The following is a 1,034,531-nucleotide window of genomic DNA, read 5'->3' as shown; positions in this document are numbered from 1 at the left end:
TTCAGCAGCATCCTTTGGTAGCCCCCCATCTACACTTGTGGTCAAAGCTATCTCTGGACATTGCCAAGGGTCCTCTGAGCCTAGGCAAAATCACACTTGCTTGAGAGCTACTATTTCAGAGTCAACCTTTTGCTCATATATGAGTGGCAAAAGGCAGCAGGGTGTAGTGTAGGAGCCTGCAGGGGAGACAGCGCTGGGCTTCACTCCACACCTGACATTTATATTATGTTCTCAAAATACAATGTTATAATTAGAGGATAGGATTGGTGGATTCCTAGTTACCATCATATTTGTATTGGATGATTTCTATAGACTTATAAATAGTATTTTGATAAAAGATAAAGACTTAGAATGAGGTGGTTGTTCTTGGTTCCAGCATCTAGCTCAGTGCCTGGCCGAGAAGAATCACTTAACATCACATGAGGCCATGAATTAGGATGGCGAAGGTGGCTGCGCAAAATATGACTCCCCTATTTCCCTGAGGAAGTTATCATCTTTGGCATCCTTATCACTGCCAGGAACCTTTAAGGCAAAATGTTAAGACATAAAACATAGTAATTAATATTGCCACTGTTGTTTGCTTCAGTATGCAACTAATGTCCCTGAAACAGCAAGAAGACCTTGCTTGCTCTAAGACAGAAGCCTGTATTTCACTTGGGATTCTGCAGGACACGCTTTTGTTCTCTTGTGATTTTTCTTTTAGCTGGGCTTTCCTATTGTCTTGCTTCCTGGCTCTGCTTTCAAATAACCAAGTTTAGAATGATTCCACAGAAGCCCCAAGTTGGTTTGGATGAAAAATTTGTGTGAACATTTGGACCTTGGCCTGGTGTTTTAAAGGTATAACAAAAGCCTAGATTCCAGCAGCTCACCTGGCTCTGGGCTTCTCGGGACAGCTTTTGCAGAAATCCCCAAGTTCATTCCCGGAGAAATGAACCCCAGCTGTCAGCACAGATGGTGCAGGGCCCGTGGGGATGGGCAGGACTAGAACACTCCCAGAATCATCAAGCAGAAGTGGGAGACAGAGCCGCAGCGAGCGCCCTGGGGACCTTCAGGGTCCCCCTACCCCTGTCCGTTCATATTCTAATCATCTTCGGAATGCAACCAAATCCCTGGGATGCAGGTGATAGAAAATTTAGGAGCTGGAACAAGAAATGACTAATAAAACCCTGAGAGAAATGCCAAGAAAGTGAATAAAATCTATGACAGAAACAAGATACAAGACTGCTTGTGTTTGGTGACATAAATAAAACATAAACGAGAACACAGTGATGCGAAGATATGAGCAGGGGTATCCATAAAAGTCCCATAAACTGGCAGTGCTGGATGCCCTGATGGGCTTTAGCCTCACAGAGATGTCTGCCATCCAGGCTGGTAGACAGAGAATTCACCATATTTAAAAGATAAGGTGAGCATTTGGCCTGGGTGGTTATATAAATAAGGACAATCTTTAAGAAAAAAGCAAAAACTGTATGACAATATGTATCAGAATTTAAAATCTACATCTCCTTTGAACCAACAATGTCACTGCAAGGAATTTGCCCTTCGTTCTTATACAGGGTGTCAAGACGCATGCAATACTATTTTTACCACAGAATAATTTGTAATAACAAACGACTAGAAACAACCTGAATGCCCATCAATAGTGAGCTGATTAAAGAACTTATAGCGCAGCTAGATGAGGGAATATTAAGCAACTATTTTAAAAAAGGAGACGTACATCCACTAAACCAAAAGGGGTCTATAGTGTGTTGAGTGAAATGGCAAGGTACAGGATGGTGAAAAATATTGTCCTACTTGTATAGAGTTTAAAAAGATAGATGGTAGACAAATATTGATGATAGAGATAGATCATAGATAGATGATAGAGAGCAGGATGATATACTCTACATCGATATAGGTAGACAGGTATAGATATAGGCAGGTATAGATAGATGATTGATAGATGGTAAATAGATGACAGCTAGATGTATGTAGGTCAATAGATATATAGATGATACAGGTAGGCAATAGATGCTAGGTAGATAATAGATAAGTATAAATAACTATAAATAAATGATAGATTATGGATAATTGATGCAGATATAAATAGGTAGAGATAGAGATATTAATAGATGATAGATGATAAATTTCTATAGATAGGTAATTGACCATAAATAGATAGGTAGCTAGAAAGATAATAGACAGACATGAATATTCCCTGGATATAGTTTTTACGTAGGTTTTATTCTATCCATATATTATTTGTACCCATTGTTTTTAGAGAATAAAAAGTAAAGGAAGGACAAGCTGTGCAACTTCTGGAACCCAGCTCAGATTCTGAGCCTTGCTCTTTGGAGGAGAGAGGCTGACGCAGCCCTGACTCAGAGCGCTCCCAGGGCTCTGCAGAGTTCCCTACTGCAGTCAGCCAAGCCCTGCACAGCCCAAGAAGCAGTGAGTGGCTGCCCCCACCAGCACCTCCTGCAAGATTAATTGCTGCAATTTAGGGAAGAGGCACCTTAGGGGCACCTGCTGTGCATTGTGTTGTATAGGAGGGTTTTAAAATAACTCCTCTCCCTGTGGTTGACAACGTAAGGGTGAGTCATTTCCATGCAGGGCCTTCCCAGCCCAAGGGGAGGCTGGGTCAGCTCTTCCAAGAATGAACCCCACCCTGCAGACGGTACTCTCAGAAGGCTCATGATAGTAACAGCTGTCAGTTGCTGGGTGCTCACCATGCACCAAGCCTGGGGATGGATGGGCTGTGTGCACATGATCTCATTTAGTCCTCACAGCAGCTCAGATACATTTAATTTCATTTTGCAACTGAGGAGACTGAGGCTCAGAGAGAGCAAATGACTGATGCAAAGTCACACAGCCAGGGTGGGACTCCAGTTCTGTTTTCTGATGTACGAGCCCATTTAGACACCCTCTTCTGCTCTCAGGCCTGTGGGGAGAAAGTCTCCTGGCTTCTGAGCGGGAAAGCTCGCAGGTACACCCACACCCCTCGGCCCTACCACATTTCCCTCCATCCACACTTGGGGCTATGTTCTGAGAGCTGCCCAAGTCAGCATAATGCGGCATGAGTTTGTCTTCAAAAGATAATTAGATTACCTCCCTTGCCTTAAGGAAAAGAACAGCAGATTTAAAAAGAAATATGACAAGCCATCTGAGTGCCGGGACTGCTCCCCTTAGACTTACACTTCCATTTCAGTCCCTCATTCCAGACATAAAACCAATTAAAGCCGTGGCAACGTATACAGTTAACACCAAGTGACAAAAGCCTGCCTAAGTGTTTTAAAGAATCTCATTTACCCACAGGCTGTGCCCGGAGAAACCTAGCTGGCCTGGTATCCTACAACTTGGGAAGTGCATGACGCAGCTGTGACTTCTGGGGGTGCTCAGCCACCCTCCTCAGAATCCCCTTCCAGCTGTCACCCTCTGTGCCTGGTCTGTCTTCAGTCTGGGGACAGCAGACGAGGGGAGGTGGTGGGGGCAGGTCTTAAATGTCTGAACCCTGGCAGGGTGGCTGGCTCAGGAAAATGTTTTGGTCCCTAGTCCCCGTCTGATTCTAGATCTCGACCTCTCCCACTCCTGCCCACACCCAGACAACCTGCAGGGGAGAAAGCACTGGACTTGACGGTCCTCACCTTGAGGTCCGCCACAGAATGGCAGTAGCAGCTTCCTTTGCCTTAGCACCTCAGGACCAGGGCATCTCCCTTTGAAGTGAGCAGATCAAGAAATTCAGCTTTTGGAAAGGAGCTTCAAAAACTAGGACCCAAACCGAGAAGAAATTATAAACCAGGCAATAAGAAAAATGTGGCTTCTGGGATGCGTTGTTCTGGCGTAAGTTTGCTTCCCTTCCAGGTAACAGAAAGTGAATCCCCAGGCCCATCAGTTGGGAAGGCCCAGTATCAGAACAGGAGAGCAGCCACACTCTGACACAAGCCTGGTTTGTTTTCCTTCTTCCAAACATTTCCGTCACTGGAGGATGCTTCAGGTGCTCAGATGAAGTCACCAAGCTTGGGAGCAGTTCAGAGTCCACAGAGCACCTTCACAGGCAGGCATGTTCTCCCTGGACACCCCCGCTGGTGGGTGGGGAGCTGGTTGATCATCCCCATTCCAGGATGTGTCTGTCTGACCAGTGGCAGAGGGGACCCTGCAGGCCAGGAGTCCTTCTCTCAGCCCCCTTCCCCTGTGTCATGGCCTCCCCTCGAGCTCCCTGTCTTCTTTTCTGACATCTTCCTACTCATGCCAGAATTGCAAAATATTTTAATTTACTATCTGCTTTTGCAGAGCACACCCGTACAGTCTACTGTATTTTTCTCTTCTACTGAGTTTTTCAAGGCAGTTTTTACGTGGTATTGAATAACCCCTGCTATCATTCAGAAAATAGGCAACTTCATGTGCCTAGCCTGGGGTTGCCAGAGATCTCACAGCGTGCTGTTCACTTGCTCAGGGGCCTCAGCCCTGGTGGATCACCAAAGGGAGCAGGGGGCGGTGGCTTCCTCACTGGACACTTAAATGACTCAAGGTTGCAAACCCAGGTGTGGGGACCAGGTCAATGAGGGGGGCTGCCAGTACTGGCCCCAGTGGAGCCGATGACCTCCAGGTGTTATGCGAGCAGGGAGCCCCCACATCCAGTTGCACTTCACCCCCAGAACTAGCACCAAGCCAGCAAAGCCCAGGTTTCTCAGACCCTGGCACCTCCAGATCTGTTCACAGGCCCCTGTCCTCCCCCAACACACCTCCCCACCATACAGTCCTTTTCTGTTTGGGTCTCTGCTTGGTCTCTATCTCTTCACATCTGGAATCAAAGACTTGTTTCCAGAGGGCCCCTACTTTCATCGGTGGTTCCTCTTCTAAGCATGATGATTACATTGGGTCTTCAGGGCAGCCTACGAGGCAGGTACTGCAGTCTCTATTTTGCCAATGAAGAAATAGAGGTTAAGTAACTTGGCAAAGTCCCATGAATCAGAGGGGACCGTGGGGTCTGAATCCAGGCAGCCTGATTCAAGGGTCTGCTTTGTAACCTCTGTGTCATCCCGCGACAGCCTGAAGAGGTTTCCTGCAAATCGCATCATTTTCAAGGCCATGAAAGGAAAAGATCTTTAAAGAAACGTGAGGTGTTACATTGGTCATCCTTTAGGATGGTGAATAACCAACCAATGCACGTGCTTGGATTTTTTCTTAATTTGGGATTTCCGAGTGTGAAACAGGACTTCCTTAAGTGGTCATTTCATGGGCAACATTTTAAAAGTCTGACTCCAGACTCAGGCTGTAAGTCTCATATCCAGCTCCACTGCCAGAAGGTGAAAAGTGAACAACAGTCACTCCCAGGCAGGACTCCAGCAGTCAAGCGCACATGGTTCCTTTGCAGGGGAGGGCTACACCGAGGGAGAAGCAGATCCCAGAAGGATGGAGAGGATCCCATGGTGGCCTCGTTAAGTTCAGGATGCCTATGACCTCCCCAGTCACCAGCGTCAGGTTCCGTCATTCAGGTTGACTTATTCCTCCCCCTCCCTGCCTGTATCCCATTGGCCAGCAAGCCTCCGCCCTCCCTTCTGTCCCTGCACCTCCACCTGTGGGCTCTCCCCTGCGACAGCATCTGGCCTTTCCTCTCCACACTGATTTTCTCAAAGTCCACTGTCACCAGGCTCTCAAGGCTTCCCAGGTTCTGACTCCAAACTACCTCTCTACTTTTACTCCTACTTTCCCCTTGCACCCAAATAAGCAGATCTCCTCACCACTTTCTCCACTGCCCCATCCATCCACCTCCCCCGCTCACCGACCCATCCCTCAGCTCCTCTCTGGGAAGCCTTCCAAGTCACTCCAGTTGACAATGAGTTTTCCATCTTTGGGAGCCCAACTTTTCATGGGCTTGCTCCTATGCTCCCATGTGACCTGTGGTTCTGTGAACATGAGCCTCCCCTCCCCAGCAAGGCTGGAAATGTTACTAGTGGAGGGTGTCCAGGTTCTTGGCGCTTTGAACAAAGAATTGGACAAAACACACAAACAAAGCAAGGAAAGAATGAAGCAACAAAAGCAGAGATTTATTGAAAATGAAAACACACTCCACAGGATGAGAACAGGCCTGAGCAAGCAGCTCAAGGGCCCAGTTACAGAATTTTCCAAGGTTTAAATACCCTCTGGTGGTTTCCTATTTGTTTCTTGGTGTACAGTCTATGTAAGTGAAGTCCTGGCATGCAATCAGTCTGGTTGGTTGGGAAAAGCAACCAATCAACCGCTAAAGTGCAGTTACAAAGTTACACTCCTATGCAAATGAAGAATTGGCCTGCAACCAACCTGACTGGTTGTGGGAGGGGACCAATCAGAGGTACTTTCAATGTTTCATCTGCCATGCAGAAAAAGAGGGGGGTTGCAAAGGGAGTAGCCTCTGGCCCTTTTGTTACTTGGGTGTGGAAAGTTGGAGTTTTCCTTTTGATTTAGTTCTAGGAAGTCAGCCTGAATAGGCCTTAGGTTCCCTGCCTTCCAGACCCTATTCCCCTGCCTCAGAGACACCCCCCAAAAGAGAGGACAGACTTCTCTGTGTGTTCCCAGTCCACAGACTCTGAAGATACAGACTTTGGAGATGAAGTGACTTGACTTCTCTGAGCCTCAGTTTCCCGCATGTTGTCAAATGGAGTAAATACAAGAACCTGCCTCAGGGAGTTGCTGTGAAGTTACTGTGTTGGTAACAGCTGCTGTTGTAAAGAAGATGACAACAAAAACTGACGGTGACACTAACAGTAAAACTGAAAGTGATGCTGGGACCCAGGAGGGCATTTAGGGCATTTAGTAGGAGTCTGAATGTGCACTTTTTCATTTTTTGAGACCAGGTCTTACTCTGTCTTCCAGGCTGGAGTGCAGTGGCGCTATCTCTGATCACTGCAATCCCCACCTCCCAGGTTCAAGCGATCCTCCTGCCTCAGCCTCCTGAGCTGAGACTACAAGTGCATGCCACATACACAGTTAATTTTTGTATGTTTTGTAGAGACAAGGTTTCGTCATGTTGGCCAGGCTGGTCTTGAACTCCTGGGTTCAAGCGATCCACCTACCTCAGCCTCCCAAAGTGCTGGGATTATAGGTGTGAGCTACTGCGCCTGGCCACTGACTTATTCTTGAAAGAATAGATGAACTGGTTTCCCCTCAGGCTCATTCCTTCCTCCATTAGCAAGTTCGCTGGAGGCCTATCATGTGATGGACTCTATCTTTGGGAAACAGAGAAATATGATTCCTGCCCTACTGGAAGTTTATGTGCTTTTCTCTCTTCCCTCTGTTCAGACCTTGAAGAATTCAGACTTTTCAGGGAATGGAGGGAGCCTCTCACTCTAGGGAGGTCATTCCATCTGATCTGCCCTGGGGACGTACGACAGAACCTATGACATCCCAAAAGACAGCTGGTTCTTCTAATACACAATAACAATCTTGTGGGAGTAAGATTCTCCTGAGTTACGATGCCTCATGTGCCCTTGTTCATTGATTTTGTTAGGAGAGACTGAAGTCTTCAAAAGATTGCCAAGTGCCTGCTACCATTTACTAAATTCTTGCAAGACAGGCTTTAGTAACTCATAACGCCTCAGCGTGTTTACCCAGTTAAATGGCATTGTTTCAGCATTTGGTGGAGAAGAGCCATTTCTGCATCTACTCACATCCTGTCACTTAATTGTCATTGTATAGGAGTTCATTAACATTGCCTTAATTTGCTATGAAGAGCTAAAAGGCTTTCAAATCTAGTCAAATTCAAAAGCAGTTTATTTGCCTTTTATGGTGATGGAAATGATGTGCACTGTAAATAACCTTATGTTCAACACTCAGTGATATTAATTTCACTTGACTTCATGACTTAAGGTCAAATATGTTAATCAAAGCCGCTGTCATTAACACAGTTTCCTTTTCTATTAAGTGATTATGATCACTTACTATTAATGAGTCGTGAAGTTTTAATAAATTTTTGCTGGTGTGAAATTACAAAACAGTAATTATGACGCATACTGTATGGATGGCTTGTTCCGTGATGTAAATTTGGCCCAGTGTTGGTAAAATACAAAAGAACCGCAAATAATTAATTAGTTGCTGCCGTGGCACCAAAATAAGCCTTCACTGTGAAAGCAAATGAATGACAAATGAAGAGCCTTTTGTTGTTATTAGTGAACTGTTACACAGTGAGACCTGGGCTCTCAAAAAGGCCTGATCCCTCAAAAACGACATTTGACTAAAGCCAGAGGAAAAATATCTGCAAGAATTCTTCCGGGTTGAAGTCAGTTTTTCTGGCATGGGGCTGATTGTATGACAGTAGGGGACAGGAGGAGGATTTTGAAATAAAATTGAAGTAAAATTAAATGTTGATGCAGATGGATTGATGGGAATGGTACTTTGGAATTAGCATCTCAAGGCTGAGAGACCTCCTGTGAGCCTGGGAGAGAAACAGAGGCCTCAAGGATTTACCACCTACATTGAGAGCTCGTTGCAGAACACATCACAGTCCCTAGAGGATTATGTCAAAATGAAGATTCCTGGGCACTGCCCCCAGAAATGTTGGTTCAGTGAGTCTGGAATAGGGCCTAGGTGCCCGCACACACTCAGGACAATTCTGATACAGGTGGTCTCTGGCACACACTTTGAGAAATAATAATCTAGAAGGCCTAAACCACAATTCTTCAAAACTATATAGGAGTCAAAATCCTCACCGCAAACACTAATGTACCAGGCCCCATATTAGGCACAAGATTGTGAATTTTCTACATTGTTTACAATCAAGTAAGAAAGGGATATGTATATAAAAAACAAATATATCATCATCTAAGATTTCTTGAGCATTTGCTTATAATGTGCCACACACAGAGCTGAGTATTTTATATGCACAATCAGATTTGACCTCAACACAAGCCCATTTTTCAAATCTGGAAACTGAGTCACAGAGCGATTACATAACTTGCCCAAGGTCACGCAGCCAGCAAGGGTCAATGCCAAGCTAAGAAGTGGGCTCTATTATGCAGGCAGTAGACAGCAACTGCACATGTTTAGATAGGGGAGAAACACAACCAGAGGGCTTAGGAATGTCTCCTGGGACAGCGCTGTGAAGCAGGGACTGGGGTGGATGCAGGTGAGCACCCTGGGTAGCAGTTTCAGTTGTCCAGGGCAGTGGTTTGCAAACTGCTCCCTAGAGCCTTGGAGGTTTTGGGGTGTGTTCAAGGGTCAATGTTGTGGTGGAGGTTTAAGTAGAGTTCCTTATCCTTTTGCTGTCCCCTTGACACCCCTGTTCACATTTTTTTTTTTTTTTTTTTTTGAGACAGAGTCTCGCTCTGTCACCCAGGCTGGAGTGCAGTGGCGTGATCTCGGCTCACCGCAAGCTCCGCCTCCCGGGTTCACGCCATTCTCCCGCCTCAGCCTCCTGAGTAGCTGGGACTACAGGCGCCCGCCACCACACCCAGCTAATTTTTTGTATTTTTAGTAGAGACGGGGTTTCACCGTGGTCTCGATCTCCTGACCTTGTGATCCGCCCGCTTCGGCCTCCCAAAGTGCTGGGATTACAGGCGTGAGCCACCGTGCCCGGCTCACATGTTGTATCTGCTGTTGGAGAATGCTGTCATGTCTGAAAACGCCTGGCTTGGGACACGCAAGGAAAGGGGCAGAAGGTAGAAGTGCAGGCTCAGAAATACTTCCAGGATGGGACAGGTGGGGGCCATGAGACTGAGTTGGAAGTTGGGCCTGGGTTGTTTAACCTGCTGGCACAGGGTTTGGTGAGACAGTTCATCTGGAAGTCAAGAGACAAGTCCAGAGTTTGGGGATGGAAGATTTGATATTTATTTTGGAGTCATCTGTGGCCAGGGAATTTATTCTAGAAGGAACACAGCCAGCCAGTTTCTGAGTGAGGCTGAGAAAGACCCAAGTGCCTGTTCGTTCTGGGTACCGTGCCAGGGATGGTAAACTATCTATCACTAGCCAGGGATGGTAAACTATCTATCACTAGCCAGGGATGGTAAACTATCTATCACTAGCCAGGGATGGTAAAATCTATCACTAGCCCTAGGAGGTCTGCACTCCTAGGGCGGATGCTGTGCCCACCTGGCAGAGGAGGCTTTACTGAGTTGCAGCAGAGAAGGTTGCACCATCGACACAGCAGCTACCCTCACTGAGCACCCACATGTGCCGTGCACTTTAAATATCATCTCATTTTCTCCTCAGGAAAGCCCAGGAGGAAGACACAGTTATTTCCTCCATTTTAAAGATGAGACTAATAAACGTATCTCATGTGGGTAAGTGAGATTCCAAAGCTTGTGTTCTTTTCTCTCCACCTGTGATGACATTGATAAGACCAGAATCTATCTTAGGTATTAAACAACAAAAGACAGGGCAGCTTCCGTTATACAATGTAACCCAGACAGATGGGACCTGCCAGTTATGCTAATTCACAACTACACAGCTGAGCCTTGCAAACACTTTTCAAAGCCAGCCCCAGCTTGGGGTCACTCCTCCTGCAAGGAGAGGCAGTTTGTCTAAATTCAAAAATAGACAAAAAGGGTCCAAGAAGCAGAACTCCCACCCAAGGTGGTCAAAGTAAGAGGGAAGGAATACAAAATATGTCAGAAACTGGGTAAGGCATTTCCTATTACCCATCAAACACCTTATTACACTGAATAGGTTACGTGGGAAAGGTTTCTTTCTGTTAACCATTGCAATTGTCAACGTGAAGCACGAGTCTTCCAAGAATTTTCTGTCAAGCTCCTAACAAGTCTCAGACCTCACAACCGGAAGCACAGTGCCTCTGCCCCATGGGTGCCCCATCCGAAGGCTTGTCCTGGTTTGCCAAGATCAGTGTAAGAGCCAAGCCAATGCTACTGTCTGTGTTCTTCACACACAGCGTCATCACCCTTATTCTTAGCAAGACTAGCGTCATTTAGCCTTACTTTATTAAGTTTTTATCCTTCTTTACCCGGGCAGGAGGCAAAAATTGGTAAGTGACTTGAAGACAAGGTAGGGCCAATGTGGAAACAAAAATAAAGATGCAGTAATCTGTAAATAGTTCCAGGGAAACATGTTTCCAAAGAGAGAGAGAGAAAAGTTAAGATGGCCCATTGCCCAGATTCCAGGGTAGGACTGCCTGTGATGTGGGAATTGCCCCTCTCTGACCACAGGAAAGCTTGGCTCAAGTATGTAACAACTTGACCCCCAGGGACTATCCTAGAGTAGTCACTGGTTTCATTTTAAATGGTGAAAACAAGAATGAATATCGAATTTTTGTTGAGCACTAACTGCGTACCAAGAACTCTGCTCAGTGCTCCTGGGTACATCTCCTCTGAGGCAAGGTGCACCTGCAGGGTCCAGGTAGATCCACGTTTCTCAGAATGAGAAGACTGCACAGATCTCAGTGTCAAAGACCTCTGTTGGGTTTGTCAGTCCTGGAAGTCTCCAGGGCTCCAGGGCACAATATTAACAGTGATTCTTTCCAGATGGCAGGACCTTGGACGATTTCTCTCTACTTTTTCATAAATTTTAAATGTTCAATATGGAACAATTAGTTTACACCACGAAAAGCACATCAAACTCTACTTTTTAAAAGTGTGCCAATCTATTAATTTGTCAGCTATAATAAGGAGAGTAAGGCTTTGCTATCAACGTGAACCACTGAACAACTACTAAGAAAAGGGCCCTAGGTCTTCCAGCACAGCCTGGAACAATCACTCAGGAGTTGCCGAGTTCTCTTTCAGCTACTTTCCTATTCCATCTATTAGTCTATTGTCCTATTTAGCTAACGCTTGCTTGGTCCCTGTATTAGTCTGTTTTCACACTGCTATAAAGAACTTCCTGAGACCTGGTAATTTATGATGAAAAGAAGTTTAATTGACTCACAGTTCCACATGGCTGGGAGGCCTCAGGAAACTTACAATCACGACAGAAGGCGAAGGGGAAGCAGGCACAATTTTCGCATGTCAGAGCAGGAGAGAGAGAGAGAGTGAGGGAGGAAGTGCCACAGTTTTAAACCATCAGATCTTGTGAGAAGTCACTCACTATCATGAGAGCAGCATGGGGAAACCACCCCCATGATCCAATCACCTTCTACCAGGTCCCTCCCTTGACACATGGAGATTACAATTCGAGACAACATTTGTGTGGGACACAGAGCCAAACTATATCAGTTCCAAAAAGGATATTGACAGCTTCCATACAATTTAGCCAGATAAAAACTTGAAGTGGGTGAGAAACAAGAGGCAAAGTAAAATAGCAGGTGAACCCAGCACATGGGCCACACAAGACCTAGCCACTTTCAACTGGGCCGTAAACATGGCTGCAGCAGACAACAGTAAAGAAAGGCACACTAATTGCAGTTACACTGATGGAGAGCACTCCTGAGATCAAGAGAAAGCTTCTTAGAAGAGGCATGACTATTCCCAAGACTATGAAGGGAAAGTATTTGTTGCAGAGTACCTGGTAAAAATGACACTTGGTGACATAAGAATGATCAATGTGCTCAACAACATCCCTACTCTATGTCAGCCATGCTTCTCAGGGGGATTCTCTTACAGAAACAGACCAAAGGCATCGCTCCAACACACTGTTCAGGAAAGGAAATTCTAATGGGCTGTGCGATTGGGTCCAAGACCTTTATTCACTAGTGGTCTGAATTAATGCAGGTTTTAGGGTATCTTGAGCAATAGCACCCCAGGAGGTATGCAAATGTTTATTTTAAATTTTACCTTCAATACCTTTTAAATATCATAAATCTTTCAAATCATATCATAAATATAATCATATTACCTCAACTCAAATGTGCTATATAATAAATTCTAACATTTTGGAAACTACTAAATTGATGAATCATGCATCTGGGTTGATGTGTTCTTTTGTAGCCCGGACAATGAAGCCCTTACCATACTGGTTTAATTGGAAAGTTTTCTGAGATGGCCAGGTACACTGTGGAAGAAATAAATATTGCCAAGTGTACCCCCTTATCTATGTGAATTGTGACATTCTTAACCCACATGAACAAAACCTAATGTAGTTACCAATTAGATGGGAAGGTGAATGTTAGAACGCGGCTGTCCCCTTAACTCTTAATTTCAGTTTTGGAGTCATTAAAGCAACCTCTTTGACTAGGAAGACATAATAACTAAATGCTATGTGGTTCTCGGATCCTGGAGCCAAAAAAGAATATTAATGGAAATACTAGTAAAATCTAAAGAAAGTCTATAGTTTAGTTAATTTTATTATAATAATATTAATGCCAGTTTTGAAAGTGTACCAGTTATATAAGATGTCAACATTGAAAGAAATTGATAAAGAATATACTTCTCTCTATACTATCTTTGCAAATCTAAAATTATTGCAAAATAAAGAGTTTAAAAAATTTACACACTCTCATTGTTTTCATTTATTAACTTTGTAAGAGCATATTAGACATTTGAGTTAACAACATGGTTACATAATATATTACAATGCCATGTGACTCTGTTTCATATATTAATGATCCATATAAGATTCCATTTGAAGAAAGGATTCTGTGGTATAAATTTGATAAATTGTCCTTCCCCTTTACCAATAATTTAGTCCAAAAGACATTAGAGGGAATTGAGCAAGGAAGGTGAGCTTGCTAGTGTGGTGGGGGGAGCCTGGGTGGTGCAGGACATGGGCAGGGTGTCAAATGCCAGCTGGAGTAAGGAGGATGTTCACACAGGGGGGCAGCTTTGTGCATGGAGTCGGGTCCAAGTGGGGAAGAAACGCTACCCAATGCAGAACGTCAGAACTGAGAGGAGCAAGGGGAGCTTTCACGTGCAGGGGTGGCTCAGCATGGAGAGTCAGTGCTCAAGAGGGTTGAGCAAAGCGTCCATGCAAGCAGGCAGGATGGGGGTGCACCCTGGTGTGGGGAAGCAGAGGCCAAACAGAGTGACTGAGGAGAGCTTCTGTGTAAGGGTGCAGCCAGCATGGGGAGTCAGAGCCTACATACGGTGAGCAGGGGCACCCCAGCGGACGACTTTTGTATGGCAGGGCGCCATGGCAAGGGGGCAGTTAGAGAGGAGGATGAGGCCAGTTGGAGAGGAGGCCATGCTTGGGATAGGGGTGCAGTAGGCACCAGTGACAGGAGACTGGATGCACACAGGTTACTCGTCAAAAAAGTTGATATACTAAGGATAATAAGAGTCAAGTTTCTTATTGTCAGAGAGTTACAAATAAAGGGAGACAATTAGAAGGAATTTTGTGATATTACATCAGAATTGGAAATGTCACTGTAAACTCTTGTTTTTCAACATACAATGTTGAAATAAATAAAAATGTAAATATGCATGTGTCTGTATTACACATACATATAACCCCTTGCCCTGTCCATGAGAAGGCTGGGAACAGCAATGTCCCAACAGCCGTGAATACACCTACTGGTGAGACCTCATTTTTGAAATACCATCCTCTATTAAAAGAAACCAGGGATCCCTGGAGAAACAGCTGATTCTAGGGCTGGAAATGCGAGGAGTCTGGAATATTTTGTCATGTCAAAAGTTAGGAAATAGTCAAAGAATAATGGGAATGTGTCAAATGAAAGGGCAAACCACTGGTCACATCTGGAAAATTTGGATATCAAAATATATAAATGGGAATAAAATAGGAAACTATGGGCCCATACTGACATAACTACAGGAATAAATTCAAAATTTGATACGGAGTGGGGTGTTTACATAGTCTCAGAGAATGTCTCCATAAATTAATACTTTCTAATTACAAGCAAGTGTCAAGGGAGTAACTTTATACTAGAGAAGCTTGACAGATACCTTAATCTAGTGATTTAACTTAACACTGTTAGAAATAGGAGGAGTCAACATTTGATGTCACCTGATTGGAGGCTTAGGAAGAACTCATTGTTGCTTCTGTAACATTCCCACTGAAGATGCATCACCTAAATCTAATCATAAGGAAATATCAAACAAACCCAAATTGAGATACATTCCACAAAACATCTGACCTGTAATTTTCAGAAGCTTCATTGTCATAAAAGCTTCAGAAAGACTAAGTTAAAAGACAGCAAAAAGGCAGGACAACAAAATGCAACACGCCTTCCTGAACTTAATCTTTTTGCATAAAAGACATTATTGGGACACTTCACAAAATGTGAATGAGGCCTGAGGATTTGATGGTAGGAATTTAGCAAAACCAACTTTCTGATCTTGTTGGTTATATTGTAGGAATGTGGAAGAATGTCCTGATGTATAGGAGGTGCACAAAAATGGTATCCAGGAGTGATGGGGTATTCACGTCAGCAGCTTATTCTCAACTCTTCAGGACCAAAAAAACTTATTTGTCAAACTTTTCAGTAGGCTTGAAATTGATTCACAAAAATATTTGAAAATCATTGAGGTAGCAGAACAGATAAGATACATGTCAAGGTCCCAAACCTACACAAGGAGGTCACCCCATCTCTACTCAGAGATGACCATCTGAGTGGACATATTGCAGAATGAAGAATTCCTTAGAGTACACCCCAAAAGATCTTCTCTTACAGACATATAGATATTGATGAGTTTCATGTCATAGAGCATAATTATGATCATTTTATCTTAGAACATTTTTGTAGTAAGAGACTATACACCCACCTTATCCATAGGAACGCACCATTGAAAGGCCCATGGAGTACAAGGCTGATGGTCCCACCTACAAGAGCTACTTGCCAAAACTGATGCCAAGAGGACTGAATGAGGTGAATTGCTGAAGTGTTTATTAGCTATAAAGAAATTATTAATGAGTTTTCATTCTGGCAATAATTAAATAGCAGGGGCAGTTTTTAATGAGATTAATTAGATGAGATCATCTGAATCCATTAATCCAAGTAAGTGCTGAGCATGGTGAATGGTACAAAGTACAGGAACACCACTGTCGTCATCATCCTCATTATGATTATTATTATTGCTGTTACTGGTCATTCACAGCTAGTAACAGCAAACTATCTCCATGGCAAATTTTTATATTATTCATCACAGGTGGGCATACTCCAAGCTCATTCAAAAGTAGCATGCAATCACCAAGAAACAAGCTAACAACTGTTTCCTCAATTTTTGAAATCAGTAACTGATCAGCCCAGCAACGATTTGTGCTGAGACAGTGATTTACGTGGGGTTATCCCAGTGCAAGCCTCAGTAACTGGGGGACTACATTATGTTCACACACATTGGCCTATAATTGGTTCCAGCCAGAGAGTCAAAGGCGAAGGAAAGGTCTGTGAAAACAGCAATCTAATAGTGCTTCCAGTTTATTTCTCCATCTGAAACTCCTGTAAAACACTGACCTAAGAAATTCAGGCTAGCTGTGTACTGAGGATAAGACAGATAGAGTCTTAAATGGCACACCAAATAAACTAATTTGTTTGTAACTGGGAAAAGAACAAAAAGGTAACTCAATATCTATGCTAGCAAAATAACAAACTAGGTACCTTGACCAATTTTCTCACTGAAAATAACTAAAAATGCTGGCAAAAATGGTAAACACCTTCTGAATTTCATTGATGAGCTGGCAAGGAAATAAGAAACATTAAGAAAAAAAGTAAAGTGAAGGTCTGAACCCAAGAATTAGGCAGAAAAGGGACTAGCTTTCACCCTGGGGGCATTTGCAGAAGCAAGAATATTGAGCTTCGAGTTTCACAGCCTCACGAGGCACCAGAGACAAAATACAAGGTCCACCTGGGATGAGAAAGTCAAATAAGAGACCTTAATTAGTAAAATCCGGATCCCACAAGCAGGATTTTCAGAGTAGAATGGATTATATGTAAGTCCACTACCTCCTTACCACCAATGGGGCTACCAGAAATGTTACCATTCTTGAACCTCAAAACAGAGGAAAAAGGGAAAACAGTCCCTGAGAACTGATACCCACAAGCTGGCCCTCACTCAGGTTTGCAGCCTAAATTCTTATGACCTGGGAGTCTGAAAATCCTGAAACCAACAATTTAAGTGGTTCTACAGTAGTAGTGATCCCAGGCATCCAGCAGAAGCTAAATGAAATCCTCTCTGAAGAAAACCATCTTCATCTCACAGTTAAAGAATTGCCACACACAAAGTTCCAAGGAAAATGAGCAAGTCTTGCTCAGCACACAGGAAAATAAAGGACCATAAATAAGAATCAGCAAGAGCAAACAAAAATCAGTAACTACGACTTCAGATCCTGAAATTAGCCACAGAACATAAAATCATTGTTCATAGAAATTAAAGGTAAATTTGAATATAAGCAGAGACAACGAAACTGACAAAAATATAAAACTATAAAACTTTGTAAACATAAACTATAAAAATAAACTAATAAAGCTGAAGACAGAAGTAGTGAAGAAATTATCCAAATTTCTGTTCAGAGATGACAAAGGTTTGGAATACATGAATGAAACATGAAGAAACAGGAAACACGGATTAAAAAGTTTAACATATGTCTAAATTAATGGTGTTCAACCAGGGGCAACTTTGCCTTCCAGGGAACATTTGGCAATGTCTGGAGACATTTTTGGTTGTCACAACTGGCAGGGGTGGTGGGTGTGTGCTACTAGCATACAGTGAACAGAGGCCAGGAATGTTGCCAAACATCCTACAATATTTTGGACAGCTCTGCACAAACACGAATTATGTCAATAGTGCTGAGGTTGAAAAATTGTGGTCCACGTGGAGTTCTGGTATTAAAGTATAGTGAAAATGGGGCAAAAAGTAATATCTGAAGACGTTAAAAGAATCAATTCCAATGAATCCCCCCCCAAAAAGATATATATAAAAAATACACATATAAAACTTTAATACATCAAAGGGAAGGAGCAAATGTTTTAAGAACCAGAGTACACTAGGGGTCTTTATACTATTCTATGTTCTTAAAAATTTTCTATATTAAGAAGTTAAAATTTTTTTTATAAGACTAGCCAAAGAACAAAGACAGACTACCTTTAAAAAACTGATAGCTAACTTTTCAACAGCAAAAATGAAAACAAAAATGCAATAGAATGATATCGTCAATGTACTCAGAGAAAGATTTTACTGTCAACTATAATTTCATACCTCGTGAAAATATACTTCAAGATTAAGGGAAAAAGCACTTTCAGATAAACAAAAATGGAGTTTTTTGACTACAGACCTTCAATAAAGGAAATTCTGAGGGATATACTTCAGGAAGAAGAAAAGAGATTCCACATAGAAGGCCTGAGATCCAAGAAGAAATAGAGGGAAAAAAATTTGATTATTCAAAATGATGATGATAATAATAATAATAATGCCCTGAGGGTTAAACTGTCACCAAATAGTTACTTGAAGAAAGCTTGTGTATAAAGCACTGCACCAGGCAAATGCATAATATGTATTCTTTTTTTTTTTTTTTTTTTTTTTTGAGATGGAGTCTCACTCTGTCACCCAGGCTGGAGTGCAGTGGCCGGATCTCAGCTCACTGCAAGCTCCGCCTCCCGGGTTTACGCCATTCTCCTGCCTCAGCCTCCCGAGTAGCTGGGACTACAGGTGCCCGCCACCTCGCCCGGCTAGTTTTTTGTATTTTTTAGTAAAGATGGGGTTTCACTGTGCTAGCCAGGATGGTCTCGATCTCCTGACCTCGTGATCCGCCCGTCTCAGCCTCCCAATGTATTCTTTTCAAATGCACATGAAACATTTAAAAATTTGATCACATACTCAGCCATAAATAGGGTAAGATACATTGTAGTTTCAGGGTAGTATCAATTTACATCTCTTGCCTTAACATCCATCTGTTGTCATAGATAGCAATCCAAAGACCAAGAGATCCAAAGACACATCAGAGATAAAATGTTAAAATAAAAACACAAAGGCAAATCTTAAAAGCAGAAAGAGGAAAGAGACTCGTTACATATAAAGGAACCTCAATGAGATTAATGGCTAATTTCTCATCTGAAACAATGGGGGTCAGAAGTCTGTGATATGACATATTTGAAAGGCTGAAAAATTGTTTAAATTGTCAACCAAAGATTTTATGTCTAGCAAAACTATCTAGCAAAAATGAAGGGGAAATGCATTCCTAGATAAATAAAAACGGAGATAATTTGTTGCTAGCAGAACTGCCTTATAAGAAATGCTGAAGTTAGTTCTTCAACTTTGCTGAGAGCAAGTGACCTCAGATGGTAATTAGAATTAATGTGAAAAAAATAAAGAATGTCAATAAAGGTAATTATGTATGTAATTATAAAAGACAGTATAATTGTATATACTTTCTCCATTCTATTATTGACTAATATAAAATATACTTGCATAAACCATGTACATAATTGCATTGTTGGGGCTACAACATAAAGAAATCTAAAATATTTGACAATAACAGCTCAAAGAAGTGAGTGGAAACAAAGCTGCATCAGAGTAAGAAAATGACAGCAGTTAATCAAATCCACAGGAAAAAAGAAAGAGAACCAGAAGTAGTAAGTAAGAAGGTTAATATAACCAACTCTATAAATATATATTTGTGATCCACTCTTATTTTTAAGGACATATTGTAAAATTATAAAATTATTACAGTATATTGCTGGGTTTGTAACATAGATAGATGTAATACGCATAATAATAACAGTACAAAAAAGCAGAGGAATGAATAGAGATATCTAGGAGCAACATTTGTATATCTCATTGGAATTTAGTTAGTATAATAACGACATAGATTATAAAAAGATGTATATTGCAAGACCTAGAACAACTGCTAATAAAATAACCTTTAAAATATGGTAAAATAAATCATAAAAAGAGTTAAGATTATACACTAGAAAATATTCACTTAATGCAAAAGAAATCAGAAAGGTGGAACAGAGGAATAAAAAAGGCATAAGACATATAGGAACAGAAATCTAAATGGCAGACATATATCCAATTATGTCAACAGTAACATTAAATGAAAATAGATAAAACAATCTAATCGAAAGGCAGAGGTTGTCAGACTGGATAAAACAGACAAGATCTATTTGCTGTCTATCTACAGAAGACACATTTTAGGTTCAAAGACACAAAGAGATGGAAAGTTAAAGGATGGCAAAAAAGATATAATGTAAACAACAATTCCAGGAAAGCTGGGGTTGCTAGACTACTAGCAGGCAAAGTAGAATTTAAGACAAAAAAAGTTACTAGTAATAAAAAGGGGCATTTTATAATGTAAAAAAGTCAATCCATCACGAAGATATAAGAATTATAAACACATATGCACTTGACAAGAAAGCCCCAAAATACCTGAAGCAAAAGCTGACAATAATGAAGGGAGAACAGACAGTTCAACAACAATAGCTGGAGACTTTACTACCCCACTTTCAACAATGGATAACCTCTAGGCATAATATCAATGAGGAAACAGAAGATTTGAACAACACTATAGATAAACTAGATATAAAAGGCATCTGTAGAATATTCTACCCCAAAATAGTAGAACATACATTTTTTTCACAAATGCACATAGAACATTCTTCAGGATAGAACACAAGCCCTGATATAAAACAAACCTCAATTAATTTAAAATGATTGCAATCACACAAAGTATGTTCTCTGACTGTAATGGAATGAAATTTAAAAGCAATGATAAAAATAAACTCAGGAAATTTATAAGTATGCATAAATCAAACTACAAACTCCTAAACAGCCAATTGATCAAAGAAATAAATCTCAAAAGAAACCTGAGAATACTTTGAAATGAATGAAAATGAAAACACAACATACTGAAATTTATGGGATGCAGCTAAATCAGTGGTTACAGGAAAATTTATAGCTCTAAAATGTCTATATTTAAAAAAAGGAGAAAGACTTCAAATCAATTATCTAACTTACTACCCTGAGACACTAGAAAAGAGCCAAATAAACTGATAGCAAACAAGAGGAAAGAAAAAATAAAGATTAGAGTGAAAATTAATAAAATATTATGGAGTTACTTCTCTGTTTACAGCCTTTCTGTGTCTCCTCAGTGCTTTTAGGATAAAATCCAAACTCCCAGGTCATTCAAATCTCTTCAGAATCTGACCTTTGCTGACCTCACCGACATTATCTCCCATCACTCCCCATTTTTATCCTGGGACTCAGCCATCCTGAGTGAGTTATGAGCCATCTTTCAGATACCGTATATTGAAGTGTAGTGGTTAAGTATAATCTCTGAAGAAGTGAGGAGTGATTGCTAATGGGTACAGAATTTCTTTTGGCAGGTAACAAAATATTCTACAAGTGATTGTGATGGTAGTCGAACAACTTTGTGAACACACTAAAAGTCACTGAATTATACACTTTAAATGAGTGAATATGTGTAATGAGGGATGTGGCAGCAGACCCAGAGCAGAGCCACACAGTCCACAGGGATGAACTGCCAGCAGATGACTAGCTGGAGAGCCATAAGTCTCCTTCACCTGTTCTCCGTGCACTGTCTTCAGGGGTTGCATAAAGGGAATGCCCACATTGGGTATACTTCAGGAGGCATCTGACCTTCCAGTAAGAAAAGGTCCCATTGGGCAGGTCTGGTTCTTCACCAGTGTATTCCTCATTGTGGTTAGTTGAAATAATTACCAAATGAATGCAATGTCAGGTTAGATTTGAGGATTCCTGGGGAAACTGCCTCCCCCTACACAGACAGACCTTCCCTAATAACTTTCCAACCTAAGCCTCACCATAGCTCACATTTGAACACATGCTATGTGCTCCATACTATCTTAGGAGATTTGTAAATATCAACTCATGCAATCCTCAAAACAACTCTAGGAGCTAGATATTATTCTTATCCCATTTATGCATGAGGAAATTGAGGCACAAAGAGGAAAAGTAACATGCCCATAACTAAAAAGTGGTAAATATGAGATCTAAACCTAGACACACTAACTCTGGGGCCCATGTTTTTCACTTCTTCACAGTGCCTGCTATTTTACTATGCAAGATTGTGTTTCCATATTCCTCTGCCGAGGGTTTGGTTTGTTTTTGTAATCTTAGCAATATTCCTAAAGACTATATTAAATTGTTACCTATTCAGGTTTACTTCTTTTTTTTTTTTTTTTTTTTTTTTGAGATGGAGTCTTGCTCTGTCACCCAGGCTGAAGTATAGTGGTGTGATCTCGCTCACTGCAACCTCTGCCTCTAGGATTCAAGCAATTCTCCTGCCTCAGTCTCCAGAGTAGTGGGGATTACAGGCACGCACCACCATAGCCAGCTAATTTTTGTACTTTTTGTAGAGATGGGGTTTCACCACATTGGCCAGGCTGGTCTCGAACTCCTGATGCCAAGTGATTCACCTACCTCAGCCTCCCAAAGTGCTGGGATTACAGGCATGAGCCACTGTGCCCGGGTCAGATTTACTTTTTTGTTTTTCAAGGACCATGTCACTTAAGGAGGCCCAGGGAGAGTGTGGGCAAGGACCCCTGGCACAGTTAGTGGCATCTTAAGGTGGACTGAGCCAGAGGGTAATTATAAATTCAGTCTTTAGGGGGGAGGTGGCGGTCAGAAAGGTTGTATCAGTTCTGAGCTTTAAAGGCTAGGGCAGGCTCAGCCTATGGTTTGGTGGGGTAGATTAATTGCAAACATGGCCCCAGTTTGCCATGTGTCCCATGTATGTCCTTTGTAAGGTGACTTTGTAGCTTCTTCATCAAGAAATGGCATCTGCTTCCTCACAAGAGGTGGTCTCGTGATGCACTTTAGCCAGTAGAGCTTCGTGGCTCAAAGTTCTGAGCCCAGGCTTCCAGTGGCCTCAAACACCTTAGCACTCTCCTGGATGTCTGCCAACTGCCCCACACACATGGTCAGCTGGCCTGATGGGGGATGACAGATCATGTAGAGTTCAGCTGTTCCAGCTGAGGCCATTCTAGATTAGTAAGACCCCAGCTGGCCTATCAGCTGACTGCATGAGTGAGCCCACCGAACACCACAAGAAGTATCCAGTTGAGACCAGCCCAAATTACCAACTGCTAATAGTAATTGTTTTCTGCAATCATGTAGGGTGTGGTGTGTAATACAGAAACATTTATTTGATCCCATTGGTGAGGAACAAGGTTTGGAAGGGGGATTATGCAGGAACAGAACAGGAAGTGAGGCACAGACTGAGGCCCTGTGGGAGGCTGAGGCCCTGTGGGAGGCTGAGGACCCAGCCCCTGCAATGTGGGGTGCAGTGGGAAGCATTAGAAGGGGAAAATCCCAGGGTCTGGGGTCAATTTTCTTCCAACTGGATGGACTGCAAGGATCTGATATCCTCTCCAAGGTGCGCAAGAACAACTCTAACGCTGATGTGGAATCTTCAGGAAATAGAGTGCTTAGGGCAGGGAAGTGGGAGGATATGGATGGGATGGCAGAAGCAGATGGACGGGCAAAGACTGAAGCAACTCCTGCTTTCCAGATGTGCCGCAGGCAGACTCTATCAGATTAACCTCCCCCCGCTCCAACCCTGGGTGGAAGACCTGCTGGATATGCTAAGTGGAGGCTGCAGAGAGCCAGGGGCCAGGGACGCCACCCGTCACTCATTCAAGGGCGCTTTTCCTGAAACTAGTGGAATGGAAATGTGCTACTAACAATCAGCAAGATCAAAGAAGGAGGTCTGCCCTGTGCAGGTGCTCTTCTGAAGTGCCATCTGTTGGCCCTGGCTTCTCCTATCAGGGCACAGCATTCCCACAGAAAGGATTGCAAAGAAGAAGTGGAACCTGGAACATGTTTATGATCTAATGCAAACAGCAGGTGGGGTCTGTCAGTTCTGGGAAGCCCCGAGGAGCAAGGGGAAGGACAGGCCAGGCTTCTCGTTTGTCCCCAGACAATGGCAGCTGGGGATGGGGGATAGAGGGTGAGCTTAGCCAACCTTCACAGGTACCAGCCTTAATTTCCCAGTTCTCCCAAATCCTCCTGTGGACAGCAAGCTCCCCGGGGCTTCACTTCTCTTCTTTACAACTCCGCCCACTCCCAGACACCAAGAAACCCACATCAACAAAATTAACCCAATAGTCACCCATCCTGGAGTCAGACAGACTGGATTAGAATCTTGACCCAACCAGATATTAGCTGAGTGACACTGGGCAGGTTACTTCTCAGGTTCTGTTTCTCTTATCCACCAAAGGACTTGGAAGATGGCAGTCCCTCCACCTCCTGGGGCTGTGGTGAAGAGGTGACATGCTCAGCACAGGGTCCAGCACGGAGTAAACCCGCCCGTAGTAAGTATCCTTGTCATTGTCATCATTCAAACACTCACTGAACATCTGCAGAGGGCCAGGTATTGGGGGCTTGGGGTGCATCAGAATGGCTCCTACTCCTGAAGGACTCAACAGAATGAATGAATGATTTACAAAGCAGATAAGAGCACCTTACCCTCAGAGACCCCAGAATGGTAACCAGGCAAGAGGCTCCCCTCATTCCTGGAGCAGAAAGAGCAGATGGAGCCTTTCCATGAGGCCATCTCTGTTTCTCCTCTGCCCTCTTACTGCTCATCCCCCAAGAGTTAAAAACTGGCAGAAGCATCATCTCTACAAATTAAAGTCACCCAAGTACACTATAAAGTTTCCTGCACATTATACTCAGGGAAGCAGGTCCAAGCCGGACTTCCTCCCTCTTGGAGAAGCATCCAAGAGGGAGGAAGCTTCCTAAAACATCTGGAAGATTCAGCTGCTGAGGATGAGGCTCTTAGGGCAGACAGAGGCAACAGACAATTCCAGAGGCCCGGTGGGGGTCTATTAGAGAAGCTGCTTCTCAAACGTGAGTGTGCTCAGGAAGCACCTGGAGCTCTTGTTAAAATGCAGATGCTGATCCAGTAGGTCTGGGGCAGTGCCTGAGAACCTGCATTTCTAACAGACTCCCCTGTGAGGCCAGTGCTGCAGCTCTGTGGACCACACTTTGAGTAGCTAGTGTTTATCTAATCTAGGCTACAGGAGAATCACCTGAGAAACTTTTTTTAACAGCTTTATTGGGGCATAATTTACATACAGTGTGTACAAAGAGACATATCTTACCATTCATCCGTTTAAAGTGTACGATTCAATAGTTTTTAGCAGATTCACAGTTGTGCGACGATTACTTTAAATAATTTTAGAACCAATCTTTGGTTGGGCCAAGATTCTAATCCAGTCTGTCTGACTACCCTGGATGGGTGAATATTGGGTTAATCTTGTTGATGTGGGTTTCTTGGTCTCTGGGAGTAGACAGAGTTATAAAGGTGAGGTGTGAAGCCCCGTGGGCCTGCTGTCCACGGTGGGATTCGGGAGAACTGGGAAGCCGAAGCTGGTACCCATGAAGGTTGGCTAAGCCCACCCTCCATGCCTCATCCCCAGCTGCCATTGTCTGGGGACAAAAGAGAAGCCTGGCCTGGCCTTCCCCCTACTCATCAGGGCTTCACAGAACACCTGACAGATCCCCCCTGCTGCTTGCATCTACACAGCAAGACCCAAAGAATATCAGTACCAGGTGGTGTTTGTCTAGATGACACAAATACTCTTACATTCAGAGCAATTTCATACACGAAGCCACTGCCACAGTTATTCCCTGGTGCAGCGTAAGACACCCTCACTCGAGAGAGATTTACTGCCATAAAAAATATTGCCCTGCTGGCCAGGAAAGCCGCAGTGCCTGCTGTACCCGTCGGAGGCCCACTGCCCACGGCCACACACACCAATCTAAGCAGGATTATTAAAGCATAAATCCCTATCGCTTGTCTCCCTCTCATTGAGCCGAAGCATCACCATGTTCATTAACAGGAAATGTGAGGTTATATAACGTAATTTTTATAACTCTCCAAGGATAGTGCGGGTCATACATTAGGCTGAGATTTCAACCTTTAAAGATAAGGGGAATGTCATTTTTATTAAAAAGGACCACAAAGCATAATGAGAATTATTACCCCAAATAGCCAAAATAACCCAGAATCCATAGAAAGGAATGCTGATAATTCTGTCTAATACTGTGGTCTCCGAAGCAGGTGTGCAAATTAAGCAGCTCAAGGGCAATTGCCAGGGATTCCCAAACAGCACCCAGCCCTACACACAGACAGAGGGATGTATGGCACCATGAATCCTGACACCTGCTGGCCAGGGACTGCCCAGGCTCCATCTGCGTTCCCTGCCTGGGCTGGGGAGGGGTAATCCTGTGGCTGCCCTGGCTACCCTCACCCTGGAAGACCTGGGCTGGCACCAAGGAACACTCAGCCTGGGAAACCCAGGTGGCTCAGGAGAGGAGGCCAGGCCTCTGTGACTGCTCTAGATCTCCAAGTTTGGGTGCTGGACTTCTCTCCCTCCCCTAGATGCTCCTCTCAGCCCTCTGTGAGCTGCCAGAGCCAATGACAGTACACCAGGGTCAGACGAAAGTGCTCTAGGGTCCGAAGCCACCTCATACACATGGACTCTGAAGCATCAGCCAAAGTTACCAGCACTTGCCCCATCTGCCATATATTTAAGGGATCCCAGAATAGGTTTACAGGGGGCTAGGTGCAATGGCTCATACCTGGAATTCCAGTGCTTTGGGAGGCCAAGGTGAGAGTATTGCTGGAGGCCAAGGCGAGAGTATCACTTGAGACCAGGAGTTTGAGACCAGCCTGGGCAATATAGTGAGACCCAATTTCTACAAAAAAATTTTAAAATTAGCCAGATGTGGTGGTGTGTGCCTTAGTCTCAGTTACTCAGGAGGCTGAGGTGAGAGGATTGCTTGAGTCCAGTAGTTGAAGGCTGCAGTGAGCTATGATTATGCCACTACACTCCAGCCTGGGCAACAGAGCAAGACCCCGCCTCTCTAAAAAAGAAAAGAAATGAAATGAAATAGGTTTCATGGCACATTAGCTGTGTAGAGAACGGGCCATGGGTGGCCAAGATGTTCTTGACTACAGAGTTTCAAGAGATTTGAGAAAACACTGAAGAGTCCAAAATTTTGACCTGAGATTGCAAATTGCTGGTTTCCCTAGTAAGCCCAGTCTCCCTAGGTCTGCATCCGGTTAATGCCCCGCCATGCTCAGGATGTAAGCGTTCCTAGCTGGGCGGTTTCCCTCATTGACTCTTCCTGTCTCCTGACCTCCATCCCGCAAACACGGATTGGGAACTTCTGAACTGGAGTCTGGCTATTCACCCACCCATCCCTTTGCTTCAGGTACTCCTTGGTCCTCTGCCTACCTGTCTTTGAAGATGTCTTACTCTGTGGGTGAAATCTCTTCCTGGTTCCCACTGCCTGCCCTTCCCCTTCTTTGCGCTTTCCTGCAGCTCTGCCTTGGGGGTGAGGTTGCTGTGCTGCCCACGGCTTGACCCCTTGGCCAGATGTTGAGGGCAGACACACAGTACCCAGACCAGTGCCCTGCATCATGGAGAAGGTCTCAGTCACTCCTTCAGAATCCATCGCAGTTGCACAAATAGGAAGTGAGGAAGCCAACCAAGCTCCTTCAAGTTCATTTTCCCACATGTCTAATTATGCTGGAGACAGTAATGACCCATCTACTCTATAGCTCAAGGAGAAGTTCAAGGCCCAAAGAGAAGAAGAAGGGATGAAAATCTGAAGACACACAGGCCCCGTTCAGGGTGCACCCCCAGCCCCTCACCCTCACCAACAAGAGTTGCTCAGGCAGGAAGTTCTGCTTCAGCTAATCTCAATCTTTCTTGTTGCAGTTTAAGCCAATTTCCTGGGCAGCGTGATGCACTTTTCATCAAGGACACATGGGTGGATATTATGTTTGAGAGTGGCTATTACGGGCAGGCTTAGCGGATGACAGCCTTTTAAGTTTTCAGAAGTGTGTGTGGCTTTATTCTATGCCATATGGACTTCCTGCTTTGTTGTTCTGCATATTTAAAAACTCATCTTCTAGCTTATCTATTTGAAATACATGTAATTCATTGGAACAGTCAGGACATCAAATAAAAACATGTTTGCAGTTTCTGATCAATACCGCAGCAAGGGAAGTACTTAAGCAAAGAAGACTTACACTCCAACCTCAGAGCAAGCCTCACTCAAGAATGTTCCAAAGCTTCACTTCTCCAACTCCCTAAAATCCTGAACTCCTGAGATTTCTGATAAAACACAGAAACAGGTGTTTATAATCAGGTTGGTTTAACCTTAAAAGTATGTTTTTTAAAAACAATTGTGCAGTTTTATCGATGTTTGTAATCAGGTATCCTAAGCTGGAAAAGTGTTTCCTTAAGACAGTATGTGCAATTTAGATCATATACTCTTATGTACGATTTAAAAAGTCATCCTTAGACAATGACTGTAGGTGGGATTTTGGTAGCTCCTTTCTCGTAAAGAGCTCCAGGCCCTTGAACTTAGACCTTGTGGAAATAAATATTGAAGGAGATGCTGGTATTATGTTATCTTTACAAAATACCCATAGTGAAACCAAGTGTTAAAAAAAGTAATCAAATCCTTCACACAGATCTGGATGGAGTACTGAAACTTTAATTAGAAGTGTCTCCTCCACCCCTCATTTAGTACAGGAGGCATTTTTCTGTGTGTGTGTGGTCTGATTTGGGATGATATTAACTTTTTATAAAATGTGCATATGGGAATGTCCTCTCTTCCTATAACCTTCCAGTTCTCATTATGTTGGGCATGAGTAAAATACTTAAGTTTTAAAATGCTCCTTTGAGGAAGGAGGACAGACAGCTCTTCGCTGATGTATATCAAATCTTTGCTTACAATTAAAAACAAGGAGCATGCAGACATTTCAAAAAAGTTGTGGGGGTTTGCCAAGGCAGACTTTCAATTTCTAGATGCTAGATCCAACAGACCCTCACAACAAGGTGCTCTGCTACAAACCGTGGGGCCGCAGTAGGCCTGATGACATCCTGATAAGGGAAGGTCTTCTTAGGGTCATGGAGAAATGACCTGAGACACTATGGTGGCAGGGGAGAGGCTGGTGAGTGGCTTTTGAACCCCAGTTCTGGGACTTGTGGATCCCAAAATGTTCCCTAAGTGAAAAGCCAGAAACACAGGTATCTGCAGCTTCTGTGAATGACTGACCCATTCTCCTAATGATTCCATGGGAACAAAATGCCTATGGAACAGTGGCAGAAAGAAAACTAATTCTGAGCAGGAAACCACTGAAGATCTCAAAGAGTAGAGGGAAAGAACGGAAATTCATTATTTTCCTAATGGGGCAAGAAAGTATTTTTCATCCAGTTATGACTGATAAAACAGACAACCTGATTGTTATTAAAAATCAAAGGATTCATTGGCCTCTGGAAAGGCACAATTGCCATGTTTCAGATCTGAACAAAAGGGTTTGGTCTTCATCATTTCAACTGACATGACAATTTTTAACTTCAGTGACAATTTTAAAAAATATGTATACTGTCCGGATATTCCTTTTAATTTTCAATGCTTTTTCTATCCTCAGAATGAGCACAAAATCAACAGATATTAGAATCAAAAATTCACTACAAAACCCCTTGAAAAACTGAATGCATTTTATTTTTGTCAACTCTCTAATAACTAAATCTATTTGCTAATACAAATAGAAAAATATTAAAATAACAATCATTATATACCAAAAGATTCCATTATTTTCTCTCAGCCTCACCCCCCTTCCATTCTACTTTATTGTCTTTATTATAATAAGCACCGGAAGATAGAAGATGTGAAAGCAAGAAATCCTGGTTCCAGGGAGGCAATTGCATTTCCAAGCACAAGAATTGATCATCTACTTTTCCTATTCATGCTGTTCAAACTCATATTGGTCTTTCTAATTTTAACAGCAAAAGTCAGCTTGGAAAGAATGATTTTGTGCGTATTTTCACAATATGTTAACAATTCCAACAGTGAGAAGTCAATAGTTACAGCATACATCATAATCATCAAGACTGCATTAAGATGGGATAATTATGAAAGAAAAAATATATATTATTTGTGTCTAATAGCATCTCTGAATGATGAGAATAGGGCCTTGCTCGTGAGAACACATGTTTGGTAATTGAGCTCTCATTTTGAAGATTAATTGTTCAGTGACAGCTGTCTGAGACACAGTCTCTTATCACTGATGGAAAATGGTCCCCCTGAGTCAGTCCTTCTGGAGTCCTAGGCTGGGCTGACAATATAGGAAAAGTAAAAAGCTCAGGGCTGTGGTTTTGTAAGGGTGTTCGGTCATGGTTCTGCCTCAAATAGATCAATCCTTCTTAAGAAATTCAATCTCCCACCAGACTTAGGGCTGTGATCCCCCAAAGGGTGCTTTGTATCCCAAAGGGGGCAGGTAAGTTCATTTTAGGTGAGATAGATGTGGAATTTATTTTAATCACTATGTAGTTACTTTCTTGTGTATTATTAAAAATACAATTAGCACATTCAAATGTAATTTCAGAGGTAGGATTACTTAGAATGAAGCAGAGTAACAGAAGCCAGTGTATTTAGGTACATGGAAAGAATAACAATAAGTACAGCTGCCCTTGGTATACATGGGGTATTGGTTCCAGGTCCCACGTGAATACCCAAATCTGTGCATACTTAAGCCCTGCAGTCAGCCCCGTGGACCCCGCATATGCAAAAGTTGGCCTTCAATATATGTGGATTTTGCCTCCCCTGATTATTGTATGTGAAAAAATCCATGTATAAGTGGACCTGTGCAGTTCAAACCCACATTGTTCAGGAGTCAACTGTAAATTATAATGCAGGCATTGCTCTGACATGGCAGGAGACATGAAGATGGTTTGCAAATGACTAAGGTTTGGAAACCAGGCTGTGAAATTTTATTTCTTCCTACACAGATAAGACAGAAACCCTGACTCTTTTCACTGGAAGAAAGGTCCAGAATGAGGGGAGGGGGTTTTGACTGCATATGTCCAACACTCAAATTGAATTCAGATACAGCAATGCTCCCTAGTGGGCTTAAAAACAACACGAGTTTATGTTTCCAGGGTTCTCCACATGCGGTCCTCAAAATTACAATCCAGCCTTCAACTTTGGCACAGAAATAAGAAAGGTAGAAGCTAAACAATGTGCACATCTCTGAATTCTATGCCTTAAAAGTCTCCCAAGCCCTGCTTTTAAGAATCCTGCTGATATGGTTTGGCTGATATGGTCCCTATCCAAATCTTATCTTGAAATGTAGCTCCCATAATTCCCCATGTGTTGTGGGAGGGACCTGGTGGGAGATAAATGAATCATGGGGGCAGCTTCTCCCATACTGTTCTCATGGTAGTAAGTCTCACAAGATCTGACGGTTTTGTAAGGGGTTTCTCCTTTTGCTCATCTTTCATTCTCTCTTGCCTGCCACCATGTAAGATGTGCCTTTTGCTTTCCACCATGATTGTGAGGCCTCCCAGTCAAATGGAACTGTGAGTTCATTAAATCTTTTTCTTTGTAAATTACCCAGTCTTGAGTGTGTCTTTATCAATAGTGTGAAAATGGACTAATACACCTGTTCTCTCAGATCCAAAGACTTGGAATTATAGATACCACTGGGATCTGCAACAACCACCACCACAACATCTGCACTGTCCATGGTCAGGTCCTGTTCTAAGATCTTGACCCAAATTATCCCATTTCAGCCTCTAACACTCCTGGGGGATGAATTATTATCCCCACTTTATACACGAAGCAACTGAGATGTGAGGAACTAACAGCTAGCACAAGAAGCTAGATTTGGGCCCACGTCCAGAGGCTGACCTCTTAACTGTTACAAATATTATACTGCCTCGAACTTTCTATCACTCAGTGCAATCCCATCATCAAACACTCTGGACTATGAAGAGTCACATCAAAGACCAAGTCCAGAGAGACTGAGCCGGGAACATGGAGGTTGCTGAAATATCACCTCTTCACCCAATTGCTTGCTCCCTCTCCTGAAGGTTGTGGCCCTAGCTTGCCATCTATTTTTGAGAAAAGAGTAAAGGTGTTGTCATTATAAAGTGAGATGCTTGTAAGAAACTGATAGGTAATTGCTTTCTTTCATTTTTACTTAAATTTCTGGTAAGAAAGAAATGTAATGTTCGGTGATAGCATGGTAGAAAAAAGTCTGATCACTACATCTCAACTCGATCACAGAAATGAAACACTTTTAGCCTTTTCTTTTTTCAAACTTGATCTTCTCTCCCAGGCTCCATCACTTCAAGATCAGATACGCCTTATGAGAAAACATGATTGAAGATAGTCTACTCATCATTTCTCAGCTTTCCTTGGTTTTTCCCAAAGAGAGCACCTGTTAGGATGCACAGAGGTGATTTTTCAAATCTACTGTCAAATTGCTTATGAGAACGACTCCTCTTCTCAAGGTCAAATTAGTCTTTGAAGAATATTCGGAATCACTGAAGGACAATTACTTTTAGGCATCATAATGATAGGCAATAGCGAAAGAACTCCAATCCCTTTTAGGGTGATTATGAGAATTAATCAAATGCTAAACTCAGAAAATGAGAAAAATATGCACTGTGTGAAGACAGACACACATTATTTGAGATGGGCAGGGTGCGGGTGTGGAGTTTCTTCTGCTTTTTTGCCAATGCTACTTAATGCCAAATTTCTGACGTACATGTGGGGAAGCTGCTAGGTCAAAGGCCCTGAGTGTGTTTTCCAGTTACAATAAACCCTGTTAAGTTAGGTTGCAAGAAACACATGTATATTTAGCATGGGAACAAGACAGAAAACCATCAAACACTGCAAGTGCCAGCTCCTTCTCCACATCTGAACAAAGGCACGAAAAGAACACTTAACACTTGAAAAAAGCAAACTGTGTAGTTAAACAACCTAACAGGGACATCCCCAAAATGAAACCACTCAAAAATTCAACCAAGCAGCTTTTGACACTGTCATTTTTTCTTTCTCTTCAATTATCTCCATTAGGCCAGCACCAAAACCAATGGCAAACCCAGAACCACCATCTGCAACTCCAGCTGGGATCTGGGGGACAACCAGCTACAGGACAGGCCTAAGTGAAGGGCATGGCCACATTCCTGTCCCTAATCCTGACTGACACCCTACAGACCAGTCATTACAATCTCCCGTCCCGTTCACATTGGAGTTTCAGAACAACAAAAACCACGGGCGTCCACATTCTCCGAGTCATGAACTAGATCATTCAAAGAGCCATCACTAACCCCCTGTGTACATTGCAGGCTGAGAGCTTACCAGAGCCATCCCGTCCGCTTCAGGAATGACTAATGGTGACTGGGCACTTACTGTGTGCCAGGCACGGTGTTTGCAACTCTGCTATGTCTTCTTTTGGACAGTGAAGATTCTCATTTTGCAGGTGAAAAAACTGAGGCTGGGAGAGGTCCACCTGGCCAAAAGGCATGTAGATAGACCAGCCCTGGCCCCTGGGTGAGGCTGCAGACTCCAGACCTCGTGCTGTCTATCCTGGCTAGTTCAACTCCAGCTGAAACTGGGCCTCTGAAGTTGATGCTGACAACGACCACTCTGCTGCACAAGTCCCTCGAGAGGGACCCACACGAAGGGTAAAGCTGCCCTGCAAAGCATGCCTTTTCATTCATTAATTTGGCAAATATATGAGCACCTCCCATGATCCAGACCTGTTTTGGACACTCCAATAAAGCAGTGAACAAAAGAAATCAGCTCTGTAAGTTAAGGAGCATATATTCTAGTGAGGGGTGGCAGACATACCCATAAACAAATAGGAACTTCGGTGGTTAGTTTTAGGGAAGAATGAAACACAGTGTTATGTGTTGGAAGGGTGTTATTTCATGCAAAATGGTCAGGAAAGTCCTCTCTGATGAGAGGACTGAGTAGAGACCTGAAGGAAGCAAGGGAGAGAATCATGCAGACCACTGAGAGCAGAGTATTCCAGACAGCGGGGACAGTGAGGGAAGCCTCTGAGCATGGGTGTGCTTGGAGGAACATCAGGAAAGAACAACTGGGTTTATGGGACAGGGAGCAGTGGGAATCTGACAACCACTCATTTAGTGGAACACACACTGAGAACCCACTCTGAGATACCAGGCCCGGGGAAGACACAAAGAAGCAATCCCAGCCTTCAAGGAGGTAATAATCCCATGGGTGATTCAGGATACCTGAAAGAATTACTTGGAGAACAAGAGACAATGAAGCAAAACGAGCTGCAAGGGGAATGTCGAGGAGACAGAAAGAAGCATGTCGAGGAGTCACAGAGCATCTCTGTGGCCAGGGAGCATCTGAGAAGGCAGAAGAGGTGCAAATGTCTCTTGGCCTTCAAGAATAGCAGAATTCAAAAAGGTAGGGAAACGGGGGAGGATTATTTACTCCACAGCACGTGCTGGGCACATAGCATTTACTCAGTGAATCCTGGTCACACAAGCAATAAATTATCAGCAAATAACGAGGCAGTGGGAGGTAAAACTGGAAGGCTAATTGAGATCATACCTTAGAAAGAGCTGAATACCATCCTACAGGAATTCGTAGAGAATTAGTGTGTTTCCCGCATGTTCTCGCTTATAAGTGGGAGCTGAACAATGAGAACACGTGGACACAGGGAGGGAAACAACACACACTGAGGCCTGTCCAAAGGGTTGTGGGGGTGGGGGAGCATCAGGAAAAATAGCTAATGCACGCAGGACTTAATACCTAGGTGATGAGTTGATAGGTGCAGCAAACCACCATGGCACACATTTACCTATGTAGCAAACCTGCACACGTACCCCAGAACCTAAAATAAAATAAAATAAAATAAAATAAAATATTTGAAAAAGAATTGGCATGTTTGTGTTCATTCTTACCTTAAGAACAATGATAAAAGCACTATGTAAATTGCAACCTTATTTTTCATTATGAACCACTTTGGAACACATTGGCTTAGCTTCGATGGAGCTAAGAAGATACATAGTACATAAGTTTAAATTTTTCTTTCACTGGCTTTGGCACCAGCGAGCCTGACATTAACAAGACTGGTCTATAAAAGCATGTCATCAAGTTGCATTTTTCACAAAGAGATGGGAGGCCAGGCAGAGCCTAGATCTCCTGAAGGATAAACTCAAAAATTCACAGGTAATTGCTTCAGTAACCCCAGATTCTTCCTAACGTTAGGGATGCATGCCAATGTAGATTGAAAGTGCTGATGGGCTTGTTTTGTTGGGAAATGTCTGAAGAATTTTCACACAGCCCTATTGCACTAAAGCACTTGAAGGAGACTAGTAAATGACATCACATTGGTTGGGGAAATTTTGTTTTTGTTGTTGTGGAAAAAGTCTCAGGGTAGGTGAGCTGTTCCATTTTTCTCTCAAGAACCAGGGCAACATGTACACTTCAAAAATGGACTATCCACGTCCAACTGTCAGGGGAATCAGTTTTGATGTAAAATTGCAATTCGAACTGAAGACCAATATCTTGCATGCCATATTAAATAAAACATCACATGAAGCTTAGAAGCAGTAGGATAGAGGGGAACAAAGTTTGCAAAAATTTAGCAGAGTCACAGATGCCAGTGAAACCCAAGACAGAAGCTAACTTCCCAAGACACTGTATTATAGCCTATTGCTTCTAAAAAGGAATGCATAAACAAGTGGAATTAAGCCACCATAGAACTAGCAACTATTATAGGAAAAACTGATTTGCTTATTTGATCAACAGAACTCTAACAGCAGCATCTGCGCTGCAAGAGGTAATTCACAATCAACATCGCTTGGCACCATTGCTGAATTTATTACAAATTTCAAATATATCAACCTGTGTCAGTTTCTACTGAGAAAACAAGACTGGGGTTCAGAATTTCCAGCTTGTGAGGTGGGGTGACCATGACAGCTCAGAGAGAATTAGCCAGGAAGGGCAGAGCCCTGGCTTTAATCCCCCCTTCAAATCCATTGGCTTCTTCTGCCAGAGTTTACCTAACCCAAGCCCACCCTGGCAGGCTAAAATGCACACCACCCCCAAGATGGTGGCATGGGTGCAGGTGGAAGTGGGGGAAGTTGTCTTTTTTTTTTTTTTTTTGAGACAGAGTCTCACTCTGTCGCCCAGGCTGGAGTGCAGTGGCATGATCTCGGGTCACTGCAACCTCTGCCTCCTGGGTTCAAACGATTCTCCTCCCTCAGCCTCCCGAGTAGCTGGGATTACACCACACCCAGCTAATTTTTTTTTTTTTTTGTATTTTCAGTAGAGACAGGGTTTCACCATGTTGGCCAGGCTGGTCTTGAACTCCTGACCTCGCGATTCACCCGCCTCAGCCTCCCAAAGTGCTGGGATTACAAGCGTGAGCCACCATGCCCGGCCAGGTTTTCTAGTCTCTTCCTTTAATCCTACACACTCTTTCGTAAGCAGCCAGTCAAGGTGTGGGAACTTATTCCCTGTTGTGCACCACTGCCCCAGCAACAGCACAAGGATGCCTGGAAGTGAGGGTTCCACAGGTGGTGGAAAGCTTGGTCTGCCTGGGAAAGATTAAGTATCTCCTATTTTTTCAAAATTTGCATTAAAAGGCCAATGAATGGACACCTCCCTGTACCTCCTCAGTAAAATGACTCAAGCCCTGAGGCTGGGAGAGACAAGTTTGATGGATTTTCAGGAGATGAGAACAGGAGCTGCTGTGATCGATATCCCAGAACCATGCATCGTGTGGGATGGAAATGGTCATATTTCCTGTGCTCTGATGAGGACTTTATCTTCTCAGGTCCAGGAGGAGGAAGAAAAGCTTGACTGATCTTTCTGATGACTGCATTATTAAAACTTCCTATCTCTCACCATTCCGTTTCTTTCTCATAGTTTGGTGACCTTTGTTATTAGATGGTGAAGAGAGAGCCTCGTTGCCTTAAACCTATGATCCATTGCCTCGATTTAGTATTCTATTTACTCAAAAACATATCTATGGCCCAGAACCTCTGGCGATATGTTGGAAATACAGATGGGAAAAATATGACTCTTATCAGCTTAAGTGCTTGGTTTAAAAAATAGCCCAGAGCATTATCTAGCAGAAAATATCAGACAATAGATGCAATGTGTTGTATCCCAGGCAAAAAGGTTAAGAAAATGGGAAGGTGGCCAGGTATGGGGCTGCTATGTTTACGAAGGACACAGGTAAAGTCCAAGTACTGAGAGTACCAAACTGAAGGCAAGGATTGAAGCCCATGTGGGTAAATCTTTATTTCCCAATTCTTCCCTCCTTGATGCAGTTGTCCCATTTACATATTCGCTTTGATGAATTATAATAATGGCTCTGAATGGTACAAGAGTGCTTGCAATACGTATTTATAGAAGACTAATTTATTCAACACATAGTCTCCAGGGAAGAGGGCTTGACTGATGGTGTGTAAATCTGCACATGTGAACAAGCAGCTTTCTTTTTCCTCGTCATGGAAAAGAAGCATGCATTTCCATAACTGACATATGGACTCTGAGGTCCCAGGTAGAGAAATGCAACTTGAAAGGTCCACCTCCTCATAAGAATATCTTCTGTGGAATCTAAAACTTGGAAACATGTGATTTTTTAGTCCATTTAGTTGAACTTCTGGTGACCTCAAAGAGAGAGCCAGCGGGCCCAGATCATCATAACATCCAGGTCTAAGGGAACCGTGGTCTTCAGGGGCAGCCATGAGGAAATGAAACCAAAGACTCTAAACTCCTGGAGGTTGTCAAGCTTCTGTTTAACATCAGCTCTGACACGCAGGTCTCAAGTTCTTAAATGCCTGCGGTAGGAGGTGCTGTGAAAACAGTACTTCATGGCTTTTATCTTTGCCGTCTTGGTGATTATAGTGTTAGAGAAAAATGTACTGAGGTTTTCGTTGGTGGTTTGTTTTTCCCTGAATTAAGATTCCACAAAGAGCTAGGGAAGGACTTTTTGTCTCAGACTTCTCTTTGTTTTTGTTTGTTTGTTTTTAACTGGCTGGACAACTATCCAAATCATGTCAGGATCTAAGAAGCTAGCAGTAGTCAAGAAAAACAAGACTATTTTTGGCAAACATGAGTACTATTCCAGATTCAAGGCAAGTTCATGAGCCAGCTTAAAGGCCAAAAAAGAAAGAAGTTAGCTGCAAGTACCAGGAGTTCTAAAAAGTGATGGTATGGAACCAAAAAGGTGGCATGCAAACTAATCACTGTCCAGGGTTTGTAGCAAACCTCACTCCATCTAAAATACTGGGTGACATCAGCACCAGTTTGGAATGTTGAGCTGGAACTCCATGTCTAGACCTGAATCCTTTGCTATGGACATTCCTTCAACAGGGAAGGGTAAGACCCGAGACCAGAGGTTCGCCTGGCCTTCCCACCAAGATTGCAGTTAAAGCAGACGAATCCTTCAGAAGAAAAGCACATCTGACATCAAAACCTCTTTTTGGTAGGTATATTTAAGGGGCTGCATTGAGAGGTGGAGTTCAGTTTCCCTCGCCTGAACTGGGGCCCTGTGACTGCTTAACCAACAGAAGGCGTAGAGGTGAAGCTCCTGAGCCCTTTCTAGCCTTCAGTAGGGCTGGCATCTTCAGATTCTTTCCTCCTGCAATGTGTGTGCTTGAGAGAAGCTGGGCTTCCATGTACATAGTCCAGCTGGAGAGAACACGCAGAAACACTGTGCAGAGAGAGGCCCTGAGACCACACAGAGAGTGAGAGAAGACCAGACATCCCAGCATCTCAGGTGGCCTCCAGACAACTCTGCCCCATTTTACTTCAACTAGCAGAAAGATCCAAGTAAGATCAAAATAACTTCCAGGTTGAACCAAGTCTAACCCCAGAACTGTGCAATATAAGAAAATGTTTGTTGTTTTAAACAGCTAAACTCCGGGGTAATTGGTTATATAACAGTGAATAACTACAACACAAAAGCATCTGAATGTATTTTTCATCCACGTATTGATTTATTCATCTATTTGTCCATTTAACAAATACTTGCCTGATTCTCTGCAATAGACCCGGCACTCTGCTAGTTACTGGGGAATCAGCAGGAACGTGACATTCCTGGTTTTTTTCTCCCTTGGAGCCTCCAGCATCAGAGACAACCATGACCTTCGAACAAGGAATTATAGCCATGATGGATGGCATAAAGTGCTAGGACCAGGATGCTGTGATTGGAGTACAAAATAGCCAGCACCAAACAATTGGTAAAATGTACAATGCCCAGCATCCACTCACAAATTACCAAGCATGTAAAGAATTCAAAAAAAGTAACCCATAATGATGTTGAAAAACATCAACAATTAAAACAGACTCACAAATGACACAGATGATTGAGTTAAAAGGCAAGAACATTAAAACAGCTATAATGATATTCCTTGCCAAGGCAAGACATGGAAGGAAAAAGAAAAGACCCAAACTAAGCTTCTAGAGATGAAAACTACCATGAGATGGAAAACACACTAGATAATATTAACAGCAGGTTAGATAGAGCAATTGGGAATACATAAAATGAAGCACAGAGAGAGAAAAAAGATTAAAAACAAAACAAACAAAAAGCAATGATCTGTGGAACAATATCAAATTCTCTGGATTGGGGGAGATGGATAAAATATTTGAAGAAATAATAACCAATTTTCCCTGAATGTGATGACAACTATAAATCCACAGATCCAAGATGCTCAGGAAACCCCAAGCCCAAGATATATGCAGATCATTTTTGACTTATAGTGGGGGTATGTCTTGATAAACCCATCCCAAGTTGAAAATATTTTAAGTAAAAAACACATTTAATACACCTCATCTACCGAACATCACAGCTTAGCCTAGCCTACCTTAAACATGCTCAGAACATTTACGTTAGCTTACAGTTGGGCAAAATCATCTAATGCAAAGCCTATTTTATCATAAAGTATTGTTGGGAACAGGCCCCCAAATCTGGCCATAAACTGGCCCCAAAACTGGCCATAAACAAAATCTCTGCAGCACTGTGACATGCTTTTGATGGCCTTGACACCCATGCTGAAAGGTTGTCGGTTTACCAGAATGAGAGTAAGGAACACCTGGCCCACTAAGGGCGGAAAATCGCTTAAGGCATTCTTAAACCACAAACAATAGCATGAGTTATCTGTGCCTTAAGGACACGTTCATGCTGCAGATAACTAACCAGAGCTCATCCCTTTATTTTGGCCCATCCCTTTATTTCCTGTAAGGAATACTTTTAGTAAATACTATGACTGGCTTGCTGTCAATAAATATGTGGGTAAATCTCTGTTCAAGGCTCTCAGCTCTGAAGGCTGAGACCCCTGATTTCCCACTCCACACCCTATATTTCTGTGTGTGTGTCTTTAAATCCTCTAGTTCCACTGGGTGAGGTCTCCATGAACGAGCTGGTCTCAGCAAAGTATTGAATATCTGATATAATTTATTGAATACCATACTGAAAGTGAAAAACAGAATGGTTGTATGGATTCTCAAAGTATGGTTTCAACTAAATGTGTATTGCTTTTGCACTGCCATGAAGTTGAAAAATCATAAGTCAATCCAGCATAAGTCAGGGACCCATCTGTATATAAAAATATATACCAACATATTTCATAATCAGATTGTTTAAAATGAGTTATACCAAGAAAAATCTTAAAACCAGCCAGAGGAAAAAAATACGTTATGTACAGAGAAACAAAAATAAGATTGATAGCAAATTTCTTGTCTAAGTAATGTAAGACAGAAGATAGTGGATTCACATCTTTAAAGTCCTGGATGAGGGTGCGTGTGAGAGACAGAACTAGCTGGATTTCCTAGGCGGACTAAGAATTCCTAAGCCTAGCTGGGGAAGGTGACCACACCCACCTTTAAACATGGGGCTTGCAACTTAGTTCACACCCGACCAACCAGGTAGTAAAGAGAGCTCACTAAAATGCTAATTAGGCAAAAATAGGAAGTAAAGAAATAGCAAATCATATATCATCTGAGAGCACAGGGGGAGGGACAATGATCGGGATATAAACTCAGGCATTCGAGCAGGGAGTGGCAACGCCCTTTGGGTTGCCTCCCATTGTATGGGAGCTCCGTTTTCACTCTATTAAATCTTGCAACTGCACACTCTTCTGGTCCATGTTTGTTCCAGCTCAAGCAGAGCTTTTGCTCGCCGTCTACCACTGCTGTTTGCTGCTGTTGCAGACTCGACTTTGACTTCCACCCCTACAGATCCAGCAGGGGCACTGTGCTCCTGATCCAGCAAGGCACCCATTGCTGCTCCCAATCGGGCTAGAGGTTTGTCATTGTTCCTGCATGGCTAAGTGCCTGGGTTCGTCCTAATTGAACTGAACACTAGTTGCTGGGTTCCACAGTTCTCTTCTGTGACCTATGGCTTCTAACAGAGCTATAACACTCACTGCATGGCCCAAGGTTCCATTCCTTGGAATCCATGAGGCCAAGAAACCCAGGTCAGAAACAAAAGGCTTGCTGCCATCTTGGGGCAGCCCACCCCATCTTGGGAGCTCTAAGAACAAAGACCCACCAGTAACAGGTGGAAGGAAGCTCCAAACTCCCAACCTAGAATTCTATAGCCAGCAAAAATATCATTCATAAATAACAACAAGAAGCTGAGTCAGCTTTTCATCTCACATTTTCTGGATTCATAATTTAATTTGGTTGTCCAGAACTGACAAGTTGATTGTAAAATTTATATAGAAATGCTAAGGACCTAGAATAATCAAAATTACTTTGAACAAGAACAAAGTAGGAAGACACACTAAATTATTTCAAGGCTTATTATAAAGTTACAATAATTACAACAGTGTGGTACCATGTAACAGTTAAAAAGAAAGGATCTAGGCAGATAGTGAGGGTAAGGAAGTCCTCGGTAAGGTTTCCCTTTTAATAAAAAGCAGCCCCAAAATTACTTCTTTTCTAACAAACAGCAGCCTGTAAAATTGAGCTGCAGACATTGATGAGCAAGCTGGAAGCCTGTATGGGTGAATGTCTGCAGGTATGACCATAAGAAAAGGCTACATGGGGGCATGTTCAACATGGCGGCCCCATCTTCCCTTTTCTTTGTCAACTAAAGGAAATTAAAGGAAAGTTTTTACAACAATGTGTACAATAAGAAGCAGACAACATGGTGCCAACCAGGTAGAAAACTCATTTGCATAATAAAAGATTAGGGTAGGGTGGCCAGCTTCTTCACATGCTATATACACATCACACCTGCTCCAACCAATCTTTGGGCTCTATGTAAATCAGACACCGCCTCCTCAAGCCAGTCTATAAAATCCCACACACTTCACCACAGGACCAGAAGACCCACTTGGAAACTCCTCTCTCTCTGCAGGAGAGAGAGCTTTTCTCTTTCTCTCTATTAAAACTCTTTCTCTATTAAGCCTGTGCTCTTAAACTCACTTCTTATGTGTCTGCATCCTTGATTTTCTTGGTGTGAGATGACGAACCTCGGGCATTTACCCCAGACAATGACATTGCTTCAGTACTGGTGTAAAATGGAAATATAGATTAATGTAACAGGATACAGTTTAATTAAAAAGCACTTTATTGCTAAAAAAAAATCGAACAATCATGTGAACCTTCAAGGAGTTATATAATCTTTGTGCTGGTGGAGGATCTTGCCTCGATGTTGAGGGCTGCTGACTGATCAAGGTAGTAGTTGCTGAAGGATGGAATGGCTATGACAACTTCTAACTTTTTTTTCGTTTGAGACAGTTTCACTCTTGTTGCCCAGGCTGGAGTACAATGGTGCCATCTCAGCTCACCGCAACCTCCGCCTCCCAGGTTCAAGCGATTCTCCTGCCTCAGCCTCCCGAGTAGCTGGGATTACAGGCATGTGCCACTGCGCCTGGCCGACAACTTTTTAAAATAAGACAGCAGTGAAGTTTGCTGCATTGATTGACTCTTCCCTTCAGAAAATCTTTCTCTTCAGCATGCCATGCTATTTGATAGCATTTCACCCACTGTAGAACTTCTTTGAAAGTTTGTGTCAATCCTTTCAAAACTTTGCTCCATTATCTACTATGTTTATTTAATATTCCAAATTTTTTGTTGTCATTTCAACAATATTTATAGCATCTTCAGTAGGAGTCAATTTCATTTCAAGAAAATTTATTTTTGGCTCATTTATAAGAAGCATCTCCTCTTCCACTAAAGCTTTATCATGAGATTGAAGCAACTCAGTCACATCAGGCTTCACTACTAATTCTAATTAACCTTGCTGCTATTTCCACTACATCTGCAATTACTTCCAAGTCTTGAACTCCTACAAGTCATTCATAAGGGCTGGAATTAACGTCTTCCAACTCCTGCTAATGTTGATATTTCAACCTCCTCTCATGAATCACAAATTTTATCAATGGCATCCAGAATGGTGAATCCTTTCTAGAAGGTTTTAAATTTACCCAGATCCATCAGAGGAATCACTAGCTATGGCAGCTACAGCCATATGAAATGTTTTTCTTTTTCTTTTTCTTTTTTCTTTTTAAGAGACAGGGTCTGACTCCATTACCCATGCTGGAGTATTGTGGCAAAATAATGGCTTGCTGCAGCCTCAAACTCCTGGGCTCAAATGATCCTCCTGCCTCAGCCTCCCAAGTATCTGGGACTATGGGCTCACACCACCATGCCTGGCTGATTTTTAAAATTTGTCCTTACATTTTTTAGAGAGAAGGTCTCACTATGTTGCTCAGGCTGCTCTTGAGCTCCTGGCCTCAAGCAATCTTCCTGCCTCAGCCACCCAAAGTGATAGGGTTATAGGTATGTGCAACCATGCCTTGCCAGGATCTATTTCTTAGATAACAAAACCTGAAAGTCAAAATTACTCCTTGACCCATGAGCTGCAGAAGGAATGTCGTGTTAACAGACATAAAAACAATATTAATTTCCTCGTGCATCTTCATCAGAGTTCTTGGGTGGCTAGGTGCATTGTCAATGAACACTGATATTTTGAAAGGCAACCTTCCTTCTGAGCAGTAGTTCTCAACATTAGGCTCAAATTATTCAGAAAACCGTACAATAAACAGATGTGTTGCTATCCAGGCTTTGTTGTTCCCATTATAGAGCACAGGCAGAGTAGATTTAGTATAATTGGTAAGGGTTCTAGTAGTTTTGGAATGGTGAATGAGCATTGGCTTCAACTGAAAGTCACCAGCTGCATTTGCTTCTAATGAAGAGTTAGCTTGTCCTTTGAAGCTTTGAAGCTAGACATTGACTTCTCCTCTCTAACTATGAAAGTCCTAGATGGCATCTTCCTCCAAAAGAAGGTTGTTTTGTTTACACTGAAAATCTATTGTTTGGTGTAGTCACCCTCTTCAATTATCTTAGTTAGGTCTTCCAAATGACTTCATGTAGCTTCTACATTAGCACCTGCTGCTTCACCTTGCTCTTTAATGTTATAAAGATGACTTCTTTCCTTAAACCCCCTAAACCAACCTCTGCTAGCTTAAAACTTTTATTCTGCATCTTTACCATCTGTCTTAGCCTTCACAGAATTGAAAAGAGTTAGAGCCTTGCTCAGGATTAGGCTTTGGCTTAAGGGAATGTTGTGGCTGGTTTGATCTTCTTTCCAGACCACTTTATATCAGCAATTAAGTCATTTTACTTTCTTATCATTCATGTGTTCACTGGAGTAGCAGTTTCAATTCCCTTCAAGAACTTTTACTTTGAATTTACAACTTGGCTAACTGCTGCAAGAGGCCTAGCATTTGGCCTACCTCAGCATTCAACATACCTTACTCACTAAGCTTGATCATTTCTAACTTTTGATTTAAAGTGAGAGATGTATGACTCTTCCCTTGAACATTTAGAAGCATTTGTGCATTGTTAGTTGACCCAATTTCAATATTGTTGTGTTACAGGGAATAGGGAGATCTGAGAAGAGGGCGAGAGACAGGGAAATGGCTGGTCAGTACAGCAGCCAGAACACATGCAACATTTATCTATTAAGTTTATCATGTTATATGGGCATGGTTTGTGGCACCCTAAAACTATTACAATAGTAAAATTAAAGATAACTGATCACAAATAACCATAACAGACATAATCATCATGAAAATGTTCGAAATATTGTAAGAATTACCAAAATATGACTCAGAGACACAAAGTGAGTACATGCTGTTGGAAAAAAATGGCACCCATAGGTTTGTTCAATGCAAGGTTACTACAAACCTTTAGTTTTTAGAAAATGCAATATCTGTGATGTGCAAAACAGCAAAGTACAATAAAATGAGTATAAAAATTAGTATATAAAATGCCTGTTTGTTTCACCACAATAAGAAAAGGAAAAAGCTATTCATATAAGATATCCCTTGCAGTGTTGTGTGTAATAGAAAAATGACCAAAAACAATCTAAGTACCTGTGGATTGGGGGCTGGTATAAAAATTATAGCACATTTTTTAAATGTAGCTATTAAAAATAATTAGATGGTTTCCTATATATAGGAGATGCTCCCCAAAGCTGATTTGTAAAATAGACATAAGCAAGACACAGAACAGTGTGTGCTCCCAATTGTGTAAATAAAAAGGAAGAAGGAAGGGGCTAGGATTATGCACACACATCCAGATACACACAGTTGCATATGCATAGGGTATTTCTGGAAAGATATATAAAGAACTGGCACCAACAGTTGCCTCTGGAAAGGGTGAGAGAGACACCTTTTAATTCTCTGAATTTTTACCATGAGCATGCATAACTTTTTCATTTTAAAAAGTTGTTAAAACAACTGGTCACCTACGCACTAGAAGATTTCATCCTTTTGCAGCTTCCAGTGAACATCACTCCCACACCGAGCTCCTCCCTCTTCAGTAACTTACCCAGCTTATTCCTCACTTCAAAGCCTCTCCTCAAATCTGCTGCCTCCGAATCTGCTGCCTCCTCTAGAGATCCTTTCTCCCTTCTTCCTCTTCCTGATAAGCCTCTGGAAATGGTGGTGATGCCTGCCATCCCTGCTTTCTTGCCTGCCAATCACTCCTCAGTCTTCTGCCCTCTCGCTGTCCCTGACTGCTGTCACTCCATGCCCTGCAACTACTGCCTTCTTGCCTAACTCAAACGCTTTCCTCACTGCTGCTTTTCCTCACTGACTTCCTGGCAGTATTCAGTAATGCTGATTGCTTCTCTGTCCACAAATTCTATCTTCTTCCCTCCCTAAACCATAGCACCATGAGTCTAAGAGCTGCTTGATCACCACCGCCCTATCCTTGGTACTACACAACACCTGGCGCACACCAGGAGCTCAATGCATGTTTCCTGAATGAACTGGTCCTCCACTTACTCCTTTTGTTCTGCAGACTCTTCTTTTTTTCCCTAGCTGAGCACATTCTTCAATGCTCACACTTTGCCTTTCTGCTCTTCTCTCTGTTGACAGAGTGTACACCTTTCCCCTACCCAGCCATTGATACGATAGTCTCATTTGTTGCTTCTTCTCCAACTCCTACCTCCAAGGCTTTGTAGAAAACATTCCTTGGATGGCATACCACCAATTCAGAGTCAGGAGCTTGTCTGAACTCATTTGCTCCTCCAAACCGGTCACCTCTCCACTTTTCAGCAATTTGTGATTGTTAATTCTCACTTATTCTTCTATGCAGTTGATAAGGCTGACTGCCTCTTCCTAGAAATGTGGCTGCCCCTTCCTCACTCACCTCACCCCACTACTGCATCCCTGATACAAGCCTCACCCTCTCAAACCCAGTGCTCTACAGCAGACTTCCAACTGGCCGTCCTATCTCGTATCTCTTGCCTTATCAATATCCTTCACACAGCCATCAGATTACTACTTTTAAAACTTTTTCACAGCCACAACTAAAAATGAAGCTACTCACTTAAAAATGGTTAACTCAATGTTATTTGAATTCACTTTAATTTTAAAAAATCAATTGCTGACCCATTGTAACATCTTACTAGTTCCCTCATTAATTAATGAGTAAATAAAATCTTGAACAGGTGTTCATTAAAAAAATTAAGCTACTTTACCCTCATGCAACCTGCATAAAATACTGTAAATGGTTCTTCAACACCCTCATGAAAAAGTCCGTATTTCTCAGATTGGAATTCAGCATCCTGGGATGTCCATTAGAACTTTCTGCTGTGAAGGAAATGGTCTATTACTGCAGTGCTCAATAGAACAGGCACTAGATACATGTGACTGTTGAGCACTTGCACTGTGACTAGTGCAATCAAGAAACTGCATTTTTATTTATTTAGTTTTAATTAAGGAGACTTTAAATAATGACACGTGCGTTCTGACTCTTATTTTGGACAGCACACTCCTAGACAATCTGAGGAACACTGGTCTTTCCTTCTAATGTTTTCTCCCACTTGTCTTCAGTGTGAACTCCCTTTGCAGCCAGGCTGATCTCTTCTTTCTCTTTGGAATGGGTTATGTCACTGAAGATTTTCATTCTTTGCTTATTCCTTTCCTCTATATCCCCTCTTGCTCTCTTTCACCTATCAAAACCTTCTCCATGTCCAATCCTTATCATATCTTCTCCTGGAAGCTTCACTGATGGTCAACAGTGCTTTCCTTGGCTCAGTTCCCTGGAGACTCCATCTGCAGTGCTTACTCTGGTGCTCAATGAAACTGCTCTTGAAGAATGGCGTCCTCTGGGTTTGTCTAGATCCTCTCTCTAGATGGTGAGCTCTTGATCAAGAATACTTTGTACTGTTTTCTTGTCTCCATCTCCAGCTCATCTTATGTCTCACCCATACTCAGAGCATGGTAACAAGACAGCAGCGAAGTGACCAGATAACAACAGTGAGACCATATGCTCACTTCTCCATTCACATTGGCCACTGTGATATTCAAATGAGCATGAGCTGATAATATGAGAAGACTTGCCTGAGCTTTCATATCTATGAGGAAAAAGTGTTTTATAGTATATCACACATGGTCTTCATGTTTTTCTTCAGTGGAAGATTTCTCTTTCAGTCTAAACCCCAAAATTTGTTGAACATATCCCACCAATCGTGTCATTGGGCCATGTAAAGAGAACAAAGGTAACTCAAGGGGACTTAGGTAGAGTTGTGTATCAAGCCAAGAGAGTGAGAAGCTGTGCCTGGGGTAATGAGATAAGCAGGCAGTGGCATTTTGGAAGGGTGTTTTTGAGGAAAATCTACTTTCTTGTGCAATGGAATTGATCATCCTATACCTAAATTTGAGCAAGTTCAAACACAGAGGCTGAGCGTAAGCTGCTTAGTATGATGAAGTAAAATCCAAGTGCTAGGTAGGAAAACATAAGTGCAGATTAATGCATAAAGAGAGAATCTGAGAACTCAGACAGTGCCTGAAAATATGTACCATGCTTTGATCATAAACTCTCTTCTCTTTTTGGCCATTTTTGTTAAAAAAATTTACCAGTTCTTTAGTGTAAAAGAACTAGAAATTAATCAGACCCTGGCTATATACTACTGCTAGTAACAATAATAAGGAGGAGGAAAAAGAGAAAGAAGAGGAGAAATAAAAAAAGAACGAAGAGAAAGAGGAGGAGGAGAAAAGAGGAGGAGGAGGCTGAGGAAGGGGAAGGGAGAAGGAAAGAAACAGGAGGAAGAGGAGATGGAGAGAAGAGACATCAAAAATAGCAGTGGTAATAAATATTATAATTGACTATGATAAAATATATATAGTTTTCCTCCACACTGTAGTTTCAGTTGTTCTCAACTAATTTGTTGGGCTGTCTTTGTAAAGCCTCCAGTGAAAGAACATTTCTACTTGCTGTTACAGATAAGTATCTGAACTGAGCAGACCTTGCCTGACTTTGCAGTCAAAATTATAGTGCCCAGAGCAGATAAACACAGGGAAGCAGTCAATTCCCCTACAGAATTGTGTCTTAACAGAGCTTATTTCTCTGTGGATAAGTGCAACTCAGGCTGGAAGTGAGTGGCCCCAGAATATAACGGATCATTCCTGCAGTCAAAGACCTATGTCATGGGTATAACAATCCTGTGCAACGATTATAAAGACTAGAGAAAATGAACATAGCTTAATCAATGGTGGAGATGATAATGACAATGAAGATTATAGGGACTTGGCAAAGGAGTGGTAAAGGCCTTTGTGGCCTGAGATCCTGGAGAAATGGGCTAGCTCTCTTGGCTCTGAAGGGTTTGGCCAAGACTTCCTCATGTCCTGGGGCAGGGGCCAAGCTATAGAAAGGATCTTCCATAGGGAGAAGGAGTCTGCCTCAATCTTCCTCCCTCCCACCCAGGGCTACATATAGGTGCCATTGTGGATGGAGACATGGAGGTTGGACCAAGCTTCCAATGCAATTATAGCCATACAAGTGAATGGAAAACTAAATTCAAAGAAATACAGAAGAAATACAAATATTGTGAAAAACATTATAACCCCCAGGGCTCGGCTTCTGTCTTAGAAACACAAACATGGCCAGGTGTAGTCGCTCACACCTGTAATCCCAGCACTTTGGGAGGACGAGGTGGGCGAATCATGAGGTCAAGAGATCAAGGCCATCCTGGCCAACATAGTGAAGCCCTGTTTCTACTGAAAACACACACACACACACACACACACACACAAATTTGCTGGGCGTGGTGGTACATGCTGGTATTCCTAGCTACTTGGGAGGCTGAGGCAGAAGAATCACTTGAACCCAGGAGGCGGAGGTTGCAGTGAGCTGAGATCACGACACTGTACTCCAACCTGGTGACAGAGCAAGACTCTGTCTCAAAAAAAAAAAAAAAAATAAGAAACATACACACACACACTCTCTCTCTCTCACATACACACACATACACACACACACAGTGATTATACCAGAATGATCATTCCCAACACCCCTTTTCCTTTCAGTAAAGAAGAATTGCAGGCCATACATTTCCCTAGCTGGGTTATTGATTTTTGAAGACAGCAGTATGACAAAGGGAGGGCCTGATCAGGACTGAGGTGATCAGAAATATGGTTGAGGTACAAAATGGACAAGCCTGGAAGGAAGAAAGCCATGTATCAGCTGAATAGTCCCAGTGACCCTTTCCACCCAAACAAACAGGAGCTACCTCTGACCTGGCTCTCTCCTCTTCTCTAATATAATTCAGGTTTGAAAACATCTGACCATGACCAGAAAGCAGCATGCACCGTACCTGCTAATGCTGCCTATAACAGAAACCAACTCTTCTTTTTTCCGGTTCTGAACAATAAACAACAGTTAGGGGGCCAAGGACTCCATGTAATCCTGTCAACTGCCTTAGGACGTAGGTATCACTATTGTCCTCATCTTTCAGATGAGACAAACCTACTCAGAGAACTTAAACCATTTACACAAAGTCCACACATGATAAGTGGCAAAGCCAGAATTTATACCAAAGACGACCGGAGGTGAAGCCCCTGCCTGTGACCCCTATGCTGTGCTGCATGCAAGCAATGTCTCCAAGGGCTGTGGTCACACTGGCCAAGTCCTCAGCATCTCCCTGTATGGAGAGGTTGCCCCTGACTACTTGTCATGTGCCCAAGGCATTCCCTGGGCTGCAGGGAAGTTGACTCAGGGTTGAGAGTGTATGGGAAGGAGGGAGTCCTACCTCAATTTCTCTGGCACTGGAGATGCTACTGCTTCCAGCCTAGATTATAGTTTCCTCTGTCCTCTATCTGTGATTAAATCATGGCATCTTCTATGTCCTGTCTCCTCTAGAACTATTTTGGTAACTCTAGTCGCCAACCCCTATTGCCTTAATGTGTGGTCTACATCCCACGCTGACTTAGTACAATCCTCCTTCAACCCTCACATGGCCGTTCTAGACGCTGAGCGGGTGGGGCCTTGTATTAGTCTGTTTTCACACTGCTACAAAGAAATATCTGAGACTGGGTAATTTATAAAGGCAACAGGTGTAATTGACTCACAGTTCCTCATGGCTGGGGAGGCTTAAGGAAACTTACAATCATGGTGGAAGGGGAAGCAGGCACATCTTACATTGCAGCAGGCACATCTTACATGGTGGCAGGCAAGAGAGAGCGAGAGCAGGGAAAACTGCCTTATAAAACCATCAGATCTGGTAAGAACTCACTCTTATCACAAGAACAGCATGGAGGAAACCACCCCCAGGATCCAATCACCTCCCTCCCTCAACACATGGGATTACAATTCAAGATGAGACGTGGGTGGGGACACACAGCCAAACCATATCAGGCCTGTTAACTTAGAAATGGGCTGCCCAACATGGTAGCCACTGGCCACATGTGGCTTAAGAGCACTTGCAATGTGGTTAGGCTGACTTGAGATGTGCCAGCAGTAATAAATGCACAGAAGTTTCCAGACTTCCTACAAAAAAATTAAAATATCATGTTAATAATGTGTTTATATTTTTTTTATGTTGAAATAATATTTTGAATATATTGTGCTTCATATGTTATTAAAATAATGTCACAGATTTCTTTTTTACCTTTTTAAGTAGCTGTGAAAAAATGCTAATTTCATATGTGGTTGATATTAATTTTCAACAGGGCAGCTGTGACATTAGCCTTGGCATCTCTACCATCCCCCTACCGGCCCTGGCTCCCAGTTCCTGCCAGGTGAGTGTTTGAAGACCTGACTCAGTTGTCACAGCCTTGCCCTCTACCCTGAGAGTTCAAGGGGACAGACAGCTCAGGGTGACAGGTCCCTAGGGCCAAGAAGTTAACCTAAAGCACTTTTAAGGGGCAGCTTCCAGGTCAGCTTGGCTTAAGGTCCCCTTGGAAGCTGTTTTCTCAGCACTCAGAGCCAGAGGGGAGCAAGGGGCAGGGCAGCATCTGGTTAAAAACCAGAAAAATCCACATGAGGCTCTCACAAACATTGTCTCCGAAGGAATTTTGAATAATGAACAAGGGAAATGAAAACTCAATTTTCAAAAATAAAAAAAAGAGTCAAATTAAACTAAATTGAAAAAAAAAATAACTTCTCGGGGCTGTCAAACAACAGAAGAGAATTTGCGAAAACATATTATTCTTGTTTCAGGGGTTTACCAGATAGATTGATTTGGTGATAAGGGGCTCCGAAAGCTATTTTCTCAGCTTCAGCAGAAGTTAACCACCTCAGAATGCCTCAGTATTTAGCTCTGCAGCTGACAGCAACCATGTCGGGGAAAAGCAAGATAAATGAATGAACATACTGGATCAGAGCCCCTAGCAATCTGTACAGCTCTGTCCCCGGCGGCCACGATTAACATCGAGGCCAGTTTAGAAGTCTCACATTGTTATTCCGGGAACAGGACGGCAGCCAAAGTTCAGTGACATGGAACCTGTTGTCAGCAGCCCTACAAATGGCCAGGAAAGTTTTAATTGGTTTTTCAGCCAGGGAGACAAAGGGGGAAATGGGGAGTGGGGGCGGGGTGGGGACAGACATTTTTTCTAATGTTCTGCTGTAAGCAACTTCCAGCCTCCAGGCTCCAACCCCCAAAACATACACACGGTTTTCACTCGTTTTTGCTCTGGCTGCAAAGCAAAGTAAAATCGTTTATTTATGTTTCTTACCATGAGACCGAGCCAATGACACACTTGTAAACATTTGCTCTTGCAGGGAAAAAGAGAAACCTAATTTCTTGTGTGACACTTGTACAACCCCACTGTGTTTGGATATTTTTGAGACAAGCAATAAAGGAAAGGCTCTGTCTTCAAAGACTGGTTTGTTCCTGCCGTTTCTGAAAACAAAGGTGTTCTCGAAAACATGTCTAGAAAATGCTCCAAAATTCCAGGTGGTGCTTCTGTTCTCTCTTCCCTCCCCCTGCTCAGCTTCCCTGAGTCCATTACTAATTTCCCGTCACATCCCAAACCACAGATATATAATATTGCTGTTCCAGTCACCGGGGAGAAGGAAATGCCTTTTATTAAAAGCTGATAAATAGAAGTGACAGATTGGAAGGTCTTGATGGGATGCGCAAGTCAGAGTGTGTCCCTGGCCCGGTCGTTCTGTCGGCTCAGGAAGCTTGTCGTTCTGACCTCTGTCTGACCTCAAGAATATATCAGAGCAAAATTCGCTCAGCTCCATCCTCCATCAACCAAGAAACTCACACGGAGTGACAACTGTGTACTGTGCTCCTGGAAGAAGACACCGAACAAGCCAGCCAACCTCCTGTGGTGGGGTGGGCTGTGCAGGGTGTACATGCTGGGGCCCCGGTGGTTGAGCTTGGACACCAAGAGCTCCCAGCTCGGGCCAAGGAGTGCTGAGGTTTTTACAATATATGTGATCCTGGTAGACAAAACACGCACACACACCTTCCTCTATCAGCCCGTGGGTGGCTCTACTCTCTTGTTTGGAATGAAAGTACACTTAGTCATAAATTTGAGCGACAGTAAAATGCAGCGGTCATATGTATAGTGTCTAGAGCCAGACGGGCCTAGGGTCAAATGCTAGCTCCTGCAGATACTGACCATATGACCTCAAGTCATTTGTTAACCTCTCTGAAAATGAAAATAACACCTGTGATTATTGCTATACTGCAGTTCTATCCAATAGAATAGACTGAAAGTCACCAATGTAAACAATGTATGTAATTTTAAATTTTCTATACTTTAATTTTCTATTACTTTCTATACTTTTCTATATTTCTAAACAATACTTTAGAAGGTAAAAATAAAACAGGTGAATTAAATTACATTTGTATCTAACCCAATAGATCCAGAATGTAGCCTTTCAAGTCTTTGAAATCCAGTGTCTATTTTACACTAAAAGTGCATCTCAATTCAGATTCACCAGTAGTCACAAGTGGTTAGTGGCTACCATATTGGATAGCTCAGCTCTGGGGGTTAAATAAGTCAGCACAAGCCCAGATGCATAGAGAACGTTCAGCAAATGCTGGCCACTATGACTGTTATTAACACATCTGCTTAGGAAAATGTAGATGAGGAAGTCAGAACTTTCTTCCATCATGGCTGCACTGAGTTAAAGCTTGTTCATTCACAAGTCAGCCAGCAAGGGCTCATGTGGTGTATCTAGTGTGCTTTGCACCTGGCTAGGTCTTACAGGGTGAATATACCCATAACCAATAAATCCATCATTCCTGCCTCCAGGAAACTTGCAGATGAGCTGATCACAGGAGTTAAAGTATCACAGAAATGTCATTAAAGATGAAAAAATAGAGCTAGACAGGGGAAGGGACTAACTTAAGGAAGCAAAAATAGCCAGGACCAATGATCTCCAATTTATGAAACGATCAACTCATTAAGTGCTTGGTGAAAGGCTTAGGGCTGTAAGTCGGAGAGGGTAAGGTCAGACAGGGCTGTAAGACTCTGGAAAATTTCACTCTTGAGGCATGAGGAGAGGGGCAGGCTGTGCCAGGAAAAGTCACTTAGGTTGAGAACACATGGATTCTCCTTTCATCAAAACTCACCTATCCTAGCCTCATACTGGGGCATGCCTTGGCACTGTATGGCGAAGGACCAATGACTTCAGCAACTATCCCAAATATAAGAACATATATTTGTCCCTCTCCACAAACATGATAGCCCATTAATTAACCCCAAATCTCACCATGTTAGTGAGAATTCTGTCCCTGTTACAAATCTGTGGGTGATAAGTCTGGGGTGAGGGAGAGGCTACAATCCTATCCCATGGTTTGCTACTCTGAGAGGCCCAGGTAGGTCAGCAGGCAGGCATCTTCCTCCATACCTGGAAGGTTAAGCACCACCTTCAATGGGGGTCAATGCTCTCTTGAATTCCTGTAAGTCCTGAACAAATAATGATGCCTTACCAGCAGCCAACTACAATGACCAGGCAAATGTGAAGAGAGACAGCCAACACAAGAAGAGAGTGTAGACCATTGATGATGCTACCTGGTAAGGGTGTATTCTGCCAACCACCAAGTCCTTATATGTGCACAGCATCTTGTAAATTGCAATCGGTTTTATTTGAGCCTCACAAACACTTTGTTTGACAATGGAGCAGGTAATGAGGACCTTTTTAACTCCCATGTCTTCTGGCTCTGACTTCCAGTCCTCTAGTCATGAGTCAAATACATGTGTAATTATATTGAATGATACATATAATAAGCTTTATTGAAGAGTGAGAATAACCTAAAATCAGGACTTTCCCATAATAGTCATGCAGTAAGACCAGTTCAGGATGTCACAGGGCAGTAGATAACCATCTGCCTGACTCATCAGCCCAGCAAGTAGCACTCACTAAGAGTCAGGTGATCTCATAACTGGGGATAGATGAAGTTGTTAAAAGGTGATTCTCCTGAGCTGAGGTCAAGGTAACCATTGCCAGAAGCTCACACAGACCCAAATCCTTGGGGAGAGGTCTTCAAAAGGCCCCTTCTGACAGATCTCCAGGCCTACTCTGCATTCCCTTTTCTTCCCTTCTCTATTTGTCAATTAAAGGGAAGAGACTAAGTCAGGAATAAGGCACTTAGATCAGTGAGGTCTCCTTTTGACAAGGTCAACAAATTGAATAGAAAAACCAGAGGAGCCCTGAGTAGAAGTGCTGTCCAGTCACCACCTCATCTCATTGGTGAGTGCATAGTGGCCTTGAGAGCTCAGCAGCAAGGTACAGGCTAGACTCCAGATGATGACAACCCAGGGCTCCTGAGTAATCCCTGCTCAGAGGCCAAATCACTTTTCTAGGAAATTTTGTGCTCTAAGCAAGGGCAGGCTCCTGAGTGACTAGATGTATGGCCTGGGTTGGGTGACTTGAGCTGCCTGGCATGTCTACCATGTCTACCCTGCAACTCCTAAACAACTATAAAACCCAGTCCTTCTCACCCTCCCTGACTCATCTATGCATTGACTGTCCAACCCAAGAGCATTTACTGGACATCAACTATGGGGAGCTCAGGATCGTGTCCCCAGAGCTTCTGAGCTCATTTCTGCCCCATCTCTTCTCATGCTAAACACACTGTATAATACCAACAAATGGATTTCCTAAAATACTTTTGTTTTGCCACTATGAAGTTCAAATTTTTCCTATGTTCTACCATAAGAGTTATTTTAAATATTAGAATTCCTTTTTCAAACAACTTCCTGTAGAATCCCAATAGATTATGGACTTGGACCTTGAATCGCCAGCCTTGTGCTCAAGTCCCTCCGAACTTTCCCTCATGGGCTGACCATCTCCTAGCCACAGGGCCTCAGATCCTATCTAATGGACTAGGTGAGCAACAGATGCCATGACACCTCTATCATTACAAAATCAGCCCTGGCCTACTCTTTTGTGTCCTGGGGCTATTGTAACAAGCACCACAAACTGAATAACTTAACAGAAATGTGTTGGAGGCCAGCAGCCTGAATTGAAGTATCAACAGGGTGATGCTTCCTCTGAAGGTTCTTGGATAGTATCTGTCTTAGTTTCTGGTAGTTCCTTGGCTTGGCAACATAATTGTAATCTCTACATGGTGATCTCCCTGTGTGTATGTCTTATTTCTGTCTCCACATTTCCCCTTTTCAGGAAGAAGCCAATCATATTGGAATGGAACCTACCCTAACAATCTCATCTAAACCAGAGCAACTCGATCTTGAATAGGGGCTGGGTAAAATAAGGCTAAGACCTGCTGGGCTGCATTCCTAGGTTAAGGGATTCTAAGTCACAGGATGAGATAGGAGGTTAGCACAAGGTAAAGGTCATAAAGACCTTGCTGATAAAATGGGTTGCAGTAAAGAAGCCAGCCAAAACCCACTAAAACCAAGATGGCAATGAGAGTGACTTCTGGTCGTGCTCACTGCTATACTCCCACCAGCACTATTAGAGTTTACAAATGCCATGGCAACATCAGGAAGTTATCCTATATGGTCTAAAAAGGGGAGGCATAAATAATCCACTCCTTGTTTAGCATATAATAAAAAAAACTATAAAAATGGGCAACCAGCAGTCCTTGGGGCTGCTGTCTATGGAGTAGCCATTCTTTATTCCTTTACTTTCCTAATAAACTTGCCTTCACTTTACTCTATGGATTCGCCTCGAATTCTTTCCTGCACAGGATCCAAGAGCCCTCTCTTGGGGTCTGGATTAGGACCCCTTTCCAGTAACATCTTTCTGGTGACCACAAAAGGTACAATACTGAGAAAACCCCCAATCCAAAGGCTAACTTTGGGTAAGTGGTGGGGTCTGGTAACACCTCTGTGAAGACCCTATTTCCAAATTCATTCCATTTGAAAGTACAGGAGGTTAGGAATTCAACATATATTTTGGGGGACATGATTTAATCCATAATATCTACCCAGAAGCATCTTTGTGTCTGGCCACCCAACCCAGGCCAACTTCCCTCTGTGCTCCCAAAGCAGTTTTTAGCTTCTTAAAGCCACAGCTTGAATCTCAAGCATTTCCATTTCAGAAGAGTTTTGTGTTGACATTTCCATAACTAAAGGCTCCAGTTTGGTGTTTTTCCAAAAACAAAGAAACCATTTAGCCCATCACCACTTTTTATAAGATGGCAAGTTCTGGCTTTTTAAAGGCAAATTGTGTTTCCTTCTTTGCTTTTTTAGCTTTAGCGCAGTAAGATTTCAAAAATTTTAACGTCTGTGTTTCTGCTTAGGTACTGTGCAATATTAATATACATTTATTTCATGAGTTCAAATGATTAAATGTTTGTGAATATAATGAAGTCAGTCAATGAGAAAAATGAACCTAAAACTTTGAAATCTGGGCCTATGGAAGAAAATGGCAATCTGATATCAGCCTCAACATGAAGTTTATTTGTATATGTGGTTTAAATTGTACAAAATGGAAAAAACCTTGATTCGCTCCAGTAAAACTGGGACCATTTACAGTTTAATAGCACATACTACAATCTCAGAAGTGCCTTCCATTAAACAGCTATGGCCAGAGTTTTATTCAGAGAGTTGTTCTAGTAGCACAAGTTAACCCACTGGAGGTCAACAATGTGTTAGAATTTAGTGTAAATCAAATTTGCATGTGCCAATGTAATTGTATTACTGTTTAAAATATGTAATTTGGAAAATTAAATTTAAATTATTTACAGAACTCCTGAAGTGCCTCTGTGGTGCTCTGGGCTTCTTTGGAAGAACATAATTAGAATATCTCTGACCTACTCAGCCAGATCCAAGCTCCTCTGTGTCTTACCATCCCCTTCCACCTCATTCTCTTTTGCTCCTCCAGCATGCAGCAGGCACATCTAGCTTCAGGCAGATCAACTTCTCAAGGATCCTGGTTCAAGTTCAGTGTTAAGTCTTTTTCAAGTGTTTTGTTTACTCTGTGACCACCCCAGCTCCACCTATGTTCCTGATTCTGTTTCTTGACTTTTGAGTCCTTTTCACTTTTCAGTGTCCACTTACCCCTCCACCAGACATCTGCTGCAAACTGTGATGTACAGAGTGTGGCTATAAAGACAATCAGACCACAGTGCTATCCTGTGGAGCTCCAGGGGCAGGTGCAGGGGAGACACAGTGTGAACAGGACATTAGAATACAATGAGGTTGCTGGTGGAATGAATGGAGGGCAGGCATCTGCAGGATCACAGAGGAGCAAGGAATTCCCTTGGAGGCCTCCAGTATACCCTGGTTTCTGTCATTTATGAACATCAGGTTGCTGCCAGTTTTCATTTTATTGTTCATGAATGTGTTCATAGGCATTAGCTCTGTTTTCCCCCATCCCAATTCCATTAGAGACAAGCCTCAAACACCTTTGCAAGCCCCTCAGTGCCAGGCACAAGGATAGGCACATAAACATTCAGGAAATGTATGTTGGTTGATCAATAAAATAAATACAAGGATAAATGTAGATGAGGTCAGAGGAGGGGAAGATTGTAGGCAGAAAAGTGTCCAAGGGTGCCCATAAGGCTCTACAGTATAGTGCAGAAGGTCACATTTGCCCTGCCAGCATGGCATCCTGCAGGGACCATATGGTTGTGCATTTAGCCCTGGCCCCAGTTATGATGTGGCCTTGTTCTGGTAGCTTTCTGCTGTCACTCCCTGGAACTGCAAAGTAAGACTTTGCACCTTCAGAGCAGATGTGACTGGTCAGGCCAAAGCCAATAGTGTTTTGCTAGAGGATTAACAAAAGCTCTGGTTTATAACACTTGCCAATTGCTGTAGTGTAAATATTCCCATCATGGTTAATTTCAAGCTACCAATGTGACTTCACTGAACAGGGAGCTGAGAAGAAATGCACACAATTGGCCAGTATGAGCTAGCTCAGACACAACATTGCTTGAAGTTAATGTTTCATGCAAGGGATCTCATTCAAGGATGGCTCCCTATAATCAAATAGGACATCCTGTCTTTGATTAATTTCTATTTCACTGTCAAAATTAGAATATACAAGAGCTTATTCATAGTACAAGACAGAAAGACAGCCGAATGCCTCCCTTCCTTCTAACTGTCTGTTTTGATGAGTAAATAGTGATTGACTGGCTTACAGATGAGACAGATCAAAACCAAGAACAAGATGCTATGCTTTGCAGGACTCTGAAGGTTCTGGCTCCTGAGTGTCTCATTACATTTGCATTCCAGAAATAAAGCCCATCCTAAGATCCTATGCAATGTTTCTAAAGGTAGGGTCTGCAGACCAGCCTATGAAGCTGTGAAAATGAAGATTTTGGTCCCATCCAAACTCCACTCTCAGATTGCAATGTGATAGATCTGTGGTAAGGCCCCTGAATGAGCACTAAGGTATAAAAACTATTACTCTACAAAAGATTTTGGGGAGAGATGCAAGACTGCTCAGGCAACAACTTACTATGGGCCAGTCTCTGTTCTAGGTGCTGGGCAAACAATGACAAACAAACCAGACGCAGGCCTTAAACTTTAATGGAGAGGTTTCCCCTTTCTAACTTACCTCCCACACTCCCTTCCTCTCCTCACTTACCCCATCTATTCTTATTGTAGGATCCTTCCTCCCCAGATGACAGCTGATCTGCCTTCCCAAGCCATAGGGCTAGACCTGGCACGTGTGGCCCCTTGGAGCTAAGACCCTGCTCAGGGGAGGCAGCAGAGGGTGTGCACGGCCCTTCAGACCCTCCATCATCTTACTGTGGGCATTGGGGTAAACAGGAATCTCAGACTCCAGAATACTAGAACATTTCAGAGACACACATCTTGGAAAAGAGTAGAACTTTGTGAATGCCCATCCATCTGCCAAAGAGGAACGTTCTCTCAGAAAGATCCTGTAACCCCAAAGACTCAGTGTCCCACCTTTTACTAGGTCAGCACAGTTCTTTCATTAGTGTCATCATTCTCCTTTCTCAAGGTCACCAGTTTCCACTCACTGGGAGTAGCTTAAAGGGCTGACATAAGTTCAAAGGGATAGGGGTCTCCTGGCTACGGTTTAGTACCAAATTTATGAATGCTGCATGTCAGTAACAGTTGTTGCTTTGACTGATTAGCCAGCCTGTAAGAGCAACGAGTAAAAGTGACTTTCATGAGATAGTTATTCAAACTTCTCTTCCAATTCCTGAGCCATGTCTGCAGTGACTTTGAAATGCAGATGGCAGACATTATTGTTCTGTATCCAGATTCTCTCCTTAGAGAGCCTGGTGGATTTGCTTTTCCTGCCATGGAGGAAGAAACACTTCTCTAAAGTTCATGCATTGAAAGCCCATCTGTTGGAGTCCTCTGACAGGCATCATGGGTGTAGACACCCCTAATTTGTCTCTGTCTTTGCCATTGCATGGTCCAAAATTCATGAATGGGGTTCTTTGCTTACCTCTTGTAATTAATCTGTCTCATTGGGAGAAAAACCCAGCTAGCAACAGCGCAGCTTGTGTATCTGCAGGCAGCAGACATTACACCTATTAGAAGTGCATGCACCAAGTTTATTTTTCCATCATTAACTCTTCAGGTTTCTAAAACCAGACAGCTGGGTGAGCAAACAAATGAGCCTATGATCGGCAACTGGGCCAGTTGGTGTGGTCTGGGGGAGGACACGGGGTCAGTGAGCAATGAATGGGATGCATGAGGTCTAAGGGCTTTCTGTTGAATGCCTGCCCCACGGAGCACTTTCCTCCTCAGCAAGTGTCTGCAGTTGAGTGGAGTGGTATGACGAGCAGCCTTTTTTCAGAAGCAGGCGACCACAGCTCCCTTCTGCGTGTAATGGTCTCTGTTTTCCCCTCCCTATTGGCAATTAATACTGATGCCATACTGGTTTTTAGGAGGTGCCATTTTCCTTAAGTGGGCTCCATCTGTGAACTTTGCTGAGTTCTGGCACCCTCCATGGGGGCTGGGAATAGCACCAGGCTTGGCCATTAACTTTCTTGTTGGCAATTTCTGTTCTCTGCTGTTCTGCAGAATTATATATGTGATGGGAAGTACAAGCACACATGGCCCTACTCCAGAACTTGGTTCTCAGTGGTTTGGACACTATATTAGTCCATTCTCACACTGCTATAAAGAACTGCCCAAGACTGGGTAAATTATAAAGAAAAGAGGTTTAATTGCCTCACAGTTCTGCAGGGTTGGAGAGGCCTTAGGAAACTCACAATCACGACAGAAGGGGAAGCAAACATGTCTTTCCTCACATGGTGGCAGGAAGGAGAAGAAAGAACTGAGCAAAGGGGGAAGCCCCTTATCAAACCACCAGATCTCGTGAGAACTTACTCACTATCATGAGAACACCATGGGGGAAAGCAACCCCCAGTTACCTCCCACTGGGCCCCTCCCACAACATGTGGGGATTATAGGAACCACAATTCAAGATGAGATTTGGGTGGGGACACAGCCAAACCATATTAGACACATCTGCTTTACTGGTTTGTGGGTGCTGGTCTCTTTCTAGATGATGCTCTAAGTGGAATCTCTTGGCTTGTGGAATCTTAAGAGCAAAACATATGGGGCATAGGTGAGAGGAGGGGAAAAGAAGCAGGCTTTTCAAAATGTGGATGCTCATTACTTGAGGCCAACACATGCAAATTACCTTTTGGATGAAGGTTAAAATACAGTTTTTAGAGGAAGTGTTCACCTCCTTAACTTCTGTGGGCCTAATGTGCCTATGGTTGTGGGCACCTGTTCTCTCTCGCTAGCCATTCCTTCTCAATTTTTATCTGAAGACTCACTTGTTACTGCCTTGGTAGCACGGCTTACCCACTGTAGTCTGAATGTGTCCCTCCAGAATTCATGTCCACTTTGTGGTGATATTAAGAAGTAGAGCCTTTGGGGAAGTGATTAAGTCATGAGGGCTCCGCCCTTATGAATCAGATTAGTGCCCTTATAAAAGCGGTTTAAAGGTGCGCCTTTCCACCTTGTGAGGATGAGCCTAGAAGATGCCATCTTTGACAGCCCTTATCTGACACCAAAGCTGCTGGCACCTGCATCTTGGACTTCCCAGCCTCCAGAGCAGTGAGCAAGAAATTTCTATTGTTTAGAAATTACCCAGTGTGAAGTGTTTTGTTATAGCAACCCAAATAGACTGAGATACTGCCTAAAACTGAGTGTACAAAAATCATTCTGTATTTAAATCAGAGTGAAGATCTCTGTGCTTTCTCTTTGTGACCCACCAGATTCATCAGCACATACATGCTCTGGGTAGATTGGTTGACTTCCAGACATTTGTTCCATCCCTGCCTCAATCCCCCTTCCCGATGATTGGTCCAAGAAAGTCATACTAATTCATTCCCTTTGCTATTGACTGGTTCAAGAACAGGTTTGCAGCCCAATCAGACAACAAAATTTGAGGGGATGAGAAAGCCTTAGAAAGAAGCAGTTTCTTCCCTACATTCATCCAAGTTTCCACCCTGGTCAGCCAAGATATCCCTGTCCAAATCTACATTCTTAGTCTGTTTCTTTCCTGAGCTCCAACTCCCTGTATCCAGTTGCCCACGGGAATCCCAGTGCGGTGGAGTGTCATGAGTAAAGCCCTGGGTAGGCATTCAGGAGAACTGTTGTTCCCTGACCTCCGAAACTGTTGACTTATTGGGTTGTTCCACATGACTCATGCTAGGTAAAATTCAATTTTTACAACCAAATTTGACTCCAACCTTCTGAGCCCTGAGCCCCTAAAGTAGTTAGCTGCTCCTCCTGCCTACCAACTCTGTTGGTTAATACTATCACTAGTTATCCTGAAACCAGGCTGCAAATGTCAGGTTTACCTTCAATTCTGCCTTTCCTTTATTCTACCACTTGCACTAAGCTATCCAACCAGTGCCCTTTCTCATAATTCAGTCTTGCTCCTGCCCCTGCCTGTGGGATCTGCCTCCTTGAGTATAAGGAGGATAATTATATTAGCTCCAGATCCTAGGTGCTTTGTACAGTCTCTTTCCTCTGAATTGATCTACCATGTGGATATCACACAATTTCTAAAGGTACTGATTTAACTCCCTCTGCCCTCTGCTCAGAAAGATGAAAAGGCAACTGATTGCCTTTAGAATAATTACACAACTTTGGTGCACTGTTCATGGATCAGCATGATCTAGCACTAAATTCAATTTTCAGCCTTATGACTCACTATTCTCATGTTTTCTTGATGCATATTTTACAGAGCTTGGATTGGGTTAAATTGTATCCCCCCAAAATTTATTTCTACCTAGAATCTCTGAATGTTCCCTTATTTGAAAATAGGGTCTTTGAAAATGTAATTAGTTAAGATGAGGTCATACTGGATTATAGTGGGTCTTAATCCAAAGACTGGTGCCTTTATACAAAAGCCATGTGGAGACACAGATACACACAGAGGGAAACACTGTGTGCAAATGGGGGCAGAAGTCAAAGTTATGCTTCCACAAGCTAAAGAACACTAAGGACTGCTGAAAACCACCATAAGCTACAATAAGCGAGAAAGAATCCTCCCCAACAGGCTTCAGAGAGATTACGGCCCTGCCAACACCTTGATTTTGCACATCTAAATTCCAGAATTATGAAGTTAGTGCTCTAGGCTAAATTGCTACTATTTCAAGACAGTTAGTTTACGTCATGGCAGCCCAAGGAAACCAACATAGGGCCTTTCCACAAACTGTTCTCTGTTGTCCCATCTCCATGCTTCGGTCCACATTTCCAAAAATCCCTTCTCTCACCTCTTGTCCTTTGACATCTGTAGATTTCTAGGAATTCAACTGATAAGTTACCATAAGCAGCCCTACAAGGCCTGGAAGGGATTCTCTGCCCACTTGTCTCACGAGTACTTTGCACGATGGTTTTCCAAGCTGTCTCCCCCTAGACTGGGAATCAGACAACCCTAACCTGGTGCTCATCCTCTTTGGTGCTCTGCCACCCAATGCAATAGGCCATGGGCTATGGTGGGATCTCAAATGTTAAGGGAAAGATGGAAGAATGAATGAGTGAATGTACTCCTTGACAAAAGTTTGTACTGGACTTCCTTTTGTGGAGAAGGTAATGGCATATTTGTGAGGCAGTTAGCAAGCTGGGGAGGGCTATGCCCATTTGTTTATTCTTCCAGGTGAACTTTAAGATAATATTTCAAAGTCATAAAAACATACATGAGGACTTCATAAGAATTCCTGTCTTTATATTATGTATTCAAGTATTCTTTTTATTAAATTTTTCTAAACAGCTTTGAGATATTTTGAGATATAATTAACACATAAACTATACTTTTGTTTTTTTTGGACAGGGCCCCACTTCCTTTTCCCAGGCTGGAGTGGGGTGGCATGATCACAGCAGCTCATTGCAGCCTCGACTTCCCAGGCTCAGGTGATTCTCCCATCCTAGCCTTCTGAGTAGCTTGGACTACAGGGGCACCCAACCACGCCCAGATAATTTTTTGTATTTTTAGTAGAGATGGGGTTTTGCCATGTTGCCCAGGCTGGTCTTGAACTCCTGGGCTCAAGCCATTCACCCACCTCACCATCCCAAAGGGCTGGGATTACAGGCATGAGCCACCATGCCCAATGAAAATGTACGTGTTTAAAGTGGTATTCAAATTGATGTTTTGACATTTGTATATAGCAATGAAATCATCACTATAATCAAGATAATGAAAAAAATTACCCCATAAGTTTCCTTGTGCCCGTTTAAAAAATTGTGATAAAATTTGTATAACATAATATTTACCATCTTAACTATTTTTCAGTGTCTAGTTCAGTGACATTAAGTACATTCACATTGTTGTACTGCTACCATCCATCTCCAGAACTTTTGCATCTTCCAAAACAGAAACTCGGTTCCCATTAAATATATCACTTCCATCCTACTCCCCTCTAGCCTCCAGTAATCACCATTCTACCTTCTGTCACTATGAGCTTGACTACCATAGGTACTTCATATGCATAGAATCATACAATATTTGACCTTTCGTGACTGACTTGTTTCACTTAGCATAATGTCCTCAGGGTTTATTCATGTTTTAGCCTGTGTCAGAATGTCCTTCATTTTTATGGCTGAGTAATAGTCTATCTTATGTATATGCCACATTTCCTTTATCCATTCATCTGTCAATGGATACTTGTGCTACTTCCACCATTTGACTATTGTAAATAATGCTTCTCTGAACGTGGCTATACAAATATCTGTTTGCAACTCTGCTTTCAATTATTTTAGGCATATACCCAGACGTGGAATTAAGGAACTGTTACTTGTGTCCTTATGAAATTCCACTCTTCAGCCCCCTCAACCCCCATTCCCAGGCAATTGTTGATGTACTTTGTCACTATAGGTTAGTTTGTATTTTCAAGAATTTTAAATAAGTAGAATAATACAGTATGTACTTTGTCTTCTTTCACTCAGCATATTTATTTTGAGGTGCATGCATGCTGTTGGGTTTACCCACTCCTTTTTATTGCTAAGTAGTTTTCCAATATATAACTATTTCACAATATCTTCATGTATTCACCTGTTGAAAGCCATTTGGGTTATTTCTAGTGATTATAAATAGAGCTGGTATGAATGTGCATGTACAAGTCTTTCTATGCACATGTGCTTTCGTTTCTCTGAGGTAAACAGCTATGAGTGGAGTAGTTGGATCACATGATGGGTGTATGTTTCACATTTTAAGAAACAGTCAAACTATTTTTTAAGTGATTGCATCATTTAACATTTCCATCAAGGTATGAAAGTTCCAATTGCTCCACATCCTTACCAACACTTGCATTGGGTGATCTTTTAAATTTAGGCCTTTCCAGTAGGTGTGCTATGGTGATATGGTTTGACTCTGTGTGCCACCCAAATCTCAACTTGAATTGTAATCTCAATCGTAATCCCTATATGTCAAGGGAAAAAGGGAGAGAACTGGTAGGAGGTGATAGGATCATGGGAGTGTTTTTCTCCATGCTTTTCTTATGAGATCTGATGGTTTTATAAAGTACAGTTTCACCCGTGCTTGCTCTCTTTCTCTCTCTCTCTCTCTCTCTCTGTGTGTGTGTGTGTGTGTGTGTGTGTGTGTCTCTCACCTGCTGCTATGTAAGATGTGCTGGCTTCCCCTTCGCCTTCTGCCATGATTGTAAGTTTTCTGAAGCCTCTTAGCTATGCTCCCTGTTAAGCCTGTGGAACTGTGAGTCAATTAAACCTCTTTTCTTTATAAATTACACAGTCTCAGGTATTCTTTATAACAGCGTGAAAATGGACTAATACAAGTGGGATCTCACTGAGGCTCAATTTGCATTTTCCTATTGACTAATAATGTTGAACATCTTTTAATCTTTATCAGCCATCTGTACGTCATCTTTGGTGAAGCATCTGTTAAGTCTTTTGCCCTTTTAATTGGATTACTTGCTTTTTGTATTGAGTTTTAACGTGTCTTTATATATTCTGGATGAAAGTCCTTTAACACATATATACTATTTTCTACCACTCTGTGACTTGTCTTTTCATTCTCTTTACCGTGTCTTTTGAAGAGCAGTAGTTCTTAATTTTTATGAAGCCTTATTTATCAATTTTTGCTTTTATGGGTCATCTTTTCAGTGATTCATATAGCTCTGTCTAACCAAGGTAACAATTATTTGCTTGTGTGTTTCATTCTGGAAGTTTTATAGTTTCAGGTTTTACATTTTGGTCTGTGATCCACCAGGAGTTAATTTTTTTATATAGTGTGAGGTAGGGATCCAAGTTTATTTTTTGGAAGGGCCTATCAAATTGTTTCTGCAACATTTGTTAAAAAGACTATTCTTTTACCACTGAATTGCCTTTGTATCTTTATCAAAAAATCAATTGACAATAAATATGTGGGCCTTTTCCTGGACTCCTTTCTCTGTTTCATTGATCCATTTATCTATCTTTACACCAATACCATACTATCTTGGTGAAGTCTTGAACACAGACAGTACATGTCTTCTTTGTTATTTTTTAGGGTTTTGTTTTTCCCTTTTTCCAATTCTAAGGTCCTTTGAATTTCCATGCATATTTTAGAATCAGCTTGCCAATTGTATTAGTTTTCTATTGTTTCTGTAACAAATTACCACAAAATCAGCAGCTTATACCAACCTAAGTTTATTATCTCACAGTTCTGCCAAAGCTTGACCTGCATCCTACTGGGCTAAAATCAAGGTGTCAGCCAGGCTGTGTTCCTTGTTAGAGACTCTAGGGAATGCTCTGCTTCTAAGATCATGCAAGCTGCTCGTGGAATCCAGTTCCCTGCATTAGGAAAAAGCTCCCCATTGCCTTGTTGGCTGTCATCTGGAGCCTGCCCTTAACTTCTTTATGCCTCTCTCATTCTTTCCACATGGGCCTCTACATCTTAGAGCCAGCAATGGTACACTGAAGCTTTCTCATGTCTGGAATCTCTCTGACTTTTCCTTTTGCCACCTCTTTCTACTGCTGCCTCTTCTTTCAGTTCAAGACAGTTATTTGCTTTTAGGAACACATGTGATTAGTTTAGATGGGCCTGTGGCTGGAGAAGAGGGTTTGGGGACAGGGAATATAAGAACTTCCTAGAAGTAAATCAAATGGAAACACTTCAGCTATAACAAGAAATATCCTCTCCATTTACATAGGGTGTCTGCCAAGTAAATGACTTGTAACTTTACTTCACCCTCTTCATTTACATAAGGCGTACACCATGTAACCAGTGGAAACCTGTAGAGGATGTTTAAACCCCAAAAAATTCTGTAACAGGGCTCTTGAGCCCCTATGCTCAGGCCTGCTCCCATCCTGTGGAGTGTACTTTCATTTTCAATAAATCTCTGTGTTTGTTGCTTAATTCTTTCCTTGCTTTATTTGTATGTTTTGCCAGTTCTTTGTTCAAGGTGCAAAGAACCTGGAAACCCTTAACTGGCAAGAAGTCTACCTGAATAATCCATAACTTCCCTACGTTAAGGCCCATAACCTTAATTATATGTAAAAAATCCCTATTGCATGCAACATAACATATTCATCTAGGGATATGGGCATTATTGAGGGGTTATTCTGCCTACTCAATTAAAAAGAAAAGCCTGTTAGTTAAGATTTTGATTAAGATTGCATCGAATCTATGTTTCAATTCGGGGAGAATTGACTTCTTAATGACTGAGTCATCTGATTCGTTAACAAAGTATCATTCTCCATTTATTTAGGATTTAATTTTTCTCATCGATGTTTATATTTTCAGTATACAGGTCTCACACATCTTTTGGTAAGATTTATTCCTAAGTGTTTCATGTTTTGATGATGTTATAAGTGATATTTTTATTGTAATTTTAATGATTTGTTCCTAGTAATAAAAATCTAATCAATACTTTATATTGACCTTGCCTCTTGCAAACTTCCTATACTCACTCATTAATTCTAGCAAGATTTTTTGTTTTTTGTTTTTGTTTCTGGTAGATTTCTTAAGGAGATAATCATATCGACTGTGAATAAAGACAGTTTCAGTGCTTCATTTCTAATCTGAATACCTTTTATACTCTACCTTTCTTGTGTTATTGCACTGGCTACAATGTTCAGTACAATGTTTAATAAAAGTAATGAGATCAGTCATCTTTGCCTTGTTCAAGTGTTAGGGGCAAACAATCATTCTGTCACCATTTAGTGTGATGTTACCTATAGGTTTTTTGTAGATGCTCTGTTATTCTTAGTTTGTTGACATCTTTCATTAGGAATACTGGATTTTGACAAATGTCTCTTTTTTTGCATCCACTGAGAGGATTGGTTTTCTTTTCCAGTCTGTTAATATGATGAATTAAATTGATTGATTTTCAAATGTTAAACCTATTTTGTATTCCTAGTATAAATCCCACTTGCTATGATGTATTATTCTTTTGATATATTAATTCTATTTGTTAATGTTTTGTTAAGAGCTTTTAACTTATATGTTCATGAGGGATATTGGTCAGTAGTTTGCTTGCAATGTCTTTGTCTAATTTTGGTATCAGAGTAATGGTGGTCTTACACAATGATTTGGGAAGTAGTTCCTCCTCTTTTATTACCGGCAAGAGTTTGCATAGAATTAATATAATTTGTTCCTTAAATGTTGGGTTATAATTCACTAGTGAAACCATCTGGGCCTGAAGCTTTTGATTTGCTTTCTTATTATACATTTATTTAATAGATAAAGGACTATTCAAAATATATTTTTTCCTGAGTGAGCATTGGTAGTTTGTGCCTTTCAAAAATTTTTTCTGTTCATCAAAGGTGTTAACGTTTATTGGCATAAATTTGTTCATAATATTATTTTATCTTTGTAATATCTAGTAGGATCTATGGTAATATCATCTCTCTCATTCCTGATATTGGTAATTTGTGTTCTCTCTTTCTCTCTCTCTCTCCCTCTTTCACCTAGTCTAGCTAGAAGTATATTCATTTTATTGATACTCTCAAATAACTTGACTTTTATTTTATTGGCTTTATTGTTTATCTGTTTCCTATCTCATTGATTGTCACTCTGATCTTTATTATTTCATTTCTTCTGCTTATTTTTTGTTCAGTTTGCTGTTATTTTTCTATTTGTTAAGGTGGAAACTGAGGTCATTTATTTTAGACTTCTCTTTTTTTATGTATTTCATGCTACAAATGTCCCTCTCAATAATGCTTTAGTTGTATTTCACAGATTTTTTTTTTGCATTTTTATCCTGTTCAAAGTATTTTCTAGCTTCTATTTGATTTCTTCTTTGATCCGTATGATATTTAGAGGTGTATTAGTTAGTTTCCAAATATTTGGGAATTTTCTAAATTTCTTTTTATAATTGATTTCTAATTTAATTCCATTGTGATCAGAGAAATACTTTGTATGGCTTGAATCCTTTTATATTTATTGAGACTTGTTTTGTAACCCAGCATGTAATTTATCTTGGTAAATGTTCCATGCATATTTGAAAATAATTTCTATATTTCTATTTGGGGCTCAACTGTCCTATAAATGTCAACTGGGTCAAGTTGGGTGATATTGTTGTCTTTTATATCTTCATTAATATTCTGGATTTTTTTTCCCTTCTTCTAATAATTATTGAGAGAGGGTTGATGAAATCTCTGCCAATAACTGTGGATATGTCTGTTTCCAGCAGTTTTCTGGAGTAGGGGGAGTATGGAGGTGAGGAGGCTGAGCGCTATCCCTGGCCAAGAGCTAAGAACAAAGCATCACAGTTGAACATAGCAGAGAAGGGCAGCAGTTTGACAAAAACAAACAAACAAACAAACAAAAAATTCCAAAGTACAAGAAGGGGCCCTGTTACAGTGGCCAGGATAGAGGGAATGTCTCTTCCAGAAGGAAAGATGCTCAGATGGGCTGACCTCTTCGCTAACTTCCTCTAACACGGAGGTTCTCAGACTAAGGTGTGAATCAGAATCACTTGAGGCCTTGTTCAAACTGACTGCTGAGCCCTACCCTTAGAGCTTCTGGTTCACCGAGTTTAATTTGCTTGTGATGCTGGTCTGGGAACTGCCCTTTGAGAAGCATTGTTCATGCAGCAGGCTCTGCCTTTGCTGAGTCTTACACCTGCTCCCCTCTGTCTTGAACACTCCTCTACCCCCACAGCCACCCAGCCCTGGTTAGTATTTCATCAGCTTCTCCAATTCTTCATAACCAGGTTAGTTGCCTCCTCTGGGTGCTCCTAAAGCCCCTGTACATCTCCTTGTCACATTCTGCAGTGATTGCTATCATCCGCCATCTGTCCTCTCCCCCCTAGGGCTGTCAGATCCCTGGAACAAAGGCTCTGTCTTGCTTGTTCACCATCGTACTCCCAGAGTGGAGCACTTGCTCAAATTTTCACTGCACAAAGGATGTGTAATTCCCCAACGTTTGAGTAGTCACACAAAGCCTTACCTGAGCTTTCCATAAATTCTGTGAACCAAATAGGAATTATAATGTCGACACTATAAGCTATCTGGGAATGGGACCAGAGTCTGCGGAGACTTTTCTTTCCTTCTTGGGTGTTAGACTTGGGAAAGAAATACACAGAACCAGAGTGGAGGTTTGCAGTAATTTCAAATGTGCCTTCTCTTTGCAATTTCTTCCTGGAACACACACATAACAAGTCACAGGGTGCTGTGGCTCCCTCTCAGAGGAGCTGTTTCTGTCATTTCTTAGCCCTTCAGGGCGGCATCTGCTTTGTGTCGGTGGCAGCAGCCAGGTCTAAAGATAAATGATCCAGGTTCTGCCTTGATGGATAGCTGCCCCCAACAAATTGGCATATGATCTGCAGAGGTATTCTTTAGAAAATGTGACAAATGGTGACAGATGAGGAAGGTGAGCTGTACTTCTGCTGCCAGATACACCAGCTCTGAAGAAACTTCCTGGAGTGGATGAAAACTCGCCCACCAAAGATTTAAAGGCGGGGGGAAAAACACCTAGTTCGAATCGCGAAATTAGGAACACAATGAATTTGAATAATTTTGCACTTCTCAGAGATGCTTTCACTCAATTTTTAAAATTACCCAGTGAGAGAGTCTGGAGTGGGGGTAGCATTTCCATTATTCTCATGCACAAATTGAGGCTAGAAGAGGTTCAATGTTAACCCCAAGGTCACAGGGAGCAGAGACAGGGCCACAGACCATTCTTTGCGATCCCCCATCCAGGGCTCGTCTTAAACACTAACAAGGCAGTGGGGTGAGGACAACGCTTTCATTTATGTTGCTACAAAGTAGTAAAGGAAAGGCTGACTGGTAAGAAATGATTGTGTACACATGCTTTATTCTTGAGGCTGATTTATGGGAGAAAAGCATCGTGGGAAAGCATATGGTTACAGCTGAGAATGAAAGAGAATCGTGTTTTTTGTCATTTCAGGTACTCGGGCATGCCACATTGCCCAGCAAGCCCGAGGTGCGTGGCGGGCGGGTGGTCTCTGCTGAATGCCTTTGATGCAGCTTTATCCCTACTGTAAAGGGGCCTTGAGGAAGCCGCTCATCCACTCTCAGACTGAATTTTGGCATGCATCACTTTAGGGGACACAGCTAGGGACCATGTACCAGCCTCGGGCCAATTAAGCCTAAAACAAATTCTTAGGCTGCCAGAGCACAGATTACACTTGAAGTGCCGTGGACTCCAACCCACAGTGTAAAGCCTGGACGCGCCCCAGTAATTGGGCTGATGCACCAGCTCCGTCAAAGGCCTCCCTAATGACCAGTAGTGCTGGCTGTTTGTTTAGGAGCATTTAAAAGCGAAAGTGCTAGAAAATGCAGTCAGGGAGCCCACAAGCCTGCCCCCCTTCACTTCCCCGGAAGTCATTTGCTGGACACACACTCTGGATTTTTCTATCAAATCTAGGGGCATGGGTAGAGGAGCAGAGATGAAAGGTCAGAGAAGCCAGAGTTATTAAAGCAAGAGCTGAGAAGGCTTCCAGTATGAACAGCAGCCTCAAATCAGGTGGGAAAAAAACCATGGATTTTTCATCAAGAAAATACAAGCTCAGCATTGAAGAGGAAACAATTATTCATGAAGTCCACACGTTGTAAATGCACGACCCCTCGTCCCATTGGGGAGAGATTCCAAATGGCTAATAGCTTCAGGATGATTAATTTGGGCTAGATTAACTTTGTGTTATAAATGGATCAAATCCACACAGTTTAGAGGTTACAAAATAGTCCCTTCCCTGCAGTGCATTTTCATACACAGAAATAAGAAAATGAGACTCAAGGAGGAGATAACTTCACCTGCTGGATTCCACAGATGTTTTCTGAGTGCCTGCTACATGCCGATGAGGAATACGCCTACCGCCAGGAAGACACAATCTCCTAGGGGTTTGCCCCTTGGGCAGGAGATGCACAGTGACCAGGTTTCTGGATCAGAGGGGTCCTAACAGTCATCACTGTCTAGACTAAGGGTTGCACACCAAAACACACAGACTGGCCGGGTGCAGTGGTTCAAGCACTTTGGGAGGCTGAGCAGGTGGATCACTTGAGCCCAGGAGTTTGAGACTAGCCTGGCCAACATGGTGCAACCCCGTCTCCACTAAAAAATACAAAACTTACCTGGGTGTGCTGGTGCACACATGTAATCCCAGCTACTCGGGAGGCTGAGGCAGGAGAATAACTTGGACCCAGGGGGAGGAGGTTGCAGTGAGCCGAGATCATGCCTCTGCATGGGTGACAGAGCAAGACTCCGTCTCAAAAAAAAAAAAAAAAAAATACACAGGCTGCCTCTCCCTCTGATCCAACCAAATCTGAGGCTGGTACCAGACACGTGTGTTGTTAAAAAGCTCCCCAGGTGAATCAGTTGGAAGCCAGCCTAGTCTAATTCTCCCATTGTCCTGATGAAACTGAGGCCCAGACTAGGGAAGGACCATTTCTGGCGTGAACCGCAGCCCTGCTGGGATGAGGAAACCACACTCCCAGCATCCCCAGCAATGCTTTTTCTCTTGTACCTTCTGGTCACTCACTGGTCATCAGGAAGATTATGATGTCCACAGAGGTGTGCCCTGGCCATGGATAGCAATCATTCCAACTGGGCAGATCTGGGAATGTTTCTCGGCAGAGGTGGGATCTGAGCTGAGCTTTGACACATAGGCAGTGATAATAACAACTTGTTATTACTAACAACACCTGCCTGTCCAGCCCCGGGCCTCTGTTGGATTTCCCCTCCCCTACATCTCTGCCAACACCTCTGCTGACAGGTGGCTCTCTCCCTCCCTCTTCCTCTGATTAGACAGAGATAATCTTCTTAATAGAAAACCATCCTCTGGAAATCAAGAAGGAAACTAAAAACAACCACTCAACTAGAAAATGGACAAAATACATGAACAGCTAAATCACAGCAAAAGAAGTGCGAATGACTTGTGCGCCGGTACACTTATGAATAAGAGAAAGATTGACATCATGCCGGGGAAACCTCTTCTTACCTAATAGGCCAGGAAATCCCAGACCCTGAAAGCAGTTGGGGAACCTGTGGCAAAATAGACATTTGAAGGCTTTTTTTTTTTTTTTTTTTTAAAAGACAGGGTTTGCTCTGCTGCATTGGCGCAATCATAGCTCACCGCAGCCTGAAAATCCTGGCTTCATGTGATCCTCCTGCCTTAACCTCACCAGTAGCTGTGATTACAGGTATGCACCACACTCAGCTAATGTTTTCATTTTTTGTAGTGACAGGGTCTCACTATGGTGCCAAGGCTGGTCTTGAACTTTTGGCTTCAAGCAATCCTCTCACTTCAGCCTCCTAAAGTGCTGGGATTGCAGGCAGGAGCCACCATGCCCATCCTGAGTGCATTTTTTATGGGAGTACAAAATGGCACAACCCATGTGTAGTCAATCTGGCAACATCTATTAAAATCACAGTATTGCTTTAACTTGTGATTCAGCAACCCCACTTTTGGGTCCGAATCTTTCTAATCTCCACCCTCTCCAAACAGATACAAAATCACACACATACAATCAAGGCAATGGGTCCACGGCAAGTCAAGGTTGGGCAATGAAGCATTATCTGTAGTCATAAAAGACTGGAAACAGCTAAAGAATTCGTCTATAGAGAATAATGAAATCATGGCACGTTTGCCCAGTGCATCTACCACATTGCTAAGGAAGAATCAAAAATCTCACATGGAAAGTTCTCCAGATATATTTTAAGAAATGAAAGGAAAAAAAATGTGTAAAACAGTACATAATGCATGCTACATTTTGCATTAAAAGGGGGAAATAATACATATTTGTGTTTGCATGTGTTTGCATGAGGTAGCACTGTGAGAATTCTTAATAAATTAATAAAAGTCAGTGTGGGTATGGTAGACCCCGTGTGACAGACAAAGCAGATGTGAGCACAATTTGTCTGTGTATCCTTCCTTATGTCCTCTTTGATTTTTTGAACCTTGTGAATATATCACTTTCTCCAAAAAATTAAATGTAATGTTAACAAGTCCTTCCTCACATTCAGTCCACACCTGTGCCCCCAGCTTCTGGCCCTGCCCAGCTCTGATGCTGAGCAGTGCACACATGGTCCTTCAGAACCGGGGGTGGATGTTAGGGTCCCTTTTCAAGGCCTTCCTCACCTCCCCCCCCCGCCCGACCAACTCAAGCAGAGAGGGTCTCTTTCTCACCCACTGTGTGTCCTCAGGGAATTGTCGGTGTTCGCATCCACTTGCCTTTATAATTCTAAGGCTGTTCCTGACTTGGACCCTGTGAATATCATTAAAGAACCACCCTCGGAGCCGATATTTACAGAGCTTTTGCTATGTGTCAGGACCACTGAGAGCACTCACAGCGTCACCTCATTTCATCTTTGCTGCAGTCCTGTGGAGTAAGTATGGTGCATATACCAATTTTGCAGAAGAGAAAACTGAGGCCTGGAGAGTTCAATCAGGTGTCTGAAGACACACAGCCATCTCAGCCCCGAGACAGGGCTCCTGGATGCTGTCTCTGCTGTCACAGTAACCTTCAACTCGCCTGCATCAAAATGAATGATAGTAAAAAATAATAGCCGGGACCTGCCAAGAGTCACAATTCACCAAGCTCCGTGTTAAACACGTGTGTTCCTTCATGTCGTCCTTAGAACAAACCTGAGCAGTGGACGCAGTCTCCCTTGTACACAGGTGGAAACTGAGGCCCAGAGAGGTTAAGAAATGTGCTGTGGTCACAAGCTAGTGAGAGCAGAAGCTGCCTGGACTTTCAGTCTCCTGGTGCCCCCTACGCTCCCCCAATTTCAATGTGCTTCTGGTTTCTCTTTCTATACTCCAGCTCATGATGCTGATAGGATTATGGGCCTTTCTCCAAGTGTCATCTGCCCCCCACCTGTGTCATGTCCCCACACCTAGTGAATTCTCAGCACACAGGTGGGCAATCAAAGGTCTGTGCCCCTTCTTGCTACCTCTTAATCACCACTCTTTTACTGCCTCCCTGACGCTCATCTCCAGTGCTGGGAGTGAGACAGGAGGGAGAGAAGGAAGAAATCTCTTTTGGCTACTTGCATTGGCTTGGATGCGTGGGAAGGACTGAGTTTAAAGGGTCACCTCTCCTCTGGGACCTTCATCTTCCCTGCATCTGTGTCACAGTGACAGGGAGCGGCCCCTCCCAAAGGAGACCCCAGGGCAGAATTGGGATCAATTGACTTTTGAGCTGGCCTGTTGCACCCACAGTTTTCCGTGGTGGCATAAGGTTTTATTGTTGTTTTACTGCTCGGACATTAAAGTGTTTATATACAGAGCCTGGCTGGGGCAGCCCCAGTGCAGGCAAGGCTCATTTCTTCTTTCTTTCTCCATTTACCGTCAATGTTCTAAATTGCAGTGACCCATTAGGACTATTAGGACTGAAAATCAGAAGGGACATAATGCAAGTCTTTCCCAGGATCTGGGACTGTCAAAGCCAGAGCCACACAGCAGGCTCCAAGCCCACGAGAGCAGAAAAAACCTGGGGACACAGAGTCAGCTTTAAGAAACGAAATTCAAGAAAAAGCCCAGCATTAAGAGAAAACTGCATTTGTTAGGAGAATTCATGGGGAAAGAAAAAAAAAAGTTGTCACAGGAACATTTTTTTTTTTTATAACTCAAAATTTTCCAAGTTTGTGGAGCTCAGTGTCTGATTCTCATCCAAGGAGAATTTCAAAAAGTGCTGGATTAGGGAAACGCGACTGAGAAGCAGCAGAGCTGCTGGGAGGCTGCTGGTCATTACTGAGGCAGGAGATGGAAGGTGTCAGGGATCAGAATATCATCTGAACAGCTTGGGAAAATCTCAGAGGGAAAGAGGTGTGTGATCCCTTCACTGGCACACCCCCCCCACCTTCCTCCACCTCTCCTGTGGCGTCTGGTGTGGGTGTAGCTCAGCAGCCCAGCTGTGCGAGTCGGGGGGGCGCTTCTTCCCCTGTGATGGGCAGCCCGAGGGCAGGATGCACACACTGAAGTCTGCAGTGAAGTCGCTGGTTCCACCCAAGTCAGAGGAGCTCATTGTCCACAAAAGCCCTACCAGCCAGGGATCAGACGCCATCCTAGCCACACACTGAGGAAACCCGAGAGACCACTGAAGCTCTGTAAACCTCTGTTTCCTCATCTGTTAAGATTCCTTACAAGCAATCTCTGCTGGGCAGATGAAAAGAGGAAATGCAAAAGCCCTTGACCCAATACCTGTCCCTTCCAGGAATTCAATGTCCATCAGTTCATACGTTCATTCCTTGTCAATAACTTAACCATCTTTATTTCACTCATAGAACCCTGCAGTGCATTCTACACACAAAGGTGCCAAATAAAGAAGTTAAATTGATAGAAAACGAATCAACTAGAAATAAACCAAACCTTATACAAAACCCTCCCTCCCAAAACACAGCCAAAATCTTAGGCAATAGGTGGAGGTTGCTTTGAACTTCGCCATTCTCCCCAGTTCTTTTCTGACTTCAGCCTGTCTTTTTTGCATATCTGAAATTAATATGTTGCTGAGCATAAAAAGAATAAGCAGTGCTTCTCTTCGTCGAGTGCTGCCCGAGCTATGTATCCCCAAGCCCTGTGAGTTGCCTGCCAGTTACTGATGGGGAAACAGAACGGGCAAAATTTGAAGATTCACTACCTCACCCCCCATGAGGAAGTCGGCAGCCCAGATTCACAGCCGATTTTGCAGCGGTTCCTCTGCCCCACAAATGCTCTGGCCTCCCTGAGCAGAGTCATCTTATAGGGATGCAGGAGTGTCAGACTGGGGGTGGATTCTTTTCTCTCTCCCAGTAGCACCTATTGAACACATCCTTAACAATAGCACTTCACAACTGGTTTCCAACACAGAGGGTGAAACTGATCACATTGTTGCATCTTTAAACCTCTGTCTGCAGATCATTAAATACTTAATCTGGGGTGAATTGGAGATGTTCTAAACAAATAAAGCAACAGTCAGACATTTTCCAAAAAATAAATCTGACTCCATAGTGACAACAAGATACACTCACGCATGGAGAGGACACTGTATTCTGCTGTTTGTTTTTAATGTTTGATTTACTGGATAGAAAACACAGCCCTTGTGAGTGTCTCCAGGGCTTTGAGGGGGGGGTCTCCCTGTAGCCCTAATCCCTGGCCCTCACCAACCTTCCCGAGATTCAACGCCCCCCTCCCCACCAAGGCCAAGGCGAGCCCCCAGCCTGCCCAGGGAAGCTGCTTTTGTGCCACCGCTGGCCCCAAGAAGGGCCTTTGAAAACCCTCGAGCTGAGATGCACTCAGAGCTGCTTGAGACTGCTTCACAGTAAGGGTTTATAAAGCCCTTTTCCCAGAGAGAGGCATAGCCTGAGAAGTGTTTCCAAAATTGGTGCAATTTGGGACAGTGCAATGTTTAGTCTAACAGGTCCCGCTTCTCACGAGTCCGCTTCCAAAAGCAGGGAAGATTCTGGCTGCCTCTAAAAGGGCCTGCTGTAGGCTTTCTCTCCCCTGGGCTCCACATTCTTCCACAGTAGACAGGATCCTTAGAAAGAACTGGAAGGCCCTTACCCTACAGCCCCCGTGGTGGCCCCAAGCCCTCCGATCTTCTCTCTGCAGAGTGGAGGGAGGCCGCTCAGACCAGGCAGGGAAACAGGTAAGCAGGAGGCAGCAAGGGTCAGTGTGGAGAGGAAGCAGAGCTAAGCCCCCTCCTCCAGCAGAGATGGGGAGCCCAGGGACCTGCCAGAACCCCAGGCCTCCCATTGCCCAGGCAGCTGCATGACTTAAAAAGAAATTAGTCAAGGGCGAGAACTGAGGGCTGGAGTCTCCTGCAGTCCATCAACAAGCACTTTTGGAGCATGCACTAGCATGTCAGGGACCTTTCCAGACACCCTGTCCTGACAGAGTAAGACTGAATACTTAAACTTGTAAGATAAATGAAGACCATTTAAATGAGAACAGGCAGAGGCATGCAGAGCTTGCTATAGCAAGGGAGTCAGCCACTGACACTGGTGTTTGGCAGAGGCTCCAAGGCAGGCAGGGGAGTGGGAAGGCTTTACAGCAGAAAAGAGGAAGGCATGCTTGGATTGGAGGCTATTAGTACGGGCAAGCTGGAGGCACCTAGAAAAGAGGCATCCTATGCAACTGATTAGGGCTGTATTTTGGGCTGTCTCTGGTTGGTCCTGAGTTGAAGTTTGCACTCACAGACCAAGTCCTGCCCAACCTGAGTAGGTTGCTGCAGAGGCTGTGGGTCAGAGTGCTATTGTCATGTATGGTCTGGTCACTGTCCATTTGTATATTCGGTCTCTTAGGAATCAATGTCTAATGATGGGACCATAAGATACTACTACACACCGGTTAGAATGGCTAAACAAATACAGTGAAACAAAAAGTGACAACATGAAGTGCTGATGAGCAGGTGGAGCAACTGCAGCTCGCATCTATTGCTGGTGGGAACGTCAAATGGTACGACCACCTTGGAAAAAAGATTGTCGGAACCCAACTAGCCCACTCCTAGATACCTATCCAAGAGAAATGAGGACGTATGTGTACACAAAAACTTGATCACAAGGGGTTATAGCAGCTTTATTCATAGTCACGCAAAACTAGAAACAACCCAAATATCCTCAACAGAGAATGGATATACAAACTGTGGTATATGTTTGCAACAGAATACTATGCAGCAATCAAAAGGAATGAACTACTGATACCCAGCAACGTGAATCCTGCATGTATTATTAAAACTTTTTAAAAGGAGATGGGAATCTTGCTGTGTTGCCCAGGCTGACTCAAACTCCTGGGCTCAAGTGATACTCCCACCTCAGCCTCCTGAGTAGCTGGGACGACAAGCATGCACCACCACACCTGACTTCCCAAATGCATTATTCTAAGTGAAAAAAGGTAGACTCAAAATGCCACATACTATACAATTCCATTTATATGATATTATGGAAAAGGCAAAACTGTAAGGACAGAAAAGCAATCTGAAGAGAGAGTGGTTATTAAAGGGCTGGGAAGGGGCTGAGTCCAAAGGGGGGCAAGTGCATTTTGAGGGCGATGGAATTGTTCTCTGTCTTGATTGTGGTGGTGCTTATAGGGCCGTGTGATTTTGTCAACACCCAGAGTAAATTTTATTGTACATAGGTTATATCAAAAAGATGGAAAAAATATAATTATGGGAAGTTATAACTGCTCGGAAGAAAAAACAATGCAGAGGCCAGGCTTGGTGGCTCACGCCTGTAATCCCAGCACTTTGGGAGGCCGAAGTGGGCAGACCACTGGAGGTCAGGAGTTTGAGACCAGCCTGGCCAACATGGTAAAACCCTCATCTCTACTAAACATACAAAAATTAGCTGGGTGTGGTGGTGGGTGTCTGTAATCCAGCTACTCAGGAAGCTGAGACAGGAGAATCACTTGAACCTGGGAGGTGGAGGTTGCAATGAGCTGAATCAGAAAAAAAAGTGAAAATAATGCAGGAAAGAGGAGGAGAGAGATACAGGGGGCACAGTTTAGTTGGGTTTCCAGAGAAGAACTGGGAAATGACATTAGATCAGAGACATTTGATTTAGGGACGATATGACTCTCTAGTGGAGACTGTTCTGGGCTGAGGGACACAGGATAGAGGTGGGGACAAGTGTTGCAGGGAGGTGAGAGAGGGGACACCAGTGCTGCAGGCACATCATGGGGCCTGAAACCCAGGACACACTTTAGATTTGAAGGTGGCTGGGGAATGCCAGAGGGTTTTATGCAAGAGAAGAACTTGATCCAACGGACACCTGCCAAGGCTGGCCCTGGCTGAAGTGTGGAGTGTGGAGCACACGGGCAAACTGGGAGGCCAGCAGGTGTCCATGGCCCATGTCCAGGTGGCGGGTGATGTTGGCTTCACTCAGCAGGGGACTGTGAAGGCCTGAGCTGCAATTCCATTTGAGGCAGCTTGGGCGATAGAGACAGTATTTACTAATTGATTCTCAATGAGTTGTGAGAAAATACAAGAGAAAGGCATCTGGGGTCAATTGAATAGTGAGGCAAGTGGGCCCAGTTGGGTGTCAGAAACAGTCAGAGAAGGGGCCATGAGATATTAGATTGGTACAAAAGTAATTGTGGTTTTTGCCACAGAAAGTAAGGGTAAGTACTACAATTACCTTTGCAGCAGCCCAGGGAAAGCCTCTGGATTCCCAGGCTCCTGGCTCCACAGCTCCCCTCCCTTGACAATCCCTCAGGAAGCTTGGAACCCCTCTGTCCCCAGGTCTCCACCTCTGCCTCTGCCTCCTCCCATGGCTCACCCACAGCCTGCGGTTCCTGCGCAGCCCTGGGCCATAGACCACCTCTGACTGCACTGCCAGCTCTCTGTCCTGCGGCTCCCACACCCCTCATGCTGGAGCCTCTCCAAGGGCTTTGTCCAGCATCCTGGCCTGGCCTCTGTTCTGGCTGCACTGTCTCTCCACTATTCCATGCCTTCCTTCCATTTCAAATGTCTGTCTCTCCATTGGCCACTCTCAAACTGGTCTGGCTTCTTGCCTATCAGCTGCCTTGCATTTCCTTCTGCCTGTAAGATGCTCCTTGGAGCCTCTCATTTAAGAGTTTGAAAGCCAAGCCAGTTGTCTTTTCTGGTGTGCCTCTCTGTGATGGGTGTCCACTCAACCCACATTAGACACCTCGGGCCTCCCCTGCACCGAAAAGTTCCATTGTCACCTCAACTGGCCTCTGGGCATCTCTCATCTACAGCCTGGCTCCTTCCTGCCATTCCCACTGTCATTGCCTAGACTCTGGCTACGACCTCCTCTGCCCCCACTGGAGTCTCCCTGTCTCCTTATTTTCTTCTCCATCCTCTTCCTCCACGCTACTGGGACAACCTTTCCAAAGCTTACATGGCTATTGGGGCCTTCCTTATAAGCTCCAGCCATCCCCACCTGCAGGACCAAAGCCTTGCTCTTTGGAAGGCACCCACTGCCCCCCCCCCAGACTCTTTCTGGCACAGGGTGATCATGGAATTTATCATCTAAACCAGGCCACTTCTGAGCGCAGAGGGCACTACTAGAAGTCACGCTGTGACAACGGGCACGCATTGGGACATGTGGGGTCCTGGCTCTGGCCTCATCTGCAGCCCTGTTTCCCACCTCTAGCCCCAACATGATGTTCACAGGGTCATCTCATCAGACGAGTGACACCTCAGGCCAGCCTTGGTGCCCATGGGCTGTGTTTTTCCTTTTGTTTGAAATGACATTCTTCCTCCCCAGCTAAACTCAACCTCGCTTCTCACTCAGACACAGCTTTCTCCCCACTTGTCTGGAAAAGTCTGCAAAAACTGTCAAGAGTGCCCTCAAAATCCATCCTGCTCCCTCTGGCTCTGTATTGGTGAGCACTCCAGCCCTGATGACTGGCAGACAAAGCGGCAACTTTGAGCAGTCCCGTAAGATTCATCTCAGTTTCCAAATCCATGAAATGGGTATAATTGCATTACATGTCCCATTCTCATGCAGGCTGCTGTGGGCACTGAATAAAGGGTACGAGGGAGTCACCCAGTGCTGTGCCTGATGGATGGGAGCATTTGGGTCCTCAATTCAATTGTTTTCTCGTGGTATTGTAGACAGTAGCTTCCCTCATTAAAAAGTAAGAAGTGGCCAGGCACAGTGGCTCAGACCTATAATCCCATCACTTTGGGATGCCCAGGTAAGCAGATCACTTGAGGTCAGAAGTTTAAGACCAGCCTGGCCAACGTGGCAAAACACTGTCTTTACTAAAAATAAAACTTAAAAAAGGCCAGGCGTGGTGGCTCATGCCTGAAATCCCAGCACTTTGGGAGGCTGAGGTGGGAGGATGACCAGGTCAGGAGATTAAGACCATCCTGGCCAACATGGTGAAAACCCATCTCTACTAAAATACAAAAAATTAGCCAGGCATGGTGGCAGGTGCCTGTAATCCCAGCTACTCGGGGGCTGAGGCAGGAGAATCGCTTGAACATGGGAGGTGCCACTGCACTCCAGCCTGGTGACAGAGCAAGACTCCATCTCAAAAAAATAAAAAACAAACAATAATAATAATAAAAAAATAAGCTGGGCACAGTGGTGCACTCCTGTAATCCTAGGTACTTGGGAAGGCTGAGGCACGAGAATTGCTTGAACCCAGGAGGCAGAGGTTGCAGTGAGCCAGGATTGCACTACTGCATTCCAACCTGGGCAACAGAGTGAGACTCCGTCTTAAACAAAACAAAACAAACAAAACAATACAACAACAACAAAAAAAGAAGAAGAAGCATAAAGTCATGGTTTCCTCTTCTCTACGACCCTAGGTAAAGGCCCGACTTCTCCGCAAGTGCCCAAAAAACATCTGAATAATGGATGACACTGGAGGACGAGCAAAGAAGGCCGGCATCTGAGCAATTTAGAGACACGCTCCAGGGCCAAGCAGAGTAATTAGCTACTCCTTTGCAAGGGTCCCCAGGAGAAGCCAGGCTCCTAGGAAGGCCTGGGGAGAAGGGGCGGCCCAGCCGGTGCAGGCTTGGATGAAAAGTCCCGCAGGATCACTCCAGCCCAGGCGACAGAGCCGTCACCTCCTCTGACTCCTCTTCCAAGTGTTGTGGCTGGGTGTACTGTGAGCTCATTAGTAGGAGGCTCCTGTCATCGGTCTTTAATAATTGAGTGTTTCCCCATCTCCTGGCACATCTTGTATACGTGTTAAACTCCCATTGAACACCACGCTTGGCTGCTCTGCTCTTCAGCAGCCTGTGCCAGTGAGCTGGAGTGAGCAGAATTTGGGAGCATTTCGCAGCAACTCCTGTTTCCCCAAGCCCATTGTGTCTTAGTGGGTTACAAGGTGTCCAGTGCATCAGGCCAGTTCAGAGGCTGGTGTCTTGACATTCCCGCATCACCATAGACCACATAAACCCCCTACCCCAAAAGAAAGGAAAAAGAGAGAGCACACGGAGCTTTAAATAGAACCAAAAGCTGTTTGCTATTATGCTAAAGCTGGAACAAGGGGGTTTCTTTCATGGAGGATAAAAGACTAAAAATCGATGGCAGGGTTGTCTGAAGACTCAGGTTATTTCATTTCAAGGGGGGAAGAAACCAACAGGAATCAGTTATTCCAGGCCTTCTCTATTAGATTTAGTTCAAAGATACCACTCATGTTGGCAGTCAAGCAGTATAGGCTATTTATCTGAAGGATGCTTGATGATCCATTTGTTTATTGATTTAGTTAAGCAGGTGTAGGTAACCTTGTTTACTTGGAAGAAAAAGAGGTCTTGCTGTGAGAAAGAAACTGTGTATGGGTTAAAAAAGAGTTCTGCTAACATAAATTAGAAAGAAAGTTGGAGTAGAATAACAAAACCTAGTACTGTCTAAGCTCTCAGTCAATTCAGAAGAATCTGAAATATGTCAAAATGATGGTTTGCAAAGAGGGGGAGACGTTCTCATAAAACCCAGAAGTGGAGAAAAATGAACCCAAGCGCCTGGAAGTAATGGGTAGTCAGGGAGTTAGAGAGAGAATGGTCCATGTGTTTTGTGTTTGATGCCTGCAGATTTGAAACCTTGTCAGGAACACGGGAGGGAGTTGGAGATTCAACCAGAAAGACGGCTTTTTATCCTCAGGCAAAGAGATATGTTAGTGTATACAAAAGAGGGAGCATCCTTGAGGAAAACCAGGGCATCTTCTAAAGAGTCAGGTATTTTAGGGAACAATGGGTTTCTGGTTGCTTACAAAACTTTAGGACAAGGAGCTAAACATGGACAGAGTTATAAGTTGGTACTTCAGACATGAGCAGATAATCTTACAAACAAATGTGTAACTATGAAAGGCAGTTGTGGTGCATAAGCAGTAGGCTCTCTCGGAAGAAAACCATTTAAAAAGGTACTCTCCAATCTTGCTCTGTCTCTGGAGCCTTCCAGGGTAATTTTCCTGTTTGGCTGGAGGTTGGCAGCTGCAGTCATTGTGGCTACCATGTGAAGGAATGGGCCTTGCACATGGCACAGCACATGTGAATGTTTTTCTGTGCCCTCCTGACAGGATACTGCGTTCCTTCACCACCGGAGGCACCACTTCTGATGTCACAGGCCAAATGCTTGGTGACTTCCCACCAGCACGACCACATGGGACTTTCAAAATCCATCCAGACCTAACCACCCTTTACCACCCAGACTGCTTCCATTCTGATCCAATCAACCCTCACCTCCCCCAGATTGTCCCCAAGCCTTGTCATTCATGTCCTATGTCCATTCCTGTTCTTTGGCACTTTTTAATCCATACTTAACTCAGCAAGCCAGAGTGGTTCTCTTAAACCATGTAACGGAACTCAAGCTAAACAGCACATCTCTTGATACCACTTGGAAATGTGTGCACAGTCCCCTGAAAACCTGTGTAAGGATGCTCATGGCAGCACTATTCAAGAGCACTCAACAGAGCCCATTAACAACAGAACGGATACACACACAGATGTGGTTTTGCTCCACATCTCATCTGGAATTGTAGTTCCCATAATCTCCACATGTCACGGGAGGGACCTCGTGGGAGGTAACTGAATCATGGGGATGATTTCCACCATGCTGTTCTTGTGCTAGTGAGTTTTCACCAGATCTGATGGTTTTATAAGGGGCTTTTCCCTTCCTTTGCTCTGCACTTCTCCTTGCTGCTGCCATGTGAAGGACATGTTTGCTTCCCCTTCTGCTATGATTGTAAGTTTCCTGAGACCTCCCCAGCCATGCTAAACTGTGAGTCAATTAAACCTCTTTCCTTTATAAATCACCCAGTCTCAAGTATGTCTTTATTAGCAGCGTGGGAACGGACTAATACACACACTACAGTCCTTCTGCACGATGACACAGCACGGAGAACAAACCCCTCCTCGCCACAACATAGGTGAATCTCACGAACATAATGTTGAGCAAAAGAAGCCAGACAGGAAAGAGAAAATATGTCATCATCCATTTACATGAAGTTTACAAGTAGACCAGTCTAGAATATGGAGATAGAAGTCAAGAAAGTAGTTACCCTTGGGTGGGAGGCAGAGTAGCAACAAGGAGGAAGAAGTCACAGGGTTCCTCTGGTGAGGCCAATATGCTGATTCTTGGTCTGGTCCTGGCTAAAGAGGCTCGCTTTGAGAAATTTCATCCAGCTGTACCTTAATTAATTGCATGCTTTTCTCTATGCTATACTTTAGTAAAATGTAAAACATTTCAGATAGTTGCATAAAGTGAGATTTAAGAATGGACAGTAATGAAGATCATGAGAACTGTTTTATATGCTATGGGCATAGAATATTTAGTGCAAATTTTGAGTACTTTGTATTGGTGATATGAAAGAATTACTGTTAAATTAGAGCCGTTAAAGGTTATAAAAGAAAATTGGTACTGATATTACCATCTCCACACCATTTTTTTCACCAAAGGTATTTGGTACTTGTATTCTAGATAAAGTTTTTAATGTAAGTTTTTGAGGCTGTTTTATACTATTCGATTGAGGGTATAGTAAGACCAACTTATGGATATCTTTATCCCAAATATCACCGGTACAGTGGGGAACAGGTCAGATGATACAACTGTTATCTTCCAAACCTTTCAATGGTCCCATCTCAGAGTCAAAAGTTAAGTGCAAAATGTCCTCAAGGCCCACAAAGCTCTGCTTGGCCGACATGCCCTCCCCTTATTTACTGGGCTTTGGGCACAGTAGACTCCAGCACACCAGGTGTACAGTAACCTCAGGGCCTTTGTACCAGTTGCCTTGCCGTCTGGCTGTCCTTCTAGAACATTCTTCCAGATGAAGGCAAGCTTTGTTTCCTCACCTTTTTCCATTTTTGTTTAAATGTCACTATATTAGTTCATTTTCACACTGCTATAAAGACATTCCTGAGACTGGGTAATTTATAAAGAAAAGAGGTTTAATTACTCACAGTTCTGCATGGCTGGGGAGGCCTCAGGAAACTTACAATCATGGCAGAAGGGGAAGCAGGCATGCCTTTTTATACTTGGTGGCTGGTGAGAGACAGCCAGCAAGAGCAGGGAAAACTGCCTTATAAAACCATCAGATTTGGTGAGGACTCACTCACTATCATGAGAACAGCATGGGGGAAACAACCCCCATGATCCAATAACCTCCCTCCCTCAACACCTGGGGATTATAATTTGAGATGAGATTTGGGTGGGGACACAGCCAAACCATATTAGTCACTGTCTCTGTGAGTCCCTTCCTGACCACCAGCCATCCGCACCCTCCTCTGCTTTTCCTCCTCATAGCACTTACCTTTCATTACACTACATTATTTAGTTACTTATATTTATTATCTGTTTCTTTCCATTAGAATGTAACTCCATGAATAAATGAATTTTCATCTATTTTGTTCACTGCTTATGTCCTTGTGCCTAGAAAAGGACTTGGCAGGTAGCAGAATTATCAGGGGAATCCACCCCTGATGATTCAAAGTGAGTCCTTTTCTATTTTCCCTAAGCGTTGGCCGGTCTGAGAAATAAAGGGAAAGAGTACAAAAGAGAGGAATTTTAAAGCTGGGTGTCCGCGGGAGACATCATATGTCGGGAGGTTCCAGGATGCCCCCTGAGCCGTAAAACCAGCAAGTTTTTATTAGCACTTTTCAGAGGGGAGGGGGTGTACAAATAGGGTGTGGGTCACAGAGATCACATGCTTTAAGGGAAACAAAAAATCACAAGGCAGAAGGTCAGGGCAAGATCACAGGTCAGGGTGAAACTAGAATCACTAATGAACTTCCATGTCCCATGGTGCACACATTGTCATCTTAACAGGGTTCAAGAGCAGAGAACCGGTCTGACTAGAATTTGCCAGGATGGAATTTCCTAATCCTAGGAAGCCTGGGGGTGCTGCAGGAGACTAGGGCGTGTTTCATCCCTATCTACATTTGCATAAAGGCAGACACTCCCAGAGCGGTCATTTTAGAGGCCCCACCCTGGGAATGCATTCTTTTCCCAGGGCTGTTAATTATTAATATTTCTTGCTGGGGAAAGAATTCAGCGATATTTCTCTTACCCATATTCAGTAATGAGAGAAATATGGCTCTGTCCTGCCCAGCCCACACACAGCCAGACTTTAAGGCTATCTCCCTTGTTCTCTGAAAATCGTGTTATCCTGTTCTTAAGGTGCCCAGATTTCATATTGTTCAAACACACATCCTCTACAAACAATTTGTGCAGTTAACACAATCATCACAGGGTCCTGAGGGGACATACATCCTCAGCTTGCGAAGATGATGGGATTAAGAGATTAAAGTAAAGACAGGCATAGGAAATCACAAGAGTATTGACTGGGGAAGTGATAAATGTCCATGAAACTTTCACAATTTATGTTCTCCTGCCATGGCTTCAGCTGGTCCCTCCATTTGGGGTCCCTGACTTCCCTGACTTCCCACAACAGCAGAAGTTTAGTATTCCATGAATGCAAGGGTGAAGGAATTAATGAATTTACAAAACTTGCTTTGAATCCCATATGGTGTGAAGCAAACTAGAAATGCAGGCAACATCCTGGTCAATAAAACTCGGTTGTAGGAATTCCTCGAGCCAAGTTTAAAGTCAGATCAGGACTAAAGAAAGTGGGAAAGGCTTATTTCCCTGAATATTCCCTGCCTCCAGTCTCCCTGTGTTCTTATTTGGGTGCGCCAGCTCACTCTTTCATTCACACTAAACAATATTGGTGCACCTACTATGTGCTAGGCTGTGCTGGTTGCAGGATCCCTGGTTAAATGGCACCATGATGAAAGATGATGAAGGATGAGAATCATTTTTAAGGTTTAAGCATTACTGGTATTATCTCAAAACATCATCACTGAAACCATCACAAGAAACTACTATCTCCTAATTTTATATCCTAATTTTACAAAGAGGCTTTCTGAGGTTAAGTGACTTGCCCAATTTATTGGCGCCAGGAAATGGTAGAATGGGGATTTGCACTAGCCTGCTGGGCTCCAGCCTGCACTCTGCTTTCTCCAGTGAGAGACGAGACTTCAGCCAGAGCTCATCAGGACATGAGTGTTTAAACCAAATCACACCATCACAGACCAAAGAACCAAAGCACTGGCCACAGGGATGTTGTCAGGACATGCATCATGGGGCCTTTGAGGCGATCCTAAAAGACCGGCTGCATTTTGGCAGGTAGGGCAGAGGACTGGGTGCAGAATCAAGGAGGGCAAAATCTGAGCAAATGGATTGCAAATGAGCCAACCCCAGGGAAAAGCAATTCAAGGAACTTTCTCTGCCACCCATCCTACGGCGGACAAGATGATCAAGCTCTTTTTCTGAGACTATGATGGTGGATGTGAAAAGGGTCTGGGATATACTAGGTTTGCAATAAATGTCAGTTTCCCCTCTTACTATGCCCAGGGGTTGGGGAGTCATAGAAAGAACATAGACATGGAGTATTCTATTTCTTCTAAGTAGGTCTGGCTCTGACAAACTCTTTAGACTGATTGCATTTCCACAAGAGTGATGTCACAATCTTCTCCTTGCTGGGGATAAACCCCCTCTGCTATAATCAAAGAATCACAGTGTTTCAGGACTAAGAGTGGCCCCAGCTCTCCCAAGACTCTCCTCTTCAGAGTAAGACAGGAGAGGACAGGTAACTGATTCCTGATCACACAGCTAGTTGCTCAGAAGTAACTAATTTATGATTACACAGCTAGCTGCTGGCACCCTGAGAACTATACTAGGTGATTCAAATGTGGGTGCATGCAAATGATGGCCACCAGGGTAAGGGAAAGGTCATTTGAGGGAATGATGCCCTCCCGCCTTGCCCTTTACCCCACAAACCCCCTCCCTCACAGCATCCCTTAATGGTTATGGTTAGGAAAGTCAGCTGTCAGTGACACTTGGGTCATGGTTGGTTCTTTCTCCTGCAAACAGCACCTCTTTGGGATTTCTGGGTTCATAGATAGTCAAAGAATAAGATGCATAGTAGAATACCAGATTACTTGACTATCTGTGGGCTTATGATTTTCCATGTGACATCCACTTAATCAGACTATTCAGTGCTCTGGAATCTGCTATTTACTGATTATGCCTCATTTAAAATCATTTTCTCCACTGCCATCTACCAGACTGAATTCAAGCCCCTGGAGAGGCAGTTCCCCGGGTGGAGGCATATCGAATGTCTCTGGGGAGTCTAATATTTTACCTACTTGCATAAACTATTGTGAGTGACTTTTTTGAAGCGGCTTTCTCAGGAGTGGGAAGAAAAGAAGCTGGCTAACAGTGGGATCTCAAATACCACCAGGCACAACTGAGAGACTGTCCTGAACAATGAAGGAGGAATAGAGCTGGAAAGAGGGTCAGGCAGTGAAGTGTGGAGTGGCTGGGGTGCAAGCATCCCTGACACAGAGAAAGGAGAAACACCCACGGAGTCAGGGGAAGGCCTGACGCTTTGCCATCTGGCAGACCTGGGTGTGAATGTAGCCCCACTTACCAGCAGGTGGCCTTTGAGAGTGACTTAACCCCTTTGAAGTTTCTGTTTCTTTCTTTATACAAATGAGGCCAATGATTCTGCACACCGAGTTGTCAGGAGGGTGAGTAGAACTGAGCCTGGCATGTAGTAGGTGTTTCACTGAGCTGGCACCCTGCCTTCCATGTTAAAGCAGATGACACCATTTACCAGCCTTGGCTCCATTAGCCTGGAAGGTGGATTGATTGCCAGGAAAATGCCTCAGTTCTCCAAAGCCTCTTGAATAATTATCTCATGGGCTTTGTCAGAGCAAATGAGGTCTTGCCATACTGTTTCCAAAGAAGCAAAACAGGGATGCATTAGAGGCCCATTTTGTTCAAGAGACCTTCTTGTACCACCAGACATCAGAGTAATGGGGAAACTAGGTTTGGAGTTAGACTATGAACTGGATTCTTGGGGAAACTTTCCCAGCTTGGATAATGATGAGAGCTAATGTCTTCACAGCACCACCATGTGCCAGGCCTGTCCTGAGTACTTTATGCCTGTAACTCACGCGCTCATCTCCAATTGTAGAGAAGTCTTGAAGTAGATACCATTATTATCTGTGTTTTGCAGATCAAGCAACTGAAGCACAGAGAGGCTGAATCACTTGCCCACAGTCAGTCCAGGACATGAACCCAGACTACTTGGTTCCACAGGTCATGAGTGCAGCCGCTGTGCCACACTGCCTTCCAGTGCCTCAAAGAGAACAGGTTAAGTGACCCAGATTGGACAAATCTGAGGGTTCAGCCCAGCACTCTGGACTTCTATGCTATCTGAGGACTGCCAAGGATTTCAGTGCCAGGGAATAAGCCCAGACCCTCTTTTCTCCAGGAAGAACGGGGGTCCAGGAATGAGTGCTGTGGTCCCTGCACCCTCCAGGGTCTGTTGCCCACGTGCCCTTTCAACATCAGCTGTCCGCCTTTGCCAAAGCAATTTGATGGCTATGTTTTTAGGGAGGAAACGGAGGCACAGGGAAAGTGGTAGTCAAAGGTTAAATCCATTTAGAGCCAGCATTTTCTGCCTTCTAACTCTTAGGTCTCTTATAGATCTTGTATTCAGTGTATTTCTTTGTTTATTTGATGAGGCAGTTCAGTATGACCAGTGCACCCTTGGGGAGGCACTTCTTCCTCCTCTGTAGGTAGAGAATATGGCAGCCACATCACAGGTGACTGGAGGGAACTGAGTTGAGTAAGGTTCTACATACCACATCCCTAGGACAATGCACCACAGCAAGTATTTAATGAGTGGTAGTCCTTTTTGGATGGTGTTTATTTGTATCATAAATAAATTTAGTCATGCATGAACCATATTCAATGAGTCTGCGGGATGAGTGAGATCATTCATAGGAAGTCATCATCGGTTCAGATCAGCTCCACTGGGAATGACAAAGAAGGAAGTAGTAGTGAATAAAACGTCCAAGCTAAATCCCTCCAAACAATGAGCTGAAATCCAGAGCTGAAGGTGTATTTCTAGTTCATGGCAGGCTGAATCAATTTGGCATATTGGCTATATTTCAGAATCCAGATATCCAAATGTGAAAAGAAAATATTCTCTAATTGAACCATTTTCTTCTCAACCTTCCACTCCAACTGTGGCAGGATAGTAGGCAAGAAAAGAAAACTCAGCCACTTGAAGGTTTCCCTGAAGGTTTCCAGTCGTTTCAGCCCTCCTCTCTTCCCTAAGCCACATCTACGTTCTTGTGGGGCAGGGTGATGTCAGAGATGGGGGTCGAGCCTCTACGTCATTTGGGAAGGTGTTTCCCGTTCCCACCAACTTTTGACCATAGTGGCATCTCTGGTGAGGGCCACTGCATGGTTTTGCTCTGATAATCAGCCTCTGTCCCCTTTGGTATCTGTTGAGACAGCTGGGTCCTTCACTGGCCATGGGCTTGCAGAATCTACAGGCTACTTCCAATAGCCAAGACCTTAAGACACTCCAATTTGCACGTGCACATACACCATGCACACACACATCAAGCACACACACATATGTATCCCCTTTGGTGTTGGTCCAAGGAGAGGGGCAAGGGGGCAGGGCCTGGACTCCCTTCCATACATTCTTCCTGCCTCCATCTGGTCATCTACCATCATCTCTTTCCATGACTAAGAGGAATGGCCTTTGGCTGAATATTCTGTTCAACCTATTGCTTATGCTAGGACTTGGGCCTTTGTAACCTCAAAATCCAGAATTGAATATTACTGTATTATTTCTTTTTGTATTTTAACTTGGGGCTTCTTTCTTTTGAGATAAGGAGCCAAGCTGTGGTTTTCTTGAGGATGTGTTGTATTTTCAGAGGGGCACCACCAAGATGATGTAAATAAGGGGAATGTTAATGTGCACGCATGCACGCAGGTGTTCACACACACACACACACACACACACACACACACAACCACTCTAAACTTCATATATCAGTCCTCGCCATTGGCAAAAGGTTGCACCACAAGGCTCAGATGTGCCAGTGAGGCAGTGCTGAATATTCCTTTATTTCCAAATAAAGAAGTCAAGGGCCAGAGGATCAGGCTCTGTACCCAGCAGACCTGGAGGTGGAAAAGATGGCTCTGCAGCATGGTGGCCCACCAGCAGTGGAAAGAGCCACAAAGGTGGCTGCGTTGCAATGAGCACCATTTAGAAGAACATGAGCTTAGGAGCAGACGGCAGGTCTGCGAGCACATTTCTGAGAAGAAGCTGTGCTTGCAAGATTGTGACAGCTTCTTCCCCCTCCTTCCCAGCAGTGAAAACAATTATTCTTCACATTAGTCTCCCTCAGTTCAGACCCTCATCCATCTCTATCCAAATGGCCTGAGATGAACAGTCCAAAGAGCTTCTTTAAAAGCCTCCATCAGCACAAACGTGCCAACGCCAGGAATGGCTGCTTCTCCTTCTTGGAGGTCAGGCCTTCCCGTCTGCAGAATTATGGCCTCCCCCGGGCTGGCCTGAGCTGTGGCCTTTGCCCATGGCCATGGCTGTGCATGAGACCTTCCCGTCCCCTCTGAGTCTTTTCCCGAGTCAGCTCGCATCCCTTCAAGGTTGCTAATGGCCGCCCTTTATTCACTCGGGCAGCACGTTTAGTCTCCTCAGAGCTGGCGCCTTGACCTTTCTCTGTCTTTATTGTCCTGTCAAATGGTTTTGGTGGAGCAAAGTACAATTTACTCAAATCACTGTAGAAAGGAATCAGAAAAGCATCTGTAAAGTTGGTTGACTAATTGTGCTCCTTCCTTTCTATTCTATGAGCAGCTGAAGTGAAGCTGTGTGTGTGTGAGGGAGGAGGGGTACGAATCTCAGGTCCACCCTCCTGTTACCATGTCTTGCAGGTGGGCAAGGTAATGATGGTAACCAATGACCTGCAAGTAAGATGGCGCAGGATAACTGCCTCTGTGAGCTTCCTGGAGTCTAAATCTTATCCTAACCCAACTGGGACTGTATTCTAACAGGTTTTGAATGTCTTGTCAAAAAAAAAAAAAAAAAAAAAAAAAAAAAAAAATCTATAATGTCATTTGTATTTATACTGAAATAATTAAAAATAACATTGCTGGGTTTAAAGTTGTCAAACAGGGAATGTCGAGGGCTGCCACATGGGCATGTTCACTTCTTGGTGGCTGCTGTAACAAATTATCACAAACCTAGTGGCTTTAAACAATAGAGATGTGTTCTTTTTTTAATTTTTATTTTTATTTTTTTTATTTTTTAAAACCAGAACATTTATTGCATGACTAATCGCTGACATTCTTAAGATGAACTAGATGCTGCAACAGCTGCCCTCTTGGGTTTAGGTGTTGTTCCTTCACGGAATCCATGCCTGAATCTGCGGTATACAATTTTTAGGTGCCTCATTCGACCAGTTGCGGTGGTATTTCGTCTTTCAGCCTTGGCACTCCAGTTATACTTTCTCTTGCGCTTGGCAGGGTAGCCACATTTGCCACAGGTCGACTTCTGAAGGTGGTAGGCCTTAGAGCCACAGCGGCGGCACGATGTGTGCGTCTTATTGCGACATTTTCCAAACGATGACGTTCCCTTCGTCATATGGCTTCTGCCGAGATGTGTTCTTTTATAGCTCTGGAGGCCAGAGGTCCAAAATGAGTGGTACATGGCTAAAATTAAATTACTGGCAGGTCTTGTTCCTTCTAGAAACTCCAGAGGAAAATTGATTCTGGTTCCTTCTAGAAACTCCAGAGGAGAATCCATCCTGTAGCCTCTCTGATGGCTGATGACATTTCTTGGCTGATACTGTCCTCACTCCAGTCTTTGTCTCTGTTGTCGCATTGCCTTCTCCTCCTCTGTAGTCAGTCAAATCTTCCTCTGCTTCACTCACAAAGACACTTGTGATCACATTTAGGGCCCAAGTGGATAACCCAGGGTAACCTTCCCATCCTCATATCCTTACCTTAATCACATTTACAAAGTCTGTTTTGCCATATCTGCTAACATCCACAGGTTCCTGGGATTAGGACATGAATATTTGTCCTAATATTCCATCTGTCATAGTGAGGGGCCAGTTTCAGCTTGGACTCTATTCAGAAAGTCATGCTTCCTGCCAAAGGGAGTGGAAGACACATGTGCCCTTTGTCTCGGCACCCAGAGAATACTAAAATGGTCAAAGTGCCAGTAGACAGGGGACATAGCTGCAGGGTCACCCAAGTGCACCACAACCATTCCCTGGGTTAGCAGTAATATAAACAGCCAGTATTTTGCAGAACATTTTGGAGAGAAAAGTAGTGGTCGCCAAAACAGGTGACATTCCCAGTCTAAGTGATGAGGAATTTTAAGACTGCACAGACACTGATGGGTTGCCCACCCTAAAGCCATTTCCACTTATCTTGCTAACATAATCTTGATTTTCCCAAGTTGCAGTGTGCTCAGCCCAGGAAACAACTCCTTTGGATCATACTTTGAATAGAGAGGGTCTAGACTGATCCCATTCCCCCTTGCCAGAAGATTCACTGGTCTAGGGTAAGCATGTGGTTCAGTCTCAGCTCATGAAAGCTGAGAGAGGATATGCTGAAGGGCAGGTGGGCTTCTGAAGATTTCCCTTCCTGATGAAACACAAGAGGGTTTTAAAGAGAAAGCAAGATCGCCCCTTCCCTGCCTTCTTGCTTTGCACAGTCATGTGAGGAGGTAGGGCCCGGAGCCATGGTGGCCATCTTGTGACTGAGATGCACACATTGGTGGATAAAAGCCAATCCACTGAGGGTGAGAAGCAGAGCAGGGAAACACCTTTGAAACATCAAAACAATCTCAGGACTGCCCACTGCCATACTGTCTTGTTAAGTGAACTATAAATTCCTTATGGCTCATTCCACTACTACTCAAATTGTCTGTTATTTGTAGCTCAATGTACCCTAAGTGATGAAACAAACATAAGGTCCTCAGAAGGAACCAACAAAACAGGGACAAGGCACAGAAAACTGGAGTTCAGATGCAGCCTCCTGGATACCAAAGACCCACCCCCATTCTTCCCAGCGAAGAGGAACCTTACATTGCTGTCCGAACCCCAGTGCATGGCAGTGTATCACTAAGCATCTTCCTGAGGAGTTACTATATGGCGATGTGCCTAGAGCACTCACTCTTGAGTTTGTAACAGAATCTTAAGAATCCTTTAATCATCTTCAAATGTCACAAACTCAATATTCCCTTCAAGTGCCATGATACCTGAATTGGGTAGATGCTATCGATAATAGTTAGGACTCTGATGCTTACACTGAACTACTAAACTAGGTAAGTCTCATTTCCTCAGCCCCTCCATTTAGAGATACTCCGGCGTGTCCTTTTTGGGATACTTATTTCAGTCTGGTTATATCAGGTCTCCTGCACGTACCTTCCAAATCAGAGGGATGTCCCTCAGCTCCACGCATCACAGCAATCAACCACATGATTAATTAATCTTGAGTGTAACTTAAGCTACTTTAAAGCAAATTCCAGGCAAACAGACATAAAATACCTATCTTTCTTGCTGAATTGCTTGTTTCAATTCCCTCATTGATATCAGACTTAATTATGCAATATCTTAGAAATACACAAACATCTGCGATTTTATTTCAAAGTGTATTTGAAAGACAAAGATTTCAATGCCCTGTGTGGTTTCAGGCACATGATGGAGCTTACTGAGGCTGAGGTGGGGGGAGAAAAGAAGAAGAAATAAACCAAACTCCCTTATTCAGGTGAAATAGAATTCAAGCTATGTCGAATAATCTAAGGAGGACGACACTGACTCATTTCACAATGTAGATTCTAGGTCCTATACTGATTTTTCTTTTAAGGAATGCACCTTTAAAAAGTCACCTCCTCTGTTGGGACATGGTTAAAGTATGTCTGTACCACTGATTAGCTACATAACTTTTAATCTAGGAGGTTACTAATTTGTCTGACAACTCCCTGACCATCCGACTCTGTCCTTCTTTTTTCTGAGTCAGCATACTCACTCTTAGAGAAGCCTGCATCTTGCAGAGCTGTCACTTCTATCAAACACAATGCCCTCAGGGTTTATGCTCATCATTAAAGAAAAAAAAAAACTTGTTAGAGTATTAGCCAGACCCAGTGCAGCGCCGTTAAATTAATTTTAGAAATGTATCTAGGTCAGACATCTATCTGCATGTTGCATACAAACACACCAGCTAGTTACTTAGTATTTGCATGTTTCTAGGCTGTTAGGGCCATGCTTGATGGAGAATTACCCTTTATTTTGGCCCCAGATGGAAAAATGGTTGTTCCTGTTCAATATAACCATAAAGTAATTGTGGTATTTCTTCTGAAAGTTGGCCACCGCAAAATATTTCCAATAATCTTTTTAGAAGACTGTTTCTACAGGGCATCAACATTCCTGTCTCTGTTAACTGGCAATTTTTATACAGAATCGTTTGATGCCCAAATAATTTATGAATCCTCCACATTTCATTTTATCTTCTGTGTGGAAAGAATGTGTTTCATAAAATCCCTTTAGAGGTAACGAAGTTTCAACACAAAGCTGAGATGATGAAGTTACAATATATAGTCCTTTGGCTACCCAAATTGAGCTTCACTGAGAAATAAGAATTTAGTATTTTGGTGCTGGTGGATAAAGAATATTTAAAGTATGTATGATGCAGAGGATCTGTATGAGAAAATATAAAATCTCTGAGAAGAGTCTTCAATACCCATGTTCTTTCAATATGCTAGGATGCCAACCCAAGCATAACCAAAGGAGACCAAAAATATTACAGAAGGAAACCTTTTGACCTTGCACATCACATTCCTAGGATGACTCGTGTGCCATTTTAAGAACATGTATTTCTTGTGGAATTGAATGAAGCTGACAGGTCCTCACAGTCTTCTCAGAGCTATTTCATAAAAGCCATGGCAATGCAGGTAAGCACAATAGCATTATCACCAGCTGAGAATTCAGACAGAATCTGCCAGTATGTCCTGAAAAAGGCCCTTGTTAGACAAATAAGGAAACCAAGGTTGGGACAAAAAAAAAAAAGTAACCTACCTAGTCCCACAAGCATGCTTTAACTGAAAAGTGCTGTGTGTGAATTCCTGTTAGTATGCAATCTGTATAAAGAAGACCTCCATGCTTAGACAGTGTTTATGATAGCAACACTAGAGTTCTAGGAAGGAATGTTAATGCCTTTCATAACAACTTGTACTGTGACTTGACCCGATACATATACTATCTAGAGGACACATGATAACTGGTGCTTTGTTTTTCCAAAGCTTAAGAGTCGAGGAAAAGCTGGGTAAATGACAGCAGAAGACATGGTCCACTGCTCAGTAAGCCCAAGGAGTAGAGAAGGGAGGTGTGCTTAACACTATCCAAGGTAAGTACTAACGAAGCACAAGTGTCACTAGATTGGACTATTGTGCTGATGACTTTTTGCACTGGACTGAAACAAGCATTGCAACTACAGCCTAGAGATCTGAAAATCCCAGCGACGTGGAATACGGACGAAATGATGGCATCAAGATGTAATAGCAAGTCACTTTTGATTAGATCACTAGCACTTGTGACCCAATGATGTGACATGATTAGGTCTGAAGCCAGCCCAGGAACACGCACAGTGATGACTGTGTGATTCACCAGGCTGACTCATGGGCATGGTGGGTCACGGGCAACTGAAAGTCTAAGACTTCCTGAAGCTGGAGAGAGCTAGAGCTCATTTACCTTCACATGGGAGACCGAGGACAACTTGAAAAATGAAGGGTGCCCATTAGAAAATGGAGACTATGTCTTGGATTAAAAAGGTTTCTGTCATTGGAAAATATGATAAAGGAATGGTGGTCAGAGTTTCTGACATCATTTTTTCTGACACTGTATGAAGGTTGTGTGTTAATCACAGCAGGTTTGGGGGAAGCAACACATGGTGGATTTTTCCCCTGTCTGCACTTGCTAGCCATGTGAGCTTAGACAGGTCAATGCTCTAAGCCTCAGTATAATGGGGACTCTAATATTCTTCTTTTACTGGTTGTGGGAGGATTAAATAACATGGCATGGTGTGTAGCCCATAGTAGGTGCTACCAAATACTCGAACTTTCAGAAGATGCATTTCACTACAGGGTCATCTTTTGACTTGATTGCATGTCTACTAATTAATTCTATGTCCACTAATGAATTTTAAGGGCAAATGTAAATGCAATTAAATAATCAATGAAACCAGTATGAGGATCTTCTCACTTCTTACTCTCGTAAAACTACCTTACGAGAGTCAGAAAAAAATAAACCAGCATTGACAGAACAAAAACGAGTCATAATTGAATGTATCACACTGTGCATGAAGATTATACAACTGAGAGGCACACTGGGCCAATTCACAGCCACCAAGGAAATTATGCCACACGTCAGGGAAAGCCCCAGCAGAGGAGGTCAGCGTGGGCAGCAAGGGGGCACGTGCCCCAGACAGAGGCTTGATGTGAATGGCCTTCTCCCTGAAGCTCCATGAGCAATTTAGCAACTCCGTGAAGAATAGTTCCAAGGAAAACCGATTGCGTCCTTAAATAGAGCTCCCCAAACTTGTCTGTTAAGAATCAATTGCAGCCTTATTTAAAATACTCATGTCCAACAGAACACCAGATCATTCTTATTAACAGCAGGGCTGAGAAATGTCTCCCTGGTCTAGCTTTTTACAAGTCAGTTTGGTGCTAGCATTGCCCATTTGCACAGGTGTACCACGACACTATTTCCATTTAAAAGTTTGTTTTCAGGTGTTTGTTATTCCAGCAAAGCCCTCCAAGGAGCACTCCATGAATTAAAATACAGACAATAATGTCATCCCACTTACCCAACTCCACCACTTAGCCCCTGCCCAGAAATTCACCCTGGAGGCCACTTCAGAGACATATGAGGACTGCCTACTTTCTGGCAGAGACCCTGTGAAAAATATGCTGAAATATATGAGGAAGGCAGATTCTTTGCTCAGTGCTGCATTCAAACCACGCCCGCCTTATTTTTGATTTGTTTCTAACAGTTCTCACATGGCGATCCTCGAGTTCCAGCATTACTTGAGAATTTGTTGGAAATAAACATTCTGGCCCAACCCCAGACCTACTGAATAAGAAACTCTGGGAGTGGGCCCCAGCAATCTGTTTTAGCACACCTTCAGAAGATTCTAACGTACTCTAAAGTTTGAGAGCTACTGGTTAAAAAACAGACAAACAGGCTGGGCATTGGTGGCTCATGCCTATAATCCTAGCACTTTGGGAGGCCGAGGCAAGCAGATCATTTGAGGTCAGGAGTTTGAGACCAGCCTGGTCAACATGGTTTCACTGTCTCCACTAAGAAAAAAAAAAAAAAAAAAAAAAATTAGCTGGGTGTGGTGGCAGGTGCCTGTAATCCCAGCTACTGGGTAGGCTGAGGCAGGAGAATCGCTTGAACCTGGGAGGTGGAGGTTGCAGTGAGCCGAGACTGCACCATTGCACCCCAACCTGGGCAACAGAGCAAGACTCTGACTCAAAACAAAAACAAAAAACAGACAAACAAAAAAGCAGGCCATTTCCTCACTTATTTCAATACAGCGACCCACTAAGTTTGTAACTAGTTAGGCCTCCCAAACATTTGTTGAGATTTTTCTACATTCAGTTAGAGGAAGGTAAAAAAATAAACATCATTTTCACATGATTGGCATTCTGTAAAGTAGCTATGAGTCGAAAACATCAGAGTGAGACAAAAGCTGATCATTAGAAAAGAAAAGCAGTTATTCTAATTTCACCACTTTGAGTATTTACTTTCGTAAGGGCAAAGTCACCTGGTGAAGTCATTTTTCACACAAACTAGGATCTAATCAGGCTGCAATGCCTCTTCAAGGCGCAACGGCTGCAGAACTTATGAATGTTTGTGTACATTGTAGGGTTTGATTTTAGCTGCTCAAAATATGAACAGCCACTCAGTGACAGTTGTCCAAGGGATAAAAAGAATGTTTTAAATGTAATGCTTATTTGTAATGTATCCTCCAGCATTCTTTCGCTACATATATATACGTATACTCTTACATACATGTTTCCTACTTTTCCTAGTGTATATAACAATTAGGAGGATTAAGATGTATGTATAAACATATTCTATATACAGAGAGAAATAAAGGTTGAATGTAAGCAGGCTTTAAATGGGAGAAATTGAAGTCCATTATATTTACACACAAATATATAAGGAAAAAGTGTACTATGGAATACAACATACTCTATTTCTTAATTCTCGCATCGGTTTAGAAAACTCAAAAGAACACAGTTAAATGAACAGGAATTGAAGGCGCATGATGGATGCATCCCTCATAGCATTTAAATCTCTTCCACTTGATTAAAAATTCCTAGTTCCTCTTCACTGAATTGTTTAGAGTTTTTGAGAAGCCTCTGCCCTGATTAAAACAAATTAGCATCAAAGATCCCCTGTTGAATGAGAAATCATTAATTGAGAAACATGCAATGCTCCTTAATTACCTTTAGAACAGTGAGAGAACAAATAATCTCAGGTTCCAGAGGGCCCTGCCTGCTCTGCACTGTGGACTCATTTCGCATAGCTGCTGGAATAAAACTCCAGCAGCAAACACTATTGGGGGATATCAATGCAAGCTTTAGTAAACACACTGTAGATTGTTTATCTAAAAGAAAAATATCTATCTAGGTAATGACTAACCGGAAGACAGGAAAACGTTTTAGTCTGTTATTTCAACGAGAGCTTTAAAAGTGTTTTACATATGCCAGTATTGATTGAGAAAGAATGTGAGCTGCTCTTTCTGATACAAATTTTAATGCTTTGTGTAAAACACTTCATTTATGCAATTACCTGATAAGATTTCAGATTCTTAGGTACAGATGTGTAAACTTTATCATTTAACAGTGGAACGGAAAGCTCCAAAGTGTTAAACTGTACAAAATCCAGCTACAGATGGAAATTCAAATTATGATAGGGCACCATATTTCTTCCTTCCTTTATATACCAATACAATGATTATGATAGCTTAGGTAGGTCAGTGATAAATGATGCATCCCTCCACCTTTAAAATCTGGTAAACCTTTCAGAAGACCCCATGGGAACGTCAATAGAAAATCAAATTGTTACAGATATTATGACAAGGTAAAGAAGGTTGCTGAATGCTTGTACACACAGTGCCATATGGAGAGGCCTCTGACAAGAGGGGCATGGCACTGGGTGTGAGGCTCTGAAGATTCTAGAAGCACATTCCTCCCAAGCACCCTGGCAGATAGCAATGTTATCATTTTTCTACATGGGGTAAATAAAGCATAGTAAAATATAATTATTCAGCTGAGGGTAGAATTTTGGTTTTATTCTAGTTTTCCCAGGCCTCCGTTTTAACCACTAGATCATGCTTCCTCAGCAGTCTTTAAAAAAATTGACAGAATTGATTTAACTATCTCTATTTTTTGGATATTTTGGTTCACCATACAGTTTACAGACTGATTCAGATAAAATAAAGCACAAAACTTCCCAAACAATGTTGCCATAGAAGACCTATATTAATGTGATTAAGACCCAATTTGGGGAATTTGCATTTAATTTTTAGTGGCATGAAGTGACATATTTTACAAGTTGAATTACACTTTTTACCAACAGTCTTAGTAGATTTCAAACTTTGTAGAGATTATTAATCACTATTCTTTGTCTTGCATCCCACCAAGACAATAAACTTGATGTTGCTACAATCTTTGCTAATATCTCAAATAGTCCCTTAGTGCCTACATTATAAGGGCAATTATCAAGACTCCATCAAGAATATGTACACAAAGTAATTTGCACCAAAAAAGAGAATGTTATTAACTGTCTTAATGCAGTAAAGAGGACTATAAACATGGTCGTAATATTTTGAAACAGTAGGGAAATTGTTTTTTCTCAAAGGGTTCCCAGGAAGGTATATGCTTTTTGGGATATCCACAATAATGATCAATCCAGTAATGTGCAAAATGAAAATGGTTCAGATATATTATCACTTATAAGAATTACTAAAAAAAAAAGGCCATCACATAACTGTCTTCTAGACATTGCACATAAAAAGAAAAATCATTTAAACATTGCACATTATGTATGAAAACACAACCAAGGCATCCTTCTACGTCGTTAAAAATTTCTAGTTTGTAAAGCTCATCATAGACACAGCCTCCTGAGAAACTATACTGTAGTTCTCCCTTCTAGAAAGGCTGCTTCAGTTAACAGCCTGCACTGGTAGAGTTTTGGTTTGGTTTTGTTTTTGGCTTTGGAAGGTCAAATTGGAGCTGTCACTTCAGAAATCAACAATGAGTGAACACTGGATTCTCAGAGTTTTTTCCCTCTTCTGATTAGTTCGTCTGCCCCTAAATGTTTGGGGAGATCATATTATTTTATCCTTACATGGAAACAAGTTTCAAAGGAACTTGGAGATCTGACTCTCAGAAGGGAATAGTCTTGATAAGTAGCATATCCTGTTTGCCATTATCTATTTGTGTTGCAAGGTAATTCATTTCAGGTTGAAATCAAATTGCTTTAAGCTGAGCTGGTGTTTTTATTGGTGTCCTTCCAGTCGGCCTTCCCTTTTAAGTGCCATCGTATTTCAAACAAGCTGATCTAAAGGAAAAAGATTACTGCTGCCAACGTGCATTGTAAGAAGGGAATGAAGATGTGCAAGACCTATTTGATGTTATTTATTTATATTTAAAACATTGGTAGAGGTATGAGAGAACTAGTCTGCCACCGGGGGAATGAGCTGACTAGTTGGTGAAGGGTTAGGAGAGGTGTGTGAAGATGAGAAAGAACATCGAGCACAATTTGTTAGTATTTACTATAAAACTGCCATTTAAAGTTGAGGAAGGTAATATTTAAAATATGTAACAGACATTGTAAAAATCTTGAAAAACACAACTCTAAATCACCAGGCAACACATACCATTGGTTCCAATTGCAATTGAATTATTTGGGAACTTTGGCACATATATGTACTTTAGTGGTACTGCCACAAAAAAAAAAAAAAAAAAAAAAAAAACGGGAAAAAATCAACGCCCATGATTCACTGAATTTAAGTGTGTGGACCTTTTCATAGTAAAAGGAGAGAACATTTAACCATGATCTACTTATCATTTCAACAACAACAAAAACCCATCGCAAAGCCTACATGAGGTAGTGAGCATTTTTATCTTAGAAATTTAGATAACTGGCCCATGGCATTAAAAAAAAAAAATAAACTCGGCATTTGAGTTAAAATTCGAGTATTTCTTCACACAGGACCTGTTCTAAGAAAACTTATATGTCACTGGAAAGAACAAAATTTAAAATATCTTTGGGCAATAGAGGCTATAGAAACACAAAGAATTATAAAAGAATGTGCTCGCTAATGCTATTTTCCTAGGCAGATTTTCTAGAGTGAGATTTTCTGACTGTGCACACAGCCAGGTTAAAGAAACTTATGTTTAAACAACCATCTTCCCTGAGCGAAAATACCACTTAGGCCAGATACCACTTCTGCCAAAAATAACCAGAAAGTACCACTTCTGCCAAAAATAACACAGGTTAAAGCTTTTGAGGGTGAGAAGAATACAGTGTTCCTGTGAACGGTCTTTCAAGGGTTTGGTTTCTTGTTCAACTAAAACTACTCTGCACCTAATCCCTGAAGAGTGAGAAGCTTGGAATGGGAGTGAGGGTGGGTGGGGGTGTAGTTTACAGAAGCTAATTTAAAATTATACTGTTGTTTCATATTTGGAAAACAAAAAAATACTAGCTGTTTTCATAGTAGGGCTGGAGAAAGTAAAGCTTGATACTATCTTGGCTGCCATGGCCATGCCAGGTACCCTGATTCTAAACAATTGAGGAAGCATGTAAGAATCTGGAGAGGGAATTTTGTGTTTACCAAAAGGGTTATAGGTTGGAGCTGAAAGAACGCCTATCACACACACCCGCCACTCACAGGTGATTTCTCTGAGCAAATCCTTTTAGGCCAGAGAAAAGCCAGTTTTAAGCTCAACTCTCCGAATCTCGTTATAACCACTGAGCCACCATCATAAAGCTGAAAAGGAGAGTGAGGCTTACATGTTCACAGAGCAGCTGCTGCTCTCTGTTGCCAGAGTCCACCCATCACCCTACCTACTTTGGGCGCATCTTCATCCAGGACCCTCCAAAAGCTGCTTTCTTCTCGGACGTTCCTGGGAGACGGCAGCCAGGCTGGGCGTGTTTCTCAAGGTTCGGTGGTCCTCTTCTTCCCAGCCCCTTCCTGGCCTGGCCTCTTGGAGGTGGGATGGGGAGGAGACCACCATTCCATGCCCTGGAGCACAGGCAGAGCCAGCTTCAGGGTTAGGGCTCAGGTCAGGTTCTTGGCAGAGCCTATTTGAGGCCCTGAGCCCAGGAAGTATCCCACGTGCTGGGCCCAGGTGCTGTGGGGGAAGGGGGCTGGAGAGAAGAGAGAAGTTTAGATCCTCCTTGGTTTTCTCCTTCTCGGTGAGACCTGACGGAGGCCTGGCAGAGCCATGCCACTGAAAGAAGGCTGGGCCCCAGATGACCACATGGGGACCAAGCCCAGAGCTTGCCAGAGAACGTGCAGGCTTTCCCCAGAAGACTCAGCTATGCCAGAGCTGCCCTTGTCTCAGATAGCTGACTTTTACTCTAAGTAAGAGCAATTTCAATAACACATGTCCTGTGGCGTAGACCCTCATTATAGCTAGAATCTCAGCCGCTAGGCCTTGTGAGTTTTGCCTTTAATTCTCAGGAACATTCCAAGTGCTCAGCACGCCCTTCACAGAGAACATGCAGGAAAGGTCAGTGCAAATCTGGTGAAGAGGAAAAGAGGGGAAAATGTATTTTGAATGTCAAAATTCAGTAACAAATTTTATGATCACCTCTTCGATGGAGAGAGGCTTTTTCAAGTTCTCAGAGTGCTTTTTCCTGTGTGACCATGGAAGGATTAAAAGAGAAAAACAAAAACAAAAACAAAACAAAACTGCATTTGGCAGTGGGGGTTGGAAGAGCCAATGTTTTTATTTCAATAAAGTCCTGATTAACAGCACATTATAATATAAAATGTTGGCTTTCTAAAATGGGCTTGAACTTTTACACAATCTGTTTTTAACCCTGGCATGCACACCGGCGTACATATATACTGATAGGAGTTCTGGTTCTAATTCTTAATTTCAAAAAATTTTGATAAAACTAAAATGTTAAATGTACATTCTAATGAAAACACTGCTGTAACACCAACCAGATGGCTTGTATTCCTTGGAAAATTCTTTAACGCATTTTGAATTAGAGCAATAACTTCGTTATTTAAAGAACTCCCTCTAATGGTCGATAAAGGCAGCACTTTGACCCAATGCCGTTTCCCTAATTTGCCTAATGGTAAGAAGCACTGAGGAGCTTATTAAGAGTACTGCTCTCCAGGGCTTACCCCAGTGTTTCTGAATCTAAATCTCTAGAGGTGAAAGTGGGAATCTGCCTGAACCCAAGCAATTCCTGTAATCAGGTAAATTTCAAACTCACCCTAGTGTATGAAAAATGGGTTTTGAAACTTGACATTTAAAAAGAGCATAGGCGGGTAGAAATAGTTCCTTTGATCAGTTTTTTTAAAAAAGATTTTTTAAAAAAGATTTTAAAATCTTTTTTAAATATAAGACACCTTTCAAATCATAGTTTTATCTTCACTGAAAAAAGATGTATCATGTATAACCACAAAATGTAAGCACTGACCCTGTCTTGCCTAATTTGTATGTGAAAGGTGACCATTGATGCTCTTGTCTCAATGTCATCAGTCAGTAATTTTATGAAATACTCTCCTAAAACTGTAGAGATTTAAGAAGAGTTTAAGTCTTTATTGACCCAATGTCAAATTCGTTTCGTAGAAATCCCTGTATCTTAGAAATACAGGAACTTGAGTTATTCAGGGAGTCTTTCTGAAAAACCTGATTGACCTTTACCTATGATGAAAAGATGGATGAAAATTAATAGGTGGATTCATAAAACAACTGGTAGAAAAAGAGTGGCCCGGTGTCCCCACGGTTGTTAATGCCAGCTATGCTGCATCAAGGTCCCAGTGTGGGAACTTTTTGTGTGTTACCATCTAGCCTCCCAATGCCTCGAAAGGTGGGCACCATTGCCGCCCTTTACAGATGGAAGCCTGAGTTTCAAAGGTGAAACGCACCCAGCACCACACGCCTGAAAGCTGGGTCCAGTGCCTGTTTTCCAGCCTATGTGCCAGTGTGCACCCTAAATGACCTTATGCCATGAACTGCAGCCATACAGTCACCTCTATCTTACTGCAGCCAAAAGAAAATGAGATGTTGGGAAGTAAAGCAAGGATCAATTACCTTTTTAAACATGTCCTATTTGAAGTTTTCCTATTGAACATAACACTATAGTATATGGCATCTCTGTGTATCACTAAAATGCATTTTCATTTAAAGCAATTATGAGAATCCTAATCCTCTTAAAATTTATTAGCTGAATCTGTATGTGCAAATTCTTTTCCAATAGGAATTTTCTAGTTCAAATAGAATCCTCAGGTTAATTTTTAAAACTCCACTGTATTTAACCAATTTTTTTTTTTCATATTTGGTAGAATAAAACGTCCTAAAATCTAAGGAATTTTTCAAAGTCATTCTAAACTGAAATGTTTACAATTCCATTAAGGTTAGTTTTCAAGAGAATCAGCCATTTAACTGAGAAATTCTGGGAAAGTATCTGCATATTTGTGTGGTTTTATTTAAAAAAAAATGAAAACATCCAAATTTAAACTGTCTGGAATGTAGGGGGAAAAACCAAGACACAGACTCAAAGTGATTATCCTTGATCCTTGATGTCTTTTCAATCCACTTCACCTGAGGGCAAAGAATTTATTGCCAGTAAAAAGCTTTGATAAGTTGAGAACTAATTGCATAATTAGCCACAGAGTTAGCAATATTTGGCCCAGAAAGGTATAGTATGACTTTAAGTTAACATTGCATTGTGTCTCATAATCCTCCACAATTTGAATTTTCAAGTTTTAAGAACCCAGTGGGATTTGAGGTGAATAAAACTTGATAATTCTTCCACAGTAATACCATCTGCTTAGCCTCCCTAAAAATATAGCTGATATAGATTTTACATCTAAATCTGTATGTTTTTATATTTTTATTACATACGCTTTCTCTTGTGACAATTGTTAGAGAATTAAATACATTGGGCCATCACTTTTATAAAATGATTATATCTTTGTAATCACTAGTTATATCAATTTATTTTTTAATGGGAGAAGTCAACATTTAAAGGGTCCAAAAGAAGCTAATAAAATTACTTGATTGTTTTTAGGAGACATTTACAAACTTAGCTCATTCCTTTAGTGAGAGAGAAAATATCACAGGGAAGTAGAAACAACCAGTGGCCTCCCCCTCCAAAACCCCCACGGATTATAGATAAAATTACTAAAATTACTCTAAGAATTTGTCTTATTTTTAATGCATGGAAAATAGCAAAATTATCATGCCAACATGAGGAATATATACTATAATTCATAAATGCCTAATTATCAAAATAATGACATAGTCATGGTAAGATGCAACCTAGCAATCTTATATAAGATGCAACTACATATTGTATAATCATTCCTGTTATATATTACATTCAATCCTCATCAAATTAAGCTATGTATAGATGGCATTATGAAATAAACATTTAATATCACGATAGGGTCGTAGTCTGCTACTGTACAACCATGGCATGCAAGTAACTATGCATTAGCTGTAAACAGTAAGGTGTCATTACCTTCCAGAAATCCAAAGAATGTGAAAAGTACATATATAGTACTAAACATCGATTGTATTTAAATGACCTTCATATTTAACAAAGCTATATCATATACAGCAGCTTTGGAGATTTCTGTCACTGTTACACATATCTTGTCGTCACCCTGAAGTTAGGAAAGTGCAATTCCAAACTACATCTGTTAATGCTACTGAGCTTTAGTGAACTGTGGTCAGTATTAGGATGTAAATGATTCTATGTTCTAATGTGAAGTCTATTTTATTTTTCCTTTCTGCCATAATTCAGAATTTTGAGTCATTAAGAGTATGCTGACTGTGGGCAACCATGATCATATTTTCTAAACCACAGATTTTTTCTCATGGCAGGGATGTGCTCATGTTAGGAAGAAGACTCTGTTGATGCTTGCCAGCCAGTGCTCTTCTCTACTTGTATTCTAAGTGGAACAGTTGGCAGGAAGGAACTCAGGTCATCTTGAGAGACGTTGCCTCTAAAATACATTTTGTAACATTTGTAAAAGGTAGTTAAAATCTAGCAGCTAGGAGAGGAAGGGCAAAGAAAGATCCATTCTTATAAAAATGCAGATGGATCATTTAGGTCTGATCCAATGATTCTTAGGCAACTAAAAATTATCATACTGGAGCAGAAGCTTGTATGCTGTAAAATAACCATTTCGGCTCTCTTCAGGTCGTGGCATTGGAGGCTGTTTTTGGAAGGAGGGGAACAACTGACTGCTGGACAGGCTTTTCCATGCTCTATCAGCTCTGATAATGAGTTAGGCAGTTGGCATGGATGACAGGAATGTCCTCTACACTGAGCATTCTAATAAACCTCCTGTGAAGTTGCACAGAATGAGTTGAACTCATTCTGATCTGCATTCCAGTTAGATGGAAAGCGGTCACATTCTCAGACTGAGTTTGGACATGATATGGTCATGTGAAATATTTAAATACATTACCTACATCCTACTACATCAAAGTCTGGCCTTCACATTTACAATGAGATAAAAGAGCATTTAAAGCCATTGCAATGTATTCATTCCCTATTCATATACAGGTGATTCAAGTTGGCTTATGAGGCAAAAACTGTACAATTCTCATCATTCAGGCATTAAAAAATGTCTTTCTTTAAAGTCTTGGGATATAAATAGTTGATTTATATGAATTACATATTTTTCATCTTCATTAAGAAACAATATACATCTTTTTCCAGAGTAGTTTAATGTTAGCTATAATAAGCCTAAGATAGTGGTAAAAACGGACTTTATCGCCTGTGACCATCAATACTTTTATAAAACTCATGAACATTCTTTGGCCACCTGGGTCACTGCCCATTTGGAAGGAAACTGCACTCAGGCTCGGGATGATACAGAGATTTGCCTCCATAAAATCCGAGGCCATAGAACAGCTTTAACAGAAGCCCAGAGTAAAACAGTACAGAATATACAGGAGCGGTTTCCATTTCTCAGACACAAGTTCCTTGACGTGTTGAAAGGTGTTTTCGATTCCGGACTCCAGAAGTCTTATCTTTACTATCTGAAGCTTTCTGTTGTGAAATATCTATTAGGGCACTGGCAATTGCAAGGCCTGGAAGAAAAGAGAAAAGCATTTAAATGCTTGCTTAGACATTTCTGGGATGGCAACAGTGGTGGTGAAGGACCCCGTTTGTTAGTGCTTTTCATTTAGTCATCACACGTTTGGCTGTTACTGGAAGTTTTCAAGTAGTTTGCCCTTCACCTAAAATGTTTCTTGACTTGGGCATGTGAACTGCATGAAGGAAGAAGAACAAAGGTCTAAGAAAGTTAACTGACTCTGACCTGGAACAGTCACATCAGTGTTTGACAAATTATCACATCTAGTTGTGCATAGGACCCTAAGCCTTCCTCTCTATGTCTGAACACAAGTTTGCTGTGGAGGTACTAGAAATTTTCAATGTTACTATTTTTTTTTTTTGGAACAAAACTAGTCATGTTAAGATTTTTAAAAATATTTCAAGCAGTTTTAGGTTTACAGAAAAATTGAACCAATATTGAGATAAAATTACCAACTAACGTCCATCACTTAAATTACGGTTTACTCTTTCTGTTGCATAGTTCCGTTGGTTTTGACAACTGCATAATGCAGGGTATCCACCATTAAAGTATCATACAAAATAGTTTCACTGCCCTAAAATACCCCCGGCACTTCACCAATTTATTCTTCTCTTTTCCCAAGTCTCTGGCAACCACTGATCTTTCTTTAATGTCTCTGTAGTTTAGCCTTTTCCAGAATGTTGTATGGTTGGAATCACACAGTACATAGCCTTTCAGATGGTCTCCTTTCACTTACAAATATGTATTTAACATAGCTCCATCTCTCTTTTTTTGGTTTGATAACTCATTTCCTTTTATTGCTGAATTATATTCCATTGTGCGGATGTGCCACAGTTTGTTTATGCACTCCCTACTGAAGGACATCTTGATTGTCCTTGCTTCCAATTTTTGGTAATTGTGAATAAAGCTGTTAAAAACATCTGTGTGCAGGTTTTTGTGAACATAACATTTCAATTCATAAGTACCTAGGAGCCTGATTGCTGGATAATATGGTAAGCTTATGTTTTCGTTTAGTAAAAAAAACATTGCCAAACTGTATTTCACAGTGGCTGTGCCATTGTGTATTTCCACCAGCAGTGAATGAGTTTTTATTGCTTCACAACCTCACCAGCATTTGTTGTTGTCAGTGTTTTCGGGGTTAGCCGTTCTAATAGGTGTGTGGCAGTATCTTACGGCTGTTTAAATTTGCAGTTCTCTAATGACATATGATGCTGAGCAACTCTTGATATATTTCTTTGCCAAATGTATATCTTCTTTAGTGAGGTGCCTGTTCAGATCTTTTGCCTGTTTTTCATTGGGTTGTTTGTTTTCTTTCTGTTGAGTTTTAAGAGTTCTTTGAAGATTTTGGATAACAGTTCTTTACCAGATATGTGTTTTGTAAATATTTTCTCCCAGTCTATGGCTTGTCTTTTCATTCTCACAAACTGTTTTAAAAAGTATAAAAGCATTCCATGGATAGAGTTATGCTATGTACAAATGGACATGGAAAAAAGCTCACTTGACATGTAGCTGACACGTGTCTTAAGTATTAGAAACGGACCTTGAGTATTATTAACAGAAAGTGACCACAAAGGCAGAGCTGTAGCTATCACAGGTAGTTTAAAAAGTATATTGTTTAATTATGTTAATCTGCTTTGTTACATTGTTTGTCCAATGATGGACAGGAACACTTGGTAAGATGCTCAGGGACAGTAAATTTATATTTAAATTTATGGAAGCAATAGCTCAACCAGATAATTTGGCTTATCATAGCTACATATGAATCATTTTCATATATGTTGAGTCCCATGTAATTCTTGAGTAAAACCAAATGTATCAAATCACCATACTAAACCATGAGGCCAGACTGTTTGGCCTTGCTTAAGAAAAGGCCACAAAAGGACTTTTGGCTCATTTTCCTTTCTCCAAGATCTTCAAGACCTGATTTTGAATTGAGCTGACCTCTTCTCCACATGTTACTCTTAGAGGAAGATCATTTTCAGATCTTATCCTACATAGAATATCATTGAATTATTTTGTTCCTGTGGGTCGGTTAATTCTAGGTAAGAGTCACATATTTCCTGGCAGGAAAAGAATTCAGAGATTGATGGACAGAAAGAAATGCCAGTAAAGGGACGTGGGCACGGTAAGAGGAAAGCAAACTAGCCTAATGCAGTGTTGTGGGAGTCAAGGGAGGGCCAAGCCCAAGGAGTCTGTAAAAAGTGGCAAACAGGCCAGCAGGGTAAGGCCTATGGCAAAGGCCATTAGACTTCCTCAGAGAAGATTCTGGTGATCTTTGAGTCATTTCTGTATCTAACTGAGGATAGAAGCCTGAAAGTTAAGCAAGGAATGGAGTGACAGAAAGTGAGCAGGCGTAAGTTCCATGTTTAAGATGCTCAGCAATGGGAAGAGATAAGTAAGCTTATCTACATAACGGAAGTAGCAGTGTCAGATGGAATACATGTGGATGCATGGGATTATGTAAGTGTATTATTTAAAGGAAAAGGGAGCCTTGGGTACATTTGAAAACAGAAGAGAAGAGATTTGTGGAGAAGGAGAAATTTATGGTGTTAGCAAGGAAAGAAATTACAAAATTACAATAAGCACTGGCTAACCTGATAAATTTACAGATTCACCTGGTAAGGGTTGCTCTTAGGTAATTTGCTCTTTCAGGATATTAAATATCATCCTGAATTTTTTAGAGTTATTACAAGTTCAAAGTTTAAATAAAAACTGTTTTCTTGACCTTTGAAGAGCACATGGGAACTTCTGAAGAGTCTAACATAGATGTTTTAAACACTTATTCTGCGGTAGTTAATAATTATTTCATTATTTGTTTAATTAACGGAGCCGAAGGACCTTGTTGTTATTTTTAAAATCACAGATTGTGGTGGTGCTAACTAAGAGTTCAAGCTGACCATAAGTTTCCGCTGATCTTCTGGCATACTTCTGTCATTATTTACAACTTCCTGCTATTTTATTCCTGGCACCAACTAATCCAGAGACAGCCAAGCATGACAAATAATATATGTCTCCTTTAATGTGGACAGAGACTACTTACACTAATTTCAATGATCACAACATCCAAGTATGAAATCATGTTATTCATTAAACTACTGCATGATGTAGTCCAAATAAGCTCTGAAAAAATAATACTTTCCGTTTACATGTGAATGCAAATGTTTTCGTTATAGAAGATATATCATCAGGAGAGGAGTAAACAGTTTGAGTTGCCAAAACAGGAAATTCTATGTTAATTCAAAACTGCCACTGTATCGCTGTATTTCATGAAGTCCAGAACCTAATTGAAGCAGCGTCTCTCACAACATGTCCTGGGTTTACTAATGATTCTGAAACTTGGAAACACATTCAGTTGAAAATCGTAAATCATATTTCAGTTCTTAATTTACAAATAAAATTGCAAATCATACTTATTTTTAATTTGACAGCTTTTTGTCATTTCTTATGAAAATGTAACAACTGCATTTTCAGATCCGTGTAAATGGCAATGTGTATGTAGAAAGACTTGCACTTCTCTAGGCAGAGATATTTAAGTGTTCACCATGGTGCACTCACAGAGAACACTCAGGGCCACTTGCCCAAAGTCTTGTCTGCCCATTTGATGGGCCAAACGACGTTTCATTTGGCTTAGGTCCTTTACTGGACCCCACTGCTTGTGGCCCATCATGAGTTACTCTTCTTTATAAATCTTGTAATTTAATTATGAATAGGATAATAATCATAATAACTGCATTTATATGTGTGTGTGCCTTAAATATCAAGTTATTACCACTTTCGCATTTCTTCATGTTAAATATAAGGTGAACCTTAAAAAAAAAATCAGAAGTTGCTATGTTCTTGTTCAACCTACAAGAGAACCTAGATACAAGAATGAAAAAAAAGAGACAAAGCCCCTATCTTATTGAATTCAATAGTGTGTATGGAAGACTCACTAAAGAGAGAGAGAGAGAGAGAGAGAGAAAGAGAAAGTAATCTCTGTCATTGCCTTTCAGCACACTTTGTTATTGTAGGGAATCTAATTTTCTTAATTGATAAAAAGAAAAGTCAAGTCAATAGCTTTTTTACAAAGACAGTATTACCTCCCCCATCCCCTAAATGTAGCGGTTATATTCTGGTAAGAGACCGAACATATAGATAATGCCCAGACCATGTATAAATAGAATTCTGACCCACAACTTGCAGCAACCTGCTCAGGAAACCAAGCTACGATCTGCAATAACCAGCCCAGGAAGCCAGCTTGCTATGTCGACTTGTAAGAAGTCAGACTGCTATCTCTAGTAATAACTCACGAAGTTAAACTGTAATCCCTGTCATGAATGGCTCCAAATGGCCAGGACTTGATTAATAAATAACAGCTTCCCTAATTTGTGTCCTCACTTCCAGCCAGAGGAAGCCAAATATGTACCCCTAACCACATAGGATGCCCCACTTCTAGTTAGCCTGTCTACAGCTCCCACAAGCCAACAGCCTCTAATCATGGCACACCTGAAGCTTCCCTTTTTTCACGATAAAGCTTTCCCACTCCTGCCTGTCTTTGAGTCTCCGCCAAAACACAAGTGAAAGTGCTTGACTCTCTTGCTATAGCAAGCTCAGAATACACAACTTTTGCTTATTTTCATTTGCTTGGTCTTGGTTTATTTTCACACTGGCAGTGAAGACATAAGGGTCATTTGCGATCTTTTCTGGGTTTTAAAAAAGATACGTATCAATAAAAGAAAAGCAACCTATCGATAGGTTCTTTGTGTTGCCATTTTTGGCACACACTTTCTCTTGTCTTTCCTGAGAATTTTTCCCAGTGAGAGGTCCTCTGGGGATGATCCCGCACTCCTTGTGCCATAGGAGGAAGTGCTTCCTCCTAGTCGGATGCTGGGCAGCGGCCCATGCTGCATGCTGCTAGAGTTCCATTAAAATCAGGTCACTCCAGAAGATCATTTTTCAAAACATCACACAAATCATCTGATGAAATTCACTTACTGTGTTCTCTAGGCCTAGCACAGTTCCGTGTTATCAAAGCAATACAATTAACTGGGGGAACAATTCATTATTTTAGACTGGTGGTCTAAAGGAATTTCATTTACCATGTAAAGATGATGCACAGATGCTGCAGGCTAGCAGGATTTACATAAAAATATATCAGTAGATTTAAAAAAATGCTGGGGTTTCAATAGTTATTATCAGCTTTACCTTTTTGTACTTTTAGTGCTTAAACACTAGACACTATGACATTTAGATGATTAAAATAGGAAGTATAAACCTCATAGGAAGGAACATACCATCCCTCTGTTTCCTGTTCCATTATCCATGGTCTCTTGGTGTTTCAAACTGGTCCTTGCTAACAGAGAGTAGCCTCAGTGGCTGCTCTTGTTCACCCAGGGCAGGACAAGCCCTAAAGGAAGCAGGCTCCGGCCGGGCGCGGTGGCTCAAGCCTGTAATCCCAGCACTTTGGGAGGCCGAGACGGGCGGATCACTAGGTCAAGAGATCGAGACCATCCTGGTTAACACGGTGAAACCCCCGTCTCTACTAAAAAATACAAAAAACTAGCCGGGCGAGGTGGCGGGTGCCTGTAGTCCCAGCTACTCAGGAGGCTGAGACAGGAGAATGGCCCGAACCCGGGAGGCGGAGCTTGCAGTGAGCTGAGATCTGGCCACTGCACTCCAGCCTGGGCGACAGAGCGAGACTCCGTCTCAAAAAAAAAAAAAAAAAAAAAGGAAGCAGGCTCCTTCAGGACCATAGTAATTTCCCTCAGAAAATGGGCACAACTCAGTGGTCCCTGGGCTGGATGCCAAGAGTTACCACAGCTATTTTTAAAGCTTATTTTTAATTGACAAATAATTGTGGATATTTATGTGATACAATGTGGTGTTTTGACCTATGTATACATTTTGGAAAGATGCAATCAAGCTAATCAACATATCCATCACCTCTCCAACTTACCATCTTTTTTTGTGGTGAGAATGTTAAAAATCTATTCTTTTAGTAGTTTTGAAATATATAATACATTGTTATTAACTGTGGTCACCATGTAGTGCAACAGATCATTAAAACTTACTCCTCCAGTCTAACTGGAGTTTGTACCCTTAGATCAACACCTTCCCTTTCACCATCCCTCCCCCTTCCCCTAGCCTCTGGTAATTAGCTTCCTACTCTGAATTTCTGAGATCACCTTTGTTAGATTCTACATATAAGTGAAGTCATACAGTATTTGTCTTTCTGTACCTGGCTTATTTCACTTAACGTAATATGCTCCAGTTCCATTCATGTGTTGCAAATGACGGAATTTCCTTCTTTTTAAGGCTGTATAATATTCCATTGTTTATAAAGACCACATTCTCTTTATTTATTTTTTCCCTTTATCCATTGATGGACATATAGCTGCTTCTATATCTCGACTATTGTGAATAATGCTGAAATGAATGTGGGAGTACCCCACAGCTATTTTGTAAATAAGTAGAACATACACCAAAATCAGACCTGCACTTGCAACCTTAGGAAAAAACAATATGTAACTCCTGAAATTTAAGAATTTTATTTATCTTTAAACATGTGAAAACATGACCTGAAGAGACAGCAATGTAAATAACAGCTAAATAATTAAATGGTAAACATGTCTTTTTAAACCACTAAATTTGCAATGAAAACCACCAAGGAGAAACATCAGGAATTTAGTCATTGTTAGCAAAACTCTAGTTTTCCCTAATGGAAGTGAAATGGTAATAGTAGACTTCAGCAGTAACAATCTAATCATAAAATTACTGATGTGTGTTTTTTACAATTATGCAGAACAATTAATAAGTACAGTAATAAAATACTGCACATCAAATGAAATTGCCTTGGAAAGAACATTCCTGCTTTATATACAAACAGAGCACTTCCATTTTACATTTGAACAAAAGCCTCAGAAAAGTCATTCATTTTGAAATGCTCTCCTCCGAAGTCTGTGTAAAAGCAGGCACCACTATATATTTTAATTTTCCAGGAAAACAGCTTCATTAGGCGTGAAAGGTTAATTGTAGGTTTAAGTGGAGTTCAGGGAATGGTGCCGGGTCTGTAGTGAATTGTACAGTCTGCTTCAGGACGACTGAATGAGTGCTATAAACTGTTTGCCCTGCCGAAATGTTTTACTACCTCATTTACTATCTGTCTTCTTTTACTGCTTGTATTTGTAGTTCTTCTAAACCTTTAATGGCTACAGTTTTATTTCACTGTAATCAGATTTAAATGGAAATACCATGCTGGGATGTTTAAATGTTTTTCCTCTGATCGTATATAGCTGCATACTACTGATCAGAGTCTTGGCTATCCTTCACATGATTAAGAAAGTGACTTTGGGAAACTTTGATGTTACATAGACTCTAACTATTGTGCAGACTTAATTTAACATTCAGTGTGGCCACCCTCGCCAATATGCAACTAAGGCTGGATGCATAATTAGAAAATATGCATTTCCATTTTCATTTATCTGTTGGAAGGCCAGCACAAGTGAAGTCATTATTAGGCAAAACTCCAAAGGTTACATTGTTGAACAAAAATGGAAAAACTTCAAGTGCCGAAGATACTGGAATGACAAATGCTCTAGTCAAACTTGTCTGATCATTTGAAGAGCTATTTCCCCTCACCTACTAAAAACCAGTGACAACTACAGATGCCAATGTTTAAATATAAATGGTCATTGTATTCTGGTTATAAAATTTTGCTTGGCCTTTAACATATCATAATATTTTACAATTTCATTTAAAGACACACTGTTCAAGTTATAGAAAATGTTATCCTACTCTAGCACCACAGACACCTTATCCAACACTTTCTATAACATTGCTGAGCACTCCCTCACTTTGATACGAATTGTTCTCTCATTGGGTAGAATGTGCTGAGTAAATCATGACCATGACTGTCTGAAATCATTGTTTTTAATGCAAATCCTCACTGTTCTTGGCAAGTGATCTCATCAGTTCTATTTTCTAATTACATACTCAAAACTTTACTTGGTTTATTTAAAACATTTTGTTGCCATTGATTTTGGAGACACAAATACTTACCAGAATCAGACTTGCAGCTACCTTTCCAGATGGTTAAGTAAATTTGGAACTCAAATGGAAATTCCTTCTTTCTAAGCCAAGTGGAGAAATATTTTCTAGTATTTTCTTCTTTTAATTAAAAAAAACCCCAACAATTCTGATACTTGACAATCCTTATTGTAAACCCTAGTCATTCTTAATTTAAATGCTTACTGCTCATTGAAGAAATGGAATGATGGTGGTATTGTAATAATGACTATGTTTTATTTTTCATTTGGTAGAGACATTGTATTTCAGTGTTTCTAGTGGAAAAATGTCGTTGGCTGCTTTAAGTGAGGTTATGTATGTGAAAGTGTTTTATAAACTATAATGTATTATATAAATTTAGTTAATAATTTCAATAATAATCTGTTACTACCAATACGCAATCACAGTCAAATTATAAATGCTCAGAAAACTCCAAAGACTTGAGGATTAAAAAATCATTTGAGAAGCAAGTAACTTCACTCGACAAGTGTTCCCTGAGCACCTGCTATATGCCAGACACTGCTTTAGTCCCCAAGGATTTATCAGTGAAAAAAACCGATGATATATGAAAGATTCTGTACCTCTTGGAGTTTACATTATAGTGGATCTAGCACATGAATTCTTTTGACCAAGTCATTGTGAGGATTAAATGTAAAAGGGCTTAAAAATGCCTGGTATATAAGAGTTCAAAAATGTCAATCTTCATCATCATCATCGTCATTCTCATTAACATCAAGTGAGAAGCTTGAGGTCAAATAGGAAATAGTAGACAAAACTCTAGGCACTCAAAGATTTTGCCTGTATCTGTAAAAGCATTCATTCATGCAAAAATCAGTGTGTCTACCATGGGTTGAAATGCCGTGTAAGGAAAAAATTATTAGAAAGATAGACTCAAAGACAGACAATGCCAATTTACAGCAACATCATCAATGAGGTGATTCTGTATACAGTCCTCAAAGCAGAATTTATGTGATGCCTGGGATGATGAAAATGAGAATTTGCTCATGCGGAAATACATGACTTACGTGTGTTGTCCATTCATTAGGAAATGCAAAAATAACCGAAAGTGATAATGGCAAAATAGAGGAATGACAACATTCAACAGAGAAAGCATTTGTTTATACTAATATTGCTCATGTCATTGGAAATACTACTAATAATGGACTTTTATCATTTTTCAGAGTTACAAAATGCTTTTACATTCATTATCTAGGTTGTTTCTCAAAACTATTCTGTTGAAGTGGGTCAGGAAGCTATTTTTGTCCTGATGTCACAGATGGCCAAAATGAGGCAGGGAGCGGTTAAATGACTAGTTCATGCCCACACAGCTGGTGACAGTGGTGGCACCTGAACCCACGACTCCAGATCCCTTGACCTGCACTCTGCTCATTTGCAGCCAGAAGAATGAAGTCGCTACTTTGGTGCAAATGTCTCCCACGTGATTGTGAAACAGAAGAAAAAGAAAAACAAAACTTAGTAGAGATGTGAAATCAGCTATGGTCAAAAACATTGAGTAATTGCTGATAGTAATAAAAACAGTAATGATAATAATACAAAAAACCATGATTGATTCTGTTAACATCAACTGAATGCTTGCAATAAGCCAGGCATTACCGTCAGCACTATATATGCATTATTTTATCAGGATATGCAGTTAGGAGTGGGCGACGATACAGGTTAAATTGAGAAACACGTATTGAGGGCATATTGCAGGCAGTGTTGTAGCTGGCTGCTCTCAAAGAACATCAAACTAGGGCAAAGATGCAAGAGCTCCTAGATTTGCTGACAATGGCGCAGAGACCAACTCTGTGAAGTAGGCAGAAGCCACAAGGAAAAGAAAGATAGAGGTGTGATCTCTAAGGGGAATGTGGAGGTTGACGATTCCCAAGAGACATGATCTCTGAACTGAGACTTGAATGATGAAGAGGAAGAAGTACACTGGCAGGAGGGGTATAGTGTGTTCTGGATACTGGAAACTGCAAAATCAGCAGTATGGAGAGAAGGAATATTTGAGAAACTTCGGGACATACGTTGTAAACGGAACGATGGGAGAATGGTAAGAGAGAAGACAGGAGGTCAGCAGCAAAGGGTCCATAAAGCGGCCTTAGGTGTTACACTAGGACTTTTATTTTTAATCTGCAAGGCAGAAAGAGCCATGGAAGGATTTTAAGGAGTAGAGAGGCATAATCAGATTTTCATTTCAAAGAGACAGTGTAGCATGGAGGACAGACTGGAGTAGGGGGTGAGGCTACTATTATTGAAACCAGATAAGAATATGGCAATAAGGAGAGATAAAGGTGATGGACAGGATAGATATTTAGGAGAGAGTACTATGGGAGATAAAATAGGGCACTCTTGAGTACCTGGGTGCATACAATTGGTATTCACAAGCATATGATGGAACAGGAATGGCCAGGGTGTGTGGGAAAGCAGTGGATCATTTGTTTGGCTTCAGACATACTGAATTTGGTAACCTGCAGGTCATTATAGTGGACCTGTCTACTTGAATATGCAGGTGTGAAGCTTAGGAAAAAAATCTATGCCAGAGATGCAGAATTGGGAGTAATTAGCATAGATGGAATCTGAAGATTTTATAATTATATAGGCGGGGAATGCTAGCTGTTGCAATAGTTAAAGCCTGAAATCTCAAGGGTTTAACAAAATCGAAGTTTGTTTCTCAGGACGTAAAGTGTTCCTGATTGGTGGCAGGCTGTCTGGAAGGGGATAGAGAGGAACACAGCTTAGCTCTGGTCTATGGCATTATTTAGGGTCTCAGACCGATGACACTTCTGTCATCCTTAATCCAGGGCATCCACCAATGTGTTGAGCGTTGGCATCTACATGGTAGGCAGAAGATGAGCAGGTGGAAAAGGTACCCCCACTTTGTTCCCATGCCATTAGCAAGAACTGCTGCCGGGCAACACCTCTCCACCATTCAGCTGGGGCGGGGGTGTGTGTGCAAATCTTGGGTGGAAAACTAGCACTCTGCCATGAGAGTGGATGAGGCTTCCCTAGTAGAAAGAATAGAGTAAGAAAGGGAGAATACCCAGAGGAGGGCTGATGGTGAAGAACACAGGAAAATGAAGAGAGGTAGGAGAAACCAGGAATGAGATTGTCCACAAGCTCTACAACACTGGTCAGTAGCTAGTTATAACCTGTGGATCCTGTTTCTGTTGGCAGCAAATAGTCCCAAAATTCCATGGCAACTGTAAGCCAGCTTAGTTTGTGGCTTCCAAGCTGCTCTTGACTTGAAATTCAGCATGTCTCTTGAGAAATTTCTCTTGGAAAGCAGTTAGAGTAGGTGGCTGCTAAGGTCACTTCTGGTTCTACGAATTCATGACTGCAGCTGCCTTTCTTCATCAGCCCATGGGCGAGGACCACCCCTGCTGGCTTCCCCTCCATGTGTGCTTGCAGGCGGCAGCAGAGTGGGCTGCCACAGCATTGCTGTGAAGTCAGGGGATTGGATGGGCTCAAGGACTCCCTGGCTAGAAATGTGCATTTGGTCTTGTTAGTTAATGACTTGAGAAGGACTGAACATAGTTCTACAAGAATGAGAACTGCACTGGTAGTATCAGCTATGGTTTGCATTTATGGTTAGGTGCCGTTTCTATGATGCCAAAAACACTAGTGAAGAAGCTGACTCTAAGTTTCACATGACAAGAGTAAAGAGACTGGGCAATGTCAAACACCTGGCTGGGACTTGATCTTGTGTCTAGCCATCTCTGAACAGCCTGGTTGTTTGTTTGTTTTAAAATTTCCTTTTCTAATTGGAAGTCCCACCATAAGCGTAACTCAGTTCCTGAAGGAATTGCTTGCCAAATGGAAGAATCAGTTCACCTTCCATATGAGTTCTGATCTCTTTCAAGGGATCTGTGCAAAGTTAGAACCAACAGGAATGTGTTTTTATTTGTTGTTTTTTTAAGCTCAGATACCTATTTATAAGAAATTATATTACAATTTAAGTCAAGGCTAAAGTGTTGGGTAGTGATGCACATAATAATTTTCCATAGTATTTATGTGAGGGTATAGGAAAGTATAGGAGACAGATACAAGGCTTATAATATTACATAGCACAGATATACCACAATGAATATTAAAAGACAAGGTATCAACTAGAAAAAATGAATGTTAGTATTTTTCAAAGTGATATTTCTGCTCTCTTAAGTTCCTAGCAGTCAATATTTTTAAAAGTTTGACATCAAAATAAATAGAAAATACACAATGATCTCTGCAAAGTCAAAATATTGTTTTAACAAACTCCATCGGTAGAACAAATTTATGACTTCCATATAAAACTAGATCATGGCAAAATGGGAGAAAAAAAAACTAGAAAAAATTATGCAAACACTCACTTGTAGCCATTCAGATGAAATGGAAGGGAAAATGCTGTAGAGAATCATGATTTTTTTCTATTAATATTATTATAAATTGCTTAGACCTTACTGAAAGTTATTATAGATAATGTAATGGCCAAAGGCATTTTAACGAAAACAGGTATGTCTGTAGCCAAATTGATCCTTGATAAATCTCCTTTGCTGAAGGAAAAAGCAGTAGACTTGGACAGTACAGTTCTCAAAACAGACTTGAAACCTTTCCTCTGATGTCTGCTAAGTGATCCGGGACCCTGAGAGTACACATGCTCTCCAGTAATTCAAAACGGGGACTTTTGGAAAGTTGTTTGATTAAATGACCTCCTTTAATCTAACAGAGGATTCTCTGAAGCAATTTTGAGAATCTGACTGAGTATATCCCATAAATGCTGGCCCTTTTGAGTGAAAAAAGTGTCATGGTGCCCCATTTTGCCTTTGGGAGCAATCAAAGTGGCCTCTGAGCTACTATAGATTGAGAAGTGTCAGAAAGAGTCAGCACTAGTGAGGACCTTTCAAACTCCACAGGCAGGTAAATCATAGAGAGAACAGACTTCAGAGTGATCTGGAACTTTCTGATGTTATATTCAGGGGGGTAAATACTGCCCTGCATCCACTCCATGGTATTTTCAGACACAAAGAGAATTCTCATAGATTGGTTCCACAATCCCTGCTGGCATGTTTCCTCGGTCATTTGACATGTGTATCTGCAGAAAGGGGCCCTTGTTAACCATAGGTTCCCCATAAGATGGCAACATGATGAGTTAAGGGATGGATGGAGATAGAAACTATTAGCACATGTCATTACAGAATGTCATTTGTGGGGTGAGATGGAAAACTGTATTCTCTTTATTAGGCATATTCACTTTGGATGCCGTGTACCTACTTTCAGTAAGTGCCTTAGCTGGCATGAAGATGAAAACACCTTTCTTTCAGGTCAATAAAGGGAATCTCTTATGATCAATGGCTGATTAAAGCAAGATCTTCTGAGCAGTAGGCTCTGGGCTGTGTTCTGTAAAGAGTTTTCAAATTAATCTTCCTCTGAGGTCTGGGCAAGGGGCCAGTTCACCATCCAGCTGTCTCTGACTTTCAGCCCAATGGTACATGAGTTCCCATAATTAGAGTAATCATTTTATTTTTAAATAAAGAAAAGAAACTTATATTATCATTATACTTTAGAGGCATTAAATCTAAGAAAGTGCAGTGCAGCAGAAGTGAGGTACTGTCAGGTTTCAAAAAGTGTAATTTAATCAGATTTAGTTTCATATTCTCTTAAACCCAACTTTCACTTACTAAAATTGGAGAAATGCAGATTACAATTTGTATTTGCAAAGATATTTATCATTTGCCCTAAAGCAATGTAAAAGCAAATCTTGAAAAGACAAATATATGGCTTATAATTAACCTGGATGTTCACCCCTCCCCCCTCCCTTAGTAAAAGGCTGTAAGACTGTTGTTAAAGCATTTGACAAATTGGGATCCTAATTATAAGAACAAAAGCAAATCCTCTGTGAATAACTGCATATTTAAATTAATTATATTTTGTCCCTCTTTCACTTTCAGGAGTTGGAAATAGCAGACCAGTTGTTTTTGTTTCTTTGTTCAAGTGCTAACTGAGAAGAGGATGGAAAAGTAAAAATACTGACCCTGAGCCAGTAAGCCACAGTGCCAAAGGGCTACCCATTACTTCTAGAGAGTTAGAATAACCTGCAAAGATGAAAAGTCAGTGAACAAAAACACATTAACCCATAATGCTCATGCCCAGACATTTACCATCCACCAGTATGACTCTTAGTTGTATATTTAATGCACTCTTTGTAGCAGATTTTAAAAAATGCTATCTTTAAAAATGTTGAGTGAGATGCCTGAGATAAAATGTGGTTATATCTTTGTGCAGAATCACTTATGTGACCAAAATTGACCCAGGTGAATATTTTAGCTAAGCCAATTATACCCCAAATTTGATTTTCATTCAAATAAAACCAATAGTTGAATTGTAGGTGGCTGAATCGCCTGGCTGTTGGACTGAACTGTTCAGATCAGTATCAGTTAAGATGCTCTTCGTGGGATGTATGACTAGTTCTGAAGCTTATGTATGGCTAGTTCTGAAGTTTATGGGATGTATGACACGTTCTGAGGCTTATGATCCGACCTGAAGAGGTTTACACTTCAACTCTGAGCATGGTCTCTATTCAGATGTGCAATCAAAAATGACCGAAGCAACTTCTGGGGAAGGAAAAAACCAAATAAATCTCTAGAATGACTGTGGTTAAAAACACATCGTTTAGTAATTTTAACTAATTTGGGAAAAGTACGGCTTGAAGAAATAAACAAGGCATACAATGTCACATTAAAATAATGTTAAAATACAGACACTGGCATTAAAGTGTGAACTGGGCGTAGCTTAACAACCATAGCTACAGCCCCAGAGTTCAAGTTCAGAGGAAATATTTCCTAAACTTCCTAGAATGTCAATATTTTAATATGTAAGCATCTATACCACATTCTTTGGAAAGATTTTAGGAACTGCACCATCAAATTTCAAATGGTGCTTCTTTCACAGGTTGCTTAACCTTCCTCAAACATTGAGATTGGGTTAGTATTTGAAAAGTAAGGTGAACGCAGAGAAAAAATATTTTTATATAGGAAAGTAATCTGTTCAACTTCCCATCTTTAACATATTGGCATATGTTTTGTTCTAGTATTAGTCAAAATTAGCTTTGAGAGTTCATATGTATTATCCCATAATGTAGCCTAATCACTGCTGACATTTTGAAGGAAGATGTTAAGGCAGCCAAGATAAAAACTAAAAAGTGGACACAAAAATATTACACATGTTCATCACAAAAATTATAATGGTCCTCTGTGAAGTTATTTTTTCTTAAAGTAAAATCTGAAAGTGACCATGTCTGGAGGATGGATAAAGGATAAGGCAAAAACATTTTGGATATGTTTCAGTTTCAATTTTATTGTTTTGTCCATTTTTATGACTTTTAATATGACATAAATATAAGATAGAATGAGTCAAAGGATGTATGCTTTAGTTTTCGCTTTTTCAACTACAAAGATTAGACCCAGAATTAAGTGAACATTAACTCCTATCAGGCATTACCTTCAGAATTTGGTGAACCTTGCAAATTTTAATGTTAAAAATGAGAAGTGTTTATTATTACACAAATTCCTAAATACCAGTAAGAAATAAGTGTAATCAAACATAGCATCTATAAATTTTTCCTTTTTAAAAACATAAATTAGCCCCTACAGTTTATTTAGTCAATATAAAAAGTTGAGATTTCCCCTTGTTGAAATGAGTAAAAATGCAATCATGATGCAAAAATCAAAAGAAAACACAGATTTCGATTCTCTCATGTTTTCCAGGATCAGTATTCAAAATGGGATTTGTGAATAGTTACACTAAAGAAGAACATAAGGATTCAGTGAGTTTGAAAATAACTTTGTTTTGGACAATCACATTGAAGTGAACTTAAACAATCTTAAAAGTATGAGAGAATCAAGTTTAAAGGACATGTTTCTAAAATCATTCTTAAAATCTTATTCCCAGTAATAAAGGTGCTTTTCATACCCACATACATGAAACACTGATTAAGTCCTATGAACCAAGAAGTTGAAAAATATTTTATCATATGTATACTAGTACTCTTTGTATTATCAATATGAACAGAAGCAAAATACGTCTCTATTTTTAAAAAAAATCTGTTTTACTTCTGGTTTTGATCAGAATATTCAAACAGGAAAAAGATAAGAAAGTGATCACCAAAAACTGAACCTGGGACCCTTGGTTTGAGATAATTAACTAATCAATAGACAATTCTTCTCTCCAGGGAATGCATAGAAACAGACATTTATTCAGTAACTTTTCAGATTTTCATACAAGGTAATTAATACAAGCTTCACTATAGAAAATTACATTTTAATGACTTTCTGTTCAAATTACATGAATTTTATGTAAGGAAAAGCTTATGAAGTCTAAGATTTTCTTTCCACCCAAGTTATTAAAATTTGTGTTTGAATATAGTTCCTTTCATTAACATTAAATCAGTTAGCTTTAATTTATAAAAAAAGACTGCTAAGTTTTACCACAATAGTTTGCACAGCTTTAATTTGCATTCATGAAAAAACACAATAAATTAATTTGCTACTTGGAACGAATTTGACAAATGCATTAATCATGAAGAAACCAAATTCAGTTTTCTTTACTCTTTCTCACAAAGATAGATGTAAGATACAAGACTACTGATGTTAGCATTCTTTAAGCAAAATGAGATGTAATGATAATAATGAACTAGAGAATTGGAGAGCTGGAAGGAGCCTTAGAAATTTCCTGGTTTAACAAATGGGAAAAGAACAATTCAGTCTCCCAAACAGTCCATAGAGCCGAATTCTGAAGAGGGATTATTTTCATTTTCTCCATTGGAAACCACCACAAAAGTTAGACTTTTTCAAGTACTGACTAGTTTGGCTTTGAAATTACTTTGGTTCTTCCTGAACCGTGCTACTTCTTGTCCCTAAAGTTTTGAGAGTACAGTTTGAGCTCAGAGATTATGCTAAATCATAACATGAAAAACTTACAGCAAAATATAGGTTTTTTAACAAATAGCATGAAAACAGCACTAAAACGATTCCCAACACCTACACTGCGCACTGATTCTCTTGACAAGTCAATAAAATATTATCAAACACATTTACAAGTTTGTATCTCTGTGAAAGGTTTGGATAAAGAAACATTTAACAACAATATACTGTATTGCAAATATTTCTCTTATTTGCTAGTTGTCATTTCATGCTCATTTTTTAAGCTTCAAACTTTTGCTTTTATATATAGTTCAAGCTGAAGATCATCTTAATGTTTATATGGTGTTTGGAAAGGACTTCCCTACTCTTAGATCATAGCAAGATTCTCCCATGTTATCTTCTAATTTTTTTTTAAATTTAATTTTTTGGTATTATTGGGAAAATTCAAAGGAAGCAACAGTACTCACAGTACTGTTACTGAAAACAACAGTAATCACAGTATTCTTAGCAAATGTTCAAACATTATTAATCATTTTTGAATGAAATAGACTTCTACCAGTTTTCAAAGAGAATGCTTCCAGGTTTTGCCCATTCAATATGATACTGGCTGTGGATTTGTAATAAATAGCTCTTATGATTTTGAGATATGTTCCATCAATACCTGAGAGCTTTTAACATGAAGGGATGTTGAATTTTATCAAAGGCCTTTTCTGTATCTATTGAGATAATCATGTGGGTTTTGTCTTTAGTTCTGTTTATGTGATGGATTGTATTTATTGATTTGTGTATGTTGAACCAGCTTGCATCCCAGGGATGAAGGTGACTTGATCGTGGTGGATACGTTTTTTGATGTGCTGCTGGATTTGGTTTGCCAGTATTTTATTGAGGATTTTTGCATCGATGTTCATCAGTGATATTGGCCTAAAGTTTTCTTTTTTTGTTGTGTCTCTGCCTGACTTTGGTATCAGGATGATGCTGGCTTCATAAAATGAGTTAGGGGAGAGTCCCTCCTTTTCAGTTGTTTGGAATAGTTTCAGAAGGAATGGTACTGGCTCCTCTTCGTACCTCTGGTAGAATCAGGCTGTGAATCCTTCTGGTCCTAGGCTTTTTTTTTTTTTTTTTTTTTTTTTTTTTCTGGTTGGTAGGCTATTAATTACTGCCTCAGTTTCAGAACTTGTTATTGGTCTATTCAGGGATTCAACTTCTTCCTGGTTTAGTATTGGGAAGGTGTATGTGTTCAGGAATTTATCCATTTCTTCTAGATTTTCTAGTTTATTTGCATAGAGGTGTTTATAGTATTCTCTGATGATAGTTTGTACAGTCTGTGAGGTTAGTGGTGATATTCCCTTTATCATTTTTATTGTGTCTATTTGATTCTTCTCTCTTTTCTTGTTTATTAGTTTAGTTATGGTCTATCTATTTTGTTAATTTTTTCAAAAAATCAGCTTCTGGATTCATTGATTTTTTGGAGGGTTTTTTGTGTCTCTATCTCCTTCAATTCTGCTCTGATCTTAGTTATTTCTTGTCTTCTGCTAGCTTTGGATTAGTTTGCTCTTGACTCTCTAGCTCTTTTAATTGTGATGTTAGGGTGTCGAGTTGAGATCTTTATAGCTTTCTGATGTGGGCATTTAGTGCTATAAATTCGATTTGAGATCTTTATAGCTTTCTGATGTGGGCATTTAGTGCTATAAATTTCTCTGTTAACACTGCTTTAGCTGTGTCTCAGAGATTCTGGTATGATGTCCCTTTGTTCTCATTGGTTTTCAAAGAACTTCTTAATTTCTGCCTTAATTTCATTATTTACCCAGCAGTCACTCAGGAGCAGGTTCTTCAGTTTCCGTGTAGTTGTGCAGTTTTGAGTGAGTTTCTTAATCCTGAGTTCTAATTTGATTGCCCTATGGTTTGAGAGACTGTCATGATTTTAGTTCTTTTGCATTTGTTGAGGAGTGTTTTACTTCCGATTATGTGGTCAATTTTAGAATAAGTGCCATGTGGCACTGAGAAGAATGTATATTCTGTTGATTTGGGGTGGAGAGTTCTGCAGATGTCTATTAGGTCCACTTGATCCAGAGCTGAATTCAGGTCCTGAATATCCTTGCTAATTTTCTGTCTCATTGTTCTGTCTAATATTGAAAGTGTGTTAAAATCTCCCATTATTATTGTGTGGGAGTTTAAGTCTCTTTACAGGTTTCTGAGAACTTGTTTTATGAATCTGGCTGCTCCTTTATTGGGCGCATATATACTTAGAATAGTTAGCTCTTCTTGTTGCATTGATCCCTTTACCATTATGTAATGCCCTTCTTTGTCTTTTTTGATCTTTGTTGGTTTAAAGTCTGTTTCATCAGAGACTAGGATTGCAACCCCTGCTTTTTTTTTTTGCTTTCCATGTGTTTGGTAAAATTTCCTGCACCACTTTATTCTGAGCCTATGTGTGTCTTTGCACATGAGATGGGTCTCCTGAATACAGCACACTGATGGTTCTTGACTCTTTATCTAATTTGCCAGTCTGTGTCTTTTCATTGGGGCATTTAGCCCATTTACATTTAAGGTTAGTATTGTTATGTGTGAACTTGATCCTGTCATCATGATGCTATCCAGTTATTTTGCACACTAGTTGATTCAGTTTCTTCATAGTGTCATTAATGTTTATATTTTGCCCTCTCTCACCACTCCTATGCAACATAGTATTGGAAGTTCTGGCCAGGGCAATCAGGCAAGAGAAAGAAATAAAGGGTATTCAAATAGGAAGAGAGGAAGTAAAATTGTCTCTGTTTGCAAAGGACATGATTTTATACTCAGAAAGCCCCATCATCTCAGCCCCAAAACATCTTAAACTGACAAGCAACTTCAGCAAAGTCTCAGGATACAAAATAAATGTGCAAAAATCACAAGCATTCCTTTACACCAACAACAGAAAAACAGGGGACCAAATCATGAATGTACTCTCATTCACAATTGCTACAAAGAGAATCAAATACCTAGGAATACAGCTAACAAGGGAGGTGAAGGATCTCTTTGAGGAGAACTACAAACCACTGCTCAAGGAAATAAAAGAGGTCATAAGCAAATGTAAAAACATTCCATGTTCATGGATAGGAAGAATCAATATCATGAAAATGGCCATACTGCCCAAAGTAATTTACAGAGTCAATGCTATTCCCATCAAACTAACATTGACATTTTCACAGAATTAGAAAAAACTACTTTAATTTCATATGGAACTAAAAAAGAGCCCGCATTGCCAAGACAATACTAAGCCAAAAGAACAAAGCTGGAAGCATCACCCTACCTGACTTCAAACTATACTACAAGGCTACAGTAACCAAAACAGCATGGTACTGGTACCAAAACAGACATATAGACCAACAGAACAGAACAGAGACCTCAGAAATAACGCCACACATCTACAACCATCTGATCTGCAACAAACCTGACAAAAAGAAACAATGGGGAAAGGATCTCCTATTCAATAAACAGTGCTGGAAAAACTGGTTAGCCATATGCAGAAAACTGAAACAGGACCCCTTCCTTACATCTTATGCAAAAATTAATTCAAGAATGATTAAAAACTTAAATGTAAAACCAATCCATACAAAAACCCTAGAAAACCTAGGCAATAACATTCAGGACATAGGCATGGGAAAAAACTTCGTGACAGAAATGTCAAAAGCAATTGTAACAAAAGCCAAAATTGACAAATAGGATCTAATTAAACTAAAGAGCTTCTGCACAGCAAAATAAACTATCATCAGAGTGAACAGTCAACCTACAGAATGGGAGAAAAGTTTTGCAATCTACCCATATGACAAAGATCTAATATCCAGATTTTACAAGGAACTTAAGCAAATTTACAAGAAAAAAAAAACCCATAAAAAAGTGGCAAAGGGTATGAACAAACACTTCTCAAAAGAAGACATTTGCGCAGCCAACAGATATGTGAAAAAAGCTCAACATCAATGATCATTAAAGAAATGCAAATCAAAACCACAATGAGATACCATATCACGCCAGTCAGAATGGTGATTATTAAAAAGTCAAGAAACAATAGATGCTGGTGAGGCTGTGGAGAAATAGGAACGCTTTTACACTGTTGGTGGGAATGTACATTAGTTCAACCATTGTGGAAGACAGTATGGTGATTCCTCAAGAATCTGGAACCAGAAATACCATTTGACCCAGAAATCCCATTACTGGGAATATACCCAAAGTAATATATATCATTCTACTATAAAGACACACATATGTTTATTGTGGCACTATTTACAACAGCAGAGTCATGGAACCAACCCAAATGTCTATTAATGATAGACTGGATAAAGAAAATGTGGTACATATACACCATGGGATACTACACAGCCATAAAAAGAGTGAGATCATGTCCTTTGCAGGGACATGGATGAAGCTGAAAGCCATCATCCTCAGCAAACTAACACAGCAACAGAAAACCAAACACCACATGTTCCCACCCATAAGTGGGAGTTGAACAGTGAGAACACTTGGACACAAAGTGGGGAACAACACACACCAGGGCCTGTTGTGAGGGGTTGGGCGCGAAGGGAGGGAACTTAGAGATGGGTCAATAGGTGCAGCAAACCACCATGGCACAGGTATATCTATGTAATAAACCTGTACATTCTGCATATGTGTCCCAGAACTTAAAGTTTAAAAAAAATAGAATTCTAATTTTTGATCTACTACATACATATATACATATATGTTTTGTGTATATATGTGTACCCACATATATTTTGTTGCTGGGTTACATGAAGATATTGATACAATAATTTAAATCAGGAGATCACTTCATTAGAGCCACTTCACTGTTATTAGAAACACTTCAATCCTTCAGCTAAGGCCTGGACAAGAAGATACTGTAAGGGACTACAGAATAATCTTTTAAAAATTAAAAATCTTTTGGAGACTCATACATTATATTGATTCATGGAAATTATTTATATTCCCCCTTTACTGTGGGCTAAAGTAACACTGATATCTTAGGAATAGGAAGAAAATAACCCATCTGCTACCTCACCATGCATGGTATTTTCCTTGTGCTAAAAATTCTAAATTCTTTTGATCCCATTGGGTCTTTGTTTCTGTAGAAATAAATTTATTTCTTCTCCTCTTAACCTATTGTTCTTTCCTCTATACATTGTTTTTATATGAAGAACTTGCCTTACTTATTTTCTTATTAGATTTTAAAACTTAAAACATGTTCTTATACTACTACATATGTCAGATGGGAAAAATCAGCATTGATGGAGTATTTCTGCTAAAGATAATCTTAACTGACTTATGAAAATGAAAACTATCGCAGGCTTCCCAGGCTGGGTACAGTGACTCATGCCTGTGATCCCAACACTTTGGGAGGCCAAGGTGAGAGGATCCCTTGAGCCCAGAGTTTGAGGCTGCAGTGAGCTTATGATTGTACCACTGCACTCTATCCTGGGCGACAGAGCAAAAACCTGTCTCTAAAAAAAGAAATTAAAATATAATAAGTTTTAATAAAAAGAGATTGAAGATTGGGGTGATGAAAATGTTATGGAAATATATAGTGCTGATGACTGCACAATTGTGACAATATGAAGCCACTGAACTGTACAATTAAAATGGTTAAAATGGCAATAAATAAATAAATAGGTAGGTAGAATGAAAACTATCCTGGTTTCTTATTTATTTATATGAAAGGATTTTATTACTTTATGTTAAGTATATTTAATTTTTCTGGGTTACTCAGAATCAGAAAATGTAAATGACACGAAATTTTAGCTAAGTGACTACATGCAAACCACCCTTTATCTGCTTTCTTTATTAAAACATACAGATCCCTGTTGACAAATGATGGTTTTTCTAAAAGACAAGTATTAAAATCAAAATATTTTCCCATACTCAGATAATGTCAAACTGTCCATATGTATTTAGAGAATTTCTTCACTTCAAGCAGATCTTAGTGCTGAAAACCAGTGAACATGGGGGCAGGGTTCAGAGCAGTTTCAGGCCCCGGTCTGGCACCTCCTTGACCTACAGCCCTGGGTAATGAGGCTGGCAGCAGTCTCAATAGCTGAGCTATCCTTCATCCTACAACTGGAGGTGAGTCAACAATCCCTAAGGCAGGGAAGCCAACTAATGTTTAAGAAACATTTTCAGTCATATGTTTAAAATACAATAATTTTTGGTTAACTCTCGATTAGTCACAATATTAAGTTAATCTGTTTTTATTTTCTAATACTTGAAAATGTGGTGTTATAAAAAGGTTATGTAAATTGGGATAATCCCATGTAAAAATGAGTGGATTCACCAACACTTTATGCTACCACAATTTTTAAAAAAGATTAGCTACTGCATGAAGTGAAATTGACTAACATGGTATTTCTTCTGGGATTAATACTGGGTATACTTAGGTGTCTCTACTAATTGTTCTCAACACCTGAGCAATCTCCTTAAGAATCAAGCCCTAACAAGGAAGAAGAGCTATAGCTCAAAGGTAAATTAGGGCTGTATTATCAAACTATAATACAGTGAAAACCAGAAATATGGGGGTAAGAGGTGTAAAAGAATGTAAGAACCTTAACAGTTATTGTAACTGGAGCCTCTTTTCTCATCCTTTAAAAAAGGTGCTAATTTTCTTAATCCAGTCTGTCACTGATGGACATTTGGGTTGATTCCAAGTCTTTGCTATTGTGAATAGTGCCTCAATAAACATATGTGTGCATGTGTCTTTATAGCAGCATGATTTATAATCCTTTGGGTATATACCCAGTAATGGGATGGCTGGGTCATATGGTACATCTAGTTCTAGATCCTTGAGGAATCGCCGTACTGTTTTCCATAATGGTTGAACTAGTTTACAATCCCACCAACAGTAAAAGTGCTCCTGTGTGGCACATATACACCATGGAATACTATGCAGCCATAAAAAAGGATGAGTTTGTGTCCTTTGTAGGGACATGGATGCAGCTGGAAACCATCATTCTTAGCAAACTATCACAAGAACAGAAAACCAAACACCGCATGTTCTCACTCATAGGTGGGAACTGAACAATGAGATCACTTGGACTCGGGAAGGGGGACATCACACACCGGGGCCTATCATGGGGAGTGGGGAGGGGGGAGGGATTGCATTGGGAGTTATACCTGATGTAAATGACGAGTTGATGGGTGCTGACGAGTTGATGGGTGCAGCACACCAACATGGCACAGGTATACATATGTAACAAACCTGCACGTTATGTACATGTACCCTAGAACTTAAAGTATAATAATAATAAAAAAAAAACGTGCTAATTCCTAGAGTTTTCTTCTTTATCTTTTTCAAAAAAACCGCTTTATTGAGGCATGACTGACATACAAAAAGTTGTACATATTGCTTCTTTATCCTTTAATACATTTTAGTTCATATATAAACTTCTGAGACAAAAAAATACTGCTTAAATGTAACCTACCTCCATATCCTTTAGACTATCTATAATTAATTTTTTTTCTTCTTATTTGTCATTTATTCTTCCTCTGTCTCTTTTTAAACCACCCCTTTTAGTTCCAAGCTTCCTTTACTTTCAAAAGCAGGTGGTGTGATTGCTGGTATTTGACATTTTTGATTAAATAATAGCATTATCTAAACCATCTTCTATTCTTCAGGGACCTCCTTTTGTGAAACTCCAAAAATGTCTTCTAAAATCTTCCTAACGCTATCTTATTCTGTGAGCAACTCAGACTGTCATATCATTATTTGATACTGTAGAAGAGAAGGAAATTTCACATGATTTCAATAACTATTTCTGTTATTGTACTATTTCTAACTTCTCATTTTAGTTCACAGATAATTTCCATTTAAATATCTTCTATATATACATTAGTTATAGAAATAAGTGCTGATATTTTGATACTTCTTAACTTCTTTTTTCTCTTAAAAACTGTTTTTTGCAATTTTAGTGTTAATATCTATGTAATATTGGGTTTAAACGACTTCTTTTTATGTGTATTGACTAGAAGAGCTCTTGCTTTCATTAATGGTTCCATCTAATGCTGTGAAGGTGACTGTTGTAAAAGACACAGTAAAAATGAATCCAGATTTTGGTTAACCAGGCAAGGTCATTTCAAGGGATAGCTTAAATCTATTCCATGCACTTTTGGGCTCCCCTTCTCCTTATACAGATTCCACCTGGGGGCCTTTAGCAAATGAGTCTCAAGCCAGATCTGGCTAGATGGGGTCTTGTGCCTCTCTTAGATTCTGGGTGTCTGTAACACAGGTAAACAATTATATTATTCCCCAGCAGGGGATGGGTGACTGTCTCACAATTACAGTCTTCATATTACTCCCTCTTGCTCACAACCAGTCATTTGCCATTTCTTTGGAGGTGCCTGTACTAGCTCTGGCTTTCCTGGTCTGAGTTCCATGAGTAGCAGCAAAGATGACAGAGGTGAGGACAGAACACATTTTACCACAACTCCACGTGCCTGATATGATCAGAATAAACTGGTAAGGCAGAGTTTGGGATGACCTGCTGGACATCCATGAAGGTGAAAATAAAAAGAGCTCAAAATATGTTTGTTTACAAAATCATGAGTCTAACATAACATGGGCATGGAGTAGTGGAGAATCATGTGACAAGATTGCTGTCCATGAGTCTAAATTTTGAGTTGTTAGGAAGGATAAGACTGGACTTCAATGACAAGAGGATACTGGGGGACACAGGCAGGTGAGCAGACTCTTAAAACAATGATAAATTTCAATTTATAGGGTTATGGAGTGAATATGTCCCCCCCAAATCCACATGTTGCAATCTTAGCCCACATGTGATGATATTAGTAGGTGGTACCTTTTGGTGGTGATTAGGTCATGAGGGTGGAGCCCTCATGTATAGGATTTGTGTGCTTATAAAAGAGATTCCAGAGAGCTTTCTCACTGCTTTCCACCACGTGACAACACAGCAAGAAGACAGTATCCATGAATCAGCAAGAAGGCCCTCACCAGACACCAAATCTTCTAGCACCTTGATCTTGGATGCCTCAGCCTCCAGAATTGTGAGAAATAAATGTTTGCTGTTTAAGCCACCAGTGATATTTTTGTTGTAACAGCCCCATGGACTAAGACTCTCTCTCTCTCTCTCTCTCTATATATATATATATATATGTGTGTGTGTGTGTGTATGCATATGTACATATGTATACATATATGTATACATAATATTAATTATGTATACATATTCGGTATGGCATCTATAGCACAGAATGTTAACACCTTCATCATCATTTTATCTGAAGAAAACCAGCCAACATTCACTGTGATTTTTAAATGTTTGCACTTTTTGATAGACTTAGTGGGAAATAATTAGACATGTGGGAAGTTTCCAATATGCCTTCTGCACCTATCACTGAGGAACTTTGAGCTGAGATCATAATGAGTAGAGCTGTATTAGAAAACATTCTCCATTCTGCTGCACTTCCTCCAGGCTGAGTGAACACACTGCTTCTTACTGAGTATGTTTCATTTAGCATTTCAGCCAGCTTTCCAATTTAGCTAACTTTCAGGTTCTCTTGTTAACTTATTTACTTGTGTGCCCAAGTAGAATTGGAACACCTCTTTTGCATAATCACAATCAGTAGAATTGGAACACCTCTTTTGCATAATCACAATCTGTTGACCCCTTATCTTTTGAAGATCTGATGCACAAACTCAGGGCAATGCTGGTTCCCGCTGGAAATGTGGACCTCAGTGGTGGTATTTCTTCTTCCCATGGGGTTACGTCTGCGAAGTTTTATTGCTGAGTCAGGAATTTGAGATGGGTTTTATTTATGTCTAGAAGTTTCATTGCTGAATCATTTTAGGCAGTCACAGTCAAGTTCTTACGTTTGCTAGTTATTTGGAAATATTTTACATCCTTATAATGTGAAAGAATTTGCAGATTCCCACTGCAGATCAGCGATATTAAACACTAAGGAACATTTATTACCTCTACCTATCCAAATTCTGTTCATCCCTTCAGACCCAGATCAAGACCCAGCTTCACCAGCAAGCTTCTCTGATTATCAAAGACTGCACTAAAATTTCTCTCCTTCTGAACTTCTTTAGCACTTAAAGCCCATATTACATAATTCGACCTCTGGTGGTTTTGTTGTTTATTGCTGTTTTAGCAGTTACCAGTGAAGAGGGTCTGGCTGTGTGTTTTATCCCCCTTTGCCATTCCCAAATCCCTAACCCCACTACATCTCTACTATATAAATACTTATTGGTTAATTCTAAAAATTCTAATTATTTCTTCAGAGTTACTGAAATAATTGCCTCGAAATTATTTAAACTTTTCCTGGGAATTTCTTAACCTTATATTCCACAAGGAATGTAGCTAGCACTACTTCTTGATCTGTACAACTACTTAGAAGGCAAAGAAAAGACACTAAAAAGGCAGGGTGCAGTGGCTCATACCTGTAATCCTAGGACTTTGGGAGGCCAAGACGGGCAGATTACCTGAGGTCAGGAGTTCAAGACCAGTCTGGTCAACATGGTGAAACTCCGTCTCTACTACAAATACAAAAAAATTAGCCGGGTACAGTGGTGCATGCCTGTAATCCCAGTTATTGGGGAGGCTGATGCAAGAGAATCGCTTGAACCTGGGAGGTGGAGGTTGCGGTGAGCCGAGATTGTGCCACTGCACTCCAGCCTGGGCTACAGAGCAAGACTTCATCACACACACACACAAAAAAAGACACTAAAAAATAGATTGCTGTAAGCTAGGACACATATCACACAAATCTGAGATTTTTTTTATTCTACAGCAAGGCAATAAACATTTTGAAATGGAGTTTAAACGTGATATAAATCTTATTTCTGGGACCTCTTATTTACTATTTTAACAATTATTAGAAATAGAATTTTACAAAAGAAAAGCCAATCAACCAAAGAATACTTGTTAATAATTACAATAGCAGTGACTTTTGTTGCCCCCACTTATTTTGTTACTTGTTAATATGGAAAATACCAAGTGAGGGAGTGCTGAGCTGACCTGAAATACTGTAGTAAGAATCAAGCCCTGCAGAAAATTTTCATTGGAGCATTATTATGAACGAAATGTGGTTAGCATAAATATCTTAAATATCTAGTGAGCTTTTTCACGGGGTCATTGTTCCTTACAAAATGAACTATGAGAAAAGTAAATAATAATTTTTCCTTCAAAATATTAATCACATATGAGTTTTTACTCCATGGTAAGGATATTTAAATAACCTCTCTCATTGAAAACAACACAAACAAAAAACCAAAAACCACTACATAGTGAGCAGACATTTTGCTTACTTTGTCTAATGTAGTCCACATGATCACTCTAAAAGGTGAATATCATGGCCCTGTTTTACAGAGGAAGAAAGGCAGGATCCAGAGAGTGCCCGAGGTAGCACAGCTACTAAACTGGCAGTTAGAGTTAGACGCCATCTCAAAGCCCTGACAAGGTTCAGCTTTGGCAGTGTTGCCACATTTGTGATTCGGACTGTACGACCTCTATGGTTGTATATAGCAGCTCTCTTCACTTGCACTGCAAAAGTGAAAACTTGGAACTTAATTTTTGTACCTAGAGGCAGTTCCTGACAGGGGGCCGATCCTGAGCCTGGTCCTCCTAAGCAAAATAAATACCCAGACAGAAGGAAAAGGGAGATGTTGGAAACACGGATTCAGGGTATCTCAAAGTGGGATACAAATAACTTTCTCTTGGTCAGAGAAAGAGCTCCCAGTAAATGGAAGACCCTGAGCTCCCAAGGCTGCAGCTTGTCTCAGCGCTGAGACGTCTGGACAGACGCAGAGTAGCTGGGGAGTTGGATGTCTGGCAGTCTACATTGTCGGGATCTTTCTCCTAAAGAAATATTCAAATAAGACTTTCATGAATTCTAATGCATGTGGGGTTACACAATGAAAATCAGTACAAAAATAGGATTTGCTTTACAGAAATTTATCGTGCAGCCACGTGCTATAACCTATGTAGTCCGTGAGGCGAGGGAGAGCTGAAATCATAGCACGATGTTCCCTGTCTGTGCAAGTTCACTTGCTTTAAACGTTCTATTTACAGCCATTTTGCTTCTTTGCCTCTGCGTTGGTGCATGACCAATAGACCAAGACTATTTCAAACAAAAGGTCTCTGAGGGCCAAGGCTATGTAGACTTGACTTGATGTGTGGAACAGCAGTCAGAGCCCAACAGGCCTTGTAGGAATTTATAATGTTATTTGGGGCTGGTAATTATGATTAGGCTACAGCTTAAATCTGAAGCAATTTGGCAGTAAAGTTGAGACCAAAACATGGAGTCACTGCCTTCCAGCAGTCACAGTCCAGTATGCGGTGCATGAGTATGATGCTGCAATTTTAGGGAAGATGACTGCCCTTTAAGATGGTCCATTCAAACTGGAAAGCCTTCTAGACAAATTTGTGAGAAGGAGTTGACTCACCAATGTGCCTGCGAACACTTTCAAACTATACTTTAAACGATGCTTTGCTTTGAACAAATCACTGGCCCAATTCTTCCCTTTCTCTGAGTCTGTAACTCCCATTGAAATCAATGAGAACTGAATATTCAAAAGGGACCAGAGAACAAAGTTGCAGGTTGAATTAATGGGATAAAGGAATGCAGATCTCTTAAAGCCTCTGCAATTAAATTGTGGCCTTATACAATCCTCTAGGGTCACCAGCAATTTGCTGGCCTAGGAAAGCCAGCTGACTTCACTTTCAGAGGTGTCACAATTTATAGCATGCATTTTCTTAGACATTAACGCATGATCCTTCTTAGCTCAAAATCTACCTCCTCACTCTAATCTCTTTAGAACCTGATACCTTGGAGTCTGGGATTTCATTCACATGTCCTTATCACCAGCTAAGAGAATCAATCAAAAGGCAAGATATTCATTTAAAAGTGCACAGCTAAGCACATGTGGCTATATTATTTTTCTATGCATATATTAGTTTATGCATCTTATCTATATCTGTACCAACACATATATTTATATATTGTATGTTAATTATCTGATGTTTTTCCCAACTAGAATCAAAGCTCCAACTGACAAGAACTTTGTCTTATTTAATCATTACATCCTTAGCACTTGGCTTCACTGTAACTGTCAAATATTTTTGATCATCGAGACATTTACAAACATATTTGACTAGATATTCGTAATGCCACAAGAAGAATATTTCAGTAATTCTCTTAATTTTTTTTGTCCAAAGACAAAAACAGTATCACTTACTAACCATATACTGTATTCTAGCTTCTTTCCAAATACTTTTCTTTCTCAGTAAATTTTAACAACAGTGGAGTGTGATGTCATATTTTTACATTTTTGTTACAAATAGTTTAGAAATGGAGGTTTAGAGAAATTAAACAACTTTGCCAAGGACACAGAACTAGGAAGGGTCAGTACACAGAGCAGTAGAAGGATGAATCCTCTTCTGACTGCAAAGCCCACACTCATTTCCCTTATCTCACTTCTTAACATTTGAACAATCGGGAAAAGAAACATACTTATAAAATGGAAAGGTCTCCACCAGTCAACCATAAGAAACAGTGATGACTATGAAGTGGCCTTCAGTATGGGGAAGTACCAAGTAGGTGTCCAGATAAGCTGAAAGGGAATGAAGTGACAGGAAGGAAAAGTCTGGGACTGCCTCACCAGCAGAAATAGACCAGGCACCTGGAAGTCCTTGCTGGTTGCTTGCTCACTGCTCAGGACAAGACCACTCAAGCTGGGTACGTATGTGGCATAAACCAATCTCCATCTGCCTTGACTCATTTGGTGGCCTATTCCATACAACCAAATCTCTGTTCTTTGGTCAACGTGACCTCAGAATCCCATCATTTCCACAGGTGTAATAGACCACACCAGATTTCTTCCTCTCTATCCTATCCTTCTCCGGTGATTTCTGTCTTCCCTGATATACCATCTGTATTAGGTCATTTTCACACCACTATGAAGAAATACCCGAGATTGGGTAAATTACAAAGAAAAGAGGTTTAATTGACTCACAGTTCTACATGGCTTGGGAGGCCTCAAGAAACTTACAATCACGGTGGAAGGGGGAGCAAACACGTTCTTCCTCACATGGTGGCAGGAGAGAGAAGTGCCAAGTGAAGCAGAGAAAACCCCTTATAAAACCATCAGATCTCCTGAGAACTCACTATCACGAGAACAGCATGGGGGAACTTCCCCATGATCCAATCACCTCCCACGAGGTCCCTCCCCCAAAATGTGGGGATTATAATTTGTGTTACAATTCAAGATGAGATTTGGGTGGGGACACAGGGCTAGGTCATATCACCACCCCTCCCAATATCTTCATGAAGTGTTTCAAATGCTAACTACATTCCCAATTTGTACCTATTCCCAAAACCTACATCAGGGTAGGTTGAGATGCCCCCAGTCACAGTTTGGGGGCATCCATGAGCAGTCTGGATAGCCCCAAAGGCTGTGAGCCATGCATTGTGACTCCATCCATGCTTTCTGCACCGGCTGACATTGTCCTACACTCTGGAGGCTGCTTCTATTGCCCTTAACTAAACACGCGAGCAGTGCTGGGAGGCACAGCATTGTGTAACTGGAAGCTGAAAGCCATCTATGAGTTAGAGGCAGTAGTAGTAATAAAACCTACCATGTACTGTTTCCTCTGTGCCAGGTATTGCACAGATGATTAAATGAAATAATCCAAATAAAAGCTTACCACCCCAGGAGGTAGAAGCTGCTATCCCCATTTTATAGTTGAGGAAACTGTAGATTTACAGTACTTAAGCACTTTGGCTAAAGGTTTGCAACTGGTCTGTGACAAAACTGGGCTTTGAATCAGGTCTTCTGGCCCTAGAGCTAGTCCTTTGCCATAGAGCTACCCTGCAGGGGTCTGGGTGATTTTTGGAGCCACCTTTGGGGGCTGGTGTGGATGGGGATGATCAAAGGACTCGGGACTGTGTTGGTGGAGGATATCTGCATAATTAGGCAATTGGAATGTTTAAGATACTGAGGGCAGCTGGGGATATGAATGTTCTGTATGTGAAAAAGAATGAAAATTTGTAATCAGTTAAAATATTGCTTTAGCCACATACTGCAATTTAGTTCATAAAGTACTTTTGCAGTCTGTTATCCATCCCACTAATAGTTTTTTCTCTCCAGTGCCTGCATTCTAGGCTACCAGCAGCAGCTGCTCCAGCTTCTTTACCACATCAAAGTTTTCATACACATTATCTCACAATTTGTCTGCTGAGGTAGGTTTAGGGGACACTGGGGGGAATTGGGAGCTCCGGGCAGTCTAGTGACTTTGCCATGGCCACACGGTTAGTAAGTGGTGGCAGCCAGGTCTGGTCCTCAGTCCCATGCTCCCTCCCTGACTTGTGTGGAGGAAGACCCTTGTCACTTCACCATTGCTACCATATGAAGAGTGATGACATTCTTCCAAGATTTCAGGAGAATTAATTGTGGTTGACATTTTGTGACATCCTTAAATATTCTTTGCATTACTATGATATAGCACAGAGCTTTGTGATAATTCATGGAATTTTTTTTTTAAACCATTCATCTAAGCTGTCAATTTTCTACTTTTATAAATCATATTATGTTGAGCATTTCTGTTTTGAGTATTTGATGAAATTTCTAATTATTTCCTTAAGGAAATTCCTAAAAATGAAATTACTGAACCTGAATATGAACTCTTTTGAAGCTCTTGATACATAGCTCCAGTTGCTTTTACTAAAAGACCTATCACACTGTTCCTCCACCAGCAGTATTTAAAATGTGCCTATTTCATCACATGCACACACACACACACAAAGATATATATATATGTATATCACTAATTTGACAGGTGAAGATTATTGTTTTAATATCGATTTTATGGACTACTAGTTAGACTACATTTTGATTAATCATTAGTTTGTTTATCAAGTTTATATTTTGTCCCTTCATTGTATAGATATGTTAATTTCCTTCATTGATTTCTGTGAGCTTTTCCTATAATCAACAATCAACGGTTTATCATTTGTTTGTAGTATTTCCCTGGATTTCCCCCTTGCTTTGGCGGCATTGTTGTATCTTCATTATTGATGATGACTTCTAGAACTAGGCTGCCCTGTCTCCTGTAGTTCTTCCCCCCAAATGCTTCTCGATGTCCCAATGTGTGGGAAGCTGTTTAAGCCACAAGCCTGAGATTCAATCATTGAATAGTCTTGTGTTAGCACATGGTGTAGTGGTGAGAAACATAGTACATAAAGGAAGCACACCATACAGGGTTCTATGAAGGTATGCAGACGCAGGAAATGAATCATAAATCATGACTTTCCAGGCTTCAAACCTTCCAAATGGGACTACAGGCACGCACCACCATGCTCGGCTAGTTTTTTGTGTTTATACAAAAATGGCAGCTGCCTGCTAAGGGCTTGGTGGAGGATGAATAGATGGATGACCACACTCTTCTCTCCTGATTGCCACGCCCACTGGCTCTGTAACGTTAGACAAGTCAATTGCCTCAACTAATGAAATCGGGCCTCAATTTCATGATCTATAAAATGGGTTTTAGCCAGGTGCGGTGGCTCACGCCTTTAATCCCAGCACTTTGGGAAGCCGAGGTGGGTGGACCACCTGAGGAGTTCGGGACCAGCCTGGCCAACACGGTGAAATCCTATCTCTACTAAAAATACAAAAAATTAGCTGGGCGTGGTGCTGGGCACCTGTAATTCCAGCTGCTCGGGAGGCTGAGTCAGAATTGCTTGAACACAGGAGGTTGCAGTGAGCCAAGATTGAGCCATTGCCCTCCAGCCTGGGCAACAAGAGTGAAACTCCATCTTGAGAATAAATAAATAAATAAATAAATGAATAAATAAATAAATAAATAAAATAGGTTTTAGGCCGGGCATGGTGGCTCACGTCTGTAATCCTAGCACTTTCTGAGGCTGAGGCAGTCAGATTGCCTGAGCTCAGGAGTTTGAGACCAGCCCGGGCAACATGGCAGAACCCCGTATCCACTATAAATACAAAAAATTAGCCGAGCATGGTGGTGAGTGCCTGTAGTCCCAGCAAAGGCTGAGGCATGAGAATCGTTGGAACCCGGGAGGCGGAGGTTGCAGGAGCTGAGATCGCACCATTGCACTCCAGCCTGGGCGACAAAGTGAGACTCTGTGTCCAAAATAAATAAATAAATAAATACAAATAAAATGAGTTTTACACTGGGTTGTTGCCAAGATCCACTGAGATAACGAATATGAAAACAACTTGTAAACTAGAAAGCAAAAAAGGAAATGTCAGTCATGCATTTTAGTAGAAGTTTTGCTGTAGTTATTTACTATCTTATAGGAAAAAAATATTGGCAGGCAGGATGAGAAGTTAGGATTTTTCTCAGAGGGTTACTCTTGTTTCTTTGTGTGCCCGTCTCCCTGCTATGGTGTACATTCAAATGCCTCTAAAAGGCAGGCACCGTAGTCATTTAACTTGATTTCTATGGTGACCAGCACAGCCCAGTGACTGAAATATTTTCATGAAAAGTCTGCAGGAAAATTCTGCTCTACACACATATGTATCCTGTATAGTCCATTAAAGGTTAGCATAAAATATTAATGAATGGCCTTTCCTCGCTTGTGCTGGGCGTGGCAGCCGCTAGGAAGAGCTTCACAGATGGGCTGCTGAGTACGGACAATGGGCAGGAACTGCCTGGTGAGCACATAAGGAGGGTGGGGGGTGGCTCAGTTACTGGAACAGCATGTATAGTGGTCAGGAGGTGTGACAGGGTGACAGGGCATGGCCTGGGTCCCAGAAGGCTTCTCTGAGATGGGGAGACAGATGTTGACAAAAACCACCTATCAAAAATTCATGCACTCAGAATAGTCAAATTGAGTGCCCTTGACACAGCATTTAAGAAGTAAAAGAGGTCTATGTAAAGGGTATCACGACCAAGAGTGCGGCTGAGAATGTGGTAACAGCAGCCTCTCCGCTGACCTTGTGGCTTTCAGTCCTGTGGGTTTAGTCATTCTTCCTCCATATGGAGGTGACTTGGGGAGGATGTAATGTCAATGGCCCTTCTCAGGTTGGTTTCAGTTGCTTTCTTACCACCTAGTAGTGCTAAGGGATCAGGTGAATAAAAAGTGGAACCCTTCCGGAGTGCCAAGCCCTGTCCAGAGGTGAGAGCTCTCATGGTCTTCTCCTCCTCCACTCCTCCCCAAATCAGGTTGCAACATCCCTAGTAACAGCCAACTTTCAATTTATTTAGTTACTCCTAATGTCCATTGAGTAAAATGAGGACTCAGTTATTTGTGGGTATCCCATTTACTTTATTTAGGGAAAATAAGATTTAATAATGCCAAAAACATCCTTCTGTCTAGGAATCACTGACTGCTAGAAAGTTATCTCTGATTAACTATATGTTGTAAAAGGAAACGCACATTTAATCTGAATTTAAACATATTCAGTATATGTCCTCCCCTTTTTCAAGGCATGATAATTCTCCGTGGGAGTTCTAGAAAATCCCTCTCTAACATTGGCTGGCATTTGTCCTCCCACCACATTATCAAAGTGGAAAAAAGACAAAAAAACAAAAAAAACATGAAGCTAACCTGAAATCGTGTCCTGTCTTCAGTATGTCTGGCGCCTGGCAAGCAGATCTGGTTTGGGGAGGGTGAGACGCAGTAGAAGCAACGGAAGACGAAGCTGGAAGGTCAGGATGGGATCTGATTTGGAAGAGCCCCGTATCTATGCTGAGGAGTTTAGCCTGTGTCTTATAGGGGCTTTGTCTTAACCTCGATGGCAGTTTAAACCTCAAATGAAATACTGAATCCTGAGTACAGTGTGAAGTGGAAAAGCTGCCACTATTTGCATTTAATCTATAAAGAAACTGACGCATACAGAGATTAAGGAATATGCGGAGGAGGATATCACAGCTGCTAAGTGGCAGATCTGAGTCTGACAAGTCTATGCTACTGTTGCTTCTTGTACCTTTAACTGACAGGGCACGAGGAGGAAGGGGAGGGGGATTGCGCCTAGGGAGAGAGAGAAAACAAGTTCACTACAGCCGTGTAAATTATTATTTCACACAAAGTCTTGAATGAATTCCTTGCATGTGGCAATTCTCTAAAGAATATATGTCTATTTTCTGAATAAACAGTAGTGAAAACCCAGAGGTAAAGATGGAAAATAAAAATGACGGGGGTGTGCAGGCATGACGTGCGCACGTGTGCCTACATCCACTGCTCTGCCCACCAAGGGTCTACTGCACAGGGCATTATTACCAAGAGAATCAAAGGGAGGTAGTGAATCATACATTCCCTGTTATTAGGTTTAAGAAAAAAGTAATGAGTAGGAAGAGAGGCAGCAGCAACTTTAGAAGCAGAATGTAAGGTGCATTAGGGAACCAGTAGCAGGAGCAGAGTGAGATGAACCGAATATACCTCTGAGATCACTAACAGCGTGTGCTAGGCAGCAGCTTAGGTGCCCTGAGAAATCTGTTCTTCTAGATTTTGCCACGGGCCTCTGTGGCAGGCAAAATAATGGCCCCTCAAGGATGCACATGTACTAAGCCTTGGAATTTCTACATGGCAACAGGGACTTTACAAAAGTAAAGTGAAGGCCCTTCCGATGGAGAGATTATCCTGGACTACCTAGGTGCGACCAATGTCATCATAAGCATTCTTCAAAGTGGAAGAGGGAGGCAGAAGAGGAGGTCAGAGGGGTGCAGGGTGAGAAATCGACCAACCAGATCCTGCTAGTTTTGAAGATGCAGGAAGGTGGGCATGAACTAAGGAATGCAGGCAGCCTTGAAAAGCTGGAAAAAGGCAAGGAAACAGATTCTTCCCCAGAGTCCCCAGAAAAAAAAATGAAGCTTTGCAGATCCATTTTAGACTTCTGACCTTCAGAACTGTAAGGTAATACATTTGTGTTATGTTTGAAGCTGCCTAGGTCGTGGTAATTTGCTAGGGCTTCCTATATGCTCAGAATTGTACTCCATGGAGAGAAGGAGTCAAGGAATATTCAAAATCAAGCAAGCAGCCAAAGGGTTCTGGTCTTATGTGTTCACGGACTCTACATTTCCTCTTCTCTGCTGTTTCTTGTAGGAAGTAGAGCTCAAAATGACCAAATCAGAAAAACGAGAATTAGAAATAATTCAGGAATTTGCATGGTAATGGATAGGAAAAATAGCTATTACTTTTAAAAAGTTGATTACTTACAAAACTCATAAATAAGACAGTGTATGCTTTCTCCTTTGCCTTATTCAGTATACCTAGTGCGTACAGAGAAGTAGGTAGGCAGCTTGCTGGTTAGTTTGTCAAGGATTAAAATGAAGTAAATCCTAACAAGGCCTTTAAGACCTTCATCAGATCTTGCACATGTCATGTCAGAGTAAAAGGTACTCACATTAAATATAACATTTTATTATAAAATATTTTAAAAGTTTTTTATAATTTTATTTTAAAATATTTGCTATAAGTATCTTATATAATGTATGATTGGTTACGATTATTCTGCAATGATCCTGCTTACTTGGGAATTCTAATTAAGTGAGCAATTAAACATACAGACTACAAGTATATTGAAATGTGTATGAAAACTACACTTAACAATAATGTGGGCATTATATTACATGTTGTAGCTAGTAAATTAAGGGATTTCTTAATTTTAATTTTGCTGCTTTCTTATTTTGGAGTAAAAATTTTGTTTTCATTGTCAAACATGTTCATAGGCCCATGGCCTTTTGCTCATAGTGCTTGATGGATAAAGTAGCCCTGTGAGATGAAATAGCAAAACAACACCTGCAACTAACTGAGCTCAACTGTATGAATGAGCACATACTGAAAGGGAAGAGTTAAGGTTACCATAGAAACTGTAATACAAAAATTCTGGAGCTAAATTATTACCAATCCAATCAGCTTGCTACCGCAGCTTCCTTTTTGATGATGACAAGCATTGTCATTAACGGGAGGCAGAATGGTATAAGGATCAAGAGAATGGACATTAAAGCAAGGCAATGATGAGCTCCAAGCCGGACTCTACCACTTAGAAGATGTGTAACTTTGGCCAGGTCACCTGGACTCTCTAGACCTCAAATTCCTCATCTAGGAAATGGGGATAGTAACAGTACAGGTTGAGCATCCCTAATCTGAAAATTCAAACTCCAAAATGCTTCAAAATCTAAAACCCTTTGAGCGCTGACTTGACACTCAAAGATCATATTTAAAGGAAATGCACATTGAAGCATTTAGGATTTTGAATTCCTTGATAAGGGATATTCAACCTGTACCAACCTCAGGGGATTATAAGGATTAAGTGAGTTAATATTTACAAAGCACTGGTACATAAGTAGTTTTATATACATGTTTCTGATTTTTTAAAAAAAGTATTTGTTCAAAATTTACGAAGTTCAACTATATGGCCTTCACTGTAAAGATGAAGTCTAAGATATAATCCTGTACTCTAGGCACTGAAATTCTAGGGGGAGGCATGTACTGGAATCCAGGTATGAATAAAGTAATATGAAAACTTTAAAGAAAGTAGTCAATTCTAATAATGAAAACTGTTTAACCCACTTATAGTTAACATTGTTTAATTAAAATATATCCAAATATTGAAAAATGAAATTAATCAGCAGATTTACTAAATGTCTATTTTGTCTGTAGGCCTGTGTAATCTACTGTGACTGTTTGGAATAAAGGCATTTGTTAAGAGAGAAGGAAAACAAGACAGAGGGTCTGCTTTGTGCCAGGGCCTTTTAAGATTTTCTTACTGAACTTTCTCAATCCTGCAACAAACTTTGAGGTACGTATAATCATTCCCATTTTACGAAATAGTTACCTGGGTCTAAAATATGTTAAGGCAGAGAGAAATCTGAATCCAGATAAAATTCTCACCCTCAAAGCCGAATTTACTTTCGCCAAGCCAGTGTTTTCAAACTTTATTAGCAGAAACCGAGCTTTAAAATAAAATCATGCATTGTTAAGTGTATTATTTTATTAGTGTAAATATAAGTTATGTTTATAGTTTTTAAAACACAGTCATAACAGTAAATATTTACTTGTTGTAAAGTCAATCAATGAGAATAATGTGGGTATAGTGATTAACATAGAAATTGGAAATCAAAGGTTATGGAAGTTAGTCGCAGTTATGCTAGTCTCAGAGCTTGATTTATTTTTTTGTTATTGTTACATAGTATTAAGAAAACCCTGCATCACACAGTTGTAAATTTTAAAAGAGTTCACCCTATAAACCAGGCTATTCTTCAACTAAGCTGATATAGAGGCTTGAATGACATGAGTAGGAATTAACTTCTATTAAATTCTATTTCATAAAAACAATTATTTATCAAGTCCCTCCTTTATGTTAGGCATGGGGCTGGATGCCAGGGATTCCATGGTGCTCATGACAGATGTGGTTCTTGGCTTCCAGATAAGTGCTTGAAAGAGGAATAACCAGGTCAAGAACATTTACTGGAGTAGACCATTTTCAAGAACATTTACTGGAGTTGACCATTTACACGGATGGCTTTTTCCCATAAATATAAACACAGGGTCTAGTTAACCTCTTACGGAAAGATTTCTTTCACTTGAATTTATATTCACAGGTCATAGATTCTTGGCATCAAGTACAGCCTGACTGGAATCATTGGAAGACTAAAACCAGCCAGGCACAGTGGCTCGGGCCTGTAATCCCCGTACTTTGGGAGGTCGAGGTGGGTGGATCACTTGAGCCTGAAAGGACACAAAGATAGATGTGTACCCGCCCCCCACCCGCTACACCCTTGTTCTGCTCTCTAATCTTTGCACATACCAGAGGTTTCGTAAGTTCTGTGAGTACCTGGTTTTCTGCACGTACCAGAGATTTTGTTTTGCACATACCAGAGATTTTGTAAGTTCTGAGGCAAGGTCACAAGACGTGTTTAAGTAAGATAAACTCTTGCTGCCATAAACCTGCTCTCCCGCCTCAAAGTTTGAACCAAAATATCAGAAATGGCAGGAACCAATCATAGTTAGCCAAATCGCCTTGTTCAAACACTAGCCAATCATATATCTGATTTGTATAATAACTCTATGCCCACTTTTCTTAGACTATATAACATTGTTCGGAGCTGAGTGGGGGAGCTCTCCTGCCCGTCTCGTTTCACGAGCGAGGGAGAGTTCCAGGTTCGAACCTGTAATAAAGATCCTTGCTGCTTAGCTTTGACTCTGGACTCTGGTGGTCTTCTTCGAGGAATAAACGGTCTGGGCATAACAAATGGGGGCTCGTCCCAAGCCCACCAGACCCCCAAGTCAACGGATCTTAATCTGTAGGTAAGCCGGCTTTGTCACTGTCTCTGTCTTTGTCTCTGTCTGTCTCCCTGAAATTTCGCGAAATCCGTAATCTGTAATCTGTATTGGTCTGTTCTGTAAGTGGCACGGTCTTGGCAAACGCGCTAGAAGACAGCCACTCGGGACTGGTGGGAGACGTTCCCCAGTGCCCATCTGGGGGCCTCCATCCTTGGTTGCCCCGTCTGACTCAGGTCGGAAGTCCGACACGCGCTCGCGAATGCTCATCGTTATTACTGTCTGTCCGTTATTGTTAAGTGTTAAGTGTAAGCCCAAAACGAAACATAAAACCTTTTCTTCCCCTTCCAGGACCGGACCTGTCGGATACTCCCCTCTGCTTCACACTCATTTTCGTCCCCCCTTCTCTTTGTAGGAGCAGTCCAAAGATGGGCAACAACCAGAGCACGCCGCTCTCACTCCTTGTTACCAATTTTAAGGATGTGAAGGCTCGGGGGCGTAACTTAAGCGTAGAACTAAAGAAGGGAAAGCTAGTTACTTTCTGCCGTTCGGAGTGGCCCTCTTTCGGCGTAGGGTGGCCCTCCGAAGGAACTTTCTGTCTCTCTATTATTACTAAGGTAAAAACTAAGATTTTCCTGCCAGGGCAGTCAGGACATCCTGATCAAATTCCTTATATTCTAGTGTGGCAGGATCTTGTGGAAAACCCACCACCCTGGATAACTCCATTCATCCCTGAGCCCTGCAAAGTCCTAGTAACGTGACCTACAAGACAAAAGACTCCCTCTGCTCCCTCGGCCCCTGTGCTGCCGGACAGCCAGGACCCCCCAACGTTAGAACCCACATTTCCCCCACCATATCCGTACCTTATCCCGCAGGACCCAGTCCCCCAGGGTGGTGCTTCCGTAGAGGGAAACCGAGAAGCGGAAGCAGCCGAGAGCGAAAGTAACCTGGGGGGGCTGGCCGGCTGAACACGAGGCCGCGTACAGCGGGACCAAGCTTCCCGACTCCCTGACTCCACTGTAGCCCTGCCTCTCAGAGAAATAGGATCGCTCGATGATACCGGGCTCTCCCGTCTCATGTATTGGCCTTTTTCCACCAGTGATTTATACAATTGGAAGTCCCAAAATGCTCGGTTCTCAGATAATCCCAAAGATCTAACCTCGTTGTTAGACAGTGTCATGTTTACTCACCAGCTGACCTGGGATGACTGTCAACAGCTCCTCCGAATCCTGTTCACAACGGAGGAGCGGGAAAGAATCCAAGTTGAGGCCAGAAAACTGGTTCCAGGAGATGACGGCCAGCCAACTGCAAATCCTGACCTCATTAATGCGGCTTTCCCTTTGACCCGGCCCAGATGGGACTACAACACGGCAGAAGGTAGGGGACGACTGCTCATTTATCGCCAGACTCTAATGGCGGGTCTCCGGGCTGCAGCTCGCAAGCCCACCAATTTGGCTAAAGTATATTCTGTGTTACAAGGTAAGACAGAAAGCCCCGCTGTGTATTTAGAGAGATTAATGGAAGCCTTCAGACAGTTTACCCCTATGGACCCGGAAGCACCGGAAAATCAGGCAGCGGTAGTAATGTCCTTTGTAAACCAGCCAACACCAGATATTAAAAGAAAACTCCAGAAATTAGAAGGTTTAGAAGGAAAGCAGATTCAGGACCTCCTTCAGATGGCCCAGCGAGTTTATAATAATAGGGATACTCCAGAAGAAAAACAGTTCAAGGCAACCAAAGAAATGACCAAAGTCTTAGTAGCAGCTTTCCCCCAGGCAGGAAATGGCCAAAACAGAAAGCAGAAAAAGCAAGGCCCTAGGCAAGGATTAGAAAAAGATCAGTGTGCTTATTGCAAGGAACGTGGCCACTGGATTAAAGACTGCCCAAAGAAACGGAGACCAGCTAACCCTACCTCCGTACTCGTTACCCAGGACTCTGACTAGGGAGGACGGGGTTCGGACCCCCTCCCCGAACCCAGGGTAACTTTGCAAGTGGAGGGGTCCCCAGTTCGCTTCTTGGTCGATACTGGGGCGGAACGCTCAGTCCTAACCAAACCAATTGGAAAAATATCTAAGAAAACATCCTGGGTGCACGGGGCCACAGGCATCAAAAAATACCCCTGGACAACCCAGAGGACTGTAGACTTAGGAACGGGAAAAGTCTCCCATTCCTTCCTAGTCATCCCAGAGAGCCCCTGCCCTCTACTAGGGAGGGACTTGCTGACAAAGATGGGGGCCCAAATCCACTTTGAGCCAGAAAGGCCCAAGATAACTGATTCCCAAAACAGGCCAATATCTATCCTGACTGTCACCTTAGAAGATGAGTACCGACTCCATCAAGAGCAAAAGCCCCCCGATCAGGGAATTGACTCTTGGCTCCAGCGTTTCCCTGAAGCGTGGGCAGAAACTGGGGGCTTGGGGCTAGCTAAACATCGACCTGCCATATTCGTGGAAGTTAAGCCAGGGACGGACCCGGTTCGGGTTCGGCAATATCCTATGCCCCTGGAGGCAAGAGAAGGAATTACGCCCCATATCCGCCGACTCCTAGACCAGGGAGTCCTACGGGCTTGCCACTCATCCTGGAATACTCCACTGTTACCTGTTCGTAAACCCAACAGTACGGACTACAGGCCAGTACAGGATTTAAAAGAAGTTAATAAAAGGGTCATGGACATACATCCCACTGTGCCCAATCCATACACCCTTCTGAGTGCCTTACATCCCAAAAAACAGTGGTATACCGTTCTTAATCTAAAAGACGCTTTCTTCAGCCTTCCTCTGGCTCCCAAAAGTCAAGAACTCTTTGCATTTCAATGGACGGATCCTGAGAGGGGCATCAACGGTCAGCTAACATGGACCAGACTGCCACAAGGGTTCAAGAACTCGCCAACCCTGTTCGATGAAGCCCTTCATGAAGATCTGGGTGAGTACCGGCGGCAACACCCTGAAATAACTCTTTTGCAATATGTTAATGATCTCTTAATAGCGGCCAGGTCCCCGGAAACTTGTGTTCAAGAGACTGAGGACCTCCTGAAGACTCTGGGGGAGCTAGGCTACCGAGCCTCAGCAACAAAGGCTCAGATCTACAAGTCGGAGGTAACTTATCTGGGGTACCTATTAAAAGGGGGGCAACGCTGGCTAACCAAAGCCCGAAAGGAAACAGTCCTACGCATCCCTAGACCCCAGTCAACACGGCAAGTGAGAGAATTCCTGGGGTCGGCAGGGTTCTGTAGGTTATGGATACCCGGATTTGCTGAGTTAGCCAAGCCCCTATACCAGGCAACAAAGGAACGGCAGCCCTTCAATTGGACGGAAGAGGCTGAGCTGGCCTTTCAGCAAATCAAAACTGCCTTGTTATCAGCCCCTGCGCTGGGGCTCCCTGATGTCTCCAAGCCCTTCCACTTATACGTGGATGAAAGTAAGGGTGTTGCAAAAGCCGTGTTAACACAGTACCTAGGCCCCTGGCAGAGGCCAGTTGCCTATTTGTCAAAAACATTAGATTCAGTGGCTGCTGGCTGGCCACCCTGCCTCCGGATAATCGCGGCGACCGCCCTAATGGTCCAAGACGCTGATAAACTTATCATGGGGCAAGAGTTGCGCATTATAACCCCGCATGCCATTGAAGGCGTCCTCCGGCAGCCGCCGGACCGATGGATGAGTAACGCCCGGCTCACCCACTATCAAGGACTGCTGTTAAACCCCCTCAGAATAACTTTTCTGCCCCCAACCTCTTTAAACCCTGCTTCACTGCTGCCAAATCCAGACTTGGACGCCCCGTCCCATAAGTGCACTGAGATACTGGCTCAGGTGCATGGGGTGCGGGAGGACCTGCAAGATCGTCCGCTCCCCGACACAGAACTCACCTGGTTCACTGATGGCAGCAGCTACGTCCACCAAGGCCAGCGGTATGCAGGAGCGGCTGTAACGTCAGAGACTGAGATACTTTTTCAGGATGGACAGAAGCGTTCCCAACTAAGAGAGAAACTGCTCAGGTTGTAGCAAAGAAAATTTTAGAAGAAATCCTCCCCAGGTATGGCTTTCCCGTCCAAATAAGGTCAGACAATGGACCAGCCTTCGTTGCTAAGGTAAGTCAGGATTTGGCTTCCATTCTGGGGGCAAATTAGAAATTACATTATGCTTATAGGCCCCAAAGCTCAAGACAGGTAGAAAGGATGAATCGGACTCTGAAGGAGACCTTAACTAAATTGACCATAGAGACTGGCGCTAATTAAGTAGTACTTCTCCCCTACGCTCTGTTCCGGGCCCAAAATACCCCTTACAGACTAGGCCTCACACCATATGAAATCATGTATAGCAGACCCCCACCCCTGGTCCCCAGTCTAAAAGATGACTTACTCAAACCTGAAACTGAAAATGTCTCTGAGCTCCTGTTCTCCTTACAAGCCTTACAGAAAATTCACCAGGAAATTTGGCCCAGACTACAAGAACTGTACGAGGCAGGACCTCCGCCGACGCCTCATCCGTTCCAGCCAGGAGACTAGGTCCTAGTCAAGCGCCACCGGCAAGAAACTCTTCAACCCAGGTGGAAAGGACCACTGCAAGTACTCCTGACTACTCCCACCGCTCTCAAAGTAAAAGGCATCGCTTCGTGGATCCACTACACACACGTCAAACCAGTGGACCCAACATCCGACCTTCTCGAGCCGTCTGGAGCACCGGTTACATAGACTATAGACAAAGCTAAGAACAATCCCTTAAAGCTAACCCTGCGCCGTCATCCCCATAGCCGTAACCATGTCTAGCTTACCTATGCTTTTATGCCTTATGCATCTGACTCTCCTCACTGCTGCGCCGTCTAATCCCTATGTCTGGAGATTCTGGCTCTATGAGAACAAAACTCACCCCGGGGAAACCCCCCAAGCGGGTAAACTGCTAGTTAGCGCAGACTGCCCCCCCTCAGGGTGTAATACTATAGTTTACCTCAATTTCACTAAGTTCCAGATTGCCCAACCAGCAATACCCATGATCTGTTTTGAATATAATCAAACTGAATATAATTGTAAAAATTATTGGTGGCACCAGAGTGCAGGTTGCCCATATAGCTACTGTAAGACGCACTCTGTCCGATACTGGAGAGAACGACAAAGGTGGTATTTTTACAAAACTGAGTCTCCCGTCACTTACACTTGGATAATTAGAGACCCATGGGACTCTCGGTGGACAACCCCACAACATGGGGGAGTATATTACTCATCAACTAGTACCTGGCCCAGTAGCCATTTATATCTGTAGAGAAGTCTAGTCCAGATTCAACCCTTAATCCACACACAAATCCACAGGCAAGAAACCAAGCTATCACAAGACTTGCAGCCCTTCTCCTGGCTAACTCTATTACGGGAAGGGCTAGCATTCGCCAACCTCACTGGTTTAGGCGACCTGTCCTCTTGCTTTATGTGTGCAACCCTAGGAAGACCACCATTAACGGCTGTTCCTCTATCCTCCCCTCCCACAAACTATACAGGTTTTAACTCATCGATAGTCACGATACCCGATGTGGCCCTGTACCGTGACCCATACCAAGAGAAATACCCCTATTGTTATTCGGCATTTAGCAACAGCCTCTGTAACCAATCGGCTACATACCCTAATAGTCCCATATATGCTCCCCCTGGTGTGTTCTTCTGGTGTAATATGACTCTGTTAAAAACTCTGTCCAAAAGCATCTCTGACGGACAGTTGTGTATCCCTGTTACCCTAGTTCCCCGACTGACACTGCTAACCCCGGCAGAGTTCATAGGCTAGGCAGGGACCGCCCCAACTAAAACTGCGCGACATAGACGAGCAGTTTTTCTACCACTAATTGCCGGAATATCCTTAACCACCTCTGTCGTCGCAGCGGGGTTAGCAGGAGGGGCCCTACAACACTCCATGATAGAAAACGACAAGCTGTTACAACAATTCTCTGTTGCTATGGAAGACTCCGCCTATTCCCTAGCCTCCCTTCAGCAGCAGCTCACCTCCCTAGCACAGGTCACCTTTCAAAACCGCAGAGCCTTAGACTTACTCACGGCTGAGAAAGGAGGTACCTGTACGTTCCTCAAAGAAGAATGCTGTTTCTATATAAATGAGTCAGGGTTAGTTGAGGAAAGAGTCCAACGCCTACACGAACTAAGCTTAGAAATGAAAAAGCAACAATTCACTACAGCCGCTAACAATTGGTGAAGCTCTTCAATGTTTTCCCTTCTGGCACCCCTTTTAAGCCCCCTAATGTCTTTACTACTTCTATTCACTATAGGCCCCTGTGTGGTAAATAAAATTTCACAATTTGTCAGAGAAAGGTTTGATACCATCCAACTAATGGTCCTCCGTAGCCATCACCAGCCTCTCCTGCACCCAGAAAGTAAGGCTATATTATAAGACTCTGGAAATCCAAGATTGGACATCCAGTTACTTATGAGAAGGGGGAAATGAAAGGACACAAAGATAGATGTGTACCCGCCCCCCACCCGCTACACCCTTGTTCTGCTCTCTAATCTTTGCACATACCAGAGATTTCGTAAGTTCTGTGAGTACCTGGTTTTCTGCACGTACCAGAGATTTTGTTTTGCACATACCAGAGATTTTGTAAGTTCTGAGGCAAGGTCACAAGACGTGTTTAAGTAAGATAAACTCTTGCTGCCATAAACCTGCTCTCCCGCCTCAAAGTTTGAACCAAAATATCAGAAATGGCAGGAACCAATCATAGTTAGCCAAATCGCCTTGTTCAAACACTAGCCAATCATATATCTGATTTGTATAATAACTCTATGCCCACTTTTCTTAGACTATATAACATTGTTCGGAGCTGAGTGGGGGAGCTCTCCTGCCCGTCTCGTTTCACGAGCGAGGGAGAGTTCCAGGTTCGAACCTGTAATAAAGATCCTTGCTGCTTAGCTTTGACTCTGGACTCTGGTGGTCTTCTTCGAGGAATAAACAGTCTAGGCATAACAAGCCCAGGAGTTTGAGACCAACCTGGGCAACATAGGAAGACACTGCCTCTACAAAACTTAAAAAAAATTAGCTGGGTATGGTGGTAAAGGCCTATGGTCCCAGCTACTCGGGAGGCTGAGGTAGGAGGATCACTTGAGCCTGGCAGGTTGAGGCTGCAGTGAGCCATGATTGCACCACTGAACTCTAGCCTGGGTGACAGAGTAGGACCCTGTCTTCAAAGGAAAAAAAGACTAAAACCAATATTTTCTCCCTCTACTCTCCTTCACTCACTTAGCACTCAATCTCTGCTACAGTTTTAGTAACCCTGGGCACTAGACTAATTACTTTAGTAGCTGGGGACTGGCTCACTTTCTCGTTTGGGTAAGTGCCAGGCCAATAATAATCTTGAGATTTTTAAGGATTTATTTTGAACTCTTTCAGACTTCACTGTAATTTATGAAGCACTAAAGGGACTACATCCATGCGAGTGACAGAAACTCCAGGCTGAAGCTGCTCAAGCAATCCTAAGTCATTCTATGTATCAATAACTCCAGTACCTGGCACTCAGCAATTATCAAAAATTGGAGAGAATAAACTGTGGATATATATTTTTAAAATTTAGCTCACTAGGACAAGAGAATCTGATGGCAGACTTGATGTTCTCTGGACTTTAATTTGTAAAGTGATTGAATATTTGGACTTAAATTTCTCTCCAGGAATTTGAAAATGGTAGGCAGTTTGTATTCAAACTTAGGGCATCTTTATGTTGACAGTCGATTAAGTATCCTAGCTTTTTCAGGTTGTTTGATCTCTACAACCTGTTATGCTGTCTTTTAGAAACATGACTATATATAATTTGAAATGGGGAATAGGAAATAGATTTTGAGCCTTGGCCACAGCATAGTCTTGGAGCTAATTTCATGGATGTACAGGTGTCATTAATCTCAGAGCTTGCGTGGGGGAAATCTACACTGTCTATAGTGATCCCATGGTGACTTCCAAAGCAGCATTAGTTGGCACTGGGAGAAGGGCCAGTAGAAGACAGTCTTACTCCTTGACAGGTTACTGATCTCTTTTCCTGAGGGCAACAGCCACACTGCAGGTAGGAAAACAAACAGCTAAGAGTGGTGGCCTAAAAAGGTGCTAATCAGATTTCCTGTGAAGGTGAACATAGTTGACTCAAAACCCAAATGCCACCCCTCTGGATCCAGCACCATGTGCAGTGCTGCCAAATTCTTCCAGGATGGTCCCAGCCAGTGCTGAGCTTGGTGGGAGTAATGGTACAGGTCCATTCCTGCCTGATGTGGAACTTCACTGGCAGGTATTGGCTTGAGGACTTTCCATCGGTCTTTTCAAAACTTTCTTAGGACTGCACCATGGTACCCAATCATTGTTCCTTCCTTTAGCCTTCCCCCTACTGCCTCCCACAGGTGCCAGACTTACATCCTGGTCTGAGGCTGTCCTTACTTACTCATGCTTCCTCCCTGTACCCTTCATAGGCATGTCCCCCAATAAAGCTCTTGCACATTTCACCTCATCTTGGTGTCAGCTTCTCAGAGGTCCTGACCTAACACACTAAAAAATCTTAGAGGGATGAAAGGATTTTTAAAATGCAAAGTTAAAATGAAATGCTTATGGGATCTCCTCGCCATTACCTTCTCCTTCTCCTCCAGCCCAAGTTCCTCTGGATACATTTTGCAAACCACTTCACAACATAGGAAGTATGGAGGAAAATGTGGTTTTACTGTGAGAAGAAAAATATAGGTGATTCTTTAGGAAATTCTGACGAGAGGAGATGAAGGCTGAATTGGACCCCAAGACAGGAGAAGGTATTAAAGGTGATAAATATAACACAGGAAAAGTCACACTTTAAGCTGAACAAAGAACTCTGGCTAAAGGATTTGAATCTCTTTTGGCTCCAAAGAAAGTTGCAGGTAAGGTTCTGAAGCAGGGAGTTTGTCATAGTTAAGAAAGGAAGCAATTAAAGTGAGAAAGTATCTCAGAAGCATTTTCCAGGTCAGTATGAATAGTAACAACATTCCAGAGATAGTGCTAACCAGACAGGGGGAGGGAGAGACTGGAGGCAAAATAAAATGCTCCTGAGCCTGATTTAAGCAGCTAAAGCAAAGTCCAGGCCAGGGAAATGGAGGACAGCGGCAAGATACTACGGAGAGGTTTGTTGCTCAGAAGACTGCTTGTAGTTTTGAAGTACATTTTCAAAGGGTAAAAAGCAATTTGAACTTAGCACCCACCAGATGCAAAATGAATATATCAATATTTTAAAACAATATACAGCATGGAGAGCTAGTCACACTTTAAATAATTCATTCCCTGGTAATTAACCCAAGAATGATATGATAAAAGAGAAACTTCCCCAGTTTGTGTCAGATTATGTATGTTTAAAATTTAAAACTTTCATAAGGTACACAAGGGGGCCAAGGGGATCACAGATTCAGAGGCTATCCTGAAAAGTCAGAAGCAGTCTCCAGATTTTGATAGATTTCTGGAAAGATGTATCAAAAGATCAGCTTGACACGGACAGCTGGTCTTCCTTGAAAATTAAGTTTCTGTGTACAGCATTCTTCAGGTATCCAATTTCTACTCTCACCTCTGCCTCCAAAAGCAGGTCTCACAGGACTCCACTGCAGCAAAGACCTGTCAAATCCCCCCGTTGCTTTTCATTGCTGAGTTCCTCCTGTAAGTTGTGTCATTCGTGTTAAAATAACAAATTCACATCCAATTGATTTTTGAAGGAAGGAACTGCCTCCAAATTATTCGCTGATTTTCCTCAATATACAAACAAGCAGAAAGCGTAGGGGGAAAACACATTCGTGAATTGAGCTATTTGCTTTTTGTGTAGCTTCTGTCGTCAAAAACGTGGGGACATTCACTCCAGACTCTGCTGTTTTCACTTTCTAATATGAGGTCTCCACTCATCTCCATGCAAGTATTTCCCTTCCATTAATGTTAATGGAAGTCACTCTGGTGTATCAAGGGGAGAACAGATTCCTTTGTCTTTTTAATTAGTCCTATAAAAAATAAATGAATGCACTATGTGAGTTCTATCGAGAAATAAATTTTGGCCATCCACACTATGCTGCCTTTAAAAAAACATTTTTTTAAAAAAGAAGATAATATGTAGCTTCCTGGTTGGACACTAGCTAGGAACCAAACACATAAAAAAGTACATCAAGATTAAAGGGATAATAGGTAATTTTGTTCTTTAGGAAGATGATGTTACTAAGTGTGTCTGCAGAGCATGGGGCAGAATACAAAGCACAAGGCGCCTTTTAAGATGAAGCAATTGCAACCGCAATTTAATGGAGGACAAGAAAGCAATTAACAGTGTAAAGTCATTGATGCGAAGGATAGACCTCAGGATTAGAATCTTATTAAAACAAAGGCTGTACAACTTGATTATAATGAGCTAAGTTAAAAGATCTCCAAAACAATCTCAGCATGCAGATGTGAAAAAGAAAACATAATTTATGCTATTATTACATTTTGGGCCCTATAAGGTGTTGGTAGCACTGAGATCTTTCACAGGTCAATCTCTAACAAACTGGACAGCTGCTGTTCGCAGGACTTAATTCTTCAGGACTGAACTGAGGGGATAGAGGGCATTTTCTCGCTATCATGATTATCTAGTCAAAAAATGATAGTTCAAAGCATGATGGTTTTTAGCACTGATGTTAGAAACTGTTCTAGAAAAGCAAAGCTTTTTTTTTTCCCCCCCTCTCAGTTCTGTTCCTCTCTGGTGTTTTTATAATAACATCACTAAGACTGTCCTGCCGGTCAGTGTAAAGATAAGCTGTGGTTTGCAATGAACTAATCTGTAATCTTCTGACACTTTCCTTGCTGATTTAATGTTTTAAGATAAAAGCATACAAGGGATAGTGAGAAATGAGACAAAGGGCACCATATTAAATGAAAAAAAAAAAAAAAAAAAAAAAAAAAACCACTGCCTAAAATCCTGCCATCAATTAACAGTTACCATTTTGATTTGTCAACATCTCCAAGATGGAATAAAAATCTGTCTTAAATAGGCCCTTAAGAACAAGTTAAATAATTTTTTTCACTCAAATATGTACTATCTTTTTAATCAAAATAGACTTGAGTGAGGCTCATACTTTCCTTCAAGTTTTAAAGATGAATTTTATATTTTACAAACCATTTAATAAACTCCATATACATATTTTATCAATTGAGACATATTTGCTTCTATTTTTAATAGAACTGTTTCATGTGTCCATATGGGAGAAAAACATGACCTAAAGAGATGACTTTTTCCATAAAATTTTTACATAGTAGGACCAAAAGATAAATTCATTAACTCTTAAGAGAATGATGACATTAATATAGTCGTCAATCTATGCTCCTTCCAGCAGTGTAGGGGAGTCCATATCTGTGCCATTATTTCACACTGGCAAGGAAGTGGACTCTCCTACATCATTGTAAGTCAGGTGGATGTAAAGTTGTAGCTATAATTTGCATTTCACTGATTACTAGTGAAATTGACTACTAGTCATATATTCACTGACCATTTATTTTGCTTCTTCTGTAAAATGACCCTTAAATCTTTTGCTATTTTTTCACTGTACTGCTAGTCTTTTTTATTGTTGATTATAGGTGCTCTGCATATATTTTGAATGATCATCCTTTGTTTAATATAGCTGAGGCAGTATAGTGTAATGTTGGAGTGATTAAAATAACAGACTTTGAAGCCAGTCAGCCTGGGTTCCAATTCCAGCTCTGCTACTTCCTAACTACGTGGGCATGAGCAAGTTCCCTAACTTCTTTGTGCCTCAGTGCTATCTACAAAATGGGGATGACAATACTACTTGTCTCATGGGTTTGTTGTGAAATTAGCTGCATTAATATATGTAAAAGCTTAGTATAGCATCTGACACATAATAAGCACTCAAAAATAACTAAATATTATTATTTGCCTTTTGCAGGTTTTAAAAATATTATCTCCTGTTTTGTAGCTTATCTTCTAAACTTTTTAAATGAAATCTTTTGATGAACAGAAGTTCTCAACTTCAATGTAGTTGAATTAATTTTTTCATGGTTTGAGATTTATATTAAAGAAACCTTTCTCTTCCTTTAAAGTCATTAAGATCTTTTGTAGACTGTCTTCTAAATGTTTTATGATATCACCTTTCATATTAAAATTTTAAGCCAAGAGGCATTAATTTTTGAGTTATAATGGGAGGTATGGGCCCAATTTCTCTTTTTTAAAAAATATGGACAACCAATTTTCCAGCACAATTTATTGGAAACTGTTTCTTTCCAACTTGTCTACAATGCCCACTACATCATGAATCAAGTTTCTGGATATGTGTAGACTCTCCACTTTTTAAAATTGGTTCATATACTTGTATTATGCCAGTAGCACATTGCCTTAATTAGTATAGCTTTACAATAATTCCTGAAATCCTGATAAGCAAATCTTTGCTCTTTGATCTTCATTTTCAGGAGTGCCTTGGCTAGTCTTGGCTCTATAATCAAGTTTTTATGAGATGAAGATATTTACTTTCTTGAGGGTGAAAAATTATTCTGGTGGAATCATTTTATGTTCTATATGGCTCTTGAGATCCTTTTAACCATCGGTCATGTAGAAATATTAATTTCTTTTTACAAAGATGATTTGTTACAGGAAATCAAGAATACAGGAAACTGGAAAAACTAGAGTAAAATCTGTCCCAAGTCCAGCGTCTCAAGGCAATCACTATTAACAATTTTGCATATCTAACAGGCTTTTCTTTAATACATCTAGCTATATGGAGGTATATTAATATGCAACATTTTACTTGAAAAGTTTTATATAATGGCCCTGGCACAGTGGCTCACACCTGTAATCCCAACACTTAGGGAGGCTGAGGTGAGCGGATCACCTGAGGTCGCGAGTTCGAGACCAGCCTGGCCAACGTGGAGAAACCCTGTCTCTACTAAAAATACAAAATTAGCCGGGCGTGGTGTCGCGTGCCTGTAATCCCAACTTCTTGGTAGGCTGAGGCAGGAGAACTGCTTGAACCTGGGAGGTGGAAGTTGCGGTGAGCCGAGATCGCACCATTGCCTTCCAGTCTGGGCAATAAGAGTGAAACTCCGTCTCAATTAAAAAAAAAAAAAGTTTCAAGTTATGTATTCTGTTTGGCTGCTTATTGTTTTCCTCCACTCAGCCACACAACGTAGAGATCTTTTCATGTCAGTGAAAATTGCCAAATTTTAAACAATTTTAAAAATTAGTCAGCTTTGCTACAATAACAAACCCAACAGTTTCAGTGACTTGTAACTACAAGTATTGATTTCTTGTTTACACAACATATCAGGGGTTGGTCATTCATTACAGTTCTGCTTCATGTGCTGTCTCATTCCAGGATTCAGGTGGTCCCTGTTTAGGACAGAGGCAGAGTGTGGAACAGCAGAGTGGAGACCTGTTATAGCCTTAAGGTCTCCTAGACAAGGTGTGTGTCACCTCCACTCATATGTGTTTGGCCAAAAGGAAACACATGCTCTGCCCCACGTTAACAGGCTGGGCCAGTGCAATGCTCATACAGCAGCACTGCCAGACAGGGGTAGACACTCCTGTCTCGGAGATGGAGAAGCCCATGCGGGGGCAGCAGAACAGCCTGCCACAATGATGGCCTGGAAGTCTTTCACTGCAGAAATCACATGGTGCGAACTAGATTTTGAAAGCTAAATTTGGTATTTGATTAATTAATTTTAAAGTAAATTTGTCAATAGGAAACTAAGAAAAGGAAGTGAATAGACAATTCACATACATACATACATACCTATCAAAGAAAAAAAAGGGGGCCAGGCATAGTGGTTGATGCCTGTAATCCCAGCACTTTGGGAGGCCAACGATGGTCTTGATCAAGACATCCTGGCCAACGTGGTGAAACCCCATCTCTACCAAAAATACAAAAATTAGCTGGGCGTGGTGGTGTGTGCCTGTAGTCCCAGCTACTTGGGAGGCTGAGGCAGGAGAATCGCTTGAACCTGGGAGGCGGAGGTTGCAGTGAGCTGAGAGCACGCCGTTGCACTCCAGCCAGGTAACAGAGTGAGACTCCATCTCACAAAGAAAACAAACAAAAAAAGTAACGACCTATTTGAGAATATATTTAATGTTGCTAATAATTTTAAAGAAATGCAAGTTATGACTAACATGAACAATCACTTATGATGTATTAGATAAACAAAGAAGAAACAAATTTATGATATCCAGAGTTGGCAAAAGTATTGGTTATATATATGATCCACATTGTGTTTTCTTTTACATTTTAGTTTAAAAATTCGGGACTGCATCCTCAAATTTCGATTTTCACCTTCTCTTCCACAAAAATCTGGCAGCCTGGGCTCATCACTCCCTACTGGTGACAAATAGCTGGAGCAGAGAGTGCCTGTCCCTTTGTGAGGACACTCTCCCATTCTCTATGATCCCATCCCTCCCTATTGTCTTCCACCTGAACCATTCCTTCATTTAACTAGCTCCATGATCCCCAAGCATTTAAGCCTTGTATGTCTGCATAGATCAACTGTCTCTCCTTCCGATTCACATTTAAAATATTTCAATTTTCATTAGGATCAAAAAAGCTGAAATCAATACTCTTGAATATTTCTTCAAATATCTTTAATTCCTAAGAGGGGTTGCTAGATAAAGTACCTTCCAAATTTAGATTAAAAATTGCCTCACTGTCCCTGCAACAATGCATGAGCATGCCCGTTTTGTCAGACACTGCCAACATACGATATTATGCATTTGTTTCATCTTTAATCATAAATGATAATCCACTATAGTCATAACTTGCATTTCTTCAATTATTAGAAAGATTGAATATATTTTTATGTTCATATAGGCCATTCCTATTGCTTTCTTTGGGATGTATGTATGTATGTATGCATGTATGTATGTATGCATGTATGTATGTATGCATGTATAACTGCCCATTCACTTCCTTTGCCTAGTTTCCTATTGGCACATTAAAAAAATTAGTTAATCAGGACTCTTTATGTTAGGGATACTGATTCTAAGTGATATAAATAGTGTGCTAGTTTGATTTAGTCTTTCACTGAGGTTTTGGTTATAGGATTTATGTGTCAGTGTTGCAGTCACCAGCGATTAGTCTTTTTCTTTGTGGGTCCTCCTTATTACGAGTTTCTAAAAACATTTATTCATATTTCGAACTTATGTATTTATGTATGCCTTTTTATAGTACACTATTTTATCTATCTGGAACTTAAAAATTAATATAAAGAGTAATGGTTGAATTCATATTTTTTGAACACCTTCTAGCCAACTCTCCCCATACTATTATTGAAAAGTCATTCTTCCTCCATTTATTTTATATTCTTTATTATGGCGCTAAATTACCACATACATTTGAGTCTATTTCTGTATTCTTTTTCTTTTTAACTAATTTGTGTAGTGAGGCCAAGGCCCATATTGTTTTAATCTCTATAGTTTTATGTTTTAATATCTGGGATAATTATTCATGCTCCATTAGACTTTTCATTATTATTTTTTCCAGACTTTTACCAGATATTTTTATACCTTTATTGTCTTGAATAAACTATATAACCATTTTTTCAAGGCATCGTTTTACTGCGCTATCTTTGTCAAGTTTTGCATTCTGTAATAAAAGTGTAACTATTTACACTTGCTGTGGAAAACACTGAGTTTTTTCTCTATGCTGTGAAACTGTTTAATTAGCACAGGAATTACTGATTTCTTTGAAATATAAAAAAGTGATATCCTTAAATCATTTTGTGATTATTGGTCACTTTCAGCTTTCCAACTTGTGAATCATTACATACTTTATAATTTAATAGTACAGGCAGAACCATAATCAAAGAATACATATTAGGAAGACAGCACATTACTGAATCTTCATAGAATGGGCAATACGGTTTTACGGTTTTTTTATAAAATCAATCTGCTGAACGTGTTAGAAGAATTTTACAAACATGGTTTGATGATGATGATGATGATGATAATGACAGCGACAACAATATAGAAAACGATAACGGGGCTCCCCTTCTCTCCTTTTGTATTCCTTTTCTTGCCTTACGGCAACCTCATTCACCTGGTAGATCAAATTAGTAAACACAAAGCCATCCTTTCCACATTCATATATTTTCTTTCCCCTGTCTGCTACTATCTTGACTTCTCATTTGAACCACTTGGCAAATTCCTTGCATCTTTCTAGACCCAGTTCAAGCATCAGCTCCTCTGTGAAGGTCTCCCTGATTCCTCTTCTGTACATCACTCTTGGATACAATTAGGCGTTCCCTCTTTGATTAAGAGTTCTTACACTTTATTGTAATTACTTGTGTAAATGTCTGTCTTCACAGGACATTAGCATCTTTGAACACAGGGCCCACGTCTTACTCATTTTTACATCCCTGGAATTCAGCAATGTCCAGTATTCAGTGGATGTTCCATAACTGTTTGCTGAATGCACAAACAAGGTCTGTGATTTTCCTGAGTGGAGGGGGACAGTGACAGGTAGAAGATGTTTCACTGAGGGTTTGTCAGATGAAAGAGTCATAGTCAAGAGCGAGTAGAAAGTGATTATGAATGTGCTGGAGCTTCCACAAAGCTGGAAATAATGCATTCACACTAGAACGGCAGGATGAGCACAGTCCGTGTGCAACACGCTGCTGTATGCCTAACCCTGCAGCAGCTGAGAAGGTACTGCTACTGCACCCGAGAATACTGAATGACAACAAATACCTCCAGGTTATTCAGCTGTATCCCCGGTGGACCAGTGCAGTGTTGTTCCTTCAACACACACGACCACCTTGGACTGTGTACCTCTTGTTTAATTGTAAATCATGCAAATATCTGATTATTTGTGCTAGTTATGAAGGTAAAATATTGTTTTTATTTTATTTTTTTATTTTTAGAAATGGTCTTTGGAGGAACCAAGAGAACATTACCAATATAATGGCAACTTAAAATACGAAGCTTTTGATGACATTGTTTTAATTACATAGCCCACTTCAGCATACTTCAGTCTTGATCATTATTCTGGATCTCATGCACACGGCAATTTGAGTTTTACTTAAGAAAACAAGTAAACTAGAATAACCACACACAGCTTGTGAGTGAAACCACAGTTACAACTGAGCGATTGAGAGCCATGTAATTAACCTAGAGGTATGGTAATTAACTACCAGGGGATAAACTAAAAGCTCATTTTGTAGACTCCAAGTGTTTCTACAGAGACCCCACATGTTATTTCAGTCTGCCAGAAGCAAAAGCCATTATGGTTGCCTTTGTACAAACAGAAGGAGGGATATATTTGTGTTGGATTTTTAAAGAACTGATATTGTCATTCTCTCCGTCCAGGAGTGTTATTGTGGGTAGTATAACAGACACCCCGCGATTTTGCTGCTAACTTAAACAATTATGATAAAAATGTCTTTCATAAGAATATATTCTAGATCTTCACAAGAATGCAACAATGGTCAATATCTTGGCATCAATTTCAGAAACTAATGTTCCTTGGGATTTTTTGGTGCTTCCCAGCACATTTCTGTTATAACTCCAGCAATTTTTTTCAAAGGTCTGGTAAATATTTTGTTATCTTAGAGGAAAAAAAATTCTCTTGGGTGCTACCTGCCTTACATACATTGCACCTGTATGTAGCCAATTTCAAAGCTCTTAGATTTCTGTAAAGGTGAGAGTAAAACATTGCTTACTGGATAAATTTTGGCAAGGCTAGCAAGTTCATGACCGATGCTCAGGAATTAGGGAAACGCAACACAAGAGCCGAAATTCTGCTGCAGTCATTAATTGCATGTCCTATAAAGAAAAGAAACTCAGCCATCATCTCAGTCCCATTCCTCCAACCACTTTGTGGACAGTGGACCTACAACAATGACCTCTGGTGCATCTTCGATCAAAGATTATGCTAATTAGCATCACCGATTCCATGTCGGTTATGTTCAAGACACCTGGCTTTATATGTGGTCCAGGAGTCAGCTCAGGGCTTCCTTGCCACCTGAAGTCTCGTTGAAATTTCCATCTATTCCCCTTGCCTCTTTCCTCATCCTGTAGAAGCACAAAGTCTTTCCAAAGACTTTTTTTTTTTGGTTCATTTTTGAATAACAAGTTGTGATGGTCTTTTGAATTTTGTCTTCCCTGAGAAACTTTCCTTTAACCTACTGACCCTGGCATGAAACAAAGGTCCTTATTTGGCTCCCACTATATCCACACCAAACATTTGTGAGTTCAACAGAAATTACTGTTTGCGTGGGGGCCCTGTGGAAGTAGTCATGTTGCATGCCAGGCATCTGTCTCATTTGCTAGCCCTTCACTGCTCACTGCCACCTCTGCTGCCCAGCCGCAGGCTCCTGAATCATCAGGAGGAGTGGCTGGATCTCTGTTCTCTGAATCCAGGGCTATTCAGCTTTTCCCAGGCCTGCACCCAAAGTGCTTATGCTAACCCATCAACATGCTCAGTAGAATACAGTCTTCCAACAGAAGATAAGATATAAAGAAAAAGAACAAATTGTGCTATATCATCTACATTTTACTTTATTCACCCAAAATCTTTTGAGTCTTATATTATTTCAGTCTTATAAAAGGAGCAGCTAGATGCTCAAAGGTTAAATATATTACTAAAAGGCACACAGATTGCAAACCCAAAACCTTGCTCTTTCCTCTGCATCATACTCATTAAACACCTCTTGCTCTTTTAAAGTCTTTTCTCTCATACATACTCTTTTAAAGTCCTTCTCAGCGTTAGACTATCAACTTCTCCATAACTCCTTCCTCTCCACCTCACCTGGCTGCTGAATGACGCCACACAATCATGATCTTCATGTCCTGTCCCCATTTCCCTCCACCTCATGCCTAAAATCTTGAAATCCAGCCTTTGCCCTTACCTATACGATGAAACTTGAACCTGCACTGTCAGCAGTAGCTCCTGAGTTGCCAAGCCCATGGCCTCTTCACATTCTTTATTTTCCTCCTATTCTTGAGGCACTGGCACACAGTGGAGCATAGTCTGTTTATGGAAATTCGCTCCTCCCTAGGTTTCCATGACATATATGTTTATAAAGAATTCAATAGCAGTTTTTAAAAGCAACTTGTCTTGAGTCTCTCTAAAGTATTAATATAATTTTAATAGAAACAACTTTTGAGCTAATATTTTATCAACTTATGGAACATTTAGTTAAATTAGTTCATTTAATACAGTACAAATATAATTAGAGTTACAATCACAAACACTGGGGCATAAGCAGACTTGTGAAACAACTCGATCCCTTCTCTTTTCCCAGCTGCCTGAATTTTCTATATCTAGAGTAAATATTCCCTGATCATGAATGATTTCAATCAGAATTCAAATCCATTATGTAGTATGCAGTGCTATGACTTAATAAGATGGGTGGCTTGAGGAAACTCAGGCCCTCTGTAATCTCTAATGCATGCAGTAGAGTTTAAATTATATGCTTGCTATGCCTGCTTTCAAAAAGTTCATAGTCTTACAAGATATGCATCATCAGCATGAAATATTGCTAGCCTAGAATCCACTATTCTTATTAGAAGGTAACAACAAGTGGTGTATCATATAAAAGTTTTTAAGAGCAACTATATATATTAAAATTGCTGGTAGCTACACAGGACAGAAAGTATATTACTAGATGTATACATAACATGGGGAAACTGAAGATTGTTTTTATATTACACTTTTGGAAACTATAAATCCCCCCTTATTGGGTAAAGAGTGTCTTATACAAAAATTTACCATATTCCTTCTAAAGGAAATAGTAACTGTGTTTGCACTGTTTGGCAGGTCTCATAAACAAAAGCCATCAAATTTTGCTTTAATAACAGTCACCATTACAATGTCATGAAATTCCAGAAATATCTTTCTGAGGAGAGAAAAAAGCCTCAGATGCCTGATTTTAGAATAAACAGAGTAATATAACAACAACAACAAAAACCCAAAATATTTGAAAGGGTTTCAGCAGACTCAGTAGACTCTTCTCCATATTCACCTTAATATATGTCTTGACCACAGATATCATGAAGCTGGTTTTGCTTTTCTTACCCTGCATCTATCATTCAGGGAGTAAATGTGTGAGCATCTGTACTGCACCTTTGTAATGAATTGAGGAACTGAACTAACAATGTCCTATTTAAACTGCACAAAATTTAGAATATACAAGATTGTCTGATTAATGCAACAAAAAATCAGTCTTATCAAGCAAAGACAAACTTTTACTAGCTTACCTGACTGAGTTAAATCAACCTCAGCCAGATAATCTAACTGGTAAAACAAAAGAAAACTAAAGCTACCCTTTCTTGTGATATCTGAAGTTCCTGTCCATTTCGAAGATACAAATTCTCTACCAAAAGGAACCAAGTGCTCTTCTAGTATTTGGAGAAGAGTCATTTTAAAACAGAAGACATTGAAAAATAAATGTATAATGACTAGATCCAGGGCAGAGGAGTAACTGACAGATGATTCACGATCATTCTACCTTGCAACTCAGTCATCTGCTCCAAACATGGCATTATATATGCACAATATAATTTGCTGTACTGTTTACATGAAATATTTGCTTGAAGATAATTAAGTATCCCCTTATTTATTTGCCAAACTCTGTATTTCCAAAGAGAAAGACAAGGCTAGTGAGCCTGGTTTTTCGATGTTCTGTTCTTAGATGAAGTTCACAGGCACAGGCAGTTTAGAGATAACAATTGGCCTCCCTTTTCCTTCCAGAACACTTATCTTTTGCATTCTCTGCTTCCTGACCCCACGTTCTCCTGCTTTTATAAGTGTCCTCACTCTCGATTTTCTTCTGTGGTTGCCCAAGTTTTGAATATAAAGATAAATGCTATTTTACAGGTTACAAGCTTTCATTTACCACTAAAAGAATCTGTTTAAAATAAGATGAGCATACGAATTTTTTTTTAACCTGGGGAAGATAGAACATACTTTACAAAATAAAATGTCTGTTAATGCTGTAGGCAAGAGATGCCTACCCACCTGCCCACACACCTTGATTTGCACCCTCACAGCCAAACAAGAGTTTCTTGGGCATTTCATGAGTCCCCAGTCAGTCTCTGCAGTAAAAGATACCATCTGAGATAAACCAGGCTGACCGCCTCCAACTTGACAGCCATAACTCTAATATCCAAACTGAATATTCTTCTCATCGGAAACCTCCCTCAACACTAATTTGGCACAGAAGCAAACAGGCCATCGAGCAGACCTGTAAACTGAAGGTGTCAGACACTAAAAGGTACCATTAAGCTGATAAAATATCTCTGCATATGAGGAGGCATCATTTCGGGGCTATATTTCTTAGTACCTAAAGTTTATTGGCTCATTCCCCAAATCTGACAGTGTCCTTCATGAACTATCAAACATATCACAACACAAGCTATTAAAGGAAATAGAAAGTGTATGTTTCTCTAAATAATCTTTTCCCGTTGCAGGTAAACTTAATGCACTTGGAAAAAAATATGTGAAATAACAAGCAGCAGCAGTTTTCAAAGGATGATCTGAAGAAAAAAAATCGTATTTTATAGGGACTGTGAGTCACATAAAGGCCCTTTTATACAGCACCATTACTGCAAATTTTAACAAAGATTCGGTGAAAATAGGTGATGAATGAGAGTGGCAGAGAAAGATTCATACTACTAAGTGCTCAATCAAATGTCTTTGTGTTCAATAAATAGCTTTAAAGATTAACCATGTTAGAGCTGGTGAAAAATGGAATCCTTCAACTTCTCATTCTCTGCTTAATAGGTTCCACATTCTTAACATAACACAGACTGCCACTCGGTCCCCATGTGCTCTGATGGTCTACCACCCACAGTGAGCTGGATGCACAGACAATGATTTATAAGGCTTATGAGGGCTTCTTTGGTTTTCCTGTGATGAACACCTTCACGATTTAATGTTTGTACTGTACATAAAACTAAGCATAAAGCCAAAAGCTAGTCTTATTTGTGTAAACATATATGAGCATATATATCAATGGAAGAAATGACAAGGTACTTTGTGGCTGTTGTCTCATCTGGAAACCACCACTCCCTCAACGCACACACGACAGAAACATTATCCAAATTGCTCATCACCCTAGCTTTAGAATATGTAACTTAATTAAATACACATATATTCTCTGGAATTTGGTTACTGTCTTGGCAAAATTCTACAAGTGTTTCCTTAGAGTCCATTTCCAAGGCTAAGTCACAGGGATTATAATGGGTAGATTAATCACATTACTTACATGTGCTCATTCTTGGGGTTGATAAATACTCGGATGTTTAATAAACTTCAATGTGGTGTCGTGGTTAAGAACATAGGTTTTAGAGGCAGACAGAGTTCAAAGCACATTCTGAGGCAGAAAATTGTGAGTTCTATGATAAGAACGCCTGCACTGCAGAATTGTTGAAAGAATTACTGTATAACAGTATACGTAAAACACCTTGTGCACTGTCCAGCACAAGGGCGTTATTCTGAAACTTTTCAGTAATATCACATATAGGAAGCCACGCTATTACAACAAAAACTGACTTCGGGCCGTGCATGGTGGCACATGCCTGTTATCCTATCTACTCGGGTGGCTGAGGGCATGAGAATTGCTTGAACCTAGGAGGCTGAGGTTGCAGTGAGCGCCAATGCATTCCAGCCTGGGTGACAGAGCAAGACTCTGTCTCAAAAACAAACAAAAACCCCAAAAAACTGACTTTGGGAGGTGGGGGTGGGGATGGGGTCTGCTGTTTGTCAATTTAGTTAACACTGCCCAAAAGTGTGTCAGTAGCTGAAACGAACAGTAATGGACTAAGAGACAGACGCTGTCTTCTTGCACTGCTCTGTATCTGCCTTTCTACTTCTCTCTGCTTTTGTCTCCCCTCTTCTGAAATCCTGAGCCATTCATTGAATCAGCAATTTGTATTAATTGGTAAACATGGGAGAGGTTGAGTACTTTAGTGTTCTGCAAGTGACTCGGGCTTAGATCTTGTCCTCTTTCAAGAGTTTACATACAGCTTGGTAGAGATGACGAGTTTTCCCTCATAGCTGGCTCTGTGCATCCTCCTGGGCATGTAGGAGACTACATTCCATGGCACCATTCATTTAGGAGGAGTCAGATTACTAGTTCCAGCCAATGAAATGTCAGCACAAGTGACATGCCATTTCTGTGCCCTGTCATTTAAGAGACTGTGAGTCCTCTCCATGCTTTGTGGCTGCCTTGTGAGCCACATGCGAGGAAAACGGCCTGATAAGATGAAGGGGGCCTAAGAGTGCTTCAGTTAGCCCATGTTGAACTGGGTGTGATTGAAATTCAACTTCTGTTTATCTTTTGCAGCAACTAATGGTCACTTACATTGATTGATACAGAGAGAGAAAAATGCATAGTAATTATTGTAGAAGGTAATAAGGACCTTATAAGAGGATTTGAAGAGGACTTCAGCCGGGAAGATCATATTGAGGAGTTGTTCCTTTAATTCAATCTTGAAAGACAGGTATTATTTATTTAAGTGACAACGGAGGAAAAGGGCATTCCATGTGGAAGAACCACTCATGAAGACAGCCAGAGCGGTAAGGACCTGTAAGACATCACCTGTCAACCTCTAGGCCCTGGAAAAAACAGATGTGGTCTCTGCCCTAATGGAGCTTGCACTCTCATGGGGTGCCAGATATTAATCAAAGACACCAAAAATGAATGCTGAGTTACAACAGTGATAAAAACACAGGGGAATAAGTGGTGTAATTTGAGATCACAGAACAAGAGGAATGAATCTAATTAGGGAGATCAGGGAAGGTTTTCTGAGGAAGAAATGACTAAGCTACAATCTAAGGAACAAGAGAAGTTCACTAGGTAAACTGAAGGGTGAGGAGAACAGAAAGTGAGAGAGGACTGCTACCTTACAGAACTCGGCATGGGACAAGTCCAGAGAGCAAGCAGGACTCCATCTCGTGGGACCACCTTACAGATTTCTGTCTTTATCACGAGAGCAATGGAAGGTCCTTGGGATGTTTTAAGCAAGCTGGTGATAAGTTCCAATATGCCTACCCAAAAGATTACTCTTTTCCACAACTTATTGTGGAAAATAAACTAGAGGGGATAAGAATGGAAGCAGGGGGACCAGTTCAGAAGATACTGCAAAATATCCAGGTAATACACAAGAGTAGCTTAGACAAGGATGGTGGCAGTGGAGAGAAAGAGCAAAAAAATAGGAGGGATGTGAGAGATAGTGAACTTGGTGATAAATTAGATATGGGGGTAAAGTAGAGGAAGGTTTCTGGTTTGCATGAGAGAGTGGATGGTGATGCCACTCACTGAGATGAGGAAAACTGGAAAAATAAATAGGTATGGTGGAAAAAAAAAAAGAACTCTATGTTGAGCATTGTCATGGTCTGAATGTTTGTGCCCTTCCCCACCCCCTAAATTCATGTAGTGAAACCTAATCACCAATGTGATGGTATTAGGAGATGAGGCCTTTAGGAGATAATTAGGTCACAAGGGCAGAGCCCTCATGAATGGCCCTTATAAAGGAGACCCCAGAAAGCTGTCTTGCACCTTCTACTGTGTGTCGTTACAGTGAGACATCCGTCTAGGAAGAAGCTGCCCCTCACTAGACAGCAAATCTGCTGGTGCCTTGATCTTGCACTTCCTAACTCAGAACTGAGGGTAATAAATGTTTGTTGTTTATAAGCTACCCAGTTTATGATATTTTGTAATATTTTATAATAGCAGCTCCCAAAACTAAGACAAACATATTGTGTTTGGGGTACCTTCGAGATGGTCAAGAGGAAGTGTCAGAGAGACAGTCTACCTCCAGGTCCAGTTCTTAAAACAGTGCATCTCAAACTTGGATATGCAGTCGTATCACCTAGGGATCTTGTGAAAATGCAGATTCTGATTCAGTGGGTCTGGTGTGGAGTCCACGATGATGGATTTTTAACATGTTCACTAGTCAATGCCAATACATGATGCCTGCACATGGTTAGCACTCAATAAATATTTGGCAAACTAGAGTGAATGTACTACTGCAGAAAGTATTACAAATGAAGGGTAAACTAAAGGGAAAAGTAACTTGAACAGTCTGTACTCAAATTTAACAGAAACATCAAAAGCCTTAGAATGTTTATAACATTTGACAATAATTTTATGTTTAAGAAATTTCCCTAAGGAAATAATTTATTCCAAGGATATGCATAATGATGCAGTTATGAGGACAGTGTAACCCAAATTGAGAAAATGTATGGATCTGTTTTAAAATGAAAACTTCTTACAGACCCTCATTTTTGACTTAATTTTACTGTTACCTAGATGTGTGAAAATATGAAATTACATAGTAGCTGTTTAGGATTATGGTTCTTATACAACTGTACAACCCAAACAAATGTAAAACAAATCTACAAATTAAATACAACACTTACAAAACACATGACATTCAAAACAACAACATTAATTTAGGGTTACTAATGTTTTTGTTCTTGTTTTTGTTCTTGTTTTTGAGGCAGAGTTTCGCTCTTGTTGCCCAGGCTGTAGTGCAACGGTGCAATCTTGATTGACTGCCACCTCCGCCTCATGGGTTCAAGCGATTCTCCTGCCTCAGCCTCCCGAGTAGCTGGGATTACAGGCATGTGCCACCACACCCGGCTAATTTTGCATTTTTAGTAGAGATGGGGTTTCTCCATGTTAGTCTCGAAACTAATGACTTTTATGAGAGCCTTGATTGCTGTCTGCTGTGAATATGGTATCAATTTATTGGATTTCTATTTTCTTTTTTAGTTTTGAGTTTTATGTATCTCTGCTACCTCCATGTGATGGCTCAGTCCTATCACTACTTTTTGGTATTTGAGCTTCCATTCGTTCTGCATACTATGAGGTCATTGGTTTCACTTGGTGGAACCAACTATATGATCATTTACTTATTAAGCAGACCTCTGTCCTTTCTCATCAGCTCACAACAATGAAAGCGACACACAGCATAGCATACTGTGAATACAGATGCGAACGCAGGCACTGACATTGTCACAAGGTAATAATTTAGAATGAATGAATATGTTTTCATGAAAACAACATTTAAAAATTCTTTTAGAGAACCCTCACATGGTGAATAGTAAAATAATAGCAATTAATGTTGAAAAACTAGCCTAAATGTCCATCAAAACTGGTTAAATAATTTAGGGACTATCAATATTACAGAATATAATGGAGTTGTGAGGAATATGATAAAAGACAATAATACTTCATTAGAATGTTCACAATATACCGCTTCTAAAAAGCAGGTTGCAAGAAGTATACATATATATGTATGTACAGTGAGATTCATCTACAAGAGAGAATGAAAGCATATAGGGACAAAAGTTAACATTGATAAGGAATTACAAGTGATTTCTATTTTCTTCTGTGTGTTTTTCAATATTTTACAAGCTTTCCATGATGAATATATATTAGCATTGTGATCAGATGAAACCATTGTTTTTTAAAAGAATTCTTGCACAAAGCATCTGACATGAAACTACTGGATTTCATAGCTTAGAGACAGGTCAGATTTAGTAAGACAGTGTCTAAGTACTTGTTATTTGATGCACGCCGAGAAAAATACCATGAGACTTGCTTGGTGCCGCTCATCCCTGGTGGTAAGATGAACCACAGTGGGCATCTTCCTGACAGAGTGGCAGGACTCTCATCTTTCCACCTTCAAGGAGCTAACAGTATTATTATCAATTCTTGACATGCTATACAATCTCCCTGAGAACAATGGAATTTCAAATGAGACATGAGTCTTTGAATCTGTTTATTTATTTATTTTTGATAAGACACAAATTTTACATAAGTACTCTCTACTTATACAGTCACTGTTCATCATTTAATTACATAGCTAATGCCACGGATTACAATAGTGAGTGCACAAAGATGTAATTATGGGATAAGTACCTGGTAATTTCTATTCTCTAAAGTGAAGACTGAATGTTAATTAGCTTTAAGCATATTACAGTAGGTGCAATTATCAGGTAATCTTTGGGAATGTGTACTTTTTGGATCAGCATTTATTAAGGAAGTCCCATGCAGTTACCAAGGAATGCTACAAAAAGCTGCAGACCTTTGTGCATGGATAAAAAGAAAGTATAATTAGAGAAGTCAATTCCACTGTCACCTTATTGGTATTACTGTATTCCCATTGTTCCCTTGTAATTCTGTCCCTGTAAATGCTCAATTATTCACTATTCCCAGGTACCTGGGATATTTGGAAAACCTGTACATGTGATGCATATCTAAGTATGAAATGCCTGAAGAAGCCAAGTCCATCAAATAGAACCTCTCTTCTGCAGTTTTTTTGCATTTAAATATGAAATCATAATGAAGTGTCCAGGTGGCAGAATTTTTTGCTCCAGCAGCTGCAGTACCGACTCAGGAATTCAAAAGCAGAAGCCCAACAGATTAACGATTCCCCATAATATTATCTCTGTAACATGCAATTTGTTCTCAATGATAATTAGATATTTAGAGAGAGACATAATTAGGAAGAAGCGGCCTAATGCTTTTTGTTGTTGTTGTTGTTTGCTGAGAATCTCCTAACAGTCAGATGATCCACTATGGGAGCAATGTGATTCCGGTATTGGAATTTGCAGTAGCTGGCTATGCGGATATATGGCTTCAACATTCTGCATGGTGAAATAAAACCACCCTATATTCAAACCTTCCTCGAGTTAATTGGTGTGTCATATCTCCCATCCTTGAAAATAGGCCAGGATTCTGCTTATAAGGGCTTCACAGCCATGGATTACCAAAAGAAATATTGGGCCAGATATAAAGAGAAATGAGGTAAAATGTGATTTCAAATTCATTTTGGAATGCTGATGGCTAAAACAGCCATGTAAAGGTAAGGTCCAGATGGAAACTGCTATTATGACAGCTTGTTCCCTTTTTCCTCAGCTCTAGCACTGTTGCCACAGAAGCCCATATTTAAATGCACGCCATTCCTTCCTGAAATTTTACTTACTGAATCAATCATTAAGTCCCTTCCTATGAGCAGAGTGGACACCAAGCTATTCAAAATATCCTTCTTCATATCCACTCCCAATGCCCCCACTGCAGGCTGAACGGACAGTTTGAAAAGGCTGCCTCTGCATCTGATGAATGTAGGCCATTTCTGAACTGCTCAGAGATTCTTACCCAGGCAGAAGGCCTTAGTCAGAACATTCACCTCCAAATCAGTCATTTCTACACCAAAGCTCTAGAAGATCCCCTCTGCTCTCTCCTCCTGAAATATAACTACTAAACTGACTCCTAGCACTATTAATTAGTTGTCCTTTTAAAAAACTTCATGTGAAACCATATAGTTCATAGTCTTTTGTGGCTGGGTTTTTTAGCTCAACCTTATGCACACAGGATCCATCGGCACTGCTGCATGTAGCAGTAGTTCATTCCATTACTATATACCATACCTGGGTATCAGTACACTACAGTTTATCTATCCATGTTGTTATTGATGGTTATTTGGATTGTTTCCAGTTTTCAGCTATAAAAATTATGCTGCCATGAACGTTCCTTTGGTACACATATCCACCCATTTCTGTGGGGTGTTTATCTAAAGATAGGATTGTCCTGCTCACTCCCAACAGCTGTAGCTCATTCACTCATGTGCACAAGAGCTTTGTTTTCCTAATAGAAGAGTTTTATTAAGGACAGGTCTTAGATGGAGTGGGAAGGATAGCGGGGGAAGAAATAGAACCTATTCTCCATTGGAGTTTGCAGACTGGATGTGCAGGAAGGGTAAAGAGGTTCTTGCATGGCTGTTGTTCTTGGATGGGTGTAAAGAGAGTTGTCCAGGGTCCAGAAGGTGCACTCCTATCATCTGCGCAAAGCCCTGCCCAGCGCTGATGCCTTAGAGAACAGGAGTTTGGGATTATCAAGAGGCTGCAGGCTTGGATGGCTACTGGCATCTGCTCCCCTGATAGACCATGGCAGTGGTGAGGCATCTGTAAAGGCTTTATGGGAAGAGAACATGGGCAAGGATAGCTAGAGCCAGAAAGTTTAAACAGCTGGAATTACATCGTAACTGGCTTATTCCTTCTAGAAATAACTAGCGGCCCACTGGGAGCAGGGAGCACTAAAAGCTTGCTCTAAGGCAAGGCTGAAGTACCTGTAGACATCTGTCTATTTTACAAAACTAGTCACCATACAAAGTGGCTAATGCCATTGCAGCAGAATGAGCAAAGACCTAAGAGCCCTGGGGGGAATAGATGCCATTCTACTCCTAATCCTGCTTCGCACTCTCCAACTCAGACTCCTTCTTTACCAAAACATTCTCCCTTTCTCTATAAAACCACAAAGGAGAGTTGTAACACTGCCCACAAGGAGTCTGGAGGGCTTCACAGAGAAGATGACAATAATGTGTGACACTGGAGAGTGGAAAATTTCTCCAGGTGACAAGTTTTACAGGTTGAAAACATAGCACATGTACAGGAATGGAAGTAGGAAAATACAGGGTACCTACGGGAAAGAACAACTAACTCAATGTGACTAGGAAGTGCAGTGTGGGTGTCAGAGCCTGGGATGGGGGCATCTTAAGGCCACTTATTTAGGCAGTTCGGTGAAAATCTTCTCAGCAGCCCTCAGTGGGGCAGACCTGACCACTGGCCTTTCTCCCAAAGCCTGCCACACCCCTAACTAGTCTGGGCACCCTGCAGGCATTCTAATGCACATGCTTATTTGCTCAGCTCTCAGTGTTTATTCAAGGCCTTTTGTGGATCAGCTTTCCCACCCACAAATCTCTTCCCCAGAGACAGCAACTGTTTTTGAATGCTGAGTGTCAATCATGCAACATCTTCCCATTACCATTTATGCCCAGGGCCTGGATGTGTTGGTCTCAGTCTGATGGTGTTGGAGATGGGGCAAGAGTGTTAGGAACCAAGGCTGGGGAAATAAGTAAGGGCTGCATATGACAGGCTGGGAAGGGTGAACTTTACCTGTCAGAAATGGCTAGTCCTCAAAGATCTGCAGGTGACAGAAGAGGTGGTATGCATTTAAGGGAGCCACCTCCAGCACCAGTGTGGAGATAGGCTGGTGGATGGGAAGTGCGAGGTTGGCAAAGCCATTTAATGGTGGGTCCTGGAGCAGATTGATGAGCACAGTGTGATGCAGTGCAGGTGAGCCTGGAATTTAGAAGCAGACAGACCTGGGTAGGCAGCACTTACTAACTTGGGGCCATGATACTTAAACTCTCCCAGCCTCGCTTTCCATGTTTACGAAATGAACACAACGGATGAGGAAGATAGCCTATAATGAGTAAAAGACACCTAAAGTACCTAGCATATGGCAGGGCTCTGTCAATGTTACTTCTCTTGGTTTTTGAACTACAGAAATAGTCTTTGAGAAATCAGAGGGGGGATCAACACCAGTATTTAACTGAATGTAAAGGTTGAGGGAGGAGTCAAAGAGGACTTCAATATTTTGGTTAGGTAAGCCAGAGAGAGTATAGGAAATAAAGCTTTGTGGCTGAAAGCTATTGAGCTACAGAGTTGATGTGTTGGAGCACCCCTTCATCACCATCCGGCAAAAACAGAAGCAATCCACAGGGGCACAGCAAACTGCAAATGGCTGTGCGAGTTCCTCACTGCACAAGACTCCCGGCTGAGGGCTGGGTGCCGGCTGCAATGCAGATTCCACTCTGTGCCAAGCCATAAACTCTGGAGCAGGACAGCATTTGCTCAAAGGCAACGAAAGCTAGTGGTGGCCCTGGAACTATGGTACTCCCATGTATCGCTGGGTACGCAGCCTAGCCTCAGTGGAAGTACCCAGAGATAGGCTCATGTTAGCTAGGCAATGCCCTGAGCACAAAACAGAGAAAGCCCTTCATAGCGAGAGCCTGAAGTCCCAGAAAAGACAGGCCACGCATTGAGGGCACATGCCCCAGTACAGCTCCACAAAAATACAGTAGGTAGCACCTGCCTCTATGAGTCATTTTCACCCTGGGGGGATTAGGACATTCAGAGACTCATAGAATGTTAAAGTGGGAAGTGGCATTGCACCTCTATTCAAAGCTTGTTCTTTTTGGTTTCTCAAGGGGAAAACAACTCTTATGATTCCCTGCTTCTCCTCTTTCTTTTCTAAAGCAGTCCTTTCAAACCTCATTGATTACCATACATTGCAGCAAGGTAAATACTTAAGAGCATAAAGGGTTTAACTACTTTTACATGCACAAAAGACTCAGGATGAAAAACCCAATACTGATTAGGTAAATGCCAGGGGCACAATTGGCCTAGATGTTCTACAGCATCCATCAAATTCTTCCAGGCTCTTCCAGTTCCACAGTACCAGTCCTTTTCTTTCTTTCTTTTTTTAAATTGCTTTTGTTTTTGAGATGGAGTCTCACTCAGTCACCCAGGCTGGAGTGCAGTGGTGAGATCTCAGCTCACTGCAACTTCTGCCCCCCAGGTTCAAGCGATTCTCCTCAGCCTCCCAAGTAGCTGGGATTACAGGTGCCCGTCACCATGCCTGGCTATGTTTTTTTAATTTTTATTAGTAGAGACTGGGTTTCACCATGTTGGCCAGGCCGGTCTTGAACTTCTGACCTCAGGTGATCCACCCACCTTGGCCTCCCAAAGTGTTAGGATTACAGGCGTGAGCCACCGCACCTGGCCCCTTTCTATTTATCACAGATCTTCTCTAGCCAAAGCCTGGGATTCCTTCACTTTTCTCCATAGTTCACCCTCTCCCATGGCCAGGCTCAGGTTGACCCCAGTGTCTCAGATCTCTGGGTCCTTGTAAAAGCAGGCTTTTCAGTTAGAGCTACAGAGTGCTTCTGCTTCTCCTTGGCTGACAGCCAGCGCCAGTTGAGGTGAAGCACTCTATTGAAAGGCTCCAGCAGGATGACTTTATCTTGGGAAATAACTTCGGTTCCTAGTCCAGCATATAAGCTGCTTCCTCCTGTCTGAAGCTGTTTTTGCCTTGTTTCCAGGTGCTTTTGGCATCATCTCTGCTGTGTTGGCTTTTACCATCTGGTGACTTTTGATTTCTAGCTTCTGAAACATTTCCTGGCTCCTGAGCTCAGCTTTTACTGCTTCACCCTGACCCCAGGCTTCTGCATACTGTTCTTTCAACTTGTTCCCATCCATCACCCACAGCCTCTCCGAGGCTCCCCTGATTTCCTGATGCCTGCGAATGACTGCAGCCTCTGCTGCTGGTTGAAATGCTTTCCTTGCAGCCACTCGAACCACAGTTGGACCAGAATCTCTAGTATTCCCTTCAAAAAAACTCACAGTGATTATCATTGTATCCCACAATCTATTGCTAAAAGGGGATTTAACGTGGCTAAGTGACTACTATTGTTTTTATTTTCTGTTTATTCATCACAGTCAGGATCTTCCCCAGTTCAGCTTCCATTCAGCCCTCTATTCCTTTCAAAATTCTCAGTTCCCTTTCTCACAACTCCCTTTACCCCATTATACAGATTCACTGAGTCTACACCCACCTTTTGGTTTATAAAGAAATCTTCCCTCTATCTGCATGTAGGGCTCTCCTATGGCTGCATAGTCCCAGGCTTTGAGCATTGACTTGACAGCTGAACTGTCTGGGTTGAAGTCCTCACTCTGTCATTTGTTAGCCATGTCATCTTGGCCAAGGCACTTTACTTTGGTTTCCGGAATCTATAAAATTTATTTTTCTTTCTTTTTTTTTTCTTTTGAGATAGAGTGTTGCACATCACTCAGGCTGGAGTGCAGTGGCATGATCATGGCTCAGTGCAACGTGGAGCTCCTGGGTTTGAGCAATTCTCTAACTTCAGCCTCCTGAATAGCTGGGACTACAGGCATGCATCACCATGCCGAGCTACTTTTTTTAAATGTAATTTTTAGTAGAAACAGGATCTTGCTATGTTGCACAGTCTGAAATTTCAGTAAGTATGTTTATCCCCTGGGGCTGCTGTAATATTTAGATGAGTGTGTGAATGCATATACATAAACCTTTTTAACACTACCTGCCATAGAATATGCAACACATATGTGATGCCATTATAATTTTTCTCTTCCTTATACTATTTTTATGCCTATACATTTTCATCTTTTCTGGTTCCCACCACTGGAATCTCTCAATTCTCCAATCAAACAATCAATATTTAAGGGGTCAGGAGGTAAATTTTTCTACATGTACAGACCATGTTGCTGCTGGGCGAAGAAGCTACTTGTATGCCTCATTTATACACAGTATCGGGGCACTAGTATTACATGGTATTAACGGTATTAACAAAACACATGCATTATGCAGCAGAGTCTTGAAACTGAAAGGCTCCAATACAACGTCAAGCAGGACTTTCTTGCTCTAATTATAAATGAAGCAGATCCCCAGGTCCCTGTTTTGCACAGAGGAAATGCAAAAGGAAACTGCTTGTAGAAACAACAACAACAACAACAACAACAAAAAACAGAGAAAATACACTCGTACCCTGGATTAATCTACCCAGACTAGAGATGCACTGATATGTCTAATTATCTGATACTCTGCAAGTTCAGAACCCTTCATGAGGTTCAAAGTCCTTGGCTGATGTGTGTGTGTGTAGACAGGTAAGCATATTGAGGCTTCTTGTCCACATCTATTTATTTCTTATGGTTTCTTATAATCTATTTATTTCCTGGGAGAAGAGTCTTCCTACTGGCATTCTCTCTGGCCTAAGCCATGCAACAAGTAAATTATGTCTTTCATTGTAATGAGCAAATTGTGTGGCTTTAGGTTGGTTGGAACGAAGGCTTTTTCTTGCATGTGTGTGGCCAGTATGGCAAGGCTGGCCAGTAAGATCTGAAACAGATTTAGTCTAAATGAAATAGATTCAGCAAAGATTCTTCCATTTTTCTGCACATCAGAATCATATGTAAAGCAATCTTCAAACTAGATCTGCAGAGCCCTACAGAGGAGTGCTAAGAGCGCAGCGGGGAGAAGGGGAGTGGCAGGTCTTCTAGCCCTGGGCCACTTCTACCAGAGCTGTTCCCCTCTGATCTGGGAGTCGTCCTAAGAGGGGAGGATACTGCAGACAGAATACTGAGACACTATTTGGTTCCTGTCTGAATCCCACACAAGACTCTAAGTGTCCATTTAGTGCTGGGCCGTTTTAGTGCCTAGCACAGTGCTTAGGAATTTTCTTGGACTTAGTTAAAATTTTTGAGTAAATGAATAAAATATATGTGAAATCTACCTATCAAGAAAGAAATATTGCCAAGTCCCTAGAGAGATTAAACGAACATAGGATTTATATAGTTATGTGGTTGGCTGAACTATTTAAAGTTAATTGTAAAATTCGCTTACTGTTTGTATTTACTAGGATTTAAATATTGCCAAACAATGCTTTTGTTCCCAAAATCCAAATAAAATAATCTCATCCAGGTATTATTGCAAGAGAAATATTTAAACATCAGTGTACTTTACCCATTTATTGTCACTAACCTATTTCTGATCTACCTGTTTATACAAATAAGTAAAGCTTTTATGTAGGTAAATGTAGGGACCCTCTGGAGTGGGCTTTCCCAAACTTCCATATTCTGGAGAAGTGCAAGGAGAGGTTTTAGTAACTCCCATAGATGTACTTGATTTGAGCAAACCTGTAGCTTCCCACTGCGATGACCAGAACAGTATCCCAGGGCCTGATCAGATTCAGGGAGGTCTAAGGCTATATGGGTAGCTTTGTTTCTAGCCATGTGTATAGGCTATAGATATTTTTTTTGCAGGCTACATACAAAAGAGAAGTGATATCTCTTTTCACATTAATAGCAAATAAAATGACTGCCTTTCTACCTAAAGTGAAGTACAATGCAAGTAGCATCCTAGCTTCAATCAGATAAATGCCTTCTTCCCAATTTTGTTCTCGTGCTTCTAAGAAAGCCGGAAAAGTATTCTATGGTAATAGCAGCTCAAAGCAGAGTCTATTACAATATACCAGTTACTCATTTTAGTTTACAATTGCTTATAAAGCACAAAAGTTCTATGGTTTTTGGCTTGGATCCATAAGGCAGAAAATTTACTGTACTATGCTTCTAATTGTCTGCTATTCCTTTTAAAGGGAAAACCATTCTAGATAAATTGTTTGGCTGAAATGCTAGAAATGTTTTAAACAGAAAAAATGTTTCCTTTCCTGGAACTGTCAGAACATTTCTCTGATTAAAACATGGAAGATTTATAGTTAAGAGAATATTCAGAGAACAAAAGGTTGCAATTCAGTTTACTAACAACTTAAAAACACCAATTACTAAAAAATGCTTTAAAATTATTTTTTAATGTACACGATCTTAGCAATTAATTAACTATGCTTATCACTGTCAAATCTCTATAATTATACAGTAATCATTCATTCATCAAATCTTAATTGAGCACACACTGAATTCTATGTCTATTTACATACGAATCCCTTAACCCTTTCCCAATCTGGAGACTTCACTTCAGAGCACCTCAAAGATATGAAACACAATTACAAACCAGGGAATAGGTGGAAAAGACTCAGATAAGCATCTGAGCAGCAAAGAAAATGCCTGTTATAAAGTTTCTACGTTTTACTAGGTATGTGGGTATCTTCATGTTGTTAGGTCTCCTAGCCCTGGGCCACTTCTACCAGAGCTGCTCCCCTCTGATCTGGGAGTCGTCCTAAGAGGGGAGGATACTGCAGAGAGATGCAGAGATCCAAATAAATATGAATTAAATAGAATAACAAAAGGATTGGTGACATGTGAAGGAAGAGCATATATTGTCTGTCAGGTACTGAATTAAGTATATTATAGACATTATCTCATTTTGAGCCTTTCACAATCCCCAAGAGATAAGTAGTATTAGTCCCATTGTACAGATTGAAAAATTAAAGCTAAGAAAGGGTAAGTGTCTTTCCAGGATAAAACACCCAAGAAGGGGTCCACATTCATCTAACTGCAAATCCAATGTTGTGATGTTCTGACCATTAAATATGCTGCCTTTTTCATTTAGTGTGTGTCTGTAGGTTCTGAGCTGGGTAATCTGAGGACAATTTGTAATTACATCCATTCCAAGTTCCAGTTTCACCTTGTTCCAAAGCTTAAGTCAAACACCCACTTCCTACTCCAAGATTCCCAGTATTTGATCTACTTTGCCTTTCAATGTACCTGACACTGAACCTTTTAGTCTTTGCCTGGCTAATTCCCAGTCATCCTTCAAAGTTTCTGCTAGAATATTATTTACTCAGGAACACCATCTTTGACTGTGAAATCTAAGTGGGGAACCCTTGTTATACCCCCATGCCACTCTATATTTCCCTTTACTGCAATGGTCACAATTTGTAACTAAGTATGTATTTGTATAATTATTTGTTTGATGACTATCTCCCATACCAGAATATAAGCTCCATAAGGGCTGGGAACATACTTGTTATGCTCTTTGCTCAGCCAATACCTAGTAAGTGCTCAATACATACAAGTAAAACCAATGACCTGTGCAAAGCTTTCAGCACGGAAGCAGGTACTCAATGTACATAAGTAATATTATTTCATTAATGAATGGACTACTTAGATCCTTGAATCTGTATCCTCATTTCATGTTCCATTTTGTCTCAGAGACTGATGTCTTAGTTGGGGGAATTTCTTTTGGAAGTCCCCCTCCTGTTCTTAGAAAAAGTGCCCCTAAATTTGTTTCTCCATTTGTCCCTCAGGATAACTTAACCACAAAATGGTATCTGATCTGGCCAGTCCCTCTGGACTGCCTCCCCAAACTGGGCAATGACAGCAAGCTTCAATTGTCTAAATATTTTATTTATTCAGATTACCTAATTGTAATGATGCCAGATAAATGTGGCCTTGCCTACTAACATATCTAGGGTAAATCCAACAGCCTGCCAACTGAATTCAACCAGAAAAGAGCTCTCAAATCAACTTACATTAAAAACTTTGCTATTAATATAAAAATCTCTTTAATGAGTTCACTGGTGGAGATGTAGAATGCTGAGATGCGCAAAACAATAAATGATTTATTAGTCAATTTAATTCAATTTGTCACGAAGTCCTATCAATTTCCACTTTGCAATAACTTTTGAATTCATCGGAGCCTCTCCTTTTCTACTGCAATCTAGACCCTCACCTGCCTGGATTACTGTAATTTTTCCTAGCTAATCTTTAGTTTCTGATCCCACTCTTTTACAGCTGAGTTTGTATACTCCAGAAAAGTAAATTTTCTTAAAACTGTGCATTTTAAGCTTGGGTCCCTGCTCAAAAATCCAAAATGGTTTCCCAATTCCTACCAGATCAAATTCAAGCTCATCTTGGAAGTAAGGGCCTTCCTAGCATCTTCAATCTTTCTCAGCAACCTCCTACTTCCAAAGAGCTCTGATTTCTGAGTCTTCTTTGCTCATATGACTCTCCACTTAGATTGTCATTGTCCCTCTATGCTGCCTGTCCAGGTTTCCATCACGTGAAAATCTCAGGTTCTGCTGACTCCATTTAACTTTTAGTAAGTGTTCTTTCTCTTTCACCTACATTTTTATCTTTTGTAGAAATGGAAGATACCCATATTATCTGTTATCTGCCTGAAGAGATTGTAGTTTCCTTCAGAGAAGTGATTATCTAGATGTTCTTTTGTATTCCTACGGTTTGTATATAATTAACATTAATTTCTTTCTCTGATAGTGCCTAGTACTTGAGAAACAAACTCAAGAAACACCTGTAAAGAAAAACAACATTTTATAAATTCTCAAGTTATTATTGGATGGCAACCTAAGACAAGGCAGGGACCTGATTACCAGTAGGTGATGCTATCTCCTTCAATTAGTATTGCTCAGTGTGAGAATGGAAACTGCAATGGAGAGGCAGGGCGATCAGGGAGGTCAGCTTCAAGCTGAAAGGACTCAGCCCAGTGAGCTCAAGACTCCTCCAGCTATGGACGCTGCTTTCTAAGAAAGCCACAGAGCAAAGCCCAGTTGTGGCAGAAGACATCACTGACTGCCAGAAAAGGCAACAGATCTTCTCCAGCAGGCTGTCAGAAGGGCATCAACCATGACTTTCCCCAAGTTGACAAGCAAGAAGAGCTGTGGAGGAGATAGGAAGATGGAAACAGTGAAAGAGGGGAGAGTGGTGGTGCCATTTCTGGGTACCAATTTTGATCCTTTCAGACCTTCTGTCTCAAGTAATTCCTAGTACATCCAGAACCTTGTCATTAGTCATTCCAGCAGTTAGTTGCATCTGGATCAACACCTTTAACTGATCGATGCAATTACTGAAAGCCTTCTTCGAGAATTCTCAGTATCATTTCTCCTACCTGAACACTAAAATTAATGAAGTCATTCAATAAAATATTAGAGAAGAATCCATAGGTATTGTCTCAGTCTCACTGGTCTTTGAATACATGACTGAAAAGTGGTCAATATATTTCCCTCTGCCGTTTTGACTGAAAATCCAAATGCTAATCTAAATAGACAATCAATACAGTAAACCACAGACCAAAGCTTTGGAGAAATGAGGTATCTTCTCCTTCTGGTCCAAAGGGACCTCACTCCTCCCTTTCTGAAACCAGAAATCACCTTAAAGAAAGGGTTAGATAAACTATATACCTATATGTTAAAAGGTTAAAAGCTTAAGACAAATAAATAAATTGTTAATCATAGAATTTCAGCAAGTTAGAGCAAGTATTTTGTGGTTGACTAGGGTGGTAAAGATCAAAAGGCACAACTTTTAAAATCATACAGTATATAGCTTCTCACTCTGAACAAGAGGTTGAGTATTTTTCAATCCTAGTAAAATTTACTTTTGGATGAATTTAGTAGGTTGTGAGAGTACTCCCAGGAGACACTTCCCCGCAATGTTTGCTACTTTAGGGTCTAGGTCCTGGTTCCTTGTCATCCTTGCCTTGGCAATATTTTTCTTTCATTGTGGCATCACCAGTGACACAAAAACAGCATCTTTGCTGACAGTACAGGTAGAAGTTATATGAAGGTCACAGGAAGCAAACAGGCAGACAGACAAATGAATATCTTTCTGAAACCGGCCATATCTGGCATGTAGATCTTAATTGATTATGCTTAGCTACCGCGTGGCTATTGTCTCCCATTTCAGGGTACTTATAAATACTATGAGGAAAACAAAGAAAGGAAACTGTGAAATATGATCGGAAAGATCTTCTTAAATGCTCAATAAATAGTGTGTACAGCTAGAATTTCACAAGGAGCAGCTATGCTGTAATTCTTGAAGATTCCCAGAAAACCTGGGTTTCCCAGAATTCTGGCCTGATTTACATAAACAAATCAAGGAAATGTTTTCCTGATGGGTTCTTCATTATTTCTCTGACAAATGCTAGAAAAATTGGCAAACTGAAGCATCTGCCTGATTTACAGTTGCTCTTTCTCTGGGGCTCCTGCAGTCAGGATATAACAGTATCTCCTGGAAACTGCAAATATTCACTTTATTTCAATTAGTTTTCTCCACACAGTCCACTGCTTCTTCAGCCAGCTCAGAAAACATGACTTTTAGCCTTGCTTAAGCTGCTTGACTTGTGAGATAAGCACTGGACTTCTACCTAGTCATTCCCTAGCAAGATTGGATCCTTTGTGTCTTATCAGTTTACCTGCTGGTATTTATTTAACACCGTTTGTGATGAGCTCTCACTTTTTTTGTCCGTTTGAATTTTGACTTGATATTAATTTATCTTTATTTTCTGATTAACACAATTCTACCTTTGTGAACTAGAGTCAAATTTTTCTTTGAATAGGCTAATCCAAACACAAACGTTGAAATTGGACAGTACCCACTTTTGAATAAGACTTTAAGCTGACATAGTCCCTATTAGGCTTTTGAACTTTTAACAACAGAAAGCACTGACATCTTTCTGTCAACATTTTCCTGAACCACAAATTGTGCATACATTAGAAATTCTCTAGAAATGACATAGAAGTGCTAGGAAGCAAATGTATTCTTGTAGTGCAGGTCTGCAAGTCCGGGTAATTTCAGAATATACCACAGAAGCTGAAAAGATGGCAGATGCAAGAATTGGATTTAACCATAGATGATAACCCAATTTTCTTCATAGCACTGTAACTCAATAAGTCTTTAATGGCTTCTTAGATAAACAGATGGATGTCATCAAAAGGCACAGGATGATAAATCTGATTGGTGTCTGAATAATTTGCACTGCTTCATCCCCAAAACAAGTAGCAAGAGAAAAATGGGAGAACACACACTTAAGCCACAGCATGGGAGTTTAAATTATTTGATTAGAAACAGTTGTATTTTCCCAATGGCATAATATTGAAAACAACCAGAATGGCAAAGTCCAGGAAGTGCAATCTATCTTTTTAATTAGGGTTCTTCTTTTGAAGATTAATATTGTTTAGTTTAGCTGTGTTTATTCTTATTTAGTTGACTCAGTTTATTTTCATACAAATTTTCAAATATTCAATTAAGCCCTTTGGAAAACTATGACTTTCAATTATCCATGATAGCCCAGAGTTTATAGACCCTCATGTCCATGGTCCAATTTCTGCTGGTCAAGCAGTTCCTGCTTCTTTGAGTAGTTCCTTTCCTTGGATGCTTTTCATTTAGCTTATTTATTTATCTGGATCATTCAGTGGAATTAGATTTCAGATGGTTCATTGTCAAAAGTCATATATATATATAATCTGAACAGGCCTTTTTAGGACTGGTACTGTCAAATTCTAGACGCACTCTGATAGCCTCAACCTATTAGTGAGATTTATCCAGATGAATCCAAGAGAAAGGCTATGGCCCCCCAAAAAAAAGTTCTAAAAGGAAATATGCCTTTTGTTGTCATTGTCACATCTGGGTTGTAAGATTATGGGAAAAATGCCTTAGTGTAAAGGCATTTTACTTTCAGATGGGTGGAAATGCTAATGGTCCTTGTCCCCAGAATAAGACACTGCTTTCAAATATGTCTGAGAGATTCAAAAGTTTACTAACTACAGTCATCATTAAAAAAAAAAAAAAAAACGGCCGGGCGCGGTGGCTCAAGCCTGTAATCCCAGCACTTTGGGAGGCCGAGGCGGGCGGATCACAAGGTCAGGAGATCGAGACCACAGTGAAACCCCGTCTCTACTAAAAATACAAAAAATTAGCCGGGCGCGGTGGCGGGCGCCTGTAGTCCCAGCTACTCAGGAGGCTGAGGCAGGAGAATGGCGGGAACCCGGGAGGCGGAGCTTGCAGTGAGCCGAGATCGCGCCACTGCACTCCAGCCTGGGCAACAGCGTGAGACTCCGTCTCAAAAAAAAAAAAAAAAAAAACAAAAAACTTTTAAAGGACAGAACTGAAATATAATTGAGATCCTAGTTGAAGAAAAGCATTCCTTTTATTCCCAAAGCTCAAGCAATAGCTTTAAAATATTTGTATTATCCAATGTTAGTTTCTCTGCTGAAGTTAATTCTTAGCAACTTGAAATAATAATAGTAGGAAATTTGTATATAGCATTTACTATGGGCCTGATATTGTTCCTAGAACTTTATATGTTTTAACTCACTTATTCTTCATGACAACTACAAAGAAAAGAACTATTATTATCTTCAATTTATGGATGAGAAAACTAAGGCACAGATAGATTAAGTAACCTGCCTAAGATCACACAGCTACTAAATTGTAGAGCTAGGAATTAAATCTCAGACAGCTTGGCTCCAGAGTCTATGCTCTTAGCCATTTTAATGTTTTCCTGCTTTTCATAAAAGCTTGATTGATGTATAAAAATATCCATGATATTATCAGAAATAATGTCAAGATGGATTGGTTAGGTCACACTGAATATGAGGATAATAATCTCTGCTTTGGAATCTGGTTACTTAGTCATGCAGGCTGGGGAGTTCAGGGGTTAGTCCTTCAGGAACAGCTGGGTCCCAGATAAGCAGTGCTTACCTCAAATGCTCTTAGGATGCAGGTTATGCATCGAATAATGAACTGCATATTCCAAAAGCACTGGCTATATATTGGTACCGTTTGCTACCTGGTCCTTCATATGCAAAAGGATGGCCTTGTCTTAATTTCAGATGATTTCTGTTAGACTCTTCCTCTATTAGGCCTCTGCCAGCCTTCTGGTTTGCCAAATGCAGGAGCCAATAGCTAGTCAATTGTGATCAACCCCTTGATTTGGAAAATCTGACTGCCTTTCTATGTCCCACTGCCATTTTCTTTAGGGAGAGAGTATGGCCAATTACCACAATTTACTATAGTGGTTTTTGTGACATTCAAAATACCTCAGTTGGCTGAAAACACTTGGTAAAATTTTCCGGAAAAGCAATTTAGCAATATGTATTGATAAACCTAATATGGTTCATACATACTAGCTTCCGAACAAGTATGTTGCCCAAGGAAATAATCAGAGATGTGGACAAAAGTTTTACCCAGAAATCTTTTTCACAGTGTTATTTATAACACCAAAAAAAAAAAAAAAAAAAAAAAAAGGTCTGGGAACAACATAAATAGCCAAGAAGAGGAGAATAATTAAGAAGTTTATGATACATCCATAAAATGCAATATGCAGTCATTAAAATTATGTTTCTGAAGAATTTTTAATGACATGGAGAAATACTCATTTTATAACATTCAGCAAAAATGCAGAATACAGAACTTCATTAAAAAATGATGCCACTTATGTAAAAAGAAATCCAAAAATGTCTAAAGTCCTGAATAAAATATGTGTTTTATTGGTTATCTCAGGGTTGTAAGATTTTTGTTTCTGTTTTCTAAATTTTAAACAATGAAAACATTAATTTTATAATCAGAAAATCAATCTATAAAACATAAATAGCCATGAGCTATGGGGGAGACTAGCAGACGTTTGTGTGTGGTGGTGGGAGATGAGTGGAAGTGAACAGTAGAAGAGAAATGGGTCCTCCTTTCCCACAAGGAATATCCCAACTCCCCTGGCCCCTCTTCCACCTCCACCATCCATAGGACCTGTGCATGCAGGCATGCACTCACAGGCACACACACAGACAAACATCTGACTGCCCAAGAAGCCTGGCTCTTTCCCACTCATGTTGGGGATTCCTGGCTACTACAGATGAGAAGAGAGTCAAAGCCTCCCATTGTATATTTTTATGCAAATTGCTCTGGCTAATAATGCTCCCACTATGAGGTCTTAAATTATTTAGGCTAAAAGTAGACTGGACAGCTCTTTTAATACCCCTTTGCAGAGTTTGTAATGCCTTATAGGTTGTGACACACGTGTGTCCTGGTAGCTTTAGGATAATTCCAAAAATAAAACCCACCAATTAAAAGAATAAAGACTTGCCACCAAATATATTCAAAAGAATATACTGTGGGCTTTGAAAACAATTTAAAAGGAGTCAAAACGTCTTTTTTTTTTTTTTTTTTTGAGACGGAGTCTTGCTCTGTGCCCCAGGCTGGAGTGCAGTGGCGCAATCTCGGCTCACTGCAAGCTCCGTCCCCCCGGGTTCACGCCATTCTCCTGCCTCAGCCTCCCGAGTAGCTGGGACTACAGGCGCCTGCCACCTCGCCCGTCTAATTTTCTTGTATTTTTAGTAGAGACGGGGTTTCACCGTGTTAGCCAGGATGGTCTCGATCTCCTGGCGTTGTGATCCGCCCGCCTCGGCCTCCCAAAGTACTGGGATTACAGGCTTGAGCCACCGTGTGCGGCCCAAAACGTCTTTTGCGCACACACATCAGTATTATATGAAACCAGTTGACACTGGCCTGGGAGTTAGGAGACCTGAGGTCTCATGCTGGTTCTCCTAATAATCATCTGTATAACCCTGGGCGAAGTGCATGCCTTCCTTAGGGCTTCTGTGTCTGTATGTGTAAAATGAGAGGGGGAGAGTATGCATTCATTCATTCATTCATTCAGTGAAGCATTGAGGGTAGGTGATATCAGGTGTGTGCTGGACATAGAGAATACTGTGATAAAGAAAGAAAGATGGCCCTCATCTCCATGGTGCTCCTAGTTTAGTTAAGGAGGCAGATGATAACTCTTAGTGTAATGAGTGGGCTGGAGAAAATGAGAGTGCACCCAATTGTCCCTATTAAGAGACATGGAGGTCACGGGTAACCTCATTGGTGAGAGTTTTAATAGAGAAGTGAGTGCTGAAGTCAGATTACAATGGGCTAGGGAATAAATGAAGACGGCAATAATAGATGCTAATGTAAGAAATGTTGGAAGAAGATGAAAGAGAAGGCACAGGAGCTAAAATAAGTTGTAAGTCCCAGAGTCTTCTCTGTACCTAAAATACTAAGGTGCATATCACTAGAATATGTACATTTAAACTTCCAAGGTAACAGTCTTGAACAGGGCAGCAACCAATTCAATGTATAAGCTCTATGTTTGTATAAAAGTCACATGATGGTCTGGGCACGGTGGCTCAAGCCTGTAATCCCAGCACTTTGGGAGGCTGAGGAGGGTGGATAGCTTGAGAGGGTGGATAACATGACGAAACCCCATCACTACTAAAATACAAAAAAAAAAAAATATATATATATATATATAATATAATAAAAATAAATAAATAAATAGCTGGGAGTAGTGGCACGTCTGTGATCCCAGCTACTTGAAAGGCTGAGGCAGGAAAATCACTTGAACCGGGAGGTGGAGGTTGCAGTGAGTCAAGATCGTGCCATTGCACTCCAGCCTGGGTGACAGAGTGAGACTTTGTCTCAAAAAATTAAAAAAAGAAATTCACACGTGGTCACATTCCAAATACTAAAAGGAAATTAAGATGTGGAATTATTACTGTGAGAAACTGTGTATTCTCAGTCTGTGGCTATGTTAAAAAATACAAGATGGAAGTGGCGCAAGACAGCGGGCTGAACAAGATGAACTCTAGTTGTCTGATCCTGTTATGCTAATGACACTGAACTTGGAAGAGAGGAAAGAGGACCCCTTCAGTGAGAGGAAAAAGCATCCGAGGAACCCTAAGCAGCCTGCCAGGCTGCTGCTTCCAGTAAGGACACTTTGACCTTGGCTTGTACCATTCTTTTCTACTGAAGATGGTATAAGTAAATGGAAACTTCCACTTATTATACGACATAGAAAAGACATTAATGCTTAAGCAGTTAGTTGCTTGGTATTCCTAGATGTGTTATCAAGATGACATTAAAGCCCACAGTGACAGCATGGAATTCTATTGCTCTAAAAAAAGAAATGCAAAAATTGAATTTAATTGTATAAAACAGTTAATATTTTCAATTAAAAGTTCTAGGTAATTCTTACATTACCAGTTTAACATTAATACTTTCTTAAAGAACAAATATGGTTTTATTTTTTAAAGAAAAAATGTTTTTTTAGTCTGTGAAAAATAAGAATTTCAGAAAGGCAGTTACATTCATCTCTACTGATCAGAATTCAGATTTATTATGGTAAAGGTTTGAATTTATTTTCTCATTAGCATTTTATCAATTGGACCAATTAGTCTGAGCAAGACTGAAATTCCCAGGAATTTCTGTTCCCTTCTTAAGCTGCTGGTGACACACATGATGTAAATTTACCAATTACGAGACTCAGAGGCGGATGCGCATCAGCAGCAGTGAAGCCTTGGGTTTGAATCTGAAGTGCTCTGGGACAAAAGATAAAATCATGTTTGATCTTTGAATTACTCTTTAAAATCCCTGGTAGCTTTTCTTTTTGCTACGTAAAAAAAAAAAAAAAAAAAAAAACCCCATAAAACAGCAGATTAAATGTAAGCTTAACATATGTCATGTTGGTGCCATTTTTCCTTCTTAGTTTTCTATGCTGTATTTAATGCTTTCCTGTCAGGAAACACTAGAGTACTGTACAAGGATTAAAGGCATAAACTGTAGAGTAGACACAAAAACTAGGTTCATATCTTGGTCCTGTCAGTTATGAGCTCTCTAACTACTGGTAGGTTTTTGACCTTTGATTTTGCTAATTTGTAAAATACACACAGCAGTATACAGAGTTACTCCAAGATTAAATGAGAAAACATAAGAATATGCGTATGATAGTGACTGACAACAGTAAATACGTGATAAATGGTGGTTTTTGTTTGTTTTCATTTTGGTTTGTGTGTATCTTTTGGACAGTTTCATAGACTACTTGAATATATTTTCTAAGTTCAGAAAAAGTCATAATAGGAGTGACATTTGCATTAGGAGCCCCTCTCCTTATAATTGTTCAGAACACCATGTTCATGTCAACATAATTTACGAATGTTTTAATAGGAAAGAGCTTCTTACTCTAATATTATAGTCTTGAGATGCTTAATTATCCAAAGCATTTAGAAAATTTTAACAAAAATATGGTAGCACATTATAAGCACAGTGTAATTTAGTAAATATATATCATCTTGTTTTATAATTTTATTAACTTTGCTCCAAATGTTGCATTAGGAGTTCTATACTTTTTGATTTATCTATAAAATATGGTTTTAAAATGGTAGGCAGAATTAGAGAAAAAAATCCACAAACTATTTAAAAGTCAATACTTTAAAAATAAGGCAATTCTCATAAACAAAATAAAGATGAACATTTTGTTCAACAATCCAGGAAAAGAAAAAGAATCAAGGGAAAGATTCCAGAGGACAGCACAGAAGCGTCCATAAGATTTGCCCATTTTCAGCGGCTAATATGTGAGTGAGTGGCCTAGCAGACGAAGCCTCATATACTTCAGTATGGAAACTCAGCATACGGCATCACACAGACCTGGCTCTAAAATCAGGTCTGCAACCCGCTTGCTCTAAAATCTTAAAATAAAAAATGTGGGGCACGTAAAGAAACCTTTCTGTAACCTAATTTCTTTACCGGTAAGATAGGGGTATTTTTCTATAATGGGAACATGGCTATACTACGTTATGTTTAAGAGTACAGTGAGACTACTTAATAAATAGAGATACACATACATATATAAAAATTGTAGGTTAAGTAAGCTTTTGAGGCTGGCCCAGGAACCATACAATGAAATAAATATGATTTCTATGAAAAAATAGAGCCTGTAAACTATAGATTGAACTTTGGAATATGACCAACTTATAAAAGAGTCCTGACAAAATACTTCTATTAACTTTTTACTTTGAGATAAATTTAGACATACAGGAACACTGCAAATGAGTACAGAGATCTCACTTGCTCTTCATTCAGCTTCCCCAAACAAAAACATTTTACATAACCAGAGTACAATGATCAAAATCAGAAAATCAACATTGATATACTATTATTGAATAATCAACAAACCCTATTTGAATTTTACCAGTTTTCTCAGTTATGTCTCATTTTTGGTCCAGGATTTAATTCAGGATTTCATTGCATGTACATGTTATTAGACTCTAATGTGCTATTTCCTCAGTCTTTCTTTGTCTTTTATGACCTTAGCACTTTTGAAGAGTTTTGGTGGTTTTGTTTTGTAAACTGTCCCTCAATTTGGATTCATCTGGTCTTTTCTTATGATTACATTGGTGTTACACATTTAACAAGAATACCACAGAAGTGATATTTTACTCTTCTCCATGCAGTATATCAGGGGGCATATGATTTCTCTATGTTTTATTACTAGTTATATTGACCTTGATCACTTGGATAAGTTGTGTCTGCTGGGGTTATTACAAATTTACTGCTTTCCCCTTTGTAATCAATAAATGTCTTGTGGGAAGATACTCTGACTATACAAATGTGTTGTTTTACAACATATTTTGCCCTATTAACTTTAGATTTCATCAGTGGTTCTTGCCTTTAACAATTACTACTGTGGTATTTGTCTAATGGCGATTTTTCTATTTCCCTTACTTCCACATCCATTAATTAGAATTCTACTATAAGAAAGTACTGCTCTCTTCTCTCCCACTTCTTTTTTTTTTTTTTTTTTCTTGTGATACTGGGCCTCACTCTGTTACCAAGGCTCTGAGGCTGGAGTGCAGTGGTGCAGTCTCAGCTTACTGCAGCCTCAATCTCTTGGGATCAAGTGATCCTCCCACCTCAGCCTCCTGAATAGCTGGAACTATAGGCACACACCACCATGGCTGGCTAATTTTTGTATTTTTTGTAGAGACAGGTTTTTATCATACTGACCAGGCTGGTCTCGAACTATCTATTCTTATCTATTCAATCTTTCAGTGTGGACTCATGGATCTTACATTTATTGAGTACTAATCCAATACTATACTTATTTATTTTGTTCGAGTTGTTCCAACTTTGGCCATTAGCTGCTCCTTCAGGTTGGCTCCTAAGTCCTTTTAACATGTCTTCATAATTTTTTGAGTACTTATTTTCTGGAACCATTAGATATTCCAAGCTTATCTTGTGTTGGCCCTTCTTAGCCCTGGAATCGACCATATACTCAAAAATCCTGGTTCATTTTATTGGAGAATGGTGTTATGAAACCAAGAGATGAGTGCTAAGTACATTTATTGCAACTGAGATATCATTGCTTCTAGGACCTCTCAGCAGGCAGCATTAAGAAACATACAATTGTATACCAACACATATGCATACATCTGTATTTCTGTGTGCATCCACCTATATGTGAATAAACTCATGCTGATCCCTCTAATTCCAACCCAATGCCTCAGGGTTCATTCTAGTCTTCTCACTTTCCTCATATGTATCATTTTTCTCTGACAGTGAGAAAACTAGCTCTCATCATCCAGAAAATATTTATTTTGTTCAATCCTAGCATGGACATTAAATAATATCAGAATTGCTGGTCCATGCTCCTGTTTGTAGAAGCAAATATACAACTATCGTACATTCATATATATATTTTTGGTTGCCTTTAATGTTACAGTATATAGTCAAAATAATCATTTTCTAAAGATACTTAGGTTGCTCTTTTCTTCTCTATACCCCCAGCATAGTTATTTATTCATTTGAATCCATTTAGGTTCATTTTTTACAGTTTGTATTTAATTTGGGTTCTCCCACATCCTAACTGATTGGGTAGGTGAAAGGTCAGGTTTTTTAAAGGGTCAGAGTTATATACAAAGGTGTACTCAAAGAAGGGTCCCTCCAACTCCCCCTTTCATGGCTCAATTTTTATATCCCATCTCGCTTTATTTCCTGTAGGTAACCAGTCTTGTTGGTTTCCAACTTATCTTTCTATACATCTTTTGCAAAATGAGTAGACATTTGTAGATTTCCTTATAGTCCCTATTTCTTACATTAAGGACAGACACTCTAGATATCTGTATGCACTTTACTTTTCTCACTTAATACATTTTGGAAATAATTTCATATGAGTGTCTCAAGGTCTTCCTCATTCTTTCATACAGATACAGTGTATTTCATTTATGCATGCACCAACTTCATTTTACTGCTTCTCTATGTATGGTCATTCAGGTTATTTCCAACATTTTGTGATTACAAAAAAGTACTAAAATAAATAACTCATGCATATGTAGTTTCATATTGCTGGAGATGTATTTTAGGGTAAATTCCTAGAAGTGGGACTGCTGGGTCAAAAGAGTACAAGTGAGGCTGTGTTAGGTTTTGTCAAATTCCTCTCCAGCAGCGTTGCTGTGCCAGTTTGCATTCTTGCCAGCACTAGGTTGCCACACTTTTTAAATTTCACCAACATAATGGGTAAGAAATAATCTTTCAGTAGTGTTTTAATTTGCATTTCTGAGAAATGCTTTTAACGCAGATGAAAAAAGCTGGTTGAGGGAAAGTTCAAATGGACAGGCAAGAGCAGCACAAAGAGTTAAAATGGAACTTAGGAGTATTCTAACAAGACTATAAGTCACCTAAGAAGCCGAGCAAAACACGATGATTCTGAAGCATCAGGGAAGGTGAAAAGCAATAATGAGAGAACTGAAGCGATCCACTGGAAACATAAAGGGAAATTGAATATAACCTGTAATGCAACAGGCAATAGGTTTAAAAATTTGGCTTGTTTTTATATGTAACAGAAAATACTAATAACAAATAATGCTTAAAAGAGACTTTCAAAGTGCTTGAAAATTTTCAGTCTTAAAGAACAACTGTGATCTAAAAATCCACAACAAAGGATACAGGAGCCAGATAGCCTAGCAAGAATCAGCAGAAACTATAAATGGATGATCCAACCAGCAGAAGCACAGTCTGGTGACTCATACCTAGGCCATCAAGAAAAGTGGTAGGAGCTCTGATCCTGCTTAAAGCACTGATAATAAATAATCTATGAAACATTATTTTTTTTCTTTTCTAATTTTTGTATAGATGGGTGTCTCACTATGTTGCCTGGGTTTGTTTCAAACTCCTGGCCTCAAGCCATCCTCATATCTTGGCCTCCCAAAGCACTGGGATTACAGGTGTGAGCTACTGCGCCTGGCCTCATTTTTGAGAAAAAGAAAAAGAATGGTGTTAAAAATGATCAAACAATGATCTTATGAACGACCAGAGTATCAAAGTGGTATTTTTATATCTGGAAAAAAATAACAAAAGACTGAAAGAAATTTGTTAAACATAGAAAAAATCATGTATTGCAAAATGACTACTAAGACTTGAGACAAATAGGTCACAAGGATGGGGCTGAGACAACAGGCCTAGTTAGTAGTAAGGAACTGATTTAACCTCAACAAAGTTTTCATTTCTATTTCATAAACCAAATTTCAGGCCAGAGATTAGGGTGGTTTATCATTTTTAAAACCTGAGAAGCATTTGTAATTAATTTATAGCAAGGTACATGACAAAGGGCAGTAGAAAGTGTGAATTTACAGCTAGCTTAAGAGTTGGACTCTGGGAAGGTAGCACCAATATGTACAGGTGAGTAAGAGAAGTGGAGGAAATAATTAAGCAAATCTACTGGCCTTTTGCTATGTTGTAGGCACCATTTAGCCCCTACAGATATAATACGGGAAACATCCCTGCCCTTAGCTCACCTGGGTGGGATGGAGACAGTGTAAGAAAAATTTTATAACAGTAAATGAAAAAAAAAAAAAAAACAAAGCAGAGGACAGAGGATGGGTAGACATAGGGACAAGTTTCATGAAGAGGTGACCTTTTAATTCGAAATACTCTTGGTGCAAAAGGGGAGGTGTGTATATTGGAGAGGGGCTGACGGGTAGGACAATCTAGGCAGAGGCAATGGTACCTGCAAAGGGACAGAGGTATGGTGCATTCATAACAAATGGCATTTTAAAAGTCCCTTTGGAATCCAGCACTGTGAGGCATCAAACATCTCCCTAAAATTATCATATTTTCAGAAAATATCAAATGGGTCACAGGGCACTAGAAAGGCATTTAAAAGGACAGGATTAAGCTTCAAATATGACCTTGAAACATAAGAGAAACTAACAAACTAACTGCTCCCTTTTTTGTGCAAGAAAAACTGTGGGCATAGATACACAATGCAGAATGGCATAAAAGGTCAGGCAGGGACAAAGGAGTCCTACCGAACTGCAAGTGGGGAAGCGGCCAACAGGTCAGGGCAGCTGGTTGAAAAGAGAGGTTAGGCACTGAGAAACAAACAAGGAGAGAAAAGCCCAAGAGGGCTCTTGGATTGGCTCTTCCATACAGTAGATGGTGGACTCCGAGGATATCTTTGGAGATTTTTTCCGATAAGCCCCAGTTTCCTCATCTGTCAAACAAATGGACAGAGTCCCTTTGTACTTCATGTCTCTTGAATCGATAATATTTGGGAAGGTTGAAGAGCATTCTGAGAGTCACCAGATGACTCAAGCTAGAAGCCAGGCTCTTTAAAGGCCCAGATGGAAGGACTGGGAGTGCTGTATTGAACCTGAACTGAAGGCTGGGTGGTGATTTCAAAACTGCCTTCTACCACATGATGGATTATTATAGGAAGTATAATTAGCTGTTCTCTATTTCTAGAGAGATGAGAACAAGAAGAAAGAGAACAAAAGAAAATGGAATAAAATTGCGGTGAAGACTGTTAAATAACAGAATGAATTAGTCCCGGAAGTCATCAGCATGACTTCTGGGAATGTCTTTAGAAACAGTCTGTCTGTCCAAGATGATTCTGGACAGGGTCGCCAGCTGTGACTGCACACAGTTGGAGGAGCCGTATGTCATTTCAGTGCCCTTCCTAGCTCTGTGTTTCTGCAGTTGTATAATATTATGCATAAATAGAGTAATACCAAATTACCCCATTTATACATTTTATGTATCTATTAATATGGACAACAGCTTCCTTTCCATTTTACCAGTAAAGTTTTGAATACAAATGTAACTCAGCCTCTCTCCATTACAGCTCTTCCTTCAGAGTTAATTGCCTCGCAGAACACTTAAGGAGTCATTTTTCATTGTGATGGTGAGCAAAGGGAAGGCAGATGGCACAGTCATGTTATTGATTTGATGATCCTTGCCTGGCTTGTTGAATAAATGGAACTGAATGTATGGTCACTGCATCCAGACTTTTAGGGGCTTCAAGGCTCCATTCAAATTATATCAGACAGCAGGTTTAGAGAACAAGAATCCATTTATTCCCTCAAGGCTTCTAAATGATGATCCCAGGGACCATGTAGGATTCCTCAAACCACCTCCCTGAAGTCCTGTGGACCAGCTTCAGTCCCAGCTCCTAAGGAAGAAGATGAGCTCTCTCAGGTTTACTCCAGTGCTTTTACCTGCATGAAAGCTTTGGATATGCCACCCATCAGGGAGAGAAGCCTGCTCAACTTGCATGGGCTATGCTCACTTACAAATCATAAAGTGGATAAAAGGAGATAAATTACTCTCTTTTCAGAGGGCCATTAACTTTTTCCCTACAAGCTCTTAGAGAATGATCACTGTGGCCTTAAGGAGTTAATATAATTGTAATCAACATTTACCTTTTATAGAATTACATTTCTACTGCTGGCGCTTGCTCCTCCACCAGGACTTTCATTAAGAGTAAGGGGACATCCACACTCAAAAATGCCTTTGGTAGATACTATGACGCCATTAAATAGTCTATGGCAGGACCCGAGATTAAACCAGCTATCAGTATAACATGAAGTTTTGATCAAAATTTGACCACACTTTTGGATTTGCTGAGGGACCACTGGCCCTATGAGGTGACCCCCAGAAAAATGTTTCTGTGACTAGAAGGAATTTGCAGGGCCACTTACCCACTCTTAACCTTTTATATATTTTCTCAAGTCACTGAATTTTCCTTTTTGGATCTAAGGAGTTCCCCTCTGTCTGCCTTTTGAGGGCTCTGGGTGGCAGAATTGTGCAGTACTGCCTGCTGGTGAATTATATTATTTTCTTTTTCTGGTTAGGTTTGTACAACATATTACAATAAATATGAAGGAGGGGTAATATGAGCAGGGACTAGAACCAAGGTCTCTGGATCTCTCGCTCCCTGCTTGAGAGATCCAGATACCTTGGTTCTAGTCATTCTGAGACTCAGAACCCATCCATTCTTTTTAACTACAGAAGGAGGCTGCTATGGCCTGAATGTCTGTGCCCCACCTCCTACCAAATTCATACATTGAAGCACTAATCCCTGATATAATGGTATTTGGAGGTGGGGGTCTTTGGGGAGGACTAATTAGGTTTAGATCAGGTCAAAAGGGTGGAGCTTCATGATGAGATTAGTGCCCTTATAAGAAGAATCAGAGTCCTTTCTCTCCGCTATGTGAGGATATAGCTAGAAGGTGGTCATTTGCAAACCAGGAAAAGGGCCCTTACCAGACACCAAATTGGCCAGGCATCTTGGTTTTGGACTTTCCAGCCTCCAGAACTGTGGGAAACAAATGTTTGTTGTTTAAGTCACCTAGACTCTAATATTTTATTAGCGTCTATAAGCAGCCTGATGTAATGAAGGCAGCAACCTTCTTTTAAATTCTCCCAAACCTATGTAAAGCAGGACTATTTAATTCATAACCAATTAAAAGTAATTTTTTTTTTTACTAATTGGCAGTTTTATATAAACCAAGGTGTTAGCTATCACAAGAAATAATGAAGGAACTCACAAACTTATCCTTAACATTTATATTATTTTATTTTAAGTTCTGGGGTACATGTTGCAGATGTGCAGGTTTGTTACATAGGTAAATGTGTGCCATGGTGGTTTGCTGAACCTATCAACCCATTACCTAGGTTTTAAGCCCAGCATGAATTAGCTATTTTTCCTAATGCTCTTCCCCCTTCTTTCCCTCCCCCAACAGGCCCCAGTATATGTTGTTCTCCTCACTGTTTCCATATGTTCTCATTGTTCAGCTCTCCGTTATAAGTAAGAACATGCAGTAATTGGTTTTCTGTTCCTGTGTTAGTTTGCTGAGGATAATGGCTTCCAGTTTCATCCACATCCCTGAAAAGGACATAATCTTATTCCTTTTTATGGCTATATAGTGCTCCATGGTGTATATGTACCACATTTTCTTTATCTAGTCTATCATTGATGGGCATTTGGGTTGATTCCATGTCTTTGCTATTATGAACAGTGCTGCAATGAACATATGCATGCATGTATCTTTATAACAGAATTATATATATTTCTTGGGATAAACACTCAGTAATGGGATTGCTGGGTTAAATGGTATTTCCAGTTCTAAATCTCTGAGGAATTGCCATGCTGTCTTTCACAATGGTTGACCTTTAACATTTTATTCATACCCACAACATTCTTGTTGTGTTGTTTTGTTGCTCAAAGGCAGCTTGGTTATTGCAACACATTTTGATTTTCCTCTTTGGCTTTGTAAGTTGTCTTGATGAGTTTTAATTTTTTCCTATTTTCCTCTTTGACCACATTAATTATTTACCAGTCAATTCCAGCAATACCAGAAAGAGGTGGCAGGTGGGAAAGAAGAAAAAAGAAAAGAAAAATGTGTTGGTCATGTTTCAGTGCTGGCAGTCTCATTTTTCATTTCCATGAATTCTGATTTTTCATGTGAGTTTGTTTCTAATTGCTCAGCCTTGAAAGTATTCTTGAGTTAACTTTTAAGACTGACTTATTTCTGCAGCATGTTTAATTAGCCATGTTCGTTATTCTTTTTTTTTGAGACAGGAGTCTTGCTGTGTTGCCCAGGCTGGAGTGCAGTGGCGTGATCTCGGCTCACTGCAAGCTCCGCCTTCTGGGTTCAGGTCATTCTCCTGCCTCAGCCTCCCAAGCAGCTGGGACTACAGGTACCAGGCACCATGCCCGGCTAGTGCTTTGTATTTTTAGTAGAGACAGGGTTTCACTGTATTAGCCAGGATGTTCTCGATCTTCCTGACCTTGTGATCGGCTGCCATGGCCTCCCAAAGTGCTGGGATTATAGGTGGGAGCCACTGCGCCGGGCCCATGTTCACTATTCTTTAAGCTTCTCATCCTTATTTTCCTCTTTGTTTCCTTTACATATTAATCAATTTCTCACAATTAAAAGTGACAGAAAGATAAATTTAAAAGTCTGAAATGGGAGGACCATGAGCATGTCATTTTAGAGTGACAGTGGTCAGTAAAAGAAAACCCTTGTGCTATCCTCAAAACACAAACAGCTAATGGTCTTTCTTATAGCTAAGAAATGAAAAAGCAAAACAAAAACAAAAACATCTATAAAAAGCACTGTGATGTAAAAGTTTTCTGGTTTTAAATTCTTGCTCCATAATTCTTTACTATGTGGCTATAAGCAAGTTACTTAATATCCACAAGTTCATTTTTCTCATATGTGAAAGAAAAGTGGTAACACAGTTGATCTTTGAACAAGATGTTCAGGTTAAAGTCCCTGTATAACTTTTCACTCCCTGAACACTTAACTACTAATAGCCTACTGTTGACCAGAAGCCTTATGAATAATATAAACAGTTGATTAACACACATTTTGTATGTTGTATATGTTATATATTGTATTATTATAATAAAGTATACTAGAAAAAGGAAAATGTTATTAAGAAAATCATAAAGAAGAGAAAATATACTTACTATTCATTACGTGGAAATAGGTCGTTACAAAGATTTTTATCCTAATTGTCTTCATTTTTAGTAAGTGGAGGAGGAGGAAAAGGAGACGCTGGTCTTGGTGTCTCAGGGTGGCAGAGACAGAAGAAAATCTGCATATGAATGAGCCCACACAGTTCAAACCCATGTTGTTCAAGGGTCAACTGTACATACCTCATAGCAAGGACCCCCAACCCCAGGCTGCATGCCAGTACCAGTCTGTAGCCTATTGAGAACTGGGCCTCACAGCAGGAGGTGAGCCATGGGTGGGCGTGAGTGAGCATCATAGCCTGCACTCCACCTCCTGTTGGATCAGCAGAGGCATTAGATTCTCATAGGAACATGAACCCTATTGTGAGCTGAGCATGTGAGGGATCTAGGTTGCAAACTCCTTATGAGAATGTAACTAATGCCTGATGACCTGAAGTGGAACAGTTTAATCCCAAAACCATCACTCCTGCCGCTGATCCCCAGGTCTGTGGGAAAATTGTCTTCCATGAAACCCGTCCCTGGTGCCAAAAGGTTGGGGTCTACTGCCCTGTAGGGTTATAGTAACTCAAAGAACACTATGGTGCAAAGAATAGATTCACAACAAACAGTATTTATGGCTTTTTTGTTTTTATGTTTTGTTTTGTTTTGTTTTTTGGGACGGAGTTTCGCTCTTGTTGCCCAGGCTGCAGTGCAATGGCACAATCTTGGCTCACCGCAACCTCTGCCTCCTGGGTTCAAGTGTTTCTCCTGCCTCAGCCTCCCCAGTAGCTGGGATTACAGGCATCTGCCACCACGCCTGGCTAATTTTTGTATTTTTAGTAGAGATGGGTTTCACTATGTTGGCCAGGCTAGTCCTGAACTCCTGACCTCAGGTGATCCACCCGCCTTGGCCTCCCAAAGTGCTGGGATTACAGGCGTGAGCTACCACGCCCGGTCTTCCAACCAGTATGTTTTAATGACACCACCAACAATTGATGCTTTTTAATTGCCAGTTATCTTTTGTGAGGTTATCTGTCCTGAGTATAACAAATATGTGGACATTTCCATAAAATTCAAAGTAATTTATTTTTCTGGCCATAAAGGGTAGAACTGAGTTGGGCTCTTTCAAACTTAAATAAAATAGTTAAAAAAATTACTATCCAAGGAATAAATCAGTATTCAAATCATGAAAACAGAAGATCTCTATGATTGGTTTCAGACATGCTACATTGGAAATATAAATTGCTTTATTGTTTTGTGTCATCTTTTCCTAATATTCTCATGTTCATTGAACCTTAAATCTAAACAAGTTAGTTTTCATAGATGTATTCCATTGAAAGTACAGTTTGGGGCTTGATTTCTATCCCTGAGATATGTAGCTTGATCCATCTTACATGAAATATAAAAACACAAAATCCAGTCTATAGGGGTTATGGGCTTGAAGCGAAATTTTACGTTGTAAAGTAGACATTTGTGGAGTATACATCTTTTGCATATCTTTTATGGTGAAGAGTCTCCAAAATTGTAAGATAATTTTATTCATCAATTAAATATTTATCAAGCAACTATTAAGTACCAGAAACTTGTTAGCAGCTAGGGATTCAAAGATAAAATAAGATACAGCCACTGCCTTCAGAGAGCTTACTACTGGGGAATAATGAAAAGAACACAGCAAGTTTGATATATGTTAGAAGGTGCAGATATATGTTAGAAGGCATGGGATTTCAAGACAGTGAGGTCACATTTGTACGGAGGGGACTGAAAAGGTCTCACGGAAGAGGAAATACCATTTGAACCAGGCTTTGAAAACAAGCAGCTAACAGAGAGGATTTCAGGTACAAGAAACAACAGTATGGTAGACCACACCTGCACTCAGAGAATCATAAGAAAAATATGTATGGAATGATAGGCCCAGCAGCCATCACAAAGATATTTATCTAGTCATTTTTCTCATGTTGTAGATGAAGAAACTGAAGGCCTGAGAGTTTAAAATAATTGTCCAAGGACCCCCATGTAGCCAGTGGTGCTGCGCAGGTAGGCTTAGGACTCTGAGGTGCTAAACCCGGACGGGAAGTTGAGGAGAGGTCAGAGAGGACCCTTCATGCCAGAGTAAACGTCTGGACCTATTTCAACAGGCAATGAAAAGTCTGCAAAAGTATGAGGAAGTGATATGATTAGAGCTGTGCTTTCCTTTGGGAGCAACCCAGGTGAGAAGCAACCACTCCCAGAACAAAGCATGGAGGGAATAAGAATGGAAAAAATAAGATGTCTTCCCTGTCCGCTCCAGGGGTAAAACCTATGGAGCTTCATGATTACTGAGATGTAAAAGGGCAGAAAGAGAGAAGACAGGCTAATTTGAAGGTTTCAAACTTGAGCCACTCCGAAACAGACTTTACAAAAACAGGCAAGTCAGGGGAGAAGAGCTGGTCCGGGGAATGGTGGGAGGTGATAGAGGAAAGGGGGAAGGAAGGCTGACTTTTTATCTGAACGGGAGGAAATCCAGGTTGAGATGCCGGTGCTCAGCATGTGAGAGGTGTTGGCTGAAGACCCACAGGATTGGCAGTTAGCTGCAGAGAAGTTTTCCCTAAGTGAGTGGAAAGGGTAAAAGAAGCTGGCTAAGGATCAGACCTGGGGGAAAGCCTGTATGCAAGGGGCAGACGAAGCTGAGGATGCACAGAAAGGAGGTGCTCTACAGCCATTGCCGCTAAGTGAATTCTAAGTGGGTACCTGTGATGGGTCAAGGCACAAAACAACAGAGGAAGGGAAAGTTTCCAGAACGTGGGGAGGTGAAGTGGGGAATAATCGACAGTCAAACACTACAGAGATGTTAGAATTGAGGAAAGGGCATTTTAATGACTATGTTTATCACTCGATTACTGCTGTGGACAAATATTAAACTTAGCAATTGTACATCTGTTTTATTTCACCTCTCTGTTCTTTGTTCATAGCACTTTAACACAACTTGTAAGTATGAGTTGATTTGCATGCGTTGATTTGCATGAATGTTTGTCTCTGCATAGGCTGTAACCTCTATGAGGGCAGGAACTCTGTTTGGTTCACTATAGTAGATCCAGTGCTGCCATATAATAGATACGTTTACACGTTTCTTGAATGAGTAAGAGTAGCAAGGGAGGATTCACAATAACTCTATTTTGGAAACAAGGGAAAATTATTTCCTTCTGTTGATTTTAAGGTCTTTTAATATCAGATATTTTTTGACACAGAGTCATATTTATTAACAAGAATCTCAGATATTTGTTCTTATCTCTGTTGTTTCCTGGGCTATCTGCCTAATTTTCTAGTTTATTTTACCATGAATGCCACTTTTTCTTTCTTCTTTGTGAAGACACATACACTGGCTATAAACAATATTTATATTTGAGGTTAAAGGGCAACTAACATGCCAGATTTTTATAATGAAGTTTTGATGTAATTCAGTAGTTCTATTTCTTATTCTAGCCACCTCTAACAAAGAAAGTGCTAAGATTATATCAACAGATGTATTTCTACAAGTGTGAAGATACGGTGGCAGAATTATAAAAGAAAAACAAAGTCTGAAGGGATAGAAATTTCAGAGGCTGCTAGAAACTGGAAATTTGCTTTAAAAAACTGTCTTCAGAGGAGAAAGTACTACACTGTGAGCCAGCAGACCTGGACTCCATTTCCCATCCATCTCTGAGAGTACGGGAAATGTACCTCTCACTGGTAGTGTTAGCTTCTTTTTACTCACTTCGAAAATGGGGGCACTCTAAACCACCTACCTCTTTCAAACATGCTAAGAAGATTTCATTAACACAATTTTAAGATTTTGTTAAATTTAAGGAGCAATGCTAACTATTTTTAGTCACTAATAATCAATACATATGAAAATAGTTTCCCAATGGCTCTGAGCAGCTGAAAAGATAAATTAAAGTACCACTTAGACGCGAGTTATTTGCTCTCCCCACCCCAAACTGGCATGACTTAGCATAATTTGCAGTATTAAACCGTGCAATGGGGTTAGAGTGAAACGCATCCTAGGAATCTAATCTAACCCCATCATTTTTTGCATGGGAAAACAGAAGACCCAGAGACTAAAAGACTTGCCCATGGTCCCACTGCTAGTTAGTGACAGAGCTAGGTCTAGATCTTAGGGCTTGTGGCTCCAAGTCCAGAGCTCAGATGTACGAGTTTAATTTCTTTTCCTGTGAGTTCATGGGCTTCTTCCTATTACATATGCTGAGTCATAGTTTCATTAGTAGATGCGCCATGGCATGCAGAGATTTGCATTTTACCAAATTTCTGAAGTCACCGGCAAAGATAAAATTGTCCTTACTACCATAAGCCCACTGCTTAGCAGAGACCCTCTAGGGCCTTCCTCCTTGACTTTGGGTTTAAAGGTTTTTTAGGAATAAGGGCTATGCTCCATTATCTTTATCCACAGGAGCACAGTGATGAGGGAGAGTCACACAGGCTGAGGAGCCAATGTCCCTGGGTTTGAATTCTGGCTCACTCACTCACTAGCTGTATTTACCCTGGGAAGTCATTTAATCTCTCTAGAGTTTTGGTTTTCTAAATAGTAAAAGTGGGATAATCATCTCCACAGAATCATTAAGAGGGTTACACCAATGAATATATAAAGCACTTAATATAATGCCTGGTTCTTTTTCCTTTTCCTCTTTTCATGAAATTAAACCAAAGTTCTCTTATTGTTATCATCATAAACAAGAAAGACATCCATGACACTGTGGGAAAATGATTATTTTAAACATTATGTAATATTTCTAGATTATTCAAAATAATCTAATCATCCTGCCCAAACTTCTAAGGCTAATGTAGAAAACTTAAAAATTTCAAAACCTTAGACTTTCTAGTAGTATTCTTTTGGTAATGGTATAGTCAATCATCTATGAGGCAGGATCATGGCAAAATTCTACTTCCAGTTGTAGCACATAGCTTCTTTTCAGCAGTGGAGATTTGGGCCATTGGGATTTTTGATCCAGTGAGAAAAGTTAATCTGCTTCTCATTAGGAAGAATCCATAAACTATGAAATCCATAATCTTCCATCACAAAGTGACAGCAATCATTATCATTTTCAATTTATGCTTCTGAAGAGCTCTATTTACTCCGTCCACATTTCATCTTAATGTGCCTCTAAAACGCTCGGGGACCATGCTGTCCGGGGTGACTGGAGACATGCTTGGTTGTTTAGTGTCATGCAGGAGAGTTACTTAATGTGTCCTGTTTTCATGGCGATGTCAATCTTTCAACCACTTTGAGATCAGAAGACAAAGTGGCTGCACAGTGAACATAGGCATAAACAACAGCATAAATCCCACCTTAACCAAAGAGTCTGGCATGGCTGCTCACAGAAAATACAGAAATGAAGCAGCAGGTTTACTGGGCGGGGGAGCAGGAAACCTAATTAGTCCAGCTCTAGGAATGCCAAAAAGCCTACTTAATATCTTTTGCCTTACTATTCTAAGCCCCCTAAAGGGAGAATTTCTCCCAAGCACCTAAATTTATTATATTAAAAAGAGATTAGTGCATGGGTAATCTAAGGGATGAGTCGGCACAGTTTTTCTTTTGACCTCTGGTTAAGACAAAAGCCATAAAGAAGGGAGTTCACACATTTCAGAAAGAAACTAAAATGGCCACGTCTAAGTATTACTTGCCACATATTGCTGAAGCAATTGCTGGTGGAAAGAAAATCAAATCCAAAGATAATGCTATTTTTTAAATTAAAAAAAAAATCACTAGCTGCTCCTGAAAAGAGATGGCCAAAGTAGTTCCTGTGCATTTCTGTCACTCATTTTCAGGGTTGAAATCCACTGTATGAGAGAAATCCACCATGCTCATAGGATGCTTCTGCCTTTGCCGATCCTCAGGCTCAACCTCCTTAAATGCTCTTATTCATGCCAACGGAGAGTACACATGACACTGACATTTAGTAAGTTACATTTCAAACAAAGAGTCTGATAAAAAAAATTTAGTAAGCTACATTTCAAACAAGGAGCCTGATAAAAAAAATTTGAGATTATGCAAAGTACTACAAGAAGACTTTTAAGCTATAAGAAGACTCTTAATGAATGCTAATTTAATAACTGAACAGAAACACTAACATTTGGAGAAATAAATAGCTCAACAGCCAAGAGAAGACCCCTGGCACCCTGTCCTTCACACAGTGGGGGTGGGGTCAGGAGCCTGCCAATGAAGCTCCGCCTCTACCTCCTCCTCAACTCCCCCAACCTGTCACCCTGCACAAATAGTGGAGGAGGTTCAAGAGAACACAGGGCTTCTAGGAGAGGAATCTGGGAAAGGGTTAATTTGAACCCAGTTGCTCATTTTACTGAAATTAACTGAAGCTCATAGAGTCAAGTGGTTGCTAAAGGTCACATTTCCAGCCTACTATCATTGTCATCATCATCACCAAAATAACTTATGAACTGATTTCTATGTGTAGGGCACTGGGATGAGCACAGGCATATATAAGGACTTTCTGTAAAGATATAGAATAAACTAAACTTCAACAATGAGATAACCAGTGTCAGCATTTGGTTCCCAAGAGCCAATATGGTTCCCAAATAATCATTGGAATATATTTCCTCTCAAATGTGTTAAGTTTTAATTGGCTGTGTATACACTAAATATTTGGATGAGGAGTGAAAAAAATAGTCATTTAGTTCATAGATCGGTGTCAGTATTTTTCTTGTTCAGGGAAAACCTAGATGATGATATTGGAAAAAATTTTCTCTACAGATATTGCCTTTTTTCTTGCAGTGAAGTCAAGATATTTTATTTTATTGTTTCCCAACATTTTATTATTAAATATTTAAACATGTATCAAAGTTAAAAGAATTTTATAATGAATACCAGTATTCCTAGCACCTAGATCCTACCATTAACATTTTACTTTACTTGCTTTATGACATATCAGTCCATCTACCCATCTTACCCATCTTCCAAATTGATGGAGATAACAGATAATGCTGCAATTTAAAGAGTAGAACCACTGTCTTATTTCTGTAAGAGCTTGAAAAATCTACTAGATTGTTTTTAGAAAACAAAGAACAAGCTCATCCTGAATTATGTACACAGATACTCATCATAGTTTAATCCTCAGGCTCTGTAAAAAGTATGGTAAGCTATTTCAATCTTTTTTCTAGCTCTATCAACCCTGTTGACATTTTCAGTATTCATCCAAATGCTTGCTTTTGTAAAGACATGGGTTGTTTATTATAGACAGGCTCTCTGCTACAGATCATCAGGAAAAATTACCTGGAATGCTAGCAATAAGTAATTTTTATTCTTTTGCTCTACACTCTAGTATCCCCTCTCCCAATTATTCCTTGAGTGCAGATATACAGTGCTTTCTACATCTCACTCCCCTCTTATAACACGTATCTCACAGCCCTGTCATGAGGATCACATGTGAAAAATAGAAGAACATTTTAGAAAGAGTAAAGTACTATGCATATCTAAGGTAACATTACCATTAGTAATCATAATCCAGTTGTTAGAAAACACAGCTGAGGTAATGGTTCACACTGCTACTTGTCTCTTTCATATAAGTCAAAAAGGACTTCAAAGGTTAAAGGGACAGAGAATTGGCAGTTGCCTTCAGTCTGCCCATCTCGTGAAGGATCGAGAAAAACCTTGATGTATATCACATAGACTTGTTTTCATTAGTGAAGTGTTTGTTTTGGAAATCATCCCAGTTTTAAAACAATACTTCCATTAGCTGTGCAAGTACCTATAATTATCCATCTTATCTGACCAGTGCCAAACTATTTTACTTATTGCATCCCATTTACCTCAGAGGTGCTGAAAGGAAAAGAACAAGACATTCATTCAATGTATGAAAAGGTGCAGAAAATGTTTATTTCTTTGAATAAACATCCATAAATGAACTTTGTATAGAAATTCCTGCAATAAGATATCATCAGGTACCATGAATGATGAATCTGAAGGTGTTGGAAACTCTTTCCTCCCATATATGGGAAAAATTCTGTAAACCTAACGTTTACAAGGCATAAAGTAGTACATTTTCCATTTTTTGTGTCTGGTTGGACACAAGTCAAGAAAGCGAGGAACAAATTCAAAGCCAAGTAGGGAAGTAAGAAAAGATAAAATAAGCAAGGAGGCCAGTTCATCATCAGTTACTGTTATTGAGAACTTGCCAGATTGCTGGCATTTTATTTTATGCTTAAGGGGAATTGAAGAGAAAAACAGATTTGAAATCACCCTTGCCCTCAAAAAGCATTCATTCCAGAGTGGTTGGAGAGAGAAAATAATCAGGAGACAGAAAAATTCAAAATTATAAAGATGGAATAGTATATGCAAAAAGAGAGAAGAAATAAGTGTGGTCTGCAATTTAAGTATGATTTATATCCCACATTGAGCATGCTTAGAATGTGGACAACACCACCGCAATGAGCAGACGTCTAAGAGGACAGGTATAATTATCCTCAAATCAAAAACATGCTTTTCCTACAGGAAAAGGTTCAGAACAAAGGCTGGCTGTGCCCACCTAAGACAGAGGGTTCCCCTGGCCCATGAACTCCAGTTGGTGCTGAAAGCAAGGGCATATCTTAAACCTACTGAGATGATTGCATGAAGCTGTCATCCTCTGATGCCACTCAACATTCCAAACATACATGTTCCCTAGTTTGGTTCCATATTCACAAAGCAAATTTCTAATCATATTTATAATTTGGTTTCCAACATGCCACACATACCGGAAGAAAGGAAGCTGGCTGGAAGGGTCTAGAACACGGTGGCCCTGCTAATGAGATTTCTCATTGTAATACCAGCAATTAATGCAGGTGTATGTGTGAACATTCATACATGTGTGTATTATACAGAAATACACACATATTCAACATGTGTTTTTCAGAGAAACACTGGGAAATCTCCATTTATAACAATGCAGCTATCTAGATAGTTGGGTAAAAGTTTGTATTCTCATAAAATTTTACCATGCTCTAAATTAGAACCTTGCAAAGATCCTTACTGTGCTACTTAGTAGCATTGTTTATTTCTTCTGTTCAGTCTACAAGTTCTGCTTAACTGCTGAAGGCTCCTCATTTATCATACCTGACTGCCCAGGGGGAGGGGCACCTGATGATCCTCGTGGTAGACAAAGAAACACAGTCAGAACAGCAGCTCTGTTCCCAGCACAAGGTTCAATGGCGATTGGCTTGGGTGCCCCCTGAAAAAGAAAACCCACTTTAAGTTTGCACAATTGACATAGCATTGCTATTTTAATTTTCATCTTATCTATCCTTTAGGTAGCTGTGCTGTACATTCCTACTTGTTCAGGACACACCATGTGTTATTTTAACACTAGCTCCTTGCACACTATAGATGTGCACGTGGCCTACATTTGAATAAATCAACAAATTTCACTATATTTGACGAACAGCTTGTGAGCCACAAAGTTATGCAACTTTTGTTCCTTTTTCCCAATTTTTTCCTCTCACCAATGATGTACAACACAGTGTAGTTTATCCAATTAAGTGATCACAATTCAAAATATTCTGTTGGCTTATCTTAATTTTCTTATTTTTACTGTCTACAGAGTGTACAACATGATGTTTTGATATATGTATACATAGTGAAATTATTACTACAGTCAATCTAAGTAACATATTCATCACCTGATACAGTTACCTATTTTTTGGTGGGAAGAGCACCTAAAATACACTCTCTTAGCAAATTTTCAGTATACAATACAACAGTATTAACTATAGTCCTCCTGCTTACATTAGATCTATAGACTTATTAATCCCACATAAGTGCAAGTTTGTACCCTTTGACCTACATCTCCTCATATCCTCCCGCTCCCTGTCCCTGGTGACTATTGTTCTATTCTCTGTTTCTATGTCTTTGACTTTTTTTAAGAATCCACATGTAAAAGTGAGATCAGGCTGGCATATCTTTAATACTGTTTTATTGAAATACCTACTTACTAATCACCCACCAATGCACTTGTATAAATAACTTTAGAAATAACATAGAGTGAATATATAATAATAATAATAATAGCAATAGCTAGTATTTTATTAAGTTGTTACTATGGATTAGGTGTTCAAAGTGCATTACATATATTGACTTATTTAAACTCACAACAACTCTGTAACATGAGAACACTGAAGCAAGAGGTTAAAAAAGCTTGCTAGGACTTGTATAGCTAGGAAGAAGTAGTTGGGCTAGCATTTAAGCTCAGGCAGGCTGCCTCCTGAGTTCACATTCTTAATCACACAATGCATGCCTATGACATGTGTGCATATGCAAACATGCACCTCCACACAAGTATACATAAACGTATGCACAAGTACACACATGTGTATACAAATCCACATATGAAATTTGGAATGAAACACAATGTGATCTTTGGAATAGTGAGGCTATCAATTTAGCCTAGGAATGTTAGTTTTGGCCATTATTTAAAGAGCTGTGGAAGAGACATGGTTGATATATCAAAGCAACATTTCTGAGTAAAGGCAAAATTAAATGGAAGAATAAGTACCATGGCTTTAATTATTAGAACAAATGATTTGTTCAGGTTTTTTTCATTGATGATATTTAAACTTTTCAGAAGAAATACAGACATATGCAGTCATTCACCTAGAATATTCTAGAATACTGCCGTTTCTAGAAAGTTTAATGAGGCATTAAAGATAAAATATGTCTGCTTTCATGTAAAACTTAGACTGAAATTTCTGGTGACAACGGTTTTATGTGGTTATAAAGGATTTCTCCTTTATAGCAACATAAATCTCATGTTTTAAAATTATCCTCATATAGATAACATTTTGGGAGTATTCAATATAAAGGTGAAAGTGGACATGGTGGTGGAAGTAAAGGGCATAAAAATGTTCCAAGAAAATGCTGTAAGCCATGTTGCAATACTTGTATCAAGTTACATGATCTATGGTTTTACACTTTAAAGCTTACATTTAATTTAACAGACTTATTTTTGAAAATGTTAAGTCAAAATTAGCATAAGTACATAGATATTCTCCAATGATGTAAATATTTAGAGAATAGGTTTGTCATATTCCAAGGCTAAAAGAAAAATACTATGAAATGTTTCAAATCATATTTACAGGCTACTAAAAGTTATTTTAATTTAATAAATGCAAACAATATATAAAGGTCAATTGATTAAAATATACTAACAGAACATAAAATAAACTCAGGGTTTAAATGAGAGTGATATATTGGAAAAACCATACCTAAGAAACAATCAATCATTTCTACCAACGGGCAAGCTTTTCTTTGTTTTTCTTTTTAAACTCTCAACATATTAACTGATACTCTTCAGCATATCCAAAGGCATGTTAAAAAAAAAAAAAACTTGACTGCAAAAATTAGAACAGTAGAATTATATATTTATATTAAAAAGTTGAGAAACAGTGGGTCTTGCTTTAGGAGACTGAGCAAAACAACAAATGGTTCAGTAGTACATCACTTTGATCTTTTTGCCCGGCTATCTTTCTGCTGCTTTTAACACAAGCAGAAAACATTTTAAAACATCAACTACTGGTGTTTAAACATCAACAGCATCAATGGAGAAAAAAATTAATAAAAAATAAGTAATCTTCAGGTGGAATATGGCCTAATTAACACTTTAAACTTCAGAGACTTAGCAACAAATAAGGACAGTGTAGTAGAATATCTCAAAAGTGGAAAGGAAATTATGCCTGCATAAAAGCTACTTCTACAAAATCTTCCTTTAAAAAATTACTCTCTCATTCTTAGTTCTACTGCTATTGTAAAGAAAACATTCAGAAATTTCTGTATATTGATAAACTATATAAAAGGAGATTATACTTCTATTTAAAAAAATCAAATTGACTTACAACTTGGTCTATTTTTAGGTAAAAGAATTTTAATAAAAGGATATTAACAAAAATATGAATTATTCATCTTTTTAAAAATATTAGTTACTAGCTCAGCTCTTTGATAACTTCTGGAAGAAATTCACATAATTTAAAAATTATTTCCAGAGAGTGTGTGGCAAATATCACTTTCAATACAGAATTTTATATACAAAAAAACCAAACAAATCACTTTATAGCACTTGAATTTTACAACAGAAAATAGCAAAACCCCACAAATGATAATGTTTCTGATACCCTGAGGTTTGTCAGTTGTTTCGTGATAACTACATAACCATGAATCAAAATCATTTCACAATGACATAACATGTTCACTGAGCTGTGCAATTTATCATGTACTTTCCATTGCTGCCTTTCAAAGAGATAAAGCCTGGGTTTGTTTGCCCACAGCACTCAGCAACTGTGATTTACTTCAAGGCATTTTCATATTTGTTGTACTGCAAGAAGTTGGTATTAGGCTCTACCAGAAAACATCACTGACAGTTATGTAATTAGCAGTCCTTATGTATTAAGCCCACAGCACTTTTAAAAAGACTTGTTTTGTTCACTGTAGTGTTTTTAAAGCTATTGTACTCTTATTTTCAAGTTGCTGTTTTAGGGGCAAAAATTCTATATTAAATGCTTTCCATTTTTCAGCTCTTACAAACAGAAAAAAAATTACCAGAGAAGCTTCTAGAATCATGGAGATTTTCAAGATTATAGTTCTTAAAACTCATAATACTTTGTTCTGAAAATGAGGCCTTCATTTGAGCTCAGGATCAATCCTGGGAAACTGCTGCTACGTGAATCACTGCACGTTTGGAAAACATCAATGGGTAAAGCTGGTTACTTGTTTCTTCTTCCACTGGCCCTCTCCAATGGTGAGTGAGGGATTCACTTCTGTAAATCACACTGAGACCCATCACTAGAAACCGTATTCCAGCAGCTGAGGGCTTAACAGAATTATCTGATGTCCTTGGACCAGTCATTATAATTTAAGTGGGGTTTAGTAGAACATTCAAGGACTCAAGATTAAAAAGATGTCACATCCTTTCTCAAAAACGTTTTCAGTAGTTCCAAAGTAGAACTTGTAAACTAACTCACTTCAAGGCACAGGCGGGTAACAGAGTAATAATAGTTAACATTTATTAAGCACTTACTATATGCCTGGTATCAATACCTACCCAATGAGGCATTGACTATTTCCATTTTACAGATGATGAAACTGAAGGTCTAAGAGTTCAAGTGACATAAATAAAGTTGTAGACCTAATAGGTGGTATAACCAGGATTTGGACCAATGCAGTCTATCTTCTGAGCTTGTATGCTTAACTTTATGCTATATTACCTGTAATAGGTAGGAAGACTGACTTATCCTCTAGAGTAAGACAATAAAACGTAGCGGGTACTAACTAGAAAGTATAACTTTTTAAAAGACATTAACTCTTAAAATGTGTGCTGACCAACAGAACATGTCTGTGGGTCAAAAGAGGCTTGAGTCCAAAATGACATTCCCTACATACTCATCTAATCACATCCTTTATTCTGCACAAGCTCTATGTTTTAGTCAAATTAAGTGCTATTAGTAACTGTTCAACTGTTCCCAGGATTTTCAGAGTCATCTGTGCCTTCTTCACTCTTAGTCTTCCTACTGTCTAAGGCATCTTTCCCACAGGTCTCCAATGTTCCTGATCTTATGCATCCCTCAAAGCCAACTCGTGTCACTTCATCTATAAAGCCTTCTCTGATCTGAGATATTTAGTTTCTCCCTCTTTAGTTCTTTAACTTTACTTTTTGTGGCCCTCTTTATTTTCTACTTTGAATAACAGCTGGGTAAATGTCTATTTCCCATTGCATCAAGCTCCTTGAAAACAGGTCTTGTTCCTTATTCATCCCTATATCCCCTGTGCTCACTTCCTCTCTTTGAAATGTCCAAGCATGGTGCTTGTGCCGCCTTTTTGGGACCTATGTCTACCAATGTTTTATTGTACTTATTGATATACATGTTGTATAGCTCTGCTTCTGCAAGGCATATATTATGTTAGATTTTTGTTTGTCTTACCTATAGCATCTACTAGAGTGCATTGCACATGGTAAGTGAAAGAGTCAATGAATGAGTAAATCAAGTTGTCACAGAGGTCACATGGTGAAATAAGCGATAAGGCATGACCAAGTTTCTCTCCAAATTTGGATATTAAAGGGATAATAAAACACTAAAAATAATAATATGTAACATTTTCTGAGTGCTTACTAGATGCCTAGTGCTATGCTAAGTTTTTACATGGATTATTGTATGTAATCTAAATAGCAACCCTATTAGCAGGATACTGTTATTTTCCATTTCCTACAGATGAAGTAATTGAAATTCAGAGAGGTCAGATGGTATTCTCAGGGTAAGACAGCTAGTGAGGGGCAGATCCAGGATTGAAACTCTGATTCTACAATCTAGGCTTTCAGCCACTGTACAATATTACTAAAAAATATAGCTTAAGAAGCTAAGGAGTCTCTCATTCTCTCGGCCTGACTATTAATAGTAAAAATCAATTTAGAATACCAGTTATAACAATTATATGCAGATACTTACCCCATTTCTGACTAGTGATCAGAACATATGAGTCCTCAGACCAGCTCTCCCACTATCTAGCTGTGTGATCCTGGGCTTGTTACTAAGTCAGTTTGCCCAGTTGGAAAACTAAGTCAGTTTTCCCCAACAGGTAGGTTGGATGATTTTTAAGGTCCCTTTCCTCTTTAACATTCTGTGACTATGGTTTATGGACAACCTCCAGAATCTGTGACATACCAATATCTAACAGTTTGTGTAAGTGTGGTGAAATTTAAAATTTCCAATCCTTAGTATTTTTTTCTTCCTGCTCAGTTACTTTAAATGGCACATCTAATTTTTAAAGTACAGTTTTATACCATATGATGAATACATCACATAAGACTAAATGGCCACCATCGCATGCCAAAAAAGCAATTAGAAAATTGAATCAAGGAATTAAGGATTAATGTGGGTATGTTATACCTGTCAGCAGTAATAAGTATTTTGACAAGAACAGAATAAATTCTGACAGTATGCACAAATACTAATCTGATAGATGAGTGAAATATTAAAAATGCAAACAACTACACATTAATCACTCTAACATTTCCCTACTAAAATACTTTTAATGTTATTCTTATCAGAATTCATCTATAAATAAAAATGAGTCTTTTTCAACAGCTTACATGACTTGGTATTTGCGGTTTAATGAGTGTGGATACGAAATTTAGTTTTTAGTCACATTAGTAAAACTGAATGAATTTACTGAGTATTGTATTAAGTGAGCCCGATGGCTTTTGGCTCGCAGCTAATCAAGCGTGCTGATTCCATAGGATCAGCAAATACTAAGATTCCAGATTTCAAAAACGGATTCTCTGATTCCATTGTTTAGGCTTGGGGAAAAAAATGAAAGCAAAAATCACATCTTTCCTTATTTACTTTTTGTTTTGCATGAAATGATGAAGGAGAAAAAACACATTAGCTGGGTTTACTCAGTAGGAAGGAGAAGAATTCATATTAATAAAAGAAATTAAGCTGATGGACACTCTCAAAAACAGGGTTAAATTGCATTAGAAGCCAATTCAAAGAGAATAAAGTATTACATGTGGGAATAGGTAAAGGAATAAAACATAATCTTCACGGAATCAGGATGCTGCACTTGAGGTTCTGAAGGTATTCCAACCATAAACTTCATTTTCATATCCTACTAAATATCTCTCCTTGCTAAAATGCCTCCACGTTCAATCTGTGTTGAAAATTTCTAACTAAACACACGCATGCACACAAACACAGACACTCATATATACCCATATTTAAGGATTATCTTTATAGTGTACTATCTAGATAAACTGAGTTTTGTAGTTATTTTAATTGTGTGGCACTGACTTTGGGAATAAAATGGTTGGATTGTGACAGCTTTAGTTTTATCACCTATTTTTCCCTAGGTGTTTAGGTACCAGAAAGTAAAATGAGACAACACTACCTCTTCTTGAGCTATTATACAATCATGCTTTGCCCTGAGTTGGTTAATAATATGAATGTTAATAGGAGGTGACTTTGAATAGATTATCCTTAAAAGTTGATTCCTGTTAGCATTTTTCAAAACTTTAAAATAGATTTTCTATTAAATCATTATCTTAATTAGATTTGTAACAACCTGTACTTTTCTCCACAACTCATTGCAAAAAGCAACCTAACCACTATACTTTACGTATGAATTTCAAAATTGAGAACATCCTTTCTGGCCTTGAAAAGTACTGTTAACTGTGAGAGACAACTGTGCCTGCCAAATCAGTCACTTCTCATCTTGCTCATGCCCAGACTTAGGCTTTTTTTCAGGCCCCTCCATTCACATAGACTTCTTGCCAACATCTACCATTCCTGCCATATTGGCTTAAACCTCTCTACCTGCAAGAAGCTATGCCAGGTCATGCTAGGCCACTCCAGGACCTCTTTGCTCTACTCTCTCTCAATACTTCTGAGTAAATAACTTTTCCTTTCTAACCATTGAGAAGAAGTGCAACGTGGTGGTTATGAGAACAACCTTTAGCACCCAACTTCCTGGGTTCAAGGCCATGCTCTCATCCAAGCATGAGTTTGGTTAAAGCACTTAACCTTCCTGTGCCTCAAGTTCTTCATCTGTAAAATAGAGCTAAAAATACCTTACTCATATTGTTATCATAATGATTAAATGAGTAATATATATATACATGAAGTATAGCACACAGTAAGTACTAAGTCATTGATTATTATTACACCATTCTGTCCAGTTTTCACTTTGCTTTAGAGTTGTTCTTTGTTCCGTATGAAGAATATGCTCAACTCAAAAGATAGATATCTGAGGACACAGACCATATTTTTTAAAGTCTCTGTTAATGGCTTGATATGAATTAATTAAGAAATTCAGCCTTGAGGAGAGATTTTTTATTGATGGTTTTCAGGGTAGGAAAAATCTAATCCCAATGCCAAACTTCCCACACTTCCACATCAACACTGCCCCTGAATGCCTGCCTGTTCTTCCCATTTTTGTTCCCTGCTTTTATCAAGGAATCTGACCTGACTGCAAGCATTATATGTTGCAGAGAATAGACTTTCCCTGGCACCTAAGACTGAGGCATTTAAGAAATATTTTATGAATAAATGGATATTTGTTTTCCCTTTTCCAAATTGTGCACAAGGTAACTCTCAAAGATATAAACAAAATCTCAATCTAGAATAGATAGATGTAAACCAGCAGGAAAGTTAGAAAAATCAAGATCTTGGTATTATTTCCCAGGCTAGTCCATTCTAACACACATTATGCCATTCATTAATGTCAAATGCCACCATAAGAATACAGCTGATAGATAAATTCTTTTTAAAATGTAAATGTGCTCATTACTGGTGGTCGAGTGCTACATAGGCACAGTACCCACTCTGGTGAAGCATCATTTTAAGCTAAATGCAAGTCTGACTAATTTAGAGCCAAATGCACTGGAAGAGTTATGCACAGAGTCCTGGGGGTAATAGCGGAGGGAGGCAGGCAGGAGAGGGTATGTGAAGTTCTGGAGAAGGACTTTACCTTGCAGAAGATGACTAGGAGTTCACCAGGAGAATGATGAAGGAGGATTTCTGGCAAAAGTAAAGGCATGCACACAGAGGTGCAAAGACATATGGGTTGTATTGGAAACTGATAGAAGTTCATTGGGGAGGTTAAGTGTTAGGAAATATTCTGTAAAGAGGGATGAGAAGAGGCAATAGAGGAAGACTGAGGCCCTTCAAAATATCCAGGTCTCCCGTTAGCCCTTCTCATCCTTCCTGACCATGGCTGGAATTCTCACTACCTGCTTAAAATGTGCTGAGATGCTAAGACAGAACCTGACGTGTGCAGCACACGGTGGGTCATGGGCAGCCTTCATCAAGACGTGGTGTGCATCATCCCTCATGAACACGAGCAAACCTCTCCCTATTAGGAACTTGCGGTGTCCCTTTATTAAACTATTAGTCAAATCTGTTATACTGAGGGAACATTAAATTAAAACATTTATTCCTGAAACTTCAATCATAAAAGTAAATCAAGAAGCACTGTGAAAACTGTCAGCAGAAAGAATAAAAGTGCAGATTTGGCAATATTCTTAATGAAGAATCAGATGTTCATAGATTCACATAATAAATGACTTTCTACTGTAATTATCATACCAGTCGCAACCTATTATAAGTACAAAAGCATGGACGAAACTTTGAATGAAAGAGTTTAATATGACTTGGTACAAAAGCATGTGTGTAATTACCTGGATTTCTCAGAGAATAAGTCATTCTGGATTGCAGAGTTTTCCCAGAAAGCTGAACATTAACTCTACAAGAGCTAAAGCTTTGCCGTTTTAGGGTGTTAAAAAATACTGCAAAGTTGCTTGAAATAAATAGCATTTTCTCTGCTTCTCAACAAGTCTGTAATATATTAAACATAATTTAATATTGTCTTGATGTTCCATGATCAACATTGTGAACATCAGTTTTCACAGAATGCTAAAGACACATAGAGTTGCAAATGTGTGAATGAATAAGTATGGTACAGCTATAGCCCTAGGGGTTTCTTTTCCCTCCTCTTCCCCAGTCCCAGAAACCACCAATGCCAGCTTGCTTGTTACATATTTGTTTCTTTACATAAATGCAACCTTTGCAGCTGCCACTGGATAAAGTGACTACTTTTCTGTAAACCCCATCAGTGATACAAATACTGAAATGACCTTCTCAAGAGGTTGTCTTATTTTCCACAATATCTTCTTCCCTGTTGCTGTCAGTGTGCTGTGACCTGTCAGTAACATTCAAAGTACTGCCTAATTTCTACATTACCAATCCCATGTACCACAGACATCCTCTTGACAGTCTGTAACCATCCTCCTATGTCCCTTGAAGTTCGTAGACAGAGTAGCCTTTGCAATTTCAAGAATTTTGACAATAGAGTTTGGAAATAATCTTACTACAAAGTCTAGAAATACTTCAGCAGACCCAAATGACTTTACTTGACATGAAGTGAGTGGGGGTTCAAATATTATGGGATTTTGAATAAATTACTGAACTTTTCTGTGCCACAGCTTTTCTATATAGAAAATAGAGATTATAACGCCAATCTTGCAAGTTTACATTGAGGATTATAAAGAATAATATAAGATTAAGGCACTTAGTATAGAGCCTGGCAAAAAGTAGTTGTTTAAATACAATTTTATATTAGGTCAAATCACTTGCAAATGCAATTTTTAAAAGTCAAAACCAATTGAATATCAGCAATTTTATATGGATCAATGTTAATAGTTCCCTTTCCCTTCCTTCCACTTTGCTTTGGTGATTGATGGCCGGTAAATAAAGGAGGCTTACACATCAAGATCTTTTCTTATCTTTCTCTCCTGGGTGATGTCATTCTCTCAGGATTGGTCCAAAAGTATGGCTCCAGTATTCTAGTGTCTGGTCTAGAACTGAGTTCCAAGTTCAAACATTAGTCTATTGTGGAGAAGATGATATTTGATCAATGCTAGTGTTAGAAAGCTCAGAGGCCAAAGCCATTAAAAAGGACATATTCTCCGCAAACCTTTCAGCTCACACAGCAAACAGAAGAATATTTTATGGATGGATAGGCATAGAAACGCCCCCTAAGGGTGTTCTGGTGTATCTGTGTGTGGCTTGGGAAGCCTCTTTGCTCACTGGCTGTCTCCTCATTATTTCCTAAATTTAAATATCCCTAATTTTATAATCAAGTCAGGTCAGAGGGAAAAATGAGAGAAAGGATGGTAGTAGACAGAGGATGCTTTTTGCAGGTTTCTGGGGTCTTCCTGCAGGGATCAAAGTTATTTCTAGGTTCTCTGGAACTCACAATACAGGACTTGCTACCCTTGCGTATGACCTGAGATATGTAGAGTCCTTGTGTGGCCAAACTAAATACACTTGTGTAGCATTCCTTTAGGTCTTTTCCTCAAATTATCTAATATGTGATTGTGTGAACTCATCTACCACATGAGAGGTTGCTTTAGAAAATGAAGTATATGAGAGTGAATAAAATATCTCTTCAAATCTGTCTTTTCCCCAAAGCTCCTTTTTCAGTATGACTAAAAATTAATGGTCAGAGTCTGTGTAATGATCCTTTCCCTGGTTTTACTTATGCTGCTTTACCAACTCCCTGTTGGTCCTACTAATTATCTAATTGATTAAGCCTTCAAGGAGCCTTCTATCATTGGGTGGCGCCCACTGCACACATCTGGCTCACTGTATTTTCTTTTAAAAGGACAACAGTTAATTAAAAGAGCCACAGCACAAATGCAGGTATCAACTGGGAAGCAGATCTTGGTTGTTTCCTCAGTTGTTCTCTGCAGAGGGTTGAATAGCATCTCCTAAAAGTTCATGTTCATCCAGAACCTCAGAATGTGACCTCTTGTGGAAATAGGTCCTTTGCCAATGTAATTAGTTAAGATTAGGTGAGAGGTCGTACTCCATTAGGGTAGGCCTGGCCTACTTTTGATACAAGGAGATGCCACACGGGAGAGTCACTGAAGAGTTCACCATATGAAGATAGAGGCAGAGACTGCAGTGATGCATCTACAAGCCAAGGAGCACCAAGGTTTGCAGGCAATGCCAGAAGCGAGGGGAGGGGCACAGAAAAACACTCTCCTTCAGGGTCTCAGAGGAATCAACTCTGCCAACACCTTCATTCCAGACTTCTGGCCCCCAGACTGTTTTTTTAAGCCACCAACTTTGTGGCCATTTAGCCCTCAGGAGCTAATACAGTCTCCCTAGTCACAAACCAACCTTTAACAGAATGGCCAAGGAGTATTGATTGCTTGCCATATTTTTCTTTTGTTTTGGAAACGATCATAAGTATAATACGGTAACTTACCAGTCTCAACACCTCAGAATATTTCCCCTATTTGGGGGTGATTCTAGCCACTTTCACTTCAGAAGTTAGCTACATATCACTAGCATGGCAAATGCAGCTCACACAAAGGTCAATGGGGAAATTCACTTAGTTATGGGAATTTTGTGATCATTGTATGATTGATGATGTTCCTAAAATGGAAAATGGTGGTAATTGCTCCTTAGAACGCAAAGGTAGTATATGTTGTATGCTGAATTCCCCAAGAAATAGATTCTGAGATTCTGAGACATGTGTGCAGGAGGTTCATTGGTAAGTAGCCACAGGAACAACATCGGTGTGGGGTGACAGAGCAGAGCGTGGCAGAGGGTGAAGTTCACCTGTGGTGTGGCAGCCTCTGCCCGAGTGGGTGGTCCTTTAGAGTTGTCTCACATCAAGACAAGAGGCTAAGCCTTTGAACCTATCCATGGATGGAGGCTGTCCTCAGGGGGCGGGGAATGACCATTGTGAGAGGCAGCTTCTGTCAGCAGCGGGTGATTCCTGGAGAAGGACTGGGCTCAGAGCTGGGAAAATGAGAGGCTCAGCCTCGAAGTGGGAATGCAGGCAGCACATCTCAGTCGTACTATAATATTCACAGTTCTGAAGAGAAATTTCCTTATTAGCTAAGAGTGACTGGGCCAAGGCCAGATTTAATATGTTATGGTCTAGATAAGGTTATTGGTCATTTATACTTTTGTTCCTCACCAAGCTTCTGAGGCCGCTCTATATTGCCCTTCCTAATTCTCCCATATGAGTGCTTGCTCTTCAGGACTGTAACCTTCCTCTTCAATTTTCCTACCTTGGCTGGCAACTCTGATGGTGATTTTTATCTTCAAGAAAGGGCAGAAAGTATGATCTGGTGCTAACTCCATGGCTAGGTCAATAGTCTAAAGAACTGAGTAAGCATTACTCAATATTTTATTCTTCACAGTTGGTATTCAAATGATTCAATGTATCTTACTTTTTGTTAAGTCATGAAGCTTTCAGAGGAAGAGGTCACCTTTCCTCTGAAATAAGGTCACCCTTATTTTGCATTCAGGGACGGTGGAAGATGAGTAATTAATTAATCTTACCAAGGTTCTGTAAGATGTCAAAAGGGATGGCAGAGAAGACACCAATATCCTCTGTTTGCCTGTGAAGTCATATTCTGTCTTGTAAAACTGCAAGTTTATATGTCTTTTCTCTAATAATAATAATAATAATAATGTCAACTATTATTAATTGAGCATGTATTATTTACTGAACACTCCCTTGAGAAGTGGAAGGTGAACTAAAAGCAGTTGCAGGACACTGTACTAATTACTAATACATGTTCCAAGTATTAGCAACATTACAAGGTTTTTGAACCCAGAACATGAATATGTCATATTAGTTGTAAAAACTGCTGCAACAAAGCAAATTAAACCCTTTGGATGGAACATTTACAACAATACTTTGAAGATCAATATTGGTCCTTATCATACTAAGGCAAGAAAATACACAGCAGAGGAGAATTCATTATCTTGAAGATTAACACATAAGAGTATACAGGCTGGACATGGTGGCTCACGCCTGTAATCCCAACACTTTGGGAGGCCGAGGTGGGCGGATCACAAGGTCAGGAGATGGAGACCACAGCGAAACCCTGTCTCTACTAAAAATACAAAAAATTAGCCAGGCATGGTGGCGGGTACCTGTAGTCCCAGCTACTCAGGAGGCTGAGGCAGGAGAATGGTGTGAACCTGGGAGGCGGAGCTTGCAGTGAGCCGAGATAGCGACACTGCACTCCAGCCTGGGTGACAGAGTGAGACTCCGTCTCCAAAAAAAAAGAGTATACAACCTCAAACTCACAGGCCTACTGTGGGGAGCAAGTTCTTAGAGTGGACTAAAGGTGTGGGGAATGCAGGGATATGATAGACAACTGGCTCCTGAGAGCATAGCAGTAGCCACCAAATTAACTGTAGATAGAAAGACAGTCAGTCGCCGGCATCCCATTGAGGTAGAGCAGTGAAGTGCTCCAGCGGTTGCGCATAGCACAGTCATGGAAAACATTCCATAAGAAATGTTTGCTCCAAAGGATCCCCATCAGGGAATTATCCAGACTATGAACACATATGGTGAAGAGCAGGCCCTGTTGCTTATGAGGTAGACCTTTAAACTAAAACTTTACAAGATAATGTACTTTATATTAGAATTCAAAAGAATTACAACACAGGATTAAATTAGGCAGTTTGTATTGGATAGAGGGTAAACATGTGGGCTCTGGTACAATACCACCTAGAATTAATTCTTAACTGCCCCTTACTTGAGCATGTTTCTTAACTCTCTGTGCTCAATTTCCTCATCTGTAAAATGGCAATAATTATAATATGTACTTCACTGGATTGTTGTAAGGATAAACTAAATTGATACTTACAAAGCATTTAGAATACTGCCTGGCATAGGGCAAGTGTTCAATAAATGTCAGCAATTATCATTTAATTTTATCATTTTTAATGGTCTGTTTAACTTAGCATACATTTTTACTATAATAATAACTTATTCTTATAACTTAGCCTATATCTTCTGATTCATGTTAGAATAGCCAGGAGCTTATATGTGGCCCTGGTGTGACACAGACTTTGAGGAAACTCTTGCAGGCAGGTTCTACATTCAATACATTATGCCATGAAAAGTAAAATCAAGTTTGAATCTTGGCTCTACCACATACAGATCACGTGACTTTAGGTAACTAGACTAATCTTTCTAGGCCCAGGTTTCTTCACCTGTAAAAGAGAATAATAATAGTGCTAATCACTCATAAGGTTTTTGCAACGAGTAAACTCAATAACTTATTTAAAGCACCTGGTATATTGCATTGCATAGAGTAGGCATTCAATAAATGGCAGCTATATTATGATTTAGCTCCTTTATCGCCTTAAAAATATATTTAACTTTCCTGCTTATTACAAATGAACACCATACATTCTTAGTTTGCTATTTCAATTTCTTTTTTTCTCCTCTTATATGTCCTGAAGGAATTTTTAAAAATATCACTAAAAAGAAATACTGAGACATAAAAATACTTGTGATGGTCATTTTCCATTTAGAAAGGAATTACCTTGATACTTCACTGCATCTCTTCGCCATAGATCTTTCTACAATGAAACTGTAATTCACGATCTTGTCAGAGCTGGGGCAGGGGATTCAGGGGTGAGTATCAGATAAAAGATTCAGACAGAGATGCAGGATCAAGAAGGGGTGGCTTTGAAGAAAGCAAGCAAGCAAGGACGGCAAAAGTAAAGGGTTAGAAAATGGATAAATCAGTTGTGGGTTTAGAAGTGACATACATAATAATAATGGCCATTTTTGAATACCTAATGTTTCCTTTACCTGTGCAAGGAAAGTGGAAGAGTTGAGACTTGGACTCAGACTTATAATTCTGATGCCTAATTCTTCCCCAATTTCCATACTAGCATCTAGCAGTAATGAGATGCCACGGGAGACAGACAGACACATGTATCATAGTTCAAGGTCTGAGACTCAGAATCCAGAGAGTCTATGAGATTTGAAGGAATGAAGTGAGAGCAAACACAATATCAAATGATGAGCAAGTATAGAAGAAATACAACAGAAACGGTTTTCTATCCTTCCCTTAGCATTCTGCTCTGCTTCTTGGTAACAGAAGTCAATCTTCCCACATAGGTTGGTGGAGGCTCTGCAGGTAAGAAAAGGTGAGTGGCAGCTCCTGACCAAGATGAGGCCCACAAGGCAGGAGTCAACAGCACGAGTGAATGGTGGGAAAATCCTAGATTCCTCCCTATTTTACCTTGACTATTTGATAGCTTTCTGACCCAGACTACAGTTAATTTGAAAAGTTCCCCCTTCCACAGAAACTAAACAGTTTTCAAAGCAGAAATATAAATTAATTTTGCCAATCCTGGCAACCACTAACCCTCAAATTTTCTATGACCTTAGCTTTTTCCCCCTTTATTTACCTCATAAAAGGGAAGTTAGGACATATTAATCTCTGTAAATAGCTCCATACTTTCAGAGATCACCTCAGAAGAAGACTATTTGAGTAAGATGAAATTACTATTTGTCAGGGAATTTAATCATACTCTTTTTCTTGGTGTTGGTTTTCGAGTTTCTTAATGCCTTTAGTTAATAGCAGGTAGCTATAGCAATTTTAAAGTATCTCTTTCAGTTATAACACTCTCTGTTGGCTTTTTTAAAGCACCTAACAATTGACAATACTCTTTAAAAATCTCACTTGGAAAAAAAAAAAGGTCTCACTTGGAAAAAAAAAAGGTCTCACTTGACTGTTGTAGCTACTATGTGAGGTAGTGAGAGCAGCCTTTACTACCCAAACTTTACAAATGATAAAACTAAGGTTTTGTGAGTTAACAAACTCGCTTGAGGACACAAAGTAGCTATGTCATGTTAGCTGGTGCAAGAAGTGAACATCTAAACACTGACTCCTGGGCTCTTCGTAATACAGGGAACACCTTTCCAATTGGTTTGCTTTCCATGCTCCACTCCACCCTCACCCCAGTGTGATTTTCACTGGGGGGATTTTCTCATGAGCTCAGGTGGGCTCTGGGCTGTAGCGTGCTCATCCATATGCACTCATCTACGAGATGCTCATTCCTCTTTATTAAGGAACTATGACAAATATAATCTGTTGAAAAAAGTTCTAGATCTCCAGTTCTCTCTCCTCATATTTGAGAGTTCTGTACACTCTTGCAAATATGAAAGATGTAAGATTGAGAGATTAAAGGGAAACACATACAAGGAAGGAGGCCAGGAGGTGCTAGGAGGGGAGAGGGGTGTGAACAGGCCTCCTCTGGCTTTCACATGCTCATTCTCTCCTGGGAGCAAAGAGTCAGCGATGCACTTAGGGACAAGGGAAGCAAACTGGCCAATACCAACAAACCAACCAGGCCATCTGTGTTTCTGGAAGAAGAAGGGCAGGTGGGAGTATTTATCTCAGGAAATTGCTTTTCTTGATTTTTTTTTTTTTTTTTCAGAAAACGTGGAAAAATCTATGAAGAATGTGGGACAGGGAAGGGAGCAGAACACAGGAGAATGTATGTGGCTAAGGACTGGTGTCCACAGCTGGGGGATAAAAAGGCAAGGCCTGCTCTGTGCTGTAAAGCTGTAAAACTTTCCTTCTGCTTATTTTCATATGAATTGGAGAAAAGTCACTCAGGCACTGAGGACTGATGCACAGAAATTAGCTGACATCAGAGAGGCCAAGAAGTTATCTTTGCACAACTGGCCAAAGGCACATAGTTTTCCATGGGAAATGACCACGGAGCTTTGGTCGAGGTTCCCCAAGAGGCAAAGCTCAAGTGTGACAGCTTCTTCAATATGCCGCCAAGTGCTTGTGGTTCCATCAGAAACCCACAGTGCAAAAACAGTCACACCTCTGCACCTTTTATTTGAAAAGCAATACATTTTCAGATAATGCTATTTTTTCTAACAGAGGGTCTACATCTGAACACACTTGAATTTTAGGAATTGGTGAACACAAGTTCAATGTGAACTATCATCACGACTCACCCCAGCCAAACAGATGGTCCGACTAAAACCCCTAAAGCTTATTGCTACAAAGTCTTGGTAACAAGACAGTCATTCAATAAATGTTTATTGAGCATGGCCTATGTGCAAGATACTGTAGCCATGCCAGATTTCTTATTACTCAGTGTGCTGCTCCATATAATGAGAAGGTTGATCTTGCTGAATTTCTAATGAAGAAATACATCAAATCTTACCTCAAACGTTGCCAATGATCCATTTATAAAGAGCAAACAAGAATTTATCCTGGTTGTAACTTTTCTCCTACATATTCTTAGGTTATTTAGCCAGATGAATTAGTTTCTGCTTAAACAAAAACAAAAACAAAAAAACAAAACCAAAGCCCTTTGTTCATTTGTATATCCACAAACAAAGTAATATTGAGATCCGCCAATACACCACGAACTGCACATATGCAGCTAGGACTGCAGACTTTAGGCAGTATTAGGGCAGGAGAATTTTGTAGTAACAAAGGACTCTCTTGTTGCAGGTCTGCTGATTAAGTAATAGTAGCTAACACCTACTGCACTTACTGTAGAATAGAGTCAGCCCCTACAGTAAGTGTTTTGCACTGCATAGACCAATATAAAGGTGAGTTCCTATTATGTAATTACATTTATGAGACATTAGTCACGTAAAATCCTGAAAAAGTGGGGCTAAAAGGTGGCATTGCTGTGTTTGTAAATGCCTGAGGAACTCTCTCAGGGCAGTCAGACGAGAGATAAAACCATTAAGAGTACATCTTCTGGGGCCATCTAGTGTTGATTTTTTTCTGGTTTAGCTCTTGGGGAGTCTCCAAAACCAAAACGAAAAGAAAATCCCTTGATGCTGCAACTACTGAAGTGGAATTCCTTGGTGGCATAAGACAGAGAAGGTCTTGGAAAAGGGTATAGCTTTTTTTTTGGCTTAAAAGAATATGCTAGCTCAGGAAGGGAAATGAGTTATAAATACCAAGGAGCGCTGTGCTGCTCAGCTCGCATGGCAGATAAGGAACACTTTACTTTCTTTTTTTTTTTTCTTTTTGAAAAAGAAAATTTAAAAAGAAAGCCTACTGAAATTTCCTGAAGAGACTGCAAAGTGGAAATCGACATAAGCTTGATCATGTAATACAGAATTAATCTTCCTAAAAAGTTGTTTTTATCTACCTATGTATCTTACCTGCTTAAAATCTCTTTGCTCTCTTCTCTACATAAACTCCAACCCAGTCATGGCTGGTCTGCTCTACTGGTCTTCCTCCTGACACCTCTGATGCTCTCAACTCCTATCTGCCATACATTTCCCTTTTCTTTTCCTAAAGTAGAAATACTCTGTAGAGATAAAGGATTATCTTCCTGTAGGTCTGGTCATTCAGTGCATTTTTTTTCCTTCAAATGCTATGTGGCATATCACTCTTAGGATCAAAATATTTTATAAATCATCACTTATGGCTTTGGGTCTTCATGTGATATTTATGGAGGGAAATTCTACAGATAGGAAAACTGAAGAAAGGATGATTATAAAATAGTGCCCATCTGCAGACGTTAGGACTCTTTATCTTGAATCCAAGGCCCTTTCCCCTAAAAATGCTATCAGCATGTAGAAACCTTGAGGTTTCTAACGACATTGGGAATTTGGAGAGGGCTAATAATGGGACATTACATTTTTTAAAGAGGAATTTAGTAATGCTCTTTTAAATTTATTTTACATTTATTTATATTTTAAATTTATTTATAATGCTCTTTTAAATTTATTAGGAGACTCTTAGATTTGTCCTGCACAGGCTGAGAAATGCATACTTATTTCACTACTTGCACAGACTAGATCAAGGTGAAACTTGGCAGCCATTTAATAGACTATTAAGAAGGTTAGATTTGCAAACAACTCCCCCTAGTCCACTGAAATAGTAATAAAATTTAGGGAGGTAAGTATAATGATTATAATTTGAGCTTGTCTAAATAATACTGAATATAAAACATTAATTAAATCCTGAGGAATTAGAAAACAACAACAACAAAAACAGGTAGACAACTGCCACCATGCTGTGTACCAGAGTGAGAAGCAAACATCATACTGTAGCTACCTGTCTATTTAAACCTTTCATTGCAATTGAAATATCCTTTAGAGTACAATAACTGACAAGCCATGAAGAAGCTCTGCTTTATTTCCTTGATTTCCATTTTCCACAGTGCCTTTCCACACAGCTTTAACAGCTGCAGGCAGTCTGCTCTTCCAAGCCTTGCACCAGGCTTGGCGTTTCTTTTCTTTTCTTTCTTTCTTTTCTTTTTTTTTTTTTTTTGAGACAGAGTTTCACTCTTGTTGCCCAGGCTGGAGTGCAGTGGCGTGATCTTGGCTTACCGCAACCTCTGCCTCCTGGGTTCAAGCGATTCTCCTGCCTCAGCCTCCCGAGTAGCTGGGATTACAGGCATGTGCCACCACGCCCAGCTAATTTTGTATTTTTAGTAGAGACAGGGTTTCTCCATGTTGGTCAGGTTGGTATTGAACTCCCGACCTCAGGTGATCCGCCCACCTTGGTCTCCCAAAGTGCTGGGATTACAGGCGTGAGCCACTGCACCTAGCCTCAGGCTTGGTGTTTCTTGAAGCATTAATTCCATTCCATGTGAGTTGGGGCCTTTGTTAATGGATCTGCCCTTGGCTCCATTTGGGCTGCTGCAGTTCTCTGTGGTCCACTTGTCTCGGGTGCTGAGCAAGAAAGAGCTCTGGGGTACTTCCTTCAGAGACAGCCCCATGGAAACATTCTTTAGCCATGATTTCATTGTGATCACTGCTTAAGGCTAGTCTATTTCATGCTCACTGAGTCCAGGAAAGCTCCCTTGGGTCAGTATTCAACAACTGCCTTTGTTCTTATGTCATCTCTTACCTATGCCAACATGTGACACGTGGAGCCAATCTGTTGACAAGGCAGCTCTCATCTCTTCTCTAAATTTCATATCTATCGCAGGCAGAAGTTTGGTACAGTCGTTAGGATGTTATTAGAATTCTTTTGTCCATATGAAGAGTGAAACCCCCACCACACTGTGTAATATGTTCATGATGTGGTCATTCTTCTGGATAATCATCAACATTAAAATCGACCAATATCCTGCCTGTGACCTCAAAGGGATTTAGACTGATGCAACACAACATGGGAAATTGTCTGAGACACCTTATGTCCTGCCAGCATTATCTGCTAAACTGGTATAGGCTTCCTTAGATAACACATTAATCATAGGCACTAATCATGCATATTTTAAACTGTGAAATCTCAGCACACAAGCCAATGTTATGACTGTTTTATCCAGAAACAGTTTGCAGGGGGTGTGGCCTGACTGACCTGTAATACTTTGGCTCTTGCCTCATGGGCTTGTTGTTTATAGTTTTTATAAAGCAATGAGTTAGAGTCAATGCTGTCAGACTTTCAGACGTTGGAGGCTCCCTCTATGGCAGGGACACTGTCGTCGAGAGCTCTGTCTTTGGGCATGTTAATGGTCTGTCACACAGCACAAGAGGGCCAGTCATGATGTTCACTCCCATCCAGTTTTGCAAAGGAATCTGTCTGTGGGGAAACACACAGAGTAGCTTTTTGATGTATGGGAGGTGATAGAGACAGGAGACAGATTTCTAGGCAGACAGGGATGGGTCCCTGGTGAAACTTGACGTATAAGCCAAGGATCCTCTGAAGTCTGAAAACCAAACCACCAATTCTGGATAGAGTCCATGGACTAGAGTGAGAACTTCTATTCCTGTTACCCACTCTTTCCCAATTGGTTCTTTCTGAATAATGCTTTTTAATCAATCGAATGTTGCCTTTTCCAAGATTCCAATCGAATGTTGCCTTTTCCAAGATTTGGAATGAGATTATCCTCATTCCAAATGCATATAAAACCCCGGACTCAGCTTCACAGATGGCTACCCATTTTCAGGTGCCCACTCACTGTCGAGAGCTTTTCTTTTGCTCAATAAAATTCTATTCTGCCTTACTCACTCTCTGGCATCCATGACCTCATTCCTCTTAGTCATGGGACAAGAACCCAGAACTTGCTGAACGGTGGGAGCAAAAAGAGCTGTAACACCCTTGCTCACCAAGCTGCAGGAGGTGAGAGTAAAAGGGTTGTAACATTGTTTCCCATACGCCAAACCATGGGAGTTAAAAAGCTGCTGGGTGCCACTCCCTCCAGGTCACCGAGCTGTAGGCAGCGGGAATAAAAAAGCTGTAACCCTCCCTCTTGCTTGCTGAACAATGGAAGAGAAGATGCCACCGGGTGCCACTCCCTTCTGCCGAGCTATGGGAGTGAAGAAGGGAAGCCACTCCTTCCTGCTTGCCAAACTGTGGGAGCAAAAAAGCTGCGACAGAGGGTGCCAGTGTCCAGCAACTCAAGAGAAATTCAGAGGGAAATAGATTTGAAAAAAAATGGGATAGTATATTGTTTGATCCATTTCCAAAAATATACTGGAGAACAGTCATAGCTAGCATGACCATCTATAGATTCCACAGGAAACAGCTCTCCAAGGAGGTAGTTTTTATCATAGGTGTATATTTCATGTGAGTTCACCCTTGCAAAAACTTCAAGATGTATAACACTAAATGACCAAAAGCTTAATTAATAAAAGCTAAAATCCCATGTCTACATATATAATACCAATTTCTGTTTATAGCACTCATTCATTCAGCAGTGCACCATTGTGCTAGGCACTGAGCTTAACAGCTGGAATAGTTCACGTGGGAAAGACACTAAGGAAAAGAAAAGGTCACAATGCAATGATACATAGGCTATACAAGCTTGCACAGCTTGATTAAGTATACGAAGTTGACTAACTGCTAGAGCTAGGAATCTTCCAGGAGAAGACAGCATTTGGCCAGAAAGCTGGGTCACAAAGGATTAGCATTTATTATTGTTTGGAAAGTCCAGAGAGAGTCTGTCATGCAGCTTGACATGGTTAAAACACACTGACAATTAACAGGAAAAAGTTGAGAGATACAGACAGAGAGGAACAGTGTGGACAGATCTCAAAGGGCCTGTGTGCTATTTGTCAGTAAAGGATTTGTAACTTTAAGCATATTGTAGGTAGTGAGATGCCATGTTGGGGGTGGGGGTGGCAGATTAGGGCAACTTCAAGCACGGGTGTACCAAGTTAATAATGTCTAAATACATAGAAAGTCTTCTATATGCTAGGTCCTTTATTATTATTATATGTTAAGTTCTGGGATGCATGTGCAGAACGTGCAGGTTTGTTACATAGGTATATACGTGTCATGCGGTTTGCTGTACCCATCAACCCGTCATCAACCCGTCATCTACATTAGGTATTTCTCCTAATGCTATCCCTCCCATAGTCCGCCACCCATCAACAGGCCCTGGTGTGAGATGTTCCCCTCTCTATATCCATGTGTTCTCATTGTTGAACTCCCACTCATGAATGAGAACATGTAGTGTTTGGTTTTCTGTTCCTGTGTTAGTTTGTTGAGAATGATGGTTTCCAGCTTCATCCATGTCCCTGAAAAGGACAAGAACTCACCCTTTTTTGTGGCTGCATAGTATTCCATGGTGTACATGTGCCACATTTTTTTATACAGTTTATCATTGATGGACATTTGTGTTGGTTCCAAGTCTTTGCTATTGTGAATAGTGCTGCAATAAACATGCATGTGCATGTGTCTTTATAGCAGAATGATTTAAACTCCTTTGGGAATATACCCAGTAATGAGATTGCTGGCTCTAGATCCTTGAGGAATCACCACACTGTCTTCCACAATGGTTGAACTAATTTACACACCCACCAACAGTGTAAAAGTGTTCCTATTTCTCCACATCTTCTCCAGCATCTGTTGTTTCCTGACTTTTTAATGATTGCCATTCTAACTGGCATGAGATGGTATCTCATGGTGGTTTCGATTTGCATTTCTCTAATCACCATTGATGATGAGCTTTTTTTCATATGTTTGTTGGCAGCATAAATGTCTTCTTTTGAGAAGTCTGTTCATATCCTTTGCCCACTTTTTGATGGGGTTGTTTTCTTCTTGTAAATTTCTTTAAGTTCCTTGTAGATTTTGGATATTAGCCCTTTGTCAGATGGATAGAGTGCAAAAATGTTCTCCCATTTTGTAGGTTGTCTATTCACTCTGATGATGGTTTCTTTTGCTGTGCAGAAACTCTTTAGTTTAATTAGATCCCATTTTTCAATTTTGGCTTTTGTTGCCATTGCTTTTGGTGTTTTAGTCATGAAGTCTTTGCCCATGCCTATGTCCTAAATGGTATCCCCTACGTTTTCTTCTAGGGTTTCTATGGGTTTAGGTCTTATGTTTAAGTCTTTAATCCATCTTGAGTTAATTTCTGTATAAGGTGTAAGGAAGGGGTCCAGTTTCAGTTTTCTGCATATGACTAGCCAGTTTTCCCAACAACATTTATTAAATAGGGAATCCTTTCCCCATTGCTTGTTTTTGTCCGGTTTGTCAAACATCAGATGGTTGTAGAGGTGTGGCGTTATTTCTGAGGCCTCTGTTCTGTTCCATTGGTCTATATATTGGTTTTGGTACCAGCATCATGCTGTTTGGTTACTGTAGCCTTGTAGTATAGTTTAAAGTCAGGTAGCGTCATGCCTCTAGCTTTGTTCTTTTTGACTAGGATTGTCTTGGCCATACGGGCTCTTTTTTCATTCCATATGAGATTTAAAGTAGTTTTTTCTAATTAAGTGAAGAAAGTCAATGGTAACTTGATGTGGCTGGCATTAATCTATAAATTACTTTGGGCAGTATGACCATATTCACAATATTGATTCTTCCTATCCATGAGCATGGAATGTTTTTCCATTCATTTGTGTCCTCTCTTATTTCCTTGAGCAGTGGTTTGTCATTCTCCTTGAAGAGGTCCTTCACATCCTTTGTAAGTTGTATGCCTAGGTATTTCATTCTCTTTGTAGCAATTGTGAATGGGAATTCACTCATGATTTGGCTGTTTGTCTGTTATTGGTGTATGGAATGCTTGTGAGTTTGGCACATTGATTTTGTATCCTGAGACTTTGCTGAAGTTGCTTATCAGCTTAAAGTGATTTGGGGCTGAGACTGGGGTTTTCTAAATATATAATCATGTCATCTGCAAACACAGAAAATATGACTTCCTCTCTTCTGAAATGAATACCCTTTCTTTCTTTCTCTTGCCTGATTGCCCTGGCCAGAACTTCCAATACTATGTTGAAGAGGAGTGGTACGAGAAGACATCCTTGTCTTGTAACCAGTTTTCAAAGGGAATGCTTCCAGCTTTTGCCCATTTCAGTATGATACTGGCAGTGGGTCTGTCATAAATAGCTCTTATTATTTTGAGATACGTTCTATCAATACCTACTTTATTGAGAGTTTTTAGCATAAAGGGATGTTGAATTTTGTCAAAGGCCTTTTCTGCATCTATTGAGATAAAGATAATCATGTTGTTTTTGTCATTTGTTCTGTTTATGTGATGGATTACGTTTATTGATTAGCGTATGTAGAACCAGTCTTGCATCCCAGGTATGAAGCTGACTTGATCGTGGTGAATAAGCTTTCTGATGTGCTGCTGGATTTGGTTTGCCAGTATTTTATTGAGGATTTTCGCATTGATATTCATCAGGGATATTAGCCTGAAATTTTCTTTTCTTGTTGTGTCTCTGCTAGGTTTTGGCATCAGGATGATGCTGGCCTCAAAAAATGAATTAGGGAGGAGTCCCCTTTTTCTGTTGTTTGAAATAGTTTCAGAAGGAATGGTACCAGATCCGTTTTGTACCTCTGGTAGAATTCGGCTATGAATCCATCTGTTCCGGGTTTTTTTTTTTTTTTTTGGTTGGTAGGCTATTAGTTACTGCCTCAATTTCAGAACTTGTTATTGGTCTATTCAGGGATTCGACTTCTTCCTGGTTTAGTCTTGGAAGAGTGTATGTGCCCAGGAATTTATCCATTTCTTCTAGATTTTCTAGTTTATTTGCATAGAGGTGTTTATAGTATTCTCTGTTGGTAGTTTGTATTTTTGTGCAATCAGTGGTGATATTCCCTTTATCATTTTTTATTGTGTCTATTTGATTCTTCTTTCCTTTCTTCTTTATTAGTCTGGCTAGTGGTCTATCTATTTTGTTAATCTTTTCAAAAAACAAGCTCCTGGATTCATTGATTTTTTGAAGGGTTTTTCTTGTCTCTATCTCCTTCAGTTCTGCTCTGATCTTAGTTATTTCTTATCTTTTCCTAGCTTTTGAATTTGTTTGCTCTTGCTTCTCTAGTTCTTTTACTTGTGATGTTAGTGTGTCGATTTTAGATCTTCCCTGCTTTCTCTTGTGGGCATTTAGTGTTATAAATTTCCCTCTAAACACTGCTTTAGCTGTGTTCCAGAGATTCTGGTATGCTGTGTCTTTGTTCTCATTGGTTTCAAAGAACTTATTTATTTCTGCCTTCATTTTGTTATTTACCCAGTAGTCACTCAAGAGCAGGTTGCTCAGTTTCTATGTAGTTGTGTGGTTTTGAGTGGTTTTGAGTGAGTTCCTTAATACTGAGTTCTTATTTGATTGCACTGTGGTCTGAGACACTGTTTGTTATGATTTCCATTCTTTTGCATTTGCTGAGGAGTGTTTTACTTCCAATTATGCAGTCAACTTTAGAATAAATGTGATGTAGTGCTGAGTAGAATGTATATTCTGTTGATTTGGGGTGGGGAGTTCTGTAGATTTCTATTATCTCCACTTGGTCCAGAGCTGAGTTCAAGTCCTGAATAACCTTATTAATTTTCTGTCTTGTTAATCTGTCTAGTATTGGCAGTGGGGTGTTAAAGTGTCCCACTATTATTGTGTGAGAGTCTAAGTCCCTTTATAGGTCTCTAAGAACTTGCTTTATGTATCTGGGCACTCTGTATTGGGTGCATATTTATTTAGGATAGTTACTTCTTCTTGTTGCATCAATCCCTTTACCATTATGTAATGCCCTTCTTTGTCTTTTTTGATCTTTGTTGGTTTAAAGTCTGTTTTATCAGAGGCTAGGATTGCAACCCCTGCTTTTTTTTTTTTTTTTTTTTTTTTTGGCTTTCCAGCTTGATAAATCTTCCTCCATCCCTTTATTTTGAGCCTATGTGTGTCTTTGCACATGAGATGGGTCTCCTGAATATAGCACACCAATGGGTCTTGAGTCTTCATCCAACTTGCCAGTCTGTATCTTTGAATTGGGAGCATTTAGCCCATTTACATTTAAGGTTAATATGGTTATATGGAAGCACTAAAAATGGAAAGCAAAAACTGGTACCAACCACTGCAAAAACATACAAATTGTAAAGACCATTGATACTATGGAGAAACTGCATCAACTAACAGGCAAAATGACCGGGTAGCATCATAATGACAGGATCAAATTCATAGTAGGTACTTTTCTAAGAAAGATTGAATAACACATATTTAATCTTTGCAAATATTTATGAGGTAGGTGCTTTTATCTCCTGTATTAGTCTGTTCACACACTGCTATAAAGATATACCTGAGACTGGATAATTTATAAAGGAAAGAGGTTTAACTGACTCACAGTTCTACATGGCTAGGGAGGCCTCAGGAAATTTATAATCATTCTGGAAGGTGAGAGAGAGGCAAAGCCATGTATTACATGGCAGCAGACTTGGGAAAGTGACTGAGCAAAGGGGAAAGAGCCCCTTATAAAACCATGGGATCTCATGAGGACTCACCCACCATCATCAGAACAGCATGGGCAAACCACCCCCACGATCCCGTCACCTCCCACCAGGTCCTGCTCTAGACACTGGGGATTATGGGGATTACAATTCAAGATGAGATTTGGGTGGGGACACAGAGCCAAACCATATCATCTCCCCATTATAAAATGAGGAAATGGAGGCACAGAGGGGTGAGACAGAAGTGACAAAGTTAGTCTACGATAGAGCCAAGTCAGTGCGACTTCAGAGTACGCACTCTTTACCACGACTTTGTACTGCCTCTCAGATGAGGATCTGAACGGGTGCTCTAGAGACTGTGAGAAATGGACTGAATACAGAAAACACTGGAACCAGAGCCCTTTGTCTGACAGGCTGTAGTCACTGGATGTGATATAGTGCAGGCCGACCTGTCTTCATTAGGAAAAAACAAACTGTCAGAGATCAGTTTTTAAATCATGAATATCCAAAGCCTTGAGATATGTTGCAAAAACGCGCTTAGTAATTTCCCCCAAAGATGGTTCCATCTCCTTTCTGTATCCTGATGGAGGACTTACTTGAAGCATTACAGTTCTGGACCACACAGGTAATGGGGTTCCCTGCCATAAACACCGTGTAAAGCTGGAGATATGCACAACTAGGGAAGACAACCAATATACTCTATTGTAACAGAAACTTATTAATCAGTAATAAGTAATAAACTTGATGGGCATGAAGATGACATTTACTTATGTGTGACAGAATGAAATGATGAAGGGGAAAATGAATATCATGTTCCAATAAATTATGAAATTTCTGGCAATGTCAAAACTTCAGTGATTTTTAGAGTAAGGCTCAGAGAAAAAGCTGTGTCCTACTCATTCTTTGAAAGAGGATGTACATAAATGATAAAAAGAGAGCAACCTAATATTGAGCTGTATTTTGAGGCCATTTTCACAGGTGGATTTGGGGCTGTAGTAACATAGCAGTGTTAGAGCATTTCCTGGTTTCATCTCCAAGGAAACACCCTCACTGCCACCTCTCCCACCTAGTCCTATTCCTCCACTTTAGCCAGGTGTTAGGATTTTTTTTGACTTATTTCTTGGAAATAGAATTCTAGTTTATAAATGAATGAAGGGGGTGAGGAGAAAAAGACCTGCTTTGAGATAAGGCAATGTTTCAGGTTTAGTTTAGTGTTTAGTGGCAAGGGCCAGTGACTTGGAGTGGAAGAACATGAAAAACTCTGCCTATTTCAAGCACTTGCATCTATACTGGGTATTTTATGAAGTAAAACTTAATTTTCATATAAAGTATGGGGTGCTACTGAGAGAGAGAGATAGAAACAGTGATAGAGAGGCAGAAATAGTATGTCAAAAGTATGAAAGGGCTTGAATTAGAAAGAGTGATAATAAAAAAGGGATGGATTTGGTGAGAGAATTTGGTGGTATAATTTGCAGGACTAGGGGATCACTTGAATAAATCATACTAGTGGTGAGGAAGTCAGAAGAGTCAAGAAAACCTCTTAATTTACTTCACAGACATTTTGAATTCCTAAATTTCTTAAAACCTAGAGATATAGGCCTGATCAGAAAAGTTCTCTATTCTCACAGAACTTGGTAGTGAAAATATTCTAGGTAGATAGTAACGCAATTAACCAAGATATCAAGTATTACTGTAGGGGGAAAACAGTATAAAGAGTACACATATTAAAGTTAATGAGTTCAATTTTGAACATGCTTCATTTAAGATGCCAAAGGGACACTGAATGGGAGATGTCTAGTGAGCTGGTGGCTGATGGGCTTGTAGATTCAGAGAACCGGCATCACAGGCATATGGAGTGTGGCTGAAATCTGAAGAGGAGCTGAAATTATCTGTAGAGAACAGGTGGGGTGAAAAGAGAGCTTAGGAGGGATGCAACAGTCATCCTTAACACAAGGGACAAGCAGCCAGCAAATGATACTGTGATAGAGAAGTCTGATAAGGTAGATAAAATCTGGATTGGATATAATCATGACATGAAAGGGAAGAGAGTTTTGCGGGGTGTAATTGCCTGTTTTCTTTGAATCTGTCACTGGACAATAGACTCTGTGTGGGCGACGACCATGGCTCTCTTGCTCACCTTGTCTTCCCAGTGACTAGCATGGCATCTGGTACAAGGGTAGGACTCAATATATATTTTTGAATGACTTAGTGAAGGAGGAACTGGAAGTACAAAATGCTACAGTCGGTCAAGTCAGATAAGGACTGGAAAGCCTCTTCCGGATCTGCCAATTAGGAGATTCCTGGTAGTGCGAGGAAAGTGGAATTTAAGTGATTAGAGGGAAAATAACATCATAAATATCACTGGCTTTTAAAATATTAGAGATGTGAAGAACTGTTAGGAAGGGCACAGCCAACATAGTTTCTAGAAAATAACCTTTTTTTCTGACAACAGTTTAACTACAATGGAGTCGCGTCATATTAACGACTGCTGATTGCTAGACTAACATGAGAGAAGGATGCAGATTAAAATCCTTATAATAAAAGTATTAAACATTTTTAAATAGGGCATTAAGCCATCAGTATAATGCCAAGTCATTTTAAAATCCTGAATAACACAACAAGCCAAATGAGTTCCAACTGTTGCTTAACCCGAAAGCAGTTTAGGGACAGAACAGGCAAGCCTTGCTTGCAGTGTGGCTTCATGGGAAGAGAAGTCTATTCCTTTTCATAAAGCACAGCAGCTCCATGCTTCTGGTACTTATTCACAGAAACTGAAACTAGTGAGTACAGTATTGGCTGACTGTCCAAAAAACAAACAAACAAACAAACTGAATCAAACAAACCGTGGACTTTAGCTTGGACTTCAGAAAATTTGTTTCCAAACAAGCACTTAGAAGCCCTGGAAAGCAATAAAATGAAAGGCAATTTGCACAGACTAATGGAGCAGCTAAAAGAGGAGGGAGTGGAGAATGAGTACTGTGTAATAAAGGAAAAGTTTTGTTTTGGAATTTTGTTGTAAAATAGTCTCTCCCTGATGATAAAACACTGGCTAATGACATCTAGAATTTTCTATTGGAGCCATGATAACTTCAAGTTTGTGTGACTAAACATGAAAACAGAAAAAAAAAAAAAAAACCAACAAAAAAACACAGCATAAAATCAAAGCCATATGTTAAAATTTTGTATTTGGGAGAGTAGCCGATGTCACAGGCTCTATTAAAATAGCTCTCAATTAAAAACAAACACAACAAAAATCTACTTTTTTATGGGCCAGTTAGCGTAGACATTTATTGCTAAGTGTTAATTCAGCACATGAAACATCTTGACAGTTTCTTTTCCTTCTTGTATAAGAGATGATTTATTTTTCCTAGTGAAACAAAAAGGTAGAAGAAGGAAAATTAAGATTGCTAAGCTATACCTCAACATAATCACCCTTAAGTGTTTCTCAGTGGGTCCACACAGGTGGCTCACTCTTCTTTCATGTCCTTCTATCATATATGGATGCATCTGGCTTTATTATATTGTAAATAACTTTCAGGTAAAAGGCTGTGTCTCTTTTTCCTTTTTTGCCTGAGCCCTAGTGCCATATTTTATATTTAGTGCTTAATAAATATTGGTTAAATAAATTATGGTCTTTCAGGTGCTAGAAGTCCTCAGAGAATTTAGTCTCATGAAACTCATGCTGGGAATGTAAACCATGTTTATCATGACCTCAAAAATAATTTCATGATTTTTTAATGAAAAATTTTAAAATAGTGGTAGTACAGGATAATCATATTGATCCTCAATTCAAAGAGTCAAGGAAAACCTATGTTCTTGGTTATTCAAATCAGACCAGGAGTTGGAGCTTAAATTCTTGGTTTTAATGAGGATGTTTTTATATCTCTATGTTTCACTGGCTCTAGGGCCAAAATTGTGTAAGTAAACACGCAGACGGAGGCCTAGGGATTCTAAAGGCGTGGGGATTCTGAAGGGTCTAAAAGCTCTTTATTTCCAATCTAGCCTGAGAGTTGGATTTAGGGAATCAATTTTCTTGCAAATTATCCAGCAATGCAGTAGGAAAAGGAACAGTTAGGTTAAAAAGTAGAATTTCTATTTGATGAAATAGAAAAATAAGGTTTGGTAAATACCTATTCTAACCCACATGTAGCTCCAGACATGATTCTATTCCAATTGTTGCTAAAAGATTTCAGAGGCATAGTATGGATCAGAGTTACCAGTTTTCTTTCTTCGATTCCTCACAGTGATGAGGGCATATGATACAGATGAAAGAGACAGGCATTACGTCAAGCAACACCTTAACATCTTGTAAGGTGGTTCTACTAAAAAATAGGAAAGTAGTTAAAGTGCCTAGTAGAGGACAGAAACTTAACAGGTAAGGCTGTTTTCTTCCTTCGTGTGTGTGTGTGTGTCTATAAGTGGGTCTAAACAGGTTGCTTACTCTTCTTCATGTCCTTCTGTAATAAATGTATGTGTCTATCCCTGATGATAAGACACTGGCTAATGACAATATATGGCCTTACTTGTTAGGTATATATACATTACTAATGATGTTAAATCTATAGAAGTTCTTATGAGTGCCCCAGTATCTGGCACAGAGTAACTTCTCCCTAAGTATTTGTTGAATTAATGAACTAATGAATGAATGACTTATACAATATCTGATTCTTAAGCCAATGGAATGTTTCACTGGATTTCTCATTGTTTAGCAACATTCACGTGGAGTAACAGCTAAAAGAACTTAGTGAAACAATGTGGGCAGACTTTCCTTGCAGAACAAAGTGGCCGGCTGTGAGAAACTGTGGTTGGCAGATCACATTGTGTGACCACAGACTCAAAGAATCTGACCAATTTGGCAGGTAGAGCTAGATGTGCAGCGATTAACATCCGCACTTGCTGAATTTCAGTGATAAGATTGACGTTTCTTATGTTCTACTGTCACTTTAGAGAGGGTGTTTTTTTTTTTTTTTTTTTTTTTTTGCTTGAAATTGTCTTGGTTAGTCCTAAGACTGTAATTCACTGAATCTGTTTCTGGACAGTGTTTGCAGAGAACATAATCAGGCCCCAAATGCATGCTTAAAGTTCATAAACTAAAGGTTTATGAAATCAGACTGGTTTCCTGCTTATTCTCCTCTTACTTGGCAATTTGAGGCTATAAGGTGATTTTTTTCAAACAAGTATAAGGCAGGAAATCACTGAGAAGATAAAATACATAGTACCTATTCAGGGTTCTACTATTTTCTTATTTTCCAGCCTTTCTAAACAGACGCAGATCTAGAGGCTTCTCCCACTACTGCCACTTATTCTTTGCACACATTTCTACTCCTGGATACATATACTTTTGTTACATCTTTCCTGATAAAAGACCAAAGAGGAAAGATAGATTAAAAAAGGAAAAACCAAAGCCTGTGTTCTGAAGTCAACCTCCACTTGAAGATAGTCCACTAACATTGACCTAAAGATGGTAGAGTATTTTGCAGCTAGGTTAGTGTTTTTGGATATCTGTTAAGCTTTGCATAATTTGTGATTTAAGAAAAGTACTGAAAAAAAACCACAATGGAAACTTACGAATGTAGCATATTCTATATTAGAATACACACACACACACACACACACACACACACACACACACACACACCCCAGCATCTGGATCTGTGGTGGTAAAACTCAATAGCAACTTCATTTTAGGTACTTTAATTCAAGTATTAATACATGAACAGAAGAGGTCTATTACTCTCAAATAATAAAACCTGACTTTTCTACAATGTAGAGCTCTCACAATACGGGAGGAGATCCTTAGCCCCAAGTCTTAGCTTGTGAGTCTCTATTATATTCAGTTAAAAGTGAGAATAAGTTAACCCTGAAATAAGTATAGAAATAAACTATGCATTTCATATTACCATCACCTGGGACTAATTTTGTGGTGTTTGTTTATTTGTTTAATAGCCACTGTCTATTCATATCAGAAATCTGTAGGTGGGTTATCTTGGAAATGTGCTCCTCAGATTTTCTTCTAACTTGATCGGGTATGTTAACTGAAACTAAGATATGTAATATTCTTTGCCATTTGAAAACGTTCATTTCACATAATTATGGAATTTAGGTAGCATAGTAATTCTGTGGTGTAGACATTACAATCATCTTTTTAATGGATTAAGCCACTGGGGCCCAGAGAAACTTGGTAACTTGCCACAGATTTTCTACCAAGTAGGTACAAGAGCTGGAACTCAAACTCAGGTCCCATGACTAATTTTTTGTGTTTTCTGACCAAGCTGGACAGTAAGATGGGCTGCATAAAATGAAAGTGCTTTGTCAATGGCCAAACCAGTGCTGCTTCTTCCTCTCGGTCTTTCTGCCTTACCCTCTCAACTGAAGCCCTTCCTGAGACATGAACGTTAAGAAGAAACTCTTAGGAAGAAAACATTTCGTCTGCCTTGTCCAGTAAGCAATTGCTCATTTTAATACTTGGATCTCTGTGGGACTGGTAACTTACTATCACATGTGTCTCTATAACTGAAATTCTTCTTGTACTTCAAAAATTTATTTTCAAAATTTAAACTTTCGCTTTCAAAAGTTGAACTCTATCATTTGATTATAATGAGTGTATAAAAGTATCATTGTTAAAGGAACCACTGGAATATTCTGATCTTCAGCCAAGAATGAGTCTTGAAAATTCTCTTTGGAAATTGTTTTTTACTTAAAAACATTTTGTGGGACAAGTAACTTGCCATTGCCGACCATATCAAGATCATGATATTTTCTTCAATACGGTTATTATCATGACTCAAGGTTAAAAGTATGAACTGATTCATTAATTTTACTTTCATATGTGCTCCTTAAATTGAAATACAGGAATATTTAGAAGGCTGAACATTAGGTCATTCACTTACTTAATCTTACATTTATGTGATGTCAGGGAGTGAGCTGGGTGTTGACCTAATTTACTCATTTTTTAAACAAGACATAATTTTAATTTTCTTTCCACAAAACAAAACACAATGGTAGATTCTTAACACCAACATAATGAGATTCACTGTCATTATGTCAACAAAGGAAAATGAAAAAAGATAACTTATAAGGTTCTTCTTTTCAGAGTGTACTTGGTTGTCAAATAATATCTTTTTGTAGGTACAAGATGATCTATGAATGTCCGAATAAACTTCATTAAAGGAGAAATGAAAAATACTACTTTAAAATGTCTGCTATAGTTAGCTTTTCTATAAATAGACCAACCACATTTTTCATCAATACCCATTACTGTTTATCTTTTAAGGATTTACAAAAACTACATATTATTATTCAGGCATCTATTCTATTATTTAATACCATTTTATAATTGCCACTAACTTGATATTTTAATGGTGATGAACTTTGTTGTGGAAATTTAAAAATTAATTTAGAGAAGGTTATTTAAATGTTAGTGATAATCTAATGCCAAAAGAATGTTTCATAAGGATACCAAGTACAACCAGCAGCTATCTTATTGCAATAGCATAAAATCAGTTTTTGATATTCTGCCAGTGATATAATCCGGCAACTATTAGTGAAAAACAACAGCACGGTATTTTCACCATCTCAGCTTCAGTTTTCTAAACTTATGGACATGCTTTTTTAGTTTGATAAATATAGAAATTATGTGAAATAGACCCCTCTTTTGGGTATTAATCTCTAAGAAACAATGAAACAAAAATGCAACATTATAGTTGAACAGACTATACATAATAACTTACATCCCTGCAGGGATATCAGGGACCTGTCTCATATTTTCAAGTGAGATGATCCCAGGCAGGGTGGGCAAAAGAACCCCAAAGAGGCACTTCAAAATGACATTCTAACAGTGTGAAAGAATGGTTTGCTGTCACGGCAATTTGGCTAGGGCGTTCTCCATTTAAAGAGGAAGAGAAGACATCCACATTCACCCTCTAGCATACTTTCTTCTATTCACAGTTTAAACTTAATAATTAATATTGATATTAATTCTATTAATTCTAGGGATGGTGAAGCAAAAGTAGGGAAAGGCACTTACTCTAGACTTGAAATATAAGAAAAGCTTCTTAGAGGAATACAATCTTACTGAGATCTGAAGGATGAGCAATAATTAGTTAAGTGTGGTTGAGAACAAGGGGAAAGGCCGGGCACGGTGGTTCACGCCCATAATCCCAGCACTTTGAGAGGCCAAGGTGGGTGGATCACCTGAGGTCAGGAGTTTGAGACCAGCCTGGTTAGCATGGTGAAACCCCGTTTATACTACAAATACAAAAAAATTAGCTGGGTGTGGTGGTGTGCACCTGTAATCCCAGTTACTTGGGAGGCTGAGGCAGGAGAATCGCTTGAACTCAGGAGGCAGAGATTACAGTGAGCCGAGATCATGCCATCGCACTCCAGCTTGGGTAACAAGAGGGAAACTCCGTCTGCTTAAGCAGGCAGAGAATAGCTTGTGAAAATATCAGTGGGGTATAAAAAGTTGGCCCTGTGAAGGTATTAGAATAAGCTTATGAAGGCTACATATAGAGTAGAAGAAAAGAAGTGTGAAATATGTATGAGACTATAGAGGTAGCAACAAGATCCAAATGAGAACCTTATAAACAAATAATAATGTAATAGATTTTATCCCAACTATACTGATAGTTACACTAAATGCAAATGGTCTCAACACATGAATTAAAAGGTAGAGATTGTCATTTTGGATACAAAAGTAAAAGCCAATTATAGTTGTCCATATGAAACCCATTTTAAATAAAAATATGTAACATAGATTAAAAATAAAAAGGTAAAAGAGAAATTTCATGCAAACACAAAAGAAAGCTGGAGTGATGGATGTGCAACATTATGAATGTATTTAATACCACTGAACTGTATACTAAAATAGAATTAAGATAGTAAATTTTAAGTCATGTGTATTTTATCATAAAAATAATACTTTTAAAAATAAGTATATATACCAAGTTGTTAACAGTGATTACTTTTGGTTAGTGAGCTTATGGCTGATTTTATCTTCCTATTTTTGATTATCAGTATTTTCAAATTTCACATATTTTTATAATTAAATGTTTGTTACCTGTATAATAAAAAAGAAATCTAAAAATTTTTAATTAAAGAAACAAAGCTACAGTGGCTATTTTAAAGGCACAAAGAGACAACTTCAGATCCAGGAATAGTACCAGAAAATATATAACATTATATAATGATAATGAAGTCAATTCATCAAGAAGACCTATCAGCTTCTAGCTAACAGTAGACAGCTAAATGTGTATGTGCTTAAAGATAACAGAGCTTCAAAACACATGAAGCAAAAACGGATAGAATATAAAGCAGAAATAAGTAAGACTACAATTATAGTTGGAGATTTTTAACACTTCTCTCTGAAGAAGAATCAGTAAGAATGTAGAACTAAGTATGTGGAACACATAATGGCATTATCAATGAAACTAATCTGACAATTCTAGAACTCCATACAAGAGCAGACACCTTCGATTCAAATCTACATGAATTTTTCACCAAACAGTCCATACTCTCAGCCATAAAACAAACCTTAACAAATTAAAAAAGATAAAAACCATACAATAGTATTCGCTGACCATAATAGAAATAAACTAAAAATGAATTTAAAAATCTGGAAAATTGTGAAACGTTTAGAAACAACACACTTGTAAATAATGCACAGATCAAAGAAATAGTCACAAGGAAAATTGAAAAAAGTTTTGAATTGAATAAAAATGAAAATATAACAAGTCAAAATTTATGCAATGCAGCTAAAGGGTGCTTGAAGGGAAATTTATAGCTTCAAATGCTTATGTTAAGAAAGAAAAAATGTCTCTAATCAATGTTCCAAGCTTCCCTCCCAGGACACTAACAAATAGTAAATTAAACCTAAACAGAGAAAAGGAAATAATAAAGATACAAATATCGATAACATGCAAAATAGAAAAACAAAGGAAAAAAATCCATAAAGCCCAAAAGCTATTTCTCAGACAATATCAATAAATATGATAAATCTCTAGCCAGACAGACCAAGAAAAAGAAACAACATATATCAAGAATGAAAGAGAAGACATCACTATAGTTCCTATAGACATTTAAAAAATAATAAGGGAATATTTAAAAGATAAGAGACTGCCAATAAATTTGACAACTTAGATAAAACAATAAATTCCTGGAAAATCTAAAACTACCAAAACTCATTCAAGAACTATATAACTTGAACAGCCATATATCTACTAAAGAAATAGAATTTATTAAAGAATATTATATATAGTCACATATATAAACACTTGTGTTTTTACTTCCAAGAATTAACAAGTATTCTTTTTTATGTTAAAGGTGCTTTAAATCAAGCTTATTACTATAATTGCCACTTTATTATCTTACAAACACTGTCAAAATCACCCTCGCCGAAGGTTAATATGTCAAATAAAAGCCATCAAGTTCTTTTATGGAAAAATAAAAGAATATGTTGTTAAAACTGTTCCACAGAAAACCCCAAGGACTAGGCAGCTTCAGTGGGCAATTTCTACCAAATACATTTGAGGATGATATAATACCAATTCTATGCAAACTCTCCAGAAAACAGATGAGGAGGAAATATGTCCCCAGTCATTTCATGAAACCAGCATTCTTCTGATATTAAAGTTGCAAAAGAAATGGCAAGTAATAAAAATTACTGACTAGTATACTTTATGAACATCTCAGTAAAAATCCTTTTACAAATTGGCAAATTGAATCTAGCCATGAACAAAAAAGATATGTCATGACAAGTGAGGTTCACCCTAAAAAGGCAATGTCATTGGAAAAACCAATCAATTAAATTTACCATAACAACAAACGATACGAAGTAAAAACCGTAAGATTTTCTCAAAAATAAGAAAAATAATGTTAAAAGTCAATATTCATTCCTGGAAAAAATTTGCAGCAAACTAAGAATAGAAAATTTCCTAAACTCTGATAAAGACCATCTTACAAAACCTAAAGTTAACATCATACTTAATGGTAAAAGACTGAATGTTTCCCCCCAATGTATGAAATAAGATAAGGGCATTTGTTTGAATCGTTGCAACTCCACAGTGTACTAGACGTCCTAGTCAGTGAAACAAGGCAAGTAAAAGAAATAATAGGCATACAGATGGAAAAGGAAGAACTAAAATTCTGTTTATTTGAAGATGACAATGTTGTTTCATAGGAAACCCTAAGGAATCTACAAAAAAGCTATTAAAATTAATAACTTGAGTGTTGCAGTGTCACAAGATAAAAAGATAAATACACAAAAATTAATTGCATTTCAGTATTGAGTAGTAACAAACAATTGGAAATTGAGATGAAAAAAGCTACCATTTATAGTGGTATCAAAAATTTAAATAGGTACAAATTTATTAAAGTAGTTCACTAAAAATCCATTACTGACAGAAGTTAAAGAAAATCTAAATAAAAGAAGTAACATTATTTAACTTGTAGATTAGAAGAGACACAAGACTGCAGATATCAATTCCCCCATATTGATCCATACATTCAACCCAATCTCAATCATAATCTGATTTTTTTTATAAATTGAAAAGTTGATTCTAAAATTTGTATGGAAATGCAGAGGATCTAGAATAGCCAAAACAAATTTGGAAAAGAAGTACAAATTGGAGGCTTCACACTACTTTAAGACCGAATATAAAGTTACAATAACTAAGACACTGTGGGAGTGGTGTTAGGATAAACCTATAAATTGATGAAACAGAATGAAGTCAACAAATAGAATCATACATATATAGTTGATTGATTTGCAACAAAGTGGTTAAGGTAACCTAATGGGGGCAAAATAAATGCTGGAACAATGAGGAATTCTTATGAAAAAAACCTTCAGCCCTTATCACATACAACATTAAGAAAAACAAACAGACAAAACACGTGTCAAAATACAATACAGATCTAAACGTAAAAATAAAAGTAATAAAACTCCTGGAAGGAAGCATAAGAAAATCCTTGGTACCTTGAGTTAGGCAAAAAATTATTCAATTTGACATCAAAGCATGATTCATAAAAGGAGAAAAAGTTGAACATCATTAAAATTAACAGACACATTGCCAAAGTTGTATCAGTGGTCAATAAGCAAATGAAAAGATGCTCAACCTCGGAAGTCATGAGGGAAACGGAAAAACAAACCACGGTAAGGTACCCAATAGAATGGCTAACATTAAGAATGCTGACTAGTTCAAGAGTTAAAGGTGTGTGGAGCAGCTGGACATTTTGCACATTGCTAGTGGGAACGTGTAGTGGTGCCGCCCCTGTGAGAACAGTTTGGCAGTTTCTCATAAAGTTATACGTATACCTAGCCATACAATCTAGCAGTACTATTCCTGGACTTTTACCCAAGAGAAATGAAAACATGTGCCTACAAAAAGACCTATAAACACATGTTCATAGCAGCTTTTATTCATAATAGCTCCAAACTAGAAACAAGCCAAAAGTCCATAAACTGATGAATGAATGATGAAATATTCATAATCAGGATATTTTTGTTTACTTATAATAAAAAGAAATCTACTTTCTTACAATAAAAAAATTTCTTCCTAGCACTGGTTTAAGTATTCTACACTGAAAAAGACATCATTTGCAAAAAGTCATTTATGTCATTTCCAACATGAAAACATAAATTTGCAACATCATTTTAATAATGTCTTTCTCACTGTAGTCCACTTAAACCAGTACTACAAAGGGGGAAAAAACAGATAAATTTGTTACCAAATATATTTTAATCATTTTATTAACATTTGTTTCAATCACTTATTGTTACTTTATGAAAAATAATAGCTGAATAATACACACAGCAAAGATAAATTATATAAGGTGGAATGATAAAAAGTAGTACTCTTCCAACTGTCTTCTCTCCAACTTCACATACACACAAAAAGAACAAACCTCTGAAAACTAGGGAGCCTGTAATTGTAAGGGAAACCTTTAATTAACTTGGGAAATTAAAAACGACTTTTATAAGGCAGTCCTAGTAACAAGACATGCTCAGATGAGCACATAAACACATAATAAAGAACAAGAAGCTATTTCAGGTATGTCATCGACTAGGTGGCATTTACATGGAGTTCAAAGGAAGCTAGAACTAAAATTTGTTAATGCTATTAAGTAGATAAACAATAGAGTCAAAGTAGTGGGCCTTAATTCTATCTTGCATTATGTCTTTATTTAAGTGGCAATACATATTGATTGTAGAATGAACATAAGCATGACAATGAAGAGGCAACCACATTCTGAAAAGCCTGCCACCCTTTCAATGTGGTTGAGGTGCAGATCTAAATGTGAGTAATTTCTGTGTTTCTTTTTATATCCTGGTCAATTACTAATATTCTTCCAAATATTTTCTCAATAATTTCTGAAATCTCAGCAAAAGAAATCCTTTTACTCATGTGGTAAAATTATCAGACACTTGGAATTTGGTACCCATAATATTCACTTAAAAGTATATTGAGTAGGCCAGGTGCAATGGCTCACACCTGTAATCCCAGCACTTTGGGGGCTGAGGCGGACGGACTGCTTGAGGCCAGGAGTTCGAGAACAGCCTGGCTAACATGATGAAGCCCCGTCTCTGCTACAATTACAAAAATTAGTCAGGTGTGGTGACACACACTTGTAATCCCAGTTACTCAGGAGGCTGAGGTATGAGAATCACTTGAACCCAGGAGGCAGAGTTTGCAGTGAGCTGAGATCACGCCACTACACCACTGCACTCCAACCTGGGCAACAGAGCGAGACTCCATCTCAAAGAAAAAAAATAAAAGTACCTGAGTACAACTACATGTGTCCATTGGAGTTTATGGTAACTCACTTAAAAAGGACTCAGAAAAATGAAGCAAAATTTGCGAATATTTTAAAAACTTAAATTTGTCATCTTAAGATTTGACTCCAGAGGTTGTAGAAGGGAATAGCTAAAGTAAGGTGATTTTTCTTAAATTTTAATACTGAGGGAAAAATAGACGCTAATTGCCATCAACGCCTGTGTAGTACTTTCTATATACCAGGTACTATGCATATTAACTCATTTAATCCTCATACCAACCCCATAAGTGTTATTATAATTTACATTTTAAACATAAAGAGGTATAGCACGTTAAGTAAATTGTTCAGTCTCATGCTAGTAATGGAAGAGCCAGATTTTAAACTCAGGCAGTCTGTTTCTAGGATCTACCTTCTTAACCATTAAACAACACTGATCTGACAAATTTCATATTCTAAACAATTAATTAATGTCTGTATATTATATAAAAGTTGATCATTTTTAGATAGCCCTGTTTCTTTGTCAAACTTACCTTAAGAATTGAGAAGCTTTATAGAATTAAAAAAAGGAAACCTGTGCAGTTTAATTTATTCTGATGAATTTTAGTGACTTGCAACTGTAGCATATATTTATTCTTGCCGGCCACCCCCTCTTTCATTTTATTAATTTCCTACAGGAAATTGCAAGTTAATAGAAAAAGCAGCACTGGAACTGCCTCACATCCTATAGTTATTAATTAAAGCAAAGTCTGGTTCAGTAACTTTGGATACTAAAAATATAGAGTTAAACAAAGCTGACTGCCTCTTGAAATGAAATTTCAACTTCAATAGTCTGTCTAAAAAATTTATGCATTAAAATTCACATCTTCCCTTAAAGAAATTCTCCACAAAATATTTAGTGAATACAGCAACTCAATATCTGACCGTTCCTCACTAAGACTTCAGAAGTAAAAGGAATCCAAGAAACACAGAAATACATTACTGAAGTTTAAATAAGTTCTTTTAAAGGCAGTTAGGCACATTATTCCACTATATTCCCATCTACAGGTTATTACCCACAATCAATAAAGCAAGGAACTGTATAAACTATCTTATTAATTTTATATAATGGTTAGTAAACTTTAAAATACTGTACTATAAAACTTTTAAATGTTTCTGATGGCTTTAGATCACACTAGATAATTTATCGTTTTATGTGGCATAAAGTGTTAGGTAAGTGGATACCATGCTGGGGGAAATGCACGTAATTTCTGAATGCAAAAATCTATTCCATTGTAGAGTTTTCTGACATGATTTGAGGTTATTATTGGGATGATTTTTAGAATCTAGTTCCATAAAAGTCCCTAAGTGACAAACATGCCAGATACGACTTTTAGTCACACAGGCTGTCTACTTGTGCTTGTATTATCTTCCCCACAGCCCCCAACCCTAACCCTGGTTTCTTCTACAGCTGAAGAAACAGGACCCTGACAAGTTTAAGGTGCTTTTTGGTTCTGTGATATTACATAGAACTAAAGCTCCCTGATGCCCTCTCACTGAACTCTTAGCATAACAGAGTCAAGTAGGTGATGCTGCCATGCAGTGAAACAGATGGAAATAGTAGTAAATGTTTGATTTAATACAAGTAAGATATGAGTGGTAGGAAGTTCCAATTTATGTAACCATTGTTTTATGGGTTTATGAAAACTTACCTTACATAATTCTAAATGGTGACAGACAGAGAATGGACCTGCACAAGTGGGTCACTCCAAGACGTAAAGAAATGAAAAAGTCATGGCATTGTTTTAAAAAATGTATCATCTTGAAATCAACACAATTTGCTTTCACAAGTGAGTGAATCATCCAAGAATAACCTCAGAATGGCGTCTTTGGGGACAGGCAAAACTTTCCAGTGTCAAGGGAACAGATGGACTAATATGATTACAGATAAGGCCACATTGGATTCTTGGGCTAAATAACCAAGGGGCTTCTTCTTCTATGATTAGGAGGTAGACGGGGAATGTTTGGGTATAGAATTGTACCCCTTGAAAAATAACTCCTAGAATTTTACATATTTACCTAAGACGCATGCTGTGCTGAACTCGATCTTCACCCACTCAACACACAAATGTAACACATACACACAGTTTGCAAATTACTCTTTAGACTTAACCAAAATGTTGTTAGACTAACCTACAAAACTATAGACTAAACTATAATTTAGACTAATATTCTTAAAAAGAAATTAAGATATATTCCCAAGAAGTTATAAAGAATAAATTATTTACATATGAAATAATAGTTCCAAGTTGACTCCCCTGTAATCTTAATATGTTTCCCACTTGGGAGAGGTATAGATGAGAGGAAACCTACCTCCACTACATGATGTTACAACCCACTCAAAGTCTTGGTTTTTATTAAGGATCCTTGAGCCTTTGTTGTTTGTGGTACGCATGTGTCTCCATCAGTTCAGGCTATCATAACAATTTACCATAAACTGGGTGGCTTAAACAACAAACATCTATTTTTCACAGTTTTAGAGGCTGAGAAGACCAAGATCAAAGCACCAGTAGGTTCGGTGTCTTGCAAGGGCACTTGTCCTACTTTGCACATGGCTGTCTTCTCATTGTTTCTTCACGTGGCAAAGAGCAAAGAGCAGGAGCAAGGTCTCTGTCTCTATTAGTAAGGGCACTAATGCCATTTATGAGGTCCCCTACCTCATGACCTAACCACCTCCCAAAGGCCCTGATTCCTAATGCTATCACATTGAGGGTTAGGATTTCAACACATACACTGTAAAGGGGCACAAACATTCAGGCCATGGTAGCATGAATTCAGGTATTTTGTGTGTCCTGGGGAGAGGTTAATCAAATAGATAATCAAAAAAGCAAGTTTAAAAGGCAATGCATCAAAGTAGTTAAGAGCCCCAATTGGGGAGTAGTATACAAACTTGCATCTAAGTCCTGGATATTTTTCACTTGCTACATGTTTTGGACCTTCTATTTAACTTCTCTAAATGTAGTTTTTTTCCTTTCTGAAGTACCGATAACAGTTACTGTAAAAATTAAAGAAGGTAATTATGCGACATTCTCGTATGTACCTGGAACATAGTAAAAACTAATTAAATGTCAGTGGTATGAGTCAAAATCATTTACAATGCATAACAATTACTAATTATTAAACAGATGTACCCTAGTCCATAGATATCTCGTCATCTTTATGTGTATTGGTCAGGCCATGATCCCAAGTACCAAGGAGATGTTAAGGAGTGCAGAAAAACACAAGACATAAAAATGGAATAAGTTAATATGTTCATAACAAAGTATACCCATTCTGACTTTGCAGTTAAAAGAGTTTATTTATATGTTAGTAACCATGGTTAAAATTTCCATAAAAGAAAAAAACATGCAAAAATGGCCTATAGTGAGAATTTCACTAGGATTCAATCTGTAGTAAAGAATGTACCTAATCAAAAAGATATATAAAATGCCCATTTGCTTAAAATGTAAAACAAAACAAAAAAAAAAAAAGAGAGAAAAAACCCAAACTACTAAAACAAAAATTATGCAAGAATAAACTTCCCTCCATATCTCTAGCGGAAACTATACATCGGGAGAAACTAAAAATAGAATGTGATTCTACTTGTTCTCATTAACAGTTTACATAGTGATGTTTACCTGCAAGGTCACATAAAATCATAAATGTAGTCTATATAAAATGCAGTCCTTATTCATATTTCAGAAATGGCTTAATTTACCTTTTACTTTCATGGCTGTTGTAAATTTGTGTTAATGCAATATATTATATCCTTCAGGAAAAAAAAATGCACCATTTAAAAATATTAACATATAAATTTTATTGAATGAGGATTTGAACCAAAATAATCTTGCCAAATTAATTTAGGTAAGTATACTAGGTAAATAAATCAGCACCCTTTTACTTCTAGAAAGCATTCCAAGCAATTTCAAGTCATTAAAAATACTTTCAGCTGCAGCATTTTGCCTTTTAGTGTGGTCTTAGTGGTTACATGACAGCATTTTTTAGTATTGGCTGTATAGCTTTTATTATGTCCTGATAACAGCAGCATTTTAGAAAACTACAAAGAAAATGAAAATCAGGTGTAATTTTGGAACAAGTCTTCTAAAATTGTTAAATCAAAAATGACATAAATGTTGTAAGCTCTTGAAAATTCTAATTTCATATATTCTTTTTGCCTGTCAATGGGAGATGAACTCTTCCTAAAAGGACATATAAAACAGGTAACAAATTGCAAAGGAGTAAGGAGCCCCTGGATAGTATTCTGGAAAAGTTTTACTAATTTATCTGATTTGCTGATTTACAGATTAGCCTTATAGGCTTCTGACTTAATTTCTCTTACGTTAATAAACGTCTCATATAGATGAATGTCATTTTGTTTCATATCTATTTAGATTAAAAGCCAAGTCCCACAAGGCAAGAGATAGTCAATTATTTTCATTTTATACTGTTATTATGAAATATTGTCATTTTTAAAATGTACTTCTGGAGAATGAGATTTGTTCACCAACATATTTTAAAGTGAATTTTAGGTGTCTAAATGCCAGAGAGAAAATAATGTAATCTCAAAACAGAACTTCAAATGAATTGTATTTATAATGATTTTGTAATTTTTTTCACTAAGTTTTCCCTGACAAAAATGATCAATTCTTTTTTTCCACTTCTGTGCTTACTATTATAAGCTTCTGAGAGTTAGCATCCCTTCTTTTCAAAGAAAAGTATGATGGACATATGGATTCTATATGATAAAGCAGAGAAAATTCCTCCCTGGGCAGAATCAGACCTTTAGTTTACTTTCATAAGTTTGAGAGGAAATGGCTTCAATCACTTGCCTGCTGAATGGTAGCTTTCCCAAAATATCAACAAAATCAGCTTTTTATAGCCTACCATATGACAAAGCTGAGTCCATTGTTTACCACCATAGGGGAGACAGCTTCCTTGACATGGCCTTAGTACTCTCTGGGAAGAGGAAGGCAAAGTGGGGATATTTGAGAGAATTTGGGTTTGGGGGTGTGTGTGTGGTGGTGGGGGCGGAAGGCAGACATTCTGTTTTTTTTATTTTTTTTATTTTTTTAGGCAGGTTTTTCCATACGGGAGCATTTGATTGTGTGTCACTAATGTTGACACTAATGTCTTAACGTTAGTTAAGACATTACATAATAATTTAAGATTGGAAGACACACAAGATGAAGGTTTCACAATGAATTTTGGAGCATAAACATTCATCTGATGCTAACTGTGAAAGTTGAATTATTTAATATTCCTTTAAATGAATTTCAAAAAGTTTCTGAAAGGGACAAGAAAATCATTTGCACTTTTTATCTTCCTAGGCAAGAGTTTCTCCGAATAGTAAAATCATGTTGATGAAGACAGTAGAACAGTAAAGTCATGTTAACAAAGACAGCTAAAAAGTAAAGTCATGTTAATGTTGACACTAAGTTGTGTGAGTGTAGATCATTTTGGTTTGTAACCAATATAGTCCTAAACAATATTCCCCATCCACAATTTAAATACTCACAGAGTTTAGAAAATGAACAATAGTTAACCACATAATTTGCATTTCAAAGATAATAATACCCCAATATTTTTATTGCAAATAAAGGGCAGAATGGTTTGTTGGTTTATTAAATATAGTTGGAAGCAAAATAATTTGCTGAAATTTGAGAACTTTGTATACTACTAGTTTGATTTTTCTCTTCCTCTCACTGATCTTTATTCTCTTTCTCTCCTCATTTGTTTCCTCTGTGGCAAGGTACCCTATTCCACCTTAAGGTTTTTCAAGTGGCCATAAAGATTGTAGTTCCTAGTGGACTCATATTTCCTCAAGGTCAAAACAAGCAATCATTTAAAGTCAGATGAGACAGGGGGTTAACTAGCATACCATTACCAGAGGTCTGAGTCACTAATGAATGGAAAATACAGGGTGTTAAAGCAAGAGAGGAAGGGTTATCCTCACCAAAGAAAAGGAACAGACTAGGACTACGATGGGCAAGCCTGTGTTTAGGTGCAGATAATGACTAGGAAGACAAAAACTTTTCCATTTAGGTCAATGACTGGAAGATGGGGATGTGAACCTGTTTCTGAAGACAGGTTTGAGAAGAAGATCTCTATTTTCCTTAGAGAATAACAAGTTAACAGTCTTCACCTGCTCTGACTGCTATAACACAATGTCATAGACTGGGGTGGCTTAAACAACAGATATTTATTTCTCGCAGTTCTGGAGGCTGGGAAGTCCTAGGTCAGGGAACCTGTGTGGCTAGGGTCTGGTGATGACTCTCTTCCTGGCTTGCAGATGGCTGCCTTCTTGCTGTGTCCTCACATGGCAGAAAGAGAGAGAGAAAATTCACCCTCATGACCTCATCTAAACCTAATTACCTTCCCGAAGCCCCACTTCTTTTTTTTTTTTTTTTTTTTTTTAATAATAATAATTTATTGCAATGAAACAACATATAATTAACCATTTTAAGGTGACCCTTCTGTGACATTTTGTACATTCGCGGTGTTACACAACCACCACTTCTATCTAGTTCCAACACATTTCCATCACTCCAAAGTAAAAACCCCTTCACCATTAAGCAGATTCTCCCAGTTCTTCACTCCCCATAGCCCCTGGCAACAGCTGATCTGCGTTCTGTCTCTATGGATTTACCTATTCTGGACATGTCTTATAAATAGAATCATATCATATGTGACCTTTCTGTGTCCGGCCTTCTTCAATTAGCATAACATTTTTGGGGTTCGTCCATGTTGTAGCATGTTCCCAAACTTCATTCCTTTTTACAGATTAATAATATTGCATTACATATATATGCCACCTTTTGTTTATTCATTGATCCATTGATGGACATTGAAGACTTTGGGCTATTATGCATAGTGCTGCTATGAACATGCATGTACATATACTTGTTTGATAACTTGTTTTCATTTCTTTCGGGCATGTGTACAGGAGTGAAATTACAGGGTCATATGGTAATTCTATGTTTAACTCTTTGAGGAACCATCAGATTCTTTCCATAGTAGTTAACCCGTTTTGCATTCTCACTAGCAGAGTATGAAGATTTCAAACTTTTTTATTTATTTATTTATTTATTTATTTATTTATTTATTTATTTATTATTATTATACTTTAAGTTGTAGGGTACATGTGCATAATGTGCAGGTTTGTTACATATGTATACTTGTGCCATGTTGCTGTGCTGCACCCATCAACTCGTCATTTACATCAGGTATAACTCCCAATGCAATCCCTCCCCCCTCCCCCCTCCCCATGATAGGCCCCGGTGTGTGATGTTCCCCTTCCTGAGTCCGAGTGATCTCATTGTTCAGTTCCCACCTATGAGTGAGAACATGTGGTGTTTGGTTTTCTGTTCTTGTGATAGTTTGCTAAGAATGATGGTTTCCAGCTGCATCCAAGTCCCTACAAAGGACTCAAACTCATCCTTTTTTATGGCTGCATAGTATTCCATGGTGTATATGTGCCACATTTTCTTAATCCAATCTGTCACTGATGGACATTTGGGTTCATTCCAAGTCTTTGCTATTGTGAATAGTGCTGCAATAAACATACGTGTGCATGTGTCTTTATAGCAGCATAATTTATAATCCTTTGGGTATATACCCAGTAATGGGATGGCTGGGTCATATGGTACATCTAGTTCTAGATCCGAAGCCCCACTTCTTAATACCATCACATTGGGGATTAGAGCTTCAAGCTATGCATTTTGTGGGGACACAAAAACTCAGTCCATTAATGGTCATGGTAAGAGCCTCTGGTGCTGGAGATAAGCAGGGCAGGTGTAGAGATAAAGGACAGGCTAGAAGCAGCTCTTTCCTGGGGGGGAGTCAGACCTCTGGGGTTGAAAAAAACAGATGGTAACATACTTCATTTACTTCTCTTTCAAACATATATTTCTCCCCTTCTCTTTCTGTTTCTTTCCCTAATCATCTTCTCAACTGTCTCTTTCCTTCCTTTCTTTGATCATTAAATTGAAGTAGAGTGGAAATATGACAAGCACGGCATTAAAGTCAGACAGGCTTGAATGTAATTCTTAGGTCTGTCACTTGTAACTTAGCTGTACAAGAGACAGCTCTTGGGCAAGAGACATTTCTTCTCTTGGCATCAGATTTTTTTTTTTTTTGAGACGGAGTTTTGCTCTTGTTGCCCAGGCTGGAGTGCAATGGAGCCATCTTGGCTCACCGCAACTTCTGCCTCCTGGGGTTCAAGCGATTCTCCTGCCTCAGCCCCTGAGTAGCTGGGATTACAGGCATGTACCACCATGCCCAGCTAATTTTGTATTTTTAGTAGAGATAGGGTTTCTCCGTGTTGGTCAGGCTGGTCTGGAACTCCCGACCTCAGGTGATCCACCCGTCTCGGCCTCCCAAAGTGTTGGGATTACAGGTGTGAGCCACCGTGCCTGGCCCAGATTCTTTGCTAAAAGAAGAAAAGTATCAGTACCTATTACCTTACAGGTTACTGTGAGCATTAAAGATAAAGCCTCTAAAGTGGCTGGCAGAGTATCTGTATTGTAAGATTTTAGAAAATGATATAACAAAATTCTGCCATAATGCAATAAGTAGTGCCCCAGAAATTCAGCTGTGTAAAATGTAGGGTTGTGTTATTATGAGATTAGCTAAATGGTAAAGGTCAGCCTGTGCAACTGGCCGTCTGAAGTTCTGAGTCTATTTGATGCAAATTTCACCTACCCTGGGCTGAAGTTCGGCGCCACCTAGTGGTGGCTGCTCTAACATAAAAATTGATGGGGAGAATTCTGGGGCCTGGCTGGGACTTCTGGGAGAGCAACTGTGATTCCAGGAATCTCTTCGTTAACTGGTGAATGTTTTGTTGGCCTGATCCAGAGAGAATGGGCTGGGAGAATACGGGGGACCAACCCCCACCTCTCTGCTTCCTGAAATAGGATTATCTGATTTTTCCCTGTCCAGCACCACCATGAGGGAGAGGCCTTCATGTTCCCTTCTCCTTCCTGAGAAAAGGAATCTGGTAGAGGACAGAAAGTTGCTGGTCAATCATTCTGTGTTTGAATTCAAGCTCTTCTAATTTGCATCATTGCCAGGTGTGTTACTGTAGAATTTACTACTATTACAATTAATATGAGTTGCATTCATAACATTAAATTCAACAAGCATGTATTAAGTCCATATTGTGTGCAAAGCAAAGAGACAGGTATTGACAGGATCTCTGACTTAAAGAAAGCTTGTTACTGGTGGTTCATGCCTATAATCCCAGCACTTTGGAAGGCTGAGGCGGGCGGATCACAACGTCAGGAGTTCAAGACCAGCCTGGCCAACACAGCGAAATCCCATCTCTGCTAAAAATAAAAAAATTAGCCAGGCACGGTGGCATGCGCCTGTCGTCCCAGCTACTCGGGAGGCTGAGACAGGAGAATCGCTTGAGCTCGGGAGGCGGAGGTTGTGGTGAGCTGAGATCATGCCACTGCACTCTGGCCTGGGCAACAGAGCGAGGCTCCAACTCAAGAAAAAAAAAAAAAAGCGTATTACCTGGTGGGCAAAGAGGTATTTAAGTAAAACTAAAACCAGGTAAGTAGTTTATTCTAATTGGAGAGATCAAGAAACATTTCAAGGAGAAGACTCAATAGTTCTGCAACTGAACAAATATCCTCCAGGATGAGCAAAGGCATGGAGGTGTAGATGACCAGTTGGTGGTCCGTATCAGGACAAAACCAGTTTGGTCAGCATATGGGGCAGATCATTTTATGGCATTTCTGAACATAACATAGGGTCCTAATACTTCTGCATTTTGGTATGGTACAAGAAAGCCACACAATGGGTCTTCTGAGTGAGAACACACAGTCAGCTACGTTTGAGACTTGAGCTCCAGCAGTGATGAGGGCAACAGGCAGCAGTATGGGGAGCAGACAGCTTTGAGGCAGGAAGTTAGAAGCCTCCTGTAACAGGTGACAGATAGCAGGAATCTCACCTAGGCTAACTAAATTTGGAAAAGAGAAGATGGAACAAATTCCAGAAACAAGATTAGTGACATGGGGAAAGGTAGGTGGGGGGGGGTGGGGGTGGAGTAAAAAAAAAGTCTCTGAGGAAATTGGACTGTCTCACTGAAGTATTTGCAGCATTGACTGAGAAGAATTTGCATTTGTTCCTCCCTCTGCTTGCAACATGCTGGCCCAGAGAGCCCTCTGGTTGGCTACTGCACTTCTCCCAGATCTTTGCTTGAATGTCATCTTATTAGTGAAGACTTTCCTAACCTACTTTAAATTGGAGCTCATTTCTATCCACTACACTGAGTACTCTAAACCCCACTTTCTTGCTTTGTTTCTTGATTGTCACAGGATTTATCACTGCCTAACAGATACTACAGGCACGTGCACACATACAATTTTTTTTTTTTTTTTTTTTTTTTTTTTTTTACCTGAGTCTTCTGCTGACATGTACATTCCATGATGCAGGGACTTTTTGTTTGTTTTGTTCATTCTAATATCCCCAGTGTCAGTCCAAAAACTGGCAGAAGAAGCCTTGCACTTGATGGGCTGCATAGGCCTGCACCCCAGCCCCTCCTTCTGCCCCAGGTGAGCCTCCAGGTGCCTATAAAAGTTGATATCTGCTTGGTGAGTATCCCAGTGCCTGAGTGTAAAATTGAATTACAAATTAAAAAACACTATTCAGGCTGAGAGAGAGACCACGGAAAAAAGGAAAAGGTGTTATATTTTAGGACTTTTAAAGGCCTATTTTTCCTACTTTTTGAACAAGAGGCCCTGCATTTTCATTTTGTACTGGGCCCCACAAATTTTGTTGTTGGCCTTAGTTGTCTAGTAATTACATTTTGAATAAATGAACAAACTTCCCAGAAAAGACACAAATAAAAGCTTATTCCTGCCATTAACAGGAACTAAAAGTCCAGGTCCCTATATTTTAGAATAAAGCCTTTATGTTTGTTATTCCTATGTAATGCTTCAGTCCAAATATCATTTAATTCTCTTTTCATTTATTATATTTCTTGAATTACCTATAAAGTTGAAACTAAACAGAAACTAATTCACTTGCCTGTATTATGAAAATGGAAGAAACAAGGCATAATTCTGGTCAATGATTTTTGATACTAATTAAGAATAAAAACTCTACATTTAATGAACATTGCTCTTTTTAAGTTTATGATTTCAAAATAAATCAATAGATTTAATTTATATTATTAGCAAATTGTATATAGAAGGGTTAGCCCCCATGAAAAAGCTTCATTTTGTTATACTTTTTTCAGAAAGATCCTCTTTGGAGGACAACTGGCCAAACTGCTTATGATTTACTTTCCTTTCTATAATAATGCTCAAAGAGTTTGACTGAGATCACTGATAAGAGCCAAAGACTGGAATTGCTTAAGTTCTCAGCTTTCCACTTGAATGAGGTTAATTTAACAAGCATTTATCGCATTGCTACCTACCTCTATGTATCAGATATTTTGTTAAGAGCTGAGAATAAAAAGATGGAAAAAATGTGGTTCCTTCTGCCATGAACTTCAGTCTAGTGGGTGAGAAAGACATATTAAGTTAAAATATTGTGTGAGCTTTTCCCCTTCTTCTTCCCTTTTGCTTACCTGTTTCAACAATTTAGTCCTAAAGCCATTAGGGGCAGCAGAGCAAGGTAGGTGTCCATATTAGGGGGGAAGGGGAAACCATGGTGTGCCAGAACAGGGCATCAGAGCACCAATGGAGTGAGGAGGTGCTCGTGAAGGAGGGCAGATGTGGCATCAGAACATGAGTGGGGTGAAAAAGGCATCCACATGTGGTAGTTGCCTGGTTTAAAGCTGTCCCAAGCAGGGTGATGATGGCATCTCCACAGAGAGGCAGCCTGGCATGAAGTATCTGAGAGCCAGCAGAGTGCAGCATGTTGTGGCCCATGTGGGGATCCAAAGCCTGAGTGAGGTGAGACATGTGCGCATTCAGGGGGACATCTCTGCACAGGGATTTGGAGTTCAGGTGCCCAGGTAGAGTGAGGAGGGAATCTAGATGTGGGAGTGATCTGGCACTCAGCACAAGGGCATTAGTAGGATAAGGAGGAATCTGTGTGGGGCAGAAGCCAGCCCAGCATGGGTGCTGGAGATTGAATGGGGGATGATATGGTTGGCTCTGTGTCCCCACCCAAATCTCATGTTGAATTATGATCCCGAGTGTTAAAGGTGGGGCCTGGTGGAAGGTGATTGGATCATGGGGGTGGTTTCCAGTGGTTTAGCACTTTGCATCATCCCTCTAGTGCTGTCTCATGATAGAGTTTGCAAGACACCTGGTTGTTTCAAAGTATTTAGCACCTCCTCCTTTGCTGTCTCTCTCCCTCTCCTGCCAGTCACGTAAAGATGTGCTTGCTTCCCCTTAGCCTTCCACCATGATTGTAAGTTTCCTAAGGCCTCCCCAGAAGCAGAAGTCTGTATAGCACACAGAACCATGAGCCAATTAAACTTCTTTTCTTTATAAATTACACAGTCACAGGATGTCTTTATAGCAGTGTAAGAATGGACTAATACATGGGAGACTGGAATCTGTACTGGGGAGGGGAGGAAAGCTGAGACCAGGAGACTGGTCACATCAAAGGAGGCTTTATTTTTGACTCCATACATTAAGGATAATGGAAACCAGGTTCATCACCTAGTTAGGTAAAGGAGTTATAAATATGGGAACAGATAAATGAACCTTGGATTCTGGATCAGAATTTTAGCCATTTATATATACTCATGGTGTTCAGTATATAGACAGAGAAATAAATATACATATAAATGTATATATACATATGTTTTCCAGCTCTGTCTACAGAGAGGCCTGGGAGCAGCAATACCTCAATAGCAATGAGCACACCTAATGTCAGATTGTGGCTTCTAAATACCATTTTCCACTAAAAGAAACCAGGACTTTCTGGAGAAATCACTGAGGCATAGAAGTACAAGATGAAAGTGGAATATCTTGTGCCAGAAAGTAAAGAGGGCAGATGAGGGCAGATGTGAGATGTGGCCTCAAAGAATATAGAGACTTTTCAAAAGGACCCAGAAGCCATCTTAAACGGGCCTCTCAGATCTGGGACAATTTGAGCATCAAAATAATGATAGTAACAGATTATTTTTCAGTGAATAAAATAGGAAGGTGTCATATAAATAAGGAAATATTAAATTGAAAGTTTGATAAGGAATGGGAGGTTTACATAGTTTAATAGTACTTCCCATAAAGTACTTATTAATTGTACAAAGGAAAATAATAATTTTATATTGAAGAAAACACTACCTTATGCAATGATTAAAGCAAACATCATCAGCAATGCACAAGATGAAACTGTGCACATCCCAACAGGATGCAATGAAAAGAATATAGAATCACTTTTGCTGAAGTGAATGTCACCACTAAAGATTACATTACCTGGATATAATCATGAGGAAACACTGAACAAATCCAAATTGAAGGACATTCTAAAATCCATTATAAAATAATTATTCAAAATTATCAAGCCCATGAAAGTCAAGGAAAGACCAAGAAACTGTTCTATACTGAGGAAACTAAATGCAGTGCATGATTCTAAACTGGATTCTTTTGCTATAATTTTGCTGTAAGTGGAAAAATTGCTGTAACTTGAATGGAGTCTGAGGACTAGGTGTAGTCACACATTATTGTTAATTTCTCCATTTTGATGGCTACATTTTGGTTACGCAGAAAAATGTTTTTTTAGGACATGCCCATTAAAGTATTAGGAGATAAAAGTGTGTCAAGTGGCAAATTACTCTGAAATGGTGTGAGGAAAAATATTATTTATATATACTTGTAAATACTTTTTTGTAAATTTGTGATTGTTTAAAAACAAGCATGCATATTGTGTCACAAAGCCTGAGTTTTCTTGTGCATGCAAAGGACAGCAAATGTTAATCCCAAATCCAAACAGTCCAACTTCTTTAGGATTGTCTCATAAACTGTTTGATGCACACTTGCCTACTTGTTCAACACTGACTGAGAGTCAATAACTTTATGATCAATATCATTATGACATTGTTGTCTTCCATCAATAAAGCTTTGTTTTGCTAAGTAGCTTTACTGAGATTTAATTCACATACCATAAAAATCAACGTGTTTAGAGTGGATGCACATAGTTCATTGATTTTTAGTACAGTCACAGAATTGTGCAACCATTATTGTCATCTAATTATAGAACATTTTCATCACTCACCACAAAGAAAAATCCCACACTCATTGGGATTATCAATCAGTTATTCCTCATTTGCACCCTTATTCATTGTATTTTTAAAACTTAATTCAGTTTCTACTGGTCCAAGGTGTGATGGTACATAAACATAGTTGGTAGTCAATAAATATTTGATGAATGAATCAATTGCCAACTAACTGGTATTACAGCTATTCGACTGGCATCTTTATGGTTCTTTCTCATCTGCTACTTTCCATGTTTTTATTAAAACCAAAGTGGTCCTCAAGCATCTTATTACTAAATTAAATGAAGCTTTCAGCTTCTTCAAAGTTATTTTATAAAATCCATGGTATTAATATTAACTTTATTGTGGTTTAATAGAATATAGATGATGTGCTCCTATTATATCAATGTATTTTGGAAAGTGTTGAGGTCACTTTAACACAGATAATAATCATCAGCATATCTAAACTTACAGCCTTTGCCACATGGGCAACCTACCATCATTTTCTATGATGAGAGACTACATAAAATTCTTCACAGGCTGGATAAATTTATTACATGATTGAGTTGAAGTCGAATATATAAAAGAAGATATTTCTTCAAATATAACCTTATGACCAAAAATCAGTAGGGGCACAGATAATGACTAACCATACAATTATTTTTTAAAAAACTGTATTTTATTTTCATTGAAGTCTTGCAACAAGACTTTCTTTTCATAATCAGTTCAGTGCAGAACCCTTAAAAATGGTGAAATTATTATTTTGTGGTAGTGATGAAAAAGCGTTTGAGCCTCTTATTTAAAGTATCTCCTTAAAGTTTTACTACTTATATGGAAATAATCATTTGTATATTTGTATTCTTCCAGATACTACTTATTCTAAATACCTGGCAATAACATGTCTCTCAAAGAACTGGATCAGTTTGACACTGAAGCTAGGTACCCTCTAGAAAGAATGATTTTTTTTTTTTCAAACTGAAAATAGATATTTCAATTATATTTTTAGAAGTAGAATTTTGTGTATATTTTTGTCTATTTAAACTTAGCCTTATTGAGCAGAGGATATAGTAGATTTAGCTATCAGTTAAAAACCTGTTTGAAGAAAGAAATGAAAAATGCTGAAGCTAATAAGTGAAAAAACTACAGAAAAAGTTATATTTTTTCATATAACATTTTGAATATCCTTTATCAAAAGAGCTTCTAGACTATGTATGGATAATTCATTGCTCCACAACTTTTGTTTCTGGTAAAATGCAGTCAGTGTAGAGAAAAGGCAGAACACTGATAAAATGCTACAAAAGACATTAATTTAGATATATACTGCTACACTTAACTGCATACTGCTTTAGATAAGTAAAATGGCAATATTCTCAACAGAAGATTTAGATGCTACACCTAATATATGTTGATAGTTTAGTGATTGTCCAATCTAAGAATTCATTTCAGGGGCCAGTGACACAGTGATTACAGCTATTGTAGAACTCAGATTATAGCTGAATGATACATCTAGTTCTAACATAAAAAGAAAATGAGTACAGTTCTTTGGACTCTGTAGCATACAAAAGAAAGGTGGACATTGTTCCACTGAAAATTCTGTAGAAGAGAATAATAGCTAACTTCAACTAGATGAGGATGAAGGATACTTGCAAATAGGCAGCAGTCCCAATGATGATAAAGTTTCATTTGCATAACCTCTGATTACTCATTTTGATTGTATATGAAATGATTGAGCACATTATCAAAACAAAATGAGATCATCTGTGAAGCAGTATGCTTGCTGAAGTCTTTGGAATAAATCTAAATGGAAATTGTACATGGGATAATTCTAAGCAAAGCAAAGTCTCTCTGAGGATTGTACCAGAGAACAAAAAGTTTGGCTGTCCGGATAAGCATGAGGCTTTCTGTTACCAGAATAGGTAACAAATAGCAGAAACTCTATAACCATTTAAATTTGTTTCAGGAATGAAAGAAATTATCTGCTATTTTTAGTAAAATTCGATTACCTTGGTCAGTTGATTTTGACTTATGTCAAAAGTGAAGACTGTCCTGTTAAGAGAGTTGGAGAAGAACCTAAAAATCTAGTAGGGGTATGCCAAACTAGGTAAGGAAGGTTGGAAAGAGATGGAAGGTTGGGGGTGAAACAGACAGAGCTAAGAGGGCTGGTGAAGGAAGAGGCAAGTTGATTGGGCTGAGAATAAGTTTTGGAGTATTCTGGAATAGGTCTAGGAACTCATCTATATATAAAGAGTGCCAGATATCTTAGCCTGTTGTTTCTACTAGAATAAATGACTAAATTATATATTATTATTTGCAAATATACATAATTGAAAAAACAATAAGAAAACATAAGGGAATGACTATCATAAAAGTTGGAATAGTGGTTACCTTTCAGAACACCTAGGGAGCTTCTTATTTCTTAACCTTTAACCTGGGTGGTGATTAGACAGATGTTTGCTTACTCAGGTGTTTGTTCTAAACTGTACATATGTGTTTTGTACACTCTCCTGTACACATGATATATTTCACAAATGATAATGAGAAAAAGCATAGGTAAGATGATGATAGATGTTATGGAGAAAAATAAGGCAGGAAATCTTGGTGGTTAGTATGTTGGCATGAGGAAAGGGAAAATACAATTTTAAAGGGTCTGGCTCTTCAAGGCCTCACTGAAAAGGTGATATTTGAGTAAAGACTTGAAGCAGGTAAGGAAGTAAGCTATGTGGACCTCTGGGAGAAAAGATTTTCAGCAAAAAAGAGAAGGATATTAAAAAGTCCTGAGACAGGAACATGTCATAATATATTCTTCCAAACATCACCATTGTCATTAGACAGATTCTAATTACCATTGATGGAATTTTAGTTTTTATTTATGTCTCTGACTCTTCTGGGTTATCTCATGTAAATCGTATAGAAACTGCATTGGTTTGGCAGATGGTAGAGTAAGAGAAAATGTGTTCAGTTCAAAACCCCCGAACATTTTTAATGCTAACAAGCATCTACACGAAGCTCGAAGTATGTGTAAGAAACTGAGTAAAGAAAATAGGCACCTTTTAAGTCTTTCTATTTAAGCTTATTAAAATAAAGTAGTAGAAGATAGAAAAATTAAAATAAAGTAGTAGAAGATAGAAAAAGGAGAATAAAGCTAGAAAAGCAGACGAAATATTACCTTAGGTATGGAATTTCTAAAAGCATTCTGGTCTAGATCTCTCTGACACCAATATATTCAGTTTAAAAGGTTTTTTTTTTTTTAAGTCAAATTACAAGTTTTTAAAGCTAAATGAGGCAGAATATTTCATTTTCCTTCCCTCTCTCTATCCTCACTCAAATCTGAATAATGCTCCTCTGGTTGGACATAAGCTTAACTGAATTATTGTTTGGACACTGTTTAGGAACAGATATTAAATCAGGTAAAATTCAATCGTAACAGAAAGGCCATAGAGGCCTTGGGGATTTGGAGGAAAGATTTAGTATATGAACCTTTTGATATCTGAGAGGTTGCCATTTTTTCAGGGTCAGAACCTCCCTGTGGCAGTTTTGGGGAACAGAAACTGTGGGTGGAAGTTACAATGAGCAAGTCAATTCAAGGAAAGAAGGCTCTTTCAAATAATAAGAGATTTTTTTTTCTTTTTAAACTAACAAGGCTGCTTTGGGGGCCACCGCTGGGTAGAGGCTGGGTGCCCACTTGTCAGATTGTCCTGCTCTGGAGAGGCAGGGTAAATGACAGACCACGCAGTCTGTGATCTCAGAACCAATTTGGGAAACACATCCCAAATGTGTTTTCCCAGAACGCACAAGAAAATGTGTTTGAAAAAAATACAAGCATGGAATATTTAATGGAACAAACATATCTTCATTCTCTGGCTAACAAAACTGTTTTATACTACATTTTAAGAAAAGTCTGCTTATTCTTTGTCTCTTGTATAATTAATGCCTTTAATCCTTCTTCTGCACTATCCTTCAATCATGGTTCATTAAAAAAATAACCTCTTGGTTGTATGTTTATGTTGGATACCCTTTTCCAGAATTTAATCCTCACTTGTGCTGGAGCATTTAAACTGCTCAACTCTAATAGCAGATTTGCATTTGTTTTGACTTTTACTTCGAGGCAAAATTTTCCCATAGTTCTAGACATTTTGCCCTGGCTTAGGAAGCAGGGGGTCCTGATTAAAGTAAATGACTAAGACTGAGCAGGAGGAATGATGGGAAAATACAGAGTAGGGCAAAGAAATTTTAAAATAGGAAAAAATGACAAAAGCATTTTCCCAGTGAAATCATTAATTCTTCTGGCATATTTGCTCTGTTCTTGGAAACTCTGACCTAACAGTCCTTTGCTCTCCCAGGCAACTATCTGTGCACAACCCCCACAGTTGAACCCTTTTAGCAGTAGTGCTTGCTGCCCTGGGAGGAGCGCTGGGTGCTGTTATCACCAGCACCATCAAGCACACTATAATTTGTGCTATGTATCCCCATTTTGAAATGTGTCAGGAGATGCAGCGATTCAGGCTTTTTCATTTTTCTTGACAGCAGATTTAAATTTTTCAGACAGAGTACCAACTTTCTCAACAAGTTTTATTTTCTTTTTTCTTGAGAGCTAAATTGTTTGACTTGCTGTCAGATAAAACAAATTTTCCTATTTCTACCCTTTCTCATTTACATGGGATAAATAGTTGGGTAATAAAGAACAAAGAGCCCAATCAGAAGCTTAATCGGGCATAAAACCTGCAGGGATTTCGACAACAAAACCTGCTAACCACAGGAAGCGTTCTGCAAAGATGAATTCACTGAAACATTTAACTGAAGTTCTGTTACTTAAAGAACTGGTCAGATGCAGTTGAAAAGCAACTAAAAACGAGTGGTGTTCCCCACAGAATCCTTTATTTTATAACGTGTGAAAAATAGATACTGATAACACAACATCATAAAAAATGGCCACTCGAGAATGGATTTCATAATATGTTATTTCTAGGAATGAAAGAACTTTGAAGATCACAATGCTCCTGACAGGGATACAAGTTCATGTGCAGGTTATTACTGGCAATAGGGAAACTGCCCCAGCTGCCGCCCTTTGCCACAGTTAGGAAGGCTTCTGACAGCCCTCTCACAGGAGGTTGCTTATAGATTATGTAGGTCTAGTTGATGATTTGTTTTACTGCCTGCCATTCTAACACTGCCAGATGCATTAAGTCTCCTGTCACTTTCCAGAGACTGGTTTTCTGCCCAGTAGACACTGGTACCATTTTGGTGGGGACAATTTTCATTCTTGTAATTAGCTGTGGGCACTACTAATTGCTTTACTAATTACCTGCTTGAGAATGCCAATTATCTCCTTGCCCCCACAAAAGCATATGCAATTGGCTAATTAGACCTTCAAGTAGGCAACTAGAAATATAATTAACCATTTGAGAGAACAATTTGTTGTACCATCAATTTTGCACCCATAAAGGAGGGAAGCTTTGGTTTAATCTGTAATTTATGATGTGAAATGAAAACTGAACAGAACGTTGAGTCTTTATAAAGAAATATGAATGTTTACAGAGGGGGCAAATCAGAAATACACTATTTAGATAGGAAAAGATGTGCCTCGTTTTAAAAGACATCACTGAAATAGTCTCCCAATTTAAAAATCTATTCTATGGGGAAGTTCAGAATTAATTTGACAGGTTAAGTATTTCACTTAAGAACAAAGTGGAGGAATGTTACTCGAAACCCAGTATCAACTCAGAGGATGCGCTTTCTGCATAGAACTACTGAGAAACATAACTACTACATATAAATCCAGCAGCCTATTACATTTTTGTTGGGAGCATGGTGTATCTCATATTTTCCAAGGGAAAATGTTACATACCTGTATCATTTTACTGAGACTACTGTAACAGATTACACAAATTTGGTGGCTTAAAACAATAGAAATGGATTTTCTCACAATTTTGGAGGCCAGTGATTAGAAATCAGTTTGTGTCTAAACTGCTCAAATCTCTGCATCTACTATCATATTGCCTTTTTCTTTTCTATCTGTTTTCAAATCTTCCCCTAACTCTTCTTCATAAGGACACTGGTGATTGCATTGAGGGTTTATGTAATAATCCAGGGTAATCTTCCATCTCAAGGTCCTTAACCTAATCACATGTGCAAAGATTCTTTTACCAAGTAAGATAATATTCACAGGTCCCAGGGATTAGGACATGATATCTTTTGGGGCAAATGGGGGTGCTGAAGAGGATTTTTTTAGCCAACAACAAACCCAAATGAAATAGGAGCTTGGATCATATTTTCAAAATAAACTTCAAGAAATAACACTCCAATACAGTTAATAAGTAGTGGGACATGAAGTTTCTGAATACAATATCCCTAGTATGTGGATTACTATGAAGGTAAGACAAGTAAAATCTTACAAGTATATGATGAGAAAAAAGCCTGCACAAAAACCAAAAGGATATTGTTTCATAAGTTTCAAAATGATAAAATAGACATATCTTCTAACAGCCAAGTAAGTAAAGAATAGTATTCCTGGAATTAGCTTCATCAAGTGAAAATAATTAAAGCTATGAGTATCAGGCTTAGTGGCCCGAATGGGTAAAGCCTGGCTATGTATTGATGTTGCAAATCTCTACTCTCAAGAGCTTAGAAAGTACAATGAATTTACAGTCTTAGATATCATTCTTTTCTTAAAGAATGACCTTCAATCACAAATAAGGTACAAGACTATTGAATACAAAGATGCTTCCAAAATCACTAGCAGCTTACACATTGACTTTGCCATTGATTGATGTGTTAAAGTAACAAATCCCAGGCTGGGTAACCATGGCAGACCATGTATTAAATATCAATTCACAGAATCAGTTAAAGAACTTTTGATATTTTCAACTTGAGCATGTAATTAACTATGAATAAAAACAAACATTATTATTTAACCACAGTTAGTAGCAGGCAGACATATTAATCCAATAACTTAAATACAATGTTTTACTGTTTCTGACAAAAAACAAAATGGCAAAAACATAATGTTTAGATTTCTGTGGGTGTTGCCGCAGTCTGACATAGTAAAAGTTTAACATATAAGAAACACATTTGGAAAAGAAATAGAATGCAGATAGTAGGTCAAATAAATAAACTATCACCATAGCAACTTAATATTAGTGTCTTGTCACCAAAAAGAGAAGATGAGGAAGAATTAGAGGTCTATAAGAACTCAGACTGGGTTGAATAGTGTCCCCTTTAAAATTCTTGTCCATCTAGAACTTCAGAATGTGACCTCACTTGGAAATATAGTCTTTGCAGATATAATTCATTAAGATGAGGTTCAATTGTGTTAGGGTGAGCCTTAAATCCAATGACTTACATCTTTGTAAGAAGGCCATATGAAGACACATAAGGAGGAAGAGGAAGCGCATGTGATGATGAAGGCAGAGATGGGAGTGATATAACTACAAGCCAAAGAATGCTAGGATTGCCAGGAACCACCCGAAGGTAGAAAGAGGCAGTGATTCTTCCCTAGAGCCTTCCAAAGAAGCATGGCTGACACCTAGATTTCAGACTTCTGGCCTCCAGAATAGTTAAACCACACATTTCTGTTGGTATAAGCCACGTAGTCTGTGGTAATTGGTTATGGCAGCCCTAGGAAACTAACACACATTTTGGTATCAAGTAAGGGGTAATAATACTTTAAAAAAATCTGCAAATGGCTCTGGAATTTGGAATTGGGTAATGGGTGGAGGCTAGAAAAATTATGAAGCACATAACTGGAAAAGCCTTGATGACTTAAAAAGAATATTAGTAGAAATAAAAATGTTAAAAGTGATTTTGGTGAGGGTTCAAAAAGGAATGAGGGAAGCTGTAGAGAAAGCTTCTATGAGCTTAAAGAGTATATATATATAGAGAGAGAGAGAGAGAGAGAGAGTCATGAAGAGAACGTTTCTAGAAATAAGAACATTAGAGGTGCCTCTGATGAGGTCTCATATAAAATGAAGAACATATTATGGGAAACTGGAGGTAAGTCAGTACTTGTTACAAAGAAATGAGTTGTGTTCAACTCAATTGTGTTGTATGGAAGGTAAACATGTACAGGATGAATTTGGATACTCAGCTGAGGAGATTTTGAAGCAAAGTATGAGAAGTCTGGCCTGCTTTCTTCTTGTTGCTTATAGTAAAATGCGAGAGGGAAGAGGTAAATTGAGGCACAAACTGTTAAGCAAAAACAAACCAGCACTTTATGATTTGGGAAATTCTCAGTGTATTTGGATAGCAAAAGATGAGAAAACATGCTCTGGAGAGAATGTGAAGGCTGTAGCTGGATGTTTTGTTGAAGAGATTAGGTATGTGGTTAACAGATCTAATAACCAATCTCAGCAGAAGCCAGCAATAGACATGAGGTCATCTAGAAAAGATCTGTGGAGGACCTTCTTGCGTAATGGCATAGATTCCCATGCATTGCATGAGCAACCAACACGGTTTTTGAGAATTTTATACCAACAAGCACTGCTAGGCTTGGACTGAAAGGGACACAGATGAGAGAAAACGGAGGAGGAATGACTCTAAGGGTGGAGCCACGGATGAAGAGGCCATACAGGGTGGGGATGCCCCAACAAGGGCCCACAAGATAGAATATTGTAAGAGAGGATTATTCCCAAGCCTTGAAACCTGATGCAACTTTCTGTGCTTGGTTTCAGATTTGCTTGGAACCAGTGATCTCTTCATTCCTTTCATTTTCTCCCTTTTGGAATGGGAATGTCTAAATCTATGCCTCTCTCACCATTGTATTTTGAAAGCAGATACTTTGTTTTCTAGTTTCACATATCCACCAATGGAGAGGGGTTTTGCCCCAGGATAGATCATACTCACAGTCTTACCTATACCTGATTTAGATGATGAGATTTGGGACTTTTTGAATTTTTAGATGAGAATTTGGATTTAGATTTAGTGCTGGAATGGGTTAAGACTTTGGGAGATGTTGAAATGGGGCAAATGTATTCTGCACATGAAATAGAACTTAACTTGGGGGAACCAGAGGTTGAATAGTGTGCCTCCAAATTTCATGCCCACCCAAAATGTGACCTTACTTGGAAAGAGGTCCTTTGCAAATATAATTAGTTAAAATGAGGTCATACCAGATTAGGGTGGGCCTAATCCAATGACTGCTATCTTTATACGAAGGCTGTGTGAAAACACACAGGGAAGAAGGCCATGCGAGGACTGATGCAGAAACTGCAACTGTAAGCTAGGGAACACCAAGGATGCCCAGAAACCACCAACAGCTAAGACAGAGGCATGGGATGGTTTCTCCCTCAGAGCCTCCAAAAGAAACCAACCCTGTTGACATCTTGATTTTGGCTTCCAGGACTGAGACAGGACACATTTTTATTGTTTAAAGTCACCAAGTTTATGCCAATCTGTTATGGCAGTTCTAGAAAACTAACACAGAATCCGCCTTGCAAATGATACACATCTAACTCATTTGTTTTACCTGTGGAAATCTTTTTGGATTCTACTACTACTCCATGAACCTTGGGCATACCTGTATCATGGGAATTATCATTTTTTATTGACATTATGTCTTAATATGTGATTCCCCCCACGATAGTTTATGGATTTGAAGGCAAGACTCATGTCTTTTCCTATGTATCCACAGCATCTAGGACTATGCCTGGCATACAAAATAAATCTTAATCCTAAGAGCCAATAAGCCCTGCGTGTAGTGATTATATAGTCTCTTTGAAGTTTTACAACACTCTATAAGGCATATTATTCCAATTTTACAGAAAAGAAAAGTAACATTCAGAAAATTTAATCTCTTGTTTTAGTTCACAAAACAAGAGATAAAGCTAGGTCTTCAACACAGTTCTGACTCAGAATCTTTTTTTTTTTTTTTTTGAGATGGAGTCTCACTCTGTCACCAGACTGCAGAGTGGCACGATCTCCGCTCACTGCAACCTCAGCCTCCTGGGTTCAAGTGATTCTCCTGCCTCAGCCTCCCAAGTAGCTGGGACTACAGGCGCCTACCACCACGCTCGGCTAATTTTTGTACTTTTAGTAGAGACGGGGTTTCACCATGTTGGCCAGGATGGTCTCAATCTCTTGACCTCGTGATCTGCCTGCCTCGGCCTCCCAAAGTGCTGGGATTACAGGCATAAGCCACTGTGCCCGGCCCCAAATCACTTTATACTTCTTTCTCCTTACTATCTGAGCTAAAGAATTCCTGCCGATCTCCTGTAATTCACTTACAAGAATCAGAGAAAGAGTAACTACCCTATGAGCCTAAATGACATTCTATTTGAATGTGAAAACCCAAAGGTTATCTCAATAATATCTTAAATGTGTAGGTACTTTGCAATTTATACATATTTTAACATTTATTATCATACTTAATAGTCACAGTAAGCTCTTAGGCATTATTGTTCTATTTTTCCAAATGAACCTGCTGAGGTGAATGGAAGTTAAATGACATGTTCATAGTTATTTAGCTAGTAAGTCTAAGGGACTTGAACCTCTACTTCCATCTCCAAAATTGAACTCTTTTTATTTGATCATGACAGAGGCCCTTATGTCTATGGATTTTTATCAGTCTAATTTAGAACTTTAAAAGCATTTTTTGTCTCTTTACTACAGGCCCTTAATACACACTTAAATGTGTGTGTGTGTGTTTGGCATCATATAGACAAATATGAATCCATAGCCTCTAGTTTTTCATCCTGTTCATAAACTATTGAGAGGGGCTAACAATTCACCATCACCTCTGCAGTGCTATTAGACTTTAGATGTCCACAATACATTATATTTATTGTCTGCTTTTAGAAAAAAATTAATCCATGCTGAATAATACTGACCAGATCACCAAGCCCTTTTAATATCCTTAAATGAAGTATTTAAGATTTGAAGACATTCTTTAAAAGAGGCTGAGTCATGTGTACTGATTAATAAAAATGCCCCTAACAAATATACTTGATCAATAAACATGACAACGCTCTCCAGAATCTTTCATAACTGTCCTGTCCGTTTAAAAAATATTATGTGGCAAAACGATTTGCCCCAAGAGTAAGCTCCTAGAAACTCTTTTATATAGTTATCATCTTATCTTTTTATGACTGCTGCTATGTTAAAAGTCACCATTCAAGACATTTCACTGCCAAGGGTTATTATTAAGTTACAGATTGAAACTCTGAAGGTCAGAGAGGTAAAATGATTTTCCTAAAAGATCCAATAGAGTGACCAATAGAATCAAGAACATGACAGACTCCCAGTTTCAACTTCTCAGCCCTTTTCTCTTTTCAGAGCATTGAAGAGTCATGCTGTAGGATAGGCAGAGCTGCTTTACAGGTGGCCTACTATGGCCAGGTGAATGAAATCAGCCACTTAATAATCAATTAGATGATGTGAGGCGGTTTAACAAAATGAGGAGGCTTAACAATTACCAAAATGTCAAGTTGTGATTACATCAACCGTTTTTCTTTTCATCATAATTATTTAACAGAAACTACAATCAACATTAGGGATAAAATAATGATAATTGAATGTAAAAGTTCAATTTCATTTTGCCCTGTTTATTTCTTTAAAAACAGATTTTGCTGTGCCTGCTGTTAGTTTCTAAGGAGCTTGGTTAAATAAACCATAAAGTTGAGATGGTTAAGGTTTGAAGCAGTTAAGAAAAGCTAAAGATCTTACCTGCTTCAGATTGAAGAATGTTTACTGGTTCAAGAACATCTGGACTCTGTGGCATATGGCCTCCTTACATACCACTTTATATGAGTTAAAACAGTGTAAAGACACTTAAACTGAGACATTTGCAGTCTTCCCATTTTCAAAAGCATAGTGATATTAACTCTTTCTTTAATCCTTTCTTGGGTTCATGGGTCATCATTTGGAACAAATATCCTAAATTATCTAAATATATCCATGGAGCTACAGGAATTACCATTCAGGGCAAAAAGCGAAGAGAATAAAAAACATGGTGGATAAGAGTTGATACTATATAACAGCTGACCATAATTACCCAATCTGGCTGATTTCAGCCAGTGGAGAAAGATTACTTTTCTTTAAATGAATGGGTTATTATTGAAATATAGCTTATACGGAAAATTGTAAAAATATTAAATGTATAGCTTGGTGAATTTTTATGAAGGGAACAGACCTACATAACTGTTACCCATATTAAAGGAGAAAAATAAAAGATTTTCATCATCCCAGAAACTTGCCTTATTCCCTCTTCCAGGCACTTGCCCCACATTCCCCAGGGTAACCACTATGCTAGCTTGTATTATCATAGATTAGTCTTTCCTATTACTGAATTTGATATAAGTAGGATACTCTTTTAGTGTCTGGTTTCTTTCGTTCAACATTATGTTTGTGGGATTTGCCCATATGGTTGCATATAGTTGTGATTTGTTCACTTCAGTATTCCATTATGTGACTATACTAAAATATATTTTTCCTAATCTTGATTGACTTTTGACTGTCATACAGAGTGCTGCCAGAAACCATCTCGTACATGGTTTTTTTTTTTTTTTTTTTGGTGAGCACTTGTACTCATTTCTGTTAGGCTTATATCTAGGAGAATTGCTTGGTCATAGAGTATGTATATGTTTAGCTTTAGAATATACGACCAAATTGTTTCTCCAAATGGTTGTACCAATGGATATTCCCAAAAGTAATGTGTGAGATTTATGGTTGTTTCACATCCTTGCTAGGATTTGGTGATGCCTGTCTTTACTTTTAGCCATTCTTGTGGATGTGTAATGACATTGCCTTGTGGTTTCAATTTGTTTTTCTCTGATGACTAACCGAAGTCGAGCACCTTTATATATGCTCATTGGCTATTTGCAGATCCTCTTGCGAAGTGTCTCCTCAAGTATATTGCCATTTCTCTATCGAGTTGACTGTGCCTTTTAAAAATTGATTTGGAGTTTACATATATAGATGTATATGAGAACTCGCATACATATTCCCTCTTCCGGTCTCCCTCCACTTTTCTGAAGCGGAAGTCTCGCACTGTAGCCGCCACAGCTGGGAATGTGCTGGGTCTCACCTGAAGCCAGTACATCTGAGTCTCACTCAAAGCCCGTAGCATTCTACCCAAAGCCCACAGCGTCACTGCTGGTTTTTAAGGGCCCAAAGACTCTTTAGTCAGCAGGTGATGAATCTTGCCTGGCTTGGGTCCTTCCTTTCAAGGCCAGCAGGTTCCCTTCTGGCCCAGGATATATCTAGAAATGTCATCCAGGAGCTAGGGCCTGAAAAGGTGGCCTCATGACTCTGACCAATGCCCTACCCTATTGTTGCTAAGCTGGTAACCAAGTTGCAAGACAAAGTCCTCTTTACTCTTCCCTCTCCTCTCCTCAAACAGAAAGGAATCACTTTCATTGCCATGAGCTGTGCAGCCTGGGGTTTGGGGAGGGATGGCACAAGCGCTTCCTCAGCAGCCCCGACTAGTGTCTCACTAGGTCCTGTGCCCCTAGCCAAGGTCTACTGGCCCAGCACAACACTAGGACTTGCCTAGGAATTGCCGTCCTCGCGGCCTAGACTATGTTTCAAGTTTGTTGGAACCCCAGAGCACTTCAGCCTGTGGTGTTGAGGCTTGCTAATACTCAAGTTCTGACCACTGGAACAGGTGATTCCCCTCTGGCTAGGGCTGGTCTAAATGCTCCCTCTGTGGGTGCTGGTTTTTCTGCATCCTGTGACAGAGCAGCACTGAGTTCAATCACTGCGCTCTCCTTCTCCCCATCAAACAGATTCTCCATGCATGTGGCTGCTGATGAAGGAGGAGTGGCAGTGGCAATTTAAGACTGTATTTCCCACTCTCTTCAGTGCCTCTTTCAGCAATATGAAGTTAAAACCAGCAAACGTGATTGCTCACCTGATTTCTGGTACTTAAAAGGGTGCTCTTCTTGTGTAGAAAGTAGTTACATTTGGTGTTCCTGCAGTAGGGATCATCAATGGCCATTTTGCTTTGCCCCTTTCAAAGAATCATTTTTCCAGGACATATCATGTGTGTATAAGACAATATGTTTCATACTAGTTTTATAGACTACATTGGCATTTTCTAAATGTTTTATACCAACCCTCGAGGAAGGCTAAGGCAGAACATTACCTTGTAAATCATTGAGCGTATTTCCTGTAAAAGCTAAGTTCTAATGTATTCAGTGTAATCTATTTTCTGATATTTATGGTTATTTGGACACAAATAATTAAGTTGTAGTGATAGAATGTAGAAAAAATAAAAAAGGATATATGCACAATCCTCCTAATATTTAGCTTTTAAGTGCCAATTATCTCAACTGTATTTTTGGCAGGAGCCTAAAGGAAGGAAATTCAATATGGAAATTTCTGGTAGGTGCCCTTCATTGTGTATATTGAGTATTGTTTGCTTTAAGATCCACTCGCTTTAGAGACCAGATATGTGAGTGACATTGTAGATACTCAATTATAAATATTAACTCCCTCAGAGCTAGAGGCATTCCACTAGCCTTAATTACCACCTCTAAACAGAGGACTCGCTGACCTAGAGCGCTGTCCTAACTTCTCAGCTGACTTACATCCACTATCACATTGAGAATGTTGGACATTATCAATTGGCCAGCCAACCACAACTCACATGTATAAAACTGAACTCATTCCCACATTTGCTTTTATCTTCCTGATTTCCATTTCTGTTAGAAGCACCATCAAACTCCCAGGTGCTAAGCTTGAATTTCTGAAGCTTCTTTAAGTGCTTCTACTTCCATGCAATGGCCTACCAGGTGGGGGACACTGGGAGCAATCTGCCCTGGGTGCAGGCAGCAAAAGGAACATTGTTTCCAGGGAATTTAAGAACAATAATATAACTAAAAACTTGTCAATTCTAAGCAATGTCAATATCTTACTGAACCCCACTTTGGTACACTCTGCTGTCCTGTTGCTCTTGATACTGAATTGGTTGCAAGGTTATATCCTTTTTTTTTTTATTTTATTTTATTTATTTTTTATATTTATTTTTTTTTATTATTATAATACTTTAAGTTCTAGGGTACATGTGCATAACGTGCAGGTTTGTTACATATGTATACTTGTGCCATGTTGCTGTGCTGCACCCATCAACTCGTCAGCACCCATCAACTCGTCATTTACATCAGGTATAACTCCCAATGCAATCCCTCCCTCCTCCCCCCTCCCCATGATAGGCCCCGGTGTGTGATGTTCCCCTTCCCGAGTCCAAGTGATCTCATTGTTCACTTCCCACCTATGAGTGAGAACATGCGGTGTTTGGTTTTCTGTTCTTGTGATAGTTTGCTAAGAATGATAGTTTCCAGCTCCTCTGAAATAGCTCCTTGTATGTCCTTGGTTCAGGTCCTCATTGCCTTGAGGTCATTTTGCCTCTAGATTTTTCTTCCTCCAGTTCCTCCTACACAAGCTACCAGACTAACACCAAACAAAAAAAAAAACAAAAAAGCTCTCAACTTTTCATTCCTCAGGTCATAATCTTTTAATGGCTTCCTGTTGCCAGCAGAATAAAGCCCAAGACACTCAGCATGGTATTCAAGGCCTAGGTGATCTGGCCCAATTTTCCTTTCAATCATCCTCTCCATACAGTCTGCACTGTAGCTGGAAAGAATCACGTATTCGATGTAATGCCTAAGATTTAGTTTCATTCACTGGATCATTCTTATCCCTTTCCTTACTCTTTTACTGTATCTCTGTTCACAATCTACTCATTCCTCTTTAAAGACCAACTCAGTGCTACCTCCTGCATAAATACTTATCCTCCTTTATACAACGATAAGAAAACTCTTCTCTGAATTCACTTTGCATTTTATCTGGTCTTTTAAAATGACATTTGACATTTTATACTTTGTATATTACAGTTTTTTTTTTCCTTACCTCTTCTAATAGGCCATAAACTTCAACTAGCCCAGCATACTCTTGTCATCTAGTAGATAGCTCTTGTTATTGTCACTCTTAAACCTCTTGAAGTTAGGGTCAAATTTCATTCATAGTAACCCTCAGCACCTATCTCAATGCTTTATATGAACCAGACAATAAACAAGCACCTCTTGAAAGGAAGAAAGGTTATAATATTCAGCTACAATTTCTAGCTGACTGTGGCTCAAACTTCTGTTTTTATTCTTCCCTCTCTCCACAATTCTCAAAGAAAGTCCTGCCTCTGAACATTATTCTTTATTCAATTGGATTTTGTCTTCCATCAAAACCACATGTTCCCAATAAGTTTCTTTCATGTTCCAAAGGGCTTAAATAGGCAGTGAAACTCCCAAAATTTTCATTTCAAGGCCATAATGATTTTTTTCATCTTCTGAACTCTCAGCTCATATTATCTATATTATTCACTTGATTCTTAATCATTTACTTCTTTGTTACGTTTAATATTTTTAACTCATGCATTGTTCCTTTTTTCCCCAAGGGTTGCATATTTCTTCCTAACCACACTGAGAGTCTTTTGTGGGTGAGGGCCTTGTGTTAAGCAGCTCAATTTTCCCTCCCACAGCATTTAGCACAGGGCCAGTTTTTGTTAAATGAACTGTTTATTTGAAAACAGTATATTCAGTTAGAATTGTATGCTGGATATCTTCTTTCTTGTGTTAAACTAGAGTTAAATTTAAATTTAGTAAAACTCATCTTAAAATACATCTAATATCATAGAATTTGGGTCAATTAATTTTTCTTAGTGCCACAGGATTATTACTGAATTTCAAGATCTACTATAGGAAATATACTATTTGCTCAGCAAGACTTTACATTTCTTGATATAACAAAGTCAAAATTGGTATACTAAAATTAATATTTTAGAAGAATTTTTCAAGAAAATGAAGCTGTATAAATATTTCATTCGGTTACTAGTAAATATAAAACTAGTAACAATTTTAAAAACTTTGCACTTTTTGCATGTTTACTAGGTGTCAAACACCTCACATCTTTGTTTTTCGCAACATTTCATAAAGAAAATGTTCAAGCATGCAAAAACGTAGAATTGTATATTAACTACCATATGCCTGTCACCTCAATTCTACAATTCTTAATATTTTGCTACATTGGCTCTATCACAGCCTCATCACAGATCAGTTTGTTCCTTTATTAATCCACCTTTTCTTTTGAGACAAGCACATTTCATCCTTAAAACCTTCAGCATGTATTACAATTAATGTTTATGCTTATCTGTACTGAGAAGAACTCCTGGCCTCAAGTGATCTGCCCGCCTCAGCCTCCCAAAGTGCTGGGATTACAGGCGTGAGCCACTGCGCCTGGCCCTTCTCATGCGCTCTTAAGATGCTAACCACTGCTGCAAACGGCGGCATTCAGTCCCAGAATTCCCAATAAACTGAATCTAATTTGAGTAGGGCTTGGAGGTGTGGCTCATCTCTCAAGATCTTTTCCAAGATATTCCTATGCCTAGAATGGTGGTGCTGGCTGTCAGCTGTCAGCTCATCAAGGGCTGTCAGCAGGGACATTGGTTCCTTTCCACATGGGTCTCTTCAAACATGAGCTTCCTTACAGCATGATAGCTTAGTTTCAAGAATGAATATTACAAGAGACAGGAGGGGAATCTGCCATTGTCTTCAAGCCTGGACACCAAAACTGATAAACTTCACTTCCACTATATTCTATTAGTCAGACAGTCAGATCCCACCCAGATTCAAGAGGAAGAGACCTGGACCCCACCTCTTAACAGAAGAAGTGTCAAAGAATCTGAAACCACCTTTAATCTGCCAAAAGAGGTAAGATTATCTAGCAACTGCACATTATTATGAAAGGTTCTTTATTCTTCATCAGGTCACGTTTTTCCAGGGAGGCCAAATGGCACTTGGTAGTGGCATATACTATCTAGCTACAGATACTCCATGTCCAGATTAACATATGCTTTACATACTTTGGAGAAGATCCTAGCGACTGATTTTGGTACTGAATTTACTTGCTAGATAATATACCACTTATTCCTGAACTATCTCATTTATTTTAAATATGTATCATCTTCCATTTGTGATTAAGCTTGATACCTGCCTAGATTACAAACTAATTGGCTATGTCATCAAGAAAGCAGACAGCCTATAACAGTGTTACTTCTTGTATAATGGAGCTGCTTTAATAAAAGAGTATTTAACTTTTCTGTAAATTCATTTTCTCCTTTTTTTTTTTTTTTGAGATGGAGTTCCATTCTCGTTGCCCAGGCTGGAGTGCCATGGCATGATCTCGGCTCACTGCAACCTCCATCTCCCGGGTTAAAGCAATTCTCCTGCCTTAGCCTCCTGAGTAGCTGGGATTACAGGTGCATGCCACCATGCCTGGCTAATTTTTACATTTCTTTTAGTAGAGTCACGATTTCACCATGTTGGCCAGGCTGGTCTTGAACCCCTAACCTTGTGATCTGCCCAGCTCGGCCTCCCAAAGTGCTGGGATTACAGGTATGAGCCACCGTGCCTGGCCCATTTTCTCCTTCTTAAACACTTCTCGTACCTTAAATAAAATTGTGCTTTTAAAAAATTATTGCACTGACTCCTTAAGATATATTACATATTTTGAAGTCCATATAGGATATTTGTCTTTTTAAGTTCAAATGTTACAACTTTTGCTATAGAGCTTTGGTTTCATGTTAATTTTGTTATATTGGGTAATAATTGGAAGGCTTTAAATCTTACAAAGATTCAATTCAGAGGAATAACCCAATATTTTCTAATTGAAGGAAAAACGTTGTTTCTTGAAGTCAAAGTAATCTATTAAGAAAGAAAGCTTTGTATACAATAAATTGAGGTTTGAAAATGAATACTATTTTACTTAGGTGTTTTCTATAAGTAAGATGAAAGGATAATACTATTCTAAAAAATCTGGCCAAGTATTGCAAAGCTGATTCAACACATTTTAACTTAAGTATTGAAATTCAATGCCAGTAAACTGACAAGCTAAAGCTGTATGTTTTAGAAGGGATCATTCAGGGGTAAACATTTCAGAAGTATGCAGTGAGAATTACATTGGACAGAATGTAGTTACTCAAAATATATTACTTTTAAAATAAGTTTTTTAATGAACAACTCATGAAAAGCAGGATTTATTATTATTTTCTAAAGTATAATCTTAAAAATTAACAGCTGATCATTCAGAACCTCAATGGTATTCATTTCTTAGCTAACGTCTTATGACTATTAGTCAATGTCACAATAGCCATTCTTTTATTTAACTTCCTTTGATGCCTGTGGGATGGTGGTGGGAAGAAGATAGCTTTTCATTAAATTAAAAAAAAAAAAACATGACTTCATTTACTCCAAATATAACTCAGTGAAATATTAGCAAGAAGTGTTATCAGCGCTACCTGATCTTGAAAAAAAAATAGAGAAAATATTCTGTCAGTGGTAGGAATTATGTGATACTGATTATAGTGCTGTGTGAACAAAAGATGAAGAGGGAGATTTTAATAGAGAATACGTATCTTATTGTTGGACTGTACTAAAGTTGAAATATATGCTAAGAGAAAATAAATCTTGGCTTAAACCACAGCATACTCAAGATTGAATTGGAATATAAAAACCTCTTCTACCCAGAAGTGTTTTTTATAGTTTAGGTGACCAAGACTCTTATAGGCTTAATTACCCTATTATATGGGCCCTTAAAGCACCTTGCCCAAAGCTACCCCTAGCTTTCATTAATCTATTTTTTTTTTTTTTTTGTTTTTTTGAGACGGAGTCTCGCTCTTGTTGCCCAGAATGGAGTGCAGTGGTGTGATCTCAGCTCACTGCAACTTTCAAGGCCCGGGTTTAAGCTTCTCCTGCCTCAGCCTCTTGAGTAGCTGGGATTACAGGTGCCTGCCATCATGCCTGGCTGATTTTTGTACTTTTAGTAGAGACGGGGTTTTGCCACATTGGCCAGGCTGGTCTCAAACTCCTGACCTCAGGTGATCTGCCAGCCTCAGCCTCCCAAAGTGAATCTACCTTTAGTGTTTGGCATAACCAGGTATTATCCACACTCATCCTAACTCCAAACCCTGGATGGGGAAATTATTGGTTATTCTAGGATGAGTGCTGGTTTGGGGTGTCTGTTAGAGATCAGTCTTTGGCTATTTTCAGCTAGACGGTTCATGAGTTAGGAATAGAAAGTGAAGATTAGGCTCTTGAACCTCAGGGTTAAGGGAGAGGGGACGAGGTCCAAATCTGAAACGATAATGTGGAACCTCATAAATCCTATACCTTCCCATAGAAGATCACACGAAAAGGGAGGCATACAGGAAAAAATAGTTAAATTTAATGATTCGCAAAGCCTCTAATTAACCCAAAAAGAATTTGGGTTTGAATTTCCGGTATTAATATTAGTGTTGACCATTTACAAGCCAAAATATTTAGGTAATCTGTAAGGAAACACTTGCGTTAACTAAGTTTGGAATTCACTCAGTCCACTACTATCAAATAAAATGAAGGCTGATTTCATGAGCATGTGATCTGTACAGGTGCAGGGGTCCCCAGTCTTAGAAGGGCTATAAGCTTGGCTGAACGCTCTGCTGAAATTCTTAATAATTTGTTTAACAAGTGGCTCCTACTTACATTTTGTACCATAGATAACACAGCCACACCTGAATAAGATCCACTGTGACTGGGCTATATCTTATATATTACTAGTGAGACAGAATAAAATAAATACTAAGCAAAAATGAGGTGTTGGCTAGCATAAGCTGTATAGTAATCTTTTTTAAACACCTTATTTTCCTGAGGCCCGATCTTCCCAGAGCAATTTTCTTGTGCTCCCTTTGTAGTCCAGATAGGAAATAACTTCACGTAGGAAGATTTTTACTCCTCTGGGCGTATGAATTTTAAGGGCAACTGAGGAATGAACTCAATGAAGAAATCTAAAAGGAATGAATTGCTAATGGTAGATATTTAGGAGAAAGTTTTTGGGAATGGATTTTTTGCCACTTTTCCTTTTATATACAATGTGCACTTCCCTTCAATATTTGAGCTGACAGCTGTTAAAAAGAGCCATTCTCCCTGCTCTTGCTCCCTACTGCAGTTTCATTTCTCATAGCAAAGTCCCTCTTTTTCTGCTTCCCTAGTAGTTTTCTTCACTAAAATTTCTCTAATGTTCTTTGTATAAAGAGGGTAGCAAGAAAACACCTCCCCAGTCAAATATCAGTTGAAACCGCCTATTGGCTGTGGTTGATTTTTACCTCAGTCAGTAGCCACAATTTCCAAGACAATTTCCCTCCATGCTCTTTTATACCACCCCCAAATTTCTCTGCTCACAGCATTATGAATCTCAATACAGCTGAATCATGCAGGTCTGATTTAGCCTGCAAAAATGTCAGTCAAAGCAAGCAAGATGTACTCTTTGGCCTTGAGTGCTCTAAGCTGCTATGAATCACAGGTTTAGTTTTTGCCAAATGAAAAGCAATTTCACTTGCAAAAAATATCTGTAGGGATACTTTCAGCTTTTAGCTTATAGGGAAAATGTACTTAAATTGTCCAGGGAAAAGGAGTTTGTGTAATACACATACACACACACACACACACACGGAGTATATATTTTGTATATTTATACAGTATATATACAGAATATTGAATATATATTCAATCTTTTATGAAACCAGATAAAAGCTAGCATTTACTGCATTTGCTTTTAATTAAAATCTTTTTCACTTTTGAGCTTCATCTAATAGGTGTTAACCATTAGACTAATAAATTGCTTCTTCAGATGGACCATGTCAATGAGTTGATACCTAATAAAGTTCACGTTTTCGTAAGGGAACACTTCAGTGAGACTTGTTAATCGAGAATTTTGTGATTAGTTGCCAAAGTATTAAGCAACATGATATTTTCTCTGACTCCTATTTAAAAGCACCAGGCACAGTGTGAAATGCCATTGTGAATATTGTAATCAATAATTTTGGAATTTCTGTTCTTGAGGGAGAAGGATTTTACACAAATTGCTAACCTTCTTTTTCACCTTGGAATTCAATTCCACAAATTGCAAGCTTCGTTCTGTAGTGTGGCACTTCATCTCTAGCCACAGAACACCTATAATGGTCAAAGGAGCAGCTTTCGTTTCTTGTAAGGACTGTCTATCCTGACTTAAAGTACAACTTAAGATGGTGTTCAATATGTTCAGTCAACACTAGCCTTCAGCTAATCCAAGACAGCTCTAAACAATGGTTATCCAAGACCAGTGGCAGCCCCATTAAGCTGTCTAAAACATCTCATCTTATTTTTCCCCCAAGATTGTTCTTGTTATGAGCAATTTTTGTGGTGTAGAAAAGAATGTGAAGAAGTAAGCATTTCGGATAACATTTCAGATTAGGCTATTATAGTAAAATTGAGCATCCCAATCAAGTCATTGAGCTTCTAAACTGATTTACCACATCTGTGATCTCTTATGTTTTTAACTATTGGGAAGAGACAGAAAACTATAACTGATTTCTCTCCTGAAAGCGTTCTCAAGGAAGGAAAGCATAGAAAAGGGTAACGCTGGTATATTAGATTCACAATCTGCTATAATTCAAAAAGCATTTTCTAAAAATGCTGAGAGATTTTGACCTAACAGGATTAAGAGGCAGAGAAGAAGTAAGAATTCTATGAATTCTAGTCCTGGTTGTAATAGTAACTTTGGTAAAGTCATTTAACCCTGGTTGCTCTGATATTTCTTTGTCTGTAAAATGGGAATGATGTTTCTTATCATAATGCCAGGGAAACATATTTGATAAATGGTAGCAAATCCTTTCTGTTATTAACAGTGAGCTTCAATTTCTACATTTGACTTCCTCAAAAGTTAATATTGTTTGTTTCATAAAATTGCAATTTTGTTTTAAGATGAAACAATGTTAATATACTTTATATATTTTGAGTAGATATATACTTTTCAAGGGGAAGCCACATGTTTTTTTTTTTTTTTTTGAGACGGCGTCTCGCTCTGTCGCCCAGGCTGGAGTGTAGTGGTGCGATCTCCGCTCACCGCAAGCTCCGCCTCCTGGGTTTATGCCATTCTCCTGCCTCAGCCTCCTGAGTAGCTGGGACTACAGGTGCCTGCCACCACGCTTGGCTAATTTTTTGTATTTTTAGTAGGGATGGGGTTTCATCATGTTAGCCAGGATGGTCTTGATCTCCTGACCCTTGTGATCCGCCTGAGTCGGCCTCCCAAAGTGCTGGGATTACAGGTGTGAGCCACCATGCCTGGCTGGAAGCCACATATTTTAAAAGCACCTGACTTAAAAATGCTTTGGATATTTTTCATATTTTATACTGAACATGTAGTTATAATGAGAAAATCAATAAATTCTTTTAAAGAATGAGATAAGCAATGCAAATTACAAAGTATTTTTACTGGTTTTATTAAGGTTTTATTCAAACTTACCAACTGATGTTACCAGAAAAACCTTGAAGTATTTTTTTCTCAAAAATTTGAAGCTAACCATTTTAAATATGAATATATCTTCTGTGGATTACAGTGCATATATATAATACCAGAGTTTGTTTTATTGATTTCAATTATGTAATTTTCTCAACTTCAATTTTTGCATGTGTGAGTAATGGACATTTAATTTATAATTTGTTGGAAGATTTATGCCTCAATATGCTTTTGACACAGTCTGCCTTGAGGAAGACAGATATTTATTTTGAATAAACTTAATCAGTTACCTTTCTCACTGATTGGTTAAAACTATTTTTTTTCTTCTGAAAAGTAGCTTAGAAAATATTGAGTATACAAAATTACATAATTCTATATCACTGATTACATTTCCTTTGAGTTTTATTGCTGTACTCAAGTTCTCTCTTATTTTCATTGTTTAGTATGCCATTTGTATTACTGGTAGAATCATTTTGAAGCTGAATGTACAAAATAGAACTTACAGGATTTAGGCTTAAAATAGCAACTTAAAATAAATATTGCTCTCAATATATTCATTAGATGGTATACATTTTTGTGCTTCTTTATAGACTTTCCCTTGATTTTTTTAGTTAAAAAAAAAAAAAAAGCCCTTCAAATAGTAGTATAACCTAGACCCAGGTTTTCTGGAACCTGAGATTTTTGGAGCTTCGGAGGTCTTCTTTAAGAAAGAGAATATAAAATTAAGAAGAGTATGAAGTGTCAGTTTGGAAGGGACTTGTGCAAATGAGGGGCCCTTAGGCTTAAGCTGCATTAGCTTCAAAGTCAGTATACGCCTGGGGTAATAGTTGTTTGACCCTTCCACATTGTTCAAAGGCATATTTATAAAGAAGTCAAGAACCTAAGACACAGTTTTTAGCAGTAAGAATAAGAGTAATAAGAGCTACTACTTATTGAATGCTTATGCTATGTAACAGGCATTGGAAGCCCTTTACATGTATGATCTTATTAAATCCTCAGAACCACCCTATGAGGTTGTTATTATTTCACTTTAGCTTATTGTCAAGGAAACTAAGTTCAGAGAAGTAATTTGGTCCAAATCAGCTGGTTATCAGATGATAGATCTGGAATATAAAACCAGGCATGAATAACTCCAAAATCAGTGATATCCTGTCTCCACACAATCTTCTCAAAACAGCACAGCCCATTACTACGATGTACTGAGCACTATGTGCCAGGCACCATGGTAAATGCATGTAATCCTTTCAATAATTTTATAAAGTAAGTATCAATATATTTATGTTACGGATGAAATGAGAATCAAACATATGTCTTTTTGCCTCCATAAATATACTGTAAGAAAGGTAATTCACACAAGGTCTCAAGCACTTTCATTTTAATTCTGAGCCCACAGTATTGTTGATATCTGTATAAATTGCAGCTACAAATATTCAGGGAACGGAAAATGTGCACTATTTAGCAACACTTTTTCTTTAGCTTTGACTAATTTATGGGAGCAACTAGCATGATTAATAGGCATTCCAAAGAAACCTATACAGCTTCTTGTTTTAGTGCAGGAGAAGATAGCCTCCATGCATTACTTTTACAACTTCGAAACTGAAAAAACAGTATAAATGTCCATGGTTAAACAAATAATTTCTTTCCTTTAATTGCTCTGGAAACTTTCTCCGGTCTTATGATTGACAATGTGCCACTTTGGTTAACTCCTTTTTTATTGTTTTCATCTAACTTAATGAAGATAAGTTATTAATTAATACTTTCTCGTTCATATGTCTATGTTTTCATTTAATAATACAATTTAAATTTTTTCACTAGTAAGAAAAGAAAAAGATTTAAAAGTGACTCATTTAAAGATACAGAACTTAATAATAAAAATAATTTATATAGGAAGTGTCTTTTGTGGAAACAACGTACTTTATGTTTTCTTGCTGATCACAGGAGCACAATCTATGAGTCTAAATTTAATAGGATAGTATTATATTCCTTTAATTTTAAAATTAAATGGGATAGTTATAAACTATGAAATTAAAATGAGCTAAGTTAAAAATAAATATTCTTTTAAAGTACAGTTAGGAGGAAGAAACACCTACTTGGCAATGTCAGGTAAAATAAAGGAGATACATAAACTTAGTGTGTTCACGGCTTGGAGTTGCTGCTGACAAGAAAAAACTGTAATGGTGCATATTCTCTTATAACCAAGAAAACAGTCAGTAGAACGATGATCAAAAAATAGAATACTCATTTGCTCCTTAAAATATGAAAATGTAATTAGGTTTCAAAGACATAAAAATTACATAGTGATTTGACAGGGCCTTGATATCCTGTCTTCTTAATTCCAACAGTAATATAAATAAGTAAATCTACTAAGTCATAAAATAGCAAATCATAAAGCAAGAAAGAAAAGGGTTTTTTAAAGAATCTCTGCAAGAGCAGAGAGACTATATAATATTAATAGTAATAAAAACGGCCACCATATAGCTCTGATGATTTATTTACATTAGCTCTACTTCTCATAATAATTAGCAACATATATGTTATTATTCTCACTTTACATATGAAGAAACATGAGCGTGAAACAGATTCAGCAATTTATATGAAGTCACGGAGCCAGAAACTGGAAGAGGCAGGACACAACTTACAGGCTGTGCAAGAAATGAATAAGAAATACTTTTATATCACACTATCAGTTAATCAATTATTGAGCAATGGGTATATTGATGTCTTCGACATTCTTACTACCAGTAAATTTATAAATCTGTGGTCTGGAAGAGAAAAATGACCTGCTTAAAATATCCATGAAGATGTTCAAATCACTCAGTATTAAAATTATAATGACAAAGCTCTGTCTAGAATTAGAATCCTCAATCACGGTCCTGGGATTATATTAAGACAACAAAGAAAACTCTACTGAGGTGTTTCTGATATGCAGTCAGGATTGGGATTCACTTTGATACATTAAGTTAAACTGACCAATAACAATGAGTGAAGTGACAAAAGAGATTAGAGTAAGCTAAACTATTAAGAAAAAGAGAAACATAGAGTAATAGGGATGATAGAGGTCTTGAAAGTTGGTGCTGGTTGATAGGTAAAGGAACAGGTGAAGAAAATTCTAGGGAGAAATACATGATGAACAAAAACATAGGTGCAAGAATGAGTCTGGTGCAAGGAAAGAAAAAGTAGTTAGGAGAATATGGGTAATAAGGAGTGCTACTGAAAAATAATTTGGATTTGATGTGGCACTCAACAGGGGACTCTCAGCTTATAATCACAAGAAGGGACCTGTAGTCTACAGTAGTCTTCTGTAACTAATCTGGTTGTGGTATGCAGGATCCATGGGACAGGGAGCACAAGCACAGTCAATGACTGCAAAGTTCCCACCCTTAAGACTAGAATAATGATGGCATTGACAAAAATGGGGCTGTTGGGAGGAAAAGGCAGTTTGGGGGAAGACAATGGTACTTATTTAAGGAATGTTGAATGAATGATGAGTCTACCTGGGACTTGTTCAGTTAGGAGGAGAATTGTTCTGAAATTATTTAGGCTACAGAGGTGAAGATATGGTAAGGGTGTACAATGCCTGTGTTTAATAAATAAATGAGTGAGAACAGTTTGAGGTGATGGTAGAAGCACTGAGAAGAGATAAACTCTCGGGACACTGTGAGTCATGAGATAAAGCAGTGGATCATAAAACCTTCATAATAATTATCATAAACCCTTGCAATTGTGAAAGGCTTTGCAGTCTAAAAAAATAATTCTTACAATAACCCAGTGATGTAGAGAGAGCGAATGTTATTATCCACAATTTTCAGATGGGTAAATTGCAGCTCAGAGTTTATATGACTTCCCCAAGGTAACACAACTGGTAATTAGGAGAGCCTGCACTCAAATTCCAAGGCTTTTGACTCCAAATTCTGTTCATTAATCAAGGCCAGTTTATATAATTCTAGAGAAGATTCAACCCATGAATGCATAATGGTCTGAAGATAAGAAAGGATTTATAAAACAGATATTTTAACAAAGAAAAATAAGGGCAAAAAGCACTTTTTCTACACTTGATTGTGGATTTCATATCTTCACTCTATCCCCTTCCCTCTACAATGGAAAATCAAACTTACGTCCGTCATTACAATGTGCAGTGCTGGGGATTTGTTACAGCAAAGTTCCATCAAAATGTGAATTCATATACTAGTTAAAACTATGAGATACTACTTTTCTCCATTAGATTTTCAGAGTGAATTGTTTCCTAAAAGATGATATTGGCAAGGCTGTGGGGACATTTTCGTAATTGTCAGTAAGAGTCAAAAGTTATGTAACAATCAGTGCTTCTTAACAAGGGACATTTAGTAATGTCTGGAAACATTTTTGATTGTCACAACTGGAGGATCTGTTAAACAGCCTACAGCACATACCTTCACACAATAAAGAATTATCAGGCCAAAATGTCAGTAGTGTCAAGGTTGAAATACTCTGTTCTATAAAGATCAATTTGGCAATATCTGTCAAAATTACAAATGCCTATCCCTTTTGAACTAGCAATTTGACTTCTATGATTTTTTCCTCTAGATATACTTGTGTAAGAGGCATTCAATCAACAAATATTCATTAAACATTTATTCTATGAGCTAGGATTACAGTAGGAAACAAATAAAAAATATCTCTGCTTTTTGGATCTAACATGCTAGTATGTGACAGGAATGAAGTTTGATAATGAAAGCAATAAAGAAAATACATAGTATGTTAGATGATGATAAGACCTTTAGTGAGCAAGAGGGGAAAGGATGGTTAATAAGGAGAGCTGGACAAAAATATTCACTGTTGCATTGTTTGCAATAGCTAAAGATTGGAAAATGTCTAATTGTACATCAATGGGAGACTAGTTGAATATAGTACTGTGGAACACTATGCAGTCATTAAAAATGAGGTAGTACCCTCCACAAAAATTAACTCAAAATGAATTGTGGACCTAAGTGTAAAATGCAAAATGATACAACCTGTAGAAGATAACATAGGAGAAAACCTAGATGACCTGGGATACTGTAATAACTTTCTACATAAAACACCAAAGGCCTAATTCATGAAAGAAATTATTGATAAATTAGACTTTATTAAAATTAAAGACTTGTGCTCTGTGAAAGACAATGTAAGAGAATAAGAAGATTAAGTTACAGACTGGGAGAAAATATTTGCAAAGGACATCTGATAAAGGCATGTTATTCAAAACATATGAAGAACTCTTAAAACTCAACAATAAGAAACAGTGGGTGAAAGACTGTTAACAGATACCTTACTAAAGACGATACACACATGGCAAAGAAGCATATGAGATGATGTTCTACAGATCAGAGAAATGCAAAGTAAAACAGCAATGAGATACTATTTCACATCTCTTAAACTGACCAAAATCCAAAACACTGACAACACCAAATCCTGGCAAATGCATAAAATAACAGGAACTCTCATTCTTTCTTTGCTCATGGGAATGCAAAATGGTAAAGTCATTTTGGAAGGCAGTTTGGCAGTTTCTTACAAAACTAAACTACCTTGACCCTATTATCCAGCAGTTGTGCTCCCTGATACCTACCGAAAGGAGCTGAAAACTTATAGCCATACAAAAATCTGCACGTGGATGTTTGTAGTAGCATAATTCATAATTGCCAAAACTTGGAAGCAACCAAGACTCCTTTTAGTAGGTGAATGAATAAGTAAACTGTGATATATCCAGACAATGGGATATTATTTAGCTCTAAGAAGAAATTAGCTATCAAGACACAAAAAAAACATGGAGGAGACTGGGCACGGTGGCTCACACCTATAATCCCAGCACTTCGAGAGGCCAAGGCAGGCGGATTGCCTGAGGTCAGGAGCTCGAGACCAGTCTGGCCAACATGGCGAAACCCCGTCTCTACTAAAAATACAAAAAATCAGCTGGGTGTGTTGGCAGGCACTTGTAATCCCAGCTACTCAGGAGGCTGAGGCAGGGAGAATCACTTGCACACAGGAGGCGGAGGTTGCAGTGAGCCAAGATTGCACCACTGCACTCCAGCCTGGGCAACAGAGCGAGACTCCATCTCAAAAAAAAAAAAAAAAAAATGGAGGAAACTGAAATGCATATTTCTGTGTGAATATACATTTCACAGTCTGAAAAGTCTACATACCATCACAATAATCATAGAAATGTATGATTCAAACTATATTACATTCTGGAAAAGGCAAAATTATGGAGACAGTAAAAAGATCAGTGTTTGCCACGGGTTGGTGGGAGTGGGGACAGGAATGGGTGTGGGGATGATGCATAGGCAGAGCACCGAGGATTTTTAGAGCATTGGACATACTCTGTATATTATAATGGTAAATACATGTCATTACACATTTGCCCAAACCCACAGAATGTAAAACACAAAGAGTGAACTCTAGTGTAAACAATGGACTTTGGATGATTGTGATGTGTCAATGTGGATTCATCAACTCTAACAACTGTATCACTCTGGTGGGGATGCTGACAATGATGAAGGCTGTGCCTGTAGAGGCAGGACGTATACAGGAAATCTCAGTACCTACCTCTAAATTTTGCTGTGAACCTAAAACTGCTCTAAAAAAATAGTATTTAATTTTTAAAAAATGTAGTAGTTCCATAATTGCTGATATGGAATTATCTAGCAAGATGAGAACACTGTATCTATAAAGGAGATAACACAAATACTAATACCTATATACAATACCTCAAAGGAACACAAATCCCAAAAACAGTGATTGCCTCTAGGAAAGCAAGTAGGTGGCTAGAAAATTGAGGTGGAAGAATGGCTTAGTTTTCATTTTCACTGTATCTTCTTCTGTTTCTTTTGAACTTTGAATGTAAATGTTATGTAGTAGGCATTTAATATCTACTAAAACAATTCAGTATTTTTTCTAAAAGTGTTTTCATGCTATAGAATTTTTAAAAATATACATACATATGTATATTCTGTATATATACATTAATGGATATTGTGTGTATACAAGCACATACACAGACATCTTTCTAAATACATGTAACAGATACACACACATTTTCTTAATTTATTAAAAACACAACCTGACACAACGATTTCCCTAGGAACCACCCTTATCCTGAATACATGACTGAGGTCAGGTGGGAAAAGAGTCCCTGAGGCCTTTCATGCTTAGGATATAAAAATCCATGAGCACAGAAATTGTGTCTGCTTTTTCAAACTCTAAGCAAATATTTGTTGAATTAAATAATTAATAAATGAATAGTCATTGGTTACTCCTATTTCTTCTCTGACCTAACTCATAGCATCCTACCATTTTTCTCTGCCTTCTTTTTCTTCCAATATATTCCCCATAATATCTCCAGAGAGTTTTATTCAAAACACATATTGATTGTGCTTAGAAGTCTTCTCCAGTTCTCCACTGTCTACATGATTCAGAATCTGTGTGTCCATCCCCGACTCCCCTCCCTTGCCTCTCATTTTCCTCAGGCTCGATGTCACAACTAGGCCAACTAGAACATGTTCCCTCTTGAATGGAATGCCCTCTGCTCACTAGGGAAATTTATCTTTTTTTTTTTCCTCAAGATTCTGCTCAAATACTGTCCTCTTATTGAATAATTACCCCACTTATTCTGAGCATAGTTTCTATTTTCTTTTTGTTCATGAGAATACGTACGTTCTCAATGTATGTACTATGTCACGTGGTCTAGTATTTGTGTCTCTCCCTTAGTAGACTATGAGAGTCTCGGGGAAAGGCCTGTGTTATAGTCATGTTTGCAATTCCAGATTTAACATAGAACTTGGTCTAAAAGAGTTGTTCAATAAATATTTTTGAATGATGGATAAATGAATGAATAAATACATTAATTCATGGATTAATCTTAACCTTTGATACAAACTGCATAGAGTAATAGGATTAAAATATATATGCAAAACAAAAAAACTCACTGATAAGAATTTGAGTATATTTATTGCATGATAACTTTTATAACTTACATAAATTATTTAAACCTTCCCAATCCACCTGAAATTTTACGAAATATTATACAAATGCCATAAAAAGTGATGATCACATTTTAATAGACCTTTATATTTTATCTATTAGTGTTTCTAAATAATTTCCATTTAAGTTAAGAGAGAACATTTCAAAAATTTAAACAAAAATGAGTAAAGATATTTCAACAGTTAGAAAAATTATATGCTTTCATTTTCTAAGCCACCGAAGAAATTCAAAAGTAAAGTTATGAAAGAATAATTAAGCCGGGTGCGGTGGCTCACACCTGTAATCCCAGCACTTTGGGAGGCCGAGGCGGGCGGATCACAAGGTCAGGAGATCGAGACCATCCTGGCTAACACAGTGAAACCCCGTCTCTACTAAAAATGCAAAAAATTAGCCGGGTGTGGTAGTGCGCACCTGTAGTCCCAGCTACTCGGGAGGCTGAGGCAGGAGAATAGCTTGAACCCGGAAGGTGGAGGTTGCAGTGAGCTGAGACTGTGCCACTGTATGCCAGCCTGGGCAACAGAGCGAGACTTCGTCTCAAAAAAAAAAAAAAAGAATAATTATGTTAATCATTAACTAGTTACACGTAAAACTTTATGTCATTAGAATCTGTCAATATAAATTATTGATAGTAACTTTCTAAAGCATGGAGTAATTTGTATTATTATAATTTATATAATGTTATATACTATTTTTGGGAGGTTAATTTTAGGTGGGATGTAAATGTACCCTTTCTCCCCAAATCATGTTACAATCTAGATAAATCACATGGCAGATTTCAGTTCTTTAAGTTAATCCTTAAGAAAATAATTCATAAGTCCTGATTATTTTTTAAATACTGAGTTCTATATTACTGTGTTGTTTCTTTTCACATTAAATGTCTGTTCTATCAATGAATTCTTAATTTTGAACTTTTCATTATTTTCTAGGATGTACTAGATTTTCTGCATTAAATTAATCTGACCCTTCTATATACTTTTAGCTATCATAGATGAGGTCATACAAATCCTAACAAATCTGCCAAAAGACCAGGCAGGCTTTCTGAAGAAGTCATCAGTGCAGTCTGAGCCAGGAGGAATAAAACGTTCAGGCTTACTGACATACCTATTAATAGGTTTTGAAACAGGAAGAAAGAAGGAAACTTAGTTTTATGAATTCCTTTTTCCAAGCAGCAAAGAGCCTTCTACTGGGGCTGGGGCGTGCCAGCTACTTCTCCTCTTCCCCAGAGTTCATGTGTGACGTGTCATACGTGGAGCAAGTGCTCAAAGCAGCTTTGGTGAATAATGAATTCTGACAATGGCCAATTCCTTTTTTACATAATTTGGATACTTTTATTGTGATCTTAGATACTTAAAAGACAATAAGTTGACAGAGAAAGAGAAAAGAGCCCTTGTGGATAAGCTTCCTTAAAATCACCAGTTTCTTAAGGGAGGAAAAACCAGAGGGAAATTAGTGGTTATTGCTGAGTCCCGACTTTGTTTCGGGTAGTATGCTAGGTGTTGTACCTATTTTAGCTCATTTATTTCTCACAACAATCCTGAATTAGTCATTATTGTGCCTGATTTTATTTAAGTAAACAAAGTTCAAAGAACTGAATTAACCTACCCAAGTCAACATCTTATAAGAGAAAAAGCTAGGATTTTTATCCAAGCTGGTTTGACTCCAAAGTTTATTCTAACACACCACTCACAAAACCCAACACCAACACCACCAGCAACAACAAATGTGCTGTTATTTTGTCCTTTCTTTTAATTGTATGTCATCTCAATTCTTTTTTGGAAGTAGGTGAGGCCATAGTAATAAATGCTGTCAACAAGGGCATCACTCTTCAATCCTGTTTTCTCAAATGAAGAATTTAATTGCAGCAATATTTAACCGGGGGGAAGTTATTTATGATTTTTGTGTCTCCACCATCCACATATCTGGATCAGCAGGTGGTCCAATGAGGTCTTAGAGCACTAGAATGTGTGTTCTAACTTTTTGCTTATCTCGCCCAATGTCTATGCGTCTCCTCCACCTCTCAAATTATTCCACAACGAGATGACAGAGTGCCTACAAAGAGGCAAACTTACAAAGTGCAATTATTGGCTTCTTTAATATGTGTTTTAACAGTATTTGAGGCCAATTCCAAGCACTTCACATAATGCATTATTATAATAGAACAAAAGTTTTCTAATAAAACCAGCCTTTTGCTATTATTTTCAGCTTTCTTTTGATAACGTGATTTGATTTTTTAAAAAAGGGCTCCAACAGTGCAGTCTTTGAAACTCTACCTCAAATAGGTCAGAGTCTGACTTCCCTAGTTGTGTTGTGCAGCATGAAAGGCTGCCTGTGTTTTCTCATGACTTTACTCCTCAGGAGACCTCCCATGGATCATTTCTCTTAGTAAAAAAGAATCTATTGACTGAGCCTATCCTAAAGCTAGCAAACTGGGCTTTCCATGGGGAAATAACAGCAAATTGAGTGCAGCTATTGACCAGCCTTCTGTAGTTAAAAATACAACAAACTATACCTTGTCTGATTTACTTTTAAATTACTGGTCATTTTCATGCTCTGCTGGCATTACTTACTACTTGACAACCTTTCAGACAAGTAGAACAAAAATACTGGACACTATCTGCTATCTGTTTTTGTCATCTGATATCCTGTGTATATGTACTAATGTATTTATTCATAACTGATAAAAAGAATATTGTGTTATATATGTGTGTGTGTATTGTTTCAGAAGAAAGATGTTTAAAATTCAATGGTTTAGTTATACCAATAATAACCCAACATTTATATTTATCTTTCAATCAGGGTAATAGGATAATAGGAAATAATGTGTTCTACTAAGTCATATAATTAAACTCTAAACTGTTTTATTCAATTTTTAAAAGTCTGCTAGACATACCATTTAGGAATGTTTAAAATTAGTTATAAATCATTTTTATTTAAAATTCAGTACCAGTGAATATAAAAAAATATATTTTTCATTCATCTGCTGTCTTTTTGAAGGAGGAAAATGTCATCACAATAAAATTTATAGAATATTACATGTACTATAGTAAAAAATAAAACTAACTTCTTCCCTACTAACATTTAATCAGTATTTGTAAAACCAAAACCACGACCATTAAAACCAAAACCACAAATATATTTAGTACGAGTTTAGTCTTTTTTTTTTCTGGAAAGGGGAGTAATGAACAGTGTTTTGTAGAAAGTGTTAATTGAAATCATATGTAATGAGCTATATGGAAATATATATATATCATTCTCTTTGTTCTGACTAAAATTCACATTTTTCTTTCTGTAAATTTTATCAGATCAATGTAAAATGTTCACAATTAGAAACTTTTATTTACTCAGGTCGGATGCAGTGGCTCATGCCTGTAATCCCAGCACTTTGGGAGGCCAGGGTGGGCAGATCACAATGTCAGGAGTTTGAGATCAGTCTGACCAACAATGTGAAACCCGGTCTCTATTAAAATTCAAAAAAAAAATTAGCCAGGTGTGGTGATGCATGCCTGTAATCCTAGTTACTCAGGAGGCTGAGGCAGGAGAATCACTTGAACCTGGGAGGCGGAGGTTGCAGTGAGCCGAGATCGCGCCACTGCACTCTAGCCTGGGTGACAGGGAGAGACTCTGTCTTAAAAAAAAAAAAAAGAAAAAAAAAAGTTTTACTTACTCAAATATTTAGTGACTATACCATAAAATGCTTTAAAATTATCATCTTTACTTTTTCATACAAAAGAAAACATCAGTCAAAACCAAACTAATTAAAATTTTGCTCTACTGTAGTTTAACACATCTCACTAATTCTCACTTTTTCCTCACTCACTTGTTCTCACAAATGTACCCTGGTCACTTCCCCAGGGGCCGTCTGACAATATGTGTAGGAGACATTTTTGGTTATCACAAACGGAGCAAGTGGGTTACTGGCATCTAGTGGGTCGTGGCCAGAGAGGGTGCTAAACATCCTACGATTCACAGATCGGCCCTCCACAACAATAGATCACCAGTGCAAAATGTCACTAGTGCCTATGTTTTCTCATAGAACAACCCAAATATGTATTCACTAGTGCCGACTGTCACTAGTGTCACTAGCTGAGAAACCCTGATTTAAAGAGAAAGGTAAATCAAAACAGAAATTTATTTAAAAATGCCAGTTTCCTCAAGACAAAATACATTCAGTCTAACCCAGACTTCCTGCATCCACGTAAACACAATAATATAATATAATCAGCACTAATTTTTGTATTTCTGAGCTCCTTTTATTGCTCTATATGATTAAGGTAGTATAAATGCCTATACTAATGGGCTGTTACAAAGACTGAATGATTTTAAAATTGTAATACAAATATTTTGTTATTGATACTATTACATAACAAAAAGTGTTTTTATAAAAACAAAATTGATTCTGTTGCATCTGCTCTACATAGTAAAGTACAAAAATAAGCTAATGTATTTTAACATTTATGTACAACCATTAGAATTAAAAGTATTCTGCCATTGCTGAGGCTTGAGTATGTGATTTTACCCTTACAGTGCGGACAAAGCCCCAGGAAGTTCGGACTGGGTGAAGCCCACTTTAGCTCCCTGGGACAAAGCACCTGGGGAAAGGTGCGGCTGTGGGTGCAGCTTTGACAGATTTAAACGTCCCTGCCTGGCAGCTCTGAAGAGAGCAGCAGTTCTCCCAGAAGAGCGTTCGAGCTCTGATAAGGGACAGACTGCCGCCTCAAGTGGGTCCCTGACTGCCTCCTCCATGTATCCAGACTGGGAGACACCTCCCAGTAAGAGCTGACAGACACCTCATAGAGGAGAGCTCTGGCTGGCATCTGGTGGGTGCCCCTCTGGGATGAAGCTTTCAGAGGTAGGAACAGGTAGCAATCTTTGTTGTTCTGTAGCCTCCACTGGTGATACCCAGGCAAACAGAGTCTGGAGTGGACCTCCAGCAAACTCCAGCAGACCTGTAGCAGAGGGGCCTGACTGTTAGAAGGAAAACTATCAAACAGAAAGGAATAGTATCAAAATCACCAACATCAAAGACCAAAGGTAGATAAATCCACGAACATGGGGAGAAACCAGTGCAAAAAGGCTGAAAATTCCGAAAACCAAAATGCCTCTCCTACACCAAAGGATCACAACTTTTCGCCAGCACGGGAACAAAACAGGATGGAGAATGAGTCTGACGAATTGCAGAAGTAGGCTTCAGAAGGTGGGTAATAACAAATTCCTTTGAGCTAAAGGAGCACGTTCTAACCCAATGCAAGGAAGCTAAGAACCTGTAAAAAAAAGGTTAGACAAATTGCTAACTAGAATAACCAGCTTAGAGAAGAACATAAATGACCTGATGGAGCTGAAAAACACAGCATGAGAACTTCGTGACGCATACACAAGTATCAATAACCAAATTGCAAGTGGAAGAAAGGATATCAGAGATTGAAGATCAACCCAAAGAAATGAAGCAAGAAGAAAAGATTAGAGAAAAAAGAGAAAAGAAACAAACAAAGCCTCCAAGAAACATGGGACTATGTGAAAAGACCAAATCTACATTTGATTGTTGTACCTGAGAATGACGGGGAGAATGGATCCAAGTTGGAAAACACCCTTCAGGATATTATCCAAGAGACCTTCCCCACCCTAGCAAGGCAGGCCAGCATTCAAATTCAGGAAATACGGAGAACACCACAAAGATATTCCTCGAGAATAGCAACCCCAAGACACATAATTGTCAGATTTACCAAAGTTGAAATGAAGGAAAAAATGTTAAGGGCAGCCAGAGAGAAAGGTTGGGTTACCCACAAAGGAAAGCCCATCAGACTATCAGCGGATCTCTTGACAGAAACCCTACAAGCCAGAAGAGAGTGGGGGCCAATATTCAACATTCTTCAAGGAAAGAATTTTCAACCCAGAATTTCATATCCAGCCAAACTAAGCTTCATAAGTGAAGGAGAAATAAAATCTTTTACAGACAAGCAAACGCTGAGAGATTTTGTCCCCACCACACCTGCCTTACAAGAGCGCCTGAAGGAAGCACTACACATGGAAAGAAACAACTGGTACCAGCCACTGCAAAAACATACCAAATTATAAAGAACATCGACACTATGAAGAAACTGCATGAACCAATGGGCAAAATAACCAGCTAGCATCATAATGACAGGATCAAATTCACACATAACAATATTAAACTTAAATGTAAACAGGCTAAACGCCCCAATTAAAAGACACAGACTGGCAAATTGGATAAAGAGTCAAGAACCATCAGTGTGCTGTATTCAGGAGACTCATCTCATGTGTAGGGACACACATAGGCTCAAAATAAAGGGATGGAGGAAGATTTACCAAACAAATGGAAAGCAAAAAAAAAAAAAAAAAAAAAAAAAAAAAAAAAAAGCAGGAGTTGCAATACCAGTCTCTAATAAAACAGACGTTAAACCAACAAAGATGAAAAGAGACAAAGAAGAGCATTACATAATGGTAAAGGGATCAATGCAACGAGAAGAGCTAACTATCCTAAATATATATACACACAATATAGGAGCACCCAGATTCATAAAGCAAGTTCTTAGAGACCTACAAAGAGACTTAGACTCCCACACAATAATAGCGGGACACTTTAACACCCCACTATCAATATTAGACACATCAATGAGACAGATAATTAACATGGATATACAGGACTTGAACTCAGCTCTGGACCAAGCAGACCTAACAGACATCTACAGAACTCTCCACCTCAAATCAACAAAATACACATTCTTCTCAGCACCACATTGAACTTATTCTAAAATTGACCACATAATTGGAAGTAAAACACTCCTCAGCAGATGCAAAAGATCAGAAATCATAACAAACAGTTTCTGAGACCACAGTGCAATCAAATTAGAACTCAAGATTAAGAAACTCACTCAAAACCGCACAACCACATGTAAACTGAACAATCTGCTCCTGAATGACTACTGGGTAAGTAACGAAATTAAGGCAGAAATAAAGATATTCTTTGAAACCAATGAGAACAGAGACACAACATACCAGAATCTCTGGGACACAGCAAAAGCAGTGTGTAGAGGGAAATTTATAGCACTAAATACCCACAAGAGAAAGCAGGAAAGATCTAAAATTGACACCCTAACATCACAATTAAAAGAACTAGAGAAGCAAGAGCAAACAAATTCAAAAGCTAGCAGAAGACAAGAAATAAGATCAGAGCAGAATTGAAGGAGACAGAGACATGAAAAACCCTTCAAAAAAATCAATGAATCCAGGAGTTGGTTTTTTTGAAAAGATCAATAAAATAGACAGACCTCTAGCCAGACTAATAAAGAAGAAAAGAGAGAAGGATCAAATAGACACAATAAAAAATGATAAAGAGGATATCACCACTGACCCCACAGAAATACAAACTACCATCAGAGAATACTATAATCACCTCTATGCAAATAAACTAGAAAATCTAGAAGAAATGGATAAATTCCTGGACACATACACCCTCCCAAGACAAAACCAGGAAGAAGTCAAATCCCTGAATAGACCAATAACAAGTTTTGAAATTGAGGCAGTAATTAATAGCCTACCAACAAAAACGTCCAGGACCAGACAGATTCACAGCCGAATTCTACCAGAGGAACAAAGAATAGTTTCCTTTTGAAACTATTCCAAAAAATAGAAAAAGAGGGAATCCTCCCTAACTCATTTTATGAGGCCAGCATCATCCAGATACCAAAACCTGGCAGAGACACAACAAAAAAAGAAAATTTCAGGCCAATATCCAAGATGAACATTGATGCAAAAATCCTCAATAAAATACTGGCAAACTGAATCTAGCAGCACATCGTAAAGCTTATCCACCACAATGAAATCGGCTTCAACCCTGGGATGCAAGGGTAGTTCAACATACACTAATCAATAAAGGTAATCCATCACATAAACACAACCAATTTCAAAAACCACATGATTATCTCAATAGATGCAGAAAAGGCCTTTGACAAAATTCAACAGCCCTTTATGCTAAAAACTCTCAATAAACTAGGTATTGATGGAACGTATCTCAAAATAATAAGAGCTATTTATGACAAGCCCACAGCCAATATCATACTGAATGGGCAAAAACTGGAAGCATTCCCTCTGAAAACTGGCAGAAGACAAGGATGCTCTCTCTCACCACTCCTCTTCAACATAGTATTGGAAGTTCTGGCCAGGGCAATCAGGCAAGAGAAAGAAATAAAGGGTATTCAATCAGGAAAAGAGAAAGTCAAATTGTCTCCGTTTGCAGATGACATGATTGTATATTTAGAAAACCCCATCGTCTCAGCCCAAAATCTCCTTAAGCTGATAAGCAACTTCAGCAAAGTCTCAGGATACAAAATCAATATGCAAAAATCACAAGCATTCCTATACACCAATAACAGACAAACAGAGAGCCAAATCATGAGTGAATTCCCATTCACAACTGCTACAAAGAGAATAAAATACCTAGGAATCCAACTTACAAGGGATGTGAAGGACCTCTTCAAGGAGAACTACAAACCACTGCTCAAGGAAATAAGAGAGGACACAAACAAATGGAAAAACATTCCATGCTCATGGATAGGAAGAATCAATATTCTGAAAATGGCCATACTGCCCAAGGCAATTTATAGATTCAATGTCATCCCCATCAAGCTACCAATGATTTTCTTCACAGAATTGGAAAACACTACTTTGAAGTTCAGATGAAACCAAAAAAGTGCCCGCACTGCTAAGACAATCCTAATCAAAAAGAACAAAGATGGAAGTATCACGCTACCTGACTTCAAACTATACTACAAGGCAAAGCAAAACAGCATGGTAGTGGTACCAAAACAGATATATAAACCAATGTAACAGAACCAGAGGCCTCAGAACTAACACAAACATATGAAAAAATGGTCATCATCACTGGTCATTAGAGAAATGCAAATCAAAACCACAATGAGATGCCATCTCACACCAGTTAGAATGGCAATCATTAAAAAGTGAGGAAACACAAGATGCTGGAGAGGATGTGGAGAAAGAGGAATGCTTTTACACTGTTGGTGGGAGTGTAAATTAGTTCAACCACTGTGGAAGACAGTGTGGTAATTCCTCAAGGATCTAGAACCAGAAATACCATTTGACCCAGCAATCCCATTACTGGGTATATACCCAAAGGATTATAAGTCATTCGACTATAAAGACATGTGCACACCTATGTTTATTACAGCACTGTTCACAGTAGCAAAGATTTGGAACCAACCCAAATGCCCATCAATGATAGACTGGATAAAGAAAATGTGGCAGATACACACCATGGAATACTATGCAGCCCTAAAAAAGGACAAGTTCATGTCCTTTGCAGGGACATGGATGAAACGGGAAACCATTATTCTCAGCAAACTAACACAAGAACAGAAAACCAAACACTGCATGTTCTCACTCATAAGTGGGAGCTGAACAATGAGAACACATGGACACAGGGAGCAGAACATTGCACACTGGGGCCTGTTGGGGGTGAGGGGTTAGGAGAGGGATAGCATCAGGAGAAATACCTAATGTAGATGACAGGTTGATGGGTGCAACAAACCACTATGGCACATGTATACCTATGTAACAAACCTGCACATTCTGCACATGTACCCCAGAACTTAAAGTATAATAAAAAAGACACTTCTGGCCGGGTGAGGTGGCTTACGCCTGTAATCCTAGCACTTTGGGGGACCGAGGCGGGTGGATCATGAGGTCAGGAGATCAAGACCATCTGGCTAACACGATGAAACCCCGTCTCTGCTAAAAATACAAAAATTAACCAGGTATGGTGGCGGGCACCTGTAGTCCCAGCTACTTGGGAGGCTGAGGCAGCAGAATGGCATGAACCTGGGAGGTGGAGCTTGCAGTGAGCTGAGATTGTGCCACTGCACTCCAGCCTGGGCGACAGTGTGAGACTCCGTCTCAATAAAAAAAAAAACAAAAACAAAAACAAACAAAGGACTTCTAGTTAAAGAGAATTTTTATTATCAAAAATATGAAAAATATGTGAATAACATCAAATATTCCACATTTGCATCCCATTTCATGTTTACAACATCACTGAACACAGGTATTATTATTCCTATCTTCTAGATGGAGAAATTGAGCTGTAGGTAAACTAATTCACCTAGTGTTATGCCACTATTACACAGGATGTAATAGTGAAGGGAGTCTCCCAAATTTGACCTTAGCCCTTGACCAAACTCACGCAGAACAGTCCTCACGCAATACAGGACAGCTTAATTGACAAAAGTGTTGGAAATACTTTGTTTCTATGGAATTTCACTGGTAAAGTAAATAAAATGAAAGAATGCTACTTACTTAAAATACTAGGCATAAATATATCAGAGGCTGGACAGTCTAAGTACAAAATAATTGCTAACATTAGTTTGCATAACTCTATCATTTTCTTGTCTATTTATGGAGCACTCACTGTCTATTAAAGTGCACAATATACTGTAAGCTCTATAGAGGCTTCTTTAAAATAGGTATAAATCCACGAACATGGGGAGAAACCAGTGCAAAAAGGCTGAAAATTCCGAAAACCAAAATGCCTCTCCTACACCAAAGGATCACAACTTTTCGCCAGCACGGGAACAAAACAGGATGGAGAATGAGTCTGACGAATTGCAGAAGTAGGCTTCAGAAGGTGGGTAATAACAAATTCCTTTGAGCTAAAGGAGCACGTTCTAACCCAATGCGTAGTACAACCCCATCAAAAAGTGGGCAAAGGATATGAACAGACACTTCTCAAAAGAAGACATTCAGACAGCCAACAGACACATGAAAAAATGCTCATCATCACTGGCCATCAGAGAAATGCAAATCAAAACCACAATGAGATACCATCTCACACCAGTTAGAATGGCGATCATTAAAAAGTCAGGAAACAACAGGTGCTGGAGAGGATGTGGAGAAATAGGAACACTTTTACACTGTTGGTGGGATTGTAAACTAGTTCAACCATTATGGAAAACAGTATGGCGATTCCTCAAGGATCTAGAACTAGAGGTACCATATGACCCAGCCATCCCATTACTGGGTATATACCCAAAGGATTATAAATCATGCTGCTATAAAGACACATGCACACGTATGTTGATTGCGGCACTATTCACAAGAGCAAAGACTTGGAATCAACCCAAATGTCCATCAGTGACAGACTGGATTAAGAAAATGTGGCACATATACACCATGGAATACTATGCAGCCATAAAAAAGGATGAGTTTGTGTCCTTTGTAGGGACATGGATGCAGCTGGAAACCATCATTCTTAGCAAACTATCACAAGAACAGAAAACCAAACACCGCATGTTCTCACTCATAGGTGGGAACTGAACAATGAGATCACTTGGACTCTGGAAGAGGAACATCACACACCGGGGCCTATCATGGGGAGGGGGCAGGGGCGAGGGATTGCATTGGGAGTTATAACTGATGTAAATGACGAGTTGATGGGTGCTGACGAGTTGATGGTTGCAGCACACCAACATGGCACAAGTATCCATATGTAACAAACCTGCATGTTATGCACATGTACCCTAGAACTCAAAGTATAATAATAATAAAAAAATAAAAATAAAAAAAATAAATAAAAAAAAACCACACAAAAATTATATTACAATTGTGGGAATCAGAAGTCAAAAATGGTTCTCACAGAGCTAAAATCAGGGCGACAGCAGATTTGTACTCCTTTCAGAGGCTCCAGGAGAAAATCCATTTCATTGCCTTTTCCAGCTTGTAGAGGTTGCCCACATTCCTTGGCTTGCAGCCCCCTTCTACCTTCAAAGGCACTGACCACACCACTCTGACCTCTGCTTCCATCACCAGATACATCTTCTCCTCTGACTGACTCCTCTTTCACTGGTAAGGACCTTTGTGATTACTTTGGTCCCATCTGAGTAATCCAGGATAATCTTCATCTCTCATAATCCTGAATTTAATATCTTCAAAATCTCTTTTACCATGTGAAGTTCTGGGAACTAGGATGTACGTATCTTTGGGGGTCATTTTTCTGCTGACCACAAGTATGTTTTCAATCTTTTTTTACTTTTGCCAATCTTATTGATAAACAATAGTAATTTCAGTGATTTCAATTAGCACTTTTATGAATGAATTGGAACATCTTTACCTATATTTAAGGGCCCTTTGCATTTATGTTATGCAAACTATCTTTTGATGTCTCTTGCCCATTTTTATAGAGTTGTTGGTCTCCTTTTAATTTTAAAAGTGTTTTATATTTTAGGGATAACAATGCTTTGTTTATGACAAAAATTGCAAATATTTTCCATTTGTTATTTTGCATTAACAAGTGGAAAATATTTGCAATTCTTTTAGTACCAAAAATTTTTTTCTAAATTTTCATATTGTCACCTTTATTAGCCTTTTCCTTTATTGCTTCTGGATTTAGAATCATGAGGTTACAGAGTAATTCACCTTTGTTTTCTTCTAGTAACGTAACAGTTTCTGAATTTAAATGTTTGATCTTTTTAGAATTTGATTCTGTTACATTTGGAACAGATTCAGTTTTCTCTTTTCCTGTAGAGCTGTTCAACTATCCCAATACCACTTACTGAGAAGCCCATCTTTTTCCTACTGATTAATGCCAATTTTTTCATTTACTACATTTCCACACTTAATTTGATCTATATATATTTTAATTCTGTTTTTATTAATAGATCTTTCTTTAAAACTATTATATTTTATTATAAAACAACTACTCAGAGTTGGCAAACATTCTATTAACAACCTGCCAGTTAGTGACTGTAACTGAAATTAAAGTATTTTATTATGTGTTCATGTGTTCTTGCCCATGAGGATTTGAAGTGTTTGGGTACTACCTTAATTCCCTTTTATTTCCCTAGTGTCTAGCAGTGCTCTTTGCATATTGAAGATAATCAATAAATCACTATTTAAAATGTACAAATGAAAATGGTGGACAGTAATTCCGTGCTGGAATACTTTATGTTTAGATAACAATGCTGAGTTTTCCAACTAAATGTACAAATCTTGTTTGATCCAACAAGAACTCTGAGTGCTAGGCATGGAAGGTATTTCTTGCCTTGACTTTATAAATGAGAAACTTGAAGCTCAGAAATGCTTAAGTAACTTTCTCAAGGTCACATAAGCTAAAAGTAGAACTGGAACTGAAATTGTGACTACAAATTTAATTTTTTTTATGTTAGAGATAAGATGTTTGGCATGATTTCATCCCTTTTTAGATATCTCTCTTTCCATTCTAAAATAATTTTCATCATAGGGATGTACATGTTACTAAGGTCTAAAGCTGACTAATAATGAGATGAATCAATTATTCTCCACCAAAAAGAATGTATGAGAGCTGAAATAACAGCTATAAAAGATCAGTTTTAAACATTATTCTGAGGATAATATTAATTACATGCCTGAGGGTGGTGTTAAATAATAAAAACATGTGCGTTTTTGTTCATCATCTTTACTGTACACGTCTTTTACCCGTTTTTCTACTTTACTTATTTTTTTACTAATATATAATGAAAACTATGTATAAATTTATATGTTTAGATATCAGCACAAGGCTCTACACAAAAGCAGCCCAGGAAATGTCAATACTGTATTTCTAAGTACAATTAACAGGACAAAAAGGAATGAACAAGAATAAAAAGAATTAGTAAGTTTTCTTTGTTTTGCAAGTATTGGTTTATTGTTTCTAATGATAAAGAGAGAAAGCAAAATAAATACAATAAAAATACATAAAATTATTATAAAAAGATGGTTGAAATCCACTATGTTCTTATACTTAAAAAGTTGAATACCTATTTAACAAAATTGCTCTGATAATATAGTATTATATTCTAGTTTGTTTGGCAATATATTAACTAACTGATTAACTTAAGACCATCAATTTTGTACTTGAGCTCTGTGGTTCATCTTGAAAGATTTACAGTAATATTTTTAATTTAAATACATTTCATTGTGATTATATTGAAAATCATCATAGACCCTAGTAACATGTCTTACACATTTCATTGTTACTCTGGATCATTAAAAATATATTATTTAAACTAAATACATTTGCATTTAATAAATAAGCATTCTGAATCTAGATAAAATGTTCATTTCCAGAATTAAGATTCCTAAGGGAGAAAACAAAATTGCTGCTCTGGAAGCTAAACATAATGCTCTATAATCGATTGGTTCACTAAAAGGCATCAGCCATGCTCCCTTTGATGACAGATTAAGTAAATATGAGAGTAGACAGCACAAACATTATGGTATTCTACAACATATTGTAGCAAAGACTATGAACACTGGTCATGCTCTATAGCAAGCAATATGGGTGAAAATGTTTTATGAGAAATGTGCTTATAAAGAAATTGAGGAAAAATATTTATATTAATGATATAAATGGTGAGTAAATAGTGATATATAGCAAAGGGTGATTGAAATCAAAATGGTCTCCAGGGCTTTCAGAGACAGAGAAAAGTTCGACTTTTAAAAATAACCACAATGATCATAAAGATTTATTTATGTAAAGAACAATCTCCATTTGCATGTGTAATGGAAAAATCCAAAGTGAACAAGAAACTACAATCCCTACCAATTTACAACAGAGAGGCAAAAAATATGCAGCTGACCACTAACATTAATCAAATGAATTATAGATCAGGTAAGCATGATGGCCTGTTATCCTTCCTTCATTGTATAAAACAGCCTGGAAGCTTCAGGAGAGGTCAAATTGTTATCAACATTGCTGGCTGCCTTGGGAGTAGGTGTCTTTGTTAAATAATATCAGAAAAGCAATAGCAGTACATTCTACATGACTTACAGGCTTCACTAGCAAGGCCAGTAGATACAGCCACTGTAGGAATGGTTACATGCTTAGAGGCAACAAAGAATATGTAGCTCCTGCTATAGTCTGAATGTTTGTGTCCTCCCCCAAATTCATATGAAATCTAATCCACCAAGTGCTGGTGTTATTTACCAGGTGAAGTCTTTGGGATGTAATTAGCTTATAAGAGCCAGACTCTCAAGAATGAGATTACTGTCCTTATGAAAGAAGGCCAACGGAGTGTTTGCACCTTTCACCATAAGAGGATACAGCAAGAAGGCACTATTTATGAACCAGAAAGTGGGGCCCTCACCAAATACTGAATGTGCCAGTGCTTTGATCTTGAACTTATCAGTCCCTGGAACTGTGAGAAATAAATTTCTGTTGTTTATAAGTCAACAGAAGTTTACGGTATTTTTGTTGTAGCAGTCCAAATGGAATAACACACCTCTCACTAGTTGGAATAGTGAAGATCACTAGTGGGAACAATAAGATCAGAGGAAAAGAAGGCTGTCATTCCAGAGTCAAAAACAAGATCATGTCTCTCTACCACTCTAGATTCAAAAACAAGAGCATGTCTCATACAACCACAATGAATGATACCGTATTTGCGTTCTATTCATTACATATTCCTTGGTTAAAATCAGCCTCCTGAATAAGCATTTGGTTGATCTTTCAAGTAATCTGAATCTGTTCCCAGTATTACCACTGAATTATTGACCCAGTTTTACCTGCAAGATGCGGCCAATATCTTGATTGCCTTTCTTCTTAACCAAGATGTGATGAGAGCAAGTAAGATAACATGCTGTCAGCTATTTGGAAGAATGAAGCAATGTAGAATTTGAAGGTGTTCTAACAGCATATGTAAGATAACAGGATCATCATTCTAGCACAGGTTGGGAGAATGAATAGAAATGAATTGGAACCCAAAGCTGTTATCAATAGAGGGTGATATGACACAATAAGAAAAGGCTGCAGGCTGTATTTTGTTTCTTTTCTATCTATGATAACTATGTTCCTTATCAAAGTGAATCCCAACTCCTATTGCTCATTAAAGCTGTCATGTTTTCACAGTCTCATCTGCCTTATAATTGAAATTCTTATTTTAACAGCATTATCTTAATGTTATTGCTAGCTATGGAATGTCTTGTGAAGAGTGCAACATTAAAGTTAATTTGGCCCTACATCTTTGGTAATGTATACTGTCTGGAATATAATAAACTACAGATACTCGTACTTCAACTGAAATGTGTCAAGGTTACTTTCTCAATTATTGTAATTTGTTATAGGTGACCCCTAACATGGTTAGTTATCATTTCTCACATCTGACTAATCTCATATTGCTTGTGGTCTTTTTTGTTAGAGCAGCAAAAATCAGAATTCCTAATGATGTGAAGTTTTGTTTTCTTTCCTTTTTTTATTCTTAATTAAAACCTGTTATGCACTTCAGCTGAGCTTCCCAGTAAGAAAAACTAGATCAGTATTATAAGAATTAAGAAAGTACTCCTAGGATTATAGTCAATGTGTAACTCAAAAATATAACATAGTGAATAAAAAATAGGGGCCAATATTGTTAAGTGGCAACTTCTATTAAGCAAAACCTACAGTTCATATAATTTAATGTTTATTAAGTGCTATTAAAGAAACTATATACACAGTATGCTAATAAGCAAAACAATCTCACTTAATGAGCTTTTATTCCCATTGAGGTATAATGATTTTCCTATTGCTTATTGAATAAATGCCTGGACTAGCAAATACTTCACATGTAAACAGGTCAAATCAAAAGACTACTAAAACCTTAGGGATTAATACTAAAAGTTTAAAAATTCAAACATTTTAAGATAATTATTTCCAATATTAATATGATAAATCAAAATATCTGAGATTCAATTAAAAGTTAATCTTTGATGCCTGGGATTTGCTTCAAAATAATCAATGCTGAAGCTCGGGGTAAGAGAGCATAAAGATGAAACAAGATTGGCCATGAGTCAGCAATTCTTGAAGTTGAGTGATATGATTTATCTCTCTATTTCTATGTATGCTCAGTTTTCTTTCTTATAAAAGTTAAAAATTAACCTTTGATATTAATATTTCTTTCCTTATTTAATGGAGTTATTTCACTAAGAAGGCCTCATAAGAACTGGAAAATACAGCCGTTTATTTTATGAAGATATTTTCCAAAATTCAATTTTTGGATTCTTGTTTTATAAGTACATATTATATACCCCCTACCCCTTGTCTTTCATTAAAGAATATTCCTCAGTTAATATCTATGCATATATAGCTATGGGAAAATTAACATTTGAAGATATGCATACCTATAAATGGGTAGCCAGACCTCACCAATGTTGGAAATTAATTTAGGTCTCTTCAAAATCAAATTTTGGGTTGGTGCAAAAGTAATTGCACTTTTTGACATTACTTCTGCACCAATCTACTACAAGATACCATCACACAGTCATTAGAATAACAAAACAAAAGACCAAATCTCAACAATACCTAGTGCTGGTGAGGCTGTGAAGCAACTGGAACTCTCATGCGTTGTAGAGAGAAATACAAAACGGCATATACACTTTGGAAAATTGCTAAAGTTAAACATACTTTTACCACATGGCCCAGAAATCCTATTGATAGCTTTTCACCTGAGAGAAACAAAAATATATTTTATTAGAAAGACCTGTATGCAAACATTAATGATGGCTTTATTTACAGTAGCTCCAGGCTGGGAAAAATACAAATGTCTACTATCTGGTGACTGGATAAACAAACTGTGGTGCATATCCAATGGAATAAACTTAGCAATGGAATAAACTACTGATATATTTAATGGCATGGTTGGAGCTCATTGAAAGTCTGTGCTAAGTGAAAGAAACAAGACATAGAAGTCTGCATAAAATGTGGTTCCCCAGGAGGCAGAGGTTGCAGTGAGCCAAGATCATGCCGCTGCCCTCCAGCCTGGCAACAGAGTGAGACTCTGTCACACACACACAAAAAAAAGTTCCATTTTCATGATGTTCTGGGGAAAGGACAAACTATAAAGACACAAATAAGTGGTTGTAAGGGTCTATGGGCAGAGGGACGGGCCTTGCTTTCCATGGTGATGAGCACACTGTATATCTTGATTGGTGTGATCACTATATGACTGCACACACTTGTAGAACAAAGAGTGATGGAGTACGAATGAGGCTTTTCATTTGTATAATATATTTTTCTGTATTTTACAAAATTTTACAATTAAGATATATTAATTTTCTTAGAGAAATAGCTAACATTATTTAAAAATTAATAACTGATGTTATAACTATATTGACTCATAATTCAAGAATATGTAGGAAAATAATTATTGCGACAATCACGTTGTCCTTCATTGCTTGATGAAAACTGTGTATATGTATTATGTGTGCATTTACCTATTCATACACTCACATTACATTCAATACAGTGGGAGGCTGATTGGAGGTATCTAGTTAATCAAATATTATGGTGAAAAGAGGGTTTATATATTAATATAAATATAATGAAGTATCTTTATTACTAATTATACTAACATTAAACTTACTTAGATGAATCAAAAGTATTCTGAGATCCTATGGTGCTTTGGGTTTATCATTATATGCATGTTAATATAACACATGAGAAATAGTGTGTAGTAAGAGAACTAGACTGAAAGAGAATGAAATAAGAAGCAGTAGTAGAAGAAGAAAGAGATGATTCAAGGAGTGATATAATTAATGTCATTCTTAACAGCAGATTCTAACATATTCTAGAGTATCAATTATGTCATAAGCACCTTTGTGCTATCTGGAATGTCTAGTATAGTGCACTGTACATTTTTTTGCTTAAGGAATGAGGTCATCAAAATTTAATGTACTTTTAATAAAATGTTATTTGGAACTGTTTGAAATTCAATTTATATAGGCATAATTATTCTATTTTGTGAATGTAGTTTCTAAAAATTTCTAAAATTCCTCCAAGCACATAGATGTTATAATGTATCCTTCAAAGAGATTCAAGAGGCCACATATGCAATACATTTTTAAAAGTTTTGGAAGAATGATTCTTCTAATAGGAAGTTATAATTTATGTAAGTTTATTAATACTCAATATTTACTCACATTTATTCAAGTTGAATACATATTCATTTATATTTACTCTTAGAATAAAAACATATGTGTAGATGTGTACAATATACTGGCTGAACAACTTCTTTCAATGTGGTTACCAAAAGATTTTTCCTGTTCACTTAAAATCTGTATTTTTTCTAAACAAATTTCTTTTTATTTTTTTTAAGTCTGAGGTACTGTATGTGTATTTTAATGCACATAGTATTTTATTGCATTAAAATACAATAAGTTGCAAAACTGAGCAATGAAAACACAGATTTACCTAATTGAGAATAATCAATAAATAAAGAAAAATCAGGCAGTCCTAATTACTTTGTAACTCAAATATTTTTTAAGATCTTAAACATCAGTTTCCCCCTCACTTCTACTTGAATTGTTATTCACAAGAGTAGGGACTGTGCTCCTACATAATTTCTATATCCTCAATACTTCACTGTTGCTCAGCAATCCTTTTGATCACCTTAAGATAATGTTTCTCATTCATTTTTTCTTTATTATTTCTTTCTTTTGTTTCAAACTTCAATAATTAGTTAAACTCTACTATTTTAGGCAGTTTCCTCTAGGACAAGAGAACAACAGAGACTGACTCAGAGGCAAGGGCAGGGATGTTATGTGGAGTCAGTTTATTGGGGTGAAATAAGGGAGTCAGTTTATTGGGGTGAAATAAGAAATGGCTGGATAGGAATGGTGGTATCAGATCCATGTAGGGTATATAGTATATTATGTAGAGGAGTTATATATATACATTTTTCTTTTACTGTAAGAGATAGGAAGCTAATATGGTTTGGCTGTGTCCCCACCTAAATCTCATCTTGAATTGTAGTTCCCATAATCCCCATGTGTGGTGTCCTGGGAGGGACCTGGTGGGAGGTAACTAAATCAGGGAACGGTTACCTCCATGCTGTTCTTATGATAGTGAGTGAGTTATCATGAGATCTGATGGTTTTATACGGGACTTTTCTCCTTTTACTCGGCACTTCTCCTTCCTGCTGCCATGTGGAGAAGGACATATTTGCTTCCCCTTCCTCTTTGATTGTAACTTTCCTGAAGCCTCCCCAGCCATGCTCAACTGTGAGTCAATTAAACCTCTTTCCTTTATAAATTACCCGGTCTTGGTTGTCTTTATTAGCAGCATGAGAATGGACTAATACAGAAGCCATTGGGGAATTTTGAGCAAGGTGATATGAGAAGATTTGCATGCTAGAAAGATCACTTTAGTAGCAATGTGGAAAATTGCCTGGAAGAGTGAAGGCAGGGAAACCAGTAAGGAGGATAATGTAACAGAGCAGAAAAAAAATCATGAAGGCTTGAAACATAGGGCAGTAGTGAGAATAAAGAGATTCATTTAAGATATACTTAGGCTGTAGAACAGACAGGGCTCAATGACAGATAGAAAATGAAGAATCGAGTAAAAGGAGATGGATAACTCAGTTTTTGTCTTAACCATCACAGCCTTTGAAACAAATGTTCTACATCTCTTACTACTCTTAAGCCTCCACATTATACATCAAGTTCACTCTCTGCAAGTGACCTTACTTCTAAATTATCATGAAAAACTAGGAGATCATTGAAGGTAAACTCCTATCAAATAGAACGGCTCAAAATTTCCTTTGATCTTTACCCATCATTTTATTATCCTTTTTCATCTTTCTAAAATTAATACTTATACTTGACTTCTTGATACCTTCTCTGCTTTCACCTCCCCTTTATCCTGCTACACATTTTTTCCCTTGAATATTTCTTCCCCCAAAAAACTTTCTCTTGAAACTGCCAATTTCTTAAATTACAATCTCACGTCCTTCCTTCCTTTAAATATTGTCAGTTTCGAGATGGTCATCTATCCTTGTTGCATCCACTTTCTCATTTTCACACATCTCTTGTGGTCTGGCTTCTGCCATTCAATAGAAACTACTTCCTCAAAAGCCACCGATGAATGCATAATTACCAAATTCCATCTTCTCTCCTAGTGCTTGTCTTCATTGACTGCTTTGAAATGGATGACATCTTTTACCACACCATCCTTCTTGGCGTACTGTCTTATTCTTAATTCTAATGGTTCTAAAACTCTTCAATCTTCTGAATTCTGTACTCTTTCTCAGCCTGTCATTTGAATCTTTGTTTCCTTATAGCAATTTTCCTAGATTCTACCTTCAATTCTCTTTTCTCATTCCCATGACTTCAAGTACATAGGAAGAAGATCCAACCTACTGACCCCTCCCTCTTTTTGACCCAGACTATCCCTATATTCAGTTGCTTACGTTCTGTATATTCTACATTGTCAAAGTTTTCAGTGATATTTGCACCTTAACATTTTGACAATCACTAGTTCAGGGCCTGCCCTTTCAAATTGTTTCTCTACCTCAAATATTCTTCAATCCAATTGATGCTACAAAATGCTGCCAGTGTAATCTTTCTAAAATTAATCATAAAACTCTTCTCAAAAACTTTCTGTGTGATCCTCGGCATCTTGTTTAAATTGTCTTCCATGATGTGCTCCTACATTTGCTACTTTAACTCTCACAGCTGTTTCCTCACTGGGTGAATGTGGCCTTCACACTGCCTCACTCACATACCACCCTGTTTTCTCTCTCCGTCCCTCGCTCACCTTGCTCTCTCAACTTGGCATGCTTCTTACTTGTCTCCATCCTCACCTATTCGTATCTCTGCCTATTGACATTTTATGTACCTTTAAAGGCCAAGATAAATGACCACAACCTTTCCTGAAACATTCAGCAATACATTGAGTATTGTATTCCTTTTTCCTCTTCTTCATGCTTATTGCCCTTTTGGTATTAATAACATATTTTTATTAGAGGTATTTTTACAGTTACATATCTTTCCCGTTAGTCTGTAAGTTTCTGAAAGGTAAAGATAACATATTTTCCATATCTACTTCCCATACTGCTTTGCATATAGGTGAATATTTGTGGAGCCAATTGTTCATAGTATATAGAGTTTGGTTTTAAGGTAGAATTTCCAGTTTAAAATATGGAAAAATAAAACTGAGCTGTTATAACTTTTATTTTCTAAGATACACTTGGATGAATGAAAAATCAAGAAATAAAAACTCCTTCATAAACAATTACACTTAAACTTTACATATTTGATAGTCTGTTCCATAACATTGTGTGTGTGTGTGTGTGTGTGTGTGTGTGTGTGTGTGTGTGTGTGTGTTTAAAGACATAGGATTGGCTGGGTGTGGTGGCTCACACCTGTAATCCCAGCACTTCGGGAGGCTAAGGCAGGTAGATGACTTGAGGTTAGGAGTTTGAGACCAGCCTGGTCAACATGGTGAATCATCATCTCTACTAAAAATACAAAAATTAGCAAGGCATGGTGGTGTGTGCCTGTATTCCCAGCCACTCAAGAGGTTGAGGCAGAAGAATTGCATGAACCCGGGAGGTGGAGGTTGCAGTGAGCCAAGATTGTGCAATTGTACTCCAGCCTGGGTGACAGAGCAAGATTCCATCTCAAAAAAATAAGATAGATAGATAGATAGATAGATAGATAGATAGATAGATAGACAGACAGACAGACAGACAGATAGATAGATAGGATCTTGCTATTGCTCAGCCTGGCCTGGAACTTCTGGCCTCATATGATTCTCCCACCTCAGTCTCACAAGTAGCTGGGACTACAGGTGTGTGCCGCTGCACACAACTTTCTGCCCCACTTTTCTATGTCATTTATGGTAAATCCAGAGCTTTTCTCTACAAAGCAAATTTAAAAAGGCATATAATAATATAAACAAAATTATCAAGTGTAAATATAAGAAAAGGTCTCTGGTATGAAATACGTAAGAACTATGACCTTTGATGAAAAAAACTATATTAAGATTTGAGGTAAATTTGCATATTTAATACTCTAAATTTTGACCTAGTTGCTATTTTATTTTCTAAGAAAGTAAAATATGGGAACACATGAAAATATTTATTCAGCTAAAGTATAACATTATTGATTTCTTAGATTCTACATATAAAATATCTAGCTTTACATTTTTAATATCTGGTATTTCACTTCATAAGATTCTATTTGATTTAACAGCATTTTATAGGATTCTTACAGTCAGGTATTCCATTGAGGATATAAACCTGATGAGATTATCTCCTACTGCATGTAACAGAAAAAAGGAAATACAAGTTAAGTTAGTAACTGATTTTATGTGAAACATGAGCAAAAAATATATTAAACAAACTCATAAATTTAGTGTAAAAGTAACTGTTATAGGCAACAATAGCCTAATAAAATATTTAAACAAAAACTAGGAAATAACTACTGCATACTACCAGACATACAATGAATACTTCAAGACAATCTAAAAAGTTAGAAAAAGGAGCCAAAAATATGACTAGCTGATTGCTGTTACTGAGAAAGTTGTATTAATTAAGATGTTAATACTAGTTTCGTGTTAATGATTTAAACACAATCATTTAAAAATACATAGGAGTATTCAAAGGGGTTGACAATACTCAAATTTACCCTACTGTGTTTCATAGCTTGTGGAATGTTCTTTGGTGCAGGAGATACAATCTGCCCATTCTGTTGAGCGCAGTTATTTTTGGTGGATTCAATATGTTACCTCTTTTATCTGAGAGTAGGTGAAGGGTGGAGGACAGTGTGGCAATTCAGTCTTGTTTATCCAAAGCTATTAACACTGTTCCCAAGCATTGTTAAAACTGTATTCATAACTTTCCAATAAAGGATATTATAATCTTACTTTACATAGCCATTTATTAGTTGCAAGGATGCTATATAAAAATAGTTTATGCTAGATTGATTCAGCTGTGATATGACCATAACCTTAAATAATACATTATTCTCTTGAATGGCAGCCAGTATGAATAAGGTTGATCAGCCTTTTGTACATCCAAATGTTTCTATTTATTATGTCAGACACAGTGAAGAGAAACCAGTTTTTTGTTGTTGCTATTGTTCATTTTCATCTTTACATTTTCCTCCATCATAGATTATATTCATCTTAAATGATTTAAGATAAGATAAAAATAATATTTCAATAGCATCTTAAATGATTTAAGATAAAAATAAAATTTCAATAGCACAATGAAAAATTTCATTTGTAAAATTTTAATTTGGGATGTATACAATAATTATAAATATATATATTTAGCTTTGGACTCAGTGAATTCTGAATGAAAGATGCTAGCAGTATTTTACTTTATAAGGACAGTTAACCTAGGGCATTTATCAAATTATTTATTAAAAATGTAAACACATGACTTTTATCATGCTTAAACTTTGGATTATATTAACTTAAAGCCATGTAGATTTCAATAATTTCAGTAATACATTATATTCATACCATTTTAATAGTTCTATTTATATCATGTTAATATTGAAGAAGCACCATTACTTAATTCTTATTTCATGCTTCAATCAATCATGAAACTCATGATATTTATGTTACTATTACAAATCTGACATTTTCAAAAAATTTTTTTCAAAACGTTGTCTGCTAAATGGTTTTGGTGAAGAAAGGTCTTTTTATAATTTTAAATGAAAGATGAAGAAAATTCCAAAGTGCTGCTGGGAAACTCGATCTTTCCTCACTTCAAGAACCAAACATGTGCCTCTAAAACTCTCTTATTTATTGTCAATAATTTTCTTAAAATAAAAAATCATGGCTGGGCACAGTGGCTCACACCTGTAATCCCAGCACTTTGGGAGGCTGTGATGGGTGGATCACCTGAGGTCGGGAGTTCCAGACCAGACTGACCAGCATGGTGAAACCCTGTCTCTACCAAAAATACAAAAATCAGCTGGGTGTGGTGGTGCATGTCTGTAATCCCAGCTACTCAGGAGGCTGAGGCAGGAGAATTGCTTGAGTCTGGGAGGCAGAGGTTGCAGTGAGCTGAGATCATGCCACTGCACTCCACAGTCTGGGTGACAGAGCAACACTCCATCTCAAAAAAAAAAAAAAAAAAAAAAAAAAAAAAAAAAAAAAATCTTCTAAATCATTTATTATGAAGAATTTGGTAATTTCCTTACAATTTCTTTCTGTCTACTACCAACTGAAAATCAGCTCCCTCTCTTAAGGAAAATGGCTCATGGGGCCTATAGGCAACTATGTGCAATTAGGGATTGGGTCCTATAGAAATTCTGGTGGAGGGAACTTATGCCTTACTTTCTCCCCTTTGGACTGGCCAAGCGCATAGAAACCAGCATCAAGACTCAGTGTAAGAATTTTACAGAGGCTTGGTCTAGAGAGAACTGTAAACACCAAGAGAAAAGTCAATATAATTCCTCAAAGACTGTACCTGGACTCTCTGGTCCCCAAGAGGCTTAGAAAAAAGCAGAATTGAGGGTCTGGATCCTCCTTTTCCCTGAAACTGGGGGAGTACCAAAAGGTCAGTAGGAAATGGGTGGTGTGACTGTTTCTATGCCACTAGCACATGAACAAGTGAAGCGGACCTCCCTTCCCACCCCTTTCGACTTGCCAAAGCCTGAGTCAAATTGGTGACAATGAAAATAGCGAGCCAAGGCCAGGAAGAGGAATGGCAATCCAAAGAGAACCTGTGTTCAGTAAAATAGAGTTGCCAGAGGAGACAGCTATAGATAGTGTAAGCAAGGCCTTCCCACTTCAAAATAACCAAATGCTTAATGAAGTATACTTTTTTCTTTGTTTTTAGACAGGGTCTTGCTCTGTTCAACCAGGCTGGAGGGCAGTCTACGATTATGGCTCACTGCAGCCTCGAACTCCCAGGCTCATGCACTTCTTCCACCTCAGGCTCCTGAGCAGCTGAAACCACAGATGAATGCCATCATGCCTGGCTATTTTTTTTTTTTTTTTTTTTTTGCATTTTTTGTAGAGACAGGGTTTTGCCATGTTGCCCAAGCAGGTTTTGACCTCCTAAGCTTAAGGAATCCTCCTGCCTAGGCCTCCCAAAGTGCTGGGATTACAAGCATGAACCACCGTGCCTAGCAAATGAAGTATACCTTGTAATGCATTGCTGAGAATGCAGCCAGTAAGGGAATGCTCCAAGGCACCAGATAAAACTGGAGAGGGTGCAATGAGCAGCAAGCAAACATGACAACAGAGTGGCCCTGAGGGTAAAAGCTAATATAAGCAACTCACACGGTAAGAAAACTGAGTTTGAAAATACAAAAATTAGCCAGGCATGGTGGTGCACACCTGTAGTCCCAGCTACTCGAGAGGCTGAGGCAGGAGAATCACTTGAACCTGGGAGGCAGAGGTTGTAGTGAGCTGAAATCGTGTCATCCTGGGTGACAGAGCAAGACTCCGGCTCATAAATAAATAAATAAATAAAAGGAAAACTGAGTTTGAGATTCCTGCCCTATTCCAGAAACCCTGGAAGAAGAGACTAAAGAATAAGGAGAGGCCCTTGGTTTTTGGCAGAAGCAGTCCTCTATGAAGGAAAGCATTATTTAGGTCACTGGCAAACCACAAAGTAAGATCAAAGAGGAGCTCATAAAGATCACCAAATACACAAGGAAATCAGTCATAATGAGTGAGAGCCAGCAGAAATAATCAACAGATTTAGATTTCCAAGGATTTCAGATATTGAAATGATCAGATACAACATAAAAATAATTTTGTTTGGAATGAAAAATGAAGTAATGAAAATAGTAAGGAAGAAGAGACTTTCAAAAACTGTCAGACTTAAAAAAAGAACCAAATAGAACTTTAAAAAATAATAAATAAATCATAAAATATAACTTTAAAAAGTAATACAAATATGTGTTGAAAGTAATCCAAATGGATATAGTAGAAAGCAGGTCAAAAACAGATTTTATACACTTAAAATAATTAGTGAATTGGAACAATGTTCAGAATAAGCCAAAAGAAACAGCAGAGAGAAGTAAATAGAAAACAGAAGAGAAAGACTCAGAGATTGTGAAGATGGAAAGAGGTTTAACGTGCATCTAAGAGTCTTAGGAGAAGAATAAAGAAAATGGAGAAGAAAATACAAATGGGATAATGACTCAAGAATTTTTAGAAATAACCAAAGACTTGGATTCTCAAATATAGGAAGCACAAAATATGCCAAGCTGGTTAAATATAAATAAATGTATACTTTGTTCAGTTGTGATAAAACTGCTGAACACCAAACCCAGGGATTTTAGAGAGAAAAGCTAGATTATAAAGGAGTGACAATTATACTGAAGGAAAGTTTTTAGTACAGTAGTTTTCCCTTATCCATGGGTTCACTTTCCATGGTTTCAGTTATTTGTAGTCAACTGTGGTCTGAAAATATCAAATGGAAAAATTCCAGGAGAAAAAGATTAAATTGCACATAATTCAGACTTGGAAAAAGATGCGAATCATCTCTGTCTAGCATATTCAGCCTGCATCTACACTGTATAAACTACTTGCCCATTAATCACCTAGTAGCTGTCTTGGTTATCACATCAGCTTTGTAGAATCGCAGTACTTGTGTTCAAGTACCCTTATTTTATTTAATAATAGCCCCAAAGTGCAAAAGTAGTGATGCTGGCATGTTATTATAATTGTTCTAGTTTATTATTAGTTACGGCTGTTAATCTCTTGTTGTGCCTAATTTATAAATTACACTTTATCGTAGGTATATATGTCTCGGTTTGGTACTATCCCATATTTCAGGCATCCACAGGGGCTCTTGGAACATATTCCCTGGGGAAGGGACCTACTATAGCAACAATGGAAATCAGGAGCCAGCCACTGTTTTCACATGAACACAATGTTTGAGTGTGGTTCTCCCAGTGAAAGATAACTAGAATGCTTGATAAAGTATATTTTAAATAATTTCTTAGATTGTAAAGAGTAAGAGGATACTGAAACTGGAGAGGGGAATAGGAAGACTAAGAGTTTATTATCAAAAGACATATGCTAAAGGGATTTCTTAAAGACACAGAGCAGGAAAGTGGAAACATTTTAAGAGGAAGCTCTGAAGGCAAAGAACAACTGTGAGCAAAGATGTGTACACATGCAACAAACCTGCACGCTGTGCACATGTACCCTAGAACTTAAAGCATAATAATAATGATTAAAAAACAAATAAAATAGACAGTATGTCAGTAAATTTAAACACACATTGATCATATAATACAACAACAATAATATTTAATTCAAGGGATGACAAAACTCATAGAACTTAACAAAGGTAACTAAAACAATGAAAATTGGAAGCAAGATTTAAATTGTTCTTACACTGGGAAGAGGGAAAAATGTTCATTAATTTTTGACTTAAACTATGCCTGTTAAAACGTTAAGAGTAACAACCAAAAGAAAAGAAATACAATTTTATAATCCCAGCACTTTGGGAGGCCGAGACAGGCAGATCACGAGGTCAGGAGATCGAGACCATCCTGGGTAACACAGTGAAACCCTGTCTCTACTAAGGAAAAAAAAAAAAAAAAAAAAAAAACTTGCCAGGCAAGGTGGCGGGTGCCTGTAGTCCCAGCTACTCAGGAGGCTGAGGCAGGAGAATGGCGTGAACCCGGGAGGCAGAGCTTGCAGTGAGCTGAGATCCGGCCACCGCACTCCAGCCTGGGCAACAGAGCAAAACTCTGTCTCAAAAAAAAAAAAAAAAGAAATACAATTTTATAACATCAATTGAGGAAAAAAGGGAATATTTTTTAAAGAGGGAAAAGTAATAGGAAATTCAGGATGAAAAGAAAGCAAATGGTCTTTGCTTTGGTCTGAAAATATTACCAAAAGACACAATAAGCTGATTAATTAAAGTAGAGAAAATATAGCATTTAAAATCAATATCTAAAGAGAGAAAACATTTATAGCAGGTAATTTACAAATGCTCAATATATTTGATCTAGAAGTAAAAAGGCAAGGAATGTTCCAATAGAAGGATGAAGAAAGATATCAAATGAGTTATTCTATCATTTCTAATTTTTCTAGAATTAATACAGTATTTCGTATATAATCAGATGACTATCAATAAATGCTTTTAAAATAGAAAAGGATAAGAGAATAATGGTCAACAAATGAACATCTAGGAAAAATATACAAGTGGTTACAGACAATACAAAAATACTCAATTTTACTAACAATAAAAATTTGATTAAAAGAAGAAAGAAGGCAACATTTCTTGTATCAAATTAATAAAGTTGTAACAACGTTAACAATCATGTTTGACAAGGATGCGGGAAAATAGAAATTCTCATACTTTGCTAAAGATAGTGTGAACAGAGACATTTCTAGAAAGTAAATAAGCAATATACCTCAAGATGCTAAAAGTTAATAACTTTTGATTCAGTAGGTTTTTTTCATAAACTAAGGTCGAGTTATATACAAAAATTAAGTACAGTCTTTATAATAGTGTGAAATTAGAATAATGCTAATTGAAAATAAAATAGGCAAGTAAATGATGATATACCACAAAATAATTAAAACATATTTTTGAATCAAACTTAGAAGTGAAAAAGGTTCTTATTCTAATACTGACAAAAACAGAATGCAAAATCACATATAAAATATGCTCTTAATTTTGTAAAAATACAAATATGCAAAATGAAAATGTTATTGGAAGGAAATAAAAGTTCTGGCACTGAATATTTATGGGTAATGGGATAACAAAATATTTTAATTTGTATTGTATCTGCATTAATATTTATCTATAATGAGGATGTATTCTTTACATAACCAGAACATTGATAGTAAATGATAATAATTAAAAACATAAAACATCACAAATCAGTTATAAGAAAAAAGGAAACCTGGGGAAAAGTAAATAAGCTAGCTTAGGCCAGTCACTGGAACTACTGTCCATGGATATGGCAGGACAAGAATGAGGAACCAGGGGGACCTCTGGCTGTGCCCAAGAGCAGAGGACTGGGGTCATCCTGCTCTAGGAATGAGGCCAGCAATGCTCTTAACAGGACAGCTGCTTCACTTCGACTGCCTTAGACTTTAACAATGTGTTTTTCACCTTGGGAGAGAGGTTTCTTACATAAGATACGAGGTTGAACTGTCCCAATAAACAGAGAATGAACTTCAGTGCGATGTCAAAATTAGCAGTTAAAACTACCAAATAGAAAGTAGACTCCAAATTAATTTTTTCTAGGTTAGGGGGCATTGAATTCACGTATGCTTCTCCATTGTCCAATGCCTTTTTGAAAACTCTACTTTATAGCACTCTTTATATGTGGAGAGAATCAAAACATTACAAATTTGTAAAATGAAAATTCTGGTATAAAGTAGTTAAATATATACACAGAATACTAATGACATGATTAGTCTGGTAAAAATTAATCATGCTGTAAACATTGTCTTTAAAATTATTAATTAGCCTACTTGACTATAATTACCAAATAAAACTATCTTAAATTACTTTGTTTCTACAGAACTGTTACTTCATTAGCATAGCAAAACTACAAAAGTTATTTTTATAAGAAACTTCTAATATAAAAATAACAGAAAGCTTGTGTGCTGAGTTTATTGCAATTTAGTAAATCACTTTGATTTCTTTATAGCAATTTAGATTACAATGGGTAACTGCTGGAATACTCTGATATACTAAGAGAGCCTATAACTTTCCAAGTGAAAGTTCTTCCTTAATATCCACAATTATCTATGACTATTTGAGCACCTGGAATCAAAGTATGCTATATGAACTTTAACTCTATGCTTTAAGGAACTCTATTCTTTACAAAAAAATTCTATAGATATATTGAGGTCTAAGATGTATTCTCAATTTGAACTAAAACCAGCACATATAAAAAGTAATGTGGGAAAGAAACCCTTGGGCCAATGTGAGATTTGAACCCTGGTTCTTGCTCTAGGTGACCGAAATCGTGATCTTCAGCATAGGTCTGAAGCTCTCAGAGCCTCAATTTCCTCAATAGTAAACAGAAAAAAAAAAAAAAGATGGAATATGCTCTTCCTATTTTATATGATTGACTTAAGACTCAAATGAGATTGAGATAGTTTATGTAAAGGAATTTTGAAAAATAATGTTTTAAACTCAATTTAAACATTTCAATCGTTCCCAAGACCTAGCAAGTTCAAATTCAACCTCTAAAACAATCTTTAAAAAGAACAAAGTTGGCTGTAATCCCAGCACTTTGGGAGGCCGAGGTGGGCGGATCATGAGGTCAGGAGATTGAGACCATTCTGGCTAACAGGGTGAAACCCCGTCTCTACCAAAAACACAAAAACACTAGCCGGGCGTGGTGGCGGCGCCTGTAGTCCCAGCTGCTGGAGAGGCTGAGGCAGGAGAATGGCATGAACCCAGGAGGCGGAGCTTGCAGTGAGCCGAGACGGCGCCACTGCACTCCAGCCTGGGCGACAGAGTGAGACTCCGTCTGGGGGGAAAAAAAAAAAAAAAGAACAAAGTTGGATGACTTACACTGTTAGATTCCAAAACTCGCTACAAAGGTAGAGTCATCAAGACAGTGTGGTACTGTCATAAGAATAAACAGATTAGTGGAATAATACTGAGAGTCCAGAAATAAATCCTCATGGTTATGGTAAATTGATTTTCAACAAGGGTCTCTAGACTATTCAATGGAGAAAGAAAGTCCTTTTCAACAAGATATAATCCAGTAATTCCACTCTTAGACATATATCCAAAAGAAATGTAAACATGTTTATACAATGTTTTTACACAAATGTTCACAGTGGCATCATTCATAGTATCCAAAAAGTGGAAACAACTCAAGTAACCACCAACTAATTAATGTATAAACAAACTGTGCCACATCCATACAATGGACTATCATTTGACAATAGAAATGACTGAAGCACTGACACGTGCTACAACATATATCAACTTTAAAGACTTTATGCTAAGTGAAAGAAGCTAATCACAAAAGATCACATTGTATATAGTTTTATTTGTATGAAATGTCCAAAACAGTAAAATCTATAAAGATAGTAGATTAATTCTTGCCTAGGGCTAGGAGATGGGTGTCATGGGGAGGGGCTGAAGAAAAATGTGGGGTACGGGGACTGCTAAAAGGCATAGGATTTCTTTCAGAGGTGATGACAGTTTCCAAAATTTACTTTGGTGGTGGTTACATAACTGTGTATACCAAAAATCACTGCATTATATATATTAAATTGATGAACTATTGATATATGTTCTATATTTCAATAAAGCTATTTCCATAAAAATACCATATATTCATAACTAGATCTTGATCCCCAAATATAAAGGCCTTTCCTAAATGAGAATTTACATGTAATTATTTTTCCTTTGACATACTCAATTGAAATTTCTGAAAAAACTGGTACAAAAGAAATAGAGGCATGCCAGTTATTAAGAGAACTGAGTAAAAAATAAAAATAGTAAGAATTCCAACAATTAAGATAATGCTTTATGTTATACCAAGTATTTGCAAAAACGGCCCCATAGACAACAAAACAGTAAATCGGAATGAGTCATTTGTTCCCTCTTCTGATTTTAAACATGGAGATAAGTTCTCAAAGAGAATGTCACACAAAGTTTCTCTCTCTCTTTTTTTTTGAGGAGTCCTACTCTGTTGCTCAGGCTGGAGTGCAGGGGTGCAACCGTGGCTCACTGCAATTTTGGCTCACTGCAACTTCGCCTCACTGCAATTTCCATCTCCTGGGTTCAAGTAATTCTCCCGCCTCATTTTCCAGAGTAACTGGGATTAAAGGCGTGCACCACCATGCCCAGCTAATTTTTGTATTTTCTGTAGAGATGGCATTTCACCATATTGGCCAGGCAGGTCTTGAACTCCTAACCTCAAACGATCTACTCGCCTCGGCCTCCCAAAGTGCTGGGATTACAGGAGTAAGCCACAGTGCTGGACCCAAAGTATATCTTTGAAAAAAATCTTTTAGAGAGGTTATCTTAGTGAAAAATAAAAGAAATACATGAGCAAACAACTAGATATCAAAAGTAAAGGAGAACAAAGAAAGTTCACTGTTCTTTACATAGGCCATAATAAAGAAAGAAGTGCATCCATAATGTTTGGATAAAAATTACAGGTGGTATTAATATACGGAAGGAGAAACAAAGGGAAGTTGAGAGCATGTTAAAGTATTAATTTTATTTGAGATGGCCAGTGGAGGAATATGTTTTAAAAAGCTTTAAGCATAGCTAGGGAAAAATCACTATGAATCTTGATAAGGAAAGGGTAGCTATCAGCAACATAAAAATAGAATATGCAATATTCTGTTTAGTAGATGAAAATCAGTTTATGGACAGAAGCTGGGAAAAAAAACCCAAAAAGAAGCAAGGCTGGTAACAACACACACACACACACACACACACACAAAATGGGGTAGCTGAAATAAGCCTTGGTAGAACAGTAGTTCATGTCAGTGTTAATATCAATTAAAAATCAATATCAAATGATTTTTATACCAAATCAATAAAAAAAAAACACATTGATTTGATTTATATCAAATCAATCAAAAAAACAAAAAAAACAAAAAAAAAAACAAAACCAGGCCGGGAGCGGTGGCTCAAGCCTGTAATCCCAGCACTTTGGGAGGCCGAGACGGGCGATCACAAGGTCAGGAGATCGAGACCATCCTGGCTAACACAGTGAAACCCCGTCTCTACTAAAAAATACAAAAAAACTAGCCGGGCGAGGTGCCTGGCGCCTGTAGTCCCAGCTACTCGGGAGGCTGAGGCAGGAGAATGGCGGGAACCCGGGAGGCGGAGCTTCAGTGAGCTGAGATCTGGCCACTGCACTCCAGCCTGGGCGACAGAGCAAGACTCTGTCTCAAAAGAACAACAACAACAAAAAACAAAGTACATGAAAAAATAAAAAAGCTAACAGTTTTTTCCAGAAAGTACAGGTGTAAAACAAAAGGATATAGTGCAATCGGAAATGAAAGAATGAAATAAGGAATATCAGAGAATATGAACTAAAAATAAGTAGGGCTAGACTTTTTTTTAACTCTACAAAATAAAATTTAACGTTAAAAATTCACAATGATAAAGACGGAACCAAAATTTGGAAAAAATAGAACATGAAGATGTAATGATTATGAACACATGGGCACCTAACAATACATTATTGAACACTATTAATGTGCAACTGACAGACTATGGTGATACAGTCTGTGTCATATTTGTTCCTTAAGTTCGTGAATTTTCTAGTTCTTTGATTATTTCTTTTCTTCTTTAATCTGTGCATTACAGATATTTTTTTTTCTTGTTACTCGATTTTTAGCAGTATTTGAGAATGTTTTAAACAGATGGGGAAAAAAAGAATTTATAATAGTCCAAGAATAGTCTAAGTTTTCTCTGTGTGAAAGGTTTTTTACAAAAGTTATCTGAAACAAGGAACCAAAATGAAATTAGAGCACTTGCTGTACCTTTCATTTAATCATTCTCTTTTGTAATTTTTCCCCAAGAAGATATACACATACATTTCCTAATGTTCTAAGCTTCCATGGCAACCTGTGATCTAGAGTAGTAAAAAATCAAAATGTCTTAAAAATCATAGGGGAACATGCACCCAATATTTCATTTCCTCTAAAAACTGACCCTTTGAGTAGCATCCATGAGTTGTGATTTTTTCTTATTTTTTCAGAAAAACCAAAAATGCTACAGAGAGAATCAATTATATGTATACCTAGGTTTTTGAAGGATTCTATTTTTCCATTCCTTATTTCCCTTGACAAAAAATAAAATCTGAAAATGGCAACATAAAATTAGTCAAATAAAGGCATTTTTTGCGTTCTGGTCATGGCGTGACGCAGGGATTGGCCAGCTCTTAAAAAAAAAAAAAAAAAGGCATCTAAAAAAGAATAAAATGCTTCAATTCTACAGTTTCTTAACCCTTCTACTTAAATATATTTTACCACATATAAAATGTAAACAAAAGTAATAAACATACAATTAAATTAGTATGCATCATAATGCTTTGAATTTTGCACCTTTAGGGGTTATTATTTGCAGAAACCACTTCATGGATTACTTTTGGATTCTAATACCATATTTAGTTGCATATGATTTCTGTTTCATCATACTCTATTTCTGCCTTTGCAATAAAGGAATGTAATAATACAGCAATTAACCACAAATAAAAATATTCATTTTATATGTGAGAAACATTCACTTCTCAATATTCAAAAATGAAGCTATGTAATTAAAATGCAACTCATCTCCACCCACGTTTTCTAAGTAAACTTTGTTAATAAAGATAGATGTGAACTGTTAACTAGGGGTACAGAGTACTCCAAAGACTAAATATAGGTGCTTTGTTTCTCCGATCATACCTATATCTTAAATTCCCTCAGCTCCTATCTGTCAGAGAACGGCTGCCAGGTGAGCAGTCTGTCACTCTTGCCTAGGCTAATAGATTCTCCAGTGGCTTTGGTTACAGCTCATGTCATACTATTAAAACTATGTGCCTTGAAAATGGCATAACATATGTAGCTGAATCTTGTCAACTCTAGATAATCAGACTCTGTTTGGCTTCATAAGCAGATGTAGATTAGAGAAGCAATATAATAAATATGCAAACACAGTGGTCCTCTTTCAGCACTGCTGTTCCTACCTCTAATGGCCCTCGCAGAAACTCTGTTTGTTCAGCTCCCACTTCCAGAGCTACATCAACAGAAGCAAAGGGACGGCTGGCCATCTGTTGTCGTTCTCGAAGCAGTTGCTGGAGGGGGTTAAAAATGATTTGTCTTAAAATAGGTTTAAATGCTCATGAAATTCAACAATATCTCGTTCCCTTTTTTTTTTTTTCTAATTTAAATATTTATTGAACATATCTATTCATACTCATATGGATACTATACGTGCTTATTTAGAAATTTACCTTTCATTACTTATAAGCATGGGTGGAAAAATACCATAAATTGTATAATAAAATAAAAACATGACAATAGCAGCTTATTTTGATATGCAGTCTTTTTCAGAGGAGATCCGCTTTCATTTTTTTTTATGTCAAAAAAATAATGCCATAAATATTTTATTATTTATTCCAATTAGAAGGTAAGATTATTTGTCTTGGCTTACATTCCTTTTTTTTTTTAATTTATTTATTATTATTATACTTTAAGTTGTAGGGTACATGTGCATAACGTGCAGGTTTGTTACATATGTATACTTGTGCCATGTTGGTGTGCTGCACCCATCAACTCGTCATTTACATCAGGTATAACTCCCAATGCAATCCCTCCCCCCTCCCCCCTCCCCATGATAGGCCCCTGTGTGTGATGTTCCCCTTCCTGAGTCCAAGTGATCTCATTGTTCAGTTCCCACCTATGAGTGAGAACATGCGGTGTTTGGTTTTCTGTTCTTGTGATAAACAAGTGGCATTGAAAAGTTAGGAATCATGTTACACACATATCCATATCTCGAGTACTAAAGATGAAAATTACTTTCTCCCCATGGCCTCGGTTATATGTCCACAGAGGCTTTTAATGTATGGTGCCTACAAATAACTTTTCCCTTGACCTCCATCCTGTAGGTCTAATACAATGTACTCAAAACCACTTTGAAAGTCTCAGGTGAGAGGTGCTACTTGAGTAAAAAGCGTTATTACAATGATGGCTGTGCCAAATTTTCCTACTCAAAATAACTCATACTTTTGTCTTAGCTAAAAAAGAAAAAAACAGTAAAAATATTTAAGAAAAGATAATGAAAAGTTGCCAAAATGCATTAATAGAAATTAAAGGAACATATACCTGACAAGGCTAAGTTTTGTAAGTCATTAGAATCCCCTGTCAACTGCTATGGAACCAGAAGGAATTATTATTGGCAGTGTTTATAATTTTGGTCAAAGCCTTTGTTTATTATTCAAAATGAGTCATGATTAGTAAGTTGAGAAATTGTGTGCAAGAACTTCTAGAGCACCCCCACATACTTGTTTCTTTCTCTTTGTGACTATTCTGGGCTTTGCCCAAGCTAAAACCAATAAACTAGCAAGTCCCAACCAACTACTAAGCTAATTTATCTTTTTGCCTCTCTTTGTAATTATAATATTCATTAAGTCATGATAAAAAAAATTGATGACCAGCACTAGATATTGCAACTTTTGCCCTTCTCATTCTATACAGCTAATAAAATTATTATTAAATATTAAAATAGGACGTGTGATACAATTAAATACTCTTTAAAATGAGAAGAAAATTATATTATTGAAGAAAGGCAAAATTCTTGAACACAACGAATGGCTTCATTATTCACAGATATTTTTAAAGATTCTCTGTTATTAACTTAAAATGTTAACTACTCATCTTTGAATGTAAATGGATGTAGTCCTGTGAGTGAACATTCATAAAACTCCCTTGTAGATGATAAAGGAACACGGGCCAAATTATTTAAACACTAGTTTATTTATTTAAGTAGAAGTTTAGATAATAAACTGCCATCACACTTTATTATTTAAAATTTTTGTTTTAATAGCTGGTTTTTATTATTAAAAGAGAACAGTCACATGACAATATGGGATAGAAATAATGCAACTGTTAATGAGTAACAATTTAAGTTTGTAGATTACATTTTTTTGAATAAATTCATTTTAAAAATACATATTCAAAGTAAAAAGTGAATGTGATCTAAATTTTCAAATTATTCACTTTAATATAACTTCAAAATTATATTATTAAAAATACAGTTCCTGGCAAATAGAATCTGTTTCTGCCTCTCTCAATAGGAATGGGTAATTGATCTGAATAGTATTTCTATGCAAAATGCAAACATAATGTTATTTCAGATGCTGAGGGATAGTAAATGCGGAAGACACCAGGTTCTTTGTCTTTGGTAACAACACATACACCAACATGCCCATACAACACACACATGAATATACAATCTACCCTTCCTATGATCATGTACAAATAGTCTTGAGAAAATTGTAAATTCCACTTTGTGTTTGAACACAATTTTCTAAGATTTGTATTATCAATTTTCTCCATTTGTATTAGTCTCCTCAGCATACAAATGGCATCTCATATGACAAGTGATTGCTAGAAAAAATGAACAGCTTCTTTTTCCTCATCTTGCCTTTTCCTTATATCTAAAAGTAAAAAGTCTACAAAATAGAATTAATGAATACTCAATATCACACATTGTAATATAAATCAGCAAATATTCCAAACTCACAATCGTTGACAAAAAATAGAGTGCCATGGACTATAATATGTTACTGTGCCTCCTAAAACTCATTAAAAAAATCAGTGACTGATACTTTTGTTCAATTTTTAAATTTGTAGAATGCAAAAGTATATTTAAAAATTCTAGTTTGTTTTCTGAGCTTTGTGTTTCCATCACTTTTTAGGAACTGAATGTCTACTAAATTACTTTATATAAAGAACAAGAAAAATATTCTTCCTGCCCAGGACTTTACTACTACAGCTTGTAAAGCAAGTCTGGTAAAATGGAAATAATTAGGGCACAATATAGAGTATTAGTAAAGTTACAAATAAAGAATTAGACAAATAAATTTATTCTGGGTCACCTAGTGGAAGACTGGTGAGAGAGCCCTTGTTGAAACAGCTGAGTTTCTGCCTCTGGGAGACTAATGCAAATGTTCTTACTGTGAAACTTAGGAAGAGAAAATCATTTTCCCCTGTAACACTCTTGCTTTAGTGTGATAGCCCTAAAATAATCAAATGGAGTAAATTGTGATGATCTTTGCAAATGATTTCTGCCCTCCTCCCCTATTCTTAACAATTGTCCTACTTTTAAATACCAGTCTCTCCACTTTTTAGCTGTTTGAGCTTAACCAAATTATTTGGACCTCTCTAAGCCTCAATTTTTCTCATCTATAAATAATAACAGTACCTACACTATGCCTATACCTTAGAGGACCTGTTTTAAAGCCCAGCTGTTGCACTTACTAGCAATTGGATCATAATCTCATTACTGAGGCCTTTCACTCATTCTCTCTATAAAATGGGAATAGCAATAATATCTTTAAGTCATAAGGTTGAGACTAAAGAGATCACACACTTGGGCTGTTCTGCACACAGGCTGGCACATTGTGAGCACTCAATAACTGCTAATTGGTACAATTATAATGTTAAATTTCAAGCACTATTTTTGTCTCCGAAGATGGCACACTAATTACCACAGGCCCATTTTCTTCAGCAATAGTGACACATTTTCCTCTACTAGTCTCCCTTTTAACAAATGTTGCAAATTTATGAGACAGTTGGAAAATGTCATTATTGTGGTAAAATGAATTTAGATTTGGAACTGCCTTCCACCATTTGTGACTAAGAGTGATAAAAACTCAACCTGAAAATTAGGAAAAAATATAGAGTATTTTCTTAAGAAATTTTGAAAATTAATCTATTTTCTAGGATTATGTTTTATATAAAACGAAGTTTAACATTTTGTATACCCATAAGAAGCCATATAGCAGATGTGTCTGTTTTATAACTAATCTGCTATTGCCAATTATTCAGCAGAACAATAAAGCCAAGAGAACAAATTGATCATAATACAATAGATTATAATCATACTGCCATAACCATTGTTGTGAAGAAAATTTAAAAATTAAAGAGATGTTAGTATCTTATTAGTTGTACATAGTAACTGTTTTGCTATTCAAAATCTCATATAAAACAAACCATGGAATTAAAAATGATATGAAAATCAGGCTGGGTGCAGCGGCTCACGCCTGTAAGAACTTTGGGAGGCCGAGGCAGGTGGATCACCTGAGGTCAGGAGTTCAAGACCAGCCTGACCAACATAGTGAAATCTTGTCTTTGCTAAAAAAATAAAATAAAATAAAATTAGCCAGGCATGGTGGCACATGCCTGTAATCCCAGCTACTCAGGAGGCTGAGGCATGATAATCACTTGAACCCGGGAGGTGGAGGTTGCAGTGAGCCGAGATTGCGTCATTGCACTCCAGCCTGAGCAACAAGAGCGAAACTCCATCTCAAAAAAAAAAAAAAAAAAGAAAAAAAGAAAAGAAAAGAAAAGAATATCTATGCTTAAATTTGACTACCAGGTAGAGTCGGGTAGAGTCACTGATTCTATCAAACATGAATACAGATAATTCTTCAACTTAATACTATTACTTCAAATATGGTATCATTCCCCAAACTTCATACTCGCTACCTTTCCAAATACCGCAAGACATATAACTCTTTGAATGACTTTAGGATAATAATCCTTAAAACTACACATACATAAAAAACAAAGCAGTAACTAACTCTGCCTGCAATTGGCTTCTAAAATGTTAATAGCATATATAAGTGATATGGGTTGACTGTGTCCCCACCCAAATTTCAACTTGAATTGTATCTCCCAGAAATCTCCCATGTTGCGGGAGGGACCCAGTGGGAGGTAAATGAATCGTGGAGGCTGGTCTTTCCCATGTTATTCTCACGACAGTGAATAAGTCTCATGAAACGGATGGGTTTATCAGGGCTTTCTGCTTCTGCTTCTTCCTCATTTTCTCTTACCACCACCATGTAAGAAGTGCCTTTGGCCCCCCACCATGATTCTGAGGCCTCCCCAGCCATGTGGAACTGTAAGTCCAATTAAACCTCTTTTTCTTCCCAATCTCAAGTATGTCTTTATTAGTAGTGTGAAAATAGACTAATACAATAATCTTATATATATGTATATACCCATGCATATATAGTACATGGGCATGTCAATGTATGTAGAAAGTATAAGCATGACTATGCATATACATTAAGTAAATTACTATTGAAAGTAAATATATTATCACTCAAAGTAAAATTAAAACAAAAAGTCCAAAATAAGGGATTAAATGATGTCAACAAATGAGGGTCCTGTTGGCATCTGGATAACACTGATTATATAATTCATATGACCAAGACACAGTCTCCACAGATTTTTAGACCTGGTAGGAACCTCACAGATCCTCTAGGCAGGAAATTCTTCAACCTGCAGATCACGGACCTCTAAAGGGCAAATAGATGAGGACTAGAAAAGTTATGAACCTGTCACTAATAGATGATACTTTTAATTTTTTCCCTGCAATTTCAGTGGATTAAATCATTAACTTACTGCTGTCTTCAGAAGTTAACAGCCCCTCATCCTGAACCAAAATGTAACTGTACTTCCTTAAATTCTTTCAAGAAATAAATCAATCAACTCATATTAATGCTTAAAAATAAAACAAAAGGGAGTAAATTCTAAAAGCCAGCAAAACTACTTTAGATTTACTGACACATTCCTATTTGCTAGATAAGAATTTGAAAATTATCTTCAAGGCAGAATTAGTTCAAAGCTCAGACATTTAATTGGAAACATTTCATTTATTTGTTGTCTTCATGTAGCTCAGTGGTTCCCAAACTTTGTTTTTTCTGTAAACTTTGGCGTATATGCAATGCCACCCATACTCTATACTGAATGATCTTGTTTCTTAAAGATATCAGCCTTACATACTGATTGTAGATCATAACTTCAATGTAAAATTAGTCTCCTGGAACTCTGGAAATTGTCAATATTAACAAGAGCAGGGGGCTACAAACTATATGACCTGATAGCATCAACATCAAGAGCAGGGGGCTACAAACTATATGACCTGATAGCATCAACATCATTTCCTTGTAATAAGGTATTTTTAAAAGGTTCCTACTGGCAGGAATTAAATAAAATATACCTTACTTTTATAAGTATGGTCCTTTTAAGCATGGACTGTCATTGTTTAGGTTAATTTAGGAAATGTCAAAGAAAATGAATAATCTTCATTAGCAAATCTTCCTTATCTTTACATATCTGTTATCCATTCCTACTTACACATCATGGGAGACAAAACAGTACTTCTTACAGGGGCAATTCTTTGTAATTAAGTTTTGAAGTCAAGAAAATGGAAGGGGTGCCTGACATCTGTCCATTGATAAGTCTTCATGAAAATAAGTTTAATTTAAAAGGGATAAGAGCCAGACACAGTGGCTCATGCCTATAATCCCAGCACTTTGGGAGGCCAAGGCAGGCAGACCACCTGAGGTCAGGCATTCAAGACCAGCCTAGCCTAGCCAACATGGCAAAACTCTGTCTCTACTAAAAAATACAAAAAACGTATCCAGGCCTGGTGGTACACACCTGTAATCCCAGCTACTCAGGAGGTTGAGGTAGGAGAATGGCTTGAATCTGGGAGGCAGAGGTTGCAGTGAGCCAAGATCGCCACTGCACTCCAGCCTGGGACAACAGAGCAAGACTCCATCTCAAAAAAAAAAAAAAAAGAAAAAGAAAAAAGAAAAAAAAAGGGGGGGTGGGGGATAGAATTTTACCAAAATTTGAATTTTTCTCAACACAAAAGCTGTGTCTTGAAGCATATCACAAAGTTGTTAAGCAAATCGGTTAAGCTTTATATCTTTGGATAGACCTTGGTAAAATCATTTTTTGGTCAGGGGTATGATCATGCTAATTTGCAGTGTGGAGCAAACAAAGAAATATCCCTATCTGATTATCACATCCATTCCAGAAATTTCTAATATTTGCTAACACTGAGTATTTTGAAATAAATTAGGAAAGGGTTAGAATTTCGTCATTTCTTTTTAGTCTAAGTGAAACACTAACATGATCCAGCATAGACAATCCCTGGTTTTTCTCAACGGTGTGCTTGCTGACTTCTCATTAACAAAGAATTCCAACTTGTGAACACTTTTCCAAAAGAAAATCACTTAAATCTTCATAATACTGAAGAGTTAATATTGCATGCAAAACTTTGATTATGCAGATGATACACCTGTGTATACTTGTTTTTATCTTATACCTGATCACATATCTCATTTTGTTCCCTAATGAGAAATGAAGCTCTGTATGTCATGTGGCACATCTCTTCATGCTTTAGCAATAAGAAAATAATTTTCAGTAAAGTCTTAATGCCTTGTCAAGAAACTTCATTAAGGACTGGAAGCAAATTATGACGTTCTTCACTTCAAATTCCAAAGGATGATCTTGAATAGTTTAGACTAAAATTCTAGGAAAAAAATTTTTTTCCCTTTTTTAAAAAAAAAAAAAATAAATAAAAGCCTATTTGTAGAAAAATTTGATAGAGTTTGCTCATATCAAGATTTCCATGGTGAATAAGTTTGCTTGTAATAATTAATTGAATGAATTTTTACTGAGCTCTAACTGCATGCCGTTTTCCTAGGAACTGATGTATAGGGTAACCCTTTTGATTCTATTCAGCAAGCTTCTCCATGCCAGCAAAAAAAATACCAGGGACTCTTCTGAACCATGTGCCAGGAAACTGGAAGTTGGCAAACTGGCAGATAGTATAGTCTGATATTGCAGGAAGTATTTATGTAGCCTGGAGTTAAAAGCAACAAAGCTATTCGTTAGTGGATGAAGACGTCCATATATGCAAAAATATTGCAGAAGTTTTGAAGGTGACTCTGGGAAATTTTAAAATTAAAATATGGACTCTAAATATTTTCTGTGTTGACACAGATAGCATCACTGATAAAGACTTTGCCAAAGATGATCTCATTTCAGGATAAAAGAAATAATGCAAAATGGATTTATGTAGGAGAGTCTTATAAACTGTGCTATGGCTTGATACAGGCTATGCTTTCTGGTGACCAACAGGAAATTCAATGGGCCTTTGCAAGGTAATATTTTACCTTGCTTTTTGTACTTGTTTACATCAAAACGAAATGTTGAAAAATGAATGCTTATTGACAACTTTAAAGAATACTCTGGGCACTTAAGAATCATAACTAACAGCACATGGAAGTCTTGTTTGTTTGACATTGACTTACATAAACAAATAAATAAAAGTATTACAGAAAAAATTGCTGTGGGAAACAAAATGGTCAGGGGAAAGGTACCGTGCAGAAGGAAAGTGCTTTAGATGGAGTGGTTACAAAAGGGAAATGATATTTGCCCTGAAACCCTAAACAGTTAATCAGAATAGGCACACATCCCCAAAAGCTCAGTAGTTGAACATAGAAAAGTTTATTTTTTGCTCACACAAAATCCTCTGGTCTAGGTAACTTCCCATCTGGTAATTCAGCAATATAGATTGCTTCAATCTTGTCACTTTCCATCTCAACCCAAGACTTCCCGAAGAATCATGGCAGAAAAGGGACTAGTGAATTGTGTATGGACTTTTCAGTGCTTCAGCCCACAAGTGACACACTTCATTATCAGAAATAGTCACACAGTCCAACCTAATTACACAGAAGTCAGAAAATGTAGGGTGGCAATTGGAATGTTAGGTGAATGGAACAAAGGAAGCTAGAAAAGAACTTTTCAGGCAGGGTCCGGGGGCTCACACCTGTAATCCCAGCACTTTGGGAGGCCGAGGCAGGCGGATCATGATGTCAAGAGATCGAGACCATCCTGGCCAACCAACATGGTGAAATCCCATCTCTACTAAAAATACAAAAATTAGCTGGGTGTAGTGGCACACACCTGTAGTCCCAGCTACTTGGGAGGCTGAGGCAGGAGAATCGCTTTAACCCGGGATGTAGACATTGCAGTGAGCTGGGATTGCGCCACTGCACTCCAGCCCAGGTGACAGAGCGAGACTCCAATTCAAAAAAAGAACATTTCAGGCAGAGGGAAAAGCAAGCGCCACATTTTGAGGCAAGCCTGAGCTTAAAATATTCAAGAAACAGACAGAAAGAAGCCGGAATCTTAATAAGCAAGATGGTGAAGGGCAGACTGGCCAAAGGATAATACTGGGTTTATCAAGATTAAGATACACTGAAATCACATCTGTAAATCATTAGGCACACAGGGCTAAATAAATTCGATTCATTGTTTTCTAAAACATAATTTTCTTTGTATTTCTCAGACAGTCCATTCCTATGGTGTTAGAATTAGCCTGGAACAAAATGGCACAAGAAATAGGTTTTACCATCCTCAACTAAAGTTATTTAACACATCATTCAGAAAACAGCAACAGCAGTTAATCTCAAATACAATGAACCTAGCTCTCTCAATAAGTATCGAAAGGTCAATTTTGTATGTAACCTTTTTTAATACAAAAGGCCAGGTGGTTATAATTTATCTGAGCAAATCAAAATGAGCAAAAGGATGAGTACTGAAAAGGTCATTTAAAAGCTAGATCCTCAGAATGGATTTTAATACATATTACTCCTCAAAGAGCAAAAATGAGAACCTGGTTAATTTCAAATTTTGAAATCTGCACTTGAAAAAAATTTTCACACATAGAATACCCCCACAGTCATACTACGGAGTATATTTCTTCTCAAACTTAGAAGTTTAAGTTGTGAAAGAAATACCTGTCCTGCTCTCAAAGAGAAGGACAAATGAATGCTATGTCTTTGACATCCAGGAAGTGCACAATATGATCAAGTCAACCTTGACAAGTGGAAATCTAAAAGCATCTGACCACAATAGAAATGACACACTGACTTCTGCTGTGTGCCAGTAATTTATGACTTGAGGCTCTTGCTACAATAAAGCTCAGATCAATCTCTCAGTAGTTCTCCCCACCCGAAGAAGTAATTTACTAAAGAAAGATTTCTTTTCTCCCTGATTCTGGGAATTAATGCAAAGCTAATGATTCAATTCTGAACTACAACATGCTAGTTTCTAGGTTAAAAAATTCTAAATGCAACATAATCCAGTTAGCTTTTACATTTAGTGTATAAGGAGTTCGTGTTGAACATTTCAGTAGTTTATGACTATAATTTTGAAGTTCTTCAAGAGGTTCTTAAATCTTCCTGGCTACGTAAATGACCCAAACACTGGCATTCTCCATTTAATCAATACATATTTTTTTCTTTGAGGAAATGGGATTATTTTGCTATTAGCTAATGGAGTCATTTTTAGTTCAATATTGCAAAATGCTAAGAAATGGTTCTTCAGTAAAATGCTCCTTTGTGAAGACATCTGCTAAACATAATTTTTTAAGTCTCCAGTGGAAGATACCTATAATGACCATTGACTAACTGGTGTGATAAATGAATAGGCAATCTGACTTGTTTTCAATATTTTGTGAAAGGAGACATGACAGGCATTTTTTAAAAAAAATGAATTTCAATTGTTTGAATTTTTTTAATGTGAAGGGCAGTTTGATGTAGCACAGATTACTCATGACTGATATAAATCAGCTTTCTTATGTACTTGGAACAATGTGTTAAACCACAAAAATCAAAATGTGAGAAAGTCACAGACTCATTGGAATAACTCATTCTCAGATTTGGAAGCAATACTGGAGCTTACTTAGTCCAATGTTCCTATTAAAGCAGGCTCAGAAGTGCTGTGACTTACCTGACAGATGGTCATCTAGGGCCCTTGAATACCCTGATACGAACTTTGATCAAGACAAGTCTTCTCTATTTAGCATGTCTATAAGTAAATTTTTGAAACTAAATTCAGAACTTCACATTGGTATTTATTATAAATTTTTCATGTTTTACTGTTGTGATTGCTTGTAACCTATTTTTTTTATTGAGTGCAGAATTCTCTTTGAACTTTTAAACTTCCAATGTGTTAGTTATCTCTCTGCATGTGGTCTTTCACGTTGACCCCTATTCCATTTCCCTGAACAGATCAATGCCCTTTGGGGGCAAAGAGAATAATCAAGATAGTGAGTTGCCATACTTGCTAGTAATTCAACTCAAATCATAAAAGCCACCACAAGAATGAGTTTTGCCTTTTCATATTCCAGGGTTCCCTCCATGTAGTATATCAAAAGATAGGACAGATAAGGTATATGGATTTAGAAACATTCAGTTTATTTTCAAACACTATGTCCACTCAAGGTGGCAAGAGGTATATAGGTACATGATACCCAAGAAGTTCCCTAGCTAGCAGACTGGGCATGTTTTCCCTTATTTTCAAACTTCATGAAACCATCTTTTGTCCACTGCAAAACTTCTCCAAAACTTAACACTCCTTAGCCCTTGTCCTGGAATACAACTTTTTGGACCATATGTTATTGAATTCTAATTTCTGTACTTTGTATACATTTTTATAAGGAGTGGGTTCTAAACTTGGGGCAACTGAGAAAGGCATCTGTGTATTTCTGACTTAGCTGGCCCCTCTCTAACTGATGACCAGACAGATTTCTTGGCTCATTCAACCTCTCATGGTCCAATGATGCTCCCAAGAACTTTGCAGCCTCTTCCTCTATGTCTTCTCTGCTTCACCAATCAACTGGTACATTTTCCTGAATGTATTGGCTTATGATATATTCCTGCTAAGAGGACACATCTAACCCTACAGTTATCTTCCGTTTACCAAAAGCATTTTAACTTTCACCAAATATATTCGATATACTTCACACTTAATCTACAAATTCCCTTTATTCTAATATATTTCCTTTCTATGAATTTTCCCATAAATATCTAAATTTGACAATCAGGCCATTTATTTCTCGGTCGATGAAAATTTTAAGTGGATCAGAGAAAAGAAATAAATGCTTCATTACCCTTTCTCTAGAAATGGACACTTACCTAGCAATCAATATGAATTTATTGAACTGTTGGGGGTCTCTGATAAAGTTTCTATTATTAAGTAGACGCTTCTCATCTGCTTGAGATTCTGAACAAGTTAAAAAGTAAAAAGTGAAGATAGACAACACAATATTATTGAGACAGCCACGTAAAATAGGCCGCCTGGCAGAACCTCTGATAGGCCTGCGCAATGGGAGGAGTGCACACTGGGTGGAGCCTTGGGAAGTTCCTGCTATTTGCAGCTGGAGGAACCTGGCCTCTCCTGTTCTGGGGTGGTACCTGGGAGTCAATTGGTGAGATGCGGGCCTGTTAACAGGAAATTCTCTCACTTTGCTGAGTTTTTTTTTTTCTTTTTGCCCAATAAATTCCATTTTTCCCACTCTTAAATGTATCTGTGAGCCTAACCTTTCACGGTCATGGGATAAGGATCCCATTTTTAGCTGAACTAAGGAGAAAGTCCTTCAACATCATCTTTATTACTGATGCTGTTTATTTCACTTAAATTTAGAAATCAAATAAGCCACTCCATTTCCTTAAGGATAGAAGAATTAACGGGGCAATCCAGAAAACAAAAATGAAGATCACTGGACTTCAACTAGGGCCAAGGCCTTAATGTACCGTTTACTATGCAAGTGCAACTATTCCTAAGCTTCGCTGAGGCAGTGACTTAATTATATGGAAAAAAAGGCTTTGGCAATTATTGAGCAGAATATTTTCTGTTATTCAACATATTAAACTACAAAGAAGTCAAGTTCTAAATTTATAGAACTCGAATTTTAATTTTTGTACTTTGTATACATATATATGAGCAGTGAGTCCCCAACTTGGGGCAACTGAGAAAGGTATCTGTGTATTTCTGTCTTAGCCAGCCCCTCAGCAACTGATGACTAGACAGCTTTCTTGGCTCATTCAATCTCTTATGGAGAGCTGATAGATAGATAGATAGATAGATAGATAGATAGATAGATAGATAGATATAAAATAGAACCCGAATGAGCTTTAAATGGTTACTGTGTATATAAATAGATATTTGTGTGTGTATATATAAACAGAATGTGAATGAGCTTTAAATGGTTAGTGTTAGGCTTAAGTAGCCAACACTAGTTCCTTTACCTAAAATTTCATTTTCTACTTCTTCCCTGACCACCTCAATTAAAATGCCAATCATCTTCACACAGATACACACACAAACACACACACACTGCCACTTTCCCTCTTCCTTATTTTGTTTTTCTCCACATTATTCTTTATCATCTAATATACTATATATTTCACTTATTTGTTTAAAGTTTGTCTCTATTGATAGTATTGGGATTTTTATATATGTTAATCTCAGCATCTAGAAAGTAGTTGGTAGATGGAAGATATTCAACAAATATTTGTTGAATTTAAAAATTAATTTAGGACCAAGATAGGACCTATGGATGAAACTTACAACCATTTAGTTTGAACACAAGCTCAAGGTCACTCTCTACCACGTGGTCTTAGATTGTCTCTGAATTGGCTAATGACAGAGGAGAGACAAATACTTCCTGGGAAGTGAAGTCATAGAGGCATATAGTGGCAACAGCCACAGCAAAATAAGACTGAAATGCCTTCTGGTTAGTCACAAAAGCATGGGTGCTATTCACCAAACACAGTCACTCTCAATTTAGAGTTGGGATATATGGAAACTAAAAAATTCTTAAAATACTGTCTTGGAGGAGAAGGCTTGAATAAGATGTGCTTGGGGCTGATATGATTACAAATGTCTAATTTTTTTCTTTTTTTTCTTGAAACACTGTCTTGCTCTGTTGCCCAGCCTGGAGTGCAGTGGCACAATCTTGGCTCACTGCAACCTCCGTCTCCTGGGTTCAAGCGATTCTCGTGCCTCAGCCTCCCAAGTAGCTGGGACTACAGGTGCATGTCACCACGCCCAGCTTATTTTTGTGTTTTTAGTAGAGACAGTGTTTGCACCATGTTGGCCAAGCTAGTCTCAAACTCCTGACCTCAAGTGACCCACCTGCCTTGGCCTCCCAAAGTGCTGGGATTACAAGCATGAGCCACTGCGCCCAGACACAAATTTCTAAATTTTGCAAGAAGGCAGCAATGTCTCTCTAAGAGATAAGTATGCATAATACCAAAATCAACCATTTGCTTATGGATTTCTCCCACTGAGATTTAAACTCATAGCTCATGAATTCTGGACAACTTGTATAGACTGATAGGTATCATGGCAAGATGAAAATCAGGGTTTCACAATCTACCCTTCTTTCCTTAGACACCACTGAGTCTCTGTTATGGTGTCTGGCCACACTAAGAACTAGGTTTAGGTATATCATTTTGCCTGAGATAACTCATTTAAAGGGTAGGAATTGGTCTGTTTTCTAAATTTGATGACTGCGTGGCCAGTGCTCTGAACATTTTCCATATATTATTAATAATTTGTATTATTTAAAATTAGGTCCATGGAAGGCTTGGCATTGAACTAATATAGTAGTGTTGACGCTGAAGGAGCTTTATGTATTCTGGTGAGAAAGAGACAATCCCAACTCTTCCTGTGAATGGTGAATGCTTATGGCTGAGATTAATATTGAAGAATGTTTAATATTTTAATAAGAAATATTGAAGAATGGTTTTGGAATTTATTTGAAGAATTTTTAACTCACAAAGGCAAAATAATTTTAGACTTTACTTATGGTTTTAACTTGCCAACAAATAAAATCTTTTAAACTTTAATGATTGTTCCCTGGGAATTTGATAAAGTGAGGAGATTTTATTTAATTAGGGCATTTCTATGTTTTTGGAATTTTATTACTGATGTGTCTTTATGCATTCTAGTATTAGAGTTATTTAATATGGCCATAGAGTTATATATAATTTAAGATAAGAAATAAGTTGGTGGTAAATTTCCAGCTTCGGATACAGAGTGTCATTGAAGCTGATTTGATATATGTCCTGTTCCAACCCATTTCAGAATCTTCTCAATGTAGAATCAAAACTGACCACCATGGATCTCAGGATAATGGTCAAAGCAGCTGACCTTAGAATTGGCCTCCTGCCCAAATAAACTGCTGATCTCCTCTCTCACATAGTTGACCACAGGCTTTATGGTTAAACTCAGTGGCCTAAGAGAACAGATGCAAGGCAAAGTTAGAGGGGAAAGAAAACCTTTTGCCCTTCCTAATTTTGATGAAGAAGTATTTTCCATAGTCTCCTAGCTTGTCTCCTGCTCTTACTCATTGTGCTCCAAGGAGGTGAAATGATTAATTCTACAGATGAATCTGCCTGTCTTCCTTTTAGAAGCAAATCTGCCTGCAGATGATGTGAATTTGATTTGGATCCTCTCTCTCATAACTTATCTGGGAAGGCTACCCACAGGAGGCAGCATATCTTAATGTATTATCCATGGCAGGTGACAAAATCTGCCTAATTCTGGAGTTCAGAATTAGCAAAATAATTTGGTTTATGGACCCAAAGTTATGTCCTTCAGCATGAGTTTTATCAATAATAAAAATGATATATTGACCAGTATTTTCAAATTAACTGTTTAATTCCTATTTGTTTAGAACCCAGAGAAAGCAAAAAGTGCTAATTATTGGCCCCTCTCAGAAGCCACCACCACCAACTATGCTATTACCCAGTGTCCATTTTTCGATCAACTTCAAAAGAACACCAGATATTCATAAATGCCATTATAAAGTTAAGATATATCATATCTGCAGAATAACATTGCTGTATCAGTCAGGTTATCCTTACAAAAAAGAACAAAAGTTCATTTTGAAGCCTTAACTCACTTGTAGCTTTACACTTTCTAATACCATTACTTAAACTGAATAAATGAATGAACAATTTATTGGGGTATTTTATTTTAGCTCTCTTGCCACAGAATCAAAATAGCTTTCCTGTAAACATTTTGGAATAAATGTTGCTAAAATCTGGGGGTATGTAAATGCTTCTCTTCGCTATTCTCTTTCCTTTCTATTATATACTCTCAAATGGCATGATGGTTTTCTCTCTCTCGGGACGCCTACATCCCCCACCTGTTGGTTGTTCATCTTACTATTCTCTCTGTCTTCTCAAAGTTAGAGCTATTAGCAAAGCAAATCAAGAATGGATCACATCTTCAGCTTTCAGTGGAATATCCAGACAGTTTCTGCTTCCCTATAATTACTCTATCTTGATGCAGCGCCAAATTTGTAACCTGTCTGTGGGACAAAGACAATGTGTCACAGGTCATGCAATTATGACTACACACACTTTCAGCTCAAGGGAGATCTTTTGGAATTAATTCAAGTGCAGTACTCACTGCAGTCACCATCTCCAAAATGTAAATAATCTGATTCATGTACCCCTTTTCTATTTATTATACTCTTTCTGTCGATACTATCTTGGCTTACACTGATCTTCCATGTCAGGACTATCACATAAACAAAGTAAATAACTTACTGATGAAATACATGTTCCAAAGCTTCTAAATTTCACCCAAGTCTCTGCATGCTTTCAGTGTTATTTTATCGTTTTCTTTGAGTATAGGATAAATGACTCTTTCGTTTGAAAAATGCTGTATATTATACTAAGTCATTAAAGAATTGAGATCCCTCTACAATGCAAGATGCTTTGCTAAAACTACAGAAACTAGCAAGAAATAGGACAGAGTGCTTGTCTTCCAGATTTGTATCCTACTTAGAAAATTGAGATTTAAAGCATAAAATGTTAACTTATAATAGAAGATTGTAATCACAGAACAATTCAGAAATGCAAATGTGCAATCAGTTGTCAAATAAGTGGCATAAACAAGTGATGAGATTTTAGGAAAAGACATTGTCATGGACTGGACTGGTACTAAAGGCCTTAGATGTCTGTGAGACAAAGGTTGTGTAGAATTTGAATAACAACATTGTAATAATTAAATAATAATTTGGGTTAAAATAATTCTTTCATTATACAATTCTAGTTTTGTAAGACTAAATGTACCCTTTTATCCTTCTTCTTTATACTACAAATTCCTGTTCATTATTTCTTCTCATTTGTCAAAGTCTATACATTGCTCTTCCTTTCTAACTTCTTTTTCTTCAAATCTCTCACATTTTCTCATCTCTGAATCCCATAAATCTTTTCCTGCCCTGCCTTTTCCATTCCCTTTTAATTACAGTAACCACAGGAACAAGATTTTACTCTTCAGATATATTGGAATAAGTTTGTGATACTAGAATTCAAAAAAAACAGAACTACATTTGTGTCAATCATTTACTTGACACAAACTTTGCTCACTTAATATATATTTTTCTCACTATGTTTGCTCTTCATTACATATATTTCAGTATGTAATAGTTAGACATGCAAGGTATCTGAATGTGTGACATGCCAACAAATACCAATCGAATTCTAGCACTGTAGTGAGTGTTCTGGGTTTTCTTCAGAAACTGCCTTATATTCACTGACAATTCTAAGGCCAAGTAGGTCAAAATTCAAATAAATATGCAAATTATTATAAAGTGAATGAATTCGTATAAATATTATTAAAATAGATCTGAACATTTAACTGGTCTCTGCTACCTTTTAACCAGCTCTTCTTTCCATCAGTAATAAAAAAGTAATGAATAAAGGATAAATTATTATTCAATCTACTGAATGCCACTGTTGTCAACAAAGCACGTGTGTTCCCTTTCTGAGAATCCTAAGTAAACAATTATAATTTATTTTCCCAATTCATTGCTTACTTGCTTCAAAAAAACAGTGAGATGACTAACTAAGCAAATTATATTCTAATTTAAATCTTATCTTGACCTTAAAAGGATTGACCAAAACCGTATTTTAATTCAAGTTAGAAGTCACTGTAAGCTCGTCAAAGTAATATACACCACAGACATTAGCAAATACACAAAACCAATAAGAGCTTAAATGATATCCTTTAGCAATTTTCTTGCTAACACTTCAGCTTGAATTTACAATAACATTTATGATAATTTACTGTATACTGCTAACTTAAAACATTTAATTGGAAATGATGCAAGCATACCTTTAGAGAATGATGTATCAGATATGGCAAGGCTCTCTCTAGTGCAAACGAAAGAGGAAGAGCAAATATAATGTCACTGGAAATTATGTCCCCTTCCTATGCAAAGAACTTAGCTGTTTCCAATAAACAGTATTGAAAATGAAGAAAGAGGCCGGGCGCTGTGGCTCAAGCCTGTAATCCCAGCACTTTGGGAGGCCGAGACGGGCGGATCACGAGGTCAGGAGATCGAGACCATCCTGGCTAACCCGGTGAAACCCCGTCTCTACTAAAAAATACAAAAACCTAGCCGGGCGAGGTGGCGGGCGCCTGTAGTCCCAGTTACTTGGGAGGCTGAGGCAGGAGAATGGCGTAAACCCGGGAGGCGGAGCTTGCAGTGAGCTGAGATCCGGCCACTGCACTTCAGCCCGGGCGACAGAGCGAGACTCCGTCTCAAAAAAAAAAAAAAAAAAAAAAAGAAAATGAAGAAAGAGTTTATACATTTTCATATGTTTTAAAATTATCAACGTATGTAGATTTTGTTAAAACAATAATTCCCTTTAGGAAAATCACACTTTTTAAAGTGATTGTATCTTCATAAGAACCCTGTGAGTTCAGGCTCCAATTTTCTCAGGGAAAAGAAGCTACAAAGTAAATATGGGACTTACTAAAAGCTAAAGGCACAAAATATTCTAGTTAATAGTGCTACTTTTATTCTCATTATCTTTCTATTGCAGTATTGACAACACTAATCTATGTGAAGTAAAAAGCCAGAGAACCCTATTTTAAAAGATAAAGAGGACTCTGAATTCCATCCGGTAACTCCTGCCACCTTTAGAAATTATATTCATCATCCCAAATGTTTATGTTCCTTTTTAGTATTAGTGCAGTAGGCTGGATAAAGATGATTTTATATAAATTTCATTATATATAATTTACATACCTTAAAAGGAAAGGGATTCATAAGATAAATTAGTAAACAGGAGCACATCAAGGAATATTTTTACCTAGTTGGCAAAAATTAAATTAATGAAGCACTTTGGCAAGAGTATTATTAAGAGAATGCCACTGGTTTGGCCCTTCTGGAAACTATTTGCTATCAGATATCAGAAACATCAAAAGTCCACATATCATTTGACCTAGTAATTCCACTGCTAGGAATCTATATTAATGAAATACATAATGAGCGATATAAGCAAGATTTATAAGTTTCTATGAAAGTGTCATTTATAATAGTGAAAAATTGAAGACAATTTGGTCTATTTGGCTAAATTTGAATACAAAAAAGATAAAATATCATACGACCATTAAAAATTTTTCAAGGAATTTTAATAACATTGGAAAATGTTAAGAACATAATTTTTTGAAAAAAATCAGAATAAATGTGTATATATATGTATATATATACAATCACATATATATATAATCAAAATAAGGTTTGGAATAATGTTTACTTTGGCTTGAGGAATACAGGGAGATGGAATAGGGTAGGGCCAACAAACTTAACATGATATTGTGAATGAGGTTCAAAAGAAGAAAAAACTCACTGTAAGAATGATCCCAATTATATTTCTGTATCACTGATGTCCACATCTATACCTATAACTTTATGCCCGGGAAATACAAAAAGTGTTATCTTTAGAATACAAATTTTAATTTACTTAAATATACATTTTCTGAACTTTTCTATAAAAGTTTCTGTAAGAGGGAAAGAAGAAGAATATTAGCTGTTATTTTGATATCTCTGAATTGTTTAGACTGATAATATAAGAGTGCAATGATTTTGGAAAACAGTAGAACAATAAAATAATAATTTTTGCTATTTTAGAAAGCTGCCTTATTTGTACCCATTATTTATATTATATATTATGTGATACTACAGAATAAAAGTGACATGGATTAGTACCTGCCTGAGTTGAATTCATTAATGAAACAAGTTCCAGGAGAAATCCTGTATATAAGTAATTAAAATTGAGATGAATAATTCATCATATCAATTAAATTTAGAATTTATAAGAAATTACCCAAAAACTAAGAGAGAGAGTGTTGGAAGAATTTTCTGTGAAATAGAAGCATGCTTAGTTGTTGATGTTAGAGCTAGATAAGGAAGTAATCTTTTTCAGAAACCATTAAAGTAGCTTAGATTAATATCTGATTGTGTGTAGTTGTTCTCATAAAAAATGACCTAGTGTGACAAAACTTCAGTTGATCTAAACTGCATGGCATTATACGGGACTTTAAATTGGCATATTTAACTACTCAGGCTGTCAAATTAATTTAGATTAGGACTAAAAATATAATGACAAAGTTTGCCATCTGGTGGTCAGTGTGATACAAGTCGGATGTCTGCACTTAACATATTTCTATTTCAGAGTTTTGAATTGAGTGTAAAAATGTAAAGACAATATCGGTATTAAATAAATTCATGGATGAAATTAAAGCTGTGGCAGAGAAAAGTGCATTGTGTGATTTGGTCAGATAGTAGCTGTGGTGGGCTGAATAATGCCCCCCAAAAATCTCCAGGTCCTAATCTCTAGAATCTGTGAAAGTTTCTTCATATGGCAAAAGAGACTCTGCAGATGTGATCAAATTAAGTCTTAAGATGGGGATATTTTCCTGGATCATCCTGAAGGGCTCTAACTGTAATCACAGTGCCCTTATAAGATAGAGGCATAGGGAGATTTAACTAGAGAGAAGTCAAGGTAATGTGACCACTAAAGCAAGATGTGATAATACTGGTTTTGAAAAGGGCCAGGAGCCAAGGAATGCAAGAAATGTAGTTTTAGAAGCTAAAAAAGGCAAGATCATGAATTCTCCCCTACAGCCTCTAGCAGGGGCGTGGCTACAGAGACCTTGATTTCTGCAAGGTAGGACTAATTTCAGACTTCTGACCTTCAGAACTGCAAGGGAATAAATTGTTTTAAGCCAATGAGTTTACAGTAATTGTGTTGTACTAGTCACAGGGAACTAATACGACAGCTAAGCGGAAGACAGCTTGAGGCCGGAATGATATAAGAAAATATAAGAAGTATGAAAACATTAACTCTGTCCACTAATTAGATGCTAAATATGACCATGTCTGTCAATAAGTAATGCATTAGCACACAAACTAATTTTTTTAAGCCTAGAAAAAGTTAAGATTGTTTAGAAAGAAATCAAACAGAATGCACAAAAATAAACTACTTTCTGCATAATCCCTGTGGTCCGACCTGATAATTCAAAGGAACAGAATAGTAAAAGTATTTTATTCTATAAATCTTTTGGGAGATAGTAATCTTATAGTACATGCATATTTTACTGTGACAGTGGTCTTATAGTAATCTATAGTACAGTAATCTTATAGTAAAAGACAGTAATCTTATAGTATATGCATAATTTTATAGTGACAGTAATCTTACAGTACATGAATATTTTGCTCACCAAGGTAATGTGATATATTTTAAAAAGTTAAATATTAACCAAAGCAAGGAACTCTCCTGTAGTAGAGAACAGATTTAGAGTAAAATGAGGCTTGAGATAAAATTCACTAAGGATAACGAAATGAAAAAATAACACTAATCTGGAGAGTAATAAATATACAGCATATTCCCTCCTTTTTAAAAAAATAAATACCTCTATTATTTTAACCAACCTTGTTTTCTGGGAAGTGAAGAAAATTTCCAGATATAATGCTAAAATATCTGTTAGTATTTGAATTGCTATAATGTGTACTTGTGCTTGAAAAACAGAAGCATACAGACAGTATTTTTACTTCTCAGGATCCAGAGGACGCAGGGATTCCGATGGCCAAGGTCATAGTCAGGCATAGATAAAACATAAATGAGATATATATGGTTTGGTTCAATTAACATTTACTGAGTACAGATCAGATTTCGGGGACCATGCTAGGCATTGAGATTCTCTGTCTTCAGTACACATAAATCAAACAGGCAATGAAAGAGAAATCCACATGCAGCCATGGGAGCCAAAGAGGAGGGCTGTCTCATATGAGAGCAACTGGACAGTGGGGCCGGGAAGGCTTCCACGTGAAACGTGAGGTAGAAGAAGGAGTTAACTAGGAGAAGAAAGAGAACGAGAAGAGGGTTATGGAAGAAGAAAGGAGGAGAAAGAGAGATAGAATAAGAAAGATGAGGACATAATAAGCAGAAAGACTATAAGAGGAAATGGAAAGACACCAATATTTCTAATATTTCTATAAAATAGCATAGAACAGTCAATATTTTACTTTCCTTAGAATATAAGAAAATGTATTGGGAATGAAGCTATATAGGTAGGCAAGACCTTATACCCCATATCACAAAAAGTATTCTATAGGGATGGTGAATGTGGCTGTGTTAGCTTTCATTTTTTATCTTAAAAATTTTAGTTCAAGGCACAAAACAGTTATTGTTCATATTTATTCTGCTTAATATTTTTCCTAAAAATAAAATTATTAAATGTATCCTGAAAATAGTACATATAACTCATACATACAATTTAAAAATAACGGTTACATGGGTTGAAAATACGTCTTCCCAAAAAGGTAATGTTAAAGTCCTAAACCCTAGTATGTCAGAGTGGGGCCTTATTTGGTAATAGGGGTATTGCAGATATAATTAGTTAATACAAGGTCACAATAAAATAGGGTGGGCCCCTAATTCAAGGTGACCAGTTTCTTTATAAAGAGAATTCAGTCTAGAGAGACAGAGACATAGGGAGAATGCCATATGAAGAAGAAGGCAAAGATCAAAGGGATGCATTTGTAAGTCAAGAAATGTCAAATATTGCCAGCAACCCACCAGAAGCTAGGAAGAGGCACACACAGCTCTCAGAAGGAATCAACCCTACTGATATTTTGATCTTAGACTTACAGTCTCCAGAACTGTGAAATAATACATTTCTGTTGTCTCAAATATTCTCCTATACTTTTTCAAGTTTAAAAATTTTCTTTCTTTTAAGTCAAAACTGATTGTCTTTAATAAATCTGGGATTCATTTTTGTGCATGTGCAAATTGGGATTCTATTTCATTTTTTCCACAGTGAGTTGTCCCACCATCATTAATTAAATATTCTATCATTTTCCCACTGACTTAAAAATCAAGAAAACCAAAGTAATGCCATTCAGGACATAGGCATGGGCAAGGACTTCATGTCTAAAACACCAAAAGCAACGGCAACAGAAGCCAAAATTGACAAATGGGATCTAATTAAACTAAAGAGCTTCTGCACAGCAAAAGAAACTACCATCAGAGTGAAGAGGCAACCTACAGAATGGGAGAAAATTTTTGCAATCTACTCATCTGACAAAGGGCTAATACCCAGAACCTATAAAGAACTCAATCAAATTTACAAGAAAAAAACAACCCCATCAAAAAGTGGGCAAAGGATATGAACAGACACTTCTCAAAAGAAGACATGCATACAGCCAACAGACACATGAAAAAATGCTCATCATCACTCGCCATCAGAGAAATGCAAATCAAAACCACAATGAGATACTATCTCACACCAGTTAGAATGGCAATCATTAAAAAATCAGGAAAGAACAGGTGCTGAAGAGGATGTGGAGAAATAAGAATACTTTTACACTGTTGGTGGGACTGTAAACTAGTTCAACCATTGTGGAAAACAGTGTGGCGATTCCTCAAGGATCTAGAACTAGAAATACCATTTGACCCAGCCGTCCCATTACTGGGTATATACCCAAAGGATTATAAGTCATGCTGCTATAAAGACACATGCACACGTATGTTTATTGTGGCACTATTCACAATAGCAAAGCTTTGGAATCAACCCAAATGTCCATCAGCGACAGACTGGATTAAGAAAATGTGGCACATATACACCATGGAATACTATGCAGCCATCAAAAAGGATGAGTTTGTGTCCTTTGTAGGGACATGGATGCAGCTGGAAACCATCATTCTCAGCAAACTATCGCAAGAACAGAAAACCAAATACCGCATGTTCTCACTCATAGGTGGGAACTGAACAATGAGATCACTTGGACACAGGAAGGGGAACATCACACACTGGGTCCTATTATGGGGAGGGGCGTGCAGGGAGGGATAGCATTAGAAGATATATGTAATGTAAATGACGAGTTAATGGGTGCAGCACACCAACATGGCTCATGTATACATATGTAACAAACCTGCATGTTGTGCACATGTACCCTAGAACTTAAAGTATAATAATAATAATAAAAGTTTTATTATTTAAAAAAAAAATCAAGCCATAGATCAAATTTCCATATAATGAATATCCATGAACCTACCACTTAACCTAAAAACTAGAATGTTACTAGATCATTCATCAACCTATGTGCTACTTCCTCATTTTATCTCCCTGCTTATCACTCCAGAGATAACCACTGTCATAAGTAGTTTTGGTACTTTTTGATATTTTTAACAATGTTCTCTTTTGCTGTGCAGAAGCTCTTTAGTTTAACTAGATCTGACTTGTCAATTTTTGTTTTTGTTGCAATCGCTTTTGAAGACTTAGTCATAAATTCTTTCCCAAGGTCAATGTCTAGAATGGTGTTTCCTAGGCTGTCTTCCAGGTTGTCTTCCAGGATTATTACAGTTTGAGGTCTTACATATAACTCTTTAATTCATCTTGCATTAATTTTTGTACATGGTGAAAGGCAGGGTTCCAGTTTCATTCTTCTGCATGTGGTTAGCCAGCTATGCCAGCACCATTTATTGAATAGGGAGTCATTTATTCATTGCTTATTTTTGTTGACTCCGTTGAAGACCACAGGGCCATAGTGTGTGGCTTTATTTCTGTGATCTCTATCTTGTTCCACTGGTCTATGTGTCAGTCTTTGCACCAGTACCATCCTGTTTTGATTATTGTACTCTTGTAGTATAGTTTGAAGTCTATAGTTTGTTCTTTTTGCTTAGGATTGCCTTGCCTATTTGGGCTTTTTTTTTTTTTTTTGGTTCCATAGGAAATTTACAATAGCTTTTTCTAATTCTGTGAAAAATGACTGGTAGTTTGATAGGAATAGTGTTGAATCTGTAGATTATTTTGGGCAATAGATATTGATTCTTCCAATCCATGAGTACAGACTGTTTTTCATTAGTTTGTGTCATCTATGACTTCTTCCAGCAGTGTTTTGTAGTTCTCCTTGTAGAGATCTTTCACCTCCTTGGTTACGTGGATTCCTAGGTATTTTTTTGTGTGACTATTGTAAACAAGATTCTATTCTTGGTGTGGCTCTCAGCTTAATGTTATTGGTGTATAGAAATCCTGCTGATTTGTATACATTAATTTTGTGTCCTGGAACCTTGCTGAAGTTGTTTATTAGTTCCAGGAGCATTTTGGTGGAGTCTTTAGTGTTTTCTAAGTATAGAGTCATTAGTGTTTCCTAAGTATAGAATTATATCATCAGCAAAGCAAGGTGATTTGACTTATTCTTTTACTATTTAGATGCCTTTTATTTCTTTTCCTTGCCTGATTGCTCTGGCTAGGACTTCCAGAACTATGTTGAATAGGAATGGTGAGAGTGGGCATCCTTGTCTTATTCCAGTTATCAAAGAAAAAGCTTCCAGCTTTTGCCCATTCAGTATGATGTTGGCTGTGGGTTTGTCACAGATGGCCCTTATTATTTTGAGGTACGTTCCTTTGATGACTAGATTTTTGAGGATTTTTATCATGAAGGGAAGTTGGATTTTATTGAAAACTTTTCTGTGTCTGTTGAGATGATCATAAACTTTTGTTTTTCATTCTGTTTACGTGGTGAATCACATTTATTTATTTGCATATGTTGAACCAACCTTGCATGCCAGGAATGTAGGTACTCAATCGTGGTGAATTAACTTTTTGATGCGCTGCTGGATTCAATTTGCTAGTATTTTGTTGAGGACTTTTGAATAACTTTTTTTGTTGTGTCTTTTCCAGGTTTTGGTATCAGGGTGATGCTGGCTTCATAGAATGCTTAGGGAAGAGTCTCTCCTGCTGTATTTTTTGGAATAGTTTCAGTAGAATGAATACCAGCTCTCCTTTGTATGTCTGGTAGAATTCAGCTGTGAATCCATCTAGCCCAGGGCTTTTTTTGGTTGGTAGGTTTTTATTAGTGATTCAGTTTTAGAACTCAATATTGGTCTGTTCAGGGTTTCATTTCTTCCTGATACAATCTTGGGGAAATTGTGTGTTTCTAGAAATTTATCAATTTTCTCTAGATTTTCTAATTTGTGTGCAAAGAGGTGCTCATAATATTCTCTGAGGAACTTTTATATTTTTGTGGGATTGGCTGTAATATCATCTTTGTTATTTCTGATTTTGGTTATTTGGATCTTCTTCAATTTGTTTGCTAATCTATCTAGCAGTCTATCAATCTTCTTTATCCTTCCAAATAACCAACTTTTGGTTTCGTTGATTCTTTGTATGGATTTTTGTGTCTCAACTTTATTCAGCTATGCTCTGATTTCAGTTATTTCTTTTCTTCTTCTGGATTTGGGGTTAGTTTTTGTTTTTCTAGTTCCTCTAGCTGTGATGTTAGATAATTAATTTGAGATATTTCTAATTTTTTGAGGTAGGTGTTTAGCACTATAAACTTCCTCTGAATACTGCTTTTGCTGCATCCCAGAAATTTTGGTATGTTGTATCTATATTTTCACTTATTTCCAATAATTTTTTGATTCCTGCCTTAATTTTGTTGTTTATCCAAAAGTCATTCAAGGACAAATTTTTAAATTTCCATGTAATTGTGTGGTTTTGAGAGATCTTATTGCTATTGATTTCTACTTTTATTCTACTGTGGATTGAGAGCATGGTTGTTATATTTTCAATTTTAAAAAATTTATTGAGACTTGTTTTATGGACAAGCATGGGGTTGATCTTAGAGTACGTTTCATGGGCAGATAAAAAGAACGTATATTCTGTGGTTAATAGGTACAGTTTTCTATAGATATCTTTTAGGTCCAACTGGCCAAGTATAGAATTTAAGTCCAGAAATTCTTTGTTAGTCTTATGCCTTGATGATCTATCTAATCCTGTCAGTGGGGTGTTGCACTCACCCTCTATTATTGTTCAGCTATCTATGTATTTTCATAGGTCTAGAAGGACTTGTTTTATGACTCTGGGTGCTCAATGTTGGGTGCATATATATGTAGAATAGTTAAGTCTTTTGTTGAATTGAACTCTTTATCAATATATAGTGCCCTTCTTTGTCCTTCTTTACTGTTATTGGTTTAAAGCCTGAAACTATCAACAAAGAATAACAGACAACATACAGCATGGGAGAAAATATTCACAAGCTATGCATCCAATAAAGGTCTAATATCCAGAATCTTTAAGGAATTTAAACAATTCAACAAACAAAAGTCAACTAACCCCAGTAAAAAGTGGGCAAAAGAGGTGAACAGACACTTCTCAAAAGACGACATATATGTGGCTAAAATACATATGAAAAATGCTTCCTATCACTCACCATCAGAGAAATGGAAATCAAAACCACAATGAGATACCATCTCACACCAGCCAGAATGCATATTTTTAAAAAGTCAAACAACAGTAGATGCTGGTGAGGCTGCAGAGAAAAAGAAACACTTACACCATGTTGGTAGGAATGTAAATTAGCTCAGCCACTGTGGAAAGCAGTTTGAAGATTTCTCAAAGAATTTAAAACAGAACTACAATTTGACCCAGCAATCCCATTACTGGGTATATATCCAAAAGAAATAAATCATTTAACCAAAAAAGGTACACACATTTGTGTACAATTCACAATGGTAAAGACATCGAGTCAACTTAAGTGTCCATCGATGATGGATGAATAAAGAAAATGTGGTACATATACATCATGGAAGTCTACATAGCCATAAAAATGAATGAAATCTTGTCCTTTGCAGCAACATGGATGTAGCCAAAGGTCGTTATCAGCTTATTAAGTAATAATAACATAGGAACAGATTAAGCAAATTAACATAGGAACAGAAAACCAAATACCACATGGTCTCATTTAAAAGTGGGAGCTAAACATTGAGCACTCATGGACACAATGATGGCAGCAACAGACACAGGAGGCTACTAGAGATGAGAGGGGAGGAGGAAAGGGCTGAAAAAGTAACTATGGGATACTATGCTCACTACCTGGATGACGGAGTCAATGGTACCCCAAACCTCAGAGTCATGTAATGTACCCACGTAAGAAACCTGCACATGTATCCTTGAATCTAGAATAAAAGCTGTAATTATTCAAAATAAATCATAAATAAACAAACAAATCAATGTTCTCTGACTGTGAATGATCCTTTATATCTTACTTTTTTCACTTTACCTTAGGTTTCTAACATCCATTTATGTTTCTGTGTGAAGCTCTCATTTATTCATTTTCATTTTACTCCCAATAATTTGCAGTGACACATATCAAGTTTTTAATTCTGTGTGTGTTTGTTGTTGAACTCTTTATTCTGTTTCTTGATCTAATTGCCTATCCTTACACAAAAACATCACACTTCTTAATTACTCTAGTTTTATTTAAAAAAAAAATTGGTATCTTGAAAGGCAAGTCATCTAATCTTATACTTCTTGGTCAAGAGTGTCTTGGATATTCTTGATACTTTGCTTTTCCATGTAAATTTTAGAACTATCTTTATATTTTATAAAAACCTGTTGCAATGGGAATTTTATTAAATCTATAGATCTATTTGATAACTTTACTACACTGAATCTTCTTAGATTCAGTAGAATTGATAACTTTACTATACTAGATCTTCTTATTCATAAAGTTGCTATTCCTCTCCATTTGGTTGAGTCATCATTAATACCTCTCAATAAAGCTTTACAAAACTTTATAATTTTATAACTTCATAATTTTCTACATAACAATCTTGAGCATCTGTTAAAATTATTCCTAAATAGCCATTTTTGTTGCTAACATAGATATTTTTTTAAAAAATCACATTTACTATTTGTTGCTGGTGTATGTAAATATGAAATTTCCTTTAATGTATTTAGTTTATTGGGCTACTTTGTTAACTTTTATATTACTAAAATTTAATAACTTAATACAAAAAGCACTGAGAAGAATATTGCTAGTAATGGCCATTTCTGGATAGCTGCTCTTTTTTTTTTTTTTTTTTTTTTTTTTTTTTTTTTTTTTTTTTAAATGAGATGGAGTCTCACTCTGTTGCCAGGCTGGAGTGCAGTGTCACCACCTCGGCTCACTGCAACCTCTGCCTTCCAGGTTCAAGTGATTCTCCTGCCTCAGCCTCCCAAGTAGCTGGGACTACAGGCCTGCACCACCACGCCCAGCTAATTTTTGTATTTTTGGTAGAGATGGGGTTTCACCATGTTGGTCAGGATGGTCTGGATCTCTTGACCTCGTGATCTGCCTGCCTCGGACTCCGAAAGTGCTGGGATTACAGGCTTGAGGCACTGCACCCAGCCCACATTTCTTCTTGACACTAGTAACAACTGCAGCATCTTTACGTTCAACTGAACTCTATCAGTGTGACATATGTTAAGAAAATTCATTGTGTTAAAATGCCTCCATGATTTTCCCTGTCCTTACTTGTAAATTCTCCACGTATTCTGGTTCAAGGGCATCAGATTTAGCAAAATTCACAAAAATCATGTGGATACAAATCCACTATTTTACTTGGACTTAATTTGATTTTTTTTCTGTTAGAGTTGCTTGTTTTCATATCATTTAACTAGTTGCATTAGCATTAAATTAGTAAGCCTCTTCATTACATTTCATCTTATTATTATTTAATGCTTATTCTGGTAGTATATTTAAACTGGGTCCATTTCTCTGATTGTTGTGCAACCAAATATACATACAGAAACTATGAAAGTATCCCTAAAGAGTTAATTCCCATTTCTCTATCACTACAATGAGTTTTTCAGTATTAATGTGACAAAAAGTATAAATCAAAATACTCTGTCTGGCATTTTAAGCTCTACTTAGTGTGCTTCAAAAGGGAAAAGTGGAACAATTTAGAGTTCATCAATTATATCACATTAAATTAGCCTCCATCATTGGCTTGGCTCGACAGCCTTCATCTATTTTAATTTACGACAGAAAGGACAGCCAAGTACAGGATAGTAGCAAAGACACGGTCAAATGCAGGCTCTGTCTTCTTAGTTATAAAAAATGCTTTGTTTTTATAGTATTAAGATAGGCATTAAGATAAAGACCTCTAACTCAAATGACATTCCAAAATAGCATATCATATATGTCATAATATTTACATTAATAAAAGTAAATTATAATAGAATTCTGTATGTAACACACATAAATATTTTATTGATTAAAAAAATAGGCCAGGTACAGTGGTTTATGCCTGTAATCCTAATACTTTGGGAGGCTGAGGCAGGTACATCACTTGAGCTCAGGAGTTTGAGACCAGCCTGGGCATCATGGTGAAACCTTGTCTTTACAAAAAATACAAAAATTAGCTGGGTGTGGTGGTATGCATCTGTAGTCCCAGCTACTCAGGAGGGTGAGGTGGCGGAATCACTTTAGCCCAGAAGGTGGAGGCTGCAGTGAGCCATAATCACTCCAGCCTGAGGAACAGAGCAAGATCCTATCTCAAAAAAACACATAATATGCTTGTATGTAAAGTATAAATTCCAACTGTGATATTCTGTTAACATGGCAGAATACATTGGTTCTTTAAACAAATTTACAAGGAAAAAAACACACTAAAAAGTGGGGAAAGGGCATGAACACTTTTCAAAAGACATACATGTGGTCAACAATTACATGAAAAAAAGCTCAACATCACTGATCATTAGAGAAATGCAAATCAAAACCACCATGAGACACCGTCGCACACCAGTCAGAATGGCTATGACATAGTTTGGCTTTGTGTTCCCATCCAAATCTTATCTCAAATTGTAATCCCCACACGTCAGAGAAGGCGCCAGGTGGGAAGTGACTGGATCATGGGGGTGGATTTTCCCCCTTGCTGTTCTCGTGATAGTGACTGTGTTCTCATGAGATCTGATGGTTTTAAAGTGTGGCATTTCCCCTCCCAGCTCTCTCTCTCTCTTGCTCTGACATGTGATGACTGTACCTGCTTCCCCTTTGCCTTCTGCCATGATTATAAGTTTCCTGAAGCCTCTCAGCCATGTGGAACTGTGAGTCAATTAAACCTCTTTTCATCATAGATTACCCAGTCTCAAGTAGTTCTTTATAGCGTGTGAAAGTGGACTGATACAGGCTATTATTAGAAAGTCAAAAAATAACAGATGCTGGCAAGGTTGTGGACAAAAAGGAATGCTTATACACTGTTGGGAGTGTAAGACAGTTCAACCATTGTGGAAGACAGTATGGAGACTCCTCAAAGACCTAAAAGTAAAAATATCATTTGATCCAGCAATCCTGCTGCTGGGCATATACCCAAAGGAACATAAATCGTCCTATTGTTTTGTTTTGGTTTTTGAGACAGGGTCTCTTTCTGTCAACCAGGCTGGAGTGCAGTGGCACGATCTTGGCTCACTGAAACCTCTGCCACCCAGGCTCAAGCAATCCTTCTACTTCAGCTTCCTGAGTAGCTGGGATTATAGGCACATACCACCAGGCCCAGCTAATTAAATCATTCCATTATAAAAACCATGCACACATATGCTTATCACAGCACTGTTCACAATAGCAAAGACATGGAATCAACCTAAATAAGCATCAATGCTAGACTGGATAAAGAAAATGTTGTACATATATACCATGGAATACCATGCAGCCATAAAAATTGAATACAGTTGTATCCTTTCAGGAATATGGATGGAGCTGCAGGTCATTATCCTTAGCAAACTAAACTAATGCATTCATTCTTCAACTATTGTGATGTTACCATTAAATGGCTGGGAATAGTCAATGACTTTCTTATTATTTTATAATCTTTATCATTACCTAAGCATCAACAGGTAAATGTTCTTTATTTTTATTCAATTTAATATCCTTAGCATTTTCTTTGTTTATAGTATAGAAAATGATGATATTGTTCTAATATATAAAGTTATCAACATAATGAATGTGCAATTCATACTGAATGTAGATTACAATACAAATCACATTGACTCTTCATGGGTTTTAGAATGACATCATGTTAGGTTTAAAATATCGAAAGCTTGGACTGAATGCTAGGACATTCAAATAATAACTTACCCATTACTAATTTCACCTTCCATCTTTGAAAAAAAAGAATGTTGAAATATTATTTATAAATACTTCATACTTTTCAGAATAAAACTCCTATAAAAATAAGCAGTAGTATTATCACATTATCGAATTCCAGTGCTGTTTAAATTCCTAACTTTGATAATGGCTCCTTGAATTTGGACCTGACTGATGAGCATAAAAAATTCTCCTTCAGATTAGTACTATATAGCCAAAATTGAATTTGGGAGAACTCAGGGTATTGACAATGGTCCTTTTCTAAATTAATAAAGAGTTTGGAATTTTTCTTTTTTGTTTTTCTTTTCTTTAAAAAAATGTGTTAGTTGATCTTTCTCTGAGCACCGTTTTGAAAGTATCACTCTTATTTCATGAAAATCAGTATTCTTTTGATATTTAGGAAATATTAACTAAATCCAAACCATGTTTCTCAACCCCTTTTATCTCTAAGGATTCATAAAAATGGATGAAGATTGTGTGTGTGTGTGTGATAACATTTGTAAAAAAAAAAAAAACAAACAGGAAAAATATAATGCACTCAATCACTTGAAATTGCATTTCTACCAACCTCCACCCTCCCAAAATAAAGCAAGAAAAAGTGAATCTATTATTTAGGCTAGTCATAGAAAGTGCCTTATTCCCACCTGGGGAAAAGAAGCTTCATTTTTATAGTATCATTGTGTTCCACTCACAATTTTGTTAGTTGTATTGAACATCAAATCATGTTTAAATAAGCTTTAGTACTCTCCAAAATATCATTTATTTGCTATCAAGAATCTAAAAGGATGTCAGAAATAACATCCAGTATACACAAAATGAATATAGCAGTATCTGTGTCTTTGAAAATGTATTTTATATATAAATTCAAAAGTCATGCTTTGCATAGCTGTTTACATTATGAGAAGTTTTAACACTGCTACCTGGATTTTACTTTAATCAAGATATTTGTCTAGTATTTACTTCCTAAGAACTCATCCACATTAGTTCCATATTAGAGCATCCAAAGCCTTTCTATAATAAATTGTATGTATTCAGAACATGCTTTTACATATTTTTATTTTTTGAATTCATATATGCCTATATTTTTCAGTAACTTATTACTATAAATATGAACATATTTGTAAACACAACCAATCACCAGACAGGTCTAGTTTGTATACACCGATATAGAGTGGGAAGGAGTGTGTGTGTGCGTCTGCATGGACTGTGGGAGTAGAAGTGAAAAATAGGGAAGTTATGTTTGGGAACAGAAAATGGCAAACAGAAAGAGGCATAGATAAGGAACAAGTACTATGATTTAGGGATTATACAGGGGTTACTATACAGATAGTCATTTGGTATTATGACTTCATACTATATGGATAGTCATTTGACTAACATTATATTTTCCATTCATAGGAGAATTAAAAGCCAGTAAGCTTCTGGCCCCTTATGCCTAGCACCCTGCTGTCAAAGACAGCCATGTGATGTTTATGTTTCTGGTCAATGATGGACTGTATATATTATAGGGCTCCCATGAAATTATAATGGAGCTACCCTATGTAGGTGTGCCCAATTTTTATCTTACATAAGGCATTATTGCATTTTTACTCTACTTAATTTTTATATTTAGATACACAAATACTTATCATTGTGTTCTAGTTGTTTACAGTATTCAGTACAGTGACACGCAACACAGGTTTGTAGCCCGAGAGCAATAGGCCATACGATATAGCCTAGGTGTGTAGTAGGCTATCCCATCTGAGTTTCTTCAAGGAAACTATGATGTTCACACTATGATGAACTTGCCTAATGAGGCATTTCTCAGAAGGTATCTTTTCATTAAGTGATGCATGATTGTATAGCATTTTTAATGTTGAACTTGTCTTACATTTCAGCTTGTGAGTAATTTGGTTTGGACAAAAGATACGGAAGCTAACAAAAAGATGAAGCCAATATTCTATAGAAGAAATGTAGAACAGCCATTGGATAAATAAATTTGTCTGGTTCAATAGCTCTGCTAAATCTCAGCCAATATTTGCTTACATGAAATAGTGATGCATTTAGAACTCTTAGACTATTGGTAACAACCTGAATTTAAGTCTCATTTCATTTCTGCCCATAATAGGATATTAAAACAGAAATATATGTAAAAACATTTTTTAAAAAGTGGTTACCTTTCAGCCATTTAAATAGTAACAAAACTATTACTATATATAATCATAAAGGGGCTGGTGAAATGCCCTTATTTGAATGAAATCTTTCCTTTTTATTGTGTTACATATAAACTTATCTAATTAATTTAGGGAAGAATTTTCCACAAAAATGCTCTTCAGTACATAAATATATCAAATATCAGTGATCTTGCTCAGTGCCTTTTTAAGGATATGGCAACTTGGAAGCAATATCGCCTATTATAAAGAGGGGCTTTGCATTCAAAAGAGGTTTTGAAAAAACAAGGACTCTTCTTTACTCATAGGTTATATCTTTGGCCAAATGATAATGATCTTAGCATCACACATACGTTGAACAATAAGCTAGAAATATTCTGTTCTAAAATATCAACGTCTTCTACAACTATGACTTGTTTTTTATAACTATTTTCTACATATTATTTATACTGGATATCAGTATGTTAAAAATACATTCTAAATAAGTAAATAAAATGTTTTAAAAATACATTCTATGAATCTCTTATAGGATTATATTTCATTTTGTTTCAAATTTTTAAAAAATTATTTTATGGATTTAGGAATACAAGTGCTATTGTATGACATAGATATGTTAAGGGATCATTTTTAGAGTACTAGAACAATCTAACATCTGTTGTCAAGTTAAACTTTTCAGGGCCCATAGGCTCATAAATGTAATACAGTGACCTTCACCTGTAATGTACCTAGAACAATATATGCTTTGGGTTCATGGCTCCTGACTGAAACTTTGTATACTTTCAATGATATATGTCAATTTATTCTTCCTGCACAATCTTGTTTGCTAATCATTATTCCTGAACTCCTGCTTTACAAGTCAAAGAATAAATAGTTCTGTGTTCAATTAGATCCTCAAAGCAGTAGGGTCCCATCACGCACCTATTAGCTTCACACATTATTAACAAGAGTTCAGTTGTTTAATAGCCAAAACTTTGCCTTACTATAGTTGGAGGAAATAGTTTTTCTTTAATTTGTTAAAGAATTAGGGATTTAAATTGTATTATTTGATTCAACTCTAGGAAAAAGTTTCAGAACCTCACCACGTCAAAACTGCCTCAGTGGTGAAGAATTTTATATTTGGCTTTGTCAATGATTTCTTGGAAATGACACAAAAGAGCACTGGCAACAAAACTAAAATTGTCAAGTGGGATTACATCAAACTAAGAAACTTCTGCACAGCAAAGGAAACAATCAGCAAAATGAAAAAGCATAGTTTTGGAGAAAATATTTGCAAACTATGTATCTGGTAAATGACTAATATCCACAAAATATAAACAAAATCAACAACTTAATAACAAAAACAACAACAAAATTTAAAAATGAAAAATAAGAAAAAAGAAAAGAAATTAAAAAATGAACAAAGGAACTGAATCAATTTTTTATTTTTTTTCCAGACAGGGTCTGCCTATGTCACTCAGGCTGAAGTGCAGTAGCGTGATGATGTCAGCTCACTGCAACCTCTGCTTCCAGGGCTCAAGCCATCCTCTCAACTCAGCCTCCCAAATAGCTGGGACTACAGGCATGCACCACCATGCCCAGCTAATTTTTGTATTTTTTGTAGAGAGGGAGTTTTGCCATGTTGCCCAGGCTGGTCTCCAATTCCTGAACTCAGGTGATCCACCTGCCTTGGCCTCCCAAAGTGCTAGAATTACAGGCGTGAGCCACCACACCTGGCCTGAATAGATATTTTTTCAAAGAAGGTATACAAATGGCCAAAATGTATATGAAGAGGTGCTCAACTTTAGTACCCATCAGGGAAATACAAATCAAAATAATGAACTATCACCTCATACCTGTTAGGATGCCTATTACCCAAAAAGCAAAAGATAATCAATGTTGGTAAGGAAGTGGAGAAAAAGGAACCCTTGTACCTTGTTTGTGGGAATGTAAATTGGTACAGGCACTATGGAAAACACTATGGAAGTTCCTTAAGGTTAAAAATAAGAACACTGGTTCAAGTGGGCTAACTACAGACATTGGACACCTGTTCTCTCCAGAAGAAAGCACCAAAATTATGAATAGATAGTCATACCTTGAATAGAACATCTCTACTGTGGACTGCTGCAATTTGAGCAATGGGAGATTTCTTATACCCACACAAATCCTGACACTAGCATAGGGAGTGATTTGCAGGGTCCATCAGGGCAATGCTCCAGAAAGAGGACTTGCACATGGTCACTCATTCCTGTCCCTGCCAAGACCTAAGCAGCAGCAGCAGCTGAGCACACTTGTGAGGGCACAGTTGCCATGGGACTGCATCCTGCTCTGGGCATCATAGCCCCAATATCTCTACATCCCATGAGCCCCAACTGACATCTCTCAGTGTCCACCCAGAGAACTAAAGTGGCACAGTGTTGGCTGGATCCAAAGATTCTGCAGAGTCCCCAATACTCTGGTCCAGAGGTCTCCAACCTCTAGGCCACAGACTGGTACCTGACCATGGCTTGTTAGAAACCAGGCCACACAGCAAGAGATGAACAGTGGGTGAGCGAGCATTACCACCTGAGCCCCACTTCTTGTCAGATCCGCAAGGGCATTAGATTCTCACAGGAGTGAGAACGCTATTGCAAACTGTGCCTTTGAGGGATCCAGGTTGTGTGCTCCTTATGAGAATCTAACTAATGCCTGATAATCTGAGGTGGAATAGTTTCATCCTGAAAGTATCTCCCCACCTACTCATCCCCATCTGTAGAAAAAATGTCTTCCAGGAAAAATGTCCCGGGTTCCAAAAAGGTTGGGGACTGCTGCTGTAGTCCACAGGGAGCACTATTACCTGGGGAAAGGATGGTACAGCATACCATCCTTGGGGCAAAGGAAACAAAGCACATGCTTTTCAGAGGTCAAGACCTCTATGTCTGGGACTATGAGAAGTGACTCTGTCTCCAGCAGTAGTGCAAATTTTGTACTTGGCCTTGCAAGCAGAGAGTGAGATCCCCTCTCACCAGCAAAGTGACCTCTCTGCTAGGGCTCATATGTAGGGAGTAGGACACCTTCTTTCCCTCTGCACACTGTTACAAGTACAGCCACTGCTGCTGCCACTGGAGGCTGAGGTGCATGAACAGAGGCTGCCTGTGTGGGGCTATGAATGGCAACTGTGCTCCCACTGATGGTGTGGCCCCAGCGTCCAGGACAGTGTGTGACACGCAGGGTCCCTCTCCACCTCTACAGCACCATTGCTGCAGAGAGCAGGACAGCCTGAGAGACATTTGTCTGGGGCTATGAATGGTGACCCCACACTACAGCCACTATCAACACCAGTGCACACTGATCAAGACCCACGAGATACATACTTTCCTGGCCCACTGCTGCCACTACCAGCATCCAAGCAAGCAGCCACTTAGAGGCCTAAAAATCAGTCTGTCTGGTCCTGCTAATACTGGTGCCAGTGTATGTTGCTCTGTGGCCCAAGATCAAGCATGCTTGTCCCACTGCTGCCAATATGGGCATAGCAAGATGAGGACAGTTCTTAGAGGAAAATTTCTTTAAGCAAACGCAAATGAAAACACAACATATGAAAGCATAACATACTTTGTTTGTGGGACACAAAAACAAAGCAGTGCTAAGAGGCAAGTTTTTAGCAATAAATGCCTACATAAAAAAGCCAAAAAGATTTCAAATAAACAATCTAATAATGCATCCCAACAATCTAATGATGCATCTCAAGGAGCTAGAAAAGCAAGAACAAACCACACAAAAAATCTGTAGAAGAAAGAGCCAAGTTGGAGGCATCGTATTACTTGACTTCAAAACACATTATAAGGCTATGGTAAACAAGGCAGCATGGTATTGGTATAAAAACAGACACATAGACCCATAGAACAGAATAGAGAACCCAGAAACAAATGGAAATATTTACAGCCAACTGATCCTCAACAAAGCTACCAAGAACATACACTAGGGAAAGGATACTCTCTTCAATAAATGGTATTGGGAAAGCTGGATAACTGTCTGCAGAAGAAGGAAACTTACACCCCTATCTCTCCTCATACACAAAAGTAAACTCAAGCTGGATTAATGACTTAAATGAAGACCCAAAACTATAAACTACCAGAAGAAACATAGAGAAAAATCTTTAGGACATTGGTATAGGCAAAGATTTTATGGCAAAGCCCTCAAAAGCACAAGCATTAAAAAGGGGGCGGGGGGATCATCCTAAATTTAAAAGTTTCTGCATAGCAAAGGAAACAATCAGCAGAGTGAATAGACAACCCTTTGAATGGAAGAAAATATTGGCAAATTACTAACTGACAGGGGACTAATATACAGAATATATAAGGAATTCAAACAATTCAACAGTTTCAAAAAAAAACCTCATTAAAACATGAGAAAAGGACATGAATAGTTGTTTCTACAAAAAGACATAAAGATGGCCAATGGGTATATGAAAAAAATACCCCAGCATCACTAATCATTAGGAAAATCCAAATCAAAACCACAATCAGATACCATCTCACTCAAGTTAGAATAGCTATGACTAAAAAGACAAAAAATAATAGATGCTGGTGAGGATACAGAGAACAGGTAACTTATATGTTGTTGGTGGGAATGTAAATTAATACAGCCACTGTGGAAACAGTATAGAGGTTTCTCATAAAACTTAAAGTAGTCCAACCTTATAATCCAACAATCCCGCTACTGGGTATCTATTCAAAGGAAATCGGTATATCAAGGGGATACCTGGACTCTCACGGTTACTGCCAGCACTGTTCATGATAGCAAAGCTATAGAATCAACCTGCATGCTCATCAATGGATGAATGAATAAAGGAAATGTAATATATATACACAATGGAATACTACTCAGCCATAACAAGGAACAAAATCATGTCATTTGCAGCAACATTGATGGAATTGGAGGACATTATGTTAAGTGAAACAAGCCAGGCACAGAAAGACAAATACTGCATGTTCTCACTTACGGAAGATAAAAGACTTGATTTCATGGGCAGAGGGAATAAAACCATAGATACCAGAGTCTGGGAAGGGTTGCAATGGGGACCGGGGGAGTGAATGAAGACAGGTTGATTAGGGGTAAAAACATACAGTTAGATAAAATAAGTTCTAATCTAATATTTGGTAGCAGGCTAGGGTGACTATACTTAGCAATAATATGATGTATATTTGAAATAAGTACAAGAGAGAACTTGAAAGAATACCAATACACTAAAAATGATAAACATTCAAGGTGACTGATACCCCAATTACCCTGAATTGAACATCACACAATTTTTGCATGCAAAAAACACTTCCATGGACTCTGTAACTATATAAATTATTATATATCAATGAAAAGGGAAAAATTAAAAATAGAACTATCATTTGATGGAGCAATCCTGCTTCCAAAGGGGCAATGAAATTAGTATCTCAAAGAGGTACCTATATTCCTATGTTTATTTCAGCATTGCTTACAATACTAACAACCATGTTCATGTCCAACCTAAAGGTCCATTAAATTTGAATGGATAAAGAAAATGTGGTATATACACACAATGGAATATTACTTAGCCTCAAAAAAGAAGGCAATCTTGCAATTTGCAACAACACAGATGTACCCAGAGGATATTATGCTAAGTAAAATAAGCCAGACACCAAAGGACAAATACTACATGGTACCACTTACATGAGAAATCTAAAATGGCCGAACTCATAGCAGCAAGAGAGTAGAATGGTGATTTTCCAGGAAATGGGGGAAGATGGAAATGGAGAAGTGTGAGTCAAAGTGTACAAAGTTTCAGTTAAGCAAGATGAACAAGTCCTAGAGACCTACTATACAACACAATTGTACGTATAATTATAGCATAATGTGTATAATGATAAAGTATTATATACTTAACATTTTGCTAAGAGACTAGATTTTACATTGCGTTATGTAAAACATCATAATCCAAATCAAAATTGCTAACCATCAGGAAAATCCAAATCAAAACCACAATCACCTAAATCAATAAATAAATAAGGTGGAAGGAAATTTCTGGAGGTAATGAATAGGTTTATAGCATAGATTCTGTTGATGGTTCCATGGCTGTAAATATGCACAGTTTTTTGAATATGTCATCCTTAAATATAGTGGTTTAACAAAACTTTATATTATTACTCAATAAGGTGCTTAGCCAACTTCTACTCCAAATGTAGTAGTCAAGGTTTCTATCAGTTTTTTAATAGGTGTAATGCAAAATGATGGAAGATAACTTGGATATCAAGCCTAAGAGTGTGAAACATGAATTAAGTGACTCATTTGAAACATGACTCCTTAAAAGTAATCATATATTTGATATGTGCTGGTTTGGTTAGCTGACTTGAAATCTGTTCAGTTTACAAATGCTCATTGAGCACCTATTAATGTGCCTTGCAAACGTCATACTAAGTAATAGTGATGAAAAGATAAATAAGATAGAGTATCTGCCACTTAGATTTTACATTTTAGGAATGGGATTTTGTTAGTGTTCTAAAAACGCAGATAAATGAAGGTTAATAGCAGGTCCTACCAAACTCTCTCATTTTCCCATAAAGACAAAGGGTAAATCTTTCACACTTAGAAAAAGTCAGACTGAGGTTTTTAAGTAGGTGTAGCTCAAGAAATGGTGAGGCTAGAATTCTCTAGAACTATCTAAGGAAGCAGAGTCTTTTGCTGTAAGGAACCATTTGCAGTACTGTACTGTTTTCTTTCTCAAAAGGCAATGCTTCATCTTCAACCATTTAAACGTGGATGTACTTTTTGCTTACAGTGTGTCATTAATAATTCAGAATTTAGATAAAAATAGCACTTCCTTCTGAGAAAAGATAATAAATACTATTCATATTCAAATAAAATGCTAAGCTATTTTAAAAACATTATTCAATTATTGGATAAATAATAAATAAATAAATAAATTATAAACATTGTTCTAATTTTCCTAAACATCTATAAATAAAGTTTGTAGAGGATTCTAGAGTTCTATGTATGGTAACTCAAAAGTGAACAAAAATTAGAAATAATATTTCATATTTAGCAACTATTTTTATTTGAAACAGAACTATCGAGAATCTCATCATTGTGCATTTGGTATATGAAGAAGTTTTATTTTAAGAAATATTTAAAATTTAATAAAAATTTTGATACTTAAAATACATGCAAAATATAATATAGGCATCAATTGTATTCTTGGACTTAACAAAAGCATCAAAAGCCTAGTCTAATATTAAAAAATAGGCCTTTTAAAACCATCAAATAAAAATACAGATGATATTCAATGACAATATTCAATCTATTGTAGCAAATAGGTATATTTTGTAAAATACCTTCACATTCAATAACAATTTCATGTCTACAAAGACTGTCTATGACTTTGAGGTACTATAACATCTATAAACATAGGCTTTCCTACTTTTAAAGTAATTTTGGCATAAGATGAATGATCTAAGTGGATGATTCACACATTTTGGATTTCACAGACTAGTGATGATGACAGTAACTTTAACTCTTTATGGAATACTTACTATATGCCAGAACTGCTCTGTGAGTCTTACATGTATTATCTAATTTTATCTTAACAATCCACAAGGTAGTCATTATTGATATTTCCATTGTATAGATGATAAAATGATATCATAAAGATGCCAAATAACTTGTCTTAAGTCATACAAGTAGTACATGGCAGAGTTGATATTTAAAATAAATTTAGAAATAAAGATGAATAACTGACAGAGGAGTTCTAACTTCTTGATTTTGCTACAAAAGGGTATTTTTAAAATCTCAAACATCACTATTTTATAATAATTTTGTGGAAGACATCTGAATCACAACACAATTAGACCACAATAATTAACTGAAATTAACTTAGCTTAATAAAAAATTTTATTATCCTTATTTTTCTAATTGCACAGTAAAAACGTAGTCATAGGCCAGTACCCATCCATGGATTTATGATTGGAAATGGCTGACATACTCCAAATTGCTAATTCTATCTGTGTATAACTACTTACTTCTTACATGTTGAAATTATTCTAAAAGAAACATTATTTTAGAATATACTATATTCTGTGATGACAGCCACAAATCAATTAAATTAACATAAAAATGAGCAAGATTAACAGTTGTTAAGTATCATAACATGCTAGCCATTTAGATATATAGTGTGTAATATACAGATATTACACTATATGTGCATTACACTATTTAGTCACAATTTGGGTTGAATTACCTGGTTCAATTTATCCAACAACTCTGTAATGAACATATAGTCATTCTAGTTTTTGGAAATAAGGATACTAAGATTCAGGGAAGTTAGATAATTAACCCAAGTTTATTGATATAGTACATAGTGGAACTTTTCTAAGGGAACTTTTACTCAAAAGCTCATATTTATTTTAAATTATGCTACATTATGGACAATAATGAGCTCTATTTGAACAAAGTCTCAGTAATACTATTTCTTAATGTAAATATCCTGAACCAAAGCTGTTTAAAAAACCTTAGAGATATAAAATTGTTGGGGGGTGGGGGGGGAAACCAGAAACTTTTTAAATTTGTAATAATAAATAATTAGAAATGTTATTACAAAAAATGCTTGTAATAACATTATACACACACAGGCAACACAGTGGATCATTAGACACATAGAGAAAAATATTTCTTGCTATACTTCATATTCAAGTTGTAACATACCCTCAAAATGCATTGATTGATTTTGGAGGACCCAAGATAAATTTGCAGAAATATCTTTTTAAGAACATAAATATGCCGGGTGCAGCGGCTCACGCCTGTAATCCCAGCACTTTGGGAGGCCAAGGCGGGCAGATCACGAGGTCAGGAGATCGAGACCATCCTGGCTAACACGATGAAACCCCGTCTCTACTAAAAATACAAAAATTAGCCAGGTGTGGTGGCGGGCACCTGTAGTCCCAGCCACTCGGGAGGCCGAGGCAGGAGAATGGCATGAACCTGGGAAGCGGAGCTTGCAGTGAGCCGAGATCACACCACTGCACTCCAGCCTGGGCGACACAGCGAGACTCTTATCTCAAAAAAAAAAAAAAAAAAAAGAACATAAATATTATATACTATATACTAAAAAAAAAAAAAAAAACTAGAAAGTTTAAATTATAAGCCCTTGCTAATGAAAAAAATATAAATTGTACAGAAATTACCAGGTATCTAAAACAATTTTCCTTTCAATTAACAACTACTAGGTAATAATTAATACAGAATAACAATAATTTCTGGATATGGAAATAATTACCATAAATAGTATACTGATACTATTCCTAGAAGAGCTTATGATTAGACAAAAATATGTGTATCAAATATCTAGATTATTATCTCACAATCTAATTGGGCTAAAACAAATACGGATCAATGAAAACTTTCTTAGGCAGAGCTTATTTATATGCCATGTCTATGCTTATACACTTTTTATTAATGTGTATGCTATTTATACTAAATCTTTAAGAAATAGCTTACATAAATTATATCAATTCTTTGAGGAATAAATTTCAATTTGCTTATACAAATTTCAACTTAAGAGTTTGTTTACATGGTTCTGTAATTCTCTGTGATTCATCAGAATTTTAATTATTTGCACTCTCTGGATTTTGGAGGTAAGTTTGGGTTGAATTTTCCAGCACTACAATTTATGTTATAAAATCTTAGTCATGTAATTTTATTGATACGTTATGTAGTCAGTGAGGCTGCTGTGTGGTTAATATCAAAAGGTTTAAATATATTAGGCATGCAAAGAAAAAAAATGCTAGTTCTCTTCTTCTTCCCATATATCTTGCTTGTAGGGTTTCTATCAACACAGAAAGCATATTCGTTTTCATTATCTAAGAGGATCTTCAGAAAAACTCTCTAGGTATAGAAGATAGAAATAATCCTTTCCTTACAGATAATGAAATTAATGTTTGAGAAATTAAGTGGCAATAAATTCAATACTGGAAAGCTTCTTTATCATAATAAAAATTATATAAATGACAGTGTCTTTTTGTTTGGTCTTCCAGGAAGCTCAGAGTCAAATATAAAGTTTAATATTTGCACCTCTGTTGGTCCAGAATTCCATGAAATAATTGAAAAGATATTTTAATATGGAATAACATACGTGTTGGTAGACAAATATATTTAAATTTAAAATATAACTTAATACATTATATCCTTACATATAATTTAAGATATATTAAAAACTTTATCAATTTATTTTACAAATGTCATTATTTTACAAACACTTTAGTAATGCTAATATGTACTTAATAATAGCTTTATGAGGAAAGTTTTATGTTTCCCTACTCCCCTTTTACAGAAGATGAACTCGAATCTCTGAGAGAATACGTAACTTGCTTAAAGTTACATAGCTAGAAAAGGCAGAACCAGAATTCAAATCCAAGTAATCTCAGTCTAGATTCTGTGCTTTTAATCTCTTTCCTAATACTGCTTCTGTTGTGATACTTTAAAATGTAGTTTCTTGATGAAACTGTGACTTAAGGTCTACAGCTTCTAAGAGCTAGCAGTTGCCAACTATTTTGTTCCTTTAGAGGGGGATTTCCACTGGTGGAGGCACAAGAGCATACAGGTAGGAAACTGGCTGGTTCTTCTCCTATCATCATCATCATCATCATAGATATGCATTATTATCTATTGAATGTTTACTATAAAATAGGCACATTTCTATACAGTTTACAAATAGGCATTATTTGGTTACCACAGCAACATATGAAGTATATATTCCTTTTTGTTTGTTTGTTTCGTTTGAGACAGCATCCTACTCTGTTGCCCAGGGTGGAGTGCAGTGGCGTGATCTTGGCTCACTGCAACCTCTGCCTCCACACTGGTTTCAAGCAATTCCCCTGTCTCAGCCTCCTGAGTAGCTGAGATTACAGGAACCTACCACCATGCCAGCTAATTTTTGTATTTTTAGTAGAGATGGGGTTTCACCATGTTGGCCAGGCTGGTTTCGAACTCCTGATCTCAAGTGATTCACCCGCCTTGGCCTCCCAAAGTGCTGGGATTACAGGCATGAGCCACCATGCCCGGTCCACATTCCTTTTTTCTTTTCTATTTCACAGATTAGGAAACAAAGGCACAGGATCATAAGGTAATTTGTCTAAATTTACACAGTAAGTTGTGGAACTAGGGTGAGACCTGTGTTCAGTTTATCTATCCTGCTAATCAAAGGCAACAAGAAAGGAAAACCCAATAGACTTATTTTCACAGCTAGAGTAAGAACTGGTGTTAGACATTTATCAAGTCTAAAACAGTCTAAAAATAAAAATCACTGCAACAATAAAGGGCTGCACACCAAGTTCACACCTTGTTTGACCATGAATCCTTTACTTTTAACCACTGCATTGTATTTCAGGATCAATTTATGGTAATGTGTTTCAGAAAAATTACCTACATTTCTTTTACATGTCACCTTTCTCCTTACACAGTAAAAACAGTTACCAATATAACCAAGAGCAGTGGTTCTCGAAAAGAGGTGGTGGGTGGGATGGCGTATTAAAATTACATGAACGTTCTTTTTTAGTTATATATTCACCCAGGTAAATATGTGAGAATGAATGACCGACTGTGAGGCAAGGGAGAAGAGCAGGAAAAAGATCTATGTAGCTTGGAGAATTCTCCTCAGTTGACTATGACATGATAACTACTGAGTTACAGTCTCACAACACAAATACACTCTCAAGATGATTTAATTTGATGATCTAATAAAAACACAACCTTCTATCATATGGAAGGAGACTAGTATACAGTTGGAATTAAGAATGTGGTCTTTTGGAGTCAGACTGCTTGGGTTTGAATACCAGTCCTGCTACTTTTTGTGTGACACTGGGTCAGCTGCTGAACCTACTGCTATCAGTTCTGACATCTTTAAAGTGGGGATAATAATTTTACTGCCTCATTGGATTATTATGAGAAATAAATGAGATAATGCAGGTAAAAGTCCTTACATGGTAACTCAATGAACAGCATTATTACTATAGCACTTTGTTTAATACTTACTCTGTATTAATTTTGATCTATTAACTTTTCAAGGACTTAGTCTCTAATTAACACATGACATAGAAGGACCAAACAAATCTATTTTTAATAGTCCTATTAATTGACATTCAAAGCTAGATTTTAAATTCTTCTATTTTGTATATGAGAAAGATGTATTCATCATAATCCATTCCCTAGTAATAGCAGAATCCCATTCCACATGTCTGGAAAGAGGTATGCAATGTAAATTTTGATAATTTAAAAAGGGATATTATTCATAGACTGCCAACTAAAGCAGAACCACACTAGACTTCAAATACAGATACACTATAGGTATAAATCATTTCTCCTGAAACACAAAAACTGCTATGCGAGGTCAGACAAGTGTTCTCACAAGTCCATCATTCAGTCTAATAAATGTCCCAAGAGTCTCCCTGTTAAAGAGTATGGTATTCACATGATTATCTTTCCAAAGCTCAAGGATACACTTCAAGGATACCATTTGTTTTCTAGAGTCCACTTAATATATATATATATAGCTACTGCTTTGAATACATCTCTTTCGTGAACGTATTTTAAAATTTGTGTCCATATCATTCCTTAATGTGTTTGATAAATATATTATTAATCCACTGAAAGAAGAATTAGTTTTGTTTATCTGATCTAGTCTTCCAAGACTTCAAAGCTCAGGATTCCTAACAGCTCTGGAACTATAGCCTTAGCAAATACATACAGCCATTAATTTACATAGACTTTTCATAACTGCATATACTTTAATAAGAGTTTTCTCTGCAGAAGAGACTGCAATGCTCACCAAATATTTCATATGATCCCCTATAGTTACTAGGCATCTTCAAATTAGGCAGGGCCATGTAACTAATTTTGCCAATAAACTGTGAGTGGAAATAACATCTATTAATTCTGGGTCAAAGCAGAGAAGATGTCAACTCTCCATGCACTCTCTCTACATCTGCTTTGGTGATCAGTGAGGATCTAGATGTGGCTCTTCTGTTAGCCTAGGTCTCTGAGTAACTAGATGGAAGAGAGAACCTTTGCTGATCTGTCTTACATATGCCTTAGAAGTGAGATATAAACCCCTGTCATATAAAGCCATTGATATTTCAAGGTTAATTTGCCATCACGGCATAACAAAGTCTACCTTGACTAGTCCAGAAATTGGTATCAGGAGTAGAGTGCTGCTGTTACAAAAACCTAAACTACGTGGCATTGACTTAGCAGGCAGATTATGAGAAAATTGATACTGGAAGCTGAACAGCTAGCAATCTATGTTATGCAGTACAAAAACATTTGGTTAAATGTTGTCTTTGATGAAGTGGGAGACAGATCACATATCTCATGTGTTTAAGTTCTAGGAGAAGATAGTGGAAAACAGAATATTAGTAGAGTATGTTGACTACTTTTAACAGGGTATTAAGGAAAGACCTTTAATCAAAAAGTAATGTCAGTTTGCAAAGAGAAATGAAATGGAATTCAGAGTCTAAAAATTTGAGGCCTTGCAATTTTGGAAAAGTTAACTACTGAAGACCCTAAACAGTAGCTGAGAAAGACTTTGAATGACAGAGGCCCATTAAAATTTAATCAGTACCAAAGATATGATTAAAGGTATAGCCTTCATGCCTATTGTTAAAATTGTTGAACTCATTATGATGTCTCAGGGCAAATACCAAATTAGGGGTTATTACCCCGAAACATTTCAACTGGATAAAATGACTCAGGGTAAAGATCAGAATGAAAGTTTAACCTTTCCACAGAAGTCAGATAGTCTCAGTGTAACTCTCACTGAGTCTAGAGAGTGAAGCATGGGGAGGGAAAGCAAAGCAATGCAGCAGATCTGAGAATTACATCTCTAAAAAAAAACCTGCAGGCAGGGTAACTGGCACATAGGACTCACTGTAACCAAACAGATAAGAAACTCAGTGAGTTTCAGAGAGGGTTGTACTACAAAAGGAACAACAAACTTGTAATTAAAACAAAACCAACCAACCAACCAAACAAAAACTAGTACTGTTCAAGACTTAAAATTACACGTGGGCTACCAACTTGCTTTAAGCAGGAAGTAGGAAGAAAATCCTTCAATGAAGCCCCCAAGTAAGGGATATTCCACCACATGTACTTCAGATATGGCCAAAGAGGATAATAGAAAAGAAGTACCTTCCAGAGAGTACATGCCATGCAGGGACTCTAGGAAATAGTAAGGGAAGGACCTTCTCCCAGGCATCAGGATCCTTCACTTTCACAATTACTGCACCTAATGGTGCCTGCCATTTTTCCCATTTTTGAATGGAGGTTTTACACTGTTTAACCTATTCCTCTTCTACCATTGTCTATTGGGTATGGAGTGAGGAGATACTTTCTTTTATCAGTTCATAGGTTTCGGGACCAAGAAAGCCAAGTCAGAACATATTGTGCAGACTGTATCATATGACCAGATTTCTAAACTTGAGCCAGTTGCAGTGACTGGATGGGACTTTTGGGTTGTTCTCCCTTGCTGGCATCTATGATATGCATATGACATCTTTAGTGACAGAAATGATATAAATAACCTACAGGCACTTACAGCATTTGACTTAATATTTAAGTTCCTTTTGGAAGGAGACAGATAATATAAGATAAATATAAACTTTTGTCTTTAATGCTAATACTTACTATTATGCTATGTGCATAAGAATGATTATAGGTATTCAAATGATATTAAACACAGTTACAAACTGTTTCCCAAAACAGAAGCCAGAACTGAGTTTACCTAATGAGCAGAGTGGTAATAAAAGAAAATGTAATGATGATTTACTTTTCTTCAGAGTTTAATTCATTTTAACTACTCCACATAAATTTTTAAAATATTAACAAAAGTGGGAGAGTTCATTTCATAATCAATTTTATAAAAAGATTCGTAGTTTATTTCTTACCCTATAGAGATTGGTGTTTATTGTTCAATTGTACTTATATTAGTTAAATCATAGAAATGATCCTTATATTTTGTACATGTACAGTGGTGTACACCTGTTTCTTAATGTAATGTTTTAGCTTGATGTGCCTGAAGAAATTTAGTATATGAAATAATGCTTGGTAAAAGCCAATAAACTCACTTCCTCTCTTTGTTGAATTATTATTTTTATATCATGCTTATTTATTGTTACATAAATCAGTCAAAGACCGCTCCTGTATATTGGTCCATAGATTGTTTATTTCTTCACAGTAGGCTGAGACCTGGTAGTTCAAAAGTAAACCTGTACCAAACTCAAATTTTCATTCGTTTCACTATGTTTTCAACATAGACTAAATAAGTAGATATTTAGGTAGTTAGAAGTAGCCTACTTTGCATACCCCATGAAACTGTGCCCAATATCTCCTGGCCCCAGGCTATAGATAAGCCCTGGGCTATAAATATGTCAAGCCACTGATGCCCTTTGGAGCTCTCTGACGAAGAGACTCAATGTAGTGCTGCTGAGGAAAATCATTTAGACAGGTAAGCCCCCTCCCTATCCTCCCCCTCCTCTGGGAGTTTCCTTGCTGTATTAGTCTGTTTTCATGTTGCTGATAAAGTCATACCCAAGACTGGAAAGAAAAAGAGGTTTAATTGGACTCACAGTTCCACATGGCTGGGGAGGCCTCAGAATCATGGCAGGAAGCAAAAGGCACTTCTTATATGGCGGCAGCAAAAGAAAAATGAGGAAGAAGCAAAAGCAGAAACCCCTAAAATAAACCCATCAGATCTCGTGAGACTTGTTCACTATCATGAGACTAGCATGGGAAAGACAAGCTCCCATGATTCAATTACTCCTTGTGTCCCTCCCACAACACGTGGGAATTCTGGGGAGACAATTCAAGTTGAAATTTGGGTGAGGGCACAGCCAAACCATATCACTTGCCATCCTCCCCTACTGAATGGTGGCTCCCATGCAGTAACTTCTGGACAGTTCCATGCTATGAGGGACTTTTCTGTATGCAAACCTGTCAAAGTGCTAGCAAAATAAAGCTTATGTATGCTACCTCTACCTGTGGCCGTATCTTTTTCATTGACTAGCCCTGAAATTCCTGGAACCCTTTATATTTGCATTTAGAGCTTTTAGCCCATGAGACTACATATACACATCAACAGCCCTGTAGTGACTTGTTTTCTTTTATTCATTCTTTCATAAATGCATTTATTCAACAGATATTAACCAAATGTGTACTATATGTAAGACACTATGCTGAGTACTCAGAAATAAGCAAGTAACACTGCCAGAAATAAAACCAAGTACAGCAATGGAAGAAGTACTGTAAATAAGAGGTATGTATCAGGAAACTTAAACATTTGTTTGTCTTTTGTCTCTTCTTTCTTTAACTGAGACGTTGGTCATGGGTGTTGTAGAAAAAACACAAACTCAGAAATAAGTTCCGTATTGAAGCATATCTGACATGATGTTCCCTGTGAGTGTCTCCATTCAACAGATGCTGTAAGTAATCAGCCATCCTGCTCTGCTTGTTTATCCATTTCCTGTCCCTCTTTCTCCACTGTTACTCTTTATTTTCATTCCCCCTCCACTCTATATGCTCCTTTCCCCCTGACTTATGTTTGCCTTTTCTTCATCCTTTTTTTAAAAAATACATTTGACACAGCATAAACTGGACATTAGATGTTAGAAAGTTCAGAACTGTGTTCTTAACTTCATACTTACTGGATCATAAATACATAAACAGATACAATTGTAGATAATACAGATAGACATACCGAATATAGACAGAGATCTCAGTCACTCACTCCAGATTATATACAACAAATCTGCTGTTTTTTCTCATTTGGAAAGTGAAGTTGCATGTGGATTAGAATTACTTAGATGACTGAGTATATAATTCTACTAAATTTTGCATATAAGATATATATTGCAGACTGTTATGCCAAGGTATTGCTGAATAAACATACACTTCTCCAGAAGTATTACTGACTGTTTTCTTTAATGAGTTAAGCTATGGTCAATCTCTAGTAAAATGTACAACATCTTTGAAACAGTTTTTGTGTTTTCTCCTGCCATGATTACTGAGAAACTTGCTTTCTTTAGTTTTTGTGATTAAAGTTTTGTGCATCACAACATCCTTCCCTTATTGTCACTGTATATGGTTTCATATGCTAGAGTAAATTTCGTCTAACATTAAGAATTATCCTTAGGAAACTATAATTAAATGGACTGTTAACTTTTGGCTATTAACTATATATATTATTATTATATATATAGTTAACTATTATATATACACACATATATAAATATATAATATAGTTAACTATTATATATGTGTATATATGTGTGTATATATATAGTTAACTATATATATAAAATTAACTATTATTAACTATTGGTTAATAGTCACTGAAACGACTATTAGATTTTCTTTCCAGATAGATTGATTTGCAAAACTTTGCCCCGTGTTATTTAGGAACAACTACAAAGGGCTTGGAACTTCCTTTCTTGCTGAGAGCATTGCCAGCACAGCTCTGGAGACAGACAGCCTGGGATCCTGCGATCTTGACTTACTGTTTTCTAGCTCACTAGCTTTTTGACCTTTCTTTATGCTTCATCTTTAAGATATGAGCATAATAATAACCTATTTAATAAAGTTGTTATAAGAATTAAATTGAATATATGTAAAGTATATAAAAGACTATCTGGCACACAGTAAGCAAACATTAAATATTACACCATTATTAAAAACATCTTGCCAGGTATGTAATCACAGTGAGTACCCGAGTAGAAGTCCTATGGCCTTCTGCATTTTTTCCATTCTTATTTGCTGTAATAAAAATAACTGCAGTGAATAAAATGAACACTGAACCTTGGAAGATAGCATGCCTAGAGAAATATCTGTTAAAAGGACCTTCATTACAATGTATTTCTAGAGAAGCAGGAACATAAGGCAAGACAGAAGCTCCTAAAATGTCTGTTTGGCTTAAGCAGATAAATAATATACACCATGACAGAACATGAACTTTTCTTCTTCTTCTTTTCTTCTTCCTCTTCCTCCTCTTTTTCCTCTTCTACTTCTTGTTCTTCTTCTACTCCTTCTTCTTCTTTTTTAAGAGACAGGGTCTTGCTCTGTTGCCCAGGCTGGAGCTGGAGTGTGCAGTGTCACAATCATAGCTCACTGCAACCTTAAACTCCTGGGCTCATGAGATCCTCCACTCCCAGCCTCCCAACTAGCTAGGACTATAGGCTAATCTTTTCAGTTTTTGTATAGATTAGGTTTTGCTATCTTGCCCAGGCTGGTCTCCAATTCCTGGCTTCAAGCAATCCTCCCACCTAGGCCTCCTAAAGTGTTGCAATTACAGGCATGAGCCAGCATGTGCAGCCTAAAATGAGATTTTAAATGCATTCTAAACTGTGTGTAGGTTCAGCAGAAATAAGTAAGTAGTTTGTGTTCTCAAGGAACCCACAGTCTAATGGAGAGAGAGTAAATAGAAATGAACACAAACTATCACTAAGGTTTTAGAGAGAAATGTATCATATTTGGTGATACAGTCATGACATATTTCATAAAGAGGTGGTATTTTAACTGGGTTGTAAAGGCTGGGTTGAATTTTGATGAACGGAGATAATTTACGTCATTTTATGCAAAGTTGCTAGCATATGCAAGAATCACAGTGGTCTAGAAATACAGTCCATTTTTTTAGAAAAGTGAGATTTGTGGTGTGGTTGGGACTTGTGAAAAATAATACATGTATGACAAGCAAAATCAGATTTGAAAGGCTTTGCATTCCAGGCTAAATAATCTGAATTTTCCAAGAATATCTCTTTCGGAGAAAGTCTATAAATGGGCAAATAAACAGTCAAGTACTTAGAAAAAGTTCACCACTAGACTCGGAGCTCCTTGAGAACTGGGACTACATCTTATTCATCTTTGTACTCCCAGGATGTAGCTGACATGCAGTAGAAGCTCAGTAAGTGTAATAAATCAATGATTAAGTAAAATGGAATTTTTAAAAAATGAAGAAAGTATATTATTCAAGAATAGGCCAGGTAGTAAAATAACTCCAAAATCTCAGTGGCTTGCCATAAGAATGTCTATTTTTCACTTACACTACATGATGTCTAACATAGGTGGGCAGGGCTTTCTCTTCCACATAGTGACTTAAAGATCCAGGCTATCTAAAATTCTGACATCAGAAATGTCATGTTTATTCATACCTGATCTTCTCCGTTATGGTTGGGAAGTGAAATTTATCATGAAGCTCATAGCTTACTCTTCAAGAATAATTACTTGGTCTCAAATAACTGCAAAGGGCCTAAAAATGTGAGGGTGTGCATAGAATATTTGGTAAGCATTATTTCATTATTGTCTCTGCTGCAATATATTATTCTGGTCATCGAAGATCTCTTTGCTTTCTCCTTTGCACATAAAGACCTTCACTCCTAAGTCTAGCACCTGAGTTGGGATGACTTGGAGGCTGGGCCCAGTTAGATATATTAAGTGTAGTGTTGGCTTGTAGCCTTTTTATGTATCCTGGGGTTCTGACAACATGGCAGCTCCCACGAGGAAGCATGCTGAGGGGGAATTTTCCAGAGAGACAGTGTTACAGAACAGTACACCAAGGACGAAGCTACACATCTTCTGATCTAGCCATGGAAGAAACACAGATGACTTCTTTTGCATCCCAATGGTTGTAAGTGAGTTGGTTAGTCCACATTCAAAAAGAGGGGAATAAGATTACCTGTTTATGGGGAAGTAGCAAAGTCACACTACAGAAGAATATATGGGATAGGAGATATTGTGGCCATTGCTGGAAAACATAAACTGTCACAGATGTTGAAATTGGTTATATTAATTTGCTTTACTTTTATATTACCTAGTGTTTGGTTGCATATAGTTCTTGATCTTAACATAACTGTACTTGACTTAAAAATCACTGGTACATATTAAGGGTCTCTCCTACCATTCCAATCATCTTTACCAATGGAGGTACCACTATTTTCTAGAAAATGCTGCTGTCACTGGGACTCAGATGCCTATCTGATATTGCAGTTCAGCAACCCTTACATGCCAGCTATTACTGTAGTTGCTTCTGACTCTGGGATTTGCAAGACGCTCATGGGGCCAGTTGCCCATCAATGGTAGACTGGATGAAGGAAATGTGGTACATATATACCATAAAATACTACACAGCCATAAAAAAGAATGAAATAATGTCTTTTGCACATTTATTTTTACTTCCCTTAAAGGAGGGCCACTATCTCACTCAGATTTTAAACTACTGTCTTAAATAGGATCCTAAATTCTGACCTCCCAGGGACAATCTCAAACACCTGCTGGGTATCTCCATCAGAATGTCCTGGTAATACTTCAATATCCACAAGCTTTACTGAACACTAGAAAACAACACAAACTTCTGGGACACGTTTTAGTAAATAAGGGGACCATATTCATTCCTAAAATCAGTATGATAAAAGATGAGCTGGATTGGATATGGAAGTGGAATAAAGGGAAATGTGGCAGGATTTGACAATGAACTAAGTTGCTAAAACAAGATGTGGTGAGGGTGGAGGAAAAAATACTATAACGTCATACACTGAAGACATAGTTATTAGTTTACTATGAACATAAAACTTCAATGTGTATGGAGATTCAGAAAGGAAATTCTTTTGCCTTTTTTCTTTTTTCCCCCAAATGAGATAGAAACATTAAGATTAAAAGTAATTTAAGAAATACAAAAATTGGCCAATGTAACAACTTAGTAAGTTGGTGAAATTAATGACAGATAATTAATCTTTTTGTAGTAATAAGGATCATACATAAAAAACACTTTCTGTAATAAGAAAGGTTATTATTTTGAAAATCTAAATCTAAGAAGCCTATATTCTTAACTTCTCAATGTTCAGCTTACATTTGCCTAACTTAATACTATTGCCTTGGGCTATTTTTATCCTCTTAATCATTTTCTTTGCACCAGTCCAAATGTTTTCCACTTTTTTATACATTATATTCTAAAACACTGTAATTTAAGTTTCAATTTATGAGACTATAAATATCGAATTAATAGAAGATGCTTCTATGAGTAATTCCTAAAATAAGTTTTGTTCTTTCAAAAGGAATACAATAAGTTGGAAAAAGAATAGACTTCGGAGGCAACCTCAATTGAAATTCCAGCTCGGCAACTTCCTAGGTTGTTTAATCTAGGGCAAGTCACTTAACCCCTGAGCTTCCTTTTTCTAATATTAAAAGTAAGGCTATCAATATCTACCATGTTTCAAGTTACTGTCAGGGTTAGATCATATAAATGCATTTAGAATATTTCCTGCCTGGGCATATATAAATGCTAGTAGTAATTGGTTTTATCATTAAAAGTATAATGTGTATATACAATTATGTTATTTGTTTTTCTTTCAATTATTGACTTGTTTAGAGGTTGTGACCAATAATATTTACAATTAAAATGTTATTTAAAGTGAATATTATGTAAAAATCTAGTGGCAGTGTCCCTGTATTTTGTTCATTTCTTTATAAATGTGTATGCAAAATTTATTGGGACATCTGGTTTCTCTCACCTTATGGGCAGTGTCAAGATAATATCATATCCAAAAATAACTCTATATACCCACAACTTCAACTCAAATAGATTGAAATGAAATACGGAAGTTCAGAGACGCTTTCTTGGGATAAGAAGAGAAGGGTACATTACTTACAAACAAACTTCATAAAAAACCTTTAAATCTCTTGCCTCAAAGATCCCTTTCCTTTGGAGGCTGCCCTAATTGTTCCCTGCCAAGGCAGTGGTCTGGCTGCCCTCACCTATCCCACAGATTCTATTACTCATGCTGTCATCTTTGTCCTTACCAAACAACCTGATTAGGGAAACAGTAGAACTCTTTCAGATAGCTTGAGGAGAAATGTAGATACTTTCCTTGATAGATGTCTTTCCTCAACTAGTTGAAGAATCTCAAAGACAAGGCAGATCTAATCATGATTGGAATGCTATCAAAATGTGTAGCGCAATAAATGTTAGTTAAAAATATCAAATATTTTTCCTTTTTCTTATATAGCACTCAGCCTATTGGAAATCTTTTATATTAGAAGCATCTACTCTATCCATTGCTTTTTCTTTTCTTCTCTTTCCTTTAGGCTGTATTCTGGACTCTATCTTGGAGAGTAAGGATGAAAAGGAGATACAACTGAAATCTGTTAATTTTGACATTTATTAATAGTTCTTAGAAAAATACTTGATAGAAAATTTGTCAAAAGGCATTGGACAAAAAGAAGACTTCTAAATCATCTTTTGGACACCATGGATCTGACCTCTAGGTTGGATCACTTCTGCCAAATGCAGCCTGTGTTTCACGACCACACAGTCCTTCTGAGACTTGGCTAGAAATCATCGTCCCTCTCCCTAAGCATGTACATCAGCATGTTCTGCAGTACTCCAACCCCACGACCACAGAATGCATATTCAAAACCAATTGAATCCTTAACCTCTTCAGTAGGATAAAGGTAGAGTGGCTTCAATAATACTGCTTTTTATTTCTGTAATATTTTCAGCATCTAAAGTGTTTAATCATTATTTCCCATATTTGATTTTTATACTAATCACAGAATTAGCTGACAAAGAAACTGTGAGTCACAAAGGTAAGAGATCAACATAGCAAGTAAATGGCAGTGACCTTGACCTGAACTCAGGTGTTCCATACCTTATTGAAACACAGGGCACTCTCTCCTTCTCCCTCTTAAAGAAATATATTTTATAGTCAAATCAAGGTCTTAGTCTCTAATCAATATAAGAAACAGTAAAGTATCAACCTTATATGCTTTAAAGAGTAACATGTATATGGCACCCACAAAATGGGCTGATTGCAAAGAGACTACTTGCTTAGTAGTTAAGAGAGTGATTTACTTTGTCTTGTTAAGAAAGTGTTAGAGTCTCTAAGACTAGAGACATTACTCACCAAAGTTATTATTAAAGTCCCAATATATCATATATTATGAAGTATTGTAGAATATGTTATATATAAACTTAAAAATGCAACTTAAAATATCAAATAATGGCAAAAGGATCCATTGCATTCTTTTTCACTGCAGGAAAAATTAAATGAAATACATTAATAACAATGATTGGAACTAATTAAATGAGCAAATGTGCTTTCATTTTCTTTCAACAGCAATAATGATAGCAAACACATCGAATGTATTATATGACAGTCATTTTTTTAAGCACTTTACATATATTAACTCTTAATCCTCACTATAACTTTATAAAGTATAATTACCTCTATGTATATGGATATTATTTCCATTTTAAAGATGAAGAAATTGAGGCATTGAGACAACATGTACAGTGTTAAAAGCAAGTAAGAAACAGAGATGAAATATAAAACCCAGTTCTCTGGCTCCAGAGTCTGAGCTCTTAACCACTATGCTAGAATAATCCCTCTCAAAGTATTCAATTTTTTACATGTCTCGAATGTGAAAAGTTCCAGGAGTATAACACATTTCTAAATCAAAGAAAAGGGAGATGACAAGTTATGAAATTGGAGAGCTGTTAAAAACACCTCTAAGTAATAACACCTTTTCTTGTTCTGAGTTTTTACATTCGGCTGGGAATTCAGGTGAAAAACCTAACAATGTATATTGAAGTTCACAAACACCATCATATATGGGAATTAAACACCTGAAATTTTATCAAAGTTGTAGAAGAAAGGGCATTTAATCAAAATCTCCCTACTAGAATACCAATTTTACCTGGTATATCACCAAAATATTTTGGTGCTCCAGTGAATATATACATGATTTATTGCTTGGCAGAATGTACCTGGTCTACTGTTACAAAGTAATGCTCTGTTGCAAAGCTTCTGCACTTGCAGTATGTCAATAAAAAAGTCACTGTAGTTCACAAGAAAGGGATTCTCCCAGGAAAGGAAATGATGGGAATATATCAGAAGCACAATGAACCTGAACATAAAATGGTAGTTGCAAAGAAAAAAAGATAAATTTTGCAAAGTTGGCATTTACCTTATGATAAGTCATAAAAATTTATGATAGCTGCAATGAAATATCACAGTAATGTGATCTCAATATTAGAAATCTAGTATTTCTATATCAGATACACTCTACTCTAGGGTGTATCATATTAATGGGTTGCATCTGCTATATTCCCATTTATAAATATTACATATCCTTCAGACAGCTATCATGTTCTGTCAGAAAAATAAGTAAAAAAGTAAAAATTCATATTTTCAATGATATGACATATTAAATTTGTTTAGTATAAATATTTTCTTAAGTCTCGGGGCAGTAGGCCACTTTAAATTTGCTAAAGCCTTTTATTTCTTTAAGCAGAATCAAAAACAAATTATAAAATAAAACAACATGGTATAAGATATTTACAAATAATCATTTGGAAACCCATTTTAGGTAAATTAAAGGTGGAAAGCCCTCTTCCTTCTAGAACAGGAAGCATTTTTTTCTGGATCTAGTTCTATAAACCTTAAAATAATTTAATATCAATAAATCAGTATGTCTGAGGGGAATAATGAAATTTAGTTTTTAAAATCCTCAATCCTGAAAAGACTGAGCAATCATATGACCATCTGGTTTAAATCTCAATTGTTAAAACAAGCTCATTAATTTATTAATAAGTCAGAAGAGAAGCATTGATGAGAGTAGCAAAAGTAGTGAATTCTATTGAACATAAATGATATATAAAGGTTAAAGTTAAATGCCTGGTGAACTGTTTAAGACACAAATGTAAAAGATTTATGTAATCCTAGGAAAAAATGGACATTTTAAAATACTACTGACATTGAAACTGAACACAGAACTGAGTCATACAATTAGAGATTGTTATTCTGGTCACTGGAGGTTGCAGATGCTACCAAAATCAGAAGATTTCATTTTGAAATAATGGTTTACAGATATGTTAGTTAAATTTAATATTCATTCTCCATTCTCCATCAAGATTAAATCCTAATGTAAGAAATCATAAAGACTAAATGTAAAGCTAACTGGGTAAAGAAAAATTTTAAATGCTTTATGGTTGCTAAAAAAAATTAATAGAATATTATGGAAAATTTCAGGCATAAGGTAGTAATATAAAGCAATATAACTAATTTTTGAGAATAGATGAAATAAGATCAAGCAGGAAAATAATTCTCCATTCAGGTATTTTGAAGTTAACGAAAGGACTATTGACCATTGGGGTAGACAGGCACAGGAAATTCACAAGGTATAATTCAGTGTAGGGATTCGTAACAACTGGGGAGTCACACCACCCCTAAGCTTGGAGGGGTAATGGGAACAAGTGGTTACCAAGAAATCAAAAGCAAGAGAGTCACGTACAAAGGTCCCTAGACAGAATCCGTGACTTTGAATGGTGGATATGGCTACCAGCAATCCCTCCTGTATTTGTAGGTACATGCTACTTCTCCCATCAAGTCTCATCTCCATCCTTTGAAACTAAGTTGATTCATGACTTGCTTTGGCTAATAAAATGCAGTGGATGGTCCAGGTGTGGTGGCTCACACCTGTAATCCCAGCACTTTCGGAGGCAGAGGCAGGTCGATTGCTTGAGCCCAGGGGTTCGAGACAAGCCCACAACATAGTGAGACCTCGCCTCTACAAAAAAAAAAAAAAAATTTTAAAAAATTAGCTGGTCATGGTAGCACACACCTGTAGTCCCAGCTACTGGGGAGGTTAAGGTAGGAGGATAACTTGAGCCCCCAGTAGTTTGAGGCTGCACTGAGTTTTGATCACACCACTGCACTCCAGCCTGGGTGACAGAGCAAGACCCTGTCTCAAAGAAAAAAAAAAAAAAAGAAGATGCAGTGGATGTAATGTTGTGGATGTAATGCTGGATCAGTTCCAGGCCTAGACTTTCAGAGGTCTAGAAACTTGTACTTTCCTCTTCTTGAACCCCTGAGCAATGATATAGTGTTATTCAACTATAATAATATATAGAGAAAAGATCAGCCACCCTGAGCTCTTCTAGCTACTCCAACTGAGATGCCAGACAGGTTCTGACTTCAGCTGACCTCCCAGTTCAATGTAATCGCATAAGCCAACACAACACGGAAAAGAGGAACTTCTCAGATTATTTATTAATGCAGAAAACCCATCAAATTGTGAGAACGAATACATTATTGTTTAAAGCCACTAAATTTTGAGATGGTTCATTACACCACAATAGGTAACTGATATACCTTGGGTTGTGCAGCACAGTCAGCCTTTGAGACCTTGCTAAGAAGGGAGTTGGAGACATAATATCCTGATCTCATACTCTATACCAAACCTACTGGAAGAAAAAGTACAAGGAAGTCTATTGGCACAGTCACTACAGTCAGCTTCTGGGGCAGAAAGCAGGGTAGACAGGGGTGAAGAGTGGACCTGGAGGGGCATGCAGAATATACCTAGCACACTACCAAAATGTACATATTCATATAAAAGCTGTGCTATTCATCTATAGTCATCCATAGTCCCTAAACTGCATGTATTTGAGATAATGGTCAAAATACAAGCACTGTACTTTCCCTTAGATCCTAAGGAAAAATTATTTGACTATCTTTAGTGTTGGCAAATTCTTTTACCCTTTAAAAGTGGATGTGAGTATTGCAAATAATTAAAATAATTAAAAGTTCTACAGACTAGTCTTGTGAATAGGGTAGGTGATCATTCTAGATGAGTGCTGTCCAATAGAACTTTTTGCTTTACATTTATGCTGTTTAATATCGAGAGGTTAAATACCAAGTATTTACTGTGCCTACTGAGGATTTGATATGACGCTGGTATGACTGGGAAACTAGATTTTAAATTGTATTTAATTTTAACTAACTTTAAATAGCCATATGTTGCTAGTGGCTGTCATATTGGATGGCTCAGATCTAGATATCATTCTGGGGAAAAATATGAGGCATAGCTATAGCAGTGAGGCTAATTTCTTTATGTGTTTTGCCAATTACCCCTGAAGGTAGTTCCAAATAATAAGTCTGAACTCTATTTTAATTATAAAAGTATGGAGTTGTAGAATTGCAGAAATATAGCTTTCCAAAGCAACCGAGCCAACTCTCAATAAACTAGGGTAATGGGAGTCAAGGAAGCTATGAATAATCCAAACACAGAGTAAAAGCATAAACAAACACATAAAAGCAACAACAAACTACTCAAAACATGATATACAATGAATTGAATATAAACTTTATCAGTTATTCATAATAGCTGATATTTAGACAGTATAAGTCAGTGTTTTTCAAACCTTGGATGACCTTTAAAATACTCTGGAAGTTTCTTTTAAAATTGTATATTCCTACATCAGAATTTCTGAAGATGAGGCTTAAGAATCCATATTTTTGTGAGCGCAACTTTTTACAGCTATCTTTCCACTTTCTTATAGGTGTCCTCTGAATTTCACTATGTCTTAGAACATTTAACTTTATTTATATTTATCACAATCAAATTACCATACCAATGTTATTGTCACCAACTTTTCACCCCGAAACCTAAGGAAATAAACAAAACCAAAACTGCAAAACAGAAGATGCCTCAAAGTTACAACCCATTTAAGAATCCTTAAGATTTAATGAGTCTGACAGTAAGGACCAGGTACCACTTTCTGAACAAAAATATACAGGAAGCACAACTTATTGAAATCGAGTCCTAGTCACAGGGTGGGGCTGCTTTGGTCCAAAGTCTGCCTTATTCGGTTGAATCTTTCTAGGTATGACTCTGTACAGGTTGCTCTGGATGAGCAACAGTGGTCAAACTATGACTTAAGGGCGGTCACGAGTTGTGTTTTTGTTTGATTTCTAACATTTATTTAGTAATTCTTTTTTTTTTTTTTTTTGAGACGGAGTCTCGCTCTGTCGCCCAGGCTGGAGTGCAGTGGCGCTATCTCGGCTCACTGCAAGCTCCGCCTCCCGGGTTTACGCCATTCTCCTGCCTCAGCCTCCCGAGTAGCTGGGACTACAGGCGCCCGCCACCTCGCCCGGCTAATTTTTTTTTTTTTTTTGTATTTTTAGTAGAGACGGGGTTTCATTGTGTTAGCCAGGATGGTCTCGATCTCCTGACCTCGTGATCCGCCCGTCTCGGCCTCCCAAAGTGCTGGGATTACAGGCTTGAGTCACCGCGCCCGGCCTATTTAGTAATTCTTAAATATATGCGGTGAAGAAAGAAAATTTCCAGATAGCAATAGATTTAAATTGGTGTCCATTTTTTATTAGAAGTTTTCACTGATTCTCAGTAGCTTTTTCATGGATTTCTTCTTCCTCCTCCTCGTCATCTGCCTCTTCCTCCCTCTCCTCTTCCTCCTTACATATTTTTCCCAAATATTGGTGCATATAAATACTTACGTAGGTTTGCATTCTTTCAAAGGCCAAAAGAGTACTGGCTGAAAGTCATGAGATGACATCCTAGTCTTGGCTAATTATTAATTTTTTGGACTATATAGGGTTAAGTCACTTACTTTCTTTTTGCCTTAGTTTTTTCTAGGAAAGTGAGGAGTGATCTTTGTACTAGTAATCTTTAAATATCTTCATAGTTTAATAATCAATGACTCTGTTATATATTTCTATTAAAAATAGTGCCTAAAGTCCTCTCCTCAACTCCTGTCTCCCAACCTACATCAGTAGTCTTTACCTTCTTGATTACTTTTATTTTAATGCTGGCCACAACAGCAAACATATTGCCTCTTCTATTGAACTACATTCTCTGGATTAATGAGAAACCGTTAGATGTTTTCCCATCTGGTCTTCAGTTTCAGTGGCCAAATGACCAGGTAGTAACAACATTTCTAGGATAATGTTCCTATGTTGAACCATTTTATCTGTGGCTTTAAAATTAAATAAACACAAACTCAGAATTTAATATCAAATGATAGATTTTTAAGTACAGAAACAGTTAAGAAGTGGAATAGCTTGACATAGGGCAAGGTGACCCTGATCCTGTAGATTTTCACCGCTGGATAAAATTACAGTTAGGTAAATTTAAAAGTAAGCATTAAAAGAAATACCTACAAATGATTTGGATTCTAATTCTAGGAGTGAAAATAAGAAAAAAAATACTGAAGTTTTTCTATATCTAAAAATTAAACTTTAAAATGTGAAAAGAGCAGAGTCTTCTATTAAAGTATTCATATGATAATTTTCGTGTACTGGAAAGTGATTATAAACCTTGATAAAAATAGACTAACTTGAAAAATGTATAACTATTTTATATCTGAATTTTATTTTATTGCAAAACATTCAATTGTTTCAAAGTGGTATGCTTATCTATACACAGTGATGACATATATTTAATAAGCAAAATACTGACTCATTATCTTGAACACAAATATTTTCTTTTCACATATATATTATTCATAGCAAATTAAAAATAGAAATTATCAAAAGCCTACATATATCCTCATAAACTATTATTGCTCATATCTAATAGCACAGCAAGAAAGAATACATTTGGGATTCATAATGGTGTCACGATTTACTGCCTTTCTTTGCTATGCTTTTGCTATGGTGAAGCTGTTACTGCTTTTAAAACACAAGTTCTGAATATCTGACTCAGCCATGGAGAACACAGCATAATACTGACTGTGAGGCTTCCTACAGATTGGTACAGGGAGTTAGTAAGTTCTGGAAAAGCCAGCCACAGAAGCTGTGTGGAACATCTCTTCAGTGGAGAACACTGGCAAAGGGACCAGGAAGGTAGTCTCAATGAGAACAGGAATCAGGGAAGGATGCTATTGTAGGAAGACTGGATTTAGGCGAGAGCATGGTGGGACAGACCACCCAGGATGAAACTCAGGGAAAGTGGGAGCTGTGGGAAAATGGTATGGGTCAAACAGTGGGATTTGCCAGTGAGCCAAGGCAGGTGCTAGAATTCCAAGTAAACTTCTTTGGCTACATCAGAGAAATATAAAGCAATCATAGGGCATACAGATTCACAGAGGCCACTGTGCCTGAAAATAACACTGTGGTATTTTCAGAACCAGAAAACTCATGGAGCTATTCAGCTTTAGAGGAACCTTACTCCTAAAGCAGATGGATCTCAGCAGGTCCAGTTTGTGTGTACATAAGCCAATGTGATTATTTGGCATCTATCCATGTTTAGTCCTCATCTCCCCCAAGAAGCTCTACTTGATGACATATGCCTACATTGAACTCATTTTTAACAAAACTCCTATAGGATTTGCGGCCTCTAACACACACTTTTTGTATATTATACTATTATATGATAAAGTATATCATACAATTTGAATTATATCACTCACTATTTTATTCATATATGTCATCCTTTTCCAAGTAGAATGAAAGGTAGATAGCATATTATATATGCTTGTAAATCATAATTCCTATAGCTGTTCTAGGCATAATAACAGGTACCACATATTCTTTTAAGGAATTTAAAATATATAAACAGATATAGCCTATTTGATTATGTATGCACAAATATTACACTTAAAGTATAGTAAAAAAGTTGCAAATGGCTTAGATTATAATATACATAGTAAGGGTTTAGTGCATGGGCTTTCAAGTTAGAGAAAACCAGATTTGAATCGTGTTTTGCCTAGTTACTAGCCTGTGAGCATATCAAGTTATCTAAGTTCTTTGAACCTCAGTTTACTCACTGGATAAGTGGAAATAATAATAATTCATAGTATTGCATAAATTAAATAATACAATGTATATTGAGTACTTAACACAGGCCTTGGCATATACTAACCAGTTACAAAGAGACAATCAGATTTTAAAATTACACTAAATTTTAATTTACATTACAATTAAAATTTGAATAACTCTTCAGAAGAGATAACAGTAGATATTTCTTTACTTGATAGTTTTCATGTTTAACATTATTTACTTTAGATGCTAATATAAAGTAATCTAATTTTTAGTAGCAGATGTCAAGGATATATCAACTATTTCCTTTTTCCCTTAAATACTTTGAACATATGAATTTTGAAGTTTGTATAAGATCAATGGCAAAATTATTATGATTTTAAGTAAAACTTTTCTATTTGGAGCATCATTTTTTATAATATATGAAAGTCAATTTGCCATCAAATTAATAATGCTGCCTTTGGAATGATCAGATAGGTGAAATTTATCTTCTATCATTAAAAAGTAATTTTTAAAATGTATTTTGAAATTCTATTATGAGAGTTATCATATAAATTCATGAATCAGATGTTACTGCCAACTAAGCATTCTACCAAAAATTCTCAAAAGATAAAATATCTTTTAAAAAATATTCAATAAGTTATAGAAATAAAGTATGACAAATTGGCTACAGGTGACTGGTCAAAGAGTACACATCTGACTACCACCAGCATAATTAGATAAAATTTAATGTTAATTGAGTCACAGCCAAACTCTACAGCATATGTCATGACTTTTATTACAGAATCTAGATTACTTCTGATCTTACGTTTGACATTTTAGTATGACAGAAAACCATGTGGTTGGTATATAGTCTAATCTAATGTAAACAGATTGGAGTCTCTTGAAATATAATCAACCAATAAAAAAGAACAGGTGAGATATAGGGTCACAAAAGCAAAAACTTTCTGCACATAATCATCTTATGACTGGAACTTATACATTGAGGGAGTTATTATCACATATCATAGTGATATCACCATAGAAATAATGTAGATTCTTTAGTTTGAATTTTATTAAGTTTAACCATATTGATCTAACTCATCTCTCCCATTTATCATTTTCTGTTTTCATTTAGTATATATCAGGAGAGCACTTAAATGGCACTTAGTACTAATTCAAAATTATTAAAACTGTTATTTAATGTCCAAAAGGGATCATTTAAAAAACATTTCTATGGATAAAATACCTAAAGAACATATGTTTGATAGTTTTTGAAGGCAGGATATAATGCAAATGTTGGTTGAGGATCTTGGAAGAGTTCTGAGGTAAATTAACTATTTTAGCAAGCTATTATTCCTTTTTCCTAAAACTAAAATATGGAAGATCCCAGTATTCCCTAGGTAATGTCTTGGATGCTGAGGATACAAAGAAATACATAGTCTTTGCCTTTTTAGGGATCAAGCTAGTAAGAAAGAACAATATACATTAATAATAATGATATTGCTCATATCCTACCTTCCTATAAATCTAAATCTAATGATTATTCTCATTTCCCTATACCTTTAATCCATTCCCTACTGCCTGTTTCCATCAGCATTTAAACCACTTTAAGACACCCCCATTAACATACATATAATTCTATTATTCATATGTGTACTTACATATGTAAACACATGCATGCATGCAATCCATGCCCCTGAGCCACCACCATATTTACCAAAACTACAACCTTTTCTCTTCTTTCATGGAGAAAAATACTTGAAAGAGTTATTTATACTCACTCTACTTTCTCATCTCTTACTTCTCTAATCTAGGCTTTCTTCCCCACTTCACCATGGAAACTGTCTCAGTTAAAGTTTCTTTGTCACCTTGTTCATTTCTTTCTTTGAGCCCTTCTCAGTCCTTACTTATGTGTCATCCTGAAGCATTCTTAAAATATCCTTGCCTTAGAATGTGATACACTATAGTCTGACTTACCGCCCCCACTGCTTCATCTTATCTCCTTTGCTTTAATGGTCAGCTTATGTTGATGACTTCTAAAACCATACTACCAATCCTCATCTCTCTCATAAAACTCAAGCCCACTTATCTATATAATTAGCAGACATCTCCACTTAGATTTCTATCTATTGCTGCCTTCATGGTTTCTCCTCCAAAACTTGCTCACAGTTCACCCTCTCTATTTTGTTGACGATCACTACCAGCCAACTGGTTGCCTGGTCATAAACTCGGAGGTTTAGCCTTGAAATCTCCCACTGTCTGTAGGATGAGGGATTCAGAGCCCCAAATACCAGTATATTACCCTGTCTTGTAGGTGCTACCTATAAAATCTCTCTGAAATCTGATCAGTCTTATTCTTCCCCACCAGGTGAATATACATTGGTTCAATCCCCTATCATGGCCATACATCCAGTCTCCCTCCCTCCATTCTTATTCTCCTCTTACCCACGTTCTACAACTAATCAGAACAACGTTTCCAAAATTACAACCTGTTCATTTCATGCTTCTTGCTTCAGGGGATCCTCATTAGAATAAAGGTAAACTTCTTAGCACAGTTTATAATGTCCTTTATAATCTGACCCATATTCTCCAGACTGATCTCTTGAAACACCCTCACTCATCATAAACAAGTCATCTGCTACTTTCCATTACTCAAATATGCCATGTCTTCCTGTTTTGGTTTTATAAGTATGTTTTTCTTGAGCTGGAACACTGCCTTCTCACCGTCAGCCCTCTCTGCAGGTCTAATTCTTACTCACCTTTCTGGTCTCAGCTTAGATTTCACATTCTTTGAGACAATGTCTCCAATGATTATGCGTAAGTTAGGAACCTTTTTTTTTTTTTTTTAATAAAGTTCCATAGCACTATAAACTTCTGTATGTGTAGGACTCATTACATTAAATAATTGCCTATCTCAATAGCATATAACTGCCTAACTAATGCTGGCATAACTTATGTGGATATATTTTCCATGTGGGCCCAGGAGACTGCCTGGCACTTAGTGGATGCACAATAAATATATGTTGAATTATGTAATAAACAAATGAATAAAGGAGCTATATGCACAATATCATGGGAACACCAAGCAGAGAATTAACTGTGCTTGGGGGTTATATCAGTCAGTGCCTAAGAGGAAAGAGATGACACATTCAAATTAGGATAATTTGAGGAAGGTCCACAAAAGGATTATTTACAAAGGTGTGGGCAGAGTGCAGGGAAACTATATTGGATTGTGTAGGACCCTTCACAAGCCAAAAAAAAAAAAAGGAGGGAGAGGTTATTAGAAGCTAGGGGAGAAAATTGTGTAGAGATGGTGATATGTTCTGGCTGTGTCCCCACCCAAATCTCATCTTAAATTGCAGTTCCCATAATTCCCATGTGTGGTGGAAGACACGCAGAAGGAGGTAATTAAATCATGGGGCAGTTTCCCCTATGTTATTCTCGACAGTGAGTACATTCTCATGAGAGCTTATGATTTTATAAGCGGCTTCCCCCATGGCTCAGCTCTCATACTTCTCCTTGCTGCTGCCATATGAAGAAGAATGTGTTTTCTTCCCCTTCTGCCATGATCGTAAGTTTCCTGAGGCCTCCACAGCCATGCTGAACTGTGTGTCAATTAAACCTGTTCCTTTATAAATTACCCAGTCTTGAGTATGTCTTTATTAGCAGTATGAGAATGGACTGATACAGATGGCTACCTTGAGAAAGACTCTGACCTTACAGCAAAGGATACAGCCAGCTTGAGGCAACCCTGCAGGGAAGAGGCAGAGGGAATAAATACCCTTATCTCACTAGTGTGCTTTACAAAACTCCAAGCTGATGCCTGACCTGATATCCTCCTGAGCACACAGGGAGGATATTATACCCCCTGGTACTCTCCCTCCTTCAGTGGAGAATGCTGCTAATTTGAAACAAATTGCTTAAAAGTTTATCAAATTATTCCTACCATTAAAAAAGGCTGAAACTTCCAAGACTCATAATTATCCATAGAAGAAGGATACTAAGAGAATAGTCTGTTTCTCATTCATTCAACAAATATAACAAATACCATATACATATATCTACCTATTTTGGGTAAGAGATCCCTAAAGACAAAAATCTGCTCTTTCCCTTAAGGGACTTTGTATGATTACAAATGAGTAGACTCATATATAGATAGAAAAGGAAAAAAAATTACTAAGAGTATAAATTGAGAATTATAAAATATGAGGAGTAACATTAGTTGAAAGGTATAAAATTAAAAATAGGGTATAGTTTAACATTTGTATGTCAAGATTTATGTATATAGAATATATTTGGTAAGACAGTTCATAAAGAAAGAGTTACGATTATGTTATTACACCAGTTTGGTAACATTTTGTGGTATGTTTAGTTAGGATACATTTTATGTATTAATCCAGAGAATTCAGGAAACATGTACTGTCAGCAAGATACCGGGGTAGAAACAGAAAAGATAAAAAAGAAAAGCGAGAGTGTTCAAAGCAAAGATTTTTAATTGGTGAAAGTGACATCCCAAAGGGATGTTATGGAAATTTCTTGTGTGTGTGTGTCAGTGAGGGCGTTATGACAATGAATAGGGAAACAGCTGGTCTGGCATTTAATGGGCTGGGAATTCTAAAGATCCTGCAATGCTCAAGATACTTCCCCCACCGTGAACTGTCTTGACTCCTGCATGACATTCAAATGTCTAACCAAGTACTCACCCATTCATAATTATCTAAATCCAATCCCTAACGATATTTTTATGTAAACACTAAGTACATTTTGCACAGTTATTAACAGTGAATTTTTGAAGAATGCAACTGCCATGTGCATTTTAAGAGAAGAAGACTTCCCTTCACTTTGTTTCTAAATTTATCATGAGTCATTTATCCTTTCAAAAAATGTCACTGTACTGCAATGCTGCCCGTGGTGGATGAGTCATCAAAACAACAAGCATTCATTTGTCAGCATCTGTAGCCATCATATTTCTGCTAATTCTATGAATAGATGAAAGCATCTAACTACATCATTATGTCTATAGCACAGCCATATAAGCATTTAGCTATTAAACATATATTGATTTATTATAAATTACCTTCATTTTATGTATCTTTTACATTAGGGCACTTTACTGTTTTTTTTTTTTTTAAATCATGTATATTAAGTCCTCACCTAACATTATTGATAGGTTCTTAGAAACTGAGTTTAAGCAAAATGATGTATAATGAAACCAACCTTACTGTAGGCTAATTGATATAAACAAGAGTTAAGTTCCTGTGGTATATTTCTAATTACATAACATCATCAATTCTAACTAAAGACCTCAAACACTTCTAATATTAAACATTGAAACAAATGTGAGCTATATATATATTTAAGAAGGAGTAATTAAAGCAAGTAAGATAATGATTTACCCAATTTTTCGTGAGTCAGTGAGTGACAGTAATCATAGTGGTGGCGGAATATATCAGGGAATAAATGTTTGTGAAGTGAAAATTATAAGGAGAACCTCCCACCACCACTCAGTTCAAAAACAAACGATCACAAGTTGGGGGGTCAGTGAACACTCTCCTACCACATCATGTACTGCCATACACTTGCATGACTATAGTAAACTTTATGAAATTTTATTTTACAATAATTTTTATTCATTCATTCATTCATGCATGCATTCATTCATTCATTCATTCATTCATATTCCAACCAACTTATTCAAGTTCAGGGTGGTGGGTGGCCAGAGCCTATCCAGCTCAGGACAGCAACGCAGGTACCCACCCTGGACAGGATGCTATCCCTTCGCAGGGGACACTCACACACACACCCATACTTACTCAGATTGGGACCATTTAGACAGGCCAATGAACCTAACATGAACATCTTTTGGACGTGGGAATAAACTGGAGTAGCCAATACATACCCATACAGATATGGGGAGAATGTGCAAACTCTATAAAGATACTGGCTTCATCCAGGAAGTAATTTTTTTCTCTTTAATATTATATCAAAACAACATTGAATGAAAAGAAGTAATTTGAGGAGCTATATATATAAAAAAGTCATGCTGGTGGTGAGTTTCATTTCATGCTAATAAACATGACATTGCAAAGTATTTGTTATAATGGCACATAATTCAGAATCACTGGTTTACATTCATGGAAGCACAAGAGTGAAACGAGCCAATAATACTGTTGGAGATCAATTAAGTATAGCAGAAGGCCTGGCTAATATCAAAGAGCAGAGGTGCTAATTTCAGTTGTCCTGGTCATGGGGATCCTGATATATGTTAATAACATAATAAAGAGAAAACTTATGTGCAAATAAAGAGTATTTAAGGGCAGCAGCACATATGGTCATGCTTATTTTCCTATTTAGTGCATGGTGCAAGTAGGAGTTTGGGGAGGAAATTTTTGCAGTAGACAAAGGACAAAATCACAGGGCAAAGATCTTAGTTATAAATTAAATTAAAGAAAATATATTGACCCTAACAGCTCAAAGTATTCTTGCTTCTCCTACTGACATGATCATTGGTAGGATAAATAAACAGAACTTTCATTAAGTCACATTTGAATTAATTTTTTTAAGTTTTATTCATTAATATATGGAAAAACTTAAACTGATTTGGATTACTAGCTCTTTGTCGTGGCTTGTTGTTCTTGCTGTCACCTAAGTGAGCTGGGCTTGCCCAAAAGGTAAAAGTAAGCCTAAAAAATCAACACGCATATCAAAAAAACTGTTTACAAAATTCAGAAGAAGTAGTTATCACAGAATGAAATGATCATCTTGAATTCTACTTTATTTACTAAAATTTTATTCCTTAGGGTCCTTCAAACATTTTCATATCAATCTATGAACAAAAAATAACTTGAATAATTAATTAATAAGGAATATGAAAAGAAATTTTGGCAACATATGCCTATTACCAAGGATGCTCAAGATATAATTCACAATCCACTCTTTATATGTACTCTTCATAAATTAGAGACTAAACTTTGTGAAACTTCCGTATTTGTATAAAGTGATTGCCCTTTTTTTCTGGTTATCAATTGCTTAACAAACCATACCCATAGTTAAATCACAACTGTGAGTCAGGAATCTTGGAAGAACTTGGATAGGTGGTTCATCTTTGACTCATGTCATGGCAGCTGGAGAAATGAGGACTGGAAAATCCACTCCCAAGATGGATTCACATTCTTCATTCATTTATCTGGTATCCTGGTGTCCTTGGTCTCTCTCCATCTTTCTCTGTCCCTTCTCTTTTCCCTCTTTCATTCCCCCTCACTCAGGGAAGACAGACTTAAATACATGGTAGCTGGCTTACCCAGAACAAACATTCTAAGAGCAAGAGCTCTAAGAGACAATAAGTGGAAATTGTCAATCTCTCAAGGTCTCGGCTAAGAAACTGGCACAGCATCACTTCTACTGTACACGACTGGACAAAGCCTTCTTAGAGTCCTTTAGGATTCAAGGGTAGGGGACATAAATCTCACCTTTCTTTGAGAGTAATGTCAAATAATCTGTGGTCATCTCAAATCCATCACATCTGGTCTGCAGCAATAATAAAAATGACTCTATTTCCATCAATAATTTTCATTACTCATCTAAACATGAACACCAACAACATGTACAGTTAAGGGGCTATGTAAAACACAGTCTCCTAAAGGAATTAAAATTTTTACTCAAAAAATGTAAAATGCAACCATTAACAGTTAAACAATCAGTTTCCGAGGTAACATTTTAAATTAGTCAATGAGAAAAGAAGAATGATGGGAATGATAGTCTCTCATGTCTGTAATCCCAGCACTTTGGGAGGCTGAGGCGGGTGGATCACCCGAGATCAGGAGTTGGAGACCAGCCTGGCCAACATGGTGAAACACCGTCTCTATTAAAAATAAAAAAAGAGCCGGGTGTGGTGGCCGGTGCCTATAATCCCAGCTACTTGGGAGGCTGAGGCAGGAGAATCACTTGACCCTGGGAGGCAGAGGTTGCAGTGAGCCGAGATCGCGCCATTACACTCCAGTCTGGGTGACAGAGCCAGACTCCATCTCAAAAAAAAAAAGGAAATTCACAGATTTTCATTCTGTCTACAACAGCAATGCCAGTCTCTCAAACAAATAACTGGAAAACACTTCCTGTTTTGAGAAAACGTCAGTAATGAATATTTTCAGACTGTATATATTTCAATATATATTTCAGACTGCATATATTGTATTTAGTTCTGAGGATAAAATACAGTTTTAGAGACAAATATGGTGGGTTATTTCACATTCTCACAGGAGATACCTGAGATAATCATATTTAATATCAGTATTCATGGTACATTGTTAATTCCAGAAGTTACACACAAAAAAGGATGTGATCACAGGCACATTTAAGATTTCATTTGTAGGTGAACCTCATGAGTGATTTTGTTTGACAACCACTAATGAAACAAACATTTATTTTGTGTCTGCTATGAGCCAGGGCACTATGCAGGATTGTTTTAGAGATAAAAAGATAAATAAAACACAGTATTTGCAAACAAGGAGCTTAGAGTGTTGGGGAGAGAAATGAACAAACAGGAAATTCCCTAACAGCATGACCAGTCGCATCACAGAGGTAAACACAGGCTGCTAGAGAACACAGAGAAAATACTTAGCCTGGACTGAGGGTTAACATGCATTGGAAGACCTTCCAGAAAACAATGATAACCAGAGTGCTAAAGGTCCATCGGAAGAATATTGTTATGGTTGTTTGAAAATAGGGGCCAGTTTTTGGTAACAGAGGACTTAGCAAACATTCCAAACAGAAAGGCAAAGTTTGCAAACAGATCTAGAAAACAAAAATCATGGTGGGTTCAGGGCAAAGGCAGTTGGGGTGAAGAGAAAATCTGGGGCAAGAAGTCACACTGAAAGATAGGCCTAGGGAGATTCCTGTGATCACATCATTTAGTGCCTTGTATTAGATGCTAATGAGTATGGATTTCATACTGAAAGCCACGAGGAGGCACTCATGACCAAAATAAATGTACATGATAATTTCAGATGAATACTTACATGTGCACAGCTACATATATAAAAGCTATTTGTAAACAGCCAATATAACACTTTTGAAAAGTGACACATCAGAGCTTAAAAATAAAAGCATGTGAAAGCCTTTTACATTTAATGTCATAAATCTGAAGGGTTTTACTTATCAGCCAAATGTGTCTTTTCAGTTGCTTACATTTATTAGATTACCTATTGATTTAGTTTACAGTTTTAGTGTTGTAATTATTTTATGCAATGACAAATAAAAACTATTATTTAAAAAGTAAATCAAAATCTTCAGTTCTAGTTTTTAACTAGAAACTACATAACTGACAATCTATAAATTAGTAATAAACTTTCCTTTTTACTAAATTGAGGGAAAATCTACATGCATTATAAATCTCTTAATAATTCATGTATAATAAATGACAAATATTTAGTTAAAAAATAAGATAACCTCAGAAAAATTATTTTTATCCAAGTAAAATTTAAATAAATAGCAAATGTTCTCTTGTCTAATGGCTTTTAGGATTAATAATATATAATGTTCTCTTAAAAGTAAAATGTATGCAGAATGGTATGCGCTCATTCTGATGCTTTTACAATATATGAGACTTCAAATATATACTGCTTCTTTAAGGTGCTGCCCTCAAAAAAGATCAATGACATTTTCTTATCAATTAATAGTAAAGGTTATTAACATGTCCATTTCTTCTAGTTATCATAAATATGTTCTCAATTCTTTAAGCCATCTGCTAATGTTCACACTGGTTTGGTATATCTCAGTAATAATTCAATAGAAAATAGGTATGTTATTAATATGTTAGGGATAAAATGTGCATCAGAACTTCTTATTATTGGTCAGTGCAAGAATTTATAGGTATCTGGCTTTTAACTCACATGGAATTCAGTGAATTACTTTCTAGTAATTGAGAATGATGAATGATTTTGTCATCTCAAATATAATGAGAAAAATACAAAATAGAAAAACTTCTAACTTTCCTTAGACTATGTCAGTCTAATGGGGACAAAAAACCTGATTTCTGGCAGGTATATTTGGATAGAGAAATGCTAACAATCCCCTTTACAGCTATGAAAAATAGGAAAAATTATATACAAAATTAAAACTGCATAAATCTTTACTAACAATTATTTAGGATTCTACTTTGCAGCATAAATTTACTACAATCCATAACAAATTTGTGAACAAAATGGTCATTTGATGTATAGAACAATTCTTTTTTTTTTTTTTTTTTTTTTGAGATGGAGTCTCGCTTTGTCGCCCAGGCTGGAGTGCAGTGGCGCGATCTCAGCTCACTGCAAGCTCCGCCTCCCGGGTTCACGCCATTCTCCTGCCTCAGCCTCGGAGTAGCTGGGACTACAGGCGCCCGCCACCACGCCCAGCTAATTTTTTGTATTTTTAGTAGAGAACGGGGTTTTACCGTGTTAGCCAGGATGGTCTCGATCTCCTGACCTCGTGATCCGCCCGCCTCGGCCTCCCAAAGTGCTGGGATTACAGGCGTGAGTGACCGCGCCCGGCCTAGAACAATTCTTATAACCTATTTTATAAATCCTTTAAACAAGGAAACTACAGTTGTTTTCATGATCATAATAGTAGTTAACTAAACAGTTCATTCTAACATATATTTTCTACAAGTATCTTTTCGTTGGCCGATTACAAATTCTCCATATCATATTTATTTACTGTTGCCATATAGGAGGATGATAAATTCATCACTAACCAATCATCGGTAAACAAAAAGCCAACTTCAAAATACATAATTAAAGCAAACTAACCAAACATGCCATTGCATCTTCTTATTAATCCCAATAGAAACACATTTAATAACTTCTAGCAAGATGCTTATGTAAAGATCGCCCTCTCTAATTTCTCATAAGTTGTATTAGTGTCACGAATGCCTTGCTCACATTTTTATTTTCTTTAAATTTCCAAATTTATTGAAAAACGTTAATCTACACATCCAGGAAGCTAAACAAACATGAAGTAGGATAAATGCATAGAGATCCACATATAGACACATCATGATTAAATTGCTGAAAGTCAAAGAAAGAAAAGGAGAAAATCTTGAAAGCAGTAAAAGGAAATGACTTGTCAGTTACAAGTGAAACCCAACAGTATTAATGACTAATTTCCTCTTTTTGATATTAGTATTTATTTATTTTTAAAATAATTTCAACTTTTATTTTAGATTTAAGGGGCATATGTGCAAGTTTTTGTTACATAGGCTAATTCGGGACGCTGAAGTTTAGGGTACAAATGATCCCGTCACCCAGGTAGTGAGCATCGTACCCAATAGGTAGTTATTCAGCCCTTTTCCTCTTCTCTCATTCACCGTCTAGTAGCATGAATAAAAAGACTGGATCACATTTTCAAACATACACTGTCTTTTAATTCATGCAAAGTCTAGGAACACTGATCACCCCTTATAAATTAAGTGGTGGCCAGTAGCTGAATAGGGCTTGTAGTTGTGTGTGTTTCCAAAGCAAGTCAGCAGAACATTCAATCTGACTCTCATTCTGCCTAGAACTAAGTATATGTATTGAAGCACGTGTAGATATTCTTAGCAGCACATATTCCACAAGGGGCAAATTAAAATATATTCAGAGTTATAAATTAGGAGACTTACTTTAGTGATTGGTACAAAAACCCTCCTGCAGAGAGAAATTATTCAAGTGGGAATAATCAATGAACCAAAACACAGAAATGCCTTTGGGACAAGTCAATAAGGAAAAAATAAAACATAAAAAACACAAAAAATGAACAACACAACATTCTATAAGCTCTTTCTCTTATTTAGCAGAAGTCAGTGCTTCTAAAATTGTTGACTTAAGTATACCATTTAATTTTTATTGGCAAAAGAAAGCAAAGTGATAGAAGAAATAAAAAAAGAAGACAAAACAACAAATCCAATCCCCTTCCTCTCCAGTTTCTTTTGAAAATCTTTTAAAATCGATATGATCAGTTTTTCTATTCAAACAAACGTATCTGTGTGCATGTGTGTGCATTTCATTGGAAGTTACTTGTTTGTTTTGCTTTACCATTTCATTAGGTATCAAATTATCATCCAGATTTGATACCTCCATAATCATTAATAATTATATTAGTGCCTTATACTCAACCAGCAATTTGACTTATGAAAGTCTTCTGACCAATAAAATTTTATTTATATTTAAATCATGATAAACAATACAAGATAAACAATGCCTCCATGATTTGAACAAACAGCATCTGAATTACCAACATGTTGAGCAATCATGTCCAATCGTGTCAGCTCTGCATACACTGAGATTTCGACATCTTTGAACATATTGGGAAGAAGGTCATTGAACTGATTTATCCTGCATGTGCACAGCTTAAGTACTACAATAATGAAATCACGTTTGCGTGGAAGAAAATTGCCCAGTGTTAAGTTGCCAGTGGCCATGTTAATAAGGCTTTCTACCTAACTTGGCTGATAGAAGCTTCCAGATCCAATACTATTTATTTAGTAATTGTAAAACTCATAAGAACAGAAATGAGAAAAGATACTTTGTAAAGAAACATAGATAATTCAGGTCTATTGTTGTTCTTTATAACAATAGAGCTTTTAGTTCTATTCTCTAATTTACTGTCACTTTATCACTTTTATCTTCCACTTTAAGTCTGTTTCTTTTATTGGACTATCTATTCAACTGATAATTCATTTAGACTTTTGAAGTTACATGCCATAAAAACTCCACTTAGATGCTTCCTAAACGGTGGTTAATCTGCGCAAATTTTAAAGTTGACCTTAATGCAACAGCTTATTTCTGAAGTTATTAGGACACTGGGAAAACAGATCATGTCCTTAAAAGTGTACTTATTTTAAAGGTTTTCTTCTTTTCATTCACAAAATGAATTTTGCACAGAGAGATATTTGCAAAGTGCCTTTTACAATAAAATGCACAGTCATTTTCCCATCTGAATTCCATCTAGACAGTTCAGAATCTCACTTAAGCATCAGATGAGGTGTCAAAGTGCTTTGTTAACAAACTTATTTCCCAGATGCAGATAGAACAAGGACAGAAGGCTCAAATGCTCTAACATACCTAACAATTCAATTACAGTTATCTTATGGTGCCATCACATATTTTTCTTCAACAACCAAACAACCTCAGCTGGAAACCTCTAGCAATAACATAAATAAAGGACCATCTGGCTAGAATAATTAAGGAAGGCTGGAAATAAAACATTAATTAGTGCAGTATTTCAAATGACCTTCAGAGGCCTTATTATGAAATTATATCTAAAACAGGTAATCATTTATTTCATGTTGCTATTAAATTTAACTAGGCCTGAATAAATACAAATAGCAAATTTTTACTCTTTTAGTGAAGACTGTTGACTCAAAATGATAACATATTTCTTAACCACAATAATTAAAGCAACAAATAAATAAAACAAAATGTCACTACAAATTTTATAATTTATATAACTCAAATATCATATAATTTTAACATTGAAAGGTCCTTTGGGGATCATAACCCGTTATCTAACCTCCTTGATTTCTGGATGAGGAAAGACAGGCTCAGAGAAATTAAGTGATTCCCTAAGGCCTCACAACTAGAGAGTTACAGAGGCTAGAGGTGAACACAGACCTGATTCTCACTCAAGAAATACTCTGCATTGCAATGAGAATTCACACACAAATGTTCTACCGCAAAATGGCACACAACAAAGTGTGGTGGTTATTTTGCCACTTCAGTGAATTAAAATAAAATTTTCACAAAACCTGCCAATATATTAAATTTCAGGGCCACATAATGAAACACCACCAAAAGTAATAAACTACCTTAAATGGAGTTTGTGCAGAGATGAATAGCTATTTATCAATGGTTCCCTTTCTTTGGGGAGGAGTTAATGGTAGGAAGTAGTTGCCTAGAAAAGGACTACATATCACTGAGGGCTCTTTTCTGTTCCATTGGTCTATTATCTCCATTTTGGTACCAGTACCATGCTGTTTTAGTTACTGTAGCCTTGTAGTATAGTTTGAAGTCAGGTAGTGTGATGCCTCCAGCTTTGTTCTTTTGGTTTAGGATTGTCTTGGCAATGTGGGCTCCTTTTTGGTTCCATATGAACTTTAAAGTAGTTTTTTCCAATTCTGTGAAGAAAGTCATTGGTAGCTTGATGGGGATGGCATTGAATCTATAAATTACCTTGGGCAGTATGGCCATTTTCACGATATTGAGTCTTCCTATCCACGAGTATGGATTGTTCTTCCATTTGTTTGTGTACTCTTTTATTTCGTTGAGCAGTGGTTTGCAGTTCTCCTTGAAGAGGTCCTTCACATCCCTTGTAAGTTGGATTCCTAGGTATTTTATTCTCTTTGAAGCAATTGTGAATGGGAGTTCACTCATGATTTGGCTCTCTGTCTATTATTGGTGTATAGGAACACTTGTGATTTTGGCACATTGATTTTGTATCCTGAACATCTACAACCATCTAATAAAAACAAGAAATGGGAAAGGATTTCCTATTAAATAAATGGTGCTGGGAAAATTGGCTAGCCATATGTAGAAAGCTGAAACTGGATCCCTTCCTTACACCTGATACAAAAATTAATTCAAGATGGATTAAAGACTTAAATGTTAGACCTAAAACCATAAAAACTCTAGAAGAAAACCTCAGCAATTACTATTCAGGACATAGGCATGGGCAAGGACTTCATGACTAAAACACCAAAAGCAATTGCAACAAAAGCCAAAGTTGACAAATGGGATCTAATTAAACGAAAGAACTTCTGCACAGCAAAAAAAAAACTACCATTAGAGTGAACAGGTAAACTACAGAATGGGAGAAAAATTTTACAATATACCCATCTGACAAAGGGCTAATATCCAGAATCTACAAAGAACTTAAATTTGCAAGAAAAAATCAAACAACTCCATCAAAAAATTTTGCAATCTACTCATCTGACAAAGGGCTAATATCCAGAACCTATAAAGAACTCAATCAACTTTACAAGAAAAAAACAACCCCATCAAAAAGTGGGCAAACGATATGAATAGACACTTCTCAAAAGAAGACATTCATGCAGCCAAGAGACACATGAAAAAATGCTCATCATCACTGGCCATCAGAGAAATGCAAATCAAAACCACAATGAGATACCATCTCACAACATTTAGAATGATGATCATTAAAAAGTCAGTAAACAACGGATGCTGGAGAGGATGTGGAGAAATAGGAACACTTTTACACTGTTGGTGGGACCATAAACTAGTTTAACCATTGTGGAAGACAGTGTGGCGATTCCTCAAGGATCTAGAACTAGAAATACCATTTGACCCAGCCATCGCATTACTGGGTATATACCCAAGGATTATAAATCATGCTGCTATAAAGACACATGCATACGTATGTTTATTGCGGGACTCTTCACAATAGCAAAGACTTGGGACCAACCCAAATGTCCATCAATGATAGACTGGATTAAGAAAATGTGATACATATACACCATGGAATACTATGCAGCCATAAAAAAGGATGAGTTCATGTCCTTTGTAGGGACATGGATGAAGCTGGAAACCATCATTCTCAGCAAACTATTGCAAGGACAGAAAACCAAACACTGCATGTTCTCACTCATAGGTGGGAACTGAACAATGAAAACACTTGGACACAGGGTGGGGAACATCACACACCGGGGCCTGTTGTGGGATGGGGGGAGGGGGGAGGGATAGCATTAGGAGATATACCCAATGTAAATGACGAGTTAATGGGCGTAGCACACCAACATGGCACATGTATACATATGTAACAAACCTGCACATTGTGTACATGTACCCTAGAACTTAAAGTATAATAATAAAAAAATTCATAACATGCTATTCAGTGAAAAATAAAGCAGATTATAGTATGAATAGTATTATGCCCTACCTAATACACATGCATGGATATATATATATATATATGTATTTATTTATTTTAGTCCATAGGGAAAAGTATGGGAGGCCTTATAATAAAATATTAACAATAGTTATCTCAAAAAAAAAAGAAAAAGAAAAGGACTACATATCTCAGTCCTCTTCCAACTAGGTATGATCACATGCAACTATTTCTTGTTGCTGAAATGTAGCAGATGTGGTTATGAACCAGTTCAAGGCCATAGTTTTTATGAAGCCATAGAGCCAGATGCCTTCTCCACTGTCTCTTTAACATTCTGCTAGTCACAGAGTCTAGAAAATGAGACAGTCATAAAATGGAAAGAAAAGGGGTCTTTAACTCACTCTATGGAGGAAAACATCTTACTGGTGCGAACATCCGCATTAAACTGGTCCATGAGAAGTAAACACATTTCTTTGGTCATTATATTCAGTATTACTATAGTATCTAATAAAGGGTCCAAAGCAGACCTTATGGACAAAATGTTCACACTACAGCAGCCATTATTATAAACTAATATCAATACGCAGTGTTAAATGAATATTAGAATAAAGTTATTCTTCGTTAAAAAAAATCAGTATAATTTTAAGGCTCTTTCAATAAAGATCATCTCCTTTATACAGATCATCCATAACTTCTAGTATTCCCTTGGCTTAAATGGGCGTGTGTGTGTGTGTGTGTGTGTGTGTGTGTGTGTGTGTAAATTTTAAAATTTTGTAAAAACATACCAAAGATGATGAAATGGACTAGAGCAAGGTATAGGTGAAAGAATATGTGATCTAAAGGCTGATATCTGGTTTCAAGTACCAATTTTGCCTTGAGATGCCAAGGACTAAAACATGTCTGCGTTCCTCTTCACCATCTTATAACACTTTAGCTTTCTACTTCGAACACAGTAGGGATGGCGTGGCAGGAAGTGAGTGGAGCTTCAAGAACAGTAACAATGAAGTTCAACAACAGCTCCAGACTAACTCCATTCTGAATCACTGCCAGAGACAAACAGATTAAGTAAAACTAGTAAACATTCAGAGTATGTTTCTGACGTCTGTTATTGTCAATCCTCTTAGCAGACATACTAGGGATCCACATGGAACAAACACATCTTTTCATCTAAATGGTGTGCCAAGAACTCAGTTTGGTTAAATGACAAAATTCTTGACAAATTCTGTAGTGCTTTTATATGCATTCAAAAAAGAAGAAATATTCAGAGGGAGATATATATACACACACACACACATGTATATATACACATGTATACATGTATATACGTGTATATATGTGTATATACATGTATACATGTGTATATATACACACACATATGTGTATACATGTATATACACACATATGTGTATATATGTATACATACACACACATATGTATATATGTGTGTATATATATACACACACACATATATGTCCCCTATATATATTTTATATATATAGAAAACCCATTGAGAATGGAATAGGAACAATGTAGATGAGGAACAAAGGAAAAAGAACAATTTTCACTGCATTAGTTTTTGGAAATTTTTTTTCAAGAAAGACAGTGTATTTAAATGAAAATAATACATGTTTTTAAAAAATGAGTTATGGGCTTAAACAGAAGTATCCCATACAGTTTCTCATTTATATGATAAAATGTCATGTAAGGGAATGAACTGGACAAGCTTGATATATACCCTTCTATTTTTGAACACAGAACAGACAGTAAACAATGAAAACCTTAAATGTGCTTCAGTCTCTTCGAAAAATAAACTATTTCAGCTTGTCCATTAGTCTTAAGTAATGAAGCAAAATCTTGGTATCTTGATAGCATCTGTGATCATATATGCTCCAAACTCAACTGAGAATGAATATCAGAAGTGATATATGCCATTCTATCTTTCAAGTGACTGGTTCACAAATGGAACTGTTTCACGAGAAATTTTAGATAGAATGCAAAGCACATTTTGAGAATGAACTTACTGGAATCAAAGCGGTTTCCCCAATTAAGCATGTATAACAAGTAAAATAATAATAATTAAAGCTAACAACATCCCAGATACATTGCTTCTAAGCACCTTATATCTAGTTTTATAATTACTGCAAAATTTCTACTATGTATACAGATGAGGAGAGGCATTGAGGCATAATAACAGTCAGCATTTATTTAGTGTTTACTTTGGACCAAATTGTATATCCTTTTATTTCTTAAATTCTCACAGCACTGTGAAATAGCCATATCCAAATTTATCTTTAACATCTATCAAATCTTAAGAGGAGTAAATAGCTAAACGAGGATTTGAACCCAGGTCTGTCTGACTCACAACCCTATATATGGCAAAAGTATACAGACTTTGGAACTGATCTGAATACAAAACGTTTGGGCTATGCGACCTTGAGCAAGTTACTCTCTCTCTTTGAGATTCATTCTCTTCTGTAAAAATGAGTTTAAAATGCCTACATACAATATTGTCGTGAGAACTAAATGTGAGAGTGCAGCAGTGTTTGGTATACATTGTGCGTAGTTAAGGTAAAGTTGGCCATTGTAACAGAGGCCTCCAAGAACACACAGACTAAAGAGCAAAAAAACGTTTTTCTGTAACACAAAACAAGCTCAATGTGATTGGTTCAGGCTGCTAGGGCAGCTCTTGTGATCATTCAGGATCCCAGTTTCTTTCCAAGTTCTTGCTCTTTCACTTCCTTGAGCAATGTTTCTCAAACTTTTTGGTATCAGAATCCCTTTTTCCTCTTAAAATACACAGAGGATCCCAAAAGAGCTTTTTAAAAAACGTAGGTTATTGCCATAGCTTGATAAATCATTCCACAATGTATACATATATAAAGACATCACATTGTACCCTGTAAATATATACAATTACTTGTCAATTAAAAATAAAAGTTTAAATAAAAAACATTAAAAATGAGCATTTAAAAATATTAATTCATTTAGAATAACAATAATTTCTAATGAAAAACTATATTTAACAGAACCAAAAATTTGTGTCAAGAATGGCATTGTTTTATGTTTGCAAATCTCTTTAATGTCTAGCTGAATAAAGGATGATTGAATTCTCATATCTCTTTCTACTTTCAATTGGTTATGAAATGTTTTAATTGAAATAGATGAATAAAATTCAGAGACACACAGACATGTAGTTGTAAAGGGGAGGAAAGATTTTACTTATTTATTTCATTTTTATTTTTATAAAATAGAGGACGTTGGACGAGGTGTAATTTTTGTTATTTAAATATTAGGGTTGGTTTTCAGGTAAAACTAACACACTGTAACATTCACTCTTTAAATTATAGATTTCTGAATTTTGATACACATATACAGTTGTCTAACAACAACCATAATCAAGAAACAGAAAAGTTTTCTTCCATCAAATATTCTCTCTCTCAGGGACCATTTTTAGCTAATATGTCTCTATATGAGTCCCTGGTAATGACTATGTATTGACTATCTATTTTTGTGGCCATAGTTTGTCTTTTCCAAATTTTCACATAAAGGGAATCAAATAAAATCTTCTGAGTTTTTGAAATTTTGCTTCTTTTGTTTAGCATAATGCATTTGAGATTCATCCATGCTATTATCAGTAGTTTAGTTCATTTTAGTACCAGGTAGTGTTCCAGTAGGTAGATGTACCACACTTCGTTTATATATTCACCAGGTGATGAATATTAGATTGTTCCCAGGTTTTGGTGTTTATGAATAAAGCCACTCTAAATGTTCACATACAGCTTTTGTGTGCACAAAAGTTCTTGCTTGCTTGGGGTAAAGAAGAAATGAGATTATGTCATTGGTATGTATATGCTTAACTATACTTAAAAACTGCCTGTTCCTGTAGTCCCAGCTACTCGGGAGGCTGAGGCAGGAAAATGGCGTGAACCTGGGAGGCGGAGCTTGCAGTGAGCTGAGATCGCGCCACTGCCCTCCAGCCTGGGCGGCAGAGAGAGACTCCGTCTCAAAAAAAACAAAAAACAAAAAACTGCCTGTTTTTTCAAAGTGACTGTACCATTTTGTATTCTCAACAGCAAGGTACAGAAATTGTAGAAGTTCTGTGTTCTCATCCGGTATTTTAAGGGGTTTTTGTTTGCTTGTTTGTTTCAGGGTGTGCATGTGTGTGTGTGTAGTAGTAGTAGAATTGGGAGTAGCAGTGGTGTCATACTGCATTCTTAATTTGTATTTGTCTAAGACTAATGATAGTGAGTATCATCCTATTCTTATTGGTCATCCATGTATCTTCTTTGTTAAAGTGTCTACTCAAATCTTTTGCCCTTTTTAAAAACTGCATCATTTTTGTTTTCTTGAGATTTGAGAATCCTTTATATATTTTAGATTCAAGTTCTTTGTCAGGTATGTGCTCCACACATTTTTATCCCTGTCTGTGGCTTATTTATTCACTTTTACTTTGTAATTCTAATTTATCAATATGTTCTTACAAGGATCATGGTTTTGACATCGTCTCTAGAAAGTCTTTGCCTGGCCCAGGTCACAAAGATTTTCTCCTGTGTTTTGTTTAGGTATTTTATGATTTTCAGTTGTATGTTTAGGTTTATAATCAATTTTGAGTTAATTATTGGATATGAATGTCAAGCATGAGGTTAAAGTTATAATTTTTTTTGCATATTTATACCCAATTGTTCCAGCACTATCTTGAAGGGTTTATCTATTCTCCATTGAAACACCTTTGCATCTTGGTTAAAAATCAGTTGATCATATATATGTGGGTATATTTATGTTTTATTGATATATGTACCTACCCTTTAATGCATGCTGCACTGTCTTGATTACTGGAGCTTAGACCAGGCTTTTTCAACTTTGCCAATATTAACATTTTGGGCTGGATAATTTGTTTGAGTGCCACACTTTGCATTGCAAATGTTTATCAGATTCCCTACCCTCTATCCACCAGATGCCAGTAGAAACCTCGAAGCTATGAGAAGCAAACTGTCCCCAGACATTGCCAAATGTTTCCTGAGGGTGCAAAAGAGTCCCCTGTTGAGAGCCACTGCTTTAGAATAAGCCTCGAAATCAAGTGTTACGAATCCTCCAACTTCATTCTTTCTCAAAATTGTTCAGGCTATTTTCATTCCTTTGTATTTCCATATACATTTTATCAGCCTACTAATTCATAAAAAAGAGGTCCTTCACATCTTTTGTAAGTTGGCCGGGTGCAGTGGCTCATGCCTGTAATCCCAGCACTTTGGGAGGCCAAGGAGGGCAGATCACCTGAGGTCAGGAGTTCGAGACCAGCCTGCTCAGCATGGCGAAACCCCATCTCTACTAAAAATACAAATAGTTAGCCTGGCATATCGGCGGGCACCTGTAACCCCAACTACTAGGGAGGCTGAGACAAGAGAATCACTTGAACCTGGGAGGCGGAGGTTGCAGTGAGCCAAGATTGTGCCATTACACTCTAGCCTGGGCAACAAGAGCAAAACTCATCTCAAAAAAAAAAAAAAAAATTGCACTAGAAATTTTATTAGGAGTATGTTGAATCTATTGATCAATTTGAGGAAGATTGACAACATTAATTCTTCTAATTCAAAAAATGCCTATTTTTTCATTAGTTAGGTATTTTTTGATTTCTTTCCTCAGTGTTTTGTAGTTTTCAGAACACTTTGTTAAATTCATATGTGTTTCCTATGTTAGGAGGTATTAGGAATTGTACTCTATTGATTTCAATTTCTTACTGTTCATTGTGAATATATGGAAATACCCTTGATTTTATATTTTGGCCTTGTATTTGCTACCCTTGCTAACATCATTGAGTTTGAAAACTTTTGTTATTATGCTGTACAATGTAATTTAAAATATTAGTAATATTATGATACTAAAATCTCTAGGTTCAAATATATAGTAATAACTCTATTTCTCTGTGTGTTTATTTTATAATAGTGCCAGCTTACATTATAGTTCACCTGTTTAAGTAATTAATTACATACTTTTCAAATATTCTATAGAGAGCTCATGAAATGATTATAATAATCAAGTTGAAATCAGATTGAGAAAGGAGTCTATGATTATTACATGGGCAAAGAATATTAAAATATTTTATATATAATAATTTTATCATTATCTACAATAATGAATTACCTTGTTTTTCTGTCCCTTCAATAGATATGATTGAATATCTAATAAATATGTTTCTTATCTAGTTGCATTGGCTTATCTTACAGAACAGTGCAAAATTAAAACAATTTTAACATAAAAGGTTTAAATAAGCATGTTGTTAGCTAATGCTTTATGAGAAAATTATGTAAATAGTTAAATGAAATAATACAGAATTTAGTAGAGTAGTAATATCACATAGGTGCAAACAATCCTCCATCTGTGGAGTCTAGTTTTTTTATCTAGGAAGATCTTCCTCTTAAACAACCTGATTTATTTTCTCAAATATTAAGAACCATATCTACAAAGATGATTGGTTTTGGCACTGTAACAATATTTCAGGAACTTAACTGGACAGTTTAACTAGGGCAATGTGTGACTTCCTTAGAGTAAAAGCTTCTCCTATGAAAGCATGACAGAAGTAGAGACTCTCAAACAAGTAAATGGTAGCTCCTATTATATTCCAGTCTGGAAGGGTACAGAGAAGTCATCAAATGATTACACTATCAAGTTGAAATCAGACTTAGAAAGGAGGCTATAATTATTCCACAGTCAAATAATTTTAAAAGCTTTTATATAATGTTATAACTATGTACAATAATGAATTATATTATTGTTTTGCTGTTTCTTCAATAGATATGATTGCATTTCTAATAAATATACTTCTTATCTGCTTGCATTGGCTCATCTTCCAGACCAGGGCAAAATAACAATAGTGGTTGTAAGGAACTGCATTTTGTTCCTACCTTTAAAAGCAATGTAAAGGAAGGGATCCAGTTTCAGCTTTCTACATATGGCTAGCCAGTTTTCCCAGCATCATTTATTAAATAGGGAATATGTTCCCCATTTCTTGTTTTTGTCAGGTTTGTCAAAGATCAGATGGTTGGAGATGTGTGGTATTATTTCTGAGGACTCTGTTCTGTTCCATTGGTCTATATCTCTGTTTTGGTACCAGTACCATGCTGTTTTAGTTACTGTAGCCTTGTAGTATAGTTTGAAGTCAGGTAGCATGATGCCTCCAGCTTTGTTCTTTTGGCTTAGGACTGACTTGGCAATGCAGGCTATTTTTTGGTTCCATATGAACTTTAAAGTAGTTTTTTCCAATTCTGTGAAGAAAGTCATTGGTAGCTTGATGGAGATGGCATTGAATCTATAAATTACCTTGGGCAGTATGGCCATTTTCATGATATTGAATCTTCCTATCCGCGAGTATGGAATGTTCTTCCATTTGTTTGTGTCCTCTTTTATTTCGTTGAGCAGTGGTTTGTAGTTCTCCTTGAAGAGGTCCTTCACATCCCCTGTAAGTTGGATTCCTAGGTATTTTATTCTCTTTGAAGCAATTGTGAATGGGAGTTCACTCAAGATTTGGCTCTCTGTTTGTCTGTTATTGGTGTATAAGAATGCTTGTGATTTTTGCACATTGATTTTGTATCCTGAGACTTTGCTGAAGTTGCTTATCAGCTTAAGGAGATTTTGGGCTGAGTTTTCTAAATATACAATCATGTCATCTGCAAACAGGGACAATTTGATTTCCTCTTTTCCTAATTGAATACCCTTTATTTCTTTCTCCTGCTTGATTGCCCTGGCCAGAACTTCCAACACTATGTTGAACAGGAGTGGTGAGAGAGGGCATCCCTGTCTTGTGCCAGTTTTCAAAGGGAATGCTTCCAGTTTTTGCCCATTCAGTATGATATTGGCTGTGGGTTTGTCATAAGTAGCTCTTATTATTTTGAGATACATCCCATCAATACCTAATTATCACTAATTTAATAATGTACTTTGACAAAGATATGTTCTTACTTTAATATGGTCCAGGTTATTAGTTTTTTCTTTTATGATTAATGATTTGAAAAGTCTCATTTAGAAAACTTTGCCTATTCCAAGATCATGAAAATATATGTTAATAAATATTTTGTTTTCACATTTAGATTTACAAAGCCTTTTAGAGAATCTAAGATAGCATTTATTAAAATTTCTACAGGAAAATATAACTTTATTTTTGTAATTTTTTTCAAACTCTTTAGGCCCTAAGGCCCTTTTATTCTCATGGATACAGCAATTATTATAACACAGCTTTTGAAAATTCCAGGTTTTCTAGGAACTACACTATCAGCTGGTGGCAGACCAGATGCCATCTTGCCGGCACATCTAGAGACTGACAATATTTGCATTGTAGACTTACAACCTCTTTAGAAGTGATAAAGTGCATCTATTTTTAAACTCTTGAGCATGTTTATTTTTATCTAGTAAAATATCATATAAATATTTTAAACATTTTAGATTAAGCATTTTTCTAAGTTACATTCAAACAGTAAAGAACTAAGCATTTTTCTAAATTATATTCAAATAGTAATGGATGATTATCCAAAATAGAATTCTACTTGAATCCTTTGGTTTATGTGGGATATAACTCCATTAGGCTTAATGGACTACTAAATTATATGAATTTTTGACATTTTATTTGCATACTGTCTGGTGGTCAATTAAACTCATTGTTCCAGTATTAATTTCATCAGTCATAAAATACATTACCTTTTACCAGAATCTAAGACTATCAATATCTAAATATATGTATCACCATTCTTTGAATCATCCTGTAAATAGGTCAGTTCTTAATATGGTTGATTGAATTCAAGTGCCATTATAGACACTAATGAATTGCCACTGTGTAGCATGAAGTGGAAAATCTGTTTCATTGCAGTGACCTGGAAAATCGTAAGGATAATTTGGCAAAGATATAAAAGTGCATAATAACCACGGTATGTTGTATATATCAAAAGTTGATTTTAGATGTTTTAGTGAATAACATTAGTTTGGCTTACTTTTTCCATAGATACTAATTTTAATTTTCAGAGCCTGGTATCAATAGTTCCTTATCAAGATGTTACATATAAAACTTGCTTTTTTATTTTTAAGAGGAAGCAAAATTTCAAAGTTCTCAGACTCAAGAACCCTCTTTTCCCTATGATAGTACTGGCAATCCACTTGAAGATAATAAAACATAATAATTATAATAAAGGTAAATTTATTTTATAATAAAGGAATTTACTTACAGTTATGAGCAAACATAGCCCTGCTAATATGTCCGTCAAGGGAAATATCAAATTGCTCACTTTCCAAGAAATCACTGGTGTCAAAATAGTTTGGGATATCTACGTTTTATTATTCTTAGAAATAATCTATGATCAAAGGACTTGTTAGATAGCTAAACGTGTTTCAAAATTCCATATTAGATCTTGCTTTCAGTATCTGTAACTCTTAAAATGCACATGTCACATATCCAAATAGGATGGTTTGGGAGTCAATAATGATAACCCATTACTAATTGCATTTATCTTGCAAAAAATTAACGACAAGTTAATTAACAACTCATAGCAAGTAACTACGAGTATTACTGACTGGACTTATTTTTGAATCAGAACCCATGGTTATGTAATCTTCTATCAAAACATTTCAACTCATAACTTTGAAATTACTATAAATTCTTACAAAAGAAAATAATAAACTTGTTTCCTTATAGTGTAAATCTATAGACAAAATTCAAACACACAGTAAGAAACTGTCCAAGACAAGTCCCAAACAATCAAATGTACAAACTTACAGTGATAAAAATACTTACATTAGCACAGACAGAATCAAGACTCACATACCTTTATTTCATGATAGAAATGGTTATCCCATTAGAGGTATGTGCATTTTTGCAATGACAAATGGGCAAGAAGATTGTCTCTTAAAATGCTAACTTTAGGCCAGGCGCAGTGGCCTGTAATCCCAGCACTTTGGGTGGCCGAGGTGGGAGGATCACTTGAGGTGAGGAGTACGAGGCCAGCCTGGCCAACATGGTAAAACCCTGTCTCTACTAAAGGAAAAAAAAAAAATATATACACACACACACACACACACACACACACACACACACACACACACACAAATTAGCTGGGTGTGGCAGTGCATGTCTGTAATCCCAGATACTTGGGAGACTGAGGCATGAGAACCATTTAAACCCGGGAGGCAGAGGTTGCAGTGAGCTGGGATTGCGCCACTGCACACCAGCCTGGGAGACAGAGTAAGACTCTGTCTCAAAAAAAAAAAAAGAGAGGAAAAAAAAAAGAAAGTTAATGTTAGGTCCTAGAATTTGTATTTGTAATATTGACTCTTTTTTTTAAGTTAGTTTTACATTATTCGTGTATTGTGACTTAGCAAAAAATTCTGTGTTTGTGTGTGTGATAATCTCACCAGTCTCTACCCTTAGGATTTTCCAGTATGATGAGTAACAAATAAATAATGGAGCACATTCATCCGCCTGATGCATTTTCCCTTTACATTATCAGTTCTTTAGGCCTCTCACAGAATATCAAGTATATCACGACATGTAAAATTAGGTTGCTTGTCAAGATAATCAAAATATGCTACGTATTTGAGTGAAATTCGTAAGAGAAAGACAGTTCTTGTCCTTTACAAAATAGATTCTTTAAAACTCTAAACCATGTATTTTTAAAAAGAACCATCCTCTTTCTGATCCCTATTATTACTGTTAATATAACAGGAGTTCTTATTTATAACCAACTTGATTATTCACTGAAGATCATATAAAAATAATCACGCATTGATTTTTATTTATTTCTTTTTTTTCCAGTCATGAAGTTATAGTGCTGCTTTCCTTGCAACATTTATTGGATCCACCCAATCCTTTTCAGCTCCAACCTCATAAGTCTCGTAGCATTATTTATTACTTCACATCTAGATAACTAGATTACTTGCCTGTATGATCTCCTTGCCTCTGCCTAGTTCCTAGGCTAAATAACTTACTGTTGGGGATTTATATAATTCCACAGTTAATTGTTATCCAGAAATAATTCTTCCTTCCTTCTTTTTAGTAATAAAACATCCTGAGTTTTAGACAGGTACAAGGATGTAAAACTAAAACCCATGCTTCCCAGAATCCTTTTTAGCTAGCATTTAAATTTTGGTTAGCAGAGTATGAACACAGTGATGAGTACAACTATTGATATATATTCTTGATAGATGAATTTCCAAAGTGCCAAAACTTATTTCCCCCTAAATATGGGTTGGAATATAGACTCCATTTGCCATTGTTTTCAGATTACCACTATTCACAGCTCAGTCCTAGAAAACCACTGAAAATGGTCTCTAGGCATTCTCTTCCTTGTGATCTTGATAATATCAGAAGGTATCAATATCTTAGATTTGGTAACAGCACTGTAGTTTACAGATTTAATATGCTACTATAGGCAGTAATTAACTAGACCATATCATGATCTCTTTATTATAACTTTGATCCTTTGAAAACTCCTCAAGGTGTGGTATCAACACATCTGGCCTCAACAATTATGTGCTTTTAAAATCATGTTGCTGTTGAGTTACAGCATTTCCAAATGTCTCTTCCATCTATTCCCCTATATTCAATTATCTTCCTAAGAGGATTGATGTGAAACCTAGAAAACACAGTACATATGACAGCATACATTGTCTTTCTATTTCTATATTCTATTATCCTATTTATACTGTAAAATCTTTGTTACCATGTGTAATATCTTAAGGCTCTTTTTACCATTTGTGCTTCCTATTTAATTACTGTTAATTTATTTTTATAAAATTTATATGTGTTTAAGGTATGTAACATATTTTGATATACATAGTGAACTACAGTCACGCTAATTAATAAATCTATCCTTTCATGTAGTTACCATTTTTTTGATGTGGTGGGAACATTTAGGATCTAGCCTCTCAGTAAGTTTCAAGTATAAAATATTAGTAACTATACTCTCCATGCTGCACATTAGATCTGCACATTGACCAACATCTCCCCATTTCCCATACACACCCCCTCCCCACCCCTGGTAAGCACAGTTTTACCTTCTTCTTCTATTAATTAGACCTTTTTTCTTTCCACATATAAGTAAGATCCTGCAATATTTTTCTTTGGTATCTGGCTTATTTCACTTAGCGTAATATACTCTAGGTTCATCCAGGTTGTTGCAAATGACAGGATCTCCTTTTTCAAGGCTGAAAAATTTCCAATGGGTGTGTGTGTGTGTATAATATATATGTTATATATCTATGAAATATAGATGTATACTATATATCTATTAAATATATATAAAATACAGATCTATTAAATATAGTAAATATCTATTAAATATAGATATATAATATCTATTAAATATCTATTCAATATGGATATATAATACACATATAAATACTAAATTTATAAATACATATTTAAATATTTAAATATATATTATTTCTTTATCCATTCATCTATCAATAGACAAACGGGTTGTTTGCATATTTTGACCATTGGGAATAACGCTGTAATGGGAGTGCAGATATCTCTTGGAAAGACTTATTTCAGTTCCTTTGAATACATACCCAGAAGTAGATTTGTTGGATCATATGATATTTTTATTTCTAATTTTCTGGGGAATCTCCATATTGTTTCCTATAATGGCTGTACCAACTGACACTCTCACTAACAGTGCTTCAAGTTTCCCTTTTCTCCACATCCTCGCCAACACTTGTACTTTTTATTTTTTGATAACAGGCATCCCATCATATATAAGATCCCATCATATATCATATATCTCATTGTGGTTTTAATTTTCATTTCCCTGATGCTTAGTAATGTTGAGAACCTTTTCATATACCTATTGTCCTTTTGTATGTTTTCTTTGGGAAAATGCCTATTCAAGTCTTTTGTCCATTTTTAAATTGTTTTTGTATTAAGTTGTATGAGAATTGAAACCATAAAATTCTGATAATTAAACAAAGGGAAAAAGCTCCTTGACACTAGTCTTGGTAAAGATATTTTGGATATGACACCAAACACAGTCAACAAAAGTAAAAATAAATAAGTGGGACTGTACCAGACGAAAAGGCTTTTGCACAGTACAGGAAACAAATAAAATGAAAAGGCCACCTGTAAGTTGAGAGAAAATATTTTAAAAATCATGCTGCTTCTTACAGTACCTCCTTCTGTCTTTGATTAGCTAACTATTACTTGTTCTTTAATATTCAATTCAAAAGTCAACATTCAACTCAAATACCATCTTCTCTGAGAAGCCGTTTAAGTATTCCTTGATCTCATTTAGATGTACTTCTAGTACTGTGTTCCTTACAGGACTTTTTATCTTCAGGAAACAGAATTCCATGTTTAAACTATAATAAAGAGTTAAGGATATGATAAGCTCACATAAAAGGAAGACTAAAGATGGTTCTGACTTCAGAGTTGGGTCAGCCAAAGATTCAGTGATGCCATCAGAAGATAGTTCAGTCTTGACTCTCTGCAGTCTCCAGTGTGGCTTCATACAACAATTACCATTTTGGAACACATTTTCTCATTTATTTTCACTGGCAAGAGAGAAGCTTCCTATCGCTTTCTCTTAAGAGCAATAAAAACATATCTAGAACTCCTCAGTAACCTCTCCTGCGGACTCTCATGGCTTAAATTGACTTAGGCATACCTATCCTTGAAAAAATCATGCCTGGCAAGGAGAATAGGGTTCATGATTACTTCAGACTAATTACTTGGAGTAGAACAGACACTGGTGAGTACCAGCTATGTCCCCTACACTCCTATAACATCCCGTATTCTATTTGAGCATTTATCAGACTGAACTTAAATTGTTGATTTACTAATGTTGGACCCACACTAAACATTAAGCTCTTTTTTGAGAGTAGGGACAGTATCATATTCAGTATCATATGTTTGTTCTACCTAGCACAGTGCCTACAACATATTATCTACATAATTATATCTTAATTTAAAATTCCAGATTAATCATTTAAAAACATTTTGGATAATGCCCAATTCCTAGCTTATTTAGCTTTGAAATGTTTGTAAAGATAAACATATAGAGTAATGGAATAAAAGTGAGAGTCCAGAGATAAACCCATACATCTACAGCCAATTGATTTTAGACATCAGGGCCAAGAATATTCAATCGGGAAAGAATAGACTCTTCAAAAAAATTGTACTGGGACAACTGGATATATTAGATTGCTGCAAAAATAACTGCAGTTTTTGCCATAAAAGTAATACCAAAACCACCATTACTTTTGCACCAACCGAATACTAATGCAAAAGTAAAATGAAGTTGGACTCACACCATATATAAAAATTACCTCAAAGTTGATCAAAAACCTGATTACAAGAGCTAAAGCAAAACTGTTAGAAGAAAACAGAGGGGTAAATCTTTATGATGTTGGACTTGGCAATCAATTCGTAGACATGGCACCAAAAGTACAAGCAACAAAAGAAAAAAAGTATAAACTGAACTTCATCAAAATTTAAAACCTTTGTGCATTAAACAATATGTTTAAAAAAGTGAAAAGACAATCTACCGAATGGGAGAAAATACTTGCAAATTATTTATCTGATAGGGATCTAGCATCTAGACTATATAAAGAACCCTTACAATGCAACAACAACAAATCATCAATCCAACTAAGAAATGGGCAAAGAACTCAAATAGACGTTTCTGCGAAAAAGATACACAAATGGCCAGAACCATATGAAAAGATGTTCAACATTATTAGTTATTAGGGATAACCAAAATGAGATATGCCTTCACACCCATGAGGAGGGCTGTAAAATTTTAAAAATCAAAAATAAGTGATGGCAAAAATGTGAAGAGATCGAAACTCGCATACATTGCTGGTGGAAATACTATAAAATGATTCTTTTCTTTTCTTTTCTTTTTTTTGTTTAAGACAGAGTCTTGCTCTGTTGCCCAGGCTGGAGTACAGTGGTGCGATCTCGGCTCACTGAACCTCTGCCTCCTGGGTTCATGCAATTCTCCTGCCTCAGCCTCCCAAGTAGCTGGAATTACAGGTGCACACCACCATGCCCAGATAATTTTTGTATTTTTTTTAGTAGAGACTGGGTTTCACCATGTTGGCTAGCCTGGTCTCAAACTCCTGACCTTGCGATCTACCTACCTCAGCCAACATGATTCATTTCGAACTGTGGAAAACATTTTGGTGGTGTCTCAAAAAGTTAAAAATAGAACAACCATATTAACCGGCAATTCCACTCCTAGGAGTATACCCAAAAGAAGTGAAAACAGGTTATCAAACAAATACACTCGTGTTCTTAGCAGCACTATTCACAATTGTCAAAAGATAGAAACAGCCCAAATATCAATCAAGGGATGAAGTGACAAAAAAATTGTGTTATGAAAATACAATGAGGTGGGGTGTGGTGGCTCATGCCTGAATCCCAACACTTTGGGAGGCTGAGGGGAGTGCATCACTTGAGGTCAGGAGTTCCAGACCAGCCTGGCCAAGTTGGTGAAACCCTTTCTCTACTAAAAATAAAAAAATTAGCCAGGCACAGTTGTGTGTGCCTGTAATCTCAGTTACTCGGGAGGCTGAGGCAAGAGAATAGCTAGAACCCAGGAGGCAGAGGTTGCAATGAGCTGAGATCTTACCACAGCACTCCAGTCTTAGAGACAGAGTGAGACTGTCTCAAAAAAACAGAAGTACTAATACATGACATAATCTGAAAAAACTTCAAAAACATAAAGATAAGGGAAAGAAGCCAAACACAAAAGGTCACATATTGTGTAATTCTATTTATTTGAAATATGCAGAATAGGTAAATACAAAGATACACTTCAGGTTGGTGACTGCCAGGGATCTGGCCAAGGAGAGAATGAGGAGCAACTGCTTAGTGGGTAGAGGGTTTTACTTTGTGGTGCTGAAATGTTTTGAAACTAGATGGAAGCGGTGGATGCCCATCTTTGTGAATACACAAAATGACACTGGGCTGTTTAAAATGGTTGATTTAAAGTTTTGTGAATTTTATCTCACTAAAAAATATTTTGTAAAAATTACCTCATTTATGTGCCTAATTATATTTCTATCATCTAATCATAAAATATGGAGGTTATATGCAGGCAAAAACCATGTCAAATATTAGGAGACAGAAATATATATGTGCTGAGGATATTCAAAAGGTTAATCAACAGCATACCCTCTCTGTTGATGATTTCTGCATGAGGAAACGGTTCGTATGCAGATGCTACTCTGGAATTCATATGTAAATCAACAATAATATAATAACTTGAGTTAGAAAAATAAATTTTATATATCTATATGAATAAGTAATAAATATTTTCTTTTCTGTGACAATTCACCTATTTTTCTTTCAAATCTAACCTAATGTATTCCGTAAAATACGAGAAAATCATTTGCAAGTTCATTGCTAGTATCGAATTTGAATAAGATGAAAAGTACATTAAGAAGCACTTAAAACGATTTAAATTGCTGCCTGTCTAAGGAAACATATTAAACATTATCCAAGGACTACTTTGAAAATCTATGGTATTAACTTACTGTAACAGAACCAAATATACCCAACATGAACCAGAACATATTGAAACATTACAAAAGCTAATTCATGGACAGATGCTTAAGCAATATAGAGACCAAAAATGAAGTATTTGAGACAAATTACTATTACATCTAAGTATGATAATTACCAGAACAGCTGATGTTTAAAATGAACCTATGCTGATTTGGCCACTGAGCAACATATAAAATAAAGAATAATTATTCCTAATTCCCTCTTCCACCTTCCAGAAACAACAACTGACATGGGAAATGAAAACAAATACTTCATCTGACAATTTATAGATTACGTATGCCATTGTTTTTAAGTTCTCTGTATTCTCAACAAAGTGAGTGTATGTATATGAGTGTGTGTGTGTTATAAAAATGGTGAATGGGAATAGGAACAGCTCCAGTCTCCAACTGCCAGCGCGAGCGACACAGAAGACCGGTGATTTCTGCATTTTCAACTGAGGTACTGGGTTCATCTCACTGGGGAGTGCCGGACGATCGGTGCTGGTCAGCTGCTGCAGCCTGACCAGCAAGAGCTGAAGCAGGGCGAGGCATTGCCTCACCTGGGAAGCGCAAGGGGGAAGGGAATCCCTTTTCCTAGCCAGGGGAACTGAGACACACAACACCTGGAAAATCGGGTAACTCCCACCCCAATACTGTGCTTTAAGCAAACAGGCACACCAGGAGATCATATCCCACACCTGGCCGGGAGGGTCCCACACCCACGGAGCCTCCCTCATTGCTAGCACAGCAGTCTGTGATCTACCTGCAAGGCAGCAGCGAGGCTGGGGGAGGGGCGCCCGCCATTGCTGAGGCTTAAGTAGGTAAACAAAGCTGCTGGGAAGCTCGAACTGGGTGGAGCTCACAGCAGCTCAAGGAAACCTGCCTGTCTCTGTAGACTCCACCTCTGGGGACAGGGCACAGTAAACAATAACAAACTCAGCCGAAACCTCTGCAGACGCAAACGACTCTGTCTGACAGCTTTGAAGAGAGCAGTGGATCTCCCAACATGGAGGTTGAGATCTGAGAAGGGACAGACTGCCTGCTCAAGTGGGTCCCTGACCCCTGAGTAGCCTAACTGGGAGACATCCCCCACTAGGGGCAGTCTGACACCCCACACCTCACAGGGTGGAGTACACCCCTGAGAGGAAGCTTCCAAAGCAAGAATCAGACAGGTACACTCGCTGTTCAGAAATATTCTATCTTCTGCAGCCTCTGCTGCTGATACCCAGGCAAACAGGGTCTGGAGTGGACCTCAAGCAATCTCCAACAGACCTACAGCTGAGGGTCCTGACTGTTAGAAGGAAAACTATCAAACAGGAAGGACACCTACACCAAAACCCCATCAGTACATCACCATCATCAAAGACCAGAGGCAGATAAAACCACAAAGATGGGGAAAAAGCAGGGCAGAAAAGCTGGAAATTCAAAAAATAAGAGCGCATCTCCCCCGGCAAAGGAGCGCAGCTCATCGCCAGCAACGGATCAAAGCTGGACGGAGAATGACTTTGACGAGATGAGAGAAGAAGGCTTCAGTCCATCAAATTTCTCAGAGCTGAAGGAGGAATTACGTACCCAGCGCAAAGAAACTAAAAATCTTGAAAAAAAAGTGGAAGAATTGATGGCTAGAGTAATTAATGCAGAGAAGGTCATAAACGAAATGAAAGAGATGAAAACCATGACACAAGAAATACGTGACAAATGCACAAGCTTCAGTAACCGACTCGATCAACTGGAAGAAAGAGTATCAGCGATTGAGGATCAAATGAATGAAATGAAGCGAGAAGAGAAACCAAAAGAAAAAAGAAGAAAAAGAAATGAACAAAGCCTGCAAGAAGTATGGGATTATGTAAAAAGACCAAATCTACGTCTGATTGGGGTGCCTGAAAGTGAGGAGGAAAATGGAACCAAGTTGGAAAACACTCTTCAGGATATCATCCAGGAGAACTTCCTCAACCTAGTAGGGCAGGCCAACATTCAAATCCAGGAAATACAGAGAACGCCACAAAGATACTCCTCGAGAAGAGCAACTCCAAGACACATAATTGCCAGATTCACCAAAGTTGAAATGAAGGAAAAAATCTTAAGGGCAGCCAGAGAAAAAGGTCGGGTTACCCACAAAGGGAAGCCCATCAGACTAACAGCAGATCTCTCGGCAGAAACTCTACAAGCCAGAAGAGAGTGGGGACCAATATTCAACATTCTTAAAGAAAAGAATTTTAAACCCAGAATTTCATATCCAGCCAAACTAAGTTTCATAAGTGAAGGAGAAATAAAATCCTTTACAGATAAGCAAATGCTTAGAGATTTTGTCACCACTAGGCCTGCCTTACAAGAGACCCTGAAGGAAGCACTAAACATGGAAAGGAACAACCGGTACCAGCCATTGCAAAAACATGCCAAAATGTAAAGACCATCGAGGCTAGGAAGAAACTGCATCAACTAATGAGCAAAATAACCAGTTAATATCATAATGGCAGGATCAAATTCACACATATCAATCTTAACCTTAAATGTAAATGGACTAAATGGTCCAATTAAAAGACACAGACTGGCAAACTGGATAAAGAGTCAAGACCCATCAGTCTGCTGTATTCAGGAGACCCATCTCACACGCAGAGACATACATAGGCTCAAAATAAAGGGATGGAGGAAGATTTACCAAGCAAATGGAGAACAAAAAAAAGCGGGGGTTGCAATACTAGTCTCTGATAAAACAGACTTTAAACCATCAAAGATCAAAAGAGACAAAGAAGGCCATTACATAATGGTAAAGGGATCAATTCAACAGGAAGAGCTAACTATCCTAAATATATATGCACCCAATACAGGAGCACCCAGATTCATAAAGCAAGTCCTTAGAGACTTACAAAGAGACTTAGACTCCCATACAATAATAATGGGAGACTTCAACACTCCACTGTCAACATTAGACAGATCAACGAGACAGAAAGTTAACAAGGATATCCAGGAATTGAACTCATCTCTGCAGCAAGCAGACCTAATAGACATCTATAGAACTCTCCACCCCAAATCAACAGAATATACATTCTTCTCAGCACCACATCGTACTTACTCCAAAATTGAGCACGTAATTGGAAGTAAAGCACTCCTCAGCAAATGTACAAGAACAGAAATTATAACAAACTGTCTCTCAGACCACAGTGCAATCAAACTAGAACTCAGGACTAAGAAACTCAATCAAAACCGCTCAACTACATGGAAACTGAACAACCTGCTCCTGAATGACTACTGGGTACATAACGAAATGAAGGCAGAAATAAAGATGTTCTTTGAAACCAATGAGAACAAAGATACAACATACCAGAATCTCTGGGACACATTTAAAGCAGTGTGTAGAGGGAAATTTATAGCACTAAATGCCCACAAGAGAAAGCAGGAAAGATCTAAAATTGACACTCTAACATCGCAATTAAAAGAACTAGAGAAGCAAGAGCAAACACATTCGAAAGCTAGCAGAAGGCAAGAAATAACTAAGATCAGAGCAGAACTGAAGGAGATAGAGACACAAAAAACCCTCCAAAAAATCAATGAATCCAGGAGTTGGTTTTTTGAAAAGATCAACTAAATTGACAGACCACTAGCAAGACTAATAAAGAAGAAAAGAGAGAAGAATCAAATTGACGCAATTAAAAATGATCAAGGGGATATCACCACTGACCCCACAGAAATACAAACTACCATCAGAGAATACTATAAACACCTCTATGCAAATAAACTGGAAAATCTAGAAGAAATGGATAATTTCCTGGACACTTACACTCTTCCAAGACTAAACCAGGAAGAAGTTGAATCCCTGAATAGACCAATAGCAGGCTCTGAAATTGAGGCAATAATTAATAGCCTAACAACCAAAAAAAGTCCAGGGCCAGATGGATTCACAGCTGAATTCTACCAGAGGTACAAGGAGGAGTTGGTACCATTCCTTCTGAAACTATTCCAATCAATAGAAAAAGAGGGAATCCTCCCTAACTCATTTTATGAGGCCAACATCATCCTGATACCAAAGCCTGGCAGAGACACAACAAAAAAAGAGAATTTTAGACCAATATCCCTGATGAACATCGATGCAAAAATCCTCAATAAAATACTGGCAAACCGGATTCAGCAACACATCAAAAAGCTTATCCACCATGATCAAGTGGGCTTCATCCCTGGGATGCAGGGCTGGTTCAACATTGGCAAATCAATAAACATAATCCAGCATATAAACAGAACCAAAGACAAGAACTACATGATTATCTCAATAGATGCAGAAAAGGCTTTTGACAAAATTCAACAGCCCTTCATGCTAAAAACGCTCAATAAATTCGGTATTGATGGAATGTACCTCAAAATAATAAGAGCTATTTATGACAAACCCACAGCGAGTATCATACTGAATGGGCAAAAACTGGAAAAATTCCCTTTGAAAACTGGCACAAGACAGGGATGCCCTCTCTCACCACTCCTATTCAACATAGTGTTGGAAGTTCTGGCTAGGGCAATTAGGCAAGAGAAAGAAATCAAGGGTATTCAGTTAGGAAAAGAAGAAGTCAAATTGTCCCTGTTTGCAGATGACATGATTGTATATTTAGAAAACCCTATTGTCTCAGCCCAAAATCTCCTTAAGCTGATAAGCAACTTCAGCAAAGTCTCAGGATACAAAATTAATGTGCAAAAATCACAAGCATTCTTATACACCAGTAACAGACAAACAGAGAGCCAAATCAGGAATGAACTTCCATTCACAATTGCTTCAAAGAGAATAAAATACCTAGGAATCCAACTTACAAGGGATGTAAAGGACCTCTTCAAGGAGAACTACAAACCACTGCTCAGTGAAATAAAAGAGGACACAAACAAATGGAAGAACATACCATGCTCATGGATAGGAAGAATCAATATCGTGAAAATGGCCATACTGCCCAAGGTAATTTATAGATTCAATGCCATCCCCATCAAGCTACCAATGAGTTTCTTCACAGAATTGGAAAAAACTGCTTTAAAGTTCATATGGAACCAAAAAAGAGCCCGCATCTCCAAGACAATCCTAAGTCAAAAGAACAAAGCTGGAGGCATCACGCTACCTGACTTCAAACTATACTACAAGGCTACAGTAACCAAAACAGCATGGTACTGGTACCAAAACAGAGATACAGACCAATGGAACAGAACAGAGTCCTCAGAAATAATACCACACATCTACAGCCATCTGATCTTTGACAAACCTGAGAGAAACAAGAAATGGGGAAAGGATTCCCTATTTAATAAATGGTGCTGGGAAAATTGGCTAGCCATAAGTAGAAAGCTGAAACTGGATCCTTTCCTTACTCCTTATACGAAAATTAATTCAAGATGGATTAGAGACTTAAATGTTAGACCTAATACCATAAAAATCCTAGAGGAAACCTAGGTAGTACCATTCAGGACATAGGCATGGGCAAAGACTTCATGTCTAAAACACCAAAAGCAACGGCAGCAAAAGCCAAAATTGACAAATGGGATCTAATTAAACTAAAGAGCTTCTGCACAGCAAAAGAAACTACCATCAGAGTGAACAGGCAACCTACAGAATGGGAGAAAATTTTTGCAATCTACTCGTCTGACAAAGGGCTAATATCCAGAACCTACAAAGAACTCAAACAAATTTACAAGAAAAAAACAAACCACCCCATCAAAAAGTGGGCAAAGGATATGAACAGACATTTCTCAAAAGAAGACATTCATACAGCCAACAGACACATGAAAAAATGCTCATCATCACTGGCCATCAGAGAAATGCAAATCAAAACCACAATGAGATACCATCTCACACCAGTTAGAATGGCGATCATTAAAAAGTCAGGAAACAACAGGTGCTGGAGAGGATGTGGAGAAATAGGAACACTTTTACACTGTTGGTGGGATTGTAAACTAGTTCAACCATTATGGAAAACAGTATGGCGATTCCTCAAGGATCTAGAACTAGATGTACCATATGACCCAGCCATCCCATTACGGGTATATACCCAAAGGATTATAAATTATGCTGCTATAAAGACACATGCACACGTATGTTTATTGCGGCACTATTCACAATAGCAAAGACTTGGAATCAACCCAAATGTCTATCAGTGACAGACTGGATTAAGAAAATGTGGCACATATACACCATGGAATACTATGCAGCCATAAAAAAGGATGAGTTTGTGTCCTTTGTAGGGACATGGATGCAGCTGGAAACCATCATTCTTAGCAAACTATCACAAGAACAGAAAACCAAACACCGCATGTTCTCACTCATAGGTGGGAACTGAACAATGAGATCACTTGGACTCGGGAAGGGGAACATCACACACCGGGGCCTATCACGGGGAGGGGGGAGGGGGGAGGGATTGCATTGGGAGTTATACCTGATGTAAATGACGAGTTGATGGGTGCAGCACACCAACATGGCACAAGTATACATATGTAACAAACCTGCACGTTATGCACATGTACCCTACAACTTAAAGTATAATAATAATAAATAAATTAAAAAAATAAAAATAAAAAAATAAAAATGGTGAATGATAAGTAACCAAACTATCTGAGAAGGGTTTAATATTTTGGAGTATTTTGTTTCGGGTCAATACCAGTCTTAGGGGTCACAGAGATATACCATGTGGTAGAAATTATTATTAGAAAAATATTTACTCTGCAAGGCAGGCTGGAGAAAATTCAGGAGATGATGGGGAAAGTGTGAGGATTGATTAAGTAAGGGTATAGATTCAAGGAGAATCTTCATACTGACAGAGGAACGAACAAGTTGGGGCTGCTTGAGGGGCTTAGATTCACGGGCTTGGAAATGTCATCTAGAGAAAGAAGAGTTTGTTCACTGAGATTGGAAATATAGGCATATAGGGTCATTCCTATGCACCTTGGCATCCAATTCTAGGTTCTTGATTAAATTGCATGAATGGAGTTCTGGAAATAGGTTCTTGATTAAATTGCATGAATGGAGTTCTGGGAACTCAGGGACTGAATGTGTAAGGTTTCCTTTCTTTCAACCCTCATTTTTCTGTATTTATGTACAGATAAACGCCTGCAAAGGTGTTTCCAGAATGTTATGTATAAAAATTTCCAGATAGAATATTTGGGTTATATTTTTTCTTTCTTTTCTAAACTTTTTTGTTTGAATATTTTCAATAAACATGTATAATACTTTTCAGTAACAATAGTGATTTTTCTTAACAAAAAAGGTATAAAATTACAAGCAACTATGCCAAGAAAGTAATAGCATTAAATTATGAGTGTGGAAATACAAATTATTATTTTCTTCTTAGTATTTTTGAAAATTTCTGAAGTAAAAAATTCAATCAGAAATTTCTATAAGCTCAAGAAATTTACAGTGACAATTCTTCCATTTTGAATTTCACCCACACAATTTCGAATGAAATTCTAATAATCAATGTTTGTGGCTACCAAAGACCCTTGTACTGAAAAACAAAATGTACTGTTCCAGATATATTTATATTTTCCTTATTAAAGGCAGCATCTATTAACACTGTGAAATATCAAATAAGACACTGTTATAAAACTCAAGATCTTATTCAGCTTTTAGGGAAGGTATATAATTTTTGTTTCTGCCAGTCTACACTGCTTGTTTTCCAATCTCCCTTCCACAAAGTATCACACTGAATTTTAAAGGCCATACCTGTTTTGGTTTTAATTTAGTATTGTGATAGTAAAATAATATTGCCTGAAAACATCTGAAATCATCTAAGCGGAATTAAAAAGTAGTTCTGGTTACAAATTCTAAAGATACTGCAGATCCAACTTAGAAACTTAAAGAAAAGGAAATATATCCTGTAACGAGGAGTATAAGCTATACAAAGATAATCTCCTATCACCCCCTAATTATTTTATATAGGAGCATTATAAACACTACTTTTATGTATCATATAGTCCACACCGTGGTGTGGTAGTAAATGTTTAACAGTCAGCTGTCCAAACAGTGGGGTAGGGGTCCTGATTTGCTGGGTTTGCAGGTTCCTATGTTGTAAACCCTCTCATTATGGCCTACTTCAAAATATCAAGGTGATGACACTGAACACAGAGTTGGGAAGAGTTGCACACAATAGACTCCTACGAATCAGCTCCATGCAGCTTCTGCATACCACTCTCACATTGCTTTTATATCTTATTGTTAAATTTTATAATAGAAGATGATATTGCTTAGCTTTTCCAAAACAATTATGTCATTCCAATAATGTTAATATTCAAGTCTTATATTTACAACTATATAACATATATGCTTATTGCTGACAATTTGTTTTGCTGTAAAAATTAAAAACTGATTCTTAAGAGGACCTTAATAAAATATTGTTTAATATTTTTCTATCTTTAGAAAACATAATTTAAATGTGTAGTTGCAAAGCATACTACGGGGCATAATTATATTATTATAAGATCACATAATATATATTGTACTTAATATAATGAGGTATTTTAAAATTGATTATTGTATGCTATTGAATTCAGGGCTGTATCATGACTTTAGTAGGCCCAAAGCACTTTTGCCTTTGTTAGCTCCTTCTTTCCTAAACATATATTAAAAATAAATACATAAATTCAACAAGCGATATAGAAAAATTATATTTCATGACTTTGTAGGTATAGAAACAAATATAATCCTGCCTGGATTCATTATTAGATATTCATTATGATCATATTCATTTTTTTTTTACAATTTGAAAAGTAAAATTAAATCCTTTCATGAGTCCGTAAAAATATCCTGAGCCCTAGGCCCTGTACCCACTATGACTAATAGACTGCTTGGCCCTGTCGAAATGCAGCAAATTTGTAAACACATTATTTTATTAAATATCTATATTTTTATATTATAAGAATCAAGAAAATACATAGTATTTTACTATGTTTACCTTTTCAAACCTATCATTAATTATGTATACCTTCTCTTCCATCTCTTTAATAATCCAGCCAGTCTCTCTCATATATTAGTATTTTTTAAAAAACTGATTGTAGTATTTGTTTACCCTCTCTATTTAATTTTTTTTAAATTTTTGTTACTTCATTATTTTTTCTTTGTAATTTATTTGGGTTTATTTTGTTGTTCTTAAATTTCTTATGTGAGATATACAGCTCATTAATGTTCAGCTTCTGTATTTGTTTTAAATATGAACAGTTAAGACTATAGAGTTTTCTTTAAGTACTGGTACTGCTTTTTCCATATTTCAGAAGGTTTGGTAAGTAATATTTCTAGTATTATTCAACTCCAAGTATTTTCTAATTTCTACCTGAATTACCTCTTTGTCATATTAGATAGTGCTTGCATTTTAAAATCTGCTAATTCCTGGCATTTCAAGTTAAATTTTTTAATGTCAGTTTGAAACTTTTTGCATTACACTAACAGAATGCGGTCTGTCTGAAACTGATTCTTTAAAACATTCAGAAACTTGCCTTTTGGTGTCATATATAGTTAATATTCACAAGTGTTGTATGTGCACATACTTTTTTTGTTCCCTTTTTGATCAGGGTTCCATATACCTCATAAATCAAGGTGATTCATTAAATTGTACAATTTTTAAATGATTTTTATATGCTTGACCTATCATTTACTGAGAAAGTTATATTAAAATTTCTCACTGATGGTAGATCTAATTTTGTCATTTTTAAAAATACAATGAGGCTATGCTATTAGGGAATTATAAATTATAATTTATTACACCTTTGTGATAAAGACAACCTTTTAGCAGTGAAGATTTTCTATCTTTGCTTTCTGTTGTAAATTCTATTTTACATAATATTAATACCACTACATCCATTTTCTTTTGCTTAGAATTTGTTTGATATTGTAAAAGTTATCAAACTCAAAATGGAGATGCTTGGGTCAAACCCCAACAAAACATAAAGATAAGAGGTTAAGAAGGGAGGACCCTCACACATACATGCTTATGATCAGAACAATTACAAATGCCTGTAACAAAAACTTTTGCCAATGACTTTTCAAACTTGAGCTTGCCACATGAGTTAAAGGACAGCTAGCTGGATGTATAAGAACACTTGCCTAACACTGTCTCCCTAATGAACTGGTATCAACTCCTGAGATAAGCCCTTATCACCAATACTCTCTTTGCTTCAAAACAAACTACATGTTCTTTTTCCTTTTGTCTTTAAAAGTTTAACCTTCCCTCAATGTCTTTGGATAGGTCTATGAATCCTACAGCCTGCATATCCTGGAAGTGCAAATTCCTTGCACACTCCTGAATAAACTCAGTGTTTTTGTAGACTCTCTCTTTGTCTTTTATTTAGGTTGACATATCTAGAATCAGAAGTGGAGCAAGATTACCTGCAAGGAGACCCCTTGAAACTATTGCTATGGGATAAAAGATGAAATGCTCCTGATTATTGTAAGTACAAAATTGCATGTAGGATTGTGTAAAGACAATGCCAGGTTGGACTGCCAGAATGAGCCAACAGTGCGTGATGTGCTTCCCCCTGCAGAGAGCCTACAAATGGACGTACAGTCAGGGAGGTTTCACATCACCAATATTCCTATCCCAGAAAAGCAGATGTTCATAGCTCTGGGAATGGAATGCGACCCTTGAGGAGAGCCTATAAACGGACGCATGGGGGGTGTCTGTCCATATGGATAAGATAGGGCTATAAACGCCCTCATCTTGCCACGGCTCTTCTAGGCCTCTTTAGGGTTAAGGCATACTTCCTTCTGAGAATTTCTGGTCTAACCAGTTGTCTAGCTTCATGTCCTGTTACTATGGATTGTTTGTAACCAGCTTTTGCTGCAACTTTTACTGCTGATTAATATCTTGCTAATCATAGGTTATGGAAAGACTGTGTTTCTGTTTTAAGGCTCTGTTAGAAATTACTGATGTACATACTATATTGTAAATTCTTACCTCTGTATACTGTACTTCTGCATACAGATGTTATGTTAAAGAACTACTTCATCCCCATGTGACCATCTCACCTCATAATCAAATGATCCTAAATCCCTCACTAACCAACCCCTGCCCTCACTAAACTTAATAATAAATGCTGGCATATCCAGTGCATTGTTGGCATCATGGAACCAGAAGGCGGTGACCCCCCTGGACCCAGCTTTCACTATCTTGTGTGTGTCTATTATTTCTCGATCTGCCGATCCACCTGGGAGCAAAGAGAGAGCCCCATTGCATTGCAGGCTGCTGGCCAGATCCCGCAATTATTACCTTTGGAAAAAAGCAGTAATTCTTAAAAACAGTATGCAGCAGTCACCTGAGCCCTCTGCTCTCCCCTTCCACACCTCACCGTTAGTGTCTGGTGAGTCTCCTCTCAGGCCAAGATGCCCTATTTTTGGTAGATGTTTCCTGCTGACTTTATTTGAGATCTGACTTAGATAAGCCCACTTGAATAAGGAACCTGCATTTCTCCTAGGATGACAAAAGACTTTTTGCATTTTTAAAACAAGTCCTGTCTATTACAAGGACATTTTGAGTTTCTGGTAAGTATACACTTTAAATTTTCATACAGCAGGGAAAATGATTTTCTTTGCTCTGAAAGATTAATAAAGATATTCAAATTCTAAAGGCATTCCAGAACAACCTTCCTTCAGGGATTCTAGGAGGGCTATATTATAGCACATTCTTGTACACATTTTTAAACTGATGAGGAAATTACACAAAAAAATCAGAGCTTGTCCAGGAGCAGTGGCTCACACATTTAAACCCAGCACTATGGGAAGCTGAGGTGGGTGGATTGCTTGAGCCCAGGAGTTCAAGACCAGCCTGGGCAATATGACAAAACCCCATCTCTACAAAAAATTCAAAAATTAGCCAGGCAGGGTGGTATGGGCCTGTGGCCTCAGTTACTCAGCACACAGGAGAAGGATTCCCTGAGCGCAGGAGGCCAAGGCTGCAGTGAGCCATGATTATGCTACTTCACTCCAGCCTGGGTGACAGAGTAAGACCCTGACTCTCTCTCTCTCTCTCTCTCTCTATATATATATATACATATATATATATATATATATATATATTTTTTTTTTTTTTTCAGAGCTCAATGGCCATTATTTGAACTCTATAAGAAAACTGCACCTATAACATTTACATGTACAGGCTTTCAAGTCCTCTATGTATTGATTTTCTTCTGCCTCCTCTGAATCTGATTTTTTTTTTTGCTTGTATTAAAATAAAAACTGAATGCTTCAACAATCTTTGTAGTTACAAATTTAAATAAAAACAAGGAAAATCTCACTCAAAGATCGTTTTTCTAATGGCATTCCAATGACAGAAGGCGGCAAGGAATTAACCCCTAACTCATTTGAAAATGAAAAAAAGGGGAAATGGAGTAAAATATGCATTTTTTTAGAAAAGAATTTCTATGAAAACTGCTTTACCCAAAATTTGGTTTACAGCCATGATAAGATTACAGATCAGGACATATTAATGTCTCATGTCTAAAATTCTAAAATGAAAGCTATAATATCTTTGTGTGTATATGTGTGTTCATGTGTGTTTTACACATGTGCTATGTTGTGTCTACAGGGTAAAATCTACAGGTAAAATTAAGAAATTCTATTAAGATAGGTTTTAATAAATGAGAACTCATATAATTTAATACTTAAGACTGTTAAAATATTTACTAATTTACCCAAAAGCCTTTTAGTTCACATGCTTTGAGTAAATAATAAATAAGGTGGCTTTAAAATTTTTGGTAAAATAAAAATAAAATTATCTTTAGAATTGTTAGCATATATTTTTTAGCCTGGGTGTAATGGCCAGACAGTTTTATATTTGTCTCTAAAATGTTTTAAGGTCATAAAATTATATAAGCAGCTTAAAAGCAAAATGATCATCCTTTATGCAACTCCTTGATAAGCAAGACTGACATATTTTGGATATCTGTCCCTCCAATTCTCTGGTGAAATGTGATTTTCCAGCGTTGGAAGTGGGGCCTGGTGAGAGGTACTTGGGTCATGAGGGTGGATCCTTCATGAATGACTTGGTGTCTTTCCTGAGGTAATGAATTACCATGAGATCTGGTTCTTGAAAAGAGTTTGAGACCTCTCCCACTCACATCTTACCTATGTGACAGGTATGCTTCCCTTTCCTCTTCTGCCATGATTGTAAGCCTCCTGAGGCTTTACCAGAAGCAGATGCTACTGTCATGCTTCTACAGACTGCAGAACTGTGAGTGAAATAAACCTCTTTTATTTATAAGTTATCCAGACTTAGGTATTCTTCCATAACATAAAATGGATTAACAAAAAGACTAATTAAATATTGCCGGCTTAATGAAAACACCTCTATCTTATTAATTATCAGCAAAATACCAATACATTAAACCTTAAGATTCATATTTGGGTGATAAACACCTGATCTTGACAGGCTGTAACAAAAAGATAATTAGAAATGATGACTATCTTTGTCTAATATCTCAGTTTTTATAAGTAATCCAGGTATAGTTGTTAAAAATAAATACATCAGGTAAATATAAATGAGATAAACTTTATAAATGAAATTTTTATGTAATTTAAAAAGTAAAGTTATATTAAATTAAGCAATAGATATTCATCAAAAGTCTGGGTCATATCCAAATGAAATAAAATACTGAAAAATAAATGGTTAAACACAAAGTTTAAATTTCTATACTTTTAAATTCATATTACAAAAGTATCACAGCACCCATGCATGCTGCCCAGAGGCCTCAGGATCAGACTGCCTGGAGTCTGTCAATAGCACTATGGATGCCTGCAAGTGTGGCCTAGGGGCCTGAAGACTAGCCCACCCAGCACCCACCCCTGACACAATCAAAGCTCATGTGTACTCACCAGGGGCCTGAGAATCAGTTTGCTCAGGGCACACAGTCCACTTCACTGGTGGAGCTGCTATGCACCTGTGGTACTAGAGGCTGTGGGGCCAGCCTGCACAGGGCTCACAGTGGACCTTCCAGTGTTCACATGTGCCATTGATGGCCCCATGGAATGGCTCACCACACGTGGGACTCACCACTGCTGCTACCAGCAAACCCACCCTCTTCTGTAGAGGGGCAACCATGTACTTACACATGACCCCAGAGACCCAAGGATCGGCCTGCCTGATGTCCCTGTCCCCAGCAAAACCACTCCACGACCTACACAAACAACCACAACCTAAACCATGAGGAATACACAGGCATAACTGATGTTGATTACAGCCAAAGAAATCATATGAAGAGTACCTTACTGTACGGTCACAGAACCAAAGCCAAAGTACCCTATTCAACTGACACTATAAATACATCTAAAGGAAAAATACATCCTATGAAAGCTATTTCATAACACTAGAAGAAACAACAGTTACACCAGATGCATAGATATCTAGGTATGAACACAAGAAACATTAAAGGGCAAAGAAACATTGCATCACCCAAGGAACATAATATTACTCCAAGAACCACAGAAGAAAATGTCTTAAACGCATGAAAACCAAAATAACAATCTTAAGAAACCTCAGTGAGATAAAAGAGCAGAATATTATCCAATAAATAGAAATCAAGGAAAAATTGATGATCTAAATAATTCAACAAAATAATAGATATCATTATAAAAATCCAAATCTTGAAAATGAAGAATTTAATGAACAAAATAAAAAATACAAAAGATAGCTTCAACAACAGTGTAGATCAAGCAGAAGAAAGAATTTACTATCTTGAAGAAAGGTATTTTGAAATAAACCAGTCTGAAAAAAGAAAAAGGAAAAGGAAAAAAAAATTTAAAAAAGGCCAGTGTAACATATGAGATACCATTATTCAAATAAGTTCAAATATTTGCATTAAGTGAGTTCCAGAAAGGGAAGAAATGGAAAGCTGCATAAAAAGTTCTTATTTAATACAGTAACAACTGAGTACTTTCCAAGTCTTGGAAAAGACATAGACAATCATGGCAGAAGACAAAGGGGAAGCCGAAACTTTACAAAGCCAAAACAGGAGAAAGAGAGATAGGGGAGGTGCTATACACTTTTAAAAGACCAGATCTCATGAGAACTCACTATCACAAGAATGGCAACAATGAGGAAATCTACCCTATGATCCAATAACCTTCCATAAGACCCCACCTATAATATTAGGAAGTAGTTTTCAAGATGAGATTTGGGTAGGAACACAGATTCAAACAAAGTAAGTCCACCCCAGGCCCTCCCAAATCTTACGTCCTTCTCACATTTCAAAATATAGTAATGCCTTTCCAATTATCTCCATGCTTTAACTCATTCCAGCACTAACTCAAAAGCCCACAGTCCAGTCTCATCTGAGATAAGGTTTGTCCCTTCTGCCTAAGAGTGTGTAAAATAAAAACAAGATAGTTGACTGGGTGTGGTGGCTCATGCCTGTAATCCTAGCATCTTGGGAGGCCGAGGCAGGTGGATCATGAGGTGAGGAAATTGAGACCATCTCGGCCAACATGGTGAAACCCCGTCTCTACAAAAAATACAAAAATTAGCTGGGTGTGGTAGCACATGCCTGTAATCCCAGCTGCTTGGGAGGCTGAGGCACGAGAATTGCTTGAACCCAGGAGGCGGAGGTTGCAGTGAGCCGAGATTGCATCATTGCACTCCAGCCTGGTGACAGAGCAAGACTCCATTTAAAAACAAAACAAAACAAAAAACCAAAAAACAAGTTAGTTACTTCCAAGACACAATGGGATTATAGGCACTGAGTAAATACTCCCATTCCAAAATGGAGAAATGGGCCAAAAGAAAGTGGTTACAAGCCCCATGCCAGTCTGAAGCCAAGTAGGGCAGTCATTAAATCATAAGACTTCAAAATAATATCCCTTGACTGCATGTCTCACATCCAGAGCACACTGGTACAAGAGGTGAGCTCCCAAGGTGGCTTTGCAGGAGTTAGTCCACATGACTGATCTCATGGGCTGCTGTTGAGTGTTTGTGACTTTTCCAAGCACATGGTGCAAGTTACAGTCGGCCCTAACATTCTGGGGTCTGAAGGATGGTGGCCCTCTTCTCACAGCTCCACTAGGCAGTGCCCCAGTGAGGACTCTGTGTAGGAGCTCCAACCTGACATATCCCCTCTGCAGTGCCCTAGGAGAGTTTCTACATGAGGGCTCCAACCTGCAGTCCAGCCAGCTTCTGCCTGGACATCCAAGCTTTCTCACACATCCTCTGAAATCTAGGCAGAGGCTCCCAAGCCTCAAATCTTGCACTGTGTGCATATACAGGCTTGAAACCATGTGGAAGCCACCAAGGCTTATGGCTTGCACCCTTTGTAGCAGTGGCATGAGCTGTACTTGGGTCCTTTTAGCCATGGCTAGAGCTGGAGTGACTAGGATGTGGGGAGCAGTGTCCCAAGGTTGCACAAGGCTATAAGCCTGGGCCTCACCCATAGAAGCACACTTTCCTCTAAGGCCTCTAGGCCTGTGATAGGAGGGGTTTCCATGAAGGTCTCTGAAATGCCTTTGAGGCATTTTCCCCATAGTCTTGGCTACTAGTACGTGGCTCCTCTTTACTTCTGCAAATTTCTGTAGTCTGCTTGAATCCCCCTACCTGCCCCAAAATGGGTTTTCTTTTCTACTACATGGTTGGGCGGTAAATTTTCCCAAATTGTATGCCCTGCTTTCTTTGTAAATATAACTTCCAGTTTCAAGTCATTTATTTGTTTATGCATATGAGTGTAGGCGATTAGCTGCAGCCAGGCCACAACTTGAATGCTTTGTTGCTTAGAAATTTCTCCCACCAGATAACCTAAATCATCATTACAAAGTTCAAAGTTCCACAGATCACTAGGGCAGCAACACAATGCAGTTAATTTCTTTGCTAAGGAACAAAAGTGAACTTTGCTCCAGTTCTCAATGAGTTTCTCATTTCCAACTGAGATCTCATCAATCTCACCTTTACTGTCCATATCACTATCATCATTTTGGTCATAACAGTTTAACAAGTCTCTAGGAAGTTCCAAACTTTCCTTCAACTTCCTGTCTTCTGAGGCCTCCACACTCTTTCAACCACTGCCCATTACCCAGTCCCAAAGTTCCTTCCACATTTTCAGGTATCTTTATAGCAATGCCTCCTTTGATACCAATTTTCTGTATTAGTCCATTCTCATATTGCTATAAAGAAATACCTGTGACTGGGTAATTTATAAAGTAAATGGGTTTACTTGGCTCACAGTTCTGCAGGTTGTACAGGAAGATTGGCAGCATCTGCTTGGCTACAATCATAGCAAAAGCTGAAGGGGAACTGGTGCCTTGCAAAGCTGAAACAGGAGGAAGAAAGACAGAGAGGAGGTCCTACACATTTTTAAATGACAAGATCTCGTGAGCACTCACTATCATGAGTATGGCACTGATGAGGAAATCTACCTCCATGCTCCAATCACTTCCAACCAGGCCCTACCTCCAACAATGGGGATTACATTTCAACATTAGATTTGGATGGGGACACAGATCCAAACCATATCAAGTATCAAGTCATATCTAAAGGAATCTCTATCAGACTAATAGCAGATTTCTCAACAGAAACTGCACACTCCAGAAGAGAATGAGATTATATATTATATATATAATTTTATATTATATTCAAAAGAAAAGAAAAGCATTCAACCAAGAATATTATACCTGACAAAGCTGTCTCTTCAGAAATGTGCAGAGATTTGCTTGTTGATATCTCAGACAAGCAAAAACTGAGGGAATTCATCACAACTGGACCAGCCCTACAAGAAATTATTTTAAAAATCCTATATCTGGAAGCAAGAAGACAATATATATTATTATAAAAACACGCAAAAAGCATAAAAAATACTGGTATAGCAGATACCCAAATGAGAAAGAAAAAGGAATCAAATGTTATCATTGCAGAAAACCACCAAACCACAAAAATAATAAAAGGAAGAAAAAAACAAAGGATATACACAATGATAGGAAATGATTAACAAAATGACGAGAATATGTTTCAACAGAAAAGTAAAACCCTTGAATGTAAACACTTTAAATTCCCAACAGAACTGCTGAATTGACTTAAAAAAAAAACAAGACCCAACAATATTATAGCTATAAGGAACTCACTTCACCTCCAAAGGCACACATAGACTTAAAGTGAAGAGATGAAAAAAAGATATTCCAGGCAAATGGAAAACAAAAGCATGCAGAAGTACTATACTTACATCATACAAAATAGATATTTTAAGTCAAAGAACAAAAGGGACAAATAAGGTAATCATATAATGATAAAGAGATCAGTTTGGCAAGAAAATACAACAATTGTAAATGCACACACACACACACACACACACAGGAGCACACAGATGTATAAAGCAAATATTATTAGAATCAAAGACAGATATAGACAGCAATATAGTAACAGTTGGGAACTTGAACACTCTACTTTCAGCATTGTACAGATTATCTAGACAGAAAATCAAAAAATAATCATCAGACTTAAACTGCATTACAGACCAAATAAACCTAACAGACATATACAGAATATTTCAGCCAAGAGCTGCAGAAAACAATCTTCTCTTCAGTGCATCAAACATTCTCCAGGAGAGAACATATGTTAGGCCATGAAACAAGCAGCAACAAATATTGAAAAATCAAAAATCAAAATCACATCACATATTTTCTTAGATCACAAAGGAGTAAAACTGGAAACGAATAACATGAAGAACTCTGGAAATTGTAGAAATACACTGAAATTAAACGACATGCTCCAGAATGACTGATGGGTCATGGAAGACATTAAGGAGAAAAAAAAATCTTGAAACAAGTGAAAATAGAAAACAACATCCCAAAACCTAGAGGATACAGCAAAAGCAGTACTATGAGGGATGTTCATAGCAATAGAAACCTACATCATAAAAGTAGAAAGATTTTAAATAAATGATGTAGAGATGCACCTCAAGGAACGAAAAAAGCAAGAAGAAACCAAACCCCAAATTAGTAGAAAAAAATAAATAATAAAGATCAGAACAGAACTAAACAAAAGACAAAAAAAAAAAAAAAAAAAAAAAAAAAAAAAAAACACATAATACAAGATCAGCAAAACAAAAATCTGGTTATTTGAAAAGATAAACAAAAATCAATAAATTATTAGCCAGAGTAAGAAAAAAACAGTGGAGATCCAAATAAATACAATCAGAAATGAAACAGGAGATATTACAACTGATATCATAGAATTGCAAAAACATCCTGTAGAAAAAAATATGAACTAGAAAACCTCAAGAAAATGAATAAATTCTGGGACACATAAAACTTACCAAGATTGAACCAAGAAGAAATAGAAAACCTGAACATATATAAAATCAGTAACTGGATTGAACCAGTAATAGTCTTCTAATAACAAAATACTCAGTACCTGATGGGTTCACTGCTGAATTCTAAACAACCTTTAAAAAATAACTAACACAAATTCTTCTCTAACTATTCCAAAAAACTGATGAAGAAGGAATTTTTTCTAATTCATTTTATGAGGCTAGCATTAGCCTGAAACTAAAAATAAACAAGAATACAACAAAATAAGAAAACTATAGGCAAAAACCCCTGATGAATACAGATGCAAAAATCAACAGAAATACTAGCAAAGTGAATGTAACACAACATCAACAAGATTATACACAATAATACAGTGGGATTCATATGAGGGATGTAGGGGTGTTTCAACATGTGCAAATAATTAAACATGGAACATCACATCAGAGAATAAAGAACAAACAACACGATAATCTCAACAGACATAGGCAAAACATTTGATAAAGATATATCTTTATTGCCTGTCTAACGTCTGCAACAGCAAGGCTCCTAATAGAATAATATTGGTCCAGTTTTGTTAAAATGATAGCCAACACCTTTGGAACTGACAAAATAGTACTTACCAATAGACTTCAGGCAAAATTTAACCAGAGATCCACGGCTTTCAAACATCCTAGTTGCTCTAATTTGCTAAAATGTTTTTAAAACTGACTCAAAATTTGCTGACCATCCTCACTGATGTGAGACAAGATGAACAATCAGGACAAGATCATCCCAGCACTGAGAAATAAAACCTAACTATGAGATGCTTGAGATGGTTGATGAGCAACGCTTTTAGAGAAAGACCTTGATCAAATGAAGAAATGTGAAAGTTGTCAGGATCAAAATGGAGTCATTTGTGTCAAACTTGGACTCCACAAATGGAGTAATTTGTGTCAAAAATCAAGCTGGTAGGTTAGGAAGGGAGGGCCCTCATGCACGCATGCCTGTGATAAGAACTATTACAAATAACATCTGAAAGTCTCTTACTTGTACATATGCCTGTAACAAGAACTTTTGCCAAGGACTTTTCAAACTGCATCTTGCTATATGAGTCACAAGGACAGCTAGCTGAATACATAAGAAGACTTGCCTAACACACTGTCTCCACAGTGACCTGGCATCAACTCCTGTGATAAGCCACTGTCATCAATATTTTCTTTGTTTTAAAACAAATTATGTTCACTTTTTCCTTAGAAAGCTTCCTCTTGTCTCAAACTCTTTGGCTATGCCTATGATTCCCCATAGTCCACATATCCTGGATTAGTATCTATACTGCACACTCCGGAATGGAATGAGTATCTTTAGATAATCTCTGTTATTTAGGTTGACAGTATGTTAGTAAACATTGCGGCAAGAAAGAAGTTGCACACTAAAACTGGTTATTATGGTGAGTTTATTGAAAGAACAGTTTTAACAAAGGCCGAACTTCCTTGGTTGTCTTTTTTTTTTTTTTTCTTTTGAGATGGAGTTTCACTCTTGTTGCCCTGGCTAGAGTGCAATGACATAATCTCAGCTCACTCAACCTCTGCCTCCCAGGTTCAAGCGATTCTCCTGCCTCAGCCTCCCAAGTAGCTGGGATTACAGGTGTCCACCACAACACCTGGCTAATTTTTTGTATTTTTAGTAGAGATGGGGTTTCACCATGTTGGTCAGGCTGGTCTCGAACTCCTAACCTCAGGTGATCCACTTGCCTCGGCCTCCCAAAGTGCTGGAATTACAGGTGTGGGCCACCGTGACCAGCTCTCAGTTGTTTTCTTATTTTCCAATTCCCCCTTCCTCTTAGTTTTTGGCCTTGTAATTACTATCTCTCTTGTCAATTTAGTTCTTTGATGCTATTAATAAATTTTTTAAAATTGCATCCAGTATTTTAAAATTTACTGGAAAGATTGCTCTGATTAACATATCCCATCAATAAAATTCCCTACATTACTGGCCTTGATTTTTTGGGATGAAATATTATCCTAAATTATAAATTATGTTTCAAAGAATATTAATCATCTTAATATTAATAACCTTTCATGTCTATATGCATTAGATGACAACTGATAGCATTTAAGGAAATATATCACACCATTTAACTATTAAAATTGGCTTTTTAAATCAATTAAAAATGAGTTATAAAAAATACTTATTTCCTCACTACAAATATCTTCACAGTAGAATATAAACACCTGAAAGACAGTAGTTAATAAATAATTTATAAGTTTACTTAATACATATGCTAAACCTATTGAATTATATCATCCTAAGGGGAAACAAAATAACTATTCTATCGATTTATGTTTTCTAAAATATCTAACTCTGTTTAACTTTAAATGTTCTATTTTGACAATACCCAACCAATAATATCTGAAGTAGAATCTAAACAACCCAAGATAAGTTAAACAAAAATTGCTCTCCAAAGGAAATGTATGTATTGTGTAACCCTGAAATACTCCTTATAATTAAGGATTGCACATTAGATATAAAATTATTTTTCCATTGTTCTTATGATTTACCTTATTTATGTCACATGTATTAATCTGCTTATTTAACAACTCAATTTCATGGGCAGTTAAACAATACCCAAAGAGGTATACAAATGTCCAGTCCAGTCAGTTCCATTTTAAGCTGTTCTTTCACTAATTTTATCAAGAGGTATATAGTTAAAAAAAGAAAGGCCCTTTGAAAATTACTGTGTTGGCTGGAAAAGATTCATATTTTGAAACTCTAAATTTGTGTAATATATCATGTACATGTTTAAAATTTTAGAACAAATTAATGTTTATATTTGTTATTTTCCCTTCAGGGTAATCTCTATTAATTTAAAAAGTTATAATGATAATAGTCTTCATTCTGCCATTTTGAAGGTTCCTTAAGTATATAACTCAAGTCGATGATATTTAGTTGAACTTCAATAAAAAAGAATCAACTTTGGTTTCCCTAGCTTTGACATGCAATCCGATTTAACAATAATTGCTAAATAACATTTATCATGTGCTTAGACAAGGTAAGCACTGTTCTAAGACCTCTACATATAACAATTTATTTATTGTTGACACAACTTTATAACTGAGGTACTATTATTTTCCCTGATTCATAGACTTAAAAAATGGGCATAAAAGACATTTAATAACATGATTGAAAAACTGGCTCTAAGCCACCATGCTATTCTGTCTCTATTAAAGGTTAATCATAACCAAAATTAATTCACTCATAAGAATAAAATTATAAATAGCTGCAAGTATCATTCTGGGGAGTGCTCAGGCAAGAAATGAAAAATTCTTGATGAGGCACTGACTCATCACTTCTATAGAAATAAGCTACCAAGAGAAAAAACAAAGGTTTTTTTTTGTAGTCATATAGATTTGATAATGCAAAACTATTATCATAGAAATCAATTGTGTCATTTGTTTATTAAATTTCCTCTATTTGCTACTAAAATTTGGTTTTACTGCAAGTTTGGAAAGGCCACAGACTATGAGAGTGTAGCAGTTAAGAGCATAGTTTCTAAAATAGTGACACCCTGGTTTTGCATTGTGGTTGCTCCATTACTACCTATATTATCTTGATAGTTACATAACCTCTACAAGCTTCATTTATAAAATGAGGGTAATAATTTTATTCATCTCACAAACTGAAAGTTTTAGAAAGTTGAAAGAAAAATGAAAGTTTATTTTAGAAAGTATTTAGCATAGAATATAGCATAATACAAGGTAAGAGTAAGTTTATTTCTATTGTCAGTTATCTATTTCTATGGTCAGTTATCTTATGTCCATATGATTATACTCACAAAAAATACATCTCACAAAATCAGCATCCATAAACCTACTTGTCCCAAATGTACAGAGTGGGCCACAGATATTGTAAGAACAAATCTATCCTCCTTCCACTTATGTTGAGGGATCTATAGATGCCAGATCTTTTACCCTTTACCTCTCCTCAGTGTAACCAACTATTTGAATCTCAGATTCACTCCTTTCTGTCTCATATTAACAGTGCCAAAATTTGAGATTTTATCCCCTGCTTCCCCCCACAACACACTGCCCATTTCCCTATTTTCAGGCACTGTGTTAAAAAAAAAAATGAATAGGAGAAAGCAGGCAAAATAATCACACTTGTGCAGAGTAAGTGTAATTAAATACATTTGTGTATATTTCAGAACATAGAAAAACAAAATGTGAGTTCTTAAAGGACTGACACCATTTTAATGATTATTACAAAATAGTGATTCATAAAAACAAAGATTTATTTGGTTATTTAATATTTTTAACTCTAACTCTAAATTAAGCATTCTTAATTTATAATAATGGCCTATATTACTTAAACTCAGGAGTCAGGGTAAAGTTCCCTGTGGGTGTAACTTCCGGTGCTTCACAGCAGAGTATCTTTCCTTGAAAGTTCCTCAGCAGTGCTCTCAACTGCACCCATCCTGGCTACTCCACTGACAAATACTCAGTGTACTCCACATCATGTCGGCAGGGTGCGGGAGAACTAAAGAAACGGTGATGCTTCTGGAGACAGCTCTGTAATTTTGACCGAGTGAAGACTCTACAGCCCTATTACAATTATATCTTTAACAAATAATTCGGAATTTTCACCAACCATAACTCACGTGAATTAGTGTTAACCCATTTTAATAACATTAAAATAGATAAACATTTCAACTTAACTTACGTATTTTATTTAAAGATATTTATTAGCAATAAAATATTTTATATTAATAATACAAGTATAGTATTTAGATATACATAATCAGTAAGCTCATGCTATCCAAACAATTGGAAATTTAAAAACAATCCCCAGTAACTATTACAATTTGAATACAGTAAAGTAAACAAAAGCTTGAAGCGATTTTTTTTTCAATTTTGTCTACTAGGAGTTATAACTATTGAGGAACTTATTGTTTCCAAATAAAAGTCCAAAGCGTATTTTTGACATTGAGAACAGAGAAAAGCCAAAGTTGTCTAGCTTTAACCTGTGGGTACTCTTGCTGAACCTAATCCTTTTAAGAACTAACGTTTTCATAATAGGTAAATAATTTTAATTTTCCAACAATGAAAACACTTCTATTTAGTGGCAGTGATGTATATTCTTGATATATTATGTATTTTACTTTACATATCCTTAATAATAAAAAATCTAGTGATTGTCCATGTATGATAATTAAAGTGACCGAAAATATGAATGCATACTTTTAGTAATAACCATGAATCCACTGTGATATATTTGGCCTACTATAACATGTGGTTATAATAAACTTTTGTCCAAAAGTATGGTATGTGGTGTTTTTGATTCTTCTTATTTGACCTATAGAAATTTTTCAAAATCAAAATTCTGATACAGAACTTCATAGTTCAGATCTGTTTTTCAAATGGTAGTAGCTCTAATAATCTGGAGAATTTCTGAACACCAGAGTTCAGATTTCTGAACTGTACATTTTACTCTTTAAGACTCTTTGTAGATGAGTAGCTATCGGTTATGGATGTGAACTGATGTATATCACATTGCTAGTAACACAGAATTTAAAAGATTTGCAGAGTCTTCTTGAAAAATATCACTGAGTAGTGTAACTTTCATTGCAAATTACCATGTCCTTAAAAACTCTGAAAATGCTAAGGGGAAAGAATAAAGACAATTTACGACATATAAAGGTGGGCTCCAATTGGAAAGGCAGTTGCTACTAAACCAATAGCATATATACTGGTTCCTATTTGACCAATAAAATGTAATTATCCCATGTAAACATTTATAATCAGTATGTACCCTCCTAGGTGAAATTAGATCAACTACAGTAATTGAAAATCTATGAACAATGGCATCTCTAACCTGAGAAAATATATCCAGTGGAAGAAGATGGTGATTTCCATATATGAAGAAGGAATAGGGTTGGCAATGAACCATGAAGTTTTGTGAATAATGAAATTACATCACTAGAATGGTGACTTAGAAATGCTAATCCAAAAGCAGTGAATATTTAATTATATTAGCAGTAACTTCGTTATCCTATAACACACTGCAATATTTATATCAGTGATATGCAATCTGCAGAATCTCTATAAATATGAACAAATAAGAATGGAATTGAAGAAAAGATACTGGAATTGGGGTCCAAAAGTCTAGATTTCAGTTCAATATCTGTGACCTTAGGGTACTAACAACAATGAGCTCAATTTCCTCAACTGTAAAAAGAGGGTTATATTTCCTAAACTCTCTACCATATAGAATTGGTATTAGGGCAAACATAACTATTGCTTGTGAAATCAAGCAATTTAAAGTTGTAAACGTTAAAGGATTATATGAATAGGACACAATTACTAAATACATAGCATGAATGGTTATCATATAATGATTATCATTTTTTAAGTAAGTTTTATATCCAGAGATCATAAACAGAAAGAGAATTCAAATAGATCAGATAAATCTAGAGTCTATCTCAAGTTATATTTTCATAGGTAGCAACAAAAAGAACAGTAACTAGATGCTATTTTATTTATTTTAAAGGATGAATTGAAAAATAATAGTTGGTTATTTAAAATACAATTAAATGTAAAAATATGACAGTGTCTTCTTTAAATTTTAATATACATTTGTCTTGAATTTAAAAATGTACCTAAAAAACTTGAAGGAACAGGCTAAGATGACAAGATATTGATTAATAAACAAATTATTGAAAAATACAGATGAATTTCATCATTTTGACCTTGAGTAGAAAGTCATTGAGAAATATCATCACTGCATTAATACATTTAGCAGTGCAAGAAGACAATGTCCCTCATACTTTATCATGCATCACTGAACTGTAACAAGCGCTGACAGTTAGAGAGCATATCTCTAAACATTATGACACCATCTTAGTGACAGCTGAAGAAGAAAACTGAGTACAATCATTGTTTCATATTTACTAGAACAGGCATGGCTAGAAAATATAAAATAAACTGATTTAAAGCATTTGGATAAACGTTTTTAATTCTGGCACTGTAGAAATAAAAATTGTGGGTGCATTTGTTTCGTCTTTTACCATCAGCAATTTATTTTCAATTCTTATGTATAATACTGTCATGGAAACATCTTTTTAAAAAGTAGTGCTCAATAACCTTGCCCCATTACAAAGCAATTCATGGCAAAGATCTTTTGCAGTAGCAATAATATTTGCATAATAATTGCAAGCAAGGAAGAAAAGATTGAAATGCTACAACTGTATTCTAAGAGTTTTCTTTTTCATAAATTAAATTTTCCCAAAAAGCACTTCAAAACCTCATTATTTTATTTCTGAAATTTGTTACTTAAACATTCACTTTTAATGGAATATAATATTCTTGTGTTATACCTTGAAAATGAAAAGCAGATAAGACTACTTCTTAATGAACATTATTGATTGAATATGTTGAACAAGAAGGGATATATTTTCAATGTAGCAATAAATCCAGCATGCAGCTCCCATTAACAGCTTGGCAGCTGTGCATTATTTTTCTATGAGTGTGTTGCTGAAAATGTACATTCCTAGAATCAAATATGCAAGCCTAATGTGTACAATTGCTATCTGAACTTTTGCCTCTCAATTAAAGCATCTATATGAAAAATATTTGCAAAATACACAACAGTGTACATTTGCAAAAATAACAATCCAAATCATCCCTAATACATTTCAATTCATGTCAGAACAATGTCAGAAAATGAATCTTAGGCTTCTGATACGTAGGAATACAATAAACTCAGATAAAAATATCCTTAATTTTCTTCTTTTTCTCCCTATCCCCACATTTTTTGTTCATTATGCATGCATCTTTCTTACTGATATAGTAAAGATCATCTCACTCTTATTTTTGTTTCCAAAAGCTAAGTTATATAGTAACTCAATCTGTAGGAATTAGGATTACAAATGTTGGAAATACTTAGCATAGGATAAACAGATTGAATATTATTATTATCATTATTTTGAGACTGATTGTACTCTGTTGCCTAGGTGAATACAGTGGTGCAATCATGTCTTGAATATTTTGATGAATGAGAGTCACTGATATTTTTTCGATCAATTTCCGTATGTGCATACTAAAAGGCACATGTCTATTTAATTATTCACTGTTGTATAATAAAACACGCTGAAATATAAGATGATCTTTGACTTACAATGAGGTTATTTCCCAATAAACCTGCTGTAAATTGAAAATATTGTAAGTTGAAATATATTTAATGCCCTCATAAACCCTTTGCAAAGTCAAAAAAATCAGAAATCAAACTATCGTAAGTTAGGGGTCATATGTATAAACATGAAAATAAATGTAAGTAATCTATGCAAAGGTGTAGTATTAAAATATGTATGCTAAAGTAGTTACAGAAATTTCTATTATTAGTTGTCATGTTTGCACATTCCTCAAGAAGTAAGCTTATTCCATCATCAAGATCTAGTATATTATTTGTAAGTAAGAAAGACAAATTACTAACATCAGATGGAGAGCGAAACCAAAAATCCTGCTCCATTTCCAGGGATCAGAACAGATTGCTCCTCGTGAACAAAAGATGATAGCAACATTGGACGCACAAAAACTTTGGCAGTCAAGGTATTATAAGGAGATAACTGTAGTAAAAACATTTAAATTGATGTATGCCTATAAACTTTGTAAAAATGACACTAAATATATATAATCTATATTTGGTACGTAGTTGTTATGCATAATTAGCCATCTTCTAATATGTCTCTCATGTTAATTTACGTTAAAATTTAATATTTTAAATAATACAAAATGTTACAATCCTCTATTACTTAGGACCTGTATAAAGCTCATAATTGAGATAAATATCTTTGGTAACATATATTTCAAGTACTCATTTAAAAAAGGAAGAAAATTGCAAATACAAAAATGAAGCAAAATAAGATCTCCACATCTGGCCTTAATTGAGTAACAGAGATCAGATTTAACCTCCTGCCATAAATAACTAGAAAAGTGGAGAGAATCTATGAAAGGCTTGCTTCCGGGTATTAGACAATAGGCAGAGAAGCACAGTGATTCTTTAGAGAAGGGAAACAAATAAAGTGAGTCAACAATTGGCCTAGTTCTCTGTCTCGCAGCATGGTATAGCCTGTGATGTTGAAGGGTAGCCTAAATGGGAACTGACTTAAGGAGTAAAAAGGTCTAAGTGCAGAAAGGCTGAGTTGTAGGATGTCAATCAGAAGAGGAGGGATATATGCTGAAAAAGAGCTCTAAATCTCTCTTTGAATTTTTACTGAATCCTAAAAGGCACAAAGGCAGACAAAGGGTGACCAAAAAATGGTGACTTGCACAGTTTCTGAGCTCAGAAAGGGCAGGAAGACCGTGGAGCTCCAACTAGCCAGAGTGGAGTCTTTGCTGCTCATTCAGAGTACTCAATAGAGTACTTTTGCTGATCATTCAGAAAATTCAAAAAGGATATACCTCAATAGTAGGCTGAATTCTAGGAAAAAAGCACAGTCAAGGCTTTCAAAAACAAGCCGCAAAAGAATTAAACCTAATCACAAGTAACTTCACTGTCTAGCAGAATAAAACTCAATGCTTATTAAAAATACAACCAAAATCATACACTCAGTAATGTAAATTTACAAAAATAATGTAAAAATATAGAATGTCTTGAATCAAATAAAAGTTTCTTTGACCAAGAAGCAGGAAATTGACTATAATGAGGGAAAAATAAGTCAGTAAAAAAAAATAGACCCAGAAATGACATCTAAAGAATGACATAGTATATGCAGATGAACAGATACAAGATAGAAGACATTTTTCAAGAAAAACTAGACAAAGATGAAAAAGAAAAGACATTTTTAAGGACCTCCAAGAGGTCTGCCTAGAATTCTATAATAATAAAAATATCTTTGAAAACTGAAGGCAAAATAAAATATTTTCCATATTAAGTGGAAAGAATCTGTTGCCAACCTATCTGAACTAATGAAAACACCAAAGAAACTTTTTCACGAGTAAGGAAAATGATTCTAGCTAAAATCATTTTTAGCTGGACAAAGCAATGGAGAGCAAAGGATAGGGTAAATATTTAGATAAATGTAAAAACTTTTTCATCTCAAAATTTCACTTGAATGAGATTTGATGCCTGTTTATTATGATGCTTGTAACACATATATAAGTTAAATGTACGACACAATGGTATAAGGTACAGGTGGGCGAAATAAATTGTCAGAAGTTTAATACACTGAAATGTAAATAAATTATAAGTTTCTTAAAATTTTAAATATGAGGGTACACTCTAGTGATATAATAATAAATATGTGTAAAATTTTTTACACATATTTACATTACACCATAAAACTCTTGTAATTTTTTAAGTGATATGGGTACTAGAAGCATCGCTTGCTCTAATGTTTGGTCTTTAGCTGTAGTACCTAAAACAGCTTCTAAAATCCTTATAATTTCCTGATTGATGGGGTGTGGGAGTATCTTAATGTAAAGCTCCTAAATCCCTTGGTATTTCCCAGGTGATATTAGCATCTTTTGTTCTAATGAAGTAATTCTTGGTGGGCTTTTGGGTAACTTCAGGAGGGCTGGTCATGAGAATGACTAACTTATCATTAGCTTGTAATTTTCAGTCCTATCCCCTGTCCTCCAGGGAGGGCAGCAGGGCTGAAGACTGAGTTAATTCATTATGCCTATGAAATGAAACCTCCATTAATCTCAAAACTGCAGTTTAAAGAGCTTCCAGGTTGACGAACATCCACGTGCTGGGAGAGTGGCACACCTCCACTACATGGAGACAGAAGCTACTCCACTCAGAAACTTTTCAGACCTTGCCCTATGTACCTCTTCATCTGGCTGTTCATTTGTATCTGTTTTAATATTCCTTATAATAAACCAGTAAATTTAAGTAAAGTGTATCCCTGAGTTACGTGAGTCATTCTAGCAAATTATCAGATGATACGAAGGGGCTATAGGAAGTCCCAATTTATAGCCATTTGGGACTGGACTTGTGATTGCTATTTTTCTTTTTTTTTTTTTGAGACAGAGTCTTACTCTGGCACCCAGGCTGGAGTGCAGTGGTGCGATCTCTGCTCACTGCAAACTTCACCCCCTGGGTTCACGCCATTCTCCTGCCTCAGTAGCTGGGACTACAGGCGCCCGCCACCACGCCTGGATAATTTTTTGTATATTTAATAGAGACGGGGTTTCACTGTGTTAGCCAGGATGGTCTTGATCTCCTGACATTGTGATCCACCCACCTCAGCCTCCCAAAGTGCTTGGATTACAGGCGTGAGCCACTGCGCCCAGCCATGATTGCTATTTCAAGTGAGGGGCAGGCCTGTAGGACAGAGCCTCTAACCTTGTCGAGTCTGACACTAATTCTGAATAGTCAGCGTCAAAATTGAGTAAGCATATAAGACACTAAGTTGGTGTTGAGAGAGTTGATTTCTTTGTGTGTGTAAACAAAAAATCCCAAACATTTAGTGTCAGAAGTATTGTGAGTAAAGAAACAGTTTTCCTTTTACTTTATTTATTTATTTGAGACTGAGTTTTGCTCTTTTGCCCAGGCTGGAGTGAAGTGGCACGATCTCGGCTCACTGCAACCTCTGACCCCAGGGTTCAAGAGATTCTCCTGCCTCAGCCTCCCAAGTAGGTGGGATTATAGGTGCCCACCACCATGCCCAGTTAATTTTTGCATCTGTAGTAGAGACGGGGTTTCACCATATTGGCCAGGCTGGTCTCGAACTCCTGACTCTAGTTGACCACCTGCCTCAGGCTCCCAAAGTGCTAGGGTTACAGGTGTGAGCCACTGAGCCAGGCCTCCTTTTGCTTCAATAAGTTCAAAATCCATGTTGTAAACTCTAGAGCCACTGTCAAAAAGAAAAGTAGATCTAGTAAGAAAATAGTAAAAAAAAAAAAAAAAAAGAAAAAATCCAAACAGTACTTAATTAGCCTGAAAAAAGGAGGGAAATGAGGAAAAAGTGAACAATGAAAATATAGAGAAAAAATTCAGATGGGAGACACATAGTATTGATAATTACATTAAAGTGATGTAGTCTAAACACTGCAATTAGAAATGCAGGTAGAAATTACTGTGCTGGAGTAACGAAAGAGATACAATTATATGCTGTCCATAAGAAACTACTTTTAAATTAAATAAACAGACAAGTTAGAAAGAAAGAAAAATGATATGTTGTGCAACTAGCATAAAAAGCTAGTTGGTTACACTAATATCATAAAAATAGACTTTAGAACATGAGTTAATACTACAAATAAAAAGGGATATTCATCATAATAAGATGTCAAATCATAAACAAGTCATACCAATCCTAAAACTGCATGCATGCAGTAACAAAACTTCAAAGTACATGAAGCAAAACTGACAGAACTGAAAGGAGCAATAGATACATCCACAATTATAGATGGATGTTTCAACACTTCTCTGTCACATTATAGAATAAGCAGACAGAACATTAGCCAGAATATAGAAGACATGAAACTACAAGCAAACATTGTCTAATCTAATTGACATTACAATAATTAACCCAATAATTGCATTTTTTTTCTAACATATATGGGACATGCATGAATGTAGATCATATTCTGAGCCATAAAACACGTTTCCAATAGCAATGCGATGATATGTATATGGTCTACGTATGTGTTCTACGTATGCGGTCTAATACAGAACTAATTAGAATTCAAAAGCAGAAATATATGTGGGAAACAATGTCAAATATTTGGAAATTATACAAAATACTTTTAAGTAAATAAATCATGAGCCAAAGAAGAAATTAAAAGAGCAAATATAACTTATTTTGAAATGAAAAAAATGAAAATGCAACATATCAAAATTGTGAGATGCTACAAAAGCAGAAAAAGAGCAGACTGTAGGAAATGCAATGCAGAAAGGATAATGTTTTCCACAATGGTTCTGGAAAATGTGGACATCCATACAGAGCAAAATAAATAAATAAATAAAAAACCTCAATCCTTACCTTATACCAGACTCTGAAATTAACTTGAACTAATCATATACTCAAATATAAAAGCTAAAACCATAAATTTTTTTAAATGGGAGAAACATTTTTGTAACCGTCAAATAGACGTTTCCTTAAGTAGAACAAAGAAAACACAAACCACAGAATATTTTGTCAAATTCATCAAAATTAAAACACCTGCACTTTGACAGGTAGTAAAAATATAAAAAGCAAGCATACAGACCTGGGAGAAAACACTTGCATTGCATAAAACTGACAAGGGATTTATAACCCAGAACATACCATATAAGAACCCTTTACATCTCAATAATAAGAATACTTCGCCAATTTTAAAAATGAGCAAGAAAATTGAAGACATATATGACAAAAGAGAAACAGATGAAAAGATATTCAATATCATTAGACAACAAAAACTGGAAATTATAACCATGAGATACTAGAGTAAAACTCCTAGAATAGTTACAATGAAAAATACTGAGAATACTACATGCTGGCAAGGATGTGGAGAAACGGGAACTCTCACATGGAGTAGGTGAAATGGGGTATTATACAATCCTTTTGGAAGAGGGTTTGGCATTTCTAATAAAATCAAACACATATTTACAGTAAAATCCATAAATTCTACTATTAGGCATTTACTCAAGTTAAATTTTTAAAAATTTCACAAAAGCTTCTAAACAAACATTTATAAAAGTTTTGGAATAGAACTTGGTGAAATAAATGAATGAAGTGGTATAACACATAAAATTACTTATATATCTCAATATCGTTAAGGTGGGTCAAAGAAGGGAGACAGGAAAAACACACACACACATACATGCTGCATGGTTCTATTTAAATGAAACTCTGGGAAAGACAAAATAAAATCCTTAGTGATAGAAAGCACATGCATGGTTGCCTGGATGGAGATGGGAGTGATGAGTGAATGAAAAGGGTCATGAGGGAACCTCTTGGGATTATGAAAATGTTCTTTATCTCGATTGTGTTGGTGGTTAATTGGATACAATTTTTGTCCAAATTCATTAAGCTATACAGTTAAAATTAATTGCTTTATCGTATATAAGTTATATTTTTATAATACTGATTTTTGAAGTTAGCACATTGCTATAGAGCGACAGTTTTCGTAGTGTAGACAGTGGGTGTTGGGGAGTTCTAAAGAATCTTTTTGAGGTTACAACTAAGTCAAAACTATTTTAATAGTCATTCCAAATTTCCATTTGCCTTTTGCACAGTGATGACGTTTGCCATGATGGTGAAAAAGCAATGATGGGTAAAACTGCTGGAACCTTAGCACAAATCAAAGCAGTGTTAGCAAACTACTAGTAGTCACTGAATTTTCACTGCTAAGCCCTTGTAGAATAACAAAAAAATCCAGGTTTACTTTACTTAAAAATATCCTTGATGCATCAGTAAAATTATTAATTTTATTAAATCTTGACTCAAGTACACCAAATGGGAAGGACAAATACAGCACTTCTGTAACTAATGAAGTATCTCCTGGAAATGCATTTATGAGACTGAGTTGCACGCTGATTTAGCTGCCTTTTGTGAAGCACCATTTTTAGTTGAAAGCACAAGTGACACAAACTATTCACACTAGATATTTTACAGATATTTTCACAAAAATGAATAAAGTCTGTCACTTGAAGAAAAATAACTGACTGTATTTGTCAGCAATGATAAAATAGGAAGGTAAAGCAAAAATCACAGTTTGGGAAAAATTGTATAGTACACTGTGAGCTTGATAGCTTTCCAATACAGTACTTAAAAGCTTGTTCTTATTATATTGGTGGTGATTTCTTGGTATTACAAAATGAAATGGGTCAATATTCAGAAGACCTGCATAACTTAGTGAATCAATATTTTCCAGAGAACCAATGCATGATGCTAGCAAATCTTGCATGGGTACAAAAATATGGAAATAAACTTCAAGAAATTACCACTTGTCAACTTTCAATAAAGTATAACAGAAAAGTATCCGCAACTATGTGTAAATACTTTAAAAATACTCCTCTCTTTTCTAACTATGTATCTGTGTGAGGCTGGATTTTCTTTAAACACCTCAACCCGACGAACGTATTAAAACAGATTAAATGTGAGAAACAGGTATGAGAATTTAGCTGACTTCTATTGAGCCAGGTATTAAAGAAACTTGTAAAGAGTGAAACAAAACCACTCTTCTAGCTTTAAAAAAATATACAGTTACTTTTATAAAGAATATGTTATTTATTATAACAGATATGAGTTTTTCATTATTTTAAAACTGATTTTTACGTTGAGAGGTTGAGGCAGGTGGATCACGAGGTCAGCAAATCGAGAGCATCCTGGTCAACAGGGTGAAACCCCGTTTCTACTAAAAATACAAAAAGTAGCCAGGCATGGTGGTGTGTGCCTGTAGTACTGGCTACTCAGGAGGCTGAGGCAGGAGAATAGCTTCAGCCTGGGAGGTGGAGGTTGCCGTGAGCCGAGATCACACTTCTGCACCCCAGCCAGGGTGACAGAGAGAGATTCCGTCACAAACAATAATAATAATAAATGTTTAAAATAAATAATGTAAAATGTTCTCAATTTAAATTTCCAAAATAGTAAATTTCTAAATTTCTAAATGTAAATTTCTATATTTCTAAAGTAGTAAATATCTATAGTTATACCCTCAGACCAAACAGTCTGAGAGCTGCTATACTGGATAAAGGAATATTGCTGTTAATATGCTGATGCTATTGCTTATTGCTTGCCTGGGCTTGCTCTCAGCCTGCTTCCCCATTTCTTCCTTCCTCACCTATGATGCAACAATTATATAACTATTCACCTCTAGTTAACTTACTATGTTCAAATTAGGTCTATTGCTCTTACGTCTTACAATTTTTCAATAGCAGCTAAATATCTGGATTTGTATGTGAAGATTTTAAATTTTTAAAACACTGTTTAGGCCAAAAACAATCTACGTATCATGAGTTGAGAAGTTCAGTTATATGAACACACCTCAATTTACTACAGAAATGAACAGCAATGTTGTTGAAAACGTCTTAATCTAAAGAGTTCACATAGTGGCCCAGCACGGTGGCTCACGCCTGTAATCCCAGCACTTTGGGAGGCCGAGGTGGGCAGATCACCTGAGGTCCAGTCTGGCCAACATGGTGAAACCCTGTCTCTACTAAAAAATACAAAAATTAGCTGAGTGTGGTGGTGGGCGCCTGTAATGGAGAATTGCTTGACCCAGGATGCAGAGGTTGCAGTGAGCTGAGATCTCCACACTGCATGCCAGCCTGGGTGACAAGAGTGTTACTCCGTCTCAAAAAAAAAAAAAAAAAAAAAAAAAGCTTGCATAAATGAAGTGTTTCATGTAATGTTTACAAAGTTTTTTCTAATATTTTATAATTAAAATTTCATCATTATTAACCCACACTTGTATTCAATTGCCATTTTAATTCACACAACAGATATTTAGTAAACCTAAAAATACAATTCTCTAAAATTGTGTCATCAACATAAACAGGTACATAGATAGACACTATTGTATATTACATTTACTTTATTTCTCAACCTTTCATAAAATTAAGAATTTTGTGTAATTATGAATAAATTATAATTTGAACTAGTTTTTAAATTTACATATGAATATTTGTTACAGAACTTACATGATTCACTACAGCCTTGAATTATTTTTGGTATTACGGAAGAGAAGAACTAATTTCATTTCTCTACTGAGGAAAAAATTTTAGTAAACATAGAGAAAAATTATTACCTTACATTTAAAATAATTTAATGATGTATCCTTTGGAGTAAATATAATCAAAATGTTTTACCAGACTATTTAAACTAGAAGAAACTCATTTAGGACTGACATATTTTGTGAAATGCGAGCTGTGAATACCAAAGGAAATTAACAATATAGTGAAGGATTTTTTTTTACCTTTTTGGTTGTTCATACTTATTGGCAACCAAAATAAATAGGAAATAAATGTAACATTATAAATCAATTATTGTAGTAACAATAAATTTCACTTGATTTTAGGATACCAATAATTAGTCCTATTTGCTAAAGATTGATGTCTCAGATTTATAAATAATATTCTTAAACTAATATTCCTAAAAATAAATGGATTTATAACAATAAGTAATACTCGTATATTACCTTAAGGCTTAACAAAGTACATTTTCACATACAATCTTCCCATAGTCTACCATGTTAAATGTCAATTAATCTGACTGTCATGGGTTTCCAATACTGTCCTAGCTCTACCTTTTAGCCAATTCCAACTAAACACCCCTTCAGCTCACTGATATTTGCCCATTTTCCCTACTGTAAGATGTCAGGTGAAATTACTAAGATAAAAGCACAAAGACCTTCCTTTCCATTTGTGACTACTTTAACTTGTTCATGATAATCCATGAATGTCACTGTGTTTACCATAAGTTGAAAATTGTATGTAGTCATATATTTATTTAAATGATAATTTATGCCAACTGATTCAAATGAGAATAATGACTGGGCCGGCGTGGTGGCTCATGCCTGTAATCCCAGTATTTTGGGAGGCCGAGGCAGGTGGATCATTTGAGGTCAGGAGTTCAAGACCAGCCTTGACAACATGGTGAAACCCCGCATCTACTAAAAGTACAAAAATTAGCTAGGTGTAGTGGCAGGTGCCTGTAATTCCAGCTACTCAGGAGGCTGAGGCAGGAGAATCGCTTGAACCCAGGAGGCGGAGGTTGCAGTGCGCCAAGATCATGTCATTGCACTCCTGCTTGGGTGACAAGAGCAAAACTCAGTCTCAAAAAAAAAAAAACAGAAGAGTAATGACATAATTTGGGAGTAACATTTCCAAACACCAACACAATATACATACAAACCATTATGTAACTTTTACTAATAACACTTATTATAGCTCATACCTGTTTTCTAGTTACGAAACCATGGAGATGAAAACTTGGAACATACCTTTAAAAGTTGTTATCTTTTGACTTGAGATGAAGTAGTTATGACTGGTGATATATTAGTGAAATTATCAGCCCATTCAAGCAATTTCACAATAAATATAATGATATTTTGATTTTAAGTTCTAATGATTAATTGCTAATGCTTCATTATAATTAATCCTAACCTTTCAAATTGAGACCAAATTGTAACATTTCAAGTGAAGAATAATCAATCTATAAAATACTGAGTCATAAATATAAAAAACTGAACAACTGCCATATTGCCATTTTCATGTATAAAAAGATTCAAATGAATCAAATATTATTGTGCACTCAGATCTTAAAAGGAAAAGATAATAAATAGATCCAGCCACTCAAAGTAAGTGTGAGTGTAATATATGAGCAAACAAGGAAATGAAAATCCCTGTTTTTCTTTTTGCACAACAATTAAGCTCTTAACTACTGCCTTAATACATTTAACATATTAAGAGAAAAATGTAAATGGAAAATAAATTACCAAACTCGAAGTGAAAGCACAACAGCTTTTAATAACTATTTTCACTAGTTAGTATATAATATTACAAATCTCATGGCAGTCTATACTCAAAGTAGAAATATAATTCATGTGTGCTTGATATTTTCCAGTTGAAAACTAGTAATTTTATATAGATTATATCAGTGTCTCACACTTGACCCCTTTTAAAGCTAAAGAGAAGTAAGGAAAAAGGGAAGGAAGGAAGAATATGAAGGAAGAAAGGAAGCGGGGGAGGAAGGAAAAAAATTCAAACACCCAAAGTAACCCATAGAAGACTTTAATTAAAATGTCAGAACGGCTATCGTTTTGGACAGGCCTGTGATTGGGAGGAGACTTACCGGATCTTCCATGGTGCCAGTAAGTTTCTATTGATTTACATGAATGTTTATGGATGATGGTTACACAGAAGTGTCCATTCTGTGAAAATTCATCAAGCTATATATTTCTGATTTGTTTACTGTTCTGTATGCAAATTACACCTCAATGTTTATCTAATGAAAAATTTATGACTAGAGACTTGAAAAGAAGGCTCAAGAAGGATGTCATGTACCTCTAAGAGCTCTATTTGACTTGGAGCCACAAACCACCTGATCTCTTTAGAGACACAGAGAATTTAGTTGAAATAGTGTTACTGGCCTGGTGCGGTGGCTCACGTCTGTAATTCCAGCACTTTGGGAGGACGAGGCAGGCTGATCAGTTGAAGTCAGGAGTTTAAGACCAGCCTGGCCAACATGGGGAAACCTTGTCTCCATGAAATATACAAAAATTAGCCAGGTGGTTGTGTACGTCTGTAATCCCAGCTATTTGGTAGGCTGATACAGGAGAATCACTTGAACCCCGAGGCGGAGGTTGCAGTGAGCCATGATTGTGCCACTGCACTCCAGCCTGGGTGAAACAGTGAGACACAGTCTCAGAAAAACAAAACAAAACAAAAAACAAGTATTAGTGAAGAATTATTTTCTTATCCTAGAGTTCCTCATTAGGATATGCAAATTAAGACCCACCCATAGTCACACTATACCTAACTCAAATTTTGAGTCCTTGAGCAAGTTTATTAAAGCAAAGATGAAATTTCCCAGATTAAAAAAGGAAAGCTCATAAAATCTGCTTAAATTTAGCTTAAAAACACATCAATTATATAATCTGTAATATGTGAGAAATATAAAATATTAGGTAATGATTTATAATATAGAAGTCACATATGATATCACGCATATATATGTATAGATTATAGTACTTAGAATTCTTGAAGTATTATTGCTTTTGGATATCAAAGAATAATAAGTGTTTCTCCCTCTTCCAAGAATTCTAAATCACTCATAGGTATACGAAAGTATAGTTTTATTTCTTCTGAATCAATAAAAGAAATATGAATTATGTCACAGCTGATAGAAATAGATCAAATATAAAGATATCTGAAATTGTACTGACGTATTAATATGTTTTAGAGTTTATTTTCTAGCAAGGTATGAAAACTCATCTCTCTTGGGTCATTTAAATATATTAAATAAAGTATATATATTTGGAAGAAAATAATTGTACGCTACCTGTAGAAAAAACAAGATAATTAAATTTTCATTTTAAAACAGGATAATGATAATAAGTGTAAGCAAAATTTTTATTTAAACAACAAAACTACCCATTTGATAACCATCTCAGAATTATTACAAGGAACTGTCTACACCAATTTTGTTTCAATGCAAATTTTAGATATAATTGTTCAATTATATCATTAAAATAGAGATGAATTGAGAATGTTTATGATATAGTTTTAATTGAAAAAATACTATAATATCCACACATACAAAGTATTCTGTTCCATTGGTCTATAAGTCTGCTTTTGTACCAATATCATGTTGTTTTAATTATTGTAGCTTTGTATAGATTTTGGAATTAGGATGTGAGATGCCTCAGCTTTGCTCTTTTTGCTCAAGATCGCTTTGGCTATTTAGCATCTTTTGTGGTGATTAGGTCATGAGGTCCCTGGCCCCATAAATGGATTGATGTTGACATCAAGGGAGTGGGCTAGTTGCCATGAAAATGGGCTTATTATAAAAGGAAGTTCAGCCCCTTCTGGCTCCCTTATGCTTGCATTATTTTGCCCTTCTGCCTTCTGCTATGGGATGATGCAGCAATAAAGCCCTCGCTAGATGCACGCCCCTCAACCTTGAACTTTTCAGGCTCTAGAACTCTAAGAAATACATTTCTACTCATTACAAATTACCCAGTCTGCGTTATAGTGACACAAAATGGACTCAGATAGATAGATAGATAGATAGATAGATAGATAGATAGATAGATAGAGAAAGAGGGACAGAGAGAAACAGAGAAATCAGGAACTCACATTCCCTAAAAAGAATTACAAGTAGGCACATGTGGCTGACTATAATCAAATATATAGAGTTTCAACAACAAAAGCAATTATGTTTTGAGGAAGCTGTGCTGTTAAAAGTGCCACCATCCTGGATAAATAGAAACTGATTGCTAGAGAAAGAAAACAGATGATTTGTAGTATTATTTGGCAATAAAATGTACTTGGATGAATGTTGAAAATATTATACCAAGTGAATACCGCTAGTCATAAAGGACCACATATTATATGAGTTCACTAACATGAAACGTCCAGAATAGGCAAACCCATAGAGGCAAAAAGTAGAGGTGGCTACCTAGGACTTAGCGGGATGGATCAAGGTAGAGATGGGTGGGTCTGCTAATGGTTACATTGTTTCTTTAGGATGATGAAAATGTTCTGAAACTGTAGTGACAGTTGTAGAGTTGTAGAACTTTGTGACTACAGTAAAAGCTGCTGAATCGTACACTAAATGAATAAAATGTATGGTGTATAAATTATATTTTAAGAAACACCATCATTGGCAATCTCTTGTTTGTTTGTTTCAACTTTTAGATACAGGAGATATGTGTGCAGGATTGTTACATGGATATATTGCACAACGCTAAGGTTTGGGGTATACTGATCCCATCATCCAGGCAGTGAGCATAATACCCAACAGTTTTTCAAACCTTGTCTCTCCATCCCTCACTCCACCCCTGGCAGTCCCCAGTATCTACTGTTTCCATCTTTATGACCTTGTGTATCAAATGTTTAGCTCCCACTTAGAAGTGAGACTATCCAGTATTTGGTTTCTGTTCCTGTGCTAATGAGCTTAGGAAAATGGCCACCAGCTACATACATGCTGCTGCAAAGGGTATGATTTTTTCTTTTTTATGGCTGCATAGTATTCCATGCTGTATATGTACTACATTTTCTTTATCTACTCTAATTTTGATGTGCACTTAGGTTGCTACTATGTCTTTGCTATTGTGAATAGTACTGTGATGAAAATAAGAGTGCATGTGTCTTTTTGGTAGAACAATTTATTTTCTTTTGGATACATGTGCAGTAATGGGATATATACCCAATCATCAAATGGTAGTTACAAGTTATTTGAGTAATCAGCTACTTTCCATGTAGTTGAAATAATTGAGATTCCCACCAAAGTATATAAGCATTTTGGACCTTCTTTGGACCAATGTTATAGGTAGAAGAAAGGTTGAGAAACTACACAGTGCCAGGAGACAATGTTCCATGAATATTTCATGTTTCTGCATGGTCAGAGTTTCCTGAACAAAAATTCCAAGTAACACGGGTTAAAAATGATTGAACAGCAAATAAGTCTTGTACAATAAAGATAGAAATTTCCAAGAAAATTTATGGACATCTCCCTCAGAGAGTTTTATTTACATTCCAGAGTGGTGAAGTAGAGATCTCTCCATCTTCTCCCCAGAGAGGACTTGCTTACATTCTAGAGAAGGTTCCCTCTCTCTAGAGGGAGTATGTCCCTCTCTCTAGAGGCAGTAGGGCCACATGTGCCAAGTACCCTATATAAGCTCCAAGATTCATAACTTCAGAGTTCCTCTCCTGTGTCATAAACCCCATTTTCTGTGCACGATATATCTGGTACTATGTTATCTTGTGGGAAACTGAGGTATAGGGAAGTGACACAGGTTACTTTGTGAGTAAAACGTCTAGCTCCAAACCAGAGGTCTCAAGATATTGCTAATATGTGTGTGTGTATTTTTGTGTATTCATATATGCTAGTGTGTGTATACAAAATATGTATTAATATATACACGTATACGTGCATATCTTATATGTCCAAGTACAGTGGTACCTAGAACCTTTCATGGTTTCAGACTCAGTGCTCAGATCCAAAAAAGGCAGATTCTCAGATGCCGTGTTCAGAAATAAGGAAGTGAGATAATTGAAACAGACGGATTTGCCAGAGGCCAGAGCCAAGAGTCATGAACTATAACTAGGGAGTTGTTCCCAGAAAACCTAAGCAAAGATTTCCCACTCACACAGGAAGGGGGATGGTGAAACCTCTGACCAACGAAGTTCAGAAATGCTAGTATTCAGGGACTACTATATGCATCCATCTTTCTATTTCCAATTAAAGTGTTTATTATGATTATCTTCTTCTGTTTCCCCATTGAATGTTGAATGTGGTGAGTAAGGAGCCAGATAACTTGCATTTTTACTTCAAGGCTATTAAGATTAGACAATTAGATGAGATTTTGAGTTTCTTCCTGGAGGAGGCAGGTGGGAAGTGACTATATTCTATATACAAAAGGAAGGGAAGTATGTATGATAAAATAGACTGTAGTAGATTTATTAATATTCATAAATATTCCTCTTCCCTTCCTCTACTCCATAGTAGTAGTATGTTTTCTTCATATATTTATTTACTGGACAAGCAATGGACCTAGAACACAAATAATAAAGAGCACAAGCAGAAAAAAATATTAAACGTGTACCAAAACAAACAATAACTAGACAACCAAAGGTTAACACACAGAAAGAAAGCAAACTGCTAAAGAAAATAACTTTTAAGATGATGATTAAAAACAGGGTGACACTAAAGATTCAAGCCTCTTCAACATGAAGAACAAAAGTAAGTCATGTGCTTAATAAGCCTACTCATCTTCTTAGGCTATGTATTCGTTTAAAATTCGTTAAAATTTCTGCATCTCTATCTGAAAGAAGCACTCAGACCTTTTAAATTTCTGTGGCCTATGGCAGTAAATGATCGTTATCTTTTAACGATCAGGCTCTACAATTCAGATTTACTCTTAAGGCTGGAGGAGTCAATGCTTTTAATGTAACTAACACTACATTGTATTATTTTGCGGCAGTATATTTTGCATTGTGAATCTGACAATGTTAAAACAAACTGCTATATTAAAGCTAACTTACAGAGAACCATCACAAAGGTGTGTCAGATAGAATTCAGTTTCACACAGAAAATAATAAACAAGAGCAATGAAGATGCCCTCTCACCAGCGGAACTGTATGACAAAACTGGTACTAACCATGATGAGCTCCTGACCTTTCTTGTGGAAGACTAACAGTAACCTATCGTTAATAACCAATTTGACATTTCTCATGAAAAGACTTTTCGGAAAAATTATGTGTTACATAAATAATTTTAAATCAAAGCAATGTAATTCAAAGTTACAATCAAAATTAATGAGATTTGCTAAATTTTTGTCAAAAATTATCGCTAAAAAGACAGACATAACTGTGTATCATGATCTAGGCCAAGGAAACATATCATCCTAACACTCAAACAATAAGGGGGTGAGGGAAATTTTACTTGTGTTTTTGGAAGCATTTGAAAGTAGACTTTGTACACTGAGAATTTAAGCTTTGTGAGGTCTGGAACTCTAACACAATTACTGTCAAAGGAACAGATATCAAAATATAGTTCCTATAACAATTTAATGTGTTTTCTTCATTAAGTAAATGAGAATCCAATGACAAAGCCAGGATAATTATAAAATACTGTGAATAAATACAATATTTTCCATACTGATATAGTAAGGCCTAAGAACTTTTTGACCAGGATTATTGATCAAAGAGTAATTAATTTTAAATAGGTTATTTAAATATTCCTCCAGCTTTATATAAGTAATAACCATTGCACATAATCCCCTGAAATTATTGGCAGAAGTTAGTTTATGGTTTTTTTTGTTTTGTTTTGTTTTGTTTTTTGAGACAGTCTCGCTTTGTTGCCCAGGCTGGAGTGCAGTGGTGCGACTTCGGCTCACTGCAAGCTCCGCCTCCCGGGTTCATGCCATTCTCCTGCCTCAGCCTCCCAAGTTGCTGGGACTACAGGCGCCCACCACCATGCCCAGGTAATTTTTTGTATTTTTAGTAGAGACGGGGTTTCACCATGTTAGCCAGGATGGTCTCAATCCCCTGTCCTCATGATCCGCCCATCTCGGCCTCCCAAAGTGCTGGGATTACAGGTGTGAGCCACCGCGCCCGGCCTCAAAAATATCTTAATATATTATAGTCAAAGTCTAATTATATCCTAAATTATTCTTTCTTTCCAGTATCTACCATCACAAATCATTGAGATATGCATTTTTATTATATTTCTTATCAAATCTCTGTATCTTATCTATTTGCCATTCTCACAACCACTACTGATCAATATATTACCAGCTGGAATGATAGTCATAACTTATTTAGCACTGAAAATTCAGTCTAATCCTCTGAAAAAAATGCTAAACATGGAAAATGCAACAACTGCAAGGAAATTACTTATACTTGTTTTATATCTACCATTCTGTTCCAAGGACATTTGCAGTGGTAATATCTGCAAGATGGAAGAATAGGAAGCTCTTGATTTTCCCTCCTTCCATAGATGCACCAAATAAATATCTACACATTGGTCAATCCCTCTAGGAGAAAACCAGAAACTAGTTGAGAGACTTCTATATACTGGGAAAATAAGAATATACCCACATCAATACAGGTAGGAAAATCTGGGACACACTCACACACAAACCTTACCTAGGGATAGTTAGTACTTTATGACTGGGAAGGAATCCTGAACTCCCAGCTTTTCCGTGAGTAGTAAAGGGCTTAAACCACACATACAGCACCCCAATTTTAGTTGTTTCTCCCAAAGGGTTTGGTTCCTAAAACACTTAGCTTTGAAAGCAGAAAGAACTTTGCATTCATAAGTCTTCCTAGGCACAGAATACTGTGGAAGGCCATCTTACTAAATTTGTGGCTTTTGACAGAAGAGCACAGATACTGCCATTCTGTGTCTCTCAGGAAGGGACTTGGGAGAACAATGCTCTGACCTCTCTATCTGCCAATTGTCTAAGCTCCAGATTGTGTCCCCCACTGGTTGAGACCATCAGAAGCTGCAGGGCAAAAGAGGCTCATTGATGTAGTCCACAGATAAATCACCATCCATGGCACAGAGCTGAGGTCAGAGTTGGGGGTAGGAGAGGTATGGGAAGGGAGGATGGTCTAGAATGGTTCTGGAGAGCCAAACTGATCCTACATATTGGGTTTAACATTTTCCATCCTTTCATTTTCAACAGTACTGTCTCTTTATGTTTTAGGGGTGTTTTAGTAAAAAAAAGAGGCAAATTTCCATTTATTACCCAGTCTGATAGTCCCTGTGTGACCTAGTGAATTTGCATTTATCATGTTTATATTATGCTTGAATTTGCTTTTCATTTCTTAATCCTTTCTCTTTTTTTTTTCATTTCATTTGAATTAATAAATTCCTCTCCTTTCTCCATTACTTCTTCTATTCTATTTCTTTTCTCTACTGGTTTGGAAGATAAACTTTGTTATTTCATTGGTTAAAATGGATATTTTTTACATCTACTTTAAAAGTTTAGTGTCAATGGTTTCTTTACATACCTTCCAAACTTTGTAAGAATGGAAGACCTGTTTACCTTGGATCAATCTCTGTCCTGACTTACATCTGATTATTATCCACTACTTTAGCTATATCCTTTTTACAATAGTTTGAAATTATCATACATACACACATATATATTTTAATTTATATATATCAAACTAGACTTTTCATATTTAATTTTTATGTTTCTATGAGTTTTAATGCATGTGATTTTTGAATGGGTGCACTTCTAATAGCTATGCCGCTAGGTCAGAGTGTGTAGTTCAAATGAGATGCAGGAATTTCCCACAGATCCTCTTCCTGGCTCAGTGCAGAGTGAGTAAGGGGTAAACTCCTGTCCTCAGCTTCTCCCTGAGAATACACATCTAACATGCCAACTTTTCCAGATACATCTCAAGGGACTGGCTTCTATCTTGTCTGTCTTGGGGCACTGACAAAACTTGGCACATATTAATCGGGTATCACTAAAAAAAAGATAGAGATTAAGATAAGCATAAAAGTTGGGGCACCTAGAATCTCTTGCTGATTAGTGAGGTACATCTCTTACAAGACACTAGTCCGATAACACAGGGAGAGACAGTTGTCTTAGCAAATGTGCAGAAACCAACACAGAGTGTCAATAAAAGTGAAGAAACAAAGAAATATGCTCCAAATAAAAAACCAAGATAAATCTCCAGAAACCAGCCTTAATGAAATAAAGCTATGTGATTTACCCAAGGGAAAATTCAAAGAAACAGTCATAAGGGTGTTCACACCAAGGTCAGGAAAACAATGCATGACAACCTGAGAATTTCAACAAAATGATAGAAAATATTAAAACGCACCAAACAGAAATCATAGAGTTGAAGATTACAATAACTGAACTGAAAAAATCAATAGAGGAATCTATTGATCAGCAAAACTGAAGATAGGTCATTGGAAATTAATCTAAGTAGAAAATAATGAAAAAGACTGAAGACAGCTTATGGGAAACAATTATATAAATTATAGGAGGATGAGAAGGAGAAAAAAAAGAAAAAGGGACAAAAAGAGTATTCAAAGAAATAATGGCTGAAAACTTTCCAAACCAGGGAAAGAAAACAGAAATCCAGATTCAGGAAACCTAAGGCACACCACATAATATGAATCCAAAGAGTTCCACACTAAAACACATTGTAATTGATTCGACAAAAGTTAAAGACAGAGAGAATTTTGAAAGCAGTGAGAGAAAAAAGGCTTGTTACTCAGAAAATGCCATCAGATTATCAGTTGATTTTTCAGTAGAAATATTGCAGGCCAGAAGGGAGCAGAATAATATATTCAAAATGCTAAAAGAAACAAATTGCCAACTAAGAATTCTATACCCAGCAAACAGCCTTTCAAAAACAAAGGGAAGATAAAGACTTCCACAGACACACAAAAGCTGAGGGAGTTTATCACCAGTAGACATGTCTTATGAGAAATGCTGTAGGAAGTCACTGAAGTTGAAACAGCACAATGCTGAACAGCAACATGAATGAACACCAAAGTATGAAACTTATTAGCAAAGGTAAATATATAGGAACAGAAAGAATATTGTATTACTGTAAGAGTGGTAGATAGATATATGGTAATTTGCTATAAAAAGTAAAAGAGAAAAGTTTCAAATACAACTATAACTAAATTGGGTGAATGGTTCTACAATATAAGTAGTTGTAAATTGTGACATCAGCAGTGTATAATGTGAGGAAAAGAAAAGTAAAATCCGTGAATTCTGGCATGCAAGTGAAGTTAAGTTGTTATCAGCTAAGCACAGACTGTTATAACTACTAGATATTTAAGCCCCTTCATAACCACAAAGAAAATACCTATAAAAGTTACACAAAAGAAAAAGGAACTGCAATTAAAACCTAGCAATATGAACAATAAAACAAAAAAGAGGCAGGAAGTAAGAAAAAGAGGAACAAAAGAACCACAACACAAAAAGAAAACAGTCAACAAAATGGCAATAGTAAATCATTCCTTGTTAATTATCACTTTAAATATAAATGGTTTAAGCTACCCAATAAAAAGATATAGACTGGCCGTATGAATTTTAAAATCCAAGATTCAACTATATTCATCTATAAGACACTCACTTTTGATTCAAGAACACACATTGGCTGAAAGTGAAGGGATGGAAAAAGACGTTTCACGCAAATGGAAACCAAAAGAAAGCAGGGAAGCTAAGCTAATATCTGACAATAGATTCTAAGTCACAAACTGTAGCAAGTGACAAAGAAGGTCAATGATAATTACAGAAAGTCAATATAATTATAGAAGGTCAATATAATAATAAAGAGATTATTCCATCAAGAAGACATATTATACACATATATGCATCTTAGATCAGAGAATATAAACATATAAAGCAAACATTAACAACTAAAGAGAGAAATAGACAGCAATAATGATAGAGAACTTTGATACTACACTTTCAATAATGGATAGATCATCCAGATGAAAATTCAATAAAGGAACATTAAACTTAAGCTATACCTTAGACTTAATCAACACATATAGGACATTCTATTCAACAGTAATGGAATACACATTCCTATTAAGTACACATGTAATAGTCTCTAGGATAGATCACGTTAGACCACAAAACAATTCTTAACAAATTTAAGAAGATCAAAATCATATCAAGAATCTTTACTGACAACAATGGTATGAAAATAGAAATCAATGAGAGTAGAAAAATGGAAAATTCACAAATATGTGTAAATGAAACCAAATGCTTCTGAAAATGCAGTCAAGAAAAAAACTCAAAAGTATGTTGAGACAAATGAAAATGGAAATACAACATAAGAAAACTTATAGGACGCAGCAAAAGCAATCTAACAAGAAAGCTTAAAGTGAAAAATGTTTACTTTAAAACAGAAGAAAGATCTCAACACACCTCACATCAAGAAACTAGAAAAAGAACAAATTGAACCAAAAGTTAGCAGAATGAAGACACTAATAAAGACCAGCATAGGAATCAAATAGAAAATTGAAAAACTATAGAAAATATTAACAAAACTAAAAATTTTTTGAAAATATAAACAAAACCAATAAACCCTCAGCCAGAAGAAGAAAGAGAGAGGATGACATTAAAATTAGATATGAAAGAGGAAACACTATAAGGGATACCTCAGAAACAAAAAAGGATCATAAGAAATATTATGAACAATTACTTGCCAAAAATTGGATAATCTAGAGGAAATAAATTCCTGGAAACATACAACATATAAAGACTGAAGAGAGAAGAAATAGCCTGAAAAGACCAATGACAAAAAAAGTGATTGAAGTGGTAATCGAAATCCTTCTAACAACAACAAAAGCCTCAAATCAGAATTTACAGCAGAATTCTGCCAATTATTAAAAGAAGAATTAATATCAGTAATTCCTAAACACCTCCAAAAAATGAAAATAGAGGGAATACCTCCAAACTCATTTGATGAAACTAGTATCACCCTCACATCAAAGCTGACAGAGACACCACGAGAAAAGAAAACTATACGCCAATGTTGCTGCTGAACATAGATGCAAAAATCTTCAACAAAAAACTCGCAAACTAAATACAACAACACATCAAAAAGATTATTCACCATGACTAAGTGGAATTTATTCTTGGGAAGCAAGTTTGCTTTAACATACATGAATCAATACATGTGACATACCACATTAAAGGATGAAAGATAAAAACCACAGGATCAAGTCAAAGATACAATAAAAGCATTTGACAAAGTCAATATCTGTTCATGATTTTTTTAAATCTTAAAAAATTAGGTACAGAAGGAAATGTCTTGAACATAATAAAGGTCATTGATGAAAAGCCCAAAACTAATATCATAATCAATGGGAAAAAACTGAAAGCTTTGCCTCTAATATATGGTACAATGTAAGGATTTCCACTGTCTCTGCTTCTATTAAACATAGTACTGATAGTACTAGCAGGAGCAATCAGACAAGAAAAAGAAATTAAAGGTATCAAAATTGAAAAGGAAGAATAAAATTATAACTGCTTATAGACTGATCATGATTATACATGTAAAATACCCTATAAGACTACACACACACACGCACACACACACACACACAACCTGTTAGAACTAACAAAACTAACAAATTCAGTAAAGTAGTAGCGTACGAAATTAACATGGTAAGATCAGTTGCATTTCTTTATATCAACAATGATCTATTAGACACACAATTAAGAAAACAATTCCATTTATAATGTCATCAAAAAGAATAAACTACTTAGGAATAAATTTAACCAAGAAAGTAAAAGATCTGAACAATAAAAACTATAAAATATTGATTAAAGAAACTGAATAATAAATGGAAAGTTCTGTGTTAATGGATTAAAGAATTAATATTGTCAAACTATCCATACTACCCAAAGAACTCTGCAGATTCAACAGAATCCCTATTAAAATTCCAATGATATTTTTCATAGAAATAGAAAAAACAATATCAAAGTTTGACTAGAACCACAGACTCTAAATAGCCAAAACAATCTTAGAAAGAAAAACAAAGTTGGAAACATACCACTTTCTGATTTCAAATTATATTATGAAACCATAGTGATTAAATATTATGATACTGGCATTAAAACACACAGACCAACGGAACCAAAAAGAGAGTTTCAGAAATAAATCCGAGCACATATAGTAAGTTATTTTCCAGAAGGCCACCAAGAGGACACAATAGGGAATGGATAGTCTCTTCCATAAATGGTGGTGGGAAAACTGAATGTCAACATGCAAAGAAATGAAAATGACCATTATCTTACAGCATTCACAAAAATCAACTTAAAATGAATTAAAGACCTAAATACAAGACCGCAAACTGAAAAACTCTTAGATGAAAATATAAGGAAAAGCTCTCAGATATAAATCTGGGAAATAATTTTTTGGGGTATCACAGCAAAAGCTCAGGCAACAAAACCAAAATTAAGAAATGAGACTCTATCATACTAAGTTACTTCTGCATAGCAAAATAAACAATCAACAAAAGAAAAGGCAGCTAAGGACTGGGAGAAAACACTTGCAAACCATGTATGTGTAAGGGGTTCATATCCAAAATATGTAAGAAATTCATACAACTCAATAGTAAAAAAAAAAAACCTAATTTTAAAAAGGGGAAAGAACATAAATAGACATTTCTCCAAATAAGACATAGAAATGGCTAACGGATATATGGTAAGGTGCTCAACAACACTAAGCATCAGGGAAATGCAAATCAAAACCATAATGAGATATCACCTGACACATGTTATGATGGCTATTACAAAAAAGACAAGAGATAAAAAATGTTGGCAAAGATTTGGAGGAAAGTGAACCCTGTACACTATTAATTGAAATGTAAATTAGCACAGCTATTACTGAAAACTATATCGAGATTCCTCAAAAAATGAAAAAAAGAAATATCATATGGCTCAGAAATCTCTCTACTTTGTATATGTACATCCAAAGGAAACGAAATCAGCACTTCACAGAGCTATCTGTGATCCACGTTCACTGCGGCATTATCCACAACAGCCTGGATATGGAAACAACTCAGGTGTCCATCAATGCATGAATGGATAAAGAAATTGTGGTGTATATACCACGGAATATATTTAGTCTTAAAAAAAGAGATACTGGCATTTGTGGCAACATAGATGAGCCAGGAGGATATTATGCTGCGTGAAACGAACCAGACACAGAAAGAAAAGTACTGCATGATCTCACCTATATGTGAAATCTAAAAACAGTTCAAATATATACAAATAGGGAGAATAACAGTGGTTTTCAGGGGGAGAGAGGCAGAGCAAAAGGAGAGATATTCATCAAAGTACAAACCTGAAGTTACATAGGATGACTAATTATAGAGATCTGATGTATAGTTGAAAAATTATAGCTAAAAATACTGTATTGTATATTGAAAATTTGCTAAGAGAGTAGATTTCAGGTGCTTTTACCACAAAAAAGGTGAGAGCTTACTTATAATAATCATTTCACTATGTATATGTATATCAAAACATTATCTTGTACACCTTAAATATATGCAATGAAAAATAAATAAAAAATAAAAAATAATATTTGCAAAAATGCAATTGTGGCAAGTAGGTGACATTAGCATGCAGAAAGAAAAAGGTTTCTAACACTTGGGAAACACTAACAGAAATGGCAAATGACTATGTGATGAACAATGAAATGAAAGTAAAACACATTATAAAACATGTTGAAAAACACTCCAGATGTCAACAACACTAAAACTTCAGACATTCAGATAATAAATGCAAGAAAGTATACAGAGTTTACTTCTCAACTTAATCCTAGTTAGGGCAGAATTCTGACACTATTCTCTGCTTTATTGCAAATGAGCATGAACATTCTTTAATGCAATGCATTCTGTTTTAAAGGTTTTACTACACACATAATTGCTCAAATCTCAGTTCTAGCTTAGTAAACAAAATGACTTGAAAGTCGATGGTCCATTAACAACACATATTTTCTAAAACTCAACATTAAGTGGTAAAAGATGAATATATATTACATGCTCTACTTAAATCATTTTTAAAATATGATTTTTTTTTTTTTTTTTTTGAGACGGAGTCTTGCTCTGTCGACCGGGCTGGAGTGCAGTGGCCGAATCTCAGCTCACTGCAAGCTCCGCCTCCCAGGTTTCCGCCATTCTCCTGCCTCAGCCTCCCGAGTAGCTGGGACTACAGGCGCCCGCCACCTCGCCCGGCTAGTTTTTTGTATTTTTTAGTAGAGACGGGGTTTCACCGTGTTAGCCAGGATGGTCTTGATCTCCTGACCTCGTGATCCACCCGTCTCGGCCTCCCAAAGTGCTGGGATTACAGTAAACATCGTTGCTTTTTCCTTGCACCTTTTAAACTCGTTGTTATAATGGAAAGTGCTTAAACACTCTTTATCCCAAGAATTTATAAAATATATATATATTTATATTTATTATATATATTTTATATATATTTATTTATAAAAATAAATTTTATTTTAAAATATCTATAAGTTCAGTTACATCATATTATGCACATTGAGTCAGACCTAAAATGCCATAACCTGTTTTGAAATATTGTCTCAACCAATTTCCACAGGTTATAACCATTTCAAAGTGATTTACATTTGTCTATTAGCAATTTTATTTAATTAAGAGATGTTTCTAATATTTTACAAAGAAAATAGGCTAGGTTTAACATTAATAAGCAAAAAGGCAGAGAGGTGGAAAGTTTTGTGCCAGCACCCTATGTGTAGGAAATTGGTAGTCAATAACAGGGCTGAGCAAACCTTAACTGCCTTTGGTATCAGCAATGGCCAGAGAATTTCTAGGGCTCCTGAAATCAGCATGCAGAAATCAACTAAGGAGCATCTGGTGCCCAAGTAACATAGGATTTAAATGTGATTGAGACGGAAGTAGATGGGAACACATTTAGCAAGGAATTTCAGCCAAATATTCAGTACAAGTTGCGGCAAATATAAAAGATTAAGATACATGGTAGATTTGATATTAAATATTTTTGATAATGAAATACTACTGTCTTTTGCTATAAGTTCCTAAAAACGGAGGGGGGCGGAGCAAGATGGCCGAATAGGAACAGCTCCAGGCTCCAACTCCCAGCGCAAGCGACACAGAAGACCGGTGATTTCTGCATTTTCAACTGAGGTACTGGGTTCATCTCACTGGGGAGTGCCAGACGATCGGTGCTGGTCAGCTGCTGCAGCCCGACCAGCGAGAGCTGAAGCAGGGCAAGGCATCGCCTCACCTGGGAAACGCAAGGGGGAAGGGAATCCCTTTTCCCAGCCAGGGGAACTGAGACACACAACACCTGGAAAATCGGGTAACTCCCACCCCAATACTGCGCTTTAAGCAAACAGGCACACCAGGAGATCATATCCCACACCTGGCCGGGAGGGTCCCACGCCCAGGGAGCCTCCCTCATTGCTAGCACAGCAGTCTGCGATATCTCCGCAAGGCAGCAACCAGGCTGGGGGAGGGGCGCCCGCCATTGCTGAGGCTTAAGTAGGTAAACAAAGCTGCTGGGAAGCTCGAACTGGGTGGAGCTCACAGCAGCTCAAGGAAACCTGCCTGTCTCTGTAGACTCCACCTCTGGGGACAGGGCACAGTAAAAATAACAAAAACAGCAGAAACCTCTGCAGACGCAAACGACTCTGTCTGACAGCTTTGAAGAGAGCAGTGGATCTCCCAACACGGAGGTTGAGATCTGAGAAGGGACAGACTCCCTGCTCAAGTGGGTCCCTGACCCCTGAGTAGCCTAACTGGGAGACATCCCCCACTAGGGGCAGTCTGACACCCCACACCTCACAGGGTGGAGTACACCCCTGACAGGAAGCTTCCAAAGCAAGAATCAGACAGGTACACTCGCTGTTCAGAAATATTCTATCTTCTGCAGCCTCTGCTTCTGATACCCAGGCAAACAGGGTCTGGAGTGGACCTCAAGCAATCTCCAACAGACCTACAGCTGAGGGTCCTGACTGTTAGAAGGAAAACTATCAAACAGGAAGGACACCTACACCAAAACCCCATCAGTACATCACCATCAACAAGACCAGAGGCAGATAAAACCACAAAGATGGGGAAAAAGCAGGGCAGAAAAGCTGGAAATTCAAAAAATAAGAGCGCATCTCCCCCGGCAAAGGAGCGCAGCTCATCGCCAGCAACGGATAAAAGCTGGACGGAGAATGACTTTGACGAGATGAGAGAAGAAGGCTTCAGTCCATCAAACTTCTCAGAGCTAAAGGAGGAATTACGTACCCAGCGCAAAGAAACTAAAAATCTTGAAAAAAAAGTGGAAGAATTGATGGCTAGAGTAATTAATGCAGAGAAGGTCATAAACGAAATGAAAGAGATGAAAACCATGACACGAGAAATACGTGACAAATGCACAAGCTTCAGTAACCGACTCGATCAACTGGAAGAAAGAGTATCAGCGATTGAGGATCAAATGAATGAAATGAAGCGAGAAGAGAAACCAAAAGAAAAAAGAAGAAAAAGAAATGAACAAAGCCTGCAAGAAGTATGGGATTATGTAAAAAGACCAAATCTACGTCTGATTTGGGTGCCTGAAAGTGAGGAGGAAGATGGAACCAAGTTGGAAAACACTCTTCAGGATATCATCCAGGAGAACTTCCCCAACCTAGTAGGGCAGGCCAACATTTAAATCCAGGAAATACAGAGAACGCCACAAAGATACTCCTCGAGAAGAGCAACTCCAAGACACATAATTGCCAGATTCATCAAAGTTGAAATGAAGGAAAATATCTTAAGGGCAGCCAGAGAGAAAGGTCGGGTTACCCACAAAGGGAAGCCCATCAGACTAACAGCAGATCTCTTGGCAGAAACTCTACAAGCCAGAAGAGAGTGGGGGCCAATATTCAACATTCTTAAAGAAAAGAATTTTAAACCCAGAATTTCATATGAGCCAAACTAAGTTTCATAAGTGAAGGAGAAATAAAATCCTTTACAGATAAGCAAATGCTTACAGATTTTGTCACCACTAGGCCTGCCTTACAAGAGACCCTGAAGGAAGCACTAAACATGGAAAGGAACAACCGGTACCAGCCATTGCAAAAACATGCCAAAATGTAAAGACCATCGAGGCTAGGAAGAAACTGCATCAACTAACGAGCAAAATAACCAGTTAATATCATAATGGCAGGATCAAGTTCACACATAACAATATTAACCTGAAATGTCAATGGACTAAATGCTCCAATTAAAAGACATAGACTGGCAATCTGGATAAAGAGTCAAGACCCATCAGTCTGCTGTATTCAGGAGACACATCTCACACGCAGAGACATACATAGGCTCAAAATAAAGGGATGGAGGAAGATTTACCAAGCAAATGGAGAACAAAAAAAAGCAGGGGTTGCAATACTAGTCTCTGATAAAACAGACTTTAAACCATCAAAGATCAAAAGAGACAAAGAAGGCCATTACGTAATGGTAAAGGGATCAATTCAACAGGAAGAGCTAACTATCCTAAATATATATGCACCCAATACAGGAGCACCCAGATTCATAAAGCAAGTCCTTAGAGACTTACAAAGAGACTTAGACTCCCATACAATAATAATGGGAGACTTCAACACTCCACTGTCAACATTAGACAGATCAACGAGACAGAAAGTTAACAAGGATATCCAGAAATTGAACTCATCTCTGCAGCAAGCAGACCTAATAGACATCTATAGAACTCTCCACCCCAAATCAACAGAATATACATTCTTCTCAGCACCACATCGTACTTACTCCAAAATTGAGCACGTAATTGGAAGTAAAGCACTCCTCAGCAAATGTACAAGAACAGAAATTATAACAAACTGTCTCTCAGACCACAGTGCAATCAAACTAGAACTCAGGACTAAGAAATTCAATCAAAACCGCTCAACTACATGGAAACTGAACAACCTGCTCCTGAATGACTACTGGGTACATAACGAAATGAAGGCAGAAATAAAGATGTTCTTTGAAACCAATGAGAACAAAGATACAACATACCAGAATCTCTGGGACACATTTAAAGCAGTGTGTAGAGGGAAATTTATAGCACTAAATGCCCACAAGAGAAAGCAGGAAAGATCTAAAATTGACACTCTAACATCGCAATTAAAAGAACTAGAGAAGCAAGAGCAAACACATTCGAAAGCTAGCAGAAGGCAAGAAATAACTAAGATCAGAGCAGAACTGAAGGAGATAGAGACACAAAAAACTCTCTAAAAAAATCAATGAATCCAGGAGTTGGTTTTTTGAAAAGATCAACAAAATTGACAGACCACTAGCAAGACTAATAAAGAAGAAAAGAGAGAAGAATCAAATCGACGCAATTAAAAATGATAAAGGGGATATCACCACCGACCCCACAGAAATACAAACTACCGTCAGAGAATACTATAAACACCTCTACGCAAATAAACTGGAAAATCTAGAAGAAATGGATAATTTCCTGGACACTTACACTCTTCCAAGACTAAACCAGGAAGAAGTTGAATCCCTGAATAGACCAATAGCAGGCTCTGAAATTGAGGCAATAATTAATAGCCTACCAACCAAAAAAAGTCCAGGACCAGATGGATTCACAGCTGAAATCTACCAGAGGTACAAGGAGGAGTTGGTACCATTCCTTCTGAAACTACTCCAATCAATAGAAAAAGAGGGAATCCTCCCTAACTCATTTTATGAGGCCAACATCATACTGATACCAAAGCCTGGCAGAGGCACAACAAAAAAAGAGAATTTTAGACCAATATCCCTGATGAACATCGATGCAAAAATCCTCAATAAAATACTGGCAAACCGGATTCAGCAACACATCAAAAAGCTTATCCACCATGATCAAGTGGGCTTCATCCCTGGGATGCAAGGCTGGTTCAACATTCGCAAATCAATAAACATAATCCAGCATATAAACAGAACCAAAGACAAGAACTACATGATTATCTCAAGAGATGCAGAAAAGGCTTTTGACGAAATTCAACAGCCCTTCATGCTAAAAACGCTCAATAAATTCGGTATTGATGGAACGTACCTCAAAATAATAAGAGCTATTTATGACAAACCCACAGCCAATATCATACTGAATGGGCAAAAACTGGAAAAATTCCCTTTGAAAACTGGCACAAGACAGGGATGCCCTCTCTCACCACTCCTATTCAACATAGTGATGGAAGTTCTGGCTAGGGCAATTAGGCAAGAGAAAGAAATCAAGGGTATTCAGTTAGGAAAAGAAGAAGTCAAATTGTCCCTCTTTGCAGATGACATGATTGTATATTTAGAAAACCCTATTGTCTCAGCCCAAAATCTCCTTAAGCTGATAAGCAACTTCAGCAAAGTCTCAGGATACAAAATTAATGTGCAAAAATCACAAGCATTCTTATACACCAGTAACAGACAAACAGAGAGCCAAATCAGGAATGAACTTCCATTCACAATTGCTTCAAAGAGAATAAAATACCTAGGAATCCAACTTACAAGGGATGTAAAGGACCTCTTCAAGGAGAACTACAAACCACTGCTCAGTGAAATAAAAGAGGACACAAACAAATGGAAGAACATACCATGCTCATGGATAGGAAGAATCAATATCGTGAAAATGGCCATACTGCCCAAGGTAATTTATAGATTCAATGCCATCCCCATCAAGCTACCAATGAGTTTCTTCACAGAATTGGAAAAAACTGCTTTAAAGTTCATATGGAACCAAAAAAGAGCCCGCATCTCCAAGACAATCCTAAGTCAAAAGAACAAAGCTGGAGGCATCACGCTACCTGACTTCAAACTATACTACAAGGCTACAGTAACCAAAACAGCATGGTACTGGTACCAAAACAGAGATATAGACCAATGGAACAGAACAGAGGCCTCAGAAATAATACCACACATCTACAGCCATCTGATCTTTGACAAACCTGAGAGAAACAAGAAATGGGGAAAGGATTCCCTATTTAATAAATGGTGCTGGGAAAATTGGCTAGCCATAAGTAGAAAGCTGAAACTGGATCCTTTCCTTACTCCTTATACGAAAATTAATTCAAGATGGATTAGAGACTTAAATGTTAGACCTAATACCATAAAAATCCTAGAGGAAAACCTAGGTAGTACCATTCAGGACACAGGCATGGGCAAAGACTTCATGTCTAAAACACCAAAAGCAACGGCAGCAAAAGCCAAAATTGACAAATGGGATCTCATTAAACTAAAGAGCTTCTGCACAGCAAAAGAAACTACCATCAGAGTGAACAGGCAACCTACAGAATGGGAGAAAATTTTTGTAATCTACTCGTCTGACAAAGGGCTAATATCCAGAACCTACAAAGAACTCAAACAAATTTACAAGAAAAAAACAAACCACCCCATCAAAAAGTGGGCAAAGGATATGAACAGACATTTCTCAAAAGAAGACATTCATACAGCCAACAGACACATGAAAAAATGCTCATCATCACTGGCCATCAGAGAAATGCAAATCAAAACCACAATGAGATACCATCTCACACCAGTTAGAATGGCGATCATTAAAAAGTCAGGAAACAACAGGTGCTGGAGAGGATGTGGAGAAATAGGAACACTTTGACACTGTTGGTGGGATTGTAAACTAGTTCAACCATTATGGAAAACAGTATGGCGATTCCTCAAGGATCTAGAACTAGATGTACCATATGACCCAGCCATCCCATTACTGGGTATATACCCAAAGGATTATAAATTATGCTGCTATAAAGACACATGCACATGTATGTTTACTGCGGCACTATTCACAATAGCAAAGACTTGGAATCAACCCAAATGTCCATCAGTGACAGATTGGATTAAGAAAATGTGGCACATATACACCGTGGAATACTATGCAGCCATAAAAAAGGATGAGTTTGTGTCCTTTGTAGGGACATGGATGCAGCTGGAAACCATCATTCTTAGCAAACTATCACAAGAACAGAAAACCAAACACCGCATGTTCTCACTCATAGGTGGGAACTGAACAATGAGATCACTTGGACTCGGGAAGGGGAACATCACACACCGGGGCCTATCATGTGGAGGGGGGAGGGGGGAGGGATTGCATTGGGAGTTATACCTGATGTAAATGACGAGTTGATGGGTGCTGACGAGTTGATGGGTGCAGCACACCAACATGGCACAAGTATACATATGTAACAAACCTGCACGTTATGCACATGTACCCTAGAACTTAAAGTATAATAATAATAAATAAATTAAAAAAAAAAAAAGTTCCTAAAAACAAGTGAAGTAAATTTGAAGGAATTAGTTTTAGTGGAATAGCATTGGCAACTACAGTCTTTTTTCTTGAATAATTTCATTCATGCTTCGTTTGTGTATATATACATTTTTATATATGTAGTTATATATAAAACTACATGTACATATGTAGATATATATCTGCATATAGATATAGATATACATGTACATATGTAGTTATGTATATATAGCTGTAGTTATATATATAGCTTTCATTATATATGTATATATAGATACACAATATATGTCTTATATATAATTATATATAATGGCTGTAGTTATACATATAAAACTGCAGCTGTAGTTTGCTAGTTTGCTTTTTATCGTAAGCAAGACAAATGGAATCATGATTTTGCAAGAAATAATTGAGATAACCACTTCCCAAAGAATGTTCTGCTTTAAGTGGTTTACACAAGTTTAGGTTACCCATTTCTTTCCTGTCACAGGTTCTCCTACAATCAGACACAGAAGTATCTTTTCAGCTTTGTCTTTCAACTCTTTTCTTAATTACATACCTGGCATTTGATCATTCAGTATTTTGAAAACAATGGTACTGTCATAAATGCTAGTATTTTCCAAGGACCTTCTCTGTGCCCATACTGACTTTTAATAACATCCTAACCAATTTATCCATCGAGCAAAGGGCTACATATTCTTGATAGCTCAAATGGCACCTATTTGATGAGGGCTATTCTAACCATCTGCCTTTACCTGGTGTTGGAATTTAACACTTTGTGTTACTCATTTATCTTGGTCACTGAGTTGTAACATTCCCAAGGACACTGTGACTTCTGCTCTGAAAATGATAGACAGGAGACAGGGAAATACTGGGTAGAAGAGGGCGGTTTTCCGACAAAGACCCTACCCTCAAGCCTGGATACCTGTGGCCCTAAATGAGAACAGGTATTTCTGTTTCTGTGCCCCAAAAGTCACTTTTGGCCTGCCACACTCCCTATCCTACCCCTAGCCATGCCCCCCATCCTGCTCCTATATAAACCCTGAACCCCAAGCTCCAGAGCAGACCAGCACGTGAGGAAATGAGGAGGCAAGCAGACAGACAGTGGAACAATGTGAGGGAGAAAGAGAGAAGAGGGACATCTGAACACTGAGAAGAATTTGGCTGGGGGAAGTCAGGAAAGAGTTCGGCCACTGGGTGGCCCAACTCCAGAGGAAGATCAGCTTCCCACTCCACCTCGGTTTCCGGCTCCGCATCCTTATCACTGAGAGCCACCTCTACCACTCAGTAAAACCTTGCATTCACCTTTGAGCCCACAGGTCATCCAATTCTTCCAAGATGCCTGGCAAGAACTCAGGACACAGAAATCTGTCACACTGGCTCTTTACCCTGGCAATAGGGCAGAAGGTCCGTTGAACTGATTAACACTCAAGCCTTCTGCGGAAGGCAAAGCTGAAAGAGCTTGGTGACACTGGGGTTGCAGACACAACCCCCTAGACACTACAGTGGAGCTGGAGCCCAAAGCGCTCACCTGGCCTCTGCATCTGCCCATCTGCACGCTCCCCTTCCTTCAAGGGGTCTGAGCTGCAGGGCGACCAAACAGGCAAGCCACACTCCAGTTATACATCCTGCAAAGGGAATCAGGGAACTCTCCCATTTCCAAAACAACCCCTGACAAACAGTATTTAACATTAACCAAGACTTAGACCTTGAATATCAATTTTATGGTATTAATTAGGAAAGTTATAGATTCAGCCCAGACCTCTCTCTGGAAACCCAGACTTGTATATCCAAATGTCTGTATGTCCAACTGCTATGTGAACCTTCTCCCCCTGCATCTCTTTTAGGCATTTCAAACTTAACCTCAAATAATGCTCTTGGCTGCTGTCTAACTTCCCTCACATTTTTGTCTTTCCCAGTTCTTATGGTTTAGGTTAAGGTACCACTATGTATCTAGTTGTTGAAGGCAAAACCCTAGATTGTAGAGTGAGAATTAGTCTTCTTTTTCCCACCGATTGCATCCAGTCTATCAGCAGTGACAATATATTCTACCTCAAAAACAAATCCTAAATTTTCCTCTGTCTCTCCACCTCTATTACCACCTATGTAGTCCAAACAACTATTTTCTCTTATACCCTAGCCTCCAAATTGTTCTACTTCTTCCCTTGTTCCCCTATAATCCATTCTCCATACCGCAGCCAGAGCTATGATTTTCTTTTAACAATTTTACTGTAATACCATATCTAGGGTAAAATTTACTGTGATGTATAATTAAATGAATTTTAGTATATTTAGAGTCATATAACTGTCATTACACAATCTAATTTTAGAACATTTCCATCACCCCCAAAACCAAACTTCTGTCCATTTGCAGTAATTCTTCATTCCAACATCCATCTCTAGGTAGTCTCTTTATATTTCCCTTTTTCTTCACATTTCATATAAACAGTATCATACAATACATGGCTTTTTCTATGTGTCTATATAAACTTGAAAGAGAATATACAAAACCTACTTGAGGAAAACATTTTTAAATTCCCTAAAGTCACAAAAGTAGAACAGATGGTAAGACATAGAAACACGTCTTATATGAATAGGAATATTTTATAGTTTTATAAATAACATTTTATAATAGAAATATTAGTTTATTATTATGAATAGTAATAGAAATACATGAATATGAATTAGAAGGTTCAATATCATAAAGGTAATAGTTGAAAATAAATTAATTTATAATTTTAACTCTAACAATAAATATACCGAAAAGCTATTTTCTCCAGAAAGTCACAAACTCCTTATAAAATCTATTTAGCAGAATAGTTATAGAAAATAATACATAATAAAATTATGCAAGCAAAAAATGAGAAGGAGCCAGTCTACTAGAGAGAAAATATATTGTAAGGTCTCAATACTTACAACAATGTTGTAGTAGTGCCTGGATGGGTAATCCAATAGAAGCTAACAGCCCCAAAATATATGGGAATATAATATGCAGTAATAACAGCATCTCAAAATACAGGGGTAAAGAATGTATTAATAAATAAATAGTGTTGGAATGACCTAATAGCTATCTGGAAAACAATAAGTTGAAGCAAATACTTAAATGTGTGATGGATCAAAGATAGAAATTCTTCATCACTGCTTCCGTCCATGAAAAAATAGGACAATCCATTTTTCCATACTTTTATGTCTGAGCTGGTCCTATACTGATTTTGCCAATATAATACAGGTGCAGGTGACACTGTGGAAATTATAGGTCTAGTCTATAAAAGGACTATAAGCTGCCATTCCCTCCTCTTAAAACAGCTGCCATGGTATAAGAAAAGCCAGCAGCTATATGGATAGACCCATATGGAGGAAAATTGAGGTCCTTAGCCAACAGCCTGAGCTGAACTCTTAGTTAATGGGGGTAGAAGATTCTCCAACCCCAGTGAAGCTGACCCAGCTGATGCCATGTTGGGGAGAGATAAGCTATCCCTGCTGAGCACTGCTCAAATTATGAACAAACCCTATGCTTGGGTTGCTCAGGATGGCTGAAATCAACTGAAGGCTCAAATGAGAGCTCATGTGGAGTCCTAACTGAGGGCTCAGTTGAGGTCACTCTCTAGTAGTGTCAGCTCTCTGGATATAGGCCTCTTCACTGAGGAAGCCTTTATACATGGTAGCTAGATTCCAGAAAGGAGCATCTCGTTAGTAAGCTCCGAAGAGGGAAGAAAAAGGATTGTCAGTATAATTAAGGGCTAAACGTAAAACTACCAACACATCACTCCAACCACAGTTGACTGGTCAATGCACTCATAGCCCCCATCTACAGTCAACATAGTACAGATGGGCATGAAAATCTGGATATTGAGGTCACTTGGGGGTGACCAAACTAACAGTGTACACAAAATGTAAAAATGAAGCCATAACTGGGTAAAATCCTGTGTAAACGTGAAGTAAGCTGAGTCTTTCTACCTATGATTCAAATTCCAGAAACCATAAAAGAAGTTTACAAAATTTGAAATCAAGCATAAATATATCTTCATGTTTGCTATGGTCAGGAAGTTTGTATCCTTCAAAATTTCACATGCTGAAATCTTTATCCCCAGCATGATGGTGTTGGGAGGTGGGGTCTTTGGGGAGGTGTTTCGATCATGAGGGCTCTGCTTTAATAAAAGAGATGGCAGAGGCCAGGTGCGGTGGCTCATGCCTGAAATCCCAGCACTTTGGGAGACCGAGGTTGGGGATCACAAGGTCAGGAGTTCGAGACCAGCCTGGGCAACATGATGAAACCCCCATCTCTACTAATAAAAAAGAATACAAAAATTAGCCGGGCATGGTGGCGTGCACCTGCAATTCCAGATACTCAGGAGGCTGAGGCAGGAGAATTGCTTGAACCCGGGAGGCGGAGGTTACAGTGAGCTGAGATCGCACCACTGCACTCCAGCAGAAAGCTAGCTAGCTGCTTTCACCATGTGATGATACAGCTGTAAGGTGCCATCTATCAACCAGGAAATAGCCCCTCACCAGACACCAAATCTGCTGATGCCTAGATCTTAGACGTCCCGCCCTCCAGAACTGTATGAAATACACTTTGTTTTTATAAGCTACCCAGTTTATGGTATTTTTTTACAGCAACCTTAATAGAGTAATACATTGTTTTTTTAAAAAAAAGTATTTAAAGAATTAAATGGTAAACTGAGAAAAATATTTACAACTCATACCAGAGACAAACAGTTATCCTACTCAAGGTTAAAGAGCTTCTAGAAATAAAGAATAAAAAGATCAACAATCTAAAAGAAAAATGAGTAAAGGACATGAATAGTTTGCAGAGAAAGAAAATACTGCCCTTGAACACTGGAAAATATTTTTGGCTTTGCTCTTCTTCAGGATGTGCAAATTAGAACCACTTTAAAACATCATTTCTCACTTATTAGATGGCAAAAATCCAAAGTTTGACAAAATACTCTTCATGCAGTTGGTAGGAAAATAATGTGGTAAAACCCTATAGAGGGCAATCTGCTAATAGCTATAAAAATTACAAATATATTTTCCATTAAGCAAGCAATTCCATTTGCAATTTCTCCTATAATTATATCTGCACACATACAAAATGAACAATGTACAAAGTTCATAACAATGAAAAAGAAAAACATCAAGAGTCTGTTTATAGGGACTAAATAAGTTGGGGTATAATCATACTGCAAAATAGAATGCATTTATAATAAAAGAAACAAAAGAGGTTGGCAATGGAAAGATATCCAGTTATATTGGTAAGTGACAAGAGGAATGTGTAGTAGAGGATACATACCATATTTCTTCAACTCTAACAGATGAGGTTTTTCACATTTTAATATTTCTAACATTGCAATGTACTTTATAATCAATGTTGTCACCCTTTAATTGCCAAGATTTTTTCTTTCTTGGTGTTACATAAAAATGTGCAAATTGAACTCAGGTTTAATGAAATATGGAAATATATTATTTTTGTATAATAAAGGAGGGATACAAGTTTACATATTTGCATATGTTGATGTTGGAATATGCAATATCATGATAAAGGAAACCTGGAAGGATACATAATAAACAAGTGTTTATCTATGAAGGCAGGGAGGGAAAGTGTGGACTAGGTTATAGATAAATGTAAAACTTTTAAATTTATAACTTTTTATTTTTTCCTACATTTGAATTATGTTAATATATTACTTATTTTAAAAATTAAATTAAATTGAAATAAAACCTAACACTCCAAAATCAAATTTCGTTTTTAGAAATCTAGTATAGAAGAACCTACATTTGTTTTTTATGTACTACCTCATATTCTAGCTAAGATGAAAGCTGAGTTTTTTCCAAGCATTAAGAACTTGCTGAGAGCTTTATATTTAGAATCTAAATTCTGGCAAAGATATTTAAGATAACATCCAGTTCACGTAGACACGAACATATGTGCTTTATAATCAATATTACCTGAAAATATTACTACCAAAGTGATGTTGCTGGCATTTAAAATCTTTAATAAAGCAAAAAGAACATAGCTTTAGTAATTGGGCATCCTATTTTCAATGGCTATACTTAAATTGTTTAGCAATCCTGTATTCAGGTAATTAAATTAACGTTAAATATTAAATTTTTAACATAAAAAGATGAAGCCAATTATAATTTATTCTGTTTCTTGTGAATTTCAATATTGAGTAAGGACTTCTCTTTTTCCTTCTCTTTATATTGAATATCACCATGATTCCATAGCCTGAACAAAAGTGCACTGGCCACTTACTATGTATGACAACAACTTCTGCCAGGCGTGATTCTATGTACCCACATTCATCAAATGTTTTATTCCACTGTTATCGTTAACTGCCAGCTTTCAGCAACAAAGTCACCTTCACTAGAAATCCAACAAACATTTATATTAAGAAAAAATAGGAAGTAATTCTAAGCACAATAATTAGACATATTAAGTAGAATAACAACTAGATAAAGGATGACAAGTACTCAGGCTGCCACCAAATATTTCACTCATTAGGTAGCAAAACTATACAGGTTTTACAAAGGTTAAGAGATCATAGACATTGTGACTGTTGCTTATTATGCATTATTCTCCTTGCCAAGATTTTTCTGGAGAGTGTATTTAGTTTTCACCATTCTCATTAAACTAACTGTTATTAAAATACCTCCTAGTTGTTCACTAATGAGCAGGTAATTCACTAATTAGGAAACATTAAAAATAAGTACATTTTAACAAAATAAAAATGTTCCTGCATTATTCTAAAATTACATCTCAACATAGAATTTGAATCAGTATATGATTAAAATTTTGGATTAAAAATAGACTAAAACTATCAACAATGACAGCAAAAGTGAAATGAATCTTAAAATTCTTCATTTTTTAATAGGCTGCCAGCATGCATGGCATCCCTGGCTAAATCATGTGATATGTACTTTTAATTAATATAAATTTTTTTATAAAATAGATCTGCAAAATTAAGTGGAAAACAGTTTTCACCAGGCAAACTCTAATTTTGAATTCATCTTCAGGACAAAATGAGATACATTTTCATTTAGAAAAACTTATTCCAATACACATGAAAGAGTAGCTAAAACACAGTAGTTCACTTTACCACACATATTAAAAGGAAAAGAAGGACAGTAATCTAAAAAAGCATTACTTTGAATTTGTAAAGTATTGACCTCACTAAACTGTGATTTAATACATTAAGATTCTGGATAATAATCAACTACCTACATAACATTTCACAGCTACCATAAGATTCTACACTCAATCTTTATTATAAAATTAGGAAATTTTCAGTTTTAAAACTAAATGCCACAGTTTACCCAATATTGGGTACTTGCTGAACAAGTGTGTTAAGCAAATAGGAGGTTCTTGACAAATACTTATTGTTTGTCCTGGCTGGACAAACAGGTATATCATTTACCACGCCTTCTACAAAATTGAATTTCAGTTGCTAGTAATTGGAATATGATTCATTAACAAGTGTGCCATTAAGTGATTATAAATGTGTTGATACTCATTGTTCTTGAGCAGCCTCCTGGGGTGTGTGTGAAAGCCCCTGGGTGGAATACCTACAGCCACAATCAGCCTCCTCTACTAACCTTAGTGTATCTTGCAAACATTATTTTAATATGTACCTTAATGGAAATTGTCTAGGTATCATAATACAGTAACAATTGCATTATTTCTAAATATAGTATATGTAAAAAAAAATCAATAATCTAAGTATCTAGGCAGTTTTTCTTGTTTCAGCTGACTGATAAAGTAACCTAAAGTAGTCCATAGAGGTTATAATTTAGCTTTCTTATATACTCCACTCAGATTCCTAAAATATTTATAATAGTCTCCATAGTATCATTTAGCAACTCAACTGTCCTAAAATAGTGCATTTTAATTAGATTTTGCATTTCAAAGCACATTCTACATAGAAAACAATTTTATGCAACTTATATCAATACCCTAAGATAAAAGAATAGCCAAAGGTTATATGTAAATTACTAATTATCTAAAGGAAGCAAAACTGATTTGCTGCTTAATTTATGTTAGCTCATCTGTTAGGCAAATAACCATTCTGAAAGTAATAATAAATTGTCCACATCTACAGGAGATACGTGTTTCATATTAAACAATATAATACAAAACCAGCTTCTAAGAATAGCATATTTCTTGCACTATGATTAGAAAACTATGGCTCTTGCCCAGGTGCAATGACTTACACCTGTAATCCCAACAATTTGGGAAGCTGAGGTAGTAGGACTGCTTAACCCTAGGCGTTCAAGATCAGCCTGGGCCATACAGCAAGATACCATCTCTAATAATAACAAAAAAGAAGAAGAAGAAAAAAGAAAACTATAGCTATCATATAGAATTGTTTAAACAATTATGTGTTTTCTGAAAGTCAAAGATAGTTTACCAATTATAGACCTCATTGGAGTTCACAATGTCAGTACTTCAGCATGAATAGAAATAAGAAATAAGAAGTTAACATTTTTACTCAAACAATTTTAGAGAAATAGACTGAGTAGAATCTTGCTAACCTGTATGTTTAAGGAAATTAATGTTATTTATGGTAATAACCTGGCATTTTTAGGAACAAAATATACTTTTATACTAGTAGAAAAATTTAGGATGGCAATAATAAATAATAAAAATAATCAAATGGTAAATTTGCAAAATATATAATGATTTTTAAAGTTTTTAATTATAATCTTATATAGTTTGATTGAAAATACTTACCATGTATAGATTTGAAATTTGGATGCTATTGTACCATAAGCTATTACTAGTTGATGAGTGTGTGCTTCTAAGCCATTCTAAGTCAATTTCCAAAGCAAGCCATTAGGATCAAAGTAGTAAATATTAATTGCTGTAAATGCATAGGTGGAAAGCTAGAACTTGAAGGCTATAAGTCTGTACCATTACTTAACACAATAATACGATACAAAATTTATACTTGCATAATACAATAACCATGCAATTACATAGTCCTTCTACACTAATATAAAAAGCAGTTACACACACACACACACACACACACAAACTCACACACACATTCATTTAAATGAAGGAAAAAGTAGCAGAAGCCTTTATTATTTTATATTAGTCATATTTCATAGAATTTATAACATGATCTAAAGCAGTTTGCCAACATTTTAATTTAATTCTCTAAGACTGTAATTTAGCTTGCTGTGTCTTAAATTTCCTACTGAAATTCTCAGTCATTTTCCTTATATTACTGTTATAAACTTGAGTTAGAGCCATGTAGTTTTTGAGAGTACTCCACTGTAGTGTGGTTCTAAAAATTATTTCTCAGAATTACATAGCTGGATTGGTATCCTGGAATTCTTAAAAATATCTCTCTAAAAGAATATTCTAAGTGCATTAGAAATGCTCCACTGTAGAAATAAATAGTAAAGAGAAATAAAGATATAAAGTGGTCAAAATGTGACTATAATGGAAAAAATACATTTTTGACTTCTCATCAATAGATGTGAAATATTTTTATGTTGCTAAATAATTCAGAATTATAACAATTTATTAGAACTTTACAGTTACATTAAAAATATACAAAAACAGGGTATAAAGAATATGCTATTATTAGTATAAGTAATGTAGAAAAAGATGTGTATTCATATTGCTTCGGTATATATAAAATAACTTCAGAAGAATATACACACACAAAAAAACCCTGATAACACTGATTAGCTATAGAGGGGAAGGAATAATTGAGTGGGTGGGTAATGCTGGTGGAAATGTTGAACTCTGAAACCTACAGACATATCACCTATTAAAAATAGATATGAAAACATGTACAAGGTATAAAAATAATGCTTGATTTGATAGCAAACTGTCCATGTTTATTTCCAATAAAGAGGAGATGACTTCTACAAATCTCTTCCATTAATAGAATAAAATTTTATAATACCAAATTGCCAAGGAAAGGAAATACATAAATCTATTAAAAAGAGGTATAAGAAAAAAATTATCTTCAATTCTAGCTACTCTAGGAACTAGAACAAATTGGCCACAGCAAATGAGTTTGAATAGGCTGTGGGAATACAGAATCAAGCTCTGATTGACTGCCCTTGTTCAAAGTATTGGTTACAACGCTTCATAATTGTTACAATAAAATAACAGTGGATTTCAGACTTGAAATAATTAATATCCTATAATAGTTAACATTTTCAATATTACATTCATGCATGAATCTAATACCATGTTCATTCAATATACTCTAATAATGCTTTACCTAAATATCATGACTAAAGTAAATGAATCATTTCAGTGAATGACAATAAACTAAATTAGACCATAATTATGCTGGCATCAAAATGATTTAAAAATAAATAAATATACTATACAGCAGGAATACCCAGTAATTTATAGATAAGGACAGTACAGGCTGAACACCAGTTCAGCATGATTTCCAGTACAGATGTGATTCTTGGACATGAGGAGAACAGGATTACTTATCTAATGGGGATATCAAAATCAACCAGACTAGGCCTCTTTTTCTAATTATATTTTAAGACATCCTCTTTGGTTGAGAACCACTGTTATAGTGAACCACTACTAGTGATGGAGTATGCACAATATCTATCATTCAGTATATTACCTATTTCCATGTTCCTTATAATGTGGTTGAATTATTGTGAAAGCCAATTATCCAGGATGCTATTATTGCAAACATATTTTTATTCTGAGATAAAATACAAAATAGTTACTAAGACAACTATGTATTGTTAAATGACTAAATTTATTTTCAGAAAATTAATAAAGTATTATAATAACTATGTTCAAATCACAATAAAATTATTTTGTTTAAGGTTTTTTTTCCTTAAATTAGAACCAGTAGAATATATTTTAAAAGCTCACATGACAAGAAACTTTAGTTCATAAATAATACATACTGCTGAATTCTGTATTAGGTTTAAATCTGTATATAAATGCCTAACTGTTAACAGTATATACCTAGCAAACAAATTCCCCTGCAAGGGGAGGTGGGTGGTGGCAGGAAGAGAATTGCTCAACACGGATGTGCGAATTATGGCATAATTCTTTAAATGAAGGAAATTCTATATTTTAAGCAACAATTTACAGAATGATGACTGAAGTTAATATGGAATGTAGGTAGCATTATCACCTGCAAACTCAACTTTTAACATGTCAAATCCTGTCAACAAAATTCAGGGAAACTATATTACTATCATTCCACAATAATTTATGCAATATAAAGAATCTTATACTGTTGCTTTAACAGGTGCTCACCAGAAGTAGATACTGGTCCCATGCTTCTTGTACAGCCTGTGGAACCATGAGGCAAATAAACCTTCTTCCTTTAGGTATGGTCCTTCATAGCAACACAAAAGAACTAAGAAATATACTGTATAGTATAATAATACCATCTTGATTACTATAATTTTGTAGTAAGTTTGAATTCAGGAACTGTAAATTTGTTCTTTTTCAAAAATGTTTCTGCTAGTTAGGGTCCTTTGTATTTCCATATAAGTTTTTGAATCTACCTGTCAATTTCTAGAAATGTATTAGCCCATTCTCATACTGGTTATGAACTTAAGCCCAATTTGTGCAAGACATACCTGAGACTGGTAGAAGCTTAATAGACTTACAGGTCAGCATGGCTAGGGAGGCCTCGGGAAACTTACAATCATGGCAGAAGGGGAACCAAACACGTCCTTATTCACATGGGGACAGGAGAGAGAATGAGTGCCCAGACTCCCCGTATAAAACTATCTGATCTCAGCTGGGCACAGTGGCTCATGCCTGTAATCCCAGCACTCTGGGAGGCCGAGGAGGGTGGATCACCTGAGGTCAGGAGTTCAAGACCAGCCTGGCCATGGTGAAACCCCATCTCTACTAAAAACACAAAAAATTAACTGGGCATGGTGGTGTGTGCCTGTAATCCCAGTTACTCGGGAGGCTGAGGCAGGAGAATCACTTGAACCCAGGAGGCGGAGGTTGCAGTGAGCCGAGATCACGCCATTGCACTCCAGCCTGAGCAACAAAGGTGAAACTCTGTATTGAAAAAAAAAAGAAGAAAAGAAAAGAAAAGAAAAAAAAACCACCATCTGATCTCAAGAGAACTAACTCACTGTCATGAGAACAGGATGGGGGAAACCGCACTCATGATTCAATTATCTCCATCTGGTCCCTCCCACGTCATGTGGGGATTATGGAAACTACAATTCAAAATGAAATTTGGGTGGGACACAGACAAACCATTTCAACAATGAAGCTTGTCAGTTTCTACAAAGAAATTTGTAAATCACCCATTTAGAGCATAAGATTCAATAATATTTAAATTTTTCATAAAGCTGTACAACAATTACCACAGTCTAATTTTAAAACATTTTCATCATCCCAGAAAGAACCCATGTACCCATTAACAATCATTCTCCATCTGGCCCCACATTCCATCAAATACCCAAGCACAGCCCAAGGCAACCGTGAATTTACTTACTGTCTCTTTAGATTTGCCTAATGTTTTCAAGGCTCTTTCACTGTTATAACATGCATCAGTACTTCACTCCCTTTTAATGTAGAATAATATTCCATTTACACATATATCACCTTTTATTTGTCCATTCATCAGTTGCTGGGCATTTGGGATATTTCTACTTTAAAGCTGTAATGAATAATGGTGCTATGAACATTAATGTAAAAGTTTTATGTAGACCTATGTTTTCATTTTTCTTCAGTATTCACCTAAGAGTGGAATTGCTGGGTCATATGGAAACTTTAACATTGCAAGGAATTGTCAGACTGTATTACACTACAAAGTGGCAGTTTTAAATATCCAACAACAATGTAGGAGGGATCTAATTTCTCCATAGCCTCACCAACATTTTGGTGATAACTGGTGATGATTATTGGTGAATAATAATAACAGTATTATCAATCACAAGCATTTAGTGGTATCTTATTGTAGGTTTGATTTCTATTTCTGCTAATGCTAATGTTGTTGAGCATCTTTTCATTTTCATGAGTTGCTGACCACACACACACACACACACACACACACACACACACACACACACACAGAGTTGTCCCTCGGTATCTGCAGGAGATTGGTTCCAGGATCTCTGCAAGAATACCAGAATCCACAGATGCTCAAGTAACTTACTTAAAAATGGTGTCATAGTGGCATATAACCTATGCACATTTTCCCATTTGTTGCAACCAACTACACCACTAACAATCAATGCCAAGCCCTTACAGCATCTCTAGATTACTTATAGTGCCCAATGCAATGCAAATATTATGTAAATAGTTGTTATAATGTATTTTTATTTATTTTATATTTATTGTTATATTTTTCAACATTTTTTCAGAATATTTTCAATCCTTGATTGGGTGAATCCACAGATGTGGAAACCATGACTACAAAAGGCAAACTGCATTTATTATATGGAGAGATGCCTATTCAAATTCTATATTCATTTTAAGTGCGTAATTTGCCTTTTGATTACTGACTTGGAAGAGTCCTTTGCATATTTAGATACAAGTATCTTATCAGATATATGATATGCAAAAGTTTTCTCCCATTCTGGAGGTGGTATTTTCATTTTCTTCATGGTGTCTTTTAAGCAGAAAGATTTTAATTTCAATGAATTCCAATTTTTTTTTCTTTAATCATCTTTTCTTTTGATGTCATGTCTAAGAAGATTCTGAAAGATCAAGAAGATTTTCTTCTGTATTTTCTTCTAAGAGTTTTATAGTTTAGGTCTTACATATTGGTGTATCGATTCCTGTTGACTTTATTTGGGTATGGTGATATGAGTTATGGGTCCAACTTCATTCTTTTGCATGTGGCTACCCAGTTGCCTAGCTCCATTTGTTGCAAAGATGAATCTTTCTTCCATTTAATTGTCTTGGTACTCTTGTAAAAAACCAATCAACTATAAATGTAAGAGTTTCTTTCTAGATTCTCAGTGACATTCTATGGATCCAAATATCCAGTCTTATGCCCATATCACACCATCTTGATTACTATAATTGTACAGTAAGTTTGAATTTATGAAGTGTAAGCTTTGTTCTTTTTCAAGAATGGTTTTGTTGTTTAGGGCCCTTTGCATCTCCCTGTGTATTTTAGGATATACTTGTCAATTTCTACAAACAAGCTACCTAGTATTTGGGTAAGTATTATGTTGAATTTGTAGATCAGTTTGGGAGTACTGTCATCTTAACAATATAAAGTCTTTGAATCCATCAACATATAGTATCTTTCCATTTATTTAGGTCTTCTTTAATTTCTTCCAACAATGTTTTATAGTTTTCAGAGTGATATGGTTTGGCTGTGTCTCCACCCAAATCTCATCTTGCATTGTAGCTCCCATAATTCCCACCTGTCATAGCAGGTACTCAGTGGGAGGTAACTGAATCATGGGGAGGGTCTCTCCCATGCTGTTCTCATGATAGTGAATGAGTTTCATGAGATCTGGTGATTTTAGAAAGGGGAGCTCCCCTACACAAACTCTCTTGCCTGCCACCATGTAAGATGTGACTTTTCTCCTCATTCACCTTCTGCCATGATTGTGAGGCCTACCCAGCCATGTGGAACTGAGAGTCAATTAAGCCTCTTTTCTTTACAAATTACCCAGTCTTGGGTATGTCTTTATTAACAGTGTGAATATGGACTAATATACATAGTATATGTTTTCTACAGATTTTGTTAAATTTGTTCCTATGTATTTTGTTCTTATTGATGCTATTTTGAATTGAATTGTTTAGTTTTATTTTCAGATTCTTAATTGCTAATGTATAGAAATATAACTGATTTTTATATTGCTCTAGCATCCTGAACCTTGCTAAAATTGTGTATTAGTTCTAACAGTTTTTTTAGTGGATTTCTAAGGAATTTTATTTACAAAACATGTTATTTGCAAATAGAGACAGCTTTACTTCTTTCTTCCCAATCTAGATGGCGCTTATGTCATTTCCTTGCCTAAATGCCCTGACTACAATATACAGTAAAATGCTGAATAGAATTAGAGAGTGGATATCCTTGATTTGTTCCTGATATAAGTGATTTTAAAAAAGTTAAGTACGATGCCAGATGTGGGTTATTGGTAGACGCCTTTTATCAGGTTGAGGATTTCCTTTTTGTTCCTAACTAGCTGGGTGTTGTTATGGTTAAAGGTTGTTGGACTTTGTCAAATGCTTTTTCTGTATCTATTGAGATTCTCGTGTGATTTGCATCCAAACTCCTTTTATTGGTGAATGGTATTTAGAAATCAAAATCTAGGCAATATGTATGCTACAAGAAAGGGAACCAGAGATCCTTGGAGAAATGGATAATTCTAGGACTGGGGCAAGAAGTATACAAGCTAAACTTGAAGTTTCTTATAGTACCAAAATGTAAGAGGGGGCGTGCATGCACCCTCACACACACACACACACACACACACACACACACACACACACACACCAAGAATGAGAGTATGTTAGGAATGGAGGAACCGTTGGAAAGAGTTCTCTAATATTAGAAAACAAAATCTGGGTGCTAGATGTGCTTGCTGTAAACAGAATGTTGATGTATCTAATTGGAAATTTAAAAATAACAAATGCAATCTCTGTGCTTGCTATAGGTTTATTTAGATTTTATATCTTTTTGAATTGGTTTTGCTAGTTTGTGCAAGCTCTAGAGCTAATGATGGGGACAGTGGCCCATAACTCTCTTAAATAATTTTCCTGCTTCAGGAGCAGGGTGTCCAGCAGAGGTGTTACTTTTTTGTATTCTCATATTATCTCCCCAGTCACGAAATCTCTACCCTATAAGAAAGGTGGAGAAAGGGAGACTTGGGCCCTGTTATTATCAGGCTGCTATGCCTTGAGAAGAGCTTCTTGCCATACAAGTGGGGCTCATTAGAATGAGAGAGCCTCAGGCCTCAGCTGATTTTGTCTGGAATACAGCGTCTGCAAAAGGGAGCTGGGGGGATAAGAAATGCTAGTCACAGTGAGCTAGGAGCGAGTAGGAAGGGAGCAAGTTGAGGCTCAAATGCTTTAGATTTGCTGTTCTTACTGAGAATTAGTAGATTTTCTTAAACAAGTGTGAGGCAGGAAAATAGGTCTGCAGACAGGGAACTTAAGGTCAATTTGAGCAAACTTCTAAAAGAGAAAACACCAAGGTCTAGGGGCAGAAAATCTAGGGCCAATTCATGATGACTTCCCAAAACTGGATCAAAAGGAAAACGCCTGGGTTTGGGGGCAGGGAACCTGAGGCCAATTAACACCAACTTCCTAAAACTAAACCAAAAGGGAAAAAAAAACCTCTCTCCCCAAGCTGAGTAACAAAGGATCAAAAGCTACTCTCCCTACAGCCCTCCCCCTTCCACCACATCTCAGACAGAAAAGGAGAGTGCCTTGGATAGGCCACAGACCAAGCAGGGACCATCCCTTTATCCACATGGGGTGCCAGTTCACCTCAGCCTTTAACTAGTCACAAACCAAAACCTTCTTCCAGATAAGGGGTAGCCAATAAGAACCTCAAATTGGGTACTTAAAGTCCAGAAAACTTTGCACCCAGGCCCTTGAGCAGCTTGCTCAGGCCTGCTCCCACTCTGTGGAATGTTTTCTCTCTTTAACAAGTTTCTGCTTTTGCTGCTTCTTTCCTGCATTTCATTCCTCTGCTACTTTGTGCGTTTTGCTCAGTTCTTTGTCCAAATCTCCAAGGACCTGGGCAACTCGTAGTCAAGACCCTCCACCCGTAACAAGTGTTTGTTTTCCGTATGCACTTAAAACTATTTCCAGATATTTTAAATGGTTTTTATTTTCTTTTTTTTGAGATGGAGTCTTGCTCTGTCGCCAGGCTGGAGTGCAGTGGCTGGATCTTGGCTCACTGCAACCTCTGCCTCCCAGGTTCAAGTGATTCTCCTGCCTCAGCCTCCCGAGTATGTGGGACTACAGGCACGTACCACCACACCCAGCTAATTCCTGTATTTTTAGTAGAGAGGGTTTCACCATGTTGGTCAGGATGGTCTCGATCTCTTGACCTCATGATCCGCCAGCCTTGGCCTCCCAAAGTGCTGGAATTACAAGTGTGAGCCACTGAAACCAGCCGGTTGTTTGTTTTTTAAAGATTTTTCACTAGTTAATGATGTTTGCCTGGGGAATAGGTCTCAGGGGCTCCTCTTGCTGTCAGTCTAGAAGTCATCTTGTTCTATTCTTTCTCATCAAACTTCAATCAAACTTTTGCATCTATCAGTCCACTAAAATTGCTGTTGTTGGGGTCAGCAATTATTTCTAAGTAGCTAAATACAATGGTCAATTTTCAGTTATTTCACTTGAACCACCAGAAGTTTTTGGACAACTGATAACTCTGTTCCTTTTTATACAGTGTTTCCTTGGCTTCCAGAAGCTCAGGGTTTTTTTCCACCTTCATTGGTAGCTGCTTTCCAGTATTCATGCTGGTTGCTTGTCTTCTCTCTGACTTCTTAAATTTGAATGCCTCAGGGCTTAATCCTCCTCTCTGTGTAAATTTATCTAGTCCCAGAGTTTCAAATGCCATCTACATGCTGAGATTCCCAAATTTAACTTCCTACTCAGCTCTGTTTCCTCATGCCAGATGCAACTCCTGCCTCCTCGATAGATCTAATTAGATGTCTAGTAGATGTACCAAACTTAACATTAAAAATTAAACTCCTTTCCCTAAACCAATTTTACTTGGACTAACCACAGAAGCACAGTGATCAGCTTAAAATCAGATCCTTTTAACCTAGATATCTTTACAAGTTTGTTGGAAACCCTTCAATAGTTTCCCAGCTCTGTCAGAGTAGAAGCTAAAGCAGTGTTTCTAGGCCAATAGTGCATATTAGAACATTTGAGGGCTTTAAAAATAAACACACTTGGCTGAGCCTCACACATAGAAATTCTGATTTTGTATATCTGACGGGGATGGAACAGTAAAATGGCATGCAAATACACACACACACACACACACACACACACACACACACACACACCACACACACACACACACACACGTTTTAAAGATCCACAGGTGATTCTCAAGGGTCTACTAGATTGAGAACCATCGCATTACAGTAGAAATGGAGGAGGAGTCCAAGATACACAGGAGTTGTTGTTAGTAATATTAATGTATAATGTTGATCATTCTTTGTATGACATATCAATAACAGCTAACATTTATTGAAGTCTGTTAGGTAAAATGCAGTGGGGTTATGCATTAATTCGCTTAGTCTTAAACACCTTATAAAGAAGGTTCTCCCATTTTAGATTGACTCTAAGAAACATTATTTCACATTTTAATATCTCTAAACTCTAATGTGTTTTAAAATCAATGACATTGTATAATCACTGCTGGCCAGATGACAGTTGTGATGTAGTTCTCATTGCCTGCACAGACATAAACTTGATTATTGTAGTCAATGATACTATGTGAAACATACAATATATTTAGCTTAACTCAAAAAGTGATTTTTAAAATCTTGGACTATGAAGGTGAATAAGCTGTAGCAAAACTTTACCCAATTTATTTTGCTTTTATTCTCCTCTCTGTATAAATATGAATGGCATACAACAAAACTATATCTAAATAATTATATAAGAGCTCTTTCAATATGTAGAAAATAAATATTCTCAGTGGGAAGTGAACATTGTGCAATAGTTGAATAAGTGTCATGTTTTCTTTGTAACTGGTACATCAAATAATGATTGATTGTGTCATAATATTAGATGAAATACAACATATTTCCTGTACAACAAACAGATGCATAAGTTACATTATAAGTGGTCCATTATGAAACCAACTTGTTCAAACTCAGGCTATCTGTAAAGTTCTCTGTATGGTTCAGTCTGACAGACTTGGTTTTAAGTTACAGCTTCTTCTTTTACTAGTTGTAAGCTTTGAGCATTGCACTCTGTCTCCTCAAATTCCTTATATAGGTAAAGGGCAAATATACATATTTTTAGTGTGAAAATTAAATACTATTTTTATTAAGTGCCTAACTTAAAATGTTAGGTCATGTTCTCTCAACTTGCCCATTATTTGACTATTTGTTTGCATTATAGTTATCAAATAACATAGTCATTCTTCTTTATCAAATACCAACAGACCCATAATTTCCATGCACGTTATGCTTGTGCATGTGTGATTGATACAAATAGCAACATCAAAAAAACTATGTCATGTATTTTCCAGTTAATAATATAGATTTTCAGATCTGTAAACATTTTTGAGGGCTGGGATTTTATTTGGCTTGTTCATTGCTGTACTTGTCTAAAAATATGCTTGAAACAACAATAGTGGTTCAATAAATATTTGTTGAAGGAAGGAATAAACTAATTTAATATTAACACAAATATGTCTCATCCTTTTTTTCAGTTACCTAATAAGAACACAGAACTTCTTTCTAGAATCTTTTTGAATGATATGAAATAGTTTTGATATACAAAAATCTCTCTGTAAGTATCTATAAATGAGTATAGTTTGAAAAGGTAGGCAGGTACATATATTTAAGATATATTTTCAGAAATCTAACTAGTGAGCCAAAGAGTTTTTAATTTTGATAAATAATATATGGAGTAAACATCTTTTATTTTTGCTTGCCCAGTATAACTCTCCCTTATTTTGAAAACAAATCAAGATTCTACTTTAGAGAATTATTCCTTTTTACTTCTCTCTGAGTTCCTGTGGATTTTATGAGGTTGAACCCACCCCTGAGCTCCAGGGTGAGCATTTGTGTTGAAAATAACGTTGCCAGATTGAGCAAATAAAAATACTGAACACTTGGTTAAGTTTGAATTTTAGATAAAAAATGAACTTTTTAGCATAAAAACACATATATACACATAAACATCAGACACATATATCGAGATATACATTCGTTTGAGTATATAAGACAGATAAGATGTTGCGGTTAGTGAGACTACAGTTTTTAGAATAAATCAATATAATGTTTTAGTCTAAGTGACTGGGTCTAAATATAAAGATAATAGCATATAATAAAGAAAAAGTGATTTGAGACAAATCTGTTATATTGCACATATAGTAAAAACAGTGTCCAAAGTTTTTTGGTTTAGGGTTTTTTTTTTAATTAATCCTGTGTATAATTATGAAACAGTTCACATTTACTTCCATTACTAATCTGATTTCCAGAAAACTTTTCAATATATTCTATCTCCCTATGCATGACATCACAATAAAGTAAATCCAGGTGCTCCCCTAAGAACTCTGTACGTGTATGTGTGTGTGTCTGTCTGCCTCACTGAAATGTTTTAAAACTACAAATTCCCCAATAATGGGGTCAATGTCTTTTTCTTTATATCCTCAGTATTTATCAATTTGCTTATAATATAGCAAGAAACTGATATACCTTTGTTGAACAGAGCAAAATGGAAGCACTATATTTACCATAAGGTCTTTGGAAACAGGTTTAAAAGGCATATATCAGTTATTTTTCAAATCTCAGCCCCATACATATTTGACTTCTCAATTCAAGTTATTTTAAAGTAAATTTATGTTAAAATTTTCAAAGTATGATAACGCAATAGGCATGCTGACGACCTGTAATTTCTAGTCTCACAGGATAAAGGAAGAAAATTAATACAATAATAATCATTTTAGTTTGCAATTCAATAAAAAGCAAATGACAAGCAACAGTAAGCTGACATTGTGGCCATTAACTGCAAAGACATTTATTTGAGTGAAATATTTACTAATGAGTTTTAAAAAGTATGTGTTTAATGGAAAGCTTTATCTATATGTTAAAATGTTTAAACATTTACAAACTACAGAGCTTTGAAGTGCTATGAAATTCTACAAAAGGTTGCAGGCAGTATGTAATCAGTTAATTTGAATTTATCCACCTAAAATAACACTTTCATTGTTTCCTTAATGTTTTTATTCTGTGCCCAGTCCTCTTTCTGTAAATATATTTAGTGTCTCAGGAGAAAAGAGTAGTTCAATTTGTAAAACACGGCTACATTGCATTAATATTACTTAGATGAGAGTCTATTTATCACTATTTACCACGTCAGAGAATATTTTATAACTAATTGGTTTATATACCCATAAAATGTCATTATTAAAGTATAGTTTAATATTATTACTTATGTCTGGTTTTGTAACAATAAAACAGGTATAGAAGGAAAGAACTAACATATTTGCCTCTGGAAAACTAGTTTGTTACTCAAAGCTACTAAAACTCTACTTGTGGATATTGGTTTATTATTTTTAACTCAAATTTAAGGGTGATAATAAAAAATACAAATCTAGGTTTATGCTTCATGATTACAAACTGTGCAGGGAGATAGGGTACTATGAACATAAATTCAATCCCTCATTGGACATGTCTTATCCTCCAAATTCTCCTGTATTGATTTTGAAGCAGAAGAGAAGTCTAATATGTGAGAAATAGTAAAAAGTAGCGTGGTCGCCCGGCGCAGTGGCTCACGCCTGTAATACCAGCACTTTGGGAGGCCAAGGCGGGTGGATCACCAGGTCAGGAGATCGAGAGCATTCTGGCTAACACGGTGAAACCCCGTCTCTACTAAAAATACAAAAAAATTAACCGGGCATGATGGTGGGCGCCTGTAGTCCCAGCTACTCTGGAGGCTGAGGCAGGAGAATGGTGTGAACCCGGGAGGTGAAGCCTGCAGTGAGCCAAAATTGCACCACCGCATTCCAGCCTGGGCGACAGAGCAAGACTCCATATCAGAAAAAAAAAAAAAAAAGTAGTGTGGTAAAGTTCTACATTAAAATATTTTTAAACTTTAAAAAAACTGTAAATTTACAAGAATTAAAAAGGAAAAAATTGCTATCACATGAAATGTAGTGATCATTCAAATAGACTCACTAGTAATATGAAGTTAATGTAAAAATAACCCTTCCTTTGCCTATGGATCTTTTATTCTACAGATTTTGCAGTTAAAGTTTCACTGAGACATGCTACAGTTAAACAACTCAAAATGGAAAAAATTAGCTTCTTGTAACTATTAAAATAAGCATCATATTTGCACACATCATAGTCAAATTTTTGATCAAATCTCTTCATTGCAGTGAACAATTAAATATCTTCAACAATTAAATATCTTTACACCGTATGATACCTATTAAAATTCAAATTTCAGATTAAGAATGAAGATTATCAAGCATAAAAACAGCTCAATAGACTCCTTTTTACATATACTTGCTCCTGACAAATATTTTAATAATGTGATGACTATAACTGAATGTGCCACTGAAGCTAAATGTTTTTAACACCTCTGTAAAAAGGACAAGCTATATAAATGAATTCATCTTTCTAGTGTATTATAATATTTCCACTTATCAATATACACTTATTGTTTCCATTCATTAGCGCATCCCAAAAGAAAGTTTTCATCTTTTTAACAGGGTTACCATAGAAATTTGTTTGGGGTTAGTGTATGAAGGGGTCATATCAAAATTGAAGCCTTTTGTAGTTTCATTTTTTTTAATGTGTGTTTAAGAGCCCCTGAATTCTCAAGGGTGTTATTCAAAAGTCATAACATGACTGTCCTCTGAATTTAAAATTATGCCACAATAAGTATATCTGTGTTTATGAGAAAACAAAACTTTAGTTAAAAAAGTAACACACCTAGTTGAAGGAACACAATATGTTAAAACATTTCCAAAGATTATTTTCATTTTAAACTTTCATTACATTTGGAAACGCAACTAGTATAACTGCTGTAATAAAACTAAATAAATTCTAAAAAGAAAGAATCCTTTAAGTAACTTTCATTTACTGTAACACATAAACTGTCATTTTACTAATCAAAGGTGTCCTCTGAGCTTTACAATAATTGATCTCTTCAATGTTTTGAAGAGACAGTAACATTCACATAAAGAAATAATAGTGGGTTATTTTCCTTTTGGAAATACTACAGTTAATCTAATATTTAAAACTGAATAAAGAGAGGATTAGACATAAACATATTTTTACCTCCACTCACATGAAGTCTATAAATGGAATTAGCACATAACTACAACTAGTGTGGTTAAAAATCTCCAGGTCTCTTAAGACCAAAATGAAAACCAATTTCTTAACATAGTAGTTCCCCCTTAAATATGTTTCAACACACCCAGGGGATGCCTAAAACTGTAAATACTACTAAGCCCTATACAGACTATGTTTTTCCATATATATAAAAAACCAATGATAAATTTTCATTTATAAATTAGGTACAGCAAGAGATTAACCACAATAACAATGAAATAGAACAATTATAATAATATGCTGTACTAAAATTTATGTAAATGTGGTCTCTCCCACTGTCACTTCCCACCTCCCCCCAACATTTCTTTCTCTCAAAGTATTTTAATGTTTTTGGACTCCAATCGTCTGTGAGTAACTAAAACTATGGATAAGGGGGGACGACTGCAATATAAACATTACTAGCTAATAGCAGCTCTCTAATACTCATCAAAGTCAATGTCATCTTTACTTTGGACATCAATATATGAATAGTTTCTAAAATATTTAGGATTTTACATTTAAAGGAATTTATTAAAACTATATTTGAGAAAACTCTTCACAATATTTTTAACGTGTAATGCTATAGCATAACATAAACTCTCAAGACACGTTTTCTTTTTTGGAAGCGGTAGCAAATTAAATGCAAACACTATTATACACTTTAATAGAAAGAAGCACTACCTGGATGAGTTTTGGAAAGAAGGGCATTATATTAAAGGAATTTCCAGAGGACATAGTAATATTAATAATACAGATATAAACTGGAAAGTGATCCTAATCTAGCTCCCCTCTACTATTTCTCTTTTATCCTTTCCACATCTACCACATATATTGAACGATTCTGACTTCCAAAAGATAAATTTATATTAATATTTTAAAAATTAAAGTAGTATCAGCTTGCCAGAGCACCTGTTTACTATGTAATAAACAGCATTACTACACTGAGATAATACAATATTAGCCAAAATCACTTTGTCATTTTGAGAAGTATGAAAGTTTTATAGCTAAACTATTCATATTAGTTTTAACAAATATTAAATATCATTTTTAAACTTTAGTTACATGTAGACATTTATAGGGCTTGAAAGAATAGACCACAACTGAGAATTAACTCTAGGGTACAAATCCTTCTTTTAAGAGGTAAGGAAATTTAACTAGACCACTTACTTATATTTAGCTGCCAATTAATGGTAGAGTTACAATTCGATATTTTCACAATGCTATATTTACATAGACACATTTTATAAAGTTTAGAGATCAGATATTTAAATAGTGCTCCTCACGATGCAATGGGAACCGAGGATCCCTGATTGATTCAGCCTTCTCTTCTAATGATTAAGGACATAAATTGTCACTTGCCCTATTCCATTATGGAAGGAAGGCCTTCACACTACCTGCCTATAATTTTGATTTTTCCTTCCCAAATCTATAATTTTACTGTAATAGATCATCTAACATGTCTAGATGATTGTTTACCTCTGCAGAGAATTTGACTTCTTGCCAAATATTTATATATTTATATTTAATAAGCTTTTTCAATTGGATTACTTTTTAACATGCAGTCATTCCAAGTAAACCCTCACTGATGTTGCACTGGCCAGATACAGAAAATCAGAGAGGCAGAGAATATTAAGATGAATGATTTATTTGAAGGCAGGGAGGGACTCCAGTTTACAAATATATTATACATAGGTACTGATCTTTGATGGGTGCTTAAAAATAGACTAAGAAGAACTCATGTCACTTACTAATTCTACAGCTTAGAACACCCTGGATTATTTTTACATCTTTAAATATTACATTTTTTTAAGTGGAAAAAAGAAGGTAAGCAATTATACTGTTGTTTTATATTGTTACCAAAAAAAAACCCATATAGAAATATATGGAGAAGTGCAATAGCAAGTAAAATACTAAGATTAATACTAATAGAATATAGTATAATAAAAGAATACTGATAAAAACAGAAACTAGCTTTCTGAATAAATGAGATATAGAAGAATAAATCTACTGCATACTTTTGCTCCTCAGATGATTTTGTTTCTTCATTCAATTAACAAATATACACAATTTACATAATCAGTTGTTATTTTGTAAGAATATTATTGTTTTCATCAATTTTAGGATTATAAGAAAAATAATTAATTCTAATACAGAAATTTATCCAATGGATGTGCTCTTTAAACATAGTTGGATTAGATAATCAAAAAATGGAGAAGATTTGATTCCCAAAAAGAGAATGTTATAATAAATTTCTAGGCTATAAAATCTTTTTCAAAACCAAAAATATTTACCACTCAGAATTTTAAATTTCAACAGACACTCAAGAAAAATAAATTATGTCTTTATAGCATAACTAAATGCCTAAGTTAAATATATTACAAAATCATTTAAACATAATAAATAATTGTATTCACTATAAATTCCAATACCATTTTTAGAAACTAGTTTGCAACACACCAATGCCTTTACAAATACTAACTTAAAATTACAGTGATAAAGTTTGCTCTAAAGCTTAAAAAATACTAGAGTGATTTTTGAATATTAGTATGTAAAAATGATTTGAAATTCTGTATTCTAAGACAGCATGTTAATTAACAGACAATAGAGATTCACTTATTTGCTTAAATCTTTAAACAAAAGATTAAATAATATTACTGATACCTCTCTCCGTCGAGAAGCCCAACAAGTTTGTTTGATCTTCCATACCACAGCAGCCACCAGCAATAAGGACAGGAAACAACTGGAGAATAAAACACAAATAATTTTTGCTCAAAACTTATTTGAACTATGTAATGAAAAAAAAGTACATGAAAGACTCAAAAATATATGTAAGTAATTACTTTGTCTAGATAAACAATCAAAAATAGGATAAATTTCCAATGTTTAAAATGTTCTCTCAAATATAATAAAAATGTACAGGTAGAAAAAATATTTACATTTCTTGCTATAGATTATGGTCAATATTTAGAATTTTCTCTGTCAGAAGGAATGTACATTTATAATTCCATTGGTCTTATGAAGCAACAGAAATCACAACCAAAATCTATTTAGAATTGCTATTATGAGTCATAAAATACGGAAATTTTATAAAACCAAATGTTACACATGTACATTTATATTATTTTTATCACTATTTTATATATGAACATATTCCAGTGGTTCCCAACCAAAGATTATTTTCCTCCCTCCCCCTAGGGATCATTTGGCAATGTCTGCAGCCATTTTTGTTTGTCAGAACTGGGAGAGGAGTGCAGGGGTGTTGCAAGAATTCTACAACGCTGAAGACTGTCCCCAGCAGCAAAGGATCAGCAATACGAAATATCAGTAGTACCAAGGCTGAGAAACCCTGGCATATGCTAATGTTTACATTAAGAAATAAGTCAGTTACAATGTTCATACATGTGGTCTAATATATTAGGTACTATATGCAATAAACTATGATAATGCAGGGTACTTTGTTAGAAGGAACTCAAGCCTAACAAATCTCAAAATGACAGAGATTTACATGAATCTCATTAATCAATTGCAACCCTGTATCACTGTTTATTTTCCCCTTATTTGCTCTGTAGTCATAGATTATGCTATGAGAAGACCCAGAAGTGAACAGAACTGGGCCATTACAGATTCACTGGTCACTGGACACCACAAGTAAAACCTGGTACTCATCCTTAATTGATAATCACTGTGTTCATCACTTGAGTCACTCATAAGCAGTGACAATTTTTGACACTTTCCACTCTTGTCAAGTCTTCAATATATTTTTTCTCCTTGCCTATGCCTCATTTGAAGCAGAAGACCTTAGAATATCCTTCAATGACAATGATAACAACAATGTCAATTTTAACATCTATCCATTGAGTGCTGCACACATTCCAGATGCTGTGCTGGATACGTCACACCGATGATTGGATTTAGTCTTAGAAATCCTTCAAGATAGCATATATTATTGTTATTTGAGAAAAGAGGAATCCAGTCCTCAGAGATTTTGAAGTTCATTGCTTATAGTCACACATGGAGTAAGTCGTAGTACCCAAATACAAATCCAGCTACTTAAGCCTCAAAGTTTTTTCCTTTCCATATGCTGGCAGCTCTGAGTGTGCCCACTATCTCATAATCATTCTGTTTCAATATCCGTTCTCTAATCCTGCCTGCAGAATCAAAGGAAATCTATTTTTTTAAAAGTCAGTGATACTAACCTTTCCAACCATAGAAGTGATTTTAACATAGGTACCCTTTATGTAATATTCAACATTTTAGGGGACACTTTTCTCAGAATTTGTTTTCAACAGAAAGTCACCATGATTTTCTAGAAATTATATAAACTGGTGTTTTCTCTACTATCAGACTTCAACTTCTCAACTGACAATACTAATCATTCATTCTTTAAAACTCTCTCCTGAATACATTCTTTCATTTTGTTTTGTTTTGTTTTGCTCAATACTTCCTAAATCAATATAGGTTCAATGAATATAGGTTACATTCCAAATTCCCTCTTTTAAATTATGGACATTCCTTAAAATTCACTTCATGCAATTGTGCTCTTCTTTTCTCTTGCCCTCAAAGAGAAAGCACAGTTATTTTCATGATTTCAACTATGACCTCAATTAAAATGATTTCCAAATCTGCATCTTTACATCTGTCAAAATGAGAGCATCTTATCCTTGAAAGGGATATAAAAGATTTCTTACTTCCAAGTCCCTCCCAGGAAGGAAGTTCCCAGTACAGCTCTGATAGTGATACAGCACCTAATTAAATACTCATTGTAGCTGAGAAGTTGAGAAGTTGCTGACTCACAACTTAGTGCATTCTATTTCTAGTTAATTCAAATTTTGAAAATATTCTTTTTTTTTTTTTTTTTTGAGATGAAGTCTCGCTTTGTCACCCAGGCTGAAGTGCAGTGGCACAATCTTGGCTCACTGCAACCTCTGAACCTCTGCTCCCGGATTCCAGCAATTCTCCCACCTCGGCCTCCTGAGTAGCTAGGATTACAGGCATAGGCCACCACCCTGGCTAAATTTTTTGTATTTTAGTAGAGACGGGGTTTCACCATGTTGGCCACACTGGCCTCGAACTCCTGACCTCAGGTGATCCGCTGGCCTTGGCCTCCCAAAGTGCTGAAATTACAGGCATGAGCCACCATGCCTGGCCAATATTCTAACTTCTATCAATCAGTGCTGTGTCTGCCTTCTAGGTTAAACAAAATCAGTCCGCTGTATGCTAAAACTTCTTTATATATTTAAAGAATAGACAGGTTTTTTTGTATGGAGGATTGCCTCAAGTCCAGTGTCTCTCAACAAGGAATGTTTTTGTTCTCCAGGCGATATCTGGCAGTGTCCAGAGACATTTTTGGGTTTCACCACTTGACAGGCATCTAGTGGGATGCTACATAAATATCATACGATATATAGGTCGGCTTTCCAACAGCATTTTCCCAGCCCAGAATGCCAATATTGCCAAGGTTGAGGAACCCTTCTCTAGTCTGAATTATCATCATAGTGGTTATAATTCTGTTGTTATACCTGGATTAATAGTGTACCTTTTTTTTTTTTTTTTGAGACAGAATCTCATTCTGTCGCCCAGGCTGGAGTGCAGTGGCGTGATCTCAGCTCACTGCAGCCTCTGCCTCCCAGGTTCAAGCAATTCTCCTGCCTCAGCCTCCTGAGTAGCTGGGACTACAGACGCGCACCACCACGCCTGGCTAATTTGTTTTGTATTTTTAGTAGAGACGGGGTTTCACCATGTTGGCCAGGATGGTCTCGATCTCCTGACCTCATGATCTGCCTGCCTTGGCCTCCCAAAGTGCTGAGATTACAGGCATGAGCCACCGCGCCCAGCCAATGTAACTCTTAAGATGTGGTACTGAGAATGGACACTGTAGATATGGTCTGAGGGTTCATTTATCTGAATTTCAGTCAGACCATGATACCCTTAAGAATTATGACAAAAATATTAATATCACCTCAAACCTACCATATCCAAGCTTAACCATTAATAATGTTCATGATTAGAAAAGCAACTAACATCTATTGAGTAATATGTACCAAGCACTATGCTGAGTATTTTACATGAATTATCTCTTTAATTCCTATAATTGCAGATGATAGATCATGTATACTGTCACGTGGTCATTGAAAACATGGGAAAGCTAAGTCACAGAGAGTTGAAGTAAATCCTCTAAGATTCAAAGTATTAAATTGCAAGTTGTTCCCTTTGCTCTCACTCCTCTGTTTCACCATTACTTTCCAGCTAAAATGTTAAAAACAATTTACATTTCAATTATATCATCCCTTACACCCAGATTACCAGATCCTGTCAACTGTTTCTTTCAGAATATCTGTTGCAGTAAAAATAGTATATATAGAAAAGTTACTTATATTCAGTAAACCCAACTTAAATACCAAAATGTATTTTTATTTGATTAATAATTCACAGCATTCCTCTTCCTTAAGAGTTACATAATAAAGATTCAGTTTGAGACAGGAATACTAGTTGAATTTCTCATGAGGAGCTTAAATTCTTTCTTATCTAAACTTTATGACTCAAGTAAACATCATTTTTGTAATGATATTCAAGGATAGCATAAAATATACAACTTTCATAATTTCACTTCGTTGAAACAAGGAGTTATATACTTTAAGGTTTCGTATCAGATGCTTTCTATGCTAATTCCTATTAGGTTAGCAGTAAAAGAGCTAACATGATGTAAAAACTTGGCTGCTAAAATCAATAAACAGTGTAAGAAAATACTTTTAAAATAATATTCTCATAATTTCCAATAAATATCAAAAATCCAGTAAAATATATCTTACTACTTGGCATATAATAGTTGTCAATACATTTTTGCTAAATAAATGAAATTTTTATTTTATTTTTTTGAGACAGAGTCTCGCTCTGTCGCCTAGGCTGGAGTGCAGTGGTGCCATCTCAGCTCAGTGCAAGCTCCGCCTCCCGGGTTCACGCCATTCTCCTGCCTCAGCCTCGTGAAATTGGTTTTTTAATTGATTTGAATAACATCATTTTTTCTAATACTGAATGTCTCATTTGGCATTATTATCTTTATATAGGGTAATACTTTATCAATGTTCTTGATTTCTAATAAATTACATTGCAAACAAAAGTGACAGTTCTCTTAAAAAATATACATACAAACAAAAACCAGTTTATTAAGAACACTTGCTTTGTTAAAAAGCAAAACAAAGAAGCAAACAAACAAACAATAAATATTTGTCATATTTATTCAGCATAGTTAAAAAGTCACATTCTTCCTTTGGTGACTACTAGAGAGTCTCTGTCTTTACTGACAATCTTGGACACCTGAAGAATGACAGAATTTCCACCATCTGAATTTCTTGAATGACCATGTGAAGCAGTGTCCTGTATTCCATGCTATCCCTTCTGATATAGTTTGGATATTTGTCCCGACTGAAATCTCAGGTTGAATGGTAATCACCAGTGTTGGAGGTGGGGCCTGGTATTCGGGTCAGGGGAACAGATCCTTCATGGCTTGATGCTGACTTCACAATAGTGAGTGAATTCTCCTAAGATCTGGTCATTTAAAAATGTGTGGCACTTCTCCTCCCCTAACTCTCTTGCTTGCTCCTGCTTTCACCATGTGACAAGCCTGTCCCCCCTTCGCCTTCTACTATGATTGATGGGACAGAGAAGCTTTGCAAACTTTTATTATGTTAAATGACAGATTTGTAGGTTTGTGTATCCTAGTTAGCTTTTCTCTATCTCTTAAATCAAAGGGTTTAATGGGTAACATTGAACATTAGTATCTTTTAATTTGGTATTGTGGCAAATTTGTCAGAAAAAAATAAGTATTTACGGCTTTCTTTCAGGTCTTCTTTTTCTATTATATTATGCAAAAGTTTTTATGCTCCATGATATAGATATTGGTGGGATAACTGGGCTTTCTTTTTTTAAAAAATAATATGTTGTATGATAATAATATCAAAAGATCTGAAAGGTTCAACACCCCTCAGTACAATCCGCCCAAAGGAAATAGGGAGTAAAAAGAACAAAGAAAGAAAGAAAGAAAACAAACATTAAAAAGAAAGTACATCAGCTACAGTAATAAAAAAGGGAAGCATAAAAACTTAGGGAGAGATATTTCAACGATTTGATTTTATTATTCATAAAATGGTCACTTTGAAAGGATTGTTAATGTAAAACAATTACATTGTTAATGTAAAAAAAAGGATTGTTAATTGCTAATGTAATAGAATATGGAACTTATTAGGTAATCTTATTTAGGTAAAATTAAAAGAATTCAATATAAGTAACATAGTGTGCTGTAAGGTTACATTGTAATGCAGGTTGCTAGTGACAAATAAATACCCTCTGGTGGTAATCTAGTTGGCCAATTGCAAAAAGAGATAATATTGTCGCTATTTTATAGCAATTTGAGGTTAACTGATCATAAATGTCAAGTCTTAAGTACATATTTTAAAAGATGGTTTGGACATATTATTTTATTTCACTGAAAAATGTTAGAAAATGAAGAAATTTACCTCCTAATAACTGTTATTCCACAAAATATCTTTAAATTTCATACCTTCACAACATTTAATGGATTTTTTTCTTACCGACTAAAATATTAACAGAATACACTTCTAACTTAAAATGCAATAAGAGCTATGAATATTAAAAAGAAAAAAAATTGCTTATATGTTCAAGTCATCAGTTTGAAAAAAGATGAAAAATCAAAAAAGCCCAGTGGTTGAATGTGGTAAATAATACACTCATAGAAAAAATTGGTACAAACTTCTGAGGGTTGTTATGCAAGAGTTACTGAACCTTAGGAGTACTATCAGTTACGATTATTTCAAATGCAAGTAACAGAACACCTAACTCGAACTGGTACAAAGAAGAGATCTACATGAAGTTTACACTCTCTGGTATGAACTGAATTGTGTTCTCAAATTCATATGTTGAAGCCCTAACCCCCAGTGTGGCTGTACTTGGAGAGGGGGCCTTTAGGACACATTTAGGTTTAAATGAAGTTAATAAACATGGGATCCTGATCTGATATAATTAATGTCCTTAAAGGAGAGGCACCAAAGAACTTGCATACTCTCCCTCTCTTCCTGCATGCATGGAGGAAAGGCCATGTGAGTACACAGTGTGAAGGCAGGCATTTGCAGAGCCAGGAAGAGAGGTTTTACCAGAGACCAATAATTGGCACCCTGATCTTGAACTGCCTACCCTCCAGAACTGGGAGATAATACATTTCTATTGTTTAACCCACTTAGTCTGTGTTGTTTGGTTATGGCAGCCCAAGCAGACTAAGACACTTCCCAAAGTCCAAAGGAAGAAAAGTTCCAGGTTTGGTCTGATCAGGGTCCTAGATACATTTTCTTATGATTCTCTGGACTATGCATAACACTACACACCAACTTTATTTTCAGGCTTGTTTAACTCTTAGGAACAAAAATGATTGCAGCAGTTCCAGGGTTTATATAATACACTATTATACATGCCCACTCCTTACCAAACACTGACAATGCAATAAATGGCATTGGTACAACCATGAAGCTGGTGAGAGATAAACCCCATTCAAATTAGATGGTTTGCTACACAGCCACATGGAGGGAGTTAAATGAAGGCTGGAAAAGAATACAATCCACTAGATATCATTTATGGAAAAATTTATAGAAGACTACCTATATTAACCTCTCTGCCACGGCTCTGTAACAGATTTTGAGTCTACAGAGCATCTTTAGTAACTCTTAAATATTTTCCTAAACCTCTACAGAAAATAGAGTAGTCTCAAGCCTCATCTGATGGAGTATTAGAGAGACTCATATCTAATAAGGAAAATCTTCCTGGGTAAGTCCTATTACAAGTAGCCTACCTGGATAATACCTTATTCTTTCAAACTTGTAACAAAAAGTGACAAAGGACAATGTATACAGTGTTTCTTCCTACAATGTATACAGTGTTTCTTCCTACATTAAATGTGTTTTGAAACACATCTTTTAAAACCATATAGTTAGGACAAAAGTTTTAATTATTTTGAAAACCTTTTCTAAATCATTAGTGTATAACACAATAGAGAAACCCTAAATATATAGCTCAATAAACTATCACAAAGACAATATACCCTTGAAACCACCAGCTTGAAAAAACAGAACTTAATTCAATCTCTCCTTCTCAAAAAGAACTATCATATTTATTTTTAATGCTATATTTTAGTTTTGTCTATTCCTAAATTTTTTACAAATATAACACTATCATATTTATTTTTTTGTTTCTGCCTCTATCATTCAACACTATGTTTGTGTTACCTATTTTGACCCTTTGGCATTCGTTTTTTTTCCCCCCATTGCTCCACATTATATAAGTATATATTTCCATCCTATTATTTTTGGGTATTTTGATTATTCCCAGTTTGGGGCATGTAAAACATGCTTCTATAAATATGGTTCACATGGCTTTGATGACATGGAATTGTTGGGCCATAGAGTATATGTAAATTCAACTTTAGAATATAATGTCTACTTGTTTTCAAAGCCATCGCATCAATTTCTAGTGTACTAAAAGTATTAATAGTTCCACATCCTCTCCAACACTTGGTATTATTTGTCTTTTTCTTTTTATCCACTGTAGTAGGTATATAGTAGTATTACATTGTGGTTTTAATTTGAAGTCCCAGATAAAAATTAAGTCGAGTGCACTTGCGTATTTTGTTGGACACTTGGATGTCTTCTTTTGTGACGTGTATGTCAGTTTATTGTCATTTTTGGAGGAGTTTTCAGACTATTTTTAATTGATTTATATGAGTTACATAGTGTGAATATAAGGCCTTTGCCTTTTATACAGTTTGCAAATATTTCATACCACTGTGTGACTTGACTCATTATAATGTGAATGGTGTCTTTTGATAAGAAAAAGTGTTCTTTTTTTTGTAGTGTAATTTTGTTATAGTATTTTATGTGTCCTGTTTAAGAATCCATTCTATATTCTAATGTTATGAAGAATAATTCCTACATTACCTTCTAGATGCTTCATTGCTTTTACCTTTCCTCCTAGAATTTATTTTATATTTGAAGCAGGGATCAAATGTCACTTTTCCCATATGCATAGGTAATAGATCTAGTACCTGATGAAAGTTTTCTTAAAGCACTAAACATTGAGAGATAGTCCTTGACTTGGTAATTAAGAATGACTACTTCCATTAGAGCCCTCTCCACTGTTATTTCTTTTTTTTTTTTTTCTAGAAGGAGCTTTGTTCTTGTTGCCCAGGCTGGAGTGCAATTGCATGATCACTGCAACCTCAGCCTCCCGGGTTCAAGCAATTCTTCTGCCTCAGCCTCCTGAGTAGCTAGGATTATAGGCACGTGCCATCGCTCCTGGCTAATTTTTGTATTTTTAGTAGAGATGGGGTTTCACTATCTTGGCCAGGCTCATCTCGAACTCCTGACCTCGTGATCCACCTGCCTCACCCTCCCAAAGTGCTGGGATTACAGGTGTGAGGCACCACGCCTGGCCTCTGCTGTACCCTTTAATCCATCTCTCTTGTACTACCTTGACTTTAAAAGGGATTGAGGTCTTGTTTATACTCTATAGATAATGTTGATATTCTCTACAGAGATATTTTGTTTTATCCATCTGGAGGCTATGGTCACGATGTATCCAAAGCTTTCGAAGTGCTTCTTGAGTCTGTCCAGCAGGAGGGTCACCCACTGTTCAGTCCAGGGCCAAAGCAGAGTTCTACCTGAGTTCAAAGCAGAGCTCAGTTCTCAAATTCTTTGGTATGATAATGTTAATTAGGATCAGATTAGCACACAGGCAGCTCAGGGGTGATCCCAGAAGTTTATAAAGCATTTGATGGGAAGGCTTTTCTATCTCCATTATCTCTCAGGTCCTTTCTGGTTTTGTGGGCTCTACTTTTCCATCATATGGCCAGAAACTACACCCTTTTCCTATTGCGCCACGTTTTGTGCTGGGAGGACAGATAAGAAGGAAATCAACAGGGTTTATCTTGGCTCTCTGTGACCAGAGCTCCCCTATGAATAGAAGAATATTCCTTTCCCTTGGGATTTTGGTTCTTACAGCTTCCTGCTGTGAGCCATTTTGCTGCTGCCCATGTTCCTGCTTCAACTGACTGGGGTATGGGTGAGTGAATTCAGGAAAGGGAAAAATGGAAGGGAGGTCTCCCTCATTCTCTCTGAGTTTAGAGTTCCCTTTTCCACATCATGGGCCAGAACTAGAGGACTTTTCCCTGTCCAAACTATAGTAGTTACTTTCAAGTTTCAAATTGCATTGACTTCAGGTCAGGGGGCACTAAAGGGGAAAAATGGCAAACTTCTAGACAGTTCAACAGTACTTTGAATTCAGGTGTTCTCTGCTCTGCCTGCTGATATCATATACCAAATAGCTGCCCATGAATTTTGTCCAGGTTTTATGGTTGAGTTCAGTTAGAGAAAAAGAGACGTGTGTTTACACACTCTTACCCGGGACTGGAACCCTATGGTGAATGTTTGACAAAGTTGCAAAAGCATTTCAAAATGGAAAGGATAGTTTTATAACAAATCATGGTGGAACAACTGGATATCCACATATGGAATAATCAGCATTGAATTACACCTCAACATAAACAAAAAATAACTGAAACAGATCACAGATCTAAATGTACAACATAAAAATACAGTCACGTGTCACTTAACAATGGGGATATGTTCTAAGAAATGCATCATTAGACAAATTTCATCGCTGTGCAAACATCTTAGAGTGTGCTTAAACAAACACTGATGGTGGCCAGGCGCGGTGGCTCATGCCTGTAATCCCAGCACTTTGGGAGGCCAAGGCAGGAGGATCACGAGGTCAGGAGATGGAGACCATCCTGGCTAACACAGTGAAACCCCTTCTCTACTAAAAATACAAAACACTAGCTGGGTGTGGTGGTGGGCACCTATAATCCCAGCTACTTGGGAGGCTGAGGCAGGAGAACGGTGTGAACCCAGGAGGGGGAGCTTGCAGTGAGCCAAGACTGCGCCACTGCACTCCAGCCTGGTGACAGAGAGAGACTCTGTGTCAACAAACAAACAAACAAACAAACAAAAACATTGATGGTATACCCTACTACACATGAAAGCCATTGGTATAGCTTATTGTTACTAGGGTAAAAACCTATATAGCATGTTACTGTATTGAATACTGTAGGTAATTATAACACAATGGTTTTTGTGTATCTAAACATATCTAAACATAGAAAAGGTACAGTAAACATACAGTAATATAATCTTATAAGTACTATCATATATGTGGTCTTTGGCCAAAATGTTATGTAGTGCATAATTGTATAAAACTCTTAGAAAGAAATCTATGTAAACTTGAGTTAGGGAGAGTCCTTGGATATGACATCAACAGCATAATCAATTTTTTAAAAATGCATTAAATTGAATTTTATAAAAACTAAAACTTTTCCTACATTAAAGATACCATTAAGAGAATGAAAAGACAATTCAAAGACTGAGGGAAAATATTTGCAAATCACATCTGGCAAAAAGAGTTGTATCCAGAATATACAAAAAACATTCAATATTCAAAAATAAAAAGCAAAACTAAAAAGCAATTAAAAATAGGCAAAAGATTTGAAAAATACTTCACCAAAGAAAATGAAAGTATAACTAATAAGCACATGAAAACATATTCAATGTCATTAGCCATTAAGGAAATGCAAATTAAAATTACCACAAGATACCACTGCACATCTATCAGAATGGCTAAAATAAAAAATGTTGACAGGACCAAGCACTGGTGAGAATGTGCAACAACTGGAACCCTGAGCTTTGCTGGTTGCAACACAAAATTGTGCAGTCACTCTCTGAAAAACAGTGGCAGTAATTATAAAGATGAATACATATCCACCCTGTGATCCAGCAACCCTACTTCCAGGTATTTATGCTAGAGAAATGAAAACTTATGTTTGTGTAAAACTTGTATGTATGTTGATCATGCAGCATTATTCATAAATACCAAAAAATGTAACAATCCATATCTCTCAATGGGTGAATGGGTAAACAAAGTGTGATATATCCGTATAATGAAATACTACTTAGCAGTGAAATGAAATGGACTATTGATACAAAAAACTGCCTTGGATGAATCTTAAATGCAGTAGGCTAAGGGAAAGAAGCCATTTGAATGACATTCAGGAAAAGGCAAAACTGTGACAACAGAGATCAGGTCAATGGTTGCCAGGGTGTATGGGTGGGGAGAAAGTCTAACTGCAAAGAAGGTATGGGGTATTCACTGGGGCTTTGGAATTATTCTGTATCCTGGGAGAGCCGGTAATTATAACAAATGATCCATGTGTTAAAACTCACACAACTGTACTCCCCTCAAAAGGAATTTTACTGCACAGAAATTTTTAAATGCTTCCAACAGAAGTAAAAAACAAACACACAATAAGGACCAAAAATATGCTGGAAAAAAAGGCAAGTAATTAACCACTGCCCCGTCTAACAATGAAAAAGTGACTGGTATATTTAAGTATGAGAATACTTATGCTTTGAATTATACAGGTAAAAGGAAGCTTTTAAACAGTGGAGTTAATAATGTATGTTTAAAATAACCACTTTGGCTAATTTACATACAATATATTGATAGAAAGAAGGTAGAACTGGGGTTCATGTAGAGTATTAAGGAAAGAGGATTTCAATGAGTCCCAAGTATTCAAGTGAGTTAAACAGTGACACCTATAACTGAGCTACAGAAAACTGGAAAAAAAGAAAGTTTGCCAGTACAGTAAATTCAATTTAAAGCATGTTAAGTTTGAGGTGTAAAGCAATATTTAAGTCAAAGTGTAAAGTTACTGACATGACTCTCGGAGAAATCTATTTCAGCATCTAGTACACTAAACCTCAACTTTGTAAACTAGATGGTGAACACCGGTTTGACTAAGTTGCAAGAAAACGTACCGTCACTAGTTTACTCCCAGTGCATTAAATATTTTGCTTTACAAGAACAGTTCGGTCCTAAATAGCTACTTTATTCCACAACAAAACCATGGAGAAAATTCCTAAGTAAACTTCCAATACTGTAAGAAATCATGTATTGTTTCTACTTAGCAAAATCCATATCTTCAGGTCTCATTTCCATTCACATATCCATCATTATAATCTCATTTTTTTAAACGGGGACTTACATGTATTTGTAATTCTTCACAGTGCCTTTACCCATTTTTAAAAAACTTTCTGGCAAATATACCAGGATTATACCACTTTGATATAGAGATTCTGTGACTAAATTAGGTTTACTTTTTTCTCTAGGGAGTTACATTTTCTTCTTTTTTCTCTTTCAGAATATCTTTATGTACAACATGATTAAATGTCTTATTTTTCCCGAATCATGAACACCATACTTAGCTTTGCATTATTCTGCCCACGTGCATGCTTGCTTCCATGTAGCCATCTTTGATTGTTTTTTTCAAGTGCTTAACTCTTATTATTTCTTTGCCTGTTGTATTCTTTAGATTCTTCTAATCTTTCATTTTTAATTCATCTAAATATGCATCATCTCTCACCACTTTATGCCCACCAAGATGGCTATAAGAAAGGCAGTTAATACAAACTTTAGTAAGAATGTGGAAAAAATGAATGTCTGACCCTTGCTGGTAAGATTATAAAATGATACGTCTTCTTTAGAAAAAGCTTGGCAGTTTATCACAATGTTTAACCTAGAGTTACCATGTGACCAACAGTTCTACTCCTAATTATATACTTAAGAGAAATGAAAACATACATCCACATAAAAACTTATACACAAATGTTCATAGTAGTATTATTCACAACAGTGAATAAAGAAGAACCCAAATAACAATCAACTAATAAATAGAGAAATAAAATGTGTTATACACATAAGATGAATTACTATTCAGCAATAAAAAGAAACGAAGTACTGATCCATACTATGTTATGGATAAGAAACATTGTGCTAAATGAAAGTAACCAGTCACAAAAGAACACGTATTTATTGTATGATTCCATTTACATAAGATGTCCAGAATAGGCAAATCTATGGACAGAGAGTAGATTAGCGATTTTTCAGAACTAGGGGTATGTGAGAGGGAGAGGAGTGACTACCGATGAGTACATGGCTTCTTTTGGGGATGATGACATGTTCTAAAATTGATTGCGATAATGGGTGAAGAATAACTGTGCACTTTCAATTGGTGGATTCTATTATATATGAATTGTATCACCAAATAAAACACAAATTAAAATTAGAAATTGGAAAATATGTTTAAAAATTAGACAATGATAAGTAAAAGTAAAAATGTTAAAGATTTTTAGTTCTCCTATACGATTCAGGAGGATAAAAGAGATACCGATTAATATTATTGTTAGTTAGGGAAATACGCTTGTTAAAATTTAAGAGTAATCATTAAATAAAAAATATAAAACTATAATTCCTAAACTGCTAAAAGGAAAATAAAAGAATATTGGAAGCTCACTCAATTAATAAAAATCAGAGAGAAGAAAAAAGAAAATTTCCATTTATTTCCCTGTCACATAAAATTAAGAGACTCTCAGATTATTAAAACAAAACAAAAACATCCAGATATTTTTGGTATAAAAGAAACACACACAAAATATAACAACAGAAAAAATGTTAAAAGATATGCAAAAAGACACAGACACATTCTAATAAAGAAATACTATATTGATGCTAAAAATGTTCTTTAATGCAAAAAGTAACAATAGGAACAAAGAGAAATCCAAACGATTAAAACAATAATTCAACTCCACTCTCAGTAAAGGATAGAACAATCAGACAGAAGATAAAAAAAAGAAACAGAGGTCTAGAGCAATGCAATAAACCACCAAGATCTAATAGATATATACAGGATACTCTATATAAAAACAACAGAATACATATTCTCCTGAAGGGCACAGGAGACATTCTCCAGGACAGAATATATGTTAGGTAATAAATTATATCTTGAAAGATTTTAAAATATAAATTATAAATGTACAAAGTGTCTTTGCCACCCACAGCGGGATAAAGTTAGAAATCAATAACAGAAGAAAAACTTGAACATTAAAAAATATATGGAAATTACCAACACACACTTGATCAATGGATGAAAGACAAAATCACAATGAAATTAGAAAATATTTAGAGAAATGTGAAAATTAAAACACAACATACCAAAACTCATGGAACCCTGCAAAGCAGTGATAAAAGGGAAATTTTTAACTATAAATATACTAAAAAAGAAGAAAGATCTCAAATACACAACTTAACTTTACAACTTAAAGGACTAGAAAAAGAACAAACTAAATTCAAAGGTAGCAGAATGAAGGAAATCATAAATATTAGAGCAAGATAAACAATAAAGAAAATAGAAAAACAATAGAGAAAATCAACAATACCAAAAGTTGATTCTTGAAAAAGAGCAACAAAATTGGCAAACCTTTAGTTAGACTGACTAAAAAAAATAAAAGAGAAAGAAAACTCAAATTACTAAATTTAGAAATGAAAGTGGGGTCATTATTGCCAATTCTACAGAAATAAAAATGATTATAGAAGAGTATGATGAACAACTGTACACTAATAAATTGGATAAGCTAGGTGAAATGGACAAATCCCCAGAAACATAAAATCTACCAAGGAATAGAAAATGGAATAGATCTATAACCAGTAAGGAGATTGAATCAGTAATCAAAAATACCACAACAAAGAAGCCCTGAACTCAATGGCTTCACTGATAAATTCCACCCAATCATTTAATAAATAACTAATACCAATGCTCAAACTTTTCCCAAAAAGTGAAGAGGAAGGAACAATTCCTAAATCATTCTATAAGGCCAGCATACTACATATTAATGTCTACAGAAAGCAGCTGAAGCAGATTATTTTTAAGGAAGGAAGGGAGGAAGGAAGGAAGGAAGGAAGGAAGGGAGGGAGGGAGGGAGGGAGGGAGGGAGGGGAGGGAGGGAGGGAGGGAGGGAGGGAGGGAGGGAGGGAAGGAAGGAAGGAAGGAAGGAAGGAAGGAAGGAAGGAAGGGAAGGAGGGGAAGGAAGGAAGGAAGAAAGGAAGGGAGGGAGGGAGGGAGGAAGGGAGGGAGGGAATGAGGGGAGGGAAGGAAGGAAGGAAAGGGAAGGGAGGGAAGGAGGGAGGGGAAGGAAGGAAGAAAGGAAGGAAGGAATGAAGGAAAAGAACGGAAGGAGAAGGAAGGAAGGAAGGGGAAGGAAGGAGAAGAGGAGAAGGAAGGAAGGAGAAGAGGAGAAGGAAGGAAGGAGAAGAGGAGAAGGAGGGGAGGGAGGGAGGGAGGGAGGGAAGGAAGGAAGGAAAAATAGGCAAAATTCTCAATAAAAGGGTAGGCACAATTCTAATATAGAAAAAACTTCAGAGTATTAATATTGTAAATATGTCAATGAATTTGTAAAATGAAACAAAGAGGACAATTTCCATTAAAAAGTCAATTACCAACTAGGTCAAGAAAAAATTAAAAACCTGCATAGACATAAATATTACTGAAAGTTAGTTAAATTTAAAAATCTACCCTCAAAAATATAAACTACAAAAAAAAAATACAAACACATTACCAAAATCATTTTTTACAGGTTTTATACGTCAGTTCTATCAACTATCACACACAACAAATAACTATTGTGCCAACCACTAAGATATATACTTCTCTGGCCGGGCATGGTGGCTCACACCTGTAATCTCAGCACTTTGGGAGGCCGAGGTGAGCAGATCACTTGAGCTCAGGAGTTTGAGACCGGCCTGGGCAACATGGCGAAACCCTGTCTCCACCAAAAATACAAAAAAAAAAAAAATTAGTCAGGCGTGGTGGCAGGCACCTGTGGTCCCAGCTACTCGGGAGGCTGAGGTGGGAGGATCGCTTGAGCCTGGGAGGCAGAGATTGAGTGAACTGAGATTGTGTCACTACACTCCAGCCTGGGAGGCAGAGTGAGACCCCATCTCAGAGAGAAAAAAAAAAAGTACTTCTTTGATCGCTGATGGCAGAGAGCATAACTGACTGGTGGCCCCAGCTACTGCACTCTGAAATCCATCATTTTATTCACACTGAGCCCATGCTTCCCAAGGGCTGTCCTTAGTCAAGGACTAAATATGGCAGAGATACCAAGGCAGGCCTGTTCCTGGGAGATGGAACACTCCACTGATGGGTGACTTTTGCTCAAGGCTGCACCACTGGCATTAAACATTCTTAGAAGTGCCTTGCATTCTCAGGCTCTTTCACTCACCTTCCCTTTCTTCCTTCTCTCCCTCACAAAGGCAGGTAGGCATTGTGGTCTAAAGGTTTCCCATTATCTCCCCTCCTCTCTCCCAATTTCCCCTTACAGGAGTTCCCCTAACACATTTATTGCTTATCTTATCTCATCTTGGCTTCTGTGTCTGAGAGGACTTATGGTCCAAGAAAACAAAAGGTAAGATGGAGATGAGGAACTGATTCACTCACTGACTGGCAGGCTAAGAGGACAACATCCATGTTGGTGGGTGGAACACAGTTCCTGGCAGAAGACTTAAATTGCTAGATTTCACCGGTAGTGACCTAAGAAAATGCCCTGATAGAGAAAAAACTTGAAGGTACAGCAATTCAGGCATTTGGAAGATGGGGAAAACACCTTCAAAAGAGAGTGGAGTAGACTGATTATCATTACGTTGTACTGATACCTGCAGAGGGATAATGAGAGACTGAAGGCCATTAAAAAACCTTACTGGCTAAATAAAAGAGCCAGTGGGTCTCTTTCATAGCTTTAAATGAGGCCCTGATGACTGACAGTAGAAATGCCAACATGAATGACCAGCAGGATGATGATCTAATTGTTATAGAATTGCAGAGTTCCGGAGATGACAGAATGCTAAGTCAAAGAAGTTGTGTTATACGAAAGGGCCATGGTTCAGGAGACCTAGGAACCTGAAATATGGGATAGGAATATCTGAATGAATGCTTCTGAAGATGTTGGTTTTACCGCCCGCTTTCCTAGTAATACTTAGCATTTTGTTATGCTGGAAGACACTAAAGAGTTCTTTTCTCTCTTAGGTAACAGGTGCCCCCTCACAAGCTGTCACCACTTCTTTTCTTGGCTGCCAGACTGATAAGTGGGATTAAATCACAGCATGACCCAACTGAGCCTGATAAGAAAGAAAATGGATTGCACAATTGAAGCAGGTGCAAGATTTAAGGAGCATGTACTGGCAGGGGCTGTGGAAGTATGACTAGATTTAAATATTTGATAAAGGGCAATGAAATGTTAAGACTGGATAAATAAAAATTCATTGATTTTGGTGCACATTTTAGGGACCACAGAGATGTAATATCCTACTGAGGATTCCAGGGAATGGAGCAAACTTGTTGCTAGAGTGACTCGTAGAAGCCTGACAAATGCAATGTCCAGTACAAGTGAAATTGAAATGCCTGAGTTGTCCTGGTTTATGGAAGAGAAAGTTATAAAAACACTGAGAGAAGAGGATATGCTGGAATGGTTCATATTATATGAGGCCAGAAGAACTACCAGGTTGTGTTCCATGGGAGGACTGAGAGGACACCCTATGCATTAAGGCTGTTATGAATATGCTGATGAGAGAGGCACCAGTATTATAAGGAGGCTTAGAGTTGGCTCTCCTCTACAGAGCATGCCTGAAAATAGGAGAGATAGTCACAGGGCTAGGTTTGTTAACTGCCATAAAAAGATGGAGACCCAGAGTTAGAGGACAGGTGTCAGTGCTTAACTGCCAGAATCCAGAAACCACAATTACCATAATTAGATCAACAAGACTGGATGAACTGCCAAGAGGGTTGGCTCACAAAGAGTTGTAGGAATTATTAATAAAGCATGGTATTCTGAAGGGCAAAATAGGTGGGCAGCTAACAGTGGTACTATTTAACATCTGGTTTCATTTTAAGTGAGAATGAAGGAACAGGAGACTGAGGGTTGTTGCTTCAATGGAGGGCCATGTTTCTCTTCACAGTTCCCAGATTTCAGCTAATTTTCAAATTCAAAACCCATTAACTAATCAGGTGATTGAGTCTATAGAAGGAAGGTCCTTGAAACATTTTGAAAAGTGGGTAAAATGATCCCTGAAAATACCTACACCATATACTTAATTATATACACAGGCATATGCATGAGAATATATAGACAGTACAGGAGGAATAAGCAGACATTTTGACTTCTATTGGACATGAGGGTAGAAGCGACACAGACAGCCAGGCATTCAAAATATCATCCTGGCCTCTTATTAGAGTTGGGGTGTTCAGGGGGTGGGGGCACATAACAAATTCTGACTAAATTCTTGCTCACAGTGTGCCCACTATGTCAATGGAGCCACCCTTTGGTCATTTCCCCACTCTTTAAGTGTATAAATAGACCTGATGTACAAGGTAGCTGGAATAACCCCTACACTGTGTCCAGGGTTATAGGATAAGATCAGTCATAGTGGAAAAGACCAACTGGTAATCTCTGAAACTACCCCCAACTGGACAAGTTAATAAATGCAAAATGTTATGTCATCCAGTGATATAGAAAACTAATGCCACCATTAAAAGTCTGAAAGGTACAGGGATAGTAGTCTCTACCAAATCTCCATTTATTTCTTTACAATAAATAATTCAGACTTTCCTGACTCAGATACATCTACTTTTCCATTTTACAAATTTAAAAAATAATTCTTTTCAATTTTTGAATCATTTACTATATTACTTCACAGCAACAACAACAACAACAACAAAATCCTTTAGTTCAATAAATAAAAGGACTGAGATTTAGAGAAGCTAGGTGACTGCCATAGTTTGGATATTTGACCCTCCAAATAAAATGTTAAAATTTGACACCCCATGTTAGAGGTGGGGCCTAATGGGAGGTGTTTGGTTCATGGGGGTAGATCCATCATGAATGGATTGGTGCCATCATTGTTTCTCATGTTCCCATGAGAGCTGGTAATTTAAGAGTCTGGAACTTCTCTCCTCTCTCTCTTGCCTACTTTCTCACCATGTGATCTCTACACATACGAGCTCCCCTTCCTTTTCCACCATGAATGGAAACAGCTTGAAGCCCTCACCAGATGCAAATGCCAACACCATACTTCTTGCACAATCTGCAGAACCATGAGCCAAGTAAACCTCTTTCCTTTATATAGGGTTACTCAGCCTCAGGTATTCTTTTATAGCAACACAAATGGACTAAGACAGAAAACTGGTACCAGGAAGTGGCATGTTGCTGTAAAGATACCTAAAAATGTCAAAGTGGGTTTGGAACTGGAATGCTCATAAGATAGGAAAATGAGGGAAAGTTTGGGACATCTTAGAGATTGGTTAAGTGGCTGTGACCAAAATACTGATTGAAATGTAGACAGTAAAGGCCATGTTGAGGGTCTCAGACTGAAAGGAGGAAATAATTCAGAACTGAAGCAAAGATAACCTTTGTTATACCCTGTCAAATAACTTTGCTACATTGTGTCCATGCCAAGCAGCAGTGCTCAAGAAGTGATGTGGCTGCTTTTAACAGCTTATGTTCACATGTGGGAGCAAATGAATAACCTAGAGTTGGAATTTATAATCAAAAGGAATAAAAGTTTGTAGAATCTTCAACCTGGCCATGTGGCAGAGAAGCAAAGAGTGTTTTCAGAAGAGGACACCAAGAGTGCTGGGGTAGCAAACACTTGTTAAAGAAAGTAGCATGAATAAAAGGAGTCAGGTACTATTCATAAAGACAATGGGGGAAAGACCCTGAAGGCATGTCACAAATCTGTCACAATTCTGGGCTTCCCATCACAGACCAAGAGACCAAAGAAGATGGTATGGTTTTGGATGACAGGCTTGGGACAACATTGTCATGTCCCATCTCTAGAAAGTGTTCCCCAAATCTCACTGCTCAAATGGCCGCAGGTATTGCTCCTGCTGCCACTGAAGGAGGCTAGAAAGTATGAGTAGTAGAGGCTTGGCAGCTTCCACTGAGATTCCAGGGGATGTATTGAAAAGCCTGAGTGCCCAGCCACAAGCCTGCCATAGGAGTGGAGACGCTGCAGACAGATGCTAGTGAGGCAATGCTGAGCAGAAATATGGGGTTGGAGGGCCTGAATAGAGTACCCACCAGGGAAATGCCTAGTAGAGCAGGGCCATGGTGCATCCATGTTCCCAGGGTACAGGATGTGGAACCAAGGGAGATAATTTTGGAGCTTTAATATTTAATGTCTTCCCTGCTAGATTTTGGATTTTCATGCAGCATGTTATCACTATATTTTGACCAATTTCTCCCTTTTGGAATGAGATGTTTACTCAATATCTGTTCCACCATTGTATCTTGGAGATAAATAACTTGATTTTGATTTTACAGGCTCACAGCTGAAAGGAACTTGCTTTGAGTCTCAGGTGAGAGTTTGGACCCTGGACTCCTGAGTTGATGCTGAAACAAGTTAAGACTTCTGGGAAGTATTGGGATTAAATGATTATAATTTATATGTGAGAAGGACATGAGGGATTTGAGGGGCCAGGGATAGAATGCTATAATTTTAATATTTGAACCTCCAAGCCACATATTGAAATTTGATGCCCAATGTCGGAGGTTGAGCCTAATGAAAGGTGTTTGAGTTGCAGGGGCAGATCCCTCGTGAATGACTTGGTGGTGTCCCTATGGTAATGAACTCATAGAGTTCTCACTCTATGAGTTCCCATGAGAGCTGGCTGTTTAAAAGAGTCTCTGGCTCTCACCTCTTCTCTCCCCATGTGATTGCTACACATGCCAGCTCCCCTTCCTCTTCTGCCATGAGTGGAAGTAGTTTGATACCCTTACCAGATGCACATGCTGGCACCCTACTTCTTGTACAGCCAGCACAACTATAAGCCAAATAAACCTCTTTTTATAAATTGCCCAGCCTCAGGTATTCCTTTTCAGCAACACAAACAGACTAAAATAGTGACCTACTTAAGATGGCACAAAACATTAAGAACAGAGCCAGGCTATGTCTGGAAGCGATCTCCCTAGTACTGGCCCAATTACGTTGAACTACACACAACATAGAGGTAAAATCTAACAAAGAGTTTGAGAACTGGCCCCTACAGAACTATGGCTAAACTGCAAAGCTGACACACTCAGCTCTTTTACCAAAATAACAGCAATAACAGTAAAAATGGCCTGATTGAGGGGTCTCCATAAATGTTAACCTGTTTTAAAATCTCTTAAAGTTTAGCAGTAACTTTATAAAACTTAATAATTAATAAGCTTCAAAATATCCTGTCCATATTTTTCTTAACAGTGATGCATTTTTAAGTGATCTAATTTACATTTCACTACTGGAAGAATTTAAATGACAAAAAACCCATCAAATATATTTTATCACACACAAAGATTAGAATATTTTATTTTACATTGTCCATGATGACAACATAATAAATAGGATCATCTCTAAGACATGGTACACATTAACAGTAATTTTCTTTTACTTAACAAAAGAGCTATTGAATTTAAATATGCACACAAATTCAAAAGCTTAAAATAAAAAACCTCAAGATTCAAATAATTTACATACATATTCAACTATGTGAAATTTTGCACTTAACCAAACTTCCAGTGAATTTCCATCAAGACTATTCTGCATCAAAAAGTTTTTTTTAGGCGAGATGTGGTGGCTCACACTTGTAATCCCAGCACTTTGGGAGGCTGAGGTGGGCAGATCATCTGAGGTCAGGAGACCAAGACCAGCTTGGCCAACATGGTGAAACCCCATATCTACTAAAAATACAAAAATTAGCTGGGCGTGTTGGCAGGTGCCTGTAATCCCAGCTACTCAGGAGGCTGAGGCAGGAGAATTGCTTGAACCCAGGAGGTGGAGGTTGCAGTGAGCCGAAATAGCAACACTGCACAGCAGCCTGGGTAACAGGGTGAGACCTGTCTCAACAACAACAACAACAACAACAACAACAACAACTAAAGTTGTTTTAATGCATTCAATAATGCTTGTTCAATTGTAACTTCTAGTACTTTCTAAAACCATATTGTAACTTTGTTAATAGCCTTAAAATTCATTTGTTTTCTGAAGTAAAAAGTTATAAAATATTAAACATATTTGAGATGTTTCCTCAAATTTCATTTTAAGGAACAAATTTAAAGTATGAATGAACTTTTTACACATATTAGTGATAAATAAGTTTATCAAAATACATTATAGAAATTATAGTATTTTAAGGTGCATAGACGAACATGATTGTTTTCAGAGTAAACTGACCAATATGGCAAAGGTTTCTCTTATCAAGAGAAGTAGAAAAATGAACAAGGAATGTGTGAATTGTAGAAAATAGTTTACAAATCTGAAGGGCTGTAAATAGAAATGAGAAATTGAAATTGTTATATATGGGCCCATATGGAGGAATTAGGAGAGATATCAGAGGGAGACAGATTTCAGCTCAGTTATAAAGAACAATTTGTTATCTGATGATAGAAAATGCTATCTGAGGAGCTGGTGAGCTTCCTGTCATTAAAGGCATTCAGGCATAAAACTGATCAGTGGTTGGGCAAATTATGTCCACAGGCTGAATTCAATCCACTAGGTGTTTTTATAATAAAGTTTTATTGGAACACAGCCACTCCCATTTGTTTCCATATTGGCTTTGTCCACTTTAACGCTATAGAAGAAAAGTTGCATAGATGCGATGAAGACAATACAGCCCACAAATTTTAAAATATTTACTATCTGGCCCTTAATGGAAAATCTTTGCAGACTCCAGTGAATAAGGTATTAGAAATTCAAATACTTTATGGATGTCTGGACAAGACAATCAACAAGATGATGTTACTTTGTGCTTAGAAAAGTTCCAAATACATCATCTGTGCTAAGGACTGAGTTGTGCAGGTCTTTACTGTATGGCAACCCAGCCAAGTTGATGAGTGTTGGTTAAAATTCATACTGCACTATTTTCAAAGTTGTGTGCCATGATGTGGGGCTTTATCTGCCAGAAAGAGAAGTCATACTTGTCTAATTTGCACAAAGCCACCCAAATGACCAGCATAAAATTCAAACATGAATAACAATGTTAACAAAAATAAGATCTCTTCCAATCCAGAGGATCTACGATCTCATAACACAGACATTCTATAACTTTAATTCCTAACCCAGAGTCTCTATATTTACATCCCATGGAAATGAAAATAAATGTTCCCTGAAAACAGTTTTCATGTTTTGACAAATGCTACAAACTATAACCTCTACTGCAGAATGACACATTGCAAATTAGCATTTTAAAAGCTCTGAGAAAGATTGCCAGTTGAAAACCAACCAAAAGAGCGCTATTTAACTTTAGGACACATAGCATTTTACAAAGTTGCTTCACTGTGGAACCCTTTTTATGAACCTACAATGAATATGTCACACAATTAACAAAATTATCTAATAAATAAACAAATTGGTTTAGTTCTTGTAGATGTAACTAATCCATGTGATGCATGCATTGTTAATTTCATTAATTAAAACAGGCTATAATTATTTATGTGATGGGGGACACAAAGTTATCCTCTTTCCACTGAATCCATTAGCCATTAAATAGTGTTAACAGCAAAATAATCTTGCACAAGTACACTTCAGCTATGTTCCCTCTGCTCTGTGGGATATGTTTAAGCATATAAAGCTATTCAAGACACATTCTATGATACTTTAAGGTTACAGAATTGGTCAATTATCTAACAGATTGACAGCACATATATCAGAATATAGGCTTGACAAGTTCAAAGTCAGTCAAAGCAAACTTTTACCTGAAGAAGGTGACAAAAAACTGCACAAGGTCCATGATTGTATTGTGTTGTGAGAATGCAATCTGAAAAATCAAAATAAAAAAAATTGAAAGTATGTTCTTCTCTAAAACCTGTGGTGATACTTTGTGACATTTGTAAATATAGTTTTTCTAAATCACCAAGACATTTGGATTGTCATATTATAAATCAAATATGTGATGGAATCAAAACTTCATCTAGAATACCTAATATATCCAACTGCTAATGATGGTCATAGCATAGAATATGACATGAAATATTTTAAAAACGATTAGAAAATTACTTTAAGGATATATGCTAAGAGTTTCATGTGAAATACTACGACAGATTAAATATGCCTAACCAAAACACCCAAATTTTCAACTCAGTTAAGAAAATAGGGAATTTTCTCCCTATATATCTTCATCTGGAGAAGCTTCATATATATATATATATATACACACACACATATATATATACACACACACACACACAAATGTTTTGTTTCACACCATTCAAATAATAAAATATGTCACATCATTTTAAAACTTGTTAATGTTAATAAGAAGTTAATTTTAAAAGGTGAAACTAGCCAAAAAAGTTAAAATCATTCTCCATTTCTGTTAACATTATAGAGATCATACTATAACATCTGCCTTGAGGAAGAGTATTATAGTGTATCATTCAACAATATAGCATCTGGATAGAGAATAACTGATGGTGTAATGTGGCTTTTCACTTACTAGCCCTGTATATTTTGAAAAACTAGTCTATTTATCAGTTTCCCCATATGCGAATGGTAATAATAAAAGCATCTACCTTATAATGTTATAGAAAATCTAACTGAATTAATACAAATTTAATGATTACCATAATTTCTGGCATGTAAAAGTTACAATATAAACATTATTAAACTTCTGTATCATGTATAAATGAGATGTCAGTATAAGTGAGTTTTCTCACATTGCTGAAGCTAAACCATTCAGGTATTAAAATCTTTTTCTTTTAATAATATTTTATGAAAATCTTTCAAAAACATAATAGAATTTCTACTGAAAAGGAATGAGTTTTCTCTCCTGCTGTAAACAGCTGGAAAACCAGGTGAAGTATATGAAACAACCAATTTCAGGAATTGGACAAGTGGCCGGAGATTATGATCCCTGAGTGAAGAAAAACTAAGGAAATGAATCCTATAATTGTCCCAGCTTTCAGTGCAAGGAAAGAACACTAAGGAATTTAAATGGCATTCTAAAATAAGGGATGTCAGTATTTCTTATGTAAAGAATTACAGTAAGTTGAGAAAATGATTCTTTGGCATGTACATGTAAGCTTAAATATAGTAATATTCATTTCCTACGAGCTTCTAAGCTATTGAATTATGAAACACTTATACAAAGGCTGAAGAAAGATACTGGCATAGGAGATTGGTTATAGGTGAAAATATCATAAAAGATTAAAGAAAAAACATCTTTTAAAGTTTAAAATACTGAATTTTCTTCCTAGGTGATTGTCCATAAGAATGTCATAGAAATGAAGCTTATCAAAGAATATTGTCAACAAGAACTTAAATCCATGGTAACAGAATTCTGGAAACAATAATTAAGAACTAACAGGAAAATCTTCAAAATGATAATATTTTGAAATCATAATAAAGAAAATTAGTTTAATTAAGCAATAGGAGGAAACCTTATGCAGTGTTGATAAATATAAATGAAAAGGGGGTATAAGGAGCTTGAACAAAGGCTTAAATAAATTAGCAAATATATAAAAAAAGAGAACAGATGAAATAACAAAATAATAAATATAACATAAAATTAACAAAATAAGATAAAGTACAATTGCAGTAAATATCAACAGGCTGAATCCACATTGAAAGACAGACATTTTTGCAGTAGATTAAAATATACAATTCAGCTTTATGTTTTTAGCAGAAAACACATATAGAACAGTGACACATTTTTATTCAAAATATAAAATACTGTAAGAAGATATAATAGGCCCTTAAAAACAAGAAAACATGTAAACCAATATTAATGGCAAAGTGAAATTCAAAGTCAAAACCTGATCAAATAAAACACTGAGACAAAGAAAATATAACAATAATAAAACAATATACACCAAAAATACAGGCCAAATAAGTAAAAACACAATGCCTGGACATATAAGGGGAATTTGATAATGACAAAATTTTGGAAGAAATTATTAAGATGCATATCTCTTTTAAAAGTTATCTGATCAAAAAGACACAAAATTAATCTATTTAAATCATTTAAATCATGTAAAAATATTCAAGAAATAGTCACTAAACAAGTTCTGTTCTAGGTGCTAGTGACACCATTGTACTAAGACAAAGCTCCTATTATTTTGGTGTTTATTTTCTAATAGCAAGAGGGAGAAAATAACCAGGTAAACTTGTAGCGGGATATCATAATTGTTGACAGTGGTGTTTTTAGTGGGAAAAAAAAGATATGGGCTAGGAGGATTTGCGGCTAATTTGGATCAGGTGGTTAGAGCTGTTGGCCACACTAAAGGGGTGATATATGAGCTTTTATCCAAATAAGATGTTTAAAACCACAAAAATGTCTGTTGGTAGAGGTTTCTCAAGTGTAAAGATGATGATTAGGTTAGACATGTTTATGAAAAGTCATAAGATCTGGAGTATTGTGAGCAAAGGACAGAGTAGTTGTAAATAAATTCGGACTAGAAAGCAAAAAGCAAGTCACATAGGTTATTGGCCATGACAAAGAGTTCAGAACATATTATAAGGGCAATGGGAACCCATGGAAAGTTTTGAGCTCTCGGAATGACATGATCTAACTCTCAAGAAAAATATCATTCTGGCTGTTGGGTGAGAAAGAAATAACTGAGGGGATCCAGAAGATAAGAGAGGAGGATATTTGATTTTTCTAGTCATAAGGTGACAGTAGCTTGCAGAAGAGTAGTAGTCATCAAGACAAAAATAAGTAGTTGGGAACATAATTTAGAGAGAGAAGTGAGGAGACATGCTGAAGGATTAGATATGACAGGTGAATGAAGGAGAAGAATCAATCATGACTATTGCAGTTTGCTCTCACAAGAACAAGTGAAAAGATATTTCTACTTACTGAGAATAGAAAAGGGCCATGAGGATCAAGGGAGAAATAAGAAAAGAAAAACTTACTTAGAATATGCTAAATGTGAAATACCTATTAAATGTTCAAGAGTAGACAGTAGCTACTAGCTTGAAGTTCAGAGGAAAGGTTAGATTTAAAAATTTGGAAATCAAAGGAACATAAATGTCATTTTAAAATCATGTACTTGTAATGATAGTCCCTAGGAAACAGAATAGATGCAGAAGAAATTATCTCTAAGAGGATATTCAGGGCCACCCCATCATTAGTGCTTAAAAGAAGAACTGGAAAGGTAGGTGGGAGGAAACCAGGAAAGGGTTGTGTCAAGGCGGTCAAATAACAGAAATGTTGCAATAAGAAAGTAGTGGTTGATTTTGTTGGTTAAGATGAGGATGAAAATATGGCTACTGGATTTAACAACATAAACTTCATGAGTAATTTACACAAATGAACTTTCAACAGAGTGGTGGGGATGTTAATATAAACAGAATAATATACGGAGAATGTGGAACCTGACAAAGTAGAAACAAACTACAGGCTGAACTTTCAAGAATTTATGTTACAAAACAGAGCAGAAATCAACAAGAACACAGACGATTTAAAATATATATTTTAATCCATAGAACATTTTAAAAAGAAGACAATAAACACTGTATAGAGAAAGTATTTTTAAAAATCTAAATGGTAGCTTTTATGAGCTGTATTAACATATTCCAATAAAATAAAATTAAAACTATAATTTCAAATATGGCCAAAACAAGCTTAACTACTTAGAAATTAACAAATGCAATCCATGAGACAGAGTTCTGAGTGGGCAGTGGGAGTAGCAGGATAGTTTTTGATATCCTTGACTGCCAATATTAAAACATACAGCAGCTAAATTGAAAAGCCAAAAACAACAACAACAACAACAACAACAATTCTAACAAAAGTAAGTGGCAGATTATCCCCTTAAATGCCAAAACATAAACCGGTATGGGTAAATGACAAACCCAAGGTGTATATGCTACCAGTGTCTATGAGGCAGGAAAAAGAGGGAATCAACAGGAAAACTCAAAAGTTTCAAAAAGGTATTAACTAGAACTAGGCCAGTCCAATTTGAATAAAAAAGTGAAAGCAGAAGTGTAGAATTGCTCAATACAAGAGTAGGTTAGTTCAAAGGGATCCTGAGGAAGTTCTAAAGAAGCCTGGAACAGTTGGAGTACATGAATTTTCAAAAGCAACCAGTCAAATCTCTATCCCAGGGCAGGTCTCATAATGAGGAGAAACTGCTAAAAGTGAAAATGAAAATTAAGCAGAACAAAGTAAATATAGACAAAACAAAGAAGGTCCAACAAAAGTGGGGAAAGGAACTGAGATGGAAAATTTTCAAAGAGTAAGTGGCACATTTGCAGGGGAAAAAAAGTATTGATTATTAACATATATGATATTCAAATATGGGCCTTCACTAATCCATTTGTGCAATCCCTATTTAACTCATTATTATCACTCCCAAATATCTGCCATTCTTTAACATATAAAAAGATTTTGCATTTCTTTAATTTAAACGGTAAGTAAGTAGTGGGAGTAACCAACAGAGTAACAATATACTTAAATTGGTGAAGCACACGATTCAGGCTGGAATGGCAGAATTTTATTATGGTTTACCTGCCATCTGTGGATCCATATAACTAAGTGCCTTATAAGAAAGATCATAATTTCAGGCAAGTAAGCAAGACATACATACACATGAAACATCTCTATATATTTTTTTACATCTGTCCAAAGAATATTTGAATAAATAAAGTAGCCAGGGGAAAAATGACTACTTCTTCAAGTAAAAGTCATAAAGTAAAGAACCAAAACATTCTAAACTTTGAAATAATTATATTATCTATCTCTACCTATTAATAAATATAATAAAGACAAATGTAAAGAAATATGAATGTTATTTTGATTCCAGCTTGTTTTCAGAGAATAAGGTGAAATACCATTTCTGGGGGGGTGATGAGACACTTGGACCTCCCAAAATTAACACTATTTTTTAAATTATCAAAAATAATAGCTGCAGTTCAAATTAGGTTACACATGATACTTGAACATTAAGTAAAGTACTGATTGAAGACCTCAACCAACTCCTGCTACAGATAATACTCTCCTACCTTTTACAATAAGGACTATTAATGGTGGGATGAAGTTTATGGGTAAAGTCTCTATAAAAAGTACCATCTGAAATACGGACTTTCTTAAAAACTGATGCAAGGGACACTCAGAGTAACTAATCTGTTAAAATAAATGGCACTGAAAAGTAAATGTAGACTCAGCACAAGCAGTTTTTGTACTTGGAGTCCCATCTGGGGGCTACAGGCTAAGGTTGAATATATTCCATACTGGCTATTCAACAGAAGAGTCAACACTACAATTTGTTGTACAAATATTTCAAAATGTTCCTCCACCCGAGACTTTCCATAGAAAATTCCACAGAAAATTGCCTATGGGAAATACTGTTGCAGTCCATTGTCAGGTACATACTTTAAAAATAAGATGTAATTGATTATGGAAATGGAAGGCAGATCCAAGGATGATTTGGTAAAATTAGAAAGCAATACCAAGCAGACACTAACTCAGATTCTCTTTCAAGATTCCCTCTTATGGGGTATACATTTATGCATATATCAAATAAATCACTAAGTATCTATTATGTTCTGGGCATTGTACCAGGTCCTTGGATGTATCAGGGAAAAAATAAAAAGCTAGCAGTGAAAAAATTCTTACTGGGAGAGCAGATAATAAATGGTGATAATAATAAATTATATAATGTGTTGGAACTCAGTACGTGCTATGAGAAAAAAGAACATGAAAAATATCCTGTCTTCTTACTATTCACATGGGTGGGACAAGAAATCGCTCTTTAACGTCTAAAAATATGCAGAAGTGCTGAGATCAAGCAGAAAAATTAGATATAGAGAGCAGCAGAAAGAAATGAAGCACAGCATTAGGTTCAAGTGTATCTGGCTATTCTCAGTTTTTCTCTGTCTATAATAGCATACAGCAATTCCAGTACCCTTCTAATAAAACTGGAGGGTGCAGGGGTGCCCAATCTTTTGGCTTCCCTGGGCCACACTAGAAGAAAAATAATTGTCTTAGGCCACACATAAAACACAGTAACACTAACGATAGCTGATGAGCTAAAAACAAAAAGCAAATTGCAAAAAAATCTCATCATGTTTTAAGAAAGTTTACAAGTTTGTGTTGCACTGCATTCAAAGCCGTCCTGTGCCACATGTGGCCCGTGGGCTACAGGTTGGGCAAGCCTGTTTTCTAGGAAAAGGAATAAGCACAGACAAAGGAGAATCATTCTTAAGTGATGTTGGGCAACTGGTCTTCACATGGTTTGCTCTGTATCATGTAGGTCTCACCATAAATATTATACTTCTTAAAGACACTCATGTAAAGTAGTTTACTGCTCCCTTACTCTATAGTATTGTATAAAACTATGTTTTTTTGTTTTTTGTTTTTGAGACAGAGTCTCGCTCTGTCGCACAGGCTGGAGTGCAGTGGCCGGATCTCAGCTCACTGCAAGCTCCGCCTCCCGGGTTCACGCCATTCTCCTGCCTCAGCCTCCCAAGTAGCTGGGACTACAGGCGCCCGCCACCTCGCCCGGCTAGTATTTTGTATTTTTTAGTAGAGATGGGGTTTCACTGTGTTAGCCAGGATGGTCTTGATCTCCTGACCTCGTGATCCGCCCGTCTCGGCCTCCCAAAGTGCTGGGATTACAGGCTTGAGCCACCGCGCCCGGCCAAAACTATGTTTCTCAAACTACAATCTAAAATTATTTTATGTTACTGGTTGATGATTAGTTAAAATGTCTTTTTCCCACTAAAATACAAGCTCCTTGAGAATAGTAGCCTTGTTCATACTGTTCACAGCACTCTTTCAATGACTAGAACAGTAGTTGGTAGACAGTAAATAGAAAGAATTCAATAAAACTATTGAATAAATTATTATAAATAAATGAATATAATTTACAAATATGTATAAATAAATAACTTCAAGAAATCTATTGAATTAAATAGATTCAATAGCAAGATTTAGCACAGGAGTATTCTTAGGACTTCATATATCCTTATTAAGAGCTATGAAAGGAAGAAGGTACAGATGTTATTGTGTCTCAATTAGGTGGCATTACATGAAATATCATTTCTTAATGTATTAAAAATGATACCATTTTAAAAGAATGTTTATTTAGCCAACTGCTTTTAAAAAACAGTGAGACAAATCAATAACGGCACAATATTCTAAATATGTATTTTCTATGAAAGTATAGCTTCTCAGGGTATGGGATATTTATGATTGTAAAATCTATTATGGTCTAATTAGGAAGATACCTATTTGTTGATGCCATGGCTAGAACATGACTCTTGCAAATAACGTTTTCCATTTTAGTTCTGTGGTATTCCCATGAAAAATATATGTTTACACAAGTTACATTTAAAGTTAGTTTTAAAACTTAAGCCAGTATAACTGCACCTTTGTAATTCTGTCTTCTGTAATAATTTCATTCATTATCCAGTGATTATTCAAAAAAATATAATCAAAATAAAAACTGATCAATGATACAATTTCATATTCTTATCTCCCCCATATGTTTAAAGAACCCCAAAATAATTGATAATGGGACAACATGCTAAAAACTAAGTTAGCTGAAACTACAGTAACCCTGATAATACATTTTGTCAATTCAAATGTAAATGTAAATTCATATTGAAAACATGTCCAGAATCTAAAACTTGAATTTAAGATATGCTATATTTTTCATGAATTAACAATAATGATGAATATTTTAAATTTTCTAATTTTATGAAAAAGTTACATTAAATGCATTTGGACAGAGAAGTAGATTAATAGCTCGATATTTATTACAAAATGTCAAAATTTGTGAGGGAAAAATTCTTATTTTATGAAACATAAATTGATGTTTTTGTGCAAAATGTCAGCTTGCCATACATAATAAGCTCTGATATATTTAAGATAAACAAAAATGAAAATATAATATAAAAGAATGTGCTAAAATTATCAAGTTCATCTAATAAATTGAAGGGAAAGAGAGGGTCTTGCAAATCACTGTTTGGATTAAAAAGCATAGTTACATAAAGGAAGCTAGTTAACTAGTCATATCTTAAAGACAATCGGACTGCTTCAGGCAAGTAACTTGAGATCTTATTAGGTTATATTCTTACTTGTTCTTTTAAAAAATATAAATAAATTCAAATTGGAGATTAAATTAGCTGTTACTAAGATCCACTATGATAATCTATTCCATATAAAATTGCAACATATAATTAACATAATGATATAATAATATGTATAATTCAGACAAGGTAATATTTTTTAAAATATGGTTACACAAAAAATAGACAATTTCAAAAGACAAAATAAAACATATTTCTGAAATAAAACATAAGGAATAAATATACCAGACAGTTCTGCCTAAGTATCATAGCATATTATTCTGATGATAAATCCTTGGATATTGTTTATAAATATTAAATAGTTTAAGTTCTTTCTATAGCAAACACATGCCTAATGAATGAAGGCACTCATAACTTTCCTCATGGTTTAATACACAAACTTAACTGACAAAATGCTCTCTTTAATCCCAAAAGATGTTTCTGTGATTATCCTCCAAACACTTCTTAATTCCCTTGCTGAAATTTCCTCAGTGTTTCTCCTTCACTTTTAGTTTGACGTCCAATCACATTAACATATCATATACCAATCTTAGAAACTTAGCCCTTGCTTCTTTCTCTGCTAATAGCGTTAACACTGCAGTCAGATCACAGTACAGGCATATGTTAGAGATGTTGCAAATTTAGTTCCAGACCACCGCAATAAAGTTAATATCACAATAAAGTGGGTCCCAAATTTTTTTTTGGTTTCCCAGTGCATATAACAGTAATGTTTACACAATGCTGTAGCCTATTAAATGTGCAATAATATTATGTCTAAAAGAAAATGTACATAAAATACTTCATTGCTAAAAAATGCTAATGATCACCTGAGCCTTTAGCATGTTATCTTTTTGCTGGTGGAGGGTCTTGCTTCAATGTTGACGGCTTCTGCCTGATCAGGGCAGTGGTTGCTGAGGGTTGGAGTGACTGTGGCAATTTCTTAAAATAAGACAACAATGATATTTGCCACATTGACTGATTCCACCTTTCAGGAAAGATTTCTCTGCAGCATGCAATGCTGTTTCATAAAAATTGACCAACAGAACTTCTTTTGTAATTGGATCGAATCCTCAAATCCAGCTGCTGCTTTATCAAGTTTATGTGATATTCTAACTCATTGTCATTTCAACAATGTTCACAGTATCTTCACCAAGACAAGTTTCCATCTCCAGAAACTACTCTCTTTACTCATCCATAAAAACCAACATCTCATGAATAAAGTTTTATCATTACATTGCAGCAATTCAGTACATCTTCAAACTCCACTTCTAATTCTATTAATATTACTCATGCTACCTCTACCACAAGTGCAGTTACGTCTTCCACTAATATCTAGAACCCCTCAAAGTCATCCATGAGGGTGGGAATCAACTTCTTCCAAATTCCTGTTAATGTTGATATTTTGATCTACTCCCATGTATCATGTATGTTATCAAAGGCAACTAGAATGACGGATTCTTTCCAGAGATTTTTCTTTGCCTAGATTCATCAGAGGAATCATTATCTATGTCAGCTATAGCCTTACAAAATGGATTTAAATAAAAATAGTACAAAAAATCAAAATTACTTCTTGATCCACAGGCTGCCAAATGGTTACTGTAATTAGACCATTCTTGCATTACTATAAAGAAATATCCAAGACCGGGTAATTTATAAAGAAAAGGGGCTTAATTGGCTCATAGATCCACAGGTTATACAGGAAGCATGATGCTCGCATCTGCAAGGCTTCTGGGGAGGCCTCAGAATCATGGTGAAAGGTGAAGGCAGAGCAGGCACAGGAGCAGGAATGAGAGAGTGAAGGAGGAGGTGCTACACAATTTTAAACAACCAGATCTCTCAGGAACTCACTCACTATCAGCACCAAGAGAAGCACAAAGGGGATGGTGCTAAACCATTCATGAAGGATCCATCCCCATGATCCAATCACCTCCCACTAGGCCCCCACCTCCAACATTGGGGATTACAATTGAACATGAGATTTTGGTGGGGACGCAGACCCAACCCCTATCAGTTATTGTGTCAGCAGGCAAGAAAACAACATTAATCTCCTTGTACATCACCATCAAAGTTCTTGAGTGACTAGGTACATTGTGAATGAGCTGTAATATTTTGAAAGAAGTCTTTTTTCTCTAAGCAGTAGGCCTCAACAGTGGGCCTAAAATATTCAGTTAACCATGCTGTAAATAGATATGCTGTCATGCTGGCTTTATTGTTCCATTTACAGAGCAAAGGCAGAACATATTTAGCATAATTCTTAAGGGCTGTAGGATTTTCAGAAGGGTAAATGAGCACTGGCTCATTACCAAGGCTCATAATCACCAGATGCATTAGCTCCTAACAAGAAAGTCATCTTATCTTTTGAATTCTGATGTCAAGCATTTACATGTCTTCTTTGCTATAAAATTCCTAGGTGGTATCTTCTTTTAGAAAGCTGTTTCATATAAATTGAGAATCTGTTCTTTAGTGTAGCTACTGTATCAATTAAGTTAGACATGTATCTTCTGTATCAGCACTTACAGCTTCACCTTGCACTTTTGTTATGGAGATGGCTTCCTTACTTAAACCTCATAAACCACCTTCTGTGGGCTTCCAAATTTTCTTCTGCATCTTCCTCAACTCTCTCAGACTTTGTAGAATGGAAGAAAGTTAGGCTCTACTCTAAATTAAGCTTAGGTTTACAGTAATGTTATATTGGTTTTGATCTTATATCCAGACACTCAAACTTTCTCCACATCATTAATAAAGTTATTTCATTTTCTAATGATTTGTGTGTTCACTAAAGTAGCATTCATTTCCTTCAAGAATTTTTCCTTTGCATTCACAGTTCAGCTAATTCTTCGGACAAGAGGCCTAGATTTTGGCTGTACTGGCGTTCGACATGCCCTCCTCACTAACTTAATCACATGTAGCATTTGATTTAAAGTGACAAGACATGCAACAATTCTTTTCATTTGAACACTGGGAAGCAACTGTAGCATTATTAAATGGCTTAATTTCAATATTGCTGTGTCTCAATGAAAAGGAGGCCTAAGGAGATGGAGACAAGAGAATGCTCAGTCAATGGAGCACTCAGAACAAATACCACATTAATTAAGCCGACTTGTCTTATATAGGTACAGTTTGTGGCACCCCAAAACAATTACAAATGTAACATCAAAGAGCACTGATCACAAAGCGCCATAATCTATATGATAATAATTTTAAAAATATGTTTTTAAAATAACCAAAATGTGGTACAGAGACACAAAGTAAGTACATGATGTCGGAAAAACTGTACGAACAGATTTGCTTAACCTACGGTTACCACAAAACTTCAATTAGCAAAAAAACTACTACATCTCTGAAGTGCAATACTGTGAAGTAAAATACAAGGTATGCCTATACTGGTAGTTTCAAAACCTTGACATACATTAGCAAACCTCTGTAACTCTGTTTGGAACAAAATTTTCCCTCATCCCCTTACACCCATGGGTAACTCTTAGTCTAGAATCATTGCCTACCAGTTCTAGATCTTGTCTAAATGGCAATCCTCATCTTACTCCTGATTTCTCTACATACACTTCTACAACACTACTACTAAAAAGAGCTGATATTCATAAAGTGTTTACTATTTCCCAGGCACTGTGCTAAGTACTTTTTGTACATTAACTGACTTATTACCCTGAATTACCTCATCAATTAGGTAATATCATTAATTTCATTTTATAGATGATTAATCAAGGCTTAGAAGATTACTCAGTCAATAAGCAGTGAAACTGAAATGAAAATTTGTGCATTCGGACTCTAGTTCTCAAGTACTACACTTTCCTAACAACAATTACTCACAGTGTACTATCATTATTAGCTTATCTTTCCTTTTTCTTCATTTGACTTTATAATATTTGCAATCACGCATTCGATTATTATTACATTTCTAGTAACTAGCAAAAAATCCTAGCATTTTTACTTATTGAATTGCAATATCTACTAGAGATGTAACACTTGAGAAAGGAGAATAAATCTGAGGGCCCCCAAATCACTAAGCTAAAGGGAAAAATCAAGTAAGGAACTGCTTAGGGCAAACCTGCCTCCCATTTCATTCAAAGTCACCCCTCTGCTCACTAAGATAAATGCATATCTGATTTCCTCCTTTGGAGAGGTTAATCAGAAACTCAAAGGAATGCAACTATTTGTCTCTTATGTACCTATAACCTGGAAGTCCCCTCCCTACTTCAAGTCTTCCCGCCTTTGCTTCAAGCTGTCCTGCCTTTCCAGACTGAACCAATGTTCATCTTACGTATGTTAATTAATGTATCATGTCTCCCTAAAATGTATACAACTAAACTGTGTTCTAAGCACCTTGGGCGCATGTCATCAAAACCTCCTGAGGCTGTGTCACCGGCGCATATCTTCAATCTATGCAAATTTTCTAAATTAACTGAGACCTGCCTCAGATTTTGGGGGTTCACATTTTGGTAACCACAAAGGGATTCTGACTGGAGATGTCTCTGACCTTTCACAAATCTCCTACCGGTGCTTGATATCAGCACGAGTGAACATTAGGGCTCAAAAAAATAGGACAATTTGCTGAGGTCTGGGAGCATACTGTCCAGAGAATCCCTGATCTCCCAAAATTTGGTTGAGATCTAAAGTTTACTTTGCTGCACAACTTCCCTTTTTTGGAGTTTTACTTGCTTCCAATAAAGGAAGGCAAGATTTTCTGTTTCCATGATGATGAAAGGCAGATAACTCCTTTATGGAGTTTGAGCTCAGTTGCAGCAGGGAAGATGAATTCAGGTTTTTGTTTTTTAGTTGTTTTTTTCCCCAGCTTCTAGGATGGCAGAGTACAGTCTTCAGCCTGAGACCTATCCCTAGGTAAGGAGCTAAATTGGGGTTTTGTCTTGGCTAAGTTTAACAACCAGCTGGTCTTAATTTCTCCTTACCATTACAATATTCAGTAATCATATAACTTGTTTGTTTGTTGTCATTTGTTCGTTTAACTGCTTTTTTGTTGTTGTATGTTTTTCCTGTTTTTGTTCTTCCTTCGGTCTTTTTCCCATTGGTTTTAACCAACTCTATTGGACTTGATAAAATTTGAAGGAAAATTCCAAATTATGGGGAACAAGGCCTCTGAAGCGGCTAAATTCCCCCCACCACCCCGATGCCCTCCCCTCCCTGCACACACACACAAAGGTGGAGTGGTGGGGGAGAAAATGGACAGCAAAAGAAAAAAAAATGATTTTTTTTTTAAATTTTAACTACTAAAGGGGTTTTATTTACATAACAAGGCCACCTTTTTGCTAGCCAGGTCAAACTGAAAGAATAAGGTTCTGCCTTCTTTTTTTATTCTCCACCATGACATGCTGGATTTGGTTCCTGAATCCAACCCTTTATGGTTTGATACTTGGTACTTCTGAAATAGCAGCAATTTGTCCTAGCTGAAATATGACAATAAGATTTTAAATTTTTTTTAAAGGAACTCAATGGTTAAGCTTAATTAAAAGTTAACAACCAAGATATGTGTGTGTGTGTGTGTGTGTGTGTGTGTGTGTGTGCGCGCCTGTTTGTATTTAAAAGGCACTCATGTTTTTTTCTCTCCTAGAACATTGCCTTTTTTTGAGCAAAATATTTTTTCGGCCGGGCGCGGTGGCTCAAGCCTGTAATCCCAGCACTTTGGGAGGCCGAGGCAGGTGGATCACGAGGTCAGGAGATCGAGACTATCCTGGCTAACATGGTGAAACCCCGTCTCTACTAAAAATACAAAAAACTAGCCGGGCGTGGTGGCGGGCGCCTGTAGTCTCAGCTACTTGGGAGGCTGAGGCCGGAGAATGGCGTGAACCCGGGAGGCGGAGCTTGCAGTGAGCCGAGATCACGCCACTGCACTCCAGCCTGGGAGACACAGCGAGACTCTGTCTCCAAAAAAAAAAAAAAAAAAAGATTTTTTCTTCTCAGTTAACTGAATTCTGTTTTCTTCATTTACTTCTGCTCCCTCTCCTTTCTCTTGCACCATCTACTGCTTGAGGGACCTAAAATAGTTTAAAATAGCTTGGGGTTCCTTAAAAGAAATCAAAGAAGGTAGCAGGTTCCCTTTTGGGGAGAAACGTCTCTCTTTGTTTGTTTGTTTGTTTTATGGAATACCAAGAGAATAAACAGACAAGTTTGTCTTGGCTCTTAAACTGCTGGCTTTTGTATTTTGTAACCTGATTTTTAAAATTAAAATACCTATTACAACAGAGGCTACTTTGGGGTTTTAAGGAAGTGTGCAGTTCAGACACTTAGAAATGTCTTTGTTCAAAAAAAATTATTTTAAGAGCACTGTAAAAGCATCACATAGTCTAAGATCATAATTATTCTCCCTTTTTGGAGACCCAGGATTCAGTGTGGGCTCTGCCCAGAGCTCAAAGATCCAGTTTAAATATAGGTAGTCTGTATCTAAATAAAATTGGTCTCCTTATACAATTCTGTGATAGATTTCTATAATTTTATATGTAATTTGGCATCCATCTTTAATCTTCCGCTAGCATCACCAGACTTTTTGTTTCAGTACCTTATTATGTAAATTTTGCTATTTGATTTTCACTTGAGTTGTTTCCTTTAATATGCAAATTTACGGCTATTTAGTTGAAAACTCCTCTGGGTTATAAAACAGGTTATCAAGAATCTAAAAGTCTAAGATAGAAAAAAAGTCTTTATAAATCTATAAATCTAAAGATGTACTTGTATCGGCATGCCCAATACATCTATGTATGTTTGTGTTGTGTATACAATGTTTCACTACTGAAAATATATAAAAGATCTCTAATTGGCTTAGGAAAATAAAAGTGCTGAAATCAAATACTTTATCATGAAAAAAGAAAAGGCTAGTCAAATACTTTTTCAAGTTTATTTAACTTAAGTAGAATCTTTAATAAATAAGCCAGCTTTATTGGTAAAGTAATATTTAAAATGTCTTAAGAGTTGCCAGCATACATTTTTCTTTGCATTTATTAATCAAGCAATTTCATACTTATTCCTGCCAAATACTATACAGTGTCAAAATTTGGCATAGGGTTTACAAAACTATAAGCCCAGCCCAAGACAAATTAATCTTTGCTTCTGTAATCTTTGGTAAATAAGACATTAATATGGATTTAATAAAAATAGATATATCTTAAATTTAGTAAAATTACCAAAACTTCTAATTCTGTGGCTTTAGGTGGACTAGTCCACAGGCAATACGGTTTGTTTCAGGAAGGCACTGTTATCTTCGTCTTTGATTCAAAGCTAAACTATAAATTAAATTCCTCCTAAAGTCTGTTCAGCCAACATCCAGGAATAAACAAGAATCAAGATGAAGTCAGTTAGGTCAAATGTTTTTTCTGTCTCAGGTATAATTTTGCAATGACAGTTCAATAACTTTAAATAATGACTATTGTAGTTTTCAAAAACAATCTAGGTAAATGATAAAAAGAAAATAATTAGGTAAATGTAATGAGATAAATACTTGTAAACAAGAGTGTCATAATTTAAAATCTAAAGTTATATTAAATTAAATAATAGATATTTCATTATTTGGGCATTTTCCAATAACATATTTGTATGAAAACATTCTTTCTAAAAAAAAAATTGTGTCCTTTTTGAAAACGTGAACAAATTTTGTCTAATTTAAAGGTTGTATTATAAGAAGGTACAAGGAACCAGGAAATAAGAAAGATGTAAAGGAAGTTGTAAAAATAAAAAGGGTTCTTTTGGTTTAAAAAAAAAAAAAAAAAAAAAAAGCTTAACGAAAAATAATTTAATATAAAAAAAATCCTGTAGGGTAGATTTAGTTCTATAATAAAATAACTGGTTGTTTAAGAAAAGGGGATGATCAGGACAAACCAGAAAGTCCAAGTATGTCAGTAATAGTCTGTGTGAGTCACAAGAAGAGAATTTGTTTAAAAAAAAATAAAAACTTTTACATAATTAAGTTGTCTATAATTAAAGGGAAATTGTAATGGTCTTTCTAAAGACTGGGCTTGATATATACAAAAACATTCATACACTACATAATTGGTTAAAACAATGAAATTTTCTTAAGGGATTGATTTACTCAATAAATTATATGAGATTGGAACTTGTTTTTAACACAATGTTTAACTTTTATTGCATCTCAGCTTTTTAGGTTTTGTCTCCCCTTTTAAGGGTGTAAAATATCAAAAATTCTCCTTCAACACATTTTCAGCTCATATAAGTTTTTTCACTCATGTTCTGTTTGTTATTGCCTAAGGCTAATAATGTTTTAAAGACAATGTTTTCTTCCAACATAATGTTGTATGCAGTGCAAAAGGCCTTTTCTTTTCCCTTTGGTAACTGTCCTAAAAGATTTTACAGATTATTGAAATGATTCCTATGCCATTATTATTAAGTTTTGGTTTGCTTAGGAAAATAACTAAAATTAATTTTTAAATTAAGGTTATTACATACGCGTATCCTTCTTTATGTGCTTTTAAAGTCCTTGTAATATTAAGTTACATGGTTTTAACTCCTGAGTCTAAAAAGGACACAAAGTCCTGCTAAAGCATAAACACTAAAAACAGTTAAAGCCTCATCTTCAGGCCCAGTAAAAGATGCCAGTCAAAATAAATTGCATTCCTGAGACACAGGGCCAGAAATTAAAGCTATTCAACTCCTCAAGGCCCAAGAACTATCACAGAGGAGGTGGGGATGTGAGACTGTTAGGGCTTTTTAAAAAAAATTATACTTTAAGTTCTGGGGAACATGTGCAGAACGTGCAGTTTTGTTACATAGGTATACACGTGCCATGATGGTTTGCTGCACTCATCAACCCATCATCTACATTTGGTATTTCTCCTAATGCTATAGAGGCATTTTAAAAAGATAAAGTTCAGGTTCTCTATAAATCAATCATTAATGTCAAAGGCACACAAAGGCAATACCACCACTGCAGCTGTGTCAGATTAACAAGGTTTTCTTAAAGCATTAACTGACTCCTTAATAAAGGTTATAAAAGGATTATGGAAGTTATATCCTATGGTCAAGATTAAAATTTTATAAATTGTTTATAAAATTTTAAAGAACAAATTTAATTGGCTTCATGCTATTTTTATTAGGGCTTCTTGTTTGGAAAATTAAGTCTCCTCTCTCAAAGAATACGGGTCTTTGCCTCTTATTAAAAATCCTTGAGTTATCACTTTGGTTGAAAGTACTATCTCAAAAAAAAAAATGTCTTACCTGAAATACCTTCTATGAAACAAAGTTCCATCAAAGCCAATTTAAAAGCCTTTGTAAAAATATTATTATTTGGGTCAGGCACGGTGGTTCACGCCTGTAATCCCAGCACTCTGGGAGGCTGAGGCAGGCAGATCACCTGATGTCGGGAGTTCAAGACCAGCCTAATCAACATGGAGAAATCCCGTCTCCACTAAAAATACAAAATTAGCCGGGCGTGGTGGCACATGCCTGTAATCCCAGCTATTCAGGAGGCTGGGGCTGGGAATTGCTTCAACCTGGGAGGCAGAGTTTGCAGTGAGCCGAGATCATAGCATTGCACTCCAGCCTGAGCAGCAAGAGCGAAACTCCATCTCAAAAAAAAAAAGCTTATTCTTGCTGCACTTTATACGAATGATCAGGCCAAGTATAATAAAGCAAATCAGTCCTACCATGATTTGTCTGTAATAAAAATGGGAAACTGGAAAAAAAAATATATTTCAAAAACTATAGGACACCTGATGTTAGATTCTAGTCTTGCCTAATGTTTTTCAATTTTTATTATTTTCTAAGATTTGGACCAAATTCTAATTTTTATTGACTACAAATCTGCAAACTAAAGTTTTCAATTTGTTTTCCTTATTTTTTCCCCATTTTTTCTAATTTGGAGTCACCAAAAACCAAGCTGTGCTTTTGTGAAGCCCTGCAAACTAAAGCTAAACAACTTAAACTTCAGAAAAAAGTAACAGCAATCTATTTACATACATAAGCCACATTCATACCTGCCTACTGATATATGGACTTCAAAGTACTGTGGCCTATGTCAGTTATCCAGGACTTTTTCTTTGTGTGAGGTCGTGGTTTTTCTCCCTTCCTCCCCCTACTTTCTCTTCATAAACGTAAGTCTTCAAAACCTGCAAAAAATAAGCTTTCCTAATACTTGGAACCTACCTGTCTAGGAATAAACCATCCAAGCCATAAGAGATCAGACAAAACCTCAGACCAGAAACTTATTTTCTTCTGAAATGCTTTCTCCAAAAGATTATTTAAAGGAAAAGAGAGCAAACGTTAAAGGAAAATAAACCTTGGTGCCTCCAAATCACTAAGCTAAAGGGAAAAATCAAGCTGGGAACTGCTTAGGGCCAACCAGCCTCCCATTTCATTCAACGTCGTCCCTCGGCTCACTAAGATAAATGCATATCTGACTGCCTCCTTTGGAGAGGTTAATCAGAAACTCAAATGAATGCAACCATTTGTCTCTTATCTACCTAGAACCTAGAAGCCCTCTCCCTCCTTCAAGTCTTCCCGCCTTTACTTCCAGCTGTCCTGCCTTTCCAGACTGAATCAATGTTCATCTTACATATGTTAACGTCTCATGTCTCCCTAAAATGTATAAAACCAAACTGTGCTCTAACCACCTTAGGCACGTGTCATCAAAACCTCCTGAGGCTGTGTCACAGGTGCATGTCCTCAACCTTGGCAAATAAGCTTTCTAAATTATCTGACACCTGTCTCATCTTTTCGGTGTTCACACACTCAATGTTCAAAGTAAAAACTCTTAAAATGGTTTCATTTTAGCTAAAGGTCAAGCTGTACTAGAAAACAAGCACTACTTTTTCACAAAGATTATATCAGTTAAAATATGTAGAATTTTATATCTGCATTAAAATTGTGCCCAATCTCTTGAGTTAGTTTCTTGAAGAGTATAATTTCTTGAAGATAAATGTTATTTTTGTCAAAAACAATATTGTTATAAATGTTAAAAAATAAAACAGAACCTTTAAAATGACAAGATAAAAATTAGTAATTATAATGCTACCTGTATTTAATTATAGTATTTACATATTTATGAGATTTCTTAAAGATTCTCAGATTTCAATTCACAAATCAAAGATTCATAATAGCAATTCATACTTTTAACACCATTTTATAGAAATTATAATTTTTTCATAACCTATCTTTTCCTGCATACTGTGTTAAGTAGCCGAAGGTACTCATTTTGTAAAGGAAATGCACTAAATCGACTTTATCATTCAGTCTTGTCTCTAAAACTTTAGAAATCTGGGTTATGTTTAAAAGCTGAAAGTAGCAAGTATATCCAACAGTCTAAGAGTAAAGCATGTTCTACTAACCAAAACATCAACTTTTTAATGAATATGTATTCCTATTAAATGAGTAATAAAACATTTGTATTACAAAAATACATTAATAGTTGTTAAGGAAACAAAACTATTAAAATTTTAAAATATTGATATCCATATTTATATTTTGTATATTAAAGTATATACTTATATATAGAAAGTATCTAATTTTTAAGAGATAGTCGCTATTCTGTTGTGACTGTTAGACTAATGAAACAGAATGTAGTAAAAGTGAGGTGCTTTCCAGAAGAAAAATCTTACAGAGATGATTTATTAGGTACCCCACAACTGCTGATATTTTTCCCTGAGGCATAGGTTTCCATTAATAAACTACATCCAAAACAATTGCATCATAGAGCTTAAGACTCATTATAATCAAAACATGATAAATTTTTAAAACCCACGTTGAAAGATCATGGCTTTTTGATTTTTTTAAAAATGAAATCTTACGATTATCCAATATAGCTAAAAACAAAGTTGAAAGTCATGTAATGTATGTAAAGTCATGTAATGCCATATATAGTTTACAGTAATTTATTTGTAACTTTAAAAAAACTTCTCTATTCTGTGGTATTTGGAATGCCTTTTATACCAGAGTATATAAGGCAAAATAATAAGAGGCAAAGAAAATAAGTATCAGACATATATTTAATACGGTATTTAAAATATTATTTTCTTAAGTCATGGGTAATTATTATATTTAAGTTAAATATAATGTTGGAAATAAGATGTTGCTGAGGACTAGTGAAATTCAGATTTGGTATCAATTTAATGGCATAAAGTAACTTATTCTTTGAGAAGATTCTTTCTAATGAGTTTTCATTCACTCATAGATAATTTCATGCTTTGCTGATGTTTCAAAAGTAAACTAGGCCAGGCGCGATGCCTCACGCCTATAATCTCAGCACTTTGGGAGGCCGAGGTGGGTGGATCACGAGGTCAGGACAACATGGCAAAACCCCACCTCTACTAAAAATATAAACATTAGCTGGACATGGTGGCACACGCCTGTAATCCCAGCTACTCAGGAGGCTGAAGCAGGAGAATTGCTTGAACCAGGGAGTCGGAGGTTGCGGTGAGCCGAGATTGCACCACTGTACTCCAGCCTGGCAACAGAGCAAGACTCCGTCTCAAATAAAAAGAAAAAAAAAAGTAAACTTAACTTACACTGAGACTTTACAAGATAGCTAATTAGAACCAATTAGTTTGTACCACTTTGATGGAGAGAAGAGTGGTAAGCAACACCAGCCCGTCAAATAGAACATCTAGGTGGACACATTGGGATTCATCAGGGAAAACATGTGACCCATGGAGAACAGAAAAGAGTGAGACAGAACAACTGCCCACCCAAAAGTGGCATTGATCCAAGGGATGTCCTCCACCATGGGGAAATGATAAGTGAGTGATAGTCCCCATGGACTCACATATGTGCCACAGACTTTTGCACCCTGCACTTAGATCCCCTACGAAGATCATAAAGATTAAGGAGATTCAGGGGAAAGATGAAACCCATCCATAGACTTTACGAATTTCAATAAAATAATACAGGACCTGACAGATAAAATGGCCATTATAAGAAAGAATGAAACTGATCTGATAGAGCTACAAAACACACTACAAAAATTTCATAATGCAATCACAAGTATTCACAGTAGAACAGACCATGCTGAGGAACAAATATTAGAGCTTTTAGGATGGTTCTCCAAAGTAACTCAATCAGAAAAAAAAAAAAATTAAAGAATTTTAAAAATGAACAAATCCTCTGAGAAATACGGGATTATGTAAAGAAATGAAATCTACAACTCATTGGTGCCCCTGAAAGACAGGGAGAGAAAGCCAGTAACTTTCTTCCCTATCCTTGCTAGAGAGGCCAACATTCATATTCAGGAAATGCAGGAAATCCCAAGAGATACCTCACAAGAAGACCATCCCGAAGACATGGAGTCATCAGATTCTCCAAGGTAGAAATGAAAGAAAAAATGTTAAATGGAGCTAGAGAGAAGGAGCAGATCATCTACAAAGGGATGGTCAGGCTAACAGTGGACCTTTGAGCAGATGCCTTAAAAGCCAGAACAGATTGGGAGCTGATACTCAGCAATTTTAAAGAATAAAAACTCAAACCAAGAACTTCATATCCAACCAAACTAAGCTTCATAAGAGAAGGGAAAAGAAGATACTTTTCAGACAAGTAAATAACAGAATTCATTACCTGCCTTATAAAAGGTCCTTAAAGAGTGCTAAATGTGGAGAAAAAACACCACTACTGTCCACCACAAAAAGACACTTAAGTACATAGATAACTGAAACTATAAAGAAACTGCACAAACAAGTCTGCATAATAACCAGCTTACATGCTGACCCATCTTACGTGCAATGACATCCATAGGCTCAAAGTAAAAGGATGGAGAAAAATCTACCAAGCAAATGAAAAACAGAAAACAGCAAGGGTTGCTATTATAGTTGCAGACATTGAGCCAGTAATGATCAAAAAAGACAAAGATGGGTATTACACAATGGTAACGGTTACAATTAAAGAACAACTAACTATCCTAAATAGATATGCACCCAACACAAAAATACCCAATTCATAAAACGAGTTATTAGAGACATATAAACAGACATACATAACCACACAATAATAGTGGGTAATGTCAACATCCCAATGGCAATATTAGACAGATCATCAAGGCAGAAAACTAACAAAAATATTCAGAACCTGAACTCGACATTTTATCAACTGGACCTAACATACACCTACAGAACTTTCCACGCAAAAACAAAAGAATATATTCTTCTCATCTGCAAATGGCACATACTCTGATATTGATCACACAATTGGCCATAAAACAATTCTCAGCAAATTAAAAAAAAAAAACTGAAATCATGCCAACCACATTCTCAGACAGTAGTGCAATAAAAATAAAAATCAATACTTAGAAGATCACTCAAAATTATAAAATCACATGGAAATTAAACAACCTACTCCTGAGTGACTTTGGGGTAATCAATGAAATTAAGGCAGAAATCAGATAATTCTTTGAAACCAATGAGAACAAAGATGCAAAACACCAGAATCTCTGGAGCACAGCTAAAGCAGTGTTAAGAGGAAAGTTTATAGTGCTAAACATTCACATCAGAAAGTTAGAATGATCTCAAATTAACAACCTAACATCACACCTAGTGGAACTAGGTATTCAAGGGCATACAAAACCCAAAGCTAGCAGAAGACAAGAAGTAACCAAAATCAGAACTCAACTGAAGGATATTGAGATACAAAATCATACAAAAAATTAACAAATCCAGGAGTTCATTCTTTGAAATATAAATAAGGCTGATAGACCACTAGCTATACTACTAAAGAAGAAAAGAGAGAAGATCCAAATGAATACAATCATAAATGACAAACACAACGTTACAACCATTCCCACAGAAATACAAAACACCCATAGAGACTACTATGAACGCTTCTATATACACAAACTAGAAAACCTAGAATAAACTCCTTGAAACACACAACGTCCCAAGATTGAACGAGGAAGAAATTGACTGCTGAAGAGACAAATAATGAGTTCCAAAATGGAGTCAGAAATAAAAAGTCTACCAACCAGAAAAAACCCAAGACCAGACAGATTCACAAACAAAATATATCACTTGTATAAAGAGCTGGCACCATTCCTACTGAAACCATTCCAAAATTTTAGAAGGAGGGACTCCTCCCTAACTCATTCTACAAGGCCAGTGTCACTCTGAAACCAAAACCTAGCAAAGACACAATGAAAAAAGGAAACTTCAGGCTAATATCCTTGATCAACATTGATACAAGAATTCTCAAAAAAATACTAGCACAGTGAATCCAGCAGCATATCAAAAATCCAATCCACCACAATTAAGTAGGCTTTATCTTTGGGATGCAAGGTTGGTTCAACACACTTAGATCAATAAATGTGATTTATCACATAAACAGAGCTAAAAACAAAAACCACATAAGCATCTGAATATATGGAGAAAAAGCTTTCAATAAAGCCAAACATTCCTTTACGTTAAAACCTTCAACAAACTAGGCATTGAAGGAACATACCTTGAAATAATAAGAGCCATCTAGGACAAACCCACAGCCAACATCATACTAAATGGGCAAAAGCTATTAATAGCAGCATTCCCCTGGAGAACTTGGACAAAACAAGGATGCCTACTCTCACCACTCCTGTTCGACATAGTACTGGAAGTCCTGGCCACAGCAATCAGGCAAGAGAAAGGAAGCCCGGGAGGAACAATGCACTCCAGGCCAGATACTGCGCGTTTCCCTCGGTCTGCGTAACCAGCAGACCAGGAGATTCCCCTCTGTGTCTATGCCACTAGGGCCCTGGGTTTCAAGCAAAAAACTGGGCAGCCATTTGGACAGACACCAAGCTAGGTGCAGAAGTTCTTTCTCATATCCCAGTGGCACCTGGAATGCCAGGCAGGAAGAACCGTTCACTCCCTGAAGCCAGGGAGTGGTCTGGCTCAGCTGGTCCTACCCTGACAGAGCCCAGCAAGCTAAGATCCACTGGCTTGAAATTCTCGCTGCCAGCACAGCAGTCTGAGGTCGAACTGGGATGCTCCAGTTTGGTAGGGGAGTGGCATCCACCATTGCTGAGGCTTGAGTAGGTGATTTTGCCCTCAGAGTGTTAACAAACAAAGCCACTGGGAAGTTCAAACTGAGCTGAGCCCACTGCAGCTCAGCAAGGCCACTGCGACCAGACTGCCTCTTTAGATTCCTCCTCTCTGTGCAGGACATCTCTGAAAAAAAGGAAGCAGCCCCAGTCAGGGACTTAAAGATAAAACCCCCATCTCCCTGGGACAGAGCACCTGCAGGAAGGGGTGGCTGTGGGCGCAGCTTCAGCAGACACAAATATCCCTGCCTGACAGCTCTGAAGAAAGTAGCAGATCTCCCAGCACAGCGTTCAAGCTCTGATAAGGAACAGACGGCCTCAAGTGGGTCCCTGACCGCCGGTGTATCCTGACTGGGAGACACCTTGCAGTAGGGGCTGACAGACCCCTCATACAGGAGAGCTCTGGCTGGCACCTGGCAGGTGCCCCTCTGGAATGAAGCTTACTGAGAAAGGAACAGGCAGCAATCTTTCCTGTTTTGCTGGCTCCGCTGGTGATACCCAGGCAAAAAGAGTCTGGAGTGGACCTCCAGCAAACTCCAGGAGACCTGTAGCAGAGCGGCCTGACTGTTAGAAAGAAAACTAACAAACAGAAAGGAATAGCAGCAACATCAACAAAAAGGACGTCCACTCAGAGACCCCATCTGAAGGTTACCAATGTCAAAGACCAAAGGTAGATAAATCCATGAAGATGGGGAGAAACCAGTGCAAAAAGGCTGAAACTTCCAAAAACCAGAACACCTCTTCTCCTCCAAAAGATTACAACTCCTTACCAGCAAGGGAACAAAACTGGATGGAGAATGAGTTTGACAAATTGACAGAAGTAGGCTTCAGAAGGTGGGTAATAACTAATTCCTCCAAGCTAAAGGAGCATATTCTAACCCAATGCAAGGAAGATAAGAACCTTGAAAGGTTAGAGGAATTGCTAACTAGAATAACCAATTAAGAGAAAAACATAAATGACCTGATGGAGCTAAAAAAACACAGCACGAGAACTTCATGAAGCATACACAACTATCAACAGCTGAATCGATCAAGGGGCAGAAAGGATATAAAAGATTGAAGATCAGTTCAAAGAAATAAAGCGAGAAGACAAGATTAGAGAAAAAAGAGTGAAAAGAAACTAACAAAGGCTCCAAGAAATAAGGGATTATGTGAAAAAACAAAATCGACATTTCATTGGTATAGCAGAAAGTGACAAGGAGAATGGAACCAAGCTGGGAAACTCCCATTCACAATCGCTACAAAGAGAATAAAATACCTAGGAATACAACTTACAAGGGATGTGAAGGACCTCCTCAAGGAGAAGTACAAACCACTGCTCAAGGAAAGAAGACAGGACACAAACAAAGGGAAAAACATTCCATGGTCATGGATAGGAAGAATCGGTCTTGTGGAAATGGACATAGTGCTCTGCTCAAAGTAATTTATAGAGTCAATGCTATCCCCATCAACCTGCCATTGACTTTCTAAACAGAATTGGAAAGAAACTACTTTAAATTTCATATGGGACCAAAAAAGAGCCTGCATATCCCAGACAGTCCAAAGCAAAAAGAATAGAGCTGGAGGCATCACGCTACCTGACTTCAAACTACACTACAAGGCTACAGTAATCAAAACAGCATGGTACTGGTACCAAAGCAGATACATAGACCAATGGAACAGAACAGAGGCCTCAGAAATAATAGCACATATCTACAACCACCTGATCTTTGACAAACCTGACAAAAACAAGAAATGGGGAAAGGATTCCTTAATTAATAAATGTTGGGGAAACTGGCTAGCCATATGCAGAAAGCTGAAACTGGATCCCTTCCTTACACCTTATACAAAAATTAACTCAAGGTAGATTAAAGACTTAAATGTAAGACCTAAAACCATACAAACCCTAGAAGAAAACCTGGGCAATACCATTCAGGACATAGGCATGGGCAAAGACTCATGACTAAAACACCAAAAGCAATTGCAACAAAAGCCAAAACTGACACATGGGAATCTAACTAAACTAAAGAGCTTCTGCACAGCAAAAGAAACTATCATCAGAGTGAACAGGCAACCTACAGAATGGGAGAAAATTTTTGCAATCTACCCATCTGACAAAGGGCTAATCTCCAGACTACAAGGAATTTAAACAAATTTACAAGGAAAAAAAACAAACAACCCCATCAAAAAGTGGGCAAAGGCTATGAAGAGACACATCTCAAAAGAAGACATTTCTGTGGCCAACAAAAATATGAAAAAAAGCTCATCATCACTGGTCATTAGAGAAATGCAAATCAAAACCACAATGAGATACCATTTCACACCAGTTAGAATGGCAATCATTAAAAAGTCAGGAAACAACAGATATGGAGAGGATATGCAGAAATAGGAACACTTTTACACTGTTGGTGGGAGTGTAAATTAGTTCAACCATTGTGGAAGACAGTGTGGCGATTCCTCAAGGATCTAGAACTAGAAATAACATTTGACCCGGCAATCCCGTTACTGGGTATATACCCCAAGGATTATAAATCATTCTATTACAAAGACACATGAACACATATGTTTATCGTGGCACTGTTCACAATAGCAAAGACTTGGAACCAACCCAAATGCTCATCAACGATAGACTGGATAAAGAAAATGTGGCACATATATACCATGGAATACTATGCAGCCATAAAGAAGGATGAGTTCATGTCCTTTGCAGGGACATGGATAAAGCTGGAAACCATCATTCTCAATTCTCAGCAAAGTAACACAAGAACAGAAAAAGCAAACACCGCATGTTCTCACTCATAATTGGGAGTTGAACAATGAGAACACATGGACACGGGTGGGGGCGGGGATCACACACTAGGGACTATTGGGGGGTGGGGGGCTGCGGTAGGGATAGCATTATGACAAATACCTAATGTAGGTAACAGGTTGATGGGTGCAGCAAACCACCATGGCACGTGTATACCTATGTAACATATCTGCACATTCTGCACATGTATCCCAGAAATTAAAGTATAATAAAAAAAGAGAGATCTTCATTTCTAATGTGTAACACTAGAAGATTCAAATAATTGTAGCAATGCTTACAATAAAATAATTTATAAACTAAGCCTTTAAAAAAATAGAGAGGTTGAGTGATTGAGGAGGGTGTTTGGAGGGACATTGGTTAAAGGATACAAAATTAAAGTTACATAGGAAGAATAAATTTAACAGATTTATTGTATAGAATGGTGACTAAAGTCAATGATAATATGCTGTATTCTCAAAAAATGTTGAGAGAGTGGATGTTAAACACTTGCACCACAAAAATGACAACTATGTGAGGTAATGCATATTTTAATTAGCTAGATTTAACCATTCCAAAATGTATATATACTTCAAAATATCATGTTTACATGATAAATACAATTTTATCTGTCAATTAGTAATAAATAAATTTAGAAAACAATAGCTTAAATGGAAAAGATTCCATAGACGAAATAGAGGAAGTTATAAATAAATTACTCTACAAAAAATACCAGTACCAGAGGTTTCATAGGGAAATTCTAGTACGGTTTCAATAACCAGGTAGTTTAAATGTTCTACATATTTTTATAAAACAATAAAAATGAAGGAACACTTTTTAATTCTTTCTATAAATAAATTATAACACAGATGCCACATCTGACATAGACAGTACAGGAAAAAAAAGTTACCAATATCACTTATTAATATCAATGCACACCTACTAAATATTTGCAACACCACACAAAAAACAGACCATGATCAAGTGATGGCTCATTAAGAGCTTACACTCATTTTTGCTCACATAGTGATTCTTGCCAACTCCTTCTCTCAATTTCATGATTAATATTCTCCCTATTGCATGCTCCTGATTTTTACCTAATTTAAATTCTTTAGGTCAATAAATACCTTATATTTCTTCTTAGTCTCCCCCACATAATTAGCACAGAGCAAATTTAAAGCACTAAAACAAACATATTATTTGAACAGTCTAAAAACTGAAAGATTTTTGAACTATAAAATATGGCTAACACTGAGAGAAATTTGTAGTCTTCCTCAGCAGACAACTACAGGCAGTTCACGTATTGTATATTCAAATATTAAACATAGAGTTTATGTTCAAATACTATAAAAATAAATATAAGCTAAGATGCCATGGGAATTCAACGAAGGCAAATATCAATGAAAGTGGTGTTAAAGAAGCACTCATTGGGAAAATAAGATGACTCTTAAAAATTGTATGACTTATTTAAATACATCCTAAAAAGTATACTGTATATAATAAAAGTATGAAGACTATAACTTGATACATTATCCTATTAAGATAAATTAAATATTCTGCCACCGCCGTTTATATATATGAATACATTGATTCTTGGTTTTTTTAAATTGTAAAAGAGTGAGTACAAACAAGACCTGAGATAAAATCTCAAGATTAAAATATAAAATAGCATAATCTGTAAGTAGAGAGTGAATTGGAAGATTGGATTATTCAAAGTACGATAAAACAAAATGAAAAAACATATTTAGGAACACCATTCAGTAATTTGCAGAATACTTCATAACCTAAAATCAAGGAGATATAGATTTAGAATTTTAAAAGATATCAAAAAGATCTAAGATTTGACATTTAGTGAAAAAAAAAAAGATAATCAGAAACAGAGTCTCTTCAATGGCAGTTCAAAATTATTACCATTATCCCAAGAAAGGGAGTATAAGGCACTCTGCTTTTGAGAGACCTAGTGTAGGATTATTCGACTATATTCTTACAAATTCTTACAAATGCTACCTGAATATTTCACTTGAGTGGTGGCCCTCTCTCTCCTTCTTTACAGTCTCACAAACAATTAGCCTAAAAGCATGTCAAACTCTAAAAACATGGGCAAATATGAGAATGATTCCTTCTTAGAGTGTGCCAAAAATAATGAATATTTCAATACGTTTATTTCATCTGGACTCTATCAAAAACATTGACCTAGCATACAAAATGTTTTAAAAATCATAAGCAAAACAGAATCATAACACTTACATTTAGTTAATCATATTTGTATTAAATTTTAAAGTACAATGTGTAAATAATTAAAACAACATATACATATAATAGTTTACACAATTTCTTCTACCATCTAGATTTTGTGAAAATTAAGTATGATAAAATTGATAAATCTAAAGAAATAACTGAGTTACAATTTATAAATTAGGTCTGTACATATATTCAGGTGGTATATGTCTTCATTTCTATATTTTTTGTTACATCAAATTATATTAAATATATTTGGCAATAAGCCAAAATTGTATATGCACAAATGACCCATAAAATGTATGCTGAAAGTTGCTTACAACTTCAATGAAGATGCCCTCTCTTTCTAAACAATTTTTTTCCAGCATGAACGTTAGAGAACAGTTCTTTATGTAATACAAGTTTCTGGTGACTTCTTTCACTATCTAAAAAACTATTGTTGATTTATGAAGGCATATGAAATAAATGATGGAACTAATTTCATATCTGACTTGTAAGATGCAGATGTCTTTTTATAGGAGATCAACATGCAATGAGTTTTTTTTTTCCATTAGCACTCGGGTTAGTAAATTAATAATTATAAAGAACAATTTTCATTTATAATTTGATAGGACTGAAATGTTTTAGGAAAAGCAAAAACTGTCCAGAAATGTTAAAATATACCATTGTATTTATTTAACAAATAAAATATATGCTCTTTTATTAGCAAACAGATTATCCGTTACTCTTTCTTACCTTATAGTTAGTATAGAACTGGGAACCTAAGTAAAGAATATGTAAACAAATTACTCAACATCTGGGTATATGCTAAAACAAAGAACATCTAAGACCTTCACCGCTAACTTCTTTTATGCCTAAATTTTAGTTACTAACAATATTCAGTAGGGAATAAAGTCTGCTTTTGTATACATTTTGGATTCTACTTTACAGTTCTCTGAGCTTCCTATATGAGGCAACAAAGTATGATTCTTAAATAAAGCTCTAATTCTTGGGACAGATTCAAACTTTATTCTTTTTTAATTTTTTATATGTATTTTTACTATAATTTATTAGACTACGCAAAGTGAATAACTCAATAAATGCTTATTAATGAAGAAATTCATTACTACATAATTAATTAAAATTATTGTATTTGTTTATCCAATCATCAATGTACAAATAAGGAGAAATATATGATTCAGTATTATAAATCTATTAATAAAAGAAACATTTTTATCAAATTACATAAAAGTTAAGAGACATGGAAATTTCAAAACTACTACAATTTACATTATCTTATATAATCATTTACTTTGCCATTTGAATGAGCAACTCTTGTAGAGCAATTACAAAAATAAAGACATTAGTAAAAATTCTAAATTTCAACCTACATCTTTCTACATAGAAGCCACTGCGTGCTGAATATTCATTTGCAAGGCAATATTTAAAGAATTGTTGTAATCCTCTATTCTGTATTAATTCAATATTTATTTAGGGATTCTGGTAACATTACATAACAATATGAAACAAGAGTCCAGAGTAGAAGTAGAAGTACAATTATATTAATATTTTATTTGATCCATTATTGTAAACATACTGCTTTCTGAGATTATGGATACTGATGAATTCTTAAAGATATGCAGTAGTTCACAAATCAAACCCAAAATATAATACTCATACTTTAATATCTTTGCCAAAAATTAAGTCATTCTTTTTTTAAATATCTGAAGTAGAAGTTCTTTATAAACCTCAAGAGGTAATATTTAATTGTAATTGCAAACAAATCAAGTATAGTTATATTTTTTTCAAATGACTAACTTTTACACACTTCCAGTTTGGGTTTAAAATGGAAGAGTGTCTAGAGCTAAAATAAAATATCCTCAGGAAGTTGTCCTGAGATATAAATACAACGTAAGATTATAAATATGTTTGTTTATAAATTCTCCTCAGTAAATATTTTATAAATGGAAAAATGTTTAGCCTTAATATTAATACTAATAAAATTATAGTAAAATAACGCAAGTGTGAGTTAATAGTTGTAGAATGGGATCTGGTGTCAAATTTACCAGTCTCATATCTCAATTCAATTGCCTACTGTATGAAATTGAACAAGTTATTTTGTTCATTTATAAAAATTTAGACAATAAAAATATGTTATAAGTTAGGAATAACAGCACTAAATCATGTAAAATACTTTGAATAATGCCTAGTGCATAATATCCAATCATAAATTTGTTTATATACTTTAACCCAATAATTTAATTTGGGGACATATGTGCAAAAGAAATAATTTTCCAAAATAAAATGCACACAAAGGTATTCATCATCTTGTTGTTTTTTAAAACAAAAATAACTCCAAATTTCCAGTAAGAGACTATGGAAGTATATGATCTGAAAAAAATTCTCAAGTATTAAAAATATTAATGATTATTATATTAAAACTAAAATTGTTTACAGTATGTTATATAAAAACCAGGGTATTTTAGAAAAGAATATTATATTACGAGGGCAACCATCTAAAAATATCTATGGGATTATTATGAATATTTAACAAAACTGCATTAAAATTTTTAGAAGAGTTTCATTAGATTTCAAAATATAATTAATGACTTTTTAAAAATTAATAATTTAAAGAAATAAAAATCTTCTTTACTCAAATTTATTTTACCACTGGAAAAGTTGAAAATGTTTGTCATACGACATTTTCTCAGAAAAGCAGATGTTACACTTATACCATCTCACCTAATTCAAGCAATTTTATTGTTTGTAAAGATAGCTCTGGATAAGGCATTAGATAAGAGCATTTTGGATAAAAAGTCAACGAACTTTTTCTGTAAAGAACCAGACAGTATATGTTTTCCGCTCTGTGGGCAATATGGTCTCTGGTTTCACCACTCAATTCTGTTAACGTAGTGTAAATGTAATACATCTTCCTTGTGTGAATTTTCTGAACACTTGTACCTATCATAGCCAGTATTATTTTATAGCTATTAGAAAATCCTCCATTCTCCTCTATATGTGTTTCTTACATATTTGTTATATCATTCACATTTATATTTCTTTTTTTTTTGAGAGAGAGTCTCGCTCTGTCGCCCAGGCTGGAGTGCAGTGGCCAGCTCTCAGCTCACTGCAGGCTCCGCCTCCCAGGTTTACGCCATTCTCCTGCCTCAGCCTCCCAAGTAGCTGGGACTACAGGCTCCCGCCACTTCACCTGGCTAGTTTTTTGTATTTTTTAGTACAGACGGGGTTTCACCGTGTTAGCCAGGATGGTCTCAATCTCTTGACCTCGTGATCCACCCGTCTCGGCCTCCCAAAGTGCTGGGATTACAGGCTTGAGCCACCGCGCCTGGCCCACATTTATATTTCTAATTAGTATAGTTAATATATCTTTAACTGATAAAATTAACAATTTCTAATACTACCTTTTGAATTTATGTCACCTTGGTTGGTTTAATGACAAAAAGAATTGAAACCTTTTTAGAAAAGAAAAAAGCATATTTGAAAATATATACGATAACTTATTGAAGCATATAACAATTTAAAAGACAAGAACCACAAATAGCAATATAATTCTTCTAAGTGTCCTCAATTTGAAAAATATATATATACAAGGGCAACTTCATCAGCACATATTTATGATAGCTTTACTTTTCAAATCATATGTATAAGTTAAAACATCCTCTTTAATACCTACTTCACCAGTAGTTTTCTGTTTCGTGTGTGTGTGTGTTCAAATGACTCATCTATGTTGAAAATGCTAATTTATTTGCGATAAAATTTTATAGACATCAGCATTAGGATTCATTCCTTTTTCGATTTTCTTCTGTATAACTTAACCAATATTAGTAAGGAAATTAACCAGTACAGAACGGAAATTAGAATTGCAAATTGAAGAATAATTCCCAGCATCATTCTCATTAAAAAAATCTAATCTACATTATGACATCACTTTGCAGATTGACATAATAGTGAATTGTCAAAACCAGTTTGCTCAGAAACAGGTAATTTAGAGTCAATTTAATTTAATTTAAACTGTGCTATATAAATGTTGATGAACAGCACCATTGTAGGAGAATACAAAGTACTGAAGTTCAATACACTTTTTTTGAAGTTATTAGCACAACCGCTATAGTAGTAATTTTTTTCTATTGTTTATTGTCAAGATTTAATTGCATGGCATTATAAATCATGAAGAACAAGTGCTACCAAAATAAAATCTCATATTACAAACATGCAAATGAACTCAATGGCAGGATTCCCAGCATTTCAAAACAAAAAGGGTTTTTTCCCTGTTTAATTACTATATTATTGGAACATTTATCACATAACACTGCTATATGTCTCACAGTTACAATTAAAATTTCTAAAGGATCTTAAGGATATTTAAATGCTAAAGAGATTGGCAACCTAAAACATAAACATTCTATTGAAGTTAGAAGACAATGAAGAAAACTTTTGATTTACATTAGATCAAAACAGCTTTCCAAAGTACATAAATTAATCAAATAATATGTTTAAATGGTAGAAGATCTCAATGGTTAAATTAATGTCTGATTAATTCTGTACAAATAGCTGCCAACTTAAAATTTCCTACTCTAGTAAGTATATTATGCATTTGACATTTTAAAACATGTCTTGATTTCTAGAATTCCATTCAGATATAAAAGACTATGGTACTAGAAGAAATGTTTACAACACATATAATTTAGGAACAGTAAAAGAAAAAACTTCTAATTAGTTATCAAAAACTTGGTATAGTATTAACAAAAATATGATAAAAATCCTTAACAAGGATATTTATTTCTCAAACATCTGTATAATTATAAAGAAAAATAGAACCAGTGAATTTTGGCAACAATGATGCTACTAGACCGAGAAGATAAAACTTGCCTTTTAATTAAACAGTTATTATCACTGTCTTTACCCACATGCAGTCTTTATACCATAATAATTGCTTGACTGGCATGTAATTCACACTAAAATGTTTTATAAAGTAATAAATTAATAAAAATAAAATTAAAATCTAAAGGGTTTACAGAAGAAAGGACAGGAAGTAGGTAGTAGGAGTGAAAACATATTTGATAATATAAATTGTAAGAAAATTTATTTTATATGAAAAGAACTATTTTGATAAAACTATAATACTATTATTTCAGTCAATATCTTTACTGTATTTTCATATTACTTTAAATAACTTTCCATTTTTTACCCTAATTCGAAAGATAAACATATACACATTTCTAATATTTTAATTCAATATATGTTAAAGCCTTTCCCTTAAGTATAAGTGGAATATGTGAATACAATGGAAAATTCACTCCCTTGATTAGGTTACATTATACGCCAAAGGTGGTAGAATGGTCACTCCTATGATTATTGAATTTTATCAGTCTCCATTATAACAGACTGAACAAAGAGATTTAAAGGAAAAGAGATTGTATAACTGGTCTGAAAGAAGCACAGTGTCATATTGTAGAGAGGGCCATGTAGCAGAGAACAGTGGCCATCTTCTAGGGGCTAGGAAGAGCCCCTGGCTAACAGTAACTAGAAAAACCTGAGACCTACAACTTCAATGCACTGAACTCTGCCAACAACTAGTGACCTTGGAAGAAGTCCTTCTGCCTCAGACAAGTCGGTACCTCAACAGACCGTAATTTCAGCCTTGTGAAACCCTGAGGACAGGGTTTAACACAGGGCAGTTAATTCATGCCCAGATTCCTGACCAACAGACACTATAAAATAATAAATAGTTCTTGTTTTAACCTAATAAGCTTGTGATAACTTGCTACACAGCAAGAGAAACTAATAAAGGTAGGCAATATTATCATCTCCCATTTGACAAAGGAAGAAATGGAAAGACTGTGACTTAAAAAACAAACAAAAACCTTCCTCTCAATCGTATCACTTATAATTTAAGAATTTCAAATTGAGGTAGTAGTCTGACTTAGAACCCGTGTTCTTAATACCTACTGCTTACTGACAATGAGAAGGCAAACAATTGTAACCTGGAAGCAAGATAAGAATATCTACATTAGAACTGGCATTGATGAAAATGTTACATATAATTCACTTTGCAGCAGATTAATTGCATATTTTTAAAAATCACAGTAACTGAAGCCTTCTTTCTTTAATATCAATTACATTATTTTATAGTCAAGTGTGCATTATTTCCCTAGAATAAGGAAACACTGATTTCAGAAAGATATTCTTATTTATTAGATAAATAAGATATATGCTTCTACCAAGGTTATCCATGATAACAAGTATTTGTTGACTTTTGATCACCAAATATCTCCTGACCAAACAAAGAATTATTTCTTCAGATTTTTTCCCTATTGGGGTTGTGAATCCAAGTCCCATATCTTCTAGCATAGAAGCCTAAAAACTACTTTCCAGGACAATTTTTTTTTCTTGCACCATTATGGGTCAGGAGGAAGTTAGACAGGTGTCCTAAATTTGCCAGTTGGAATTATTCACTTAAGATTTTAGATCTTGAGTGAATATTTATAGGATGGGTTAGAGAAATCATGAGATTTCATTCAATACAGCAGGCATGCCCAGTTAAGAATGTTAACTAATGCACATAGGTGAAAACTGCTGGAATGAAAGCTTTCTGCTTATTGAAAACCTGATGATTTATTCTTCCCTTTTATATTGTTAGCAACACCTTATGCTAAGAATACATTTCCTTCTGTTTGTTAGTCATGCACGATTTCTGTTTCTTATAAAAAATATTAACTAACAAAACAACTTACTATAAAATTTCATTTTGGGAAAAGAAAGAATTTGGGTTATTATTAAATAAGAAACCTATGTGACTTTTGTAAATATAAGGGAGAAATCTCTTATTGTACTAATAAACTACATTGCAAGTTAAACTTTTTTAAGAGTATAAGAAAGCATATTTTATCTGTACATTCCTTTCTCCAGAGAAATATACTACTCATCTCTTAATTTAAAAACTATTCCTTTAGCTACCTCAGCTAAGTACTAAAAATACAAAAAATTATATAGTTTCTTCTGTAAAGGAGTTTAAGGGCTAATAGGGGATAAATAAGTGGAAACAATAAATATAAATAAACTGTGATAAGCTGAAGAATATGCCAGTTGTAAGAAAAGAGTAATTTCTAGTAGTTAGGTATAAGGGAGGTTACATTCACAATTAGACAAAGGCTAAGCAAGAGTTGAATACAAGGTTAAGACCATAAAGGTCATTTGAAAGAAAAATAATATAGAATGTAAAAATAACCAGCAAAAAGAAATCAATGAGAGAAGACAGATATTTGGAGAGTAGAAAGTAGTTTGGTATATAGATTTAATAAAGACAAAAAAGAACATTTCATAAAAATAAAGGGGTCAGTAAAGGGACCTTTTCTGTAAATGTATATGCACAAACTACTACAATTTCAAAAAACAAGAAGAAAATCTGACAATATTACAAAAAAGAAACACATCACCAAAAATAGTTGGAAATTTTCAAAATATTCTCAGTAATTGATAGAAAAAGTAGAAAGAAAATCAGCAATAATCTCAACATTGAATAACAATCAAATAAATATCCAATCAAATCAAAAATAACAATCAAATAAATAAATATTGGGGATACAATCAAGAATTTCTAAAATAGCCCTTTTTGAATAATTACAAAATAAACAGTTCTTTAACGATGAGTTTGTGTCCTTTGTAGGGACATGGATGCAGCTGGAAACCACCATTCTCAGCAAACTATCGCAAGAACAGAAAACCAAACACCGTATATTCTCACTCATAGGTGGGAACTGAACAATGAGATCACTTGGACTCGGGAAGGGGAACATCACACACCAGGGCCTATTATGGGGAGCAGGGACGGGGGAGGGATTGCATTGGGAGTTATACCTGATGTAAAAGATGAGTTGATGGGTGCTGACGAGTTGATGGGTGCAGCACACCAACATGGCACAAGTATACATATGTAACAAACCTGCACGTTATGCACATGTACCCTAGAACTTAAAGTATAATAATAATAAAAAAAAAAAAACCCAGTAGAATGACAAAAAAAAAAAAAAAGAAAGAAAGATCTCCACATTCATGGAAAACTAATAAAATGTGTTCGCTTTTTTCTTGTTAAAAAAAAAAATGTGCTGAAAACTGTCCATAATTACTTTGTGTTTATATAGCACTTGATTTTACTTAGTGGATGCTTTAAAAATGTATGCATCCACCACCAGACTCAAGACACTGAAGAGTCCTAACACTACCAAGATCCCTGGTGATACTCTTAAAAACCTCTATATCTCCCTTCCATACCTGCTCTATTTCACCCACAACAGTCCCTAAACTCGAGGCATCTATTAACTTGAAAATAATGGCTCAAAACTTCCCAAATCTGATGAGAAATACAGATGACTAGATCCATGAAGCTGAACATCACTAAACAGATTAAATCTAAAAAGGACTTCACTAAGACACATCATAATCCGATAGTAAAAACTAAAAAAGAAAATTGCAGAAGAAGATAAAGGTGACCCATCGCATGTAAGATAATACTTCTAAGGATATCAACAGATTTCTCAGCAGAAACCTCACAGGTGAGGAGTGAGACGATATATTTAAAGTGCTGAAAGAAAAGTACTGCCAACCAAGAATACCTTACCTGGCAATACTGCCCTTCAGAAAAGAAGGAGACATAAAAACTGATAAGGCTGAAGAAGTTCATGACCACTAGATCTACCTTACAATAAATGGCAATAGAATTGTTAAACCATGAAGCCCAAAGTTAGCAGAAGGAAGGAAATAATAAAGATCATGGCAGAAATAAATGAAATACAGAATAGAAAAACAATAGAAAAGGTAAACAAGCAGTTGGTTTTTAAAACAATTTAAAAAATTGACAAACCTTGCACAGGACTAACGAAGAAAAAAGAGACATGATTTAAACAAATTATAAATATATTAGGACACATTACAACTGACACCATAGATACCAAAAGGTCATAAGAAACGACTGTAGGGAATTTTATGCCAAAAAAGTATATAACTTAGAAAAAAATGAATAAATTCCTAGAAAACTACAACTTGCCAAGACTGAATCATGTAAAAACAGAAAACTTGATCACACCAAAAATAACTAAGATGATTGCATCAGTTATAAAAAGCTTTCCAACAAAGAAAAGCCCAGAAATAGATAGCTTCACTGGTGAATTCTAACAAACATTTAAAGCATTAACACCAAGTCATCTCAAACTCTTCCGAAAAGATGAAGTAGAGCGAACACTTCCAAACTTATGCTGTAAGGCCAGCATTTCCCTGACACCCAAGTCAGACAAGGAGACTACAAGAAAAGAAAATCAATGGCATTTCAGAGATGTTGGTAAAAGGACACAAAATTTTAGTTAAATAGGTGGATTAAATTGAAAATTTCTATTGTAGAACATGGTGACTATAGTTAATAATGCTGTATCCTGTTCTTTCAAAAATAAATAAAATAGTAACAGTAAGAGGGAAAACAAACAAATAAATAAAAATGAATACTATTGTACCACAGCTTACCACAGGGAAGATGGAAAAAAAAGAAAAATTACAGGCAAATGTCCTTGATGAACATAAATGCAAATATCCTCAACAAAATGCTAGCCAACCACATTTGATTCAACAGTACATTGTAAGTATCATAAAACATGATCTAGTGGGATTTATCCCAGGAGTGCATGGATGGCTCAACATATGTGAATCAAAATGTGATATACCACATTAACAGAATGAAGGACAAAAATTATATGATCATCTCAATAGGTGCTGAAAAAGCATTTGACAAAGTTTAACACTGTTTCATGATAAAAACTTCCAACAAATTAGGTTTAAGCGGAATGTACGTCAACACAATAAAGAACATACACACCAAGCCAATAGCTAACATCCTACACAATGGCAAGATGCAGAAGGTTTTTCCTCTAATTTTAGGAAAGAAAAAAGAATGCCCAGTTTCACTACTTCTATTCAACATAGGACTAGTAGTCCTAGACAAAGCAATTAGACAAGGAAAAATAAAAGGCATCCAAATTGGAAAAGAAGAAGAAAACCTGTCTCTGTTTGCAGAGACATGTTCTTATATACAAGAAACCCTAGACACTCCATCAATAAACTGTTAAAAAAATAAAAAACTCAGTCAAGTTGCAGGATACAAAATCAACATACAAAAATCTGTTGCAATTCTATACATTAACAATGAACTCTTCAAATCAGAAGTTAAGTAAACAATCATATTTACAAGAGCAACAAAAAGAATAAAATACTTAAGAATAAGTTTAACCAAGGAAATGAAAGGCCTGTACACTGAAAATTATAAAGTAATTTTATGAAAGAAATTGAAAACATCAAAAATAAATGGAAAAATATCCTGTGTTCATTGATTGGAAGAATTAACATTGTTTAAATGGCCACAATACCCAAAGTGTTCTACAGAGTCAATACAATTGCTATCAAAATTCCAATGACATTTTTCACAGAAATAGAAAAAATTCTAAAATTCAAAAAGAACCACAAAAGACTGCAAATTGTCTAAGAAATTTTATGAAAGAAGAACAAAGCTGGAGGCATCATACGTACTGATTTCAAACTATATAATGAATCTATAGTAATCAAAACAGGAAGGTGCTGACATAAAAATACACTAATACCAGTGGAGCAGAATAGAGAGCCTAGAAATAAACCCATAGACAGGGTCAACTGATCTTTGACTCAGTGCCAGGAATAAACAGTGAGGGAAACACAGTCTCTTCAATAAATGGTATTGGTAACACTGGGATATCTATATGCAGAAGATGAAATTGGATTCTTACTTTATACCATATACAAAAATCAACTCAAAATGGATTAAAGATGTAAATAAAAGACCTGTAATTATAAAAATCCTAAACAGAATAAAGGGACTAAACTCCTTGACATTGGCCTTATCAATCATTTTTTTTGGATATAATACCAAAAGTGGAGGCAACAAAAGCAAAAATAAACAAGTGGGACTGCATCAAACTAAAAAAAGCTTCCTTGCACAGGAAAAGAAACAACAAACTGAAAAGGCAACCTACGGAATAGAAAAAAAAATATTTGCAAATAATCTATTCAATAAGAAGTTAACATCCAAAATATGGAAGAAACTCATGGAACTCAATAGCAAGAAAACAAAAACCTAATGTAAAAAATGGGCAAAGGACCTGATTGCACTTTCTCCAAAGAAGACATACAAATGACCAATAGGCATATGAAATGGTGCTCAGCATTGCTAATCATCAAAGAAATGCAAATCAAAACCACAATGACATATCACCTCACAGCTGTTATGATGGCCATTATCAAAAATACAAAAGCTAACAAGTGTTAGAATGGATGTGGAGCAAGGGAAATTCTTACACACAATTGATGGAATGTAAATTGGTATACCCATTATGTAAAGCTGTATGAAGATTCCCCAAAAAATTAAAAAGAAAACTACCAATGATCCAGCAATCCCACTACTGGGGATATGTTCAAAGTAAATGAAATCAGTATGTCAGAGATATAGCTGAACTCTCACATTCTTTGCAACATTATTTCCAATAGCCAAGATATAGAAACAAGCTGTGTCCATGGATAGACAGATGAAAGCATAAAGAAATTGTGATTTATATCTATATGTTTCATATACATAATATGTATATATTTATAAGCATACATACACACACATAACAATGGAATATTATTCAGCCTTTAAAAAGTAGAAAATCTTGCTATTAGTGACAACACAGAAGAAACTGAAGGACATTATGCTAAATAAACAAGTCAGTCACAAAAAGACAAATATTGCATGATATCACTTATAGGTGGAATCCAAAAAACTTATGAACTTACTGAAAGGGAGTACAATGATGGCTGCCAGTATTTAAAATCATAATTAAAATAATTTTACTGTGTTTTGTTTAATATTATAATTTAAAGTTTATTATAGTCTTATAAATAAACACATATATTAATACTTCTATGCTTTAATGTAACATATTTCTTAGGCATAATATAATGAGTTTAATAAAGAGGAGAAATCAGGACCACGTATCTTGTCCATCTCAATTATTTTCCACACTGTATTATTTTGAGAGAGTGGAGTATTTCAACCTCGTTACACAAATTTTGATTTCGCTTCAGAAGAGTAAGTTCTCAAAAAAACCCAATGTAGAAAGTTAATTCCTAGCCATTAAGTATTCAAGAACATTCTAAAATAACTATGTAATGGTTTTTTCTTTTTTTTTTTTTTTTTTTTTTTTTTTTTTTTTTTTGAGACGGAGTCTCACGCTGTTGCCCAGGCTGGAGTGCAGTGGCGCGATCTCGGCTCACTGCAAGCTCCGCCTCCCGGGTTCCCGCCATTCTCCTGCCTCAGCAGGCGCCCGCCACCGCGCCCGGCTAATTTTTTGTATTTTTAGTAGAGACGGGGTTTCACTGTGGTCTCGATCTCCTGACCTTGTGATCCGCCCGCCTCGGCCTCCCAAAGTGCTGGGATTACAGGCTTGAGCCACCGCGCCCGGCCTGTAATGGTTTTTTCAAAATTATATAAACAAGAAATAAAGGACAGGAAGCAATTTAAAATATAATCATGTCAATTTTAATAACTAATTAGTAAGTTCTATAGATGAACCCTTTTCCATTTCAATCATAACTGAATAAATGAAGTGAAATTTGATAAATATTTCTCTATGAATTTTAGGAAATAAAATTATACATCCTCAACGTTAAAATTTTAAAAACAAATATTTATGGCATTTTTCTGACTGTATCATCTTCTAAATCACTATACAATGAAGAAGTAAATTTCTCAAATTAATTCTCAAACATGTACTGAATAGTAATTTATACTCATATTTCTTGAACAGTTGAATAATTACCATAATTTAAGTGTTACATCAACCTTAAAAATAAAAAGAAAAAATTTTTCCAGTAAACAAATTATTTTTAAAATCACTCATTCTTTCCACGAATCACATAGAAATTGATATAAATAAAACCTGCAAACATTTCTAGTTACAGAGCATATGCTGTAATTTACTAATATATAGGGAAGGGATGATCTGAAAATATAAAACATAAAAGCCATGAACAAGGATTGATATATATAAGCTATTCAAATAACTAACGTAAATTCAATCTAATCAATCAGTTGTAAAGGAATGAACAAATCCCAACATCCCAATAGATAGGTTTTCTTTCATGAAAACATAAATTAAGAACACAAACCTTGACTACAAGATAGAAAGAATATTCCAATTCTTTCCTAGTAGTAAATCTGAAGTCTTCAGTAGGCTACCTCTAACCATAACAAAAATGAAAAGTAAAACACATATATAGTATAGATTAGGAAATTAATGATGAGAGGTAATTACTTAAAGAGGTAACTTAAATACTGCTAACTCAAAATCTTTAATGAAAGATCAGATTATTTTCAGAATATGCTAAAGTAAAAAGATTACTCAAACACAGAAAATAATTTCAAGTGGCGTTATATGAGAACAGTATTTATTTAACCCTCAGTTAAAGTATAGAATTAATCAGAAAATCAAAATATTTCAGTTGGATGCACAGCTTAGTATATAATAATCATTGAAAATTTTAAGTATAGAGTTTGTTGGTTCCATGAGGGTTTTTATGGAGAAATTCATCATCACAGACATTCGCAGACCTTTATTTATCAAAGGTCAATACATGTTTTTGTATTAGTCAAGAAATATATATATATCATCACTTTGGACAAAATCATCATTCTTTTCTTAATGATATAATGGTCATTAGAAGTAAATACTCTTAACACTTACCTGTATTTTAATAGGCCAGGAAAAGTTGCTGACGTACACATAGAATGTAATGTTAGGATTGCTTCTAAAGTTAAATTTTTCATAGGAAAAACTATCTCTGTATTCCTTTATATTATTCTTGGAAACTATAGGAGTCTCTTCCCCAGATATTGTTCCAGCTAAAATGTAAATAATTTAAATAATTAATATTAGGAAATATCTTTATGAATTTAAAATGCATATTATACTTAGTTTTTATAATTGCTCTTATAAAAATACAACTATCAAAATATACTCAGGCTTATAATTTTGAATTAAAGAAAATAGGTTTGCCATAAATATAATGGAAATAAATTTAGTATAAAAATTATTTTAAAAAATGCTACCACTGATTAAGTGCAATGTACTAGGCACTGGCTTAGATACTTTATATTCTTTTTTAAAACCAATAATATCCCAGAAGTATCATCACCTCCATTTTTCAGATTTCAACCTGAGCCTCAGAAAGATTAAAGCACTTGCCCCAAGTTTATAGCTACTAAGCAGTAAACTCCTCTTTGGAACTCAGGTATATGTGGCTCTAGAAACTGAGCTCATTCTGTTTACAATGCTACAGAGCATTTCAAAAGAAATCAGACCATATTTTCGTGTGTCTCGATCCAATTTAAAAATGGGAAAAAAATCAATTTATTTGTCTTACCACAAATTGAACCATCACTGCTTTAAATAAATTGGGTGGAGGCCACAATTTAAAACATGAGCTAAATGCTCAATTAGTTAAACACATATTGAGTGCTCAGTAAATATTTACTGAAGTTAGTAAAATAGAACAAAGCATTTCCAACAATCTTAGCAAACTTTCACCTTAATGAATAGTAAAAATAAGTAGAATTAGTATACTGAGTAATTGAATTAACTAACCACTTATTACATAATCACCTTGTGTGCTTTTATAAAATGCAGATTCCATGACTTCATCTCCAAATCTGATAAATAAAAATTTCTGAGATTTGGACTGGGAATCTGAAAGAACATGTGATTTCTTGCATACTAAAATTATTGTTCTAAAGTGATTAGAAATGTATTATAGACATTTTTGTAGACACATTTTTAAACCCTTATAGTTTTCTACTGGTCAGAAATAACTTTCAAATTAACAGGACAGGTTATTATGAATTTTTTCCTTAATGAAACCTATAGTGCCAACATTTTACTATATGTTTGGCACTAATAGTAACAAAATGCCTATTTGCCTGAATTTTCATTTTTTGAATGTAATATATAAATTCTGGAATTGCAAAAGATCTCTTAATTCTTGAATTAATATTCTACATATTCAATTATAATATTCTACATATTAAAATAGCATAATGACTTAATTTTCAGAAGTCAAATATAAATTTCTAAGAATCCCTAAATTCTCTATAAAAAGGAAACAATTTCCAGCACATCTATGCAACAGAATACCTTTGATATAGAAAATAGATGCCAATAAAATTTTTAGAATAAAAGTAAAAATTAAATTAAGGTAAGAATACATTTCATAATTCAACATAAAAATTTTAACAGCTTCTCAGATATACTTTTTAAGCCAGTAATTTAAATTTACTAGCCTTATTATGAAACACATATTATGTATCAGTTTTTTAACTCCTCTGAGCACTGAAGCTGACAAGAGGGATTATATTTTCTAAGCTTGACAATAATAGATGTTTACTTTAATCAGTATGTACAGAAGAATTTCATTGTTTTATATAAATATTAAGGTTAATAATTAAAATTTATAGTTTCAGTAGCAAATCAAACAATTGAAATTTCAGTCTCTTAGTCATTAAAGAAACAATTTATCTAAATTAAAATCACATTTTATAACACTGCCATTTAAAAATTTAATTTAGTGTCTAGTATTTGTTACTAATCTAATTTTAATTGAATAAAGGTGAAAGTTAACAAAATAATGAAGCTCTATTCATTTTTCTACTTATTTTTATCAGTAACAGCAAAATAATTACGGCATATAATATTTTTTAAATTTCATTTATTTAATTAACAGTAGATCATGTTAGAACAACTTCCAGATAGGAACACATGTAAAAGAGATATGACATCAACATTTTTTTACCTGTTGAACCGACAGACCACGTAATGTTGAGATTAAAGTTGTTTGATGCATTAATTGATATATCCAGATTTTTGTTCGACTACCAGAAAAGAAAATATTAACGTTAAAAAATAAAAATTACACTCTGATTTAATTACGGCTGCTTTATTCCTTAAACTCTATACATTTTGCAAATATTCAACTGAATATATGTAGATGCCATTTATACATTTTAATGAAGAAAATGTGTAATAAATTCAAAGGTAGATATCAAGTTCCACATTTATCTTCTCTATTGTGATTTGGTCTTTTGTATGTAAGCCAGAGGCTCCTATAATTTAATATTTTTATTTGGATCCTCTTTAATTAGTTGTAGACTAAGCTTACTTTAAATTTGATATTTGTATTTTGATTCTTTTTGCTAGGTTTAAATGATACAGGTTTGGATTAGTCCCAAGCTATTTTATAACAATGTAAGATTATTTTGTGGAAAGACTTCTTCTTAGGTGTATATTTTTATTATTACACCCATATTTTCAAGTGGGAAAAACTACATAAACTAAAACTTTCAGGTAAAAATGATGAACCTATTCCAAAAAAAAAAAAAAAAAAAAAAACCAGCAGATCATATTGTTTACACAGTTATACAACAGAAACACTGAGTATTTAATTTTATGTCAGTCAACCCACTTCTTGTCATTCATTAATGGAGTACAGACTCTTTCCATTTAATTTCAGGGAAATATGCCTAAGAGATTTCTTTAAATGTTATTTGTGATTTTCAAATAGTTTCAATAGTTGTATATTTACAACTATTTGTTCCTGTGGAAAGGCAAAGAATGATGGTCACAATGGGTAAGTTTAGCTTCAGATACTGAGTGTATTATGCTTATTTTAAATATTCTCTACAAAGACTTGTAGAAAAATCTATACTGCTAAGATCTAGCTAGTGAAACGCAGTAAGAGAGATAGAGAATATATTAATTCCTTAGTTTTACCATTTTTCTAAATATGATAAAGCAGTTAAGCTAATAGAAAACATATTACCAATTTTCTGAGTGGCTCCTAGGAGAAAGTAAATATGGAAGCAACTAAATTCCCCTTTTCTGATATAACAGTCTTAGGGGAAAACTGACAAGGAAATGGCCTTTCCCTGATGAATAGCAGGAGAAATAAGGAACATCATAAAAAGCAAAGGCTGCTGGATGATGTGTGATGGCCATTCCATTTGACAGACATATAAGCCCCAATCTTATACCTCCAAATAACATCTACTCTTAATGATTTCCCTACATGGAAGAACAGCTTAGTCTCTATGAAGAACTCTTAACAGTGTTCCGTATCCATCAAATGATATTGTCACAGTTTCCAGGAGGCAAATAAGATTTCAAGAAGAATGATCATCTTGAAAGAGCATGTAAAATAAAATTTGTTATAATAAGGTTGAGTGATTGTCATGCATTTTTTTAGAGTAGTGCACGGTAATATTGTGAGGAAAGCATTTGAGAATTTGAAGTAGTCAAAGAAAACTAAAACCTTGGATTTTAAAACATAGAGTAAATCAGAAGGCTATTACATTAGGCATCATAGTGATATTCAAAAAAGGCCATGAATATAAGAAGGAAGTTAACTTCCTTCTTATTTTCTATTGATTATCAAATAATACTGAATTCCATTGACAAGCTGTTAAGAACCCTTCTGCAGTACATGCCACAAAACTGTCAAATATATTGAGATTTTCCTATTTCTCTTAAGATATAAGTGAACACAGAGTTGGCATAAATTAAATGGAAGGCCAGAAAAAAAACTGAGTAACTCTTTGACTGTAGCAATAAATGCAGAATGCTTTTATATCAGCATGCAGATAGGGACTATTCAATACATTATATTGTTCAGTTGTGGTATACAAAATATACTTCCAAATATACACAATGTATTCCTAAGGAAAATCTGGATATTAAAGGCAGATATCTGGTAGCAAATGTTGATTTATGTCATCATAATAAACAAACCATACTTGAATCCAATAACAGTTTCATATACAGTAAATCATTTTCATGAAGCAATGAAAAGAATTAGTGAAGAGTCAGATAACCTTAGATTGAAATAGTAGGTCTTTAATGTACAGACTGATTGATTAGGGGGAAATTACTTTTCCTTTCCAAAAATCACTTTTCTAATCTCTAAAATGGGGATGTAATTACTTCCCTCAAGAAGTTCATGTGAGCATTAAATGAAGTAATTTCTGGAAAAAAACTTTGGTTTCAGCCCATAGTGCTTATAATTATAGTGTTGCTGTCATTATTAGGTATAGTACAGGGTATATTCTTTTTCTTCTTTTTCTTCATCTTCATCTTCACTCAGAGGATTGGGAACTCAAAAAAAGGACATGGTCTGAGGAGTGGATTTTTTTTTTTACTATGAATGAAATGGATCCAAAAAGTCACTTTTTAATTAAAGTAAAGCATGGTGAAAACAGTATATCCTTGAGGAGGCTTAAATCTTTATTTTCTCTTGAAATTGCCTCTTCTTAATTATGTGTACCTTATGCGGGATGAGATTAATATGAGCATAACTGTTGCTGCTAAAACGTCACACAAAATTTCCAATTGATATAAAAAAAAACTGTAAAACGCTTTTTAAACTTCTAGTTCATTCTCTATCAATTCCAAGTTTAGGCAATGCTGAATTATATGGTACCATAACTAAAGCCATATAAAAAGCATTTAGGGTTTAAAAAGCTGTACTGAAAAAGTGACACGGTAGTTATTCCAGTAAGTGATAAAATCAGTGATTTAGAACATTGTTTGTTAGATATGGATAAGTTTGGCAAATACTGTTATAGAGAAACCTGTTCAGAAATTGTTCACATGAAAGCACTGGCTAGAAGTGATGGATAGTGAGTTAAAATTAAATCTATTTTTCAAAATGTAGGAAATGTATAAGTAGTTAAGGTATCTACTTTTTATTATTATTTTCTTATAGAATAAGCCTTGCCCAATAATACATAATAATTTCAGAGATTATTCCCATGTGAATATATCTTTAATTAAAGAGGGTTACACAAAACGACACTATAAGCATTCTTAGTGATGCCTCTCATGACAGTTTTGCATCCTTAAGCTTCACAGAACACTTTTCTCGTTTCTTGACTTCAAGTGGACAAGATAGTAGAAAGTAAAACAAAGCTGGGACATTGGAAAGCACTTGGGATTGCTAGAAATTGAAGGAGAAATTGAAGGAGAAAAAGAGAAGCAAACTAGAATTGTGGCTAATCTGGACATAAGTGTATGACACTATGGACAATACTGTGGAGGAATATTATTCACTCTCAAATTGTGAGTCAGACATACCTCTTACATTAAATTTCGTAGATCTTCAAAGAACCCCACAGGTTTGGAATTACTATTAAATAATCAAGAAGCCAAAGGTAAAGAATGACCTCTGACACCTGCTACAACATGGATGAATCTTGGAAACACTATGCTAAGTGAAATAAGCCAGATACAAAAGGACAAATGATTACACTTATATGAAGTGCCTAGTGTGAGTCAATTCATAAAGGCAGAGAGTAGAATAAAGATACCAGGGGCTGCAAAGAAGTGTGGAATGAGGCATTATTGCTTAATAAACACAGAGTTTCTGTTAGGGATAATGAAAATGTGGATGATGGTGATGATTGCACCACACTATAAATATACTTAATGCCATTGAATTATATACCTGAAATTATTAAAATAAATTTTATTTTATGGCTATTTTACTACAATAAAAAGTCAATGGTAATTATAATACAAGTATAAGAACTTTATCACATTGAAAAATGTAGTTTCTGAGATTATTAATGTATCTATATATAAACAGATAATCAGTGAAGGATGGCTTCATTTGAAACAAAATATCTTTTAAATTCTTATTTAAAAGTCAAAACTTTAAATGTATTTCCCAAGAATATAGTCATTCTTAAACTCTAGGGAATAAAGAGTAACATAAAATGTAAAATAAACTGTTCCTTTTTTTTGGTGATGGGGGAGGCAGAATGCTATTTTACTGGAAAAGAAAAATTTAAGAAATTATATTAGTTGTCAGCAAGTCCAATGAACTACATTAAAAGGAAAGAAGCTAGAAAATGTCAAGGTAATAATATATTTAGAGGTTCCACCTACTTGAAAAAACATTAAATATATGATATGGATTTAACAATATGGATTAATTTATAAAAATAATTATATATATATTTAACATAACTTCATTTCAAATGTATGAATGTTAGTTTTAAAAGAACTAAAATTCAACCCAAATAAACCCTATGTTTGATATTTCCATTCTCAGGATTTTCAACTTAATAAAGTCTCAGATGGATAGCAAAATATGTGTATTATTTCAAGACAACCTAGGAGTCTTTACCTGAATTGATGGATTGAAACTAAAATTCACAATTAATCTTTCATATATTTAAACTTCAAAAGCTTATACAATGATATCAATGATGTAGTCATTTCATTAAAGAAGCCATCATTCATATAACTCAGACAAACTACTGACTTAAAAAAAGGACAGTGAAAACCCATTACTATGGAATGGTATAAAGGAAAGGAAAATATACTTAATATAGTATGCTTTGAATTCATTAGTTTTATTTATTTATTTATTTATTGAGATGGAGTCTCACTCTGTCGTCAGGCTGGAGTGCAGTGGTATGATCTCAGCTCACAGCAACCTCCGCCTCCTGGGTTCAAACAAATCTCCTGCCTCAGCCTCCTGAGTAGCTGCGACTACAGGCGCACGCCATCATGCCCACCTAATTTTTTTATTTCACTACATTGGCCAGGATGGCCTCGATCTCTGGGCCCCATGATCCGCCCACCTCAGCCTCCCAAAGTGCTGGGATTACAGGCGTGAGCCACCGCACCTGACTGAGATTTATTTTTAAATAAGAACAGTCTGTGTTTGCATAATTATAGGCATAAATTTTGTTACAAGAATATATAAAGGGAGAAATTATATATAATTTAAAATATAGGGCTATTTGCAAAATCTGAAATATCAAAATCACAAATTATTGAATCACGAAGACAGAAAAAATTAACAGGATTAGTAGTTTCTACAAAGTCCCTACAATGTGATAATTCTGAGAAGAGGTAAAATCACAATGAAATATGAAAAAAAAAAGTTGTATCCATTGACACTAGGATAATCATACTTTAAAAGATCACAATCTTTCCTCACCTGTTCTGGGTTTGCTATAAAGTTTATGGCAGTATGGTGGCGATCATCTTCCTGTAATAAGCTGAAGGTAAACTGATAATCAATCAAAAGGCTGTCTGTAGGGAGGAAAGAAAGTACAATCCTGATATGTACTTTAAAAACTGTCTAAAAAGCAAAATTTAGGTTACAATATATTGTACACTGATATTAAAAATGATTATCGTTAAATACTAGTGGTATATTTAAGTATAACAAAATACAAATCTTCGTCCTCAATCAACAAAAAGCAAAACATAGTTATGGAAGAAGTAAGAATTATATTTATTATTTCTGATGCTATTATAAAGTTAAAACAAACATTATAGACATTCTGGAAACTATACAAAAGAGAATAAAAATTATCTATAATTTTATAACTAGAGGGAAATACAGTTAACATTTTGGTACATTTTATTCCAGTTAGAATTCTGTAGCCATAAAGATAGACATTTTCATAAAATTTCATAACTTTCATAAACTCAAAATTCTTTGAAAACATGAAGTTTGATAGCTAAATAATATTTATCATATACTGTAATGTATTTACTTGTTTTTCAATTGTGTTCACTTCTACTTTTAGTAATTTTTAAATGATTCTCTGATAAACATCATTTTACAGATATGACATTTATTCACAATGATACAAGGAATTCTGGGAAAAGATATTCTTAATTTTGTTCACACATAATGCTGAAACCAAGGTGAAACATTTAAATGTTAAAGGACATGAGTGGCTATGCATATTACATGAGGGTGACGTATTGCTAATAACATTAAACTGCTACATTTATAAAAATTATTTCAAATTATTTTAAGTAAATATAGATTACTTCTACCTTTTGGATGCATACCTTTCATATTATACCCTTAACCATTAAAAAGTATTAATATAGAATGTACAGATTGAATTACATTAAATGAATTTATTTTTAAAACTATTAAGGCATTATTCATATGCTTACTTGTATACTTCATAAGATTCACCCTATATATTTATTGTATAATTCAGTGTAAGGCAACATTTTGTCTAAGAATTTATAGGTGTCCTTATACCTGATAACGAGAATTATGCAATAGGTCATAGTTCCAATTTTCATCTGACTGCCAAAAAATTGCAGAGGAAAATTCAATGTGCCAGTGTTCTAGGCACTGCAGATACAATAAAAAAATAAAAATTTCTGTCCTCTAGCAACTTATACTCTACTGAATGAACATCAGTCTTTTGGAGAAGAATAAACCAGTAAAGAGGAGGGAGATACTGTTAGGTAGGAGTATGCCTCCAGCTTTGAGAAGAAACATTTAGAGAATTGAGATAGTAAATGAATATGGAGTTTACCAGAAAAAAATATTCCAGGCACAGAGGACAAGTACAAAAACCTCAAATGAAGAGCAAGCCTTAACTGTGATTCTCATAAAGGCTGTGCCAGTAATACAGGCAGGAAGTAATGGAGGCCAGGGTAACAGCAGTGAAGGTCACAGGAAGTGGTTAAATACAGGGAATGCATTTTTAAGATACAGCAAACAGGATTAGCTAAATAAAAGAACGTAGCCTTTGTAAGAAAGAAAGGCAAAGTTTTTTTTTTTTAATTTTTTTCCTAAGACCAAGCAAAAATCACCATTAACTTAAACGGAGAATAGTTTGACTGCAATGGAACTTGGGGGAATAATTAGGAGCTTAATTTTAAAGATATTCCTGTCTTTTTTTAGGAATTTTAAAGATATTCCTGTCTAGGAGCTTAATTTTTTTTTTTTTTTTTGAGACGGAGTCTGGCTCTGTCACCCAGGCTGGAGTGCAGTTAGGAGCTTAATTTTAAAGATATTCCTGACTGTCTGTCCATCAGTGACAGACTGGATTAAGGAAATGTGGCACATATACACCATGGAATACTATGCAGCCATAAAAAAGGATGAGTTTGTGTCCTTTGTAGGGACATGGATGCAGCTGGAAACCACCATTCTCAGCAAACTATCGCAAGAACAGAAAACCAAACACCGCATGTTCTCACTCATAGGTGGGAACTGAACAATGAGATCACTTGGACTCGGGAAGGGGAACATCACACACCGGGGCCTATCACGGGGAGGGGGGAGGGGGGAGGGATTGCATTGGGAGTTATACCTGATGTAAATGATGAGTTGATGGGTGCTGACGAATTGATGGGTGCAGCACACCAACATGGCACAAGTATACATATGTAACAAACCTGCATGTTATGCACATGTACCCTAGAACTTAAAGTATAATTAAAAAAAAAAAAAAAAAAGAAAATGGACTAAAAAAAAAAAAAGAGATATTAAGTTTGAGAAATTTATTGAATAGCCAGATGTTGAGTCAGGCTCAGGAGCATGTGTAGTAGATAACAATTTGTAAGTTATCAGAAATTACATGGGATTGAAAGCCATGAAGGCAGGAAATAGTCTTTGCAGACAGACAAGAGGTCTGAGAGATTAGCCCTGAGGCCCACCAATGTTAAATAATCAGAGCCTGAAGAGAAACTGGCAAAGGAGACTGAGAAATGGCTACTCCAGGAGAGAAAAAGAAACCCAAAATTTAGTGCTATGGACATCAAGCAAATACAATGTTTAAAAGACCAAGTAGTGATCATCTTGGGCAAATGCAGCTGAGTAGATTCAAAAGTACGGCTGCAGTCTTGAGAAAGAGAATATGTATTTAGAATGGAGAAAAAAATATCACTAAGGAAAAGCAAGCACTTCAAAACTATTTCCACAAATTCGTCCGCTCAAGCATCTTTATTTTTTCAAGACTGCAACTAAGCATTAAGAAGTCAGGAAATGAATGCCCTTTAGGAGGTAGGAACTGGGAGACTTCAGAACCTGGAGCAGTCCTGAGTAAAGGCTGCAATGCCCCAGACCTACAGACATTTTTCTGCCTATATAGACTCCAGCATCTGCCACAAATATGCCCAACCAAATTCTTGTCCAGGCATTCAAGCACGATTTTCTCTCTTCTTATATTTAATAGAGTTGAAAATACTAGATCAGCATGAAGTATCTTGTGTATGGTAATGATCAACCCTAATGTCAATTGGGCTAAAAATATAAAGCTGAAATCTAGAACAAAATTAGTATGAGTATTAATCAATTCAAGTGTCTAATAAGAATACCAATCAATGAATGTGAATTACCATAAAGAAAGAAAATTTAGACTTCTACACAAAATGTTTCCTTTTAAAGCTGCTTAGAATGAAAGTCCTCCAGAAGGCAACTACACAATTTTCCACTTAACTAGGAGATTATATATTTCTCCTCAGAATTTCAAAAATCATGATGGTGTATTTGGTTATGAATGAATAATTTACCTGGCACTTAAACATGTAACTTAATGCTGAAATATGCTCTGAACTTCTTAGCGAAGTAGGTACAGGATATAAAACATTAAAATTTAAAATATGTCTCAAATTTATCCATAAATGTACATAACTTGAAAATAAATTTTTATGCCGCCTTAATGAACTACTCTATTATGGCATAAAGAAATGACAACATGATTGACTGTAAATCAATTCAAATAATTTATTGCTTTATTGATAAATACAGATAAATGACAAATTAGCATGAAGAATAACTATGATCAAGACACGTAAGAAAACTTCAGTTTTAGATTGGGGAAATAACACAATTTATGCTGATTGGAAAAAAATTAGTAGAAAAGGAAAAATTGCTAAGAGAAGACAGGGAGGAGGACTTTTGGAACTATTTCCTGAGGTAGGTAAAAGGTGATGAGATCTTGTGAAAAAAACATAAAGACTGAATAAACACAACATGCAGAGAGGAGATCATATTGAACAGAGAGCAGGAAGGGAAACGTGGTGGTGGGATCATATGGAAGTGCCCTTTTGATTGCTTGCATTTTCTCAATAAAATCAGAAAGGCCATCAGCTGAGAAAGAGAATGGAGGATGAGGGGATGGGAAATGTGAGGGCAGAGGAAACATCTAAAATAGTCATCAAAAAGAGGGAAAGTAAATAGACGGAGGAAATATAGTATTTATAGTGACAGGAGACAGACAAATTCCTAGGTAGACATGGACAGGTCCCTGGTGAAAGCCAACCTTCAAGCCAAAGACAGCCTAAAGCCTGAAAATTGAACTGCCAGTTCCAGATAGAGTCCACAACTGGAGAGATACTTCTATCCCCAACCCACCAACTCTCTCTTGATTCCTTCTGTATGATGCCTTTTAACTAATTGAATGCTGCTTTTTCCAAGACCACCCATGGACCAATTAGAAAGTACCACCCTCTTCCTGCCGATTTTAAGCCCATAAAAACCCAAGACTCAGCCTCACAGAGAGCTACCCACTTTCAGGGTCCCCTCTGTCCACTGAGAGCTTTCCTTCTGTTGCTCAACAAAATTCTTCTCTGCCTTACTCACTCTCCAGTGTCCACGTACCTTATTCCTCTTGGTCACGAGACAAGAACCCAGAACTCACTAAGCTGTGGGTGATGGAAAAAAAAGACCTGTAACCCTCCCATTCACCAAGCCGTAGGTGGTAGGAACAAAAGAGCTGTAACCCTTCATTCCACTTGCTGAACAATGGGAGCAAAAAAAGTCATTGCACACCATTCCTTCCTGCTCGCCAAGCAATGGGAGCAAAAAAGACACTGGTTTCCACTCCCTCCCACTCACTGAACTACAGGAATGAAGAAGCTGAAATAGTATGAGATTGGTGAGAATGCATCTAAAGTGAGACTGGTTAGTATATTTGTATGTTTTTCTACAGCAAAGTGTTCAAAAAAAGCTTCGAAGTTAGTTGATATTGCATTAGAGTATTGTCTGTTGATAGAGGATGAAGTAAAAACAGGGCAATGAAGTTGAGAATATATTCATAAGAGAGTATTATATATATATTACTATTCAAAAATTTATTTTCATTATTATTATACTTTAAGTTCTGGGATACATGTACAGAACGTGCAGGTTTATAACACAGGTATACATGTGCCATGGTAGTTTGCTGCACCCATCAGCTGCAGATGCTGTCATCTGCATTAGGTATTTCTCCTAATGCTATCCCTCACCTTGCCTGTCACCCCGACAGGCCCCAATGTGTGATGTTCCCCTCCCTGTGCCCATATGTTCTTATTGTTCAACTCCCACTTATGAGTGAGAACATGTGGTGTTTGGTTTTCTGTTCTTGTGTTAGTTTGCTAAGAATGATGGTTTCCAGCTTCATCCATGTCCCTCCAAAGGACATGAACTCATTCTTTATTATGGCTGCATAATATTCCATGGTGTATATGTGCCACATCTTCTTTATCCAGTCTAACATAATGGGCATTTGGGTTGGTTTCAAGTCTTTGCTATTGTGAAAAATGCTGCAATAAACATATGTATGCATGTGTCTTTATAGTAGTATGATTTATAATTTTGGGGGTGTATACCCAGTAATGGGATTGCTGGGTCAAATGGTATTTCTAGTTTTTGATCATCAAGGAATCGTCACACTGTCTTCCACAATGGTTTAACTAATTTACACTCCCACCAACAGTGTAAAAGCATTCCTATTTCTCCATATTCACTCCAGCATCTGTTGTTTCCTGACTTTTTAATGATTGCCATTCTAACTGGTGTGAGATGGTGTCTCATTGTGGTTTTGATTCGCATTTCTCTACTCACCAGTAATGATGAGCTTTTTTTCATATTTTTGTTGGCCACAGAAATATCTTCTTTTAGAATTGTCTGTTCATATCATTTGCCCACTTTTTGATGGGGTTGTTCTTTTATTGTAAATTTATTTAAATTCCTTGTAGATTCTGGATATTAACCCTTTGTCAGATGGATAGATTGCAAAAATTTTCTCCCATTCTGTAAGTTGCCTATTCACTCTGATGATAGTTTATTTTGCTGTGCAGAAGCTCTTTGGCTTAATTAAATCCCATTTGTCAATTTTGGCTTTTGTTGCCATGCTTTTGTTGTTTTAGTCATGAACTCTTTGCCCATGCCTATGTCCTGAATGGTATTGCCTACGTTTTCTTCTAGGGATTTTATGGTTTCAGGTCTTACTTTAAATATTTCATCCATCCTGAGTTAATTTTTGCATAAGGTGTAAGGAAGGGGTCCAGTTTCAGTTTTCTGCTGATGGCTAGCCAGTTTCCCCAACACCATTTATTACATAGGGAATCCTTTCCTCATTGCTGTTTTTGTCAGGTTTGTCAAAGATCGGATGGTTGTAGATGTGTGGTATTATTTCTGAGGCCTCTGTTCTGTGCTACTGGTCTATATGTCTGTTTTGGTACCACTACCGTGCTATTTTGGTTACTGTAGCCTTATAGTACAGTTTGAAGTCAGGTAGTGTGATGCCCCCAGCTTTGCTCTTTTTGCTTAGGATTGTCTTGACTATGCAGGCTCTTTTTTGGTTCCATATAATTTAAAGTAGTTTTTTTCTAATTCTGTGAAGAATGTCAATGGTAGCTTGATAAGAATAGCACTGAATGTATAAATTACTTTGGGCAGCATGGCCATTTTCACAATATTGATTCTTACTATCCATGAGCATGGAAGGTTTTTCCATTTGTTTGTGTCTTGTCTTATTCCCTTGAGCAGTGGTTTGTAGTTCTCCTTGAACAGGTCCTTCACATCCCTTCTACGTTGTATTCGTAGGTATTTTATTCTCTTTGTAGCAATTGTATGGGAATTTGCTCATGATTTGTCTCTGTTTGTCTATTATTGGTGTATAGGAATGCTTGTGATTTTTGCACTTTGGTTTTGTATCCTGAGACTTTGCTGAAGTTGCTTATCAGCTTAAGGAGTTTTGGGGTTGAGATGATGGGGTTTTCTAAATATACAATCATATCATCTGAAAACAGAGATAATTTTACTTCCTCACTTCCTATTTGCATGCCCTTTATTTCTTTTTCTTGCCTGATTGCCCTTGCCAGAACTTCCACTACTATGTTGAATAGGAGTGGTGAGAGCAAAAATCCTCAACAAAATGCTACAAGCCAAGTTCAACAACACATTAAAAGGACCACACCCCATGATCAAGCAGGCTTTATCTCCGAGATACAACGATGGTTCAACATATACACACCAATAAATATGATACACTACATTAACAGAATGAAGGATAAAAATTATGTTATCATTAACAGATGCAGAAAAACATTTGACAAAGTTCAACACCCTTTCATGATAAAAATACTGAACAACTAGGTATAGGAGAAACTTAACACAATAGAGACCATATGTGAATAGCCCACAGCTAACACCATATTCAATGATAAAAGGCTGTAAGTATTCCTTCTATGTTCCAGAACAAGGAAGGGATGCCCACTCTCACCATTTCTATTCAAGACGGTATTGGAAGTAAGGTCCAGAGCAATTAGGCAAGAAAAAGAAAAGGTATCTAAATCAGAAAGAAGTAGTAATCTCTGTTTGCTGATGATATATTATATAGATAAAAGACTAAAGGCTCCACACATACACACACACAAACACAAAAATCTGTTAGAACAAATAAATTCAACAGTGTTGCAGGATACAAAATCAACATACAAAAATCTGTTGCATTGCTATACACTAGCAATGAACTATCTGAAAAAGAAATTAAAGAAAACATTCTTACAATGGCATCAAAAGAAATAAAATACTTAGAAATAAACTTAACCAAAGAGAATAAAGACTTGAACATTAAAAACTATAAAACATTGACAAAAGAAATTAAACACAAATAAATGACATCCCATGTTCATGGACTGGAAAAATTAATATTGTTAAAATGTCCATGCTAGCCAAAGTGATCTACAGATTCACTGCAAACTCTATCAAAATCCCAGTGCCTTTCTTTTACATAAATAGAAAAAACTCCTAAAATTCATATGGAACCACCAAATAACCCAAATAGTCAAAACGATTCTGAGTAGAAGCAAAAAGGCTGGAGGTATCATACCCCTGATTTCAAAATATATTACAAGGCTATAATAATCAAAACAGTTCCATACTGGCATGAAAAAAGATATATAGATAAATGTAACAGGGTAAAGAACCCAGAAATAAACCCATGCATGTATAGTTAACTGAGCTTTAACAAGGATGCCAAGAACACAATGGGGAAGGGACAGTCTCTTCATTAAACAGTTTTAGGAAAACTGCATATTCACATGTAAAAGAATGAAATTGGACCCTTAGACCATACACAGAAATCAACTCAAAGTGGACTAAAGACTTACATGTAAAACCTGAAACCATCAAACTCTTATAAGGAAACAGAAATAATCCTTATCAACAGAGAACTTCACAATGATTTCTTGAACGTAATACCAAAAGCACAAGCAACAAAAGCAAAAATTGACAACTGAAATTACATCAAACTAAAAAGTTTCTGCACAGCAAAAGCAACAATCGACAAAAGAAAATGGTATAAAATGAAAGAAAATATTTGCAAATCATGCATTGGACAAGGGGTAAATATCCAAAACATAAAAGGAAATCAAACAGCTATATAGCAAGTAAACAAATAACCCAATTAAAATTGGGCAAAGAGTCTGAATAGACATTTCTCTAAAGAACTCTTGTATACTGTTTATGGGAACACAAATTGGTGCTGCCATTATGAAAAACGGTATAAAAATAGAACTACCATCTGTTCCAGCAATCCCACTTCTAGGTACATGTAGATAAAAAGAAACTGAATTCAGGATCTCAAAGTGATATCTGCACTTCTATGTTCCTTATATCATTATTCTCAATAGCCAAGACATGGAAGCAACCTTAGTGTTTGTTGACAGATGACAGATAAAGAAACTGTAGTATATACATACAATTAAATATTGTTCAGCATCAAAAAGGATGGAAATTCTGCCATTTGCAACAACATAGACAGACCTGGAGAACATGATGCTAAGCGAAATAAGCCTGACCAGAAGAACAAATACTGTATTATTCCACATTTACAAGAAATCTAAAATAATCAAATTCATACATGCAGACAGTAGTATGGGGGTTACCATGTGTTGGGATAGGAAGAAAGAAAAGGGGAAGTGTTACTCAAAGGGTACAAAGCTTCAGTTATGCAAACTGATTAAGCTCCGGTGATCTACTATACAGGATAGTAATTACAGTTAACAATACTATATTGTATATTTTTAAAATTTGCTAACAAGTTAGGTCTTATACTAAGTGTTAAGAAAATAAATTAGTTAAATAAATAAATAACTTAAGGTGTTGGATGGATATATTTATAGTCTTGATTGTGATGATGGTTTCATGGATGTATAATTATTTCCTAATTCATCAAACTGTGCATATTTATTGTGTACAGTATTTCTTTGCCAATTGTATCCCAATAAAGTATGCTAGAAAAATCTGTGGTGAAAGGGAGACTGCAATAAATGGCACAGGAACAAACAATAAAAATAAAAAACGAAAGTATGAATTTATATCCTATATCAAACATAAAATATCAAACATAAAAATATCAAACATAAAAATCAATTTCAGCTAATTAAAGACCTAAATATTAAAAGCAAACTTTTATAGCCTTTCAAAAATACAAGAGAACATCTGTTATGACCTTAAGAAAGCATGTCATTAAGATCTAAACCATAAAGGAAAAAATTAATAAAGTTTAAATCCCCTGCACAATAAATATTGTTTTCAAAAAACTTTTATTTTAGGTTCAGAAATATGTGGAGATTTATTACATAGATAAACTTATGTCACAGGGATTTGCCATACAGATTTTTTTATCACCCAGGTATTAAACCCAGTATCCAAGAGTTGTCTCTCCTGTTTCCCATCCTCCACCTTCAAGTAGCCCCCAGTGTCTGTTGTACCCTTCTTTGTGTTCTTTAGTTCTCATCATTTAGCTACCACTTCTAAGTGAGAACATGCAGTATTTGGTTTTCTGTACCTGCACTGGTTTGCTAAGGATAATAGTCTCTAACCCTATCCATGTTCCCACAAAAAACATGATCTCATTTTTTACAGCTACATAGTATTCCACAGTATATGCATACCATATTTTCTTTATCCAATCTGTCACTGATGGACATTTGGGTTGATTCCATGATTTTGCTATCGTGAACAGTGCTGCAATGGACATCTGTGTGCACATGTCTTTATGGCAGAATGATTTATATTCCTCTGGGCATATACCAAGTAATGGGAATAGTGAGTTGAATGGTAGTTCTGCTTTTGGCTCTTTGAGGAATTGTCATACTGCATTCCACAATGGGTGAACTAATTTACACTCCCACTAAGAGTGTATAAGTGCTCCCTTTTCTCTACAACCTCACCAGCATCTGTTATTTTTTGACATTTTAATAATATCCATTCTGACTGGCATGAGATGGTATCTCTATGTGGTTTTGATTTGCATTTCTCTAATGATCAGCGATACTGAGCTTTGTTTCATATGCTTCTTGGCCACATATATGTCTTCTTTTGAAAAGTTTCTGTTCACGTCCTTTGCCCACTTCTTAACGAGGTTGCTTGTTTCTTTCTTGAAAATTTAAGTTCCATATACATACTGGATATTATATCTTTGATAGATGCGTAGTTTGCAAATATTTTCTCCCATTGTATAGGATAGTATATAGTTTCTGTTGATAGTTTCTTTGCTGTGAAGAAGCTCTTTAATTAGATCCAACTTGTCAATTTTTGCTTTTGTTGTAATTGCTTTTGGTATCTATGTCATGAAATCTTTGCCTGTTCCTTTGTCTAGGATGGCATTGCCTAGCTTGTCTTCCAGGATTTTTATAGCTTTGTGTTTTACATTTAAGTTTTTAATCCATCTTAATTTTTATATATGGCAAAAGGAAGGGGTCCAACTTCAATCTTCTGCATATGGATAGCCAGTTATCCCAGCACTATTGATTGAAAAGGGAGTCTTCATTGCTTGTTTTTGTGAGCTTTGTTGAAGATCAGATGGTCATAGGTGTGTGGCCTAATTTCTGGCTCTCCATTTTGTTCCATTGGTCTACGTGCCTGTTTTTGTACCAGTATCATGCTGGTTTGGTTACTGTAGCCCTGTAATATAGTTTGAAGCTGGTAACTTGATGCCCCCAGTTTTATTCTTTTTGCTTAGAATTGCCTTGGTTATTCGGGCTCTATTTGGGTTCCATATGAATTTTAAAATAGTTTTGTTCTAGTTCTGTGAAGAATGCTGCTGGTAGTTTTATAGGAATAGCATTGAATCTGTAAATTGCTTTGGGCAGTATAGCCATTTTAACAATATTGACAGCTCCTATCCATGAGTCTGGATGTTTTTCCATTTGCCTGTGTCTTCTCTTTGAGCAATGGTTTGTAATTCTGACTGTAGAAATCTTTCACCTCCCTGGTTAGCTGCATTCTAAGGTATTTTATTCCTTTTGTAGCAATTGTGAATGGGATTGCCTTTCTGATTTGGCTTTCAGCTTGGCTGTTGCTGATGTATAGGAACACTAGTAATTTTTGTACATTGACTTTGTATCTGACAACTTCACTGCAGTTGTTTAAAAGTTGAAGGAGCTTTTGGGCTGAGACTATAGGATTTTCTAGATATAGGATCATGTCTCTTGGAAAGAAGGATAGCATTCCTTTGGATGCTCTTTATTTATTTCTCTTGCATGATTGCTCTGGCTAGGACTTCTAATACTATGTTGAACAAGAGTGGTGAGAGAGGGCATCCTTGTCTTGTGCCAGTTTTCAAGGGGAATTATTCCAGCTGTTGTCCATTCAGTACATTATTGGCTGTGGGTCTGTCATATATAGCTCTTATTATTTTGGGGTATGTTCCTTTAATACCTAAGTTACAGAGTTTATAACATGAAGGGATATTAAATTTTATAGAAAGCTTTTTCTGCACCTATTGAGATAACCATGTTGTTTTTGTCTTTAGTCCTGTTTTTGTGATGAACCACATTTATTGATTTGCTTGTGTCAAGCCAACCTTGCATCTTGGGGATGAAGCCTACTTACTTGATTCTGGTGTATTAGCTTTTTGCTGTGCTGCTGGATTTGTTCTGCAAGTATTTTGTTGGGGATTTTTGCATCTATGTTCATCCAAGATACTGGCCTGAAGTTTTCTTTTTTTGTTGTGTCTCTGCCAGGTTTTGGTATCAGGATGATGCTGGCATTGAAACAGAACATTTTCCCTGACCCCTTCATGGGTCTCAGAAAAGGGGTGCCTCACTCAGCACACAGCTCTTAAATAACCCCGTGTGGGAGGGGGAGCACGCAAGTGAGCAGGTGCAGGAACCGGGATGAATGCTTCTGGGTGCCGGCAGAAGCAAAACTCTGTGCAGTCCCATGGTTTTGGGTCTGGGGAGTACCCAAAACCCCTGAAGCCCCAGAGGGCATGTGTTACAGTGTCTTTTTAGCTTTGCCATCCTTGGAAGGCTTAAGTGTTAAATAGCTCCAGTGTCCACACCCATGGCTCCTGAGCTCTTGTTCAGCATCCAGGAAGAATCAGGTTGCATGTACAAATTGGAGGGTGGTGAATATGGAGGATTTTATTGCCAATGAAAGTGGCTTGTAGTGGGAAGGGGAGGTGGAAAGGATATGAGGTGAGAAGGTGGTCTTTCCCTAGAGTCTTGCTCTCCCCAGCCAAACTCTTCTCTGATATTCCCCGTCAAGCCATCCCTCTGAAGTCAAGCTGCTTCTCTCCAATGTCTGGCTGCTTCTTCTCTTCTCTCCTTTTCTGCAGCTCATCTGCCAGTGGAGCCTGTGGTTTTTATAGGTACAGAATGGGAGGGTAGGGCGGACCAGGGTGATTTTGGAAAAGGCAACATTGGAGCAGAAAAATGGGGATAGAAATTTCTCACTTTGGGAGACTGTTCGAGGCTTGAGGATGGGGCCCTCCCAGGGACTGCCCTCTTCTACCCAGTGTTTTCCTGCCTCCTGTCCATATGAGTATCATAGAATGATTTGGAGAGGGGTCCCTTCCCCTCAATTTTTTGGAATAGTTTCTGTAGGAATAGTACCAGTTCTTCTTTGTACATTTGGTAGAATTCAGCTGTGAATTCATCAAGTGCTATGCCTTTTTTTTTTTTTTTTTTTTTTTTTTTCCGGTTGGTTGGCAGGCTATTAGACTGGAGCAAAAGTAATTGCAGTTTTTGCCATTACATTCAATGGCAAAAACTGCAATTAACCTGATATTCATTACTAATTCGATTTCAGAGCTCATTATTGGAGTGTTCAGGGAATCAATTTCTTCAGGGCTCAGTCTTGGGAGGTTGCATGTCTCTAGGAATTTATCTGTCTCTTCTAGGTTTTCTAGTTTGTGTGCATTGAGGTGATCATAGCAATTACTGATGGTTGTTTTTATTTCTGTGGGGTCAGTGGTAGTATTCCCTTCATCATTTCTGATTACATTTATTTGGATCTTCTCTCTTTTCTACTTTAATAGTCTAGCTTGCAACATTTCTTATTAATATTTTCAAAAAACCAACTCCTGGATTTGTTTATCTTTTAAATGGTTTTTTTGTGTGTCTTGATTTTCTTCAGTTCAGCTGTAATTTCAGTTATTTCTTGTCTTCTCCTAACTTTAGGGTTGATTTTTTCTTGCTTCTCTAATTCTTTCAGTTGTGATGTTAGTTGTTAATTTGAGATCTTTCTAACTTTTTGATGTGGGCATTTAGCCCTATGAATTTCCCTGTTAACACTGCCTTAGCTATGTCCCAGAGATTCTGGTATATTTTAGCTCTGTTCTCCCTATTTTCAAATAACTTCTTGATTTCTGCCTTAATTTCATTATTTATCCAAAAGTCATTCCGGAGCATGTTGATTAATTTCATGAGCAATTTTCTTCATCTTGACTTCTATTTTTACATGGTCCAAGAGTGTGTTTGTTATGATTTCAGTTCTTTTGCATTTGCCAAGTATTCTTTTATATCCAATTATGCGGTCAATATTCAATTTTAGGGTAGGTGCCATGTAGCAAAGAGAAGAATGTATAAAGGTCCTTTTTAACAAAGATCAAGAGCCAACTCATAGGCTATGAGAAGATATTTGCTGTATAAATAATGTACAAAAAATTAATATCCAGAAGCTATTAAATTAAAACTAGTAAAAATCAAGAAAATGCCAACAATATGAAAAAGACAAACTACAAAATAAGAAGAAGACAAAGAATAAGACCAACAATTCAAAGAAGAGAAACTTAAATACACAATAAATATGTAAAATGATATTAAGTTTCAACAAGTCATAAATAAAATGCAAGTAAAAACAAGATAGATATTCAAAACCATCCAATTGGCAAATATTAAAGAGAATAAAAATACAAAATGATGGTGAGGAAGTGGAAGAAAAGTATTGCATACCTTAGTGGAGCATAAATTAATATAAATATTTACAGTGTAATCTGGGAAAAAATCTTATAAATCTGCAATTCCACTCCTAATTGTATACCTCAAGGAACTTCCAGTTCAAGTAGAAATGTATAAGAATTTTAATTCCAGAATTATGTATTATTTTGAAAAATTAAGTACAACTTAAATGCGCATCAAAAATAGAATGAATAAATGTTATATCTGTAGAAATATTCTACATAAGTAAAATAAATGCACTACAGCTGCATATATTAGCATTGATAAATCTCAAATATGTTGCACATAAAAGTAATTTGTAGGATTCACAGCGTATATAATTTTTCTGTTTTTTAAATAATGTGGTATAGTATTACTTTTTATGGATGATTAAGTGAGCTAATAAATAAAAGGTACTTATAACAGTGTTTGACATATACTAAAGTACTCAATAAATATTGATTATATATATTGCAAATAAATAACATTAGCATAATAAAGGCAAAACAAAATACAATTTGGTGGCTCCATCTAAAAAAAGACACAAAAAAATTCAACTCTATTGGTGATGTTTACTTTCTTTTTAAAAAATCTAAAGGAAATATAGCAAGGTGCTAAGCTTTATTAAAGCTTGGTAACAGGTACATGATTTTTAAGTATATTGTATATACCATAAAATATATATACTACATAAATAAAAGTATATATACTATAATTTTTAACACATTTTAAATTTCCATAACTTAAAAATAGATAAACTATTCTTTATGTTTAAATATGCTGGGAACACTTATTGGAAAACTTTGTGAATAGAAAAAAATATTGAATAGCTGTATTTCAAAGCTTGAAGAATCAAAGCTATAAGTATCTATAAATCAACCTTTTGATTTTAAAGAACCCAGAGTTTTGAACCACTTTAAATGATATATGTAACTCGTTTTTTAATATTTTGGCAAACAATCAGCAAACCACCTCTCTTAATTCCAAAAAAACAGAGATCCACAATTAATTTCCCAATTTTATATAAAAATAGAGTTTATAAAAAATAGGTAAAATTGATAGAAAGAAGGACCTCTCTTCTTTACCCCTTTCACTTTTTGTATGAGCTTGGTAGAACTTCAGGAGAAACAAAGTCATTCACACTTCAGGCTCCAAATTCCAATTGCATAGTTTTTTTTAATCATAAAAACAAAAAGATACGAAAAGTTAACATTTTTGCTTTTCTTACATTATTTTAACTTGCAATGGTAAGAAGAGAAAAAGAGCAAAATCTCATTTTGATACTAATAGATGAAGTAGATACAATTAATTAAGTACAGTGTTTTTTTAGTTATTTAAAATACCCATGGGAAACATGTCAAGAGAAAGATAAAATCTAAAAAACATTGACTCCACGAAATTAAAGATGAAAAATGAGATAATAACACCAAAGATTACAATAAAAATAGAGCTGAATAAATTACAAAAGGAAAAACAAAAAATTAATAATGTAATGGCAAAATTTAAAAAGTTAATATGAGAATCAGAAAACAGAATAATTAATACATCATAAGACCGAAATAGTGTTATGTAGGTCAAATATGAAAAAGCCTCCCAAAATAGAAATAGACATGAAAATGACTCAAGAGAAATGATACACAGAAAAATTCACTGTATGCATGACTAATGCAGTTAGAGCAGAGATCATAATGAGATGAAGGGTAGCACATATAATATATTAAATAAAGAAAAAAATCTGATGATGAAGAAAACCTAAACACTTAAAGTATCTTGTATAAATATAAAAAGCATATTATATTATACCAATATTATTCATAATAGACAAAATGTAAAAACAACCTATGTCCATCAACTGAATGGTAAACAAAATGTGATACGTTCACACATAAAATGTTATTTTGTCATAAAAAGAAATAATGTAATGATATCTGCTATAACATGAATAAACTTCAAAAATACTGTGCTAATGAAAGAAATCAGTCACAAAAGACCACATATTCCATAATTTCATTTGTTATGTCCAAAATAGACAAATCCCATACAGAAGATAAATGGTAGCCACTAGGTGGTGAAAAAAGAATGATAAGTGACTGCCGATACGTACAGTTTTCTTTTTGGAGTGATAAAAATGTTCCAAAATCAGTGCAGATGGTTGCACAACTGTGTATATATTAAAAGTTACTGAATTGTACACTTTAAAATGGCGACTGTCATGGTTTTTTGAAAATATCTCTATGAAGTTATTGTTAAAAAAAAAAACTACAGAAATCCAGGCATATCCATGTAGGTATGTGCAGGCACACACACACACACACACACACTCACAGAGACAAATGAGTTATTTACAGAGTAAGATTAGGCAACATGCCAAGTGTACTTCTTTTTTGAGACGAAATCTCGCTCTGTCACCCAGGCTGGAGTGCAATGGCACAATTTTGGCTCACTGCAACCTCCGCCTCCCGGGTTCAAGCGATTCTCGTGCCTCAGCTCCTGAGTAACTGGGATTACAGGCGTGTGCCCACACATCCCGCTAATTGTTTGTGTATTTTTAGTAGAGATGGGGTTTTGCCATATTGCCCAGGCTGGTCTCAAACTCCTGACCTCAGATGATCTACCCGTCTCAGTCTCCCAAAGTGCTGGGATTACAGGCGTAAGTCACTGTGCCCAGCAGCCAAGTGCTCTTAAGCAGAAATAAATGTCAAAAGAAAAACAATGAAGTAATATTTTTGGAAAATACATACTCAGCAATGCTATCCCCATTCATAAACAACATAATAATAATTTCAGGGTTGGGTGCAGTGGCTCAAGCCTGTAATCCCAGCTCTTTGGGAGGCCAAGGTAGGCAAATCACCTGAGGTCAGGAGTTTGAGACCAGCCTGGCCAACATAGTGAAACCCCATCTCTACTAAAAATACAAAAATAGGCTGGCACGGTGGCACATGCCTGTAAGCCCAGCTTCTCGGGAGGCTAAGACAGGAGAATTGCATGAATCCGGGAGGCGGAGGTTGCAGTGAGCCAAGATGGCACCACTGCATTGCATCCTGGGTGACAGAGCAAGACTCATCTCAAAAATATAAAATAAAATAAAATAAAATAAAATAAAATAATAAAAATAAAATAAAAATTTCAAGTAAACAGATGTCCCAAAAGGACATAACCTACATATCAACTTTGAAAAAGAAAAACTCACACACATTACAACTAAGAGACAAATACAAATATGAAAATGGCAAAGACAAAAGGTGAATAGATGACAGAGGTAAATTACAAAAATATAATTACACAGAAATATGAATATTTTTAAAAAGAAAACAAAGTTGTCTCTTTCTGCCTAGAATCAGTGTTTACCAAGAAATTAATATAAAACAACTAAGAAGCTATTAAATAATAAACAATTCAGTAATGTAGCCAGATAAGATTTAAATGTCAATATATAAATACCTACAGCTTTTATTTGGAGACTATCTTATTACATCAGTGACTATGCCTATCCCTGTGACTAAAATACAAAACGAAAACAACTCTATACTGCCTTAATTACTGTAACTCTCTAGTTAGCCCTAACAGCTGGTAGAGCAACATGTCTAAGAAAGCACTTTAATATTAACCTTGTCTCCAACAACCTGACAAACATTCCTGTTATTTCTGATAATCTGCCTGTAGACACTTCGATTTCTTACGGAAACAATTATATCATCTGTAAAATAAATGCAAATTGAAATCCTCTTTTTAATCTTTATGGCTATAATTCATATTTCTATTAACTGTGTTCTTCAGATCTTTGATATTCTTTCTGAATTTTGTCTGCTTGATCTATTAATACTCTAAAGAGGTATGTTTAATTTTTTATTGTAGCTTAATCAATTTTTGCTCCACATATTAAGTCTACTTTATTAGTTGCATACACTCAAATATGAAGGAATAATAAATACTCTGAGGCATACAGACTTCAGAAGCTTTGACATGCAGACTTCCGTTAAAACAATTTTTGATTAAAGACTTAAAAAGAGAAGAGATAAATATAGAATGTGTAGCAAAAAGTATATCAAGAGATACGGACATGGGGCTGATAAAATACCTTGGTGAATTTGTTATCTTTGTAAAAATTGCAATGACCAAAGAAAAATGCATATCCATAATGACCAAGAATAGAAAGTCTAGAGAATATCAACACACTGTGGTTTTATACAAGAATTCAAAAAAAAAAAGTTACAGAATGCTAAAATGCTTATCTTATAGGAGGGGGATATCAGTATGTTTCCACCTCCAAAAAAACTATAAAAGGCTTAAAAACAAACATATAAAAAGTAAAAATATAAAATAAAAAATTAAAATAGTAGAAATTGATTCAAAGATATGAATAATAACACCAAAAATAAATGGATTCAACTCATCATTAATCACAAAAATTTACAGATTAGGAAAAAGCAAAATCAAAGTCTTCTATTTTTAAGAGATATGCCTATAATAATAGAGCCCACAAAGACTGTAAGGATGAAGGCACATCAGGCAAATGCTAATCAAATGAAACAGGTGTAATTATATTTATATCAGTTATAGACTTTGAGACCAAAAATGTGTCATTAATGACATCACTACAAATCATCAATATAATAATTTGGTGATGTCAAATCACCCAAAAAATGCAAAAACTTAAACACATATAATCATCAATAGCTTTTCTTTTACATCAATAGAGGTTTTACATTCAACAGAAAATGTAATGGTTGAAAAATACCATTCTGATTAACAAACTAATAAAAATTTCCAACCAGAAATAAACTAAATAAATCTTTAATTTACAAAACTACAAAATCTATTTTAGGTCATAAAAGAAGATGTAACTATACATGATAAATAGATTGCTAAGGAACATTCTAAATTTTAACACTTAAAAAAAAATATATGTTCTCCTCAGATTAATCTTTTAAATTAACAAAACTCCAATCAGAATTATAGACACATAGAAGAGAGAAGTGAGGAATCAAAGACCTTGTTCCGATGGAGTTTGCATTCTATTAATAGATGAGAAAACCAATAATAATCACACAAATAAGACATTTTAAGAGAGTGGTATATGCTATGAAGATAGCAAGGTAGTGTTTTGGAATAGGTGTTACAAATTGCTGCCCGCAGACCAAATCTGGTCCACAGTCTGTTTTTGTAGATAGTTTATGATAACACAGCTACCACCAATCATTTACAAATTGTCTATGGTTGCCTGTCTGCTACATTGGCAGAGTTTAGTAGGAACAATAGAGACCATCTGGCCTGTCATGCCTAAAATATCTATTATTTGGCCCTTTACAGCAAAGCTTACCAATCCGTATTATAGGTTCAAAGAAGGTTGCTTTACAAAAGGCACACAAAAGGAAATAACATCTGAAATTATAAATGAAAAATGAGAAGCAAGTCATGTAAACAATCAGTGAAAAAGTTCCTGGCCAAACACACACACACACAGAGAGAGAGAGAGAGAGAGAGACAGAGACAGAGACAGAGACAGAGACAGAGAGCGAGCGCAAAGACAAATGAAAATGAGGTTGCGCTGTTTGAGGAAAAAAAATAATTCCACTGTGCTTAGAATGATTTTTGGAGGGTTGTAAGAGACAAAGTCAGAAAGTAGGTAAGGGCCACATCATGGAAAACCATGAGAAGACCTCAAGCTGGGGAGTGAGATGGTCTGATTTTTAATTTTTAAATGTCACCCTGGTGGCAGATTGGAAAAAGTCTGAAGAAAATCAAAACTGAAAATGGGAAAACTACTCAAGGAGGCGTCTAAAAAGGACCAGACTCAAAATGACAGTGCCTTGGACAGGGTGGGAGAAGTAGAACAAAGATATATATCTTTGGGATATATTGTATAAGGAAATCCAACTGAACTACTAAACACCCTCACAAAGTAAGGGGAGGAAAGAAAGGTATCAGAGAATGGGACTCAAAGAAGGTTTTCCAATCAGGAATCAAAGGCTTTCAGATATTTGACAAAAGTAAGTATATAGGCATTATGTACATTTACTGAAATGAGGAAGTCGAGTAAAGAATGAAATTTTGGAAAATGAGGAAAAATCAAGAGTTCTGTTTTGAAAATATTGAATATGACTTTCTAATAAAATATCTAAATGATGATATCAAACAAAGTCAGAGAAATCAGTCTGCAGCTCAGAAAAGTGATCAAAACTACACGTTTTGGAACATCAAAATTTAGATGCTACTTAAAACTATGGGAACTGATAAGGTCAAGTGGGGAAAAAAGTAAAAAGACTAAAACGGTGCAGTCAGTGACAGAGTAGGAAAAATTGGAAAGTATGATAGGAAAGTCAAGAAATAGACTGTTTCAACTGTTCGATTCTGTGGGATGCTTCCTTAGAAAAGCAATGTCTATGGAGTTGTGGGGATTGAAGAGGAAATGGGTGGTACAGATTTGGTGACGAGTTTAGGCAACTATTTTGGGAAGGGTTGATCTGAAAGAAAATACAGAAATGGTGCTATAGTTGGAGAAGTACAAGGGGAGTAGAAAAATTTTATTTTTAACATAAGATATATTAAAACATGTATATGTGTGCTAAGGAAATTGGTCCAGTAGAGTCTAAGCAATTGTTGATAAGGGAGAAATGGAAGAGCAAAGGCCCTTATAGTGTTAAAGGAATAAAATTTAGAGCAAAACAATTTAAAAATAGGCTTTTGTTAGGAACAGAGGCATTCTTTCCTTGATAATAAAGGCAGAGAAAATAAGTATGAGTGCAAAAAAGTTTGTTGATTGTGGTGGTGAAAAAAAATGGGGATATTCCCATCTATTTGCTTATATTTTCTCAATGAAGTAGGAGGTAAAATTATTAGCTAGTGCAGATAAAGGTTTGAGAATAGAGATGAAATTTTAAAACACTTATTTGGAGAGTATTAAAAGGGAAATGTAGGAAAACTACCAGGGAGTTTTGCATTTTCCTTTGATAAAGTTGAAGACCAACCAGTCTACACAGCTATATGATTTTTCCCCCCAGCAATGTGAGGGTGAAGAAAGTCAGACACAGAATAGTGAAGAGTTGGGTTAACCAGAGTCTGAGTTTTGCTACACAAATAGAAGAAACAGGAGTGGGAAGAAAATATGCAGTATTAGCTAAGGACTGATAACTATAACGGACCATAAAACCTCACGTGGGTAAGGGTATAAAAGAAGACAGCAGGGCACTAGGAAAGGGTGAAAATGAGAAAACAAGTAGGGTTAATGAATAACAAATTTCAATGAGTTTGAATAATTATGGCATGGGTACTTAGTGAGCAAGAAGGACTAAAGGTGGTAAGATATTTGAATTTGATATTTCATAGGTAATATTATTAATGACAAGGTAGAGGATAATACCATTGTTATACCCTAGTGCACGGGTCAGGGAACCCATAAAATTTTTAAAGGAAAGAAAGAATAAAACCCCAGAATCAATGAGCATATATAATTCCCAATTTTGGTTTCTAAATATTATTCTCCAACATAAGAAACCATGGCATCTTGTGGAAATGGGAACTAGTTGATACCAGGGCTGGAAGACGGAAAGTACAAGGTAAGCCTGAAATATCTTGTAGTGCCAGAAAATAAGGATGCACTCAACAAATGATGGAGTCATGTTAAAAAACACAGAAGCCAAATTGAGGGGGAATCTTAATGACCAGATCTGGAACAATTTGAGCTATAAAATAAATAATGAAAGTAATTTCATATATATCATAAAATTAAATAGATATCCATGAGCCCATACTGATATAAATAAATAATTAAACAAATTAATGAGGAGGGAGAAGGAACAGCTCTCCCTTACAGTTAACAAATGTAAAAGAAATTATGAAATAGAAAATCATCATTTGGTAAATACATTAATAATAATTCTTTCATATAAGAATAATCAATGTATGGTAAAAGTTGCCTTTTCCAGCTTCCAAAGCCTGTCCTCATTTGTTGGTTCATGGTCCCTTCCCTCACATCTCTCCACTTGCTTCCATCATCACATCTTCTACTACTGTAGTCAAATTTCCTCCGCTTCCCTTTCATAAGAATACTTGTTATTACACTGAGTACACCAGAATAGTCCAGAATAGTCTCTCTCAAAATCCTTAGTTTAAGCATATATGCTAACTTCCTCTTATCTTTTAAGGTAAGTATGTATCACAGGTTCTTGGGAGGATGTAGACATCTTTGGGGATGCATTACTCACCCTAACACAGAGTATCAGTAGATAAATAAATGACTGGAAAACTAATACAATTTAGTAACCATTTTCTCTAGGTAGAGAAATTAGTAATTTTTATTTTTATTTATCTCTTTTCTAGAACGAACATGCAGTATTTCTACTATTGGGTCAAAAAAAAAATGTAAACCAGTGTTCAGAGAGTTTCTTTGTTTTAATCCTTGATCTTCAACATGTTTTTCACATGATGTATACCTACATATTAAATAGATTGATATACAGATGACCCTATACAACACAGGTTTGAACTATGCAAGTCCACTCATATGTGAATTTTCTTCCACATGTGCCACCTCTGAGACAGGAAGACCAACCCCTCCTCTTCCTCATCCTCAGTCTACTCAACATGATGATGCTGAGAATGAAGACCTTTATGACGATCCATTTCCACTTCTACTTATAGTAAACATAGTTTCTCTTCCTTATGACTTTCTTAATATATTTTCTTTTCTCTAGCTTACTTGACTGTAAGAATACAGTATATAATGCATATAACATACAAAATATATGTGAATCAACTGTTTATGTTATTGGTAAGGTTTCTGGCCAATAGTATCCTATTAGCAGTTAAGTTCAGGGAGAGTAAAAAGATATATGCAGATTTTCGACTATATGCAGGGTTGGTGCCTCTATACCCCATGGGGTTCAAGGGTCAACTGTATTTATGTTTCTCTCCAAAAATGGCATATTTTATTCCTAATACACAAACTTCTCAGATATAGGCTAACAAAAACATACAAGATAATCAGTCTCTCATCCTAGTCTTACATGACCAGAATATGCCCAGGGTTAAGTTTCAACGTGCAGAAGTTGATTTTTTTAAGGTTGTTTAGTCAATACTGGTCTAGCAGCCATAGTGCAAAAAAGTGTCTGCTATTTACTACAAGAACAAATTATATACTAAATTAAGCTGATGAGTAAAACACATTGCATGAAAAAGGAGTTTAAGCAAAAAAAAATATATATAAAGAGAAAAGGCTTTTAACGTATACAAGATGTTTAAAGAAGTCAGATATTAAAAACTAATAATGAGCTGGAAAGTAATGACTAAAAATGTATATGCATAAAAAGACATTTTGAAAGAGAACTTAAACTAAGAAGAAAGTTTCTGAGTACATTATATGCTTGGAATGATGAACGGCAAGTAGCGAATATTTAAGATTTGCTTTACTCTTGCAACAAAATCTGCAGGAAATAATGTATTTTTTAAGAAGATAGTAACCAGTGATAAAAAATCATCAAGGTATATATTGGAAATATCTTTATATCTGAGATGCAAGATGGCAGGCATGTTAGGATAACAAATAAAAATAAGCCTGATTTGCATATGCTATATCAATGGCACTACTCATGTAAATTTCAACTAATTGGAAACAAGAATCTTAGATATAAATTTTGAATTGTTTCTGAAATTTTATATTTGAAGTTTTTGAGAAACAAACTGCAGCTTAATAATTTGCTTTTTCACTGAGTTACTGTTTCCGTTTTAATTTAGCATCATCTATACCATTTAAGGAGATCTTGGTTGTAATCTCCCATGTAACAACTAAGTTATTTTATGCAAGTTAATTAAGTTCAATGAGACCCAGTGGTACAACAGGGATAAAACCACCTATGTCATAGGATTACTCTGTGAATTAAACATAATTATGTGAGTGTGTATTTGGCTTAGAGAAGACTGCCTGATAAAATAAAGGCATTCGATAAAGTTATTTTACTTCCTTATTCACTGTAGTGATTTCTGAATGAATTCTGAAGGATTTCAAAAGTTAGATTCTCGTATGTATATTTATATTCATATGTTAATAAACATATGTTTATGATCTTACAGTCAGCCATCCTGAGGAGTCTGTAAAGGATACATACAGACTTTGACAAAAATATCAAGAGTCCAAAAACGTTTAAACAATGGTACGATTATAAATATAAGTATTTGAAAACTTAGACTATTGTTTAGTAAATGATAAAAACCCATGTGAATAAAAGCACAAGTATTTTAATAGTCTCAGTGTGCTGTAGTGATATTTTACAGATAGCTCTAGGAACATACCTCAAAAAATAAACCAAAAATGGTCTCTTTTATGCTCTATTGCCCCCACCAAGCTGCTTTACATACTGAAAGCAGGCTGATTATTTTAAAAGCAAAATGTAACATTTTTCTCTCCTCTAAATATCCTTCAATGGCATCCTATTTTTCTTATGATAAAGACCATATCTTACATGTTCTATAAAGCACAGCATTGTTTGGATCTTGCAGATCTCGTAAGCTTCCTATTTTTGCTTTGTATATTCTAGGTGTTTCAGTGTTGGTTTTCTTTTAGTAACTCAAACATTCCATGTTCTTTCTAGCCACAAATCTTTGTACATGCTGTCCCTTTTGGTTTCACTTCTTCCTATCTATCCTCATACTATCACATCTTATCAAGTCATTTCTTCAAATCAAAACTCAATCATTCCCTTACTCAACTACTCCCTATCCCACAAATTAGGTCACGCCCTCTTGTAATATATTCCCTAAGCTCTATAAAGTTTGGGAATACATTCCCAAAACTCTACAATTGCCATTCAGAGTTCTTATGAAAATCACACCTAAGAAAATCATATAACTGGTTTAATATTTATTTTCTCTAGTAGCGTATAAGCTTCAATAGAGGAAAACCCATTTTGTTCACTTTGTTATCCAGAGTCTAACAAAGTAGCTAGTCAATAAATATATGTAGAATGAATAAACACAAGTCAGTAAATGCAAGTAAATGACAGTCTCTCCAAGCTCTAACAGTCAAATCCTCCAGAAAGTAATTTAATGAGAAAAAATATGTCACACTTGGGAATACTGAAATTATTAGAAATTATTAATATAAAATTGTTTTGTATGTAAATATTTAATAAATACTAATTTTTCCTTGTTTGCTCAACTGTACTACCCATGTTTAAAATTACTGAACCTGAAACATTTAAAACAATTTCAAAAATAAAATCTATTGCACAAATTTTGCAGGTTCAACATTTGCTGGATATCATATCATAGCAAAAAACACAGTTGTAATCCAGACTCTGAAAACTACTAATTGTCTGACCTAAATACACATTTAAATTCATTCAGTCTTACAAATAAATTTTTTACATAAATAGATAAAAAAGAATAGATGATTATCACCAATGCCATACATTAATTCTTCTAATTTATGGGATTTTTAATAATATGCCATGACCTATCAGAAGTCACCTTTTTTTTTTACTTCATAGTAGCTCAAAATCACTAAACTTTCAATTATCCTGCAATGATGAATGGTCATCTATTTAGTTTCATTTGAAAGAAATGTTCAACAGGTTAAGAAAACAAACCTTGAAATTCATTTTTCTTCAAATAAAAGACTGATGCTTAAAGTTTTTCAATGATATAATAGTATTACCTTATGTCCATAATAAACTTAAAGCAACTTTTACTTGATAATCTACAATATGATCTCCAGAAATTTTTGCTCAAGTACCCTAACAATAAAAATGCTTGCACATACAGCTACAATAAATGTATATTCACTTATTTATTAATAATTTATATGAGTCTACTAGCATTAAACATAACTGAAGGTCTGTTATGAGTCATACAGATTTCTAAGTATGGAAATCCAATAAAACAAGGTCCTGTGTTCAAAGAATTTCTTTCTAGTAAAATTTCATTTTACTTAAAAACCTAAATTCAAATTAAAAACAGAAAACAACTGAGATAATTGTATACTATGTAAGTGTTAAGATGGAAATAAAAGGTTTTGTGATATCTGGAGAAGTCACTTTTGTTAGGGTTGGAATATTAGCTGGGGATAGAGTACTTGAGAGAGAAAAGTAGTAAATGCTATAATCTATCGTAAAGTTTGAGATATCTAAGGAAAAGTAAATTAAGTAATTAAAGACATACAAATAAAATGACTTGCCATATGTCTTAGTCTGTTTTGTGCTGCTATAACAGAATGCTACAAAATATCACATACTGGACAATTTACAATAAATAGAAATGTATGGGGTCACAGTTTTGAAGGCTGGGAAGTAAAAGACCAAACAGCTGGCATCTGGTGAGGGCCTTCTTGCTGTGTCATCCCACGGCAGAAGGCCAAAGGGCAAGGGAGAACAAGAGGGGACTGAACTTGCCTTTCAATAACAGCACAAATCTCACCTATGAGGGTGGAGTTTTCAAGGCCTAGTCACCTCTTAAAAGTCCCGATCCCAGCACTTTGGGAGGCCAAGAAGGGCAGATCATGAGGTCAGGAAATCAAGTCCATCCTGGCTAACACGGTGAAACCCCGTCTCTACTAAAAATACAAAAACAAAATAAGCCAGGCATGGTGGCAGGCACCTGTAGTCCCAGCTACTCAGGAGGCTGAGGCAGGAGAATGGCGTGAACCCCGGGGCGAAGCTTGCAGATAGGGCCACTGCACTCCAGCCTGGGCAACAGAGCAAGACTCCATCTCAAAAAAACAAAAACAAAAAACAAAAAAAAGGTCCCATGTCTTAATACTGTTAAAATGTCAATTAAATTTCAGCATGAGTTTTGGAGGCAACAAGCATTCAAACCATAGTACCATATAAATTCCCAAATTATCAAGAACTTAATCTTATACTCCATCTTGTTCATAGATTTAGTGGCATATTCTAATACAAGTATGGGAGCCAGTGGATGCAGTTAGAGTTACAGCTTGTTTGGATATCTATTAAAGTAGGAATTTCTTACTATTCTTCCTGTTTGTAATCTAAGTGAATATTCTAAAAGTGTATTTTTAAATTTGAACCTTAAGGTAATTTATTGGAATGAATGCCTTTCAGAAAAACTCAGTTGAATGAAATTCTATAATGGAATTACATAAATTTTTTATATCAATTTTGGGAAGTTACGGTATCTTTGGATGAAGATTTCTTATTTGAAAAAATGGTACGATTTTTTAATTGTTTAGATCCTCTTATTTCCTTCAGCATAATGTTTTTATTCTATTCATATAAAAACTTATTGCTTACCCATACCACTAATTTCCACTTCTTTAATGGTTAAGAGGGTTGAAACCTGCCTTTACTATTTCCTGTGTGATCTTATACAAATTAGCTCAGCTTTCTCTATCTCTGTTTTCTTATCTATAAAATGGGAATAATAAGCACACCCTTCCCATTTGAGTATTACATAAGCTAATACATATAAAAAGCTGAGAACAGTCTAGTACAGTAAGTTCTCCATAAGTGTTAACTAGTATGATCGCTTTTTTTTTTTTTTTTTTTTTTTTTTTTGAGACGGAGTCTGGCTCTGTCACCCAGGCTGGAGTGCAGTGGCCGGATCTCAGCTCACTGCAAGCTCCGCCTCCCAGGTTTACGCCATTCTCCTGCCTCAGCCTCCCGAGTAGCTGGGACTACAGGCGCCCGCCACCTCGCTCGGCTAGTTTTTTGTATTTTTTAGTAGAGACGGGGTTTCACCGTGTTAGCCGGGATCGTCTCTCGATCTCCTGACCTCGTGATCCGCCCGTCTCGGCCTCCCAAAGTGCTGGGATTACAGGCTTGAGCCACCGCGCCCGGCCATGATCGTTATTTTAAATTCTGGTGGTTGTTCTTTACCAGTTTGGGAAAAATTATGCTTTATTTACTAAATGCTAATAATGAGCTATATATCTATAAGAAAAAAATTCACAGTAAGAATACTATGCATGTTATGACCTCTATGACATAAAATCATTCTCAGGACATGATGCAGAGATTTATTTAGAAGGCAGGCAGTCCTTTCAGTAGGCCATTCAACATTTTATACACAAATAAGGAACTATTTACCTCTGGCTCAAGGCAGACACAGCCCCACACTAGGGTACACGGCTTAGTAAGAAAAGTAAGTACAGCATATCAACTCTCAATCTTGCTCTCAGCTGAGTACCCTTACAAAGCATATACACTACACAACTCAACTTGGCGGACCCGGTAGGAGGTTTATGGACATTTTATTTCCTTCCTTAAACTTTTTCTTGTATTATTTTTACAGTGAGTCTATGATTTTTTTTCCTTTTAGCTATTTTAAATTTTCTTAGAATCATGTTTATTATCCTTCATTTTGGATATGCTAAAAGAGTAAATAATTCTGAAATAAAAATTTAAAAGTACGGGGATATAGGCTTCAGAAAATTTAATAAAAACAGTGATGAATCAAAGAACAAGGTCAAAATGCCAAAAATGTGACTCATTTATGTCTTGTCAGATACTGTTCAACCCATCATGTCTGCAATCTGTTAAATATAAGAATTTAGATTCTTGGTTTTTATTAAGGTCACTCTGCCCCATTTGCAAAGGAAACAGCCAGATCCTACTTAAATAGCAATTTATATCCAACGGTTAAAAAGTAATATAAAACATTCACTAACAATATGTTCAGTTTAAAACCGGAAAAATATTTTATTCAGTTGTAGAAAACCAGGATAATAATTAGTTTCATTGTTTTCTATTACATATTATTGTAAGTAATTAAACTGACATACTATTTTAAGTCATCTTTTTCAACTTAAATTTCCTACTCTCAAAATAGGTAGTTTTATTATTACTACAAAATTCCACCATGAACTCTAAATGAAAGAAACTCTAAAAAAAGAAATTCAATATAAAACAGTAATTTTTTAAAGAGTAAAAGATGAAATAAAATGTGTTCAATTACTTGGAACTATATTAAAACACAATAATTAGTGGTGTGAGCATTGCAAATTACACGTATTTAAAGAATTAGCAAATTCTACATTTTGAAATATATCATCTATATAGCATTTCCATAGTCTAGTCTTTCATTTTAAGGTTTTCTGTGTTAAAATTGTTATTACAATTAAAAGAAAGCATTTAAGAAAAAAAAAAACAGTAGTACTGTGTGACTACTACTTTTTGTATTTACTAAGAATATATTGAGTAATTCAATGTTTACAAGGGCCAAATTAGTTAACACTGAATGTTTTTCCTCTTTTGTGAGGCATGCTTTGGTTTTTGGTTTTAAACTGAACTTTGAAAAACTACTAAGTAAATAGAGTACAACTGGTGACATATTGCTTTCAGTTAAGTTAATACATTGCACTCAATTGCTTTAAGTTACAATGTGGACTTGCATCTTAAATTTCGATCTAATCTTGAAAATTAGAATAGTTTCTATTAACATTATTACAAGAGTTATTGTCCTTTTCTTTTTTAAGCATCATTTCCTTTCAAATATTAAGCTTTAAAGGTCTCACAACAATCCCAAGAGTGCCACCTAGTGTTTTATGGTTATGCTTTTGATATTTCTAAAAGAACACAGGGGTCCTATATAATCTAGAGAAGAGTTGTCCAATAAGGTCACCACTACCATATGTGGCTATTGACTAGTTGAAAAGTGACTGATTTGAATTAAAATGTGATGTAAGTATGGAATGTAAACTTTGTTTCAAACAGCAGTACAAAAAAAGTAAGATATCTCATTAATGATTTAATGACTTTTAAAACTGATTACACATTAAAATGAAAAAATTTTAGATATGTTAAGCTAAAAAAACTTTTATTAACATTTATTTTACTCATTTTCCATAACTTTTTAAAGGAAGCTACTAGAAAATTTTAAATTACATATGTGGCTCACATCATATTTGTATTGGACAACATTGATATAGAAGAAAACTTATGTTAGTCTTCAATATAAAAGTGTTAGACATTAGTATATTTGTAATAAACAGAGATTATATAATGTGTTCATAATGGTAACTAGTTACTCCTTTGGCAAATAAAAGAAACTAAAGGCTCAAAAATATAGAAGAGGAATTTCTAATTTTAAAAAATCAAACAAAAAAATATATTCCTATAAAATAAATCCAGGATATTTTAAATAAGAAAAACAAAAATCATGTGGAAAAGCTAGAGAATGAAGACAATTTAAATGACATAGTAATTGGACAGTCTGAGCATCAGTGGGAATAATAATTTCACATGGATTAAAACATGTATGAATCTATAAGCTCATTAGTGACAAAAACTAATTTTCATTTTTGAAAGATATTGAATGAACTTTTTATTTTAAATAAATACATACATGCATAAAAGTAAGTAAAGGAAATAAAAAATACAGGGAAAAACTATAGCTTTTATTATGCCTTTCCTATGCGAACTGTAGCAATAAGTAACCAAACAGCTGATGAAAGAAAATTTGTTTTTACCTAAGTATTCAAAACAAAACATGAAGAAGAAATTGGAATATTATAACTTTTCTTTGCTTTTCTTTTTTCTTTCTTTCTTTTTTTTTTTTTTTTTTTTTTTTTTTGAGTTTTGCTCTTGTTGCCCAGGCTGGAGTGCAATGGCGCGATCTCGGCTCTCCACAACCTCCACCTCCCAGGTTCAAGCAATTCTCCTGCCTCAGCCTCCCATGTAGCTGGGATTACAGGCATGCACTACCATGCTCAGCTAATTTTGCATTCTTAGTAGAGACAGGGTTTCTCCATGTTATGTTGGTCAGGCTGGTCTCGAACTCCCCACCTCAGGTGATTCACCCGCCTCAGCCTCCCAAAGTGTTGGGATTACAGGTGTGAGCCACTGTACCCAGTGGAATATTATATCTTTTCAATCTTCATCAATTAAAATCTAAACATTGAGCATCAGTGTGTGCCAAGAACATAAGAGACACCAATAGACATGATATGGCTCTTCTAGACAAAGAAAACCAAACCATCTACAATTATTATTTTCTCCAAAATCAAATACAAATTTGATTAAGCCTCTAAATCAGGGTTTCTCAACCTCAATAGTGTTGATATTTTTGGCCACATAAGTCTTTGTTCTGGGAAGGCTGTCCTTTTCATTGCAGGATATTTACCAGCATCCCTAGCCTCTACCCCTGAGATGCCCATGGCACCCACGTCCCACTCCCCAGTTGTGACAAACAAAAATGCCTCCAAACACTGTCAAATGTGTCATAAAGGGTAAAAATGCCTTAACAAAATTTGGGATTTTATTTGCCACATTCTCAATAAAATTTTTTAAAATTAAGAATAGCTAAAAAACGTTTTGTGGATTGGAGGAGGGTGAGGATCTGAAAACTACCTATCAAGTACTATGCTTATTACCTGGAAGATGAAATAATCTGCTCACCAAACCCCCACAACATGCAATTTACTTATATAACAGGCTGCACATGCAGCCCTGAACCTAAAATTAAAGTTAAAAAATAAAAATTACTTTAAAAAGCAACTAAGAACATAATTACGTTTTTAAAGATAAAACCGGAATTCATAAATTCTGTAAAAAATAATGATAATTTAAAAATCTTCTAGCAAATGTGGGCAAAACAATAGCAAACAGTATATAAGAGAAGGAAATTATTAAACACAAAATCTGAAATTGATGAACTAAAAAACATGATCCACAGAAAAGAGAAATAAAACCAAAAGCTGATGTTATGAAATAGCAAAACATAAATAACAATAACCACCAATTAAAAAGCACTAGACCCAAAAATTTTTGTTGAAATACTTAATTTTTATTTAAAGATTTAACTATTCCCATTTTAAAAGGAGATATAGCATTGTTCCAAATTCATTTTTAAAAGCTATTACCACAATTGCAAATAGAATGGAAATTTTCTTTTTTTTTTTTTAGATGGAGTCTCGCTCTGTCACCCAGGCTGGACTGCAGTGGTGCAGTCTCGGCTCACTGCAAGCTCTGCCTCCCAGGTTCACGATATTCTCCCACCTCAGTCTCCTGAGTAGCTGGGACTACAGGTGCCTGCCACCACACCCGGCTAATTTTGTTTTTGTTTTTTATTTTTAGTAGAGATGGGGTTTCACCACATTAGCCAGGATGGTCTCCATCTCCTGACCTCGTGATCCACCCTTCCTGGCCTCCCAAAGTGCTGGGATTACAGGTGTGAGCCACCGTGCTCGGCCAGAAAATAATTTTTAAAAACTGCAGTCATAGGTCATTTATTTAGAAAAAATAACATACAAAAAAGACAGACCATCTTCGTTCATACTAAAAATATTCTAAATTAAAATATAAACAACTAATATTTAGCAGTATCCAAATACTAATATGCCATGACTAAGTTTGGTTTAGCCCAGAATGAAAAGATGTTTAACATGAGAAAATCTACTAATGTAACTTAGTATTTAATAAGGTAAAATAAAGTTATTCATGATATAACCTTGTCACAAAATACAATAGGAATTTGCTTAATTTGATTCAAGGAATATTCCATAAATTATAATAAACATCCTACCTGATAAGGATATCTATTATCATCACTGTGATTCAGCCCAGAAATAGAGGTCTCAACATCCCAATAAGGGGGAAAAATATTGAAAAAGGAATAAAACTGTGCTTATTTGCATGTAATATAATTAACTGCATTTAAAATCCAAGCAAATCTACAAACAGAATTTAGTAAGCATTCACCAAAGTGAATGAATATAAGATCAATATACTAAAATGAATTTTATTTTTATATGTCAGAGTAGGAAACAAAAGTTTGAAAAATACAATTTAAAATAGCAACAAAAAACTGAAAAAAAAGATAAATTTTGCACACCCAACAAATCATTTTCAAGGCATGAACACATAAAATCAAGTTCAACATTATTAGTCATTTCAGAAATACAAAACAAAATCACAAAATGCCACTACACACACTCTAGAATGTCTATGATCAAAGAGACAGACAATGTTGTATTGATGAGGACATCAAGGAATGAAATTTCTAGTATCAAAATTTTCTAGTATAAATTTTAAAATGTTACCAACGTTCTGGAAAACCATTTGGCAGTTTCTAAAATAATTAAGCAAAAACTTATCATACAACCAAACTATACACTGCTAGGAATATATCCAAGGAAAATAAAAACATATGTTCACATAAAGACCCTATGAATGTTCATTCACTGCAGCATTTTTCTTAATAGACAAAACCTAGAAAAAATCCCAAAGTCCATGAACTTACCTATGGACAAAAAAGACAGTATATTCACACAATATATACCATTAACTAAACTAAAAATACTAAAATCGCGATACTAACAAAGTAAAATAGAAATTTCTGATAATCATATAAATTAAGGCAGGAAATGCACTGGACATAAACACCCTTTTCTGATAAAAAATGTACAGCAAAGTAGGAATAGAAGGCAATTTCCTTAAAAGACTGAATGCTTTCCCTCTTAGATCAGAAACAAGACAAGAATAAATACTTGCATGTTCACATCTTTTAAACACATTATTAAAGGTGCTAGCTATAGCAATAAGGCAGAAAAAAGAAATAAAACCATCAAGATAGGAAAAGAAGAAATCCAACTGCCATTATTTGCAGAAAACATTGTATGTGTAGAAATTCTGAGAGAATCAACAAAAAATGGTACTAGAAGTAAAATGTGACTTTTGCAAAGCTACAGGATGTAAAACCAATATAAAATCAATTATAAATGCCAGAAACAATCAGAAATGAAATATTTAAGCTATCATTATCAATAGCATCACAAATTTAAAATACAGAAGGATAAATCTGACAAAAATGTGAACTACACATTGTAGTTATAATTATAAAATATTAATAATAAAAATTAAAGAATTGAGAAAAAATGAAAAATATGATAATTCCAGACTCACTACAGTTAACATGCCAATTCTCCCCAAATTCATCATAAGTTAAACAAAATCACAAAACAAATTATAGCATTTTTTTGAAAACTGAAAGGCAGATTCTAAAATTCACTTGCAAATGCAAAAAAAAAAGGAGTAGTCAAAACAAGTTTGAAAAGGAAGAACAAAGTTGGAGAATAAATACTAACCAATTTCCAAACTTATAAAATCACATTAATTGTAATGTCCAGTGTCTGGACTCTTTTCTGTTTCATTAATCTATTTGCTTATTTTTATGCTAATGCGGCATATTTACAAACAAGTGTTTTTCAGCAAAGATGCATAGGAATTCATTGGTAAAAGTATAGTCTTTATATAAAGTGTGCTTGAATATTTAAATATTTACGTGGAGAAAAAGAACTTCAATCCATCACCTACTATATACACAAATATTAATTCAAAATGGACCATATACTTAAATAGAAAACTTAAAAATGTAATATTTCTACCAAAACCTTGGGAAAATCATAGTCACCTGTCAGGCTAAGATTTCACAAAAGAACAAACTGATAAGTCAAGCTTCATCTAAATTAAAATCTGTTCTTCAAGAAAACAGTGTTAATAGGATAAAAAGACAAGTTACCACTAGTAAAAAATATTTGCAAGTCATATATCTGATAAAGGACTTGTATCTAGAATGAAGTATGTGGAAAATTCATTAATATAAAAACAATCTAAAAAGTGGGCAATGGATTTCAACAGACCCTTCATCTAATAAAATATACAGATGGCAAACAATCCTATGAAAAGATGCTGAACATCATTAGTAATTAGGAAAATGCAAATTAAAATGACAGATACCATTCCACACCTATTAGAATGGCTAAAACTTGTACTAACTCTGAAAAAGGCTGTGAAATGTGGAAGAACTGAAACTCTCATACACTGCTGATGGGAATGTAAAATGGTACAACCATTTGGGAAACAGCATTTGGCTGTTTCTTTAAAAGTTAAAGATAGGCTGGGCGCAGAGGCTCGCATCTGTAATCCCAACACTTTGGGAGGCCGAGGCAGGCAGATCATGAGGTCAGGAGTTCGAGACCAGCCTGACCAACATGGCAAAACCCCATCTCTACTAAAAATACAAAATTTAGCTGGCCGTGGTGGCAGGCTCATTTAATGCCAGCTACTCGGGAGGCTAAGGCAGGAGAATCACTTGAACCTGAGAGGCAGAGGTTGCAGTGAGCTGAGATTGTGCCATTGCACTCCAGCCTGGGCCACAAAAGCAAGACTCCGTCTCAGAAAACAAAACAAAAGTTAAATGTATACCTATCATATAATCAGTACCCAATGAAAGTATCTGTTGGTACAAAATCAGTGCAGCCTTTTAGTAATGCCCAAAATTCTGCAAAATATCTATTATAAAATTCAAGTTCTTCAAAAATCCATCATAATGAAAAAGATTACATTAAAATCACATGAGTTTACTCAAGTTCTATACTTTGTTCTATGTTCAGAATAAAATCTATTGCTATTTCACTGTTCAGAGTAGAAAAAAATGCACCAAATATAATTAAGATAATATATTTCTTAGCAATATACATGAAGTTATATTATAAAATTTAAGAAACAGAAATTGCAAGATATTAATGACAATTTTAGTTATTTAAGATGACCTTTATTATTTGAAACTAATAGTATGTACCAATTATTTAAAATGAAGAATATACAAATACTTACAATAACATGTTCCTCTAAGTGGATTACCAACATAGCGATTTTCAGAGTCACATCTGCAGAAACACAAAAACTCATTTACTATTAAACAATGCAATTCAAAAGCCTCATGTTTTACTACAAGCAAAAAAGTATTTATAGTCTACATCAAAACAAACTTAAAACTATACCATTATTTGAAATTTCAAAAAAACATCTTCGAAAGATGTGTGTGAAATCTGAATTATTTGTAGAAAGCTTTATATATGAGAAAAAGTGAGAGATGAAATAGTGAAGAAAAAGAAAAACATACATGATAGGCATATAAGGAATGTTAAAAGGCAGATGAAATATAATTATGAGCTTTGGGATATGTATCCTGCCTTAATAAAGAGAAGAAGTGAAAGTCTGAAATAAGATACAGAGATATTTTTAGGTAGAAGAAAATTCAGGGAATTCATAAATCCACATTATTTTCACACTTGTGATTTTTTTTTTTTTTTTTGAAATTAACATATTTTCTCCAGTTTCTCCACCAATTAATCTGTTTTTTTTTTTTTTTTTTTTTTGAGACGGATCTCGCTCTGTCACCCAGGCTGGAGTGCAGTGGCCGGATCTCGGCTCACTGCAAGCTCCGCCTCCCGGGTTTACGCCATTCTCCTGCCTCAGCCTCTGGAGTAGCTGGGACTACAGGCGCCCGCCACCTCGCCCGGCTAGTTTTTTGTATTTTTTAGTAGAGACGGAGTTTCACCGTGTTAGCCAGGATGGTCTCGATTTCCTGACCTTGTGATCCGCCCGTCTCGGCCTCCCAAAGTGCTGGGATTACAGGCTTGAGTCACCGCGCCTGGCCAATCTGTATTTTTAAAAACAGATCTCCTCCAGTAAATAATGGGAAAAAAAGGTTTCCCTAATTAATCCAAACAAAATTGACTAATATAGATTAAATTCATGAGCTCAAACTTTGAATTCACATAAACACATTTTTAAAAAGTGAAAGAACATATGAGCATTCATACTCAGGTACTCTTATGTTTAATACATAAAAATATAGTTAACTATAGTGGTGGGAGAAAATCATAAGTATTTTCAAAATTTTTCAAGTTCACAAAACCTTGTTTGCCAAATAAAATTGACAATGTCTAATACAGATATAGCATGGTTTTACATAATGGTATTTCTTGGAACATCCTCCAAAATAAATTATTATAAAATTTATGCACCAGGGTAACTTAATAAAGTGACTTAATATTTAAATAATAAAAATTATATTTGCATATAGCTTAAATAATTATTTCATAAATATTATATATAAATATGTTACATATATTTCAACTCTAGTTAAGTTTAAAGAGGTAAAAGTCTAAAATGTCTTCAGTTTTTCAGAAGAGTTCATAAGAACAGAGGAATAGTAGAATACATATATATAATGAAGAGTCAAACAGTGAAAAATTAGAGGCTAAATAATCAGATTACATTCCCAATGCATTTTTCAACCATGTGCTAGCTAGTTTTTACATTCATGGAAAAAAGAATGAGTTGAAGAGTAAATTTTACTGTATATTAATTATAAAATTAAAGTCAAAATATGATAATCCTTTAAAACACTAACTTGGAAAAAAAGGACTCTATGAAACAAAGGAAGTTTGGGTGTTAGGTCTTCTGTGACATTTCCGAACACTACTTTTAAGATTTTGTCATTGATGGTAGTTTTCTAGTTTTAGAAATAAGCAATAGAGCACCAGAAAGTGTGATTCCTATCGAACTGTAACTTTGTATAAATTGATGACCAATCTCTCCCAATTCCGCCCTCCCCATACCCTCCTAAGCCTTTCAAAATCCTCCACAGCCTCTCATAACCACAATTCTCATAACCACAATTCTACATTCAACTTCTGTGAGATCTTATAACCACATTTCTACTCTCAACTTCTATGAGATCAGTCTTTTTAGATACTACATATAAGTGAGATCATGCAGTATTTGTTCTGTGATTGACTTATTTCACATAATATAATGTCCTCTAGGTTTGTCCATGTTGTGTCCCAAATGACAGGATTTCATTATTTTTTATGGACAAAATACATTCCAAAAATATATCACATATATTTATCCATTCATCTCTTGATAAGACTTAGACTGATTCCATATCTTGGCTACTGTGCATAGTGCTGCAATAAAAAGAGTACAGATATATCTCCAAAATACGAATTTCAATTCCTTTGGATAAATATCTAGTCATGAGATTATTGGATCATATTTTCATTCTATTTTTAATTTTTTGAGAAACTTCCATACTGTTGTCCACAAACAGCTGTGTTAATGTGCATTTCCATCAACGGTGGATAGAAGATCCTCTTTCTCCATAACCTCGCCAGTTTTGTTATTTTTTGTCTTTTTCATAATAGCCATTCTAACTAGCGTGAGGTGATAACGCATCATGATTTTGATGTGCATTTTCCTAGTGATCAGGGACGCTGAGTTTTTTCTTCTTATATCAGTGGGCCATTGTTATGTCTTATTTTGAGAAATGTCTATTCAGATCTTTTGTCTACTCTTTATATTTGTGGGTTTTTTTGCTATTGAGTTGTTTGGGTTCCTAACATAAGGGATATTAATCCCTTGTCAGATGCATAGTTTGCAAATATTTTCTCCCATTCTATAGGTTGTCTCTTTGCTCTGCTGATTATTTCCTTTGCTGCACAGCAGCTTTTATTTTGATGTAATCCCATTTCTCTATTTTTGCTTTTGTTGCCTGTGCTTTTGAGGTCTTTTCCAAAACAAACAAACAAAAACCTTCCCCAGAGAAATGTAATAAAGTGTTACCTCCATGTTCTCTTCTAGTAGTCTCACAGTTTGAGGACTTACATTTAAATCTTTAATCCATTTTGATTTGATTTTTTTAAGCGGTGACAGATGGGGTCTAATTTCATTCTCCTTAATGAAACTTTTCCCCAGCATCATTTATTAAAGAAACTATTATCTCCCTAATGTGTATTCTTGGCACTTTTGCCAAAAATCAGATGGCTATATATGCATGTATTTATTTCTGGGTTCTTTATTCTGTTTCATTAGTTTATGTGTCTTTTTAAACTTTTAATTTTGTTTGTTTTTGAGACAGAGTCTTGTTCTGTTGCCCAAGCTGGAATACAGTGGTGCAGTCTCAGCTCACTGCAGCCTTTACCTCCTGAGCTCAGGTGATTCTCCCACCTTAGCCTCCCTAGTAGCTGGAACTACACACCACCATGCCCAGCTAGCTTTTTGTATTTTTATTAGAGATAGGGTTTTGCAGTGTTGGCCAGGCTGGTCTCGAACTCATGAACTCAAGCAATTCACCCACCTCAGACTCCCAAAGTGCTGGGATTACATTTTGAGCCACCGCACCTGGCCAATTTTTACCTTTTAATGTTTATGGGTACATAGTAAGTGTGTTTATGTATGGGGTACATGAGATATTTTGATACAGGCATACATTGTATAATAATGACATTAGGGTAAGAGGGACATCCATCACCTCAAGGAGTTATTTCTTTTTGTCACAAACTTTGCAATTACACTGTCTTAGTTACTGTAAAATGTACTATAAATTATTGTTTCATATCATTTTTCTTAACTTTTATTTTAGGTTATATTAGAGGTACGTGCGCAGGTTTGTTACATAGGTAAATTGGGTGTCACAGAGGTTTGGGGTACAGATTATTTCACCACCCAGGTAATAAGCATAATACTTGATAGGTGTTTTCTCTAACTTCACCCTCCTCCCTTCCTCCACCCCCTAGGAGGCCCTGGTGTCTGTTGTTCCCTTCTTTATGTTCATATGTACACAATGTTTAGCTCCAACTAAAAAGTGAGAACATGCAGTAGTACTTGGTTTTGTGTTTCAGTGTTAGTTCACTTAAGATAATGGCCTCAAGCTCCATCCACGTTGCTGCCAAAAACATGATCTTGTTCTTTTTCATAGCTGCATAGTATTCCATTGCTGGGTCAAATGGTAACTCTGCTCTGAGTTCTTTGAGAAATTGCTAAACTGCTTTCCACAGTGGCCAAACTAATTTACATTCCCACCAGCAATGTATAAGGTTCCCTTTTCTCTGCAACCTTGCCAGCATCTGTTATTTTTTTTTTAATAATTCCCATTCTGACTGGTGTGAGATAGTATCATATTCTGATTTTGATTTGCATTTCTCTAATGGTTAGTGATGTTGAGCATTTTTTCACCTGCTTGTTGGACACATGTATGGCTTCTTCCAAAAAGTGTGTGTTCATGTACTTTGCTCACATTTAATGGGGTGGGTCATTTTTTGCTTGTTGATTTAACTTCCATACAGATTCTAGATATTAGATCTTTGTGGGATGCATAGTTTGCAAATATTTTCTCCTATTTTGTAGGGTGTCTGTTTACTCTGCTGGTAGTTGCTTTTGCCATGCAGAAGCTCTTCTGCTTAATTAGGCGCCATTTGTCAATTTTCTTTGTTGTTGCCATTGCTTTTAGCATATTCGTCATGAAATCTTTGCCGGGTCCTACATCCAGAATGGTATCTAGGTTATCTTTCAGGGATTTTATAGTTTGGGGTCTTACATTTAAGTCTTTAATCCATCTTAAGTTGACTTTTTATATGGTGTAAGAAAGGGGTCCAGTTTCAATCTTCTGCATATGGCTAGCCAGGTTATTACAGCACCATTTATTGAATAGGGAGTCCTTCATCACTACTTGTTTTTGTCAGCCTCACTGAAGACTAGATAGTTGCACATGCACAGTATTATTTATTGGCTCTCTATTCTGATCCATTGGTCTATGTGTCTGTCTTTGTATACATACCATCCTGTTTTGGTTACCACAGCCTTGTTATATAGTTTGAAGTCAATTAACATGATACCCCCAGCTTTATTCTTTTTGTTTATGATTATGTTGGCTACTCGAGCTCTTTTCTGATTCCATATGAATTTTAAAATAGTTTTTCTAATTATGTAAAGAATGTCATAGTTTGATAGGAATGCCATCATCCTGTCTTGGTTACTCTTGCCTTGTAGTATATTTTGAAGTCATGTAGTGTAATGCCTCCAGTTTGTTACTTCAGCTGAAGATTGTTTTGGCCATTTGGGGTCTTTTTTGGTTCCATATGAATTTCAGAATTGTTTTTTCTATTTCTGTGAAGAATGTCACTGATATTATTATAGAAATTGCACTGATTCTGTAGAATCTTTGGGTAGTGTTTATATTTTTAAAACATTACTTCTTTCAATCTTTGAACACAGAATGTCTTTCCACTAATTTGTCTCATCTTCAATTCTTTTAATCAATGTTTTACAGTTTTCATTGTAGAGATCTTTCACCTCCCTGACTAAATTTATGCCTAGGTAATTTTTTAAGTATTTTGGAATTTTTTTAGATATTTTAGGTGGAATAGCTCTCTTAATTTCTTTTTCAAATAGTTTTCTATTGACATATAGAAATGCTACTAAATTAGTCCCAGCTACCGGGGAGGCTGAGGCAGGAGAATGCCATGAACCCAGGAGGCAGAGTTTGCAGTGAGCCGAGATCACACCACTGCACTCCAGCCTGGGCGATAGAGTGAGACTCTGTCTCAAAAAAAAAAAAAAAAAAAAAAGAAAGAAAGAAAAAGAAATGCTACTAAATTCTGCACATGTATTTTGTATCCTGCAACTTCACTGAATTCATGTGTCAGTTATAAGTCATGAAATTTGTATAGTTTTCTATATATAAGATCATGTCAACAGTAAACAAACATGAACACTGAATTTCTCCTTTCTAATTTGGATGTCCTTTCTTTCTTTCTCTTTCCTAATTGCCCTTGCTAGGAATTCTAGTGCTATGTTGAATAGAAGTAGTTAAAGTAGGCATCATTGTATTGCTTCAGCATTCAAAGGGAAAGCTTTCAACTTTTCCCTGTTTGGTATGATGTTAGCTGTGGATGCATATATGTGCATATATGTTGAGGTGTGTTCCCTCTAAGCCTAATTTTTCAGGGGTTTTATCATGGAGGAATGTTAAATTTTATCAAATTCTTTTTTGGCATCTATTGACATGATCCTATGGTTTTTGTCCTTCATCCTAGTAATGGAATGCAACACATGTATTGATTTTTGTGTGTTGAACTATACTTGCATTACTGGGATGAATTTCACTTAATCATGTTCAATGATATTATGATATGTTGTTGGATTCAGTTTGGAGTACCGTATTATGGGTTTTTGCATCTATATCCATCAGGGATATTGGCCTGTAGTTTTATTTTACACTTTTGTCCTTGTCTGGTTTTGTTATCAGGGTAATGCTGGCCTCATAGAATGAGTTTGGAAAAATGTCCTCTACTTCAGTTTTTTGGAATAGTTTGATAAGAATTGGTATGAGTTCATTTTTAAATATTTGCTAGAATTTAGCAATGAAGTAATCAGGTCCTGGATTTTTTTTGATAGGAGTCTTTCTTTTACTAATTCAATCGTGTTTCTCATTATTGACCTGTCCAGGTTTTCTATTTCTTCATGATCCAATCTTGGTAAGATAAGCTATAGGAAATTTATTCATTTCTTCTAAGTTTTCAAATTTGTTCGTCTATCATTGCTCATTATAGTCTCTAATAATCCTTTGTATTGCTGTGGTATCAGTTGTGATGTCTCCTTTTTCATCTTTGATTTTATTTATTTGAGTCATTCCTCTTTTTTCCTTAGGCTAGCTAAAGGTTTGTCAATTTCGTTTCTTATTTCAAAAACCAACTCGTCATTTTCCTGATGCTTTGTATTTTTTTATTCTCTATTTCCTTCATTTCTTCTCTGTTATTTATTATTTCTTTCCTTCTCATAATTTTGGGCTTAGATCATTCTTGTTTTCTAGGTCTTTGAGATACAACATTAGGCTGTTTGAGATATTTCTACTTTTTCAAATAGGTGATTATTGCTACAAACTTTCCTCTAAAAACTGTTTTTGCTATATCCCATAAGTTTTGGTATGTTGTATTTCCATTTTGATTTTTCTCAAGAAATGTTTTAATTTGCTTTTTAATTTCTTCATTGACTTGTGTAATCTCCATGTACATATACAGTTTCCGAAGTTCCTCCTGTTATTGGTTTTGGTTTTATTCCACAGTGGTCAGAAAAAAAAATACTTGATATACTTTGATTTTTAAAAATTTGAGGCCAGGAGCCGTGGCTCATGCCTGTAATCCCAGCACTTTGGGAGGCTGAAGCAGGTGGATCACCTGAGATCAGGAGTTCAAGACCAGCCTGGCCAAAATGGTGAAACCCCATCTCTACTAAAAATACAAAAATTAGCGAGGCATGGTAGCAGGCACCTGTAATCACAGCAACTCAGGAGGCTGAGGCAGGAGAATTGCTGGAACCTGGGAGGCGGAGGTTGCACTGAGCCGAGATCGCACCACTGCATTCCAGCCTGGGTGACAACAGTGAGACTCCGTCTCAAAAAAAAAAAAAATGTTAAGACATGTTTTGTGGCCTTACATATAATCTATCCTAAAGAATGTTATATGTGCTGTTGAGAAGACTGTGCCTTCTGCGGCTGTTAGACGGAATGCTCTATAAATATCTGTTAGGTCCATTTGGTCAAGAGTGTTGTCAGACACTGAAGTTTCTTTGTTGATTTTCTGTCTGGATGATCTACACATTGCTGAAAGTGCAGTGTTGAAGTCCCCTACTATTATTGTATTACAGTCTATCTCTCCCTTTAAATCTATTAATATTTGCTTTATATATATAGGTCCTCTGCTAGTGGGTACACATATGTTTATAATTGTATCTGCTTGCTGCATTGACCCCGCTATTATTATATAATGGCCTTGTCTCTTTTTACAGTTTTTAACTTAAAGACTATTTTTTTTTCCTATAATTACAGCTACTTCTGTTCTTTTTGGGGTTCCATTTCCATGAAATAGCTTTTCCCATCCGTTTACTTTCAATCTATGCATGTTGTTTTATAAGTAAAGTAAGTCTCCTGTAGGCAGCATAGTTTGGTCATATTTTTCTATCCATTCAGCCTCTCTTTTAACTGAATAATTTAAACCATTTACATTCAAGGTAGTTATTGATAGATAAGGGATGACTATCACGATTGTGTAACTTGTTTTCTAGTTGTCTAGATATATTTTTCCTTTTTTCCTCTCTTAAAGGCTTCCTTTGGGGTTATGTGATTCTCTCTAGTAATGTGTTTTATTCCTCACTTTTTTAGTGTTATCTATTATAGCTTTTAGCTTTTTCATTACCATGAGACTCACAAAAACATCTTATAGTCATAATAAGTTATTTTAAACCAATAAAAACTTAACTTTGATTGCAAAGGAAAGAAGAAAACAACAAAAAATGGTATATTTTAACTCATTATCCCTCCATGTTTTGAATTTTGATGTCACAGCTTACATTTTTCATATTGCCTATCTCTCTACAAATTATCGTATTTTTATAGTTTTGTTGTTTATTATTTATACAAAGATAAATGTGGTTCATACAACACAATTACAGTATTAGCCTAACAATCAATGTAAGTATTCTTTTCTTTAAGTTTGAAGAGCTCTCTTTAGCATTTCTTGCAGAACTGGTCTGGTAGCCATTAAGTCCCTCAGCTTTTGTTTGCCTGCAGAAGTCTTTCTCTCCTTCATTTTTAAAATACACCTTTTCTGCCTATAGTATTCGTGGTTGGCAGGTATTTTCCTTCCACATTCTGAATACATTGTCACTGTCACATTTCCTACTGCCCTGAAAGGTTTCTGCTGAAAAATTAGCTGCCAGTTACATTAGATCTCTCTTTTGTGTTTTTTGCTTCTTTTTTCTCACTTCTCTCTAGACCCTCTCTTAGTCATTGATCTTTGTGAGTTTAATTGTGACATGCCTTGTGGTATTCTTATTTGGATTGAATCTGGTGACCTTTGACCATGCTATAATTGGGTATTCACATCTTTCCCCAGGCTTGAAAAGTTTCCTGTTATTATTTTTAATAAGCTTTTGGCCCCTTTGTCTCTCAACTCCTTCTTGAATTCTAATAACACAAATGTGTTGTTTTGATGTTGTCCCATAGATCTGGTAAGCTTTCTTTGGCCATTTTCATTCTTTTGGTTCTTTCACCTCTGACTATGTTCTCAAATAGCCTACCTCTGAACTCACTAATTCTTTCTTTTGTTTGATCTATTGTGCTGAAGATGCTCTCTATTCCATTTTTATTTCATTCATTGTATTTTATTTCACTCATTCATTTCATTCACCTCCAGGATCTCCATTTGCTTTTTATTATTAATATTTCAATCTCTTAAGTTTCTTTCATGTATTTCTGATTGCTTCTCTGAATTTTACTGAAGTTTGAGCTTCAGTAAATTTATTAACTTTCTAAAAACAGCTATTTTGAATTATTTGTCTGAAAGACCACATGTCTCCATCACCTTAAGGCCAATCTCTGGCACAACCTTATTTTGTCTGTTTGGTGAGATCAGATTTCCCTGAATGATCTTGATGCTTAAGGACATGCAACAATGTGTGTGCACTGAGAGATCAGGTGTTTATTCTAGTCTTCCCAGTCTAGCTTTGTTTTTGCTCATCCTTCTTCAGGGCCTTCCAGAGTTTCTAAGGGGACTGACTGTTGTCTTCCCTGAGCCCATGACCACTGCAACTCCCTAAACACCAGAGGGCAGTCTAAGCCCAGAGCTGCCACAAGTCTCAGGAGGGCTCCAATGTTGGCAGGGCTCTCCAGGGCAGATGGACCCAGGGAAGATCCAAGGAGGGTAACTGGGCTGTATGGGAAAGCTGGCCAGGAAACCTAGACCAGAAGACTATCCCAGTGCCCCAGACAATCATGCCTCCCAGGAGGTCTCTGAACAGGTTAGATATGTCACCAACTGCAGTAGGAGGGGCCAAATCTGAGGCTGGGTCCCCTCAGGATCTACTGTGGGACAAAGGCTGGAGAGTCCACCTCAATTCCTCAGATGGTTGCACATCTCCTAGCAGGTCACTGGACAGATATGATAGTTACCTGACTACAGTGGGAGAACTGGGGGTGAGACTGGATCCCTCAGGATATGCTGTGAGATGACAACCTGGGATCTACTGAAAGATAAGTTTGGCAAGCCTATCAAGGAGGCTCAGACTCACAGTCTGCAGGATATGGGCAAGTGTCCCTCTGGGGTTTTGTGTGAGCAGTTCTGTGTTGGGAACTCAACTGAAGAGGGCAGGAGTCAAGCCACAGGACTACTTCTAGGTTCACTGCTGAGACTGATATCAGTGGCCTCTTACACTAGTATACACGATTCCTCCTAGATCCCTTAGAAGATGATTTTAGTTGCGGGTTCAAGGCCAAACAGGGCTGTAGTCAAATCCCTTGGGGATTAGGGCCATTTCTGGGCTTGAACCTTGAAGCAAAATTAATGCATCTGTCACCTGGGTGCCAGTCTGCATTCTCAAAACAACCCTCTTGAGCCTTGGACTCCACTGGGCTTTCACACCCTCCTGCCTGACTCCTGAGGCTCCTGCCAGTGACTTTTGTCAGTAGATGGGTGCAGAGTTCTTGTCGTTGCGAGGAAATATTAGCAGGTTATCTCCTATTCTGCCATCTTGCTGGCATCACTCTCCCTCAAGTGTTTTCAAAGTGATAATACCGACTTTAAAAGCTCAAGGATACAAACTCATTTTTCTAATATGCAAGTTATAATATTTTCTTTTTTGTTAACAATATTGGGTTTATTCAAATTATATAATCTTATATTGAACTGAAAATTACTATAATAGATTTACCTTCAACACAGTATAAGTTTTACAAAGGAGTGGTTGAAATTTTATTTTCTCTAAACTACAAATTTCTTGAAAGGATGATATCATATGTTCTTGTGTAGGAAGTAACTTTGGCATCCCAATTTTAAGCTTTCAATAGTCAACCACAGAAAATTAACAGAAATAACAAATCAACACCACCTTGTTAAGAATTAAACTGAAAGGCTTTGCAGAGTTTTGGAAGGTGTCTAATACAAGAACTACATTCTCTATTAAATATTTATAGCTCAAAAAACCAAATGAGAAACATATATTATCTAAAGTGGTTTATATTAACAAATAATAATTTTTGAAATAATTTTGAATATATTAAAAGGGTTTTCAAATTTTATGAGTTAAATTTAAACACAAATTTTTGGTAGTTTAATTCCATGTGTCATTTAAGGAAACACAGGTACCTCCAAAAAGTTAATGAAATAAATACTTTCAATAAAAACATAACAATATGATTTTGGGCATGAAACTCAGCTTGAAAAAGACAAAAGTAGATGTAAATAAATGGAAAGACATTATTTATTCTTTAATAGGACCCCTCAATATCATCAGAATAGCAACTAATTTCAAAGATAATCTTTAATGTGATTCCATGAAAATGCCAATGAGATTTTATAGGAGCCAGAAAAGTTGATCTCAATGTTCAGGGACAAAAGTAAACATACAAGAATAGTTAGAAAAACACTGAAAAAGAAGAGCTTTGAAGAGAGGTAGACCTAAAAGACATTGAAATATACTCAAAGTCTCTATCATTAAATAATATTGTACTAGCACATAAATAGACAAAATGTATACAATAGAAATTCCAGAAACAGGCTCAACTATTGCATACTAAAAATCTAGTAAATGATAAAAGTTGTCTTAAATGACTGGAGTAAGACAGTCCTCGTAATAAATTAAAACAACTTGATAGCTATTGTAAAACTATCAAATCAGATCCAATCCTCATACTATAAACAAAATAAAACTCTAAATGAAGCATCAATCTAAATGTAAAAAATAACATTTTGATACAGTAAAAAAGGATAGGTTAATTACACAATAAAAGGCTTCCTAACCATGAATAAAATTCCAAATGTAATTTTTAAAAGACTAGGAAATATGAGTACATTAAGAAAGCGGCACAGCAAAAAAAAAGTACAATTAGTACAGTCAAGAAACATGACCAACTGGGAGGAAATATTTGCAACTTATGTCTCACTGAAAAAGAGCTATAATCAGTAATTCATAAAGAACTCTTTAAAAATAATGGGGAAACAAATAATTTTATAGAAAAACTGGCAAAAGACATGAAGAGACAATTCACAAAAATGATATAAAAATGGCTTTTAACCACATGAAAAAATATTCAACTTCACTTATAATAATGGAATTATAAATTAAAACTACACAAACTATTCTCCACAAGATTGGCAAAATTTCAAATGCATAGCAATACATCCTGCTTATGAGCCTGTAGATAAATAGGCCGCCCCATATATGGCTGATGGGGATAGAAAATGAGAAAATTCCTATGGAGGATGACTTGACAATATCTAAAAAACTACATATGCATGTATTCTTTGACCCAACAATCCCACTGAAAGGAATTTACTCTTGAGAAAAACCTCCAATATTATAAAATTACACACATACAAGTTTATTCAGTGTAGCATAATTTTAATTGCAAGATACTAGAAAAATGTCTAAATGTCCCCGAATAGATTTGTTAACCTATGGTACATATACATAATGGAGTACTATACATCTGTAAACAAAACAGAACCAAAAAAATGAACATCTTTATGAACTGATATTAACTGAGCTCCAGGAAGTATTATAAAGAAGAAAAAAATGTAAAATTCAAAAGAGTATCTAAAATACATCTAATAATATGTCGGCTTTTGTGTAAGAAGGTGAAATAATAACTATTTCTCTAATATAAGATACACACAAAGACAGAAACACACATAGCTCATACAGCTTTACTTTTATGAAAGGAAACACAGGAAGGATAAACCAGAAAACAATAAAATTGGTTACCTACTGGAAGAGGGAAAAAGAAATGCGCAATAATCTCTCTGAGTATACTTTAAGTAGCTTCAGCTTATTAATGTTCAACATATTTAATTAATTACTTTAATACAATAAGAATGGAAAAGGAAAAAATTCATAAAATGAGAAGTAAGTAGAAATAAATGAGCCTAATAAACTTCAAGTGAATCCTATTTCCATATTGATGGAAAAAGAAAGTAAAAAAGGAGGGAAATAGGAGGAGAGGTAAGGGGAAGAAGAGAAGAGGGAAAAAAGGAAAGAAAGAAAAAAGGAAGGGAGGGAGTAAGAAAGGGGGAGGGAAGCAAGATTCAAAGTAACTTATGAATCCAAAATTTGGCTACATACTCTGAATTGGTGCAGGGCAAGGTGGAGGAAGGAAGCTTGAAATCAGATTCCAAATCTTTTATGTAGGTTTTATTACTGAAGTGATATAAGCAAAGCAAATCTGAAACTATTTTAGATTATAATATAGAATTGAGCAAATAAGGAAATATGTTGATGTCATTGGAAGTTAGTGTTCATTTACTGTAGAAGAAGGAACAAATATTGAGCTGGAGAAGGTACAAAGGCCTTGTAGAAATAGATCTGAATTGGAAGTTTTAGTATGAAGAAATGTTTTATAAAATATTTATATGTGTGTATATACATGCATATGTATGCATGTATGTGCACATATGTGTATTTATATGTGCACATGAATAACTTATTATTTCCTAACTTTGTTCACCAAACAACCCACTAAGTAAAGATACCTCAAAGAGCAAAGAGCATACCTAGCACCAAGATCTTGGTCTCTAATATGCTATTCCATTACAAGCAACTAGAGCTCCAAAAGGACATACAGCTGATCCCACAACTGAGGCAGAAGAGGAATAAGATAAGCCTGAAATATCTTCTTACACCAGAAAGTAAGGAAGTATTCACAAAATTACAGGTGTGTCACAAAAACAAAAGAGCTAGCTTGAAGCCTCTCCTACTGGCCAAATCTTGGACAATGTGAGTGCCAAAGTGGTTAAAAACAGTAGTGAATTATAAATCATTGGGAAAAAAATAGGAATTCATGAGTCCATTCCAATAATAGATAAACAAATGGGGGAAGAAAGGAGGACTCTTGCTTCTAGAAAAATGTTGAGGTCTATCTGGTAAATGTGAAGGGGTCTACCATAGGAGTTGGTAAACATCATCATAAAAAATTAAGATTAGCAAGAATAAACAAATTTTTCTTTTCATTAATGTCATGTCCTGTCAGATAAATTTATTCCATGTTTAATTCACTTAAAAAAGACAAAAGAGAAAAAAGAATGCACACCTACTGGTCATACCTACACTCAAAATCCAAGATCCTCACAGGCTAGCAAATTCATTCTAATAGGAGAGTCATCACTCGTGGGAAAATATCTCATTACAAAGGATAAAACAGATGAAATCCTAAACAAATGTATAAAGTATTACTTATACACAATGCAATGCTATGTAAACCAATGACCCCCCACATCATTTCTCACATGCCAAAAATAAATTGATAAAAACTATGCTAATCTGTTATAAATATAATAGCTGATGTTAAAATGTTTGGCATATCCCTTATGGATTATGATGTAACCTAATAACAATATGATCCAGAATCAAGATTATCATAATCCATCAATTTCACTGTAGATCTCCCAAAGAAACGCAAATTAAGAAATCAGAATGGAGGATCTAACAACTATTTTCAACATAAGAAGAAAACAATATAACAAAAGTATAAATACCTTATTAAGGCAATTTTGCATATAAAATGTAAATTACTCAGATCAATTAAAATAGTTTAAATCATTTATTCTATAACAGTCTACTGTGTTTATTTACACAAAGGTAAAATTTCTTCAGAAACGCTCTGTTTTAGGAAAAGTCTTAATCTGCATTGTTGAAATTATTTTACCCATTCAAGAAAATATCTATCAAAGACTAGAAATCTCCTTCATAGTCTGAAAACACTTAAGGAATATATTACGTAAATATCTAATATAGAATTGTATAATTTGGTAAATAAAATACCAGAGTACTTGGTATAATATTTGTACTAGTTATCTATTGCTCAGTAAAAATACATAAATTTGGTAACTTTAATCAACACACATTTATTATATCACAGTTTCTGTGGATCAGGAGTCTGAGCATGGCATAACTAGGTTCTCTGATTCAGAGTCACAGCAGACTGCAATCAAGACATTGGCTGGACCTAGGGTCCACTGTAATCCTGCAATCACGTGTCAGCTGGAATTGGTTTTAATCAGAGGACTAACTAGGGATATGCCTGCTTCTATTTTCCCTCAGGTTATTGGCAAAATTTATTTCCTTACCACTACAGGACTGAGGGCCTTGGTTTCTTACTTGCTATTGGCTGGTGGCTATCCTCAGCTGCTAGAGGATACTTTCAGCTACATTTTTCTCAGAGCCAGCAAAAGAAAAAAATCACTAGAGCAAGTTTTCTGGCAAGCACAGACTTCACAGCATATTCACAGAGTGAAAACCATCACTTTTACCATGTAATGTAACAAAATAATGGTAGTAATATCCCATTAACTTTGCATTATTTTCTGGTTTAGAAGTGAGCACAGGTCCTGCACACACTCAAGAAAGGAAATGGAATTACACAATGGTATGAATATCAGAAGTCACAGATAATTAATGGTCAGTATAGGATCTGCCCAATGTAATATTTTTGTTATAGATAGAATTTTATAATGTAAAATATTTCAGTATATTTACTTGAGATATGAACATGAACCACTAATCTAATTCACAAAATAAAAAAGCAAATTGAGACATTATTTTAGCAAGTTCAACTTCAGATTACAAAAGGTAAATAAAATGTAAAACGTTTAAATATAAATAATTTCTTAAATTGATACTGTACAACATAAATCATGTTAATATTTCTGATATTTGAGCTAAATAATATTTTAAAAACTCAGAACCCTTCAAGACTGATACAAACATTAAAAGCCTTTAGAAATCTTCTGTATGGCTTAATTAAAAATGTAACTTCAAAAGATTTCTGTATCTAAGGAAAGAGATAATCATACTCCTTTTCCACTAAGCAAACTAATCAAGCAGCTGGACTTTTATGGAAAACAGATTTAGGCTGAAGTATATATTACGGACTTTGAAGAAGTAAATAATCTCATTAAATGTCACCTAAATAACAATTATCATTTATATAAATGCTAACATTACGTAATACACATTTTGTATAAAACAAGATATAAAATAATTCTACATTTATAAGTTTTAAAATATTTTCAATTTAAATGTTTAAATTAAAATTTTAAAATTTAAATATTTAATTTATTTAAATATTTGAATTTATAATACAAATATTTAGATTAAAAAATTTAAATATATATCTAAATGTTTAAATATATACATATACCTTGTCAAAAGATATAATTTTTTTACTCAGAGACTAAAATAAGGGGCATGTAACAGCCATAATTTTAAAATATGACAGATTATTTAAAACAGCAAAAATGTGCCAAATAATTTTGCATTTTTATGATTAAATATGAAGGGATAGGCCAAGTGTGATGACTCATGCTGTAGTCCCAGTACTTTGGGATACTGAGGTGGGTGGATCACGAGGTCAGGAGTTCGAGATCAGCCTGGCCAACATGGTAAAACCCTGTCTCTACTAAAAATACAAAAATGAGCAGGGCATGGTGGCGCACACCTGTAATCCCATTTGCTCAGGAGGCTGAGACAGAAGAATCACTTGAACCCACAAGGCGGAGGTTGCAGTGAGCCAAGATCACGTCACTGAAATCCAACCTGGGTGACAGGTTGAGTGAGACTCTGTCTCTGAAAATAAAATAAAATAAATAAAATAAAATATTTCTTTTTAAATGAAGGTATAAAGATATAAAAGGTAAAACACACTTATTTTGCTTTTTTCCCTAAAGAAACCCATCAAAATGCTATCATATAATATTTTTAAAACAGAGAGAGAGAAAGGCCAGGTGTGGTGGCTCACACCTGTAATCCCAGAACTTTGGGAGGCCAAGGCAGGCAGATCATGAGGTCAAGAGATCGAGACCATCCTGGCCAACATGGTGAAACCGCATCTCTACTAAAAATACAAAAATTAGCTGGGCATGTGGTGCGCACCTGTAGTCCCTGTTACTTGGGAGGCTAAGGTAGAATTGCTTGAACCCGGGAGACGGAGGTTCCAGTGAGCCAAAATTGTGCCACTGCACTTCAGCCTAGCAACAGAGAAAGACTCTGTTAAAAAAAAAAAAAAAAAAAGGGTGGGGGGAGAAAGGAGAAGTAGCAATTTTTGCAGAGAAATGGCTAAACTTTCTGAAATCCCCAAAATGATAAATGAAAAAATAGCAGCAAACAAGAGCATCATAGTAAACAGGAGTACGTTAACCCTGATACCAAAACCAGGTAAGAACACAACAAAAAGAAAACTATAGGCTAATATCCCTGATGAACATTTTCAAATATCTGAACAGAATACTGCAAATCAAATCCAATGATATATAAAAAGATAATACACCAAGATCAAGTGGGGTTTATCCCTGGAATGTAAGGATGGTTCAACATAATGCAAATCAATAAATGTGACATATCACATCAACAAAATGAAGGAAAAAAGCCATATGGTAATCTCAAAAGATGCAGAAAGAGCATTCAACAAAATTCAACATCTCTCCATGATTAAAAAAAAAAAACTTCCCATAAATTAGGTATAGAATGAAAGTACCTCAACACAACACAGGCCATACATGACATACTACACCAAACACTAATTCGAATAGGGAAAAGCTGAATGCTTTTGTTTTGTTCAGGATTTTTGCATACATGTTCATCAGAGATATTAGCCTATAGTTTTCTTTTTGTTGTTGTATCCTTATCTGGTTTGGGTATCAGGGTTAATCTACTCCTGTTTTACTATGATGCTCTTGGGTTTGTTTTTGTTTTTGTTTTTCAGTAAGAACTAAAACAAGACAAAAATTCCCACTCTCACCATGCTTATTCAACATAGTGTTGAAAGTCCTAGCCTGAGCAATTGGGCAAGAAAAAGACATAAGAGGCATCCAAACTGGAAAAGAGGAAGTGAAATTGTCCTGTTTGCAGATCACATGATCTTGTGTACAGAAAATCCTAAAGAATCTGCCAAAACACTATTATTTAATTGAACTGTTGAATGAATTCATTAAACTTGTAGGTTACAAAATTAACATTAAAAAATCAGTAGCATTTCAATACACAAACAACAAAGTAGCTGAAAAAGAAATCAAGAAGAAAATCTCATCTAGAATAACTAACAAAAAAGTACCTAGAAATAAAGACAACCAAGGAGGTGAAAGAATTCTACAAGGAAAACTACAAAAGAAACTGATAAAACAAAATGAGGAGAATGCAAACAAATAAAAAGACACCTCATGCCCATGAATCACAATATTGTTAAAATGGCCATATTACACAAAGCTATACAGATTGAATGCAATTCCTTTCAAACTACCAATGACATTGTTCACAGAAATAGAAAAAAATAAAATAAAATTTGTATAGAACCTCAGAAGACCTTTAGTAGGCAAAGCAATCCTGAGCAAAAAGAACAAAGCTGGAGGTATCATACTACCAGACTTCAAAATATACCACAAAGTGGTACCAACCAAAATGACAGGTCCTGGCATAAAAACAGACACATAGATCAATGAAACATAATGGAGAACATAGAAATTACATATCAACAGCCAACTGATTTTTGACAAAGATGCCAAGAACAAAGATGACTTGGAGAAAAAAATCATCTCTTCAATAAATGGTTCTGGGAAAACCAGATATCCATATGCATTAGAATTAAACTAGACCCCTCACCTTTTGCCCTATATAAAAAACAACTGAAAAATGGATCTAATATCTAAATGTAAGGCCAGAAACAATAAAACTACTAGAAAAAAACACCACGGGAATGCCTCAGGACATGGATCTGGGAAAAGATTTTATGAATAAGACTTCAAAAGCCCAGGTTTACAAAGGCAAAAATTAACAAATATAACTATATCAAGATAAAAAACTTCTGCACAGCAAAGGAAACAATCAACAGAGTAAAAAGACAATCCACAGAATGGGTTGCAAACTATTCATCTGACAGGATATTAAGAGGCAGAATACATAAGGACTTCAAACATTGCAACAGCAAGAAAACAAACAATCTAATTGTAAAATGGGCAAACAATCTGAGCAGACATTTCTCAAAAGAAAACATACAAAATCGCCAGCAAGTCTACGAAAGAATGGCCAACATCACTAATCATCAGGGAAATGCAAATCAAAATCACAATGAGATATCATCTGACCCCAGTTAAAATGGCTGTGTTAAAAAGACAAAAATATAAGATGCTGGTGGGGATGTGGTAAAAAGGAACTCTTATACATTGTTGATAAGAATGTAAACTAGTATAGCCAGTATGGAGAACAGTATGGAAATTTCTCAAAATACTAAAAATAGAACTACCATATACATGATGCAGCCTTCCCACTACTGGGTATTTATACAAAGGAAAATAAATTAGTATGTCAAAGGCATACTTGCATCCTCGTATTTATTGCAATGCTATTTGCAACAGCAAAGATATGTAATCCACCTAAGTGTATATCAATAGATGAACAGACAAAGGAAATGTAGTGTATATACACAATGGAATATTATTTGGCCATTAAAAAGAAGGAAATCCTGTCGTTCATGGCAACATGGATGGAACTGGAAGACATTACATGAAGTGAAATAAGCCAGGAATAGAAAGTCAAACACTGCATGTCTTTACTCATGTGGAAACTAAAAAAAAGTTGATCTCATAGAGTAAAACGTAGAACAGAAGGTACTAGTGACTGGGAAGGGTGTGGGGAAAGAGGAATAAGGAGAGATTTGCTAAAGCATATCAAATTACAACTTGATAGGAGGAATAAGTTCTAATATTCTACACTACTTTAAGAGGACTATAGTTAACAATAATACATTATATAGCTCAAATAGCTGGAAAGATAATTTGTGTGAATGTCCCCAACACAAAGAGATTATAAATGCTAATTGCCCTATCTGATCATTATGCACTGTATGTACTGAAACATCATTATGAACACCATAAATATGTATCATTATTATATGTCAATTTAAAAATAAAATCAAATTTAAATAAATGAAAATATTTTAAAGGAAAAGAACAAAACAGACTCTAGAAGAAACAAAAATCTGACTAGTTTATCTCTTTCAAAGAAACTAGATGAAAGTTAAAACCTTCAGGCCAAAAATGAATTCTATGACCAACTGGCTACCTGAATACTACTTGATAATGGAGAAGAGAAAGAATTTTTAAACAGAACCTAAAAAAGCACTAACCATATGGAAAAGATGGATATATTGGATTATACTAAAATTAAGAATGTCTCATTATAGATATATAAATTGGTATGAAAGTCCAACCACAGAGTGACATTTACTAAACATATCACCAACCAAAGATGTGTACATAGCATGTATAAAATATTACTAAAAATGATTAAGAAAAGGATAATCCAGCAGAAAAATCACAAGAAACTTGAGAGAACACTGCTTCACAAAAAGAGAAAATCCCACTGGTGATTAAATAGATGAAACCTTTAAAGATTAAACATAATAAACTTTTAAGAACTAAGGAATTTTTTAAGCTAAAGAACATAGCAATTAGAAATGTCCACATCCATCAGAAATGTCAAAATTAAAATGCCTTGGAATAACAACTCTCAGCAAAGATGTGGAGCATTAATAAAATTCATAGAGACTTGGAATGGGTATAATTTAATATAATCACTTTACAAAATAGTTAATTTTCTAAAGTTGAAAATATGAATAATGAATACACATTCAACAAAATGTATGCATTTGTAAGCCAGGAAACATATAAGAATACTGATAAAACATTAACGGTAATGGTGAAAAAGAAAAACAAAACTGGAATTATCAAAAAAGAAAACAGGCAAACGAATGAATGAAGAGTGTTATAATTATATAATGAAATATTCTACAACACTGAATAGGACCATATTACAGCTATCTGAATGCAGCAACTTGGATAAATCTCAAAACATTATGTTGAGGTGAGAGGACAAACATTATTAACAATAAAGAAAGGATATCATATTTGCACCTGCAAATTGCCAAAACAAGACAAAATAGAAAATCGTTTTAAAAAGAGATTACAATGAAATATGTTCAGTCACTTACCATTTTTCCATAAAACTAAAAGTGCTAAACTATACAACACAGCCACTACACTGGAGCCCCCAGAAATAAATCAAAAGGACGTACTAGTGTATAGCAGTAGTTCATGTTATAACACACACGCATTTGACATGAGTCCATATTTTGATAAAACACGTACACATATACCAGATATATTCTGCACTTAAATGTTAAAACTTTATTTCTTCATACAACATTAAGTTGGGACATATTTGGCTATTTATTTCATCCCCTGATATTTCAAGATAACTTAATAATAAATATATAGAAGACTGATCAAAGTAAAATAAATGCTTAAAGTGCTGTCTCTTTCTTTGACACACACATCTGCTTCTTTTTCTAAGTTCTTCCAACTTGTAGGTAGTATATCCTAAATCTTAACTTGATACCCTGTTCTTTACTGTGCACTTTTCTTTTTTATTAGCAATTCCAACAATTCTATAATGTATTAGGAACCATTCTGACCACCTAGAGTTAAATAAAGTCATTTAACTTTTATGCCTTATGTGAATGTAATAATCAAGTGGGAAATCATGGACTCTGCTAGTCTCAAAAAAAAAAAAAAAAAAAAAAGCTTTAAATGAGAACAGCTTTGATTTAAAAAAAAAAAAAAAAAGCTGGGAGGTTGTTGCAAGTTTTAAGAGATGAATGGGGATTAAAGAACAAATTAACCCTAAATACCCCCACACTGTTCAATAACTTACTCCAGCAGTCACACTTAATGAACAGGACCCTTAAGGTTATTTCAGTGAAAGTACAGTAATTAAGGATGTCAAGCTAGATACTAAGGGAATACTAATTAATCGTGAAAAGATAGGCAACTCCAGTAAGCAACCTTAAAATCTCAGTAGTTCTATATAAGAAGTTTAATTCCAGCTGAAGACACTGTCCAGTGTGGAATGGAGTTGGAGAAAAGGTCTTGCTCCGTGCCATCTTCCAGGATCTGGGCTATTCCTAGCCTCTGCAATCTGTCAGATCCTCATCTTCCTCTCCACTGCACTGTTGAATGGGGAAACAGAGGGTGTATGGCACATGAGGTTTTTAAGAGCCAGGCCTAGAAGTGCTGGGTGTTACTTCTGTCCACTGGACAGAGCCCAATAACATGACTTCCAACCTAACTGCAATGTAGGCTGGGAAATACAGCTGGGTTGTGTCCACAACGTTTTCAAAATTGGTGATGAAATGACATTCAATCTAGTACAGTTTTGAGGGACAAGGTGTTGGTATAGAAAGACTGATGAGAGAACATTTAACTTCAAAAGTACATTCCTAAAATCCAAGAGCTTCAAATTCAATAAGTCATCCTCCAAAAGAACCCAAACATTTACCTGACATAGGAAGTTATATGCTCAAGTTAGACTTGTTACCAGAACATATTCCTCAAGGGTAGAAATTGGACAAAACCATATATGGTTTCACACTGGGCAAGCTTAAGATTAGTAACATGCTTTCTGAACTGATATTTTCAGATGTATGGCTTTTGCTACTGTCTCATAGCCTCTCAGTGAATAAATGTTTACAGAATAAAGCAAGCATAAGAGTTCCTCAAGTATCTTATATATTAGACATCAAGGCTGCTTAACTCATTATCACAAGGAAACCATTAGTCTTATCAGCAGTTGCAAATACAGCAACAAAACAACCTAGAAAAATCTTAACAATATTTAGTGTTGGAGGCCGGGTGCAGTGGCTCATGCCTGTATTCCCAGCACTTTGGTAGGCTGAGGTGGGCGGATCACTTGAGGTCAGGAATTTGAGACCAGCCTAGCCAACATGAAATCCCGTCTCTAATAAAAATACAAAAGTTAGCCAAGTGTGGTGGTGGGTACCTGTAGTCCCAGCTACTCGGGAGGCTGAGGCATGAGAATCGCTTGAACCCAGAATGTGGAGGTTGCAGTGAGCCAAGATTGTGCCACTGCACTCCAGCCTGGGTGACAGAGCTAGACTTTGTCTCAAAACAAAAAAAAATTAGTGTCAGTATTTGAAGACTATAGTCACTACTTATCCAATTGTGCTTATAAACGTGATAATCTATGTGTAAGCAGGCTGTACAGCAAATTATTCTCCCTCTGTAGTCTCTATTATAACAATGTAGATTAAGTCACATAGAAAAAAGATGTACTTTTTATCCCCATTCCCCATATAGTAGACAAAAAAAAAAAAGATGAGAGTAATTAGGAAACATAAAGATCTAAGAGATATTATTTTTTAAAATATAAAGTCCCTACTATGTGCCAGAATCTGTTCTAGAAACGAGGGTACAACTTTGATCTTCCTAAAATGGAAAGGAATTCATTGGCATGATCATCAAGGCAATTTCACAAAACAAACAAACAAAAGAGACTTGATAAAAGATGGAGAAAAATGGGTAATAATCTTAGATATTACTGGCCTAAAGGTAAGCCAAGGAGGAAAAAAATGTTCAGGAAGATCCTCCTATGGCAACATTTCTCAAAATGTATCAAGAATTTTTATTTCACTATTTACCTATTAGTAGAATTTTGGTTCCCATCCCAGGAGTTTAGTCACCATATCCCAGATTTTTCTGTGCCCTAATTTTGAGAACCAGGGTCTTAAGCCTGAAATAAGTAGTTATGAAGAAGTTGTAAGATCAGTAAATGGCAAAGGTATAAGGAACAGAAAAGGGGAGCCAGTTATAAGTTAATTAACACAATTAAGATCCTGATTAATAATATTGCTATATATCTTAGGGAATTGTATTTTTAATTCCAAATGCCTTTGACAAGTTTATCTTCAATTGACTGTGAACAGAACGTAAAACAATTTTGAATCAACTTATCAATTTTGACTAATCTACCAACAAAATATCTAAGAGTGCCATTTAGAGTACTTTTCACCAGAAATCAATAAAATGATCTCAGATCTTATATTAAACAGTGAAACAATAAACTTTTTTTGGCTAGAGAAAACACTAATTTTTAAGGCCAGTTGTTCTGAGTGGGGATAAATTTGTGAGTAACAATTCATTATTTCCATAATTATGGAGTTCCACTGGGATTTACTGAAAGGAATGAAAGAGAAACCAGGGGTGCAGACATCCTATAAACACACAAAGTAATTCCACAAAATAAAAAAGTGATCAAAATCTCATATAACTTTAGAATAACATGGCAGATGTTTAAGTAGGTGAAAAATGTGCTCATAAATATTTGAGCCTGGAATCTAACTCCATTTTACATATAAACACAAAATAGTTTTGCATATTTATAACACATATTGAATTTTCTAAGACTGCAACTATCATGTAAATTGAAAATCTACCTTTTATAATACTATTCAGAATTTGACCAAGATTTTCATTTAAGAAAATCTCATCACCAATAGCTATCCTGCTCACACACATCTGTGAATATACAATGTGTGTGGAGAATATTTGAGACACCTCTTAAGAGACTAAAAACAAAAACATATTAAGTTAGTGCCAAATTGTGAGTACTACTGAATTTCATAATATAGGAATTAAAATTATCATATTATTCCTGTCCTACATATTTGTTAAAATTTCATAGTGCTATAATATAAAATGTATGCAGTAGAAACTACATGGTAAAATTACTGTGGGGTAGATTGCAATTGTTTTTAAACAGGGGACTCTGATAATGTTCCAGAGGTCTACAACATGACTTGACTGGCTCTTATATTATTATTTCCTTTTCAAATATGTCCCCTGTTTCCTAAGACATGATGTAGTCTCTACAGTCTTTTTACATAGCAGAAACAGAACGTATACATTGACATGTGGTAGGATTTCAAGAAAGAAAATATATTTTCTGTTAGATTTTATCACAATTCTGTCCATATTTTAAGCTAGGGAATTATTTTGGCACTACACTTATAAATAGGATCCAGCTCATATTTGAGAATATTATAATCCCTCATTTTCTCCATTTCAACAGCCTGCTATTTGTCTTGACATAAGATTTCTGATTTGCCATCTTGACTGGGTCCAGAATGAATGGAATTAGTTTCAAGGGTTTCTTTCTCTTGGCCCCTCTCTACCTTACTGGCTCTTTCTCCACAGGTCAGGAAGCCAATATGAGAGATCTGCTGGCTGCTACATACATCCATTTTAATTATGAACTAAGGAACAGGGAAAATGACTACAGAGTGAGTCTGTAGATTTACTGTCCTCAATGAAACATATTTGGACTTCGATTTTATTTATTTCCTGGTCTCCATAAGTGCCCATTCTAATAAGGGACTGTGACTATTCATCCTCTTATGCCAGTAGCACTCCCCAATTATTAGAATAATTAATTATGAAAATCCATGAAGTTCTAGGGGGTGTTATTCCATCTCCACCAAGAACCATTAACCTAATAAATTGATGTTTATCTTTTTCCATCCAAAATACATTTAGTTAGCACACTTACTGTGTATAAGACACAACAATGTTTTTGCTAAATTCTGTTGGAAATTAAATATTTTATGGTAACCTTAAATGTAAATGGGTTAAATGCCCCCAATTAAAAGACATAGAGTGGCAAACTGGATAAAGATCCAAGACCCATTGCTATGCTGTCTTCAAGAAACCCAATTCACATGCAATGACACACATAGCCTCAAAACAAAGGAATGGAGAAAAATCTACCTAGCAAATGAAAAAGAGAAAAAAGCGGAGTTGTAATCCTAGTTTCTGACAAAACACATTTTAAATTAACAAAAATCAAAAATGCAAAGAAGAGCATTACATGATGGTAAAGGGTTCAATTCAACAAGAAAATCTAACTATCCTAAATATATATGCACCTATACAGGAGTATCCAGATTCATAAAGAAAGTTCTCAGAGACCTTTAAAGAGACTTAAGCTCCCATATAATCATAGTGGGAGACACAAACACTCCACTGACAATATTAGATCACTGAGACAGGAAATTAACAAAGATATTCAGGACCTAAACTCAGCACTGGATCAAACCAAACGGACCTCATAGATATATGCAGGACTCTCCACTTGAAAACAACAGAATATACATTCTTCTCATCACTGCATGGCATATACTCTAAAATCAATCACATATTTAGAATTAAAATACTTTTCAAGAAATGCAAAAGAACTGAAATCATACAGTCTCTTAGACCACAGCACAATCAAATTATATAGTTTTACATTTAAGTCTTTAATCCATCTTGAGTTAATTTTTGTATTAACAGTGTAAGGAAGAGGTCCAGTTTTAATTCTCTCTAATGATCAGTGATGTTGAACTTTTTTCATGAGTTTTGGCCACATGTATGTATTCTTTTGACAAGTGCCTGTGTCCTTTGCCCACTTTTTATGGGGTTGGTTTTTTCTTGTAAATTCAAGTTCCTTATAGATGACAGAAATTAGACTTTTGTCAGATGTATAGTTTGCAAAAATTTTCTCCAATTCTGTAGGCTGTTTACTCTGTTGATGCTTTATTTTGCTGTGCAGAAGCTCTTTAATTAGATCCCATTTGCCAATTTTTGCTTTTGTTGCAATTGCTTTTGGTGTCTTCATCATGAAATATTTGTCCAGGCCTATGTCCTGAATGGTGTTGCCTAGGTTGTCTTCCAGGAAGTGTTAAGAGAGAAATTTATAGCACTAAATGTCCACATCAAAAAGTTAGAAAGGTCTCAAGTTAACCTAACATCATAACTAAAGAACTAGAGAACCAAGAGCAAACAAATCCCAGAGCTAGCAGAAGACAAGAAATAAACAAAATCAGAGATGAAATGAAGGAGATAAACACACACACACACACACACACACACACACACACACACACACACACACACAAAATACAATAAAAAGATCAATGCATCCAGGAGCTGGTTTTTTGAAGAAAATAATAAAATACATAGACCACTAGCTAGACTAACAAAGGAGAAAGAGAAGATTCAAATGAACACAATCAGAAATGACAAGAAGGGCATTACCACTGACCCCACATAAATACAAACAACCACGAGAGAATATTATGAATGCTTCCATGCACATAAACTAGAAAATAAAAAAAAAGGATAAATTTCTGGACACATAAACCCTCCTAAGACTGAACCAGGATGAAACAGAATTCCTGAACAGACCAATAATCAGCTCTGAAATTGAGGCAGTAATAAATAGACTACCAACCAAAGAAACCCAAGATATGATGAGTTCACAGACGAATTCTACCAGATACACTCTCCTCAATAAAAAATTGAGGAAAAGGGACTCCTCCCTAACTCAATCCATGAAGAGAGCCTCATCTTGATATCAAAACCTGGCAGAGACATAACAAAAAAAGAAAATTACAGGTGGATATCCTGGATGAACATTGATGCAAAAATCCTCAACAAAACACTGGCAAACAATTCAGCTGCACATCAAAAAGCTTATCTACCTTGGCCGGGCGCGGTGGCTCAAGCCTGTAATCCCAGCACTTTGGGAGGCCGAGGCGGGCGGATCACAAGGTCAGGAGATCGAGACCACAGTGAAACCCCGTCTCTACTAAAAATACAAAAAATTAGCCGGGCGCGGTGGCGGGCGCCTGTAGTCCCAGCTACTCAGGAGGCTGAGGCAGGAGAATGGCGGGAACCCGGGAGGCGGAGCTTGCAGTGAGCCGAGATCGCGCCACTGCACTCCAGCCTGGGCAACAGCGTGAGACTCCGTCTCAAAAAAAAAAAAAAAAAAAAAAAGCTTATCTACCATGATCAAGTAGGCTTTATCCCTGGGATGCAAGGTTGGTTCAACATAAGCAAATCAGTAAATGTGATTTATAATATAAATAGAACTAAAGACAAAAAGCACATGATTATCTCAATAGATGCAGAAAGGGCTTTCTATAAAATTCAACATCTATTCATGTTAAAAACTCTGAGTAAATTAGGTATTGAAGGAACATACCTCAAAATGTTAAGAGCCATCTATACCAAACCCCAGCCAACATCATACTGAATGCACAAAAGCTAGAAGAATTCTCCTTGAAAACCAGCACAAGACAAGGATGCCCTCTCTCACCACCCCCATTCAACATAGTATCTGAAGCTCTGACCAGGGCAGTCAGGCAAAAGAGATAAACAAAGTGCATCCAAATAAAAAGAAGGGAAGTCAAACTATCCCTGTTTGCAGACAACATGATCTTATATCTAGAAAACCCCATAGTTTCGGCCCAAAAGCTTCTTCAGCTGATAAACAACTTCAGCAAAGTATCAGGATACAATATGCAAAAATCAATAGCATTTCTACACACCAACAACAATCAAGCTGAGAGCCAAATCAGGAAAGAACTTCCATTCATAACTGCCACACAATTATGTGTGCCTAGGAAAACACCCAGGCAAGAGAAAGATCTCTACAAGGAAAACGAAAAACCACTGCTCAAAAAAATCAGAGCTGACACAAACAGAAATTCATTTTTAAGTTACAATTTTTGATGATCAGCTGTGTTTTGGGGCAAAACAAGATTGAGAATTATCATTGCTATGGCAAAATGAATAATTTGGTGCTCATCTAAATGAATATTTTGACTGTACTACTGATGTCCTGTCCACTGTGGCTGCCAATCCCTTCCACAAGGTACAACACAGGGAATGCTCTCTTGAAATGTTCACTTTTTTCCCCTAAGCAACTGGTGGAAGGGAATGGCAGCCACAATAGGTGGCTTGAAAACTCTACAAAGAGTATGCTTCTCCATACTCTTCCAATTTCTGTGGCTCCCAGGAGCTTCACACTATTGACAGTGTATACCTAATCCCTGCCAAATATCAACCACCCTAGCTGATCTCATCTTATCAGTTTCCAGATGATTTCACTCCAGGTAAGCCAATGTTCATGCCTCATCTGTCTGCAGTCTATTGTCTCTCTTTAGATTTGTGGCCATTTGATTACCCTGTTTTCTCAGTTCTCCAATTGTTTCAAGAAAACTCATGAATTTGCAGTTTATCCAGATTGTTTTCCTTTCATTGTAAGGGTAGAAGCGATATTTTTCCAGCTCTAAACATTCTTGAGCAAAGACCGGAAATGCTATGGTCATGTTCATTTTTACTTCTTTGCTTTTATTGATGCCGTTTCCCCTTGTTTCCTATTTTCTTTTCCCAGAAAGTTGATTTTATTACTCCTTCAGGTTCCAGTTTGAACATCCTCTGCTTAAATTTTCCTTATCCTGCCAAAATAAATTAATACTTCCCTTTTCAATGCTACATCAATACTTTCTTCATTCTATTCTATTAAACAAATTTATTGAACACTTACACTGTGGTATTGTTGCAGTGGTCCCCCCAAAACTTCACTCTAGTAAAGGATACAGACAAGTACACAAATAATGCAAGAAAAGAAATGAACAGATATGAAGAGAACCAATTTCAGTTTAGGATGGTTATTAAGAATATGTAAGATATGACATCTGACTAAATACTTAAAACCAAACAGAAATTATCCTAAGAAGTGGAAGGGGTTCATAAGCATATCAAATCACTAATGTAAGTAATTGATATAGTGTATTTTGGTCAGTGTCTTCACTGCTAGTCTGAGATACTTTCAGCAAAATTGTTTACTGATTTGAAGGACTAGCTCTCCTTCCTAACCTTTTTTTTTTTTTTTCAGGTATAAGCACATTATAGCAATTAATTGCTCTAAGTATAATGAGCCTATTCTTTACTGTTTCATACTCAAAAGCCAAATAAACAAAAAAGTAAATGAATGGAATTCTGTGTACAAATACCACCAACAAAATACTCTTTACAAATTAGTATTCCATTATTATCCTCCTCATAAAAAACCATAAATGAGAATGGGGAAAATGTACTTTTATCATTAAGAACTACATAATTGATTTTCTCATATTTTGCACATATGCCAAATCTTATAATTCTATTTTAGCTAAGCTTACAAGCTCACTATTTCAATGAATTAAAATTCTACTTTCTTTTGTCTGTAAACAAAATATGTTACTGTAATACTGTATCACAGAAATAACTATTATGGATAGTTATATGGCTATACTAGTTATGTAAAACTATACTAAGAAGATTGTCAGTGTTTACTATCATGGTAGAATCTCATATATTATTTTTATCTGTAATACTGCCACTATGGTCTATAAAAAATATTTTCATTGCTGCACACTGGTATCCAACCAACATATTTAATAGAAGTTAATCAAGAGAAACAACATTACTTATAACCAGAACCTGCTATTATTACATAATTTGAGGGAATAGGAGAGGATTGCACGAAAGAAGAATGTAGAGTTCCTCTTTAAAAGTTATTAAGAATTTCAAGACCATGATAGCAGAGCACTAAACGAAGTGTGTTGTCCTTGTAAGTGTGGGAACCTGTATAAATTCACAGGCCATACGCCCATGAAGTTGGCCTTACTTATAATCAAGCTTTAGTGTTGCAAAGTATTAGCAGCATCCTTGATCTTAGAACAGAAGATTATGATTTAATTTCATTGGTTTTAAGACCAAAATGGCCTTCCTTAATAGGAATTTCGCCAAGATCTTTTGCTGTGAACTTGTATTTAACTTCAGAGACTATAGAGAAGAAATATAAACTGATTGTGCTTACCTTGTCTGAATATGAAAATCTGTAATACTTAGGTGGCTAGCTAGGCAAAGACATAATCACCTAACTTGAAATATTTAGGATAACTCTGCAACAAGTAATATATTTATTTTAAATAAAAATAAAAGGATCATTTTCCATGCTTAATAGACTCTAGATATAAGTTTTTATATATTTATAGTTTTGAAGAATTCTTTATTAAACTTTCCCTATGTTTCTGTAATTATTTTAGTTGAGATTTATTATTTGTGTCAAATACAGTACATATATAGCTAATATAAACATGTATTTGTACACATATAATTCAAAACCATAAAAATTTAATTTTAATAATATACATAAACCAGAAAAATAAAAAACAATTTAAATAGCCTAAAATGTTGCCTTTTAATTTTTGAAGGAAAATAAAATTTTAGAATAACAACTACATGCTAAGACAAAAATCATTCATGTAAGTACAGAGAGGAGAGTAGCAATAGTGGGTTCCTGCATACTGAAAGAACAGAGAAAAGAGAGGAAGATGAACATAAGGAACCAGCTGAAAGGGTTAAAGGACAAGAATTATCAGAATTAATAATAAATGACTGAAAAAAGTACATAGAGACATTATATTAGGTATAATATGAAAGAAAACTGTAAAGATAACAATGTAGATTTGATACATAAGATTAAGAATGCTTCTTTTTCTAGAAATGCAAAAGATAACACGTTCTATGGGTTTGTTTTAAAGCCTCCACAAAATTGTTATTTAAAAGGTTTAATTTTTAAAGAGAATTCATTAGATGCAAGTAAATTCTCAAAGGAAAATAAATAATTCTACCAAAAAGACACATGCACCTACATGTTCACTGCAGCACTATTCACAATAGCAAGGACAGGGAATCAACCTAAAAGCCCATCAACAGTGGACTGGATAAAGAAAACGTGGTCCACATATACTACAGAATACTATACAGCCATAAAACATGAAATCATATCCTCTGCAACATGGATACATTATCCTAAGCAAATTAACGTAGGAACAGAAAACCAAATACCACATGTTTTTGTTTCTAAGTGGGAGCTAAATATTGGTACATATGGACATAAAGATGGGACCAACAGACACTGGGAACTACTAGAAAGAGAGAGGCAGGAAGGGGAGAAAGCAGTTTAGAATTATCTATTGGGTACTATGCACATTATCTCGATGATGGGATCAATCATATCCCAAACCTCAGCATCATGCAATATACCCATGTTAAAAACCTGCACATGTACCCTCAAATCTAAAATAAAAGTTAAAATTTGTAATAAAGGTATGCCTAACTAGCACAACACTAAATTAAAAAGTAAAACATAAAAATTACTTCAACAACACAAATTCAATCCACAAAAGTTCTAAAATGTCATTCTTACTTACAATTGACATTGGTCACCTTTTATTCCTTTAGTTGTGCAGAAACATTTTCCTGTATGCAGATGACAGATATTTGCATGGCCACTGCATGTACAAGCTGTAAGTCAAAACCAAAATGATATTGAATATTCTGCATCACAAACATGCACATTTCACATTTCAAGTATTATTATTACCTTATTTTTATGTCCTGTAACTTCCTCATGCCATCCAAAAACTAAGGTTACCAGATAATATAAATTATTTTTAATTAAATGGAAGTAAATTCACTTTTCTGAAAATTTTGTGAAATTCCTTAAAGTCTTTTGGGGATATCCTGAAGTCTACTATGAATCTAAGTATTTATCTAATTCTTCTTTGGGCTTCTCTCCATTTTCACTTTGGTATATTTCTTTAATAAAGTGAGTTTCAAAGCGTTAGTGCAAGAGCTTTGGACTCAAACAGCTTGACTTCAAAATTCACATCTAAAATCACTATATGACCTTGGACAATTTACTTAATCTGTTTATGCTAAATTTCTTCATCTGTAAAAGAAGAATAACAGCACTTAGCTTTCAGGATTGATGTGAAAATTAAATGAGGTAATGTAATTTAAGACACCTAACACATATTGAGCACTTAATAATTGGCAGGTATTACTTCTACTGTTATTACTACTGCTAAGATACTGCTAAGAATAATACGAATATAGCTACAAATTGTGTTTTAAAAAAGAACATCTATGTATTTCCTTTAAATTCACCCTTTTAAGCTTCTGAGAACATCCTCATCCTTTTAGAGTATCCTTTTAGATCCTTTTAGATCATCCTTTTAGAGTACTAGATGAAACTTTCCATTTTGTAAAAGTTGCATGATTAATTTGATACATATAAACTTGTCTCCTTCTCTCACTTTGCAATCCTTTCTTAAAGAGCACTGTTCAATTATTTAGGACATAAACCTCACACTTTATTGTGTACAACATCCAGTCAATTGGTAGATTTTAATTTCTACATGTATAGTCTCTCTTGTATCTGACCCCTCCTTTTCATTCTAACAGCCACCACAAAGTATTTTCATCCACTTTCTTTTACTGACAACAATATAATCACATAGCAGATATCTTTGCCTTCAGTATTTCTAGGTTACAATTCATTCTCCAATCCAATAACACATTCTAAAGAGACAAGGCTGATGGTGTCACTAACCCTTTCAAAAACACCTAATGAGAACTACTGCTGTTCTTGTACACTGCCAGTTAGCTAAACCATTCTATTGACAAAAATGAAATGATATGATCTTTTCCTGAATTGTATAGACATATAAAATTAAGTGAATGAGTCAAAATTTCCCAATGTTCAACTTTTTCATTATTTTTCTTCCAGTATCAATAGTAACTCTAACATATATGCTAATGAATTAATAAATGCAAACAAATGTAACCAGATAATTATATTGCTAATTCAATTGAGTCTCTGAAAGAAAATAGATACTGTATACCTAAGTGACGTATAAGACCAATATGAACATTTTCAAAAGAAGAGACTAAAACAAAGGTCAAAACCAGTAATCTTTGAATCAGATAGAGTCAATAAAAGAGGCAAAAAGAGTGAAAGGCAGAAAGACTGGATGAGGATTATCAGAAACGCCCACTTCAGTGTTAGTAATCCAGTTTTCTGCCTGCCAAGGAAGTGGTTGTCTGTCCTCTTACACAAGCCTAATGAGTGGGACTTCACAGAAGTTTTTGAAGAGTCTGCTGTGGGTCCCCTTAAAATCGAGGTTGTATATTAGAGGAAATTTTGAATTAGGTGTGACCAGCTATGGCTATTTAACTGAGGTAGAAGGACAAATAGAAACAGTTACTTTTAGGAAGCATTTGTACTAACACTGAAGTCAAGAAAAAGAAAGTATATTTCTTCCATCTAGCCAGCATCTACTTAATATTCTGACCAAGAGGATTGTCTGGAAGCACTGGAGGACTTCAAATGAAAACCGAAGTAAAAGTTGCTAGAACAGGAAGAAAGTATGTGTCTCCCACACATCATGAGAATTGCCTCTAGAAAGGTCAAAACTCAGAAGAGAACCCAAAGACACCTACGTGAGAATGGATCAGCCATTGTGCATCTCTCACATAGAGGACCTTAACTAAATATGACAACTATTCTTCACACATAAGACTGTAATTTTCTCCTCTCCCCTAGAAAGATAAAAAAATTATTGAGCCAGGAAAGGAGGAAAATCCTAGGTTAAGAATGAAAGAACATATAGAATAGAGGAAAAGAGAAAATTTGGCTTCAAAATATGTTCAGAATTCTTACTTTTATCTGATCTAGATAATTTTAATTATTTATTTACACACGTTTGCAAATTAATTTCTCTGGAGTTCCTTATATTAACTAAGAGTGAGTCTGAGATTTCATACAAGATTAAGGGAAAAATGTATTGCACTGAATACATTTTAAAAGGTCAGTGACAGAGAAAACTATTGTATTTTGATTATACTCTATGTCTGGCTTGGGAATGATATAAATTGCATCTATATAAGAAAAAATCTGAAAAAAACATAAATATTGCTTATTATTTTTGTGAAGACAAAAGATTATGGTGGTGATTTTAAGTGGCATGTACATTTTCTGCTTATAAAACTGTTGGTAATTTATATAATGGGATAATTAAACTATCTAATTTAAGGACTAGATTTCTAATGCTACCACTTGTATCGATCTGTGTGTTGCTCCCTTAACCTATCTTACTGCCTCTTCCTACCAGAAGTAGCCACTAGCCTAAATTTTATGTTCATCAATTCTTTGTTTTTAAAAACCAGAATATATAAATCATTTATAATATTTAACTTGCCATTAGCAAATGAAGATTACTGCAACAAATTCCTAAAAATAGTACCAAAAAATGGGTCCTGATGACAATACAATTAAGTCAAAAGTTAATAATAAACAAATAAAACTCTACTAAAACCCCCATATATCTGGGTTTAAAAAAAAAAAACAAAAACTCTAGAGGAGTGACTTTAGGAAGATAGTGGAATAAGACTTTCTAGTGTTCATCTCTTATAGAAACATCCATTTGAAAAACTATCCATGCATGAAAATACCTTCCCAAAAGCTAAGGAATCCAGGCAAGAGATTATACCACCTTACTGAAGTCCAAAAGAAAAAAAAAATGCATTGAAGAGGGTAGAAAAGCCAGTTTAACATTATCCATATTACCTCTCCCAAAAGCCCAAGCAGCATAACACCAAGCAAGATATCCGCAAGTCAGGGAAGAAGAATGAAATAAGCACTCAACTTTTCACTGGACGGCAGTACCAGGCCTGCCTCTCTGAACCCAGGGCCAGGCATGACCCCACAGCCCCAAGCTCCATGCTGGCCAATGCAGTATCAGAATCCAGACTCATCCCACTACCAGACTAGTCCCTGCATTGTCAGGCTCCAGGCCTTAACACAATAAAGGTCACATATTCCACAATTACTTTTGCATCAACCTATGATATGCCCACAGCTAACATCATACTGAAAGGTAAAAAGTTTTAAGTTTTTTTCTATAATCAAAAAGAAGAGAAGGATGTCCCCCCTTACCACTTCTGTTCAATGTAGTACTAAAAGTTCTAGCCATAGCAAACAGATAAAAAGAAGAAATAAAGGGCATCCTAATAGGAAATTAAAAAGTTAAATGGCTTCTGTTTGCCGATGACATGATCTTGTCTACAGAAAACCCTAAAGATTCCACCAAAAATATGTTAGAACTGATAAAGAAGTTCAGTAAAGTTGCAGAAAACAAAATCCACATACAAAAATCAGTAATATTCCTTCACACTAACAATGAACTAACTGAAAAAGAAATTAAGACATCACTACCATTCATGATAGCATAAAAAATACTTTGAAGTAAATTTAACCAAGGACTTAAAAGATCTAAATACTGAAAACCACAAAGCATTAAGGAAAGAAATAGTGAGTGACTTATATAAATGGAAAGGTAGCCCATGTTCATGGATTGGAATAATTAATATTGTTAAAATGCCCATGATACCAAAAGTAATCTACTGATTCAATGCAATTTCTGACAAAATGCCAATGGCATTTTTCACTGAAAGAGAAAAAGCAATTTTAAAATTCATATGGAAATTAAAAAGATGCCCAGTAGCCAAAGCAATCTTGAGCAAGAATAAAACTGAAGGCATCAAACTATTTGATCTCAAAATATACTACAAACCTATGTTAAACAAAACAGCATAGTATCAACATAAAAAAAAAGGAACATCAACCAAAGGAACAGAATATAGAGCCCAGCAATAAACCCAAGTACTGACAATCTACTGATTTTTGACAAAAGTGTCAAGAACACACAATGGAGAAAAGACAGATTCCTGAATAAATTATGCAGGGAAAACTAGATATTCACATGCAAAATAAAGAAATTAGACCCTTATTTGATACACAAAAATCAACTCAAAATGCACTAAAGACTTAAAGCTAAGACCCGAAACTGTAAAAGAAAACATAAGAGAAATGCTACATGACATTGATCTGGGCAAAAATTTCTTGGTTTTCCCAAAAGCACATGCAAAACAAAAGCAAAAATAAACAAATGAAACTGCATCAAACTAAAAATCTTAAGCACAACAAAGGAAATAATTAATAAAGAGACAATCCACATATTGGGAGAAAATATTTACAACCCACACATCTGGTAAGAGGCTAATATTCAAAATACATAAGAAATTCAAGCAACTCAACAGCAAGAAAACAAAGAACACAATTTTAAAATGGACAAAGGACCTAAATAAACTTTTTTGTAAAAGCAGACATACAAATGGCCAATAGGTATATGAAAAAATGTGCACTATCACTAATCATTAGGAAAATGTAAATTAAAATGACAATGATTTATCGCCTCACACCTGTTTAAAATGGCTATTATCAAAATGATGAAATTTAACAAATGCTGGCAGGGATGAGCAGAAAAAGAAACCACGTGCACTGTTGGTGAAAATTTAAAATAACCGTCAATATGAAAAGGGTTTGGAGAGTCATCCGAAGAGTAAAATTACAATTACCATATGGTCCAGTAACTCCTCTTCTGGGTATATATCCAAAGGAAATGAAATCAGTATGCCAGAGAGATAGTTATACTCCTGTGTTCACTGTAGTACTATTCACAATAGCTAAGATATAGATGCAACCTAGGTGTCCATCATTGGATGAAATATATATATATATACATACACACACACACATTTGAATACTATTCAGCTTTTTTCTTTCTTTTTTCTTTTTTTTTTTTTGAGATGGCGTCTTGGGCTGAAGTGCAATGATGCAATCTTGGCTCACTGAAACCTCCACCTCCCCGGTTCAAGCGATTCTCCTGCCTCAGCCTCCCGAGTAGCTGGGATTACAAGCACCCGCCATCGCTAATGCCCGTCTGGCTAATTTTTGTATTTTTAGTAGAGACAGGGTTTCACTATATTGGCCAGGCTGGTCTTGAACTCCTGACCTCGTGATCTGCCCTCCTTGGCCTCCCAAAGTGCTGGGATTACAGGTGTGAGCCACTGCACCTGGCTTCAGCTTTTAAAAAGACAAGATGAATTAATGCTAAATGAAATAAACCAGGCACAAAAAGACAAATACTACATGATCTGAATTATATGTGGGATCTAAAAAATATCAAATTCATAGAAGAAGAGAGTAGAATGATGATTACCACAAGCCAGGGTTAGGAGACATGGAAGGGGAAAGAGGAAAGGCTGATCAAAGAGCACAAAATTTCAGTTAGGGGGAATATGCTTTAGTAATCTACTGGACAAAATGTATGTTTCAAAATTACTAAGAGTAGATTTTAAATGTTATTAACACAAAAATAATTAGCTTAGTTTCATCCTTCCAAAATGAAAACATATATCAAAATGCCACATTTTACCCCACAAATATATAATACATATAATTATTATTTGTCAATTAAAAATTAAAAATTAAATTCAAAACATAAAGAACAAAGGTGAGTAATGGAACACAAATACAAATCTCCATAAATCTAAATATTATTTTTTAATTAAAGAGCAGAGAAACACATCACAGAGAAATAACCACAACAAATATGATACTCATTATAAATAATGTGTATATATAACACACATGAGAAAAAATAACCTATCAATAATAACAATGAAGATGAATAGGCTTAACTTATATATTTTGTCTCATAAAGAACAACCAACTACATGCTCTAAAGTAGACCCACATTTAGAACCAAGTGACTCAGAAAAACTAAGAATAAGAGATAGAAAAGGTTTACCAGGCAAACGGAAACAATAAGAATGCAGAGATTACAAACCTGGTATCAATTAAATTAAAATAAAACTTAACCCAAAAAGGCATTAAATATGACAAAGACCTTTTTAGTACCAAAGCTAAAAGTCACCATGAATATATAACAGTTATGAATATTTCAGTGACAGATAACAAAGCAACTATGTTTACAAGCAAAATCATAGAAGATATAAGGAGTAAGGAGACAAATAAAAAGACTTTAGCACACCACACCAAGTAGAAACCAGCACACCACTCTTAGTACAAAACAGTAGATACAAAATATGAAAAACTGTAAAAGGCCTAAAGAAAATAATCACTAAGTTAGATATTATAACAAGATAGCCGAACAGATTTCAAGCTTATGCCTTGATACTAAACAATATGCCTTCTTCCCAACTACACATAAAACATTCACAAAACATAATCATGTATTATGTCACAGGAAAACATCAGTACCTTACACAAAGTGGTAATGATGCTTCATCACACAGTAAAACTAAAAATGTACAATAAACACAGATTTGATGTGTGATGATGACGATACTATATATCATAATGTAAGTAGTAGATTTATAGTAGTGATATGAGTGATCAGATTCACAATAGTCAATAGTCAGTAAGTGGAAACAACCAAAAGGCCCATCAACTTATGATGATAAAATATACATACAATGGAATATAACTCAGTAATGAAAAGAAATAAAGTACTAATACATGCTACATAAATGAATCTAAAAACAAAATGCAGTGAAGAAAAGCCAAACACAAAAGATTACATATTGCATGACTCAATTTATAGGAGATATTTAAAACAAGTAAATCCATAAAGTCTGAAAGCAGATTTGTAGCTACCCAGGGCTGGGTTGTTTAATGATCATGGGTTTTCTTTTGCAGTGATGGAAATGGTTGGAAATTGATACAGGTGTTGCCTGCACAACACTGTGAATGTCCTAAACACCACTGGATTGTAGACTTTGTAATAGTTAATTTTGTGTTACCTGAATTGTACCTCAATAGAAAACAATTATATTAATAGAGTAATAACATGCAACTAGAAATTGAAATTAACATTTGTTGGGGCTCAATCAGGCTGTGGGAAAAATATTAGAGATTTTATATAGATAAAATTTATCTATCTCTATAAAATATTAGAGATAGAGATAGACACAAATCTTGAAAGGCCAAGAAGTTTGCATAGCTTCGGTAATAGAACTGGCTGGCTAAAGGTGACCTAGTCTCTTTACTGTTAAACAAATTAAAGTAGCAACAAAGGAAGGCATCCTAGTTTACCTAGCTAGCTTGTTTACTCATGTGATCTTAAGACTAACCTTTCATGTACCTTGGGTGGTTAAGTGCTTTTTACTGGAGAAGTCCACAGTGTCAATTACCTTCTACTGGTGATGACTCAAGCCTTTGTTAATCAGTCTTACTGAATAAATGCAAGTCTCACTAGCTGATCAAGGCAGTTGCAACTGTTTACAGTACTCGGTGGGGAGTGTGTAAGCAGCTTGAACACCCTCAGCTGGATTGGCAAAGCAGAATATCTCTGTGTCAAGTATATGTTATTCATCCGTCACCCAGTCAGGGGTCTACAAGGGACAGCCCCCCCGCAGCTGGTACCCCTGTGAAAGGAGCGCTGCCTCAAACATTAATGTCATTTATTAGCAACAAGTTGTGAAATATTTAGAGAAAAATTTAACAAAATATGAGCAAGCTCTATACACTGACAACCATATCTACTGAAAGTGATATCTAAATATCTAAATAAGTGGATATACCATGCACATGAATTGGAAAATTATATATTGATAAAGTATCATTTCTCCCGAAATTTATATAATAAATTCTATAAAATTTCAATAAAATCCCAGCCAGCTTTTTTGTAGAGACTTGCAAGCTACTTCTAAAACTTATATACATCTTAAAACATGAAGGGAAAAAAAGCATTTAAAAAAGACGAAGACAGAAGCCTTGAAAGACATAATTTCAAGATGTGCTTTAAAACCATAGCAATTAAGAAAGTTTGGTAATGACATTAGGCCAAAGAGAGTGATCAAAGGACCAGAATAGAGAAGACAGAAAAAATCCTACACATATTCCATCAATTTAGTTTTCAACAAATGTGCTAAGGTAATTCAATGAGAAAAGAATTGCCATTTCAACAAATGGTGCTGGAACAACTGGATATCTGTATGGGAAAAAAGGAACCAGTATCACAACCTCACATTACACACAAATTTTACTCAGAATTAATCACAAATTTACATGTAAGAGTTAACACTAAACAATCTCTGGAAGAAAAAACAGAGAAAAAAAATTTGCATCCTTGGGGTAGGTAACGATTTCATGCATGTGATACAAAAAGTATAAAATATCAAAGAAAAAATCATATATTATAATTTATCGACTTTAAAATATCTTCATTTTATAAGAGGATACTCTTAATAAAATGAAAAGTGAAGTCATAGGCTGAGGGAGATATTCACAATCCATATATCTGAGGGAGATCTTTTATCTAAAATATTATAAGATCTCTTAAAATTTAACAGAAAACTCGACCAGTTTTTAAAAAGAGACAAAAAATCTGAATAAATACTTCACACACACAAGCAGAAAAGACAGACAACTTGCTAATAAACACAAGAAAAGATATTTAATGTCCTTAGCCATCAGACAAATATAATTGTAAATCAACAAGACATATCATCAAACACATATTATAATGGCTAAAATGTAAAAGATTGATAATACTAAATGTTGACAATAAAATGAAACACTAAAATCCTCATAAACTGCTGGCAGAAATATGCAATGATACAATTACTTTGAAAAACAGTTTGACAATTTCCTATAAGGTGAAGCATACCTATACAAATTTATGATAGTACAAAGAGCAATTCCACTCTAAGGTATTTACCCAAGAGAAATGCAAGACGTGCACACATACACTTACACATAAATATTAAGAGTAGTTGTACTGCAACTTACTAAAAACTAGAAACAAACCAGGCGTGATGGAATAAACAAAACGTGGTATATCCAGACAATAAGATACTACTCAGCAAAAAAAAAAGAAATTAAAATGCTGAGTGAAAGAAATCAGAAACAAAAGTGTCTATTTTATTTTATGTATGCAAAACTTTAGAAGTAACAAATACAGTCACTAGCAAGGATCATCAAACTATACATGAGCCAAATCTAGCTTGTCTCATATTTTTGTATGACCCACAAGCTTAGGGTAGATTTTTTAAATGTTTAATGGTTGAAGAAAAAAATGAAGAAAAATGCATAACATGAAAATTTCATGAAATTCCAATTTCAGTGTATATGAAATAAGTTCTACTGGAATATAGCCACATTCATTTGTTTAGATAATACACATGACTGCTTTCATTTTATAGAAGCAGAGTAGAGCTGCTACACACAGACCAAATGGCCCATAAAGCATAAAATATTTTCTTAAAAGAAAAAAATACCTATATTTGTGACCAAAAAAAATTAAAAAGCAGGCAGTATTTGGCTGAACCTTGGGGCAGGTGAGGAAGTGATGGGGAGGAGATACAATGGAAACTTTTGGGGTGAAAAATGTTTTTCTTGATTGTGGTAGTGGTTCCTTGGGTATACAGAATTTGACAACATTTACCTAAGGGTACTTTTAAAGAACATGCACTTAATATTTATAACTAATTCTATGAAGATAAAATATATATAGTTATGACAACATGATGTTCCTTGGTAGGGAATTGAGAGAAGTTAATATATTTACGTTCATTCGATTGCATAGGTTTTGCATCATTTAGTCCTTTAATAACATAAAGTCACATTTTTTCAAATATGAAATGAAGATAATACTAATTTAAAAATTTTAATTTTAAGACCTGTACTGTTAGATTGTGCCTATTTATAAATGCAAAATAATATATTTTAAATTAGGTTACTTTTTGATATTTTCCTTGCTTCTCAGTCGATACCAAGTCAGCTAAAGTACAATTAATTAAAGGGCATCAAAGAAAGTGAAACTTACATAAAATAAACAAAACTGCATTTTTATAAGTCTATATTTGGAAAAGGTAACTAAATTTTAAAGTATTTGAACATACATCATGCTGTCTTTACTTCATTTATTTTGTCAACAAATATTTATTATCTTAATTTTAAAAGTAGCATAATTTGTTATAAATAACATTTTATGATAGATGTCTCACATATCCAATTTAAAATATATTTCTGAATATTTGTATATTTTTGGAAGCAGTACCAAGTATGATATATTCAATGCTGAATTTTGCAATTTTCTTATGTGACCCTTGATTTGGAAAGGTATCAATCTTATGCCTATAGCACAACTGGAAATTTTTCATTGATAACATACTCAATTTTATAAATATAAACTTACAAACATAAATGCAGTAAGGGGAAAATGTCTGCAAGTCTTCTACACATATATAAATATCTAACTATACAAATAGTTAATCTAGCATGCATATTACTTTTCTGAAATTACATACAGACACAAACCATACAGACACACAAAGATATGAAGATTTTCTCACCCAGTCATAATTATTATTTTTAAAAAAATTTTTTATTATACTTTAAGTTCTAGGGTATATGTGCACAATGTGCAGGTTTGTTACACATGTATACATGTGTCATGATGGTGTGCTGCACCCATTAACTTGTCATTTACATTAGGTATATCTCCTAATGCTATCCCTCCCCCCTCCCCCTACCCCACGACAGGCCCCGTGTGTGATGTTCCCCTTCCTGTGTCCAAGTGTTCTCATTGTTCAATTTCCACCTATGAGCGAGAACATGCGGTATTTGGTTTTCTTTCCTTGCAATACTTTGCTGAGAATGATGGTTTCCAGGTGGATCCATGTCCCTACAAAGGACACAAACTCATCCTTTTTTATGGCTGCATAGTATTCCATGGTGTATATGTGCCACATTTTCTTAATCCAGTCTATCACTGATGGACATCTGGGTTGGTTCCAAGTCTTTGCTATTGTGAATAGTGTCGTAATAAACATATGTGCGCATGTGTCTTTATAGCAGCATGATTTATAATCCTCTGGGTATATGCCCAGTAATGGGATGGCTGGGTCATATGGTATTTCTAGTTCTAGATCCTTGAGGAATCGTCACAGTGTCTTCCACAATGGTTGAACTAGCTTACAGTCCCACCAACAGTGTAAAAGTGTTCCTATTTCTCCACATCCTCTCCAGGACCTGTTGTTTCCTGACTTTTTAATGATTGCCATTCTAACTGGTGTAAGATGGTATCTCATTCTCATTTTGATTTGAATTTCTCTGATGGCCAGTGATGATGAGCATTTTTTCCTGTGTCTGTTGGCTGCGTAAATGTCTCCTTTTGAGAAGTGTCTGTTCATATCCTTTACCTACTTTTTGATGGGGTTGTTTTCTTCTTGTAAATTTGTTTAAGTTCTTTGTAGATTCTGTATATTAGCCCTTTGTCAGATGGGTAGATTGCAAAAATTTTCTCCCATTGCATGGCGTGAACCTGAGAGGTGGAGCTTGCAGTGAGCAGAAATCGCACCACTGCACTCCAGCCTGGGCGGCCAAGTGAGACTCCATTTCAAAAAAAAAAAAAATTTCTCCCATTCTATTGGTTGCCTGTTCACTCTGATGGTAGTTTCTTTTGCTGTGCAGAAGCTCTTTAGTTTAATTAGATCCCACTTGTTAATTTTGGCTTTTGTTGCCATCGCTTTTGGTGTTTTAGACATGAAATCCTTGCCCATGCCTATGACCTGAATGGTATTGCCTCGGTTTTATGGTTTTAGGTCTAACATTTAAGTCTTTAATCCATCCTGAATTAATTTTTGTATAAAGTGTAAGGAAGCGATCCAGTTTCAACTTTCTACTTATGGCTAGCCAGTTTTCCCAGCACCGTTTATTAAATAGGGAATCCTTTCCCCATTTCTTGTTTTTCTCAGGTTTGTCAAAATCAGATGGTTGGAGATGTGTGGTATTATTTCTGAGGCCTCTGTTCTGTTCCATTGGTCTATATCTTTGTTTTGGTACCAGTACCATGCTGTTTTGGTTACTGTAGCCTTGTAGTATAGTTTGAAGTCAGGTAGCGTGATGCTTCCAGCTTTGTTCTTTTGGCTTCGCATTGTGTTGGCAGTGCGGGCTCTTTTTGGTTCCATATGAACTTTAAAGTAGTTTTTTCCAATTCTGTGAAGAAAGTCATTGGCAGCTTGATGAGGATGGCACTGAATCTATAAATTACCTTGGGCAGTATGGCCATTTTCACAATATTGATTCCTCCTATCCATGAGCATGGTATGTGCTTCCATTTGTTTGTGTCCTCTTTTATTTTGTTGTGCTGTGGTTTGTAGTTCTCCTTGAAGAGGTCCTTCACATCCCCTGTAAGTTGGATTCCTAGGTATTTTATTCTCTTTGAAGCAATTGTGAATGGGGGTTCACTCACGATTTGGCTCTCTGTTTGTCTGTTATTGGTATAGAGGAATGCTTGTGGGTTTTGCACATTGATTTTGTATCCTGAGACTTTGCTGAAGTTGCTTATCAGCTTAAGGAGATTTTGGGCTGAGACGATGGCGTTTTCTAAATATACAATCATGTCATCTGCAAAGAGGGACAATTTGACTTCCTCTTTTCCTAACTGAATACCCTTTATTTCTTTCTCCTGCCTGATTTCCCCGGCCAGAACTTCATCATATCCCTGATGAACATCGATGCCAAAATCCTCAATAAAATACTGGCAAACTGAATCCAGCAGCACATCAAAAAGCTTATCCACCATGATCAAGTGGGATTCATCCTTGGGATGCAAGGCTGGTTCAACATACGCAAATCAAAAAACGTAATCCATCATATAAACAGAACCAAAGACAAAAACCACATGATTATCTCAATAGATGCAGAAAAGGCCTTTGACAAAATTCAACAGCCCTTCATGCTAAAAACTCTCAATAAATTAGGTATTGATGGGACATATCTCAAAATAATAAGAGCTATTTATGACAAACCCACAGCCAATATCATACTGAATGGTCAAAAACTGGAAGCATTCCCTTTGAAAACTGGCACAAGACAGGGATGCCCTCTCTCACCACTCCTATTCAACATAGTGTTGGAAAACGTATGTTTTAATCAGGAATGAAAGAGGAGACATCACTACCAACTTTACAGAAATCTTCAACAAATTATTAGCAAAGCAAATTTAGGCAAACATATTGAAAGATTCCCGCCATGATCCAGTGGGCTTTATCCTAGGAAAATAAAGTTGGTTTCACATACAAAAATCAGTAAACACAATGTACCACACTAAAAGAAAAAAGACCAGTAGAGAAAATAAAAAGAAAAAAAAAACAATAACCCAATAAATACAGAAAAATTATTTTGAAAAATCCAACATTCTTTCATCATTAAAAATACTCAACTAGAAATAAAAAGAACTTCCTCTCTATTTCTATTGAACCCACATGATACTGGCATAAATATACAATGCATACCAAAGGAATGAAATTGAGAGTACCAAAAAAAACCATTACATTTATGGACAATTGATTCTTGACAAGGGTACACAAATATGGGTACTTGATAAATAACATGGGCGTTTTTTTAAAAACTCACATCTAACCTCATGCTTAACAGTAAAAAACAGAATCTTTTCTCCCACTGCAATTAGGAACAAGAAATGGATGCTTGCTTTTGCCACTTAGTTTCATTCTTGTACTGGAGATTCTTATCAAATCAAATAGCTATTTTAAAAAAAAAGCAAAGAAAAGAACTAAATGTATCCAGACTGGAAAGGAAGAAGTGAAGCTATCACTACTCACATATGACATGATCTTGGATAGCCTAAAGAATCCACGAAAAGTCTATTAGAACTAATAGATTAGTTAAGCAAGGATACCAAATCAATGTATAAGCAGGATACAAAATCAATGTATAAAGTCTATTGTACTTCTTTATACTAGCAATAAACAATGTGAAAATGAAATGAAAAAGACAATTTAATATAAAATAGCATTAAAACAAAATTCTCATGATATAATTTAATAAAAGAAGTACAAGATGTACTGTGAAAAATTATAAAATATTGTTTAAAAATTAAAGATGGTATAAATAAATTGAAAGACAGCCCATGTTCATGGATAAGAAGAATATTGGTAAGATGACTTATAAATTTAATCTATAATTTCAGGTAATCCCTACCAGAATCTGAACTGTCTTATTTGTAGAAAATGACAAGCTGATTCTAAAATACACATATAATTACAGGGAGTTTCATATAGCCAAAAAATTTTTTAAGAATAAAATTGGAGGACTCAGCCATCCCAATTTCAAACATTACTACAAAGCGACAGTATTAAAACTACATAATACTGGTATAAATATAAAATGTGTATAAATGGAAGAACACTGAAAGTCCAAAAATAAACCATTACACTTACGGCCAATTGATTCTTGTCAAGGGTGCCAAAATAAGTAAACGGTGGAAGAATAAGTCATTTCAACAAATGATGGCAGGACAACTAGATATGCACATGTTTTAAAAAAATAGGGTTGGACTCCTACACATCAGACCATGCCCTAAACATCACTCAAAATATGTAAGACATCTAAACATAAGAGTTAAAATTATAAAGCTCTCCGTAAAAATGTATAAATAAAACTTTGTAACCTTGAGTTAGGTAATTGTTTTACTATTAGGAGCACACAAAAAACAAAAGTATAAATTGGACTGGATCAGTCTTTAAAAATATTGTGCTACAAATGATACCATCAAAAAAATAAGAGGACAATAAACAATGGAATAGGGTGGGCGGAGCAAGATGGCCGAATAGGAACAGCTCCAGTCTCCAACTCCCAGCGCGAGCGACACAGAAGACCGGTGATTTCTGCATTTTCAACTGAGGTACTGGTTTCATCTCACTGGGGAGCGCCGGACGATCGGTGCTGGTCAGCTGCTGCAGCCCGACCAGCGAGAGCTGAAGCAGGGCGAGGCATCGCCTCACCTGGGAAGCGCAAGGGGGAAGGGAATCCCTTTTCCTAGCCAGGGGAACTGAGACACACAACACCTGGAAAATCGGGTAACTCCCACCCCAATACTGCGCTTTAAGCAAACAGGCACACCAGGAGATCATATCCCACACCTGGCCGGGAGGGTCCCACACCCACGGAGCCTCCCTCATTGCTAGCACAGCAGTCTGTGATCTACCGGCAGGGCAGCAGCGAGGCTGGGGGAGGGGCGCCCGCCATTGCTGAGGCTTAAGTAGGTAAACAAAGCTGCTGGGAAGCTCGAACTGGGTGGAGCTCACAGCAGCTCAAGGAAACCTGCCTGTCTCTGTAGACTCCACCTCTGGGGACGGGGCAATAACAAACACAGCCGAAACCTCTGCAGACGCAAAGGACTCTGTCTGACAGCTTTGAAGAGAGCAGTGGATCCCCCAACACGGAGGTTGAGATCTGAGAAGGGACAGACTCCCTGCTCAAGTGGGTCCCTGACCCCTGAGTAGCCTAACTGGGAGACATCCCCCACTAGGGGCAGTCTGACACCCCACACCTCACAGGGTGGAGTACACCCCTGAGAGGAAGCTTCCAAAGCAAGAATCAGACAGGTACACTCGCTGTTCAGAAATATTCTATCTTCTGCAGCCTCTGCTGCTGATACCCAGGCAAACAGGGTCTGGAGTGGACCTCAAGCAATCTCCAACAGACCTACAGCTGAGGGTCCTGACTGTTAGAAGGAAAACTATCAAACAGGAAGGACACCTACACCAAAACCCCATCAGTACATCACCATCAACAAGACCAGAGGCAGATAAAACCACAAAGATGGGGAAAAAGCAGGGCAGAAAAGCTGGAAATTCAAAAAATAAGAGCGCATCTCCCCCGGCAAAGGAGCGCAGCTCATCGCCAGCAACGGATCAAAGCTGGACGGAGAATGACTTTGACGAGATGAGAGAAGAAGGCTTCAGTCCATCAAATTTCTCAGAGCTGAAGGAGGAATTACGTACCCAGCGCAAAGAAACTAAAAATCTTGAAAAAAAAGTGGAAGAATTGATGGCTAGAGTAATTAATGCAGAGAAGGTCATAAACGAAATGAAAGAGATGAAAACCATGACACGAGAAATACGTGACAAATGCACAAGCTTCAGTAACCGACTCGATCAACTGGAAGAAAGAGTATCTGCGATTGAGGATCAAATGAATGAAATGAAGCGAGAAGAGAAACCAAAAGAAAAAAGAAGAAAAAGAAATGAACAAAGCCTGCAAGAAGTATGGGATTATGTAAAAAGACCAAATCTACGTCTGATTGGGGTGCCTGAAAGTGAGGGGGAAAATGGAACCAAGTTGGAAAACACTCTTCAGGATATCATCCAGGAGAACTTCCCCAACCTAGTAGGGCAGGCCAACATTCAAATCCAGGAAATACAGAGAACGCCACAAAGATACTCCTCGAGAAGAGCAACTCCAAGACACATAATTGCCAGATTCACCAAAGTTGAAATGAAGGAAAAAATCTTAAGGGCAGCCAGAGTGAAAGGTCGGGTTACCCACAAAGGGAAGCCCATCAGACTAACAGCAGATCTCTCGGCAGAAACTCTACAAGCCAGAAGAGAGTGGGGGCCAATATTCAACATTCTTAAAGGAAAGAATTTTAAACCCAGAATTTCATATCCAGCCAAACTAAGTTTCATAAGTGAAGGAGAAATAAAATCCTTTACAGATAAGCAAATGCTTAGAGATTTTGTCACCACTAGGCCTGCCTTACAAGAGACCCTGAAGGAAGCACTAAACATGGAAAGGAACAACCGGTACCAGCCATTGCAAAAACATGCCAAAATGTAAAGACCATCGAGGCTAGGAAGAAACTGCATCAACTAATGAGCAAAATAACCAGTTAATATCATAATGGCAGGATCAAGTTCACACATAACAATATTAACCTTAAATGTAAATGGACTAAATGGTCCAATTAAAAGACACAGACTGGCAAACTGGATAAAGAGTCAAGACCCATCAGTCTGCTGTATTCAGGAGACCCATCTCACACGCAGAGACATACATAGGCTCAAAATAAAGGGATGGAGGAAGATTTACCAAGCAAATGGAGAACAAAAAAAAGCGGGGGTTGCAATACTAGTCTCTGATAAAACAGACCTTAAACCATCAAAGATCAAAAGAGACAAAGAAGGCCATTACATAATGGTAAAGGGATCAATTCAACAGAAAGAGCTAACTATCCTAAATATATATGCACCCAATACAGGAGTACCCAGATTCATCAAGCAAGTCCTTAGAGACTTACAAAGAGACTTAGACTCCCATACAATAATAATGGGAGACTTCAACACTCCACTGTCAACATTAGACAGATCAACGAGACAGAAAGTTAACAAGGATATCCAGGAATTGAACTCATCTCTGCAGCAAGCAGACCTAATAGACATCTATAGAACTCTCCACCCCAAATCAACAGAATATACATTCTTCTCAGCACCACATCGTACTTACTCCAAAATTGACCACGTAATTGGAAGTAAAGCACTCCTCAGCAAATGTACAAGAACAGAAATTATAACAAACTGTCTCTCAGACCACAGTGCAATCAAACTAGAACTCAGGACTAAGAAACTCAATCAAAACCGCTCAACTACATGGAAACTGAACAACCTGCTCCTGAATGACTACTGGGTACATAATGAAATGAAGGCAGAAATAAAGATGTTCTTTGAAACCAATGAGAACAAAGATACAACATACCAGAATCTCTGGGACACATTTAAAGCAGTGTGTAGAGGGAAATTTATAGCACTAAATGCCCACAAGAGAAAGCAGGAAAGATCTAAAATTGACACTCTAACATCGCAATTAAAAGAACTAGAGAAGCAAGAGCAAACACATTCGAAAGCTAGCAGAAGGCAAGAAATAACTAAGATCAGAGCGGAACTGAAGGAGATAGAGACACAAAAAACCCTCCAAAAAATCAATGAATCCAGGAGTTGGTTTTTTGAAAAGATCAACAAAATTGACAGACCACTAGCAAGACTAATAAAGAAGAAAAGAGAGAAGAATCAAATTGACGCAATTAAAAATGATAAAGGGGATATCACCACCGACCCCACAGAAATACAAACTACCATCAGAGAATACTATAAACACCTCTACGCAAATAAACTGGAAAATCTAGAAGAAATGGATAATTTCCTGGACACTTACACTCTTCCAAGACTAAACCAGGAAGAAGTTGAATCCCTGAATAGACCAATAGCAGGCTCTGAAATTGAGGCAATAATTAATAGCCTACCAACCAAAAAAAGTCCAGGACCAGATGGATTCACAGCTGAATTCTACCAGAGGTACAAGGAGGAGTTGGTACCATTCCTTCTGAAACTATTCCAATCAATAGAAAAAGAGGGAATCCTCCCTAACTCATTTTATGAGGCCAACATCATCCTGATACCAAAGCCTGGCAGAGACACAACAAAAAAAAAGAGAATTTTAGACCAATATCCCTGATGAACATCGATGCAAAAATCCTCAATAAAATACTGGCAAACCGGATTCAGCAACACATCAAAAAGCTTATCCACCATGATCAAGTGGGCTTCATCCCTGGGATGCAAGGCTGGTTCAACATTCGCAAATCAATAAACATAATCCAGTATATAAACAGAACCAAAGACAAGAACCACATGATTATCTCAATAGATGCAGAAAAGGCTTTCGACAAAATTCAACAGCCCTTCATGATAAAAACTCTCAATAAATTCGGTATTGATGGAACGTACCTCAAAATAATAAGAGCTATTTATGACAAACCCACAGCCAATATCATACTGAATGGGCAAAAACTGGAAAAATTCCCTTTTGAAAACTGGCACAAGACAGGGATGCCCTCTCTCACCACTCCTATTCAACATAGTGTTGGAAGTTCTGGCTAGGTCAATCAGGCAAGAGAAAGAAATCAAGGGTATTCAGTTAGGAAAAGAAGAAGTCAAATTGTCCCTGTTTGCAGATGACATGATTGTATATTTAGAAAACCCCATTGTCTCAGCCCAAAATCTCCTTAAGCTGATAAGAAACTTCAGCAAAGTCTCAGGATACAAAATTAATGTGCAAAAATCACAAGCATTCTTATAAACCAGTAACAGACAAACAGAGAGCCAAATCAGGAATGAACTTCCATTCACAATTGCTTCAAAGAGAATAAAATACCTACGAATCCAACTTACAAGGGATGTAAAGGACCTCTTCAAGGAGAACTACAAACCACTGCTCAGTGAAATAAAAGAGGACACAAACAAATGGAAGAACATACCATGCTCATGGATAGGAAGAATCAATATCATGAAAATGGCCATACTGCCCAAGGTAATTTATAGATTCAATGCCATCCCCATCAAGCTACCAATGAGTTTCTTCACAGAATTGGAAAAAACTGCTTTAAAGTTCATACGGAACCAAAAAAGAGTCCGCATCTTAAAGACAATCCTAAGTCAAAAGAACAAAGCTGGAGGCATCACGCTACCTGACTTCAAACTATACTACAAGGCTGCAGTAACCAAAACAGCATGGTACTGGTACCAAAACAGAGATATAGACCAATGGAACAGAACAGAGTCCTCAGAAATAATACCACACATCTACAGCCATCTGATCTTTGACAAACCTGAGAGAAACAAGAAATGGGGAAAGGATTCCCTATTTAATAAATGGTGCTGGGAAAATTGGCTAGCCATAAGTAGAAAGCTGAAACTGGATCCTTTCCTTACTCCTTATACGAAAATTAATTCAAGATGGATTAGAGACTTAAATATTAGACCTAATACCATAAAAATCCTAGAGGAAAACCTAGGTAGTACCATTCAGGACATAGGCATGCGCAAAGACTTCATGTCTAAAACACCAAAAGCAACAGCAGCAAAAGCCAAAATTGACAAATGGGATCTAATTAAACTAAAGAGCTTCTGCACAGCAAAAGAAACTACCATCAGAGTGAACAGGCAACCTACAGAATGGGAGAAAATTTTTGCAATCTACTCGTCTGACAAAGGGCTAATATCCAGAACCTACAAAGAAATCAAACAAATTTACAAGAAAAAAACAAACAACCCCATCAAAAAGTGGGCAAAGGATATGAACAGACATTTCTCAAAAGAAGACATTCATACAGCCAACAGACACATGAAAAAATGCTCATCATCACTGGCCATCAGAGAAATGCAAATCAAAACCACAATGAGATACCATCTCACACCAGTTAGAATGGCGATCATTAAAAAGTCAGGAAACAACAGGTGCTGGAGAGGATGTGGAGAAATAGGAACGCTTTTACACTGTTGGTGGGATTGTAAACTAGTTCAACCATTATGGAAAACAGTATGGCGATTCCTCAAGGATCTAGAACTAGAAATACCATATGACCCAGCCATCCCATTACTGGGTATATACCCAAAGGATTATAAATTATGCTACTATAAAGACACATGCACACGTATGTTTATTGCAGCACTATTCACAATAGCAAAGACTTGGAATCAACCCAAATGTCCATCAGTGACAGATTGGATTAAGAAAATGTGGCACATATACACCATGGAATACTATGCAGCCATAAAAAAGGATGAGTTTGTGTCCTTTGTAGGGACATGGATGCAGCTGGAAACCATCATTCTTAGCAAACTATCACAAGAACAGAAAACCAAACACCGCATGTTCTCACTCATAGGTGGGAACTGAACAATGAGATCACTTGGACTCAGGAAGGGGAACATCACACACCGGGGCCTATCATGGGGAGGGGGTAGGGGGGAGGGATTGCATTGGGAGTTATACCTGATGTAAATGACGAGTTGATGGGTGCAGCACACCAACATGGCACAAGTATACATATGTAACAAACCTGCACGTTATGCACATGTACCCTACAACTTAAAGTATAATAATAATAAATAAATTTAAAAAAAAAAAAAGAATGGAATAAAATTTTTTGCAATTTGTATTTCTTATTTGTATCCAGAATATAAAGAACTCTTCTATTAAATAATAAAAAGACGGCTGGGCATGGTAGCTTGCACCTGTAATCCCAGCAGTTTGGGAGGCCAAGGCAGGTGGATCACCTGAGGTCAGGAGTTCGAGACCAACCTGGCCAACATGGTGAAACCCCATGTCTACTAAAAATAAAAATAAAAAAATAAAAAAAACAGCCGGGTATGGTGGCATGTGCCTGTAGTCCCAGCTACCCAGGAGGCTGAGCCAGGAGAATCGCTTGAACGTGGGAGGCAGAGGTTGCAGTGAGTCAAGATTGTGCCATGGCACTCCAGCTTGGGCAACAGAGTGAAACTCCGTCTCAAAAAATAATAATAATAAATATAAACAAAAAACAAAGATAAATGCCCAACTAAAAAAAGTCCAGCAAAATATCTGAATATTCCAAAGAAGATTATTCCAAAGAAGATTTACAAATGACTGATAAGCACAGAAAAATATATTGAAAATCTTTACTCATTAGGGAAATGCAACTCAAAACTCCATTGAGATCACTTCCCACATACTAGCATGGCTATAACAAAAAAGACATATAATAATAAGAGTTTGTGGAATGTGGAGAAATAGAAACACATATGAACTGCTGGTCAAGATGTATAATGATGCAGCTATTCTTGGAAACAGTTTGGTAGTGCATGAAAATATTAAACATAAAATTTACATATAACCCAGCAAATCTACTTCTAGAAATATATACCAAATTTTTTTTAAATGTCCACAATAAAACATACACAGAATGTTCATAACAGCATTATTCATAATAGCCAAAGAATGGAAATAGGTCAAAAGTCCATCAACTAATGAATGAACAAAATATGATATAGCCATATTTAAATTGGATATTATAATTGAATTGTCTGGCAATAAAAATTAGTAAAATTAGTAAAGTCCTGGTACATAATAGATCACATATTTCATGATTTCACTTATATGAAATTTCTAGAAGAATAAAACCTATAGAAATAAAAAGTAGATTATTGATTGCAAGGGCTACCAGGGGCAGGGCTGGGGGACAAGGGAAGAAGGTGAATGGCTGCTAATGACTGAGGGCTTTATAGAGGGGGGTGATGAAAACATTTTAAAGGTAGATTGTAATTATGTTTGCATGACCCTGTGAATATAGTAAAAACAACTGAATTGTACACTTTCAAATGGTAATTTTTAAATGTATTAATTATATTTTAAGAGATGTTTGAAAAATCATCAGCACTTGTCATATTATGAAATACTGTAGAACACTAAGTTTCTTATTAATTGCTTATGATTATTATGAAAAAATAGATGATTAAAATAAATACACACATCTCCATATGCATACATAAAATTACTTTTGATACTAGAAAAGTTTCTAAGAACCTGTTTTTCTACTAGAAGACATTTCATAAAGGTATAAAGTTGGCCAGGCACAGTGGCTCACGCCTGTAATCCCAGCACTTTGGGAGGCCGAGGCGGGCAGATCATGAGGTCAGGAGATCGAGACCATCCTGGCTAACACAGTGAAACCCCATCTCTACTAAAAATACAAAAACAAAATTAGCCGGGCGTGGTGGCAGGCACCTGTAGTCCCAGCTTCTCGGGAGGCTGAGGTGACAGAATGGTGTGAACCCGGGAAGCGACGCTTGCAGTGAGCCGAGATCATGCCACTGCACTCCAGCCTGGACGACAGAGCGAGACTCTGTCTCAAAAAAACAAAAAAAAAGGTATAAAGTTTACTTCATAAAGAATATTTAAATAAACCTAGAGTGTTTTCATTAAGTTTGTAGAATTAACTGTGGGAACATAAGACATGAGAATTACAGAGTGAAACACAAGGCAGAGAACTGCAGGGAATAAAGGAAACCGTCACCAAGTAGTAAAGACACACAGTGATATATTAGTAATATGTAACTTCAAAAATAATGAATATATTATGACATCTTTTAATATTAATCTGCACAGTTTCATATTAATTCTGTCTCATATTCAGAGTTGCACTAAAAATGATGCATATTAATATTTTTGAACTTGGATAAACCTTTTGTTTATCTGTTATGGCAAAACTGGATACTAGTTATGCTTGCAGCATTTCTTAAAAGAATTACCATTGTACAGTAACTTGAATAATTTCTCAGACAGTACCTTTTTGTGAACTCATTTTGAGAGAATTCCCTTGTGGCACTGTATTTCAGAGTAAAATAGCACAAATGCGCTTTAAATTCAATTGTTTAAAATTTATACTTCATGACAGTGTTGAAATTATTCTGTTGTTGTCAGCATTTGTGGCTATCTTTTTATGCTGAACCAGCACCTATGAAGGCATTATACAGTGGCCTTTGTTTAAAATTTTATGTATGATGATGATTTTACAGTCTAGATATACACTAAAGGAACATAATGAGGCCACATATTTCTGCCCCCTAGAATATAAAGTTGTAGTATCAACTTATAAGCAAAACCAAAGAATAAGGCTTAAAAAAGATGCAAAAAAGTTATTCAAACAAGTTGTTTATATTAAAAAAAAAAAAACTTTAGAAACATAAAACAGAAGAGTAGCCACTGGTAGTACCTGTTTCAAAATCAGTTTATGTTCCTATGCCCATTCTTGCTATATCATTATTGCCTTCCTTGCATCATCATCACCTGTCTGTCATATACCTGTAACAACTCCTAGAGGTTAGGCTATCATGAAATTTAATTTTCTTTGTATCCTTACAGCGTAATTATACTTCAAGAAACTTAATAGATGTGTTATAGATTAGATTTCAAAAATAGTAAGACGTCTAACAAAGACAAAAGTTCAAATAGCCCATAATTTAAAATTCTGTGCCTCAAAAACACTGGGAGACTTGCTGATCAGTGCCACTGTGACAGGTTTGTTGGCCTTATCCCAGGGCAGATCCTGAACAGCTCCCCAATCTCTGCTCCAGCCCCTCTCTGCTGTGGTCTAGAAACAATCCCACACACACAGGGAACTGCTGGGAGACTAACTCCTCTGCCACTGTGAGAAGCTTGTCAGACAGTCCCACAGCACATCCTGGTACAGCCTTGAATCTTGATCCCAGCATCTCTTATTTGCAGTTGTAAAACAGTTCTGCCTAGTCAGGGTCCCACTGGGAAACAAGCCCATCTGAGTCCCCAGGACAGGCTTATTAACTTTAGTTCCACAGTAGAACCTGAAATGGCCCTAGATCTTGGGCCTGGCTCATCTTGACTGCAGCCTGAAATCAGTTCTGCCATCCCACAGACCTACAGATGGGCATGCCTGTTACTGCCCCTACAGGATAACCTGTTGACATTAGTCCCACTGTGAATCTTGAAACGGCCCTATAAATCAGTTGTATCCCCTGCCTACTACAATCTGAGAGCAGGAGTGACTACCCAAGAATGTGCTGGTAAACACACATGTATGATACTCCAGAGACAGATATGAAGACCTTGGCCTCAGGTACAGATCCTGAAGCAGCTCTGTGACTCAGTTCCAGTCCATCTAGGACACAGACCAGGGAAGTGCTGTCTGTCTGCTAAAGGACCCACCCAGAAATCCAGTAGCAGCCCTTACAAGAATGCAGAAGAAGCCATAGTAGTCCATATATGTGGTCATAGACCAAATGTTTGTTAACTCTGAACCCTCATCTCAGTGTAACAAACCAAATCTTTGTTAACTCTGAACCCTCATCTCAGCCCTCCAAACCAAGGTCCTGGAGAGACTGCAGTCCACCTAGGGACCGGAGAGAATTCATACTTGCTAGAACCACAGTAGCAGGGTCATCAACCTCAGTCCCTACTGCAGAAATAGCATCAGCCACATGAACCAACTACAATTCCATTCAACCATAATTCCAGAGGCAATTCCCTCAGCCCAAGGACCCAATAGGAGAAGGACTTATAAAGACATATACAGACTGTCAAATATTATAAGGATCGGAAGAGGTGTTTGTTCCTTAACTGCACAGACACTGGTACAAGGCTATATTGTTAAGAAAAAAATCAGACAAATATGATACCACAAAAGGAAAGTAATAAAGCTCCAGTAACTAATGCCCAAAAGTGGAGAAATAAAAATTGCCTAAAAAAGAATTCAAAATAATAATGCTAAAGATGCTTTATGAGATGCAAGGAAACAGACAACTGTATTAATCCATTTTCACGCTGCTGATAAAGACATACCCGAGACTGGGAGGAAGAATAGGTATAATGAACTCACAGTTCCACATGGCTGGGGAGGCCTCACAATCATGGTGGAAAGTGAAAGGCACTTTTTACACGGTGGCAGCAAGAGAGAATGAGAGCCCAGTGAATGGGGTACCATCAGACCTCACGGGACTTACTCACTAACACAAGAACAGTATGGGAAAATCCGCCCCCATGATTCAATTATCTCCCACTGGGTCCCTCCCACAACATGAGAAATTATGGGAACTACAATTTAAGATGAGATTTGGGTGGGGACACAGTCAAACTATACTAACAATTAAATAAAATTATAAAAATAATGCATGAACAAAATGAGAAGCTTAATAAGAAAATGGAAACAATAAAAATAACAAAACAGAAATCCAAGAGCTACAGAATATGACAGAAATGAAAATCACAACAGAGAGCTTAAACAGCAGACTCAATCATACACAAGAAACAAAATAGTGAACTCAAAGATAGATCATTTGAAATTAACCAGTTAGAAAAACAAGCAAAAACTGATTCTTTTTAACATGAAGAAAGTATAAGGAATCTTCGTGACACCATCAAACATACAAACATATGAATTATGGGATCACCAGAAGACGTGACAAAGGGGGGAAAAGCTTACTTATAGAAATACTGGCTGAAAACTTTCCAAATATTGAGAAGGTAACAGACATCCAGATTTCCAAACTTAAAAAATCTCAAGTAAGATTAATCCAAAAAAGAATACTCTGTGACATAATATAAAAAAATTGTCAAAAGTCCAAGACAGGACTGGGTGGTTCATGCCTATAATCACAGTACTTTGAAAGCCTGAGGCAGAAGGATCACTTGAGACCAGGAGTTCAAGATCAGCCTGGGCAACAAAGCGAGACTCCATATCTTCAAAAAGTAAAAAAGTGGCGGCAGGCATCTGTACTCCTGGCTATTGGGAGGCCAAGGCAGGAGGATTGCTTGACCTAGAATTTAAGGTTACGATGAGCTATGACTGCACCATTGCACTCTAGCCTGGGCAACAAAGCAAGATCATGTCTCGAAAATAAAGAAATAAATAAAGTCAAAGACAGAGAATCTTCAGCAGTAAGAGATAACAGAATCATCACATATCAAGGACTCTCCATAAGGCTACTAATGGAAATCTCTACCCCCTCTATAAAAAATAACAACCTTACAAAACAGGAGGAAGAAGGATGATGTATTCAAAGTGCTTACAGGAAAAAAACACCACCAAGACTTTTACATCAGCAAGTGTCCTTCAGAAGTGAAATAGAGAAAAACACATTTCAAGACACACAAAAAGCTAAGAGAGTCCACCACCACTTGACCTGATTTACAATAAATACTAAAAGAAGTTCTTCAATTTGAAATGCAAGTATGATAAGTAACAACATTAAAAATATGAAAGTATAAAACTCACTAGTAAATGTAAATATATAGTCAAATTCAGAATACTGTCATACAGTAACAGTGGTATATAAATCACTTTTAACTGTAGTATAAAATTTAAAAGAAAAAAGTATTAAAATATCTATAGTCATACTACATTTTCTAAAAACAATATAAAAAATAAGTTGACATCAATTACATAAAATGTGATGGAAAGGTGAAAAAGCATAGTTTTTGTATGTGATTAAATTCAAGTTATTATTAGCTTAAATCAGAATATTATATTTTATGTATGCTCAATGGTAATCATGAAATAAAAGCCTCTAGTACATGCACAAAAGATAAAGGAATTAGAGCATACCACTATAAAAATATAACAAATCACAAAGTAAAAAGCAAGGTTGGAGGAAAGAAACAAAAGAACTACAAAACAGTCACCAAACAATTAACAAAATAGCAAGATTAAATACTTATCAGTAATTACTTTAAACTTACATGGATTAAATTTTCAAATAAAAAGACACAGATTAGCTAACTGGATTTTTTTTAATGATCCAACAATAGACTCCCTATAAGAGACAAATTTTAATATTAAAGGCATACATAGAAAGTGAAGGGATGGAAAATGATATTCCATGTAAAGAACAACCAAATGAGATCAGGGTGGCTATATCAGACAAAATAGACCTTAACCTAATGTATCGGTAGACACAAAGAAGGTCATTAGGTAATAAAAACAAGATCAACTCATTAAATGGATATAACAATTATAAATATATATGCATTGAAACCAGAGTACCTACATATATAAAGAAAATGTTAATAGCTCTGAAGGGACAGATAGACTACAATAAAATAGTAGTAAGGTACTTGAATACCCTTGCTTTTGACACTGAACAGATCATCCAGACAAAAGTTCTATTTAAAAAAAAAAAATTGGATTAGACCTATGCTTTATATCAATGAACCTAAAAGACATATAAAAAACATTCCATTCAACAACAAAAGAATACACATTCTTCTCAAACACACAAGGAACTTTCTTCAGGATAGATAACATGTTAGACCATAAAACAAGTCTTAAAATTCAAGAAGACTGAAATCATGTCAAGCATCTTTGTCAATCACAATGTTAGTAAATTAGAAATCAGTAACAGGAGGAAAACTTGAAAATTCACAAAGATGTAAAAATTAAACTACCTGTTCCTAAACATAAAGAATAACTCAAATGAGAAACTTAAATACATCTTGACAAAAATAAATGTGGAATCATAACCTACCAAAAGTTATGGGTTGAACAAACAATTCTAATAGGGAAATTTATGCAATTAATGTCTACTTCAAAAAAGAAGAAAGTTCTCAAATAAACAGCCTAACTTTACATCTCAAGAAACCAAGAAGAAGAAAGAAAAAGAGAGAAGAAGAAAGAGGAAGGAAGAAGGAAGAAGGCAGAAGAAAGAAGGAAGAGGAAGAGGAAGAGGAGGAGGAGGAGGAGGAGGAGGAAGAAGAAGAAGAAGAAGAAGAAGAAGAAGAAGAAGAAGAAGAAGAAGAAGAAGAAGAAGAAGAAGAAGAAGAAGAAGAAGAAGAAGAAGCAGCAGCAGCAGCAGCAGCAATAGTAGTAGTAGTAATAGTAGTAGTAGAAGAAGAAGAAGAAGAAGAAGAAGAAGAAGAAGAAGAAGAAGAAGAAGAAGAAGAAGAAGAAGAAGAGGAAGAGGAAGAGGAAGAGGAAGAGGAGGAAGAAGAAGAAGAAGAAGAAGAAGAAGAAGAAGAAGAAGAAGAAGAAGAAGAAGAAGAAGAAGAAGAAGAAGAAGAAGAAATAGTAGTAGTAGTAATAGTAGTAGTAGTAGTAGTAGTAATAGTAGTAGTAGTAGTACTAGTAGTAGAAGAAGAAGAAGAAGAAAGTTGAGTCCAAAGTGAGCAGAAGGGAGGAGGAAATAATAAAAATCACAGCAAAATAAATAAATAAATAAATAAATGAAATAGGAACCAGAAAAAGCATAAAAAAGATCAATGAAACTAAGAGTTTTTTTCTTTGAAAAGATAAACAAAATTGACAAACCATTAGCTAAACTAAGAAAACACAAGACTCATATGAAGAAAATTAAAGAAAGATTACAACTAATATCATTGAGGATTATGAGACTACTATAGGCAATTTTACATCAACAAATAGAAACACCTATAAGAAATGAGTAAGTTTCTAGAAACATACAATCTACCAAAACTGAATCATGAAGAAATAGAAAATATGAACAGAATCAAACAATTTAGAAGATTAAGTAAATATTGAAAAGTCTACCATCAAAGAAAAGCTCAGATCCTGATGGCTTTGCTGCTGAATTCTGCCAAACATTTAAAGAAGAATAAATATTAATGCTTCTGAAACCTTTCCCAAAACATTAAAATAGGAAATGTTTCCAAACTCATTTTTATAAGACCAGCATTACCCTAACCCTAAAGCCAGAAAAGAACACTAAAAGAAATTACCAATCAATATCTCTAATAAATATAGATGAAAAAATAATCAACAAAATATTATGAAACAAATTCAATCACTTTAATAATCCTTTAATGAAAAAAATCATTCATCAAGATCAAGTAAGATTTATCCCAGGGATGCAAGGATGGTCCAACATACATAGATCAATAACTGTTATATACTACATTAAGAGAATAAAGACTAAAAATCACGTAATATCAATAGATGGAGAACAACTATTTGACAGAATATAACATTCTTCCATGATTTAAAAAATGCTCAGCAAATTAAGTATTGAATGTACTTCAACATAATAAAGAACTTAGATAAAAACCCATGGCTAACATCATACTCATTAGTAAAAAGTCAAAAGCATTTCCTCTAGAAAATAAATAAGACATGGTTGCTCACACTCACCACTTCTATTCAACATAATACTGGAAGTCCTAGCCACAAAAATTAGAAAAGAGAAAGAAAAGCTATCCAAATTTTAAAGAAATAAGTAAAACTGTCCCTGTTTGCAGATGACATGTTCTTACAGGAAACCCCAAAGACTCCACCAAAAAACCATTAGAAATAACAAATTCATTAAAGTTCCAGGATACAAAATGAACATACAAAAATCAGCAGCATTTCTATATGCTAACAGTGAACTATCTAAAAACAAAATCAAGAAATAATCTCATTTATAATAGTTATGAAACATAAAATACTTAGGAATAAATTTAACCAAAGAGGTGAATGACCTATATACTGAAAATTATAAAACATTGTTGAAAAAAGTTGAACAGGACACAACTAAATGGAACAATATCCTGTATTAAGGGGCTAAAAGAATTAATTTTGTCAAGATGCCCATATTACCCAAAGTGATCTACTGATATAATACAATCCCTATCAAAATGCCATTGGCATTTTTAGCAGAAAAAGAAAACACAATCCTAAATTATGGAACCACAAAATAGCTCATATGGTCATAGCAATAATAAGCAAAAAGAACAAAGCTGTAGGCATCACACTAACTTATCTCAAAATAAGGTACAAAGCTATAGTAATCAAAACTCCATGATACCAGCACAAAAACAGACATATGACTGATGAAATAAAATAGAAGAACTAGAAATAAATCCATAAACATACAGTCAATTCATCTTCAACAAAGGTGGCAAGAACACACAATAAGGAAAGGATAGCCTCTTCGACGACTACTGTTAGGAACACTGGATATTTACATGCATAACAATGAAAATGAAAATTTCATCTTATACCATATTCAAAAATAAACTCAAAATGGATTAACAACTTAAAGGTAATCCCTGAAAATTATAGGAGAAAAAGATAGAAAGCCTTCTTGACATCACTCTTGGCAAAAATATTTTGAACATGGTCCCAAAAGCACAGACAATTAAAGCTTAAAAATAATAGACCAAAAAAATAGACAAATGGGATTGTTTCCAATTAAGAAGCTTCTGCAGAGCCAAGGAAGCAATTCACACAGTGAAGAAACAACTTATGAAACTGTTGAAAATATTTTCAGATCTTATACCTGGATGAGGGGTTAATATCAAAAAATATAAAAGGAACTCAAACAACTCAATAGCAAGAAAACAAGTAATTTGATTTTTAAAATGGGCAAAGAACATATATTAGCCCGTTTCCATGCTACTGATAAAGACATACCCAAGACTGGGCACAATTTACAAAAGAAAGAGGTTTAATGGACTCACAGTTTCACGTGGCTGGGGAGGCCACACAATCATGGCAGAAGGTGAAAGGTATGTCTTACATGGCAGCAGACAAAAGAATAGAGCTTGTGCAGAGAAACTCCTCTTTTTCAAACCATCAGATCTCGTGAGACTTATTCACTATCAAAAATAGCATGGAAAGGACCTGTCCCCATGATTCCCTTATCTCCCACCAGGTCCTTCCCACAACACATGGGAATTATGGGAGCTACAATTCAAGATGAGATTGGTGGGGGGGGACACAGCCAAACCATAACATTCTGCCCCTGGCCCCTACCAAATCTCATGTCTTCACATTCCAAAACCAATCATGCCTTCCCAACAGTCCCCTGAAGTCATAACTCATTTCAGCATTAACTGAAAAGTCCACAGTCCAGAGTCTCATCTGAGACAAGGACAGTCCCTTCTGCCTACGAGCCTGTAAAATCGAAAGTAAGTTATTTATTTCCTAGATACAATGGGGGTACAGGCATTCAGTAAATACAGTTGTTCCAAATTGGATAAACTGGCCAAAACAAAGGGTCTACAGGCCCCATGTAACTCCAAATTCCAGCAAGACAGTCAAATCTTAAAGCTCCAAAATGATCTCCTTTGACTCCATGTCTCACATCCAGGTTATGCTGATGCAAGAGGTGTGTTCCCATGGTATTGGGCAGCTCTGCCCTGTGGCTTTACAGGGTACAGCCTCCCTCCTGGCTGCTTTCACAGGCCAGCATTGAGTGACTGTGGCTTTTCCAAGTGCACGGTGCCAGCTGTTGGTGAATATACCATTCTGGGGTCTGGAGAATGGTGGCCCTCTTCTCAAAGCTCCACTAGGCATCGGTTGCCCCAGCAGGGACTCTGTGTGGGGGCACCCACTCCACATTTCCCTTCTGCACTGCCCCAGCAGAGGTTCTCCATGAATGCCCCACCCCTGCAGCAAACTTCTGCCTGGATATCCAGGCATTTCTATACATCCTCTGAAATCTGGGCAGAGGTTCCCAAACCTCAATCCTTGACTTCTGTGTACCCGCAGACTCAACACCACATGAAAGTTGTCACGGTTTGGGGCTTGCACCCTCTGAACCCATGACCCAAGTTGTACCTTGGCCCCTTTTGTTCATGGCTTGAGAGGCTGGTATGCAGGGAACCAAGTCCCTAGACTGGACAAGCAGAGAGACCCTGGGCCTGGCCCACAAAAAAGTTTTCCTCCTAGGCCTCCAGGCCTGTGATTGGAAGGGCTGCCTGAAAGTTCCCTGGCATGCCCTGGAGACATTTCCCCCATTGTCTTAGTGATTAGCATTCAGCTCCTCATTACTTATACAAATCTTTGTAGCTTGCTTGAATTTTTCCTCAAAAAATGGGATGTTCTTCTCTATCATATTGTCAGGCTGCACACTTTCCAAACTTTTATGCTGTTTTCCAAACGTTTAAAACTGAATGCCTTTAATAGCACCCAAATCACTTCTTGAATGCTTTGCTGCTTAGAAATTTCTTCCGCCAGATACCCTAAATCATCTCTCTCAAGTTCAAAGTTCCACAAATCTCTAGGGCAGGGGAAAAATGCTACCAGTCTCTTTGCTAAAACATAACAAGAGTCACTTCTGCTCCAGTTCCCAACGAGTTCCTCATCTCCATCTGAGACCACCTCAGCCTGGATTTCATTGTCCACATCATTATCAGCATTTTAGTCAAAGCCATTCAACAAGTCTCTAGGAAGTTCCACACTTTCCCACATCTCACTGTCTTCTTCTGAGCCCTCCAAACTGTTCCAACCTCGGCCTGTAACCCAGTTCCAAAGTTGCTTCCGCATTTTCAGGTATCTTTTCAGAAGTGCCCCACTCTACTGGTACTAATTTACTGTACTAGTCCATTTTGACACTGCTGATAGACATATTAAGACTGGGCAATTTACAAAAGAAAGAGGTTTAATGGACTTACAGTTCCACATGGCTGGGGAGGCCTCATAATCATGGCAGAAGGTGAAAGGCACATCTCACATGGCGGCAGACAAGAGAAAATATTTTGTGCAGGGAAACTCCCCTTTATAAAACCATCAGATCTTGGGAGACTTATTCACTATGACAAGAATAGCATGAGAAAGATCCACCCCCATGATTCAATTATCTTCCACAAGGTCCCACCTGGGATTTACGGGAGCTACAATTCAAGATGAGATTTGGGTGGGGACACAGCCAAACCATATCAGGACATGAAAAGACACTTCTCAAAAGATTAAAAAATGGTCAATAAATACATGAACAGATGCTCAACATCATTTATCATCAGGGAATTGCAAATTAAAACCATAGTGAGATACCACCTCACATCTGTTAGAATGGCTGTTATCAGAAAGACAAAAGATAATAAGTGTTAGAGAGGATGTGGAAAAAGGGAACCTTTGTACCTTGTTGATGAGTGTTAGAGAGGATGTGGAAAAAGGGAACCTTTGTACATTGTTGGTGGGAATGTAAATTAATACAGCCATTATGGAATATAGTATGCAGGTTTCTCAGAAAACTGAAAATGGACCTTTCATATGGTCCAAAAATTCCCACTTCTGTGTATATATATCCAAGGAAAATGAAATCAATTTTCAAAGAGATATATGCACTCCCCATGTTTACTGCAGCATTATTCACAATAGCAAAGACACAAAATCAACTTAAATATCCATCAATGGATGCATACTACCCAAAAATGATCTACTCATTCAAGCCTCATCCTTTCACAGAACCCCAATCCCCCTCACAGAATCCCTCATCCCTCTCATGGAGTACCATCCCATTCACAGAATCCTATCCCCTTCACAGAACTCGCATCCCCTCATGGAACCCTCTTCCCCCTCACAGAATCCCAATCCCCTTCACAGAATTACCCCATCCCCCTCACAGAACCCCTCACCCCCCTCACACAACCCCTGTCCTCATCACAGAATCCCCCATCCCCCACATTTTCTCCACATTATATACATAGTATTTACATACATAGTATTAATAATATATATATTTTTAAATGAAATATTCAGCCTTAAAAAAGAAGCAAATCAATATGGATTATTATTGCTCAATAAGAGTTATGAGAATGGGAAATCATCTGTAATAATTAAAACCAATACTCATTCAGAGCAAATATAACATATACATTGGAACTACCAGAGTTATCTCACTGTTGGCTCAATTGCTGAAAATAAAAGCAAGCAGAATAATCAATACTTTTAAAAACAAGAAGCTACTTTTTGCCTCTTCCTGTGAAGTAAAAATATTAGTTGAAACTAGAAAACTAGTTTGCTAGGAGGGCTAAATAATATTTTATTTTAGATAATATAAAAATGATTAAAACAGATGAAACAAATATTATTTTGTAGTAATATTAATAGAGCAAAATTCTAACTATGTACCGAGTACAGTACTACCCATGTAGTGAGGATACAAGAATGTAAAAAAAATACAAAACAAATAAGACAAAAATTCTCTCATAAAGATGTTCACATCCTGCTAGATAGAAAGACAAGTAAATTATGACTTAACAAGAACGCTGATGGTAACAATCATGGAGGCACAAGCCTGCCTGAAGTTAGGGGGGATATTATGACAAGTTTTTAGGCTGGAATTTTATCAGAGCTGAGATTTGAAAAACAAGTAATTTGAGTTCAAAGGCAGGGACATAACACTCATTTAAATGAGCAAAGACCTGGGTTTATATGGAGGAGTGGTTGGATATGAAGTAAAAACTATACAATATTGTGGAAGTCCTGGAAACAGAATAAAACACTGATTAAAAGATCTGTTTAGAAGCTAATATAACAGTCAAGGCTAAATAATAATAGACATAAGTAGGACAATGGATATGCAATATTATGGCCTTAAAATGGATAGAAGTTGGCCACTAGTTGCATGTGAGATTCAAAGAAAATATAACAACATACTGGTTTAGACCACTGTTAGAATCAGGTAGTTCAAGGTTTCAATTATCATAGCACTTAATGACTTAACCTTTCAAAAAGGGTGTAGGCTTATGTCCTTGGTTTACTTATTTGTAAAATAGGTATAATAAATAATTCTAAGTATTTAATAAAATATTTATTTTATTTAATATTTAAATATAAAATTATAAAATTATAAATATAAAATATAAAACTATAAATATTTAATAAATAAAATATTTATTAAATGCTTAGAATTAAATGAAAAACATTTAGATTAGCTTCTTAGCAATGTGCCTGGCATAATCAATAAATATCCACATTTTTAGATATAATGCTTAGGGCTTAACTGACAAGGAAAATGTTAGTATTATAGACTAAAATGTGAATTGCAAAACATAAAAAATAAAGACATGATAGAATATGAAAAATATAGTAAGACATAAAGCAAGAAAAGTTATCTGAACTCAGCATAGAAGGATTTACAAGCCTTTTAAAGGAGTTTTAAATGTACTTCATAATTTGCAGGCAACAAATATTTTAGAAATGGTAATAAAATCAACTTTTTCAATGATTTTAGGAAGAAAATTGTCTCTTTTTTCTTTACCTATGCAGGAAGTATAAAGGTGGATTGTAAATGGAGTCTATATAAACATAGTGAGAGCATTCATGCATTAGTTCAACAAATATTTAATGAGAACTTATACCATGTCAGGTAATCTGTAACACCTAACAAGAAGAGAAGCAGGATCATGGAGGCCTAAACTAATAAGGGCAATGAACTGCAAAAAGGGAATAAATATCACAGATAGTGCAGAGCCAGGATCAGTTTGGAATTGAATATACTGGTAGAGAGAAAAGATGGAATCAGAAGATGCTATTAAAATTGAGCCTAAAAGGGTGACAGTATCATTTTTAAAATAATAACAACAATGAATTCCACTTCTTAACTAATTAATTTGTATAGTAGTGGGCCTTCTTTGGAAATGTTCAGCAGAACGTTAAAAATTTTAAATTGCCTAATAAAATAGGCTGTACTGTTCAGCAAATATAAAATTAAATGTTTACATACTTCCTTTAAAGCATAAAAATGTAGATTATTACTATAAAATCAATAAATTGGCCATAAAGTAAAGATAAGATAAAAGATACAGATAAAAGTATGTGTAACTAAGAGAAAAGTAAATATTTAGATCCATGTCCTATGGCATATAACAATGGATCTTTGAGAGAAAGGCACTTCTTCCTAAATAACATATTAAGGAGGATGTTAATGTGTTTATGAAATATTTATAAACGATATTTATGCTGAAGCTTTCCTACACCTGCTGTAAGCATGACTAAAATATAATTAACTTCTCCACCACCACCAATTAGTATTCACGCACTATTTGAGCAATGCAAAAGTGTGTGTCCAAATTGGAATTTAGCTTGGTTTTGCTTTTTGAAAAAAATGTACAAATATCAGACTAAAACGAAAAGTATGTTAAAAGTTTCTTAGGTTAACCTATAATCTTCTGAACTGTACTAAATAAATGTTTTATATGTATTAGAATATAAGTAGAACTATGCCCCACTTTAAATTTATCTTTTCTTCACCCTAAGCCTGTCATTTCAAGCCAGTAGGAATTCTACAATATTTGTGAGTTGGCATAAGAGAGATATTTATTATTAAGTTAAATCATAATATCTTACATCACTTTTTAAAAAACCAAATAGTGCCATATTCTTGTAATGCAAACCTCAAGTGATACATTATAGGGGCTAAGCATCACAACAAATAAAATTAAAGAGAAATATTAAACCCTTAGACAAAATAAAGCTTCTCTCTGGCCCAAATAGTATTCTACCTACAGAACTAAAACTATTGAATAGTTTTCAAAATTCCATAGAGATATATTAGTCCACTTTTTCCTGAAAAGAAAGCATGTAAATGACACACTTCGTTGTCAAAAACTTGTAAACCAGAGGTGAAGATATTCTATAATATCAGATCTAAGGGCCTAAAAATCACTATCCAAATAGCAAAAGTTGAAGTAATGCTTAGTCAAAGTCTGAAGAGGTAGAAAATAAAACTTTGTGCAAATAAAAATTAGAAGAAGAGGTTCTGAGGAAGGGAGTAGGTCTGATAAAGCCATGGCAAAGTTCTCCAGAGGAACTTTGGTAATTAGCCCACAGATAGTTCTTTTTTAAAGCATCTAACAGAAATAAGTAATAAACTTCATCTTCCAGTAACCCATAATGAAGTCATGCTAAAATATATGACATCAGGGCCAAACAGTTTTCATAGCCTCAGTTCTCCTCACTCTTGAAATTCCTTTTATAAAAACAAAAAGAATGAAAACAGCTCAAAAAGATGGAGATGTTTATAACCTAAGGTTACTAAGCATTGAAGTTAGAGACACTTTAACCAAAGAAAACAAATGGTTTTGAAAATTGGTTTAGCAAGAAGAAAAACTAGCTAAAAACATCATAGAAGCTATGCAATGAGAATCTTTTTAATCATGCAGTTGAAAGTAAGCAGCTCTGCTTTGCGAAAAGACTTTCTGGCTTTACTCAACATGACTGACTTTATTAAAAAATGTTTTTCTGTAGAGATTATTTATCAAAGTGTAACTTTATGGCTGTATCACATACTAAACATCTATATATAGTTATATTTTGGCCCACATAATTCATGTAATGGCCTCTCTTTGGAATATTCAAAATCTCAAGTTGGCTTTCCTGTGCTACACAGAATGTAGTATGTACTGAGAGAATACAAACTTTTAACATTGTTGTGTCAAAAGGATAAATAGAACCAATATTTCCATCTGAAGTGATTTTCATTTATCTGCAGCTTGACATTTTTCAGGTCAATGTTCCTAATTTGAGAAAATTAAACTTCCTACACTTATTTTAAGAAATGATCAACCTCATTTGGTAATAAATTTTCTGCTTCTCTGAATAATCTACAATGCGTGAGAATGGTTTCAAATGAAAAATTTCCTCATCTTAGAAGAGAGAAAAAAAGTTAATTCATCTTCCTTTTTACTACCCTCGAATCTCAGAGAGTGGTTGGGTCACATCCTAGTTTGTTAATTAAAGTATTAAATACTTCTGTAAAACTCTGCTATGAAGAGATAGTCATAGTATGCCAAAAAGAGAAACATAAAGTTTGCTGATAACAAAAAAAGGTAAAAACAGAATTGTCAGTATGTTGAAATAACTATTTTTTCCCAAAACCCCAAAATTAAAAAGTTTATCACTGTTAAAAATTTAAAATATATAGAGAAATTAAGAAAATCAGATATGCCTACTATTCAAAAACCTATAAAAAGATCAACAAAATGAACTAAAACATAATATATATAAAAACAGACATTACCAAATTCAAATGTAATGTTAAATGGGAAAAAATGTATTCCTAATACCAACAAAACCTATTAAGCACCTTGCAATAAACTTAACCAAAAAGAGTAAGACTTAAATGGAGGAAACTATTAGTTATACAGGATTGGAATTTTTTTTTTAAATGTCTGTATATTTCATGATTTGAAGATTTGAAGATTTTCTTCAAATGATTTTCTTACAGTACATTTTTTGTTTTACAAATAATTGGATACAAAAATATGTAGATAAAAAGTGCCCGGGTCACCACTTCCCCAACTCCTGACAGTCCAGGGTAGAGAAGGGCTCCTTATGCTTGTGGAAAAGACAGAAAGGGACTTTGCCTGATAACAAAAGGAATTCTCCCTTCACTTTCAGAAGTCTACCCAGGCTATTTACGTAGGAGTCTGCAAGAGTTCAGCATACCTGGGCTTAGGGCTCCCTCTAGTGCTAAAATAACTGCAGGGACAGAATTAAGTAATTTAACACTCAATCCCATTTGAATTCTCAGAAAACTTTCTCAAGGACAGGTATAAACCATGCCAGACTGCAAAGACTGGAATAAATAGCTTCATTTTTAACTCTCATACATCATCAAATGTCCACAAGCATCAAGAACATCCAGGAAAATGTTACCTCATCACACGGAGTAAATGAGTTACCCACGACCAATTCTAGAGTGGCAGATATATATACTCTCAAAGAATTCAAAATACTTGTTTTGAGAAAACATGATGCATGTCAAAATAAAACAGATAAATTTAACAAAGACACTGAAATAAACAATAAAAAAATCAATCGAGCTGAAAAATTCAACTGACTGAAAACTTCATCAAAATCTCTCAAAAACAAAATTCATCAAGCAGGAAAAGGAAATATTTAGTTCAAGACATGCTATATGAAAATAGATTTAAAAGAATAAAAAAGAATAAAGTATGATTACAGGATCTAAAAAAGAGCCTCAAAAGGTAAAATCTTAAGAGTTACTGGTCTTAAAGAGGATACAAAGAAAAAGACAGGGGTAGAAAGTTTATTCAAAGAAAGGAATAAGAGAACTTTTCAAACCTAGAAAAAGATATGAATATTTAGGTAAAGAAGGTGAAAGAACACCAAGAAGATTCAATTAAAATAAGACTACCACTAGGCATATAATGATCAAAATATTAAAGATCAAAGATGAAAGAATCATCCTAAAAGCAACACGAAGAAAAAAGCAAAAAACATACAAAGGAGCTCTGATATTTCTGGCAGCAGCCTTCTCAGCAAGAAGTTTACAGCCCAGAATGAGCAAGATAGCATATTAAAAGTGCTAAAGGGAAAAAACTTCCAACCTAGAATACCGCATACAGGAAAGATATCCTTCAATACGGAGGAGAAATAAAGACTTTCCCAGACAAACAATAACTGAGTAAATTCATCATCACCAGATGAATGCTGAAGAGATTTTACCAAAAATGCTGAAGAGATTTTATCAGTCTGAAAGTAAAGGCTGCTAACATATAACAAGAAAACATCTGGTATGAAATTCAGTGGAAAAGGTAAGAACAAAGAGAAATTCAGAATACTCTAACAGGAGAGTTCAACATTAGAAGAAGAATTGTCATGGGCCACATATAAAATACACTATCACTAATGATAGCTGATGAGCTAAAAACAATTTTATAATGTTTTGAGAAAGTTTACCAGTTTGTGTTGGGCCATATTCAAAACTGTCCTGGGCTGCATATGGCCCACAAGCTGCGGGTTAGACAAGCTTGCACTAGTACAACAATTGTGGTATGTAAACAATTTATATTTTCAGCATGAGGACCAAAAGAAAAATCTATCAAAAATAATAACTACAACAATTTTTGAAAGATAGACAATATAAAAAGATATAAATAGAGACAACAAAAAGTCAAAAAGCAGGAGGGAATTAGAGGAAAAGTTAGAGCACAGATTTTTTTTAGTTTTTTTCTTTGCTTGTTTTCCTTTTTTTTTTTCCTCTTCTTTGAGACTAAGAGTTTTTATCAACTTAACATTGTTGGCTATAAAATATTTTTGCAAGCCTCATAGTAATGACAAAGCAAAAACCTACAATGAAATCAAAAAAATAAAAGGCAAGGAATTAAAACAAACAGCCAGAGAAAATCACTAATCTAAAAAGGAAGACAGGAAGAAAGGAAGAGAAAATTTACAAAACAACCAGAAGAAAAATGACAAAATGGAAGTAATTAAGTCATAACTTTTTAACCATAACACTGAATGTAAATGGACTAAATTCTTCAAATAAAAGACAGAGAGTAGCTGAATGGATTAAAATAAGACTCAAATATATGCTGCCCACAAGAAATATACTTTAGCTATAAAAACACACATATACTAAAAATGAAGGAAATGAAACGAAATATTCCATGCAAATGGAAACAAAAAACAACAAGAATAGCTATACCTATGTCAGATAAAATAGATGTCAAGGCATGAACTGTAAGAAGAGTCAAAGAAGGTCATTATATAATAATAAAATGGTCAAATTCAGCCAAAGAATATTAAAATTGCAAATACTTCTTGCACAAAACACTGGAGCATCCAGATAATATAAAGCAAACATTACTAGACCTAAAGAGAAAGACAGACTCCAATATAATACCTGGGGACTTCAACACCCACTTTCAACACTGAACATATATTTTAAATAGAAAATCAACAAAGCAACACTATACTTACTATGCACTATAAACCAGATGGACCTAATGATCATTAAGAGAAAATTTCATCCAACAGGTAAAAAATTATACATTCTTCTCATCAGCACATGGAATATTCTTGAGAACAGACTATCTCTTAGGTCAGGAAAATAGTTTCAACAAATTATTACATGTCAAAATAATATCAAGTTTTTTTTCTGTTTGTTTTTTTTTGTTGTTTGTTTCAAGACAAGTTTTGCTCTTTTTTCCCAGGCTGGAGGGCAATGGCATGATCTCAGCTCACCACAACCTCCACCTCCTGGATTTAAGCGATTCTCCTGCCTCAGCCTCCCGAGTAGCTGGGACTACAGGCATACGCCACCACGCCCAACTAATTTTTTTGTATTTTTAGTAGAGACAGAGTTTCTCCATTTTGATCAGGCTGGTCTCAAACTCCCAAACTCAGGTGATCCAGCTGCCTCGGCCTCCCAAAGAGGGTATCAAGTACTTTTTCTAACGACAGTGGAATTGACTAGAAATGAATAATGACATATTGGAAACTATACAAATATATAGAAATGAAACAATATGCTGCTGAAGGAATTAAAACATTAAATTTCAATGAAGCAATTAACAATAAAACTTTAAAATGGCTTGAAACAAATAAAAATAGAATCACAACATACCAAAACCTATGGGACACCACAAAAACAATACTGCCTACATCAAAAAAGAAGAAAGATTTCAAATAAAAACACTTAATAGTATACCTTAGAAAATAAAAAAGCAAGAATAAACTAAACCCAAAATTAGGAGAAGGGAAGAACTAATAAAGACTAGAGCACAAATGAATAAGTTATAGACTAAAAAATATATATAAAAGAACAAAATAAATTATTTGGGAAAAAATAACTAAAATTTATAAAATTTTAGCTACACTAAGAAAAAAAAGAGAGAAGATGAACATAATTAAGAAATGAAAAAGAAGACACTACAATTGATACCACAGGCATTCAAAGAATCATTAGAGACTATGATAAGCAACTAGATCCCAATAAATTGTAACATCTGGGAGACATGTATAAATTCCCAAATACATACAAACTACCAAAATTGAACCATGAAGAAATACAAAAACTAAACAGACCAACAGCAAGTTATGAAATAGAAGCAATAATAAAGACTCCCATCAAAGAAAAGCCCAATATCAGATAGTTTCACTGCTGAATTCTATAAATCATTTACAGAAGAACTAACAAATTCTACTTATTATATTCTACAAAGTCAAGGATGAGAGAATACTCTCAAATTCATCCTATCTGGCCAGCATTATCCTGATACCAAAACTGGACAAAGACTCAATTTTAAAAAAAGAAAAGAAAACTACAGGCCAATATCATTCATGAACAAGATGCAAAAATCTGTAACAAAATTCAGCAAACTGATTTCAACAACATATTAAAAAGACCATTCATTGTAATGAAGTAAGATTCATCCCAGGGGTGCAAGGATAGTTCAACGTACAAATCAATAAATGTGATATATCATATCGCATTTAACAAAATATAGCATATTTTGCCATAACATATAACAAAATAAAGGTCAAAAATCATTTTAATGGTTGAAAAAGCATTCAATGAAATTCAACATCCTTTAATGATAAAAAAAAAAAAACTCTCAAAAAACTAGGGATATAAGAAATATAACTCAAAACACTAAAGGTCATATACAACAAACCCACCAGTGGCATTATACTGACTAGGGAAACACTGAAAGCCTTTTCTCTAAGATCTGGTACACGACAAAGACGCCCACTTTCACCACTTTTATTAAACATAGTACTGGAAGTCCCACTCAGAGCAATTAGACAAGAGAAAGAAATAAAGAGCATCCAAACAGAAAAGGAGGAAGTAAAATTATCCTTGTCTACAGATGATACGATCTCATATTTCAAAAAACCGGAAGACTCCACCGAAAACCGATTAGAACTGATTTAAAAATTCAGTAGAGCTGCAGGATACAAAACTGACATATAAATTCAGTAGCATTTCTGTATGGCAACAGAGAACAATCTAAAAAAACAAAAAACTAATCCCATTTAAAATAGCTACAAATAAAATAAATGGAATCAAAGTAGTAAAAGATCTGTACAATTAAAAATATAAAACATTGATGAAATAAATTGAAAAGGGCATAAAAAAGAAAACATATATCATGTTCATAAATTGGAAGAATAAATATTGTTAAAATATCCATACAACCCAAAGGTATCCACAGATTAAATGCACTCCTTATCAAAATACCAATGACATTCTTCTCAGAAAACCAAAAAACGTCCTAAAATTCATATTGAACCATAAAAGGTTCAGAATAGCCAAAGCAATCTTGACCAAAAAGAACAAAGCTGTAGGCAGCATATTACCTGACTTCAAATTATGGTATACAGCTATACAGTAAACAAAACAGCATGATACTGTCATAAAGATGGACAAATAGTCCAATAGAATAGAGAGCCCAGAAATAAACCCACACACTTATGAACAACTCATTTTCAAAGAAGGTGCCAAGAACATATGCTGGGGCAAGAACAGTATCTCAATAAATGGTGCTTGGAAAACAATATCCATATACAGAAGAACGAAACTAGACCACCAAACTCTCAAGATATATATAAATTAAAACAAAATAGATTTAAAACTTAGATGCAAGACCTGAAACTTTGAAACTACTAGAAGAAAACATTGAGGAAATTCTTTTTTCTTTTCTTTTTTTTTTTTTCTTGTGAGATGGAGTCTCGCTCTGTCACCAGGCTGGAGTGCAGTGGTGCGATCTTGGCTCACCGCAACCTCCGCCTCCCGGGTTCAAGCAATTCTCCTGCCTCAGCCTCCCAACTAGCTGGGACTGCCGGTGTGCACTACCACAGCCAGCTAATTTTTGTATTTTTAGTAGAGACGGGCTTTCACCATGTTGGCCAGGATCATCTCAATCCCTTGACCTCGTGATCCACCCACTTCGGCCACCCAAAGTGCTGGGATTACAGGCATGAGCCACTGCACCTGGCCAACATTAAGGAAATTCTACAGAACATTGGTCTGGGCAAAGATCTCAAGAGTAAGACCTCTAAATCACAGGTAATGAAAGCAATATTGAAAAAATGAAATCACATCAAGCTAAAATGCTTCTGCAAAGCAAACAATCAACAAAGTAAAGAGAAAACCTACAGAATCGAGAGAAAGTATTTGCAAACAACTCATATGACAATGGATTAATAACCAGAACACATAAGGAGCTCAAACAACTCAATAGCAAAATAATAATAATAATAATAATAATACAATTAAAAATTGGGCTAAAGACCTGAATAGACATTTCTCAAAAGAAGACTTAGAAATGGCCAACAGGTTTATGAAAAAATGCTCAACATCAGTAATAATCAGGGAAATGCAAACCAAAACCACAATGAGACATCACCTTACCACAGTTAAAATGGCTTTTATCCAAAAGACAGAACATAACAAATGCTGGTGAGGATGCAGAAAAAAGGGGCATGCTCTCACACACTGTTGGTCAGGATGTAAATTAGTACAACCACTATGGAAAACATTTTGGAGGTTTATGGAAGTTCCTCAAAAAGCTACAAACAGAACTACATATGATCCAGAAATTCCACTACTGGGCATATATCCAAAAGAAGGAAAATCAGTATATCAAAGAAATATCTGCATATTCATGTTTATTGCAGCATTATTTGCAATAGGCAAGATTTGGAATCCATGTAGGTGTCCATCAACAGATGAACAATGAAAGAAAATGTGGTATATATACAAAAATGGAACATTGTTCCACCATTAAAAAGAATGAAATCCTGTCATTTGCAATGACATTGATGGAACTAGAGAACATTATGTTAAGTGAAATAAGTCAGATACAGAAAACAAATGTCACATGTTCTCATTCACATGCGGGAGCTAAAATAATTGATCTCCTGGAGGTAGTGAATGAAATGGTGGTTACTAGAGGCTGTGAACACTCGTGAGGAGGTGAGGATAAATAAGAATGGTTAATGGATATAAAAACACAGTTAGAAAGTAAGAATAAGATCTAGTGTTCCACAGCATAATAAAGTACTATAGTGTAAAATAATTTGTGGTATATTTCAAAATATCCAGAAGAGTAGACTTGGAATGTTCACAACACAAAGAAATGTTTAAGGTGATGGATATCTCAATTACCCAGATTTGATCATTACACATTATCTATTTGTATTAAAATATCACATATACCCCCAAATATGTACAACTATTATATATTTAATTAAGGTTTTATTAAATATTAAAGAAAGACCTTCCAAGACCAGATTCTTCAATGAGAATCTCTTTGCCACTAATTCTATCACTCAATTTCTTCGTCACACTATAATAGCACCCACGCAATGTATATAAATTTAAGTCCTAACATTCTTCTTTGCATTTATTAGGCATTCAATAAGTATTTATGGAGTTCAAGGATATTCCTTCATTGCAAATAACATAATTTGTAGTGTATTGAGCCATTCTTCTATTCAGCTAAACATTCGTTTCTTTTACTACAGTTTATAAATCAGCTTGGAAATAATATGACAAAAATAATACTGCCATAAAAGTTTGAATCATACATTTTAATCAAAATGCAAAACTTATTGATGTTATGAATAGTAATAATAATATTAAAATAATAGCTAGGATTAGGGAGTTAACATTTGCCAGGAACATATATTATACAACATATAAAGTACCACATTTACGACTTACTATTATACTATAAATTAAATTAGCTGCATTTTGCAGATGAGAAAACTAAGACACTAAAAAGTTAAGTAGGCCAGGCGCGGTGCCTCACGCCTGTAATCCTACCACTTTGGGAGGTCAAGGCAGGCAGATCACCTAAGGTCAGGAGTCCGAGACCAGCCTGGCCAACGTGGCGAAACCCAGTCTCTACTAAAAATAGAAAAATTAGCTGGGTGCGGATGCACGCGCCTGTCGTCCCAGCTACTAGGAAGGCTGACGCAGGAGAATCCCTTGAACCTGGGAGGCTGAGGTTGCAGTGAACCAACATCACACCACTAAACTCCAGCCTGGGCCACAGAGCAAGACTGCATCTCAAAAAATAAAACTAAGTTACAAGTTAAATAATTTATCCAAGGTGACAGTGGCATTGCCAGCATGTAGTCTCAAGCAGTATGATTCCAAAGCCCAAGCATTTAACATTGTTATATTTTTCCACAGCCACAAAGATTACATATACATATATATACAGTATACATATACACACACATAAATATTATATATATATATATCTCCAAAGCAAGTTTTTAATCAGAGAATCTTCCTGAACATTATAAATAAAATTTTAATAATAAAACATTTTAAGAGTAAATTATAATAACTGACTAACCATAATATAATTGACAGTCATGTTAGATTGGCTTTATTAGGTTGGATTTTTGAAATAATATATATGCTGTAGTATATTTAAAGTTTTCCCAATCAAACATAAATTCATTTTCTACTTTCCCTTAATATCGGCATGGACTTTGAATTTTAATAAGTATGTTTACTAGTTTTAAAAATGAGCTTTTCCAATAAAGTGAACTAAAAATGAAAGAATAGTAATAAATGTTTAATTTCCATGCCTTATAAATTGATTTTAGATATTACTACATTAAAATAATTCATTATATGTGACATATTGTTTATTACTAGGTAGCTAATGTGGCCCCCCCAAAAAAAAATGACTTTTACATCTCACACCACAATATAAAAGTCATAGAGAAACCAGAGTATGGGATGCAAGGCTGGTTCAACATACGCAGATCAATAAACGTAATCCAGCATATAAACAGAACCAAAGACAAAAACCACATGATTATCCCAATAGGTGCAGAAAAGGCCTTTGACAAAATTCAACAGCCCTTCATGATAAAAACTCTCAATAAATTCGGTATTGATGGAACGTATCTCAAAATCATAAGAGCTATTTATGACAAACCCACAGCCAGTATCATACTGAATGGGCAAAAACTGGAAAAATTCCCTTTGAAAACTGGCACAAGACAGGGATGCCCTCTCTCACCACTCCTATTCAACATAGTGTTGGAAGTTCTGGCTACGGCAATCAGGCAAGAGAAGGAAATAAAGGGTATTCAGTTAGGAAAAGAGGAAGTCAAATTGTCCCTCTTTGCAGATGACATGATTGTATATTTAGAAAACCCCATTGTCTCAGCCCAAAATCTCCTTAAGCTGATAAGAAACTTCAGCAAAGTCTCAGGATACAAAATTAATGTGCAAAAATCACAAGCATTCTTATACACCAGTAACAGACAAACAGAGAGCCAAATCATGAATGAACTTCCATTCACAATTGCTTCAAAGAGAATAAAATACCTACGAATCCAACTTACAAGGGATGTAAAGGACCTCTTCAAGGAGAACTACAAACCACTGCTCAGTGAAATAAAAGAGGACATAAACAAATGGAAGAACATACCATGCTCATGGATAGGAAGAATCAATATCGCGAAAATGGCCATACTGCCCAAGGTAATTTATAGATTCAATGCCATCCCCATCAAGCTACCAATGAGTTTCTTCACAGAATTGGAAAAAACTGCTTTAAAGTTCATATGGAACCAAAAAAGAGCCCTCATCTCCAAGACAATCCTAAGTCAAAAGAACAAAGCTGGAGGCATCATGCTACCTGACTTCAAACTATAATACAAGGCTACAGTAACCAAAACAGCATGGTGCTGGTACCAAAACAGAGATGTAGACCATTGGAACAGAACAGAGTCCTCAGAAATAATACCACACATCTACAGCCATCTGATCTTTGATAAACCTGACAAAAACAAGAAATGGGGAAAGGATTCCCTATTTAATAAATGGTGCTGGGATAATTGGCTAGCCATAAGTAGAAAGCTGAAACTGGATCCTTTCCTTACTCCTTATACAAAAATTAATTCAAGATGGATTAGAGACTTAAATGTTAGACCTAATACCATAAAAACCCTAGAAGAAAACCTAGGTAATACCATTTAGGACATAGGCATGGGCAAGGACTTCATGTCTAAAACACCAAAATCAATGGCAACAAAAGCCAAAATTGACAAATGGGATCTAATTAAACTAAAGAGCTTCTGCACAGCAAAAGAAACTACCATCAGAGTGAACAGGCAACCTACAGAATGGGAGAAAATTTTTGCAATCTACTCATCTGACAAAGGGCTAATATCCAGAACCTACAAAGAACTCAAACAAATTTACAAGAAAAAAAACAAAGAACCCCATCAAAAAGTGGGCAAAGGATATGAATAGACATTTCTCAAAAGAGGACATTCATACAGACAACAGACACATGAAAAAATGCTCATCATCACTGGCCATCAGAGAAATGCAAATCAAAACCACAATGAGATACCAATCTCACACCAGTTAGAATGGCGATCATTAAAAAGTTAGGAAACAACGGGTGCTGGAGAGGATGTGGAGAAATAGGAACACTTTTACACTGTTGGTGGGATTGTAAACTACTTCAACCATTATGGAAAACAGTATGGCGACTCCTCAAGGATCTAGAACTAGAAGTACCATATGACTCAGCCATCCCATTACTGGGTATATACCCAAAGGATTATAAATCATGCTGCTATAAAGACACATGCACACGTATGTTTATTGCGGCACTATTCACAATAGCAAAGACTTGGAATCAACCCAAATGTCCATCAGTGACAGACTGGATTAAGAAAATGTGGCATATATATACCATGGAATACTATGCAGCCATAAAAAAGGATGAGTTTGTGTCCTTTGTAGGGACATGGATGCAGCTGGAAACCATCATTCTCAGCAAACTATCGCAAGAACAGAAAACCAAACACTGCATGTTCTCACTCATAGGTGGGAACTGAACAATGAGATCACTTGGACTCTGGAAGGGGAACATCACACACAGGGGCCTATCACGGGGAGGGGGGAGGGGGGAGAGATTGCATTGGGAGTTATACCTGATGTAAATGACGAGTTGATGGATGCTGACGAGTTGATGGGTGCAGCACACCAACATTGTACAAGTATACATATGTAACAAACCTGCACGTTATGCACATGTACCCTAGAACTTAAAGTATAATAAAAAAAAAACAAAACAGTAGTTACTGTTTTGGTTCTAAGCCGTCTTTTAACCTTTAGTAATATTAAATAAAAAATTTAATGCCTTTTTTATTCATTGAAAAAAGAAGTCATAGAGAGCAAAATATTTCCTGCCAACTTTAAGAAACATAGAAACTCTTAAAGAATTATTTTAAAAACTTTATAAACCACCAGAGAAAGTATAACAGTGAATATAATAGGCATCTATTATTCACTCTATTTAATTTTTCATTGCCTTGTACTTTGGCTTGTCAAATGTATAATGTCAGTAACAAAAATTAATGTGAAATAACTAAACTAGTCTCCAACCTAGCAGAGAAGTATCATCCTTAAAAGGGAACATATTCCTAAAAGCACTCTGCCTGTTAGAATAATAAAACTAACAATAATAATTTAAGACATTTTGTAGCTAATAGAGCCTTTTATATATTCCTTTTGCCTATGTTGGCAAAAAAAAAATCATTGTGATGTTACATATGGCGATGGATTTGTAGATATGGCACCAAAAATATAAGCAACAAAATTTAAAAAATAGATAAACTATTAAAATTGAAACTTTTACGTTTTAAAGGATACCATCAAAAAAGTGAAGACAACCTACAGAATGGTGGAAAACACAAATCATGTATCTGATGCGAGCCTCGTATCTAGAAGATATATAGAACTTTTACAATTCAACAAAAAAAATTTAAAAATAAGCAAAAGATTTGAATAGACATTTCTCCAAGGAAGAAAAAGAAATGGCTAATGAAAAGACACAAATACTCAAAAAGATATGTGTAAGCTATATTCTTAGCAGCATTGTTTACAACAGCCAAAAGGTGGAAGCAACTCAAGTGTCCATCAATGAATAAATAGACAGACAAAATATCATGTGTGTAAGAACTAGATAAAGGTGACAGCTGTACAACATTGTGAACGTTCTAATACATAATGAAACATTATTCAACCTTAGAAAGGAAAGACAGTCTGATACATGCTATAACACAAATGAACCATGAAGGCATTATGCTAAGAGAAATAAGCCAGCCACCAAAGGACAAAAACTGCATGATTCCACTTACATGAGGTATCTATAGCCATCAAATTCACAGAAACAGAAGTAGAATGGCAGTTCTCAGGGTTTGGAAGGAGGTAGGGGGAGTGGATAGCTATTTTTTAATGGGTATAGAGTTTCAGATTTACAAGATTAAAAAGTTTTACAGAGGAATGAAAATTGTGGTGGCAAAACAATGCACATGTCCTTAATGCCACTAAACTGTATACTTAAAAATGCTTAAAATGATAAATTTTATATTGTGTATATTTTTCCAAAATTTAAGAAAAAAAATTATTTTAAATAGGCAAAGTACTTGAATAAGTATTTCTCCAAATTAAGATACAATGGCCAGCAAGCACATCAAAAGATACTTAATATTTAATCATTAAGGAAATGGCAATCAAAACCACAGTATTATTCAGCTGTAAAAAGGTATTAGGACTGGCACTAGCTACAATGAGAATGAACATCAAAAACATTACATTTAGTGAAAGAAGGAAGTACCGAGATGTTACATATTGTGTGATTCCATTTATGTGAAATATTTAGAATATAAGTAAATTCATAAAGACAGATAGCAGATCAGTGGTTGACAGGGGCTGGGGTGACTCCTTAATGAGTACACAGTTTCCTTTTAGGATGATAAAAATGTTTAAGAAATAAAGGTGATAGAGAGGCAGAGCAAGATAGCGGAATAGAAGGTTCCATCAATCGTCCCCCCCAACAGGGACATCAATTTACAACTATCTAAAAGAAAAAACACCTTCATAAAACCAAAAATTAGGTGAGCCCTCATACTACCTGGCGTTAACTTCTATCAGTGAAAGAGGCACTGAAGTGATTTTTTAAAAAAGTCTCCAATTGCCAACATCAGCCCTCTCCCACCTCCCTGCAGTGGCATCATACGGTGCAGAGAGTATCTCTGGGCACTAAAGGAGGGAGAAAACAGCAATCCTGAGGGACTGAACTCACTGATGTCCTATTATTATAGTAGAAAGGAGAGAACTGAACAAAACTCAGGGGACACCCGCCTATAGAGGGCGCATGTAAACCAACATGAGAAAAAGGAAAATTGCCAATTGTAGCAGTCTGAACTTCAGTTCCCAGTGACCTCACCACCAAGGGCTAAAATGCTCTGCATCTCTAAGTAAACCTGAAAGGCAGTCTGGGCCATAAGGACTACAACTCTTAGGCAAGTCCTAGTGCTGAACTGGGCCCAGAAACAGTGAACTGGCAGGGCACAGGACCTGCTGGGACAGCAGATGGGGTGACTAAGGGAGTACTGGCATCACTTCTCCTCTAACCCCAGACTGCACAAATTGTGGTTCCAAAAGAGACCCCTAACTTCCACCTGAGGAGAGGCATGGGAAAAGTGGAGAGGACTTTGTCTTGGCACCAGTCAGAATGATGAGGCCCTCCTTCCAGGTCTTAGCTTCCAGATGACATTTCCACACACATACTGGGCCAGAAAGGAACCCACTGACTTGAAGGAAAGGACCCAGTCCTGGAAGCATTCATCACCTGGTTAACTGAGGAGTACTTGGGTCCTGAATAACCAGCAGCAATACCACATTCTATATTGAGGGTCTTAGGTGAGCCTCTGAGACTTGCTGGCTTCAGGTAAAACTCAGCACATTACCAGCTGTAGTGGTTACAGAGCAAAACTCTTCTACTTGAGAAAAGCCCAGGGAAAAGTAAATGAGACTTTGCCTTGCACCATAGGAACTAACACAGTCACAGGTGGATGGAGCACCAAGTGGGGTTTTGAGGTCCCCAATTTTAGGACTTGACTTTTGGATGGTATTTCTGAACCTACCCTAGGCCGGAGGGTAGCCCACTCCCCTGAAAGGTGAGTCCCAAGCCAGGCAGCATTCACCTTAAGCTTACTTAAGAGCCCTTGGGCCTTAAGGGATCATCAGCTGTAGTCTAGCGGTACTCCACATGGCCTTCGATGGCAGTGGCTACGAGGTGAGGCTCCTCTCCCTTTGGAAAGGGGAGGGAAGAGTGGGCAGGACTGCATATTGTGGTTTGAGTGCCAGCTCAGCCAAAGTACAACAGAACACTAAGTAGACTTCTAAGGTTTTTAACTCTAGTCCCTAACTCCTGTATAGCACCTCTGAACCCACCAGGGGCCTGAGGGAACTCATCATCCAGAAGGGAAGAACACAGGCCTGGCTGGCTTTGCTACCTGTTGATTGTAGAGCCCCAGGACCTTAGGCAAACACAGGAAGCAACCAGTGAGTGGATACAGCAGGCTGTTGGCAAGATCCAGTGTTGTGCTGGCTTCATGTCCGACCAGCACAGTCATACTGGTGATGGCCACAGGGGTACTTTTGTCACTCCACCCACCCCCAGCTTTAAGTGGCCCAGAACAGAGGGAGAAAGTCTGATTGTTTGGGAGAAAATAAGGGAAGAGAACAACAGTCTCTGCCTAGTGATACAGAATTCTCCCAGATCTTATCCAAGACCATCAAGGCAGTCCCTCTATGAGTTTGTAAGTAAAGTGTTACTGGGCTTAGGGTCCCCTCTATAGCAGATACAACTAATACCATAATATCCCAGTCCTTTCAAATATCTAGAAAGCCTTCCCAAGAAGGACAGGTACAAACAAGCCCAGACAGTGATGGCTACAATAAATACCTAACTGATCAATGCCCAGATAATGAAGAACATCTACAAGCATCGACACCATCCAGGAAAACATAACCTCATCAAATGAAGTAGATAAGCCACCAGGGACCAATCTTGGAGAAACAAAGATATGTGACCTTTCAAACAGAGAATTTAAAATACCTGTGTTCAGGAAACTCAAAGAAATGCAAGATAACAAAGAGAAGAAATTGAGAATTTTATTAGATGAATGTAATGAAGAGATTGAAATAATTAAAAAGTATCAAGGAGAAATTCTGTAGCTGAGGGATGTAACTGGCATATGGAAGAATGCATCAGTCTTTTAATAGCAGAATTAATCAAGCAGAAGAAAAAGTTAGTGAGCTTAAAGACAGGGTGTTTGAAAATATGCTGTCCGAAAAGACAAAAGAAAAAAATTAAAACCAATGAAGCACATCTACAGAATTTAGAGAATAGCTACAAAAGTGCAAATCTAAGAGCTCGTGGCCTTGAAAAGGAAGAAGTGAAAGAGATGGGGGTAGAAAGTTTATTCAAAGGGATAATAACATAAAACTTCCCAAACTAGAGAAAAATATCAATATCAAAATACAAGAAGGTTATAGAACACCAAACAGAATTAAATCCAAAAAAGACTACATCAAGGCATTTAAACAGTCAAACTCCCAAAGATCAAGAATAAAGAAAGGATCCTAAAAGCAGCAAGGGAAAAGCAACAAATGACATACAGTGGAGCTCCAATACATCTGGCCACAGACTGTTCAGTGGAAACCTCACAGGCCAGGAGACAGTGGCGTGACATATTTAAAGTGCTGAAGGAAGACAACTTTTATATTTGAAATGTGTATATATATATATCCTAAAATGTATATATTTGAAGTATACATACATCCTACAAACATGAGGGAGAACTAAAGAGCTTCCCAGACAAACAAAAGCTGAGTGATTTCATAATCACCAGACCTGTCCTAAAAGAAATGCTAAAGGGAGTACTTCAAACAGAAAAAAAAAAATGACATTCATCAGCAATAAGTAATCACCTGAAAACACAAAATGCACTGGTAACAGTGAGTACACATAAAAACACAGAATATTATAACAGTGTAACTGTGGTGAGTAAACTGCTCTTATCCTACATAGAAAGACTAAACAATGAACAACTCAAAAATAATAACAACTTTTCAAGACTTGACAGTAAAATAAGATATAAATACAAACAACAACAAGTTAAAAAGCAGATGGATGAAGTTAAGGCATAGAGTTTTTATTAGTTTTCTTTTTGCTTGTTTATGCAAACAGTGTCAAGTTGTTATTAGGTTAAAATAACGGGCTATAAGATACTTTTTAGAAGACTCATGGTAACCTCAAACCAAAAAACATACAATGGATACACAAAAAAATAAAAACTAAGAAACTATATCGTATCACCAGGAAAAAAATCACCTTCACTAAAGGAAGACAGAAGGGAAAGAAAGAAGGAAGAGAGGACCACAAAAAGTGTCAAGTTGTTATCAGCTTAATATAATGGGTTATAAGGTACTATTTCCAAATCTCATGGTAACCTCAAAACAAAAATAAAACATACAATGGATACACAAGAAATGAAAAACAAGAAACTAAATTATATCACTAGAAAAAATCACCTACACTAAAGGAAGACAGAAAGAAAGAAAGAAGGAAGAGAAGAACATAAAACAACCAGAAAACAAATAATAAAATGGCAGAAGTAAGTCCTTACTTATCAATAATAGCTTTGAATGTAAATAGACTAAACTCTTCAATCAAAAGAGAGAGAGTGGCTGAACGGATGGAAAAAAGAACACTCAATAATCTGTTGCCTACAAGAAACATACTTTACAAATAAAGACACATGTAGGCTATGAATAAAGGAATAGAAAAAGATATCCCATGCAAATAGAAACCAAAAAAGAATAGGAGTAGCTATACTTACATCAAACAAAATAGATTTCAAGATGAAAAACAAAAGAATAGACAAAGAAGGTCACTATATAATGATAAAGGGGTCAATTCAGCAAGAAGATAAAAAAATTTTAAATATATATATATATACACACACACCCCCAACAATGAAGCACCCAGATATATAAAGCAAATATTATTAGAGGTAAAGAGAGAGATAGGCCTCAATAAAGTAATAGCCGGAGATTTCAACACTGCCCTTTCAGCTATGGACAGATCTTTCTTTGAAGAAAACCAACAAAGAAACACGGGACTTAATCTGCACTATAGACCAAATAGATCTAACAGATATTTACAGAAAATTTCATCCAACAGCTGCAGAATACACATTATTTTCCTCACCACATGGATCATTCTCAAGTATAGACCATATATTAGGTCACAAAATAAGTTGTAAAACATCTTTAAAAAACTGAAATAACATAAAGCATCATCTCTGACCACAATGGAATAAAACTAGAAATTAATAACAAGAGGAATTTACAAATACATGGAAATTAAACAATGTGCTCCTGAATCACCAGAGATTCAATGAAGAAATTAAGAATGAAACTGAAAATTTTCTTCAAACATGATAATAGAAACATAACATACTAAAACCTATGTAATACAGCAAAAGAAGTACTAAGAGGGAAGTATCTAGCTATAAGTGCCTACATCAAAAAAAAGAGGAAAAGCTTCAAATAATCTAATGATGCATCTTAAAGAACTAGAAAAAGAAGAGCAAACCAAATCCAAAATTAGTAGCAGAAAATAAGAAAGATCAAAGCAGAAATAATAAAATTGAAGTGAAGAAAACAATAAAAAAAAGACTGATGAAACAAAAGGTTGATTTTTGAAAGGTTAAATAGAAAAACCTTTAGCCAGACAAACTAAGAAAAAACAGAGAAGACACACACACACAAAATACAATCAGAAATGAAAAGGAGACATTTCAAATGATACTGCAAAAATTCAAAGGATCACTAGTGGCTACTATGAACAACTACATGCCAAAAATTGGAATATCTAGAAGAAATAAAAAATGCCTACACAGATACAACCTATCAAGATTGAACTAGGAAGAAATCCAAAACCTGAAAAGACCAATAACAAGTAAAGTTATTGAAGGTATAATAAAAATTCTCCCAATAAAGAAAAGCCTGGGATCCGATGGCTTCACAACTGAATTCTACCAAACATTTAAAGCAGAACTAATACCAATCCTACTCAAAATATTCTGGAAAATAGAGGAGGAGGAAATACTTCCAAACTCATTCTACAAGGCCAATATTACCCTGATATTAAAAGCAAAGACACACACGACACACACAAAAGGAAGGAAGGAAGGAAGGAAGGAAGGAAGGAAGGAAGGAAGGAAGGAAGGAAGGAAGGAAGGAAGGAAGGAAGGAAGGAAGGAAGGAAGGAAGGAAGGAAGGAAGGGAGGCAGGGAGGGAGGGAGGGAGGGAGGAAGGGGAAAAGAAAGAATACTGGTCGGGCGCAGTGGCTCACGCCTGTAAAGCCAGCACTTTGGGAGGCCAAGGCAGGCGGATCCCGAGTCAGGAGATCTAGACCATCCTGGCTAACACAGTGAAACCCCATCTCTACCAAAAATAAAAAAAAATTAACCAGGCACGGTGGCATGTGCCTATAGTCCCAGCTACTCAGGAGGCTGAGGCAGGAGAATCACCTGAACCTAGAAGGTGGAGGTTGCAGTGAGCCGAGATCACACCACTGCATTTCAGCCTGGGCAACAGAGTGAGACTCTCAACAACAAATAAACAAAGAAAACTATAGGCCAATATCTCTAGTGAATGTTGGTGTAAAATACTAGAAAACAAAATTCAACAATACATCAGAAAGATCATTCATAACCAAGTGGGATTTATCCTTCTAGAATGCAAGAATGGTTGAACATATGCAAATCAATCCATGTGATGTGTCATATCAACAGAATGAAGAATAAAAAAGATCTAATCATTTCAATCGACAGTGAAAAAGCATTTGATAAAAATTCAACATCCCTTCATGATAAAAACCCTCAAAAAATTGCGGACTGAAGGAACACAACTCAACCTAATAAAAGCCATATATGACAGACCCACAGCTAGTATCATACTGAAGGGGGAACAATTGAGAAGCTTTCTTCTAAAATCTGGAACAAAGTAAGGATGCCCACTTTCACCACTGTTATTGAACATAGTACTGGACGTCCTAGCTAGAGCAATAAGAAAAGAGAAAGATATAAAGGGCATCCAAATTGGAAAGGAAGAAGCCAAATTATCCTTTTTTCCAGATAATATGATCTTATATTTGGAAAAACCTAAAGACTCCATAAAAACCTATTAGAACGGATATCAGTAAAATTGCAGGATACAAAATCAACATACAAAAATCAGTAGCATTTCTATATGCCAATAGTGAACAACATAAAAAAGAAATTAAGAAATTAATCCCATTTATAATAGCCTCACATAAAATTAAATACCTGGGAATTAACCAAAGAAGTGAAAGATCTCTATAATGAAAACTATAAAATACTAATTAAAGAAATTGAAGAGGACGCCAAAAATGCATTGGAAGAATCAATTCATGGATTGGAAGAATCAATATTGTTAAAATGTCCATATTACCCAAGGCAGTCTACAGATACAATGCAATCCCTCTCAAAATAACAATAGCATTTGTCACAGAAATAGAAAAAATATATATTACAATATATATGGAACCACAAAAGACCCAGAATAGCCAAAGCTATCCAAAGCAAAAAGAACTGAAGGAATGACATCATCTGACTTCAAGTTATACTAAGGAGCTATAGTAACCAAAACAGCATAATACTGGCATAAAAACAGACACACAGTCCAATGCAACAGAACAGAGAAATCAGAAACAAATCGACACAGCTACGGTGAATTCATTTTCGACAAAGGTGCCAAAAACATATACTGGGGAAAAGACAGATTCTTCAATAAAAGGTGCTGGGAAAACTGGAGATCCATATGCAGAACAATGAAACTAGACCCTATATCTTGCCATATATAAAAAGCATATGGTATAAAGACTTAAATCTAAGACCTCAAACTATGAAACTGCCAGAACAAAACATTGGGGAAAATCTCCAGAACATTGGTCTGGGCCAAAATTTCTTGGACAATACCCTGTAAGCACAGGCAACTAAAGCAAAAACGGACAAATGGGATTACAACAAGTTAAACAGCTTCTGCACAGCAAAGGATACAACTAACAAAGTGAAGAGAAAACCCACAGAATGGGAGACAATATTTGCAAACTACCCATCTGACAAAGGATTAGTAACCCAAATATATAAGGAGATGAAACAATGCCACAGAAAAAAAAAATCTAATAATCCAATCAAAAACTGGGCAAAATATTTGAATAGATATTTCTCAAAAGAAGACATACGAATGACAAAAAGGCATATGCAAAGGTGTTCAAAATCATGGATCATCAGATAAATGCAAATCAGAACTGTAATGAGATATCACCCCAGTTAAAATGGCTTATATCCAAAGACAGGCAATAACAAATGTTTGTGAGGATGTGGAGAAAACAGAACCCTTGTACACTTTGGTGAGAATGTAAATTAGCACAAGTACTATGGAGAAAAGTTTTGAGTTCCTCAAAAAACTAAAAATTGAGCAATCATGATCCAGCAATCCCTTGGCTGGATATAAACCTTAAAACTAGGACATTGGTATATCAAAGAGATACCTGCACTCCTATGTTGCAACACTGTTTTCAATAGATAAGATTTGGAAGCAACCTAAGTGTCCATTAACACAGGGGTCCCCAACCCCTGGGTATGGACTGGTACCAGTCTACTTCCTGTTAAGAACCGGCTGCACAGCAGGAGGTGATCAGCAGGTGAACAAGTATTAAGGCCAGAGCTCTGCCTCCTGTCAGATCAGGGGCGTCATTAGATTCTCACAGGAGCTCAAACCCTGTTGTGAACTGCACATGTGAGGAATCTAGGCTGCACACTCCTTATGAGAATCTAACTAATGCCTGATGACTGAGGTAGAATAGTTTCATCCACAAACTATACCCCATCACCATCCCATCCGTGGAAAAACCGTCCTCCCCAAAACCACTCCCTGATGCCAAAAGTGTTGGGGACTGCTGTATTAACAGATGAATTGATAAAGAAAATGTGGTATATATTTTTTATGGCATTCACCCATAAAAAAGAATGAGATCCTGTCATTTGCGACAACATGGACAGAACTGGAGATCACTATGTTAAGAGAAATAAGACAGGCGCAGAAAGACAAACATTGCATGTTCTCACTTATTTGTGGAATCTAAAATTCAAAACAATTGAATTCATGAACACAGAGAGTAAAATGATGGTTACCAGAGGCTGGGAAGGGTAATGGGGTGCTGGGGAGAAGGTAGGGATGCTTAATGGGTACAAAAACAATAGTTAGAGGGCTGGAGGGCAGGGGGTATAGTTAAGGAGTACAAAAAATAGGAAGAATGAAGAAGACCTACTATTCGATAGAACAATAAGGTGACTATAGTCAATATAACTTAACTGTACATTTTAAAATAACTTGAAATAAAGAGTGTAATTAGATTGTTTATAACACAAAGGATAAATGCTTGAGCAGATGGTTACCCCATTCTCCATGAAGTGATTATTTCACATTGCATGCCTGTATCAAGACATGTCATGTACCCCATAAATATGTAGACCTACCATATACCCAAAAATTAAAATTTGAATTTTTTTTTAATTAAAAACTTTAAAAAATGGCCAGACATGGTAGCTCACACCTGTAACCCCAGCACTTTGAGAGGCTGAGGCAAACGGATCACGAGGTTAGGAATTCAAGACAAGCCTGGCCAATACAGTGAAACTCCATCTCTACCAAAAATACAAAAACAAATTAGCCGGGTGTGGTGGTGGGCGCCTGTAGTCCCAGCTACTCGGGAGGCTGAGGCAGGAGAATCGCTTGAACCCAGGACGCAGAGGTTGCAGTGAGCCAAGATCACATCACTGCACTCCAGCCTGGGCAACACAGCGAGACTCTGTCTAAAAAAAATAGAAAAAAAATCAGATAGTTGCACAACACTGTACATAGTTAAGTGTCTGTTGTGGGTTTCACTTTGTTAAAAAGTCATTCTCTAGAATTGGAGTTATGGTTAGAAGCATTATATAAATGCCAACAAATATATTAAGTAAATTACAGAATGAACTAATTACATATGGGCATGAAAATACGTTGAAAAATATATCTAAAATAATTGTCATAAAATTAAAATAAAACATACACAATTTTATATTAAATACATGACAGTTTACAGAGACATACAAATTGTAATGTGAATGAAAACATCTCATACTCTGAGTGCATATTAGAGTCACTTGGGAAACATTTAAAAAGAACAATTACCCAAGAATCACCCTAGAACCACAACCCAGATAATGATTTAATTGTTTTAGAAAGTGGCCCAGACATCCATATTTTTAAAAGCTTTCCAGCTGGTTCTAATATGCAGCTAGTGTTAAAAAAAAAAAAAATTATCTAACCAAAGTCAGGCTCCACTCCCTCAAATACCTCACATTTTGACAGTCAATGATGTATTTCTGTGGGTGCTATGTAGGCAAACTCCATTTAGAGACGGTAGATTAAAAATTTAAAACACAAGTTCCAATCTAGAGATAATGAAGGATTTCTATTAAATTCTACTGTAAAAGGAAATTATATTTAAAAGTCAAATATCATTTACCGTAGGAGAAAGAAGTGGCAGAATAGAGAGGAAGATGGAGGAAAGCAGGGTTTAGTAAACAAGAATGTGATGATTATGGCTAGCATTTATAATGCTCTTTTTTATGTGCTTCAATTCCTAAGGCCTATATTACATATAATCTCATTCGATCTTTACAACAACTCAGTGAATTATCATTATCTGCATTTTACATATGGGAAAAATAAGACAGTGAGAGGTTAATGAAACAAGGTCATACATTTGAACAGTAACAGAGTTGGGATTTCAGCCCAGAATTGGTTCCAAACCCATACTCTCCTAAATACTATTCCATACTATCACCTTGTGCAATAAAAATCTTACCTGATGTAAGTTAAACACATTTAACTTTTAATTATTATTTCTAAAGTCAAAACAATAAACTACTACTTATTAAAAAACTATCAGCAATGATTATTTTTGAATAGTGAGATAGTTTTTTTCTTTTATCTGTATTTGATAAATTACAATAACATGCCTTCATCTTGAAATAAGAAAAAGGAATATTTTTGAAGCAAGTATATTACAGAATTTTTACAGTTCGCAGTTTCTAATATATATTACTTTAGAAAACATATCAAAACTGAATAAAAACTTTTCTGTAGTAATATATATTCTCCACAACAGGCGCTGCTTTCTTAATTATCTTTTCCTTAGTAAAAATACACTAAAATTTGCTTAAAAGAAACTTACCTGTACACTGTCCTCCATTGGTTGGATCTCCATAATAACCTGGCATACAATCTTGACACTGCTTTCCTGTGGTGAGATTTTTACACTGTTCGCACACATTATTATTGATGCAAGTGCTATGTCCATTACACTGGCAAGCTAAAGGAAACAGTAAAAAGTATTACAAATATCTAACATAATATCAAGTATAATAGTTATCAAAACAAAGAACGTATCTTAAATAGCTGGATTGTAAAAATGTCCAAAAGGCATCTTCCAAGTTTTGCTTAAAAATTAATAACACATATTAGCTCAGAGTTTTATGCAAGATAATGTGTACCATAAATCATGTGTTGATATTTTACCTTAACCTCTTTACAATGCTGTGGTTAAAGATGACCTGGAACATAAAAGTTATAGCTAAAGAGGGAATAATCTTTAGCATAATCCTTAAAAATTCGTAATAATGGTATGTCTGCTAAGTTATATAAACACAAGGCTAAATACTATAACTTTGATAAAGAATGCTAAAATTCATCTTTTATATTAACATATAATAAAGAATCAATCAATATAGAAAATTGTGTGCCAACAGATTCTTACTAGAATAAAGTAAACTAATAGTAAAATTATTAAAAACAGTACTTTTGAGCCAGGCACAGTGGCTCACACCTGTAATCCCAGCACTTTGGGAGGCCGAGGTGGACAGATCACTTGAGGTCAGGAGTTCGAGACCAGCATGGCCAACTTGGTGAAACTCCATCTCTACTAAAAATACAAAAAGCTGGCCAGGCATGGTGGTGCATGCCTGTAATCTTAGCTACTCGGAAGGCTGAGGCAGGAGAATCGTTTGAACCTGGGAGATGGAAGTTGCAGTGAGCCAAGATTGTGCCACTACACTCCAGCCTGGGCAACAGAGCAAGACTCCTTCTTAAAAAAAAAAGGTACTTTTGAATTAATTTGCATAAATGTGTATCTTCTTTAGGTAAGAAAAACTTCAAGGCTTAACTAAAAGTCTATTTAAGTTTGAACTACACAGAATGAAATAAAAAGTACGAGATTGTTTCTATATCTGTATAACTGAGACTTCTATGTTTTGATTTTAATATTACAGCAGACTACAAAAATTTCAGAATAAAGTTCATATATGAAAGCTCCTGCTTTTTGTGCCTATTTGGGACATAAGATTAACTTAGTCTGGTAACTGCTTGGCCAAAAATCATCTTGTCAACCTCATGATTATTTTCACTTATTACAACTATGATAGCAACTAGCATTTAATAGAGCTCTCTCTCACTCCATGAGGAAAGCCAATATTCTGCTGATGCCAATTGTTTGTAGTTGGTATCTGTTCTGATTGGTAAGTGCACATAAGCATCAATTTTTAAACATTGTAAACACCATGCCTTGGCCAGAAAGAGGACCAAATGGTACACATGAATTTTATTATTTAATCTTCAAAACAATGCTATGTGAAAGTTGCTGTGTTTAGGACTGATTCTAAGATGGGAAAATCTAGGTTAAGCAACTACACAAAGTGACACAGCTAATCAATCACAGAAACAAATACATACATGGAACTCTGAATTTTAAAAAAAAAAAAAAAGGATATTAATTAGCATGCAAAATGGCCTCTTATATTCAGAAAATCTGAAAGTGAGAGGAATTCCCAGGAGGCTAGCATAGGATCATCAAAATAAATTAGCATGTGAAGAAACAGACATACAAAAGAGTAAAACCAAATACTTCACACAAATTCTTAGAGGTGCAACTCTATTGCAATGCATTATAGAAATAATATGCAGTTATGAAAAAAATGCTCATCATCATCTTTATGAAACTGAGAAAAATTATAATATGTTTTTAAACTTCGTATTACATTATGAAACAATTACGAGAAAATTTAATAACAAGGAATAATGTTCACGACAAATCAAGAGAAGCAATTAATACATAGCATTATATTTACAAAGATCACAATGTTAAACTCAAGGAAGCAGAGCAAACAGCAAGATAGGTTTCTCCAACAATCATACCCATGAAGAAACATCAATTTGAATAACCACCTACACATACAATTGCTTTCACAAGGGCTAAAAAAACAACCCAGAATGCACAAGTAAGGCTGTGAAGCCTCTCTGGACTACAGACTAGTAAAAGTATGGTTGATAGTAAGAGAATCAGTTTTCTGTGACCACAGCACCCCATCCCCAAGCCCTTAGAGTACTATATGCAGAAAGGCCTCCAGGACTCAGGGATTCCACACTCAAAAGAAGAAGCTGGAGGTAGGCATTATGCTTCTCTACCATCCTGAACCCCTCCATGGGAGATTTGCTTCTGCATCATCCCATAAAGAGCACCACAAGTACAATGGGGTTGAACCACCTGAGGCCACCTATGGAAAAAAAAGAGAGTAGGGCTAGTAACAGGCAGCACAGAGAACTTGGTATGGCTTACCATCCCTAGCGGAGAGGATGCCACACCACAGAGGATGTTTGTGAGTGCCACAATGTCAGATGGATGGTCTACAATCCTTCATATGTGAGGGTCTGACCCTGATCTCTTACATGGCCTGGGCACCCAATGTGGATCTCCCACGATCACAATGAGTTTGGACCCTGCATTAGACAATCATGTCAAAGCTGGGCTCAGGGCACCTTCTAGCACTAAAATGAAATACAAGGGTCTGCTCAGAATATATCAACAAGGCCACCGAAATAGAACAGTCACAAACAAATTCAGACTGCAATGACTGGAAAAAAAATACCTAATTCATCAAAACACATACAGAGACACATGTAAAGAAGAAGAAAGATTAGCTTGGAAAAGATGGCCTCATGAAATGCCCAAAACAAGGTGGCAATTACTAATCCTAAACATATGCACATAAATCATAGGCAATCAAAGAATTAAAATATAGCTGCTTTAAGAAAAATCAGCAATGTCAATACAACACAGTGGAACAAATGAAGAATTTGTTAAAGAAATTCAACAAATTGAAATAATTTTAAAAATCAAACAGTAATCCAGGAGCTAAAAAGAATAATAAACGAAATGAAAAATGAAGACTTGGCGCAGTGGCTCACGCCTGTAATCCCAGCACTCTGGGAGGCCGAGGCAGGCGGATCACAAGGTCAGGAGATCGAGACCATACTGGCTAACATGGTGAAACCCTGTCTCTACTAAAAATATAAAAAATTAAACAGGCATGGTGGGGGGCACCTGTAGTCCCAGCTAATTGGGAGGTTGAGGCAGGAGAATGGCGTGAACCCAGGAGGCGGAGGTTGCAGTGAGCCAAGATTGCGCCACTGCACTCTAGCCTGGGTGACAGAGCAAGACTCCATCTCAAAAAAAAAAAAGAAAGAAAGGAAGGAAGAAAAAATGCAGTAAAGTGCATCAATAGCAGAATGACAAAGCAGAAGAATCATTGATTTCAAAAACGAGCTATCAGAAAATATACATTCAGAGAAGAAAAAAGACAAGCAATGAGAAAAACACAGAGGTTCTATGAAACAGTGTCAAAAGAGCAAATCTGTGTATCGCTAGTGTTCAAAAGAGAATAAAAAATGAAAATGGGGAAGAAAGCTTATTTAGAGAAATAATAACAGAAAATGTCCCAACCTGAAGAAAGATATAAATATTCAAGTACAGAAAGGTGAAAGGTAACAAAACAGATTCAATCCAAATAAGATAACCCTAAGACATATATAACCACTCTCTCAAAAGTCAAAGATGGAGAACACTGAAAGCAGCATGAGAAAAAAAAAGCACATAACACATAAAAGAATTCCAATATGCCTGACAGGAGAGTTACCAGGAGAAACCCCACAGGCCAAGAGAGAGTGGGATGACATATTCAAAGACAACAAAACTGCCAGCCAAGAATACTGTATAGAGCAAATTTATTCATTAGAAATAAAGACATTCCCAGATAAACAAAAGCTGAAGAAAACCTTTGCAACTAGAACTACATTACAAAAAATACTGAAAGGAGTTGTTCAAACTAGAAGAAAAAAATAATAATCTTAATGTGTAACAGAAAAAGTTCAAAACTATAAAACTGACAGGTAAAAATAAATACCTAAACAAATTCAGAATACTCTAACATGGTAATCATGGGTCAAGAAATACTTATATCCCTATTAGGAAGGTTAAAAAACAAAGCAAATAAAAATAATAACAACTAAAATGATTTGGTTAAGGGATAAGCAAAATAAGATATAAATTATGACCTCAAAAATGCAAAATGTAGAAGAGTAATGAAGTTAAAGAATAGAGTGGGTTTTTCCTTTTCTTCAGACCAAAATTAACTTATCAATTCAAAATAGCCTTTTAAAATCATAAGTTTTTTTTGTTAGGCTCAAGGTAAGCAAAAACCAAAAGGCTATAATATATACACTAAAAATAAAAAGCAAGAAATCAAATCATATTGATAGAGAAAAATCACTCAACACAAAGGGTGGCAGTAAGAGAAGAAGAAAGAAAGAAATGTTCTACAAAACAACTAGAAAACAAGTAACAATATGGTAGTACAAAATCCTTACCTACCAATAACTACCTTGAATGTAAAGGGCTTAAATTCTCCAAATAAAAGACAAACAGTGGGTCAATGAATAAAGAAACAAGACCCAACTACATACTGCCAACCAAAAATTCAATTCACTTTTAAGAATATGCATAGACTTAAAATAATGAGATGCAAAAACATATTGCATGCAAATGGAAAACAAAAGTAGGTAGGATTAGCTATACTTCTATTAGACAAAATAGACTTCAAGCCAAAAACTATAAAAAGAGATAAATGAGGTCAATATTTACTGATAAAGGGATCAATACAAAAGGATAGAACAATTAAGAATTTATATGTAACCCACATTGGAGTAACTTAATAGAGAAAGCAAACATTAATAGATCAAAAGGGAGGTATAGAAAGTAAAACAATAATAGTAGGGGAATGTTAACACCCAACTTTCAGCAATGGACAGATCATCGGCACAGAAAATAAATGAGGAAACACTGGACATAAACTGAATTTAAGACAAAAATGACTTCACATATGCAAAATACTCCATCCAAAAGCTGCAGAATTCACATTCTTCTCAAATGCATATGGAACATTCTTCAGGATAGCTAATATGTCAGGGAAAAAAGTCTTAATGAATTAAATATATCAAAATCATATGATGTATCTTTTCTGACCATAATGAAATGCAACTAGAAGAAAAGAGAAGGAACTTCAAACACTGTACAAATAGATAGAAATTAAAGAACATGCTCCTAAACAGCCATGAGTAAATTATAAAATTGACAGTGAAAAAAACAAATGCTGGCATGTATGTGGAGAAAGGGGAACTCTAGACATTTTTTATGGGAATGTAAATTGCTACATCAAAAACAGTTGGAGGTTTCTCAAAACAATAAAAATATAATACTATATGATCCAGCAATCCCACTATCAGGTGTACATCCAAAGGAAATAAAATCAGTATGCTGAAGAGACATCAGCACTCCAATGTATTAATATATTGCAGCACTACACACAATAGCCAAAATATAGAATCAACCTAAATACCAAACATGGATGAATGGATAAAGTGTGAATAAATAAATAAATAAACACACACACACACACACACACACACACACACACACACACAATGAAATATGTTTCAGCCATGAAAAAGGCCATAAAAAAATAAAATCCCATCATTTGGGACAACATGGATGAGTTTAGATGACATTTTCTTAAGCGAAATAAGCCAGGCACAGAAAGACAAATACCACATGATCTCAGTCATATGTAGTATCTTTTAAAAAAAGATCTCATAGACATTAAGAGTATAATGATGATTACAAGAAACTGGAGAGAATAGGAGGGGGGGAGATATGGAGAGGTTGTTTAATGCATACAATGTTACAGATAGGAGGAATGCCTACTATGCAATAGAATACAAGAACAGTAGCAAGGTGATTATAGCTAACAATAATGCATTTCAAATAGCTAGAAGAGAGGATTCTGAATGTTCTCACAACAAAGACATTATAAATGTTTAAGGTAATAGATATGTTAATTACCATGATTCGACCATTATACAACATATACCTGTATTAAAACATCACATTGAACCCCATAAAACATGTGCATATTTTGTTTCAATTTAACATAATGATGACAATTTTGTGATGAAATGTATAAATATGCTTATGGAAAAGCTGATGGGTATCTTACTACAGTAAGATTTTTCTGTATTACCAATTGTCTATAATAAATTAATATTATACAATAATGCTATTAAAAACTTTAATTTTATAACATTATCCTTAAAAGCTTAAGGTATTGTTTCACAGAAAATTTACTCTGTGACACCACTAATTAATTCACTCAGGTAAAAACCAAATGTATTGAGTGCCCACTACATGTAAAGACTTAACAGAAGATTTAAAGTAAGAAATGGGTTGCTGTAACAACTTCATGAAATTTCTGGGCATTTGGAAGAATCATTTAAAAAAAAAAGTTTTCACATCTGAATGAGACAGCTAAATTTAGCACTCATATCTAACATCTCCCTCACAGATTAACAGTAAAATAGAAAGTAAAGGTACCAGCAATGATAGGCATTAGGGTGACCTACATGAACAAACCTAGAAGGTATTAATCTACAATACCTCTTGATGATAAAAGAGGTTCCCTGGCAAAATGCCACTCAACCCTCCTTTCTGAATAAGAAAAATTCTGAAAACAAAGGTTACTCATAGGGCAGTCAAGAAGCATATCACTGGTATTCTTTCATCCATCTGGCGGAAAGTGTAAACCAAGGAAGCCTGACATGGTCTATATATGATGCAGAAAGCCAGTATACTTTAGACCTAACTGCAGAAAAAATACCTGGTGAAAAAAGTCTGGTAATTGTCACACCTTATAACTAGTATGGTAGCAATGGCAAAGGAGAAAGTATATTATAGGAAAGGGACCCAGGCATAATGGCTGTATCAAATACGAACAAGAAAATGATATATTAGTAAGCCTATGATTATGTTATATTCCCCACTACCAAAAGAGTGTTAGATCGACAGGAAATTTAAGCTTGTACATAAGAGTCTGTTGAGGTTACATTGTTGCTTGAAAGGTTCTAATATCATCTAATATCTCAGTAGCTATGGAATATGAATAAAACTAAAGAGAAGTCATCCATTCTATTTTCTCTAAATTTTAAAACCACTCCAGATGGCTCCTCATTTATGGATGCACAAACAGGAAAAAGTCAAAATAAAATATAATGACAACTCAGCATTTGATATGCAAATAAGTACATAGTTTTGAAAAATAGTTGCTCTGCAACAGATGCGCAACATTTAAAAATATCTTTGTGACAATCTTAATAAATTTTAAAAATATACACAGAAATTTAAGACAAAAATTTACCCAAAGCATTTTTTCAATACATATACCACTTTAAAAGAAATGGGAATTATCAGATGCTAGAAATGCAGAAGAGATTCAAAGTAAGAATAGTAAAGCTAAGTTTGAGCTAGCGACCAACTTTTACTATACATGGAATAGACTAATAAGAACTAGGAGGCATGGGTTCCAAAATCCAGCAGACCAAGAAGATATAATTCTTGGCATCCTAAAGGAAGCAAGTTAAACTGAACCATGTTCATAAAGTGATGCTATCAACTGGAGATACTATTTATGAAAAAGGTATAAAATACTTTACAAGCTCTGCAAAAAGCAGAAAATAATTTTAAGTCGCCTGGGATATGCGTATGAAAGAAAAACATCACTTGTGAGAACTTAAAGGCTATGTCAGGCTTATATGGTAATTTTAAATTCACATCATACATTTGGTGAACAACCCACCAAGTAAAACATTAATATAAACCTGCGCTGCAAACAAAAAAAACCCCCACAGATATTGTAAAAGCAGATGTAAATGGCCCTTGTAGATACATCCACAACCCAGGTCATACAAATATACTACAAGAAAGGAATTGGTAAAACTTTTTTTACATAAAGGACTAGACAGCGTTTTATGCTTTGCAGGCCACCCTCTGTTACAACTATTCCTTTCTGCAACTGTAGTGCAAAAGCAAACAAACATAATACACAAATAACTAGGTAAAGTCGTACTTTGATAAAAGTTTCTTTACATAAATCTGCAGCAGACCAGATTTGGCCTACCAACCTTGGTTTTTCAAACCCTGACAAGGAAGAGAAAAAAAAATTCTAAATTAAATCTCAAAAAAAAAAATTCAAAAACACCATAAAAACCAGGAGATTAAAAAAAAGAGAGAGAGCGAGCTGATTAAAACAAATAATACACATAAAAGATAAAAATAGGTTGGGCACAGTGGCTCATGCCTGTAATCCTAGCACTTTGGGAGGCCGAGTCCGGCAGATCACGAGGTCAGGAGATTGAGACCATCCTGGCTAACACGGTGAAACACTGTCTCCACTAAAAATACAAAAAATTTAGCCGGGCGTGGTGGCGGGCGCCTGTAGTCCCAGCTACTAGGGAGGTTGAGGCAGGAGAATGGCATGAACCTGGGAGGCGGAGCTTGCAGTGAGCCGAGATCGCACCACTGCACTCCAGTCTGGGCGACAGAGCAAGACTCTGTCTCAAAAAAAAAAAAAAAGATAAAAATATTCAAAAATAATTAAAGATATAAAAAATAAGGGGCCAGGCAAAGTGGCTCATGCCTGTAATCCCAGCACTCTGGGAGGCCGAGGTGGGTGGATCACCTGAGGTCAGGAGTTGAAAATCAGCCTGGCCAACACAGCAAAACCCTGTCTCTACTAAAAATACAAAATTAGTCAGGTGTGGTGGCATGCGCCTATAATCCCAGCTACTCAGGAGGCTGAGGCAGGAGAATTGCTTGAACCCAGGAGGCAGAGGTTGCAGTGAGCTGAGATCGTGCCATTGCACTCCAGTCAGGGCAACAAGAGTGAAACTCTGTCTCAATAAATAAATAAATAAATAAATAAATAAATAAATAAAGACAGAGGGAGGGAGGGAGGGAGGGAGGGAAAGAAGGAAGGAAGGAAGGAAGGAAGGAAGGAAGGAAGGAAGGAAGGAAGGAAGGAAGGAAGGAAGGAAGGAAGGAAGGAAATAAATCATGCCGGAAGGAAGGAAGGAAGGAAGGAAGGAAGGAAGGAAGGAAGGAAGGAAGGAAGGAGGGAGGGAGGGAAGGAGGGAAGGAGGGAAGGAGGGAAGGAGGGAAGGAGGGAAGGAGGGAAGGAGGGAGGGAGGGAGAGAGGGAGGGAGGGAGGGAGGGAAGGAAGGAAGGAAGGAAGGAAATAAATCATGCCTGAAGAAGAAAGGTATGATGACAATGTCTCATCAAATAGAGAATATCAACAAAGAAATAAGAATTGTGAAGAAATGTACAATAACAAAAAATACACTATAAGAATTCAACAGAAGATCTGAACTGGTAGAAAAATAATCAGCAAGATTAAAGATAGACTGACAGATTATGTAATCTAAAATACAGACAGAACTAGGAATGAAGAAAAGTAAGCAGACCTTGGAAAAACATATGGGACATCATTAATTTTACTATCATATGAATAATAGAAACATTGGAAAGAGAGAAGGGAGAAAGAGAAAAGAAACTAAAAAGTATTTGAAAACACAGTTTCTGAAAACTCAAATTTGATGAAAACATTAACTTACACATGCAAGAAACCTAAAAAACTCTAAATAGGACAAACACAGTAGATTGTATAATCTACAAAAAGACCCATTATAATTAAAATGATGAAAGCAACAACAAGGACAAAATCTTGAAAGAAGAAAGAGATAAAATCATTTCTCACTTACAAAAAAGCCCAGTAATATTAACAACTGATTTTAAATCAGAAATAATAGAGACCAGTAAGCAGTACAATAATATATACTCAAAAGGACAATGCCAACCAAGAATCCTCAATCAAGCAAAGCTACATTTAAAAAATTAGAGAAATAATGACATTCCTAAATATTAAAACATTAGGAGAATTAGATGCTGGAAGGCTAGTCATACAAGAAATACTAAAGAAGGTTGTTCACAGGAAAGCAAGTGACCCAGATGGTAATTCAACTCCATGCAAAAAGAAAAACAGTAGTGGTAACTATTGTGTAATAATAAAACCAGGAAATGCATATTTATTTTCCTTTTTTCTATTACCTGATATTTTAAAGAATTATTTTTTAATATATGTATATAATGGTATTATTTGTCCTATAACCATAAAAATGCAACATCTTTACCAATAAAAGCACAAAATAGGTGAGTCAAGAAAACCTGTGTTGGGCTAAAGATACGATATGATGGTTTGGAGCCACAGGAACAAATAAAGAAAATCAGAAATGGTAAAAAGATTAATATAATATGAGCTATAAATATATGCTTGCCCTCCTTTCATCATTCAAATTCTTTAAAAGATATAAAATTATATAAAGTAATAATTTTAATAAAGTACTGTTGGGTCCACAACATATATGGATGTAGTAGTAAAAATAAGACAAAAATGAAGAAAAAGAATAGACCTATATGAATAGCATTATTATATCTTACTGGTATTAATATAAATCTGAAAAATATTTTAACAAGTTAAAATGTATATGTTAAAGGTTTCTAGGTCTTTCATCTCCTTGGTTAAATTTATTCCTAAGTATTTTAATTATTTGTAGCTACTATAAATGGTATTACCTTCTTGATTTCCTTTTCTCCTAGTCATTGTTCATGTGTAAAAATGCTACCGATTTTTGTGTGTTCATTGGGCATTCTGTAACTTTACCGAATTCATCTGTCAGTACTAACAGTTTCTTGATAGAATCTTTATGCTTTTCTACATATAAGATCATGTAACCTGCAGACAGGTACAATTTGACTCCCTTCTTTCCAATTTAGATCCATTTAATTTCTTGCTTTTGCCTAACTGCTCAGTCTGAAGACTTTCATGACTATGTTAAACAAGAGTGGTGCAAGTGGGCATCCCTGTGTTGTTCCAGTTCTTTAAAAAAAAAGCTTTTGGCTTTCCCTCTTCGGTATTATGATAGCTATGTTCAGACAAGCAAAAACAGGGAATTCATCACCACTAGCCAAGTCCCGAAACAGACACTTCAGGAAGTGAAAGGACAATATTTGCCATTATAAAAACAAATGAAAGTATAAAACTCCCTGATGAAGCAATGACACAAATAAGAAAGAGAAAGGACTCAAATGCTACCACTACAGAAAACTAAAAAGCCACAATGATAAACAAGAGAGAAAGGAACAAAGGATATATAAAACAACCATAAATCATTAACAAAATGCCATAAATAAGCCCTCACATATCAATAGTAATTTTTTATGTAAATGAATTAAACTTTCCACTTAAAAGACACAGACTTGCTAACCCTCAAGTTTAGAGATCCCAGAAGAAGGAGCAGGCACCCATCTGTGCTGTTCTCCAGTCTCCTTGAGTGATATCTCCAGATGCAGGAGGGAAGCAGATGAATAGGGGCTGAAGTGAACCCCCAGCAAACCACAGCAGTCCTACATAAGAGGGACCTGATCATTGAAAGAAAAACAAACAGAAAGCAACAACAACAAAAAAGTCCCCACAAAAAACCCTATCCAAGGGTAAACAGCCTCAAAGAAACAGACAAACTGAAACTCAAACTCAAAACTAGACAAACTCAAGAAGATGAGAAAGAATCAACAACAACAACAACAAAAATGCCAAAAACGCAAAGGCCAAAGTGCCTATTCTCCTCCGAATGATCACAACATCTCTCCAGCAAGGGCACAGAACTGGACAGACAATGAGATGGACGAATTCACAGAATTGGGCTTCAGAAGGCAGGTAATAAAAAACTACACTGAGCTAAGGGAAGCTAAGAACCTTGATAAAACATTACAGGAGCTGCTAACTACGATAACCAGTTTAGAGAGAAACATAAATGATCTGATGGAGCTGAAAAAAACAGCACAAGAACTTCACGAAGCAAACACAAGTATCAATAGCCGAAGTCACAATGCGAAAGAAAAAATATAAGAGTTTGAAAATCACCTTGCTGAAATAAGGCATGCAGACAAGACTACAGAAAAAAAGAATGAAAAGAAACAAAGCTTCCAAGAAACATGGGACCTTGTAAAGAGACCAAACCTGCAATTGATTGGTGTACCTGAAGTAGACAGGGAGAATGCAAACAAGCTGGAAAACACACTTCAGAATATTATCCAGGAGAATTTCCCCAACCTAGCAAGACAGGCCAATATTCAAATTCAGGAAATACAGAGAACACCACTAAGATACTCCATGAGAAGATCAAGCAAAGACACATAATCATCAGATTCTCTAAGGGTGAAATGAAGGCAAAAATGTTAATGGCAGCCAGACAAAAAGACCAGGTCACCTACAAAGGGAAGCCCAACAGACTAACAGTGGACCTCTCAGCAGAAACTCTACAAGCCAGAGGAGACTAGGGACCAATATTCAGCATTCTTAAAGAAAATAATTTTCAACCCAGAATTTCATATCCAGCCAAACTAAGCTTAATAAGAGGAGAAATAAAATATTTTCCAGACAAGCAAATGCTAAGGAATTTTGTTACCACCAGGCCTGCCTTGCAAGAGATCCTAAAAGAAGCACTAAATATGGAAAGGAAAAGCCGGTACCAACTACTACTAAAACACACCGAGATATAAAGATCGATGACACTATGAAGAAACTGCATCAACTAGTGTGCAAAATAACCAGAGAGCATCATGATAACAGGATCAAATTCACATATAACAGTATTAATCTTAAATATAAATGAGCTAAATCCCCCAATTAAAAGACACAGACTTACAAACTAGATAAAGAGTCAAGACCAATCAGTGTGCTATATTCAGGAGACCCATCTCATAGGCAAAGACACACACAGGCTCAAAATAAAGGGATGGAGAAAAATTTACCAAGCAAATGAAAAGTTAAAAAAAAAAAAAAAAAGCAGGGGGTGCAATACTAGTCTCCGACAAACAGACTTTAAACCAACAAAGATCAAAAAAGAAAAAAAAAGCATTACATAATAGTAAAGAGAACAATTCAACAAGAGAGTTCAACTATTCTAAATATATATGCACCCAATTACAGGAGCACCCTGATTCATAAAACAAGTTCGTAGAGACCTGTAAAGAGACTTAGACTCCCACACAGTAATAGTGGGACACTTTAACACTCCACTGTCAATATTAGACAGATCGAGACAAAAAATTAAGAAGGATATTCAGGACTTGAACTCAGCTCTGGATCAAGTGGACCTAATAGACATCTACAAAACTCTCCACCCTAAACCAATAGAATATACATTCTTCTCAGTGCCATATGGCACTGATCCTAAAATTGACCACATAATTGGAAGTAAAACACTCCTCAGCAAATGGAAAAGAAGTGAAATCATAAACAGTCTCTCAGACAACAGGGCAATCAAATTAGAACTCAGGATTAAGAAATTCACTCAAAACCACACACTTACATGGAAACTGAACAACCTGCTCCTGAATGACTCTTGGGTAAATAATGAAATTAATGCAGAAAGTAAGAAGTTATTTGAAAACAATGAGAACAAAGAGACAAAATACCAGAATCTCTGGGACACAGCTAAAGGATTGTTCAGAGAGAAATTTATAGCACTAAATACCCACATGAGAAAGCTGGAAAGATCTCAAACTGACACCCTAATATCACAACTAAAAGAACTAAAGAAGCAACAGCAAACAAATCCAAAAGCTAGCAGAAGACAAGAAATAACTGAGATCAGAGCAGAACTAAAAGAGATGGAAACATGAAAAACCCTCCAAAAAAATCAATGAATCCAGGATAGCTTTTTGAAAAATTAACAAAATAGAATGCTAGCTAGACTAATAAAGAAGGAGAGAAAAAAGCAACAAATAGACACAATAAAAAAATGATAAAGGGGATATGACCACTGACCCCACAGAAATACAGACTACCATCAGAGAATACTATAAACACACCTATGCAAATAAACTAGAAAACCTAGAAGAAATGGATAAATTCCTGGACACATACACCCTCCCAAGAGTAAACCAGGAAGATGTTGAATCCCTGAAGAGACCAGTAACAGTTCTGAAATTGAGGGAGTAATTAATAGCCTACCAACCAAAAAAAGCCCAGGACCAGACAGATTCACAGCCAAATTCTACCAGAGGTACAAACAGGAGCTGGTACCATTCCTACTGAAACTATTCCACACAACTGAAAGTGACAGACTCTTCTCTAACTAATTTTATGACGCCAGCATCAACCTGATACCAAAACCGGGAAGAGACACAACAAAAAAAGAAAATTCTGGCCGATTTCCCTGATGAACATCAATGTGAAAATCCTCAATAAAATACTGGTAAACTGAATCCAGCAGCACATCAGAAAACTTATCCACCAGAAGTCAGCTTCATCCCTGGGATGCAAGGCTAGTTCAACATATATAAATCAATAAACATAACTCCTCACATAAACAGAACCAAAGCCAAAAAGTACATGATTATCTCAATAGATGCAGAAAAGGCCTTTGATAAAATTCAACATCCTTTCATGTTAAAACTCTCACTAAACTAGGTATTGATGGAACATAGCTCAATAATAGGAGCTTCTTATGACAATCCCACAGCCAATATCATATTAAATGGGCAAAAGCTGGAAGCATTTGCTTTGAAAACCAGTATAAGGCAAGAATGCTCTCTCTCACCACCCCTATCCATCATGGTACTGGAAGTTCTGGCAAGGGCTATCAGGCAAGAGAAAGAAATAAAGGGTATTCAAACAGGAAAAGAAGAAGTCAAGTTTCCTCTGTTTGCAGACAACATGATTTTATGTTTAGAAAACCCCATCATCTCAGCCCAAAAACTACTTAAACCGATAATCAACTTCAGCAAAGTCTCAGGATACAAAATCAGTTTGCAAACATCACAAGCATTCCTTTACACCAACAATACACAAGGAGACAGCCAAATCATGAATGAACTCCCATTCACAATTGTTACAAAGAGAATAAAATACCTAGGAATACAGTTAACAAGGGATATGAAGGACATCTTCAAGGAGAACTACAAAGCACTGCTCAATGAAATAAGATAGGACATAAACAAATGGAAAAACATTCTATCCTCATGGATAGGAAGAATCAACATCGTGAAAATGGCCACACTGCCCAAAGTAATTTATACATTAAATGCTATTCCCATCAACCTACCATTGACATTCTTCACAGAATTAGAAAAAACTACTTTAAATTTCATATGGAATCAAAGAAGACCCCCGTATAGGCAAGATGATCCTAAGCAAAAAGAACAAAGCTAGAGGCATCATGCTACCTGACTTCAAACTATACTACAAGACTACAGTAACCAAAACAGACATAGACCAATGGAACAGAACAGAGACCTCAGAAATACCACCACACATCTACAACCATCTGATCTTCAACAAACCTGACAAAAACAAGCAATGGGGAAAGGATATCCTACTCAATAAATGGTGCTGGGAAAACTGGCTTGCCATATGCAGAAAACTGAAACTGGACCCATTCCTTACACCTTGTATAAAAATTAACTCAAGATGGATTAAAGAGTTAAATATAAAACCCAAAACCATAAAAAAAAACCTAGAAGAAAACCTAGACAATAACATTCAGGACACAGGCATGGGCAAAGACTTCATAACGAAAACCCCAAAAGCAGCTGCAACAAAAGTCAAAATTGACAAATAATATCTAATTAAACTAAAGAGCTTCTGCACAGCAAAAGAAACTATCATCAGCATGAACAGGCGACCTACAGAACAGGAGGAAATTTTTGCAATCTACCCATCTGACATAGGTCTAATATCGATAATTTACAAGGAACTTAAACAAATTTACAAGAAGAAAAATGAACAACTCCATAAAAAACTGGCAAAGGATATGAACAGCCACTTCTCAAAAGAAGACATTTACACAGCCAACAAACATATGAATAAAAGCTCAACATCACTGATCATTAGAGAAATGCAAATCAAAACCGCAATGAGATTATTAAAAAGTCAAGAAACAATAGATGCTGGCGAGACTGTGGAGAAATAGGCTCGTTTTTACACTGTGATTCCTCAAGGATCTAGAACCAGAAATACCATTTGACCAAGCAGTCCCATTACTGGGTATATACATAAAGGAATATAAATCATTCTACTATAAAGACACAAGCACAGGTATGTTTATTATAGAACTACTTGCAATAGCAAAGTCATGGAACCAACCAAAACGCCCATTAATGATAGACTAGATACAGAAAATGTGGTTCATATACACCATGGAATACTGCATAGCCATAAAGTAATGAGATCATGTCCTCTGCAGGGACATGGATGAAGCTGGAAGTCATCATCCTCAGCCAACTAACACAGGAACAGAAAACGAAACACTACATGTTCTCACTCCTAAGTGGGAGTTGAACAATGAGAACACATGGACACACATGGACACAGGGAGGGGAACAACATGACCAGGGCCTGTTGCGGGGTTGTGGGTGAGGGGAGGGAACTCAGAGGATGGCTCAATAGGAGCAGCAAACCACCATGTCGTACATATACCTATGGAACCTGCATGTTCTGCACATGTACCCCAGAACTTAAACTAAATAACAAAATATTTAAAAAGAAATGAAAGCTAATCATGATATTCCATTAATTCATTTAGCCTATCTAATGATTCTAAACAGAATACCAGCTGTATAACTGAGATAGATATAGTCTATGGAAAAATTTTTTATCTTTGACATTTTAGTCTCATTTTCATTGTTCTTTTCTCCTAAAGCTAAATTTCCTTTATTATAAGAATGGAAAACTCCTTCTAGGATCCCTTAAGCAGAAACTGAAATTGTTTCCATCACATTATTATTACCTGGACACTGGATAAAGGACCACTCATAGCTCTTTTCTTTGGGGCAAAGATTGGTGTCAAGAACCATCTCATTGTGGTGCATTCCAATAAGCTTCATTGGTCCCCGTGAAGAACCTTCAATGCAATGTCCTCTTCCTGTATTACTAGGATCATTGCACCAGCCACATCCAGGCTGTTCCAAACACTGTCCACAGGTTCTCAATCCAGAACAATTTTGAGCTGCGTGACAGGAACATTGACAAATATGTTAACCTGACTATACATTCAAACAGAATTATAGGCTAATAAAAAAATAAATATGATCATGATAAAAACAATGAAGGGTCATCTATAGTTAATATAAACATTTTTGCAATAATACTTACAAGACAGCAATTACTAAAAGCAAATAAAACATAAAACAAAGAGGAGATAAACAGGCCGCCATAGGAGTGAAAAAAGGTGTGGTTAACCATGACATGGAGAAAAATAAAATCAGTATTGAAGACTCCTGAAAATTTTGGCAGTACTAGAATTTTTGGGGAGCTCATCTAGGGCCCTACAGACCACCTTTATTATTGTCTGTGATATAAAGCCATGTTAGCTGTTCTTGTTTTGCCTCGTAAGAACCTTCAACAAAAGAACTCTCTGTATTCTGCCTGTGGACATCCAGTGTAAGTGATGTCTGCCCATTTCCTGAGATTGCTGGGCTATATTTGGACTACCTGTTACAGATAATGCTCCTCACAAGGGTCCAAGATACTAGTATTTGGCTACTATGTGATGAATAAACTTAATCTCATCCAAAAACGCAAGCTGGGTGGGAACATGAAAACCTGGTACTCTCCTTCAGCCAGGCAACCAGAGCACACATTCTAATTTTCAGGGCTATAAAACACTCCATGACTCATTTGCTGATACTCAACCTTTGTTGTTGTTGGTTTTTTGTCTTTTTGTTTTTTGATTCAGGTATAACCTATGAGACTCAACAAAGCCTATGAATATGGTAATGTTTGTCAAAGATAAGCAGACATTATAGTCAAAACATCACAGTCATAGCCATTGCTATGAAATACTTTAAACTTTGACTTAACAACCAAAGCATCTTACATTAAGCTGAGAGACTTTTCATATTTACATAGTTACTTTTACTATTATTTAGCTAGGAATAGTATATTTTGTCTTGGGGATTATTTATAAATAGAAGATAGTGACAGACATACAAGGCATATGAATGATGTCTTCTGGTCACATGAAAGAAAAAACAATGGAAGAAAAAAATGGTAGATTTCTGGCAGACTCAATTTCATTGTATGTTAATGGCTTAGCTGCCACTCAGTGTTTAATGCTACTGGAAACAAAAACATTCCTAAGAAAAACTACAAACAACAATGGCACAAATTTCTCAGTGAACATCAGGAACTTAATATCGTTGACTGTGCACAGATAATAGAATATTGGATTTAAAAATTTACCAATTATAACATTATTTGTAGTTGTCAATCCTTTGAGGGGTAAGGATCTCATACCTTCATAGGAAGGTAGAGACTAAGTACCATCTCCTGTATTTTCTTAATAAGAAATAAAAAAAGGAAGAATACTCTTTGAGTCATTAAATAAAAGTGGCTAATGTTAAATTTGTAGATAAATAATTCATTGACACAGAGTCTTCCTTTAAAATCTTACATTTTTTCAACAGTACACAGTGCTAAATAACACAATTTTTTAAATCCTTAGATAACTGAACATTTACTATTTACCATATCCCTCCTTAGTTTTGTTGGTTTAAAATACTTATCATATATCTATGGTTAGTTAACCCACAGTATTGCTAACTAGTTTATTCTAATTGTTTTCAAAAGTATATTGGGTTACTATGCTATCAATAGGACACAAGGGAAAATATCTAATTAGTAATATTGGCTTGGCATTCCAATTATTTACTATCATGTAATGATTTGTATCATATATCATGTGAGGAGAAAGTAAATCTTTAGTGAGACTCACCCTTAATAAATCAAATTTTTTAATATTGTTATACAGGTATTTCCTAAGACAGTAAGTTTTATTTTAAAACTATCTTTTTTTAAGAAAGGATCATGATACCTGCTTTAGCAACAGCCAGATTTTACCTGTGGACACCACCTATTGACCTAAACTCTGAATTGTTCAACCCAGTGAATAAAACACTGGGGAAAGAAAAAATAAATAAATAAAAAAGTCACACCACTGGCAAATGAAATAAGCTTCATGATACCTCTGCCATTCCAACCCCACAGGAGACAGTGAACCTGCTTATAAATGGAGCACATCACTACTACATCCAGCATCTGAGAAAGCCACCATGAAAAGGCCCTCTATAACCAAGGAACTCATACAGAGTCCTCACGACTAAAAGCAACAAGAGCCAAATTAGATTAAAATAAACTACAAACATTAAAGTCACATCCTCAAGGGGAAAAAAAGAAATGAAAAAAGCACAGTTGAATCAAAACTAAATTCAAAAATAATTATAAGAGCCCACAGAAGTAAGAAGGGACCAGAAAAATAATTCTGGCAATACGAAAAACTGGAGTTTTATAATATCGCCAAAAGATCAAACTAGCTCTTCAGCATAGATCCAAACCAAGATGAAATCCTTGATTTGCCAGACGAAGAATTCAGAACTACTATGTTACTCAAGAAGATAAAAGAGAAAGGTGAAAACCAACATAAGAAAATTTAAAAAAACAATTCAGGATATAAGTAAAAATATTAACAAAACATTTTTAAAAAAAAACTTCTGGAAATGAAAGGCACATTTAGAAAATTGCAAAATCCAAGTGGAAAGTTTTAACAATACTTTGTCTTAGACAAATACTACTCTAAGACAAAGTAGAAGAAATAATTTCGGACCTCATAGACAAAGTTTTTGAATTATACCAATCAAACAAAAATAAAGAAAAAATAATTTTAAAAAGGAACAAAGTATCCAAGAAATATGAGATTAGGTAAAACAGGCAAACCTAAGAATCACTGGTGTTCCTGAGGGAAAAGAAAAAGAAAAACATTTGAAAAACTTATTTGAGGGAATAACTTGAGAAAGACATCCCTGGCCTTCCTAGAGATTTGGACACCCAAATACAAGAAGCTCAAAGAGCTCCTGAGAGATTCAGTGTGCAAATGACATTACCAATGTATATAGTCATCATTCTATCTGAAGTCAACATGAATAAAAGAATTCTAAGAGCACTAAGACAAAAGTATCAGATAATCCATAAAGAAACACCTATCAGACTAATAGTAGATTTCTCAGCAGAAACCTTACAAGCCAGAAGGGATCAAGGTTCTCTATTTACCCTCCCTAAGCAGAATAACTGCCAGCCAATAATTTTGTATCCAGCAAAACTAACTTTCATAAATGAAGGAGAAATAAAGTCCTTTTGAGACAAGCAAATGCTAAGGATTTTGTCACTAACAGACCAGCCCTACAAGAAAAGCTAAAAGGAGTTCTAAATCTGAAAATGAAAGGTCAATATGCACCAGAACAGAACCTCTTGAAAGTATAAAACTCACAGGGCCTATAAAGTAATAACACAATGAGGAAAACAAAGTAACTAGGTAACAATCAACATGATGACTAGAAATGTACCCCACATCTCAATATTAATGTTACATGTAAATGGTATAAATGCTCCACATAAAAGACATAGAATGGATGAAAAACCACAAACGAAATATCTGCTATCTTCAAGAGACCCATCTAACATTTAAAGATTCTTATAGACTCAGGTAAAGGGGTGGAAAAAGATATTCAATCCAAATGGAAACCGAAAGCAAGCAGGAGTAGCTATTCTTGTATCAGATAAAACAGACTTTAAAGGAACAACAGTAAAGAAAAAAACAAAGAAGTTCATTATATAATGATAAAAGTATCAATGCAACAAGAAGATATTACAATCTAAAATATATATTCATCTAACACTAGAGCTCCCCAAATCATAAAACAATCACTACTAGACCTAAGAAAGAGATAGACAGCAGCACAATAATGGTGGAGGACTTCAACACTTCACTACACAGATCATCAAAGCAGAAAGTCATCAAAGAAACACTGGACTTAAATTACACTCTAGAACAAATGGACCTAACAGATATTAACAGAACATTCTACCCAAGAACTGCAGAATATGCATTCTTCTCATCAGCATATGGAACATTTTCCAAGATAGACCATATGACAGGCGACAAAACAAGTCTCAATAAGTTCTAAAAAATAAAAATCAGCCAGGCATGGTGACTCATGCCTGTAATCCCAGCACTTTGGGAGGCCAAGGTGGGTGGATCATGAGGTCAGGAGTTTGAGACCAGCCTGACAAACATGGTGAAACCTCGCTCTACTAAAAATACAAAAATTAGCCGGGTGTGGTGGCATGTGCCCGTAACCCCAGCTACTCAGGAGGCTGAGGTAGAAAAATTGCTTGAATCCGGGAGGCGGAGGTTGCAGTGAGCCGAGATTGTGCCACGGCACTCCAGCCTGGGCCACAGAGCAACATTCTGTCTCAAAAACAAACAAACAAAAAAAATCAAAATCATATCAAGTATCTTCTCAGACCATAGCAGAATGAAACTAGAAATCAATCCCAAAAGGAACCTTCAAAGCTATGTAAATACATGGAAATTTAACAATCTGCTCCTGAATGATTTTGGGGTTAACATTAAATCAAGATGGAAAGTTTTAAATTGTGCAAAAAGAACAATAACTGTGATACAAGTTATCTAAACCTTGAATATAGCAAAAGCTGTGCTAAGAGAAAACTTTATAGCACTAAGTGCCTGCATCAAAAAGTCTGCTAGATCACACACTGACAACCTAATGTCACATCTCAAGGAACTAGAGAAATAAGAACAAAACAAACCCAAAGCTAGCAGAATAAAATAAATGACAAATATCAGACCAGAACTAAATAAAATTGAAACCAAGAAAATACAAAAGACCAATGAAATGAAACGTTTTCTTTTTGAAAAGATAAAATTGATAGATCATTAGTTAGATTAACAAATAAGAGAGGATTCAAATAAGTTTAATTAGAAATGAAAATTGAGACATTACAAACAACATCACAAATACAAAATATCATTTGAGACAACTCTGAACACTTCTATGCATACAAACTAGAATATCTAGTGGAAATGGAAAAATTCCTAGAAACATACAACTCTCCTAACTTAAATCAGGAAGAAATCAAAACCCTGAACAGATCGATAACAAGCAGTGGGACTGAATCAGTAATATAAATTTGCCAGCCAAAAAGTCAAGGGTCGGAGGATTCACAGCCGAATTCTACTAGATATTCAAAGAATTGGTACCAATCCTACTGAAACTGTTGCAAAAGACTGAGAAAGGAAATTTTTCCTAACTCATTCTATGAAGCCAGTATCACCCTGATAGCAAAATCAGGGAAGAAAATAAGAAAACCACAGACTAATATCCCTGATGAACATAAATGAAAAAATCCTCAACAAAATACTAGCAAGCTGAATCCAATGGCACATCAAAAAGATAATTCATCATGATTAAGTAGGTTTCATCCCAGGGATGGTTCAACATATGCAAGTCAATAAGTCAATAATTATGATTCATCATATAAATGAATTAAAAACAAAAGTGATATGATAATCTCAAATAATTACAGGAAAAGCACTCATTAAAATCCAGCATATCTTTATAATTAAAAACCCTCAACAAACTAGGCAGAGAAGGAACATACCACACAATAATAAAAGCCATATATGACAAACCCACAGCAAACATCATAGTGAATGGGAAAATGTTGAAAGCATTACCTCCAAGTACTAGAAGAAGATAGGTAGGCCCACTTTCATCACTTCTATTTAACATAGTACTGGAAATCCTACCCAGAGCAATCAGGCAAGAGAAAGAAATAAAGGGCATCCAAATAGGAAACAAGGAAGTCAAACTATCCTTTTTTGCCAATGATATGATTGTATACCTAGAAAACCCTAAAGACTATGATGTGATTTTATACTGTATACCTAGAAAACCCTAAAGACTTTGATATGATCATATACCTAGAAAACCCTAAGGAATCCTTGTCCAAAAGACTCCTAGATTTGATAAATCAATTCAGTAAAACAATGTACACAAATCAGTAGCACTGCTATACACCAAAAATGACCACCCTGAGAATCAAATCAAGAACTCAACCCCTTTTACAACAAATAAAATATCTAGGAATATACTTATCCAAGGAGGTAAAATATCCCTACAAGGAGAACTACAAAACACTGCTGAAAGAAATCATAGATGACAAAAACAAATAGAAACACATCCCACACTCATAGGTTGGAAGAAATGATATCATGAGAATAATCACACTGCCCAAAATAATCTACAGGTTCAATGCAATTCCAGTCAAATCACCAACATCATTTTTCACAGTATTAGAAAAAATAATCCTAAAATTCATATAGAACCAAAAAAGAGCCTAAATAGCCAAACCAATCCTAAGTAAAAATAACAAATCTGGAGGCATCATATTACCTGACTTCAAATTGTATTATAAGACTATGGTAATCAAAAGATACATAGAAAAATGGAGATACACAGAAAAATGGAACAGAATAGAGAACCCAGATATAGAGCCAAATACTTACAACCAACTGATTTTTTGGCAAATTATACAAAAACATAAATTGGGGAAAAGACACCCTATTCAATAAATGGTGCTGAGATAACTGGGTCAACACACGTAGAAGAATGAAACTGGATCTATGTCTCTCGCCATATACAAAAATCAACTCAAGATGGATTAAAGATTTAAATCTAACACCTGAAACCATAAAAATTCTGGAAGCAACCTAAGGAAAACTCTTCTGGACACTGGCATAAGCGATTTTGACTAAGACCCCAAAATCAAATGCAACAAAAACAAAAATACATAAAAGGAACCTAATTAAACTCAAAAGCTTCTACACAGCAAAATAGATAATTATCCAAGTAAGCAGACAACACACAAGACAGGAGAAAATATTTGCAAACTATGCATCTGACAGAGGACTACTATCCAGAATCTACAAGGAACTCAAACATATCAGCAACAAGAAAACAAATAATCCCATCAAAAAGTAGACAAATGACATGAATAGATACTTGTCGAAAGATGATACACAAATGGCCAACAAAAGTGAAAAATGTTCCACATCACTAATCATCAGGGAAATGTAAATTTAAACCACAATGAGATATCACCTTACCCCAGACAAAATGGACATTATTAAAGGGTCAAAAAACAATAGATGTTGGCATGGGTACGGTGAAAAGGGAAAGCTTATACACTGCTGGTGGTAATGTAAATTATTACAACCTCTATGAAAAACAGTATGAAGGTTTCCTGAAAAACTAAAAGTAGATCTACCATTCAATCCAGTAATCCTACTGCTGGGTGTCTACCCAAAGGAAAATAAGTCATTATATCAAAAAGATACCTGCATACATGTGTTTATCACAGCACAATTCACAACTGCAAAGATATGGAACCAACCTAAGTGACAATCTAGTGACAAGTGGATAAAGAAAATGTGCTATACGTACACCAGGGAATGTTACTGAGCCATTAAAAAGAAGAAAATAATGTCTTTTGCAGCAACTTGGATGGAGCCAACAGCATTGTTCTAAGTGAAATAACTCAAGAATGGAAAAACAAATAGTATGTGTTGTCACTTATAAGTGGGAGCTAAGCTATGGGTTCACAGAGCCATACAGAGTGGTATAATTGACAATGAAGACTCAGAAGAGCAAAGGAGGGAGACGAGGGATAAAAAAAAAAAAAACCTATATGTTGGGTACAATGTACACTACTCAGGTGACAGGTGCACTAAAATCTCAGACTTCACCAGTATACAATTCATCCATATAACTAAAAAACAATTGTACCCCTACAGCCACTAAAATTTTAAAAATTAAATTTAATTTAAAAAATAAATAAGACCAGGCGCGGTGGCTCATGACTGTAATCCCAGCACTTAGGGAGATCGAGGCGGACAGATCACGAGGTCAGAAGATCAAGACCATCCTGGCTAACATGGTGAAACCCCGTCTCTACTAAAAATACAAAAAAAATTAGCCGGGCGTGGTGGTGGGCTCCTGTAGACCTAGCTACTCAGGAGGCTGAGGCAGGAGAATGGTGTGAACCCAGGAGGTGGAGTTTGCAGTGAGCCGAGATGGCACCACTTCACTGCAGCCTGGGCGACAGAGCGAGACTCCGTTTAAAATAAAATAAAATAAATAAATAAATAAATAGTCCTTATAGGACTAAAATTTCAAAACCAAAAAATAGAAAAGACAATCATTAAAATATCTTAAGGTGCATTATGGACAAATTAAATCTGAACTGTTCTCAATACAACATTCTTATTCATGTTTCCAAACAGCTGGGGAAACCTTAGCTTACATACAGAATCCTGGGTTTTCCGTACTGACAACGAGAAACTATTAATCCTCTAGTTCTGCTTATCTATTAGATTTAGCCTTTAATAATAAGTTCAAAAATGTCAAGTTCAGAGCAACATCATAATTCTCTTGGATTTCATTTCAGATATAAAGATATTAAATAAGGTAATGCTGATTTTGTTTTTCAAGAGTAGAAAGCAACATGCATTTTAACAGAAAGTTAATTACTATTTAGCAGGGACTCAAAAACTGACATATGCTAATTTTTCTTCTCTTTCTTATAGAAAATAAGATACGAGAAACCTTATGCAGGCTATGCTATTGTTCCTAAAGTTATGTGTGGTATAAGGACTTGTATGAAATATGGGTAATTGGAGCAATCCTTTTTATTTTATTTATTTTTGGCTTTTCAAAAGATCAAGTTGTAAAATATCCAATATGGTTTTTCAAACGGGTAAGAATATTAAAAAACCAACCTGTAAGAAATTGTCATCAAATTTTAAAAATGATTACCTTCCTTAATTGTGAAAGTGTTTAAATTGAACACATAAACTTACAAATACTGAAAAAAATATAGATTTGTGAGATAATACCTTATCCTCAAGTTGTGTATTATTCTATTTTACTATATCAATTTAATTGCATTTTCATTTGAACCTTTATACATTTAGGACTAAATCTCCTACTATTGCTTTAAACATTGCCCTGGAATTCATTTTCACAAGTAGAATATCTGACTATCCAAAATATATCAATTATTAATAATGCCAAATATTAGCAAAGCTTTCTCAGAAACCATTAGTCAAAAATTGTCTTAATATATATTTCCTCTCTTCAATTTGTGAATTTTAAACAATGATATCACAATATTATAACTGAAAAATACTGGAAAATATTGCAAAATCCTATTTGTTTCTCCTTTCCAAAGAAAAATTTCCCTTAATTTCTATTTACTAGTAAACCTCAAATGAACATTGAGGCAACTTCCTGAAGGCAACTAAAAGACCACTTCCAATACAAAGTTTTGTTGATACGTATAAAAGTATTTTAAAGACTCAAATGTTAAATGAATAGACATGTGTAGTAGAAAACGATAATGTAAATATATATAATTTATCCTGAAAAGTTAAAAAGTTAAAGTCAACAGCATACTAAAACCATTGCTGAGAAGCTGACACCTACGAAAGAGTAACACTCAGCTACTTTTAAATTGTATTTTGAACAAGAATGTCATTGTACTCCTAGTCCCTATTGTATTTCCTGGCATTTCTTCACTACAAATGTTTGTTGGTTAAAAACATGGGAAAAATTAAACAATGAAGGAGTTCGTTATTCACACATAGTGGATCACTGCCAGGTAACTACTACTTCCAGAAATACAAAGTCTCCTTGAGGCAATGTCCAATGCCCTTCTTCCCCACAACGACACACAGGTGTATAATAAAAAATCTGTGGAGGCCGGGCACAGTTGCTCACACCTGTAATCCCAGCATGTTGGGAGGCCAAGGTGGGCAGATTACTTGAAGTCAGGAGTTCAAGACCACCTGGCCAACATGGTGAAACCCCATCTCTACTAAAAACACTAAAATCATCCAGGCATGGGGGTAGGCGCCTGTAGTCCCAGCTACTCGGGAGGCTGCGGCAGGAGAATTGCTTGAACCCAGGAGGCGGAGATTGCACTGAGCCAAGACTGTGCCACTGCACTCCAGCCTGGGTGACAGAGCAAGACCCTGTCTCTAAAACACAAAACCAAACAAACAAACCCTGTGGAATAGAAATACCTGTTAGAGTAGTCCTGGACATTATCAGCACAAATGATCTATACACAGCTTCCGGAAAGGCGAACTTGACAACAGAACAGAGAACGGAACTACAGAGAAGAAAAAATAGCAAACTAGACTACCTGCTCAAGGAACAAATGGTAGAAGTAGACAATGAAGCCTCTATAATAATCAAGAAAACAAAATAAGCAAAAGATCAAAAACAAGAGATACAATGACAGACCTGAAGATCTGATGTATGCTTGCCTAGCTGACAATTCCACCAGCAGTATATAGTTATCATTATTTGATTTGTCAGTGGTAGAAATTTAATTCATACCTGTGTTAAAATAGTGAATTATGTTTCACTAACCTTCTCAAAAAAAATCAGTTACAACAATTTTTATATTTGTACTATATAATTACAGTGTTTTCAAAAAACTTATTTCAACTAAATAAAAAGTCCCAAGTAAAGGATTATAAAAGGAAAAATAGCTAAATATTAGCAAACAAAAATAGAAAAAATACGAATAGAGTTGAGATATTAAGATATATCTAGACATTCTAGCAACTATTTTAATATTTGCAACAAGAGTAAAGATAAGAAAACATGTAGTTTAAGACATTACAGAACATTTTTAGCAGATGAAGAAACAAACCACTCTTCAGATTTAAAGAGCCAATGAAAAAATCTAAAAAATCTAAAAATGATTTTCTTCAATGAAAAACTGTAAAAAAAAATTAATTTTAAAGAACCACATCAATCACTGAAAAACTGAATTAAAACCATGAAAAATTTTAGAATGCCAACAAGAAAGAAAAAAATCTTAAAAGCTCCCAAAGCAGGGATAAAAAAGATGTTCCACAAAGGAATGAAAATTAGATTGGCATTGGCATTCTCATCCACAACACTGAATGCTAAAGAGGTTCCAAGGAAAAAATTACTTAGAATACTACATTTAGCCATTTTATCATTCAAGTGAAAATGAAAAGTATACTTTTAGACATGCAAAGACTCAAAAGTTTATGTCACAAATTTATTTGAAAAAATTTACTAAAGATTGTTTACCAATGGTTAAAATGGTAAAATTTACGTTATGTGTGTTATACCACCAAAAAAATTGTGAGAAAACAAAAAAGTAGAACAAATGAGAAGAAATGGGATGTAAGAAAAACTTGTGAGAACATAAGCTTAATTCTAAATAATTTTTAGAAAGTTGTTAAGAGAATAAGAGCTTAGACTTTCACAAACCACTTTTTCCCTACTTTTTAGCCTTTTTTATTGTGAAATATAACACATATACAATTACATAAAGAAAAATATAAGATTAATAAATTATTATACACACACTCTGGACCTGCACAAAGCCTAGCAGTGGATCACTGCCTCTCTTGTCTCATTTCCTAATCGGCACCCCTAAACTTCTCCCAGCAACATCCTCTAGCTGACATTTTTGAGAATAAACTTTTGCCTTACTCTATAGTTTTACCACCTAAACACACATTTCTAAACAACATAGTGTAGTTTTGACTATTTTTGAACTTTATACCTAAATGTAGTCAAACAGTATGTAATCTTTCATGCTAGCTTCATTCATTGAACAATAATATTTGTGGAGAGACAACCATGACTATCGAGGCAGAAGAAGGTGCTCATTGTCTCATTCCCCACAAGTCTTCAACTCTTGTATTCAACTCTCCTGGGCAGCTGGCTCCCAGTTTTGAAATGTTCTGCTGTGCTAAAAAGGCCATTTTATGCCTGAAACCACTACACTGTTGCACACTTGATCAGGTACAACACCCCCATTCCTTATCACAATCCCTAAAAAGGGATATCAACGGGGAGCTCAACCCATAATACATCCAACCATGCCCATCCCAGGCATATCTCTCCACTTGATGCCAAGAGCCTGAAGGAACAAATGAACACAACAGCTGCAGCTGGGATTCTAGCCTGCATTGTGTTACTGTTTTGCCTTAGCTCTTCAAGCAACAGTGGTGCCCACTATGGACCAAATACGTATTTGACTGGACCGCTGGGAGTGATGAAAGGCCTAGAAAGTCAGTGGGTCTCTACGTGCATTGCCTCAAGTAGTGGCTACCTCTAAATGGGAAGATGACTCATCTGGGCAAGAAGGACTAGTATCAACTGGGTGACCATGTTGTCTAAGGGCCATACACTTACAGGCTTCAACATAGTAGACTTACCACCAACAGGGATCTCAGAATTATGAAGTTACTGTGATAGCAGTTATTAAGAAATTATTTTAGGTAGATAGAGAGAAAAGGGATCCTTGGAAAGTTTTCATTTCTTTTTAAAACACCTCCAAAAGCGTTGCTTGTCTAACAGAAAAGTCCAGGCTCTTAGAGCCAAGCCGCAACCTTTAGTATGCATACGCAAGCCATTAGAAACTGGGTCCACTCAACATGGCGATTCCTACCTTTGTCCTCTTGCCCTTGCTCCACATATCCCCGCGTGTGTAGAACATCATGGTGCCCTGCATTTGCATATTAAAAGGCGAGGGTGGGAAGGCCAGTTTTTTTCCCAGGGCTACGTGAATGAATGCCTGGTCAAACCAATCCCCTAAGCCCTATGCAAATCAGACACGGACTCCTCCAGCCTCTACATATACCTGCCTGGTACGCACCACACTTGGGGTTTCCTCTTTGAGCTGTGGAGCCCCCATCCCTCTGTCTCTGTAAGGGCGAGCCTCTTCCTTCTGCCTTCTCTTTTCTTTCTTGCCTATTAAACTCTCCGCTCCTTAAAACCACTCCACGTGTGTCTGTGTTGTTTAATCTAATTCAACGTGAGACAAGAGCCCTGGTGTTCCCCCACTCATGGGAGCCATATCATTACTATAATTGCTAACTAGAATGGGTTGCCTCTCAGAGGAAAAACAAGAAAGCTCAAAAGGAGGGAAGGAAGAGTGGACAGGCAGAAAACAAATATTGCTGCTGGGATAGTTGTTTGTATTTTCATCAGTCAGGCTGCCAGTGGCTGCTCCTACGGAGGGACTGCAACAAAGTCAATGATCTAGTAAGAAAGTCCTGAAGATACTTAGGAAGGTTATAGAAACAAGCTGTGTTATGGCCTGCACTCCTAGGAAAACTCCAAGTGACTGTTTCCTGGAGAGAAAGGGACACAGGGAAACCACTGGACGGATACAAAAACCTAAAATGGACCTTTCACCTTTAAAAGTTTCAAATATGACAAAAGAAGAGAGATGATCATAGTGGAGAACTTAGGACTGTTAGGAGAAAGGAATTAGAATTGCGACAAAGATCCCCTGGAGAGAATTCCTGTGTAGAGACGGAAACTGTTGCTTTCCCTATCTCATTGAATACATTTCAACCACAACATATTCCTGAGTTTAATAGATACACTGGACTGCAAGTGGCTGTTATTTTGTCTCCTTTGACTGAAGTGTAACTACAATTTCTTTGGAACCTCGAAAAAACATACCAACATGTTAGATTCACTCATTTCAAATCCTGTTTACTGCAGGTTAAAGTATTGGAAGAAAAAAAAAAAAATCTAAGGACTTTTGCTCCTATTTTCTTTGTGAGCTTCCTAGACACTCAGATGTTGAGAAGAAGGGAATTGAAAAAGAACCAAAAGAACTTCTCATTTTATTTGTCTGTTTGGACTTTAACAAGTAACTGATATTTTGCTTTGTTCAAATCAAAGCATCCTCAATGGACATAAACTTGGATACCAGCCAGGTGCGGTGGCTCACGCCTGTAATCCCAGCACTTTGGGAGGCCGAGCCGGGCAGATCATGAGGTCAGGAGTTCGAGATCAGCCTGGCCAACAGTGAAACTCCATCTCTAAAGAAAGTACAAAAATTAGCCGGGCATGGTGGCGCATGCCTGTAGACCCAGCTACTTCGGAGGCTAAGGCAAGAGAATCGCTTGAACCAGGGAGGTGGAGGTTGCAGTGAGCTGAAATTGGGCCACTACACTCCAGCCTGGGCCACAGAGCGAGACTCCATCTCAAAAAAAAAAAAAAAAAAAAAAACCTAGATACCAACTTTATCTCAGGTGATTCTACAGCTTTCTATGGTGGTAGAACGGTAACTACTGGGCCCCTGAAAAGTATATTATTCCCAAAAAAAGGACATAAAGTCTGGATTAATTACAAGATGGACAGATACCAATAAGTGGGATATGAATGAATGCAACCAACATTGAGAACAGGTCATGAGAGCAGCAGGAATAAATACTACTCTCTACTTTTTTGTTCCAAATCTGAAATTCCAATTAATTCAGCTGAAAAGGTGTATTTTTGATGAGCAGCAGTGTCAAAGAGTGGACTGTGGAAAGATAAACCATATTCTCTGCTATGAAGAAGCTAGCTAAGATCAGTACTTTCCTCTCCCAAGCAGAAAGAGTTTCACATGGTCTCAAGTTCCCACAAGGCTACCATGTGCTACCAGTAGCATTATGCAATTCCCTTGGCACCTATATTCTGATGCCATTTGTGTTTGTAAGCAAGGACACTCTCACCACATAGTATCCAGTATTAAATATTCATTCAGGCAAACCGAATCCAGCAGCACATCAAAAAGTTTATCCACCATGATCAAGTGGGTTTCATGCAAGGCTGGTTCAACATATGCAAATCAATAAACGTAATCCAGCATATAAACAGAACCAAAGACAAAACCACACGATTATCCCAATAGATGCAGAAAAGGCCTTTGACAAAATTCAACAGCCCTTCATGATAAAAACTCTCAATAAATTCGGTATTGATGGAATGTACCTCAAAATAATAAGAGCTATTTATGACAAACCCACAGCCAATATCATAATGAATGGGCAAAAACTGGAAGCATTCCCTTTGAAAACTGGCACAAGACAGGAATGCCCTCTCTCACCACTCCTATTCAACATAGTGTTGGAAGTTCTGGCTGGGGCAATCAGGCAAGAGAAAGAAATCAAGGGTATTCAGTTAGGAAATGAAGAAGTCAAATTGTCCCTCTTTGCAGATGACATGATTGTATATTTAGAAAATCCCATCATCTCAGCCCAAAATCTCCTTAAGCTGATAAACAATTTCAGCAAAGTCTCAGGATACAAAATCAATGTGCAAAAATCACAAGCATTCTTATACACCAGTAACAGACAAACAGAGAGCCAAATCATGAATGAACTTCCATTCACAACTGCTTCAAAGAGAATAAAATATCTAGGAATCCAACTTACAGGGATGTAAAGGACCTCTTCAAGGAGAACTACAAACCACTGCTCAATGAAATAAAAGAGGACACAAACAAATGGAAGAACATACCATGCTCATGGATAGGAAGAATCAATATTGTGAAAGAAATCAATATCGTGAAAAGGTAATTTATAGATTCAATGCCATCCCCATTAAGCTACCAATGAGTTTCTTCACAGAATTGGAAAAAACTGCTTTAAAGTTCATATGGAACCAAAAAAGAGCCCACATTGCCAAGACCATCCTAAGTCAAAAGAACAAAGCTGGAGGCATCACGCTACCTGACTTCAAACTATACTACAAGGCTACAGTAACCAAAACAGCATGGTGCTGGTACCAAAACAGAGATATAGACCAATGGAACAGAACAGAGGCCTCAGAAATAATACCACACATCTACAGCCATCTGATCTTTGACAAATCTGAGAAAAACAAGAAATGCGGAAAGGATTACCTATTTAATAAATGGTGCTGGGAAAATTGGCTAGCCATAAGCAGAAAACTGAAACTGGATCCTTTCCTTACTCCTTATACGAAAATTAATTCAAGATGGATTAGAGACTTAAATGTTAGACCTAATACCATAAAAACCCTAGAAGAAAACCTAGGTAATACCACTCAGGATATAGGCATGGATAAGGACTTCATGACTAAAACACCAAAAGCGATGGCAACAAAAGCCAAAATTGACAAATGGGATCTAATTAAACTAAAGAGCTTCTGCACAGCAAAAGAAACTACCATCAGAGTGAACAGGCAACCTACAGAACGGGAGAAAATTTTTGCAATCTACTCACCTGACAAAGGGCTAATATCCAGAACCTACAAAGAACTCAAACAAATTTACAAGAAAAAAACAAACAACCCCATCAAAAAGTGGGCAAAGGATATGAACAGACATTTGTCAAAAAAGACATGCATACAACCAACAGACACATGAAAAACTGCTCGTCATCACTGGCCATCAGAGAAATGCAAATCAAAACCACAATGAGATACCATCTCACACCAGTTAGAATGGCGATCATTAAAAAGTCAGGAAACAACAGGTGCTGGAGAGGATGTGGAGAAATAGGAACACTTTTACACTGTTGGTGGGATTGTAAACTAGTTCAACCATTGTGGAAAACAGTATGGCGATTCCTCAAGGATCTAGAACTAGAAATACCATATGACCCAGCCATCACATTACTGGGTATATACCCAAAGGATTATAAATCATGCTGCTATAAAGACACATGCACACGTATGTTTATTGCGGCACTATTCACAATAGCAAAGACTTGGAATCAACCCAAATGTCCATCAGTGACAGACTGGATTAAGAAAATGTGGCACATATACACCATGGAATACTATGCAGCCATAAAAAAGGATGAGTTCGTGTCCTTTGTAGGGCCATGGATGAAGCTGGAAACCATCATTCTCAGCAAACTTTCGCAAGAACAGAAAACCAAACAACCGCATGTTCTCACTCATAGGTGGGAATTGAACAATGAGATCACTTGGACATGGGAAAGGGAACATCACACACCAGGGCCTATTATGGGGAGGGGAGAGGGGGAAGGGATGGCATTGGGAGTTATAACTGATGTAAGTGACGAGTTGATGGGTGCTGACGAGTTGATGGGTGCAGCACAACAACATGGCACATGTATACATATGTAACAAACCTGCACGTTGCGCACATGTACCCTAGAACTTAAAGTATAATAATAATTTTAAAAAGACACCTAAAAGAAAATAAATAAAATAAATAAATAAATATTCATTCAGGTGCAGCCTTATCCTATAGTACTTAGAAAACATAGAGACCAGTAAGGGGCAAGATTTGTCTCCTGGAGTACAACTCATAGCAAGTCCAGTACTGCTGACATAACTCTATGTGATGTCAAGACTGTGCATTCTATACTTGTAGCAGATATACCAACATTGATACGATATTCTTGCCCCAAAATGCTTTCCTGGATCTAATCATGAGGGAAAAATTAGACAATCCAAATTGAGAAACCTCCAAAACAACTGGTATAGGTTATTCAAAAATATCAAAGTCCTGTAAGGAAAAGACATGGGAACTGTATTAGATTAAAATACACTAAAAAGGCTCACCAAAGCAATCTGTGATGTTTGAGGTGAACACCCTCATGAAGTGTTATGCTGTCTGCAACATACACACAGTTCAGGGAAAAGGGGCTGTACATATGTGGCAATATGTTAATAGTTAGGGTAAGATAGTGGAATGCCAAATGATGATATAATAAAAATCAGAGGTTAACAGTACCAGTTGGTTTCAAAAGTAGCTGTAGCAATATTTTTTCTCATTTTCTGAAACTCCTTCAAATATTTAATTCTTCTTTACATCATAGAATAGTAATTTATGTTGCTGTCAAATGAAAAGTACTCTAGATAAATACTCACGAGAGCAGGTGGCAGTTTGCCACTCTAGACATTGTCCATAGGGAAAAGAGATGATATAGGCATTAGAGTCAACACATCGTTTCGTACTGCTGCACCACATACACTCCATGCCATTGCTTGTACAGTTGGAACATGATGTCCTTAGAGAGCATGGCTTTTTGCATGGCCTCGCATTTTGATTTGGACTAACTGGAATAAATAAACAAATACAATAATTTCATTTTTAACTTCATGTTAACACAATTGTATGGGTTTTCTTTGCTTTGCTGTTCAGAGCATGTTTCAATTAAGCCAACTTTGGCATTATAATATGATGAGGTAAATAAAAACAAAGGTGATATATCAATACTTCTTAAATTTTTTATTAAATTTGAAAATGTACAACTTCTTTGATATTTTTAATTATTTACAAAGTAAAGTTGTATAATTTTAAATATTATAAGTAGTAATGTAATCTATGACCTAGTTTGTATACTAGCAGTGTTTACTTTCCCAGCCACAATGTTTTCCCAGCCACAATGTTTTCCATAACATTCCACATCTTACAAAGTAAATGTGCCATAAGTGAACATGTCTCTGATATAAACAAAGAATAAAAATACAGCTTATCATAAAATATTACACAAGATACAATATTTATCACAGCCTTTAGGACGACTATTATTTTAAAATAATAGGAAATAAATATTGGCAAGGATGCAGAGAAATTGAAACCTTTGTTCACTGCTGGTGGGAATGTATACAGCCTCTGAGAAAAACAGTATGGTGATTCCTCAAAAATTTCAACATAGAATTGCCACATGATTTTGCAATTCTGCTTCTGGCTATATACCCCAAAGAAGTGAAAGCAAGAAGCTGAAGAGATGTTCATACACCCACATTCATAGCAGCATTACTCACAAGAGCCAAAAGGTAGAAGCAACCCAAGTATCCACTGATAGATGAAGGGATGAACAAAATGTAGTAGATACATATAATGTAATACTGCTCAACCTTAAAAAGGAAGGAAATTCTCATACATCCTACAACATGGTGAAACACTAAAGACATTATGCTAAGGGAATAAGCCAGTCACATAGGATGTATACTATATGATTCCACCATATGAGGTACCTGAAGTAGTAAATTCATAGAGACAGAAAGTAGAATAGTAGTTGCTAGGGACTGTAGGGGGTGGGGTGGAGGAAACAGAGAGTTATTGTTTAATGGGTACATATTTTTAGTTTTGCAAAATGTAAAAAGTTCTGGAGATAAACGGTGATGATGTTTGTACAACAGTGTGAAAGTACTTAATGCTATTGAATTGGCATTAAAATACATTTAAAATGGTTAAAGTGGTAAGTTTTAAGCATATTTTACCATGATAAAAATATAACATTTAAAAGAAAATAATTTCATATTCCTTTCTCACTTAACAAAAATCCATTTCAGAAGATGTAACAAAAATGTTTCTTTTAACTTGATAACTGAAATAATATGTCTACAAGAGTAAAAGGAGTCCCAATTAAACAAATCTTCCCAAACACTATCATAAGTGAAAGACATTAATGAATTAAGAATAGATTATTGCTATATTGTAACTACAACCATATATTCATAATCTCACTATTTGAACCAACAGAGATTGCATAAAATAATAATATTATGTTATTTTCACAAGTTAATGCTGAGATCACTAATAGTAAGTGGGGAAGAATGTGTATAAAAATAAAATTTACATAAATATCAGAGAATCAGACTACACCCTAGAAGGAAGGAATGAGAAGATGGGATGGAAACATACTTTTAAAGGAATGCTAATTTACTGGACTACTTACCAACAGGTTTTTCACAGACAAGGCCATTTGCCATAGATGTACAAGGATTAGCTTTTAAGCCTGCCACTGCAGCCCTTTCTAGATATGCACAAAACCCAGAATCATTGGGTTCACCAGGAAGCCACTGTAGTGTTGTGTTTGTAAAAGGAGACATGTCTTCCCATCCCCAGTAGGATATATTGATCTTGCGCAAGCCTACCCAAGGTGATACTTTCTGTAAACAACAGGAAAAGGGGCATTCAAAGAAAGTTAGATGTAAAAATATGCCATGTTCCTTAGCAAATGGTTCATTATTATTAAAAATTATATTTGAAGATATATATAAAACTGCCTTTCTAATGAGTTTTAGTACTAAGAATAATTAACAATTATAGCATAGTTTGGAGAATGATGTAGAACAGAACACTGTTTTTAAAACACAGGTTTTATGTTTAGCTACATGATTGGCATCATTTATTTAGCCTTCGCGAACCTCAGTTTCCTCTCCTATAAAATGGAGGTATAATTATCTATCTGATAAGGCAGGATTATTTAAAAACTTAACATACTGTTATTTCTGCTGCTGCTTCTATTACTATTACTACTATCAGTGTAATCAGTTGAAAGATTAAGATTCTAAAGATAAATTGCCATTATCTGCACTGTGAAAATAGAAAATAAAATCAACAAACAGTATATAGAGTCTGAGTGAAGTCTTCATAACAAGACTTAGCAAAAAGACTTAGAGAAGAGTAACTGCCTCTCTCTTAGCTTAGACCTCTACATATAAATTTGGGCTTCTATATGATTTTTAGATAAATTAATGTCATATAATTTTATTAATAAAAAACAAAAATAATAAAATATGATGCTTGGGCCTAAAATTTAACTAAAATTGACAAATACCACATAACTATTCTTAATGCTGTAAGTAATATTTCAAAATTAGCTTGAAATAAACATCTTTAGCATATTTATAACCTTAATAATTACTCAATTTTAAAATGTTATTCTTATATTAAAAAGTGATATATTCATGATCCAAATTACTAACCTTTACAAATTTTTTTAGATTATAAACACCTCTATTTTAATATATATATATATACACATATTTTCCAAAATACTAAGCTACCAATATTATATTACAATGTGAAATGATTTCAAAACTCCCCATCGTTCTTTTTTTTTTTTTTTAACATTACAGAGTATCAGGACAGAGAAAAATGTTTCTCCACCTTGCACATTAGCAACACGGAAATAAGATATTTGTATCCAGTATATGTTCTAATTATGATGTGTACATGGTCCTAGAGATCTTAAAAGATAGCCATACACCTAGAAATGTGTGCAGTGTACAAATACAATAAAGTTCACATAGTAAACACTCGACAAATGTTTCTTGAATAAAATTTAAATATAAATTCTTGTTATGACAATAAATCTTATATTGCCCAAGTACTGTACATATAGTAGGTAATCAATAAATTTTGCTAAACAAAATTCATTAAAGATTGCTATCTTCCATCATCGGCACAGTGCCTGAAACAAAGATTACTTAATAAATAATGTTTCTAATTATAAAAATACACATGCTGCTTCACACTGTGATCAGCGTATATTTCATATATTATTCTGAAAAATATTTTGATAAGCAAAAAGCTAAAACATTCTTACAGCTCTTGATAATAACAGCAGGAGTCAATTCAACATAGATATTTCAGATTAACAACTGTGTTTCACGTGACAGCAATTCTGCCTATATCCCTGAACTATCTATAGTCAAGACAAGTCATTTAAAATGAAATATTACTCCCTAACTCATCATGATAAAAATCTGAGAGGAAGAGGAGGAAAACAGAAAAACGAAGCTGCTGATAAAACATTTAAAGTAACTATTACTCAGTAAATGAACTGGATAGGCAGTTCATTATCTTATGTAAGATAAATAACTATATCATGAAAATTTCCTGCAGCACACCATAAATCACTGTAACATTTCATTAGCCATTTCCGATAAGTAAATGATCATTTGATCCAAGATATCTCTATAAAGTGAATGAATTTGTCGATCTTTATTTGCCAAAGAAAGGTTGTCTTAAGTTTATACAACTGCAATGACTCAGAATTCATTTTATATAAAGATATGCATAATTGAATGTCACCTTGCAGAAGTCTCCACCTTTGAAATCTTGCTAAAGCTCAGCTTTCTGATAAAGCAAAACATTCTTCATTTACAGGGCATGCTACTTAGCATCACATTCCTTAGCAAATGGAACTTATGAATGCGTCTAAGTTCATCACGCATTCAAAATAATTATTAGTTCAATCATTATTATTCATAATAATAGGCAAGAAAAAATGAACACTAACATAAGAATCTTGAAATATGCAATCTCAAAAAAGTACATTTCAAGGTTATATTGTAAGAACTAAAAATAATATGTCTTAAGCAAGAAAAAAAGCAACAGAATTATAATATCAAATACTAGTACTTTCTAAATATCAGGAAATTTGAATCTGCCAATAATAAGCTCTGCATAAGTGGTAGGTAGTGAGAACTAATTTTCACATGTTCATTGGTAATAGCCCCTTATTTTTTGTAGTAAAAGAAATAAATTGGCATCACAAGAATATAGACAGATTTTAACTCATGTTGTTTGTCCCATATGCTAAAGTAAAACTTTACAAATACACCTTGTCACATTCTTCAAAAATATTATAAAACTGATAGGTCTCTCCTACATGCTACCTCATATATCTTATCCTCTAGCCATGAAGCCGGCAGCTCTCAAGACAAGTTGAGAGAAAAGACATAGGCATTTCTCTGGACTCTTTACCAATATTTTCATGTGCTGGCCAACTCTGAATCCTGTAAGACATAGCTAGGGCACTCCTCTAGGAAATTATTCTTAGGTCCACATTACTGGTTAGATGCCTACCTTTTATCTTCATATATCACCCTATGTGCATCTGTCATTGCAATTATCACATTTCAGTATAATTGTGTTTCTTTCTCTCTCCACTAAGCTCTTTGAGAACAGCAATTGTCTTTTGAAAAAGTACTGCAGTTCATTTTCATTCCACCAAGCCCACACAGGTGGCTGAATGCCACAACCCCAGCTGAATGAAGCCTAGGTCCAGGATTGGCTGTGACTCTGGTCCTACACAGCAGGGAAATCAATCCCCACCACTGCACTTTTGAGCCAAAGGAATGGTCTGGCAGTCCCACACAGGAAAATGCGGTCCTTGAGCCAGCCGAGCCAGCCAAACCACTGCATGCCCTCCCAGAAGCAGGAGAGGCCCTTGAGCCTCTGTGCAGCTAATACACCCTTAGGCTACATGCCTGCACTCAGGGCCTGAGAAACAGCCACACTGCAACCTCTCCAGGCAGGCCCTTGGCCTGCCTAACAGCCCTACACTGGCAATCAGGGCCTAGAAACAGTTCCACAGGCTGCCACTGTTGGGCATGCCTCCATGCAATACAAGCAGCCAGAAGTCCACATCCAGCACCTGAGAAACAGCCCTACAGGCCACCCCTGGCAGGCACACCCACAGGCTAGCCAGGAAGCCATATAAGCATATCCTGGGCCTGAGACACCCCCATGAGGCATTCCCAGCAGATATTCCCCCAAGCCAGCCGAGCAGCAATGCACCTACATCCCGGGATTAAGAAATAGTCCTGTGGGTTGTTCCTGGCAAGCAAGCCCCCAGGACAGCCAAGGAGCCTTGAACCTGTCTCCTGGGCCTGAAAAACAGGCCCAAAGGCCATCCCTAGAAAACATGTTTCCAGGCCAACCGAGCAGCTATACACTCATATCTTAAGCTTGAAAAACAATCTCATAGGTTGTTCCTGGCAGGCCAGCCCCCAGGTAAGCCAAGTGACTACATGCCTATACTCCCAGAGCGAGAGTCCTGTGGCCTCAACCCCAGCAAGCCAGAATGCAAGTTGCTCTACCCACTGTGGGTACTCACATGCCCATGACCTGAGAAACAGCAAGGTGAGCACACTCTCCAACAGAGCCACACCACCACTGCTACAAACTGTCTTTGCTAAGGCTACTAAGACACTTGAAAATGTCACTAGTGTGGACTAGAGCTAAAGAAACTACATGGAGACTACACTACTGCATCTACCTAGAACCAATACCAATACACCCCATTGAACTAATACGCCAAGACCCATTCATACTAATAACTCTTTCCATACAAAACCTACTCCATAAAATTGGAAGAATTTTATGTAGGAATTCCTACATAAAATGTAGGAATATATCAAACAAGAAAAAGGAAAAAAAAAGGTATCTCCAAAGGAAAACAATATTTCTCCAGTAATAGAACCCAACATAAGTAAACATATGAAATATCAGAAAGAAAATTCAAAATAATCTGAAGGAACTTCAGTGAGATATAGGAGAATACAGATAGACAATTCAACAAAATAAGGAAAACAATTCATAATTTGAATGAAAAATTCAACAACAGAGATATCAGGAAAAAAAGAACAAAATAAATCCTAGATCCGAAGAATTCAATGAATAAAAGTTTTAAAATGCAAAAGAGAGCTTCAACCACAGACTTGACTAAGCAGAAAAAAATAATTACTCTTTCTTATTTTTAATAGAGATGGGTTCTTGCTATGTTGCCTAGGCTAGCCTCGATCTCCTGGGCTTACAAGCGGTCCTCCTACCTCAGCGTCCCAAGTAGCTGGGACTACAGGTTCACACCACCATGCCCAGCTAGAAGAATTACTGGACTTAAAAGCAAATAACACAGGCAACAAAAATAAAATAGAATATGGAGTGAAGAAGGCCTACATTTATAAGAAACCATTTAGTGAAAACCTATTTGTATTACAGGCACTACAAAAAGAGAACAGAAGGAAACAGGTGTCTAGAAATATTTAATAAATCACTTGAAAACTTCCCAAGTCTTCAGAAAGAAATGGACATCCAGGTGGAGGAAGCTTAAAGAACAACAAATAGATTCAGGCTATACAGGTCCTCTCCAATGTACACAATCCTCAAATCATCAAAAATCAAACACAAAGAAAGAATTCTAAAAGCAGCAAGAGAAAAGCATAAAGTCAGATACAGGAAAATCCCCACTACAGCAATAGTAAATTTCTTAGCAGAAACCATAAAGGCCAAGAGGAATGGAAAGATATATTCAAACTATTGAGAAGAAAAATAAAACTGTCAACCACAAATATTATACCCAGCAAAGCTATCCTTCAGAAATTAAGGAGAAATAATATCTTTCACAGACAAAATCTAATGAAATTCATCACCAATAGACTAGCCTTACAATAAATGCTCAAAGGAGCCTAACATCTAGAACCGAAATGATGATAACCACCATCATGAACACATACAAAATTATAAAACTCACTGGTAGAGCAAATATACTAAGGAGAAAGAGAAAAGAAATAAAACTGTATCACTACAGAAAGCCATGTAAATACAAAAATAAACAATAAGAGAGGAAGAAAGGAACAAAGAATAGAAAGGATATACAAAGGAAGAAAAGATGTACGAAAATCAGAAAACTACCAACAAATCGACAGGAATATTTTTCACCTTCCAATAATAACCTTGAAAGTTAATAAATTCCCTTACGTAAAAGATATAGACTGTCTGAAGGTATTTTTTTTTAAAATAACTAACAATATGCTGCCTACAAGAAACTTATCTCACCTGTAAAGACACACATAAACTAAAAGTGAAGGGATGAAAAAAGACATTCCATGCAAACAGAAAGCAAAAGTGAGCGAGAGTAGCTACACTTATATCAGACAAAGCAGACTTTAAGTCAAAACCTGTAAAAGAGATAAAGAAGCATATTATACAATAAGAAAGGGATTAATTCAGTAAGAGACAATAAATTGTAAATATACATGCACCCAACGCTGGAGCACTTAGATATGTAAGGAAAATACTATTAGATATAAAAAGAGAAATATGCCCCAAAACAATAATACTTGGATACTTCAACACCATGCTCTCAGTACTGGACAGATGATCTAGATAGAAAATCAACAAAGAAACATCAGATTTAAACTGCAGCATAAACCAAATGGACCTAACAGACATTTACAGAACATTGTACTGCAGAATACACATACTTTTCATCAGCACGTGGAACATTCTCCAGGAATGACCACATATGGTAGAACACAAAACAAATATCAACAAATTTTTAAAAATCAAAATCATACCAAGTATCTTACATGACCCCAATGGAATAAAAATAGACTTTAATAAAAAGAGGAACACTCAAAACAATATGAATAAATGAAAATTAAACAATATAGCCCTCAATTAACACTGGGTGAAGAAAGAAATTAAGAATGAAATTTAAAAATTACTTGAGACAGCTGAAAATAGAAACACAACATACCAAAGCCTATAGAATATAGCAAAAGCCGTACTAAGAAGGAAGTTTATAGTAATAAATATATACATCAAAAAAAGAGCAATTTCAAATAAACACCCTAATGTTGCATCACAAAGAATTAGCAAAGTAAGAAAAAAACCAAATCCAAAATTAGAAGAAGGAAAAAAATAAAGATCACGGCAATCACGATCTTTATTGAAATGAAATCAGGACTAAAATAACACAGAAGATCAATGACAGAAAATGTCGGTCTTGTTCAAAAAATAAAGAAAACTGATAAACCATTTGCTAGACTAAATAATAAAGAAAGAGAGAAGACCCAAATAAATAAAACCAGAAGTGAAAAAGGAGACATTAAAATAACACAGAAACATAAAGGGTCATTAGAGACCACTATGAACAACTATATTTCAAGAAATTGAAAACTCACAGGAAATGAATAAATTTCTGGACACATGCAACTTAGAAACTGAACCAAAAAGAAACAGAAAAATTGAAAATACCAACAAAATTCATGATTTTGAATGAGTGATGAAAAGTCTCACAATAAAGAAAAGTCCAGGACCAGATGGTGTCACTGCTGAGTTCTACCAAACCTTTCAAAAACAATTAAAACCAATTCTTCTCAAATTATTTCAAAGAACTGAAGGAGAGGGGATTTTCTTAACTCATTCTATGAGGTCAGCATAACACTGACACCAAAACCAGACAAGGACATTAAAAAAAAAACCTAGAGGCCAAAATCTCTAATGAACATATGCAACAATGCTCAACAAAATATTAGCAAAATAGCAAAATGAATCCAACAACATCAGAACAATACACACCACGACCCAGAAGAATTTATCCAAGGGCTACAAGGATGATTCAACCTACACAAATTAATGAACATCAAATATCACATCAATAGAAGGACAAAAACCACACGATCATCTCAATAGATGCAGCAAAAGCAATCAACAGAATTCAACATCTCATCAGGATAAAAACTTAAATTAGGTATTTACATAGGAATTACCTAATTTAGGAAGGAAATAAATAAATAAATACCTTTATTTAGGAAGGAATGTACCTGAAAATAATAAAGGCCATATATGACAAACCCACAGCTAACATCATACTGAACAGGAAAAGCTAAAAGCCTTTCTTCTAAGAATTGGAACAAGACAAGGATGCCCATTCTCACCACAATTATTTAACATGGCAGTATAAGTTCATGGCCAGGGCAGTTAGGCAACAGAAATAGAAGACATTCAAATTGAAATAGAAGAAGTCAAAGTGTCCCTGTTTATAGATGGCATGATCTTATACAGAGAAAAACTGTAAGACTCTTATACAAGAGCCAGAAAGAAATTATTTAGGCAGATAGTGAGAGTAAGAGACTCCTCAGCAAGCCTTCCCTTTTAACAAAAAGCAGCTCCAAAATCATTATTTTTCTAACAAAGAGCAGCCTGTGAAATTGAGCTGCAGACACAGATGAGAAAGCTGGACGCTTACACGGGTGAATGCCGGCAGCTGTGCCAATAGTTTGTAAAGGCTACCTGGGGGCCAGGCATGTTCATCATGGAGACTCCATCTTCCCTTTTCTTTGTCAACCATGTGTACAGTAAAGGAACAGGCAACATGGCACTGGCGCAGTAGAGAACCCATCTGCATAATAAAAGATTAGGGTAGGGCAGCCAGCTTCTTCACTCACTATGTAAATGGCACATCTGGTCAGATCAATCTTTTGGGCTCTATGTAAATCAGACACCACCTCCTTAAGCTTGTCTATAAAACCCCATGCATTTCACCACAGAACCAGAAGACCCATTCCGGAGCCCGTTTTCTCTTTCCTTCACCTATTAAACCTCTGCTCTTTTTTGGCTAGGGGATTGCAGTTTCACTATTGTCTCCCAGGCTGGGGTACAGTGGCGCGACCTTGGCTCACTGTAACCTCCACCTCCCAGATTCAAGCAATTCTCCTGCCTCAGCCTCTGGAGTGGCTGGCATTACAGGCCCCCGCCACCAGGCCCAGCTAAGAGATGGCGTTTCACCTTGTTGGTCAGGCTGGTCTCAAACTCCTGATCTCAGGTGATCCACCCGCCTCAGCCTCCCAAAGTGCTGGGATTACAGGCGTGAGCCACCATGCCTGGCAACCTCTGCTCTTAATTTCACTCCTTGTGTGTCCCCGTCCTTGATTTCCTTGGTGTGAGGCAAAGAGCTTAGGGTATTACCATAGAGGAATGACACCACTTCAACTCTACCAGAAAACCCTTAGTACTACTGATAAAGTAATTCAGCGAAGTTTCAGGATACAAAATCAACACACAAAAATCAGTAGCACTTCTATACACAAACAACAAACTACGTGGAAAATAAATCAAGAAGGTAACACCATTTACAATACTATAAAAAATTAAAATACTTAGAATTAATTTAACCAAGGAGGTAAAAGACCTCTACAAAAAAAAAAAAAAAACTACAAAACACTAATTAAAGAAATTGAGGCCGGGCGCTGTGGCTCACGCCTGTAATCCCAACACTTTGGGAGGCCGAGACGGGTGGATCACGAGGTCAGGAGATCAAGACCATCCTGGCTAACACGGTGAAACCCCGTCTCCACTAAAAACACACAAACAAAAAATTAGCCAGACGTGGTGGCGGGCACCTGTAGTCCCAGCTAGTCGGGAGGCTGAGGCAAGAGAATGGCGTGAGCCCAGGAGGCGGGGCTTGCAGTGAGCTGAGATGGCGCCACTGCACTCCAGCCTGGGCAACAGAGTGAGACTCCATCTCAAAAAAAAAAAAAAGAAAAGAAAAGAAAAGAAAAAAAGAAATTGAAAAGGATCCAAACAAATGGAACAACATTCCATGCAAATGGATCAGAAGACTTAATATTGTTAAAACAACCATGCTACTCAAAGCAATCTACAGACTCAATGCACTACCTATAAAATACCAATGACATTGTTCACTGAAATAGGAAAAGCAATCCTAAAATTGTATGGAACAAAAAAGAGCCCTAATAGCCAAAGCAATCCTGAGCAAAATGAACAAAGCTAGAGCTAATCAAACTACCAGGCTTCAAAATACACTACTAAGTTGTAGTAAACAAAACAGCATGGTACTGGTATAAAAACAAACACATACACCAATGGAAGAGAATAGAGAAGCCATAAATAATTCACATAGCTGCAGCCAGCTGATTTTTGACAATTACACCAAGAACATGCATAGGGGAAAAGACAATATCTTCAATAAATGGTGTTAGAAAAACTGAACCTCTATATGCATTAGAATTAAACTAGACCCCCACCTCTTACCCTATACAAAAAAAAAAAAAAGAAAAATGGATCAAAGAACTAAATTTAAGGCCCAAAGCAATAAAACTACTAGAAGAAACCATAGGAAAATCTCCAGGAATGGGTTTATGAAAAGATTTTATGAACAAGACTTCAAAAGCACAGGAAACAAAAGCAAAAATAAACAAATGGGATTATATAAAAATAAAAAGCTTCTGCACAGCAAAGGAAACAATCAACACAGTGAAAAGACAACCTACAGAAAGGGAGATTATATGGTTTGGCTGTGTCCCCATCCATATCTTATCTTGAATTACCATCTTGAAGTACACTTGCTACTAAGTTGTAGAAATAAGCGTATGTCCAGATTTTATGCTCTCCACCATTTTGATAGGCTATCTACAATGCTTCTTTAAAGTAAGCTGTACCAAGCAAGCATTATTTGTTTCTATATAGCAAGTAATTAGTAACATAGTCATCTCTCTCTATCCATGGAGGATTAGTTCCAGGTCCCTTGTGAATTCTAACATCCATAAATATCATGTCCCTTACGTGATATAAAATGGCATAGTATTCCAAGTAACCTATCCATATCCTCCCATATACTTTAAATCATCTCTAGATTATTACTGAATACAACATAAATGCTATTGAATAGCTGTTATGCTGTATTGTTTAGGGACTAATGGCAAGAAAAAAAAGTCTGTACATGTTCAGTACAGACACAACCATACTTTTTAAAAATATTTTTCATTTGCAGTTGGCTGACTCCATGAATGAGGAACTCATAGATACAGAGGATTGACTATAATTGCTCTGAAAAGTTTTCAAGCAAAAATTATTTCTGCCACACTATACCAAGTGGAGTTATAATTCTTAAATTATACATACTCTTTAAGTGTATTTATTCATATAAGATGACTCTGGTAAGGTAATACAGTGGTGTGCTCTGCAAAAAGTGATAATTTATAAACCATTATTACCTTATTACTTATACAAAATAAGTCTTCTGTCAATTCACTTGAGAAATCAATTTTACTTTTATTTCCAAAATTAGCAAAATAATGTATTAAAAACAAAAAAAAATCATTTCAAATAATTATGAGATTATCATAGCATATTTCCATAATGTAAAAAAGTAGAAATGTTACCTGTTGTGTATACTTCTGTATTTCATCCAGAACAAATTCTACTTCTTTTGAGGTTGTTAATGAAGCAAGATTTCCACTAAGATTATAGCAATAAAGTTTTGCATTGTCATAGTTTTCTCTACTGGCATTGATTCTAAGACAAGCATCCCCAATATGACTCCATCCTTCTCCACAAAGATGAGCTAGTAAAAAAAATATGTCTCAGTTTTAGATGACCAAAAAGCAAATGTATTTTTCAATCATTTCAGAATACTTCTGTATTTGTTTAAATTATTTTTGAAATAAAACATATTAAATATCTCCATATAATATTTCAAATAAATTTTTTCTAATAGTTTGGTAGAGAATGAAAGCAGAACATCCCAATTTTTTCTTTAAATCTTAAATATGAGATAAATCATGGCTCTATGACATCTGTTAAATGTGTTGACTGCTAGGTTTTCTGTGTAATGTCTGGTATATTGGCATATGGTATTTCAATAAGTAAAATCACTACTATATTTATGTCCCAAGGTCTAGTTTACATAAGACAAGATTACTTTAATAGAAGAACAACAAGCTTATACCAAAAGCAGTTTCAAAGTTACTCCTATAAGTGAAGCTAATTGACCTCTAAATCTAATTTCCATAGCTCAGGTATATCGTTGTGATATAAGTTGGGTTCTCTGATTCTTTCATAAGTATGGGTAGAGAAGTCTCATTTCACTTATGATTAGTAAAGGAGCTATGATCTTTCCTTACTAATGTTTATTTTTATACAATTATTCATGTCTTTCTAAAGATGAAACATATTATTCAGTAATAGTGGTTTATCTATAGAATCCAAATTGAACTTGAAACAGTTTTCTAAAACACAAGTTTATATAATAAATACATTAATAAGGCTAAACTTTAGCGTGTGCTAATTAACAATAGTGTTTCATTAATATACTGATCTATAAAGTTAGACTACATTTTAGTTTCTATATCACATGAAATGTATTTGCACCTCTGGCCCTGTGTGAAGGACCTTGGATATATTGCTGCAACTCTTATAAAATTGTTTTAAAGCAGCTGTTTTCAAATTTTTGGTCTTTAAGTCTTAAAAATTATTGAGGGTCCCACAGAACTTTTCTTTATGCATGCTATATCTACTGATTTGGAGCATTTTAAAATGAAAAATGGTTTTAAAATTAAAAATGGTAACTTTAACAAATACATGTACTTATTTAAAATAATAATTTTAAACCCCACTATAAATTCACTCTTCAGCTGCTGAGATGTCTTGCTCCCTATGGTATACAAATAGGCCCAAAGGAAATATATCCTCAAATTCTCTTCCTGAGGGAAAGTAGCTGACAATTCAAATTAGACCTCAGCATCAAAAAATAAAGAAGGATTAATGAATGAATAGAGGATGGAGAGGCAGAGAGATCAGGGATAACACAAAGAGAGCAATATGTTAATTGTAGAATCTAGAATGTAGGCGTTCGGTGTACTCTCCACAATTATTTCTGTTTTTCAATATTTGAAATATTTCAGAACAAAATGTTGAAGGGGAACATTACAACTTAATAGCATATTTTATTTTTATTGTTTTATGTTTCTGTAAATGTCTTTAATATTTGGCATTTGACAGCTATATTCTCATACCTTCTTCTACATTCATTTTATAGGAATAGCATACATCAGATAGCCTTTATAAAACTCCATGGTAAACCCATAACAAATGGAGAATTTTAAAAGCAAATAATGTCTCAGTACTACTAGTCTTCACCAAATAGACCCACTCAAAACCACGTTGGGGACTTCTGTTCGTTCATGGTTGCTGCTCTAAGGATTAAATTGGGTACCATGAATAACTCACAGCAGCTGGAACATAGTAATCCCTCAATAAACTATAATTATCATTTAATAAGACTGTGTACCATTTCCTGGTTTTCAGTTTGAGGCTATATGTGTTTCAATTATTCCAGTCATTTTAAATCCAAAATACCAAAAAAGTTCTCCTTACAATGCAAAAGTTTTCTTAAATTATGTTTTTTTCTCACCTTACTGACTCAAGGAAGAATTTAGATTATTATTGCCTGTCTCCTCATTTATTTTTTAGTGAGAACAAAAATAGTTAATTGACAAATCATTCAAATAAAAACAAATGCATGGGCCTTTGTGGCTAAACTAAATTATATTACCAAACCAAATATTTTTATACTTCAGGCTTTTGTAGTATTGAGCATCAACTTGGCAGTGGGGTTTAAAGGAAGGCAATTAATTTATAATGAGTTTAGTGAGATAAATTCAAATTGCCAAGCTCATATGAGATCAATGTAAAAAAATGCAATACACCAATTGTCATGGAACTGTACAACTGCTCTACAGACTGGGCCCTCTATTTAGAGCATTCACTTCCTTGAGATAAGCTGAATGGAAATCAAACGATATATAGCCAGTTGGCTGCTTAGTAAATATGAATTAAGAAAAGGGAATTTGTGTATAATATATTTCATTGTATCTCCAAAATAACAGCCTGGTCAAGTGCAGCCTTTATAACAAAGCAACATTTTTTTCCCAGGGAATGAATAGATGAGTACTACCAAAAGTAACTTTACTGTCATTTTTCCAAACTTCCACTGGCAACTAATTTCCATTCTTATCAAAGTAATATTCCTTTAAATATATACATTCCTTCATTCAAATCTTGTTTTGGTCCAAGACTAACCTTGTCATTTTAAGGAAACTTTGTAAATATTTTCATTGATCTACATTTTCATTTTATAGTTTAATTCTTAGAGATCAACACCACTTTCAACTTCTTAGCATCATCTCACTCTTGCTTCTTAAATCCTGCCTACTGCATTATTAATACTATCTTTCTCAAAATGAGCACACATGCACATCACACTGTTTAAAAGCTTTAAAGGCCAGTATGTAAACAAAATTCAAAGTATGAATGACATTCCAATGCCTCAATGGTGTGTTTGTTTGCTTGTTTTTGAGACAGAGTCTCACTCTGTCACCCAGGTTGGGGTGCAGTGGCGTGATCTCTGCTCACTGCAACCTCCAACTCCTGGGTTCAAGTGATTCTCCTCCCTCAGCCTCCCAAGTAGCTGGAATTACAGGTGCCCACCACCACACCCAGCTAATTTTTGTATTTTTAGTAGAGACAGGGTTTCACCATGATGGCCAAGCTGGTCTTGAACTCCTGACCTCAAGTGATCCACCCACCTCAGCCTCCCAAAGTGCCAGAGTTACAGGTGTGAGCCACCACACCTGGCCTCGATGGTATTTTTAAAGGCAAAATAATTTTGATTTTATTACATGAACTTGTAAGAAAGATTCTCTTTTAGACAAATTCTGTGATGGAATTTTCCAATATGTTTTAGAATTACATAGGCTCAGAAACTTTTCTTTAAAAAAAAAAACCCTGGGATTAAGAGAGGCAAAATACTAAACACAAATAAAACACCTAGTTAATAGCTACAACTCTGTCATTTACCAGCCACATAATTTTGAGCATATCACTTAACCAGCATGGATCTCAGTTTATCTGTATAAGAAGCAGAACTGGTTAAATGCCTGTATTACCTTTCAATTTTCTCATTTTATCTTTTATATTTCAAAGGAAGAGTACTTAGCATCCACTAGCAATGTTAACTGTGAAAACATGAAATTACTTTTAAAAATGAGCTTTGCTGTAGTTTGTAAAATTTGGATTCTCATAAAAGCAGATAATATTTATTATAAGAAATTTATTTATTATAAAAGTATATTATATATAGGATATGTTATATAAAAACAATTTATATTGTATTATATGTTATAAAATATAATGAACATATAAATTTATGGTTTAAATTTATTAAACATATAAATTATATATTTATATCATTAAAATTACTAGATATATAATTTTAATAAATATACTATGTTACATATCATATAAGTAATATATTTATGTATTTATTTTTAACATATTATATATAATATTTTTAAAACCCTGGGATACAGAGAAGGCAAATATATAATATATAATAAATATGTGCTATATTATTATTTCCTTAAAATATTTTTTATAAATGTTATAATATATAATGAAAATATGCACTGAGTTTGGAAAATAAAGGGCACTTAAATAAAATATGACAAAATGTTAATATTTGTTAAATCTGAATATCAAGTCTGAGTGCTTATTATTATCTACATCTTTAAGATTTTTTTCAATGAAAAGGTATCTAATCAATTCAACAGTATAGTAAACATATGAACACCTTAAAATAATTGGAAGCAAATATGCAATCAAAAAACTTTTCTTGTAGAAACAGTGCTATTAGTACTACAATGTTATAGGTTGATATTTGTTATGACTTTAATTTTAGAAAATGTAGTGTCCTTACGAAATGTACTTTTCTATGTCAGTATTTATCTGTATACCAGAAACTCATTCACTAAATTTTGAAATCTTTACCTGGTAAAGCCTGGCATTCTTGCTGTCTCTGATCCCACTGGCAATTCAAGTTTAGTGAACAGCTTTTACAGCTGGTAAGTTTGTTACAAATCTGCTCATTTCTCACATGACATTTGGTGTAGTTCTTGACAGACTAGAAAATTTAAAAAGCATGTTATTTTTCACCTTTGTACAGCAATGATTCTTAAACTTCAGTGTATATTTAAATCCTCTAGTGAACTTTAAACATTTCTAACTCCAAATACAATTCAACTGAATCAGGCTCTCTCTTATTTATTTCATTAGTTTATTAAATTAGATTAAATTTGGCCTAAAGTTGTCTCTATAAGTGGTGAACTACAACCTAATTTAGGATGTAAACAAACTGCACTCTAACTTACAAGCATATTCTTGTAACAGATAGTTGAGTCTCGGCCAATCATAGCAATAGAGGCATATGTTTCAATGGACAAACTGCAAAATAGTCAAATAAGGTATTATAAACACAATGGCAATAGGCAAAGCTAACTACACTGCCTTGTTCAAAGTTATTACAAATTAAAATGGCAATCATATTCACTCCCACTGGAAAACATAGATTGATCCCTTATAAAATGGTTACTGGAAGGCCTATGCTCCTAATAATAGAACTTATGTATCTCCTGCTTTTACAAACTCTGACATGACTTGATATTGCAAGGCTTTAATGTATTTTGCCAAAGTATATTTTCACCAGATAGAAGAAGCCCCCACGAACTGATGACAACCAGACCTTTCATGGTCTACACCCTGGAGACTGGCTCTTTTCAAAAGAGACACCAGAGGAAGACTGCCCTTGAACTCAGCTGCAAGGGACTACACTAAGTTCTTCTCTGCAGCAAAACTTCAGGGCCTTGAGCCTGAGCCTTGGATCCACATTTCTCAATTTAAGAGGACCCGTCCAGCCTCGGGCCAGTACACCCACTGGAAACTTCAAGGCAAAATTGACCAGGGACATTTCTCCTCAGAAACAAATGACATCCCAGACATGAACAGCTTTCCCAAGATGACAGATCAAGACTTCTTTCCTTAGTCACCATGAAACTATGGTTCTTTTCCTCTTTTCTCTGTTTTTATTTTTTATGTATACCCAGGAAGATAACATGCTTATTATGATTTCATAATCAATAGCTTTTGCAGGGAAAGTAACTGAATGTTGGATATGTTATGTTGAACCTAAATCCTTAAGTGATCTTAGAGATTCTCTGCTTCACCTTCTAACAAATTTCTCTGATGTTCTAAGAGCAATATCTGGTCCTTTGTATAGGGTTAGGCTTTTAGATTCATACATTAGGTTCTTTGTTTAAATCTTAGTCAAAACCTATAATGAGGGATTTGCAGTTACATTATGCCAGAAATTGAATAGGATAACCAAAAGAAAGATAATTCAACAGTTTGTCAAGAAATTTATCACCCTAATCCCTTTAATTGTCAAGATCCTTCAACCATGCAATGATTTCATAATGGAGCCTTGGAGAAATATTACTAGTGCTTCTCTACTGTAGCCCCTAACACACACAGCAAGGAACCATCTGTCGTACCTCTCCAGAGTATATTTTTATCTGTATAGGATTTAACAACCAACCATATATATGAGCAACTCCATGTCTCAGTAAGTGGAAAATGTCGATTAGGGATTTTAACAGTAATACTGTTAGAATTGTCATGATTATTTCCAATAGCCAACTGGAAATTGAACATCGGTCCACACCTCTTAATTTACACTAAAGAATAAAGAGGAGTTTGCCAGCAAGTCTAAGTATCCATAAATGGGCATCTTTTGGTAGAATGCTCCTTCCCTGGCTTGGCATAAATGTAACGAGACTATGATTAGAAATCTGTCTCAAACATTAGCTACTATAGCAGAAATGGGCTACAGTTGCCCGTCAAACATCTTTAAATTCTCCTGCTACAGTTGTTTTAGATAACATGATTGCTTTGGCCTATACGTTGACTGATGAGGGAAGAGTGTGTGCAACAGATAACACCTCCTATTGCCCTTGGAAAATTATGTCTGACATGATAGAAAGTCAGTTTTAAGAAATCAACAAACAAGATGATTGATTAAAACAAGTAGATTCCTCTTCTGGCTTGTTGTTGATATATTTGATTTTGACCAGTTTGATTCATGGGAGCACCTACTAAGAAGTATACTTCAGTCTCTTAATATTACCCTCCTGATAGTCATTATAAATAGTCTCCTTAGTATGCCATATCCTCTCGATGCCTTTTTTTTTTTTTGAGACAGAGACTCGGACTGTTGCCCAGGCTCAAGTGAAGTGACGTGATCTCAGCTCACTACAAGCTCCACCTCCCAGGTTCACACCATTCTCCTGCCTCAGCCTCCCAAGCAGCTGGGACTACAGGCGCCCACCACCACGCCCAGCTAATTTTTTGTATTTTTAGTAGAGATGGGGTTTCACCGTGTTAGCCAAGACAGTCTCAATCTCCTGACCTTGTGACCCGCCCACCTCGGCCTCCCAAAAGTGCTGGGATTACAGGCGTGAGCTACCGCACCTGGGCCCTCTCAAGTCTTAAATGTTCATATGCAGCCATCTGTTATACATCAGATGGTCTCACTATAGTTAAAATAATAAAAACACAAAGATAATATAAAAAATCATCCAACTGACTTGACATTGGTAATTCTAAATTCCATATTCAGACCAAACAAGTCCATTATGATGGTGACAGAAAGTAGTATTAGTGCCTAAGGTTTGTGGTCAATTTCTCAAAAATGACAGTTGACCAAAAGGGGAGATTGAATTAAATTTGGCCTGATTTAGTATGTAAACAAACTGCAACCTAATTTATGAGTGTATTCTTATAACAGATAGCTTAGTCTCAGCTAATCACATCAGCTGAGCTTCAGCCAAACACATGCTGCCAACTGATTAGACTATTTCCATAAAAGGCAAATGCCTCATCTCACCATGCCCAAATAGGGCAAATGGTGAGCTGTAGCCAATCAAGATGTTCCTAAATGTCACTTCCTTTTTCTGTCTAAAAATACTTCCTGCCCACATTGATAGCTGGAGGTGTCTGAAGCTCTTCTTTCAAAGTGCTGCTTAATTCATGAATCAGTCTTTGATCAAATAAGCTCTGCTAAATTTATTTTGTCTGAAGTTTTTCTTTTAACAAGTTAAATTACTGTTCTTGGAATTGGAATGAATGTTTATTAAAAAATAAAGTGTGTAAATTACATAATTTGAAACAGGCACCATCTAATGAAAACTTTTTCCAGTGAATTCGAAAACAGTCTTCCAATTCAAAAAATAAAATCATGCACAAAGTCATTTCCATTAATGATGAAATGAAATGGTTCTCGTCTTAATAAAAGTATCATGCAGACCCTTGGGAATGAGGCAGAAATTAAAAGTAGTAAAAGGTAAAGAGATGCTTTATCAAAATCCAATACAATATAAAAAGATAAATGACTGTCACAATAACTCAAACTAATTTTACTTCCACAGACACTAAATGGTTTTGGTTAATTGAGATTTCTTCTGTATATATCTGTCACATTTCCTTCATTGAGTCTTCAAAGAATCTGCAAAAGTTTTATTTTATTTCCAAATCTCCATAATATAATCATATTTCAACTAATCCTGGCATTGAGAAATTAAAAGTTAATTTCGAAGTAAGAAAAAAAATAAGACAATATACAAACTTTAATGGTGGTTCCTCACATATACCCAGGTTCAGATAATTGACATATTATCAATACCTATAATAAAACCTACCTCATGAAAATTAGATATTAAAATTTTTATAAGAAAAAAAATACAAAGTATTTAATGCTAAACACTGAGCCCCCACCTCAATCTTTTTGTTTTGTTTTGACTATAGTTATAAACACCTGAGGCCTTCTCATGTAAGGGAGCTAAATATTTGTTTTCACTCAGTAAAGTTCAGAGTTAAAATTAAGTTATACCTATCCCATAGATAAAACTTACTGAAGCAATTTTTAACCACTTAGAGACTTTAAATGTCATTCACCAAGTATTTATTTATAAGTCACTTCCTTCATAAAATACATTGCCATCACCTCCATTCCAAAGGTGTTAATTTCTATTAGAGCATATTACATTTACTGTAAACTAACAGATAAAAAATACCCAGATATAATTTTTATCTTTATTCATCCTAAAACATTACAGAAGATACATTTTTGTAAATTTCAAATCACTTTATGACTTTTTCAACCATTCCAATTTCATTAGAAACAAATTTTCTTATTGTTATTTTTTCTGATTCATAATTTTTTGCTTTCATATAGTATATAAATATTAGCATTATCCTATATAATCATTACAGTATAGTTCTAAACATTCGATAGCTAATTAAAATAATTAAATTTACATGAATTATCAGATAAATAACCTATAAAAATGACACGAGAATGGCTAACATGTTAGAATAAGAAAAAGAATAACAGTTTTATGTGAATCTTTAGAATAACAATGGTAACAGAGTCTCCATCCAAATAACTCTACTGCTCTTCATTAAGAAAAAACTAAGATCAGAGCAAAACTGAAGGAGAGAGAGACATAAAAAAACCCTTCAAAAAAATCAATGAATCCAGGAGCTGGTTTTTTGAAAAGAGCAACAAAACTGATAGACTACTAGCAAGACTAATAAAGAAGAAAAGAGAGAAGAATCAAATAGACGCAATAAAAAAATGATAAAGGGGATATCACCACCGACCCCACAGAAATACAAACTACCATCAGAAAATACTTATAAACACCTCTACGCAAATAAACTAGAAAACCAAGAAGACATGGATAAATTCCTGGACACATACAACCTCCCAAGACTAAACCAGGAAGAAGCTGAATCCCTGAATAGACCAATAACAGGCTCTGAAATTGAGGCAATAATTAATAGCCTACCAACCAAAATAAATGTCCAGGACCAGATGGATTCACAGCCGAATTCCACCAGAGGTACAAAGAGGAGCTGGTACCATTCCTTCTGAAACTATTCCAATCAATAGAAAAAGAGGGAATCCTCCCTAACTCATTTTATGAAGCCAACATCATCCTGATACCAAAGCCTGGCAGAGACACACACAAAAAAAGAGAATTATAGACCAATATTCCGATGAACATCAATGCAAAAATCGTCAATAAAATGCTGGCAAACCGAATCCAGCAGCACATCAAAAAGCTTATCCACCATGATCAAGTGGGATTCATCCCTGGGATGCAAGGCTGGTTCAATATACGCAAATCAATGAACGTAATCCAGCATATAAACAGAACCAAAGACAAAAACCACACGATTATCCCAATAGATGCAGAAAAGGCCTTTGACAAAATTCAACAGCCCTTCATAATAAAAACTCACAATAAATTCGGTATTGATGGAACATATCTCAATAAGAGCTATTTATGACAACCCACAGTCAATATCATACTGAATGGGCAAAAACTGGAAGCATTCCCATTGAAAACTGACACAAGACAGGGATGCACTCTCTCACCACTCCTATTCAACATAGTGTTGGAAGTTCTGGCCAGGGCAATCAGGCAAGAGAAAGAAATAAAGGGTATTCATTTAGGAAAAGAGGAAGTCAAATTGTCCCTGTTTGCAGATGACATGATTACATATTTAGAAAACCCCATCGTCTCAGTCCAAAACCTCCTTAGGCTCATAAGCAACTTCAGCAAAGTCTCAGGATACAAAATCAATGTGCAAAAATCACAAGCATTCCTATACACCAATAACAGACAAACAGAGAGCCAAATCATGAGTGAACTCTCATTCATACTTGTTTCAAAAAGAATAAAATACCTAGGAATCCAACTTACAAGGGATGTGAAGGACCACTTCAAGGAGAACTACAAACCACTGCTGAGTGAAATAAAAGAGGATACAAACAAATGGAAGAATATTCCATGCTCATGGACAGGAAGAATCAATATCCTGAAAATGACCACACTGCCCAAAGTAATTTATAGATTCAATGCCATCCCCATTAAGCTACCAATGGCTTTCTTCACATAATTGGAAAAAACTACTTTAAAGTTCATACGGAACCAAAAAAGAGCCCGCATTGCCAAGACAATCCTAAGCCAAAAGAACAAAGCTGGAGGCATTATGCTACCTGACTTCAAACTATACTACAGGGCTACAGTAACCAAAACAGCATGGTACTGGTACCAAAACAGAGATGTAGACCAATGGAACAGAACAGAGTCCTCAGAAATAATACCACACATTTACAACCATCTGATCTTTGACAAACCTGACAAAAAAAAGAAATGGGGAAAGGATTCCCTATTTAATAAATGGTGCTGGGAAAACTGGCTAGCCATATGTAGAAAGCTGAAACTGGATCCCTTCCTTACACCTTATACAAAACTTCATTCACGATGGATTAGAGACTTAAATGTTAGACCTAATACCATAAAAACCCTAGAAAACCTAGGCAATACCATTCAGGACATAGGCATAGGCAAGGACTTCATGTCTAAAACACCAAAAGCAATGGCAACAAAAGTCAAAATTGACAAATGGGATCTAATTAAACTAAAGAGCTTCTACACAGCAAAAGAAACTACCATCAGAGTGAACAGGCAACCTACAGAACGGGAGAAAATTTTTGCAATCTACTCATCTGACCAAGGGCTAATATGCAGAACCTACAAAGAACTTAAACAAATTTACAAGAAAAAAACAACCCCATCAAAAAGTGGGCAAAGGATATGAACAGACACTTCTCAAAAGAAGATATTCATGCAGCCAACAGACACATGGAAAAATGCTCATCATCACTAGTCATCACAGAAATGCAAATCAAACCCACAATGAGATACCATCTCACACCAGTTAGAATGGCAATCATTAAAAAGTCAGGAAACAACAGGTGCTGGAGAGAATGTGGAGAAATAGGAACACTTTTACACTGTTGGTGGGACTGTAAACTAGTTCAACCATTGTGGGAGACAGTGTGGCGATTTCTCAAGGATCTAGAACTAAAAATACCATTTGACCCAGCCATCCCATTACTGGGTACATACCCAAAGGATTATAAACCATTCTACTATAAAGACACATGCACTTGTATGTTTATTGCAGCACTATTCACAATAGCAAAGACTTGGAACCAACCCAAAAGTCCATCAATGATAGACTGGATTAAGAAAATATGGCACATATACACCATGGAATACTATGCAGCCATAAAAAGGATGAGTTCTTGTCCTTTGTAGGGACATGGATGCAGCTGGAAACCATCATTCTCAGGACACTATCATAAGGATAGAAAACCAAATACCGCATGTTCTCACTCATAGGTGGGAACTGAACAATAAGAACACATGGACACAGGAAGGGGAACATCACACACCGGGGCCTGTTTTGGGGTGGGAGTGGGAGGGATAGCATTAGGATATATACCTAATGTAAATGATGAGTTAATGGATGCAGCACACCAACATGGCACTTGCATACATATGTAACAAATCTGCATGTTGTGCACATGTACCCTAGAACATAAAGTCTAACAAAAAAAAGGAAAATTATAGTCATTTATTGATACTAAACAAGTACAAAAAATGAAATTATGTTTCAAGCATACATAGAGCCAAGTTAATCAATGGTAAAAGAAAGCTGTTATTCTGAAACATAGCTGGCATTTCTGGCCTAATGAACCAGACACACATTATGAATAGTAACCGCTATTCTACTGATCTTCACTCTAATATACTGAGATGTACATTTTAAATGACAATATGTGAGAATAAAGCACATTGTTTGACCTATATGAAATAGGATATCAATGCACATAATCTAGACTGAAATCCCAAAGACCTCTCTGTATCCATTAACATTTGGTTTCACTTAATCACAAGACATTCTGATAAAACTGTCTAAAGGACACATGACATCAAATTCTAAATTTCAAGTGAGTACCATCTGCTCTCTTATGCTACCTCACCCAATTCTTTCCTTGTTAACACATCATCATCAAAAATAAAATATAAAGCAAAATGCCACTTAATAAATACTTGATAGCAATTTACATAATACAATTTTTAAGAATATCTGTTTTCACTCAGATATGTTGTATTTTCATATGTAAATGTCTGTCATGGACCGAATGTTTGCATCTCCCAAAATTCGTATTTTGAAACCCAATCCCAATGTGATGTTATTAGGAGATGCAACTTTTGGGAGGTAATTTAATCATAATGGTGGAGTCCTCATATGTGGGATTAACACCATTATAAAGTGCTGAAGACACAAGAGCTCCCCTTCTACCAGGGGAGGAAGCAGTGAAAAGACATCTTCTGTGAATCAGAAAGTAGGCCATCACCAGATACCAAATCTACTAGCACCAAGATCTTGGACTTCCCAGCCTCCAGAATGGTAAAGTATGGCAAAATGATAGACAAAACATAAAGTTGGATCAGGCAAAATTTATTGATATAGGCTAAGCAGACATTATACATTTAATGTTATAGGTTGGAGAGTCAGAAAGGGCTCTTCCTGTTAGTTAGCTAAAACGTAGACCAAAAGGTGGCCTACAGTGAATGATTTGGAAATGCTGGATCTGCCTTGGTTTAACATAGAAGACATTTAATGGCTTAGGGAGATTGGAATGTTAGAGTGGATTTGTCCTTTAAGATCTGCTCACCCTCCGTGAGAGGATCTAGAAGACACACCTTTCACCAATACTGAAAGGAATAACCTTGAGAGGGGAGCACTGGCATCCTTGAAGAGCTCCATGACTGCTCTTCTCCATATGCCCTGCCTTGCAGTGGGAAGTGCAGCCACTGAATTGGGAAATATAAATGCAATAGGAATAATTGGATCTAGGTTGGCAGGGGCCAGGTAGCAGCACTCAACTACCAAAGGCAAGGTGGGTGTGGTTACTATGATGAACAGCAGAGTTAAAGCAGCAATTGGAATAGTCTGACTTGCTCACATCTATGGCATTGGTGAGTTGAGCATAAGGTTGTTCCTAGAAGTAAAATATATAGAAATCCTACTAAATTCCTAATAGATTTCTATAAGCAGAAAAGTTCTAAGTAAAGAAAACTCTAACCTGAATCACAAATACAGAGAGTCAGAGTTCTTCAATTAAGTTCCAAAACTGAGCCAGTTTACAGACCCAAAGGCCTTGAATGAAGGGGATGCTGGGTCCCCTTAAGGAAGGACCTCAACATACTACCAAAAAGGTATATTGTTCATCTTTCTCCTTGCCTTTCTCAAAGGGATTTACGGTGTTTACCAGAGTAACTATGCACTGAGGAAAGGGAAATAATCAGTGTCAGTACTAGATGCTGGTTCTGAACTGACATCCCAAAACATCACTGTGACCCAAACATCACTGTGGGCCACCCGTCAGAGACTTATGACTGCCAGATGATCAGTGGAGTTCAGGTCCCTCTCACAGTGGGCCCACTGGGTCCGAAACCCATCCTGTGGCTATTTCCCAGTTCCAGAATGCATAATTGGAATAGACATACTCAGCAGCTGAAAGAAAACTCACACTGGTTCCTTGACCTGTGGAGTGAAGACAATTATGGAGGGAAAAGCCAAGAAGAAGCCACTAGAACAGCCTCTATGTAGAAAAATGGTAAGCCAAAAGCAATACTCCATTCCTGGAAGGACTGCAAAGATTAGTGCCACCATAAAGGACTTAAAGGATGCAGGGGTGGTAATTCCCACTATATTCCCATGAAATTTGTCTATTTAGTCTATGTAGAAGACAGATGGATCTTGGAGAGTAACAATGAATTATCATAAGCTTAACCAGGTGGTAATACCAATTGTAATTGCCTTATCAGATGTGGTTTCATTGCTTGGGCAGTTAACACATTTCCTGGCAACTGGCAAGTAGCTAAACATCTGACAAATGCTTCTTTCTTGAAACTTGTTAGTAAAAATCACTAGAAGCAGTTTGTTTTCAGCTGGCAATGGTAGCAATACACCTTCAGTGCTCTACCTCAGGAGTATACCAACTCTATGCTCCTATGTAATAATTTAGTTCTCAGGCATTTAACTGCCTTTTCACTCCACAAGACATCACACTGGTCCATAATATTGAAAACATCACACAGATTGGACCTAGTGAGTAAGATGTAGCAACTAGTCTAGACTTATTGGCAAGATATTTGTGTGTCAGAGGTTGGGAAATAAATTCATCTGAAATTCAGGGACCTTCTAACTCAGTGAAATTTCTAGGGGTCTAGCAGTATGGGGCATGTCAAGATATCCCTTTCAAAGGTGAATGTTAAGTTGTTGCCTCTGGCCCCTCCTATAACCAACAGAAAAAAGAGGGAGAATGTCTAATAGGCCTCTTTGGATTTTGGAGGTAACACATTCCTCATTGGGGTATGTTACTTTGACCCATTTACCAAGTGATCCAAAAAGCTGCTAATTCCAAATAGATCTCAGAATAAGAGAGGGTTCTGCAGGTCCAGACTACTATGCAAGCTCTGCCAGTTGGGCTACATGATCCTGCAGATGCAATGGTGTCTCAAATATCAGTGGCAGACAGGATGCTCTTTGGAGCCTTTGGCAGGCCTCTATAGGAAAATAACAGTGCAGACTCAGGATTTCGTAGCAAAACATCACCATCCTCTGCAGATAACTATTCTCCTTTAACAGAAACAGCTCTTAGTCTGCTACTGGGCATTAATAGAAACTGAATGTTTAACCATGGGCCACCATGGTGATTTCGGCCCATCATGAACTGGGTGTTATCTGACCCACCAACCCATGAGGTTGGGTGTGCACAGTGGCACTCTATCATCAAATAAAAGTGGTATATACATGACCAGGCTCAAGCAGGCCCTGAAGAAGCAACTAAGTTACATGAAAAAGAGGCCCAAATGCCCATAATCCCCACGTCTGCCACAGTGCCTTCTCTCTCCTAGTCTGCACCTATCACTTCATGAAAAGTTCCCTAGATCACTTGACAGAGGAAGAGAAGACTGGTTTCATTTACAGATGGTTCTGCACAATATGCAGCCTCTACCCAAAAACGGACTGCTGAAGCTCTGCTGCCCCTTCCTGGGACCTCCCTGAAGTACAGTAGTGAAAGGAAATCTTCCCAGTGAGCAAAATCAAGCAGTGCACCTCATTGTTCATTCTGTTTGGAAGAAGAAATGGCCAGATGTGCAACTGTGTACAGATTCATGGGCTGTGGCCAATGGTTTGCCTGTATGGTCAGGAACTTGGAAGGAACATGAATGGAAAATTGGTGACAAAAAAAATAATTTGTGGAAAAGAGATGTGGACAGATCTCGCTGAATGGCAAATAAGTGAAGATACTTGTATCCAGTGTAAATGTTCACCAAAAGGTGACATCAGCAAAAGAGTATTTTAATAATCACATGGATAAGATGACCAGTTCTATGGATACCTTCTTCCCTAGCCACCTGTGTCATCACCCAACATCATGGACAAAGTGGCCATGGTGGCAGGGATGGAGATTATGCATGGGCTCAGCAAAATGGACTTCCATCCACCAGGGCCATGACCACAAGGTACCCAATATGCCAGTAGCAGAAACCAACACTGAGCTCCTGATATTGCGCCATCCCCCTAGGTAATCAGCCAGCTACCTGGAGGCAGGTTAACAGAGCTTCCATCAGGGAAAGGGAAGCATTTGTTTTTACCGAAACAGACATTTATTCTGGCTACAGATTTGCCTTCCTTGCTCACAATGCTTCTGCCAAAACTCCCATCAGTAAACTTACAGAATTCTTTTTCTACTATCTTGGTATTCCACACAGCATTGCTTCTGACCAAGGAACTCACATCACAGCACATGAAGGACAGCAGTGGGCCTAGGCTCACTGGTCTTATCATGTTCCCTACAATCATCAAGCAACTTGTTTCATAAAACAGTGGAATGGGCTTTTGATGATTCCGTTACAGTGCCAGCTAAGTAGTAATACCTTGCAAGGCTGAGAGAAGGGTTCTCCAGAAAGCCATATAAGCTCTGAGTCGGCATCCAGTACATGGTGCTCTTTTTCTCACAGCCAGCATTTATGGGACCAAGAATCAAGGGTTGGAAATGGGAGTGGTACTACTCACTATTGTCCCTAGTAATTCATTAGCAAAACTTTTCTTCCTGTTCTTGCGACCTTACTCTTTGCTGACCTAGATGTCTTAATTCCAGAGGAAGGAATATTTTTTTCCAGAAAACACAACACTGATTCCATAGAATTGGAAATTAAGATGGCCACTTGGCCACTTTAGGTTCCTTACACCTCTAAATCAACAGGAGCAAGAGTGAGAGTGGAGGTGGAGATGCCACACACTTTTAAACGACCAGATCTCAAGTGAACCCAGAGCGAGAGTTCACTTATCAACAAGCGGATGGCCCAAGCCATTCATGAGGGATCCACTCCTGTGATCCAAACACCTCCCACCAAGCTCCACCTCCAAGACTGGGGATTACATTTCAACATAAAGTTGGACAGGGACAAATATCCTAATTATATTACCCTGTGATTGAGATCAGTGGAAAACTACAGCAATCCAATTCAAGCAGGACTACTAATGAAGAATGACCCTTCAAGAATAAAAGTTTGAGTCACCCTAACAGGTAAAAAACCACAAGCAGGTAAGGTGCTTGCTGAAGGTAAAGGAAATACAGAATGGTTAGGTAAGAATATACATATAATCCAGTCTGTCACTGATGGACATTTGGGTTGGTTCCAAGTCTTTGCTATTGTGAATAGTGCCACAATAAACATACGTATGCATGTGTCTTTATAGCAGCATGATTTATAATCCTTTGTGTATATACCCAGTAATGAGATGGCTGGGTCAAATGGTATTTCTAGTTCTAGATCCTTGAGGAATCGCTGGGGCCTGTCGTGGGGTGGGGGAAGGGGGGAGGGATAGCATTAGGAGATATACCTAACATAAATGATGAGTTAATGGGTGCAGCACACCAACATAGCACATGTATACATATGTAACAAACCTGCACATTGTGCACATGTACCCTAGAACTTAAAGTATAATTTTAAAAAAGAATATACGTATAAATACTAGCTACAAACACGCAATCGGTTACAGAAATAAGGACAGTAATTGTATTTCCTCCTCATTTTGCTAAGAATACATCTATGTGTGTGTTTGTGTGTGTGTAATATCTTCGTTTTCATTCCCCTCTTATTCCCTCATCATGTAACATAAGATGCTCATATCAGAATTTAAGCACTGTTGATTTTACATCATAGTATTTAAGTTATAGAATATCAAGGAGAGGAGTAAATATCACTCAAGGACTTTACCTCCTTTTCTGGGAAAGAGATTGATGTGTTTTCCAGTTGTACACAGGATACTTGTATCATGTTAGGTAGAATATGACCTAGTTATTATCTTCATTTGAAAATTAAGTATGTTTATGTAGCTATGTATAGGTGCCAAGTTGACAAAGGGTAGACTTGCAATGGTTAATTTTATGTGTCAACTTTTCCAAGACATGGGGTGGTCACATATTAGGCTAAGCATTATTTCTGGATATGTCTGTGGGGAGTTCTGGATAAGACTAAATTGGTACGCCAGGTAAAGTAAAATGCTCTGCCTATGGTGGGCATCATCCAATCCACTGAGGGCCTAAAAGAACGAAAAAGTAGAGGGAGGAAGAATTTCCTCTCTCTGCCTTTTCTTGCTCTTGGACTGAGACTTACACCATCTGCACTCCTGGTTCTCAAGCCTCCATACGTGGAGTGGAATTTAAATCATCAACTTTCCTGGGTCTTCAGTTTGCAGATGGCAGATCCTGGGACTTTTCAACCTTTATAACCACATGAGTCAATTTCTTATAATAAATCTCATTATGTACATACATATTATATATTTATATATTATATATAAACAAATATATATTTATATATCTACAAACTGTGTATATGTGTATATATATAGACAGATTCTGTTTCTCTGAAGAACTGTAATACAAGTCCCTGATTCCCATGTCTTATTTTATTCAACTCCCACTTCTACTAAAATAACTCCCATTAGATGAATATTAGTGGATATCTTAAAATGTAATTTAAATTTGCAAAACATAACCATGTTATATTAATGTTAAAACTCAAATAAAATTGAAGTATATCTTGTTATTAAAACAACTTGTATCACTGGAAAGTACACAACAACAGAATATGTATGAAAACAAAAGGGTTCAATCTAATGAGTCAGTGACTGCAAATTTCCCTCCATTTTAAGTTTTGAATATTAGATTAAAATCATAAAATTTACATATTTTGAATTATTAATTAGTGGAGAAATTTTTTTAATTATACAATCAAATTTTTTACTTAGTTTCAACTCCCTTTTCTTTGCCTTTTAGCTCTGCCTGCTATCTTGAAAAACAAGTGGATACTTTCATTAATAAAAAAAAATAAAAAATAATACATTATATTCAGTTGGAAATATGTATCCACACTATTTATTTTTACTCAAGCTATAGGCCCATAAAAGAATCTTTAGGCTGGGTACAGTGCCTCATGCCTGTAATCCCAGCACTTTGGGAGGCTGAGGTGGGCACATCACTTGAGGCCAGGAGTTCAAGACCAGCCTGGCCAACATGGTGAAATCCTGCCTCTAGTAAAATATAAATTAGCCAGGCATGGTGGTGCTTGCCTATAATCCCAGCTACTCAGGAGGCCGAGGCATAAGAATCACTTGAACCCAGGAGGTGGAGGTTGCAGTGAGCCAAGATCATGCCACTGCATTCCAGCCTGGGTGATGGAGCAAGACTCTGTCTCAAAGAAAAAAAAAACAATCTTTAATCCTACTAAATACTACTTTTTTAAATTTTTCCTTTCAATTTGTTGATATCTTCTATGAAACATAGAATGTTTAGATGCGACCACTTAAAATCTTAATTTTTGCTGCTCTTAATCCATTTTCATCTGCCATAAATATTTTATAATTTTTTTTTAAATTCTGCAATATATAGAACAGCTCTCCCACAACAAATAAACAAATATAGGGCTTAAAATGTCAATAGTGCTTAAACTCTATTTTAGATGTAAAAGGCCTTTTAAAAATCTTATAAAAATTATAGAATGTTTAGCAGCATCCCTTGCTTCTACCTATTAGATGACAATAGCAGCTCCACATTTGTGACAACCAAAATGTCTCTGTGAAATGTCCCGTGTGAGACAAAATTGCCTCAACTTGAGAACCACTAATATATAGACAGTTAAAAGAGAAACTACTACTACCAACAGCTGAGGCTAAACTTACACACAAAGTGTGAAAACAAAGCACTAGACCACACGACCACTAATGCATGTCTGACAGGAATCCACTGGGAATTATTTCAATACCTACCTATATAATCTTATTTTCATTAGGACAGAAGATAATATTTACAGTTATAGTCTTTTTTAATATCAGTTTTTAAAAAATGTTCCCAGTCTCATCCACGAAAAGAAGTAAAGTTGATGGATCCAAAATGGAATCTAGACTGACAAATTTGAACAACAAACCAGTCTAACTTTACAATTTACTAAGAAGTGAATGATTCCCTATATACTTTCTAAATGTCTTAATGTGTAAAGTGCGTTTTTTCTACAGTGCTATTAAATGGTAAGCTAATGATCATAAAGCAGCAGTGTGTTATAACTACAGCACCATTTACCCATAAATACTGACCATACTACAGTTGCTATTTGCCGAAATGCATTTCTTGTCATCACACCATTGGCACCCATTTGTATTGGCAGTACAGCTGGCACAATCTGCATATCTGTAACATCTGTCATCAGAAGCAGCTATAATACAAATGGGAAACAATACATCAGCACAAAAAAGAAAATCTTACTCTTCTTAATTTACAATATCTATTTAAGAATCATTAAGAATCACTAAGACATTTTTTAACCAAAGAAATGACCTTCAGTTTCAAAGTAAGTTTCCTAAAGATTAAGACAACATTCGTAGTTCAATTGTGTTTACAGGATTTTCGAGACCTTTTACCCCCATTTTAATTATTCAATATACAAGGATCCTACAGTCACTTTAAATTCACACATTTGGGCCAGGCGCAGTAGCTCATGTCTGCAATCCCAGAACTTTGAAAAGCCAAGGCAGGCGGATCACTTGAGGTCAGGAGTTGAAGACAAGCCTGGCCAGCATCACGAGACCCATCTCCACTAGAAATACAAAAATTAGCCAGGCGTGGTGGCACATGCCTGTAATTCCAGCTACTCGGAAAGCTGAGGCAGCAGAATTGCTTAAACCCAGGAGATGGAGTTTGATCACACCACTGCACTCCAGCTTGGTTGACAGAGTGAGACTCTGTCTCAAAAAATAAAATAAAATAAATAAATTCACATATTTTAGAGAAGGTCAAAGGATTTATAGACATTTTACTGAACAAAGGGTATTACTATACACACAAAAGAAAACATCATAACAAATACAGTTTATCATCCTTTTTAAAGATATCAAAAGACATCTGAATTAATACACATTAGTAAAACTTAAAAATACATTTATTAATTAGAGCCTCAAAAATGCTTAACAACGCCCATCATTTAAAACACCAAACAATATTTATCCAAATAGTTAATTAGCTAACTGATGAATAATTGACTGGTAACTCTTCATAAGTCTCATTTATTTATTCACCATTCTATAAGAAATATAATACCAGAACATTAGTCATGAAATGCTAGAAAATTTTTTTACTTTATGGTGTGGTTTAGCAATAATTCAGGAAAAAAAAATACCACATGGAAAATAAATTATTTCATTTTATTTCTTTAAATCTAACAGTATATCTTAGAAATGATGTATTGGAAAGTATTTTAAAATTATATTAGAAAATTCATATATATGACCATGTCATATATAAAATATTGATATATATATACTATATATACAGATTTCAAAAATAAAACTAAAAATAGCTAATAAAGATATTAAATTATTAATCACTAGATTCAAACATTAGAATTCCTAATTAGGGTATTATAAATTTTTCATTTCTGTAGCTACTAAAGTAATTCTTATAAGCAGAAGATATTTCTACTTCTGGAGAAGAGAAATTTTGCTGCCAGAGAGAGGAAAAGAAAAAGAAATTTACCTGTTTTAGGAGGGCACTTTGCTCTAACAATATTATTAGTATTCCCAGATTCCCAAGATTCACAGTGATTTTTATTCCAAACACATTTTATCCCTGGACCAGCATTTTTACAAAGTTCTTCATCTCTGAAAGCCTTGCAATTTGGAGGCTTGTATACAAGGATATCATTAAGGAGTACACTAGAAAATCCCCCAAATATATACATGGACCTATTAAAAACAAAACAAGAATCTTAAAGAAACACTGTTAAAAGTCTGTATCTAATGTTATTTATAAAAATAAGCATATATTTAAATATACATTTTATACTATTTTAAGTACTTCTTTAAGATCATATTTCTAGCATACAATATGATATAAAAACACCAGAGGAAGTACTATATAATTTCTTGAAGACTTTCCAGACAAAATATGAAATATTCTATAAAAAAAGACTAAGTCTTCAAAACGTGTTTTATTGTTAATACAAGAAAGGAAAAAAAAACAAGGATTATATACAACATCTGTTTGTCAGAAAAATAAGTGTTGTTTTTAATAAGGTAGTAAACAATATTTTTTTAAAAAGATAATAGCTGTACATAGACAAGACACACTTTAGAACTGCTATTTAGAATTATAAATTTTCAATATAGACATAGAATTCTGAAACTAGACACAGAGTTCTTCTTATGGTGTTTCATTCTTTTAAAATAAGAAAACTAAGAGTAAAATAATCAAAAAGATTTTTAAAATTTCAGTCTGGAAAGAGATGCCTAGACAATACTAAATTCTAACCAGTGCCAAAAAAGGTTGAGATGCCCTTAAAATAGCATATTTTTCATGTCAAAAATATTATTAACATAATAAATTGAATCAGTTAAAAAAGGCTTCCAAAATGTATTTTATAATTTAAAAAGGTAAAATAAAAATCAACCAGAGAACCCGAGAGGTTTTATGTTTCACAGTTTTCATTTATTACTGTTTGGACAGCCAATTGATATCAGTTACACAGTTTCATTGTGGTCAAGTCATTTTGTGGCAATAGTGGAGAATTTTTACATATTTAGGATAAGGCAGTAATAAAAATGAGCTTATAAAAAGGTCATTCTGATTTACAAATGTTAAGCTACTAAATGAGCTAGCAGATTGTTACCTGTCACTGGATTCCAAATTACCAAAATTTTGAGATAGAAATACAAAAATTATATTAACTTAAATGGAGAAGGCAATGTAATGACCATCGAGTCCAATTTCTCAATGGATATAAGGATTGTAAGGTCCAGAGAGGTTAAGAGACTTGTCAAAAATCACCCATTTCGTAAATGACAGAACTAAAATGAGAATCTAATTCTTCTCACTTTCCTTGTTCTCCTTGATAGAAATATGGGGCTAGCCTCTCTATCATTTCAGTTCCATCTTTTTAAAAGAAGAGTCATTCCTTATCTGATCTCTGGAAAAAGAAAAGAAGGCAGGATGACATAGAAGGGTATCTGATGTTTTATCTCAGCACCTTTCTTTTACCTACTCCCATGTCCCTTAAATATATTAAACAAGAAAGGAAAAAAGATATGATTAACAAATCAAAATGTATTCTATGGTAGAGCAGAGATGCATAAAATCCAATACCACTAAGTACCAATGATAATTTTCAAAAAGAATACCAGAATATGAGGATAGTATGACTGATATCGGTGACCCTCTAAAAATTGGAAATGTGCTTCTTTTACCCATTAATGACTACTGCAGAGTGTCCAAATCTGTTGACGTCTCTATGAAGATTTGGTTTTGGTAGTATTTTCCATTCATCACAAGCTAGAAAAAAGAGAACAGAAAACCAAAAAATGAAATAAAATAATAAACTAAGACAAATAACATAAAAACATCATTGGCCAAATTAAAGATATACTATGCACAAGCAGGAAGCCAAAAAAAAAATTCTCACTAATTTTCCATGACCTTCAATTTAGCATAATTACTCAACTAGCACTATTCCTTAAATAAAAATAACTCTTGCCAAGAATTCCCATAAATAATTTTAAGCATATGAGAATAAGAAAATGAAAGGAATGAACATAGAGGTATTTTATATTGGAAGATTATTTCGAAGAGATATCTTTATTAAATATACCAGGTAAAACTTATGAATGTCAGTATAGGGCACGCCTATTTGAAAGTTTAATACTGAATCAAATATTACATGTATGCATACAAAAGTAAATGGCATATATAATGTCCGCTGAAAGAATACCTAAAAATATAATCATCAGGATAAAACATTTAAATCACTTTAATGATTTGATATTTCAAAAGAAAAGCTTTTTTATGTAGAAGGGAATTATTTTAACTGCAAAATTTCTAGATAAAAAATGAAAATCATAAATAATCTATGAACTATATAAAAACTATGGAAAGTGGTTAAGAAAAACGTGTATTTCAATATAAACTCAAAATTGACATATATACTAACATAAATTTGAGATTTAAAATAATTCATCATTCAATGACTAGTAACATTGTCAATACAGTGTTTTAGATTTCATCTTCTTAGAAATGCCATATCTATAAAGACATGCCTTGGTATTTCATAAAAGCATATAGATATAACAAGATATTTTAAAACAAATTAATTTTGTTTAGGTAAAAGCCTTTATGGAACAAGAAAATAATCTTAAGTATAGTTAGTTGTAAAAGTTAAAGTAATGAATTACTTGTTTTCTTATTTAAGTAATTATATCTATAATAATAATAAAATAAATTTGGTTTCAACTCAATATTTTATTAATGAATATCAAAAAGTTATAAAAACCAAAACTGTAAGTTTAGAAAATGATGTTGAAAGACTGAGAACAATAAAATACATGTTGACTTGTATATGCTAAAGTATACTCCAGGAAACACAAATCTCCCCCGAAAAAGTGTATTCATTTAGTTTGTATAATCTGTCTTTTAAGTCCACAAGGTATATCTGCCTATTAAATACTCTCTAAACAGAGAGCGTAAAGGTACAAAACCTAACCTAACTTTATGTAACAGTGTTTTCCCAATGTGTTGTCCAAAGGAGCACTTTTCACATAATGCCTATTAAGATCCTCAAGAGTCAATGCTCTGAAGATCACATTTTAGAAAATATTATTATAGAGGCCTATGATAAAGAATAACAGACTGCCAATTTTACATGTTAGAGTTAATTTAAGAAATGTACATTATATGTGTGTAGTACTGTTAGGTTGGTACAAAATAAATTATATAAAGTATAAATTGTATACTTGTATATATAAAGTATATATAAAAGTTTCAAAGTGTTTTCATCTGCATATCTTAAAATGCTCTTTATAAGAATCCAGTGAAATTGATTAAGCAGGTATTACCCTATGTTAGAAATGAAGAATCAGACCTATGGGAAGGTAAATAACTTGTATGAGGTCCATTAGATTAATGGATCATATAGTAATTCTGTGTGTAATTTTTTAAGAAACTGTCGTTCTGTTTTCCATAGTAGCTGGATCATTTTACGTTTTTACCAGTAATGCAAAAGGAACAAATATGTCTCCATGTCCTCGTCACCCTTGCTATTTTCTGTTTTTTGTATCATAGCCATCTTAATGAGTATGAATAAGTATACCACTGTGGTTTTGACTCGCATTCCCTAATGATTAGTGATGTTGAGCGTCTTTCCATGTGCTCATTGGACATTTGTATATCTTTGGAGAAATGTCAATTACACAGCTCATTTAAATTTATAGATATTAAGTGGTACTGTGCAATCATTGTAACCATGTTAGAGTTTTCCATGTTATGACTATATGAAATATTCACCCATTAAACTGTCAGTGATTAGCCTTTTTTAAGATTTTTTCCTATTACAGGTCATGTTGGTATATTCACTGTTATATGTATCTTGTGCATATTTTGAAGGTTTCTCCAGATTTCCAAGAGGTATAAGAAAATACACAACTTTGATTTTACTAGATTTTCCCAGTTTGCTCCCCAAAGTAGTTGCGTTGACCCACATTAGCAGTGTACAACAGTTCCTCTTGTTTTATATTCTCTACAACATGTAGCTCTATCAGACTATAAACTTTTACCAACCTGATAAATGGCTTGATTTTGCATTTTTCCAGTTACTGGTGAGTCAACTTATTTTCACATGTATAGGTTATTTGTTTTAGTCTTCTATGAAATCACTGCTCAAGACTTGCACATTTTTCTATTTGCTTTTTGTCTTTTTCTTAATAATTTAAAGAATTCTTGATTAAATACTCCAGATACTAATCCTTTGCTGGCTATATGTATTACCATTTATTCTTCCATGCTACAGCATCTTTTTTTCACTTAGTTTATGAAATCTGGTTTCACAGAAAGTTGGTCTTACTTTTAGGTTACCTTATGATCTGTGCTTGTTTATTCAGTAAACTGAGATTTTAAAAATAATCTCTAACTTTCTAGTAAAGGTTTTCAGTTGGCTTTTACTATTTTGGTCTTCAATCTTTTTGGAACTTATTTTTGTATATCTGGTAAGCATCAAACTTAATTTTTCCCATATATATTTTCCAGATGGAAAATTTCCAAGTATATGTCCATGCACTAATTTTCCCAATTTTTGAACATTTATCCTTGACCCACTAACTTGTGCATCATTTAATTTCTGTACTGTTATGGTTTGCTTTTATTATTTTTAAATATATACATATGTGAAGCTCAAACGTCCAATATTTCTACAAGGCTTATCAAAAAAAAAAATCCACTGCCCCCTATCTTCCCAAAGCATATTCCAGAATCACAGAGGTAAGCACTTTTAATTCTAAATAAACAGCTAGAAAGAGTTTGTTTTTGTTTTTTTGTATTTTCATCTGTCCTAAACAGCATGCCTCATTCCCAGTTTCAGATAATATGTCTGACTTCCTTCTTCATAGAAGCTCTTACATAGACTTACACACACATACTTTCTCTCCCTCCATTCTTTATACCTTTATATTATAATTTTTTTAGAGCAATATTCAGTTTCTTATTTGTTTTTTGGAGATGGGGTCTTGCTATATTGCCTAGGCTGGTCTAAATTAATTCCTGGTCTCAAGCAATCCTCCTGCCTCAGCCTCCAGAGTTTCTGAATTACAGGTGCACACCACCGCACTTAGCTAAAGTTCAGTTTTCACTATTTCTAATAGTATATATCTGTGATATTATTTACAGATAAGCCAGGTAGCATAATACATATTTATTCTTAAATAACTTCAAACTATACTACATGCTACCTGACTTCAAACTATACTACAAGGCTACAGTAACCAAAACAGCATGGTACTGGTACCAAAACAGAGATATAGACCAATGGAAAAGAAAAGAGGCCTCAGAAATAACACAACACGTCTATAACCATCTGATCTTTGACAAACCTGACAAAAACAAGAAATGAGGAAAGGATTCCCTATTTAATAAATGGTGCAGGCAAAACTAGTTAGCCATATGTAAAAAGCTGAAACTGGATTCCTTCCTTACACCTTATACAAAAATTGATTCAAGATGGATTAAAGACTTAAATGTTAGACCTAAAACCATAAAAACCCTAGAAGAAAACCTAGGCAATTCCGTTCAGGACATAGGCATGGGCAAGGACTTCATGACTAAAACACCAAAGCAATGGCAACAAAAGCCAAAATAGACAAATGGGATCTAATTAAACTAAAGAGCTTCTGCACAGCAAAAGAAACTACCATCAGAGTGAACAGGCAACCTACAGAATGGGAGAAAATTTTTGCAATCTACCCATCTGACAAAGGACTAATATACAGAATTTACAAAGAACTCAAACAAATTTACAAGAAAACAGCAACCCCATCAAAAAGTGGGCAAAGAATATGAACAGACACTTCCCAAAAGAAGACATTTATGCAGCCAACAGACACATGAAAAAATGCTCATCAACACTGGTCATCTGAGAAATGCAAATCAAAAACACAATGAGATAACATCTCATGCTAGTTAGAATGGCAATCATTACAGGAAACAACAGATGCTGGAGAGGATGTGGAGAAATAGAAATGCTTTTACACTATTGGTGGGAGTATAAATTAGTTCAACCATTGTGGAAGACAGTGTGGTGATTCCTCAAGGATCTAGAACTAGAATTACCATTTGACCCAGCCATCCGGATCATTACTGGGTATATACCCAAAGGATTATAAATCATGCTACTATAAAGACACATGCACACGTATGTTTATTGTGGCACTATTCACAATAGCAAGACTTGGAACCAACCCAAATGTCCATCAATGATAGACCGGATAAGAAAATGTGGCACATACACACCATGGAATACTATGCAGCCATAAAAAGGATGAGTTCATGTCCTTCGCAGGGCCATGGATGAAGCTGGAAACCATCATTCTCAGGACACTATCACAAGGACAGAAAACCAAACACTGCATGTTCGCACTCATAGGTGGGAATTGAACAATGAGATCACTTGGACACAGGGCGGGGAACATCACACACCAGGGCCCGTTGTTGGGTGGAGGGCTGGGGAAGGGATAGCATTAGGAGAAATACCTAATGTAAATGATGAGGTAATGGGTGCAGCAAACCAATATGGCACATGTGTATCTATGCATCAAATTTGCACATTGTGCACATGTACCTAGAACTTAAGGTATAATAATTAAAAAAAAAAAAAACTCCCCTGCCAACCAATGATGAACATGTATAATAGGTGAAAAATAAATTTTTATTCGGTGTTAATCATCTGAAGTTTGGATATTTTTGGTAGACATGGATATATGCTGCCCAGATCATCATTCAAAAAAACAAATTTGTTGTCTGGGTTGTTAGTAGTGCTGTCAGTGAATAGTCAGTTGCAAGCTACCTCACAAACTGCCTGAGGAACACAGGCCCACTTTGCTCAAGGGCACACCCTTCTTAGAATGACCCATATCGAATGACTGATAAATGTGGTGGTAAAAAGGCCTGGCCATTCCAGCCCAACATGGGAGAAGTATGACCAATTATTTTGCCTTCAGTCAATCCTTACAGGGTTGACTAAGGTTATCTGTCCACATCACAACTCAGCTTCTCCCTTTGTCCAATTCTGCTTCATCCCCCTACCTCTTGCAAAGGCATTGATTGTAAGGGTACTCCCAATTAACATCATGAATACTAAACTCTACCTCAGAGTCTGCTTTCCAGAGGACTCAAACTCTGACTTGTTTCAGGAATGGTATAAGAAAGTAAGAAATAAGTTGGAGTTTGAGAGCTGGATCATACATTGCCAGGCTAGCAATGAAAAACTCATCATTGGTGGTAGGTGGAGCACAGACAGCTCTTGGCACAAAGTGGCCATCAAGCAACTGCAAAAACTTAAAGTAGTGGTAAATTAGGACGGCATACCAATAGAAGGGAATAGTGTAGCAGGAGGAAGTACTAGATGCTTGAAAAACATGAGGAAGGGTAACTATTAAGATATTAGAATTGCATGTCTACTGCTTAGCCCCAGTGTGCTCTAAAAAAAGATAATGAAAGGCTGATAAAGCCAGAGGGTCTCCTCAGTACCATATAAAAAGACTGCCAATTATAGAAGATCTGCCAATTAAAGAAGGTCAAGCCCCAGAAGAAAAAGGACTCTGACACACAACATGGGAGTATCAGAAGTTGATGCTCCTTAAAATCTCCCCAAATTTTGAATTCTCAGATTTTCCTGAATCATCTGACACTGCAGAAATGATCCACCCTACCCTCCTAAAACACAGATAGCACTCTGCCTTTGCTTAAACACCATGTAGAGGTTACTCTCCAGCAAGACCTGTGGCCCAGGTCAGGATCTGCTCACATCTTCAGTACTGGCCAGAGGGCCTATAACTTGGGTTGGGTATCAACATAACTCATCCAGGTACATGTTGGGACTGCTAAGGAAAGAAAGAGAATATACCACCAAAGAATCTGTAAGACCTTCGCCGGTCGCAGTGGCTCACGCCTGTAATCCCACCACTTTGGGAGGCAGAGGTGGGCGGATCACAAGGTCAAGAGTTCAAGACCAGCCTGGCCAACATAGTGAAACCCCCGTCTCTACTAAAAGTACAAAAAAATTAGCCGGGTGTGGTGGCAGGTGCCTGTAGTCCCAGCTACTCAGGAGGCTGAGGCAGGAGAATTGCTTGAACCCAGGAGACGGAGGTTGCAGTGAGCCGAGGTCACACCACTGCACTCCAGCCTAGGCGACAGAACAAGACTCTTGTCTCAAAACAAAACAAAACAAAACAAAACAAACAAACAAACAAAAAAACCTAGACAGATAGACAGTACATGTTGGAAGGAGGTGGGAGAGTACAGGTGGTATGAGGTTCAGAGGAGAGCTTGATCAAGCAGGCCAGAACCTTATCATTGGATTAGGGAGAGTTTATTGATTTGAAAGCCTTCTCCCAAGATGCAGGATTTACCTTTCTGACAAGGATGCCACAAGAGGTGATGTTAACTTGCTGTCTGGATGAGTCCTAGAAACATGTAAAACATGAAAAATATACCCCATGCTAAGTAAGGTCAAAATGCCGGAACTGCCATAGCAAACAGTAAAGGCAGTGATTAAAAGTCTAAAAATGTGCACATGCTGAAACCAATATACATTGTAATGCCAGAAAACCCACCAGGCCATTTTATCTACGGAAAGGGCCAGATGATATGACAATTACCAAAGCCATGAAGAATATGATGGTGGGAGAGACACTAAGTAGCATCACTAAGAATTTCGTGGGTCTCCTCCATAGACCAAAGCTGATGGTAAGAGAAACTGTAACAGAACTGAGCCCAATGATGGGAAACAACAGGACAACAGAGGCCAGCTGGTAACACTGAAGTAACAGAAGCCAGTGCAAGTAGAGGGCAATTATTGTAATGAGCAGCAAGGTCAAAAGTGTCAATCAAGGGAATTAACTTATAAAGAATTATAGAGATATTTAACAGAACATAGTATCCCTAGAGGCAAAACAGATAGTCAACAAGGGTATTCCCAACTTACATTATCAAAAGAAAACAAGGGCCGGGCGCGGTGGCTCAAGCCTGTAATCCCAGCACTTTGGGAGGCCGAGACGGGCAGATCACGAGGTCAGAAGATCGAGACCATCCTGGCTAACACGGTGAAACCCCGTCTCTACTAAAAAATACAAAAAACTAGCCGGGCGAGGTGGCGGGCGCCTGTAGTCCCAGCTACTGGAGAGGCTGAGGCAGGAGAATGGCGTAAACCCGGGAGGTGGAGCTTGCAGTGAGCTGAGATCCAGCCACTGCACTCCAGCAGCGGCAACAGTCTCAAAAAAAAAAAAAAAGAAAGAAAACAAAGATGGATGATCAGGAGGCTAATTGTAGATGCTGCAATTAAAAAGTCACAATGCATTGCTCAATTTCTGGACATGAGCCATTTTGGAAATCCAGAGATGATAAATTTTAAATTCTGGGGTGCAGGAAGAAGGACTCTGAAATACCACAGCAAGTGTATGTGTTATTAATTTCCCCAGCTATTCCTCAAAAACATCCATAATAATCTTTTTGGTTAAATTGTAGTCTAGAAAGAAAGGCATCACAAACATTTCAAGTACTATTGAACACAGAGTCTGAGTTGACACTGACACCTGCAGATACAAAGTATCATTATTGCCTCTTTTTATAGTAAGGATATATGGGGATGAGGAAACAAAAGGAATCCTGGACAAGGTCCAGCTCAAAATGGGTCCACTGGGTCACAGACTCACCCAGTGATCATGTCTTCAGTCGCTGGATATAGAATTGGAATAAACAGACTTAGTAAATGGCACAACACCTACCATATTTGGTCCTTGGTTATCACAGTGGAGGCCTCTGGGAGCTTTTATACCCTGGGTAACACAATAAATGTTAAAATACTATCACATTCCAGAGAGAGTGGATAGAAGCAATTAGTATCGCCTTTAAGAACCAAAATAATGCCAGGATAATGGACCCCATCAAATCTCCATCTAAATCATCAGTTTGGCCCCTGCAAACTAAACAAAGCTTAAAGGATAGCAGTCACCTACCACCAAGTAGAACTAAAATTGTGTTATGCAAGATGTATATGTTTTATTAGAGCAAATTAACATGGCCATGGAGTTGGCAAATGTGTTCTTTGCTAACTATCAAAAAAGAGGATCAAAAATCATTTGCATTCTCATGGAAGGGAAACTAGTATACCTTCACACTTTTGCCTTATCCTGTTGGATATTTTGCAGAACATTACGTTGTTCTACTACATTAACACCATTATGCTAATTGGGCCAGATGGGCAAGAATAATGCAACAGAGACCTTCTTAAGACATATGCTTCAAAGGGTGGAAAATAAAATCTACAAAGATTCAGAGACTTTCATGTTGGTAAAATATTTAGTGGTCCAGTGGACAAGAACATTCTTAGACAGCTCATCCGAATTAAAAGACCAATCACGTATCTTGCAACTCCCATTACAAAGAAGAAAGCAAACCATCTGGTAGGCCTCTTTGTGTTCTAAAGGCAGCACATTCCGATCCTAGGAATACTGCTTCAGCCCATATACTGCAAGACATTAAAGGCTGCCAGCTTTTTCCAGCCAGGGTAGGAAATAGCTCTGCTGTCAGTGAAGTCTACCCTGCATGCAACTCCGCAGCTAGGGACATATGACCCAGTACATACTACAGTTCTTGGTAGTGTCACTGCTGGAAAAAGTAGTATATGGAATTTACGGCAAGCCCCAGTGAAAGAATCACAATGCAGTCTTCACACACATGTCAAAGGCCATACCATCTGCGGTGGAAAGTTATATACCTCTATTACTGCCTTGCCATTAGGTCCAGATAAAAATAGAATGCTTAAGCACGGGTAATCAAATGACTACGTGTTGAGAGTTTGCAATCATGAGCTATATTGTTACCAATAACCCTAAGAATATGAAATGGAAGTGGTACCCCTGATCAAGTATGAGCAGGAACACAGGGCACAAGCAATCTGTTTAAGTATGTAGCTCAAATCCCTATGTCATCCACCACTGTTACATCAACACCCCTCCCTATGGCCATATGGGGAATTCTCTGCCGTCCAGATAACAAGAGGAAGAAAACACAAATATGTCAGCTTGATATGTGGGCATAAATCAAATGCCTTAAAGCTCAATACTAAACAAATATAATGTGTTTACATGTAGTCTAAACCAATTCTTACACTAAAAAGTCTCTTACATTTTTAATCTGTCTGACTACAATTTATATTTCTTGCCAAGAAGAAAATATATTTCTGGAGTACTTAGATTATTATCACTTCATAAACAGTTCAAGGCCAAACAAATTAAAGCAAATTCCATAGTTACTGACATCATGAAAATTACAGAAATAATATTCTATACCAACAAAACAGCCACAATGAAAAGAATGAAGACCAAGGTAATATACACTCTCTGGAATACAGGCTTAAAAAAATAAAAAATAAAATAACACACCGGTTAACTTACTCATTATTTAAGGTACTAACTATTAGTTATGAACCATATACTCAATACACATAAGATCAAAAACTTAGAGTTACTATTCTCTCAAACCCAAATTTGAGCAAACAGTACTATACCATCAAAACTATTTACACATGAGGGATAGATAATTATATTAAAACTCAAGCTGAAGGGAGACTGATTTATTTTAACTATTATACCAAAAAAATGCAAGTGGAAAATGTAAATTCACTGGCTAATTTTTCCATAAATGCTCATGTTTTTTCATAATATATATACATATACATACGTGTGTGTGTATATGTGTGTGTGTGTGTATATATATATATATATATATATATATAATCTGTATTACTGTAAAGACACTTTAAAAAATCTTTTGGCCAGGTGCGGTGGCTAATGCATGCAATCCCAGCACTTTGGGAGGCCAGGCAGGCAGATCACCTGAGGTCAGGAGTTGAAGACCAGCCTGGCCAACATGGTGAAATCCTGTCTCTACTGAAAAATACAAAAATTAGCCGGGGATGGTGGCAGGCGCCTGTAATCTCAGCTACTCAGGAGGCTGAGGCAGGAGAGTCACTTGAACATGGAAGGCAGAGGTTACAGTGAGTCGAGGTCGTGCCATTGCACTCCATCTCAAAAAAACAAAAAATCTTTTACTGTTTCACTTAGAATGCCAATTCATAAGTCAGTCTTAATTGCAAATTTGAAATAAGACAGAACGTACACACAGGTTGTATGTAAAGGGCTCATAACAAGATGAATATAAAGAAAAACCTATATTAGCCATTTCAATACTTCTATAATAGAAAATTATATTCTGGATGTTGCCAAATATCTTCTCCCACCTGCCTCTGAAATGATGGTACTTTACTGGGGTTCTGTTTTTTGGCTCCTTACTTCAAAACTTCTTTTAATATTCTGAAATAAGCAAAATTTACCCTAGGTTATCTCATTCTCGGTTAAAAAAACTCATTCATACCCATACCTTCTCTTAGGATTTGTCCCCTAAGACATTAAATACATATGTATTTAGTTTTTTACTTTCTGCCAGGCAAAGTAGGCATTACTGTTTGACACCTAATCTTAATTGAAATGATTTTATAATGTTTTGATATACAATTATATGTCCTGTTGCCTTAATAGTTTTGAACTAATAAATTATAATTATAGATTCCCAGATAATGAATCACAGTTGAATTCCTAGAATGAACCCTATTTGATCATAGTTTATTCAACTTTTGAAATATGTTTGGATCCTACATGTTAATATTTTATTTTAAATTTTTCATTCTACATTCATGACTTCTTTGTCCTTCCTCCTTCTTCCCTCAAGAGGTAAGATTTTTTTTAAACTTTTTTCCTTTTTTACATTTTTTAACTAAGAACTAATAATTGTACATATTAATGGAGTAGATAGTGATACTTCAATACATATAATGTATAGTGATCAGATCAGGGTAATTGGCCTATCAATCATCTCGAACATTTATCATTTCTTTTTGTTAGAAATATTCAATATCCTCATTCTAGATATTTGAAACTATACATAGTAGCTAACTATAGTCATCTTACAGTGTTATAGAACACTACAATGTATTCCTCCTATCTAGCTGTAATTTTGTATTCTTTAACAAATCTCTCTGTGTAACCTACCACTTCTCCCTACCCTCCTCAGACTCTAGTATCCTCTGTTCTACCTTTTTCCTCTAGATCAACCTGTTTTAGCTTCCACATATGAGTGAAAACATACAGTGTTTAACTTTCTGTTCCTGGCTTATTTCGCTTAGCATAATGTCTTCCAGTTCCATCATGTTGCCACAATGACAGGACTTCATTATTTTTATGGCTGAATAGTATTTCAGCATGTATATATACGACATTTTTCAAATTCATTCATCTCTTGTTAGAAACCTAGTTGGTTCCATATCTTGGAATACTCCATATCTTGGAACCAACTTTAGAATATTTTAATACTTTAAATTTAGTTTAGAATATTTTAATATTCTAAAATAAGCACAATTTACCCTATCCATATCTTGGATGTTGTGATGTGTACTGCAATAAACCTGGAGGTGCAGGTGTCTCTTTAATATACTGATTTTCTTTCCTTTGGATACATGTCCAGTAGTGGTATGTAATAGTTCTATTTGTAGTTTTTTGAAGAACCTCCATACTGTTCTCCATAGTGGCTGTACTAGCTTACATTTCCACCAAAAACATTTCCCCTTTGTTCTGCATCCTCACCAGCATTTGCTATTTTTTGTCTTTTTGATAATAAATATCCTAAATGGTGAGAGATGATACTTCATTGTGTTTTGATTTGTATTTCTCTGATGATCACTGATGTTGAGCACGCTGTCATATATTATTGGTTATTTGTATGTCTTCTTCTGAGAAATGTCTGTTGAGATCATTTGCCTATTTTTGTTAAATATTTACAAAATGGTGTGGTTTTGTGTTTACACAAAAAAATATTTACAAAATGGTGTAATTGTTTGGTGTGGTTTTCTTTACTGTTGAGATTTTCTTGGTTCTTTATATATTCTGGATGTTAATCCCCTGTCAGATTTGTTTGCAAATATTTTCTCCCCTTCTGTAGGTTGTCTTTTCACTCTGTTGATTGTCCTTTGCTTTGCAGAAGCTTTTTATTTTTATATGATAGCATTTGTTTACTTTTGCTTTTGTTGCCTGTGCTGTTGTGGCCTTTTTCATAAAATCTTCTCCAGACCCATGTCTTGAAGCATTTTTCCAGTTTTCTGTTGTTTTATTGTTTCGATCCATTTTTAGTTTAGAGGGGAGAGTGTGGTTTCATATTCCTGCAAATGAATGTCAACTTTTCCCAGCACTATTTATTAAAGAGTCTGCTTTTTCAGAGCATTTTTTCATTAACATTTATTCAGTAATTTTTGTATTCAATACAGTCTCTCAAAATGGATGTAGACTTGTTAAGAATGAGAGAGATTCATTATCCATTATCCTTTTTTTTCTCCTAGATTTTCTATCTTGAGGTCACTATTTTCCAATCAACTTATGGTAGGGGGACAGGTAGAGTGAAATTCAAATACATCTCAGAAATATGATTAAATCTATTGATAAAAACTATTTTTGAATGTCTTATTACACTAACAAATTCTTTCCAACTAAAATTCCATTTTTATCCTGTTAAACCAGAAAAAAAAATATCATAGTGTATAGTGTTGGTATCAAAAGGACTCTGAATGTACACTTAACTTTAAATTCTGAATACAACATCTTATAGCCTGTGTGACTTTGGGTTTAACCATGGTAAATCAGTGTTGTCTTCTACAAATTAAATATACTAATGTACACTACACAGATGTAATAATAATTATATTATAAATCATGTGTGACATGCCAAGCACTATTGAAAACATTAGATAAATGTTAGTTCATCCTTTCCTCAAAATAAAAGGTTATTTTTTCTTTTACTGAGTGGCCTCTTTTTAAAAAAGAATAAACTACTATTTCTTGTATAGAATCCCCCAAAAAAGAAAGCGAACACCTTAAGCAAAGGATATAATGAAGCTTAAAACAGTCAACAGTTGGCTAAATTCATTGAAAAAAATGTGCGAATGATTCTAAGGATTTTCCTGATCTACAAAGAAACTGTTTCTTTCAGGTGGCCAGCTAAGTGGTACCACTTTCATCAAGAAAAAGCCCTAAGAATGTAACAAAGTGCATAGAGAAATACTGATAAACAGAGAGAGGAACTAATAAAATAACCTCCAGAAAATTAAAAATAACTATAAACATGAAGAGCAAGCAGATTGGAATTTTCATAATCTTGCCTGAGTATTCCAAAAAATTAAATAACTAGATGACTTAATTTGAATATGATTTTGCTATGAAATTATATGCCTTACCAAACTATATCTATTATATATGTATACATATATATCACTCCAAAGAGTTGGGCAAAATCAAGTATCCTAGGCTTCATTAATAAGCTAAGTGAATTTTTTTTTTTTTTTTTGAGACGGAGTTTCGGTCTTGTTGCCCAGGCTAAAGTGCAACGGCGCGATCTTGGCTCACCACAACCTCTGCCTCCAGGGTAAAAGTGATTCTCCTGCCTCAGCCTCCTGAGTAGCTGGGATTAAAGGCATGCACCACCACAACCAGCTAATTTTTGTATTTTTAGTAGAGATGGGGTTTCTCCATGTTGGTCAGGCTGGTCTCAAACTCCCGACCTCAGGCGATCAGCCTGCCTCAACCTCCCAAAGTGGTGGGATTACAGGAGTGAGCCTCCATGCCCGGCCAGTTAAGCGATCTTTTAAGAGTACACAGAACTGCAATTTCACTGTATAATAAAATGGTTAAGAATATACATTATTATATACTGCCAATTAAAATATTACTTTCTCAAATACAAAATTACTTTTCAGTTTTTACTGATTTAGTTTTTAAATAATCACCTATAAGGAAATTAATGTCATAAGTAAACCACTATGTTCAGGGAATTTATTCTGAAACTCGATTATTCTTTCAATCTCATTTGAAATTTTGGCTATTCTGCTTTCTGCAAGATATAGTTCTTATACAAATCCTATTCCCTACCCATTCTTAAATAATTTAACTCAGGAAATTACATTTTCATGTTTATATTATCCTCTATTATCTTTTTGATGAAGAAAAATATGGTCAATAAGTTGTTTTTCATCTTGTTTCAGAATTCTGTGTGAATTCTAAATAGAAGGTTATCTTAACCAGAAAGTTCTTGTTAACCTTGAAGAAGGTGTCATGGTGGCTTTCTGAAAGTAATAATAACAGCGCTAACAATAACAAAAAAAATTAAATCTGACCTCAAACTAGATTTACAAACTAGAACATTAGGAAGTGTGTCACGTCATATGTTACAGTCAAATTAAGAAATGTGTCATGCTATGTGTTATATTCAACCTATCTTATTCACCACCCTAGCTGTATTATCAGCTGCACTTTAGTCACTTTTTAAAAACATAGAGGCCCAGTATCTAATCTCAAAGAATCTGATTATATAAGTTAGTTTTTTTTTTCCAACCAACCTCCAAAGAGGATGCCAAGGTATGGCCATGTTTGGAAATCACCAGCATATGCCTTCTACATCCATTATGCAATAATAGAATGGGAACTGTGAAGGCAAGGTTATATACCCAAAGATTAGCGATATTGACTGGGTAAAATTTACTATGGCAGTAAGGTTGACATAATACATTTCGCAACAATAAAAAATTAGAAATGGTACAAATATTCCTATTTCTTTAAACATCATATAACACAAAGCAATCAGCTAAGTTTTTAAGTACCTTCCATAAATGCACCAAAAAAGTCCTAATGCACCACAGTGAAAAGAAAAATTAGCAACATGACATTTTTTCTGTTTCCTAATTGGTTTATTATACAACGCTTATATCTATTTCCACAAAAACATACTCTATAAGCAAAACAATTATTTTGAAAGACATTTGTTGAAGTATAAAGAATAACATGAAAAATACCTTTTCCCAGGAAAATAGTCCAACATTTCATACTACAAACCCAGGAGGATAAATACAGATTATCTTAGAGAACCTTTTTGAGAACTACCTACAAATAATCAAATGAGATAAAGCCAAACAGTTTTAATCTATGTTGAATTGTGGAACTGTCTTTATGTTTTTGTTGTCAGCGTTAGCACAGGGAAAAAAAAAAAACTTTGTTAAAATATAAAATTGTTTAAAATACGCTATTCCTTCCTCCAGTCTGAACAACTTGCTTGAAAAAATGGAACTCATATTTGCTTCTATATTTCCACAGCATTAAGAAACAAGCATTACTAAGAATAAGGTAATTTGTTGCCATAATTAAGAACATACAATGGGCCCAACTAATCAGCATGATGTAGTCAAATAGAAGGACTACCACAAGTTTCAGGAGTTAAAAAAGTTATATCTACCACCTACTACCTGCATGGCTTTGGCAAGTTCCTGTTACTGTCATCTGTTTAATCTTCTGAAAATTAGGATAATAATATCATGCTACAAGGTAGGTTAAAAATTTTGTATATAAATTACTTAACACAGTACCTAGCACATAGAAGGAAATTAAATAAGAGTAATAATTAGAATCATCATAATCTGACATCTTTCTATTTCTGAAACAAAATTCTCCAAATTTTTTCACCTAAGTTTTTTGACACATAAAACTTGATATATCATAATCTTCAACAATATGAAAAAATAAAAATACATTCTCATTATGTCAGCCAGAAAATAGCTCAACCTTAAATTCTTCATCGAAGTACAGACGTTGTGTGGAAGCTCCTTGAAGAACCTTTTGCAAAAGTTCAAAATTCCACTTCATGGATTTTTAACAATAACAACAACAATCTATACTTTTTGTGGGACTTTTTCCCCAGAAGAAAAACAAACAAAACTTTCATCAACTTCCATAAAAATAAGCCCAGTGTCTTATCACCATAGCCAAAACAAATACATATTGACAGGCCCAACCTAGCAATGAGATAAAGTCACTGCCAGCCTAGATTCAGTACTTCATTCAACTCATTTGATTAATTTCAAACAATGATTAATGAGCCTCCTAAAAGCTAAGACAATCCCATATTCATCAGGAGTTATCACTTCAAATTATTATTTCAAAACGAAAAAGATTAAATTATTAGTATGGAATGATTAATCACAGAATGACATTCATTACTTAGATTTAAAAACCATGCTTAACTTTATTACTAGGAATTTCCTTTGAAACAACCGTAATAGTAAAAAGATTAAAGTGCTTATTAATAGTCATAGTTTTCTTTACATGATTCTACTTGAAATAATTTACCAAAGCAGATTATGTGCCTTTACGAGGTTTAAGAGAAAAAGTATACTTCTTACATCTATTAAATGTGTTATTCTTTTATTTTTACTTATAAAAATGTTTCCTAATTGCTTCAAATTGGTATAATACTTTATAGCCTCGATAAAAGGTGCTCTTAAGTACTGATAAGTATATTTTAAATATCAGCTAGGTTTTATATATAGTTTGATACATAGAAAAACAATGTTTTCACTACAAGGGTCTACTGGATACCTAAATTTAGTATTTCAATAAATACATTCACGTAAATATTCAGAAATTGATAGGACTACATTGCATAACTAAAACTGGTGAGTCGTATAAATGCATTCTGTTTTTGGTTCTTTGGGAAAACATGCTTATGTAGTTGTTTCCCAGATACATCTGGGTTTCCATTTCGTCTCAAAATCTTATTTCTTTAGCTCTACTATCTCTATTCCTTTCTCCAGTTCTATCAGATTCCTATACTTAGTAAGTATATCTGAAATGTTTAATATAAAATATATTTTTGCTTATCCCTTAAAATCTAAAATGTTTACATTCCTACTATGTATAAAAATTTACATAATTTGACAGTATTCCATATCTACCCATTATCAAAATTAATATGTAGCAAACACAATAAACTGATAATTGTGTTCACAAAGGGAAACAACATAAAAAGTCATCAAAAAGGACATCCAAATCTAGCTTTTTGTACTCCTCTGTATCTACCACTACTTCTGCTCAGTACTTCTGTTCTCATGGCTCTATTACTATAATACTACTATGCTGAAATTAGAAAGAATTCCATTCATATTCTATCACTTATCTCTAAAATGACATATACACATGCTATCAATTAATGTATTTGAGAATATCTATATGGAAAATTTCTGATATTTCCTACTTTGTACAATCCTAACAGATACATACCTATGTCATATGCCAGGAAATCGGCAGAAAAACATTTTGCACCGTTACTCAAGGAAGTGTCATTATGGGTATTTCCTCCAAAAATAAGCATAGCTCCATTGATAAGAACAGCTGAATGAAGGTATCTGGCAAACCCACTTTCTTTCAAAATAGTCCTACAGAATAAAATTTAAAAATGTATTACAAAGGATAAAATGACCTCCCTGATTTTATATATATTATATAAAGGGTGTACTTTGCATATAGAGTTTTCCCTGGAATTGTGGTGGGAAAAACATATTTTTTAACAATTTATAAATGACCTCTAAACTTCAATATTTCAAAAAAAATATTTTGAGGTTCATAGCATCTTAAAATGCTTTGAGGAGACACAATATCAAAAAGAATTTTTAATACTCATAATAATTTATGTTATAAATTATTTTTTCAGTTACAAAGATAGGAAACAAGCCATCTTAAAACTAGAGGCTCAAAACATAATTTTAAAATACCAAATAAGTAAAATGTTAAATGTAGTAAATTTAGTCTAAACTGTATTTGTTTAAAACTGTATAACTCATACAGACCCCATAATAAAATGTTAAGTTTTTATTTAAGTATAACATGCATAAAACTGCACATAACAGAAGTCTAAAACTCAATGATTTTTCACAACATGAACACAACTAAGTAATCAGCACTCACCTAAAAAACTATAAGAATATTACCACTATTCTAACAGCATAAATTCATTTGCTGTTTTTGTACCTTACCTAAGTGGAGTCTATAGATTGTACTCATTTATGAATAGGTACATTTGCTCAAGATATATATATTTGAGATAAATATTTTGTGTGTAATCAAAAATTACAATTGCAATGCATCTTGTGAAACATTAAAATTAATATAAAATTTTTTAATTAAAGTATAATTCTGAGAGAAAGTATTATAAATATATGCTCACAATTATAACTGATCTGAATGAATGGATATGTAGTAAAGGTGCATGGCAATATAAATAAATACTAAATAACTACTCTAACACCCTGATACAAACAATTAGAAGTTAGAATTATTATATACATAAACATAGCTAATATGTAAAGTATAGCTAGTATAGTATATGTAATAGCTCTAAAACCATGATTATAATACCAATTAATTCCTAAAGAATATGAAGCTCAGCCAGGCGTGGTGTTGTCTCACGCCTGTAACCCCAGCACTTTGAGAGGGCAAGGCAGGTGGATCACGAGGTCAGGAGATCCAGACCATCCTGGCTAACACGGTGAAACCCTGTCTCTACTAAAAATACAAAAAATTACCCGAGCATGGTGGCACACGCCTATAGTCCCAGCTACTCGGGAGGCTGAGGCAGGAGAATCGCTTGAACCCAGGAGGCAGAGGTTGCAGTGAGCCAAGATCGCACCACTGCACTCCAGCCTGGGCAACAGAGTGAGACTCTGTCTCAAAAAAAAAAAAAAAAAGAAGGAAAAAGAATATGAAGCTCAGTTACAGAATGGTAACATGAGGAGTTCCACAAACACTCCCACTAGGAAAAGAATTATAATTGGTAAAAATTATAAAAAGCAACCATTAACCTTCTCAGAAAATCTTACTAAGAGCAACACCAAATAAAGAAACATTTACTCAAAAAGAACAGCAATAGTCTATGGCAATAGATACATTACTTACCCCAACCCCCTCACCCCTGCCTCACACACACACAATCAGTTCAGCATGATAGAAATTCTACCACAGGCAAGTAAAGCCAAGAACATAAGGCCCCTTCATCCCTCAACTCCCACTCCAGGCCAGCGATATCTCACTAGGAGTGGCAGGATACCAGCACTTCTCATTCCCTCCAGCTCTGGGTTACAGAAGCTCTGTTCTGGGAAAGATCATGAGAGGTCTGGGTGCTCTTCCTCTGCCCAGTGGCCACTCATAGGGTGGTAGCTATACACCAATTCCTGCAGATTAACAACATGGGACCCAAAAGTCTTCATCCCACCTCACTCATGAGGCAGAGGGTTGCATGCCAAAAGACCCAAGCTGAGAAGACTCCAGAGACTACTATCTCCATCTAGTGCTCTGCACATAAAGTAGTGGTGTCACTCTAAGAGGACCAGGCCACTAAGCCCACCAACCTACAACTCCAAAGCAGTAGCTCAGAACTTTTCCCCAGGAGGAGAGGTAAGCTAAGAAAAAATACAGCCCCGGCCGGGCATGGTGCTCACGACTGCAATCCCAGCACTTTGGGAGGCCGAGGTGGGCGAATCACGAGGTCAGGAGTTCTAGACCAGGGTGGCCAACATGGTGAAATCCCGTCTCTACTAAAAATACAAAAAATTAGCTGGGCGTGGTAGTGCACACCTGTAGTCCCAGCTAGTCAGGAGGCTGAGGCAGAAGAATCGTTTGAACCCAGGAGGCGGAGGTTCCAGCGAGCTGAGATCGCACCACTGCACTCTAGCTCAGGTGACGGAGTGAGACTCCATCACAAAAATAAAATAAAATAAAATAAAATAAAATAGTCTCTGGTCTCTAATTTTTCTTTATAAAACAAACAAGAAAAACTATAATCTAGTGAACAGTAAATTAATAATATGGATCAAAGAACAAAATATTCTCTACTAGAGCAATATTTAAGCTAAGCTAAGATAATTTAAATACAATAATGAAGCAGGTAGAACTCATTCCAAGTATGGTAGGCTGGTTCAACATTCAAAGTCAATTGATTCAATCCATCATGTTGATAAGCTAACAAAGAAAATCATATGATCATATCAATAGATGGAGAAAAAGCATTGACAAAATTCAACATTCAGTCATGATAAAAACTCAGCAAACTAGAAATAGAGGGAAAATACTTCAGCTTGATAAACATCTATAAAAACATCATATTTAATGGTGAGAAACAATGTTTTCCTTCCAAGAAAAGGAATAAAGTAAGGATGTTTCATCTCACCATTTCTATTCAACATTTTCGTTGAAGTCCCTGCTACTGCAATAAGAGAAGGAAATAAAAGTTATACAGATTGGGAAGGAAGAAATAAAACTGTCTTTTTTCACAAATGATATGACTGTCTACGAAGTAAATCCCAAAGAATCAACAACAACAACAACAACAAAAAGCCCTCTAGAACTAATAAGCTAGTATAGCAAGGTTGCAGGACACAAGGGTAACACACAATTGATTTTTTTATACACCAGCAGTGAACAAGTAGAAAAACACAATACCATTTACATTAGAACCAAAAGAAGACAAATACTGAGGTATAAACCTAACAAAATATGTACAAGACTGGTATGAGGAAAGCTACAAACAATAAAAGAAACCAAAAATCTAAATAAATAAAGAGATAGTACATGAACACAGATAGGAAAACTAATACTGGCAATATGCCAGTTCTTCCCAACTTGATATACAGATTCAGTGTAATACAAATCAAAACCAGTAAGATTCTTAGTAATAAATTTACTAAATTTATATGTAAATGCAAAAGACCTAAAATAGCCAGCACAATATTGAAGAAGAACAAAGTCAAAGATTGACACTACCTGGCTTTGGGACTTACTATAAAGCTACAGTAATCAAGTCAGTCCCTGGGACTGGCAAAACAATAGACGAATAAATCAAGGAAACATAATAGAGAGCTCAGAAATAGACACATACAAATATAGTCAACTGATCTTTGACAAAATAGAAAAAACAATTCAACAATGAAAGGATTGTCTATTGGACAAATATTGCTGGAACAACAGGGCATCACAGCAGCAATAATAGAAATAATCATCTAGATACAGACCTTACATCTTTTACAAAAATTAACTCAAAATAGATCACAGACCTAAATGTAAAAAATGTAAGACCAAAATTATTTAATATAAAACTCCTAGAAGATAACATAGGAGAAAATCTAGGTGACCTTGGGTTTGGTGATGACATTTTAGATACAGCAACAAAAGCATAAATGATGCAAAAAAAAGTCATAATTTGGACTCTATTAAAATTGAAAACCTCTCCTCAGTGAAAGGCATTGTTATGAGAATGAAACAACAAGCCACAGCTTGGGAGAACATATTTGTAACATAAAGCTGATAAAGGACTGGTATCCAAAATATGCAAGGATCCCTGAAAAGTCAACGACAAGCTCAATTTTTAAAAAGGCAAAAGATATGAACAGACACCTTTCCAAAGAAGACATATAGATGTCAAATAAACACGTTAAAAGATGTCCCACATTACATGTCACAGGGAAATGCAGATTAAAATAACAATGGGATACCACTACACACATATTAGAATAGCTAAAATCTAAAATGCTGACAAAAGATGGCAAGGATCTAGAACAACAGGAACTCTCATTCATTGCTGCTGGGAATGAAAAATGATACAGCCAGCCACTTTGGCAGTTTCTCACAAAACTAAACATAACTTTATCTTACCATCCAGGAATTGCGCTCCAAGGTATTTACCTGAATGAGCTGAAAATATGTACACACAAAAACCTGCACACAGATGTTTATAGCAGCTTTATTCATAATTGTCAAAATTTGGAGGCAATCAAGATGTTCTTCAATAGGTAAGTGGATAAACAAAAGATGGTTTCCATACAATGGAACATAATTCAGCAATAAAAGGCATAGGCTATTATGTCATGAAGAGACATAAAGGAACTTTACATGCTTATTGCTAAGTGAAAGAAGCCAAAATTAAAAGCCTACGTAGTACATGATTCCAGCTTTATGACATTCTAGAAAAGGAAAAACTACGGAGACAGTAAAAATATCAGTGGTTGCCAAGAGTTTGGAGGGAGGAAGAGATAAGCAAGAAGAGCACAGGTTATTTTTAGGAAAATTAAAATATTCTGTATGAAATGATCATGGTAGATACATGTCACTATACATTTGTGAAAATCCATAGAATATACAGCACAAAAGTGAACCCTAACATAAACTATGGACTTTAGTTAATGAGTAATTTATCAACACTGACTCATTGATTGTAACAAATGTACCATATTCACGCAAGACACTTATAACAGAGGACCTAGGGATGGGGTGATAAGGGAGTATTTGGAAACATTCTGTACTTTCTGCTCATTTATCCATTAAACTAAAACTGCTCTAAAACATAAAGTCTATTGTTAAAAAAAAAAAAGGTGGGGATTAAAATTACATCTGCTTTACCAGATATGGTATATTAAATGGAAAAAGTAAATCTTATTCCTCATACTTCATGAAAAATATACAAAAATATTTTGTAATGCATAAAGCGTAAAATGGAAACCAAGTTTCTCACTGGCAGAAGAGATTTACAAATGTGAAAGAGGGGAAGGCAAAAATGATCCCTGTAATGATGTATGGCTCATTATGCAATTTAGACAGACAGCATTTAAGCACAGATACATATGTAGAGCTACAGATATATGCCCAGATCTATAAATGGATAAATGGATATAGAGGGGTGTGTGTGTGTGTGTGTGTGTGTGTGTGTATTTTCTAGCTATATCTGCTGAAACGGTCTGGGGAAAAATTACATCAAAACAGCAATAAGCATGTCTAGTTCTCTAATCTTAGTTTTTAAATAACATTCTCCACTAAAAGGAACCTAGGTTCCTTGGGGGAAATGACTTATTCCAGCACTGGGGCAGGGAGAGTACAAGATGTGAATCAAATTTTTGTGCAGAAGGTAAAGGAGTGCACAGAGAATGATGGGGACATATCTAAAGAATACAGACGCCTGACTGAAAGGAGCTCACTGGGCAAATCTGGGACAATATAAGCAAAAAGAATAGAGAATAGCAATTGATTATAAAACATTAAATAAAATAAAAACACATGAATTCATACTGATATAAATGAATATACAGGCTGGGGAGACTAAGAAGGAATAATGAAATATAACCACTTAGTAACCATCACAGTAATAACTCTTTCTAGTGAGAATCATCAATGGGTATTAAAACTATTATGTAAAGGTTTAATAAGAAATAAAATATTTACATAATCTGAAAGTATCTCCCAATAAGGTAGTTATTAATTTAAAAGGAAAAATAGTATCTTTACCATTGAGAAAACTAAAATATACCACTTTTACCAAGATATAAAACTTAATCTTTACAGAAATATTCACAGCAGCCTCATTTTTAATAGTCAAAAGTGAAAACAACCCAAACGTCTATTAATTGACAAATAGATTTTTAAAATATGGTATATTGAGATAATGGAATATTATTCAGACATAACAAAAACAATGAAGCACTAATACATGGTATAATATGGATGAACTCTGGAAAAAAATTACAATAAGTGAAAGAAGCCACACACAAAAGGCCATGTTTGTACAATTCCATATATACAAAATATCCAGATTGGACAAATCCATAGAGAAAGAGAAATTAAATTAGTGGTTGCCAGAAGATGGAGATAGGGAGAATAGACAGGTATGGGGTTCCTTTTGAGGCTGATGGAAATATTCTGGAAGTAGTGGTAATAGTTGCACAATATTATGAATATACTGAAAACCACTAAATTTTACTGTTTTAAATGATCAAAATTAACAAGTTTATGTTATGACTTTTATCTCAATAAAAAAGGTTTTTTCACAAACAATTTAACTTCACCAGCCATGGGAGAAGAATATGACATTTTGGTATTCCTAACAAAAATACAAAATGTGTATCTAATCATGTAGAAACATCAGATAAACCCAAACCAGGCACATACTTCAAATGAAAGAGCACGACTATTCCAAATTAAAAGAGACTAAAAAGACATGACAACTAAATGTCTGCGTGCTCGTGGATATAATCCTGGATCAGGAAAAGATACCCAAACTCGGTAAGGAAAAAAGTATCAAAATCTGAGAAGGAGAGTATAAAAAGTGAAAACCACAGGCCAATCACATTAGTGAACATTCATGAAAATTTATTAAGAAATCAAATCTGGCTCATACCAGTAATCCCAGCAATTCAGGAGGCCAAGGTGGGCGGATGGCTTGACCTCAGGAGTTCGAGACCAGCCAGGGCAACACGGCAAAACCCAGTCCCTAATAAATACAAAAATTAGTCGGCCCTGTTGGCACCCATCTGGGGTCCCAGTGACTCAGGAGTCTAAAGTGAGAGTATCGCTTGAACCTGGGACACAGAGGTTGCAGTGAGCCTACATCACACCACTGCTCTCAAACATAGGCAACAGAGTGAGATCCTGTCTCAAAAAAAAAAAAGAAAAAGAAAAAAATCGAATCCAGCAACTTTAATAAGTTATAATTTGTAAAAAATATTGGTACAATTAAAAAATTAAATAAGTGTTAGATTATAATAGTCTATCCATGTTATTTTCTAAATTTGATTCCATGTAAGAGAATATCTTTGTTTTTTAGTAAATACATTTAAAAATATATATGCTTAAGAGGGCATCATGTAAGCAACTCTGTTCAAAAACAATACATAGCTCTATAGATATAAATAAATGTATTAAAAATAATTAAAAGGGAACACAACTACAGATATTGCAGATATTAAAAGATCCAGATAGAATATATGAACATCTTTATAACAATTTAACTGAAGATATCAGTTTCATGGATAAATTCCTTTAAATATATCTTACCAAAACAGACTCAACAACAAATAGAATATCTGAATATTCTTATGACTATTATATTGAATTCAGTAGTTAAAATTCTATACACTGAAGAAAAGGTCAGACCTAGTTGGCCCAAAGTTTATTATTTTAAAATAGGTAAAAAAATTCCAATCATATATACATTTATATATGTTTTAAATGTTCCAGAGTATTAAAAAGAATACTCCCCAACTCATTTTAAAAGCCCAAAATAACACCACCAAAGAGCTGATACGAATAACGCGAAAAAACCATGTGCAAATCTCACATATTAACATCAATGTAAAAATCCTTATAAAAATAACTAGCAAACTAAAAACACACATAATACATTATGACTAAGTTTGATTTAACCCAAGTTGAGTTAATAATAAAGTAAATTAAAATAATATTCCACATTAAATTATTTAGTAGAAAAATCAAGTAAGTAATTCCTAAAACAGCTTTTGGCAAAATCCAGCATCCATTCATAATATAAACCCTTATCAAACCAGGAAAAAAGAGACCTTTCTTTATAGTGATATCTAAAACACCCAGAATGAACATCATTCTTAGTGAAGAAACACTGAAAGCATTTTTTAAAAGCTCAGGAATAAAACAGATGCCTGTTATCACACTTCTATTCAACAATGAGCTGAAGGTTATAGCAGAAATGATAAGACAAGAAAAATATAAAGCTGTAAGACCCAGAAAGGAAGAAACGAAACTGTCATTATTTGTATATAATCTGATCAACTATTGTAAAAAAAAAAAAATTAAAAAAATCTACACATAAATTACAAAAATACAGCAAACTGTTAGACATACGAGTAATATAAAAATCAGTCACCTCACACCTGTAATCCCAGCACTTTGGGAGGCCGAGGCGAGTGGATCACGAGGTCAGGAGATCGAGGCCATCCTGGCTAACACTGTAAAACCCCGTCTCTACTAAAAAATACAAAACAAAATTAGCCAGGCGTGGTGGCGGGCGCCTGTAGTCCCAGCTACTCGGGAGGCTGAGGCAGGAGAATGGCGTGAACCTGGGAGGCGGAGCTTGCAGTGAGCCCGAGATCGCACCACTACACTCCAGCCTGGGCGACAGAGTGAGACTCCGTCTCAAAAAAAAAAAAAAAATTCAATTGTCTTTCAGTCTATCAAATCACAAACAGAAAAAGAAACTAAAAGATATTGTACTGGTTGAATGAATACTGTCCTCCCAAAATTGCTCACCTGGAACCTTGGAATGTGACCTTAGTTTGAAAATAGGGTCTTTGCAGATAGTTAAGTTAAAATAAGATCATATAGATCTAATATTAAACCAGTATGGGTCCTAAATCCAGTGACTGTTGTCCTTTTAAGAAGGCCACGTTCAGACACATACAAACATACAAGAAGTAGTCCATATGCAGTCCAAGACTTTTAGACTGGAGTAATGCAGCTACAACCGAAGTATGCCCAGGAATGCCTGGAGCTGCCAAACGCTGGAAAAGGCTGGAAGGATTCTTCCCTGCAGGCTTTCAAGAGGGCGTGGCCTTGTTGACACCTGGATTTCAAACTTTTAGACAACAGAACTGTGGGAAGAGAAATTTCTGTTGTTTTAAGCCTCCAAGTCTATGACAGTTTATTATAGTAGCAGTAGGAAATGAATACAGATTTCACTTTAAAAAGCATACAAAATATTAATCACTTGGAAGTAATTCCAACCAAAATAACTATTAGCATTGCAGACCACTAATGGAATGGACTTTTCAATAAATAGTTCTATGAGCACTGGTCGTGCACATAAAAAAAAAAAAAAAAAAAAAAAAAAAAAGGATCCTTATCCAGTTGGGTTAAAGACTAAATGTGTGGAAGGCAATATTGAAAACGCTAAGGTAAGTATTATTTAAGCAAGACACAAGCAAAATCCATAAAATACTGACAACTTCTGCTATTAAAATTAATAAATTTTGTTTATCAAATATCACACAAAGAGTAGAAAGATGATCCACAATCTGGGAGATAAAATGTTTGCAAAATGTAAAACTAACAAAAAGTTATTATTAAAAAAGTGTACACAAACAACTACATATGACAAAATGGGTGAAAATTTCAAAGAGTAGTTGTTTGGCCAATAAACATAAAAAGATGTTATACCTCATTAGCAATTAAGGAAACACAAAAACCAAAATAGGACACCATTTTATATTCACCATATTGGCAAAAAAATATTCAAAAATGAAAAACATCAAATCTTAATGAGATTGTTGAGAAGAAATGGGAACTCTCATTCACCACTGGTAGAAGTGCGAATTAGTAAGATGAGGTTGGTGTATAGTTGGGTAAAGTAGAGCATGACCAAGCATTTATACTATTAAGTAAATAGCTTAGGCAAACTTGTCGTGAAACAATAGAAGACAAAATAAGAACATTTTTGCTACAATTGCTCATAATAGTGAAAACTGAGGACAGTTCCAGTATGCATCCACAGTGGAGCAGAAAATATAAAAAGGATCTGTGTTCGCACATTAAGGTCTCTCACATGGGAAAATTCTGCCAAGGGTCCTACTACACTTCCCTAACTCATTCACTCTTCCTTCCTCCCTCCTAAATGATCATTTCATACTTCTCTTTTCAAATCTCAAGCTTCCACTATCTTCTCACCCTCAACTGATGACTCTACTTCCTACTTTACTGAGAAAATAAAAAGAATCAAAATTTTCAACAGTTCTCCCCACCTCTACTTATTTACCTGTATTTGTATTCAAATAACCTGACTTCATATCTGTTCCTATGAATAAAGTGCCCATGCTCTTCCTAGGTAAGGTTTACCACTCTATTTGTTCATTAGATCCCATTGCTACTTGTTTTCTTAAGTACACCCCTCTAGCAAATTATTCCCTTTATTTTTTGCATTATTTCTTACATCTTCTTAATCTTTCCTGTTAAGCTACAAACATAATTATTTCTCCAAACTTAAAAAAAAAACTCTTGTCCCAAATCCCTTACCACTTGTTACCCTGTTTCTTTCCTTTCCTTATAACTCCTCAAAAAAGATGTTAGTATGTTTCTTTAATTCCTCTTCTCCTATCTTTATTTGACACATGCCAGTCAAGACTTCACTTCACCACCCACTGAAACTTCTCTTGTCAAGTTCAGCAAAAAGCACTGGTTTGCCAGATTCCATGACCATTACTCAATCCTCATATTAGTTTACCAATCAGCAGCTTCTGACAAATTCTCTCTCCTTTGAAATATGCTCTTGGCTTCTAGAATACTATATTCTCCCAGTTTTCCTCCTAACTCATTAACCGCTCATTCTCAGTCTCCTTTTCTGGTTGTTTCTCCTCATCTCTTTGACCAGAAAATTAGAGTGTTCAGATCCTGAAATTTCTACATTCAGCCACCTATTTAACATATCCACAAACTGTATAATATGTATCTCAAATTAAACATGTCTAAAACCAAGTTTCCATTCTTCCTGACACCAAACCTACTTCTCCCACAAAATTCATCATCCCAACTAATGCCAACTCCCTGCTTTCAGGTCTTCAAGCCAAACGCCTGCTTCATCTTTCATTGTTCTCTTTCTCTCTCTCTCTCTCTCATCCACTCTATATCCAGTCCCCTAGTTTTTTCAATTCCTGTTGCTTCTACCTTGAAAATATATTCGGAATCCAACCAATTCTCACTACCTTCACATTGGCCTCTATGGTTCCAGATACTGTCATCTCTTTCTTAAATCATTAAAATAGCCTCCTAAATGGTCTTCCTGCTTCTGCTCTTGCATCATAATTATAACACTGCTCCTGTAAAAATCTAAGTCAGAGCATGTCACATATGTCAGATATGTCACATATCTGTTCAAAACCCTCAAAGTCTACCCATACCAAAACAAAAGCTCTACAATGTTTTCTAAGGCCCTACATGATTGGGTTTCCAATTATTTCTCTAAGGGAAGATAATTTCCATCCTACTCCAAGACACTCAACTACACTAGCCCCTTTGCTGTTCCAAATGACAAGGATGTTCCCATCTCAAGTCTTTTGCACTAGCTGGACCTCCTCCTAAAACACCGGTCCCCCAGCTATTTGCATGGCTCACTGCCTAATCACCTTCAGGTTTTATTAAGATGCTTTATGAGGTCTTCTCTGGCCACTCGTTTTAAATGCAACAATCTGAAACTCCCTATCCTCCTTTCATGCTTTCTTTTTTCTTCATAGCCCATATTATCATTTAAAATACATTTTACTTATTTCCATATTTATTGTCTGCCTCTCTCCATTAAAATATATCTCCAGAGCATAGAGTTTACTTTTTAAAGATCTCTGAAGAAAGCATACAATGATAAACAATATATGCAAAATTTAAAAACAGAAAAACTAAATGAAAGGTTTGCAGCCAAATACATATATGGAGGGTAAAAACGTGCAATGAAAAGCAAGGAAATAACACAATATTAAGAATAATGGAGGGGGATAATATAAGGGGTACAATCATAAAGGAACACATGGGGGCTTCTAGTGTATTGTAATGTCCTCTTTCTTAGCATAGGTAGGCAGGGAATTCATTTTATTATGGTTTTGAAACTATATATACATACTATCATACAGTCTTTTGTCCATATGTAATATTTCCCAATTTACAAAAGAGAACTAGTAAAAAATAAGTACTACAAATTTTTTAATCACTGTGAAAAGCAAAGCTACAGAGATAAGTACTTATTTAAATTATCTCTGCACTCTAGCCTGGGAAACAAGAGCAAAACTTCATCTCAAAAAAAGAAATATAACTGAAGTCGTTTTTCCCTCACTGGAAAAAAAATTTTTTTAAAACACAAGTTGATAATTACAGCTGAAAGTTATAAATGGTAAAGTTTAATATATTCTTTATGTGTTAAAACTTACTGTGCTTTTTCACAGGCACAACAATTGAGGAAAGGACCTAAACAATAGGCCAAGAAAATCTGAGGTCTCCACTATCAGAGAAATGTCTTCACATAGTAAAATAATGAAGATGTAGGCTCCTATTATCAGTTGTACAAACATATGTAAAGAAAGTTATGAGATGCCTCATTTAACAAAGCTATAAAATCAAGATCACAGTGACCCCAATACTCAAAATCATTACACCAAAGTTAAAGTCCTTGAGCAAAGATAATATTAATCAGCAAAACATACCAAAAACATAAAAGGAATCATTTTGAGCATCAGGAATTCCTATAAGTTCAAGATGTTTATTTCTCTTACTAAATGTAAATAAACCAGATGCAACTACTCCTAAAGGAGTAGGACAGCAGAAATGACTGAACTTTTATGTCTCCATCCTTTTCTAACACTGAAAATAAAATTGTATTTTGCTAACTTTACATAATAAATTGACCCTCTTTTCATATGTCAAATTATTATAATCTTTTAGCATATAAGTCAAATCAAACAGATTTACATTTTCTAAATAAATTTTATGAAGTATAATATATATGCCAAAAGTATAAAAATCTTAAGTTCAATGAATTATCACAAAGTGAACACATAACCACTCCTGAAGCTTTGCTGCTACTCGTTCAAATCACTACACAATCATAGGCAATCCCTATCATAACTTCTAAGCCCATAATTCTGTTTTTCCTGGTGCTGAACTTTATATCAACAGAATATACTATATTTAATTTTATGTCTGGTTTATTTTATTTTTTGTTCCTGCATTGATTCGCTTAGGATTATGGCCTCCAACTGCATCTATGTTGCTGCAAAAGAGAAGATTTCTCTCTTCTTTATGACTGCATAATGTTCCATGGTATGTATGTACCACATTTTCTTGATCTAATCTTCCACTGATGGGCACCTGGATTGATTCCATGTCTTTGCTACTGTGAATAGCACAATAATGAACAAACAAGTACATATGTCTTTTTGGTAGAATGATTCATTTTCCTTTGGGCATATACCCAGTAATGGGATTGCTGGGTCAAATGGTAGTTCAGTTTTAAGTTCTTTAAGAAATCTCCAGACTATTTTCCATAGTGGCTGAAATAATTTACATTCCCACCAACCAGTGTCTAAGCATTCCCTTTTCTCTGCAGTCTCAACAGAAACTGCTGGCTTTTTATTTATTTTTATTTTTTTTGACCTTTTAAAAATAGCCATTCTGACTGGTGTGATATCTCATTTGCATTTCTCTGATCAGTGATGTTGACCATTTTTTCATGTTTGTTGGGCGCTTGTATGTCTTCTTTTGAGAAGTGTCTGTTCACGTCCTTTGCCCATTTTTTAATGGGGTTATTTGTCTTTTGCCTGTGGACTTAAGTTCTCTATAGATTCCGGATATTAGGCCTCTGTCAGACGCACAGTTTGAGAATATCTTCTCCCATTTTGTAGGTTGTCTGTTTACTCTGCTAATGGTTTCTTTTGCTGTGAAGAGCTCTTTAATTTGATTAGGTTCTACTTGTCAATTTTTGTTTCTGTTGCAATTGCTTTTGGGGACTTAGCCAAAAATTATTTATCAAGGCCAATGTCAAAAAGAGTTATTTCCTTGGTTGTCTTTCAGGATTTGTATCATTTGAGGTCTTACATTTCAATCTTTGATCCATTTTGAGTTGATTTTGTATATGTTGAAATGTAGGGGTCTGGCTTCAATCTTTGGCATATGGCTAGCCAGTTATCCAGCATCATTTATTGAATAGGGAGTCCTTTCCTCATTGCTTGTTTTTGTCAGCCTTGTGAAAGATCAGATGGTTGTAAGTGTGTGGCTTTATGTTCAAATTTTCTATTCGGTTCCACTGGTTTACATGTCCATTTTTCTACCAGTACCATGCTGTTTTGGTTACTGTAGCTTTATAGTACAGTTTGAAGTCAGGTAGTGTGATGCCTCCAGGTTTGTTCTTTTTGCTTAGGATTGCTTTGGTTACTCGGGCTTTTTTTTAGTTATATATGAATTTTAGGATAGTTTTCTTTTTCTAATTTTGGGATGAATGACACCGGTAGTTTGATAGGAATAGCACTAATTCTGTACATTGCTTTGGCCAGTATGAACATTTTTACAATATTGATTTTTCCGATCCATGAGCATGGAATTTTTATGTTCTTACTGATTTTTAGACTTATAAATACAGCTCAGTCTATCATTTTTCTTTTATTAATACTACTACTCAAATTCCATTTTAAAAATCTTTGTTTATTCATGAATATGAACATATTTGCCTCTGTTATATTCTAGAATATTATTGTACTTCCACATTTAGATCTAAAATTGATCTGAAACAGATCTTTGTTTATGATGATGTGAGGTAGGGCTCAATATTCATTTTTTGCAATTGTACACCCAATTGGCCCAGAACAATTTATTAAGAAAAATTGCTCTCTGTAGTTCCACCTTTGCCATAGATTAAGTACCCATACATGTATAGGTCTGTCTGTGGAATTCCTATTTGGTGCATTAGTCTATTTCCCTATCTTTGCAACAACACTTAATTATTGTACCTTCATAAGTGATGAGATCTGATAGAGAAGTCCTCCAGCTTTGTTCTTCTAAAATTTGGATAGAAAAGTCCTCTAGCTCTGTTCTTGTAAAGCTTTTCTTTTGGAAATTGACATGGAGACTCTAAAATTTATACGAAAATGACCCTTCACATTTTTGTGTAAATTTTAGAATCACCATGTCAATTTCCAAAAGAAAAACACCTGCTAAAATTTTGTTTGGGATCACATTAAATCTACAGATCAATTTGGGCACAATAGACATCTGCATAACATTGAGTTTTTCAAACAATTGTCATAATTTGGTCTGAGATATATTTAAATTTTATTTAATTTCTCACAATAAGATTTTATAGTTTTCTGTGTAAAGATCTTGCATATAAGTCATTAGATTTATTCCTTAGGTTATTAATGTTCTGACAGTAACATAAATTATATTACTTTTAAATTATCAGTTTAAACTGTTCCTGGTATACAGAATTACTCTGGATTAATTTTTTTATATTGATGTTATTTGCAGCAACCGATTACCTACATACATATTATATTATATTATATTATATTATATTATATATCTGCCTTATTACAGTGGCTGGAAATTTCAATACAATGTTGAATAAAAGTGGTGACAGTGAGCACCCTTAACCCATTCCCAATCTTAGAGGGAAAGCTTTCTATATTTCACCATAATGTTTGCAGTAAAGTTTTCATGTGTCTTTGTACATTTTACCACATAAATGATTTGCTTCCATTCCTAGTTCACCAGAGGTTTTATCATAAATACATGTTAAATTTTATCTATACTTTTTTCTGCATCTTTCAAGAAGATTACAGATCATTACTTCTCTATTTTCTTATTCAAATTTTGTAAATTTTAGCTAACCTTATATTCTTTGAATGAACCAAAAAAATCTATTATTTTCTTTCTAAATTGCTGGAATCGTCTTCATGGAAAAGATACTAAAATTTTTCTTACCTGTAACATCCTTTTCATATTTTTATATCAAGGTTATGCTGGCCTGATAAATCTCAACATAATTATTTCTGTTTCCAGAAAGTTTGCAAAAGATTGATGTTATTTATTTCTTAAATGCTTATCTCTTAAATATTTGGGAAAATTCACCAGTAAAGTGATCAGGGCCTGGAGAATTTGTTTTGTTTTGTTTTTATTTGTTTATCTGTATGTATGCTTCTGTATTTTGAGGCAACAAGGTTTCAATTAAAAATTCTAGTTATTTGACATAAGATTATTTCAATGTTTATGTGTCAATTCTGGTAAGTTTTGTTTTTCTAGAAATTTGCCATAGTTCATCTACTTTTTCACATTTACTGTCATACAGTTGCTTATCATATGTTCTTACTAACTTTTAAACTCTATATGATCTGTCATGACATCCCTTTTCGTTCTTGGCATGGATTATTTCAGTAATCTTTGTTTCTAAGTCTCTGTGGGGATTTACCTATTTTATTACTTTTAAAAACAACCAACTTTGTTGAGTTTTGGTGGCTTTATGGATCATTTCTATCACATGTTTCCTATTTCATCAATTCATGCTCTTATCTCATGTTCCTTTCCTTTATCATGTCTTTATTTTCTTTATCCTTTCTTTGGGATCAGTCTGCTGTTCTTTTTCTAACTTCTCAAGGGGATTCTTACACTATTGATTTTCAGACTTTTAGAAAATCACTTCTAATAAATGCATTTAGAGCTACAAGTGTCCCTCCTTAGCTGAATCACATGCATTTTGATGTGTCATCGTTCAGTAATTTTAAGTATGAAAATTTTCAGTATGAAAATTATACTAGGGTTTTTTGCCCAGGTACGGTGACTCATGCCTGTAAACCCAGCACTTTGGGAGGCCAAGGCGGGCGGATCATGAGGTCAAGAGATCAAGACCATCCTGGCTAACAGGGAGAAACCCCACCTCTACTAAAAATAACAAAAAATTAGCCAGGTGTAGTGGCACACGCCTGTAGTCCCAGCTACTCAGGAGGCTGAGGCAGGAGAATTGCTTGAACCCGAGAGGCAGAGGTTGCAGTGAGCCGAGATTATATCACTGCACTCCAGACTGGGTGACAGAGTGAGATTCTGTCTAAAAATAAATAAATAAAATAAAATAAAATAAAATTATATATATATGTGTGTGTGTATATGTATAAAAAATGGTTTTTCTTATTATTTTTATGGAATCACCAAAAGTTACTTTTGTGTTTATTTCACCGTGGTCTATTAATTTGTATTATTTCAATCCTTTTAAATTTGTTAAGACTTGCATTAAAACCCAGAATACAGTAAATTCTGGGAAAGTTCCTTTGTTCTTGGAAACAATGTATATGCCTCAATTATAACGTATTATGTTCTCAAATATCAAATGAGACAAAATTGTTCATTGTGCTATTCAAATGTTTTATATTCTTGCTGGGTTTTTTGGGGTCCCCTGGTACTACCACTTACCAAGAAAATTGGGTTAAAAACATCGCACTATGTTTTGTCCTCTTTTGTTTGGTCAATTTTACATTATTTCAACACTGTGCTATGAATTATACATAAATTAAGAACTATTATGCCTTCCTTTTACTTTCAACTTTTCTAAATATTTTTATTTAAGGTTTATCTTTTCTAAGCAGCAAATGGCTGTTTTGTTTTCATATCCAATTCAAAAATTCTTTGCTTTTAACTGGAATATTTAGTCTCTCACACTTAGTATAATTGGAATTTTTGTTTGTTTGTTTTTTGAGATAGAGTCTCTGTCACCCAGGCTGGAGTTCAGCGATGCAATCTCAGTTCACTGCAGCCTCTGCCTCCTGGGTTCAAGTGATTCTCGTGCCTTAGCCTCTCAAGTAGCTGGGACTACAAGCACATGCCACCATGCCTGGTTAATTTTTTATATGTTTAGTGGAGATGGGATTTCTGCATGTTGGCCAGGATGGTATCAAACCCCTGACCTCAAGTGATCTGCCCGCCTCAGCCTTCCAAAGTGCTAAGATTACAGGCATGAGTCACCGTGCCCGGCCAACTTTCGGACTTTTTAATACTGATTTACCCCTCTTTCTGACTTATGTGCTATTAGGGCCATGTATTTAAATTTTGTGTATATGCAAGCCACTATTATTACTGTGGCTTTATATGATAGTTATTTAGAATCATCTCTATAATTTCATTACATTCCATCCAGTATCTGGGATCATTTTTCTTCTACTTCAATGGCACTTATTGTAATTAGTATTTCCTTTATTGAAAGCCTACTACTGTCAAATTCTCTCAGTTGTTTTTCTAAAAATGCTCTTATTTTGCTTACATTTTAAAGAATATTTAATTATGTAGAATTTTAGATGGATGATTATTGTCTTTAAGCTATTTGAAAACATGTATTCTGGATTCCATTTCCTCAGCTAAAAAATTAGTTGTCATTCTTCATGCTCTTCCTTTAAAGGAAATATGCCCTTTTTCCTCTATCTGCTTTGAAATTTTTGTCTTCATGTTTTGACTTTCAGCAGTTTTACTATAATATTTCCGAGTTTCTTTGTACTTATGCCCCTTGGTGCTCACAGAACTTTTTTTTTTTTTTTTTTTGAGACGGAGTCTCGCTCTGTCGCCGGGCTGGAGTGCAGTGGCCAGATCTCAGCTCACTGGAAGCTCCGCCTCCCGGGTTCCCACCATTCTCCTGCCTCAGCCTCCCGAGTAGCTGGGACCACAGGCGCCCGCCACCTCGCCAGGCTAGTTTTTTGTATTTTTAGTAGAGACGGGGTTTCACCGTATTAGCCAGGATGGTCTCGATCTCCTGACCTCGTGATCCGCCCGTCTCGGCCTCCCAAAGTGCTGGGATTACAGGCTTGAGCCACCGCGCCCGGCCAAGAACTTCTTTAATCTGTGGCTTAATGTCTTTGTCACTTTTGAAAATTTCTTATTCATTATCACTTCAAATAATGTTCTACATTTGTCTTCACTCTTCTCTTTTTAGGATACTGATTACACATGTGGGTTAGACAATTTCCACATCTTCCTTGTATTTATTTCTGTCCTTTTTTGGTCATCATTTTGTCTTTCTTTACTTTATCTTGAATGTTTCCTTCTGATCTCTCTTCCATTTCATATTTCCCCCTTCAGCTGTGTCTAATCTGCTGTTAATTCTATCCAAGGAATTCTTAATTTACTCAATGTATTTTTCAGTTCTAGAATTTCCATTTGATTGAGTATCCAGTCCTGTGCTACTATTCTCTCCCTTACATTTTAATTCCTTGAACATACAATAATTATTTTAAAGTTTGTGTCTAAAACACTCCATTATCCTATATGTATGTTTCTAATGGATTTTTTTTTTCATATCATATCTTCTTCTAAGCTTTTTTTTAGTTTGTGCCAGATATTGTATATGATATATAGAAGAAATACTTTAAGGCTCTGTATGATGTTATCTCACTCAATAAAGTACTTACTTTTTATATTGCCATCTAACTACATTATGAGCATTTCACCAAAATCTAATAAAAGATTGTGATGATTCAAAGGTAAGCTAATTATCACGAGTAAGCTTTAGAACCTCAGGGGCCAGACTAAATCCTTAAGTATGTACCAAGGCTCCTCTTCCTTGGCACACCTGGAAATCTAATTTTGTTCCTCCATAATGACTGACACAAGGACTGCTCAGTGTCTCAAGAAGTTTCCAGGATTTCTAACTGTCTCAAGGTTAAAATTACACAAAATGCCAGTCTTGTATCCCTTGACATTGTACCTCTCCTACATCTTTGACAAATTCTCACGGTTTTGATAGTTCTCTCAAGTTTTAGGCAAATAAAATTCCTAATTTTTCTCAGGGGAAGTAACAGTCCAAAAGAATTCATTTCACCACTGAAAAAGAGTAAGTCCTCAAAACACATTTCCTAGTATCTCAACAAAGTGCCCTATCTGTGTAACCGTATCTACTAAAAACTGAAACCAGTTCTGAGGTGGTAAAAAGTAAATATAGGTCTATACAGTGGATACACAATGCTGATACATAATAGGTATATAATGGTGACATCACATACAATATAATCCAGGGGTTCTCAACACCCTGTTAGGAACCAGGCCGCAGAGCAGGAGGTGAGTAGCAGGTGAGGGAACACAGCTTCATCTGTCTTTACAGCCATTCCCCATCACTCACATAACTGCCTGAGCTCCACCTCCTGTCAGATCAGCGGCAACATTAGATTATCATAGGAGTGCAAACCCTATTGTAAACTACACATGTGAGGGATCTACGTTGCATGCCCCTATGAGAATCTAATGCTTGATGGTCTGAGGTGGAGCTGAAGTAGTAATGCTAGGGCTGGGGAGTGGCTGTAAATATAGATTAATGTTAGCAGAGAGGTTTGACTGCACAGGGACCACAATAAATCAATTGCTTGCAGACTCATATCAAAACCCTATCAGTGAGTGAGTGGCAAATGATAATAAAGCTGCATCTGGTAGCAGGCTTTACAGTGGCAAGTGAGGTGATGTGCTTCAATTGTACAGTTGCATCTGGTAGCAGGCTTGAAGGCAGAATCTAATACTTATTTTAGTCCATGCGGGCACTGCGCACCCCCCCCCATTATTTTATTTACCATTTCTGTCCACACCTCTTTCCCACACTGCACACTTGTCTCAGTTACAGTTTTAGTAAGTCCACAAACAAACCTCAGACAAACTGAGTAAAAAACAAACGTCAATGGAGAGCTTCTTTGAAAAGAGGGAATGATGAGACAGCAGAAGACTCTCAGACTGCCTACAAAAAGAAAGCTGCATTTCAAAGAAAATACTAAGAATCCTACTTAAATTATAGGTTCATTACAACAGGTGATTCACATTCTCCAAGTCCACTTTGTATAATACATGGCAACCAGCCATCCAATGAAACCATGAAACCTTCAAAACTGCTTCACCACAAGGAGACCAAGCACTCTGCATTAAAAAAAATAAGCCTTTGGAGTTTTTCAAAAGAAAAAAAAAAAAGTGAACACAAAGAGCCAAAGCAATTATTGAAAGCCACCATTCATCAAATGGTCTGTACTGAGAGCATCATTCTTAGTAGCTAACAGCATTGCTAAACCTTAGAAGCCCTTTACTATTGATGAAGAGTTGATCCTGCCTACTGCTAAAGACATTTGTAGTCTTTTAGAAGAGGCTACAGTTCAAAAGGTAGCACGTGTTCCTCTTTCAGCTAGCACCATAACTAGATGAACTGACGAAACAGCAGAGGATACTGAGGCACAATTGTTAGAGAGAATTAATGAGTCACCTCGGTAAGCAATCCAGGTTGATGAGTCGACCGACGTTGACAATAACACAACAACGTTTGTTTTTGTGCAATATATTTTTCAGGAGGATGTGCATGAGGATAAGTTATGTGCACATTTCTCTCTCTCCCTCTCTTTTTTTTTTTTCTTTGAGACAGGGTCTCACTCTGTCACCCAGGCTGGAGGACAGTGGCACGATCTCGGCTCACCACAGCCTCCATCTCACAGGTTCAAGCAATCCTCCCACCTCAGTCTCTCAAGTAGCTGGGACTACAGGCATGTGCCATCATGCCTGACTAACTTTTGTATTTTTAGTAGAGATGGTGTTTCACCATGTTAGCCAGGCTCGTCTCAAACTCCTAAACTCAAGCAATCCACCCGCCTCTGCCAAACAAAGTGCCGGCATCACAGGCATGAGCCACCATGCCCAGACTATTATGTGCACTTTTGTTGACAACCAACACAACAGCTGCAGAAGTATTCAAATCTTTGAATGATTACATATCAGGAAAACTGAATTGGTCATTTTGTGTCAATATATGTACAAGTGGAGTGGCTGCCATGACTGGACAGCTTTCTGGTTTTACTGCTTGGGTCAAAGAGGTTGCTTCTGAATGTCAGTCTACTCACTGTATCGTCAATAAAGAAATGCTGGCTAGGCGAAAAATGTCACCTGAACTTAACAATGTTTTGCAAGATGTGATGAAAATTATCAACCACATTAAAGTATGCACCCTCAACTCACATCTGTTCACACAGCTCTGTGAGGAGATGGGTACACAGCACACATGTCTTCTCTCTTTTTTTTTCTTTTCTTTCTTTTTTTTTTTTTTCGTTTTGAGATGGAATCTCACTCTGTCACCCAGGCTGGAGTGCAGTGGCACGATCTCGGCTCACTGCAACCTCCGCCTCCCGGGTTCAAGTAATTCTTCTGCCTCAGTCTCCTGAGTACCTGGGACTACAGGCGTGCACCACCATGCCCAGCTAATTTTTGCATTTTTTAGTACAGACAGGGTTTCGCCATATTGGCTACGCTTGTCTCAAACTCCTGACCCCACGATCCGCCCACCTCGGCCTCCCAAAGTGTTGGGATTACAGGCACGAGCCACCGCACCCAACCCACATGTCTTCTCTTATACACAGAAGTGAGATGGCTTTCTAAAGGTGGGTCACTGGTCAGAGTTTTTGACTTACAAGGGCTACTGCAGAGATTTCTTTTAGAAAAACTGGCAGCACATTTCAGTGACACAGAATGGGTCGCAAAACTTGCTTACTTATGTGACATATTCAACCTGCTCAAGAAACTCATTCTGTCACTTCAGGAGAGAATAACAACTGCATTCAAGCTGGCAGGTGAAGTGGCTGCATTCAATGCCAAACTGGGATTATGGGGCGACAAGTAAACACTGGAATTTCCGACATGTTTCAAACATTAGAAGAGATTCTTTCTCCCAGCACCTTCTTTCTCCCAGCTGATGCATGAACAACTATTACAGCTTACAAAAGAATTTCAGCATTACTTTCTAACTACAAAAGGCCCCCATACTGGGAAGGAATGGATTCACGCCCCATCTGCAAGTAAGCCAGGTGAATCGACTTTGTCCATGCTAGAAGAGGATCAACTGCAGGAGATCGCAAATGACAGTAGCCTTAAAAGTATGTTTGAGACAACTTCAAATCACTATACATTGTGAATTAAAGTCAAGGCAGAATATCATGAGATTGCCACAAAAGCACCAAAAAGCCTGCTTCTATTTCCAGCATCCTGTCTTTGTGAAGCAGAGTTTTTCTGCAGTGACAGCAACCATAACGAGATTACAGAGTAGACTGAACATAGGCAAAACACTTGAGGTGTCACTGTCTCCCATCACCCCCAGAATGGGACCATCTAGTTGCAGAAAAACAAGCCCTTACTCTACATTATGGTGAGTTGAATAATTGTTTCATTATATATTATAATGTAATAACAATAGAAATAAAGTGCACAATAAATATAATGCACGTCAATCATTAACAAACCATCTCCCCTCCCTGTGTCCGTGGAAAAATTGTCTCCACAAAACCAGTTCCTGATGCCAAAAAGGTTGGGGACCGATGATATAATCCATATATAATAGCAAACTTGACAAATAAGCTAAAAAAAGATCAAAACTTAAAGAATACTACAAACTTTAAGGATAATGAAAAAATCAATTAGTGCACACTGATAACTGTGTGTGCTTAAGAAATTTAAGACACATTAAAATATTAAAGCATCATACATCTACAACATATTTTTAATGAGGTATTTAAATTAATTTACAAATTGTTTTAGTAAATTGTTTTACAATATAAATATCTACTGCCATTTGTGCACATACTAAAATTGCCAAGGCTGATAAATATATTCATCTAGGCAAAACTTTCACTACGTAAAGTTTTCCAGTAGAAAAGCGTGGAAAATTTGAGAAAATTTCATTCAAGTAGTAAGCAACAACTAAATCTCTCATTTTGACTTTACACAAATAACATCCAATTCTGCTCTCTTATCCATTCAGTTTTATTAAGATTCTTCTTACCTGAGCATTGCTATATCCATTATTATTACTATGAACTACACTGCCTCCTTCACACAGAAGTTATTCTTCCCTTTTGGTATGATTTAGCATTTAAAATATATTTTTAGGGCCAGGCACGGTTGCTCACACCTATAATCCCGGCACTCTGGGAGGTCGAGGCGAGTGGATCACCTGAGGTGAGGAGTTCAAGACAGGCTGACCAACATGGTGAAACCCCATCTGTACTAAAAATACAAAATTAGCCGGGCATGGTGGTGCGTGCATGTAATCCCAGCTACTCAGGAGGCTGAGGCAGGAGAATCACTTGAACTTGGCAGGTGGAGGTGGCAGTGAGCTGAGATCATGCCACTGCACTCCAGCCTGGGCAACAAGAGTAAAAACTCCGTCTCAAATAAATAAATAAAATAAAGTAAAATACATGTTTAAAATGTGAAACAGACTGATAGTACCTTAATCACTATACCACAATTCCACTTGCTAACATAGCAAAATGTCAGAGAAAAATGTACAAATATTAAATGTAACGAAGTAAGATGTTATTTATGAGTTACACAAAATAAAAATGAAAATAAAAATATAAAGAATAAAACTGCATTTTATTAGACAAAAAAATAAGAATTAACGAAATTACCAAAAGAAAAAAAGGTGTTATAATTCCATATTTTTTTTAAAAAGTAGAAATTAGGATATATGTATGAAAGTGAAGGGGGTAGAAGAAATCGTGATTTGGTAGAAACCTTTGTATTTTCTTAGATCACATAAAGTAACTTCATGCTGTATGTTTAAAAGAATGTATAGTGCCTTAAAAGAAAAAAAAAGTCATTTCCCAGATTTTACAAAGAAAAATTAGGATAACAAAAATTTTATTTTAAAACTTCTATACCCAAAAAATCAATAAATGAAAAATTAATAATATTTCAGTCACAAAGAGAATATTATGGATATTAATTGGCAATTCACTAAACAGGAAACAATAGTAAGTGCACACATAAAAAGATGTTTACAATAGTAATCAGGAAAATGCACATTAAAATACTATTCACTCCTGTCACCTTGGCAAAAGTAAAAATTCTCAAAATTTTCAAGTGTTGGTGAGAACATGAAGAATCAGGGACACATACCCTGTTGGTGGAAGTATATATACATTACCACAGTGATTTGAAAAGCACTTCAGCAGCATGTGATAAAGTTGAGGATATAAATACTCTCAGATACAACAATCTCACTTTTAAGTATGCACCCTAGAGCAACTCTTAAATATGTACATGAAAAGACCAGTACAAGAAGTGCAGTGCAGCATTGTTTATAACAACAAAAGGTGAAAATTTACCTAAATGCCATAAGCTCTGTAGTTCACAGGAAGTTAGATGATGAAACTAAATAAATGCTTTTTAAAAAATACAGATGACAATAAAACGTGAGTGCAAAGAAGAGCAAATCCCTGAACAGATGATATTGAAGTCATACTGGTAAACAAAATTACTCATCTGAAATTAAGACAGTATCAGCATTTATAATGAATGCATATAAAGTAATTCTATGTCAGAAACCATTTTAAAGTCAATCATTCATAATAATAATGGCAACATAGAAAATGTGTTATCTTGTGTACTCACCAAGTCTTAGTGTTAACTTCATATTTATAAAGATCATCAACCAATCCATATTTGTTGCCTGGCAATGCTTTATACCCTCCATGAACATAAATGGACTTTGTTATTTCATCATACACACTGGTATGGCCATATCCACCTTGTACAATAGCTCCTTTAGTTTCTGGAACAAGCCAAGTGTTTGATGCTGTAACAGAAAGAAAATGCATTGTAAATTTCAAGTAGTATTTTTAAATATAACTAATATATCACCAGAAAACAAGTTAATTCTAATGACATATTTTTATGAGTAAATATCACAGAGTTAATATTAATTTAATCAAGAAACACTTATTAAATATGTGCCAGGTTAGGTGCTGGGGTTGAAGCTGAGTAACACTGGTCTTTCCATAGATGAAGTTAAACTCTGAAATACTAAAAAGAACATTTTGTGTGTTTGCAAGAGAAAAAAGAAAACTTTATTCTTATATTACATAAATAGCTCTGAAAAAAAATTTTAACAAATATTTTATGAGAGCCTACCATGTGAGTTAGTCACTGATATTACAAAGATAAAATGATGAGATCCCTACCCTTAGCAATCTAAAATTAAATTAATTGAACACATTTTTAGTACTGTGCTGGTCCTTTATTTGTTGGATATAAGCCCCATTTTCCTTTTTATAAAGTCCTTTGTATTGCGGAGGATGAAAATCTAAACAATAAAATTTCCAAGACTCTCTTGACAATTGTGTTACTATTAGGTTCCATCAATGGGAGTACCAGTATGAGATTAAAGGGCAAGAGGAAAGATTCTGATTTTGCCTCTAGCAGCAGGAACAGGAAGGCAATTACAGTAGGTAATGGCAGTGCTGGCTTAATAGGTATTCCCTGTTCATTAGCAAAACTGGTACGTTTAGTTGCTCACTGGCAAATGTGATCATAGGCTCCAGCCTTGGTATGTAGCACTTCTGGATTTCTGGGTGATCCCTTCCCTTTGGTATCTCTAGTCCTTCTAACACTTTTGTAACTAATGTCCGATATTAAAATCCCACTCTGCTTGCTGTATCTACAAGAGATTCATTTCCCAATGCAGTTTCACTAATAAAAACACCAATCATATGCAAGGGATGCTCTTAAGAAATGCATATGAAAAATCCACAATTTCTTGGCCTTAGAAAATTTACTCTAAAAAGCAGCTATATAAAAATATGTTATTTGTTTTTAATTATGCATATAGATCATATATCCATCCTTCCTCTAACCAGCCACCTAAAATGTGGCTTCCTAGTCAGCTCATTGAAAATACCCAAATCAACTAATAGAAAATGATAATGCTTAAAAACTCTTTGCATTTACAAAATTGTAAGGTAGTAAAGAAAATGATTCTACAATGGTCATAAAAAATACAAATATCAAAAAAAGTCATCCAAGCCACTGGTACTTTACCTGTTAAGAAACTTTGTGGTACTCGTACGTAACTAACGGGCATTACATTTTGGAGTTAATTTCCAAAAAATGATGTAAAAGACAACTTATCATAAATAATTTGATTAATATGCTTTAACCACTTATTATAGCTATACATATAAATTTGAACTAAAAGATTTTCATATTTTTATTCATTTTCTTTTAATAAAGATGAACTGGATCCTTACAAAAAAATATTAAGAGGTATAAAATGTAAAAAAGTTACCCTTTCCCCCAACCCACTACCTAGAGGTACTTTCCACAATTTGTTATGTACAGACTATTTTCAAACTACAGTTCTGAATATTTTAGTATACATAAATCACATGTATATGATGTACACAGATATGTTTATGTATATGTGTGTGTGTGTATACATATATCTGTACCCCTAAAAAGTACTATGTTGCAACTACTGTTTCACTTAACAAGATATTTGGGGCATCATTCTGTGTCCCATTTATTACTTTTTTAACAGCTAAATTCCATTGTGTTGATAATATATAATTTATTTAAATAACTCTAGGTTGTTACTCATTTGGGTTTCAATTTGCCCTTAGAAACAATGGTGCAATAAACAACCCTGGAATCAACAGCAGCATCATTCTCTAATAGAGCACAGTTCTCAGTAACTATCTCATTATCTCATTTAATAATAACCTTTGGAGGGTTATATTATTGTTATCTCTTCTTTACAACTTAGGAAATTCAAAGCTAGAAAAACTGAGTAACACATCAAAAGTTTAAAAGTTAATAAGTGGAACAAGATAGTGTAGACTGATTTTTCCCTGCTCCTCCCCACAGACCGTAGAAATTGTATAAGAGACAACCAAAGAAAAAATCTAAAAAGTGTAAAGAGGAAGGCAGACTGGCTAGGGGCTGGAGGATGTGCGTCGCATGACACTCACTCACCCAACAGAAGAAGGTTACTCAGGCCCAGCATTTCTCAACCCACATCCTTACAATAAAAGGTTACTTGGGTAGGCTTATTCCTTACCCAAATTGAACAAGAGTCCCATGGACAACACCAGATGACCCAAACAGCACTAACAAGAGGGACCCGCCAAATACTACTTATAGTAAGTACGCAGGGAAAGCACTCCCCTTCCCCACAAGGCCTAAGACTGGAAAGGGAGATCTCACCACGAGAGCTGAATGCAAAACCCAAACTAGGTGACTACCTGCTAAGATAAAAGATTTAAAATAGGACCCAGAAACTTCCATTATAAAACCCAAAATGTCAAGATACAATCAAAAATTCCTTGTCATACCGACAACAAGAAAAATCACAACTTGAATGAGAAAAGACAATCAAGTAATACTGAGATGAATGGATCCGATGTTAAAATTATCTAAAAAGAATTTTAAAGTAGCTATGATAAAAATACTCCAACAAGTAATTATAAATTTATATTTTCAACTTTTGAGTTCTAGGGTACAAGTGCAGGTTTGTTACATAGATAAATCTATGTCACGGGAGTTTGTTGTATAGATTATTTCATCACCCAAGTATTAAGCCTAGTACCCATTAGTTATTTTTCGTGATCCTCTCCCTCCTTCCATGATTCACCTCCAACAGGCCCCAGTGCGTGTTTTTCACCTCTATGCGTCCATGTGTTCTCATCATTTAGCTCCCACTTATAAGTGAGAACATGCAGTATTTGGTTTTCTGTTCCTGTGTTAATCTGCGAAGAATAATGGCCTGCAGCTCCAACCATGTCCCTGCAAAAGACATGATCTCATTGTTTTTCGTGGCTGCATAATATTCCATTGTGTATATGTACTACATTTTCTTTATTCCGTCTATCACTGATGGGCATTTAGGTTGATTCTTTGCTATTGTGAATAGTGCTGCAATGAACATATTTGTGCATGTGTCTTTATAATGGAATAATTTATTAATATATTTCTCTGGATATATACCTAGTAATGGGATTGCTGAGTTAAATGGTATTTCTGTCTTTAGGTTTTTAAGAAATACCACAGTGTCTTCCACAATGGTTGAACTAACTTACACTCCCACCAACAGTGTATAAGTATTCCTTTTTCTCTGCAACCTCACTACTATTACAAATTATCTTGAAACAAACAAAAATATCTCAGCAAAAAAAAAAAAAAAATTTTTTTAAAACTACAATAACAAATAAAAACTAACTGCATAGGCTCAATACCAGAGTGGAAATGACAAAGGAAAGAATTGTTAAACCTGAGGATGGAACAATAAAATTTATCAAGAGAGGGAGTGGGACAAGGGGTGAAAAAGTAACTATTGGGTACTAGGCTCAATACCTGTGTGACAGGATCAATCCTAGTCCAAACCTCAGCATCATGCAATATAGCAACAAACCTGCATTTATATTCACCCCCCTGAATTTAAAATAAAAGTAAAAATTATAAAATTAAACAAAAAATTAAAAATAAAAATAAATTAAATAAATAAAATTTATCCAATATGAAAAATAGAGAAAACAGACGGGGGGGGAAAAGTGAACAGAGTCTCAGAGACCCTTAGGACAATAACAAATGATCCCACATTTGTAGCACCATAAACCCAGAAGTAGAAGAAAAAGAAATGGGGCTTACAGAGTTTTTAAAGAAATGATGGCCAAATACTTCCAAATTTTGGAAGACATAAACCTACAGATTCAAGAAACTAAGTAAATCTTAAATAGGTTAAACCCAAAGAAATCCATGCCAAGACACCTCATAATTAAACTTCTAAAAACCAAAGACAAGGAAAAAAATATTGAAAGTAGCCAGAGTGAAATGACAAATTACCTAGGAAAACAATAATTTTAATAATAGTGGACTTCTCATGTGAAACCATGGAGGCCCAAAAGAAGTAACACAACTGTTTTCAAATGCTGGAGAGAAAAAGAACTGTAAAGTATGAATTCTATTTCCAGTGAAACTATCCTTCAGAAATTAAGAAGGAAAAAAATTCTTAAATTTAAAAAAACTAAAAGAATTTGTCATTAGCAGTCTCTCCTTAAATAATGGTTAAAGGAATTTCTTCAAACAGAAAGATAAAGGAAGGAAGCCTGGAGCATCAGAAAAGAAGTCAGAATTACAAATAGAGCAGAAATATGAGTACAAACAACAGATTATCCTTCTCATGGATGTTTATTAATAATATATGATGGGAAAAAAATTATAACACCATCTGATACTCAAGATAATGATATTTAAAAGTGAGAAAAGTAAAGGTAAAGTGATGTAGATGAAAGCAAGGTTTCTACGTGTCACCTGAGGTGGTAAATCATTGATGCCAGTAGACTGTGATAAGTCAAATACGTGTATTTTAATACCCAGAACAACCACTAAGAAAATTATACAAAAGATACTACCAAAATTATACAAAGAGATACTATAAAGAACACTATACAAGTGCATCAAAATGGAATCCTAAAAATTATTCACATAACTCACAGGAAGCAAGTAAAGAGAAAAAGAGGCACGAGAAAATGAAACAAACAGAAAACAAGTAATAAAATAGCAGACTAGGTCACTAACATATCAAAATTACCTTAATTGTAAATGATCCATTTATAAAACATTCCTAGAATTACAAAATTATAAAGATGGAGAACAAACTGGTGGTTCTGAGGAGCCAGGGTAGAAAGGAGGTAGGTGTGGTTAAAGGGGCAATGAGAAGGATCTTTGGGGTGAAGAACTACTCTATTTCTTAACTGTGATGGCAGATACATGAAATAACATGTGTGATAAAACTGCACAGAATGAAATATGCACACACACACACAAATGAATACAAATAAAACTGGGGATATCTGAGTAAAATCATAGGATTATATCCATGTCAGTATCTAGACTTAAAATGTTACACATTTGCCGGGCGCGGTGGCTCAAGCCTGTAATCCCAGCACTTTGGGAGGCCGAGATGGGCAGATCACGAGGTCAGGAGATCAAGACCATCCTGGCTAACACGTTGAAACCCCATCTCTACTAAAAAAAATACAAAAAACTAGCCGGGCGACGTGGCGGGTGCCTGTAGTCCCAGTTACTCGGGAGGCTGAGGCAGGAGAATGGCGTGAACCTGGGAGGCGGAGCTTGCAGTGAGCTGAGATCCGGCCACTGCACTCCAGCCTGGGCGACAGAGCCAGACTCCGTCTCAAAAAAAAAAAAAAAAAAAAAAATGTTACACATTTGTGCAAGATGTTACCATGAGAGAAAACTGTGTAAAGGGTATACAGAATCACTCTCTTATTATTTCTTACAATTATATACCTGTAACTATATTTATCTCAAAACAAAAAGTTTATTTTAAAAATATAATGTTCACCCTACTAGTAATCAGCATAATTCATTATGAAATAAAGTATTTCACTTAACTACTTGACAAACATTTTTTTAAAAACTTTTGGAATTGTAAGAGCCAAGATACGGGTCTAACACCAAAATGCATTCTTAAGTACTACCTCAATGTTTCTCTAGGTTCAGTTACTAGCAGTTCAGGCAAGGAATTCATAAGTGGTATAGTAGTTTCAGATGAAAAATTAAGGACACAATTGTGTTCCCATACAGGAGACAAATTTTAAAAGTAAGATTAATTTGATTCACATTATCATATTCTTCTTATGTTTTGCATTTGGAAATGTGTATATACTCTAAGGAACCAGCTGGTCTCAATAAACATGCAAGGTAACAAAATATAGATCACCTCAGAAAAAGTATTTTCTTATCCTCTGTTGTTACTTGAATATGCATGAATTTTTTTTCAGTTTGGTAGTGTGCTTTATTATATTCTCCATTTATAAAAAAGTAAATCACTGGTTCAGAAGTAGGTCATTAACGAGAAAAGACAGTGGTGAAAACAGATGCATGAATACATGAACTCAGGATAATACTGCAAAAGTAAAAAGCAAAAATGACTCAAATATATCAAGAGTTCTTCATTAGGCCATGATGGAGTAATCTGGAAAGCATTTCCTGCCACAAACAACTCAAAAACCAGAAAAAAAATAAAAATAAAAACAAAAAATTGCTTTACGGATACTGGATACCAAGTAGCATAAGACTGTTATTCTGTGACAGCATAGGACTACGACTCTAAAAGAAACAGAAACAATGCAGGCTCTATGATTGCCAGAGCATACTGCTTGTAGGCAATACCCTGGCCATGACACAAGATAGGGGAAGTAAGAGAAAAAAATAAACTTTTTAGTGTGAAATAAATATTTCTCTTCTTTAAAGAGAAATAAATAAATATTTTACTTCGGCTTGTTATCCAACATCTGTGAAGCATTTTTCATATATTTTTTCTGGTTTTTGAGTTGTTTATGGCAGGAAATCCTTTCCAAATTACTCCATCACAGCCTAATGAAGAACTCTTGGTATATGTGAGTCATTTTTACTTTTTACTTTTACAGTAGTTTTTGCTTTTATAGTATTTTAAGTGAAATACTATATTTCCTAATGAATTACCCGGATTACTTGTAAGGTGAACAGAAACTCAGTGAGATCCCAAATAGAGTGGTGATCTCACTAACTTGAGAAAACAAAGATTAGAGTTTAAAGAAATCATGTACCCTAGAACTTAAAGTATAATCATAAAAAAAAGAAAGAAATCAAATTAGCTCACACACCGAGAAAACTCAGAGATCTGCAGAAAAGTCCCAAATGTCTTTAGCTGAGTACTGATCTGCAAATACAAAGGGGGAAAAAGTACTTAAGGCTATGGAAAGGACCAAGAAAAAGCTAGTAAACAACTCTTGAGTCTTACACAGCGCTGGGAACAGTTTGCGCTCCAAGCAACAACAGAAAAATGACCTCATACTACAGGAGGCATTAGGTAGAGTCCTGAGAAGGGCTGTAGTACCAAAATAAATCAGCAATAAAGTGAAAGTTGCTCTGGATCCACTCTAACAAGACTAAGGAACAAACTCCCAGAATGTTCAAACTGGTAAAAGGCAACTTAACTGCGTGTCAGTACAAAGTCCCAACACTTCCTAAGAGAACACAACAAAACCTAATAGCCAACAAGTTTAAAATATGCATGTCTAAAATGTATGAAAAAATTAACAAGTATAGAAGGCAAAGAAAATATAATTCATAACAAAAAGAATATCATTCAATAGAAAGAGACCCAGAAATAAAACAAAAGATAGAAGTCATAGAATAGAATGTTTTAAAAAATGATTAGAAATATACTCAAATATGTTTAATAATGTTGCAGAAAACATGAATATGATGAAGAGTAATAGAAAATTTTTTAGAAACTAAAATAGAATGCCTATAAATGAAATAAAATGCCTATAAATGAATGCCTCAAATGAAAAATACATTTAACAGAATTAGCACAAGATTAGAGAGTATAGAAGAATAGTAAACTTATATAGAAATAGAAACTATCCAAAATGAAGCACATAAACAAAAAAGATTGAAAACCTGTATGACAATATCAAGCAGCCTAATCTAGAGTGATAAGAGTTTGAGATAAGTGATGGTGATGTGGTGGACAGAAATATTATTTGAAGAAATAGTTTCCAAAATTTAACAAAATCTGTAATTCCACAAAACCGAGAAACTCAAAGAAATACACACAAGATTGTGGGGTGGGGGGCAGGCGGGAAATATAAAGAAATTCACACCAAGAATTTCATGAAGTGATGAAGACAAAAAAGCAGAAGAACAAAGATAAGAATGACAGCTGACTTTTCATCAGAAACCACTTGCAAGTCAGAGGACAGTGGAGTCATCTTTTTAAGCTAGTAAAATGTCGGGGCAGTGGGGGCATGGCAAGGAAATGGCAACAGATAATTCTATATTAAAAACAAAGGAAAACTATCAAAACAGAATTCTGCACTAAGCAAAATTTTTTTTCAAAAATGAAAGTGAAACAAAAATTTTCAGACTAAAAGAAAAAAAAAAAATCAGAGACTTACCCTACAAGAGATGACAATAAAATTCCTTGGACTGAATGAAAATTATACCTGCTATTGCCAAGAGACACATGAAAAAAATGCTCATGCTCACTGGTCATCAGAGAAATGCAAATCAAAACCACAATGAGATACCATCTCATGCCAGTTAGAATGGCGATCATTAAAAAGTCAGGAAACAACAGATGCTGGAGAGGATGTGGAGAAATAGGAATGCTTTTACACTGTTGGTGGGATTGTAAATTAGTTCAACCATTATGGAAGACAGTGTGGTGATTCCTCAAGGATCTAGAACTAGAAATACCATTTGACCCAGCAATCCCATTACTGGGTATATACCAAAGGATTAGAAATCATGTTACGATAAAGAGACATGCACACGTATGTTTATTGTGGCACTATTCAACATAGCAAAGACTTGGAACCAACCCAAATGTCCATCAATGATCGACTGGATTAAGAAAATGTGGCACATATACACCATGGAATACTAGGCAGCCATAAAAAAGGATGAGTTCGTGTCCTTTGCAGGGACATGGATGAAGCAGGAAACCATCATTTTCAACAAACTATCACAAGGACAGAAAACCAAATATTGCATGTTTTCACTCATAGGTGGGAGTTAAACAACGAGTACACATGGACACAGGATGGGGAACATCACACACTGGGGCCTATCGGGGAGTGAGGGGCTGGAGGAGGGATAGCATTAGGAGAAATACCGAATGTAAATGATGAGTTGATGGGTGCAGCAAACCAACGTGGCTCATGTATACCTATGTAACAAGCCTGTACGTTGTGCACATGTACCCTAGAACTTAATGTATAATTAAAGAAAAGAAAATTATACCTGCTATTATACAGAATTTGGATTTATACAGATGAATAAAGAGAATAGGAAAAAGTTAATATTTGGATAAATATAAATCATCTCTCATTTTTATCTCTCTAAAATGATAATTTACTGTTAGAAACAAACATTGTAACAATTATGTTGTTTATAACATATATAGATATGATATTAGCTCAAGAGAAATAATTTAAAAAATAAGGTATATTATTTTAAGGTTCTGACACTATATATGAAGAGATTAAGGTAGAATCTGATAAGCTAAAGATGTATATTGTAAATAATACAGCAACCATTTGAAAAAAAAGATGTAGTTAATAATAGTCCTACAGATTCAGGAACCTGAGCAAACCACAAACAAGGCATTTTTTAAAAATCCACACCAAGCATATAACAATTAAACTGTTGAAAAATAAAAATGAAGAAATCATCTTGGAAGCTGCTACAGAAAAATAACAAATTATATAAGAGAACAACAATTTAAATGACTATGGTTTATCATAAGAAATCAGAAAGGCCAGAAAGAAGTGGCCCAACATTTCTGAAGTGCTAATAACTACAACTCAGAATTCTATATGCAACAGAAACATCCTACATGTATAAGTGTGACATAAAGGCATTCTCAGATGCAGAAAAACTAAGATAATCTATACAGTCAGTGTAGCTGCTCTAAAAGCAATGCTAAACGAGGCTCTTCAGATAGAAGGGATATGAAGCAGAAGGCAACTTGGAATGAGGAAATAACAATAGAAATTGTAAATTTCTGGGTAAATGCAATTCACTGCTCTTCCCTTTTTGAGTTCTTTAAAGTACGCTTGATGGTTGAAAGCAAAAATATTAACATGGCCTTATGGGATTTTCAATGTTTGTAGAAGAAATATATAAGAAATGGTAGTATATGAAAGTAAAAGGTAAAGGTACCTGTAATGTGGTAAGGTTTCTGCATTCCAAACCACGTGACAAAATATTGATTCTTAGTACACTCTAAAAACTATTACTTTTTAATTTATGGAGCAATCACTTAAAAATTACAAAGAGATAATAGTAAATATCACATTAAGACCACCCAATTGTCCATCAATGACAGGCTGGATTAAGAAAATGTGGCACATATACATCATGGAATACTATGCAGCCATAAAAAAGGATGAGTTCATGTCCTTTGTAGGGACATGGATGAAGCTGGAAACCATCATTCTCAGCAAACGATTGCAAGAACAGAAAAGCAAACACCATATGTTCTCACTCATAGGTGGGAACTGAACAATGAGAACACTTGGACACAGGAAGAGGAACATCACACACTGGGGCCTGTTGTCGGGTGGGGGGAGGGGGGAGGGATAGCACTAGGAGATATACCTAATGTAAATGACGAGTTAATGGGTGCAGCACACCAACATGGCACATGTATACATATGTAACAAACCTTCACGTTGTGCACATGTACCCTAGAATTTAAAGTATAATAAAAAAGAAAAAAAAAGAAAATTTTTCAATAAAGATGTTTAATATGAAAAAACGATTAAAATGGAATACTAAAAAATGTTCAAATACTCCAAATGAATACAGGAAAAAGGAAACAAGAATAAAAATCAGGAAACACAAAGAACTGAATAATAACATAGTAGACCTAAGTTTAAATATATCAACAATTACATTCAAGAAGTTAACAATGGAGAAAAAATGAAATCATAAGAGGAAAAAGAAACTAATAGAATAATCAGAGGGCAAAAATCAAAACAGTATGATTAAACCCAAGCATATTGATAATTACATTAAATATAAATTGTCTAAAGCTGTCAATTAGAAGGCAACATCTGTCACATTGAAAAAAAATAGGTAAAGTCCTATCAGCTATCCAAGAGACTAAAATATATGAAAGTATAAAACTCACTATTAAAAGTAAGGACACAATTCAAAATATTCTAATACTGTAATGGTGCGTGTGAATCACTATTATCCGTAGTATAAAGGTTAATAGACAAAAGTGTTAAAAATAATAGCTACAATAATTTGCTAAGGAATATACAATAAAATATATAAATCATGACATCAAAAACATAAAATGTGAGGGGCAGAGTTGGCATAAAAGTGTAGAGTTATTTTATGTGATCTAAGTTAAGATGTTATCAGCTTAAAAGAGCGTTACAACTATAAGATTGAATCACTAATCAAAAGTTTTAGAATCATTAATCAAAAATCCCCCAACAAAAAAAGCCCAGGAAAAAATGAGCTTCGCTAATGAATTTTACCAAATATCTAAAGAAGAATTGACAACAATCCTTTTCAAACTTTTCCACAAAATAGAAGAGGAGGGAACACTTCCAGACTCATTTCTCAAGGCCAGCATTACCCTAATACCAAAGCCAGACAATGACACCATAAGAAAAGAAAAATGAAGGCCAATATTCCTGATAAATATGGAAGGAAAAATCTTCAACAAAATACTAGCAAATAAAAATCAAGATCACAGTAAAAGAATCATTCACTGTGATAAAATGGGATTTATCCCAAGGAAGCAATGATGGGTTAACATGCAAAAAATCAAATAATGTGATACACCACATTAACAGAATGAAGGACAAAAATTCTATGATCATCTCAATAGATGCAAAAAAAGCATTTGACAGAATTCAACATCTTTTCATGATAAAAGCTCTCAGCAAATTAGGTATCAAAGGAATGTACTTCAACATAATAAAGGCCATATGTGACAAGTCCACATCCAACACTACAGTGGTGAAAAGTTTAAGGCTTTTCCTCTAATATTAAGAAAAAGACAAGGATGCTCATTCCCACCACTTCTATTCAACATAGTACAAGAAGCCCTAGCCAGAGAAATTAGACAAAAGAAAGAAATAAAAGACATCCAAATTGGAAAGAAGTGTTGCCTCTGTTTGCAGATCACATGATGTTATATGTAGAAAACCCTAAAGGCTCCACCAAAAAACTGTAAAAAAAAAATAAACAAATTCAGTAAAGTTGCAGGATATGAATAAACATACAAAAATCAGTAGCATTTCTATGTGCTAACAATGAATTATCTGAAAAAGAAACCAAAAAAAGATCCCACTTACAACATTAAAAACTGAAATAAAATACTTAAAAATAAGTAAGGATTATATCTCCAAGATATTATTTACCAATAAGACTATATATTCTTTACTTGATTATGTCTATATTTTTAAATTTAGAAATATAGTAATTTCAACCATAAGATAAATTTTAAAGTTGACCCAATCTAGGCTGGGTGCAGTGGCTTATTCCTGTAATCCCAGCACTTTGGGAGGTCAAGACAGGAGGATCACTTGAGGCCAGGAGTTCAAGAGCAGCCTAGTCAACATAGTGAAACCTGTCTCTACTAAAAATACAAAAAAAAAAAAAAAAATTGCCGGGCATGGTGGTGCACATCTGTAGTCCCAGCTTCTCAGGAGGCTGAGGCACAAGAATCGCTTGACTTCAGGAGATATAGGTTGCAATGAGCCAAGATCGTGCCACTACACTCCAGCCTGGAATGACAGTGCAAGACTCCATCTCAAAAAAAAAAAAAAAGGTTGGCCCAATCTAGTTTTATACTTTTAAGAATCCTAAGAGGCTCAAAAGTAAATTAAATGCTCAAGAAGAGTACATTTTATACTATATCACGTACCAAGAAATGACCAGATCATGGGCTTATATCCTAGCTTGCCTTTCCATAAGCATTCAGTTAAACAGTTAAGACACTAGGGGGCTATTATTTACTGTGAACCTCACATAGGGTGTGTTTTTTCTCTAAGAAGTCATGGTAGATGTCTTCAAAAGATTCCCTTCAACAGCTTACATGGCAAACACCAATCTCTATTACTGCTCTAGGTTTGAAGTTTCACTTGTTTACATTTGTTGGTGGAGTACAACCACTTTTTTGAAAACTTTTATACTTATAGATGCCATAATAAAAGAAACTCATTGTTGTTAGGGCTTTTGAACCCTGCCTCTGGTTGTAATAACAGAGTAGCTTTGTATTAAAATATAACCATTTCAAAATTCCACAATAACCAAGCTATTCTCTGATTCTAATAAACAAGTAACAAAAAAAATCAATTTTTAAAAATTTGTTGCTAACCCCAAATTGTTGGTATTATCTAAATTCAGCAGAAATGAAATAAATGTGATAAAACTGAACTGTACTTGTTCTTTGTATCTTACTTTAATGGTTTTTTTTTAAATCACTAGATTAGTTCATTATTCTTGCTAACACAGAAAAATATACTCTGGTCTACTGAACACGCCATGCAAACATTAGTCTGAATTCCCTCCCGGATGGTGCCCTCTCAGCAATTAAGCACAAATCTGATTCAGAGGAAATTAAGTAATGTAACTGTTCACCTGTCTATAGAGACGACTTCTAGATGTCTCTTTGCTTTAATGTAGAAAGAATAGAAGCATTCTGAATAGAAGCATTCAAACATTTTTTTCTCATGTTCTAGTCCTGTTAATTCTTGAAAATAGTTTACTGAAAAAGCAAACAAACAAGTTTACATTTTCCCACTAATGCCAGTATAGCTAAATTTCCACAATGTCTCATAATTACTACCACTTTAGCTTGCTAAGAAGTCTCCACAACTCCGCTGCTATTCATGTACCTAATCCCAACCCTACTACATTATCTACACAGATATCAGGATATTTTTATAAAAAGCAGATATAATCAAGTTTCAGTCATACTTAACTATTGAAACTTTTTTTTTTTTGAGATGGAGTCTCGCTCTGTCGCCAGGCTGAAGTGAAGTGGTGCAATCTCAGCTCACTACAACCCCCACTGCCCAGGTTCAAGCTATTCTCCTGCCTCAGCTTCCTAAATAGCTGGGACTACTGGCACGCACCACTACGCCCAGCTAATTTTTGTGTTTTTAGTAGAGACGGGATTTCACCCTGTTGGCCAGGATGGTCTCGAGGTCTTGATCTCGTGATCCACCCATCTTGGCCTCCCAAAGTGCTGGGATTACAGGAGCCACCACACCTGACCGAAACATTTTCTTTTATTGCTCATTTAAAAAACTGAAAATCATTGAAATAAATAAATAAATGTAACCAATGAGGTGAAAGATCTGCACAATGAAAACTATAAAACACTGATGAAATAAATTGAAAAAGACACAAATAAATAGAAAGATCTCACATTCACAGGGTGGAAAAATTAATATTGTTATAATGTCCATAATACCCAAAGTGATCTACAGATTAAGAGCAATCCCTACCACACTCTCAATGACATTCCTCACAAAAATTTTTTTAAAAATCCTAAAATCAGTATGAAACCACAAAAAGCCCCAAAGAGCTAAGGCAACCTTAAGCAAAAAGAACAAATCCAGAGGCCTCCCATTAGTTGATTTCAAAATCTACTATAAAACTGTAGTAATGAAAACAACATTGTACAGGTATGGTACTAACACAAGACCAGTGGAACAGGACAGGAGGTCTGAAAATATATTCACACATTTATAGTCAATTAACTTTTGATGAAGATGCCTAAACACAAAACAGGAAAAGGAAAGTCTCTTCAATTAATGATTCTAGGAAAACTGCAGAAGAATAAAATCAGACCCTCATTTCACACCATACATAAAAATCAACTAAAATGGATTAAAGACTTAAAGACATGAAATGGTAAAACTACTAGAAAAAAACATAGTGGAGGCCGGGCGCGGTGGCTCACGCCTGTAATCCCTGCACTTTGGGAGGCCGAGACGGGCGGATCACGAGGTCAGGAGATCGAGACCATCCTGGCTCACACTGTGAAACCCCGTCTCTACTAAAAATACAAAAAATTAGCCGGGCGTGGTGGCGGGTGCCTGTAGTCCCAGCTACACGGGAGGCTGAGGCAGGAGAATGGCGTGAACCCGGGAGGCGGAGCTTGCAGTGAGCTGAGATTGGGCCACTGCACTCCAGCCTGGGCAACAGAGCAAGACTCTGTCTCAAAAAAAAAAAAAAGAAGAAGAAGAAGAAAAAAACATAGTGGAAAAGTTAATAACATTCATTGGGTAAAGATTTATTAGATATGATGCCAAAAGCACAGGTAACAAAAGCAAAAGTAGACAAATAATATTACATCAAACTAAAAAGCTACTGCATAGCAAGGAGACAATCAACAAACTGAAGAGATAACCTATGAAATGGGAAGAACACTTGCAAATCATGTATCTGTTAAAGGGTTAATATCCAAAATATATAAGGAACTCAACAGCAAGAAAACAAATAACCAAATTAAAACATGGGCAAAGGACATGAGTGAACATTTCTCAAAAGAAGATATACAAATGCCCAACAGGTATATGAAAAAATGTTTAACATTACTCACCATAAGAAAAATGCAAATTAAAACCAAAATGATATATCATTTCACATCTGTCAGAATCGTTATTATCAAAAAGACAAAAGAGAACAAGTGTTGGCAGGAATGTGGAGAAAAGGGAATCTTTGTATCCTGTTGGTGGGAATGTAACTAAGTACACCCATTATGGAAAACAATATGAAGCTTCTTCAAAAAATTAAAAGTAGAAACTACCATATGGCCCAGCAATTTCACTATTGGGTATATATCGAAAGAATATGAAATCAGCATGTCAAAAAGATATCTGCATTTCCATGTTCATTATAACATTAGTCTCAATAGCCAAGATACGGAATCAACCTAAGGGCCCATCAACCTAAGGGTCCATCCAATGGAATGAATAGATGAAGAACATGTGGCATATTGATGATGCTTGAATAACATGGGTTTGAACTTCATGAGTCCACTTATGTGTGGGCTCACTTATATGTAGATTCTTTCAACCAAATGCAAATAGAAAATACAATATTTGCAAGATACAAAACTTGTGTTTAGGGGGAGCCAACTTTTCCTACACAGAGAGGGCCAATTTTTCCTACATGTGGGTTCCCCAGGTCGACTGCACTGACTTTGGTATGGGGTCCTGGAACCAATCCCCCATATGTACTGAGGGACAACTGTACATACACAGTGTAATCTTATTTGACCTTAAAAAGGGAGAAAACCCTGTCATTTGTGCCAAGATGAAGCTGGATATCTCTACATCTATTAAAGAAAATATACACACAGTTAAAATCATTCTCACAAAGTCCTGGAACAGATAGTTTCCCTGATCGAATTCTATCAACCGTTTAAAAGAGAAATAATATCAATTCTACATAAACTCTTTAAAAAGATGAAACATGCTTTAAATCATTTAAGATTACAAAACCATATAAAGATATTACAAGAAAAATACATACTCTAGTATCTCTTATGAATATAGACATAGAAGTCTTTAAGATATTAGCAAATGAAATTCAGCAATATATGAAAAGGATAACACATTATGACCAAGTAAGCTTTATCCAAGAATGCAATGGCAGTTTAACATGTAAAAGTCAATCAATATCATTCACCATATTAAAATATCGGAAAAATTAAAAACAAAAGTTTTTCTCAAAAGATATGAAAAAAAAAACTATTTTGAGGAAATTCAACACTGTTCATAAAAAAAACTAAACAAACTAGAAATAAAAGTAAATTTCCTCAACCTGATAAGAGTCATGTTAAACACATTGGTAAGACTGCCTATTTCCCTACTAAAATAAGGGAAAAGGCAGGAATATCTGCTGTCACTACTTCTACTCAGTAGTGTACTAATTATCCTAATAATACAAGACAATTAGTAAAAGGCATATACATTGAAAAAGAAAGAGTAAAACAATGTTTATTACCACACCACATAAGCATCTATATAGAAAATAAGTTGTTGACCAGTGGGCTACAGGGATTAATAAATGTGTTTAGCAAGGTGTAATGATACCAAACCCATATTTGAAAATGAATTTTTTCCATAGACTAGCAATTGACTATTATAAATTTAAAATTTTTAAATACCATTCAGTAATATTAAAAATATGAAATATTTAGGAATCTAGCAAACTATGTACAACACCAATACATTGAAAAATATAAAATACTACTGAAACAAAAGAGACCTAAATAAATAAGTGATATACCATGTCTATGCATTAGAAGACTCAATATTGTTAAATACTCAATTTTCCCCTCTCTAGATCCAATGCAATTTCAATTAAAATCCTTGCAGCCTTCTTTCAAAAATTGACAAGTTGATTCTAAATTTTATACTGCAATATGAAGGACCTAGAATCGCTCAAAACTTTTTAAAATGGACAAAAAGATGGAAGACTTACATTGCCAGATTTAGAGAGCTATGGTAATCAATAGATTGTGATACTAGAATAACCATAATACACATCACGGACCAGAATAAAGTCCAAAAATTGGCTCACACATATATGGCCAATTGATTTTTCAACACAGATACTAGGGTAATTCAATGGAAAAAGCTGGAACAATTGGATATTTATTTATTCATTCATTCATTCATTTAGGCACAGGGTTTTGCCTGTCTCTAAATAACAGGCTGGAGTGCAGTGGCACAATCATAGCTCACTGTAGCCTTGAACTCGTGGGCTCAAGCAATCTTCCCACCTCAGGTTTCTGAGCAGTTGGGGTTATAGGTGAGAGCCACTGGACCCAGCCTATTTTTATAAAAATCTCAGCCCTTACTTCACACAATATATGAAAATTCACTCAAATGGATCACAAATATCTGAGGACAAGAGCCAAAATTATAAAACATCTACTAGAAAACACATGAGAAAAATCTTTGTGACCTTGAGCTTGGCAAAGGTCTTTTAGATACAATACAAAAAGTACAGACATTTTTTAAAATAATAAGTTATAATTCATCAAAATTTACAACCTCTGGTTTATAAAGAAGATGAAAAGTTATCCTAAAGAGTTACTGGCTTTAATTAGTATATAGAAATAAAGATTGAGCTAGAAAAGTTTACTCAAAGAAATAATAACTGAGAACTTTCCAAACTTGTAGAAAGATATACACATCCAGATACAAGAAGGTTATAAAACACTAACAGATACCTCAAATAAGACTACTTCAAGGTATATAATAGTCAGACTCTCAAAGGTCAAGGGTAAGGAACAGATCCAAAAGCAGCAGAGAAAAGAGGCAAATAACGTAAAAAGAATCCATGACATATCTGGCAACAGACTTCTCAGTAGGAAACTTACAGGCCAGAAGAGTGGGATGACATTTTCAAAGTGTTGAAGGAAAGAAAACATCCAACTTAGAATGTTATATATATCCAGCAAAATTATCCTTCAAACATAAAGGAGAAATACTTTCTCAGAAAAATAAAAACCAAGGAATTTCATCAACAACGTGTCTGTCTTACAAGAAATGTTAAGGGAGTTCTTCAATGTGAAAGAAGAGGATATTAACAAACAACAAGAAATCATCTGAAGGTATAAAACTCACTTGCAATAGTAAGTATACAAACATACATAGAATACTCTAATACTATAACTGAAATACATAAAGCACTCATATCTGTAGTAGAAAAACTAAAAAACCAATCGAAACTAAAAACTACCACAACTTTTTAAAGTAGACTGTATAAAAAGATACAAATATAGACAATAAAAAGTCAAAAGCCAAAGAGAATGTATAGTTTTTTTTTAGTTTTTTATTTGCTTATTTCTTTTGTTTTTTTCTTTTCCTTGTAATCAAAATTAACTTGTCATAAGCTTAAAATAACTGGTCATAAGATTTTATTTGCAAACCTCATGGTAACCAAAAAACAAAAACCTAAAACAGATATACAAAAAATAAAAAGCAAAAAATTAAAATATACTACCAGAAAAAAAAATCACTTTTATACAAAGGAAGACAGACGGAAAAAAGAAAGACCAACAAAATGACCAGAAAACAAATAATAAAATGGCAGTAGTAATTTCTTATGTATCAGTAATAATATTGAAGGTACACGGATTACATTATCCAAGCAAAAGACATAGAAGAATGGATAAAAAATAAGACCCAACTACATGCTGCCTAGAAGAAATATTTCACCCATAAAGACACATAGACCAAAAATAAAGGGATGAAAAAAGATATTCCATGCCAGTGGGAACAAACAAACAAAAACAAAGCAAGAAGGAGTAGCTATACTTCTATCTCATAAATAGATTTCAAGAGGAAAAAACTGTAAAAAGAGACAAGGTTATTACATAATGATAAAGGAGTCTCTTCAGCAAGAGGCTATAACAATTGTAAATCTATATGTACCCAACAGTGGAGCACTAAAAATATAATGCAAATATTATTAGATCTAAAAAGAGAGACAGACCACAAAACAATAATATCTTGGGACTTTAACAGCACATTATCAGGATTGGACAGATCATCCAGACAGAAAATAAACAAAGAAACATCAGATCAGACCTTAATCTGCACTACAGACCACATGGACATTTACAGACCATTTCATCTAATAGCTGCAGAATACATATTCTTCTCCTCAGCACATAGAATATTCTCCAAGACAGACCATTCATTAGGACACAAAACATGTCTCAAAAATTCAAAACAATTTAAATCATATCAAGTATCAAGTATCTCTTCTGATCACAACAGAATAAAACTAGAAATCAGTAGCAAGAGGAACTTTGAAAACTATAGAAACTCATGGAAATGCTTCTTAAACCACTTCGGTCAATGAAGAAATTCAGAAGAAAATTTTAAAATTTCCAGAAACAAATGAAAATGTAAACAAACATACCAAAATCTAAAGAATACAGCAAAAGCAGTTCTAAGAGGGAATTTTATGGCAATAAATGCTTACTTTAAAAAAATAGAAAAACTTCAAATAAACAACCTAATCATACATCTTAAAGAACTCAAAGAGCAAGAGCAAACCAAAATTAGTAGAAGAAACAAAATAATAAAGATCACAGCAGAAATTAAATCAATAATAAAAAAATAACAAAAGGTCAATAAAATGAAAAGTTTACTTTGAAAACATAAATAATATAGACAAATCTTTTATCAGACAAAGAAAAAAGAGAGGAGACTAAATAAAGAAAATCAGAGATGAAAAAGGAGACATTACAAGGGATACCACAGAAAATCAAAGAATCATGAGAGACTATTACGAGACAAAGTGCCAATAAACTGTAAAACAGAAGAAACAGATAAATTACTTGCAACATACCAAGATTAAACCATGGAGAAATTCAAAACCTGAGTAGGTCAATAACACATAGCAAGATGGAAGCACTGATGAAACGTCTCCCATCAAACAAAAACCTAGTACCTGAAGGTGTCAACAGAATGAAGAGCAAAAATCATATGACCATTTCAATTGATGCCAAAATGTATTCAATAATTCAAAATCCCATCACTACAAAAACTAAAAAACTGGGTACAGAAGAAACATACTTCAACAGATTAAAAGCCATATACAACAAATCCACAGATAGTATCATAATAAATGGGGAAAAACTGAAAGCCTTTCCTCTAATATCTGGAATATGACAGGATCGTTTCATCACTTTTATTCAACATAGTACTGGATGTCCTAGCTACAGCAATTAGACAAGAGAAAGAAATAAAGGACATCCTAATTAGAAAGGAAGAAATCGAGTTTTTCCTTGTTTGTAGATTATATGATCTTATATTTAGAAAACCTAAAGACTCCAAAAACTATTGGAACTGATAAACATATCCAGTAATGTTGCAGGGATACAAAATCAAGAGACAAAAAAACAGTAGCATTCCTATATGGCATCAGTGAACAATCTAAAAAAGAAACCAAAAAAAAGTAATCCCATTTAAAATAGCTACAATTAAAATAAAATGTCTGGGAATTAACCAAAGAAGTGAAAGATCTCTACAATTAAAATTATAAGACACTGATGAAAGAAATTGAAGAGAACACACAAAAAATGGAAATATCCCACGTTCACGGATTGGAAAAATATTGTTAAAATGTCCAAACTACCCAAAGGATCTATAGATTAAACATTAACAGCATTATTGCCTATCAAAATACTAACGACATTCTTCACAGAAATAGAATAATCCTAAAATTTTTATGAAACCACAAAAGACCCAGAATAGCCAAAGCCATCCTGAGCAAAAAGAACAAAACAGGAGGCATCACATTACCGGACTTGAAATTATATTACAAAGCCATAGTAGTCAAAACAGCATTTTACTGGCATAAAAACAGAAATATAGACCAATGGAACAGAATAGAGACTCCAGAAATAAATTCACACATTTACAGTCAACTTCTTTTTTACAAGAGTGTCAAGAACATACATTGGGGAAAGGACAGTCTCTTCAATAAATGGTTCTGGGAAACTGGATATCTGTATGCAGAAGAATGAAGCTAGACCCCTCTCTCTCACCATATATGAAAATAAAATCAAAATGGATTAAAGACTTACATTTAACACGTGAAACTATGAAAATACTAGAAGAAAACACTGGAGAAACACTCCAGGACATTGGTCTGGGCAGATTTCTTGAGTAGGACCTCAAAGGCACAGGTAACCAAAGCAAAAAATGGGCAAATGCATTGCATCAAGCTAAAAAAGGCTTCTGCACAGCAAAGGAAACAATCAACACAGTGAAGGGACAACCCACAGAATGAGGGAAAATATTTTCAAAGTACCCTCTGACAAGGGATTAATAACCAGAATATACAAAATTGTCAAACAACTGAAAAGGGGAAAAGGATCTTATTTTTAAATAGACAAAAGATCTGAATGGAACTTTTCTCAAAAGACAACATATGTTATTAGCCCGTTTTCACACTGCTATTAAGAACTGCCCAAGACTGAGTAATTTATAAAGGAAAGGGGTTTAATTGACTCACAGTTCAGCATGGCTGAGGAGGCCTCAGGGAACTTGCAATCATGGTGGAAGGTGAAGGGGAAGGAAGGCACCTTCTTCAAATGGTGGCAGGGAGAATAATGAACACAGGAGGAACTACGAAATACTTACAAAACCATCAGATCTCATGAGAACTCACTCATGATATATATAATGAGAACAGCATGCGGGAAGCTGCTCCCATGATGTAATTACCTCTACCTGGTCTCTCCCTTGATACGTGGGGATTGTGGAGAATATGGGGATTACAATTCAATTGAGATTTCGGTAGGGACACAAAGCCTAATCATATCAATATAAAAGTGGCAAACAGGTATATGAAAAAATACTTACTAATCATCAGATAAATACAAATCAAAATTATAATGAGATATCATCTCACTCCAGTTAAAATGGCTTTTATCCAAAAGACAGGCAATAATGCTGGTAAGGATGTGGAGAAAGGAGAATCCTCATACACTGCGGGTGATAATATAAATTATGAAGAACAGTTTGGGGTTCCTAAAAAACTAAAAATAGAACTACCACATGATCCAGCAATACCACTGCTGGATATATATCCAAAAGAAAGAAAATCTGTATATCAAAGAGATATCTGCATTCCCATGTTTATTGCAGCACTATTCACAATAGCAAAGCTATGAAAGCAACCTAAGCGTCCATCAACAGATGAACGGATAAAGAAAATGCTGTACATATACACAATGGAACATTATTTAACCATAAAAAATTAATGAAATCCTGTCATCTGCAACCACACGGATGAAACTGAAGGGCACTGTTAAGTGAAATAAACCAGACACAGAAAGACAAATATCACACGTTCTCACTTATATGTGGAAGCTAAAAATAGTTGAATTTACGGATATAAAGAGTGGAATGATAGTTACTAGAAGCTAGGAAAGGTAGCAGAGAGCAGGGGACAAAGTGAGGCTGGTTAATGTGTACAAAAATACAGACAGAATGAATAAGAGCTAGTATTTGGTAGCAAAATAGGGTGACTACAGTTAACAATAATTTATTGTATATTTTTATTAGGTTGGTGCAAAAGCAGTAAATAACTAAAGAAGTAGAACTGAAATGTTCCTAACACAAAGAAATAATAACGGGTTGAAGTGATAGATATCCCAATTACCCTGATGTGATCATTACACATTGTATGCCTCTATCAAAACATCACATGTATCTCATAAACATATACAACTATTATGTGCCCATAATAATCAAAAATAAAAAATGTTGTAAAATAAGTACAAATTACAGGGAGTGCGTATTTCTTCCAAACAAATAAAATGTTTAAAATATATAAAATAAAAGAATGGCTGCTTTTTAAGGCACTGATATGTCCATCAATGAAAGAATATTAAGCAGATACAGAAAAATGAGAATTTTCTGAATATGAATGCACATTAAAACTTTTTAATATAGTCAATGCAAATTTTCAAAGATATGTATTTTATAGTTCCTGAATAGTTTAAAAGCATATGGTTTAATAATTCACTTAGTAAAACTAAAAACATTTAGTAAGTAAAAAAAAAAAATGTATACAATTTTAATTGGAGCCTTTGTCACACTGGCAAAACAGTTTGCTAAAATGATACAGTCATGTGTTCCTTAACAACAAGGATACGTTCTGAGAAATGCACTGTTAAGCAATTTCATCACTATGTGAACATCACAGAGTATACTTCTACAAACCTAAATGGTATAGCCTACTACATACATAGGCTGTGTGGTATAGCCTATTGCTCCTGAACGAAAAACCCGTATAGCATGTTGTTGTACTGAATACTGTAGCTAATTAGAACACAATGGTATTCGTGTAGCTAAACATATAGAAAAGCTATAGTAAAAGCATGGTGCAAAAAATTAAAAATGGTATACCTGTAGCTAAACATATAGAAAAGCTATAGTAAAAGCATGGTACAAAAAATTAAAAATGGTATACCTGTATAGGACACTTACCATGAATGAAGCTTGCAGGACTAGAAGTTGCTCTGGATGAGTCAGTGGGTAAGTGGTGAGTGAATGTGAAGGCCTAGGACATTACTGTATACTACTATAGAATTTATAAGCACTGTATACTTAGTCAACACTAAATTTATTTTTAAAATATTTTTCTCCTTTCAATAATAAATTAACCTTAGCTTACTATAAATTTTTACTTATAAACTTTTTAATGTTTTAACTTTTTCATCCTTCTGTAATAACAGCCTAAAACACAAACATATTTTACAGCTATAAAAATTTTTCCCTTATATCCTTATTATATAAGCTTTTTCCTATTTTTTAATTTTGTATTTTATATTTTTGAGTTTTTTGCTAAAAACAAACACACACACACATTAGCATAGGCCTACACAAAGTCAGGATCATCAACATCACTGTCTTCCACCTCCACATCTTGTCCCACTGGGAGGTCTTCAGGGGCATTCATATGCATGGAGCTCTCATCTCCTATGATAATAATGCCTTCTTCTGGAATACTTCCTGCCTAAAGCTATTTTACAGGTTTTTTTTTTTTTTCTTGTAAGTAGAAGGAGTACACTCTAAAGTAACAATAAAAAGCAAACACATAAATCACTAACGTAGTTATTATCAGCATCAAATATTATGTACTATAGATAATTGTATGTGCCATACTTCTGTATGACTGGCAGTGAAATAGGTTTCTTTACACCAACATCACCTCAAACACATGAGTAGTGCATTGCACTATCACATTTTGACAGCTACATCATCTCCAGGGATAGGAATTTTTCAGTTCCAGCATAATCTTATGAGACCTCCATCATATATTCAGTCTGTGATTAACTGAAATATTATGCATGGCATAACTGTATTTTACTCATTATATTGATACTGTTTTATTTTACTTAATTATACCTAAAAAGGTCTGCACAAATGAAACTCTACCACAAATGCCAAGCCTAATTGCAACACACAACAAAATTTTGCTTTTTGTGATTCCTATGATTGAACTGTTTTTAAACTGAAGATTTCTCCTATTAAAAACTCCTATTTCCCATCACTTAATACATCTGTTCTATGGATCTATTTTCAGACACCAGTGTGCTAAAAATCAATGCCCAATCTACACTTAAAATTCACCACAGAATTTTTAAAAACATGTGATATTAACAGCAGAGGAGAAACTCATAGTATCACTAAATTTAATTTTAAAAATACCTTTCTGAAAAAATCTAATGATTTTTAGATCAAAAGGAAAAAAGTTAACATTAAATGACATTAATAATGGCTTCCCAACTATACCTCCAAAATTCTTAAAACATGAAAAATACTAAAGCAAAACATTAATATTATACTCACCTTGAGACTCATATTGAGATTCTTAGAAAGTTTATGAGGTATTGCTAACCTAAAGTGAAATAAATTTCCCTCAGGACCAACCCAGAAGAGCTTTATGGTCCAAGTTAGTAAAACCATCCACATAATTCCCCTCTGAGATTTGTAGATTCCCTAAAAGCCATAATTCTAAGTATAACAAAAAAGGACAAACTGACATTTCCTTTACTGCCACAGCAAATTCAAGGGAATTCTGAAAATCTTCACTTAAATATATATTCCACATAACCAAATATCAAAAAACATGTATCGACTTCTTCTATTTTTGCATTTTATTTGCAAATAATTTCAAAAGTGCAAGAATAGCCAAAGAACTCCCCATACACATATACCTGTCATTCAGATTCCCTAAGTGTCAACATTTTTCCCATTTATCATTAGTTCATTCTCCCTCTCTCTCTTCCTTCCTCTCCCTTTCTCCCTCTCCCCCGCTTCCCCTTCCCCTCTCCCCCCCCTTCCCCGCCCTTTGCCTCTCCCTCTCTCCCAGTTGTATACATCATTCTTATTGCCCCTAATACTTTGGTATGTATTTCTTAAGAACAGGCTGGGTGCGATGGCTCCACTGCCTATAATCCCAGCACTTTGGGAGACCGAGGTGGGTGGCTCTCAAGGTCAGGAGACCAAGACCATCCTAGTTAGCATGGTGAAACCCCATCTCTACTAAAAATTTAAAAAAATAAACCGGGCGTGCTGGCGCGCGTCTGTAGTCCCAGCTACTCAGGAGACTGAGGCAGGAGAATCACTTGAACCCGGGAAGCGAAGGCTGCAGTGAGCCAAGATCACTCCAGCCTAGGCTACGGAGGAAGACTCTGTCTCTCCCCAAAAAAAAAAAAAAAAAAAAAAAAAGCACCCTTTCTATTATACATAACCATATTGCAGTTATCACCTTTAAGAAAGTTAACATTTGTACAATACTTTAATGTATCTATACATTTTAATTTTGTGAACTGAGTATATAATGTCCTTCATAGCGTTTTTTAATTTTTCATCCAGCACAGAATCCAGTCTGGAATCACCAGTTCTCATGCATTTGTTGTCACCATGTTGTGCACCAGTGGTCAACAACCAGTTGTCATGTCTTGTAAGCTTCCTTTAATCCGGAACAATTTTTCAACCCTTCTTTCTCTCCCAAAACATGGATATTTTTGAAGAATAAAGCCAACCATCCCTCTTTTTAGATGGCATATTCTTTATCTGAAGTTTGTGATATTGCTTCACGATTAGCTTCAGGTTAGGCATTCCTAGTCACAATACTGTAAGGTGGGGGTTGGCAAGCTATGTCCTGTGGGGTCAAACCTACTCTGCCGCTCATTTTTTTAAAAAGCAAAAAAAAAGAAAAAAAAATTATTCCCACCAATAGTGTACAAGGACTCCCTGTTTTCCACATCCTCACCAATACCTGCTATCTTTTGTCTCTTTTATAGCCATTCTAACAGGTGTGAGGGGATAGGTCATAGATAATTGTAGTTTTAATATGCATTTCCCTGATGACTAGTAATATTGAGCATTTTTTTCATACACCTGTTGGCCATTTTTATCTTTTGCTTTATAAATTTTTTTATTTTTAATTTTTATGGTTACACAGATGTATATATTTATGGGTTACATGAGATGTTTTGAAACAAACATACATTGCATAATAATCACATCAAACATTTATTCATTTCTTTGTTACAAACAATCCAATTCTACTGTATTATTTTAAAATGTACAACAAACTGTTGTTGACTAGTTACTGTTGTGCTATCAAATACTAGACTTTACTCATTCTATATATATTTTTTCACCCATTAATCATCCTCACATCCCCACCAACGACCATTCCCAGCCTCTAGTAACCATCATTCTACTATCTCCATGAGTTTTTTATTTGTAGCTCCCACAAATAAGTGAGAACATGCAGTTTTCTTTCTGTGCCTGGCTTATTTCACTTAATGATTTCCAGTTCCATCCATGTTGCAAATGACAGGGTTGCATTCTTTTTTATGGCTGAATGGTACTCCATTGTATATATGTACCATTTTTTCTTTATCCATTCCTCTGTTGATGGACACTTACGTTGCTTCCAAATCTTGGCTATGATGAATAGTACTGCAACAAACATAGGAGTGTAGGTATCTCTTCACTATAATGATCTTCTTTCTTTTGGGTATGTATCTAGCAGTGAGATTTCTGGGTCATTTAGTAACTCTGTTTTTAGTTTTTTGAGGAACCTCCAAACTGTTCTCCATCGTGGTTGTACTAATTTACGTTCCCACCAATAATGTATGAGGGCTCCCTTTTCTCCACAACCTTGCCAGCGTTTCTTATCATTTGTATGTCTTCTTTGAGAAATGTCTACTTAGATCATTTGCCAATTTTTTAATCAGGTTGTTTTAAGTTGTTTATATATTTTGGATATTAACCTCTTATCAGATGTTTAATTTGTGAACATTTTCCCCCTTTCCATAAAACGCCTCTTTGTTCTGTTCACTCAGTTACTTATCTATGGCTTGCTGTCACCCTATAATGGCAGAATTGAATAGATGAGACAGAAACTGCATAGTCTACCAAGTTCAAAATATTTACTATTTGAACTTTTACAGAACTGGTTTTCAGAACTCTACCACATGTAATGTCTCTTTCTGTAGGTATTATATGCAAAGACACATAGTGTCCAATTCCCCTTAGTTTGTGATGTTAATTTTGATCACTCAGACAAGTTATTGACAGGTTTCTCTACTGTGTAGTTATGATTTTTCTCCTGCACCTTATCAGCAATCTATAGGGGAGACTTAAATGCCATGCACATCTCATTAAAAAATTTCATACCCACTCCCACAGAATTAACATCCATTGATGATTCTTCCCCATACCAACTTTTACTACGACTTTTGCAAAATGATTTTTCAACTCCAGCTATGACAGTCTGCATTCTATGTAGAGGCTTCCCTTCTCTGTATTTGTACCTGTCTGCTCTCAGTGTAAGTTTATGCATTCCTATTTTTTCAATAGTTTTTAATGCACTTCCTTCCTAAATTATTTTAATGCTCAAATTGTCCCATGTTTTACCAATGGGATCCCTTAGAAGGTGACTCCTGTGTTCTTTTGACATGACCCATCATTTTCTTGAGCCCTTCCTTAATTTGATATAACAAGATATACTCAGCTTATCTTTACTTTCCTTCTGTCACTCATAGAATAAGCAAGTCCTCCAAGGAGCCCTGCTTCCTTTTCATAGGAAATATTACAAACCAGATCTGGGAATATGAGTGTTCTGTGTACTCATGACTACTGGAGTGTCTTAGCTTCTGGGCCCTTTCAGAAGAATCTACAACTATGTATTAACCTATTTATTTATGCATCTACACATCTATGTATCTATTTATCTAAGTAACCATAAACTCATACTGATACCTCCTATTGCAATCCATCCAGGGCAGGATTCTTCCTTGACTTCCCCATTTCATATCTGCCGGTCTCATCTTCCACATGGAGAACTCTGGTTCCCAAAAACAATACATTTACTTATTTTTCAGTCTAAAAATATATCTAAAACAATTTCAGAATTGCTTCACCTACACCTTCAAAAAACAAACCTGAAAGATTTGTTTACAGTCCTTCCTCACATCTACACCTAGTCTGAGAGCATATAGTCAAATACTGTGTTCAAAAATCACTTGCATTAGTTCTGTTCACCCACTTTCAGAATGATTATCCTATTCATTTGAAACACAGTTGGGTTCATTTGTTTCAGCTTACATTGTTTTATTTTTTTCTTCCTTTTTTATTTAATTGTTCAATATGTAAATGATTAATATGCTTCTAAAAATCAATGCTTCTAAAAGTCAAGACTATTTTTTAAAAGAGTAAACACAGGTAAATATACTTTCATATAATATATTTACCATACCATTCTCTACCACCACTTGTAAATAACCAACATATTTGTTTTCTGGTTTATCTTTCCTGTGTTCATTTTTGCTCAAATAAGCATGCATAACTATATTTTACTTCCCTTACACAAAAAGTAGCACATGTATATATATTACTACTTCATAGTGTATATATATATAGTTGTGTATATATAGTTATATGCATAGTTTTGTGTGTGTGTGTGTGTGTGTGTGTATAAAACCTTGCACTGGAGATAGTGCGCACCCTTGTTTTGCTCTTGAAGTCAATAGAAATGCTTTTTTCCATTATGAAGTATAAGATGCGGCCGGGCGCGGTGGCTCAAGCCTGTAATCCCAGCACTTTGGGAGGCCGAGACGGGCGGATCACGAGGTCAGGAGATCGAGACCATCCCGGCTAACACGGTGAAACCCCGTCTCTATTAAGAAATACAAAAAACTAGCCGGGCGAGGTGGCGGGCGCCTGTAGTCCCAGCTACTCGGGAGGCTGAGGCCGGAGAATGGCGTAAACCCGGGAGGCGGAGCTTGCAGTGAGCTGAGATCCGGCCACTGCACTCCAGCCTGGGTGACAGAGCGAGACTCCGTCTCAAAAAAAAAAAAAAAAAAAAATGAAGTATAAGATGCTAGCTTTGGGATTGAAACATATTTATTATGTTCATATAGTAGCCATCTATTCCCATTTTCTCAAGTGTTTTTATTAGAAATGTGATTTAATAACAATGGAAATAATCACATCATTTTTCTTCTTTGACCTACTAGTACAGTGAGTTTTATTAATATATTTCATAATAGTAATCCTTGGATGCCTGGTTATATATCCCACTTAATTAATGATCCTTATCTATTAATGTGTATTTTATTATTAAGTGGGATATATAACCAGGCATCCAAGGATGGTTATTATAAAATATATTAATAAAACTCCACACACATTAAGACAAGAATGTGTTGGAGTATTCATTTTATTTAGAATTTTGTGTTGATATTTGAGGGGGAAAGGTTTTACTTAATTTGTAATCATATAGACATGTAAATTTTCTATTTCTGTGTAGTGGGTTTAAGTGGTAATGTTATACTTCCCTTGTAAAACAAATTTGGAAGTTTTCCTTCCTTTTTTATTCTCTGAAACAACCTACACAGCATTGAGACTATCCTGCTATTAAGATTTTGCTAAATTTATTCTGTGGTATCATCTAGGCCTGGTGCTTTCTCCACTTTTTCTATGGAAAGTGTTTTATGTAAACTTTCTATATTTATTGGGTTCAATTTGGAAAATTGCTACTTTCTATGAAATAATTCATTTCTTCAACATTTTCAGATTTAACTGCATTGGTGTACAAGATAGTTTATTATTTTAATATCCTATCAATATTCATTCTCCCTTGTCATTTCTTCTTTTGTGCATTTGTGCTTGCTCTCTCGTTTCTTGATTAAATGAACTGCTGGCTTGTCTATTTTTTTTTTTTTTTCAAAAAAATTATTTTTCTGTTCTTACATCATTAATTTCAGCTCTTATTTTTATTTTCCTAGTTATGTAAAAAGGTACGCAAAAGTCTTTATTTGTTGTTTTAGCTATTTTTTTTCTAGCTTTTTGAATTGGGAATGTGGTGCATTTATTTTCATTCATATTAATATAGTTGTTTAATATTATAAATATACTTCTGATAACTGCTCTAAATGTATCCCATAAATTTTTATATGTGTTGCTTTTACCATCACTATTTTTCAGAAATTCTGTAATTTTTCCTTGTATTTCCCCATTCACCCAACAGAAAGATTTTATTTAATATTATTCAGGTGTTCATTTTCAATACTTCCATTCTTGGGAAACGACTAATTTTTTATATAGTCAGTCAATTTTTGTGGGTTTTCCATGTGCACTTGAAAAGATAACATTCTCTATAATCAGGCTGTATTGTTCGATATACATCCTTAACTTCAACTTTATTAGTTACATTGTTTAGATTTTTTTAGGTATTTTCTTATTTTTATCTTGTCATGTATTGACAATAATGATGGACCTGTTTTGTACTGAAGTGACACTGTTTCTCTTCACTGCCTGTGGTTTCTGTTTTCTATAGGTGGTTGCTGGGTTGTCTGGTATATAGGTAAATTCTTCTAATACATATGATATCAATTTGGTGAATTGTGGGTTTTAGTAATTATAAGGTATTCTTGTCTCGTATAATGTTTCGATATTCCCTACTGTCTTATTGTAATCATTCACCTATGAAATCCTTATCTGTTCATTTTCATTGTTTCTGAATCAATATGTTATAAATGTCTCCTAAATAATGCATTGTTTTATGCAGCAAGTTGAAATGTTTTGTTTTAATAAGCAAGTTAATCCCATTCCCATGTACTGATATTATGGTGAATCTCAACTCTGTCACAGAATTTTATGTTACAATTACTGTGTGTATTATAACGCATTTTTCTGAGTTTTTTTCCTATTTGATATTTGCTTTTATTTCTTTTGGTATGTAAGAACATTTATATCTTTGTTACAGTGTTTTCCTTTGTGTATATACCTTGCATAGTGCCCTTAATTCTCATCTTTCTTACCTAATTTTATTATCTGTTCTGTCAGTTTTAATCCTCAGTATACCTAGAACAATAGTCATCAGCATTTATCATGGTTCAATGGTTCCTTTTAGTTGCTTTATCACATCATGTTATAAGGAATTTACACAATAAAAAAGTGTCAGTCAAAAACTACCTTTTGCAGATTCCAAAAAGAATTTAAATATAGCAAACCTCTTTGTATTAAAGAAGTGTTGGGGCATATAAACATAATAAAAAATGAAACCATATTGTTCACTCATTGAATCTTTGAATTTCAAAAAATTCATTTAGGATATCATTTCCTGAAGATCCATAGTCTGAGATTTAAGTAAATGATCAATTACACTATCACCAGAGTTTACAGTGTGCTATCTGTCTCTTTGCATTGTTATTTGTCTCTTTGCATTCATCTTCTTCTTTGTCTAATAACTGTGAAAGATCTTTCAACTTTTGACTAGTATGGGCAGAAAATGAAAAATTCTAAATTCTCAACTGTGTTCAACAAAAAATAAAAGTGGGCTACAATGATGGTACTTTGTCTTCTTGTATGCCTTCTTTAAAGGTAATAAAATACTTTGGGCACTAAAATAATACAACTAAAGGATGACAGTTTTTTTCACTGTGGCATCATCTTTCTAAAAAGCTTCTGTTTTATTGTTAATTTTTAGCATAGTTGGAAATAACTGATAAGCAATGAATTAGTCCCTAAAATGATAAATAGCAAAATGCTTCAGAACATAGAAAATAACAACATTTAAATTCTACAGTGTATCTTAGATTTTTAAAAGAATGCAACAGACCCATCCGGTAATTACAGACAGAACATTTTATTCTGATTTTTTTAACAAGTAAATGTTCTCTTTGTTCTTTGAAAGACTTCTAAGAAAAAATAAAATGTATAAAATAATAGTCTTCACAAATAGGTAGGCCTGCTCAGAAAACAAACTAAAAACTAAAATTGGGTCCAACAGACCTTGATGGGATATCAAGTGTTAAATGGCATCTTTTGATTCCTATCTATTACATATGCAGCTGTCAATGTTCTTATCTTTGATTTCCCCTTTCCTCTCCCTTCTCTCATTTTTAACTGCATTGTTTCTACTTGGACAGAACGTGTAACATTTACACACTTAGTTGTCTACCCATATTCCCACCGTTATTTTAGTCTTAGCTCTAAAATTAAGTATGTGAAATGTTTTCCAACAATCTTTTACCTGAAGTGTTCCCAATTATCTGTTCATTAGATGAAGCTCATTCTCCAGGACAGGGATTGGAAAATTACAGCCCATTAACTCCACCAATTGCTTTTGTAAATCAGGTTTTATTGGACATAGCCACACTCACCCTTTTATGCAATTTATACTGTTTGTATACAGTTTCAGTGGAAGAACTGAGTAGTGACAACAGAGTCAACAGAACTTAGCAGAGTACAAAGCCTAAATTACTTACTATCTGAACCCTTACCTAAAAACATCTGCACACCTCTACCCTAGTATATAAATTTCTCAGGTAAGGGCACACACATACAGTATTAACTGAGTTTTTCTATGTTCAAAATTATTTTTGATAGCCTTGACACCTGAGGTACAATTTGGCAAGACATAAAACCCTTGGTCTATACTTTCTTAAGTCTCTTGAAAATTTTGTTCCATGGTTGCTTTGATCTGTATGTTGTTTTTGAAAAATCTGATACTAGTCTAATCTCTTGCTTGTAAGATATTTCATCTTTCTGCTGGAAAATCCTAAGGATTCTTTTCTTCACCTCTTAAAATGCAACAGTTTATCAGGATATGTCTCAAAATGGCTACGGTGGATATATTTTACCAGGTATCAAACCCAAAAGCTCAAAAGCAAGGAAATGGGTAAATAAATTGTGGTAGAGTTATACAACGAATAAAATACTAAATATAAAGAAGTTAATTGCAGCAATATATAATGACATAGATGAATCTTGGTAATAATCGTAGTAAACAAAATCAAAGAAAGCCTGAGAAAATGGCATAAATACGACCTTTCTATAAAGGTCAAATACAAGCAAACCGGATGATATGTGCATGTATATGTGATAAAGCTACTTTTAAAAACAAATATACAATAAGAATTTCTGGATTTCAGAATAATGGAAAGTTGAAAACAAAAAATTCAACATATTTTTTAAATGAACATGATTTTAAAGAGAAAACTTAAAGGAATACAGCAAATGGGCTTTTTAAAAAATAAATATCCTCCCATCAAATACACTTCAGGGGTATTTTGCTAGTAAGATACAATTACTTCTACGTTGATAGCATAATAACCAACAAAAGTTGAGTCTGAGTTAGCATAATTCAAAAAGAAATTTAAAAGAATATACAACAAAAAGATTTTCTTTAATAAACAGGAAGACATACATAAATAAGGGTGCTGCGTATTAAAAAATTAGAACAGCTACTCTTGAAAGATGATAAATATATCAATCTTTAGCATTAAGAGAAAATGCAACATTAAAGATGACCATGTGATATTAAAATTTAAAAATTCAAGAATAAGCATAGTAGAAATGGAGTGAAGGACCTAATTCCGTGCTATTCTGAAATGTTTATACTTCTGCCAACATTTTTCTCCACTTATAAAGTGTGAAATCCTCTCACAAGACACTTCTTCCTCTCAACTTCCAGAATAAGAACATATTAAGGATCATTTTGGTCAAAAGTTATATTTGAATCTCTAAAAAGTCAATAGTAGCTACTATATCAGCCAGGGTTCTGACAGGAAATAAATAATGTGCTCAAAATAATTATAAAGTATCTAATAAAAGGCTATTTATAAAGGTATGACCAGGGCAATATCCTGAGACCTACCACAACAGGAAGCCTTTACCACCCGTTGGCCTTAAAAAAGCAAGAGGAGGGAGTGTTTCCAGAATTCCTAGAGAATAGCTATATGAAGACACCTGACAGTTCGGCCTTCAATAGAGCAACACAACTAACCCAAAGTTATCCAGCAGGGAGAAAGTTGGTGGAATAAAATACCTCAACCCCACTCATCTCCCACCATCAGATCTACCATCACTGGCTCAGCCTACCTGGAAGCCAGAGGGCATGGAAACAGGATGGAAAAAAATAAAAGGTGGATGTGGAGAGACAAATGGAGAACATCAAGCACAGCATATTATGAGTTACCACTAGAAGGAGAATAATAATTATGTATAGTACACAATTTAAATAAGTTGGTTAATATACTAAAAACAAAGTGTGAAACACAGATTCACACTTTTAAGGAAAGTATGCTGAAAACCCTATTTATTCATCCACAAATATTTATCAAGCATTTAATATATGGCCCTTTACTGGAAAGTATACACACAGGAGGTATGTTGCAGAATTCCTGCTCTAAAACTTCTTAGAAAAAGAATATAATTTTTTTTAGAAAAAAAGAGAGTACCCATATAAAACAGCATATATGTAATTAATAAACAATGGAAATTTATTTCTAACAGTCCAGAAACTAGGAATTTCAAAATCAAGGTGCTGGCAGATTTGGTGTCTGCTGAGAGCTACACTCTGCTTCAAGATGGTGCCTTGTTTGCTATGTCCTCCAGAGGGGAAGAATGCTGTGTCCTCACATGATGGAAGGATGGAAGACAAAAAGGACCCAGCTAGCTCCCTCCAGCACTTTTTGTAAGGCACTAATCCATTCATGACAGCAGAGTCATCCTGACTTAATTACATCCCAAAAAGCCCCACCTCTTAATACTACCACACTGGGGATTAGGTTTCAACATGAATTTTGGAGGGGACATACTCAAACTGTAACATGTCATATTCATTTAAAAACAAAAGGACACAGGAGCTTAGAGGAAAATAAAACATCTTCCAGAAAATGAAAAATGCAGGAAATAAAGCTGTGGATTAACAAGTCTTTTCATCACTATACAATTATGAAGGCCACTTCCACTCTGTGACAAACAAAAGCATGTAGAACCTTTACTGCAAGCTGATTCCTTCATTATACATTTTCTGGATTTTTCCAATAATTTTGAACATAAATCTTGTTGTCACTGTCACACCTAAGCACGTGATAACCCGACATCACTTTTAGAAGCTGTACTCTAGGATGCTCTCACAAAAAAGTTCCCTTCCTTGGCCAGGCACAGTGGCTCATGCCTGTACTCCCAGCACTTCGGGAGGTCGAAGCAGGCAGATCACTTCAGCTCAGGAGTTCGAGACAGGCATGGCGAAACCCCATCTCTACTAAAAATACAAAAATTAGCTGGGTGTAGTGGTGCATGCCTATAATCCCAACCACTCGGGAGGCTGAGGTGGGAGGATCACTTGAACCCAGGAGGCAGAGGCTGCAGTGAGCTGAGATAGTGCCACTGCATTCCAGCCCCTGTGACAGAGTCAGACTCTGTCTCAAAAAAAAAAAAAAAAAGGCACAGCTCCCTTCCAGATTTATTTGTGTATGCTTCACACAAGCTATTTTCTTAAGTATTCTGTTGTCTTACCTCTATAAACATTTTCATATTAATCAAGCCACAATGGGTGACACAGTACTTTGTAATCTCAGAACTTTGGGATGTCAAAACAGGCAGATCACTTGAGCTCAGGAGTGCGAGACAGACATGGAAAAACCCCATTTCTACTAAAAATGGGTGGGTTCTCTACTAAGAATGGGTGGGTTTTGGAGACATAGTCCATGGGACACATCAACTGACAGGGTTAAAAGTTAAAGAAGAAAATTTCAGAGATTATGTGTCAATATAGCCTAGACCCTTAAATGGCTGCCTTCTCATCCTTGTATCACTTCTCAACTTCCCTAACAGTGTTACCTACACTTTTTCAAATAAAATTATTTCACTGAAATCTTTGTCTCATTGTCTGCTTCTGTAAAAATCCAAGCTAAAAAGGATCCTACATTTCTTGACAGTTTCTGCTCACTTTGTGCTTTCCTTTTCAAACACATTTCCTTGAAAGAGCTGGCTCCACCCATCATTTCCACTTCTACTCCTCTCATTCCCTATTAAATCCAATATTGTGAGACTTTCACCCCAATACACCGAAACTGTTCCTGTCAAGATCACCAATGACTGCACAGTGCTAAATTCAATGATCAGTCCTTAGTAATCATCGTGCTTGAAGCATCAGCAGAATGTGGCTCCGTTGATTACTTTCCCACTTCATATTATTTCTGCACTTGGCTTACACTTCACCGTACTGTTCCTTGCTTATCTTCCTTTTCTCCCCTACCTCTTATTATTTGGGGACCCTATAGCTCAATCCTTTTATTCTCCTTTTTATTTACAACCACTCCATTAGTGATCTGATCTAGTCTCTTGGCTTTAAGAACTCCCAAGAACTCCCAAATGTACACCTTCAGCCCAAACCGTTCTCTCTAGGACTCCAGTAAGAATATGGTACTTTACTAGAAAGTATACACACAAGGAGGTATACTGCAGAATTCCTGCTCTAAAACTTCTTAGAAAAAGAATATAAATTAAAAAAAAAAAAAAGAGCACCTGTAGCAGCATATACATCCAACTGTCTGCTTGACATTTTCTCTCTGACATCTAGTGGCTATCTCACATACAACGTGTCCAAATTCAACTTCTCATCTTCAAAACACCTTCGCCCCAAACCTGCTTCACAATCTTCTACATATCAGTTGATGGCAATTTCATCTTTCCAGCTGCGCAGGCCAAAAATTTTGCAATCACCCTTGGTTTCTCTCTTTTATCTCATACTCTACACCTAAACCCTCAGCAAATACTATTGGCTCTACTTTTCTAAAACATCAAACAAATCAACTAATTCTTACCATCATTTTTGGACCAGATTACTGTTAACAACTTCCTAACTATCCTCTTCCTGTTCTTTCTTCCATAAAGTTTATTTACAACATGCAGCCAAAACAATTCACATAAAAATTATCTCATTTGCTCTGATCAAAATCTTGCAGTGTTTCCCCATTTCACTCAGATGAAAGACAAAGGCCATACAAAAACCTGGTGATCTAGCTCCTTATTACTTTTCTAATCTCATCGCTTAAGTTTTATTCTCCTGCTCTCACTCTTCTCTAGACTCCATATTATCCCTTACACATGCCAAACATTTTCTCACCTTACAGTCTTTGTACTAGCTGTTCCCACTTCCAAGGAACACCATTCTCCCAGATATCTACACAGCAAACTCCTTCATTCCTTTAAGTCTTTGCTCAAAATTCACTTTCTCATTGAGGCCTATCCCGGCCTTCCTATTTTAAAATGTAGCCACCTCCCACCCCCAGTAGTTTCAACTGCCTTACCTTGCTCTATTTCTAAAAAACGTATTATCTACCAACAAATCATATGCATGCTTATTATGTTTATTATATGTATGCCTGTGCTAGAAACAAGTCCTGCAAAGATAACGCTAAATGCCTGACGCACCATTTGCTGATATCCATTACTGCATGTTCCTAGAATCAAACAGAACCAGAAATGTACTCCTATAAGCCACAAACTCAATCCAATGTTTGGAGGTACTCCTTAGCTCAACAGATACCCTAAAACACATGAAACAGTGATGTCAATGCCATAAACAGCTATAGATATCTACAGTCTCAACAGAAAGTATTCTCTAGTATCTTAGATTATTTTAATGTTAATGTGTAATGCTCAAACTAACATAATTAAAGATAAGTAAATCAGATGGTTTCTTTGTTCTAGATGAGATTATGACAAAATCTCCAAGGAGACTTCATAGTACTAGTATAGAACCAGCAATACCTCACAACTATTTGCAATATTATTAAAAGTTGAATAAGTGATCATTTTGAGGTATGTTAAGTGAAAGTTTATCTCTTTTTAAAATGTCCACATTATGGTGAAATCAATATCCTTCATCAGAATATATTTCAGAGTAAATTTTTAATCTAGTAAAATACCCTGTTTTCATGAATTACTCTGCTATATTTTTGGCTTACTTTTCAGTTACCTTCCCCACAATACTAGTTAAAAAGATAATCTGTTTTTTAATACAAAAACATTCAGGTTCTTAATTTTCTAGAAACTTCAAACATGTAAGGATATTTAAAGTAAATCCAACCTGCATTTGGGTAGCTGATACCATTAAAATCAGTCAGGAAAAAGAGGCTAAACTAGCATCACAGCATAGTAGTTCTAAAAAAAAAAAAAAAAAAAAGGAAAAACACAAAAAACTAGTCTCTGTGGAGATAACAAGCATTTACCTTATAACTAAGATAATAAATCACCCCCTCCTTATATTCAAAGCAGCCCTACTTAATATAGTATCATTCCCTAAAGTAGCACTTTTCTGTAGTGAACTTAATTATTCTGACAGCATCTTTAAACTACATTTACCCATCCTTTTGTACTCTTTTCTTTGAAAGTGCTATAGATTATCTTATGACACCACATACTTTCAACATGTAAGCAGCAAATTCAAAATGCATTAGGGATAAGTAAAGTAATATATTAATTTTTCTACTAAGAAATAATTTTACAAAAAATTTGTTGGGTTTTGCTTTGTACTTCGATAATTCACAGAATGTTAAACTGCTCATGGTTTATCTATTATTCTTATAAAACTCATCAATAATGTATTCTTCCCATTTTCATCTTACACTACATTCTTAAGTATGCCTGACAAGTAACACAGTTAGTAAGACAAAAATCAAGCCAAAAATACCCTGCTGATAAATTTATTTAGACACAGTATTTTGGTTGTAGAATAAGCCAAAAGAAACTCAATATAAAAATATGTTTAGATTATCTAAAACAGAATTGGCATTCTGTAATCAGATTATCCCAAATCAAACAAAAATCTACCAGCAGATGAATATATCAGCTAACAACCTATATTAATATTTATCACTAATAGTTGATCAGAATAAACCCATCGTGCTTTCCTGGCCACCCTCGGAAAGCATAACCACCATTACATCTGATGGCTGAATGGGATGAACATTCAATAAAAGAAACTATGAAGTACATGAAATATATTCGGCAAACTGTGAATTATAAACTATATTCAGTAAGGATGACATATACTAATCAGGTGGCCTAGAGATTCCATTTTAATGGCCAACACTGAAGGTGGGCCCACGTAGGTATAAGATTAGAGAGTATCTATATATATAAAGTCAAGATCCTTGAAGATGTACATCCTCAATGAAAAAGTGAGTTTTTAAAAATATGCTCCGTGGAGGCAGACAGATAGCATCTATTTCAGCCTTGGTTCCACATAAACAAAACAACTGTTCCCCCTGGGAACTTTGGGCCATTTACTAGATATCACGCTACTTTGGGGCATGAATTTTCCCTATATAAAATGTCCAAAAAAAAATTAAATGCCAAATTTCAATTTAAGTTGGATCAGGGTTGCTAGGGCCCTAGAAGCATACTCTCTCTCTCTTAAGAGCAGGTGTAGGCAAAGTAAGGCCCAAAGGCTAAATCTAGCCCACCACCTGTTTTTGTAAATAAATTTTTATTGAACATAACCATGCCCATTTGTTTATGTATTGCCTATGGCAACTTTCATGCTACAAGGCAGAGTTCATTAGTTGTGACAGAGATTGTATGACCAATAAAGCCTAAGAAATTTACTATCTGGTCCTTTATAAACGCCTTTTGCTGACCCCTGTAAATAAATGTAATACTTACTGTTTAATTTATTTATAATATAAAATGATATAATTATCATTATATCCTGTTTGAAACAAAACAAAAATAATTAAAACACTGGAAAACAGTATCCTATAAATTGGAGGCTAATCAAAGAATAAGAGTATTGCTTAACTTTAGACTAAGTTAAGTACTCATTTTAAAATTTCAAAAGTCAAAACCTGTGTTTCAAGGACAAACATGGTGACAGTTTAGTTCTGAATCTCCCCCATCCTCCCTGGAAAAAGAAATAGATAACAAAAGGAAAACATGGGGAAAGTGGATGAAGTGAAAGGAAAAGAAAATTACATTTACAGAGAAATTATAAGGGTAAAAAAAAAAAAAATTCCTCATAAAGTCCAGATTAGGTATGAATGTACAAACATCAAGTACAACCAAAAGAGCTAAACAGAAGCAGCCACAAAATTGCTGAAAGGGTGATGAGAAACAAGTAGCATAGAGGAAACTAATGGAAGCAGATCTCAAAACTTACCATACCCATCCCACAAAAAAATAAAACAAAGTAAGGGGAAGGGGAGCCCTAAACGTGTGAAGAGGTGTAATTAAAAACAAATCAACAAAAAAGGCAAGAATTACTTTTGAAAATACAAGACATGCACAGGAAATTTACCCAAAAAAAAAGGAATCACAAAGCAAAATTCAACTCTCTCGTATGTAAGAAATACATTTTTTTTTAAAGTGATTCTAAAACACTAAACAATCATAACCATAAAGGGATGAGCAAAAGTATACTAGGAAAAGACTGAACAAAAAAACAAAACAACGGCAATATTAATAATGGATGAGGTAGAATTCAGGTCAAGAAAACATTAAACAACAAATCACTTTATAATATTAAGTAATACAATTTACAATAAACACATAACAGTTATTAATATCTATAATAGCAACTTCTATAAAACATAAATTCCAGAATATATATGGAGAAATAGGAAAAACAGACTAACACTTTAAAATTTTACTTCAACTTTCACAGCAAGATAGATCAAGAACAAAAAATACTAAGTCAGTAATAGAAGGCCTAACAATATAATCACTAAAGTCAATATTATAAATAAATAATATCAAACTCCATACCTTGATATTATTGGATTTATCTTCTTCTCAAGTGCCTATCAAATATTTATGAAAACTGAGCCACAAAGAAAATTTCAATAAATTTAAAAAGTAGAAATAATACCAACAACATTTCCTCAGCACTATAAAACCAAAAATTAATAGCAAAATCAGAAAATTGTCTTTCTACATAGAACATCTGTTAACTGATTCAAAAGTTGGAATAACTCAGCCACACGTCTGCCTCAACATTATCGTAAGTTTGTTATGACAATAATGTATGTAAGCAAGCGTATTCAACGTAGCATTGCTTATTAACCATTACCCTCCAATGTGTTCCCATCAATAGCCATTCTCCTCTGATTACTTCTATTTTCTCAGTAAAATAAGAACTAAGGTCATCAATTGAGAGTGATGATAGAGAAGGAAGTGTCTGAAACTTGAGGAGAGAGGAAAAGGTATGAAATAGTCATCCAGGAGAGCTGGGAGAGAGACCAAGCTAGACTGGCAAAAGTTTCAGATGTCATTAAGGGCCAACTTGACATGAGTAATTGTAAACTTACAGCTAAGTAAGTACCAGACATCATTTAAAAAAAAACAACTTGAGAATGGTAATTATGAAATTTAAAGCTGGGTAGGTTTAGAAGTATGGGTAGGGTTAGAAGTACAGATAAAAAAGGTAGCGTTAGAAATATGGACAAAAAAGAGTGAGAGAGTGGAAGAACTGATAGTCTCAACAGACTAAAGGCTCTGGTAAGGTCAAAGAATTATCAGAGTGTGGGCACTAGAAATAGTAAGCTGGAGAGATCAGTGGTACTTGAAAAGTAAGATATTTCAAATGGAAATTATGGACTCATTGTACTGGAATAACAAGGTCTGGAACGTAACAATGGAGAGAGTGGCTCAAGGAGGATGGAAAACAAAATCTTTTGTTAGATCAAGAAATTGAAAGGCCAGGTAGGAGAAGTACTTAAGTGCATATTTACAACATAAAAATATCTGCCTTATGTATTCTGGACACAGTGACAGTAAGCCAGAAACTAAAATCCTCAAGAAATAAAACACAGCCATCTGAGAGCAAAAGATGAGTGCAGGAAGGTGAAGTAATAGGTGTTATATTCTGATGATGTAAGAGTCAAAGCCAGGCAATTTAAAGGAGGAGGAATTGAGAATAGAGTGAAAATGGCAACAAGAAGTAAAGGGGATATGTAACCCACCTTCAACCCAGCTGTACTGAGAATATGTAAACAAAAACAGCCATCACTTGAAAGGACTGCAAGGGAAACAGTGGAATATTTTGAAGGGGAGTCTCGGTCAGGAAACGAGTTTTCTCATTAAGTCTGAACAAGGACTCTAAATAGTTGTATATATAGTTGTCCATACACAAAAGAGCCAAGAATTTGAGTTCATAATACTGGCCAGAGCCAGAAAAGAATTATTTTCTTGAATCTGAATAACCACCATGGGGTATATATTTGTAAACAAACTAAAAACAATAAAAAAAGGTTACCAGTGTTTTAAAAAATGTTATAAATAATTCAAAAAAATTAAGTACCAGAAAAACAAAAAGGAGTAAAGGTATAGTACAGAAACTCACATGCAGATTGCCCTAGTCACCTTCACGTAACAGATAATAATCTCTTGTAGAAGCCAGCAGACTATCCTTGAGAAGCTGACTTTAAAGAAGTAATACATACATAAAGATATAGCAGTAAGATTAGAAATAGAATGCTCAAAATGAAAAATCTTGAAATCATGCAATGCATAGTAAAGAGATTGGGATAGTTTCATTGCTTGGTTCATAAATAAAATCCAAAGAAATAGCACCACCTACTGGAATTTCACATATTTTTTTAAAAATTCACAAATCTTAGAAAATGAGACTATTATGTAATATTTCCCCTCATTTGGTTAGAAAGGTAACCTTAAATGTTAAAGAACAAAATATAACATAATCAAAAAAGTTTATATTAAAAATTACCAATTCTCAGCTTATAATTTCAATCTCAAATAACTCACCATTTTGACTAAATTAATATGAAGATTTTATTAAAGAGAAAAACATTCCCAATCAATAAAGAAATTACAATTTTTAAGTAACTCACAGATATGGTATTCCTGTATGCTGCTTGTATAACCATATATTGCAGAATATCCAAATATTATGATCATGACAACATCTCTACTATCCAACTCCATAATATGTGCTGAATGTCCCTCCACAGCATACTGCTGACCATGTCCAAGAACAGTAGGAGTTTTTGTACTCCATGACTGACTATGTATGTTAAAAACCCATAATTCATCTGTGACATTGCCATCATTTGTTTCAATTCTGCCTCCATACATAAAGATGTTTTCCTGTAAATTAAAATACATATATTAATAGACAAAATAATGTTATATCTTAACACATATTAATTAAAAATAAAGGTTAAATTTACATAAAATTTTAGTAATTGCTCACAACATGCATAAGGCATTGTTCTTATTTGTAAAAAGTAATAAGAACACATGAATAATGACAACTAATGCTTTTATATACAAAAAGGGGGGAAGAGCAAAGCTTTCAAAAAGCTACTTTAAAATATATTTTTTAACTATTACTTTATATACTCAATTAAGTATACTTTTAATTATCATACAGGAAGAGAACACTAAACTACGGCTTTAAGAATGGAAAACACAATAAGCTAATCAAGAACTTAAAATTTATGGGTGAGGTAGTCCTATAACAAAGAATAATGTACTCCTCCCATATAACTGAAAAGTAACAAACTAAGTTGCTGATTAATGTTACTCATAGTCTTTTCAATATTCGAATCATCTGAGTCCCCAGTGGTTACGTTTGAATTTTACCATCTCCTTGTACTGCTTTGTGCTATTCTCAGTTATGCACTGTTTTCGTCAAGTGCTCTTCACCAAAAAGGCATATCACATTTGTGCATCACATAGAGTACACCTCTGTTACCATTTCTAATGGCTATGGACAGACACCACATGCCTTCAGTTCACCTTTGGTAAATCCTTGTAGAACTTTTAAATTACACAAATTATTTCAAATGTATATGATGGAAATAAATGATGTAAATTATCATTATTTCAACAAATTAGAAATAGAAAAAAAAATTTCCAACCTGACAAAAGATATTTAAGGAAACCCACAGCTAACATTATACCTAACAGTGAAAGACTAGATACATTTCCCTAAGGTCAGGAACAAGATAAGCATGCCTGCTTTTGCCATTTATATTCAACTTTATACTGGATGTTCCAGCTAGAGCAAAAACTAAATAAAGACATCCAGCTTGGAAAGAAGAAGTAAAATATTTCTATTTGCAGATGATCTGATCTTGTATATAGAAAAGTCCTTAAAAATTAAAAAAAAACACTTAGAGCTAATAAATGAATCAGCAATATTACAGAACATAAGATCAACTAACAAAAAGTAAATTGCATTTCTATACACTTGCAATGAACAACCCAAAACGAAACTGGGAAAATAATTACATTGACAAAAGCATCCAAAAGAATAAAATATTTATGAATAAATTTAATAAAGGAAGTCCAAAACTTATACTCTGAAAATTACAAAACACTGTTTAAATAAATTTTTTAAAGATATAAATAAATGAAAAGACATCCCATGTTTATGGGTCTGAAGACTTAACATTGTTAAGATAATACTCTCTAAATTGATTAAGAGGATAATACTCTCCAAACTGATCTCAGATTCAACATATCCCTATCAAAATCTCAGCTGGCTTCTTTGTAGAAACTGACAAATTGATTCCAAAATTGATATGAAATTGCAAGGGATGCAGAACATCAGAACATTCTTGTAAAAGAACAAAACTGGAGTACTCACACTTCTCAAAAACTTACTGCAAAGCAAAAGTAATCAAGATAGGCTGGGCATGGTGGCTCACGACTATAATCCCAGCACTTTGAAAGTCTGAGGCAAGTGGATCACTTGAGGTCAGGAGTTCAAAACCAGCCTGGCCAACATGGTGAAACCCCATCTCTACTAAAACTACAAAAAAATTAGCTGGGCGTGGTAGCAGGCACCTATAATCCCAGCTACTCAGGAGGCTGAGGCAGGACAATCGCTTGAACCCAGGAGGCGGAGGTTGCAGTGAGCCAAGATTACACCACTGCACTCCAGCCTAGGTGATAGAGCAAGACTCTGTCTCAAAAAAAAAAAGTAATCAAGACAGAGTGATACTGGGATAAATCAATGGAATAGAACTGAGAGTCCAGAAATAAACCCATACATCTAAGGCCAATTGATTTTTGACAAGAGTACCAAGACCATTCAAAGATTAAAAGAACAGGTCTTGTGAACAAATGGTGCTAGAACTGGATAGTCACATGCAAAAAAAAAAAAAGAACTTGCACCCTTACTGCATACTATATACAAAACTTAACTCAAAATAGGTCAAACAACTAAATGCAAGAATCAAAGCTATAAAACTCTTAAAAGAAAAAAAATTGGGTTAAGTCTTTATGACCTGAGATTTGGCAGTGAATTATTAAATATGACACCAAAACACAAGCAATAAAAGGAAAAAAGCTAAATTGGACTTTATCAAAATAAAGTCTAATTTTTTGCGTTTAAAGAGATAACATCAAGAAAGTGAAAACAGCACACGAAATGGGTGAAAATATTTGCAAATTATATACCTGATAATGGCTTGCATCTAGAACATATAAAGAATTCTTACAACTCAATAATAAAAAGACAACCTAATTTTAAAATGAGCAAAGGACTTGAATAGACATTTCTCCAAAGACAATATACAAATGGCCAAAAAGCACACAAAAAGATGCCCAACATCATTAGTTAACAGGGAAATACAAATCAAAACCACAATGAGATAACACCTCACCCCACTAGGATGGCAATAATCAAAAAAGAAGATACTATTAAGTGTTGGCAAGGATGTATAGAAATAGAAACCTTCATATATGGCTGGTGGGAATGTAAAATGATGCAGCAGCTTTGGGAAACATTCTGTCAGTTCTTCAAAAAGCTAATTTGACCCAGTAAGTCCACCCCTATGTATATACTCAAAGAAATGAAAACATATGTCCAGACAAAATCTTACACAGAAATGTTGTTAGTAGCATTATTCATAACAGCCAAAAGGTGGAAACAAGTCAAATGTCCTCAACCGATAAATAAACATGTTATATATCCATACAATGTAATATTATTTAGCCATAAAAAGAAATGAAGAAGTATTGATACATTCTACAACACGGATAAACCTTGAAATTACGCTAAGTGAAATATGGTAATCATCAAATACATAGTATATGACTTCATTTATATGAAATGTCCAGCATCGACCAATATATAGAGAAAGAAAGTAGCTTTGTGACTGCTTAAGGCTAGGGAAGATGAGGAAGTCTGAGGTGATACCTAAAGGGTACAAAGTTTCTTCATGAAGTGGTGAAAATATTCTAAAAATGATTACACAACTCTGAAATCTTACACAAATATGCAACAAATGGTTGCACAACTCTGAATATACTAAAAACCACTGAACTGTACACTTTAAATGAGTGAACTGTGTGGTATATCAATTATATCTCAGTAAAGGGAAATAAAGAAAAAATAAAACAAGACAAAAAATGTATCTATATGTTTTCATATGTAGAAATATTTTTATTTTACTTTTAAAACACACAAATGTATGGATAAACAGGTGGTAGTTTGTTCTTTATACTGCTCCCATGCTTTCCAATTTTTTTAAAACAGCACAGAAAACATATAAATTCATATTTAGACGGCCTAGCCAAAGGCCACAAAATACATGAATTTTTATTGATTCAAAATGAACACCAATTAAGGGTCCTGTCATTTTAATCATGCTAAATTTATGAATCCCACAAATACATAAAAATAACTAATGTCAATACAATCCCTGTCAAAATCCCAACATTTTTGCAGAAATAGAAAACTCAACCCTAAAATTCATATAGACTTTCAAGGGGCCCTGAATAGCCAAAACAATCTTGAAAAATAAAAACAAAGTAGGAAGTATTACACTTCTTAACTTCAAAACTTATTAAAAAGCTACAGTAATCAAAATAGTATGGTACTAGCATAAAGACAGACATATAGATCAGTAGAATAAAATAGAGAGTCCAGAAAAAAAAAAAAAAACCTCATATATATGGTCAAATGACTTTCAGCTAGGGTGCCAAGACCATTTAATCGAAAAAGGCAGTTTTTCTTAAACAAATGATGTTGGGGAAACTGGCTATCCACATGCAAAGGAATGAAAATAGACCCTTACATCAGACACAATTAACTCAAAATACAACAAAAACCTAAACCTAAGAACTAAAACTTTAAAACTCTTAAGCGAAAATATAGAGGAAAAGCTTCATGACATTGGATCTAGCAATGATTTCTTGTACATGACACAAAAGCATAGGTAACAAAAGAAAAAATAGATAAATTAAACTATATCAAAATTAAAAATTTTGTGCATCAGAGGACACTCTCAACAAAGTGAAAAGACAGCCCATAAAGGGGGAAAATATCTTGAAATCATATTCTGATAAAGTGTTAATACCATAATATATAAAGAGCTCCTCCAACTCAACAGCCAAACAAAACAACCCAATTCAAAACTAGCAAAAGACCTGAATAGACATTTCTCCAAAGAGGATATACAAATAGCCAATAAGCACTTGAAAACATGTTTAACATCATTAATCAACAGAGAAATGCAAGTCAAAATCACAGTGAGATACTCGTTAGGTCGATTATCAAAAAAACAAAAACAGAAAATAAGTGTTGACAAGGCTGTGGACAAACTGCAACCCTTGTGCACTACTGATGGAAATGTAAGATGATGCAGTCATAGTGAAACACACTATGGCAGTGCTAAAAAAAAAATTAAATATAGAATTACCATATGATTTAGAAATTCCACTTCTGGGTATACACCAAAAAAAAAAAAAATGAAAAGAGAGACTCAGATAGTTGTACACACAAGTTCATAGAAACATTATTCACAATGGCCAAAAGATGGAAGCTATCTAAGTGTCCATCAACAGATGGATGGATAAACAGAATGTGGTATATACACATAATGGAATATTTATTCAGCTTTAAAAGGAAGGACATTCTGACACATGATACAACATGGATGATCCTTGAAGATAGTGTGCTAAGGGAAACAAATCAGTCATAAAAGGACAAATAATGTACGATCCCATTTACATGAGGTACCTAGAGCAGTTAAATTCACAGAGACCGAAAAGTAGATTGGTCGTTTCAAGAGGATAAGGGAAGAGCGGAATGAGAAGTTATTGCTTCAGTTTTGCAAGATGAAAAGTGTTCTGAAGATAATGGTGGCCATGGTTACACAACAATGTCAATGTACTTAATGCCACTGAACTCTATACTTAAAAATAGTTAAAATGGTAAATTTTATGTTACATGTATTTTGCCATAATTCTTTAAGTGATTGACTAGGCATAAAGTAATAGACAAAAACTCAGTCTTCATTTCTTTACATGTCATATGGGGGATTGTTCTAAAATCTACTCTTTTACTAAAAGCATAAGAGTATGTGGTATCTCAAGTTATTATGACCCATATAATCTATTGTTCTCATTTAATGTTTGAAATAAATCTGAGATTTAGTAATTTTTACCCTCTAGTAAACTATCAGAAACAAAATCTGATTAAAATTTAAAAAGCAGGAGCCATACCTGATATAAAGCAAGAGAGTGTCCATATCTCTGGAGAGGTCCCCTTGATAGAGTTCCTACATTCCATATACTGCTTTCTAAATCGTAACTAAAAGCAAGAAAAAAAAATAACTTCATAAGCTAAGATTCATTTTTGTTTTTTTAATTTTCACATGCTTTTTATTCACTTGTGTCCAAGTACTCATTAAATTCAAAGAGTTACAACTATTAGATTCATAATTTATGTGCCATATTAGAAATTTTTAATAAAGACTCATTCAAGATGTACCTACACTAAATTAGGATTCAATCTCCTAAATGTGTAATATACATTAACTTGACTAGGATATTTATTACTGGAATTAATTGTCCAACTGCCTTTAATAATTTCAATCAATTGATTAAGCTAAACAATAGTGAACTGACTGTATTTTTTAATTTTTTCTTAAAGCCAGGTTTCCTTCTTGGAAACAGCTGAAAATTTTCTCCATTTGTTTTAGGTATTTATTTTTATTCCTTTTTTTTTTAGTTGGCCTGATACTTATATAAATTTTTTAATGACAAATTTAAGTTGTACGTATATGTTATACATATATTTTGATATATGTATAGAATGTATAATGATCAAATCAGGGTAATTAGAATATCTATTACCTCAAACATTTATCTCTTCTTTGTGTTGGGAGCATAACATTTCTTCTCTTCTAGCTATTTTGAAATATATAATAAATTGTTAACTATAATTTCCCTACATTACTATCATATACTAGAACTTATTCCTTCTATCTAATTGCTTTTTGGTACTCATTAACCAACTTCTCTGTCTCCTTCTCCCCGCTTCCCTTCTCATGCTGTGGTAACCACCATTCTACTCTCCACCTATATGAAATCAACTTTTCTAGCTCTGACATTTGAGTGAAGACACACAATATTTGTCTCTCTGTGCCTGGTTTATTTCACTTAAAATGACTTCCAGTTCCATCCATATTGCTGCAAATATGAGATTTCATTTGGAGGGGGCTAAATAATATTCCACTGTGTATATATACCACATTTTCTTTATCAATTTATCAGTTGATGGACACATGTTGATTCCATATTATGGCTATTGTAAATAGTGCTGCAATAAACATGATATATCGCTTTGATATACTCATTTACTTTCTTTTGGCTACATATCTAGCAGTGGGTTTGCTGGATCATATAGTAATTCTATTTTCAGTTTGAGGAACCTCTGCACTGTTTACCATAATGACTGTGCTACTTTACATACCCACACACTTATCTTAGCATTATATAAATTAATCAATAAGCATCTATTTCCTATGCACAAATATAGCTTGTTTACTGATTTTTTTAAGATTGTATAAAATGAATTTGGTAGTATAGAAGCTTCCATAAAAATAAGTTACTGTTGGATTATGTAACATAAAAAGAAAATTTGTGTTTTTTTCTACTGGTGTAATACATATGAAAACAGAAGTCCCAAACTATGAATCTCAAATGCTTATACTCTATGCTCAAATCTCCTCCATTTGCTAAAATATATAAAAGCAAGCATCCAGCCAAGAAATAGGGGCCTGTTTTAAGTTAAGAAGCTTGCTATCAATTGTTATCTCCCCACTTCTCTTTCTTCCTTCAATGAATTAGGAAAGGCAAGGAAGTGCCCAAGTGCCCCTTGACAAGAAAGGTAAGGGTTACCAAATTTGTCTGCAGCATTGTTTATTTCCTACCTTGGAGTTGTAAAATAAATGTGTATGATACAAATGAGGAAATATAATCAGAACATAACTTCCACAGATTCACACCACTAGTCCACTCATCTACCAGTATCTGCAGCCAACATACTGCTTTCCAAGTTATCATAAATTAGGGCTGTACAAACTACTTCTGTAAAGGGCCAGACAGCAAATATTTTAGGCTTTGTGGGCTACAATGGTCTCACATATTCTTCATTTTTTTCACAGCCCATTAAAAGTACAAAATCCAGGCCAGGCATGGTAGCTCACACCTGAAATCGCAGCATTTTGGGAAGCCAAGGTGGGAGGATCACTTGAGCACTGGAGTTAGAGACTAGCCAGGGCAATATAGGGAGACCCTGCCTCTACAAAAAAAATTTAAAAATCAGCCAGGCATGATGGCGCGTGCCTGTAATCCCAGCTACTCAGGAGGCTGAGGTGGGAGGATCACCTGAGCCCAGGAGGTCAAGGCTACAGTGAGCCATGATCACACCACTGCACTCCAACCTGGATGACAGAGCAAGACCCTGTCTCAAATAAAAGAAAAAAAGCAAAAACTAAAAATGCTAAGAAAAAATTCTTAGCTTCCAGGCCCTGAGCCCCTACTCTGCAGTTTGATGAGCCCAAGAATAGCAAGTGATTCTTCTTCCTTGAGCACAAGATCTCTTTCCTACATCACCATGTTTTGTCTTACTAGATCTTTGCCATCAGCACACAAACATGGTGTTATAAACCATTAATAATAAAAGAAAAAACTCTTGACCACACTCTCCCTTAAGCTACTCCATTTCTTTATTACCTCCAACCCCACCCCACTTTCCATTCTGTCTTAAACTAACTCCAGACATGCTTTTAACCCCACCACTCCAGTAAAACTGCTTTTGTTAAGGTCAATTTCCTCAAGCTAAATCTATGACCAGTTTTCAGTCTTCATTTTCCTTGACCTGGATAATCGTCAGCATTTGACATTATTAATTATTCCTTAATCCTCACATACTGTCTTTCCTTGCCTTTGAAGATACTGTACTCCAGGTTTTCCTATCTCACCAGTCATTCTTTTTCAGTCTCCTTTGATGGCTTCCCCTGTTCTCCACAACCTCTTAGTGATGTGGTGCCTCAGGCTCAGTTCCTGGTCCTTTTCTCTACCTAGAATGCATTCCCTTGATAATTTCATCTTAACTCAAATTCTGTTTCTACTCTTCCTCCTAATCCCCAGTATATCATCAATAAACAGCCATGGTAACACTTTTAAAGTAGGGATCAACACATGCTCAAAACCCTCCCACAACTCCCAAAAGATCTACAACATCCTACATGATCTGTATCTCTCCTCTGTTATCACTCTAATTTAATGTATCCCTCTCATATATTCCATGCAAATTGCATGGGCCTGATTGTTGTTCCTCAAACAACTCAAGGAGTTCCTATCTTAAGTCTTTGATCTGGCTCTTTTCTGTGCCTACAAATAACTGCAATCCCCTGATCTCCTTCAAGTTTTTGCTCATTTCTCACCTTTGTTATGAAGCCTACCTTAACTATTACATTGATAATTGCAACTCCCTCTTCTTTGGCCCTCCTGCTTTACCTACCCCTACTATCTATCTATATCTATCCATTCATCCATCCCATCTATGTCTCTATATGTATATATGTTCATATCTATAAATTATTTTGGTAATTATGGTTTTTTTTTTGGTCATTGCCAGCCTTTCCTCACTAACTTTACAAAAACAGGGGCATTTGTTATATCCAATGATATATCCCAAGCATCAAGCAGGTAGTGTTTTCAAAAGTTTGCTATCCTCATGAATACATGTTAATTTTCATTAATGTTAATGTATACATATTCTGTAAAAGTCTTTCTAATTTAATAGACACTAGCACAGACCTTTTATATTTAGTGAACAATTTGTCTTAAAATGTAACATTTCCACCCCAATTAAATTCCACTATAGAAGATGATTAAATCAAGTTATGACTGATCCTATCACTTCTGAAAGCTGTTATCCTTACCTACAATTGAACTACATTCAGAATGATGAAAAGTATTCTCTAACCTGTGAAAACAGCAACACAATTATTCTACTCTGATACCTCATTTGTTTATATAAACAAATCTATATAAACACTGTAACCAAAATACCCAGATTTCAGACCAAAAAAAAGGTTGGCTTAAATAGTTTATCTGGTTCCAATAGAAAATATACAAATTTAAAAGAATATCAAATAACATTCATCATTTAATTTTCAATATGCTACTCATCTTGCAAAGAACATAAACTTAAAATTTACAAACTTCCTTGTTGACAATTTTGCTCTTTGTCTTCACAAACTCAGCTTTGGAAAATCACAATTTAATTCAAAGTTCAACTCTACTTTCACAGACTTTTCATTTTCTTTAAACATAGTTAATTTCCTTTTAATTTTCACATTTAAATATCATTATTTCTTCAGGTTTTTATCTTAACAATTCATTTTAATCCCACTAACTCTCTTTCAATTCTTCCTTCTGTATTTTATTCTTCATATGTTAAAAAATTCTAATTTGTCACTTAAATACTTACATAAAACTCCCTCCTTCTCTCCAGAATTTATTCGATTTTCTAATTTAATTCCAGTCACATTCAATCATAGTTTTAAAGCAATCTCCTCTTAGAGAATTTCTGAAATTTTCCTAATTACAAGGGTTAATATATTCAGTGGTTAGGGTTGGCAGATAAAATACAAGATACCCAGTTAAATTTGAATTCAGATAAACAACAAACAATTTTTTTGTTGAAGCATGACCCATGCAAAATTTGTAAAAAACAAAAATATACATACAGCAAAAGGGCCTTCTTATACTAAAAATGTACTTGTTTTTTTATCTGAAATTCAAGTTTAACTGGGTATCCTGTATATTTATCTGCTAAATCTGGCAATCCTATTGGGTATACACCATTACGGTATACTGTCCAGGGCAAGTTTTGATTGTTTGTTGCCCAAGCTATTCAGTTGTTACATAATATGAACACCACCCCTGGAAAGAACATTAAACATCAAATGATTGTCCCTATTACCTTTTTTATTCTATTACTAAACAGTTCATAAAAAATAATCATTAGCTGAAAAAGAAATTAGATAAAGCTACCATCTATATGATTCCCCTTATTCAATCATGCAGAGAACAATCTGTTGAGCCAACAGTAAATCAATCATCTCTCTCATAATACCAGAACTGTTCTCCCAGTGAAAGCTTGTAAAGTACATACAAAGTAAAAGTTCCGGTAAGGTAAAATTTACAGAACAAATTGAGAGGATTTTTTTATATGTGATTATACTTGATTAAAAAAAAAAGATGGCATGATTCATTTTATCCATTATAGGTAAGGCCTGCCTGTATTTGAAGTTAATATTTTCTACTCAGAATTTATTAAAAGCACTCTAGAGAGGTAATAACATTTCTATATGAAGCAAACTTCTATGTACAATGACAAATCTTTAGCTATGGACATATTGAGTTCATATATTCACAAATCAGTCTCATTAGCAAATAGATACTACCACAAAAATAACCACTTTTACGCTTGGACAACAATTTTTTTTAAAAAGACATTTTGGATAAAAATCCAGCTTAAAAAATAGCGAGAATCTGAAAATAAATACTTACTTTAGGACCATTTGAAAAGAACTGTAGTTAAAAGTATATCCACCAATCACCCACATAAATTTCCCATGTAAAACTGCTTTATGTGAAGCCCGACCTACAGAAGGACTGAAGGGTTTAACATTTGGCAGAATCCAGTAAGACTCAGTAGAGGGAACATTCAAAGAACAATCAGGACCTATTAAAAAAAAATCAAACAACACACTAGATTAAACAAAGCCCTCAGATTATAGAAATACAATATATGGATTAAGAGAATTTAAGAATTCAATGTTTATCATATTAACAAATATAACATATATATAATAAATTATCTGAAATATAATGTACAAGAGTAATACAGCAAATGTAATGCTTGGAGGCAAAAAAAGTCATATACTCACAATCGAACTTGGATGTTCAAATAAATTTCACAATTTTAAAGAATTATTTAAATAATATAAAATGTCAGATTTACTTTAGCATGCTACAAGAGTATTAAAATAGAAAACAGTGTACTCAAATATCAGTTCTGTCAGGCAAGTATGTTTACCTCTTTCATCATCAAGCCTCCATCTACAGAAATGGATATGATAATCTACTACCAAGGGTTATAATAAATATTTATTTTTTTTAAATAGTGGAAGTAAAAGCATTTAAAAATTAAAGTTTAAAAATTATTAACTATTAAACAAATATAAAAACGATTAAATTTTTCTTAGCATTATTTTTAAGAACAGCCAAAGTCTGCTTCAGTAGAGAGTCCTCAAAAAGAAAAAAATATTATCCATCATAAAATAAAAATTATGCATGAGATAAAAATTATTAAATCAGTGCAGAATAATTTCAAATCCTATGAAATTGAAAACACAGCCTTTTTCCTATCCATATTCATGATGTTACTTATAAGTCTTGGTTTCCTCATCAGTGTTTCTCAAACATAATAGAAGGAATCCTCCTAAAAGGAATATATTTTCTTTTTTTTTTTTTTTTTTGAGACAGAGTCTGGCTCTGTCGCCCAGGCTGGAGTGCAGTGGCGCGATCTCGGCTCACTGCAAGCTCCGCCTACCGGGTTCACGCCATTCTCCTGCCTCAGCCTCCTGAGTAGCTGGGACTACAGGCACCCGCCACCGCGCCCAGCTAATTTTTTGTATTTTTAGTAGAGACGGGGTTTCACCGTGGTCTCGATCTCCTGACCTTGTGATCCGCCCGCCTCGGCCTCCCAAAGTGCTGGGATTACAGGCGTAAGCCACCGCGCCCGGCTTGCTAAAGGAATATATTTTCATCAAACTTTAGGGCTCACAAATTATTTTAATTGTGATGAAACTAAAAAATTCTCAAATACTAGACATAAACTCCTATGGTTAAATTTCTTTTATAAGCACAAAACCAACATACATTTATAAATTATATATAAGCAAATTTATAAAACTAATATTTACTGAATATGATAAATGATACTGTTTTGCTTAAAGTAAATGGGTCCCAAGTTAAAAATGATACTAATTCTCACAGCGCCCTTTTAATATAATTTTAGCATACCTATGTTATTTTGACAACATAACTCTCCCACCATTTTTCTTCAACCCACTTTTTACAAATCTTTTAAATTCATATACTATGGCATATAATCATTTACTCTTCACTTGTCACAAAAGTATTAGTACACTTCAGTTGTATTGTTTTTAGCCTACAATAATTAAAGTGATACTTAATCCCAACTTTAAATTATCAACACAACTGCTGGCATTACAATACAGTGGCACTACTCAATTATGAGATCAGACAGTGAATCTTCAATTTGCTTATATCAAAAGTTTTAGATTATCATTTAATAACAAAATTTTAAAACTCCCAAGCAGAGTCTGATTTAAGAAATATTGGCCCATAAAGTTTTCATTTCTTCATTTGTTCACTCACCCAGGTATTAGTTGATTCATCTTCAAGATTTTTTTCAATGCTTACATTGTATGGATCTGTATTTTTCAGGTACAAACTAGGAAGTATCTCAGATTATGTCTTTGATAATGATAATATTTTAAATCAGCTATAGAAAACTATTATTTCTGAGTGAGAAAAGACTGTGAACTATTCCTTAGTAATTAGAAATATTAAAGGAACTTCTTTTTTAATTTAACCACTGTAACTTAGAAATCATTTAATGGTTTTATTAAAACACAGCCATGGTCATTCAGTTAAGTATTGTCTATGGCTGCTTTAGCAGAGCTGAGTGGCTGCAACAGAGCCATGTAACTTGCAAAGTAAAAAATATTTACTACCTGGCCTTTTACAGAAAAGTTTGCCAATCTATAATTTAACTGAAAAGACATGAAATCATATAGAAATTATATATAATGCATCTATTGGTATAAATTTTGTATCTATTTTCATAAAAGGAAATATAGATTTTAACATGTAAGTCACACAAAGCAAATAGAGTAAAATGTTAATAGGTGAATCTGGGAAAGGGCATTCAGATAGTCTGTACTATTCTTATTCTTGTATAATAAGTTTTCTAAAACTTTAAAATTATTTCTACATAAAACATTAAAAACAGGCCACCAACCAAAGGCACAGAGTTGAAAGCAGTCAAGTAATATACGGGTATTACTTGGAAAAGAGTTTGATAGAGAACGATGGCATGAAAAAATCTTGAAAATTGGGTATATTTTTAAATCACCAATATATTTATCAAACCTGAATTAAAGCAAAATACTGCAGAGCAAGTTTCCAGTAGGCTGAATAAAGGTATCCAGGTCTTAATCACCTGAAGCTTTGGATTTTACCTTATATGGCAAAAGGAATTTTACAGATGTATTAAATTAAGGATTTTGAAATTTGGGAGAGATTATCATGGATTATCTAAATTGGCTCTAAATATAATTACAGGTGTCCTTATAAGAGAGGGAGATTTGACTGCAGAAGGAAGCAATGTGACTATCAAAGCAAGATGTTGTACTCCTGGATTTGAAGATAGAGGAAGAGGCAAGGAGACAAAGAATGCAGGGAATGCAGTTCCAGGAGCTGGAAAAAAAATCAAAGACACAGATAATCTCCTTTACCTTCCAAAGGAGGTACAACCCTGCTAAGACCTTTATTTTGGCCCAGTGAAACTGATTTCCGATTTGTGACCTCCAGAATGGTAAGGGATTAACAAATGTATTTTGTTTTAAGATACCAAATTTGTGATAATTTGTTACAGCATCTGTAAAATACTAACACTAATAATTAAATTTATTTAACAAAATATTGCTATTTAATACAGAAAATAAGCTTCTAATGATTTCAATTCTGTACTCTAAAATACTTAATTTTCCACACAAAAAAAGAAAATAATCAAAATTCTTCCTATCTTTGTTACTAGTAAATTTTATGTAACTTGTGGAAACTACTAGAAGAAATGGTCTGTAGCCCAATCTACATGTTGTCGTTATTTTACTCTAAATTAATCCGTTTATAAATAGAATGACAAGATTTATAAATATAACTCAAACATTTTTAAAAATTAAATGTCTTAATTTGAAGCTTTCTGTATTCTATAACCAAAATGACTTAAAATGTAAATTAATAAACTGAATATTAATTTAAAACACAAACAACTACACTTAGTGTTAAATATCTAACACTAATATCTACACTAAGGCCATCTAAGCAAGACTCCTCTTCTTTTAATTTTATTTCTGCTACTGAACAATTATACACATTTATGGTCTACATGTGATATTTTGATACACGTTATACAATGTGTAATGACCAAAACAAGGTAATTAGGATATCTATTGCCTCAAACACACTTGTGCTGTAAACATTCCAAATATTCTAGCTATGAAATATATAATAAATTATTAACTATAGTCACCCTACTGTGTTATTGAACACTAGAACGTATTCCCTCTGTCTGACTATATTTTTGTACCCATTAACCAACCTCTTGTCATCCCTCTCTCCCCGAAACCTTTCCCAGCCTCTGGTAACCATCATTCTACTCTATCTCCGTGACATCAACTTTTTTAGCTCCCACATATGAATGAGAACATGCCATGTGTGCAAGACTCTTTTTTTATAAAAATATATCCATGAAAAATCTTCTACCACTTCATACTTTAGTATCTCATGCAACATCTCCCCATAACTCTCTTTGCATTACTTTTCTCAATCAATATGGCAACTTCTCAAGGTAGTATATCTCAGCTGTTTTTTAAAGGGTGTAATAAATTCACCTTATAGTCCCTTTTCATAAAGAATCTTCTCCACAGGTTATGTATAGTTTTAAAAAACCAAAGAGGATAAATGAATTTCTAACACTATAACTTTAAGCGTTAGTGTCGGGCTGCTGAGAGATTTTTGAAGGGAAAAAGCTACTACATAATCAGAGTAGAAATGTACTCTGATATATCGCAAATGTATATGTCCAGCCCCATGATCTCTCATGAATTCAAACTACTACTTGCCATTTCCACTTGGATATCCATAGAGGGTCATCTCAAACTTTACACATGTAAAACTAAAACCTTGATCAGGAAGTTTCCTCCCAAACCAATTCCTTCACCAGTGTTTGCCATTTGAATAAACGGCACTTCCATTCATCCAGCTGCTCAGGGCAAAAACTTTGGTGCCGTTCTTAAGTTGCCTCTTTCTCCAACACCCCATACAAGCAACCCACAAACAGACTGAATATTAAGTAGGTATGCAGGGATTACAGTCTTTCCACATGTTAAAGTATAAATGTTTCAATGATTGTTGGTAAGTAGATGTACCTCAGCAACCCAAGTATCAGCCTTGCTGTCCTAGTTCCCCTGACTCCTCACTTGAGATAATTCAGACCTCCCTACAATAGATAACTAGAGGGGTAATGTTGGCACAACATGGCTCATCAAGATCTTACTCTAGTCCAATGGCCACAATCCATTTTGATTGATGTCTGGTCTGTACCTTACTAATTATAAGCATTTTTAAATTCTAGCACCCCACCATACCCCAACCACTGATCCCTTTCTCTACAACTACCATTTCAGTCCAAGCCACCATCCACTCTCACCTGGACTACTGCAATAGTCTACAAACTGGTCTTCTTATTTCCATTCTTATCCCTTTCCTATAACATTCAACTATCCAGAATACAACCAGAATGATTAAAAACATAATTCTACTCCTATCATTCCCCTACTAATAATCCTTCAGTGACTTCCCATCATATTAAAATACAATGAAAAGTACTTAACATAGTCAATAATTACTACATGATTAGCCTCAGTATACACTTACGGAATCAATCAATCAATGGATGGATGAATGAAAAGCACCTTAAGCTGTAAAGGAGTAACAGCATGAGCTATGCAGTCAAATCTAGCTTTCCTACTTACTAGCTGTGAAACCTTGGACAAAGTTACTTAATTTCTCTAAGCTTCAGTTTAATTGTGGAACTTCCACCTAGAATATACAATTTTTCTAAAGATAAAATGAGATTCTATGTAAAATGCTTAATATGTAATACTATAATAAATGCTTCATAATAGTAACTTTATCGTTATTATTAAGACAACCTTCTCATTTTATATACAAAGAAATTAAGTATAATTAAGTCCCATACATAAATACTAACCTTGATTGTAAACAAATTAAACCTTCCACTTAAAAGACACAGACTGGCTGAACGGATTTTTAAAAAAGAAAAACAAAGAAAAACATGATCCAACTGCAGGAAACTTGTATCACCTGTAACAAGGTATAGAGGCTGAAAATAAAGGGATATAAAAAAAATCCACTGAAACAGAAACTAGAAACTAGCAAGAGGAACTCTACTTAAATAAAACAGGTGTTAAGTCAAAAACGACAGAGAGAGACAAAAAAGGTCATTTTATAATGATAGAGGGATCAATTCAGCAAAAGGATATAACAATTCTAAACAAATACACAGCCATCACTGGAGCACATACACATATAATGTAAATATTATTAAATTTAAAGGGAGAAATTAATAATTTTAAAGGTAGAAATTTAAAGGGAGAAATTGGCCCTGGGCCAATCTTTGGGTCTTGGAGTGACAGTGGCAGTCTAAGAGTGCCTGTCTTGGGCTCCCTGGCACCGTTTCTTGGCACCAGTGTTATCTGATCCAATAAAATAACAGTTGGGGGCTTCAACACTCTACTCTCAGCATTAGACAGATCATCTAGACAGAAAAAGAAATATTGGATTTAAACTGCACATTAGACCAATGGACCTAGCAGACATTTATAGAACATTTCAATCAACAGCTACAAAATACACATTCTTCTTAACAGCCATAAAATGTTCTCCAGGATAGACTATAGGTTAGGACACAAAAGAAAACTCAAAAAAATTTTAAAAGTCAAAATCATGCCTTGTGAAACCACAATGAAATAAAACTAGAAATCAATGAAAAGAAGAACTTTGGAAACTGTATAAATATATGCAAATTTAAAAACATGTTCCTAAATGATCAAAGGATTAAAGAATAAAGAGAAAATAAAAAAAAATTTTGAAACGAATGAAAATCAAAAACTAAAAGCTATGGGATACAGCAAAAGCAATGCTAAAAAGGAAGTTTACAGCAGTAAGTACCCATGTCAAAGAAGCAGAAAGGTTTAAAATGAACTAATGGTGCACCTCAAAGAACTAGAAAAGTAAGAATAAACCAAACCCAAAATTACTAGAAGATAAATAATAAAGATCAAAGCAGAACTAAATGAAATAGAGGCAGAAAAAAAAATATAAAGGATCAACATGAAAAGACAGGTTTTTAAAAACATAAACAAAACCAATAAACCACTTGCTAGATTAAGCAATAACAACAAAAAAAATTAAGAAAACCGAAATCAACAAAATCACAAATGAAAAAGGACACATTACAACTGATACCAGAGAAATACAAAAGATTATCAAAGACTATTATAAATAACTACACACTAACAAACCGGAAAACATAGAGAAAATCCACAAATTCCTAGACACACACATCCTACCAAGATTGAATCAAGAAGAAATATTTAGAAAACTGAAACAGACCAATAACAACTGAAGAGATTCAAAGTAGTAATAAAAAGTCTCCCAACAAAGGGAAGTCCAGGACAGGACGGCTTCACTGCCAAAGTCTACCAAACTTTCAAAGAAGAATTAATGCCAATTCTCTTCAAGTTAGTCCAAAAAAAAACATGGAAAAGGAGACAATTCTCCCTAATTCATTTTACATGGCCAGGATTAACCTAACACCAAACCCAAATAAGAAAGCAACAAAAAAAGGAAAACTACAGGCCAACATCCCTGATGAACACAGATGCAAAGATACTCAAAAAATACCAAATCCAGCAGCATATTAAAAAAATAATAAACCCTGATCAAGTAAGATTTATCCCAGGGATGCAATGATGGCTCAATATATGCAAATCAATAAAAGTGATATATCATATCAGCAAGATGAAGAACAAAAACCGTATTATCATCTCAAGAGATGCAGAAAAAGCATTTGATAAAGTTCAACATCCCTTCACAAAAAAATGTCTCAACAAACTAAGCATGAAAGGGACATACCAAGATATAAAAAAGGCCATATATGACAAACCCACAGTTAATATCATACTGTTACAGGAGTTAAAAAGAAAGTATTTATAGGCAGTTAGTAAAGATAAAAGAGTTCTCAGTGGAATTTCCTTTTAATAAAAAGCCCCAAAATCACTTCCTTTCTAACAAAAAGCAGCCTGAAAAATCAAGCTGCAAGCACAGATAAGCAAGCTGGAATGCTGGAAGCTGTGCCAACAGAAAAAGGATACCTGGAAGCCGGGTATATTCAACATGGAGATTTTCTCTTCCCTTTTGTCGCCATGCGTGCAGACGTCTACACTAGCCAGGTAGATACCCCAACTGCATAATAAAGATTAGGGTGGGATGGCCAGCCTCTTAGTGCACTATGTAAATGGCACACCTGGTCCAACCAATCCTCTGGGCCCTATGTAAATCAGACACCGCCTCCGAAAGCCCCACTATAAAACCAACCATAGCCAGGCACAGTGGCTTACGCCTGTAATCCCAGCACTTTGGGAGGCCAAGGCAGGTGGCTCACCTGAGGTCATGAGGTCGAGACCAGCCTGGCCAACATGGCGAAACCTCGTCTCTACTAAAAATATAAAAATTAGCTGGGTGTGGTGGCACCCACCTGTAGTCCCAGCTACTCAGGAGGCTGAGGCAGGAGAATCACTTGAACCTGGGAGGCGGAGATCGCAGTGAGCCAAGATCACGTTACTGCACTCCAGTCTAGGTGACAAAGTCAGACTGCAAAAAAAAAAAAATACTGCATCCGGCCTCAAAGCGGAAGATCCATTCGGAACCCCACTCTCTCTGCTCAGGAGAAGTAAAACTTTTCTCTTCTTTACTTTGCCTATTAAACTTTCTACTCTTAAACCCACTCATTGTGTGTCCACGTCTTTGATTTCCTTAGCGCAAGACAACAAACCTCGGCTATTTCCCCAGATCGCTTCAATACCAAATGGGGAAAAACTGAAAGCTTTTTCTCTAAGAACTGGAGGAAGACAAGGACGTCCACTTTCCCCCCTAATCAATATCCTACTTCAAGTCCTAGCCAGATAAATTAGGCGAGAGAAAGAAAGAAAAGGCATCCAAACTGGAAAAGACGAAGTCAATTGCCACTCCTTGCTGATGATATAATTTTATATCTAGAAAACCTATAGACTTCACCAAAAAACTCTTAGATCTAATAAATGAATTCAGTAAAGTTGCAGGTTACAAAACCAACATACAAAAATCTGTAGCATTTCTATACACAAATAATGAACTAGCTGAGAAAGAAATCAAGAAGGCAATACAATAGCTACAAAAAAATAAAATACCATGAAATATATTTAACTAAGCATGTGGACAATCTCTACAGGAAAACTACAAAACACAGAAGAAAGAAATTGAAGAGGACACAAACAAATGGAAAGACATCCCATGTACATGGATTGGGAGAATTAATATTGTTAAAATGACCATACTACCCAAAGCAATCTACAGAGTCAATGCAAACTACCATAGTCATTTTTCACATAATTAGAAAAAACAATTCTAAAATTCACATGGAATCAAAAAGGAGGACAATAGCCAAAGAAATCCTGAGCAAGAAGAATAAGGCTGAAGGTATCATACCACCAGACTTCAAAATATATTATAAGGCTATAGTAACCAAAACAGCATGGTACTGGTACAAAAACAGACACATAGATCAATGAAACATAATAGTGAAAGAATAAATCTATATATTTATACTCACTGATTTCAAAGACACCAAGAACATACATTAGAGAAAGCACAGTCTCTTCAATAAATTTTGCTGGGAATACTGGATACTCACATGCAGAAGAATGAGACTACACCCCTTATCTCTCACCATATACAAAAATAAACTCAAAATGGATTAAAGACTTAGAACTATCAAACTACTAGAAGAACACATAGGCAAAACGCTTCGAGACATTGATCTAGGCAAAGATATTTTGGCTAAGACCTCAAAAGCACAGTCAACAAAAACAAAAATAGACAAATGAGACTACATTCAACCAAAAAGCTTCTGCACAGCAAAGGAAACAATCCACAAAGTGAACAGACAACCTGCAAGATGGGAGAAAATATTTGAAAACTATGTTACTGACAGGGACCTAAAATCCAGAATATACAAGGAACTCAAACAACTGAACAGTAAACAAATAATCCTATTTAAAAGTGGGCAAAGGTCATGAAGTCATTTCTCAAAAAAAGACTTACAAATGGCCAACAGGTACATGAAAAATAGTTTAACATCACCAATCATCAGGGAATTTGCCAATCAAAACCACAATGAGATATTATCTTAGTTAAAATGGTTATTATTAAAAAGACTAAAAATAACAGATGCTGGCAAGGATTCAGAGAAAAGGGAATTCTTAATACAGTGTTGGTAGGGATTTAAATTAGTACAGCCACTATGGTAAACCGTATGGAAACGTCTCAAAAAACTTAAAATAGAACTATCATATGATCCAGCAATCCCACTACTGGGTATTTATCCAAAGGAGACGAAATCACTACAACAGAGAGATACCTGCACTTGCATATTTGTTGCAGCACTATTCACAATAGCAAAGATATGGAATCAACCTAAGTGTCCCTCAACAGACAAAAGGATAATGAAAATATAGTGTATATACATAATGGAATGCTACTCAGACACACAAAAAAAGAGAATGAAATCCTGTCATTTGTAGTAACATGGATAGAACGGGAGGTCATTAAGTGAAATAAGCCAGCCACAAAAAGACAAGTATCATAAGTTCTCACTCACATGTGGGAGCTGAAAGAGTTGATCTCATAGAGGTATAGAACAGAATGATGGATACCAGAGGCTGGACAGGGTGTGTGTGTGTGGGTAGGTGGGGAGGACAGACATTGGCTAATGGATATAAACATATAGTTAGAAGATACAAATTATAATATTCAATGGCAGTGTAAGGTAACTATAGTTGGCAACAATGTATTGTGTATTTCTAAGTAGTTAGAAAAGAGCATTTGAAATACTCCCAACACAGAAATGATAAATACTCAAAGTGAAGAATACTCCAAATACCCTGACGTCATCATTACATATTCTATGCGGATAACAAATACTCACATATACCCCATAAATATGTAAAGTATTATGTATCGATAAAAAATAAGTAAAAGGCAAAGTAAGCAAAAACTAATCTTACTCCAGGATTTTAGACTTTTTGACGCAGTTTTGGCTCATACCCTTAATTTATATTTAATCTATACTATCATGAAAAAGCATTTATTTTACTGTTAAAGTGGTACATGTTGAAAGAGCCAACTATATTTTCTTTTTGCAGTTTTCAACTGAACACATTAAATAAATTGCTAACTTTGAACTATATCAAATGCAGGTTGTTGATATGATTTTGGGTATTTTAAATAAGTCTAATAACCAGAAAAAAAAAAAAAAAAACCGTACTCTAACAGTATCTCTAAGGTGGTACTTCAGTTAGTTTTCTTACATGCGAGTCACAGAAATTAATTAGGCTAGCTTAAGGGAAAATGGGACTGTATTGAAAAAATATGTAGAAATTCAGAGAGTTTTTCAAAGAGGAAAATCACGCTTAGAATAGACAGGTACCTGGATTTTTTCATCCCAGCAAGACTATGCTACGTTAGCAAAAGGCAATTTCCCAAAAGAAACTGGATTATTAATAAGAAGGGGAAGATATGCTGGAAAGAAAGACTTTAAGAGCAAGACGGGCCAGGCGCGGTGGCTCAAGCCTGTAATCCCATCTCAAAAAAAAAAAAAAAAAAAGAGCAAGACGGGTAAATGTAGCTTATTGTAATCATTCAAGAAATAGTCTTATGATTTAGTGTGTACTAAAACTGAAGTTCTCCAATAAAAATCAAAACCAGATTTCAATGCAAGAGTTCTCTCTTCTAACATCATTTAAAAATTTTGATTTTGTTACAGTATCCAAAGTATTCTACACATGTTCTAGACCCATAAAATCAATCTCCAAAGGCCAGGTATTAACTTTTGTCTATTTTAAATATCCACAACTATTCTGACAATCTGTTAATTTTATAAGACAATGAATTGTATGAGTGGTAATCATTATACTAGATCTGTTCCAAGAATACTTGGTTCTTAGAGTTTAGGTCAATGATGCTATTGTAGCACAGAAACAAATTGCCCTCTTGTTTAAAGATCAGTGGTTTCCAATTTACTCTTTTTGGGCTGTGGAAGAATTAAAACAAAGTTTTACAAGGAATCTCAATATTTAAAATATTGCAAAGTGATGAGGCAGGAAAGTGTCACTTATCTTCCATCCTATCCCCACCCATCTCCTTATATAACCCTTGCAGCACACATTTTGAAAACTCCTGGTATTATCAAAATATGTCTGCTTAGAAAAGACTAACTTCAAAAATTTTGAAGACCAATTTTTTTGAATAATCATAACTGTCAAAATTATATTTCAAAAACATCTAAAATAATAAATTATAAAATAATGAAAGCATGTATGCCAAAATTTCTTCTAGGTACAAAAGTTAAACTGCCCATTTTATTAGACTGGTGAATGTATAATGCTCACAGAATATCTAAACGGTTGCCTAATGTATAAATATTATTTACAAATTCAAATCTTTATTAATAAAATGTACTGAACCCCACTGCAGAGAGAAGATTTTACTAAATTGAACTATTACAAAATGTCTACTTACTAAAAAGGAAACTGCTACTGTAATATCAGCCAGTCAAGCATATACAGCAAGACACTATTTCAATTCACTTTGATCCAGTTAGCATCCCAAGACTCAGACAAGGGCAAATAATCTCTTTGTATAAATAATGAAATTTATAACCAGATAGTTAATTGACTTTCCCAAGATAACTTTAATTGTGAATAGAGAAGAGTTCCTCCATAAATTGAAATAACATTAAGAAACATTCATTCTAAGAATTTTCATGACCCGGGCACGGTGGCTCACATCTGTTATCCCAACACTTTGGGCGGCTGAGGCGGGCGGACCACGAGGTCAGGAGATTGAGACCAGCCTGGCCAATGTAGTGAAACCTCGTGTCTACTGAAAATACAAAAAATTAGCTGGGCATGGTGGCGGGCGCCTGTAATCCCAGCTACTTGGGAGGCTGAGGCAGGAGAATCGCTTGAACCTGGGAGGTGGAAGTTGCAGTGAGCAGAGACAGCGCCACTGCACTCCAGCCCAGGCAGCATTGCAAGACTCTGTCTCAAAGAAAAAAAAAAAAAAAGATTTCTCATGTTATGGACTGAATGCTTGTGTCCCTTCAAAATTTACATGTTGAAACCCTGACTCCCAATGTGATAGTATTAGTAGGTGGGGCTGTGGACAGGTAATTAGATTTAGATAAGGGTAGGATTATCAGGATAGGATCCTCATGGTGAGATCATTGCCTTAAGAAGAGAGACCAGAGAGCCTGCTCACTCCAGCTCTCACATGTTCGCACTCTCGCGTGCGCTCTCTCTCTCCCTGGCTCTCTCTTGCTCTTGCTCTCTCCTCCTCCCCTTCTCTCTGCCATATAAGGATAGAACAAAAAGGCAGTCATCTTGTTCTATCTTTACGTGGCAGAGAGAGAGGGCCAGGAAGATGGCCCTCACCATGATGGCACCCTGGTATTGGACTTCCGGTCTCCAGAACTGTGAGAAATAAATGCCAATTGTTTAAGTGACCTAATCTGTGGTATTTTGTTATAACAGCCTGAGCTAAGACATTATGCTTTGAAGAAAATTGATAAACCATGTTAAGAATATGGACAGGGCAATACACAGCATTTAAAAAGCAACTGCAAGAAAGATTTAAGACCTTGGTTCTGATCAGCTGAAAACGACAAACGTAGAATTAGCTATATTGAGAGGAGGATTTGCTCATTTTACATTGTCCTACACAGTCAGAGGCAACAAAATCTTATAAAGTCAGAGGCAACAAAATAAGTGGCTATAAATAGTTAAACCTAAGGCAAACTTATCTAAGAAAGGAATTTATATGCCTAGTACAGAATACTCTGAATTTTGTTGTGACCCATAGTTCAGTCATTGGTTCTATTCTCTCTCTCTATGCCAACTTCCCTGGTAATCTCATCCAATTTCCTCAATGGTTTCCAACTTAATATTTAAGCCAACTAACCTCCAAATTTATATCTACAGTACAGATCTCTCTCCATCAATTTCCAGATCCATATATCCAACTGCCTCCTCACTGTCTCCTTTCTGATATCTCAAAGACATCTCTAACTTGGCATACCATAACCAAATATTCTTCCTAAAATCTTCCTCATATTAGTTGATGACAACTCTGTCTTTCCATCTGCTCAAACCAAAAAACCTTAGTCATCTTTGACTCCTCTTTCCCTCACCCCCCACATCTAGACCATCAGCAAATCCTATTAATCCTGCATTTAAAATCACATTCAGTATTCAAGCAATTGTCACCACCTCCACAGCTATCAACTTGTCCAAGCTACCATCATCATCATCTCTCACCTAGATTATAGCAGTAGCCTCTGAACTGGTACACTGCTACTACAGTCTATTCTCTGGTAGAAACTAATAGGAGCTTTATAAAACTAAGCCATATAATATTAATCTTCTGCTCAAAATCCTTCAATGGCTCCCTCATTTCACTTAGGGTAAGAGTCAAAATCCTTACAATGGTCTACAAAGCTAAGAATATTTAGCTGATATAGCTCCATCCTTCACTGATCTCCATCCCCTCCAGCAACCCCTTAATTCCACATCCCCAACCATCTCCCTTGTTGTGTAACTTCTCTGAGTTCATATCTGACTAATCTCCCCATCAGTAATTCAATTCTAGCCACAATGGCCTTTATACTGGTCCTCATGCACACCTGGCTTGCTCCTACCTTAGGGTCTTTGAACTGACAGTTCTCTCTGCCTAGAATGTTCTTCCCCTTGATATCTATATGGTTGAACTGTCTCACTTGCTTGAAGTCTTTTCTCACATGTCATCTTTTCAATAAAACCTAAGCATATCATCACATTTTAAATGTAACCCCCAGATCTTTCTATTCCTCTTTCTCTGTTCAACTTTAATTTTCCATTGTACTTATCACCATCTAACATACTATATAATTTATATTTATTATTTAGGGTCTGTCTCTTCTAGCTTGAATGTAAGTTCCACAAGGATCTTTGTCTTCTTTGTTCCGTGATGTATCCCAAGGACCTAGAGCAGTGCCTAGCACTTAATAGAGCTCAAAAAAAATTTTTTTACATTAATAAATGAAATAAATAAATAAATGAATTCATGAAAGAGGGCTGTCATATACACATTTTAATGCTACTTTTATTTTTAAACAGTCAACTTTCTTAGTAGGTTAAGAGTAAAAATTTAATTAGCTCTCACAAAAAAAGTCAGATCTGCTGTTTTTGTTAAGTGGGAAGAATTTATTGGAATTAAATGCATTACCTGTCACTTCTCCCTCCTCAAAGTTAAAAGAGAAGAAATAGATTGACCGTGTTCATTATTATTATATTTCTAAAGGAAAATGTAAGCTACTTTGTGAATTTCAAGGCAACCTATAATCTCATGTGTACTTACATACTATCCTAAAATAACTAAATATGTCCTTATATGTTATATGACTAACCAAGATAAAATACCTCAGATAAAATATTCATAAATTTGAGTTGAAAGATTTTACATTTTTCTAAGTCAAACAAAACTACCAAGTTTTTACAGTTTGAATGCCAGAGTTTAAGTGCGTTTTCTGGTAGTCAATACTGCCACCCAATGGCAAATGTTAAAATCTAAAGCCAAAAGATTGAAACAAAATAAGACCAAGATTCCAAGAACTAATGCTTGATAAAGTAACATTTTAAATGTTCAAATTCAATAGCTTCCCTCAATGTTCAGAAGTAATTATACAGGAAGCAAATAACATAATTTATTAGAGAAATAATCTTATAAAATATCTCTAATTGAATGTCTACATATCACTATACTGGTAAACTAATACATTTCTAATTCATTCATTCAACAACAAACAAATTCCAGTGGCTAGTACATGCCATGCACTATATTAGGTTCTGGAAACGCGAGGATGATCAAAACATAATCATTCTTAACTTCTTGGAGTTTATATTCCACTGGGAAAGATAATCAAAGAATCACACAAGCATATAATTATAAACTGTGATAAATGCTATACATTTAAAAGATAGGGTCCTATGACAGCATATTACAGGGGGATCTGACCTGGACTTAGAATATAAATGGGGTAAGGGTTTTCTAGGAAGAACTTTGGAATTAAGAAAGGTCTTCAGATAGTGAGGGACAAAGAGCATCTGAGAAACTGGAGTAAGTTACAATAAAGTGTGACTTTAAATAAAGAGCAGAGGCACTATGCAACAAAACTATTAAATTACATGATTTACATTTCCAGATCCTATATTTCAATCAATAATTTAAGAGTTTAAAACAGTCAACTTCAATCCTTATATGAGAACCGTACCTGAATTGAATTAAAAAGGAATACTAAAAACATAAAAATGTCCTGAAGACATTTAAAAGAATCGAGCAATAGGATTGAGCAGGACATTCTGGAATAGAAAAGGAACAGGAACAATTTGATAACAGTTAAGCAACTGTCTTATATATAAATGAGGGTGACCTATTTTTCACTGTTCTCTGTAGAACAGGGGGAAAAAATCTGTTGTAATACATTAAGAAAAAATTGTCTGCTGAAAAAATTAAGCTGGTTTGTTGCTTAACCTGTCTACCCCTACATCTAGTCCACACTGCAAAGTTCCTCTGAGTAGACATGAGAGAACAAATTGGCCCATTCCTTGTTAATTATGGTAACAATCTAGAGTTAAAAATATATCATTTGAATTTTTTGTTTGGGAATCTCAATCATTTGAATCCCCTTTCCTATGTTTGGGAGAATCCTTTATTGTGTGAATTTTGTTCAGAAAGAGAACCTCTTTCACTACAGATAACAGAAAAGTTAAATTCCCTATTTCACATCTCTAGGCACCCATGGTATGGACAAGACCTAAGTTTAGCCAAGCAGATACTATTAAGCAGGACTCAGTCTTAATAAGTGATGCAAAGATGTAAAGACAATTTACAATTCTTTCTCTCCATTCCTGTAGCATGCAGTATCTACTTTAAGGGTGCCACTGGTAGTAACCCAGGATCCTGTGGCAATGACAGGAATGTCCTACTCAAACTTTCCTTTGGCTTCATCTTTACTACAGTAAAGCCTTTCTTTGTATCTGGCCTATTTCCAACAATAGTTTATCCAGTCTTCTCATTTCTCCTGTGAGCTACTCAATATCCTTTTGTATTATTTAGAGAACAGGTTGAGAGAAGCAAAACTAAGTTGTTGAAATAAGGTGAAAGCTTATTTCTCTCTAATGAACATTCTAGAGGTGAATGGGCCAGTGCTACTTATTATAGTTTATGTCATTTATCAGCCACAGGAAAATATCTGAATGATCTAATATTTGCATACAGATTTTATCCAATCTAAACTTAGTAACTGATATGGTTTGGTTGTGTCCTCACCCAAATCTCATCTTGAATTCCCACGTGTTATGGAAGGGACCCGGCAGGAGGTAACTGAAACATGGGGGCAGGTCTTTCCTATGCTGTTCTCGTGATAGCAAGTAAGTCTCACAAGATCTGATGGTTTTAAAACAGGGAGTTTCTCTCCACAATCTCTTTTATCTTGTCTACCGCCATGTGAGACATGCCTTCCACCTTCTGCCATGATTGTGAGGCCTCCGCAACCATGTGAAACTGTAAATCCATTAAATCTCTTTGTTTTGTAAATTGCCTGGTCTCTAGTATGTCTTTATCAGCAGTGTGAAAACAGACTAATACAGTAATTGGTACTAGTAGAGTGGCGCGCTGCTGAAAAGATACCCGAAAATGTAGAAGTGACTTTGGAACTGGGTAAACAGGCAGCGGTTGGAACAGTTTGAAGGGCTCAGAAGAAGACAGAAAAATGTGGGAAAGTGTGGACCCCCTAGAGACTTGTTGAATGACTTTGACAAAAATGCTGATAATGATATGGACAATGAAATCCAGGCTGAGGTGGTCTCAGATGGAGATGAGGAAGACCTTGTTGCCCAGGCTGGAGTGCAATGGCACAATCTTGGTTCATCACAACCTCCACCTCCCGGGTTCAAGTGATTCTCCTGCCTCAGCCTCCTCAAATTTTTTTAAAGTTATATAAAACAGAGAAACATACAACTACTCGGAAGGCAGTTGGTGGGAGGAACATCATACCTTGGAATCTACTTTGAAAATTACTGTTCTATTGTATTCTTTACACATGAACATGAATTCAATTTGTTATATGTTGCTTTTGATGTCTTACAAAAATTGATCATCTATCCCAATGTTTGGAAGCCATTTTAAGAGATCAGTGCTTTTCAAAGTTGCCTTTTTCCCTCAGGTGACTTATTAAAATTTAAACAAATTTTACAGAAGCAACCAAGATGTCCTTCAGTAGGTGAATGGATAAACTGGTACATCCATACTGTGGAATATTATTCAGTGCTGAAAAGGAATTAGCTATCAATCCATAAAAAGACATGGAGGAAAGTTAAATGTATCCTGTCAAGTCAAAAAGACCAATCATAAAAAGCTACATACTATATGATTACAACTATATGATATTTGGGAAAAGGCAATAGTATGGAGACAGTAAAAGATCAGTGGTTGGCAGGGGTAGGGGGAGGAAAGAATGAATAGGCAGAGCATAGGGGATTTTTAGGTTAAAAAAACTATTCTGTTGATGATACTATAATGGTGGATACATGTAATGATACATTTGTTCAAACCCACAGAACGTCCAACACTGACAGTGAACCCTAATGTAAACTATGACTTTGGTTAATAATGATTTGTCAATGTGAGCTCATGAACTGTAACAAATATACACTCTGGTGGGAGATAGTGATAATGAGAGAAGCTGTGTATGCTTTGGGGCAGGAGGTAAATGGGAATTCTCTGTACCTTCTGCTCAATCTTCCTGTGAACGTAAAACTACTCTTAAAAATGAAGTCTATTTTTTCTATTTTACTGTCATAGAAGCAGACGAGTCTACACAGGTCCCTGTACTTTTAGTCATATATTTAATATGTATATATCATTATCTTTGACAACTATACATTATGACAAAATTAAATATTATACAACAAACTTGTGTGCCCTCAAGTAGTCCCAGCTACTCTAAAGGCCAAGGTGGGAGGATCACTGGAGCCCAAGAGTTTGAGACCAGCCTGAGCAACACAGAAAGACCTCATATCTACAAAAAAAAAAAAATTTTAATTAGCTGGGAATGGTGGTGTGCAACTTGTGGTGCCAGCTACTCAGGAGGCTGAGTTGGGAGGATCATTTCAGCATGGAAGGTCAAGGCTGCAAAGAGCTGTGATCATGCCACTGCACTCTAGCCTGAGCCACAGAGTGAGATCCTATCTCAAAGAAAAAGAAAAACCAAAGAAAAAAATGACACACAGAGACCAGGTAGGTTAAGCAAAAGAGAAATGTTAGGAAGGAACTCAAGACTTAGTATAAAGCTAGGTTTTTTCTCTGTGTTATCTTAATAAAACCCAAGTTTCTAGAGGGTAACTCATTTTTTAAAAATATACATTAGCATAGAGGCAAACAGAATAAGTCAAGCAACAACAAGGGATAAAATATAATGGAGATAACAACAATCTGTTACTCTAACCTAAAGAATCCAGTTCCAAATAACACCTTATATAAAACTACCAGATTTTGAACCTCATAAAGATCGCCTTGGCAGTGCGCATTTTCAAATGTCTCTCATTCTTTGATCATTCCCCATTTGGCCTAGAAGCAAATCTATCTCTTCTTACCTCACTGATTCCTTCCCATTCTATATATCTGAAATAAAAACATCATTTTCCCCTAAATGATTTTGCTCACAATCCTACCTACTTTGGAGCTATGTTTCCTTAAATACAGAATCAGGATCAGGTTTGAGGCACAAAGTAACCAGTCTGCACATAATTTGTCTGGAAAACACCATACTATCTCATTTACCAGCCCTCTACCTTCAAACATATAAATTGAGAAATCATTTCCTTAATTATTAAGAAAATGGTATAAAAATTGGTCTTATTTCTGCATTTTATAATTTACAAAGGACTTTCACACTATTCTCCATAAAAAATGTATATGTATTTATAAATAAATGTGTATATATGCATACACACTCACACATACACATACATAGAGATGCATTTCTTAGATTATTGCTATTATAACTTTGCTTTTAAAGTGAACATACCCAGTATTTGCTTCCCCATTTCCATTTGCTTATATACATATTAGATTCAGGAATTCTTATGATTTGGGACATTACTGATGAGAATAATGGGATATGAAAAGGTCAAAAATCAAAGGCCAGAAAAAACTCATAACGCTTTGAATCAGATCTATATTACAAGACTCACAAAATAAAGCATTTCAAAGAAGGACTAATGAAAGTAAATAAAAAACAGAAAAGGGGACAGAACTGTTCAGAGAATGTTATACAAATGTATCCCTCATTTGCTTTTAAGACTGCTGAAATGAGGTGCAGACTAATGGCAATTGAAGACCAGTTTGAAAAATACTGTGTGTATGAGCTATATCTCTATTTATCAGGCCTTAAATTAAATATAATACAGATAGACCATTGTCTCTATAGAAAAGACAATTATTTTAGTTTCACATCAGAAATGAAAATAAAATTACAACTCAAGGCACTTTTAGGGGGAAGAAAAGTCACAAATGATTAAAAGAGTCACTTAAAATACATGTCCCTGTAATTATAGAACATTTAGAAATTTGTATCTGTCATAATTGTAATTGGTAACCAAATTTGATTTAATAAGATATCATAGATCTTTTGTGCAGTTGACATACCTAATATTTTTTATGACCTAACATGAGCTTAAGACAGGCATAATTTATACAAAGCCTAAAATAATTCCTCTAAGTACTGAACATACTTAACAACACTTTTTTGAAAACATCATCTCAGCAATAATGAATACAACTACATGAAGAGTATGTTCTCTTTGGTTTTTAACTTGGGAACTATTGCTACTATTTATTACACTGTATTATAACAACACATAATCAAGTACTTCAGGTTATATAATTATTGAGTCAAATTTCTCTATTTCAACAGGATTAATATGTTGGCACAAAGGAAGCTCTTCATATGTAAATGCAACTAGCAAAAAGTAAACTCTAGGTGGGTAGGTGTATGTATAACTAAGTATATCTCTTAATTTCATAATGACAATATTTATTATTTTATGTCCAGATAAACAAGTAAGCCAACATTCTTCAGTATAGTGTAAACTTAATCTTTGATGATAGATATTTATAAAAATTACTTAGATATTCTTTCCTAGGAATCTGACTTTTGCAATAGGCAGCTAAAATACTTTATAAAATATTCCAGTTCTTTTTAAAATAGCCACAAGATGTCAGCCTTTCCTAAGAAATGTTTCATATACTGCAGTACCTTGTAAGATGGGCATTTATTTTTGTAATATACTATTTATATTACCCTTATAAATCAAATTTGAATGCACCACATTAAATTCAGTGAAGTCACCAAATTTGGGGAGAGTCGACAACAAATTACAGAAGACCATAATGATCACACGCCTAACAATTCAGTTTCATATATCACTTCGTTTAGTCTTCAAAGCAGTATGGAGACAAAATCTCTGCCAATTAATTCTATTTGTGACAAAAAAATTAAGAAGTTGATTATTAATCTGAACATTCTAAAAATAAAAGTAAATACATGAGGTTTGGGTGTGCAAACTATAACGAAACAAATAAATGTGGAATTTGTATTAATCTATTACACATATGAATCAATGTTTCAAAAGCCATCACAACACACGTGCTTACCTTGCCAACTATCATTGCAGACACATAATTTTTCTCCCGTTAGGTCACAGTAACCATGATCTGGACTACCGCAATTGGCTTTACAGTAAGGAATATCACAAGCTTCACCCTTCCAGTATTTATCACAATCACAATATACTTGACTTGGAACAGAGATACTAGTTGTACACTTCCCATGACCAGAGCAATTGTTAGGACAAGAATTGATTCTGTAAAATATAATTCATATATATTCAAATTGAAAAAGAATTTCGGTTGATACATCAGAAACTTCATAATTTTTATACTGTGTCCTATGTACTTATAAATGTAACACAATTTCACAATGTAATTCTTTACTCTGTATCCTCTTACTCTTATGAAATTGTTAGTATTTATTTGCAGTTGGTCTTAGTTTATTCAACAGATTTACTTTGATACCAAGACTCCAAATGTCTAATGACTACATGCTCAACATCTGCAGGATCTGTACAGTTCCAAGCAAAATGTTTTGTAAAGACTTAAGTACTCAAATGTTTTGAATGTATATTTTACATAAAAAAAATTAAATTCATGAATATTCAAAACTATATGAGAAGTCAAGACATAACTTGGCTGTATAATATTTAAAGAGCATGCTATCCCCTGTACACTCTTATGGAAGGAAAGGGATGTTTATCATATTTAGTTTTAAGACTCTTTAACTGATTATATTCTACTATATATTTGTTATCCCTTGCATACATACTTGGATACATTGTAAGATAAATAATTCCATAATAAATTGTTAATTCAAAGATATTTAGAATATTTCTGGTGAAAAATTCTCTGGTTATCAATTTTTACATTCTGAAGAAAAAAAATAATATATAGACTTCCTCTCTAGCCATTCCTGTGAAAGCATCTGAAAGCATCTCTCATTACTTTACCCTCAATCTTCTAGATATAAAAATGTTTATAAAGTGTCAGGCATATAATAGATTCACAATGAATATTACTTTTCTTATTTTAGAGGAGATAGTGGTATACAGCCATGTATCTCTTAAGCCACAATTTCCCCATGTGTAAATGGGAAATATACCCACCTGACAGAACTGAAGGTAATTAAATGACATAATATATGTACAGCATTCAGTACAGTCTCTGCAATACAGACTACAAAAACTTAGCTCCCATAATCCTCTTCAAATTACAAGTGATATGCCTTAAAGCACTGAAAGGCAGTTCACAACTCTGTGCAGTCTCACACATCTGTTACTACCAGTAAAGTTACACTAGTATTTGTTTACTTAATCACTTGCCAACAAACAATTGTAAATTTCATAATTAATTTTCAACCAAACTTATAGGCTTAGATCACATTTTGTGGCATACTATTAAGATTTTATGTCACTTAAGAAGGGATCCTACATACTAATTTGAAATTTTACACAATAGTCTGCTTCTGGTATATAAGACATTAACAAAAATAAACCAAAAAAAACTCTTTTACATTGAATTACAAGAATCATTAAAACATAGAATTTTTTAAAAAATACTTACGAATAGAAAATGTTGAAACCAGTTAGATTATATGCAGCATCGCTAAAAAAATGTAACAGTGCATAGCCAGATGTAGTAACAACTTCAGGCACAGTTTCATTGCCCCTTATTTCAGGGACTATCAAACCACTAAAAGAGAACAAAACTGAGTATTGTATGTGTAGATATACATAAGACTGTTAAGCACATAAAATTTACTCAGAAATATTCTTACCAGTATCAGAAATGCTTGTACATCAGAATGGGCAAGTAAAAGCAGAATAAATCTGAAAGAAGTTCCTCTCCATTTCTCATTAAATTAGTTCTACTACTGCTGCCAATACACTAAAATCTACTCTCATGCCACTGTACCCCATTTTTTTTCTTATCATTATTTGTAAGGCAATGTCTCCTTTCTCCTTTTTGTCCTGCTATCCATCCTGTCATAATACTACAGGGTACTCTCTCCCTTAATTCATATAAAACTTCACTTAAAGTCACCTGGCTACTCTAATAAGTGACCCTGTACCTTTACTTATTCTGATTGGTTTAAAAATCCGATGAAGCTGAAGACACTCTACATCAGGTAAGCAATTACAATTACATTCTAATTATAGCTGTACATTTCCAATACATTTATCTAGGTGATTTAAAATTAAATATTTTTTAAAATTTAAAAATACATGCTTTTATGTTTTTCTAATTTTGCATACCTATGCAAATTGCATTAATATATTACTATTATATTACTATTCCAAAACGAATATTGCTCACATAAGCCCATAAGCACACAAACAAAAATTTGGGGTGGGGGAGATATAAATGTACAAAATAGTTTTAAACTAGTAACTTGTACTTCGTTTTAAGACTACTTGTTCATGAGAAAAATTACCTATCTTCATTTAGTTTTATGCTCTAGCCTCTCTAAATCTATGAAAACATGCAATAGGTGAAAGAAAAGAGGCTGCTAACAAACAAATTACATAACTCGACACAGTGAATTCCTTTAGAAAGAGTTAAAATTATGTCTAGGTACCGCTAAGAACTGAATTCCCCCATTCAAATCATATTTGACACATAAATGAAATACTATAGTCAAATAATTTATTTGGAAAATACATTCTCAAAGACAAGTTAAAAAGTAATCAATTCTTGATTTAACGCTTTAGTAATTATTATTACATCTACTAGGTTATGTTTGTGAAGCAACACATGATTTTAAAATGAGACTCTCAAAATAATACAAACCCTATGACACCAGTCTTCGTTATACATACATATTGTTCATTGTAATAAAATTATATAAAGGTATTACTAAAAATAATAGATCTTTATAATAGATACAGCTAGTCTCTGAGAGCTCTCTGAAAGTGATAAAAAGAATAGGTCTGGGCTGGGTGCAGTGGCTTACGCTTGTAATCCCAGCACTCTGGGAGGCGGAGGCGGGGGCGGGCAGATCATGAGGTCAAGAGATTGAGACCATCCTGGACAACACAATGAAACCCCATCTCTACTAAAAATACAAAAAAAATCAGGTGGGCGTAGTGGCACACGCCTGTAGTCCCAGCTACTGGGGAGGCTGGGGCAGGAGAATTGCTTGAACCCGAGAGGAGGGGGTTGCAGTGAGCCAAGATCACACCACTGCACTCCAGCCTGGTGAAAAGCAAGACTCCATCTCAAAAAAACAAACAAACAAACAAAAAAGAATAGATCTGTTTGTTTTTTTTTTTTTTTTTTTTTTTACAAATATTTTAAAAACAATAAATAAAAGAGAGTTTCTACTTATTGTATAATACACCAGGAAATTTGGACCAACTGAAGTCTAGTAAAATGACAAATTATATAAAAACAAAAAAATCAGCTTGAAGGCCTGCCCAGGCATTGAGGCCACTTACCCTATTGGCATTTGCTGATTTCAAGGCTGGAGGTAAGACTTGAGGGGCTAAAAAAAAACTGCGTGGTAAGGATTTCAAGGATTTCACAGAGTAAGGGAAACAACAAGTGAAACCCAGGGCCTTCATGTTGAACTGAGATTTCAATGGTTGGAAGTAAAAGCAAACTACCTAAAGTTAGGCCCTCCAAAGGACTGCACTGCAGCTGAGGTATGAATCACCCCAATATCTGAGTTTGGATTGAATTGAATATGGATTGCTATTGTCCCCAGGTAGTCTCTGCAAGAATATAATCTTTCTAGGCCTCAAATTATTACTGTATATGATTTTCCAAACACAACATCCAACACACAATTGTCCGGCACACAGTGAAAAAAAATAACACTTCTCCATTCCCATTCATTCTCCACATTCTAAAAAGTCTTGCCTACAGAATAAAAGTCCAACTTCTTTAGTGTGGTGTACAAGAAAGCAGTATTAGAGTGATTAAGGGATTAGGATCTACAATTACATAACCTAGATTCATTTTCTGACTTACTAGCTAGGCAACCTTTGGGCCACTCACAGAAAATCTCAATTCTGTCTCAATTCTGCATTTGTAAAATTGCAATATTAATACCTACCTAAAGGTTACTTTGAGGATTAAATAAACTAATGCTTATAAAGAACTCCTGCACATTGTCTGGCACAAAAGGAGCACTAAGTAAATGTCACTGATTGCTGTTTTGGAGGAATGTGACTCCTACGTATCCTTCACATTTCCTACAATAAAGTTACTCAAAACTTTTTACTATTGCACTAAAATATAATGCTCTTTAATGTGTCTATACCTTTGTATATATGCTTTTCTCTCTCTAGAATGTCCTACTTGACCCTCCTACTTCATTCTTTTACTTATGATGAAAGTCAACATGAAGGATTGTTTATTTTGAAATTATGTAGTACTTTCATAACCTGACTGTAACATTAACTAGGCTGTGTGAAAAATCTGTTTACATACCCCCACTAATGCAGGACTACTGCATACTAAAGAACTGGCTGGCTTTTGTCCCCAGTTCTTGGGATATAACCTCTAAATTCTTGAAATTTCCTGAGTGATAGGAGTATCTTCCTATTCACGGTGAGCCCTGAAAATTTATGCTAATGAGGTCACTCATGGTGGGCCCCTAATTAATTTAAGCTAAAGATATAATTGAGAATAGGGGATGGCCACTCCAGAAACACTAACCATGTGATGGAAGTGTTGGCGCCATATGGTATTAGCCTAACTTCCCAAGAGAGAAGGGGATGGGAGGGGCTAGAGATTTGAGTTCAGTCTCATGGCCAATGATTCAATCACTCATGGGTACATAATGAAACTTCAATAAAACTCTGGACACCTGAAGCTCAGATGAGCTTCCTTGTTGGTGATACATGTTGATGTGCTGGATGGCTAACACATTCTGAGGACCCAGAAGCTTTGCATTTATGATCCTCCTAGACCTCACTCTAGGCATCTCTTTATTTGGCTGGCTCTGATTTCTATCCTTTATGATAAAACTATAGTCATAAGTGTAGAACTTTCCTGAGTTCTATGATAATTCTAGTGAATTACAAAATTTTTGGAGAGAGTAGGAACCCCTAAATATGTAGCCAGATGGTCAGGGTAGGTGGGGACCACGAAGCTTGCAGCTATTGTCTGAAACGACAGCAGTGTTATAGAGCAGCAGTCCCCAACCTTTTTGGAACCAGGGACCAGTTTCATGGAAGACAAAATTTGCACAGATTAGGGGGAGGATGATTCTGGGATAATTCAAGCACATTACGTTTATTATGCACTTTATTTCTATTATTATTACATTGTAATATGTAATGAAATAATTATACAACCCACCATAATGCAGAATCAGTGGAAGCCCTGAGCTTGATTTCCTGCAACTAGATGATCCCATCTAGGGGTGATGGGAGACAGTGACAGATCATCAGGCATTAGATCCTCACAAGGAATGAGCAACCTAGATCCCTCACATGCGCAGTTCACAACAGGGCCTGTACTCCTATGAGAATCTGATGCCGCCGCTGATCTGACAGGAGGCGGAGCTCAGGCAGTAATGCAAGCAATGAGGGCAGCTGTAAATAAAGATGAAGCTTTGCTCACTTGCCTGCCACTCACTTCCTACTGTGTAGCCCTGTTCGTAACAGGCCAAGGACTGGTAAGGGGATCTGGGGTGGAGAGGAGACCCTTGTTGTAGAGGACTGTGCTCTTAACCTCAGAAATCTGTTCTAGCCCAACTGCAGGTAGTTGGTATCTAAGGTCACTGCAATAGCTATGCCTTCTTCCCTACTATGTACTCTAAGCCTGTGACAGTCTCTGGAATTAAGTGTTGAGTAATAAATATTTATACAATTGAAATAATTCAAACATATTAGATTCTGAATTCTTAGCAAGATGAAGTACAAACAGCATACGCTTTTAAATCAGGAGATTGAAATTCAAGTCCTAATCCTAGCTCTACCATCTATTAGAAGCAAATAACTTCTCGAATGTCAATTTTCTCAACTGTAAAATGGGGATAATAGTACTTAGTACTTCCCCAACAAGATCTTTGTGAGGATTAGATGACATTTAAACTGCCTAGCCTAGTGCTTAACATCAAGTGGATATTCAATATCAATAAACATGAGTTTTCCATTTCCCTTAGGAGGGCTAACAAGAACACTTGCTAATGAGAAATCACTAATTCCATCTTCACAGCCATATACTAAATCCCACCTGCTAATTATCTTCCTTTAGTAACAAGAAAGTGTTGGTAAGAATGCTAATGGATGAGTATTAATACAAAGTAATTAGAATTACTAGATAAACAAATGAACAGGCACACACCTAAATGATGGTCAGCCAACGGTATCATAAAAATAGAGTTAAGATAGCAAAGTGATGTTTAAATTGCTAAAAATAAATGTATGAACTGAGGATCAAATTTAATTGTTACAATAAATTGTCTTACAACCTAATTATTTGCAAGGCTCCACTCTATTTTCTCTCTATTGTCCTTAGATGAAGGACTGCTTATGGCTATCCCTTTTCTAATGTTCAAACAACTCAAAAATTTAAGCAATAGCAATATCACAGAAAAAGTACCTAAGCTCCTAAGGAAATACAACTCCTTACATTTTTGTCCAAAATAATAATTCACATTCCTGATAAAATAGAACAAAATAAAAGGTATTAGAATGGAATGAAATAGAACATTTGCCACATGAAAAGTAAAAAGAAAAATTGGAAAGAAAAAATTTTGAAGGGACCAATAAGCTTTTATCCATACTTAAATTTTCAATGACAGAACATATAAGAGATATTGTATAAATAGCAAAAGTAAATAATATGAGTAACTTAACAATCATGTTAAATTGTATACAAAATCTATACTACATGTTCATAATTTTTTCTGTGTCTAATAGATTTTCTCCTATTCATGAAACTTTTTATAATAATGTAAACATACGTAAGATTTTTAAATTGATACAATGCTATAATTTTAAAATTAATAATCTACCATACTACTAACAATAAAATATTTTGAAGCAAACAAAATTCTCGTATTTTCAGAATTGGTAGAAACTCCATCTTTATTAACCATTGCACAAAGCGTAACTTAACTCTTTTATGCAGAATTTAAAATTTTACCATTTCACTAAAATAAAAAGACAACTATTGAAAAAAAAAAACGTCTATTCATTTGTCAGCTGGAACTCACTCTAATATATCCAAATAGATAGTTCTGAAAACATATTCAATCCACTTTAAAAGAATAAACTAAATACAATGAGAATAAAAAATATTTAGAAAGAAATCTATATTTCCAATATAGTACTTATGTGTTATATCAATATTTACATAATTACCTAAATTGACAGTTACAGCAAATAACAAAGTATTATAATCAACTGTGAAATGTAACTATCAATACCTTTACTAAATTTATTTTGCAGTACATATCAATATATATTTAAAGTTAAGGAATTATACAGTCACTTTTCTGCAACTGATTAAATATAATTACTCACCTAAGTACAGCTATTAAAGGTGCATATATTGAATCTCCATCATAAACATACATATGATCCCAGCTACATTCTGTAGCAAAATGATTGAATCTTAATCTTAACACTGCATTTGGACTGAAAATGAATATGAAATATTTTTAAAATAAAAATATACAAAGCACAGAGTGAATAAATACATAATATTTATTATATAAATATACAAAGCACAGAGTGAAGAAACTTTAGATACGCTATTTTATTAGAAATGTTTACAGATAATTTTGCTATAAATCCTTATATCATCAGGGTGAAAGACTGATAAGCCATCATATCTAATTTGTACAAATAAAACGTAACTTTCAAAATCTATTAACAGGACATATGTATGTATCATTATTTTCTTAAAATGTAGTCAATAAAAAATGTTCAGCCAAGCGCGGTGGCTCTTGCCTGCAATCCCAGCACTTTGGGAGGCCGAGCCAGGTGGATCACGAGGTCAGGAGATCAAGACCATCCTGGCCAACATGGTAAACCTGTCTCTACTGAAAATACAAAAATTAGCTGGGCATGGCAGCACACGCCAGAAGTCCCAGCTACTCGGGAGGCTGAGGCAGGAGAACTGTTTGAACTCAGGAGGCAGAGGCTGCAGTGAGCCGAGATCACAACACTGCACTCCAGCTTGGGTAACAGAGTGAGACTCTGTCTCAAAAACTAAGAAAAAATTCTATGTCTTGATTTAAGGTAGAGGTTACATAGAACTGTATACATCACTGAAACCTTGTGGAACTGTACACTTAAAATGGGTGCATTTTGTTGTATGCAAATGGTACTTAAATAAAGTTGATTTTTAAAAATCAACACTCAAGAAGCCACTATTCTTATTTTTACAGAACCCTTAAATGGAGGCACTAAAAAACTATTTAAATTTTAATCAAAATTCTCAATGTGATATAATGTTGACAAATAAAATTTAACTATAGGTGCACAGCAGAGAATGAACAGCGTTTAAGTTAGAAAAATTTAAATAAAAAAATTTCCAAATATACTCTTTAGAAATTATAAAACAGTTCAAAAATAATTCATATCTATTCTTTTATGCTCCACTCACAATACACTTAAATAGATAGATTCTGTTTCAAGCCCTAATTACTGAAAATACCTCTAAATGAATAATTAACTCTCTCTTCTACAAATGTTCTTTTAAAAATACTCTTAGAACTAAAATGCGGCCGGGCGCGGTGGCTCAAGCCTGTAATCCCAGCACTTTGGAAGGCCGAGACGGGCGGATCACGAGGTCAGGAGATCGAGATCATCCTGGCTAACACGGTGAAACCCCGCCTCTACTAAAAAATACAAAAAACTAGCCGGGTGTAGTCCCAGCTAATGTAGTCCCAGCTACTCAGGAGGCTGAGGTAGGAGAATGGCGTAAACTCGGGAGGCGGAGCTTGTAGTGAGCTGAGATCCGGCCACTGCACTCCAGCCTGGGCGACAGAGCGAGACTCCGTCTCAAAAAAAAAAAAAAAAAAGAACTAAAATGCTAAATTATATCAATAGCATAACTCAGCATGAAATATTTTTATAATTTATATGAAGTCTTCAAATTTCATAACAAGATGTTCAAAATAAACCCAAAAAATGCCTACTGAATTTAATACCACAGTAGTATAACTCAAAAACAAAATATATATAAAAATTAAACTATTGTCACAAGTGAAGAGGTAGTCTAATTTACATTAAATGTGATGTCTAGAAGTTGTAAATATTATCTAATAATAAACAAATAAACTAAATGACAAAGTAATTATACTTTAATGCTTTGACATTAATATGATCACCTTTATCATTTAGGAATAAAATACATTAATTTGACCCAGACTATATACTTACTAGCCTTCAATGAGCCATGTACATTTAGTTTTATATTTATAGTTAATTGGGCCATCTGTTAAATATCCAGAAGGTTCTGTTAACCTGGAAGAGAAAACAAAATAATGAAAATAATTACCTTAAACTAACTGTAAGACATATAGCAGGATAAGAAAATTTAAAAGTCATTAAGGCAAAGGAATGGGACATAACAATTTTCAAAAAGGAGGATTTATTTAAAACTTTGGAAAATTTCAAAGTGCTGTATTTTTCTCTGCATCTCAAAAGATACTTATTTTGGATTTCTTTAAACCTTAATATATCATGACCATTTCAATTTACGAAGCGAAAAAAGACACTGAAAGACTGAACATGGTACTGAAGGATTCAATGTTGATGCAAAACAGAATAAGTTAAACTTCATCTGCACAAAAATTAGGTTGAGGCAGAAGAAGGAAGATCAAATACAAATCTACAGAATAGAGAAACAGTATACATATGTCCCATTTTGGGGAATTACCATGTAAGCTATATTTTTCCTCATGCACTGGTATTGCTAAACTAGGTGTCACCAAACTTTAAAAAGAGTTCTGCTATAAATATATTTTTTATTATCATTTTCTCCTGTCTACATTACATCTAGTCCAAGAACTCAATTTTTAAAACAGGACAAATAAAAAAAAATTGTATCTTCTATTTTATGGATAAAAAGAAAAAGATATTTGGAAAAACTCTCTATTTTCAGAAATTAAAAATATTTAAAACAAAAATCTCAATTCTATTTCATTGTTTTTCTTACTTCTAGCCCAATTATTTTATCAAGAGACCATATTTTAAGTAATTAAAATGTCTTCCCATTTAACATTTATATACTATACTTATATATGCATATACACACACATCACAGCTAATCAGTTTTTACATATTCACATAAACATACATATACACACACACATGTATATATCAGGACCATTATCAACTTTTAGATAAAATTAAATGTGCCTTATAGTATAGAGCCTTAAATACATTAGGGGGGAAAAACTTTAATTTACCTAAATCAGGGTTAACAGAAATGTCAGTGTTAATGTCATCTGCATGTCTTTCATAATCCCTGCAAATTACTTCAGTAATAAAGTAGCTAATTGATGCTTAGAAAATCTTTGAAGAGCAACAAACAAATTCCTATATTCTCAAATAAACGTAATAATAACGAGCATTTTCTACATGTCAGGTACCACTATAAACACACAATGTGTTGTCCCATTTAAGAATCTCAAAAACCCTATAAGATAGTAAGTAATTAGTAACTCCATGTTATAGATGAGAAGTCTGAAGCACATTTTAAGTAACAAGTTAAATAACTTGCCCTGATTTTTCACTTCCAATAATATTAATACCAAGTACAGTAATTCAGAAAAACTCTCCACTGAAAGTTAAAGGACAATTTTTAAATCTTACAAGTAAAAAAATGATAAAATGTACGAAGCCAAGATCCAGAAGTTGCAAATTCTTTAAGAGGAGGCAGGCATTCAGAGATGCTTTTGTTCTGAGAGATCTGCTTATTTAGAAGAGACTGCCAAAAGATTGAGAGTGCACTTGGTAGCCTCAAGGAGAGAGGAGGACAAAAGTTGGAAGCAACAACCCACAAAACATAGGGGCTCAAAGAAACAACAGGGCACTTTGACTTGGGACATAATGACTTGCTATTAAAAAATGGTATACCAGAAGTTAACCAGCCTTTACCTCAACTATAGGTTAGCTATGAGTCAACTGAGCAACAGAAAACTCCCAAGTCTTAAAATCGGCTTATGGTGCTGCTAGAACTGCCAATATGCCAAGTATCCTAACAGAAGATACATGATACTCTCTAAAGAAAGATAACATTATCCTGGGCCTCAAATTATTTCTATCAGTAATTTTGAAATAAAATGTCTAGCATAATAAAAGACAATTAAGCATATGAAACTACGACAAGAAAACACTGGGGAAACTCTCCAGGATATTGGACTGGGCAAAGATTTCTTGAGGAATAACCCACAAGCACAGACAACCAAAGCAAAAATGGACAAATGGGATCACATCAAGTTAAAAAGCTTCTGCACAGCAAAGGAAACAGCAACATGAAGAGACAACCCACAGAATGGAAGAAAATATTTAGAAACTACCCATCTGACAAAGGATTAATAACCAGAATATATAGGGTGCTCAAAACAACTCAACAGGAAAAAAAAAACCAACAATCCAATTTTAAAAATGGGCTAAAGGTTTGAATAGACATTTCTCAAAAGAAGACATACAAATTTCAAACACATGTATGAAAAGGTGCTCAACATCACTGATCATCACAGAAATGAAAAGCAACACTACAATTGAGATACCATCTGACCCCAGTTAAAACGGCTTATATCCAAAAGACGGGTAATAAGAAATGCTGGCGAGGATATGGAGAAAAGGGAACCCTCTTACACTGTTGGTGGGAATGTAAATCAATACAACCACTATGGAGAACACTTTGGAGGTTCCTCATAAAAGTTAAAATTTAACTAACATACAATTCAGCAATCCACTTTTGGGTATATACTTGAAAGAAAGGAAATCAATATACTGAAATATCTGCACTCCCATGTTTGTTGTAGCTCTGTTCACAATAGCCAAGATTTGGAAGCAACCCATGGGTCCATCAACAGATGAACAGATAAAGAAATGTGGTACATATACACAATCAATTACTATTCAGTCATAAAAATAGTGTGATTCAGTCATTTGCAACAAAATGGATGGAACTGGATGTCATTATGTTTCGTGAAATAAGCCAGGCACAGAAAGAAAAACATTGTATGTTCTCACTGATTTGTGGGATCTAAAAGCAAAACAATTGAATCCATGGAGATACAGAGTAGGAAGATGGTTATCACAGGCTGGGAAGGGTAGTGGTAAAGTGAGGAGGAGGTAGGGATGGTTAAGAGGTACAAAAAAAATAGAATGAATGAATGAATAAGACTAGTATTTGAAAGCTCAACAGGGTGACTATAGTCAATAATAATTTAATTGTACATTTTAAAATAACTGATAGTATAATTGGATTATTTGTAACACAAAGGTTAAATGCTTGAGATAAATACCCTACCTTCCATGATGTGATCATTATGTGTTGCATGACTGTATCAAAATATCCCACATACCCCATAAACATATACACCTACTCTGTACCCACAAAAATTAAAAATACATATCCCCACTCCTCCAAAGAAACATATATTGTAGGAGTTACCACAGTAATCCTTATCTCCTCTTATAAGAAGTGATGTGAAGGAACTGTTATGCCTCCCCACCTAAGCTAAACAATAGGAGTACCTGAAAACTACACTCCCTGTCCCATCCTATTCAACTTCAGTAGTACAATTTCCCAAACTTAAAAGGAAACTACTCAGCACAATCCCCGAATTCCTCATCCTTAGCACTAAAGATCCTACCAAGAGCCCACCTTTTCCTCCACCACTACAAAAAGGTTTCCTCTTTGCCAATTCCAATCCACTGGAAGCATGGGAGGATGTCACCAATCAAGGTAAAAGAAATGGAAAATTCCTTCTCACCACCAAGACATGTGTAAAGGGGAAAAATCTCCTGCTACTTCTGTAATAAATAACAATTCTCCTTCTGCAGTTTCATGATCTCTTCTTAAACTCCAAGAACCTTCGCCTGCATGCCACTTGGGCAAAGCATTCCCATTACATAAGTTGGACCTCTTCACAATCTAGAACTGTCCTTCTAAAATTCATAAGTCTTGCACTCCAGGACCATACTCTAACAATAAACACCTAGTTTTCTATTTCCTTTTTTTACTTCTTACTCCTAATACCCTTACATTCCAATTGTGTGGCACTCTCCAGAAATTAGGTAGCACATAGTTCAACTCCCTACAAAAAGTAAAATAGGCTCTTACATAACTACTATTTCTAATATTATTTCTAAAATGCATTCTAAGTTTCAAACAACTGTTTTAAAACTTTCTATCATTCCTCTTGAACTGAGAACCATATTGACTTATTCATCTAGATCAGTACTACATACACTACTAGCCTACTGTCTGTTTGTGTAAATGAAGTTTTATTGGAACACAACTACACTAGTTTGTTTAAATATTATCTAAGATTGCTAACACACTACAAGGACAGAGTTTAGTACTGGCAACAGAGACCATCTGGCCAACAAAGCCTAAAATATCTCCTATCTGGCCCTTTACAGAAAAAGTTTGCCAATCACTTGTCTAGATGCCTGCCACATATCCATATGCCTTGTCAATATCTCTTTCTAGCTGAAAGTGCCTAATGCAGAGTCCTTAATTAAAAGCATGCTGGGCTGTTTATAATACAAGGTTTGCCATTAATAAATGCAGGAAAACCAGCACAAATATTAGACAGTACTAAAATTAAATCTAGTGGGATGTTGTTGTGTATCCTGACTATGGATATATAATTTAACACATTATAAAAATAAGAAAGTGTGACAGTTTTAATATTACAAAATCTCTGAAACAATAAATCCTGTTTATCACAGAATATAGGTTTAGTCCTGGCATAACCAGCCTAGAAGGAATAGTCAAATCCACTCAGGGATAGTCTTTATGCAGGGCGGCTTTTGTAAGCCTTTTTCACACAAAAATCTTTTTTAAAACAGGCTTTCTAGTTAAAATACTATTTATCAGCTTATTCCTTTTTATTTTTTATTTCATCTTTATTGACAAATAATAATTGTATATATTCATGGGGTAAAATGTGATGCTTCAATACATGTATATATTGCAGATTGAGCAGATCAGGCTAATTAACGTACCCATCACCTCACACACATATTTTTTGCAGCAAAAATATTTAAAATCCACTCTATTAGCAATGTAGTATATGAAATATACAATGCATAATTAGTAACATTAGTCATTTCATTGTACAATAAAACAACAGAATAATAGAACACTTATTCTTCCTAATTGAAACTTTGCACCCTTTGACCAATATTTTTCCTTTCCCTGCCCAACCGACCACCACCCGCAGCTTCTGGTAACCACCATTCTACTCTCTACTTCGATTGATTCAAATTTTTGGATTTCACATTTAAGTGAGATCAGGTAATAATTGTCTTTCTAAGCCTAGCTTATTTTGCATAGCCTAATGGCCTCTAGTTTTATTTATGTTGTCACAAATGACAGGATTTTGTCCCTTTATAGGCTGAATACTATTTCATTATGTATATATACCTCTTTTTTTAATCCATTGATCCCTTGGTGGGCACTTAGGTTGTTTCCCAATATTGGCTATTATGAATAATGCTGCAATGAACATGCGAACACAAACATCTCTCCAACATACTGATTTCAATTCCTTTGGATATATACCCAGACTGCTGGATCATATGGTAATTCTATTTTCAGTTTTTTGACGAACCTCCATACTGTTTTTCAAAATGGTTGTACTAATTTACTTCCTGCCAACAGTGTACAAAAGTTCCCTTTTTGCCATATCCTCACCAACACTTGTTATCTTTCATCTTTTTTATAAGAGCCATTTTAAGAAGTATGAGATGACATCCCATTGTGGTTTTGATCTGCATTTCCCTGATGATCGATAATGTTGAGCATTTTTTCATATATGTGTTGGCCTTTTGTATGTTTTCTTTTGAAAAATATCTATTCAGATTCTTTGCCCATGTTTAAATACGATAATTTGTTTTCTTGCTATTGATTTGAGTTCCTTTTATGTCTTGGGTATGAGTCCCTTATCTGATGTATGATTTGCAAATATTTTCTCTCAGTGTGTGGGTTGTCTCTTCACTCTGTTATTTCCTTTGGTGTATAGAAGCTTTTTGATTCAATACCATTTGTCTATTTTTGCTTTTGCTGCCTGTGCTTTTCGAATCATGCAAGAAGTCATTGCTCAGACCCAAGTCATAGCTTTTCTCCTATACTTCCTTCTAGTAGTTTTAGTTTCAGATCTTCCATTTATATCTTTAATCCATTTTGAGTTGATTCTTGTATAAGGGATAAGGGTTCAATTTCATTCTTGTACATTTGGATACCTAGTTTTTTAGAATCATTTATTGACAAGACTGTCCTTTCCCCAATGTGTATTCCTCGAGCCTCTGCTGAAAATCAGTGGACTGTAGATGTATGAATTTATTTCTGGGCTCTCTATCCTGTTCCATTGGACAATTTGTCTGTTTTTATGTAGGTATCATGCCGTTTTAATAACTATGAGATGACTTTAAAAGTTCATGAAAAAATAAACGGATAAAAATAAAAAATATAAACTTTATTTCTCAACATAAGTTCCATCAAAGTCAAGAAGCTTTTGTAAGCAATGATATCAGTCATTTAGTCCATCCCTAAAGAGCTGAAGGTCCTGTGAATTTAACCATGTCAATGCAGTCTTGTTTACATTATTAACTGAAGAAAAACAGGTGCCCTGAGAAAACATTTTAAGATTAGTGTATTAGCGTCCATTTTCATACTGCTGATAAAGACATACCCGAGACTGGGCAATTTACAAAAGAAAGAGGTTTAATGGACTTACAGTTACACATGGCTGGGGAGGACTCACAATCATGGTGGAAGGCAAGAATGAGCAGGTCATGTCTTACATGGATGGCAGCAGGCAGAGAGAGCTTGTGCAGGGGAACTCCTCTTTATAAAACCATCAGATCTCATGAGACTTATTCACTATCATGAGAACCACATGGGAAACACTTGGCCCCATGATTCAATTACCTCCCACCAGATCCCTCCCATAACATGCGAGAATTCAAGATGAGATTTGGGTAGGGACACAGCCAAACCACAATCATGGGGCCAAGTCTACTTTTGCTTTGACTGAACCCCTTCTACCTCCTGATAGCCATTGCTTTGATTGTGCTTTGTCTTCAGAATTGTAGTGGTAAAGTCATGTTTCACCTATTACAATTCTTCAAAGAAATACTTCAGGATCTTGATCCCACTTGTTTATAATTTCCACTAAAACCTCTGCTCTTATCTGTAACTAATCTGGTCCGAGTGGTTTTGGCACCAATAGAGTGGAAAGTTTGGTCAACTTTAATTTGCATTCAGAATTAAGTTGAATTAATTGAGATGTCTATGGTGTTGGCTATTGTTTCTGCTGTCAAACATCAGTCCTCTTCAATTAAAGAATGAACAAGATGATTTTTTCCTCACAAACTGATGTGAATAGTCTGCTGCTGCAGGCTTCATCTTCAACATCGTATCATCCCTTCTTAAAATGAGTTACCCATTTGTAAACTGCTGATTTCTTTCGGGCACTGTCCTCATAAACTTTTCACAAAGCATCAATAATTTCACCTTCTTCCACCCAAGCTTCACCAAATAATTTGATGTTTGCTCTCGCTTCAACTTTAGCAGAATTTATGTTGCTCTGACAGGGGCTCTTTTCAAACCAATGTCTTATCCTCCTTAGTGTCTCAAACTTGATCCCATTGTTACAACAATTTGGTATGAGTTTATTTTGGTGCAAAAAAAAATTTGAAATCCATGCAGATTTTTCATAATACACATTTTCCATTAACTTTTTAAAGACAAATCAGGTAGTGTAATGCCTCTAGCTTTGTTCTTTTTGCTCAACACTGCTTTAGCTATTTGGGGTCTTCTGTGGTTTCAAACAAATTATAGGATTTTTTTTATATTTCTATTTTGATAGGATTGCATAGAATCTGTGTATCACTTTGGGTAATGTGGACATTTTAACAATATTCTTTCACTTCATGAATACACAAAGTATCTATTTGTGTCATCTTCAATTTCTTTCATTAAATGTTTTCTAGTTTTCTACATATAGATCTTTTACCTCTTTGGTTAAACTTATCGTAAGGTTTTGTTTGTTTGTTTGTTTTGATGCTACTATAAATGGGACTGTTTTTCCTAATTTCTTTATCAGATCATTCACTGAATAGTCATTCAGACTATTCTAGGCACAGGAAATGCATTCTGACTACTATATTCCACTACTGCTGTCCTACCCACAATACAGACCAGCAGTTGCCTAACTTGGCCCATAAATGAGTGGGTAATTTAATTTTGAGGTGAAGTATTAGCCCATTACGGCCACACAAGAAAATCATGTTCTCCAATTCAGTATTGATATAGCTGACATTTTAACCATTATCTATCTGACTTTGAGGTCTAATTCTCAACTGCTATGGTTTGAATACATGACTCCTCCAAACCTTACACTGAAATTTGATCCCCAATGTCAGAGGTGAGGCCTACCCAGAAGTGTTTGAATCATGCAGGCAGATCCTTCATGAATGGCTTGGTGCCATCCTCACAGTAAAGAGTGAGCTCTCGCTCTATTAGTTCCTGAGAGAGTTGGTTATTAAAAAGAGCCTGGCCCCTCCCACCCCTTGCTTCCTCTCCTGCCATATGATCTCTGCAGACACCAGTTCCCATTTGCTTTCTGCCACGAGTAGACGCAGCCTGAGCCCCGCAATACAAGCAGATGCCGGTGCCATACTTCTTGTACATGCTGAGGAATCATGAGCCAAACGAATCTTTTTACTTTACACATTATCCAGTATCCAGCCTCAAGTATTCCTTCATAGTAATACAAATGGACTAAAACATCAGCTAATTCTGAGCTCTATAATTCTAACTAGGACATTTCCAAATAAGATTCCAGCTCATTAATACATTTTTCCTCAACATTCCCTTAAGCTACTGAGATAACTATATAACTCGAACATTTTTTAATCATGGAGTACTTCTCTTGCACATGGTAATCATTATTTTCAAATTAATCTACTATCTAATGACAAGATCAATCTCTTCCCCTTTTGGCTAAACTGCATCACATCTACTGATCATTTCATAACTTTATGCTATCTGTAAAACATTTCTCCTTTTCCCTTTTTGGCTCAAATGGTAGACTGGAAGTATACTGTGCATCAGATAGGGTCAAATAAATCACTATCTAAAATGCCAGAGCATCTTCCTTTCATGGATCCAGACAGCAATTAGTAACCTTATACCAAACATTTTGAGCATTAATTCTAATCATTCATGGCAGACCAAAGAAATCAAAGACAGGTACACAAGGTGTTATAAAAAGCTTAAATTAATAAATCACAATCACCTTGTATTATTACTGTAAAAGATAATAAAACTTAATTGACCATCACGTTTAAATAATTAATTTTCTGGTAACTTAATATCATTGACTGAAATTCAGCCAGAATAACTTTTCTCAATGATTTGTTGCTAAATATGCCCCTAAATTTGTTTTTACTGCTGGTAACAAATTACCATAAACATAGAAATTTAAAAGAACATCCATTTATTATCTCACAGTTCTATAGGACAGAAGTCCCTACAGACTCAGATGGGTGTTAGCTGAGCTAGGCTGTTATCCAGAGGCTCCAGAAAAGCATCCACTTCCAGGCTTATTCACGGCTGGTAGAATTCAGTTCCTTCCAGTTGTATGAATGAGGTCCCAACTTTCTTGCCAGTTGCTGACCAGGGCTTGCTCTCAGCACCAAGTGGCCACTTTCTCTAGTACTTTCAGGCATGGCTCCCTCCATCTTCAAACCAGCATTAGCATGTCAAATTCAGTTTACGCTTTGAGTCTTTAGCTTCCTCTTCTGCTAGCACCCAGGGGAAACGCTCTGCTTTTAAAGGGCTCATGTGATTAGAGTAAGAAAACCCAGATAATCTCCCTTTTGACAAATGACATAACATAATCATAACAGTAATACCAGGGATAAAAGTCAAAAGGGCCATCTTAAAGTTTTGCCTACCTCAATTTATTTCCACATTTTTGGAAATTATAATATGCTTTGATAACTCAGGATGGTAAAATACTGATATAATAATGATGTTATAATAAAACATCATTATAAAAATTCATTTTTATACATCTAAAGTATAGATTAGTTTGATTTCATACTGACTATATAAGATACCCTGGAAATTATTTTTTAACAAGTCACAGATACCAATTTGTTTATATAATTTGGCTCTTCAGCCTAAAATTAGGTAATGGTGATGGCTGTATCACTCTCTGAATATGCTAAACATAAGTGAACTGTACATCTTTAAAAGGTGAATATGGTGAGGTGTAAATTGTAACTCAGTAAAGCTCTAATTGTTTTTTGAAAAGTGAGCTAGGTCATGTGTGCTGAACCAAAACAAGTTGATTGCCTCCTAAAACAGCATATTTAATTATGAACCAGAGTCTCTGCTATGGTTTGAATGTGCCCGCCCCCCAAAAAAAGTGTTGAAAACTTAATCCCCAGTGCAACAGTGTGGGGATGTGGGGATAAATGAGAGGTGATTACGCCGTAAGGGCATAGCCCTCATGAATGGATTAATGCCTTTTGTTATTGCAGGAATTAATTCCTTATAAAAGGGTAAGTTCACCCCCTCTTGCCCTCCTCTCTTTCTCTCTTCACCCTCTCTTTGCTCTTCTGTCATGAAATGATGCAACGAGAAAGCTCTTGCCAAATTCTGGCCCCTCAATCTTGGACTTCCCAAGAGAATCATAAGCCAATAAATTTTTATTCATTATAAATCACTAGGTCTCAAGTATTCTGTTATAGCAGCACAAAACTGAGTAAGACAAAAAACTGGTATTGAAGCATAGAACGTCACTTTATCAAATATCTGAAAATAGGGAAGCCACTTTGAAACTCAGTAATAAGTAGAGGCTGGGAGACTTTGGAGAAAAAGGCTAGAAAAAGCTTGTATTGCCATGAAAAGAACATTAAGGATGATTCTGATGAGGGCTCAGAAGAGAACTTCAGGGAAAGTCTAAAACTTCGTAGAGATTACATTAGTGCTTGTGATCAGAATATTGGTAGAAATGCGGAGAGTAAAGGCAATTCTGAGGTGACCTCAACAGAAATGAGGAAAGCGATATTGCAAACTGGAGTAACAGCCATCCTTGATATGAAGCAGCAAATAACTTAGCTGAATTGTGCCCATATCTGAGTGCTTCATGGAAGGCAGAATTTAAGAGCAATAAGCTAGTATAATGGGAGTTAGAAAGGAATTACTTAGATAACAAGGGCATGGGAGTCCTTGGTAAGGCTTTCCTTTTCAATGAAAAGCAGCCCCAAATCATTTTCTAACAAGGAGCAGCCTGCAAGCTGGGAACTTGCATGCGTGAATGCTGACAGGAACCAAGGACTAGACATTTTCAAAACGGCGGCTCCATCCTCTCTTCTCTGCCAGCCACGTGTATTGTAAGGAGCAGACAAGATGGCCCTGATCAGTTGCAAAGTCCATTTGCATGAGAAGATTTGGGTGGGGCAATCAGCCTTCCCCATGCACTAAGTAAACGTCATACCTGATAGAACCAATCTGTGACCCCTACATAAATCAGACACCGCCTCCTCAAACTGGACTATAAAACTCAGCACATTTGCCACCAGCCAGTCCTTTCCAATCAGAGACCCCTCCCTTTATAAAGGAAGCTGTTTCTCTTTCTCTTCTCTTCTATCAATTAAACCTCTACTCCTAAACCCCTTGTATGTGTCCATGCCCTAAATTTTCCTGGTGCATGATGATGAACCCCAGGGTATATGCCCCAGAAAACGTAACTGCTTCACTAAGATATCTGGTGGAAGAAATTTCTAAGCAAAATATTGAAAGAGCTACGTGGCTACTTTTAACTGCATATAGTAAAGATGCGAGAGGGTAGAATGATTTAAAAACAAAACATATTATTAAAAGGGAAGCAGAAAGTAAGGATTTGGAAAAGTCATAGTTTGCATATGTAAAGAAAAAAGCGAAGCATGCAAGGGTGTGGCCAAGTAACCCTTGCATAAAGAGATTAGCATGGATAAAAGGAAGTCAAGTGCTAGTCATCAAGATAGAAAGAGATCTTGAAGGCATTTCAGAGGTCTTCTGGGCTGCCCCTCCCATCTAGGATCCTGAGATCAAAGTTTCCAGAAAGGCATCTATGGGACCTCAGCATTCACTGCTCTGTGCTGCCTCAAGTATCTGCTCCCTGCATTCTGGCACAGCTCCCCTTAACCTCCCCAGTCACTGCTCAAGCAAACCAGGGTGTGTCTCTGGCTGCAGCTCTGGGAAGTATAGGAAATACGCCTTGGTGGTTTCCATCCACGTGGTGCCAATTCTGCAGGTGCACCGACTGCACAAGTTGTGGAGGTGTGGCTACCTCAATGTAGATTTGAAACGATGCTACAGCAAGAGTCATCATAAAGTACTTGCTAGAGCAATGCCTAATAGGGCCATGGGAGCAGGGCTGCCTCTGAGACCTCAGAACTACAGAGTCACCCATGTGCAGCCTCAGACTAGAGAGCGACAGGCATGAGCCTCCAACCCATGAGAGCTGCTATGTAGGCTCAACCCAGCAAAGCCTAAGGGCTGGGCTGCCTGAGGTCTTGGGGGCCCAATCCTCATCCCAGTGTGCCCAGAAGGTAAAATATGAAGTCATAAAAAGATTATTCTCTAGCTTTCAGATTTAACATTGTTTGTTCTGTTGGGTTCTGGACTTATTTGGGGTCTGTTACTCCTTTTTTTTCTTTTGGAACAGGAATGTATACCCTATACCTGTCTCACCATTGTACTCTGGAAGTAGGCAACTTGTTTTGATTTCACAGGCTCACAGCTAGAAGGGAATTTGCCCCAGGATGAACTGTGTCTTGAATCTCACCCATATCTGATTTAGAAGAGACCCTAGACTTCAGACTTTTGAGTTGGTGCTGGACTGAGTTAAGACTCTGGATTAGTGTTGAGAGGTGGGGCATAATAGGAGGTGATTAGACCACGAGGGCACTAACGCTGCTACCCCAAGAGTGAGTTCATTATCAGGGGAATGGGTTCCTTATAAAAGGATGAGATTTGAATGCTTTTGCCTATCCCTTGACCCTCTATTTACCCTCTGCCACAGGATGATACAGCAAGAAAGCCCTTACAAGATGTCAGCCTCTTAGATTTCCCAGCCTCCAGAATCATGAGCCAATATATCTCTATAATTATAAATTACCAAGTGTATTAGTCCATTTTCACACTGCTGATAAAGACACACCCAAAACTGGGAAGAACACGAGATTTAACCAGACTTACAGTTCCACGTGGCTGGGGAGGCCTCAGAATCATGGTGGGAGGCGAAAGGCACTTTTTACATGGTGGCAGCAAGAGAAAAATGAGGAAGAAGCAAAAGTAGAAACCCCTGATAAACCCATCAGGTCTTGTGAGACTTATTCACTATCACGAGAATACCACGGGAAAGACCACTCCCCATGATTCAATTACCTCCTGCTGGGTAATTCCTTCACATAACACATCGGAATTCTAGGAGATACAATTCAAATTGAGATTTGAAAGGGAACACAGCCAAACCATATCATTCTGCCCCTGGCCCCTCCAAATCTCATATCCTCACATTTCAAAACAAATGATGCTTTCCCAAAGTCTTAACTCATTTCAGCACCTCCAAGGTCTCATCTGAAACAAGGCAAGTTTTTTCCATCTATGAGCCTGTAAAATCAAAAGCAAGCTAGTTACTTCCTAGATACAACGGGGGTATAGGTATTGGATCAATACAGCCATTCCAAATGGGAGAAATTGGCCAAAACAAGGGGTTATAGGGCCCATGCAAGTCCAAAATCCAACAGGGTAGTCAAATTTTAAAGCCTCAAAATGATCTCCTCTGACTCCAGGTCTCACATCTAGGTCACGCTGATGCAAGAGGTGGGTTCCCATGGTCTTGGGCAGCTCCGACCCTGTGGCTTTGCAGAGTACAGCCTCATCCTGGCTGCTTTCATGGGCTGGCATTGAACATCTGTGGCTTTTCCAGGCACACAGTGCAAGCTGTAGGCGCATTTATGGTTCTGGGGTCTGCAGGACAGTGGCCCTCTTCTCACAGCTCCACCAGGCGATGTTCCAGTAGGGACTCTGTGTGGGGGTTCCAACTCCACATTTCCCTTCCACACTGACCTACAGAGGTTCTCCATGAGAGTCCCACCCCAAAGCAAACTTTTACCTGGACATCCAGGCATTTCCACACATCTTCTGAAATGTAGACAGAGGTTCCCAAACCTCAATTCTTGACTCCTGTGCACTCACAGGCTCAATATCACGTGGAAGCTGCCAAGGCTTGGGGCTTGCACCCTCTGAAGCCACAGCCTGAACTACACCTTGGCCCCTTTTAGTCATAGCTAGAGCAGCTGGGACACAGGACACCAAGTCCCTAGGCTGCATACAGCATAGGAACCCTAGGCCCAGCCCACAAAACCATTTTTTCCTCCTATGCCTCAAGGCCTGTGATGAGAGGGGCTGCCCTGAAGGCCTCTGACATGCCCTGGGGACATTTTCCCCATTGTCTTGGGAATTAATATTTGGCTTCTCATTACTCGCGCAAATTTCTGCAGCTGGCTTAAATCTCTCCTCAGAAAATGGGATTTTCTTTTCTATCTTATTGTCAGGCTGCACATTTTCCAAACTTTTATGCTCTGTTTCCCTTTTAGAATGGAATGCCTTTAACAGCACCCAAGTCACATCTTGAATGCTTTGCTGCTTAGAAATTTATTCTACCAGATACCTTAAATCATCTCTCTGAAGTTCCAAGTTCCACAAATCTCTAGGCTGGGGAAAAATCAAAGAAATTGAAGAAGACACCAAAAAAATGGAGTATTTCATGCTCATGGATTGGAAGAATCAATATTGTTAAAATGTCCATACTATCCAAAGCAATCTACAGATTCAATGCAATCCCTATCAAAATGCCAAAGACATTTTTCACAGAAATAGAAAAAAAAATCCTAAAATTTATGCGGAACCAAAAAGACCCAGAATAGCCAAAGCCATTCTGAGCAAAAAGAACAATACTGGAACTATCATATTACCTGACTTTAAATTATACCACAGAGCTATAGTAACCAAAGCAGCAAAAAAAGATACATAGAACAATTACAGAATAGGGAACCCAGAATAAATATATACTTACAGTGAACTTATTTTTGACAAAAGTGTCAAGCACATATACTGGGGAAGTAATAGTCTCCTCAATAAATTCTGCTGGGAATACTGGATATCTATATGAAGAATAATGAAGCTGGACCCCTATATCTCACCATATACAATAAACAATTAAAGACTTAGAAATCTAAGACCTCAAACTATGAAACTACTACAACATCGGGAAAACTCTCCAGGACACCTGGAGACTAGGCAAAGATTTATTGAGTAGTACCCCACAAGCACAGGCAACCAAAGCAAAAAGGGATAAATGGGATCACACTGAGTTAAAACGTTTCTGCACAGCAAAGGAAACACTCAACAACATGAAGAGACAATCCACAGAAGGGAAGAAAATATTTGCAAACTATCATTCTGACAAGGGATTAATAACCAGAATATATAATAAGCTCAAACAACACTATAAGAAAAAAAATCTAGTAATCCAATTCAAAAATATGCAAAAGATCTGAATAGACATTTCTCAAAAGAAGACATACCAATGTCAAAAAGTATATTAAAAGGTGCTCAACATCACTGATCATCAGAGAAATGAAAATCAAAACTACACTGAGATATCATCTCACTCCAGTTAAATAGCTCATATCCAAAAGGCAGGCAAAAACAAATGCTGGCAAGGATATAGAGAAAAGGGAACCCTCTTACACTATTGGTGGGAAGGTAAATTAGTATAACTACTATGGAGAGCAGTTTGCAGGTTCCTCAAAAATTTAAAAATAGAGCTACCACATGATTCAGCAATCCCACTGCTAAGTATATACCTAAAAGAAAGGAAATCAGTATATTGAAGAGACAGCTGTACTTCAATGTTTGCTGCAGCTGTATTCACAATAGTCAAAATTTGGAAGCAACCTAAGTGTCCATCAACAAATGAATGGATAAATAAAATGTGGTACATATACACAAGGGAGTACTATTCAGCCATAAAGAAGAATGATATCCTGCCATTCACAACAACATGGATGGAAGTGGAGGTCATTACATTACATGAAATAAGCCAGGCACAGAAAGACAAACATTACATGTTCTCAGTTATTTCTGGGAGCTAAAAATTAAAACAATTGAATTCATGGAGATAGAGAGTAGAAGGATGTTACCTGAGGCTGGGAAAGGTATTGGGGCGGGGGAAATGGGGATGGTTAATGGGTAAAAAGTATAATTAGTATGAATTGTGTATAACACAAAGAAAGGATAAATGCTTGAGGTGATGAATACCCTATTTACCCTGATGTGGTTATTAGGCATTGTATACCTGTATCAAAATATCTCATGTATCCCATAAATACATACAGCTATAATGTAACCACAAATATAAAAAATAAAGAGATATGAGAGAGGAAATATCACCAAAGAAAGATTTCCAAATGTTTAGTCAGCCTTGTACTACTGGGATAAGCCATACTTGGTCACAATGTATTATGTTTTTTATGTATTGCTGGATATGATTTGCTAATACTTTGTTAAAGATTTTTGCCTCTGTGTTCATAAGAGTTACTGCTCTTTCCCGGTAATATCTTTTTTTGGTTTTCTTATCATGGTAATGCCAGCCTTGCAAAATAAGTTACAAAGTATTCTCTCTTATTCTGTTTTCTAGAAAAACTTGCCTAGAATTAGTATTACTTGTTTCTTAAACATTTGGTAAAATTTACCAGTGATGACATCTGAGCCTGACATTTTCCTTGTATGAAGTTTTGCAATTTGAATTCAATTTACGCAACAGACATAGAAATATTCTTTTCATTTACCTCCTCATGAGTGACTTTTGTTAATCTGTATGATACAGGGAATTGGTCCATTTCATTTATTTCAAATTTATGGGCATAAAGTCATGTATAATCTTCCCTTATTATGTTTTTAAAGTCTACAAACTGGAAATTGAAATTAAAAGAAATACTGCCAACTACAACAGCCTCAAAGAACATAAAATACTTTGGTATAAAATCGAAAAATATGGCCAGGCGCAGTGGCTCACATCTGTAATCCCAGCACTTTGGGAGGCTGAGGCAGGCAGATTGCCTGAGGTCAGAAGTTCAAGACCAGCCTGGCCAACATGGTGAAACCCCATCTCTACTAAAAATACAAAAAATTAGCCAGGCGTGATGACAGGCACCTATAATCCCAGCTACTCAGGAGGTTGAGACACGAGAATCGCTTGAACCCAGGAGACGGAGGTTGCAGCGAGCCAAGATCATGCCATTGCACTCCAGTCTGAGTGACAGAGCACAACTCCATCTCAAAAAAAAAACAAAAACAAAAACAAACAAAAAAAAAAACCTAACTAAAAATATATACCCAGAATCTGTATCTGATAACTACAAAAAATGTTGTAAAAAAATCAATGAAAACCCAAATAGATGAAAAAACATACTGCAATGAAGAACGAGATAATTCGATATTGTTTACACGTCAATTCTCCTCAAAATGACTTACTGAGTCAACACAATCTCAATAAAAATCCCAGCAAGACTTTTTTAATTGACAAATTGTTCTAAAACGTGTATGAAAAACAAAATGAACCAAGTAAATTTTCAAAAATAAAAATAAAGTTGGGGGAATCTCGTTATCTAACTTCAAGATTTACTGTAAAAATATACTAATCCCAGCATTTTGGGAGGCCAAGGTGGGTGGATTACCTGAGGTCAAGAGTTAGAGACCAGCCTGGCCAACATGGCAAAACCTCATCTCTACCAAAAATACAAAAATTAGCCAGGTGTGGTGGCACGTACTTGTAATCCCAGCTGCTCAGGAGGCTGAGGCAGGAGAACCACTTGAACTCGGGAAGCGAGATGGCAGTGAGCCGATATCACGCCACTGCACTCCAGCCTGGGCAACAGAGTGAGACTCCGTCTCAAATATATATACATATACACACACACATACACTAATAAAGTAAGTGAGGAATTTGCAAAAGGATAGAGATATGGATCAATGGAACCGAAAAGAGTCAAAAAATAAATATACATAAAGATGTCCAATTAACTTTCAATAAAGGCGCAAAGACATTAATGAAAAAAGGATAGTCTTTTCAACAAATGGTCATTGGATAATGATAAAGGCTCTGTTTATCAGGAGGACATAATCCAAAATTTTATGCACCTAATAACATAGTTTCAAAATACATGAAAGATAAACAGATAAGACTGTAGGGACAAACAGGTAAATACAAAACTATAACTGAAGATACCTTTCTCTCAATAAGTGGTAAAAACAGACAGAAAATCAGAATGGTTGTAGAAGACTTGAATAAGACTATCAACCAAGTTGAACTAACTGAAATGTATACAACACTCCATCTTTTCACACGCACAAAAAAATACCAAGATAGACAATATTCTGGCCAATAAATTTTAAAGGATTCTAGTCATATAGCCTCTGTATATTAAATAAGTTGAATTTATATTAATAAAAGTCAAATTTGGAGTTAAAGAAAACTTTAGGCCTAGAGGGCTTCAATGGTGAATTCCACCAAACACTAATGAAAAAATAATCCCAATTCCATAAAAACTCTTCCAGCAAATGATCAAGAGTCCCATGGGGTTTGTTATAGGAGGCCAGCATTATCTTGTCACCAAAACTAGTCATATATTATAAGACAAGTGCAGACTAATATCTCTCATGAACACAGATACAAAAATTATAAATAAAACTTTAACAAACCAAATCCAACCTAAAACAAAAAAGAAAGCATATTGTGTCAGAGGAAGTTTATAGGAATGTAAGGTTGGTTTAACATTCAAAAGGTATATACATAATTCACCATGTTAACAAACTTGAAAAAATCATATGATTATCTCAACAGACACAGAAAATGCATTTAATACAATCCAGTTTCCATCACTGGTAAAAACTCTTGGCAAACTAGGAATAGAAGGGAACTTTCTCAATGTGATAAAAGGCATCTAAAAAAAAAAAAACTTACAGATAACATCATACTTCATGGTTAAAGATCAAATATCTCCCCCTAAATCATGAGTAAGATTGACTACTCTCATCACCTCTATTCACCACTGTAATAGAGGTTCTGGCCAGTGAAATAAGGCAAGGAAAAAAAAAGGCATCTAAACTGCAAAAAAAGGAGTCAACATATCTTTATCTGTAAACAATATAACCACCTAAGTAGAAAACCATGAGGAATCTACAAAAATCTACAAGTAAGTTTGGCAAGATTGCAAGATAAAAAATCAAACATACAAAAATCAGTTGTATTTCAGTATGAGAGCAACCATCGAAACTGAAAGTTTAAAAAATGCCATTTACAATAGTATCCAAAAATATTAAGTACTTAGGGAAAAATCTGACAAAAGAGCTGCAACACCTATTCACTGAAAATTTAAAAACACTGCTGACAGATTAAAGAACTAAAGAAATAAACAGATCTACCATGTTAGGAAACTCAATATTGACAAGGTATTCATTTTCCCCAAAACTGATCTATAGACTCAACATAATTACAAACAAAATCCTAGTAGGTTTTTTATAGAAACTGACAAGCTGACTCTAAAATTCATATGGAAATACAAAGGACTCAGAGTAGCCAAAATAACTGGAAAATAACAAAACTGAAAAACACTCCCTGAATTCAAAACTTACAAAGAAACAATAATCAAGACATTGTTGTACTGATATACAAACAGACAAAGAGATCAAGAAACAAAGCAGAGCTCAGAAATAGAAACACAAATATATGAATGGTTTCAACAAAGGTACAAAGCTACTTTAACAGAGAAAGAATACTCTTTTCAACAAATAGTGCTAAAACAAATACCTATATGTCAAAAAACTGAAATTAGTTCCATACCTCTCCCCATATATAGAAATTAACTTAAAATGGACCATAAATCTAAATGTAAAATCTAAAACTACAAAACTTCTAGAGAAAAGAAAAATAAAGAAAATCTTTATCAACTTGGTTTAGGCAGTTTTCTTTTTTATTTTTTTATTTTTATTTTTATTTTTTTTATTTTTTAAAGACAGGGTCTTGCTGTGTTGCCCAGGCTGGAATATGGTGACACAATCCCAGCTCAGCTCACTGCAGCCTCCAATTCCTGTGTTCAAGTGATCCTCCCATCTCAGCCTTCCAAGTAGCTAGGCTAAATAGGCACACCGCCACGCAAGCTAATTTTTCAAATGTTTTTGTAGAGGCACAGTCTTGCGTTGTTTCCCATGCTGGTCTCAAACTCCTAGACTCAAGTAATCCTCCTGTCTCAGGCTCCCAAAGTGCTGGGATTACACACACAAGCCACAATACCCAGCCTAGGCAAACTTTTCTTAGGCACAACATGAAAAGCATAATCCATAAAAGAAAAAAATGGTAAACTGGAATTAATCAATTTAAAACTTAGATTCTTTGAAAAATACTGTCAAGAGACTTCATTCTCTTTTCATTGTGTTTTCATAGACAAGCCCCAGACTGGTAGAAAATATATGCAAATGATATAGCTCATAAGAAGCTAGTAATCCAGAAAATGTAAAGAACTCACAAAAATCAATAAGAAAATTTTTTAACATGCAAAAGATTTGAATAGATGCCTATTAAAGAAGATATACAGATGGCAAGTAAGCACATGAGAAGATACTCAATATCATTAGTCATTAGGGAAATGCAAATTAAAACCCAATAACATACCATTCACTTATTAGAATCACAAAAATTTAAAAGACCATACCAAGTATTGGTATGGATGTGAAATTAACTAGATAGAACAGACTCACTGCTGATGGGAACATAAATGATACAACTACTTTGGAAAACAGTTTGTCAGTTTCTTTAACGGTTACATATATATTTGCCGTATGATCCAGCCATTCTCAGGTATTTCCCCAAGAGAAAGTAAAGCATATATCCATACAAAGATAGACTTCCACATGAAACTTCATAGCAGCTTTAAAAGGAACAGCCAAAAATTTGAAACAATCCAAATGTCCCTCTGCAGTTGAATGGATAAACAAATTATGGTGTATCCAGACACTGGAACACTATTTAGCAGTAGAATAAACTACTAATACACCGTGATTGACTCTCAAAATAAACATGCTGTGTAAAAGAAGTCAGACAAAAAAGAAGTATATAATGTATGATTCTATTTACAAAAAGTTCTAGAAAATGCCAACAAATCTATAGTGAGAGAAAGCAGATCAATAGTTGCCCGGGGACAGGCATAGGCAACTGGAAAAGGGAGGGTTTACAAGGGAAACATATGGAAACTTTCTAGTGTGATTGATATTTTTATGATTTTGATTGTGGTGATAGTTTCAAATGCAAATACATATGACAAAACTTATCAAATTGTACAATTTAAATAAATAAGTTGTACATTTTAAATTGTGCTGTTTATTTTGACAATTATACCTCAATCTCTTAAAAATTTTGTTGAAATAACTATCAACATTATAATTAAACACCTCATTTTTGACAATACTAAGATGGAAAAATAGTGTTATCAGGGCAGTATATAAGGGGTAACCCAGTGTGAAGAGTCAGACAAGCCTCTTTTAGAAACTAGTATTTAAGGTAAGATTAGAAGGATGATCAATAATCATCCAAGCAAAGACCAGAGAGGAAAGAGTTCACAGAAGTAACTGTGTATAAAATGCACTGAGGCCAAAAAGAATGTGACACTTTCAAGGAACTTTAAAAGACCAGTCAGGGCAGGGAAGCGTGAGTCGAATCAGCTAAAGGGGCCAAATCATGCAGACACGTGTTCTTGAAAACCATGCTACTACAAGTAACTTACCTTATAAATTTAGAATCTAAGAAACACTCAATTTAAATTATTTTAAATTCCTACTGTATGATTATATACTTTAATAATGTAAATATAATCCATGGATATAAATTATCCATTAGAATAAAACTTTGAAATAAGGAAGTCTTAGGGACAGGGAACATTCAGTTTAAGTTTATAGTTACTGTCAGTTTCCTTACAAGTAAAAAGGATTCCAAGTATATATGTATTTACATATGCATATATATGTTTTGTTTTGTTTTTGTTTTTTGGTTTTTTGTTTTGAGACAGAGTCTCACTCTGTTGCCCAGGCTGAAGTGCAGTGGCACGATCGATGCTCACTGCAACCTCCACCTCCTGGGTCCAAGTGATTCTCCTGCCTCAGCCTCCTGAGTAACTGGGACTACAGACGCATGCCATCACACCCCGCTAATTTCTGTAGGTTTAGCAGAGATGGGGTTTCACCATGTTAGCTAGGATGGTCTCGATCTCCTACCTCAGGATCCAGCCGCCTCGGCCTCCCAAAGCATTGGGATTACAGGCATGAGACACCACACCAGGCCATATGCATATATTTTTAACAGCTTGGGGGAAGAGTTCACACACTTAATTCTGCCCCTTTTTGTTTACAATAACAACCTAATTCCTGACATTATATCATTATATCTTCATTTTGCTGCAGCTACAAATAGAATGCTTCATATATGTATATATAAAATTTTGAGAAGTCTTGCTCTGATACCCAGGCTGCAGCGCAGTGGCACGATTACAGCTCACTGCAGCCTCAACCTCCTGGGTTCAAGTAATCCTCCCGCCTCACTCTCTCTTGTAGCTGTGACCACAGATGTGTGCCACCATGCCCAGCTACTTTTTTAACATTTTTTGTAGAGATGAGGTCTCACTATCTTGCCCAGGCTGGTCTCAAACTTCTGGGCTCAAGGGATCCTCCCATCTTGGCCTCCCAAAGTGCTGGGATTACAGGCCTGAGCCACAGCACCCAGCATACTTCCATTTTAAATGTGTGAAATGAAGTATCCAAATTTGACTAACCTAAGAGGGGTAAAAATATACCCCTTAATATTTGACTAATATAAAGAGCAATACTCTTTATATTTATATAAATTTACATAAATCTCAACTACTCTACAAAATTAATTCTCAAGAACTGCCTTCTAATAGAGAATGTCATTCAAACAGATTATAGCAAAATATTTTCTTGCTTAACATTACACTGAACTATTCAAATAAATACGATTTGAATTACAGTCTGTATCTTTATTATACTTCAAATATATTTTCCTATTCTCAATCCCAAATCCTTTAGTCTAGCTTTGACTGAAAAATCAATGTTCCTTTTGTTTTACCTGTGTAAGGAAGAAATGACTTGTTATTCTGAGTACTTTATTCTTTTCAAATGGAAACAGAAGACTGGAATCAATGCTAAGAGAACTGAAGTACCACTTTTGATACTATATTTGCTTCTGTATTTCTTCCCCCAACTATCAATCTTCTATCCTCAAGAAGCATTTGAAGAACACTTTTATTCCCTGGCGAAATCCCTATAGTAGAAAAAAAGCTAAGTTACCATGGAGCCAACCAATTAATTTTGACACCTGCTTACCAAGATTGATCAATCATTTTTGATGTCTGTTTGTAAGGTTGCTATACTTTAGTTTAGAAAAAGATTTTCAAGATAATTAGTGAAGTGAGATTTTCTAGTTAAAGTCTTTCCCACTGTGTTATTACTTCAAATGCCAGGTAAAACAAGCTACTATCTTCAAATAAACCTTTTATAGGTTTATTTGCATGTACTTTACCAAGAAGAATTATTTTCTACTAAATATAATCCTTCGCTTTAACATTAAATACCAATGCGTTCTTTATCCCTAAGAGTATACATAATAAAACACAGATAGTTACACCAGTTATATTTATTCTAATTAATAGCTTGTATTCCACAGAGAAATGCAAAAGCATTTACCCAGTAGAGTACAATGAGTCCTAGGAAATAATAGCTTCCAAGGAAATGACGAATACTCAAATGATTAGCTCAAGATTTATCATTATTTAACAATATCTACATCAAATATCTATTCTTCTACTCACTAATGTATTTTGTTTATGAACACCACCTCTCAATGTTATTTAAGCTAGTTTTAACTTGATCTGTGATCTTTTTAACTGGGATGACATCTGCTAGTGAGGTCACAGGCTGCTGATCCAGCTGATTAACAAGTTCTGCTACTTTAAAATGTATTCTAAATATGAAGCTTCTCAGGACTGCAGGAATTTTTGTCCTCTCTAGACAAACGGAGCAAACCCACCCACACAAAGGCCAATATCCCTAAATTACATATAAATCAGGCACTCTCCCTATTTATGTAAAAAAAATGTAAAAAATGGATGAGGCTTTTTCACTGCTGATGACCATTTTTTATGTTCAAAATTCTCTCTTGCTAGGAAAAGACGCTGAATGCTACTGTGTCATAGCAAACGTTTAAGAACACAAGCAAAAAAAAAGCAACTAACAAGCAGAATTTAGTAAGATCTCTTTCCTCATCTTGAAACACTTTTTAAACTTTTAATCAGCATCTCTCCTAATTTTTTAAAAAGTATTTTTAAAACTACATTACATACTAACTTTAAAGTATAAACCCTAGAAAAATTTCAACCTATTGCATAAATTTCATAAAACTTCACTTTAAGATTTCACTTCCAAAACCTACTAGTTAATTTAAATCATAGACTACCTAAAATTTTAAAGTGCCATTTTAAAAATATACATTTTTACATTGAGTTTTAAGGAACATTTATTTTAATCAGCAACAGTAAGTTTTTTTTAAAAGAAAAAAAAAAAAGGAAATATGCTGTGTTTACAACTCCAGGAAATAGTCCTAGAATACATTAATAAGGTGAACCAGTCTTACCTTTGCCCTAGAGCCCAAGAGAAATTTCACCTAGATTTTGGCTATCAGCCTAACAGTATCAGTAATCTACAATATTCAAGAGCCACAAACCAGCCAGCAAACTTCATATTAAGTATCTAGAAGACTAAGAAGTTGACTTTCTTAATGACTGTTACCCGCATGTTGTTAGAATCCTGCCCCAACGTTAACTGACTTTTGCTACTCCCCTACACTGACCCATTGCTTTTTTTATCAGGCAAGAATGTAATAAACATCAACCAGTACGAAGAAAGTACCTTCACCTTAGCGAAGCAAACTTCTTAGGCTCCTTGAGCTTCAGATAAGCCAAAGCGATGTTCCCGCACAAAAGCTGATAGTAAATTAACCGATTAGAAAAAAATCCATTATCCTCACCACATAAAAACGTCCGAGTATTTCATCCTTCTATCTAACCTAAAGTAACCTTTGTATTTCTCAATTCAAGATTGTCCCAGCAAATTCAACACAGCAAATTCGTTAAAAGTACACATTCCGGAGTGTGTACTGGCTCCAGAATGTGCCAGCTGATTTGGAATCATACCTCGGCCCTTACTACTGTGTAATCCTGGCCAAGTTACTTAAATGTATCGCCTCGATTTCTCTCCGTAAATCCAGCATAATAATTCAGCAAGTCATAGAGTTGTAAGGAATGAATGAGAAAATCGACATGAAGCGCTTAGAAGAGTGTCTGGCACTTAGCAAGCCCATCATAAACTCTACTTATTAAGATCACTATGATGACTAAATAAATGTTAGAAGGGGTCACCTCCAGAGAGAAGAGGAGGATAGGGGAAGACAGAGGTACTGGTGGATCATAACTGAACCTTTACACTTTTGTGAATTTTTCACAATGCGCATGTATTTCATGAGTAACTTAGATAATTTCCGATTTTAAAATATACTCCTAAGAAAATGGTGCTGGGCATCGTAACAGATTGTGAAAATGTTCGTGCTGAGCAGCGGATCAGAAGTCGCTGCGGACATCTGGAACGCTCGAGAAAGGCTTAGCTCCTGTCGGTCAGGACTCCCGCGCGGGCCCGAGCGCTCCCGGGGCGCCCCAGGGCTGGAGGGGGCGCGGCGCGGGCCCCACTCCCGCCCGCTACCTCCGCGCGCTGCGGTTCACTCCCTGCCAGGGGATCCGAGGCCGCGACGGGGGCGGGGTAGGCCGCGACGGGAGTGAGGCAGGGCTGGAGGTTCGGGGTCTGGCGAAGGCACTTACTTGAACCTGCCCTGGCAGTGCTGGCACTGGTCCCCCACCCAGCCCGGGTCGCAGAGGCAGGTGGAGTTGACACAGCGGCCAGAGAAGCAGGAGCCGGTCCTCTCGCACGGCTTGGACTGGGACACCTGCGCGTAGAGCGCCAGGTAGAGGAAGCCATAGCACAGCAGCCAGCTGTTCCCGTCCAGCAGCCAGGAGGAGGCGCCCCCGCCGCCGCCCGCCGGCCGAGCCCTCCACAGCCCCGGGGTCGCCGGCTGCGGGGCACCAGTGCGGGCCCGGCCCCCAGTCTCCATCTTCCCCGGCGCCCCTGCCCGGCGAGACTGCGCTCGCGGGCGCCGACAGGGATGCAGTTGAGGGAAATTCCGGCCGCAGAAAACCTCTCCGCCGCCGCTTCTCCTCCTCCTCACCGGCGCCCGTCCCAGTCCCGCTCCCCGGTCAGGAGGGACAGATCCCAACCGCCGTCGCCTCCGCTCGGCTGCCTCCAGTCGCACTCGGGCATCGCCGCCACCCAGTATCCTGACCTTGTCCTTAGCGGGCCGGCCCCACACCCGCGGCGTCCCGGGCCGGGCCGGAGACGGGGAGCGGGAGGCGCACACTGCGCCCGGCGCTCCTGAGGGGACCTGACCAGGAGGAGGAGGGGACCCCGCGAGCGGCCCCGCCTCGCCCGCGGCCCGCGCCAACTGCCTCGGCTCTGAGCGCCGCGCGCCCGGGAGGGCGGGGGCCGAGCGGGAGCCCCGAAGTGGGCGCGCCCAACGCGGAAGGGGGCGATCGGGGAGGTGGCGGTCAGCCCCGCCTCGCCCGCCCGGCGGCCAGCGGCGCCCCAGCAGTCATTCTGTCTCCGGTGCCTCGAGCCCGCAGCGGCGGCAGCGCCTGGAGCCGGCGATGCGTGGGGCCGCCCCCAGCCCTCGCGCGCGCCTACACTCCCCCCCACAGGCCCGGCGCCTTGGTCTCGCCCCGCCCCTGACAGGGACCGGGGACTCCCCCCGCGCGCGCCCACCCCGCCTGGTCCGCGCGCTGACGGGAGACAGGCCCCCCAGGTGTGGCCCGCGTGCCCGTCCCCCCGGCCCGTGCGGGCACCCTGGCCCCACGCGCACCCCGCGTCCCCGGAGTCCCACAAATGAGAGATCGACACGGGCTTCGCAGCTTCAGCAGAAAAGAAGCCCTTCCTGTCCGCCGTCTGCAGCTGCAAAAGTGCAGCGCTTTTTCCCTAGCGCTTCCCCCTTCTTCCGCCCCATCCTCCTGCCTATTTCTTCTTTTTCTCTTAAGAGAGAAAAACTCCAACACCACACAAAGAGCTGAGCATGTGCAGCAGGCAAAAGCCTTAAAGGCACCGCAGTCCGACCACGTTGTGGGGTCAGCGAGGGCTGGGAGGGGCGGGGATTGGGGACGGCGAGAGGCGCGAGGCGGTCTCCGCGGAGGGACCTCCGAGGGGGAGCCATTGCTGCCTCGGAAATAACGAGGCCCCCGCCCCCAACAAAGAACTGCGAGGCTCCGAGCCCCGCGCTCCCCACCCCTTGCAGATGCTGCCTCAAAACCCCACGTCTCTCCTTTTCTGCTTGTCAGTGCTCTCTCCTCCATCTGGGACGATATTCTGCCTTGAAAAATATTGCAGCATCGGGGCTTTTTTTTCAGAAGAGCAGAAGTGATGACCAGGAAAGAGCCGTTTTCCTTCCTCAGCAGCACTTTTTTTTTTCAGATGACTTTCCAAGATTGGCTGGCATATTCTGAGATTTTTGTTTTGTACTTTTTGTACCTTCTCTAAACAGTTGCCTTTTTATTTGACCCCCTTGAGAAAGGAAGCCAAACACACATTGTAGCCATATATCCTCGAGTTACAGCAATGTTGCTGGAGTCCCACCAAAGAACAGGCAGTATGAAAAAAGAACTCGAAATCCACCAAAGGCATTTCTCACAGGAAAAAAAAAAAAGGAAAGAAAAGTTTGTTGTAACTACACAGTCAAAATATTATTGTTAGGATTCAACTCGTGTTTATTTCGCGTCAGTTCTTTTCATGTCTCTTATCCCCACTTGCAGATGAAATCCTCCATTAACCCCATTTTGCAGATAAAAAAGAGCAACTCAGAAAGGTTGAAATATTGGCCAATGGCAGATTAGGAGTAATGAACTGAGCTTTAGACACGAGGCCTCTGACTGCTTTGCTTTTTCCACTGCTTCTGTTAGCAGATGCTTTGTTCTTCCTTTGGTGAATAAAATATACGTGCTGGCTTGGTTTACAAATACCTCAGCAGTGACTTAAAGAGGAAAAAATAAAAACAAAGATCCAGAAGGAGTTGGCTCCTTCGCAAGGAAAAAAGCAAAAGGAAAACCATGATTCTCATTGGCATACAGAACAAATTATAATTTCCATAATTTCAGGGTTTTACCAGTACCAAAAATGTCCTTATCAAACCTAGAATTAGGATGCCCCCTTCTTCCCTTAACATCTTTTCCACATCAGGCTGCCCCTTAGAGACTTCCTGAAATGAGTGAAGAAGCAGAGGAGAGAACACTGCAGACACCAGTTAAAAGGAAGATCCTGTTCTGGATCACATCTTTTCATTTCAATGACTGTGAAATCCAGAATTCTTTCTAGTGTCAGCCATGCATGAACATTGTCTGCTGCTTTTCCATTCTTCTCCATCTGCCAGCCAAAGTCAGCCGCATCTTTCTCACATCTAAGGTAGAGTTGCTTTCAGGCGTGGGGAAAGTGACCAAGCTCTTAAAACCGTCAGTGAGTGTGAAGGTAATTCAAAGGGTGCGCTGTAGTCCCTTTGACAAGAGAGATCACAGCTCAGTCACAGACTGTAGCCTGTATTTGAGCAGAGCTTTCCCATTAAAAATATACTCATAAGTGGGAGTTGAACAATGAGAACACATGGACACAGGGAGGGGAACATCACACACCAGGGCCTGTTGGGTGGGGGGCTAGGGGAGAGAGAGCATTCGGAGAAATAACTAATATAGATGACGGGATGATGGGTGCAGCAAACCACCATGGCATGTGTATACCTATGTAACAAACCTACACGTTCTGCACATGTATCCCAGAACTTAAAGTATAATAACAATTTAAAAATACATATCTTTTAATTGAATAACCACTATAATCAGCTCAGTACTTCACATTACACTGAAGAACATGCAGCCCCACAGGCCTCCTCTCAACATTGCCTTTAGAATCGAGCTGAATATATTAAATTTATATGAATTATTCTCACAAGGATCTCAGAATTTTCACTCACCCTGTATTGTGTTTCTCTCTCAAACACTTTTAGTCAACATTTACTATTATGAATTTAAGCGAGAGAAAACAAGTGTGAATAAAGCATGATTTCTACCCCAGATTAGCTTATCTTCTATCAAGCTCACTAGACTGTGAGCTCATTATACAGTTGAGTGTCATATACTTTACAAATGTAGACACAGAAAACTTAAATGATTTAAAATGGTCACACAAAAACTCAATGGCAAAGCTTGCCTAGAATCATGACTTATATTTCAGTACCTTCCATGATCAAGAAATTTTAAAGCTCCAACATGATATTTTCTTTTTTTCCAATAAAGTAGAGTCAGCCTCCTAGAAGCGCTATATCACACTAAAATAATTCATAGTATTTGTAATAGCAGTCATAAATCTAGCAAAAAGGTGAAAATTTACTCCAAAGACATAGTGGGGGAAAATTCATTCTACTGAAGTAGATGAAACTGTTAAGAATTATCTATTTAAATTTATCCAAGGGGAAAGATAAGAAAATATTTGTTTTCTTTGGCCTTATATCAGGATCATTAGATATTTTGAGGTGTATGTTTCATTTCCATTCATACTACTCAATGATGGTGTTATAATATGATGTGCAAAAATCTGATATCACCAGACTGTTAAAGGAAATTTAAATAATTTTTTAAAAGAACAAGAGAAATGATAGATTCAATATCTTTTGATTGCTACTCAAAAAGAAAAAGATCTTATTTGGGCTAATGAACCAAAGCAGACTCTTCTCAGTTGCTTAATTTAAGAATCTCTGCTCTCTGGTTATTGTTCGCCCTTTGACTTATATGAGGCTTCTGAAAGCAACCAAGATAATGAGAGCTGCAGATAGCCTGGCCTCAAGAGCTAGAAATGCATTCACTCAAAGGGACCCGCAGCGAAACTGGGGCAGTATTCTTACGACACTAACAGATGATGAATGGTCTGTAACGTTAGACAGTTAAAAAAAAAATCAAATTTAGGTACTTATTAAAAAATTATTGATGATATTTAAAATGTTTATATGGCTATGGATCTGAACCACCATCACCCCCCCAATCAAAATCTAACATTCTGCTTTCTCTTGGATTCATTCTTTTCTTCTATCGGTTTCCCTTGCTGTCACAGTTGCAAACACACACATACACTTCTGCCAATTTTTCTACTTAACACATTTCAAACATATTGTTATAAGTAAATCCAAGGAAATAAATCCAAAGATTATAAATTCACTATGCTGGGCTACTACTTTTTTTTTTTTTTAAGCTGGGAAATAAAATGAACATCCTTAAAGTTTTAATCCTAAATATTCAGTCTTGTCACTAAAAAAAGTTGATTGCTAATAGCCAATTGCAGAAACTTGTCTTTTGTGAAATCTAATACAATAAAAATATGGGCTAGGACTTCCTGATAAAGTAGATCAAGTATGTGCATTTACCTCTGCTCCCTCTGCAAACTCTACCAACATGACAGGAAAGGTTTTGTTTTTTTGTTTTTTGTTTGTTTTTCAGTTATAAACTCACAATGATAAAGAAAAGGAGAAAACAGCCAACTTGTAGATGAGAGGTGACAAGGCATTTGGAAGTGTCAATGAAGGAGGAAAGTGAATGGAGAAGTAATAACTAAAACATACACGCCATCAGAGATGAGTAACAACAAGAAACAAATCTGTTTCTCCCAAAGATACCCAGAAAGCCTCAGGACTCAGATGCAAGAGTTACCGCACCTACCAGAGGTGGGGCTCTAGGATAAAAATAAGGGGAGGGGTTAAGAGCAGAATAAGGACACCATAGTCTCCCTCTCATCCCAAGAAGCTAAACATTACCCCAAACCCAGCCCTGACAGAGGTTTAATCTCTTGGGAAATTGAATTGGACGCTCTAGACTTGGAGCACCAGGCACAGTAGAAGGAGTGAGGCACACAGCTATAACTTGAGAGACTGAGTGAAAAATCTACCTATTGAATGGTAAAATTTCCCTGTCATCTTTTCCTCCTGTTCCCAGAACATCAGTAATCAAATGAATAACCCTCAGACAGAAAACTGAAGGATATTTATCTGCAGAAGTTTAATGGTTCCAAGACAAAAGATACTGTCATTTGGCGTCTTCCAACCACATGAAAATCCAGCTTCTGGATCACTGTACAGTGAAGCCTGATAGTCAATAAGCTTTGCCCAATCCCTTTTTCCATAATTTCCTCCTAAATAAGGTCAATAAATGTTCACTAGACATAAAAGATATAAACAAACAAAAAAGAAAAACAAAGAAAAGGAAATTAAAGGAAACAAAGTCAAATGATACAGAAAGATTGTGCACCATGAAACAAAAGTGGATATTCTTTTTTTTTTTTTTTTTTTTTTTGAGACGGAGTCTCGCTCTGTCACCCAGGCTGGAGTGCAGTGGCCGCATCTCAGCTCACTGCAAGCTCCGCCTCCCAGGTCTACGCCATTCTCCTGCCTCAGCCTCCCGAGTAGCTGGGACTACAGGCGCCCGCCACCTCGCCCGGCTAGTTTTTTGTATTTTTTAGTAGAGACGGGGTTTCACCGTATTAGCCAGGCTGGTCTCGATCTCCTGACCTTGTGATCCGCCCGTCTCGGCCTCCCAAAGTGCTGGGATTACAGGCTTGAGCCACCGCGCCCGGCCCCAAAGGTGGATATTCTTTAAAAAAAAAATGATAAAGGAACAATCAGGAAATAAAAATATAAATAAACAGTAACCAAACTTAAAATGCAATAAAATTTGAGAAAATAAAGTGTAGGAAATTTCCTAGAAATTATAAAGAAAAGGTAAAGAAAGTTTCTCCTTTATCATGAAGGAAAAACTAAGAAAATTAGAGAATTCATTAATATATACTATTTTAAATTAAGCATTTATACTATGAATACATGTATTAATGTGAGAGTTCAAGAATACACAAAATATATAGGAGCAGACAAAATTTGTTTATATCAGTTCATCCTAGTATTAACATAAGGAAATTTCCCAGAACTAAACTGAACCTTCAGATGAAAGGCCCACTGCAACCTAAAACACTGAGTAAAGACTCACAAATTGAGGGGGAAAAGACAAATGCAATGTATTAGACATAAGAATCGCATTAAAATTCTCAACAACAAACCTGAGATATAAGGGAAAAAGTAGATATATGAGGGAAAATTATTTTCAACCTAGAATTCTATACCCAGCCAAGCTATCAGTAAAGTATGAGGATAAAGACATTTATCAGCAAGATATGAGGATAAAGACACACAAGCATTTATAAAATTTATCTCCCAGTGTGCCTTTTTTTAGGCTACTACTAGAAAATAGAATAAAGGAAGAGACAAAAAAACAGAAGAGAATTGTGCAGGGACATCTCAGGATGGCATACAGCTGTGCCCCAGGCCAACAGAATAACCAGTCTAACCTGGAACAGAGGGCTAGGGAGAAAGGTATCCATGAAGATCATAGATATGAGTTGATATGATTTGGATCTCTGTCCCCACCAAATCTCATGTTGAATTATAATCCCCAGTGTTGGAGTTGGGGCCCAGTGGGAGGTGATTGGATCATGGGGGTGGAGGTATCATAAATGGGTTAGTATCATCCCAACAGTGCTATTCTTGTGATTGTGAGTGAGTGAGTTATCATGAGATCTGGTTGTTTAAAAGTGTGTGGCACCTCCCTGCCTCCTCTCTTCCTCTTGCTTCAGCCATGGAAGACATGCCTGCTTCCCCTTCTGCCACGATTGTTAAGTTGTCTGAGGCCTCCCCAGAAGCAGAAGCCACTGTGCTTCCTGTTCAGCCTACAGAACTGTAAGCCAATTAAACCTTATTCTTCGTAATTTATCCAGTCTCACATATTTCTTTATAGCAGTGTGAGAACTGATTAATACAGGAGTATTTGGAATGTTTGGATTTTTGGAAAGAAGATTAACAAGATGTGACAGATCTTGGAGTATTGGGGGAAGAAATAGAATAAACATATAAGAATTTGAGAAAATGAACAAAATAAGGCAATTGTGACTAGAAAAAAATGTGCAAGATGTGATCAATACCTCCTTACATAGTCATAATAAGGTAAACACTGACCATCGATTTAACCAAAAATTAGAATTACCTATTTTTAAAAGATAGAAGCAGGGAAACAGTAATGTTAAATCCTAATTTTTTAGTAAGAAGTCATTATATGTCCAAATTGATAAATCCAGAAATAGCAGTATAATCACACTACATTGAAGAAAAGATTTGAAAGCTTCTTACTCTGGGGCATAGGAAAGAAGGGCAGGAGATGTACATTTTATTATAAGGCTTTTAGTACTCTTTGATTGATTGAAAAGTAAAAATTAATTCTAAGACAGATAAAAATAACAAATAAATATGCGCATTCATAATAAAATAGGGAGTCATGGCACCTAAGACTCATAAAAATCTGGGTTTGATTCCTAATTCTGCTGTTGATATGCTGGTTACCCTTGAGTGATCCATTAACCTCTGCGCCTTAGTTTCCCAACACATAAAATTATAGTCAAATATCTATCAATGTCCATTTTAGGACTGAGATGAGGGTCCAAATAGAACATATGAAAGCACCTAGTAAATGATATGAAGCACTAAACAAACTTTGATATTTAATGTTCACCAAAAATTATTATTAGGTAGAGAATTAATTATATTCTCATGTGAAGGAGAGGATTACTAAAAGGGATTTGGGTCAATACACACACACACACACACACACACACACACACACACAGAGCTAGAAGAAGAGGAGATAATTTTAAAGATGGATGTAGCCAAAGCTCTTATTTTCTAAGGTTCAGTAAAGTTAAGTGACTTGGCCAAGATCACATAAGTAAGTAGTGGAGTAAACCAAACAAAAACCAAACAGCCAAAGCACAAACCTTGAACCAAAAAGTCAGAACCAAATGAAAGTTCACCAGAAGGGTTAAAGGCATAAATTAAAAGCCCAGCCCAGTCTGTAACATAGCAGATTATCAATAATATAATCTGCTATATTGCTATATTAACTAGCTGATTACAGTTCCTGCTTAAACATGGAGAGAAGAGCTAGAAATAAAATAGACATGCTTTAAAAAGAAAAATAGCAATTAGACAAGCAGAGTCAGCAACAGAGTATTTCTCTTGAAAACAGAGATGTGAAAATTGGACTCATGGAATCAGGAGAGAGTGTGAGAAAAAGGAAAGGAAACAAATGAAGAAAGGGCATGGCCCAGTGATTGACAAAATGTGTTGAGAAGTGCCTGAATCTGGAACTCTTGAAGCTATTGCAAAACAACTAATAGGCTTCCCCATTCTCTCCTCCTTGGGATAATGTTGAAAGGGATGAGAGCGTGAGGAAGATAAAAGGGTCAGGGACCTTTCCTCTGTTCCATACAGGAAATCATTTGCTGGCACTTTTCTTCATAAAAGGCCAGGGGGCGGGGGGTTGCTGGGACTCTTTTTAAAAATACAGTTCTGTGCATTAAACTGAACAGAAGTTCAATTTGAATCAAGTAACAAAAAAGAAAATGTCATATTATTTTATTTTCAGAAGTCATAAATTAGTCTAATTTCTCAAGGTAACTCTTAATAGGAATCGCTGCATTGTATTGTATCATCTTAAATCTAAATAAACCAATTTTAAGTGTCATTGAACATAAAGAGAGGCACTTTTGATTTTGAGAAACAGGATCGTTTTGGTTGTGAGAACATCCAACAACTGCTACAATAAGGCATCGCTCACATGTAGATAAACCAGGTAAAATTTTCTATAATCCTTAAACTGAGGTTTGTTTCATGTGCTCTCTGTTTAAAGAAAAAGTCAGTCACAGGAAGTACTTAAAAAACAAAAGCTCCCAAGCAAAATAAACAATTCATAAGAACAATAACATACTGACATTTAGAAAGCTGCTTGGGGTTCTGACACAGGAAAATATGTTTATGTTTACAAGGAAAGGAGCATGAAAGAGAATTATGGACCCTCTCAAAGGAGAGACAAAGCCATCAGGTTGCAACAAGGTTTTCTTGAAAAGAGCTCAGAGACAAAAAGGAACCACAAAACAGCACACACATAAAAAAAGAAAAATATCTGACAAATGATAGCCAGACCCCACAAATCCCGATAACACGACAGTCCACTTATTAAAACCATCAGTCTTGGAAGACTCCAAGCACAGTAATTTTGAAAATGTACACAAGTAAATTAAAACCAGGCTTATGATTCTTCTCATTTTAAGTCCCTCACTCGTACCCCTCTGCAAAAGCTGATGTGAAATTTAAAATTAAATGGAAAAAAAGTCAACATGAATCTTGCTGATTTTAAGCAAGATCCCCACATTTTACATTTTTAAATCGGAACGTAGTCTAAAAGTCTCTCTGCACATGAAAAGGAAGCACACTTTCCTAGGAAAATTTGTTCCGGGTAAACAGAAAATGCTATACCTACAACTAGGAAGCATGTGTGACAGTTTTATTTATTAAGTTATCTGAGCCACTTGGTAGCGGATATTTTAGGACATGTTTTATGGTCATGTTCTTTATTACTGGACACGATCCTTTATGGAGGTAGCAGGAGGTAGTGCCAAGAGAACTGGACAAAGAGCCAGCAGACCCAGTCTCAACAACCAAACAGGACATGCCTCATTCACCCTCAGTTTCTTTATTCGTAAAACAGCAAAAAATAGTGGCCCTCCCTGAACATTGTTGGAAGAATCCAAAGTCCAAATAAGATGTCAAAATTATTTTTAAAATAGTGAAACCTTATTGAACTGTGTCAGCTTCGATTCCTTTCTCTGCACAAGGACCCAGTGGGGCCATGTGACACTAGAGAACCATAGAGTAAGCTCAGTAGTTCCTCTGCAGCTAGGGCCCCCATTGCCTGTCACTGGCGCAGGGAGTGGTGGGGGAGCAGCAACTTCACAGCCCATTGCTTTATTCCTAGGCAAGGTAAGTGACCACCTGTGTAGGGTGACTGAAGCGACCATCAGAAGACCCCAGAGAACAAAATACACTGCCCCCACACTCTTGCTATAAACTTGGAACTCCAGCTAGGGATTCTGTCCTTCAGGCTAAGGGTTTGGGGGCACTTATTCCATTGCAAAAGCCTTTGAAGGGCTAACACATTTCGTTTGGTACATTAACATCTTACCATGAATGACTTTGTACCTATTCTTGAAGTAGTTTTCATAATGAATATAAGAAAAATATAAAGATGTATCACTTCTACTGCCACCAACAACTCCCCCCAACCCAGCACACACACAGCACATACAGGGTGAACATCCTTTGTTACCTGGCCTCTTAGAGGAAACATGAATATGAGAATCACTAACATCTTCTAGTGATCTTAGCCTAATATCTCATCCATGGAGGGAATGCTTATTTTTTAAAAGCATACCAAAAGAGGGAATGAACACAAAGGAGTTAAATACTAATGGTGAGATTTGAGACAGAGTGGCTCCTGGATGAAAGATTTGACATATATCTCAAGTCAGTTATGGTAGGTAGCTGCTTACATCCCCTAAGTGGAGATCAAAACTAGCAGAGGAATTTTGGCATCTCTGACTACATAGTGAATGAACCTAAGGGGAGAATTAAAATGAAAGGTTAGGTCTTCACTGGGAAACACTCTTCCTAAACTCAAGTCTGGCAGATACCATCAGCAACAGTTCTGCTATTTTTAATGGCTAGGAGGGTGCTTAAGGAAATGTCAATCTCTAAGATTATCCCAACTCTCCTCTGCATAAATAATAACATCATTACCGACAGATTCTTGGCTCAAACGGTCTTCTTTTAAACATGCAGACTAGTCAAAATGAAATACTTATTAGAGAAAGATTAGAAAGGGTAAAACTGAAAATTATCACTCAAAATTAGAAAAAAACCAGCTCATTAAAAGGGGGAAAAATATGGGCATTTTGAGCTAGCCAGACACCAAAAATATGAATGAATAAACAGCAAAGCAGCAATACTGTGTTGGTAATATGGCCTTTGAGGGTGCAATGACTCAAAGGAAACCACCAGAGAAGCCAGTGCTAACCCCCAGTACATGCTCAGAGGCTTGTAGATCTCCAGCAATCCTGGCAGGTCGACAATATTACACCAGCTGTGAACATTTCCTCTGGCTTATGCTCAGTGTATGCCCTAAAGTCTCAGGACTTTTTAATGCTCATTAATTTTAACTCTGGTGCTGGAAACGCTATCCTCATTCCCATGAATGCTTAATCTTTCTGAATCATTCTAAACTATCTGTAGCAATTATCCTATGATTGAACTTATAAAGTTAATTGTTAAGTTTGAAAAAAGACTCATGAGTTTTACATTTTTCTGCCTTTTCATTTTATCAAGTGTCTTTTTATTCCCTTATTATTAGAAAATGTAAATAAGCATCCAATCATCCTTCTCTTTAACATTTATTATTTTATAGCTCTTATCAAATTTCTACTGTTTTTCTCCCAACTTAAAAGTCCTAGTCGTTCACCTGTGGGCTCTATCTTGCCAGTGTAATTTTTGTAGCTGACCTCCTTTACACTATTTCTTGTCTAGCTCAGTCATTTTTAAGATGAAGAAGATAAAATGGAACAGGCCATTCAAAATAAGGGTTGGTTATATACCCTGTAAAAACGAACATAAATGTATCATATTGTTTTCTATAACCCTTTTTAACCAGAATAGTTTCTTATTTACTTAATTATCACTGCTCTTTAAAAAGATGTATTCTTTGAACTGTCCATAATGTTGTCTACATGCTTTTCCTGAAGGGTTGTAACTAACTTAGTACCCATGAAGATATTATTTAAGTTATTTCCTTCTGAGATGCATTAGAATCATAGACTCTCAAGGTAAATTTCTGCCTTTGGTGTGTTCATCTACCTGGTTAAGTAAAATATCTAGATGCTTCTAGATTTTTAACTCCTTTACCATCTGTACTAGATAATTATGATGGGAGACAGGCCCTTAACACTTTCTGAGGAAAACTGTCCTGCACACGTCCTCCACTGATAAAGCCCACGTATGCAGCTGTGTTTTGTACACACGATTCTGCTCTCCTCAGCTACTGATTACAACAGAGGCAAGCACCAACCCTCGGGCAGCCAATCCCTAGGCTCACTAGCAGTTTTACAAGTTGATTGGCATGACAGTGCCAATCAAACACTGGGATGCACTGGGACACCCAAATTCTCACTTTGGGGAATTTGAATTAAGAAATACAGAAAGGGCCGGCCGGGCGCGGTGGCTCCAGCCTGTAATCCCAGCACTTTGGGAGGCCGAGACGGGCGGATCACAAGGTCAGGAGATCGAGACCATCCTGGCTAACACGGTGAAACCCCGTCTCTACTAAAAAATACAAAAAACTAGCCGGGCGAGGTGGCGGGCGCCTGTAGTCCCAGCTACTCGGGAGGCTGAGGCAGGAGAATGGCGTAAACCCGGGAGGAGGAGCTTCAGTGAGCTGAGATCCGGCCACTGCACTCCAGCCTGGGCGACAGAGGGAGACCCCGTCTCAAAAAAAAGAAAAGAAAAGAAAAGAAATATAGAAAGGACCAAGTGTAGTGGCTCACGCCTGTAATCCCAACACTGTGGGAGGCCGAGGCAGGCAGATCACTTGAGGTCAGGAGTTTGAGACCAGCCCGGCCAACATGGTGGAAACCTGTCTCTACTAAAAATACAAAAATTAGCCAGGTGTGGTGGCGTGCGCCTGCCTGTAGTCCTAGCTACTGGAGAGGCTACTTGGGAAAATCGCTTGAACCCGGGAGGCGGAGGTTGCAGTGAGCTGATTGCACCACTGCACTCCAGCCTAGGAGAGACAGAAAGCAAGACTCTGTCTCAAATATACATACATACATACATACATACACACACACACACACACACACACACACAGAAAGAAGTAATTAAAATCAAGAGCTGAGGCTAAAACTTTGCGCAGAAAAAGAGAGATCATTAGATAGGGAGGGGCAAAAAAAGACCTGAGTAACAGTTACAAGAAGGTAAAAATTATGAGAAAGAAGAACTTGTGGATTAATAACAACTAATGACGTGGAGACATAGAGTAGAAGATGAAGAGATTTCTGTCTACTGGTGATTAGACATAGAGAAGCAAACACTGGAGAGGTGTTGAGTCGTATTGCTAGCTAAGCAGTAGAGATTCAGGAACTCTTGCTGCTGAGCATTTTAGAGCTGCCTTGGATTCAAAATGGCTGTTGAGTTCTAGTTTCAGTCTCTGTTTCTTAAAAAAAAATTATTTTAATTAATTAAAACAATTTTTTTTGAGAGACGGTCTCACTCTGTAACCTAGGCTGGAGTTCAGCGGTATGATCATGGCTCACTGCAGCCTCAACCTCCTGAGCTCATTCTCATCCTCCCATCTCAGCCTCCCAAGTAGTTGAGTATATAGGCACGTGCCAACATGCCCAGCTAATTTTTTTTTCTCTTTTTAAGACGGAGTTTTGCTCTAGGCTGGAATGCAATGGCAGAATCTCGGCTCACCGCAACCTCCACCTCCCGGGTTCAAGCGATTCTCCTGCTTCAGCCTCCTGGGTAGCTGGGATTACAGGCGCCCACCACCACACCCGGCTAATTTTGTATTTTTAGTAGAGACGAGGTTTCTCCAAATTGGTCAGGCTGGTTTCGAACTCCCGACCTCAGGTGATCCTCCTGCCTTAGCCTCCCAAAGTGCTGAGATTACAGGCGTGAGCCACCACCCTGGCCTGGAATTGTGATCTTAAATAAAGTAATCAGGCAAGTGCCCACTGATAAAATGACATCAGAGCAGAAATCCGGAAGGAAGGGGTGGATGAACCGGACAGTTGGAGGAAGAAGGTCCTAGAGGAGAAGAACAGCAAGTGCCAAGACTGTGAGCTGTGAGTGTGTGTGGTGTGTTTGAGGAGAAGGCCAGAGCACCTGGAGCAGAGTGAGTTGAGGGATAGCATAGCAGGAGATGAAGTTAGAAAGGAGGAGACTAGGAGTAGATGACATAGGGTCTTATAGGCCAATGTAGAGACTTTTAGTTCCATGACCAGTCATTGGAAGGTTTTGAAAATACCTCCATGCTCTGGCTTACAATTTTAAAGGTTTGTAGGCAACCATTCTGGCTGCTTCATTAAGATTATATTGTAGGGGAAACAAAGATGGAAGAAAGGGGATAAATTATTAGGAAGCTGTTACAATAATCCAAGAAAGAGATAACAGTGGCTTGGACCAAAGTGGTAATTGCAGAATGAAAAAAAGTGGTGAAAGTCTGAGTATATCTTGAAGATAGAAGCATCAGAATGTGGTGATTGATTGAATGTGGTGTGTGAGAAAGAGAAGAGTCAAGGATAACTCCCAAATTTTTGGCATGAGCAATTAGAAGGATGGAATTCCCACTTACTGAGATGGGGAAATCCATGAGAGAAGCAGGTTTGGGAGGGAAGATTAGAATAGAACCTCACTTCTGAACATGACCAGTTTGAGATGCCTATTCGAAATCCAAGTGAAGATATTGCATAGGCAGTTGGATATTAGAGGCTGGAGGTTAGGAAAACAATTGGGGATGGAGATATTAATTTGGGGATTATTAGTATATAGAGTTATTTAAAATATGTTCAATGATGACACTGGATGAAATCACTCAAGTGATGATAAAGGAGAGAGAGGTCAAAAGGTTATATAAAATAATGCATATAAAAATCTGAATACAGTAGATGTAGACTTCTACAGGTTTGGCACACTTCCCAACTCCCTTTTAAAAATTAGGTATTATAACCTGATTAGTCAGATGGCCAGAACACTGACTGGGAATTTATACTAGTGTTCAGAATCACCGTGTGTTTAAAAAATTGCACATGTGGATATGGCAGTTCTTTCCTCCACTGTTTCTCTAATCAAGTAGCCAGATCAATAAGAGAGCCACTTTCTCATGAAAATGAAAGAGGGAAACGTCATCATCTCTCTTTCCTCTTTGATCAAGTGTGCTTGGATTCTCTCATCAGTTTTTTTTTTTTTTTTTTTTTTAAATCTCAATTGCCATGGAGGGTTTGGGCTTAGGAGGAGAGAAAGATTTCCCTCTTTACCTCTTATCCTGACCTTTGGACCTTGTCTCTAAGTCCTGTAATCCAGTCTGTTTTACCAGCATATTCTGTAGTGAAGTTTAGGGCACAAGTTCAGATGATAATGAAGCGATACTTTCATCATGCCACTGCACTCCAGCCTAGCAACAGAGCAAGACTCCATCTCAGAAAAATTAAATAAAAAATGAAAATGAAAAATAAAGTGATACTTTGATTTCCTATCTTCCATTAGCCCTTGCACATATATCTATCCCACCTTGGTTACCTCAAGGGGAATGGTGGCTCTACATTGAGGTAGAATTTTGGCATTCCTGGACCCCATGCCATAACAGTATCAAATTAGTATTAACCCCAATCAGTCGGCACTCAATAAGCATATGTTCTTTTGCCTTAACATGCCGATAATTCCTATTGGAGAGACACGGACCCAAACATCAAAGGGAAGGTTTGTTAATAAATAAATAGAAGGCTGACTATTCCCTTAGTCCTTCACTGTGACACCAAACCCATACTCAACTTGCCTGCAAGGTCAACACCAGAGTCAACAGAGAAAGAGAAGAATGACAGAGGTTCAGGTGAAGAAATTACAGGAAAAGTAGGGAAGTGGATATATGCAGTCCTGCTAGCTTGTCTGATAATGCATATCTAGTTACTTGCACATAAGAGTGTGGGCAAATCTAGAAAAAGAGGTGCAAGGATCATGGAAGAAAGGTATAAGGAACGTTCTGAGGCGTCACTCTGTAGAAATCTTTCATCAGGAGCTATAATGGAGTGGATGCTAGCAGCCAACAGAAGGAAAGCAGGCCCCTGCTGCTCCAGTCATTTCTGCTGTGCTTACCTGCTGACTCCCAGGACAGATATCTTGCTACCTTTGAGGTTAATTCACCAAACCCTGAACTGTCTGAATTCTGTGCAAGCGAAATATATTGAGGTCCTGACCACGGTGCCCAGCCCTGCTGTAGAACTATGTGGATCATTTTCAGACTTGATTCAATTTTCTGTTTTATAGAGTCACTCACTCCAAGTTTTGATTCTCAATGGGCCACCAGAGACAGAGAAAGCAAAATATGTTAATATGATTTATCAACATGTCCTGTATGTGGAGCCATTCCAATAGCTCACATTTATAGCAGATACTCATCACCCTCAGTCCTTCCACCCATCTCCCCACCCAGAGACTCAGCCCTGTCCCAGATGCCAGACAGGAAGTACTTGAGCAGCCTCAGCTTGTCAGCCTACAGAGCTTAGTTATGTTGATTTAGAAGCAGTGTCCCAGCAGGGATCACTAGGCCTCCACACTGGGCCCTAAATGCCACCCTTCTTAGTATGTTGAGATGAGTCCTAATCAGAACTAACAAGCTCATGCCAAATGTGGTCAGTTGATAGGTGGGATAACTGCAATATCCAACTAACTCATAGAACATCTGCACTTCAAATTTAGTTTTAAGGTCATGTATAGTTGAGCCTGCTAAGACTCTACCTCTTACCCTGAAATCCCACAAATTCCATCATCTTTAGTAGGTACCACTGATAGAACTACCTAGGACCTATAGCAAAGATTGTTCGACCAAAGGACAGCTGATGTATTTGCTCTTGAGCCTAGAATGCAAATGTATGTCCCAGGCAGGACTCTGAGTCCTCCCTTCAGTCTATGCCTCTGAATGTGAAATCTAACCACTCCTGAGAAGTTTCTAGTCCTCCAAGGTGCTCCTGGTCCCTTACTATCTGTGACGTAGTAACAATAATAAGACAATGTTTGTTTATTTTTCCTGTTTTAAAAGACAAAAAAAAAAAAAACACCTGCTATATGCCCAGAATAAAAAATGATGAAGAAAAGGTAGTGTGTGGAATAAAATGCAAATGTTTTCAATGTACATTAAAATTTTGATATATTGATCTTAGATTTAAGAGGTTAGATGTGGGTGGTTCCTTGCTCTTCTCTTTTTTTTTTTTTTTTTTAATTTTTTTGGAAGGTCATTTACTTGTGAAATAATGGATTTTGACTCATATTAATGGCTTTTTTAAAAAATCAAAATTTAGCATGGAAATTTCTACGTAACCAAGAGATATCTTGAGATTAGTAAGAACATTTCAATTATCTGAACTTTGACTTTTACACAGGTGAGTATTCAGTGATTTCAAGGTCCTGTTAAATGCATTCTGTTTAATATTTCTGTTTTCTGACACCATAGTTTAAAACATCTTTCACAAAAAATGCCTAATATAAGTAACATTCTTTAAATGCAATTTAAGTTCATCTATTTGAAGAGGATTAACAAACACAATATGCTTACCAGAGATTTTTACATTTTGCTACTACTGTCAGCTCTTTGCTTGTTGGTCAGCCCTGTGGTGATGACACTGGACATAATTACAAATAATACTTAAGAGTATCCAGTTGATTGATAACAGTAATATTTAAGATCTTTGCATCTTTGTTAACATCGAGAACATTTTCCAGCCATGCAGGAGATGCCTCAGGACTTGGCTAAAAGTAACATTTTATATCACATTCAACAAACAAGAAGAATCTTTTTGCTATGCTAAAAATATAGATAACCAGAAGTTTTCTAATAAAGTTTATAAAAATCTCCAGATGTGAACTTGACTTTAGAAGACAGTCTGTTCCTAGTTTTAATGGATTTGATTTTTTTTTTTTGCTTGTTTTACTGCAGAAACAAATTTCCCCTGGCAATCATGATTGATATTTTCTTGAACTAATTTTTTCTTAATTTTTTCTGTGAAGGGAGAACTATTTTAATTGACATTTATCACCAGACAGACTAAGAATCATTTCAGTTCTAAAATTTTGGAAGAAACATTTCCCATCTGTTTCAATAACCCAACTGGCTAATTACATTGCCAAGAATAATTTGTCACAAGCAGAAAGACCATTCTTTGGGGTTGGGGGGAACTCTTACTGCTTTATCTTACATCACATACTGATTGATGAGCAATTATAGAAAACTTATGATACTAATTTATGCCATGGATGTATTCTGTGAATGAGATTCTGAAAGGAATAACAGAAAGCTGGTTAATCATTTACATTACTTAAAAAGAGGGGATGGAGTCTCTTGGTTAGTTCATATCAGATAAGGTACATATATTTACCTTTATATCCTGCCTTTAAGGTGTGGACCACTGAGGTATGAATGGCTCAGCCTAACAAGGAGGAGATAAAATGCAGGCAGTGTGTCTGCAGTATCATCACTATCCTCTGCGATTTTAACACTGCAGGTGGGCAGTCCACCAGTGTGGTGGTGAAGAGTGTGGGCTCGGACACTAAACTGCCCGTGTTTGAATTCCAACTTTAGCAGTTACTTGTTTGCCAAATTATGTAGATTTTTGGTATCTTGAATTCTTCATCTGTAGAGGGGCTATATTAATAATAATAGTAACTGCCTCATAGAGTCATTGAGAATTAAATCAGATAACACATTTAAAGGTCATTCAATGTTAGTTATTAATATTATGATCATTATTAATATTAGTATACCTATTTGGGTATTAACAGCTTTCTGGTCTCAATTCTGGCTACATATTGGAATCGACTGAGAAGCTTTAGATTAAAAAAAAAAAAATGCCCAGGATCCACCTAGAAGAGACTCTAATTTAACAGGTCTTAGTTAGGGCCTAGGAGTGCCCCCCAACCCCCATGCCAAACATTTTTTTTGTTTGTTTAGTTGCTCAGGAGTTTTGTAATGTACAGCCAGGAATCTTAGCAAGAAAAGCTAAAAGTCAGCAGGGTGAAAACCTTAGGAACAAGTATATTAACACTAGGAAAGACAAACAGACAGGAAAGACTGAAGACCAGGACAATAAGATAAGTTAGGGTGGAAGGGCCTCTCCACTTTGTCCAGGGAGAGCCATGCTAAAGTGCTTGCTTCTTAGGGCTCATTCTACCATAATTATTTCTTTATGAGGCCCTAAGATTAGGCTTGACAACCAACTTTTCTGGTGACCTCTGCCCTTTCCTGTGTCTTCAACCGCATATCTGACTTTTCCTTTTGGTGGTGCCCCTATTTTAAAAGCATCAGAATCCTCCTTTGAATATTTAGTTTGTAAATTTCAACGAGGAACCCCATTTCCTTAGTGATAATGTATACCTCAGACAGTTTGAATGTAGTTATGGTGATGAATGGTTTCAGCTCAAGAGACTCTTAGCCACTAAATAGATATGTTTGTTCTTTGGAAGGAGTAAGAGGCTCCAAAATGTGAGGATGAACTAGGCTGTTGTTCTTGTTCTATAATAGCTTCAAAAGCTCGCTTTACTTTTAACTAAAAAGAGAAGAGGCGGGAGAAAGATGAGGATAATACCCACATTCAAAGAGTCAGAGAAATGGGCCATGCAGTAACAGAAAAAAGTCTTACATTTCTGATGCTTTATAAAAACCTGAAATTCTGAGTGATCTTATCCTTTCATTTCTGTCTTCGCCTCGCATATTCATTATAGGAAAATTCCAAATGGTAGTGAAAAGTACAAAAAGAACTTGAAAATGACTCATAATTTCAACACTTGTTTCCTTCTTTTACTTTTAGTTCACAAAATGAAGAGTAAAAGTCTACCTTCTCCATGTCGTCAAAGGTAAACTCTTGCAAAAATGTTTTATATTTTTGTGTATGTATACATCTTAGCCCTATCTTATGTTTCAGTTACTATGTTAAGCAATGCATGGGAATGACCTCATTTAATCTCTACAATAACCATTGGAGGTAGATCTATTAATATTTTTCTTACTCTCATTTTAGAGATGAGGAAACAGAGCCTTACAGAAGTTGCTTTACCCAAGTTCAACTCCCATTTATTCATTCACTCCATGAGTATTTATTGAGTCCCAACTATGTGCCAAGCATGATGCCTTAGCATAGGGGATATAAGAGTGAATCAGCCAGACACACTCATAATCCATCTCTTACCTACTCTGCTGCTGTCACTCAGGTCTAAGCCACTATCATCTCTCACTTGGATTGTTGTAACAGTTTCTAACTGGCCTTCCGACTTCTATCCTTATTACCCTGCGGTCCATTCTAAATACAGTCACTCCTCTACTCAAACACCTTTCATGGCCCTTCATGTCACTCGGAATGGAATGAAACCTGGAGGTCTGCCAGTGGTCAATAACATGCTGCCTGATTTGTACCTCCTGTACCATCTCCTCATCTCCTGCCACCCACACCCTCATGCTCTGCTGTCATTCATCACCTTGGCTTCCCAGATGTGTCTTGAATATACCAGGCATGTTCCTGTCTCAGGGCCTTTGCATTCCCAGTTCCTTCAGCCTGGAATATCCTTACCCCATGAAGTGGCTCAGAACATGCCACCTCAAAATATGCCACTTTGGCACCGTGATTATTTTGAGCTGAAGGCACCTGAGAAACAGTAAGGGCAGGAAGAGCTCTCAGACTTCCCCTTTCTACCTAAAAGCAGGTCATAAAATTTCCCATGAGAAAGGTGCCCTCCTTGTGTCAGGAAGAGAATAATAGTATCACCAGAGACAATTAGAGTTATCACTGAAATGGACCTGTAAAAACAAACTGAAATCATCCTCATTTTCCAGTAGTTTCACCTGTATACCCCCTACTCACTGTCCCACAACTTACTGCTTCTAGCCCAAGGCCTTTTGTCTTGTCACATCTCCATAGTTTATCATTCTTTGTGTAAAAATGTTTGTAAGCTTTGGGGCATAAAGTCTTCTTTGGGTCTTCATTTTCCTCTGAGGACTCCCATGTATACATAAAAACATTAAATAAATGTGCATGCTTTTCTCTTGTTGATCTATGTTATTTTAATTCTTAGGTTAGCCACCAAACCTAAGAGGGTAGAAGGATATTTTTTCCTTCTCTACACCCAAATACCCACATGGCTCATTTCCATAACCCCTTGAAGACTTTGCTGAAATTTCACCTTTTCAATAAAGCCTCCAATGACCATCCTATTTATAACTGCAATATCTGCCCCCACCCCATGTTCCCCCTCTTCATTTTTATTTTACATACATACCATGTAGTTTGTTTTGCTTATTTTTCTCTCTTTACAATGTAAGCTTTATGAGGGCAGGCATTTTTCCTGCTTCAATCACTGCTCTTTGCAGAATGGCTATTTTGCTTTTCGTAGCATTTAGTTATTTAACAAAGACTGGGCACTTAGTATGTTCCAGCAAAACCAACTCAATATTCTTCTACAAATAGCAATTCACTTAATCCTCACAATGTCTCTATAAGACAGGTATTACTGCTACCCCTATTTTGAAGATACCAAATCAGAGGTCTACAAAGAGTAAGTAACTTACTACAGGTCGCACAGAGAGTAGTGGCAGGACCAGGATTTGAGTTCAGGCAGTTTGGCCCCAAGGTCCACGCTTTTACCTACTTTACTAGGCAGCCTCATCTTCAAACCCATGCTCTCCTGTGAGCAACAGTATAATCCAGGACCTTAATACATGGGCTATCCCTTTCATTGCTACGGTAACCATGTTCTTCAAATCCAAAATATGGATATACAAGTTCACTCTGTTGACTAAAGGATAATTTGAGAGCAAATGAAAATAAAAATACTAATTTTACTATAATTTTGATAAGAATACAATAAATAAAACATACATCGTATCCTCATACTTGCAGGTAAGGTTTACAGAGTCTCAGGGATTTCCTCTTTCATCAACACCTCTTATTTCTAAAGCAAGGAAAACTCAGGTTCAGAACTGTACATGTTTATGCATCATGTTCAACATAAAAAAAAATACAGCATTAGTCCTCCATAGTTGACTGCAATGTAGGTAAAGGTACTGTTTAATGATATGAGGCAGGAACAGAAGATTAAATTTAATATCCAAGAATTGAATGAAGTACTTCAACAGTGTTACAGATTGTTCCAAGAACTTTATATTTACAAAACATGACATGTGCAAGAGATGCAGATTGGATCATATTTTACTGTTAATATTTGGGGGATAAGCCAAGACTAGTGAGCATATAAACTAGACTTAGGTTCATCTGGTCTGACGTCCTTTAGCTCTGATATTGTTCTTTTGTTGATTTTTTTTATAGTAAACTTGAAGCTACTGATTATGACAGAAATGCATTTAAGAAATATATCATCAGGCACGGTGGCTCAAGCCTGTAATCCCAGCACTTTGGGAGGCCAAGACAGGCGGATCACAAGGTCAGGAGATTGAGACCATCCTGGCTAACACGGTGAAACCCCGTCTCTACTAAAAAATACAAAAAACTAGCCGGGCGAGCTGGCGGGCGCCTGTAGTCCCAGCTACTCAGGAGGCTGAGGCAGGAGAATGGCGTGAACCCGGGAGGCAGAGCTTGCAGTGAGCTGAGATCACGCCACTGCACTCCAGCCTGGGCGACAGAGCAAGACTCCGTCTCAAAAAAAAAAAAAAGGCCGGGCGCGGTGGCTCAAGCCTGTAATCCCAGCACTTTGGGAGGCCAAGGCGGGCGGATCACAAGGTCAGGAGATCGAGACCACAGTGAAACCCCGTCTCTACTAAAAATACAAAAAACTAGCCGGGCGCGGTGGCGGGCGCCTGTAGTCCTAGCTACTCAGGAGGCTGAGGCAGGAGAATGGCGTGAACCCAGGAGGCGGAGCTTGCAGTGAGCCGAGATCGCACCACTGCACTCCAGCCTGGGCAACAGCGTGAGACTCCGTCTCAAAAAAAAAAAAAAAAAAAAAAAAAAAAAAGAAAGAAAGAAAGAAAGAAATATATCGTAAATTGGAAGCACAAGAGAAATAGGATATCGTGCTTTTTTTCCAAATTTGTATTTGATATAGAAACTCCATTAATATATATGAAATAAAAATTTTTAAATAATCACCCATAGCCCTACTATCAAAGCACAGTAATTCTTCTCTTTTTTTCTGTATCTTCCTCATCTGTGCTTATGAAGCCACTTACAAAAATCAGTAAATCTCCAACTAAAGGAAGAATTGGGTCTTTTGTATAGTTGAGTTCAGTCACTGCCACACTCTTTCTAAGAACCCTTCCTAAATATAGCATATATTTGAAATGCTGAAATCAGGGTATGGTGGAGCTGGGAGGAACCTTAGAGATTATCTGAATTCAACCCCAGCATTTTAGTGGTGGCTGTATTGTCAGTATTGTCAGTTTTGGTAGTAGCTATAATAGCTACTGCCATTCCTTCAACATCAGGAATATGTGCTGGATACTTTCTATGTCTAATCTTCCTGACAATTATGAAAGGAAGAGTGAGTAGAAATGATTTGGGTTTGAGTCCCATAGCATAGGAACAACAATGCCTCCGACCTCCTAGGGTTGTAAGGAAGAGGAATTGAGGGGAAATACGTAAATCACTTGACATGGAGCCTAGTTTTTTTTATCATCATCGTTCATTTTTCAGGTGAGGAAAATGAGGCTCAGAAAGAACTTGGTCACACAATTTTGTGCTTCAGTTTCTCACGGTCAACTAAGCCAGTGCCTAGGACCTAAAGTTAATGTTTCATAGGCATACTCAGTAGACCCCATGCTTCAAAATCACCTGGTGTGAATAATAAAGATTCCATTTCTTAGGGCCTTCCCCAAGCTAACTCAGTTAGACCCTCTGGAAGTAGAGAACAGAAATACACATTTTAGAATTTCACTGGCTGTTTCTGTACACTAAGATTATAATCATTGCTGTTCAAGCTTTCCAAACTCACCAGCCAAGCTCCTGGGCCCTAACCCAGGTTTCCCCCTCTGTGAAACGGGAATAATATTACTGCCTATCAAATTAGTTGGAAGGATGAAAATAATATATTGTATAGGAAAGTGCTTCGTACACCGTAAAATAATTATTGTTTCTCTCTACTTGAATCAAGCTCTTATCAAATAGGGAAAGACAATATCCAATGTCTCCATCACAAATTAATAGCACCATCACAGACACAGTTCCTGCTAGGTCTAACCAGGTAGCCAGTGAAATTGTATTGTATTTGTTTGCTCTCATTATTTAACTCTTCGTCCTAAACATATAGGCACTGTTCTGAAAACTTGACGTCATCCCTCACTGCCATGGCCTCCCCTGACAAAATTACACATTGCCACAACTGATCTTAAATACCATTCTTCACTGTGTTCTTTCCTCACCTGTTCTAATAGAATCGGTTCTATTTGTCTGTGGGTGACTAGCAAGCCTGCAGTTTTCTGAAGAGGTCTTCTTACTTCATGTTTTGTATCTGGAGCTATTATAGTGTGTCTGACATTCTTTTCGAGGTATGTAATTATGAGTTAAACCAGCACATAATCAAACCAGGCTACTTGCCTAATCTCCCTCTTACTAGAGTAGCTTTTAGGGAAGGGAATATAAGCAGCATGCAAAGGAAAAAGAAAAAGCCCAGAAGCAACAAGAGTAAGGAATAATGTGTGATCCGTGGGCAGGACTGGACTAAAGTAGCAATAAGAATGGTCCCCAATGAAAAACAGCATGAGTTGTTTCTTCCCACTCTCTCCCACAAAGCTAGCCTCTCCATGGAAACTCCCCTCAAAGAGAATGGAAAAATTTTAGCTAGAAGAACGTGGATTTCCATCCGCCTAAAGGGAAATGTTCAGGTTCACCTAGGCTATGAATATCTGGGTTCCCAGAACCATATACTATAAAGCCAGTGGTGATCTATTGATTTCTGTTTGATGAGTTCCTACTTTGCTCCATTTTTGTGAGATTTGTGGAGCCACCAATCCTAGTTCTGAATTCCCCTATTCAAAGTGAGTTCTCCAAGGTTAGACATGCAACTCAGGCCTAGCCAATAAATGTTCTGCCCTGGGATTCTCTTTTTTTTTTTTTTTGAGACGGAGTCTCTGTCGCCCAGGCTGGAGTGCAGTGGCGCGATTTCCACTCACTGCAAGCTCCGCCCCCCGGGTTCACGCCATTCTCCTGCCTCAGCCTCCCGAGTAGCTGGGACTACAGGTGCCCACCACCGTGCCCGGCTAGTTTTCTTTTGTATTTTTTTAGTAGAGACGGGGTTTCACCGTGTTAGCCAGGATGGTCTCGATCTCCTGACCTTGTGATCCACCCGTCTCGGCCTCCCAATGCCCTGGGATTCTTATTAAATTTTGAAGCTGAAGAAACAGCAGCTTTGCATTTTTGGTCACAGAGCTAGAAGGGTGAGACTGAAGGAATGTTGTTGGTTATCATCACCACTGTGGATAGAAGGTCTGCTTGTGGAAAGAGAATAAAACTATACAGAATTCAAGAGAATCTGGAATGAGGGTGGACACCCTGCTCCCTGGTCCCTGCAGTTACCTAGTGCCTTTGTAATAAAATCTCCTATGGCTTAAACTTGTCTGAATTAGCTTCTGTACCTTGCAAACCAGAGTTCTTCCTAAGTACAGCTGTGCCCTCAGTTCCTTCTTGTCTTCTCACATACAACCTGGATACACAGTACTAACCTCAGATCCATCATAAATCACATCTACATCTTCCTCATCTTGATAAACCATCCCTTTGGGAAACAACATGAAAGGGCTAGTAAATTAATCTGCCTGAGGTAACTCATGACTGATCCTGCCTTAAAGTGCTACCTTTCCCAGGAAATCATGCATCTTCATACAATGACTACTGCTGCTACTACTACCACCAATAATAATAAAAACAACAACAATAGCATTGAGTGGCAGGTACTGTGCTAAGCACGTTATATACATTAACTCATTTAATCCATATAACAACTTTAATATTCCCATTTTATAGGTAAGGGAACTGACATGTGGTGGTGAAGGGACTCTTCAGCCAAAGAAATAATCCCCAATAGTATATTTTCAGGAATGGTATCCAGGAGTTATATGCGCAGCCATCCTTAAACCTATGTTACCACCCATATATAGCTCCTCATATGCAATCAGCCAGGGGTAAGAAGTAGCGCTGGTTAGTAAGTCTCATATTTTGCTTTTTATCTGGAGACGTGAGGCTTAAGAGAGGCCACAGTTCAGCATTTGCCAGATAAGAAGGGAAGTCAGATATTATTTGTTCAAAACAAGCAAGGAGCAGGCTGGAAGCCAAGGAACTCTGGCCAAAAGAGACTGAGGCAAGAGAATATTCATCATCAACTCTGATCCATACAGTGAACACATGGTTGAATTACTCCCCAGGGGAAAGGAGTCAATGACACTGGGAATATGGTTCAGTGAGATAAGCCAGTGTTTTTTAGTCAAGCCCCTTGCAAGACTGATCTTTACCAAGCTTAGGAGTAAGACAAGCTCCATTCTAGAGTTTCTTCCCTCCTATCCCTCCCTCCCTCCCTCCCTTCTTTCCTTCCTCCCTCCCTTCCTTCCTTCTTCTTTCCTTCTTTTCTGTCTTCCTGTCTTCTTGCCTTCCCTCCTTCCTTCCTTTCTTCCCTCCTTTCCTTCTTCCTTTTCTTCTTTCCTTCTTCTCTCCTTCCTTTCCTCTATAGATATTTAGCGATTCTCTGTGATATATTGAGATAAGATTCCTGCTTTTGGAGAGGTTATAATTCACAGGAAAAACAGGCAATAAAGCCAAAATAACAATAGAGTATGGGATATGTGGTGATATTGTAAGAAAAGCATAAGCTTAGGAGCCAAATAGATTCAGCTAAGAATCACGACTCTGCCTCCTACAAATAGATATGATTTTTTTTTTTTTTTTGGCAAGTTATTTAACTACGTGTGCTTGGCCCAGTGCAGTGGCTCATGCTTGTAATCCCAGCACTTTGGGAGGCTGAAGCGGGCAGATCATCAGGTCAGGAGTTTGAGATCAGCCTGGCCAAGATGGTGAAACCCCATCTCTACTAAAAATGCAGAAATTAGCCGGGTATGGTGGCACATGCCTATAGTCCCAGCTACTTGGGAGGCTGAGGCAGGAGAATGGCCTGAACCTAGGAGCAGAGATTGCAGTGAGTCAAGATGGTGCTACTGCACTCCAGCCTGAGTAACAGAGCGAGACTCCATCTCAAAAATAAATAAATAAATAAAAGTATGTGGACCTGTGTTTCCTCATCTGTAATATGAGGATAATGATCATATATATTTACTAGTGTTGTTGGGATGATCAAATTAGGTATATTTAATCACTGTGTAAAAAAGTTGACATGTAAAATCCAAGTAAAAAAGTTGGCAGTACAGACAAACTGGTAAAGCAGCCGTTCTTCATTTCTGATTTCATTCAACAAGCATTATTAAGAGCCTAGCAAGAACACAGTATCTAGGAAAAATCAAAGATTATCAAGCTCATGTTCTATAATCAAGCAAGTTATAAACTAGCAGAAGAACAGGACAGATGAATAAGAAACTGTGTATTTTTAAATGCTAAGAAGTTCGATTCAAATAATAAATGTCCCTGGAGGACTAGAGTGGTCAGAAATGTTTCATAGAATTGGTGGGTCTGAACCTGGGCTTTGAAAGAAAGATAAGATCACTTCTCAGCCTTTTGGCTAAGATCAAGATAAGATGTAGTGAGGAGAAGGAAGGTAATCACGGCAAGGAAATAGCATGAGTAGGTACTGTTCTGGGATGAGGCAGACCAGTCTTGCTAGGGTTTGCTTCCTATTGGGAATCAGTAGGTCAGAAGGCTGGAAAGGATCATTGGGTCCTATATGACAGGCTGGGGAGTGTGAACTTGTTCTTGAATTCAATGCGTAACCATGAAGGTTTGCATTTTGGAGTATGGCACAGCATTGGTGCTTTATGGGTAATACTGATGGCTCCATGCATGCAGGGTAGATTGCTGGGGACCAAATGCCAAGGGGGTGGAAGTGGGGAGACCAGTTTGGTGACTACGATTGTCCATACATTGAGCCATGGAGAACTGAATATGGCTGTAGTAGCAGGGAAGACAAGGAAGCTGACTACAACAGGCTATTTTAAACTTTTTTAAAACAGCGATAACATATACATAACATAAAATTTACCATCTTAACTGTATCTAAGCACAGAGCTCAGTAGTGGTAAGTATATTCCTATTGTTGTGCAACCAATATCCACAACTTTTTCCTCTTGCAAAGCTAGAACTATAACCATTGAGCAATTTTCCATTTCCCTCTCCTCTTAGCCCCTGGCAACTGTCATTTTACTTTCTGTATAACAGACATTTCATACCATTTAGAACTCTTTAGATTTTTAAGAGCAAAAGACAACTTAAGCTAACACGCAAAGGGGGTGACAAGGGATTTATTATTGATTTACAAAAAAGGATCACGATGCTTCCAGACAGGAATGCGTCTGGGCCTCTGAACTGACTCGAATCTAACCAGAAAGGTGTCAGACGTCTCCGAGTGTCTGCTTCTCTCTGTGTGCTACTGCATTCCGTCTGTGCAGACCGGCTTCCTCTGCTTCTCTCTCTGCTTGATAGAATATTGCATCTCTTTAGCTCTGAGTTCATATGTTACAGTTCCAGCCATGAACAGAGACTACATAGCTGTTTCTGAATCTCAATTTGAGATTTCAGAGAGCAAAAGAGAGCAATAGAGAATATCAATACGATTGGTCCAGCTTGTGGCAACTGTCTATCACTGTTCTAATCAGCTATTGTCTCAGAAAGGGTCATATGGAACACACATGGCGGCCGGGCGCGGTGGCTCAGGCCTGTAATCCCAACACTTTGGGAGGCCAAGCGAGGGGTGCGGATCACGAGGTCAGGAGATTGAGACCATCCTGGCTAACGTGGTGAAACCCCGTCACTACTAAAAATACAAAAAAATTAGCCAGGCGTGGTGGCGGGAGCCTGTAGTCCCAGCTACTTGGGAGGCTGAGGCAGGAAAACGGCGTGAACCCGGGAGGCAGAGCTTGCAGTGAGTTGAGATGAGGCCACTGTGGCTCACTGCGCTCCAGCCTGGGCGACAGAGTGAGACTCCGTCTCAAAAAATAGAATAGAATAGAATAGAATAGAATAGAATAGAATAGAATAGAATAGAACAGAACAGAACAGAACAGAATAGACCATATATGACTGCAAGGACAGATTTCCAAAGAGGGCAAGGGTCTTGGTGAACTGGGCAAATACCCTAAAAGGAGTCTACTACACATTTCAGAAAAAGAATTACAATGGCCTGGTAACTTGTGGGGCAGAAGAGCAGCTGAGGAGATCAGGGAAGAGTGAAAGACACACTCGCTGCCTTCAGGCGGCTCACAGCCTAACTGGGAAGACAGATTACACAAGAACCATTCAACTCAGAGATGGCTGCAAAGAACTCACCCATTTTCAAAGTAACTATTATTGTTATCCCCTTTTGGAGGCACTGCTACAATCTCGTAAATTTAACAAGATATTACTAGACTGGGAAAAGAAGCTAAAATAAAACGTTTACATTTTTTCATGAGAAACAGAAGAAAGAGCACCTTTACCTCTAGGGTCATTGCAGAAGGACAGCAGACACATCTCAGGCACAACCTAAAGGCTGAGAATCACTGGCTGTGATTTATAAAACTGCCTCTAAGATCAAGGTAGTTTCAGAGGCTTTCTGGGGAGATTTCTGCAAAGGCACAGTTTGTTCCTATTATAGTCATGCACCGCATAATGTTTCAGTCAATGATGGAACTGCATATATAGCAGTGGTCCCATAGGATTATAATACTGTATTTTTATTGTACCTTTTCTATATTTAGATAGGTTTGGATACACAAATACCAGTGTTATAGTTGCCTACAGTAGTTAGTACAGTAACATGCTATACAGGTTTATAGTCTGGAAGTAATAGGCTCTACCATATAGCAGAGGTGTGTAGAAGGCTATGCCATCCTGGTTTATGTAAATACACTGTGATGTTTGCACAATGGCAAAATCGCCTAATAATGCATTTCTCAGAACATATCCCTGTCATTAGGTGGCACATGACTGTATTAAGCAACAACAACAACAACAACAAAATATGAGATGGCGGAGTTCAGAGGAACTAAAGTTAAAAATAAAATGCAAATCAAATCAGTCTCGGATACATCCTGAGCACCTCCCACAAACCATTCTAGACTTTGTTATCAGCAGATCGGTGACTCCAGCTGTACTTAAAATGCAATAAATATAATTAAATATGGCATTCAAAAGGATAAAGTGATATAGTCACAAAGCTACAGGAGGCTTCCTTTCCTCAAAATATTTAAGATCTAGCTTCTTTAAATTTAATTTTACCTGAATATTTCAAGAGACCGGTTGAGTTCTTTGAGATTACATATTCTGTTTTAGATGAAAGCTGAGTGGTTCAGTGAATTGTATTTCAACTTATTTCTCTAGACATCAGTTACCAGAAACCCTTTAATGAAAGCTTTGAGGACTGTCTGTCCATTATGCTACTAAGGCTCCTGAGTCAGCAAGCTCATTCAGATTTAAAAATTTAACTGGCTCTCATCCAATCGTTAATCAAAACCTAATGCACTTTTCCAACCTAAGTCTTTTGCAGTCACTGTCTAGAAAGGATGCCGAATAAAATGTTTTAGGGAAACAGCTGGTTCAGTATGCAAGCTGCCATCATGGTTGTGTTGCAATATTGTTGTGAGTATGTGCATGTGTGTATTTTTTCTTAAGAGGCATGACTTATAGCAGGTCCTCACAGTTATCGAGCATTAACGAGCCTTTGTCAGGTCAGACTTGCCACAGATGCTTTTTCTCCTGCCCTGAAAATGGAGCAAGGTGGACAGAATTAACAACTGAATCAGTTTGGCTAAGGGCAGGGAAGTTCTTCAAAGAATCTAAGTTCCTTCCCTGGAAGAACTCTGTGATAAGGCTGAGTATATCCCAGAAGGCAAGAAGTTGAATATTTAATTCCCTGTAGTGGAACTAATCACAAATGAGAGAAAAATTACCCATGTTGGGCCCTAGGACAACATTTAATGAATCGGAAAAGGTAACTACCAGATAGAATTCTAGCAGAATGACTTCACCAAGGATGGAGGAGAAATTCTCCCAGAGGGATTTGTTTATCCCCTTCAGTTCACTGAAAGACTAAAACAGAATCCAGCGTGCTTTAAAGAGCAAGCCTAGGCACTTAATTTGACACCTGTGCCATGTAAGACTTTATGACAAAGCCTCTTTTCTACGTAGGCACCAAAGGCCAAAAAGCTCACCACTGTCCACTTGAGTCAAGATAGTTCTCATTACAAAGAATCCAAATACTTTTTAATAGATTCTCAATAACCTGATTAAACAAATGCTTTGACTTTCACATGGTTTCTTTTTCTTATTTTTATATTGAGCAAAACCAGCTTGTTCTTCTAATTACATAGATTGTATTTTTTGTTCCTCAGCTAATGACTTCCTTATGATAAGTCAGCACAGAAATTGACAGATCAGTCTATTTCAGCCAATCTAATGAATTCTTTACATATGAGAACTGTGGAGAAAAGACTCCTGTACCACATTGCTCAATACCCTTTTATATGTAAGCCAAGAGCCTTAGTGCATATAAAACATTTACGCTTAAGAAGCACAGCTCTCATAATAGATATGTATTAGCAAAGCCAAGTGTTGCATGAGAGGGAATTGTGTGTAGATGACTTATGGGAAAATTGTAGAAATTATCAGTGAATTCAAAATAATTATGTTGTAAAATTAGGGGGCTTGTGAAAAAGCAGGCTTTACCTGAAGAGCTCAGCATTCTCATTTCTCTCTTACGGTGTGTCACATGCTTTGGAGATCCAGCAGTAGACGCCTTCTAGGATGGTCAGGAGCACTTACTACTCCAGGTGGTGGTCTGAGGATTCAGGACTGACGTTCCTATGGAGACTCAGCAGAAAACACAGCTGACTTCTGAAGGAAGAAAGGTTGGACACACACAAGAGGTCAGTTCCACTCCTGAGGCTGCACTGCATGAAACTAACTCCATGGACATGACAAACTTAGTGGTGTTAATTTCAGTGCTGTGCCCTAAGTAGTGGAGAATATGTTAAGTGCCCAAAATACAGCTCTCTAGAACATCCCATATTTAGGAGGCCACCCTACCTTCCAGGAGCAGCTTAGTTGGTGTTGGTTTCCATAGGGGAATGCTTTAATTACAAAATGTGAATAGATTTTACAACATGTCAAAAAGAATCAATTGCTAGAATGTCTATTGTTAACTAGGCCTTTCCTTTTCCAAGAGTGCTTGACCTAAACTAAGGTGAAGAGCCCTGGGAACATGGTCCAGTTGGAGGAGGAAAAGCCTGGCCAAGAGGCTATAGTTTATTTGGTCTAGGATAACCTGAAGACATTGTCCCCAGGATAAAAACAAAAGCAAAGCTAAGGCAGCCCATGCAAACAGCCACCAGTCCCACAGGTGAGGAAAAGAGAAGATCACTAGAGTGAGGCAACAGAAAAGGGAGAGCCATATAAGGAACCCAGCTTAGGAGAAACCCTGCAGACGCTTTTACAGGGCATATGGCCTCAGGTCCAAGCAGTGAGTAAGCTATGAAAAGCAAGTACAAGGCTTAAGATACAAGCACCCACCAGTAGAGTCCCTGTGTTCTTTTTCCTGTGTGCTACTTTGTTGGAAGCATTTGTGAAATTAAGGAAGACATCAAAGAAAACCATTTTTAGCATGATATAGTGGCCCTTGTGCTTGTTTGCTTAGCCCTACCTTCATCCTAACATGCCCTCCTTCCTCCCATAAGACTACCATCGCTACCACCACCTCAGGAACAGGAAGGTGACCCATTCTGGACTAGTCCTAGTATCTCATTCCCTTGTTCCCAAAGCCCCTTCCATCCTGCCCTCTCTGTGAGAAGGTTACATGAGCCAATATATTTTCCTTTTGACTTAGGTTGGTTTGAATTGAGTTTCTGTCACTTGCAATCCAAAGGTTCTGAATAATATACCTGTTAATCTATTTTTCACTCTTTTCTTTTTCTCATACAAATAAAGATTGCTTATCCTAAACAAACACCAGAATACTCAGTATTCTCACTCTTATAATTACATAAAATGATTTTCTATTTATCTAGCCCTTTTACTATGGGGCTTAGTCCTCATAAGCCTAGCACAGGTACACAGTGTAGGTTGGGGAGGAGATGATCACGCAATAACCCCCAAGCTGTGGAGCATCAGAAGGCTGAGGTCCTGATAACAGGATAGCATTTAAACATGTTTCTCTGGGTCCTCTTTTAGCTGCTATGGGGATAGAAACATTGCTGCAAGTAAAGCTACCTGCTTTCTCTGGTACTCCCATGGAGATGTTTGAAATTATTGGGAAATGCTGGGGATAAAGAAGGAAAAAATGGAGCAATGAATCAATAATGCCAGTTGTGTACTTCCTCTGTGAAAGACACTGCTAGGTGCTGTGATATCTACAGATGGATAGAACATGGGCCAACACGCTTGAGAAGACCACATTTTATTTGAGGAAACAAGACATGCATATAAACAGACAATTACCCAATAGAAGGAAGCAAATGTTAAAGACTAGTAGGTCGGCCGGGCGCGGTGGCTCTCGCCTGTAATCCCAGCACTTTGGGAGGCCGAGGCGGGCGGATCACAAGGTCAGGAGATCGAGACCACGGTGAAACCCCGTCTCTACTAAAAATACAAAAAATTAGCCGGGCGCGGTTGTGGGCGCCTGTAGTCCCAGCTACTCGGGAGGCTGAGGCAGGAGAATGGCGTGAACCCGGGAGGCGGAGCTTGCAGTGAGCCGAGATCGTGCCACTGCACTCCAGCCTGGGCGACAGAGCGAGACTCCGTCTCAAAACAAAAACAAAAACAAAAACAAAGACTAGTAGGTCAGGGCCAGGTGCGGTGGTTCACACCTGTAATCTCAGCACTTTGGGAGCCTGAGGAGGGCGGATTGCCTGAGCTCAGGAGTTCGCAACCAGCCTGGGCAACACGGTGAAACCCCATCTCTCCTAAAATACAAAAAATTAGCCGGACGTGGTGGCGTGCACCTGTAGTCCCAGCTACTCAGGAGGCTGAGGCCGGGGAATTGCTTGAACCCTGGAAGCGGAGGTTGCAGCGAGCCGAGATCGTGCCATCGCACTCAATCCTGGGCAACAAAGCGAGACTCTGTCTCAAAAAAAAAAAAAAGACTCCGTCTCAAAAAAAAAAAAAAAAAAAAAAAAAAAAAAAAGACTAGTATGTGGATTAGATAGGAAGTGCTGCATAAGTTTGGTGGAAGCAACATAGAACATTAGAAGCTGGTGTTTTGCATGTTCTCACTCATAGGTGGGAACTGAACAATGAGATCACTTGGACTCGGGAAGGGGAACATCACAGACTGGGGCCTATCATGGGGCGGGGGGAGGGATTGCATTGGGAGTTATACCTGATGTAAATGACGAGTTGATGGGTGCTGACAAGTTGATGGATGCAGCACACCAACATGGCACATGTATACATATGTAACAAACCTGCACGTTATGCACATGTACCCTAGAACTTAAAGTATAATAATAATAAAAATAAATAAATAAATAAAAAGCTGGTGTTTTATTTGTTCTTTGGTTGGAGATGCTGGCCAACTTTAGCCAAAATAGAAACTTATTGAAAAGGCAGCTCGTAGGACTGAAGACAGAGTTCAGCAACAAACCTTCAGAAGGATCAGAACCAGGGTAGCCCCAAAAGACCTCAGTGGTCATGATAATAGTGTCAGCTGAATAATAAGTGGCTGGACTTAGTGGGAGGCAGTGAGAAGGAAAAAGGGGCAAGAAGAAAGGCATCTGAAAGTTCTCCCGTCCCCTCAACCTGACACAATGTGTACTTATCACTCTTGGAGACTGGAGACAGTTGATTATATAACATATATATCTCTATGATTCAGGGATCTGAGAGATGGAGGAAAGACATATATATTGAGGGCAAAAATATCACAGCAGAATGTCAGCCATAACTAAATTCTCCAGGCTCAGATTAAAGACCAGCTAGGGATTTTAACCACTTAGGAACCAAGAATAATATTCTAAAATTGACTGCCTAGAAAGCCCTTCTACACTGAGAAATCTGACTCAGCAATCAGTATGCAGAAGGGAACGCTTGGCCTTCTGGCTTTATTGAGCGCTATTGACAGGACCAGGCATCCATGACAGCTAATCACAAAGTTACAATTAGCTCTCGTCATCTCCTGCCCTTCCACAGGGCATCTGCTGCCCAAATGAGGCTGGCACTCACTTTGGCCTGGATGGGACCCCACAGGGAAACAGAGAGAATAAGCTGCCCAAACATTGTGAAAGGGTTACATCAGAGAGCAAATAATACAAGGGTTCTGACATTGAGCTGTATTTTATAGAAACAAAACACATTTTGTTTTTTAAAGGGAGTCTTATGACCACATGGTAGGGCGTCAAGGAGTGGGTGTGGAATGACAAAGTTGACAATATCATATGCAGCAGCCACAGATGGTTCCCTTCCACTCAGCCAAGTAGGAGGCAGAACGAGCTGAGGAAATACTCCCCATCATCCTTGTAAGCGATCTCCTATTACTAATAGAGCTGGGGATTCTTCACTGTTAAAGGGAAGCCTTATTCCCCCAAACCTCATATTCCCATAAAGAATTCCAGGACAAACTTGGGAGGAAACTGCCCTCTCTTTCTCCACACCACCTCGCTGGCTTTGTCCTGAATGAATTATGTGATTGTTTACTTAGGAAGGAGGACCTGACCAGCTGGTGCCTTTGGTGCTCTGCTTTTTGGAGTAGCCTGTTCTCGGTCGACTTTTTCGTCCACCTTCATGCAGTAAGAGGTTGTTCTGTGGGAGAGACACAGAGTGTCCAGCCCTGCCAGTGACTGGGTGAGAAAGCTTGTCTGGGAGACATCTCCCAGACAAGCTTTCTCACCCAGTCACGAAGTGTTAGGAAGCTCATTGTGGCCATACAAGTAAGCCACATTCCAACCCAGTTGATATTTTCAACCTCATCCACTGGACGTACATATATATCTCAAATGCTTCACAACTCAGAGCAGACAGAGAGGAGTGGGTATCCCAAGGCCCCAGTATTCTTTGTTATTATTATTATTATTATTTTCTATTTTTTTAGAGACAAGGTCTCACTCTGCTGTCCAGGCTAGAGTACAGTGGTGCAATCACAGCTCACTGCAACCTGAAACTTCTGGGCTAAAGTTATCCTCCCACCTAACCCTCCTGAGTATCTGGGACTACAGGTATGTGCCACTACACCTGGCTGCCTTTTTTTTTTTTTTTTTTTTTAAGAGAAGGGATCTCACTATGTTGCCCAGGCTGGTCTTGCACTCATGGCCTCGAGTGATCCTCCTGTCTCAGGCTCCCAAAGTGCTGGCATTACAGGAATAAGCCAACGTACCCGGCCCCAATATTCTTTATGACCTCTAATAGCAGTCAGAGACATTCATCCATGGTGTTCAGGGATCTAAGTAATCATGCTAAGACTTGACATCTGTATAGCACTCTTCCACATTATCTCTATGTGCCTCACGAAATCTTATGACATAGGTAGAGCAAGCATTATTGTCTTAGTTTTAAAGATTAGAAAATGAAGATTCAAAGAGGCTGAGTGAATTCCTCAAGTTTGTCTGGTTACTAAGTGGTGAAATTGGGACTCCAATCCAGCTTTCTAACCTTAAGTTCTGTAGGAATAAGATGGCTGAGATGCAGTTTTAGAAGGCAGGTTTAAAAGCCATGTAGATTTGGGTTCTGGCTCTGGTACAGCCCTTGGGAAAATCAGTCATGTTCTTGAAGTCTTCCTGTCCTTACTTATAAAATAGGAAAAATAGTAGGGTCATTTTGAAGATGTCATAGAATAATACAAAGCCCCTGGCAAAGTGCATATTAAACATTCAGTAAGTGTCATCTTTCTATTATAGATTTAAGCCAGTTGAATAAGCAATTTGTTTAACCAACCTAGGTTTGGTACAGATCATCTATAAATGTCTGTTTGGCCATAACTCTAAGGATTCCATAAATAACCCAATGAAATTATTTTAAACTGAAAACATTCTATGTTCTTATTTCAAGTACTTTATCATCTATTACAAGGTCCTTCTGAACAGAGAGACAAATTTTTGTAATATTTTTTCAGTAGTACTTTCTGTTATATATAATACAAAATGTAAACTGGTATAATCCTCTTAAAAAGCATTTGCACAATTTATATTAAGAACCAGAAAAATGTTCATACCTTTTGACTAAGTAATTCCACTTCTGAGAAATTATATAAAATATATAAAAAGCTACATCCATACAAACAGGCACACACAAAGATGTATATCACAGAAGTATTCAAGATAATAAAAATAACCAAAGTGCCTAGCAACAAGTCTATCATTCAGGGTTCCTTGGTTGCAAAGAACAGAAAACAACTCTATCTTCTTTCCTGACTATCTGTCTTCCAAAGACACTGTTGGAAAGACTGGGTAGTTCCTCAAATGAATGGCATCAGGAAGAATGTAAACCAGGAATGTCAGTATAAAAGCCTCACTGACAGTGTTTCTTGTGACACAGCTTTAGTCATCTTCTGCTTATCTCCAACCAAGCCTTGAGTGGGGTGATACTGTGATCAATATGGTAATTATCTGAAGATCGTTGTAACTGGCCTGGCTTGGGTCTTCTGCTTACCTCTTGGTGAGGCAAAATGGGGAGTAAAAACACTGTGATCAACAGTTCCATCCAGATCCCATGCAAAGAATGGGTAGCAGTTCCCTAAAAGAAAGACAGGTGCTGAGCGGGCAGAATGACAGGTGTCTGCTACTTGGCAATAAATTATTATGAATATATATCGACGATTTCAGACTATTTTATTGTCTCAATCATGACCATTATAGAGACTATCCAGAATGTTTATCCTGTCTTTTTTTTTTTTTTTTTTTTTTTGAGACAGAGTTTCGCTCCTGTTGCCCAGGCTGGAGTGCAATGACAAGATCTCGGCTCACTGCAACCTCTACCTCCCGGGTTCAAGAGATTTTCACGCCTCACCCTCCTGACTAGCTGGGAGCCTGCCACCATGCCCGGCTAATTTTTGTGTTTTTAGTAGAGATGGGGTTTCACCATGTTGGCCAGGCTGGTCTTGAACTCCTGACCTCAGGTGACCTGCCCACCTCGGCCTCCCAAAATGCTGGGATTACAGGCATGAACCACCACTCCTGGTCCTATCATGTCATTTTAAATAAAAAGGCAGGATATTCAAATGTGTGTGTAGGTGCATGCTTATATTTACCAAAAAGAAAAAAAAGGTATTAGAAAAACAATGGAAGGAAATTCACCTAAATCCTTGCCAACAGCCAGGTTTCTGTCTGATCGAGGCTCACTCAGTAGGGCACCTGCCTTACAAACTAAAACCAGAGAGAGGTCTGGGGCTTGGAGCTGGTTCTGAAAGAGTTGTCTCCAGTTGTTACAGAAGGTGAGAGTCAGGGAGTGAGAGCAACTAGAGGGAAAGAGAACTAACCACTTAACCCGATAAAAGAAACCAGTTCCTAGGACTTGAGCAGAAACAAAGCCCAAAGTCAAGGGCTGAGAACAAGGTAGAGGAGAGGAAGCCGGAGGGTCAATGGCTTTCCTGTGACCAAGAGTAGATTGCCCAGACCTCCCTCTGTGAGGTGTGACTGCTCAGTAAATTGAGGCCTGGGCCTGAGGAAAAGGCACAGATTTGAAGGAGATCACTGAGGAGAGGAAAAGCAGGTAATTTTCTGCCCCTTCCTTCTTTCAAGCCTTCTGTGATGATTTTTAAATTGTATGTGAATAAGGGCCAGACTTGATGGCTCATGCATGTAATCCCAGCACTTTGGGAGGCTGAGGCGGGCTGATCACTTGAGATCAGGAGTTCAGGACCAACCTGACCAACATGGTGAAACCCTGTCTCTACTAAAAATACAAAAATTAGCCGGGGTTGCTGGCGCACGCCTGTAATTGCAGCTACTCAGGAGGCTGAGGCAAGAGAATCGCTTGAACCCGGGAGGCAGAGGTTGCGGTGAGCTGAGATCGTGCCACAGCACTCCAGCCTGGGCGACAGAGCAAGACTCCTTCTTAAAACAAAACAAATATATGTGAATAAGGGAGATGAATAAAAAACACATTATCGTTTTCAATTGTTGATTCATTCTTCTTAAATGCTGACTGTTATTGTACCTCTATTAGGACAGCAAAGGAAGCTTTAAATTTGGAATGTGAGAAGTCTATTAAACTCAACTGCTATTGATATTCCTGAATTGTAAAATTTTACTTGTTTGACTTACAAGTTACCAAGCTTTATCTAAATTTCAAAATGCAGGCTTTCTATTCTTCTATAACTTAATGATCCAAGAGGAGATTTTGCTTATGCTTAGATGTAATGACTTCACGATTGGTTCTCTTACAGGTTCAGTAATTTGTTTGTTTTTATAACTCCCCAAAGATTCAGGGATGAAAACATTGCCTAGAGCTTCCTTTAAAATTTCTACAGTTTTTCCCTTGATAACATGAGGACAAGGGAACTGTGAATAACAAATTACTTTAACCAAAGAGAATGACCTCTTCACAAAACAAAGTAAAAAAAAAAAAATACAGCTTCAAGATTTCATATATTTGGTTAACGATACAACACTCTTTCTTTCATCTCTGTGTAATAAAAAAAGACATTGGTCCTGGTGTCATGTAGAAAAATTTCAAAGTTTCTGGGAGGGAGAAGAAGAAATAATCTGTGGGAAAAAACATTCATGATTAGGTACAGGTTTTTGAGGACTTTGAAAACAAAGTAAAAAAAAAATACTATTTTCTGACTGCTAACATTCACATTTTGAAATATACACTTTCTTTAGAGCAGGAGGAAAAAAAACTGTTTTACACAAAGATTGCCAACCTTATTGTACAGATCTATTTAAGACTTCCATGAGGAAATGATGTGTCTGAAGTCAAATGAGCCTCTAAAGTCATATCGTGAAACTTCCTTTGATGTAAAACTGTATCCTCTATTTTTGACATGTCCTTCAACCACAGAAGAATTTTTCCTTTAAAAAAAACTTACAGAATATAAATAGAATATCAAGAAATACAGGTTATGAGACAGAAGGAAGCCCAAATATGCATAGAATCCTTTGCTGGACTAAGAACATCTTGAGAAGAGCCACACACTTTAAATCTTCAATGCTGTCATCTTTTCATGATGAAAGCCTAAAATCTTAGAACCCAAACCAAAAGGTTCCAAGGAAAATTAATTGTGAAATTAGAAAGAAAAAAAAAATCCAGCTTGTCATTTGAAATAATGAATACCATAATTCAGTACTTACATGGTATGCACTAGACTTGAATATGCAAATAATACCCATTACGTTTTGAATTTAACTTTTATGCTAGCTGAGCTTTCTTTTTGAAAAAGGAATGGGAAAAATGTAAGATAAGCCTTATTTCCTGTCTTCCACACAAGGTATAGACCCCAAGTCTGCATAGGAAACCCCTACATGAACCAAGTTTCTGAAGGCCCGGTCTACACTTTAAATCCTCTCTGAAAGCTGACTGCCAAAGGATTTAAAAGGACGTTCAGGAAGCCTCTGACTTCCCTGGATGCTCTCAGATAAGAGATTTTTCTTATCACTTCAAGCTGCAAAACATGATCTTAGTTTAATAATTAGTATATCTAATCTCAACATTGTCAAAATTTAAACTTTTAAAATTAAATGATACTGTTATGTTTTCAGTTTTAAAAAGAATCCTTCTAGGCTGGGCGTGGTGGCTCATGCCTGTAATCCCAGCACTTTGGGAGGCCCAGGCAGGTGGATCACGAGGTCAGGAGATCAAGACCATCCCGGTTAACACGGTGAAACTCCGTCTCTACTAAAAATACAAAAAATTAGCTGGGCGTGATGGCGGGCGCCTGTAGTCCCAGCTACTCGGGAGGCTGAGGCAGGAGAGTGGCGTGAACCTGGGAGGTGGAGCTTGCAGTGAGCCGAGATCATGCCACTGCACTCCAGTCTGGGAGACACAGTGAGACTCCGTCTCAAAAAAAAAAAAAAAATAATAATAATAATAATCCTTCTTCCTGATTCCCCAGCTCAGGCCTAGGACGAGGGAGAATCCAGCAGCTGACAAAGGAGAGAAGGCTGCTCTTTTTTCCCCACCTAATGCTTCTCCTCCTCTCCCCATCTTGCTAGCTACTAAAGTTGGAAGGCCAAGAGGAAGAGGAAGGAAGGGAATCAGGAATGTTCTTACTTGCCAGGTACCCTGGTAACTTAGTATCTGAGTTTACTAGGCTGGGCATATGTTTATAGCTGACGGTTGTATGTGATTTTCTTTTTCTTGGGGGTCAGGGCAGGTGGGTGGGTAATTGTTAGAGACACCCCCACTCTCCATCACTGGGCATCTTTCCTATGTAATTCGCTCCCAGGTGGGAATTAATCTAGGTTCCAATTCAGCACTGAAGGTACCTCCAGCTTCTCGCCCACTGAGTGTTTGTTCTTCCAGGGATCTCTTAGACTAGACCTAAGTCAACACTCATGAGGCTTTTCAATGTAGGCCATCTTCTGGACTCCACCATCACAGCAGCCAACCTGTCTCCCTGACTTAGCTGTGAGTCAGAAGCTAGACCATAATGCCCCCCTAAGCAACAGTCTCCACACATTAGACTCTTGAGGTGGTTTGTTGAGGTCCTTTTCCAACTATGCTTGAAGAGCACAGGCTTCTCCTACCCTGCCTCAGCAGTGGTAGGGGTGGATTCATTCATAGCACACCAACATTTATCTTTAAAAATACTCTCCAACTGATTTCCAATATATATAGTCTTGTCAAGGGTGAAATACTTAATAATTGTAAAACTGATTTCCCCCTACCTCCTCCTATCCCACACAGATATATGTTAAATATATATAATACATACACATATATATGTATAGATATTTAAATCCTGTATGGTGTTCTGGCATTCATTTTAGACTATGATATTTTTATTGTCTTCAGTCTTCAGCAAAACTTTCATTTTAATATCTTATACTGACGTTCATAAGAATGTTCTAGTTCTGCCCTAAGACTTCAGAGAATGCACATATATGTCAGGTATTTGATCTGTAAAAGTTATAGGTCCTCAGTATAACCCAAAAGTAATACAAATGTGAGTGCTGGTAAATTCAAAATGTAAAAGAAATTAAAAGAAAAGTAATGCCTACAAGCTACCACGGTTCTGCTGTTGTCATATTAAGCAAGTCAGTATCAAAGAAAATATGCTGAGAACATTTGAACTGCAGAAATTATATACTTTTATCAAATAGCCACAGTTTTCATGCCTGTTCATTTTCTTAACACTATATTTCGTGCTTCTTCAGATCTGCCTAGTCAATTACATGGGCTTCCTTTCACACTTACATCAAGGCCAAGAGTAAACTGTTCTAAGCACAATGCAACAGCCTGTTTCTTTTGAAGCAAATAAAATAGGACCATCATTTTCAATCTTTTTTTTTTTTTTTAATTTTGCCTGAAAAGTGACAGGATAAGAATTAGGCTAAAGAGAGAAGCATGAAGAAACCTTTTCTTCCAGAAGGCTGAACAGTACTGCATTAACAATACACTTCCTGATGGGTAAGTGGTGGGTTCTTTTGTTTACTAAAATACCTCAATCAATTTTTCTTTTAACGACTTTCATCACCACTACCTACATATGCTGAAGGACATTTCAGCCCTGAATCTTATCTTTCCTCATGTACTTTACCGTTCAGAACAAGCACACACCATGGTCATGTGATATTCCTTATTAGCGTAACTGAAGCTTAACGGATATAATTAATGGATTATTCCAACCCTCTCTTTAGTTCCTCAGCTCCTTTTATTCTTAAAGAGATGAATTCTAATAGGGGCTTTATCAGATTCTAAATACAGGAGAGACATATTAGAAGAATGAAATGCTCCTTATGATTCACCGTGTGGCTTATTGTAGTAATAAAATAAATGTCCATCCAGAGGGATATTCTTAGGTTTTAGAACTTCTCCCTTGATTCTTTACTGAAGACTTGAAATTTGGTTCCAATATCCTCCCACGCCCCTACTAGCTGTGTGAGAGTGGCAAGTCACTTCTCTCACTAATGTCATCCGCAAAATTAACCCATCAAGAAAATGTCTAGCTAGATAATTTCTTAAGTCAGCTACCCTTCCCCAAACTTTAACTTTCAATGCTGCACTCTATTTCTGGTACTTATCCAAGGCTAATTTGTTCAGGGTTTAAAAAAATCAGAATGTATGGTACAATTATGGGTCATTTTAAATTTATTCCTTCACTTGTCAATATTTGCTATGGTTTCTCCATTGAACATGAATTACTCTTATAACAAAAAAAGTTATTTAAAAGAGGACAAACCAGAAAAATAAAAATTAATAAAAATATATTTGGGATCTTACATATCCCCAAGCCTTTGTCAGTTATGTGTTAAAACCCAAAACAATTTGATCACCATGTGATGTAGAGATCACCATGATACACTTAAGAAATCTAATCACAACACTCTAAATGTAGCATTGTATCAAATTTTCTTTTTTTAATTTTTTAATTTTAATTTTATATCAGATTTTAAAAACATTCATGTAGCATCTGTAGGTGGAAAAAGCATATGAGAAAAAAAAAATCAAAGACAAATCACATGTTTTCCCGTTTCCCAGTAAGCCGACAATTTTAAAGTGCTCCAGATTATGATCAGATATTCTGGGTTCATTTACTTCTGTTCAACCAACATTTACTGAGTTCAAGGCATTGGAGATTGAAGATGAATGAAGAGATTATGATACAGTGGAAGGGACAGATATTTAAGCAACTTCAAAATTAGGCAGACTGGCAAACATGCTAAACTGTCAGAAAGGGTGCCCTGGAAAGTTCTAGTTCATTCTGACTGAGGAGATCAAAGGCCTTGTATACTCTGCTAAGAGGTTTGCGTTCCAGTACAGTCTGCACTCAGTGGTCCTTAACAAATTGTTTGACCTCTCTGGCCATCTGTTTTCCCAGATGAAAATTAATGAAATTGAGTTTTGAAATTTCTAATCCTATCAGCTATAAAATTCTAGGAGTCCATAATTTTAGGTTATGACAATGATGAGGACTCTTTAAGGCTTTTAAATTTCTTTGTCCAGTCTCCCTGACCCCTTACTACTATTGTTACCGGAAAGGGGTCCTGATCCAGATCCCAAGAGAGAGCTCTTGGATCTCTTGCAAGAAAGAATTCAGGGGGAATCCATACAGTAAAGTGAAAGCAAGTTTGTTAAGAAAGTAAAGGATAAAAGAATGCCTATTCCACAGGCAGAGCAGCTGAGCTTCTGGCCTAAGGATACTTACAGTTATTTCTTGATTATATGCTGAACGAGGGTGAATTATTCACAAGTTTTCCAGGAAAGGGGTGGGCAATTCCCGGAACTGAGGGTTCCTCCCCTTTTTACACCATAGAGGGTAACTTCCGGAAGTTGACAATGCACCTGTAAACTGTCATGGTGCTGGTGGGAGTGTCTTTTAACATGCTAATACATTATAATTAGCATATAATGAGCAGTGAGGACAACCAGAGGTCACCCTCATGGCCATCTTGGTTTTGGTCGGTTTTGGCTAGCTTCTTTATTATAACCTGTTTTATCAGCAAGGTCTTGTGCTGACCTCCTGACTCATCCTGTGACTTAGAATGCTTAGCCTCCTGGGAATGCAGCCCAGCAGGTCTCAGCCCTGTTTTACCCAGCCCGTGTTCAAGATGGAGTCGCTCTGGTTGGAAGGCCTCTGACACTATTGCCATTCTCTATAGCTGAATCAAGTCTGGGATTATACCTCTCCTTCCGTTCCTATCTCTCTGTGGCTATCAAACTATGGAAGCACCCAATTTACAGGTAGAGAACTCTGCATTTGAGCTGAGCAGGTACAAAAAAGCAAATTTGGTTCAGTGCTTCCCCTTCTTCGCTTTCTCTTTAAAGATTATTGACTATATGCTACTTGGAGAAAGAAGCAAGTTTGAAAACCTCTTAAATTAGCTGTTTTTATAATTAACTGATTTTGGCTGTCATTCCGATTTAAAGGCATGCAGGGAGTTCATACTTTCTTTTTAGTCATAGTGATTTTTCAAGTTTCTGTAAGTCTTACACATTAACCTTGAAGCCACATGCCTTTCTGACATTCTTCAAATTCTTTAAATCGATCTGGTGGCTTGGATTCAGGGCTGGCTTCTATTCACACAAGCATTACATTCTCAGCAAATAATATCCATTTAATTTGTTTTCAGAAAAGCGTTATTATTAGATCTATTCACAGGAAAAAGCATGTAGCTTGCGTTTGTGTTTGATGATCCACTCAAGACATATACAAGAACAATTTATATAATATAGCCATCTTCCCATTATTTACTAAAACACATGCGAAATTAATGTTTTGATCTATTCACCATTTAATTTAAAAATATTTTATTAAGCTCTTGCTATATGAAAGGCAAAACATCATTAAACAAAATGACCCATCCTTTCATGTGAATGTATTTTTTTTCTTGTGACATTAAAATGATTCTATTTTTTTAAAAATTTCAACAAATTGCTGGGGAAAGAGGCTGCTGGATGAATCCTAATGCTGAAGGGACAACAGTTGACTAGAATGGAGAAGGGAAAAGGAAGCTAGAATGAGGTTTCTCAACTTTCGCACTATTGATATTTGGGGCCAGATAATTCTTTGTTGTGGGGGACTGTCCTGTGTTTTGCAGGATGTTTAACAGCATCTCTGGTCTCCACCCACTAGATGCCAGTAGCAACCCACCCACTCATTCCCCAGTTGTAACAAATAAAAATGTCTCCAGACATTGCCAGCTGTTCCCTGGAGTCAAATTCACTTCTGGTTAAGACCCACCGAGCTAGAAAGATTCTTTCTCTGATAATGTGCCAGTCCCTACTCACTTTTGCTTCTTAGAGATGAAAACAAACCCTTGCTCTTCAATCTATATGCATTGAGATTTCACAGAAAAGCAAATTCCATTCTCGTGCCTCTATTTTTGCCCCCATGAGTGATCCCTTCATGAAAGAGATTGAAAAGGTGGCTACTGGCCTGAAGTCAGGGTTAGAACATAGTTTTCCTAAACAGGGATACATTTGTACTTACGTAGCTACATTGTCTCATGTATTCTCCCTTGCCTTAGTTTGGGCGCTATAACGATGTATTAGGTTGGCACAAAAGTAATTGCAGTTTTTGTCATTAAAAGTAAAGACAAAAATCGCAAATACTTTGCAGCAACCTAATATTGTAGCCTGGGTGGTGTATGAACAACATAAATTTATCATCTCACAGTTCTGGAGGCTGAAAGTCTGAGACCAGGTGTCAGCATGGTCAGGTTGTGTGAGGGCCCTCTTCCAGATACGAGACTATCAACTTCTCACTGCATCCTCACGTGATGGAAAGAGAGTGACAGAGCTGTCCTTCTAAAGGCACTAATCCCATTCATGAGAGCTTGATTTTAGCTGCAGAAGGCACCATCTCCTAATACCATCACATTGGAAGTTAAGACTTCAACGTATGAGTTTTAGAGGGACATAAACATTCAGTCCCTAATATCCCTCCTGACTAGAGTGTGAGTGGTATAGGGGTACCACAATACAATGCCCCCAGAACTTAAGACTTCCAATGTTTGGAGGGACACAAACATTCAGTCCATAATCTACTTCCTAACTAGAGTGTGAGTGGTATAGGGGTACCACAATATAATGCCTCCAGAAACTTAAAAATGCAAGTGCTTTGGGAGTTAAATCTAGAAGTCAATATTTTTTGTACTTATTGGAGATATGAAAAGAAACCTTCAAGCAGTGGTCCTTACACGATGGTATATACAGAAACTACCTAGTGATTTGTTGAAAATACAGATTTCTGGGCCCCACCAACAGAGATTCTGATCTAGTAGAACTGGGGAAGACCTAAGCATTTTAATATACATCTAAATGATACAGATGCATATAGTCCATGAACTTCCCTTTGAAAAATACTGCCCTGAAGACAAAAAATAGCTACCAGCCTCTGATTGGAGGCATTGTCATGTGTCAAGAAAGGATAATTCCATCAGTAGGGTAGAAGGACAGAGTCAGCCACAGTCATGCCTGGAAAGGAGAGTCCTAGAGCAAGATGGACCGTGACAATCTAAGGTCCTCCCCAAGGACTTGCCTGTCCCTTCCTTAAGGCAGCAGGTGTCTCAGTTGTGGAAATGGATATTCTGTGTCACCTTACCCTAACGTCATTAAACATTCAAAATGTGCAACTAGCTCTTTTTGCCTTCACTTGGGGAATGGCCTGGGGTGGCTTTCTCCATTGTAAATTAATAAATTGATATTCTGAAGGTATATATCAGGCTTTGCACTTGGGTAATGTGAGTCCTTCTTAGAAATAATGGCTCTATTCTCAGCTTGCTGACAAATCCAGGTTTCTAAGTCTAGGTCAGAACCTGGACTTGGTAAATTACAAAGGTAAGACCAGTGGTGTATTGGTAAATTTTTAACAGACAACTCTCCAGGACGGGAAAAAAAAAGTCTGGATTTGTAGCCTTGACCAAGCCTCATGGTACAAATACTCCCACTCCCACTGTGGCCAATTTCAAGCTACTAGCCTGACATTGGGCTTTATAGAGTTATGAAGAGAAGCACACCACTTACATATGAATAGTATTATCACCATATGGATAAAATCAGTGTAAATAATCCCAAGGCACAGATAGTAAAATAATTAGGTAGGGAAGAGTTTAGGGATAATTAGTACCTTTGTTTTTAACTTATTTTATCTAGTATTATTATGTTTGTTTACATAATTTAATTTTAAATAATGACTATTTTTAACCAGCAAACAAAATTCCTAAAAATGTAACAACTGGCCCTCATGAGCTGGTACAGCTAGCTCCAGCACACCACTGGAGACTGATGTTCATGAACTGGTTTGGGTGAGCAGATCACCTTCCCCAGATGATACCTGTGTTTCAAATGTGCATATTCTTTAGAGTTTCCATGTGGTCATAGAACAGAGTCAGTCTTACTATTTACTCCATGCTTAAAATCATCAACCTGGTCTCATTAATCCCTTAGATGTACGGTCCTTATATAGTATACAAAGAGCTTCAATGCCCATAATTTCAACTGATTTTTATAGCCACCTTGTAAATAGAGTGTAACAGTTATTTTTCCTTCTTTACAGATGAAGAAACTAAACTGAGAAGAGGTAAATTACTTGCTCATGGTTAACCAGCTATTATGTGGCACAGCACAGAATCAAGGCAACTACCATTTATGGAAGGTCAACTGTAGACCAGAGACACTGTTCTACAGCGTCTGTTACAGACTTCTTGCCTAATCCTCAAAGCAGTCCATGTGAAATAGATATTATTGAGCCTATTTTAAACATGAGAAAACTGAACTCAGTAAGATTATGTGACTTGTTCAAGATCACATGCCTGATAAGTCTAAGTCAGGGTCAGCTACCCAGTGGTTGTCAAACTCTAAGGCACATCACAATCCCAGAGAGCCTGCTAAAATACAAATTTCAGGGCCCCACACCTAGGGATTCTGATTCAATGAGTTTAAGGATCTGCAGTTCTAACAGGCTCTCTGAGGATACTCATGATGTTGGTCTGGGCACCACACTTTGAATAACCTTAAGCTGCACCGTGCAATCTATTCATTGCTTCCTAGGAATCCAGACATATTGACTCCTAGTTCTATGCTCTGTCCACTACAACACACCACAGTTTGTTCTAACCTCTAAACTAACCAGACAAAAGACAGTATTGTGTATATGTTTGTAAATATACATATTTTCTTTTAAGCAGTCGATATAACATGTGGTATTCTGAGTTTTTGTATGAATTGACATATAGAAAATTTAATTGTCAAGAAAACCATTAGATGAAAACATTTTAGAAACCTTTCATCAAGGTTTATTATGATTATTTTATTCCATTTTTTATTTTTTTGAGACAGAGTCTTGCTCTGTCACCCAGGCTGGGGTGCAGTGGTACAATCTCAGCTCACTGCAACCTCTGCCTCCCAGGTTCCAGTGATTCTTATAACTCAGCCTCCCTAGTAGCTGGGATTACTGGCATGGGCCACCACACCTGGCTAATTTTTGTATTTTTAGTAGAGACAAGGTTTCACCATGTTAAACAGGCTGGTCTCAAACGCCTGGCCTCAAGTAATCCACCAGCCTCAGCCTCCCAAAGTGCTGTGATTATAGGCATGAGCCACTATGTCTGGCCCAAGGTTTGCTATTAAGGTTCTAGTCATCCCTGGAAATAAACATTGTAAGTCCAATTTTGTTGTAAACAGCCCATGTAGGGGAAAAAAGACATTGTGTGTGTTATGGACTCTCCAGAATCATGTATTACAATATAAGCTCCCAGAAATCGCATTTACAAATTTCAATTTTGCTTCAGGGAAAATTGACTTCTTACTCAGCTGATACTTTTAGTTGGAAGATCTGCACTGAAGCAATACTTAATGATAACATTAATTATAATATTTATAAGACATCTTTCCATGAGGCATTCACAGTCATGTAATCTTTTTCTCAGTGTGGGCTCAAGATAGATGGAATTATCAACTCTGTCTTAGAGACGACAAGCCTGTGGTTCCACGCAGACCTCAGGTGTCTTGGTGAAGGACATTCACAGAAAGATCCAGAACCTAAGCCTTGGGAATCCCAGCTCAGGATAGTCATGGTTACATAACTGCTCTTTAACAGATGCAGTCTCTCCACTGCCGGGTCAGGGAAACAGTGGTAAGCCTCAAGCCAACCAGTGTGGTTACTTGGTAACAGCTTAGCTAAAAGGCTAGAAGAGAGAGGAGAATCAAGCTATTGGATAAAATTAAATGATTGCTTTGAATTACACATTTCTCTCTTATTTCCCAGCACCATAGAAAAATAGGAGTTGGCATTCGTTCTTCATGGCTTATCAAATCTGACCTGGGAGAATCTACTACAGCTTCTGAAAATTGATGTTTTATTAAAACAGCTTAAGTTTAATGTATTATATTTGCACACTAACAATTAGGAGGCAATTCACTTTCAAATAATGAGGGCTCCATGAGTATTTACTCAATTAAAATGATAATTTAATTATCTTCAATTGCCATATATGATTGGGGAATCTATTTAAAGTTTTTGCCCCACCACCACTATTCTTCCCTTTGCCTTCTTTTTAAAATACCACGTATTCCTGGTGAGTATTCATTTTGCCCTGTTCAAGGGTGATACATCAACTTACTGTATCTCCCCGGAATGTTCATTTCATGGATGAATAAAAATAGTGATGCTCATTGTATTTCAGGAGCTCTACCCCATCTAAATGATGAGCAGCTTTATGAGTAGGGGAACTTAGAATTGTGTTATTGTTCAGATCTCCACAGTTACTAGAAAGCCTGTGTAACATTCAGGAAGTTCCAAAATCCAGGCTTTACAGTGTTGGGAGTCCCTATTTATTAGGAACCCGGGCCAGTCCCTGGAGGCCCAGGAACAGTCTGGAGGCAAATGCATAGGTACAGCATTGTGTCTGAATTTGGGAGGAGGAGGTTCAGTCCTCAGGCTTTGGTGAAAACCCCCCTTAATTCTGGTCACTCTTAAAAATACCCCATTAATACTGACTGGTACAGGCTTCCATCATATTGAATGTGTGCTATGTGCCTAGCACAGCCCCTGGCCCATCACAAGCACTCAAATATTAGCCGTCATTTTGCAGGCTTTTAAGGCCATGCATCCTCTCCCACTTCTAATCAAGTTTCCACTCGATTAGAACATAGATGTCCTCAGGTTTCTCCCCTGCTCAATAATGTTCAGTGACTATTAGTTCCACCAGTGCTTCTCAGAGTGTATCAGAATCACCTGGGTTGCTTTTTGTACAATTGCAGATTTTTAGGCTTTACTCCAAACCTACCGTATTAGACCCTTGAGGTGTTGGGTCTGGGAATTTGAATTTATTAACAAGCTCCACAAGTGTTTCTTACATACTCTACCAATAATTTGGGATTCCCCTACATGTCGCATAGTATGCATATACCTTTACATGGCATTTATTACCCCTTAAAACCTGGCCCCAACCATCCTTCCAGTCTTATTGCCTGCCATACAGTATGATCGACATTCCCTTATCAGGAAAACTTGTGAAAGACTTTGAAACAAGAAAAAAACATTCTGGATGTTGTACCTATCATACCATTCTGGGTTATCTATGCCTTTCATTGTATTTGAGTTATTTTATAATTCTGTGAATTGTAGAAAATTGATAATGATGCAAACAATTCCTTCTGTAGAAAAGCAACTGAATTTTGTCATGTGAAATGCAACTGATTATTTCTCTGTGGATAAATCAGTTTGAATCTATTTTTAAATTCATTTCAGCATTCCTTATTGCCTATATATGTGCATGAATTTCTTTGAACTATCCTTTGAACCAGCTGTAACATCTTACAGGTTCCCTCATTAATTAATAAATTAAATAAGATCTTTGACATGTGATCGTTTTATATTTTCATGAGGTTATAAGTTTACCTTAAAATAATTATCCTTTACACCCTGAACACACTGTAGTAGCTACAGACTCTCTGCTGTGGTACAGTTTCCTTTCCCTCCTTGCCGTGACCCTCCCCCGTTTCCCTGACCACTAGTTTCTCTGGTGAAGTCCCTCTAACAAGGTCCCACAGAGTTGCCAAGCACCAGCTTTTCTGTCAAACTATTCTTCATGCTCAACTCATTCATCCTTCCAACCCCAACTGCCCAACTCAGACTCAGTACCTCCCAACCCCTGACTCACTACAGCATTTCTCATACCAGATTCCTGTAGCAGTTGCTTCAAAAACTGAGAATGCAGTTATGGCCATTTCTCTACTTGACCTCTCTGTACTTCAGTTTCCTGATCTATAAAATGGAGGTAATAACAGCACTGACTTCATAGGGCTATTGTTAAGATTAAATGAGTTAATCCATGTAAAATAGTTAGTGTATTGCCTGGTGTATAGTAAGTGTTGAATGAATGTTAGCTGTCAATATTCTTGATTATATTTTTCTTTCCTTTCTTTTTTTTTTTTTTTTTGAGACGGAGTCTCACTCTGTCACCCAGGCTGGAGATGCTGTGGTGTGATCTTGGCTCACTGCAACCTCCACCTCCCAAGTCCAAGAGATTCTCCTGCCTCAGCCTGCCGAGTACTGGGATTACAGGAGCGCACCACCACACCAGGCTAATTTTTGTATTTTTAGCAGAGATGGGATTTCACGATGTTGGCCAAGCTGGTCTCGAATGCCTGACCTTGTGATCCACACCCCTTGGCCTCCCAAAGCACTGGGATTACAGGCGTGAGCCACCGTGCCCGGCTATATTTTTTCTAATTAATTGCTTGATAATCCACATGTCTCAGGTGCAAAGACTACTGTCTACAAAAACTGTCTCCCTTAGATTACATTTCCTGGCACTGCTTCCAGCTAGGTTTGATCAGAAATGCCCTATGTGCATCTCAAGCCTGGTCCATAACAATTCCCACATGTGCTCTTCCAAACCATCCTCTGTTTCCTTAAGGCTGCAATGGAGACCTCAGTGACTGGAGTAACTCTGGAAGCCACAGATCAAAAATACAGATTTCCTATTGTGTCCAGAATTGGTTTCTTCCGGTGAGTTCTTGGTCTTGCTGACTTCAAGAATGAAGTCAGCGGACCCTTGTGGTGAGTGTTACAGCTCTTAAAGATGGTGTGTCCAGAGTTTATTCCTTCAGATGTTCAGATGTATCTGGAGTTTCTTCCTTCTGGTGGGTTCGTGGTCTTGCTGACTTCAGGAGCGAAGCCCGCAGACCTTTGCAGTGATTGTTACAGCTCTTAAAGGTGGCGCAACCGGAGTTGTTTGTTCCTCCCAGTGGGTTTTTTGTGGTCTCACTGACTTCAGGAATGAAGCTGCAGACCCTCACAGTGACTGTTACAGCTCATAAGTGTAGTGTGGAGCCAAAGAGAGAGTAGCAGCAAGATTTATTGTGAAGAGTGAAAGAACAAGGCTTCCACAGCATGGAAGAGGACCCGAGTAGGTTGCCGCTGCTGGCTCCAGGGGCCAGCTTTTATTCCCTTATTTGACCCCACCCACATCCTGCTGATTGGTCCATTGTACAGAGAGCTGATTGGTCCATTTTACAGAGAGCTGATTGGTCCATTGTACAGAGTGCTGATTGGTCCATTGTACAGAGTGCTGATTGGTGTGTTTACAATCCTTTAGCTAGACACAGAGCGCTGATTGGTACATTTACAATCCTTTAGCTAGACACAAAAGTTCAAGTCCCCACCCAACCCAGAAGCCCAGCTGGCTTCACCTCTCACTATCAGCCTGCATTCCTGAATGACCATCTAAAGCAGGCACTCCTCCATGCCCCTCTTCCCCAACCAACATCCCAGAGAGGGCCACCACTTCCCTCAGATGTCACAGGCCCTTTCCTGGTGTCTTTTTTGTAGTCTGATCATGCCTTTTCTAGTCTACGATGAAGACGCAAATGTAATGGTTCTCTATAAGAGGAGAGCCCTCTCTGTTGCGGTTAACCTTAGTCAAGGATGTACTACAGGTGTTTCTAAGATTCCAGTTGTTAGTCATTAGATCTTGCAGGTTATGTACAGAGTTAGGGGCACAGAAGCTCCAAATGTGGCTCTCATTTTCGTGTCTACCATCTGGCAGAACCATGTGTACCAGGTCCTCTTTACCTGGGCCACTTTTACCTGGCTACCCTTCCCCCGGCTTTTTGAGTCCCAGAGAGCACAAAGATCTCTTTATACTTTTCTTGAGGCCTGATCATCTAACATATATACAACAAACAGCAGCCACTTACTGGCCTTTCCTTGAACCAGAAGCTTTGCTTCAGGGACAGGCAGTCATCACTCTGTGAGGGTGGAGAGACTGGAGTTGTCAGTCCAGCCTTCAAGGAATATCACATGTGGTCACTGTCTGGACTAGCACCCTGTTACATTAGTAGTACTTTATATGGGCCAGGTGCAGTGGCTCACACCTGTAATGCCAGCACTTTGGAAGGCCGAGGCAGGTGGATCACTTGAGGTCAGGAGTTTGAGACCAGCCTGGCCAACATGGTGAAACCTGGTCTCTATTAAAAGTACAAAATTTAGCTGGGCATGGTGGCGTGCACCTGTAATCCCAGCTACTTGAGAGGCTGAGTCAGGAGAATTGCTTGAGCCCAGGAGGAGGGAATTGCAGTGAGCCATGATCATTCCATTACACTCCAGCCTAGGTGACAGAGAGAGACTCCATCTCAAAAAAAAAGTAGTACTTTGTATGTTTTTATTTTACAATGAATATGCCTCAGGGATAGGGTTTGTAGCAATATGTATTTGAAGAAAAGAATACACATTACTGTGTTTGCAGGGGCCCAAAGATTGTAGCTATCCAGTATATCCTATTGTTTTTTGCTTCATGCCCACTCCCTTCTGATAGCTGTAAGAAAAGATGTCATCATACGGTAAAGCGTTTAGCACAACCCTTGGCTCATAGTAAACACTCAGGAGCTGTTACTTTCCATTATAATTCTGGGAGCATAGCCATGACCTACAACCCTTCCCTTCACCATTGTCAAGAGCAAAAATGCTGGCCACCATGGCCCGTGTCCATTCTCATGTATCTGTGCAGGAATAAATGGCTCAATCTTATGAATTTCCTCTAATACCTGCACTAGGTCCTTCCGAACTTCTGGCAAGTTATAATTTCAGAACAGTTACCAAAGGAGTAGGGCATTTACTAAAGGGGTAGATCCTTTATTTCATGGTCAGTGCAGCCAACATGACCTCCACATACATTCTTCACCCATCTTTCCTTCACATGGCTCTGCTCACTACTGCCCATCACCCAGCCTCCTGAAAGGCAGCTATGTCTTGCTCAGAAGCTGTAAGTGTTGGGGGAGGGATAGAAGGCTGCATTTGACAGGAAACTTTCTATTTGATTTCGTGTAAAGGACTGCTTCTGCCATGCCTTTCAGCTGTGCAAAGATAAAGGCATAAAGCATTGTCTCCGTGATTAAGAGCAAGGCTAGTCAGCATAGCTTCCTCAGATTGAGGCTTTTCTTTCCAAGAAGTAAAGAAGCAACTCTATTACTGTTGGCAATGAATAGGGTGTGTGTGTGTGTGTCTAGAGAGAGAGAGAGGTGGGGAGACAGAGACAAAGACAACGACAGACAGGTGGGAGTGGAGAGGGATGGAATACATGAATGTTCCCTGCAATGAGTATAAAAAATTTAAAAATCCTTTCACAATCCAGTTCCACACCTAAACACTGAGTTCTCAGAAGTTCTGGGTCTTTTTTCTCTGTGAGCATTTCATTTTCTCAGTCTGCTGGGCAAGTTACTTGAAGAGCATTTTCCAAAGAGGATGATGCAGCACAGTAAGTGGCCCAAGAGACTGCCTCGTTCAAACCTAAATCAGCTGTTGTTAACACTGCCTGAGAGCTATTTGGCAGTCTCTGTCCAAACATTTCACAGCAGCGGCTGCCCACCTCCTTGTCTCCTTACAGCTCTGACCAAATGGCCAAGTTGGGATGGACTGGCTACTTGGTGCAACAGACATTCAAGGTGAATGGGTAAGTCCTAAACCAGGTGAATCCTTATCCACATTGCCAACCCTGGAAAGCCATATCTTCAGAGACCACATAATTTGAACAGGCCCTGTGCCTGACACATCCGAGCTGAGAAAGCGGGTCAGAAGAGTTGGATATTTGGGAATATAAAACTGCCTAGTTGCCAGGCACGGTGGCTCATGCCTGTAATCCCAGCACTTCGGGAGGCTGAGGCGGGCAGATCATGAGGCCAGGAGTTTGAGACCAGCCTGGCCAATATGGTGAAACCCCCATCTCTACTAAAAATACAAAAATTAGCTGGGCGTGGTGGTGTGCACCTGTAGTCCCAGCTACTGGGGAGGCTGAGGCAGGAGAATTGCTTGAACCCAGGAGGTGGAGGTTGCAGTGAGCCGAGATCGTGCCGCTGCACTCCAGCTGAGGCAGCATAGCGAGACTCCATCTCAAAAAAAAAAAAAAAAAAAACAGAAACTACCTAGTCATGGCACCTGTTAGGCTCCCAAAATATCTAATTTGAATCACTAGGCACATCTATAGGCAACACTAGGTGACCAAATACTCTTGCTCTTTTCATACCATAATACAATTAAAATACATGTATCAACTCAGGGTGGACCAAAAATTTTATACAATTATCTGGAGGAAATTGTCCAGTAAATATTAACTGCGTTTAAATTATTGGCATGCAATTTCTCCCAGACACACAAAGAGCTGGTACTAATTCTACAGAGAAAATTCGAGGAGGAGGGACCCTTCCTGAACTCATTCTATGAAGCTAGTATCACCCTGATACAAAAATGTGGTAAAGATGAAATGAAAAAAGAAAATTACAGACCAATATCCCTGATGAACATAGATGCAAAAATCTTCAACAAAAGACTAGCAAACCATAAGATGGCAGCAAGGGTGAGAAAAAATAATAATTAAAAAAATACTAGCAAACCAAATTCAGCAGCACAACAAAAAGTTAACACCATGATCAAGTAGGTTTAATCCCTGGGATGTAAGTTTGGCTCAACATGCACAAATCAATAAATGCAATTCACCACATAAGACCCAGAAAAAGCTTTCAATAAAATCCAACATCCCTTCATGATAAAAGCCCTTGACAAACTAGGCATCAAAGGAACATACCTCAAAATAATAAGAACCAGCTATGACAAACCCATGGCCAACATCATATTGAATGGGCAAAAGCTAGAACCATTCCCCTTGAGAGATGGAACAAGAAAAGGATGCTCACTCTCAGCACTCCTATTCAACATAGTGCTGGAAGTCCTAGCCGGAACAACCAGACAAGGGAAAGAAATAAAAAGCATTCAAATAGGAAAAGAAGAAGTCAAACTATCTTTCCTTGCTAATGATAAGATTCTATACCGGCCGGGCGCGGTGGCTCAAGCCTGTAATCCCAGCACTTTGGGAGGCCGAGACGGGCGGATCACGAGGTCAGGAGATCGAGACCATCCTGGCTAACACGATGAAACCCCGTCTCTACTAAAAAATACAAAAAACTAGCCGGGCGCGGTGGCGGGCGCCTGTAGTCCCAGCTACTCGGGAGGCTGAGGCAGGAGAATGGCGTAAACCCGGGAGGCGGAGCTTGCAGTGAGCTGAGAGCCGGCCACTGCACTCCAGCCTGGGCGACAGAGCGAGACTCCGTCTCAAAAAAAAAAAAAAAAAAAAAAAAAAAGATTCTATACCTAGAAAACACTACGGACTTTGCAAAAGTCTCCTAGAACTGATAAATGACTTCAGTAAGGTTTCAGGATACAAAATCAGTGTACAAAACTCCATAGCATTTCTGTACACCAATAACATTCAAGCTGAGAGCCAAATGAAGAATGCAATCCCATTTACAATAGCCACATAAAAAATGAAATACCTAGGAGGATCTCTACAAGAAAAACTAAAAAACACTGCTGAAGGAAATAATAGATGACACAGACAAATGGAAAAATATTCCATGCTCATGGATAGGAAGAATCAATATCATTAAAATAGCATACTGCCCAAAGCAATCTATAGATTCAATGCTATTCCTATTGAACTGCCAAGGTCATTTTTCAAAGAATTAGAAAAAACTATTCTAAAATTCATATGGAACCAAAAAAGAGCCTCAATAGCCAAAGCAATCTTAAGCAAAAACAGCAAAGCAGAGGTATAACATTATCCAACTTTAAACTATGTTATAAGACCATAGTAACCAAAACAGCATGATACCGATACAAAAACAGACACATAGACCAATGTAACAGAGTAGATAACCCAGAAATAAAGCCACACACCTACAGTCATCTGATCTTTGACAAAGTTGGCAAAATAAGAAATGAGGAAAAGATTCCTTATTCAATAAATGGTGCTGGGATTGCTGGCTGGCCACATGCAAAAGAATGAAACAGGACCCCTACCTTTCATCATATATAAAAATTAACTCAAGATGGATTAAAAGCTTAAATACAAGACTTTGAACTATAAGAATCCTAGAAGAAAACCTAGAAAACGCTGTTCTGGGCATCAGCCTTAGGAAAGAATTTATGATTAAAATTCAAGAGCAATTGCAACAAAAACAAAAATTGACAAGTGGGATCTAATTAAATTAAAGAGTTTCTGTACAGCAAAAACAAAACAAAACAAGAACTGTCAACAGAGTAAACAGAACTATAGGATGGGAGAAAATATTCACAAACTATGCCTCCAACAAAGGTCTAATATCTAGAATCTATAAGGAACTTAACAAGCACAAAACAACCCCATTTAAAAAATGGGCAGAAGATATGGGCAGAAGATATGAACAGACACTTCTCAAAAGACATACGAACAGCCAACAAACATGAAAACACGCTCAATATCACTAATCATCAGAGAATTGCAAGTGAAAACCACAAGGAGATACCATCCCATACCAGTCAGAATGGCTATTATTAAAAAGTTTTTAAAAAAAACAAATGCTAGTGAGGCTGCAGAGAAAGGGGAATGCTTATACACTATTGGTGGGAATGGAATTCAGTTCAGCCCCTCTGAAAAGCAGGGGTTTTTTGTCTTTCTGGTTTTCTTTTTTTGAGATGAAGTATCACTCTTGTGCCCCAGGTTGGAGTGCAATGGCGTGATCTCAGCTCACCGCAACCTCCACCTCCCCAGTTCAAGTGATTCTCCTGCCTCAGCTTCCCGAGTAGCTGGGATTACAGATGTGTACCACCATGCCCGGCTAATTTTTGTATTTTAAGTAGAGACGGGATTTCACCATGTTGGCCAGGCTGGTCTCGAACTCCTGACCTCAGGTGATCCGCCTGCCTCGGCCTCCCAAAGTGCTGGGATTACAGGCGTGAGCCACTGTGCCCGGCCAAAAGTTGAAATTATTTTTAAAAACTTAAATAAATAAATTAATGAATTACTGACATAAGAAGGCCTGCAGTGAATAAGAAAGGCATAGAGAGAGAGTGTGCAAATAATTACATAATACAACTACGAAGTTGATTAAAATAAAGATAAATTATAGTGACTGCCAGGAAGGAAATGAACAGAGTACGAAGAGTGAGAATAGCTGACAGAGGTCAGTTGAGGCAAGCTGAGAAGATATCTGAACTTGGAAGGATGAGAAGCAGGTTTTGTGAAGGGATGGGGGTGTCTCTCAGACAAAGGGATGGATAGCAGGTGTAGGGCCTGGAGGCAGGAGAGGCATGGTTTGTTAGGACCAGAGAAAAGGCCAGTGTGACTGGAATGGGAAGGTCAGAAGGAGGGAGGGAAGACTTAAAGTGGGGAAGGTAGGAGGAGCCAGGGCACGCCAGCCCATGGCAGGAAGGAAGTGGAGTATATTAACACAATGTGGAGAAGAACGTGCCAGCCTCTGGAGCTGTCCAAATGGAATGGGCTACTTTAGCAGGCAGAGAAGCTCGCATCAGCCAAAACTCGTCTCCAAGGTTCTCAAAAGTGTGTTGCTGGAGTCTTTGGGCCTCGAGTTTGGCTTCGCTTTTATTCTTATCACATTGCATCTTGTTAGAGCCAATCCCTCCCTCCAGCCTGAGGAGCTTTTTTCAGACAAGCACCCAGTGTTCTCATCTGAAAGCCACAGATAAAAATGTTGACTAGGGCAGAGCTCTTCCCAGCTGGCAGCTAAATCTGCCCTCCAGCAGAGGTTAGAGGACATTATGAGGGACGTAAGTGAGGGATGCAGGCCTTACAGGGGAAGTGGATGACCTTACAATCTCTGCTATTTCTGACAGTTCATGAGATCTCTGGACTACATTACAAAGGACAGCACACACTATGGTGTTAGTGGAAGTTTAGGGGATCTTGTCTTCATGAAGATTCAGGATGCAGATCTGGCAAAAGAAAATTTCTTTTCTCAGTAGTATTAAAGTAGAACCATTTTTACTATAGATGATCAATATTTCTTTTTATGCCAACAAAATACCTCTGCAAGGTTCTGGTATACATGGTGTCTTTTCAGCAATTGCTTTAGCATTTGGACCCTGGGAGATATACAAGGCCGCTCATCCACTCATCACTTGAGGGGAAAGGTGTGTGATAACCATTGTGTGCTGGGTCCTTTTTAAACCTAGAAGCAGTTTATATTTTTGCTACTATTAGAATCTTCCTATTTAAGAAAGCTGGGCTTAAAAGCTAACATTTTGAGGAGCTACTTTCCTTTAGCACTGAAGCACAGCAGGCAGAACAAATTCTTTCTGAAAACTTCAGAGCATCTAACAACAGATCAATATTTTTGCACTGTGGCCAAAGTCCAGCTCCATTTGTATTGCCACAAATCACCTAGAGCTGGAAATGTTGAGCTTTGCCGCCTTGATTCCCTAAGTGCAGACACTTATATGCTTATGATTGTTTTTAATTTACAAGATTAGGAAAATGGGATTCATCTTATAATAATGTTAATTTTCAAAGCATTTTTATTAAATTTTTAAAAATTGTTCTCCTGAAAATACAGAAAAATTCGAGAAGGAAGCTGCTAAGTGTGCCCAACAGTTCCACATCTGACCAGGACAGTGTAAACACAGCCCTGCTTCAAAGCCGACTGTCGCGGCAAGTCAGAATTCTCACTCTCTATTAGAGAAGAGGCCCAACTGAAAGAAACAGCAGCCCAGGCACGGTGGCTCAAATGTGTAATTGCACCTACTAATTTTGAAAGGCCGAGGCAGGCAGATTACCTGATGTCAGGAGTTTGAGACCAGCCTAGCTAACACGGTGAAACCCCGCTACTGAAAACACAAGAATTAGCCAGGAGTGGTGGTACATGCCTGTCATCCCAGCTACTCGGGAGGCTGAGGCAAGAGAATCGATTGAACCCAGGAGCCTGAGGCTGCAGTGAGCTCAGATGGTGCCACTGCCCTCCAGCCTGGGTGACAAAGCGAGACTCTGTTTCAAATTAAATAAATAAATAAATGGGTGAATGAATGAAGCAGCAATCCTAGCAAAAGATCTTCCACAAAAGACCTTAGCATTGCCTTCTTCTCTAGTATTAGACATGCCAGGTAAGAAATGAGATGCAGTTAGACCCAATTCTACCTGAGTCTATTTCTCAAAGTGTGGGCCCCAGATCACCTGCATAAGGATCATATGAGGTGGGAGGTGAGATGGTTCTTTAAGGTAAAGATTCCTGGGCTCTATCCTGACCCAGTGAATGAGAATCCCTGAGGATCGAGCCCAGGCATTTGCTTTCCTTAATAAGTTGTCCATGTGATGATTTTAGACATGCTAAAGTTTGAGAATCACTCCAGCCATAGCTGTCTCCTCTCCAGTGGGCCGCAGGCACCGCCGACACCCCAGCACACACACAAGGGGAATCTTTCTGCACTAGCAGCTTAAAGGCTTTTCTGGGATGGTCTTTTTGGTATATTTTTAGTCAAGTAATAAAAATAATGGCAAACAAGTATTTACTCTGTGCTAGTCATCATTCCAAAAGCTTCTATTTTTATATTTACTGACTCTTATAATAACTTTATAAGGCAAGTTTACTATAATCCCCATTTTATAGAAGAGTGAATAAAAGCACAGAGAGGTTAAGTCACTGGCCCAACATCACACAGCCAGGATTCAACTCCAGGCTGAGCCTGGTTTCAGAGTCCACACTCTTAAGCTACACCAGGCTATTGCATATCTCAGTTTCCTGTAATGTGGCCCCAATCCCCGCATCTCATTCATCTAGCAAATACCTCATCTTTGAAGACTAACAGCAGTCCCGCCTCTGTGAAGCCTCTCCTTACTCCATGAGGTAGAGAGTCTCTTTCTACTGCATGTGAGAGGGGAGATGGAGACATAGGGAAGTGGTAAAGCTAGAGAGGTAATAAGAGCCAGGCAGGTCACGGAGAATGTCTTTGAGGAAGAAAGTCAAAGCAAGGTGCCTCTTTGGGAGCTGCTGCACTAATCCAGGCAAGAATGGTGGGACCTCAATGATGGATCACTGCAGCAATGTGCCTCTTAGCCCCACCCCTGACACTGTGACATATACCACTTGTTAGCATTGTCATCAAAATCACAGTTCTGGCGGGGCACGGTGGCTCATGCCTGTAATCCCAGCACTTTGGGAGGCTGAGGCAGGCGGATCACCAGAGGTCAGGAGTTCGAGACCAGCCTGGTCAACATGGTGAAACTCTGTCTCCACTAAAAATACAAAAATCAGCGCGGCATGGTGGTGCACACCTGTAATCCAGCTACTCAGGGGGCTAAGACATGAGAATCACTTGAACCTGGGAGGTAGAGTTTGCAGTGACCGGAGATCATGCCACTGCACTCCAGCCTGGATGACAGAGCAAGACTCTGTCTCAAAAACAACAACAACAGCAGCAGCAGCAACCACAGCAACCATCACAGCTCTCAGGTAAATGAAGGTAATCAAACATTATAAGACTCATTGCCATTGAATGTACCTGGCAATCAAACCGTGAACATGCATGCCAGATTTCCTAGACTTGACATAAAATTTCCCCCTATTTGCAAATCAGCACAGGTCAAAGTAAAAGGCCCAAAACAGGGGCCCGGGCCAATGTGCCAGTGACCTCCTAAGGCAGGACCGAGTCTTTCATCATTTTTCCAAATTCTCAGGATAGTGTAACAGTTGACAGATGTTTGTTGAATGAATAAATGAATTCTGTATGATCACATGACATATTCTGGTATCTCAGTAGAAACATCAGTGCTGGCCGGGGGCGGTGGCTCACACCTATAATCTCAGCACTTTGGGAGGCCGAGGTGGGCGAATCACAAGGTCAGGAGATCGAGACCATCCTGGCTAACACGGTGAAACCCCGTCTCTACTAAAAATACAAAAAATTAGCCAGGCGTAGTGGTGGGCGCCTGTAGTCCCAGCTACTCGGGAGGCTGAGGCAGGAGAATGGCGTGAACCCGGGAGGCGGAGCTTGCAGTGAGCCGAGATTGGGCCACTGCACTCCAGCCTGGGCAACAGAGCGAAACTCCATCCAAAAAAAAGAAAGAAACATCAGTGCTGGGGCAACAAGCTTCCTGTCCTTCTCAAACTTTCCCTCCCTCCAAACTAGGAGTCCTGCATTGCTATGGAGGGTCATTACCCTTCCTTCATAATTGGAGATGTACTAAGCGACATTATAATGTCTCATATTTATGTAAAGCTTTTACCCGAGCAGATTGTAAATCCTTTTAAATGGTCTGATCCATCCCACAGTAGTGCTGGGAATTGGGCGTTATTACCATCCTCATTGTGTATGCAGAACCAGTTAGACCTGAAGGAAAGTTAATGACTTGCCCAAGGTCACCGCACGTGAGCTGCCCAGGCGACTTCAGAAGCAGGCTTCCTAACTCACAGGCTGGCCCGTTCCATCTTGTGGTCCTTCCCGCTCTCTCTGGCTCCTAAGACCATATGTGGCAGTGAACATCTGCGAGCTCTGGTCACTTATGCGTTTCCTGGTATCTGATACTCTTTCCCTCCCCACCAAGTACATTTCCAGTGTGACAATTACTCCATCAGCCACTCCAAGCAGGAGGATTTGAAAGGAGGGCAGCTATTTTCCATGAGTGCAATTATTCATGTGCACAAATAATTGTGCACATAATTGGCTAATGGAGAGTGCAATCGGCCACATGTGAGCATAATTAGCCACTTGCCCCTCATTTGGAGGGCATAATTATCAAAGCAGGCAATTTTATATCTGAGGATAAATTGTACATGCAGGAGAGAAAGACAGCTAGGAAATCCGGTCCTTAGTTACTTTTCATGTCCTTTTATTTCCAGAAAAGCATTTTAAGCTAAAGGTAACCTTCTGATTTCAATTGCCCATTTGGATCAACCATCAGACCTAGTCATGGAGAGGAGGCGAAAAAACGGAATCTAGGAAAGAATGAGCCAGGATCATGTGGACCAAGCTGAAGCCTGAATCTTCCTCGCCAGAAAAACCCCAGCAACCAATTACCCTGGACGTGACGCCGAGGCCCACCTAGTGGTCAGCCATCTGCCTAGGCAGACAATAAAGCTCAATTTTTCTCCTTCTCCATTATTGTGTATCATTTTTGCTTTAGCGGTTTTAACGTTTTCCTCACTTTGTGGTTTTATCATCTCAGAAATGCCAGTTGGCTTGGCGCAGCAAGTGATTTTGTTCGCTGCTGGAAGTGGGTCATTTAAAATGCTTTAACAATACCTTTAACTAGTCATTCATCTGGGATGTACATAGAATAATAAATCGAGAACGCATCTCTTTGTGGTTGTTCCAAGACCTGAGATGGCAGAGATTTTCCAGTGTCTGCTGTGCACCCCCCTGCATTCTGGCTTCAACAGCTCTGCAAAACTTTTCCCGCTCTCCCACTCAATCACACAAAAATACACTTGCTAACAGCAGATCCTAAAAATACATGTCACATGCAAGCACAAGGGAAATTTTTTTTAAACATGAATTGACTCTTTAGGAATATGCAGGCTGAATTTTTTTTTTTTAAAAGGAACACCAAATCTCCTATTACACTATCCTTCATTTCCATCAGAGTATTATCTTCTAGGGGAGGGAAAATAGCACAGTGATTGGGGAGACAAGCTGTTTGGCGTTAGAGGGACCCGAGTTCCTGGCTCAGCTCTGGCAGTTGCCAATTGTGTGACCTTGGATAATTTACTGAAACTTTCTGACCCAATTTCCCTATCTGTAAAATGGGTTGTTCTGAAGGTCAAAGGGAATGCAGGTAAAACTTAATGCTAGGCACATTGTAAGTTAGGCTCAGGTAAGTGGGATCTATCATTAATATTAAGAGCCTCATCTTTTAATCTCTAACACACCTTATCGGTACCAGGCACATGGCACTCTAGAGTACCCGTGTACAGCCCTAATTCTCCTCACCAAGTGGAGAGAAATGTCTTCTTACACGTATTTATAATGCACATGGCAAGATGCCCATAGGAGGTCTTCCATAATTGGCGATAAATGATGATTCACAACATCACGTGACATCCCAGACTGACATGCGCTGACCTTGAGCACAATGTCACACTTGCTTCTATGGCTCCTGGACCTGAACTCCATCTCCACCCTTTCCTCTGTGGTCACCCTCAGAAACTGGTTGCAGGGGTGGGGGTTGGGTGGTGGGGGGTTGCCATTCTAATTTCTGTTTTCACCTCTTCAGCTTCATGACCTCCGCAGTCACCTCCATTTCAGCCACCTCAGCACAGTCATTCCCTAGACTTCATCATCCCTCAGACCTGAGACACCTCAAAATCTTGAGTTTCCTTTGACCTTGTTGATTTCACCTTCCTTACCTTCCACCTTGCCAGTGAACAAATGTGCACATCTCCTGCCAACCCTGCTTTCAGTGCCTTCACATTCATAGCTTGAAACTGGTCATGGTGGGAGTATTTGCACCACAGAAATAAGCAAATATTACAAATCAGGGCTTCCCCTCACCCCTCAGGAGAACCAACTGTTAACCATTTTCCAGGACAATACTGCATGTATTCCCATGTATTTCTATCATAACCCTAATCCCTGCACACCTAACTATTCTCCATCATCCCCTATTGATTTCATTTACCTTCCTAGTTCTCCTTCAATGTCAGCGCTTACTGTATTTAATACATGCCATACTGTTCCTCAGTCCCATGCCCTTTGATGGCCCGATGATTCTACTTTTCTACTCTCCACTTATGGGTAACCCCCATGTCCTCTTCCTCTATCTCACTCTTTCCTCCTATTACCCATCTCTCATCAACTTCTTTTTTTTTTTTTTTTTTTGAGACGGAGTCTCGCTCTGCCGCCCAGGCTGGAGTGCAATGGCCGGATCTCAGCTCACTGCAAGCTCCGCCTCCCGGGTTCACGCCATTCTCCTGCCTCAGCCTCCCGAGTAGTTGGGACTACAGGCGCCCGCCACCTCGCCCGGCTAATTTTTTGTATTTTTAGTAGAGACGGGGTTTCACCGTGTTAGCCAGGATGGTCTCGATCTCCTGACCTCGTGATCCGCCCGTCTCAGCCTCCCAAAGTGCTGGGATTACAGGCTTGAGCCACCGCGCCCGGCCCTTTCATCAACTTCTAATCAAGTTCCCACTGCTAATATTGTGACCCTTCAGCTCCTGGTGCCTGTACAGTAGGCAATGCTTTAAATAGGATAGACTCCACTCTGTTGGTGTTTATTGTCCAGATACTCACATTATCTCTCAAAAAGAGAGAGAGAGAGAAAGGTTGTATGCAGGTCTTTTAATGGCTTGCCTATTCGGTCCCTTTTTAAACCCAGGTTTAATACTAATGTAAACCTTCAGGCGGTGAGTGACATGCGGCATTTGATGCTTCTTTTTCACTCGCTTCAAAGTGGAATTCTTTACTGTGCAACACCACACAACTCTCCTACCCTATCTCAGCCTTGAAGTGTTTACTAAAATTGATATTGCTCTTCCCTGAAAGAAGCAAGTCGTAAATATTGTCTTGTTTAAAATTAAAAATCTACAGTGAAGTGCTTACCACAAGAGGAATGTGTCTCAAGGTTGTCTCTAGTGCAACTGCAGTTGACATTCCGTGTTCCTTTACTGAATGTTCATTGAGCCCAGGCTTTGGTCGGAGGAGGCTGAGGGAAGAAGAAAGGTTAAAGAGAGACAGGAAGGAGGAAGGCATAAAATAAAATAAAAAAGAATTATCATGTAGGGCACTGCACACTAGCCTCTATGACTGCTCTGCACATGGGCTAAGAGACTGCAAGCTGATCTGAGAACCTTTGCCCCACACAATCCTCTTGGAAATTTGAGAGATTTTACACTAACATTGAGATTTCTGGCCTTTTCTGAGAAATCTTCAGTATTGGCCACACTGGGCTGCAGTTCTACACGGGAACACAGTTGGCTGGAAATGAGTAGCAGCTGTCCTTTAACACAGGCGTGCACTCCCCAGCTGGAAACCCACCCACCCGTAATTGTTTTCCACCCAGCCAGAATCATTTACTTATGTTGTCAGCTGGGCCTCTGCAGGCATTTGAGTTTGTGACTTCTACGCTGCAGGAAGCCCTGGAGCTTACCCACATTTCTAAAATTTCCCAAAGTGATGGTTTGTAGGAGACAGTGGGATCGCATGATTTTATTCATCTCTGAACTGCTGTAGTGCCTTGTACAAAGTAGATGCTCAGTTAACTAGAATGAAGTGTTCACTGAATTAGATGGGTTGAACATCTGAGCAGATATAGGTCCTAGATGGCCCTGCAGAAGCTCAAATGCAACACTGCTGCTGAGATGTGAACAGCAGAATGTCATTCACAGCATTTTAGGCTCTGAGCTCTGGGTAACGGTAGTTGAAGAGAAGTCCCATTTAGCTGTGTGTATGGGACACTGGCCTCTTGAAGGGAAAAAGTTAGAATCAGTACATCAGGGTAACTCCTTTTACTGCAAAGATTTATTATTGGATCAAAATTTTAGTGCTTAATAAAATGACCAGAGCACTAGTCATTTCGTCTTGGTTAAGAGAGTTTGCTACTGTGGGTCTCCGTTTCCTCATTAGAAAAACAAGAGTTTGTTGGAAGAATGAACACTCTGCAGGATTCCATTCTGGTTTCCTCCAGAAGAGGGGGTTGGTAAAATCGAGTTATCTCAGCACCTTCACAGCAACTATCTTTATAATTAGGCTTGTTCATGACTTTAGAATAATTTTTAAAAATTTCTAAATTCCAACTAAAATAATCAGCTTGGCTCTTCTGATGTAGAAAGCAGTGGGAGATTTCAAGAACGTTAGTTTCTCACCCTCTTGACTTGTTCTTTAGAACACCTGGCTTGAGTGAGTTAGGGCTCTGTGAGATTGTTCGTCTTCCTGAGCCATTTCCTTCAGCCTAGGCATCGTAGAAGTGCAAGTCCTGTGTGGAGATTAATGAAGACCTGTGTGACCACGCCTTCAAAGCATCTGCCTGCTCTCTAAGTCATGCACTGGCTAATTAGAGCGGAACAAAATGGATGCCTTTCCTTTTTGGTTGAAAATTAAAAACCAAGAAACTGTTTCTCTTTCTTTTGATGTGACCTGACACCACTGTGCATATGAAGCATCTCCTCTATTGAAATGAAGGATAAAGAAAATACCAAGGTGCTAATTGAATTCATGTCTCCTCCTCTCCCAGAAGCCAGAAAAACAGAACTAACAAAGCAGTTTCAGTTCTTAGAATCTAAATAACCCAAATGGGCCCCTTCTCAGATGAAAATCTTTTGAAAACATCTGCAACTGTTGCCAATCAGATCTGATTTTGTGTACAGATTCGGTGTATTGTTCTGTACAAACTGTTTCTAGGGAGACAATTCCTTAAAAAAGAAGCAAGAATATTATTTTAGCAAATAATTTGTTTATCACAAAGCCAGAGACATAAAATCTGTGAGGGCTTAATTAAAAATTGCTGGAAGCTCTCATGTCAAGTAAAAATAAATGAACAAAAATGAATTTCTTAAATGAAGATAGGTACAACTCATTTAGACAATTTCAAAGCTTTTGCTTTTGTTGTTACAGAGTCTTGCTCTGTCGCCAGGCTGGAGTGCAGTGACACCATCTCGGGTCACTGCAACCTCCACCTCCCAAGTTCAAGCAATTCTCCTGCCTCAACCTCCTGAGTAGTTGGGACTACAGGTGCATGCCACCACACCTGGCTAATTTTTGTATTTTTAGTAGAGACAGGGTTTCACCATGTTGGCCAGATTGGTCTTGAACTCCTGACCTCAGCTGATCCACCCACCTCGGCCTCCCAAAGTGTTGGAATTACAGGTGTGAGCCACTGCGCCCGGCCCATTTCAAAGCTCTTGAATAATTTAAGTGTATTACTTTTTAAAACTTTATTAAATCGTTGTAATAAATAACTCTTAAATCTTCAATAGCAGGTACTACTTGTGGAATCCTTATTTCATATCAGACAATATCCTCAACACTTTTCATAGGTTTATTCCTCCTTGAAACCATCATTATTCCATCTTACGTATGCAGAAAGAGAGCTGAGAGAGACTAAGTACATTTAAGTCCATTCAGTAAGCGGCAGCATTGGGATTTGACTCCATCAAAGTCTGTCAAATATCAGACAGATTTAAGGCCCATGTTGTCTCTTTAAATAATAAAAACATTCAAGATTATGAATTCGACAGTAAGTACAGCTTTGACCACATCCCATTCATTAAGAAATTCACTGTTCTTGTTATTTTCCTACTTATTATAGTTTTTATTTCTATCTATTCAGACATATCTCTTGAGATCTTAAATTTTTTAAATGTGTGGCTATAAGTTGTTATGTATAAAGTTATTATCATTTTTGTTTATCAATATGTGTCTTGACTATTTCCTTCTACTTCTGAATATTTCCTGTCAAAAATCTGTTCGTCCTTGTTTTACATTCTGCCATTTTTGTTTCATTCAGGACAGGAGAACTAACAGATGGTAGTAAATAATTAAGAGATACTGAAAGGGTGTAAGGTTTAAATAGACTAAGAAATGAAGAAAACAGTGGTGTTTGTGTGGGTAAGGAAATACACAAAATAACATAAAATAAAATATTTTAGAGGAAGTAGTATGGTAAGGTTTTAAGAATTCCCAGGTTTTCTGGTAGCTATTTGTAAATAATACCAATGCATTTTATTTATATATTCATGTGTTTAATTGTGAAAAACAGTATCATGCTTTTCCAATCAAATCCATGTCAAATCCTTGAAAGAACAGCTGTTTAAACAAAGTTAGTGAGCATTCTCTCCATAGCCACTGTGAACACTATTGCTGAACTGTATGTATTTTTGCACTTGCCTGTTTACCTTTCTGTCTATTTACCCAGTGAGCAACTTAAGGAAAGCTACAATGTCTTACTTATCTTTGCGGCCCCTGTGCCTAGCACAATGCCCAACACATAGTTGACACTTGGTAAATTCTCTTTGAATGAATATAGTCATTTCCTGGAAATCCCTATTGAGCACTGTATTAGACTCCATGGGCTGGTGTTGGTCAAGTTCCAGCACAAGTTTCTAGGTCTTTCTAGACTCCATGTGTTAAGCTGTGAGCTCCCCTTGCAGACCTGAGACCTGGAGATGGGCCAATTTCCCTAGCTCTGGCCTGAACTACTTCCAGTTTCCTCCTCCTCTCCATCAATATCCCAGCAAGCCCTGTGTACAAGGATGCATAAATTATAGTACCAACTGTCTAGCTACTCTGAAGACATCCTAAATGAGAGAATCTTGAACACTGAGTAAGGTGCCAAGCGAGAAGCAAGATGTCAAAGGTGGGAAGGTAGGAAGGAGGTGGTCAATTAAAAAGAGAACTTGAAAACTGTCTGTAGATTGGCCAATTATGTTGAAAGGCAGTGGTAATCTTTGCCATATAAGTTAGCAGATGAGAAAATGGAGACAGAGAGTATAAAGATCTGTTTAAAAACCTTTAGTGCAAAGGGAAAGATAAAAATAGGATGATAGCTAGTGGGAAAAACCAGGTCAAGGAAGATTTTTGTTTTTGGCTTTTGTTTTAAGATGCTTGGTAACGACACAGTTGAAAAAATCTGGAGCAAAAGAAAGATAAAGCCCCTCGCCTTCAGAACTCCCATTTAAAGAAGGCCATAATAATTTTAAAAGTGATTTGAAGTCAGCCATGACATAACCTTCAAAGATTATAAGAACTCAGAAGGGGATGCAAAGGCCTTAGAGAATGTGACTCTACAATTAAATGTCACTTTGACAGCTTTTTTCTTGGAGGTACATTTAAGATTATTTGAGTTGTCATTTTCTCTAGGAAGACTTCACTTTAATTATACAAATATTGAATCTTTTTCAAGATAAAAATAGTAAAGACTCTGCTTTGAAGTCTTTAGCCTTCAAACACTATTATGTGAAATCCTGGTTGGAGAAACAGTGAGAAATATGGAAATAAGTGCAATCAGGCCTCATAAATAAGGAACTGTGGATGTTAATGGTGTAGTTTTACCACAAACCCTTTAAAGGGCCAACGGAGAGGCTTTATTATTTCAAATATCACAGACCTAAGGGTTCCCTAAGGGAACTAGTGATAAATATTGGTAAAATGCCTATAAAGACAGCAAGGCAGAAACGAGCCAAAACTTTGAGCTGGCCATTTAAAAGCTACCTAACCTTTCATTTAATTGGCTTTTTGCAGCAAATCAGAAATAAGATCTAAAAGCCAAGTGTGATGGGTTCTCCCGAACATGCTCTGAAATATCTGCTGTAAGGGGATTTAAAGTGCAATTGCTTTGCTCTCAGCTTGAGTGCAACCAACTGGGGAAAAATTGAATTTTGGTCTGCTAGTGGATTGTGGCCGTGTGCGTCTCTGGGTAAGGGTGGAGGTGGAGTGGGGAGGGAAGTCCTCAGAGGTGCAGCTGTGTGACGAGCAGCTTGGAAGAGCAGACAGAGCGAGCACGTGCACTTCAATGCTGTCTCTTCCATTATGTGGCTGACTGATCCCGCATAAGTTACCAAACCTTCTTGAGCCTCATTTCCCTCGTCTGTAAGATGATTATGGTAATATTTAACTTAGAAACCTATAGCTAGGATTAAAAGACAGAACTCATTCATGCAACAAGTATTTATTAGATACCACTACATGCTGGGCTCTGTGCTAGACTCTGGGGATACAGCAGTGAACAAAACAGGCTGACATTTTAGTGTGGAAGACAGGAAATGCAGAAACGACGTAAGTCAATATCACGTGAGAAGGGGATGATGAACGCTGTGGAGAAAGTAAAGCAGATGCAGCAAATCAAATTTTTCATACCTGACCACAATACTTCATATCCCATAGGCTCTGATTACAATGTGATTTTGACCCTTCTCCAATTGAGAAATGTGATCTATGTTCCTCCTCCTTGAAACTGATTGGTTTTTGTGACTTTTCAAACTGTAGAATACATGGAAGTGATGCTGTGTGGATTCCAAGGTTGGGTCATATGAGGCAATACAGCTCCCACTTTGCTTGCTGGAATACTCAGCTGCAAAGCTTTCAGCCACTATGCCGAGTCCACTGCCCTGAGGACACTGAACTTGAGGAAGTTCAGACTAGCCCACATGGACAGACCACCTGGAGGAGATGTGAACTATAACAGAGACCCAGCCAGCCCCCAGCTACTAGAACCCTGCTTTGTTTCAGATTTAGCCAGCATCTGACTCTAACTGCATAAGAGATTATAAAGCCAGAGCCTCCCAGCTGAGCCCTTCCAGAATTCCTGACCCTGAGAAACCATGAGAAATAAGATGATGGCTGATGTTTTAACCCACTACATGTGGGGAGCAATTTGTTACACAGCAATAGTAGCTAGAACAGTAAAGAAGGGGAACAGAGAGAATAATTCTACAGAAGAGAGAGAGAAGACTTCACTGAGACATTTCATCAATGAATTGGGGGAGGCAGGGAGTAAGCTAAGATGTCTGGGGGAAAGTGTTCCAGGCAAAGAGAGTGTGCCTGGTGTATTCAAGGAACAGCGAGGAGACCAGAGTGTGCCTGGAGTCAAGCAAGGGAGGGAGAAAGGAACAACAGATGAGGTCAGACACCAGATAGCATAGGCTCTTGGAGGCCACTGGAAAGATGAGTTTTTAACTTTGAGTTGGGAAGCCATTGAATGGTTTGGGGCAGAGCAATGACAGGATATGATTTAGGTTTTAATAGGAACACTCTGGATGCTCTGCTAAGACTGATACCTTATTCCTTTCATTACAGTATCTCTTTAAAAATCCAAAGGTGGTTCAGTAAGGCTAAGAAATGTATCCAAAGCCAGTAAGCTACTAATGGCAGAGATGGGATACAAACCCAAGTTATCTTTTTCAAGTCCTAAGAAAATGAGCTTTAGAGAAACTTAGCATCCTGCTATAACTTCCGGAATGATGCTGATGGTGGCCATCACCTCAGTTCTTCTTTTTTTTTTGGATGGAGTCTCACTCTGTCACTCAGGCTGGAGTCCAGTGGCATGATCTCAGCTCACTGCAACTTCCGCCTTGCAGGTTCAAGTGATTCTCCTGCCTCAGCCTCCCAAAGTAGCTGGGACTACAGGTGCCTACCACTACACCCAGCTAATTTTTGTATTTTTGGTAGAGACAGGGTTTCACCATATTGACCAGGCTGGTCTCAAACCCGAGCTCTGGTGATCTAACTGCCTCAGTCTCCCAAACTGCTGGCATTATAGGCGTGAGCCACCATGCCCAGCCTACCTCAGCTCTTCTTATGCCAATCCCTTTTTTGGGGAAAGCATAGTAGTTACAAGCTTAGGTTCAGGAGCTAGACTGAGTTCAAAGCCTGCTTTACCATATATGAGCTATGTCATCTTGGGTAAGTTACTTCTCTGTGCCTCAATTTCCTCATCTGTGAAATGAGAATAATAATTGTACCTGCCTCAGAGGGGTTTCGCATGGGATAACAGACAAAGCATCTCAGGTACTTAGCCCATTGCCTGGCACTTAGTAAGTGCTTAACCACATCAGCACAGCCACCCAGCCTAGCTCCCTGCACTCCGCCTCCCTCAACTCTGCATTAGAATAATCACCACTCTCCGCTCAAACCCCTCTTCTCTGCCACCTCCACCCACATTCTCCTTCCTTTTTGGGTCAATAGTGCTTTTCTCCACACTACCCTAGTTGGAAGCTCTTCTAATCTCATCCTCTATGTCCTGAGGAACTCTACCCTGTACTGTGATTTCTAACCCAGCTCCAGGACTGCTTTTGTCAAAACCTCCTTAGGAGACCCAGCTTCCCACCACCCCTCCGGACTCTCCTTCTCAGTTTTGCAACAGCGACGGCTCTTGGGTGGTCCCCATCGTCTATATATTTCACCCACTCCCCATTCCCTTCAATGTCGTCTTCTGCCTCTGGAGCCTATCTCATTCCCCTGGAGGGTTCCAGACCCTGGCCGTGGTCTATTTCTCTGTTGTTATTCTCGAGAACGTCCATCATTTCTGCCAACGGTGTTCCCCACAGCCCGGTCTCATAGTTCCTCAAACTTGTCATTTTCCTCACCTTTGTCTTTGCCCCAGTTACATTATAGGTACGCCTCTGCCATTGCTCTCATGGTTTCTCAGAGCTGGCTCACCCGCATGGTCTACGAGGTGGAGGAAAGACTGCTGCCCGAAGAATTTTCTTTCTTTCTTTATTTTTTTGAAATGGAGTCTCTGTCACCCAAGTTGGAGTGCAGTGATGGAATCTCAGCTTGCTGCAACCTCCACCTCCCGGGTTCATGTGATGCTCCTGCCTCAGCCTCCCAAGTAGCTGAGACTACAGGCATGAGCCACCACGCCCAGCTATTTTTTTTTTTTTTTTTTTTGTATTTCCTGTAGAGATGAGGTTTCACCATGTTGGCCAGGCTGGTATCAAACTCCTGACTTCAAGCGATCCACCCGTCTCAGCCTCCCAAAGTGCTGGGATTACAGGCATGAGCCACCACGCCCAGCCTGCTGCCCTAAGAATTCAGTCCCTGACGTTGCTGCTAATGGACTGGGTGTTTGTTTTCTCCAAAGAAAAGTTCTCTGTACTAGCAAAGCAGAAGGGTCTCCTTTTCTAAGGAGATCCTTTTATTTATTTATTAATTTTTTGCGACAGGGTCTTGCTCTGTCATCCAGATTGGAGTGCAGTGGCATGATATTGGCTCACTGATATCTTGGCATCCCAGGTTCAAGTGATTCTCCTGCCTCAGCCTTTTGAGTACCTGGGATTACAGGCACATGCCACCATGCCCAGCCAATTTTTGTATTTTTAGTAGAGATGGGGTTCTGTCATGTTGGTCAGGCTGATCTTAAACTCTTGACTTCAGGTGATCCACTTGCCTCAATTTCCCAAAGTGCTGGGATTACAGGCATGAACCACTGCACCCGGCCTTTCCTTGTCTTAATAATGAGTTTCCTGGGCGATTCTGTGGCTTATAAAAGTGCCAGGCAAATAGGGATCTATGATCCTAGGTTAAGGTTACATAATAAGTTATTTTGCCTTTTGGTATGAGTTGTCTCTGCTCTGAAGAACTTTGGGAAGGAGAGGAATACCTATTTATGAAACAGTACAGGGACTCTCATTGGTTGAATTGTTCCTCCAAAATATATGAAGTCCTAACTCCCGGTTCTTCAGAATGTGACCTTATCTGGAATAGAGTCATTGCAGATGTAATCACTTAAGATGAGGTCATACTGGAGTAGGACTGGCCCTTAATCCAATATGACTGGTTTCCTTATAAAAAAGAGAGAGACACAGAGACCTGGAGAGACAAGGGGAGAACACTATGAGACAGATGTTGAAGGAGAGGCAGATGTTGAAGTGCTGCAAGCCAAGCGATGCCAATGACTGCCAGCAAACCACCAGAAGCTAGGAAGAGGAAGGAAGGATTCTCCCCTACACATTTCAGAGGGAGCATGGCCCTAGCAGCACCTTGACTTTGGACTTCCAGCCATCAGAAATATGAGAGAATTCATGTCTGTTTTTAGCCACCTGGTTTGTGATACTCTGTTATGACAGCTCTGGGATGTGAATTCAGGGCCTTCTAGAAGTGAAGGAACTCCACCCCTACTCCCTAAGACAGGGGTCCCCAACTCCCTGGCCACGGACCAGTACCAGTCTGTGACCTATTAGGAACCGGACTACACAGCAGGAGGTGAGTTGAGTGGTAGGTGAACGAGCAAAGCTTCATCTGTATGGACAGCTGCTCCCCATCCCTCACATTACTGCCTGAGCTCCACCTCCTGTCAGATCAGCGGTGGCATTAGATTCTCATAGGTGTGCAAATTGTATTGTGAACTGCACATGCGGGGCATCTAGGCTGAGCCCTCCTTATGAGAATCTAATGCCTGATGACCTGTCACTGTCTTCCATCACCCCCAGATGGTATTGTCTAGTTGCAGGAAAACAAACTCAGGGCTCCCACTGATTCTACATTATGGTGAGTTGTGTAATTATTTCATTATATATTACAATGTAATAATAATAGAAATAAAGTATACAATAAATGTAATGTGCTTGACTCATCCCAAAACCATGACCCCTACCCCTGCCGCTGGTCCATGGAGAAATTGTCTTCCACAAAACCTGTCCCTGGGGCCAAAAAGGCTGGGGACCACTGCCCTAAGATTCTAGATAATCCCTGTAGTTGATAAAAGAAAAAATATCCTTGAAATAAAATTTCTTGAAGAAAGAGGGTATCCAGAATGGCAACCCAGCTCTTGTCCAGCTCTAGAGGAGAACTGTTTCAGTGAGCATGTGGCCCAAGCTGGAAGCTTCCGTCGATTCAGCCACTTCAACATAGTGGGAGAAAGGGGCTGACGGACATAGGAACTAAAAAGGACTGTTACCCAGGACTCAGAATCAGCTAGTACTCTCTGCAGCTCTGCCAGCTGTTTATGGCTTGGTTCATTCTCATTATTCAATGTCCATGCCATACCAACATTGAAATACTTTACTCTTGGGCCTGCTATAACTTGCAAGTTAGACATGGAACACAAATGCACCCCAAGGAGGAAACTGTTCCAGCAAGAATACCACTATGGAGTGGACAAGCGAGATGGACTGCGTGTTTCTGTCCCCACAAACTCATACGTTGAAATCCTGACCCTCAAGGTGATGATATTGGGAGATGGTGCCTTTGGGAGGTGATTAAGTCATGGGGGCAGAGTCCTCAAAAATGAGATTAGTGCCGTTATAAAAGAGACCCAGAGAGCTCTCTTGCCCCTTCTGCCATGTGCCATGACAGAGTGAAAGTCATCATCCGTCTATGAGCAAACAGGCCTTCACCAGACACCAAATCCGCCAGTGTCTTAATCTTTGACTTCCCAGCCTTCAGAACTGTCAGAAATAAATCTCTGTTACTTATAAACCATGCTGTCTATGGAATTTTGTTACAGCAGCTGAATGGACTAATGCAAGAATCTGAAGATCTACAGGTGACCAATTTTCAAAAGTGACACCATGAAGATGATAATGGCTCCTGTTATTTCTCTCCTTGATAGTCAGAAACAAAACTGTTACCTTATGGACCAAGTAAGTTCCTAGATTGAGAAAAGGAAGTTCTCAGGAAGATATTGGACTTCTTGCTAATGAGGAAAAGTGGGAATTCAAACAATTAATGAGAAAAATCAGAGAGATTCTGTTCTATTTGTAACCTAAGTTGAAAAAGCAGGTCAAAGTGGCAAACGGAACACAGCGAACAACAAAACTATCTACATGTTCGGCTGCAAAGGATGAAGTGTTCCAGGAATTATAGATGAGAAAATCTATTATTGGAGGATTAAAAAGATATTTTCTGAAACCTGTACTCCAGTTTGTTGAACCAAATCTCTGAGTGGACTCCAAATGAAATCTCCTTTCTACAGAAGTAAAGCTATTACTCAAAATCAACCAAGAGCAAAAGAGCCACCTTACAGCAATGGAAACTGGTCAGCTGTTTCCACGTAGAACTGAATTCAGAAAAATATCCATTTTCTCAGCAACAGCTCGTCATCAGCTATAAGTTCTGCTTGGAAAAAGCCAAGTGATGCTTTGCAGTCCAACATTACATAGATATAACACGGATGCAGTAGCCACTTCTCCATGAGCAAAACAGACAGGCCTACAAAATATGATTAAAAGAATCATTTGCATCGTTTGAGTACTCCAGATTGGCATGGCTGTACTTACCTATTCATTCTACAGGCTTCAGCTGGGTTCTTGGTGAGATCTGTGGGTGCTGCGTGCGAACACAATGAAATACACTCGGTAAGTGCTCGAAGAACACTTACTGTTGATGCTATTGAGTGCGGAGAGGGGACATTAAAGGGGCTGTGATAATCCTAAGAGTGGTGGGAAATCACTATGATTTTCCTATGCACAAGAAAAGATCATAACTTTAGGAAAAGTAACAAAGGGTGACAAGGCACCAACTGGGAATCCAAATTCTACAGTCACGACCTGGCAGTTTATGCTCCATTTCTTTGCTATGTCCTTGTTTGAGTTATTAATGACCCAAGTTTTGCATCTATAAAGAGCATAGCAGCCCTTCTTATCTCCAAAAATACTGGAAGCTTTAATGAGTTAATGTCTTTGATGTGAATTCATCAAAATAAAGATGCAAAAAGGTGAACTACAGACAAAGTGAAGAAGGATTATTACTTACCATTTCTACCTCCTTGGGTATTACTGAATAAACAAAATAATTTGCTTTTTCCTACATATTATTCTTACATTCCCCCTCCTTTTCATGATTTCTCTTGTTCTTTTCTCTTGATCTCTTTTACATGAACACACACACACACACACACACACACACACACACACACAAAGTGACTATACATTTACTTTTTCTCATTTTGACAGAAACTCATACTGACCCCTCCAGAGCGAGATCATAGGAAAGCAGATTTGGTTAGCCATTCAACAGTTGTCTAGCCATTGCTTTCTATAGATAAGGTACTATGTTCATTACTATGTGATATAGTTTGGATATCTGTCTCCTCCAAATCTCATGTGGAAATCGATCCCCAGTGTAGGAGGTGAGGCCTTGGTGGGAGGTATTTGAGTCATGGGGGGTGGATCCCTCCTGGACAGCTTGGTGCTTTCTTGTTCTATTATTTTTTAAGTTTTTTTAATTTTTTGAGACAGTCTCACTCTGTTGCCCAGCTGGAACACAGTGGTACAATCTCAGCTCACTGCAACCTCCACCTCCCAGGTTCAAGTGATTCTCCTGCCTCAGCCTCCTGAGTATCTGGGACTACAGGGATGCACACTAAGCCTGACTAATTTTGTGGATTTTTTGTAGAGATTGTGTCTTCCTATATTGCCCAGCTCGTCTCAAACTCCTGGCCTCAGCTTCCCAAAGTGTCGGGATTACAGGCATGAGCCACACACCTGGCCAAGAAATGCATTTTGTATAGGCAAGGTGCAGCCATTAAATGTTTTTCATTATTGTTGTTGTTGTTTTGAGACAGAATCTTGCTCTGTCCCCTAGGCTGGAATACAGTTGAGAGATCTTGGCTCACTGCAAACTCCACCTCCCGGGTTCAAGTGATTCTCCTGCCTCAGCCTCCTGAGTAACTGGGACCACAGGCAAACGCTACAGCACCTGGTTAATTTTTATACTTTCTTTTGTAGAGACAGGGTTTCGCCATGTTGGCCAGGCTGGTCTGCAACTCCTGAGCTCAAGTGATCCACCCACCCTGGCCTCCCAAAATGCTGGGATTACAAGTGTGAGCCATTGAGCCTGGCCCATTAAATATTTTTAAGCTTGGAGATTACAAAATTAGAATAGAATATTCTGAAGATATAGCTGGCATTGGCAGCACTATTGGATTAATTGGCAAGGGGCAAACTAAAGACAGGAAAACAGAAAAAGAAAAATATACTGGCCAACTGGTATTTAGTAAGCACTGAGTAAATACAGTTGTCTCTCCGTATCCACAGGGGAATTGGTCCCAGGATGCCTCACAAATACCAGACTTCACAGATGCTCAAGTCCCTTATATATAATGGTGTACCTGAAATCATTTCTAGATTATAAGATCTATATACTACAATGTAAATGCTGTCGTTGTTATACTGCATTGTTTAGGGAATAATGACAAGAAACAAAATTTGTTCATACTCAGTATAGATGCTTTTTTCTTCAAATATTTTCTATCTACAGTTGGTTGAATCCAGGAATGCAGAACCCACAGATACAAAAGGCCAACTGTTCTTGCTAGATGAATGATAATAGCAGGGAGGGAAATAGGTAAAGATATTGTCAAGGAATTATTGATAACACTTGCTACTAATTGATTATGGGAGACAAGAGAGAGGTTATGGTGAGAAATTCAAGGTTTTAAGTCTGGGCTCCTGGGAGAAGCACAGGAGTACTAATAGGAAATAAGAAAAGCTTAAGAGGAAGTGATTTGATGGTAAAGATTATGTGTTAGATATTTAGCAGGTTAAATACATTGGAGAGATATTCAATTGGAAATGTCTAGGGACATTTGAAAATGGGAGACTGGAACTTAGGAGAAAGACCAGAGTTATTGACACAGACACAATAATGTAATAAAGACTCATGAGTGGATGAGATGTCACAGAGAAGTCAAAGAGGTGAGGCAGATTCTGGGAAACAAGGACATTTAGGGGATGGGAGGGGGAAGGGAAGCTAAATAGATAGTGGAAAGTTTAGAGAGGAAAAAGAAAATCATGATCATTAGTCATAAAAACCAAGTGAGAGACACCTTAAAGAAGGGGACAACAAACACAGTCGATTGCTCCAAAGGCATAAGAAGGAACAGAACTGAGAAAAGGTGACAGTATTTTGGACTTACCAGCTACCCTCAAAAGAGCAGTTTCAAGTAGTAAAAACCAAAAAGAGGTCTGGTTATACCGGTTTGAGGAATAAAAGGATGGGGAAGAAATGGAAATAATGCTATAGGCCAGGTGATATGGTCTGGCTGTGTCCTCACCCAAACTCATCTTGAATTGTAGCTCCCATAATTCCCACACTTTGTGGGAGGGCCCTGGTGGGAGATAATTGAATCATGGGGGCAGTTTACCCCATATTGTTCTTGTGGTAGTGAAAAAGTCTCACAAGATCTGATGGTTTTATAAGGGGAAACCCCTTGGTTCTCATTCTCTCTTGTCCGCTGCCATGGAAGACATGCCTTTTGCCTTCCACCATGATTGTGAGGCTTCCCCAGCCACGTGGAACTTTGAGTCCATTCAACCTCTTTTTCTTTATAAATTATCCAGTCGCGGATATATCTTTATCAGCAGCGTGAAAAAAGACTAATGCACTAAGCTTTCAAGAATTCCAGCGATAAACAGAACGAGAGAATCAAGGAGTAGCTAGATTGCAGGAAACGTTTTTCAGGTTTTAAAGCCTGAGAGAATCCCAAGCATGTTTCTGGGCAAACAGGCAAAAGAGAAAGAGTCCATAGAAAAAAAAAACTGATGGTGAAAAAACATTAGTCAAGTTAAATTTTCTGAGTAATTAAAGCTGTACTTATCAAAGCTGAAGATATGGTTAGTGAAAACAGAGTGCCTGAAATTCGAACATAAGTCTTATAAATGGACAATTATTGCATATAAGGCTGTGGTTTAAGAAGTCCCATGAAATATGCTTTACCTGGAAAAATGCTCGTGTGTACCCAATTCGTCATCTGGCAGGAGGCTAAGCAGCAGTTCTTTCAGTCGGCACAGAAAACAGAGAAGTTTATTACCTTGAAACACTGCTATGGGCCATCATAACATTAGGCTGTTTGTATAAGTGCTTGAAAATATTGAGCTGTAATTTCAAGGAAATTATGCTAAAGTTCTCAGGCTCTGCAGAAAGTAGATTAAAACTCAGTCTAGCCAACAGGAGCCTAAGCAGACATGAAAACGAAATGTGGTATGGTATCCTGAATGGGTTCCTGGAACTGAAAAATGACAGTAGGTAAAAACTAAGAAAATCTGCATAAAGCATGGACTTTAGTAATACTAGTGTCTCAATATTGGCTCATTAATTTATTTCCTTCCTTCCTTCTTTTTTTTTTTTTTTTTTTTTTTTGATGGAGTCTTGCTCTGTCACCCAGACTGGAGTGGAGTGGCGCAATCTCGGCTCACTGCAACCTCCGCCTCCCCGGTTCAAGCAATTCTTGTGCCTCAGCCTCCTGAGTAGCTGGGAATACAGGCAACCAGCACCATGCCTGGCTAATTTTTTGTATTTTTAGTACAGGCAGGGTTTACCATGTTGGCCAGGCTAGTCTCAAACTCCTGACCTCAAGCGATTCGCCTGCCTCTGCCTCCCAAAGTGCTGGGATTAGGGGGCCTGAACCACCGTGCCCGGCCGGCCCTGGCTCATTAATTGTAACAAATGTACCGGAGGAATGTAAGAGGTTAGTAATTGCAGAAACTGGATGTGAGGTACATGGGAACTCTCTGTACTATCCTCTCAATCTTTCTGTAAATCTAAAAATTTTCTAAAAACTACAGTCTATTAAAAACAACAACAAAAAATAAACTTGAAAAGCCCAATCCTGACAACAGGGCATAGAAAGCACACCGGAACTCCAGCCATTTTCATTCTGTGAGCAAGTGGAGTAAAACTGTATGGACCACCCAGAGAAGCAGCGGGATTTTAACTAGCAGCCTGTGTGCTTCCTGATACCACCTTTCTCTGGCTTGAGACTTGCCTATTAAAGTGAGGTCTGATCACACTCTCTCTGCTTTGGCTACCGGAAAACGCAGAATCCGAGTCGTGGCCCACTTTTGGCAATGTTGACAGCGCATGCGTTCACTTCGTGCAGCAATTGGGTGCACGGTCTCTGGAGTCAATGATTAGATTCAAATCCCGGCCCCACCATGATAGCTGTGGAAACGGCCCAGTTGCTCAGCCTCTCTGGGTCTATTCCTTATCTGTAAAATGGAGATGATAATAGTGCCTGCCTCAGATGGTTCCTTGAGGATGAAATGAGTTAATATACATAAAGTGCTTACAACAGGCTCACGGTAAGAGCTGAGCAAATGTTGGCTATTTATTTGGGGGTGTTTCGTATATTAGTCTTATCCCTTGCGTTATTCATGTCCCAGCCCTCATTTTTTTTTCCTGTGTCCCAATTTCCTCATTTCTGGACTCTGTTCCCTTTATTTTGTCCTTTTGATATATGTTGTTAAGCCATTTTGAGTCTTTAACCATTGCTAATCTTCCCTTGGTTAACTGACCATTGATTGTAGAACAATTAATACAGTCCTTATTTCTAGTTTTTAAAGCACAAAAATATAAACATCTTATGCATGGCTGGTGTTAGGATGTGGTTCTTGACTCTGAGGTTTAGGACTGCATTTTAATATAATTTTAAAGTGTGTGTGTTTGTATTTTTCCTAAGCAGCTAAAATCAGCCCATTGAAGAAAATAGTTAACATCAGCAAAACGTATTATTTTGCTAGGCTAAGCCAAGGTCATTTTGATATGCCCCAAATTTTCATTATAAACTGTATCTCTTGGCTCAATAAACAAGTTCAATCATAAAAGTCTCCATACATGTATAGTTTACTAATTTTGGTGTTAATGGATGTCAGAGGTAGCTCAAATTTAATTGTAATCCCTATGCAAAGAACTGCCAGTTTCCTGGTGTTTCAGGTATACGGGTTATTTTTACAGGGACAAGAGGACCAGGCCGCTTATTTTTTAAATCTGAGAGACTCCTACATTGAGTGGGGAGATTGAGTTCATCATTTTATAAGTCAAGTCCCATATTAATGCTTCTTCAGGGAATCAATGAAATATTTCTGGAGAAAAATTATTTTTAGAATAATTTTTAAATGCTTTGAAAAACTGGGTATGTTTTATAGTCTTACATCTTTGATTGGTGGCATGATTGGTTCCAGCATATATCCTTAAAAAAAACTTTTTAAAAATGTAGTTAGCATACACAGAAATCTTTTAGCCATCTCCAATTTATTTAGTATAAGGAATGAACTGCCAGGTGCGGTGGTTCACACCTGTAATCCTAGCACTTTGGGAAGCCAAGGCGGATGGATTGCCTGAGCCCAGGAGTTCAAGACCAGCCCAGGCAACATGGCAAAACCCCATTTCTAATAAAAATGGGAAAAAAATTGCAGGGAGTGGTGGCACATGCCTGTAGTTCCAGCTATTCAGGAGGTTGAGGTGGGAGAATCACCTGAGCCCAGGAGTGCAAGGTTGCAGTGAGCAGAGATTGCGTCGCTGCACTCCAGCCTACGCTACCAGAGTGAGACCCTGTCTCAAAAAGAAAGAAAGAAATGAGATAAGGAATAAGCTTACTTCTTCCCCCAATTACTAGACAATTATTGCAATATCAATTATTACAAGATCATCTTTTTCCCCACTGGTTCACTGTGCTGCCTTTATTGCATATCAAATTACTTGATGCATTTGCAAGTCCACATCCCGGGACTTGATGTCTGTCTCATTGATCTGCTGGTCTATTCCTGCACAGTTTGGATTTAATTACTGTCGCTTCATAATACATTTTAATATTTTGTATTTTTCTTTACAGCAATTTGATTGAATATTTCTTGGGATTGGCATGCTTTTCTGGGAAGGATTTAGAATGTTGGAGATGGGTCAGAAGCATATTTTAAACCTCCTATAGCACAAGCTCCTTTTTTAACAGAGAAGCTTTTTTACTTTTTCATCTAGAACAATTGTAATTTTAGAGAATGAGTAGTAAGGAATGTTGAGTGTTCTTCCAGTGAGCTCCCTGCTCTCTTTCTCTCATTCTGTCTTTGTATCTTAATTATATTAAAGTTGAGCCTCAAACACTTCATAGTTTGGAGGAGATCAGCAACCATTCCAGTGAGGCACAGCATCTGCTATGCTTTTGGATTCCTTTCAATCTCTCCTTAATTTTACCCACAGCTCTCTTTACTCAGAAACGATCAGTCCAGATTTCTCTACAAATGTTATTGCATAGACATACACATGACTATACACAGTATCTATTTTCTCTGATGTTGTTCTTCCAATTAATAGGTCATTTAGAGTATTGTTTTGTGTTTCTCTTTTCTTTTTTCCCTCCCTGTTAGTTTTTAACTAAGAGAAGTATATCTTTTCATTGGTTAGTATACGGCATAATTTATGCGTACATTTTTAACCATTAATTTTTAGCTCTTTTACTAATTTTTTATTCAGTAAAAGGCAAGTGGCTTCCATCTCTTTCCTTTTTCAACAGAGAAGAGGAAGGGGCAGACGTTACAGCATAATTAGAATAGGCTCTAAAGACATAGAGCCCTAAAGGAAGGAAAGTAGGAAGAAAGGAAGGAGGGAAGGAAGGGAGGAAGGGAGAAAGGAAGGGAGGAGGGGAGGGAGGAAGGGAAGGGAAACGGAGGGAAGAGGATGGGAGGGGAAGGGAGCGGAAGGGAAGGGAAGAGAGGAAGGAAGGAAGGGAAGTGAAGGGAAGGAGAGGGGGAAGGGAAGGGAAGGGGGGGAGGGGAAAGGGAAGGGAAGGGGAGGGGAGGGGAAGGGAAGGGAAGGGGAGGGGAGGGGAAAGGGAGGGTAAGGAGGGGGAGGGGAGGGTAAGGAGGGGGAGGGGAGGGGAAGGAGGAGGGAGGGGAAGGAGGGAGGGGAGGGGAAGGGGAGGGGAAGGAGGAAGAGGGGAGGGGAAGGAGGAGAGGGGAGGGGAAGGAGGAGAGGGGAAGGAGGGGAGGGGAAGGAGGGGAGGGGAAGGAGGGGGGGAAGGGGGGAGGGGGAAGGAAGGGGAGGGGAAGGGAGGGGAGGGAATGGGAAGGGAACAGAAGGGAGGAAGGAGGGAGGGAGAAAGGGAGGGAGGGAGAGTGGGAAGCAGGCAGGCAGGCATTGTGCTTTTCCTGTTGGATGGCCGCCAGACAGAGTCCATCCTCTACCGGAAGAAGATGGACCTTCCATTTGCTCTCTTCTTTCTGCTGGGAAAGGCCCTTGTGTCTCACCTTGCAGGAAAGGTCGACTTGCACATCTGCGTCCTCCAAACTCTAAGTCTAAGAGAAGGAGAAAAGGCGACCTGGCAAAGACGGAAACATCCTTGAGTCAGAAGCCCTTCTTGTGAAAGCTGCCAGGATGTATTCAGTGGCCCCTGCGTCCTTCCAGTGAACCAGTTTCTGAGTAGGAGATGATGACAGTCCTTTCCTAGCCCTTTGCAGGTTGGTGTGATTGCTCCGCAGAGAAGAGGACCTGGCAGGCTTTCGGGCCCCTGAAGGTATTGAAACTTCAGTGCCAATAAATGGACGTGGAAAAGCAGCCCTGGGGAACCAGAAGAGTTGAGGTAGAGTTCCTCTATCAGCTGGCAGTTCAGAGGTTGTTTCCTCCAGAAAGCCCTCCCTGGTCCCTGGTCTAGGTAAGGCAGCTCTGAGTTCTTGTAGCTGGAGCCTCCTCCACCTCCGTATGGATGAAGTTTCATTAGGCACAGCTCTTCCATCCCACCTCTGTGCTTCCTGGGCATGGATGATGTGTGTTTCACCTCACGACCCTTTGGAGCCTAAGTCCAGGAACTCTATTACCCATTGCTAAGGAAGGTCCTCCTTCCTTCTAATTTTTGCTATGCACCCATGTCCCTGTTGGGTACATACTATCTTACAGTGCTGTGCTTGGGCATTGCTTTCAGGAAGAGAGAAGGAGTCAGCATGTTCTGTGGAATGTTATAAAGAATCAAAACAGTTAACAGTTTGTCACTGGCATGCAGTCAAAAGATAAGACATATTGGAGAAAGAATCTGTTACAAGCTCTTTATTCTAATAGCCAATTAGACCTAGAGTGGAATAAGAGATCAGAAACTGGATGACAAGAAGTGAACACTATTCAATAACAATTAGGCATAAGACAAATTCTGAGTTAGAGAAATGAATAATTTGAAAGAAACATTAACATCAGCTATACGGAACATATTTTTCTAGGAATAAGAAAGGAACCAGAGAATTTTCCAAAAATATTTGATTGTTAAAAACCTTACTTAAGTGCATTACTTCCAAAATGAATGAGGAGATAGAAATGAAAGCTTCAGAAACAAAATATAGGAAACACTCTGAGAAAACAGGCTGGACACGGTGGCTCATGCCTGTAATCCCAGTACTTTGGGAGGCCCAGGCGGGTGGATCACCTGAGGTCAGGAGTTCGAGGCTAGCCTGGTCAACATGGCGAAACCCTCTCTCTACTAAAAATACAAAAATTAGGCATGTTGGTGCACGCGCCTGTAATCCCAGCTACTCGGGAGGCTGACAGGAGAATCGCTTGAACCTGGGAGGCAGAGGTTGCAGTGAGCCGAGATCACAGCCACAGCACTCCAGCCTGGGTGACAAAGTGAGACTGTTTCAAAAAAAAAATTTAAAAATAAAAAGATCTGAGAAAACATAATCAAATACTTCTCTGAAGAATTTCAACACTGAAATGGCCTCTCTTTTGTCACACATGGGTAAAAAATCTCCTATCTGGGGTTCTGAAGCATTTTCATGGACCATGATCTGTGAGTTACTGTACATAGCATTGTAAATGCAATTGTTGACAATCATTTTTTAAAGGGAAAAAAGCATATATATTCTACCAGGTCTGTGGAGGCCAACCCTTTAGCTATATCCATACGCGGGGTTCATATTCTGCATGAAGAGCCTATTAACTTTTACATATTTAGGGTCCCCAGTCAGAGCCTCCAGTCTCTTGTGCAAAGTTTGGTTGGGCAATGCTCAGTGACCCATTCCAGCATCTACCATCCCACCTGGGAAAAGGTGGTCACTGAAATAACTATGGCAATTGTTCTTTTATCCAATTGGGTGAGGCCCTTGAAAACGTGGATCTTGTTCTGAAGTTCTCTGATTTCATGTTTGAAGCACAAAGCTTGGACCTTGGCTGAGCAAACAACCTCAAGAGGCACTATGGCAACCTTGGCTTGCATCAGATTGTTCTTCCAAGAGAGTGGATGTGGATGCCCAATGCCTTGTTGTAGCTCCTTTGAGTACGAGGTGATTCCAAAGAATCATTTGCTGTTTGACCCAAAGGAACATGACTGCCAGAGGGAAGAAAGGCAATTGAGCTGAGAAGAGCAGTATTTAAAGACCAAGGTAGGAAATGAAGCAGTGAACAGCTGCTAGAGCAGCAGCCTCTGCACATGATGAGCAAAGTACCTGACCATTGGCACATCAGTGGCCAGCTCTGTTGAATTCCCTATTATAATTCTGATTTCTCTCACTCAGGTCGTCGATTTGGAATTGGGCAGCCAATTCTGTGTTTACCTGGTAGTAACACTCCTGCACATGCAACAGTGTCAGGAAGTGAGTATTGCCACAAGCAGAACACTGGGTGGAGGAACGTATTATCAATCCTATAATAGATAAAAGAACAACAATCCTGAACCCTCACATTCATTTTTTGGCTTTCCTGAGAGAACTAAGAATTGTGGGTAACCTTGAGGAAGGAAGGAAACAAGCTTTGCTGAAGCTGGGCTCGTTTTCAGCTGTCAGTGGAAAAACACAAGTCTGCACCAGTCTCCGCTGAAAGTCTCAAGCTCGGCCAGTAGTTGTTTTCCAGCTTCTTGTTACCTTTGAAATCCAAACATTTTCGATTTCTTCCTTTCTGCTGTGCCAGCGTGACGGAGCTAAGTGAGAGAGTTTGCCCCATGAAGGTGCCGCAATTATGCACTGTGTCACCACCGGACATGCAGCTGGCGAATGTGCAGGGCGCCTGCAGCCGAGGGACCCGAGTGTGCTTTTGAAAACGTGATCATAGCCACTTTCAGTTCGTCTTGCCTTAAATCAGTGGAGAAAAAGAGGCAGCTGATACTCCGCTTGTAAGGGACAGTAACACCATAATAAATCACTTTTTTTTCTGTGCCAGTTTTCTACCTTGCCCTAATTTCATAGATGAAAT

General features: G+C 36.9%; 1 protein-coding gene and 1 pseudogene across 10 annotated transcripts; both read right to left on the bottom strand.

Annotated features, from left to right (window-relative positions):
- Nucleotides 1-93,644: 93,644 nt before the first annotated feature.
- On the bottom strand, nt 93,645-94,042 carry LOC123566913 (large ribosomal subunit protein eL37 pseudogene; annotated as a pseudogene).
- An 11,337-nt stretch (nt 94,043-105,379) lies between these two features.
- Nucleotides 105,380-947,428, bottom strand: ATRNL1 (attractin like 1). 10 transcript variants are annotated; one of them, XM_045362239.3, is made up of 29 exons: nt 947,328-947,428; nt 920,368-920,451; nt 918,502-918,615; nt 912,584-912,712; nt 911,063-911,271; nt 889,607-889,781; nt 884,240-884,327; nt 878,611-878,866; nt 834,969-835,152; nt 809,496-809,650; nt 792,000-792,084; nt 790,294-790,502; nt 788,859-788,977; nt 773,193-773,325; nt 768,749-768,930; nt 757,942-758,155; nt 756,125-756,313; nt 738,292-738,510; nt 721,400-721,537; nt 660,057-660,150; nt 628,067-628,119; nt 592,234-592,328; nt 587,026-587,104; nt 584,925-585,082; nt 541,849-541,910; nt 517,784-517,862; nt 336,080-336,187; nt 214,610-214,724; nt 105,380-109,749 (listed from the first exon to the last, which is right to left on the bottom strand). In XM_045362239.3, exons 3-29 carry the CDS (start codon nt 918,552-918,554, stop codon nt 109,628-109,630), a joined length of 3,702 nt encoding a protein of 1,233 aa, XP_045218174.1. In that variant the 5' UTR covers nt 918,555-918,615; nt 920,368-920,451; nt 947,328-947,428; the 3' UTR covers nt 105,380-109,627. The 10 variants fall into 10 exon arrangements, with proteins under 10 accessions (XP_045218174.1, XP_005566575.1, XP_073858949.1 ...); XM_005566518.5 differs by lacking the exon at nt 947,328-947,428 and adding an exon at nt 946,237-946,920; XM_074002848.1 differs by lacking the exon at nt 738,292-738,510.
- Between the last annotated feature and the right edge of the window lie 87,103 nt (nt 947,429-1,034,531).

This window comes from Macaca fascicularis, chromosome 9, assembly GCF_037993035.2.
Source record: "Macaca fascicularis isolate 582-1 chromosome 9, T2T-MFA8v1.1".
NCBI lineage: Eukaryota > Metazoa > Chordata > Mammalia > Primates > Cercopithecidae > Macaca > Macaca fascicularis.
Note: the sequence above shows the minus strand (reverse complement) of the source record. Positions and strands in the feature narration are given on the sequence as shown.

What these genes read in the sequence shown, in the direction of transcription:
- ATRNL1 (XM_005566518.5), bottom strand. Translation starts at nt 946,526, where the DNA reads ATGGAGACTGGGGGCCGGGCCCGCACTGGTGCCCCGCAGCCGGCGACC. An exon ending in TTATAGCAAACCCAGAACAG is followed by an intron (nt 587,105 to 592,233) that starts GTGAGGAAAGAT and finishes CTTTTCTGGTAG; the next exon opens with TCGAACAAAAATCTGGATAT. An exon ending in TTTTTTGTCACCTTCTTCAG is followed by an intron (nt 517,863 to 541,848) that starts GTAAAAGTTTGC and finishes TTTATTCTCCAG; the next exon opens with TTGTTTCCTGTCCTTATTGC.